At 37.7% G+C, this 1,056,068-nt stretch overlaps 5 protein-coding genes and 1 non-coding gene across 17 annotated transcripts; 3 read left to right on the top strand and 3 right to left on the bottom strand.

Annotated features, from left to right (window-relative positions):
- Window positions 1-87,039: 87,039 nt before the first annotated feature.
- On the bottom strand, window positions 87,040-570,110 carry TMEM117 (transmembrane protein 117). Of its 2 annotated transcripts, XM_047788017.1 has the most exons (8): window positions 569,840-570,110; window positions 560,963-561,267; window positions 490,458-490,590; window positions 322,567-322,666; window positions 256,974-257,071; window positions 171,347-171,506; window positions 101,355-101,484; window positions 87,040-88,028 (listed from the first exon to the last, which is right to left on the bottom strand). In XM_047788017.1, exons 2-8 carry the CDS (start codon window positions 561,237-561,239, stop codon window positions 87,382-87,384), a joined length of 1,545 nt encoding a protein of 514 aa, XP_047643973.1. In that variant the 5' UTR covers window positions 561,240-561,267; window positions 569,840-570,110; the 3' UTR covers window positions 87,040-87,381. The 2 variants fall into 2 exon arrangements, with proteins under 2 accessions (XP_047643973.1, XP_047643974.1); XM_047788018.1 differs by lacking the exons at window positions 322,567-322,666; window positions 569,840-570,110 and having other exon boundaries at window positions 560,963-561,139.
- A 30,838-nt stretch (window positions 570,111-600,948) lies between these two features.
- LOC125131910 (U6 spliceosomal RNA) lies at window positions 600,949-601,051 on the bottom strand. The gene has a single exon (XR_007136085.1). It is a non-coding gene; the product is annotated as a U6 spliceosomal RNA (small nuclear RNA).
- Window positions 601,052-607,364: 6,313 nt separating this feature from the next.
- TWF1 (twinfilin actin binding protein 1) lies at window positions 607,365-619,934 on the top strand. Of its 2 annotated transcripts, XM_047788015.1 has the most exons (9): window positions 607,365-607,502; window positions 609,110-609,187; window positions 610,747-610,925; window positions 612,344-612,439; window positions 613,584-613,688; window positions 615,327-615,452; window positions 615,725-615,875; window positions 616,047-616,168; window positions 617,782-619,934. In XM_047788015.1, the coding sequence occupies exons 1-9, from the start codon at window positions 607,478-607,480 to the stop codon at window positions 617,950-617,952; spliced, it is 1,053 nt and encodes a 350-aa protein (XP_047643971.1). In that variant the 5' UTR covers window positions 607,365-607,477; the 3' UTR covers window positions 617,953-619,934. The 2 variants fall into 2 exon arrangements, with proteins under 2 accessions (XP_047643971.1, XP_047643972.1); XM_047788016.1 differs by lacking the exons at window positions 607,365-607,502; window positions 609,110-609,187 and adding an exon at window positions 609,291-609,513.
- Window positions 619,935-629,363: 9,429 nt separating this feature from the next.
- Window positions 629,364-655,337, bottom strand: IRAK4 (interleukin 1 receptor associated kinase 4). Of its 7 annotated transcripts, XM_047788012.1 has the most exons (13): window positions 655,190-655,270; window positions 654,370-654,429; window positions 647,264-647,433; window positions 644,924-645,069; window positions 643,978-644,160; window positions 643,365-643,525; window positions 641,635-641,699; window positions 639,037-639,151; window positions 638,231-638,340; window positions 634,645-634,828; window positions 633,591-633,653; window positions 630,873-631,031; window positions 629,364-630,750 (listed from the first exon to the last, which is right to left on the bottom strand). In XM_047788012.1, exons 3-13 carry the CDS (start codon window positions 647,422-647,424, stop codon window positions 630,715-630,717), a joined length of 1,383 nt encoding a protein of 460 aa, XP_047643968.1. In that variant the 5' UTR covers window positions 647,425-647,433; window positions 654,370-654,429; window positions 655,190-655,270; the 3' UTR covers window positions 629,364-630,714. The 7 variants fall into 7 exon arrangements, 6 of the variants coding, with proteins under 6 accessions (XP_047643968.1, XP_047643965.1, XP_047643964.1 ...); XR_007135916.1 differs by lacking the exon at window positions 654,370-654,429 and having other exon boundaries at window positions 630,873-631,027; window positions 655,142-655,205; XM_047788009.1 differs by lacking the exon at window positions 654,370-654,429 and having other exon boundaries at window positions 655,190-655,337.
- PUS7L (pseudouridine synthase 7 like) lies at window positions 654,880-686,048 on the top strand. Of its 4 annotated transcripts, XR_007135915.1 has the most exons (10): window positions 655,353-655,494; window positions 658,848-659,776; window positions 668,677-668,836; window positions 671,880-672,072; window positions 674,561-674,659; window positions 678,373-678,454; window positions 680,562-680,842; window positions 681,926-681,979; window positions 683,009-683,507; window positions 685,796-686,048. XR_007135915.1 is itself a non-coding variant. In XM_047788007.1 (9 exons), exons 2-9 carry the CDS (start codon window positions 658,864-658,866, stop codon window positions 683,333-683,335), a joined length of 2,109 nt encoding a protein of 702 aa, XP_047643963.1. In that variant the 5' UTR covers window positions 654,880-654,966; window positions 658,848-658,863; the 3' UTR covers window positions 683,336-683,551. The 4 variants fall into 4 exon arrangements, 3 of the variants coding, with proteins under 3 accessions (XP_047643963.1, XP_047643961.1, XP_047643962.1); XM_047788007.1 differs by lacking the exons at window positions 655,353-655,494; window positions 685,796-686,048 and adding an exon at window positions 654,880-654,966 and having other exon boundaries at window positions 683,009-683,551; XM_047788005.1 differs by lacking the exon at window positions 685,796-686,048 and having other exon boundaries at window positions 683,009-683,551.
- A 136,545-nt stretch (window positions 686,049-822,593) lies between these two features.
- On the top strand, window positions 822,594-993,104 carry ADAMTS20 (ADAM metallopeptidase with thrombospondin type 1 motif 20). The gene is made up of 39 exons (XM_047788004.1): window positions 822,594-822,987; window positions 823,591-823,952; window positions 844,381-844,543; window positions 863,292-863,551; window positions 873,271-873,354; window positions 873,929-874,053; window positions 875,400-875,440; window positions 880,258-880,363; window positions 882,352-882,498; window positions 886,527-886,668; window positions 888,320-888,424; window positions 901,912-902,057; window positions 903,254-903,435; window positions 903,534-903,670; window positions 906,150-906,267; window positions 908,751-908,846; window positions 910,295-910,461; window positions 910,616-910,745; window positions 915,926-916,052; window positions 917,597-917,807; window positions 917,948-918,112; window positions 919,137-919,301; window positions 920,267-920,386; window positions 921,506-921,613; window positions 922,613-922,777; window positions 922,891-923,181; window positions 924,197-924,358; window positions 926,080-926,256; window positions 957,292-957,459; window positions 964,193-964,366; window positions 964,605-964,775; window positions 968,855-969,055; window positions 969,783-969,912; window positions 970,438-970,532; window positions 970,622-970,716; window positions 971,236-971,369; window positions 976,239-976,330; window positions 990,140-990,244; window positions 991,901-993,104. The coding sequence occupies exons 1-39, from the start codon at window positions 822,897-822,899 to the stop codon at window positions 991,988-991,990; spliced, it is 5,748 nt and encodes a 1,915-aa protein (XP_047643960.1). The 5' UTR covers window positions 822,594-822,896; the 3' UTR covers window positions 991,991-993,104.
- Window positions 993,105-1,056,068: the final 62,964 nt, after the last annotated feature.

Raw genomic sequence — 1,056,068 nt, 5'->3', positions numbered from 1 at the left:
ATATGGTATGCATTTAAGGCCCAGTCGAGTGTGAAATTTTGTTGTCAAATTAGATGGCAAAGCATTGTGTTTTTTATACAATGAACCTTTTTAGCTGTAGTAGCCAAAATAATGCCCCCCCCCCCAGAATCTGTGAATATGCTACCTTACATGTCAAAAGGAACTTTGCATACCTAAAGTCAAAATATTAAGGGACACCAAAAGGACTTTGCAGGTGCAATGAAGTTAAGAATCTTGAGTTAGAGAGACATTTTTAAAATTTACTATACTTTAATTTAAAAAACTTAACTAAGAAAAGTTCTCAGTTGAACAGCAAAAAAAAAATAGTATTACAGGACTTTATTTTAAAATATTTAGATTAATAGCATTTTGGTACATCAAATGGAGAACACAGCAGTCTGAATAAATCTTGTCACAATAAAACCCTTGTAAATAACATTGGTAATAAAAGAGTTGGACCTCAGTATGCCACAGTCTTTAGTCTGTAGCTGCTACCTTATATCCCAGTGGATTTTCTTTCCTTTTTTGTTTTTGTTTTTGTTTTTGTTAGTATATACACACACCAGCAAGTCATGGTCCCTGGGGGAGTCCCTTGTGATTCAACAGTGTAAGAAAAATGGATTGCTGTAAGGCTTAACAGAATGTACCAATCTACTGTAGGAAACTTGTTTTTAAGAGAGTTAAAGACAAACATAAAAATGAGTCCACAAATTAACCAAATCCTAATTTCCGCATATTCCACTTTTGGCTTTTATTTAACATTGACTGTATAATATTCTGGTACTATCACATGATTACAACCCCAAAACATACAGTTTTTACTTTAGTGTCTGTAAAAAGGGATTTAAAATGTGTAATTTAAACACTGAAGCTGAGCTGAATGCATTTTATATTATATGCTGAGGTTTACCTATCCTACTTCAAATAACTTCTTAATTCCCAGCCCGAACCATGGAGTCAACTAGAAATCAATGAACAGGAGTTCCCTTGAACTTTCCAATGAACAGAAGTGAAGAACTTGTTCAAATATAAATTTGCTGTCTGAAGTAATGAGATTATTTCCTTTGCAATACAGTATCCTTTCAGTGGCCAAACCTTGTAGGGCAAAGTAATAACTTACTCTGTATCAATACAAATATTGAGACATCATTAAAACCACTTTCTCTGTACAAAACAGTTTATGCCTGCATGACAGAAAACAGCCCCTCATAGGAAGAACACAAAAGATATCTTAAACTCTTTCACTGTAGTGTTTAAAAGGCACATTGCAAAATCCCTTAACGCAGCTTTGGCTGCCTGGTCAGAATCTTATCATTGCAAAAAGACACTGAGACTATTATCGCCCTAGGAGCTGTAATATATTCACAAGGTTTCTTATAAAAGAGGAAGCAGGAGAGTCAGTCAGAAGAGGAAATGGGCTGATGGAGACAGATGTTGTGATGCAATTGCTGGCTGGGGCCATGGGCCAAGGAATTTAGGAATCCTCTACAGGCTGTGCAAGGCAGGGAACTGGATTATCCCATAGATTCTCCAGAAGGGACACAGACCTACCAATACTTTGATTTTAGCCCAGTTAGACTCCCTCTGGATTTCCAACCTCCAGAACTGTAATATAATAATTTTGTATTATGTCAAGTGACTATGTTTGTGGTGCGAGAGCAGCAATAGGAAACTCATACAATAGGATATTTATATTACCAGAGTGAGTGAGTACACATAGAAATAGTTCCAAATGACTGAAAACAATGCCCAGACAAAGTAGAAAAGTTAAAATATCACAGTAGAATTTCTTCACAAAAGTTTAAAAACAAAAAAAAGGGAGTTCCTGTCATGGCTCAGTTGGTTAACAAACCCAACTAGGATCCATGAGGATGCGTGTTCGATCCCTGGCCTCAGTTAGTGGAGCAAGGATCTGGTGTTGCCATGAGCTGTGGTGTAGGTTGCAGACGCAGCTCGGTTCTGGTGTGGCTGTGGCTGTGGCACAGGCTGGAAGCTATAGCTCCGATTTGACCCCAGCCTGGGAACCTCCATGTGCTGCGGGAGTGACCCTAAAAATAGAGGCTGCAACCTAAGTAAATTTTCCACTGGCTCATTGTTGGCCAGCAAGGAAGCTATTTACTGATGGTGATTTAATTAATTTGTGTTTGATTGCAGCTGAAGAAATGCATCCAGAAACAATTACCCTTTTGATGAGAATAATTGCTGAAAAGAGTTAAGGATATTGGAAAAGACATCAACGGTTGACCACAAAATTTAAGAATAAGGTAGATGATTTTGAGTGGTTTGTCTTCGTTCTTGATGAGTAAATGTTACCTAGACCACTCAGTTGTTTAGTGGATACCATGTTTTAAGTTACTGAATCATCTGAGTGAAACAACTACAGCTGAGCACCTTTTCAGTGACGTTGAGAAAACACTAATTCAGTGCAATCTGAAGTGGAAGCTGCTGAGATGTACTTTAACTAGTGATGGTAAAAATATGTATGGAACAGAAAAGGATTCTGTTGGACAAATTCACAAATGTAGTGAAAAAAAATAAGGTATTTCAAACTTATGGTTATCATCTTATTTACATCTTACATTGTCTTATTTATTTATGAGCTTATTAATATTATGTCTTATTTATTTATATAGTCTTATTTATTTATGAGCAATGACTTTGCAGAAAATATTTGAATCTATTGTGTTGGCGAAACAGAAGTGTCAACAGTATATTTCACTTGCTGTCATGGATTTATCCATCATCAATTCCATGATTTTTTTTTTGTCAGAAATAGAAGCTGGATATCTTGCCTTGCCCTCCTACACAGTAGTTTGAAGGTTTAGCAGTGTTAATATTTTATTGTCAAAATGGCAATTTTTCTGAACAAGGAAGACTCTGCCCAGCCCCTGTTATCCAGCACGCAATGACGGTTGTAACTCATCTTTTCCCACAGGATTGATAATGTTTCATTTCAAGGCAAATTTCAAGGCAAAGTAGCTCTTATGTGGGAAACACATGCAATGTAAAGTTATTTCCATAATAACTTAATGTTAGTGGGGCCACAAGTAATGTCAAGCTGCTTTAAACACTTTCTGTGCTGTAAGTATAAAACAAAACCCAAAATCTTAATTCCCACAGAAATTGGCAGTGATAGGTTTTCCCAGCTCAAACTACTGTTATGGCAATATTTTTGGTATCTTAATGCAAGTACAAAAGAAATTTCCCTATTGCAAAATCTATATAATTGTTCAATTGAGGAGCTTCTTCCTAATCTTTAATCAAAAGGGATGATGGGTTAAAAGGCAAGGGAAGACTCTAATAGAATCCTGAAACTGCCTTTCAAGAGATAAATACGGTCAATTAAAATCATACACTCATGGATTGATGATATCAGTCTTGGCAGAACTTAACCACATGAAAAGATGAAATATAAAAAAAATATATCAGTACAGACCAGCATTAACTTATGGACATTTTTAATCATTTTGATTATAGGGAAAGTAATTTTAAAACTCAATTAAACAAAACCGTATCCGCCCAACGAGATAATTCAGTTTTCCTCATTGGGAGGCTTATATTACGGAAAACTGTGCTTAGTTATTATATTTTAACTTTCATCAAAATAATATTTGCTGGAGTTCCCTGGTGGCACAGCGGGTTAAGGATCCAGTCACTGCAGCAGCTTGGGTCCTGCTGGGGCACAGGTTCTATCCCTGACCAGGGAACTTCCACATGCTGTGAGCATGGCCAAATTTTTTTTTGAAAAATTGTTGAAATTTGTTTTCTCCCTTGTTATGTAAGTACTTACGCAATATCTTTGATTTTTTTTTTTTGTCTTTTTTGCTATTTCTTGGGCCGCTCCTGCGGCATATGGAGGTTCCCAGACTAGGAGTCTAATCGGAGCTGTGGCCGCCAGCCTACACCAGAGCCACAGCAACGCAGGATCCGAGCCGCGTCTGCAACCTACACCACAGCTCACGGCAACGCCGGATCGCCAACCCACTGGGCAAGGGCAGGGACCAAACCCGCAACCCCATGGTTCCTAGTCGGATTCGTTAACCACTGCGCCACAACGGGAACTCCCGATTTTTTTTTTCCTCTTGACTGGCAAAGCCTAAAATATTTACAATCTGACCCTCTATAGAAAATGTTTTCTGACTCTGTAGAAGAGGTGGAGCTATTAGATACAACGAGGAGACTAGAATACTGATGACTATGTGGAAGGCTGATCATCACTGAACACAACTGGATCACTGAATAAGAAATTAATCTTCACTGCGGTAAGCCACCATGATTTGTGGGTTGGTTGTTACAACAGCCAGTGTTACGTACTATGACTAAATCAGCCTTTTAATTATATGATTGAAATTCACATTTAAGGAAACCTCAGAAACCGTGAGTGTTTCCAGGAAATACCAAGTCCCTTTAGGACACAGCTACAGATGCATTATCTTAGCAGAGTAAATCAGCCCAGGGAATTCATCTTTTGTTAATTCAGTCAACATTGTTCAAGGCACTGCGAGCAAGGTTATATGCAAGGTTGATTCAGTGTTTCTCTTAGAATTATAAACCTCACTTATTTGTGAGTTGAGCGATTTAATGCATTTAAATCAATAAATCATTAGAAGCCAGATGCAATCATTTGTTCCGTGGAAGTCTTTGCCTAGATGATGAAAGAACATGCATTTTTTGCTTTCCTAAATGAGGAATTTCTTATCCTTTGGAATGATGCTAAACAGTTTCTTGCTTGAAAACTAGAAAAGAATATATCTTGAGGTCTGAATGGGACATTACTTTGAAATATCCCCAGAGAGAGCACTAGGCAAACTTCTATAATAAAGTGCAGCCACCAGGTTGTCAATATTTGTCCCAACTACATGAAGAATAGAGAAAGCAAAACATTGGGGAGAGAATTTTATTTTCCATTTGCATTGTGAAGTGAACAATTGCCTGAGGTGATTAGCATTTCACTTTCTGATTCAGAGTAGAATCACGTCCATAAAATTATTTAAACATGGCTCAATATTTCTTTTAAAATCATGTAAATATTTTCTGGATGTGTTTAATATGACTCTGTATCCCATACCTCACCCCAATCATTCAAATTAGTTTTCCACAAATATTCCTAAGCATGAGAATCCCCTGGAGTAAATGTCTGTTAACATGTCTTTTTTTTCCCTAAATTATTTGATTGTTTTGTTTTATAGTGATTTTTATTTTTTCCATTATAGCTGCTTTACATGACTGTTTTTATACCCAGAAAATGAATCATGAGGTCAAGCAAAGGCCCAAGAGGCCCAAATCCACCTTGGAGGTTAAAGTGGATCCTGGGTTATGAATGGGGCTCACTCAGCCTCCATTCTGCCTTCTTAGAGTCCCTGGCAGTTAGGGTTCTGGTTGCAAATTAATTCCACTACTTAGAATGTACTCGAAGAAATTTTGGAAGGCAAAGTAAGGCAGAAGCTCTCTTTCTGCCACTTTTTGGCTATTTCTGCTTTCAAGTGTAGTTGTGGTCATGAGTTGGTAACATTTCAGTATCTGTTGTCCAATTTTCTATGTATTGAAGAGCGGCAGTTTCAAAGGCAGCAGTGGTGTCTCTCTTCATTTCTGGCATAGTTCCAATGATGACCTCTTGTTCTAGAATGTTCCTGGAGGCCCAAATATGAAAGTGCCTTGTTATATAACTTTTGACTCTTTTGTTAGTATCTAAGTCCCTGCATGATGTCCGTTCCTCCTTAAAATACCCAGAGCAGTTTCTATTTCTTGAGCTCAACTGGGCCTCATACAGGATGGGACACCAATGTTAACATTATACAGCCATGGGTTCTAGACCAGTACCATCCCTGTTCCTTTTAGAAACCTGTTCTTTCCTCATTGTATAGAAATATTTGTGAGAAGATTCATTAATTGCATCCAGATGCCATTGAGTTTCCCTGGTTGATATTTGGACAAGTATGATTACCCACTATTACCCTACTCTCTACCTCCCTTCCCAACACACACTTCAAAAATTAAGGATAATAGTAAGCCTTTTAACCATTGTTCCCTCTTGGCTGAGATCAGCCTTAGACCACTACCATGGACCCTTTCTGGAAGGGCCGAAAGCATGATGAATGAGGGAAGAAGGCCATAAGAGTATACATTTCTTAAGGGCAGATGTTTTTGCTTGGTTTTTTTTTTTTTTTTCAATACTACAATCATAACACCTAGGAAAGTGCTTGAGAGTCAATTATAATTTTGTAAAGCATTTGATGAATTGATGAATAGTTAGTGAAGATTTTTTGAATAATGCATTAATACAGGATTGTTTAATGGAGTTACTAGTTTTTATCAAGGTAAAAATTTCAGAGCCTTGTCTTACCTCAGGCCAAGTATGGCATATTAAGGCTGAAAAAAATTGAGTATGCAGGATGCAAAAACAAGTATAGATCGACATAGCCTGAAATTTTTTTTTTTTTTTGTCTTTTTGCCTTTTCTAGGGCCGCTCTCCACAGCATATGGAGGTTCCCAGGCTAGGGGTCCAATCGAAGCTGTAGCTGCCGGCCTACACCAGAGCCACAGCAACGTGGGATCCGAGCCGCGTCTGCAACCTACACCACAGTTCACAGCAACGCCAGATCCTAACCCACAGAGCAAGGCCAGGGATTGAACCCTCAACCTCATGTTTCCTAGTCGGATTTGTTAGCCACTGCACCACCACGGGAACTTCCATAGCCTGGAATTTTACTGACCAACCCAAGTCTCTGAATATTATGATTCTCACCTCATGGCTTTGTCCATTGGGCTGACCACTCTGTGACCCTAGATTACATCTTAGGTGTTGCTCTGAGCTGGTATTGGTCACAGCCAGACCCTCGAGTTATGTCTAGAAATGACTCTGCCAGCTTCCATCAGAATACCAAGCCTAGCTTTAGCATGGTTTTGGTTTTCTAAGCCCCTTACAATTAAGTGGGTGTTGAGGTGGAAACTTCGTCCTATTAATAAGAACAAAATCAAAGTTATCAAAATTGGCATCCATATTTTAGAGTCAAGTTACCATGAGGTAGCTTAAAATTGAGCCCCACAGCACTGGGCTAGTACATATAGCCCTCCTGCCTAAGGTCAATATTGTCCCAAGAAATGTTGGTATGGCTGCTGATTGCCAGTGGACAAGCTAGGAGGAGAAGCAGATTATACAAATTGGTATCAACTCTGCTGAGGGACATTTTATTTTCTTCATTTGTATCAGTCCCATTTGCTGATCCTTATCATCAAACATGGACGTTCCAAGATTGGAATAGAGGGGACAACAATCTCCAAGCAATATTTTGTCTCGCTCCATGATTTACATCTTTCTGCTAGGGTTCCCTCCCTTCCATCACCACTGCCACAGTCACTCTTTAAAACTGTGATCCGCCGGGGAGGGAAAAAGAGACAAACAAGAAAACAACTTAATAACCTTCAGCACCGCTGAGCTATATTAGATTTTTAAAAATTATTGAAGAGAGATAAAATTTAAAAAGAGAGATATATAAAGTACATGGAAACTATTTCCCTAATGATAAACTCCCTTCTAGCCTTCAAAAAGGCCTGATACATTTTCACTTGTCTAACTTGGCTTCCAGCTCTCTTTGATTCTTTCCTATTTCCGGGAAACAGAATGCACCCCTGTCCTCAGGTATGCTGATAAATTTTTCAGTCTTCTGTCTTAGGGAAAAATATCATCTGCTCTAGTGAATATTGCAGTTGTTCTTGTACAACTCAATTAGTCTTTCTGAGTCGCTAAACCTGAATCAGAACAAAAGACCAGATTTTATTTTTATGATTCAGTTTCCAATCCCTGTTTGAACTTTGGACAGAACCCATTGGTTTTTATATAGCAAACATTTGTTGGAATCCTCTCATGCACCTCACACTGTGCAAGGTTCTAGGTATATGAGGATGAAAAGGCAGGTATTGAGCAAAATGAAGGTTGAGATCCTTCTCATGGAATAGAGCACTGAATATGGCAAAAGCCACTGAAGGCATGTAAATTTCAGTGGGACTGAGCTGTACTGTCTGTGAGACAGAACTTTTTTCTAAATCAGACTATATCAATGATGAAAGTAGTTCTTTGTTAAAAAAAAAAAAGGTGTGTTTGTAGTTTTATATTACGTTTAGCCTTCATCTTTTTAAACTTTGTTTTTTAATTACATATAAAATTTTCTTTTAATAAGGGATACCTAACATATAGTCATACTTTTGACAGTATTATATTAATACTTTAATAATAATTCAGGGATAAGGTGATTTTAGATAGTTTGAATTTTTACAATCTCTTTAATTTCAAAAGAGTAAACTATCAATGAAACACAAGACTGTAGATACATAGAGTATTTTAAAGTTAACTTTTAATAACAAATAGTTTCTATTGACTTTATTCTTTCTAAATCCCTAGAGATCAGGAATGCAGAACACAGTTATTTCTGTTAATTTTCATTTAAATATTCTCTATTCCACTTAGTGTTTTACTTATTTTCAACAGTAGATATAGACTTTTTTATTTTTTATTTTATTTTATTTTATTTTTGCTTTTTTTAGTGTTGCACCCAAGGCATATGGAAGTTCCCAGGCTAGGGGTAGAATCAGAGCTACAACTGCCGGCCTAGCCACAGCCACAGCAACACACAGGATCCAAGCCACGTCTATGACCTATGCCCCAGCTCATAGCAACGCTGGATCCTCAACCCACTGAGCAAGGACAGGGATCAAACCCACATCCTGGTGGATACTAGTCAGGTTTGTAACCATGCTGAGCCACAACGGGAACTCCTTATATGTTTTCATTTTAAAAACTTAAAAATAATTCTCATAAATTTTCCTAAATTGGAGGCTATGTATTTTCTCTCAGTTTCTCTATGAAACTATTTCACTTATATTTGACAAGACAAAGGTAAAGGATTTTATTACAAGTGATGGAGAATGTATGCAAATATTCTTGAAATTTTAAAACTTGCTGTCAGCACTTACACAGCATCGCTGAAGAATCCTGGGAATCACTGAATCCCGTTTCCTCATTTTCCTGTTGTGATTCAGAAAGGAGAACTGATGTACACAGGACCACACATATTCTTAGTTTATGACAAAAATGGGAATGAAATCCAGAATTTTCGGTTTCTATTTTTGGACACTTTTTTTTTTATAACATAACTGCCTCCTTAATTAGCAATAAGATAATCAAAGGTCACTTTTGAAATAAAAGTTGTAAGTAAAAAAATCATTATACCCCTGATTGTTAAATAGATCTATGATTTAAAAAATAATAGAAAATCCTATTTTTATAAGAGGGTATTTAAGAAATTGTCACCTAAATTCTGGGTTTGACTTAAGTGATAAGCAAGATAGCATGTAGTTTTAAGTCAACATAATATCCTGATTATACATTACAATAAATCTTTTCAATCCAGAAGTATTTTTTGAATATTCCTACTTGCAGAGCACTGTCCTAGTTTTCAGGAAAAATACTTGGGGAAATTGGAAAGGAGTAAAAGAACATTATATTTTTATTTAAATAAAACCTTCAATATAGAAGTGGGGGGAGGGGGAACTATAAACAAAAAAAAAAGAACTGTCTTGGTTTTTTTGGTCTTTAAATACCCCACGTTCCATTCCAAGTATAAATATTATACCTGTGTCTTTAATAAATTTCAGAATCTGATCACCTCTTACTATCTCTACCATTATATAATAAAGACTCTGACTCCATTTGCGGATGTTTAACTGTTTACCCCTCCTTCTTCCCCTTCTGCCCCACCTCTGGGAGAACTGATGAAAAAGCCCCAGGTGCTCGTCCTCCTTTGATACCAGTGGGAGAGTCAAACCGTGTGTGGAACCTCCCAGTCCAGCCTATTCCCTGACCACCTGAAACCTCCAGGCCAGTATCCTGCTTGTTCAGCCACTTTGGACCATCTTGGGAGATCTGCCTGGTACTCTCCACAATGCCTTGTTATGTAAGTGATAAACCTTTCTATGCCTCCTCTTAAGGTGTGTTGGTGGGACATGAGGGGGTTAATCTTGTCTGACATCTGAGCTCAGTTTTGGACAGAGGTGCATCTCATTTCTGTGGCGTGGCCACAACTCATTAGAACACTGGTTTAAGCTACCCACCGCCCCTTGCAATTTTAGATTAATGCAATAACCAACATTTTTGGTCTCCCAACTTCAGCTCTTGTCCCACTTTTGTCCACTTTCCATAAGGCAACCAGGGTGATAAACGTGTAAGTCTATTTCCAACTAGAATTTAAGCCCCCTGAGGTCAGGGACTGTATTTTATTCATTGCTGTATCCTCAGTGGCAAGTATAGAGTGTGTCCTCAGTATTTGTCAAAGCATGCACACATAGGCACACACCAGAAACCATAGTTTTTAAAATACCCTGCTTGGGTAACTAAACAATTGCTTAATCTCACATCCTCTCTATAGACGCACAGATAAACAATGAACATTGACAACTTTTTTTAAAATGGCTGCACTCTTGGCATATGGAAGTTCTTGGACCAGGGGCTGAACCTAAGCCATAGCTGTAAATGCAGCTGCAGCAACGCTGGATCCTTTAACCCACTGTGCTGGGCTGGGGATTGAACCCACACCTCCACAGCCACCTGAGTCACTGCACCACATTAGGAACTGCAACAACATTTTTGACTAGTCCAAATCTCTATTCTCCCTGGACAAGCAGATAAGGAGAAATATGCACAACTAAAAAGTTACACTAAAAATAACTTAGTTTTGATTCCTGGTCTTATTCTGGACATAACTTTGGCTATCAAAGAATTTCAATTCACCTGCCACTTCTGCAGGGAGTCTAGGGCTACATCTTCACCTGAGAGCCATGGACTTTGTTCATATTCAGGTAGATGGGAAAAGGAGAATGCCACAGTCAGTTGGTCCTAGTTTACCTCAGGCACTGTGGCAATTAAATAGAATGATGGTTCTATGAGCCATTTTCCAAATGCTCCGATGTTTTATTTAGATTTCTGCTCTGCAATTTTCACATGGAAAGGCTGGTAAGATGCTATCTGGGAAGCTGCAGCTTGCCGGAACTGTTTTTTTTTTTGTCCTATTGAATTGTTTCAGCATGGCAGTCCTTTGAAGGCAGTGGGAGCCCTGTGTTTGCATCTCTTCCAAAGAGAGGCACTCTTACCGACGGCTTAAGAGAGAAGGTAGAAATCAGACTCCTTCTTTAAGCAAGGCATTTCCTACATGAAATGAGGGTCTCTGAGGACCTTCCGGAATTTAACAGTTTCATCTTCTACATATTTCTCTTGTTAAATCATAATTTAAGAAATAGATTTCAAACTATTCCTAGATGCAAAGATCAAGGATGTGTGATGCCCAGACTAATAGAAATATGATATTATTGCATTTTAACCTTGTGGCAGTTCTGGCACTGGATGTAAAATCCTGGGTTTCTTTCTATCATCCTGCATATGAGTTGGTGACTTTTAATTGGTTTTTTTCATACTGTAGCTCTGCCTTTATTTGTAATTCTTTGTAACACTTAACGTCCAATGACGTGTATTCTTTTGCTTCTACTATTCTTGTCTCATTCATCTATATTTTAGGGACCTTTATAAATTAGTCTTCCCCAGAGTATAAGTTAATTGAAGGCAAGGAAGATATTTTTGTGTCATTTCCTTAACCTTGGGCCATAGACTTCACCGGAAATCAGATGGTCTGGTTGCAACCTAAAATCTCTCTATCAAATGTAATTCAGCACCCAGGGTTTCTTCATCCAAGTTTCCTTCTATTGAGAAATAGTCAATATAAATACAATAATAATCTTGAGCCAACCCTTAGATGTCAAAGTAACTCATACCAGGGGCAGAGAGGGTCAGAGACCTCTAGCAATAAGATTCCATACCCCATACTTGATCTTGGTTCCATCAGCAGCTCCTAGTTAGTGGGGTCCGGCCAAGTTCTCTGTTAGGAGAGGCAGGGGTCTATTCTCACCACATGACTGGATTCATATATTCCTGTAAATTAATGTTTTGTGAAATGTCTCTCTTCTTCTCTAATAATACCCCATATTTTAACAGTCTTACATTGTCTGCTGGTGATCCCACCGCTGTTGTTTAAGTGTTTGTATTATAGACTGTTTTCCCACTTTTGTTTTCAATCTTATCTAATGTATGTTTCTAGCAAGCAGCATATACTTGCTTTTTCCTTTTGCATGCAGTGAGAAAACTTGACTTATTACAGTATCATGAATATGATTGCTTTTCCCCACTTCCTTATTTAGTTGTAATGTTACAACTTATGATTTTTAAACTCCATCCCCACTCCCCCACCCCGCTCCTATTTTTTGTGTTACCCTTTTTTTATGTGAAAAATATCACTCCATAGACTTCAGGCTTCTATCATTTCTCTGCTAACATGACTCTGGATGTCTAAATGCTGTTCTCTTAGCTTTGTTTTTAAGCAACTTCACTGTGATGTACTTTTATGTGGTTTCCTATTTACCGTAATTGGGGTTTACAACAATTCTTGAATAAGTGGCTCAGTATCTTTAATAAATTTTGGAAAATTCTTTCTATCTATTAAATATTGTTTCTTGTCCATTCACTTAGTCCTTTCCTACTGACACTCTGTAGCATAAAACTCTGTCTCCTTTCCATAAAATGATTTCATTATTATTTTATTTTGTGTAGGTTACTTATAAACAATAATTAATATACTACATAAGTGATATAATGTAATACATAAAGTCTGACAATTTATGCCTTTAAATCTTTCACTGATATATAATAACTAATATATCTGATTTTACTTTTTCCTTTCAAATGTATTGGCTATTTTATCTCACAATTTGCTTTTTTTCCTTTTTAAAAAAATATTTCTGTTTTATTTAATTTACTAATTCCATCTTTTGCTCCCTGTTTATTTGGAAGTTCCGTTGTACTTTTCCAGCAACAAAAGATTGGCACTAAATTTTCCTTAGAGATTCACACACAGATATTATCTGTATTTACAGGCTGAAATCCTAACCCCTAGGTTGAGTAAAACTAACCAGTTTCTTCCCCAGACCATAGAAGAGGAAGCCCCTCAGGCTTTCCGCCCACCCCCAGAATAACAGCAGAACACAAGACTTCCTTTATACCCACCTGCCAGTAACATATAGCAGCTGCTTGAATCTGGAGCTCAACAGCTTGGAGTTGCTTGGAAGAGGAGAGGAGGCTGTGTTCAGGTTACTCTGTTTCCAGAATCCCAAGTGCCCTTCACACACTATCTCATTTAATCCTCCTGCAGAACATTTTCACAGAATTTATTCATTTCCATGATGTCTGCCTCAAGAGAGAGAGCCCATGTGACACCACATAGTGGCATGCACCTGTCTTTGGAGCTGAACTAAAGCACTGGTTTCAGATTATTTTTTTAGGATGCACTCCCTGGTACAATTTGAAGTCTATTCATTCCTTTCTGGAAGTGTCTCCAGCCCAGTGAACACTAAGACTAGATTAGTTGGAAGTCCTTCCCAAGTAATCTCTCCGTCACCCAGATTCATATGCACAGATCAGTTCTAGAGAGTTGCCATCCCAAGGTATGCCTGGTTCCCCAGGACAGATATGACAATTATGACTACAGTAACAGCAATAATTACAACGATTTTGGTTACCAATTACTGATTTCTTATTTCACAACACCAGGCAGTTTTTTTTTTTTTTAATTGTTGGAGTTCCTACTGCAGCTTAGCAGGTTAAGGACCCAATGTTGTCTCTGTGAGGATGTTGGTTCAATCCCTGGCCTCGCTCAGTGGGTTAAGGATCCAGCATTGCCATTAGTTGGAGTGTAGGTCACAGATGCAGCTCAGATCCAGTGTTACCATGGCTGTGGCTCTGATTTGACCACTAGCCTGAGAGCTTCCATATGCTGCAGGTGTAGACATTAAAAAAAGAAAAAAGCAAAGAAAATACTATTCACTTTTATAACTTTACAGGAGCATGTAATTATTCTCTTACTACAGATGAGGGAACCAGGGCTTTAGAGAGCTTAAATAACCTGCTCAAGTTCATTCAGCTTTTCAATGGAAGGTGAAAGACCACTGTAGGCCACCTGTCCTTCCTTCCATTGAATCCCAGGTGGTCAAGTTGGGCTCAGAGAAGCTGCTGGCTTCCTTGGAAACTCCTTAAGGTAGGGAAGGGTTGAAGTGATATAGTTCCAGCCCCAACCATGCTTCCAACAGAGCAGTGCAGCAAGGGAGTCCTGACAGTGAGGACAGGAAATAGGTGAGAAATAGAATTGAAGAAGGCATTTCTCAACTTCTCCATCTGGGCTTCATTCTCTTCTTTCAGCACTTCCTATATCTCCTTACCATACCATGTGGAATACTAAAGCTCTTTTCCTTATTGCCAATGTCCCCATTTGTCTTCCTCTGTTCCTCACTCCTGTTCTCAGCCCTATTCTTTTTTTTTTTTTCCACCTTTTGAGGGCTCCCCATGTGGCATATGGAAGTTCCTGGGCTAGGGGTCAAATTTGAGCTACAACAGCCGGCCTACACCACAGCCACAGCAACGCAGGATCTGAGCTGCATCTGTAACCCACACTACAGCTCATGGCTACGCCACATCCTTAACCCACCTGGAGAAGCCAGAAATCAAGCCCACATCCTCATGGATACAAGTTGGATTCGTTAGCACTAAGCCACGAAGGGAACTCCTCATCCCTATTCTTAATCCCAAATGCTGACGTAGCACAAGATCTCTAGCAAAACTAAAGCTACAGGAGGCTTTAAAGATAAAGTGAGCAACACTCTTTATCTGGCAGAACTTGGGGCAGTAGCTGAGGCCTCGAGAGGCTATGGGGTTTACCAGGGGTGAGAATCTTGACTCACAGCTCTGGTCCTCTGCACATCATGCTACCTCTTAAGATTTATACCCACTGGCTAGAAACATACAGCAGCTGCTTAAATCTGGCAGCTCATAGGACTTACCATTCTCTCTCAAGGATACTTAAGGAAAATTCCTGAAGATCTAATGCTTCAAAAACAGCTGACTGAAAAGACTGTCTAAAGGGCCCCTGGCTTTACTCACCCCACCACTCTTATAAGGGGTTAACTTGTGCCTTGAGGAAATGAAACTCATATTCTTGTATTTCTCCATTACATAAAGTAGAATGGACACAACAAAGATGAAGTCTGTAAAAATTAAATGTAGTATCTGTGTACCTTCTCATGGTTGATACTGGCTATCAATTGACATAGTTATGCTTTCATCTTTATTCATTTGTGCTTTAACATCTAAATATATTAACAGTAATTAGAATATATCCTGGAGGTCTTTCCTGGTGTGTGTGTGTTTTTAAGCAGATTCATGTTTATGTCCTGAAGTCATCAGATTTAACATAAAAATAAAATTACTGCTCTAGACTCAAGCCCTAAAAGAAATAAGATGGGGTCTTCTTAAGAAACATCTAATATCCCTAGTCTATCTTTTTTTTTTTCTTTTTCTTTCTTCCTTCATTCATTCTCCTGCATCCAGTTAAATGTTTCCCCTCCAGGTGTATATGGATACTCTTGAGGCAAGAGAAAAGGCAATTCTCCTTAGCTTCAGATTACAGCAGAACATCATGAACTAGTTCAGTCAAGGGAACAAAGAGCGTTTCCGTTAGAATTTTTGGTTGCAAGCAGCAGAAATCAACTTTAGGTAACTCAAGCTGATCTTGGAGAGGCATCAGTAAGTGATGGCTTGAAACAAGATCTTAATACTTTTCTCAGGAATTGAACTAAAGGCAGCCTGTGTGAAAACCAGGGAGTCCGAGCCACTAGACAGCCAGAAGCTAAAAGCAGAATTACCCTGATTCTTGCCCTCGTTGAAATGTTTAAAAGAGGCAAAGACCTTAAAGAACAGGTACAGGAGTTCCCGTCGTGGCTCAGTGGTTAACGAATCCAACTAGGAACCATGAGGTTGAGGGTTCGATCCCTGGTCTCACTCAGTGGGTTAAGGATCTGGCATTGCTGTGAGCTGTGGTGTAGGTCACAGACATGGCTCAGATCCTGCGTTGCTGTGACTGTGGCATAGGCCAGCGGCTACAGCTCCGATTAGACCCATAGCCTAGGAACCACCATATGCCATGGGAGCAGCCCTAGAAAAGGCAAAAAGACAAAAACAAAAACAAAAAACAAAAAACAGGTACAAAGTTTATTATTTAGAGACACTGTACCACATGTGGCAGAGCACACAGAGAAGTAATTTATTATTTAAGCAGAAGCAAAGCAGCAATACACACCCCAAAGAGGAGTTTGGGTGCAGGCATCCTCCTGAATGAGGAACACATCATCACTTATAGAAGACGGTTCTTCTGGGTATCTGTTTTCCTTTGGCCAATTATGTCATTTTGTTTCTCACACCTGACTGGACCCAGGGCCCTCCCCAATATGCATGCACATCTTTTGGTCAAGATGGGTTCCAGAGCAAAGGGTTCTGGGAGGTTAATAGGACTTGTTATGGCCCTCCCTTTTTGATCCCTAGAAGTTTTTCTGCACATGTGTAGTTGGGGAGATCTCCTTGACTCTAGGCCAGAATCAAGAACGCTTGGTATCCAGACGTCATAGGTCAATCCAATTAGAGCTTCTATGTGTCCACCACCACTACTGGATACTCCAAAGAGTCATCATTAGACAAACAACCTTTCTTTTGGAAATATAGTTAATTAATTACCCTTGTTTTTGACCCAATTCTTTTCAAGATTCAACATCCAAGTTGGGCGCATCTGATTGTCCAAGTCACATGCTTGTTGCTGGAGAGTGAGAGGAGGTAGTATCTGACAACTTCCTTTTCTCCAGTGGGAGAAGCTGCACTTTTACACAATGAGGGACAGTCCCCATAATCAGGAGGATATTTAAATATTAGGTAGCCAAAGAATCCATTTCAGATAGTCGACAACTTCCCAGTTTATTTAGAGACCTATTCTGGTTTAATTTCCCATTATCCTCATGAATTCATTAGCCTTTCTACAATCCTGGATTAACTGGGTGAATGATGACAGTCTGATTCGTCTGCATCCTGGTCAAAGGGGAGCTGGAAGCCCTTCCTATGAGAAATACACATATGGGACATAGTCTCAATAATGAGAGTTCTTCATTCTCAAAATAATTCTATGCCTAAGTGGCCTTAAAGTCTAGAGGGAAGGGAGTTCCCATTGTGGCTAAGTGGGTTAAGAACCACGTGAGGATGTGGAGTTTGATCCCTGGCCTCACTCAGTGGGTTAAGGATCCAGCTTTGCCTTGAGCTGTGGTGTAGGTGGCAGATGTGGCTTGGATCCTGCGTTGCTGTGGCTGAGGTGTAGGCCGGCAGCTGCAGCTCTACCTGGACCCCTTGCCTGGGGACTTCCATATGCCATGGGTATGGACCTAAAAAATTAAAAAAAAAAAAGTCTAGAGGGAAAGTAAGTGTTTATAGACCCAACATTTAATATTATACCTGCTATATAACAAGTGAATGTTTGTTGAGTGCATACTTAGAAGAGTTACCTTTAGTGTATGCACTAATCTAATTTAATGACCACTATTATTATCCTAGTTTGCAAATCAGGCAACAAATATAGAGGTTAATGACTTCATTCTATTTGTTGTAGACCTAATAAGTGACAGAGTCCCCAGAAGCTGGGTCTATCTAGAGTGACCTGGGAGATGGGATACCTCCTCACAGGTGTGCTCTGCTCAGTGAGCAAAACTGGGGCTGAGCTGCGTTTGCAACCCACGCCGCAGCTTGTGGCAAGGCCAATCCCAAACCCACTGAAGCTGCATCCTCATGGACAACATGTGGGGTCCTTAACCTGCTGAGCCACAATGGGAACTCCAGTAGAGAGGGTTTTAAGGGGAGCAAATAGTATCACATGCAAGAGGACAAAGGACTTCAAGATGGTCGGAATCTAGGCAGCAGGGAGCAAGAGGAAATAGGAAGAATTTTTCCATTTCCATTTTAACTATAAAGATAGGGTTTCCACATATGTAAACCAATTCCTAAACAGAAACTTAACATAGCAAAGGAGGCATGAATTCTGGAGAGCTTAGAGGGGGAAAAAAAAAAGAAAGAAAGAAAGAAAAAAGTTGACAGTTGCTAATTGGTTAATTAGTGCTTCACTAAAATGTCTCCAAATGTGATCGCTCCCAGATGAACAGTAGGAAAAGTAAGCAGGAAACACATTTAATGCGCTTGAAGTGGAATTCACATAGCTGTTAGTCAGACGAGCAGCTGGTCTGTATTTTCTTGCCCACTCTTTGAAAGGTAAGGCTTTCCTGAAGTAACATATGAAAATGTATAGAACAAAAGGGATCCTCAATAAATATTCCTTCAATTTCCTCCACCAACCCACTTTTCTCCTTCATTCCTTGTCTGCAAAGAGAGGCCCTGAGGCCTCTCCATGTGTTATCAGCAGAGAGAATCCCGAATGCATGTCACTCAACAGCAATTCCTGGAGGATGGAGTGGGGCTGCAATATGTCAGGGACCATGCTAGGCACTGAGAAAAAGCGATAAACCAAACACTCATGGTTCCTGTTCTTAGGGAACTTATAGTCTTGCACACCAATAGACTTTAAATCAATGATTACTTAACAACATTCATGATACGTGCTATGAAAATACAGGGACCACCACCCAGAATGCAAGGAGCCGAAGGGAAGGATCCCCAGACTTGGAAATGATCCCCTTTTTCTTCTTTTTCCCTCCTTCAGCCAGGGATCCCATACGTGACATAATTGGGCAAGAATGGAAGAATTGGGTGCAATATTATCAATGTTTGCAGAAATCATGGGGTACCTTGCCTCCAGCTCAGACTCAGACCAAAGGCTTAGGAGGAGTCCCACTTAGTGCTCTTAGGGAGCAGGCATATGGTCAGCCACGTTGCATTGCCTAAGTCCCCAGGGAAGCTCCTGGCAACGCGCTTGGCAACAGAATCTCAGATAGCCTGAAATAAGCAGGCAAAGGATGTTGGAGATGGCAGGTGCTCTTATTTTAATGTCAGTAGAGGATGATGGGGCTGAATGATTAACCTTATATTTTCTGTGTCCTTAAATCCCCATGTGGCTTTATAGCTAAGCAACCGTTCTTGTCCTGGCACTGAGCTTTGGAGTATCTTTGCATCACAATCACGGAGGCATATGAGAGCCGTTTAATGTTTGTGGGCAGCCAAAAACTATTACTTGATAATAATAGCTAACATTTATTGAGTACCTACATGCCAAGCACATTTCATACATGATTTCTTGGAAGCATTATTGTCCTAATTCATTGAGCCCCTGACACTGTAGCAAGCCAGGATTGGGGGTTTTCAAATTTAGTTCAGTCCCTAAGAGCTTAAATATTTCCTTTTGAGCAAAAGACTTCGAATCAGGATCTCAGAATTGTATTTAATATCAGGGGCAACTTTTTTACTCTGTTACCTAAGGCAAGTTATTTAGACCCTTGGGCAATGGTTCTTAAAGTGAAGGGGTTAAACTCGATACACTCTAAGATCATTCCCAGTGGTGCCATCTTTCTAATTCAAGCTGATGAATCCTGCCTTCCATGTAGAAGGAAACCATGGTCACGAAGAGTTTTAAATCATTTGCTTTCCCTCCTCAAGAGAATATGTGAAAAGAAAAAGAGAAGCTAATTTTTTTTTGGTCTTTTTGCTATTTCTTGGGCCGCTCCTGCGGCATATGGAGGTTCCCAGGCTAGGGGTCCAATCGGAGCTGTAGCCACCGGCCTACGCCAGAGCCACAGCAACGCGGGATCCGAGCTGCGTCTGCAACCTACACCACAGCTCACGGCAACGCCGGATCCGTAACCCACTGAGCAAGGGCAGGGACCGAACCCGCAACCTCATGGTTTCTAGTCGGATTCCTTAACCACTGCGCCACGAAGGGAACTCCGAGAAGCTAATTTTAATGACACCTAGACTGACTCAGTATTTAGTTTCATTTTTTTTTCAAAGTGTTTTCTAATTCCCTATGGGGGTTCTTTCTACCTGGTTAGATAGAAACTTTAGAAGAGAAATTCAAGTCTTTTCCAATGAATCTAAAATGAAATCCTAAGGAGAATACATTCTATTTATATACGAGTGAGGGTTGGGATGGGGACAGCCTTTCCACGTCCACATTTGCAGCAAGCTTTTGAAAAATGGCAATTTAGGTAAGATTTGTCAGTCTTCCCACCATGGCTAGATTTCAAACCTCTGAAAAGTTGGAAATAAGGACTGTCCTCTCAACTAGAGCCTAAGACCAAGTTCAATTTTCTGCTTTATCCAAGATTGTTGTGCAATCATAAAAAAAAAAAAAACCCTCTAAAGCGACTCTTGCAAATTTCTCTGCCTCCAAAGAGAGAAAAATAAAACAGTTCGTGCCTCACCAGAGAGTGGTGAGAACTCATTCTTGTTTGTAAATGTGAATCCAATGATACTTGCAAAGTACGGTTTCTCTCTAATTTAAATTGGCCAGGTTATTGACTGAAGTCTGAGTAATTATTACAGCCAGAGTTTGGTGTGTAATTTGGTGCCATTCTTCCCTTTGCATTAATTTGGAGCTGGGTGGGAGCTTTAGGGCTTTCTGTGGAGACAGCGCCTATAATGATTTATTTAAATTCGGACCTCGCTTTCTAATTACTTTAATATTCAATCACCCCTATTGCTGACTTGACTCTTAAGATGTTGAGAACATTTTCTATACATAGCATTTGGCGAAGTTTCCTGGCTCCTATGCATTAAAAGCTATGAGAAAGGATGGGTTGCAGGGAAAAAAGAATATGCTGAGTGCTTTTCAATAATTCATCCTTCTTTGGAGGTGAAGATCCAGTATGTACCATTAGGAGCACAATCTAGGAGTTCCCGTCGTGGCGCAGTGGTTAAGGAATCTGACTAGGAACCCTGAGGTTGCGGGTTCGGTCCCTGCCCTTGCTCAGTGGGTTAAGGATCCGGCGTTGCCGTGAGCTGTGGTGTAGGTTGCAGACGCGGCTCGGATCCCGCGTTGCTGTGGCTCTGGCGTAGGCCGGTGGCTACAGCTCCGATTGGACCCCTAGCCTGGGAACCTCCATATGCCGCGGGAGCGGCCCAAGAAATAGCAACAACAACAATAACAAAAAAAAAAAAAAAAAAGGAGCACAATCTATACATTCAACAATGTTGAAAATACTTGTGTTCACTGGAAGAGCTAGATGTGTCATCAGACCCTCTGTGTCTTTGGTTGACAGTCGTGCAATGGTGTGTGAGGTAGCAGCACATCTCCTTGGCTCCTCCAGGAAGTGCCTACCTGGGACTTGACTGAATTTACAGTGGTCACTTTGGAAGGCCATACCTTTTCACATGCAATCCCAAGAGAAAAGAACCAAGTGTTATCAAGCTCTAATTATTCCACTCACTATCTCCTGTCGTCTCTCCTTCCTCCCAAAATATTGACTTCCATCTCTTAAAATTCTCCCCTCCGCTCATGGCATGGCAGCCACAAGGGCTTCCTTTGTGTTCCCTCAAAAGCCACTCATCCCTAACCCCACCCCCAGGGCCCATCTGCTAACCCTCCAAGTTTTCCCCAAGTGCTCCCCACTTCCTGATGATCTCAAATGCCGCTTCTCAGCCAGCAGGCCACCCTGGTAACCCAGCAGGACCCTATGAGGCCTTCCCCCAGAATAGACCCCCCCACTCATGTCCTCCACCTGTACAGTTTGTATGTAGAAAAACTTCTTTAGTCAAAGGACAAACTTAGAGAAGTGAGAAAATGCATAAAGAAAGGAAAATAGTCAAGCAAGCCAAAATAATAATAGTTTAGCCATTCAACAAAGCTCTTCCTTAAGGACTGTAGATAACATTCTGAGCCATGTCCTTTCAGCTGTTTTGCAGATACTGGAACACTCACCAGGTGGAAGGAGTTAACTCTATGCCGCCCACAAGCACGTGAACCCTATATATCGGTTGCAACCTGAAGGGTGATGATGCTGACTCCTGATTACCTCACCAATGACCAATCAGAAGAATGTCCATAAGCGGATCATGCCCTGCTACTTGAACTCTATAAGACTCCTCACTCCCCGACTCCAGGGTGGGACACGGTTTTGAGGGCACCAGCCTTCTGTGGCCCCCTTTGCCTGGCAAAGCAATAAAGCTATTTTTTTCTATTTCACCCAAGCTCCATCTCCATGATTTAAATCAGGCACAGCCACAGCAACTGAGGATCCAAGACACACCTTCAACCTACACCACAGCTCATGGCAATGCTGGATCTCCAAGCCACTGAGCAAGGCCAGGGATCAACCCTGCATTCTCGTGGATACGACGAGTTGGATTCATTTTCGCAGCACCACAATGGGAAATCCCTATCATTCAGTTCTTAAAGGGACTCTGCTTTGTCCCTGAGACTGTTCGGTAAATAAGATACACCTCTGCCCTCGTGGAGTAGAAATGGAAATGAGAAATGACATTCTAAACTCCAGAAGAATAGAGATTCTAATCTGTTGGTAGATACTCAGTAACATTTGGTTGAATTCAATAATCACTCTTTGATTTAATGCCGCCACAATAGATAGGTATGAAGAAGCAATGGGATAACAAAGGAGACTGTTTTCACAGAAGACCCTTGCTTTTCTCTGGAAAGATCCATAGGAATTTGGCTGACCCAGTGGGAAACCACGGAGATATTCCACAGAGGCGGCAATGGTTTGGGGGAGGCATGAAAGGACAAGTCATGTTTGGGATGTAGCCCTGAGTACAGAAGTATGGGGAAGATGGAAGGAGGTATCAGGGAATCAGATAAGTGTCTTTTTGAGTCATAGTTGGGAAACCAGAAGTCACTGGATGTTGAATGCAATTCTTATTCTCTCCAAATTTGCCTAAGGCCCCTAAAGTGAGGATAATTGGTAAGAGGAGCAACAAGCACCTTATGAGATCTTATTGAGTCTAAAGCTCTCTTCTTCTTTTTTCCTCACCCCTCCTTCCAGCTTATTTAAGAATTCCGTTTGTTGAAGGAGGGATTGATGGAGGTAGTGAATCTTATGCTTAGAGGAAAAGTACCTTACAGTTCTTTCTTCATCTCCCCAAACTTAGAGAAAAGGAGAGAGGGAGACATCCAGAGAGGCTGAGGTTGCCAGCAAAAAGAAGAGGTGATATTTTACCCCCCCTGTGGATGCTTATTAGACTACAGAGAAATTCAGGCTCTTCCGAGTGTGGCTGCCAGAGGGGAGAGAATTCTTGGGAAATACACAAAGACCTTGAGGCTGTATACATTTCCTGAGCAGAGAATCCTGAAGATGGGAAGCTGGGCAGAGCTCCACATTCAGGCAGCAAGACTGGGAGCAAGGAGAAGGTCAGGACTGTTTCCTTACCCTGTGTCATTGTGGCCAAGGGTCCCTCATAGACCATCACCCAAGGATAAGACCCGGTGTGTTGCGTTACTGAGGCAAGTGCTGTCAGGTGGGGGTCGGAGGAGGGGGATGATGGGGAGTTGGAAGGATCTAAAACCGTTTCCCCAGAGAATGCTTCACCCACTGCCTGAATGTCACAGGGTGGAGATCCTTCTGAAGAGCTCCCAGAAATGCCTCCCTGGAAAGCTGGCATTTGGATGCTGCTATGGAGAGGGCACTGAACAAGTAACTCTGACCCCTTTTTTTAACCCCCTCAGTGGCTGTTCACCAGCCCAGATTCTAGAGCTAAAAGCAACAGGTTGAGGCATTTCTACTGTGGCACAGCGGGTTGGGGGATCTGGTGTGGCGGCAGCTGTGGTGTAGGTGGAAGCTGCAGCTCAGATTTGATCCCTGGCCTGGGAACTTCCATAGGCCATGGGCGCAGCTGAAAAAGAAAAAAAAGAAAGTACATAAAATCAACAGAATGAGGAGTTCCCATTGCAGCACAGTGGTAATGAACGGGACTAGTATGCGTGAGGACTCGGTTCGATGCCTGGCCTCGCTCAGTGGGTTAAGGATCCAGTGTTGCCGTGAGCTGTGGTGTAGGTTGCAGACAAATCTCCAGTCCAGCTTTCTGTGGCTGTGACTGTGGTGTAAGCTGGCAGCTGCACCTCCGATTTGACCCCTAGCCTGGGACTTCTGTATGCCATGGGTGTGTCCCTAAAAAGACCAAAAAAAAAAGAAAAAAAATCAACAGAATGAGAGGAAGAATTAGAGAAAAATAAATGGACAGACCCCTACCCCTTCCCTGCTGGAGGACTTCCTAGCTTTGAATTGGATGCTAAACTGAAGTTTTCATTCAGCCTGGGCTGGATTTGTTTTTCCAGGCTGAGCTGCAAATTGGCTGGATCATCAGATTCAGTGCCTCTGAGAAGCCCATCACACAGATCTTAACAGTGGACGCAGAGTTGTTCAAAGTTTTCAGTCAAGCAGACGTGTACAAAACTCGCCATTTGAGAAGATAACACGAGCCCAACCTACCCTTCTCCTACAGCCCCGTCATTGCTTTCTCAGGTACTCCTCCTCCTCTGGCACCTCAGTCAACTCTCCCTATTTCTAACATTTACCCGTACAGCAGTATTTGCCTCTCTTTCAGAGAAACACTGGCGGGTTTTGCACTTATTATCGACATTCTTTGATCAATGCCTCTCTCCCACACGTGCATGGGCGCTTAATGAGGAATCTTTTTTCTTTTTTTGCTATTTTATTTTTAGGGCCTAGCATTTCTTCCATAAAACACTTCCTAAATACATGGAAACAAATGCATACCGACCCCTCCTTTTATTGTAATTTGCCTGACTGCACCACTCCACAGATACTGCATTGGGCATAAATTTCAGGTTTGGGGCAACCCTGTATTGTCAGATGATAATTAGTGATTTTTCAGCCGTAAAGTATTTTTTTCACTAAGGAATGTACATTTTTAAGGCATAATTTTATCACACACTTAACAGACTGCAGTATGGTGTAAACATAAGTTTTCTATGCACTGGGAAATGAAAAAATTCATGCGACTGGCTTTATTTAGATGTTTGCTTCATTGCTATGGTCTGAAACAGAACCTGCAACATCCCTGAGGTCTGCCTGTATGTATTCCTATGACCACACTGTCAGTTCTCTGAAAGTAGGACCTCTGCCCTGTTGGTATTTATATCACTGAATTTATCTAGAGCACTACTCAACAACTCTTTGTTGAAATGAAATTCATTTTCAATTACCTTGACTGATTTTGAAATATTTGATAATTCCCACAATGCCATCTGGAGCCTCAGGGTTTTCCTGCGTCTCTTCCTTCCTGCTGGTCTCAGGTCACGTTGCTTTATCTCCTCGTGGGTTTTGTTATGTCATTGACTCTGTGTGTGACTTTGGTTTGAGTATTTCTAGAAATAATCCAGGATCTAAAACAATATACTCCTCCAGGAGAATTTTTATTTGCTTCTACGGGTACCTGGGGCCATGAATATTCAGGGATCATTTTTGACTCCAATTTCAGAAGGAGATTTTCTGAGTGACATGGGCGGTTTGAAACCAGGCTGTAGTCGGAGAAAGGCTCTTGTAGTTCCGGGTCCCGTGTTCTCCTGAGGCACAGCCTTTGGGTCCCGATCCAAGATGCAGCCGTTGTACCAAACTCCAAATGTGAACACTTTAAGGTTGTGGAAATTTTATTGCGTCTTCAGTGGTCTGGCCAGAATTAGCAAGTGTCCCCAGGGCGGAAGGAGCCATCAGGGAAGAGTCTTTTTCTCTTGCTAATGTTGGCCTTAGCATTCCTATCTGTTATCTCTGAACCTTTATGCAGCTGATTTTTACCTTATCCCCATCTGTCCTAGCTGCTGCCAGTGACAGTCCTCAGAGCTGGTCCAAATGCGTTATTACTGGGTGTTGAAATCCTGAAAACCCCAATGTTGAACTGACTTAATGCTCTTTTCTGTCTTTAAAAGAATGACCACTGGCTTTGGCAGATTTTAAATTAGCCATAGCGGGAAATCTTGGATTGTTGCCTGACTCCTGGGTAACATTTTGAAAGCTACCAGGAAATGTTAATTATATATCAAACTCTATGCCTCTAGAGTTCAGCCAAGGGCCTCCTCAACTTCAGAATGAAATGGAATACATTTAAACTTCCATGCAAGTCAGTCTTAATTTCCTATGAATCTGTTTCCATTTCGGTTATGACAAAAATGTGAGTAAGAATTAACATTGTGGTGACTTAAATCATTTCCACATAGAATCCACTTACTGAAACAACCAGATTTGTGAACAGACAAAAAGAAATAGAACAGTGATACTTGGCAGTTCAGACTCCATGGACAAGGCTTCTCTCTGTAGTCACTTTCAGCTTATTTATCTATTAATTCATCAAACATTTATCAGAACCCAAGGTGTGCCAGGTATGATAAAGGATGCTGGGAATGGGAAGCAAAATTGCAACAGAGAGCCATGGTTCTGAAAGGCCAGTAGAAAGAAAATCCCCCTCTTGGAAGAGGCGACACCCCAAATCACTCACGAGAAGCGGTCTTGATGCAAACAGCAAGAGGATTTTTATTCCAAGCGCGCTGGGGCCCACAGTCATACGCCACGCAGGGGTAGAGGACTGCGGCCCTGAGTGCGGAGTCAGGATAGTTTTTATGGGATTCACAACAAAGCCCGGGGTTCACAGCAAAGCCCGCGCTTCACAAACCAATCATTTTAAAATATCACAAACCAATCATTTTAAAACTTCGCAAACCCGTGCTTCGTGGACCAGTTTTAATTTGTTCTGGAGTTACGTATTTGGGCTTGTACCTGGGAGGGGGAGACATATTGTCGCCAAGATATGTTTACCAGGATTTTCAACATTTTATGGCACAGCCGATCTTACTGGGGTCGGTTTAGCGATTAACTTCCCCTCCTTTCATCTTATGCAAGCAGCTTTACAGAAGCCAAACAAGCAGTTAGGGACCCTTCTCCCTGTTATCTCAAGCAGTTTCAAGAAGTTTCATGCCTAGAGGCACGTACTCAGGGGCCTATTTTCTCTTCTTTTTTTTTTCTCCACATAGTTTTGTACAGAACAGAAAGCAAGCCCTAAAACAGCAAGAAGTATGGTCTTTTACCTATAGGGAACAGGGTCTGGATTTCGAGGGCATTTAGAGCTTTTTATTAACTTTCTGGGTTCTGGGAGGGTTAGGTCGCATTTTCATCCTTTCAGTTCCTGTCCCCCCATTGTAAAGTGCATTCCCAGAACCCCTTAATGTGCTATTACTCTGAGAACTTTCCAAGACTTTCCAACACTCATTCGTGAATGTTTTATTTGTTCTACTGTCCAAACACATTTGGAGTGGGTCCTGAAATTAGCACTTCATGGCAACAAGGGATACCCATGTGCCCGGAGCATTGACCAGGGGAGCGCGCAACAAAGGGTTTGCATGATGGGAGGAGAGCTGTCTGCTGATGGGGTGAGGGGAGGGGAGGCAGCTACCTGCATAGTCACCCTGAGCCCCAACTTCCATGTCTTTGTGTTGAGGGAGTAATCCCTGGGTGAAAATCCTTTTCTCCTCCTTCACCTCTTTTCTTAAGATGACTAAAGAGAACAATCAGAGTAAGACTTCTGCTCAGATGATGGGCAGGTGGCTGTCTATAATGAGGTCACAGCACCACTCCTGCCCTTTTCATAGATCAGAAGCTTTAGCGAAAAGCCAAGCGAGAACTGGGATTTTCCAAATTCACTCACGTTACATAGTCCTTAGCCTGTTTCCTGCAATTCTTAGAAAGCAACTGTTAGGCCAAGCACAGTTTCTAAGTATGAAAGAGAATTTTAGAAAGTTAAATAGACCAGCAAAATGCTGTGGGAATTAGTCAAACTCATCATATTCATTCTTCTTGGCATCTTAAAACCAGGGCTGTGGCCAAGAAGTCATAATATCTCATCCCGCTCTCTCCCTATGATAAATAATTCAACCAAAATGATGCATCCTGGTAAAGTTCAAATATTTATGAATAAGCTGGTTGAACAAACCTGCCTTGAGCTTGGATATAGAAACTAAAGACAAACGTCAAGTCTGTGACTGGACAGAGTAAGAAAATAAGAAGTGGGGGATGACAAGTGTGAAAGATTTGAGAATTAAAGGGCTAAAGGGCTACAGTATATGCAACTGTATTGACATCACAATTCATGTTTCTTGAGGAAGCTAATCTCACATTGGCTGTCTTAATGGTAAAATTGCGCTGTTTTTACCCTTGGTTTGCTATTGTGTTAATTAATTAATTAAGTAATTGAAATTGGGCTTGGTTGTCCAATTAAATTTTAATTAATACAATAATTGGAAACAGTCAAACAAAGCATTGCTTACCAGTAGCCCTTTGAGACCTGCTTTTGAACAGATCAAAATGATTTATAATTAGGTGTCAATTATTTATATGTAAATGATATTGCTACAGAGCCTGAGGACATCTTGAAAAGTTTATTATGAAGAGGCTCAAACTTCTTTCCACCTACAGCCTTATTTGTTTTTATAATTAATTTTCACAGTGAATAAACTAGCTTTCTCTCTGCTTGTTTTTAAAAAGTCTAAACTTATGGTAAGGGAATTCATGGAATTTTTCTTATGTTTTATTTAGTTCAGTCTTTTAAATAGGAGCCCATCCGTGGATAGCATTGTGTGTGTTTACAAGAACCAGTTTGACTAAATTCAGCTTAAGTCTGTTTCTTCTTTTTTTCTTTAAGAGGAAATGTGTTATCAGCTAGATTGATTTATTCTGTCCCTTCCCTCCTTTTTGTTCATCCTTCCCCCTCCCTCCTTTCCTTCCCTCTCTTTTTTTCCCCCCTTCCTCCTTCCCTTCTTTCCTTTTTTTTCTTCCTTCCTTCTTCCCTCCCTCCCTCCCTTCCCTTTTTTTTTCTTTCATCCTTCCCTTCCCTCCTTCCCTCCTTCTTCTACGATCAAGCCACCCAGGATGGCTGGTCTCTTGCTCTCTGTCCATCCCCTCCTCTCCCAGCCCTGCCTCACCTACACTCTACTCACATGACTGGCCCTTTCCTCTTGACTATACAGCTGAGGAGCTCCCTTCATGGCTCAGAGATTAATGAACCCAACTAGGATCCATGAGGATGTGGGTGCAATCCCTGGCCTCACACAGTGGGTTAAGGATCCAGCATGGTGTGGGTCACAGACAAGTCTCTGATCCCGAGTTTCAGTGGCTGTGGTGTAGGCCAGCAGCTGTAACTCCGATTGAACCCTTCGCCTGGAAACTTCCATATGCCACGATGCCACAGGTACGGCTCTAAAAAAGCAAAAAACAAAAAACAAAAAAACAAAAAACAAGGGGTTCCCATCAGGGCACATCGAAATGAATCTGACTAGGAACCATGAGGTTGTGGGTTTGATCCCCGGCCTTGCTCAGTGGGTTAAGGATCCAGTGTTGCTCTGAGGTGTGGTTCAGGTCACAGATGCAGCTCAGATCTGGCATTGCTGTAGCTGTGGTGTAGGCAACTGTAGCTCTGATTAGACTCCTAGCCTGGGAACCTACATATGCTGTGGGTGCAGCCCTAAAAAAAGACAAAAGACAAAACAAACAAAAAAAAACCCCAAAACAAAACAACAAAAACCATACGGCCTAATTGGGAAATGCCGATACCTATGTATTTGCCCCCAGCCCAGCTAGTGGTCATGCATACCTTTAGATTAGAACCCTCTCCACTGTGATAGTTTGTCAAAGGAGTAGAGAGGGGTCTCCTTCTCTGCTGATTTCTTTGGTAACCAGCAAACCAACCTGATATCAATTTCCCCATAATTGGTAACCTCCTCCTTCCTCTGGTCGTGAGGACTGCTGCCATGTCCTGCCTGCTGTCTGCCATCCATAGTGGGTGCTGCTCCAGGACACTTCGGCTTCCAATACGCAAGATCCCCTATCCAATAAACCACTGATGTCTCTGTTACTGTCTCTGGGCTCTTCCTTCCTCCCTTTATTCCTTCCTTCCTTCCATGCTTCCTCTCTTTCTCTCCACTTCCCTCCCTCCATTCCTTCCTTCCTCACTGCTACTTTGTAGGAATGTCCTAAACTTTTCTGGTTAGGACATCCTGATCAAATCTTTGTTAAATATTGTTTTCATCAGAGATATTTTGCACTCATATAGAACTTGTATAAACATTTTCTCCTCTTATCCTCACAATTTTATGGTATTTAGTGATAACTATTTTTTTTTCCATTTTACAGATGGAAATCTATGTTTCAGAAAAGCAAAGTATCCACCTCAAGATCAGCAGTTACTAAGTAATGTAATTGCTACTATTACAACACACTTGCCAATATTAACCAATTTTATGTGCCATAAAATTAGAGAGCAAAATGTCTATTAAATGGTTCATGATTATGCCACCTAAACATATGGCAGAGTCTGGTCGACCTGCAGATATTCTCTTTCCCTCTCAGTTCATTGCTCTTTTTTCTAGTTTCACAGGCTAAGAGAACACCAGCATCTCTCCACGTTAGATAAACTTAGACTCCAATTCTGATCTCCGAACACAGAATCCTCTGAAATCCAATCTGAAAAACACAGAACATTTTAAAAGGTATTCTAACCTCTAATTTTGTCTGTAAAATTAGAATATTTTGTTCTAATGTACATTTTTGGTTGTAGGTCAAAACCACTTTTTAATGTCTCCTATAAGATCTAGGTCCTTATCTAATGCTTATTCCATGAAACTAGACAAAAGGGTCATATAATCTAGATGTCATTTTGACTTGTGATTCAGTTAATGCACCTATGGTGAACCATGTTTCGTCACCCATTATAATTTCATATTTGTACTTATATAAATACCCAGAACTAAGCATTTTTTTCATTTTAAAAATATGTAAAGCTATTTTAACGAGCACATGCTCTCCACACCTCTTCCTCTATCCTTTCTGACAATGTTAAAATTTCCTAACTTGGTAGATTTATGAATTAAAAAAACAATCAGTGGGAAAGCATGTCCTCCATTAACCTAGGACAGAATGTTTCATCCATTAAAAACAAGAACCAAAAAACCTGACCATACTATTCCATGGAAATATTTCTGAAGGGTCAAATACAGCCACTATTGAAGAGTGGATAGAGAAAATGGGGATGTGATTTTAAAAATACATGAAGATATACACTCATGTACAAACAAGCAAAATATATTTAAACATGTACATGCAAGATGAAACTATAAAATACACATACTCGCATAACCTATATAAATATGCCAGAAATACTCTAAGATGACCTCATTTCCCCTTAGGTGGCAGGAATATGTTGGTTGATTTACTTGGCAATAGATTAGAAGATGGACTGTTTTGCGTTAGGCTCCTACCTATTGCTTTACTATTTTATTTACATTTTGTTCTCATATTCACAATTGGTTAAAACCCTAGTGGAGGAAATGTGCACGACTACTGGCTGGTGTCACAGGACCCTGGTATTGCATGGAAAGACGGTGGATGTAAGCAATTGCATATATTGCAATGATATCAATTACAAATGTATTCTTGTTAAAAACCTTCGAACACTGTGGCTGCTGAAAGAGGTCATCAAAGAGGAGATGACAACCAGTTGATCCAGGAGCTGGACCTGGGCAGGGCAACTGGTAGCTCCTTGCCTCCTCCCCTGGCCTTGGAATGTATGTTCTGTCCACCATTCCCCCTTGGGAGCTGTTTTCAAGGACGCAGCCTTGAGAGAACAATGTGTTTTTGAGATCATCTGGACTGCGTATGTGACTGAACCCAGTTAAGATCTCTATAGAAACTTTTAAAATTTTGGCAGGTAGGGGTGGAGATTTATTCATCTTGTGACTTCCTAAGACAAGCCTCATATGTAAGTTCTCTTGCTTCTTAAACTTGCCACCTGTCCATCTGGAGTGCTCTGCCTCTTTCTTGGGTCTCTCCTTGCCCTCCACGTATGAGAGCCAGTTTCAGATTTTACCCAAGAAGAACCAAAGATTTTGAACCTACAATGGCATAGAAATGTATTGCCTACTTACCAAACAAACAAAAAACAACAACAACAACAAAACACAAGGTAAAAGCCATGAATCATGTTTATTCAGTGATTAGTGACGACTGTATTTCTCAGAGATCTCTGAGAAACTTCAGAAGAGGGAGGTAAGGGGCAGGTCAGTATATATGTGATTTTGGTGCATGGGTTAGTTGTAACCAGGCACACATCTTGGTAGAAGGTTGCTGCTAGGCATGAGGAACAGACATCTTAGGTAATGGTTTTAAGTACGGTAGTAATGATTTTCTAAGTATGGTATGATGCAAGAATCCATAAAAAAGTGGCTTCTGAAAATAGCTCTCTGAAGAGCTCTTCTGCCAGTTTTCCCAGAGCACAGAGGGCCTCCTTCCTGACCTCTGCCCTGAATATCTTTCAGGATGTGCTGAAGCTCAGCAACTATAGTAGCAAATGACCCAAACATATAATTATTATAAAGACATTGGCTCTTGCGCCAACTTGTAGATTCAAGTCCCCCAGTTCCTGCAATATTCACCACCAAGTATTTCTAAGAAACCCCAAAGCTGGTCTTAAGTGTTCTCATGATCACTTAAGCCTCCCCCGCCGCCCTCACCCCCGGGACTCTCCCGTTCTCCATTAGGTTCCAAAGATCGCTTTGGGCACCATTATCTTCTCGTAAACCCTGCCATTGCTCCCCTAGGCATCATAGCCTATGCGGTCAAGTCCACAGTAGATAAATGGGCAGGGGCGGAACACTTCTCTTCCCTTGTGTTATAATTCGTCAGAGGGGTCCCCAAGCAGCCACTGCCTGTACATCAACACTTCAGAGTTTTTATATAAAACCTCTGGTTCAGTTTTTAGTTATCGTGTTCTCTCTCTGGACATGCATCCAGGCCGGAGATGAATTTGAGTGACAGTCCCTATGTAGTACTTAAAATACTCATTCTCTTTCAGTGACAAAGGCATTGTTGCAAGTGGGTTACGCTTGCTTCCTTCTTCCCTCTACGGGAACACCTTTCCAGGAGGCTTCTCAGACCCTGTGGTCAGAGACTGAAGTCAGGGCTACGTCAAAGTGTTCTAGGCTTATCAGAATGTCAGCACTAGACATAGATTGTTCTAAAGATAAAATCTTTGCTGTAGAAATGAGAACACAGTGATAGACTAGTAGGATGGAGAGGTCAGTTGGTGCTCTGATGTTTAGTTCAAAAAAATTAATGGCAATTTTTAGAAGTGAGCCAATGCCTAATAGTCATATTTCTTTGGGGAAAAGAGTCTAAGGGAAAACTACATGATTGGGAGTCAGCTTGTGGTTCCAAAATGGACAACCACCCTCTGCCTCCTGCAAAATGAGGAAGGTAATTCTGGAGATAGAGGCCAGGGCTTTATCACTTATTGGTTGTAAAATGTCTCATATTTAATTTTCTCATCTGCTAAATGGGTGATCCTAATAGAATACGGAAAAAACTGTGGACTTAGATGCTGCACTCCTCCTCTTTGGACCAAAAACCGTATAATAATGTGTCACTCTCTCCTTTCAATTAGTGAAAACAAATGTACGTTTTATTACTTTTTAAAGGGGAAAATTTAAAGAAACTTTTGTGCAACTCTCTTTATAACATAAGAACATCAAGAGCAGGTTGTTTTAATATTTTACAATTATGTCACTTCTACAAAATCAGGATAAGACAGCCTGGATAGAGGCTCTTTTAGACAGAAATCCTCTGTTCTTAGTTGCCGCTGTCTTGTGCTGGTTCTTCAGAAAGATCTATGTAGGGTTGCTCACGAGTCAGGCCTGAATACCCTGGATGCTGGTTGTATCTCACTCAATTCCCTCCCTTCGCTTGGGGTCCTGGGACAATGGGGGAAGCAACTGAGAGTGAAATTACTGGCATATGCTGAGCACCTTGAGAAGCTTTGCCTTTAAGGGCTGAATTTCTCGGTCTGATTAAGAAGAACCAGGGGTTAAGATGAAGTGCACGACTCTTCCTTTACTCTCATTAGTAATGAGTTGCTGAGCAGATTGGCTTTTGCACTATAAAGCACTCCATCCATATTTTTAGAGTAGTCATCACATGAGGGAGAATATCAGAACTGATTTATTAGGGAGCCATTACAGCCAAGACCAAGAAGCAAAGTCCCAAAAGGATGACTGGTATCCTGAGCTAGAAACATTATATCTAGTACAATGAACTGAAACCAAGAATTAAAATCCTGGAGTTCCCATCATGGCGAAATGGTTAACGAATCTGACTAGGAACCATGAGGTTTCGGGTTCGATCCCTGGCCTTGCTCAGTGGGTTAAGGATCCGGCATTGCTGTGGCTATGGCGTAGGCCGGTGGCTACAGCTCTGATTGGACCCCTAGCCTGGAAACCTCCACATGCGACCCTAGAAAAGGCAAAAAGACAAAACAAAACAAACAAAAAAAGAGAGAATTAAAATCCCAACAATAGAATCAATTCTCCTGTTTTTAACAGGTCACTTTAATTAAACCCATGATGACCCAAGAGTCTTTAGGGACTGTTTCTCAGCTGCCACATCCTGTTCTGCATTGACATGAGGATTGCTGACATAGAGGCTAGAGAGGAGGGAAGTCACCAAGACAGAATGTCCTCTTCTGTGGTGTCTCCATCCCAGGTGTTCATTGTTCTGATCTGATGCTGCAGCTGCTGGGTTTGCACTGTGCTACAGCAGGAATTACAAATGGGAAGCCCACCCTTCTCTCCCCTGCATTCATCATAGGCTACAGAGAAGAGCTGTCTTGTGCTCCCCACTGTCTCCGCAAAGCTTAGGGAAAGAGCTCTTCAAGGTGACCTTTTTTTTTTTCTTTTTCTTTTTTTTTAATGGCTGCACTCAAGGCAGGTGGAAGTACCCAGGTCAGGGATCAAACCTGCATCACAGCAGCGACCCAAGCTACTACAGTGACAACTAAGGATACTTAACCTGCTACACATAGGAGAATTCCCCATTTGGATTTTTTTATATGTTCTCCTTCCCTAGGAGGGGGATTAGAAGCTTTCTGTCCAGCCCAAAATAGCTCTTCCCTTTTGTCATTAGCTTTTGCTTTTAATAATGGCCCATTGTCCTTTGTCTAAGCTTAGGAACCTCAGTCCTCTATTGCTTTAGGTTAATATTTTCCCCCTAAGGATTTTACTCTCAGTTCCTAAAGCAAATAAACTTATGTCACACCCACACTCACTAGTCTTCCAGAAGTATGCAGTCAAGTCTGAATTCCAGAGGGACATAAAGACTTCTACGGCAAACTGGGCCTCCCTGCTTATAAGAATAATATCCTAGCCATAAGGTATTGAGAGTCACATGTATATTCTACACTTTAGGATTTTTTTTTTTTTTTTTGTCTTTTTAGGGCTGCACCCATGGGCATATGGAGTTCCCAGACTAGGGGTCAAATCTATAGCCACAGTAACGCCAGATCCAAGTCTCGTCTGTAACCTACACAGCAGGTCATGGCAATGCCATGATGCACTGATGGAGGCCAGGGATCAAACCTGTGTCCTCATGGATGCTAGTCAGATTTGTTTCCACTGAGCCATGACGGGAATGCCCAGGACATTTTTTTTTTTTTTTAAATAGGCATGCAACTAGTTGTCTGAGAAAGTTTATTTCTCTTTGCCTGGAAATGGAATGGAGCAGAATCTGTGACTCAATCAGTGGACTATAAACTGAATTTCCACTAAAACTGTGGTATTTCACCCCTCAAGTCATGTTCCTTGAAGGAAAAACATCACATCTGGAAGAAGCAGCTATGTGTGTCAGTCAATGTTCTAGCCGCTGAGTGGAACAGTGAATAAAATGACAAAATTCTGGCCCTTATGGAGCTGAACAAATAAGGTAAATCCAGATTGTGATTTTTTACATGTAAGAACTTGTTTTAGTCATCTCAGGCATAACAAAACACCATAGGCTGGATAGCTTCAACAAGAGCAATTCGTTTCCTCACGGTTCTGGAGGCTGGAAGTTGCCAGCATGGTCAGGTTCTAGTGAGAGCTCTCTCCCAGTTTGCAGGTGGCTGCTTTTGTGCTATGGCCTCACATGTGGGGAGAGAGAGAACAAACTCTCTGGTGTCTCTTCTTAATAAGAGCACGAATCTAATCATGAGGTCCCCACCCTCATGACCTCACCTAAACCTAACTACCTTCCAAAGGCCATGTCTCCAAATACCATCGCACTGGGGACTAGGGGTTCAACATACAGATTTTAGGGAGACACAATTTCCCATAGTAGAGCTGAGAAAATGACAACCCTGTGAGATGCTCAAGTAGAAATTATTCCAGACATAGAAATAGCAAATGCCAAAGCCCTGAATGTCTAAAGAGGACAGGAGGCAGATGTGATCGGAGATAAAGGAGGAAGAGTTGATACTGGCTTGGACTAGGACAGTGGTTCTGGAGAGAGAAGAATTAGATGGGTCAGAAATGCAGAACCATCAGGATTTATGAATTAGATGTGGAAGATGAGGAGGAGGAGGAGGAATCAAAGTGAGTCCTGAGCCTTGGATGTACCATTAACCCAGAAGGGGAGAGTTCTGAGCTTATGACGAGGGAGAGCAAAAGCAACTCTTTATAAAATCAGAAACTGGTAAACAGTTGACCCGAATGATCTCAGGAAGATTCCCATCAAACTACGGGTGAAAATTCTGAAATATAGTAAAGGTCTCTTCGAAATAATCCAAATAATATCCAAAATAATTTCCAGAGACTTCAAATCTGGTAAAATGGAAACCAAAAAATCGAATTGATCAAAATTGGGTCATGGATCATGAATTCACACAATCCATTTTGATTCGCCTTCCCCCTATTTATTTCACTTTTATGATATCTATACATATGAGAAACAGATTATTTCTGTTTTAAAAAAACAGGAATAATCAAAATAACTAATATTTACATAGTGCTTACTTCAGTCTACTTTTCAGGTGCTTCACATATTATTAATTAAGTTAACTAGTGCAATTAGTTGATCCTTACAACAGTGCGCTCATTAGGCGCTTACAGAGGGTGGAATTGAGGCACAGTTTGCTGAAATGAGCATCATAATGTGTCACAGCTAGTGAGTGAGCAGAGCCAGAATTAAACACAGGAATCTGAAACCAGAGCCCACCCACTACAGTGTCTCATTCATGATTAAGAAGGCTAATGAGATTGGGGCAATTAATATGTTAAGTACATGGATTTGCAGAACTAATGATTTTAGAAAAAACATTTGTAAAGATGCTTTTGTCTACCATGTAGACCCCAATAAAGTACAACTTCCAAGTATTTTAAGGTGCTTGTAACACAATAAGGACCTTTTCAGGTCAATCCAATGAGCTGGTCATGATATAAATGGAGTCTGCCTTGTGGAGCGGAATACTGGCCATCATTGTCCTCTAGAAATTATTTGATCCATTCCACTAACTCTGAGCTGTTAAATTAATGTCAATCAATAACACTTACCTGTTTGTGCAAGCTGTCAACACATCTATTGCTATAAATATTGCAACCTGACAAATTAAAAGCAAAAAAATTATTTATTTCTTCAGTGCAGAATTATTTATTGACTTCCACTATGTACAAGCCACTGTACTAAGCATTGGGTTCTCTCACAGTTTTAACTGCTCTTCACACAAGACTTAGTTTCCTGATTTGGGTATAGAGAAAGAGAATGATTGAATTTTTAATATGACAATTTTAAAACCCAAGGTTGCTTTATATCCAATTCATTTTTTTCTGCATCATGATACTGCTTTCTTCTAATGAGTAATACACCAGTGCCCCTAAAGTGGTCCAACTGTCTTCAGTGATTTTTTTGAAATAATATGTTTTCAAAGATGTCATGTATTTGCAGAGAAGGAGGCACTATTAATAGTTAGTGTGCTAGTCTATCATTGCACTTAATGACAGAATGACCTGAGATGACATTTGGAACACAAATTTCACATGTTTCATATAATGGTAACTTGCCTTGTGTTCTGAGTGGTGCTCACTAATTAGTTCTGCATGTTGTCAAAACGTTTCCAACATCTCATTTTTATAGCGTAATAGCCTTAGCCTGCCTCTTACTGGACAGATACCTCTGCTAGTTTTCCTGCACAGGTTGTATGGAGTGAGAAAAATCAACAGCCCCCTCCCCCGCCTTTTTCTTTTTAGGGCTGCATCTGCAGCATATGTAAGTTCCCAGGCCAGGGGTTGAATTGGAGCTGCAGCTGCTGGCCTACACAATAGCCACGGCAACACCAGATCCGAGCCACATCTGTGACCTATGCTGCAGCTTGTGGTAATGCAGGATCCTTAACCCACTGAGTGAGACTGAAACTGACAGCACTAATGGCCTCAACCTAGCCAGCACACAGGCTGGGACTTGAATGCACGTGCCAGGACTCAAACCCAGCCTAAACCCTGATTGGGACTTGAACCTATGGTTTTAAATTAGAATCACTCACCCAGTGACCGGACTCACAGAGGCTCAGGTTCTTTTTTTTTTTTTTTTTTTTTTTGCCTTTTCTAGGGCTGCTCCCATGGCATATGGAGGTTCCCAGGCTAGGGGTCTAATCGGAGCTGTAGCCACTGGCCTACGCCAGAGCCACAGCAACGCGGGATCCGAGCCTAGTCTGCAACCTACACCACAGCTCACAGCAATGCCAGATCCTTAACCCACTGAGCAAGGCCAGGGATTGAACCCACAACCTCATGGTTCTGGTCGGATTTGTTAACCACTGTGCCACGACAGGAACTTCCGAGGTTCAGGTTCTTTATGCCTCCACGAAAAAGGAATTCAGCGAGAGACAAAGTGATAGGCAAGAATTAGATTTATTAGGATAGGATGCCTGTGAAAAATGCAAATGGGCAGGCAAGGAGGCTCTGCCCTGAGGATCCGGTGGGCTACAGTTTTATCATCCAAGAGGAGTGGGGGTCCGAAAAGACCGCCTCCTCCTTTCTGGGAGTGGTACCTTCTCCTTAGTATGCGGGGAAGGCATGTATTCAAATCAGCAGAAGGACTGAACTCAACTCCTGCCCTTGGTCTGAATCTGAATGCAGGCCTCATCCCATCCCCCACCCAACCACCTGAGGCAATTCTCGCATCCCCACTGGTCAGGCAAACCTGCCTTGTTCTGATGGCTTTTTTGAGCAATTTATTAATTTACAGTGACTTCCCAACATCCCCTAGATTTCCCTCTCTATCTAGGATCCTTTATTAGGACTTCTACAACCACCTGTGCCTACTCCATCCCTATCAAGACCAGGGATCGAAGTGCATCCTCATGGATACTAGCAGGGTTCTTAACCCAATGAGCCACAATGGGAACTTCCATCAGCCTATTTTTAACTTCAGTGAGAGGAATAAGCCCAGGAAGAGTTTCAGTGAAGCTTTGTATCCTCCTGATAGAGAAATACATGTTTTTTGGGTTGTTGTTTGTTTGTTTTTTCCTATTTAGATGTATCATTTATAAGCAGCAATTGACAGTTTTGCAGAACTAATGTTAGATCTTGTGGTTCTTTAAGATCTTACTTAAGGTGCTATGAGTGTATCTATAATCACCCTTCTCTGCCAAGTTCAATTCCATAGAGCTTTTTATCCTTGAATGTGTTCAATAAATGTTAAGACTGGCTAAGTAACTGGAAGAAAGCTATTAATCACTTGCAAAGCTAGGTGGTAGTGATTGAGTAAAGAGAAATCTGAACATTTTTCACAGGTCAAAATGTGCAAGGTTAGTGTGATTGTGTTTTTGATTTTAAATGCCTGTCAAATGAAGTATGAATTTTAACCTACTTAATTTTGCTGATTGTTAGAGAAAGGAATAATGGAGAGTTGATTCAGTCAGAACTGGAAGCCATTTGTGCACTTGAGCATAATTAATTCATACATACATTCTGGTGAGTATATGGCTATTACTACTTTTAAACTAAAGGCAGAACATACCAGTGGAAAATTAGTTTGGAGCAAGAACTTCATACTTTTTATTCTGCTTATCATGCTAGGATGCCTGTTTATTAAAAATCATAACTCCTACACAAAAATTGTAATAGTAGTCCTGATTTAAAATGTCATTAAAATGAACATGGCTGGAAGTAAGTAGATTTGAGAAGAACCAGACTTTAGTTCTTTGTGTCACTACTCACTCTTACCTCTCCAAAAAGACCATCATCTATGTTCCATTTCTGCCTTTTTCTCACCTGAAATTTCCAGAGCTGTTGTAGGAGAAAATGTCCCAATAAAAAGGCAGAAAGGAGAGACCCCGGCAGCCACAATGACTAAGCAACGTCCAGCAACGGCCCCAACCACCCCTCCCCACACGTCTGCTTCTGTAAACTTGTTTCCGCATCTATTACTTTGCCAGATCTCACTCTGGTCCGCCAAGCACGGACCCGGAAGAACGAGCCCATAAAAGCCTTGCGAAGCCCCTCTTCCGGGCTCAGACGCCAGCGTAATACACTTGAGTTCTCCACCTGGCCGAGTGCTCGCTTGGGTAGAAGAGCTGATCGCTGCAGCCACAGAGCTGCTGGAGCTGGCAACTACCCCCACAGGGCTGTCGCCAGAGCTGATAACGCTGCAGCGCAGGGCTGCTGGGCAGCTGCCATAACATTTCTGGAGGCCTCAGTGAGATTTCAATTGTTCTGGCCCCTTGAGCCACCCAAATGGAGGCAAGGCCGCCCAGTGGCTGGGGAGCCTCGAACCCAATGAGGCAGCGCACCACCCGACGGTATCCCAGGTCCTCCTTCGTGAGCGGCATTCCTGACTCCCGGGTGACCGAATCCCGACTGGACTCAGTGGAGAGACGGACCAACTCACCAGGAAGGCGTCTGGACAAGGTAAGGCCCCGGGCCAACCCCAGTCAGGTCCTGCCCCAGCGGGCAGAAGAGGGGGCTGATCACCCCCTGAGGATGCCTCCTGATCAGAAGCAGAGGAGCCTCTTGCTCGGGTGGAGCAATGGGCAGGTGTAGTCGATTGAAAGTTGGGCTTGATGGAGCTGCTAGTTAGGGACTCCCAGGGAGTGGGAGGCAATGTGATAACCTCTGAGTGTGTGTGAGGGTGAATGAGCGGCCTGATTCGCTTGCGCTTCAGGTTCGAGTTTGTGGCTCCACCGTCTTCGTGGCTACGGAGTCCGAGTGGGTCCCAACCTGCAGTTCCGTGGTGACCTCATATGGCTTATGGCTGTAGCGGACTCTGAGGGTTCTCTTCCCTCCCTGCGAGTCCAATCCAAGTTCGGGGCTTATACGAACCAGCCCATTGCTAAGAGGCACCTAAACTCCCGAGAGGGGGGCGGTCAGGCGGACATCTGAATGGCCACCTTCTGAGAAGGGGGCACCCTCCCTTGTTTTGTCTGCGACACCGGCATAGGGCGGCCACACGGGGTGGGACCTAACCCAGAAGCCCATGAGCCAGAGATCCCTGTGCTCCTCCTGCCATTTGGGCCATAAATTCCTCTGAGGAGATAATCTAACTTGACCTTGCCCCCAGGCCTCCAGGAACCCCCATCCCAGATTCTAAGCCAGCCGTGGGACTGCCCATTTTGTCAGTTCATGGAGGCCCAGGATCTGAGTCAGGGAGACAAGCCTGTCATCCACAGCTCAGTTCAGGGTATAGGGAGGATTGGGTACGAGGTCCCCTGTCCTTTGCCCAAACATTGGAACATGTCTGAGAGTGCCTTCCCGAGACTGGGGGCCCAGATGGATCAGAGACAGTTGCAACAAAGCAGGTGCTCTCCCCGGTCATAGAGCGAGCTGAGTGGGAGCTGTCTTGCTTTCAGGAGTGGCGGAGGCAAAGCTACTGGGGATACTGCCCACGAGGTCAGAGAAGGTCTCATAATATCAGGCCATAGATGAGATCCACAGAAAGACACCGTGGGTTTGCCCAAGTCTAAATCCATGGTCCTAGACTGTGTGATCAAAGATTTCAAAAAGGGGTTTTCTGAAGATTATGGTGTAAAACTAACCTGACCTTTCATCATTTCCTTTGCTATTACCTCGAATGGAGCTGTGGGGGCAAAGGAAACAGACCTCTAGATGTTAAGACCACCCCGAGTTTTTACCATGCCTGTGGGGGAAAAGGAGTTCATAACTAGTATTCATCCAACTCAGGCCAAGTGTTAGCCTCAGAGCCTGGGCATATAGTCAGTTTTGCTTTTTGCAATTTACTTTCACCCTGGTTGGAGAAATCGACGGCTGGTTCATCCAATTTACCTGTTAACTGTGGCTTAGAAACTAGAGGGCATGTCAAAGCGAGCATCCTAGGATTTGAAAACTAAGGGCAGGGCCTGTATGCCTGGGTTTTCTTTACCTCTGTCCAGAGACAGGCAATGGGCAGGGATGACGGGAAGGGAGGCTATGCTGGGAAAGAGTGGTTAATTCCAGTCAGCCTGAGGTCGGATGGGACATTTGACCACTGGTGTCCAGCTGCTCCATCTCAGAGAGGGGACGCCCTCACATAACCAAGAAGGGACAACAGGCACTGGATGCTGGTCTTTTCTTTTTTGGATGGGAGCCACCTCCTCGAGCCTGGTGCATGGCTCATAGCAACTCCTCTGACATGTGCCTTGAAGAACTGGAAAAAGTTTGACCCGGAGACTCTGAAAAAGAAACATTTAATTTTCTTTTGAACAAAAGTCTGGCCACTATATAATCTGTCAGATGGGGAGCAATGGCCACCTGAAGGCTCTCCAGCTTATAACACTATTCTCCAATGAGGCCTATTTGGTAGATGAGAAGGGGAATGGTCAGAGGTGCCTTGTGTCAGATCCTCTTTACAATGAGGGAAGACACTACACCGAGGAAGGCTTGTGGACTTTCTCAGTACATTATGCCAACTCCCTCAAGACCTAGGTGCCCACCATATCCTGGCCCAACTGGGTCAGACCCTCCAGAAGTTAATCAGCCTTCTCCAATACCACCCAAGGCTCCTCCTCTTCCCCCTCCAGTGCCAAAGTTATATCCCTCTCTACTTCCTATACAAGAAGTGGCAAACAGAGAATGGGGACCGATACAGGTTCATACATACACCTATTTCACTTCAGGACTTAAGGCAAATAAAAACAGATTTGGGAAAATTGGCTGATGACCCAGATATATTGAGGTCTTTCAGGGTCTCATGCAGTCCTTTGAGTTAGCCTGGAAGGACATCATGTTATTACGAAAACGGACGTTGACTATAAGTAAAAAAAAAAAAAAATACATAAAGTCTTTGAAACTGCTCAAAGCTGGGGAAGATAATGGAATGATGCTATAAATGCCAGAGGCGGATTAGAAGAGGAAGGAACAAGATTCCCCACAGGGTGTCAGGGAGTCCCTATGAGCGATCCCAGTTGGCCTGCTGATGAGGGAGATAACCACAGTTGGCATAGAAATCATTTTATTACTTGTATAGTTGAGGGATTAAAAGCCTCATGAGTAAAGCCTGTTAAAAACTATCTGAGGTTTACTAGGGGAACAAGAGAGTCCATCAGCTTTCTTAGAAAGACTCAGAAAGGCATTGAGAAAACACACCAAAGAACTCAGAAACAATGGAGGGCTGAATAATTCTTAAGGATAAATTCATAGCTCAGTCAGTGCCAGATATATGGCGAAAGCTCCAAAAATTGGCTTTTGTCCCTGATCAGAACCTGGAGCACCTCCTCGGAGTAGCAACTCAAGTATGTTATAATCGGGGCCAGGAAGAATGAAAGGAGAACAAGAGGAGAGACAGAGAAAAGGCTGAGGCTCTAGTTATGGCGCTACAGGGAGTCAACCTGGGAGCTTCCAAGGCAAGAGGACTAGGGCAGAGACCTATGCCCAGAGCCTGTTTCCTCTGTGGAAAAGAGGGACCCTTTAAATGGGAATGCTCCAAGCCTCAGACCACAGATCCCAAGCCATGCCCCATCTGTTGGGGAGATCACTGGAAGAGGGATGCCCCCCAAGATAAGATCTCTGGGGTTGACCCCTCAGGCCCAGGATCAAGACTGACGGGACATTTCCATAATGGCTCCTGTCCTTATCACCACTCAGGAGCCCTGGGTGACTCTAATTGTAGGAAGACAGCCTATCGACTTCCTCCTGGACACGGGAGCCACTTTTCAGTCCTCCTCTCCAATCCTGGGCCCCTCCCTCATGAATCTGCCACATTCATATTTCTGGCAAGCCAGTTACAAAATTTTTCTACACAACCTTTGAGTTGTGACTGGGAATCCATTTTCTTCTCTCATGCCTTTCTGATTGTTCCAGAGAGTCCAACTCCTCTTTTAGAAAGAGATATGTTGTAAGAGGTTAAAGCCTCAATTCACATGGCAATGGAGGATTTCCTGTCATGGCACAGCAGAAAGAAATCCGACTAGGAACCATGAGGTTGTGGGTTTGATCCCTGGCTTTGCTCAGTGGGTTGGGGATCCAGCGCTGAGGTGAGCTGTGGTATAGATTGCAGATTCAACCTCTTGCCAGGGAACCTCCGTATGCTGTGGGTGCAGCCCTAAAAATAAATAAATAAATAAATAAATAAAAATAAAATAAAAGGCACATGGCAATGAGCCTAATCAAGGTTTATGGTTGCCTTTGATGGAAGTATATATTGATGCAAAAGTCTGGGCCATAGGAGGAAAGATAGGAAGAGCAAGAATGCTCAACTGGTGGAAATAAGTCTTAAAAATCAGAATTTATTTCTTTGCCAAAAGCAGTATCCTCTGAGACCCAAGGCATGACAGGGATTTATCCCAATTATAGGAAACATAAGAGAACAGAGATTATTAATTGAATGTATCAGCCCTTGTAACACTCCTATATTGGGAGTGCAAAAACTTAACAGGGATTGGTGCCTAGTACAAGACCTTCATCTAATATATGAGACACTGGCCCCATTACATCCAGTGGTGCCCAATCCCTACACTCTTCTCTCACAAATTCCAGAAACAGCAGCGTGGGTTACTGTATTAGATTTAGGAGTTCCCGTCGTGGCTCAGTGGTTGACGAATCCGACTAGGAACCATGAGGTTGCAGGTTCGGTCCCTGCCCTTGCTCAGTGGGTTAACGACCCGGCGTTGCCGTGAGCTGTGGTGTAGGTTGCAGACACAGCTCGGATCCCGCGTTGCTGTGGCTCTGGCGTAGGCCGGTGGCTACAGCTCCGATTAGCCTGGGAACCTCCATATGCTGTGGGAGCGGCCCAAGAAATAGCAAAAAGACAAAAAAAAAAAAAGATTTAAAAGATGCCTTTTCCTGCATTTCCTTGACTAAGGCTTTGCATATATAAATTCTCAAAATATGGAAGGTAACTAACTGGCCAGAATTAATTTTAGGTTCAAGTAAACTGGGAAATATTCAGTATCAAACTAATATCTTAAATTAGAATTGAAGTTTGCTGATCTAATTAATACATACATGTCGTTACAAAATGTCAACATTAGGTATAATATTTTATCATACCTAGGTTTAACAGAAGTCAAATGAGACACTGAGACATCAGTTACTAAATAGAAACTAAAGGTATTTTGAATGATTAATCAATATGATCAGTGCCACCCTGAGATGGTCTCTGTGAGAAAAACATGTGTTTTTAGAAATTATAAAGGATAGTCCACGGTTGCTTGAGAAAAGTAGAATGTGTGTGTTTTCAATATAGAAGGAATGAGGAATGGAATTGCATTTTACTAAGGCAAAAGAAAGATAGTCTGTCTTTAGCTGATTGTTCTGGTTGGAAAATAAGGGACAGACTAATGTGGATACAGAAAGTGATACAAGGTGTGGGAAGTGGACACTGAGAAGAGAATTTTGTGCATGGTGGGGACTGTTTAGAATATATTTGAATAAGTTAACTTTAAAAGTAAGGTGGTGCCATAAATCATACTCCTCACAAGGACATAAGGTATCTTTCAATGACATGCTGACCAAGGAAACAGCATACAAATGCTTCATAACCAGCCAGAGAAATCAGAAAAGTCATACAAGTTATCTGGGCTATTATAAAAATCTAAATATTGTATTCCTGATTGTTCACAGAATGTGTCTAATTCCCTGCTAGATCTTCAACAGTAGATTCACGAGCTGTCCTATCCAGTTCCAGCTTTTGGAGCTGCCCTCTGGAACCAGCTGACCTCCTCCTCCTGGTGAAAATATTTCTTCACCATATTCACTGTGGTCTTGATCCTTTTATTGTATTTCTTGCTTCATTACATCCTGATTAAAAGCTATCAACCTTCAAATGTTGATAGAAGAGGTACCCAAAGCAGTGTATCAAAGCCCACTTGACCGTCCCATGAGTGGAGACCTAACTGCTTTCCCTAAAGATGCCCCTTTTCAGCAGGAAGAAGCAGAGCTGTCGTCACCCCTTTTCCCTGCAGTTAGAGTCTCCAACTTGTTGGGGGGGGGGAATTGAGGCAGAATATTAACTCAGGTAGTCAGTGTAGAAACAGGGGCTTTGATACATTCTTTGATGTGGCTCTTGATTAACATTTGTAAATTAAGGGTCGCATAGCAACCCCAACTGCTTCTTCAGGGCTCAGACCCCAGACAGCGATCTCCTCTGAGCCCGCTGGCATAACACACCTGAGTTCTCCACCTCTTCGAGTGCTCGCTTGGTTTCTCGCCAGGTGAAAGAGCTGATCCGCTGCAGCCACAGAGCTGCTGGAGCTGGTACACTACCGCCACAGGGCTGTCGCCAGAGCTGATATGCTGCGGGGCAAAGCTGCTGGGCAGCCCGTCGTAACACTGTATCACTTTAGTCACATCTCTGCCTGTTTCTGCTAACCCTCTTTGTCCAGGAGTAAGTTCATAAAATTCTACTAATCATCATTTACAGAGTGGTTTGCATCTTATAAAGAATTTTTTTTCATCCCTTCATGCAGTTCCTTAGAGTAAGACCCACTTAACTCCAGAGGCAAATGTGATCAAACCGAGGCTCATGACCATTGAGTGCCATCGCCCACGGCCATGGGCTAGTAACCAGCAGCAAGGGAAGGAAACATGGTTACCATATCAGAAGTCTGGACTATTTCTGCATGTGTGGATCTGAACCAGTTGTATCTGAAGTGTCTAGGTACTTGTTATAAATGCTGATTGCTGGGCTCCATCTCAGAATGACTGAATCAGAATCTCTTGCAACAGTGCCCATCTCATTTTAAATAAGTACTATTGCTCCCGAAGGTTAGGTTCTTGTCTCGTCGCAGAAGGAATTCAGAAATTGAGAGAGAAAAGCTTGGGTTTATTTAAGTGAGAAATACGCCTCTTAAGGAGAGGCGGGCAGAGAGGCAAGCAGCTGCCCTGCGTTTTTTGGCACACTGGTTATATGTGGAATCCAACTGTATGGGTGGGATATTCACTGAGAAGGTGGGATTTGGGTGTCATATTCTTTAATTTTCATCCCAGCTTAACCTTCCAGAAGGGAGGAGGGATTTTTGTCCTCATTTGGTTTTATCAGAAGTGTCATGGTGTGGGTGAATGATGGGTACTTCTTATCTGCATAGCTAATTTTATTGTAATGAGGGCATAATGAATGATAGGTTACATTCTGACACTGGCGATTCCAGCCATTTTCCACCTTTCTTTGTCTACCCCAGGATACTTATCACCCCAAAAGGTGTGGTTTCCTATCAGTCTGGAGGTTCTGGCTTTTCTTTGTCCACCCATGGACCCTGAAGTTTGCATGATGTGTGATTTCCTGCCATTTGGCCCCATAACACCCTTCTCTGCTCATGCCTAACTATATGCCTGCTGTAACACTATAAGTAATTCCAATGCAGACTCACTTTAATAATCCCTATACCCTACTATGATGTCATTGAGAAAATCATCTATGTCAGCTTTTGAATGATTTTACTATGGTTTGTTTGTTTTGTTTGCTCTGACACATTTCATCCCCAGAACAAAACTGGTTGTTGCACAAAACAGATATTAATTTTCCCTCCCACTCCTCCCCCACCCCAATGTCTTTTAAGAGAGAGAAATTGAGACAAAGGGGCAAGCGATTTGCCCAAAGTCACACAGACAGTCCCAGATTTAAAAGCATTTTTGCAATTTAAATATAAAGTGCCATTACCAGAAATCATTTGAGTAAGGCTGCCTTTTAATGTGAATCTGTGTTAGATGTGCTGTGGAGGAAAATACTTATGTTTCAGCAATGCTCATTTCTGTGGTGTAGTCTGTGCCAAAGTAGACATTGAAAATGGAGTGTAGATTTTAAAATTAGAAGTAATGAGCAAATCTTGACAGAAAAGGCAATACTGCCCTTTGAGAACTATCTTCTCTTCTAAGTTCGAATTGATTGTACTATTTGTTTAGGTCTCCAAAGGTCTAATTAGAGCAACCAGAGGTTATAAATTCAAAGCCTCTGTGATAGGTCAACGGGGGTGTACCCTTTGGCTGTGGCTGTTGGATTGAATGATAGTCCTACTAGTACGGAAGACAGAATCATTGCCTAATGATCTTCTCTGACTTCGGAGTCCTTTTTGAGCATGTTTCCATGTGTGACCCCGAGGCTTAAGGAAATTGGCTTGGCATTCACCCAGGATGGTCTATTTTATTTATTTATTTATTTTTTTGCAGTAAAAATTTGGGTGGAGATGACATGGCCAATTGCCACTGAAAAAGCTGAACTAAGGATCCAAGAGCAGAAAGATTGTGGATGTTTCTTATTGAATTGATTAGTAACTCATTCTTCTGTCATTTCTTCATCCTCTATCCCCTCAAAGTTATGTCCTTTCCCTGCAGGGTTCAAGTCCTTGTTCCAGTCTGGGGTAACTCTGAAGGTTTCTTCTAGCTCCAAAGCATTCTGTAGGATTGGATGAGGTTTTTGCTGCAACTTCATCACAGTTTAATCTCTTCCTCTGCCTCATTCCACTTCTCTCACCCGTGCATTCCCCACAGACCTCCTGCATGCAAATCTCAGGGTCTATTCTCAGAGAACTAATCCTACAACAGGGCCTTTGAGGACAATGAATGATTACTTTTCCCAAAGTCTAGTAAGAGGTCTGAAGACATCCGTGCTGAATATATTTAAAGGAGACAGAACTAGTCTGTGACCACAGATTCTTATCAAACATTCCAGTCTACTTGAAGCCAGCCCTAAATGGAGAATAATGGAACTTTCTCTTCCCTTCCCTGTGGACCACCTTTGCCTTTTCCTCCAAGCAGAAGTAGGGGTCTCAGAAGAGCTTTCGGTTGAAGTTGGGGTTGCCCACGTAGAGAGACATTTTATTCTCTAATTGTAAATGACCAGAACTGCAGAATCATTGGCCTTGACAAAAACTTGGGGACCAAGAGGACACCATCAGAGAGTTACTGGGAGAACTGAACAAATCATCTTCTGAAGTTGGGGACATATGTTAATGTGCTGCCTGCTCTGGGATAGGAGAAGCTGAAGAAAGGCAGTAACAATGAAGCCCTGATCATTGTTGATTTTCTTTTTTGTTATGCAAGTGCCTGACTTAAGCTTTGATTGCCCAGGCTTCCATTTCAAAGGGACAACCCCTTCAAAGAAAACCATCTCAAACAAACACAGTGGCAACCATCTGGTTAGACAAAGAACCAGGCTGCTTCCCCAACTGAGGTTCTTTTGTTTTAGAGATCATTGCTGATTTGGATAACTTACCTTTGGGGCCACATTTACAAGTTCTCTTTCTTTCTTTCTTTTTTTTTTTTTTTTTCCTGCGGCTTATGGAGGTTCCCAGGCTAGGGGTGAATAGGAGCTGTAGCTGCCAGCCTACACCAGAGCCACAGCAACGCGGGATCCGAGCCGCATCTGCGACCTACACCACAGCTCAAGGCAATGCTAGATCCTTAACCCACTGAGCAAGGCCAGGGATCAAACCCGCAACCTCATGGTTCCTAGTCGGAATCGTTAACCACTAAGCCACGACGGGAACTCCATACAAGTTCTCTTTCTAAGCTTTAAATTCCTCTTTTATGAGTTTTTTTTTGTCTTCTTTCTCCCCCCCCCCCTTTTATGGCAGCACTTGTGGCATATAGAAATTTTGGGGCTGGGGTAGAATCAGAGCTGCAGCTGCTGACCAACACCACAGCTAGGTCAACACCAGAACTGAGCTGCTTTTGTGATCTGCCCTAGCTTTCAACGATGCTGGATCCTTAACCCATAGAAACCAGGGATCAAAGCAGAATCCTCCTAGGGGATACTCTATCAGGTTTCTAATCCACTGAGCCACAACGGGAACTCCATTGTTCTTCTGTTTTAAATTCACCATTAAAGAGTGAGTCCTCAAAATCCTAGGCCCCCACCCTCAAGCCCAATAAAAGCAGAACCCCAGGCCTGCTACTACCTCCCTGTGTGGGCTCAGGTGTGTTACAATTTCCAAGTTCTGTGAGTAACAGCTTTTATTTTTTTCAGTGTTTCCTGATGGTTGGGTTACAGCAGGCAGATAGCTAGGTGTGAGCAGAGAAAGGGAGGCACAGGGCCAGGTGACAGAAAACCATGCATCTTATAAACTTCCGGGGTCTATGGGCTGACAAGGAAAAGCAGGAACCTCCAGATGGAGAGGAAATCACACATTGATTTTTCTTTTTTTTAGGGATGTTCTTTTGGACATATGGAAGTTCCCAGGCTATGGTTCAAATTAGAGCTGCAGCTGCAGCCTACACCACAGCCACAGCCACACAAGACCCAAGCCATGTCTGCAACCTATGCCACTGCTTGCAGCAATGCTCAATTCTTAACCCACTGAGAAAGGCCTGGGATTGAACCTACATCCTTGTGGATACTAGTCTTCTTCTTTACCTGCTGAGCCATAATGGGAACTCCAGAAAATCACACATTTTGAGTGATGAGTGTCCTGGAAGCAGACAAAGAAAGGTGGGAAAATGTGGGAATCTCCAGTGTCTGAATGTAAGATTCATTACACCCTCATTACAATAAAATTAGCCTTGCAGCTAGGAAGATACCATCATGCACCAATGCTGTGACACTTTCCATCAAGGCTAAATAAGGACAAAAATCCCTACTTCCCGTGGAAAGGTGAAATGGAATGAAAATCAGGAAATACGACCCCTAACCTCTCCTTTCCAGTGAATATTCTGCTCCTTCATTTTTATGACCCTCGTACCTTGTGTGCCAAAGAAACGCAGGGCAGCTGTGTATCTGCCTGCCCACTCCCCTCTAGGGGTGTATTTCTTACTTAAATAAATTCTCACTTTATTTTTTCCCATTTCCCGGTCTCATTTCTGAATTGTATGCATAAAGACAAGAAACTTTTCACAGGGAGGAGTTGTTACAGAAGGGCATCTGGCAGTCAAAATAAGAACCATGAGTATTGGTCCAGTTACAACATTGGTTGTTGATAGGCTGAGAGCAGCACAAAACAGGAAGTTAGAATAGCCTGTGTTTGCAGGGAGAAAAGAGAAGTATCAGAGGTCCCAGAAGCAAGGAGGCATGAGTTTCCATATTCCAGATAGAAGCTGTGCTAGAGTCGTCCTGATGTGACTCCAGTAGGGAAAGGCCAAGGGATATAAGTCAAAGTGCTTCAGGAAGGGGGGCCCCTTCCAGGTCCTGAGAATGGGCTCTTGCCTAACACTCAGAAATGAATTGTTTGAGGAGACACACGAGATGACAAAGCAAAAGACTTTACTGGGAAGGGCTCCTGGGCTGAGAGCAGCAGGATGAAGGAACCCAGGAGGACTGCTCTGCCATGTGGCTTGAAGCCTCCGGTTTTATGAGAATGGGGCTAGTTTCTGGATTGGTCTTTGGCCAATCATCTTGTTCCTTCAGCCTGTACTTGGTCTGGCTCAGGGTCCTTCTTGGTGGCATGTGCACCTCTCAGCCCAGAGGGATTCCAGCACCAAGGATCCTGGGTGGCTGATTGTCTCCTCCTTCCTGTTGGGACCCTCCCAAATCCTCTCAGTTAGTCTTCAGGGCAGCACCATGTTTCTCATTAAGGCCTCCTGTTGTTAGACAGCTGATGCAAGCAGCTATTGTTGTGGCTGGCCAAGGCGGGCAGTTTTGGTCAATGGTGTTCCAACAAAAGGACAGGACTGAGGGAGCGTTAAGGGGGCCACCTGGCGAGTGCACTTCCATGTCAGCCTCTGAGTTCTGCATCAAGGGTGCTTGGACTGGACACGTGTAGGAGGTCTCCTGTGGGATCTTCACGGATGATCATCTCTTCCAACTGAGCTCGATATTCCCAGTGGGAACCATTTCTGCTTAAGTACAAAACTAACCTTTGTGTTGTCTGCCAGTCTGATACCATTTTCCAGGTACAGCCTTTTTCCCATCCTCTCAGACGACTATGTCACAACCTATCCTCTCTCTTCAGAAGTCTACCACCTGGAGTTCCCGTCGTGGCGCAGTGGTTAACGAATCTGACTAGGAACCATGGGGTTGCAGGTTCGATCTCTGACCTTGCTCAGTGGGTTAAGGATCCGGTGTTGCCGTGAGCTGTGGTGTAGGTTGCAGACGCGGCTCGGATCCTGCGTTGCTGTGGCTCTGGTGTAGGCGGGCGGCTGCAGCTTCGATTAGACTCCTAGCCTGGGAACCTCCATATGCTGGGGGAGCAGCCCTGGAAAAGGCAAAAAGACAAAAAAAAAAAAAGAAAAAAGAAAGAGATCTACCACCTTTCATCTCCTCTTACTTGATGATGTTTCCTCTTTCGTGGAAAAAAAAAGGTAAACCAACGAGACCTTCCACAAGCTCACACCATACCTACCTTCTTCACTGGATCTAAACCCATGTACTCTGCCTCCCAGAGTTCCTGTGGGTCTGAGGTCACCCTCTCCACCTGGGCTCTGAATACTTCAGTCTCTCACCCCTTCGAGAACTTCACCTAGCAATTATCCCTTATTTTCTCTCTCTATGAAATCATGACTGTGAACATACAGCTTAAAGTCATAATTCCCATCATAATAATTCTCAGGACCCTAATTTCCCTTCCAGCTATGTTTCACTTTTCTTGTCTCCCTTGTACCAGAGCTTCACTGAAGAACCATAGAAACTCAATGTTTCCACTTCCTTCTTTCTCATTCTTTCTAAAACCCACTTTAATCAGGCTTTTATGACTCACCATTCCAACAAAATTGTTCTTGTCAAGGTCACCCATGGCCCCTACCTTGCTAAATCCCATGACCATTCTTGGTCTCCATCTTACTTCACCAACTGGCAGATTTGACACACTGGTCACTCTTTTCTTGAGAAACTCTCATGATTTGGCTTCTGGAACACTACCTTCTTGATTCTCATACCTCATTGGCCATTTACACTCAGTCATCCTACTGATTCCACACAATCTCCTGACTTCTAAATTTCAGAGTATACCCAGGCTCAGTGTTAGGACCTTTCTCTGCCCTCACTTGGCAACCTTATCTTATCTCATGGAATAAAGTATCATTAATACTCTCACTGCTTCAAAATTTATATCTAAACCTTGGCCCGTTCTCCTGAATTATAGACTCATATAATAATTCCCTCACTAGGACCAAATCCTTGGAGTTATCCTTGACCTCTCTCTTACTCTGATATGATAAATTTAACTTGTCATAAAAGCCCTTTCAGCTTTATTTGAAAAGCATATCAAAAATTCAAATATTTCTTGTCACCCCTCCATAGCTATCTTAGTCCAAATCACCATGATTCCTTGAACGTACTTCAATCACCTCCTGTTTTCCTCAACTCAACATTCACTCCTCTAGATACAAGTGGAGGATGTCTTTAAAACATCCTCCAGTGGAGTTCTTGTCATGGCTCGGTGGAGATGAATCTGACTAGCATCCACGAGGATGCAGGTTCAATACCTGGCTCTCTCAGTGCATTAAGAATCCAGCATTGCCATGTGCTGTGGTGTAGGTCAAAGATGTGGCTTGGATCCCACAATGCTGTGGCTGTGGCAGGCCATTGGCTACAGCTCCAATTTGACCGCTAGCCTGGGAACCTCCATATGCTGTGTGTGCAGCCCTTAAAAGACAATAAATAAATAAAAATAAATAAGTAAGTAAATAAATAAATAAATAAAATATCCTCCAAGACTCTAACACACTTTCTCTTCAAGAGTGATCTGTGGGCCAGCAAGTGTTGCATCACCTGTGAGCTTGTTAGAAATGCAGAATCTCTGGCCGTTACCCTTGACCCACTGCATCAGAAGTTAAAGATTTCCTGAGATCTTTGGGTGGTTTGCATTGCAACTAAGGAGAGCATGGTCCTATGAGTTGTGACCCTCCCCTACATTCCCCATCAATTTCCAGATTTCTTATCATGCTGCACCTGGATCCTGCCACTGCCTTCTTCCTTCCTCATTTCTGTTCTCTGAATACACCCACCATGCTCCATCTTCAAGGTCTTTGGATTTTCTTCTGTATGAAATATGCTTCCTTTGGTTATCTGTAGTGTTCTTCATTCATGGTTCTGCTCAGATGTCACCGTCTCAGAGCTCTCTGCTGACTACCTTATCTAGCAGACCCACCCAATCCCCCATGGCTACAATCTCTTTCCCAACTATATATTGCACAGCTGATCTATTACAAATTTCTTTGGTTTTCTTATATCTCTCCATGTTAGAATGTAAGAGTCATGAAAGCAGGAACTTTATATTGTCTACCATGAGAGTGTCTGGTTCCAGCAGGCCATCAATAAAATATTTGCTGAATTAATGAATAAATGCAACATGCACCCCAGCCATACCTGATTCTTTGCCATCCCGTGTACAAGCTCTATCGGCGCTCTTTCCTTTATCTTCTATCCAGACCCTAAACTTCCACTCAAACACTGTGTCTTCCATGAAAACTTTCCTAACTTTTCCAGGTGAAAATAATTTGTCTTTCCTCCTTTTTATGGCTATTGTAGCATCGATCTCATCCTGCCTCATCCTTGCTATATTCAAATGATCCATCATCTTTTTATCAATCTTATTGAGTTACAAAATTTACATATAATGGAATAGACACATTGAAGTTTATAGTTTGAGGAGTTTGACAAATGTATGTATGCCCCGTCCAACCACTAACTCAATCAAGATATAGACTGCTTCCATCACCACAGAGATTTTGCCATACATTTTGCAGCCAGTCCTGTGGTCCCACTGATTCTTGCATCAGGAACTGATTAATCATATTCGTATCGTTAGAGCTTATTTTACCAGGTCTAAGGCTAGAATAAATCACATAGGACAAACTCTTTAGAATTTGGTTGATTTCACTCAGCATAGTGTTTGAAATTCATTCATGTTGTTTTGCATGTCAGCAGTTTCTCCTTTGTTGCTGACTAGTATTTCATCATATAGATATACTACAATTTGTTTATCCCTTCTCTCATCGGCAGACTGTTGGGTCACTTCCAGTTTGGGATGTTTTGAATACAGCTCCAGTGAACATTTCTGTGAATGTCTTTTGTTGGACATAAGCTTTTATTTATTCTGTATAAATACTTCAGTGTATTAGAGGTAGATTTTATGGTAAGCACTATTTATCTGTATAAAAATTGATACCATGTTTTATAAAGTGGTGGTGTAATTTATACTCCCATCAGCAATGTGTGAGAGTTTATTTTGCATTTCCCTGATGACAAAAGATGTTGAGCTTCTTTTCAGGATCTTGACATTGCTAATCTTTTTTTGGAAAATATCTATTCAGGTCTTGCTCATTTTAAAAATTGACTTGTTTGTCTTCTTATTGTTGAGTTGTAAATGTCCTTTGTATATTATTTATATTTATATCAACTTATTTTTATATGTGTTTATATATTTGGGATACAAATCATTTGTTAGAAATTACAAATATTTTCCCCTATTGTTGCTTGCCTTTTCATTTTCTTAAAATCATATTTTATTATTTATTTGTTTATTTATTTATCTATCTATCTGTCTATTTGGCCTGCCCACAGCATGCAGAAGTTCCTGGGCCAGAAAATGAACCAGTGCCACAGCAGCAACAACACTGAATCCTTAACCCCTTTAAGCCACCAGGGAACTCCTTAAAAATCACATTTTAAAAAGCAGAAGATTAGGCGTTCCCGTCGTGGCTCAGTAATTAATGAATCTGACAAGGAACCATGAGGTTGTGGATTCGATCCCTACCCTTGCTCAGTGGGTTAAGGATCCAGCGTTGTCATGAGCTGTGGTGTAGGTTACAGACGCGGCTCGGATCCTGCCTTGCTGTGGCTCTGGCGTAGGCCAGTGGCTACAGCTCCGATTGGACCCCTAGCCTGGGAACCTCCATATGCCGCGGGAGTGGCCCTAGAAAAGGCAAAAAGACAAAAAAAAAAAAAAGCAGGAGATTAAATATCTTTTTTTCTTTGTTAGTACTTTTTATGGTCTACAAAAATCTTTGCATACCCCAGTGTCACCATCTTAAAGTCAAGAATTATTTCTGATTCAAGGCATTGTTTGCAAGTATTCAGTAGTGATATTTACCTGAATGTTGAATTCAAGACTAATAGAGCTGGAAGAGAATGGATCTAAATGCAGATAATTGTCATCCCAGCTGTTTAGTTGATGATTAAACATGCAGGTGGTTAGCTAATATGTGACACCATTAAAATGGGGTTGCATCTATCATAACGTCCCCACTAACTCTGATCTTAGCAGTTATCCTTTTGTTGGGTCCAAAGAAGCATGGACTCAGTCACAGAGCCACAAGCAACAGGAACCACACCCATTTTAAACAATAAATGGATTTATAGAAAGGATATTGAGCACCTCACAAGGTATGGGGGCAATGGCAAAAGCAGTTTTTGAAAAGAGGCAGGAACACAAAGGGTTCTGAAAGCTAAAAGGCTGGAAGATTCAACCATGATGCTTCCTCTGCTATTGCAATAGCTCTGTGGCCATCATCTCTGTTGAGTGCCTATAGCAAACACCTCTGCTTCTATGGTCCACCAGCCGGAGGGAACTTTAACTTTCCCTTAAGTTCTGCATTTTTTGTTCACAACTCAATATTATGGACAGAAGTATCAAATTCACTGAGCATATTTTGTGGGTCAAAATTCACCAATCTAGATGCTGGGGATATACTCATGAACAAACTATATGAAAGCATTCTCCCTTATGAAGCTTATGGTGTTGAAGAAAGTGCAGATAATAACAATAAACATGATAAATGAGCAAAATATAAAAGGTCATGATGTGCCTCTTATTGGTGCCTCTTTCTGGAAGTAAGTAGAAGGTATATCTTCTATTTTGTTTTTGTCTTCTTGGGTTTGTTTCTTTGGCCATGCCTGCCACACACAGATGCTCCCAGGCCAGGGATCGAATCCATGCTGCAGCGGTGACAATGTTGGATCCCCAACCCACTAGGCCACCAGGGAGCTCCTCTATCTCCTATTTTGGCTTCTATAATAATCAAAATGAGCACTTCATCACATATATGCAAATGGGAGGGAATGAGACATTGGGGAGGCATGGATGTATGCCTATTATTTCATGTTTACCCAATAACATTTATTGACCACTTTGTTCCAGCTCCTATATAAGTCAGTTTCACATATATTATTATTTCATTTTATTCTCATGACAATCCTGTAATCCCTAAATTACTATCTACCAATTCTTGAGATAAGGCAACTGGGAGTTCAGAGTGGTTGTTTAGCTTATTTGAGCTTGGACAATAGGATTCATTCCAACGTTCTTCACCACGCCATTCTTCTAGTTACCAGGGAGATTTGGCTACTGGAACCTCAAATGATGGGAAGTTTATTGTGTGTTCAACTACTTTTGCATGGTTCCCATTCCCCACCCTTACACATGATAAATTCCACAAATGAGCCTTAACGATTTTACCTATGGCCCTCACCAATATTTCAAAATAATAACTGGCCCCTACTGCAGTTCAAGGCTGATTATTTTCACTTCTGGGGATAAGAAATCAGAGGAAGAGAAGCAATTATTGCATCTTGCACTGAGTGATGAAGTGCTTCTCATCCGTATCAAGTCATATCACAAACTACATAAAACTGCATAAAAAATTACCAGCAAGTAGGAAAGTGTTTCCACTGACCTCAAAAGCACTCAGAGAGTCACTGATCTGGGGGGGGGGGTCACAAGAAGGACCATTATCATTGCTTGTTTTCTTTCATTAAGTGTTTACACTTGGCATTCTATTTGGCAGTAAGCTCAAGGTTATGCTGTCAGTGCAAGATCATTAGCTTTACAATTTTTCAAAAAGCGTTTACCTTAGCAAATGTTCATCCCAACCTCAGTGAACATGTTTATGTCCAGGTGTAAATCCTGTTGCTGGAAGAGCTGCTTGCTAATTACACTGGCTGCTGTTCTTTATTTCTCTATGCATGATTTGGGCAGCAGAAATTCATCAGAAACCTTTTCTTCCTGAACGGTATTAGCTGAAGATTTTAGCATAAGCTTGCGTTGTTGTGCCTTTGTAAGCAATTTCCTCCTGCCAGCTAGCCAGGTCAAGGTCTAAGGAGCTGTGCTTCTTTCACCCCTGCATCATCAGGGCAACTAGAAAAAGTGACAAACGTCTAGTTATTTTTGGTTAAAGTGGTATCCGTTTGATGTCAGAAAATGTTCAAGCTGGTAAATATCTCTTCCTTGTTTTTTCTCCCTCTGAATATTCTTTGAAAGGAAGGGGATATGATCTAAGAGGGAAGATAAGAGGAATTGGCAGATGTAAATGAAACTTTGAAAAGCTGGTACTGTGTTCAGATCTTGAGCTACGAGAATGACACTGTCCCTACCTTCAAAAAACCCCCAAGCTCCAAAACCCTCAGTCTAGGGACCAGAAGACCATGTAAGAAATAGTTGCAAAATATTGCAATATATACTTATTACAGGGATTGGCTCAGGTGATTAAGGTCAAAAAGTACAACCATGTGCTGTCTGTAAGCTGGGGAACCAGGAAAGCTGGTGTATGAGGCAGTAGAATAAGGGATTAGATAAGACTTGGGAATATGTTGGAGTGGCTTCAATGTGGAGTATGTTAGAGAGTATGGCAAGATGAGGGGGAAGGGAAGTTAAAAAGTGTCCCCAGAGTTCCAGGAATAAGAGAGAAGGTCTGAACAGAGGCACACTTAACAAGGATGTAGTTGAAGAAACGTACCGGATAGACGGACTAAGTCTGTGGGCTGATTGGATGGCTGACGTCAGGGAAAGCAAATAATCTAGAATAACTTCTCCATTCATGACTTGAGCATCTGGGTTAACTGAAGGGCCAGCTGTCAAATAGGAAATGGATGCAAACTGTTCTAAAGGCAGTTTGGCAGGTCAGAAGATGTCAGCTTATGTGGTAAGTATGGTAGCCACTGGAGAAGCCGAGGTAGGTGAGGTCTACACCCTCCCCTCCCCACAACCTTGCACTAGATGGTGTGCCACTGTGAAAGCTGGTCTTAGGCAAAATTCTACTAAAAGCCCAGACATGACTAACCAAGAGGCACAAGAACAGTTCCACATTCTGCACCAGCCACCTGATGGGAACCTTGCAGCAAAGACCCAGGAGAAGTGATTCCAGAACTTTCTGAAGGAAAGGGCAGCCAACCTTCTAGTCTGATATGTTGCAAAGTGCTGTGTGGAGTGGGGGGATGTCACACTTCCTCCCATTTGTGTGCAATTGGCATGTTAGCCTCAGGCTTTTGCTGGGTTCTTATTCCACGTTTGTGCAAGGGTAGTGAAGACTTGTAGAACATTCCAAGTCAGTCATTTTTCTTGAACACACTCTTATCTTTAATCATTATTTTTTTAAGGGTTCTAATATCACTTAGGCTGATTACATACACATTCTGGGGTCTTCAATTTTGATAATGATAATTCAAATGTTCAGGAACAACACTTGGAGCTTGATTTCTGATGGTACACCCTCTGGGGAATAGACTAAAATTAACTTGTATAACTGTTCAAAACTTAAGCACACTTCACACTGCTAATGAAGTAAAATTTTAACCTAAAATTTTAAGGTAAATTATCAATACAATAGGAAGTTCTGTGGGAAAGTTTTAGACACACTAAATATATAATACCTTTGGTATTCAAGTGTATATATTTCGTAGGTATTTACATATCTAAATCCAAAGTTTTGGAGAGAGGTCTTGGAATTGTAGAATTAGGCATCATCAATGCATCAACACAAAGAGTACAGATGTAAAAGGGGGGCCTAATGAACTGGCCTGAGTATACACATGTCAGTTAACATTTTGTTTGCATAAGCAACACAGAGTAGATTGCTTGATTTCCATTCCTCATGGATAGTAAATCAGACTGGCCACCCTAATGGCTTATATTAACTTATTAATCCTCAAATAACCCTGTGAGGTAGGTGTTATTATTCTACTTACTGTAGGTGAGGGTACCAAGGCACACATAGGTTAACTAACTTGTTTAACAGCACATAACTTAAGAAAAAAAGAGCAATATGATGCCTCTGCCTTTGCCACTAAAGTGAAAATTAAAGTCCTTTTAGCAACAGAAACAAGACAGGTGCTTTTACTAGGTGAGGGAAACAGGAATTTTTCTTCTATTTCTTTATTTCTGAAACAGGAAATCATGTTACTCTCTCTAAAAACTATTGAAATACGCTATTTGTTCCTGGAAGGTCCCGCCCTGCCTCAAAGCTTAATGAAGCTTCTTAATTAAACAAGTGGTCCTTGGGAAGAAGCATTTCTAAGTGGCAGATTGAAGGAGAGGGTGGACACCAACAGTAACCTGAGGCGGGACTCAGGAAAGGTTGATGTCCCTTTTCTCTGTGAGGGAAGGGAATTAATTGCTTGGCTCATCAATAAGTTTGGGCATGTGTGAGTAGCAATATTTGCATAACGCACACCAGACCTTCCTTGCTGATGGCTTCTCTCTGGAGGGCTGTGTGTCCTCTTCTCTCTGCCACACAGGATCCGGAACTGAATTTACAGGTCTCCAGGGCCCGCCAGGTAGAGAGGAATAGCCCACACCAGCTGCAGCACCGGGTCACAGCCATGAAGTTTTTGTGCGGCCACTGAGTGCAAATCCCAGAGGTGTTTCCACTGGAAACAGACCAGGGCTGCTAAGCCAGTGTAGCCCCTTTTCTCTTTAGGGTGGTCCCAATGGCTGGGACCCCTCCAGGAGCTGTGCTGTGCCTGGGATGGTGGGTTTGCCATCTCACACTCAGAAGTCTAAATTATAAGACTTTTTCTCATTTTTTTCCCCCAGATGATTTTACCAATCTGCGTAGAGGCAGAGGCTGTGGAATATAGGGTTATAGACACAGACCATCAGGGTTCAGATCCCAGGTCCACCCTTGCTATCTGTGACACTTGGGGACATCACATCATCCCCCCATGCTTTAATTTCCTCACCTGTAAAATGGAGGTTTTAATACTATCAACTTGCTACCTATTGAGAAGAGTTTAATAGTCCTGTGATAGAAAGTAGTGTTTAGTGATGGCTGCTATTATAAGTGTTAGCTGCTCTTATAATTTTCGGATCCAGTCAGAAAGCAGAACTGAGAAGAATGGGCTAAGGCATCCATCATATAACTTCACCTTGTGACTCACCTGGCTGTAATACACTAGGAGTTAATATATCATAGACACCCCACGACTATTTGATAAACAGGACAACTCTATTGCAGCATGTGTCGTATATGTGTATTTTTCTATTCGAAGCATTTTGTTTAAGACACATAAGACAGACTTTTTGGACATGACTCCCGGGGTGGCTGTATTTGGAGACACTGGCCTCTCTGAAAACAGTAAGGGACATCCTAAGGGGGAAGCCCTGATCTAATGGGATTAGTGTGCTGATAAGAGACAGCCGGGGGTTCCCTCTCTCTCCAGTCTCTGAGGGAAGACCACACGAAGACGTAGTAAGAGAAAATGTCTGTCTGCAAACCACGGGGAGAACCTTCACCAGAAGCTGGATCAGCAAGAACCTCTATCTTTTTTATTTTTTAATTTTTTTTGGGGGGGGTGTGAAATCCTTATATGATTCTTTTTTTTTCTCCCATTTTTAAAGTTTTATTGAAGTTTAGTTGATATGCCATATCGTGATCCTTTCTGCTGTACGACAAAGTGGATCTGTTATACAAATACACACATCCATTCTCTTTCCGATTCTTTTCCTACATAGATTATCACAGAATACTGGGTAGAGTTCCTTGGCTATACAGCAGGTCCCCATTGGCCAATCATTCCATATACGTCCATGTGCATATATATGCCCATCCCAGACACCCCAGTCCAACCACCCCCACCTCTCCCCTTTGATAACCATAAGATTTTCAAAATCTGTAAGTCTGTTTCTGTGCTGAAAATAAGTTCATTTGTATCTTTTTTTCAGAGTCCACATATAATATATCAGACCCTCCATCTTGAATATCTACTTTCCAGAACTATGAGAAAACAAACTTCTCTTGTTTAAGCCTCCTAGTCTATGGTATTTTGTTCTGGCTGCTTGAGCAGATTAATGAAGTGTTATAGTTGATTTATTATCTACCATGTTTATAACTGTTTTCTCTCTGTTGCACTTGTTTTTTTCTTTTTTATTCTTTTTATTTTCTTTTTTCTCTTCTTTATTTACTTCTTTGTCTTTTTAGGGCCACACCCATGGCATATGCTGGTTCTCGGGCTAGGGGTTGAAATCAGAGCTGTAGCAGCCGGCCTACCCCATAGCCACAGCACCACCAGATCTGAGCCATGCCTGTGACTTACACCACAGCTCATGGCAACACCAGATCCCTAACCCACTGAGCGAGGCTAGGGACTGAACCTGTGTCCTCATGGATGCTAGTCAGATTTTTTTCCACTGAGCCATGATGGGAACGCCTCTCTTTTTCATTATTTATTTATTTATTTATTTTAGTTTTTTTCTCTTTCATTTTTTAAATCCTGCTCTCATTTTCTGTCTGCTTAGGCTGGTTTGGATTGAACATTTAATATGATCCTATGTTCTCTCCTCTCTTAGCATATCGATTATACTTCTTTTGGGGGTTGCCTTAAGGTTTGCAATATAGCTACTAACTAATCTAAATCCACTTTCAAATCACTGCTTCATATGTGGTACAGTGACCTTTACAGCAGAATATTACCAATCTCACCTATCTCTTAACAACCTTGCATTTCATTCATCCATAAGCCTAATTGCCCAGAATAGTATTGTTTGTTACAGCAGTTTTATTAATTTGAAGAAATAGTTTTGTATTTAAGTACTATTATTTAATAGTTCAGATTATTTAAGAAGAAGAAAAGTAAAATATTTTATTATTATGTTCCTTTATTCCTTCTCCACCTCTCTTTCTTTCTTGATATAGAATAAAATTCTATGTAATTTTCCTACTCTCTGAAGAACTTCTAACATTTATAGGGCAGGCAATTAATAAATGAATTGTTTAAAGAAAGTATTTTTTCTTTTTTATGGGTGATAATTTTGCTGAGTATTAAATTCTAGGTTGATTTTTCGCTCAACTCTTTAAATATTTTACTCTCTTCTTGTTATGTAGTTTCTGATGAGAAGGCCAGTGTAACTTTTACTCTTATTCCTTTTCAGAAGACATATTTTTTTTCTCTGCCTTCTTTTACAGTTTTCTCTTTTTCTTTTGTTTTCCTTCAGTTTGAGTATGGCAGGCCTATGATATTAATTATGCTTGGTGTTTTCTAAGATTCCTTTACCTGTGGTTTAGTGTCTGTCATTGATTTTGGAAAATTCTCAGACTTCATACATTTTAGTATTTCTTCAGCTTTGTTTTCTCTTTCTTCTCCTTCTGGTATTCCAATTACATAACTGTTTCATCTTTTGAAATTGTTCCACAGTTCTGGACTTCATGGTTTTTGAATTTCTATTCTTATTTTTTTTCCTTTCTCCCATTTCAGTTAGAAAGTTTCTAATGACATATCTTCAAGTCCACTTATTTTTTCCTTAGCTGTATTTTGGCTATTGATGAGCCTGCCAAGGCTTTCTTTTTTGGGGGGGAGGGGGCTACACCTATGGCATATAGAGGTTCCTGGGTCAAAGACTGAACCTGCACCCAAGCAGTGAACTGAGCCTCTATAGTGATAATGATGAATCCTTAACCTGATGTGCCACAAGGGAACTCCTGTGGCATACTTCATTTTGATCATAATTTTTAATTTTAGCACTTCATGTTTATCCTTTTGGATTTTTCATCTCTTTGTTTATAGTACCAATATGTTCTCCCTCTTCATTAGAGAACTTGATATGTTAATCATAGTATTTATATTCCCTAACTGATAATTCTAAAATCTATGCCATCTCTGAGTCTGGTTATTATGCTTGCTTAGTCTGCTTAGACTATGTTTGAGTCTTGCCTCTTAGCATACCTTGCAATATTTTGTGGAAAGCTGGATATGCATAGGATTATAGGAACTGGGTAAATACACAACTAGTGTGAGGTTTTATGCTAATCTGACTGGGGCCTGGGCCACATTTAATGTTTATTGTAGCTGTAGATGACAGAGGCTTCCATTTCCCTTAATGTTCTTGTTTATGTCTCCTCTCTTATCTTGGGTTTCCCAAAGAACTGCTTCTTAAATAGAGTTTGTATCTTGCAGCCCTTTCAGCTATAATTCACTCTTACTATACTGAAGCCCTGTTGGTGTGACAGTAGGGTTTGGGGTAGGAGAAATGTTCTACAAATTTTATGTTCTACAAACTTTAAGTCTTTTAGTGGCTCTCTGTCTCTGGACTGTGACTTTTATAAATGTTCTAATTTTTTTTTTCCTCTTTGGAGGTGAGACAGGAAGGTCAAAAGGAAATAGAGTGGGATAAGTGCCCTTCCCCCGGGTGGGTAGGACCTAGTAAGGTTGTTTTTCTTAGAAAGTAGGCTTTTGTTATGGAGAATCTATTTTTCTCAGAATAGAAAAAGATGAATTTTTTCTTGGCTTTTCACACACATGAGAACTTGGGGATTCCAGGAAGTGAACTCAGGAAAGTGTGGGGACCCCTTAAGACGGGTCCCCCAAGAGTTCTCACTCTCAAGCTAGTCCTCACTCAGACTCTAACAAGTCAACAAAATGTTCATTTAAATGTTCCTACCAGTTTTTGGCTCCAGTAGCTTCTAATCCAGAAAAGCTGATGTCAGCTGCAATTATTTGTGTTTGTTGTGAGTCTGTATTCACACCTATTTGTCCAACTTTTTCCAGGGTGGCAGTTTGCCCTGTGACCTCAATTCTCTGATGAGACTAAGAAAAGTTGTTGATTTTTAGTTAATTCCTGGTATAAATATGGGTGCTTCCAAGTTCTTAATAGGTTGTAGCTGAGACCAGAAGGGTTTTACTTCTCCATTTAAATGATCAACTGCTTATTTGTTTCATTTTTTTATTATAGTACAACTGAGTTTCAACTGAATTTAAGCACTTGAATTAACATTGCAGAAGAACTCGGAGTTCCTGTCGTGGCACAGTGGTTACCAAATCCGACTAGGAACCATGAGGTTGCGGGTTCGATCCCTGCCCTTGCTTAGTGGGTTAAGGATCCAGCATTGCCATGAGTTGTGGTGTGGGTTGCAGACGCGGCTTGGATCCCGAGTTGCTGTGGCTCTGGCGTAGGCTGGCGGCTACAGCTCCGATTAGACCCCTAGCCTGGGAACCTCCATATGCTATGGGAGCCGCTCAAGAAAAGGCAAAAAGACAAAATAAATAAATAAATAATCAATAAAAAAATATTGCAGAAGAACTACCACCGATTGGTTACAAATTGTTTCAGCCTATAGAGATGGGATTCGATTAGGCTTTCCTTCTATATTTCTCTAACACTACTACCCCCACTGCCCCACTTTTCAAATTAAATACCAAAGTCTATTAAACAACTTCTGGCATGTTCTGTTCAAATAAGAAAATACGAGTTCCTATTGTGGCTCAGTGGGTTAAGAACACAACATAATGTCCATGAGGATGTGGGTTCTATCCCTGGCCTCACTCGGTGGTAAGGATCTGGCATTGCCACAAACTGCAGTGTGAATCACAGAGACAGCTTGGATCCACTGTCGCTGTGGCTGCGGTGTAGGCCAGCCATTAAAAAAAAATAGAAGAAGAAAAACAACAACAAAATAGTCAACATTGATGGATTCCTGCAAGTGGCCTTTAAGTGTAATTCAAAAGAAAGATGTGGTCATAGCTCACTTGCACTTCAGTGAAACCCTAGGACATCAATTTGGATTGACTGGTGCAATAAAGAGACATAGAACCTAGATGGAATTCCATTGTGCCCACTAGCTCTCCAGGCTTCCTTTCTCAGTGCTAGTGAGTCCTTCTCCCTGGACTCACATTAATCTTTCCTTGTTCGTGCCCTGCCCCTACTCAGATACCAGGTTATGATCCTGGAACCATCTGCCCAGAATTACCTAGGCTGTGTGATTAAAAGTACATGTTCTAGATCTTGAGTCAGAGTCTTGGGGATATAGAATCTGGAAATATAACTCCATCTTCATCCACCATAGGTTTTATATTCACTTAAATTTCAATGCCGCCGCTTTTATTTTCCTCTTTATTTTTTATATATTTTAAAAAATTAAAGTATAGTTGATTTATAATGTTGTGCTAATTTCTTCTGTACAGCATAGTGACCTAGTAATACATTCTTTTTCTTATACTGTCTTTTTTATCATGTTCTAGCCCAAGAGACTGGATATGGTTCCCTGTGCTGTTCAGTAGGACCTCATTGCTCATCCATTCTAAGTGCATCAATGCCACCACTTTTAGACTGAACATCTAAGAAAGCACCAAGTTAACAGTCTGAATGCATAACATGCAATTCAAAGGTATCAAGTGGGCATATACTACCATTGTGCTATAAAGAACCTAAAAGGAAGAAAGGCTGATCCATGCCTTCAAAACACAATAGTAGGAGGCATAGAACACACTGACTAATTACAATGCTTATCAGACTTAGAGACGTGTCATACAAAATGTAGGAAGAATGACTTCTGAGTAAGGGGATCAAGAAGTGACATTTATATTAAGCTTTGAAAAATGTAGAAGGGAAGGTGTGTGTTTCCAGGCAGAGGAAACCTCAGGGGCAATAGCAAGGACCTTGGCAACGATTGGGGATTATGGGAGAATGGGAGGAGGAGATGAAACCAGAAAGTAAACTGGTGACAGCCCTTCCCATTTTAAGGAATTCTGCTTTATTAAAAGAAAAGAGGGAGAGGAATTATGGGAGGTTTCTGAAGAGTGAGTGACACTATGAAATATTATGGCAGAAATGTGAAAGGAAAGATTAAGATGAAAGACAGATGGGATGTCGTGGTAATAATCCATGTGATGGGTAATAAAAAGCTAGTCTGGGTGGGCAGCAGTGGAGGTAGAGAAGAGGTATTCAAAGTATATTAGAAAAGTTGAGATTTGCTGCCAGGTTCAATTTATTTTTAAAAAGTATTGAACAATATCAGAGTTGAGGTGGAGGTTTGTGGCTTGTAGATGAGCAGTGACAATAGTCAAATACCATCAGACTTAAGTTGATTGGATGATACGCCCACCTAGATGCTTTTGTAGACAAATGTCTGAAATTTTGAGATGATGATTACCTACTATGTACTAAAGGTAGCATGTCATAATGAAAGCAGATCTTAGACAAAATTCTGCCTTCCACTTTGACATGTATTAAATATTTTCTAAATTAGACATAAAACAGTGCATACAGTCTGTCATGTAGTCTTATCCACATCCCATCTCTCTGTGCTCTTAAGTGACTTACTGCAACTTGCGTGAAATGTTCACCTGACGCAGACTGAATAATATCTGAGAGGCAGAATGTGGTCACTTTTGTAGCAATCATCAAGAAACAAGGATTTGCTGATCCAGTGGCTGGAACCCAAAGGGTTCTCTAGGGATTAGGTCTCCAGTGCCTTTTCTAAAAGTGCAATTCATCGGGAGACCCCTTGTGGATCATCAGGATAAGGACCCAACGTAGTCTCCGTGAGGATGTGGGTTTAATCCCTGGCCTCGCTCAGTGGGTTAACGATTTAGTGTTGCTTCAAGCTGCAGCACAGGTCGCAGATGCAGCTCGGACCCTGCATTTCTGTGACTGTGGCATAGGCTGACAGCTGCAGCTCCCATTTGACCCCGGGAACTTTCATATGTTGCGGGTGCAGCCCTAAAAAGGAAGGAAGGAAAGAAAGAAGGAAAGAAAGAGGAAGAAAGAAAAAAAATGCAGTTCATGGGATTTGCTAGGTTCTTATTCTGGGTTCATCTAAAAATGAGAAGTATCATTAAAACATCCCTATCATTTGAATATCATTAATTTTACCAGTGAGAGTTCATTTCCAGCATTCATCATACGATGTAGTAAGACCAGTTCAGAGATCAACATGACTGGAACACTGTCGAAGGTACTCTGGAGAGTAGCCTCTCTGACCTAATGCTAGCTTGCTAGCTGACCGCCCCCCTAGAAATGAGATTTCCTATTAGGACCACTTGCTACCTAGAACATACATTAAACAAACAGTCACGCATTTGCGTCACTATATATTGAAGTATTTTAAAGTAAATTTTATATATTATAACACCAAGTTCTGGAATATAAGAAGAGAAATGGTTTTGAGGAAGGAAAAATAATTTGCTTATGTAAATCCTGACATTTTACAAAAATATATAGCTGTGCATAATAGGAGGATGTTTGATCATTGAAAACAATTTCTTTTCAAATTCACTTATTCTTTGCTCTTCTTCGGTTCTATGTACAATCCTCTGCCAACAGACACATATAGCAAAAGCTAACAGCAGTTTCCCACTAGCAGTTTTTTTCCTTGGGAATCTGCATTTGAGCAAATTGGTTTTCCAAAGCAATAAGAAAGAAAGATTATCTCAGAGCCAAAAACTGGCCAAGGAAATGATACATTCCAACATGTATGAATTTTAAGTGTGGCAATTCTCACAGAATGCTGCAGAAAATGGAAGCACACAATATGTTTGTACTCAAATTCGACTCTCATACTGAGATGTCTTCACCTTAAATTCTATGAGATGTTGCAGGGAGGGCATGAAAAGTAGATTCTGTTTGTCTGGCCATGGCAAGTGTTCACAATGGCACAGGCAAAAGGATGGAATGAGCCTGTAATAAAAGAATCTCTCTGATTTCTTCTTTTCTCTTGCTGTCTTCCCATCATGCTACTAGTATGAAGTCTGGGTGTGCAGCCCAGAGCCAGGCTATGCATATTGTTGGGTAGGAAGAAATTGCCCTCTACCCTTCTGGTTCTTCTGGACGATCTAAGAATTAAATTGAGAGATGAGGCACGTTAACAGGAGAAAAATCAAACAAAGGCTTTTTTTGTTTTGTTTTGTTTTTTGTTTATTTGTCTTTTTAGGGTTGCACCCGTGGCATATGGAGGTTCCCAGGCTAGGGGTCCAATCGGAGCTGTTGCTGCCTGCCTACACCACAGCCACAGCAACGCCATATCCCAGCCCTGTCTGCAACCTACACCACAGGTCACGGCAAGGCTGGATCCTTAACCCACTGAGCAAGGCAAGGGATTGAACCTGAAACCTCATGGTTCCTAGTTGGATTCGTTTCTGCTTCGCCATGACGGGAACTGCAAAACAAAGGTTTAATCATATGTACGCAGGGAAGAGATCCAGGAAAACTGAGTAACTCACCAAAATGGCCAAAGTCCTTCCCTCCAATGCTACCTTCAGCTAAAGGCAAACGAGGGCATTGAGGGTAGTGGTTTAAGAGCTCAAGGTGGAGGAAGGAAATCTGCAAGAAGGTGGAAATGCAAATGTTTGGTATGTGAGTGTTTGTTGGGCCAGGCAGAGACAATGGGGCACAGAGTGGACCGTGATGTCCAGGCCCTGCCTAGCTGTTTCCCCCACCACAACCAACTCATGTTCTTTGCAGAGATCTCTGATGATAGCTCTATTCTGGGAAAAAGGCTCTCTATCTACATTCTTTTAGGTAGTTTGGGGTAAAGTCAAAATTTCTTCCCCGAGTCTTTTTGGTCTAGATAATTTTCATCTCAAAATAGTCCACAAGGAGTTCCCATCATGGCTCAGGGGTAATGAACCTGACTAGTATCCATGAGGATGCAGGTTTGATCCCTGGCCCCGTGTAGTGGGTTAAGGATCTGGTGTAGCCATGAGCTGTGTTGTAGGTTGCAGATGAGGCTGGGGTCTTACATTGTGTGGCTGTGGCATAGGCAAGCAGCTGTAACTCTGATTTGACTCCTAGCCTGGGAACTTACTTCCATATGCCATGGGTACAGCCCTTAAAAAAAGCCAAAAAAAAAAAAAACAAAAAAAGTACACAAGCCAAAGAGATATTTTGGCATGGCAAGATTTGCTCTCCTACAAATATTACATATCTATAGACGACATATGTATCTATACATTTGATTCTGACTAGTTCTGCAATGTTGTCCAAGTTCTGGAGCTGCTCTTGGGCTCAGTTTCTTTATAAAAAGGAGGAACTGATTATGCCCCTCACAGATATTATGAGGGGGTCAAGTGAGCTAATAATACATGTGAAGTGCTTAACCAGGTGCGTGGCTTGCAGTAAAGGACTCGGTATACATTACTGGTTACTATCTTCACTGCAGTGCAGTGTTGAGTGAGACAACTCAAAATTGTTGTAGCAGTTGTGGTCCTTTGCTATGGCCCTGTCGTTATTTTCTTTGTTGGGTAGACCCATCGATTTACATTCCGGCAGCTCTTCTGTTTTTAGGTAGGAGTCTTTCGAGTAGTTCTTAGTCATATAAAGGTAAGGCTGATTCCCCTTGAAGAAGAAAGAGCAGGGCATTCGGTCTTGGACAAGGGAAGTCCCTCTCAACACCCTTTGGTACATGGAAAGAGTAAATATGGGGCCCAGAAGCCTGCTGGAAGGAAGACAGACCTGCATCACCTCTTTTGAGGTTCAATATTACCTATTAGCAATTCCATAATGGAATCCCATGCTTTCCATGGGATTTTGGAAAGGAAGGAATAACAAGGTCCCCAAAGGGGTGTGTACCATATGGGAAGGGACAGGCTCAACATCAAGTTAAAAAATGCTTTGGGGGCAGGGCTGCTTCCTGTCCACCATAACGTCAAAGCCAAAGGACTCTCAGGACCCAGCATCCTGCCCACTGCATTATGCACTGCATAAAGGATGGCCATGCACTGAGGATAAATAAACAAAAGTGCTTCACTTTGGGAACCCAAAGAGTGGATGGGGGTGGGGGTTGATTCCTCTTGAGCCTATTCCTTTTAAGGGGTATAAATTCCAAAGGGTGTCATCTCAGCAGTGTGAATCAACCTTTGTGACTGAAAGGGACTCATTTTCAACAGCATCCACATTTGGCAACGAGGAATCAATACTGATAATGGATGAGCAGACTTGCTATTTCTCTCACCACCGGATGGGGCTGAGTGGCCCAGGGTTAACAACTGAATGAGAACACACCAGGGTGGTGTTACTGGATTCTGGATAATCTGGGCAAGCAAACTTTAAAAGATTAGTTAGGAAAATAAAAGAGATAAAATCATATATTATGTAAAACTGTCAGACACATACATTGTATTCATCTAAACTTTCATTCACTTATCCATTTATTCATTCGTTCATTCCTTTATTTATTCAATATGTGCTTTTTGAAGGTGCCATTTAAGAGAGAAAGCTCTATAAGACATGTTTTTGTTTTATGAAGGGGCCAATAATCCCATTAAGGGCCTACCTGATGGGGTTTCCCTCATCCACCTGTGGAGACATACTCTGTGGAGTAGCACATGAAGAAATATCATTACATTTAATTTTTTACTATCTTGACAATGAAACACTGTATACTCAGAAAAATCCAAATTATCACCTAATCACATGTACTGAAATGTTTCAGTGTGTGTGTGTGTGCACCTGTATGCTCACAAGCTTTGGGTTTACAGATTTGGGGGAGGGCAAAATACTTATACTAACCTGCTTGATTTTACTGTAATGACTGCTATTTTGGTGTGGAAGTTAGTTTTCCAAAACAAAATAAAAGCTCCATGACACACTACTTGGAGAAGAAAACTCTAGAAAGCCTACCTGATGGGGTTTCCCTCATCCACCTGTGGAGACAATCCAGTATCAGATCCAGATCCCAGGCAAGCACTGCTTGTCTTGTCTTACGATGCCCACAATGGAAGAGGTACTGAAGAGTACCTCTAGTCACCTAGCAATGAATACCCACCCAGTGCCAATCAGCCCTTAGGGTTCTAGAATAAATACATTTACTCCTCTGTTACGGATTATCAGGTATTTCTGCATCGGTTCAATAAGGGCAATATTATTGATAGTGAAGTAAAAGCAGAGTTGCAACTATGTATCTGTCTTTGTTCCTTTGCTAACCTTCTTGATCTGTAGATGCTGGAATAAACACATCTTTTGGATGCAAGAAGACAGCTGATCCAGTAGTTCCTAATTAATGTAATCTTTTTAAATTAAATTAATGTAATCTTTTTAAAAAGCATCCCAACACCCTTAGAAAGTCTTTGAGCACCAGGGGCAGAATGAGGAAAGAGCTCACCGCACTTACTTAAAAATTCCTGTGCATAGCAGCATCTCGCTGAAGTGTTCTAATCAGCTGCCAGGCAGGCAGGACTCCTCCTAGCTTGTGGACCGCCCCAAGGCTCACAGAAACATGGTGGAGAGGGTCAGGTTGACAGGTTGTTTGTGTTGTCTTAACGAGCACAAATTAACTGGTTTTGCTGAAAAATCTCTCCGGATTATGACAGACAAAACATCCTCAACAACATGGTATGTTTTCACTGGGCAGCTCTGGTTTCTTCTTGTGGAGGCTGCCAATCCGGCTTGCCTGTTCTAGTTTATTCCTAGTTAAATTTTTTGCCATGATGACTCAGTTCTGGCAATTCCCCAAATACCCAAACACAACATTAGAAAGCAGACGCAGAATATGTCATGTTTGTTTTTGTTTGTTTGTGTTTGTTTTTGTTTTCACCTGGGGTTTCCAATGTTAGAGGCTGACATCAACTGTTGAGTTGTTTTTTTCTATCTGTTTAATTCCTCTTTCAGGGTAAATGCTTTCTTGTGAGCATTAACATATAACACAAAGACCTCCACAGTTTGTGCTCACTCTCCTTGTATCCATTCATATGCCTCCGCAACCCTGACCAGCCTGCCATGCCATTTGCCACCATCTATAGATTTATGTTTTTTAATTTTAATTTTTTATTTTTTTGACTTTATTTTTATCACATCTGTAGTTGTATAATGATCATAACAATCTGATTTCACAGGATTTCCATCCCACAGCCCAAGCACATCCCCCCACCCCCCAAACTGTCTCCTCCAGAGACCATAAGTTTTTCAATGTCTGTGAGTCAGCATCTGTTCTGCAAAGAAGTTCAGTCCGTCCTTTTTTCACATTCCACATGTCAGTGAAAGCATTTGATGTTGGTGTCTCATTGTATGGCTGACTTCACTTAGCATGATTGTTTCTAGGTCCATCCATGTTGCTAAAAATGCCAGTATTTCATTCTTTTTAATGGCTGAGTAATATTCCATTGTATATATGTAGCACATTTTCTTGATCCACTCCTCTGTCGATGGACATTTAGGATGTTTCCATGTTTTGGCTATTGTAAATTGTGCTGCAAGGAACACTGGAGTACTTGTGTCTTTGCAAGTCGTGGTTTTCTCTGGATAGATGCCCAGGAGTGGGATTGCTGGATCAAATGGGAGTTCTATTTTTAGTTTTCTGAGGAATCTCCATACTGCTTTCCACAGTGGTTACACCAATTTACAATCCCACCAACAGTGCACTAGGGTTCCTTTTTCTCCACACCCTTTCCAGCACTTATTGTTTGTAGACTTGTTGATGATGGCCATTCTGGCTGGTGTAAGGTGGTACCTCAGAGTAGTTTTGATTTGCATTTCTCTAATAATGAGTGATGTTGAACATCTTTTCATGTGTTTCTTAGCCATCTGTATATCTTCTTTGGAGAACTGTCTGTTTAGATCTTCTGCCCATTTTTTGATGGGGTTGTTTTTTTTTTGGTATGGAGCTGCAGAAGTTCTTTATAAATTTTGGAGATTAATCCCTTGTCAGTCGATTCACTTGCAAGATTTTCTCCCATTTTGTGGGTTGTCTTTTCGTGTTGTTTAGGGTTTCCTTTGCTGTGCGGAAACTTTTCAGTGTGATTAGGTCATATTTGTTTATTTTTCTTTTTATTGTCAATACTCTAAGAGGTGGATCTGAGAAGATGTTGCTGTCGTTTATGTCAGAGTGTGTTTGGCCTATGTTTTCCTCTAAGAGTTTTATAGTGTCTGGTCTTATATCTAGGTCTTTAATCCATTTTGAGTTTATTTTTGTGCATGGTGTTAGGGAGTGTTCTAATTTCATTCTTTTCCATGTTGCTGTCCAGTTTTCCCAGCACCACTTATTGAACAAGCTGTCCTTTCTCCATTGTATATTCTTGCCTCCTTTGTCATAGATGAATTGGCTGTAGGTGCGTGGGTTTAATTCTGGGCTTTCTATCCTGTTCCACTGATCTATATTTCTGTCTTTGTGCCGGTACCATGTGGTTTTGATGACTGTTGCTTTGTAGTATAGTCTGAAGTCCGGGAGCCTGATTCCTCCAGCTCCATTTTTCTTTTTCAGGATGTCTTTGGCTATTCTGGGTCTTTTGTGCTTCCAAATGTACTTTAAAATGTTTTGTTCGAATTCTGTGAAAAATGTCCTTGGTAATTTGATAGGGATTGCATTGAATCTGTAGATTGCCTTAGGTAGTATAGTCATTTTGATAATATTAACTATTCCAATCCACGAGCATGCTTTATCTTTCCATCTATTTGTGTCATCTTTGATTTCTTTCATCAGTGACTTATAGTTTTCAGAATATAGGTCTTTTATCTCTTTAGGTAGGTTTACTCCTAGGTATTTTATTCTTTTGGATGCAATGGTAAATGGGATTGCTTCCCTAATTTCTTTTTCTGCTCTTTCATTTTTAGTGTATAGAAATGCTGTCGATTTCTGTGTATTAGTTTTGTATCCTGCGACTTTGCCAAATTCGTGGATGAGCTCTAACAGTTTTCTGGTAGAGTCTTTAGGATTCTCTAGGTGTAGTATCATGTCATCTGCAAATAGTGATAGTTTTACTTCTTCCTTTCCAATTTGGATTCCTTTTATTTCTTTTACTTCTCTGATTGCCATGGCTAGGACTTCCAAAACTATGTTGAAGAGTAGTGGCAAGAGCGGACATCCTTGTCTTGTTCCTGATCTCAGCGGGAATTCTTTCAGCTTTTCACCATTGAGAATGATGTTTGCTGCGGGTTTGTCATATATGGCCTTTATTATGTTGAGGTAGGCTCCCATTATGCCCACTTTCTGAAGGTTTTTTATCAGAAATGGGTGTTGGATTTTGTCAAAGGCTTTTTCTGCATATAGATTTATCTATGCTCTATCAGTGGGTTACTTTTCTTTCCACACAAGGTATATGACCAGGTAAACCAACTAAAGCACTGTCCATTGGGAAGACTTTCTCTTTCCAATGTCTTCCAAGACTATACCTGAATAAGTCATATTAGATTCGCTGTCCATATTCAGCTGACTCTCATATACCAAGCCATCCACAAACCAAACTTGGTTCTTTTCTTATTTGTTGGTCACTTGGGATCTGTCATAGTCCATAGAAGAGATGCAAGACATATATTATGATGACAGAGGTGGGTGCTATTTTAGTTCAGGCAGCTGTAACAAAAATATCATAGACTGAGTGGCTAAAACAATAAATAGTAATTTCTCACATTTCTGGAGGCTGAGAAGTTCAGGATCAAGGTACCAGTAGATTTGGTGTCTGGCAAGGGCTGGCTTCTAGGTTCCCAGACAGCTGCCTTCTTGCAAGTCTTAAATGCGGAAAGAGTCCACTCTGGGCTCTTTATCTCCTTCAAAGGGCACATGTCACATTCTGGAGTCTTTATTCACAAAACTTCATCCAAACCTGATTGCTTACCAGAGTCCCCACCTCCAAACACCATCACATTGGGGATTAGGCTTCAAACATGTGAATTTTTTGAGGAGATAAACATTCAGTTCATAGCAGATGCCATGGGGTAGGGGTCTGGACTACCTGCTCCTGCCCCTTACTTGTGCTCTCTGGTCCTGCCTGTGCTTGATATCAGATGTATCACTTTCATCTTATAAGCAACTGTTGCTGGGACTACCCAACCTGTAACTGGCCCATAGGCAATTTAGCTGTATGGTCATGTGATGTCCCAACCCTGTGTCATGTCAGGATTGCTTTACACATACATTTCTCTGCTGCAGATGGCAAGTCCATGCAAACCTGGAAGCCTTTTACACTGCCTGGTTTATGGACCGGGGCTGTATTTCTGTATGTGAAATATAGCTTGTTAGGCATTATCAATCTTCTTTTTCATTCTTTTTTTGTGTGTGGTAGCAGATGCAAGATCCAATAATTTTTTTTCTGTACCTACAGCATATGGAAGTTGAATCTGAGCTTCAGCTACAGCAATGCCAGATCCTTAACCCACTGCATCACAGCAGGAGCTCCAAGATACACTAATTTCAACGGAGAAGTCCCAGCATGTTCTTAACCATACCATTGAACCACTAAAAATTTTATGAATGTGTCGGGCCCAAATTCAAGGGCCATATCCAACCCTATGGGGCATATATCTCTTACTAAGATCTTCTGTATCCTAGATATCTTCTGCTCATTGGGCCATACAAATATAATCGCATTGATAAAATGAGTCAACGTGAAATTCTGTAGGATGTCTAGATGATCCAGAGTTCTTTGGACCATGTTTTGATGAAGGGCAAGAGAGTTCTCTGTCAGTAACAAAAGAAATGAATCGTTTTGTTTGACCCACAGAAATAGAAGTGGCTTCAGAGATTCCTTTCTGATTAAGACAGAGAATAATGCATTTGTGTTGCCTCAAGAAGGGTGTATCCCTGGGCAAGGAGGCTCTTTGCAGCTGAGGCTCACTTGAGGAGCTGACAGCTGAATGTGTCAGTTAACTGCATCTCTGGCAGCTGGGCAGCACATCTCCATGTTCACCATGAGTCATTAAGAGGTTTTTTTTAATAGGAGGAACCCTCCTACACTGTTGCTTAGAATGTAAATCAGTACAACCACTATGTAAAACAGTATGGAGGTACCTCAGAAAACTAAATATAGAACTACCGTATGATCCAGGAATTCCTCTCTTGCACATATATCCATAAAAAAACTTTCCTTAAAAAAGACACATGCACCTGTATGTTCCTTGCAGTACTATTCACAATAGCTAAGACATGGAAAGAACCTAAATGTCCATCCACAGATGACTGGATTAAGAAGATGTAGTATATACACAATGGAATACTACTCAGCCATAAAAAAGAACAAAATAATGTCATTTGCAGCAAGATGGATGGAACTAGAGACTCTCATCCTGAGTGAAGTAAGTCAGAAAGAGAAAGACATACTATATGATATCACATATCTGGAATCTAATATATGGCACAAATGAACCTTTCCACAGAAAAGAAAACCATGGACTTGGAAAACAGCCTTGTGGTTGCCAAGGGAGATAGGGAGGGAGTGGGATGGATTGGGAATCTGGGGTTAATAGATGCAAACTATTGCATTTGGAATGGATTAGCAATGAGATCCTGCTGTGTAGCACTGGAAACTGTATTTAGTCACTGTGATGGAGAATTATGGAGGATAATGTGAGAAAAAGAATGTATACGTGTGTGTGTGTGTGTGTGTGTGTGTGTGTGTGTATGAGAGAGAGAGAGAGAGACTTGATCACTTTGCTATAACAGTAGAAAATTGGCAGAATACTGTAAACCAACTATAATGGAAAAAATAAAAACCATTAAAAAAAAAGAGGTTTTTATTGGTATTGGTGCTCTTTTTTTTGACAATTAATAGCTAAACTGAGGGTTTTTTCCCCCTCCTTTTTAAAGGAGTGGACCAGAGCTAGAACTAAGATATATGATTAGCTTTCCATGTTTGCATGTTATTTGTGCATAGAAACCCAGATGTTATCTGCCTTTTCATTCCTCCATCTATGGACTTAGGTTAACTTTTTGAAGAACAGTACATGTTTCACTTCACTGTATGAGTTGAAAGCTTTGCAAGTAATCTTTCAGTCCTTACAAAGGATCGTCTTTTCTGAGGCCCTTAAACGGGATGCCCTAACCCACATTGGTCACTATTTTCCTGCTGCCTGCAGTGAACTCTCAAACTAAGAGTCCCAGTTAAAACAAGGCTTGGTAGGTGTGTCATCTTCACCCAAGCAGGGGGTGAGTATTTTGTCTAGTTGTGAAGAGGGAGGCTAAAGACAACAGAGTCAAGGTTAAGTTGATTTAATGAACTTATTGTATTGATGGGGTCTTGACATCCATTCTTGGTCAGAGTGATCTTTTAAAATATGCTATATCTAGGAGTTCCTGTCCTGGCGCAGTGGTTAACGAATCCGACTAGGAACCATGAGGTTGCAGGTTCAATCCATGGCCTTGCTCAGTGGGTTAACGATCCGGCGTTGCCGTGAGCTGTGGTGTAGGTTGCAGACTTGGCTCGGATCCCGAGTTGCTGTGGCTCTGGCGTAGGCTGGTGGCTACAGCTCCGATTAGACCCCTAGCCTGGGAACCTCCATATGCCGTAGGTGCAGCCCTAGAAAAGGCAAAAAGACAAAAAAAAAAAAAGCTGTATCTAATGATAGCATCTCCTACTTAAAATTCTTTAGAGGTTTCCCATTATCTCCAGAAAAATGTGCAAAGAACTCAACGTGGTCAGCAGGCATCTGCCCCTGCCCACCTCTCTCATCTGAAAGGAGATAGAGACATAAGAGTAAGCCTTCAAAAGAACTAGAGAGAGAGAGAGAAATGTACTATAAGAACATGATTATACAAATAATCACTTGATTAGACTTATGGGAGAACTGCCATTACTTCTTCCTTTTTTTGAACATAGACTCTTGTAAAAGCAGCTGCAATCTTTTCTACCTCAGCTAGGTATTATTTTCTGGCTTTTGTTTTTATTTCACAAGAATGTCCTTCTACTTGTGAATTCAGCTTGGGTCAGTCACTGAGTGACTCCTACCAAAATTTATCAGTGTCCTTGAAGAATATCTGCAGCAGTGAGGTCTGGTCTCAAAAGCCAGCTCCTGTTTGGGGTGGGATGGGTATTAAGGTATCTCTTTTTCCCATACAATGTGTCTGATGGGCAGGGCTAGAATACAGCCTTGTTTCTTGCGTGCAGTCCAGCTCTACTGGGACCCTTCCCGGAATCGCACACCACTTACATAGGGACGCCAACTACCTTAGAAAAGGAAAAGCAGTCCATCTCCCAGCTCTGGGCCATCCCTGTGTCCCTCCTTGGGCCTCTCCCAGGAATGCTTCCTGCTCCAAGCTGGACAGATTGCTCTGAAGCCATGACTACACCTTGACAGCTTCAGCAGTCTCTGTTGCTGCCCTTCCCCTCAGTACTTGATCCCTTGGATAAAGAGCATTTTCTGCCTTCTTGGACAACCATGGCCCTTTTAAATAGGTGAACCATGCAGGGAAATTAAACCCTTGGCCCTGGCTTCTATTTTCCTTAATGTCCAGATGCATTCCTGTTTCTCAGTCCTGGGCTGTGACACATATTTAAGCCTTTCTCTGCTCTGTCCTTTAGACAAGAAGACAGCAGGTGGGGCTAGTAGTGGGCTGGAGTAGGATGCAGCATACATTCCCTGCCTTGAGCTAAGAGGTGACTGATGATAAAATGCCAAGGAGACAGAAGGAGAGGACATGAAACATCTCCTCCCTAACACACCCCCCACCCCCCATCCTCCTACTAGATCTCAGGCTGGCAAAGCTGGCTTGGACAGTCACACGGAGCCCCCACACTACAGATTCAGTTAGAGCTCTGTGCCAGTTTTCTGTTCTAGCCCATTCCAAACTAATCAAATTAATGGATGCTGCTGCTGGTTCTCATCACATGCCATTAAAATATAACTCTTTCATGAATAATTCTAAACACTGACTCAAAGCAATTGATTACAAGAACTACGTGTTTCAAATGGGAGGAATAATTGATGTTTTCAATATGTAAATGGCTTCTAAGGAATTCTGAGATCCAGGGTATAAGAGTATAGCTCTCATCACAGTTCATTTGAGTTCCCGAGCTCCTGACCTGTGTTTACTTTCCGATTTTGGCTTTCAGAGGACAACCAATAACCCTGCAAACCTGTTCCATCATCTCCACTCTGTGGAGTCCTGCTGGTAGATTCCCTGAGTGCTTTGGGTCTGCAGAGAGCTATGGAGTGCTCACAAAACGATGTAGAATGAGGTAGTATATTTTCTTCCTTCTAAAAGACCAGCATCTCAGGGTACAGTCAGTCATCATGTCACTGCCTCCCCAACCAATCACAGTGAAGAAGTCACCCATACAAACCTGTAGTAGAAGCAACTCAGTAGTCATGTGAGGATATAGAACCTCTGTCTCAAGAATTAAAATGTGGAGTTCCAGTGGCTGCTCTGATTTGCTGCTCTTTGTTTTTAATTGCTTCTAATGCTTTTCCTGCTTTGGGTTTCACTCAGTACCTATCCTGAGGCACCTTTACTTGAGGAAGAGTTGGCATACATTTTCTGGCTCAACTGTGACATTACCAGACAGCTAGATACACAGAAAACTCTCAAGACCCTAGAATCAAAAAATAACTGCTTCTTGGAATACGTCTAGATTCCCAAATGGCTGAATGAAAGGCCACCCAGTGGATACCCAGTTCAATAGCAACATGAGCAAGAAATGAAATTTTGTTGTGTGAGGGCATTGGGAATGTGGAGTTGCACACAATGATATTAAAAACCACTGGTGAACAATACGTGGTCACTGAAAAGGTGAAGTAATAGGATCATTAGACTCTAAAAAGATTGTTCTGGTAAAAGTGCAGAAATGGATTACACTGGATAGGCTGAGCATTGGGAAGACCGGTTAAGACAACAAACACTGCAGTTATCCTGCGAAGAGAGATGACAGCTCTGCATGGTAGTAAGTGATAATGACAGACAGTAGGAGAGCAGACCTTTGAGACACAAAGCGTATACAATCTATTCCCACTGGAGACTTTGGACTTGTAAATGACAGGACCTCCTAGTTTTCTGGCGTATTTAAATATTGCTCTTAAAATTCAAGAACGTTATAATGTGTCCAAAGATACTTGTACAGTAAGTGATCATTATCAAATCTAAAGAGTCATTGTTAGACTTGTCTTTCCTGATTGGGCCATTGCTCTTTCTCCCATGTTACACATTTTGTTTCAGTAACAAGTGACTGAATGCAGATCTCAAGACTTGGTTGGGTTGAAGTCTACCGGACTATCCAGATAAAATAATGTATTCAAGGCAAATATGTCTATAAGCTGAATGAAAAACTGTGACACTGCTTTAAAATGTCACTCTGTAAAGCACCATGGCTTGGCTGAGGTGTCACCTTTATTTCATGGGATATTCAGCTGGGCTCTTCCTAAAAGGGCAGGCTGGAGTGACACCCAGATTCAGAAATGGCTACCTCGACTGCATCCAAATACAGCCAGGAGATGCTGAAGAGCAAGGGCTCAGGTGTGTGTGTTGGCTCTCGTTTAAATGCAAAGACACAAGCACTTCCACTTCAGGATTTACGAAGGGTGGTGAATTACTGGCCCGATGAGAAAGTCCCGATATGAGAAGCTGGTAAAAAAATCATAAAAGGAAGGAAATAATTTAAGAACTCTACAGAGTGGAGGAAACCTGGAGGAATAAGTTCGGCCCAGCAGCTCCAAGGGATTATGGCCATTGATTTCAGACAATTCAGTGACTTGCTTTAAACGAAGGGATCTGGACTTCTGTGAAAAGTGAAAAGGGATTACATTGCAGTTTGTAGAGTTCAAAACAGCTACAGAGAGACAGAAAATGGGGAGCAAACAGCCTAACCCCTGTTCAGTGGTGTCTAAAGCTGCTAGTGAAGGCAAGCCCAGTGGGCTCCCTTGAAAGGTGGGCACTAGGGGAGGACTGGAGCTCACATCTGTGTTATTACCTCTCGTGTGCACAGCTTGCTGCAGTTCCCAGAATGTGTTCACCTACAGACTTAGTGTGTTCTTTTCAAACACTGTGAGGTATTCCCATTTTGGGGATGAGAAACTAAAGGTTCATCGTGTTCCAGGGACACACTTTCTTTTCTTTCTTTTTTGGCCACACCCTCAGCATGTGGAAATTTCCAGGCCGGGGAGTGAACCCAGGCTGCTGTTGTAACCTGTGCCACAACTGTAGCAACGCCAGATCAAGGGACACGTTTTTAAGATCAGTGCTTGTCCCATTACATTTGCTCACCTTGGTAAAAATTTTCAAATTATGAATGGTTAGTTCATAACCATAGTTGTTTCTAGAGGCCATATTCAAATGATGCTTTCTAAAACTGACCAATCATTTTTTTTCCTGGTTCGAATATTCACAACTACCTATTCCTACCTTGACATCTGCCTGGGGGTACATTCAAAACAGGCACAGGTCCATCCTTCCCCCGTCTCCCCAGGAAAGTGAAATCATGAAGGAAACCAATTCCAATATAATGAAACTGTATTAGGACCAATCTGCGCCTTGGTTTTATAAATGTAGCTTAAATCAGAACACCTGGCAATGAATGGAATGCTTCTGCCATTTAATTCAAACTTATCTGCTTCAATCATTTTACCTAACTGTAAATGGCTTCCAGACAGCTGTTAGAAATTATTTAACTTAGATTCTTGAGAGAGAAGAATTGCTAGAAATCAAGCATCTTATGGTTTTACAGTCATTCCTCGGGTGATCCTCAACAAATATCCTATTTGAAACAGACACTCTAGTTTGGATGGATGTTTATGAAGGGTTGTAATGGAAAATAATGGGGCTTTGGAGTCAGACAAGCTTGAGGTCAAATCTTAACGCTGCATTTGCCAGCTCTATGACCTCGGGCAAGCTAATAAATTTCTCTGAACCTCAGTCTAATCATCTATAAGGAGAAATTAACCATACTCACCCTTAATGGTTAATGTGAGGATGACATTGACCTGGAATGATGTGTTTGCACATAGAAAACACTCAGTATACTATCACTATGAGGACTGAATGGGTGAGGAGCATTTTGTAGTTCTCAATTATACCTTATAGTGGCCTTTCTCAATCACATAGGTTAAATCCTCATAAAGCCCAGGAGTACAATTCTTCAGGGTTAAAAAACTTAAGAGCTTATGAAAGATCTTGTGAGAGGATAGAGCTTAGAAAATAAACCATGAAATCCATTATATATGTTTATATTCTCTAAAGTTAAAAAAAATTGATACTTCACACTCCATTAAAAATCAGCAGTTTTACACACATTAAAATCAGTAATACTACTAAATTAGTTTCTCACTAAAAATTTTTCAGACTGCCTATCACAAAGTACCTGCAAGATATTGTTGTTTACAAAGATGTTGGCTTTTATTTGCTGAGAATATGCTACAGACACTTTGTCCTCATGTTTGTTCTCCCATCAAGGATGCCACAGTACCTCTGAACTGTGGAGGGGTTGATTTTGTCCTTCTCTTCCTGTTGCCTCCTCCCCCAACATCTACATTTGTAGTTGGTTTCCTGGGTCCCAGGCTTCCTTTCCAGGGTCTTACTATGCTTCCTGGGGTAGATATGGCATAACTCGAGTGCCAGGGTGCTTAAGAAACCAGCCAACCTCTTGTGTAACCCCCCTCACCTATGCTGAACATAACTGTTTTGAGTCTCCTGCCTATCAGGTAGGAAAACTACACACATGATAACTCTATGTTAAAGTTCTTTTCACAAAGGCCTTGCTCAACCTCCTGAAGTTTCAAAGCCCATTTGCACTAAAACTGCCATTTCTTAATTTCCAAATCTTCTTTGCTGCAGCCTCCATCCATGTTCCACCATCTGCCTAACCTTCTCTTTCTGTTATAAATATATGCCTCTTTTTTGAATTATCCTCGAGAAGAGTGACTTGTGAGCTCCAAATACTACATCTCAACTTCACTAGTTGCTCAAATTAGAGCACAGTTCTCTTCCAGCCTAAATGGTAGGAAGCCAACATTTATGACCTTGATTCTCCCAACTATACTTGTTCATATTAATCACAGTCACATGTACACAAACATGCTTAAAAGTAAAAACAGGGATAAAGGAAAAAAAATACCAGCTTATCTGTTGCAGGACCAACTGAATTGCTCTCCCTCTTGTAACAGCCGGGCTGGCGAATTTTTAACAGCCGGGCTGGCGAGCGTTGGGTTCTGAGGGACAGAACTGGAAGAAATCCGGCTAAAGTGAGTAGGGAGTCATGTCATGGTCTGAGGGTGAAAAGCCAGGAAGAGCGTAATACCCAGATTGAGGTCGCATACCCAAGAATTTTAATTAAAATAGGGGTCAGTTCACAGTGAGGATAGATAGGTGATAATGGTGGGATGCTGAGATTTTGGCTAAATATCAGATAATACAGTTGGCTTCACACATCAGAAGCCATCCATTATAGGGGCAGTTAAGAGTGATTTACTAACACATTTTTGTATTGGGTTGTGTTGGGACCCACAGGACAGCCAAATAAGGTTAACACATTTGCTCATGGAGTCCAGGATATAACAGCGGTATTGACTCGTCCCTTCAAATCTGAATGTCTGTGTTGGACAACTTCTTTCCATTGTACCATCAGCCAGTACTGCTATTGGGAGACCTGATTCAATTAAGTGAAAGGAGATTTTGTGCCTGGTGGACTCTTAGGATAAATGAAGAAGAAATAATTCTTAATGTTTCTAGTAGGATTCACTGGTGACTTTAGATGTGTTAGAAAATAAGTGAACATGTTAAGTGGCCTCCATGGGGAGAAGAGATAACTGACGGTGGTTAGCTGAGATACGTGGGTATGTGGTGATCAGATTTATGTCCAGGCATATATTATCAGGGGCATAAATTCATAGCGTTTATTTAATTTTCAATTTAAACTTCTAATGAAGTACTCTACAATGTAGGCAACTAAAATTGTGTCAAATTAGTACAAATATAGCACTACATAGAAGAAAATAATATAATTACTAAACAGTAGGGAGTTCCCATCATGGCGCAGTAGTTAACGAATCTGACTAGGAACCATGAGGTTGCGGGTTCGGTCCCTGGCCTCACTCAGTGGGTTAATGATCTGGCATTACCATGAGCAGTGGTGTGGGTCACAGACACGGCTTCAATCCTGCATTGCTGTGGCTGTGGCGTAGGCCGGCAGCTACAGCTCTGATTGGACCCCTAGCCTGGGAACCTCCATATGCCGTGGCTGCGGCCCTAGAAGAGACAAAAAAAAATTTTTTTGATAAACTAAACAGTAGAAATATAGTTGTTTATAGTCCTTAAGCCTCCCTGCACTTAAGGGATCACATTTGTTATGCTTCCTTTAGAATTTTGGTTAGTAATTTTTCATCCTTTTTTAAAACTCTCCATTTCCTGAATTCAATACCTATTTTTTAGCTCTGTGGAGTCTAGTGACATGTGACTCAGAATCTGAGACCAAACATGATGAATGGATGTGACTTGGACTTTGATTTTATTTCATTTTCTAATCTTTAATTGGTCTGGGTGCCAATGTGATGTGTGGGATCCAAGAGAGGTAGAGAAAGAAAATGGAAACCCACGTGGAGATAAAAATGTCAAGACTGGTCCATACATTTGCCTATTGGAAGCCATTGAAGGTTCGACTCTTGTTTGAGCATTAAAATGTCATCCCTGGAAATAAGTCCCTTTGATACGAAAATTCTTGGAAACTTTAAAGACATATTTTCTTATCATCTGAGAGCCAGCTTCTTTAGTCAGCCCCTAGAAAGACAAAGCATAGTGCTCTCAGGTTTGTTGCTTGGTTGGTTTTCTATCTTACTTTTGCTAATTAGATTCCTGCACTGAAGCACTTTTCCCTTACAACTCCCATAAAAATTCTCAAATAATATTTTCATAAGGACTGCCTAGTGACAATAAACAGTCACTTTTGAAATCAACTTCCTTCTTCATTCTACAAGACAGTGACTTTCAGAATAAATAAAGAGATAGTCCTAAGTGGCTTTATTTACTTGTCCCAAAGCCAAAAGCTGAATGTTCCATGCTATGCAAATTTGCTACTGGCTAATGTTCCTCCACATCAGGGATAACACGATAAGTTTCTTTGGACAGAATGGTCAGTGGGTTACTATGGTGAGCTTGATCTCAGCAATTTCAGTGTCAAGAGATATTTATGATCCTAAGTACCCCATGCATGGTTATTAAAGGTAAAAGAAACAGCAGGGGCATGGTTCCAATTGCTTAGTAAACAATTGCAGAGGGATGTTTATTAAAGTTGGCTCTCAAGTGACAGATAAATGCATAGTTCTATTATGCATGCTAAGTTCAACATGCTGCAAGCTTAAAAGCAGATAGATCAAAACAAAGAGGTTTTAAAAAATCATAAAGACAAAATACAGCTATGTCAGTATGTGACAGGAAAATAATTTTGCCTTGAAAGTGATCTTCCCTAACCCCCTCAAGGAACATGTTACTACAATTTATGGAACAAAATTAAAAGCAAGTTGGGAGTGCTCCTCTTTGCTTGCTTGAGACTGAGTTAAAAATATATATATTCTAAAGTGAGCTGCTGTTAAACTAAGATACAACTGATCTCTTACATTATAAACAAAAAACTACGTCACGTAATTCCTGATGTATAATTCTGATTTATTAATGTGCGATATTTAGATTTTAAAAAAACCCAAAACACCAAACACGCACACACAAAACAAACTAATAAACAGACTCATTCATGCATAACTTCTACCTCGCAAAGTTCCACAGCATGATTTCTTAGAGGAGGGCCCTTGTTCAGGGTTGGAATATGTTTTCCAATTTTCACTGTCCAGAGCCATATTTGCAGACAGATGTACAAATACTGTAGATGGTAGGCTGCACAACACTCATATGATTAAAACTTCAGTTCCTTGCTTTCTACGGCTTTGTGCAAATGCCAATAAATTTGAGAGTTCACCTAACTGTGCCTCTTAACCTTTGTTCCTAAAGGTGAAGGGCAGGATTTTTAATCAAGTGGCAATTTATCTTTAATTAGGAAAACATAATTAGGTATTATTATCTAATTGCAATTACTGGTTGGAGAAAGTCACATTTCACAAGTAGTGACCCATGCTGGATAAGCGTTCTCCTATCAGAATTTTGCATGGGTATTTGCATGTGGCAGGCAGCCAATACAAATTCAAAGGTCACCACCATGCTTCTCTGCAGTCCAGCTGTCAAAGTCACCAATTCTGCTGCTGAATAAGAAACCCAGATGTACTTCCTGAGCCACATCTTGTCTATGTGTTTCCTGCTCAGACATCAAGTGTAGAAGAAAACAATTGTATTTAAAACACACACACACACACACACACACACACACACACACACACACACACGTGAATTAGGTTAGAGAACTGTTCCACACTTGTTTCCGATACAGTTAAAAAGAGTTTAATGTCTCAAGGCACCACTATGGTTGAACATCAGATAACACGGGTAACCAGCTATTCTATTATGCTGTAAAGTCAGTAAGAAGCTTGTGCAAGTGTGAAAAGCAATCTCTAGAGGACTGTTAGATATACAGTAGGCACAGGTATCATAATACAAATAGAAAACAATGAGTCCTAGAAAAAGCATGTTGAGCACCGTTGTGGCCTTGTTTGTATTTCTTTACCTAACGCTACGTAAACCTTACATTTACAAAAGGAAAGACTAACCTTTGAAAGAGACACTCAAGGTTGCTTTGTGTGCTACCCTCAGAGAAGCGGATCTAGTTCGTGGGTGTACTTTTAGACGTCGTGGGCTCGGGGTCGGCCTCTGTCGCGCTGGTCGATTCATTCAGGTGCGAGCTCAGGTTCTCCGACGTGAGGTGGGAAGATTTGTAGACGATCTCGTTGAAGTCGGACCTGATGCACACCAAGGCGGGGTCGTTCAGCGGGTCTTCCACGGAGGCCTGCGTGTTTTCTCGCGTGATTCCCATGTCCTTGCTGTGTTCGGACGGGGATTTTCTTTTCATGCGCGTGTAAGTTTTATCTTGATTCTCCATGCCTTGCTCATTTTTCAGAAACCGTCCAAAGAACCAAATGAAGAATCCAAACCACACAAAAGCTATCAAACTAGGAACGAAAGCCAGGCACTTGACATCCAGGCTGGCCCCTATGAACCTGCTATGTAAGAACATGTCTCCTTCCACGTAGGTTTTGTTAGTCCGAGGGTTGGTGTGATTGGACCTCCATTCCCAGGACAGCTTGGTTCTGTTCAAATCCTTTAGACTCTCTGAGTCCTTCACTGTATATATCTTCTGCCCTGGGCCGATGTACTGTCCATATTCATGAGGCTTATAAAAGATCTGGTTCTTCCACATATTAAGATCCAAAATCAAGACCAGGAAGATAATTCCATAGTTAAACCATTTACCTGCATTAAAAAACAAATGCTGCATATGAGTCAAAGACCTTTGAAATGGCAATAGGGTTTTCTCCTATAAAATGGAGATAATGGTTGTATAGCATAAGTTGTTCATGTTTTAGACCTGCTAATTTTTTGAGAGTGCCATGCTACCTGCCATTAAGTGAATTGCCCAAGGGAATTTCCTAAATGGATACTAGGCACTTGCAAATGTACCTGTAGATCCCAGGGCCAGTAATTTATGGTATTTACGCTAACTAGATGAAGTGTCCTAGTTTTTAAGGCACTACAGCTATACTCAAATTTGGTTCCATGTCAGTTAGTCTCTGGAACATTTCAATTAAGTTTGAAAAACAAAGTTCTAATGAAATTCTTAGAGAAGTCTAATGTATGATTGAATATCCCTTACTGTTTTATAATTATGTCTGGGAAAGAAATAAATCATTTTGCAATGCAAGCACAGCAGTACATCAATTGAATTCACATGGCTGTTTGTAGGTGACTGGTTGATTAAATCATTAGTTGATGTGATTCAGATCAATAATCCTTGAGCAAGACTTTAAAAATAATTGCATCAAATTCTCATTGAACAGAATCCATTAATCAGACATATAAATAGAGCCAAAGCTTTAGAAGACATGATTTGCAGAGATGGTAACTCCTATGATTTCTTTGTAGTATTTAAAAATCTTCTATAAATAAGATTATTTATAGACATACTATCCAGTGAAATCTTTTATGTCTTTAAATGGAAAGAATGTGGGAAACTTTTCAAGGGATACTAGATTCTACTATCAATTTTTACTGTAATTATAAGTTTTTGCAAATTTTACAATATCAAGTGTATCACAATAATACATTTAATACCTCATAGGTTTGCTATAGCAAGTTAAGTGATATCTACATCTACATATAACAGGGTATAAAAGCTTCAGTTATAATTATTATATGTACTATACAAAATTATTTTATTTTATATTTAAAAATAGTGATACTGAACATTATTAAGTTCCTATCACATGAGAGATAGGATCTTGGGCGAACTTGTTAAACTAAGATTGATAAAAATGTATTTTGTAATATGTACTAAAATAGAACATATAGCAGTATAAAGCTATGATTATATAAGGAGTTTAGGAAAGTAGTTGATCCTCATCATTACACATTTGCAAGCTCCTATTATATGCAAGGTTGAGGGATTTTAATCCTGGGCTGCCTCTCAAACCTGCTAGCTCTATGGCCTTTGGGTTAGTTTTTTAAATTCTCTAAACTCTGGTTTCTTTACAAGCAGAAAATAACAGTACTTATTAAAGCTGTTAGCATTCATGAAATTATTAGATACTATGCACAATGGCTGGTACCTAATAGGAACTCAGTAATTGTTACTATTATTATGGTCAGAGCCTTGCCTAAACCTTGGTAATGTCTTCATTTGCATGGGAAAGTGCAACTTTTCTATGCAAAGAATTTACGTAAACCATATGAAGGGAAATTATAACTCTGCCGGTCCTGAAATCATTCAACTATACAGGGTTTATAATATTTGTCATGGAAGCTCTTGCCTGAATGATTTATTTTGCATACCCGGCCTGGAAAGTAAATTGGAACACTGGAAATGTTTCTAGATAGGATAAAATGTTTCTAACCTCTGGCACATTAAGTTCAAACCACTCCTACCCTCTTGGATCTTCAAAACTAAAATCAACTATAAAACAAATTCAGAAATCTCAAGCCAGAGGTGTTCAAGCAAATACAAAGGTGAGCATCATTACCAAACATTTATTATACCCATTATTATTGTCTCTGTGTAGGATGCCTTAGTAGATGCTGAGGATATATGTTACCGCCTTCTAGGAAGGAACTCATCAACTTGTGGGGGAAAGAAGAGACATCGACAGATAGGTAATAATGAGGCCACATTTGAGGTGCCAAAGCAGTGATATAATCCATAAATGCTGAAGACACTGAGAAAATGGGATACAAACTGAGGGCACATTTCTGCAGAAAGGATTTTGAAGGAAGTAGCAATTCATGGGATCTCAGAAGGAAAGGCAGGACAGGGAATAGTTTTGAAAATATTATCTATAGTGTATGTTTTTATTATGCTGCAGATAGAAGAGGATACAGAAAAAGATCAGGTAATATGGATGAGAGGGGCTGAGGGGAGAGAGAAGGGAAGGAATGGAGAATATCATGGTGAAAAAATGGCAGAGCAGAATGAAAGACAGGTGAAGTGACGAAGTTCGGGGATTCTCACTCAGTATCAAGGAGGCGCTAATTTGTAGCTTCCACGATAGAAGCAGCTGGGAAAGGGGCTTTGGGTGCTTCACTGTTGTAGAAAGTCCATACTTATTCCCTTGCTGTAAAATACACGGGTTACAAAGCCAGACTGGACGGTGAGGACTTGGACTTGCATGGCTGACCATCACCTTCTTGACTCACAGGGTCCCTCAGAAAAAAACATGTACCCTCTCTAGGTCACTTTTATAAACTCATGAATAGAGCAGTCCCTCATTAAGGGGGCTCTGCTTCTAGGGTAACGAAGTCAGAAACGGAACATAAGGAGCATCACAGAATCAGGAAGGGCAGAGAGGAATGCTCATGGAGCTTGGGGAAGGACGCTTTTCCAGTGGGGAGGGGATGCCCAGTGAATGTTAAATAGTCAAAGGAAAAAAGTAAAATCAGAGGATGATGGTGGCAGTGAATGAACAGTAATCAAACCCAGGGAAGCCTGAGGATAGAAGGAGTTTTTTCCTTACTTGCAAATTATTTTTCTATTACCAAGTTGAATGGTGCTGGGTCTGTTTGGCCACTAAACTTTCACAGTAAAGAATCATGTTATTTCTCATGTGACCTGGAGAGTGTGTGTATATTTAGACAGGATGAAGGAGGAGTAAATTAGGAAAGTGTTGCCTAAAGACGGTCTCTTCCGTAAGTGGTATTGGGAATGCTGCACAGCCACATGTCAATCAATGACGTTAGAACACACCCTCACGCCATACACAAAAATAAGCTCAAAATGGCTTAAAGACTTAAATATAACACAGGACACATAAATCTCCTAGAAGAGAAGAGAGGCAAAACATTCTCTGACATAAATTGTACCAGTGTTTTCTTAGGGCAGTCTCCCAAGGCAACAGAAATAAAAGCAAAAATAAACAAATTAGATCTAATCAAACGTATAAGCTTTTGCACAGCAAAGGAAATTATAGAAAAAATGTAAAGACAACATCCAGTCTGGGAGAAAATATTTGCAAATGATGAGACCGACGAGGGCTTAATTTCTAAAACACAAACAGCTCACATCACTCAATAACCAAAAACAACAACAACAAACAAACAAAATGAGCAGAAGACTTAAATGAACATTTCTCCAAAGAAGACACACAGACGGTCATTAGGTATATGAAAAGATGTTCAGGGAGTTCCCGTCGTGGCTCATGGGAAATGAATCTGACTATCATCCATGAGAACATGAGGATGCAGGTTTGATTCCTGGCTCAGTGGGTTAAGGATCTGGTGTTGCTGTGAACTGTGGTGCAGGTCACAGATGCGGTTTGGATCTGGCGTTGCTGTGGCTGTGGTGTAGGCCGGCAGCTACAGTTTCTCTTCAATCCCTAGCCTAGGAACTTCCATGTGCCACAGGTGTGGCCCTCAAAAGACAAAAGAAAAAAAAGAAATTTAATATTGCTAATATTAGAGAAATGCAAATCAAAACTACAATGAAGTATCACCTCATAGTGGTCAGAATGACCATCATTTAAAAAGTCTGTAAAGGAGTTCCCATCGTGGCCCAGCGGAAACAAATCCGACTAGGAACCATGAGGTTGCAGGTTCAATCTCTTGCCTCCTAGCTCAGCGGGTTAAGGATCCCGCGTTGCCGTGAGCTGTGGTGTAGGTCACAGATACAGCTTGGATCTGGCATTGCTGTGACCCTGGCATAGGCCAGCGGCAACAGCTCCGATTAGACCCCTAGCCTGGGAACCTCCATATGCCACAGGTGTGGCCCTAAAAAGACAAAAGACAAAAAAAAAGTCTGTAGATAATAAATGCTGGAGAAGGTGTGGAGAAAAAGAAACCCTCTTACACTGTTGGTGGGAATGTAAACTGGTGCAGCCACTATGGAAAGCAATATGGAGGTTCCTTAAAAAACTACATATAGAGTTACCATTACCACCCAGCAATCCCACTCCTGGGCACGTATCTGAGGAAACTCTAGTTTGAAAAGAAACATGCATGCTAATGTTCATTGCAGCACTATTTACAATAGCCAAGACATGGAGGCAACCTAAATGTCCATCAACAGAGGAATGAATAAAGAAGATGTAATATATATGTGTACACACACACACACACACACACAATGGAATACTACTCAGCCATAAAGAGAAATAGATAATACCTGCAGCAACATATTAGACCTAGAGATTATCATACTAAGCGAAGTAAGTCAGACAGAATAAGATAAATATCATACAACATCACTTATATGTGGAATCTAAAATATGACATAAGTAAACTTATTTACAAAACAGAAGCAGACTCACAAACATACATAGAAAACAAATTTATGGTTACCAATGGGGGAAGGGGGAAAGGGATAAATTAGGAGTTGGGGATTAGCAAGTACAAACTACTAGATATAAAATAAATAAACAATAAGATCCTCCTGTATAGCACAGGGAACTATATTTAATATCTTGTAATAACCTATAATGGAAAAGAATCTGAAAAAGAATATATATATTTTTCAGGGATTGTGAATCACTTTGCTGCACACCAGAAACTAACACAATAGTGTAAATCAACTCTACCTCAGTAAACATAAAAAAGGGATGTGCTGCCTGACATGGATGTCATCACCCTGCTCTAACACACCTTTACTGATGTGCGAGGAGTGCCAGAGGGGCAAAAACCGTGGGCTGCACCTGCAGATGGAGAGAGACCTAATATCAACTGAAATAATACAACCCTGGGTTACTTGTTTCGCGTCTCCAGATCTCAACAATTTTATTTTCAGATTGAGGAAACGGAACCAGATGCTTGCAGTTCTGTGACTGCTCTCTACCCCCAAATCCTTCTACTTATTAACTATATGAACTCAATTTTTTGTTCTGTGAAATGGAGAATAAAACCAGTGTATCCACCTCAAAGGATTATTGTGAGGATAAGAGGAGAGGTTATATTTGAACGTTCTCTGAAATATATTAAGTTTGCCCAAAATGTAGGGTAGTATTCTGCGATTTCTTCCTTCTACCTCTTCAATCCAGTTAATATAAGATCTTGGTGATAGAACAGAGAGAGAGAGAGAGACAAGTGTGTAAGGGTTTGTAACAATGATATATCCTAAATGTTTCGGTTTGGATAAAACAGAAAGAATTACTTAGCACTGACATTAATGGGTAGAAGTCACAGACCAATTATCCAAGAGGACCCAGCATACGCCCCCATATGTAAATATGCTCTGTGAATTAGCATATTTAAATAGTTTAAAATCCTTAGCAATTGATAATTTGTCTCCAGCTTGCAGTAGTATTAGTCTGGAGAAATGGTCTTTTATACATTCAAATTTTGGGGCTAAAGAACAGCAGATAGAAACCCCCCTCCCTCCTCCCTGTCCCCTAGCAGAGAGGTCATGTGGGGGTGGGGAAGTGCAGAGGGGAGAACTAAATTGAGACAGGATCCCTACTGATTCTTTTTCTTTCTCTATGAATGTAGCACTGTCCATCCCCACATGGCAGAGCCACTAGTTGAAACTTGGAACAGCTGAAAATATAGAAGAAATGGCTCTTCTTACTTTTTGTTTGTTTCCAGGCTACCTGAAGTAAACGGCTGGTCAATTTATCTATCTGTACAGAGGAAAGATGTTCATCTTTCCCTAGCCATTCTTCCATTTTCCTACACATTGTTTTGTTTCCTTGGCAATAGTCTTTAAAAAATTATTTTCATGAGATAAATATAAACCAGAAAGCCAAATCAGGTGGGACAACTCAACCTTAGTGTTCTTGTCTATAAAGTAAAGGAGCTATATAATTCTTCAGGTTTCTTCCCAGTCCTAAAAGTCTCTGATGAGTCTGTGAAATAAACTTTGCCTGCACCTTAATGTTTTATGATGAACCAGGAAATCTCACCATTAGAGCAAAAATGATGCTATACACAATATTCAGATGGAGAAAGCTTTCCTTGAAAAAAAAAAAAAAAGATTGTATACTCTGAGAAATGCTGTTTACCATAAAGAATAAATTTGAGTCCCTGAAATGACTCACATGAAAAGGTATAAGACACACAAAAAGAAAAGAATAGAAGCGCTTCTATTGCCATTTTCCCATGTGTGTTGTTGTGACCGTACAATCAACCATAACAAGAGGTTTGGTGTTTCACCATTAATCATATGAGAAATTTTGCATTTCCTCCTGTTGTTTCAACTATATAGCATAACGTAAACCAGCAAGGAGGAAGGGTAAGAATCCATATGTTATTTCTATAAATCTCCTTCTGGAAATACCTCCCTGTCTCCTTTAATGAGAAATCCCTGCATGGTGTTGGTGGGATTACTTCTTTCTTGTGTTTTGTGCTTTTAATGAAGCTTACCGATTGTCAGAAATGATATTATAATGGTAATTTTATCATTTTACTTTGTGGGAGTTTATAGAATCCTGGACCAGTTAATTTTACAAGAATTCTTTATTCCACAGAACCCTGATTTAGCATAGGAAATGACAACAGTTGTGGGGAAAGTGTTATTTTTTCAACTAAGGAAAAAGACTCTACGAGCTGATATTTCCACCATGTAATGAACCTTTCATGATTCAAATATTCAATTATGATATTTGAAAAAATCCTTTAATCAGTAGGATTGCCAGTTAGCATTGAGGTTGAGCTGTGCTGTGAGCACCTCTATGTCAAGTGGGTGTCACCCCTCGGCCAAACCCTTGTGTCCAGCAGTCACGCTCCACAAAACCAGTTAGTATGCATTATGGGAAAGCAGGAAACTATGGCCTTGAAGAAGATGAGTTGTGGATAAAATTAAATAGGTAACAGTTTGCTGTCATAGGCTTCTTGGCCATATTCAATGTCTTCTCACTCCAGAAGTGATCAGTGAAAACAGGGCTCACTGAGGTAGCCTCTCTTTAAGTCCCCCTACGTAATTTAGGGATATCTAGAAATCACATTAAGTGCTTGGGCCATAGGAGATCATTTAGTAAATTGAAGCTATTTACTAATTAATTTATGAACCAATAAGAGTGGTCTGAGTTAATAAATTATCTTCTTAAGACTTAAAAGCCAATAAATATAGATTCTTAAAGTAGCTCTCATCATTATCAATAAAGTCTGAGGTATGGTGTCCAAAAAATTTTCAAGAGTCAAGCTTTAGTCTTTCAAATCAAATACATGTGTTACAATGATCTGGGGAATTCCATGATGCTGTCAAAAATCATATACAATCTGGAAAATTTGGAAAAGCAAAACATTTATGTCTCAGAGATTATGATTAATTATATATTTCAAGTCTTTGTTTTCTTCCTGGCCGTAAAGACAAATTTCCTAAAAGCATGTGAGGTTGGTTGTTTCATTTTCCTTTTAGGAAGTTTTTGTCTTTTTGTGGAAGTTCCCAGGCTAAGGTTTGAATTAGAGCTGCAGTGCCAGCCTCTGCCACAGCCACAGCAACGCAGGAGCTGAGCTGCAGCTGTAACTTATGCTGCAGCTTGCGGTAATGCCAGATCTTTTTTATTTTATTTTATTTTGCTTTTTTATTGTTATTTCCCCAACACATTTTTTTTCCCCACTGTACTGCATGGGGACCCAGTTACACATACATGTACATGTATACATACTTTTTTCTCCCTTTGTAATGGCCAGATCTTTAACCCACTGAATGAGGCCAGGGATCGAACCCACATCCTCATGGGTACTAGTTGGATTCTTAACCTGCTGAGCCACAACAGGAACTCCAGCATGTGAGTTTTATTCCACAAATCTTCATCTATGCATAAATGAACCCAGGACACCTCAGTTTGGAAGGGCAGACCAGCTTAGGGGCAGCAAGGACTGGCTGGCTTTGGGTAAAGCCATCATGGCCTTGAAGAAGATGAGTTGAGTTTGGGATGAATAAAAGGAATTGTTGCTTTATGCAGAAGTCAATACAGTTAATTCTTAGATCTGCAGAAATGCTCTGAAAATGGAAACTGCTTCAGGAAAAGTTTAGAAAAATTCACAACTAAGAGACTAGCAAGAGGTCTATGTGTCCTTTGGATAAATTTACCACCTTTGGGGACTGTCATGTGAAAAGGAGGCATCATATTTCCCTATAACAAGTCCCTTGCTAATTTTGCTAGATGTGCTATTCTGCTGGATGGACCACTGTCCTGCCCTTGCCCAGCACTGTCCAAGATCTGATTGACAACAGGAAAGCTCTTTAAAAAGCAATCTTTGGGAACTCATTTGCCAGGAATCATGCACGTATGGAAATAAAACAAAGGGGTTTTTATTAATTATTTGCCACATTCTTGCCATTGGTAAAGCACCTGTGCCCTGACAGTGCTCAGGAAACCGAAATAGAAAATGGACCTACAGAGGCTTGTTTATTTCTACATTTTTCATTTTTGCCAAAAGGGTTCCCCTGGGAATCACTGTGCCAGCAGTGTGAATTCTCTACTCACAGATGCACAGGCCTTCCTTCTGGCCTTTCCCCCAACCCCCTCCTAATTTACTCAGATGATGGCCACCAATGGGACACTTCCTTTGTCTGGCTGGGATGACAGATGGCAGAGCTTCCACCGGGATCGGCATTAATAGGACTCAGAGGAGCTTCCGAGACTGAATTGAGAGGCCATTCCTCTCTCGCCTCCAGAGGCTTAAATACACACTTCCAATTCATCTTTGCACTCACCTTAGAGGTAAAAGGGAAGAGGGCAGGAGAGATAATTATGCAGTTGCATTTAGCATTTACATTTAGGAGAAGAACAATGGACATGGGTGCTAAAAGCACTAACATGACCTAATCATTGTTTATCCCCTTTACAACTGAAGTCAAAATTCACAGAAAAAATACTGTAACACACCCTTGGATAGAGATGATTTATTTTTATAAGCTGTAGCCCAGTTTACAAAATGAAAGCTCATACATACTGCAGCAAACCATCTGTCAAGGGGGATCCAGATGAGCTAAACAGATGCAACCATTCAAGTTATTTCTGACATGCATAAATAAAACTAGCTAGGAATCAGGATTAAAAAATACTCAAATCCTAAATGCTTTTAAAATGTCAAGGGGAACTTGTCAGTGTCAGAGAACTCTCTACATACAGGGCATTTTATTGGGAGAGAGATTTCTTTTTTCCATTCTGAGCTTTCTCCTTCTTGAGGACTCCAAACAGTAAATAATAGCAAAGAACTCAGAAGAGTGGATAAATACTCAGAGAACCCTCTCTCAGGCCACCAAATGCTTTTGCATTAAATAGGAAAGGCAGATTCTGGATGGATGAAAGAAAGCTTTAGGTAACACAGTAAGTTTATTGAGTGCTTCCTTGGGCAGGCTCTGTTTTAAGTACCTTGTACACATTAATTTAGTTCTCACAGCAACCCTATGGGCTAAGTACCATTATTGTCCCCATTTAACAGATGAAAAAAATGAACCTCCAAGAGGTTCAAGAGCTTGACAAAGGCTATGCCATCAGTTAGTAGCAGGGCTGAAACCTATGCATGAAATCTTTACATTCCATTCCCTCAACCTGCAGTGAACATCTTTTCTAGATCACAGAGAAATGAAAGTCAAGGCCAAGGTGAAGCCATCCTTGAAACTAGGAGAACCCTAGCCGTTCTTGTCCAGGCTCTTCTGGTGCAGAACAAACACAGACAGAAAAAGCAATAGACAGAGCCATCTTGAGGTCTGAAGGATCCCTTCCTAGCTCTGGCTCCAGGTTCTTCTAGACCTTTCTGCAGTCATGCTCTGCTTTGAGACTTCTGATGGTCCCAGCCCTGGACTTTCTAGTTCCTGATAGTCTTCTGCTATGTGCCTTTGCCACTAGCTACTCTGTTTCTACTGAATTTGCCTTCTGCCCCTTGGCTTTTGTTTTCAGAGGTACCTATAAAATAAATAAAAGCTGAGATAAGAGGAATTCTGTCTACAGAAAATGTTTCTCAGCAGCAGTGTTTCTCAAAGTGTGGTTCTCTGGCAGCCTGCATAGGCATCACTGGTGATGCTTGAGAGGATGCTGGGTTCTGGGTTCCACCTCACACCTGAGGCATTCAACTCTGAGTGTGAAGCTGATGGATCTTTTAAGCAAGTTCTCCAGGTGATTCTCACACACAGTAAGGTTTGGGAATTGTTGATGGATATAGAGGGTTTCATGCTTAAGAATCTCAGGGCTGATTCTATATTTTCCAAACATGGAAAACACTAAAGTCTCCCTGCAAAAAGAAGCAGAATGAGGAGGAGCTGATCAAGCTAGTGTTTGAGGTTCACTTGGAAATTTGTGGGCTACTACGCCTTGAGCATGTTAAAATACAACGTATAGCATCATGTTTTGCAGATTTTACCTGGGTTTGACCAGAAACAACTATCTTACAACATCACATAAAGTCAAAGGCCCTTCAGAGGAGAATAGTGGTACTCTAGAGTGGCTTCAGCAACTTCTTCAGCTGATTAATAGAATAAAGAGAGCATGTATATCTTATTCCCAACCTCACCATTCTTCCCTCCTTGCAGTGGTTTCACCTATGGTCACTATAAGATTGGCTGTGAAATCTGTGAGTTTGTTTCTATTTTATAAATAAGTTCTTTTGTGTCATTTTTTAAAATTAGATTCACTTTGCTGTACACCTGAAACTAATACAACATTGTCAGTCAACTATACTCCAATAAATTAAAAAAACTCCAACCCCCACAAACAACTAAAAACAAAACCCCAAACAATACTAAACCCTCCAACCCCCCCAAAACCAAAAAACAATGAAAGCACCAAACAAAACAAGAGAACAAGAGGGGGAAAGTTCTGACATTCTTCAGCCTCCAAACCTATCACCGTTTTCCTAGAACTTTTTATCTTCGATCTGGAGCACCACATGACCATCTTAGCACAACCTGCCTTATTTTGAATTTAAGCCCTATAATCCTCAAATACCTGCTGGCAGGTCCAGGCACCCAATCACTTGCATGGGTCATTCCAGGGAGAAAGAGTGACCTCATCTGTGTCTTCCCAATCAGAAAGGAGCAGTTCTCAATGATCAGTATCACCTAGGGCAGCTTTACAAAAGTCCCATCCCTTGACCTTTGCCCAGACCTATTGGGTTAGAACCACTAGGAAGGGAGCCCAACAATCTGTATATTTATAAAGTTCCCCAGATGATATGATAACCAGCATAATTTAATAACCACTACACCAAAGCCTTAACTGCAATGTATTTCCACCTTCTGGCAGATTTTATCAACGTGTAGTCTCTATTATAAAAACTTAGCTAGTCTTTCTGTCTTTTGAGTTTTTAGAAAACAATCCTTGGTGGGACGAAGGTTATAGTTCAAATGCACAGGAGGCTTTCCCTTGAAAGGAATGATGCTGAATCTTCAGAGACACCTGTATGCCTGGCTCCCTTCCCAGACACGGCATACAATTTTTAGGTGTAATTTTGTATTCATATTCTTAAATAGAGCATTCCCAATTGTGTGAGCTTTTTGGATACCACAAAACCTGTCCCTACCCCTTTCTAGAAATGACAGCATATATGACAAAGCCATGCAAAAGAGCCCCTAATTACATATTTTGAACAGCTTTATTTTTCTTTCTGGCCAATGGGTTCTCCAAATATTTTTTTCCCCATTTTTTTAAACCTGATAGTCAATACTCAAGCAGTATATTTTTGACAAGTCTTCTGATATTCAGTCAGAGATAATATTAGGGCCATGATAGTCTGGGACAAGAGCTGAGAACAAGAACAGATGGTTCCAGCAAAAGCCCACCCAAAGGGATATGAGGATGCCATGTGTGTGATAGCTGTTTTAGAAGTCCAAGAGGGTAGCATGCTGCCGAGATTAAGTGGGGACTCTGAAACCACACTATGTGACCTGAACTCAAATTGATTGATTTACTCAGTGAATTTAATAGAGGGGCCTCATTCATTCTGAATAGGAAAAGAAACCTGCTGCATCTTCCCTATTCATGAGCTCATTCTCCAATTTAAGAAGGTCGCTTCATGCTCAAAGCAAAAAACAGCCCTCAAGTTGGGAAGCAAAGAGATTCTCTCTCTCTCTTTTTTTTTTTTCAGTACTCAGATGTTCACGTTTTCTGGGCTCAGGCTATTTTTATTTGGCAGCACAGACGGCAGTGTAAGCACAGATTTCTTCAGCAGTTTTTATTAGAGCAGGTGTGGGATCTTAAGCCATTGTCCTTAAAACACATACACAGTCACTACCTGAATTTGGGAACTAATGCCATTCTTTCTTTGTGATCATTCACTTGTCAGCTTCTGGTTATAAAGAGAAATAAAGGTATAAAACGTAACCCCAGGAAGCCTTTTTGAGATGAGAATGCCTGAGATGTTGTGAAAGAATATTATAATAAATCATATTTGAGCCATTTCGAGAGCAGGACATATCTGAAAATGAAATAATCTGAGGATCCACCAGAGAATCACTGGTGACCCATATGCCACAGCAGTTAAGTTTTACTCAATCAAATGGGAAGTGGCTGAACTCCCTAAAGGCACATGGCCCAACTGGAGTCTAGGATTTCTTTGTTTGGATCTCAGCAGCAAATGAAGAACAAAGCAACAGAAATATTAATGTGGAAAAAATATACTGAGCTGAATGTTCTGAAAAAGAAACCCACCTAATGAATAAAACCAAGGCGGAGTGGCCTCCGGAGCATGGCAGAGGTAGCTAACAATTCACCCCAAAGATGTGTCCTTCCCTCTGATAACCCTAGGCTGGCACACTTGACATCCAATCATGATGAAAAGACTTGACATCATAGGTGGCTGCCCAACGAGAGTCCGCATCTCCCCATTCTCCTTGATGATTCGTGGGGCTCTCTCACTAGTTATACCCCATGGAATGTGGACAGAGGTGACATGCTCTTCCAGGCCAGGTGGTTAAGAAACAGGCAAGCCTTTTTAGTCAATTCCCCCATTTGCCCACTGGATGTTGATGTTGCAATGGAAGTCAAAGTCCCAGAATGATGGTCCAGAGCGCCCTGGTGATCTAGAACCACCCTGTATGGTTAAATGAGGCAAAGACAACTATATTCCTGTAAGCCCCTGCAATGTTACTATGTGCTTTTTTTTTTTATAGTAGCTAGCATCACTAACTAAGAGACAGTCAAATTGTGTTCAAAATTATACCTGTTATGTGAATATGATATTCCTCCTTGAAGATCTTCTGGAAGAAAGGAATCTTGAACTGCATGTGAGGCGTGTGCAACCCAGGAAGATTTACATCAACGTCTCCCATGAAATGTGGGAATTCCCAGTCCTGTCAGAGAAAATTGACGTGAAAACATTATCTGTGATTTGTTTCATTCCTAAGCAGCAAAACACCAAAGATGGACTTTTCTATAAGCACTTATTTTAAAATCCTTTAAATGCAGCCAGCTGTTGGGTGTATCAGTTTTATTCTGTGATGGTTATTTTATGTACATTAGGTTGCAGCATGCATTCAAAATCAAAATTAAGACATAACTTACATCCTCAGATTTTTTCCCTTTAATGTGGTAATAAGAAACCAATGCAGAATTCATTTGCATCTATATATGTTTATCTCTTTCATTCTGGAGACCTGATCTTAAATTTTTTATAAAAAGGAAGTGATCCATATTTTACATAAATATGGGGTAATTTAGTTATAGTTTGTTTCACTATTTTTTAAAAATAAGAACCTTAATAACAGCATATTTTGTGTAAGAAGACAAAGTAAAGGAAATTGAATTCACTTAACCAAGTGCCTCAGTTCAAATCAAGGGAGTCTTATTAATCATCTCTACTAGCATCTATATGAAATGGAAAAATGCCAAAGACTCTCTTGCAATTTAGCATCAGTTTCAATCAAACGATAGAGGCCCTGACATGCTAGCATGAAGGGTAAGCAGTGAATTACTCCCCAAATTGTCATTAGTTATTTCCTTGTTGTCAAGGCAAAATCAGATGGGATGACCCTCCTTCTTGTAAGGAAGGGAAACAGATACAAATGAGAATATTTTTAGGTGTCACATCGGCTCTTTGTTGTTGGATAGTGGCACGAAACTAAAGTTCATAATCACCATGTGAAGAAGAAATACACTAAATAATGAAAAAACATTTAAGTTGAAGCCACTGACAGTAAGAGACCTATTTTGATTTCTAGTGATGAAATCCTAAATTGAGAGTCCTACACTGAATGAATATTTTGAAAGAACTTGGATATGAAAAAGTAATAGACAAAATATTAAGATTTCAATCCACCATTTCAATATTAAAAAGTTAAAATCCTCCAAGATTTCTACATATTGAGCTAACAAAAGTGTGCTACATAATAGTGTGCCTGAACATGTGAGGAGTTTCTGTGTCCATCCCACTCTCCTCTTTGCTTAAAGTTCTGATTAAGGGAGAACAGACTTTAAGGAAAGGAGAATATGTGAGTGGTGGTAACTAGGAAAGCTTTCAACGTCTATTCATTTCTTTTTCTTTTCCTTTTTGTTAACAGCCTCATTTGAGGCATTTGGAAGTTCCTGGGCTAGGGGTTGAATCAGAGCTGCAGCTGCAGGCCTCACCACAGCCACAGAAATTCGGGATCTGAGCAGCATCTGCAACCTACGCTTGCAGCTTGTGACCCTGCTGGATCCTTAACCCACTGAGCAAGGTCAGGGATCAAACCTGCATCCTCACGGACACTATGTCGGGTTCTTAACCAACTAAGCCACAATGGAAACTCCCAATGTCTGTAAATTTCTTAATCTATGGATCACTTAAATCCTTTAAAAAGAAATAAATACACAAGAAGAAAAAGTGAAAAAATGCAATATCATTCCTTTCTGTTGATGTGTATGCACATATCTTGTTGGTCTCACCTCTCCTAGTTTTTCAGATGTCGCCAGCAAATAGACATGTAATTTGGGAAATTCAGAAAGCCTAGAGCAGGAGAGCTGAATGAATTTGGAACATTGCAATCTAAAATATTAGTAAAAAATCAATTGGTAGTAATACCTGTGAACTATTGCATTTCATTAAAGTGCATTTGCCTTGTTTTTTTCCCCACTGAAACTATCTTGTTCTTTCAGTGTTACTGGGAAGCTTTTTGCAAAGAGAATTGAAATTGAATTTGGCCTTAAATATAAACTGACACTTCCCATAAAAAATTATGCTTGGCAAATAAAGGAACCAATAACCAGGGTATCTTTCACTAACCCTAGATAACAACACAAGTATTACCAGTAGAGCAGTTCTCTTTTTCATTTCTTGGTTTAAGGAAGAGAATACTTTTTGGTAGTCACTTGGCAAGTGTACCTAGTAAACCTTTTTAGAAAGATGTTCTTGGACTGTTATCATTTAGCTTTTCATTTAATGAAAGGAATGTTTTCTACTGGGTATGAAATTGGTTTTAGTTTGAAAGTAATCTCTAGAGCTTTCTTGTAGCATGGGATCAAAATTTCATTCACCCAAGAAAGGTTCCTCAGTCATTTCCCACTTGTACTTGAAGAGAGAAAGAAGAATTAAGGAAATGGAGAGCAGAGGAAAAAGAAGAGAAAGTCTTGCTCTTTATCTGGAAGGTGGCATTTTCCTTGTCTTTTTTTAAAACACTGAATCAAGGCAGGGAGTACGGGGGAAAAGTGTGGTGCCATCTAAGACATTTTTTTTTTTAAAAGAGAACAAATAAAAAAGAACTGACACACACATTGTCTTAGATTCCTCTCTTCTACGTTATTTTTTTTAGATATTATAATGTGCAGGTTTTTGGTTTTCAAAACTTTTTTCCTTGGTCTTCGAACTCCCTATCTGCTTTCTCTCCCTGCTGCTTCGATTTCTGTAGTATAATTCCTACTCTGCACATTTCTGCAGACTCATTGGTGAATCATGTACACTCTGACCTTAACTTGACTTGGAATGGAATGGTAATAATGATCATTGCTACTGCTTCAAACATATGTTGGGCTCATCTTTTTTTTTTTTTTTTTGACTGAGGTATGAGTCAAAAAAAGTTGACTGGGCCACATAAGTTCCTGGGCCAGGGATTGAACCCACACCACAGCAGTGACCTGAGCCACCGCACTGAGCCACCAGGGGACACCCTGTTTGGAGCTCATCTTAATGGACAATGGGCCACAGTGGGTGGTGATACCCCAAGTACTTATTTACAGAACATAAAAAAGGAGGGGGGATGATATTCTGAATCCCCATAGGTTTCAGTCTCTTCATTTGTCAACCTCACAGCTTCTTAAGAGGGTGAGACAAGGCCAGGATGGCAAGTAGCACATTGCTGGAGACAGTGAAGAGACAGAGAAATGGCCATCAAGCCTGGTTGATTGCCCAGCATGATTCTAAGTTCAGGTTGATCCTGAGAGTGAAGCAGAAGAGGCAGATATGTCTGTTTTCAGGAGGACCACACATAAGGCTGCTTCTGGGTCCAGGTGGAAAAGGACAAAAACCATTTTCTCCTTTCTGGCCCCATCCATTGCACAGCACTGGCTTTCTGAAGTCTCTGATGAGACTTTAGTCAGAGCAGAGTCCTCCCCCAGGGTACCAGAGCAGGACCATAGGGAAGGGCGCCTCCCTCCAAGGGACGTCATGTGAGGTAGCCTCAGAAGGAAGATAGACAGGAACAAGTGGGTTTCTTGTGCAATGAGGGTCATACTCTGGCCACCTCCAGAAATAACTGTTGGGGACTTTCACTGTGGTAGAGGGAGGCACTGCTACTATGCAGGTAGGAGCTGGTGAGCTAGCAACATGTGACACTAAAGGCCAAGGACACTGGCAGACACTCGGGTTATAAGGTATAAATTATCAAGCACTTGCAATGTTCTAACATCTCCTGGGGCTATATATGCATATATACATTTGTATGCAAAATGATCTTTATTAACCCATTTTGCAGATGAGAAAAATTTGCCTCAAAGAGGTTAAGCCATCGCAAAATGATATAGCTGTCATTTGGCAGAGCCCAAGCTAAACAATCCATACTTTCTTCTGGGCCATGCTACCTCCAACTGTGAAAACTGAAACCTTCCCTGTGTTTCACTCAGTACTGGAGTTCTTGGTACGTGTTATACCTGTTCTAATTGACAATTGCTGATGGCAGACATTGACTGCTCATCTCTCACCAAAAGCTGGCTCCATGAGCTGGCTTTAACCTATTTTTTCCTCTCAGAAGTTCTCTTTCTCTCTGTATGTACACACACACACACACACACACACACAGTTTGGCCACCCCATGGCATATGCATATGGAGTTCTAGGGGCAGGGATCAGATCCGAGCTACAGTTTTGACCTACACATAGGCAATGCCAGACCCTTAACCTTTGTGCCAGGCCAGGGATCAAACCTGTGTCCCAGTGCTGCAAAGATGCCACTGATCCCATTGCACCACAGCAAGAACTCCAGTTCTCATATTTTATCTGATCCTAATTTGAAGAGGATCAAGTGTAACTTTCTCTCCACTAAGCAACTGTCTAAAGGATAGCTGGTTTCTTTTTTTTTTTTTTTTTAAATATTTTTTTTTATTTTCCCACTGTACAGCAAGGGGGTCAGGTTATCCTTGCATGTATACATTACAGTTACATTTTCTCCCCCACCCTTTCTTCTGTTGCAACATGAGTATCTAGACAAAGTTCTCAATGCTATTCAGCAGGATCTCCTTGTAAATATATTCTAAGTTGTGTCTGATAAGCCCAAGCTCCTGATCCCTCCCACTCCCTCCCCCTCCCATCAGGCAGCCACAAGTCTTTTCTCCAAGTCCATGATTTTCTTTTCTGAGGAGATGTGGATAGCTGGTTTCTAATCAGACTGATGAGCAGAAAGATTTGCCTAATGGGCGATTACTAGCAGATATTGAGATTCTCTTGGCATGAAAACTAAGGATGTAGACCAGTTTCATATGCAGACTGTAGGTAAATATTATGAGTGTCATGGCTTTCTTTCCACCTGCATAGATCTAAAAATGATATTTTGAACACAAGATGAAAATGTTCAATTAAGAGAATGATGAGGCAAGATGTGCTTGGCTACCAAGACCAGAGTAGAGACAGGCTGGTCCTGTGATTGCATGTTACAAATGTTCATTTATTTTGTTCTTTAAGAAATGTTATCAGTATTCAGTAATTCAAAGCTTCCTTACTCCAGCCTGCTCTTAAATCTAACATTACCTTTAGAGGTCTGTCCTATCAGTGGCTCAGTAATATGAGAATTATTTAGGTACCTTGTGTCATGCACCCTATTCCAGTTCTCATCAGTTTATGGTGATGAACAGACTTCCAACTTTGTCTCTTGCTTCATATATGAGAAACAGTTGATTTCTATTCAGATGGGTATATTTCCCATGGAAAAGTAAATGAACAGTGCCATGGAATACATCTACTCTTATTTCTCACACACAGCCATTTACTTTTGCCTAGAGCTATAAAGATCACATTTGAACATATAATTTGGACTGATATGTCCAAATGTGATTCTACCCAAGTGTGGCCCTATTATTCATGGGCTGCATCTGGACAGAATCTCAGGACAATGTTAAATACAGAGGCAAGATGGTCTCAGGATATCCTGGATTCATCATTTCCCCACATTTTCTCATTGAGACACATGCCTTGGGGCCAAGGAAAAGTACTTGATACTGTGCAGAGGAACTCAAGCTTGAAACCAACAGTGGTTTTGAATTCCCCAAGTGGCATTCAATTTCCCAAATCAAATGGAGGGACCTCATTTCTATTTTGAGATGCATTAGAGGATAAAAGTATAATAACATTGATTACGCTACCCTGCAAAAATAAAACCACAATATCAGAACAAAAGTCCCATCTTGGGGGGCCAAGACTGGCCACCTGGTTTTTGCAAAATTTAAGACACAAATTAGATCATACTTTACTAAAAAGTACTGATAACCATTTAGAAAAGAATTAACATATGGATGACTGCGTTACTATGCTGTACAGCAGAAATCGACAACACTGTAAATCAACTATACTCAACTAAATACCTAAATAGTGATTAAAATACCAACATTTTTTCAATGTAATAATTGAAGAGGAGAGGTCTATCTCCTCTTTAGAAGCATTAGATTATAAAGCTTTAAACGATTTCAAAAGCCAACTTTACAGATACGCTTTTTTCCTTTTGTTAATCCCTATTCCTCCTAATTTTTCAGAACTGAATTTAGATCCATGAATATCTGACCATCATTCAACCAAAAATGTCCCCAGCTTGTAAAGTGTCCTTAGCTTTTCTACGCTTATGGTGTCCTAGCAACAGGATTTTAGATGACAGCGAGCAGTGGTGGCCTGAAGAATTGTACTCATGCTCTGGGTGATATTTTTGTTTCTTATTGAGAATCGTGAGCGCCTGATTTCTTTCAGCAACACTCCGCTTCTCCTAATTGGCAAAATTGCCGTGGTATCACTTGGCTGAATAAATCCTTGGAAACCCTGACATATAGTAGATGTTGCTTATTGTTTATTGCCTGCCTGCCCTGTTGGAACGTAAGCTCCAGGGAGCTTACAGAATTTTATCTTGTTTTTTTCACTGTTATATTTCCTGTATCTGAAGTAGTGCTCAGTCTACAGTGAGAATGCAAATACTTAATGAATTGATGAATGGAGCTCTCTGAAAATTAAAGATACATAACAATCCCTTTCTGGTTTCATGTAAATGAAAACAGGATGAATTTAGGGGAACAAAGACAACACAACAAGTACTTGTTTTGTTTCAATAATATTATACAACAAACTGAGATTCATTATTATGAAAACAATGGTTGTTTCATTTTTTTCCCCTATAAACAATGTATGCTGGAATTATACAGAGTAACCCAAAGATGAAGCCATTTGCCAAAGATCACAGAGGGAGACTGGATAATGAGAGGAAGAAAGTGAAGTCAAATGTAAATATTGTGAGATGAGGCGGTTAAGTTTGGGGAACCAGTACAAATTGTCATTGGGCTGATCTAAGACACTCCTTTAGCCACCATGAGAATTAAACAAGCTCATGAGACATGTCCAACCAAGTCAGAGAACAAGAGAAGAGAATGGAAACCTACATGTGATTTTAAAAAGGTGGGGGATAATTTCCCACAGCAGATAATTCCAGGAAGGTTATCAGGGCAAAGTTGAATATCAGAGTCGCCCTGCAGTAAATGTGAAGGGTGTACAAAAGAGAGAATGTTACCTCCTAGATGTCTTTTGACAAACACTCTTTTCTTACAGGTTGTACTCTCATTTTCTCCTAATAGTCACTGTTGTTTTTTTTCCCCTCAAGGGGAAATGAATTCCATAACCTTCTGGAGTTCTCTCTTGGGAGTCATATATGCTATTTAAAAGATTTAGAGCTGTTGAGGAAAAATCTTGGCTCTCTGGTTGAAGTAGGCTTTTTCAGCAAGTAGTAGAGATGGCAGACCTTATTTATCACTAAAACAAATCCAAGTCAAACGGTAAATTCTTACTTAAAATGTCTAAAGATGTTGACTCTTTCATGTGTTTTTGTGCATTCGAAGATACCGATGAACTCTCAAAATTGTTGTTGCCCAAACAATCTAATTTATCCTAAGGGCCTCTTTTGTAGTGTGATTTAATGTATTTTCTTCATCAATAGGCTTTCTTACTTGCCAAGGCCAATAGGAATTTTCCTGGCTGATTCTGAAACCAACACACACCAATGGGATGTAAGTAACGGTTTAGTGTTCATAAAAAAAAAAAAAAAAAGCAAATAAGTCAAGCCCAGAGTAGATTTGAGAAGTGAGTGTAGTTTGCTACTTTTAGGAGACTTTACCACGAGGCTCTGGAAGGATAGCAGTGAATTTTTTTTAAAGCAACTTTTATTATAAATAGGTATCTTGAAAGCATCATTCCTTTAAGCACAAAGTGGAAGAGTGTCTAATGAAATGCACTGGGCTTCATTTACAGATGTCCTGCCCTGGCAGATGGATGTGATGGAGGACAAAATAAAAGTTAGTCTTGTTAAGTGTTTACAACTAATAGAAATGCATCATGTGGCATCTAGGAATAACGGGAAATCAATACCCCTCACTAGGGCAATACAGTTCACCTGTATGCAAGGAAAGAGTGCTTGACATTTTAGAGACTCCTACATGTGTGTCTTGTTGGGGGTGTGTGGGGGGAGACAAATCATTAATGATGACAAGTTGCTGACATCTAAAGTTAGTGCAAAGTCTAAAGAAACAGAGCACCATAACTCAGTGATAGGTCCTTTTTGGATAAAGTCTTCCATTCATCATCAAACAACAACTTGACCTACTTTGCACTTCTTAAGAAGAATGAATATTATATACATATATAATAAATTGGCATTTTTTTACTTAAATGGAAAACTCCTACTCCTTTTTTCTTAATAAGGAAAGAGTGAAATCTAGCGGAAGGAAGTTTCTGGACAGCACACTTTCATGTTATTTTTCAGACACTGGCTGCAGTTCAATAAGACACAGCCCTTGCTTATACTGTGCTTTATTGTATTTGCACATTTGGTATAAACTGTCACTGCTCCAGGGTCTGTTCTGGCTCTGTACATGCTGCTAGGAATGGTCACATTCAATTGTCTGAATGACTAATTTCTTCTATAGGCTACATGGGAAAATTAATTGCATACTGTCAAAAGGGTAGATAGTATCCTTGGTAAAATTTTCATTTAATATTGAAGTCATTTTTCTCTGTGAAAAATAATAATAGTGGAGATCAGTAGGTAAATGTGATTCAATATAAAAATTTCACAAACAATAAAGAGGATATGAAGTTGGTCTAAATATCAACCGGGTAGTTGAGTAAGGACCTCTAGTATTTCTTGCAATAGTTTCACTTCTATTTTTATGATTTTAAAAATTAAGAATGTTGAGCATATATTCTCATAGAAAATAGACCACTCAGTCAGAAGATAGCAATATAACATTGTGTCAAATAGTGATAAATGCTCTAAAGGAAATAAATCAGGGTAAGGGGATGGAGGGTGGTGAGTTAGAGGTAGGTACTAGTTTGGTTAGTCCAAAAAAAAAAAAAACTTCTTTGAGGGTGCCATTGGTATGAAAGAGCAAGCTCTGCAAATCTATGGAGGAGGAGCAGATTAGCTAGGAGGAGAAAATGCAAATGCCCTGAGGAGGGAAATGAGATGGGATTGCCCAAGAAACAGAAAGGTTAGAGTGGTTATAGGCAGCAGAGTGATGTGGAGAGTGGTAGTCTGGCTACAGGAGAAATAAAGGCCAGTTGAAAGACAACTGTAATAATTTAGGTGTGAGACGATGGAGGTTAAACAATGGTGGCCAGGGGTTCAGATCAAGAAGTATTTTGAAGGTATCACCAACTGAGCTTCTGAATTTACCAGTTGGTCAGGCAACTGGTAAATGATACTATCACTTATTGAGAAGGGAGAGTTTGAGGAACCAATTCACTTGTAGAAGACAGGAAAGTGGATAAGAAATCCAGAGATTTCTTCAGAACATGTTATGAAACACCAAGGGGAGGTAACCTCTAGACAGTTGGGTAGCTTAGGGGAGATGAGGTATGAGAGACACCAGTGCACCTATTGATCTAAAGCCACAGAGCTGGATAGAATCGCCTAGGAAGGGAGTTTAGAAAGTCAAGATAAGAGGTCCAGAGACTGAGCACTGAGGCACTTGGACATTCAGAATTTGGAAGAGGAGAAGCCAACACGGAAAACTGACAAGGAATGACATCATTACAAGACAAATAGGAGACAGTGCATCCTAGAAGTCAGGTGAAAAAAGTGTTTCAAGAAGGAACAAGTGGTCAGCTCTATTGAATGCAGCTGAAAGTTGGAGTAAGAAGATTGAAAATTAACCGTAGGACTTGGCAATATGAGGGTTCTTGACCTTGATAAGACCTCCAAGCTCCAGAGCAAGCTGATGTTGGGGACAAGGCCTGACTGCAGTTGGTTCAAAAGAAAATGGGCAGTAGAGTAGAGGCCATAATTACAGAACTCTTATGACGGCTTTGCTCTTAGTGGGAACAGAGTAAAGAGGCAGTAACTAGAGACCATGATTCTTTTCATTTCAAAGAAATTTGTTAGTATGAAACAAATTCAGTTTTGGTAGAATAGGGGACTCTAAGTGAAACTCGAAATTTCCTTTTCATATTTTCAGTAGCTTCTGCAAAGGCTAATGTTAAAAGCTGGTGTGTACCCGTGCGGATGCTCGGTTATTTAGGGCTGGTGTCCATTCTGGTGGGTCAATTCTGCCATTCTACCAGTAATTAAATATGCTGCCCATCACTTTGTGAAATCAAGATGGCTGTTTTTCTGAAAAGCAAAAAACAAAAAAACAAAACCAAACAACACTGGGCAAAGTTCACTGCATTTGGAATGCAGCAGACTCTTAGAAACCATAGGCTGGATCCTTGCTGCTCCATACCCAATATGGTTTCTTTCTGTTTTCATCCTTCTTAGTAAAGGCAGTCAGAGAGTCTCTGCTTCTGACCCCCACGGACCACCCAGTGATAACATGAACAGAAAGTGAAACCTTTGGAGCAATGGATTTGAACTGCCAGACCTCCCATGCCTGTCTTCAATGAGTTTTAGGTCAAACGTGTTCATTCTCTGAGCTCAAGAGAAAAGTTATCAACCCTCAAGTAAGAGAGTTGAGATGAGGAAAACAGGATGTATAGGGTAGGGCAAGGGGATGGAAAGAATAAAACATGTTTTGTTGTTGTAGAATTATACCCTCAGTGAACTGGAAATTATTCTGAAACTACTTTTAGTCCAGAGGTCAAAGGCCAAGAAAAACCTAAAACACATTGTGTTCCTCTTTGGGAACCTCTGAGAGAGAGAGAGTCTACCAGCCCCAGGGTCCTTCCGGAAAACAAGTTTACAATCTGGGGTAAAGAAGCCTTACATGCATGTTAGCAGTTGCCTGTCTTTATACTGACATGATCCCGTCAGAGAAGCCCGAGGTGAATACAGTGGGCTTGGTTTACAGAGTCCACATAGAACAATTTTTTTTTTAAGTAATATTTTTCATTAAATTTATTTTTATTTTTATTAAGGTATAGTTGATTTACAGTGTTGTATCAATTTCTGCTGTACAGCATGGTACAGCATTCTTTTTCTCATACTATCTTCCATTGTATTCTATCCCAAGAGATTCTGTGTCAAGCATTCGAACCATGGTAAACCACATGTAAATGTATATGACAAGTAAGCTTTTTCGCATTTTATAAGGGAGTAAACTGAGGCTCAAAGAACAGTCAAGTATCTTGCTCAAAGCTGCACAATGGATACCAACAGGATTGGTACCCAGGTCCATCTGACTCCAGAGGTATTTTTATATACCATATCAAGCTTTTTCATAACTTTTTTTCAGTAGACTTTAATGTTTCAACTATCTTCCCACCCAAAAGCCAACTGTCATGCCAATAGGTGTTTCCTTTGGGTGTTAACTTATATCTGTAATGAAAACTTTCCTTTTTGTGGTATGTTGTAGTTCATCTTGAAATCATATTTTCTTAGAATTACTTCGATACCTGCAGCACATGAAGAGGGAGTCCTGTCTCATTTCCACCACAAGGTGACAGAATAGCAGTAAGTCTATGTTTATCCTGCAAGTTATTGACAAAGCCAACAAAATATGCAGGCTAAGGTGCACATTTACCTCTAGATGGTTTATGACCATCTTAGAATTTTTACTGCCAATACATAGCGTTGGCACTAAACTTAGAATATTTCGGGTAATGAATACTCTCTCCCTAATTTCTCTGCAGTTCAGTTTTCTCACTGAGGATATCTTTCATCAGACTTAGGCACTCTGATGGTAGACTCCTATATCATTGCATTGAAAACAGGATGGATTTGGGAAGATTTAGTGCCCACTAGTGATGGCTATCAAACTTGGCAACTTCCTAAAAAGACACAACATTTATGTTTCCTTGGAAGCTGTATGACAATGATATTTGTTCAACTAACACATTGTGGCTGTGCATATTATTAAGTCATCACATTTTATATTATATAGGTGACTTGAGGCAGAGTAAAAACACAAGAAAGAGCACTATAAGGACAATATAACATATTGTCCTTATAGCACTCTTTCTTGTGTTTATTTATATGTAGTAAAGTTTATATAGTGTATATATAAAATATATATATATATATTCTGCATAGCTATCTAAAAACTCTTTTATCTCAAGTCTTTCTTGTTCTATATGTCAGTGAACTAAGTTACTATGTTATTAGGAATCCCTCACTTCAAGGATTAATTCTTCTTGCTCATAATTATGACAGATAGAAGATAGATACAATTTTCATAAATATATTATTAATGCTCTATTAAAAGCCCTTCTTGATATTTGAAATTAAACATAATTATCAGTGTAAACAATATTGAAAAGTACATCTGTAACGTTAAGTGCTTTTTTTTTTGTTTTTTTGAGGGCCGCACCCACGGCATATGGAGGTTCCCAGGCTAGGGGTCTAATCAGAGCTGTAGCTGCACGCCTACACCACAGCCACAGCAACACCAGATCAGAGCCGCGTCTTCAACCTATACCACAGCTTATGGCAACACTGGATCCTTAACCCACTGAGCGAGGCCAGGGATTGAACCTGCTACCTCACGGTTCCTAGTCGGATTCATCTCCGCTGTGCCACAATGGGAACTCCCCCTGTTGAAGCACTATATAACATCTCTGTGTAATATATCAAATTTCTAATGAAATGTATCATATTTAGAAATATTACAAATGGAGTTATATTGTGGTGCACAGGGTTAAGGATCTGGCTTTGTCACTGCAGTGGCTTGGGTCGCTGCTGTACCGCAGGTTTGATCCCTAGCCTGGAAACTTCCATTTGTCACAGGCTCAGCCCCTGACAAGCACCTCCCCCCCCAAAAAAAATACAAACAATATCCTTAAGCATACATAAAAACAAAGTAACACTGAACTTTGGGAAGCTGATAAAAACTATTACAAAATAATCTTATGCTACCTCAGGATAATATCTCGTAAAATTTTTATTCATAAAAATTGGTAAGCCTATGGTCTGAAAATTGACTTTTAATGCACGGAAAAGCTATATGAAAGCAATCATAAAAACTAAACATAAAACATAAAATTGTGCCTTCAAGCATTGGACTGTACTTGGTGAATCATAGGTAAATGTGAAATTATTACATTTGCCAGTTGCCAAAGGCTTTGCTTTATTGATATCTGCAACACATAGACATAAATCAATTAATAGGTTATTTTTCCTATATAAACCCGGGTGTACTTGATTCATTATTTCTCACTAGAGAAGAAGTTGGCAAATCAACGTCATTATAAAACTGTTCAGGCAATAGACTACCTTCAGAAATTAGTTTTTGGAAAAAGATTCCAAATTGTTTTACAAAGTTAACAATTTGCTGATTGATCTCCACCCTCATCCCAATTGAGAGATACTAGGACTTTTAATTTTGTGTTTCTGTTTTAAATAATAAAGCCGCTCTTAACAACCGTATACACACAGATTAAAAACTTCACCTAATCATGGATCATCTGCCTTGCAATACAGATACACAACTGCCTCAGCCAGAAATGCTGAAATAATACAGATGAAGAACGTTTGGGTGTTTTAATGTAAGGACCTGCAAGAGATGCAAATTAACTCAGAATCAGTGAAAGATATCAATTGTACTTTCTGAAGCTCAGTTACGAACAATATGAAAGAACAAATATGACCATAATTAACAATTTTTTCTATTTTTCTTTTTCAAGTCAATGGTTTATGAATTAGCATGCTAACAGGAAGCCCAATATAAAAACTCCTATTATCTTTGAATTGGGAGTGCGGATGGCGATCAGTCAGCAAATTATAATTTAATTTTAGCATGTTCTGCTTCTAAATGACTTATTTCTGTTTTGGTTTAGCCATTTTTTTTTTTTTGGTCTCTTTTGTTGAGCCCTAAAGAAGCCAAAGAATTATATGAGATGTCTGGCCACAGTTGTTTGTTTCATCTCGGTACCCGCTTCTCTGTGATTTCCACAGTCTTTAGTTTCCATTAAAAGCAGATCTCGCTTCTGCCACTGACATTTCTAAGTTAACACTTGTTTTGCTATCCTGGCTAAAAGCTAATCCCTTTTCTTCAATTTTTTTTTTTTAATGTGTCTTGTCTTTTCCTTTCATGCCATCATCTTTAATTTGCTAAATGTTGGCATATATGGCAATTGGTTGTGTTAGCACTCTTCTCTTCTTTGGTGATACAATAGGGAATGAAGTAGATCTGGTTCTAGGCTCTGCCTTCCTGAGGTTCACAGTTTGAATGCAGCATAAGGACACAAACAGAATAATTTCAGAAAGTGACTAGTGCTAAAGAGAAAACAAGCCAGGATGATTGGTTGGCAGAAGCTACTTTAGATAAGGTTAGAGAAGATCTCCAGGTGGATAAAGCCTCTTCCGTGCAAGGTACCAGGTGCTGTGGTATATATTATGGATGCAACCAGGACTAAAACAGACCGGTGGTGTCCCCACTATCAAGTAGTGGAAGCCCAGAGGGAACAACAGGTAAAAAACCTAGTGTCAATTAAAAGAATAAGGGGTAATAAGAGCTGTGAAGGGATTAAACTGAAGACTGAGAAAGAATAACAGAGAGGCCACTCAGGGAGGCATCACAGAAGAGGTGATCCCTGATTTGAGAACTGAATGAAAGTGATCCAGCCACACAAAAGGAGTTTAGAATATTGTGCAGAGCAAGTACTCAGTTCTCTACTTTATGTCAGGTGCTCTGCTGTGTCCTAGGAATACAGTGGTAAACAAGCGCCTGTGTTTTTTCTTGGAGCTTATAGTCTAGTGGACAAGTCGGACCTGAATCAAATAATGAAGGAACTGCAACTTGATTCTTCAGGGTTAACTTGCATGGCCATGCCCATCCATCACTCACTTTACCATCAAATTATCACAGTTTTTGATATATGTAATTCTTCTTGGCCCCTTTTCTCAGCTCTGGCACCAAAGAATCTTCTGTGATACATGTATGGTATTAACTGTTCCCATTTATGTGTTGATGATATGCTCCTTGAAGGTCCACTTCTTTATGCTTCTCTCAGTCCTCAGCATAAAACTGAACACGTGGCAGGAAGTAAAAACCATTCGCTTGTTTAATTATTCATCAATATTTACAAAGAGCTTGCATGGTGCCAGAAACTGTACAAGCCTGTGGGATACCAAAGATATAAATGGAAATTCAAGAAACTCATTCTCTAGCGAAGAAGTAAACAAGTTAAACAGGTTAACTTATAGGAAAATATGGACGCATTAAAAGAGAGGCATGAAACAGGTCCCCAGGAGGAGTCTCTATTCAAGCTGTGCGAGAACAAGTACATTGACCAGTTATTCCCTTTCTTTCCACTTTCACAGCGGCCACAGGCTGCCGGATTGTGCAGATCATCACCACGCGGTAGGAATAGCATAGAACCACATAACTTGCCCACCGTTGCTCTAATTTGAGGAGTTACAGGTTTTAAACACAGACCAAGTGAATTTTTCCCAGGGAAGAATTCTGGTTTACCTACCTTTACGTTATCTAAGGATCATCGGGCACAGGTCCACTGTCCCCCTCACTTTTATTAAGATATTATTGACATATAGTTTAAGCATAAGGTTAAGGTACCCAACACAATGATCTGACTTATATATGTTGTAATATGATTACCACGACAGGTTTACGAACACTCAACACCTCATACAGATACAACATTAAAGAAACAGACAAAAAATACAGAGTTAAAAAAAAAAAGAAATAGAAAAAATTTTGTTTTGCGCTATGATGAGAACTCTTAGGATTTATCCTCTTAAATTCCAAGTATGATGTACAGCAGTACTAATTATCATGTTGTACATGACATCCCCAGTTCTTATCTTCTGATTGGAGTTTGTATCTTTTAACCACCTTCAGATAATTCCCCCTTGCTCCCCCTCTGGTCGTCACACATCTGATCTCTTTTTCTACGAGTTTATTTGTTGGTTTTGAAGTGTAACTGACCTACCAAACCGGGTTAGTTCCTGGTATACAACATAGCGAGTCCACATTTCAAAACGATCACTAGGGTAAGTCTAGTTGTCACCTGTTATCATTCCATTTGTTCTCTGTATCTGACTTACTCTGTTTCTGTTTAGTTTCTTCATTTGTTTTTTTATTTTTTATTTTATTTATTTATTTATTTATTTATTTTTTGTCTTTTTGCCTTTTCTAGGGCTGTTCCCACGGCATATGGAGGTTCCCAGGCTAGGGGTCTAATCGGAGCTGTAGCCACCGGCCTACACTAGAGCCACAGCAACGCGGGATCCGAGCCGCGTCTGCGACCTATACCACAGCTCACGGCAACGCCGGATCCTCAACCCACTGAGCAAGGCCAGGGATCAAACCCGCAACCTCGTGGTTACTAGTCGGATTCGTTAACCACTGCGCCACGACGGGAACTCCAAGTTTCTTCATTTGTTTTTTAGATTTGTTTTTTAGATTCTACATACAAGTGTTTGTTCCTTTGTTTTGTTTTCCAGTTTCCACATTATAACAGCATTTGTTTTTCTCTGTTTTGACTTAGTTCACTAAGTATAATACTCTCTAGGTCCATCCATATCATGTTATCACAAACAGCAAGATTTCATTCTTTTTATGGTTGTATAATATGTGTGTGTGTGTGTGTGTGTGTCTTCATTTTCTTTGGATAAATACCCAGAAGTGGAATTGCTGGATCATATGGTAATTGTGTGTTCAATTTTTCAAGGAACTTCCATATTGTTTTCCACAGCGACTGCTGCAATTTACATTCCCACAAGGGCTCCCTTTTCTCCACATCCTTGCCAACACTTGTCTTTTTCTTAATAGACATTCTGACAGGCATGAGATGATGTTTCATTGTGGTTTTGACTTGCATTTCCTGATTTTTAGTGATGTTGAGCATCTTTTTATGTGCCTATAGTATAAGTCTTCTTTTTTTTTTTTTTTTTTGGTTTTTAGGGCTGAACTAGTGGCATATGGAGGTTCCCAGGCTAGGGGTCTAATTGGAGCTGCAGCTGCCAGCCACAGCCACAGCCACAGCCACATCCACAGCAACACGGGATCCGAGTCATGTCTGTGACCTACACCACAGCTCATCACAACGCTGGGTCCTTAACCCACTGAGTGAGGCCAGGGATCAAACCTGTGTCCTCATGGGTAGTAGTCAGGTTCATTAACCACTGAGCCATGATGGTAACTCCCTATAAGTCTTTTTTTTCTTTTGAAAAATATGCTTATTCAGGTCCGCTGCCCCTTTTTAAATTTGCTTTGTTCACATTTTTTTAGTGTTGAGTTGTATGAGTTCTCTGTATGTTTTGGATAATAACCCCTTGTTTAATATATTATTCATAAATATTTTCTTCCATTCCGTAGGTGGCCTTTTAACTTTGTTGATAGTTTTCTCTGAGAAGCTTTTTAGTTTGATATAGTCCAATTTATTTATTTTTGCTTTTGTTTCCCTTCCTTGAGGAGAAATATAAAAAAAAAATTTGCTAAAACTGATGCTAAAGAGCATACTTCCTATGTCTTCTTCTAGAAAGTTTATGGTTTCAGATCTTACATTTAGGTCTTTAATCCATTTTGAATTTATTTTTTGTATATGGTGTGAGAAAGGAGTCCGGTGTGCTTCTTTCGCATGCAGCTGTCCAGTTTTCCACCATTTACTGAAGAGACTATCTCTTCCCCATTATATATTGTTGCCTCCTTTGTCACAGACTGATTGCCCATATAGATGTGAGTTCATTTCTGGGCCTCGATATCTAGTTCCTTCCCCAGATTAGGAAAGTTCTCAGCTATTATTTAGTTAAGTCAGTTCTCTGTCCCTTTCTCTCTCTCTTTTCCTTCTGGGACACTTATGAAGTGAATGTTAGCATACTTAATGTTGTCCGAGGGGTCTCTTGAATTGTTCCCCCTTTTAAAAATTCTCTTTTCTTTTTATTTTACCTCATTTTTTTGATCAGCTTGAGTGATTTCCACTACTCTGTCTTCCTGGTCACTGATCTGTACCTCTGTATTATTTAATCTACTCTTGGTTCCTTCAAGTATATTTTTATTTTATTTTGTTTTTTGCTTTTTAGGGCCACACCCTTAGCATATGGAAGTTCCCAGGCTAGGGGTCAAATTGCAGCTGCAGCTGCCAGCCTACGTATGCCACAGCCACAGCAATTTGGGATCTGAGTCACGTCTGTGACCTACACCACAGCTCATGGCAAGGCCAGATCCCAGACCCACTGAGCAAAGTCAGGGATCGAACCCACATCCTCATGGATACTAGGCAGATTCATTTCTGCTGTACCATGATGGGAACTCCTGTTCTAGTGTATTTTTAATTTTCAGTTATATTATTGTTCAGTTCTGTTTGGTTCTTCTTTACATTTTCTAACTATATTAAAAACTTCTCATATTTACTCTGTTCATCCACTCTTCTCCCAAGTTCTTTGAGCACCTTTACAGTCATGACCTTAAACTCTTTACCAAGTATATTGCATATCTCCACTTCATTTAGTTCTTCTTCTGGGGTTTTATCTTATTCCTTCATTTGGAACATATTTATCTCTGTTCCTCCTTTTACCTAATTTTCTGTTTTTATTTATATGGATCTGGTAGGTTGGTTATATCTGATCTTGAAGAAGTGGGATTATGTAAGAAATGTCCCATGGGACTCAGCAGTACACTCCCTTCTGGTCTCCAGAGTTATGTGTTTTAGGGGTGCCCTCTATGTAGGCTATGTGGGGCCTATTGTTGTGGTGGATTGACTATTATGGGCAGTGTGGTAGGTGGGCTGGCCAGTGGTCTGGTTAGTTGCCATACCCCGCCTTGTGTGAAGGCTGACAGCTGCTGGTGGGCAGGACTAGGTCCTGGGGAAAATAGCTATACTGCCCAGGAGTCCTGGGCCTGGGGCTGGCCTACAGGTGGGCAGTGTTGGGTCATGAAGCAACTGACCATGGAGTCCTGGGAGGTCCTGGGGCTAGTGCTGGCCCACTCTTGGGTAGAGCTGGGTCCTGAGGTAGCCAGCTGCTAGCTGGGAGGTCCTGGAGCTAATGTCAGTCTGCCAATAGGTAGGGCCAGGGGGTGAGGGGTTCCATGGTTGGTATCTGCCTGCTGTTGGGGCAGGCAAACAAAGCTGGCCATGGGGTCCAAGGTGACTTACTATACTGTCTCCACCCCTCCTACCTATCTCATTGTGGTTTCTTTAGAGTTTTAGCTGAAAGAGGCCTTTTCTCCTAGTCTCCAGGTCACTCTCATAGATATTTGATCTGTAAATAGTTATAATTTGGGTGTGCCCATGGGAGGAGGTGAGCTCAGGGTCTTTGTATTCTACCATCTTGGCCACTTCACTGGATCCATTTTTTTTTTTAAATAACATTTTGACTTAAGTCCTATTTTTCCAAAGATAGACTCTACTTACATGGGTATGTGGTAAAATGCAAAATGCAACTTAACAGAACTGCCACAGTGTTCAATGCATATCATTTGAACACCATTGCTAAAGCTATAAAAATGGGAATGGTTTGCAAAACTTCTGTGAGCTAGTAGCAATGTTTCTGGTGTCCTACATAAACCTGAGTCAATTTGCAACATTGCTTTCAACCATAAAAAAGATAAAAATGGGCATATGTGTTAAGATCAGCAAGAATATTGAGAAAAGTGATTAAAACCGCAAGATTCCCAAGTCCATGGTTAAGTCTGTATGCCTTATTCATATTTAACCTAGTATTGACTTCATATTCAAGTCATCATTTAGACTGATTACCATTTAGAGTACCATCAGCCAGGCAGTTTCCTTGGTCAGTATTTACATCACACATCAAGATTTTTTAATGTTTACCTTAACCAAAGCCAGTATTTTTTTATCCTTGACTCTTGAGGTAATTACTTTGGTAAATGGCTATGACATAAATCAGATAACCATATAGCAACTCACCACTGAAACGGTTGTGTGCATAGCATTTTCCCCAATGCTTCTATAATTAATAAGAAAGCTGAAATCTTATTTACCTCCTTGAAATGGCAACTTCAAGGTATTGACACACACATATACGGCATTATTTTCAGAGAGAACATTTGACCTTGTAAATGAAAAGTAAGAGGACAGAGAAATTACCCCGCAAATCTACTTTCCTACATTTGGCATAAATTGTGTTTTCTATGAGCATCAACTTTCTCTTTTCTAACTGGTTTCACACTATCAAAGTAGTTAAACTGAATAAAGATATGATGGAAAATAAAATCAAACTGCTTGATGTGCAAAGACAAAAACACTTACTTTTTCAATTTTAAAGTGGCTGCTCTGCCAGCTTATAAACATAGTCAGTCTTTAGATAGATTTATTTTCTTATTATTTCTTTTTCTTACTTATGTGTTAATCTTGGAGTATGTTTATGCAGTCATATTTTAACATATTTATACTTCCATATTAATCTGATAATTCCATGCGTGGAAATCTTTCTGCTAAGAAAATAGCAAAATATAAACATCTGGAGTTCCCATCATGGCTTAGTGGAAATGAATCACAATAGCATGCATGAGGACACAGGTTTGATCTTTGGCCTCACTCAGTGGGTTAAGGATCCAGCGTTGCTATGAGCTGTGGTAGAGGTTACAAATACAGCTCAGATCTTTTGACCCCTAGCCTGGAAACCTCCATATGCCACAGGTGCAGCCCTAAATATATCTCTATATAAATATATAGATATAGTATTATATAGAGATCTCTCTCTATATGTATATATAGATATACATTGATCTATATAGATATATAGAAATCCTTTTGCATAGAGTTTCAACTTATTGTTATTTAATATGGTAAAAAAGTAGAAAAAACCTTATGACAGAAGAGTGAAACAAACTGGTATATCAGTCCCTGGAAAATTATACAAGCATCTCAGAATTATAATTATGTAAACTTTATGATATATGATTATAATACGTGATATAAAATTGAATATATGCTATAATTCTAAGCGGAATCTTGCATATACATAGTAAAAAAAAAATCAAACCAAACAAAAAAACTAGCAAAAGCTATGAAGATAATACACCAAATCTGTTCTGTTATGTAGTAAAATTACAGATGGTTTAAAAAGCCCTTGCTTTTCAAATTTCTAAAGTGTTCATGTATTATTTTAATTTGTAGCTACGAATATTTATAAACACACTCAAAACACTTTCACATTGTTCAGAGCAAATTCCTTAAAAAACAAATCTCTCTAATTCTAACCATCAATTTCTTTCTTTAAACCCTAACCTTATATCATCTTATAAATCTTGCTTTTATTCAATCTTGCCTTTATTTACTTTTGGTTAAAGCAATTCCTTTTCAGCTCTGGGTTCAAAGGGGATATAATATCACCCGCGTTCTCCTAGTGTCCCCAGTGTGCTATGAGATTTAATGCGATAACGTCGGGCAGCACTTTATGTTTCTTAGAGAAAGGTGCTGTATAAAAACAATGCATTATAATTATTTATGTTATTACACAACCCACAGAGATATTAGAGCCATGATTTAGCACAGGCAGACAGGGCTGGATGCAATCCAAGTGCAGGTTGGGCCATATCCCTTAATGTCAGACTAGAAGATGCTTCCTGCACTGAGAGCATCAAATGCAAGCCCCACTTCCGTTCAATGTTAAAAATAGGATACTTTGTCCTGCTCTACAGCACAGAGACCTAGATCCAATCACTTGTGATAGAACACGACAGAAGATAATATGAGAAAAAGAATGTGCATGTATGTGTGTCTATATGTGTGTACGTATATATATATGTATGTGTGTGAATATTTATGTATATATGACCGGGTCACTCTGCTGTATAGCAAAAATTGAGAGAAAATTATAAATCAAGTATACTTTAATAAAAATTTTTTAAAGCAGGATACTTTGGGTTTTATGTACAATCTTCTAAAAATTACAGCGTGCCATTTGCATTTGCTTGATAAACCACTCTTCCTGTCTTTGCTTAGTTCCAAGTGAATACATTCCCAATTATTTATGGGAAATAAGCTTCCAGAGCCAGGGTTGAAATTCAGCCCTTACTGATGACTAGAAATCATCAGATGATCTGAGGGATTTTGCGTGCTAATGAAGAATGACACAGCTTCTGAATTGGATCAGAGGTCGTTTAGTATGGCCACCCCTTCCCTTAGGTACAAATCCCCAACCAACCACTCATAGGTGGTCAACCACTTGCCGGGCATTTCTAGAGAAGGGATACTTTCCGTGCCTAAAAAAAAGTTCTGACACTTTGAATGTTCTCCTCCTCCAATGGGAGGAGCCGGATCCTGCCCTCCCATTGTTCTGCTTTCTGAAGCCACACGAAGTGTCCTTCCTTGACTTAGTATTTCATGAGGCTTCTCCATGCATGCAGCCAACACTTAGGCTGCAGCCATTGTGTAGGCTCCTTAGGAGGCTCTGGGGACACAGAAGATTATGACACTTCTCTGCCCTACAGGATCTCACAGTCTAAGGGGAACACAGACACCAAGATAGAGAAATACTTACAAACATGGTAAATGCTGTGTGGCAGGTAGGAGGTAAAGTGCCAGGGGAGTGAAAGAAGGAAGAAGGTCATCCTGCCTGAGAGCTTCCAGAAAGGTTTCCCAGAGAAGGCGATATTTGTCCTCTGTTGAAAAGATGACTGAGATGGGCTAAGATTCTGCCAGCTGAAGAAATTGTGGGAGTACAGGAATAGATGGGAACAGGCCAGGTGCTCCTTTATAATTTTACATTTGGGTTCAGTTTGGTCATTGTTTGATAAATGCAGTCTTTCTTCTTGCTGTTTAACATGTAATCTCTGTCATTCTTTTCTTACCATATTATTCTAATCTATCTTCCCCAAGACACCTCCAGAGTAAAAGGAACTTAAGGCATTTCAAGACCTCTTATTATTAAAACATTGCCTCATCACCTGACACACATACTATTCCTGAGAATGTATTTCACAATGACACGAGAACTCAGTTTTCTCTTTTACTAAGTAGCATCTGCTTTTTCCATTTTTTTAAAAAAACTAAGCAGCATTTGCCTTTTCCATTTTTTTTTTTGTTTGTTTGTTTGTTTTCTGACCTACAGTAGATATCCACCACAGAAGGTCATGGCCATGAACTTAGTGGGACATTGCTGGAAAGCCACTGAGGAATCTAATTGGCCTTTATGAAACTGTCTGGCTCCACTGCTGGAACTGCTGATTTTGCCTCCAGCTAATGACTGCTGAATATGTTTCCTGTTCTGCTTCTTCTCAGGGTCAGGTTCTCAGGCTCAGGTATAAGACTGATCTGGTCTCCTGCTGCAGTCATTCTTTCTTTTATATGCACTCCATTTTTCTGGAGCTATAAATAGACTACTCTATCAAGCATCTCTGTGTCAACTTTCTATTCCTCTATGATGAATATTTTCCCCCCAAATCCTCTTCAGTTCATCAGCCAAATGAATTCTTGGCCAGGTAGTCCCCTAGGGCTCTCCATACATATTTGAAAACATCCGATTTTAAGGTAGATACAGATTGGGTGATCACATGTAATGCCACACATCTCAAGAGGAAAAACCACAATTGAGTTATGTATTCTCTGAAGAGCCAAGGGAAAGGAAGTGTCAGATCAAACAGAACTAAATCTTTTTATGTCTCTGACTTTCATTTTGAGAAACATAGAGCACTATCTCATTACTAAATTTAAACAGAAATTTGATCATTCTAAAGCAGTATCAACCAAAAGCTAAAGATTTCTAAACAAATATGTAGAGCTGAAAAGGCCAACTTGTATAAGAAAAACTCATTTTTCAAATTATCATGCATCATTTAATTTTTATAACATCATGCATGAAATTTTACTTACCTTGGCCTTTAGAAGTAATAATAAAAACAGCACATATATCCATTTATTTGGGGTCTACTGATTTTATTATTTTTAATATTAATAAAAGTTGTATATTATAAGTATGCTGGTCAGAGTAATTTTAATTTCATGTTTTTCCCAGTGATTATGGTTCTGCATGGAATTTTTAAAAGCACCGAGAAGACATAAAATTTCTCCCAATGACTAATTCTCTTTACAGCTTCATACTACTAAAAAGTATTCCTCAAATTAAAAGCATTTAACTTTCTTTTCAGAACGATGTTCTTTTTGCAGCTTTTTGTTATCATGCATATACATCTGTCTTAAGAAATGAAATGGGAAAAGGGAAGAAAAGCAAATAAAATGAAAGGAAGATAAATCTGTTCACTAGCCTCCTATATGACCCTGATGGAGAAAAGGTTTTACTAAGGGCGACTGCGGGGAAATGCAATTTCAGCTTTTTTTATGCCATGGTGATATATCTACCAGTGCTTGTGCTGTGCGGAGCACAGGAACTTCATCCTAAAAGCAGGTCAGTTTTCAGAAATCACTTGGGATGAACTGTCAAAAACACTCTAAATGATATTCTAATTGCTGTGACCTCACTTGATTTTTGACAGAGGCAACAATTTGATCTGGATTTTCAAATAATTTTTTTTTTTTTTGGCTTTTTAGGCCACACCCATGGCATATGGAGGTTCCCAGGCTAGGGGTCGAATCATAGCTGTAGCTGGCAGCCTACACCACAGCCACAGCGATGCCAGCTCCAAACTGCATCTGCCACCTACACCACCGCTCATGGTAATGCCGGATCCTTAACCCACTGAGTGAGGCCAGGGACTGAACTTGCATCCTCATGGATACTGGTCAGGTTCGTTTCCGCTGAGCCATGACAGGAACTCCCTCAAATAATTTTTATTAAAAATCTACAAGCAAATGTAATTAACTTTCCCCATGCTTCTCAAATCAGATTTATGTATCAGAATCAGAATTTATCTGTAGAGCTTGAATGAATAAAAAAGTATGTCAGGAGTTCCCGTCGTGGCGCAGTGGTTAACGAATCCGACTAGGAACCATGAGGTTGCGGGGTCGGTCCCTGCCCTTGCTCAGTGGGTTAACGATCCGGCGTTGCCGTGAGCTGTGGTGTAGGTTGCAAACACGGCTCGGATCCCGTGTTGCTGTGGCTCTGGCGTAGGCCGGTGGCTACAGCTCCGATTCAACCCCTAGCCTGGGAACCTCCATATGCCGTGGGAGCGGCCCAAGAAATAGCAACAACAATAACAACAACAACAAAAAGACAAAAGACAAAAAAAAAAAGTATGTCAGGCCAGACTTTCCTAATGAAGATAGCCTCTTCCCAGCAATCAACTATTTTTTAAAAGAAAGAGAAAACAATATTGAGAATTTTATTTTTCATTTTACTTATTATTTATTTATTTATTTATGGCCACACTCACAGCCTGTGGAATTTCCTGGGTCAGGGATTGAACTCTTGCCATAGCAGTGACCCCAAGCCACAGCAGTGACAATGACAGATCCTTAACCTACTGAGCCATCGGGGAATTCCTAATATGAGGATGTCAAAGAAATATCAAGGATATGGGCATATGCTTTGGATAAAAACTGGGTCAGCTGAAAACATAACCCACTGGTTGGCTACTTCTCTATCCATCCTGTATTTCATTTCCTTATCCGGATTTTTGAAGCCAAGATCATTATGCTCTTATCTGGATGCTGTCTTTGCTTTTCCTGCTGAATTAGGAGTGCTTTGCATATGGCACATTGTATGATTCTGTCTTTCTCCTCTGCTACATTGTAATAACTTAAAGGCAAAGACTGTATCTTATTATCTTTTGTACTTTTCCGCGCCTGATAAGAAAGAATTGGTGAGTGAGCCAGTGAGTGAATCTATTCCAGAAGGCAGCTGCATTTTCCTAAATTAGGGAAACATGACAGATTAAGCCCTCAGGGGGAGAAGGAAGCTACTTCCGAAAGAGTATTCAGCACTTCTCTGGGAACCCAAGACGCAGATTCCAGAAGGTATTCTCACATGGAGCGACATAGAGCAACACCCAGCACTCTGAGGTTGATCTGACAGGAATGTCAATTGCCATGTTGTGATGAATACTGGAAGGATAGTACAAGGCTTAGAAAGGAGCAGCTCGCAGTGCTTAAACCAGCACATGCTAAAGGAGCCAAATGTTCTCCATTAAGAATTCTGCTAAAGCACTCTGGATTCCAGTTTTCATAGCTGTGAAGGTAACTACCTCATTCATATGTCTTCGAAGAACAGGTGGCTTCTTTTGACATGTGTTTGTAATAAAGAAACTTACTGTCTGTTTAAACAACAGAAAATTTGTGTAACAGAGGTTCTAAAGAAGGAGTTAAATTAATCTATTACCTATTAACTTTCACAGAAGAAAATTAAACATAGATTTGGAAAAGTTTGAGATCTAAGCCTTTGCAAGTGGTAGGATGTATCATTAATATCAGTCTATATATATATATATATATATATTTTTTTTTTTTTAAGCTGCACTGCAGCATATGGAAGTTCCCAGGCTAGGGATTGAATCCCAGTTGTAGCCGTGACCTCTGCCACAGATCCTTTAAGCCACTGGACTGGGCCAGGGATTGAACCTCCACCTATGCAGCACCAGAGGTGTTGCAGTCGGATTCTTAACGCACTGAACCACAGCAGGAACCCTAAGTCTATATAATATTTTAAGAGGGGGCACAAATGCAGTTGCTTGAACTCCCGGACCAGTGGAACTCTGTTAAAAATTTGTACTTGATTAATAAAAATAATGATATAGTTTCAGTACTCATTGTGATTGAGAAAGACTGTCAATCAAAAATTCTATTTTAATTATCTCACTGGCACAGGACTTTAAACCTGGAGCTACAGGCTAGGGTATAAAGGAATCAGTTATTTAACAAAAGCAACACTCTTTAAAGGATGAGAAAAGAGTGAGCCTTATAAAGAAAAGCAACTTTGGTGAGAGAAGAGCTCCATGGTAATAATTCCAATGCTTTACCCTCAAGCTTCTTTCTATGTCTTGGGCCTGTTTTTTTTTTTTTTTCTTTTTTTTTTAATTTAGTCCTTCATGCCATTAGTACACATTGCCTCACATCTACAAACGACCCCTTTCTTAACCCAAAAACAAAAACCATAAGTGAAACAAATTACTTTTCTCTTTCTTTTTAATATAACTAGGCCTAACATTAACATTCCAAAGAAAATATAAGAAAAAAATTAAGACAAACACAGAATATAAAAATATTATATATATACACATATGATAAATGTACACAAACACACATGCACATATATATATGATTCTGAAACTACAGTAATTAATGCCATCACTTACTAGGCACTAAGAAATTTTTTATCTGGTGTGTTCTATTTTAAAATATGCCTTAGTAATTTCTTAGTGTTCAATAATGTTCTTGTTTCAAGAAAATCACCATAAAAACACTTTTTATGGCCTCCCAAACGCATCAACTCCCAAAGGTCCCTCTGGTTTTTTTAATCACAGTACCCACAAAAGTTTCTAACTAGAAGCTGAGTCAAGTACCTTCTTTTACTCCTTTGGTCCCTGTTTTTGATAAGCTCTCTTAAAAAAGCATAAACATACCCCCTCTGAGGCCATGGTGCTCAGTCCTGACTCACTGGATTCTACCCGTACAAAGTCACTTTAATTACTCTACAGAGATATTTGGATACAGGTATTTTTTAAAGCTCAGAAAATTCTAATGTGCAGCTGATTTTGAAATCATTGCTCAAAAAGCCAAATACAGCAATGTTTACAGGCGATGTTTACAGTCTGATGATAGGGACAATTAATGGTCTAGACTATTTCTCTGAGTTTTTAAAAATGCTGTCCTGTCATTCTGATTCCACGGTTGCTAACACTTGTAAGAAAACCATCTCTATTATTAAGCAAAACACAAAGCTGCTTAAGAGGGAAGTGACATTTAATTGAAGATTGTTACCACCCTAAATTATTTTGGGAAGAGAGCCAGATACGTGAGCATTAATTAATTACCTTGATGATTGTCTCTCCAGAGCTTTCCTTTGCTCATAAAGGGAGGATTTGGGGTTTACAATGTGAGAGAATTTCCTTCATAAATAAATACATCCTTATGTACACCATCAAAAATGGGAGGTTATGCTCAAAGACAGGAATAGTTCAGAGAAACTGATAACTTTTTCTTCTGTGAGTACTTAAAACTTAAAAGAGTATTCTTAGGAACACACTGGAGACTCTATCACAGGCTGTGAGTTTTCTATAGTTCAAATTTCTATATCTCTGTAGCTTACATAGAGGTTTAACATGCATGGCTTTGAAATCCTTCCAGAATCAGTTGCTTGCAGGGAAAATTTCAAACTTTTAATTTAGAAAATTATTCACCAAGGAATACAATATTACAGGATAGGTAAGAGAAATCAATCACAATGGAAGAAAGCAAAGTGTTTGTGTGTGTGTGTGTGTGTGTGTGTGTGTGTGTGTGTGTGTAATGACAGGCTGGATAAAAGTCATGATGAAGGAGTTCCCTTCATGGCTCAGAGGTTAACAAACCCGACCAGGATCCATGAGGATGACGGTTCGATCCCTGGTCTCGCTCAGTGGGTTGAGGACCTGGCATTGCCATGAACTGTGGTATAGGTTGCAGATGCAGCTCGGATCCCGTGTTGCTGCTGCTATGGTGCGGGCCAGCGGCTATAGCTCTGATTCGACCCCTAGCCTGGGAACTTACATATGGCATGAGTGCAGCCCTAAAAAGAAAAAAAAAAATCATGATGGAGAAGACTGACAAATAAATTACATTCAATTGTCTGAATGATGACAAATCAATGTTCTTATCAGAGAAAAAGCAATTAAAATTATTTCATTGTAACACCCCCCCCCCACCATGACCTCGTCTCACACAGCGTCCCTCAGAGGGGCCTTTCTGTTAATGATGCACTTACTTAATACAACCTTATGCAAAGGGACAACCATTTCCACGAGCTGAAGATTTTAGTTATCATTAATCTATGGCCTCTTTTTTCCCCTCTGTTGGAAAGTATAGTTAAAAATACACATAGACTGTCAACTACAGAGTAGGCACTCAACTCTGAAATCACTCTGCTGACTCAAATTGCGTTTGGAAGACAATTGGTCAAGCTGCATTTGACACAACAAGGAAAAACTCAGCCACACATGCTGAGGTGACACAGCCTGGAAAACAAGGAACCAAGCACATCCTGCTGCTTCATACCTTGGCTGTCATATAGAGTGTGCAAGCATCTAAGAGACAAAGAGACTTATGAGCACTCTTCCTGTTGAGAAAAGGAAAAGGAGGAAGAGAGACTGAGAGGGAAAGACCCTGTTGTGTATTTTGTGTGCTGCATGTTGCCCATGTATTTTGAAGAAAGGTTATGGACAACCACACCCCGTATTTTGAGGCAGAATGACCCAAACCCTGTTCATCTATTTTATGCGTAAAGAACATAGACTAGCATCATTATTCAGGAATTGAAAGTCGTGGAGATAAAATAGTTTAGATCCAGTCTTATGGAATACTGCAAGTGGCATACACCATGACCAAAGCAACACACCATTTATAAATTACATTGCCAAGCATTTGTCCAAAATAATCATTTTGGACAAATAAAAGGAGAGCAGTGGGGACAAATAACAGAAGCCTTGTTTCCCAGCTAAGATCTAGATCGAAATGATTTAAATTAACTTATTTAAAGCTAACTGAATTAAACAAATACAATGATTTTATTTTTATTGAATAGATAGAATTTTAGAGGAAGATAATACTTCAAAAGACATAGTTTTGCAGATCTCAATTTCTTCATTTGTTAAAAGAGGAAACCTTAGTAGATGATCTGTAAGGTACCTTATACCTTTAGAATATTTTGTTTTTCTAGAAGTGAAATAAATAATCTTAGTAGAGGGTGAAAGCTATACTGTCCCTAATTGTCATTTTATTTGCAGAACCATAACAAAGAGAACCATAAAAAACAGTACGTACCAGGCTCACAATTCAGATATATTTTTGATTTTAAAACATAGAAGTAATTACATCAATCCATTCAGAATAATAATAACAATCAGAAAACATAAATAATCGTGATATGTTGACTATGTAAATGAACTGCAATTAGCTTTCTGTTCACCTTAATCCTCCAGAGACATTTGTACTGGTCTGTCCATGGAGTATGTCTTTAGCCCTCCACGATCTGCATGATAATGATAATGCTGATAATATTAATAATAGATACAAGTTATTTATACTCTACATTTGACATTTTATGTTATTGGATCTTCACAATAACACTATGGGGTTTTTTTGTTTTATAAAACGAGAATATATAAACTCAGCTCCATGAGGTAAAGTCATCTACTCAACGTGTCTCAGCTGCTCCATGACAATTGCAAGAAATAAGTTCAGGTTGGGCTGAAATCTTTCCACTATTCCCCATGCCAGAGGAGCTGAGGGCACCATGCACTGAAGAAAAGGGAGCTAGTAAAATTAACTGAAATTCAGAGTTTATACAATTCCCTCTGGATGACTCTGCCCAGGGAACGGTGCATCTCCCAGGGGTGCACTTGGCATGGATCCATCTCCCTTTCCACCACACCATTTGCCAGGGGAGCCCTGCTCTCTTCCTTCTGCCCCTTTACCCAGCCCTCAAGTCCTAGCTTGCAGCTTGGAAATCCCATCCCCCTTCCCAAAGTTGAAATCTGATCTAACACCTAATGGCTGGTTTAATGCACTCCAATGTGGGGAGGTCCACCATGCTGGGGGCTAAAGATGGAAGAGGATGGCAAGAGACACAGGAGCAGTGTAAGCAATAGGACGTGGGGGTGGGGGGAGGCGTGGGGGTCCTTGCAGTCCTAGGTCAATCATTCTGGGAACCTGAGATAGAACTCTGGACTTTTCGCACCCAAATCCTCTTCATGTAGCAGTGATGGCCTGAGTAGAAAGGTGGAAGGACTGTGCATGTGCAACCACGTGACAATGTAATGACATTTCCTGACCACAGGGTTCTGTCCCCAGCAGTGGACCAATAGGTATGCTTAGTCACAGACATTATAATACTACACATGTCCCAGAGTTCCCGTCGTGTCTCAGTGGTGGACGAATCTGACTAGGAACCATGAGGTTGCAGGTTCGATCCCTGGCCTTGCTCAATGGGTTAAGGATCCGGCATGGCCTTGAGCTGTGGTGTAGGTTGCAGATGCGGCTTAGATCCCGCATTGCTGTGGCTCTGGTGTAGGCCGGCGGCTACAGCTCCGATTGGACCCCTAGCCTGGGAACCTCCATATGCTGTGGGAGTGGCCCTAGAAATGGCAAAAAGACAAAAAAAAGGAAAAAAAAAAGTACTACACATGTCCCTGTCTGTAATCCTTCTTTGACTCTGCCAGATTTCCACCCTCTGAACCAAACCCAGTCCTTTGGTAATAGGCTGTATCTGCCCAAATTAGGCTCCTGCTTCCACCTCTTTGCATTACCAGGATAGTTTAACCTAGTTTGATGTTCTGATTTGTGCCAGCATGACTGGCCACATAATTTTTGGAGCTCTGCACAAAAGTGAAATGTCAGGTCCCTTGTTCAAAAAGTATTACAAATTTCAAGACCCCCAAAGTAGAGCTTTAATCCAAGTGCAGATCCTTCTGGGCTCACGACCCATGTGACTGTGCAGGTTTGCACACCTACAAAGCTGACCCTGCAGGTGTTTTCAGTCTTTACATGATGAAAAGCATATTCCCAGCTGGCTTTCCTCTGAGGATGTGAAAACAATATGATGCCTCTGTTGTTAAAACTATGTAGGACAGCAGACATACTTTTGTCATAACTTCTGGTTCCTTAATTAATTATTTATAATTCTGTGACGTTACAGTTGTTGTTTTGAATGCAAGTCTGCTTCTCCTTACTTACTTTGCAACTAATATAAGACCTGCTTTAATATTTACCCCTCATCACCCTTGAGCTCAGCATTGACCAAGCCAGGTAATCTACCAGTATGAGTTGTCCTCCAACTCTATACAGGCTTTGCAACTCTCTGCCATGACCAGGGGCGTGGTCCCCACTCATTCAGTATCAGCCAAACACACTCAAGGATGATCAGTCTAGAGACAAGCTCTTCCAACCAAAAATGCTATTCCAGAGAGACTGAAATACTGTAGCAAATGAAAAACTGTAGATTTTTTTTAAGCCAGTCATCATAATATTCTCTTGTCTATGAATATCATTTATTAACTTGTTTATTTTAAATTGTGATTATATAACATAGAGGTGACCATCTTAACTGTTTTTAAATTCAGTCATGTTAAGTACATTTACGTTGCTACATAGCTGCATTACTATCCATCTCCAGAACTTTTTTCATCTGTCTAAACTTTTTTAATCTTTCCAAACATGGAAACCCTGTATCCATCAAACAACTCCCCATTCCTCTTCCCCCAGCCCCTGACAATGACCTTTTAGGGTCTAGCTTATTTGATATGGACTGTTTTGTTTTGTTTTTTGGCCTCGTTTGCAGCATGCGTGAGTTCCTGGGCCAAGGATCAAACCAACACCACAGCAGTGACAATGCTGGGTCCTTAACTCATAGAGCCACCGGGGGACTCTGATATTAACTTCTGATGTAAATTTTTCAAGTGAGTGTGTAGAACTGGAGGAGAGTCCCTTTAGAGGCAATTAATAGACAGCCACTAAGTTTTAGAGAATTTTCTTAGCCCTGTAGGAAATAAGGCCTGAAAAGGAAAGTTGGATCTGGTTTCTGAGTTGGAAGTAATGTCTCCATCACCATTTCTCTTAAGCTGGCTGTCTCTTTTCCTTCACTTCTTTCTTATTTCTCAAAAATGTTAAGATCCTTTTAAGTCAAATGTTTAAATCTAAACTTCCAAAGCGTTTTGTTTCTTAGGCGATTACAAAAGAAAAAAAAGTCTTTTTGTCTCATATTTAATGAAACAATAATCATTCAGGTAACCAGCCTGCAAACTCTCCTATTGTTAGGTATTTTAATGAGTCTTTTTTTTTTTTTGACTAATCAGCACCTCATTTCTGCCTTACTTATCCTCAGATCACCCTTTGTACTGAGAACACTTTGCCTACATATGCAAATCGTTGCAGGCTGACCTTGATAAATGGTCTGTGTTTGTGTAATTTAGATTAGTTCAGTAATTGTTTGGAAGAGAGGCCAGAAATCCTCCCAGGGGTATTAAACATTCACATTCAGGACTTGGTGGTCTCTGAGGAAGCAAAGGTCGGACCAAAGTTGCTTTACTACCTTTGCCCAAGGTCAGGCTTCCTCTAGCTGCATATAAACAGCTGTCTGGACTCTTATCAGCTGGAAGCTGGCTGAAAAGAAGGGGTTGAGTCCCTTGATTTCCCAGGAAGCTGAAATGTGGTAAAGCTGGCTAACCTTATACACACTACTATATAAAAATAGATGGGTAACAAGGACCCACAGGGTATAGCACAGGGTAAGCTACTTAATACTGTGTAATGACCCATAGGAGAAAAGAATCTGAAAAGGAATGGATATATGTGCATGTACAACTGATTCTCTTTGCTGTACATTTGAAACTAACACAATTTTCTAAGTCAACTACACTCCAATAAAATTTTTTTTTTAAAGTAAAGAAAAAAGCAGAGAGCAAAGCCAAATAGAAGCTGTAATAAAAATGGTCCTGTGGCCTTTTGCCACGACAATCTGCTATGGTTCTGCTTTAAAGAGCTGGTTCCCTAGAATAGTTCTTGAGAGACTGGTTGGCTGACTCGTAGCTTTACAACGTATTTTAAGTGTGTTTTCTGATATAGAACTATTCCTTTTTTGTCTTTTAAAATATCTGGGGACTCTGAGTAACAGTGAGTACAGGAAGGATTACGACAGCCTCTAGGAATCTTGGAGTTTGATGTCTACTTCCTTTTGCTCCCCTTACTGGACCTGACAGGAGGCTCAGTCCTGAACAGCTCTCCCGATGGGAGACCTCACTCCTGGCCAGGGCAGCCTCATCCAACAGCCTCACTGCTAGTGTTCACGTCTTTCATCAATCCAAATCTGTTTCCTTTAATGTCCTCCCCGATGCCGTCATACCCCTTTTGCCCAAAGCCAGCATGTTTTCATCCTTTTCTAAACTCTCTTTCATGCACACTGCTCTAATTTCCATCCCAGCTTCTCATCCAACTATATAATCCATCCAGATGCTTGTTCTGCCTTGATTCCAAATTCCTTCCTGCCACATTCTGGCTGGTTCACAGTCCAATCAAGAGGGTGGTGTCTACATTGAGACCCAACCCCAGCCCAGTTTATCACCTCAGGACAGAGGACAAGAAACATCAACCCTAGTCTAGATGCTATGCTGCTCTTAAAATATGAAAATGTTCCCTTGGTCTTAAAATTCAAACATGCCTATAGACATAGATATGCCTCTCATTCCAAATCCATCTTTCACATCCTCTAGAGCCTCCAGGCCACATAACCCCTCTTCCAAAGCCAAGTACGTGATATCTTCTGAGAAAGTTCTCTACATGCATAGCTAAGTTAAAGATGGTTAGAGATGAGAGGATGAGCTGTTTCTTCCCCAAGCCTCATATGCTTTTAACAGGAAAGGACTTCTACAGCTGGAAACTGGTTAAAAAGTGAGCAGGCAGGCTCCTCGGATGTACTAAAACCGAACTGTGGTAGTGCTAGCTAGGCCTTCCAGAAAAGTAGAAAGCACAGCCTGATCAAAGTATTTCTAAACAGGGTCCTATGGCCTTTAGACCTGATAGGTAAAAATGATAATCTTTTCTTTGATTGGTTTTGCTTAAGTTATAAGTGAGGTTGAACCTCCTTTAATAAGTTTATTATCCATTTATACTTATCAACTATATCTTCATATTTTTCACTCATTTTTTCACCTTCATATAGTTGTTTCATCTAGAAGTGATTTTAGTATTAAAGATTTAGGTTGAGATTCTTTTCTTTTTTTTTTCCAGATAGCTGTTGCCTCAACAGTGATTCAATAATCTTTTCCCCACTGATATGAAATACCACCTTCATATTACATTAAATTATTCTATACGTATTTTATATGTGTTCTAAAACTGTACCCTAATCTAGTGAACTTCTGTCTATTTCTTGTTAATGCAGAAACTATTTTAGTTACGGCTTCATGATAACTTTAATATATGGCTCAGATATTCATGGCTAATTTTGCACATGTATTTTTCATTTTAAATGTAGAATTGCTAGGTTCCAAAAAAGTCTTTTTGGTTTCGGAATGTATATATATCTTACATATGATGAAGAAAAATATTAAAATACTGGCCATATTGAATCTTACTATTCAAAGCAAAGTGTGTTTTTATGTGTTTGTCTTATTTGTTTGTTTGTTTTTTGCCACATACACAGAATGCATAAGTTCTTGGGCTGAGGATCTAACCTGTGCAACAGCAGCATCCCAAGACGCTACAGTGACAATGCCTGATCCTTGAGCCACAGGGGAATTTCATATTTTTTCTTATATAATTTAGCAGGAATCTTCAAGGGCTTCTTCACATCAAACCTATGTATTTCTATTAATTTTATGTGAACTAGCAAATCTTTATCTATTGTGGTTGCTCTTATAAATGGGATAGCTTCTTTCACTATCTTCTAAGTGATTACTGATTATAGAAAATCTCTTTGACTTCTTTACATTAATTTCAAAGCCAAATATCTTTCTGCAAACTAACTGTTTCTGTGCTGATTCTCTTGGTTTTCTGAGTATATGACCATATCAACTGCAAACATGATGCTTCTGCTTTCTGCCTTATGCTTCTGATTTCTTTCTCTTGTTTAACATCATTGGCTACTACTTCAAGAACAGTGGGGTCAAAATGTGGCAGAAGTTTTAGATCATTTAAGTCATGTCCATTTCATTTCCCTTTTAAAATACCTTATGGCTGGAGTTCCCATTGAAGCACAATGGGAATCCAACTGCAGCAGCTCAGGTGGCTGCAGAGGGATGGGTTCAATCCCCAGCGCCGCACAGTGGGTTTAAGGATCTGGGGTGGCTGTAGCTACAGCATAGGTCACAGCTGTGGCTCAGCTTTAATTTCTGGCATTTCTGGCCCAGGAACTTCCATATGCCACAGGTACCACCATTAAATAAGTAAATAAATAACATACGCTTGATAGAGGCTAGAAAACAAAAACAGCATTTCCCGGGGTCACTTGAAGCTTCCATTCTATCTGTAATCTAGCTCATGCTGAGGAGAAGACGTCTCCTTGTGAGATTTGGAGGGTAGCAGTGAGGCAAAGTGGGCTGTGCTTCTTGTCTGTTAATTCTGCAAGCCAGAAGCACGGTCTTAGAGGTTTTGAGGTCTTTTTCAACCAATCAGAGATTCTGTGTCTCATGTCTCCTTTTGTAGGTTTTGAGAGGCAGTAGGCAGAGGAACCATTTTTGCTGCCATAGGTCATGCCTGAGATGGAGTGGATATGAGGCCAAGCACTGGACTTCTCCACTTCGTAATCACAACAGCGGCAGCAGCTCTCTTGATAGGCCAGTTCTAGGTTGGTGTCCTGAGGGACATACTTGGAACCTAAGCCTAGAGCTTGCTGCACCAACTCTTGAAACAATGTAATTCTTTTTTTTTTTTTTTTTGGTCTTTTTGCTATTTCTTGGGCCACTCCCGCGGCATATGGAGATTCCCAGGCTAGGGGTCCAATTGGAGCTGTAGTCACCGGTCTATGCCAGAGCCACAGCAACGCGGGATCCGAGCCGCGTCTGCAACCTACACCACAGCTCTTGGCAACGCCGGATCGTTAACCCACTGAGCAAGGGCAGGGATCAAACCTGCAACCTCATGGTTCCTAGTCGGATTCGTTAACCACTGCGCCACAACGGGAACTCCGAAACAATGTAATTCTTATCTTTGCTCCTCTATGAATTCTGTCTTGTGACCACTTCTACTTAAACAAGGTAGAATGGCTTCTGTTATCTGCCAACAAACCTAACTGATTAAACATCCTTATCTTGTTCCTAAGTTGAAAGGAAATGTATTGAGGATTCTAGTATTTCACCATTGAGTATGTTGCTGGCTTTTGAATGTGTGTATGCCTGTACAAATATATTTGCATAATATTTTTGAAATTATTTCTTTAATTTCCTCCATATTCATGGTTATTACTTTTCTCATTTCTAATTTTATGAGTTTTTCTCTCTCTTGAGTTCCTTTAGTTTCCTGCTTTGAAAGGTAATTTGTAGTTAACAAGCATACACTGTTCATCCACTATTTAAAAAAAAAGTTTTATACATGTTACTTTAAAGCTTATTTTCCACCTTTTTTTTCGTGTGTGTGTGTGTGTGTGTGTGTGTGTGTGTGTTCAAAGGGTAGAAGCCACACTTTACTTCCATTAAACTGCATCTTCTTAGATTTGGCCTAGAGTTTTATAATTGAATATATTATCTATGCCTTTCATATTTGTTTAATTTGTAAATTTGACTAAAATAAAATTTATATAATTTACTTAAAGAAGTTAAATAGGATAGGACTAAGAATAAAAGCCTGCTGCAAACCTTTAGAAATCACATTAAAGACATTGATTTTTTAATTAACATATTTTTAGGTCCAATCTTCAATCAGTTCTGAATCCACCATATTAAACTCATACATTTCTTTACCTTAATTATGTTTAGGACATTGTGTTAAATTTCTCAAATAATTTACCAGTTGCCAGGAAGGTCAAGACCTGTTTTGTTTTTTTTTTAATAATTGTTTCAATAAATTTTTAAAAATCCTTCTTTTGTTTTTTTGCTTTTTAGGGCTGCACTTGTGGCATGTGAACGTTCCCAGGCTAGGGGTCAAATCAGAGCTACAGCTGCTGGCCTATGCCACAGCCACAGCAATGCGGGATCCGAGCTGCATCTGTGACCTACACCACAGTTCACAGCAAGGCCGGATCCCAGACCCACTGAGAGAGGCCAGGGATCAAACCCACATCCTCATGGATACTAGTCGGATTTGTTTCCACTGAGCCACGATAGGAACTCCTAAAAATACTTTTTTTTTTGTCTTTTTGCCTTTTCTTGGGCCGCTCCCGCGGCATGTGGAGATTCCCAGGATGGGGATCGAATTGGAGCCACAGCCGCTTGCCTAGCCAGAGCCACAGCAACGCGGGATCCAAGCCGTGTCTGCAACCTACACCACAGCTCACGGCAACACGGGATCCTTAACCCACTGAGCAAGGCCAGGGATCGTACCTGCAACCTCATGTTTCCTAGTTGGATTCGTTAAACACTGAAGCCACGATGGGAACTCCTAAAAATACTTCTTATAAAAATATTTTAAAAACAAGTTTCTGTAAACTTTAGTTCTAAGGTAACACTTATAACAGCCCTTAAAATCAGAAATCAGTAGTGCTTTTTGTTTTACGTTAAATATTGTCAGCATTTCTCCACTCTAGGTCAGTGGTTCTTATTATTCACTGCTGCTTTCTTTGTTCTGTGCTTTGCAAATGCATTAAATACTGTTTGGTTGCACTTATTTTCATCGACAGTTGATTTTATAATTTTGCCCAAAGTATTTTGCATTCCTTAATTCAACTAAGCCAAAATAGTTTGCATGTACATGTAGAAGTATAAAATAAATATATTTACAGATGAAGTGAATGTGTGTATATATATATATGGGGGCGATTGCCATGAGGTAAATCCAAACTCAATTCCTTTTGTGAAGAAAAGAGCTACATTTTGTCTATTTCACTTTATTTTATTTTATTTATTTTAGGGCCACACTCATGACATAAGGAAGTTCCTAGGCTAGGGGTTGAATTGGAACTGTAGCTGCCAGCCTATGCCACAGCCACAGCCATGTCAGATCTGATCTGTTGTCTGCGACCTACACTGCAGCTCACGGCAACACTGGATCCTTAACCCACTGAGGGAGGCCAGGGATCGAACCTGCATCCTCATGGATACTGGATGGTTTGGTTATCGCTGAGCCACAATGGGAACTCTAATTTTGTCAATTTTAAAACATGGTCAATTATAAGATACCCTTAAAATTAATTTAATTACCATTTTTAGAGTGAAAAGAATACGGAATTAATGTACTCAGTGTATTCACTGGGTTTGAGATGCCTTTAGATGTGACAATGTGCACGTTAGAACAGCTTGTGTGCTGTGACTCTGACTCCTAAGGATCTCTAGCAAGTCTGATTGTCCTCATCTCCATCAGAAGACATTATTTTTCTCTTTAGAATAACTTGGTCCTTTGGAACTACAGAATCAAGTCTTCAGTCTATAGCACAGGATGTCTCTGAAGGATGAAAGGCATGATTAACTGGAACTGGGATTCCTCCTTCGTGTCCTTGGACCTCTTATATCCCCTCCCAGCAGCTCGGCTACATCCTTACCTTACTAGATGCCACTAGGAGTTTTCTCTAAGTTTCCACAACCTCAAAGGAGTATCATGCACAGCAGAAAGGAATAGAAGTTAATGAAGAAACTGAGTTTCAAATTATATTTTAAAAGATCAGTCCTCGCTTCTTACATGTTTGAATTCATAACACTAGCCCCATCAACAGCTTCAATTTCTGGGTGTGCAAGAACTGCTCTAGCCAGCTGCAGGTCTTGCTGATGAAGTTTTGAATGAATAATTTTGTTATACTTGTAGAGTACAGCATGAGAGGGGAGGAAGGACAAGGAAGAAAAATCTAGATTTAAACATTTATACAGTATGCCATAGAGTAAGTACCCTTACCAACAATAAGTACTTACTCTATGATATGTTTTACATATAGACCTTATTTGGAAAAATAAAAAGCTTTGGTTTAAAAAGGAAAGCCTTTAAAATGGAACTTTCAGGCATTTTTCCAATGCTTAATGGATTGCTTTAAAATATAAAACCAGGAATCCAGGAATTATTTGTTTCTGGTTTCCAATAAAGCTTCATTAATCATCACAGACCACTAAAAAATCAGTAAAATGTCATAAAAGCTTGCATTCCATTTTCCTACAAACCTAATGCTGACACTTCTATAGTGAATGGTTAGAAAATTGAATGGATTACACATGTTCTAGAATACAAATTAGTAGTTCATAGCAAATAGGAAATATGTGCATTTCTGTATGTATGCATGAAATATATCTATTACATTGGTTTTGCTGGCATTAGAACTTTTTATTCCTTACTATTAATTCATTTCTTTCTTCCAATTCTGTTTTAAAGGAGTCCCAGATAAAATTTACTGTTACCATAACGCACACTTTTAAGGCAAAGACAATATTACAAAGGTTAAAGAATTTGCATAAGAGGAGTTCCCACTGTGGCTTTAGCAGGTTAAAAATACAACATAGTGGCCATGAGGATGCAGATTCTATCCCTGGCCTCACTCAGTGGGTTAAGGATCCGACTTTGCCACAAGCCATGGCATAAGTTGCAGATGTGGCTCCAATCCAGCATTACTGTGGCTGTGGTGTAGGCCGGCAGCTACAGCTCTGATTCGATCCCTAGTCTGAGAACTTCCATATGTTTCAGGTGCAGCCTTAAAACAAAAAGAAGAATGAACTTGAATTAGGTTACACACGAGTAAATGGAGGACAAGGGTTTGTACCCCAGCAAACCCAACTCTAGAATCTGTCTTCTTTAGTACAATACTACATGGACTCCCCTAAAACATTCAGCAATAAATGGTCATATGCATTGTTCTCTGGCCAAAGAGTATGAATCAAATAACAGCACTCAAGAAATTAAGTTAAACATGTTGACTGCCATATCCTAAATTTGCTCTCTTTATGGAACACATATATCTTTCTACAGAAAAGCAACCTCTATAATAAATCTTAAGCTGTTTTTATTTCTTATATTTAAAGTATTTCCCCTTAAAACTATGAGGTCTATGTGGCTTTAATGGCAAGAATTGTTTCTTGGATTTGATATATGTGAAATTAACACATACTACTATTTGAGTATTATTATACTTTTAAGTATTATAAACGGGTTTATCCAGCAAAATCTGACTAATATTCTTCAATGCTGTTGTGTGGGTTGATAAACATGCATATGTTTTAAACCTAAGAATGAAAAAGCTTCACTACCAAAAACTGCTACATCTTTTCACCAAGATGATGGTAAAAATGTCTATAGACAGTATTAATTAAAAAAAACTGCACTATACTATTGCTACCATTTGATAGATTTTAGTTTTAACTTTAATGATAATGGATTTTAAATTCAGGAATTCTTCCTTTAAAGCCTAACTCTGCCATTAATTAACCAGATGGCACTGAACATGCCACTTAACCTCTCTGAGCATCTGTTCTTCCTCTGTAAATACCACCACCCTACCTGGTTAAACTTCTATGATGATCAATGAGATAAAAAGAAATGAGCATGAGAAGGATATTAAGAACATTTTTTAAAAATATAAAATATTAGTTTAAAATGGCTTTGTTCAGAGCTTTATCTCTTTCAGACTTAGTTCTACCCTAAAAAATCTATCCTAGGGGTTCTTGTTGTGGCTCAGTGGAAAGGAATCTGAGTAGCATCCATGAGGATGCAGGTTCAATCCCTGGCCTCACTCAGTGGGTTAAGGATCTGGCGTTGCCATGAGCTGTGGTGTAGGTAGCAGACGTGTCTTGGATCTGGTGTTGCTGTGGCTGTGGCATAGGCCAGCGGCTACAGCTCTGATTCGACCCCTAGCCTGGAAACCTCTATATACCATGGATGCCACCCTAAAAAGACAAAAAAAAAAAACAAAAACAAAAACAAAAAGAATCTATCCTAAATGCCTAGAAACTTCATCATGAGCATGTGAGCTTCATGCTCAAGGCCACCAGGGGCCCACATTTCCCAATCCATCAAATGTGTGCCTCCTCTTGACTTTTAAGAACCACCAGAGCCTGACTTCAGGCTGCCGATCCAGGGTTAGTTTCCACTGCTAACTACTATGGGTCTTGCTCCTCTTTTCAGCCCCAAATGACACACTGTCCCGTATTTCACTCATGATCTTCCCAACATATTCTGTCTATTCCTTTTTCTATGTAGTGAATTCTCTTCCAGTCTTCAGAACCCAGTATTTTCCATGACCATCCTTGGACCCCATGAAGAACTTTTAGAGTACAGCTCATTTATGACGCTCTTTTTATACTGTCTGATTTTTGTTTGTGTTTTAGTCTTGCACTCCTCACTTAATTATAATCTCCTTAAGGTGAAATATATAGTTTTTCAAAACATTTTAATAGTGCTGAGCACATAACTAGTAATCTTTTTTCTGTCTTAGGTGATGCACCCAATATTCACTAAGCACCATGGTACCTCTTAAGTGTCAGGCACTGTGCAAAGAGCTGAGAAGTGAAGCAGGTGCTGCTGGCTCCTTACAGAGAGCAGAATGGAGGGAAGGTTCAATATGAATGTGAAGGTTCAACCTGAATATGCACACACATTCAGTACAGAGTGGCCAGGTTCTTCTTTTAGGTAGTCAGAGCAGGTTTCTCAGAGGAGATGACCCTTAGGCTAAGAATCCCCAGAAAGAAGAAGAGTCAACCATGCGAAATGGGCACTAATTAAATTTTTCAGCTTCCCAAAATGATTGAGCTAAAAGGGATCTGGAATTGTCCTGAGGGCCAAAGCCTCACTGTGACTTTTCAAGCATCTCATTTATAATCATGTTCTCCTAACTCTTAGTTTGGTAGGTTTTTCATTAAGATGCACAGCTTTACTCAGGCAAGCTAATGATATGTATAATGCACGCTATTTTCCCAAAGTCGATGAATCCATTCCCTTAATTACATTACTGGTCAAATGCTTGACTTGAAATAAAATGCCCTAAACTGAATATCAGTGTTTCCACAAAAGGTACAGTTCTGTATTGTAATTACTTGTCTTTGACTTGCATAGAATTGGGAAGAAAACTTAAGAAGAAAAACTTAATGTCATTAGTGAAAAGTTTGTCACCAAAGGCACAATGAGAGAAGGGACACTATTATTTATTAGATGCACATTATGTGCCAGCCACTAGCAAATCTATTTTATAGTCTTCAAGAACTGTATTGAGGTAAATACAATAAAGCCCTTTTATAGACAATAAAACTGAGATTTCAGATAATTTAAGCAACCCATCTCAGGATGAAGAAGACAGATTTGAAACTCAAGTTTATATCCATCCAAAGTCTAACATCTTTCCCTACATCACCTTCTTTACCTAGTTGGTCAGAGAGGTGATCATTAATCAGACTCTCCAGACCATGCCAGGCACCCCCCTTTCAATGTTCTCATATCTCTCCATACTTTTCCATAAGAAAAATCCCCACGGCTTGTACTTTTGTATTTATTTCTATATTTCATTGATTAATATCTGTTTTTGCCGCTAGATTCCAGGCTCCAAAAGGGCAATGCCATTATTACCTACCATATTTTATGCCCAGGGCCTGGAATACTGTTGGCATTTAATAAGTACTTATTAAACAAATGACATGTAAACCCTGTGGTCTGAAGCAAGAAACTCGAGAGTGGTTGATCTAAGATGCTTCCAGTAAGAACAACTCAGTCTCAGGGAAGTGAGAGATGTGCAAATTGCCTGATTTGTGTTTTTTTGTTTTTGTCGTTTTGCCTTTTCTTGGGCCATTCCCGCAGCATATGGAGGTTCCCAGACTAGGGGTCGAATCAGAGATGTAGCCGCCAGCCTACACCAGAGCCACAGCAACGCGGGATCCAAGCCACGTCTTCGACCTACACCACAGCTCAGGGCAACGCCGGATCCTTAACCCACTGAGCAAGGCCAGGGAACGAACCCGCAACCTCGTGGTTCCTAGTCGGATTCCTTAACCACTGAGCCAGGACGGGAACTCCTCTGATTTGTTTTTTACAACACATTGTTGTTACTTGGTTTGAAAATACTGAGAAACACTGTCTAGTAATCTATGACTCATCAGTTGTAAGAAAAATATGTAACATGATAAAAACAACTGTCAACATACAAAGACATATTTTAAATCTGTTGGTATGAACTCCAACTGAATAGGTATCGGTTTACACAAAATTATTTTGAAGTTAAAGCTATTTTAGAGTTATACAGATATTTTAAATCCTCTGATTTAGTAGTCAAAACGATGCATACACACACAACTGCTTGACAAGAAATCAACACTGGTATTTAATATAAATTGAATGTCAGTATTTCCATAGTGATACAATTCTATATTTGTGTGTGTGTGAGTAGTTTAATTTTGTTTTTATAAGCCTCTAGCTATAAGCCAATTTTGCCTAAAAAGAATCTCATAGGATTATGTTAGCACTTGAGAACTTATATGTTAATTATGTTGGGGTCAAAACTTTCATCTTAGACTACATTAGGGATGTATAGAGCAATTTTATCAGTGATCATACTATTACAAAATATTCAAAGGTAGCCTTATATAAGCATATTTAGTTTTTTTAATTGAATTTTTACTTTACATTGGAGTACGGTTGATTTACAGAGGTGTGTTAGTTTCAGGTAGAGCACAGAAACCTCCACTCAATATGAGAAAAGACTCTAGATGAGAAAAGAATCTGAAAGAGAATGGCTATATGTATATGCATAACTGAAACACATTTGGTTTGCATTTCATTTGGCCCAGTTCTTTGCCTGACATAGCACAATCTGGTATAAGGCAGTGGAAAGACTGGTTTCATTAATTTAAATGAGGAGTTATTTTTTTTCACCTTCTAATAAGAAGTGAAATGCTCTGTACAAATGTACTGCGTTTCTGCAAAGTGAAGAAATGCTCTGAAGAAAGAAAAAAGGGATTAAAGTAAAATGTTACGGAATTTATTTCTTACGACAACGCTTAGCAGCAGCATCACTGATCCCATTGTATAAATAAGGGAAGCTGAAGCCCAGATAAGTTCCATAATGTCCCTAAGGCGCCAGGACTGGTTAGAGACCCAGGCAGGGCGTGTCTCCTCTGGGCTTCAGTTCACACACTTGTAACAGAAAAATAATTAGGGCTTGATTTATGTGATAACTTAGTAAGTTTGATGCCTCCAGCACAGACATGTTACTTGGTAGACATTCATATAATTATTAAATAAATATTACTTTAATGAGCTAAATTTATTTTTGGGAGCACAGTAAAACCCAAGTGCCCAGAGTGACAAGAATGAACATTTTTCTCGCCAGTTCATGGGTAAGTGTCAAAGAGCAATGTGTAGAGCTGGGTGCCTTGAGGGACAGAAGAGTGGCAGCAGGCAGGGATTCAGTCCCCAGGAAGCTACTCCCTCGATGGGAGGGAGAAATGCAGTGCCCAAGAAAAGGTATCAGACAAGCTGAATAGTAAGAAATGTTGAATTCTATAGGAGCTTAGAAAGGTAGTCAATAGCATCCATTAAATTTCAATGAATTTCACAGCATCACTAATTCAGGAACAATCACCCTGTGATCCAAAGAGACAACATTTAAGCTTAAACTGACAAACGATTTCCTGTTAATTGTTTAAAAGCTCTTTAACTCTTTGGCATTCAGGCTGCACAGAGCTGAAACAAATAAGAAACCCCAAGGAGCACGGAAATGGGCTAGAACCCAATGGCTATTAGTGATGGGCTGGCCCAAAGAGGACTCTTGGCTTAGGAAACATGGCTGCTATTAAAAGCGAAAAGGATGTCAGAGGATCTCAGATCTCATGTGACAATTTCTGATATGGCATCATGGTGTTTTATTTCCAGTATGATGCCTTAGCTTCTATAGAAATTGAAAAGGCACTTAAGGAGTTCCCGTTGTGGCGCAGTGGAAAAGAATCTGACTAGGACCCATGAGGCTCTGGGTTCCATCTCTGGCCTCGCTCAGTGGGTTAAGGATCCGGTGTGGCCGTGAGCTGTGGTGTAGGTTGCAGATTGCGGCTCGGATCTGGCATTGCTATGGCTCTGGTGTAGGCCGGCAGCTATAGCTCTGATTCAACCCCTAGCCTGGGAACTTCCATATGCTGTGGGTGCAGCCCTAAAAATAAAATAAAATAAAATAAAACGGCACTTAAGATGATCAAGGAGTTTGAATGGCACAACTTCTATGACTCACTGGCAGCTGGAAAAAAAAGAAAATGAAATACTTAAAATAAGCATCCCAATAGGGGAAATGTTAGAGCTGATTTGAAGGCCTTTAAAACTGAGCAATTCATTAAATGGTGGGATTCCAAGCTTTGTTTATATATTGGTTCTGGCATTCAAAGCATTTGTGGTTCAAACTAGCTGAACTATGTTTTACAACTTACTGTTGCATTGAAATACAGTGAGTGTAAAGGAAAATGTTAAATAGTATGGAATGAGACTATCACCACACAGGCATATAACAAAACAGCAAGGTCCTCTTCCCGCTGTTTTCCAGGAGGAGGTTTCCTTCCACGCGTGGGTGTGTGCATACCTGTAGTCACTGTGGATGGTGGGGAGGTGGCAAGCTGTTCTTGTCTACACACAAGCTGCCTGTGTTCACAGGATTTCTGTACCTCATGTATTGATCACTGGTTGTTCTTGCCTTATAATTTTTCTATAGATTTAATGAGTATTTAATTAGAAACAAGAGCTTAGATCTGTCCAATACAGTCATCACTAGCCGTATGGGGCTAATGAGCCCTTGAAACAGGGCCAGTCGGAATTGAGAGGTGCTGTAAGTAGAAAATACACTAACGACTTAGTATGAAAAAGGAATGTAAAAATATCTCAATAATTTTATATTGATTACGTGTTAAAATGATAGCACTCTGGATAGATTGTGTTAACTAAAACATATTATTCACATTAATTTTACGTGTTTCTTTTTTTAAATGTGGCTACTAGAAAACTTCAAATTACATGGGTAGTTCACACTGTATTTCTATTGGACAGAGTTATCTAATAATAAGAGGTTTAGGAGGATAGAGGGCACCTAGGTTTATGAGGAAGCAGAGCTCCAAATAACTCAGAAATAAAGCTTTTCTTTCAACTGATATAAAAATGTTTGTAACTTTAAAGAAAAACAAGAATGGTTGAGCATTAGTGAATGCAAATCAAAACCACAGTAAGGTGCTGCCTCATATTCATTAAGATGGGTATTATCAAAAAAAACCCCAAACAAACAGAAAATGAGTGTTTGAGAGGGTGGAGGAAACTAGAAACCTTGTGCACTATTGGTGGGAATGGAAAGTGGTACAGTCGCTACAGAATGTTATGACAGTTCCTCCAAAAATGAAAATCTGAATTACCATATTATCCACCACTTCCACTTGTGGGTAGATACACAAAAGAACTGAAAGCTGAGACTCAAACAGATATTTGTACACACATGTTCAGAGAGGCACTATTCACATTAGCCAAAATATAGAAACAACCCAAGTGTCCATGGTGGATGAAAGAATGAACAAAATGTGGTATATTAACACAATGGAATAGGATTCAGTCTCAGAAAGGAAGGAAACTCTGACACATGCTACAACATGAATAAACCTTGAAAATATTGTGGTAAATAGCAAGTCACAAAAGTTATAACACCACACGATTCTACTTATATGAGGTATGTAGAGCAGTCAAGTTCATAGGAACAAAATGTAGAATGGTGGTTGCCAGAGGCTGGGGAGGAGAGAATAAGGAGTTACTACTTAATGAGCACAGAGTTTCAGATCTTCCACATGAAAAAAAATTCTAGAGATGGGTGGTGGTAATGATTATTGTAAGAAAAAAATCATTCTGACACTGTTAAAATGGTAAGGGGGACTTCATTCAGGACTATTGCAGTAGGTGTCAAAATTATCATAATAGGGGAGCAAGATTGGGCTCAATTCTTTTTCTTTTTTTTTGTCTTTTTGCCTTTTCTAGGGCTGCTTCCGTGGCATATGGATGTTCCCAGGCTAGGGGTTGAATCAGAGCTATAGCCTCCGGCCTACGCCAGAGCCACAGCAATGTGGGATCTGAGGAGCCACGTCTGCAACCTACACCACAGCTCACGGCAACGCTGGATCCTTGACCCACTGAGTGAGGCCAGGGATCGAACCCACAACCTCATGGTTTCTAGTCGGATTAGTTAACCACTGCACCACGAAGGGAACTCCTCAATTCTTTTTTTTTAATGGTTTCCTTTGCTGTGCAAAAGCTTGTAAGTTTGAATGGATTAAGAAGATGTAGTACATATACATGATGGAATACTACTCAGCCATAAAAAAGAACAAAATAAGGCCATTTGCAGCAACATGGATGCAACTAGAGATGCTCATACTAAGTCAGAAAGAGAAAGATAAGTACCATATGATATCACTTACATGTGAAATCTAAAATATAGCACAAATGAATCTATCTATACAACAGAAACCGACTCACAGACATAGAGAACAGACTGTGACTGCCAAGCAGGAGAGGGAGGGAGTGGGATGGGTTGGGAGTTTGGGATTGGTAGGTGCAAACTATTACATTCAAAATCGATAAGTGCTGAGGTCTTGCTGTATAGCACCAGGAACTATATCCAATCACTTGTGATAGAACATGATAGAAGATAACATGAGAAAAAGAATGTATACATATGTATGACTGGGTCACTTTGCCCTATGGCAGAAATTGACAGAACATTGTAAATCAACTATAATAAAAACTTTTTTTCAAAAAAAGGCTGAATAGTCCTGAAATATAAATAAATCAGTTCTTCTCTTGGAAAAAAAAAAAAAAAAAAAAGACTGGGCTCAACTCTAAATACAGTCAAGGCGGCTGGGATTTAACATCCAAGGAGCAGAGTGAATGGGGATGGGGAAGGGGATGGTGTCAGTGGATGGAAAATTACTAGGAGGACACATCAAGGATAGGGGATTCTTACTAAACCAAGCTGACAGGATGCTTGCTGAAGGCCGGCCAGGGTGATCAGATATACAAGGCTAGGCGGTCTCCCCTAAGCTGACTAAGTAGGGCTTCTGCTCCAACGGTGTTAGGGAGCCTTGAGGACAAGGCTCAAGGCAGAGGCCTCGTGGAGAAGAGCACTCAGGCAAACCTGACTGGACTTTGCCAAGGAGAGAGTCTTTGTCATGGCACAACACTGTGACTTGTACTTAATGCCACAGAACTGTACACTTAAAAATGGTGAAATCAGTCAATTCCATGTCATCTATATTTTACCACGATAAAAAAAATTACCAAAAAAAAAAACCCCAATAACCCACAACAAGTTATGGCTCATACCTGTCATGAGTTTCTCTCTTCTTTTTATTGTGATCTAAACTCCAAAAACTTCATTTCCATATCCTAATAAGGTTAAGGACTTTGTCATTAAAGCAAAGTGTCTTATACTAATATCTTAGTATTTTTAAGAAAATCATATTTCCATTGAGACCTTTCTTTTCCAAATTTCATATTACTTCTAACTATCCGGGACAGTTTCTTCTGAAAATGTTCCAATTTTATGTGGATCTTTTTGAAAACAGTTTTGGATACGTCAGGTGGATCAGTTCAGATTAATAATTAGCGATATTGAGCATCTTTTCACATGCCTACTGGCCATCTGCATGTCTTCTTTGGAGCAATGTCTATTTAGGTCAGATCAATTCAGACTAGAACTAAATTTATCACCTCCAATGTTTTAAATTTCATATTTCTCTTAATAGAGCCTTAGTTCCTTTTAGGTTTTTGTTGTTGTTTTGTTTTGGCAGCAACAGCATGGTGTTGGTTCATACTCAGCAATAATGTTTTCCTGTCTATTGCTACTAAGCCTCTCTTCTTATGCTTGCAGTTTTATCTTTCAAAATCCTTATACCTCTTTGTAAGTAATTTAGTATTATATTTGTCCAATGTTCTAGACATATGGCATTCACAATATGTTCAACACTAAAACTCTGAGACATTCTATAGGAATCTGCAATAAAATCGAAGGTGTTCTGATTGAGGTGGATAGTCCCTCTTCTATCCACTACCACTTTTATGGTCTTTGCCTCCCCCTCAGTGGTCCCTATGACATATCTATAGAAGCTAGGGTTCTGGAAATATAATTGTGTCTTAAAATACCAAAATTTGTTTTCTTATTTCTGACATTAGTGCCCTAAATTCCTTAAACAGCTCACTTTGATTTCAAAGAAGATGTCATTGATGCAGCAGGAGACTTTGTGTACATTCTCTAACTTTTAATAACTATTTCTGATTTTCCCTTTGACTCATAACACTGGGCTTTTTAATGGTCTCTGAACTCCCTGGTAATGAGATGATCTTTCTACTACAGGAAGATTCTAGAATTCACTAGAAACAAATGAGTTGAAATGGTAGCAAAAATTTAAGATGCATATTGGTCCAAATCCCTATCAAAAATATCTTTTAAATTATAACATTGATTATAACATTTGCTTTGCCTGGCTAGAATTTGCTGCTGTGTCTGGTCTGGGACAATAGTTTTCCAAAAGTAGCTGAATGAATGAACTACAAGAGTTAATAGTTTGTTCATGGAGTTGTTTATTATTGGCAGAATAAAATGTACTATTCCTTAAAGTTTCAAACCCAAAACAGAACTGAGTGTTAACAGTGCTGAAATTCTTGGTAGTTTTTATAATCCATGACATTAATTCAACTTGGCATATTTATAGAAACTCTTGCTACCTCACACTGGCTAAATGATGGTGATACTAAGATAAACACAATGGCTCGTGCCTTCAAGGAGCTCACAGTCTAGTGGGCCCTGCTTTGGAACTTGCAAAGGAAATCCGTCTTAGCTAATAGAATTAGTATCTACTCAGGATGTTCTATCGTCAAAGAATGCAAGGGTTATTAATCACATTGAGAAAAAAAGTTCAGGTTTTTGATCAACTAGAGATAATAAACTGCATTTGGATGACAAGTCTACTATTTAGAAAGTACTTAGCTGGCTCACTGCTCTACAGAGAAAAACACATTTGTAATCTGTCACAGAAGTTCGGGCCAGGGTCTGGCTGTTGAACTCACTGTGTGTGATGTGGAGGAATGCATCTTCCTTAATGGGCATTCCATGACAGCTCACTAGCCAACCCTGGAAGTGTGGAGATATGGGATTAAAATAGAGCTTCTGACCTTGGCAACTGTGGGGTTCGTACTGAGTCAGAACTTCAGCTGCACAGCAGACTGGTATCTGAAAGGACTGACTCCAGATGCAATAATACACTTGAGTAATTTGCTACGAAAAACTACAACTCCTACTTCAAATTTGCTGTGTAACAATAAGAAAAAAAAAATCTTCTATACAGTGGAAAGGAAAATTATCCATTAATGGCCACAGTGAAATATAAATATAACAGATGCTAAAATACGTTACGATGCTCATTATCCCAAGACATTTGGTGATTAACTATGCACATTCCCTTTTGTTATGCAAAAACATGCAGCCGCTTTATTGAACATTATAAGGATTCCTAAGCAAGTAAAAATGAGCATGTCTTTCAGTTAACATGCTGTATAACACCAATCAAATTTTCAACCCAAGCATAAACATCTTCCACTTAATCATCTCGGCAAAAATTATACATTTGGTTCAGAACATAATGCTGCTACTCCTTTATATGTATCAAGCATGTTTAATTCTTTTCCTTTTATTCATCCTCTTAAACAGAGTTTTATGTCTGAATGCATTATAAATTCACTCGACTTTCAATAACTGCTGAAGTGTGATTTATAGAGTTGGGATCCCCTCTCTACTCTTTAAATATTCACTAAACTTGCCTATTTAAATTTCATTAATATTTTTGGAGATGATGAGAATCTTAGAAAAACATTTGATTCATTTGATTCATTTTTGTAGCCTGAGGACTAGCCTGTACCTAATAAATATTAACTACATATTAATATATGTAAATATATAAAAATACATCTTTGGTCTTTTCAATGACTTTTCTGGGCAAGGTCACTGTGATGAGATCCTAGAAAGAGGATCATTGGAGAAATGAACTCCCAAAGATTCTGGCCTGAACAGAGCTCTCACATGGCTGAGGGCTGAGAGAAGAGGCACTGGTGGGTCAGATAGCTTGTGACACTCAGATTTTGGAAAGAGGAGAGATTCATGGACCTGTCGAGTTTTGAAGAAACCTCCACCCTCATGTGGGCCACACGTTGAGGGACATGTGAGGAGAGGCGTGAGGCTTCCAGAGGAGGCTGGGATTGTAAGGAATCTCATAGGACACTGAGTGTTCTCTTAAAGACAATAAGAGCCAGAAAGGATTCCAGTGAAGTGGCAGATGACAGACATTTGAAAAAGGGGAATTCGCAGTGGAAGATTTCAACACACTATTCTCCGTAGAGCTTTCTACTACCACGGAGAATAGCTGCATGCTCTCTTCCACTTGACAGTGGAAGATAATGAGCACATTCCTTTCCCAAGTCTCTGCTTTAAACTAAACATCCCCACCCCTCCATCATTCCTATGTCATTCTTTCTGGTTCTCTCAATACCCTGGTTGTTGGCCTTTGTGCATGTTCTCTAGTTTGTCAATGTCTCTTTTGAAACACGGTGGCCACAGCTGAACATACAAGGCAGAACTCACAAAGGAAGAGATTGATAGATTCCACGAGACCTAAACTAAAAAAAGCTACCTATTGAACAAACCCTATCACAAACCAAAATGTGAGTCTCTGATTACCTGTATCAGAATCATATTTGGGCCTTCTAAGATTCAGATTCCGGATTCTACCCCGACCTTTTCTATGGTATTTTCTATGAGCAGTATTCAGGTATTTGCATCAAACACAGGACTCTTCATGTACAAACACACACACAGACACACATACACAGCAACCCTTCGCCACACACAGACATACTGGGTGATTCTTGGGCAGACTCAAGCTTGACAACAGCTGTTGCAAACCATCTTAAAAGCAAAACTCAGGACAAATATTTATAACATATATAACATGAAGCGAGGTAAGATCTTCAATGTGCAAAGAGTTATTACAAACCAATGAGGAAAACAGAAAGCATCATAAGAGAAAACTGAAAAGCCAATTCATAAAAAGAATAAATACAGCCAACCAAGAAGAAAAGAAACGATTGTCTTCACTATGTGTCCATCTCTTATCTTCAATTTTAAAGTTGAAAAGCTCTGAAAATAAAGATTTTCCAGTATTCATACAGTAGTAAAATTTAATCCGAATTGAGTTCATTTGGTGGCAAAACCTGTCAAAAAGGGATTATATTGATGATTTGTGTGTGTCCTGCTTTGTGTGGATATTCATTTTCACTGCAGAGGGATGCAGAAGGATTTGTTTGTTTACAGTTGGCTATGTTATTTTGAGCCCCTAAGGTGGTTGGAGAATGTACAGTTCTGTTTTATCTTGTAAAAGTCAAAAAGAAATCCAAGTTTTAAAAGAACTGAACTAATGATCATATAGACATATGAAATTAAAGAACTGTATATCAAAAGGAAATACTCCCTTTTTGCCAATCAAATTAGACACACAAATCCAATATTCTTTGCTGTTGAGTGGACTGGTCACCTTCCAGCACTTATCATAAAATTATAAATAGAACAGGAGTTCCCATCATGGCGCAGTGGTTAACGAATCCGAGTAGGAACCATGAGGTTGTGGATTCGATCCCTGGCCTCACTCAGTGGGTCAAGGATCCGGCGTTGCCGTGAGCTGTGGTGTAGGTTGCAGACGTGGCTCCTCGGATCCCACGTTGCTGTGGCTCTGGCATAGGCCAGTGGCTATAGCTCCGATTCAACCCCTAGCCTGGGGACCGCCACATGCCGTGGGAGAGGCCCAAGAAAAGGCAAAAAGAAAAAACCAAAACAAACAAACAAACAATTATAAATAAAACAGCCTCTAGAGGGAAATCTAACTGAGCATATTAGAAGTCATTATAATAACATGCAGCACTTTTTACCTAGCAATTCAACTTCTGAGAATTTATTTCAAGAAAATAATCATTGTATCATGTGCACTGAAGCACCACAATCAGTAGTAAAATGGAAACAAAGTTTAACAATAGGGAATCTGTTAATCCCATTAGTGATGAAATTATAATACATTAATTAAAATAATTTTGTGAAAAAACATGTAATGATGTGGAAAATTTTAATAACACTGTGAAGTGAAAAAGCAGGTTTCAAAAATAATATTGCAGAGGATGATTCTGTTTGGGAAAAATATATGTCATTATTACAATAATAAATTAAAGAGTACAAATGATGAATTTATCTAGAAGACTGTATCATAAATAATTTATTTCTTCTTCACTCTGTTTTGTGCCTTCCAGTTTTATTTTTTTCAAAAACTTGAAAAGCTTTTGTGATTTAAAAGTCAATCATGAGAAGAATGTGGAACTCACTTTCCTGAAAAACATATCAAAAGTACATCTATGAGTGGAACAATTCCCCTAGAAAGCCAACTAAAAACTGGCAGAAGATCTCTTGCACAACCAAAACAGCAAGAAAGATCCCCATGTAGCTGGGTAGGACAAAAAAAAAAAAAAGTATTAGGATGGAACCTGTGCCTTTGGGAGGCACAGTGAAAGAAGAAAGGTTCCCTAGCTCTGAGAATCTCCTTCATCAGTTGGGAGGTCCCCCAGGACAGATGGGGAGAAGACCCAGACAGAAAGGACTGGATTCTGTTTGCAAGGAGTATATGGATGCTGGCTTGCTGGCAATCAGGACAGAGAGAGACCTGCACCGATGGCTGCCAGCTACTGCACTTCCCAGCCAGAACTTCATGCTGGGCAGGGCTGCTAATATGCACAGTAGCTAGGCACTGAAACTCTTGGCTCCAGTGGACAGTCCCTTTGAGAGAAGACTCAGTCTAGCTGCACAGAAACAGCCAGAAGGGCCTGGAATGTGGTCCTGGCTGCCACTGTTAACTTGTGCAGGGTGGGATGCAGGTCCATCACAGAAGCTCCATATCAGCTCACACAAGACAGGGCATGGGTCTGCCACAAGAGCCCTACTGTTGGCACGTTTACCAGGGCATGGCTCCAGTGGTAGTGGGCTTTGTGAGCTCACATAGGATGGGACAGGGCTGACATCGAGCCAATGGTCAGCTCTACCACAGTGGAAACAGGTTTGAGGGCAGCTCTTTGTTAGTCTGCACACCAAGTGGTGAGCAGCGTCACAGAAATGAATATTCCTCAGATAGCCTCTTCTCCAGCAGGAGCACTCCATTCCCACCCACCTCATGCTATAGCTTGGAGCTAGATCTGGGGGCTTCTATTGTAATCAGGGAGCTGACACCACCCCAAACAGGGCTGTGACAGCCACAGAACAAAGAGGAGATCCTGCCCAACATCCAGTGCAGCTCTGGTCACCACAACACCAATCAAAGCCCCCTTCAAGGGAATAACGATCAACACACTCTGAGGAAAGATGTGTCAGGCAATCATAACAAAAATAACCCTCGTGCCAAAAGTACTGGACTCACACAGTCCACACAGGGATACTCTCACCAAAAAAAAAAAAAAAAAAAAGTCCTTTAAGATCACAGTGGATAACTGTTTCTCTTAAAGTCGTAGAGATAGAAAAATTTAGGCAAAATGAAAGAGCAGAGAAATTACTCCCAATTAAAAGAACAAGAGAAATCTGAAAAAACAAAGTGAAATAGATCGTGTCAGTCTACTAGATCCTGAATTCAAAAGGAGGTAATAAAATATGGTAAAGGCATTAAGGAAGCTTATCAAGATAAATGCAGATCCAGATATCCAGGAACAGGAAGCACACAGCACCCCAAAAAGATGAACCAAAACAGACTCACACCAAGACATACCATAATTAAAGTGGGAAAAAAAACTGAAGATAAAGAGAAGATTCTAAACCAGCAAGAGAAAACACAGCATGAGTTACAAGGAACTGCTATAAGCCTATCAGCTGATTTATCTATAGAGACTTTGCAGGCCAGAAGGGAGTGGCAGGATATATTCAAAGTCCTGAGAGGATACTCAACCTAGGATACTCTAGCCAGAAAGAATATCAGTTAAGATAGAAGGAGAGACTAAGAATTTCTCAGACAAGCAAAAACAAAGAATGCATCAACACTAAACCTACCCTAAACGAAATACTGAAAGTAAAATAGAAAATAAGCAAATGCAATTCTAAAAGGGAAGTTCACAATGATACAAGCCTCCCTAAAGAAACAAGAAAAATCTTGAATAAACATTCTAACCTACAATCTAAAAGAGGTAGAAAAAGATGAACAAACAAAGCCCAATATCAGAAGAAGGAAGCATATAATAACGATCAGAGAGAAAATAAATAAAATAGAGATCACAAAAGCAGTAGAAAAGATCAGGAAAACCAAAAGCTGGTTTTTTTTTTTGAAAAGATAAACAAAATTGACAAACATCTAGCCAGACTCACCAAGAAGAGAGGACCCAAATAAACAAAATATGAAATGAAGGAGGAGAAATAATCAATGCAATAAATGCACAAAAAAATCATAAGAGAATTCTATGAATGTTATATTTCAACAAATTGGACAACCTAGAAGAAATGGGCAAGTTTCTAAAACACACAGCTTGCAAAGTCTAGTCAAGAAGAAAGGGATAATTGAGCATACAAATAGTTAAGAGTTAAATAGAATCTGTAAAAACAAAACAAAACAAAAACTCCCTGCATACACAAGTCCAGAACCAGATGGCTTCCCTGGGAAATTCTACCAAACATACAAATAAAAACATACTGATCCTTCTCAAACTACTCCAAAAGACTGAAGAGGAGGGAACACTCTCAAAGTCATTCTATGAAGCCACCATCACCCTGATATCAAAACCAGACACTGCCAGAAATCTTTGGCGAATATAAATGCAAATATCCTCAACAAAATATTAGCAAATTGAATCCAAATAATACATTAAAAGGGTCATAAACCATGACCAAGTGGGATTCATTCCAGGGTGGCAAGAATGTTTCAACATACTCAAATTAACCAATGTGATATACCACATTAACAAAAGTAAAGGAAAAAAACCACATGATCATCTCAATATATGCAGAAAAAGCATTAGATAAAATTCAACATACATTCATGATAAAACTCTCACCAAAGTGCATATAGAGGGAATACCGTTCAACATAATAAAAGCCATTTATGACAAACCCACAGCCAACATAATACTTAATGGTGAAAAGCTGAAAGCCTTCCCACCACTAGCTAATATAATATTGTAAATAAATGACACTTCAATAAAAAAGTTGATGTATTTTTAATGTAGTACCCCAAACTCAACACAATTCTGCTGAAATGTTCTGACCATGATCAAATAAAATGGAGCTATTACACCTTATACCCCGGACACTTCTACTAATACAGCCCAAGTTGACATAATAAAAGATGACTTAACAATATATTCATAATTGGTATAGTTTAAACAGGTTTCAGGTTTCCATATAAAGCATAATTATGATAATGATAATGACAGTCATGGTTATAACAATAAATCATAAGAAAGGAAATCTAATGAAATTACAGGTAACCAGAAGCTATGCTGCCAAAAATACTTCTCCAGGGAGGTGCTTTCTTACGTCCACCTCCTTTTTTCTTCCATATGATAGGAATGGCTTAAGGATGTGGAAACAAACAAACAAACCAAAAAACCTCTCTAATTTTAAACTTTAACAGTGCAAGATAATAAGGGTACTTTCTTTTTCTCTCTAAACATGGAGATTATTGACCTCACATAAAAATGGGGGTAGAGAATGAGGATGTGTAGAAAGGCTGGAAAAAACAGAGACTGTAATCCAAATAGCTCCTTTATGATTCCAGAGCACAACAAAAGACAGAAACTCTCAATTCATTTATAGGACTAATACCACCATGATAAAAATTAGCAGGAAAGAAGAATATATACATCTCACTTAGAAATATACTTGCAAAACTGACTTCCGCTGTATATTATAAACAAGGCACTACTGCCAAGTGGGATATACTCTAGTGATGTAAGGATGGGCCAAAGTAAGAAATCTCTTCTTATATTTTTTTACTTTAGGAGTTCAAACCATAAAACATACTAAAAGAAAAGCACATCTGAGATTATCTCTTGCAATACTGAAAAGTTGTTTTAATTATTAAAAATCATCATAAATTCCTGATAAAAACTTAGCAAACTTTTTTCTTAATGTGTTAGACACCAACAGCAAAAATGAAACTTAATAGTCAAACAAATGTATAAGAAAAAAACCCCCATAGAACCTCAATAATGAAATCCAATCAGCTCATGAGCTGGATGTTCATAAAGTAATTTTAAGAGCCATCAAATATCTAGCAGAAGGAAATAAACTTGATCTAACTGATACTGAAAAGCTAAAACATGGTAAGACCATGACCTCTGGACTAGCAAAACACCAATAATGCCCCATATCGGCAAAGATGTGGGCGAACTCACATTACTGCTATAAAAATTACCAAAAAGTTGGTGCTTTGAAGCAACACAAATTTATTATCTTATAGTTCTGGAGGTCGAAAGTTCAAAATGGTCCTCATGAAGCTAAAATCAAGATGTTGGCAGGACTGTCTTCCTTCTGGAAGCTCTAGGAGAGGATCCTTCTTGCCCTTTTCTGATTTTAGATGCTGCCTCCATTCCTTGGCTTATTAGCCCTCTTCCTTTATCTGCAAAGCCAGCGGTATTGGGCCAAGTCCTTTTCCTGATGCTGTCTCTCTGTTTCTACCACCTTCTTCGTAATATGAGACAAAGAATGTATAAATATCTATGACTGGGTCACTTATGCTGTATAGCAGAAATTGGCACAAAACTGTAAATCAACTATACTTTCAAAAAATTTAAAAATGAAAAAAACCTCAACTTATAAATACAAATATGTTTTATAATTACACATAGACATTTAATAATTTATATCATGATCTGAATGTTCTATAAGCCTATAACTGTCCCTTCTTCATTTATTTTGAAATAAAGACAATTCATTTAAAAAACAACAACAACAAAAAATAAAGACCTTTGTAATTACATTGGGCCCTCTTGGGTATTCCAGGAAAACATCCTTACTTTAAGGTCAGTTGACTAGAAACTTTAATTCCAGTGTAACTTACTTCTTTTGCTTTCGCCATGTACTTTAACATATTTGTAGGTCCCGGGGATTAGAATCTCTCTCTCTCTCTCTCTCTCTCTGTGTGTGTGTGTGTGTGTATGTGTGTGTGTGTGTGTGTGTGTATGGTGGTGGGTGCGTGGTGGGGAGAGGGACATTATTCTGCCTACCACACCAGATTTTTTTTCAGTCACTATTGATGGTGTATATATTGTCACAATCTTTCTGAAAGATTGGCTTTAAAAATGTCCCTGTAAGTTACTGCACATTAAGGGACTGCAGTTGTATATTAATTAGATTTGCAAATTCCCTTTTTTATAGCACAGTGTTAAAACAGATCTCAAAAGAACTGTCGAAAATATCTGCACTGACCCCCCACTATCAAGTTCGGTGGTTGATGATTTGCTCTTTCTAACCTCATAAGCAAGTTACAGTCATTCAGAGATGGGAATAATTTTCTGAAACATTCAAAAACACATAAGACTTATTATTACTGAGAGATGAGGACATTAGAAAGCCATTTTAATAGTGAGATGAAGTGTCCCATGAATTTGAACAGAAATAGTGAGAGTGCTTAAAAACTCTAGATCTCTGAGAATCAATAATTTTAAAAAGATGTTTCATTATTCCTTTAAGTATTTATTTCATTGGGACAACCTCAGAAAAAAATACACACTGTATTTCCAAGAGAACTCTAGCAGTCAAACAGAAAATGTTTCTGAGCTGCTTATCATGCAAAGGCAGACAGAAGTTACACCTGGACCAAGCTGAAGATGATAAGCTTGTCTGAAAAACACCATCAATTCATTTTATTCTAATTTTAAAATAAAAGAAATGATATTGTACTTATATAAGTGAAAGTTGACAGTAACTTTAACTAAGGCAGAGGTTTATACAAGGGTCTACCGGAGAAATTTCTCACTCAAGAGATGTTCAGCAGAAAGAACACATAAGCTTGACTGGAAGACAGGTGAGAGAAAGCTCTGAAATTTCCTAGTCTTTTTGACTTGAGTGACTGAGTGTATAAGTGAGGCATTCAGGACATGATGAGCCAGAGATGTCCATAACATCTAGGCAGATATAGCCAGCGGGCAGTTAGCTCTCCAGGTCTGAAATTCAACGGAGGCACCTGGGCTTGAGAAAGATTAAAGACCAGCCTAAAGGAGGACTGGAAGCCAATGGCAGTAGATGAAACCGCCTTGAAGAAACAGCTGGGAAGAAAATATAAAGGGACAAGGGCAGAACCTCACGTACACCCATGTTTAAAGGGTAGTGAGGGGGAGTGATTTTGACAAACTGGATCAAAAAGACAGAGACATATAGTTTAGCTTTGAGCTGATACAGAGATAGGTCCATGGAAACCAAAAAAGGAAATAGTTTCAAATGTTTAATAACTAAGAGGCAGTCATAGGATAAAGTGGATGCCCCCATCAGATCTTACTTCTACACCTACTCATTACAAGTAAGGACCCACTAAATTTCATACTTGTGTTATCAGAATGAACTTTGGCCTCTATGACCATGTCCTTTCCTCATTCTTGCCCATAAGTCCACCTTAAATTGAAAAGGGAGGATGGGGCTGGGAGAAAATGGTGCAAAAAAGGTTTAGAGAATACACATATTTTAACAAATTTTCTTGGGAAGCCAGATATAAAACCACATATGAGAGAACACAACTTTTCAGAAAATCCTCTCTCCCAAATTCTATCAACTATGGTGGCTGCTACTTCTATGTCGTCTCTCTTTCTTTCCCCACAACAACTCCTTCCAACCTTCTGCCTCTTAGTGTCCTACTGCATGGGCCGGAACTACCTCTACATCCCCGAGTTTCTTAATTTTGCAACCATACCTATCATCCTTTTCATTAAAACAAAGGATATGCCTTGGCACCCACCCACTTTAGAAGGAATGAATAGAATTATAAATAACTAATTTGCATTTTTTCCATGACATACTTTTGAGTAAAGATGTATTTTGTTATAAAACTGAGAAACATATACCTCCTTGGTTTCATGCTAATCCTATACTTTAGATCCTAACTTGCCAAATAAATGTAATCAGCTACTGAAATCAAAGTTTAAATAAATGGTAAGCATCTCAGACATAAACACAGTTTTCAGCAAAGGGATGCATTTTCATCCAAATATATTTTCATCAAAAAAATAGAGAAAAAATGCACCAGGTACATATTTGATGTTCACTGCTCAGCTTTTCACAGTATGCACCACAGGAATGATGTAGTTTTATAGGAGAAATGCAAAATTCTGAACAATTCCCCAAACTTCATCAAATGCAATAAAATCCAAGTACCATCTGGTAATTTGGAATTTTCCTTAGGTTTTTTTATGGATAGCCATCTGAATTGCAGTAATTACAGACATTCACTTATTGCTAGTGCGTTACCTTAGAGCAGTGAGTTTCAGAGAAATCACCTTCAGGCGAAATAAAAACTCGTATTCATAGACCAAATCCTCCGGTAACTCTGATACCATTAGCTATAAGAAGAAAACCCAAGAATCTGCATTTTTAACCAGCTTGCCAGTGATCATGATCACAAGAATCGTCTCTAATATCCAGTAATCCCCCGTACCGCTGCACACTTACTAAACCAGAAGCTTCTGGCAATTTTCCCATAGCCAAAGAATTCTCGTTTTGGCAAGAGTTTTGGTAATTTTTATGATCAGGTAAAGGTTTAAATCATCCTCTTAGTGTATATCTCTACTAGGAGATTATGGCTGCAATGCACTGTTACTGAGACTCCAACTTTTTTACATATCTTCACATTGTTATAGTTTTCTTTAGCTACGATCAAAAGAAGCCTGAATGATTAACTGTAATTCAAAGCATAAGTGAAACTTTTTTCCAGCCAAATTATTTTCTTCTATCCAGATTATATAATTTCAGTGTGCAAAACCTTCACACACCAAGTGCCTTTTTCAGACTATCATAAAAATCCTGAAACACGCGTCAGGAAAAAAAAAAAAACACTGTCATGCTATAGATGGGAAAACGGATTGCTAGAAATGAAGCGACTTAACCAGGGTCACACTGCCACCAAGAAATAAAGTCTTGGCTCTAGTCTATTGCAGGAGTGTTCCTGTCATTCACTAAGCTTCCTGCCACATGCCAAGTGCTTTGCTTTGGACACTGGGTATATTACTTGATTTGATATGCACAATACTGCAAGGCATCAAAAAAGTATCAGCTATGAAGCCATATGGCTCTTTTTTTTTTTTTTTTTTTTAAATCCCTATTTTGCTGAATCCAGATCCTGTATATTTTGGGCAATTCCAATTTTCCTCATTTGTAAAATTATAGATAATATCAATCTTGTAGGGGGATAATATCAGGCTTGTAGGGGAATATGCATGTCCAGGCATCCAAGACAGCGCCCAGAATATAGTAAGGGCTCAGTGAATGCTAGCCTTTTGTTTTTGTTTCTGCTTTCCTGCCTCCTTCTCCCTCCATTCTGGTATTCTCTTTAGTCCAGTTGTATTTCCACTGCACATTCCACTCTTAATAGCTTGTTCCTCATTTTCACTATGAAGGGTTCTCATTATGGTCTCCTGGTATTGGATCAATCTCTAGTCTAACTAGACTAGACTGGGCTTTGAGCTACTTGCTGCACAATAATGCCCAAGGCTTCTCTTGCATGTCTGACTCCAGAGTTAATGGACCTTTGACTTAGAAACTACCCAATAGATGGTCTCAACTACACTTTTCTCTCTCAAGACTCCATCCTTGCAAGTGGCTCCCACTATAAGAATGGTGTATCAAGTGGACATTGCACACACAGGGTAACAGGGAGGAACCTTCAATTTCCTGGGTCCTGCTCACGGGTCAACTGGAGGTCATGTCCTCGTCACTACCTCCTTCAATACCCCTACAAAACTCTAGTCCAAAGTACAACCAGACTGTCAGTTTGAAACCTATCCCAGCAAAGCTGAGGGCCCAAAGAAATGACTGACGGGGTCTGTCCTTAACGTTACACTTTTTTGTCATGTATAAGTGGGGCAATGACAGACAAGTGGCAACACTGCACATGACATTCAGGGAGAACCATGATATACACACATACAAAGATGGAGTGAAGGCCAGGGCTGGGCCATCCTTTCAGGGTGAAGATGAAGCACTGACCATCCCGAGGCACCTGCAAACAATGCACTGCCTGAAAAAATACAAATTTAAGAGAGTTCTATTTTCCTGCCTCAGCATGGCTTCAAAAAAAAAACCCACTGCTCATGTGCAACAGTACAGAATTTATAACTTGCCAGTTTTTTATTAGTGTTCTAGTTCTCTTTTTTAAAAATATACCCTGGGGTCTGGAGCTTTTAAGTGGGGATAAAACTTGAATGTCTCTATTTTCCACTTGCTTAACCAAATCTTATAATTCCTTCAAGCTACATTCTCCCCACATTATCCATAAAGACTTGAATGATCTCTCCTGCTCACTATAATCCCTCATAGAACTTACTGCCACTTTCAAAATTGTGGTCTATTTTATTTGCTAACCAGTTTCGTTTTCAAGTGAGTGTGTTTTGTCACACCAGTACCCATGATGGGATCCTAAATTTTATTTTGCCTGATAACCCCAATGCTTCCAGCTCACCTATTACCCTCTGACCGAGGTCCCTGATACCTTGGGTCACCCGCTAAGATCTGTTCTCTGGCATCTCCTGGCCACTTGCCTGGCCTCTGTCATGCAGCATGGATATGTTTTATTATGTTAAGTTTGTCTGTTATGATAAGTCTGTCTGCTGTCTGGAGACCAGTTACGGGAACTACTAATAAATATATTGAGGTTCCCCTCAATGATTCTCCTTGAAGAGTCTGTCTCCCCATTGGACAGAATGTCCGAGATCCAAATGATGACAGTAAATAAAGTTGAGATTCAACCTCTTAGATTGGCATTTATGGTTAATCCAGTTATTACTTAAAGGAAAAACCCTTATTCCATAAAATTATGTGGGACCTATAACAGACATGGGCCCATTACTATGTTTTCAAATAGGAATGTAGATCTTGCATAAGAAAAATAAAGATGTAAAACAAATGTGAAGAGTTTTAAATATTTGGAAGAAGCAAGTTGTATAAAGGATTCCTGAAGCTGAAAAGTGGTGGACAGATACTAAAACAACCCTTTCTTTCTGTGTAGCATGTAAACAAAACAGCTGAAATAACTTATCCTGAAAATATATGCCAACTTGTCAAAACACCATGGCTATTTAATTAAAATAGCTTCATGCTTGTTGCTCTGCCCTCTGTTGTAAAGGAATTGATAACACTTTCAAAATTTATGACCTTGAAAGAAGTGCAATACTAAAGTCAGCTCCACGGAGTTTTAAAATAAAGTATATCAAGAATCATAATGTCTATTTTTTTAAACCAGTCAACCTGCTTCTGAGAATGATGCACAGAACAGAAAAGAAACACATTTTAGATGTTACACAGTGAAATGTTTGTAGAGTGCAATGTTCATAATTATTTTTTCAGGGCATTAAGAATTACTTTTCAGGAAATATCACTTCTCTCTTAAGTGCTTTCCAACTAGACCAAAGAGTCCTTTTTAATACTTAACTGAGCATTTTATTTCAGATTTTTATTTGGATATTTAATTATGGCAGGGTCATACTTCAGTGGAAATGACCTAATCTAATGTTACTGATGATTCATTCTCCTGTTGTTGGTAAACATTTTACTTCTTGAAAAATCTCACGTGCTTTGGCTTTTCTGAAATAATGTTATGTTCATTCCTTTGTTCTTTCATTCATCAAAATATTCATGGTAAAGCTGCTGTACGTGAGTTAGCTGTGGGAAGGAAAAACCTGAAAAGAACCCCACGTTTCCTCTCAAGCTCACCTTACAGGAGGAAGGCAGGTATGTAGGTACAAAGGTGATAGGCAGGTACGCAGATAAATTACAAGACAGAGAAGAATTGAACAAATGTATCAACAGTGTTTCCACACACATATTCCCCAAAAGATGATTCTTGAGTCTTTCTTCTTCCCTTTAAAAGCCTCTCTTCTGGAGTTCCCGTCGTGGCGCAGTGGTTAACGAATCCGACTAGGAACCATGAGGTTGCGGGGTCGGTCCCTGCCCTTGCTCAGTGGGTTAACGATCCGGCGTTGCCGTGAGCTGTGGTGTAGGTTGCAGACACGGCTCGGATCCCGCGTTGCTGTGGCTCTGGCGTAGGCCGGTGGCTACAGCTCCAATTAGACCCCTAGCCTGGGAACCTCCATATGCCGCGGGAGCGGCCCAAGAAATAGCAACAACAACAACAACAAAAAGACAAAAAAAATAAAATAAAATAAAATAAAAAAAATAAAAGCCTCTCTTCTAAAAGATTTCTCTTATCACCTTGAAGCACATAAAACTATTATATACATAAGGTATATTTTATCTATGTTATCTACATTATTTTACTATATTATTTATGTATCTAATTATATACATAAATCTAAGATACACAGAGATGAAAGAAGCTTTCTAGAGGAAAGGCTGTTAAGAAGAAAGAAGAAAGGTTCGCGTCCTCCGCCTCCTGGGCACTACGTGCAGCAGATGCTACCCTCGAATCCTAGGCTCCATTCATCGAGTTGTGAAACTCAATAGTTTTTTAATTTCCCTACACCAATTCCCTAGAGTTCAGTTACATACAGTATTCGTGAGAAACCAAGAATAAAAGAAACAGATGTAACAACAGATATAACTTCATCAGTCTCCCTGGTCATCGCCACTGCCTCCACCCACCCACACACATTGGAGAATTTTACTGACTCTTTAGCTCATGCCTGCCTATGTCCATCTTTCTGGCTCCTCATCTCTCCGCCCTTTCTCTTCCCTCTTTCCCTCTTTCTCTCTTTTTATCTAGTAAAAAAAAAAAAAGCCCAGAATGCTCTTTAGCTTATGAAGAGAAACTTCCTTCTTCTAAAGCCTTCATATCAGCAACTAGATCCTGGGAGGGTGGGTTATTTGAATTTAAAAGTGGCAAGGTAGGAATTTCCACTGTCTGTCTGAATCACCCATCTAAATAAAGGCAGTCTTTCTTAAATGTCTCTCGTTTTCAACTCACATTTATTCGATTAAATTGTGGATTCCTCTATGCAGCTACAAACTCCTGAGGACAGTGTCACTGATCTTTCATCTCCCTTTGTCTTGTCCCCTGTCTCCAGCACCTGGTGCAATGCATACTAGGAATGAATTTGTAAACGCTTTCTGAATTTAATGGAACAAAACTGAATTCTCACCTTGATGATTATGATACTACTCCTAGCTGGAAAAAAAGCCAGTTCATTGTTCTGCCTTTTCAAATTCTAGCTGCCTGTACTCCTAGTCTAAGGAGTAGATGCTGCTCTGATGCTACTCTGTCTACACAGAGCTCTCTCTCTTTCTCTCTCTCTCCCTCTCCCCACCCCCCATGAACTCTTAAGACACTTTTCTGTTTTTTGCTTACTCTACAACACATCATATTTTTATTCTTATTTGTCTTAGGTATATCTTTTCTTCAATCTAGCAGAAAAAAAGTGAATAGGTAGAATATAACTGCAAATTAAATACTTATGCAAGGACTTAAAGTAGTATATAAAAGTTGTGACATAAATATTAAATGAATTTGAGATAAGATGTCCTCAGAGGGAAGCATTCTTTACAATTCATTTCTTATGTCCTGTGGTATTGTGTGATTTATATTAGACATACTATATTTTATTGGCATCTGTTTATGCCTTAGTTCTAGTGAATTTACTAAAACTGTAGAAAAATGTGCTACCATAAATCGTTTTCACAATAAATGTAGAAAGAATTTTATTTAAAAGATATTCATAAAAATATATAATTGTACTTACACTAAGAGTATTTCAGAATTGACTAATTTTGTTACAATAAAATCTTTACAGCAGTAGTATCATATCTTAATGGTTTCTTTTCTTTTTTAAAAAAAAACCCATTAAAATATCTTTCAATCATATAAGTTGAATTTTCCGACCATTAGAAAAGCCTAAGGTCGATTGCTTTTAAATCACTTAAATAATTTTAACAAGGGAAAACCTTTTAGTAAAACCACCCCCTCTATTTCCACCTATTATGCTACTTTTCTATTTTTCTCTTGTCTGGAATATGTGACTATGAAGTGGATTAGATAATTGTTTAGTTGGTAGTGGACTTGTTAGGATATTGGTATTCTATATATTTTAGAAATTTGAATATATATGCCTTTGGGGCTCTGTTTCCTTCAGTCCACTTTCTCAGCACATGCACTAGCTCCTTGAACTTCAACATGACACTCCCAAAGACGACAGAGTTTGCATGAGACTCAGTGCTAAAATACCACTTCTTTGTCCTCATCAAGCAGTTATTACCCTGGGCCTATTGCTGCCCATATAAGGCTCTGTGCTACAGCAGCTCCATGGATATATGGTTTTAAGCTATGCTTTCTGCTCTATAGAGCAGGAAAAGGTGAAACACTGATTTTCTGTTCTTGTAGGATGTGTTTCAGGAGTCGCAAGGAGGAAGTGACTTTAATGAGGGGGTGTTGGAATGGTCTTCCATGGTAAAGTCTACACAAGCAGAGCAGGAGAGAGACACAATCTGGGGAGGAAAACAAGACTTACAGGCATCCTGGAAGAAGCATGTGTAGTTGGGGCCAAGCATTAGCCTTGGGGCTTGGGTAGATACAGACCATAGAAAATGTAGGCAAAAACACAGCCAAGACCAGACCACAGAGGGCACTGAGAAACCTCCTGAAGTCTGGACTTTGTTCTTGGACAATGGGAGTCACTGACAATATTTTGGGTTGAGAAGTGAAATATACAATATGATATTTCAGACTGGAAGGTTATGAGCATTAAGCTCTATAGGGTGTATGGGACAAGGGGATGTCTGGAAGGTTACACAGGAACATGATTTTACAATAGCAGAGGAGAGTCAGGACTGGAATGGTGCAGAGAAATGAGAAGGAAAGATTAGGCTACAAGAGACACAGCAAAAGATAAATCAATTGGCCTGGTTGGCTGATTCAGTAAGAGTTAACAGACCTACTTCGGGGGCTTCATTTCTGACTCTTCCTTGTATTAGACACCTATTAATTTGGCCTTTGAGTCCCAGCCTCTCTTGTTTTTCTTTGGGACTGCCCACCCAGTTCACAGATGGGCATAGGACAATCCAGTCCCAGCTATCCCTGCCCTAGAATCCAGAATTAGATCTGACAGCTAGAGAGTGTCTCTGTGGTGTTGGCTGTGTCCATTTTCTTCCATAGGAACAGGAGAACTGAAAACCTGCTTTACAGTATAAGGGAAAAAGAAAGCAGAAGTGGGGAAAAAAATAAGCGAAAGAGAGAGATGGAGAATGAGAGCGAGGTCCAGGTTCTCTGTTACATCTGCTTTTATGTGTCCCAAAAATGCTACTGCATTCCTCTTTAATTCTACAGGACACCCTCATAACACAGTAATGCATTTCCCCCTTTTGTTAAGTGAGCTTGGCAGAGTTACTGTTAATTGTCACCCAAACGGTCCAAAATGATATATTCCTCATCACGAACTCTCTGTCTTCAGTCACTTGGTACTCTGGCCACTCAGTGAACACACCAGTACTTCACTGACTCTGCATTTTCATGCCATTTTCTTCATGTTGAATTCCTTTTCCTTCCAAATCCTGCTGACTCTGCCTGCATAAATCTTAACTATCTTTCCTTCCTTCCCTCTTTAGTAAGTACTTTTTTGAGTGAGTCCATAACAGCTGCAAATTGTAATACTACATTTTCCCATTCCAAGTCCCTGATTTAGTGAACTGGAAGAATAATTAAAACTATAGAAAGAGAGTAGAAGGTGGTGGATGGTAGCAGGAAATCAGGAAATTTATGCTTTCACCTATACAAACTTAAACAAATTAAAAGACAATGGCTTACTTGGCTACTAATACCTTGACTTTAAGATAGGTTCGGAGAGGTGCCAATAGGCCACTTGGCCAAAGTAGATATTTTACATAAGGCCTTATATTATTTTAGGAGGGGTATGAGATGCAAGAAGATAAAAAATAGCCTCTAAACAAGTAATGAATGACAGTGCTGTATGAGTGTTATAAATTCAATTTTACAAATATCCAGAGGAGGTCCTATAGAAAAAGAAAGACAGATATAGAACCTTGCCATCGCTTCCTTACTTGAAGTCCAGGGCTTTTTTCACTATGCTAAACTATCCCATGGGAAGTTTTAAAAAAATACATCAATTTTTTAGATGAGACCAAGTATTCAGTTTCATTTTTAAAAGCAATAATATATTTTAAACTGTCATCCATTAAAACAGTAATATCCTCTAGGAACCATCTTGAGCCTCATGCCTGGGTTATGATATATACAAAAAAAAAATAAAATAAAATAAAACAACAACCACCACAACAAAAAAAACCCCACTCCACAACAGATTGTTATTCTCTTTTAAAACACTAAAGAATATCTCTTATAAAGGCCTCTCTTTGCCTCTAGAAATGAGAAAAGCAATCTGCTATCTTGTGAAATCTCACATAAATTCAGAACACAATGAAGTTTACTTTCCCTTCAGCAATGGAGCCTTTGTTCTGGTTGACTTATAATGCCTCTGGAGGGGAAGACCCAAGATTGCCTTCTGAAAGGAATAAGAAAATGTCTAGCAAATGGATGGACATTTAATGAACAAGATAAAGTGCCAAGTAATGGTTAACGTCTCTTTCTGCCCTGTTCAAGGAACACCCCTAAAACCCCAAAGCATTCACACCAGAAGATTACATGAGTTGCACTGGATAGCATGATGCTATTGTACAAACAATCTGTTGCTAAGCAGGGCAGAAATACTGTTTACATGAAAATGGAATGATCTCTGGTGAATACTGAAAGAAAGTGATAATTTCCATAACCAGAAAAAGCATCTTTATATGATTTTATTTCCACTGCTCTATAACCCTGAGTTGCTTTGGCATTTGCTTACCTCTGCTTTGTTGGCTTTATATCATCCTCATCTCTGCAGTGTTCCATTCTCTAAACGACAGGTGTCTTTTTGTTTTTGTTTTTGGTTTTTGGTTTTTTTTTTTTTTTGGTTATATTTTTCCTCTGAAGCCTTGGCCAAAACAAAACAAAACAAAACAAAAAAAAACAACAAAAAACCCACAAACACAACCATTCTGTATGGTTTCCAGGAGCCACCCTGTAATAGTCATACAATGAATTTTTGGTGCCCTTCTCATAAAAACCCAATGGGCCTGTCCTCCCAGTAAAATTGCAGAAAATATGATCAGAGAAGGATCCATTAATAGCAACTGTACACTATGCATTTCTCCAGCTTTATGGAGCCTTTCACTGGCTAGTGTTTGTTGTACTGAGAACAAAGCCTGGAGTGGCTTCCTGAGAGGAGGAAAATATAAAGACACTTACCTGCATTACAATAAGGAGGTCAAAGACCAAGATGAAAGAAGCCAGGAAGGCTCTGGAAACTTCATCACTGGGCAAAAATCCCCGATTCAGCTTGTCCCAGCTGATCCAGTCAGTTGTAATGACAAGTACAACCACAGAAGTCAGAGTGAAAAGAACCGTCCTGCAAGGAACAAGACAGCCAGTAAAGAACAATAGGCATAATAATATAGAGTGGAGAATGCATGTGATCTGCTGTATTAAATGTCTACCCCTTGCCAGTGTACCTATCCTAAAGCATACTCACCCAAAAGGAAGATGAAAAAAGAAGCAAATTAAGAGCTTTCTTTATACACACTACTATACATAAAATAGATAACTAACAGGGGACCTACTGTACAACACAGGGAAATCTAGCCAAAATTCTGTAATAACCTGTATGGGGAAAAAAAGGAATGGCTATATGTGTGACTAATTCACTTTGCTATACACCTTAAACTAATACAACATTGCAAGTCAATTATACTCCAATAAAAATTTTTTAAAAATCAATTAGAAGAAGGGATGACAGCATCTTTTCCAAGATTTTCCCCAGAGAACAATAAGGTAATGATTATACAACAAATAATTAACAACAGAATATTACAGATAACCTTGGTCAGTGCAATATATGTCCCAAAGAGGGCACTGGTTGCAACTCTCATTACATGTACACATGTATGTTGTTTTACTGAAGGGGGTGAAAAAAATATATACATAAGCTTAAGGCTGATTACGGGTTAACGGGGTCTTTGTGTTCCATTATCATCCTACAAAAGAGGGACATAGTTAGACTTGGTCCTTTCATCATCCCCTTAGCCTGACGCGCTCCGTAGAGGAACCACCACTTCATGCCAATTGCATGGCCCTTCTCTTCAGAGGGCTCCCATCAGAGGTGGCTTGTGACCTAGGGACTTTCCCAGGTCACACCACGTCTGATCCCCACCCCTCACTACAAGATAACAAGGGGCCTGAGATTTCTCTCATATATTTTTCATCCTCTGTAAAAATCTTGCATAATTATGTGCAGATGGAGTTCAAAGAATATTTGCAAAAATTGTAGCAGTTATCAATTAAGCTTTGTATAAAAATTTAAAAAATACTTAAATTAGTCTTTAATACTGACATTCAAAGTAAATCTAAAATATGGACAATGAAAGCACTATCTTTCAGAAAACTGTCCGTAATATAGTTAAGCCTCTGTTTTCACAGCTATCTTTATATCTGTATATTGTTTTGAAATATAAAAGTGAAAATAAAAATGAATAAATATTTTGAAAATAATTTTAATGTAAAAGAATAAAGGAAATAGAGAAAAAAAGGAAAAATGGAAGAAAAAATATGGAGGTGAATGATACCATAAGAGAACATACATTCTTTTTTTTTTTTTTTTTTTACACTTTTTCTTTTAGGGACACACCCGCAGCATATGGAAGTTCCCAGGCTAGGGGTCGAATTGGAGCTATAGCTGCCAGCCTAAACCACAGCCACAGTAACACTGGATCTGAGCCATGTCTGTGACCTACACCACAGCTCATGGCAACGCCAGATCCTTAACCCACTGAGTAAGGCCAGGGATCAAACCTGCATCCTCATGGATGCTAGTGGGGTTCGTTAACTGCTGAGCCATGAAGGAAATTCTGAACACACATTCATTTTGGCAATTAACTACTTGCTTTTGCCTTTCAATGTCATAATAATTGACACTTAAGAATAATATGAATCATTATAGAATTCTCTTAATAGTTGAAAAAAATACAAGAATATGAATCATTATATAATTCTCTTATAGCTGAATAAAATACAAGAACAATATGAATCATTATAGAATTCTCTTAATAGTTGAATAAAATACAAATTTCTTCACTAAAATTTTGGATTTCCTTTTCACGACTTTTTATTTGGAACAAGTTATACTTTGATAAAATGAATTTAATGAACTTCCTTTAGATTAGCAGCCCCCAATAAATAGAACACACATTTTTTAAATTTAGAAAATAAAAATTTATAAAAAAATTACTTATTTTATTAAAATTGCAGACTCTCAAAAGGATTGACTCATGATCTCCAAAATATAAATTAAAGATTGTCTTTGCTACTGTTTAGAATATCTTTGAGCATTTCCAGAAATTTGATCAGATTAAATGAGCATGGGAGAAATTCTAAATAATTATTAAAATACAATAGAAGAAAAACCACAAATATTACACAATCAAACAAAAGAATAATGGAATTTTAAGCAAATTTTACTCCAGGTTGTCAATTTGTTTGTTTTTGTCTTTTTGAGCTTGGGAAACTTTAAGCAAATTTGAAGGAAATTATCACAATTTCTTCTCTCAAGAAGAATACTATCACAACTTCCATGAAGTGTGTGTGTATATATATTATTCTTTGAAGATCCTTTGATAATAAGGGTATATTTCCTCATCACTCATAAATTTTCCTTTGTGTGTTTCACAAGGATGTTATGAATATGTATAGTTCTTCAGGATGTACTGTATGAGTGTGCAGGGTGGTAAATGGTTGGGATCCTAATTCTCAAGCTCCCCCTTCTTTGCCTCCCCAAAGTCCTTCACCAGGTCTCCCATGTCCCTCTTATCCAGCACTACAGGGTGAATTCCTGGTGAAATAGGGATACTCCAGCACCTCATTCCAGTTTTATCTCCAGCATCCATTCTACTGGTCTAAGTCTGTGGTTGAAAGGTTAGGATTTTTAATATCATTCCTGCACTTTCCCCAATAGCTATCTAGAACCCTGTTTATGTGAGGACAGTTGGTTTACATAGAAATTCATATTCTGGAGTTCCCATCGTGGGGCAGTGGTTAACAAATCTGACTAGGAATCATGAGGTTGCGGGTTCGGTCCCTGGCCTTGCTCAGTGGGTTAAAGGAGCCGGCGTTGCCGTGAGCTGTGGTGTAGGTTGCAGACGCGGCTTGGATCCCGCGTTGCTGTGGCTCTGGCATAGGCCGGCAGCTACAGCTCCGATTGGACCCCTAGCCTGGGAACCTCCATGTGCTGCAGGAGCGGCCCTAGAAAAGGCAAAAAGACAAAATAAATAAATTAAAAAAAAATAAATTCATATTCTAACGTTACTTCATTGGTCTAAACATGTAAACTGATATTGTAAAACTGAATACTAATTCAGAGTCATGTTTTTAGGTGTCAAAATCTGGGATTTGGGGATAAATATTTGCTTGAGCAATCACAAACCTCATCTATTACAAGATTTATAAAGGAGTTTTTCTTACTCAGGCTAATAACCTCACTGTGAATAAAGTCATTAAAATTAATCATGAAAACTCTTTGGTAATTAGAACTTATCATAACCTGTTGTAAGAGCTTCCTAAGACCAAATCTGTGCCAACTCACATCTTAGGTGTTTGCTTTATATGATATATTTCATTTATCCAAAATATAATAATACTCTTCCTGAGAGCTTTTCATAGAAATTTTTCTGATTTTATTAAGTACTTCGGCTTTGACAAAGAGTATTGCTTCTGATCTCAAGAAAAAGTTACCGGTAATATTTTATGACTCCAAAGGGATATTAAAGGAGGTATTCTGCCTGATATTTTCTTTCTTTTTTTTTCTTTTTTTTTGTCTTTTTGCCTTTTCTAGGGCCACTCCCGCAGCACATGGAGGTTCCCAGGCTAGGGGTCGAATCAGAGCTGTAGCCGCCAGCCTACACCAGAGCCACAGGAACGCAGGATCCAAGCCACATCTGCAACCTTCACCACAGGTCAGGGCAACGCCGGGTCCTTAACCCACTGAGCAAGGCCCGGGACCGAACCTACAACCTCATGGTTCCTAGTCGGATTCGTTAACCACTGTGCCACGACGGCAACTCCCCCCTGCCTGATATTTAATATTTAGTATACAAAAAGAATAAAAATGGCAACCATTAAATATGAATGTGTACAGAGCACAGAAAAATCCCAAAATTAAGTCCAAAACAATGGAAAAAATAAAAGGAAAGCTGGGACCAAAATACATTAATTGGTCATTCCACTTCCAAAATTATACTCAGTGCCTTATATAGACATAGATATAGAAGCAAGTGGTTTATTTTTCTGAGCTTGTGATTTGTTTTTCTGTTGTAAAATTGATAAACTTTACGATGCTATGATAATTCAGTTAAAACACCAGTTTAAAAGAGCCATGACTCAAGTTATACAAAAAGAGTCTCTTTTATGTGAAACCTCTATGAAGGAAACAGTAATAACGGATTATTATTACAGGCTTATGCCACTGGTAATGTGTCAGGGATGGGTATAAGAGCTTTACACAAATTAACTAGTATAACATCTCTATTATCATTCCTTCCAATTTACAAGAACAGAAACTGAGTCACAGAAAGTTCAAATAATCGTATCTGAGTTACGGACTTTATACACTGTATGAAATATGTGTTGTAAGTTTTTCAAACCCAAGCTGACTCCTGACACTCTGTGTCTCAACCATCATACACATTGAAGCATTTAATTTCACCCTCTTGCTACTAGGTCTGTAGCTAAGATTTCACTTATTTTCCATTGTTATCTTAAGTATAATACTGGAAAATTATTATCCAAAAGTACACTGAAAACTAAAACTGACAGGGAATGATTAAAAGGGATATTTTCTTGGCAGTGAAAATGGAACCTCATGGGTGCTAGCCATCAATACAACATCCTCAGGTTTTTATTTAACTGATATGGTTGAAAGGATGTTTACTCTGGACCATGATTCTTGGGAGTTCCAGCTTCTCTTTTTAAATAGCATCCAATTAAACAATTATCTGGATTATTTCCTTTCAAGCTGCAGCCAGCACCAGCAGGGCATCCTCGCTCATCAATTCCACTGTCTCTGGTTTCTGGCCATCAGTCAAATGGAAAGAACTCATACATAATTATCAGCTTGAGTGGTTAGTCTCACTTCTCTGTTTTCAAATTTCCAGTTTGTTTGCTGTTCCTCAATTGTTGCTAATTCCTCTTAGATTAATAGGAATTAGAATGTGAGACCAAGAAGGGTGAACAGAGCTTTTCTAATTCAATGCTTGCCAATCTCTGGGCTGGGCTCCTGGGAACCACCGAGTTGCTAAGAAAATGTGAATTATACCTTCACTCTAAGTTGTTGGTAAAGTTAAAAAATAAAATGCTTCCAGGGAGTTCCCTTCGTGGCTCAGCAGTTAACAATCCCAACTAGGATCCATGAGGATGCGGGTTTGATCCCTGGCCTCGCTCACTGGGTTAAGGATCTGGCGTTGCCTTGAGCTGTGGTATGGATTGCAGATGTGGGTTGGATTCCCCGTGGCTGTGGCTGTGGCATAGGCCAGCAGCTGTAGCTCTGATTCAACCCCTAGCAGCCTGGGTACTTCCATATGCCATGGGTGCAGACCTAAAAAAAAAAAAAAAAAAAAGAAAGCAAAACTAAACTAAAATAAAATGCTTCCAGAGAGGTTGGGGACTCAACTCGTGTCACACAGACTGCCAGTGACAGAACTGCCACAAGAACTGACTCTGAGCAAGGACTAGCCCTAGTAAACCACTTAAGCTAAAAATCGGCAGATGTGCTAAAAATTTAATATCATCTGGATCTCACCTAGAAACATACTCACTTTATAGCCTACTTGAATATCTATTATATATGGTGATTAGTAAACAGAGTAGTGCATTTGGATGAATCAAGATAATTCCCCCAATTGTGGTTTAATTCACAGTCTTAACCATTCTTCCACCCTAATTTTCATATTTTTAAAAATACTGAACTTCTAGTTTAAGTAACCAAATTAATTAATACTGCTTTTATTCTCCCATTTATAATGACTTGAGGATAGACATTTTGCATAGGCAAACAGTTTGAAAGCAGGAATTAAGTCAAGAGAGAGAACTGACATCAAGCTTAGATTATCCATAGAAGGCTAACTCAGTGTTAAATATCACACAATTTCATTGTGATAGAACCAGGTAACAGGAATATATAAAATCTTCTAACAGACTATAAATTGAGCCAAACAAAACTGCCAACATTTGATCACGTTTTGTCCTACTAAAAATAGCAATTCCAGGAGTTCCCATCATGGCTCAGCAGAAACAAATCTGACTAGTATCCTTGAGGATGCAGGTTTGATCCTTGGCCTTGCTCAGTAGGTTGAGGATCCAGCATTGCCATGAGCTGTGGTGTCACAGACGTGGCTTGGATCTGGTGTTGCTGTGGCTGTGGTGTAGGCCAACGGCTACAGCTCTGATTCAGCCTGTAGCCTGGGAACATCTGTAAGCCTTGGGTGCGGCCGTAAAGAAAAAAAAAGCAATTTCACGTGATTCAACATAATATGCTTCTATGTGTTTTCATGTATTAGTCATTCTTCATGTTCTAAGATGTTTATAATCTTTGATTCCAGTCATGAATAACCTATTCCTTTCTGATCATGCTGTACAATTACTGTAATGGCTAAAGGAAATAAACATAACTTTTATTTCTTTCTACAATACTTGCATTAAATGTTAGAACTCAATCAGAACAAGTCAGATCGTGTTTCATAATTCCTCACAGCAAAATAAAAACTTGCATATTTTATAAAAATGAAAGGTTTAAGGTTATCACTACAAAAAAAGAATGAATGCCTGGATCAGGATAGCAAATTTAATTTTACAGTTAAGTTAGATATAGTCTCATATTTCAAAGTATTAAATATTTGAAATGAAATGTGACATAGCCACAGACTCTTATATGATTTAATATCATAATTTTTCACTAAGTTGTTTAGAGGGGAAAAAACAGTAAGCAGGCATAAATAGAAGAATGCTTTCCTTCGATTTTCATCACAAAAGTGAAAGCCAGTTCAGGCAGGTAGTTTCACTCTGAACTCTAATCACCAGCACAACAGAAGTCACAGATGGCCATGAGAGAATGCTGACACTTTCCATTTTGCTTGTTTTAATTGTCAATGTGGCCACTGGAACCCTGAGTAAAACAATCAGCACTTGGGTTCTCAGGCCAGTTCATCCTGAAATTCAGGAGTTTACTCAGCACCATAGCCTAGCTGATGAGGTCAAGGTTGCTTCTTAGAAGTCTGTCCTTCCAGTCTCCTCCCCTGGGGATCTGGAAGCACCAAGGGCACACAGAGGTAATGCTTGCTAAGGGACCTAGGGAACAAGAACAGCTTCTCCATGTGGCCTTCCTTAAGTAAATGCCACTGCCAGTTCTTGGCCAACCTGAACACACAGGTTAAGATGGGATTCCTGCTGGGCATAGGTCACAGCTGCAGCTGGGATCTGATCCCTGGCCAGGAAACTCCCTATGTTGCGGGGCAGCCAAAAAAAAAAAAAGGTATTTCTGAGAAAGAAAGAAGATGCATTTATTAGCCTATCTTGTTTGTGACTCCATTGGGATCTGGAGTCTGTAAAAGAAATTATTACATTCTAATGTTGTCCATTAAACTATACACTTATGTGTTATTTATCTTATATCTCTCTATAACTCCATGAAGAGAAGTGCCCCGAACATAGCAGGAGTTCAAAAAGCACTGAACAAGCAGAAATGAAGAAACAACTTGGTAACTCTTGTTCCTGAAAAGGCATGAAAGAGGTGGCTGAAAAAGACATTTCTGGATAGGGGCCTTTGGCCACGCAGATGGTAATTTATGTGGACAGTGTCCTGGCATCCTAATTTATGTAAACAATGCCCCTTGGGGTTTTGCAGGGTCTAACGATTGCAACTTTACGTGGAGCCCTGAGCATTGGCAATCTTGATATAAGAGGTGGCACATGAATGACCACATTTCTTTTAGTGGCTTGAATTCCTCTACCTATGTCTGACTGAAGTTTGTTTACTTCAGAGATACTTAAAAGCAGCTTATTGATACACAGCATGGTTAGTCTTGGTCAGGAGAAATCATTTTCGTTTCATTGTGTTTCACAGTTTCAGGTGTAGAGTAAAATATACAAAAACATATATTTTATTGATTTATTTATTTCTCTCTTTAGGGCTGCACCTGTGGCATATGGAGGTTTCCAGGCTAGGGGTTGTATTGGAGCTGTAGCTGCCAGCCAAAGCCACAGCCACGGCAATGTGGGATCCAAGCCACATCTGCCACCTACACCACAGTTCTCAGCAACACCAGATCCTTAACCCACTGAGCAAGGTCATGGATCAAACCTGCGTCCTCCTGGATACTAGTAAGGTTCATTACCGCTGAGCCACAATGGGAACTCCTGAAAACATATGTTTTGGAAGAAAATACTTGGTAGACAGCAAAGTCCTTACAATTTAAGCTGTGTCATTCATTACTGAATATTAATGACCAGCACATTATAGATATTTAAGAAACAGTATGAATAAATTAATCTATTTAACCAGGTTCAGGAAGTACTAACCCCTTACCCTTCACCAAACTCGGATACTTCTACAATCGATGGTACTTCCTCCAGTGTCTACAGAGCAAAGAAAGAGGCGTGTGCAATGCAAAATTAGGTCGCATGAGCCTAATGGGCTGTTAATCCTCTGTGTCTCTTAGCAAACTCACCAGCCCAATTTTTCTTCCTAGTGAATTACTTTGTACACGCAAATAATTCACTAATCTCATAGAGGGAAACATATGAGATGTACTCTACTAAATCTTAGCCCAGGTATAAACTATTGCCACAAGTGCAGTAATGAAAAGATAAGGCTGTACATAAATGCCCATTAACTACGGATAATGTCAGCAAGAACTATATCTATTGTTTATATAAATAAATAAGAGCTATGATACTCCAAACATACTTTTGCTTTTAAAAAATGCAAAATATAAGGAGTCCCCATCGTGGCGCAGTGGTTAACGAATCCGACTAGGAACCATGAGGTTGAGGGTTCGGTCCCTGCCCTTGCTCAGTGGGTTAACGATCCGGCGTTGCCGTGAGCTGTGGTGTAGGTTGCAGATGTGGCTTGGATCCCGCGTTGCTGTGGCTCTGGCGTCGGCCGGTGGCTACAGCTCCGATTCAACCCCTAGCCTGGGAACCTCCATATGCCACGGGAGTGGCTCAAGAAATAGCAACAACAACAACAACAAAAAAGACAAAAGACAAAAAAAAATGCAAAATATGAAATTTAAGTTAAATATACCACGTTGCATTTTTTTCCTATTAAATTTGTTTTTTTAAACAAAACAAAACAAAACAAAAACTCCATAGGATCTCGTGGGGTGAACAGAACAAAAGTATGCTTTGTTTCATTTAAAAAATAGGAATGAGGGAGTTTCTGTTGTGATGCAGTGGAAATGAATCCGACTAATATCCATAAGGATGCGGGTTCGATCCCTGAAGTCGCTCGGTGAGTCAGGGATCCAGTGTTGCTGTGGCTGAGGTGTAGGCTGGAAGCTACAGCTCCTACTCGACCCCTAGCCTGGGAACTTCCACATTCCATGGGTGCAGCCCTAAAAAGCAAAAAAAAAAAAAAAAAAATTTAAAATAGGAATGAATTTACACACTGGGTTAAAAATAAAAGACAGATGAATGGATAAAGAAGATGTGGTATATATACATTTATGTGTATATATATATATATATATATATATATATATATATATATATACACACACACACAAACACAATGGAATATTACTCAGCCATAAATAAGGATGAAGTAATGCATTTGCAGCAACATGTATGGACATGGAGATTATCATGTTAAGTGAAATAAGTGGAGACAGAGAAAGACAAATATCATATGATATCACTTATATGTGGAATCTAAAAAAGATACTAATGAACTTATTTATTTATGTTTATTATTTATATATTTATGTGAGTCTATTTATTTGTAGATAGACTCACAGACATAAAAAACAAACCTATGGTTACCAAAGGGAATAGTGGGGAATGGGGGAGAGATAAATTGGGAGTTTGAGATTAACATATACACAGTCCTATACATAAAGCAGGCAAACAACAAGGACCTACTGTATAGCACAGGGAACTCTATTCAATATCTTTTAATAGCCTTTAATGGGAAAGAATCTGAAGAAAAATATATATATAACTGAATCACTTTGTTGAAACTAATACAACATTGTAAATTAACTATACTTTAATGAAAAAATAAAGATTCAGGTAAAATTTTGTGACTTTGTTGAAGCCAAGATGTTTACATAAGTCAAACAAACCAAGGAGTATCAACTCAAATATCTCTTGAAGATATATCATCTGGAGACTGTCAATAAAGAAGAATGCTTTCAGAGCCACCCACAAGAAAGAATCCTTTCAGAGACATTGGGCTCATGACATAATGGCTGGGAAAGTAGATGTTATGGACATAAAATACTTTTCTTTTATGAAAGACTGCAAAGAAGACCACAGGAACTGTAAAAATTCCCTTAAGTTATACAAAAATATTTAAAAGAAATCATGTCATGTCATGATGGGAGATCAAAAAATTTGTGTATTAGGATTCATAAGGGATATACTTCATTCTTGAATTCTAATGGCAAAATTTTAAAAAACATCTAAAGATTTATTATCGCAGATATATTTTATTTTCTCTTGGGAAACTGTGAGGAATCTTTGATATATTTATAAATAATTCAGAACAAACTAGAAATAAAAAAAACACCACCTCACTCAAAATAGGGGAAAAAGTATGTCAGCAATAGTGATCAGAGGACCAATTTATAAGTTTGATGTAATTAATACTAGATTGACATTTCATTTCATCTCATTTTTTCCTTTTCAGAGCCACACCTGCAGTATATAGAAGTTCCCAGGCTAGAGGTCCAGTGGAAGCTGTGGCTGTCAGCCTATGCCACAGCCATAGCAATGCAGGATCTGAGCTATGTCAATGACCTATATCATGGCTCAAGGCAACACCGGCTCCTTAACCCACTGAGTGAGGCCAGGAATTGAACCTGCATCCTCATGGATACTAGTCGGTTTCTTAAATCGCTGAGTCTCAACAGGAACTCCTATTGACATTTTAAAGGGAGATCATCCGCCTTGTCTGGGTCAATCCAGTGGAGAATTTTGTAGCTGTGGAAAAGTGTAATATCATCAAGAATTTAGAAAGTGTTTTGATAGAAAGTGCTATTTCAGGTAATATACAAGACTGAAAAGCAATATTGCTTTTTGAATGCGGAAGTCATGTTGTAATGCATGGGGGGACACAGAGAATTCAACCAACATTTGTGGAGCATCTACACTGACAAAGGCACAGAAGCTAAACTGAAGAGATACAGGAATGACCTCTGTCCTTAAGGAACTGTCACCAGCTAAAGGCTGACAATGTATACAAAACAATCATACCCCAAAGTTAAGCAAAAACCATGGTGCTAATGGAAGTTTCCAGGGATATATCTGATTTGTTTTAAGGCAGGTATGAGGAATAACTGGGAGGTTTAATGAAATTACACCTAAAAAAATGAGTACATTTCAATAGAAGAACAGATATTGCAGGCCAAAGATAAATTTGAAAGAAAATATGGAAATGGTAGGGGGTGACAGTGACACTTGAGGGGAGAGGGGCAGATGTTTCCAAAGTTTCTACCCTGTGTGACTAAAAGGACTGTGAAATCCATAACTGAAGTGAGAAAAATGAAATAAAGCAGGAATGAAATATCCTGTTTTGGGTACATTGCTGAGCTTAAGGGGCTGGTAGAACATCTATACAGGAATGAACAAGAGTCAGCTGGAGATAGGGATGCCAGCCGAGGAAAGATTAGGCCCTGAATTTTGATTCATTCGAATACACGTAATTATTAAAGACATGAAGATGAATGACTTTTCAGTTAAAAATATAAAAATGAAATAAAAGAGTAGAAAAAATCAAGGAAAAAGTCTTCAAAACTTGTATCTTTCTATAATACATCCAGAGAAGGCCAGAAGTTGACAAGGCCAGACACACATGACATGATATATGAACAAACCCCAAATAAAACAATATTAGAGAAGCCAGAAAGAAAGACGATTTCAAAAATGAACTTGTGGGAGTTTCTGCTGTGGCTCAAAAGGATCAGCAGTGCCTCTGGAGCCCTGGGACACAGGTTCTATCCTTGACCCCAGCACAGTGGGTTAAGGATCTGGTGTTTCCACAGCTATAGCATAGGCCACAACTGCCACATCTGATCCCTGGCCCAAGAACTCCTCATGCTGTGGAGAAGCTAAAAAATTTAAAGAAAGAAAAAAAAAAAAGATTGAATTATTTATGGTCAAACCCCCAAAACACTACATAGAAGTTTTAGGGGATAAAGACTGAAGATGGACCAATGTCGAGGACACTTCTTTAACACAAGACTCCTTTGAAAATGCAAAATTGGATGTAAATATAGTTTTAGTTATTTTCTCTGTAAACTAAGTTATGTGCCTAATTTGGGTTCTGCTTCCAGGATCTCTACAAGCAAAGATCAAAGGACAAATGAGGAAATTATTTGGTCAATCCATTGAAAACCACTTGGCTGCAATTAGCCAAGTAATAGACAATTTCATTAGAGTTTACCCATGTATCTCAAGCAAAATCATTCACTGTTTTGCAGGATGGCTTCAGTCCCGGAGGGAAGTGAAAGCACTGATTGAGAATGCGTAGAGAGTAGACACCGGTAGGAATGTATGAATGATATGGTTATGATACAGAGGATATATATAAAATACACTTGAAAGTAAAATTAATACAATGTATACTAAACTTGGATGATGTTTATAGAAATAGGGAAGTTGGGAAGAAAGTTGGTTTGAGAATAGATTATAAGATGGCTATTCAGAGAGCTGCAGAAACCTACCTTTGCCCTGGTAGTCCCCTGGGTCCTGGGAACAGGTGATCCTCTAAGATGACCCCCAATGATCCTCGCCCTTGTACAATCTCCTCCCCTTGAGTTTGGGCAGAACCTATGAATATTGTAGGCTATCATTCCTGTGATGATGTTACTTTCTATGTCAAAAGAGATTCTGGAAGATTTCATGCAGATTACTAAGCAGTTAGCCTTGATTAATCAAATGAGAAGTAATCTGCATGGTCCTAACCTAATCAAAAGAGCAGAGCATTTTCTCTGTGAAAGGGGTTCTCCTTGATTGAGATGGAAGGGGTCACGGGACAAGAATGTGAATGACCCTCCAGGAGCTGAAAGCAGCCTGGCAGACAGCAAGACAATAGGGTTGGCAGTCCTATAACTACAAGGAACTGAAGTCTGCCAACAACAGAAATGAGCTCGGAAAGAACCTTTTGTACTGGATGAGAAAGTAGTTAGCTGACAACATGACTTAAGAAGCCTGAGCAGAGAATTCAGCCACATCTTGCCAGACTTCTGATCTGCAGAACTGCAAGATAATAAATGTTTGTTTTGTTTTTTTTTAAGACACTACGTTGGTGGTCCTTTGTTACATAGCAATAGAAAACTAATACAGCTCTAGAAATTTAGGATTCTTGGGATCTTAAAATTATTGCTTATTGGAAAAATCTCCAAGCCAGATATAAAAAAAGAAATGCTTAGCTCTTGAAACTTGAGATAATTAAGATCAATTAAAATCGTTACCTGTTCGAGCTGGAAAATAAACCCAGGCTTCCGTGGAACATCTATTCACAATGCTCACTAAATTAGAAAACCAAAATTAGCCTTAAAAGAAAATTTGGTCCAGCTACTTGTCTCCGAGTGCATAAGTAATTATACAGGGAAGGCTCTATCTATGTCTTTTAAAATTTAACAAGAAAGAACGATGCTTTCAAAGCGCATCCAAGCATATTAAAATGCCACCTAATAACTAAATGCAATTTCTCTTGGTTAAATTTAACTACTCTTATTCTAGAAGATTATTAGTCAGGAGCTACTCCATGAGAAAAACTCTTCACATATTTAAAAAGAAAACTTTGTCAAAGGAAAGACAAGAACTGGCTTCTGGTCATGGGTTATAGTGTTTTCTCATATGTGCTCAGAAGAATCAGTTACACTCTCAGGCTTAATTTCTTATCTCTGAAATGATGAGAATGATCATGACAATGATGAAGAACAAGTAGATGACGGTGATAACAGCTGTAAGGTATTAGGTGGCTATAATTATATTATTGTATGGATATACTCAGTTCTCAAATGAATCCTGTGAAGGTAGACGGTATTCCTCACCCCATGTGGCATAAGAAATTAAGTAACTTGTCCAAGATCACAAAGCTATTAAATACGGAGCTTAGATTTAAACCCATGTATCTCTGACCCCAAGGGCAAGCTCTCAGCCACTGTTATTCTGACTTACCTATAAATGAGGTTGTGAGGATTGAATAACGTATATGAGATAACTGAACATTTCAAACATTGCTTTTAGGTTTAAAAGGCAATAATCCAATCATTCTTTAGTTGTATTTCTCCAAATTATTCAATAGGTATTCAAGGATAAAGCTGCTACAAGTTATCTCTCTCAAGGAGGTGAGGTTTTCTTTCAAAATATAACTTGTGTGTTTTTTTAATTAGAGATGATACACATACACAAACCCTTAGTTTTCAATGGTGATAATTTTTTCTGCTTTGTTTGGTAGCCTTAAGTGATAAAAGGACCACCCACTCTGGAGCTGGCGGTGCACTTGCACAGGCACATAAATATCTGATTTGGTCTAATGGGGTCTTAGAAAGTATCATCCATTAACTTGGTGAAATTAGGGGATTTTCAAAAATTATCATCATATTACGATTAACTTCAAGAACATTTAAATGATCTGAGGTCGGAGTCTCTGTTAAGTAGTTCACAAAGGGAGGTTTTTTTTTTTTTCTTTTTACATCCAAGGCATATGGAAGTTCCCAGGTGAGCTAGGGGTCAAATTGGAGCTGCAGCTGTCAGCCTACACCACAGCCACAGCAACATGTACCTATGCCACAGCTTGGGGAAACACCAGAACCTTAACCCACTGAGCGAGGCCAGGGATTGAACCCACATCCTCATGGATACTAGTCAGATTCTTAACCCACTGAATCACAACAGGAACTCCGGGACATTTTTTTTTTTTAAGTAAATAAAATTTGGGTGAACTAAACTTATCTAGTTAAAAATTGTGCATTTTATTTAGTCTTCTGGCCTCATTCCTTACAGCTACAGTTGAGGAACTTAGCTCTCTGAAACCATTCATTACTCATCTAAGAACAAAGGGCCCTAGGGCCATTCTGCCTTCCTTTTCAGTTAGGGATTTTAGAAGGTCAAAGACTGGCTCATCCTCCTTTTTCTTCACTTTCACTGCAAGATGTTTATACTCTTTGACACTGGTGATGTCATATGAATTTAACTGTGTGTTTGGTAACAAGATTTTGGGATGGCTTGAGTAAGCACTATTGCAACACATTGGATGGGAGCTTTCAAAAGATATGTCAAAGCCCTACCTTATTATGCTTGTGATATAGTCCAAACCGCTTGTTATAGGATATAGGGGGCTAAAATGTGGGTACCAGCTGGTGAGGACTCTTTCTTCCTCTATCATTCTCTTTCCAAACCCTGGAAAGATCACAATCAAGGGGAAGTGAGATAGATATAGGAGGGGGATGGGGCGGGCTGCCAGACAGTTGAAGCTTAGCTACAGAACATGACAGAGAGAGAAAAAAAAAAAAAACCTGAACCATAAAAAAGAACGAAATAATGCCATTTGCAGCAACATGGATGGAACTAGAGATTATCATGCTAAGTGAAGTAAGTCAGAAAGAGAAAGACAAATATCAAATGCTATCATTTACACATGGAATCTAAAAAAAATGATACACGTGAACTTATTTACAAAACAGAAACAGACTCACAAACATAAAAAACAAACTTACGGTTACCAAAGGGGAAAGGGAGTGGCGGAAGGATAAATTAGGGGTTTGGGATTAGCAGATACAAATTACTATATATAAAATAAACAATAAGGTGATTTTACATAGCACAGGGAACTATATTCAATATCCTGGAATAAACCATAATGGAAAAGAATACAAAAAATAATATATATCTTTATCACTTTGCTGTATACCAGAAACTAACACAATATTGCAAATCAACTGTTATACTTCAGTAAAAAATTTCAAAAAGAGAGGAAAATAGAGAAATAAACAAAAAAAGTAAAGAAAATTAGGTTTTTTAAATTCCATCTTTCTAGTACTTAAATGTAAGGCTTTTGATCCTAAAAAGCTTTTCTGAACCTATCTTTTCAAATAGGCTTAACCTATGCTTTGCTTTTCCAAATAAGCCATGAGCAGACTCCAGTGAATGTCTGTGCCAAATCTCAAATTCTTAAACGTTTATACTTATTAGGGAAGTATATAATCTTTACCTTTTCTACCACTATTCTCTTCTGTAGTGGTGCAGTAATGGACTTTTAGCAAGTATGAAACCCCAACTAGCTGAAAATTAAGAAACCAAATAAAGTTTTTAGGCAGATTCTTGGATATCTGAAGATAAACATCTTTTACAACAAGATGACAAACTGATTTCTTTTGTTAACCAGTCCAAGTCCTGTTGATGTTTTAATAATATAAAAAGAAATAAATCCATAGCGCAAGGAGAACATGAGGGAGAGATTTTGATGAATTTCCCGAAGACGAAGATAATTGGATTTGGACGTATGTGACACCAAGTAAAAGAAGCAGGAGCACGGGCATGTACAAAGGCTTCCTGGAGTCGTCTTCACTGCAGTGGGCATTCCAGAGACATGCAAAGTGAGGAGACGGGTCCTACTGTAAAGCACAGGGAACTATATCCAAACTCTTGGGAGGGAACATGATGGAAGATGGCATGAGAAAAAAGAATGTACACATGTTTATACATACACACACACACACACACACATATATACACATTCCCTAGGTCCCTTTGCTGTATAGTAGAAATTGCCACAAAACTTTAAACCAGCTATACTTTAATAAAAAATTAAAATAAAAATACAAAAAGAAAAGCAGGAAGGGAAGCGCAGTGGGAATAAGGCTAGTATAACTGTCTTTAGCCTCTTTTACTATCCACGATTTTGGGCAGCTGTTTGAGTATGAAAACAGATAATACATCTGATATTGGTTCTGGTTATATGGTTTTCACTAAATGTCACATTTAATTGCATGACCAGTCATATTATTTTATTCTTCAGTGAATCAAATTTAAAAATATAACATATAGGAGTTCCCGTCACGGCTCAGTGGTTAATGAATCTGACTAGGAACCATGAGGTTGCAGGTTCAATCTGTGGCCTCGCTCAGAGGGTTAAGGATCTGGCATTGCCATGAGCTGTGATGTAGGTCGCAGATGCGGCTCGGATCCCACATTGCTGTGGCTCTGGTGTAGGCCCGTGGCTACAGCTCTGATTAGACCCCCTAGCCTGGGAATCTCCACATGCCACGGGTGTGGCCCTAGAAAAGATGAAAGGACAAAAAAAAACCCCAAAAAACAAAAAAAACCCCAAAAACACAGAAATATATAATTTAAAAACCCTTAGTGGGTTTACAAATGTTGGACTGAATCAATAGACAAAACATGGAAGGCAATTAATGTTTCTTCCTATGACAGAAGGAATAATTAACCTCAACAATGTAAAAAATATATAGCTGACAGAAGTTTGGAGGGTGTGGAAGGGCAAAATGTAGAGAGAAATATGGAACCATTATTTAAAGGCAAGAAATAGAAGAACTAAAATTGAGAAAACAAATAAATAATGCAAAGAGTGGGCTGGAGGGGCATTAAAAGGTAGTATTAGGGTAGATTTCCCATTTTTGATAGTTTGTTGTTATTTGCTACTACTTAAAGTTGATACATTAAAAAATAGAGTAATCAAATTATTTAGGATTATGAAAATGTGAAGAACCTAACACAGGAAGAGTTTGAAGTACTCACTCTGGGGAATGATAATAGTTTTGAAGTTTTGTTTTTACTATAATGTATGTATCACTTATAGGATAATAAAAATACCACATAACAAACCTCAAAGTCACTCTATGTTAAATATCAGACAATGGAGGCAGAAGAAACTTGTCTGGGTATCAGATCTCCATAAAGTTATTATTACATAACATAGGAGAAAGTTTCCCAATTCATTTAATAAGACTGACAAAGATAGTAACAGAAAGAAAACTATGGGTCTCCCTTAATATGAAATGGTCCTCTTACTAATTAAAGCTTGAGGAAATTAAATTTAAAACCACAAAGATATACTGCCATACACTTACTAGTTTGACAAAAATGTAAGTCTGAGAATCTGAGAATAACAAGTATTGATGACACTGTGGAGCAGTGTGAGGTGAATTACAGCATTAAAAATGTTATGATCACTTCGGAAAACTATTTAGTATTATGTAATAAAATTGAAAAAGCACATACCATATGAGCCACTTCTGGGTATATACACTAAAGAAATTCTTGCATGTCACACTGGAATTTTTCTACCATTATTGATCAGAACGATAGCTGGAAAAGCAACACTAATGCAATGGATGCATAAATTGCCATGTATTAATGCAAAGAAATACTTACCCTGATGAAAATTAATAACTCTCAGTTGCACCAACAACATAGAGGAAACTCACAGTTGTAATGTTAAGTGAAAAAAGCAAGATGTAAAAGAATATATGCATTCACATAAAATTCAAAAATGAATAATTCATTATATATTATTTAGGGGTGCAAGTTATAGTTGGTAAAACTATCAAGAAAACCAAGTAAATCAGTATTACAAAATATAAATTCTGGTTAACTTAATTTGTTTACCTTACAGAGTAAAGAACTACAATCTAGAGTCCTTATATTTATTTCTTGACCTAAGTAGTGGGTACTTGAGAGCTAAAGTGAAGCAGCAGATAGATATATAGATAGATAGATAGGGAGACAGGAAGTCTCAATATTGTCAAGATGTCAGTTTTTTTTAAATTGGTCTAAAGATTCAACACAATCCTAATCAAGATTCTAGCAAGTTACTTTGAGAATATCAACAAGCTGATTCTAAAGTTTATACAGAAAGACAAAAAATCCAGAATAGCCAACAAGATATTAAGGAGAATCAAATCAGATCATGAACTCAAGTATTACTATTGATTTACAGTAATAAAGATATGATGAAAGTACAGACAAATTGATTAAGGTGACAAAATAGCCCAGAAACAAATCCAAACAAATACAGTCAAATGATTTTTGACAAAGGAGCAAAAGAAATCCAATGGAGAAAATGGTGGATATAAATCCTACTATATCTCCAATTACATTAAACATAAATAGATTAAATGCTCAAATCAAAAGGAAGAGTTTGACAGAATGGATTTTTAAAAATATACAGCATCTACAAGAGAAACATTATAGATTTCAAGACACAAACACTTTGAAAGTAAAAGTATGCGAAAAAGCACAAAATAATGCCATTTGCAGCAACATGGATGCAATTAGATTCTCATATAAAGTGAAGTAAATCAGACAGAAGAAGACAAATACCATATGATATCACTTATATGTGGAATCTAAAATATAGCACAAATGAACCTACCTACAGAACAGAAACAGACTCACACAGACATGGAGAACAAATTTGTGGTTGCCAAGAGGGAGGGGGAGGGAGTCGGATGGACTGGAAGTTTGGGTTTAGTTACACGCAAACTATTACAATGAGGTCTACTGTATAACACAGTGAACTATATCTAATGTCTTGTAATAGAACATGATGGAATATAATATGAGAAAAAGAATCTATATATCTATAGATATGGCTGGGTCACTGTTGTACAGCAGAAATTGATACAACATTGTAAATCAACTATACTTTAGTAAAAAAAAAGCTTAAAAAATTAAAAAGAATGAAAGAGAAGATATCACTGAAGATGAAGATTCTGAAGACATAAAAAGATCATAAGGAAAAACTATGAAAATTAAATTCAATAACCTAGCCAAATGGACAAATTTATTTGAAAACGTAAACTACTAAAACCAAGAACAAGAAGAAATAGTAAACCTAAACAGACTTATACAAACCAATGTAATTGTACTCATAATCCAAAATCCTCCTGCAGAGAAACTCCTGTCCAGATAACATTCTTGAAGAACTGTGTTAAACTTTTAAGGAACAATTAGCAATCTTACACATTCTAAAACAAGAAAAGGGAGAGAAGAAATTTTGCCATTTGTAACAGTATAAACAGACCTGGAGAGTATTATGCTTAGTGAAATAAGTCAAAGAAAGACAAATACTATATGTTACCATTTATATGTGGAATATGAAAAATAAAACAAGGAAATGAATATTTTTAAAAGTATGTAAAAAGATACATCACAGAAACTAACCAAAAGAGAGCTGGAGTGGCTACACTAATGTCAGACAAATAGAGTTGAGAATAAATTGTTCCCAGAGGTAGATTATTTAATGATAAAAAGTCAATCTATTATGAAATTATAACAATTATAAAACACAGATGAACCTAAAAACAGAGCCCCCAAAATACAGCAAACAAAACTGACAGAATTAAAAGGAGAAGTAGATAATTCAACGATAATATTTGGAAGTGCTTCACTTTCAACAAAGGATTGAGCCACTACACTTAATGTCAGCAAACAAAAAGAACTTGAACAGTACTATAAATTAAATGGACCTAACAGACATGTACAGAATATTATGCCTAAGAAAAGCAGAATATGCATTTTCAAGTGCCCACTAAACATTCTGCAGAGTAGACCATATGTTGGGCCATAAAACAAGTCTCAATAATTTTGAAGAGGCTGATGTAAAAACAAAGTATTCTCTGGCCACAATGGAATTACATCAGACAAAAACATCAAAAGGAAATTTGGGGAAATCAAAAATATGTAGAAAAAACAACACATTCTTAAATAGTCAATGGATCAAAGAATACATTCCAAGGGAAATTAGGAAATATTTTAAAATGAATTTTAAAAATCACAACAAATAAGATCTTATGGGATGTGCTATTTAGAAGAAAAGTTACAGCTGTAAATGCCTATATTAAAAAAAGACGATCTCAAATGAGTAACTTAACCTTATATCTTAGGAATTCAGAAAAAGTAGAGCAAGCTAAAACCAAAGGACGAAATGAAGGAAAATGTTAAGAAAGGCAGCCAACTGAGGACTAGATAAATAAAATGTGTTTTATCATACATAGACTATTACTTGGCAATAAAATAGAATGAATATTAATAAATGCTATACCATAAACAAACCTCAAAAATATTATGGTAAGTAAAAGAAACCAGTCTCAAAGACTACATATTACATAGTTTCATTTATAAGAAATATACAGAATAAGTAAAATATAGTAAACATAACATTCATTGATGATTCCCACGGGAAAGAAGAAATGAGGAGCAACTAATTAATGAGTACCAGATTTTCTTTGCTGTCATGAAAATGTTTTGGAACTGAATAGAGGTGGTAGTTATACATTATATATGTACCAAATGTCACTGACGTGTATATTTTAAAACTGTTAATTTATGTCAATTTCACTTCAAAAAAAAAAAAAAAACCATAAAGGTTGAAAAAAGACAAAAGCATATCTGAATTTGTTCACTTGTCTCCTTGTCCACTGTTTACTCTCTAGCCTAAGGCACTGTCCTCGCTCACCTGAACTACATGGACAGGCTTAATCATCACTTAGTTTTTGACTCCCTGTGACACATGCTGCACAGAGCAACCAAAGGGACCTTTTAAAAATAATCCGGGTTGTATCACTCACTTCCTCCAATGATTTCACTTGGAATGAAACCCGAACACCCTACCTTGGACCTACATGATGTCACCTTGTTCCCATCTCCAATGTCGTCTGGTACCATTTTCACTCTGGCCTTTCTGTATTTGCGGATCACACCAAGTTTCTCCTGGCTGTGCAGCTTCTGTATTTCTGTTCCCTGCTTTGCTGGTTCAGCTTAAACCTCAGATGAGGGTTCTCAATCAAAAACAGCTACCTAAGCATTCTTTTTCATGTCGTTTTATCTTACTTTCAATAAGCAACCTTTTTTCTATTTTTTTCTCTTGCTTGTTTTCTATTTGTTTGCTCATCATCTACTATCCCCAAACACATTTTCTGCAATCATACTGTTTGGTTTCTAATTCCAGCTTTGTTACTTTTGGGATAACTAATATTATCTGTATATAACTCATAAGGCTATTGTGAAGATCAAATGTAGCAATGTTTATAGAATGCTTAAATAATTCCTAGCTTTAAAATGTAACTATGGTAGTTATTATTCCTTATTTTGGTTCTTTTAGTGAACATCCATATACACAATGAAATTCAGAATTTTATTTTATTATTATTATAGCATAGTTCATTTGCAGTGTTGTGTCAATTTCTGCTATACAGCATGGTGACCCACTCATATATATATATGTGACCCAGTCATTCATATAAATGCAAATATAAATATACATACACCTTCTTTTTCTCATACTTATCTTCCATCATGTTCTATCCCAAGAAATTGGAGATAGTTCCCTATGCTATACAGTAGGACCTCATTGCTTATCCATTCTAAATGTAATCATTTGCATCTACCAACCCCCATCCCACTTCCTGCTCCCCCTTTGTAACCACAAGTCTGTTCTCTGTATTTGTGAGTGAACTTCAGTATTATATATATACTACACACACACACACACACACACACACACACACACACTCACAGCACATCTTTGTATTTGTCTCCTTTTGTTGGTTTAATTGTATCCAGAAAAGCATCTGTCTTGTTAATTTTCTGTGATTCTCTCAGTAGTTTGGTCCACCTGACACACATACACTATCAAAAAAACAAAGGCTGCCCTTGCGGCAATTAGGAAAGACTCCCCTCTCCTATGCCTTCCCTTACACTTCCCCATCAATGTCACTGACATCTGAGGGAGCTCTGAGTAGACCTCTCTACTCCACCCCCACCAACACACACACACACATACCCTTTTCTCAGAAACACTGGCCCATGACTCAAGAGCCACACAGTTAACAGATATTCAGAGGAATAGCACTGCTGCTGGGTCACACCAAACCAAGCGTAGTAGCACAATGTTCACATCTGTGCTCAACCAGGAAAACAAATGCCATGGGGTGAAGCTTGATTAAGTTATAAAATCAAGAAGGTGAGAGAACACTGAATTGATTCTGAATTCCCAGCTAGTGGGAGATCTTCTAGATAGACAACAGAGATAGGAAACAATGAACAATAAACTGATGAAAAACAACCTATTCAGAAAAAAAGAGATTATCTCCTATTCACCCATTAAACTGAGAGTTCTATCATATTAATTGTCTCGTTTATACAAATAGTCAAAGTTAGCTTATTTGTAGGAATACTGAAAATTCTTTAGAAAGCCATGAAATTGAGTATGCAACATTTTAGAGCCCAAAACAGGGATTCTAATTATTGAGTTGAAAATATTGTAAAACATTAAACAATTCCATTACTTCAAAAATGTTAATGTGTTCTTCCAGGATATAAAATGCACCTTCAATGAAATAAATTATGAACTGTGAGAATATGGCTTGATTACTCTATTTGTTTTGGCTGGTGAAGGAATATGTGCATTATGAATTTATACTGCTCATGTACAGTGATGTATTTTTCCATTATTTTTCCTTATGAGAGGGAGAACGACAACTCCAAAAATGGCATAGCAGCACTGATAGCAGGTCAGTCAAGTGGCCAATTATCTCCAGGGACAGCATTCTTATCTAGATGGCACTATCTTGCCTTAAAGGTGCCATATCATGCAAGACATGCTTGAAATAATAAATGCAGAACTGATGTTATATTTTTCTAATGGCATAAGAAATCATATTAAACAAACATACAGAGAAACACTAGGTTCCTTTAAAATATTTTATGTTATAGGTAAAAAAAACTCTGAGTTTATTTTACCATATCATTAACTTCCCCCAGTGAAAGTATTATCTATTTCGAGCACAGCTAATTTAAGTTGAAGTTTTAAGATATAAATGCCACTGCCTCTCTGTGATACAGCAAAAGTCAGAGCTTTATACAAAGTACAATTTCAATAAAATTACTACATAAAAAATAGAGCAAACAGAAAAGAAAATCATGGACTTGGAGAAAAGACTTGTGGCTGCCTGATGGGAGGGGGAGGGGGAGGGGAGGGGATCAGGAGCTTGGGCTTATCAGACACAACTTAGAATAGATTTACAAGGAGATCCTGCTGAGTAGCATTGAGAACTTTGTCTAGATACTCATGTTGCAACAGAAGAAAGGGTGGGGAAAAAAATGTAATTGTAATGTATACATGTAAGGATAACCTGACTCCCTTGCTGTACAGTGGGAAAATAAAAAAATTAAAAAAAAATAGAGCAGAGATTAACGCAAATTCTGGTCAAGAGATTTTTCCTACCTAGTTTCTATTCTTAAAGGTTACTGCTTCATTTAGAAAGAGAGTAATATTAAAAATCAATCTCATTCCATGAAAATAGTGGTATATCATATTAGATTAACTGGTATAAGATTATACAAAATGGATCACAAACTATATGAAACTTCACTCTGGTGGCTGAGTATGAGGAGATTCATATCTATTACTCTTGTGCCTCAGACAAGCTACTTCCATCCTCTCTCTTGAACACGTGCATTTGTGGAGGCAACAGGAATGAATCAAATTATCCGTTCTTCTGGTTCTACACTGAATGAACAAGAAATCCCTGCCATCTACTTCAATCCAAAGGAAAAGGGAGGTTTCTTTTTATTTCCATAGTATTATAGCTTCCTGTAACAAACAAATATCCTGTTATGCAAATTTATAGAAATTGGAATACACACACAAATACATACACATTACATAATGTTTGTGTAATAAGCTGAAAAATTTGTGGCACAATTCACATTTTAGAAGGTTGACTATAGTCAGTATAATACTTTTTTCTTACTTTTAAGATAGAACTTGCCTTTAGTATAAAAATGTTTGGGAGGAGCCTGGAAGAACTTGACTCACATCCTAACAGGTTTGTCTTTTACACAAATCCCATATGGATTTTCTTTTAATAGCAAAAACATTTTCTGTTTACATTCCAGTTCATTAAACAAGGTAGTTTTCCAACTTTGAACAAAGGTCATCATCTTGTAATTTGTACCCAAATCAATAGAGAATTACAATAAGATGAATTTTACAAGATGCAAGGTAAAAAAATAAGCTACTTCAGAATGTCATTCAAAAGGGCTTCCTGACTTGCTTTTAATTGAGCTTTACTATAATGCTTTGTTCCAAACTCCATTCAAAATGCTGACGCATGTAAAGGTTTTTCAAAGACTCCTACTTTTCAATTCACCATTCAACTGGGAAAATCACAATCGTTTTCCTTACCAGTTAAATGGCATTATATCAACAGCAGGCGTATTTGAACACCACAGCATCTCCCATCCATATTCCTATTATTAAATTAGGCTGCTTCCTTAAGCTTTATTTTTTTTAATATGGCCTTTCCCCAAATAATAATACAAGCGTCTGCAGCATCAAGGTTTTCAAATATAAACCTGTAAGTGAATGCAGTACCAAATAAGCCAAAATTTCAATGATACTAAGTGGCTTTTTAAGTATGATCCCAAGAATCTAGAATTTGGCTGCTACAATGACCACAAATTTCAGACTTTTTGCATGCTCCACATTATATTCTGAACTTCTGATCAAATGTCATGGAAAAATAGTTTTTGAGTAAGGTAGACCTATGTTTGAATCACAGTTCTGCTATTTCCTAATTATGTGATAATAAGTAAGTTATTTACCCGCTTTGAGCACAAGCATCTTCATCCATGAGAAGAGGATTAGTACCTACACTGATCTCTGGGGAGAAGAAGATGGAAGAGTAGGAGGATGCAGAGCTCACTTGCTGCCAAGAACACATCAAAAATATATTTACCACAGTTCCCTGATGGCTAAGCGGGCTAAGGATCCAGCACTGTCACTGCTGTATCTCGGGTTGCCACTGTGGCATGGATTCAATCCCTGGCCCTAGAACTGATGCATGCCACAGGTGAAGCCAAAACAGTAAAAAAATAAAATAACTTTCTTATTAAAAAATATATCTACATGTGGATAAGTTCTTACTGAAAACTGATTTGAGACTGGCAGACAAACTTTTGTACCACCTAGGCTGCAAGAAAGATCATATCGAATCAGGTAGTCAGGGAAGAGAAGCAATCAGGTTGGAACCTATGCCCAGGTGGGGCATGCATGATATGTTTAAAGTGCTAAAAGGAAAAAGGCTGCAACCTAGAATACTCTATCCAGCGATATCATCACTTAGAACTGAAGAATAGATAAAGAAATTTTTAGACAAGCAAAAACTAAAAGAGTTTGTCACTATTAAAGCTACCATATAAGAAATGTTAAGGGAGTTCCCATCATGGCTCAGTGGTTAACGAATCCAAATCCGACTAGGAACCATGAGGTTGTGGGTTCAATCCCTGGCCTCGTTCAGTGGGTTAAGGATCCAGCGTTGCCGTGAGCTGTGGTGTAAGTTGCAGACGTGGCTCGGATCTCGCATTGCTGTGGCTCTGGTGTAGGCTGGTGGCTGCAGCTCTGATTGAACCCCTAGCCTGGGAGCCTCCATATGCCGTGGGCAGCAGCCCTGGAAAGGGCAAAAAGACCAAAAAAAAAAAAAAAAAAAGGAAATGTTAAAAGATCTTGTCTAATGGAAAAGAGAAATGGCTACAAGAAGTCATTACCTACAGGAAAGGAAAAATCCCACTGGTAAAGGCAAATATATAGTCAAGGCTGTGGATCAACCACTGAAATAAGCTGGTACCATACACTAAAAGACAAAAACTACAACAAACAGTGAAGGGATAAACATGATGATGTAAAGTATGATATCAAAAACACAAAACATGGGGGAGGGAGCTAAAAATGTAGAACTTTTAGAATGTGCTTAAACCTAAATGACTATGAGTTGAAAACAAGTAGATATAGTTATACGTCATATACATGAACCCCATGGTAACCACAAATCAAAAACCTACAGTAGATACACAAAAACAAGAGGGAAAAGAATACAAGAACCACTAGAGGAAATCATCAAACTACCAGGGGTGAAACTAAAAAAAGAAAAGAACTAGGAAGATGTACAAAACCAATGTGATATATCACATTAACAAATGGAAGAGTAAAAATCACATGATCATCTCAAAAGATGCAGAAAAAGCATTCAACAAGATTCAACACTATGATAAAAACATCATATACAAGGGTGAAGCACTGAAAGTTTTCCCACTAAATTCAAGTTTTCCCACTCACCATTTCTATGTAACATAGTGTTGGAAACCCTAGAAATAGCAGTCAGACAAGAAAAAAAAAATAAAGGGCATCTAAATGGGAAAGGAGGAAGTAAAATTGCAGCTATTTGCAGATACACGATACTACATATATAAAACCCTAAGGACTCTACTAAAGAAATGATTAGAACTGATAAAAGAATTCAGTAAATTTGCAGGATACAAGATTAGCTAGCATAAAGAAATCTGTTGTTTTTCTATACACTAATACTAAACTCTCAGAAAGAGAAAGAAAGCAATCTTGTTTAAAATCAAATCAAAAAGAATAAAGTATCTAGGAATAAACATAACCAAGGAGGTGAAAGGCCTTTTAAAAAACTGTACAACATTGATTAAGGAATTTGAGGATGATACAAAGAAATGGAAAGATGTACCATGTTCACAGACTGGAATAATTGACATTGTTAAATAGTAGATACTATCCAAAACTATCTACAGATTTAATGTAATTCCTATCAAAATGACCATGACATTTTTCACAGACATATAATAAATAATCCTAAAATATACATGGAACTACAAAATACCCTGAATAGCCAAATCAATCTTGAGAAAAATGAAAATCAAGCTGGAAATATGCTTCCTGAATTCTGATTATACTGTGAAGCTACAATAATCAAAACAGTGTGGTACTGGCATAAAATAAACACACAGATCAATGGAACAGAATAAAGAGCCCACAATTAAACCTACAGACTTATGGTTAACTAATCTGTGACAAAGGTTGCAAGGATATACAATGGAGAAAAGACAGTCTTCAATAAGTGGTTCTGAGAAAACTGGATTGCTATGTGTAAAAGAATGAAATGAGAACATTTTATCGCACCATAAAGAAAAATAAAATAAACTCAAAATGGATTAAAGACCTAATGTAAAACCAGAAGTCATATATTTCCTAGAAGAAAACATAGGCCAAACACTCTTAGACATGAATTGGAGGAATATTTCTTTGGGTATATGTCTTTTAAGGCAAAGGAAACTAAAGCCTAAATAAACAAATGAGATCTAATTAAATTTAAAAGCTTTGCTTTTTTTTTTTTTACAGCAAAGAAAACAATCAATAAAATGGAAAGACAACTTAGAGAACAGAACAGAAAAATATTTGCAAATGATATGACCGACAAGAACCTAATATCCCAAATATGAAAACAACTCGTACAAAAACCAAACAACCCAATTTAAAAGCAGGCAAATGATCTGACATTTTTTTCCAAGGAAGATATACAGATGGCCAACAGGCCCATGAAAAAAAATGTTCAACATTGCTAATCACCAAAGAAATACAAATCAAAATCACAATGAGATATAACCTCATACCTGTCAGAATCTTTATCATCAAAAAGTCTACAAATAACAAAGGTTGACTGGAATGTGAAAAAAGGGAACTGTGATACATCATTGGTAGTAATGTAATACCAATGCTATGGAAAACAATAGGATTTTCCTCAAAAAACTCAAAGCAGAACTACCATGTTATCTCGTGATTCCACTCTTGGGTACATAGCCAAATGAAATGTAAATATTAATTTGAAAAGATACATGCATGTTAATGTTCATAGCAGCTTTATTTACAATAGCCAAGATATACATCAAATGGATAAAGAAGGCACAGAGTGTGTGTGTGTTTATATATATGTGTGTGTGTGTACATATATATATGTACACACACACAATGGAATATTTATCAGTCATTAAAAAGAATGAAATTAGCCATTTGCACCAACATGGATGGACCTAGAGGGTATCATACTTAGTGAAATAAGTTAGAGAAATACAAATACCCTGCGTGATCACTTATACATAGTATATAAAAAATACAACCAGTGAATATAACAAAAAGGAAACATACTCAAAGATACAGAGAATAAACTAGTGGTTGCCAGTGTGGAGACAGAAGGAGGGAGAAGCAAGATAGGGGAAAAGGATTAAAAGGTGCAAACTTCTATATAAAGTAAATAATCTATAAGGATGTTGCACAGAACAGGGAAATAGAGCTATTTTTTTTATAACTTTGAGTATAATCTAAAATACTGAGTCACTATGCTGTATACATGAAACTAATATAATACCATAAATTAACAAAACTTTTATTAAAAAAAAAGATTGTACCTATCCCTTCCATGAAGTTGTTCACAGAGTCAATCATATAAAGCCCTTACAATATAGGAGGTATTCCATAAATAATCACTATTTCCTTTATTTTTTTTTGCTTTTTCAATTTATATTTTTTAAATTTATATTTTAAGAAGGACAAAAAAACAGTATATTTTTGTAACCTGTATATACTTATTGTTCAAAAATATATAAAAATTCCACGACAAACTGTGAAAAACTGAATTTATTCAATTAATAGAGATACTGGTAGAAGAAGGTATATACTATATAAATTCTAATATGCAACTCATAAATACCAAATAGAATACTTTAAAAGCAGCTTGTTAGGATTTTCTCCCTCTTTTTACTTGTGGAATCTGATTAAGATGCTTAACCTCAAGATTTATGCCCATCTGCTTCTCCTCCAGCTGCCAGAATCTCTGATTTACATATGGTTTCTCACTGTAAAACTAGTGGAGGCTCAGGAGGGATGGAAGATGGTTTAGAAAAACTAAACTAAACCCTATCCATGAATTTATATTCATCTCCTTTTTTCCTTCTAAACTTGCACAGCCTGAAGTACATGTTGTCATGGCAAACAATGATCACTGAAGTAAAATGAATTCACTCTGAATAGTATTTTCCCCAAATAACCAGTAAGAAATAATGTACACTTTTTGGTTTTGTATTTACCATGGAAGAGAGTAATAGATGATATGACCAACAGATTAAAAACAGAGGATAGTAGAAAACACCTACAAAATGGGAAGTTCTTTCCTATTAAGGACCTCCTTTTTGATAGGTATCAATTACGGCATCCTTCAGGTACAATTTCTTTTGGTATTACATGGCTCCTCATCTAACAACAAAAGAATTTTTACATTTATGCTCCTGCATGCCACGGCAGGACCAGGGGAAAGGTTTAGACCCCTCTTATTCCGGAGAGAAGTCAAAAAATTACAAGAGAATCTATAAGGCATAATCTCATAATGATTCCCAGTGTAAACACAGTGGTGACTATAAATTGCTTAATAACATGCTTTCTTAGCTTTCGAGAATATCTTGTGGATATTTGTGGGATTATTTGGGTGACCAACTTGGGACAGAAGAATGGTGTGCCATGGAAAAACACTATCACCAGTCCCTACTGTGGTCTGCCTACCTTGGAGCAGTAGCAAAGCCAGTTTTTGCCAGTGAAGCAAACCAGCATAAGGTGGTCGAAGTGGGTATCAACACGATGTTCTAAATGTTTTCAAAGGTCACGTACCTCTTAGTCACTTCCATGGTAGTTTTTTGTTTGGTTGGTTGGTTGGTCTTTTAGGGCTGCAACCGAGGGCATGTGGAAGTTCCCAGGCCAAGGGTTGAATTGGAGCTACAGCTCCTAGCCTACACCACAGTCACAGCAATTTAGGATCTGAGCCCACAGCTCAGAGCAATTCCAGATCCTTAACCCCCTGAGCAGGGCCAGGAATCGAACCCACATCCTCATGGACACTAGTTAGGTTCATTTTTACTGAGCCACAATGGGAACTCTGTGGTGATTTTTTAAAAGAAGAAAATTTTATTCCTAATAAAAATGATTTCCTAAACAAAATGGGTTTCATTCTTCCACTGATTAAATATTAGTAGTACTAAATATGGGTATAAACTAAATATGAGTTATAAACACTTTAATAATAGGCTCATAGTACATATTTATTTAATTTCCAATGGCTTTTTTCTCTAACTCTAAGAAATAATTTTAGTTCCAAGAGGGTAATTTTTTTTAATATGAGCAATGTTGTTAATTAATCATTGTAATGATAAGGATGCACAGAAATATCAAAGCACCCACTGCAGTGAATGCCATGATGTATTGTTCCTAGAGGTACATATTTAACTGCATACTAATTGTAGGGCAGCTAAGATTGTAGAAATCTTGTATAACTGTTGCCCATAATCTTCCTAATCATGATCATAACCCCCAAAGCCTCAATATAGTTTGTCATCTCTTCTTGAGAGAAGTCAATATATTCATAGATTTCTGGAAAGCCTGGGGATATAAAAAAGAAAAGCAGTTGCCCAGTTAAAAAAACAAAGGGGGCTATAAAGGCTGAAACTCTGGAATCCTGACTCAGACACTTAGTCCACTCTGGAATATAAGACACGTTTTTAAGTCCTCTCAGACTCAGTTTCCTCATCTTAAAACTGAGGTTACAATAACTACGTCATTGCATGTTGAGAAGAGTAAATGACATAATTTATATAATTCACCCAGAACTCTGGAGGGACTCATGTTGCAGGCTGTTATATTACCAAACTAGAACATTGAGGAGAAGGATTGCCACCTCATAGGAAGACTTAGCCCAGGTTATTAGGACAGCAATTACACCTCACCTTAATTTAGTAAGAAACAGTGACTTGAAATACTAGAGGGATAATAGGACATTGATACAAATAGTGAAGTAATTTTCATTCAAATGTTTGGACACAAAGACAGAAATATAACACAAGCCGGAAGTATGAGCCACATACATAAAGTTTGATTTTCTAGTAGCCACAGTTTTTTAAAAAGTAAAAAGAAAATGGTGACATTTATTTTAATAATATATTTAGCCCAATGTATCTAAATATTATCATTATAGCATGTAATCAATATAAAGCTAGGAATTTGATATTCTTTCTTTTTCCTCTTACTGAATCCTTGAAATCAGTGAACTGTACACTTAACGCATATGGCGGCTCAAATCACCGTATTTCAGCTGCTCAGTGGCCACATGTTGCTGGTGGCCCCGTGTTGGAAAATGCAGATTGATGCAGCACCTGGATGAAGGGCTGAACTGATCAATACTCATCTCAGTGTTCCAACTGCCTGTGAGCGCAGCCACTACTGCAAGTTTGCTAATTCCGGGTTTTATATGAGATTCTCAAGGAAATCTATCTTCTCCATCTAGATGCCTTAAAAGAAACATTGACTATTGAATTGTGCAAATCTTTCCAAGGTAAAATGTAATTACAAATGTTTTGAACCCATCTTTAATGTTTCTTCAAAAGAGTTTGAATAAATATAGATTCTTTCATCTAACAAGGTTGATTTTTTCTCCTGTAAGAGTTTAAATAAAAGCAATGTCAAAACACTCTAATCTTTTTTCTCCCTGGTGATGCTTTAGTGTTAAAAATATTTCCCTAGAATACACACCATATGTCATCAGGGAAGAGGAAAAAATTTTTTTCATAAGTGAATGAAACTTTATAATCAGCCATAATGAGCTCTAAGTCTTTCAAAGTGTTGAAGGAAATAGAACAGCCATTATTCAATGAGGCCATGATTGTTCATACATTACAGACAGTAACTGTCTAAGGTAACAAGAGCTAATGTCAAAGCAAAAAGACAAACATATATATATATATATTTTTTTTGTCTTTTTGCTATTTCTTGGGCTGTTCCCACGGCATATGGAGGTTCCCAGGCTAGGGGTCTAATTGGAGCTGTAGCCACCGGCCTACACTAGAGCCATAGCAATGCGGGATCTGAGCCGCATCTGCAACCTACACCACAGCTCACAGCAACGCCGGGTCATCAACCCACTGAGCAAGGGCAGGGACCAAACCCGCAACCTCATGGTTCCTAGTCGGATTTCGTTAACCACTGCGCCACGACGGGAACTCTCCATATATTTTTAAAAACTTAATGAAATGAATAGGGGTCTTCTTTTATGTTGTGGGATGGTTGGTACCACTATCTGACAATAAACATGATGCCACAGATGCATTTTGTTCACAGATGTCTACCTAATACTGTGGTACCTATTAAGCTGAAATCAAAGCTAAGCCAAGAGAAGAAAATTCCTAGGAAAAAGTTAATTAAGTTTATATTATGAAAAAAAGTAATATTCAAACTACTTTTATTTAAGAAGTATTATTTATTTCCTTTTTTATTTTTTGAAGTATAATTGGCAAAAAGTATATATTTATGGCATACAATGTGATGTTTTGATAAACACACATTGTGAAATGATTACCATAATCAAGCTAATTAACAAGTCCTTGATCTCACGTAGTTAGACTTTTTGTGTGATGAGAGCATTTAAGATCTACTCTTGGCAAATTTCAAGTATACAATACAATATAATTAACTCTAGTCACCATGCTTTACATTAGATCTCCAGATTTATTCATTTTGCATAACTGAAACTCTGTAGCCTTTGACCACCATCTCTCCATTTCAAATTATGTTTTGTCTTTCTCTAAAGGTAACAGATATAAATAATTTCTAGGTTTTCTGAATCTGCTTATTTTAAAGATATAGGACGCAGGAGTTCCCATTGTGGCACAGCAGAAACGAATCTGACTAGCATCCATGAGGGTGCAAGTTACATCACTGGCCATGCTCAGTGGGTCAGAGATCGTGAGTTGTGGTGTAGGTTGCAGATGCGTCTAGGATCCTGCATTGCTGTGGCTGCGATGTAGGCCTGCAGCTGTATCTCCAGTTCAGCCCCTAGCCTGGGAACTTCCATATGCCACGAGTATAGCCTTAAAAAGCTGGAAAAAAAAATAAACATATAGGATGCAAATTATTCTAAAGAAGGCTATGACAACTAACAAAGTTATGACTGAACAGTAATGAATTAAGAAAGATAACAGCAGAAATAACTTTGGCTCAACTGAAAAACATATGTGCACAATATATACTTTATTTAAAATAGAGACACCATATTTTCTCATAGCTTTTCTCCTTATTGCAAATTACATCTCTTTGTTCTGAGAAGAAATGCAAAACAAAAAGTTTCTCTTGCATGATGTGTTTTACTCCATTGTGTAGAGCCAATGGACTGGAAGTTGAGTGGTGTCCAGATTGGAGTGGCTGGTTTGTGTCTGCAACATCTCCTTCCCCTCTCTGCTAATGACCTAGGACATGGGCTGTTAGAGGACTCAATGTGGTAGCATATGCATAAGCATCTGGCATATAGCACATATTTCATAACTCCCTTTTCCTTTATGTGTGGAAGGGTTCATTAGGATGGATAGAGGTCATTTGTTAGGGACAGCAGGAGCCAGTCACAGAACTGGAAAAGGGAAGAGACTAAGCAGAGACCTGGGCTATGTATTTAAATAACGTCCAAGTCATAAACTCTTTTTAAAAAGACTTAAAAACCAAACAAATTATCACCCCACACTGAGACTGGTAAAAATCAATAACTTGTAGAAATAAACTGTGCATTTAAAAAAATCTTTTTGTTAATTTATTTCGTTATTTAGTTAGTTTTACTGAAATATAGTTGACTTACAATGTTGTATTAGTTTCAGGTGTACAGCAAAGTGAATCAGTTTTATGTGTGTACACATCCATTCTTTTTTTCCCATATGGGTTAATTATAGAATATTGAGTAGACTTCCCTGTGCTGTATACTAGGTCCTTGTTAGTTATCTATTTTGTATACAGTAGTAAGTATGTTATTCCCATCCGCCTAATTTATCCCCCCACAGTAACTCTTAACATAATGAAAGTGCTTTAAAGGCACTAACTTCTAAAATAGAAACATTTCTCTTATTATGCCAGTTGATGCTATTTTCAGAAGCAGAAATCAAGTAAAATAAAAGCCCATGTTATTTCATACTTTTTAATTGTATCTGTAAATTCTTTTTGGGGTTTGTGACATCATACTAAATTCTAATGCATTATATTACTACTGGCCATAACTTTTGGTATAAAATCCAAGAATGCATAGTAATATAAGGCCGTAAAATTCCACATTGTATAAATCTACATCAAAACCCACATGAAATACCCATGTATTATTTATAAGAGTAATTTCATCTTGTGATTCTGATCAAATCATAAATAATGAGATGAGGCTGAAAATGAAATTTAGTTTTATTGAAATATGTGATTGCATATTTCTTTCCTTTTTCATATTTAAAAGGTTAAAACATGACATTTGGGGTCTGCATTCAATACTAACTGCTTTAAGTATAATAATGAGATTCTATATATCTGACCAACAGCGCTTTAAACACTGTAGGCTGGATGGGGCTGCAATTTTTAAAAATGCAAAATGGCAATAAAAGAACCAGAAAAAGGTATGCTATTCCTTTAAAAATAAAAATATACATGTAGTTTGTTATATATGTACATACATGCATATATAAAATTTATATATAAACAGGCATATAAATTATCTTTACATCTTTATGTGTACATATAGTATGTGCATATATTTAAAAAATTTTTTTTTAAAATACTGATGATCACAAGTGATATCCCTAACTAGTGTTTCCAGTAATGTAACTGGAGTTATGACTAATATGAATCATTTAATATAAAAGGCCCTTGAGGATCTGAGGCATTGTCTGGATTGGCTCCCTCTGTCAGGTGATTAACACTTCATGGAACAACAATCTTGTAGTTATCATCACTGTCCAGTAATGTATCCTCATTCTGAAAAATGAAAGGGTTGTTTTTAAAAATATTTTCTTTTTTTTTTTTTTTTTTTTGCTTTTTAGGGCCCTACCTGTGGCATATGGAAGTTCCCAGGCTAAGGGTCTAATCGGAGCTACAGCTGCTGGCCTACACCACAGGCACAGCAATGCGGGATCTGAGCCATGTCTGAGACCCACCCATACCACAGCTCACAGCAACACCGGATCCCAACCCACTTAGCAAGGCCAGGGATTGAACCTGTGTCCTCATCTACATCTAGTACTTTCTTAAATTATGCCCCTATAAGAGAAATAATTACTGAATCAAAGGCTAAGGCTATTTTACTGGTACTTTCCATATTGTAAACATTGTTTCTTTGAAAGTTGAATCAAAGTTCATCCCTACTAGCAGTGTATGAAGTTCTATCTTTATGTTACTCTGTAGAAACTTAACAAATATCTAGGTCAATTTGATGAGCAAAAATGGTATCCTATAGCTCTCATTCAAATTTCTATGATCAGTAATGAGGTGTAAATTTTATTTTTTTTTTCGTGCATTTTCTATAAACTTTATTTTTAGAGTGTTTTTCAAATTGATTAATTCTTTAATAACAATATTAATCATCTTCTCTGAAAATGTTTTCCAATGTGCCAATCACTTAAAATACTTTATAGCTATTTTTATCAAGCAGTATATATGCAAATATACATATGTATATATTATATAGTCAATATATTGATTTTTTCACTTATGATTCTTTCTTTTTATGATTAGAAATGTTATAATTAGGAGTTTCTATAACTATTCACACATAAGACATTCTAATACATACTTATTCTTATTTTTGTTTCATAGTGGTTTTTATTAAAGTTGTTGTTTAGCCTGACTTTTTTTTTTTTTTTTTGTCAAATGGGAAAGAAATTCGGATCAAACTTAATTTTTTCCCAAAAGATCATGTTTCCAAGCTTTTCTACTGAGACCTTTCTTCATGGTTTTGTAATGTTTGTCTTTGATTGTGTCTGTGTGTGTTTGTGGTGTGCATGTGGGGGGAAGATGTCAGTATAGCATGGTGTTTTTATGTACATTCTGAAGTCACAGTGGATATGTGTGACTCTTCCACTTACTAGTGTGTGGCCTTAAATTACTTAATCTCTCTATAACCAAATGGTCTAAGTGTGAGGTGTGGGTAGCAATGACAGCCCCATGCAGATGCTCTGAGAATGGCACGAAGTCAACATATATTATATGTTTATACCCAGCATATACCCAGAGAATACTAACTTGCCTGCTGAATCAATCAAGCCAATCAAACAATCCCAGTTGCTAAACTTCTGGAGCCTATTAGACGTGTCTTTGTGAAAAGGAGCTCCTGACAACCAACACTTGAAATTCAGCATCTTGCCCTTGTGGAGGCTGATGTAGACCTATCACCATCCCACCTTCGCCACCCCCTGCCTCATCGTTTATGGGAAAAACAAAAACAAAAAACAAAAAGACATCGCAGGCTTCTCAGCACAGTGTTTAAGGCAGCCCCTGGTATTCCCTATTTCCAGCCTTTCCTCCAAATCTTGACATGGTTATGCTCCAGTTTTCTGGTTTCAGTGTGGATGACTGCTTCTTGCCTTAAGGTGCCTCCTTAGGGCAGAGTGAGCTGTGCATAAATCAGAGGAGCCCAGATTTTAAGTTGATCATCCTGAACATCCTTTCCAAATACGGTAGAAATTTCAGCAATGTCTATCCTAATAATTTGATCTGCTTTTTGATTCTGGGGCCCATACCAGAATGTTCTAATTTTTAATTGCATAATTTAAAAAGATAATAAATCAGGTCAAATATGTCCTCTCCACATACAGACACTCACCCTATTCTTAGGTTGGGTTTCTGATTTGAACAAGTAATCATATTTCCATTCAAAAATGTATCAAATCAAAACGGTATACACTTCAAACTTACATGACATTACATGCCATAATTATCTCAATAAAATTTAAAAAAGTTCTCACTTGTTTGTTTCTTATGTTTCGTATTTTCTTTTTTTTTTTTTTTTTAGGGCAACACCCATGGTATATGGAGGTTCCCAGGCTAGGGGTCGAATCAGAGCTACAGCTGTTGGCCTATACCACAGCCATAGCAACGCAGGATCTGAGCTGCATCTGGACCTACACCAAAGCTCACGGTAATGCCAGATTCCCGACTCACTGAGTGAGGCCAGGGATCGAACCCACATCTTCATGGATACTAGTCAGATTGGTTTCCACTGTACCACAATGTGAACTCCTCTTTCCTATGTTTTTTTTTTTTTTTTTTGCTATTTCTTGGGCCGCTCCTGCGGCATATGGAGGTTCCCAGGCTAGGGGTCTAATCGGAGCTGTGGCCGCCAGCCTATGCCAGAGCCACAGCAACTCGGGATCCAAGCCGAGTCTGCAACCTACACCACAGCTCACGGCAACGCTGGATCCTTAACCCACTGAGCAAGGGCAGGGACCGAACCCGCAACCTCATGGTTCCTAGTCGGATTCGTTAACCACTGCGCCACGACGGGAACTCCTCCTCTTTCCTATGTTTTAATGGGTAATTTTTTAAGAAGAAGGAAAGCAATGTTAGATGTACTGTTTAAAACATAGTTCAAAAATGCTTTGGTTTTTAGATATTTGCGATTTAAGCATTGATTTTTGTTTTTAAATTAGAGCCTCGATATGGAGCGGATTGCTTTTTTCTTATCTTTCCCCACTCTTTCTCCTCTTTCTTAATAACTGTTATCACCTTCTTCTTTTTGCTAAGTAATTAATATCAACAACAATAAAAACAATAAAATCCTACTTGATATTCGTTATTGTTCTCATTTTGCTGGAGAATAACATTCTTTTTTTTTCCTGGGCAGAGGTAGGTGGATCTGACATTTCCCTACATGCCTTTGATGCCTACCCTATGTCAAACACCCTGAGGAGCTTTCCACAACCCTGTAGAAAAACTGAGGCTCAGAGGGTTAAATAAGGTGTTCCAGGTCACGCAGCTGAGAAAGGCATTCCATCCAGTGTAAATCAAGCCTGTATTAACTCAATTACTAGGAAGCAATTCTAAAATGTATGGGTGAGCCAAAAGGTGTGAAAATGAAGAGAAGGACCCCTGAAAATAAGAGGGAGATAACAAAGATGGAGGAGGACTCCATAAAAAAATGGTATTCAAGCCAACTCTTTGGATATGGATAAAGATGAAGTGGTGGAAAATGGAGGAAGGCCCTCTGAACAAGGGCAAAGCATGGTCAACATCTCTCCAGAGATGCACAGGAGAGTGTATGGGCTTGTGAGTAGATGGCAGGTAAACTGGTGTACAGGTAGTCAAGAGATGGAGAAAACCAATGGGGGTGGAGCAGATGGCCGTGAAGAAGCTTCATTTTTGTTGTTGTTAGCAATGAAGCCAGGGGCAGGAGATGGTGAAGGTGGGGTAAGGATGATCTCTGGGTAGGTTATTATTACCACTTAGAATATAAAGCTTTCTGAGAGCGATCCAGCCCAATCAGCCTTTTAAGAAGCTAGTGCTGAGAGACAACTCCATGTAGTTATGCTGAATAGTATTCAGCCATAAAAAAGGACAAAATAATGCCATTTGCAACAACATGGATGCAACTAGAGATTCACATACTAAGTGAAGTGAGTCAGAAAGAGAAAGACAAATACTATATGATATCACTTATATGTGGAATCTAAAATATGGCACAAATGAACCTATCTACAAAACAGAGACAGATTCAACAGACATAGAGAACAGACTTGTGGTTGTGGGGATGGGGGAGGAGTGGGATGGACTAGGAGTTTAGGGTTAGTAGATATAAACCACTACTTTTAGAATGGAGAAGCGATGAGGTCCTACTGTATAGCACAGGGAACTATAACCAGTCTCTTGGGAGAGAACATGATGGAAGACAACACAAGAAAAAGAATACACACACACACACACGTGTGTGTGACAGTGTCACTATGCCTTACAGCAGAAACTGGCACAACATTGTAAATCAACTATACTTTAATTTAAAAAATACATATTAAAAAGAAGAAGCCAGTGCTGGATGTTTTACTTTGCACCTACTTGTCTGTGACCTTAGAAATGCATGCTTGACTTATCTACAGGTAAAAGATTTTAAGACCATTTCTTTCAACCACCTAGGGGACAGAGTCACTAACTAAAAGATTAGTTAGGACTGCTGGAAGACTCTGTGTCAACTAATAAGATTATTTGGTATTTCCAATTATTCTGTGACCAACGTTAGAAATTAAATCAATGCATCATTTTTAAAAACTACTTTTCATCTATATGAAGGAGCTGTAAAACTTTGCCTCAGTGATCTGGAAAGGGATCAAACTACACTCAGCCTCATGTTGCCATCACAGATGATTAGATGCCAGGTCTCAGGGGAGTTGAACCCATTATCTTATAAGCATCCTTAGGATTTCCTCAGTATAAGAAAAGCATCCAACCGATGGCCGATAGGCCCTAAATGCCAGGATCCTGAAAGAAGCTTTGAAAGCCAGGAGCTTTCCCAGCTCATCAATTTGGCCATGACAGATCTGTCAGTAACCACCTTTTAAATGCCTCCCTGGGATTTCAGGTTTCCATTTTGGAAGGGCTGTTTTCATTTTATATCCAGTTAAATTATGGTGATGCTTCAGCCCTTCCCTGTAATAATGTCATAAATCTATTTCAAAGACACATGCCTGGGCTTTGTGGTGTATCCTTCAGAGCTGTCACTCACTCTGGAGCACGGCTCTGGGCCCTGTAATGCCAGTTTCCCAGGACGAGATTATATGTAACGGGGGAAGGGTTGGGGCATCTACCAGAGCAATCCATGAGAACCCGCTCAAAACCTTGACCTTCTTGGGATATTTTGCCCATTATGTGGATTCTAGTTATTGGATAATTCCATTTCCTGTTGATTTCAGCCTAGAAAAATGAATAACTTTGTCCAATGAGTTTATTATTAGTATTGCACATACGTGTAAATATAAACCCCAACAACATGTCTCTATTAAATATCTTTATATTCTTTGTGGTTAAAAAAAAGATACAGCATAGAAGAAAATATTGCCTTCTCATTCCGTTGCCTTTTTTTTTTTCCTGAAAACTTTTTTAGGTTTGATTTAATCAGTAATACTAAAATAGCTCCATTATTCACTAATGGCACAAAGTGCAGCTAGAAACTACCATCCAGACCTCTCTTTGTGAGAGGGAAAAGTAATGATCTGAAGATACCGATTATAGCAATAACGTAAGTGAATTGTAATGTGAAGGCCTAAATGCCACTGCTGTGAGCAGAAATGGGAGTTTTACTAGTGCTGATACTTTCTATTAAATGGGCTGAAGATTGTCTGACATACTCTTAATAGTGCCAAATTGATTAATGAGGCAGTACTGGGTGCCTGAATGCTAATCCCAAACTCCTCTTCTCCCTCTCTGTCTGCACTTCTTAAAATGATTAAAAATAACCACTGTTTTCTGAGTGACTGTCAGTCAAATCTCTGTGCAAGATGCGGTATACACAGGGCCCAGAAATGTTTTTAGACCATCTAGCATCAGCTCACTGGAAGGCGCTGAATAAATTAAACCAAAAATATAAACCCCAGGTTGATGTGTTTGAACTTCTCAGCAAACATTCTTCATACATATTTAATTGCTCCATGGAGACTGTTACTGTTTGGAGAGGTTCCAGGCATTATTTCCATTCCATTAATTAGTAAGCTTACAGGGTGTCTACTCCTTAACCCAAAATGATTGATTCTATAAATGCCTTCCCACTTACTGACCTGAACACTAATTGAGTTTGTGTATAGATTAAAAGGAAAAGTGTGTTTTCAGAAATTGTTCAAAATATATTGCTGTCACTTAAATTCCTTGTAGCAGGAGAAAATGGCATGGCTAAATGATGACACTAAACATCTTAACTGAATTGGCTTTTTAAAGCACGATGTGCAGCAAACTAAGTCATGGAAACGGAAAAAGCAACTGAAATAGATTTTTCAATGCAAAAGCACACAGCCTTCTTTATAAGGAGAATAAACATTGTGGATATATTAATATCTTATTCTGCTAACTTCCAGCTCTACACATGGCAAATGAATTTATCTAAGAAAATATAAATTTCTTGTATTCTATTATAGAAACTAAACCTTAGAATATCTTATTATTTAGTTCTGCTCAAGAAAGGAAGTTAAACATTTCTTAAGGTTCTTTCACAGTCTTAAAATAGTGACATGTACATTATTCTACCAGCAAAGTAAAGGTTCTACCTTCATACATAGGTCGTTAAGATAAGATATAATGAATTAATTTTAACTTGATGTGGTTCAGCTTGAGAAACTAACCTTATAAGTCCCATGTTTATTCACTTCTTCATGTTTATTCACCTATAGATGTGTCCAATTAAAATTCTTAGAACTCTAGGCTCATATAGAATGAGTGAAAGCAATTTCTGTAAAATGATGCATTAATAATTGTTTGACCCTGCACATATGGACTTATATGAATGCTACGTACATTATACATGTAATGCATTTCTTTTAAATAGTCATTTCCCATCTAAGAATGCAAGCTAATTTAATATCATAGCTAGTTCTATGTTCCTGATCTTATTACCTTTTCTTTTCTAATAATTATTCTAATGTCCACTAAAAGTGTTCCTTTTAGTCCTCTTATTATTCTATCCAGAGTTCTCAGTAGTACTTAGTTTCCTCCCCAATTTTCCCTTAAATAATTAAATTTAAAGAATACATGGCTTTGATTCATTCATACTTAGTATTTAATCTGATTTTTAAAACCTGAGAAATATGTAAACTCTTAGGTTGTAATAATATATAGTCCCCTCCAGGGTTTCACTGGTATATCCTAAAAAATTTATCCTGACATTAAATTACACAAGGTAATAACTTAGAAGCCTATTTTTGCATATGTTTTAAAGGCAGTTCTAATCTGACCTAAATCTCATAATGCCAGCATTGAAGAAAGTAATGTATAAAAAGATACAGATGAATTCAAAATCAAAGATTAACATAAGAATATTGAGGACATTTAATTTCTGCAATTACCTGGAGTTGATTGAAAAGACATGACAAGGTGACTTCTGGAAAATGTTAATGATTAAAAAAAAGGAATGTCTGAACTATATGCAAGGCACAAAAAGCAAGGAAGGGATAGAGCCACGGTAAAAAGAGAACGGTTTCCCAACAAAAACGTCAACAGGATTTTAAGTATCACAAGTTCACTTTAAAATTAGAAACAAAAGAATAGCCAAGAAAATTCTGAACAACAACAAAAAAAAATGGAGCCAGTCCTCCAGATACTATACTATAAAATTCCACTAATTAAAACAGTTTAGTGCTGATAGAAGGATGAAAACTGAACCACTAGAGAAAATTTAAAATTTCTGAGATTATTCCATGATCACCATGGTATTTCAAATTTGTGAGGGAAAAAAATGATTCAGCAAATAAATAATGGTAGGACTACTAGATTGCCAGCTTAAAAAATAATGGTGGTTTCCTTATCTTATAGTTTAAAACAAAATAAATTCCTAATGGATCACAGGCTTAAACTCAAAGAAGTAAAGTCATAAAACTACCAGAAGAAGGGAAAAAAAATATTTCTTTACAATCTCAGAGCAGAAGAGCACCACTAATTGTAACACAATACTAGAAGTCATAGTAGAAAGACTGATACATTAAGTTACATAAAAATAAAATATTTCTGCAAGGCAAAAAAAAAAACCCGAAAAAACAAACAAAACAACCCATAACAACCAATAAAGCCCACCATTATCAAATAAAAAGGAAATTATCAGTGCCATTCAAAATAAAAGGAGTATAAATCAAAACTACAAGGAATCACCGATTTTTTAATCTATCAAAAGGCAAGGATTAAAATTTTTGATCTTATGCAGTGTTGGTAAAAAGTGCCTGATGAAACAAATTGTAAAATAATTCCATGCATTACCAGTGATAGTGCAATTTGGTACAACTTCTAAGAAAAGCAATTCATGAATACTTAATTTAAAATGTACATTCCATTTAGCCCAGCAGCTACATTTCTGAGTTTCATACAAAGGTGAAATAAGGAATATATTTAAGATATTCACTACAAACATTTGAAAACATGTACATGTGTATGAACTGGGAAGAGGTTAAACTAAATTATGGTTCATCTATGCAATGTGGAAAGATCTACAAAATTATTACTAAATGAAAAGCATGCAGAACAGTGTCTGTAATACACTCTCATAACATTCGTATGCAGTAACCGAAAAGCAATAAAATATGTACATGTGTAAATGGTACAACATATAAATGTACTCATATATCATTTCTAAAGTGATACAAAGTATAGTTAGCAATAGTTTCTGGAAGAACCGAGTGACTGAGAAATGAGAGTAAGAGAGAATGAAAAATGCCACAAGTCATTGCAATCTGTCCCCCTTTCTTCCCATAGGGATGGAACATGTGGTTACTCCATGGGCATCTGGCAGTCAAACCCAGAGTAGGCATGTAGCTAGAGTTAGGCCATTAGGATGTAAATGTAAATTAGATACACAGCTTTTGGAATATGCCCTTAAAGGAAGAGAGATGTGTGCTCTTAATTACTCCCTTCCTCTTCCCCTTCTTCCCCACAGGCTGGAATGTGAAGACTCAAACTGGATTTCCAGCATCTATCTTGGCTCATGAATTAAGATGCCGAAGATAGCAGTGCAGCAAAATATAAGGAGGTTGGAAATCTGCCAATCATGCAGCCATTGTACTGGCCCTTGATTGTTCACTCTTGGAGTCTTTTCAAGACACTCTTATTCTCAGGTTTCTGTCACTCAGCTAAATATGATCTTAACTAATACAGAGGGAGATGCATTTTGCCTAAATACATTTCACTTAAATTTTGTTTTATGTGGATGTATTTCCCATTCAAAATAACTTCAAAGTGTTATTATTTTAAATAAAACCAAATAAAGAATGTTATTTTATCAAATAGAAGGCAGAAATTATCAATGTCTACTTGGATTATGTCTTTTGTGACAATAATAATCTTTAAAATTTTTGACTAAGGTATATGTGTTATTATCTCAGATGTTTGTAGAGTGTAAAATAGCAGCTCGCAATTTCATATCAGACTTAGGTTCTAAGTGTGTGCATGTGAATGTTCATATGTGCATGTGTGTGACTGTATCTCAAGATAACTAAACCTCTAGCAAATAAGTTAATACCTGTATTGTTGATCTGCTTTATAAACTTAATAAAGAAGGAAAAGCTAAAGGGGTGAAGAGCATCATGCACCCATTTCCAAAGTCACATTTCATACCTTTGAAAGTAATGTGCTGGTAAATTTTATGTCTCCCATTGGAAAATTTCAACACAGGATTATTGAACAGATTAGAACAATTTAAGATAAATATGGAAATCACTGAGAGCTAAATGGGTTCAAGAAGAGCAAGACATACAAATGTACAATTTGTGTTTTTTTTTTAAAATTTTTGGCTGCATCTGAGGCATGCGTAAGTTCCCAGGCCAGGGATCGAATCCATACTACAATAGCGACCCAAGTCACTGCAGTGACAATGCCAGATCCTTAACATGCTGCACCACAAGAGAACCCCCCAAAATTCGTGTTTTAATGAGGGCCTTATATTGATAAATGAGAGTAATGCTGTGCTAGGAAGCATCTTAACTTCAGTGTATTTGATAAAATTTTCTGATGGGACAATCCTTCCTTAATGCTACAAGTGAACTGTAACTTACTGAATTACCATTTCCCCAAAAGTGATAAATAGTGACAGCTATAATTCTTGCCTGGAGGGGAGAGGGCAATAGTGTCATGTTACCAGGACTGTGTTCAACCTTATTCTGTTCAACATTTTTAATTGACTATTTAAATAAATACAAATTTTGCTTAAAAAAATTTTGTGATAAAAAATTATGAAATAAATACCTTGAATGAAAAAATCAAGATTTAAGAAGACTTCAACAAGCTAGAAATGATAGTCTAAACCTACAAGTAAATAAGGCAATATATTTAACAAGGGAAAATTAAAAATCTTACATTATAATTGAAAATGGGGAGACATATTAATATAGGTATGGTTGACATTAACCTCAATGTGAACACATAAAATGTCACGACTATCAAAATAATCTAAAGTAGCATCAAGCAGAATTAAAAGAAGTACAATAAGTAGGATAAAAGATGTATCCAAATGATACAATCACATGCAGTGACCAATGATCAATTGAATGCCTTTGTATTAAAAGATACCCTAATCAAATTGAAGCCAGTTGAATATGTCAGCAGGACCCAGGATGGAACAAATCCTATGACTTCACAGATAATAAGGGAAACATATCTTTGTCTTTAGTTATGAGGATTATTATTGAGAACAGAGTTATGATTAGGTTAAGTTTTATAGCCATGTATGTACTAGATTTAGTAAAATTGGAACCCACTGCTTGCCTGTTTCTTTCTTCTCACCTTCCTTTTCATCCTCCCTTCCTCAAATGTTTACTGAGTGTTACTATTACATACCACTGTATTGGCATTTGGGATACAAAAATCAATTTTAAATTCCATTATGAACTTACAGTCTTTGTAAATACATTCCACAGGGAAGTGCTTCATTATTGCTTCACCCTCTTGCCTATGCTTCACTTCTTTTAACTTTTCTTATAAATGCTCTGTTGCAAAATACACATATTTCTCCTTATCTGTAATTTCTTCACATTTATTTCTAAAGCAATGTGAAAGTGTAAGCATGTTTCCCTGATGGACTCAAACCCATGACCCTACATAAAGAATTACTTTCCTGTCTGTCTTTTCTCATGAGTCTACACACGAGTTTGAGTGCCCCATTACAGTATAGCATTCTGCATACGTCAGTGCTCAATAAATATCTGCACATATAACTGTTCCACTTAGTATGGTTTTAATGAATACAGAAATAACATTTCTGTATGTGCACATTTAAAATACATTAAATTATCTTCATCTTATAGTGTCTCATCTGTGCCTTGAGGTTATAGAACATTCATTCACTTATTCAATAGGTGTTTATATGATATCTATTGTATGCCATGATTTGTACTGGACAATGTTGACTAAATTATCAAAAAATAGCTATAGTCACAGTCTTTAAGGAGCTTACCAACTAGTAGGGGTATAAAAACAAGTGTAAATTACAACATAGAATGTACGCTATAATAGAGAAACTAGATATTCTATGAAAGGAGGAGTAAAAATTTAAACAATATTTAAGGGCTTGGGAAGGCTTTACTGAATAAAAGATGTCTAAACTAAGTCCTAAAGAATAAGAAAAATTGAGTGGATGCAGAGTGAGTGTTCCAGGCAAATGAAATTTGAGAGTTCAGCATCAGGAAATAGGGAACTACAAAATTCAGTTCAAACCTTGGATGATAAATTAAAAAGGCTGGGTAACATATGAAAACAATATTCTTTAAAAGTATTAAAAAACTAATAAGGTAGTGAGTAATTACTGGGATAAAATAGAGAAGTTATACCAGCAAGGTAGTCTCTTGTGAATCAAAGTTGGTTTTGTTTGGAAGAAGTCTTCCAATCAGTTCTGACCTGATGACCTTGAGCAGCTGGTAATTTAAAACGAAAGCCTTGTTGCTCATATCAGAGGGTGGGCCCTCTGATAAACGATCTCTGGCTCTAAGTTGAGAACATGAAAAGCTATATCCTTAAGACAGGGTGAACGGTTAATAACATGGCCCTTGCATGGGCTCTCATCCCAGCTTTATTATTTCATTACGGGCAGTTCATGATACTCCAAGCCTTGGACTTATTGAGAAAGATCTGAAATTCCTTACAGAAGAAACAAAAAACATGCTAAAGAAAGAAATCATCATCCTAAGCCTCAAATTATTCCTATAAAGAATATTCTCTAGGTATACAAAATGCCATCATAGAACCAAAGATGCCCAGGTATGCAACGAAAGAATATACCAAGAGTGAGAACCAGTAGAACGATATAAACATTCAGTCAAAATATTCAGACATGAGAGGTATCAGTCATAGACCATTAAGAAACTATGTTTACTATGTTCTAAGAAATAAAAGTCAAAAAATAAAACTTGAACTTTAAAATTTCTAGAGGGAACTAAACACTTGTAAAATGACATGAAAAACTTGGGGAAATTTTAGAAATAAAAATAATGACTAAAATTAAGAACAGGATTAATAGAATATTAAAGAGAGAACTGATTAACCAGACATAGGCCAGAAGAACCTATTAAGAACATAGCATGGAGGGGAGTTCCCATTGTTGCACAGCAGAAATGAATCCAACTAGGAACCATGAGGTTGTGGGTTCAATCCCTGGCCTCACTCAGTGGGTTAAGGATCCAGCATTGCTGTGAGCTGTGGTATAGGCCACAGACATGGCTCAGATCTGGCATTGCTGTGGCTGTGGCATAGGCTAGCAGCTATTGCTCTGATTAGACCCCTAGCCTGGGAACCTCCATATGCTGCAGGTATGGCCCTAAAAAGAAAAAAAAAAAAAAAGAAGAAGAACATAGCATGGCGACACAAAATGGTGATTAAAAAAAACAGGTGTGTATAAGAGAATAGAGGATGTAGTGAGAAGGTTTAAGGTGCATTTGATTGGAGCCCCGATAGAGACGTGAAAGAGAGTAGAATAGTGGCAGTATAGGAAAAAAATAGAAATTAAGAAATTTTGAAAATTTAGGAATAAAAGTAGTCTATTGAATCAATAAGAAGAAGAATTCCAAGCATTGTAAGAATTCCATACATATCATTTTATATATATATTTAAATGTATAAATATAGATATATTTATAAATATAATATATATTTATATTATATAAAATATATTTAAATATATACATCTATATATTATATAATATTTTATATAATTATTAAATTAAAATATAAATACATATAACTTGCTCAGTGGGTCAGGGATCCAGCATTGCCATGAGCTGTGGTGTAAGTTACAGACATGGCTCAGATCCTGCATTGCAATGGCTGTGGCGTAGGCCAGCAGCTACAGCTCTGATTCAACCCCTAGCCTGGGAACTTCCATATGTCATGAGTGTGGCCCTAAAAAGCAAAAAAAAAAAAAATTAGATAATAGCTTAAACCCAAATATATCAGTGTTTACATTAAATGACCATGATCAAAATTCTCCAGTCAAAGGAATGATTTCAGATGGTACCTAAAAAAATGTATGTGCACTGACAGAGACATCTAAAATTTAAGATCCAAAATTGGTGAAAGTCAACAAATGGAAAAAAAATACCCAAGATAACAGAAGAGAGCAGGTTTTCTATATTAATATCAGGACTAAGCCTTTCCAGAAATAGACCCATTAGAAAATAACATCAGAAAATTTTAAGAATTATAAGATTTTTTAAATTTTATGCATCATTAAGTTGGTCTCAAAATATAAAACTCATGTGTTAGCACAATGAAAAGAAAGACTCCACAATCATTGCCAATGGTAAGGGGAAGCTTTAATATCTACATATAGCTCTTAGTAACTGAAACAAAGAGGCAAAAAAATCAGTAAAAATACAGAAGAATTAAAATACAATGAATAGACTTTACCTAAAAGATATATAAAGAAATGTGTGCTCTCAAAATATAAAATAGAAAATTTTAAAGATGTAGAAGATTTTCAAAAAGTGAGCATAAGTAAATGCTTAAAAAATATGTCTTGATATATTTCAAAATGTTGAAATTATACAAAGTACATACTCTGGACAAAATTCAAAGATGCTAGAAATCAACAAATAGGTAACTACAAAATATTCGTATATAATTAAAGTAATACTTTTTAAATAACTAAAGGCATATATTAGAAAGGTATACCTGTGAAATAATGAACTAAGTATCACTTTCAGGCTGTTAGACAAGGAAACAACAAAAAAATGTAGACAATAAGGAAATAATAGCAGAAATTTATGAAAAAATACAATGAAGATTATTAACCAAGGAGCACTTAAACATAAAGCAAATATTATGAGACAAAAAAAATGAAATTGACAGTACTACAATAATAATAGGGGACTTTAACATCCCATTTATCAGTGAAGAGGTTATCCAAAAGAAAGTTAACAAGGAAATATTGGGATTAAATAATATTTACCAGATGAACTAATACATATATATATCAATACAAAAAAGACATTTTATCTGAAACAGTAATATACACACTGTTTTCAAGTGCACACAGATAATTCTCCAGGATAGATCACATGTTAGGGCACAAAACAAGCTGCAGAAATTTAAGAACACTGAAATTATGCCAAGCCTTTTCCAACCACAAGGCTTTGGGACTAGAAATAAACTACAAGGAAAAAAACCTGCAAAAAACATAAACACATGGAGTCTAAACAACATGCTACTAAATAAACAATAGATCACCAGAGGAAATCAAAAGACACCTGGAGATAAAAGAAAATAGAAACAAAATGTTTCAAAAATCTATGGAATGCAGCAAAGGCAGGTATAAAAGGGAGTTATAGTATTATAAACCTAACTCGGGAAATAAAAAAATTCTCAAATAAACAATCCAATTTTAGAAACTCATAAAAGAAGAACAAATAAAACCCAAAGATAGTAAATGAAAAAAAAATCATAAGATCAGAGCAGAAATAAAGATAAAAAAGACAATAGACAGAATGGATGAAATTAAAAACTAGTTCATGGAAAAGAGATAAAATTGATAAATCTTTAGCCAGGCTTATGAATAAAAAAAAAGATAAGGGTCCCAGACAAATAAAATCAGAAGGAAAGAAGAGAAATTAAAACTGACACCAAAGAAATATAAAATATCATGAGATCACTACAAAAAAGTATGTGCTAACAAATTGGACAACCTAGAAGAAATGGTCAAACCCCTAGAAACTTAAATCTTTCAAGGCTGAATTAGGAAGAAAGAGAAAATTTGAACAGATCAATTACTAGAAATGATACTGAATAAATAATCAAAAACTCCCGATAAACAAAAGTCTAGGACCATATGGCCTTACAAGTAAATTCTATAAAATATTTGAAAAAAATCAATATTGATTTCCAAAAAATTGAAGAGTAAGGGACTCCTCTAAATTCTTTCTATGATATCACCACTGCCTTGATAACAGAACTAGACAAAGACACTACTACCAAAAAAGAATAAATTCCAAAATCATAGGTCAATATTTTTGGTGAAAATAGGAGCAAAAATCCTCAACAAGTTATTAGCAAACTGAATTTAAATACATTAAAAGGCTCATACACCATGATCAATTTGGACTCATTCCAGAGACAAAGATGATTTAATATCCACAAATCAATCAATGTGATGCAGCGCATTAACAAAACAAAGAATAAAAATCACATAATCATCTCAATAGATGTAGAAAAAGCTTTTAACAAAATTCAATATCCGTTTATAATAAAAACTCTCTACAAAGTGGGTGTAGAGAAGCATAATAAAGGTTTATATGACAAACTTATCACTAACATCATAATCAATGGTGAAAAGTTAAAGGCATTTCCTCTAAGATCAGGAACAAGATAAGTATGCCCAATCTTACAATTTTTATTCACCATAGTATTAAAAGTCCTAGACACAGCTATCAGACAAGAAATAGAAATAGAAGGCATCCAAATTGAAAGAGAAGAAGTAAAAGTGCCACTGTTTGCAGATGAAATGATATTATATATAGAAATCTTACAGGTGCTACTGAAAAACTATTAGTACTAATAAATTAATTCACTAAAGTTGCAGTATAAAAAATTAATATATAAAAAAATGTAGTATTTGTATACACTAACAATGATCTATCAGAGAGAGAAATTAAGAAAACAATTTTATAACTGCATGAAAAAAATAAAGTACCTAGGAATAAATTTAACCAAAGAAGTGAAAGACCTGTACTATGAAAATTGTAAGACACTGCTGAAAGAAACTGAAGAAGACACAAATGGAAAGGTATACTAAGCTCATGGATTTGAAGAATTAAGGTTAAAATGTACATTTTACCAATAGCAATCTACAGATTCAATGCAATCCCTGACAAAATCCCAATGACCTTTTTTACAGAAATAAAACAAAAATTTAATTTATACAGAGCCATAAAGACCCAGAATAGCAAGGCAATCTTGAGGGAAAAAAGAAAAAAAAGAAAAAGAAAACAAAGCTGGGGGTACCATGCTCCTTGATTTCAAATTATTTTACAAAGCTTTAATAATAAAAATAGCATGACACTGGCAGAAAAACAGCTAATAGTCCAAAGGAACAGAATTGAGGACCCAGGAAAAAAACCACACACATGTGGACAACTAATTTACAACAAAAGAGGAAAGAATCTACTCTGCAAAAAAGACAGTCTCTCCAGAAGATATTGTTGAGAAAACTGAATTGTCACATCCAAAAGAGTGAAACTAGACTGCTATCTCACACCACACGCAAAAATAAATTGAAGATGTATTAAAGAATTGAACGTAAGACTGGAATCATAAAACTCCTAGATGAAAACACAAGCAATAAGTTTTAATAAACATCGTAGCAATAAGCTTTTGGATCTGTCTCCTCAGGCAAGGGAAACAAAACAAGAATAAACGAATACGACTGTATAAAACTAAAAAGCCTTTGCACAGTGAAGGAAACTATCAGTAAAACGAAAAGGTAATCTACAGAGCAGGAGAATATATTTGCAAATGATATGTCTGATAAGAAGTTAATATCAAAATATGTAAAGAAATTTATAACTTAATATCAAAAAACTCCCAATCTAATTTAAAAATGGGAAAGTGTCTTGATTTTATATTTTTCCAAAAATGCATAAATATCAATTAGACACATGAAAAGATCCTCAACATCACCAATCATGAAGGAAATACTTTACACCTGTCAGAATGGCCACTGTCAAAAAGGCAACAAATAACAAGTGTTGGCAAGTGTGGAGAAAATGGGACCCTTCTACTTTCTTGGTGGGAAAAACTGCTAAAGTCATTACAGAAAACAGTTAAGAAGTCTCTTCAAAAAATTAAAAATAAAACTACCTTACAATCCAGCAATTCTGTTCTGGGTATTTCTCAGAAGAAAATATAAACACTAATTTGGAAAGATACATACGTCCCTGTGTTTACTACATCTTTATTTACAATTGCCCAGGTATGGAAGCAACCTAAATGCCCATCTGTAGTTGAATGGATAAAGGAAATGTGAGATATAGACACACAATGGAATATTACATAAAAAGAGTGAAATTTGCCATTTATGACAACATGGATGGACCTAGAGAGTATTATTATTTTCATTGAAGTAAGTCACATGGAAAAAAACAAATACTGTGTGATCTGGAATCTACAAAACAAAACAAACAAAACCCAAAACGAAACAGAATCAGACATAGATACAGAGACCAAACTGGTGGTTGCCATAGGAGAGGAAAGTAGAGAACTGGGAGAAATAGGTGAAGTTTAAGAGATACCAACTTCCAGTTATAAAATAAGTCAGGAGGATGCCACATACAGCATAAGTAATACTGTCAATATACTGTGATAATTTCATATGGTGACAGATTGTTACTAGCCTTACTTTAATTCTTTCATAATGTATTTGATTGTCAAATCACTATGTTATACCCTTGAAACTAACATAATAGTGTATGTCGATACTTCAATTAAAAAGGAAGGCCAATAAAAACATGGTTAGTTCTTTGAAAAGGCTAATTAATATTGGGAAACTGTAAAAAAAATGATAAAGAAAAAAGAAATACACATAACTAGAATCAGGAATGAAAAAGAAACCATGGGTACAAATCCTGCACACCTTAAAGATACTATGAGATTAAGAACAAGTTTATGACAAAATTTGAAAATGTAGACCAAATTGTATAAATGCTGAGAAAAGTATAATTGATCAAAACAAACTTGACAAATATTAAAATGTGACTGTCAGTCAGCCTACAATACTCAAAGAAAGGAATTATTTATAAAGGAATTATTTATAAAGAAAATACTCAAAGTAAGGAATTATTTATACAGAAAAGTCTCTAAACTCAAATGCTTTTTTTTGAGTTTTGCCAAACATTCAAGAAATAACTAATTCCAGTTTTATACAAATGCTTCCTGAGAATAGAAAAAGACTATACAATCCTTAACTTATTCTATGATATATGCATAAGGATAGCATAAGAAAAGGAAAATACAGGCCAATACTGTATGTGAACCCAGATATAGAAACCCTAAAGAAGTATTAGCAATTGAATCTAGCAATACATAAAAAGTAAAATATGTTACTAAGTTGTTTTTACACTAGATTATGCAGATTATTTTAATATTGGCAAATTAATCAACATACAAAAATGTACATAATAGCGCTGTTAATAATGTCTAAAACTTGGATGTACCCCCACATGTTCTTCAAAGTGAGAATAAACAAATAATGTTATGTTCACACAATAGAATTTCATTCCATAGTCAAAAAAAAGAATTATGTATACATACAATAACATGAGTAAACAAACAATAAAAATGTTATGTGAAAAAGGAAGTGACATGATATCTTTTTCACACAAACAAATAAGAAAGATACAATAAAATGTTTCATAAAGAGAATAGATTTCAGAATTATTTTTGCTTTGGTAGGCAGGTAATGAGATGGAAGCAGATCATGTAAGTATATGTCAATTATCGTGAGCAATATAGCTACTGTTTTGCAAGGCAGGGTTACACATATTTAATGCATTATTAAAAACAGTTAACTAAAATGATTAACTGAATGCATAATGTTAGCACAAATGAAACAGATGAGACAGTGTCCTGACTCAAGAATTATAATTAATCTAATTCTGTATATCTGAGGTTCAGAAAAAACTTTTATAGGAAAATCAATCAGTGTAATGCACCACATTAAAAACAGAGTTCTTATGTGACTCATTGGGTTAAGAACCTGACATAGTGTCCATGAAGATGCAGGTTTGATTCCTGGCCTTGCTCAGTGTGTTAAGGATCCAGCACTGCTGCAAGCTCCAGGGAAGGTTGCAGATGCAGCTCAGAACTGGTGTTGCCATACCTATGGTATAGGCCTGCAGCTGCAGCTCAGATTCTACCCTTAGCCCAGGAACTTCTATATGCCACAGGTGCAGCCATTAAAAAAAAAAAAAAAAGAAATACAAAAATAAACAAATGAGACCCAATTAAACTTAAAAGCCTTTGCACAGCAAAGGGAATCATAAACAAAAACAACTCACAGAATGAGAGAAAAAATTTGCAAATGAAGTGACTGACAAGAGTTAATCTCCAAAATCTATAAACAACTCCAGCAACTCAATATCAGAAAACAAATAACCCAATCAAAAAATGGGTTCTAAATAGACATTTCTCCAAAGAAGACATACAGATGGCAAAAATGTAAACACATAAAAAGATGCTCAACATTGCTAATTATGAGAAAAATGCAAATCAAACTACTATGAGGTACCACCTTACACCAATCAGAATAGCCATCATCAAAATGTCTACAAACAATAAATACTAGAGAGGGTGTGGAGAAAAGGGAACCAACCCTCTTACAGTGTTGGTGGGAATATAAATTGATGCAACCTCTATGGAGAACAGAATGGAGGTTCCTCAAAAAACCGAAAATTGAATTACCATATAATCCAACAATTCCACTCCTGGGCATCTATCTGTAGGAAACCATGAGTCAAAAACATACATGTACCCTAATGTTCACTGCAGCACTATATACAATAGTCAAGACATGGAAGCAACCTAAAGGTCCATCAACAGAGGAATGGATAAAGAAGATGTAGTACGTATATACAATGGACTATTACTCAGCCATAAAAAAGAATGAAATAATGGCATTTGCACCAACATGGATGGATCTAGAAATTATCATACTAAGTGAAGTTAGACAGTGAGAGACAAACATCATATGGTATCACTTATATGTGGACTCTGAAAACAGGATACAAATGAACTTATTTGCAGAATAGAAACAGACTCACAGACTTTGAAAAACTTATAGTTACCAAAGGGGACAGGTGGGGGAGGAGGGAAGAATGGCCTGGGGGTTTGGGATGTAAATGTTCTAAAATAGGTTGTGATGATGGTTGTATAACAATAATAAAATTCATTGAATTATTTTAAAAACTTTTATAAGAAAATCAATGTAATGCACCACATTAACTGAAATATATATATATATATATAATCATATAATTATCTCCACAGGTGCAGAAAATAATTTTAAGAAATTCAACATCCACACATAATACAATTCTAAGAAATTAAGAATGGAAAGAAAAGGTTACTAATCTAATAAAGGCAAACTACAGATGAACTCACTGCAAATATCATACTTAATAAAGATATTATTGCAATGAGGAACTCAACTACTCTCACTTCTACCGGCGTTATTGTGTTGATGGCATTAGCCATCACAGTAAGGCAAGAAACAAACAAACAACACAACTGAAAAATGGGCAGAAGACCTAAATAGACATTTCTTCAAAGACATACAGATGGCCAGCAGGCACATGATAAAATGCTCAACATAACTAATTATTAGAGAAATGCAAATCAAAACTACAATGAGGTACCACCTCAATACCAGTTAGAGTGGCCATCATTAACAAGTCAACAAATAACAAATGCTGGAGAGGGTGTGGAGAAAAGAATACCCTGCTTCACTGTTGGTGGGAATGTAAACTAGTATGACACTATGGAAAACAACATGGAGGTTCCTCAGAAAACTAAATACAGAACTACCATATGGCCCAGCAATCCTACTCCTGAGTATATATCCAGATAAAAGTTCACTGAAAAAGATGCACGTATCCTTTGGTCCACTGCAGCACTATTCACAATAGCTAAGATATGGAAACAACCTAAATGCCCATCTATAGATTAAGGGATTAGGAAGATGTGGTACATGTACACAATGGAATACTACTCAGCGATAAAAAGAACAAAATAATGCCATTTTCAGCAACATGGATGGAACTAGAGACTCTCTACTGAATGAAGTAAGTCAGAAAGAGAAAGACAGACACCATGTGCTATCACTTATAAGTGGAGTTTAAAATATGGCACAAATGATCTACCTACAAAACAGAAAAGATCATGGACATGGAGGATAGTGTGTTTGCTGGGGGGGTGGGGGAGGGAGTGGGATGGATTGGGAGTCTGGGGTTAATAGATGAAAACTGCTGCATTTGGAGTAGATGGGCAATGAGATCGTGCTGTATAGCACAGGGAACTGTATAGCTAATCACTTGTGATGGAACATGATGGAGGATAGTGTGAGAAAAAGAATATATATATATATATATAATGTGTGTATGTGTATGACTGGGTCACTTTGCTGTACAGCAGAAATTGACAGGGCATTGTAAATCAATCACAATAAAAATTGTAAAAAATAAATAAAAGGCATAAGGACTGAAAAAAGTAAACCCCAAACTGTCATTATTCACAAAAATTAAAATAAATTGCACATAACACATTAAAATTTAGTAGGAGAACTTAGTAAGCTTTTTGGCTACATGGTCAATATATAAAATCTAGTTTTAGTCTAGGTACCAGCAAAAGTTGTAAAATGAAACTCTGGCAAAAGACTAATTTATCATAGTATCCAAAAATACCAAGTGCCTCATAACATATCAAAATTATATACTTTATTGAGAAATATTTTAAAACATTCAAATAAAGGAAAATGTATTCACGCTCAAGAATAAGGAATTTCAAAATTGGTAAAATGTGGGGTTTTTAAAGATTGATTTATAGTTTCAATGAAATTGGGTCCAAATTTCCAGTTTTGGGGGGAAGTTGACCTGCTGATATAACTAGAGATACTCACTAAAGCATGTATAAACCTTATAAATTAAGAGTGAAAGAATGGGAGTTCCCATTGTGGTGTAGCAGAAATGAATCCGACTAGTAGCCACGAGGTTACGGGTTCGATCCCTGGCCTCACTCAGTGGGTTAAGGATCCGGCATTGCCATGAGCTGTAGTATAGGTTGCAGATATGGCTTGGATCTGGCTGTGGTGTAGGCCTGTGGCTATAGCTCCAATTCGACCCCTAGTCTGGGAGCCTCTATATGCTGTAGGTGTGGCCCTAAAAAGCAGTAAAGAAAAAAAAAAGTGAAAGAATGAAAACACAGACCATAATTATATAAATTTTAAAAAGGGAAAGAACTAAACCACACTATTTAGGAATTCATGTGCAATTGAAAAGCTAGAACACACCCTCACAACATGCACAAAAATAAACTTGAAATGGCTGAAAGACTTAAATATAAGACAAGACACCATCAAACTCCTGGAGGAGAACATAGGTAAAACATTCTCTGATATCAACCTTATGGATATTTTCTCAGGTCATTCTCCCAAAGCAACAGAAATAAAAGCAAAAATAAACCAATGGGAACTAATCAAACTGACAAGCTTTTGCATAGTAAAGGAAACCAAAAAGAAAACAAAAAGACACCTTACAGAATGGGAGAAAATAGTTTCAAATGATGCAACTGACAAGGGCTTAATCTCTACAATATACAAACAACTTATACAACTCAACAGCCAAAAAGCCAATAACCCAACTGAAAAATGGGCAAGAGAACTGAAGAGACATTTCTCCAAGAAAGATATACAGATGGCCAACAAGCACATGAAAAAATGCTCAGCATCCCTTATTATTAGAGAAATGCAAATCAAAACTACCATGAGATACTACCTCACACCAGTCAGAATGGCCATCATTAATAAGGCCACAAATAACAAATGCTGGAGGAGGTGTGGAGAAAAGGGAACCCTCCTGCACCCTTGGTGGGAGTGTAAGCTGGTACAACCACTATGGAGAACAGTATGGAGGTATCTTAGAAAACTATACATAGAACTACCATATGACCCAGCAATCCCACTCTTGGGCATATATCTGGACAAAATTTTCCTTGAAAAAGACACATGCACCCGCATGTTCATTGCAGCTCTATTCACAATAGCCAAGACATGGAAACAATCCAAATGTCCATCAACAAATGATTGGATTAGGAAGATGTGGTATACACACACAGTGGAATACTACTCAGCCATAAAAAAGAACAAAATAATGTCATTTGCAGCAACATGGATGGAACTAGAGACTCTCATCCTGAGTGAAGTAAGTCAGAAAGAGAAAGATAAATATCATATGATATCACTTATATCTGGAATCTAATATCTAGCACAAATGAACCTTTCCACAGAAAAGAAAATCATGGACTTGCAGAATAGACTTGTGGTTGCCAAGGGGGAAGGGCAGGGAGTGGGAGGAACTGGAAGCTTGGGGTAAATAGATGCAGAATGTTGCCTTCAGAATGGATTAGCAATGGGATCCTTCTGTGTAGCACTGGTAACCCTGTCTAGTCACTTATGATGGAATACATAATATGGGAAAAAAGAATGTATATGTGTATGTGTTACTGGGTCACCATGCTGTACAGTAGAAAAAAAACATATGTATAAATAAATGAAAAAAAAAAAAACAGGGAATAAAGTTCAAACAGTAGTTAACTTCAGGCTGTGGGGTGAAAGAAATAAGGAGGGTTTAGTATAAAAGACATTGAAAGGCCTCTGGAATTTTGGTGTTTTTTGGTTTTTTGTTTTTCTTTCTTGACTTAGCAGAGGATATGCAGGTGTTCACTTCATAATTACTCATTGCACAGTACATTATGTTTAAGTCTTTTTTCTCTGTGTGTTTTATTTCACAATTTGAAGAAAAGATTTTAAGTGCTCCATGCAGAGGGGATAAAATGTGTAAAGTTATAAAGGCAAGCGATTAGTGTCAAGCCATGTGGAAACCAAAGACATTTATTATGGCTAGAGCGAAGAGTGTCAGGGAGCTGCTAGTGGGACGTGACAAGAGATGAAGCTCAAGAATCAAACAAGTCTTAAAAGACTGACTTTGAAATCCTGTTAAAATTTGTGGAAGTTTTCATAAGAGCCATCTTAAGGGGGGGGGTGTCACTGAAAGACTTTAAACAAGGCAGACATTTTATTCTGGCTTTTGGGTGAAGGATGGGTTAAGAGTGAGCAAGGATGCAGGCAGGATGGTGAGTTAAGTAGCTAGTGTGGCATTTCAGAAGAAAGAGGGTGATAGTCTGGACAGGGGAAATGGCAGGAAGGATAGCAAACGCTAGACAGATACCACAGCTATGAAAAGGAAGAATTTTGGGGACTTGAATTATTGGCTGTACTGGTGATGGATAGAAAATAAAAGTAAATTGATGATTATGCCATTCTTATACAGAGAGGATGAGTGAGAGGGAGAGAGAGAGAAGGGTATGAGGGGTGGGGTAGGAGAGAGGAGAAAAAAGCAGAAGAGAGCAGAAAATAATGAGTTCCCTTTGGGAGTCTCTGGGACATTCAAGATGAGATATCCAGTAAACAGTACAAGCTTACCATCCATCTACTACATAGTTACTGGATGTCTGCTGTTCTAGCACTAAGAATATTCAGGAGAATCAACCAACAGAAGCCCCGCCCTCATGAAACGTTCATAAATCTGAAGCTTAGGTAAAAACCAAGTGGAGACAGAGAACTGGGAGCCATCATTTGCTTTCCAATACATATTTTTGGTATATGAAAATTATTAGTGAATGAAAGTCAATATTTCTATAAAACCATAGCACATGATTCAGTAAGTTGGATAAACAACAAGGTGAGAGAATAATGCCATATATTGTCTAAAAGCACATCATTAACACATGTAGCTGACTGCAGAGTTAAGTAGCTCACAAAGTTGAACAAAGGAGGATTTTTAAAATGTAAAACTAATTTGTTCACATTAATTTCGTAAGTAAATATTTCACTGCTGTGTGTGTTGAATGTGGCTCCCTATTAAAAGCATTAGAATAAAGAGTAACATTTTTCCCCAATGCCTATACATTCAATCTACAATGAATTTTCTTCCAATGTTGTTAACATGTGTTAAGTGTTACAACACAAATTATAGTTCCCAAAGGATATTTTATAAACAGTGGAAGCGAAGGTGGTAGAAGTAGAAGCAAATTTATGATCTCTACCAATTTCACAAAGCAAGGAGGCAAATGTGCAGAAAAGGCTTCAAGAGATTAGGAATCAAAAGACGGTTTCTAGAAAAGTGAAAAATGGATGGTGGGGGGATCTAGAAGCGAATTGCTCCAGAATCCCTATGTGATGTGCATGAGCTGTGCAGTTTGCCCTTTCCTCTAAATGGCACCTTATTTGGGCTCAGTGAGCACAGGTTCCTCTCTGGTAATTATGCACTAGGAACTGTGACCTTGTTCCAACATCTGGGAGGTCATGGTCATAGTGCGGAGTGGCTCTACTCACCCATAAATACAGAGTTTGGGCCTTTGATTATGTTTGGTATTGATTCACTTAAAGTAGAATGGTCTATATAAGCTAGGATGCTTCATTAGGCATCTCAACTTAACATTTAATAGTTTATTGCTCAAACCAGAAACTTTGGAAGTAACACCTCTTTTCCTTTTCTCTCTGTTAATCAGTCTTTTTGAATAATAACTTGGGTTATTTTAATAGGCACCTGTCCAAAGATAAATCTTAAATCTTATCTCCAAATTTGCTTCCCTGCCAACATTCCATCTCTAAATGGCATCATCATCTTCCCAAGGGCTCAAGACCACACGTTACAAGACAAAATTTTCAGATCATCTCCATCCTTTACGCCTCATGTCTTTTTTTCTTCCAAGACATATTCTGAATCTTTATACACCTCTTTGCATCCATTGCTACCATTTTGGTGCAAGCCAATCTTATGTCTTGCCTAGGTGACTGTTTTTCATATTGCCTACCTACAACCATTCTCTACATGATAACTAGAATGGCTATTTTTTTTTAATTGACTAAAATTTCACAATGGCTTTCTGCTCTACTCCTTTGGGTGACCTGTAGGTGTCATACCACATCTTGTCCCCTCCTGCTTCTAGGACCTATCTAATCTCAAAGAGCTCTCCAGCTGCTTCACTTCCTGTAAGCCAAACTGGCCTTCTTTCTATGCTCAAAACATGTCAGAGTTTTGCATGAATCATTTCCTCTGCATGGCATGCTTTCTTCTGGATCTTTGTATGGCTGGCTCCCTCCTGTTATTCAGTTCTCTAGTTAATTCCCACAGAATTTCCCTGACCACATAATTTAAAGTGGCCTCTTTGGGTCAAAAACCATTATGGGCTTTTTTCTTAATGATTTGCTTGTTTATTTGGTTTTGCCTGTATAACCTCATCAGAACGTACACTGTAAGCAGGTATCTGATCTGGTTTTTTCTCAAATATGTTCAGTTTCTAAAACAGTGACTGACACACACCAGGTACTAAATAACTATTTGTCAAATTAATAAACCACTCCTTCGTGTCTAAAAAGTCAGTAAATCCTGTCAGTTTTCCTTCCAAAATATATCCAGCATCAATCTATATCTTTTCATCTCAGCTGCTTCCTGAGAAGCCACCAATGTCTCTCTCAAGGGTGCCTGTAATGTCCTCTTAATTGGTCTCCTTGCTGCCCTTAGCAGCCACAGAATCCTTACAAATGTAAATGAAATCATATTGTGCATCTGTTTAAAACTGTCCATGACTTCCAATTTCCCTTAGAACAAAATCTCAACACCTAAGGTGATCCAGTCTCTTCTGCCCACGCATGCTCCTCTACCAATACCTCCCTCCTTCATAATTCTGTTTTTTGTGTCTCTCCCTAACTCGACTTGTCAATGAAACTTTCTGGACCTTGGGTTCTTCAGCTATAAAAATAGCATTGCTGGGAAGGCATAAGAAGCTCCATAAACATTTACTGGACACCTGCTGTGTGCCAGGAACTCTGCTGGGCCCTGGGAACAGAAATATGAACAGGCTTAGTGGCTGCCTTTGAGGAGACCAACATGTCAATAAACAAGCCACATGACAGTGCAGTGGCAGCTGTAACAGAGGGGAAGCCCAGTGACATGAGTCAAAGGGTGCTGAATCCACTGGCAGAGCCCAGGAAGGCTTCACAGGAGAGGAGACAATCCTTGAAAGGTCCTTTATAGGTTGTAAAGCACAGCAGAAATGCAAAGTATGTAAGTATTATTGTTCAGAGAAGTAAGTATAAGGTTTGTTTCCAGTAAAGCCTGCTCCGCCTTAACACATGATGAGGCAGAAAAAGCTGTTTGAAGAAACTGAATTTCTAGCTAACTTAAAAACCCATTTTGTTCCAACTTGCAAACATTTCAAAAATCTAATAATCCATTTCTTGCTTTCGTAAGTGTAATAGACTAAACACGATTGAATCTTTTCTTTCATGACTGCAAATAATAAAGTGCCCCAGGGTCATGTTTCTGCAAATCAACTACTGCTGTGACTCTGTAATGCAAATATTGACTACGTGGGCGATTGGGCATGACATGTAATGAGCCAAAGGCATCCAGGCCCTAGAAACTGCATTTGCAGAAATCCATGATATTAGGTGGGTTTTGTATTATTTAATGCTTTATTATTTTTTTTAAATCATGGGGACTGGGATTGGTTGGGTTGATTTTATTATGTGTATATTACACGTGTATTAGTTTGCTTAGGACTGCTATAACACAGTACCACAGACTAAGCGGCATAAACATCAGAAATTAATTTTCTCTCAAATCTGGAGCCTAGAAGTCCAAGACCAAGATGTTGGCATAACTGGTTTCTTTTGAGGTCTCTCTCCTTTGTCTCCTCCCCTTGTCTTCACATGATCTTCCCTCCATGTGTCTGTGTCTTAATTTTATCTTCTAAGAGGGACACCAGTCATAGGGGAATATCACCCACACTAATGACCTCATGTAAACTTCATTACCTCTCTAATGACCCAATTTCCAAATACAATCACATTTTGAGTCCTAAATATGAATTTTGGGTAGACATATTCAGCCTATAACACATGTATGTCACATATATATGTGTGTGTCATATATCACATGTATTATCTATAGCATATTATATATAATATATAACATCACTTATAAATAATAGTGTGTGTGTGTGTATATATATATATATATATATATGAGACATTTTGGGTTGAATATTTTTATTGATGTCACTGAAATTCAGGTGAAGCAAACTCTCCCCACTTCAGGGTAGAAGAAAATCTATAATACTAAACTCAGGGGGTTTTCTAGTTGCTTAGTATAACTTAGGTAGAAAGAAATAATTCATTCCATTTATGCTATTTTAAGGGCATTTCCACTGACCTTCTTCTCTGCCCCCTCATCCCATTCTTATCCAGAAACAGAGCCCTTGTCTCATCCCAGTGCCCATGACATGGAAAAGTGGCCATGGTGCCTGAACAGACAGTAACAGCTTCATTAGTACAACTTCTGAACCATCACTAGCAGTGATTCTGCCTGACTCTGGGCAATTGTGGAGGTTCCCCCAAAGGACAAAAAAGGCCCCTGAAGGCAGCTACATAATTTTTTTTTCCATTTCTTTCATTAAATATTTAGAGTGCATGCAAATGTATAATTTATAAGCACCATGATAAGGTGAAACAAACATGAGAGTTTAAAACTGTTTTTATGACATTACATGAACAGGAGTTTCTTCCTGTATATAATAGAGCTATAACCACATTTAGTGCATCAGGTTTCATGAAAATGTGATAATATATTTAAAACAGCAACCTTTATAGGGGCTCAAAAATATTAGTACCCTTTCTCCTTCTCCCAATCCAGTCCAGAAAATTTCACCCACTGGGGGTATAACTTTGGGAAAGAATATTCCTATAGTGCAGATAATCAGGGATCCCTTAACTGGACTCTTCTAAAGCTAGAGCAGATTTACTACAAGCAATGATGCTCAGGGTCCAATTCATTAACCTCAGAGACCTGTGGTTGGCAGTACAATATACTGCATAAAAATTATACTAAAGTCGCCGGTGAAGATATTTATATACTAAAATTGCTTTAATGGAAACAAACAATTAAATGTCTTTGTGTAATGTAGGTGTGAAATTAGAATCCAGTTGAAAATTTTATGATTGTATACACACACACACATATACACATATATATATTTACATCTGAAGCTAAAAAGGAAAAATATAAGCTCATTTATCCACAGGGGTATAAAAAAAAATATTAAATTGCTGTTGATAGTTTCGACCTTGGCAACATCCTGTTCTTTTAATTCCAGCAACTCTATCGCTGCACTATTTTTGCAATGTGACTGGGATAATTCAAATGTATGCCAAGTACATTTTAATGTAGTTTCATGGCAGTTTTTTGGCCTGTCATTTCCTTGCTGTGATACTCCAATTTCATTTCATTAAGTACTAAGCTACTTCATGATACATTACAAGAGAGTCCCAGCCAGAAATTTAGAAGTGTGAGAGGACACCTAAAAGTGGTGTGTTCTTTCTCATTTGAATAAAATAAAGGATTTTTCCTTCAACATATTGTCATTGTTTCCCTTCCTACCCCAAACTGACCACTCCATACCAAGACACATGATAATGCTCTACTGGGAAAGTGCAGCCTTAGTGAGTCTACCTTACCAAAGCTGCAGATACAAATAAATCATGCAGATCTCCGGGCACTGAGCTCGGCCTTCCCATCCCTTATAGGTGGAGGGAAGGACAGAAGCCTAGAGGTGTACGTGTCTGCACCGCCCTAGAGATTTAGGTCAACAACAATCAAACACACCAAAATTGCCAAGAGAAGCAAATCTGATTGTCTGCTTCACCCTGCCAATGGGCTGGGCTTGTTCAGAAGATGAGGACTATCTAGGGATGAGATTTATCACCCTGGCTGTCAACATAGCTCCCCCATATCTTACTAACTTTGTACTGTTTACAGAGCTTAGTGTTCTCTCATCTTTTTTTGGTAAATATCCTCCCTCATGCCCCAATACTTATCACTTCCCTTCTTACTCAAAGAAAATATCTGTAACTTCATTCCAATTCCTACTACCTGCCTTTGCCTTGACTCCCTTACACACACAGGTGCAACTGGGAAAACAGAATGTTTTTAATAGTGTTCAGAATCATGTATAAAAAATAAGTAAATTTTAATCTGAGTGGTAAGAAAGACTCCATCAAACATGCATAAAAAATGAAGGATCGAGTTTCAAATGAACTAGATCTAGGCAGAAGCCACCATGAGGAGAGAAGGTCTAGGGTGGTGGTTGAGAAAATTTTATCACAACAGGAAGGCCCAAGTCATCTATAGGAACAAAATTCATATGGAGAGAGTTCCAGTTGTGGCACAGCGGAAACGAATCTGACTAGTATCCATGAAGACGCGGTTGGATCTTGGATCCCTGGCCTTGCTCAGTGGGTTGGAGATCTGGCGTTGCCATGAGCTGTGGTATAGGTTGCAGATGAGGCTCAGATCCTGCGTTGCTGTGGCTGTGCCATCGGCTGGCAGCTCTAGCTCTGATTTAACCCCTAGCCTGGGGACTTCCATATGCCAGTGGTGTGGTTCTAAGAAGAAAAAAAAAAGAGAGAGAGAAAAGAAATTCATATGGAGTGGCTTAGGGACCAATGACTAAAAGAGAGAGTTTTCAAATTCTTGACTTATGACTTTTTCCCAAAGTTCATAGTCTCGTCATCTTCTTGGGTCCACAACAGCCATATGTGATTTACAGAATAAAGTATTCTGAAAAGATTGACATTTCTAGTAAGTATACCATAGGGCATTATAGCATTGCTTGCATGCAAGACCAGGGCTGAATGAAGTGGAAATTATATTCTGAAAATATTAAACCAATATATTTTAATCCATGGTGTCCTTGCTAATTCCTAGCTTCAATATCTCACAGCTGAATATCTATCCAGAGGCCTGGCTGACTTGAACACAGGAGTAGAGGTAATAGAGGATAGATGCAATATAAGAGAAATTCCTGTCCATGGAAATAAGAGATCTACTATTCTAGCCTGAGAATAATGGAAGTAAAAGGGGGATAGAAAAAGGATGAAGAGCTCAAACAGCCAATAAATATCTTATTCGCCTACATGACCAGGGTCCACTTTAAGGAGGGAGGACTGACATATAGAAATGACCAAATAAGAAAGCCCTTAAGCACATCAGGGCTTCTCAGGCTGTAGTCTGAGGAAGTGGCCAGTCTTTCCTACAAGAGAATGATGTCACAGTTTTAGGGCATTTGTAGAAGGATTGGCTATCCATAAGAGAGTAAACATGCTAGAGAAACCTCCTGGAGAGGACAGCAGAGGCCTGCAATCAAGACAAAGGAACTGTTGAGACTTGAGCGGGGAGAGGCAAATGGAATTCCTAACTAGCAAAGGACTTCAAAGGTCAGACAGAATCAACTGTACCTCAGTCATCACTGTCCACAGATAAGACTAAACAAACAAGTCCACTGTGGAGATCAGCAAAGATATGGAGACTGCCCTCTCCTCCATCATTATCAAGTAAGATAAGAAAGTCAAAAGCGGGAGTTCCCTTCACGGCTCAGTGGTTAATGAACCCGACAAGGAACCATGAGTTTGCAGGTTAGATCCCTGGCCTCGCTCAGTGGGTTAAGGATCTGGCATTGCTGTGAGCTGTGGTAATTAGACCCCTAGCCTGGGAACCTCCATATGTGTGTGACCCTAAAAAAAGACACACACACAAAAAAAGAAGAAGAATAAAGGTATGATCAGAGATCAGAACATGCTCTAACCTCTTTGCATACCTAAAACACATATATGTTTGAGATACCTCTCCACTGAGTTGGGAATGATACCAGTAAATAAAATGGAAAAGTCCATAGTTAGAATCTTATACCAAGGCTAGAACATCAACCATATGAAGACTGTGGTTGCTGCAGCCTTGAGGTCTATGCAGAAGTGAGCAATCATCTCCTCCTATAAACAACTGAAGTTTATTTAATGATTTGGGAGAAGGCTCCTTGAATTGTTAGAAAAGGGGATAGATGTCCTTTCCTTCTCTCTGATTCAATGAGGATATAGTATTTCAAAAACTGAGCCCAAGTATATATAAGAAGTTTATAGTAGGACAGAATTTTAGAGATGTATGAGGTCTTCATCTGTATGTTATCAACATGACTCATCACTAATGATGATAAGCTGAGACATAGAGCTGGGGTAATGTTTGCAAAATTTCTCCACCGTAAGGTTAATACTTTTTGCCCTTTCCCTACTCTACTCTTTGGAAGCAAGACACAAACTTCAACTCAAGAGATGAAGAGTTAAGCTTCACGATCTTGAAGGGAAGAGTTTCTACATGAATTATTTAGGATTCTTCCATGACAGGGTTTCTATCTGCTTCCTATTTACTTACTCAATTATTTCTTTATATGAATATGGACTCATGAATATTTATTTGATACTTTGGATTATAATCCAGTGCTATTTCACTGATTTTGTTCATTCAATTGTTTGGACTTTGGCCATTGGGAGCTCTTTCAAGTTGACTCATGAGTTCCTTTGACATGCCTCCATCATTTTGTTTTTCAAAACTTCCTTAATTTTTGGCACAAGATTCTTCAGGATTATTTTATATACTCTCTGACCCAGACCTTGAATCAGTCATTTCTCCCAAGTGTCTTGGTTCCTTCTATTGGAGGACATTAGACACCAAGATTTAAGCCCTGGTGAAACCAAGATTTGAGCCCTGGTGTGCTCACTGCTACCAGGGTGTCATTCTGTGCCTAAGCCCCCTCAGCACACAAGATAGGAAATACATGTGCCTGTTCTAACCCATATATACAAGCTTACCTAAAATCATTTCTTTATACATCTATCTGTCTCAATATTAAGCTAAATGTGAGTTTATACTGATGTTTCTGGCTCTAATCTAGTACCATGCTGTTGATCACAGCCTTCCCCCACTACTTATTTTGTAACTTCCCTCTCTCACAGTGAGAAATTTTCTTAAAACCACACACTATTCATTAATTCATTAATTCCAGCATGCATGTGAAGCAGGCTTAGAATTATTAACCCATATCTCCATGAAAAATAACTTTACCATCTAAAACACAGTTATGTCTAATTCCCCTCTCCCCCTTTTTTGTCTTTCAGTTTCCAGTCAAAGCAGTTTCCCAAAGTTACTTAGATCAGCATCTTTTTTATCTCTACTTTTCATGTCATTCAATATCCTGCCAAAGCATAGCTTCTAATGGCTGAATAGTGTTCCATAAAATAAGCGTGCTAAAATGAATGTTTCCTTACAATGTTACTTTGCGTTAATCATTATTCTGAGCATTTCATGTCTGTCCAAACACACAGACAACCTTAGATAGGAAAATCTCATCCAACCAGAATCATATAATTTCAGAATGCATGGAACATTGGATATCTTATAATCAATGCTGGAATATTCTCTCTATCTGGCAGATATTTTCTGCAGGGATGTTGAACTCACTATTTGCCAAGGAACAGAATCCTTCTTTGACTAGCTATAATGTTTAACATCTCACTTCTAGTGTCCCCCAGTAAAATGCTGGGGTTTTGTGGTGCCAGCCTTTAAGCTATCAACTATAACCTTTATTTTCAACCTTGCAAACATGTTTTAAAGAAATCAACTCCTGAAGATAAAACAAGAAAAACAGGAATTGGCTTTTCATATGAGCACTTAAGTGAATTTCTGTCAATATATCATGCTTTATTGGCATATTAAGCTACATATTGTACATCTTCTTCCTGCCTAATTCCAGTAATTGAGAGAAAATGACATACAATTACATTAATTTAAACTACACAGAATGTTCTGATTATTACTGTTGGCTTATAAGAGCTGTTACTTTAACATATCCAATTATCAGCAAGTTCTTTTAGTTTAAATTATATCGATTTAAAAAAATAATGCAGGGAAGTAATGTGATATAGGACAAAGAATATTAAATCAGGAACCAACATCCCTGAGTGTTTGTTGCCATAGAGACATTAATTAATTTTGTGACCTTGGGTAGGTCACTGAGCTGACTTTATTTTTATTTTTTTGCCAATAATATGAGAGTATTAGAATATAAGTAGATAAACTCAAAGGATTCTTAGACTTTATTTAGTGAACACCAATTCATTTGCAAGAAGAAAGAAGGAGTTATTTTTGTGTGTGAAAAAATATGACTAATCATTGATAACGATGCTAAATGTCTTAAACTCTTGGAATAAGCAAGGCTGCTCAATGCAGTGTTGTGCAGGCTCTGAAATCAGCCTGACTTCACTTGAATCCCAGCTTTGTCGCTCACCAACTAAGTAACCTCACTAAGTCACAGGTTTTCTTTAAAATGAAATAATGCAAATTGGTGCAGCTACTATGAATAACAGTATGAAGAGTCCTTAAAAAACTAAAAAATAGAGTTAACACATGATTCAGAAATCCTACTCCTAGATATATATCTGGAAAATACAAAGACTCAAACTTGAAAGGATACATGCACCCCAATGTTCATGGCATCACTATTTACAATAGCCAAGGCATAGAATCAATCTAAATGTCTATTAACAAAGAAATGGATAAAGAAGATGTGGTATGTATATATACAATGGAATATTACTCAGCCATAAAAATGAATAAAATAATGCCATTTTAAGCAATGCAGTTGGACCTAGAGGTTATCATACTAAGTAGGTCAGATAGAGAAAGACAAATATATCACTTACATGTAGAATCTAAAAAAAAAAGAAAAAAATGATACAAATGAATTAAACTCCAGAACAGAAACAGACCCACAGACATAGAAAAAAAACTTAGGTTACCAAAGGGGAAAGGTAGGGAAAGGGATAAATTAGGAGTTTGGGATTAACAGATACACACTACTGTATATGAAATAGATAAATGACAAGGACCTACTGTATAGCACAGGGAACTATATTCAATTCCTATAATAACCCATAATGGAAAAGAACCTGAAAAAGAATGTGTGTCTGTGTGTATACACCCACACATACATATATATGTAACTGAATCACTCTGCTTTAAACCAGAAACTAACATAACATTGTAAATCAGCTCTACTTCAGTATAAAAAATTTTAAAAATAAATGAGTAAAATGCAAATATTAATGATAATTACACTGCAGAGTGGTGATATGGATTAAAAGAAATACTGACTATGAATTCCAATCCTGGGCACACAGAAAGCACTCAATAAATGACAGTCATTTTATAATAGATTTATTAGAATATTTCAATAGCGAGTCAATGACTGAAAAGGTGGTATGGTTGAGAATCATAATCATATAAAAAGGACTTGAAACTAGTGCTAATTCTTATATGGAGGTCTGGATCATATATGATACTTTGGGTAGAATACCTGCTACTCAGAGGGCAAGATCGGTCCTGGGCTAATCATCACAGTCTGTCAAGAAGGCAAGTTTATAGCTGGAAAGGTAACTGTAATGTTGTGCCGGATCACTCAGAAAGGACTCCACTATCACCAGAAATATGGTACCCAAACCACAAGGAATCCGGCAGAGTAGCATGTGGAAAAAGGTCAAAAGTCCTGAAGTTGTTCAAATGTCTGAAATGAGGAGACAGTAGAGGGTCACAGACCTCTATGTAGGAGACCAGACTGTGTTTATGACATTTCACATTCTGAAAATGCTTCCTTTTGCTCTCTTTATTTTTACTTCCTTTTTTTCTTTTCTTTTCTTTCTTTCTTTTTTTTTTTTGTTTTTTGTTTTCTCTTTAGGGCTACACCTGTGGCATATGAAAGTTGCCAGGCAGGGGGTTGAATCAGAGCTGCAGCTGCCAGCCTACACCACAGCTTATGGCAACACCAGATCTGTAACCCACTGAGCAAGGCCAGGGATTGAACCCACATCCTTACAGAGACAATATCAGGTCCTTGGCCTGCTGAACTGCAAAGGAAATTAAAAAAAAAAACAAAACTTTCTTTTTGCCAGGTTCCCAGTTGGACCTGAGAATACTGACTGTCCAATTTTTCTATGAGTTCTCTGTTACTTCTTGCTGGATCTCTACTCATCTAAAGGTTTTTATTCTCAGTGCTTCCTCTTGACTTCCGCTTTCTTCAAGGCTCTAATTAGATCTAACTTCCTCCATGATTATTTCCATGACTACCTTAATCCTCTTTGGTAATGTTCTGTTTTCAAATGGAGCTCATGGTCAGCATGAGATAATTTTTGTTCACGAACCATCTCAAGTTACCTGCCACTCATTGTATTTATGTGTGTTTTGACTTACATGGATCTTGGGAGCTCGGATCATGAGGCAAGTTTTCTCTGTCTTCTACAATTCAGGCTCAGCATGGAGTCTATTTTAGCAGCTTAGTGAATGCTTGCTTAAAGCACTGCTGATTCTGAACTACCTAAGACAAATATAAGGACAGGTTTAAAGAAGACTGGCAGAGAGCAACATTTACTTTTCAAAAGTTCACTGAGCCAAACTGAAAATGTGTTCTACTAAAAATATATTCAACTCCTAAATACACGCATTATAAGAAAATATTCATAGTATGTGATGTGTTGTCTAAAGCTCATCAAATCTTGAAAGAGTTCTAATAGCTTCCATCAATAATGAATACATTTTATTTCAGCACCCACAAAAGAATATGCATCTAAAAGATCATAAAGAACTTCAACAAATAAACGTATTGCATATTTCTACACTGAGTACCAAACCAGATGAAATCCAAATAATCTTTTAATTTTTATTATTTAGATCTTTCTCTTTTTTTACATAAAGGACATTATTGAGACAACTAGTGAACTTTGAATAAGGTCTATAAATAAAGGATTGTATCAATATTAATTTTCTGATTTTGACAACCAGACTGTGTGAAAAATATCTTTGTTTTAAGAAATGTAACAAAGTATTTACTCTTTCTTAAAAGAGTTTTAGGAAGTGGGACAAAATAGTTATCCTTTCCTAACAGAAGGACATTCTCTCACGTGACTACAGTCTAATTATCAAAATCAGGAAATTAATATTGATACCTTACCATTACCTAATTAATATATTTATAGCAAGTCAGAAATAATGATAAAGCAAATGTCAGAAAATTTGTCTGCTGGGGAACATGGATGAAAGGTATACAGGAACCCTTTGTACTAATCTCATACTTTCGTTAAGTTGAAAATATTTCAAAATAAAAACATTAGATTTATACTTCAAACCAGTAAAAAAATGAGTTCCCACTGTGGCTCAGTGGGTTAAGAATCCGACTGAGTGTCCATGAGGATGTGGGTTCAATCCCTGGCCTTAGGGGTTAAATATCTGGTGTCGCTTCAAACTGTGATGTAGGTGACAGATATGGTTCAGACTCATTGTTGCCATGGATGTGGCGTAGGCCTCAGCTGCAGCTCCAAGTCCAACTCTACCTGGGAAGTTCCATATGCCACAGGTGTGGCCATAAAAAGACTGAAAAAAGAAACAGTAGAATATTTAAAGTACTATTTATGCTGATATGCTGTCCTAGTTGGTTTGGGCTGCTGTAACAAAATACCATAGACTGGCTTATAAACCACAGATGCGTGTTTCTCACAGTTCTGGAGTCTGGAGAGTCCCAGATCAAGATACAAGTAGATTCAGTGTCTGGTGAGACCCTGTTTCCCGGTTCACTGCCGGCCAGCGTCTTGCTGTGTCCTCATGTGGTGGGAGGGATGAGGGAGCAATCTTGGGCCTCCTGTATAATGGTACTAATCCCATCCATGAAGCCTCTGTCCACTCTCATGACCAAATCCCCTCTCAGAGGCTTCACCTCCAAATACCATCATATGGGGATTAGGTTTCAACAGATGAGTTTTAGACACAAATGTTCAATCTACAGTATGTGCTTCTGTAATATATGCCTCCTACCTCTAAAGTCTCTTCACATTCCATTCCTATTTTACCTCTTGGGGTATATTGTTCCAAAATTTCATATGCCCATCAGGCATGCCAAATCCTTCTTTCCCAACCCCACTTCCACTAGAAATGTAAATTCCTCATTCAATTTCCAAAACTCAGATATTTGTACTGAACTACAAAGGTCTGTACAAAGTAAGTAATCATGTAACACATAATTTAAAAATTAAGAGAAGGAGTTCCCATTGCGGTTCAATGGAAATGAACCCGACTAGCATCCATGAAGATGAAGGTTCAATCCCTGGCCTCTCTCAGTGGATTAAAAATCTGGTGTTGCCATGAGCTGTAGTGTAGGTTACAGACACGGCTTGGATCCCAGATTATTGCTGTGGCTGTGGTGTAGCCTGGCAGCTGCAGCTCTGACTCAGCCCCTAGCCTGGGAACTTCCATGTGCCATGAGTGTGGCCCTAAAAAGCAAAAAAAAAAAAGAAAGTGCCTTTCTAGAGCATCATTCAGAGTCTAGATAAACATTTGAAAGGCTGTTAAAATGACATTCTACATTTAAGAAAATAACATAATGTCTAATACACATAGGAAAAAGTTCTTCCTCGTTCTTTGACTTAAAGGACATCAAAAAAAAGTCAAAACAGTACTTTTTAATTATGTCCTTCATAACAGCCCACCTTCAATGAAAGATGTCCCATCAATGTCACCAATGGTTGATTAACCTCCAAAACAATGCTGGTTTGTGCCGTGGAGGTCTGGGACAAAAGCTAAAATTCAGGATAAGTAATAGTAAGACACCACGGTGGAGCCAAAGAGAAACAGAGATGACACTGTAGATAACAGGGTGAAGAGTTAGTGTGGACAACACTTTCAAAGACTGTGACCGGAAGAGAGAGAGAACTGGAAGCGGGTACAGTCCCTGGTATTTGTTTCTTTCCTAGAACTTATTATGGCCTACAGCTTTTATTTGTTTATTTCTATCTTACCAACAATCTAGAAAAAGTCTTACATGCGGGCAAGAACTGTGTGTGTTTCCTGTTCGCTGTTGCAAGCCCAGTAGAATGCCTAACAGTCAACAGATTTGAATGACTGACTGAACAGAGACAAGCTTGCTTTTATTTTTCAATACAAAGCTTTGTCCAGCTTACACATGGAGACCTTGCTTCTCGTTTGGTTTTTGGATATGGGTCAGTCATATGCCCAGCCATTATCGTCAGATTTTATTTAACCATTAGGTTAGTAAATATATATGTGAGAACAAATTCATAGTACCTCATCTGATTTGGCACCTGCCTATACATTCTACCTCTAGTTCATCAGCAAGCTTCCTAAGTGCACCAACACCCATCAAAGCATTTTAGCCTTTCATACTGTTAATGCATTCAAGCCTTCTCCTAGAGAGGGCCCAGGGAGCTCTAGTCAGCAGGGGGAAATGCAGGAACAGGACACACTGAAAACAAGACCTGGCTTTATGGAACTAGCCCTGCTGGGAGGAGTTCATGTTGAATTTGGGTGACAGCAGCAGCGTGCTCCCAGAAAGAAACTGCACATTGATGGTGACTGCCATAGGCCTCAAGTCGTCTCGGGTGGACCCTGCCCTGAACGCCCCACCTCCCTTAATTTCACTCCATGGCTCATAAAATAAACCACGGTTCCCTTCCAGTTGAAAATGGTAAAAGAGTTGCCTTGCAGAGAACATGAGAGTCTTAGGTACCAGCAATTCTGGTTTGAAAACCAATCCGTTGTGAGTTTCCAACAGGAATCAATGTACCACAGAACTCGAGTTGGTGGCTCACCGATATCAGCGCGAGATGTGAATCATGGGCTCTCAACAACCAGCTGTACCCTGGTGCCACGGAGACTTTGTGGTTGCCCCATTCAATCTGCAAAAAAGCTGAAGGACAGTTCTGATGGGAGTGATTTAAATAAAGAATGACAGCTCTTCTAATATGATCATTGTCTCCTGAATGGGAAATCTTAATTCTAACAGGCAGGTTTTGACCAAAGCACACAAAAACAAACCCTTTTTTAAAGGAGGACTTTTATGCCAGCAACAACGTTTTTACTCTAAGACATTTGTATTGTGGCCCCTTTGTAAATATTTGCAGGAGGAAGTTAAATACATCAAAGAATTCCACCAATGGTTTTTGAAGATACCGGGAAAGAGCAAGAGTGAAAATAATATCTGGGCTTTCTAACAGGCGGAGTCACAGAAATACTTGGAGTTTTGTTGATTCGAAAGACTTGGTTTTTTGGTCAGCTCGAGATGGCAGGCCTGGGAGCATGTATCATGAGAAAGAACAAAAAGACAGGCAGGAATTCCCACCTTACTGAAGTGGATCGAGTCACTAAACTGGGTCTAGTGCTGCTTTCTCTCTTCCAGAATTTATTGTTTCTATTTTAATTTTGTGCATTTATACTATTATACTCGAACTCAGGGACCTTTGAAAACATGACCTACACTTTTAAAATTTAATAAGTATAACTTAGGCCTCCCAGCTCAAGGGAGTATTCCATTCAACCAGGAAATTTAAGACCTAAGAGGAATAACTCTGTTCTACCAGTAACTATTACACAGAAAAACCATGCAGTATTTCAAAGCCTTTATTAAAGGGCATTTTCTTTCAAAGATTCATAAATTGAAGGATTATTCTTGGGCTCCGGGAGCAAATTCCAGGCTTTAGCAACTGGAAAGAAGGCTTTTGATAGGGAGGTACTAGTAAGTAATTTAACCAGTTTATTTAATTATTTTTCCCTAAACTTCACTCACCTTTAAGAGATGAGGAAATTTTCATCTTTTCACTTAAGAACCTTAAGTTAAAAACTTTCAGGATCACTGTGGGGCTGATGTTGCATCACTGAAGAAACACATCCCACAAAACTTTCCTGGACTTTCCTAATTGTAGGGAAAGCACATAATCTGGAACCAAGATGATTTTTTCAAGTACTGAAATAAATATTTCTAAAAATGTTTTTTAGAAAAAAACTCAGAAGCATTATACATTTTCTTATAAAGCACTAGTTAACTACAAAGCTAAAATACTTTTGACGCTCCTTTTGTCATTTACAATGCCTCTACCTACAGAAATTTTCACAAATATCCCAGAGCATGGTAGGTCTGAAAGTCCTCACCAACACAGTTAATTCAAAAGAGTGTATTTAATGCCTCCTGTGTGCCAGGCACCACACTAAGTCTGAGGAACCTGGTAAGTAAGACGTTCTTCCTACTCCTGCTCTCAAGCAATGTGATCTGGGCAGAAATATATGCAGGAAACTTAGTCACCATTTTGACCTTCATACATTTCTTTAAGTTTTTAAAGGTTTTTAGATTAAAAGCCCCATGAGCTATTTATTCTCCAGCTCTCTACTAAAAAATGAGAATAACATACCTAGTAAATTTTCACCCGACAATTTAAAAGGCTTTAACCCAAGAGCTGTGCAGCAAATAATTTGACATGAGCTGTCTCTCAGGGGAAAAATGAATATGCTCTGGAAAAGACAAATCAATGAATAGCCACATCGGTAAATATATTTAATTTTTTGCAGGGAATTTTCATTTTTAAATATAGATTCCCTCCAGTCTTCTCTCTCACTTTATTAGTAGCCTCACTGTTCCCCTTTCCTCCTCTTCTAACCATGGATTGACTGGGTACAAGTCTGGCATCTATCAGCAACATCCAGAAAAACATTCTTGCCAAGCTCATCACTGATGCTCCTCTTAGAGGGAAATCCCATAGGCAGGCACTTTGCATTTTGATCTTATTTGATATCTTGCCAGCACTTGACTGTTGGCATGACTATGTCTCTTGATAGTCTCCCTTTCCTTGACATCTATGACACACCCATTTTGGACTTTTCATTTTTTTTTTTTTAAATCCCGTCTTTCTCTGCCTTCTCTGTAGATGCCTCTTCTGGCTGCTCCCAGATAAAGGAGCTCCATGGTTTTATCCTAGCAGATCTTTTATTTTTACTCGGATATTTTTATCTAATGATATCTACATAAGGATTAAAATGTAAACCAAAATGCAAACGTTAGTTATATTCCTGTCTCAGCTCTCACTCCTTAACTTCTCAGCTTCAGATCCATATAAAGAACTCTTCCCAGGTATTTCAATTAGTACTTCAAGTTCAACAATGTTAAAGTCTGGACTCAAAGGCCCTCACTCCGAAAGCTGAACCAATCACCATGTTTCCTCTGGTCTGGCTCCTGCTTTCCTAGCAAAGCCATCCCTAGAACTCACCTCACACCATAACACAGCACCTATACCTTAGGGGGTAGTGCCTCTCACCCCCATATTTCTCACCAGATAGAAAGTTATGCATGAGTCCTTATTTTCTCTCTAAATTGTATCATCAACCTCAGGAGAGCCCCTAGTGCTGACAATACCAACCAACATTTTAACACCAATTAAAGCAAAATGACAGACAAATGGATTAGGAAGATGTGGTATATACCCACAATGAAATACTACTTGGCCATAAAAAAGAACGAAATAATGTCATCTGTAGCAACATGGATAGAACTAGAGACTCTCATCCTGAGTGAAGTAAGTCAGAAAGAAAAAGACAAATACCATATGATATGACTTACATCTGTAATCTAATATAAGGCACAAATGAACCTTTCCACAGAAAAGAAAATCATGGACTTGCAGAATAGACTTGTGGTTGCCAAGGGGGAGGGGAAGAGGGAGGGCGAGGGAATGGGATGGTTGGGGAGCTTGAGGTTAATAGATACAAACTATTGCCTTTGGAATGGATTAGCAATGAGATCTTTTTTTTTTTTTTTTTGTCTTTTTGCTATTTCTTTGGGCCGCTCCCGCGGCATATGGAGGTTCCCAGGCTAGGGGGCGAATCGGAGCTGTAGCCGCTGGCCTATGCCAGAGTCACAGCAACGCGAGATCCGAGCCGCGTCTGCAACCTACACCACAGCTCACAGCAACGCCGGATCGTTAACCCACTGAGCAAGGGCAGGGACTGAACCCACAACCTCATGGTTCCTAGTCGGATTTGTTAACCACTGCACCACGATGGGAACTCCCAGCAATGAGATCTTGCTGCGTAGCACTGGGAACTACGTCTAGTCACTTATGATGGAGCATGGTAATGTGTGAAAATAGAATGTGTACATGTATGTGTAACTGGGTCACTGTGCTGTACAGTAGAAAAAAAAATTGTGAAATAACTATTAAAAAATAAAAAATATATAGTTATTAAAAAAAACCAAAAAAACAAACAAACAAAATGGTAACAACTTACCCAAAATACTAAGTAGTAAAGGCAGGACTGGGCCCAGAGTCTATGCTTCCAACCACTATTTCCTATTGTACTCAGCACTTAAGTGTTTACTTAAATAATAAAAACAAGGCTTGTTCTTAATTCAGCAAAGTTAAGTTGAGAAGGGCATGGAATTGTGTTAATGCCCAGGCATCAATATATGCCTGAGGGATATACCTTTTAAGTGAAAATCTCCAAATAACATGAGAACACATTAATCAGACAAGAGAGTAATGCAACAACCATCACCTTTTATCCAGCAGTAGGAAACTTTTTCTCTAGCAAGAAAACCAAGTGAAGCATATCCTTGGATGCTTCTGCTAAGAGGTAGCCAGATTTAAATGTAGCCTGTTAATTTAGCACAGCATTTAAAAGTTAAGGTAATTGGGAGCTCCCACTGCGGTGCAACGGGATCAGCAGCATCTTGGGAGCACTGGGACTCAGGTTCAATCCCTGGTCACACATAGTGGGTTAAAAGATCCAGCACTGCTGCAGCTGTGGCTTAGGTCGAGGCTGTGCCTCCGACCTGATCCCTGGTCTGGGAGCTCCATATGCCAAGGGATGGTCAAAAATGAAAAAAAAAGAAGAAGAAAATTGGAGTTCCTGCTGTGGATCAGTGGTAAAGAACCAGACTAGTATCCATGAGTATGTGGGTTCAATCCCTGGCTCTGCCCAGTGGGTTAAGGATTCGTTGTTGCCATGAGCTGTGGTGTAGGTCACAAGCGCAGCTAGGATCTGGTGTTGCTGTGGCTGTGGTGTAGGATGGCAGCTGCAGCTCTGATTCTACCCCTAGCCTGGAAACTTCCTTATGCCATAGCTGCAGCCCTAAAAAGACCAAAAAGAAAAAGAAAAAAGTGTAGGTAACTTATTCAACAGGTACAGTTACACGATTTGGGTTCTGCTTTTTCACATGGATGCAGCTTTTAATTAAAGACACATAACCGCATAAAGACATAGTGAAATGGAAGGAAGGCTGAAGGCAAAGACAAAATTCATCCAGAGAAAAGATATGGGCTAATTTATCCTTTGGGAAGTGAGGCAAGGAATTCTGCATATTCTTGTTGCCCTTGGAACTGTGCATGAATTATTGTCTAATGTAAAATTTTTGCTCATAATGATGATAGAACTATACAGAACATATTAAATTATAATTAGTAACCTCTATATTATAAAACAATATGCAATCCTTTTCCAGTTAAAAATGTAGAGTCATGGAATCTTCAAGGGTGATGAAAATTTGAAGTGATTTACTTTTTTTTCTCATCCTATACAGCATCCCTGAAAGATTATGTATCCTTGGCAGGACTACTTCCACTGATGGGGAATTCAGAAGTTCACCAAGTAGGCTTACTCGGCGGCTTTCATTATTAGGGAATTCTTTCATACACGTATCTAAATCTGCTTCCACGTGACTTACACTCACTAGTCCATCTGGGCTGCAATGACAAAGTATCACACACTGGGTGGCTTATAAACATCAGAAATTTGTTTCTCACAGTTCTAGAGGTGGGAAGTTCGAGATGAAGGCACCAGCATAGTTATATTTGGTGAGGGGCTCCTTCCTAATTCATAGCCAGCACTTTCTTGCTGTGTCCTCACATGGTGGCAAGGGGCCTTTTTTTAATAAAGGCACTATCCCATTTCTGAAGACTCCACTGCCATGCATGACCTAAGCACCTCTCAAAGGCCCCCCTGCTTAATACCATTCCATAGAGTATTAAGATTTCAACATAGAAATTTTGGAGTTCCCACTGTAGTGCAGCGGGTTAAGGATCTGGCATTGTTGCAGCTGTGGTGTAGATAACAGCTGCAGCTCAGATTCCATCCCTGGATCAGGAACTTCCATGTGTCACTAGTGCAGCCAAAAAAAAAAAAAAAATTCAATATAGGAATTTTGAAGGGACACTAACATTCAGGATACAGCAGTCTGTATTCTGCCCTCTGGAGCCAAGCATAAAGGATTATTCCCTCTCCAACACTTTAATCTTAAATAGAAAATAGCACTGCAGAGCTGAAAAGGATCACACAGAATAACAAAACACATTGCTTTTGCAGAAAGGATAATGGAAACTCAAAGCAGCCATACAGTTGGCTATTAGTAGAGTTATTACTAAAACCCTTCTGACTGACCTTTTCCCTGATTCTCAGGTCTTTTTTTATTACTTTATTACATTTCATTGTTATTATGATCGTGTTACTCTCCCACACATATATATTAAGACATTAATCATTTCTTGATTAGCTCTCGTCTGGTCAAAGTTAAACAGCCTTGTTAGACTTGAATAATAACCACGATGGTCAAAGCAGGAAAACCAGCAGCAGCTACATTTGTTCCTCGGTCAACAATAAAGATAATCATGATGAAGAGATGCCCACTCGAACCCCCAGAGCACTAGATAAAGTACTTTTTAAAGTTATAAAGATACTGATCATCCAAGAAAGAAAAAGCAAAAGATAATCTTCTCTATGCAATAGAATGGAATGGAGGTGGACAGCTGTACACAGATGCATACAACAATGCACTGTGTTTTCCAAGTTCCAAGAATCTGAGTCATCACAGACCACGGTTTTTATCAAATGCTTTGTAACACATGTATTACCATCTTTCCAGCCTTCGTCATTAGTCTTCTTGCCATTTGCTGTCTGACCCTTTAGACAAAAATGTCAGCTTTCTGTTGTGACGGCACTCCACTTCTAGGGATCAGTGTCCGTAGACGCCAGGATAGGCTGGTTTATGTAGCAGGATCAAGCAACCCGCAAATCTCAGTGGCTTAACATTTGCAAAGGCTGATGCCTCTCTCACATTCTATTTCCTGTGTGTTGTTAAGGAAGCTGGGATTATTCAGGTCATTCAGGGAACCTGCATGACAAAGGCTCCAGCTAGTCACAAATTTCCATACCTACTATCAAGAAAGGAGCCCCCTTCAGTGCTTCTCATGGGCAAATAAAGGGCTTCTACCTAGAGGTGACACATGCCTCTTTCACTCACATTTCGAACATTCAAAGCAAGTCATGTGATCAGAGGGGGCAAAAAAGTGCACTTCTCTGATGCGTGTCCAAAGAAAGACTCTGAAGTATCCTTGAAGCCCCAGTGACCACCAGCTCTCCCATTCCCTTTTTCTGCCAGTTCCTCTACTAAACACAGAAGAGTGCCTTCCCTTATTTGTTAAAAAAAGTTAAGCCTTGAGAGTTCCCACTGTGGCTCAGCAGAAATAAACCCGACTGCTATCCATGAGGATGCAGGTTCAATCCCTGGCCTTGCTCAGTGGGTTGGGGATCCAGCATTGCCATGCACTGTGGTGTAGGTCACAGACACAGCTCGTACCTGGTGTTGCTGTGGCTGTGGCGCAGGCCAGCAGATGTAGCTCCGATTCCATCCCTAGTCTGGTAACTTCCATATGCTGCAGCTGCAGCCCTAAAAAAAAGAAAAAAAAAAGTTAAGTCTTTGAGAAATATCATCCCCAAATGCAAATGCATGCCCTCAAAAGCATGCAAATTGTGTCTCTAGAGAGTAAAGAAAGCAGCGATATAGGAGCTAACATAAATATCCTATAATTTGTTTTCTTTCTATGTTTATGTATACATTTACTTCAGGCACAGGTGAGTGAAAATGGGTTTTGATAGTCCCTCTGGAAAATAGAACAGTGTATGGCATTAACCTAGGATTCAGATTCTTAATTTTTTTTTTTAAATTAATATAAGGGCTGGGAACAGGGCTTTAGAAAGGAAGTTCTAGAAAAAGTCTGCCCTTTCTCTTTTAGTGTTTTCAAATCAACCACAATTTCATCTCCTCCTAGGCATAAAGACCCTTGTGCTACAGCAGACTCATCTTCACACAATTACTAAAGGAAATAGGTATCATTCTCTCCAATGCAGAGACATCTATCACTAAGAATCAAGGAAGGACTCAGCCACAGAATTGCAAAAGAAATAGTTTCTGACAGGGATTTGTGAGTTAAAGCACCCACGCCTAGGTAAAAGGTAAGTTTACTAGAACAAAATTGCATGTTGTATGGTTTAAACTGTGGCACATAATCATACTGCAACTTTTAAGGGCCTTTGAAAAAATCTGTCTCCACCACAGATTTTTCACATGAATCTCTCTCTCCTTAACTAGGGCAAAACCAAAAGAAAATACCTCTTTTTGAGTGGGTGACATGTAGTATGTAAATTCTATCTTTCTTTTCATTTAAAACCCTGCCAATGATTTCTGTATTTTTATCTCCTAGAGCTAAAAAAAAAAAAAATGCCCTTTATACTTGCTAAATCCCTTTTATCTGAAAAAATATGAACAAAAAGGGAGATTTCTTTGCTTGCCACATAATTTCCATCTTCAACTGTTTGTATCAGATTTTTTCTTTTTTAAAAACCATGAATACTATTGTCAAGATAATCTAACTATATGCAATGGATAAAATAGGAAAAAATACGTTCAAAGTGGCATTTCAATTTTCCTCCAGAAGTTCCCCTGTTGGTGCAGTGGGTTAAGGATCTGGCACTGTGGCTCCTCTGGTCCTGCAGTGGCAGAGGTTCAATCCTGGGCCCATGAACTTTTGTATGCCACAGGCACAGCCAAAAAAAATTTTTTTCCTCCAGATGTTTTATGCTCTCCATGATCTGAAATACTACTTTCGCAATATACAATGAAAAATCGTCTCTAAAAATATTAATAATCAATAATTTTAAAGAAACAATGGCTACAAGAATAAATGTTTATTTTCTTCAGTGTTTAGTTTGCTCTCCATTCAAGAATATTACTATGTGTCAGTGACTAATTAAATTATTTTATAACATTCAAAATATGCTTCAGATTATCCATGGGGGCTGTGTTATCCCATATGTCAAAAGCAAACCCATTTATATAAAAAGAGATTGGTAATACATACATTTGATGGACATATTTAATAATGTTTAAGGAAAATGTACTAAGATGATTATGGAAAATTATAGTATAGATTCCTTTCCTCTGAAACCATTAATTGCAATTAAAAGCAGCTAATGATTATAATGGGGGCATTCAGATATACATGACTCACCTTTGCAAGTAACATGCACGTGACCTTGGTAACTGACCACACTGAACGATAATCAATGGGCTGCCGTGAAGATACATTAAATAATACAAAATATCTATAAACATAGTAAATTCATATTTTTATAGGAGAGATAATCCATAAATACTTTTCATATTGGAGAAAATCTCCTTTTAAAATATGATTTTTTTTTTTTTGGCTTCACCTATAGCATATGCAAGTTGCCAGGCCAGGGATCAAACCTGTGCCATAGCAGTAACTCCAGACACAGAATTGACAATGCAGGATCCTCAATCTGCTAGGCCACCAGGGAACTCCTAAAATGTGGTTCGTAAAACTGCTGGATGTAATTTTATAGGGTGGACTGATTCCCCAGAATCTCACGTCCTTATTTAGCACCATTACCTAAAAAAGGATTAAGGATAATCATTTTGAATTTGCACTTCAATGTATCCTAGAGACAATCCTAGCATTATAAGAACTGGGGCTCTGGAGTCAGAGTCCTATGCTTATAATAACTGTACCTTGTCAGGCTTAAATGAATAAATACATAGAATGTTAAGTACTTAGCACAGTGCCTGGAGCAAAATATACCTTCAATAAATACTTGCTGTAAGTATTATATTTTATTTAGACAAGCTACATGGAGAGTTTATAAACTGGAAAAACATGAAGGTTAAATACACCACAAATAGGCACACCAGGAGTTTCCCTGGTGGCTCAGCAGGTTAAGGATCTAGTGTTATCACTTCAGTGGCTTGGGTTGCTGTTGTGGCATGGGTACCAGTCCATAACCCCTGGAACTTCCACATGCTGCACGCACAGCCAAAGAAAAGACAAAAAGCATAAAGGCCACACTTGACTCAGAGACAAGGTGTGAATAAACATGTACGGAATCATATTCATTTTACAATATTATTGAAAAATCTACTTTTGTTTACCTGCTAATAATTGAGTTCCAAAGGCCATGAATCTCTAGCAATATTTAGTGATAATGCAAAAGCACAAAGATAGCTTAGAGTGTCTATTTTCCCCTAAGTACTGCATGACCATGATTTTTTTGTGGCTTGTACATGAAAAAAAAAATCAAGCCTCAGAATTAAATCTAAGAATCAACGGATTTTATTTTCATTTTGAAAGGCAGGTGAACAGAATGCAATTTATGAAGTTCAAGTTATCAACTGTTGCCAGGCTTCTGAGCGCCAGTGGACATAACTTTTCATACATCAAGTTGTATCACTACATTTGGACAGTATCACACAGCCTGGTGGAAGCGCCCTTATTGCTGTCTCTAATTTCCTGTCATTTCTGTCTAAAAGTGTTCAAATACACATAAATAATGTTGACACCACATAAAAACAAAGCTCTGTGAGACATGGGTTGTTTTTTAATCCCAATGATAAGGCGGAGGAGCCAAAGGAAATTATGTAAAGAAGTGCCAATGAGCCAGATGTGATCTGTAAAAAGGTTCCCTCTCTGTATGATTTCTGCAAAGCAAAATTATATCCTGTCAGATATACTGGAAATTCAGTATTTACTGGAGATATTTTTATATCAGATTTTATTGATGAAAATTATAGCTTATTTTTGCTGAATCAAAAACCTACATCCCTCTGGTGAAATCTTATTTGCTCTACTGTATTAGTGAATGTATGTCTTATAAATATGTAGCTACGACAATGCATAAGTTGAAATTAATTCATAAAATAGTTAGAACAATGTTAATCATTCTCATGGAGCACAATGTCCACTGGAAGTGCCTCTCTAGATAGAATCCTCTATATCTAAAGAAAACTACATTCAACTCAAGCACTTTGTGAATGAGGCAAGACATGTCAATAAGTGAAACAATCTCTTACCAGAATAAAATGATCCTCACATTTCCCTTCTTCCAGAAAGCTCTTGCAGATTTTCCCCAGTCAGGATAGGGTTTGTCCTGAAGCATCATATCGGTGACCTGAAGCAATGAAAGAAACTTATTTAGTACTTTCAGAAATCTTCCCTTCAGATTTTAATACACATTAATGCGCATTTGGCTAAGAATAAAATATGTATCTATTTTATCATTGGAATATATGCAGAGGAGTTCCAGTTGTGGCTCAGTGGCTTATTGAAGCCGACAATGTCTCCATGAGAATGCCGGTTGGATCCCTGGCCTTGCTCAGTGGGCTCAGCATCCGGTGTTGCCATGGCTGTGGCTCAGGCCGTATAGGCTGGCAGCTGCAGCTCCAATCTGACCCCAGCCCAGGAACTTCCATATGCCACAGGTGCAGCCCTAAAAAGAGAAAAAAATAATATATGCAGATATTAAAATTAGAAGAAAATACTTCCTTCTGTTAAAAATTTTATTAATTCATTTGACTTTACATAACAATGAGCATATTTTAGCTCACTCCATATATCAAATAGTGATATTCTTTTAAAAACATCAATCAACAAAACCTTATAGAAGGAGGCATCTTTAAGATACTATTAACTTCTCCATAGAAATAACATAATGCAATAAATAAAATGACATATTCCTTTTGTCTAAATCAGAAACTCTAAAATCCAAATATCTGCTGATGTGTCTCGATCTTCACCCAATGTCACTCGTCAAAATATTACCTTCCTTTCTTTCCACTTTTCCCTTCAAGGCTGTGTGCACTAACTTGAACCCTTTTTATTGCATATTTATTCTAATTTTCTAGCATTCTTCCAAAAATGTTCCCTTTTTCTCATGTGCACAGACTCTGCTGTTTTGAGGCTTTGGGTAAAGTCACACGACCACTGCCAGGTCTTCCCTGCTTCCTCCAACTGCAGTTCTCCATCCATCCTTCTCATGTCTTATATTCCTTTCTGCATTCTACTTTCCTTACTTAGGTACATTTTCCCTACGTTATGTACGTTTCCTTACTTGCGTACATTTGTTCTCTAGGCTTTAAAATTCTTGAAAGTGAAGATTTATCTTTGCATCCTTTCTAGAGAATCTTTTATGAAAAGACTTCAAAATACTTGCTCAAAGAAGATAGGATAAAATGAACTCATATAAATGCTTGTTTTTAAAAATGCATTAACAGCAAGATCAAGGTAAAGGATTAAGAGGTACAAATCCCCAGGTACAAAATAAATAAGCTACAAGGATATATTGTATAACACAGGGAATATAGCCAATATTTTATAATAACATTAAATAGAGTAGAACCTATAAAATGCCAACCCATTATGTTGTACACCTGAAACTAATACTGTAAATCAACTATACTTCCATTTTAAAAAAGCACAAAAAAATGCATCCACAAAGTAAACTGTTCATTGACCACATCTGATATTAATATATTCAGCAAATATCCAAATATAATCATAAATAAATAACATACTATAAAAGCATTTTTAAAAATCCAATGGGAATGGGGAATGAATTTCCCTCTTCAAATAAAAGAAAATGTGTTTGTGTATGTGTACACACATGCACACACACGTGCAAAAGCACAATTTCTTTTTCCCAGAAAAATCTACACTCCCTTCACAAGAGGAGAATATTATTTCATTAATTATATATTTAACTGATAAGGTTCGAATTCAAACAAACAAAAGACATTCAAAATTAAGAAAATATTATAGAAAGAAATGCTGAACTGAGTATGGAAGAATTTTCATCATCCATTAAAATATACTTCTCTTTTGCTCTTTTTAAAGTGTTATCATTACATTTAAGTAAAACTTGCAATAAATGCCTGACTGGAATGGGTGAGATTTAAGCATTCATGGTAAAGTGTCTGATTGGGTGGGGGGTCTTCTGAATCAGCGACCCCTTTAAAAGTACGGATTGTTCCATGGAAGGCACATCAATTCTCAAGCAAGCCTGACGTCTTGTGCTACACAGCATCAGGGAGATGGTCTCTAGAAACATTCACTGGCATGTCAGAGCTTCACATGCTCACTTCTGACGCAATCAGAAGAGAGGGTGAGGAACCCAGTCCCCGGGAAATATTCAGTCTTAATTCTTCTTTGTATTCTCTCTGAACATCATTTCATGAATAGAACACCCATGCTTCTTTTGGTTCATAAGAACTTAAGAAAAGCCATTGACCTTCACTGAGTAACACTGTGGATTTACGCCAGCTCTTTCTAAGTTAGGGCTGCACTAACTTTATGTGATGTGGCTTTACATTGAATCTGAAGATTCAACAATCCTAAGTGTTTTTAATATAAACTCTCAGTTAATTTCTTTATATGGTTAATGACTTTGGTAACTGTGAATGCAACCAATATTAAGAATTCAAAAGGGAAAAAACCCCACTTGTTTTACTTTTAAAAGGAAACGTATTTATCGATGATGTTCTCATCTATTTTTTTTCTTTGTGATACTTTACAAGATTTTATTTACTCTCAGACTAATGCCCATAGATTGTATCTTCAATCAAAAAAAAAAAAAAGATTCATGATCTTTAGCAGAATGAACAGAGGGAATATGGTAGAATAAAAATTAACCACGAATCAAGTGAATTACACTGCTACTGGTAAATGAGTAAAACCCAAATCAGAGAAATTTAAATTCCATACATTCTTAGGCATAAAAAGAATTCTATAACTCCCTTTGAGGAAAGAATTGCTATTCTGCCAAATACAACAATTTCACCCACTGCCCCATAATAACCTTCTTGAATAACAATTCCTTTGTCAAATTTTATTTTTACAAAACCTCAAGGTTAAGTAAATAATACTTAAATAGATAGTTCACGTTTCACCAGTTTTGTAAAAGATTTAATTAGTTCTCTTCAGCAATATTTATCCTGTTTCAAAAAGAGCCTGCATGGTAATAAATATTTTCAAGGAACAGAATGATTACTGAGTAGATTTTATTCAATTTTCGATGTTTTCTCCAGGGCACTTTCTGAGAAATACTTATTATATTTTCTAGGAGGCAATCTGCTGGTATATGACCAATTATTACAGCAGCATGTTTTGTAAAAATGACATTCAAGGATAAAGGATTTTCTTAGGAAGATAGCAAGAGGAAGCAAAAACATTTTTTTCTGATGCTAGACAGCTGGTCTTTTTCACCTCCAGCTCCAACTCTTTAAGTCATATCATCAGACCAATGTCAGGTCACTTGCAGCTAATTGGCAGAAGCAGAGATAGTCATTAAAGGGATGCATTCAATAAAGAAAAATCCAATTACCTTTTGTATTAGAGAAATCAAATTCATTTCTGGTTGTTGGTCAAGGATAGTCTTTGTGGGAAAAGATGCAGGAAGCGGGGCGGGCAGGGGGAAGATTGAGGACACTGCAACAAGGTTGCTGTGTAGCATAAATACAACACAACACTTGTTGACTCTTCTCTCCCAGGAAGACTATTAGCATTTGAAATTGCAAGTCTTTGCTTCTAAGCTGGGAGACATCAGTTTAACCCTTCCACAACCATTCCCTTCTCCTTTCCTCTCTACTAGATCTTTGTATAAAACCCAGCACTTACTTAGGCTCCTATCACATTATGCCTTGTCAGGAGTCTTTCTGAGTAGAATATCCACTTATTTTAGGGTTTGAGTATTGTGCAATCTGAGCAAGAACATAGAGATCGAGATTTAAAAGTCAGTAAATGTTCGTAAAAGCAAGGAATCTCTGCAGGCATCTAACGGAAAACTTTGCTCCTCTGTGCTTTGAGCCTGCATGGTGTGGAAGTCAAGGACAGCAGGAAGTGAGCAATGACATCAGCAATACCTTACATTTGCTTTAGAGCTTCATGGATCACTTCTTGGATGTACTTTTTTTTGGGGGGGGGGGAGGTTCTTTTTAGGGCCACACCTGTGGCATCCAGAGTTCCTGTCATGGCTCTGGAATTGATCATTTAAAAGATGTAAGTGCTATTCCATTAATACACAAGCACATGTTACAGAAATAATGAACAAACACATATAATTTTGCAACTTTTCTCAACTTAATTATATAGCTTGAACATCATAATATATCAATACATGCAAGGCTATTTAAATAATTTTTTTCAGTCTTCTAGGCTACATTTTTATGTGCATTCTACTGAAATATAAACGGTTTGCTGTATAGCATAGGGAAATCTACTCGATACTCTGTAATAATCTATATCAGAAAAGAATCTGAACAAGAATGGATATGTGTATATGTATATTTGATTCACTTTGCTGTACCCCTGAAAATACTACAACATTGTAAGTCAACTCTACGACAATAAAATTTTCTAAGAAGGTTTCTAATTTTTTCTGATTACCTTTATAATTAAACTTTATTTAATAGATGTATTTACTATTTCTTTCAATTTTATTTACTCCCTAGTCTGAGCATTGACAAAGTTATCTTTCTGTTTCTTCTCCCTCTGCCTTTTCCTCCTCCACCACCCTATTATACTTATTTTTCCTATTAACTTTCTGACTCTTTTGAGTACCTTAGATCCTTATTTATCTTTTTTTTTTCTCTTTTTTTTCCTCTTTTTTTTTGTTGTTGTTGTTGCTATTTCTTGGGCCACTCCCGCGGCATACGGAGGTTCCCAGGCTAGGGGTTGAATCGGAGCTGTAGCCACCGGCCTACGCCAGAGCCACAGCAACGCGGGATCCGAGCCGCGTCTGCAACCTACACCACAGCTCACGGCAACGCCGGATCGTTAACCCACTGAGCAAGGGCAGGGACCGAACCCGCAACCTCATGGTTCCTAGTCGGATTCGTTAACCACTGTGCCACGACGGGAACTCCCTATCATCTTTAAATGATATCTTTCCCCCGATCTATAAAAATAAGAAAACCAAAATATTATACTTTCTTATATTATATATTATTTCTATGTTGTTACGGCTTGGGAGTACTTCTACGCTCTGGTCTATAAACAGAAGTCATGCGTTTCTTTTCATCTTTGTTCTGTAACAACATTGACTCAATGATATTTTTCCAGTACTCCTGCTGGAGTCTTTCCACTATTCCAATGCCCGAACTTATTTCTATACTACATTCTTAGGGAAGGTTCATGAGAACAATGCGGCCAACAACCAAATTGTTTATTTTCTTTATACTCGACAAACAATTAGGCTGGGTACAAAGGTGCTGAATCACATTTTTCTTGCTTAGAATTGAACACATCACTTTACGTTCTTAACACTGTTGAGTGATGCCAAGGAGAAATATCCGCAAACTGGGTCCTGAAATTTTTTTCCATCTTTTACAGGTAAATTGGTCTTTATTGCTTGAATGTCCACAGTATTCTTTTTTAAATTTAATTTTCACTTTGTACTGGAGTATAGTTCATTTACAATGTTGTATTACTTGGGGGTAAACAGTAAAGTGACTCAGTTATGCATATGCATATATCCATTCTTTGTCAGGTTATTATGGAATATTGAGTAGAGTTTAGTGTAATAATTTTGCCAAGTTTATTGACTGTTGTTTGTCACTTTTCTAGGCCCAATTCACCCTTGCAGTCAAAAGATTCAAGTCTTTATTCTGATAAATCTTTTAGGAATACTTAACTACTGCTTTACTTATTCATTTTTTTAGTTCCATTTTTTAGAGAAACAATTATGTAGATGTTGGTTTTTCTCACGTCTATGTCTACGCCTATTTTTAACGTTGAATTTCACTGTCTCAGTCATATACCTTACCATGATTTTGGGTGTGTCAATTAATATTGGTGGAGGTTCCAATTTAACCTTTATTTCTCTAATTTTTTCTCTTCTGCATTTCTTTCCTGAGCCTATCATCTCTTGTATTATATTTTATTATTTCACACCATCCTCTCTAAATTCTTGTATCATTGCTTTGAAATCTTATTTTTTAAAGATAGTGATTTCTAGTCACTCATGAGGGAACATGATGGAGGATAATGTGAGAAAAATGTATGTACATGTGTGACTGGGTCACTTTGCTGGATAGTAGAAATTGACAGAACACTGTAAACTAACTATAATGGAAAAAACAGGAGTTCCTGTGGTGGCGCAGTGGTTAACGAATATTCGACCCCTAGCCTGGGAACCTCCATATGCCGCGGGAGCGGCCCAAGAAATATAGCAAAAAGACAAAAAAACAAAAAACAAACAAAAAAGAAAAGTCACTAAAAAAATAAACAAATAATTCAACCCCCCCCCCAAAAAAGACAATGATTTGATTTTTTTTTTTTTTTTTCAGTTCACTGGGATTCTTTATCACACTTTTCCCCCGGTTTGCGGTATCATTTCTCTGGTAGAGGGTTCTTCATCCTTTATTGGATTTTCTTGTAATTTTCCTTCTTTTTTTTTCTTTATTGACAAATTCTCACACAGGTTCCTTGTAATGGATTGCCATCTGAACGATGTGAGTTTTTTTTGGATTCATTTCTGCAAGAGGCTCATGCAGAGGGGTGGCAGTGCCTACTTGCAATCAGAACACCCCAATCCCACTCCTCCAGGCCTTTTAGGGAGTGCCACGTACTTGGGAGAACGGTCCTTTGTCAACTCTGCCTCAGGTCAGGAGTCACCATAGCATTGTCTTGAAACATAATCATCACTGTATTTGACAACTTTCCCCTGAAATCATGCTTCTGATTTAGAAATGCGATCTAGTCTTATTTAAGAGAAAGGGATGTTTTGTTTTGTTGTGTTGCTTTTAATTTTATTAGAGTATAGTTGATTTCCAATGTTGTATTAGTTTTAGGTGTACAGCCAAGTGAATCAGTTACACACATACATATATCCATTCTTTTTTCCCATATAGGTTATTACAAGTTACTGAGTAGATTCCCCTATGCTATACAGTAAATTCTTGTTAATTATCCATTCTATATGTCAGTGTATATATGTTATTCCCACCTTCCCAATTCTTCCCTCTCCCAGTGGTTTCCCCCATGGTAACCTGAAGTTTGGTTTTGAAATCTGTGGGTTTTTATAAATAAGTTCTTGTTATCATCTTTGTTAGATTCCACATATAAATGACATCATATGATATTTGTCTTTCTCTGACTTACTTCCCTTACATGATAATCTCTAGGTTCATCCATGTTGCTCCAAATGGCATTATTCCATTCTTTTTTTCTGGCTGAGTAATATTCCATTGCACATATGTACCACATCCTCTCTATCCATTCATCTATTGATGGACATTTAGGTTGCTTCCTTGTCTTGGCTATTGTAAACAGTGCTGTGATGAACAATGGGGCATGTATCCTTCCAAATTATGTTTTTCCTCCAGATATATACCCAGGAACGGGATTGCTGGATTATTTGGTAATTCTATATTTACTTTTATAAGGAACCTCCATACTGTCCTCCATAGTAGTTGCACCAATTTGCATTCCTACTAACAGTGTAGAAGTGTTCCTTTTCTCTAGGCCCTCTCTAGCATTTATTTTTTGGTAAACTTTTTCACAATTATCATTCTGACTGGTGTGAGGTAGTACCTCATTATAGTTCTTATTTGCATTTTTCCAATAAGTGGTGATGTTGAGCATCTTTTCATGTTTTTTTTGTTTTGCCATCTGTCTGTCTTCTTTGGAGAAATTCCTATTTGGATCTTCTGCACATTTTTTGAACGGGTTGTTTATTATAATCTCTTGATGCTCGTACTCCACATTCTTTTAGTTCATTGCCCAAATATTCTTATTTTAAAATGAAAATACTATATTTCTATTTAAAGTGATTAATAAAAGGCTTGTTTACAATGACATGTATTTTTGGCAATTTTGAGGTCATACCACCAAAAATAATTACTATGTCTGTGATATAGTTGTTTCTTTGTTTTAATGGTATCCATCAGATGACGTAAATAATATTCAAAGCTAGCTTTTATTTAACATTGTTTTAATTTAATGTCTTTACCAAGTAAAACTTTACTCAAAATAAAACATTTAAACATAATATGAGATTTTTTTAAGAATTTGAACATGAGGCAGTTCCAGATTTTCTGAGATATTGTTTTGAAAAATAGTTTTGCTTTATATTCAGCTTATGTAGAATATAAAAATTTAATTAGGTTATCTGACCACCTATAATTATTACATAAGTGAAATCTGAAAAGTTTTAGTCAATGGCATGATAAGTATCCTGTAAGACCATTTATAATTTTCATCTTTTAAAGATAACGGTGCTAATGGTTTCCCAGTTCAATAGTATCTCTCATCTCATGAAATGTAAAGAAAAATATACCATCAGCAATGGATGATTTTCATGAATTTCTACAATTACTTTTCAAACACTTGGATAAAGGTCCTTGTATGACTGTTACTGTGACCAACATTTGTTTTTGTTATTTGCTTTTTAGTTCCCTGTCCAATTAAGAAAATAAATTGAGACTATTAGTAAAGTTGCTATATAGCTATAATATTCTTTTCTTGACTTTATTGATGTCACTTTTATTTAGATTTTATTGAGGCATATAACAGGTACACATTAATTGTAGAAAAATTCTTTAGATGAAATTATAAGCCAGAATTTGGCACTTCCTAATAAGCATGAGTAAGCAACTAGTGCCTAGTTTTCAATACTAAGCAAACCCACATTTTGGCATACGCTTTGAAATTCCCTATAGTGGTTCATTCGGGGATAGGAAGTCACAAAGTTTCTTTAATGTATAATAGCAGACTTTAGTTTTGAGGGCTTTAGCTGCCCAAAGACTGATGGTTCAGGATACACTGATTTACCAGTAGCCAACGCCAACATAAAAATACGTGAATCTCCACATTCCCAAGCCAAGAGGAGAGACTGTTTATCATTACAAATAACCTGATCGTAACAAGTCATTGATCACACACCAGGAAATGTCAACACAAACTGGAGAGGAGGAAAACATGGTAAGCAAGGCTCCAGTATTTCTTTAAACTGTTCGTTTTACTTCTTTGCTTCTGAGCAGATTGATGTACAAGTCCTTGTTCATACTGCAGCCATCTATCCTCAAATTCCTCCCAACATCATCAACATTATAGTGAGGAGTATAGGTCCTTTTTTTATGTTTGCTGACTATTTTTAAGCTTCACCACTCACTGTTCTTCTTTTGCCCCACATCTGGAAAAGATGATAAGAAAACCAAAGATCTCCTTCCCTTGGCATCAGTAGAAAGTCCCAACCACATGCAGGAACCCTCACCCTCAATCCCCCATAAAAACCCCAAGTCAGTCTCTTTTCCCAACTCCTTCAAGCCATGTTTGGATCTGTTTGGGAGCCACCATGCTCTCTGAGAACCTTTATTAGGTGAGAAAGAAATCATTTCATACCCCGTTGGTGCAAGTGTGACATTACCATGGTCAACATCTGAACAAATTTGGGAGAAGAGGGTCCATCCAACTTCAATCAAGTGGTCACAGCAATAACAAACTTGACATCACAAACAGAGGGGTACTTGTGTGTGAATTGTTTTTCAGATCTTCTTTGAGATCCTAACTTTTCATTATGGATTCTTGGCACCTTCTGATACCAACATATTTTTTAATCACCAAACAGTAGTGCAAAAGGCTTCAAATGAGATACTTCTAAGAGATCATATCAAGGAAACATCAATGTATTACTATCATCATCATCATATTATTATTATTATTATTATTATTGTTATTATTTTGGCTGTACCCATGGCATGCAGAATTTCCCAGGCCAGGAATCAAACCTGCACCAGAGCAGTGACAACACTGGACCCTTAACTACTAGGCCACCAGGGAACTCCAGAAATTTTGGTGTATTCTTGAAACTCTAGTTCCACACATCAAAGGCTAATATATAAATACAAAAGCTGATTTGATTTAAATTCTTCATATAAAATAGGGAGAAACTAAAAGATCCCAACTCTAGTAACCATGCCCTGAATGTCAAGGGAGCCTGTAAAATACAAAAAAATTTAAAGAGGTTGAATTAACCCTGCAAACTTACTCACTGCCAAAATATAAGCTCCATGAATGCAGAGATTTTGTATGCTCTGTTCACACTCTGTCCCCATCCTTTAGCACTGTATCTCATATACTATCGGGTCTCAGTAAACATTTATGGAATGAATGAATAAAAGGATACATGGATGAATGGGTAAGCAAAAGGGGATCCAAAGGAGCATGGAAGTGGGGAAGGCTAGGATAAACAGTACAGCCCAAGGGACTGTTTTAGTATTCTCTATTTAAAGCCTCTGTAGTAATTAGTGTTGAGGATGATGCTAAAAGAGGTGGTAACGGAGTTCCCATTGTGGCTCGGTAGAAACAAATCTGACCAGCATCCCTTAGGACACAGGTTCTATCCCTGGCCTCGCTCAGTCGGTTAAGGATCCGGTGATGCCGTGAACTGTAGTGTAGGTCGCAGACGTGGCTTGGATCTGGCATTGTGGTGGCTGTGGTGTAGCAGGCAGCTACAGCTCCTATTCGACCCCTAGCCTGGGAACCTCCACATGCTGCGGGTGCAGCCCTAAAAAAAAGAAAAACAAAAAAGAGGTGGTAGGAGTAGTTGGTGGGAGGAGTAGTGATACATGGAGGGGAGGATATTCCTTTTCTCTGAGCCCTGCCTCTTCATGGCTTGGAAAAGTAGGAAAACACAGGAGTTATAAAGTTAAGATTCCAAAAGCAGTAGAAAAGGTCTTTATTAACTCCTGGAAAAATAAAGAATCAAATATAATTTCAAAGAAGAAGGAGGTTAAGTATGAGATATATGCTATTCACATTATCCATATGAATAATATATGTAGTCCATTATAAATTTATTTATAGATGAAATACATAAGGATACATATCGACCACCTATTTTATTTTGTCTTGTTTTGTTTTGTTAAGTAATCTTCCCAGATCTTAATTTTTTTTATTTTTTAATTTAAAGTTTAGTTGATTTACAGTGTTCTGTCAAGGTCTACTATACAGTAAAGTGACCCAGTCATATAAATGTATACATTCTTTTCTCATATTATCTTCTATCATGTTCCATTACAAATGATTGGATATAGTTCCCTGTGCTATACAGCAGGACCTCACTGCTTACCCATTCTAAATGTAATGGTTTGCATCTACCCACCCCAAACTTGATCCAACAGTAGCACATTTTCACATGCTTTATTTGTAGTGCTAATACATTGTACAACACTAGGGGGTGCTGTGTGGTGGCCTGGAGTTGGACAGTGACCAGCCTATGCATCCTTATATGGTAGTCCTGTTTTATTGATATCTTCGCATCCCTTATAGCTTAACATTATTTTCTTATTCTCCCTGTTATGGAAACTCTATATGGAATTGAAGTCTAAAAGCATTTCTTTGACACTAGGGAAATACTGTACTGTATAGGACCATGTATGCAGTTTTCCCCATTCACTGCTACCTGACCCCACCACACACACCACACACACCCACACACACACACACACACACACACACACACACAAGTCAGTCTTACATAACAGCACTTCCAACTGAGACAAAGAAAGAGCCAAGGTCCAACCAGAAAGGATTATGCATACTCGCCAAGGAACATTAGCTGAGTATATAATTAAGCAAATGGAAACCACAGATGAAATTTCGTAGTGTTGCCTTGAATGAATTGCTATAAGAAATATCATAAAATCACTGGCAAACATCTACTGGTGAACATTAAACCTGGAATGTATTCTACAGCTTTTTAGAAGCACAACCAGGATTTCATAAAGCATGAATATTAATGCACCTGCTTATTATCTCCAATGATAGCCTGCACTGCTTTTGTGATGTATTGCACCTTATTGCTGGATCCCTACTGATTTACAATGAGTCATAGACTGTTTTATTATTAAGTAAGGAAATTGGGCATGTCTCAGAATATAGAAGCATTTAGAAAAAGATACCTGAATCATCTGAATACAGAAATATACACAATCTAAAAGTACCTTCTCAGGCAAGGTCTGCAGACTTTCAAATAGTGTGTTAACAAATGCAAAATAAATATGATGTGCCCCAGTACAATTTGCTCTCTACCACACTGAATTATAATTTATAATAAATGGAAAGAATGAGAATTATTATCGGTTTTGCTGAGCAAGAAGCCAACAGAAAAATATTTGCACCATCTTCTGACATGTTACTCCTATGAGTGGCTAAATTATCAAATGACAATAGCTCGACACTACATGGTTAAGCATTTATTTTTGTTTTGTGGCTTGAAAGAATAAGTGGTTTTCAGTATCTACACCTTCTCTGTTTTGTTAACATAGAATAAGTGATGGTTACTAGAGAAATTCATTGTACTAAGTATGCAAAATATGATGGTTTTGTTACTGTACATATGAATGGAGGGTCCAAAGAAAGGCAAATAAAGGATGCCTTCAGAATTGTGATTCTAAGAACCATTATTCACGAAGGAGCCCTTGGAACACAGAAAGAGCCAACATCTCCTCAAAGGGACAATCAATCTCATTTTAAGGATCTCAGCATCCCAGTTTCTGAATGAAATACCTTACACAAGCTAGCTCTAATGACAGAACCAATGGAGCTGGCTCGGTCTCCCACACCCAGTACTACTATGTATCATAACATTTATCAAAAAGTTTTTCTCAACTCTGTAAGGTGACAGATTCAAATTTATAGGCCACTGAGTTGAAAAGAAGTTCAAATGGCTTGACATTCCTACTGTGAGTAAACAGTAAGTCCAAGAAAAGGCTGCTAAATCAACCATCTAATATAACCACCTTCGTTCTGTTTTCAGAATTTGAGAGACTATCAAGTAAGACAACCACCAAGTAACATGTTCAAGCAAGCATTATTTCTATGCTCTATTGTTGCCTGAAGACAGATATAGTTATAATACTACAGACTAAATGTTTGGGTGACGTAATAGCAAGCTCACAGTTCAAAAGCAACGACTTAACTGTCTATCTTTGCAATAAGATTATTTCAGCATTAGGTATCTAAAAATAAAACTAAGTATTTTCATTTCAAATACAGTTAACAGAACATATTTCATTTTTAAAAATGAAACCTAGAAAGTATGCTTTAATTAAGCCATTTTCTGCTGTTTTTTACTATATCACAAATAGCTACATATTCAAGATACTTTCATTCTAATTATTAAAAACGGTATATATATCACAGAGCATATAATGTATTAAGGCATAAAGAAAACAAATAAATTGAACTGCATGTTCCTACTACCTACCTTGAAAACACAGAATAAAAACAAAGACTTTTATTCCTTCTGTGTACTTATCCTCAGTAAAATTATCCTGTCTATCCCTATAAGAAGTAACCAAAATTATAATCTTGTATTTTATAAAGAAAGTCCAGGACCACCATGTCTGGGAAGGACTAAATGGCCCATAAGGGAGAAGCAACACCTAGAGACCCAGAATGGACAACAAATAAAAGCAACTTTTACCTTACATCGCACAGTACCCGTTTTATCTGGTGAGCCTGATTGCATTTTCATGCAAGCTTACTCTCCTTGATAAGCTTTGCCTTATTGCTTTGCTTAAGCATGTACTCAGCTCTGAATTGCTTCTTTGCTGGCTGCTGGAACCTATCTCCAGCTGACAACTTGTTACACGGCAACAGAAAACTAATACACAGCTTATAGTTTGGAATTACTTTAAACTAGTCTGTCCATCTTTGTCCTTTAACAAGAAAGTTACATTAATTGCGCTTACTAATACAATTAATTTCTACTACTTAATTTAATATCCCCTATTGCTTCAACTTTTTTCCTTCATTTTTGCCTTCTTTCAGACAGTGCCTTTATTTGTATTTCATTTCTTTCTTCTCTGTTGTTTAGAGGCTATATTATTTATTTCTATTTTGCTAGGAATTTTCCCTAGAAGTTTTACTCTGTATACATAAATTAACAAAGTCTAGTTAATCAATATCACCACTTGACTCCCAAACAACTCAAAGAACTTATAGGGATTCAACTCTGATCACTCCTTTCCAACTTATATGCAAATTTTCCAGAATTTTAGTGCCATCTGGCTTTTACTACCAATAGCTTATTTCTAACAAATAAGTCGTTATGGTTAATTTTTCACATAGTCATTTTTTTGCTTATATGTAAAAGGATACTAAACATTTTTTGGCCCATAAAACCCTTCTAGCATCTCAGGCTACATTTTTAAGATCATTTTTCTTGTATCTTAATTGTAATGTTGCCTTGAGGAGTTTCTTTAGTGAGGGCTTGTAAAGATAAATTTTGCTTTACTTTTTCTGAAAATTTGTACTTTGCTGTTGTTATTACAAAAGAGTTTTTGCAGGGTATACTGTTCTGAGATAATTTTCCTTTAACACATGGAAGGGATTATTCTCCTGGCCTCCTTTGTTGCTGGTTAGAAATCATCAATCTGTCATTTCTTTACAGGTAACTTGTTCTTCTGTTACTTTTAAGGTTATTTTTCCTTTGATCATATGTAGTTTCACTCTCACTTGTCTAGGTATGATTTTTTTTTTCTATTTTGATTCTATTGTGATTCTGGAAGCTGAAAGTTCATGCGTTTCAACCAATAGGGTAAATCTAAGCCTTTTTTCCCTTCAAATATTGCTTCACCCCATTCTCTGTTTCCATTTTCTGGAATTTTGATAGATGCGCATAAGAACATCTCACGTCATGTCTTTTACCTTCTTATAAATATTTTCTATTTCTCTGTACCTCATTATGGAAAAAAGATGCATTTTATACTTTAATAGTTATTTTTGTCTTAATCTGTGCTCTTTAACCCAACAACTAAAATTTTCATTTCAATAATTATATATTTTTATTCCTAAAAGTTCAATTTGGGTCATTTTCAAATGACCCAGTCTTTCATTCTTTAATTTCCAAATTTCTCTTTATTTATGTGAATATATTATTTGAAAATATGATATTATGTTCTATATAGAAAATTCTGAAAACTAAAATCTGTGTGGGTCTGATTCTGCTAGTTGTCTTTACTGCTATTACTCATGATACTTGTTTTTTGCATGTTTCATAAATTTTGATTATACATTCATGTTTATTGGCGTTTTATTTATGGAGGAATTTTAAGGATAGATTTGTTAATGTGTTCCCTTGGAGAGAATCCAGGCCTGGTTGTGAAGAGCCCAAAAAACTTCCAACCCAAGATCACATTAAAATAAATTCTTATATCCAATCCTTTGTAGTAGAACATGATGGCAGATAATATAGAAAAAGAATGTGTATATATGTGTATGACTGGGTCACTTTGCTGTACATCAGAAATTGACACAACACTGTAAATCAAGTTTTAAAAAAAAGATGTGATACATATCTATAATGGAATACTACTCAGCCATAAAAAGAACAAAACAATGCATTTTGCAGCAACATGGATGCAACTGGATTATACTAAGTGAAGTAATTCAGAAAGAGAAAGACAAATACCATATGATATCACTTATATGTGGAATCTAAAATATGACACAAATGAACCTATCTACAAAACAGACACAGACTCACAGACAAGAACAGACTCGTGGTTGCCAAGGGGGAGGGGAGAAGGTTGGGGAGGGGTAGAGTGGTAAGTTGGGATTAGCAGATGTAAGCTATTATATGTAGGATGGATAAACAATAAGGTCCTGCTGTATAGTACAGAGAACGATATTCAGTGTCCTATGATAAACCACAATGGAACAGAATATTTTTTAAACCACAATAAAACAGAATATATATATATGTACGTATAACTGAATCACTTTGCTGTACCGAAGAAATTAACACAACAGTATAAATCAACTATACACTTCAATAAAAATTTTTTTAAAGATCAGAAAAAAATTCTTAGAGTATGGTTTTTAGCTCTTCAAGTAGTACAAATTTGGGCCATCGTCCCGTGTGGGTAACAGTTTATGGTTATAAACTCTTGGGGGAGACTTCAATTTCTCCTCTCTTCACAACCCATGACAGGACAACGAAGTTTCTAAGGTGTTTCTCTGTTTAGCACAAATTTTTACAAGTCAACATTTTCACTGAGAGTGCAGTTCTCAGGGTGCCTGGCTTTTTGTTGACTGTTCCTGATTTGATGACATATCTCATCTGGGCACTTAGTTTTGTCTTCCTGTCCTCACAGGACTATAAAAACAAAAGCTCTAAGTCACTAACGACCAGCAGATGCCTTCGGACCAGTCACTGTCCCTCTCTTTACCTGTCTGGGTTTAAGTTGCATTTTATTTTTGGTCTCTAATGATATTCTTTATTTTCCCAAAAAGAGACTATGGTTTTGAAAAGATTGCTACTGTTATTATCTGTTTGATTTGAAAATAGACACATATGGTCAAGGTGTTTTGTGTTGGAAGGGGGTGGTTTTTGTTACTTTATCGCTTTTTCTGGTTACGTAGGTCACCATATGCCCAGAAACAGTGCAATTTTTCCACATCCTTTCTGTGCCCTCACTTTAGCACTGTACAGAACATGTTTTAACATAGATTTCAAGTTTTTATCATTAACTCTAGGAAGGTATGATTAATGTCTAGAAATAATTAATTCTGGAAAGAATAAAGATATTCGACAGTTTTCAAAGGCACCCAGCCAAAGAAACTTCGTAGGTTCTCTGTTTTCTTTTCTTCAAGTTTACAAGTACAAAGCTGGGTGCACTGGAGAAATGCCTCCACTCCCCACACCTACCTCATCTCTACCTTTAATTGATCTGAAGCAGAGAAAATGCTAATCAAGTTTTCACTTTATATTTTTGAGAGCTTAACATACGTTTATTGAAAACCAATTAACATGCATTTTCTCCATGATTGGGCCATTACTATGTTCCCAGTTTGGGGAGGAGAAGAAACTTGATTACTGGTCCAAGGTCAAAGTGTGACAAAGCCAAGATGCAGACTAAACGCATGTACGCCCAATTCCAAAGTCCACGCTACTGGCCAATGTACTCTGTGCCTACTTTACTAACATTAAGGATGTTTTACTCTAACAAATAATTGATCATCTTTGTGCAGCATTTTTTGTAAAAGCATATTTTATTCACTCAATGCATTCAGATCATATGTCACCTACATTAAAGATACAATAATTTGCAAAGCACTCTTAGAAAGATCAGTTCATGTGTGCTCACAGTCATTCAAGAAACATCTTAGAGTCACAATTTAGTGTCAATCTTACCCTTATACACTCCCCTTTATGTGTAAAGCTGACTCTGATCATAAATACACAAATAAAATGCACATCCACTGACTCCTCTATGTTTCATCATGGATTTGGAAAATATTTATACATTTTATAAGTACTTATTAAATATTCTCCTTTTTAAAGGTCTTCTGATCACCCCACACTGATATAATTATTTATTTAGAGAACAAAATAAGGTGCTAGTTCAACTCTATTTAAAGCAATGTTCAATTTACTAACTGACCACTAACTTTATGGCCCTAACTAAGCACTGGGATAGTTCACTGACTGGCTTCAGGTTGTTCTTCCTTATACTGAAGATGGTAAGCCCTGTGTCTCTCACAAGACTGATGTGGGCCTTGTGGTGGTTAATTTCATCTGTTAACTGGACTAGGCTGAGGGATGCTTAGATAGCTGATGAAACATTACTTATGAGTGTGTCTGTGAGGGGCCTTCTAGAAGAGGTTAGCATTTGGATTGGTTGACTCTGGGACTGATGGGCATCATCAAATCCATGGAGATCCCGATTAGACAAAAAGGAAGAGGAAAGGTGAATCTGTTCTTCTTGCTCCTGTGGGAACATTCATCTTCTCCTGACCTTGGACATTGGTACTCCTAGTTTTGGGGGCCTTCAATATTCAGACTGGGACTTCTACCATTGGTCCCTTATTCTCAGGCCTGTGGACCTAGACTTATATCAGTGACTCCCTGGCTCTTAGGCTTTTAGATTCAGACTGAATTCTACCACTGGCTTTCTTGGCCCTCCAGCTCACAGACAGCTCTCTCACTCTCTCTCTCTCTACATATGTGTGTGTGTGTGTGGTGTGTGTGTGTGTGTGTGTGTGTGTGTGTATAGAGAGAGATAGACAGATATGTATATCTGATATATTCGTCTCCTACTGGTTCTGTTTCTCTGGTGAGCCTTGACTAATACAGGCCTGGAGGAGAAGATACTATTAAATGATCCAATACGTAAGGTCATTACTGAACAAAGCAAGCATATCTTTGAGTCCCTGCCCTCAAGGAGTTTAGAACCAGGCAGTAGACCTACCAAATCAATTTGATGCAGGACAGAACAAAATATAAGTTGACATTATTACAAGTCTGTCATCTCTTAGCTAAAATTTACTAGGGCCAGACACATTTTAGGATTTAGAGTTCTTTAGATTATCGAAGGGGAACATAGTACATATACAGTTAATCAGGTAACACTTCAGCAATAAAACATATTCATGTTTCTGTAACAAGAAACATGAGTCTTCTTACTTACTAGGGTAAATAAAGAGCACAAAGAGCCTCCTGTCAAGTTCACACTTAAACTTTGACAAAGGAGGTGAGAATATGCAATGGGAAAAAGACAGTTTCTTCTGCAAATGGTATTAAGAAAATTGGACAGCCCATATAAATCAGTAATTAGAACATACCCTCTCACCATATACAAAAATAAACTCAGAATGGCTTAAAAACTTAAACATAAGATAGGACACCATAAAACTCCCAGAATAGAACACAGACAAAACATTCTCTGACATAAATCCTACAAATGTTTTCTCAGGTCAGTCTCTCAAGGCAATCAAAATAAAAGCAAAAATAAACGAATGAGATCTAATCAAATTTACAAGCTTTTTTATGACACAGGAAACCATAAACAACCTATAGAATGGGAGAAAATATTTACAAATGACGAGACCTACAAAAGGCATAATTTCCAAAATACACAAAGAGCTTATACAATTCAACAACAACAACAAAAACTGATCCAATAGAAAAATGGGCAGAAGACTTAGACATTTCTCCAAAGAAGAATTACAAATTGCCAACAGGCACATGACAAAATGCTCAACATCACTAATGATTGAAGAAAAATGCAAATAGAAACTATTATGAGGTACCACCTCACACAGGGGAGAATGGCCATCATTAAAAAATCAACAAAAAACAAACGCTGGAGAGAATGTGGAGAAAAGGGATCCCTCCTACGTTGTTGGTGGAAATGTAAGTTGGTACACCCACTATGGAAAACAGTATGGATGTTCCTCAGAAAACAAGAATAGAGTTACCATATGATCCAGCAATCCTACTTCTGGCATATACCTGGACAAAACTATAATTCAAAAAGATACGCTCACCCCTGTGTTCATAGCCCCACTATTTACAATAGCCAAGACTTGGAAACAACATAAATGTTCATTGATAGGGGAATGTATAAAGAAGACGTGGTACATATACACAATGGGATACTACTCAGCCATAAAAAAGAAAGAAATAATGCCATCTGCAGCAACATGGATGCAGCCAGAGATTCTCACACTAAGTAGGTCAGAAAAGAAAGACAAATACTGTATGATATCACTTATATGTGGAAATTAAAATATAACAGAAATGAAGCTATCTACAGAACAAAAGCAGACTCACAAACATAGAGATCAGACTTGTGGTTGCCAAGGGAATAGTGGGGAGGGATGGAGTTGGAAGTTGGGTTAGCAGATCTAAGCTATTATACATGGAGAGGATAAACAACAAAATCCTATTGTATAGCACAGAGAACTATATTCAATGTCCTATAATAAACCACAGTGGAGAAGAATAGTTTTTTTTATTATATGTATATATATATATATATATATATATATATATATATATATGTATACATATAGCAATCACTGCTATACAACAGAAATTCACACAACATTGTAAATCAACTAGACTTCAATTGAAAAAAAAAGAGCCTCATGTTAACTCAGATCTGGTTTTGTCAAAAATGAAGGCAACGTAGGTTTTGCCAAGAAGTGAGTTATAAAATCTTTTTTTTTTTTTGATGTTCAAAGCTTTTGGTATTTTGTAATTCTAGATAAAGAGTTATAAATCTCAGGTGTGTTTAATGAAATAATTATCATGTTTCCAACTCTAATTATTCATTTCAGTTATCCACAGATTTATCTGAAAAAATGGGTTCGTTCTCTTTCTGTAAGAAGCCAATGACAGGCATCAGAATCACCTCAGTAGTGTTCCTGTCACATGGTTGCTGAGTCTCACCCCAGGGCATTCAGATCCTATTTGTCCAAAAAAGTACCCAGTACTTAGTATTTTTTTCCAAAGTCTTACAAATGATTTGCTACATGCCCTTTATTGAGAACCATGATGTTAAGAGATAATGTTTTTGCTTTATATCTTCCTCAGTAGCATAAGAAAATAAACATACAAGAATATTTCATATTAAGTTAATCACTCCCTGCATCAGAAGCTGCTTTTCAGAACCTTAGCGTTTTGGATGCTACATTTTAAAAGTTTCAGAATATCATGAAAGTGGGCTACCCATTTCATTAAATACTTTATTTTGAGTGGCCATTTTCATTATGATTACTTTCCCTAGCTGGACATTTTTGTGGTTCACACTGTGTGCACAGTTGGTGTGGACCAGTCTTTGGTCTACATCTGGTCGTTTTGGTCATCTCTGTTCCTTTAATTGAGCAATTTAATAAGCTTTTGGCATAGGTCTGTGAACCTCTGTCAAAAAAATCATGCTGCGTTCCTACTCATTTAAAAACAGGTAACTCCAGAATTTCAAACATTTTCATCCATTTCAAAGTCAGGACAAAGCTCCAAGAGTTTAAAAGTTTTGACTTAAACTCTGGAATTTTACTTGAAAAATACATCTAATTTTCTAAAATCACTGCTACATACAGGTAGAGTGATGCAAATAAGTTTATTGTGATAGCATTTCTAAGTTCTCTCCTTAAGTGTTGAAGAATAGCAGTATATTACTGATTTTCTTTGCCCATTTAAGATTTCTGAAACTTTTTCCTTTCCCTTTTACACAAGAGATATTTATTAAGCACTGCAGGTTGCTGAGATTTTTTGTTGTTGTTGTTGTTATAAGGAGTAACATGATGATATTTTATTTTTTCTTTCGGGTATAGCTCACTGTCATATCCTTTCGTACAGTACAAAAAAGTTAATAAAATTCATGCTCATGATAACATGAGCCTAAGGTAAATACCTTTATGACTCAAGAGTATACTATTGTACAGAAGAAAATCTAACATTCTTTTAGCGTCTGTAGCTTATGAAAACCATGCTCACAAACCTTTATATAGTTTTCACAGTGATAACTAATCCTTTCATACAGTACAGTGAAATACCATTTTCTGCAATAGGAGTGGACTGAAAGAAAGGTTCAGTAAATACATTTTTGATGTAAGTATTAAGATGCAAAATAAGTCCATTCCTAATGAAGGCAATGAACTGGACATGGGAATCACTCATTTATTCAATAAACAGGTATTAAGAATTATCAGTGTTCTAAAGCACTATTCTAGATTCTTGCGCTACGTCAGTGAAAACAAATAAAAATTATGTATTAACATTCTAGTGGGAGAAATCAAATTTAACAATAAACACAATAAATCAGTTACATAATATGTTCTAAGGCAATAAGTGACATGGAAAAAAAGAAAAATATGAGCATGGTAAGACAGATGGGACGGCCAGAGGGAGGTAGCAGCAGAAGATGGGGGAGGGGATGTTTGCAATTGTACTTGGGGTGGTAAGGACAGGCTTCATTGAGAAGGTGGCATTTGAGCAAAATGGACAGCAGGTGGAAGATGCCAAACACAGAACAGCAGGAGCAAGGAGGCTTGTTACTAAAGTCTGCTGGTGTCCTCCATTTATCCAATGACCTATGAAGACAAGAGTCAGGAAGTATCTGGTGCCTGATGACTTCCTCTGTGCTCTGGCCCCTAAGAATAGCATAATGAGGGCTGAGTTACTCTAGAAACTGTGATAATCTGCCATTACTCTCAGATTCTCTTTACCAAGCTAAGAGGTCCTTGAATCAGTTCAGCATTAAGATGTACTAAGAACTGAAACCAGTTTCAGAAAAACAATAAGGAAAAATGAATCAGGATTAGCAGCAAAGGGTCAGCAGCAAGGCAAAGCCGAAGTCGTTTATTGGGTGTTCAAATGGAAAGTGAACAAAGTTACTGAAAGAGAAAACAAAATCATAGGCCTAAAAGAGAAGCCCAAATCCGGAAGAAGTAAAGTCAGATATGGAGATGTAAGCAGCTCACATTGGTCAGCTAAATATCATGTGCTCTTGATGCCTGGGTATATGCTGTCCTGCCTCATGAAGTGTCCCAAATTTTTTTTTTAAGTTTTATTGAAATATAGTGAATTTACAAGGTTGTGATAATTTCTGCTGTACAACAAAGTGACCCAGTCATACATATACACATATCAATTCTCTCTCAGATTCCTTTCCCACAAAGAATATCACAAAATACTGGGTAGAGTTCTCTGTGCTATATAGCAGGTCCCCATTGGACAGCTCCCTTTAAATTTGTTCTGAAAGAGGTATTGTATGCATGTTTCCAAATACGCAATCCAACCCAAACACCGGGTTGAATTCTTTTCCCTCATCTCTTAAGCCATTCTTAAGCCATTCTAAGATCCACCTAAAAAAAACAAACAAACAAAAAAAAAACAAAAAAAAAGAGGATGTAATTTCATCAGCTGCCTCTTGAAATAGAAAGTTAGCTCTATTGATTCTTCCTTGGACCTAGTGGACAGACAGATCGATGCTAAGTAAATCATTGGTTAGAGCTCCGTATGAGTCAGTTAGGGTCTTAAAAAGCAACTCTCTGCTCAATACATGTATACTTACACCCCTTACATGAAGCAGCCCTCTCAAACAGCAAGTACTGATGGTCAAATGGGGTTGCTTATGGGGTAGCAGGTGGTTGATCTCAAACACTGGGACACAGTGCTTTGCCTGAAAAATTGCCCATATATTTGTTTGGTTTAATTCTATTTATGACTCAAGTCATATTTCCCCCAGTAGATGATGAGTTCCTCTAGGCTACAGATCCCACTGTATTCAACCTGAATTTCCCCTCATTTTCTTTGGCACATAGTATTATTTCAGAAAGCATTACTGAGAATGGATTAATGTGTATATACAACTGATTTACTTGGTTGTACACTTGAAACTAATACAACACTGTAAGTCAACTATACTCCAATAAAATTTAAAATAAAATAAAATGATAAAAAAAAAACAAACGACAGCAAAAACATTACTGAGGGACAAGGCTTAAGAATATATAGCCCTTGCTCTTCAGGGACTTTCAAATATTTGATAATGATTAAATGAAAAAAATGAATATTAAGCTAACAGAATTAGTTCTAAAGGGCATAATATGAGAAACTACACAGTCAAAATTCCTCATAGCGCATACAACATAAAATAATACACTTTTGAAAAATAGAAAAATGAGAATTCTGCTTTGACAAACATATTGATCAAAGGAACCAAAGGAAATATTAAAGATCATAATGACCTCGATTTTTTTCCTTTTCACCTCTGTCCACCTTGATTAGACTGATGTGGGGAAAATAAATATGCAAATATAAAAGTCTGGATACATTTAAAAAGTACATATACGATAAATAGCTTTAAGAAGCCTCCCTAGTGAGAGTCCATCTGTGCGAGAAATTAACATGTACTAGAAAACTTGACTGCCTTCAGAATTAAATAAGAAGGATGGCTAAATATAAAATTACTGCTGGTTTAGTATAAGATTATTTTCTATATACTCCCAGGGTCTCTCACTTCAAATCACTCCTGAAGAGACTGTTCTGCATGTTTAAAGATAGGATAACTCCCCAGTCCACCAGAGAACCACCACTGAGTCTTACTCTTTTGAATTGAGATTTTCACTTGTCTCCAAAGCACTCAGCACAGAATAGCAATGATTTGGGAGATTGGAGATGAAATTAAGTTTGCTTTTCTAGTGTGATTGTTAACTAATATTTTTTACAAGTTCACAACTTTTATTCCTTTTAGTTTTCTTTCACCAAGTCATTACAAAGTGAAGGATACTAAGGTAGTCCTTCTTTAGGGAGAGAGAAATTAGTCTTCTTAGATATACAACGTGGCTACTCAAATTTATGTTAAACTGAGCAGAGTTCTGAATATTACCGGAGTTTTTTAAACATATGTTTCTTACAAAAATAGGCTATTATGATAGTAAATCATTCTCATTTACACCTACCGTGTTCCATGGGAAAACTGGTTAAGTATGACACAACATATGGGGATGTTTGATGGTAAGCAATTCACATATGCACGCCTCTCTCTCTGCATCTTTTCATGTGCGCTTAACAGCTCAGAGAGAATTTGCAAAGTTGGCTATCGGTTAAAAGCACGAGTAAGGATACCTCTCACTAGACTAACTTTTCTTCATTTGCCAACCCTAGGTCTCTGGGGCATGAGATGTTCTGATTACTTTCATTGAGGCACAAGTTTCAGTGAGAAGGCCAGTCAACAGGGGTTGCTTGACTCAGCTGTCAGTGTTGGTACTGGACAGGCTAGGGCTTTCCATGATATCTGTAAAAACAGGTGTCAAAATCCTAACCATACCTCATTATCACAAGTCCCAAAGGCCTTTTTCACAAAGTGGAGGTTTTGGCAAAGATTCTAAGCAAATCATCTGCTGACCATTCTTCATTCCTCCTGCTGAATGCCTTAGAAGTTCCTATTGGCTATATACGACTTTCTGTCTCACATTGCTGCAGAATATTCTGGTGACCTGTTTTAAAAAATTTCTGCTTTGCGTTGGGACAGGTGGTAGGTAGCATGTGAGAAAAGACACTAATGATAACACTGTAAGAAAGCAGGGGCTTATGTTTATATATTAGCTTATGTGTATATGTTAGGTCTGAGAATGAACAAGCGATCTGATAAATTGCTTTATCTCAAATATCAACCAAATTCAATTTTGCTGTGCATCATGTTACACAGGAGTGGATAAACCATTAAATAAAGGACCCCCAAGCCATGATTTCATATACCAGAGACCCTCTGATTCAGAGAACAGAGTGCAATACTGTGGCACATACAACAATAGTTACATGGACGCACATCTAATAATAGGGACCAAATAATGTAATAGAGCCATTACTAATAATTCTCTCATATGAATGGGGAAAATATTATAAATACACCAAAATTTAAACATCACTATCTCTAGCTGAAGATTATTGGTGACGTGGATTTTTTTCCTTTATATATTTCTGAGCATACTAAATCCTACAACCCTATCAATGAAAAAGACATAACAATGTAATTGATGGTTATAATGATGTCCACAGGAGCATTTTAATACCCTAAAATATGAAAAAAAATAAAGGAGTATACTAAGACAGGAAAGGCAACTAATAGATCTAGAAAGTTATTTTAAATTAAAATTTTGGAGTAAAAGTTTTTTTTGGTGTAATTATACATCAAAAGAAGTTCTTTCTCTGTGTAGGATAGGTGACACTGGCCAACTTGTTAAACCTTTGCCAATCAGGCTATTAGATACCTTCAACCAGTTGTATGTCTAAGTATGTCAGGGGGTATAAGCCTGAATTAGCTACCAGGCTCTTTACTGGTTTTTGTAATAATGTTATCATGCCTCAAAACCTTTTCAGGATATAGAGAGGACATGGTGAAATGTCACATAGTTCTTTTGTCATTGTTGCTGACAGATCGTACTGGACGAGATGGAGGGACACGAACAGTGTGTGGTTTAATGAGGGGATACTGATGACGATGGTGCTGGCAGTTATGGCAGGGAAGGTAAACTATTCATCAAAGATGTGTGCTCTTTTTTACCAAGCACTAAGTTAACCCCAGGAAGTGGCCACCAGCCAAGGACCCCATTTCCTGAGCCCTCTTTGCAGCTGAGTGAGGACATATGACTAATTCTTCTCAATGGAATATGAGTTTTTAATTTCATGTCTACCTGGTGTAGTTATGAAGCGGGTGTGCTTTTTATACTCTTCTACCTAGATAAAGAAGACACTGAGACCGTAAGAGATGGCTGAGCTCCCCAATGAAAAGAACCTGTGTCCTGAATCACAGCATAGAAGAAAGCTACCTGCCAACCAGAACAGCCCACCTGGTACTGTTACACTGTACTAAAATCTTGGGGTTATTTATTATTGCAGCAGGTGTTTCTCTGAATAACACAATGATGTCAGGATTAATTGAGTACTTAACTAGGTCCCGAGTATTATACTAGGCAATTTACATATATCATTCCGTTTAAAGTGTTTCCCATAGTCTGAGAGGTAGATATATCATCTCTTTTAAAGATTAAAAAAAAAAATCTCAATCTAGAAGGACTGTGTAATTTATTGAGTGTAATTAAAATTAACCTGTTTTATGTGGTAGGTTTGAGAATCTTATCTAGGATTTCTGACTTTTCAACCCATGCTCTTAACTACAGTGGGTATTTACAGGTGTCAAATGAATGACTTTATTCAAAGAGTTTGATTAATGAAATGACGCTCACCTAGAGGGAATGCTGAGGTTTAATATATTAATCAGTGAGTTGGATGATATACAGTTCTATGCTTCAAACCTGCAGGTGACAGGGAACTGGCAGAATAAGTAGACCACATTAAAAAAAAAAAACTTTTCTGTACAGCATAAATTGGCACAACATTGTACATCAACTATAATTTTTAAAAAAAAGATCAAACCCTATATTAAAAAAATGTAGAAATGGCCTGAATCTTACAAGTTAAAATTAAATAAAGCTAAATTTAATTTCTATCATCATAGCTAATAAACAAATTAGACAGTATGAGAGAGGCATGGTTTAGCAGCAGCCTATGTGACAATGTATAGTTGTTAGTACCAATATGAATCAATAAATTGGTGTGATTACGAAAAATGAATGCAATGTGGAGCCAAATTAGTAGCATATCTAAAACATGAGAGGTGATAGTATAGCTCTTTTTTGGGTTGGCTGGGCCATAGCTGGAGCAATGAATTATATTGTATAACCCACATTTTAAGAGAAATATTGATAAAATAGTAACTGGGATATTGAGACATACTGAAGTCAAGTTAATTGAGAAATGACTTAAGCTGTAAATGCATACCCTCAGAAGAAAATACTTGGGTGAATTATATTATGTGTATTTAAATATATAATAGCTTTTCGTATGGAAGAGGAAGTTTTGGTGTTACTGCAACAGTTAGAACAAAAATCAAAAATATAAGCTCAAGTGATTTCAGGTCACTGTAAGAATTCGAAGGGTCAATGAAGAGCTGGAATGGGTTTTCCATGAGATAATATGAAAACTGCAGGCATCCAAACCTAGACAATTCACTGACAAAGTTTTAGGTAACAATCCAGTGAAAACTGAAATTAACAATTATTATATTCTCTTTCAAAACTGAGAAATGATAATTAAATGGATAATTTGTAACTGTACATTTTAACCAATGCCTACCCCAATCGGCTCTCACTTTATAAGGTGTAAATACTGAATTATTAATAACTTTCCTGAGGCGTGGTGAATCAGGTGAGGCAAAGTCTAAGAAAAAGAAGTATGAGGGGTTTCAGCCTGAGTACACCCAGCTCACGACCATTAATTAAATTTGCAACAATCCGTTTCACATTATCTGCAGAAACACAGCTGCAGGCAAATGTGGAACACAAATAAGATGTAAATAAATAAATATTTCAATTATAGTCCAGGTTAGTGATTATATGTGTGGAAAGAGTAGATGCTTTTTAAGATTGAGGTGCTGGGACTGCTAAGAGATTGTTCACTTGGCATTGAGCCTTAAATGAACTATAACAGTAAATCTTTTGTGTAAAGAAGAAAAGGAAGACAGATGTTCAACATTTGCCCAGTATATTTTTCTTCATCTAGCAAAGTGTGCAGATTTAGATACCTGATCATTTTGCCCAGAATAGTTGTGTATCTTTCTGTTCAAAAGCACTATCTCCCTCTGAAGTGGTCTATACTGCATTATAAACAGAATCCTCCCACAATAAAATGGTTTGTAATTTGATTTTTTTTAAATCTTTGAAGTGCAGCTGGAATAACAGTTGCTCAACATGAATTACATGATGGGCTGTAGCTATTTTCCAAGTCCTTTCTGAGTTGGCCTGTGTTACACTGCATTGGTCCTCAGTTGCTATTTTTTTTTTTTTATGTTCATAACACTGTCACTCAGTTTTTGTGTTGTTTCATAAAATTCTTTAAGGACAGCATTTTAATTATGTTGAGACCATTACTTCACATTCTTTCCATCGCCAGCTGGAATGCCAGTACTGGGGCAATGCAGAAAATGAAACGGTCATGGTCAAATGAAGACTACCCAATTTTAATCTTCATACAGGATTTTTTTAAATTTTAATTTTTAAAACCTTATTGGGGTATCGTTGATTTACAATGTTGCATTAGCTTCAGGTTTACAGCAAAGTGAATCAGATATATATATATATATATATCTCCATTCTGTTTTCCCATATAAGTTATTATAAAACATTGAGTAGACCCCCCCCATGCTATACAGTAGGTCTTTGTTAGTTATCTACTTTATGTATAGTAGTGTATATGTGTTAATCTCATCCTCCAAGTTTATCCCTCCCCCCAAGGTTTCACCTTTAGTAACCCTAAATTTGATTTTGAAATCTGTGAGTTTCTTTCTGTTTTATAAATAAATTATCTTGCATCATTTTTATGAGATTCCACATATAAGTGATATCATATGCTATTTGTCTTTCTCTGACTTACTTCACTTAGTATGATAATCTCTAGATCTGTCCATGTTGCTTCAAATGGCATTATTTCATTCTTTCTTATGAATAAGTAGTATTCCATTGTATGTATGTACCACATCTTTATCCATTCTTCTGTCGATGGACATTTACTCAGAAACACACAGGATTATTTTTAAAGGGAAAAATCCTTCCTTTTCGCTTAGTAAACAAAGCTTTAAAAGCTGAAAACAAGCTCTCTGTCCAACACCCTTTGGACTCTAAGTTGCTACTCGAACTGCCTCCTTTCCCCCATACTTAAGGCAGAAATTCAGTTACTCTGGACAGACATGTTTGAGAGCCTCGTAGGTGCTAAGATGATGGGGCTCCATGAATTAACAAATCATAGCTCTTTCCACTGAGGAGTTCATAGTTTAAGGGGATTTCTATGCATGAAATTACTAACTTAAAAAGGTTTCCAGGAGTTCCCATCGTGGCACAGCAGAAACGAATCCAACTAGGAACCATGAAGTTGCGGGTTCAATCCCTGGCCTTGCTCAGTGGGTTAAGGATCCGGCGTTGCTGTGAGCTGTGGTGTAAGTCGGCAGCTGTAGCTCCAGTTAGACCCCTAGCCTGGGAACCTCCATATGCCGCGGGTGCTGCCCTAAAATAGCAAAAAGAAAAAAAAAATAAATAAAAAGGTTTACACACTTAAGTACTAAGATACCACTTACACAGCTCACTTTAACAAAGGCATATGGTTCACTCATTCATTCATTCCACAGATGGATTTACTGAGCACGTACTTTGTGAAAAACTCTGTTCTGGGTGATAGGTATGCAATAAAGAACAAAAAATATTTGTAAAATATCCCTGCTCTAGCAGAGTTTAAATTCTACTACAAATGCTAATGTGATTAGCCCTAAGGGAGGCAAGAACTTTCATATGCCAATGGTGGAAGCACAACTTAGTAATAATGTTCAAGAAGAAAACTGCAAACATGTATAAGATTAAGCTTCTTGTTTCTTAAAAATTGAACAAATAGACGAAAAACCCTCCTTAGCTCCATCTCATCCTTGGGCTTCTATCTCTCTCCTTTAAGAAACTTCTTAATAAATCATTCATAATTCCTGTTCCTTCTCTTCACCTCCCACTTAATCCAACCCTCTCCAAATAATTTCTGTATCATAACACAGCTGAACTAATTTCATACATATCAATACAGACCATCCATTTCAATCAAACCAATAACCCTTTTTTCCAGTATTTTGCTTGCGTGATTCTCAGCAGCACTGGCCACTGTTGGTCATGCCTTCTTTAAAAAATTCTCTGTCCTTTGATTTACAATATCATTCTTATTTACTTCCATCTGTGTTGTCAGTCTTTATTAATTTACCATTTATAGCTTTACCTCCTTTATCAAAAAATGGGTGATGTTCCATGGCCTTTATCCTAGGCTATCACGTTCATCTCTCTCTACACTCTAGGCTCAGGTAATCCCACCAAGTCCCATGACATCTACAATCATCTGACAGCCATAAATGTCAGAATATGTATCTCCAACACTGTACTCGTCCTAAGTAATGGGTTTTCAGGAGTCTTTCAGCCATCTCAAACTCAGCATAGTAATCCCCACCCCTTTTCCCAGCAAATCCTCCTTCCAGTGCTCCGTCTCACTGAATAACGTGAACATTTTCCCAGTTTCATAAGCCAGAAATCAGGGTCATCCTTGACTCTTGCATTCTTAGTGTCCACCAAGAGTTATCACAGAATCTTGCCAATCCAACCTCCAAAATCGCTCTCAAGTCACGTTCTCTGTCTCCACCATTACCACCGTAGCATATATAAGCTCCATCTTCTCTGGCCTGGACTCCTAACTGATATTTCTGCATCACCTCTGCTTCTTTTCCAATTCCTCCATTTTCAGCTAAAGTAGTGAACAAATCTGTTTTGTATATCCTTACCATTCAAGAGAATTACCATGGCCTTAAAAAAGCCTTGGAAACCTCATCCTTCAACCTCTCCAGTTCTATTCCCCCCTCAGTTCTGCTGCTTCAGCTAGAAACCTGCAACTTCAGGGCCCTTGTACTTCTCTGAATCTCTTTCTTTTTGGATTTTTCACTGTGTTGCGTCTCCCCAGATTCCATATTCCTGCTGCCAAAACCACTCTTGACTTTCATCTTTCATGTGCCACCACTTAAAAAAAGTGTCCTGATTTGCTGAGTTTAAGCCAGGATTTTCTGATGTGTGATAATCTCATTAAATCAGTATTATATAATGCTTATCAAAATGTTCAACACATTTGAACAAATGTCTTCATTGACTTATAAACTCTACGAAGGTACAAATCATGTGTATATTGTTTTAAGAGTATCCCCAGAAACTAACACAATGTTGGTTACAATATACGTATTCAATACATTATTGTTGAATGAAAGAAGGTATAAATGAGTGACTGTATTAAGAGCATTCAAAATTCTGGACTAAGAAAACTCAAGATAAAGGAAAATATAATACACAAAATTACCTCGTAATGTTATATGTTAAAAGGAGTAAACTACTTAAATTAAAAAAAAAACTCAAATAAAGTATGTTAGAGCAGAGGTTAGCAAACTTTTTCTGAAAAGGGTTGGATAGTAAATATTTTAGGACTTTTGATCTATACAGGCTCTGTCACAGCTTTTCAACTCTGCCAATGTAGCATAAAAACAGAGATAACATATGATCCTACAGTTCCACTCCTGGGCATATAGCCAGAAAAAAACATAATTTGAAAAGATACATGCATCCCAATGTTCACAGTGGCACTGTTTACGACAGTCAAGATATGGAAGCAACATAAATGTCCACTGACAGAGGAATGGATAAAGAAGATGTGGTATACAATGGGATATTACTCAGCCATAAAAAAGAATGAAATAATGCCATTTTAAGCAACATAGATGGACAGAGAGATTATCATACTAAGTGATAAGGCAGACAGAGAAAGACAACTATCATATGTGGAATCTAAAAAAAATTAATACAAATGAACTTATATACAAAACAGAAATAGAGTCACAGACATAAAAAAACAAACTTATGGTTACCAAAGGGGAAATGGGGGAGGGAGGGATAAGTTTAAGAGGGTGGGATTACCATACATACACCACTATATCTAAATTATCAAGGGCCTATTGTATAGCACAGGGAGTTATACTCAATATTTTGCAATAACCTATGAGAGAAAAGAATTTATATTTATATAAATGTATAGCTGAATTTATACACACACACACATATTATTTATATATATGTATAACTGAATCACTTGGCTGTACACTTGAAAACTAACACAACGTGGTATCAAAACTATACTTCAATTTAAAAAAAAAAAGCCACACACAATATGTAAACAAATCAGTGTGGCCCCATTGCATTAAAACTTTATTTACAAAGACTAGCATTAGGCTGGATTTGGCCCACTGGCCATAGTTCTCTGATCCCTTTATTAAAGTATCTATATAATGGTGCATTTGTCAGTCTTTAAAAATATTTACAAAGTGTGTTCAATAACATGCTGAGATCATAATGTCAAGAAAAATGAGACTGCAAATCGTACACAGAGATTTAGTTAATGGGGTCAAAATATTTGCATGAAAAAGTCTGAAAATTAATAAACCAAATGTTAAAAGCAGTTACCAGTGAGTCACAGAGGTATGGAAAAATGTTTTCCCTTCAAATATTTCTGAATTTTCTTAAATACTAACCACTTATTTTACGTTTATTAATAGATAATAATCAGAATGCATCATTTTAATAATTAGGAAAAATAAGCATTAAAGTCCATTAAATGTGAAAAAATTCAATTGTAAGCAACTAGAAGAAAATACAGAGATAATATTTATCTGGTCTCTTGATAAAGGAAGACTTTCTATGACCAAAATTTATGAAAGAAATTTCAAAGGAATAAAGAAACATCAGGGCAAATAACTCCCAACTAAAATGCCATTGCAAAAACAGTTCTAATTTACATCCTCAGCAAAATACATGAAGTTATTACATTAACAAAACAATAACAGGGTACTTAAGAAGGAGACAAAGATGTTTTGAAAATTACCAAAGACCTACTGTATAGGTGTGTGTACAAAAGTTGGAAAAAAAAAATAGAAGCAGTGTTATGAATTGAATTATGTCTCCTTAAAAGATATGTTGAAATCCTACCTCCCAGTACCTTAGAATGTGACCTTATTTGCAAATAAGTTCTTGGAAGAGAAAGATCAAGATGGCAGAGGAGTAAGACGTGGCACTCACTTTCTCCCACAAACACATCAAGAAAAAATACTTACACACAGAATGATTCACACAGAACATCTGGTGAACACTGGCAGAAGACCTTAAACCTCTGAAAAGGGCAAGAAACCCTGCACATAACTGGGTAGAACAAAAGGAAAATAGAGAGAGAGAAAGAGAGAAGGAATCGGCACAGGACTAGCACTCCAAAAAGGGAGCTGTTAAAGAGGAAAGGAACCCACACCCTGGGATGCTACCTAACTGATGGAGAGATCAGCTGAGACAGAGGGACTTCAAAGTCACAAGAAAAGCACAGAGCTGGACTGAGGAGGGAAAAGCAGAGAGACAGCAGCACAGATCATCTGTACCACCATCACCTGGACACCACAGCCTGAGAGGCTCGGGGAGGGTGCAGGTGTGGAAACTCAGCTCCAGAGGTCACTTCCAGGGAGAGGAATGTGGTTAGCTGTGTGTAGACAGAATGAGGGGCTAGGGAGCATCGCGCCTTGGGCTAGGGAGCTGAGTACAACAGCTGAGGGAACCTGGGAGAAGGTCGGCCTACAGGAGAAGCAAGGCACCATTTTGGGGGAGGGCAAGAGGAGGAGGGGTGGATTGCCATAGGAATATGTTTCCCTGTACAGGCATGGACTTGCAGAGGGAAGGATGCACCTGGCACTGGTAATGGGTAGTGAGGTACCACTTGCACGGGCTACAGGCTACAGGAAGACTCTTGTGTGGGCTACGGGTGGCCAGGCACCTCTTGGGTGGGCTAAGGGCAGTGCGGGCTAAGCATGATGTAGTGCCTTTTGCATGATCTACAGGCAGTGGGGACAAACCACAAAAGTCACCTCAGACACCATAGATAGGCATGGCTTGCCATCTCTAGGAGTCTGTAAACAGGCACCACCTATGGCCCCAGGCACCACAGAGGTCAGCAAAGAAGAGGGCACTGCAACTGAGCACCACCCATTGTTGCTCTCACTCCCTTGGGAACACACCTGCTCTGCTGCTGCCACTGCCAAATGCTCCGGGCACCACCTACACCTGCCTGCTCACTGTCACTTCCCAGGGCCCTGCAACTAGGAGCAATCTGCACCACCTTCCCATGGGTCCTTGCCTCTGCCAAGGGCCCAGCAACCAGGCACTAGCTACTAGCCCTGCCCATTGCCTCCTTCTCCCTGAAAGTACACATAGCACCTTAGAAATAAAAAGTAAGCTCTCACAAAATACCCAGAGGTTCTCATGCATATAAATAGCCCTCCAAGACTACAGTAGTTGCTTTTCCCTAAACTCACAGCATAAGAAAAATATAAGCAAAATGAAGAAGCTCAGGAACCATTCCCCATTAAAAGAACAGGAGAATTCCCCTAAAGGATCAAATAATGAAACAGACCTCTGCGGTCTAACAGACACTGAGTTCAAAAAGGAGAGAGTGAAAATACTGAAGGAATTAAGAGCAAATATGAAGGGATTAAGAGCAGATATGAACAATAATGCATATTACTTTAAAAAGGAACTAGAAAATATAAGGAGGAGCCAAGAAAAATTAGAAAATTCATTTAGAGAGACATGAGCTGAGTTAAAGTCACTGAAGAGCAGAATAGATAATGCAGGGAACGGATTAGTGACTTGGAAGACAGAATAATGGAAATCACCCAATCAGGACAGCAGACAGAAAACCAAATGAAAAAACATGGAAGCAATATAAGAGATCTATGGGATAATATAAAGCAGGCCAATCTATGCATAATAGGGATTCCAAAGGATTTGGAAAAGAAAAGGGGATTGAAAATATATTTGAAGAAATTATGGCTAAAAAAACTTTCCAAATCTAAAGGATGCATACATCAAGATACAGGAAGCAAAGAGGGCCCCAAACAAGTTGAACCTAAACAGGCCCACACCAAGCCATATTATAATAAAAATGGCAAAAGTTAAAGATAAACAGAGGATTCTAAAGTCAGCAAGAGAAAAACAGACTTAATTATAAGGAAACCGCCATAAGGCTATCAGCTGATTTCTCTATAAAAACACTACAGGCCAGAGGAGAGCAGAAAGATATATTCAAAGTTCTAAAAGGGAAAAATTTGCAGCCCAGAATATTCTACCCAGAAAGAATATCATTTAAAACAGAAGGAGAAATAAAGAACAACAACAACAACAACAAAAACGAATACAGCAATACTAAACCCATTCTAAAAGAAATGCTGAAAGGGCTACTCTAAATAAAAAAGAAGTAAGAAGGAATAAGGTGAAGGAAATCACAATTGGAAAGTAATCACTTAAATAAGCCATATACAGATCTAAAAGGAAGAGAAAAACTTACTGTAAGAGCAATGATAAACACAAGGAACAGCAAAAGGACAAATATGAAGATGTTAAAAAAGGACTTCAAAATCATAAAATGTGGAGAAGGAAAGTAAGAAAATCTATACTCTTTACTTTTTTAGAATGTGCTTGAGCCTATATGTCTATCAGGCTAAAGCAAGAAGATATAGGAAAGAGTTAACATACTTGAAAAACAGGGCAACCACAAATCAAAACCAAACATTACAGCCACAAAAACTAAAAAGAAGAGGACATAAACATAAAATAAAAAGAAATCAACCAACAAAGGAGAAACATAGAATCAACCGGAAAAACAAGGTTTAAAATGGCAATAAATACATATTTATCAATAATTACCTTAAATGTCAATGGACTGAATGCTCCAATCAAAAGACAAAGAGTGGCAAACTGGATAAAAAAGCAAGAGCCTACAATATGCTGTCTATAAGAGACTCACCTTAGGGCAAAGGACACATATAAATTGAAAGTAAGGGGATGGAAAAAGATTTTTCGTGTGAATGGAGAAGATAGGAAAGCAGGAGTCACAATACTCATATCAGACAAAACAGGCTTTAAGATGAAGGCCATAAAGAAAGGCAAAGTAGGACACTATTTAATGATAAAAATATTCATTCAAGAAGAGGATAGAATAATCATCAATATATGTGCCCCTAATATAGGAGCACCCAGATACATAAAACAAATACTAACAGACATAGAAGCAGAACTATTACTGTTACTATTATTACTATTACTACTATTATTGTATTGGGAATACAATAATAGCAGGAGACTTTAACACCCTACTCATATCAATAGACAGATCCTCTACACAGAAAATTAATAAGGCAAATGAGATCCTAATTGACACAATAGAAAAGTTAAACTTAATTGACATTTTCAGGACATTACATACAAAAAAAAATCAGAATATACATACATTTCAAGTGCACATGGAACATTCTCAAGGACTGACCACATACTGGGGTACAAAACTAACCTCAACAAATTTAAGAGTATAGAAATTATTTCAAGTATCTTCTCTGGCCACAATGGCATGAAATTAGAAAGCAACCACAGGAAAAGAAATGAGAAAAAAACTGACTAGATGGGGACTAAACATCATGCTACTAAAAAACCAATGGGTCAACAAGGAAATCAAAAGAGAAATTAAAAAATACTTCAAGACAAATAATAATGAAAACACAACCATTCAAAATCTATGGGATGCTGCAAAGGCAGTGCTTAGAGGGAAGTTCATAACAATACAGGCCTTCCTCAAAAAGAAGAAAAATCTCAAATCAACAATTTAACTCATCACTTAAAAGAACTAGAAAAAGATGAACAAACAAAAGCTAAAGTCAACAGAGGAAGGAAATCATAAAAATCAGTGAGGAAATTAATAAAATAGAGATTCAAAAAACAGAAAAAATCGATAAAACCAAGAGCTGATTCTCTGAAAGGGTAAACAAAATTGACAAACTTCTGGCCAGACTCATCAAGAAGAGGAGAGGAAAAATGCAAATAAAGAAAACAAGAAATATAAAATGAGAAATCTCAACAGATACTGCAGAAATACAAAAAAAAATAATAAGAGAATACGAGAATACGATGAACAATTATATGCCAACAAATTTGACAATCTAGAAGAAATGGACAACTTTCTAGAGACTTACAGCCCACCAAAACTGAATCAAGAAGAAATAGATCAACTGAACAGACTGATTACTAGAAATGAAATTGAATATGTAATAAAAACACTTCCTAAAAACAAAGAGCCATGACCAGATGGCTTCAAAAGCAAATTCTACCAAACATACAAAGAACTTACACCCATCCATCTTAAACTTTTCCAAAAAGGTTGAAGAAGAAGGAACATGACCAAAGACATTGTATGAAGCCACAATCACCCTAATACCAAAACCAGACAAAAATACTACCAAATAAGAAAATTATAGGTCAATATCTTTGATGAATATATATGCAAAAATTCTCAACAAAATTTTAACCAACAACATATAAAAAGATCATACACTACGACTAAGTGGGATTCATCCCAAGTTCATAAGAATAGTTCAGCATATACAAATCAGTCAATGTCATACACCACATTAACAAAAGAAAAGTAAAAAAACCACATGATCATCTCAACAGCTGCAGAAAAAGCATTTGACAAAGTCCAACATCCATTCATGATTAAAAACTTACCAAAGTGGGGAAAGAGCATACTTTACCATAATGAAACCCATTTATGACAAACGCACAGCCAATATAATACTCAATGAAGAAAAGCTAAAAGCTTTCCCACTAAAATCTCAAACAAGACAAGGATGCCCACTCTCACCACTTTTATTCAACATAATAATGGAAGTCCTAGCCACAGCAATCAGACAAACAAAAGAAATAAAACGTATACAAAATGGAAGAGAAGAAGTAAAATTGTCACTCTATGAAGATGACATGCCACAATATACACAAAATCCTAAGGACTCCACACAAAAACTACTTGAGCAGATCAACAAATTCAGCAAAGTACCAGGAAATAAGACAAACATTCACAAGTCAGTTGCATTTTTGTATACTGACAATTAAATATAAGAAAGGGAATGTAAAAATACAATACCTTTTAAAATTGCACTCCCAAAAATTAAATATCTAGGAATAAACCTGACTAGGAGGTGAAAAACTTATATGCTAAGAACTATAAAACATTAATCAAACATAAACTATAAAACATTAAAGGAGATTCAAGGAAATGGAAAGATATTCCATGCTCCTGGATTGGAAAAATTAATATCATAAAAATGGCCATACTACCCAAAGCAATCAACAGATTCAATGAAATCCCTATCAAATTACCCATGATATTTTTCACAGAACTAGAGCAAACAATCCAAAAATTTATATGGAACCATAAAATATCCAGAATTGCCAAAGCAATCCTGAGGAACAAAAACCAAGCAGGAGGTGTAAGTCTCCCTGAACTCAGAGAATATTACAAAGCTACAGTAATCAAGACAGTGTGGTACTGGTTTCAAAATAGACATACAGACCAACGGAACAGAACAGAGAACCCAGAAATAAACCCAGGTGCCTACAGTCAATTAATCTATGACAAAGGAAGCAAGAATGTAAAATGGGAAAAATACAGTCTCTTCAGCAAAGATACTGGGAAAACTGGACAGCTGCATGTAAATCAATGAAACTGGAACACACCCTCAACCATGCACAAAAATAAACTCAAAATGGCGTAAAGACTTAAACATAAGACAAGACACCATCAGACTCCTAGAAGAGAACATAGGCAAAACATTTTCTGACATCAACCATAGAAATGTTTTCTTAGGTCAGACTCCCAAGGCAATAGAAATAAAAACAAAAATAAACCAATGGGAACTAATCAAACTTACAAGCTTTTGCACAGCAAAGGAAATCATTTAAAAAAAAAAAGAAAACCTATGGAATGGGAGAAAACAGTTTAAGATTATGCAACTGACAAGGGCTTAATCTCTAAAATATACAAACAGCTTAAACAACTCAACAGCAAAAAAACAACAGCCCAAATGAAAACTGGGCAGAAGATCTGAAACATTTCTCCAAAGAGGATATACAGATGACCAACAGGCACATTAAAAAAAATCCTCAACATCACTGATTAATAGAGAAGTGCAAATCAAAACTACTATGAGGTACCACCTCACACCAGTCAGAATGGCCATCATTAACAAGTCAACAAATAACAAATGCTGGAGAGGATGTGAAGAAAAGGGTACTCTCCTTTACTGTTGGTGGGAATGAAAATTGGTACAACCATTATGGAAACCAGTATGGAGGTACCTCAGAAAACTAAATATAGACCTACTATATGACACACCAATCCCACTCCTAGGCATATATCCAGACAAAACTTTCATTGGAAAAGATACATGCACCTGTACGTTCATTGCAGCACTATTCACAATAGCCAAGACATGGAAACAACCTATATATCCATCAGCAGATGAATGGATTAAGAAGTTGTGGTACATATACCCAATGGAATATGCTCAGCCATAAAAAAAGAACAAAATAATGCCATTTGCAGCAACATGGATAGAATTAGAGACTCTCATACTAAGTGAAGTCAGAAAGAGAAAAGCAAATGCCATATGATACCACTTATATCTGGAATCTAATAAATGGCACAAATGAACTTTCTACAGAAGAGAAACAAACTCATTGGCATGGAGAACACACTTGTGGTTGCCAAGGGGAGGGGGAGGTAGTGGGCTGGACTTGGGAGTTTGGGGTGAGTAGATGCAAACTATTGCATTTGGAATGGATAAGCAATGAGATCTGCTTTACAGCACAGGTAACTATAGTGATTTGTGATGGAACATGATGGAAGATAATATGAGAAAAAGAATGTATATGTGCATATGTGTGTGTGTGTCACTGGGTCACTTTGCTGTACAGCAGAAATTGAGAGAATATTGTAAATCAACTATAATAGAAAAAAAATCTTACAAAAAAAGAAAATAAGTTCTTTACACATGTAATTGGTTAAGATGTCCTATTGGAATAAGGTGGACACCTAACTGAATGTGACTGGTGTCCTTGTAAGAAGAGGGGAGAGACAGAGGGAAAAAGAGAAGGGCCACTTTATAAAGACATAGAGATACATAGGGAGAAGTCAGTCATGTGAAGATGGAGGCAGGCATGAAAAGTCTGCTGCTACAAGCCAAAGAATGCCTGGGGCCCTCAGAAGCCAGGAAGAGGCAAGAAACGAGCCTCCTCCAGCTCTTCAATAGGAGTGTGGTGCTGCTAACACTTTGATTTCAGATTTCTAGCCTCCAAAATTGTGGGAGAATAAATATCTATTTTTTAAGCCTCCTATTTTATAGTACTTTGTTATGGCAGCCCTGGGGGGAAAAATACAGAGAGCAAATAACAGAATTGATGATGTGCTGAAACAACTTCTGAAAATCGTCCTCTAGTGGCTTTCTACTGGCCTTAGAGTAAAAGCCATTCTTCTTTTTATTTTTCCATTTTTTAAAGTTTTATTGAAGCATAGCTGATTTACAACACTGCGATAATTTCTGCTATATAAAACAAAGTGACTCAGTTATACATGTAAACATCCATTCTCTTTCTAATTCTTTTCCCATATAGATTATCACAGAATATTGGGTAGTGCTCCCTGTGCTATACAGCGGGTCCCTGTTGGCCAATCATTCCATATACTTCAGTGTACATTGCCAATCCCAAATCCCCAGTCCATCCCTCCCCTGCCCCAACCTGTCCCCTCTGGTAATCAGAAATTTTTCAAAGTTTTTGTGAGTATTTCTGTTCTGCAAATAAGTCCATCTGTATCCTTTTTTTTAGATGCCACATGTAAAAGCCATTCTTCTTAACAAAGTCCTCAATCACTGCCTGATGTGGCTACTGCTCACCTCACATTTTCATCACCTAAGCATGTCTGATTTGCCCATGATGCTCCAGCCACATTGGCCTTCCTCGAGTTCCCTAAGTACAGCAATCTCTTAGCTGTCTCAGGGTTTTGCACACACTACTTCATCTGCCTAGAACATTCTTCCTACATTTTCTCTCTGCCTGGTCCTTTCTCATACCTCTGGTCTCAACAAAAATCTTACTGTTTCTGACCATCCTCTGATATTCTCCATCACAGTTCTCAGTTTGTAAAATAGAGAATATTCACATTGGGGGAAGTCTACCATAGATAGGATAGTCAGAGAGAGCCTCTTGAGAAGGTGACATGTTGGACCCCTGAATAAACAAAACATTTTTATTATAATATTACGTACAATTGCTAAAAAGCATAACTTGGGAGAAATCTCTGAGGAATTGACTAATTATATTAAGAGGCTTTAAAAATATGTTCTAAATAAATAAATGGGGAAGAAGGGATAGTTCTTCCATTTGAAAGAAGTCCTAAAAACAAATGTAGAATGAATGGGGAAAATATAAAATCCACACAAGGCAAACACCACAGTAATAACTGTTTTTGGCAAAATCCACTGACGTATGTGAAAATTAGTGGTCAAGGTTTGAGGAGAAATAGAATATTTGTTATCATCTCAAAGTTATATCCCCCAAGTTTTTTTTTTTTTTTGTCAATTACAAAAGAGAAAATGTGGGATTCTGGATCAGATCTTGGAACAGAAAAGGACATTGGCAGAAAAACTGATTAAAATTCCAGTAAGATCTGTATTCAGTTAATAGTGTTGTACCAATGTCAATTTTCTCTTTCATATAATTGTTACGTAAGACATTAAAGGAAGGAGGGTGGAGGATATACAGCTACTCTCTGTATTATTTTTGCAACTGTTTTGTCAATCCAAAGTTATTCCCCCAATAGTTTAACATTAAAAAAAAAATATGTAAGTCACAAGGAAAGAGTATATTGCTCTATCAGGATGGAAAAGTTACTGGTTCTCCCGCTAGAAGGTAGAAAGATTGGTTCTATATATCTTGTTGGCCTAAAAGGAATGTGCATATATCTATATAGAAAATTCAGTTTTTAAAAAAGTTCATCCTAAAAAGAAAAGCAGAGTTGGAGGTCTGACACTTGATGATTTAAAAAATTACTACAAAGCTATAGAAGTTAAAACAACGTGGTATTGGTGGAAAGAGGGACATACAGACAAACAGAATAGAGAGTTCAGAAATAAAAACCTGCATGTATGGTTAGGTGATTTTTGACAAGGGTTCTAAGACCACACAAAAGTGAAAGGACAGTCTTTTCAAGAAATGGTGTTGGCAAGTTCCCACTGTGGTTCAGTGGTAATGAACCCGACTAATATCCATGAGGATATGGGTTCTGATTCCCTGGCCTCACCCAGTGGGTTAAGGATCTGGCATTGCCATGAGCTGTGGTATAGGTTGAAGGTGAGGCTGGGATCCTTCATTGCTGTGGCTGTGGCGTAGGCTGGCAGCTACAGCTTCGATATGACCCCTAGCTGCGGAACTTCCAAATGCCACAAGTGTGACTCTAAAAAGAAAAATGGTGTTGGTAAAATCGGATATCCAAATGCAAAAGAATGAACTTGGACCCTTTCCTTATACCACATACAAAAATTAACTCAAAATAAATCAAAGACCTAAACATAAAAAAACTAAAATTATTAAATTTTTAGAGAAAAAATAGGAGTAAGTCTTCAGGACATTGGGTTTGTCAATGATTTCTTATGACACCTAAACCATAGGCAGCAAAACAAAAAAACAGATAAATTGGACTTCATCAAAATTAAAAACTTTTGTATATCAAAAGACAGTATCAACAGTGAAATGGAAGTTCGAGGATTGGGAGAAAATATTTGCAAATCATCTATCTGATAAGGAGTTAATATCTGGCATACATGAAGAACTCCCACAACTCAACAACAGAAAACAATCTGATTAAAAATCATTAAAGGATGGAGTGCCCATTGTGGCTCAGTGGAAATGAACCTGACTAGTATCCATGAGGATGTGGGTTCAATCCCTGGCCTCACTCAGTGGCTTAAGGACCTTGCATTGCTGTGAGCTGTGGTGTAGACACATCTCGGATCCCACGTTGCTGTGGCTGTGGTGTAGAATGACAGCTGCAGCTCTGACTGGACTCCTAGCTTGGGAACTTCCATATGATGCAGGTATAGCCCTAAAAAGCAAAAAAAAAAAAAAAGTTAAAGGACTTAAAAAGACATTTAAGAAGATAGCTAATTGTTTAAAAAGTGCTCAACAGCATTAGTCATTAGGGAAATGCAACTAAATACTACAGTGAAACACTACTTCACATTCAATAAGATGACTTTTTTAAGTTTAGGTTTTATTATTTTTTGGCCGTAATCCCGGCATATGGAAGTTCCCGGGTCAGGGACTGAATCTGAGCTGCAGCTATGACCTGAGCCACTGCAGAGACAGCACTGGATCCTCAACCTGCTGTGCCACAGCAGGAACTCCAAAATGGTTTTTTTATTATTATTACTTTTTTTTAATTATACTTGATTTACAACACTGTGCCAATTTCTGCTGTACACCAAAGTGACCTAGGCATACAAATATCCAAACAAAAAATAACAGCTGCTGGTGAGAGTGGAACTCTTGTGCATTGCTAGTGGGAATGCGAAATAGTATGGCTCCTATAGAAAACCATATGGTGGTTCTTCAAACAAAAAACATAGAATTATGATATGAAACAGAAATTCCACTTCTGGAGGAATAACTGAAAGCACAGACTTGAAGAGTTATCTGTACACCAGTATTCCTAGTAACATGTTCACTGCAGCCAAAAAGTGGAAACAACCCAAATATCCATCAGTAGATGAATAAAAACACCAAAAACAGTATACACGCACAGTGGAATATTATTCAGCTTTAAAAAGGTAGGAAATTCTGGTAGATGCTACAATATAGATGACCCTTGAGGACATTAGGTTAGGTAAAATAAGTGAATCACAAAAAGACAAATATTAGTGATCCCATTTATATGAGGTGCCTAGAGTAGTCAAATTCATAGAAACAGAAAGTAGAATGGCTTTTGCCAGGGGCTGGATGGAGGAGAGAATTGAAGTTATTGTTTAATGGATAGAGAGTTGCAGTTTGGAAAGATGAAAAAGTCATGGAGATTAATGGTGCTGATGCTTCCAGAAGAATGTGAGTTAATGCCACTGAATTCAATATTCAAAGATGGTTAAATTTTATATTTTATGTATTTTTTCACAGAAAAACAATTAAGTATATATTTTGGGGTTCAAAAGTTCTAATTTGGGGCATCCCTATTAAGAAAATAACATGAAAAAATTGAAAAAGCTTCATACATAACATATAATTTAGAATAGCACAACACTAGAAGAGCCTAAATACCTAACAATGAAAGAATCCTTGATCAAATTAGGTTATGATCACACAGGATTATGATGCAGTCCTTGAAAAGATTTCAAGTCTGCTCTCCATGTCTGCGATCTGTTTCTGTTTTGCAGATAGGATCATTTGCGCCATATTTTAAATTCCACACATAAGTGATATCATGTGGTATTTGTCAGTTTACTTACTTCACTTAGTATGAGAATTTCTAGTTGCATCCACGTTGCTGCAAATGGCATTACTTTGTCCTTTTTATGGCTATGTAGTATTCCACTGTTTACATGTCCCACAGCTTCTTATTCTATTCATCTGTCGATGGACATTTAGGTTGTTTCCATGTCTTGGATGTTGTGAATAGTGCTGTGATGTTGGGGGTGGGGGTGGGGGTGGGGAGGGAGTGGGATGGATGGGGAGTTTGGGGTTGGTAGATGCAAACTATTATATTTAGAATGGATAAGCAACAGTGTCCTAAGTACATCACAGGGAACTATGTCCAATCTCTTGGGGATAGAACATGACAGAAGAGAGTATGAAAAAAAGAATGTGTATGTCTGACTGGGTCACTCTGCTGTACAGAGGAAACTGACAGAACATTATAAATCAACTATACTTTAATAAAAAAGTTTTTTAAAAAAGAGAAACAAGATTTCAATAACACTGGGTAAATGCTCATATTAGGATGCTAAGTGATAGAATTTAGAATATAACATTGAAATGTAATTATAATAATGTATAAAAGTAGAAACATTTTTAAAGGAAATAAAATGCATTTTTGTCAGGGTGGTAGGAGCATGAATGAATTTTTTTCTTCTTTTTAATTTTCCTTCATTTCAATAATACCCATATATATTTTGGACAAATAAAATGTTTGGGGGAGATAATCATCACAGCAGCAGATGCTTCAAGGTGGCCCATCAATCCTGCAGATCCAAGATTTTTTTACTGGCCTAACTTAGTGCAGGAACCTGGGAAATAAAAGGACAGTTTGGAATTTTCAAGAGGAGAGTGAATAACCTTTTTTATAGTTGACAGTGCTAGACTCTGAACTGCATGCCTCTATTGTGCATACTGTAACCTATAATATGTAAGGCAGCCTCATAATTATATCTGTACACATCAGATTCTTTACTTTTCTGGGAAAGAAACTAGGACTCAGTAAAGCTATGTAACTTCCTCAGTGTCCCACAAATTGGAAGTGGCAGAGCTGAAGCCAGAACCTCAATCACCTGATTCCATGGTTTATAACACTAAATCTCCAACAGTATAAGGGCAAGAGGAGTGTGCATAGGTATTCAAAAATTGTATTATTCTCTCGGTGGGGGGGGGGATTTAATATAAGACAAATTCTTTATATTCCAAGAGGACTACAGTGCATTCAGTATTGTTATACACAAGGATTTGACAAGAGAATCATCCGTGGTGATATTTCCTATGATACACAACAAATTAATGTCTAGTACAACAAAGTATATTTCACTGCATATAATGTCGCATAAAAATACACTCAGAAAAAAAAAATACTCTAGGAGCCATCCTTTTGTATGAATTCCAAACTTCTGAGATACACAAGTAGACCAAAGATGTAAAAATCCCACAAGAGATGTGGCAATCTTTATAAGAAGAGGGTTCATTCAACCAACATTTATCAATCAGCCACAGTGGACTAGATATAATACTTGTATGAAACAGAAAATTATAGGCTTTGCATTTTGACAGGCTCTGGTTATATTTAAGCCATTTCTGTACTTGATAAGAAGCCTTGCACATTTGGGTAAGGAGGTTAACTTCAAAGGCAGAGTACTTGGGGAATTCTGTGCAGAAATTGCTCATAACCATTCAATAAAGAAGATTTTGCAGAATGCTTATATTTGTGTGAACATAACAGTCTGACTGGAGGGCTAATAAATATAATCTTTTAACTGCAAGGCTTGTAGCAGCATGACCACTGAAGTAGTCAAACATGTTTATTTTAGAAAATTTGATTTGTCCACTTAGAGACAGACCAGTCTTATGTAATTCACCCCATAAAGACAACTCACCCAAATGTAAGCATTTTCAATGCTTAGGCCACCTCTCCTCAGAAGACTGTTCTCAGTAAAAAGATGCAGGTTAACTGGTCCAAACACAATGTGAAACTTCATTTCCTCCACAAAAATTACCTCCCACAAAATGTTTGCTTTTTTTTTTTTCTCTTTTTTGTCCACACCCGAGCTGTGTGGAAGTTCCCAGGCCAAGGATGGAATCTGAGCTACACCTGCAACCTACACCATAGCTGAGGCAAAGCCAGATACTCAACCTGCTCTGCCACAGTGGGAACTCCTCAAATGTTCACGTTTGTATATTAAAAAAAAAAAGGTCAACTGGAGGTGTTAGTGCTACTAACCATGAATGTCGTTAAGATGTATCATCCAGACCTTAGTTGAAGCAATTCTCAGAATACTGACAGGGTCACTGTGCTCATAGCTGCTGCTCCAACTGCCCACCATTCCTAGCTTCTTAATTCAGATGTCCTTATTATGCTCCAGAGCTTAAGGAATCTTCTAGGTTACTCTCTCCATCTCAAACTCTTGTTCTGCATTTCCATTCTGCTGTCTTTGAACAGGGTTCTTGGCCAGAATCTCAGAGTGGGCTTTGGCTTACATTTCAACCCCTTGATGCTGTTTCTCTGGTCTCCCTCACTCCATTGTATATTCCTTGGGGGATGGAGAAGATATTATACCCAAACACACCCCAGCTCCTGCCCATATGTCCCCTAGGTCTTGGAGCCAGTTCAATTATCTTGGGATTCCTCTCATTTGGGGAGAAAACAAGAGGTTATTCTAGCCTAGGGCCAAACACTAAATGAAAACAAGAAAATACTTGAAAAAAAAAAAGTCAGCTGATTTGGCATATTATGATGAGTGGCTTCAATAATTCTAAATGTGATTAGAAAATCAGACATACCTGTTTTAAAACATAAAAACTAATCAGGGAGTTCCCATTATGGCTTAGCAGGTTGAGGACTGGACATTTTCTCTGTGCGGATGAGGGTTCCATCCCTGGCTTCACTCAGTGGGTTAAGGATCAGCATTGCTGCAAGGTGCAGCATAGATTGCAGAAGTGGCTCCAATCTGGTATTGCTATGACTGTGGTGTAGGTCCCAGTTGCTGCTCTGATTCAACTCCTAGCCTAGGAACTTCCATGTATCACAGGTACAGCCATAAAAAATTTACAAAAAGAAAAGTAATAAGGTTGCTAGCTAGAATGTTACATTTTAGAGCCCCATTTCTGAATACTAGGTCATCAATGGCAATCTAACGATGCTTGAAATTAGTACAGTTTGACGATGCCCACCGTTTTATTCTGGGAGGAGTCAGTGAAATAGTTTTTTCAATCACCATTCTAGCTTAAGCAAAATAAAGCCAGTTTTTCCCTTTTCATGTTCAATGCTATAAACATGAAGGCATAGTACTTTCAAAAGTGTCACATTTTCCTGTTGCTTCTAAGGCAAAGCATGCACAGATAAGAATATATTTACGACTGATTCTATTATCTTCTTGTAACTTTAGTGAAAGATCATTTCAGAAATGCAGACTTAGCTAAGGATAGAAATTCTGCACTGATCTTAGATATATGTAGCATTCATCCTGGAAAAAAAAATGGTTTTAGAGCATTTAAAGCTCTCCATATCCCTAAATGTTATGTCATGGAATCATCTTGTGGACAGACGGTATTAAGAATGTTTGAAAAGCCTTAGTGTGCAATTTTTAAATGATGCACATACTGCTGAAGAATTCTAATCTTATTTCTTAAGTGTGCTGGTATCTAGACTTCTGTTTAAATGCAAACATTATGGATTTTCTAAATTGTTCTCTTTCTTCCAAAGAAGAATCTGTAAGCTTTGTGGCAAGCCATCTCTAAAGTTTTCTAGCTGATTTCTTCAAATGGCAAAAGCCTTCTGTAAGACTCTTCAACAGACATGTAAGTAAGCTGAGGCTGGCCAGGGGGTGGTCTTTGATCCACAGGCTAGTGTTGCAGAAATTAGCCATATGGATTTCCACAATGCTGTTGACCAGTCAAAACACACAGATAGCATCAGTGAAGATTTTTACAGGGTACAAAAATAACTTGGAAAAGGCTTTTTTTTTTTTAATCCATGATTCGATAATTAATTTAGAGAAAGCCAAGCATGTAATATCCATGGAAATGATCACACAACTCAATGCACATGAGTCTACTTTTATGAAATGGAGGCAAGATGACATCAAAGCTGTTTGCCATGGAACAAGTGCATGGGACACTGTGTGATCAGTATGCATTCAATCTGAGAATGATCATGATTTCATCCACACATTCATTCATTCATTTTTTTTTAATCTTTTTTTGACTTTCTAGGGCCGCTCCCATGGCACATGGAGATTCCCAGGCTAGGGGGTCTAATCTGAGCTGTAGATGCCGGCGCACGCCCAGAGCCACAGCAACGTGGGGTCTGAGCCGCATCTGCAACCTACACCACAGCTCACGGTAACGCCAGATCCTTAACCCACTGAGCAAGGCCAGGGACCAAACCCGCAACCTCATGGCTTCTAGTCGGATTTGTTAACCACTGCGCCACGACGGGAACTCCACATTCATTCATTCTATCCTAATGCTACATAAACAGATACAACTGGAAGGAAGGAAGAAGGAAAAGGAGAAGAGATAATAGCAACTTGTGAAAGCAATAATGTCTTGGCAACAAAAACATCTGGACCAGGGCAGCCCAAGCAGCCAGTCAATGGCTATACTTTAGGTCAGATTCTGATAAGCTAGGAGACGGGGAGAGTAACAAATGAGGGCATGTTTCTAATGGAAGAAATCAGGGACAAATTCTTTTTCCCCAAATTCAACTCTGAGGAGGGAGAAAAAAAAGCATCCTAAGAGCAAAGTGCCAACTGCCACTCCTGGAGAGCTAGCACATTAATTCAGAGCAAGCTTAAGAAGTGGGGACAGTGGGACCAGGAAGTAGCAGCACCCCTCAAAGGTCTGAATGGGGGGCACTATGTCAACTGCTATAAAAGAACGGAATGGGTATTTGAAGGTCAGGGTGGACTACAAATTCTCTATCCACATCCAGTGTCCAAAGTTGATATGATTCTCTTCTTATGTCTCTGACTATTCATTCTGTTTAATTTGTAGTTATTCTATATATCATTGTCTAGAATGCCTGTGTTCTCTGGAGCTCCAATACAGCATACGCCTTTTCTTATCCTTTCAATTCTCTTTAGTGGTTTCAAATCATAGACAAATTCTGATGATTCCCAAGTGACTGTCTAGAGCCCAGTTAAATTTCTGTATTCAACTGCTGAATGTACATCTATGTCCCTGATGCCCTGAACCAACATGAACAGCTGATCTCGCCACCTCCCTCACCATATAATTCTCACCTTCATGAATTATAGATCTTGGTGCTGAGGACCTAAGACATCACCTGGAACAGCTAGGCATTCAATGAAAATGAATGAATGAATTAATGTACCAGAACCATAAATCAACAAGAGTAGGGAATAAATATAACAGGACAACAAGCTGAAGGATGGAAAATAAATGATATCATAGTAATAACAAAAATTAACATGCACTAAGTGCTTCTTATGTGCTATGTATGTCAGGCATTTTTCTAAGTGCTCCATCTGCATTAACTCATTTAATCTATAGATTTATTGAATGTAAACTATTAAGTCTTTGTGCTAGGGTATATCACAGACATATATGCATTCAGAAATGACAGCATATAAAATTCAATTGATTTAATTCACAAAAACCCCTACAACAAGGACATTATACTCACTTTCCTTTTAAAGAGGTGGGATAATGAAAAGAATAACAGCTAGCATTTATGACAGCCTACTGTGACCCAAGTTCCTCATTAAGTGATTTACAAGGATGTAGGTATCAGTTCATTTTACAAATACTGAAAGTAAGGCCTAGACTATATAATACCTAAGTATTTGAACCCAGCCCTAGGCAAATTCAACATTCTTTCCACTACAAATAAAAGGGGTTAATTTATCTTTATCATTTTTTGTTTGTTAATATAGGGACATAGGCAAAAAATTTCAGAAACGTTTTCGTCAGAACGCAATTATAGACACAAACTTCCAGGGATTAAGTTGCATTTGTATTAAACATTAAGCAGAATAAGAACATACTTTTGGTGTCAAATAAACGAGATGTTACTCAATTTCCATAATAATCTCATTGCCCAAGACTCACAAAACCTCTTAGTCATAATCAGTTAATAACCGTGTAATCTTTGGCATATAAAGCCTTCATTTCTTCAACTGAAAAAAAGGGAGTAATAATAAAATACCTAATGGCACTGGGTCTAAATAAATCAATAGATTTTAAACATTTAGGAGTTCTTGCCAATGAACTTAATACATTTTATATGTTATTGTTGTTACTATGGCAGCTATTCCTTTAGAATCACAAATCTGAGTCAGGGCACTGACACAATAGCTTTTTAAACAATATCATGAAATCCAACTTTGAACGGGTGTTTTTCTGGAAAATTATGTACAATTCAAATTTTTAAAAATAGCATTTTTCTTAAAATAAGCTTCATTGATGGATTATTTTGCACTGTGACCTATCTCTTCCTTTTACCATTTATTTCCTAAAATAAAAAAATTTAAAGGGTAAGGGAAAATGGAGAAACCTGGATTTTTATACATTAATTAACTTTCCTCCATAAAACCCATGTGTGTGTGTGTGTAAAAGTACCAGAGCAACGTAATTTAGATGCTCAATAAAATGTCAACTGATTTGGGGATCTGAAAGAGTTAATGCTGGAGTTCCTGTTGTGGCTCAGTGGTAACGAACTGGACTAGTATCCACGAGGACGCAGGTTCGATCCCTGGCCTTTCTCAGTGGGTTAAGGATCTGGTGTTGCAGTGAGCTGTGGTGTAGGTCACAGGCACAGCTTGGATCTGGTGTTGCTGTGGCTGTGGCATAGGCCGGTAGCTACAGCTTCAATTCAACCACTAGCCTGGGAACCTCCATATGCCATGGGTGTGGCCCTCCAAGGACAAAAACAAACAAAACCAAGAGTTGATGCTGCTTACAAATGCAGGAGCCTTATTCTGGGGAGTGGCTTGGATATTTACACATTCTCAGCCTTTATTTTTATCTTTGGAACACCTTCAGGAAGTGTCACGTTGTTTTCCAGATTAGTGGCAGGGTCCTGCTAATTTACAATCTGCCACTTCCTCTCTCAGTCTTCCTTTGGCCTGGGTCAAAGTGCTTTCATCGCTCTCTGATTTGAAACTAGGAACCTGGGTGGAGATGTGTATTATTCTAAATTGCCTACATTTGCTTCTCTGTCATTTCCACATCAGCACTTTGTTTCTCACCAGGCAATCTGGTAGCTTGGATTCTTTTTTTAAGTTACTTTTAGTACCTCAAGACTCATCCCAATTAAGTCCATTCTGTTGATGATTTCAACAAAGTTACAAAGCAATTAAAAAATTTTTTTCAGCATTTCTACTCTTAATGGTATGTTTAGGGAGACCAGGAAATATACTTACCTTTGAGGGTATCGAGTACTAATTCACAGGCATGCAGAAATTATATGCCTCACAGTTTGACATCAAATCTTGTGATTATCTGGCTGCACATTATACTCATGAATTTCAAGGATGAATGGGCAAAGCCTTCATTAAAAATTATGGACCCACTGGTTAGGGGAAAAAAATGCTAACATCGAAAGCAGGATTGGCATTTGGTAAGCGTTCAAAAGCTGCAATTGTTTCAGCCTGATTAACCATTCACACCTTTGCATTTGTTTTCGAAACCTCAACCATCTGACTTTGGTTTTGTCTCTTTAAAAAAAAAGTTTTCAAAGAGTAAAATAATATGGACATTGCGGTCTATTGTTTCTGCAGGAAAAGAATAAGAGCTCAAGTCCCCAACAAGCTGGCACATAATGTTTCTCAAATAATGTGGGTGATTTAAAAGAGTTTAAAAGGGAAGGAAAAGAAAAGAACGCAGAGGTTTTTCAGGCGGTAGCAGATATTATATCTGCAGAGGATTTGGGGGGCTCTACGGGTACCAGCGTTCTACTTTCCATAGGGGCAGTAACTTGATGACTAGCAATCACTATCGCTCACTGCCCCCACTGCTAAAAGGCTTTTCCAAGACCTATATAGTTCTTTCCAATTCCCTCTCCCTTAAATATTTTTCATTTACCCCTTGATTCCCAATCATCCCGATTTTTACAGAATTTCCCTGCAGATCCCCTCCTCCCACCAGCACTAGCCATCACACATGTATCAGCCTCGTCTCTTAGGCTGCAGGCATCTTGTATCCTCACCCCTTGCTCCTCCTCACCACCCTTCCCCACCACTTGCACATTAGCTGCAATCTGTCAGCCAGCTGTACTGCAGCAAGGAAGCCAAAGAGCAGGGCGGACACTGACAGCTATTGACAGCACAGTCAATGATCGCTTTTCCTATTGTGCAGAATCTTTGTAATTGACTTTTTAGGCCTGGCCAATTTTTTAAGTTCCCAAATGCAATTTAATTTTTACAATAACATTTTTAAAGTTTTTTTTTAAATGTTCCATCCATATGAAAACACCTATACCCAACATTTAAAACTCAACAATATATGATTAAATTTTTTAAGATGCCATGGCAACCAACGATTAACTCTGAACTTGAATAAAAGAACTCAGCCTCCCTTAAAAATCTTCTCTTAGCTGGAAAGAATACTAATATAATCTTATGTGGAGTCTTGTCAAGTGCATTCAAGAAATGTCAAACTATATTTTTAGCCATGGAGTTTGCTTAATCCCATAAGACTATCTCGCCTTTATGTTGACAAATGAACAGGACTGAAATATCAGGGATCTGAGCTTCTGTCAAGATCCACTTCACATCAAAAGTTGTTGTTCTTGCACAGCTGTTTTCTCAAAACTTCTGAATTAAAATCTACACGTACCTTATCTTATGATTCCCCTGGGTTTTCTATTGAATTCCTTTGTTGTCACACCTTAATTGACTCCAAGCTTTACTTTTATAGACAAGTCAATGAACTGTTGTGGAAACATAACTCAGCAGGAAAATCAGATGAGAGGCTCTGGATAATTGTCATTGACTAGGAAAATGTCATCTTTACATATCTGCTTCCCAAGTTTGTTTCTTGAATGGCTTATTCGGCCCAAACTCCCTCCCTTTCATATTTTTCTGCAAATAATCCATTTTAGAGAATATAAAATTAGGATTTTTCAATAAAATCTGTAGCTTATATCCTACCGAAATAGGACTCAAAATATATGGTACGAAACCGTTTTAAATGAGTGCCTTCTTTTGCCTTTAATCATCGTAGAGGAATTTCAATATTTGGAACGCAGAACCATCAGAAGAGAATCTGATGAGATAGTTTCATGGCAGTTAAAAGTGTAAATTATCTACTCTGTGTCAAGATTATATTTTAAAATTCAGTTTCTCCCAACATTACTATTTACTCACTTATTTTAGTAAATAGGAACTAGGATTTATTTACTCAAGATTGTCTTGTCATCCTTTGGAAAGCATAGCTGAGATATTCCTTAAAGAATATAAACTTTTCATTGGGAGTTTTCATCACTAAACATAATTCATATAATTCATATCTTAATTCCCATAAACAGAGGAGATTCTGGCAAAAGACATAACGTAGCATCATGTATATTTATAATTTAGAGCGATCTACTTAAAGCTGACCTCATTTTAAAAAACACGTAAAACAGTGAATATAATCTTGGTGTTAGTTCAGTTTGGCTGAGCTGTGGGTATGAAAGCATAGCAAAAATAAAAAGATGTTAAAATTAGTAAAAAAAAAAGTCTTCATTCAGAAAATGCAAATTGTGAACTGTATTTTAAGATGTTCTCATTTATGAACACCATAATTTTTGAAATTAACACTAACACTATTAACAGTCATAATTCCACAGGCTTTATCTTTATCTCACAGCAGTTCACAGCCATATTCTCTAAGAAATAATTGTTAAACGTAAGCCACCCAACAATACTTCAAAGCACATGGAGATCTGAGGGAGTGGGTCATTTGCTAATGGGAGGGTGGGTTGAAAGGAAGTTTAGGTGGATGATACTCTATTAGAATTGGCAAAATTATGGCATAACTATTCTTTTCCATAATACGAACTAGGAGGTGGGGGTATGCCTGTCATGCTATCTGGAGAGGCAAACTTCTTGAACACTTTAAGTCAAAACCCAGGTATAGGATCCTTCTCATTCCTGGTGTTGCTGAACTGAAGTTGGATGTCTCTTTGCAGAGAATGTACTCTCTGCTTCACCACAGCTCCCTCCCACTTTACCACCGCCCTTTTATATCAGACCTCATGTTTCACACTTTACTAGGGTGGCCTGACCCTCAGGGCATTTGGATGTGCAACTCTAGTATTTATTATTTATTCAAGTTTAACACAGAAAGCCATTCTCACTCCTTAATATCTCACCACAAACTGATGATTTTGGATTCTGAAAGAAGGCAAGGAAAATCTGAATAGACCAAAAGATGGTGTAGGATGTTCCTACACAGCATGAACACTTGCCAACCCAGCAAGTCTTCTGAAGGGCTGGCTGGGGCAAGACCCTTAAGGGATTCCATTAAGAAGAGATAACTTAACTTTAAATGCAATGATATCAGAACTCCATTTTTACCATATTGAATATATTCTAATGTTTACTCCATTGCTCATTTGTTATTATTCTGTAGGTACTTAGGATGTATTTATTAAGGGACTAAAGAATAAGGGATGGAGACTCAGAAGTGTCTCAGACTACGAAGGGTCTGTAACTTTGCAGCATCAAAATTTGGTAAAATACTCAAAAATGACACATAGAGACAACTTATTTGATGAGTAACACATTTGCAGAGGAAAAAGGGTAGTTTGAATAGAGGCAAAAACATGATATCTTCAGAAATACTGGGGCTAAAATAGTACAAAAAATAGATTTGTACAATCCCCCTTTTAGCAGAATATGCTCTAAGCCCCACAGGGCTTTTGATACTAGAGAACATATTCTCTCAAAAATGTTATGACTTATAGAGATAGTCAATTGGAAGTGTCAGCAACTTCAGAAAGATACCAATGGTACCACCATAGAGACTTTTAAGTCTAAGAAAGCAAAGTGCATGAACAGGTACCAAAAATAATTGTTCTGCTTGTTAAGTGTTCGTACAGTCAAAATAAAAGATGAGTAAAATATATATTTGCTTTATGACACATGGACGGATGTTTGAATTTTAGAAAAAAATGAATTTTTAAATGGTCTTGAAAAACTATTTTATATTTCTACCAATACAATAAATTCAATTTGTTGGTATGTAAACATGTCAACAATTTTATTTTTTATTTATTTATTTTTTGCTATTTCTTGGGCTGCTCCCGCGGCATATGGAGGTTCCCAGGCTAGGGGTCGAATCGGAGCTGTAGCCACTGGCCTACGCCAGAGCCACAGGAACGCGGGATCCGAGCCGCGTCTGCAACCTACACCACAGCTCACAGCAACACCGGATCGTTAACCCACTGAGCAAGGGCAGGGACTGAACCTGAAACCTCATGGTTCCTAGTCGGATTCGTTAACCACTGCACCACGACGGGAACTCCCAACAATTTTATGTTTAATTGTACTTAGTCCCCTTTTAATACTCAAAAGCTTTGTATAACAAGGCTATAAAATAAATTATAAGGTTATTATATAAATAAATATTCATTAAATGAGTAAATGGGTTTAGATGTCTAGTATCTGGTTAGACAGAAAATTGATTCATTCCAGTAATCTCTTATCAAAACAAATTAGGATGCATTTTTTTAATCTTCATTTAGATTTGTCAAAAATCTCCCACTGATTCTGTCACCTCCAGTTGAAATTGAAAATGTTAAATAGAAATTAGGATAATTATAAGACAAATCAAGGGAAAAAGTACTCGGATTTTAAAAGTTATTAGCTTTCAGTTTTCTTCAATAGGTACAGGTTTACAGTATCTTTTATGTTGTATTTTACTTTATTTTATTTTTTGTCTTTTTAGGGCTGCACCCATGGCTATGGAGGTCCCCAGGCTAGGGGTCTAATCGGAGCTGTTGCCGCCCACCTACACCATAGCCACAGCAACACAGGATCTGAGCCCCGTCTGCAACCTATGCCACAGCTCACAGCAACGCCAGATCCTTAATCCACTGAGTAAGGCCAGGGATCGAACTTGCATCCTCATGTATGCTAGTCAGATTCGTTTCTGTTGAGCCACAACAGGAACTCCTTATGATGTATTTTAAAACCTTTACAAGAGATGCTCTTCTTTTCAATGAAAACAGATGACTTCTCTCTAGGTTTCCTGTTTTTCCTCAAGCACTTGACTTATTTAGGTATCACTTCGCAAATCTACTGTGCTTAGCAGTCAAGAACAATTTGGAATTTTTAAGTTGGCACAGGTGGTGTCCTAACTTTCTGTGAGCCCTGGTCTACAGCGTTAAAGAAACTACTAGTGTAAACTTAATCTTCTGTTCTATTTCCTATCTTCAGGAATGTCAAAGGTTATTTATTTGATATTATACTTAACTAATAAGTTCCATCAGTATTGTATGCTTAATCGATGCTCTTCTTTGTGCAACAGCATGTTCACAAAGCCGCATATGTTTCATCGAGAAACTCGGTAGACTAGTGAAGGATGCTGGAGTCAAGCTCAAGTCTGGGATAAACTTTAACATATTCTGTCAGTCAGGGAAGTTCTTTATTTCCCAATCAGACCTCAGCTATATAAGAACAAAGAAGAATATATGCCAAACAAGATTTTACTTAACCATTCGTTACCCAAATATTCCTTCAGTTCACTCAAAACTTGACGAAATAGTTTTTATAAAGCAACCACAAAACATAAGTACTAGGCTATAAATTTCTTTTTGATGTTTACAGAGCATTTAATTACAAATGCAATATACAGGGTGAATATAAAAATCTTCAGCACTCTAAAAATCCTTGGGATAAACAACTGCTAAAGGATAGCAATTTCATATAAACAACACTTAGTACTTAAAAAACCAGGTATTGAACTATCTATCTTACTAATATTATAATAGAAAGGTATTCTTTTACTTTATTCCAGCCCCAGAAATAAGATGTTTTCAACCACCTACATTTGTCAGAAGGGAATAGAAAAAATAGCTGAGTTTTCTTAGGTGGAAAAGTAATAGTTTGGCTGAGAGGTAATATACTACCACTTAGTACCTGAAAAACTATGTACTCCCCTTTCCCAAATAATGACAAAATTCAACAAATTTTCTTGACACACTGGCAGGAAAAAGGTATCAAATTAACTTCCATATCTGTATGGAATGTATGTATGTATGTCTTATTAATATCTATGATTAAATATTCCTGAGAAAATTATTTAGCCTGGCAGGATAGTAGAGTAGTTGAAAGCACTAAAAACTTTGGAAACTAATTGAAAATTCACACACACACACACACACACACCCCACAATGGTTGGCCCACAGGAAGGGGCGCTAAATAAAATATTAGAAATGTATATGGGAAATAATGCAACTACTTTAAAACTACTACAAAAAGGAGCACACAGATTTTTTCTTTTTTTGAGGTTCTAATGTGAACTTATATGACCAACCAGTATTCATTTTATGGTATTTCTGACTTTCAGAAGAAAAAAAATATCAGTGTCTCCTGGCTTTTATTTAAACTTCAGGCAAATGACTGACAAATGGTATTTTTAAAAGTGTGGACCATCATGTTAAAAAATTCACAGTGTGTGGACAAAAAAGGACACCTGCCTTGAGGAAGTATAAACCAACTAACAGAAGTAAGGTAATGGAATTGAAAGATGCTAAAATTAAGCTGGGGATGGAAGAGATAAGAAGTGAGCATCTTCTGCCTCTAGTGGGAAGGACTTTCTATAAGAGATGTCCCTAGTGTCTTTCTCAGCTTAATGTACTTCAATCCAATGCACTTTCCTAGGTGCCTTGCATACACTTAGAATAATATATTCCATAAATTTTTAATAAATGAATATAAATTACATACAATATATCTATAACATATTATGGAATTTCTGACAGACATTGAGTTGGGAATTACAGCAAAGACAGATTTTGTGCTTCTATCCTTAAATATCTATATTCTATACGACAATATACTTTGCTCAGAAATCTTTTTTTTCATCTCACATCATGTTCTGTTAGTACTTTAAAAATCCCAGAATCCTAAAAATTAAAAGACTCTCGATCACCATTTCTGATGCTATCTGAAAATACGAGGCTAGACTCTCCTGTCTTATTAATTTTTTAGTGAGAACTTATTATTTTGAAGGTACATGAAACACAATGCTAAAATATTTATACATACATTAAAATATTTATACATTCAAAAGCAAAATGGCAATATTTGTTTCCCTCTAAATATTTCTGATGAATAAAAAAGGAAATGTAAAAAAAAAATCCTCTTTTAGGCTCTTCATTTCCATTAAATAATCAAAAGACCTGACAATGTTCTCTTTGATAATTCCATCTTGGGTTTTCCATCTTTGCTGCCATTCCATCGTGGGTTTGCTCTTGGGTAGTTATTGCTGGCACCCCACCCAGATTCTCTTCACCTACGTACACTCCATTCCCCAAGAACATAACACCTGCCCAGTGGATCAAACCAAGGGTAGATTACCTGGCATTATGTGACTACATCTTTGCTTGCTTCCTTCCCTCTCTCTCTTCTGCTTCTCTGATCTCCTTAAAAATTTCTCTAAGAGTATTTTCTCATTAATCATGCCCCAAATCCCTGTAGCATGTCCTTTTCCATGGTCCCTCATTTAAGAGAGAATCTTCAGAGAAAGATAGTAAATTATTTCAATGCTTGATCTAGTTTCCAACTGCACTGTATAAAAATAATGAAATGCAAAACAAACTCACCAAACATAGGGTTAGCTAATATAGAAAGTAGACTGCCATCACAAACTAGCTTCAATGAACAGTCAGAGAAACAGAACAAAAGAGAAAAATCTCAGGGTAATGCTGGGCTCTTGGGTCCAGCTACATTGGCTAAATATCTGATTTACCCATTCCATTGGTCAAGTATACTTGTTCAGTGAGTTTGCTATGATCCTTCTATTCAATGGTTCACAGTTTAAATTCTTTTATTATGAAATTCGGTAAAGCTATTATTGCTACTTTATTTCAGATATTAAATCATTTCAACTATGCTCTTTATTCTGTCATTTTGAAATATCAGTGTGAAAGAAATAATTAGAAAACTGGCATTGATCATAATCTGAATTGACAAGCTTAATTCCAGACAGAATAACAAGCTAGATGTGATGTTGGTTATACTCCAGGTTACTGTTCACTGACAAACTTATCATTTGCAGAACAGTGCAAATGATAAGTCCACAAAATAGTGACATGGACATAATAGAAAATTCTGAACTGAATAAACTATTATTAATTCAGTGAAATGAAAAAAATACAGATAATCACACCCCTTCCATAGTAAGTGTGCAGTAAACATAGAAAACCTCACCAGAGTTCCCATTGTGGCTCAGAGGGTTACGAACCTGGCTAGTATCTATGAGGATGCAGTTCAATCCCTGGCCTTGCTCAGTGGGTTAAGGATCCAGCATTCCCACAAGCTGCAGTGTAGGTCTAAGATCTGGCTCACACCTGGTGTTGCTATGTCTGTGGCACAAGCCTGTAGCTGCAGCTCCAGATTAGACCCCTAGCATGGGAACTTCCATATGCTGTGGGTACAGCCCTAAAAAGAACAACAAAAGACCCCAAAATACTCACAAAATTTTAGACGCATATTTATAATTATGAAATTTATTTCATATTTTCTGTACTTAAGCTAGAAGGAATACTTTACTTTCAAATGCTGCAGAAGTATTTTCTCTCTCCACTCTGTTCTAGATTTGCAAATAAATGCTAACCTAGCAATAGAAATTATTCTCAAGTATACACCATTCTTCAACCTGCTTTGCCTCTGTCCACAGAAGTTCAACCAATTTTCTGTCTTACATAGTACATAATAGCTCTCTGCTTACGTGGCTGAAGGGATATATCTCAACCTAGTTCCCTTCCGTTATTCCTGGGAGCAGAACTGGGCCCCTGACAGCAAGCATGTCCATTCAAGGTACCTTCTGATGAGATCGGAAAAACTCAGTCTTAATTCAATCCAAGAATGCCTTTTACACTCAAAGGTTACATCACCATTCCGGGAGAATTACATCAACATTCTACTAATTTCCATTCAAGGGTGTTTCCTAGTCTGTGTCTTCCTGGTTACAGAAATAATCTTAATGGGAGAGAATGCATGGCCTTATTCGGTGGGGAGAGGGAAGGCGGGAGAGGGTTGACATCTCGGGCCCTTGAACAGTCAGCTCTGCTTCCTCCACGTTTCCAATACTTTAGAATGCCCATTTTACAATAATAAGTCACAAAACTGAACAACAAAAAGAAACAGAACTTAATGCTTATGTGCTCTTATGATACATCTATCATAATTGTATCCATTTCCTCTTTCAATAAATATTTCCTGAGCACCTATTTTATGCCTGGTACCACGTTGGGTGCTAGGAATACGATTATGAACACAACTGACGTAACTCCATTCAAGAAGTTCATAGTCAAGGAAGGGAGAAAGAGCTTTCAGCTTTGATTCAAACGCAATTTTTTCCCTTTCTTTCTTTTTCTTCCTTCCTTCCTTCCTACCTTTTTCCTTTTCTTTTCTTTGTTTTTTTGGCCACACCTGCAACATATAGAAGTTCCCAGGCCAGGGCTCGAATCTGAGCCAGAGCTGCAACCTATGCCACAGCAGTGGCAAAGACAGATCCTAAACTCACTGTACCCAGTCAGGGATAGAACCAGTGCCTCCACAGAGACAAGCTGGATCACTAACCCACCGCAGCACAGCAGGAACTCCCAATAAACAAGATTTTTTGAAACAAAGATAATAGCAATATAAATATGAATTTAAAAATCTCTCTGAACAAATGGAAAATGTGTGAAAAATAAGAAGACAGAATTTGTCACTCAAATACTTAGAGATAATATGGTAATTACACATGAAAGAGGCATGACTAAAATAGAAGGGTAAAACAGACATTTAAAAAACTTATTTTTCTCTAAATTCACATTCTTACTAGAGCTTCGAAAGAGAGATTAAAACTGAAATTTTTAAGCTTTAATCCAAATACAAAGGTTATGTTCTATCCAACCAAATACATTTCCACATGAAGATATTGTCTGAGTTTATCTCTAATGGAACTCTGATTTTCAAGCAGGAAAAAAAAAAAAAAAAGTCTGTTAAAATCACGCATAATTTTAAAAACAAATCGTTACTCTGCAACTGAGCAGGACCCTATGGGGGGCTTCCCTAAACAGATTCCTCTACCTGCCTCTTGTTTGGCGAAAATTTTAATCTCCTAAGCTTTCCCAAGTTCCAAAGAGTACATTTAATCAGAGACATGAGACAATGCAAAAAGAAAGGAAAACAGTCAAACCAGACAAAACAATAGTTTAGCCATTCAACAAAGTCAAGGACTTTTAGTTCCCCCTCAAGGACTGTAGATAATATTCTGAGCCATGTCTTTTGAGCTGTTTTGCAGACACTGCAACCCTCCCTTGGTAGAAGAAGTTAATTGCATGCCGTCCACAAGCACACAGACCCCAGACCAGCTGGAGTCATAAGACTGATGATGTCGACTCTCAGTCATCTCACTACCAACCAATAAGAAGAGTGTCCATGAGCCGAGGACACACTGCACAACTCTCCTCCCCTTACTCTGTCTTTAAAAACTTTTCCCTGAAAGCCTTTGGGGCATTCAGGCCTTTTGAGCACTAGTTTCCTGGACTCTTTGCTTGGCGCCCTGGGATAAACACTGCACGCTTCACCACCACCCAGTGTCAGTAGATTGGTTTTGTTGGGTGCAGGCATGTGGTCTCAAGTTTGGTTTGGTAACAACTATAACAACCTGAAATAAAGGCAAAGGATATTAATAAACAATTTAATTGTTTTACATGTATATGACATGACTCTACAGTGGAAGCTTTGCCATATGGTCACATATACACAAACACCTAGAGACAATTCTGGGATTGATTCATCCATGCCAACCAAGGTCCCATGAATATTGGGAGTTATACACAGGGAATGTGGTTTGATGATGTGGGTTGCTTTATGACAACTTTAGTGTTTACTATGAGAACTGACTTTCTTCCATCATGACTCAACCTCACTTTATTTTTTTCCTCCTTTACCTCCCCACAACCATGAACTTCAAACCTGGAGTCTGATTTCCCTGCCACTATCAGGAGCCATGTACCACTTACTGATGTAAGAGAAAGCCACCAGAGCAGGAGGAAGCAGGGGCTGGGAAAAGGGGGTGATGATCGGGTATAGATAAAGAGGAAGGGACTCCTTCCTCCTGTAGTAAGTGAGGGGCAGAAGCAAGGGCCATCATTATGTCCTCAGAATCCACTGCCACCTTGAACCTCAGCAAAGGCTGTGACCTCTGTCTTCCAAAGCAGAAGGTGGTAAAACTGGAGCCATGTGTTTTGGGACCAGCCGAACTTCCCCAGCTCCTCACTTAAAGGCATGAACCAATACAGGGATTCACAGCCATGGTGTCGCATGAGACACTCAGCATTTTTGTTTCATGTATGTCTTCATGATAGAGCTCTTCTCTGCAACTAACATGAGGGGCCAGCTCAAGGCTGAATTACACCACTCAGCATTTTATGTATTTCTTTTATACTAATTTTTAAAAATTTGAGAAAAAATTGATAACTTTAACCCTGATCTATCTATCTATCTATCTATCTATCTATCTATCTATCTATCTATCTATCTATCTATCTATCTATCTATCTAGATATCCCTCTGCACAAGACATACCAAAAAAGCCCAGAAACGTTAGGACTGCCTGGGAAATCGAACTTAGTGGAGCTTGACACAGTAATGTGAGGGCCAAAGACCTTTGTCAGATTGGTTAAAATCAGCTTCACTTACAGATCACATCAGTCCTGATGTGCCTTTTAAAACCATAGAAAAGTTCTGAATTATTTCCACCAAAGAAAAATCCTCAATTTCTGAAATAAGCTGAAAGTCACACTTTTATTAGAAAGGTAAATAGTAACTTGCTTTTCCAGGACAGTCACCTTCATCATTGATATTCATTTCATGATGAGAATTCTATGGACAAATGAAGGTCAAAGCTTCCTTAGTCTCCTCTCAGGAGGAAAACTATTATTTTTTAAAATGTTATCAAGGCACACATATGTAGACATATAAATATTTATACGGAAACTTACCACCTAGTCAGTGAATAGAAATGGGAATAAGAATGATGTGTTCTGGGAACCCTCCCTGTGTGACTGTATTTTCAAATCAGGAGAGAGCCGTTTCTTTTGCCACGTCTATCCCTGTGGCTGATAGCGAAAGGTCAGGATTTCAGATAACAAAAGCAAAAAGGGATTTTGATTCTCCCCCAGTTTATAGAGAGGAAAAGATGAGAGAGGCTCCCGAAGGTTAAGTGACTTAAGATCACATTGCTGGGTTAAACCTATAACACAGTTTTCTTGATTTTCAATCCAGGGCTACTTCTGTGGTATTGGAAGTATTGATCAGAGCAGTAATCTATGGTATAGGAAAAGGTTAAAAGTTAATAGATTAGCCCATAGAAATAGGGGCACTAAAGTCATAAATTTAGGGGAAACGCTGAAAGTCGGCCAGACATTGGAGAGAAAGAAAGACCACAGATTAAACTGTGGAATTAACTGGAATTCCCCTAAACCACAAGAGTAGGGCAGGAGAGTGCAGGGTTAAAAATCCACCCAGGAAGGGTGAAAGGTCGTTGGTCAAAGTTGTCCTGTGCATTTGCTCTCAATGCTGCATCAGACCTCACTTTATGGTTCAAAGAAAAGCAGCCTCACCTAAAAAAAAAATATATATATATATAACCAATAAATAGGGGCAGAGCTCTATGTGGCCTTCTAGGAAACACTATTTTGATGGTAAGACTAGGGAGAAGTTGGGTGGAACTGGCTCACAAATACATAATGATGTCATCATGAGAAAGAAAATGATTTATGTATCAAATGGCTGACTTGAGCCTAAAAACTCCAGGGTGGCTCAAAAACAGGCTAGACAAACTCTTTTTATGGTTACTCTTGCAGGATGATGACAGTAGTAGCAGTTAAGATATAATTGCTTTCCATTCCTTGATAACATCTGTTCTAGGTAAGAAGCAAAGTTATCAACAGACATGGCAATGGCAGTAACTGTAGTGACAATACCCCTGCAGGATCAGGGACACATCTATAGGGGTGTGTCCTTGTCAAGTCGTGTTTACTTTGGGCATCACTCTTCTTTTGGTTAAGTCCCCTCATTTTCAAGTGAATGAGTGAGTAAAGCTAATTAGGATTAACTACACTTATGAAAGGTGTCAATGAAGGTTAAAATGTTCCTTTTTTTTTTTTTTTTTTAAAAATGCCACACTATTTGCACATGGAAGCTCCCAGCCAGGGGTCAAATCGGAGCTGCAGCTGCAGGCCTAGGCCACAGCCACAGCAACACCAGATCCAAGCCCCATCTGTGACCTACACCTCAGCTTGCAGCAATGCCAGATCCTTAGCCCACTGAGCAAGACCAGAGATGGAACCCGCATCCTCATGGACACTATGTTGGGTTATCGACCTGCTATGCCACAATGGGAACTCCAAAATGCTCCATTTTTATGAGAGTTATGCTCTTCGCACTTTGAGATTCTCTTATAAGCTTATAGGACCTAGGGTCTTTAAGCTACATACTATCTTTAATTAACCCAATGGTTAAAAACAGAAATTACCCTCTTGGCAGATAAGCTCAGCATAAAACATGGTTTGTCTATTTGTTGCAGGCTTATAACAATAAAGACTTATAATGCACCGAAGAGATTAGACAACTCTCGGAACTCTTTAGTTTCCATTAAGTTAGTAGGTTCAATAAGTAAAACAAATGTAGAAAGCTATTGTTAAAGTCTTTTAAAAATGTTTCATACGGTCTTCTGACACAGGCCAAACAATAGTTCTTACCTGAAAAGTGCACATGTAAAAAAATTAATCTTCACAAAATTATTTAGAAATTCACAGGGAAGAAGTTTCCATTAATTTTATGACTGTGTATAGGTTTGTATATACACACATATATGCACATGTATATATCTTTATGCATATGCATATATATATTTTACATATCAATATCCCAGTGGACAGCCATCAACAGTATTATAATTGCATTGATTTTTTTCCCTGAGGTTAAGAGAGATTGCATACATTCTCTCGATTTATCTACACTCATGAATTTGTTTTCACTTGAAAGAAAGGTAACTATTTTGCTCACAGCCGTCAAAAGCAGCATTACAAACATGTCTTTGAGCTGACGTTCGGAATGAGTGAAGTTAAAATTTCTTACCATCCAAGCCGTGACAAAGTCCCCCATCCAGGTCCCTACTGCAGCTAATTTCATGAAACTTTCATTTCGGATGCCCATATAGTCTGTAATGATATATGCTCTGTGGAAACAAACACACAAGACATTGTCCAGACTCAGAGAGCCATACAGTCAAAGCTTTCTGGTTCACCAACATGCAAAGGGACTTCTCCCCTTTTACCAAGCTTTCTTGCTTTTGTCTCATCATATATACTTATAAGTCTGAAAGGCTAGAAAGAGCTCTGAGGGTGTCTGGGTCAGTTCCAATTAGATGTAAAGATGAATTACGGCTTATACCAATAACCATGTGCATTTCGTTTTTGAGCTGTAGGACTGACAACAGCTTTTGGAAAATCAAACAGAAATACTCAGCAAAAGCATCATTTCATGCTCACTCAAGTATGAGGAGAGCAGAAACAATTCCTGAATTAGAGGAACTTGAAAGGAAGAGAAGAGCTCACTTTCCTTCAGTCTGTCAAGTTAGAACTATTGAAAAGGTGCCGGAAATAGGCTGTAGGCATAATATCATACCTGAATAATGTTCAGAAGAATATTAAATTTTGAGAAAAATCTCCATCCAGTGAAGCAGTAACATGCATTGAATCATGTCAAAGATGTGTGGCTTAAATTATTATTGAATAATAATAGCCAGAAGGTTTAATTCCACCATTCTTTTGGCAAAGCTAATCCCTGTTTGCGGGCTATAATACCAATTCATATTCCTCACAGCTCAGAAAGAGATTCAAAAGGGCACCTGATCATTAAATACAATAAGACCATGCTTACTGTTTATCAAGCATTTTCATTTTCTCATTTATAGTTAAGAAAATCTGAAGTATTATTTTTCCCATTCTGTAACTGCTCTAGAAAAGTGGGACTCAAAAGAGATCACTTAACCTGCCCAATCAATACCACATTACTAATGAATGGTAGTTAGGAACCAAATTTCTATGAATTTTTTTAACTCTAAGTTTTTTTAATTCAGATTTCTCTTGCTTTAAATTTCACTCCTTTTCTTAAACATAATAATACCTACACAACTTAGAGTTCTAGTTACACTTGAATCTTCTTAGATCAACTTTAAAGCAATATGACATAGAATGACATGTTGGATAGTTATCCACTGAAACTATAAAGAAGCCCATTTTGAAGTCACTGAGAGTTAAATCATCTCCAATTCAGTTATTTTTTTTTTCTGGAGTTATTTCAGATAGTTTTTTCATCCATAAAATAAACAGATATTTTAAAAAATGTTATTTAACAACAAAAACAATCAAATTTTTAAAACAATTCTTTGTCCGCATGCTTCATTCACCCACCTTGGAGGGGCTATGTATATATCTTCAGGTCTCACTTCAATATCCATGAGTTTCCATGATTGCCAAACAATTTTAGTTACCATAAATCGCATTCTACCAAATGTGCTAGAGATTGTTGTTAGCAATTTAAATAAAGTCTCCATCAACTTTCATATCAGCACAATGAAACATACTGTTATTTTTGTTTTGCAAATATGGAATTGAGACTTTAGAGAAATTTTGCAACTTTCTCAAGGTCGAGCATCTAATACATCTAGTAAAGGGATACAAGATTTGAATCTATATTTGATTGGCTCCCAAATCCAGGTACTTAACCACTGTGCTATAGCTTCTTCGTACAAGTGTTAGTGAAGATATAAAAGACACAAAGAATATCTCTCTTCTCTGATATTTTGGTAAGACAATGTGACTTAAGACAATTCCTGTGAGGATAATTCATAATAAGTCAAAAGTAGCATGAAGAAGCTACAGCTCCCCAGAGCTACCACCATGTCTTAGACTCCCACCTATACTGAATTCACTCTTCTTAGCAGTTCTTGGGCAGTGAACTCAGTACATTATAGAGTATTAGCTCTGGCCACTGTCCAGCTCTTTAATTACATCTATTTTGAAGATTTTGTTCAATGCTAAATCTCTACCTGTCCACTTTGTCAATGCATTCTAGACTACACTGGGCTAGGGTAGAAGTTTCAGGCTACATTTCTTGTGGTTGTATAGATGTGTGTAAGAGAAGGCATTGTTCTTTTATTTCAGTATCTAAAAATAGGGGATAATGTGGTAAGCATGCAACCAACCAATGATCCAGCCAAGAACAAATAAAAAAAACTAAATAAAATATAAAATTACTCCCCAAATTTGCTTAAAGATATCTGAGAGCTGATGAAGCAATGAGGACAAGAAAAACCAAGATACCAGATTGGAGAGAATTGTGAAAAGGTTAACTACAGTTTCTCTGGGGACATTAGCTGATTCCTTGTACAAGGCAAGAGGATGAGAATCTGGACTTGGCCTGGGAAGAGGGCAGTCTCACTGGGTTAAAGAGGCAACATTCAAATCAGGGAGCCACGATTCTTGTGATAAAGGAGAGGCCCAGAAGAGAGCAGGACACCCAGTTGGTTTTCCTTTCAAGACATTTGCCAGATTATGAGCTTGTGCAGGTAAAATGCTAACAGAGTAAGCAGAAAGTCTCTGTAAAGTGTAGCAGAGGTTTGGCAAGTTCACCATGCTGAGGAAACTATTATAATTCAGAACTTGCCAGAGGGAATGACCCAAGAGATTATACAGAATAGAGAGGGCTAGAGAAAACTAGAGATGTATGGGACCTTGATGAAATTGTAAATCAGCCCTGACCCAGTCCATTCCATGATTGAATTAAGGTGATTAGTTTCTACTGTTTCCCTCTAACAGAGGAAAGAGTGACCCTTTTCAGGAAGAATAAAATGTCATCTAGATCCTCCATATATTTCATGTATAAAATCTATCATTTCTTCAAAAATTACTAGGATGTCAAAAAAAGAGGACCCTACCACTGAAAACCAAGAGAAAAAACAATAGCTAAACTAGATAACAAGCTCCATGAGAACTAGGGTTATTTTGTCCATTCTTTTCACTGTTAATTCCTCAGAACCCAGAGCATAGCCTACAAATAGTAAGTGATCAGTAAACATCTGCTTAATTTATGAATTAAGAAACAGGTAAACCTAGGGTTTAATCCCTAGAAATGGCAGTAAAATAAGATTGAATCATAAAGAACTTTTCCACAAAGAGGTTAAACATGCTTTTAAATTGTTTTGTGTTCACTTTATTGCTGCAGCTACATTTACATTTCTTTCACTACAGAATAACTACCTGTATTCATCTAAATATATGTATCAGCACAAAAGAGAGAAATGCCCCTCCTCTGTGACTGTGGGCACATGGTGAGTACTGGGTGCCACGATAACGCAGAAAAGATGACAGACAATTTATGAATGAAGTAATATATTTAAAAGTGAAGAGTTAAAAATTAGCAGTTATTCTTAATTTTGCTTCTTTGGACAAACATGGAGAAGAATTACAACTATATATGCCATAAACATTTTAAACTACTACCTTATTGATCTGCATACCCATTAAAATTTAACAATATTTCCTGCCCAGGTTGAAAAGGACACCGTTTGCATATATTTATATCATAAATTTCAGCCAGTTTGAATATCACGTTGGACTCTGAAAAAGTGAAGCTGTGGGTCTTATATACCCAATGGTTTTAGGGAGTGATTCAGAATTAAATTTTATTTGCTAGGAATAACAATTAAATTTTTAGATTTGTTCAGAGTTTTAGCTAATTACTTCAACTATTTCATACATCTTTCCTTTGTTCTGCTTTGTACTTTAGCTGGTTATTTCCACTGTGCATAGATCTGGAATATACTGCAGTCCTACCAGCCTTCCAGGGAAATATTTATCATTGATATTCAAAGATTCTAAATGAATTTCTTTTCAGGCTACAACTCGGTTTTCATTTTTTCTTGAGATTTCAAGTTTAACCTGTCAAATTCATACCACATGTGTGGCAACATCAATATACAGGATCTTGGAAAGGTTCATAATTATCATAACAACCCGAAAACATGAGCTACTAAGCCTGTCATACCTAGTGAAAGCTATGTGCTACATGGCCATCAACTAAACAGATTCTAACACGGGCTAAAGAGTCAGTACAACTATAATACAGTGAATTGGCCTTACAGGTGAGAGTCTTGATCACTACCAACAAAAGCTACAGTTTACTTCAGTCTATTACTTATATGTAAGTGGATGCAGTCAATGCCAGGTGATTTAGAAGCAAGATCTCTGAAAGTTTAACAAGAGGCAGTAAACATAGATCAGCAAACCAATATGGATTCATGCTTCGCTGAAAATCCATCTGTGGCCAGCTGGATTCATAATGTCACATCTGTCTCTTCCAGCCATGTTTAGGCAACACAAACAAGAATTGGGGGCTTCATACACAAGTAAATCATAGATAAGGAGTTGACTTAACATGACTACAGACCTGCATTAAACACAAAGAAACTAAAGCAAAAACTCTAAATGTTCTGAAGGCTCTGAGATGAAAAATCTGTCACTATAAAAATGTCAGAAATTAAACCTAGATTTATTATAGTAATGTTTTTCAATCTTTTTGTTTGCAATGAAATGATTAACAGCCTTTAATCCAGTCACTGGGTCAACTATTATCCAAACAACTGCATTTTAATACTATTATCCAAATAACCACATACTAAAGAATTCAATACATGGGTATGGACCTTCTAAGCAAGACCTAGGGTATGAAGTTATGGAGAAAGATCCAATGAATGTCATAAATTTTGAAGACAATTGTTAGAAGGAGATTGGAATGGCTAGAATTGCATCTCTACCTAAAAATGCTTAGAGATAAAATTCCATCACTAATTTCCCAACTTTAGTCATTCATTGGTTCTAATTCTATAAGGAAGACATATGTAAGTAGAGTATAGATTGAGTTTTCATTGAATAAACCGATCCTAACTGTTAACACATGCACATTAAATCAACCCTTCCTTTCATTCTTTGCCTTGCTTCAGCACATTCAGTGAAATTCATTTGTAGTAGAGAAACCTTAAAATAACAACAATTCCTCCCTCTTTTTTACCCTTCACATTTTATTAATCAGTAAGGTTACTTTTAAAAGGCCCTCAAATCTATGCTATTTTTCTGGCATTGCCACTGCCAACATTTTAACTCTGTTCATAATATCTCTAATCTGAATTATGCAAGAGCCTCCTATTTCTATATGACTATCTTCACCTTATTATAGATGCTTTACTGCCACTATGGTAACTTCTGTGGGATTAATCAGCTGTACTAGAGGAGCACGAGTCCTGGAATTAGAAGAAAGTACCAGGTTTGCACACCACTTCTCCACTCTATAACCTGGGACAAATGATCAACTTGATAATCATCCATTCCCTTATTTGTATAAAGGGGATAAAAAACATGTTCCCTTCGCAAGAGTTTCTTACGAATTATATGAAATAAAGAATGTAAAGCTTCAAAGCACAACTATTTCAGAATAGGTACGTGAAAAAAAAAATGGCAGATCTCTGACCTACTGACCATTTCCAAAGTAACATAGTGGTTTCCATGGAATAAGCATGGACAAGAAGATCCTTCACTCTCTACAAGCCATCTTATTTTTTAGACTCATCTTTTTTCTCACAACCCCCTCTTTGTCCATCATGAAGCCAATCTCACCAAATATCCCATCATTCTATGATGTACCCCAGCATCTTTGCATTCAGTGCTCTCTTTTTTCTGGAATGCCATCCCCTTTCTTCTGTCCCAGTATTACTAACTCAGCATGTCCACTGAGAAATCTCCTGCTATTATCCCTAAAAGTCATCCCTTCCATGGTGTTACTATAACACTATGAATATACTTCTAGGTCTGCCCCTCTCTCCCACAAGACTTAGTTTATCAAGGGTGAGGAACATGTTTCTTTCACCTAAATAGATGAAATTCTTTGTTCAGTGTACACATTATCATTTAGGAAAACAAAAATATTTAAATGAATTAAGTAGTCGATTGATATAAAAAGATTATTTAGATCATCTGATACCAGAGCCAAAATGATAAAGATAAAAAAAAAATGATTTGCAATGTAAGAGAAAATAAAAGAAAGCCACAGATAAATTGCAGGTCATATAATTAACTATGATGTTCTAACAAAGAATAGAGTATCAATGTATCATTTGTATACCTCTTCTAGAATAAAAAGATAGAGGCCAGAATATAACCAGATTGAAATGAAGAACACATCCTCAACTTTCTGCAGTCACACACTGTAATTTATTTAATTTGAATATAATTTAGTTGACTAATAATGAAAAAAGTAAAATAATATAAAAATCTCTGAATGGTATCTACTGAATCATTATTTTAAAACAATCCTCTTAAAGGAGGCTATATATCAATACATAATTTCATGCACCAATTTGCTGGCACAAACAGGGAAAGAGCTATATAAAAAATACATTTATTTTATCCATGTGAAAAAAGAAAGAAAATTTATTTCATTGCCCTTCAAATGTATACTGTCAAACTACATTTGTTGTTTGTCCTTTAAAGTCAAAATTTAGAAGTTTACAAGGCTGTAAAACAATATAGTCTCAAATATAATATAAAAGTTACAGAATTTTTCTGGTTACACTCAAGTTTTTTTCTTAGTTCACTTTTTTTATCAACTTTACAAACACTCCAGGAATATACAATCTAACGGGATGCTCAAAATGGGCCTGTTTTGTACCTGAAATGAATTAAATAATCATAACCAAGACACTTTGTGAATCTTTACTAGAGTCATTGGAAAAATAATAGAAAGATCAATTTTTTAAAAAACCTGAGTTTGTTGCTAAAAGAAACTTAATAAGCCACAAAGGAATCCAGAAAAAAATCACAAATTACCTAAAATTAATTTCATATAAAATTTAATCACATTTTAATGTTAAATAACATTCGGTGCATTTATAACTATATAAAATATATCTGAACTGTGAAAGTGAATTGCAAGCTAACCCAGAATGGCATTCATTAATTTATCCTACATAATGATGCTTCCTTCCAAACTAATTAGAAAGGCATAAAATAACTTACAGATTCTACTAAGATTCTGATGCTGCTCAAAGTAAGACAAAAAGCAAGTTTGGTTTTAATGGGTATATGTCAGTGAAGGTATGTGTTCATGGCTGTTTTTAACAAAACAAAATATATGAGAAATAATGGAGTGAAAACACTGGGACATAAATGCAATAATTAACTTTTGTCTGAAACCATAGTATTTCTACTGTAACAAAGTAAAAACATAAAAAATGAGACTCTTTCTACTTCCTACAGAATGTTCACACTCAAAATACAATTGCTTTGCAATAATGTGATAATTTTTTTTCCTTCTCTTTTCCTTCCTCTCCTTCCCCTTCTCCTTCTTCATCTCCTTTTGGATATGAATTTAAGCACTGCTTATTCTCTTCTCCATGACTACTTGACACTGTTTCTCAATCATTTATTCCCTATTCTTGTTGAAGAAATTTTAGGCTTCAGCATTATAAAATGTGGAGGGGGGAGGCTATTTTTCCATCTAAGAACTCTTCTTGCAGCATATGAATTTATATTAGATAAGCATGTATCATATTTCATATTACTTTACTCATTAAGCAAATCGTTATTGATGTCTCCCTAGATGCTAGACACGAGCCTAATTTTCCAAGAGGAAAGAAATAGCTCCCACAGCTAGGGGTTACTTCCTGGATTACTATCCAATACCTCTTGTCTAATAATTTCCTCCCTCCTGCATCACTTTCTCCCAGTTCATAGAGTCAAGGGGTGAGCTTGACACATGCATACTGTAATAACCAAGCATGCTTATTATTTTTTTTCCTTTTCTGGTAATTTAAAACCAAGATTTGGAGAGAGAGGAAATAGCTTCCAGGAAGTTGAATTTTAAAAAGCTCAGTAATACTGGTGACCACATTCTATCCCCTGTGAACTGGGAAACTAAATTTGCAGCAAGAAATGACGAGAGATAGAGATAGAGATCAAGATGGGAAAGGGAGGGTTGAGGCAGGATAACTCAGGCAAAGGACCAAAGAAGAAAAACAGGAGAGTTGGAGCCATGGGAGTCTAATTCTTAAGCCTTTTGGAGACCTGCATTTCTGCACTTTGGATTCCGCAGAACACCCTGTTAATTCCTGGAAATTATAACTGCCCTCATCTTTGTTCTTAAGATAACTTGACTGAGCTTCTGCTAGTTGCAATGAAAGGAGATGCAACTATTCACTAAGGAAAAAAAATGTAGAACCTAAAAATGCAGTTTTGAATATTTTGTTCGGTTTTAACAATACTGTAATAATCCCTTTTAGAAAGGAAGGGCACCAAATTGGCTGCAAGATAAGAATTACCAGTGTGGCCGACAGACTGAGGTTTGTTTTCAGACTACTAACAAGAACAGGTTCATTCTTTATGTCACTGCCCAAGACAATGGAGAGACTCTTGTTTAAATCTCAATGTACTATTTACGTATACAAATTTGTAAGTGTGCCAAAGTTTAAAATAAGATTTCCCTCCCCAGTTAAAAATGTGTAGGTGTATTCTAGTTAAAACCAATCTGTTAGAATGCATTTCCATTTTGTCAGATGTAGGGCACACCATGAATGTCAAATGAGTAACAGTAAGTGAGGGAGTATCTATGCATTTAACAGATTAAAAAGTAAGTAAGATGTTATATCTCTTAGTTTGCTAATCTAAAGGGCGCCTTCTTTTGAAATAAAACATGTTGACAAAAGACTAAATATAAATAGACTGTGTGGTTTAGAGAGATTGGAGTCTGCATTTCCCACCATTAAGGATATTCATGGGTCTGCTACAAAGTGTCAGGAGACGGTAACAAAAAGATTAGATTATGTGGATTGCCTTTAGTGTAGAATACAGAGCTGAGAGAGTGTCCACAGGGATTTGTGAGGGGAGCCCTAGGACAGAGTTTGCCTATGGTATGAGTGACTTGGAGTAGTAGATAGAGGACTCTGAAACACTTCCCAGCTGTTAAACGCTACCGGGATGCCAACTAGCACACACCTTTGCCCTCAGTCATCTCTGGATTTGGACCCTCTGTGTAGGAGCCAAGCTTGCTCATGGGGCATCTCTTTAGCCTAACAATGAGTGTCTAATTATCATCAAATGCACTTCAAATTAGAAGTGAGATCATTCTTATTGCTCTATAAAGTTGCTCTGCAATCTCACTAATTATACGGCTTCATTTGCTTTATTTCACAGTAAAGAATTGCATGTTCTGCTTTTGCAATGTTTGCTTCACAGGCTATACCACACCAGCCTATGTAAGAAAAAAAAAAGGGAAATAAGGCCACATTTTCACCCACTTGTTCAGGTCTAGTAAATTTCTCTCAAATAATTCAATGAGTTTTCATTGTTTCATTTGTGCTTTTGTCTTTTGCTTTTTACAGCTGCACCTGTGGCATATGGAAGTTCCTAGGCTAGGGGTCGAATTGGAGCTATAGCTGAGGCCTATGCCACAGCCACAGCAACACCAGATCTCAGCTGCATCTGTGACCTTCACCGCAGCTTGTGGCAACCCGGGATACTTAACCCACTGAGTGAGGCCAGGGATCAAACCCACATCCTCGTCAAGACTATGCCAGGTTCTTTACCCAAAGAGCCACAGTGGGAAATCCTCATTTGTGCTTTTATTTTTTATTTATTTTTGCTTTTTATGGCCGTACCTGTGGCATATGGAAGTTCCTGGGCTAGGGGTGGAATCAGAGCTATAGCTGCCAGCCTACACCACAGCCATGGCGATGCCAGATCCTAGCCGAATCTGTGACCTATAGCATAGCTCATGGCAACACAGGATCCCTAACCCACTGAGCAGGGCCAGAGATAGAACCCACATCCTCATGGATACTAGTTGGGTTTGTTACTGCTGAGCTACAATGGGAACTCCCATTTGTGCTTTTAGAACTAGTACTTTTAGGGACCTTTTTTCCTTTTTTAGGGACCTATTGTACCCTTTGATACCTTCTCCAATTCTGTTATCAGTCATCAATGGCCCCACCTTATGACCCTATGTCTGTGCCAGTACATGCTAATATCAACATTGCTGTTGATGCCTTATAGCCTCAAATACCCATGGAGATAATGAAAAAATACTTCTTATTCATTTATTTTAATTGAGTTAACATTGGCCTATAACATTATATAATTTCATGTGTACAACATTATGTTTCAATTTCTGGACACATTACAGTATGCTCACCACCAAAGTTTAGTTGCTGGGATTTCTACAAAATGTATAAAGAAAAAGTAATACCAATTCTTCTCAAACTATTCCCCCAAATCAAAAAGGGTGGAATACTCCCAAATTCATTCTATGAGGCCACCACTGCCCTGATATCCAAACCTGACAAAGACACTACCAAAAAAAAAATAATAATAATAAATAGAATAAAATAAAAATAAGACATGTCATTATTGCTGATGAATACAGATGGAAAAATGCTCAGTAAAATGTTGGCAGTTCAAATTCAACAATATATAAGAAGGATCATATACCATCATCAAGTACAATTTATTCCAGAGATGCAGAAGTGGTCCAATAACTGCAAATCAATTAATGAGATAAGAGCACATTAACAAAGAGAAGGATAAAAGTTACAATGATCATCTCAATGGATGCAGAAAAAGGCATGTGAAAAAAATTCAGCACGCATTCATGATAAACCCCTCATCAAAGTGGCTATAGAGGGAACACATCTTAACATAATAAAAGCCATTTATGAAAAATCCATATCTAACATCAGCATCAATGGTGAAAAGCTGAAAGCCTCTCCTCTAAAATCAGGAACAAGACAAGGATTGCCACTCTCACCTCTTCTATTTCATATAATATTAGAAGGGCTAGCCATGACAATCAGACAAGAAAAAGAAATAAAAGACATCCAAATTAAAAACGAAGAAATAAAACTGTCACTATTTACAGAAGACACATATAGAAAACCCTAAAGTTCCCACCAAAAAAACTACTAGAACTAATAAATGAATTCCGTAAAGTTCCCAGATACGAGATTAATATATAGAAATCCGTTGCCTTTCTATACACTAATAATGAACTATCAGAAAGAGAAAGCAAGAAAACAATCCCATTTAAAATCATGGGAAAAGAATAAAAGAAAAGTCAAAAAGAGTAAAATACTTAGCAATAAACTTAAAACAAGGAGGTGAAAGAACAAAATAATGCCATTTTGTAGTAACATGGATGCATCTAGAGATTCTCATACTAAGTGAATTAAGTCAGAAAGAGCAAGAAAAATGCCATATGATATCACTTTATGTGGAATCTAAAAAATAGGCACAAAAGCCTATCTACGAAATAGAAACAGATTCAAAGACATGGAGGACAGACTTGTAGCTGCCAAGGGGAAGGGAGAGTGAGAGGGATGGACTGAGAATTTGGGGTTAGTAGATACAAACTATTACATTTAAAATGGATAAACAACAAGGTCGTATTATACAGCAAAGGAAACTACATCAAATCTCCTGGAATAGACCATGATGGAAAAGAATATAAAAAGTAGATGTGTGTGTGTGTGTGTGTGTGTGTATACACTGAGTCACTTCTTATACAGCAGAAATTGGCACAACATTGTAAATCAACTATATTTTAATTTTGAAAAAGAAGATGTGGTATTTATATGCCACAGAGTATTACTCAGCCATAAAAAAGGAATGTCATTCTGCCATTTGCAAAAATGTGGATGGGCCTACAGGGTATTAATGCTAAGTAAAAAAACTGAGATAGGGAATGATAAATACTGTTTAAAACTAATAAAACCAGAAGATGAAACTTACTCCACCTAGATAATACGGATGTTTGCTATCTGGAAAAACTCAAGCAGAGAGTTAGACACCTTAGAGAAAATAGAAACTATAAAAAATACAACTTTTTTATATTAAATTGTGAGTCTCACTACCCGCAATACTGTTTATCCGCGTTGAAGACAGAAGTTTCATCTCAAAGAAAACTGACTAGCTCTGCCCTCCCCAAAAAGCTTATGCATAATTGGGGATCCCACAGTGAAATAAACAATTTCCCATCAACCACAATCCCCCACCAAAGTCTTACTGGTCACAAGCCTATCTATGCACAGAGACTTTCCAACATATTTTATTGGCACTATCAAAAAATGAACACGCTTCAGACATTACCATATATTTGAGGAAAATTTATAACAAGGAAAAAAAGCTCAAAACTAAACAAAAATGAGATGCTCAGTGGAAATAGACAATACAGAAAGCAGAGGGGAAAAAGTGTGCAGATAGAATAAAATCACTTTTTCAGAGTTGCAAAATCAAAATTCAATTATATGTTGTCTATAAAAAAATACAAACTAAGACTACATAAAGGTTAAAATTAAAATAGTAAAAAAGGTTGAAAAAATAACATGCAAACAATAACAAGAAATGTGGTATAGCTATAATAATATCAATTAAGGCAAAATGTATTTTTATAAATTAGAGAACTTTACTAATGATAAAAGACTCAACTTATCAAAAAGAAAAAATGGAAATACACAATAGTGAGGATAAGCAAAGGTGACCTTGTAAAAAGACATAAAATTGATCACTCTCTAGTAAGACTGATTAAAATATAAAGAAAGTATGTATAACCAATGTCAGAAACGAAAAAGAGGCATCACTGCAGATCCTTCAAAGAGTAAACCAATGGGTGTACATTTTACGAAATTTAAATGAAATCAATACATTGCTAGAAAAACACTTGCAAATTACCAAAATGTACACAGGAATAATAAAAAGTATTTTAAAAACAGGTCTATGCACCACATTGAATTTATAATTAGAAACTTTACCATAGGAAAATTCCAGGCCCAGATGTGCACATGGGCACCAAGAGAAATGTGCAGGAATGTTTATAGCATCATTATTTATAATAGCCTGAAACTGGAAACAGCCAGAATGTCTATCAACAGAAAAATGGATAAATATATTACAGCACAGTCACACAATGCAGACTATTCGACAATGAAAATGAACAAATTACTACTATACAAAGCCTGGATGGAGCTCAGAAACTTACATAAAAGAAGCCAGGACACCTCACCCCCCCGCCCCCAAAAAAAAGAACATATTGTATGCTTTTAGGTCTATAAAGCTCAGAAATAGGCAAAACTAAACTACAGTGATTAGGAAAGCATTATAAGCAGTAAAACTACAAAGCAAGAAAGCAAAAGGCATAACAGTGAGATAGGGGTTACTTTGGAGAAAGAGAGGTTTATTATTAGGAATGACAGCCAGGGGGCTTCTGGGGTGCTGGCAATGATTTTTTGTTTCATGCAAATTGTAATAACACGAGTATGATGGGTGTTCACTTAAAATATTTGAAAATGGTTTACTTTGCAATAATTAAGCTGTATATATATGTTATATGTGCTTTTGTATAGGTATATAATTTCCACATTAAAAAATCAAGGTACTTGTTATTATAGAAAATATTAACTAATGGTAGTTATTACTTCCATCTTATAGGAGAAAGACAGGGATAGCAAAAGATCAACACAGCTTTTGGGAGGAAATTATGTTTTGGTTGGATTGGAGAGTCCAGCAAAGGGAGGCAGAGAAGCAACAAAGATTCCTGAATTATGAGCAAGCTCATGTGTGTTGAAGCCGTGCAATCAGTGAGCCATCCTGGCTAAAGCAAGGACAATATGAAGGAATAATCAAAGATGAAGCTGAAAATTAAGGATGCTGGGAAGGGCCCTGAAGACCTACAAGGTAAGTGAGCTCCTGTTTTAGAGCTTGTGGACAATTCTTGGAATAGAGGCTGTTTGAGCTTCTTCCATAAGGGCTGCATTTGAAATACTTTTCTGCTTTTTCACTAGCCATGCTTCTTGGTGACTCTTAATGGAAAAGTGATAATATAGCTTTATCAAACATAAGGACTACCACGTTGACATCCATAGTGCCTGATAAGGGAGAGAGTAAATCAAGAGCCATTTGAAAGACCCATAAAAATGTACATCTCCTTCAATGATTTCAAGGGGTGAAGCGGAAAGTCACCTCATGAAGGTCCCTGCATTAGGATAAGAAAGTTACTGGAGAAGGCAAATAAGAAAGCGTATAATAAACCTTCGTGATTCTAGCAAACCTTTTTAGGACCCCTGGACATGCAGAACAGGTTACTGGAGAGGAAACGCATCCATCTACTCTTTCAGGGGGAAGACTCAGAAGCTTGTTGAGGATGTGACTATAGGCTTGGAGTAAAAATCATGAGCAGAAGTTCCCACTGTGGTTCAATGGGTTAAGAACTCAACACAGTGTCCGTGAGGATGCAGCTTTGACTGCTGGCCTCCCTCAGTGGGTTAAGGATCTGGCACTGCTGCAAGTTGTGGTGTAGGTCACAGATGGGGCTCAGATCCCACACGTTGCTGTGGCTGTGGTGTAGGCCTGCAACTGCAGCTCCAATTCAACCTCTAGCCCAAGAACTTCCATATGTGGCTCTAAAAAGAAAAAAAACAAAGCAAACTGTGAGCAAAGTAGCGGCCAAGCTGCTGACTCAGGGGCAGGAATGGGAGATGCGTTTTCAGTACCCGGTGTGACTGATGGAAGCTCTTCTGAACTTAGTCACTTTGAGGTCTGGAACAGGCTCCTGGCCTAGTTGGGTCTGGGTCCAGGGGAGCCCAAGGCTGAGTGGACAGGAGTGCATGTAACTAAGCAGTGCGGGGCCTCAAAAGCCACACTATGTGGCAGCAAGACACATGTACAGTAGAAGATAATCAAAGTTCCTCTATGGCTCCCATTTGAAAAAGACCCCAGTGACCCCACATTGGATAGGTAAGGCACCAAAATTAGGCCAATTAGGGAGGCTGGACTCCTTGCAAGTCAATACAGGAGGATCTCAAGTCATCAAGTCGAAAAGTTAAAATAAATCAGCCCAGAGCTGTGCTATGAGTTTTGAAACATTCATGCCACCAACATACGACACCAGGGATGCTGCACAATCAACTTGAATCTGCTGGGTGTAGGCATCATACTCCACAAATATTGGAAACACAGGCCTTGTGTAGGCATTAAAGATATGTTTGCCTGGGGATTTTTCTTCAGGCACCTCAAATACAAGGAACACATCCAGGCCTGAAATAATAGGCACTTAAGATGCCTACCAGCCAGCTGCAACTTAACTTGAAGGAGAGGGTTGGCTATTGAGTCATTCTTTCAGCAATATTGATTGAACACCTCCCACAGGCCTGGAATTCTGCTAGGTGCTGGGAATACAAAGATGAGTGAGACATGGTCATTACCATTTAGCAAATGAAAAAAGACATGCAAACAAATCAACAGAGCCCTGGGTAGAAAATGCACACCAGGGGAGAGGCAGAGTTGAGAGATGCTCAATTCTTCTGGCATGAAGGAGAGGGGCCAGGGAAGAGTGGGCTTCACAGAGCAGGGAAAGATGAGAGAAAAATGTGTTTGAGCTAGAAGGATACAGATGTACAAAGGCAAAGAGGGCTGAAAGCAGCAGGTGTTAAAGGGAGCAGCAAAGGGATACCTGCAGCTGCTGCCAGAATGCTTGGTGAGACAGGAAGGAAGGCTGGGAGGCTAGGGCTGCACCACAGAAGGCTCTGCACAGCCTTCCAAAGTCTGCATTTTAAAACACTCACTGAAGTGGGAACATTAGAATAACAAACTCCAATACCTTACTCAACTTCAACTTGGATACTATTTACTCCAAAATGCTTTCCATTTAAGAAACTGTTATCTGTCAGAGTTCTCCAGAGAAACAGACCTGTAGGAGATAGATGGAGAGACAGACAGATAGATAGACAGACAGACATGATATGTGTTGCGAGACATGTTTTTATAATATTTTCTTAGACTCTTTGCTGAAAACTCCATCTTGTCCTTCCTTACTTTGTCCCATCTTCCTGCTTGAGAAACAGTCACGGCGATGGTAAATGACTTAAGCTCAAGAACAAAGACCTAAGGGCATGGGTTATTTGCGGGGGGTCAGCTGAATGAGGACATAATACAATGGTCCAGGCGCACGGACCTGTGCAGACTGGCACGCCATTTGCACAAGCATGATATGTCATCTAAAGAATAAGAGAAAGAGGAACCTCATGACCAAGTGGTTTATGAGTGGTCGTTAACAGAATATGCATTAGCAAAGAGAACCAAGGTGCAAACCTACTGCACACAGGGTTGCAGCAAATAGGCATGCCCTTTGTGGAAGCACAGTGAGGATTCTCTGAAGTGCAATGCATAGACAGCTAACTCAAATGCTAATGATTCTTAAATGCCTATAGTTTAGAGTAAAAAGTTAACCATTTACCAGCTAAGTGACTTTTAAAATAATAAAAAAAAAAGCCTATATCCTGCACCTACAACCCCCTTTTTGCTCGAAGTCATCCTCAAGAGCACAATAAAAGCAGTGTGGTTTCTTGAAGCAGGGCTCTTGGTCCCTGAGACCTTGAGTCCTCCGGTTCCCACCTTTACTTAAGATAAATGTCTCTGTGTCTTGTTTTATGTTAACTTTCTTTCCTTAATTTCCATAGCACCCGTTCTTCAGCCTCATCCTGCTGAGCTGGTCCCGGCAGGTATGTAGGTGATAGGTAGATATGATAGATAAAGACGACAGTAGGTGATAGAAATAGACAGAGATATAGATAGATAGATAAATAGAGAGGGAGAGGCAGACAAACAAACAGATACACATACACATGCATATGACATGAAAAAACAGATTTCTTTCAAGGAATTGGCTTATATGGTCACGGGGCTGATAAGCCTGAAATTTGTAGGGCAGAGCAGCAGGTTGGAACTCCTTGGGAAGGAGCTGATGTTGCCATCTTCAGGAAAAATCTTTTCTTTCTCTGGGAGACTGTTTTTGCTCTCAAGGCCTTTTACCTGATTGGATAAGGTCCCCCACATTATGGAGCATAAGTGCCTTTTCTTCAGGTCATTTAAGTGCAGATGTTAACCACATCTACAAAAGACCTTTCCAGCAACACCTAGATTAGCATTTCCTTCAATAGCTGGGCACAAGATCTCAGCTGAGTTTACACACACAAAAAAAAAAAAAAACCACCACAGAAGTCATAGTCCCAATTTACATTTAAAGATATACTTATTTTTACAACAAAAATACAATTCCCATTAACATCTGATTCAACATTTTAAAATCCCTATGATGGTCATTTGAGGACGTAACACAGAACTCCTGTAACATTGCCTCCACTTTCCCCAACACACAGTCACACACATACACATAAAATACATAAAAAAGTACCTCATCATATAGAGATGCTTCTCATCAATACTCTGAGCAGTCAATATTGATTCAGCCAAACCTTATTATTTTACCATTCAAACTGAAATTTCACAATATTTCTGAAATTTTAATTCATTTCCATGAACCCATACCTGTATCTTCACCTGTAATTACTTTTGTTTTGTCTCAACACAAGACTCTGCAAGCTTTTCCTCTTGACTTCTTTTGGAGGTTCTTTCTTACATTAGAATTATTTTGCTTCGAGCATCAACTTCCTATTCTTACGTTGTAGCAGCTACATGTGAAGAGGTAAATTACACACATTCATGTCCAACCAATACACTCTTTTGAAACCCCAAGGTATTCACTTTTAATTCTTCTTAAACAGAGAGGGCATGGTTATAATGGGTATTTTTTATCAAATGACCTATTTTGTTTTTCATTAAAAGCAGACCACCCTCTCAACAAACTAAACTATCCCCTGCATATACTACACCTGGCACACTGGAGTAAGCAGCCGCCAGCCTGTGAGAAACACTGTGGAGTGCTGAATAGCACATGAAGTCACCAGCAGCCAGAACTTTGAAGATCAGAAACCATCTCTAGAATCCTGATGGTTTCAGGGCATGATATAAACACAAGTAGAAGTATCTAACATAGTATCGAATGTTGTGGGTATTTAGTGAGGACGTGTTCAGTCTGAAGAGAAAAGGACAAATTTCACTTCTGGAGAAACACAACCTTTGATGGGTGAGGCAGGCGTGGGTGTTGATATCAAACCAAACTGAGTATTGTATATATTTATGCTCAGTTACTAATAGAATATATTTACTATGAATTTTAGGATCACTCATACTCAAAAATATACTTTTAGACATCTTTATAGAGTCCTTAAATGAGGTGATTCATTCTTTGTGAATTGGTTTGTTACAGGGCAGGAGAAGGCCTAGGGACCCACCTCTCAACCTCTTATGTATGGGTCCCCATAACCAAAACCCAGCAGGGGGCCTGAGCAATCAGAGTCTGAACTGGGATCCCAAATCTAGGGTGAGGTGATAACGACGGCCCATTTAGAGCTGCTCAGCCAGATGAAAAAGATCGAATCATCAAATCCAGAGAGATGATTTAATAGAAATGCAGGCACCAGGGTATAAAAATCAGATCATGTCCACAGGCAGGCACCAGGGAAGCTGATAGCAACTCCTGAGCTGAAAAGTAGGCCCTCTGGTTATACATGTGGTTAGCTTTTTATCCAGCTCCTGGAGCTGGAGTGAGAGCATGCTAGGAGTGCTTCAAATGAGCAGAAGAACAGGCACAAGGGATGCCTCCAGATAAATATCTGCCTGAGCCTGGTGAGCCTTATCTATTTTACAGTCCATGGGTAAGTGCACACGTGTAAGGAAAACTGGGCAGATGGCACCCTTTATTCAACATCACTTTGATAAAGTGGTCAGTGGTTTTCATTTGTCTGACAATCTACATGCAAATCAGCAGCCCTCAAAATTGAGAACAGAAGACGGCAAAAGGGAAAACTATCATTTTTACTAATTTGAAGTCTTTGTTGTCTTTTCAACTGAATTGTCCCATTTTCTTTTATCCCTTCACATTATGGCTTTACCTGATCTGGGCACTCACCTTCCAGGGCACCAGGTGATGGCACTGCCCACACCCCTGCTGTTCTGGGCCCCATCACCTACCCTCCACTTTGAGTTCTCCTTCTTCAAGTCCTTCCCTCATCATTCTATTGACTTTATGCCTGACTCTTTCCTCCCAGATTACTGTTTCCTTAAAGAGCCTCTCTAGATTTCATTTCTTCCTTTCCCAAGACTCTCCTTCCCAGACTTCTCGGCTCCCTTGCCCTGCCCATCCTTCAGTCCTGATTCATGCTCAGCTCATTCTCAGTCTTGGTTACGTCTAGATTCACCTGAGGAACTTTCAAGAGACACCACTGCCTGGGCCCCTTCTCAACAGAGTCTGATTTCAGTGAGCTGCTGTGTGGGCTGTAGACATCAGTATTTTTAAAAAATGCCTGGTGATGCTAAGACACAGCCAGTCTTGGGAACCATTGTGTAGCTAAAGCTTCTTTACCCTGCTCCTGGTGGTCTGGAAGCTGATATGGGGCAAGCATCATCAGCATGCTGGGCCATAAAGGGTCTGGGGAGTCACCACAAAGGACCACTGTAAAGCAGAACATGCTGTAAGAAGTAGAATATATTCTAAGAGTCATAAGCACCAAATGATAAGCACTAAGAATGATAAGCATCAAAATGACATGTTTAAGTACATTTGAATATATCAGGATTGATTAAAGCTGGAGCTTATGAAAAGGAAACTTTCACAGCCTCCTAACTTCTAACAAAGGGCCCTCATTTATTCATTAGACTGAGCATCCACCAGCTTAACAGTCAATCTCATTCAGAAACACTATGACCATTCAGCCATCAGGAGATATCGAAAGTCTGCTCAGGGTGCTGCTCCACGTTTAGCTACCCAAATCCCCTCTGCCAGCTCATGAAAAAATGATGGAAATATCAAAGAACAATCTGCTTCGGCATCATCAATTTAAAAGCACACGGCATATGATGACATAATTATATCTTTGATGATTAACAAAACCAGAATTTATTTAAATCAGAGACCTTCTGGTTGAAATGAGCTGCAATCACAAGGGGATGTGCCTGGCACACACTGCATTCAAAGTGTAGCATAAAGAAATCAACATAACCCACCCTAACCGCTCTTGTTCACTTTGGAGTGAGTTTCCCCAAAAAACTGACTCCAGACATGGAGTGGAACATGAATTATGAGTAAAGATGAACAGTTTAACATTACTTTAGGTTATTTAGCCATTTGAGGAAAGCCTCTTTGCTAATAGCTGCATTATTTTCCCAGATGGCACCTGAGAACAAGAAAAGATAAAATGCAAGAATTGGGTTTTAAAACCATAGATGGAAATGAAACTACTTAGGGCAAAAACAAAAACATAACGACATTTGTCCAAAGGGTACTCCACAAATAAATCATGATAAGTTTTAACATGTGAAAAAGTTCTGATACCTGGAAAACAGAGGTGGAAAAAAAAGCAACATATATTAATCTTAAGAAAATCATATATTGCATAATACCTGAAGAGCTATGAGAAAACACTTTACTTTCTTCCACTAATTCCTACTAAAATATATGGATGAACAAAATAACATGGCAAATAATCTACTCCTTTCTGTCTCATATACACTGTAATCTCCAGCCATACTAAGCTTGCCCCAGCTTTTCTATGTCCGCTTTTCTGTCTTCTCAATCACAGCATTCTTTTCCCTCTGGCTAATTTAGGCACTTAATAAACTTCTGTTGGTGAAATAATTCTTAAAAAAATCTGGGTCATTAATGAGAAAGGCACTGGCCTGAATATAAAATGCTACTGTTTTCCACAGGTTCCCTTTATTTTGCTGCTTTCTTTTTTAAAAAAATTTTTGATCATAAAAGTGAAAAAGCTCACTATAAAAATATAAAAGGCATTAAAAATTGGGGTGAAGATGTCATCTGACATTCCATCATCACTCAGAACAACTGCTACAATTTCCTCCCAATATATTTTCTAAATAAAAAAATCAAGATGTATGTAAGGATAAAATGTGGCAGAAGATTAGAAAGATGATGGATAATTAGATAGATCACTTACAGAAATAAATTGGAAAATAATTACAAACGAAAGAACTGATATTAATAACCCCAATAAATCTATAACACAAAAATATAATAAGACATTTTACTTACAATATTTCTTGACTAAAAGAAGCAGGAGGTACTTGAAAGAGTCAAATAATATCATACTGACATTCGGCATGGTAAAGTGAACAGTAATGGATGACCACAAGATAAAATTACAAATAGTTTGCATGTTGGGGAGTTCCTGCCATAGCTCAGTGGTTAACGAATCCGACTAGGAACCATGAGGTTGCAGGTTCAATCCTTGGCCTCACTCAGTGGGTTAAGGCTCAGCCGTTGCTGTGGCTCTAGCGTAGGCTGGTGGCTACAGCTCCGACTGGACCCCTAGCTTGGGAACCTCCACATGCCGGGGGTGCAGCCCTAGAAAAGACAGAAAGACAAAAACAAAAAACAAACAAACAAACAAACAAAAAAATAGTTTGCATGCTCAATACAGATGATGTTAAAATGATGCTCTAAAATAAACAGGAGGTTATTCTATAATTCTCTTGTTTCTCTATCCCTCACTTGTTAAAAGCAAGACATAGCCTGGATTTGTCTCAAAACCCCTTATGACTTTGGGATCAAAATATTGTATGTGTTCACCCCTAGCCAAGGCACTGACCAACTCCAGCAGAGGAACTCTCTCAAGTCTATGTCCAGAAGCCCCAGGACAGAGTGGGTAGACTTTGGTAACATAACCAATTATGGTACAATCGATTCAACTAATGCGTTACGAATAGTAAAATGGCATTGATATAGATAGTTAAAGACGGCGACTTCAAGTCTATGCAGAAAATGCTATAATGAAAAGTAAACAAACAAAAACACAGTACGGGTAAAGGAAGGCTTCAATGTAGAAATGGCATGAGAACCGAAATTTAATGAATGAGTCAATTTAGGGAAGGCAAGAGAGGTAGCGGGAATTTCAGGTGGAGGAAACAATCCAAGTAAGAATTACTAGACAAGAGAGACTTTGATTCATTTAAGGAGCTCAAAGTACTCAGAAACGGAAGCCCAGACAAAGGGTTAATCAAAGGAGAGGATCGGAGTGAAGAGGGATGAAGCTGGAAACGCAGCCAAGAACCTCATCCTGAAGGAGGAAGAATTTAAATTTAATCCAGAGTGTAAAGCGATGCTTTCAATGATCCTCAGCTTCTATGTCAGATGATTTAATTTGTGTTTTATTGATACTAAGCTGACAGCAGCATGGATACATGGATATTTGACTGATGGGGCCACAGTGAGATGAAATTTCACCAGTTAGGCTGTTGCAGTGCGTCAGGTGAAAGACAGGAGCCTGGATAAGGAACCTGCAGCAGAGAGGAGGAGGTGGAGACGCGGTCAAAGCTAATAAGGGATAAGAATCAACAGAATTTCCTCATTCTCAGGATGAGGATGATAAGAAATAGGATGGAGTTAAGAGTAACATCTCTATTTCTGCTTTGGTAACCGAGTGGGTGGTAATGCCATTCATCAGAATGGAAAATACAAGAAGAGAAGCAAATGTGAAGAAAAGTGATACATTCAGTTTTGGAAATGCTGAGATTGCTCTGCATGTGGAACACTAGAGACATGCCCAGTAGGTAGTTCGATATACGAGTCTGTGCTGGGCTGCAGAGAAGGAGGCAAGAGCACTTAGGGTAGAGGTGGAGATTGCACTTGGTACTTATAAAAGTGGATAAAATTCTGTAAACATAAGAAAGGGGAAGCAAGGTCAGAATCCCAAGAATATCAACCTCAAAGGACTTGAAAGAGGAGAAAAGAATCCACTGTTTAAAGAGAGGGCTGCTCCAGAGACGGGAGGAAAAGAGTAGGAGTATTGTAATAAAATTCAACAAGAAATTCAAGAAAATGGAATATAATAAGAACTTCAAAAAAGAAGAGATGATTGACACTGTGAAATGCTTAAATGAAGTGAAAAATTAAGAATTGAAGTTTATCCGTTAAATTTAACATTAAGGTCACTGTTGACCTTGGCAAGAACATGCTGATAGAGGGAAATACTAAAGTGCAATGGGTCTGGTCATATACAGGAAGAAAGGAAATGGATACATTGAGTATAGGCATTAACTTTAATTCCAAAAACTTGGCTGTAAAGGGACAGAAAGACACACCAATGATAGGACACACAAGCTTAAGGAAAGAGACATAATTGTGCTTCTAATGGAGGGAATGAATCAGAACACATGTTATCATGTATCATAGCTATTTGTTTGACTGCAGAGACACTAACTCAGGCATAGCAGTGGCTCAATAAATATTATTCTGTCAATGAGTAAATGAATGAGGCATTTGATCAGAAATAATATGAAGAATCTAAAGCATATGATATGGTGAATGCATTCAAACTTAAAAATTATAGAAACAGCCCAGTGTCACAGAATAAAACTGGAGTGGGATCTGGTACATCTGAGTTTTAGTTCATCTGACCAAAAACCCAAACCCAAACCAAAAAAAATCACAAGTTTGCATGACTTTAGTGAAAAAAAAAAATCCAATAATTTGACCAGGAATAGCAGAGGCTTTAATTCGCCCTCAAGTCTGATGGATTGGGCACAGATGCCTGGAACACTGCATTGTGAAGTTTGGGGTTTTGTCTACTGAAGAGAGCAAAGGATCATAAAGGATCAGCAATGTCTTCTCTGTGCACAGGAAGAGTAGTAGGTGACACGTGTGCTGTATTACTGACCAACCCTAAAATAGTTCATGTATACAGCTCTTAAAAGTAAGAAAATATGTGACTTATGGTCTTTTCCTGAAAATTCATTCAAAATAAAGTTTTAAAAAGAAAATTCTACAGTGAATTGAAGACTAGAAAGATGTTTTATCATGGCTTCTTTCAGATCCTTTTTTTATTAAAACCAAACTATCATGGGTAGACTAACAAGTTCACATGTAGGAAATCTGGGAATAGTAGCATTTTGTAGGACATAGCAGTGTTTGTCATATTATCTAACTACTCAGAAGAATAGTGTGTTCCCTACCTCCAGCCCTTACACTTCTGCTAATACTCAGGCAGTGATTTCTCAGCATCCATGGTGCTCTATGGCCATTCTTTTATTAATCTCGGGAGACAGTTCTGATGAAGGTTAGTGGTTACCCTCTAACCCTCTAACTGACCAGATGCGAAACAAAGCACAGAAAGAATAAATTACTCTACAGAGCAAACCCGAAGTGGATGGAAGAATGGTTTCTTTGCTCAAGCAGATCCAAGGCCTGATTTAGACATATGCTCAACCATCTGAGAACAGTAGAGAAAGGCCCCCTTGAAGTCTAGATTTAGTTTCCTTGAGTAATTGCATTCACCCAATACTACGCTATTAAAAACAGTCCTTAGTGTAGAAGTGAGCCCTCTATTTTGAGTTTCTATCTTGCCACAAAGTAGTATAACTGCCATAATCACTCATTTGCAAGCACCAGCAACTACCTCATTCCTGCCTGCCATCATATAGAGACATAAAAAAGGACATACAAAAGTGAATGTTGCCATTTTTCTTTAAAACAGAAGCTTAGAAAATTCTCCTTTGTGGCTCAGTGGTTAAGGAACCTCTACAGTAACCGTGAGGACACAGGTTAGATCCTTGGCCTTGCTCAGTGGGTTAAGGATCTGGCGTTGCATTGAGCTGTGGTGTAGGTCTCAGACGCGGCTCGGATACCGTGTTGCTGTGGCTGTGGCATAGGCTGGCAGCTACAGCTCCACCTGGACCCCTAGCCTGGAACCTCCATATGCCGCGTGTGCAGCCCTAAAAAGACAAAAAGACAATAAAATAAAATAATAAATAAAATAGAAGTTTAACTAAATAATGTGTTACCTTTGGCATAAATGATCAGTGGGATAAGTAAAGAAAGAGAGATCAGCTATCCCTTTTATAGTCTATTGAGTTGATGCAATGATCATAGTTCAACATATCTTCAAATGAAGATTTAGTCCAATTTAAACTGTTGAGAAGATTTTACTTATCTTCCTGTATAGTGTCAGAATGAAAATTAAACAATCAAAGTTATTAACTCAAATAAACAAATACGGAAAGAGCCTATTTGGCTCATAAAAAGCAGGTCAGACACTAATGACTTTTTTGCCATGTTATGAAATTGGCTCAGTGAGAATGTGAGCAACTTTTGGAAGCGTTCTCCTACAATTATTGCATACTATGTCTCCTTAACATGAAAACAAAAGTGTTTCAGAGATTCAATTCTGGCCATCTGTCCACAAAGGAAACAAGACTCTTTCATAAAAATTAATTTTATTTTTAATATTAATTTCCTTAGAAGGGACTATATGAATTGGGTAGATGTCCAAAAAGGTTTTGCATTTCTAGTATTTTTGAAGGAATTTTTTAAGATTTTGTATTTCTTGAATTTCTTTTATTTTTTGAATTTTTTGTACCTGTTAATACACTGAGTTCTGGGATCATGCAAACCTGGGTTCAAATCATCATCCTACAGTTTACCAGCCCTAGAGAATAGGGGAAAGTTGACTTTTTTTTCTTATCCGACTCCTTAAAAAGTACTCAATGAATGGTCCGTTGGTTGTTATTGTTTTATTATACCATCATCAACATTACTGAAAGGTAGATGAGTAATCATTCATCCTGATTGCCATCTAAGGAAGATAAGTTTGTTACGCGTGCAATGTTAGTAGTGAAATAGCTTTAAAAAGAGAAAAAGGATGCATGTGTGCATAGGTATAACTGAAACCTCTTTGATGTACAGCAGAAATTATCACAACATTGAAAATCAACTATACTTCAATAAAACTTAAGAAAACTTTTTTTAAAAGAGAAAAGGGATATAAAAGTAACAAGCAAAACGCCATACAAGCTCTGTTTTACAAAGGAAAGTTGACATCTCTAGGAAAGGGACTAAGCAATCGCAAAATCTGAGACAGTAAATAGTCAATCTGTAATGAGAGAGCTCATCTTAGAGTCTACATTCAAACTACTCAATGTCTTTGTCTATTACTTTGTCAATTATTAATTTGGTGTCAAGTATTAATTTGGATTACATAACCTATAGAAGAAATTTTTTGCACTACTATTTTATTATCCCAGATATATATTTGTTATTCAAAATAACAGCAATATATAATTGTCATTCAAAGCAACAGATCAATTGGTACAGTTAAAGTATAATAGAAAGAAAAATCGGAGTTCCATATTTTAAAATCTTGGGCTCTGTCACTTATAGTCATGTTTGACCTCAAGCCAACGACTCACTCTCTTAGAAAACCATCTGTTTTCATATATTTAAAATGGAGATAACACCAATCATAGGGCCTTTGTAAGGTTTAAATAAATGAATAAATTTAGAACACCTAGCAAATGGTACTGGCCCAATAAATATTTGTGACACACACATGAAAAACACAACTTACACCTTACATCATTGAAAATATTTAAATGATACAATTTTGATTGAATTGATTGTATGCACTGAAAATATATCTTAAAAATAGAGGAAAAAATGATTGGGGGGGACCTACAGCTATAATTTAAATGACTTGAGTTTGCTATTATAGGTAATGTACTAATAATTCTACCTTACAGCAACATTATTTACACCCAGTTCCCAATAAGTGTTGCAGGGCAGTTTACATTTAGCAGCATCTGTGAAAAGGTGGTCCAGAGTGATCATTCAGACACTGGCAACTCCACATCTTGCCTGTAGTGAACCCTGCTTCCTTCTCTTGTCTTGATGCCCTCTCTTCTACCCTGCAAAGGCAGTGCCAATTTCACTCTTCTTATAAGAGTTTATACTGTCAAGTTTTAGTTCTGGGGTGTGTTAGGTCACAGTGAACCTGTGATCATGGACACTAGAGCCTTCTCTTCAACTGTGACATAAGAGTTAGTGGGGGTCAGGGAGAAAAAACTAAATTACCTTTTAACTTCTAAAGTGCTTAAGGGGAAAACCTAGTAAACACCATATAAAAAAGTCAAGGATGAGATATTGTACCTACTTGGGAGAAAAGAAAAATGGTTGTATTGATTCAGCCATATGACTTTCTCACAGATAACACGAGCCTTAATATCTGTCACCTCATTGCCCTGTGGATTTCAATAGAAGGTGCTGGGATCCTCAACACATAGAATTCTCGATCAGGCTGCGTACACGAAGAGCCAATCTCAGAAACAGATAAGAGGAAATCTGCCCCAAAGGCTGAAAATTAAAAAGGAATGAGAAGAATAGAAAAAAATCCTAGAGAAGAAATATGAGGCAAAGTTAACAAGAGAAAGACAAAGAAGAATGCCACCAGCATCAACAAAAGAAAGAGGAGAAGCCCCCATGTAAGTAGAAAGATACTATAACAAATAGCTACAATCTGCGAAACCCCAGGGTTAAAAATGAGACCTGGAAAGATACTGCTCACAGGTAAGCAGGGCTCCGTGTTCCTCAGAGCAGAACTCCATTTAATGTCCCTTCCCTTGGACTTCTAATATCAGACAATGAAGGAACTTGACACTTCTCTGGTCAAAGGCACTGTCCATGAGTTAATAGAAAAAAATCCTCTCAAAAGGAAAAGATAGGGAGTTTTGCCAAAGAAAGTGTACAGCAGGAGGAAGGAGATACCAGAAAATAACACTCTTAAAGTAAGTAATCATAAAAACTTTTCTTTCCTCAAGACATCACAGACACAGAAATTTTCCTCTAAGCCCAATTTGTAATGTCAAATTTGGTGAAAAAACCAAAAATACAATGAACATGAGATTTATAAAGGAGAATAGCAGTGTTTGCACTGTTTCTGAAAAATGTTTGCTTATACTTCACACTGGGGTGAGAAGGATGGGGCAGAAGTATTGAGGGGTGGAGGGAGAACAAAAAAATGAACAAAGAGAAAGAAAAACAAAGAAGCAGAAATAAGAGGCATAAACCAGAGAGATGGATAAGGTCAAAAAGACGCAGATTTACTGGGGGAAAAGGGACTTCGAGAAATTACCTAATTCACATCTCTGCATTCAGGTCACTTCATTCCTAAATTGGTTAAAAGGAAATAGATCTTTTCAGATCGATAGATAAACAAATTTGGAGAGTTTCATGAATAAACTATTCTAGATGGCCATATCTGGGAAATGTTCCTCTGGCAAACATAAATCCTACAGGCTTTGTTGTGTTTTCTTCTCAATATTAGTGGAGGGTGGTCTGAGTTTATTCTCTAGGAAACAATTTTTCATTCCCCTATCTCCCTGCAGGCTTTTTCTTCTCTTGGCGGAATAATTATTCTTTTACCTGTTTTTCATGCTTCGAATTTTCTAAACTTTTAATTATCTTTATTGGTTTCCTGAGTATCCTCTGAAAATCCTCTGAAGCCCACCTCAGAGTGATCTATTAACAGGAGCCACAAAGAACACGTTTAGATCATTGTACAGAGCTTGGAGGAGACAAAGTTACACAGGCTGCATTTCCTTTGACCATCGCAATCTGCCCTTCATACAAATGTTGCCATTACCTGAACTGTTATTGATGGAGAAAAGGCATCAAGAGATTAAATAAAGGTGGGCATTGGAGACTCCTTGTCCAGGAGGGGACAGACATGTGGGCAGAAGCAGAGTTCAGAGGAGGGGAGAGGAAGGACATAAGCACGGAGGGAGAATGGAAGCCAAATTCAGGGGCTTGTGTACCACGGTAAGGACTTCAGTTTTACCCACTGGGCAGAGGTTTTAAGCAATCGAGTGGAGAATCAGGTTTGTTTTAAGGAGTGACTATTGCGGCCACATTTATAGTGTGATCTGGTCCTGGTGGGAATGGCTCGTGCCCAGCAATCTGTGAGGATCTGGGAAGTCTCTTGCAACAGATCAGGGGAGAAGGCAAATGCTATGGAAATGGAAGATTTGGGATCACATTCTGGGGCCATTAAAGTACAGAGGAAGGAGCACCTGTGAAAGAGATGGTGCGCAAGCAAAGAAGCCAGAGGGCTGATGGGGAGAGAGGCACAGAGGCTGCCAACAAGTTCTGGGACTATCTTGGTGTAGCAGGAGAAAAGCTGCAACGAGCTAAGAAAGAAATACTCAGAGACAAAACCTGTTCTCCCTGGGAGCTTTCTAGTGATGGTGAGGAACAAGATAAATTGGGGGGAAATTGAAGGGGCAGAGAAGGAGTTTTGCTCTGGGTGAAGTTACAGATAGAAGAGAATAAGCAGAATATGAGCCAACTATCAGACAGCATTATACTTCTATGGGTGAAAACACATCAGCACTTGGCAATGAGTGAGCCTTAGCTAAAAATAGATGGAATCTGGCACAAAATATTCCCACCATTTGAAGTATCTAAGCATTAATATGTGCAGTAAACCTGAGGTGATTAGGATATTTAAATGGAATGTACTGGTCTCTGCATGTATAGATATTTTTATAGATTCCAAACTCTCCAACTAGCACTGCCCATAGGGGGGAAAAAAGGACCAACAATACAAATACAGATAATAAATCCTAATTCTTTTTTTTCATTTATTTTTTTTTTAATTCTTAAGAATTTCACTTAGTTTTTAAATTGAAGTATAGTTGATTTACAATGTTGTGCTCGTTTCTGGTGTCAGCAAAGTGATTCAATTATACATATATATGTATTCTTTTTCATATTCTTTTAAAAAAGTAAGCAAATCAAAGAAAAAAGGGAAAGAAAGGATAAATTAGGAGTTTGGGATTAGCAGATACAAACTACTAAATATAAAATAGATAACAAGGTCTTAATAGCACAGGGAACTACTTAATATCTTATAATAATCCATAATGAATAAATCCTAACTCCAACACTATCAGTCACTATATTTCTTTGCCCCACATAGGGTAATAGAATGCTAGTGATTCCCAGATGGCATGTTTATGGGGCATGAAATAACCCACGTTTTAACTTTTGGCTTCAGCATTATTTTCAGTACACCATGTAATATAAGAGTACCTAGCACTGCGTCCAGTCCATCATGGAGGGTAAATGGATTGAACCAAACTGTCACTATCTGCAGAGTCCTGATGGGCCTGATTACTTTGCTTGAAAAGAATCATTCAGGAGTTCTTGTTGTGGCTCAGTGGTAACAAATCTGACTAGTATCCCTGAGGACGTGGATTCAATCCCTGGCTTCACTCAGTGGCTTAAGGATCTGGTGTTGCTGTGTGAGCTGTGGTGTAGGTCACAGACACGGCTCGGATCTGGTGCTGCTATGTGGCTGTAGTGTAGGCTGGCGGCTATAACTCCAATGAGACCCCTAGCCTAGGAAATTCCATATGTTACTCATGTGGCCCTAAAAGACAAACAAACAAAAATCATTTAAATGTAATACAATTTTAAACACTTCTGGGAAGCTTCTGCAGTCTGATTTCCATGCTCTTCTGCAAACTGTAACTAGTGTTGCAGTATCAGGACATCATCCTCAAGGTCCCCAAGGCCACATGCTTGCTCAGCGGCCAATTTGATAGGGCTTCTATACCCAGTCTCGCCTTTCCACTGATACCAGTTTGTCTCGGTGGACTTTTTCAAAGTACTCTTCCATCTACACATGGCAAAGTAATAGATCTGTTTCTTGTTCTGCTCTCCATCAATAACATTTGGCCTTGCCATTCTAACCTCTTTATGTTAAAACTGTATTGTATGGAGTTCTAAATCAGGATTCCACTAGACACACCTGCCCATCCAGGCTTTAAGTCTTTCTAATTTTATCAGATCCACATATTTTATCTGGAAACAGGGTTGTACCACTAGTCGGAGAACAAAACAAAACAGAAACACTGTTTTAAAAGTTTAAATGTCCTGCTGCATCGTTTTTTATAAACCTAAGTAATGTTGAAATAGTTAAATGACCACATAGCTCACTACTTACAGCATCCTAAAGAAAAGTGTTCACGTTCCCATTTCAAATTTGTTTTTTTTAATTTTTTCTTTTTCTTTTATTTTTATTAAAGCATAGTTGATTTACAGCGTTGTGTCAATTTCTGCTGTACAGCATAGTGACCCAGTCGTATGTATACACATATATACACATTCTTTTTCTCATACTATCTTCTATCATATTCTACTCCAAGAGATTAGATGTAGATCCCTGTGCTATACTTTGAAAGCAAAAAGTATAGTGCTAATACCAATCCTTTCAACCAAGTCTACTGAGGACTATAATACCATTTGGGGCATGAAAAGCAAAAAAATATCACTGAGATCTGCATAGGACAATGGTAAAAAATAGATTATTAGTCATCGGGCACAAATCTATTTCAGTATTTTGTGCTGAAGTTTTAAGAACTAAGAAGAAAAGAAAAATGCTGATACCAAAAAAAATACATGTTGTTAAAGGATAATTAGTTGCTTCTCTACTGTCTCTTTAGAAAAGTGGAAGTAACTTCAGGGCTTTTTTTTTTTTTTTTTTCAGTATAGCCTGGGGTTGGCTTTGCCAATAACCAAATAACAGCAGACTTCCAAGCAGATGGGCAAGAAACAAGTGTCAAAGGCAAATTAACACATCATGAGACCGCTCTGATCCTTGCACAGTAGAAAGACATCCCATAAGATGATGGGCTGGCCCTTTGCCAGCCACACCTGAGCCAGGAGATGTCTGGGCTAAGACGAGATCAAGGAATCACTTGATGAAAAGGAAGCACTAAGAGGAAACAAGAAGAGTTCATCCATTCCACTGCTGCCTTAAAGGTAATATCTCTCAGACCTATGCCCTCTATTATTTGGAGGACAGGAATAAGACCTATTCCTTCCAGAAATTTTAAGAACAAGAATAGCTAACCAGAAACATTGGACATCACCAAGTAGCCAAGCTGACTATTTCTCAAGAGACTCAGAGAGTGATGATAGCATAGGGTCTGGCCCCCAGCCTTTAATATTCAAAAACCCGATTTTTATCACACTCTAAAAAAGGCTCCATCTCCTAGGGGTGAATTCATAATAGACTGACGTAACATACATACTGCTAATGGCCATATTTTAATTTTATTTATTTATTTATTGTCTTTTTGCCATTTCTTGGGCCGCTCCTGTGGCATATGGAGGTTCCCAGGCTAGGGGTCGAATCGCCGCCGGCCTACACCAGAGCCACAGCAATGCGGGATCCAAGCCTCATCTGCAACCTACACCACAGCTCGTGGCAACGCAGGATCCTTAACCCACTGAGCAAGGCCAGGGATCAAACCCGCAATCTCACGGTTCCTAGTCAGATTCGTTAACCACTGAGCCACGACAGGAACTCTGCTAATGGCCATGTTCTAAAAGGGCAATATCAACATCACAAGGACCAAAGTCCTCATATTTACTTAACCAGAGTATTCTTTCTCAATAGGCAGACACACCAGGGAATCCAAATTATGACCATAAAAAAGAAAAAAGAACCTTAGTTAGATGACATGGCGATTTAGTAATAACAGACAACCATGCCCGCTGCCCTGTCTTCAAAAGAGTGGTGCTCTGGGCAATGAAAAAGGGTAGTACCACCGACACCCTGTCTCCTGGACAATGCTCAGCCAAATCTTGCCCGCACTGACCTCTGTGACTGTAAGTTCTGTGAGGGGCGCAGGGACATTGTCTTCTTGTTCATCAGTGCATCCCAAGTCTGGTACCTGATAGGCACTCAATATGTCTATGTGGGCTGAATGAACTCAATTCACCTTTTTATACATTAGCAAGGCTGACTGAGGCAGGCTGTATTTTCAAATGCATGGCTATTCAATCAGGTTACTATAGAACCTGCTGACCCAGGGGCAGTCTTATGCTAAAGCTGACTTTACCCATGTCTGCTCGAATCTATTAAATAGGAATTCCCAAAAGGAAGAGCCTACAGTCTTTATTTCATAATTCATTATGGATGTATAACTAAACTGTCCCCAAACACCATAAACACTCATTTTGACCTCTTCCAGATTACTTCTGGCTAACACAATTCCAATTTGGCCACTGGGGGTGAAGCTCCAGAAGCCATCTTTGAGTCATGGGAATTAACATCTAAACTGGAAATAAGTGGAAATTGTGAGTTGTCTTGTTCTCTCTCTTTCTTCTTCATCCCCAGTGCTTTTTATCTTCAACTTTCTTTTGAATCTAAAGGCCCACTTTCATTTCTTCTGTACCAACGTAATACTCACTGTTCAACCTCCACTCCTTTCTACTTCTAAGAAAGAAATCCTATTTCTCATCTCACTTTTCTCCTTACTTCTATCCAGTCCCATCCCATTTCTATCTGTAAACTACCCATCCCGTCCTTCAAAACCGTCTTTGACATGAACTTCATGCAAGACGACTTTTCTATCCTAGTCATGGAATGAGTTTGCTTATTTTTCTCCATGTTATTGCCAGGAAATTGTCTGTCTTGAAGAGTTCACACACAAAATGCCATAAAAAAAATATTAAACTAAATAAAGCAAATAAAATTGTTGATGTTTCAGGTTAAGACTCTTATTAAAATGCAGGTATGTTTTTGTGCAATGTCTGTTGTATGTGGACAGGTATGTATACAACAGACAAATACTCTTCCTTTCCACTGCTTTCACATTGCAGAAGCAGAAAGAACAAGTTGTAGTAGTGATGCAAAGAATGAATCCCTTCAGTGCCCAAATAATATATTTTTTATCACACCAGCCGCCACCAACAAAAGGTGATCAGCATGGCTACAGCATAACTAATTAATGAACTAGTTTTGGTAAGATCACACAGCTGATGTAAAAATATGATGGTATGTAGATATTAATGTCACACACTTTCAGAAAAATAATATTTATTAGTTGTTTATAAAATAAAGGGTCTAACAGAGTTCCTGCACAGTAGGGATTTTTGAAATTTTAATTCTCCCTTTTTCTCTTTAGCTGAGTACACACTATACACATACACATACACATGTATGCATTTTCTTTCCCAAATTTGTTGGGTTCATTAATTGATAATGACTGAATTTTGAGAAAGATCAACATTCAAAGATCAAAATGTACACCCACAGGATGGATTTTTCTTAGTAATAATGGAATTTTTGATGTACTTTCATAACTAGAATGGGAATAATTAAATATCAAACACTAAAGAAAAATTAAAATGGATATTCCTATCGATTGAATTATGCTCTTTCATCAACCATCTGATCTTGCTCCTTGTGCTAGAGATGTCAAAGATAATTTTTAACACTTTTTACTAATGCATTTCCTTCATCACTCCTTCTGGGACTTTCTATATAATCAGAAACCTGGCCAAAATAAAAATTTAGGAACCATTACTATTAATAAATGCAAGCTCCTGGGTAAAGTGTCAAAACATTTCCAAAGGGCCAGATTTTAACCTCCTATTCATGCCAGTCACTTCTCTCCAATTACCAAATGCATGCTGTTCTAACCGAGGTGCACATTTTTAAAGTCTGACATTGACATGCACTGCACAGAGATCAGAACTGGGCAGAGGTCCATGACTTACTATGATTTATATTCTGTCACTGAAGCTAATGCATAGCGAATGGTTCAAAATCCTCTTCCCTTTCTCCGACCCTTTAAACGGAATCAAGCATAGGCACAATATTAATTTTGAAGTTAACTTACTCTAATTGAATGGCAATGCTTTATTATAGTCATGTATCAAATAAGGACCATAATACATCACAAATGACATAGGTAAAGTAGATCCTTTTACGCTTTGCTTTTCATTCTCCTGAATTTTTTTATCCACAATTGCTTTAACTACCATATTAGTATATTCATAAACTGTTAGTAAATTAGCACTACTAAATTATCCCTATATCAGCAATAGCATTCCTAATGATATGCAAACCAGTTCACACTTCTTCAAACAGAGGTTTACTCATATCATAGAAACCCACAGCTAAAGGAATTTTAGGTGGTCATCCAGTCTATATGCCCTCCTTTGAGAAGAATTTATTATCTAACATGTATTCCACTTCCATCCCCTCAGTCAGTTCTACCTCTTATTAACATTCAAGATAAAGTAATGAATTAGTGATATTTCTTTAATATTTCATTAAAAAAATCACATAGTACCAGATCTACCCTCTTAACAAATTGTTCATTGTATAATACAGTATCACTAACTATAACCACAGAGTTGAAGAGATCTCTAGAATATTTTCATATTATACATATTTTCAAATTGAAAATTTATACCCACTGAACACCAATTTCCATTTCCTCCCTGTCCACAATTTCTAGCCATCACCATTCTACTTTCTGCTTCTATAGGTTTGACTACTTTACATACCTGATACAGTTGGTATCATGCAGAAATTTTCCTTCTACGACTACCTTATTTTACACGGCAAAATTCCTTCAAGAGCCATCCATGTTGCTGCTTGTGATAGGATTTCCTTTTTAAGGCTGAATAATATTCTATCACACAGCACACATACACACACCATATTTTCTTTATTCATGCATCTATTTACATCACTTCCACATTTGTCTGCAATGAATAATTCTACAGTGAACATGAGAGTGCAAATATCTCTTTCAGATCCTGATTTCAATTCTTTTAGATATATACCCAGAAGGAGGAGTGCTGAACATATGGTAAGTTTTATTTTCAATTTTTTGAGAAACGTCCATACTCTTTCTTTCTACCATTTCACCTTCCACCAACAGTGCACAGGGTTCCAATTTCTTCACATCCTCACCAAAACTAGTTATTTTTATTATTTTTTTTTATTAAGGTCCTCTTAACTAGTGTGAGGTGATGTCTCACTGTGGTTTTACAGAATAGTACTGGCATAAAGACAGATTTAGAGACAAATGAAATAGATTACAGAGCCTGTAAATCCACACCCTTATGGTCACCTGATCTTCAACGAGGTCACCAAGAATACACAATGGGGAAAGGACAGTTTCTTCAACAGATGGTGTTGGAAAAACTGGATTTCCACATGCAAAAAAAAAAAAAAAGAAAGAAAAGAAACTGAAACTTAAGACCTGAAACTGTAATCTGTAAGGAGAAAATCATCATGACACTGGTCTTGGCAATGATGTCTTGGATATGATGCCAAAAGCACAAGCAACGAAAGCAAACACAGACTGAAAAAAACTCCTGCACAATCAACAGAGTGAAAAAGCAACCTACAGAATGGGGGAAAAAATTCCACAAACCACATATTTGATAAGAGGTTATATCCAAAATATGTAGGAAATTCCTACAAATAAATAGACAAAAAATTAAAAGATGGCCAAGGCTATTGCTATGTTAATCATTTCTCCATATATGCTGATCAAATCAATATGTTCTACACCTTAAATTTACCCAGTTATATATCAATTCTATCTCAATACGGCTGGAGAAAAAAATGGGCACAGGAGTTGAACTATATTTCCTAAAGAAGACATAAAAATAGCCAAAAGGCATATGAAAAAAAATTGCTCAAAATCAGTAATCATAAGGAAATGATTTTTTTGCTTTTTTGTCTTTTTGCTATTTCTTTGGGCCGCTCCCATGGCATACGGAGGTTCCCAGGCTAGGGGTCGAATCGAGGCTGTAGCCACTGGCCTACACCAGAGCCACAGCAACGTGGGATCTGAGCTGTGTCTGCAACCTACACCACAGCTCAGGGCAACGCCAGATCATTAACCCACTGAGCAAGGCCAGGGATCGAACCCGCAACCTCATGGTTCCTAGTCGGATTCGTTAACCACTGCGCCACGACAGGAACACCACATAAGGAAATGATATATATATATTTTTTATTGTCTTTTTGCCATTTCTTGGGCCACTCCCGTGGCATATGGGAGGTTCCCTGGCTAGGGGTCTAATCGGAGCTGTAGCTGCCAGCCTACGCCAGAGCCATAGCAACTCGGGATCCGAGCCACGTCTGCAACCTACACCACAGCTCAGGGCAACGCCAGATCATTAACCCACTGAGCAAGGGCAGGAATCGAACCCGCAACTTCATGGTTCCTAGTCGGATTCGTTAACCACTGCGCCATGACGGGAACTCCCAAGGAAATGATATTTTTAAAAGATCATATTCAATGAAAAAAAGATGATTCTCAGTGATGTGTTGAACTTTTCAGAAAACAACAGGAACTTCCTATAGTGAGTTGAAAATCAAAAATGATTTTTGTTAATATCTGTCTGCCTTTCATTTAAACATGAGAATTGGCCTAAAACAAAATGGTGAGGTCTGTGCTGACACCCTCTGTCCCCTGAGAAGTAATCTAGCCTCTATGACTCTTATTCATATGAATTGTGAGAACTGAATGATACCTGTAAAAAGATGTAAAAACACTTCATAAAAATAAACAACTATTTAATTATAGGACCAATGATAAAAATGGAATTTATGAAAGTAATAATTAGAAAGACCAAAATGAGAAAGAAAAGAGTCTTTATGGTTTTATACTACAGGGATCTGGATATAATCAATTTAACTTGAAAAACAAGAGAAAATCTGTTGCATTATTCTTTCTTCTGAAAACAAAACAAAACAAAACAAAAAACAAAGCAATTTAGCCTAATCCAGCTCAAAGCCATATCAGCATTCTTATAGATCCAGAACTTTATCCTGCTCACCCTGAAATTTTACAGGCTATCTCCCTCTCCCGAGAACACTTGCCCTCTCTTCTTACCCTCATTTTGGTCTAATTTCTAGTGGTCTTCAGATTGCAACTTAAATGTCACTGCTTCAAGGGAACTTTCCTGCCCCCAACACTGTTCCAAACTAGGTCAGGCAAATTCCCCTTATTTTAGACTTTCTCTTTTTTAAATTACAGTTAATTTACAATGTTGTGCCAATTTCTGATGTACAGCATAGTGACCCAGCCATATGTATACATTGTTTTTCTCATACTATCTTCCATCATGTTCTATCTGAAGAGATACGACACAGTTCCCTGTGCTGTACAGTAGGACCTCATCATTCATCCATTCTAAACGGACTAGCTTGCATCTACTAATCCCAAACTCCCTGTCCATCCCACTCCTTCCCTCCTCCCCCCTGGCAACCACAAGTCTGTTCTCTATGTCTATGATTGTGTTTCTGTTTTGTAGAAAGGTTCATTTGTGCCATATTTTAGATTCTACATATAAGTGATATCATATGGTATTTGTCTTTCTCTTTCCAACTTACTTCACTTAGTATGAGAATCTCTAGTTGAATCCATGTTTCTATGAATGGTATTATTCCATTCTTTTTTATGGCTGAGTAGTATTCCATTGTATATATGTACCACATCTTCTTCATTCATCTGTCAACGGACATTTAGGCTGTTTCCATGTCTTGGATACTGTGATTAGCACTGCTATGAACATAGACGGGTGCATGCATATTTTTGAATTATAGTTTTATCTGGATATATGCCCAGGAGTGGGATTGTTGGATAGATTTTCAAAGCACTTTAACTTCTTTGTATCATTTAAGAACATCACAATCACAAAGTTATTTGACTGTAATGTACACTCCATGTGCACAGAGGTTATGTCTGTCTTATTCTGTTCACATCTACTCCCTGGCATAGTGTTCAAGTCCAATAACTAATCAGCAGGAAAAAATGAGTAACTAATACTCAGCCTCTCCATCTCTAGGTGGAAGCTGCTGAAGCTCTTCCACACAGCTTGAGTTCTTTGCGTAAGTGTCTGGTTTTCTGCTGTGTGTGGCTACTTTTGGATAACTTCAATATTTTTGTTTCTATGAGTTGGTCTCAAAGATGGCACAGGCAGGATCTTACACAAGGGGTGAAAGGTGATGCCATTTCAATGCCTCTGAGTGTTCCCCAGAGGGTGATAAAGTAATTTCATCTATATAAGACAGCATTCAAGCACATTGTCCTCTACTTTCTAGGTGAGTTGATCTCATCATGCATTGCCCAGGAAAGCCCCAGTTCTAGGTTTCAAGGCCCGCTTGATAACTGGCCCATGGTGCTAAACTCAGCTGCTCATTGGTTGGCTCTGAGACATCAAATCTTGACAGAAAGTGTGAGTAAGAAATATACTTTCAAAAACTACATGATTTTATCAGCATGTGAAGCATCTAGAATGAAATAAAAGCCTACACAAAATTGAGCATTTAATCCCACACACTGGTATGAGAATGACTTAGTTCTATACTTAGCTCTGTGTTATTTTGTTATAAAGAGGAGTAGCTGACAAATCCCAGATGTGTCATTGTGATCAGCTTAACCCTTCCTCCCTACATGTTAATTCATATTCCAAGATGAGGTATCTGAGCTTTGTATCTCCTGTGTGTTACCTGAGGCAGCTATACTTTTCCTCTTGTCAGCACTACAAATCTCATGGCTTAAAATTAATTTTCTTAAACCCCACCTTTGTTGCCAGGAAATGTGGGTGTAGCATTTGCGAGGAATAGCCAACATATTTAAATAAATGGTTACAATATAGCATGAATAAAAACTGATGACTGGATTACATTGATCAGAATTTTTTCCAGGCCAACAGAGAAGGGATTGGGGAAAAAAAAAAAAAAAAAAAAACCTGGTAACATGCGATTTTCAATTGGTTTTCTACTCCAGGTTCTTTTGGGTAAATATACTATCTAGACTGCTGTCCTTTCCAAAGCCTTGAATTTTGAAAAGAATGCAGAGGTGACTGTATTCTGCCCTCCTTGTGCCAACTGACTCTGCAATGCTGAGAGCAGAAACATTTTCCTTTCTGACCTTAATATCAATCAGTGGACTCTGTCAAACTTGACGTTTTATTGTCCCTTCCTTAGTGGCATGCTGTAAATAGAAACATTATTGTTATAAATTGTTCTTTGGAGTTTGACATTGTACAAATTACACTGCGTACTCTATTTTATTAAATGGTAAAACTCAGCAGGCTTTCTATCAGGAGGCCAGCCTATGGTACTTTGTTCTAAGAAATGAGTGCTATGTTGGCAGGCTAAGCAAAAGGTCTCATCATAACCATTCTGTCAGCAAATAAGTCATAAAATCTTTTCTTAGGATACACATTAAGGCATTTGTCCTGATCTTTAATATATATCTTAACATAGAGAGGCAATACACTGCATCTCAGCATGGGGTGGTGCTTGTATGCAGCAAAGAACCAAAATGTAAACACGGCATCAAGGCTTAGTACACATCAAAAAGGTAACAGAATGGAAGTCAAGAGGGATCAAGAGTTTTTCTCAATTTAAAAAGGTATTTAAGTCAATCACAAGTGTCTACAAAAATACCATGTCCAAGGTACCAGGAAAGACATATGTTATACAAAGAATAATAAGGTTGTGTTCATGAAGCTTATGGTCCAGTGGGGTAAGTACTGGATAAACATATGCAGCAAGAAAAGACAAAAGTGCATGACAAATGACTGTTAATCACAATAGATGCTCGAGGACAAGAGTTGGCAACATGGCCCCTTTATAAATAATTATTATAAATTATTTGTAGGTAATTTTATTGGGTCACTGCCATGGTTGCTTTTTAAAACATTAGCCAAGACTGCAGAATTGAATAGTTGCAACAGAGATCTTATCAAACCTAAAATATTTACTGCCTTTACTGAAAAAGTGTGTCAACCTCTGCACTGGGTTGATAAAGAAGGGCTTAAAGAATAGGCAGAAATCCCTGAAGGAAGGACATGAGAGAGCAGTGCTCTAAGCTGAGGAACCAAATGAGCAAAAGCGCAGAGGGGGGAGTCCATGAGTTGGAGCAATACATAGGCCCACCTGGCTTATGGGGGTGGAGGTGACTGTTTAGAGAAGGTGACCACATGGAAATGGTGGTTTTGAGTTGAGCACAAGAATGACAAAGTCGGGTTAATGACAAAGTTGGGTTACCTAAAGGCCGAGTGAGGAAATGAGGACTTTCTCTTTACAGTCAACAGAAGAGAGCTTTGTCATGATGGTAACTGTTTTTTGTTTTACTTTGTTTGGTCTGGTTTGGTTTTGCCTTGTTTTGTTGTTTTTATTTGCTTTGCTTTGTTTCACTTCTTTAGATGAGTAGAATAAATGAAAGTTATAGTTTTCAGAAAATACTACCATTTTTTTACTTCAGGAAAGCAGTCTTTTTATCTCATCTAACCAGATCAGTTTACAGCAGAGCAAAGAAAATAGTCAAACAGCTTTTGAAACCAACTCTATAAATTCATCCTTCCTTTACATTCATTTCAAAGAAAATTTAACATCGTTATTTATAGTTTCTTATCCAGCACATACTTGTGTTCCTTTCACCTGTGATCCATATTTTCTTCATGTTTATGACTTGAAGAATCAAAGCCCTGAGCAGTAACAGAGATAAAGAATGGTCTTTGACCCTGTCCTTTTTTGATTTACAGGGTGTGTGGTGCTGTCATTTTGATTTGCCCAAAGGTTAAAGCTTAAAGACAGTACAGAAAGTGCAATCCTCCAAAGAGATAAATACACCAGGGCCAGCTCCCAGGCAAATGGTATTTGATATTTTTCTCCAGACATCAGCCATTTTAGTCTAGGGCTGGGGCTACTGATCAGCCTAGGAAAGCATCCAGTGATCCTAATGGTAGCCCAATTACAAACCATTTGTGCCTATCAGGCCTCTCTGAAAAGTACAGATACTTTGTGAGGCAAGCATTTAGGTTCACCATAGATGTAATCCCAGAATCCAACTAAGCAAAACCGCTCAATCTGTGGGTTACCTGTGAACAAAGTCCACCTTTCAGGTGTCATCCAGGACCAGGTAAGTCAAAGATTACAGGGTCACTGGAAAGTTAAATGCAGACTTCAGTTTTGATTCTAATCAGTCTCATGCCCCAGAGGCTATGCTGGAACAAGACTTAACTAACCTACTTGCATGGAGAATTTTCAGGTTACACACATATGGGAGGAAATACGCTACAATGGAAAAATCACAGGCTTGCAACTGGAAGGTCTGAGTTTAATTTTACCAGCTGGGCTCCCTTGAGCCAATCATTTAATGCACCTGAACATAATATTCTCCCACCTGTAAAATGACGTTAATTATAATCTCACAGTGTTATGGGGAGGGGGAGTCAAGTAGAAAATATTAGTTAGACTACACTGAGAACTTCAAGCTAATCTACAAATGCTTCTTGTTGTTAGCACTTCATTTTTATGCAGGCAGTTCCTAAACTATTGTCTGGAGGTGGGGGTGGCGGTGCTTTTAGCTCCACAACAAAGCTATTTTTATAGCAAAACTAGGCTTTTGTTTGATTTTTTACTCCGATTAACTCAAATGTACAAGGGAATTTTCCCAAGGCTCAGTGTTATATTGGTGACATTATCAATGACAGAGTTGCTGATGAAAGAGTGTTTTTGTGTACCTTTGTGTTTTTCAGAAATTTCTAACATAAATCTTTGAAGTCCTCAATAGTTGTTAAGAGTGTAAAGGGGTTCTGATATTAAAATGTTTCAAAACTACTGTTTTATAAGTTTAGAGATGCTTAAATGTACTTTACAAGCAAATAAAAATACACACTACTCCTTTGGTAAATATATGAGTAGATTAAAGAGGTGGAGAGAGATATATTTACATATTATACACTTATGAGATTATCAGTTTAAAAATAATACAAATGGAAAATAAACACTGCAAGTTCTGTTATATCAACTAAGGTGCTTATTGAGTGTTTTTTATTACTTAGCTCTAAGGCACACACAAGAAAGTCCAACACACTTCCTGATCAAATGACCTTGAGACAATTAGTGAACAAAAGAGTATTTTATAAAGAAATATAAATCACTGAACAAAATCTGAGTTACTTATTTTGGTAAAATTGGTAATATAATCAGATAATTTGGAACTAAATGTACGCATGGCAAAAGCAAAAAGTAAAAAGAATCTGAACAGGAATAGATCTATATCAGCAATCAATATTACCTGTAAAGTCACAATATAAATAATGAATATTAATTTAACTAAAATGAGACAAAAATTGTTGGTTTTTGGACTTGTTGATCTCAGGAGTTGACACTGGTTGTTGCAACAATTGCCCAAAAGTATTTTCTGGCCTCACATACTATATTCACGCAATACAGTAACAGAAGGAAGTGAAAACTATTTTTAAAAATCGTGCTTCAATTTTTTACAATAGTCAAGACATGGAAAGAACAAGTGTCCTTTGATGGATGAATAAATAAGTTGTTAAATAGCAAAAAGACAAAAAAAAAAAGTTGTGGTATGTACACATGGAATATTACTGAGCCATAAAAAATGAGGAAATTCTACCATTTGCAACAACATAGATGGAACCTGAAGGCATTATGCTAAGTGAAATAAGTCAGACAAAGAAAGACAAATACTATATGATCTCATTTACATGTGGAATTAAAAACAAACAAACTCATAAAAACAGAGGGGTTAACAGAGGATAGGGGAAGGGGGGATTGGAGAAAGGTGGTCAGAAGGCACAGACTCCCAGTTGTAAGGTAAATAAGTCCTAGGATGTCACGTACAACAGGATAACTACAGTTAACATTGCTGTATGATACACACAGAAGTTAAGAGCACACCTCTTAAGAATTCTCATCACAAGAAGAATTTTTTTCTTTTTCTCTTTTTATTGTATCTTCATGAGATGAGATAAAAGCTGAACCTACAGCGGTAATGATATTACCGTACATGTAAATCGAAGTGTCATGTTGCATGACTTAAACTGACACAGAGATGTATGTCAATTATTTTTCAATAAAACTGGGAGAGGGATTGGACTTATTTTTTTGATACTGTAACAATTCACCAAAATCTCAATTATATAACACAACTGCTTATGGATGCCCCTCAACTATCTGAATCTCTCATCTCTCCATACAGATTTTTTGTTTCAGATTTGAGCCAAAAGCAGAGAAACTCAAGCAGGTCTAGATCCGAATAGAATCTAAGTATACAGCCAGAATGGAGAACAAACCTAGCTTTAGGATGGAAAAACAGGACCAAAGCAAGATGTAGGCAGGAGTTAAGAGTTGAAAGCAATATCCAGGACACCCCAAGCCAAAGCATTTTAAACATTCAATACCCTACTGAAATAAAAGTATGGCAGAGACCAGCTCCCACTGCTGTGAGCTTTCTGGATCACTCTTCTTTATTAACACTGATACTTAGGAGTAAATTGTTCTTAGATAACTTAGAGTGAGAACTTCGGTAAAGAAAGAGAATTCATGCAATAAAACTCCATACTGCAGAACAATTTGAGAGATTATTTTAAGATTCATAGAAAAGAGTAGAATAAAGATTATTTTAGCAAAATTAGGTCTGACAAAGATTAGGTCAATAAAAAATCAGGCTAAAATAGGGTGTGCCACAATGGCTTCAGGGAAAATTTTAAATCAATCTGTCTCTCCAAAAACTATGACCACAGAAGAAGTTGCAATCTTAAAATAACCTCTACTTTATTTCTTTTCTTTCTTCTTTCTGAAAAAGATAGCTACAAGAAGTGGACAAAAGTATATTTACAGGTTTTATAATTGCTATATTCAGAAATAATTAGATATGAGGATAAAAAAGATAATTTCTTTCTTCAAGGGAAAAGAGAAAATATATAATTTTAAAGTAGTAGAGATTCAATGAACTAAAAATATACAAGCGCTAAAATTTACTATTAGTAACTATTCTTCACATGTGAGAAAGCACCATTTTGCTTTTCTCTAAATAAATCTTTCTCCATCTAGTTTCTGTGGTGTTGAAAACAGACTCTTGAATCCCTGCAGGAGAAAGCTGGAGGTGATCTACTCTTGAATGTATACTCAGATCAAGCTCCCCATTGATAACTTGGTGATAGTAAACCAGAGAATGTGCTTATAACAGAGACCCCAGAATCACTAGCAACTTGAAAAGAATAATGGCTTAGATTTTTATTTAAAAGTTCAAATGAATACATGCTATGTTTCTATTAGCTAACCACATTTCTTAAATCTGTGGTTATGATACAGATACACTGGATCATTTAATAATTCAACCATGAAAGTATTTATTGGGCATTTATTATATGTGAAATAAGACAAAGTTCCTGTCAAATCAACTTTCAGCTGATTATGGGAAATAAAACAAATACAAAGGTAGCCCCCAAAAAAATTATAAAATGAGTTGCTTTTATGTTTGAAATAAAGGTTTAGTAAGGCAAGCTTATGAATTAAAAGCAAAACATGGGGTACATCAAATTTGTAAAGATTGATAACAACATAGAATCAATGTCATTTTCTTTGCAGGTAACACTTAATGAACACTTGCTACATGTCAGGCACTGATATCATTTAATCTTCGCAACAACCCTACGCACAGCAACTGCTGAATGTAATTTTCAAATATTGTGCTAATATTAGATGGTACAGAGAAACAAAGATCTCAGAGAAGTTCTCCCATATAAAGCTTCCTAACTCCTCAGACCTAAGAACTCTTCACCCCCCTGGGGAGCACTGGTTTAAATGTTTGATGATACCAGCAGGGTAGGGTGCTCTTTTATATAGGAAGCATCAGCAGAGAGAATACATTCAGCCTGAAATCCAACATGGTCATGGTTATGCTACCGTAACATATGAAGTTAACGAGTAAATTAGGATTACATAGGGGCCTGAGATCCAGTGAGGAGCACTGAAAAGCATGGGTCTTGGAAATTCAAACCATCTCACCAGGTAGAAAAGGTGAAGTCAAAAATTGTCCCAATCATCTATCAGTGGACATTTGGTTGATTCCATGTCTTGGCTATTGTGAAGAGTGCTACAATGAACATGCGGGGTGCATGTGTCTTTTTTAAGGAGAGTTTTGTCCAGATATATGCCCAAGAGTGGAATTGCTGGATCATATGGTAGTACTATGTATAGATTTCTAAGGTACCTCCATACTGTTCTCCATAGTGGTTGTACCAGCTTACATTCCCACCAACAGTGCAGGAGGGTTCCCTTAGCAATATGATCCTGCTGTGAAGCACTGGGAACTCTGTCTATTCACTTACAATGGAATATGTAATGTGAGAAAAAAAAATGTATACATGTAAGGGTAACTGTGTCACCATGCTGCACAGTAGAAAAAAACATATATATAAATAAATGATAAAAAAAACTTATCCCAGGTAGTGATAATTGATACAGATGAAGGAAAGAATGAAAAACACCTAACAGGGAAAGCTCTTTCTTCAAATAATGCACTCTCCTCTTACAGCTGAAATATCAAATTGGATTTTAAAGTTGTATTTTAAATAATTACAATAATTAATATAATTATGTTTAAGTAGCTTTTATATTGATACTGTTACTATTGACAATGGCATAATGATATCCTACTCGCAAGAGCTTTAAAAATAAAAAAGAACTGCAGATATGGTATCAATGGCTTAAGCAGTAATCAAGCTGAACTTTCAATTCACTGGATATCAGAAGACTTTTCAAATACAAAGTATAATATAAATGATGATTAATTAATGTCAAATAAAAGCATCAAACCAAGTTTAGTACTCAGCTTGTCCCAATAATAGATATATTAGGATTTAAAAGCTTTAGGATAAAGGATCAGTATCAGCTCTGAGTTTAAAAATCTAAACATATTTTGAGCTTATAAAAAAAATATATGTAAACATATATATAAACCATATATATATAAACCATATTATATATATATACCATATATATAAACCATAAATATATAAACCATATATATATATAAACCATATATATATGTCCTTAAGTCTGTCATCTACCTTGAACATGACATTTAATCAGAGATGGGCATTCTCTTGATGGAGACCATTTTACATAAATAAAAATTATCACTGCTTTACAGAATCTACATAATTTCTGAAGGCCTGTTGGGTTCCAAACTCTTTTGCTGGTGTCTTTTATTGTCATTAAGGGTAATTTTATTTAGGAAAATGGATTTTAATACAAATCAATAAAAAATACAAATAACTCAATAGGGAGGGGAAAAGTGAACAAAAGACATGACAAGATAAAAAATATTTAACAAAAAAAGAAACATGTAAAAGTAATAAAAATATAAAAAGATGTTCACCCTCACTAGTAATTAGGGAAATGAAAAGTAAGACATAACGAGATCATTTTATACCCAACAGATTGGCACAAATTAAGAATCCTGACAATATCAAGTGCTAGTGAGGATGTGGATCATATGGGATGTTGCTACAATAGCATAAGCATTCTTAAAAACAATGTGTCATAATATGGCAAAAATAATTTGTCATTATACGGTGAATTCATCATTTGGATAAACTACGATATTGCATAGTTTAAACTACTCTTCTTCATTATTTGCCCTAGAAAAACTTTTGTAAACATGTATCAGCAGATGCTTATACTAACCAATTCAAAGCAGCACAATATAAAATATGGGGAAAAAATGAACTTGAACAAAAGTTCATGATAGGCTAATGGATAAATAGCTTGTGGTATATTCACTCAATGGAATATTTTATTGCAAGGAAAATGAATGAAATACAATCAGATACAGTATCAGAGACAGGAAAAACAAATTACAAAAGTTCAAAGATAAGCATTAGCAATGCCGTGGGGAGGGGAGTGTTATGATACCTAAAATTATTTTAAAATAGAAGGATGAGAATAATGAAAACAAGGTTCAAAATAATTTCTATCTCTGAAGGGATCCAGGATACTACTAGTAGTGGGTTTTTTTTTTTTTATATATATGAAATAATGGTATTTATTTATTTTGGCTCTGTCCATGGCATATGGAATTTCCCAGGCCAGGGATCAAATGTATGCCATATCAGTGACCTAAGCCACAGCAGTGTCCACATTGGATCAATAACCCACTGAGCCACAAGAGAACTCCTATTAATAGTGTTCTGATTCTGGAGTTCCTATAGTGGTTCAGTGGTTAATGAACTCGACTAGCAACCATGAGGATACGGGTTCGATCCTTGGCCTCGCTCAGTGGGTTAAGGATCCGGTGTTGCTGTGAGCCGTGGCGCAGGTCCCAGATATAGCTTGGATCCTGTGTTGCTATGGCTGTGGCATAGGCCGGTGGCTATGGCTCTGATTTGACTCCTAGCCAGGGAACCTCCATATGGCCTGGGTGTGGCCCTGAAAAGGCAAAAGACAACAACAACAACAACAACAAAAATAGTGTTCTGATTCTGACTTGGGTGGTAGTGCTCATTATTTTGTTGTGCTGTATAACATACCTGTGTGTTGCATAAGTTATTTTATATTTGTAAATTATATATTTAAAGTCTTTAAAGATTTACATGTAACTCTACGTTACATAATTATCATATCATAGTTGTAATTATTTCTAATTTTTCTCCTTTATTTCCGGCAAGTACTTTTACGTAACTAATTTTTCCCAACTATATTTTATTGATCAATCATTTATATGTGCTGTGGAAAAAACATAAGAATAGGTAATGTGATGTTTACTATTTTATTTAGAAGAAAATATATTTTATATCTATATCTATGTCTATAGCTCTATAAATAGATTGACTTGAAACATAAAATCTATAGAAAACAGTAGCTATAGAACCTGTAGAAAATACTTTCTTCATACACAATTAGACATCATTTAACTTGATTAGTAGTATCCACTGTTTCCCATATTTCTAGTGAAAAAACTGAATTTAGACTGAGATCCTTTAAAATGCTAATTGTTAAATCCTTTTCTAACTCTTACTCAAATTTCCTACACTACCACAGACCCCATAAAGAGCATGGGTACAATTTTGATTTTATATCAAATAATGTAAGTAAAGATTAATATGGTATCAGTGTCATTCTGAGAGAATTATTCTACCTATTTGAACCTATAAGCAAATAGTCATTTTTGTTCAACTAATCTTAAATCTCAAATATACAGGTAAAATTTCATAAAAAGAAATTAAATAGTATTTTGATTGTCTTCACCTAGAAAAGTTTTCCTCATATTTCTGTTAGAAAAGGTTTTAATAGTTTCTCACATTAAGATTTATACAACTAACTCCTTCTCACAGTAATATCAGCTCTGGCTCTAAAACCTTGCTGTTTTATATGTGACTTATTAAATTATGCTGATGTGATTTTATTAATGGAATTACGAGACACTGTGTTTCTAATTTACACAGCTTCCAGTAAAGAACCTGCTTGATAAGATTAGAGATTTATTTGTTTACTAACTTAGTCAGAAGTTTTGCATTTTGGACTTACTCCAGCCTCTAAAGAGGACACAAGGGAGTCATTAACTTTAAAAATAATTAGAATCAATAATCATGGAAGCCTCAGACTCAAAATCTAAAGAAGCATTAACCAGAAGAAAGTCATTCTATGGCAGAAATCTAAGATTTATATTCCAAGGCCATCTAATTATTGATTCTCTACAAATCAATTCCTTTATGTATAAATGGATGATTACAGACCACAGAAGCTTCTGTCTCAGTATGAATAATCATAGAGATTTGCATATATTTTTAATACTGCATGGCACAGAGGAACTATAAAAAATAAATTGGGAACATGAAATGCTAGAACACCATGCATCTAATTAGGATTACATTTAGCTGAGTTAAATCAGACAAATACAGTGTGTGATTTCACAAATGTATTGTTTTCAAATTTATGGCAATTAATTACTTCAGGGACATGATAGATATGACTAAATTAAAGTCTTCCAAACTACAGTTTAAACTCAATCAGAAGAAAAAGTACACAGCTAAAATGGATCATTCTTTCAGTAGCTATATTTTTGAGCTTCATATGTCAATGTATTCATCTATTCCTTCAAAATGTATTTACAGGGAAACTACCCCATGCCATGCAAATGCCGATGTGATCAAAGCTGTTACAATTATGTGTTCATAAGATTAGCCCATAAATAATTATGGCCTAAAGTCGGATTTAACTACAAAAACTACCTATTTTTTTCTTACACAGTTGTAGATCAAAATCTACAAGGATTGGGCATTGCCACAGCTATGATGCAGGTTGAAACTGTAGCAAGGGTTTGATCCCTGGCCTGGGAACTTCCACATGCCAAGGTTGAAGCCACAGCAGCAACAACAAAATAGAAAGTAAATATTTAAGAACAGTAAATGGCAAACTTTTTTCTTTAAAGGGCCAGAGAGTAAATATTTTAGGCTTCGTACAGACTGTCCCTGTTGCAACAACTCTACTCTGCTATTGTAGCATAAAAGCAACCATACATAACAAACAATATATAAATGAATTGGCATGGCTACAGTTCAATAACACTTTATTAACGGGCACTTAAGCTGCACTCAAACAATCTTCACATGTCATGAAATATTATTTTTCTTTTTTAACCATTAAAAAAGTGTGAATATCATTCCATCTATTCCTATTTTCTCTTATGATTCTGTAAATGTCTTCTCTGTTTACTTGGTTACTAAAAGTTTTGGTGTTAAGATGAAGAGCATCTTCTATTTGGTTCTTACTAGCAACAAGTATTACTAGAAGGACAGGCAGGACTTGGAAAGATGGAGCTAGAAGAGCCTTACAGGAAGAGGGACAAACCTCTGACAGTCCACAGCCTGCACAGATTAGAAGATACACTGGGAACAGAAAAGAGTTTCATTTGTTTAGAGCCAAAGATATCTGCAGAGAGCTACAGCAGAATAAGGAAAAAGCAAGTGATAAAAGGATATAAATAGCACATCAGAGAGTTCAGATTTCAGAGGTGGTATAGCAGACTTGTTGAAAGCACAGGTTCTGGAGTCAAACTGCCCATTTCCTGGTTCTGACACATTAGCTAGGTGACCCTGGTTCTCTCTCTTTCACTTTCCTCACTGATAAATGGATACTGTGATAGTGCCAAACTCATTAGAGTATATTGAAGATTAAATGAGTTAAGACCTGTAGCACCTGGTGTGCAATATATATTCAGTAAGTGTTAACTTTGGAAACCATAAAGAAAACGAAAAGACAACACATAGAATGGGAGAAAATATTTGCAAATGAAGTGACCAACAAGAGATTAATCTCCAATATCTACAAACAGCTCATGAAGCTCATCATCAAACAAACAAATAAACCCAATTGAAAAATAAAACAAAACAGGCATAAGACCCAAACAGATATTTCTGCAAAAAAGACATGCAGATGGCCAACAAGTACATAAAGAGATGGTCCACATCACATTTCACAAGTATTAGAGAAATGCAAGTCAAAACTACAATGTGGTATCACCTCACACTGGTCAGAATGGCAATCATCAAAAAGTCAGTAAACAATAAATGCCGGAGAGGCTGTGGAGAAAAGGGAACCCTCCTACACTGTTGGTGGGAATGTAAATTAGTGCAACTGCTATGTATAACAGCATGGAAGTTCCTTAACAAACTAAAAATAGAACTATCATAGGATCCAGCAATCCCATTCCTGCGCATATATATAGAGAAAACCATAATTCAAGAAGATACATGCTCCTCAATGTTCATAACAGCACTATTTACAACAGCCAATATGTGGAAGCAATCTAAATGGCCATCCACAGAGGAATGGATAAAGAGATGTGAGATATATACATATATATACACATATATACATATATATAATAGTGGAATATTACTCTGTCATGAAAAAGAATGAAATAATGCCATTTGCAGCAACATGGATGGACTTAGAGATTATCACACTAAGTGAAGTAAGCCAGACAAAGATAAATATCATATTATATCACTTATATGTGGAACCTAAAAAAAATGATACAAATGAACATATTTACAAAATGGAAACAGACTCATAGACTTTGAAAACAAATTTATGGTTACCAAAGGGGAAAAGGTGAGAGGGAGGGAAAAATTAGGTGTTTGGGGTTAACATATGCACACTACTATATATAAAACAGATAATAAACAAGGACCTACTATATGGCACAGGAAACTCTACTTAATATTCTGTAGTAACCTATAAGGAAAAATAACCAGAAAAAGAATAGATATATGTATATGTATAACTAAATCACTTTGCTATATACCTGAAACTAACACAACATTGTAAATCAACTATACTCCAATGTAAAATAAAAAATTAATTTAAAAAAGCACTTTGAGACAAACAAAATAAATAAAAGGCATCCAAATAGGAAGAGAAGAGGTAAAACTGTCACTGTATGCAGATAACATGATACTATATATAGAAAACCCTAAGGACTCAACCCAAAAACTACCTGAACTAATCAACAAATTCAGCAAAGTAGCAGGATATAAGATTAACATTCAGAAATCAGGCACATTTCTGCATACTAACAATGAAATATTAGAAAAGGAATACAAAAATACAATACCTTTTAAAATTGCACCCCCCAAAAATCAAATGCCTGGGAATACATCTGACCAAGGAGGTGAAAGGCTAATATGCCAAGAACTATAAAACATTAATCAAGTAAATTAAAGAAGATGTAAAGAAATGGAAAGATATTCCATGCTCCTGGGTTGGAAGAATTAATATTGTAAAAATGGTCATACTACCCAAAGCAATCTACAGATTCAATGCAATCCCTATCAAATTACCCATGACATTTCTCACAGAACTGGAACAAACAATCCAAACATTTATATGGAACCACAAAAGACCCAGAATTGGCAAAGCAATCCTGAGGAACAAAAACCAAGCAGGAGGCATCACTCTCCCAGACTTCAGGCAATATTACAAAGCCACAGCCATCAAGACAGTATGGTACTGGTACCAAAACAGATGTACAGACCAATGGAACAGAATAGAGAACCCAGAAAGAAACCCAGACACCTATGGTCAATTAATCTTTGACAAAGGAGGCAAGAACATAAAATGGGGAAAAGACAGACTTTTCAGCAAGCATTGCTGGGAAACCTGGACAGCTGCATGCAAATCAATGAAATTAGAACACACCCTCACACCATGCACAAAAATAAACTCAAAATGGCTAAAAGACTTAAATATAAGACAAGACACCATCAAACTCCTGGAAGAGAACATAGGTAAAAACATTCTCTGACATCAACCTTATGAATATTTTCTCAGGTCATTCTCCCAAAGCAACAGAATAAAAGCAAAAATTAACCAATGGGACCTAATCCCAAACTGACAACCTTTTGCATATCAAAGGAAACCAAAAAGAAAACAAAAATATAACTTCCAGAATGGGAGAAAATATTTTCAAACGATGCAACTGATGAGGGCTTAATCTCTAATATATACAAACAACTTATACAATTCAACAGCAAAAAAACAACAACCCAACTGAAAAATGGGCAAAAGACTTGAACAGACATTTCTCCAAGGAAGATATACAGATGGCCAACAAGCATGTGAACAAATGCTCGACATCACTGATTATTAGACAAATATAAATCAAAACTACCATGAGATACCACCTTACACCAGTCAGAATGGCCACTGTTACTAAGTCCACAAATAACAAATGCTAGAGGAGGTGTGGATAAAAGGGAACCCTCCTGCACTGTTGGTGGGAATGTAAGCTGGTACAACCACCATGGAGATCAGTATGGAGATATCTTAGAAATCTATACATAGAACTACCATATGACCCAGTAATCTCACTCTTGGGCATATACCCAGACAAAACTTTCCTTGAAAAAGACACATGAACCTGCATGTTCAGCACTATTCACAATAGCCAAGACATGGAAACAACCCAAATGTCCATCAACAAATGATTGGATTAGGAAGATGTGGTATATACACAGTGGAATACTACTCAGTCATAAAAATGAGAAAATAATGCCATTTGCAGCAACCTGGATGGAACTAGAGACTCTCATACTGAGTGAGGTTAAGTCAGAAAGAGAAAGACAAATACCATATTATATCACTTATATCTGGAATCTAATATGTGGCACAAATGAACCTTTCCACAGAAAAGAAAATCATGGACGTGGAGAATAGACATGTGGTTGCCAAGGGGGAGGGGGAGGGAGTGGGGTGGATTGGGAGTTTGGAGTAAATAGATGCAGAATGTTGCCTTCAGAATGGATTAGCAATGGGATCCTGCTGTATAGCACTGGGAACTATGTCTCGTCACTTATGATGGAACATGATAATGTGAGAAAAAAAAATTGTATTGGGGAAATAACAATACAAAAAATTTTTTTTAAAATGAAAACAATCAGTGGAGAAACCTGACAAAACTACCTCAGCCAAGTGATCAAGGTCAATAGCAACAAATGAACTGGTACTGGATTATAACCCTAAGTATAAAACATTATGAGCCCACAGTGATATAAATGATTAAATAAATGAATGGAGGGAAAAAAAAGAAAAACTCTTTTATTGCATTTAATTTGAATTCATTTTTAAAAGTATCTCTCCGAGGATAAAGAATATTGGCATGTTTCCCCTTGGTCCTATAAAATCTTACGTTGAGTTTATCAGACCTTCTTTATCCAAGGTATTTTACCTTTATTTAAACTGTGGAATTGAAACATGTAAAAGGAAATACATTGTAAGTTGAGTCCAAAGTGCCTTCCCTGTGGTTCATCCAATCACGTGTATGTTCTTGAGTTGCCCAGAGAATACATTCTCTGCCACAAATGACCCACTGTGGATGAACCAACTGTGTATCATAAACGATGTCAAAATGGAATATCCAGCTGAGAAGAGTTGTTTTTCCTAGAACATTAAAAGAGCTATTTCATGTGTGTTGCATGACATCTGTTCTCAAACAGCTCATCTATTTTCAATGTTTTGATATACATTAACTATTACAAGAAATCAGATAATTCTATCAGATCTTAAATATTTATGGATAGCTGGCACATCTCTCTGCTCCAAAGGAATGCTCCAGCAAAACATTAGTTGGAGAAGAGTGCCAATAGTATGAAAATGTCTTTTAAACTAATGGTGTTCCATTTATTAAAATTAAACCTTTCAAATAATTACATTTCCTTTTTCTGAGTTTTTGTCAATGCAAAAGTTATGATTATTTAATTCCTATAATTTTCCTTTCTGATTTTTTTGTCTCTTGATTTTACATTTCTTTTGAATGACTTGCTTGTAGGAAATGTCAAGGAAATATCAGCTTTTTTGGTCCCTCAGGTTTCTTTGGGTTTGCATACTCTAAGTATAATAACATATTTTAGTATCAGAGAATTTCTAAAGCTATGTCTTTGAGAAGAAGAGATTTCCCATGAATAAGAACATTTAAGATATGAACCAGGAACCGGGAACTTTCAGCAAATGGAATAATAAAATCATGCTGCTGGAGTCGTTTGTTTAGTTTGAAGTACTCTCCAAAATCATGAAGCAGTAACATCCTGCGTCTTTTTCAAGGTCACAACTGCAAGTGAAATTATCTTAAAGCTTCTCAGTTGTTCTTAGAAGGTAACTCTTCATTTAAAAAAAAAGAAAGCTTAGAACATAATTTGGCAACTGAGCAGATGGTATTTCAAAATGAGAGCAAAATTTTCTAGGAGTCACTCCGTTCAAATCAACATAAAGGTGCTGTAAATTAACCAAGCTCAGAGCTGAAGTGTTTGACATTGTATCTGGTCACGTAAAGGGCTAGAAGGTGTATAGGTCAAGCCATTGTTTATGTTTCTAAGTAATGAATTCAGCTCAGATCATTCCAAGGTAAGCCAAAAGAAAAAGAAAAAAAAGAGAGAGAGAAAAGAAAAAGCTCTTTTTGGTAAATGTTCTCACACAGGTTATAAACCAAAATGGTTCAAACATTAAGTGAAAACAAAGCTCTCTAAATTCTGCAAAACTTCAGAGCAGAGTTCTCAACCTGTTGGCAGCAAGTTGTACCTGTGGCGATGCCAACCTCAGAGTAGCATCAGTAAAGAAACAGGTTAGGAGGGTGATAAAAATGTGACTCATTTGAGCAACTGTTCTAATGAACACTTTCCATTGCCTTCGGCAGGCTAAGAATATTAAAGCTTCATTCCTGCTGAGGATGCCTGGATATTTCCTTTTTGTTAACTTCCCAGGAGCTTGTTGTAATGTCTCCTGGTAAGTATAATACGGTGCTACATTCTGTAGTTGCCAGCTGGTAGGAGCAGAAACACCTGGCCAAGGTACTTGTTAAATGGCATATTTCTTCTCCATGGCAGGCGCGGCAGACCGAGAAATCTGCTTCTTAGTTTGATATTTTTTTAACATGGTATACAAAGTGTCAAACCAATAGTTCAAGTCTTTACTTTCATTCCCAGAAATGGGTGGTGGATTTTATTTCTCTTGGTTTCCTTTCTTCCATTGTGCTAACCATTTTACAACTGGCTAAAACGAAGCCACTGTTAGTTCTTTATCCATCACTGTGCTCAATGGCAAAGTTCAACTACTAAAAAGACTAATATTTTTATCCATGGATTATCAGAAATTACATATATTTTGCATACTGATTACTCAAATATATAACAGCATTCAGTATTGGCTAATTGGGGATATGTATCCATTTTTGAATGGATGGTATAAATAGAGGATCATGGACAGAATCCCTCACTTGTGTATGAAATGGCCTTTGACTTAATGAGCTGGGAGGTGTGAGAAAGAAATAAAACCCCTCCTAAACACCACAGTAATAACCCATTATTATTTTTTACAAAAAAAGGAGATGAATTAGTAACATTTCTTTTTTTCTTTTTTTTTTTTTGGTCTTTTTGTCTTTTTGCTATTTCTTTGGGCCGCTCCGGTGGCATATGGAGGTTCCCAGGCTAGGGGGCGAATCGGAGCTGTAGTCTCCGGCCTACGCCAGAGCCACAGCAACGTGGGATCCGAGCCGCGTCTGCAACCTACACCACAGCTCACGGCAACGCCAGGTCCTTAACCCACTGAGCAAGGGCAGGGACCGAACCTGCAACCTCATTGTTCCTAGTCGGATTCGTTAACCACTGCGCCACGACGGGAACTCCAACATTTCTATTAAGAATTGTTTTTTCCTTGCCTTTGGTGTTCAGGTTATGATTTGCTTGACTGTTATGTTGCCTCACATATCACTGAAGTCCAATTATTCCCAAGATTAATTAATAGAAATCAAGGAGGCTCATTTGTTGAGAGAACCTATATGTCACAGGCCACACTAACTCAAAATACAAGATAGGTCTTCATCTTATCAACAACACACCTCTCTCTGATGTCATTTTCTCACTTGCTCTTAAAGCACCTCTAGCCCCTTACAAAATCCATTCCAATTATTTCTCAGAGAGTGCAGACAATTTCTCACATGTGTTTTTGACACAATACCTGACATGTGCCATTCTCCTCCTACTGTACCACAATGACATCAGCTCACTTTCACAATGGAGCTGGTGGTGGGTGTTTATCTGCTGCTTGACTCTCTGAAGCCCTTTAAAACCTAAAAGGGAACTTTATCACCAGTGGTGGCACCGCCACTCCCTCTTGGCCAGTGCCAGTCCACAGAGCTATGGTGATGATACCACCATGCCAGCACTAACACAGTGGGGTCAGAGCCCAGCTTTGCTGAAGTCAAAAGAAACCCTCTCCCTAGTCTTTGTGACATATCACATGACTGTGGCTCCATATATGTTGGCCTTATGCTTCCAATATCTCCTAGATAGTCTCATTTTAAAAGGACACTCTGAGTTTTTAAAGTTATCATATGATTTTGTAATCCCCTTCCTGGGCATATATATACCTGGAGAAAACTATACTTAGAAAAGATATATGTATCCTGGTGTTCACACCAGTACTATTCACAATAGCCAAGACATGGAAGCAACATAAATCGACAGATGAATGGATAAAGAAGATGTGGTATATAGATATAATGGAATATTACTCAGCCCTAAAAAGAATGAAATAATGTCCTTTGCAGCAACATGGATGGACCTATAGATTACCATACTAAGTGAAGCAAGCCAGACAAATTCAAATGTTAAGTGGTATCGTTTATGTGGAATCAAAAAAAAAAAAAAAGAAAAGAACACACAAATGAGCACACACAAATAAGCTCAACACACAAGTGAGCTTATTTACAAAACATAAATATACCAACAGACATAGAAAACAAACTTATGGTTACCAAAGTGGAGGACTGAAGGGATAATAAGGAGGCTGGGATTAACATATACACACTATTATGTATAAAATAGATAACCAACAAGGACCTACTATATAGCACAGGAATTACACTAAATATTTTGTAATAACCTATAAGGGAAAGGAATCCGAAAAATAATATATATATGTATATGTGTGTATATATACATATTTTAAATGTGAGGTTTATATATAATATGCATATATAATAGTTTATTTATATATGTATATATACACATAATAACCTAATAATCTATAAAATAGATAACCGACAAGGGCCTACTGTATATCACAGGGAATTATACTAAATATTCTGTATTCTGTGATGTATAGCCGAAACTAACAAAACATTATAAATCAACTATACTTCAAATTAAAAAAAAAATTTAAATAAAATAGCACTTCAATTTGCCCCAAACAGTTTGGATTAAGCTCATTGCCTGACTCGACCTTTCTTCTTGCACATCCTTTCTTAGGAGGATCCTATACACCTTAGGATGAAGAAAGCTTTACTATTCCTGTTTTATTAATGAATAAAATCTGGCTTAGAAACAAGTCTCACTATGTAATTTATGAGATTTAGTGTAAAATGAAAATGCAGGGCTCCTTATTCGAAAAAACTACAAATTTCAAGATAGAGACAGCAAGACATTAAACCAAGGGCAAAGTCTTCCTGGATGCCAGGCCCCTGTGTAATTGCACATGTCGCACATCCTCAAAGCCAGCTCTGCACAGAGAAGTAAAGTAACCTGCCAAAGGCTATACAGCTACTGCATGCCTGAGTCAGGATTTGAAAACAGATGTCTGACTCCAGCCAGCCCGATGTCCCCAGATTCAAGGTCACCGGCTCCTCTATTTCTCATGCAACACTGCCATCATCCCTCAGATGTGCCCAGTCCCGGCCAAAACTTAATGGGAGAGCTTCATGTTCAAGATGGGAATCACAGGAGTTCCCCTGTGGCTCAGTGGGTTAAGGATCCAGCACTGCCCCTGAAGCAGCTTGGGTCAATGTTGTCGTGCCGATTTGATCCCTGGCCTGGGAACTTCCACATTCCATGGGTATGGCTGAAAGAAAGAAAGAACCAAAGAAAGAACTAAAGAAAGAAAAAGAAAAAAAAGATGGGAGTCACAAAGTAACCCTAGTCTAGTCTCATATATATATATATATATAAGGTTAATAGCAAACCAGCTTAAGAACTGAGCACTCATTACCACGGAGAAAGGACACGGCAAGGGAAAAGTGAAAACACTCAATTTCTGACAAAATGGAGTGAAACTTTGGCGCAAAGAAGAAATAGACTAGGAAAAATAATGCATTCGTGTACATAGGTAACAGTTCATATCCCTTTCCATTTTTTTCTAAATTACCCTAAAGTAAGGGATGCTCCCATGTTTTGAAGAATTCCATGAAGAGAGAGAGACTACAACCTTCATGCAAAGGTTCAATTTACCTCTTCCTCTGAAATTCTCCCTGCTGAAACACTGTGATTTTTTTTTAAGAAGCACGATTTTGACTGAAACACACTTGTTGAACATCATTCTGCACTAGACCAGAATTGTCAATGTATATTCTGATAAAGTCCCAAGTCAGACAGATGTGGAACTAAAGCCTCATTTATATCTATTACTTACTGGCAATGGAACCTTGGGGAATTTACATTATCTCTCTGAGCTTTATATCTGTGATCGAGTGAGATAATGCCTAGCCAATAAGCATTCAAAAACTATTTTTATTTCTTCCTTTTATGTTAAACACTTAACTTTCCTGATACTGCCTGCATGACTGAGCCTTTGTAAGCTGATTTTTATAGGATCTATGAGTTTATTTCTTTTACTTTTTTTTTTTAGAAATGACTGATAGGTATTTAATAAATAAAAACTGCCATCACAATTCCTGTATATCCCAATTTATACAGGACCACCCAGGTTGATACTCATCTCAGCTTAAAAGAATCCCTTTTTATTCTCAAAAGTGTCCCATTTTGGATGATAGATTTTATGAACACCCTGGTATAATTCAAAAGTTACCAATCCTCCATTCCAAATAAGCTGTTTTTTACAAAAATTTTCTGTTTATAGCTATGCAAAATCCATCCAAAAATAGGGAAATTATATTCATTTATCTACATGTTTAATTGACATTTGCTTTCTGTAACCCGTTAAACATGTGAGGCCAACAAAAATTAAAAACAAAAGCTTTATGATTAGTTTTCTGCTTGTATATTTTTTCCTGGCCTTTCCAAAATGACTCGTGAACCAGAAACTTTATCAAGAACCATGTTCCTAGATTAAAATAATAAAACATCCTTTAATTTTCCCTTACAGAAGAGATTGCTTTTCTTCTGTCACTTACATTTTCTACATTTCTCAGTTTGGGTAACTCAAAATACAGAATCAAACAAGGAAGCTGGATTTGCAAACAGAATCAGAGTGATGTCATGCTTTGTTTACACCACATCCTCAGCACTGGCTCCCCAAGAGGCTCTTTCCAACACCTCTCCTGGGCTCCCACCTCCAGCACCACTTGGTGCTGCTCTGACCTATCTGGTACTCATTACACTGCCTTGCTTTTCACCTTTAAATAAAGACATGTCTATGTCCCCATCTATACTATAGGCTCCTTGAGGTCAGTTGAAAAACCTCCACAATAATAGTAACTGAAATTAAAATGCTAAATATTGGAGTTCCCGCTGTGGTGCAGCGGGTTAAGAATCCAACTGCAGCAGCTCAGCTGGCTGCAGAGGCATGGGCTGATCCCCACCTACCCATCGCCTGGGAACTTTCATGTGCTGCAAGTACAGTCATAGAAAAAATAAAAATATATAAGTAAAAAATAAAATATTAAATATTTGCTCAATGTTTTACATTTAGTTATTGCAGAAAGATCCCCTAAAGTATACCTTACAGATTTTTTGGTAATATCTTTTATTGTTATTTTAAATTATTTTTATTTTTTCCATTATAGATGGTTTACAGTGTTCTGCCAATTTTCTGCTGTACAGCAAAGTGACCCAGTCACACATACACACACACACGTATATATATACATTCTTTTTCTCACATTATCCAGATTTTTTTTTTTAATGAGGCTCAGAGGAGAGAAGTAACCCTTGTCTGGGTTCACCCCACTAACAAGAGCCAAAAGCAACATATGACCCAGAGTCCTTTTGACTCTTAAGTCTATGCTCTTAGCTTGGTTATTCTTCTGTACATGGTACCAAAATACATAGAGTTCTCTGGGCATGGAAAACAGAATTCTCCAGGCAAAGGGCAGTGTGAATGCTCAAAAGTAATGTATTTATTCACATGTTTAAATAAGCTTATAATACAGAATAGGCAAGCAAATTTTAAAGGTTTTCAACAGGAAACCAAAGACAATATATTTCTTAAATCAGTTCTTTTAATACATTATTTCTCAGCTTAGCACCTGGCACATATTCTGACAAAAGACACTCAATCAACATTTGCTGAATGAAGGAACAAACTTATATTCAAGACAACAGCCTTGGGACTTTTGTCCTGGCTTATTCTTTGTGTTGCAGGCCGATCTTCCTCTTTCAACAGAGCATCCCCCCCAAGCCCCCCACCCCGACCCTGCAGGCCTGAGCCCAATGTCAGGTCTGAGTGACATCCAGGGGACCTGAATGCTTGGCCTCAAGGCAGATCTGGTGAATTTGGCTGATGAGGCAAGAACCTATCACCAAAGTAAATCAAAGCCCAGGAACCTAATTCTTGTCAGAAAGAAGCAAGAAACAAAAGACACCTTCTCTACCTAGTATTCAGAAAGAAAGAAGCAATGGGGATGTAAAGACGGTTAGTGACAAGAGCAGTATTTTTAGCTTCCTCTGAGAATCTCTTCCAGTGTGTCTGGCTGTGTGAGGGAAATAAAAAATTACAGAATCAAAGTAAGGGGGAAAAATAAAGCATGCTGCACGTTGCCCTCTTTGTATTTTCTTAAAACGTCTGCAATCTTACAAAGGGGGCTGCTCTGCTTCTTCTATACTTTCTCTAAGTTCTCAAAGTCAGATTGGAATAAATGGGGAAAGTCTCTACTGGAGAAAACCTGTTCATCGTTATTCGTGAGCAGAGCATCAATCTGTTTTCTCCCAACTCCTGGATGTGAAGTGAGAAACTGCCTGAATTCCTGGTGCAGTTCTGACTCCTGAATATCAATTTTGAGCAATATTTCTCTAAATGACCTTTGCAGAGGACCTGCATCAAAATCATCTGGATACTTACTAAGTGCAGATTCCCAGATGTGGCTTCACCCCCTGCTTAACCAGCCTATGAACCTACACATTACCTTTTTAAAAAATATTTTATTGGAGTATAGTTGACTTACAATGTTGTGTAAATTTCAGGTGCAGAGCAAAGTGAATCAGTTATACATATACATATGTCCACTCTTTTTCAGATTCTTTTCCCATACAGGTCATTACAGAATACTGAGTTGATTTCCTTGTGCTATATATACAGTAGGTCCTTGATAATTATTTATTTTATATATAGTAGTGTGTATGGGTTAATCCCCAACTCATAATTGATCCCCTCCCCCCACCACAATAACCATAGTTTTAGAACATACATTGCAAAAGAAACTCCTTAACTAATTTTTAAGCACATAGATATTTGAAAACCAACCACACTGACCATGAACCAGGCCACAGCAAAGCCCATTTATAGGATACTTCTGATATTACCTATTTCTGAATCCAGTCCCTGAGACTTCCTAGGATTTTATCACCTTTCCCAATTTTTCCCTAGAGTCTTTTTGCTTTTGTTTTTGTTTTTTGCTAGAGTGTTTAGGACAGTGTAGAAATCTGTTACTATTTTTATTTTTTTTTGTCTTTTTTTTTTTTTTTTTTTTTGCTATTTCTTGGACCTCTCCCGCGGCATATGGAGGTTCCCAGGCTAGGGGTCGAATCAGAGCTGTAGCCGCCAGCCTATGCCAGAGCCACAGCAACGCGGGATCCGAGCCGCGTCTGCAACCTACACCACAGCTCACGGCAACGCCGGATCGTTAACCCACTGAGCAAGGGCAGGGACCGAACCCGCAACCTCATGGTTCCTAGTCAGATTCGTTAACCACTGCGCCACGACGGGAACTCCGAAATCTGTTACTGTTTAAATGAGCAAAACATGCTTGGATCCAAACTATACATTTCAGGAAACTACATATTTCACCCCATTAAATATATATATATATATTTTGTGTCTTCTTGCCTTTTCTAGGGCCACTCCCACGGCAGTTCCCGGGCTAGGAAGTTCCCTGGCTAGGGATCCAATCGGAGCTGTAGCCACAGGCCTACACCAGAGCCGCAGCAACGCGGGATCCAAGCCGCATCAACGCGGGATCCAAGCCGCATCTGCAGCCTACACCACAGCTCACGACAACGCCGGATCCTCAACCCACTGAGCAAGGCCAGGGATCGAACCCACAACCTCATGGTTCCTAGTTGGACTCGTCAACCACTGAGCCAAAACGGGAACTCCCCATTTAATATTTGAGGGTTTATAACTTTCTGAATGGTAAAGGGCTTAACAATGTTTTTAAAAATCATTATTTATGCCATGACATCTTTCAAGAAAAGATTTGAGGCACTTTATAAAACAAGTCACAGGCAGAGTAAACCATTACATAAACAAACATAATTAGAAGTCATAAGGAGTAGAGATTTTAATTTCTATTTATTCTAAGCCCTTTGGGGTGAGCTCAAATTCCTTGGTAAAAGTCAAGGAAAATAATTAATTGTGACAACTGGCTGTTATCATTGCTAGATACCCACGCCAATTTTACAAAGCTGCCTATACCAAATAAATACAGTCCATATTCTTTGAGGCCTGGAGTTTCTTTCAATTAGGCAATGGCTTCAAAACAAAACAGGTAACACAGGTAACTCAAAACATTTTGCTTGTTTACTCTGGCTCCCCAGTCAGCAGGAAAGCTACACATAGTTCCAAACAATACTTAGAAAACTGTCTTTTGCTTCTGAAGTGAAAGCCTATCCCTATGTACTTATTCCTCAAACCTTTACCAGACTCCTCACCTGGTCTTTCTCAAAGATCCTAATGTGTGGCTCTCAAAACGTACTCATCATTTACTTCATTTGCATGTGATGTTCTCCTTATAAATCATTAACGTGGAGAAAGGGACCACGTTACAGGAGTAACGAGGAAAACCACTGCCCCCCATTACCAAATTGCAGCTACATCTGTTAATCTGCCTAAGAGTGGGATTTTTTCATCTCATCTCTGTTGCTCACCACATGAACTCTCTCTTGATAATAAGAAAAATTTCAGTTAAGCACATTTAGTGAAGTCCCCATACCCTGAATGATCGACATGGATCTCTAAAAATAAAATTTGCAACATGTTGGGGTTTTATCTTTTCCAAATAAAGGTATAATCCTATAATCATTTATACATTTCTCTATGAACTATTTATATAATTTTAAAAAGATTATGAAATTAAAAATAATTTTCATAATCATTGGTGCCAAAATGGTGGAGAAGGAAGTCCCTGAGTTTACCTCTTCCCATGGGCACACCAAAATCACCACTATCTATAGAACAACTTTTTTTTTTTTGTCTTTTCTAGGGCCGCACCCATGGTACATGGAGGTTGCCAGGCTAGGGGTCTAATCAGAGCTGTAGCCGCTGGCCTACGCCAGAGCCACAGCAAAGTGGCTCCGAGCCTCGTCTGCGAGCTACACCACAGCTCATGGCAACACCGGATCCTTAGCTCATTGAGCAAGGCCTGCAACCTCATGTTCCTAGTCGGATTCATTAACCACTGATTCACGACGGGAACTCCAGAACAACTATTAATGAGAATGCACAAATATTAGTAGAAAAGATCTTCTACAATTGAAGATTAAAAAAAGAAGTAATAAGACATAATAAGATGGTAGGAGGAACAGAGACCCAGTGTAATCAAGACCCACACCCCTGAGCAGACAACTGATAAACTGGAGGATAACCACAACTGCAGAGGTTTTTCAATAGGTGCAAGGAGTCTGAGCCCTACACTGGGCTCCCCATCCCATTGGTGCTGCACAGGAAAGACACCGCTTTTGAAGGCCAGGAGGGCTTGTGTTCAGGGGAGCTGGAGGGCTATAGGAAGTAGAGGATCTGCTCTTAAAGGGTGCATGCAAAAATTTCACACACTCTGAGACCCAGCACGTACGCAGTAATTTGAAAGGTCCCTGGGTCAGACCCACCTGCTGATCTTGAAGAGCCTCCCAGACAAGCAGGAGGCAATTGGGACTCTCCTGGGGACCATCAGAGAGACTAGTGACAGCCATCTGGGGTAGCTTCTATGATGTGGACACTGCTGTCAGCAAGCACCATTTAGCAATCTTCCATCTAGCCTATTAGTGCAGGGGTTTAAATTAGCAATCTATGTGATGAGTTCAATGTAATGATAATAAAAAGCTCAACAAACTCAGGAGAAAATGGACGAACATGGTGAGAAGTTTAACAAAGAGTTAGACAGCACAAACAGAAGAACCAAACAGAGCTGAAGAATACAATAACCAAGATAAAAAGTACACTAGAAGGAATCAAGAGTAGATTAGATAATAACGTAGAATAGATCAGCAATCCAGAAGACGGAGTAGTAGAAGTCACACAACCTGAACAAAAAAAAAGGGGGGGTTAAAAAATGAAGAAAGTTTTTTCTTTATCATTGAGATAATTTACTTTATTTACATGTAAAGATAAAAATGAATTAAGACACATGTTATCCTAATGACAGCACCAAAAATCAGAAATGATAAATTCAGTAAATCTCCCTGATATGAAATTAATGTATAGAAATCTGTTGCATCTCTGTACACTAACAATAAACTATCAGAAATATAAATTAAGAAAATGATTTCATTTATAATTGCATTCCAAAATACCTAAGAACAAATCTAAACAAGGAGGTAAAAGAACTGTACTAGAAAAACTATAAGACATAGATGAAAGAAACAAGGAGGCAACACAAACAAATGGAAAGAGATATTATCATGCTCACGGATTGGGAGGCTTAATACAGTTAAGATAACCATATTCCACGAGGCAATCTACAGATACAATGCAATCCCTAATAAAACACCAATGGCATTTTTCATAGAACTAGAACAGACGGTTCTAAAATTTGTATAGCAACACAGAGACTCCAAATAACCAAAACTATATTGAGGAAGAAGAATAAAGCTGGAGGTATCATGCTCCCTGACTTCACACTATACTACGAAGCTAAATTAACCCAAAAATATACATAGCACTGGTATAAAAACAGCCAGGCAGATCAATAAAACAGAATCAAAATTTCAGAAATAAACCTATACGTATATGGTTGATTAAACTATGAGAGAGCCAAAATATACAATGGGAATAAGACAACCTCTTCAATAAATGGTGTTGGAAAAACTGGACAGCTACACACAAAAGAATATGACTGCATCACTTTCTCACACAATACACAAAAACAAACCCAAAATGGATTCAAGTCTTAAATATAAGTCCTGAACCTACAAAACTCCTGTAAGAAAACACAGGCAGTACACTATTTTACATCAGCCTTAATGATATATATATTTTTTGGATCTATCTCCTCAGGCAAAGGAAACAAAAGTGACAATAAACAAATGGGATTACATTCAACTGAAAAGCTTTTGCCCAGTCACGGAAACCATACAACTAAATGAAAAGGCAGCCTGTTGAACAGAAGAAGATATTTACAAACAATTTAGCTGATAAGAAGTTAATATCCATAACATACAGAGAACTCATACAACTCAACATGAAAAAACTACCTGTTTAAAGAAATGGTCAGAGCTGTACAGCACAGGGAACTGTGTCGGCTCTCCTGGGATAGAACAAGACGGAGGAGGATATGAGAAAAACAGTGTGTCTCTGTGTGTGTGTGTCCGTGTGTGTGTGTGTGTGTGTGTGTTTGTGTGTGTGTCTGGGTCAATTTGCTGTACAGCATAAATTCATATGACACTATAAATCAATACATTTTTTAAAAAATGAGCAGAAAACCTGAACATTTTTTCAAAGGCATGCAGGTGGCTAACAGACACATGAAAACATGCTCAACATCACTAATCATCAGGTAAAAATAAATCAAAATCACAATGAGATACTTCACACCTGTCAGAACGGCTACTATCAAAAAGACAGCAGATAACAAGTATCGGCAAGTATGTGGAGAAAGGGGCCCTTGTGCACTGCTGCTGGGATTGTAAAGTGGTTCAGCCACTGTGGAAAACATTATAGAGGTTCCTCAAAAAATTAAAAAATAGTTCCACTTCTGGGCATTTTTTGAAGAAAACAAAAACACTAATTTGTAAAGATATACATACCCCTATGTTCATTTGTTCACTGCCGCATCATTTACAATAGCCAAGATATGGAAGCAATCCAACTGTCAATCCATAGATGAATGGTCAAAGAAGAGATGGGGGGGGTGTTTGTATAATATGGTATGTGTGTGTGTGTGTATATGTGTATATATACATATATATATATAATTAAAAATTTCGCACTGATAAAAAGAATGAAATCTTGCATTTGGAATGACATGAAATGGACCTAGGAGGTATTATTTAAATGAAATAAGTCAGACAGAGAAAGACAAATACCTTATGATTTCGCTTATAGGTGGAATCTAAAAAATCAAGTGAGCAAACAAAACAGAAACACTCGAAAGAAAGAAATATTTAGAATTCTAAATTCTAGGAACTGTTCAAAGCTCAGAGGATAATGGTAAAAATAACCAAAGCCTCTGCTTCATGGAGTTTACAGTTTACTAGTACTCTAATATATTAATTTTAATCTTTATTTTATCAGGTTGTATTACTAAAAGTAAACTAATGAGGTTTTTATAATTTTGCACCAAATTAAGCATAAGCCTCCCACTGCTTAAAACTGAAGACAGAAATTTCCTTATGGTACAGAGGGTTAAGGATCCAGCATTGTTACTGCAGCGGCTCAGGTCACTGCTGAGGTGCAGGTTTGATCCCTGCCCCAGGAACTTCCACGCGCCACAGGCAGGGCAAAAAAACAAAACAAAACAAAAACTGGAGAGTAGTTTATCATATCGCATTAGTAATCATCTATTTCAGGAGAGAAATCTGTTTAAAAAATGGATTTTAAAAGAATTCGTCACCTGAGTCATTATACACATGACACTGCAAAACACTGTATAGAAGTCTCCACCAGCTGACTTACAGTATATGCACACACCTTCTTAAAGAGCCACTTGACAGAACACCCTTGCGATTTAAAAAGCCTGAGCACCAGTTAATGGCAGATTCATGGATTTGGTTTTGGTCTAGATTGCAAGCCCTAAACACTGCTGAAATAAATGAGGATAAGATTCCAAATCCTGTTCCCATGAAAAGCATATATATTATGCAAATAGGTGAAGTTTAACCTAAAATAAGCACCACTACTTAAGCAGATGCTCTTTAAACTTTTTGAAAGCAAAGCAGAACTAATGTCCACGGATTGACATTGTCCCCATGGCTTTAAGGAGAAATGTCCTCCAAGCTATTTAATTTTGGCCTGACCCCAGAAGTTTGTCATCATCTGTTTTTAAACAGTCATCTCATACTTTGTGGTTTTCTTTCTTGATCCAGCAAGCCATAGGTCTCTCTTCAGAACTGCTTCTCATAAAACCCAAGGAGACCCCCCAAGAGGCCCATAAATTCACCTTAGCCTACAAACATATTAAGAATCTCCTGAACACAGAGAGAGGTTTTCTCCTAAGAAACTATTTTAATTTTCCCTCCTCCCATCTGATGAATGTCATATTTGAAAGGAACAAGCCAATTAATTCACAACCCCTTCGTTGGTTGCCCTTAGCAACTACCTTGAGACCTTAAGGGAACTTTCTTCCCTCAGACCGATGCATCCTTTACAACATCAGAAAATTGCATATACTTTTAATTGGCCTTATTACATCTCCCAAGGATGAAATGAAGTAAGAATAATGTACAGAGTGAAAAAAAACAAAACCAGGAGTGGCAATTTTTTATCCTCTTTAAAAACCACATAGAAACTTTATTTTTTTCTGCTGGCATATCTGTTAGAGGTTACTTTGAGTAGTAAGATGGCATTTTGAAAAGCAGACGAGCATTGCTAATAAAATATTCGAGGTTATGCAGTGAATACAAACTGCCAATTGGGGATTTAATGGCTCTTCAGCATTTTTTCATACCCCTAAAAATTTCTTCTTGCTTCAAAATAGAAATAATTCTATATTGAAGAAATACTAATATACAGTCCTTGTTTTTCAGTAAAGAAAGTGATAAAAGATTCTTGGAGACAGGATGTTTCAGCCCGAGTCTCTCTACAGGTTCTTTGCACCATCACTTTCCGTCAGAGGCGAGACAGTTCCTGTTTCAGTTTCAGCAGTGTTCCGACTGTTTAAATGTGAAGACATCTCACAGCTCCTTCAGCAAGTACACTACACCCTTTTCTCCATGAGCCAGAGCATTAATGCATTTTTAAAAAAAACAAATCTTTAAAATTAGATTTCTAGGATTACTTCTCAAAGTCCTTTCAGAAACAGGACCTGGAAGCATGATGATCTCACTATTATGGCCACAAGTAAACTTTGGGACATTCTTTCCATTTCAGTAACCACCTGCAGATTTTTGTCACAGCATTTATCAAATAAGATTCTCTAGAGGGCGAGACATATTGGCCCAGCTCATCTTTTCTTGCTAGGCCACGGATCATAAGTCACTAAGTAAGTGCAGCTTAGCTGTCACACATCAAGGGACTCCCATACGCCAACCCGCTGTCACCCAGGGCAGACTCAGACAATTTGGTTAAAACCATGGCTCCCAGATCCATCCCTTCAGTGGGAACTTTAAACATGAAAGTTCCAGAGTTCCCATCGTGGCGCAGCAGAAACAAATCTGACTATTTGTTTCCATGAGGAAGCGGGTTTGATCCCTGGCCTCGCTCAGTGAGTTAAGGATCCAGCATTGCCATGAGCTGTGGTGTAGGTCACAGACGCAGCTCGGATCTGGCATTGCTGTGGCTGTGGTGTTGGCTGGCAGCTGTAGCTCCAAGTTGACCCCTAGCCTGCGAATCTCCATATGCCACAGGTACAGCCTTAAAAAGACCAAAGAAAAGAAAAAAAAGAAAATTCCTCTTCCAAGGGACAATGGGTAGAGGAATGCCATAAAACCTATCTGATATAGCCCATAAGAGCAAAATCCAGAAGTAGTTATTGGCAGGATGAACCACATTTGGATGATTCCAGCAAGGTAGAGTCTCAGGGGCAAAAAATGAAGATATTTTATAGATAATAAGGACACCTACATAGATACTTGAATTAGATGCCCTAAGACATAGATTTAGTTAGTAGGACTTTCTTTTTTAATAAAACTGGCATCTATCCACTTGACACAATTTTAAGCATAGTATATAGTTCTTCTTACCTAAATATACCCCTAGACTTTATTCATTTCTATCCCAAATGGCACCGTTGCCAAAAAATATATAAAACTAATGCAGTGGCATTCAAAACTATCTTTCTCTGCTGCGTGACAATCATTTTACTCACTTGTTCAATCAAAACATTCACCTAACTCAAGCCCAACATTTAGCCCTGCTTCCTCACACCTATTTTTCAAGTCTAATCTCATGCTGAACCTTTGATCTCATGCTCCCTACCCTTCCCTTCTTCAAACCCATAAATGTATTAATTCAACTATTCTAATCTTAAACCCATACAAAACAACCCTAACAAATTAAATGTTCATGAACATGGGCCCTCCTCCTTATGGGGTGACTACCTCAGTGATCTACCAACACTGATATAAATCTTATTTAAAAAAAAAACAAAAACAAAACAACTAATAGTACCAAGCATGTTTTAACTTTTGTAGTTTTACTGAAATGCGTGAGAATAATAGGAGGTGTCATGCAATACAAAGAATAGATTTTCATTTTTATAAAAAGGCTAAATAAAACAAAACTCTATTAAACACATCTCTTTCTCAGTCTCTTTCCTTGACCCCAGACACTGCATCCTGCCTGGAAATCCTTCCACTAGAAAGTGCTGAAACCAGCCTTTCCTGTTTCTCTCACATTTATACTGCAGAGTAAAAAAAAAAAAAAAAAAAAAAAGAAAAAGAAAAAGAAATACTTCAATATAAAACATAGCCTAGCCAAGCTCCAGCGGCTTCCTCTTAACCATCTTCTCAGAAAAGTTCTTCCCATCTTGCCAAGATATTCTCACATGAGTTGCAAAGAGGATAATATGCTCTCCATATCATTACCCAAAACTCTCCTCTGACCTCAGACACCAAAGGCCCACTCTTTCTCCTGTGCACTGCCCAATTTCTCCAGAGGAATATAGGACCTCGGCCTCTGATTTCTAGCCATGAACTCCTCCTTAATTCCTATGCAATAAATCGTTTCAACTCTCCACTGAAGCTATTTTCTTGAACTTCACCAAAGACCTCTTAACTATCAAAGCCAATGGGTTTGTCTAATTTTCTTTTTTTTTTTCTTTTTTTGTCTTTTAGGTCCGCACCTGTGGCGTATGGAGGTTCCCAGGGTAGGGGTCTAATCGGAGCTATAGCTACTGGCCTACACCACAGCCACAGCAACGCCAGATCCGAGCCGTGTCTGCAACCTATACCACAGCTCATGGCAATGCCAGATCCTTAACCCACTGAGCAAGGCGAGGGATCATGGATCCTCATGGATCCTAGTCGGGTTTGCTAACCACTGAGCCATGACAGGAACTTCTAATTTTCTTTTTTGTGCATCTTCTTAGAACCACTTAAAACCTTCCTCTTTGAACTCTTGCCTTGGGGATGTCATCATAAAAGCAGAACTCGAAGTCAGATAATCCTTGGTGCAAATCCAACTTTGCCACTTTAAAACTGCATGGATAGCCTGATGTAATAACCGAAGCCTCCTTTTCTGGTTTGGAATTTGGCAATAGTATTTCATTGGATTATTATTAAAATAAAGTGAGTTAAGGTCACCATACAGTGACCGCACCTGGTAGGAGATGTCACCGCTCTCCCAGCACATGTGACAATCTTCTCTCTTCTTCTCTCTCCTTTTCCCTCGATGTCCCTTTATCTTTTACTGGTCTTGCCTCCTCCTATCTGCTCAATGTGAGCATTCGCCCAAGTTAGTTAAGACGCTGTGCTTCCCCCTCTTATCCTATCCTCCTTCTCTTCATCTCCTTCTGTTAGTCTCTCTCTTCCCCTCTCTCTCCCCCCTCCCTCCTTTATATCTCTTTGTATATCCCTCTCTGTGTGCGTCTATCTATGTCTATCTATGCGTATGTCTGTGACATATACAGCCCCAACCTTTCCTCCGTGCCTCTTCCTCTTAAAATCTCCTATAGTTGAAAAAGACTCACCTTCTTATCTCTGAACACTGCTCCTCTCCACACAAACTTCTCTCTATAAATGTTGCCATTATTCTCGCAAGTAAAATTATGCAACAACTCCCCCAGTGCCTAGAATGTGAAGTCCACGGTCTCCTGGACCCATCACATCGAAGCTCTCTGCAGCCAGCCAGCCTCCAACCTCCGCTGTTCCCCCAGGGTACCTCAAACGCACCAAGTGAACCCCAATTTTAACCTACATCCCAGGTTCCTTCAAAGCCTAGACCACCTTCCACTTCCCCCTCGATTCTTCAGGTGTCCCAAGCTTCCGCTCCTCCTCACTAACTACGGTGGTTGCTGTTGGTGAGTTTCTTCACATGCGTTGGTAAAGGAAAAAAGGGGCAATTCTAGAAAAGAAGGAGTAATGAAATATCTCTGAAGTCTCTTAGGTACCCTAGTCACTGGGCTAGGGGTTTCCACTAATGCTCTCAATGCTCCTCAAAGGTGGATAATACCATTTCTGCATGTGCTACTGTTCAGAGTGAAAAGCCTTCTCATTTGTCCTATTAAGAATCATTTCATGATATTCACTTTCTCGTTTTCTTTTTTTTGTTTCAAAATCCCAAGATACTTGAGATAGTCTAAGCCTAAAATGTGTCATAACAGAATTATTCAAGCTACAGATAAGCTGTTTTCACTATGTTCTTCTTATTTAGGCTGTCACCATTTAGCCAAGTGAGAGGATGGGTCTCTAACTTTAGTCCATAAAGCTGTCACTGTGATCCTCATGGACAATTTACAGTGACATGCCCATAGGCATGTCAAGAAGAAATACATAGGAATGTCACAGTCAAATACTTGGTGGCAATTTATTCTGCTTTTTCCGTTGCTGTAATTTTAATGAGCCCACTGCAAGTTCTCATGTGGGACCTGCAATCCATTAGAGAAGGTTGCTGTATATACTATGTAGGTACGTGCCTGTCATAGAGTGATTTGCTGACAAAATGAAAATTATGCCTTATTTCCTCCGTGTGACAAGAGGTAAAATGGTGCAAACTTTTGTAAATGACTTACAAAATGATGCCATAGCCCATTTACACTTTTTCTCAAGTAAAGACTTCCCCCAAAAGAAAGTGTGAGATTATCACATGTTTTTAAACTACTGCAATACATTTCTTAGCACAAAGGCTGGCAGAACTGTCTCAAAAGACAAGCTTCTCTCCTTATAACAATGGGGACTTTGGGTGGGGGAAGAGATATATAATCACTTCTTTCACAGTTTTTATTTATACATTTTGTCTTTATCTTAAAAAGAGATTTGATAAAGTGACAAGAAAATGGGTGTCAATAAGCCATTTGCTTATAAATATTTTTTAAATTTCTTTCTAAATTGTAGATGTTCTGAGTAAATTAAAATGCATTCACTCCTTCTTTAGCTCATACAACTGATTTCTCTGATCTGCAATGTTTACAGAGGAGAATGTACAAAATACATTGACAACATAGTGAACCAATAAAAGCTGAAGGCTTAACAGCAGAATTCCTCAGTCTACACAGCTCAGATTAGACATGGTTCATATCTACCACTGCAGTTTACTGCAATAGCTGTATGCACATTACAGAAACTATTTCCCTGCCAAAGAAGAAACACTTTTCAGAATGAATGTCGCCATGTGGATATTTTTTTAAAATCACCATGACAACTTTTACTCCTTCAATACATGTATTTGTTAACTGCTTGAAACAACGTAAAGGAGAAATATCCTGAAAATAAGACCCAGGGTTTGGTTCATCTATAAACTGATGCTGGAGAAAAATACAATAACCCAAGCAAATGATTACATTGGTATTCACAGCATAGAAAAACTGATCCAGGTAATATTACCTACCAATGCCTTTCTGGGTAACACCTGGTGAAACAGCTTTCTGTTGTGATTATAGGAGATCATGTTCAGCAAGAAAATATAGGTTTCCCATGTTGTCACACTGATTTGACTATCTCTTGTTGTACAAGTGAGCTTTCATTTTTGACTAGAGGCTGCTTGGATTCCTTAGCGAATGTATTATTTTGACAAGTTAAATTGCCCAGTATCTGATGTCAATAACAAGTATGATGATTGCTCCAGAAAAGAGCATTTCTATTTCCGCCATCTCTTCTATACTGTTGGTTTTCTCCAAATTAAATATTGAATAAAAATAAATAATGAAACACAGCTGTTCTCAAATGGCTTCTTATCAATGTAACTGGAATAGAAGAAATGTTTCGGCAGTGATTTATTTTCACACAGAATAATAAGCTTGGTTAAATAAAATTGGAAAAACTGGCAAAATCCTGACATTGTGAATTGAAGCCTATGCAGGTGTTAGACCAGACCTAGTTACCACTGCTTAAAACATAGACACCGTTTAATGCAAAACAAATCAGCTTCATGCAAGCTTTGTTATCCAATTTTATCCTGACATATATTTTGTAGTTTTATGTCTAGTTAAATCAAAGAACAGAGAAGAAAATGGTTTCCCCCACAGTCACAGCTCATCAGTGGCAGAATTACGTCCAGAATCTAGGTCTCGAAACATTTTGAATAGTGTTCTTCAGATTGCTCTCAATAGTTTACATTGCAATTGACATATTTTTTGGATAAATCTTTAGTTTTCTAATCTATAAGCTGGCACTATACTTTCTTTTTACCCAAAATGCATAATCATAGCAGTGACTTTTCACGGCAAATTTTTCCTCAGGATCTGTGACATTCTCTGCCACTACATGCTAATTTTGGAGGAGAAGACCTTTTACTCTCTTTCAGAGAGAGGAGTGGCATTGACTTGCCATTTGGGGGGTTTGAGGAGTTTGCAAAGCAGTTATTTGATGATATCTCATTGTTATCACTTCAAAATACAAAACATAACCCATTATCTTATGTCTTTGCCTATTATTTGCCTCCTACTAGAAGTTCCTTAAGAACAGGGCTTCCGTCTGTCTTAGGCATGAATCTCCAGAACTTCAGCAGGACCATAACTGGCACACAGTAGGGGGCCATGAAATTTTCTGTTGAATAAGCGATTCATTCAGAAGATACTCTTAATTTAGATATAGAGCTTACTTTTCTAATGGGGTCAGGGGATCACAAAACACAGCCACCGTCTTAGATTTAACATGTCAAAGTGAAAAATAAATGAGTGTTCAATCACACGATTGGAAGACAGCCATCATTTAAGATAATTTCCTTCAAAATTCTTAGGCAGAAATAGGGTTGGGCTCTCTGGCTTTCTCCCTGGGATTCTGAGTAACTCATAGGCTTGAGACTTGCTTTTGGTCAAGCCCTGGCATCCATTCCTCCATCCTGCTCCTGTTTGCTCTGTGTATCAGTTTGTGCCAGCCTTTAGTGGAACCCAGGCCTCCCTACATACTCGGCTTGTTAAGTCTTCAGGTGACCTACACAAGGCTACTATTTCTCAATCCTTGACACCATGATGTAGGCTCCATGTAGAGTTCCACTTTGTAAGGCAATCTTCCCCAAACCTCAAATTTATGTCTTCCATCTAGTCTTGCATTTCTGGAGTAAAGAATCTGTAAAGGCAATATGAGCAAAGAGTCTGAACCAGACTGCCTGGGTTTAAATTGTAAGGCTCTGCCACTTCTAGACAGGGAAACGTGAGCAAATTTTAAAACCTCTCTGTGCCTCGGTTTCTTGGTCTTTTAAATTGGGACAATGGTACAGCCTGTGCCACAAAGTTATTAGGAAAACTTGAAAATAATATAAAATACATATACTACATATATTTCTATTTTTACACACACACACATCACTTAGCAGAGTGCCTGGCACAGTGTTGTGCTTGTTGATATCAGGCTGAATGGACGACCTATGGTTCATTTTTCTCCTGTATCATGCACTTTTCCACAGACATCCTCTAAGTATAATTTAGGTTAAAGCACAAAGAGACCATCAAGCTCAGGCCTCTGCTATCTGCTAACGTGGCCACACACTTCTTCGAAGCTATATTCTAAGCCCACAGCTGTTATTAACATCACTAAATTCCTTCCAACTCTCTGTTCGAGTAAGTGTAATGAAGACTTTAAAATACTCAATCTCTAGAAAAAAAAAGATTAAAATATAACCCAAAATGTTAATTTGAAAAATGAAATGTTTCTGTTGGAAAACCTTTCCCAACATAGTAAAACAGTTGGTTTAAGAACCAAGGTCTAAAAAGGGTGGAAAAATCCTTATCCACGCATCTGGGGAAGAAAATTAGTGAGACATTTGAAAAAGTAATTTGTTAATTTATTTAAAAATGCTTACAAATGTGTATATTTGTATATATCTTATAATTCCACTTTGTACAATGACTGATACAGATTTAGATATGTGAATCACATCATGATGCATTTTAAAAAATAAAAACCTAGGAATTCCTGCCATAGTACAGTGAGTTAAGGCTCAGACAATAGCATCTCGGGTCGCTACAGAGGCACGGGTTTGATCCTTGGCCCAGGAACTTCAATACGCCATGTGTCTGGCCATTAAAAAAAAAAAAAAAAAAAAAAAGCTGGAAACAAACTGCCAAATGAAGAACGTCGACTGCCACTCATCATATGGTTCTACATGAATTCTACACAAATTAAGTCACCAGCCACGACAGTTGCTGAGCATCAGCACACCCTGAAAGAAGTTCAGGGTGGAGATCAGGAATGAGGGACTCTGTGCTCCGGGAAAACTGGAAGAAGAGACCTTCAGATGGATATTTGCAGGATCAAATTTTTGTGAACCTGATTCTTGCATCTTATCATACTTAGAAAAGCACTGAAACTGTTAACTAAGACATCTCTTCCTTGTGACGAGGAGCAGCCTTGACGGATATGCAGTGCTGCATGAATGCATGTTACCCCGTCGCCAGAATTTCATATATACTGATCTCCCCCCTTACCTCTTCGGAAGAATTTCTCAGAGCTCCTTAGGGGCTATCTTATGGGCTACCGTACTCACTAAGACAGAATAAACTTGACTCACAGCTTTTATATTTGTTTGTTTTAGTTAACAAAGCTAAAAGTATAATAATAGGTTATATAATTTTTTGAATTAAGCATTCAATAAATAGCTCTAGCAAGTCATAACTAAATTGTATAATATATTAAAGATGTGGAGGAGTTCCCATCATGGCTCAGTGTTAAGAACCCACCTAGTATCAGTGAGGACGCAAGTTCCATCCCTGGCCTTGCTCAGTGGGTTAAGGATCTCGTGTTGCTGAGGGCTGTGGTGTAGATCATAGACACAGGTCAGATCCCGAATTACTGTGGCTGTGGTGTAGGCTGGCAGCTGCAGTTCCAATTCAACCCCTGGTCTGGAAACTTCCATGTGCCGTGGGTGTGGCCCTAAGAAAAGCAAAAAAATAAAAAATAAAAAATGTGGAAAATGATTACGACATACATGAAAAACCAGGAACAAGATGTAGTAGGATAAAAGTTTTGCTTAAAGAGGAGTGTATATATCTTACTTAAAACACATTTATATAGCCCCCAATATGTTTCAGACACTATGCTGAACACTTTACAAATATTAATTTAATACTCATATATACCCTGTAAGAAATGCATTATTATTACCACTTTACAAATGAGGTACACAGGGCACAGAGAGGGAAGCAAATCAGCCTGATGTCACACAGCTAGTTCGTGGACACACCAGGTTTTGAACTCCAGGATTCTGACCCTGAGTCCATCCTCTTATTCACTATTTTTTTTTCTAAAGTTGATTTATGACTATCCATATTTCGAATTTTTCTATGGTGAATGTGTATTATTTTTATTATAATCAAAGTGATTTTAGGTCTGTGCTGGGAAATATGGATAAAGGATAACAGTGTCACCAGGGCCAGATAACTGCTATGAACAGCTAAATGTTCATTCTTCACCAAAGCTGGCATTTATTTTCATGAAAAATATCTCCAATTCAGATAATCAGTACAGATATAAAAATTTTTTAATGTATTTGTCTAATCTAAATTTTCCTTTCTCTATTTAGAAATATAAAAAGCTCCCTGCTAACTTTTTAAAATAAATTGTATCACAGATTTGTACTTTCCTTATTTTAAGATGTTCTCTACATTACGAATATGAATTTGAGTCATCTAATTGTCAATCTTTTATAAAAAAACGGAGTAATAAACCTGTGTTACTGAGCCAGGATCGATTTGCCCAATGTGGAGCAGGCCAAGATGCTGATACCAAGGTTTGCAGCAAAGAGAAGGTTTATTCACAAGGCAGCCAAGCCAGAGACAGGAGAACAAGTCTCAGATCCACCTCCCTGAAAGCAAGGGGCTCAGGGTTGATGCAATAAAGAAGAAGCAGGGCAGTCGGAGAGTAGGGAGCATGGGGAAAGATGATTGGGAAAAGCTGTGGAAACTGTTGCCCTGTGCAAGGGTAAGCTCACTAAAGGCCTCTACATGTTAAAAAATGGATACGCTTGGCAAGATCAGAGGGTAGAGTTTTCAGCCCTCTGACGTCAAAAGGTCATCTAGCAGCAGACACTCACACTTGCCCAGGTGGAGGGTCAATGGCCCTATCCAGTCTTAACCAGCTCAACTCGCACTCAACACAGCTGTCTCCAGGTTCCTGGAAAACAACTCAGGCAAACATGTCGTGTAGGTGATGTGCCTTTTCAAGGACATGCACATCTTTTGAAGCAACAATGAAAACAACTTTGATCAGTGAAGGCAGATGAAATGGATTTGACTAATGATGACCCACAGTTTCATATGTGGCTCTCTGCTAGATATCTGAGCAGGGTTAACACCGGGTAGCTTATGGCGTGGCTGGTCTGTGGACTATGCTGGCATTTAGGGTCATGGACATTTTTTAGAGAATGAGGCAAGTCTACATCAACAATCCTGTTGTTATCTAAAATATCAGTCATCACACAGTCTAAATCGTAAGCCTTAAAGCTACCAGAAAAGAGTGCGCCAAGCGATAATAAGGTACTTCTAATTTTTCAAACACATTTTGCAAAGAATTCCAAAGTTTCTTGACTTTATTTATGATATCCTTTTTGAAATATGCCAAACAGTTTTTAAGATAACGTCTCCATGCTGCTTTCAAAACTATCATTACCAACCCTCCGACACAGTTTAGTTGAATTTCCAAACTGATTGTTCATATATTCAGAGAGATTTGCAAGAAAATCGATTTCCAGATTACAAAAAAGAGCAGACTTTTGAGAAGTCTCAATATGACCCCAAGGTGTGCTTCAAAGTCAAAGCATTTTAGTTCCCTGGACATCTTTGAAAATTTACAAATTACCACATAAATTATTCCTTTCTAATCCCTGATTAAGATTTATAGGCACTTAGATTCTTTCTAAATACGAACCTTTCAAAATAGGAAAATATCCTTCTTAAAATATGCTTTGGTACCAGGGGATCTTCATTCAAATTGATTCACTAAAGGCAGGACCTTCATGGTGTTTACAGCAAACATTTTAAAAATGTCACTAGTTATCAGGGATGCCATTTTTCAACGAGTGCTTTGATCTGCATCATTTCCCTTCATTTATGATGACAAAATTCCAAGAACAAAGTTATCTTACCCAAATTTAAAGGTCATACTTGTTCTGTATGAACTAACAGTTACATCAGAATAGTTCTGTTGTACTTTCACTGTTTAACAGGATGTTAATGGAGTTCTTCCTGTCTCACTTTTGTCTGAGGCCTTAAACAATAGACACCAGTCCTTTCCAGATTTCAAGGTGGTGGTATAATAAGAAAATGTATTTGATCTTTGTCTCAGGTTCCAGACACAAAGCTTCAAAAATTCTTGGCTTTCCTAAGTCTCTTGTTTTTTCATGCAAGCCATCCCAAAATACACACTATACCAAAACGTATGTTAGCAAAGTGACTCATGGTGGTGGTGGGGAGGGGTCAGGTGTGGTCAGATAGCTTCTGGATTGAAAGACTGCCAGAGAAACCAGCCACAGGATCAGAGGGTTAGAAATTTCAGCCCTGGAGTTCCCATCGTGGCGCAGTGGTTAACGAACCCGACTAGGAACCATGAGGTTGCGGGTTCGGTCCCTGGCCTTGCTCAGTGGGTTAACGATCCGGCGTTGCCATGAGCTGTGGTGTAGGTCGCAGACGCGGCTCAGATCCTGCATTGCTGTGGCTCTGGCGTAGGCTGGCAGCTACAGCTCCGTTTAGACCCCTAGCCTGGGAACCTCCATATGCCGTGGGAGTGGCCCAAAGAAATAGCAAAAAGACAAAAAAAAAAAGAAAAAGAAAAAAAGAAATTTCAGTCCTACCCCCTAACCTCCCAGGAGGGAAAGGGGACAAAAGATTGAGTTCAGTAATTATTGCCAATGGAGAGTTCCCATTGCGGCTCAGTGGGAACAAACCCAACTAGTATCCATGAGGACATGGGTTTGGTCCCTGACACCACTCAGTGGGTTAAGGATCTGGCACTGCCATGAGCTGTAGTATGGGTTGCAGACACAGCTTGGATCTGGTATCAATGTGGCTGTGGCATAGGCCAGCAGCTGTAGCTCTGATTCTCCTCCTAGCCTGAGAACTTCCACATGCTGTAGGTGCTGCCCTAAAAAAAATAATAATAATATTACCAATGAATTACACCATCATGCCTACGAAATCAAACCTAGATAATAGCTCCCAACCCTGAGGCTTGGAGATCTTCCTGGTTGGAGAACATACTGATGTGCTGGGTAGGTGAGGTGTCTGGAGGGGGCATGGAAGCTCTGTGCTCAGGAGCCTTCTAGATTTGCTACTTTAAGTATCATTTTATCTGGCTGCTCATTTGTATCCTTTATAAAATGCTCTTTGGTTATTTATTTATTTACTTACTTACTGCTTTTTAGGGCCACACCCACAGCATATGGAGGTTCCCAGGCTACGGGTTCAATCGGAGCTATAGTTGCATCAAATCCGAGCCACATCTGTGACCTACACCACAGCTCCCTGCAATGCCAGATCCTTAACCCACTGAGTAAGGCCAGAGATAGAACCTGCAACCTCATGGTTCGTAGTCGTTTCCACTGTGCCACAACAGGAACTTCTAAAATACTACTTTGTAAGTATAGTACTTTCTTGAGTTGTGCCATTCTAGTGTATTTTCAAACCTGAAGGGGGATTGTGGAAATTCCTGAACTTGTAGCCAAATTAAACAAAAGCATGGGCAGCACTACAATGGAGGACTTGCAGCTAGCATCTGAAATGATAGCAGTCATGTGCAACTGAGACCTTTAAACTATAGGGTCTGTGCTAATGAGGGTAGTTAGTGTCAGAATTGAATTAAATTGCAGGACATCCCGTTGGTGTCAAAGACCACTAAAGAAACCTTACAAAGGAGGTGATAAGAACCTCGTGTACAATCTTGATCTGGACACCCACATCTGAGGCTGGAGAAACTGAGAGGAAAGGCTGGAAATTATAAGCGTTCTAGGTAATTCCTTAGGGTCAAGGAGGGATGTTCGTCAACCCGTCAACCTTATTCCAGGGAATGCAATATCAGAGAAATTCATTTGGGTGTCCTTAGAATGTGTCTTAAGGATACGTTTGGCTGGTACGGGGTCTACATCTGAGAAATCTGAAGAGGAAGAGACTGGCTGGCTACCTGATCTAACAGTCTTGCCAAGGGTGGTCCCTGTACTGGGGACAGGCCACAGCAGCAGACTGAGTTGAGCTAAAGGGGATATGACTCTTTACCCTGGGTCAGATATGGACCATGCTTCAGAGGGCCAACAAGAGGTGCCTTAGATTCTAGCAAAGAGGGTCCTTGGGATAGAGTGGAGAGACCGGAAGTGTCTGGGAGGTGAGGGTGGAACCATAATTGGTACCCAGGACAATCCATGTCAAGGGGACTAGAAGGGAGAAAGCCCCAGCAATGCTGCATGAGAGTCTCCTAAGAACCCACAAGAGCACCGACGACTGCCCGGAGAGTCCCAGCACAGCTGATCAGGACAGTTACAGGCAGTGATGACCCCTCCTGCCCCGTACCGCCTTGCCCTTCCTTTGCTGGAGGAGTCCAGAGGCAGCCTAAAACAATGGGAAAAGAAATCAGAGTGCTAGGGGATAAAGAGGCCAACCATCACCCAAGGCAGTCTGAGTCAGAAGGAAAGGGGAGCTTTGATTATTGCCCAGGACTGCACTGGGCCCACTTCAAAAGGGAGCAAAAGTAACCAAATGAATTTATTTTTACCTAAAAGATGTCAGAAAAGTCATGCGATACGACCAATTTTATCAAAGGGGATTGGAAAGGTTGAAAAAGGTCGCAAAAAACAAATAAAAAAACCTCGAACATTTTGAAGAAAATGAATCATTCACTGAGAGAAATGTCTTCCAGCAACTTTACCAGCATTGTTAATGTTTATTGAGTTTTATCATGTGCCACACACATGATACCTCACTGAACTACAGGTACTATTATTTTCATCTTTATTTTTGATAAGGAAACTGAAACTTGGGTAAATGAAATAAATTACCAATATTCCACATCTACGTAGGGGTAGGGCTGGCATCTGAATCCAGATCATTCTGACAGCAGGAATGGTACCATTAGTTAAAGTACCATGTGAGCTTGCCAACTGAATGCAGGTTTTTAAAACCATGTTGACAAAAATGGATAATAACTAAGTCCATACAATTTCTCTTGAAGTTTCTACTACATACTTAGGTTCAGTTGCCTCTGCATTAATTTGAGCAGTAGGGGGGTGCATGTGGGACATGGCTATTCGGAGCCTAAGACCCCCACTTTGCTCCCACCTCTGTGTCACCATTCCTCCCATTCACGCAGTCCTTAATTACCAACTTCTTTATCAAGATGATAGGATTTCCACAAACAACTGGATCATGGCAAATCTAAAGAGATGCTCCTAAATGGTTATCTGATTTACCACTTGACAGGAGGGGAAATATGGAGTGAAAGAATACATAATGCTCAATTTTCCTCTTCCAACCTTATTCATGCCAGAGCCTGGTTTTACAATAATTTTTAATTATATACCTCCAGGCTTCCAGTATATTTTATTATTCATTTATTCTTGAGAAATGAAATGAAGTTTGACATTTCTTGCATATATAGAGAGCAGCATTTTTGCTACCGTTGTTCATTAGAACAAATGTGGATATTATCTGTTATTATCATTGTCATCATCCTCATTATTATTATCCTCTCTCCAGTATCAAATTGCCATCGCCACTGTGATCTGGGGGGAAGGTTTGCAACACCTCTGACATTCCATAGGATTTATCATATTTTGCGACTGCAAGTTCCCCTCAGGACATCAAGGGCATCCGTGTGTATGTCTATGTACATGTCTTTCACATTCCAGAGCGCCCCACCTGGAACTTTCCATGCAGTCTGCGACACACTGGGGAATCCTTCAAAATGAATGGCTCCACAGTATATAACACATAAAGGGATTATTACTGTTGTCCTCAATTATCTCAAATCCCAAGGATGGTAATAAATGAAGGCTCAGGAATAATGAAATAATAAATTTTCATTTAGGAGAAGTAGCAATCTGAATATCCTTAATACATGCCATCACTCTCCCTCCTAAACTTCCTAGATCATGGGTGATATTGCCCTTGAATGTCAGGAAGATTAAATCTTCAGTCTTTACTGATGTAAATTCTTAACTCAAGGGACAATAAGGCTTTCTTTGCGAAACAAAAGGTGACAGCTAAAAATGGTTTAAAAAATCACTCTTTAGAACTATATTATTAGCAACAGATCTCTGAATGGTTCTCTTAGCAGACTGAAAAATTCCTTAAAATCATGGACTAGCAAGTACAATGCCTCAAAATAGGTCTGTTCCATCTATATTAGATTTTTTAAAGATTTTAAAGGAGAAACAGAAACACCCTCAGAGAGAGAGGGACAAAGAGCTGGGAAAGACAACCAGGAAAGCGCTTCATCTACACATCAATTTCTCAGTACCTATGAAGCAGGGTCCCAGCAACTGTAATCTATTCCCCGTGAACAGATAACCTCAAGATAAAAGTTGCATCCTGCTTGGATAAAAGATAGAGATCATCTGTTTCTCATTCTTGAGGTCAAGCAGACCTCCGGAACCACACACTCGCAGAAAGGTTCCTCAGGGGTCAGAGAAAGGAGAGGCACCAGACTCTGTCCATCCTGTCAATTTCCCAGAGACCCTTGAGCTAAAACCCATCCTGAGGGCAGGGCCCTGAGTTGGTCAAAACCAGACGAAGCAAGAGGATTGGCCAGAGGAAGCCGGAAAGGACTGCCCCCATACAAAGGATTTAAATGGCCTCCAAAGCGTGTCTTGCTCTCTTCCTCTCCTGCTCTTTCTGTTTCTGTCTTTCTCTCTCCCTTTCCACACACCTTCCCCCACCCCAGCCTGCCTGTGCCTGTATTTTCTCCACAGCTATCTTCCTATCTCTTAATAAACCTTGCCTGTGCTTTCTCCATAGCTATCTTCTCTCTCTTCTCTCTTTAAATAAATACTCAATTACCTCACTATCCTCAGTCTCTTTGCCAAATTCTTTCTCCAAAGGGACAAAATTCTGGGGACCCACATTTAAGCGGTTAGGGTTCAGCATTCTCACCCAACAGCCACCCAAGAACACCTAGAGTCTGCTAGGTAGACCAACCTGCACTAAGCTCTGACCTGCTTTGGCTGATATCTGGAAAGACCCACCCAGCAAACGAAGCCTGTGGTCTGGATTCTCCAACTGCCCAGAAGCTCTTTTCTTCTGCTAGGATCCTGGCTTTCCAATGGCCTCACCACTCCTCCTTCTAACCCCACACCTCACTTCCCCTCATTCTGTGACACAACTGTGAATTACTGACTGCTTTGCCTCATCTGTCCTTCCATCCTCCTGGTTGATCAAGTACAGAATGTAGTTAACGTTTCTGTAAAATTTGTCAAATAAAATAAAGTTTTATTCTTCACTGACCATCGATCGTTATATGCTCTGGAAAGTTTTTTTTTTTTTCTTTTTTTGCAAGGTTGCAAAATCTAAAATTAATTCTTTGGACTTCTTTCCAATTGAAAGCCATTAACCTAGCATTTCATTTTAAAAGAGGGCACAAATGATTACATTTGAGCCACATTTCTTAAATGGTCTGACTGGATTTAAAATGAATATTGTTTCAGTTTTATGTCTCCCACAGTTTTAATGTTTCATACTGTATGACTTTTGAACACAATGTTTTGATTATTCCTTAAAAAAATCAAAAATATTAGGTATTTGTTCTCTTTTCCTAATCTGAAATCCACAATAATAATTTGTAAAGCTATAATTTGTTTTTACTGAATTATTCAAAATATAATCTGAATATGTCTTGTGGGTTAAAATCATTTTTACAGACTATTTGTATTTTAGATGAATAATTTTACAAAGTCATAAAAACTGTCATTATTTTATGTATGAATACATGTAAACTTGTCTCTTAGCACTCACACATAACTTGTCACAAGTGAAGAAATAAACACATGGATAGAGGCTAGTCTAGGGATTCTTCAACCAACATTAATTCCATTAGGATGGAATTATTCATTGTTTAATATATATTTTCTAACATTGTCCATTCAAATATCAGTACTGTGCCAAGAACTATAAAGAATATAAAGACAAACATCATTATAGCATTAAACACCTCTGCTATGACATACTGATTTGTTATAACACTGTTTCTGAAAGTGCTATTTTTTTCCACAAAGAAACACCCCAAATGGTATGTGTTTATATTTCTTATACTGTGAATGTTAATATGTTCACAGCCATTGACAGCCAGTGTGACAAATACACTTGCACAGTTTCGGCCAACTGGTGTTAATCTATCATGCTAAAATTTTTCTTAGCCAATGAGCACACTGCCCTGCTAGGAGTTGAACATGCTTTGAAATAGTTACTGTGCATTTAGCTGTGACCTTTATTTTTGTCCTGTATTTTGTGTAATGAAAACAAGTTTTAATCCATAAGAGCTAAAAAAAAAAATTGTAAATGATAGTATATACCAAAATTTGTCAGATTTTGCTAATGCTGTTGTAGAAATGTGTAGAAATACGTATAACCCTTAATGTATATTAAAGAAAAAAGCTGAAAATTAATGAGTTCAATATCTATCTCAAAAAGTTATATGACAGTATAATAAATGCAAAGAAGATGGAAAAAGAGAATTAACCTATGTTAGAGAATAAATTAAAGGAACAGAAAACAAAGAAAAATGATTAGAGGATAAACACAGCCAAAAACGGGGTCTTTGGAATGACAATAAAACTGATAATCCCTCAGAAAAACCAATCAGGAATAACAGAAAGAAAACAAAGGTAATAATGTTAGGAATAAAAAGAGACATCGTTATAAAGTCTACAAATATTAAAATTATAAGAGTATTACAACACTTATGATGATGAGTTTGAAAATGTAAATAAAATTGATACATTTCTAGAATAATACAACAAAACTGACACCAGGGAAAAAAAATTTGATAATCTTACAATTACTAAAGAAATTAAACCTGTAATTAAAAAAATACTTCCCAAAAAATTCAAGCCTAGATACTTTTACTACCAACATTTAAAGGAAAAACATAAACTTTTCCAGAGAATAGGTTAAAAAAGAATTTTTTTCAAATTATTTTAGTCAGCCTAACCTTGGTACTAAATTCTGATAAGAAATTAATGCAAAAGGAAAATTAGAAGTCAGTTCCACCTGTAGACATAAATGCAAATATCCTAAATAAAATCAGCCAATCATATTCAACACTATATAAAATGAATAGCGTACTTTGATCAATTTGGAATTTTTCCCTGAAGGTCTACCACTTTAGGTTCTATAGTCTATAATCATGTAAGGGACAGGATCAAAGCCAATGGAGTATGAAAATTAGCTAGTAAAACTACAGACCCCTAAACACAGCAAAACATTTAAAAAAGGAATACCCTCTACAAAATAATGAGCTAGAAAATAAAATCACCCTACAGAAAGAAATGAGAGAAAAAAAGTATGTTTTGAATATAGATTGAGGTAAACGATTTGGAGACTGAATTCACAATATTTGTGTGGTCAAAAAAACCCAAGCCAAAACACTGATACTGAGGAATACAAGGCTGATAGAGGCTAGAGTTACATATGAGGCACACTCAATTTCTCTCTGAAGTAGAGCACTTTAAATGCAAAGCTCAGAAAATGCCGTGGATTCTAAGTTCAAGTGTGTATACTGTAATAACATGGGCAAATAAGTAACCAGAATACAAAAAATAGCAGAAAACAACAAAGCCAGACAGAAATTGTTGAAATTATTTTAACTTGAAATAATTTCAACTTTTTAATAATTTCAACTTTTTTAATAATTTCAACTTGAAATAATTTCAACTTTTTAATATAAAATAACTATTTTCAATGACATTTGAAGAAACTGTTTCGAAAGACTTTAAGATATTAAAAATAAGTGAATCTTATTTTTAATAAGGTTAAAAATCTTTTGAAAAAAAATTCTCCTCCAAAAAAAACTAATAGAATTTTAGGAACTGAAAGGTATAGTTATAAATGTGGGAAAAAAAAGAATAGGCTAAAAGGTAAATTATATGTAGTTGAAAGAAAAATTAGTGAAATGGAATATAAATATGAAGACATTACTCAGAGGTAGTAAAGAAGCTTAATGTAGTCAGAGAACATTTCTTACAAGATATAGATAATGTGAAATTTTCTGAGACGTCTTTTATAGCTGACCCATTAAATGGCCAATTTTTGTATATATTCTGTGTGATTTGAGAATACTATTATATGATTCAACAGAGTGCTGTTTTCTTCCAGTAGATTAAGTAGCTAATTATACTGTTCATATAACATTTACTTTTTCTGAGTACTTATTTTTCCATTTCTCCTTTTAATTCTGTTAATCGTTGTTCTCTGTACTTTGATACTATGTTATTAGGTCTGTCACAAAATGTTCCAGGCAAGTTGAACATTTTTTTGTTACATAGTATATGATGATCTCAACAGAGAATAGTCAAATCATAAAATTTAACATCCACTCATGAAAAAAAGGAAACAAATTCTCATCTATGAATAAAAGGAAACTTTTTGTCTTAAGAATATAGAAAAAAATCAAAATCTTAAAACACCCATTGAAAATCAGAAGCAAGTCAATTTCCATTGCCACTAAAATTCAATATTGTACTGGAGGCTCATGTCAATGCTATAACAGAACAATAAGATATAGAATACTATATATATATAGTATTGGAAGTGAAGAAATAAAACCATTATCATTACTGATAATAGGACTGTCTACCAAGCAGCCTAGAAAAAATGTACATATAAATTGCTGAAATTATGAACAGATCTTAGCCAATTTTCCAGATACAAGGACATTACCTAAAACTTAACTGCATGCCTATATATCCCAACGAAAAAAAAAAAGTGTCAGAAAACTTACTTTTACAAGGCAAGAAAAGACATTTAGAACAGTCACATAAGACATAAAAAAAAAAAACTTAGTGGTATTCTGGAGCCAGTTTGTACAGTTTGAAAGAACAAATTGTTAAATTTTCAAGAATTGTGCAAGCCAATTTTTAACTAATGCCACTTTTAAAAATTATATAAACATACAATTAAATACCTGTGTCATTATATTTTACAATTATTTATGACCTTGAGTTTCTTTACATCTACTGTTTCTGTCTGGTGGGATTACTATATAACAGTGCACTTCTCCACATCTCTTCCCAACTCTGCATTCATATTAGTAGTGTGAAATTGGGCATGGAAGGGTAATTTGTGCCATGGAAATCAGCAAACTCTACAAATCATTCCCTGCCTCTCCCTCCCCAGAGGCATGCTGTTAAACATTTACCAGCATATCACTGACCCCAGGAATAAATCTACCAAAAGATGTAAAATGTCTTTACAGAGGAAATTATAAAAATTAATTTGAGTACCTACTGTGTACCAGGAACTATTCCAAAGTGTAACCAAACAGATAAATATTTGCTCTCACTTATATCAAGGAGAAACAATATGTAATAAGGCGTTAACGACTATATAGTAAAATAAAAGTGTTGCAGGAGAGGACAAGGGTTATAATTTTAAGTAGGCTGGACAGGGAAGACCTCATTGAGAAGGAAAAATTCAATTAAAAAACAGAATAAAGAGAAAAAAAAAAACTAAGTGAAAGGAAAAATGTAACACATTCATGTGTTAGAACCTCAAAATTTGAAACATAATTTCACCACAAATTTATCTATTCATGGATTGTGGTGCCAATCAAAATCTCAGAAGTTTTTGGTAGGAAATTATTAATCTAATTCTAAAATTTACAAGAAAGAGCAAAGGTCCAATAATAGTCAAGATTCCTGAAGAAGAGCAAGGCTGAGAGCTTTTACCTAATTAATATTAATTTATTATAAAGTTATAGTAATTATGATAATATAGCATTGGACACAGGGATAGAATAGAGTCCAGAAACAAACCCTCACAAATCTGGGAAATTTACACATACCGGAGAAAATTAAAGATTGGCTGGGGAGGACAGGAGAGAGCCTCCAATAACTAGTGTCTGGACAAAGAGGTATTATTATTTAAAAACAAAACAAGCAAAGAAAGAAAATCAGATCTATATTTCACACAACATAATAAAAATTAATTTCAAATGGAAAAAGAACTTAAATGTGAAAAAAAGAAAGCTTTAAAACTAAATTTAGAAGACAGGGGAACATCTTCATGACCTCAGGTTACAGAAGGATTTCTTAAAGAAGAAATATAAATACATAATCTGTGGAGAAAAACAGTTAATAAATTCACCTACTAATAAATTAATGTTTATAATTTCCTCCATAAAGACATTAAAAACTTTAATCAAAAGAAAAACCAACAAAGTGAAAAACAAGCCACAATGAATTTATATGATGGCTGAGATGTGCTTAGAGCTGGGCAATGGCGACCCAGGGCTCAGGGCACTGCTCTCTCTACTTCCGTATGTTTGAAATGTTTCATAATAAATGATCTAAAAGGTGACAAGTTTGGAGAAATTATTAGTGACACATTTACCCAGGGGGAAAAAAAAAGATTAACATCCAAAGCATTTGAAGAATAGCTAAAAATTTAACAAGAAAAAGAAGGAAATCAAGGGGAAAAAAGGGAGGGGGCCACATACATGAATATTTTTCACAGAAGACTATGAAAGATCAATAAGCGTAAGAAAGACCGCATCTATAATCAAGGGAATTAAAATTAAAACCCCAATGAGAAATCTACCTACCTATCAGATGGGCAAAAAAGTTAAAGTTTGATGAGAATATAAATAAATAAGAACTGATCTGCAGCTGATGGACGTGTCATTGAAAGAGTCAATTTGGAGAATAATTTGGTGTTATCTAACAAAGTAGAGATGCACATAATCTACAAACCTACAATCTGACTTCTAGTAATATTTGCTATCTGTATATAATGTACACAAGGACACATGTCCAAGAATATCTTATCAGCCATGTTTAAAATGGAAAAAAAAACAAAAAAAACAAAAACCTGCAAACAACCAAAATTTCCACTAAGTACAGAAAGGACAAATTATGTGTGGTATTTTCCTTCAACTGGAATACAGCAGTGAAAATAAACTTTAGCTGTGAACAACAATACAGATGTTTCCAGTAAATTCAGTTGAATATTAAGTTGAATGAATAAAAGCAAGTCTTAGAAAGATACATTATTTATATTAAGTTCCAGAAATGCAAAAATAAATAATATAGTCATTAAAATGTATTTACATGTGATAAAATATGAAGAAAAGCAAATGATTATAGACACAAAATCCATTATGGAAATTTCCCTGGGACAGGATGAGAGATCAGAGAGACACCTAAAGAGGGCCTCAGGAAGTTGCTAAGGTTCTCGTCCTTACCTTACCCTGAGTGGTGGGTAGAGGGTTGTTCCTTTCGTCATTATTCTTTCAGCCTTTTTTTTTGGGGGGGGGGGTCATTCCCACAGCATGCAGAAGTTCCCAGGCCAGAGACTGACTTTGTGCCACAGCAGTAACAACATGAGACCATTAGCCCACCAGGCCATTAGGGAACTCCTTTTCTTATTATTATTCTTTAAACTTACAAATGTTTTATATACTTTTGCTACCTGATACATTTCATAATACATACACTGATTTTAAAAAGAGTAATATATAATCATTTTGGTAGGAGAGCTGTTCCCACTTCAGAGTGAGATGATAATCTCAGAGAGCTGTAATGATCCCTATGACCTATAAACTTTCAACCATATTATTTTATTTTATTTTTGTCTTTTGTCTTTTTAGGGCCACACCCGTGGCATAGGGAGGTTCTCAGGCTAGGGGTCGAATCAGAGCTTATAGCTGTCAGCCTATCCCACAGCCACAGCAACATGGGATCCGAGCCGCATCTGCAACCTACACCACAGCTCACAGCAACACCGGATCCTTAACCCACTGAGCGAGGCCAGGGATTGAACCGGTGTCCTCATGGATTCTAGTCAGTTCATTAATCACTGAGCCATGATGGGAACTGCTCAACTCTATTATTAGCACCCCCAAACCTATACAGAACAGCGTAGAGCTAAACCACAGAGAGTCAAGAGCTTGAAAATACTGCATGTGAGAGAATGGCCTCCTGTTGTGCAGTAAGACACTTGCCATCTCTTTCATGTGATAAAACACCTATAGGAGACTCAGAGGCCCTGAAACAGTCCCTCCAACTGCCGGCCTTAACCTTCCAGTGTGACTCTAGTTATTTTCATCTGTAATCGAATGGCATTCGCACGGAAGAAATGCCATCCCCACTGTCACCCTGTTGTAATAGCCACAGAGTTTGTTGTCAAGCAGAGCGGACCTAGCTAATTGCAAGGCCTCAACACTGTGACACTGCCAGCAGGTAACAGTTATCTTACTCTAAACCAGACTGACGAGTTCTCTTGTGGCAAGGATCTGACGATGTCACTGCAGTGGCTTGTGTTGCTTCTGTGGCTCAGGTTTGATTCCTGGCCCAGGAACTTCCACCTGATGTGGGCACGGTCAAAACCAAAAACAAACCAAACAAAACAAAAACACCAGACTGAGCAATAATAACAAAGATTATGGACTTTAAAGAAAGAGTAAATTTCAGTTTAACGTGCTGGATTAAGGGAACAGCAATGATGCAGTCTCCCACCTACTCTCCCTGCCTCAATCAGTCCATCTGTGTATTTCTAGTTAAAAAAATACTGTCTTATTGACTAATTTATGTTTGTTTCCCTCACTAGGCCATAAGTTTTTTGAGTGCTGGAACAATATTTTATTCCTTTTCAAATGCCCAGCATTGAGCATATAGTAAACGATAAATACAAAATGAGTAAAATCTTAATCACAGAACACATAAGAATTCATCTCCTCAATTCCTTTGTTTTTTTCAGGCAAGAAAACTTGAGACCATGTGCACTTCTCAAATGCATAGAGAGTTATTTTGTTTGAATCCTTATATTTCAAAAGTACATAGTATGGTATTACCTTCCTAAGTACAGGTTTTTCCAAAGTAAAATAATCATTCATTATGTTGTTTTGCATTTTAATTTTGAGTTTAATTTATTGAGTGGATAGCTCTAGGTGGTATTCAACCACTAAAATGTGATGGGAGCTCTCTCTTTCAGCGATGTTTTTACATCTAAGACTACAGTCTACTGTAGCTACCAAAAAACTGAAAATTCTGTACCTGCAGAATTCTAACATGACTTCGGGGGCAAACACCAAAAACCTAAAAGTTTTTGCATTAAAAGTCACACATAAAATTTAGTGTATTTGGAATTATTTAACAACTATTATTTATATTGTTTATTTATAGCTAATATTAACACTATCACACACAAACCCAATGTAACTAATTTACCTACAGGGCCACTCAAACCAAGGACAGGGGCCCTATTTTCACCACTCTCAATATTTGGCATCTGTGAATTTCCTTTACTTTCACGGGGTCTTAGCTACCCCTGTGAAAGGAGGTTGACTGTATTTTATCCAGCATTTCTAGATGTTTGTATTGGGAGGGTTTCTCTGATGTAAAATCTGTCACAATGTAATAAGTGGAAGCACAGGTTTCTCCCACTACCCAAAAGTACTGTGTTCCTATGAAACCTTTCAAAAGTCAAGAAAATAAGAAAGTGAAAAAGCAGTTATTCGAGGACACATCTTGCTAACAGATACACAAAATCAATCAAGAAAAAGCACTAATACTCAGAGACACTAATACTGTGGCAGCTTGATGCTGAGATGCTGAGTGTTGTTCCCAGGGAAAGAGTCTGGCAGTGGCGCTCCTGCTGCTTGGGGTGTGTGCTGTCTCCGCAATGGTTCACTACGACAAAACAAACCCTAAATCCTATTTTGGCCTTGGTCTTCCTTGCAAAAGCAAGATTTCTAGTGGTTAGTGAAAATGGGTACAAATGTTATTAAAGTGAGGTGGGTGTAAGGCAAGTTTTCAAAAAGCAGGCGATACCTGTAAAACCTCTATCCTAAGAAAGAATTTACCATCTTCTAATTTTTCTCGTCTTCCTTTTGGTGAGGGATTTAAAAGTGCACACAGTCTGTGCTCTAAGATTAACATCATCAGGGAATGAATGGATAATACAATAATGACACGAAGGATCTCTGCTGTTGACAAGGTAGACAAGAAAGGCAAAAAAAAACCAAAAACAAAATCAGTACATCTCTACCTCCATTGAACCGAAGAAAACATCAAATTCTATTAATGGTCTTTTATTCCGCCCTGAGAAAATCACCAGTATCCTTAAGCTGAAGACAGAAAGATGAGTACATCTATTTGGCAGAGTCCCATCTAATCCATTACCCACCCCCAAATCAAGGTGAATTGCATTAAAAGCACTTTTATTAGATTCTATTCAGTCATCGTTGAAGGAGAAAGAAGAAACCTAGAAGTTGATGTCAAAATACGCTTCTGTATTTAGAAAATTCTTTCTGTTGAAGAGATTAAGAGAATTACCCCCAAATCTAGAGACCATCATTAAGGAAATGTTTGGATCCCAATCATACCAGTGCGTGACCTTTGACAAATCACTGTATAATTTTAAGACCTCAGTTATTTTAAGTCTTAACTCAGGTAATGGGGAAATGGCTCTACAGCTATGAGACAATAGGCTTCTATCAAGGACATATTATGGAGACAATCAAAGGATCAATTTTCAGAACTGGCAAGTTATCATGGAACAATCCTAAACTTGAACAATGATTGATCTATTGATTGATTCATTCATTCATTCATCCACCTCATGCCTATGTCCTCTCTATATAGGCAAATATAGAAATATCATAATATTTTTAAAAATAATTATAACCAGAGTTCCCATTGTGGCTCAGTGGTTAACAAACCTGACTAGGATCCATGGGGACTTGGGTTCGATCCCTGGCCTTGCTCAGTGGGTTAAGGATCCAGCATTGCCGTGAGCTGTGGTGTAGGTTGCAGACTCGGCTTGGTCACAGATGTGGCTCGGATCCCAAGTTGCTGTGACTGTGGTGTAAACTGGCAGCCACAGCTCTGATTCAACCCCTAGCCTGGGCACCTCCATGTACCATAGGTGCGGCCCTAAAAAGACAAAAGACAAAACAAAAACCAAACAGAGAAACAAAAAAGTAACCTTAACCTGGTCAAACTGCTTATCGACAATAAATAACAGGTATATATTTCAAATATGTATAGAAAACCTAAGAGTATGTAGTATCTCACTCAGGACCTGTCAGAACGGCACTAGTGGCCTAGATTCAAACACAAGTCATCTCTATATGTGAACAGTCTCATTAATAACACTTGAAAGGCACACTGACATACAGTATGCCTGAAATTCTAAACTGTAACCCTCTACCACTCATTCATTCAGTCAGTCACTGTTAAGGAATTTGATTAAAATGTAATAAGCCAGAGAGATAAAGACAAATACTGGATGCTATCACTTATATATGGAATCTGAAAGAAAGAAAAGAAAGAAAGAAAGAAAGAAAGAAAGAAAGAAAGAAAGAAAGAAAGAAAGAAAGAAAGAAAGAAGAAAGGAAAGGAAGGAAAGGAAGGAAGGAAGGAAGGAAGGAAGGAAGGAAGGAAGGAAGGAAGGAAGGAAGGAAGGAAGGAAGGTCAAACTCATAGGAACAGAAAGCAGAAAAGTGGTTACCCTGGGCTAAAGAGTAAGGGAAATAGTTTGGTAAAAGGATACTAACTTCTAACAATAAAATGAATAAGATCTGAGGGTCTAATGTATAATATCAGGGACTATAGCTGATAATACTGTATTGTATAATTGAAATTCGCTGAGAGAGTAGAATTTCCATTTCTCAAAGACAAAGAAATTTGATTAAAAATGTGACATGTTAACAGCAAGTGCTTTCCCACGTGATGCAGTGAGAAAGAACCATCTCTCAGGTAATATTCCTGACAAAAAATGCACTGCCTGAATCCAATCATGAGAAACATCGGAGAAACTCACATTTACATTTAGAGGTACTCTACAACATTACTGAATTATCCTGTCTTAAAAGGTCAAGGTTATAAAAAGCTAAGGAATGGTCTGATGCTAAAGAAGAGAGATGTGATATCTAAATGCAATACGTGATCTTGGCTTGCATCCTGGACTAATAACTGCTGTGATAAACATTAATGAAATTGTTCTCAAAATTTGGATGTGGACTGTGGATTAACCATTAATATCATACTAGTGTTAAGGTGTCTTGAACTTTACAACTACCATGTGTTTATAAACAAACAAACAAAAAAATGTCCTTAAAGAAGACACTTTTAAAAAATAAAACAGGTATTTAGGGGGATTATGCACAATAACAATAGGTATGTATGAAGAAAAAATGATAGGGCAAACATGGCCAAAGGGTTAATAGGGGCATTCTGTGACTATTTTTATAATTTCTTTATAAGTTTTAAATTATATCAAATGAACAGCTAAGAGAATAACTGAATGTGTATTTCCCAGTCAAGGATTTGGGAATATACAAATATTCTAGGCAGACATGGTGCCCACCCTTATGGTGTAGAGGAGAAACAGATTGAAAAAAAGTAAAATACATAAAATAATTACAAATTGTGACAATGGTTATAAAAAAACAGAGTGCATAAATAAGAAATAATAGGAGTGAGTAGAAAGGCTTCAGTGGGAACCCCTGATGTAAAGGTCAGGGAATGTCTCTCTGAGAAAGTGACATATACGCGGAGACATGTGCAAACCTCAGGAAAAGCAGCAAAGGCATATGGCATAGCATGTGCTAAGGTCACGAAGGGGGTCCTCAGGTTTTACATCACAGTCCAAACTTACAAGGAAAGGCAGAAAAAAAACCCATGGCAGCAGGAGACTAAAGCAGCAGGAGTATAAAATCAGAATAGCCTATGGTATTATTTTGGACATAAAGACATGCTTCAAACAAAGTAATACCACTATAGACATACAGAAAATAGCCACAGTAAGGAAAAAAGCCAGTGCTTCTCATTTGAGTGAAAGAGAATAATTACAAGGCCAAGAATTGATAAATCATAGAATAACAAGGTCACCTACTATAGTCCCACACCAGTCAGTATGCGGCTTGCAAAGGCAGGGGGAGAGGGGAACTTTTTGGTCTTATGTTAATTTGTGTTCACAACTAAAGAGTAACCATTCTCAGATTCATCTTTAAAAGAGAAAGACAAGTGACCTGAGCGATCTGAAATTTCCTTCAAAAGGATGTGTGAATGACCCAGGAAGGGATGGATAGCCCTTTGACTGTACCTGAATTTCATAAACTCTTCATCAAGAATTGCAGCTGTGTAATGAATCTAAATTTGGAGTTCTATCATATATGTAATTGACAGAAGATTTGAAATACCATCTGTCATCGTATTTAAACTTCAGAAATCTTCTCTAGAAATGTTCCTTTTCTCAAGGAAAGAAGGTTCTTCAATACAATTTAGCAGAATAAAAAATGAGATGTTCCAACAGGCTGCCAGCATCTTTTTTTCCCCTAAAATACAACATCTGAATTCACGAATCGTCCCAGAATTTCATTATGAAATGTTCCCAAACTCTTGAAAAGTCCTTCAACACCAATCACTAGAGCAATGAAAAAGGAATTTCTCCCTGCATTCTTGTTTTCTATCTCTAAATAAGTGAATTGTTTTAACACTGACTCATTTCTCCATATCTTTCATTTACCGTATAGTTTATTTTCCTAAATTTTCACATGAGTTAAAGTCTAAACTCTGCCTATTTCTGTATTAGCAGAAGCAGAAGCCTGGCTAGGATGAATATTTATGAAAAGTTAAACAAATCTAAACTTTACCTAATTCTTTCTTCAATGAAAATCGGTATTGCACAAATCAGCATAGTTGCACACCTCTTGCAGTTCAACTTGGCTTCTGCCTCAGCATTTGATGAAGGTGATGATGATGATGAAGATGATAAAAACTGTCTTTAATGTATGTCAGTATTTTACAGGCATCTTTTCATCTACTCCATACAGTCATTTGAGCATCATAATCTCCATTTTATACAAGAGGAAACTAAAGCCTAGCAAAATCAAGTTCCCTGGCTAAGGTCATTCACTTGTTTAGTTACTATGTACTGAGCCCTATCACATAAGTGGTGGAGCAACCTATTCACTGGCTGTAACTGGAAATCTAACTAATCTAATCTGCCTATGCTTAAGAACACAGAGAGTTCCCTTCTTGGCTTAGCGGTTAACGAACCTGACCAGGATCCATGAGGATGAGGGTTCAATCCCTGGCCTCAGTGGGTGAAGGATCTGGCGTTACCAAGAGCTGTGGTGTAGGTCACAGACACGGCTCGGATCTTGCATTGCTGTGGCTGTGGCATCGGCCAGCAGATGTAGCTCTGATTCGACCCCTAGCCCAGGAACTTCCATATGCCTCGGGTGCAGCCCTAAAAAAGGCAAAAAAAAAAAGTTTGGGTAAATTTGCCTCCCAATGACCATAATCCCTGACTTCTTTTCACTTGTTATTTGTTTTCCCTCCCTCCTTCCTTCCCTTTCTTCCTCCCTCTAGCCTCCTCTCCATCCCTTCTTTCATTTATTCAGCTGTCTCCTGCTTTCTTCCCCCAAAGACTTATAGCACAGACATCTGTGTTATATGAGACATTAAATAATCTCCTTGCTTTTGTTTCATGATAACTTGTTTTCATCAGTGCATGTGGTCAACCCATGCTTCCTAAATGATTCATCACAGAAATAAACACTGCAAGGTTGCAGAGTGCTCCCTTTCACATCTGCCTATCCAGCAATCATATTTTTATTGTACACGTTGTCCAGGTCACCTTATTTTCATTTGACTTCATTTTCCATCAAAGACATTTCTGCTGCTCAGCATAGAGTCTAAGGAGATGTACCAATTGCCTTCTTCATTTTATTTCTGCATTGTCTTTTCTGTAACCCCCTTACTGCAGTGCACCGGACCAACTTCACACATCTCCTGAGAACTGCACTTAGCAGTGATGCATTGGCTCACACAGAGAAAATGTCAGAAGTTTATTGTGTATTCTGATCGCACTTTACCATGCTAGTCTTCTGGAAAGGGCTTCTTGTCCTCGTGAACAGTTTTAGAAAGACTACCTCAGTCACCTACGGCTGCTGTTGTTCAAGCACCGTCCTTGCTTTTTTCTGTTAAGAGGACTGGGTTCATCAATCCAACATGAGTAAAAGCATTGAGTATCATGTCGGAGCCACTGAGCTGTTGTCTGATAATTAATCTGCTTCCTCTTTTGTAGTTTTTTTATTAGATGCCAGAACTCACTGATGTAATTCACTGTCTGAAAGTTAAATTGAAACAAGAAGCCTCCTTTTCTTTTGTAATTCCTCTCTGTATTTGAGTAATATTTTTGTGGCTTGAGTATAATACATGTAAAAAAGACATGAGCGTGAACCCCATAAGAAAGGGATATATGAGAATTATTTTGATCATTTGAGGGCATTTTTATTCTGGGGCAATATTTCCTTCCAACATTTCACACTATTCACATTTTAGAGTTGTTTTTCACATAAAGGCAGAATTGTTGCGCAAAGTCTGAATGGCTTTTTGGACCTGAGTATTACCTACTCTGAAATGTCTTCCTCTGTAACATGCTCACATGCCTCATGTAGATGACGTATCTGACACTTGTACTTCATTTCACCATTGAAGCACATACATAATACACGTTTATGTCTATGCACTAGAAACATTTGAAGGAGATATCTTTTGATCCTCAGAGCAACCCTATGAAGTAAGTAGTATAATTACCTTCATTTGGCAATAAAAAAAAATAAGATTCAGAAACGGTTCCCCCAGGAGTTCCCACTGTGGCTCAGAAGTAACAAACCTAACCAGTATCTATGAGGATGTGGGTTCAATCCCTGGCCTTGCTCAGTGGGTCGGGGATTCAGCATTGCCATGAGCTGTGGTGTAGGTCACAGATGTGGCTCAGATCCCATGTTGCTGTGGCATAAGCTGGCAGCTGCAGCTCTAATTTGACCCGTAGCCTGGGAACCTCCATATGCCATGGGTGTAGCCCTAAAAAGAAAAAGTTCTTCTTGGTCACCTAAGTTGTATGGCTAAGATCTGAAGATAGTCTATCCTCTTAATTACACAGTGCTTTAGAGTTTACCAACTTATTTTATCCCTTTTTTGTCACCTCTCTATTGTCATGTGGTCAATAAAAAGAAGTACAAGTAGCATCATCATTATTTTACAGCCTTGCAAGTGAACCTCAGAGAGGCTAAATGACTTGCCCAAGGTCACACAGTAATAAATAGCCAAGGTTCAAACTCAAGGCCTCTGACTTTAACTCCTCTGCTATTTCACTTATCCTGCTGTCTTTATTGCTCACATAAAAAGAACAACCAAATTACTATTTCACACCATGAAGGAATAACAATTATTAGCACATCATCTATATAGCTTCATCTCCTTCATACTCAGTCTAAAGCAAACCTATTTATTTTATTGCTTTTAAAAGATATACTCATAGGGAGTTCCCTGGTGACTCAGTGGGTTAAGGATCTAGCATTGTCACAGCTGTGGCATAGGTTCGATCCCTGGCCCTGGTATGTCTGCGTGCCACAGGTGTGGCCAAAAAAATTTATAAATTTAAAAATAAATAAATAAATTCTAAAAATATATATATATGTCTATATACTCATAGATATACATCAGACCTATGTGGTAAGTTTGAGGACTTGGGCGTTGACCAATGAAGAGGCAGAGCCATGAGAGGCAGTAACACACAACATGCTTTACTGCACAGCATTAGAGTTGCTTAAGAGCAAACATTCCTCCCAGTTACAGACCGTCCAGAGTAGTGATAGAGGTCACCACTCAGAAGGAAAATGAGTCAAAGGATTTCTGGGGCAGAAGGAGAAACTGGAGGGAGCTTACGTGTCTAGGTAGGATTGCTCGGCACCAAGGGGCAGAGCCTCTGGGTCGAAGAGCTCCAAAGGGCAGGAGGTCTTGGGGTCTTTCACAGCGAGGGTCTGTCTTATTTACAGGCAGTAGCTGTTGGGTGCAGTTTCACATGTACGTAAAGTAGGCAGGTTCCAAATGGCTAAAATATGCTTATTTGGGCTCTATTTAAAGCAACTGAATGTATGAGAATTTGAATTTGATGCCAGCTAACTATCCTAGTCTGCTATGAAGTGACCATAGCAGCCTTGTTAGTCTAAAACGTACACAGATACCATGTTTGGGTCATTTACATAGTAACATACAAATCTCCACTCTGGAGACTGAATGTCAGTTAATTTGTGCAGTGGAAAAGAAAAACCGTTAAATACATGAGTTTTCCTCCTGTTTATACTTTGAACAAACAAGCTGATGGCCCTGCCCTGACTTCAGACTATGAGTAGAAAGAAATAAATGCTGGGTTTTGCCAGCCTTGTAATTTCCATCACCAACCTCAGCTAGCACTAGAAATCACAGCATACATTATTGACTTAACAAACTGAGGAGTAAACTGAAGAACAATTTTACATTTCTATGTATTATAGCTGCTGTTCTGTTTTCAGCATTCTCCCAAAAGGAACAGAGTGGCTGAGTTCTAGCTGCTAGCTAATTTTAGCAAACTGCCAACTCCTTAAAAGTATCCTTAAGTTAGAGTTCCCTTGTGGCACAGTGGGTTAAGGATCCAGCACTGTCACTGGGGTTGCTGCTATGGCACAAGTTTGATTCCTGGCCTGGGAACTTTCTCATGCTGCAGGAGTGGCTTAAAAAAAAAAAAAAAAGAAAGAAAGAAAGAAAAAAAAGAAACCCATAAAATACCCTGACTATTGAGAACTCAAGAATATTTGTAAAAGCCCTGGCGTTTCAATGAAAACTCCTGAGTCCCAGGTTTAAATCAGCATTCATAGCCTTGGAGGATGCACAGAGTTTGAAGCATATTTGCTTTAACATTCACACAAAACTTTAGGAATGAAGACATACATGACAATGTTAGGACAAGTCCCTCAATTTATAGATGAGAGTAAATGATGTCCCCAGATCACACAGGTAGATGGAAGCCAAGGACAGACTAGATGGGAGGAGTCTTGAGGTCAAAAGGAGCTACTGATTTCTACTACATGACGCTGCCGTCTCATACATCCTTTGCAAGTGGTCTTTGACCAGAGGACGAATGTATGGACGGTGGAAAGTAGGAGGCATAACACCATGGGTTTTTTTAGCACACTGACTCTTGTCAGATTGGGCTCCACGTAATTTAAAGACATAAAGTAACTCTGATTCACTGATCTGAATACTGCTAACACAGAACCTTACTGTTTTCATTTTTAAAAAATAGAAAGAGTTAAGTTATTTCTCTAGCAGACTCACAGATATAGAGAACAAACTAGCAGTTACCAGTTTGGCTGCAGCGGGGGCGGGGAGGGGAGTGATAGGCGATGGGAAATACAAACTACTGGGTGTCAGACAGGGTCAATGATGTGTTGTAGAACACGGGGAATAGAGCCAGTATTTTGTAATATCTGTAAGTGGGCCATAACCTTTAAAAATTGTATTACGAATTTTTCGGAGTTCTTGTCATGAAGCAGCAGAAACAAACCCGACTAGTATCCATGAGGATGCAGTTTGATCCCTGGCCTCACCCTGTGGGGCGGGGATCTGGTGTTGCTGTGAGTTGTGGTGTAGGTCACAGATGCAGCTCGGATCCCACTTTGCTGTGGCTGTGGTGTAGGCCAGCAGCTGCAGCTCCAAATCAACCCCTAGCCTGGGAACTTCCATAGACTGTGGGTGCAGCCTTAAAAATGCCAAAAAAAAAAAAAACTGTAGTAAAATTTTTTTGAAAGAAGAGTTAAGCTGTTTGTCTTATCAAAGATATCATAGATCTGATCTTTGGATTTGTCCAAAAGACCTGGAATTCTTTAATCCTAGTTTATTTCTTTATTTTTAGTAAGCATTTTTCATTTTTAAAATTTTTATTACAGTATAGCTGAATTAAAGTGTTGTGTCAATTTCTGCCATACAGCATAGTGACCCAGTCAAACATATATACACATTCTTTTTCTCATACTATCTTCCATCATGGTCTACCCCCAAGAGATTGGATACAGTTCCCCGAGCTGTGTAGTAGGACCTCCTTGCTTATCCATTCTAAATGTGATAGTTTGCATCTACCAACCCCAAACTCGCCATCCATTTCAAAAACTGCAAATTGATAAGGAAATGCTATTACTGACTAAAGCATTTCCTATGTTACAGAGTGGCAGAAAGAAGAAGGATTTCTGTTTGCTGAGTATCATCGCCAGATTCTAGTGCAATGTGACAACAATGATTCTGCTCAAAGAGCAGAGCCTTCATTCTGTTCAAAGAAGCTTTTTTTTTTCCAAAGTTGGGGGGGTTGTCATACATGGAATGAGAAAAATCAAAGCAGCTTAGGAGGGTTCATTATTCATGTTCATAGAGGCTGTATTAAAACACTTCCAAACTTTCCAGAGGTACTAATTCCATCTTTCCATAATTAAGAATGAAAGACCTTCCATACATGCATGCAATACAAAAGGCAGCATTTGACTAATTGATAATCTATACATATTTATGCTGATTGATGAACCTGCCATTTTAAAGAAATAAAAATTAATCAAAAATTATGTTTATGAACTGAATCATTAGATAAAACTTAAAATAATGACCATGTGACACTTGAACGTCTTTGTCTAAATGTCTTTATCCAGAAGAAGAGAGAGGAGGAGGATGAGGAAGATGAAGAGGAGGAGAAATGTAAAGTGAAGGGAAGCCAGACCAGGTAGTAAAAGATCGGAGTCCCGCTCCTGATTCCAGGTCTTATTAACTGTGCGCAGATGAGAGTGAGCCTGTACTCTCAGAGCCCCCGTTTCCAGGCTACCTCTCTCTCGGGGCTGCCTCAGGTGAGCATGCTTGGGAAATACAATGGATCGTCCAGCAGCGGAACTGTCTGTGTGCCGTCATTCAGGGAAGGCTGCCTGCTGTACAGATTTGCCTGCAATGATCCTCACCTCGGTTTTTCGATGTTTCACATTCTGACGGAAGGATGAGAGGTTATACCAGAGGAGCTTGCCGCAAGATCTAGAAAAAATGTCTGCCCTTCATCATAAAGCCCCACCGGAAACAACCGTCTTCCATACAGAAACCCAATTAAACAAGCAAAAAACTCCACGGGCGATTAGGATACATAAATCAACTCCTTCCCTGACCTCTGCCCAGAGCTGAGAACCACTGACGTAGATGAAGTCTACTTGTGGTTAAGTGCAGCGAAAATAGTGGAGAGTCAATTATCAAGAGTACTTTCTGGATGAAATAATTGATAAGGTCCTAGGAGTTGTTCAAGACACATTACAAGCAGTGGGAAGAATTCCTAGTAGCAGAAGTCTCCATTTATGTAACAAGCAATAGAATAAAAAGTACAGAGGGTTCGCTCCAAAATCTGAGAAACGTAGCATTTTTATTAAAATAATTGTCTCCAAGTTACTGCAGCCATTTCTAATTAGACATCTTTCAAATCTATTTCATATGGTATATACTCTATTCACCAAAAGCATCAGAGAAGTGTTTTAAATTTGAGTTTTTCTTGCATGCTTACAGCTCCTGCAAACTCAGTAGGTCTAAGACAACAACTTTTGACCTTTCCTTAAAGCTTACATATCATTTTGAAATGATCTGAAAGAAAATCCAAAGTTGAGGAAGGAAGAAAAAACATAATGAATCTCTTAAATGAAAGAGTCCTTTATTCAGTCAGCAAAGACTGTTTTTTGTCTTTTGTAAGCATTTCAGAAGGCTACTTGACGAGCCACGGTTAGCACGATTCCACACATTTTGATGCTTCATGTCTAAATTAAAGACAAAGGCAGAAAGAGATTGTGTCTGGGCACAGCTGCATCACACAGCATGAAATGAACCCCAGCAGAGGGGTCTAGCCACCACGAGCAGTGGGCACACACCAAACTGGGAGTGATTAATGCGGGATTCGCCAACCAGATAGCCTAATTAAATAACAGTGGTTAATTACTAATTAGTATGTGGCTTATGTAGATAGAAGCATTTAAACTTGTCAAATGTTTAAAAAAAAAAAAAACACTGAAAAAAATCAAAGTTCTGTCATTTCAGTGATGTATTTGAAAATGATGCATCAAAGAGTCAGGATTTTTTTTTTCCATCCTTTGTCTAGCTAAAACACATATTGAAGAAGTTGCTTCTACCTTTTGAAAACTGACTTTCTCATTCTGTTTCAGTAAAAACGTCACTTTTGATATTATAAAAGACTATAACGCTACAGTGAAATAAATTTGAAGTGGGGGGAGGCTTATTGTAGTTCCTGTTTTTCATTTAAACCCCAGCATATTCGAAACATAGCCACTGCTAATCAGCTGGACACAGTCAGTTCTCACTTCTTACATGTTTATTTTTTGCACATTTAGAAAGCTCTTGTTTCAGCCAAACCCCCTCTATTTAGCCAATCCAGCAACACACATTCAGAACATTCAGCATATGCAAATTTACTGTTCATGACATGCTCTGTCCTTGGGGGCTAAGGAGGGGCTCGGTAGGATCTGAGATCTGCTTTTGGAAATCCTGTAAGACTTGCTTCCACTACTGTGAGATTTGGGAGCCTTTTTTTTTTTTCCTTTGGCATCGATAGAAAAAACTACCATCTGTCTCTTCATTACCCTTAAAAAAAAAAAAAAAAAAAGGAAGAAAGGAAAAGAAAAGCTTGACATGGCATACCGATGCCAACCTTTACTCTCAATTATGTATGATCTAAAAGAACACACACAGAAGGCTTCATGAATAATGCTTTCCCCTTTAGTGAAAAGTGTAGGTGGAAATACTATACACATGCTCCTAAATGGGCAGATCAGATCAATGCCCATCTTTACTAAGCATTAACCTTACCAAACAAACCAACTAAATACCTTTCCTGTCTCCTTGGTGATCGTGACACATGTGCTGCCTTAAAACAAAAACCATAAACAAAAGATAGCACTGTAAAATCCCAACACATGTGCCTGAAAGAGGTTGGGGGGGGGTATTGCATAATTTATCAGTGTGTGGCCCAAATACCATTCTTATCAGAATTATCAAGGATGCTTCTGGAGTCCCCTGGTGGCTCAGCGGGATAGGATCTGGCATGGTCACTGCGGTGGCTCAGGTCACTGCCATGGTACAGGTTTGATCCCTAGCCTCATTTAAAAATAAATAAATAAATAAATAAAAGGGATGTTTGCGGTTCCCATCCACACCTCTGGGAATCCTGCATTTTTGACAAGCACTCCTAGGCAATACTGGTACCACCTAAATTGCAAGGGTAGTTGTGGCGTTTACCCTCCAGAGAGGAAGAGCCCCTCTGGACCTTCCTCTCATCAACACCCCTTCAGACATTTTGCTCACTGTTTGCCTCCATCTTCATTCCCAGGAGCTCTGAGAAGAAGAAAGAAAACATTTTCAACCCTGGCTAAAGAGGAAAGGGAAGAATAGTGTTGTTTCCTATCATATTAAAACTACTCATTGATTGAACTGTAAACTAATGGAGTGAAAGCCCTAGCTGGAAAAAAAACCAAAAAACAAAAACTTGGATATTCCAAAAATAGTCATTAAGTTAGGAGGAAGAAAGTTGAAGAAGGAAAGGGAAAAAGGAAACCATTCCTAGGGCAGAGGGACAGAGAGAAAGTGGGGAGGCTGCTATGGCTTTGAGATGGTCCTGCTCCCTCTTGAGAAGTAAACTGGGAGTGAATTCCCAAAACTAGATCTGGGGGAGACAGCTGCTAAAAGAAATCACATTTACTAGCTCCGGGCCAGGAGGAAATGGCTGCACACACACCAATGGCTGGACAGCTGGCTGCCCTTTAAGATACAGGAAACAATCATATAATGCTCTAAGGAGTTCCCATTGTGGCTTAGAGGTTAACAACCCAACTAGTATCCATGAGGACATGGGCTCGATTCCTGGACTTGCTCAGTGGGTTAAGGATCTGGGGTTGCCATGAGCTGTGATGTAGGTTGCAGACTCAGCTTGGATCCAGCGTTGCTGTGGCTCTGGTGTAGGCCAGCGGCTGCAGCTCTGATTCGACCCCTAGCCTGGGAACCTCCATATGCCGTGGGTGCAGCCCTAAAAAGGCAAAAAAAAAAAATGTTCTGAAAGAGTAGCAGGTAAGGAAGCAGAGGTGGTCATCAGAAAGCAAAGTCTATAATCAGACTCGGGGGAGGCAGAACTCTGTCAACCCCACCACCAACAGCAGCAGAGAGGAGGGGCTGGTGCCAGCAATCTAGCTAGTGGGGTCACCCACAGACTAGCAGTTCATGACTGAGCATTTTTGCTGAATTTGTTTTTGAAGGAGTAGAGATTGCAGCTTTGTAGTATTTCTAAGTCAGTGGGCTTTTGTAATTAAAACTGTCCCCTTACCCCCTTACCCCCAAAACGTCTACATTCAATTTTTAAACTCCATTATACACAAATGAGTTGTATAGTTTTGCTGGGGCTTTTTTGTTGTTTTGTCATTTTTACTTTTATATAGCAAATAAACCTCAGTTACAATGTGTATTTAACATACTATTGAGGGTTAACTTAGGAACATATTACTGCTTATTTTATTGGTTCTATGAGAAAAAGCATTCTTAGTTCCAAAGTAGCAATTTAAAAACAAAATTTTGGAACAGTACATCTGGGTAATTGGAGACCCTGTGCAACTAAATTCAGGCAAGTTAGAGCTCCTGAATAGACCTCTTTGTTATAAGTGTTTATCCACAGTGCCCTCTAGTGGTAATTAAAATTAATGTCATTCCAACACAGACCAAAAGAAAAAAAAAAAAGTCTCCTGAGCAAATGCTTGTCTATATTTGAAATGAATGCATGTATTTAAACATCTCAGATCTACACAATCGAAGAATTTTATATCTGGGAAATACTAGTAAATATCATTTGAGTTTATTACAAAGTCTAAATTTACTATTACTTGATCATGACACAAAAATATGTTCTTTCTGGAATCAATCCAGCTTTCCATTTGGTTCTGTTCTTTTTAATTAAGGACATCAGTATGGACCCAAGAATAAGCAATTCAAGGAAACCTTTTTTTCTGATTTGAATTTTCTATTTTCTTTTTGTTTTTTGAAGTCCACCTTGCTCTCCTCTAGATGATACACTATTCCTGGACAGATCTTATAGCTAGTAACAGGGTAATAACAGCCAAAGAGGGGGAAAAAATGTTTTCCATGGTAACTTCATCATCTGTGTCTGAAATCTCAAATGTCTTGATTTCTGCATTATTACTGCAGTCTCCTGATTTTTTTCTGAACTGAGTTTCTAAGGTTTTTCAGATGCCCCTCAACAAATAAAACCTCCAAAGTGAAGTTAAAAATACACATTACAGTAGGCTTTGTGCTATCCTCAGCCTAGAGGCAAGGTAATTTACCTCAAGCTTAATTAAATTATGCTATTTTCACATACTTATCATAGTATTTCACAGAACATGAGGGGAAAACACAATACAACAAATAGAGTTTCTAAAGATCACAGTAAGGAGAACAAAGAAAACGAGGAAAGAAAAGAGCCCAACATGAAAGCACAACATTAAAGAAAGAAAAAAAAGAGTAACCAGGAGATGGAAAAACAAGTGTCCATTTTCCTTATTACATCTATGTGATTAATCACAAAGTTTCAAAAGATACACAACCCATGGAACTGGGTGGTATAGCATTGCTTTTGATCATGCATAGATCTACTAACCAAATAATGTAAGGTCAGGAAGTTGGCTATAACATACAGAGGCTTCTAGAGTGTTAACCCAGAACCAGCAGCATCCACATCATCCAGGATCTTGTTCAAAATTCCCAGGCCCCACCCAAGACCTTCTGAATCTGCATATCTAAGTCTTCCTGAGCCTTGCAGGAGATTCTGGTGACCACTACATTTTGAGATCCGCTGTGATAGAACATCAAATATTGACCTTAATTGGAGGCAGAATTCAGAAAACCTCTGTTCAAATTCTGGGACAATTCTCAGCAGCCTGATCTTAAGCATCAGTTTCCTCATTTTTGAAAAGAACACCGTAAAACCCACCTGATACAACTAGTGAGCTCCTTGATACCTCTAGTGCTTAAGTCTACTATTTCATTCACTCATATTTTTTAAAAAAGATTTACTGAGTACCTACTGTGTGCCAAGAACTGTTCTAGGTGCTGCTTGGGATCTATCAGTGAACAAAACTGAAAACTCCTTGCTTTCCTGAAGCTTATAACTCCAGTGGTATAAAACACACCCTAACTAATAACCATATTGTCATAGTTTCCTAGGGCTGCCATAAGGAAGTACCACAAACGGGATGCTTAAACCACAGGATGTCCTTAGGGTTGGTTCCTTCTGAGAGCCATGAGGGAGGTGTTCCAGGCCTTTCTCCTTGGCTTGTAGATGGCTGTCTTCTCCCTGTGTCTCTTCTTACTGTCTTCCATGTCTGTCTCTCTTTCTCCTTTTTCTAAGGGTTCCCATTGTATTGGATTTTGCCCACCTAATGATCTCATTTAACACAATTACCTCCATAAAGGTCCTATCTCCAAGTAAGGTCACATTCTGAGGTCTTAATTCTATAGGCCATTAGGTCTCCAACCTATCGTTTTTGAGGGGGACACAATTCAACCCATAATGCACCTTAAGTAAGGAATTATTAGTAAGTTAGATGATAAATCATGCTAAGGAAAAAATTTAGTTAAGATAATTGGGTTTGGGAGTACTGGAGTTGAAGACAGAACAGAAGAGAATTTAAATAAGGACAGAGCAGGCCTCAGTGCATAGTTGACATTTGAGCAGAGCCTTAAAGGGGTCTTAGTATGGATGTCACAGTAGATGATTTTCTGGGTCCACTTCAAGCTTAAGATTCATCACTACCCTTTGTCCGATCCAGCTCTCCGCTGTGTGCTATGCAGAGTGAATCCAGGGGGGGACTGGGCTCAATACAGGAATCTACAGTCCCAGCTATTTTTTTCCAGGCTCCTGTTTCAAGAAAATCTGGAGATTTATGCTGAAAGTCATTTCTACAAATTTCCTAAAACTTAGAGAAACAAGGATCACTAAACCCAACATGTATTTCCCCAGGACATCAAAATATCAATATCATATTCTGTGAAACAAAACCAGAAATGTTAGCATCTGTATCACCACAGCTACTTTATCTGATTCCCTGGAATGCAGCTGATAGCACCATGTCATCTACCTTTCCTAAAAATAAAAGTTCCTAAAAAAAAAAAAAAAAGTTTCTTTTTTAAAATATTCAAGACTTCCTGAAGGATTTTTTTTTCTTTTTTTTTTTGTCTTTTTGCCATTTTCTTGGGCCGCTCTCTCGGCATATGGAGGTTCCCAGGCTAGGGGTCGAATCGGAGCTGTAGCCGCTGGCCTACACCAGAGCCCCAGCAACGTGGGATCCAAGCCTCATCTGCAACCTATACCACAGCTCGTGGCAACGCCGGATCCTTAACCCACTGAGCAAGGCCAGGGACCGAGCCCGCAACCTCATGGTTCCTAGTCGGGTTCGTTAACCACTGCGCCACGACGGGAACTCCTGAAGGATATTATTAACCAATATCGACAGCAGTATGAAAAGTTCACACTTTAAGTTCCATGGAGTTGAGCCTTATATTCTTCTTTCTAAATTTTTTTTATGGTCACACCCACAGCACAGGGAAGTTCCCAGGCCAGGGATTGAATCCCAGCCACAGCTGTGACCCACCCAGCTGTGGCAATGCCAGATCCTTTAACTCACTGCACTGGGCTAAGAATTAAACCCGCACCTCCACAGCTACCCGAGATGCTGCAGTCAGATTCTTAACCCATTGCACCACAGTAGGAACTCCAGCCTCATATTCTTCTAATAGTATATTTCTAGATTTGTTTTCATTATTGCGATTTCCTACAATGCACACACGGATATGTTCTTTACATGACGTAAGTGACTGTGTGTTTCTCCTGAGGAGATATAAGGTAGTACAGTAGAAATACCACTGGGTATCTGAGGACTTGAGTTCAATCTCAGTAATTAATTTACCATCAGCCCAAAGGGCCAGTTGCCTCAACTATACATAAGGTAAAGAAGAGACAGTCTGTGTCGCTCTCAGACTTCCGGCTGACACCCATACATCTGAGGGAAGTGACACACTTCTCTCAGTATCCGAGATTCACTAGAACATTGTATGAGACTGCAGGTAGAGGTGAAGGGTAGAATATCTTTTTGAAAGATTACACCAGGAAACTATGATGTATCCCTAGAGGACAAGATGAGCTATAATGTCACGGCCATCTTTCACTGCTAGAAACATTCAGAACCTTCTAGCCACAGCCTCTGGTCCATCTGGCCCCTGAGCCTACTCCGAGACTGGTAGTCAATGCACCACTAGCACTATTACCACGGTCGCCACCTCCAACATCCCGCTTCTGCCCTGACCACTCCTCACTGCTACTGCTATTACTCCGATGCGTAGTACTACTTGACTGAGTGCACATTATATGACAGGCACTGTGCAAGCATTGTGGTTACGATATTTTAGCATATAATCCCAAGTGTGTAAAAGCATCACTTTATTTTCACTGTAGTAGAAATTTCCACTTCTAGCTCATTTTCTGCCTGGAAGCAGAAACATCATGACACTCATGATAATGCAGCTCCTCAAGGGCCCAGGTTCTAAGGTCTTCTGTACATCTTTCTTATCATCCCATCCTTTCATCTTTCTCATCTCATCGGACCCACAGAGGAAATACATCCACGCCACTTTCAGAGGAAGAAGGATTTTATTTTTTGTGCATTAGGGTTCCCGGTGAAACTCGGTAGGGCTGCCTTGGCTATCCACCTGCTTTGGCCTATCGGCCTGCAACCATTTCTGTCTTATTGCCATTATGCTGTAGGAATGAAGAGGATACTGAGCATGGCTCCACACTTTCCAGGCTGCACACAATGATCAAGACACAGACGTTCCCCAAGTATGTCTGAGGAGACAGTTTTTCTCCCTGTGCCGCTCCCCTGCAAAGCCTCTTGGGTATTCTCAGTCACTGTCACCAACAGGTGTCTTACCCTCCGACTTCCAAGGACGGTTACTTTTATCAGTCAACTTGAATAACCTAGTCATTCAAACACTTTTCTAGATGCTGCTATGAGGGGAGTTTTTAGATGTGATGGACATCTATAATCACCTGACTTGAAGTAAAGGAGGATTTGTCTCAATGCGGCATGGACCCTCATCTAATCCAAGGAAAGATATTAAATGCACAATTAAGGTTTTCCTGAAGAAGAATAAATTCTACTTGATATCAGCAGTATCGGCTCTTGCCTAAGAGTGTCCAGCCTGCCAGCCTACTCTACAGATTTCAAACTCACCAGCCCCTACAACCACAAGCCAGTTCCTAGGTTGGTTCTGTGTGGGTGTGTGCGTGCGTGTGTGTGCGTGCGTGAGTGTGTGTGTGTGTGTGTGTTCATTTCATCCCCTACCAGTTCTGTATCTATGGAGAACCCTAATATATTTCTCCTCCTATTCTCCCTTCTTTAAGCAAAAGAATTTTTATTGTAATATTTCAAAATAGTATCCCATTGCATGTAAATTTAAGTTAACTCAGTTCTCAGAAACACTGTATACAACAGAAATGTTTACCTTCATTTTGCAGATAAGGAAATGCAGGCTTAGAGAGGTGAGATAATGGGCCAAAGGTCATGCAGCAACCAAGTGGTTAAGCAGGTACCAGCTAATCTCTAATCTCTTGCCCACTAGCTGATACACCCTAAAATTACTCTTCCTAATGGCTGTTGCCTGATGTAATTTCATGTGTCTGCTTGACTGGATCATGGGGTGCTCAGAATAAAGATTTTTTCCAGATACATCTGTGAGGTTGCTTCCAGATAAGACTAACATTTGAACTGGTGGACTGGGTCAAGCAGATGGCCTCCCCAATGTGGGTGGACACCATCCAATTCGTTGAAGGACTGAATAAAACAGAAAGGCAAAAGAAGGGAGAATTTGTTCTCTCAGCCTGACTAATTCAGCTGGGACATCAGGCTGCTGCCCTTAGACAGACTTGCTCCATCCATCCTTCTCGTTCTCAGACCTTTGAACTAGGACTGAAATTTACACGGAAGACTTTCCAGCTTATAGACAGTAGATCATAAAATTTCTCAGCCTTATAATCAAATGACCCAGTTCCCCAGAATAAATCTCATTTGTTACTTATATAATTTACATATTTACATGTATATTTTTTCCTATTGGTTCTGTTTCTTTGTAGCGCATACCTACATGCTAACACATCTGCAAAGACACCATGGAACCCATAAATGTTTTTCTGCAACTTTCCATTCAGCCCTGCTTGTGATTAGCTAGTTTCGACAAACAGACTTTGCCTTTGTTTTCTAATGCATGTCTATTCTTTGGTAGAATCTAGAGATCTGCATTGACAGCTGTGTTCTTGGCTACAGCCTTAAAAACCTTTCCAGTTCTTGCCTTTCTCCCAGCCAGATTAGCTTGTCTCTGTAATTCTCAAGCAGTAATTTAAATCCTACACTTAAAGGCAGAACTACTATTTTCCTTGCAAAGTGATCTGCGTATTGACTTATTGAGATGGACTTTTGCGTAGATCTTATCTACTTAATTCCACAACCTTTAAACACTGACACCTTTAGTAATCAGTTCCACCACTAATAAGAATACAATCTCCTTATATCCCCCTGTTGCCCCATGTAGTTGAAGAAACCATGCCACCTACCGAATCTGTTGTAAGAAGGAACACTAGTGTGGGAATGAGCATGGCTTTGGAGAACAGAGTTAGATTCAAATCTAGGCTCCACCACTTACTAGGTATTCAACCTTGGAAAAGGCATCTCCCTGAGGCTCAGTTTACTCATATGTAAAGTGGAGAAAACAATAACAACAATGACATCAACAAGAAGAGTAATAGTAGAAGTACCTACAAAGTCTCATTCATAAAAATTAAATGAGAAAATACATATCAAGGGCCTAACTCATGCCAGACCCATGACAGTCACTCAGTAAATATTAACATCAGTGATGATGATAATGATGACAGTGATGATGATGAAATATCACAGGTTCCATGCAGATGTTCTTATTTTTTGGCCACATCCACATCGTGCAGAAGTTCCCAGGCCAGGGATCGAACCCATACCACAGCAGCAACCTGAGCCTCAGCAATGACAATGCCAGATCCTTCAACCACCAAGCCACCAAGGAATGCTTAAATGTTCTTATTTTTAAAACTTGAGGGTAATGGGAGAAATGGGGAAGGCATAGGAAGAAATAAGAAACAAGGTCTCATTAATGAAGGAGCTGATAACTAGTCTCAACTATATGAGAAGCAGTTAGGACTTTAATAACAGGGTATATACCCTGAGAGTAGGAAGTGGGAAACACAGAAACACAAAGGCAGAAAGAGAATCTCTTCACTGTTTCATATTCATTTTTCTGTCTCTATATCAGAGAAAAAAAGAAAAGAAGAAGAAAAGAAAATTAAAACTGGGAGTTCCCGTTGTGGTGCAGTGGTTAACAAATCCGACCAGGAACCATGAAGTTGCCGGTTCGATCCCTGGCCTTGCTCAGTGGGTTAAGGATCCAGTGTTGCTGTGAGCTGTGGTGTAGGCCAGTGGCTACAGCTCCGATTGGACCCCTAGCCTGGGAACCTCCATATGCCATGGGAGCAGCCCTAGAAAAGGCAAAAAGACAAAAAAAAAATTAAAACTGAACTAAAATAAACAGGTGTCCATGCATCATTTCTCCTGTTCTTGCTACTATTTTTGTTAGTAAGAACCACATGAAAATAGATGTTCCAGAAAATCTCTGCTCCAGGAGTGTGAATCTTAATGCTTGCATGTGCAGATTTTGGAGTCAAATGTATCTGAGTTCTATCACATTTCTACCATTTGTCAGCTTATCTAAGCTCTCTCAGTCTCTGTTTTCTCATCTATAACTTCCAAGGTTAATGTGTTAGAATACTTTGTAGAAAGTAACAGAACCCAGCTCAAGGGAGCTTCAAGGGAAAGAGAATTTACTGGAGTTCCCACTGTGGTACAGTGGGTGAAGAATCTGACTGCAGTGTCTTGAGTTTCTGGAGAGGTGCGGGTTCAATCCCTGGCACAGTGTAGTAGACTAAAGGATCTGGCATTGCCATAGCTGTGATGTAGGTCACACCTGTGGCTCGGATTCAATCCCTGACCAGGGAACTTCCACATGCTATGGGTGGGCCATAAAAAGAAGGAAGGATAGGAAGGAAGGGAGGGAGGGGTAAAGACAGGAAAGAAGAGAATTTACTGGCTCAAAGCATCCAAAGAAAGATTGAACACATGAGTCCTTGGAAGCCAGAGATGAAGCTCAGTTTCAGGAACAATTGGAATTACAGCTGGGTGCTCTTTTCTGACTCTTCTATCTGCTCTCTGCATTGTCAATTTATTTATTTTTTTCTTACTGGGACCAACAATTATTGTCAATGAAATCTCCCAGGGAATTTAGCTAATAGAGAAGTTCCAAGTTTAAAAATTTCCTGGGGAAACAGTTCGATTAGCTAAGTTCAATTAGCTTACCTCCAATCCAACCAAATACAGCCGATGGGATATGGTTAAATAAGAACACTGATGTTCCTGCAGTAACCACATGGATGGTGGTGGACTGGGAACAGGAGACAAGATGATACTTGGCAGAAAATCCCACTAAATTAATATATTTAAACTTCTTAAAATAATGCTTATAAAAAAAATTTAGGAATATGTTTCAGTGAAAATAATGCATTAAATTTAAGTAAAATTGGATATAAAATTGTCTATGGAGTAAAATCTAAACTTTAGAAAACATAATCTATACTAAAATCACAGAAAATGCACTAAAACATTAAATGTTGTTCATGGGTAACAGAATCATAAGTAATTTTCATTTTCTTAAAAATGTTTTTTATGGTACTACTTTTTTTCTAAAATGGGCTTGTATTATTACTTACATAATAAGAGGGAAAACGATAAAAGATTTCCGTCATGACTATTGTTTTAACATCATCTGTACTTATTTCACATTAAACCTTGCAATACCTAAGACTCAGGTTCATAGCCAGCTCAGTTTACAACCTAGTAACAACCCTAGAGCCAGAAGGTTTACAAGCTTTCTTGTGACTTCTGTGGGATTTGTGAATGTTGTCTAGAGAACATGCGCTTATTTAGAGACAGAGCTAAAGAAGTTCTCAGAGATGATCCATTAAAATCACATAGGTTGTTAATTTTTCAATCTGGCTATTTATCATATTACCATTATTTTTTCTGTGATGTTTGAGTTGTTAATAGTCTACTTTCTCATGTCCTGTGACTTTGGTTCATTCAATGTTCTGTAGATCAGACAAAGTTCAGATCATGAGCTACCACTAGGTAACGAGAAGACAACTGCTGCTTTCACCTTTGAAGACTATTCTAGATCTTCAATGAGTATAGATAAATAGCTCCAGTTTATCTGATAATGGTGCCCAATTTTGTAAACTGTGTGACCTTCAGCAAATTCCTTAATTTCTGAACCCCAATCTCCTCACCTCACAAAGATGCAGCTTCTAATGTACAAGATTTCTGTATGGATTAAATGAACTAACACTTGCAATAAATACATGATGGGCCTGGCACACAGTAGGCATGAAAAGTCCATTTTTTCCTCCAACCCCCTTCCCAATTCCATTCCTTCTCTCCTCTCCCAAGCCTAACAGAGGCCACTTTCTAACAATCATGTGTTAGATAAGTAAACACAAAATGTGATTTCCCTTGAATATACATATTCACATATTCACTATGACAAAGGGATAATAGAACCCTTTCAATTTACTGAAAAGTTGCATTGAAATGCACTACTACATTAAAAAAAAGAAAGAAAAATATGAGATGTCTGGACCATGCAGCTATTGCTAATATCCAAAATTCTGGACTTTCCCACTATTTTGTTGCTGTTGTTTATGTGTATGTTTCTTTGCTTATTTTTCCATCTCTGGTCAAAAAAACCCAAAATTTAATGATTACATAAAAGCTTTTCTAAGGAAAGAATTTTTACACATCATTAAATGCTAAGTTTAAAATGATCTGAAAAGCTTTCTTTCGTTATAATGAGATATAGGAATATTAGAAGATAAAGACATCAAGTCTGTTGAATCATGATATTCCACTGTAACTAAATATTTTGATGGATTTATTATTAATAAACATACTTTCATTCATCACAGATAGAGCTTATTACATGACTCTGGTTGTAGAAAGCACAAAAATACCAATGGTTCTTGACCTTGGTAATAGTGTAGGACCTTTTTAGAATAAAATCATCTCTCTCCTCATAGAAAGATAAATGCATTTAAAAACTTTTTCACTTTCTAATTTCCAGGAGTTAATCCCATCTAGAAGACACTGACAGGAGACCCAACAGACTCAGGTCCATCTCTGGCTTAGAAGATTAAGAATATCTAAATATCCTACATTAACATCTTAACTGTCATGAAAAAATTCTCACAATAAATCAACCATTCTTACGATGGGTCCTTCATGAATTTGGAATGAATATGGAATGCTTCATGAATTTTCATGACATTGGCTTATGCACACTCTTGTATATGGAATGGATGGTCAATGGGGACCTACAGTATAGCACAGAGAACTCTACCCAACATTCTGTGATAGCCTATATGGGAAAAGAATCTGAAAAAAGAAAAAGAAAATACACTATCATGATAAAACTAGAGTTTGAAAGAAAAAAATTTTTCTTAACAAGAACTATTTTGAAAATACTTTCATATATATAATTCTATATCTGTTCCCTGAGACAGATATACAGTGATTTATCTTTTTAATTTCCCTTCCATTTTTTTCTCAGACCTTTCACCCCTTCTGTCTTCTCTCCAGCCAATCCCAAACACTTAACACAAGTGTTCATGTATATGCTGGGAATAATGTGTTCCCAGTCATCAGGCTTAGGAAGACAGTTCACATCTCCTTAATCTATCCCCTGAAAAGAGTTAAGAATACGTTTAATTGAACTGAAGTATACAATATAGTGATAGATATCAACGTAATGTCCATTGTATAGATGTCTTACAGCTAGGAAGTAACTGAGTTGGGGTTACATTTCGGCACAAAGGCTACAATTTGACCAACGGATGCCCTAGATTTTTATTTGAATGCCTTGACTCCAGAAAGATCAAGAAAAACACTCTAGTTCAAGGACTTCCATCTCTGTGCTTCTCTCTCTGCCTACGTAATCAGGGACAGTCTCCCCTTTCTGTAACTTTTATCACACTCTTTTTATGAAGCCATCATTTAACAATTCCACTCTGGGAGTTCCCGTCGTGGCGCAGTGGTTAACGAATCCGACTAGGAACCATGAGGTTGCGGATTCGGTCCCTGCCCTTGCTCAGTGGGTTAACGATCCGGCGTTGCCGTGAGCTGTGGTGTAGGTCACAGACGCGGCTCGGATCCCGCGTTGCTGTGGCTCTGGCGTAGGCTGGCGGCTACAGCTCCAATTAGACCCCTAGCCTGGGAACCTCCATATGCCACGGGAGCGGCCCAAGAAGTAGCAAGAAGACAAAAAAAAAAAAAAAATTCCACTCTGTTGTCTACTGTTACCAGTCAACATGTCTTTTACTGAGGATCTACCATGTGCCAAGAATTGGATTCTGGGGGAAAACCAGCAAATATGACATGTTCCCTGATCTCTAGGCTCTTGAGTTTAGAGGTGGGGTACAACAAAAAAGTTATTATAACCCCATGTGGTAAATAGTTAGGAAGGTAAGAATAAAAGTCTTTGAGAGCACTTCACAAATAAAAATACTTCTTGGAGAAAGTATATTAACTGAAGCTTGACAGATGAGTAGAAGAAAGCCTGAGGAAAGGAAGAGGCATGATGGGAAGCACACCGCAGCTCAGGCAAAGGAATGAGTGGAATGGGGGCTCCAGCCAGACCTAGAGACCTGCAAGACCTGAGAGAGCATGGAGAGCTGCCACACTGTCTAAATTTCAGGATATGGACTATAAGGTACAGGAGCCCTGTACTAGAAATAGCCTGGAGAAGCAGATCAGGGCTGGATCACTAAGGGCATTGTCATATAAACCAGTTCATACCAAAGTACATGCAGAGCAATGACTTTTAAGACAGTGATTAACATGCTCAGATTTGCATTTTAAGTTCTCTTTTGCTTCGATGTGGGTAAACGGACTCAAAGCCGGGGCTGGAAACATGGAAACCAGTGTGGAGTCTACTGTAATAATTCAAATGAGAAATGATGATGAACTAATCTAAGGCAACACAATGGGGAGCAAATTAGTAACTTTCTTTTTTTCTCTCTCTCATTCACAGAGAATAATAAGAACTGACATTTATTGAGCACTTACTACATGGCAGGCTCTCTCCTAAATGTTTTATGTTTGACTCTTTTCATCCTCAAAACCATCTCTCGTCCTACAGATGAGGATAGTGAGGTTCATTGTCAAGGGTCTCGAGGTCAGAGATATAATCTTAAATTTCTTTCATTATATCATACATACAAAGGAAATAGAATGATGATAGATAGGTAGATAGAGCCCAATAAATATCTGTGGATTGATTATAACAATTATTCGCCAATGGAACAAAGTTTCTTAGAAGGAGATAACTTTCCATCTCCCAAATTTCTCAAGCAGAGACTATGTGACTTGCCAAGCATGATTTAGAACAAAATCCTGCATTTTGTGGAAGTTTCTAGAAAGTTCTAAAGCCCCAAAGAACACTAGTAATTCAATGATTGTATGATTCAGTGAATTTGAAGGAAGAACCACCTGCTAATTAATAGAAAGCTTAGGATTCCTGAGCATGTAAGACTCTCTATCAGTAGGACAATCAGTGCTAATCTCAAACAGTCATCATTTTATCCTCTGGCTACTATTTCTGATGCCCTCTTTCAATGCTCCTTATATGACTGGACAAAAGAAAATACCCATGTATGTGCAGTAAGGATACTCTGATCACGCATGTATCTTTGGAGACCCAATCAAAGTATAATAGAAAGAAAGAGATTTTATTAAATTCCTCTTAGGTCCATTTTAATTTCCTAAAGCACTGGGCATGTAATAATATGCTAATTTTCACAGACAATGTAGCATTTTAGAGTAGAATTAGGGATATATTTTGAGGAAAGATTGAAAAATCTCTCAAGTCAAGGGACTATGCTTTTATTGCTTTTCTGCTATTAACTTGCTCTGGGACTTTAGGCAAGCCCCTTAAGCCTCTCTCAGCTTCATTTGTACCTCATTTGTAAAATAAGGAATAATGCTTAACAACTACCTCGGAGGGATATACTGAAAAATAATGAGCTAATATAGACAGGCAAGATGCTTTGAGATTGTTGGATCAAAGATCCAGCACATTAAATCCTAATTAATTTAAATGAATTAAAGATGCATACAAATCCTGTTAATGTATATACTTCAGAGGAATGGACTGTGATATTATAAACTATACAGAAACTTTTACAGCATGAGGTGAAAAAAACATTTAAATACAAGATCATTTTCTAAATGTTCTCACCTTTTAGATTAAAAGCCAGCAGTGCTGATTGCACCTTCTTCTAAAACTCCAGAGGATATGGAGATATCTCATGATAACATTTTAAAGGGAAACGTGGAGTTACCTTGAAGTCATTTTTGGATAATAAAATGGTTTAAAGTCTAATTTCTGAAACTGTAAGAGAAAAGACCTAGTATTCACTTGACCCTCAATACCTACATTTGCCCACATTTCTCATGTGGGTTTAGCACAGGCACAGGGTTAACAGCTGCCAGGAATACTAGTGTTCTAGGCTGAAGAGTGACGATCCATTTCTCTACATTCTCCGTTCCAAGAACTGCCTTTAAGAGTAGTTTAAAAGCCAATTTTCTTACAATTAATATTTCCTAAGTCAGATCAGCTCCCACATTAGGAAATTTTGGCCTTGATTTATGTACCAGGTTAAATCTTAGCAAAGGGCATGTTTCCCATTTGAGAAATTATAGCCTAAAATAGTCTCTGAGAGCAAGTATATAATCTAGTCATTGTCTCATTCAAATGTGTTGCCTTTAAGGTATTCAGATATAACACAGAAATTAAAATCTGTTTCTTTAGGAGTCAGGCAATGCCACCGATCCCAAAGATGCGAAAGATTTTAAAACCTAAGTCCATAAATAAAGATAAATTATTCCATGCTGCCATATGAGAATGAAATCTTAGGCAGAAATCAAAATAATAATAATAGTTACTGTTATTACTTGAGAAACAGAGGAACAGATTCAATGGAGCTAGAATTTGCTGGAAGGCGCTTTGACATTTTAGAAGGTTTAAGCATTTAGGTGCGAATCCCCCTAAGACAGGATATTTGTCCAGAAGAAGTATACTCAAATTAAAAGTGGCCATCCATCTGATTGGAATCTTCCAAGCTGAAATCTTCAATACCCAAATGTTAAGCTATAGTCACAGATATTCAGCCAGTTTTTGAAAAAGGATGGAAACCAGCCATAGATAGAATAAACCGTAGAATATGTAATAATATTGCAGTTAAAGAAAATACAGCAGTAGAGATATTATAGGTCTTACCTTTGTGAAACCAAAACTAAATTTCAAATACAAATGAGTTATCAAGAAAGCATAACTGCAAAACTACCAGTCGGCCTAATTTCCACTCTAGTAAGGTTTGAATCAAGAGCAGTGACTGGAAGACAATGAATAAAATAATCATATGCCCAAGAATGACAAATTCTGAAAACCCATCCCAGAAATATGAAAACGGAGTTGGAAGGAAAAAGCTTGTGCCTATTTGTAAATCTATTTTTTAAAATTTCATGAAAACCAAACAAGAAATTGAATGTAACATGTGTATCTTATTAGCACTGGTAGAAGGGTCAGTAAACACCCCCCACCTGCGCCTCCCCTTCCCTTGCGCTTGCCCACCATGAACACTGCTTATTGGAAAATAACTCTTCCCACTGAGCATGGAAAGGGTCTTTGAATCCTCTTTAAAATACTGCCACTGCACAGTCACTACCTATCAACTGAAGTTGGGTTCTGAGGTAACATCTATTTTCCAAGCCCAGCTTACTCAATGGGGAAAAAAAAGGTGTTTATAACTAAAAAGTAGCGGCTTTTCATTTATGTCTTACACTTAACCAACACAAAAATACATAACAATAGTTTTGAAAAATGACAGTTATCCTTCAGAGCAACCTCTAATTGACCTTCCAATCTATTTCCCATGCAACTCCCATTGGTAACCACTGTTAGTATTTGACGTAATTATAGAATTTGCACTATAATTTATCATGTTTCCTCAAGTCTAAATGTTTTCCTTCTAATTTACAACAATTTAACAACAGCTTTGCTAAAGGAAAACAACAAATGAAATACTACCACATTAACGTAACCATAAAATGTGACATTACCAAATTTCAGTCATTAAAAATTTTTAAATATGTGACATATATGTAATTTATATAAACTAAACTTTGAAACTCCACCTTCTATCTCTTATTAAAAGTAATTTTAAACTAAGGGTTAAAAACCACAAATACACACACACACACATATATATATGGATCTCACTTTTGCAATGCTGCTAGGCATCTAATATATTTTTTAAATCAACAGATGAGTCTTATGTGCCCTTTTTGTGAAGATTTATTGCCACACACTATGTTATTTTATTTTTTTATAAAAAATATTTTACTGAAACTTTTATATTACAGTGCTTCAAGGGTTACTATTTTCCAAAGCACACATGTCATTGCTAAGGCTAAGATTCCAAAGAGGTTTTAACAAAAAAGGAGCATATTATTTTAGTTGTTATAAAATTAGAATATGGCAACAATATCTTGAGATATTAAAATTGGTGGTTTTCTATGAGTAACTGCAGATATTAAAGAGAGCTGAAAACAAGATCCCACTCCATTTCCAAATACTCATGTGTTTTCCTCCCAAATATAGAAATGCATATTAATTTTCAACTTCATTGAGGAGGCCAAGAAAGGTTTAATCACTTATAGATATGACTGAACTCAGAAATGGAGAACTCTGAATCATCAGAACAGAATGTAGGCTGATAAGTGAATTCATTTTTGTTTCTAAAATATGAATATATTCACTCACCCTAACTTTACAAAAGAAGAAATAAGTCAATAATCAGATTACAAGTTCTAATTTACTAGCAACTAAAGCAATACAAATTAAAATTAAAATTTGAATATTGTCAATTAGATATTATTCTTTAAGCTCACCTAGGGCATACAAAACTCCCAAGAAATAAACTAACTAGAAAACTAGAGTGATATCAGTAAGATAGTGGAGTAGGAAATCCTGAACCCATCCTCTTCCCCACCACCACTACCAAACGCACTAATTCAGCAACAGGTTCCAGAAAAATATCTTTGTGAGAAATTCAGAAACTAACTGAAAGGTTCCTGCACGTCGGAGAATGCAAAACCAGACCTAATGAAGCCAGTTGGGAGGTCCGGATATCCTGGCGCAGTGCCATATGTTGAGAAGAGATCCTCCAGTCCCTAGCTTCACTCAGGGAAGGAAAGGGATTGGCTCTTGTGTCCAGCAGAGCCTCCCCAGAAAAATGTTTTCTGTCTTGACCGCTCTGATGGGTTCATTAAAACCAGCCACCCAGGGGAAAATAGAGATAGTATCTTGGGCTAGCAGAAACCACAGATTTTCTGCCTGTTAAGTACACCTGAGTGAATAAAAAAATCCCATCTCTGTTTCCCCCTGGGGAGGGAAACAGTTGATTTGTATGTCTAATGACCTAACTTCTCTGGGACCACCCAAGAACTAGCATCTGTCTTGCCAATTTTGGATTTCGAATGAAGCCTGGCATGGTCCACCAGCCTGGGGAAGAGTGAAGGTAAGAACTTAGACTGATGGACACCACAGATCCTCCCTCTTGCTCAACATATCATAAACAGATGAAAAAATTCCAACTCTCAGATTTCCCTCAGGGAGGGAGAGAGTTGATCCACACATCCAGTGCCCTAACTTCTCCAGGGATGCCTACGTAATTAGCATCTGTTTTACCAGTTTTGAAGTATAAGTCAAGCACAGCCTAACTACCTGGGAGAGAATAGAGACAGGAGTTTGCACTAAGAGTTGCTGTCTTGTTACCCCCACCCAGCTCACCACAGAACAAGTGGACTAAAACAAAAGCTTCCTACCTCACGCAGAAGAAGAAAAGCATTCATAGAGGTCTCCAGAATCTCTGGAAAGGATATTTGGTGGGGGTCTTTTTCTGTACAAAGCTGTTCTATGAAGACCGAGATAGGCGTTTGCTTTGTCCAATGCACAGATGACACAGAGAGTCAAGAAAAATAAGGAATCAGTCAAAGATGTCCAAAAGGAATAGGATACATTTTCAGAAACTGACCAGAAAGAAAAAAAAAAAAACTAATGACTTAACATATAACTAAAAAAAATAACTCATAAAAATGAACACGGAGGACAAGAGAACAATGAATGATCAAAGACAGAATTTAAACAAAGAGGTAGAAATTATTTTTAAAGTAGCAAAACAGAAATCATAGAGCTAAAGAACACAATAATTTAAATGAAAAATTCACAAGAAGGATCCAACAGCAGGCCAGAGTAAAGAGAAGAAAGAATTGATGAATTCAAAGATATACCATTAGAAATAATTAAGTCGAAGGAGCAAAAAGAAAAAAAAAAGAATGAAAAAGAGTGAAGAAAGCTTAAGGGATGTATGGGATACCAAGAGATGAACTGTTACACACATTATTAGAGGCTCAGAATGAAAAGAGAGCTCAAAGGACAAGAAAACTTCCTTAAAGTAATAATGCTGAAAACATTCTGATTCCAGGGAAGAGAAAGATAAACCCAAAGAATTCCACAAGAAGATATATTATAACCAAATTGTGAAAAGTCAAAATACAATGAGGGGATTTTGAAAGCAGCAACAGGAAAGTGATTTTGTCACATACAAAGAAAAGTGACTTTTGTCACATACTTATAACACTTTAAGGGAATAATGAATAGTGACGTGAATAAGTAAAGGGAAAGAAAAACTGCCAACAAAGAATGTAAAGAACAAAAATCTCCCAGCATTGTCATTGCAGCAGTTCAGGTCACTGCAGCAGTGTGAGTTCGATCCCTGGCCCAGGAATTTCCACATGCCTCGGACACAACCAAATAAAAAAAAAAATCACATGATTACCTTAATAAATGGGAAAAAGCATTAAATGAATTTCATGATAAAAAAAATCTTTCATGGGGGGAATACAATTAATCACAAAACAATATGGGGGAGGAAAAAAGCTGATTTGAAAATAAAATAAAACTTATGGAAATGAAAAATATAATCTAAAATTTAAAATCTAATTAGTAGGCCAAACAGCGGAAATCTAGTTCGAAATTTTGAGAGGTAATTAGTGAACTGGAAAACATCTGTGGACAATATATAATATGGCATGAAGAGATAGAGAGAAAATAAGATCTTATTCTTTTTTTGTTTGTTTGTTTGTTTGTCTTTTCTAGGGCCGCTTCCCGTGGCATATGGAGGTTCCCAGGCTAGGGGTCAAATCGGAGCTGTAGCCACCAGCCTACACCAGAGCCACAGCAATGCGGGATCCGAGCCGCATCTCCGACCTACACCACAGCTCATGGCAACACCGGATCCTTAACCCACTGAGCGAGGCCAGAGATCGAAACCGCAACCTCATGGTTCCTAATCGGATTCATTAACCGCTGCGCCATGACGGGAACTCCAATAAGATCTTATTCTTAAGAAGAAATAAATTAAGAGGAAAAGAATAAGATGAGATGGCACAATTTACATGCTACTGAAATTTCACATAGGGTATTATGGAAATGAGGGAGAGGCACCATCTAAAATTATAATAGTTGAGAATTTTCCAAAAATCACTAAATATGCTAATTCTAAAATTTGGAAATCACAAAAATTTTAAGCAAGATAAATTAAAAGAAATCCATTATTTACACATATTGTAGTGAAATGCAGAACTTCAAACAAATAAATCATAAGAGAAGTAATGTAGAGGGAACAATTATTATCTAGAAAAAAATTATACAGATGTCAGCAACATATATGTAATGGGACAACAGAATAATATTTTCAAAGTGCCAAAGAAAACTAACAGTCCTGTCTAATTCTATATATTTATATCCTTCATTTTAAAAAAAGGCAAAATAGAACTTCCATATGACCCCTCAATCCCACTCTTGGGCATATATCCAGACAAAACTCTACTTAAAAGAGACACGTGCACCCGCATGTTCATTGCAGCACTATTCACAATAGCCAAGACATGGAAACAACCCAAATGTCCATCGACAGATGATTGGATTCGGAAGAGGTGGTATATATACACAATGGAATACTACTCAGCCATAAAAAAAGAATGACATAATGCCATTTGCAGCAACATGGATGGAGCTAGAGAATCTCATACTGAGTGAAATGAGCCAGAAAGACAAAGACAAATACCATATGATATCACTCATAACTGGAATCTAATATCCAGCACAAATGAACATCTCCTCAGAAAAGAAAATCATGGACTTGGAGAAGAGACTTGTGGCTGCCTGATTGGAGGGGAAGGGGGAGGGAGTGGGAGGGATCGGGAGCTTGGGCTTATCAGACACAACTTAGAATAGATTTACAAGGAGATCCTGCTGAATAGCATTGAGAACTTTGTCTAGATACTCATGTTGCAACAGAAGAAAGGCTGGGGGAAAAATGTAATTGTAATGTATACATGTAAGGATAACCTGAACCCCTTGCTGTACAGTGGGGAAAAAAAAAAGGCAAAATAAAAGAAAAAAACTTAGCTGGATTTATGCCAAAAAGTTAATTATAATTTCTTCTAAGTACATTATTTATAGGGGATTTTTATTTCTTCATAGTTTTGAATTTTAAAAACCTTCTGCAGTGGACCAATGTTGTTTTCAACATTTAATATTTCAACATTACAATTAACATTAAAGAGAAGTAGCCAAGATTATGCACTAGAAGGACTCTAAGGTCACCTCCTCTTGTAAGCACACCAAAATCACAACTAACTGCAGAACACCCATTGATGAAAAAGACTGGGATCTTCCAGTAAAGATTTTACACTAAGGACATAAAGAAGGAACTACAATGAGATGAATAGGAGAGATAGACTCATGATATGATCAAATCCCATGCCCACAAACTGGAAAATTATATTATAGAGTTTTGCCAGAAGGAATGAGAGTTCTAAGCCCCACATCAGGCTGCCCCAGCCCAGAGGTCTAGCACTAGGAAGAAGAGCCCCCAGAGCATATAGCTTTGAAGGCCAGTGAGACCCAGGGCAAAAGTAATACTTTGATAGGTGCCTAAACCTACCTGCTGTTTTGGGAGGGTCTCCTGGGGAGACAGGGGGCGGCTGTGGCTCAGACTGGGGACATAGACACTGGTGGAAGATATACCACCAGAAAGCATTCTTCTGGGTGAACTCTCCTGGAGGCTAACAATTTGGCACCAAGACCTTACCCCACACAAAAGTCTGTAGGCTTCTCAGTGCTAGGATGCCTCAGGCTGAAAAACAAGCTGGGAAGCCCCATCCATCAGGATAAAGGCTGCCTAAAGACTTCTTGAGCCCACAGCTACCTCTAGAAGTGCCCCTAGATGCAATCCTGCCCACCAGAGGACCAAGAACCAGCTTCACCCACCAGGGAGCAGACACCAGAAGCAAGTAAACCAGAGTCCTACAGCCTACAGACTAAGTCTGCAAACACAGGCCAGAAACTATCTTGGGACCAGCTGGCCCTGGCCCTTGGGTGACAAGAGGGGAGTACACAGCTGGGATGGGATACACAGCATGTTTCCTACAGTGAGCCACTTCTCCAAGTCAAGAAATGTAATTAACCTATCACATACATGAAAGTATAAGTAGCACTACACAATGAGGCAACGGAGGATATATATTCATACATATTCATCTGAGGATACATATTCAGATGAAGAAACAAGATAAAACACCAGAAAAACAACTAAGTGAAGTGGAGATAGGCAATCTACGTGAGAAACAGTTCAGAGTAATGATCATAAAGATGGTTAAATAACTCAGTAGGAGAATGGATGCATCAAGTGATATATTAGAAGTTTTTAACAAAAAATTAGAAAATATAAAGAACAAATAGAATAGAAGAATACAATAACTGAAGTGAAGAATCCACTAGAAGGAATCAATAGTAGACTAAATGAGGTAGAAGAACAGATCAGTGAGCTGATGGAAGAGTAATGGAAATCACTACTGCCAAACAGAAAAAAGAAGAAAGAATGAAAGGAAATGTCAATATCAAGCTCATTAATATTTGCATTAGTCCCAAAAGGAGATAGGGGGCCCCAGAAGGAGAAGAGAAGGAGAAAAAAGCCCTTAAATACATAAAACAAATATTTACTATCATAAAAGGAGAAATTCACAGTAATACAATAATAGTAGGAGATTTTAATATCTATTTAAATCAGTAAACAAATCATCCAGACAGAAAATCTACTAATAAAAATAAGCTTTAAATGACACACTAGATGAACTTATTAGATATACACAGACTATTTCAACCAAAAGCAGCAGAATACACATTCTTTTCAAATACACATTGCACATTCTTGAGAATGAATACCACACAAGCCCACAGAAAAAGTCTTAATAAATGTAAGAAGACTGAAATCATATTAAGAAGCTTTTCCCACCAAAACACTATGAAACTTGAAACTGACTACAAGAAAAAAATGACAGAAACACAAACACATGGAGTCTAAGCAACATACTATTAAACAACCAATGGATCATTAAGGAAATAAAAGATAAAATCAAAAAATACTTGTAGACAAATGAAAATGAAAACATATTTCAAAATTTATGAGATGCAGCAAAAGCAGTTCTAGAAGGGAAATTTATAGCATACAGATCTACCTCAGGAAACAAGAAAAATATCAAATAAACAATCCAAGCTTATTTCAAAAGGAACTTAAAAAAGAACAAACAAAACCCAAATTAGTAGAAACAGGGAAATAATAAAGATCAGAACAGAAACACATGAAATAAAGGCAAAAAACAAAATAAATGGTCAATGAAACTACGAGCTACAAAAGTGACAAACCTTTAGCCAGACTTATCAAAAAAAATAAATAAAGCCCAAATAAATAAAATCAGAAAGGAAAGAGAATTTACAAATGACACCACAGAAATACAAAGGATCATAAGATATTAAAATGAATAATTATATGCCAACAAATTGGACAATCTAGAAGAAATCATAAATTCCAAAAAGCATATAATATTCTAAGACTGAATCAGGAAAAAACAGAAAATAAGAACAGATCAATTACTAATAAAGAAACTGAATCACTATTCAAAAAACATAAGAGAAGACACTAAAAACCTCCTAGAAGAGAACACAGGCAAAACATTCTCTGATAATCAATCATACAAATGTTTTCTTAGGTTAGTCTCCCAAGGCCATAAGAATAAAAACAAAAATAAACCAATGTGACCTAACCAAATTATAAGCTTTTGCACAGCAAAACCATAAAAAAAGTCAAAGTACAGAATGTGAGAAAATAGTTGCAAATGATGCAACCTACAAGGGCTTAATCTACAAAATATACAAACAATTCATACAACTCAACAGCAAAAAAAAAAAAAAGAAAGAAAAAAAAACCCCAAGCAAAAAATGAGCAGAATAACTAAATAGACATTTCTCCATAGAAGACATACAAATGGTCAACAGGCACATGAAAAAATGCTCAACATCACTAATTATTAGAGAAATGCATATCAAAACTGCAATGAGGTACCACCTCACTCTGATCAGAATGGCCATCATTAATAAGTCTACAAATAATAAATACTGGAGAGGGTGTGGAGAAAAGGGAACCCTCCTACACTGTTGGAGGGAATGTAAATTATGGAAAACAGCATGGAGGTACCTCAGAAAACTAATATAGAACTACCATATGACCCAGCAATCCCACTCTTTGGCATATATCCGGAGAAAACTTCCCTTGAAAAAGACACATGCACCCGCATGTTCGTTGCAGCACTATTCACAACAGCTAAGACATGGAAACAATCTAAATGTCCAAAGACAGATGAATGGATTAAGAAGATATGGTATATACACACAATGGAATACTATCAGCCATTTACAGCAACACTGATGGAACTAGAGACTCTCATGCTAAGTGAAGTAAGTAGAAGGAGAAAGACAAATCCCATATGATATCACTTATATCTAGAATCTAATATATGGCACAAATGAATGATCTACAGAAAAGAAACAAACACATGGACATGGAGAACAGACTTGTGGTTGCCAAGATGGAGAGAGAGGAAGTGGGAGGGACTGGGAGTGTGGGGTTAGTAGATGCCAACTATTGCATTTGGAATGGACAGCAATGAGGTTCTGCTCTATAGTCCAAGGAACTATATCAGTCACTTGTGATGGGACATGATGGAGGATAATGCGAAAAAAAGAAAAAAATATATCTATATATGTATAATTGGATCACTTTACTGTACAGCAGAAACTGACAACATTGTAAATCAACTATAATAATTTTTTTTTAAAAAAAGCAAAAATAAATGAAATTACAGAAAACCAAAAACTTTTTGTGTAGGGAATGAAAGGGCACTTACTGAATGGAAGAAGATATTTGAAAATTACATATAGGATAAGAGGTTAATATCCAAAATATACAAAGAACTCATACAACTCAATATCAAAAAGACAATCTAATTAAAATGGGCAAAATACCTGAGTAGACATTTCTCCAAAAAACACATACACATGGCCAACACGCATATGAAAATCAGGGAAATGCAAATCAAAACAATGAGATCATACTTCACATCTGTCATCAAGAAGACAACAAATAACAATTATCAAACATGTGAAGAAAAGTGAACCCTCATGCACCGTTTCTAGGAATGTAAATTAGTATAGCCGCGATGGAAAACAGTACAAAAGTTCCTCAAAAAATGAAAAATTGAATTGCCATATGATCCAGTGATTTCACTTCTGGGCATTTACTTGAAGAAAACAAAAACACTAATTTGAAAAGATATATGCACCACTATGTTCACTGCAGCATTATTTACAACAGCCAAAATATGGAGCAATCTTAGGTAAAGATGATATGGTGTATGTATACATAATATACACATATACACACAATGGAATATTACTCAGACATTAAGAAGAATGAAATCTTACCATTTAGTGGCAACATGGATATAGAGAGAGGGTATAATGCTAAGTGAAATTAAGTCAGACAGAGAAAGGCAAATACCACATGATTTTACTTTTACATGGAATCTAAAAAACAAAACAAATGAACAAATAAAACAAAACAGACCCATAGACATGGATAACTGACCGGTAGTCACCAGAGCAAAGGGTTTTGGGGGTTGGGTGAAACAGATGAAGGGCACTGAGAAGTACAAACTTGCAGTTATAAAATAAATAAGCCATGGGGATGTAATATACAGCATAAGGAATACAGTCAATAATATGCTAATAATTGTGTGTAGTAACAGATGGTTTCTATACTTATTGTGGTGATCATATCATAATGTATTAAATGTCAAATCTCTATATTGTACACTTGAAGCTAGCATAGTACTGTACGTCAACCATACTTCAATTAAAAAATGTTAAATGGATTTAATAAAAAACTGAATCATTTATGTTTAAATGATGTATAGTGAAAGAGGTTCTTTGTATTGGGTTGCTTACTGTTTGTTATATCTGACTATAAATAATAAAAGTACTTATAATAAAAGTACAATTTCATAAAGTAAAAAACAAAACTAAATACTTAAACATTAATCCAAAGGTCCTTATTCTTTTCCTAAAATTTTTGACCCCGAAAGGACCATTTAAGACTAGAAGTGGGACAGTGGAATTATAACCTGGTACTGACAAAATGTTACTGAGCCAGAACTTTCGATCTGAGTGGCCACACTGGACCTCTACTAATGGTTTCTTCTTCCAGCATGAATTAGCCTATTAGAGATCAGCAGTCAAAAGTGTGGCCCCATAAATCAACTATACATAAAAAAAAAAGTAATATACTATTTTTTTAAAAAAAAAAGCGTGGCTCTATGCGCCAAAGTAGCAATCCTGCTGGGGTTCCATACTCAGGTAATCTTATTTTGTTTGGGAAATTACCTTCTTTTAATCACCTTCAGTTTCTATCATTTGTTTACAAACATTTTTTTTAATTAACATATCTGGCTACAATTATAAGCTGATTACTGTTGTTAAATCTTCCCTTCCAAAGTTAATATTCCAAATACAAAACACAGTATTTGAAAAGGAAATCAATAATAATCACATCACAATTAGATTTCACAAGCACTTTTAGAATGAAAAAAAAAATTCTCCTAGTTAATGTTATTAAAGTTATGCTCTTCGTAATAGTTTCTTAAATTGCAGTTAACTATCAAACTATATCGTGACAGATAACTTGGCCATTTCGGAATATACCATATTTTAGAAAAACTGTATCACCTTTTTTGTCTAAATATTACTTCTATATAAATATAAAGATTTGACCTTGTAATTTTCAATGTTTCATTGCAATTTTACTAGCGTTGGGGCTCTAGCAGAATCCTGCTGTTTTCCTTGCAATAAAACGACTTTAAAATAACTTTCCAGCCCACACTTTACTTGGTGAGCACAGAGGATGACGGCTTTTAAAAATCTCTAATCAATCTATAAAGCACACTTGAGAATTTCAAGTTACTGTCTGAATTCTCTGTATGCAAAGATTCATAGGAACTTACGGGCATTTTCTTTCTATTGTTTCCTATCAAGTGATTTCCAGTTATTAATTTGCAATCTTTATTCATGTTGGGTAAGTATTAAAAAATAATCTCAAAGGGAGAAGATTCAAATAAACCCATCGAGCAGAAATTTATTTCACTTCAAAGAAACTTCCATTGGAAATGCTCCTATTTTGTTGATATTTTCTTATAAGCCTTTTTCCTCCAACAGTTAATGGAAAGGTTCCATTTTGCAAATAAAAGAAGACATTTCAGCATGTGGGCTGATTTTTAAAAAAGATCATTCCATTTTGCATGATTGAAGGAAAATGAGATTAACAGAGGTAGTAATAGATTGTGATAGAATGTTTTCCCCTCATCTCTTTCAGACACCAAATCTCAGTAACAAATGTTTCAGTTCAAAACACAGCACTGCATCCTAACTCGTGCAATGCTTTTTTTTTTTTTTCTCTTTATTGGGTTCTAAAAGGGTCTATCAATAAGGGAAATTTATGTTCTAATCTCTTCCACTCCAGAAGAATCACATCTTTCCTAAGGTCACGATTGTCTTTAAGTCTCAAAGAAATGTTAGTAGATGCTGCAAAAAAGAGATTAACTGCAGTCGAAAAGGTCAGGTGCTCATCACCTGATTAAAACACTATGTCAGTGTAATATAGTAGTCAAGGAACACCTTTCAGATAAATCAAGAATGGGAAATAGACGTATATTTTTAATACCCTCTTGGTTATGAGCAGTCTGGTTTCACAAGCTCATGGGAAGGCCATATGGACTAACAGGGTGGCTTGAGAGCCTTTTTAAAAAGCTATGCATTATAAAAATTCTATTATGCTTTGTGAACCAACACATAAAAATAACTACAATTTATAAAACAGTACCAATCCTTAGTCTGTACCACTACTAATATTTTCTACTCTATTCTTTCTTTTTAAAAATGCTTTTGAGACTCTGAGACTTGCTAACAGTGACCTTGGACAAGGTATTTACCGTCTCTTAATCTGTTTTTTCACTCTGAGCTCAGAGAATGAAATGAGCTAACATAAGTGAAGTTCTTGGCACCATGAGCTCTCCATGTATGTTCATTCCCTCCTGGCCACACCACTCTTTTACTTTTTTTAGAGTCTATGCTCATATTACATTGACCAAAATCAAAAATTAAAATGCATCAAAAAAAATTAAATGTGGCATTCCCATTGTGGCTCAGCAGGTTAAGAACCCTGACATAGCGTCTCTGAGGATGTGGGTCCAAACCCTGGCCATGCTCAGTGGGTTAAGGATCCGGCGTTGCCACAAACTGACTTAGGTCACCGATGCGGCTCAGATCCAGTGTTGCCATGGCCATGGTATAGGCCTTGGCTGCAGCTCCAATTCCAGCTCTAGCCCAGGAACTTTCATATGCTGCAGGTGTGGCCATAAAAAGGAAAAACAATTATGTTCACACAAATGCAATAGATGGCTTTGGTAACTACTTAATTTATCAGACCTCCTTCTATCCATCACACTGCACTGCCTGCTTCCTCACTAATACGTAACTCTCTTTGACCAATGAGATATAAGAAAATATGAGACCAACAGAGGCTTAAGAATTGCTTGCTCATTGGGCTTGTCTTCCTACTACTGGGAACTCCCTCTTGCAATTTTTGGAATGCTGCCACCATGTAAACAAGTCTCTACAAGCCTGTTGGGGACTTGTGGTCCAGCCAGCCAAGAGCAAGAACCAACAGAGAAACATGTAAGGTCATCCTAAAGCATGTCGGGCTACAGATGCATGATATGGGCAGAAGAATACCCAGATAACCCACCCTGAATTGCTGACCCACAGACAGATGAACAAATAAAATGGCTATTTTATTTAAGCCACTAAAATAGTGGGCTCTAAGGCACTTAATTTGGGAATGGTTTATTGTGCAGCTTTTTCAAATGCACAGTTATTTTCAACTTTGGAGTAAGAATTTAAAAATAAGAATCTGCTTGAAAAGACAGATTAAGAAAATCCTTAACCAAGGGAAATCAGGTCAAAGAACTCTTTTTTTTTCCCCAAAAAAATTCATGTTGCTCTGGTCTTTGATGGCTGAGCTCCTAAACAAAATATATAATAAATAAATATTCTATTTTTTATGATGATATCACAAGAGAAGTAAAAGAAGAAATATTTTATATATAGGTAACCTCCAGGATGGACTGAGCAATTTAGGGTGTGATTTTTTCCTGAAGAAAAAAGGCAGAAAAAATAACTTTTGAAAGAAAATGGGGATCTTTCTGCAATATGAGCGAAGTGAAAAATATTAAGATGCCACTTAAAAAACTTGTCAAGTATATATGGGGAAATAAATAAAATAATTATACTAATATACAAAAATTAAATTATATTCACCATAAATTAATTTTTATTTATTTATTTATTTATTTATTTATTTATTTATGTCTTTTTGCCATTTCTTGGGCTGCTCCCACGGCATATGGAGGTTCCCAGTCTAGGGGTTGAATCAGAGCTGTAGCCACTGGCCTACGCCACAGCCACAGCAGTGAGGGATCCAAGCCACGTCTGCAACCTACACCACAGCTCACGGCAACACCGGATCCTCAATCCACTGAGCCAGGCCAGGGATCGAACCCAAAACATCATGGTTCCTAGTCGGATTCATTAACCACTGATCCACGACGGGAATTCCCCTTCACCATCAATTTAAAAAGAGACTTTATCACTAAGTTTCTTGGATACCTGATTTTATAGAAACCTGATCAAAATAGGCAATGTTAAAATATGGGACACACTTATATGAGGAATCTAAAATATGATACAAATGAACTTATTTATAAAACAGAAACAGAGTCACAAACACAGAAAACAAACTTATGGTTACCAAAGGGGAAAGGGGCAGGGGAGGGAGATAAATTAGGAGTTTGGAATTAGCACATACAAACTACTATACATAAAATAGATAAACAACGAGGTCCAACTGTATAGCACAGGGAACTATATTCAATATCTTATAATCAGCTATAACGGAAAAGAATCTGAAAAGGAATACATATATATATATATATACACACATATGTATAACTGAATCACGGTGCTCTATACAAGAAACTAGCACAACATTGTAAATCAACTAAATACCAAATGCTGGAGGGAGTGTGGAGAAAAGGGAACCCTCCTGCACCCTTGGTGGGAATGTAAGCTGGTACAACTGCTATGGAGAACAGTATGAAGGTACCTTAGAAAACTATACATAGAACTACCATATGACCCAGCAATCCCACTCTTGGGCATATATCCGGAGAAAACTTTCCTTGAAAAAGACACATATACCCGCATGTTCGTTGCAGCACTATTCACAATAGCCAAGACATGGAAACAACCCAAATGTCCATTAACAGATGACTGGATTAGGAAGATGTGATATATATAATGGAATACTACTCAGCCATAAAAACGAACAAAATAGTGTTCTTTTGTAGAGCAACATGGCAGCAACATGGATGGAACTAGAGACTCTCATACTGAATGAAGTAAATCAGAAAGAGAATGAAAAATACCATATGATATCACTTATGTCTGGAATCTAATATAGGGCACAAATGAACCTTTCCACAGGGGAAAAAAAAAATCATGGACTTGGAGAATAGACTTGTGGTTGTCAAGGGGGTGTGGGAGGGAGTGGGACGGATGGAGAGCTTGGGATTAATAAATGCAGACTACTGCCTTTGGAGTGGATTAGCAATGAGATCCTGCTGTTTAGCACTGGGAACTATGTCTAGTCACTTATGATGGCGCCTGATAATGGGAGAAAAATGAATGTATACATGTATGTGTAACTGGGTCACCAAGCTGCACAGTAGAAAATTGACAGAACACTGCAAACCAGCTATAACGGAAAAAAAAATCATTATTTAAAAAAATTCTTTTATTTTTTAAATTAATTTTAATTGATTTTTAAAAATAAAAAAATTTAAATATATGGGTCATAATAAGGTACATCATGAGAAATTTGGGCAATAAAACACAAATATAGGGTACAATAAAAAGTAAAGTATCTTAAATAACTAAATAATAACTATAACTTGATCCAAGGTACTATTTTTTGATGTGATTAATTAGAAGGGAAATGGCCATAAAACAAGACAGTGTGGGTTTCCTGGCTGGACCTATCTTTTCCATACTGGTAAAGAAAGCACCTGTCAGGTCAACGTGTCCACTGACTCTGCCTAACAGACCTCACCCTTTTGTGGAGTTGGAGGCATTAGAACCTGGTGTGAGTATACATTCAATCAGTGCCTACTCCCATCTATTTAGATTCGCACTCACCCTGGACTCCTCTGATAATCTGACTTCCAACATTATATTCTTCGGAAAAACTATTTAATCCGACTCAGTTTAAGCTGACATGTGTAGTTTTGTCCTAAAATAATAAATTCACATTCCTAATTACAGATGAAAAGAAAATTTTATTTACTTGTATAAATAGAACGAAATGCATCTAAAATAAATTAATAAGTTGGACAAATAAAAAAAATCAAAGTTAATATCTCTTGAAAAGGTCATTTCCATAGTAGAACCCAATTTCCTCATCATTTAGGCTTCATTTTATGAGGCAATATTGCGCTCCGTGGCAAACACTGATGTCTCCTGTTATGATAATGCTAAGGGATTTTAGACTTGGAAAAGACATTAGAGGTCAACAGGTTTCCCCAATCACCCAAAGGGAAGATGTTTTCCATAGTCTCCTTGACAACTAGCTTTTCTACTAGCTGTTTGAACCCTGTCAGAGAGCTAACTCATCACTAGACCAACAGATCACTTCCGTTTCAGATGGCATTAATAGTTTAAAAGCTCCTGCTTATATTAAGCCCGAACTGATTCTCTATAACTGTGATTCATTCATCTTTTTTCTGTCCCTCAGGCACTACAGAGATTAAGACTACTCCCAATTGTACATGACAGCTCTTCAAGTGTTTGAAGGCAAAGATAACATTCCCCAGACTAAAACCCCGATTTAACAGTTGCTCAAATCAAATAGTCAGAAAACCCTTTATTAGCATGATCTGGTCTCCAAATACAAGCAGAGGGCCCGGTAAACCTTTTAGCATATGAACTGAGACCTGATCAAAATGTGCGAGACATGGTCTGAGCCTACTCAGTATGATTATTTTCCTTATTTTGGAAGACAACTCTATGTATTATGGCATTAGCCTTCTTAATAGTCATGACACACTAGTGTTTCCCATTCAGCTTGCAGTCAGCTACAACTTTAAGATAAACAAACTTCCATGAAGAATAGAACCTGTATTTTTCTGGTAGAGTCGCAGTATAGGATCTAAAGTCGTCTTTAATTTTCCTCTTGTTACTTTCAGCCCATTACTCTAGTGTATGGAGATTCTTTTTTGTTTTGTTGTTGTTTTGCCTTTTAGGGCTGCCCTCATGGCATATGGAGGTTCCCAGGCTAGGGGTACAATCGGAGCTACCGCTGCCAGCCTACACCACAGCCAAACCATAGCAATGCCCGTTTCAAGCCGCATCTGTGACCTACACCACAGCTCACGGCAACGCCGGATCCTTAACCCACTGAGCAAGGCCAGGGATCAAACCTGTATCTTCATGGATCCTAGTCGGGTTCACTAACTGCTGAGCCACGATGGGAACTCCCTGGAGATTCATAATGGTAATTCTTTCTTTTTTTTTTTTTTTCTTGTCTTTTTGCCATTTCTTGGGCCGTTCCTGCGGCATATGGATGTTCCCAGGCTAGGGGTCGAATCGGAGCTATAGCCACCAGCCTATGCCAGAGCCATAGCAATGCGGGATCCGAGCCACGTCTGCGGACCTACACCACAGCTCATGGCAACGTGGGATCGTTAACCCACTGAGCAAGGCCAGGGATCGAACCTGCAACCTCATGGTTCCTAGTCGGGTTCGTTAACCACTGCGCCACGACGGGAATTCCCCTTAATGCTAATTCTTTTAGCCAAGTTCCTCCCAACACTACTGATAGGCTGACAGGCCAGGGACAGATCCAGAGCTCAGTGGCACACCATTAGAGATTCTGAGGGTCATTTGGCTACTAGTCCTTTAAATACGTGCTTCTCCATGTCATCCTAAAACCATATCGTTCAATGCTTTTTTTTTTTTTTTTTTCAGTATAAAACGATTGCTGTCACAAAGGCATTGGGTTTCTGGCAAAAAAAAAAAAAAAAAAAATCTTTGTTGAATGGAGAATGCATTGTACCCTGATAGTACATTAATGTTTGGTGTTTTTTGTTTTTTGGGGTTTTTTTTTTGTCTTCTTGCCTTTACGTGAGCCACTCCCACGGCATATGGAGGTTCCCAGGCTAGGGGTCGAATCGGAGCTGTAGCCACCAAACTATGCCAGAGCCACAGCAACGCGGGATCCGAGCCGCGTCTGCAGCCTACACCACAGCTCACGGCAACGCCGGATCGTTAACCCACTGAGCAAGGGCAGGGACCGAACCCACCACCTCATGGTTCCCAGTCGGATTCATTAACCACTGCACCACGACGGGAACTCCAATATTTGGTGTTTAAAGGTTGATTTTCAAAAGGAAAAAAATCATATTTACACGTGTTTTTAATTGCCAAACTAATCCTATAAAGTAGGTGTTACCATTTTTACTTTATAGCTGGGAAGCCTCAATGTGACTAAAACTGCAGGTTGCCTTGGAGTCAGAAAGCCTTCATTTGAATTCTGACTCTGAACAACACAATATCAGCTACGTAACCTTTGCTAGCGGCCTCTCGTTCTAAGATTTTCATAAGCATTAAATAAAATGATACACATAAATCATGTAACATAGCACCTGGCAAACAGTAAGGTCTTGATAAGTATTATCTTCAATTACTATAGCCTAAGATAAAAGAGTCAGAAAAGCGGCAGAGGCAGTATCTGAAACAGAGTTTGACCCCAAAGCTACTATAAATATGCATGGTCAAGGACACATAGAATTAATTTTTTTTTTTTTTGTCTTTTTAGGGCCACACTCGTGGCATATGGAGGTTCCCAGGCTAAGGGTTGAACGGGAGCTGTACCTGCTGGCCTACGCCATGGTAACGGCAACACGGGATCCAAGCCTCATCTGCAACCTACAACCACAGCTCATGGAAATGCCAGATCCTTAACCCACTGAGCAAGGCCAGGGATCAAACCTGCGTCCTCATGGATGCTAGTCAGGTTCATTTCCGTTGAACCACAACGGGACCTCCTAATTTTTTTTTTCTTCTAGCAAATACAATTAGTCTTTCTGATTATCCTTTGACACAATAAAAAATAAAAATAGGATTTTAAGATTAACAAAAGAAACAGTGCAACAAAAGACATAGCCCAATTATGTTATAGTGACAACTTAAGGACAAAAACAGGCTAAAAACTAGGTCAGAGGATCAAGATGAGTAACACTGTAGCCAAATGGTAGCTCAAGGCAGGATATCTGTGAGGCAACCGGAAATTTCTTTGCTGTTCAGTATTTGAGGACAAATGTTGAAAGACAGTTTGATTTTGATTTGTTATATAAATTTACCTCGTCCTTAATACTTCCCTGATCTTCCTGGGCTTTAGACTACCCACTAAATTCATACTTAGTAGGGTAAATTATTCATTAGCATTACACATTATTAACAGACACATCAACATTGCTGAGGATATAAATCTCAAAAGAAGACATACATATGTACAACAGATAGGTTTTTTTTTTTTTAAATGTTCAGCCTCATTAATCATCAGGGAAATTCGAATCAAAATCACATCACCTCACACCTCCTAGAATGGCTGTCACCAAAAAGGCAAAAGATAAACATTACTAAGGACATGGAAGAAAGGGAGCCCTTGTACACTGTTGGTGGGAATGCAAGTTGGTGCAGCCATTACAGAAAGTAGTATGGAGGTTCCCCCAAAAGTTAAAAATAGAACTACCATAGGATCCAGCAATCCCATGACTGGGTATATACCCAAAGGAAAGAAAATCGTTATCTCAAAGAGCTACTCATTTCACTGTAGTGTCATTCACAGTAGCCAAGATATGGGAATAACCAAAATGTTCATTAAAAGATGACTGAATAAAGCAAATGTGGTATATTATACAAGGGAATATCATTCTGCTTTTAAAAAGATGGAAATTCTGTCACGTGTGACAACAAGGGTGGACTGTAAGTACAATATGCTAGGTGAAATAAGCCAGGAGCAGGAAAACAATACTGCACGATCTCACTTACATGTGGAATCTAAAAAGTTCAACTCGTAGAATCAGAGAGTAGGATGGTGGTTGTCGGGGGCTGGGAGGTGGGGGGGTGGGGAATGGGAGACGGTGGTCAAAGAGCACAAAGCTTCAGTTATGCAAGGAGAATACAGTCTAGAGATCGAACGGATAGCATGGTGAAAATTAACAAAACTTATACTTGAAATTTGCCAAAAAGAATAGACTAAAGGGTTCTCACTAGGAGTTTCTGACATAGTACAATTTGACCCCTAGTTTGGGAACTTCCATATGCCGCAGATGCATCCCTAAAAAGCAAAAACAAACAAACAAACAAAATTGTTCTCGCCACAAAAAAAAAAAAAGTAGCTATGTAAGATGACGGGTGTGTTAATTAGCTTGTTTTAGTAATATTTAGTAATATTTCACTATTTACATATAGCAGATCATCACACTGTACACCTTATATATATGCAATGTTTGTCAGTTATAACTCGGTAAAGCTGAGGAGGAAAAATATAAAGATAAGAAAATACATAATTGTATATCTTAACATTTTCTAATTTAAAAAAAAAACATTTCTGTGTTGCAGCAAAGTTACCATGTATTAAATATATAACTGGAATGAAGACAAAAAAATGAACATCTGGAAACAGGTAAGGTAAGATGGAAGTTCAATCATAAATTTGCTTATCTTAGTTATTAGATTAAAAAGACATAGAGAAATAAGGACAGAAATGCTGCTTTTCTGAGAGAACAAAAAGGAGTGTTCTTCCACTATCAAGTATCTGTAGGGAAAATATGTTTAATCACTAAGCACTCCTTTAAAAATATCTTAAAGAATCAAGAACTCAGAGGTAGTATAAATTCTTCATAGAACTTCCTTTCCAAGGACTAATTCCCAGGTAATATTCTTTCATTTTAAACAAATAGTAACATCAATATTCTCCTATAAGTTTTCCTATGACACTGGAGACTCTCAGACTAAGTGAAGTAAGTCAGAAAGAGAAATATCATAAGAGATCACTTATATGTGGAATATAAAATATGGCACAAATGAACCTAACTGCAAAACAGAAACAGAATCAGGGACATTGAGAACAGGCTTGTCTTTGCCAAGGGGGAAGGGGAAAGGAGTGGGATTGATGGGGAGTTTGAGGTTGGTAGATGTAAACTATTACATTTAGAATGGATAAGCAATGTGGTCCTACTGTATAGCACAGGGAACTATATCCAGTCTCTTGGAATACAGCATGATGGAAGATAGCATGAGAAAAAGAATGTATATATATGTATGACTGGATCATTATGTTGTACAGGAGAAACTGACATAATACTTGCAAATCAACTATACTCTAATAAAAATAAAATTTTAAAAATTATAAATATAATCAAATATTACAATGCTGAAGTTTGCTTAAAGTCTCTAAAATTAGGACTCAACTAGAGGTGTATAATCAGGGCTTCTCTGGACACAGATTAATGATAAAAGATGGTGAAATGTCACAGTTCTGTGTCAGGTGAAAAATCAGGTAGAATGATACAGACAAACCTTTCCAGAGCATAAAAAAGCAGGACACTCTTCTCTTCCAATTGTGGCTTAAGCTCAAATGACTGAAGGGTATAGCAAAAGTTACTTTATTCTATTTAATTAGTCCCTTCTTTATCTCACCTGATAACTAGAACTGTTACACTATAATCCATAAGAATTCTTTTTTTTTTCTTTAATACACCTCAGCTGACAAAACTATGCAAAAGCTTTTTTAGCTTCTCAGGTGTCTTAGTTCTCAAGCAAACTTCACTATTTTAAAAATAAGAAAGTCACTAAAATTTGACATATAAAAATGGGTCATCATCTTGATTTAGGAATAGCCAAAGAAGTTCACCTGAAACTTCCTTTAAATAGCTGCCTTCAAAGAAGTATCTCAAATAGGAATGACACCATCTTTGAAACTGATCCCAAACCAAGGACCCAATGTTGCCTGAGCAGCCTTGAATGTCAAGCTCTGTAGCAGTAAGCAGATGACAGTTCCAAAGTACATGCATTGCAAAGGGCAGCCAGTCTTGTTTCAGGGTTTTCTACTAAACACACTCCAAAGTAATAACCACTTTTTAAGAGGAAAATAAATTAACAAAACATCACTGAAAGGATTACATCACTTTACTCTGCACGAACACTTTCAAATCCATCCTCATCAACTCGTACGCTCCTCAAGACAAGTCTAAAGTATTTCTCTAAATTATTCTTCTAAAGTATTTTCCTAAATTATTTTTCTGAAGTATTTTCCTAACTTATTTTTAAAGTATTTTTTCATTCTGTAGGGATGGAAATTGAGGCTCAGAGACCTAAACAATTAGTTAGCTTATGATCTGACATATAATAAACAGATCCAAGACTCAAACCTTCACCATCCCCCACAACTTCCAGCATTATCCATGGTTCCCAATCCAAAGTCTTATCTTCTTGGTTCCTCTGTGTAAGAGGAGCAAGAAATGTACGGAGGTAAATGTAGAACTTTTTGTTAAGAAGAGCAAGAAATATATGGAGGTAAATGTAGCACTCCCCAGACATGTTTATTTAGAATAAAAACAATATTTCTCCATGATACAAGAGAGCCCAGGAAGACTGTCTCAAATCTAGAATGACTACAGCAAACATCTCAGAGCACATGCTCTACTCATACTCAGGGTGATCAAAACAGCCCCAGGAAGCCACTCTTTTGAACTGCTGCATGAGGGGTACCGCTGCGCTTATGTGATGCATGACAGGGTATGCAAACAGGGTTTGAACCCTGGCTCTGCCCACATTTACATCACCCCTGATCAAGCACGCTAAAGCAACACAGGAACCAAAATGAAAAACTGATTTCACACAGGGCCAAATCTGCCGTCGGCAACTTCTGACTACAGACATCACGGTATTGATGTGAAATAAAATATCCCTAAATCCCCCCATGTTGTAAAAAAGCATGCAGCCATCACTTAACTTTGAGTAAAATCTTTTGGTTGTAAAGCAGGTGGATATTTTTGTCTTATTGGCAACCTCCCTGCCATGGAGGAATGCTGACAAAATTTGATGTGTTAGCTGAAAAGTTTGGAAAGGCTCACAGAAGCTAAAGAACTAAATGAGTAAAAAGCCAGTAGTAAATACAGTAGTTCCTTAGACACATCACTCCTCCGAAAATCATTCAAAAATACGTATCTCATTAACATGTGGTCAGCTTGTTACTTTTTGACGGGTAATTTAGTGTCACTGTACTATACCACAGACACATTGATAAGACTTTCCTGGAGTTCTCATCATGGCTCAGTGGTTAACGAACCAGACCAGTACCCATGAGGACACGAGTTTGATCCCTGGTCTCACTCAGTGGGTTAAGGATCTGGTGGTGCCGTGACCTGTGGTGTGGGTTGCAGACGCAGCTCGGATCCTGTGTTGCTGTGGCTGTCGGGTAGGCTGGTGGCTGCAGATCTGATTGGACCCCTAGCCTGGGAACCTCCCTATGCCACGGGTGCAGCCCTAAAAAGACAAAAGAAAAAAAAAAGACTTTCCTATATGTGTTAGACATTCATTCTCTGGTAGCAATTTAGGCAATTGAGAATTATGTTAATTCTTTCAGTTCACTGTAGTATCATTTAAAATGTCACCTTGCAGTTCCTGTTGTGGCTCAGAGGATTAAGAATCTGACAAGTATCCAAGAGGATGCAGGTCCAATTCCCTGGTCTTGTTCATTGGGTTAAGGATCCGGCATTGTGGTAAGCTGCAGCGTAGGTTGCAGATGCAGCTCAGATCTGGCATTGCTGTGACTGTGGTGTAGGCTGGCAGCTACAGCTCTGATTCATCCCCTAGCCCACACACTTCATATGCCACAAGTGCAGCCCTAAAAAGAAAAAAATAAATAAAGATAAAAAATAAAATAAAATGTCACATTTACAGACTGCTGAGATAATACATCTTTTGGAAAGAAAATTCAATAAGTCTGTTCAATCAACACTTATTTACTTATTATGTGCCTGGTAGAAACTGCACTCGGTGTGCTATTAATACTGCAGCAAAGAAAACAGGCAGAAGAGGCTGAATAATGCTGTAATATCAAACCACCAGAAATTTCAGTGGCTTAACCCTGCAAATATTTGTTTTTCACTCATGCTACATGTGTCATGCAGTCTGCAGGGCCCTAGCTCACTAAAGGACTTGGGCTGATAGAGGCTCATCACCTTGTAGCTGAACCATCTGGAACATTTCATCTTCTAGGTTACCACACATGGGAACAGAGCTCCAAAAAACAGTTCACCAAGGAAAATGGACAAATTCTTAGAAAGATCAATTAATCTATGACAAAGGAGATACGAATATACAATGGAGAAAAGACAGTCTCTTCAATAAGTGGTGCAGGGAAAACTGGACAGTCATATAAAAGAATGAAATTAGAATATTCTCTAACACCATATGTAAAAATAAACTCAAAGTGGATTAAAGACCTAAATGTAAGACCAGATACTATAAAACTCTTAGAGGAAAACACAGGCAGAACACTCTTTGACACAAAGTGCACAATGTTCTTTTGGATCCACTTCCTAGAGTAATAAAAAGAAAAACAAACAAATGGGATCTAATCAAACTTAAAAACTTTTGCACAGTTAAGGAAACCATAAACAAAATAAAAAGACAACCCACATAATTGGAGAAAATATTTTCAAATGAAGTGACCAACAAAGGATTGATATTTAAAATACACAAATAGCCCATGCAGCTCAATATCAAAAAAATAACCCAATCAAAAAATTGGCAGATGATCTATACCAACATTTCTCCAAAGAAGACACACAGAAGGCCAAGAAGCACATGAAAAGATGCTCAATATTGCTAATTTTTAGAGAAATCCAAATCAAAAGTACAATAAGGTATTATCTCATACTGGTCAGAATGGCCATCATCAAACAGTCTACAAACAGTAAATGCTCAAGAAATTGTGAAGAAAAGGGAACACTCCTACACTGTTGGTGGGAATGTAAATTGGTTCAACCACTAAGGAGAACATATGGAGGGCCCTTAAAAACTTAAGTATAGAAATTGATCCAGCAGTCCCACTCTTAGTCATATATCTGGAGAAAACCATAATTTTAAAAGATACATACACCCCAATGTTCATTGCATCACCATTAACAATAGCCAGGACATAGAAGCAACTTAAATGTCTAAATAATGACAGGGCTGAAATAAATAAAGTCAGAAATGAAAGAGGAGACATGACAACCAATACTAAAAAAATACAAAGGATCATAAGAAATTACTGCAAAATAATTATATGCCAATAAAATAGACAACCTAGAAGAAATGAGTAAGTCCTAGAAATGTACAATCGTTGAAGACTGAATCAGGAAGAAATAGAAAATATCAACAGACCATTTACTAGTAATTAAACTGAATCTGTAAGCAAAATACTCCCAATATGTCTGGGTCCGGATGATTTCACAGGGGGATTCTACAAAACATTTAAAGCTTTCTCAAACAATTTTTAAAAATTAAAGAGGAAGAAATGCTTCTGAATTCATCCTTCAAAGCCAGCATCAACTTGATGCTAAAACAAAACAAAGACACACACACAACTTATAGACCAGTATCACCAATGAACATAGATAACAAAAAATTCACAATAAAATATTAGCAAGCCAAATCTAATGATACTTTCAAAGGATCATACACCATGATCAAGAGGGATTTAACCTACAGATGCAGGATGGTTCAATAGCCACAAATCAATCAATATGATATACCACTTAACAAAATAAAGAGTAAATATCATATGATTATCTCAATGCAGAAAAATATTGATACAGAAAAAGAGCTTTTGACAAAATTCAACATTCATTTATGACGATACACTCAACAGAATGGATACAGAGGGAACAGAACAAAATGAAAGTTATGTATGATAAAGCCAGTTAAATGCCTTTACTCCAACATTAGTAACAAGATAAGGTTCTTAATCTTGACACTTTCATTCAACACAGTATTGGAAGTCCTAGCCATAGTAACAGACAGGAAAAAGAATTTTTAAAAACCCAATTTGGAAATGAAGAATTAAAACTGTCACTGTTTACAAATGACATTAATACTAGAAATAGAAAATCCTAAAGATTCCACAAAAAAACTTTTAGAAATAATAAATTCAGTAAAGTTGCAGGAGACAAAATTAATAAACAGAATTCTTCATATTTCTATAACCTAATAAACTATCAAAAGAGAAAAATAAGAAAACAATCCAATTTACAATCACATCAAAGAGGATAAAATACTTAGAAAGAGATATAACCAAATGAGTAAAAGACTTCTACTCTGAAAACTATAAGACACTAATGAAAGAAATTGAAGAGAACATATACAAATGATAGGATATATTGTGCAAGAGTTCCCATCATGGCTCAAAAGACTATGTATGTATATATGATTAAGAAACTGTGCAGCAGACCAGAATATTTTTTCCAAAAGAGACATACAGATGGCCAAAAGGCATCTGAAAAGATGTTCAACATTAGTAACCACCTTGGAAATAAATGCAAACCAAAACCACAGTGAGACATTACCTCACACCCATCAGAATGGCTATTATCTAAAAAATAACAAATAATAAGTGTTGGCAAGGATATGGAGAAAAGGGAACTCTTATACACTGTTGGTAGGAATGTAAATCGGTGCTGCCACTATGGAAAACAGTATGGAGGCTCCTCAAAAATTGAAAAATATACATTGTTTTTCTCATAGTCCATCATGTTCTACCCCAAGAGACTGGATAAGAATGTGTGTGTATGTACACATATAATATATTCTTGCTGTACAGCAGAAATTGCCACAACATTGTAAGCCAAATATTCTTTAATTTTAAAAAATAAAAGAGAAAAAAAATGAGAAATAGAACTGCCTTAACTAGCAACCTAAGTTCTGTCTATAGTTGAATGGATAAAGAAGATGTAGTATCTATACACATAATGGAATACTACTCAGCCATAAAAAATGAAATATTTCTAGTTGTCATAGCATGAGTGGATCTAGAGAATACTATACTAAGTGAAATAAGTCATGTAGAGAAAGACAAATACCATATGATTTCAGTTATATGTGGAACCTAAAAATAAAACAAACAAAACAAAATGAAAACATAATCATAGACACAGAGATCAAATGCATGGTTGAGAGAGGGGAAGAAGGTGTGATATAGGTAATGGGGATTAAGAGGTACAAACCTCTAGTTTAAAAATTTTAAGTCATGAGGATGCAATGTATAGCATAAGGAATATGATAGATAATATTTTAATAACTTTGAATGGAGACAGATGATTACTAGATTTATTGCGGTGATCATTTCATATGTACACAAAGTGAATTTTCACCTAAAAACAAAAACAAAAACATTACTGCCCTCATAAAAATCATAATTTGATGGGAAATATATACAGGTAAAAAGGCAATTAAAACAGTGTGGGAGCTCCCATCACGACTGCATAGTAACAAACCCAACTAATATCCATGAGGACGGGGGTTCAATCCCTGGCCTCGCTCAGTGAGTTAAGGATCCAGCATTGCCATGAGCTGCAGTGTAGGTTGCAGATGAGGCTTGGATCCGGAATTGCTATGGTTGTGTTGTAGGCTGGTAGCTGCAGCTCTGATTTGACCCCTAGTGTGGGAACTTCCATATACCTCAGGTGTGACCCTAGGGGGGGAAAAAAAGAAAAAAAACAGTGTGGTTGGAGTTTCCTTGTGGCACAGTGGGTTAAGGATCCAGTGCTATCAATGCAGCAGCTTAGGTCACTGCTGTGGTGCAGGTTTGATCCCTGGCCCAATTTCCACATGCTGCAGGCATAGCCAAAAAAAAAAAAAAACCAAAAACTCAAAACAAACAAAAACAGTGTGGTAAATGTTATGATGTGGATGATGCAGAGAATTACGGGAATATAAAGAAGAAACATTTTACCTAACCTTTAACTGTTAGTAGGATTTTCCCAGAGGATGTGATGTCTAAGCAGAGACCCGAATAGAGTTAGCTAGAGGATCAGCAGTGGAAAGGTTGGAAGGGAAGTAAAAGAACTTATTCAAAGACCCAGACGTGAGAAGGGGACCATTCTATTTGTAGACTAAGTTCACTCTGGATGGAACTTAGTTTGGGGGCAAAAGCAGTAAAACAGCAAAATAATGAAGTAAGCTAGGACCACATTATCTTGAGCCTTTCGGCCAAGGGAGAACTTAGACTTTATAATGAAAACAATGAAAATCTACTGAAGAGTTGTAAGCAGGGATCTCTGTGTTTTAGAGGAATCACCACAGCGTGGAGAATGACTGAAAAGGGGCAGCTACTGCAGAAAACCCAGGAAGAAAGAATAGGGGAGTAACACCAAGGACAGACCTAAGCAGACAGATATGAGAGCTTTTTAGCACGTCGAATCAAATAGCCTTTGTGATTTACCACATTATGAAATAAGCAAAAGCAAAAATGAACAGTATCTAAGTGTCTGGTTTAGCAATTGATTAGATAATAGTGTCATTCACTGTACGGAACAGACGAGGCTGGCAGGGCTGCGAAGTGGGGTGTGAACTGAGTTCAACTTAAGATTTATCAAGGCTGAATATCGTTGAGATGTTCAAATGGATATTTATGGTAAGAGCACAATATGCTGCTCAGAAGAAAAATCAGAGCTAAACACAACTATTTTACAATCACACATGTGAAATGTGTCAATCAAGCCGGAAGGGTGGGTCTCATACAAAGAGGCTGGTGGGAGCGAGTAAATCAGATTAGAACCCTCAGAGGTGGGAGCCTTAAAAAATTAAAAAGTGATACCTTGAGAGGAGAGATTAAAGAGAGGAGGGGAGTGTATGGACACAGAAGCCAAGGATACAGAGCATTTCAAGAAGGCAGGGCTGGTCACAAGCGCCAAGTGCTGGAGGGAGAGGTCAAGCAAAATAAAGATTGCGAGGTATCCACTGGATGGTTTGACAAGGAGGTGACGGGTGACCAGGCAGATTTTGAACACATCCAGAACAATAGCAAGATTTACAGCAAAAAGCAAGACTATGAGACAGGTGTGAAAGCCTTTTAGTGAGTGAGAGAAAAAAATCAGCAAGTTGCTAGATAACAGGATGGAAGAATTGCAAAGTGAATGCCAGAAGCCACCAAGGGTTTTCAGATGCGGGCAGGGTGTAATTTTTAATTAATTTTTAAAGGGTTGATAATAAATGTGCTGCACACTTACAGACATCTATCACAAAGAGTATTTTGCGCCTATCTTTTCTGGAAACCACTGAGAAGAATTTTCTGTTTCATTCTGCAGAGTAAAAGGATATTCCCATAGCTCTCTTGTGCTTTCTTTGATTAGGGATGCTGTGACATTACTAGCTCAAAGGGTTTTATCGTATCTTTTTATATTTCTGCTTGTAATATAATTCTGACTTCCTGAAGTAAAATTCAAACTCATTTCCTGCTAAAAAGATATACATATAAATCAGTGTGTCACACAAAGCTCAGGAGGAAGTGTTAAGTGATTTTAGTAAGAAGTATTTGCTTAGGTGCAAGCTGCAGGAAAAACTGCCAAGTCTGGAAATAGTTTTAAATACAGGTACTTTCTCAGGCCTAACTGAAAGAGCATTACACAATTATTCCTAAATTAAAGTGGTATATGGCACCTGTAATCTGATGACTCAAAGAATGTGCACTGCTCTAAAGAGAGAAATGGAAAATTCCTGCGGAGTTTTAGCTACCCCTAGAGTCAGAATAGGATGAGAAGTTGCCTGGACTTAGCCTTCCTTTGGCAGGTTTTTCAAATTGAATACTTAACCTTTTTGTAACAAATACTAAAAAAAACATGTGTTCCGGACAAGTCATGGAAATATATAACCGGAAAAAATTTAAGATGTTACTGCCAACTACTTTTTCCTTGATCACAAGTAGAATGCTATGCCTGAAAGACAACCCATCCATCTACAGGAAAAAATTGACAAACCCTTTTTTAAAAATTAGAGTATAGTTGATTTACACTATTGTGCTGACTTCTGCTGTACAGCATAGCAACCCAGTCATACACACACACACACACACACATCTATATACATTCTTTTTCTCATACAATCTTCCATCATGTTCTACCCCAAGAGGTTGGATATAGTTCCGTGAGCTTTACAGTAGGACCTCATTGCTTATCCATTCTAAATGTATTGACAAACACCTTTGCTGTGATGCTTGATATTGTTGAAAAAGCCCAGTATGCAAGATGCTTTCCTTGGAAACTCATGAGTTCCACTTGGGTGCTATATCTACAATTAGGTTAGTCCTTGAGACTGGAAATAAAGACAATATTGACATACTGGCAAAGAACCAGCTCACTAAAATTCTTTGTTCTAAAATTGTTCTAATTACTGTGAGGAAATTGCTAGGAATGTCATTGAGAATACGGTTCTTTTCATTTTCAGAAAGTCCTCTCTAGGAAAACTCACAGGAAATTTTTCTCTCCAGTTTCCATAAGAAAGATCAATAGTGTTTCTCCCAAATATCTACCATATGATACAGTGTGTGGTCTCTGTGCCTGAGATTACCCGCTGATTATTTGCTAATATTCTGTAAGACCTCTCTATGGTCTCCTCACCATCAACATGGAAGAAGACATCCAGAAAACAGAGAGCTGAAAATAAAATTAGTGCAGAGGATGGAGGAGAGCATAGGAAAAATTCCTACCCAGTATATACGCAGGGGTTTTGTGGCCATTCTGAGAGTGTGTGTGTGTGTGTGTGTGTAAATATGTATATATCGCTCTGCTTTCTGAACATTTTCATCACAAAGAACCCACTGTGCAATTAGTTATCAACTGTGGAAAACAAATTATCACAAAATTTAACAATTTAAAATTTATTTATCTATTTATTTATTTATTTTTGTCTTTTGTCTTTTTTTTTGTCGTTGTTGCTATTTCTTGGGCCGCTCCCGCGGCATATGGAGGTTCCCAGGCTAGGGGTTGAATCGGAGCTGTAGCCACCGGCCTACGCCAGAGCCACAGCAACGCAGGATCCGAGCCGCGTCTGCAACCTACACCACAGCTCACGGCAACGCCAGATCGTTAACCCACTGAGCAAGGGCAGGGACCGAACCCGCAACCTCATGGTTCCTAGTCGGATTCGTTAACCACTGCACCACGACGGGAACTCCCAACAATTTAAAATTTAAAATAGAACAATTTAAAACAGAAAATAATTATTATGTCATAGTTTCTGTGGGTCAGGATTCTAAGCACAGTTTAACTGGGTCCTCTGGCTAGGGTCTTTCACAGGCTTTGAATCACCATATCGGCTTAGGCTACAGTCTTCTCAAGGCTTAATTTGGGAGGATCTGTTTGTAACCACTCATGAGGCTGTTGGCAGACCTCAGGTCCTTGCTGGCCATTTTTGGAGATGTGGGCTTCTCATAAGACAACTCCCAGTATGGTGGACTACTGCCCCAAGCAAGGGCTAGGGAGGGCAGGGGAGAGAAGGGAATGGAAGAGGGGGGAAGGGAAGGGAAGGACAAACAAGGCAGAAGCCTAATCTTGGGATTAACATTTCATCTCTATTTCTATATTCAACTCATCAGAAGTGAGCTATTAGAGTCAACCTACAGTCAAGGGGAGGGGAACACAGGGCTTGAACCCCAAGAGGTAGGGATCATTGCGACCATCTCTAGAGGCTGCGCACTGTACACAGAGTTATTTTCTCACATTACAGGGACTCCTCCTCACCCCTATTGGATCTGAGATGAGAAAACGGGGCTTCATAGCTTTGCCTGAAGCAAAATGGGCAAATCGTAATAATTTTCATAAACGATAGCCAAGGGCAGAGAAAATGGAATCAGACTGGTCAGTCAGCCCTTAACCTTGGACACTCTTTGGTCAATCACTAAGGCCCTTTCTGAGTCTTCACTATGAAGAGAGAGTCCTAGGACTTCATTTTTTGCCTTGTAACTCTTTCTTACTCCTAAAATGTAAAATATCTGATACAGGTTATTCCTATAAAAGAGGAGGATTTTCATTTTTCATCTTAAAATTATCTCATGGTTCCTGTTAGAATAGAACTTGACTGCAAATTAGTTACAACTGTTGGGGAATACTCAATGTGCCTCAAGGCCAAGACCTTATTCTAGAACAACTTGAATTATCCTCTCCCTCCTGGTCTCTCTCCCACCGATTTTAGGTAAGGTAACCATATGCTTCAATTAGCCTTCACAGTTGATGCCTTTTCTCCTGTTACTATTAATAGCATTCACATTCCTTTTCAAATGTGACTTGTTTTGGATAACAAATTACAAAATCATCCTATTTTTAGATAATACCATGTAGGCTTTTTCCCTCATTCTATTCTGTTTTTTTATAGGGATTTGTTTAGGGAGCTGTAGGGAGTGGAATTAGGGGAAAACCTCTTTTCTTCTTCTTTTTCAGGTGAGAAGGACTCAGAGAAGGAAAAAAAGAATTAAAACAGCGAAGTTCCCTTTGTGGACTCTTCCTAGCCTTTCAGTTCTCCAAGCAGTGGTGCATATTCAACATATACTTAAAAAAGCAGCAAAGACCATTGAGCAGAATTTGGAAAGATGTATTTGGCAAGGAAAAATAACACCAGTGGACAACACTAAAAACAAAGTAAACTAGGAGTTTTCTGGTGGCTCATCGGGTTAAGTATCTGGCATTGTCATTGCTGTGGCACAGGTTCAAGCCCTGGCGTAGCAACTTCTGGTGTGCAAAAAAAAAAAAAAAAAGTAATAACTACATTTACAGAAACATATGGGCAAGCCTGCTTTGACTGTCTCTCTATTCTTCCAGACAAATGAGAACTTCCTGGGCAACTGTAAAAGCAGGTAGAGCAATCTACACAGCAGATGGCTCCAAGCCAAGCCAACTTAGGCAGGTCACAGTCTCTCAGTCCAGTGCTTTTTCTGGGCTATGATGGAAGAGATAATGTAGATATGCAACCATGCGATTTACTATCTACCCTGGTTTCAACCAAAGTCAGGGAGGAAACACTGCTAGGTGCAGTGAGGTTATGTGCCCAGAAGCTTTCAAGCTCAGGCTTAATTTAATTCTTTTTTTCTTTTTTTTAATTTAAATTCTTCCCCTCTCCTGACCTCATCCTTTGCTGTTAGCCAACTCCTCCCCTAACTTTCCCAGAAGTAGGAGTTGACTTGAACACGTATTTTTCTACCTCCAGTTATTACTTCACTCATACTATAATACTACTTGCTTGGGAAGGGGGCCCCGTTGCCAGGGAAACCAGAAGGAGTACTTCAAGTTCAGCCTCAGTTGGCTTCTCTATTCTAACTAATCAAATTGCAACTGCGTTCTTGACTCATCTCAGTTTTGTAGACAAAAGAAAGTAAAACACTTCACCATCCCTCTGACTTATTATACATTTTGTCCATATCATCCTATGATCCAGCTGACCTATGTCTTTTCTCCTTAACTGACTCATGTATTTCTACTCTGCAGGGATGAAATTCAAAGTGTTTAGAACAGACATGACATGAAAAGTACTAGTCAGAATGGGTGCGTTCACCAAATCAGAATGTACACTAGCCGCAGACAAGAACTGAACCAAAGACATACCAACCACCAATCTAACTAACCCTGATACCTCTCCTTCCTGCTAGCAAACAGATTTCTCCTCTGATCAATCACTGCACACTTAACAACTTGATTGGCCATCTAACATTATCACCATATACAACTGAGTGTTATAATTTTGATAAGAAATTCATCTATGCCTTTTATGTAAAATCATAGGATGACGATTTTTAAAAATTAATTTATATATCTATTCCCTTTAAAGGAAGAAAGACAGAAGGTGAAGAACGCTATTAAGGGTAGTATATACAGAAAGGAGAAGTGATATATTTGTTACTGAGAAATAGGATGCATTTGTTACTGAGACAGATACTAATCTATTCTGATATACCTTAGTTTTAAAATTTTTCACCGGAGCCACTCATTTAGTGTCCTAATTCTGAGATACCCACTTCAGTAGCTCTCAACATGAAGTCCATAAACTTCCTCATATTATAAACAGAACTTGGGAGGCTGGGGAAGAAGGTCCACACTGATCATTAGACTCTCCGTAACTCCTGATGTTAACTCTACCTTGTTACTGACTCTTCTCTCTCTCTCTCTTTTATTTAAGTCCACACCTACAGCATATGGAAGGTCCCAGGCTAGGGGTAGAATCTGAGCTTCAGCTGCAGGCTTACACCACAGCTGTAGCAACACCAGATCCAAGTCGCATCTGTGACCTATGCTGCAGCTTGAGACACCACCACATACTTAACCCACTTGGCAAGGCCAGGGGTCAAACCCGTATCCTCACAGATACCATGTCAGGTTCTTAATCTGCTGAGCCACAAAGGGAGTTTCTCTCTTTTTTTTTTTAATTGTCGCTGATTCTCAAGTAATCTATACATTTAGTCTATAACCATAACAGGTAATCTCTTGTTGCCAAACTTGACTTGGATCTGCTCACCCTAGATTCTTACCTTGTCTTTATAATCCATTGTCACTTATTGTCTGGCTATGATTAAATGTGTCCATAATCATCTTTCTGAACCAGCTCTGGATACTTCTTTGATCCCAGGGAGATCAGTCAAAGAAGTACCCCAAAAATATGTTCTTTTTAATTAACGGGGTCAACCTCAGAAAAATTAACAGTGTCAATAGTCTGGCTTTGTCTGAGACCTTATTCCTGAAGAACATAAGGAGAAATGGCTACTGTGAATTTTTTTTAAGAACTGTCCCACAGCCAAAGGATCTAAGCAATAAGCGAATTCTCTGGAAGCAATACACCACATAGGTGCACAAATCTAGCTTCTTTACTAGTTTAGGTCATAGAATTTTCATAAACTCACCCTAACTGACTCACCTATAGATGGTGTAGTGAAATGATAATCAAGGCATCTTCTCCAAGACTCTTAAATTATTTAAGAAGCTGACTTAGCTTTCTCTTTTCTTTGGAACCCCCCGTATGCTTTAACTTGACATAATCCAAACAGAAATATCACATCTGTTGCTTGCTTAACACCTACAAAATCTTGTGCATTTCTCAGTTTTATGTACATCCACATATTCAATTAAGATGACTCTGTAAGGTCAGTGTATACATATTGCTGCAATTTCTTCTTCCTGGGTAGTTACTCATAACTATATCATCAGTGGTTTATTCTAGGTACTTAGCTTTATGTTTGCCCATCAAATTATCTAATAAAAGTAAATGGTTTAATTAATAAATAGATTTGATCACCCAATAATTAATATTTTCTACATATATACACGTATATGTAAAACAGTATATTGAATATGTACTATTATATAATATATATTTTATAATACATAAAAAACAGAATATACATTGTAGATAGTATATGGACAGTCTTGATGTAAACACATCTATTAAATCTTTGCTAAAAGAATATAATTATTTTATATGTGATATATATTTATTCCTGCTAATACACATGATGTTGAATATTTTATTCTTTGCAACATACCTGGAAACCATCCTCCGATCTTTTTAAAATATGCATTTTAGGGAGAGAGAATTAAAATAGGTAGGCTACAAAAATAGAAGTCAAAATCCAATACTCCTTTACTTCCTTCAATTTTTTATTTTGTTGGTTTATTATAAAGGATTATTCATCTCTTATTATAATGTAGTTTTTTTTTAATTCGCTAAGGATATTCATTCCATGTGTATTGATCTTTGAGTACCCCATTTGTAAGGAATTTCAATATTACAATTATTATTATGCCCTTCCATGTCTTTTGACACTAACTTTTTTATGCACATTTACTTCTCTAGAAGAAAAAATAGAGTGCTGGGTACACTCCTGGTAGCCTAAGGGAAACTGAAATAGAAGTTAACCAGCTGCAGCATCTCCTTGAGGAAAGCACATGCAGGCTTGCTTTCCTCCCCCATGGAAAACTCATTATCTTCCTGCATTGGTGCAAAAGAAGCTGTAGACAGTCCAAACCCAGCAGCCCGAGCAGTGTATATAATTGTGCTGCAACTGATATCATTGGAACAAGGAACCTTTTGAATGATAAGAGATGTTTATCAACAGAATTCTGTATACTGTTTTTCATCAAACCCTCAAGAATAACTATGGGGTTAACAGACTACAAATGGGATAACTTGTCACAGAAATGTCACTTCCTAAACTAGTGCTGGGTTATCTGGCATTAATTTATTAAACTGTATAAATTTTGGTAAACCTTGAGCCTTGGGCTATCATGTACATCAATTTTTCATGTCTGGAAAGTATTTATTTCCTGCATGTTCATTACTGAGGAAAAGGAATTGAGATGTAACTTAAAGATTTTTGCTGTTTTATATAGGTCCTTAGATAACGGATACACACACAAAACATGCACACACACACAGACCACTGTCATTAATTTCCATGACGTCATCCATAATTCCACAAAATTTCCCTTTCTAAAAAAGTCAAAACTAGCAAATAATCATTTAGTAACTTAATATATGTTTGACTTCCTTTTTTGAATCCTAGTGAAATATTATCATTAGATTTCTGTATTTACTTTTCATGGATGAAAAATAAAAGAAAGAATAGCTTAAGTGTATTCATAAAGATGCATTTCTATAGCATTCAAGGCTCGTGCTATGTAGTCCATGTACTAACTTCATTCTTAAGTAAATTTAAGATTATGCATTAGGTTTCATGGCATAGGAAATTAATTTTTATTGACGACCTCTTGGTTCCAGGCACTCATTTGGGCATTTTTTAAGAACCTGATAATTATTATAATTTTATGGTAATGTAAGATCACTGCCATAAATTACATCATCAAATTACATCACTACATTTTCCAAAGTATTTACTGTTATTATAACAATCAAAGTCTAATGAAAGCTAAAATATTTGAGAAACTAAAATACATGTTTTCTATCATCATAACAGCAACTAGCATTTATCGGAAGCTCCTTATGTGGCGGGCATCCCATCAATTGTTTTTGCATACACTGTTATGTCTGACTATCACAGCAACGCTAAGGTAGGTACCAATATCTTCATTTCATGCTCGAGGAACTCAGGCTCAGGAAGGGAAGGCACCTAAGGTCACACAGCTGCAGGTCACACCTGCAGGTCACACAGCTGCAGGTCACACCTAAGGTCACACAGCTTTTAGAACAAAAGCGCAAACTGTTTCTACTTCACCACATTGCCTCCCACATAAAACTAAAGGCAACCAAGATTTTTTATAATCTTTTTCTTGTTTCGTTTGTTTTGCTTTTTCGGGCCATACCTGCGGCATATGGAAGTTCCCAGGCTAGAGGTCAAATCGGACTGCAGTTGCCAGCCACAGCAATGCAGAATCCAAACCATGTTGGTGACCTACACCATAGCTCATGACGACCATGGATCCTCAACCCACTGAGTAGAACCAGGGATTGAACCCATATCCTCATGGGTACTAGTCGGGTTCGTTATCATTGAGCCACAACAGGAACTCCACAATCGTAAATTTAGTTTGTTTCTCCAGTGTAGAAGGCATGCTTTTCCAGAAGAAGAAGAATGCCAGCACTAATGCTAATAAGAACCCTACCATAATTCATTTCTTTAAAAAAAAAAAAAAGGAAACTGGGTAACTTTTCTGAGTTACTTTTGCCAATAATTAGCTAAGATGGGGCTACAATCCAGATATCTGACTCCTGGATCAGAATTCTTTCCAAGTAATAAGCTGATAAACTGTTTCATGAGAGAGTTGAAATCAGCAACTGTGAACCATGATCACAGAACACCTCCTAAGTGTAACAAATCAGTGTAGATTCTGGACAGATAATAATGTACAACCACTGAGTAATAAGAATGCAACACTGACTGTTTTTCATTAATGTTTTGAAACTTCATCAACTTGGACACCACTAAAGGTAAATCGGTGACAATTTGAACATGCTACACTATTTTAACTTTGTACTATCAAAATCAAGTAACGTGTAACCAAATAACATTAAAACCAGCCACCTCAGCCCTGTTGCTACACTGCCTCAGGCTAAATAAATCTGTCTGTCTCTCCCCCTCCCTCCATCCCTCCCTTCCTTTCTCTCTCACCAAGCCTCCCACCACCCCTCCCTCCCTCCAGTGCCCCATGGGGTCAGCCCTCTCCACCAGACTTAGCCATTCATTTCCAGCTTTTCTTCATACCAGCCCATTCTGGGCAACCAGCTCTGCCCCTTCCTCCCAGCCTTAGTAATTAATTGTGCTATTATTGTGAATTAAACATACAAGTAAGTCAATGTTTAGCCTAATTAAGAGTGAAGCCAACAAATTATTTAAAGCACCACTCCAGCAGAATTTGCATTCAGTCTTGTATTAGCAGCCAATCAAGCTTTTCAGCTATTGATTCAAGTACTTTCAGGCTGCAGTAATGCTTCCAGCGAGACTTTCTCCCCACCCCAGCTTCTGCACCCGGCCCCAGGTCTCCATCATTTACCCATCCCTACATCCAGTGTTTTATGACCCACCACTGAAAGTAATATCAGGAGTTCCCTTTGCGGCTCAGCGGTAATGAACCCAACTAGTATCCTTGACAATGTGGGTTCAATCCCTGGTCTCGCTCAGTGGGTTAAGGATCCAGCATTGCCATGAGCTGTGGTGTAGGTCGCAGACGCAGCTCTGATCTGGTGTCACAGTGGCTGTGTTGTAGGGCAGCAGCTGTAGCTCCTATTTGACCCCTCACCTGGGAACTTCCATTTGCTGCACAGGAGGCCCTAAAAAGCACACGCACACACACGCGCGCACACACACACACACACACACACACAAAGAATAATATCAGAGACATTTTTTTTTTATTTACTACAATTTAAATGGATAGCTTTGTACTTCAGCAATTTTGTCAGTTTGGGTCATACAAAAACATTACTAAAGACTATTTAAATTCTTTCTTGTCATTTTCAAAAATAAATTTAGCATCTTTCAAACTGAATAAACAAACTCACATACATTCCTGCCTTAGATAGAATGAAGCTACCTGTGTAAACAATGAGAGCAGGCCAACCAGCTTTGTACTTAAAGAGCAAGATTGAAAATCATGGTTCTGAAAAATAAAAACCTATACCAGGGCTCCTACTTTTAGGCCAATGATGACTAAGGGGGGAATGTCTGATTAAGGAATCTGAAAGCATGAGTGAGGGTTTTAAAAACAGTGAACTTAGTAAAGAAAAAATACCATCTGGAGTAAAATTTCACCCTGATTTTTTTTCCATTAAAGGGTAGTTCAGCATTGGGCAAACTAATGTGCTAAAACCTACATCCCTGGCAATAGAAACTGGAGGCTAAAAAATCAGTCTTTTCTGATATAATGGATGCACACACTGATGGACCAGAATATGGCCATTCTTCAAAAAAAATAAGGATAAGAGTGTGACAAGCTAAGGTCTAGGTCTGCTGTGTACATGCATCTTGAACAATTTCAATGCAACCTATAGACAGGGGTGTGCTAATCTCTCACTGTATTTCTCCCTGTTTTTTCCTCTTCAACCTCGTTTGCTTTGGCTGCCCCCTCTGTACACAGAAGCCATGCAGTTTAGATTTTTAAAAAGGGTCGATTTCAAATAGTCCCTCCTGTCACCTTCCCTCAACCAGCCTCATCACCCCCCTCACTGAGAATGCTCACTGAGCTCATCCAGTGAGTGCGCCACAGAATTTCTTACCAAAATTTATGAGGAAGAAACAGGAGAAACAGTCTATACCACTTTCCTTACAGTCACCACCTGATTCTTACTTTTCATTTCTTTAGGTCCTGAATATTTATTTTCAAAATCGCCCGAATCATTTTGTCTTTCCAATTCTGTGCCTGCAATACTTAACACATATTGATAGGTTAATTAATATTTATGAAACTCCTCTGGAAAAGGCTTGGTATCTGGAAAAAAATGAAAACTCTTCTTTGTGATTAACACTAGAAAACAATCGGCTTCTTCACAGCTTACCCTAAATAGTAAGCATTCTTGGGAAACTTAATCTAGTTCATGGAGAAATTGTAATCAGTGAGTTGAGGGTCTAATTTCCTCAGTGCTAAAGACAATATTTATCCTTGCATTTCTTGAGGAAGTCTATAAACATATAGATGTGCATGTGTACTATGTGCTATGTGTATATTAACTATTATATAAACCTGATTTAGAATATAAAGGGGGAACAAGCACATCACAAAATAAGTGCTTATGATAGAGCTCATTAGGTGGATTTCTTTAAAAAGCCCATCAACCACTAAGAACGTGACTATTTCAACACCAAGTTTCAGAAATTCAGAAGGAGGACCTCTTCTTTTCAAAGGAGGAAATCCCTGCCTGCAAGACAGTGAAACGCGTGGAAAACACGCTCTTTGCTGCCATCAAGTGGCTCTTTTCGGAATCTTTTTCAAAACCTCAACTGTGGTGCGAATGCTCTGCTTTCCCGCTGCTTCATTCCTTACACAAGACGCCTGTGTTCCCTTTGGAGGCATGCACTCTTTGAAAAGACCAAGCAAGTCTTTCCTAAATTAGGGCTTAATACTATGGATGCCATAAAAATCCCATAACTAAGAAGTTCTTGAGAAAGACAATGTCCAAAAAGGTTTAGTGTCCAAACACACAAAGCACCTTCCCAGCCCCACCTGACGCACTGGGTTACTGTCAGTAAAGTCCTCAACCTGGACTTGGAAGCACAGCTCTCCCTTTTTACCAATAGAAAGTTTCTAGTAGATTGGCTTTAGGACATCTAGTGAACACAGAGGAAACGTTTTAAACATCGGAGAGAGAGAGTCATTTAGAATAGTGTGTTAGTAAAGTCCCGGAAATGCGGGGAGACAGTGGTTTCATAGTTCTTTCTATTGATGTCCCGCTGTCTCGGGGCTTCAGTCCTGTATGGAAACAATGCAGTGCACTATTGAACTGTGACTGCTACAGCACCCTAATTTTAACTTGGTTGATGGCTTTGCCTCTTTTTTTTTTTTGCGTATCTTCCCTTTTCTCTCCCAAGATAGTTAATTAAACATACAGTTGAATGAAAGGAGAAAGGACAATTGCTATTTTAAAAACACTGCAAAACCCAAACGCTGTGGGAGCAGGCCCTTTGTAATCTGAGAAGTCGGCAGCATTCATCTCAGAGTACTGGTGAGATGGAACATGCATCGATTTTGGTTATGAAAGGAAAAGTCTCAGACAGATCAAAGTGGACACATGTTGAGAAGAGAGGGAACTAAATTGCTCTGTATAAGGAACCAAAGGAATTCTGTAAGTTATTGTGGTGAAGGGTGCTCCAGAGAGAAAGAGAAATGTGAAACCAGGGAAAGAGAATGGCCAGGGGAGTCTGGGGGTTCTAAAACCCAAAGACAGTGTCTATGAAAACTGTAAACCCACACCTGTGTCTGTGAGTTCCTGGAAGTTTTGTGTTGTCCACCCACAGCCCAGTCTAAGTCAGACAACTTCCTAGATACGACCCGTGCTGGTGGTTCTATGTTTTCCAGTCCATCCTTTCTCAGTAACAGGACCATCCACTGTGGGGACTTCTGTTTCAGTGTCTCACTTACATAAATGAATGAATGTTTATTACTGATCCTGACATGAGAGTTAAAACCCGAGTCTTTGAGTCACTAAGTGTCACCTCAGAGGCTCACTGTGCTGGTGTTCAGATTTTTCTTCATTCTTGGCCTAGGGGTTTTTTCTGACCTTTGGGTAAACCCAGCAATGCATCTATGAAGGGTCTATCAGGGTGCTGGGAAAACTGGACAGCTGCAAGCAAAACAATCAAACCAGACTACTTTCTCACACATATACAAAAATAAACTCAAAATGGATTAAAGACTTAAATGTAAGACCTGAGACCACAAAACTCCCAGAAGGAAAGAGGCAGTAAGCTCTTTGACAGAAGTCTTAGCAATATTTTTTGAATCTGTCTCCGCAGGCAACGGAAACAAAAGCAAAAATAAACAAATAGGACTACATCAAAGTGAAAAGCCTTTTTGCACAGTGAAGGAAACTAGCAACAAAACAAAAAGACTGCCTACCCAATGGGAGACGTTTCAAAACAACATATTCAATAAGGGGTCAATATTCAAAATATGCAAAGAGCTCATACAAGTCAACATTAAAAAAAAAAAACAACAGATTTGAAAGTCAGCAGAGGACCTCAACAGACATCTCTCCAAAGACACAGATGACCAACAGGCACATGAAAAGATTTTCAATGCCACTAATTATAGGGAAATACAAATCAAAACCACAGTATCACCTCACACCTGTCAGAATGGCTATCATCAAAAAGACAACAAATAACAAGTGCTGGCAAGGACGTGGAGAAAAGGGAACGGTCTCACTGTTGGTGAGAATGTAAATTGGCACAGTCACTAGGGAAAACAATACGGAGGCTCCTCAAAAAAAGAAAAATAGAACTACCCTATAATCTAACAATTTCACTTCTGGGTGAAATTATACCCCCCCCAAAACAAAAATATGAATTTGAAAAGATACATGCACAGCAATGTTCATTGCAGTATTATTTATAATAGCCAAAATATGGAATCAACCCATCCATAGATGAAGGGATAAAGAATATACACATACCACATATATATAATGGAATATTAGTCATAAAAAAGAAATGACATTTTGCCATTGCAATGGACAGATCTAGAGGGTATTATGCCAAGTGAAATAAATCAGACAAACTCTGTATGACTCACTTTCATGTGCCATGTGAAAAATAAAAAAAGGGAGTTCCTGTTGTGGTGCAGCAGAAACGAAACTGACTAGGAACCATGAGGTTGCGGGTTTGATCCCTGGACTTGCTCAGTGGGTTAAGGATCCAGCGTTACCATGAGCTGTGGTGTAGGCTGCAGACGCGTTGCTGCGACTCTGGTGTAGGCCAGCGGCTACAGCTCTGATTAGACCCCTGCCCTGAGAACCTCCATATGCTGCAGGGGTGGCCCTAAAAGGACAAAAGACAAAAAAAAAAAAAAAAGACACAAACAAAACAACATGAAAACAGTCATAGATACAGAGAACAAAAAGGTGGTTGCCAGACAGAAAGGAGAAGATGTGGGTGAAACAGAAAGGGACTAAGAGGTACAAACCTCAAGTTATAAAATAAATAAGCTGCAGGAATATAATATACAGAATAAGGTAATATATGGTCAATAATATAACTGCGTATGGGGACAGATGGTTACTAGACTTGCAGTGATCATTTCATAATGTATGCAATGTCAAAACACTATGCAGTACACCTGAAACTGACATGATATTGACCTTCAGCCATATTTCAAACCACTCAATCAATGTGAATCACGTCTAAAAAATAAAAATGGGGAGGAGGATTGAGGGTTTGGAATTAGCAAATGCAATTAGTATATATAGGATGGATAAACAACCAAGTCCTACTCCATAGCACAGGGAACTAAATTCAATATTCTATTATAAACCATCATGAAAAAGAATATGAAAAAGAATGTATAGGAGTTCCTGCTGTGGCTCAGTGGGAACGAACCTGACTAGCATCCATGAAGATGCGGGTCCGATCCCTGGCCTCACTCAGTGGGTTAAGGATCCAGCGCTGCCATGAACTGTGGTGTAGGTCACAAGTGCAGCTCGGATCTGCTGTTGCTGTGGCTGTGGCATAGGCCGGCAGCTGCAGCTCCCATTATACCCCTAGCCTGGGAACTTCCATATGCGGTGTGTGCAGCCCTAAAAAGACAAAAAATAAAAGAAAAAAGAAAAAGAAAAGAATGTGTGTGTATGTGTGTGTGTGTGTGTATCTGAATCATTTTTCTGTGCAGCAGAAGTTAACACAACATTGTAAATCAACCATGCTTCAATAAAATTTTAAAATAATAAACAAAACTAAATGAGGGAGGAAAAGAGAGTCTAAGGCTGCATTATATTTTTCAGCATTTCTAAAGGTTTTGTAGGCAGAGAGGCTTCAGGTTAACTAGTCTTCCACCTTGTAAAAAGGGATTTGTTCATAAAATGTCTGGATGTAAAACTCTGCCCAGGATGAGAGCCTTCTCTGCACAGAACCTCACACACTTATGGAAGATGAACTTAGTTTTGTCTGGGTGACTTAAGAATAAAGTGGTTATGACAGCAGCAATTTGGTGGCATGAGGTGTGGAGGGGCAGAATGAGAAGCAGAGGTGAGAAGAGACTTCCCGGTAGTGTAGGAATTATGGATAGTCTGAGCGCTGGTTGCTTGAGCCCATCTGGAACTCCCCCTTTTCCTCTCCACCACACTGCCTCTCAACTTGGCTGCCCACTGAGGGCCAAAGTCACAAGAGTGGGTGTGTATATACGTCAGGGAATCCGCTGTAACGAGCACCACAGGAGCAGGCAACGCGACTCTCATCAAGTCAACTCTGGCTAAAACGATCAAGGTTCCGGTCTGATAAACTTAGTGATTTTGTTCTCTGTAACAAGGGATCAGTGGACACTGACTGACCCTAAACTTACAACCAATCCTAAAATTGGGGGGAAAAGGAGAAGAAAAAAAAAAAAAGCAAGTCATTCTAGGGAAAGTTCCTTTTTCCTCTCTAAAACCCTACAACCACCCTTTGTAAGCCTGAAGGCTTCTGTTTGAGAAGGGAGTCCTACAATGCAGAAATACAAGTCTAGCTGTCATAGAAAATCCTTGAAACCCTTTTTGGTATGGTTCTAGACCGACAGTCCTAGACAGATCCACAGATCAGTACAGTTTGGAATCCTCAGTGCAAATCAATGTAAAGAATCCAGAATTCCCCTCTACCACCAGCAACCCTCTGATATAAAACCAGTCAATCATGATATCTGTGTGCCTACTGTCCTTTCTGTAGCTTCTGGGTCCATCATTCCCTGCCCTAAACAGGATGGGGCAATGCCTCAGAGAACATGGGGTCTCCTGAAGCACCCCCAAGGCACAGTCGTATCCACTTGCTTTAAAAACTAATTGTATGCCAGGTTTGCACGCCTACATTAAAGTGCTCACTAGTTCAAATGGCATGTGACATAACAGTGGATCACGCATCCTTTATAAATGGCAATTCAATTGTTACATCTGTAGAACTAAAGCATTTGTCCCTGGCTTTGAATTTTTTGAAAAGTGGCCCCATTAAAGATGTCCTATCAAGAAAAGATCCTTTCAACAAACATGAGGCATACTGGTGAGAAGCTCAAGAGTCATATAAGAATATAGAATACTGTATTTAGTCTGGCAGTAAGAGAATCACCTTCAATTTTACTTAAGACAGATGCACATAAATTCTAGACTAACTCTTCTCTTATTTCCTGCACACACCTCCTCCTCCTTTCAATTTTCAAATTCAATTTGAATGGTAAAAACACAAAGAAACATTAATAGGCAACAGGATCAACCCTCCAAGGAATCTGGGCCAACCTAAAGGCAGGCAGTATTACTGGAATTCACCACTTCATAGCTCAACTCCGTCTCTATTTTTGTTCAAAATAGAGATTTAATCATAATGTAATCTTGGGCAAGTGATGAAACCTTTCTAGCCCTCAGTTTCTTGATCTATAAAGTGGAAATAATAAAAATACTTATTGCAGTGAGTCATTGGGAGGTTTGAAACCATTCATGTCTGTTCCTGAATGGTCAAAAACTCTTAGTTCTCATTGAAATTAGCTTTATCAACAGAAATTGAAGAAACATTGTAAATCAACTATACTTTAATAAAAATAAAATAAAATTAGCTTTATTATTAGCTACTGGATGCTTTGCAATGTGGCAAGAAATATCTATTATGACATTTAATTATCTTTAAATTTGCTTCTTTACTCAGAATAAGCATTCCAGTTAGCACAGACCTCATTAGCTCCATATTAAAAAAAAAAAAAGTAGAATTAGATGAAAAGTCAACTTCCAAGCAAAGGATATGGTTTATGTACATATACTATTTAATATTTTATTTCCATATAAAAATGTAATTGTAATGTATACATGTAAGGATAACCTGACCCCCTTGCTGTACAGTGGGGAAAAAAAAAATTTATTTCCTGCAACAACTTGAGAAGAGTTTCAAATAGATCCCTTCCCCTTCTGGACCCAGTGCTGAGCATGCACCATTCTTCTCAGAGAGGCTTTTGACTGTGTTAGATAATTCTAAGAACACCATTGCCTGTTCCATTATACAAGCACTGCTCTAAGGCTCAGGCTTATTCTGACTAGCCATGGGTTAGAACCTATAACTCCACAATTAAAAATAGACTTGGTGTGAATGGCATCATTCAAAGCCCAAGAAGTAATTACAACGCATTTTGATAACGTCCTAAAGCCTAAACATGTGACCTACCATCACATTCTTGAATTTACTTCTTGTAAGCATGAAATAAAGTATAAACTTGTAAATACCTGCTTTTCCTTTACTATTCATCTCCTTTATTGGTGGGAGGAAAAACAATAACATTTTTAATTGAGCTATCCTTCTCAGTATTGAACAGTGGTGGCTAAAATCTATACATATAACATCAAAACAATTGCACTAGAGAACTGGCCGACAATCTCTCCTAGCCTGCATGTAGGAGAAAAGGATATTGGCTGGCTGGCCAATCTATTGCAGGGGTTAGATCAAAACCTTCCTCAGGAACTATTTCGGGACACATCAAATATCTAAAGTGGTTTATTATTGTCACTAATCTAATTCTTAAGACTGTAAGTTAAGCCATTCTCCTTATAGTCTGCCCTTAACACTTACAAAGAGCAAACCAAGAACTGGAGAAAGTTATTAAAAAAAAAAAAAAAAACCTACAATCTACTTGTTAGCACATCTTCATGCCATGGTGATCCGATTAGTGACTTGATAAGTATAGATTACAACCTTGTATTTAATACAGGGTGGCCCACTTTTAAAAATAGCCTATTATAACAAAGGTCTTGCTGTTCGAACTGCCAAAAAGAGAGTCTTTTTAAATACCACTAGTATCAAACACTTTGAGCCACACATAGCAGAGCAATGGAATTATAAACCCAGAGACCTTCATCTTAGCACAGCTCTACTAATCCTGTGAATATAAACAAGTCAATAAGATTTTCTGATTCTCATATTCTCTGTCATTATAACAGAATTAGTACCTACTCTCAAACCACCGCACGGAGAAGACCTAAAGAATAAGAAGCACAGTTAAGTGTTGTAAAATGCTATAAGCTCCTTGGAGAAAAGATGCTACATGTTCTAAATAAGAAAAATGCACAGATTATCCCTATTAGGGTAGAATATTTGTAATGAAGATGTAAGCTGCTACAAACTGAAAAAAGTACTGAATTCTTACAAGTTCCAAATATAACACTCACCACAGTAGAAAGGGGAAAGGTAACCTACCCCATGTTCCCATCCATTAGAAGAATCGTGTTGTATATGTGAGAAAATATGAAGAGAAACAGAATTGTGCTGAAGAACATTGTCATCCATGACCCATGGTCTTCTCGAAACATTTTTAACCGGAGCAACTGACCTGCAACATAAATAGCATGGGAAATCAATGTACACTGTAACTCAAAATCCATTCAGCTCAGCTTTATTTTGGTGAATCTCTATTGTCTCATTAATATTCTGCAGTCTTTGCCCTAGGACTTATCCTATGGCGAAACCACTAATATCCTTTCTGACCTTTTGTAAATAAGTGATGAAATCTAAGATTACCCCCATACCATCAGTCTGAGCAAAGAACACTAGCACGAGAATCTGGTATACAGACATCACTCATTTTGCTGGTATGAAAACAAGACTAATTAGAACACTCTTACCTGCTATTTTTATTTCACAAATACGTTTTTGGTTCACTCCTTTTGAAAGTATTTAAGCAAGGCAAATGGTAAAAATGTTACATAAATTCTGTATAAATCCCCTTTGCTTCCACAGACCCATTCCCAGTCCTGGCCAGGTGATAAAACCAAGGTAGACTTCACTAATAAGAAGATCCAGTTGTAAAGGTACTTGAAAACACTGAACAGTAAAAATAAAGTCTCTGTCATAAGAGACAGAAGGCTTGGCTGTACTCTTAGTTAAAATACCTATGGAGCTCCCGTTGTGGCTCAGTGGGATAAGAACCCAACAAGATGTATCTAAGGATGTGAGTTTGATTCTTGGCCTTGTTCAATGGGTTAGGGATCCAGAGTTGCCCTAAGCTTCAGTGCAGGTTGCAAACACAGCTTGGATCTGGTGTTGCCGTGGCTGTGGCATAGGCCAGCAGCTGCAGCTCCAAATCAAACCCTAGCCCAGGAAGGTCCGTATGCCACAGGAGCAGTCATAAAAAGAAAATATATAAATAAATAAACAAACAAACCCACATACAGGCTGGTGCCCAAGTATGTGGGGTGTGTGGGGCCTCGTGGCATGTACATGTGTTCTGGAGTTAGTGTGGCTCCTAGAAAAACATAGTTCCTACCCTGATGCCTAAAATTCCATTTACAAAATAATTGATAAAATTAGAAAAGGAACCCATGGACAAGATGAAAAGACAGCCTACATAATGGGATAAAATATTTGCAAATTATATGACTGATAAGGGGCTAATATCCAATATATATAAACAGCTCACACAACTCAATATCAAAAAACAAACCACCCAATTTAAAAAACATGGGCAGAAGAACTGAAGATATTTTTTTCAAAGAGGACATGCAGATATCCAGTAAGCACATGAAAAGATGCTCAATATCAGAGTTCCCATCATGGCACAGAAGAAATGAATCCAACTAGGAACCATGAGGTTGCGGGTTCAATCCCTGGCCTCACTCAGTGGGTTAAGGATCCAGCGTTGCTGTGAGCTGTGGTGCAGGTTGCAGACCCAGCTTGGATCCCGCGTTGCTGTAGCTCTGGTGTACACTGGCAGCAAGAGCTATGATTAAACCCCAGCCTGGGAACCTCCATATGCCGTGGGTGTGGCCCTAAAAGAGGACAAAAGACAAAAAGAAAAAGAAAAAAGAAAAGATGCTCAATATTTGTAAATCAAAACCACAATGAGATATCACCTCACACCTGTCAGAAAAGCCAAAAGAACACAAATAACAAATGTTGGTAAGGATGTGGAAGAAAGGGAACATTTGTACACTGTTGGTGGTAAAGTAGATTGGTGCAGCTATTACATAAAACAGTATAGAGATTTCTTAAGAAACTAAAAATAGAACTACCATATAACTCAGTAATTCCACTCCTGGGTATATATCCAAAAAAACCAAAAATACTAATTCAAAAAGATACACGTACTCCATAGCATTATTTACAATTGCCAAGATATGGAAGCAATTTAAGGGTCCATCAACAGATTAATGGATAAAAGAATATTAATGGAATATTACTTAGCTATAAAAAGGATGAAATTTTGCCATTTGCAACAACATGGGTGGACTTGGAGAGTATTATGCTAAGTGAAACACATCAGAGAAAGATGAATACTGTCTAATATCATTTATATGTGGAATCTAAAATATGAAACCAACTACTAAATATAATAAAAAAGAAACAGACAGATATGAAGAACTAACTAGTGGTTGCAAGTGGGGAGAGGAAAGTGGTGAAGGGCAATATAAGGGTAGGAAATTATGAAGAAAAACTATTATGTATAAAATAAGCTACAAAGATATATTGTACAACTTAAGGAATATAGCCAATATTTTATAACTATGAATAGAGTATAATCTTTAAACATTATGAATCACTATACTGTACATCTGTAACATACATAATATCACCAACTATGCCTCAATAAAAATAATAATAAAAAATAATGTTAAAATGCAAATGCTTCAGAGTTCACATTGTGGCTCAGCAGGTTAAGGATCTGACCTAGTCTCTGAGGATTCAGATTGGATCCCTAGCCTTGCTCAGTGGGTTAAGGATCTGGCATTGCCTCAAGCTGCAGCACAGGTCACAGATGCAGCTCTGATCTAGCATTGCTGTGGCTGTGGCATAGGCCCCTGACCTAGGAACTTCCATATGCCCCAGGTGTGGCCATAAACAGAAAAAAAATAATAAAATGCAAATACATCCAGGAGGAAAATGTATAAGGATGAACACTGAAGTAAAAATTACTAATGTCATAATTAGTTCAGACAAATATTTTGATTTATACTGGAATGAGAACTGAGAGCACTACTATCCTGAAAGGGGAGGAAGAGAAAACAGACAAACAAACAAATATGAGATTGAGAAGAAAATAAACATAAGTCAGCCTGGCTTGTCCTAAGAGAAAGTGTATCTAATCACTGATGAGGAAGACGATTCACATATGGGAACTGCAATAAAAATAGTGTAGGTCTGAAATCTTAATAGTAGAATTTCTTACTGGAGAAGAGACTCCCTTTTTTGATGATATGCCAAAGTTATGGGAAAAACATGCATATTTCCATCTGGAAATTATCTCTCTAGGGACAGATAGTAGCTCTCATGTAGGTGACAATATAGGAAGAAATCATCTTTTAAGACTTAACTACTAAAATTTCCTTTGTCCCTTTCTTTCATGAAAATAGCACATTAGATTTCATTTGGAAGCCAGGCTAAGAGAAACATTACCCTTGCAAGAACTTTAAATGGAGCAAAAAGGGGAGATTTGGTTACATTATCTGGTTTATTGGCCTGCACATGAAAAGCAAAGGACAAATCTGAAAGTCAGGGAGCCTGAATTATAACTGAAAGAAGACTGTGGAAAATGTTCTACTGAAGCAAAGAACACTAACACTGCAAACTACAGTCTTACAGAACTTGCTTATTAACTGAATCAATAATTATGGAAAGCCAGGGATTTGCAAATTTCCATACAACACATTGGCAGGAATATTATAAATAGAAATTAGACACAGAATGCTTGAGAGTCAAAAACTCATGCCATAAATACCTTAAAGCAAACTGCAAAGAATATTATTCATCCACTGAACAAATAAGTAACGTGCTTATTACTCGCCAGCTAGTGGTTCTAGATGCTGGAGAGAACAGCTGTGAGCAAGGCAGGAAGGTGTCTGAAGTCAACCATCATTTGGGTATTTAATGAAAATGTGACCTTATTTTAGACTGGTGGACTCAATGTTCCCTTTGCTGCAAGACCTTCAGCCTGAAACCAAGACATTTCTTTAATTCAGCAGTTGATACTGAAGAACTGCTAAGACCAGCAATTAGAGATCCTGAAAATTAAAATGTGCATTTCCTTCTTAACATATGCATATGTCAAAAAATCCACTAATGGATGTACTTTACAAGTTAAATAATAATGCTGGTGACTTAGGAGTGCTTTGCAAAATAAAAAATAGTGGATTGACTGTACATGGCTGAAATAATACAGAGTTAGTAAAACGAAAAATGTGACAGTACCATTTATGCTGTCATTGCCGAACTCATTGTCTGGCACTAATTTCAGTCATTAGAGTCTTAAAACAAAATGGCAGGTTAACACAGCTTGAAATTCACTTGAAATACACAATAAAAGTGCTGCAATATATTAAGGCCAGAACTGGTGTGACCAAAACATTGAGTCAAATCACATATAAAAAATCTCCAATTAAGCTGCTTCATGGTTAACTCATTGAGAGTCCATCCTAATGCTAGAAGCATGTATATACATAGACTGCTATCGGTTGACTTCCCATGCAATCTAATCAAACCAAGAACCTCAGCGTTATCTGAGGCTATCACATAAAAATGTACTATCATTGCCCTGTAGGGTGACCATACATTTGGTTTCTCTGCAACAGTAGTGGCTCATAACTGTTGTCCTGGCATAATTATTAATCGTGCCCTCTTCCTTTTTGAAGTATACTGGTTTGGATAATAAGTTATTTGCCACCTTTCCTATGGGTCACAGAATTCAGAATTTTTTTAACACTTTTCTTGAAAGGAGTTTCAGGAGATAACTGAGTGAAAATGGTCTTTATAGGTCAAAAGAAGTAGAAGACATCAATCACTAAGAGGGGTACACTTTGTCAGCAGACAAGGTGATAAATGACTTTTATTTTAATCGCAGATATATTTGTAAATCTGAGTACAGATTTATGTTACTAATAAAATATAATCTTGGTTGTATGGAACATCACCTTTGATATGGTCAAGGAAATTGGAAAATAAATCTTAAAACAATGAAACATTCAGGAGGTATACAAGCCTACATTTGTATTGGAGGTGAGGGCTGGAAGGCACAGGGTTTGATCTTCATGAATATTAGTTAAAGTGAACTGAAATAGCCTAGAATCTCAGACTCTTTCCCAGAGAGACAGTAGGTTTAGAACCACTATAATGTCATAAAATTCAAACATGGACAATGACCTAAAAGCATATTAAAATATATATGATGAGGAATTCCCATTGTGGTGCAGCAGGTTAAGGATCCAGCACTGTCTCTGCAGCGGTGCGGATTCGATCTCCAGCCCAGTGCAGTGGGTTAAGGATCCAGCATCACCACGGCTGCGGCATAGGTTGCAGCTGAGGCTCAGATTCAGTCCCTGGCCCAGGAACTTGCATATGCTGTGGGTGCAGACAAAAAAAAAAATACACACACACATACACACACATATGATGAGCTCACATATATTGTGGGAAACAGAGGTAAAGTGTAAGAAAATTATGGAGAAACTACTTGGTTGGTTTCTTGGCTTTTTGCTGCTGTGTTCTCATCAGCAAAAGAATGTCAAGGAACATTTCCTTTTTACCTCACAGTCAGACTTTTTATTCTAACTTCTGGGTCCCTTTTCTTCAGGAGTGGTTTTCACAAGGAGACCGTAAACAAATAAATAAACTAAACGGTCTCAGAGGAAGAGTGGAAGTGTTGCGCTTCTGGATAAGAGATGGGGATACTCCTGGGTGGTTGCTAAGGCAAGACTGGACAGAGTGAGGGCTGCCAGATTCACTGATATTCTTTCATTCATTCATTCACCAATATTTTGGCCTCCAAGGTAGTAGAACCCTATTTCGGTTTGATCCCATGGATGACAGTGAAGGCCTTGGAAGTCAGGTACAGAGTCTGAGCCAGCTCCAAAGGAACGAGGCCAGTAGAGCAGCCACCCACCTTCAAAAGGAATGTAATGACCTGGGTAGGATCCCAGACATCTCTTGGTGAGGTCATTGAGAGGACATGACAGCTGGCTGACCCAGGAGCTGTACTCAGGCAATCAGAGGCTCCTCACCCTCTCCCCTGGCCTTGCAATGGATGCTCTGCCCACCCTTCCTGCAGTGAAATCTGTTTTCAAGAAGGCAGTCTTTAAAGAGCTGTGTGTTGTTGAGCCCATCTGGACAGAATGCGTAACTGAACCCCTCCAGATCAACTTTGGACTCTGGTGGGCGGGTACAGAGATTGACTTGCCTTGCAGCCGCCCAAGACAAGCCTAACCAATCTCCAGCGGTCTGCTTCATTCTCTGGTCTGTGCTTCCCTCCAGGTATTGGGAGCCAGTTTCAGATTTCACCCAGGAAGTTCCTGAGGTTGCAAACTTACACTGTCTTCAATAGCATCCTAGTGCCAAAGAGGAGGCAGGGGACCACCACCCACACAGCAATAGGGAGGGGGAGGTAAATGCAGACTCAAGGATTTGTTTCCAGGATCCCTATAAGCCTTGGGACTGCTTTAAACTCTAAAGATTTTTTTAAAAAACTCTGAAAAATTACCAATTGTGTACACTCAGTTCACTTCAGTAAGCAGGAACTCTGAGCGAGATTTATTTAATTTAGAGGGGAAAGTGTGGCATTACACATACTATCCTGACCATGAAATAGGAAAAGAGGCATCTTACTCAAGAGGACTCCAAACCTAAATGAGTACTACTATCCATTAAGTCTTCGGTTCCAAAATCTCCTACATATGATGTGGCCAACCAAATATATATATATTGTATACCTGCATACACTTATGTATACATACACGTACATAAGAAACAAATGTAATCTGCAGTTATCGAAAGGAATATATTTAATTTGTAGGGGTCAAAAAGCAGTCAAAGTCAGCATAACAGTCATTCTATGTACCAATAAGAATAGTTTCCATTGCAAATAACCAAAACAATGGTTCCAAAGTCTTTGCTCTTTTTTTGTTTTGTTTTGGCTGCGCCTGAGACATGCAGAAGTTTCCAAGCCAGGGATCCAGGAGCGAACTTGTGCCACAGCAGTGAAAATGCCAGATCCTTAACCTGCTAAGCCTCCAGAGAACTCCCAAAGCCCTTGCTTTTAATTATTATAGAACACAGACTTCAGATGCACTCCAAAAAATGGTATTACCAAAGATGAAAGTTAAATAAATATCATTTTAAATTAAAAAATAAGACAAAAATGAAAAATAAAACAAAAAAGCTAACAAGAAGCTTAAGTTATAAGAAGTCTATCTTGGAGTTCCCATTACGGTACAATGGGATTGCCTGGCATCTCTGAGGCACTGGAACACAGGTAGGATCTCCTGCACTTCACAGTGGTTTAAAGGATCCAGCACTGCATTGCCACAGCTACAGCACAGGTCAAAACTACAGCTTGGATCTGATCCCTTGGCCAGGGCCTCCATGTGCCATGGGTGTGGCCATGAAAAGAAAGCAAAAAAAATCTATCTTTATTGGCCTCTCATATTTTCTAACAAGGCCATTTGTTCCCTTAACAAAAAATTATTTTCTCCTTACCCTAAACATTTAGAAAACAATGTAAATTTAGTTTAACTAAACAGTAAAATGCCTTCAAGAAAGGCTTGATCCAGCACTCGAACAATATGATTAAGACCTCCACTTCCCAGCTTTGTTTCTTCAGGGCAAGGTCTAGCCATCTTCTCCAACACAGTCATACATATTCTCTATAATCACAGGATGACTGCAGCAATCCTGAGGAATATGTCTTCATTTCTGTCTAGGGAATAAGGCATACTTCTTTTGTTCTAGCATTTCTGGAGAAAGTCATGTGATTAACTCTACTTGGGCTTGTTTGGGTCTTGAAGTCAGAGTTGTGAAAAACAATAATTTGCTAAGCCTGTGTCACATGTTCCACTCCTACAGCCAGATGAAATTAGTGCTCTTGCACTAAAGTGATCCACAATTGCAAGGAAAATATAACAAACAAATTATTGAAAAAGGCAGAGCCCTAAGATGAAAGGTCCTTGGGTCCTTGAGTCACTACTTAGAACAGAGGTATCTACCATATTTGGGCTTTATATGAGTACAAAATTCATCTGAGATGCAGTCATTCAATATTTTGGAGGGTTTTATTACTACTCTAGTACTATCTTACCAGATACCAGGTGACCAGTATCTTGTATCTTATACAAGATAAATCAAAAGTCCTGAGAAGGAAGAAAGAATGGGATTTAAAATGGCCCAAGTGCACATGAAAAGATGCTCAACATCTCTAATTATTAGAGGAATGCAAATCAAAACTATAAGAGGTACCACCTCGCACTGGTCAGAATAGCCAACATTAAATAGTTTACAAGCAACAAGAGAAGGTGTGGAGAAAAGGGAACCCTACTACACTGTTGATGGTAATAATGGTACAACCACTATGGAAAACAGTATGGAGGTTTCTCAGAAAACTAAAAATATAAGTACTATATGATCCAACAACCCCACTCTTGGGCATATGTATGGACAAAACTATAATTCAAAAAGATACATGAACCCCTATGTTCACAGCAGCACTTTTCACAATAGCCAAGACATGGAAATAACATAACTGTCCATCAATGAGGAAGTGTGGTATATATATATATATATACAATGTTATACTACTCAGCCAGAAAAAAGAACAAAATAATGTCATTTGTAGCAACATGGATGCAACTAGAGTTTATCATACTAAAGGAAGTAAATCAGAAAGAGAAAGATAAATACCATGTGATATCACTTATATGTGGAATCTGAAATATGGCACAAATGAACCTATCTACATAACAGGAACAGACTCACAGACACAGAGAACAGACTTGGGGTTGCCAAGGGGGAGAGGGGAGACTGGGAGTTTGGGATTAGTAGATCCCAACTATTACAGTTAGAATGTATAATCAATAATGTCCTCCTGTATGTCAGTTCCCTTTCCCATTCTCCTCAGGAACTATATCCAATCTCCTGGGAAAGACCATGGCAGAAAATAATATTTTAAAAAAAGCATGTATACATATGTATGACTGAGTCACTTTCTTGTATAGCAGAAATTGGCACAACATTGTAAATCAACCATAATTAAAGAATAAATAAAATGAAACTTACGATATTATTTTTAAAAGGACCCAAGTGGAAACTTTATTTCCTTATCTTTCTTTATGTCTCTAGTACTTAGCAGAATACACAGTAATTTTTGAGTGAAATACTGATGGGCAGATTCTAGAAGGGAAATTAAGACCTACTCTCAAGTCCTCCAAAAGAAAAATTCTACAAGAAAAATAAAGGGGAAAAAGAACCTTGTTGGCAATGATGTAGTCATCATTCAGACCACTCATCCTCAGAAGACGCAAGCCTGTATAGTTTACTGTGTGTGCACCATACCTACTATAAATTGCTACACAGGGAGGACCACATTTGTATTCTTCACCACTAGTGTCCCCGTGGCATTGGCACCTAGCATGTCTTAAATAAATAACTATTTGTCCAATAGATAAAAAAAAGGAAGGGACACACAAATGATCAAACAAATGAACAAACAATAGTCCACTGTGTGACTAAAAACCCTCTGTCTTGGTAGATCTGGCTCTTACTACACCTGCCCTCTGAGCCTGAGGAGCCCTGCAGTTCTTTAAGCTTCACTTCCTCCCCACTTCCTCCCCATCAATTAACCACCTCCTGAGATCTATTCCCTCCTCATCAGCATGAAGCGCCTGCTTCCTTTACCAGAATTTTTTCCCCAGCACCCTTGCTTCCTGTGTACCCCATACTTATTCTATTCTTGCAAAACCCCCAACTCTGATTAGAGCTACAATTTGCTTTCTCCAATTTCAATAAACTGAAAAAAGCTACACAAATGGGTTGATAAGCTACTACATAATCATGATTCTCCCAGTACTGCACATGAATATCTTTTCTTGTCCTTGTCAGGTCTCTTTCCCATTCTCCTTAGCAACCATTTCAAGTTTCACCACAAAGCTTCTAATATGCCTCTTTCACTTTTAGAATATGACCTTAGTCCCAACTTGAAGGACATACTGTTACCACCAAACATGATTTCCTTCAACTTCCTTCCCACTCACATGCATCCACTATCTACTTTCACTGTTATTCCTACTTTCATCCTTTGTTTCTCAGAAGACTCGGGGCTCCTCCTGCAAAGGATCCCACATGTGCCTTTTCAAAGTCATACCCTCTCTCATTGCCTTGCTTCACCAGCCATCCTTTCTTTCCTTTGTATTTCCAATCTCTCCCTTTCTCCTCATTCCCTGATCTCTGTCTCTAAGGCATCTTGAGTCCACTCTAAAAACACTGCTGTCTTGATCCCATGTCTTTGAACTATCAACCACTCAATTTCCCTTCTCATCCAGACTTCAAGAAAGAGTAATCATCATCCCCGCCCACTGAGATCTTACTTGCAAAGCGAACACTCTATTGAAATTGTTATAGTAAATGTTAATGGCTCCCACCATTGCCAAACGCTTGGCAATATATTGACCCTTAACTTATGGATATCTCTGTTACACCTGACATTAGAGTCACCCACTCTATCCTTTTGGACACTCTACTTCCTTGGCTTCTAACACCAAACACTTCTTGTTCTTCTACTTTCTTGATTATTGTCATCACTTTTAGGGGCATCTCTTCCACTTGCAGCATAAATGACAATGTTCCCTGTGGTCTGTCTTCAGTTTTTGTCTTCATCTTTTCACTACAATGGTAAAATTTCAAGGGTAGCCTCTAAAAGAGTAGATATTGAAAGCATAAATGAAGGAGTAGAGGAGAGATAGAGAAACAAAAGAAACAAATGAACAAAAGTCAATTACCCTCCCTCCCTGCTTCTCAGAAAAGGAAAGAAAGAAGGAAAACCTGAATAATAGAAAACACAAAAAACGGTGGGAGAATCACATCATAATATAAATGTAGGAGTTCCCATTGTGGCGCAGGGGAAATGAATTTGAATAGGATCCATGAGGATGCAGGTTCGATCCCTGGCCTTGCTCAGTGGGTTAATGATCTGGCATTGCCAGGAGCTGTGGTGTAGGTTGCAGACACAGCTCAGATCTGGCATTGCTGTGGTTATGGCGTTGACTAGCGGCTACAGCTCCAATTCAACCCTTAGCCTGGAAACCTCCAAAGGCCTCAGGGATGGCCCTAAAGGCAAAAAAAATAAAAAAATATATATTCATATATATGAATGCAATATTTTGATCACTAGATAAGACAATAATTGTTAGAAGATAAAAAACTGAAGGAAAAGAATCAATGATGTATGTTTGCAAGAGACGTATAAGAATATAGAAAGGCTGGAAGTAATCAGGAATAAAATTATTTACCAGACAAAATTAACCAGAAAAAAAGCTAGACTGGGTGAGAATTCTAGATAAAATATATTTAAAGTAAAAAATTATATTAGGAGTAGAGAGGATAATTACATAATGACAAGTATTAAACTCTCCAGGTAAATATCATGACTAAAATCATAGGTACCAAATAAGACAGATTCAAAATATATAAAACAAAATCTAATAGAACTGGAGCAAAAAATTAGGAAAGCCACTATCGTAGTGTTAGATTTTAACAACCCTCTGTTATTTATTGATAGGTCATGCAGACAAAAAAGTTAACAAAGAAACAGAATATTTGAATAACAAAATTTAAATGTGATTTAATAACATATTGAACATTGCATATAGTAATTAGAGAATACTTATTTTCTTCTAATGTACATTGAAAACTTTAAAAATTATGTTATAAAAAGCTCAGCAAAATTCAAAGACTACATATCACACAGACCACACTTCCAAACACAACATGATCAATTAGAAATTAATAACAAAAATTTAATAATTTCCATATCTCATGGTTCAGAAATTTTGAAACATTTCAAATAACTCATGTATAAAAAAGAAATTCTAATGGAAATGAATATTTGGAATTAAATGATTTTCAAAATATTCCATATCAAATACAAAGAATGCAACAAAAGCATTAAAAAATGGGAGATTTAGTCTTCAATTGCTTATATCACAAAAGAAAGCCTGAACATCTATAAGCTAAACATTCCACTTAAGAGGGAGGGAAAAGAAGAGAATAAACTTGTAAGATGATATTAAAGATAAGAGCAAATACTAATTAAATTGAAGGTAAAAATAAAATACAAAGCCAAAAAAATTGTCTTACAAAACAGACAGGTTTCTTACTAGATTGATGAAGAAAAGAGGGAGAAGGAAGTAAAAGGTATTAGAAATGAAAAAGGTATATAACTACAAATGTTACAGGGATAAAAAATGGACCTTATAAAATATTTAACTTGAAAATTATTTAACTTCTCAAAATATATTAAAGATGCATAAAACTTGAATTATTCTAAAACTATTAAAAAATTATTCATTAGTTCAAACTAAAGCTACTAAAAAAATTATTCAGTAATTCAAACATCTTTTTATAAAGAGTATTATGCCCCGAAGGTTTGATAAAGGAGTTCTTTCAAACATGCAAGTAACACTTAATTTCAATCTTTCAAAAATTCTTCTCTAGAATTTTATAATTCATTAAATATCTACTTAACAGAGTAGATATTGACTGGGACAGCTAATGTTAATTTAAATCTGATGTTCAGATGTTACTTCTTTCTCAGACTGTATACATTTCATAACTCATGAAAAAACTTCTCAGAAGAATTTAAGAACTCTAGTTCCTGAATTTCTATTGATAGCTTAGGAAAAGCAATCTGACTGGAACAAGAATGTTCAATCTACAGTCACATAGTACTTTATTAAAATTTAGGAAAACTCAATTTTCCATAAATGGGAGAGATACACTAGCCAGATTTTGAGGACTAAAGCTCCCTGGGTGTTTCTCCTGAGTTTAGGAAAGAATTTCACATGGCCCATTCTGAAATGAATTATTCCATTAAAATACTAAAGGTTCCTTGTCAGATGACTGTGACAAATAATTCCAAGATATATAGAACCAAATCTGAGAGGTATTATATTTTTCTAAAAACATACTTTATCAGTATATAGGTTAATAATCTTCTAAATTCAATATTTTTTCAACAAATATTATTTAAGCAGCTATTAAAAGTAGAGGAGATACATATGTTTAACAGGTGCCATGTTTTGTATATTGTGGCAGGTGGCTGGTTTGAACCTACAGTTGGAATTCAACCAGGTCCAATACATTGAAAGGAAAAATTTCTAATAATTTCAATAATTTATTTTCTTGAGATATTCTAGCTGTGTATAAAATGCAATTGGCAAGACAACACTGCTTCTAAAGCACGATGACACCTATTATGGTGAAGCTCAGCCCATGGATGCAGGATGGAGCCCTGGGAGACATAGGAACATACTGTTTGGGTACTTGGGAATAAAGTATATAATGCAGGAACATTTTCTCCCCCTTTGGGTAGAAACTGGTACAGATTTAAAATAAGAAAGATCTCATGGAGTTCATCTTTATTTTAGCAGCTTGACAGCTTATAATTTTGGGAGCACTGGAAACCAGAGTATAGGCATGAATCTCAAATAGAGTAGGTTAAACATGATGTCATAGCAGAGGTGAGACACCAGCCTCAGTCAGCCCCAGCCAGCCCCATCTCACTCCACAAAAGACAGTGGACATCCACAGAAGGCACTAGAACAGAATATAACTTCATGAACCATATAATAAGCCCCCAGAGTCTACAAGAAATCAGTGTTTGAGATTTTAAGGAAGGCAAGAAATTAGAGGTTTCAAAGAGTCGGTGAAATTGTACTATGCATATAAATACGACTCTCTAGCCCAGATCAATACTTTCAACCAAAACAAACATTTGTAAATTGTGATAGTCAAAATCAGATGGCTCCCTACTGATTTCCACCTCTTGCTAGTCACCCCTGTGTAGAATCTTCCCACACCTATAGACTGGCCTGTGTGACTGATGAAATATGGTTTAATTGACAACAAGTGACTTTCAAGGCCAGGTTTGAAAGACTTTGCCGTTTCCACCTTGGTCTGGCTCTTGAATTGCTACCCTGGGGGAAATCGGCTGTCATGTCTTAGGGATATCGAGTTGCCCTGTGAAAAAAATCCATGTAGTGTGGAACTGAGGGCTCCAGCCAACAGCCGTCACCAACTGGCCACCCACTTGAGAGAGCCATCTTGGAAGAGAACTTTCCCATCAAGCCTTCACAAGCCTGGAGCCCTGGCCAATACATTCACAACCTCATGGGAGGTCCCAAGGTGGAACCAGCCAAATTGCTCTCACATTCCTCCCCCCACCCCAGAGCTACTGTATGAGGTCACAAATATTTATTATTGTTTTCAACCTCTGAATTTTGAGAAAATGTGTTACACAGCAATAAGTAACTCTAGGCTCTGTAATTATTCTGAAAGCTAATACAGGAACCACTTCAGAGATGTGAAGCATGAAAATAAGAAAAGCTAACATGATATATGATTTTATGAGGAAAGACCTGAAATCACAAACTAGAAAATAAAAGTACAATATCCATAGTGTAAATGCATACTTTACCTTAATAAAGCATTTGTCATTATGGTGACAGAGCAAAAGAACCTTTGTGGAAACAACCTTCATAGCATGAAAGCCTTGAAATAATTGAGTAATTTCAAAGGGTAGTTTTTGTGCAGAAAATACCACTAATCATATTTTCTTTTGATCTCTACTATAATTTACTTAATGTGGCACATTTCTTACCATATTTTATATCCTTTTAATCATAGTTTTGTTGTATATATTAACACTAAACAATAAATATATGAGTTACTTTAGATGATCAATGTTTATGAAAACTGAATAACAATGCAATATAATTTTAGAAGTTAGGGCTTTTTTCATCTTTGAGCATACAGGCAATATTGCTTCCAAGTTTTAGTCTTCTGAGACATATAATGTGTCTCAGATATAAAAAGACTAAAAAAACAAAACAAATAAGGACCCACACTGCATTCCGGATAGCCAACAAACTGTATTTACAGAAGAGAGAGAAATGTATACAACCCACTAGAATTCACGGTATCATTTTTGCTTGAAATCCTACTCCTACAGAATCCACTTATTTAACAAACACTTTTATATAGTGTTATGTCTTCTAGGCTGTGCTATAGTTACTTAAGTAAAGAGTTACTTATGTAGCTTTATCATCCTAAGCTTTGATAGCTATAATTTAATATTTAGATGGTAAAAATTGCTTTCCCATCCTGAACATCACAACTGTTTCTCTCTCTGACTTAATCACTGTTGAATAATACTGACATTTATTTTTCTGTATGTGAGGAGATGAAAAGTCTATGGTTAGAATACTGGTATATTTCTTAATACCTTCAATTCAAAGAACTGTTCATCCTCAGTGCATTTCCATCACCATACAGAATGAAATTGGCTATTTTTATAGTACACCAACTTGAAATTATGACAGAAAAATTTTAAAGTTTGTATTCAATCAAGTATGCAAACCAGCAGCTTCAGAGAGATCAGTAGGAAAATCTTTCCAAACATAATCTCATTTGAATTAGTTTCTTACACAGTCTTAGAAATAGTTATTTGTCAGTGCCTGGGGAAGTAATAATTTACGATGTGTTGGTGGTGATGAATATTGATACTGTAACAATCTAGATGTTACTGTGGTTTGTCATTAAGACATAAGATTAAATAGTGATACCTATTGCAGGAGAACACTGGGAATCATCTGTGAAATTGCCAACGTGTGACCAGATGTCACCCTAATTTGCACATCAAATACATGGAAAAAAAAACATTTTTAGATAGCTGCAAAATGCAGAGTATTACCTGAAATCTCAGCTATTCCTTTTATTAAATATGTCAAGGTAAATCCATTAGAACTGTTTATACCATTTTTTTCTAAGCAGAATATCACAAGATGATTAACACTTTTAGGGGGATGTCTTTTTCTGCGTCCAGGTTATTTCCTTCCAGTTCTACCAGCTACATCACTTCTACCCTCTCTCCACTTCCAGGAGAGAAGTGCTTATCTGAATGATCATTGTGGAAGAAGAAAATTGGGATGTATAGCTCAGCACCTTTTCTCTAGAGACCCAGCTTCTCCTGGAGAGCATCTCAAATTCTCCTGTGCTTCTCTAGGGGAGGTGTGTCTGGGACTAGGAAGCCTCCTTAATTCTGGAGTTGAGTGTTAAGAAGTCACCTTGCCTGCACATACAAGCTACATTCTCCAGTACATTGTTTTCCAGAATAAAATAGTGTCTTGTCTACCATAATATTATTTCTGTCTCTTAATTTATGTAGAACTTGGGCAGGAAGAGGGTGCTTCTTCTTAGGTCTCCTAAAGAACTTAAAAAAACAGTGATTAGGAGTTCCCATTGTGACCCAGTGGGTTAAGAACCCGACATAGTCTCTGTGAGGATGGATCCCTGGCCTCACTCAGATCTTGGGTTAAGGATCTGGCATTGCCACAAGCTTCAGCATAGGTCACAGATGAAGCTTGGATCCCAGCATTGCTGCATCTGTGGTGCAGGCCTGCAGCTGCAGCTCTGATTCAACCCCTAGCCTGAGAATTTCCATATGTTTCAAGTGCATCCGTAGATTAAAAAAAAAAAAAAAAATCAGTGATTAGAACAATCAAATACTCTACAAAAAGACAAAATACAACCACCCAAATGGTAATGAGCATTTTCATGAATTCCAACTTTTATATTTAGATAAACTACTGAGTTGTTTAAAGTTACAGTAAAGAGACTCAAAGAATTTAGGCAAAGGTAAGATTCTCAAATTAACATGGATTGATCAAAAAAACCTCAAACAAAGGCGATTTTCAGGGCATTCCCACTGTGGCTCAGTGGAAATGAATCTAACTAGTATCCATGAGGACACAGGTTCAAACCTTGGCCTTGTTCAGTGGGTTAAGGATCTAGAGCTGCCGTGAGCTGTGGTGTAGGCCGCAGATGCAGCTCAGATCCCCCTTTGCTGTGGCCATGGAGTAAGCTGGCAACTGTAGCTCCGATTGGATCCCTAGCCTGGGAACCGCCATATGCAATGGGTACAGCCTAAAAAGGCAAATTAAAAAAGAAAAGGGGAAAAAAAAGGTGATTTTTCAGTGAAAGGTAATATTAAGATGATGCCCTGCTAACATAAATTCACTAAATTCATCACCTTATTGTAATGCCTTTGCTTTACAAAAACAAAGAGACATTTAAATCACTTAGTATAATTAAACCAGAAGCACAAATAAGGCTAGATTTGTCTGCATGTGAATTTCAGTAGCATTCTGTATTTTTCATCACTGTCAGGAAGGATGTTTTATTTTCTAATATGCCCTTAAGTTCAAGCAAAAAATAGAAATAATTAGATTCATAATCAATCTTTATAGACAATGAAGTTCCTGCTCCAATCTCTAAATGTATATTAAGAGAACCCATCCCATGCATAATGCCATCTAACACCAAAGAAAAGGAAAATCTAGGCAAGTGTTGAGAGAAACCAAAGTTCACAAGACTCATATTTGACTCAGTGTTAAATCCAATGAAGACACCTTATTGTGTTTTTTACTGGTCTTATTGACACGTGGTAGGCAGTTTGGAAAAAGAAAGATTTAGGACTATGTACAGTACAGTTCAGAATGAAAAAAAAAATCACCTTAAGAGTATAATAATGGGCCTTTGGGAGCTGTGTGAATAACAAGAGAAAAGCAGTCAAACAAGGGAAAGATGGAGACATAGCCAACCTAAGGAAGTCATTGAATGGAAGGAATGTCAGCAGTAAAGGGGTGAAACACTTTTATTCAATGAATAGTTGTTGAGAGACTCTCTGTGTAGAGCATAATCTTAACTGCTGTCATGAATGTGAAAACTGTTCCTTCCTTCAAGGAACTTGACATTTAGCTGTGGAGAGGAAATACACAGTAACAAAAGGGAAGGAACAAAATGTGATTAAGTAACAATCGAGTGGTTATTTAATAGATGATAATAGAGAAAAAAGAAAGAATGGAAGAATGAGAGAGTGGAAAAAAGTTTTTTACTGACTCTTCCTCTTTGCTAAGGTTTTTCACATAATACCTCATTCAAATGTCACAGAAGCACAAGGTACGATTGCCCCCAATTTATAGATGAGAAAGTAAAGGCTCAGAGAGATTACATAATTTGTCCAAGATCACATAACTAGTAAGTCATATATCTAGGATCGAAACCTAGCTCTATCATATTCTAAATCTTTTTCTCTTTCCATCAAACATTATTTATTTTAATATAAGAAACTCTATGCAATGGAAACCTAGCACTGGAAAATGAGCAAAACACATGCATTCCTCCATGCATCCACTAAATAGGAACTGAATACCTTCTCTGAGTACATGCATGTGCTAGCGGGGGAAATGATCAGAAAGAAAATCATGTGTCTACATTTTTGACATAGCTAGAGAAAGGTAGGTGAAGATAGATAGATAGGCAGACAGATAGACAGATAGATGAACAAATGAAAATAATATAGAACTAAGTAAGAAAAGCACAACAGAAAAACCAGAAAATGCTATAGGGTTCAAGTAAGGATAGACCACATTATTTTAAGAGAATCAATAAAAGCATAATAAAAGGCAGAAAGGTGGACAGGTTTATTCTCACTGGAGCCAAAGATTCCAGTTTTGGAGGACAAATGAACAAAAGTTATGGAAACCAAATATAGATCAAGGACCAACAAAAGCAATAGTATAAATAAAGTATAAGACACAGGAAGTGACTACAGGAGAGAAAGCAAAAAGGTAAATTAGGGTCAGATCATGGAAGACTTCAAATATCTGGCTAAGCATTACACTTAATTTTTTTTTTCATTTTTTAAAGTTTTGTTGAAATACAGTTAATTTACACGGTTGTGATCATTTCTGCTCTAATACAAAGTGATTCAATTATACATGTACACACATCCATTCTTTGTCAGATTCCTTCTCCACACAGACCATCACAGAATATTGGGTAGAGTTCCCTGTGCTATACAGCAGGTCTCTGTTGGCCAATCATTGCATACATCACAGTGTGCACATGCCAATCCCAAATCCCCAGTTCATCCCTCCTCCTGCCAACCCGCCCCTTTGGTAACCATAAGTTTGTTTTCAAAGTCTATGTGTCTGTTGCTATTCTGCAAATAGGTTCATTTGTATCCTTTTCTTAGATGTCACATATATAAGTGATATATGATGTCTGTCTTTGCACTGTCTGACTAACTTCACTTGGTATGATAATCTCTAGGTCCATCCATTTTGTTGCAAATGGCATTATTTCATTCTTTTTTGTGGCTGAGCAGCACTCCATTGTATATATGTACCACATTTTCTTTATGCATTCCTGTCAATGGACATTTAGATTGCTTCCATTGTAAACAGTGCCTGTTACGCTTAATTTTGAATACAATGAATAATAAGGTTTCCAAGCAGAGAAGAGACACTCTCCGAGTTAATGCTTTAGAAGATAAATTTATACAAAATTATTCATATTACAAAGGATGGATTTTAAAATGCTATTGGAATAGCACAGGTTTTAATGGGTACGATGGCAGACAGAATGATAAAAGGAGGGAAGTACAAAGACATTTAAGAGTTAAAATCTGTAAAATTTGTTAACTGATAGCCTATTGAATATAAAGGAAAGAGAGGTCAGAGAATGGCTTCAGCATTTCAAAGTCAAGAAACTGAGAAATGGCAGTGGCAGTAACAGAAAAGGAAATGATGCAGAGGTGGACGGCTAGGCTGGGGGTGCTGCGGAGGAAAGATATTAAGAGATTGAATCTGGAGTTCTCCTAAAATCTCAAAATGGAGGGCTCCTAAATGAAACAGAAATATTATGAGTGATGTTGGACCTGGAGATCGATGCTTGGATTGCATCAACCCAGAGCTAATCAGTGACTTCTTTAGAGTAAATAAAGGCACCAAAAGAGAGAACACCCACCTAGGAAAGAAGAAAGAAATTGAGAGGAGGGTTATAGCTACAATCCTGGAGTTTTTAAATTATAGAAGCAGCTATCTCATGTGGTTCATTTAGTACTTGCAGAAAACTGGAAGTTAAGGAATGAAAAAAAGAGACCAAAAAAAAAAAAAGCAGAGTAGACAAAATAGAATAGACAAGGTTGATCACGGAATTCAAAAAAGAAAACTTCAAGGAGAGTAGGGTTAATGTTATCGAAATTCACAGAAGAGAATAAAGACAGGGAAAGGGATTTGATGTGAAGATGGTCAATTGAGGCTGAATAAAGCATTTCTAGAAGCACGGGGAAAATGTTAAGGAGGCTTTGAGTTGCTGACTGAAAAAAAAACATGCACAATGTCTTATTCAGTGGACAAAACTGAGGACTTAAACTGGGGACACTGAATCTCAGATAACGCTGAGACACTGCCCCAAAGAGGCAAGAGAGGCACCAGGTTACCTAAGGGGTTTTTGCAACAAAGACCAGGAGGTCGGAACATCAAAGATTACTGTTAATTAAAGAAAACTAGACATCTAAATGAAAGAATTCAGCACTTTTCTATGTATGGGAAGATGCAAAGTCTGGGCTCACTGAAATAATACCTTTAATATACACCTCAGCTACCTGAGGCCAGTATCCTATGCCTCAGCATCTTCAGAGGTGGCTGAAAGGCTGACTGCTAGATAGGAGGGCACCCTCCCTCCATCCTGAATTCCCTCAGGGCTCACCAGTGGGGCGGCTGTAATGTGACTGATGGCTTGATGGCTGAAACATCCTTTGTTTACTGATATGTCAGGTAATATTTTTCATTCACAAAGTATTGGCTAAGGCAGAAAGCTGTAGACCTCAGTAGAAGGCAGGATAATTCCTAGTGTTCAAGAGACAGGCACAGAGCCAAAGGCAACCAGACTCACTTGAAGCATTGTATCCAGCAAGCAGCTGATTCATTTTTCAAAAAAGAAAAGGAAAAGGATGAGGGGAAATTCAAAGACAAGGTCTAAAGTCCAGAAAGCATCCACCATGAAATACAGAATGAGAAGCAACGTCTAACTAATTAACTACTCAGTTATATAAAGCTGTCCAAAAGGATCAATATAGTGAAATAACCTTTTGTTTAGGCAGTGATTAATTCTCACAGTGAGGCTGGCACAGAAAAACTTTGCTATTAAACTTTGTAAGAATTTGGTGACAAATTAAAAAAGAGAAATTCAAAATAAAATGTGTTCAAAATCCCTGCAATAGATGTTCTAAAAGTGGAGCAAAAAATATGATCGCTGATGACATAAAAATAACCATCACCTTTCATCAAGCTATACCAGATGGAGCCTGCATACACAAAAAGGGCACAGTCACTAATTATAAAAAAAAAGAATTGCTTGGACAGGAAGAGAATGATGTCCCTGGTAAAAGCCATAATCACGGCACTCTGTTGGGAGACCGACAGCACAGCGTAGGCAGTATTTTTGTCAAATAAGGTGTGTCTGACAGTTATGTTCTATCACGGGCTGTGTCCTTGATGACATGAGTATTCTGGTAAAACGGAAATAGAAACTGAAGGATTTCCCAACCCACTAGAGAAGAACACTAAGATATCAATCTAACAAACTGGTAAGGATGACTCAATGCCACAGACCAGGAGATTGGAACAGAGATCAAAACAGAAATATCAATCAACCTCATTGCAGCAGTGTTTACGATAGCCAGGACATAGAAGCAACCTAAATGTTCATTGACAGAGGAATGGATAAAGAAGATGTGGTGTATATGGTATATATGGTAAAACTGAATCACTCTTCTGGATGGCATGAATTAAAACAGCATTGTAAATCAACTCTACTTCAATAAAAAACATTTTTTACAAAGGGATGATTTTAAAACAGCATTGTAAATCAACTCTACTTCAATAAAAAACATTTTTTTACAAAGGGATGATCTGTCCCCATCCCCACATCAAACTTACAGCAAGGATAAGGAAGCATAAGAAGGGACGACAATCTCAACGGAGAACGGGGAGCATGCTCATCAGCACTAAGATTCTTAAGAGACCTGCAGGCATGAGAAGGGGAATACGTACTGATAGAGAGGAAGAGGAGCAAAGCCTAAGCAGCATCAGAACAAGTTTACTAGCCATTATTCCTCCATAGATAAGTGTTGTCAGCACCAAGCCCTCCATGCTCACTTTCCCTAGCCCCCTTCTGTCCCCTACACTCCACACACCAACTGTATATCAGGCTGTAGGATGTGGGCTTGCACTTTATTTAGCCCAAGTCTTCTATGATCCCCTGTCTAGCCCAGGATGCACCAGAGAAACAGTGGAAAGGATAAAACATTTTTCTACCTTTCACATCTGGATGTTTATATCTAACATCCCAAAAACATATGGGAGAATTAAGCCCACTGCAATGCATCAATATAAATGGAAGATCCCATGACACTGTTTATCTTATTTGACAAGACATTTAATATTCTCTCACTTGTAATACTGCTGCTCTCAACTGTATTTCGGTAAACAAATAGACAATAATTATTTTTCTTTTGCCATGATGGATGTGAACAAAGTGCCCAATGAAAAGCAGATGTCAAGATTTTCCTTTATTCTGGTATTAAGGTATACTGTGTGATTCTGGGCCTTGTGCAAATCCAATGTGTATTGATCTTCTAGAGATAAAATAGTAGAGTGAAAAAGGGCAACTTCTCACACAATGGCAAAAAATGGAAGTGACTCATAAACTTAAGAAAACAACTGGGTGTTAGGTTTAAATTGAGTGACTGTTGCACATGGTCAAATATTGCTTCTGCCTCTTCCCTTGCATTCTGCTGCTGTGCAAATGCCATTCAGACAGTCTCAGCCTTCTACAAAGAAAAGTCCTTCTCCAGGAGCTCCCTTTTCCTGGATCCTTCATATCACAATGTGACAGGAGAGACCCCTAAGACAAATGTTATTAACCTATGAGGACATGTGGACATAAAATATGATCATAAAACTGTGACTTTTTTATTACTTGACATCATCTCACCTAATCAATATTTATTAAACATAAGGCATTTTCCTGTGCAGGAAGATAAATTAGAATCAGACACCAAGCTAAAGGATTTAGAGTTTGGTAGCTATGTCCTTAAAGTCAGGTTTTCTAAGTGGAGTCCAAGAACCCATAGACAATTCCTAAATAAACTTTCAGAGGCTTCTAAAACTCTTTAAGCAAATGCAATGCATTTTAGGTTGGTATGGCCACTTGGCAGCGTGAGATGTTTGGTAGATCAAATTCTCAAAAGGTTCAGTGGCCCCCATGAGGTCAAGAACCACTGACTCGGGGCTTATAAAAAGCATTCCATCTCTCAGAACACATCCAGTTGCTCAAAGCATGTTTTGAACTTTTCCCTCAGAATGCTTCAAAACCCAGGACATCTTTTGTGAATAATCTCAATGAAGCCAAGTCTTCCTTGGACAAGGCTCTGATTTTTTCAAATTCCTCCAAAAGCACAGAGGGAAAACATGATGGGTAAATGATTAAACTGTAAAGTTTATTTCTGATTGAAATGAATAAAAATATAAAGTAATGGGATAAACTTTCCTGGAGGACATAAAGGAGATTAAAGACTATGTGTTAACTGAAAACCACATGGAAAAGAACCAATAAAAACATCACTACCCTAAGAATATTAACCAAGGGGAGAAAAAACACATTTTTTTAATTCCTTGAACAAATATTTATTGCACTATACTCTGTATATATTGTTGAAAATACAGAAAAAGGATGGGGTGGGCTGGGCTGGGACCAGTAGATGCAAGCTCTTGCATTTAGAATGGATAAGCAATGAGGTTCTGCTGTACAGCTCAGGGAACTACATCCAGTCTCTTGGGATAGAACATATGGAATAGAAGACAAGAAAAGGAATGTATAGGACTTTCCATTATGGCTCAGTGGGTTACAAACCTGACTAGTATCCATGAGGATGCAAGTTCAATCCCTGGCCTCACTCAGTGGGTTAAGGATCCAGAGTTGCTGTGAGCTGTGGTGTAGGTTGCAGACACAGCTTGGCTCCTACGTTGCTGTGGCTGTGGCGTAGGCTGGCAGCTGTAGCTCCAATTCGACCCCTAGCCTGGGAACTTCCATATGCCTTTTCCTTTTTTCCATAAAAAAAAAAAGGAAAAGGAATGTGTATGTGTGTGTGTACACACACACATATATATGACTGGGTGGTCACTTTGCTGTACAGCAGAAATTGGCACAACATTGTAAATCAACTATAATTTTTAAAATATATCAAAAAAAGAAAATACAGACAAAAACCCCTGCCCTCATGGAGCTTCCATTCCACCATCTTCGCTTAATAATTCAATTCATCTAACATGTACAGGTCAACTATGAATAAGTAGTAATAGAAATAAAATAGAAAAGTAAAATAGAAATAAAAAGCAAATATGTCATGGAGAAAATAATGTTTAGGTAGAAAATTATTCATGGCAAAATATAATGTAATGCTTAATATTCTGATAAAAATGTATTTGATGAAAATGAATAGAATCACTGTAACCACAACACAGAAATCAAGAAATCAATGATATCACATCCTTGATAATCCTAAGAACATATATCTTCTTAATTATACTCAGTCACCTGATCTAAACAAAAGCAACAGAAAAATTTCAGGGATTTGGGAGCATGAGATCATGAGATAACATAGAGACAATGAAAAATAAGGTTGTCAACAAAACAGGCTGGGGCAGAGTTGACTCCCTTCTCTATAAAGTATAAGGAGATGCCAGAGCCAGGAGTTCATGGAAAAAGAAAGTTCTTGCTCTAAAACTAAATTACTTCCCTAAATTAAATGAACAAATTAGTCCTCATCCTTCTTTAATCTGAACACTGCAGATTATTTTTAACACCCTCAAGCTACAGATAAAAAAGCCCAGACATAACATTTTTCTGACATTACTTTTATACACACACAAATAAAGCAGAATAAAAAGTGACAAGTCGTTTAAAAAGTATATGTTAATTGTATATGTATAACTGAATCACTTCGCTGTACAGCAGAGCTTAACACAAAAATTAACACGACATCGTAAATCAATTACGATAAAATTTTTAAAAACAAAAAAATGCAGAGATACTGCAAATTACCTCTTTTTAACCAAATAAAAATCAGTAAAGCAAGTGTATGTGAACTGATTTAACAGCTGATGTAATGAGAGAAACGTCATGGGAGAAAGTCTCCATCTGTGGGGTGGATCAGGGAGAGAAGGAAGATTATCCTGTGCTCCCCACTCCTCATGACGACTGTCCACCAGCCCTCCTGTCATGTGCCTCAAAAACTGGACTGGGTGCATATTGGGGATAAGAGAAAGAACAAGCAATCTTTAAATATTCCAGCTTGAGTACTAAGAAACTCATCTGATCTCTTTCAATGGAAGCCACCTTTTCAAAGCTTTCTCTGCAAATTTAAGGAACTAGAAATCTTGAGACGGGATGTGTGCACACCCACACAAGTGCTCATGCTCAGAAACTAGACCTTTGTATATGCAAATATTGAAGCATGCACTCTTTTGGAGTGAAGAATCTGAGACAATAAGGAACTAAACTGCTTGGTATAATGACACAGAGGGGTTGTTTTCTGTGGGTATAGGGAGTATTCACTGTTTAAGGGTTTTCTCCAGATGGGGGGAGGATCAGAGAAATGGAAGACGAGGCATTCAGCTGGGGGTGATAAATGACTGACTGGTACAAAAGGGCAGGTCAGGACCTTGGGAGAAAGACTCCTGCGAAAGGGTGTGGTGAGGACTCTGGCACTGGTGACATCAAAATCAGTTTCAGGAATTATCTTGTGGCTCAGAAGGTTAAGAATCTGGTGTTGTCACTACAGCAGCCTGGGTCGTTGCTGTGGCTCAGGTTTGACCCTTGGCCTGGGAACCTCTATATGCCATGGGCGTGGCCAAAAAAAATCAATTTTCACATCTTGTTATAGGCTGTCTAATGCACTCATGTAATCTTCAGGCCTGAAGTTAAGCATAGTTTAATATATGCAGATTGAATCTGGATGAAGATTTTTCTCCAGGCTATGGAAATTCAGTGACAACTCAAAAACCAAATCATTGTCAACAGATCTCTCTGATTCAAACACATTCTGCTCTGTCATTTGGATTTAGAAACAGAACAATGCCTTACCTGTCAAGCCATGAATTTGTTCTTCACTAATTTAAATGCTTGTTTCACTCACAAGTGAAAGAAACAGCTCCCCAATCTTTCAAAAAATGGTTTTTTACATCATAAAATGATTCCCAGCAATTCAGGATATACTGAGAAATTCCCATTTAAAAGATGAACAAAATAGTAATATCATAAAGGATTTTAAAAGTTAAAAAAAATGTTTTTAAGGAAATAAAATTTCTCTTAGTGAGCTACTTAAAGAATCTGCTTTATCCTTCATTTGGAAAAGATTTTTTTTGCCACACCCGCGGCATGCAGAAATTCCCGAGCCAGGGATTGAAAGTGTATCACAGAAGCAACCCAGGCTGCTTCAGTGACAACACCAGATCCTTAACCTACTGCATCACAAGAGAACTCCTAAAAAGATTTTTTTTTAAGATTCTTTTTAATCTGTGATGATGCTAAAGTGCTCACCAAACTGATTTTAGAAAAATCACAATGCTTCTTTTCTTAAATTATTCCATCTGGCAAAACGATCATGCATTCACTTAGATAAAACCCAATACTGTGTGAATGCATGATCAGGAAATATGATAGGGATGAGAGTTAAAAGAATTGAGCTTTGTTTCATTTTGTGGAAGAAAAAGTTAAGACACCAGAAGGACAGCACTCGAGTACCTAAAGGAGACATTGAGGCAGATGTAAACACTCACTCAACCACTAGCAAGATTAGAAAGGACAGGATTCCTGTTCCAAGAGGCCAGATAACTAGATAACCATGGGTAGGCATGTACATGGCCCAGGCTGAGCTCAGCTGCCAGAAGAGTGTTGCTTCGGTTGATTGGTCTCCAAGAAAAAGAGCCCACTGGCAGAAACTTTAAGGGGGTGGGGGGCAGTTATATCAGACATTTTTACATTTTCTCTAATGTCAGAGCTTCCACAAAGTCCACATCTAAGGTTACAAATGTTCCCTTTTCACTAACCTCCTCATCTTGTCTTTATCTAAAACTCCACTCAATGGGTTATATTGTTCAAGTATTATAACAATTTTAAATGAGATTGAGTGCTGATTACTCCAAGTGACACATGAAAATCATTCTAATAAAATTTTCTGCTGCACTGACGTGTCCGTTTTAGAAAAGGGGGTTGCTACTAGGCTAATTTGTATTTTTCTCTGTTCAATATTCAATAACTCCCTTTTGTACTCAATTGACCTCATGTCCTCAACACTCAATTTCTTAGAAAAAATTCTTATTAGAACACTGGCAGAAGTAGTAATCAGCAGTGCTTAGTGACCTTTTACCATCTAGCCCTTGAGAAACCAGACTTTCCTTTTCATAATTTTATGATATCTACTTTCTTTGACTCGGAGCCAAAGAAATTCAATACTTATTCTGAAAAGTTCCTGACAACTAGCACCAAGAGAGGTCTGATATATATTTTATTCCTGTTCTAAATGTAACTGGACACTAGGAAATCAAGTTCAGGAGATTTTAAAACTGATAAGAATAAGGTTGCTAATGTCACAATTCAAAAATTCAATCAATAGCTCATGAGTTTTCCAGAAAAGGTCAACCAGAAAATAGATATTCAACCCTTTAGTATGTAATTTAGTCAAAATAATTTACTGGTAGTACTTGCTTTCAAAGGTACTATTGTGCATTTGTCCTTGCTAAGCTACTGTTGGCTTTTAATCATTCATGCAGTTTTTCAAGATCATACTGAAATCTTATTTCTCAAAGTACAAGCTACTATTTTTATTTAATGTCAGTTGAGTAATTAATGACTTGTTCTCTAATGTATCAATTTAATGGAAGTGTTAAACAGCACTAAATCTAGGACTGGCTCCTCCAGATCACTATATATCCTTCAAACTTCTCTAAAACACCGATAGTTATCTTTTGGTGATACTACTGTGGTCTGTCTGTTTCTAATACCCCACTAGCCCCACGCCTCCTCTCCCCACAGTGGAAGCCACTTAATCTCTCCTGGAGGTTCAATCTTATCTCAGGCTTTGGACCAACAGCATCCTCATGAGACTGGAACATTGGCTCATTATAGGGCAGTAGATATCAAGTCAACCTTGCTTTTAGTCCAACCCTGATAACTGATCCTTTGGCAAAGTTTTAACAACTAGGCTTCTGACTAATTCCTGAAACCAAGTTCCATTTGATCCTCTAGATGTGGTAACTGGGTCCCTTGCTCACTTTCCTCTGTGCCTGGTTCTCTGTCCTGATAAAACCATTACATCTGCTCTCTATATACCACAAAGTACCTTCCTGTGTGGATCCCCACCCCCCCAACCCAGTGTTTGTAGTTCTGTCCTGGTCTCACATTCCATCTCATCCTCACCCTCCTCCACTAAAGGGCATGTCTATTTCCAACTTCCAGATCCCCTAATCCTCCTCTGTTTCAACGCAGTGAACACTGACAATGCCTGATTCTGTCTCAAGATATACAACCAAGTGTAAATTCACCAACACCAATGAAATGCATAATTGATCAAAAAATATTTTAATAGATTTATGAAATTATGTAGGTTGTGTAATTCATCGTCTCACCAAAGCCTAAAAAAGTATAAATTTTAGGTAATATCATAAGAAGTGGTACAATATTTGCTGAAAATTGAATCCCATTCTCTCCTGAAAATGATTAGCCAAAACCATTGATTAATATTAATTTCATGGGATATGTACACTTTTTCCTTTTTGAAACATAGACCTGAAGCACACTTCACTTATTCTTCATAAATTCTTCTAAAAAGTTAGTAGCTCTGTAATCCCTCCGCTTATTTTATACACTAAAATACAAATTCAATTTTTACTTTTCTTGGTAAGGAGAATAGTAAATGCAAATAAGATAAGGAAGGCCAAACGAATGATCTATTATTGACAAAGAAGGCGTCTGGAAAAAAGGAACTCCTAGGTGCTACTAGTGGAAGTGTAACTTGTCCCAGAGCTTTTGAGAAAGCTCCAGAACTCTTTACAAATTCAATTTATTTCGACCCAATAATTCCCTTTATAGGAGTATTTCCTAAAAAAATTCAGACATTTAAACAAAGATTCACAAAAAAAATTTCATTTCTATCAGCAGAAAAAAATTACCTAAATAAGCAATGAGATTTGGTTCAATAAACTACAGTATATCTATATCATGGGAAACTATATAGTCCTTTTTAAATTATATTATCTTATAGTACTTAACACAGTGGGAAAATTTCCAGAATCAAAAAATTGTATTCTGGTTTAATCAAGAGTGGTGGAATATGGCAGATGATTTTAATTTGCTCCCTCTTTCTTTCTCTCCCCCCCCCCACTTCATTCAGTTCTGTAGTTTCCAAATCTTCTATACTACGTATGCATTGCTCTTAAAATAGCCTGGAAAAGAAAGAGAAAATAAAAGATAATTTAAAAGCATGAGAATATCTTGAAATATAATAAAAGATATAACTAATTTTCTCTTTTTAATTCCTTAATAAATTAATAGGGATGATTTCCCAAAACAGTTGTGCTCAGTGCTACAACTTCTTAATCGACCTCTATGTGGTGGCTGCTCCCTTCTTTAGAACATGGTCCCAGCAGACGTCCAAGGCATATCTTAAGAAAAAAGCATGAAAGCAGATACACCAAAAATGCTGTGTATATTTATATACTCTATCTAAATGCAATACACTGCAGCAAACTCCAGCTGTCTAATCCCACCCATAGGTTTTTTACTGCAGTTAGGAGAATCAGACAGTTCGAGAACAAATTGAGAAAACAGTAGGTGGGCTCCAAGTTTCAAAATAAAAACTCACCTTCAATTCTCACCCCATCAGTTCAACAGGAAAGGATTAGTATGAACACTTACTGAGCGCTACTGATTTTGAACACTTTTATATTCATATACATATGAGGATTAAATGAATATACATGAATCCTTATGAAAAACCTCTTCAGAGACAAGAAAAGGAGTTTGTACAAGGTCACAAATCTATGTAGTGGCAAATCCAGCTCTCATGGCCTATGAAGCTCATTTTCTTTCTACTGGACTCCTTAGGGCTAATGATTCTGCTAATTTAGGATTGGACAACTAAAGAGAACTATGTATATAAAGCTCCTTCCACTATGCTGGGCACTAAGCAAGTGCTCAAGGATGATAGCTATTTTTCACAATTGCAGACAAAGTTAGTGGGTTTTGTATATTCTCACTTCAAAAAGAATTAAAATCTGGGAAAATATACCTTAAATGAATTTCAAAGGTCTTCTGTTAGTTGAATTGGCTTATTAAGAAAACAAACTACAATTTCCTATGAGCCCAATATGCCAAAGTCACTATGTGGTAAATTTCTGTTCTGTTATTCTGAATAAGAATGATCAAGAAATGATGGAGTTCCCATTGTAGCTCAGTGGTAACAAACCCAACTAGTACCCATGGGGACGTGGGTTCAATCCCTGGCCTCCCCCAGAAGGTTAAGGATTCAGCATTGCCATGAGCTGTGGTATAGGGTCACAGACACAGCTCGGAACTGGAGATGCTGTGGCTGTGGCGTAGGCCAGCAGCTGCAGCTCTAATTCAACCCCTAGCCTGGGAACTCCTAAATGCTGCAGGTGCGGCCCTAAAAAACAAAAAGAAAAAAAAAGAAAAAAAATTTAGATATGAGGCTGTTAAGTACTGCTACTTTGAAATGCATATATGGACTACCAATGCTTTATACAGTAAATTACTCTAACATATACTGAAATAAAGTATATCTTTTGATAATCCAGAAGACAGTTTGGAATCTTTCACAAATCATGAACATAAATTGCCACTGTGTTCTAGACAGAATATGCAGAAGGAAGACATTCAGGAAGCTGTGCTCAAGATAATTCATCTTTTGCTTCATGCCTTACAAATCTCCTTGCTAGGAGGATGGCTTCAAATGGAGCTAAAGGAAATCTTCTAAGTTTCCGAATTAAACACGTTCCAGGACCAGACTTCAAACAGCATGAGTTTAAACAAAACAGCATAACCATCTACTGCTCTCACGTGGCTGAACTGGGCCTTGTATTGAATTCTCACTAGTCTGAAAGGTTCATATATGGGGGCAGAAGCTTCATTCTCAAGATCTTTTTGATCTTGCCATTACACCTGGTTATCACATAGACTTGACAGATCCCCACTGACTGCCAGCCACTCCAATGGCAGCGGAAGATGACTGCTGTCTTCTTTGACCAGACTGAGAAGCTGAAGGTTCTCGAATTTGTCAGATAGGTTACTTTCCCAAATACTTGCAAGGTCACTTTCATCTTAAAGCCAAGCCTACTTTCTGTAGACCTCAGACTCTCTGGGTTTCTTGCAAATGTTAACAAATCCGTCCAGGAGTTTAATTTCAAGAGGAGTGTCATATAAGAGAAGCAGTCTGTTAGAGCACAAATAACTACTGTGAAGTAAGTAATTCAATGCCAACATCACGAGGTGCTCTCACCCATACGAAACTGTTTAGGGAACATTGTATTAGGTCAATAAGATCAACTCACTCCTGGGATCCCAGAGTCACTATTTGCCTACAACCCAAATATCTTAAATGGGTTACAAATGAGATGAAAACATCCTCCCATCCCACAGGCAGCTCTAGGCAGGTCTGGAAATATGGACTTCAAGTAGAGTCCAGTATTATCAATCATGCCCTAAGTAGGGTCTCTTATTTGTCATTATTAACCATAATATATCTTAAAAGTCTAGATTGACACTGAAAATGCCCAGAAGGGTATAAACAACATTATATTTAGTAAGAGAAAAATAACACTTTTAAAAGAAAGTCATGAGACTCAGATCCATGCGATTAATTTAAAAATTATCCAGGAGGTTTATGACTCACTTGGAGGGACAGACAAAGAATTCTGTTTTGACTTGTTGATTTTCAGTTGCCAGTAAACAAACAGTGGAATCTAGGAAAGACGTCAAGGCTATGAAGTGTGTGTGCGATGTATATTTAACAGTCACCTTCATAGAGATGATAGCTGATACCACGGGAACAGACAAGAACAAGAGAGAAGTCTGGACAAAGGAAACCAAAAGAAAAGGCTCAGCGAGTGCCCATATTTTGGAGGATAAAAAGAAAGGCAAGCACAGGAGGAGATGTTAAGTAATGGAGGAATTAGAATTACTGGTACCTTAAAAGCCAGGGAAAACAAACATTTTGAGAACGTGGTCCTGGGCAGAAGCTGGAAAATGCAGTGAGAGCCTAAGGAAGAGGTGGAGTGAGAAAAGATGGCATCTGGCAATGTTTTGGTCAAAGCACTCTGGGTTGCAAAAAATACTCAAGTGAAGGAGGATTTAGTTAATCACCTGAGAGGCAATCTTAGAAAGTAAGCAACTAAAGAGAGGTTCAGACTTAGAGAAAGTTGAACTGGGAACTAACTACAACCAAAGCCACCCTTTCAAAGTCTCCAATTTTTGTCTTTTCTCTGAGCACAGGCCAACATGGTTGTCTGATTCAAAAACATATTAAATGAAAGGATGATCATCTACCATAAACTGAAACTTCTCAGTCTTAGTGCAAACTCATTAGAGAATCTGACATGCTGACAAGCTCTGGTTCAGCTAATGAGTTCAGCAGCCTTGGGCCACGTGCACATTGCTAGTCATAGGCCCAGATCTGCCAACAGTCCCCTTGAATGTTCCTCATCAGCAATATGACGCTGGCAAATTCTCTCCACACCTCAGACACATTTGTGAGAATAAAATTTAAAAGTGGATGTTAAAGACAGTTTATTAAACTTCACATCCCCCACAGCACACATCACAGAACTTTGCCTAGTAAAGATTTAATGACTTTCATTTAGCTGTAAACTGTAAAACTATTCAAATGTAAGACATATCCAAAGTTACAATTAATCTATCCACTGAATGTAGTGGATATTCGATATTTATTTGTTGAACTGAGTTATTTTTCATTTCAGTATATATTTCCTAAGAATATTGCCATGTAACTTCTATTCAAGAAACAAGTACTGAAAACCAGTGATAAGATGACAGGTTAGACCCTAGCAACACAAAGATGAACCAGCTGTGGCGTTCCCATCGTGGCACAGCGGAAACAAATCCTACTAGGAACGATGAGGTTGTGGTTCCATCTGTTCTTCAATCCCACATCCTCTTTGCTTCCAGGTCCAGTCCATGGAATCTGTTTTCTCACCTCTGTCGTCCTTGAGCAGATTGGCCTTTTCCTGGCTACTGAGGCTGCACCAGTCCTCACTCTGACCCCAAGTGAGTGTGCACCCCTTCCCATCCTCCAAGCCGGGCAGTAAGAAGGAACCCATTAGATCTAATGGAGTCAAAGTGCTTGTCTCTCCTGCATTTGGGGCCCCTGTTGTGAGACCCCACATTTGCACTGCTCAAAATCCTGGCCGCAAAGTAGACCAGCCCTGAAGGCAGACTCCAGTTGCACCATTTTCAAGAGCACATTTAGTTTAGTTTCTCGTAAAAGCCCCTCTATTTGCCATCAAAGATTCCCCTTCCAACTGTTTAATTTTTCATGATGTTGTTTCAACAACCTGCCATGATTTGTTTTAATCAGTTTTGTGTACATTGCAGGAAATAGCAGGAAGAAAAGAACATTCTTTACTCTTAGCCTGCATTAATCATTACTCTCCCTAGAGAACAGCTATTTACAAGATACCAAATAACATCTTCTCCCAGGAAATCTCCTCCTGAGTACTGGATTCTAGTTTTGTTCCAAGCAGGAGTCCTGATGTCTGCTTCGGGTGAGACTGAGAGCAGGTACACCCATTCAAGGCCTCCATGAAAATAGGTGAGGCCCCTTCATCTCTATCCAGAGCAAGAGAGCTGTAAGGGGGGAAGCCGTCTCCTATTCTCTCTGAAGCACCACGTGTTGACAACAAGCCTACCTGGGTGTGGGTCACCTTGATCTCAGGGTCCTCACTAAGCCTGCCTTCACTAGGACCAATACACACAGAGCTGAATTGTTCACACCAAAAGAGGCCAGGTGGCCGCCCTGCTCTCAAGTGACTGGGCTTGCTACTAATCCATGAGCTGTTTTTTGGCTCACAGCCTCCCTTTCACAAATGGGATCAGACAGAAAAACGAAAACAGGAAGAGTGGAGAGAGAACGTGGGAGATGGTGGAGACAGGTGTCTGGAAGACTCCATTTAAATGGGTATTTCCTACCAAGAAAATACTGTCTTCCTGAAAGGACACAGGTCAAGATCTCTTATCAACAGAAGGTTTTTACTGGAAACTGTGAAACAAGCATACACTTCTGGAAATGCTAGAAGGAACTAAAGAGTTACCACTAAAACTAATACTTTAAATTTTAAAATGGACTTTTTTGGGAAAGTGGGTTTATATGACTGTTTTATTCCACCAAGAGTTTATCTAGTAAATGACTGAAAGTAATACTATGCAATATTAAATACTGATTTAAAAGTCTGTTCCCACATTGAAATTGATGAAAGCTTTTTAATTAATAAAGCAATGGACAGCAATAATATTTTCATAAGAATGAAACAACTATTTCAGCTCTTTGCTGTCAGTATAGGTAACTTTTGGCTCCTTTCTCCAATTTCCTCCTTAAGATAGATTTGGTCGGCTAGTTATGTTTTCATAACTAGAATGGTTGGTCATATTATTGCTAGATTCCAAAGAAGGTAATTTTTTTTATTTTTTCTATTTAGTATATTTTCTTTTAACATTTTATTAAATTATAGTTGATTTTCATTCTTGTGCCATTTTTGCTGTACAGCAAAGTGACTCAGTCATATATATATATTCCTTTTCTTATATTATCTTCCATCATGGCCTATCCCAAGCAATTGGATATAGCTACTGTGCTATACAGTAGGACCTCATTGTTTATCCATTCTAAATGTAATAGTTAGCAACTATTAACTCCAAACTCCCAGTCCATCCCACTCCCTCCCCCCTCCCCCTTGGCAACTCCAAGTCTATTCTCTGTGTCTGTGAGTCTGTTCCTGTTCTGTGCCATATTTTAGATTCCATGTATGAGTGATATATGATATTTGTCTTTCTCTTTTTGACTTACTTCACTTAGTATGAGAATCTATAGTTCCATCCATGTTGATGCAAATAGTGTTATTTCATTCTTTTTTATGGCTGAGTAGTATTCCATTGCACATACCTTCCACATCTTCTTAATCCATTCATCTGTCAATGGAAATTTAGGTTGTTTCTATGTCTTGGTTATTGTGAATACTGCTGCTATGAACATATGGGGCATGTATCTTTCTGAATTTTAATTTTGTCAGGATTTATGCCCAGGGGTGGGATTGCTGGATCATGTGGTAGTTCTATATTTAGTTTTCTGAGGAACCACCATACTGCTTTCCATAATGGTTGCACCAATTTACATTCCCACCAAGTATGTAGGAGGGTTCCCTTTTCTCCACACCCTCTCCAACATTTGTTATTTGTAGACTTATTAATGATGGCCATTCTGATTGGTGTGAGGAGGTACTCTGGTGCAGTTTTGATGTGCATTTCTCTAATAATTAGTTATGCTGAGCATCTCTTCATGTGACTACAGGCCATCCACATGTAATATTATAAAATAAGCACAATTTTAGAAGTGGGCTGCCAGGGTCTCCTAATGAAAGAGAAATCCAAAAGACCCATTCTCTCCTGACCACTATTCACATATACCCTCCTCTCACATCAGCCTGCAAAAGTAGCAAATGCTTTGGGGAATTCCAGTTAGCTGACTGGCTGGCTGTTGCCTCATTTCCTAATTGTTTTGCTGGACTTAGTTAATGTAATTCCAAATCACAAGAAACCTATTCTGGTCTCAATATTAAAATCTCAATAAGTTGGTAGTTACCTTTGACAGGCTTTGAATAAGAAATGTGATGATGAAGAGGAACAAGCTGAATAATTAATGTTTATATGTACATTTAATACATCAAGAAGAAACAGAGAAAACAAGAAATATATGAACCAGACTCTTTCAACGGTTTCCCATTTTAAAGTTCATGTCTACAAAATAACTAAAATCAGTTCTTGAGAATGCAATATGACTTGTTTGTATACCTTTTCTTCTTTATTTACCCAGTGAAACTTATCTGTATGGATTAAATAATTTAGATACCCTCATGTTTTGCAAAGAAAAAAAAGCAAAAATGTAGAACTCTATTTACAATGAAATGTCAGTTGGAAATTTGAGGAGGGAAAAAACCGTTCAAGAACCTGAGAGCTTTATATTTTTTAAAAGCAGTCCAAATCAGAATGTTATTACACTGTCTCAACCTCAGCACGACATAACCAAGAAAAATAAGTCCCAGAACTGATACAAGCCTCAGTTATGAAAGAAGAGGCTACAAAGAAGTGAACATCTTTACTGTTAGTTTCTTTCTCCAAATGTCTGAAATAAATTACTTGCCTATTTCAAAATTTTTAAATCGACAACTGATCATTGCAATAAGGTGCTATATTCAGTATATTCCACAAGACGGCACCCTTTCCCCAGGAAGAAAAGCCTCATTTATATACATACGCAGCTCAACTAAAAAACGTTCATGCTCACTGACCGAAAGTGAATTTAAAACTGATTTTCTATAAAGGAAACTTCTAAGAAATGAGCAACCTTTTGAAATAATTCTAATGAAATTTTTGATGTGAAACAATGAAAATTGATGCTTCCGGAAAGTGCAGCTCTCCCTAAAATTGCCCTCAAAATCAAGGGTAAAATGAGGGAACTTGATTAAGCGAAAGATCTAAACATAATACATCTATACTAAGACTGTTTAGGGTTCCCATTGTGGCTCAGTGGGTTAAGGACCCGATGTTTTCTCTGTGAGGATGCGGATTTGATCACTGCCCTTGCTCAGTGGGTTAAAAATACAGGTCTGCAGCATAGGTTGCAGATGCAGCTCAGATCCAGTGTTGCCATAGCTGTGAGGTAGGCCGCAGCTACAACTCCAATTCTACCTCTGGCTCAGGAACTTCCTTATGAGTCAGGGGCAGCCATAAAAAGAAAAAAAAAAAAAAAAGGACTGTTTAGAACAATACTGGGGAACAGAAATATGAGAGTCTTCTGCAATTTTAAATGTTGTAGTGATCACAACCAAAAGAAGAAAAAAAAAGTGAAACTGATTTCAATAATATATTTTACTTAACCAATATGTCCAAAGTACCATTTCAACATGTAATCAATGTACAACTTGTTAGTAAAATATTTCGCATCTTTTTTCGCATTCATCCTGGTGTACACATTATGTGTCCAACACATCTCAATTTGTATTAGACTCACTTCTTATGTGGCCAGTGGCTACCGTATGGAGAGTGTGTGTTCAGAGAACCTAACCTACTTCACTTAGTATCAAACTTAATTTCTGATTAAAAAAGCTAAACTGGAGTTCCTGTTGTGATGCAGCAGAAACGAATCTGACCAGAACCAAGAGGCTGCAGGTTCAATCCCTGGCCTCGCTCAGTGGGTTAAGGATCTGGCATTGCTGTGAGCTATGGTGTAGGTCGCAGACGCAGCTTGGATCTGGCATTACTATGGCTGTGGTGTAGGCTGGCAGCTACAGCTCTAACTAGACCCCTAGCCTGGGAACCTACATATGCTGTGGGTGTGGCCCTAAAAAAAAAAAAAAAAAAAAAACGCAGGAAAGTATAACAGACCAAAAAGTTGAAAGCTGTTACATACATAGATACTTCATGTCATGCCTATAGTAATTTTTTTAAAAAAAGAACAAGCATTAAAAAGTGGATTTAGGAGTTCCCATTGTGGTGCAGCAGAAATGAATCCGACTAGGAACCATGAGGATGCAAGGTTCAATCCCTGGCCTCTCTCAGTGGGTTGAGGATCTGGCATTGCTGGTCACAGATGCAGCTTGGATCCTGCATTGCTGTGGCTGTGTCGTAGGCCAGCAGCTGTAGCTCTGACTAGACCCCTAGCCTGGGAATCTCCATCTGCTGCGGGCTCAGCCCTAAAAAGACAAAAGACCAAAAAAAAAAAAAAAGTGGATTTAACAAGCATCTTCTCATTATGAGATACAGAATCTATTTAACCAGCTTTGCTAGTTAGAACGTTCTGAATCCCAGATAGAAAAAAAGCATAAATAGCCTATTTATCAATCCTGATTCTTTCTTCATAATATGCTGTACTTCTACATGAAGAATGGGAAATTGATATAAAAGCATTCCTAACAAAAACAAAAAGGATTGACTTCTCATTAGGAACATAAGAGAAACCAATCCTTTTCATTTTTGTTAAGAATCCTTTTCAGGATCTTGAGTCCTGAGAGTAGACTAGGTTTTATTTTTCTTGTCAAGCGGGAGCACACGTTTAAAAGACAAGCTTGTTTCTTTTACAAGAAGGGTTTATGAGAGCAGTGAAATACAATCGCTTTGAGAAACTACAGCAGCAAGAGGTCACACCACACTGCCTCAATGGAAACGTGACTAAAGGACAGCACTGCCTCTGGGCCTACAGGCAAGTCTTCAGGGAACCTGCACCTGGTACCAAGGCACAACTAACTCAAATTGGGTGACGTAACTTTTTCTTTAGGAACTGCTTGTCCAGAAGGAGTGGGCATTCATCTGCAATTCCTCAGGCTCCCCAAACCTCTGCAAAACCTCAACCATGTAATTGTATGAGGTAATTTGAAATTGGACACAAGTGACTGACAGGCGGATTTTCTTTCTGCACAGAAAAAAAAGATAAAAATTCAAGTTAGTGATGAATTAAAAAGTCCTCCAATCATGTAACAAGGGTGGTTATATGTTGTATTCAAGTAATAGCATATAGTTCAGGAAGTAACCAAAGTAATTAAAAAAAAAAAAAAAAGCTCACACTGAGAAGAAAGCAAGCAATGCCTTAGAGTGGTGTGCAAGTTTATCATTATCATTTACGGAGATTTTATATCCCCTAACTACTTGATCCTCACAAAACTGTAGAATTGAAGGCAGGTATTATTACTACATTTTATAAATGAGGAGACTAAGACTCAGAAAGTCTCCTACTGACAGTTGATGAAATGAGGAATGTGAAAAATAAAATACTACTTGAAGAATATTAGACATTCCAGTGTCTCAAAGGAAGCTTTCAGTTATTTTCCCTACATATGAATCATTCTTCTGTTTTGGCGAGGTTTCCTTCCTCAGGGTCTATTACAGCCTCATGTATATTTTTTTCTAGCCAGCCAGGATCACTCTCAATCTTCCTCCAGCGAAGGGAGCTTCCTGGAGACTTAGCAGCAGCCTCTGCAGCAATGTGCCTCTGTGTACCAGCACGCTCTCAATTATTCAAGATAACACAGTAAGACCTGGGGATAGATTACCCCAAATGCAGCAGAAACAAATTAACGGCTGAGTTAGATAAACCTGAATAAATGAATGTTTTAAATTGTGCATATTGATAAAATGCAAATTGATGAAATCTGCTGAGAGGAGCCGGTGCTCTCCTTAAAAGCAAGTAGGTACAAGACGACTACTTAGAATCTAAAATCTCTATGGAAAAGCCAGAGCCCACATCAGACTCAGAGTGAGGAGCAGGCAGAAACTGCACTTCTCTGCATGTTAGTTGCTAGCCCACTTGCCTTACCCAATAACAAAACTATATTTACTGTGTTGGATCTGATACTAGGACAGCTTGTAAAAGTTTACTTCAGAGTGATGTGGTACTCCACTGACCTCACCAATGGGATTATATAAAGAATCATATCCTGATATATATGGTGGCCCAATAGCCAGTACGGAAGCTTTTTGCTTCTATCTTGCCATTCAATTTCATTGAGTATTTTTTTTAAATTTTGCTTACAAAGTTTATAAAGCTTTAAATTTTTTGAATAAAAATGCTTTACACTATATTTATTATAAAATCTTAAAAACTATAAAATCTGGGTAGGATTGTAAATTGGTGCAACCACTGGGGAAAGCGGTATGGAGATTCCTCAGAAAACTAAAAATAGAACTCCCATTTGATCCAGCGATCCCACTCCTGGGCATCTATCCAGAGAAAACCACGACTCACAAAGACACATGTACTCCGATGTTCATTGCAGCACTATTTACAATAGCCAAAACATGGAAACATCCTAAATGTCCATCGACAGAGGAGTGGATCAAGAAGATGTGGTACACAATGGAATATTACTCAGCCATTAAAAAGAATGAAATACCGGCATTTTTAGCAACATGGATGGACCTAGAAATTATCATGCTAAGTGAAGTCAGCCATACAATGAGACACCAACATCATATGCTTTCACTGACATGTGGAATCTGAAAAAAGGACAGACTGAACTTCTTTGCAGAACAGACGCTGACTACTCACAGACAGTGAAAAACTTATGGTCTCCAGAGGAGACAGTTTGGGGGGTGGGGGGATGTGCTTGGGCTGTGGGATGGAAATCCTGTGAAATCGGATTGTTATGATCATTATACAACTACAGATGTGATAAATTCATTTGAGTAATAAAAAATAAAATAAATAAAAAATATAAAATCTGCCTTATTCACTAACCTATGTTACCACTCATTTATGACTCTGTTGAATTTACAGTAGAGTTTAAATCCTGAAACTCTTACAAGAGCTGACTAATTTCAACATATGCTTTGGATAAAGCAATTTATATATGCATTTAAAATATAACCATGTTAAAGTAATATTAAATATTATAGTGTCCAGATCTCTGACCTAATACTGTATGGCAAACTCACAAGTTAGCATGTATGATTTAATATTTGTGATTATCATTTATGATTTAACTCAAATACATTTTGTTTATTGGCTAATCAAGTATAAGCACAGCTTTCTAGGAATGCCTTTCAACAGATAATTTCAGAATATCATTGGTACATATTTATAAACTTATCACCTATTATATTTAAGCCACTGTGTTGTCTGTTCAGAGGCTTTCAATTATCAAGCTTTTACCTATAAGTAATAACCAAATCTACTTTCTAATAAAGTATTTATTTTACGTTTGGTATCTAAACTACTAAAACGTCTCACTTTAAAATGATTTTTCTATAGTGCTATCATGCTTTAAAATTCCTTAAGCATAACAAAAGCTTTCTCCCTTAAACGCTGCTCTCTCCAAGACAAAGTTTCCATCAAAATCCTGATAAATCTAGTGAGTTACCAAAAAGCACAAACTCAGCTACATCCTATTGTTTCCACTCTGTTTAATCCTATATATTTGGCTGCTACAAAATTTGTTCCTTCCTCTTACCTATTGAAAATTACAGATTATTTCTAAAAAACAATTTCCTAAATTGATACATTTTGGCTATTTCATCCACTATTTCCTCTTCTGAAAAATTGGTTGTTTGACATGAATCAAGCCAGGATGTAAGTGGACCATGATTTTCAGCAGCCTTTCTGAGGACGATTGCCTCTGAGAACATCAATAACTGGAGAAATCCCAACAGTTCAGCTGTTACCTTGCGTAAAATAATACACCAAATTAAGTTAACTTGAAAAGTCATCCTGACTTCAGGGCACACTCTTCAAAGCTCTGAAATTCCTCTGGGGATGGCGGGAAGCTCTCTAGTCTAGAAAGCAGTTTGTGGAAAAGTTAGTTTGTTAAGGCTGTTTGTGGAAAAGTTAGTTTGTGATATCTTTCTTGATCTTTGGTTTTAACTCTTTACTACAAAAGTGAAACTTCTCAATTGTAACATGTGAAACAATGAAAATAAGTAGTCACACACACTGCCTAAGACAGAGTTTTAAAAACCTGAGTGTATCCTCTGGCAACTTTCTCTATGTTCAAACGAATAAAGTACACACACATATAACATGTGACCACATGTATGATATGTATAGGTGCATATGTGCTTTGCTTTTTGGTTTTACGAATACAAGATGATACCGTGCACATTACTCTGGAACTTGTGCTCCTCCCTTAGCTTCGTGGACACCACCATGGGACAATAGATACAGATAAATTTAACGGCTACATAATATTATGTAGCATGGATGGTGCACATTTTATTCAAACTTTTCCTTATCTGTGGTCGTTCACATCGATATCAGCTATTTACTGCTCAAACCCCATAAATATTTATACATATGTTTATATAAAACCATTATTTCTATAGGATAGATTCTTCCAATTAATGAGTCAAAGATTATGGCTGCTTTTAAACAAATAGCTATTTCTTCAAGTTGAAAAATAAAAGTAAATAGGACAAATCAGCAGTAAGTAACAACTCAAAAATGTGCATATCTTTGGACTCAGAAATTCCAATTCTAGCAATTTTTCCTAAAGAAATAATCGATCCAATGAGCATATTTTTAAATGGTATTTGAATCTATAAAAGAGGAAAATGGAAAAAATCCAAAAATTTAAGAAAACCATTAAATTATGTTGGACACCCAAAACAACACTAAGCATACACTAAAACTAACTGTACACTATGCATTAAAATTTGTGAAAATGTATCTTTCTTTTTTTTTTTTTGTCTTTTTGCCTTTTTCCAGGGCCACTCCCGTGGCACATGGAGTTTCCCAGGCTAGGGGTCTAATCGGAGCTGTGGCCACCGGCCTACACCAGAGCCACAGCAACGCAGGATCCGAGCCACGTCTGTGACCTACACCACAGCTCACGGCAACGCTGGATCATTAACCCACTGAGCAAGGGCAGGGACCGAACCCGCAACCTCATAGTTCCTAATCGGATTCGTTAACCACTGCACCACGACGGGAACTCCATGAAAATGTATCTTTCTCTTTTTTTTTTGTCTTTTGTTGTTGTTGTTGTTGTTGTTGTTGCTATTTCTTGGGCCGCTCCCTCGGCATATGGAGGTTCCCAGGCTAGGGGTCCAATCGGAGCTGTAGCCACCGGCCTACGCCAGAGCCACAGCAATGCGGGATCCGGGCCGCATCTGCAACCTACACCACAGCTCATGGCAACGCCGGATCCTTAACCCACTGAGCAAGGCCAAGGACCAAACCCGCAACCTCATGGTTCCTAGTCAGATTCGTTAACCACTGCGCCACGACGGGAACTCCAAAATGTATCTTTCTTGACAAGAAAAGATGTTTATTTAAAAATTGCTATATAAGAAAGAAAGAATAACAGAATTTCATTGTAAAATAATTTCAAAGATAGGGATACTGAGGAAAAGGATAGGCTATGTCAAAATAGTTATTTCTCTATAGTAAAATTAAGTGTAATTTTTCACTTCATACATTGTCCAACATCTATTCAATAGTTACTGTATGTCTATACATCAGGCATTATGTTAACATAGGTTGAAAAACAGGAGTAATTGAATGAAAATGACTGTGTGTGTCTGTGAAAGCAGGAGGAGAACAGAGGCTCAGACAAAGTAAAGAGAGAGGCTTTAGGAAGTAGAGAGGGTGGGTCAAAGGTTCAAAAAATATGAAATTATTTAACTTAATCTTTCTAACAAGGCTGAGAGATACTACCATGCCCAGTGTATTGTAAACAGTTTATAAATTGCCAAGGTTACTGAGCAAGTAAGTGGTAGAATATTAAGTCTCAGATCTTAAGATTCCTGTAGTCTCAGCAATCCAACATAAGCAGAAATAATGTGTGCTACCTCCAGGCAAAGGCATATAGAATCAAGTATTCCTTTGACATCCTCTTGTTCTCCATCAGGCAGCTGGATATTAATGAGCGGGATGCCCTTGACAACCACATCTGGAAGTTCCTGAATCACACTCAAGGTGACAGAACACCACCAAAGGAAACTGAGTTGAGAGCTTGAACCTGGCTGAGGCCAGCCATGGCAAAGAACAGGTGGGACACCTGGGGTAGGAGCCAACTGATGAACCAGTCAGAGACCCAGGGAGCCAAGTCAGCCAGGGATCACCACCAGACCTGAACAATATAAGAGACACCAAATCACAAGTTTGGGTTTTTTGTTTTTGGTTTGTTTTTGTTTTTTTTCCTTCTTATAGCCTTACTTGCAACATATGGAAGTTCCCTGGCTAGGGGTCAAATCAGAGCTGCAGCTGCCAGCCACAGCCACAGCCACAGCAATGAAGGATCTGAGTCACATCTGCTACCTATGCCACAGCTTGCAGCAACACCAGATCCTTAACCCATTCGGTGAGGCCAGGAATCAAACGTGAATCCTCACGGACACTATGTCAGGTTCTTAACCTGCTGAGCCACAACAGGAACTCCCAAATCACGAGTTTTATCAGCTGCTAATCTTTACCATAGACATCAGTATGACAAACAATATCCAGAGTGAAAGGGACGAGGCCATGGAGACAGGATGAGCCCACCATACAGATCATGAAAGGTACACTCTTCCACCAGACCCTCAGGTGGCAGGGTGGAAAGGGAGAGGGAGAGAAAAGCTGAAATAATGAGCTGTCTGCCTACCCAAAGGGACTCAGTCAATCAAAACTGCTCCAACAAGATATTTGAGTTTGAACAGACTAAACATTTAAACTGTTCACATTTTCCATGTGAATAAGTTTGCCAAATGGGACTAAAGGCAGAGTTTCCAGCCATGTGTGGACTGAGCCTGTGGACCTACATCATTCTAAAAAAAGTAAGCAATACATAATGGAAAAGGGCAAAGAGTAAGACGTAAAGACAAGGCAAAATGGCCTCAGATTTTTTTTCCCTTGCTCATTGTTAGCCAAACCCAATAATGATCTGATAATTTGTCATTCTTCCTTTCAATGATAAATAAAGCAGCCCAACATGTTTTTGTTCCAGGCCCTGTCCTAAATTAGATTCTTTGAATTTTAAGCAGCAAGATGATCAATCCAGCCAAAGTCACAATCAGGGGAAAGAGCAAATAAAATAAAGAGCTTGAGAAATGAATTTATGAAAGAGATTCTATTAGCCATGATCCTGCATGACTTTCAGAATGGAAATGAGACACATATAAGCGGAATTGCTTGAGCTATTGAACCATTAAGCAGTAACATATCTCAAGAGCTTGAATGTGGATTTCCAGTTAAAACTCAGTTAAATCTGTTCTGGGGGTCCTGCCAAATCTCCTGTAAAACTTAGCTTAGGGTCAGCCCTCTCTGCTTATCCCCTTGCCCGACCAGACTCTGCATCTGTTTATGCACACCTCATGCACCACACCACACAGACACACACCAAATACATACACACTTCCCCACTGTTTGTTTCAATTCCATTGTCGTGGGTTTTAGCAATTTTTGTTGTTGTTGTCTTTTTTTGTCTTTTTAGGGCTGTACCTTCAGCATGTGGAAGTTCCCAGGCTAGGAATCGAATCATCGAATCAGAACTGTAGCTGCTGGCTATGGCTACAGCCACAGCAACACAGGATCCAAGCTGCATCTGTGACCTATAACGCAGCTCATGGCAACACCAGATTCCTGACCTACTCATTGAGGCCAGAGATCAAATTCAAGTCCTCATGGATACTAGCTGGGTTCCTTTCTGCTGAGTCACAAGGGGAACTCCAGTTTTAGCAAATCTTGATGATGCAAAAATTATTTGTATTTCACTTTTTAAAAATGTCATTTATAAAATACTTTGGGGCAGCCTGCATCTATTAAATGATTGAGGCTAACTTGTTTTTCACAGAGAAGAATTAATACAGTCAGTATTAACCGGTTCAGTTCCCTTGGGGATCTCCTATTACTTGAGAAGCGAGGAGAGAAAACTTATCAAATATCAAATGTTATTTACTAGCAAGAAAACATAGTTTCCACCTACATCTCCAGAGGGATCTGGGCCACCCTGGCTTCACTCCATCCCACAAGATCCAATTTGTTATCACCATTACCCTTCCAGAAATTAGAGGTTTGAGTGTGTATTTAGATGGTGACGAAGCCAATACATTAGATGGTAGCTCAAATTAACTCAAATTGATATGTGCAGCATATTATTTGTGTGCCAAGTACCAACAAAGGACTTAAACTGAAGAACAAGTCAAATTAAAAAGAACACTAAGAATGTAGGATCAACCACCCTCTTTAGATTAAAAACAAAAAAAGAGAATAGAGATTGGGGAAAACAGACTAGATGAGGCCATCTTCCAGGATTTAATGCTGCTCGTAAGTCTTTTTGAGCTCTCGCCCTTGAAAAGAAGAGGCAAATTAAAGTTCCATAACACCTTCCTATTTATTGTTATGGCAAAGCAGACTGTTCTCATCTTCACCATTTTCACTCCCTCCTGCAAAGTTATGAAGTAAGAAAGTTTTTATTTACTAGTCCCAAGGAAAAAAATACCAACAATTACCAAAATGGGGAGAACTAGGACAGGAAAACAAAAATAAAATAAAGTATTGAAAAGAAGAAAGTCAAAATAGAAGATTAAAGAACAGTAAGTGAAGACACATATATAGATTTTTCAGTTCAGACTAAAGGCAAGAAATCTCAAAAATAATTATAACTCACCGGCTATAATGATAAGTAAGTAAAAGATGTTTGGAAGAATAAAAAGAAATAATAGAGAAAATAAGCATATGTAGATAACTTTAAGAAAGAATAAAAAGAATGCAAGAAACAAAAATAAAATAGCACAAATTCAAGTACTTATGTTGAAAAAAGGCAAGAAAACTCTCAGAATGAAACAGGAAATGACAACAAAAGGTAAGAAATAAAAGCTAACCAAAAAGATACAGTAAAAGTGGGTATGAAAACAGCAAACAAGAGGGACAAAAACCTTGAAAGATTTTTAAAAGCCTCAAAATGAAAGTGAGCAACATTTCTTTTTAATGACACAAAATTAACAAAAATGTTTTCCTGCTTCAGTATAAGTCTCAGATTTTGGTTAATATCCATGACAAGCAAAAACAGTAGAAGATTAAATGTTTTTATTATATTCGATATAAAAATAACTGATAAATTAGAGCTTCATCAGAGCTGTGAACATCTGAATGTGTTGATTAAGCTTGATTCCTTTATATCATACTTCAGAGTTGACAGATTTCAGGTATATGTAAATATTAGTCATATACCAACAGGTTTTGATTAGTTTATTTCTTTCTTTCTTCTTTTTTTTTTTTTTTTTTTTTGCTTTTTAGGGCCACACCCACGGCTTATGGAGATTGCCAGGCTAGGGGTCGAATTGGAGCTACAGCTGCCAGCCTACACCACAGCCACAGCAACACAGGATCCAAGCCATGTCTGTGACCTACACCACAGATGTGGCAACGCCAGATCCTTAACCCCCTGAGCAAGGCCAGGGATCGAACCCACAACCTCATCGTTCCTAGTCAGATTTGTTTCTGCTGTGCCACAACGGGAACTCCTTGATTAGTTTCTTAAACAAATAATTAACTCTTAAAATAATCCCTATGCTGCACAGCACCTGTGAAATGTTCCAGCTTATCCTGTTCTGAGCTTATTTAAGTGAGAGAAAAGTAAGATTTTCATTTATTTTTAAACTGTGGGATAACACTTGAAAAATTCAAATATATAAAGTATTATCATTCCATAAAAAGGATAAAGTAAAAGCAATTTTTATTACAAACTGTTGTCTCTATTTTAACCATCACCACATTTAATGATTATTCTCTATTTGCAACATCTTTCTGTCTTTCTTAAAGTATTTATCTCTACTGAGTGCCTGCTTCTTAAAATTTTGTTTCCTGTGGCATCTTTGACACAATTCTGTACTGGTCTTCTTCCATTCTCTTTGCCTACTGCCCCTACTTTTTAAACTCTGACTTTATAATCTTCTACTTCAATATATTTTCCAACACAGTAAAATACCTCATTTGCATCAGCATTTCTTTTCTTTCTCTCTTTGCCAAAAACAAATCACAAGAATAAAAGTATAATCTGTGGATATTATAGAAATTGCATAATGCTTGTAAGGGTACTGAGAATTCAAAGACGGCTAATTTTTATTTCATGACCTTCCTTCTCTTCACCATGGAGCAAGACATACTTACTACTTGATGGTAGAGTGGGGAAGCACATTATTATCTTAAATGTCACAATTTGAAGATGGAAAGATTCAAAATTACCTTGGCAACCGGAAGACTGTCAATAGATCATGCTTAACCTCCTCAAGCAGAGTATATCACATAATGATTTACAACTTTACATTCTTGAGCAAGCTAATTCTGATAACATTAAGACACATACAAAAGCTGAACAATGGGGACAAAACTACAATTCTAAAAGATACCTGTCCCTATAGGTTCAGAGTAGCACTATTCACAACAGCCAAGACATGTAAACAACCTAAATGTCTGCCAAGAGAAGAATGGATTTAAAAAATGTGGCACATACAATGGAATACCACTCAGCCATAAAAAAGAATAAAATAATGCCATCTGCAGCAACATGGGTGGAACTAGAGACTCTCATACTAAGTGAAGTAAGTCAGAAAGAGAAAGACAAATGCCATATGATATCACTTATATGTGGAATCTAAAAAATGGCACAGATGAACCTATCTACAAAACAGATCCACAGACATATAGAGAACAGACCTGAGGTTGCCAAAGGTAAGGGGGGAGGAAGTGGGATGGGCTGAGAGTTTGAGGTTAGTAAATGCAAACTAACATTTTACTACATTTAGAGTGGATAAGCAATGAGGTCCTGCCGTATAGCACAGGGAACTGTATCCAATCACTTGTGATAGAACATGATGGACGATAATATGAGAAAAAGAATATACATATATATACACACACATATATATTTATGTGACTGGGTCACTTTCCTGTACAGTAGAAATTGACACAACATTGTAAATCAACTATACTTTAATTTTAAAAAGTGATTTTAAAAAGCTAGATAATGGAAAGTATTTGGAATTCTCAACTAAAAGTTAGCAAATTAGACACCGAAGAAAAATTATCTTGCCAAAAAGAATTTTCTTACTTGACACCTGCAGTGTCACTGAGTTCCACAATGGCCAAACAGATACAATGCCTTAGTCATAAGTTTTCTGAACAATGTTTTCACTTATTTTTAGAATAGTATCTGCTCATCATGATGGTCTGTGCCAATACTGTTTCCAAGCCAATTTTTTATTACTATGGATATAAGCCAAAAATGGAAAATGATGAGCCTGTGGTTTAGGTATGTATAAAGTAGTAAAAGCATGGTCACAATTCACCCCCATGAATTAGCAGAGGTTGCCTAATCATTTACATCAATAACCTTTGAGCAATTACTGTTTAAGATTTAACCCAATTACATATTTAATAATTAACAAATACACTGACTAAGTAATGGAAGAATTAAGATAGGCTCCAGAAAGCTCATCAACTGATAAGGTTGTTTGGTTTTTTTTTTTTTCCCCCTGTCAGAACAATACTCAGATGAATTGTTGAAGACCCAATAGGGCTTAATACCGTGCTCTGAACACAAGGGGAAGAGATCCCCCAGAGAGGCTTGGGAAAAAGTCCCCAATTAATCTTTTATGAAACATTAACTTCTTTTTGGCATACATCAATTATCAAATCAAATCAATACCAAGTCAATCCACTCTTGAATGCTGCAAAATAGCTCTGTGATAGTTTAAACAGTTGTGTTAAACACTAGTCACTGCCATGCAGCCAACCTAGACATTTTATTCAGGGTTAATTTCTAGTCATAAAAGGGCCATACCGGTGAGGATGAAACTACACAGAGAAGGTTGCTTCTTCACATTATCTAACATAAAAGACACCTGCCTTCATTCATTCATCTATTCCTGCAGTTATTTCAAGAAGTATTTTTTAAATTCCAGCATTCTGCAAGATGAAAGGGAATGATACAAAGACAAGTCAGGGGGTAACATTTGGAATAAATGAAGAAAAGATAAGATTTGACATGTAGAGATGCAAGGGTGAGTTTGAAAGGCAGGAAATGATGAGGCAAGAACCGGGAATAGAAAGGAGCACAACTGGGTGACCAAGAGGAAACTGTGGTGGAGAGTGATAAACTGGGAGGATGGGATTAACACATAACACACCACTATATATAAAATAGGAGCTCCCGTCTTGGCTCAGTGGAAATGAATCCAACTAGGAACCATGAGGTTGTGGGTTTGATCCCTGGCCTTGCTCAGTGGGTTAAGGGTCTGCGTTTGCCCTGAGCTGTGGTGTAGACTGCAGAGGAGGATTGGACCTGGTGTTTCTGTGGCTGTGGTGTAGGCTGGCAGCTGTAGCTCCCATTGGACCTCTAGCCTGGGAACCTCCACATGCCGTGGGTATGGCCCTAAAAAGAAAAAAAAAAAAAAAAAAAATATATATATATATATATATATATATATATATATATATAAAATAGATATCTAACAGGGACCTATTTAGAGCACAGGGAGGTCTACCCCATGTCCTGTAATAACTTCTATGGGGAAAAAAAATGGACATGTGTATAACTGATTCACTTTGCTGTAAACCGAAGCTAATACAACACTGTAAATCAACTATAACCCAACGAAAGTTTAAAAAATAAAAAAATAGGAGTTCCCCTTGTGGCTCGGTGGGTTAAAAACCCAACATAGTATCCATGAGGATGTGGGCTGGATCCCTGGCCTCACTCAATGGGTTAGGGATCCAGCATTGCCGCAAGCTGTGGCGTAGGTCGCAGACACAACTCGGATCTGGCATTGCTATGATGTTGTGTAGGCCAGCCAGCAGCCGCAGCTCTGATTCAGCCCTTAGCCTGGGAATGTCCATATGCTGCAGGTGTGGCTGTAAAAAGAAAAAAAGAAAAATCAAATTTTTAAAGAAGAAAGCAGCACAAATGGGCCCCATGGCCCAGGTTTTAACATTTGTATTCTACTCTGCATGCAAAAATAAAACGGCAGCAAGACACCAGCTGTTTGGTCACAGTATTTGAAAGCATGTTCTAGTTGGCCCACAAATATCTGTTACCTGTGGCAGAAAAGAGTCAGAAATATTCAGTTCTGCTGAGTATGCTACACATAATAAATTGTCCTCTATCTCTCCATGCCCTTACTACTATATATGTCTGACAAATATGTTACTATTTGCAAAGAGCTTAGAACTGTGTCAAGCACATACCATCATACAAGTTTTCAATAATAATGAATGAATCCTTGATTCTCTCATCTGCATAGAGAGTAACACCCACCAGTCCTCAAGGCCACAGAAAAATGGAACCATTTAAGCTGGGAAATTTCTTTGTGGAGAGATTTTTGATCAATTTATTATGTAGATATAAAGCTATTCAGAGATTTCTTCTATGTTAGTCTCAAACTATGTCTATCAAGAAATTTGTCTGTGTCTCTTGTGTGGCTTTTTGGAATTCATGGGCAGAAATAAACTGGCATTCCCTACACTCCTAATCTGATTAGGAGCTGTAGTGACATTCCCTCTTTAATTCTTGAGATTAGCAACTTGTTGTCTCTCTTTGCTTCTTAATCAATCTCATCAGCAATTTCTAGTCTTATTAATTTTTTCAAAATAATCAACCTTGGGCTTTATTCACTTCTCTATTTTCCATTTTCCTTCCACTCATATCTTTATCTCTTCCTTTCTACTTAACTTTTTGGTTCGATTTGCCTTTCTTTTCTTAGCCTCTGAAGACAGAAATGGAGCAATGAACTAAAACCTTTCTTCTTTTCTAACATAAGCATTTAAAATATAAATTTACCTCTAAGCATTGCTTTTGTTACATCCCACAGATTTTGATGTTTTCTTTATTATCATTCAGTTAGAAATATTTGCTAACTTCTCTTGCAAATTCTTCTCTGACCATAGGTATTTAGAAATGTGTCTGAAATTTCCAAATATTTGGGGATTTCCTCTGTGTGTTATACGTTGTGTGTATTTGGTTTTGATTTCTAATTTAACACCTTTATGATCAGATGATTTTATGCTCTATGACTTTATCTTCTGAAATTCATTTAGACTTCTTTTATGTTCCAGGTAGTAAATAAATGAATAAATCCTTGATTCTCCCTTTTGCTTAGAGAAGAATAAACCTTAGTCTACCTTGGTGAATCTTGCATTCCCCTTAAAATGTATAAGCTGATTTTTTTTGTTTAATATTAGTTTTTAAACAGCCTATATTCTTATTAATTTTTCTGTATAATTTACCAATTACTGAAAGAAGAAAGATAAATTACACAACTATGCTTATGGAGTTATTTTTTCTCTTTTTAATTCTGTCAGTTTTAGCTTCACATGTTTTGAATCTCTATAATTGGATACATATATGACAGCTATATATTCTTCATGAATCAACCCATTCATCATTTTGAAATGTCCACCTTGGTTATTTTGTCTGATACTGACATACTCACACCAGTTTTCTTACACTGTTTATATGATATAGTCATTTTCCATCCTATCGACTTCAATTGCACTGTCTTCATATCTAAAGTATCTCTCTTACAAACAGTAAGCACATGCTTGGATAAAGTTTTTATTCGTTCTGACAATCTCTGCCTTTTCATTGCAATGTTTAGGTTTTTGCTTTCAATCTAATTATAGATATGGCTGGGTTTAGGTCTACCACTCTGTTGCACGGTTTATCCTTATCCCATCTGTATACTTTACTTTGCCACTTCTTTCCTGTCTTCCTTTGGCATAATAAAATATTTTTAAATTAACTTTAAGTTCCTCCTATTTACAGTTCTCATATACCCATCCATTTTATTCTTTTTCTGTGACTGTTCTAAAGATTGCAACATGACCCCTTAATTTATCATAGTTTAGGATGAACATTGTGCCACTTCACAGAACATATGAGAATCTTGCCACAGCATAATTCCATTTACCTCCACCCTTTGTGTTATTACTGTCATATATTCTGTATCATCAGCATTATAAAGAAAACCTCAGAATACAATATTATAATTTTTCCTATATATATCCAGTTGTCTTTTAAAGAAATTAAGAAAAGGAAAAGAAAATCTTTTAATTTATCCCCTTATTTATAACTTCTAGAGCTCTCCAGTCTTTCCTGCCAATTTGAATTTCTATCTGTTTCTATCTTACTCTCTAAAGAACTGTCTTTAGCATTTCTTACAGTGCAAGTCTACTGGGGATAAATGTCTCATTTATTCGAAAAAAATTTTTATTTGCCTTAATTTTGGAAATATATGTTATAGATACAGAATATAGAATTCTGGATTGAATTGTTTATTTCTTTCAGTACTTCAAAGATATTTTCTGGCCTTGTTTGCAACAAGAAATTAACAATTACATAATTGTTCGTTCCCCTCTATAAAATGTGAATTTATTCTCTGCTTTTAAAAATCATCATTTTATCTTAGGTATTCAGCTGTTTGAGTATGAAATTATTGGTGGTCTTCTTTGTATTAATCTACTTTCCCATGAACAATGTGTAAACTACGCTTGAAGTCCTTGTCCGTTCATCAATTTCTGGGTCATCTGGGTACCTGTTTCAATTAACTACTTTTTCTTTGGGTTATGAGTCACATTGTCCTGGGGTTTTGTTTTTGGTTCTGTTTTTTCATAACTCAATTTTTTATTTTATGCTGGACATTATGAGTGACACATTATAGAGACTCTTCATTCTGTTATCTTCCTCTAAAGAGCATTAATTTCTGGTTCTACCCGACACTTAAATTTTTGGCTCATCACCTTGAACTTATATGGGCTTGATTTTATACTTGGTTAGGGTGGGACTGTGTTGGTTTCCTCCTCCTACCTGGGGCAAATCCTACAGCCCTAGGATATAATCTTTCTTTCTAATGGGTAGCCCTTCTGGAGTTTCAATGGAAAGCCCAAAGTGTTTATCTATTCTTCTAACTTGGTATAACTCAAACTCCAAACTTTCTTTCCTGTAGTAGGCAGCCACTAAACTCTCTGTTCAGCTCTTTAAACCTTCCAGCCAGAACTTTTCTCTAGGCTTCTTGACAATTCCTCCAATTATGCATAGCTCAGGACTGGTCAAGCATTTAAGCAGAGTTTATACACAAAATTTGGGATTTCCAGGACTTCCAGGATTTCTCTCATTACTTTCTAACTGCTCTATCAGCCCCTGAACTGCATACTCAGAGTATTCACATCAAAAGAACTACAGCTTTCTACTAAAGTTATAGCCGCTTCCATGCTCAGGGGGTTGAGGGGAGGAGCTACCTTCAGTGTTAAAGCTATATATACATGGATCTCACCAGTACGGCTCTCTTTCATCAAGATGGAATCCCCTCCAGTTTCTGCTTCTTTTGATCATGCTTCCTATGCCTTAAAATAGTAGTACTAGGGGAGGGAGAAGGACTATAAAGTTATAATTTCCATCAATAAGAAGATGAGTCTAATACAAGCTACTCCATATTACTTGGACTGAAAGCCTGAACATACCCAATATGTATTGAATAAGTATGTGTATAGATAGGCATTTCAGCCTCAATGTGTCCAAAACAGAAACTTGATTTTTCATCCTCAAATCTTTTACTCCCCAATCTCTCTACCTTATTAAATAGCAATTCAATCCACCACCCAGTTGCTCAAACACACACACACACACACAACAATTCATTCTTAAATCTTATGTGTTTCACTCATATCCAATCCATCATCAAACCCTGTAGGATCAACCTCCAAAAATCATCATAAGTCCATCCACTTTTCTCCATCTCCACACGACCATCCTGAATCAAACCACCATACTCTTTCATAAGGACTAATACAGCAATCTCCTAACAACCAGTTAGAAGTTAAGTCTCCTCGATTGCTTTCTTTCCCCCATAGAGCCATTCTTTTCAAAGCAACCCAAATCATCACTATAAAAACCTAAATCAGATCATGTCATTTCTCTGCTCAAAATCTTATGATAGCTTAGTCTTAAAATGAAATAAAATTTCTTTATCCTGACCTGCCAAGACCTACATCATTAATTCCTTCTTCTTCCTCCTCCCTCTTTAGCTTCCATGAACATCCTTAATATTTCTCAAGCATATCAAAAGTATTTTTAACCACTCATGGAATTTTTAATTTGCTATTTCTTCAATTTGCAGTTCACTTCTTAGAGATTTTCCCTTGATGAGCTCCTTCTCACCATTCAGGTCTTAGTTCCAATCTAACCTCCTCAAAGGGAGCTAATCTGACTGCTTACTTAAAGGAGCCTCCACATCACACCCCAGGCATTTTCTGTTGCAACTCCCTGTCTTGTTTTCTTTACAGACTATATGGCATTATTTGAAATTATCTCTTTTTAAAAATTGCATTTATTTTAAAATTTCTGTTTTAGTAAGGATAAGCCAGGTTATGCCACAACAACAAATGACTTCAAAATCTCAAAGGTTTAAACAACATGGTTTATTCCTTTCTCATAGTGTATGTCAATTAAGAGTCAGCTAGGAGCTCTCTTCTACACTGGCTTCACTCTGGGACTCAGGCAAACAGAACAGCCACTATCTGGAACATTGCTGGTTGCTGAGCAAATCAGGAAACAAAGCTGGAGAGTCTTGCCTGTGTAATCAAATGCTCTGGCTCAGAAGTGTTCCCCCTGCTCACAACTAAGCAGGAAGAATTAATCACAAGACCACTAGGGACAATCCCATGTTCCAAAGATGGGTGAGACAAAAAGATCTGATGAACTTCATGAAGGACCACAATGATTTATCTATGCCCCCTAGAGTATAGAGTATGTGAGGAAAAAAAATTTTTTTTTTTTTTTTTTTTGCCCAAGCCTGTGGCTTGCAGAAGTTCCTAGACCAGTACCAGGGAATAAATGATGTGGGCTCTCAATTCCCAGACCAGGGATTGAACCAAGGCCACAGTAGGTAAGTGCCAAATCCTCACCACGAGGCTACCAGGGAACTCCTGAGAAAAGCATCTCAAGTGTTTTCTTGTTTTTCTTATTATTCACTGTGGTATTTCCAGTACCTAGAATTGGGCCTCTGATATAAGAGACACTCTAAAAATACCTCTTGAATGAATGTATAACATTTTCTTTATAAATATTTCTTAGATACCTAAAAACAGAAAATCGAGGCTTGCTTCAAGTATTTTGTCTGAAAATTTTTTTTATTCGTTTTCTGAGAACAAGTAAAAATATTCTTCTTTCATTTTTAATTTGATCTGACATCTAGAATTCAGCTGTTAAATACATTCTCTGTCCCGGTTTAAGCATGTGTTTACAAAATTCATTGAAGAGGTCAGTCTAGTAATCTGTTTAGGCTCTAAATAGAAGCAGAAAGGCACCCTAGATATACATGAATAGGGTCATTTTTCATGTGGCTAAACTAACAGACTCATGGCTGGGGTCACAATGGGGAAAAAAACCTGGAAAGGGCTGTGAGCTTTGATCCCTAGAACACGCCACCCCCTGTCTATGGACAGAACATCTATTCAGTCCTAGAGAAAGAAAGATGCTTTTCTTACTCTATGGGGGAAATATGAGCATCAGGACAGACAAGTGGGACTGCCCCACAACTGCAGCTTCCAGGAACATCTTCCCCACCTCCCCTGCTGAAAGCACCGCTACAGCGATACCACTGCTGGCAGCAGGGACAGGGACAGGCACAGAGTAGAGATACTCTGAAATTATTAAATAACTCAACCACCACTTAAAAAGCAGCTTCCGTCTACAGCAACAAGGACAGACCTAGAGATTATCATACTAAGTGAAGTAAGTCAGAGAGAGAAAGACAAACATTATATGATATCACCTACATGTGGAATCTAAAAAAAAAAAAAAAAAGATACAAATGAACTTATTTCCTTACAGACTTCAAAAACAAACCTACAGGTTACCAAAGTGGAGATGGCGGGGGTGGGGTGGGGATCTGGGATTGGCACATGCACACTATTGTATGTGGAGCGGATGGTTGACTGGGACCTGCACAGTGAACTCTACCCAGTATTCTCGGGTAACCTATATGGGAAAAGAATCTGGAAAAGAGCGGCTATGTGTATATGTATAACTGAATCACTTTGCTGTAAAGAAGAAATTATCACAACATTGTAAATTAACAAGGTTTCAATAAAACTTTAAAAAATGCAGTGGCAGGGAGGGAGTTCCTGTCGTGGCTCAGTGGAAACAAATCTGACTGGCATCCATGAGGATGTGGGTTCGATCCCTGGCCTTTCTCAGTGGGTTAAGGATCCAGTGTTGCCATGAGCTGTGGTGTAGGTCACAGATGCTGTGGCTGTGGTGTACGCCTGCAACTACGGCTCCAATTCTACCCCTAGCCTGGGAATCTCCATATGGCTCAGTGTGGTCCTAAAAAGACAAAAAGGCGGGGAAAAAAAGAAAAAAGTGGTGGGGGAAAGCAGCTTTCTTCACTTTTTCTTTTTAGGGCCACACCTGTGGCATATGGAAGTTCCCAGGCTCAGGGTCAAATGTGAGCTGCAGCTGAGGCCTACGCCACAACCACAGCAACAGTGGATCCGAGCCACATCTGCAATCTACACCATGGCTCATGGCAACACCATATCCTTAACCCACTGAGCAAGGCCAGGATTCAAACCCACATCCTCACGGAGACTACCATGGGGTTCTTAACTCACCGAGCCACAAGAACTCTGCTTTCTTCACTTCTACATCCCACTGGAGGGAGGGTGGTGGTAGGCACCCCAATAAAGGAGACATAATGGGGAGTTCAGAAGAGTAGAGAAATTGCCAAAATAAAGAAAGCAGTGATTGTGGACTAGTTCAGAGTAAATGAAGAAGCAGGGCTCAAGGGTTTCACTGAAACACTAATTCTAAAAACAGTACGTCTGTATCAGAAACTAAATTCTTAAAGTCATGCTGATGTATTTGTTCATTAGTGCTTTCATTTTACTTATGGGAAAGGGCTGTTTACAGTGAAATGCCCGTCTGTGATCCTACCAGCCCACCTCGACCCCGCTTCTACTTTCTCTTCTGCTCACCCTGCTCAGACATCGGCCTCTATGCTATTCATCAAACACTCACAATACACTATTACCTTGGGGCTTGCTCTGCTTTCTTCTTGGGTAGTCCCACACCGCCCCCTGAAAGCTACTCAAGGTGCTCCTTCAGCTGCTTCAGGCCTTTGTTCAAATGTCCCCTTATCAGAGAGGAAATTCTAGCAACTCCCATAGGCCCCTTCCTAGAATTCTCCTTGTTTTATCCGTTGCCACATTTATTGCCCTCTCACATAATATGCAATGACTTCTTTGCCTATTGTCCATCTTTTCCCACTAAAATGTAAGCTCCATCAGGGCAGGAGCTTTACTTTGTTCAATGCTGCTTCCATAGAACCTAGAAAAAGCTCAGTAAGTATTTACTGAATGAACAAAATCAAGCCCTTAGATAATGCAGACTCCTATACTTTCCAAGTGAACTGAGACAAATCAAAGTGCATTATTCAAAAGAATGGGAGTTCCCGTCGTGGCACAGTGGTTAACGAATCCGACTAGGAACCATGAGGTTGCGGGTTTGATCCCTGCCCTTGCTCAGTGGGTTAACGATCCGGCATTGCCATGAGCTGTGGTGTAGGTCACAGACATGGCTCGGATCCTGCGTTGCTGTGGCTCTGGCGTAGGCTGGTGGCTACAGCTCCGATTCAACCCCTAGCCTGGGAACCTCCATATGCCGCAGCACACCTCCTGCCTCAAGACCAGCTCCTCCTGCGATGAAAACTTTTAATTTTCTTCCTGGAATTCATATTTTGGGCTTGGGGGCCAGGGAGGGTCCACAACAAGCTTGTACTACTTTTGTAATTTAAAATTTGAAAATGACAGAGGCGTTCCACGGCTCGCTATTGTTTCCAAAATAAATTTTAAGCTTCTGAACTCGAAATTCAATACCCTCCACAATTTGCTCCAAGGCTTCCCTCTCCTATCTCCACTCAATTCGAATCTGCAGGTGCCGAAAAACTGCCCCCTTCACATTCTACCCCAAGACCATTTGTCCTCTTCTTTCCCCACCACTTTGTCCTTGCCATGTTTTCAGTTTAGAATGCCCTCCTTCTCTCTCCAACAGAATTCTACCGCAAGTCTAAGGGCTAGCTCAGAATCGGACTCAGGAACTCTGGAAGAAATTATGGTCAGGTGCATACTTTGTGAGAGATTAGCCATTGTTAGAGGTGCTCAAATATGGTCTGAAAATATAAGGATGCTCTCACCAACTCCACCCACACTGAGAGGCTAGGTTCCTATGAATCCCTACTTGTATTATGAAGCCTTATTTAACCACCTGTTGGGTATGACTTCTTGCCCATTTTGGAGGCGATGGCCTATCCCATTAACAAGGCAATTATCATATGCTGGCATCGCAGTTATAGCATAGCTGGATTTTCATGCCTGTGCCTCATCTCCTTAGCTCTCGGCAACCTCCAGAAAGACAGTGTCTCATGGCACCAGCACTCTCCCGTGCAAATAATAGGTACTTAGTATGTTCTTCAGGAATGATGCTGCAAAAGGGCACAGTTCATATAGGAATAATTTTGGAAGGACATAAAAGAAAGTGGGGATAGGTCAAGAAGCAGCAAGAAACACTGCTCTGTATTCTCTCCTGAAAGGGTCACTTGGGTGCAGTCACAAGAGGAAACACAGGCAAGGCTCGGGAAAATAGGTACCATGCTCACAAGCACTACGAGACAGAATCACTGCCTGCCACCTGGGGGCCACAAGGGATGGGGGAGTGGGGGACCAAGGGAGCAGGCTCAACCAGCCTGGTGTGGCCAAGAGAGTAAGGATCCACGGGCAAGTGACTTTAACAGGGGGGATCAGGGGTATACAAGCAAAAGGTGTGATAGATTTCGCTGGTGTGTCTGAATGTCACTGGGTCACAGTCGGGGGTGGCAAGAAGGGGGACCTGAGGCAGAGGCCAGCCCATCACACTGGTGTACCTGGTCACCTGGGTGAGGGGCTCACAGCCTACCTGTAAGGATGCTGAGGCAGCAGGAAAACATGAAGTTTAAAATTTACAGTGCAAGCATTAATTTCCCCAGGCTGCTGGAGGGCAAGTTCAAATTCATTCTCCCAGGGTTCTGTGCTTACTCACTTCACCTACTCCTAGCGGGTCTATTCATTTCAGTGGGCGTGTCCTCAAGGACCCACAAAGAATCTTAAGGAGCATGGACTTGCCTAGGGAAATCCTGATGTGTAATCACATTCCTCTGGAATCACAGGGAAAACGTCAAGGCCAGGACAGACTGTGAGATTCATGATGGCCGCAAGGGCAGGGAGCCCTAGGCCGAGATCATCTGGGTCAGCAGCCAGGACAGGCTTTGCCCAGGAACTGTACCACCTCTTGCGGGGAGGGCTGGTCAGACAGGAGGTAGTGCCGGAAAAGCTCCCTGCACAGAGGCAAAGTGGAGCGAAGCCGTGGGAGGGGCCTCATGCAACCAAGTCCTGAGGCAGATGGGGCTCAAGGCTTCTGGTTCGCCATCTGGGATGCCTGAAAAGGTGCCCGCCTAGGAGCCAGAAGGCTTACATTTATGTTCCAATTACTGCTGGCTACTGTGTGACCTTGGAGCCTGGCAAATCAACCCTGGACATTCTGTTTATCCAACAACAAGTCTGAGACGCAGCCATGATGAAAATACAAATTAAAAACACCAGAAGTGGAATTCCCTGGTAGCCTAGCAGTTAAGGATCCCATATTGTCGCTGCTGCAGCAAGGGCTCAATCTCTGGCCTGAGAAGTTCCACATGCCACAGGTGTACCCAAAAAAATAGAGGAAAAAAAAAAAAAAAAAACCTACTTCAACCACCACTGATAATCAAAATCAGAATCAAATATAAGTTTCAAGGCCACCACTGGAAAGGAACTAACTAAAGTTTGTCATTGGTGAGGTTGTGCGCCCCATAGTCCAGCCTGACCCCCAAGCACGCCACATCTTTTAATGGCCTTTCTTCCCCTTCTACCCAGAATCTGCACAGTGAGACAGCTACCACATCAGAACTGTCACCTGCATTCTTCCATCTACAAGCACTTACCCTCTGAACCTCGATCAACCAGCAATGACAATAGTTAACCTCCTTGTTAGTTCATCACACCTCCCAAGTAGAATAATACTTCAGCCCAGTAAAGACACTTTCAAGAAATAATTCTGGGAGTTACCTTTGTGGCTCAGTGGTTAATGAACCCGACTAGGATCCATGAGGATGAGGGTTCGATCCCTGACCTCGCTCAGTGGGTTAAGGAGTGGTGTTGCTGTGAGCTGTGGGGTAAGCCAGCAATTACAGCTCCGATTTGACCCTAGCCTGGGAACTTCCATATGATGCCACGGGTGCAGGCCCTAAAATAAAAGCAAAAAAAAAAAAAAAGAAAGAAAGAAAAATAATAATTCCAGGTATAGGCATTAATAAAAGAGAAAACAAACCAGGAAAAACTTATTTTCAAGCCACTCTCCTTCCCACCCAGAACTATTTACCCTATTATTTGAACAACAAACAAATAAACCCTCTAACAATATAGTTGGAAATTAACAAGGGATTTGTTACTCTTCCCTTCCAGTCAACCTGCTGTCTAGTTCCACCCTGGCTCGTTGCATTTCACTTATCAGTGAAGCCATTTCTCTTAGCACTGTGCCTGTGGGTCTCCCTGCTGTGATTCCACTGGATAGTTGTTTTCACAAGAAATTTCTACCATTACCTCCCATAGGAGGGGAATGAGAGGAGGAAATAGAGGTCTGGATTGAACCTGGTAAGGACAGGGTGCTTGGGCTTCTGAATGACTCTTTTTGATCAGGTACGGTAAAAAGAAAAATACCTGGTTAATAATTGCTTAATTACAATGCTCTAACCTGAGTTAGTTTTATTAAGTTCTTGAAGAATCCGGTTACAGCATTTGAATCCTCTGTCCTAGGGGAACTAGAGCAGCCAGTCGACCCTAGAACACTGGAAGCAGCAGATGGCTCCTTAGTGCTGATGGAGGCACAGCTGACTGCGCTGCAAACTAAACAGGGCACCTAACAGGTGCAGAAGGAAACGGCCACAGACGGGATTTCCAGCCTCACCATCCTTTCCTGCTTGACAAAAGGGAACAAAAGGGAACATTACAGGAATGGGATAAGTTTTTTGTCAAGGACTACCATCAAATTCCCCTTGGAGGTTTTTTGTTTGTTTGTTTGTTTAGGGCCACACCTGCAGCATATGGAGGTTCCCAGGCTAGGGGTTGCATCGGAGCTACAGCTGCAGGCCTGTGCCACAGCCACGGCAATGCCAATCCAAGCTGCATCTGTGACCTGTGCCACAGCTCACAGCAACGCCAGATCTTTAACCCACAGAGCCAGGGATCGAACCCTCATCCTCATGGATGCTAGTTGGATTCTTAACCTGCTGGGCCACAACAGAAACTCCATTGGAGATTTTGATGTTAAATATAATTTTCCCAGCTTACCTTTCCCGACCTCTCATATCAAAAACTTCCCTTTTTTTTCTCCTGGGCTAAAGACCACGCCAAGCAATAGCATAATATTGCTCTCTCGCATGAATTCTGTGCTGACTTCTGACTCTAAAGTTATTTAACTCTACGAAAATGAACTACATGTTGACAATTCAAGCATCTAGAAAAATGACGATTCTGGCACTGTATATACATTGGTGGAGAATGAAGACTGTTATAAACATATAAATAATATCTATCATGAGTATCAATACTGTATCTTGAGAAGACAAAGCTAAAAACTAAGTAACGTTTGGCTACATGTATGGCATTTGTTCAAGCAATTCTTTCTAAAGGATGTACATACCCCTTTGAGAGTACAATACTTACATATATTTACATTTTAATATATATATATTTAACATACTATCAAGTATCAGGATCGCTGCTATCAGCTCTCAGAGTCATTTACACTATTCAGCTATTCAGACCTCTAACACAAAAGAGGTCAGATCACACCCACATCACTGCATTAAAATGACAGTTGTTCTTTCCTAAATATCTGACGAAATCTGTTTCTAGATACAGGAATATCAAAATAGTGATATCCCAGGACTACTTTACCCATATTTTCCAGGATATCTGAATCTTTTCTTTTTTGAAGTGGTAACATCATATGTGTAGCTCAAACACAAAGAAAAAAGATTTAAACCAAATTCAAAGCTAAGAAATAGAAAACAAATAAGCATTTACCTTTCTTAAATCCATTAAATGACAAAACATTGCTGAGTTATTTGTATTTAATGGGTGACAGACTTCTGTTTAAATAAAATGAAAGGAGGGGGGAAAAAAGCCCTAGAATTTGTCTTCTCGGCTTTCTAGACGTATTGAGAATGCTTTATTCAGAACTTCCTGTTTAAAATTAAAACAGACATAGGTCCACAGAAAACAGCAAACTCTTTCATATTTTGGATACTATAAACACAAGAAAAAACTCTTTCGATATGTATTTTTCTTCTGTAGATGACTAGTTATCAGTCAAACCATTAGTTTGTTAAACACAGACTTCTAATAAAGAATTGTAATGTCTACGCAAGGGGATATCTTGGGGAACAAAATATTTAGATGAAATGTTGCTTACAGTCAAGCACAGGTCGATTATCCAGTTCCTGAAATTCTGACATCCAAAAGACTCTGACTTTGCAAATGATTTGTAGGCAAGACCTGACCAAACCTGAATTCATTTAGCAGCAAAACCTAACCTGAACTGATCTGAGGCTGTTTATAGCCTTTACACCACTTCATGTGAATATATGTATTCAGCTACAGATACAGTAATGTGTTTGATGATGGAGTATTTCTTTAGCCCCACAGGGCAAGCTACTAAATATAAGCATATGCACTGAAGTTGGAAACATATCCAGTCTCGAAGGTTGGGTAAGAAATGATGGGCCGGATTAAGGTTAGTCAAGCCATACTGAGCTGTACTGAGCACTACTCAAGGTCAATGGGCCATCACCTATGTTCTCATGACTTGAACCCACCATTTACTGAACTTATATCCAGCTCCTCTAACTGGATTCTCCTAATAACTCTTTTGTTAATGAGATGATCACTCCCTTAGTCACCCATCCCAAACTTCCTAGCTACCTATAATTTCACCCTTACTCTCACCTCCTCATATCCCATCAGCTGTTGAAGCTTCGCAAAGTTGCAAGAATCCCGCTCCTGCTGCCCACTGTCCCACCCCGTTCCAGACTCGCCTGAACAATCTCAAGCCTGCAGGCATACAGGAGGCTCCAAAAACACTTTCCTACATCCTTTCACTCCCCTAATATCTCCCTCTTCCTCCAATTCCCACCAGATTCTGCTTCAAGATGAATTGTGTCATCATCTCCCATCTTGTCCAAATACTCATCTTGATTCAAGTATTGCAATGGAAGAGATAAAGTCCAAAATATGAGACCAGCATATAAAGACCAAGAATTTCGACACAAGTTGCTTTTCCACTGCACCTCTTGCTCTTTCCTAACACAAACCTTTCACCCGGGTCAAAATGGGCAGGACCTCCTCAGTTTTCCTCCACCCTGAAAAAAGCTAAGTAACTGTTTTCATCTCTTTGGCTCACACCCGCTACCCTACAACCTGAAACTTGAAATGAATTCGTTGCATCATATCAGACGATTTTAATCTCACTCATGCTTCAGACTCCTTACATCCCACATGGGCAACAAAGTTTTCTTTCGCCTTCCTGGTCCACTACGAACTCCCTTCTTGAATTCCTACAGCTTTCACAGTCTGTAGGATTCAGCTGATACTTGATATTCATTTCCTTGTATTATCAGAGTAATTAATTTTTCATGCATATGTACCTTATCTCTTTAACCAGATTTTAAATTCCTTGAGACTAGAGACCGTGTCTGATATTTTATAAAGGAACAAATGAATACACTTCTATAGCTTACAATAAAAAGGCAACATTGGCAAAGGTAAAATGTAAAAGACAAAGGAATATTAATTTATTTATTCATTTAAATGGATCAAATAATACTATGTGCCCAGCATTGTTTCAGACAAGGAGGATTAAGTGATAAGCAACACAATGCGATCCCTGCTCTTGTGAGATTTACGGTATGGCTAGGAAATGAGACACTAATGAAATAATTATACAAATGAGTATATATTTTTGAAAAAGGAACTTTACAATATTAACAGGCCCAGAATCATTTTCATACACTCTGCCTGTCTGCTCATTCTGAGTCATTTTGCCCTTCTTTCATGTTAAAAAGAAAACTGCAAATAGCAGAGGCTCTCTGCACATGTTAGAAAACAAAGAAACGAGGGAGTGCCAACAGCAGGAGCCATTCATTTGTCACAATCTTGATGTTCTAAGATCCAGCCTCAGATAAAGCTATTCAATCAGAAGGCATTATTTAGACCCTGATCACTCTACCCCTCGTATAATTACTTTCAGGGAATAGAGTATCACAAAGTGCTCTTATGTTTAAAGCTATACGCTAAACTTTTATGAAAGTTTGCTTTAAAACACAAGAATACAAAATCCATTTCTGCACTTGACATCTTTCCATTCAGTGTCTCCTGCACACACATACAAATCCTTACCAGAATTTAGGGCAAAGAAAAATTCCCATGAAACTTGCAGTTTTCATCATTTCTGATACCCAAAGCTACACAATGTATCACATTTCCCCTTTTGCCTAGCCTCCAAGGAAGCTCAAAAACCAACAAGGTGGCAAAATTCATGAAACTGAAACATATTTGGTTCTGTAGTCCTCATTTCCGTTCCTTTTGTATTAAATATAAATAACAACTTTTTTGTAAATCATTTCAATTCCCTTTTGGAATAAAAATGATTTCCTGAATAAGCTCAAAAACTTAAAGTCCCCCATTTGTATAAGTCTTATTACAATAATAATTTTAGATGTCTCTAGTCATGGATATCCCCAATGCACAATCTTCAAAAAAACTATGATTCATTATTTGAACACGTATTTATTTTTTTAACAATGGAATCATCCAAAAAATGGAAAAGAAAGGCATTGGAAGATATACTAATATTCCAATGGAATCCAATTTTCATAAATCCCTAATATAATAACCACCTTAACAAGATTCAGTGTTAAACCTAAAGAAATTTTTCTAAAATGTATTCATTCTGATTTCACATGTGCTCTTAAATTATATTTTGCACTTGGGAAATGTAGGATTTGCGACCAGTCTGAAATCTTAAAATTTTAGCCCTGATGTGTAGAAAAACCAACTCTCATTTTATTCCAATCACACACCACAGGTGAGAGGGGAATAGTTTTAAATGCGCTTAATCATTTCTGTCTCTGATAAAATGCAATTTCCAATTTGCCAGAGTCAGTATTTTTCTTTGGGACAAATCCCACTACAAATTGTAAAACATGAGAGGGTTTCACACTGTTAACTAAATAGCCACAAAATTGTAACATTCATGTCTCACAAAAACCAAAACTGATAACCAATACACTGGATGAAATCACATGCTCACACAATCATTCCCTCTTCCTCACGTGTGCTTTAAAATGGCAATCTTGTGTCATCCCTTTGGAGTCTCCTGAGACTTTCCATAATAAAACAAATGAGGGAAGACTCAACAAACTAATAAATGAAAGGGGTAGCAGCATTCTATCATATAGTTTTATTTGGCATTTCATTAGAGAATTACAAAAAAAAAGAAACTGTTTACTTGATCACACAAAATGATTCTGATTATTGTGTCAACTGTACCAATTTCTGTAGCAAAAAAACCAAAAAAAACAAAAAACAAAAAAACACTTCTGGGCTTTTATTAATAATCCCACTCTTCCCAACATACATACACCTTCCTCACCACTGCCATCACCAACCGTAAGCTTGGATCTACACATTGTTAAAGGTTTAGATATGGCCTCTCAAACAAACGAATTATGTACAAATGCTAGTCTGAGGGGAGTAAGGGAAGAATCATTTATCACATTCCAAATCAACGAGACTGATGTGTGCGCCTGCATTAAATTTTGGGCTCTTTTCCGTAAGGCTGCACGGCTTCAGTTCCAGAGCACCGTGCCATACATTCCTTGGCGTGAGTGGACACAGTTGGAGGTGGAGGAAAGACAACTTAAGCCTGACAGGAGGGAGTCAGAGAACGTGTCACAGAGAAGATGATGCTTGAACTTGGATATGAAGGAAAAAGAGAAATTAGCCAAAATAACAAGAAGATGACAAGCATAACAGGCACAGGAGAGCACACATGCAAAGGCAGAGACACAAGAGAGAACATAGGAGGTTGGAGAACCAGGAAATAATTCTGCCCAGTGCGCAACATTAAAAGACCAGGTGGAAAGTCAGGGAGGAGGAGATCACAACGTGCTTTGGATACAACTAGAGTTTAGATTTGTTCTGTAGGTCACAGGAGTATAACCGAGCAGAGTAGACACCTCCCCACCCACATTCATGTCCTCCACTTGCCTTTTTATCTATAGAAAAACTTTAGTCAAAGAACCAACTTAATCAGAGAAGCAGAAAAAAAAAATACAGAGGAAAAAAAACAATAATAATAATTCAGCCATTCAACAAAGTCAAGGACCTTTGGTCCTTCAAAGACTGTAGATAATATTCTGAGCCATGTCCTTGAAGCTGCTTTTCAGGTGCTGAAGCCTCCAGCAGGTGGAAAAAGTCAACTGCACACTGCCCATAAGCACCAAGACCCCAGAATGGTTGAAACCAGAAGGTTGATGATGCTGACTCCCAGTGACCTCACCTCCCACCAATCGGGAAAATGTCCATGAACTGACCACGCCCTGCTCCTCAAACACTATGACTCCTCACTACTCCCTCCAAGGGGGGCACAGTCCTTGAGGTTTTAGCCTGCTCTGTTCCCCTCTTTGACTGGCAGTGAAAGCTACTTTTTCTATTTCCTCCAACTATGCCTCCGAGTTTTTTGTTTTTTGTTTTTTTTTAATTAATTATTTTTTTTTTTCCCACTGTACAGCAAGGGGGTCAGGTTATCCTTACATGTATACATTACAATTACATTTTTCCCCCAGCCTTTCTTCTGTTGCAACATGAGTATCTAGACAAAGTTCTCAATGCTATTCAGCAGGATCTCCTTGTAAATCTATTCTAAGTTGTGTCTGATAAGCCCAAGCTCCCGATCCCTCCCACTCCCTCCCCCTCCCATCAGGCAGCCACAAGTCCCTTCTCCAAGTCCTATTTGGCATCAGTGTACAGAGGCAGCCAATATTTCGGCAACTGGAGCCATGTTTAAAAAAAAAAAAGATTCCAATAGCAGAATCTAGAATGAATTAGAGAAGGAGAGAACCATTAGGAGCAAATGACTAAGAGACTGTGAATGAAGGAAGAAACCACAGACATTAAGAAGGATAGAAGGAGACGACAATTTGGAGTCCAGCAGAAAATTCAACTGGGAGTCTAGTTATTATCCTACCCAGTTATCACCAAGTATTGTGGAAGATTATTACTCCTCTAATAGCCTATATAATTTCATAGATTTTTTAGTAAGAAAAGCAAAGTAACTTGCCAAATAGAAGTGATTAAGCTGACTATATTATAAAATCTTTTGTATTGTAAGCAAAATTTAAAAGGACCCACTTTAGCATTATTTTAAAATAATTTGTAGTCAATAAAACTACTTGAAATATAGAGTATTTTCAGGACTGAATTATTAATACCAATAAGAGAATTAAAAAGTAAGCCATGGCTAAATGTGATTTCAGTATAAGAGATAAGACTACAATAGAATAACTTAACAAAATGTAGCAATTACAAAGCCAGATGATCTGCCCCTTATTATCAATACCATTCTTTTGACCATATGCTTCTCATTTGATCTTATAATAAAGGCAGATAACTTTCCACCAAACTGCACATTTTGGTCTAAGTTTGCCCTAGCTTTCTACGCTGAGCAAATTTATGGAATGGATTACAAATATATCCAGCCACTGCTTATAATGGGCAGCTATTGTTTTATCTGCCCAGCACCCTTCACCTACTTTTGAAAACTGTCTTCTACTTACCACCTCCCCTTGACCTCTTTTATCCATTTGATGACAACCATCACACCATGCTGGCTCAATGTCCAGTGGACAGCCCAGCTCACACCCAGTTCCTAGTTACCCTCTGTGTCAATGACCCAGCTCCACATTTAACTTTAATTCCACTCCCTAAGGAACACACCCTGGTTGGGAATCACCACTGAAGAAGGGTTGTACTGCGTTGCCACAGGCCACCTAGCCACACCCATCAGCCCTTTCCCTTTTCACACTCCCACTGCACCTGCTCTGTTTCACTCAAACCCTCAGGCCCTTACCCACCCATCCCCAGATCACCTTCCCCTCTTCCTCTCTAGGTCCACTCATCAAATCAATTTGTCTTTTACTAGAACTCTCCATTTATTTTTCATCCTTTGTTTCCAATACAACAAGCCTGAGCATTCCCTGCCCAGATGAATCACTCAAATTCTGTTCCAGGTGACTGAGCTCTCACAGAGAAAACTGCTCAGCTGTTCAGACGGGTGTCATTCAAATGGACAGTGGCCGACTGCCCCGGGGGCACTGCGAGCACCAGAAACCCTTTTATTCGTCCTAGTCGTTCACATCCACACTTCCTAGAGTAGCTCTTCCAACTCTGAGCACTTTCTTAAGCCCCTTGCTCATCAGCCCCTCCGTCTTTTCCTTCAGCTCCTCCCTCCTGTCATCAGGTGAGAGCACACTCGGCCCGCTCCCCCACCTCAACCACACCTACTAGAGACCCAACATTCATCTCACTCTCCCTTGCTGTCCTCTCTAAGGCCACTATTTGTGCCTGTGTCTGTGACTTATATGTATCTACATACCTATTTTTTGTTACTTCCCTAAACCACTGCCATTTATTTCTAAGCAAACTTCTAGACTGAAAATACCCACACTTCATCACCTATAATCTCATAATTGCTAAATTCAAATTTTATTACTAAGTTCTCTTCCTAATTGACCCAGGAGCATTTAAAACTTTCTTTTGCCCCATAGCACTTATCACCTCTTTGCATATTATGCATTTATTTCTTTAGCACTTTCTCCCTCCTGTAGGATGTGTTTATGAGGGCAGATACCCTGCTTTTTTGATTCGGTGTCTAGAATAGGGCCTGGCATAATAAGTAACCAATGAATATTTGTTGAATAAGTAGCACCCATCCCCCGGCTAAAATCCACTGGGCCAGAGGTAGGAACCACACCCAAAGTGGGTCAACTTCATTTAAACCTAGCAGTTTAAACCTGGAAGGAGGAGTCAAACCAGGCTTTGAGAGTAGATAGGAAGCAATCTTCAGTGGGAAGGGAAGATAAAGCAGATACAAATAGAGAGGTGGAGATAAAGACCATCCTGATGGGATTCAAGGCCCTATTTCCAGCTAGCCCGATTATCAAAGCAAATCCTACCCTTGGTCTCTGTGAACTATCCCAATATCCTTAGAGTAAGTTACCTTTTAAACCAATGTAGTCTCTTTTTCTGTTGCTTACTATCAAGAGATTCCTCACTACAGCACTGTTCTGTGGTTGATCAGGCTCAAATTAAACACCCTGAAGCCAATGTTCAAAAAAAGAGGAAAGAAAGAAATGAGGGCAGAAAGTTAGGGTCCCTGTTCTAATTCTCCGAATGAACATGTGTAAATATATAGGCAATAGTTAGCTTGCTTTAATGAGAATGTGGTGGGATACGGAGGCATTCTCCTTATGATGTACAAACCCTCTGTAATATCCTACTTAGGTACGGTTTATGAGAAAAGAGCTATTTCCATGCTTTCTCTAAATAAGATTACACACATATTCATTTGAGATGTAACACCGTTTTTTAAAAATTAAGTTTAGAACTAATTTTACCCCATGCCAATATTCCTTAGGCCACAGAAAAGTACACCATTAAACAAAGTTGAGGAACCAGAGCTATAAAAGCACATAGCAAATTAAGGCTGGAAGGCAAACTGAAAAGCATCCTAAATTGGCATTTAGAAATAGCAACGCTCTATCCTGGAGAACAGAATTAAATAATTATCTACGAGTTACATTCCATGGGTACTTACCAAACAAACGCTGATGGAACAGAAATTTGCCAGCTATTAGTCCTATGAGAATGGCAAGTAGCCATAGAAGCACCTTCAGAAGCCTCCAGCCAACTCCTCTAGGGTATTTATTTGTTACAAACGAAAAACAGTTTCCAACAACAATCACATTGGCTTCTGTCTGGCTATGAGAAACAGGGTCCTCCGCAAATATCAAGAAGTTAAAGAAGATCACCAAGTAAGCCACAATCATGCGAGACCAGGGATGCTGGAAATAATAACGAAAGTCTTTACCCATCCTTCACAACTTCACTGCCGTAGTTTACCTGCATAAGAAAAGACACACACGGAGTTAGAGCAGCAAAACAAACTCTCTTCCTGTTATCTGTTCAGATTCAAAACAGCTCAATAAAGAGGTATTTGGGGAGTTCCAGTTGTAGCTCAGCAGGTTAAGGACCCGACATAGTCTCTGTGAGGATGCAGGTTCGATTCCAGGTCTCTCTCAGTGGGTTAAGGATCTGGCCTTGCCGCAAGCTGTGGCGTAGGTCGCAGAGGCAGCTCTGATTAGATCCCTAGGCCCGGGAACTTCCAAAGGCCACACCTGTGGCCATAAAAAGAAAAAAAAATTTAAAATAAAAATATAAAAGAGGTTTTTGGAAAAGATCTGCTCCTATTTATGGCACCAAGACAAGTCCGAGGTTGAGGATAATGAACATTGCTCCTTTCCTGCCAGCTCATCATCCCTCTGATCATATGGGGATTCAGGAAAGAAAGTAAAAGCGTTGGGGGAGAGTAAGGGACCTGAGAAGGCAGAGCATGGCCCAAAGTTGGGATGAATGACTGAGACGACTTGTCGAAATCATCTCAGGAGGAAATGCAGAACAAAACAACAAGGCAATACTCACCCTCTGTTAGATTATAATGTTTTATGTTACAAACATAATACAGATCATTTAAAAATTAAAGCAATATAGAGGTAAACTGAGCACGTATGAACAAAAAATAAACACCCTTCTCTGCCCAAATCCCTCTCCTCAGGGTAAGATCCCTTAATAACTTGCTGCATATACTTGCAGACCTTTTTTTTTTTTTTTTTTTTAAACATTGAAAAATGTTCACAGCCTATGTGTCAAATAATTTCCAACAGAGAGTAAGTTTCAGGAAATAGCTAAGTCTATGGAGGAATAGTTGCACACAGGAGGGCCTGGGCAACTCTGTTGTGGAAGGGAGGAGGAAGGGGAAGCTTTTGCGGAGGAGGATATACCCAAATTAGAGGTTGGAGGAGGAGGAGGACTTTTTTTTCCCCACTGAAGAAGGCAAGAGCACCCAATCAAGGCACGTGTGAAGGCTCGGAGGCACTGCAAAATACGGTCCTAACATGGACATGCGCTGAGAGTACAAAAGCTTTCTTAAAATGCTGATGTCCAGGCCCCACCCCCTAAATCTTGCTCAGCGCCTCTCTCTGTCCTCTTTGGGCGCCAGCCAGCCTGCCCATGGGATGCAAAGGAACACAAGCCTACCTTGGTCCACCAGGACTGTGTCCAGGTGATTAAGTCTATGTAATTCTGGGACTGTTTTGGCGAGACCATTTGGTGCTCAGATTAAGCTACAGCTTTTTTTTTTTTTTTTTTTTGCCGCCCCTCCAGCACATGGAAGTTTCCAGGCCAGGAATCGAACACAGCAGGGACCCAAGCTGCTGCCATGGCAATGCTGGATCCTTAACCCACTGTGCCCCAAGAGAAGTCCTATAGCTCTCTTTTTTCCCAGCAATAGAGCTGATTAAACCTGAGGAAGCAATAATAATAATAGATTCTCATTCTGCACGTGGCTAAAAATACAAAGATCAAGTCACAAGCCTGAGATAACTTTAAGTCAATAGAAGATCTGAGAATAGGCCCCAAGGCTCCCACGTTCCAGTTCAATGTTCTGCACTGATGAATGTCAATTAAACTCACAATCTAAGCTAATGAAGACTTGTCTGAGCCATTTTAGTAAAGGAAGGCAAATGCGCAAAAAGACTGGCAATAAAATTTAGCAAAACAGTCACTGTGCCTTGGATTCATAAACCTTCTAAGAAATGTCAAGGCCCTAATGATCTTCATGAATACGCTGAAATATCTGTTCCTAGGGGCTGTAGCTCAGATCACATAAGGAAGTGATTGTTTCCTAGGTGAAGTTCATCACCCAAAGACCCATGTGGTTCTCACAACAATGAGATCAGAGAAAGTGGAGAAGAACGGAAGCAAACATCATGCAATGTCAAGGAATTCAATGTGCAAGCATGGGTCAGCTGTCAATTCAAGTTCATGCAGCATCTTTGGAAATGTCCAAAGACTATTATCAAAAGAGAACACAGAGGAAAACCTCAAGGACAATGAGACTTGAAGTGGGAATCATTTCCACCTGCCCATCAGAACTGAACAGGAGTATCAACTGAGCAGTTAACAGGTTTCTCTTGTTGTTGCTTCTCCTACCAGTGAGGGATTCTGGTGTCGATGCCCCCCCCCCCCGCCCCCCGCACCTCCCTTCCCCACCCACACACAAGCAAGGCAGCAGGATTTAAAGCACTGAATACATGCCTTTTTTAATAACTGCTTTGTGAGGGTTGGCATCTATCTATTTTATTGGTGTTGTTTTTTAACCTCAGAATCCTGCTTTGTAGGCTCTGTTAATGCCCACATGCCCAAACTGAATTAGAACATTCCACAAAATGTGGAGACAGCAGTTCCTCCCCAGTATTTATACTGCTTCAAGAGAGGGAACTCTAACACCGAACAACAATCCTGCTGTATTACAGATCCTCATTCCCACAGCAGTGCTATGAATGCTATCACTCCCATGCTACAGGTAAGGAAACAAAGAAGCAGAGCTGGTGCTGCCTCATTAGCTCACATAGCTAGTGAGTGGAAGAGCTGGCACTTGAATCAAAATCCATCCCTAGCCCTTGATCCCGCGAACACATCACAACAAAGCTCGAAGGGTTTGTTCCAGTAAATATTTCCCATCATGTTTACATACTGAATCTGTTAGAGGAACAGATTTGATGACTTGGACATGAGCCTAGTGAACAGGATCATTTGGCCTTTTTATTTTACACTAAATGTGGTTATTTATTCTTGCCTCATATCCCAAAGCTGAAGCGACGTCTTCTAGGGAGTCCCAAATTTCAAAACCTGGATCATATCCTGAATAACATCTGTGCCTGCCTCCACTCCCTAACTTCATACACAAGGTTGCTGTAAGTTTGCCTAGTGCTCTCGGCCTGCTAACCAGAGCATCAGAACTGCTTTTCCCTCTGAGGTTCCCATAAAGCATCTTGCTGGTCAATACAACCATTTGACGATTCTAATGTTAATGATCCAGGATTAAGGCTGTTCAAATTGACTGTGCTACTTGGCATACGTAACCCTTTGAATTTTTTTTTCAAACTCAATTCTCCTACCGTAGATGAGCTTTTATCTCAAATAAATGTGCGTTTATCTTAGCTCTTAGCAGATCACGGTCAAATGATCCACTGATGTGCTGCCTCCCTCACTAGATCATAACGTCCCAGAGAAGGGGCTGTTTACCTTCAGGGCACACACAGTCCTGGGCTCATAGTAAGCAGTCGGTAAACACCTATTGGATGGGAGGTACACTGTAAAAGAGAAGTCCCCTCACTGTTGCAGATGAGAAGGCAGAGCAACCCACCACTTACCTCCACTAAGGGAAGAGGAGAGCAGCTGAGACCAAAGGCTGCAAGAAGACTCTGCCAGCAACAAGCACTGAGGCGCCCCGCCCCCGCCCCGCCCTCTGAGAACCAGACTAACTCATACCATTCAATTCCCTCTCCTAAGTCATGGTATCATCAGTGAGGCCATATCATCAATTAGGCCACTAGCAATATCCTGGACACCTCTGCTTTTTTACCTAACAGCAGTGTCGAAGATGATGGTAACGACAGGCTGAAACTTTATATAAAGTCTGATAATCCACAGGCCTTCAGTTGTGGTTTCCAATATTTACAGCAGATATTAGAAATGTCATGATTTTCCTACATGCCAGTCTTTCACCTGGTACTAAAGGCTAAGAATGGAAAAATAGAAAGGTGGGTAATTACACTCAAGCTGGGTTAAACAAAGGCACAGCAAAAGCCGTCTCTGGGGCAGGCACTGAGCAAGTTCTGTGTGGCTGGAACACAGGGCACCTGGGGATGTCCTGGGAAAGTTAAGGATAATGTGGGGCCCATTTAAGGAAGAATATACAAAAGAAATACTGTTCTGTATGTTACTGAGTAAAGACTATGAAATCAAAGTTTTCAGAGCAGAAGAGCGGTACAATGGCTTAGGGCAGGGTTTTGAAAAGGTTTCTCCGCCAGCTGGGAAAATGATTCACTGGAATGAGGCATGATGAAAATGGAAAGACTAGTTTGGACACAACGCTAACAGTTTATGTAAAAGACAATCAGGTCTGAGACTAGAACAACACTGACAGCCTAATAATTATTGCAATAATGTGTTTGATTGAACTAGAGTATCCCACCTTCCTTCCTTACTATGGTCTTTACAAATAAATGAAAATACTCAAGGACTTCAGGTGTGTGAATTTCATGTTTCTCAGCAGGGACCCTGGCTCAGGTGATACTTTCCGCATAAGGACAAGTAGGATCAAGATGGCATGTATTTGCACATGTGTATATAAAAGACCTTGATGAACTAATAAAATATGCTATAAAAAACTACTACTAGCCAAGAAAGGGCACTTGAAGCACAGCCCTGCTAAGGTAGGTCTTGGTCTCTAGTAATACCTAACCAGGCAGCATGAACATTGTTTTCATTGTGAAGCACTATTCCATGATAAAAAAAAAAATTGCATCTACAAATTTTCTGAAGCTCCTTGAAAATTCACCTGCAACCTTTCTTAGCTCTTATCAGAGAGCTTATTAAAAATGATTGTGCCTGTACTCTGCCAAGAGTGGGAACTTTCCTTCAGCACCTTGAATCCAATTTCTTAAAAAATAGTTTTTAAAAAGACTTCCTGTACTTTATGTTTTGCGGTATGCACTTCGTGAAGCAGACAGCTGTGTTTTGGGCACTTCTTGGCTGTATCCATACGAAACAAAGTTAAAGGCTACTTTCTTCAATTGACCTAGCTATAGTATTATACTAACGTACGTAACGTTGTTTTCAGTTTACAGAAGATTTTTACAATCACTTCATTTAATCCTTAGGAAATACTTTTAAAACTGCCTAACCAAAGGGCAGACAGAGCTTTAAGTTATCAATATCACTTCCTTCAAAGATAAATAATGATAGCCTATATTTATACCACATTTTACCTCTTAATGTTCTGAATGGGCAAAATCACACCATTACAATGACTTTACAGAAATGATCAAAGGAATCAGGAACATTTGTTTTTCTGAAGGTAAAACAAATGGCAGCAGGAAGAATATGGCCCAGTTCTACCTGACTCAGCTACTCACCAGTTCTGTGACCTTGGGCAAATCCAGAAGATCTCTGAGATCCTATTTATTCACCTATAAAATCCTAATGAAAGTACTTTCCTCACAGGGCTGTAGTGAAGACTAAAGGAAATGTCATTTGTCAAGGGCCTGGCCACTTTCAGGTACTTCCTGCTCTGAAGACCACTGTTAAAATACAAGTGACTCTTGGTTGCTGCCATTAAACATGAGCATGAAAAGAATATCGACTATATATTACATTTACTGGGTGCTTTTTATATGCTGTTCTCAGTGGCAAAGGGTTTTAATATAACAACTCCACAACACAACGGATGGAGAGCATCCCGATTTTACAAACATTGAAAACGAGGCTCAGAACGCTCAAGTTACTTGTCCAAAATCATATATAGAAAGCGGTGAAGTCCAGATTCATTAATTCCATAATCTCATCATTTGTTTGTTTACTACTTCCTGACTGCCCATGTGAGCCAGGCACTGGCCTAAGCAGTGAAGGTTACAAACAGACAACACTCCAGCTGCCTTGCCTCAGAGTCTCAATTGAGGGAATCAGACAGTAAACAGAGAAAAATTAAATACACAGTATTTTAGGAAGCTGTAAGTTGATGGAGAAAATTAAAGCAGGAGAAAGTCAAAGAGTGTGGGGAGAATGCCTCACTATAATGTGACAATTGCACAGTTGTGAAAGAAGGAAATGAGACAGGCAGATATCTGGGGAAAGAGTGATCCAGAGAGAGAGAACCCCAAATCATAAAGGCCTGTGCTGGGTGCATGATTCATGCATTTAAGGAACAGCCAAGAGGCGAGTGTGACTGGACAGGGTATCGGTGCAGGGGAGTATGAAAGGACCAGAGAGGTCTGGGCAGCAGCAGCAGCATCAGGCCTTGAGGCCATCCTGCCATGTGGGCTTCACCCTGTGTGAGATGGGAAGGAGAGTGATGCAATCTGACCACTCCCCCGGATGCTTGGAAATGTATCAGATTCTGGATACATTAAAAAGGAACAGGATACATTAAAAAGGATGGACAGGATGTGGACAAGGCCTGGCAAAACCCAGAATGGACTTTTCATTTCCTGAGATGGTGAATGCATTACCTGAGATGCACACTGTTGGACCAGGTAGCGGCAACGTGATAATAATTAACATTCTAGAATGCCTTTTCTATGTTGGGCTCTTGACAAGCAGCTTTCATGCATTATCTCAATTAACCCTAATCCTAATGAAGAAATAGAGATTTTAAAGGGTTATAATCTGCCCGGGGTCATACAGTTACTGACTGGCAGAGGAAGGCGGAACTACCTCTTTATGACCCCAGAGTCAATACGCCTAACTACCACTGTGTGTACTACAGTGTGAACTTCTGTGTGTTCTCTACAGTGCGAAGTATAACACCTAATGAAATTCCGGTGGGAAGGGAGTAAGACCTGGATAATGACTTGCACCTAGTAGGCAAGCAATAAAACCTTTGCTGATAGATTTGTTAAATGAAAAAATAAGTAGATGGATGACAGCTGGATAACAGACCAAACTTAGGTAAGAAAAAAGCACTGAAGATTCAATTCCAGACAGAAGAGACTCTGGATAATGGAATATCCAAGTCTGTAAAAGGAGAAATGGCAGAAGATGAGAAAACCAAATATATAGTTACCTAGACCAGCCCTGAAATAAGGATAGGTCTTAGCTTACTATCTTGAATGGTTTGATGGAAAGGCAGACAGCAATAAGGAGATGACACACAGCATTTTACATAATGCAAGTGCTTAATGCAGGTTTTAAAAATACAAATAGCAATAACAACAGAAGTAAAGTTGGAACTTCTTACTTTTTATCCAACACAAGAGACCACACAGCCTTTTAAACAAAAAAGCAACCTTTTAAGTCAATCAATGAAACCACCATAAGTGGCCTTGCTCAGATACCAGGATGGTATTTTTGTGGTACCCTAGCTGATTTAGAGGATCACATCCATAAATCACTTCCTAGACTTTTCTTCACACTGTTTCAACCTTTAAGTTATTTTCTTCCCTTGTTTTTATCCTGCAATCTTTGGAAAAACAAAGCACTGAACCAATGCAAGTTTTTAAAATAGAGAAGCTGAAAGCAAAGCAGGTCTTGGGTTCTCTCTGAAATAAGACATGAGCCATTTTCCATAAAAATGGCAAAATATTTATGAGCCTTTTCATGTCCTAAAGTAGAAAAATAATCACCAATTCTTTAAAAATGTTTAGCCTTCCTTTTCAGTGACATGCGTCGATGAGAAAGAATTAATCACCATAATCATATTCTATACATAACACCAAAAAGTAAGTTAATGAATAAAACAAAATTCATTCATATCTGAAATTGTTTGTTAAATGATTGGTTGGGAGTTTTAAGAAACAAATCAAATACAATAAACAAGTACTGGCTTCTGGTCACAAGGATCAGATGAAGACGGTATGGGGTGGGGATAAACAGCTGAGTCAAAATATCAAAATTCATAATTACCTTTCAATTACAAAGGCCAGGGGAGGAGAAATAGAAAGTATATGCATGACAAAAATTCAGTACTTTACAGCAAACATAGCTCTTACTACTACTGCTCTTTATAGTCAATAAATTGGAGGAACTTTTTTCTAAAGACAAACAAAACCCTGAAATCTTCCTACAAGTCCTTCTATGGATTTCAAACAACATTTCATTATAAGGAGGGAAATGCATTTCTTCAACATACTTTTACTCAAAAATTTGTTGTCGTTGTTCATGAGACTTTTATCTACATATAAATACGGAAATAAGCATGTGATGTTTACTAGCATCTCTCTTTCTCTCTATCATACACACACACTCGCTTATTGTTCCACTGAGGGTAGAATGAATAAGGGCAGAGTGGACCCACATGGGTCAAAAACACTTGTGGGGCCCTGACATTTTCAAAATTAGGAATCGACAAATAAATAGTTTTATTAATCACGATGAAGTTAGTAAACACCCCAACATGCAAGTTTTATGGGGACTGGGGGGGGTTGTATTTTTAAGAACACTCCTGAACTACAACCTGTTAATTTCATTAACAAACAATCCTGGGGCTTTTGCTCAGTTCCCGTCCTAGAAATCACTGAAGCGAGGAAAGTTCACCGGCTGTCCCGGCGACATCCCTCACCCCCCGGAGCCCAGCAGTCGGAGGGTCCCCCGAGCCCTCCCGGCGAGTCTCCCCTGCCCCTCCCGCAGGAGGGCTGGGCGGCCCCCCTCCAGGGCTCTTGCCCGCCCCGCAGCGCGCCGGCCCGGGAAGGGAGAAGGAGGTGCGTGGCAGCGGGCCGGGGACCGCAACCGGGGCCGCAGTCGCGGGAAGGGATGAGAAGGCGGTGCGGCTGCAGGCGGCCGAGCCGGGAGGGCTCCGCTGCGTTGGGACCGAGCGGCGGGGGAGACGCGCCGGGCGCCCGGGCCTCGTACTCACCGAGGGGGCCGCGCGGGTTCGGGGCGTCCGCACTCGGGAGAGCCGGTGGAGCGCAGCCCTCCGCCGCGCCCACGGCCTCGCTGGGAAGCGCGGCGAGACGGACAGGCGGCGTCGCTGCCGCTGCTGCTGTCACCGAGCTATAAATACCGGCTCGGCCCACACCCGCCGCCGCCTACGCCGGGCGCCCTCCGCAAAGTCTGCCGGCCGCGGGCCGGGCCGCGGGAGCGCAAGGGCGACGCCGCCGCGCTGATGACCGCGCCGGCTCCAGCTGTGCTGCTGCCTCCGCAGCTGGAGGCATGGCCTCCCGCCGCCCCCGCCCCGCCCTCGCCCTCGCCCTCGCCCTCCCGCTTCTTCAGCTCCAACCCGCGCCAGGGGCCCGACTCCAGCCCCGGCGCCGTGTGCCGCGGCGGAGCCTGCCGGGGCCCGTCCCTCCTCTGCAGAGCGCGCGGCGGCGGTGGACGACTTTGGTACCCAGCGGGGACTGACCGCAGGGGGCGGCGGGCCTTCAGCCTAGCCCGTCAGCTGCAGTCCCTTCCACCCGGAGGTATAGGCTAACTTCTTATAAAACCCACCATTCTGAGGGGAACCAGTGGGGTTCCCATGTGGAATATCCTCTAAAAGCTGCAAACTTTCGAAGGCATCTCCGGTCACAGGGCATCTTTTCTGCCTTTGTCTATGGGTGGTGTGGAGGGGTGGGGGTAGGGCGAGACAGAGCCCTCGAGGATCTGAGAAGTGTTAAACTTACTTTCCAAACTATCTAGTCTGATAACACGCACACGCTAATGTCACACATGGTACACACATATTTACAAACTCACATACACTTAGAAATGAACAGATGCATACATATGTCTGCACACATATATATAGAAGTACGCACAAGCACAATTTTTAACCTTTTGGCATCTTGAAGTTCTCAGCATTCTGTAAATGATTCATTTGCGGCATGCAGGAGGAAGACCCTCTGAGCACATTGGCCCATTCCTTTCTTCCCGATGTAACATCTTTTCCATCACATATGTGTGTAGCCTTTGTTTCCATTCACACTCAATAACCATTAACCTCAGTTTACAGGTTGCTTATAATATATTCAAAGCTGCTATCCAGCATACTGTTAGTCCGTGCTAAGGGAAGTGATCACTAGTTGGTACAGTCAAGTGGGAAATGAGATAGTTCATATCTACTTCAGTAGCAAACTTTATGAGGAGAAAGCCTCTCTCCTGGACCAGCAGCATGATTCATATGGATTGGGTAGCAAGAGGGAGAGCTGAGATGTCAGCAGATTTTGAGATGGGATGGAGAGAGGCTCCTAGTCCTGCAGTGTAGGTAGTATACACAGGGATCACCCGGAGGTCAGTGCCCACTTTTCATTAGTTTGACATTAGTTCTGCTTCTAAGAATGACTACACACATCTGCATTGTGATCACAGTTTGTGCTCATTTTATGTAACTCTCAGCTTAGTGAAGCTTTCACACATTTTCCCAGAAAGAGTTGTTTCCTGTGCCAGCACTTTGTACATTTCACTATGACCTTTCTTACCTTTGCTGTACTTTTTTGCAACGTCTTTTTCTCTCCCACTAAGGTACAAACTCTTTGAAGGCAGTGAGTAACTCTTACTCACCACTGCAACCTCAATACTTAACATAATGAGGTATAGTAATGGGTCAATAAAGAGCAGAATAATAACTATTCCATAGTTTAAGCATTAGGGTCTAAAATCATAATCAGGATTATTTTACAAAAATTATTAAACTGCATAACTAATTAAAATAGCCTCCATGCGATATATATAGTGAACTATACTTGATTTACAATATTATATTAGTTTCAGGTATGCAGCATAGTGAAATTTTTTTATATAGTATACTCCATTTAAAATTACTTATAAAATAATGGCTATATTTCCCTGTGTTATATAAAATAAGCTTGTAGCTTATTTATCTTATATGTAGTAGTGTGTACCTCTTAAACCCCTATCCCACCTTGTTCCCTCCCCACTCCTTCTCCCTATTGGTAACTACTAGCTCTCTATGTCTGTAAGTCTGTTTCTGTTTGTCATATTCATTTGTTTGTTTTATTTTTTAGAATACACATGTAAGTGATAGCATACAATATTTATATTTGTATGACTTTTTTCACTAAACATAATATCCTTCCAGGTCCATCCATTTTGTTGTAAATGGTAGAATATCACTCTTTTTTTTAGCTGAGTAGTATTCCATTTCATACAGGCATCACATCTTTATCTGCTGATAGACACTTAGATTGCTTCCATATCCTAGCTGGTGTAAATTATGCTGCTATGAACATTGGGGTGCATGTATCTTATCAAATTTATCTTTTTGGTTTTTTTCAGCTATATACCCAGAAGCAGATTGCTGTATTGTAAGGCAGCTCTATTTTTAGTTTTTTGAGGAACTTCCATACTGTTTTCTACAGTGGCTACACCAATTTACATCCCCACTAATGGTGTGCTGTGTTCCCTTTTCTCCACACCCTTACCATGAGTTATACATTCCTTGTATCTTCATTTAAAGTAAGGAGTCTTCAATCAGTTAAAACTGGAAAATAGTAAAGCTTCAAAAGTTGTGCAGAATGATACTGAAATCTGTAGCTTATTCACCACTCCTCCCCCCAAAAAAACCCAAAACAAAACAAAACAGAAGGCACTTTTCCTATCACTGAAAAACAGTGTTAAAAAACATTGTATTTCAAAGAATATTGGAATAGAAATCACTAAGTAGCTTCTCTTCTGTCTACTTGAGAGATAGAATTCACTCTACTCCAGGACTGGTTGAATTACCTGGGTATCTACTAGAATGCATTTCAGTTAATCAGAATTGAAATGGCCTCGGTTACATGGTACTCATTCCCCTACCTTCACATGGCTGGCATTTCAGTATACAGTCTTGCTTCCTTTAATAATAATTTTAAGAATATGCTTAACCAATGCTTTCCATTTGCTCTTAGTTGAGAGGTCTCAAAGTTTAAAGAACACAACTTTCCAGGACCACTTCAAGGAGAAATATTGAAATGAGCAAGATTTTCTTCCATAGCAATGCTCCCTTGTACCACTGACTAAGAAGCTGGTGGCCTTTGCTCTGATAGCTTCCTAGGATCTCCAGTTCAGACCTACCTAAGAACCAGACAGGGGGATATCTTCTACATTTGATCTTTGGCACAATAACATGTAGCAACAAAAGCTCAGTTCATGGAAGGCTTACTGGGCACCAGGCCCATTTCACGTATTAAAATGTTTAATCTCTGCGACAAACCCATGAGATCACTGCTATGAGTCTCAATTCCATGTTTACCTTTGAGGAAAGAGATACACAGAGGCCGAGAGTGGTAGAGTAAGCAGAAACCAGGCAATGTGTCTCACCACCCTGCCCACATTTTAACCTCTCATCTTACACTTCCTCCTTGTGCACCTCAAAAGGTATGTGAGTTTTATAGCTAGGAAACCTAAAATAGGGGACACTGGCGTGAATTCTGGTTCTGTCACAATCCTAACCGCAACCATGAGCAAACTGCTACCGTAAAATTACAATAAGAATTCCTAGGTCTTCTTTTCTCCACCATTGAAGTTGGGAAATATTAGATCTGGACATGGACTTAGGGCTCCAAGGGAGATCATTCTGCCTAGTCAAGGACAGATCCTATTCAGGATTTAGGATTCAGGATAGTGTTCTTGACATTCTCCAGTCTCTTTCCATCCTGGTCATTACCTACTCATTGGGAGGTTTAAATGCCCTCTAATGTGTGTAAGACACCTATACAATGCCAGGTACATAATAGGTGCTCAATAATGGCCATTATTCCTCCCTAGCCAATCTTAATGTGCTATAAAAACTTTCCTCAGGGCCAAAATCTATTGGTCCCGTACACAGATTGCTTACTTGCAACCTTACAAAATTAACCATTTCTCTAGCGTTGGCTAGCAGTGTTTCTTTCTTTCTTTCTTTCTTTCCTTCTTTCTTTCTTTCTTTTTCTTTCTTTCTTTCTTTCTTTCCTTCTCTTTCTTTCTTTCTTTCTTTCTTTCTTTTTCTTCCTTCTTCTTCCTTCCTTCCTTCCTTCCTTCTTTTTCTTTTAAGGCCACACCTGCTGCACATGGGAGTTCCCAAACTAGAAGTCAAATTGGAACTGCAGCTGCAGCTGCAGTCTACACCACAGCCACAGCAACAATGGATCTGAGCTGCCGCCAGATCCTTAACTCACTGAACAAGGCCAGGGATTGAACCTGCATGCTCACGGATACTATGTTGGGTTCCTAACCCACTGAGCCACAATGGGAACTCCTGCAAATGGTGTATATGAAAACCCCAGTAAGAAACTAAGATGCCAGAGCTTCATATCTCCCCTACTCATCTCATCCAAACAGCTCCATTTCTTTCCCTTATAGGCAGCAAATTGGCTACAGTTTCAGACAATGTCAGGGTAATGATAGAAAACAGTTTAAGCAGAAAACCCTCAAATGACACTAGCCACTCATCTGCCTACTCTCCCCACACACACAAAGTCAACCCTGCAGACAGGCTTAAAATGTGTCTTATTTCCATAGAATTCCTTTGTAAAATCTGACACAAGGAGGCAAAAGTTTTAAGTAGCCACGTGAGATGACATTTTTCTTTTTACCTCGTCTACCCAGTACGTTAATAATATAGTTATACTCTGTATTATTTTTTAAAAGGGGAAAGACAAGCTCAATATACATTTCAAAATTTGGTAAAAATTTTTATCATAACCAAATGGTATCCTCTCTAAAGGGCCCTTTGAAAACAAAGGGAAACTGTTGCCAGAAGCATTGGTAATCTGTATCAAATCTATGAGGAAACCCTTTAATCAGTGATTTGATAAACTCCAAGCCAAACTATTTTTAACTGCCAATAGGTCCATCAGAATGATGCTAATTGCACATGCTAAATATAAACAGTCTAATATGCTTTTTGCCAAAGAGGCAAGGATAGAAGGGTGAACCTGATCTATAATTTTCTTCTGATATTTACTCTACTGCCAGAATTTTCCTCAAAAGTCCTAATGTTTAGGCTCATAGTATGCAGTGTACACTGATATACTTTAGTTACTCCACAGATCCTGAATTTTACTGGGAAGAGATGATCATCTCATATCTACTGCTTGGAATATTAGAGGCTGTGCTTTGGGATCCTGGTTCTGCACACAGAGTGGCAATGTGATATTCAGCAAATTACTTAATGTCTCTGTACATTAGTGGTACCTACCTCCTAGGTGGTTAGAGGGATTCAATCATGTGTGCTACCCTTTTAACATTTGGTCAGGTCCAGATTAAGTTCTCCATAAATGTCCTTTTTATTATCATAATTATTTATCTTATCCCTGCCATACTTATATTCTGCATGTCTCCCAGAGTTCTGTCATCAATGGACTTTAGCCTGTAGGTGAACTGGGCAGAGGAATTTTTCCATACAGTTTTTTTGTTTGTTTGTTTATGGTCGCACCTATGGCATATGGAAATTCCCAGACCAACGGTCAAATCCGGAGCAGCAGCTGAAGGCCTATGCCACAGCCATGGCAACACCAGTTCTGAGCCACATCTGTGACCAACACCCACAGCTTGCAGCAATGTGGGATACTTAACCCACTGAGCAAAGCCAGGGATCGATCCCACATCCTCACAGACACCGTGTTAAGTTCTTAACCTGCTAAGCCACAATGAGAATTCCTGTATAGTTCTTTCTTTTTTTCCTTTTTTTTTTTTTTTTTTTTTTTAAGGAGTCATGTATGCAAAGGGTGGACCATCAGGCATAGCAGAAGTAGAGCTGTCACCTGACTGGTGGCCAGCATGGGCCCTGATTCATACCCACCCTGAAGAATCTGCATAAATGCAAGTTTCTTCAAAGAGCCATTTCTCTTATGCTGACAGAGAGGGGCAATTGTTTCACTGCCCACTCCCTTCAGTTCTTTTTCTTGCCTCTTCTTGCTTTCTCCTCTGCCCCCACCCACTCCTGCATACACAGAGGCCCTAAGAACTGACCAGGGCCTCACTTTCAGGGAGCAGCACTTCAGTGAGATTGGGGATGACCTCGTCCACAGGAATATGATTGCTGGTTTTAAATGGCAAATCTGCCTTAGGGCAGTTTTGAGCTGACTTACTCTTTCTTTCTGCTTGGTTTCTCCTAAAACAAATGGTCTTTTTTTTTTTTTTTTTTTTAAATTCTTCAGACTTTGGTGTTCCCGTTGTGGCGCAGTGGTTAACGAATCCAACTAGGAACCATGAGGTTGCGGGTTCAATCCCTGGCCTTGCTCAGTGAGTTAAAGATCTGGTGTTGCCATGAGCTGGGGTGTAGGTCGCAGACACGGCTTGGATCCCGCGTTGCTGTGGCTGTGGTGTAGGCTGGCGGCTACAGCTCTGATTAGACCCCTAGCCTGGGAACCTCCATATGCCGTGGAAGCGGTCATAGAAAAGGCAAAAAGACAAACAAACAAAAAATTCTTCAGACTTTTTCCAACAGACCCACTTAGACAGATTTCATAGACTTAGCCCAAGGAGGAGAGGCTCTATTCAAGGGCCTTCAAAACTCTTGATTTCATGGAAAGTACAAAATATACCACGCAATCAATAAACATATCCAAAGCAACTAGCCCATCAATGCACTTCAAGGTGCTGAGGTTTTAAAGATAAACACAACATGTCTGCTTCCTCAGGAAACTCATGACCTAAATGAGCAGACAAGAGATGGATTATAATCACTATCAATAGTAATAAAAGGCAACTTGCAATCAGGGCCAAATGCATTTTACTGACCATAACGGCTATAGATAGTTAGTAAAACTATCCTTAGGAATTGCTGTAGAAAACCAGATGGAAGAAGATGCTTGAAGCAAACACTGAAGGATAAGGAGAATTTAGAAAAGCAAAAAAGGAAGAAAGAAGAAATTCCAGGCAAAGGGAAGCAACGGAAATAATGGTCATTACCCACAAGGTTCTCAATCAACACACCCTAAAGCAGGGGAGGAAGAGAGGGAAGACTGGTAGGAGAGAAAGTGGGAAGAGGAGATGAAGAGAAGCAGCTGGAAAGAGCAGGAATATTATGGCCCATTCACAGGAACAGGTGGTCAGGGATAGTGGATCATATCATTTGGAGAAGTAGGGAAAGCCAGATTATTGAGAAGGGACTTTTCAGTTCCAGCTATGTTAGCACTAAGGGGCTTAGGGCCGGAAGATAGGCTGGGGAGGGTAAAACAGAAGATAAGAGAAATAATTGGCACTAGGACTTTTTAAAAATATAAGGAAAAATGATTTACTTCTGTGTTTGAAGACAGTGGTCATGTTTTCACATAGCCACGGAATGAAAAATAGTAGCCTGGGAGTTCCCATTATGGATCAGCAGGTTAAGAACCTGATGTTGCCTCTGTGAGGATGTGGGTTCAATCTCTGGCCTCAGTCAGTGAGTTAAGGATCCAACATTGAGGCAAGCTGTGGCTCAGATCTGGTGTTGCATGGCTGTGGAGTAGGCCTGCAGCTCTGATTCGACCTTTGGTCTGGGAATTTCCATATGGTACAGGTGTGGCAGTAAAGAGGAAAAAAAAAATGGAAGGAAAGAAAAAAGAAAAGAAAAGGAAGAAAGAAAGAAAGCAGGAAGGAAGGAAAGAAGGAAGGAGGGAAGAAAGGAAGGAAGGAAGGAAAAGAAAAGAGAAAAGAAGGGAGAGAGAAAGGAAGAAAGAAAGGAAGAAGCCTAACTCTATCCATAGACTTAGAAGGGTTTCTCTCCCTGCCTTCTTTTAGAGCTAAAGGGAGCCATTCTCCCCACTTTTCCCCCAAATAAGGAAAGGGCTTCAAAAGGTTTTTTTTTTTTTTTTTTTTCCAATGCCTGAGGCCACTACTCCATCATAGCTGCTCAGCCCAGAGGACTGGCTGACCCACTCCTCCATGTTTTAGGATGCCATTAAAAAGATGAGTCTCCACAGACTTAGAGAACAGACTTGTGGTTGCCAAAGGGGAGGGATGGACTGGGAGTTTGGGGCTAGCAGATGCACACTATTATATATAGTATGAGATGGATAAACAAGGTTCTACTATATAGCACTGGGAACTATATTCATTATACTGTCATAAACCATAATAGAAAATAATATGAGAAGGAATGTATCTGTATATACATACATATGTGTGTGTGTGTATACATCTAAATCACTTTGCTGTACAACAGAGATTAACGCAACCTTGTAAATCAACTATACTTCAATAAAATAATTTTTTCAAAAAGATGAGTCTCTGCAAATAGTGACAGGTAAAAAGGTCATTATTTAAACATGACATGATACTTTATACAGAGAGCTCTAAAGTCTTCACTCAAAAACTGTTAGAGTAAATGAATTCAGCAAAGTTAGAGGACACAAGATTAATATACAGCAATCTGTTGAAGTTCTATATACCAATAATGAAATATCAGAAACAGAAAGTTAGGGAAAAAATTTCATCAAGAAGAGTAAAATATCTTGGTTAAGGAATAAACTTAACCAAGGGAGTGAAAGATCTATACTCCGAAAATTATAAAACATTGATGAAGGATATTGAAAATGATCCAAAGAAATAGAAAGATGGGAGTTCCTATTAGGGCTAGCAGAACCTGACTAGCATTCAGAGGATGTGGATTTGATCCGTGGCCTTGCTCAGTGGGTTAAGGATCCAGCATTGCCATGAACTGTGGTATTGGTTACAGATGTGGCTTGGATCTGGCGTTGCTGTGCTGTAGTGTAGGCTGCCAGCAACAGCCCCAATTTGACCCCTAGCCTGGGAACTTCCATATGCCATGAGGGCAGCCCTAAAAAGACAAAAAGGAAAAGAAGGTAATAGAAAGATATCCTATGCTCTCAAATTGGAAGAATTAATATTGCTAAAATGGCCATACTACCCAAAGCAATCTACAGATTAAATGCAATCCCTATCAAAATACCCATGACATTTTTCACAAAACTGGAACACACAATCCTAAAATTCACATGGAACCATAAAAGACCTCAAATTGCCAAAGCAATCTTGAGAAAAAAGAACAAAGCTGGAGTCATACCCTTCCCAGACTATACCACAAAGGTATAGTAATCAAAGCAGTGTGGTATTGGCACAAAAACAGACACACTGATCAGTGGAACAGAACAGAGAACCCAGAAATAAACCCATACACCTATGGTCAATTTATCTATGACAAAGGAGGCAAGAATATACAATGTGGAAAAAAAGTCTCTTCAACAAGTGGTGCTGGAAAAACTGGACAGCCACATGTAAAACAATGAAATTAAATACTTCTTGGAGTTCCTGATGTGGCACAGCTGGTAAAGGATCCCGCATTGTCTCTGTAGGAGTGTAGGTTTGATCCTTGGCTCAGCACGGTGGCATAGGTTGCAGCTGTGGCTCAGATTCAATCCCTGGCCTGGGAACTTCCGTATGCCATGTGTACAGCCAAAAAAGAAAAAAAAATTTCCTGACACCATACAAAAACAAACTCAAAATGGTTTAAAGATCTAAATGTAAGAATGAAAACCATAAAACTCCTAGAACAGAACTAGGCAGAACATTCTGTTTCAGTTATTTTTTTCTTTTTCTTTCTTTTTTTTGGGGGGGGTTGGTTTTTTTTTTTAGGGACGCACCTGGAATGCATATGGAAGTTTCCTGGCTAGGGGTCAAATTAGAGCTGCAGCTGCCACAGCCATAGCAATGCCAGATATGTGACCTATACCACATGCACTCCAATGCTAGATTCTTAACCCACTGAGCAAGACCAGGGATCAAACCCACATCTTCATGGATAGTAGTCAAGTTCATAACCCCCTGAGCCACAATAGGAACTCCCGGAACACTCTTTGCCATAAACTGTAGTAATATTTTCTGAATCATTTTCCTAAGGCAAAGGAAACAAAGGCAAAAATAAACAAATGGGACTTAATCAAACTTAAAAAGAATTTGCATGGCAAAGGAAACTATTGACAAAATGAAAAGATAACATATAGAATGGGAGAATATATTTGCAAATAATGTGATCAACAAGAGGTTAATATCCAAAATATATAAATAGTTCATACGTTCAACACTAAAAAAATAAACCACGTAATCAAAAAATTCAAAGACCTGAATAGGTGTTTTTCTTAAGAAGACACACAGATAACTACCAAGCACATGAAACAATCCTCAATCACTATTTAATAAAGAAATGCAAATTAAAACCATAATAAGATATCACCTCACACCTGTCAGAATGGCTATCATCAGAAGATTACAAATAACAAATGTTGTTGAGGATGCAGGGAAAAGGGAACCCTTCAACACTGTTGGTGGGAAGGTAAATTGGTGCAGCCACTATGGAAGACAGTATGTATGGTCCTCAAAAACTAAAAATAGAACTAGCATATCATCCAGTAATTGCCCTTGGGTATACATCCAAAGGAAAATAAATATTAATTTAAAAAATATACATGCACCTCAATGGTCATAGCAGCATTATTTACAGTAGCCAAGACATGGATACAACCCAGTGCCCAATCAACAGACAATTATGTCAAGAAGATATGGCACACATATACAGTGGTATATTAGTAAGTCAAAAAAAGAATGAAGTTCTGTTATTTGAAGCAAAGCAGATGGACCTAGAGAATATTGTGCTTAGTGAAATACTGTATGATATAACTTACCTGTGGAAATGGAAGAATATAAATGAATGTATATGCAAAACAGAAACAGACTCACAGATACAGAAAACAAACTTGTGGTTACCAAAGGGAAGAGGAGAGGGGGGAAAGAAAAATTAAGGATATGGGATTAAACTACAAAGTACTATATACAAAACAGATAAGTAACAAGGATATACTTTATAGCACAAGGAATTATAATCATCTTGTAATAACCTACAATGGAGTAAAATCTGCACAAATACGGAATTCATTATGCCATCCACCTGACACTAATATTGTAAATCAACTATACTTCAATACAAAATTAGTTAATTTTAAGAAGGTGAGTACCACAGATAACATTATCTTCTCATAGTGAGTTAGGTGTTTTAATTCTTAAAAATATTGTAGACTAATTTATCCATGGCACAATCCACAGCCCCCTATCCTCAAGAAAGCAAGTATCTCCTGTCCTCACTATACGTAACTTTTCCTAGGCTGATGTAACAAATTACCATAAATGGTCACCTAAAACTACAGAAACTTATTTCCTCACAGTCTTGGGGGACAAAAGTCTGAAACCGGTGTACCATCAGGGCTTTCACCCGCCCAGGATTCTAGAAGAGAATCCTTTCTTGCCTCTTCTGGCTTCTAGTGGTTCCTGGTGATCCTGGGCTTGTTAGATATATCACTCTAACCTCTGCCTCCAACTTCGCATCATCTTCCTGTCTGTGTGTGTGTCCAAACCACCCCCTTTTTTCTCTTATGACAACAGTCAATGGAGGAGTTCCCATTATGGCTCAGCGGGTTACGAACCTGACACAGTGTCTATGAGGATGTGGATGCAATCTCTGGCCTCGCTCAGAGGGTTAAGGATCTGGAGTTGCCGCAAGCTGCCATGTAGGACCCACACCAAGTCCAGCATGATTTCATCTCAAGATCCTTAACTAATTACATTTACAAGGACCTTATTTTCAGATAAGATCATGTTCTGAGTTTCCAAGTGAATATAAATTTGGGGGGGGGGGAGATACTATTCAACCTATTGCACTTGCATTCGTACATAAGCAAGTATCCCCTGTATAAATGCTATGATTTTCTTTTACAGTACTAGGTTCTTCCTCCAATTATAGGGTAAAAATACATGAGAGAAGTCATTTACCTAATGATAAAGTGTCTTTTTTTAATATTCCTCTGAATAATGTTATCCATAGCTCTCACATTGTGACTCCAGCATAGTACAGCATAGGTTTTTATTTTGCTTCTATTGTGGATGTATATTAGGTCTCTGAATGCCAAATTGTTGAAAGTTATTTAAGCTTTCATTTCAAAATGTAAAACCATCATGCTTTACTGTGTAAGACCCTTCCCGGTTCCAGCGATGTGGCAGTGAATAAGAAAAAAAAAAAGCCCAGGCTCTCATATACTTAATTCTAACGAGTGTGCAGATAGCAAATATAAATATAAAATGCGTAATGATATAACCTTAGACAGTGAGACATGCTATTAAGAAAAGTAGGTAGAGGGGGAGGGGCAAAGTAGGGATGTGGGATTAAGAGATACAAGTTACTATCTTTAAAACAGATAAAGAGTTCCTGTTGTGTCTGAGCCATTAAGAACCCGACTAGTATCCATGAGGATTCAGGTTGCCTTGCTCATTGGGTTAAGGAGCCAACATTGCCATGAGCTGCGGTGTAGGTTACAGACGTGGCTTAGATCCCATGTGGCTGTGGCTGTGGTGTAGGCCTGCAGCTGTGGATCCAGTTTGACCCCTAGCCTGGGAACTTCCATATGCTGCAGGTGCGGCCCTTAAAATACATATAATAAAATAGATAAGAAACAAGAATATATTGTAGAGTGCAGGGAATTACAGCCATTATCTTGTAATAACTTTTAATGGGGTATAATCTGTAAATATACCAAATCATAATGATGTACACCTGAAACTAATATAATATTGTCAATCAAATGTACTTTAATTTAAAAAAAAGAAAAGTAGGTGGAATCAGAGCATGGAGAAAAATATGGAAATTTTAGAAAGAGTGGCCGAGGTGGGCTTCTCTAGGGATATTTATGCAGAATAATTAAGGTAGCTCCTTGCTGCCACAGCCTTATATCTATTTCTTTTATTGCATTTTTTTACTAGAGGTGCTAAATGGTCCACATACTACTTTAAACATAATTTCCTCTAATACAACCATAGTTCTTCATGTCAAAGGCATTTCTGGTCATTGCATTGCCAACCAAGCATAGATTGATTCATCTGTGTGCACTCTTCTGCATGCGGACAGATACAGAAAAGACACAACAAAAATCCCCAGTATCATGTAGGTTCCCTAGAGTGGGGTTTGCATTCCAGTATTAGACATGAAAACAGAAAACTGAGGCTTGATCTCCTCTCTCTTACTTCTCTCTTACCTTTAGCAACTCACTTTATAGTTTGAAGCCTCAGTTTTCAAGTCTGGAATGTGAGGAAACTGGATCAGACCCTCTGAAGGCCCTTTTGATTCTGGGGCCGGTTCTTTTAGAGTAGGTAGCAACCTTACTTACCATACCACAGTTAAATATGATTTCAATTCTGGCAGCCCCAATATCATGAGTAGAAAATAATAGCAGGGATCCTAGATCCTGGGGTCTATAGTTAGGTGGATGGTATGATTATGGGAAGAAGATGACATTATTTATTTTGAAGCAGAGGTCCCAGCTGGCACCTGGAAAGATGGTGAGCAGATTTAGCCTCAGGGGGTATTGAGCTGCCAAAAACTAAATGGGGAATGCAGTGACTTCAAGAAAAGAATGAATTAATACATATGAAATACTTAAAAGAGTGCCTGGCACAGAGTAAACTTCAATAAATAAAGCTGTTATTATTATTGGCTTGTCCCAGAAGTACTACCTTACACTTAGCAAGCCAAGGGAGAGTAACTGAGCAGATGTGATGAAGCCTGGATAGGAAAGCCAAGCTTCGTAGGCATGCTGGTGACTACCATATACCCCTGCACCCTGAATACTAGTCCCTATCCACTAAAGGTGCAAATGCCGATTTCTGGCATGGGCAATTAAGTTGATGAGATGCATGTCGATGAAATAAAAAATATAAGTCTGTGTGTAGGCTTTGAAAGGAAATAGCAAATTTGGATTCATATACTAAGTTTGACATATCCAGACAAAAAGATGGTGGAGATTTCCGGTAGGCAGTTGTGTATACAAATCTGTAACTTAGGCAGGAAACTAGGACTGAAATAACAGATGCGCCAGCCATCAGCATCCATTATGAGTCAGTGTTTATAAAGCATGGTCTCCAGACCATCTGTGTTACAGTAAACTAAGGTGGGTGTTAAGAGCAACTTCCAGAACCCAATTATTGAATCAGAATCTCCTGCAGGGGCATTTAGTAATCTCTGTTTTAATAAGCTCCTGAGTGATTCTTAGGCACATTTATGTTAGAGAAACACAGATAGAGGGAATTGTTGGTGTTATGGCTCTGTTGACCAAGTTGCAGGAGAGAATATAGGAGAAAAGGCAGCCAGGGAAGTCTTATTGATACCGCCCCGCAACATCTGGAATCCCAACACCTGATGACACCTATTAAGTGAGAAGATCAGGTAATCTATGCTTGGGATTCATCCCAGACCAATGAAATCCATTTCTCTTAGAGGGGATGAGGCAGGGTCTTTCCCTCCAGAGTCCTAAATAGCTGCCCTATACCAAAGCTTGCAAACTGGTGGCAATTTGGCCTGCTGAATTATTTTCTTTGACCTTACACTACTTTAAAACTTTAACTTAGCTGTAAATATTTAAAAACCAATAGCTTTCACACGTTAAAAAATGAATTTCTAGCTCCTCGAGAAAACTTGAAAAACTAGCCTTGCTGGACCTACATTCACGGCAAAACAGCGGACCTAAAAAAAAGGTCTTTTACAGTCATTTGAGGCACTTGCCTGGACCCCTGGTCTCTGAAGGCATTTGAGGCTTATAATACCCTTTATCAAGGTGTTTCATCCTCTCAGCTTCCCCCGCTCCTGTGTCCTCATCCCAGCCTTTTGTCACAGATCCCAAAGTCTCCTAGACCATGGCACATAGATGCGGAAACGTGAAACATGCCCCACCTCATCTGCTGTTTCGTTTTGTTTTGTTTTTTAGGGCCACACCTGCAGCATATGGAAATTCCCAGGCCAGAGCTGCAGCTGGTGGCCTATGCCACAGCCACAGCAACTCTGGACCTACACTGCAGCTTGTGGCAACGCTGGATCCTTAACTCACTGAGTGAGGCCAGAGATCAAGCCCAGATCCTCACGGAGACTATGTCGGATTCTTAACCTGCTGAACCACAACAGAAAACTCCACATCTGGTTTTATCCTCTAACTCAAAGCTCATGTCTTGGACCTGTAGTTGCCAACATCTCAGGTCCCAGGGAGAGAACTGGGGCAGCTGCCGTGAAAGCAGTGCTCACCTCAGGCCAGGGTGCAGCCAACGCTGATACTGACACTAATGCATTCTACCCGCAGGGGCTGGGCTCCCACTAACTGTACATCAGCTGGACACCTGTTCCCTGCAATGAACTCTGGCAAGCCTCTCGCCTCAGTGAAATCACACCTCTTTGGGAGGGAGCCACACTGGTTTGTTTAAGCGGAGAGCTTCCCCAGGTCTCCGGAGGGCTGGATTTGGGGAAAGGAATTTGAGAAGAACCCCCTCCCCGTAATGAAGAACTTCCTCGAGGCTTTGTTGTCTCTCTTTCTCTTGCGGATAACCCTAGTAGCCACAAACGTGAGCTAACATGTTGGTTGTTATTTTTGGAAATATCAACGCTAGGCATATGCACATAATTTTTGGTGTTTTTGTGCTGTGAGAATATGTATATACTAATGTAAGTAATTTGTTACTTAAAACTGCTAAGCTGGCACAAAATGTTTTCTATTTCCAATAACAGGGGAAAAACTTGAAAGTTAGCATTTGAGCTGATGTAGAAGGTAATTCAATTAATTTATTATCCACACATAAAAATTAAAAATAAAACGTACTTGTATAATTTTGTTTCAGGGGGTTTTCAGCTGTACTCAAAAGAATGTTCCTGACCCTCTCACCTCCTCTTTTATCTTGAGTAAGCAGGTAGTATAATGAAAAGACAGCAGTTTTTTTGGAGTTAGTCCTGGGTCCAAATCTCGTTTTGCGACATACTCTATCTAACACAGATATCCTGTCTAAAATATTTAGCTAATAATGTATAAGTGAGGATTAAACAAAATAGTAAAAGTCAAACATCTGGTATATCCCAATACATCTTCTTACCTTCTCAACAGATCTTTAAGTTTCATTCCTGTGGATGAAAGTTCTAATGAAACGTCTCACATTTTTGCAATAAAATTCCTACATGAATATCTCACCAAAATCTTAATGGAAAAATATCATCAAATCCTTTGGGTCCATGACTTAGTACTCTAATATACGTTATGGATTCGGTTTGTACAATAGGTCAAATATTGTTATAATTACTGTTATTAAATAGAACTCTCTGTAGAGAAAAAGATGCTTAAATTTTGGTAAATTGCCATTTACTTCAAGCAATATTTAATTCATTCTTTCAGTAAGTATTTAGTGGGTACTGCAAGAACGACTAAGATAGCATTATCCAGTTCATCTTACAAAGACCAGTAAACATATTACCATTATCCTGCAACATAGAAACTGAGGAGCAAGTATCCTACAAGAGCACAGGGTACTGAACTACTAGCTTTGCCTAGAGATGTAGAAGGGTTCACAGAAGTAGCAACAGGTGATATTACAAGATTACTATGAAAAGAATTTTATCATTACAGATAGAGCTTGTTTCAATGGCATTTTACTTGTATATTATTTTACATTAATTTGTGTTCTGCTTTCTGAATCCACAGGTTGCTTTCTTTATGAATGCCTCCTCCCCAAATAGATTTACTGCATTTAAGAGAGATAAATCCAAGGAACTTAAAAAAAAAGGATTCCCTCATTTCTAAAATATCACAATACAAAAATTTTTTTCATAAAATCTTTGTAAAATATAATGAAAAATTTAAAGGGTCTTAGACCTTTAAGGATTTTGTAAATACTAAGCTACAGCAATTTATAAAATTATTAAAGTTAGTTTTGCCATGTAACTGACCTATATTACACTATATCGTTACTGAACAAGCAGTAATCATGGATTTACTTGAATCTGCAAAACCAAAGTTTTTATTACTTCCCGTGAGTTTCTCTACAGGATTTAACAGCAAGAAAAGAAAAAATCTTGTTTTGGAGTTCCCATCGTGGCACAGGAGAAACGAATCTGACTAGGAACCATGAGGTTGTGGGTTCGATCCCTGGCCTCACTCAGTGGGTTAAGGATCCAGCATTGCCGTGAGCTGTGGGGTAGGTCACAGACATGGCTCAGATCTAGTGTGACTGTGGCTGTGGCTGTGTTGTAGCCTGGCAGTTTCAGCTCCGATTAGCCCCCTAGCCTGGGAACTTCTACATGCGGCCCTAAAAAAACAAAAAGACAAAAAAAAAAAAAAGAAAGAAAGAAAGAAAAAGAAGAAAAAAAGAAAAAAATCTTGTTTTAATATGGGTGTTAGGTTGTATCTGGGCTCACATAAGAGCTAAGTGAGGGTCTTTCTGAGCCAGGTCTCTCATAGAAGTTAAGTCACAAATGTGCTTTAGAAACATCCACGTAAACACATGGGCAGAATCTTGGGTGCATAGAGAGAAGTCATGAAATCTTGAATATCAATACCATATCCACAAACTCCCGGATCTCCTAGTTTATGAAAAGACATGGGCCATCATCTTTTCTTTCTGTGTGGTCCTCCCCATGACACAAACAAGATCCTGTTAGGCCCATATCCACATGGCCACATCCAGAGCTGGTTCACCCAATGCGGGCTCCTATGCCCTCATGGCTGACACTCAAGAAACACATAAAATAAAATGAATTACTGTGAAATTTATCTTCCTAGAGGAAGTCAAAATCCCCCCTTTAGTAGCCTTGCAAATAATGACATTTGAAGCACAACAAAAGGAGAATTAAGGTGGGTTTTGATCAGCTTTGCCACTGCCAATCTGTTTCACCTTGGCTGAGTTCACTGATCTCTGTGCCTTCAGGGCCATAATGCAACCCAATTTACTCCATGTACTGATGTGTATTTTTACTAAGGAACAAGTTTTGTTTTTTTGGTTTTTTTTTTCGCCACACACACACGGCATCTGGAAGCTCCCTGCCCAGGGATGGATTCCGAGCCATAGCTGTGATCTATGCTGCAACTGCCACAAAGCCAGATTCTTAACCCACTGCACAGGGCTGGGGATTGAACCCATAATACCACAGAGACTACACCAGACCCTTAACCTGCTGCACATCAGGGGGAACTCCAGAACAAGATTTCTTCATGTGACAATATGAGTATTGGACACACAAATAATTAAGTCAATTTAATCCCTAAGATTTCCTAATTATGAATAATTTATATTGAGTGGTATTAAATGCAAATTTTATTCATTTTATGTCTGTATACATCTCATAGAGCGATAGTCAAGTTTGGTAAACACTCAAGTCATCTACTTGTCTCTGTGTGTTCGAGACTAACTCGTCTTATTTTTATGAGATAGCAGTGCTCTTACTCCCAATGTCTTTTATTATGAGGACAATAATATGGAAACGATGCATGAAACTGCACATCTGCAGAATAAAGAATGCTGGTTGCTTATCTTTCCACAGTAATGCATTGATTTAGTTTGGAAAATACACCTTGAATTACATGCTGGTAAGAAGCAGAGAGCTGGAATATTTGAAAAATATGTAATGAATAAGCATAGGCCTTTTTTTCCTAATTTTATTTTACCATATTTATTCAACTGCCTTTATCTGGGAAATATAAGCTTAGATATTTTCCACATAGAAAATGGCCACAAAATGATGAGAAGGGCAATACAATTCTTTCTAGAATTCAGCAGCAGCCTATAGAGTTATGTGCTGTAGTGATGCATATTTCAATTTCACCACCCAGTCACAACTAGGATAATAGAGAAAATCAATGCTGTTGGATCAGACATCCCTTCTGAAATATCATAAGGGGAAATGCAATACTATTCCGAGAAACAAAATAGGGTAGTTCATCTTACAGTGGTGTCTGCCACCAATAAAGCTTTAGAATCGAAAATCAGAAAGCCCGCAATAAATAGATTCAGAGGCAGATAGAGGTCCCTATTCTCTTCCTTTACTAAAGTAAAGAAGCAAGAAAGTGAGTAAAAGCTTGGAATGAACTGTGTCTATACCACTTCACAGAATGTGAATTATTAGGTCAACAATCAAAAAACTGGTCAATAAGGGCTCCTCCCCCCACTTATGTAGTGACTTAATCAGTAGCTGTGACCTAATGCTGCCTTTCCACCTACAATTCAGGGTCTTCGGCTTCATGTTAACCCTATGCTCTCAATTTATTCATTCCATCATAGAGAACTGTGGAAATGCCATCTGTTTTGATAGAACAATGTGATATTGAGTTGAAAGAACAAACGACAAGGAAGGAAAAGGAAAGTGATGAAAAGAAATCAAAAGTGGATAGGCATGATGGAGATATGTTATTCTCTAAAATATTATGGAAACACATATCCCTCTCATCTCTATTTCTCACCCTATTAAAAACACATCAAAATCTGAACTAAGCCTAGAAGGGTGATATTAAAACATTAAGATTAAGAGAACTGATACAAAATTTAAAAGAAAGAGAGGAAGGCTAAGGTGGGGAGGAGGGACTGCAGCTTCCTCATAAATTAGAACACAAACATTTGTTTAAAAGTTCATTTTATTCTCCAGTACATGGAATTTTCAAAAACTGTCAGCACTTACTTTTATGTACATTCTATTCCCCACAGGATTTAATTTACTCAGATACCTAGAACTAATCATACATAAATGGATAGAAGTGAGAATCTATTTGTACAACCTTATCTGCAAGTTTTAAAGTGCATGTAGGAAAAAAAATCAAAGTTCTTTTTAAAAATAACACTGTGAAGATGCACTTAAGATTCTACAAACTCATCAGAGAGGCATTCTTGAAAAGTGGGACCTTCCTCCCTGTATTTTTTTTTTTTTTTTGTCTTTTTGCCATTATCTTGGGCCACTCCAGCGGCATATGGAGGTTCCCAGGCTAGGGGTCGAATCGGAGCTGTAGCCACCGGCCTACGCCAGAGCCACAGCAACGCAAGATCCAAGGCGCATCTGCAACCTACACCACAGCTGAGGCAAGTTAACCCACTGAGCAAGGGCAGGGACCGAACCTGCAACCTCATAGTTCCTAGTCGGATTCGTTAACCACTGCACCACGATGGGAACTCCCTCCTCCCCGTATTTTTGAGCTGCTAAGTCAATGCAAGCCTGTTCTATCACTAAGTACCTATTTTCAAGAAGAAAGTTAAAAGTGGCCATAAGTCTTTGTGCTTCTATGTTTTTTAAAAATAGTGTCATCACTCACGAGATAAACTGAGAAGCAGCTCTAAATTTAGATATGAAACTAACCTCTCTGAAGAATATAGATTTGCATTAATATAGCTGATATAAGTAAATTTTATCCTAGTGGGAGTTAAGAAATAATTCAGTCTAAGTCTGAGCTTAGAAAAAACTATGCTTTTATATATTCTGCATTGATGATAAGTGCAAACAACCAATTTAATGTATGTTCCTTCCAAAATATTCTAGGATAATTGTGTTCATATACTAATATAATGTTTAGTCTGAAAAAAATTAAAAAAAAAACCTCAAAAGAATGCTATGGTTCCTTTTTTTCATTTTTAAAGTTTTGTCGAAGTGTTGTTGTGATAATTTCTGCTGCACACAAAGTGTGTCAGTTTTATATATATATACACACATCAATCCTTTTTCAGAAATTTTTCCATATAGAACTTCACAGAATATACATATAATTTTTTTCTTCCCACATCTATGTCATGTCAAAGTTCCTGAACCAGGGATCGAACCCTTGTCACAGCAGTGACAACACCGGATCCTTAACCTATTGTGCCACAAGAGAACTCCTGCTGTGGTCCTTGTCAGTTGGCTTTACAATGTTTCAATAGTTTCCACTGCCTTCGTTGCAAGCCCATTCCACTTATTTAAGCCCATAAATTCAAATTTTGCTTTTGTCAAGTCAGGACTCCAAATGGAAATGAACAACGAGCGTATCCTTCTCAGTCATACAGCAAAGGGAGAATCTCTGAACGCATCCTCAATCCTCCGAAAAGGAATTTTCATCCAATAAGTATGTTTTAAGAATATAATTCTTATGAACAAGAATATATTTCCCTTATCAGCTTGTTATCTTTTCAGGTAAAGCTGATGCTTTTGACAGAGATCTATAAAGATTTCTTTGAGAGTTAACAGACACGCTTTCTACACAAATTGCATCCTAACAATTTAAAGTTACATGAATTTTTAATTCAATTCCATCATTTATTCTTATTTTTAAAGAGCATGCTTGAGCCAATATTTATCTTCATTTAAATGTTGACTTTTCAAACACCCTTTATCTGTTCAAATGCTCCAGAATCCAGTGTAGTCAGCTGAAAGGGTTAGGGAAGCTAGGATATTTCTGTATTCTTCCAAAGCTCTTAGTTTCCAAATAACTTCAATTTATTTTAAATTCTTCATGGACTTCAGGTTGTGTGAAATTTTAGTTACATCCTCTGCATAAAATTAATATATATCAGATGCCAGAGGAAATAATGCTAGCTAGCATCACATCATAGTTTGGATCTCAAGTAGTTTATTTTCAATAACTTCAATAATATTAATATATCATTTTAAAGAACCTTTAGTTCGTGATAAGTCATTTCAAAAAGCAATCATCATAGTGCAGTTAATTTCAGAAGATCAAGAAATTTGGAGGATTCTGCTTGAATCAAATGGCCAAAGTGAAACACTGGCATGATTGTTGTCTTTTCTTTCTCTGCAACTAGTTTCTAAATCCAGGGTCCACCAATCCTCCTGTTCCCCCAGCTACTCTTTTATCTCAACCATCTCTCCAGAGCTTTAGACTGCCATGGGTAGTGGACAGGAGGTGAATGTCAGGAGATAGTCCTGTGAATGACAATGTAATGGGCAAAATGTATGGCCCACTATCACTCTTCCCCTCTACCCTTCCCCCAAAGGGGAGTGGCTCAAAATGCCATTTGAGGTGGTTGCTCTGGACTCTGAGTTTAAAATCTTTATAAAACTGTACAAAAAATCCTTTTTTAAAATGTTCACAACACAGAAACATCCTACAATAGTCGAATGCCTGCTCAATGTACAATAATATGCAAAACAAGCAGATGTTTCATTTAAGCATTCTGAAATTTGGCACACTAAAATTTGAAGCCATAAACAGCTGAGAAGTACAATACACTTTTAGGTGGCAAATCAAATCAGTGGAGAGCCCTACCTGCCCCCTTCTCTTGCACTGCCCTCCTACCCTTGTGGTTAACCAGCTATGGGGTCTCTTGATTTCCGCATTGCCTTTGTGTTCAAAATGATGCTGCTGATGGCTGGCGTTGTTGTCTTGCCTGGGTGCAACTGTGGTTAAGAGCCGGCTGCACAATCTATCCATGGGGTATTTGAGGGAAGGTGGCCATTTGGTATGTGGCTGTTGTAGCAATTTTCACAGCCTGTTACTGTTTACGGCTTTGGGCTCTTCACTTTGCATGCTACCTGACACCTTGACTGCACAAGTGACCTACTTTTCACTTCATGATCTGCTGTTGCTATTTCCTGGCATTTTATAGCCAGCTGCCTCATTTGAAAACATACCCCTCTGTATCCTTATAACACCTCTCCTGTGTCTTCCGCAATTCCCTCTGCTTCAGTTCCCCAGACAGCTGATACTTGGGTATTCCATTGTCAAAGCTGAGACAACTGGCATGGGTAAGAGACAGGAAAAGACTTCCCTGACTCGTACATGTCTCTCACAACATGTCATAAGATTTAAAATTCTTATTATTGCTAAGGCACTGGCAATTTACATCCAAAATTAAAGTGCTAAAGTTCCCCATAAATGATATATGGAAAGGGTAACCAATAACGTAATAGTCACTGTTTCTTCAACATCTACTATGAGCCGGCGACTGTCTATAATTGTCCTTAAAACACAAAAACTCCTGTAAGGAGTTACTACTGCACTGCATCCATTATACAAATGAGGCAAGTGAGAGTTCCAGAAGGGCTAAGTAAAAATCTCCAGGATGATACATAGCAAACCCAGCACTTTCTCACCCTAAAGCACAAGGATGCCACCCTGCACATTGGTGATGCAGCCAAGCAGCCTCGGTCAGTCACTCACACCTAGTGCCAGAGCTGGGGTGCTCCATTAATATTTGATGAAGCTGTGAATGAGCACCTTGCTGTGAATTCGTTTACTGGCTTCCAGTTACCTGGCAAGTATTACGAACAAGTGAGAGCCTGGACAAGTGACCTGTGGTAGGAGGAAGGAAAGGTACAGTACAGAGCAGAGGACCCTGCACCATCGGGCTGCAGGGAGACACCATCCGGAGCAACCAGGGAAGAAACACAAAGTTACTCTAACGTTAGAAGGATGGCAGTGAGTAGAATAGGGAAAACAAACAAACAAGCAAACACACACAGCAAAAATAAGAGTACCAAAACAACTTGGGGCTAAGGTTGTGCTCAAAGAGGACTGTGCTGCACTGTGGTGTATGGAATGGTTGGCCAATGGGGACCTGCTGTATAGCACAGGGAACTCTACCCAATATCTTGTGATAACCTATGTGGAAAAGAGCCTGAAAAAGAATGGATGTGTGTGTATGTATAACTGGATCACTGCATTGTACTGCAGAAACTATCACAGCATTGTAAACCAACAATACTTCAATAAAACTTTAAAAAAAGAAAGAAAAAAAAAAGAGGACTGTGCTACTCTCCTCCCTGCTTCCCTCCTTTTACCATCTCATGGTCAACACCATACAGCTAAGCAGGCTCGGACATGAGATTAGAACCCAGAGGTTTTCCCACTGGAAGGTACAGCTGCCCATATGCACATTCAGACTTGACATTTTTAAAAGTGCAACTTACCTCCCTTTGAGCCATATTTTTCTCATGCACATCAGTCACTGGCTCAAATGTATTTCTCTTCCAGACTTGAAGTGTAGAATAGGAAGAGCTGTATTCTTTTGAACACTGTATGTCAGGCCACCCAAGATGGCTATTCTCTTGCTCTGTGTACATTCCCTGTCCGACCAGTTCCTGCCTCACCTTCACCCTACTCACATGACTGACCTTCTCTCTGACCCATACGGCCTAATCAGTAAATGTCTACATACTTGCCCTGGGCCCCAGCTAGTGATTGTTCTAATCTTTAGATCAGAATATCTCTACCAGGAGAGCTTATTGAAGGGAAGGTGAATGGTGTGCTTCTCTGCTGGTTTCCCTGGTAACAGACGAGCTAACCTGACGTCAATTTACCTACAACTGGTAACCTCCCTGTCCCCTAGCCCCTTCTGCAGTAGTGAAGACTGCCGCCATGTCCTGCCTACCATCTACGGTGTGGTGTTGCTCCAGGACCTTGCCTCAGACATGTAAGATCCCCTATCCATTAAACCACTGACGTCTCTGTTGTTGACTCTAGGCTCTTTCTTTAGTCTTGACGCTGTGCAAGCACAGGGCTTGCAGGTCAGTGGGGTGCAGCCGAATGACACTTATTCTAGTCCCATTATGAACATCTAAGATGTGCAGCAACAGGAAGACTATACCTGAGGATCCACTAGGGATCCCTCCCTCTGTCCCACTTCACTGTTAATGAGCTAGGATGGGAAGCATCAGGGCATTGACAATGGTTGTAGGAGGAAGGAAGGGAAAGAAGAAAGATGGGATGGAAGGGATAGAGGGCAGGAGGAAAAACAATCTTTAAAAACAAACAGTATCATTCCTCTGTCCATGGACTTCAGGTTGCTTCCATGTCTTGGCTGTTGTAAATGGCACTGCTATAAACACTGGGGTGCATGTGCCTTTTTTAATTATGGTTTTCTCCAGATACATGCCCACGAGTGGGACTGCTGGATCATATGGTAGTTCTTTTTTTAGCTTTTTAAGGAACTTCCATACCATTTTCCATAGTAGCTGCACTAGTTTACATTCCCACCAACAGTGTAGCAGAGTTCACTTTTCTCCACACTCTCTCCAGCATATATCATTTGTAGATTTTTGATAATGGCCCTTCTGACCAGTGTGAGGTGGTACCTTATTGTAGTTTTGATTTGCATTTCTCTAATAATTAGTGACATTGATAATCTTTTCATGTGTTTTTTGCCATCTGTATGTCTTCTTTGGAGAAATGTTTATAGATTATCATACTAAGTGAAGTAAGACCAAGAAAGACAAATATCACATGATATCACTTATATGTGGAATCTAAAAAAAATGATAAAAATGAACCTATTTACAAAACAGAAACAGACTCAGACTTTGAAAACAAATTTATGGTTACCAAAAGGGACAGGTGGGGGGAAGGGATAAATTAGGAGTTTGGGATTAACATATATACATGATGATATATAAAATAGTTAGTCAATGAGGACCTTCTACATAGCACAGGGAAGTCTACTCAGTATGCTGTAATAACCTAAGTGGGAAAAGAATTTGAAAAAGAATGTTATATATGTATAGTATAACCGAATCAGTCTGCTATATACTTTAAACTATCACAATGTTGCAAATAACTATACTTCAACATAAAATAAAAAGTAAATTAAAAAACACCAACAAACAAACAAAATCAAAGCTAGAGTGGGTTGGAGGTTATAGTGTCTAGAGCCAGGGAAAGTGACCCTTGATTTAACTGGACCTGTGTTGCCCTGTGAAAGAATGGTTGAAGAAGAAATAAGAGTCAATGAGTAAGGGTTTTGAAATGAGCTTCTTTAAGAGGGAGCGTAACAAACAAGAGAAATGGACAGATGAGACCCGTGTGGGCTGCCCAAGTGAAGGGCTACAGTATAAAGAAATAAATTCTGATGTTATTTCAGAGAAAGGAAAAGAAAAAAAGAGCTCAGGATATGAAAGGTGAGAATTAAAAAGCAGTTCAGAAAACCTGAATGAAACCCAGCACCTAGCGTTGTCTCCAGGAAGGCTGGTAAACAGTGCAATTGGGATGGACCCTCTGAGCCAGTGAGTCACATGACTAAAAACAGACCAGTGCCATTGTGAAGGTAAGAATTGGACCTGGGAACCGAGTAGCAAAGCCAGCTTCTTTTTAACGAGAGAGATCAGACTAGTCCTAGGATCAAAGTAATCTGGTTTAATAAGATCAATCAGAATTGCCAAGCGCAAGAGCTAGTGATGAACTGGGAGGTAGAAATGAGAAGTATATGGAGGAATCTATTAACGGATGAAGTCCTTGCCAACGTAATATTTGAAGAGTAAGCATAAAAGTAAGACCTAGCCATTTCTTTCTCTCATATATTTATATACCCTTCACTTTCTTCTTGCTGTAGTAAAGTATGATGTACATTACTTGTATTAAACTCAGAGTTCCTGTCTGGCTCAGTGGTTAACGAATCCGACTAGGAACCATGAGGTTGTGGGTTTGATCCCTGGCCTTGCTCAGTGGGTTAAGGATCTGGCGTTGCCATGAGCTGTGGTGTAGGCTGCAGCTACAGCTCCAATTAGACCCCTAGCCTAGGAACCTCCATATGCCATGGGAGGCAGCCCTAGAAAAAGGCAAAAAGACATGAAAATAAATAAATACATAAAATAAACTGCATAGTGAGTAAAGAGAAAGAAAAGGTGGGACAAGTCCCCATGCTCCTGAAGAGTCCTTGGTCCCATTCCACTCAGTTCTCCAACAAGCTTGACTCCATGGACAACAGGTCAAACATAAGTGACAAGAAAAGCCAGAGATACAGTTCTTAAGAGTTTTTTCTTTTAGGAGCTGTCTTTGAGAACTCATTTAACAGAGAGCAGATAAAATAATGTCCAATCTAAGATGACAGGTAAAGAAGAGGGTACAAACCAGGATTGTAAGATTACATCATAAATTTGGACAGGGAATATTGACGTCTGTTTATATTATTTGGCAAAGCTAGTCAACAAGTAGACTCCTAAATATATTTTCAAGATAGTGAAAAATTTTCAATTTCTATATAACATTGGGTTGAGTTAATATTTAGGAAAATGTCAAAATTCAAAATACATATGCCTCTTAAAATGTTTCAGTTACTAGAGAAGTGAATCTCACTAAAGTTTAAAAACATTTTTTAAAGAATAGAGAAGCATTTATATATTTTGAAAGATGTATAGTATTTCTAAATCTGATAAAGAATACATATTTAGGAGTTCCCGTCGTGGCGCAGTGGTTAACGAATCCGACTAGGAACCATGAGGTTGCAGGTTCGGTCCCTGCCCTTGCTCAGTGGGTTAACGATCCGGCGTTGCCGTGAGCTGTGGTGTAGGTTGCAGATGCGGCTGGGATCCCGCATTGCTGTGGCTCTGGCGTAGGCCGGTGGCTACAGCTCCGATTCAACCCCTAGCCTGGGAACCTCCATATGCCGCGGGAGCGGCCCAAGAAATAGCAACAACAACAACAACAACAAAGACAAAAGACAAAAAAAAAAGAATACATATTTATATGCTTCTGTACAAAGAAATATTTTTTGCTTCCCTTATTTAGCAAAGTTATAGGAAAACTTTGTCACTATCTTGTTACACGCAGGGAATGCAAAATATCAATTAGATACAATTTCACTTTTAAAATTATATGTATTCCTTGCTGTCCAAATTTTCACTAATTGCTATCCAAAATTCAGCAACCAAAGGGATTTGGATAACATAACATCTCTCATTTTACAAACCTGCTATCCAGGGTCTCTGTGCACATTTACATTACAGTTTTGGTGAAGCAGAATGTCTTATTTATGAAATATATTTGGCTGCTAGTAACAGAGGCTGGAAATAATATCAGCTTAAGTAGGCAGAAAATATTTTTCTCACATGTAAAGGAAGTCTGAAGATACGCATGCCAGGTCTGATATGAGAGAATCGCTGTCATCAGGAACCCAAGTTCCTCTGTCTTTTTTCCAGCTATCCAGATTTGTGGCTTTTCTTATTGAGGTTGCCTCAAGTCCAAGACAGCAGCTAAAACTTCAGCCATCATGTCCTCATTCTAGTAGGAAATAGGAGGAAATGGAAATAAGAAAGGATCCTCACCAGCTATTTAGTTTTAAGAAGCCTTTCCAGACTCAACCAACAGCTTTTCCATCTCACTGGCCAGAATTTAATCACATGGCTACATCTAGCCTAAGGGAGGGGGAACATGCAAACTTTTATCTGGGCAATTTGCCCTATCAAATAAAATCTGAGCTTTCTTGTTAAGGAATAAGAATACTGTGTAGTACCCATTGGTCTCAGCAAAAATGTTATTAGAATATTTAAAATACATAGGCTGCAATACAATTATTTTAATGACTTTTGAACAATCCCCTTTTCTGCAATTCATTTTACTACTCTTCCCATCATTAACATATGAAATATAACTTAACTCCTTTAATGGCACATCCCTAACAAAAGTCACCATAAGAAACTAGACTTTTAATTAATTAATTAATTTATTTATTTATTTACTTTTATGGCCACAGCATATCAAAATTCCCCAGCTAGGGGTCGAATCAGATCTGCAGCTGAGGGCCTATGCCACAGCCACAGCAACACCACATCTGAGCTGCTTCTGCTACCTACTTGGAAGCTTGCAGAAACACCAGATCCATAACCCACTGAGCAAGGCCAGGTTTTGAACCTGAACCTGCATCCTAATGTACACTGTGTCGGGTTCTCAATTGGCTAAGCCAGAAAGGGAACTCCTAGTCTACCTTAAAAAAACAAAAACAAAACAAAACAAAAAAACCCAGAATAGATACACTAAAGCTTTAGTATAAAGTCTTTGTTATGGAATTGTATGTAACAAAAAGTTAATCCATTTTGGATCCCAACCAGGAGACTACGATTTTCAGGCACCACCAAAGGATAGTTTAGGATGGGGGTGAAGGGCCTTAAATTTCCCATAATCTTGCTTAGTTCCAGTCCTCTCCACCCCAATTATTTGATACAAATGGTCACACAGATACACATACATAAGCACAAAACCCCCTGCTAGGTAAGCTAAGCTTCACAACGACCCTTGCACAGCTTTCTAAACAGATTGAAGATACTAGTCCTAAATTTCTCTCATATGGAAATGCCAGAGTGACTACAAAATACTTAAAGGACATACAAGGTGGCCACCACTGTGGACTTGTATTAGAGAGGTTTTTCATGTATGCTGTAAAAATGTTAGGTGAGATTTTGGGTGTTAATCACTAGAAAAGACAGAGAAATAGGAAAAGGGAGAGCACTGTATTTTCAAAGCAGTTTGCAAATATTCCCTTAGCCATTTAAACCATCCTACCCATGCGAAGACATTAGAGATAATGAGAATGAAGTTCAAGATCCTGTTGCTAAGGCAGTCTTCCAAATCAGGGTGAAAATCCTACTATAAATAATACATTAAAAAGCTGGTTGCTTTGTGCTTTCCTGCCCTTTGATTCTGGTATTCATCCTTATCATTATAAACAGCTTTTTTGAACCAAAGTGTTCACTGTTTCTTTCATTAGAAAGTAATCACTTAAGATTACTTTAGCCCAGATTTCATTCTGGGGGAGAGTGACAAAGAGATATTATTTGCTCAAATTGATCTTCAACCCAAACTATTCTGTTTCCTTGGTGACTCATTCAAGCACACAGAGCCCTGCTGAAATGAAAGGATCTTCTGTGATATACTCGATTGTGTTAAAAGTTTTAGCAGGTGTTTATTACAGATTGTTGGAGGTTACAATTACATGCATATAAAAAGTTGCTTAATGCCTGATCCTCACTTTTTATGGCCAAGGGTTAGTTTTCTTGTTTGATGCTTTATAATTCTAAGGAACTGTAAATAAGATAAAAGCAGTTAAAAGTGATATTGTGGTTTTATGAACCTATATAAGAAACCAACGTTGGGTCATTGCTTTTGATGTTTGGAAATTCAGTCTAAGTTTATTAACTCTGTTTTTAATGATATTATTTTGAAAAACAGACTGTCTGTTGCATACTATATGCTTTAAAAATACCGTGTTGTGTTGAACTTAATTCTGACTAGCAGATAAGAAGCCTAACATACATTGATCACCTAACACATGTCAAAAGCTTTATAAAATCATTATCTCACTTGATTTTCATGACAATCACGAGATATTGGTATTGGCATAAGAGAAAATTAAGGCTCAGAGAGGTTAAATTTTTTTTTTGCTTGTGGTCATAGAGCTTCTACATGGCTTTTTCTTCTATAACAGGGCTTATTCTTTAGGAAAGCCTAAAGCAAACAGTGCAGTTCTTTATAATAAATTCTCTCACAAAAGAAGAAATGATTCACTTTCATCAAAAGTTTCCCATTCAGAGATGAGGTGAATGAATGATTCTTTAGGATTCATATGCATACTATGTGCAAGCACATGGACTACTCACATTAATGCTGTACATACTGTATTCTCTTTCAGGTATAAAAACTTTATGGAGGATGTGAGTTTTTCAATGTCCTTATTTTACAAGTGACCAAGCAAATGTAGGTCAGAAGTCCTAAACTACCAGTTGATAGTCAAAAATTTTTTTTTGTGCGTGTGTGTGTTTTTGCCTTTTCTTGGGCCGCTCCCTCGGCATATGGAGGTTCGCAGGCGAGGGGTCTAATCAGAGCTGTAGCCACCGGCCTACACCAGAGCCACAGCAACGTGGGATCTGAGCTTCGTCTGTGACCTACACCACAGCTCATGGCAATGCCGGATCGTTAACCCACTGAGCAAGGCCAGGGATCAAACCCACAACCTCATGGTTCCTAGTCGGATTCGTTAACCGCTGTGCCACAAAGGGAACTCCAAAAAAAAAAAAATTTAAACAGAGATTTTATATAAAATACTGATTTCTGAGTTTATTTGAAAATCAATAGATTGGTTACCTGGGCCCAGATAACCTCAGTCCTTTGGAATTGAATAGTTGTAGCTCCTTTCATTTTTATTTATTTATTTTTTTGGAACTCCTTTTAGATGTAAATTGTGTTCCATTTGGGTACCACAGCCTCCATCTATCGGGTTTGTTCATTTATGTTATTTAAATGCCCTTGGTATGCATTTAAGTTTGTGACTTTTTTTTTGTCTTTTTTTGCTATCTCTTGGGCCGCTCCCACGGCATATGGAGGTTCCCAGGCTAGGGGTCGAATCGGAGCTGTAGCCACCGGCCTACACCAGAGCCACAGCAACGCGGGATCCGAGCCGCGTCTGCAACCTACACCACAGCTCACGGCAACGCCAGATCGTTAACCCACTGAGCAAGGGCAGGGACCGAACCCGCAACCTCATGGTTCCCAGTGGGATTCGTTAACCACTGCGCCACGACGGGAACTCCTGTGACTTTTTTTTAATATGGAACACTACATAAATTTGCATGTCATCTTTGCACAGGGGCCATGCTAATCTTCTCTGTATTGTTCCAATTTTAGCGTATGTGCTACCAAAGCGATCATGAGTTTGCGAATTCTGGGGTTCTAAGCACTAGCTATATACCAAACTGTAAAAAGCAGGAATTCTAAGCCTGTATTTCAAATTTGAGATCCATCTGCCCTCATACAGTAATTGTCTTTCATTCCTGGGGCAGTGTTTACTAGATCAACCAGACTACTTAGCCAAGGATGATCTGATACTTGAGCCAAGCAGGGTCCAGTCATATGCTCTCCTAGGAATTTGGAATTTGGACTTAGAAACAACCGCTTAATCTCTTCATGTGGCTAGAACTGGGATTGTTAATTGGGATGGGCAAGGTGGCCACAATCTGCCATTTTGACTGCACAAGCAGTGAGATCCCATTTAAAGAGAAGGAGGAAAAGAGAAGTAGAAATGAAGCCAGCCCTTGGGACACATGAGCTTCTCCTGTATCCTTATAATACATCCTGTTATTTGCATACATGACCTTAAAATAGTTTTTGTCTCTTATAAACACTTGTCCTTCAAATTTGCTGACTTCCCTCTCTATGCCTTGATATCCAAATCCCTGAAAGTTAAAAAATAAAAGCTGATAATGTGTCATTCAACCTGTCAGATGGAATTACACTGGTGCTCAAGTATATACATGCATTCTTTCAAAAGAGTAAACCATTATACAAATCAAGGTACTATTATTGACATTTCTAACAAATGTTTAATAACTAGAGACATAATAGATTAGAAAAAGTGGGAAAATAGTCATGGTTAGAGCAGAGAATTCATACATATAAATAATAGGAAATACATAATTTGATAGCGTCAACAATAAGATACCACTGCTATGTCAGTTAATTTTTAAGGAAAAAGGTAAGGGTTAGAGGATGCAATTTTTACAACTGTCTGAGTAGTCGCTGCTAAAAACATAATTACCATAAAAATAAAGATTTGTTAAAGAAAAATCTTATAATGTAGATTTTTCAAAAGAAATCGGGTTTAATTGCATACACTAATTGGAATTGTTTCCAAACAGTTGTTTTACTGAGTGAATATATAATCATTTTAATTACCAAAAAATCATATGATTTGCTAACTTAAACAAGCATTCATGGAAACTGCTCAGCACCCTTATTTCACAGTTCCACTGAGGACAAGTGACTCAGCAACATCCATTTCCACATGCAAAATGAAAATCACTAACATCTTTTAAATTCCAGAAATGTTTCCAGAGCACTATGATCGTGATTCTATCTCCAATTTGAGAAACAAAGTATTGAATGAAAGAACAAATGAATACATGTGAGATGCAAAAAGGAACACGATAAAGTCCTCGATATAAAGGACTACACAGTCTAATAGGAAGATTGGGGTGAGTTCATGTTCATCTGTGACTATAGGAGAGAGTGAGAGAGGTGCTTGGACAGACACAGGAAATGCTAAAGGCATTTGAAGAAACAAGACTTCATATATATTTGAGACTGAAAAAAGGCTTCATGGAAGTTGTTACGACTCCAAAGGATAGGTTAAATATTAAAAGGCCAAGACAGCAGAATAGAGCTGGTTGTATAGCTAGGGAGTGAGGAGTTTGGGCTTCCAAATTAGGAAAACAGCAAAAGACAATGCACTACAGTTTGACTAAGGCATAGGGCACAGATAGGAAAGACACTGCAGAGGGCATTCATTGGGTGTCAAGTTGAGGAGTTTGGACCATATTCTGCAGGCAGGGGGAGGCACCGAGAGTCAGCATATGGTGACTGACCAGTCAGAAGAGCATTTCAGGAAATAAGCTTCACAACTAAGAGATTTATAAATGTGAGGCCAATGCAGAAAACAATATAAGGTAAGGTAAGAATAGAGCAAGAAGACACAAAAAGGGAACCCAAAGATGAGTCTTGCTTTCAGAAGCAAAACCAGTTGAATCTATAACATTTGGAAAAATAATTGGATGTGAGGAGCTGAAAGAGGTATATGTGCAGGATTGGAAAAAGTGGGATAATTCATTTGACATTAATTAACTACTGTTTAATGCTCTGTTGAACTTTGCTAAGTAATTGGCAAGAAATGATTCACTGAATAGAGAGAGAATAGGGAAGAGTTCAGCCTCATAGTTCCAGGTTTGAGCATTTTAATTATGATCTATGCTAATTTGGTAACTGATACCAGAGATATGGCTAACGTAAGCAAGATCTCCTAGGTCTGGAGGCAGCCTTGTGTGGCAGGGCCTGCTTTTAAGTGATGGTATCATACTGAGAAACACTGAAGTCTAGAAGTGGATTAGTTTGCTGAGACATAATAAATTTATTTATCACATCTGTTGACAAAATGAGGTAAAGAAGACAGACAAGGAGTTAAAGGATATCAGTGAGTGTTCTCCACAGAAATAAAATCAATGATGTGTGTATACATAGAAAGAGAGATTTATTTTAAGCAAATGCCAAAGGCAATTGTGGAGACCTGGTGAGCCCAAAATCTGAGGGAATAACCCTGCAGACTAGAGAATCAGGGAAGTTTCAATTCAAGTCCAAAGGCAGTCTGCTGGCAGGATTCCTTGCTTTAGTGAGATCAGTCTTTGATCTAAGAAGATCTTCAACTAATTGGATGAGGCGCATCCATATTATGGAAGACAACGAGCTTTACTCAAAGTCTACCAACTTAAGTCCTCTCGTGGCTCAGCTGCTTAAGGATCCAGCATTGCTACTGTGTGGCTCTAGTTACTGTTGTGGTGTGGGTTCGATCTCTGGAGTGGAAACTTCTGCATGCTGCAGTTGCAGCTACAACTGGGGAAAAAAAAAAAAAGTCTATCAACTTAAATGTTAATTTTATCCCCCTAGACATCTCTCATAGCAACATCCAGAATAATGTTTGACAATAACACTCTGGGCACTATGGCCCAGCCAAGTTAAGAAGATCACTTTAGTGCACTGTCAAAGAAGAAAAAAAGGAATATATCAAGAAGAAGCAGTGATCAAGAGTATCAAAGTCCTCAGATATTTGTAGCAGGTTGATGGTTGAATGGTAACTCCCCCAAAAGATATGTCTGTATCCTAATTTTGGGACCTGTGAATGTTACCTTATTTGGAAAAAGAGTCTTTGTAGATGCAATTTATTTAAGGATATTGAAATGAAGAGATCATCCTGCAGTACCTGAGTGGATCATTTTTTTTATGGCCCCACCCAAGCTAGGGGTCAAATCGGAGCTGTAGCTGAGGCCTACACCACAGCTACAGCAACATCAGTTCTGAATAGCATCTGCAACCTATACCACAAGCTAAGCTTATAGCAACACCAGATTCTTAACCCACTGAGCCAGGCCAGAGACTGAATCCCACATCCTTCTAGAGACAATGTCAGGTCCTCACCCATTGAGCCACAAGGAGAACTCCCTGGGTGAGTCTTAAATCCAATAACAAGTGACAAATGACATTATGGAAAGGGATGTAGAACAATGTGATATTGAAACTGTAAACTACCTTGAACTAATATTTTGTGTGGTGTCAGAAAGACATCAAGTACCACTGTGTCTCCCTCCAAAGTCTGCAGTCCCCCAGGAGCTCCCAGCACAGTTTGGAAACCATGGACTTAAGGAGTGAGAGGTGAGAAAGTGAATAGAGAAAGTGTAGATGATATTTGTAAAACATTTGCAGAAACTTAGGGAAGAAAAGCTAGATGATATTCAAAAGATTAACAAAGGTAAGAGGAGTAACAACAAAAATAAAATATACTGGACTACATCAAAATTAAAAAACTGTGCCCCAAGAGACACAATCAACCAAATGAAAAGGAAACCTACAGAATGGGAGAAAATATTTGCAAATCACATATCTGGTCATTATTCAGAATATATAAAGTACCCCTACAACTCTATATCCAAACAAACAACTCATTTTAAAAATGAATAGACATTTCTCCAAAGAAGACATACAAATGGCCAACAAATACATAAAAAGATGCTCAACCTCACTAATCATTAGGGAAATGTACATCATACCCACAATGAGATAACCACCTCAAATCCACTAGGATAACTACTACAAAAACAAAAATAGAAAGTAACAACTGTTGACAAGGATGTGGAGAAACTGGAACCCTTGTGCACTGTTTGTGGGACTGTAAAATGCTACAGCCACAGTGGAGAAGAGTACGGAGTGTCCTCAAAAACATTAAAATGGGATTTACCATACAATCTAGCAATTCCACTTCTGGGTACATAACCCAAAGAATTGAAAGCAGGGACACAGATATATCCATGTTCATAGCAGTGTTATTCATAATAGCCAAAAAAGTGGAAGCAACCTGAGTGCCCATTGATGGATGAATGGATAAGCAAAATATGGCATAGACATACACTGGAATATTATTTAGTCTTTAAAAGGAAAGAAATTCGACATGCTACAACATGGAGGAAACTTGAAGACATTAGGCTAAGTGAAATAAGCCAGTCATAAAAAGACAAATACTGTATGATTCCATTTATATGAGGTACTAAGAGTATCCAAATTATAAAGACAGATACAGAATATTGTTTGCTAGGGCCTGGAGTTTGGGTTGGAATGGAAAGTTGTTTAATGTTAATATAAAGTTTCAGGAGTTCCCGTCGTGGCGCAGTGGTTAACGAATCCGACTAGGAACCATGAGGTTGCGGGTTCGGTCCCTGCCCTTGCTCAGTGGGTTAAGGATCCGGCGTTGCCATGAGCTGTGGTGTAGGTTGCAGACGCGGCTCGGATCCCGCGTTGCTGTGGCTCTGGTGTAGGCCGGTGACCACAGCTCTGATTCAACCCCTAGCCTGGGAACCTCCATATGCTGCGGGAGCGGCCCAAGAAATAGCAACAACAACAACAACAACAAAAGACAAAAAAAAAAGTTTCAATTTTGCAAGATGAAAAGTCTGGGCGATTCCCTGCACAAGGTGAATGTATATAAATAACACTACTGAACTGAACACTTAAAAATGGTTGAGATACCTGGACTTTCCTCCTCATCAAGGCTGAACATGCAGAGGTCTTCTCTAAGCATGAATATGGAGAGTTATTTTTTTCTCATCAGTACTGTTGAGTAATGCCAACTTCCCTAAACAATTTTCCCTAGTTACCAGAACACGAATCAGCAAAAAAATTGCAGGTGCTCAACACTGCTATCAAAACTGGTAAATCAGGGTGAACTGTTGAGTCAGGAAGAATTTGGTTAGACCAAAACTCCTCCGTACATTTCTTAAATCCAAATAAGTTATAAAATTCAATTGTGCTTACTCCAGAATGAGGCTGCATTTAAGAAACAAAGCTTAAATAATAAGGAACAGAGCACAGCAAACTTGTTTGCCATGACAATCGTAAAGAAAAAGTTACCCACATGCTAATTAAACACACGCTGCATTTAAAGAGTGATTTCGTTCACTTGCATTCATATATCAGCCTGTACAAAGTATTTATTGATAATGAGACTGTACTTTCATATACTTGTCAGGTCAAGGTCCTAAAAAAAAAGATTGAGTTTTCTACCTAGGAAACGATAATCTAGGAGTCCTAGAAAAGTAGTACAAAAATAACTTCTAAAATTACTCTTAGAAAGGGAAATCCACGTTCAGAAAAACAGAAAATAAAAAATAATTTTTCATAATATCACCTGTGAACTTACAAATTACCCTAATGAATCTTGAATAATTACCTGATTAAAGAAGTAAATGGCCAATCTAAAGAACAGTGCTCCAGTTTAGAACGATAGAATTGACCATAGAAAAGTCAAGTCACTTAATCTTCTCACTCTCAGTGGCTCTTTTTAGAATGAAGAGAAAGGAAAACCTGGTCTTTAAATGTGCCCAACTAAAAAAAGCAGTTAACTGAGATTAGCTTAATTTAAAAGCGTAGGGGACTTTGTTGGGACACTGCCTGTTATCATTTTAAAAAATGGGTCAGGGAGTGACTCTTCAAGTTAAATTGTATAGACCGCAGAAGGAGTAAACAAAGAAGGATATGTGCACATCCTTTTAAAGCTGGAAATGCGTTCAGTAAAATATTCATTTCCTTTTTTGAGCACCCTTTGGCTGAACCAGTGAGTGGCGGCGCTGGCAGGGTCGCTAGAGGGTAGGGTCGCTAGAGGGCAGACCCCAGAGGCCAAAGCCATCAAGTTTTGTGTCACCGTGCTGAAGCAGGAAAACCAGCGACAAATACGGAGGAGAGTGATCCCCCGGCAGAGAGCAGGAATCGGGGGCGTGGACCCACAGTCCGGCTGCGCGGAGTGGGCGAGAGTGGCAGTAGGCAGGCAGCAGCGGCGGAGGCGGCGGCGGCGGCGGCGGCGGCGGCGGCGGCGGGGGCGCGCGAGGACGCCGCGGGGCTCGCAGGGAGGGGCGGGGCGATGGCGGGTCGCAGACCGATGACGAGGCGGGGCCGGCGAAGGAGCCGCCACTTCCTGGAGCCACCGGCCGGGGCCGCTCGCTGCAACTCAGCGCCGGAGCCGGGAGCCCGCGGCCGCCGCCATGTCCCACCAGACCGGCATCCAAGGTAACTGCGCCGGCATTGCCCGCGGGAAGGGGCTCCCGGGAGGCCCCGGGCGACCCGGGCAGGCAACAGGACGGACAGAGCTAGAGTCGGGCGGGGAGCACCGGGAGTCGGTCTCGGGGGCGATCCGGGCCTCCGCGCTCTCGGACCGGGCGCTCCCGGCCTGCCGCCCTCCCAGCCTGGGCCCGGCCGCCGCCACGTTGCCTGCGGACCCGAAATTCTCCCGAGCGGAGGAGTTGGGTTTTGGAGGCGGCCGGGGTGAAGGGGGCGTGCCGTCCACCGCCGCCGGCGTTAGCCCAGTTTTCCTCCTTCTTATCCCGCTGGGAAGATTTGGAACAGTGGAGGCGATTGCAACTCCTTTTTCTGGCTGGAGGCGGGCGAATTTTCTTTTTCCCGGTCCAAAGGAGTTGTTACAGGATTTCGATTATGAAAAGAAGGATGCAGGAATCTTATATATTTCCAAACTCTTCCGCATTTTCTTCCAAAATGAGAACATCAGCACCGTTGTATGTATCCTGAGTGTGAAGGTGTTGATCCTTCTTAGGTACTCCCCAGGGAACTGAAAAGTCTAATCCGTCTGGCTGCTTTTAATTATCCCCTGCAGGCAATTGAATGTGGTGTTACATTTGCCCAGTATTATTTACTGATTTGAAAATGGGCAGTTGAAAGCCCTCACCTCATCAGAATCAAAGCATTTGTCCCAGGGTTATTCAGGATCACTGAACGAGTTCTAATATAAACACAAGACAACGAATCCTTTCCTCAGATGTCGTCTAATTGTATTTTGTTTTTAAGGGTCTTTGACACCGCCCCACACCTCCCCTTTCAAACACAAACCCAAGCAAAATATTTAGTCTCAAATCTAAAAGCATTGTTTCATTTGTCTGCGTTAGTTTCCATATACAAATATGTAGTTATTGACTTGCATGCTTGAGCCTTGTAACAAGCACCATTAAATAGTGGTTTTTGCTGTCAATACACAACCCAAGAACAAAATTAGAACAAAATTGAAGCTTTAATAGGAACACAAGAGCTAGGTTATTAAATATGTATTTGCTCAGTGAGATTACTCCAGCTTTTTGAGAAGTACAGCCTAGAAAAGTAGAATCATAAGCATAAGCTTGAATGAATTTTATTGGCTTTTTCTTTTTTGTTCCCCGACGTTTTTGTTTTTAATGTGAAAATGTAGAAAATAACTTGATGAAGGGGAGGTGTATTTGTTTATCATATGCTTGAAATTGGACCAGAAGAGAATGAAAGCAGGTTTTCAGCATTTTTCAAACAAGCAATAAAGGTGTTTTTTTCAGAATTGTGATTTGTTCCTTATTGGGTTTGAGAAACTTTAATACATTCACTCTCAGTATTATTTTTTGTGATGGAATTATCTAGCCAAAGAAGATTAAAATTAATGTACTTTTAAAACATAAATTATATATACTAGTTGTATCTACTATATCACCTTTTAAGTTGTATAATTTAAATTACTGATAAGGTAACACTGCATATTCAAGATTTTTCTTAGTATTTCATTTTTTCCTTATTCTAGCATTACAAACTATTAATACATAAATATAAAAAATAGGTTTACTTGTCTTTATCTTTTTCCCCAGCAAGTGAAGATGTTAAAGATATCTTTGCCAGAGCAAGAAATGGAAAATACAGGCTTCTGAAAATATCTATTGAAAATGGTTAGTTAAACATTTTCAAATATTGTTTGTCCTTGGAATATTGGGTGTTATCTTTTCAAACTTCTAAAACATTGTCAGTGATTAGGACTGTTAATAAATGTGAAACAAGTTCAGAACTTGCCTTTAGTTAAACTTGAATCCTCTACATTTTGGCATGTCCCTCAGGCGCATGCTTACCTTCTGAATTCTGTGGTTGATGATCAGGGAAACAAAAAGATGTTTTTTGGTGTGACATCTTCCTGTTTTACTTTTTGTGTCTCAGTTTCTGTACCATAATCTCTGTCTCATGTCAGTGCTTGCATCTGTGGAATGGAAATCAGTAACAGGTGATTATCCCTCCAAAATAGTTTTCTTGTGAATTGTTATTAATGTAAATTAACATTATGGAGTAGGAAGATATCAAACTCTGCCATTTTCTTGACTTGATTGCAGTGTATGCTGCTGAAATAATTCTACCCTTTCTTATTTTGGGAAAAAGTTGCGAGAATGTAACGAACTATAATTTGATCCTTTTGAAATAAAGCTGTAAGCAGGGGAATTTGTTGGGTGGAGAATCTTTTAATTCAGCTAGATTTGAGTGTGAACAATTAATATTATAACTGCTTAATCACAAATGAATATGTTAAAATAGTCCATTGACCTAATTTCTTAAATACCTTGAAATATTTTGCTTTGGAAAAATATCTTGCCTTTTCATAAACTAGAATTAATTCTAATTTACCTTCCATTTTTTCTTATATATTAAAAATACCAAAGTAGTTTGACAAAGATGCAATTGTTCTGCATATATTAATGTACTTGAGAATAAACATATACTATAAAGCAGCATATCTTAGAACTATAGAACTAAAGTATTAAATGTAGTTACTTCCTAACTGACTAGTTAAGTAAAATGGAAAAGTTTATCTAACTAATATCTCTACAGAAGGAAAATGACAATATTTCCTATATCACTATTTTCTGCTTTTACTTTATTTTTGTTTTGAGAAAGTTTTAAATTAGGAAATTATGAAGAGTAAATAACAAATACTTCCATCTCCTCTTAAATTAATAACATTTATCATATTTGCTTCAAGCATTTTTTTATTTAATGTTTTTGTGATATAACAATATTGACTTTTAAACTTTTACTTCCTGACCTCCTCCTCATGAGGCAACTATGTTAGGAATTTTATATTTGTATAATCTGTTTTTTATATGTATTCCTAAGTAACATATGGTGTTGTTTTGAGTTTTTAAGTTCATAAAAACTGACATTTTTTCTGCATCCTTTTTTTGTAAACATTATTTTTATAATTTTGATAGTGGGTCACAAATACTTATTCCTTTCTTGTGTTTTTTATATCATTATTTTAACTATGCTGATCATAATTTTATTTCTGTTTTTAGTACTTTCTATTATAATTATTTTCTGTGTTGCAACCTTTGCCCTTCCTATTTTTTGATGTAAATAATGGCAATTAAGAACTAACTATATTAAATAATTCTTCTGTTATCCATTACTCTACCATTTGGTTATTTCAAACAATTTATATATTTTTTAAAATTGTTTTTCATAGAGAAACTTGTGATTGGATCATATAGGCAGCCTTCAGATTCCTGGGATAAGGATTATGATTCCTTTGTTTTACCCATGTTGGAGGACAAACAACCGTGCTATATATTATTCAGGTTAGATTCTCAGAATGCCCAGGGATATGAATGGATATTCATTGCATGGTCTCCAGACCATTCCCATGTAAGTAAATTTTTTGTAACTTGTTTAACATTAAATGCTAGAAAATTTTTTTTCTGTAATATTCCTAGGCCAAGAGAAAGTTAAGAAGCAATAGTCATTTCCTGTAGAAGGGAATGATAATGGAAAAAAAATCCTTGGGGAGTTCCGTTGTCGTCATGGCTCAGTGGTTAACGAACCCGACTAGTATGCATGAGGATGCAGGTTTGATCCCTGGCCGCGCTCAATGTGTTAAGGATCTGGCATTGCCTAGAGCTGGGGTGTAGGCTGCAGACATGGCTTGGACCTGTCGTTGCTGTGGCTATGGCATAGGCTGGTAGCCACAGCTCCATTTCGACCTCTAGCGTGGGAACCTCCATATGCCACTGGTGCGGCCCTAAAAAGACAAAGAAAAATCCTTAGGCTACTAATCTGGAATTGGGAGTAAGGTACTTAGATTCAGAAGTCTTGACCTTGATTGAAATCAATAGAATTATTACTAATTTTAAATTTAAAAATTTGTGGCAGTTATAAGTGGCCATGGACCTCTGAAGAATAAAGGTTACTACTTTGCTCTGCAAATAATAATTGTAATAATTCTGAGAACGAAAAATCTTATATTAAATATTCTTAGTAGCTACCCTTCAAGCGATGGGCATACAAACAAGTATAACTTTTAAGAAAGTTAGTAGTACACTGAATAAGAGGACATAATAAAATAAAGAATTAATATATGATGCTGCCCAGTATTTTAAAGATTAATTCTCTTGTTTCTTGTAGCAAATTTAAATTTTAAAAGTTACATAGATAACATTCTCAAAAGTCATCCCCTCTTATTTAATTTATATATCCTGTCTGAAAAATACTGAGTTTGATGGTGCAAAATTACAGAATGATTTCTGTTGGTTGGCTGTTATCTTTAATAGTTTTCTATAGATGCTATTGGACTCTTTAATAGTAGTGTATATTGTAGTTCTTTTCGTCTTAGTCCTTCAAAGAATGGTTTATGCAATAGATATGCTAGGAGTATTTGATTCTTAAGCAGCTTGTTGATATCTGACCTAGACTTGCTTTGAGTAAAATGTCTGTATCAAGGTAACTTCATTTCATTGATTTTAAAGTAGTGTTTTAAGTTGTTTTTTTTTTTAATTCTTGAACTTATTTTATACTTGAAAAAAGGAGTAACTTTTAAAATTTTTTTCCTATTTTTTGAAAAAATAGACTTACGAGATCTACCTTAGTAGGCAGCGATATGTTAGAAACTGATGTGGTGATGGTTATTTGTACACACATACTTTAGCATGTTAACAGTTAATAGACTTCGGCTTTGTCATAGTTTATTTTGAATGTGCTTGAAGATTTTAATAAATTCATTAAAGTGCTTTCTTTTGTAATGATAGTTTTCATCTATAAGCTTATAAGTAAACTTTGACAATTACTAGGTTCGTCAGAAAATGTTGTATGCAGCAACAAGGGCAACTCTGAAAAAGGAGTTTGGAGGTGGCCACATTAAAGATGAAGTATTTGGAACAGTAAAGGTATAAAACTTATACTTTTATGTGGATTCTATATGTTGCAGTTGAAACATGTAAAGAACTCCTAAGTAACAGGTTAATTAGTGTGAATTCTGATTGTTAAATCTGTAAGCATAAGACAGGAAATATTGTTATATTTCATATGATATGCAAATTAACTGAAATGTCATACTTATTACCCTTTTGATACATGTTGGAATCTCCTGTGTTAGTCTTCAAAAACTAGAATAGCCCTTAGAGATCATCTAGTTCAACCTCTTGTTTAGTTCAACCTTTTCATTTTAAAGATGAGGAAATAGGCTCAGAAAAATGAGAGACTACTTAAAAGAGACAGTAATTTTTAGATAGCTTGGATATTTAGACTTGCACTGTGGAAGCATTAACTGTATTATTTAAACCAGAACATTGAAGCAGATGAATTGATAGTTGGGTAACTGTTGATTAATTAATTTAGTTAGGTATGATTAAGAATTTACTATTATAAAATGTATATGATAAATACATGCATTTATACATACACACAAAAATTATATGCCATTATAATACAGAATTTAGAATCTGAATATACTGATTATTGAATAATTATGGGGCAGACTTCCCCAGAAGTTTAGTTATAATTATCCTGTAACTTAAAGCATGACTAGGTTCATCATGTGACTGGCCTTACCACCACCACACTCATACAAAAGATTTAGTCATTCTCCACCTTAGGAAAGAAGCAGGGCTACTCCCTTAAAATTTTTTTTTTTTGTCTTTTCTAGGGCTGCTCCTCAGCACATGGAGGTTCCTAGGCGAGGGGTCCAATCAGAGGTGTAGCCACTGGCCTATGCCACAGCCACAGCAACATGGGATCCGAGCCATGTCTGCAACCTACCCCACAGCTCATGGCAACCCCGGATCCTTAACCCACTGAGCAAGGCCATGGATTGAACCCTCAATCTCATGGTTCCTAGTCAGATTCGCTAACCATTGAGCCATGACGGGAGCTCCCCTTAAAATTTTTTGAACCCTATAGAAGATTAAAAAAAATAAAATTACTATTAAACTCTTATTGCTCTTTATTTTCCATTAAAACATTTACTTTTAATAATCTTGTTTTTCCTAAATTAGCCTCACAACTAGTAACAGTCAATTTCTGTGCTTCCAGGAAGATGTATCACTCCATGGATATAAAAAGTATTTGCTGTCGCAGTCTTCTCCTGCCCCACTGACTGCAGCTGAGGAAGAATTACGACAGATTAAAATTAATGAGGTAAATTACCATTTTGAAACTTCGTAAGATTTTAAGTGCTTAAAAATATGTTTTTTACTAATAGATGTAGATGTAGCTATAGAATAAATAAAGTAGTTTTACAATTAGTCTATTCATTTTAGAGAGAAGACTACATACATGCTCTCTATTTTCAGGAAGAGAGTTAAAAGTGAATATTACACTTCATGTCAACTTCATAAATAGCTTTCTCTTGTCTTTATAACATATGTGATAGATTAGTAATCTTCAGAAGTACAACTGTTTTTAACTTTGAATGTTAAATAAATGGGACAAGTATGTGTTACACATTTATTGTGAAGGATATTATATCTAATGAGGTTGCCTGAGGAAGATTTGTTTTTATTATTTCAGAGAATACTAATGACTAAAAAAAGTAAAATATAAATGCTGTAGTGGGTTTAGGATTTCTGAAGCTCTATAAATTAACTTCTGTGGACACTGCTTGGATGGATATGTATGTGTAACCATCTCACACACGGGAGATGGTTATTTGAGTACATGATTAACATGTTAGAGTCAAACTTATTTATAAATTTTATCCATGTTATAGTTTATCATATTTCTAATGTGTTAACTGCAGCCATGCTAAGTTAAAAGAGCCCCTGTGCTTCTACTGGAATTTTACAGAAGAGAAAAAGTAGCAGAAACCATTATTCATTTGTCTGAGTAACAGACTAATAAGAACTGGTTTAGAAAGTGATTGAATATTATTTAATATTGGCCTGATAGCAAGGAGCCTTCTTTAAATCTTAAGTTATTTGAGTAGGGATTTTTTACATGATTTTTTTTTATGAGGTTGATAGTTTGCTTTATTCCTTGCAATCAGAACCCAGAGGATCATATTGGGGTATGCATTTGCGTATATTCGATGATGTTTTCATTATCCAGTACCATTTATGCTGTAGAATCTCCATTCATTTTTTTTAAAGTAAAATTTCTATTTGACTTTCTTTTGTAACATTGCAAATGAGACCTTTACTAAGCTATCATTTATTGAATATAAAAATCTTAAATATGTGCATTGAAACTTTCTTGAAGTACCGTTCTGTTCTTCTGACACATGCACACCCATGTTCTTAATAATAAAAGCTCTTAAGTCTGGAACTTCTGCAGTAGTGTAATTTGTTGGGCTGTGTTGTGTCTTTGTACTGTTTGTACTTCTTTCAATTCAGTGCATGGTGTTTGTGTTGCATTTTACATCTAACAAAGTTCTATACATATTGTACATATATCTCATTGTTCATTAATTTTAAGTAAGATTTTTGTAATTAAAGGTATAATCTGTAGATACTTCAAAGAGCTTATGAACTCACTGCGATTGTGCCAAATCAAACATAAACAAACCAAAACCCCCAAAGCCCCACTAACATGGCACACTCACTCAGATGTTCACTTCCAGCATTTTCATCAAAATGAGGCATATACTCTGCATGTTCACAAAGTGCTAGCAGAACCTACATAAATGTGAAAAATTGTTTGCTTTTTAAGTTTTAAGTGTTAATTATATTAAAATGGGCAAGGGTGGAATGCCACTCACTCTGTGGAGGTTGGATTTTCTTTGCTGTCTGACACTGCTACATGCTAAACTTCATCAGTAAATTGAATCTGTCATATTAGGTACAAACTGACGTGAGTGTGGACACTAAGCATCAAACACTACAAGGAGTAGCATTCCCTATTTCTCGAGAAGCTTTTCAGGCTTTGGAAAAATTGAATAATAGACAGCTCAACTATGTGCAGTTGGTAAGTGACATAATGATTCTTATAAACTGGCTTCGCTTTTTGGTAGCTTATACCTTATAGGATAAGGTTTATTTTTAATGGATTTTAAATCTTTTTATTTGCTTCCTGATTATTTTTTATTCTTTTTTTTTTTTTAACTACAAAGCAGTATTATGTTTACTTTGGAAAAAGTGAAAATGTGCAGGTTTCCTCTTATCTCCTAGCCTTGTAATTATAAATTTTAAACTTCTGTGTATCTGTTTTAATGAATATATTTTGTTTCTTATTGACAGGAAATAGATATAAAAAATGAAGTTATAATTTTGGCCAACACAGTCAATACAGAACTAAAAGATTTGCCAAAGAGGATTCCCAAGGATTCAGCACGTTATCATTTCTTTCTGTATAAACATTCCCATGAAGGAGACTATTTGGAGTCTATAGGTAGATGATACATTTTTTTTAGCGTGTTTCGTTCAGTTTGTTCATTGTTATTTCATCACTATATTCTTTCTTGTTTTTTGGCCAGAGGACTTAGTTGTAGTTTTATGAGGCTTAGCATGTTTTTTAATTGATAATGCTGCTTATTGGACTTATTCTTATTTTAATTTACAGTTTTTATTTATTCAATGCCTGGATACACGTGCAGTATAAGAGAACGAATGCTGTATTCTAGCTGCAAGAGCCCTCTGCTAGAGATTGTAGAAAGACAACTACAAATGGATGTCATTAGAAAGGTAATTACCTATTTATCTAAGTGATTTTACCTAATTTATCTTATTAATATATTTAATACCTACATATTTATTTTACCTTTTTTAATTTTGCTAGATTTTTATTGTATTTTTATGTAGTTCCTGATATATTGTGATTTGTAATGAAAGTTTTCTTGTTCCCAACATAAATCCTTAGGAACTCCTGTAAGTGCTTGGGAATGACCTGAATCCCTTTTGATCTTTAATATGTAGCCACGAACCACATGTGGCTGTTTAAATTTAAATATATACAAATTATATGAAACTTAAAAATCAGTTCCCTAAAAGCACTAGCCAACTAGTCACATTTCAAGTGCTCACTAACCACATGTGGCCAGTGGCTCTGTGTTGGATGGTACAGAATTGAGAGAACATTTCCACATTGCACTGCTGGGTAGTGCTGCTAGAGCTACAGACTTGTGATTGTCTCAAGACCTCTTATTAATAAGGAATTATAGTCTCCATTTATAACTGAATCATAGATGGTTGAGAATTTTTCTGGTTTCTTTCTTTTGGTCTTTTTAGAGCCACACCCTTGGCACATGGAGGTTCCTAGGCTAGGGGTCAAATCGGAGCTACAGCTACCAGCCGACACCACAGGCACAGCAATGCAGGATCTGAGCCACACCTGCAACTTACACCACAGCTCATGGCAACGCCGGATCCTTAACCCACTGAGCAAGGCCAGAGATCAAACCTGCGTCCTCATGGATACTAGTCAGATTCGTTTCCACTGAGTCATGACAGGAACTCCCCATGAATCTTTCTAGTTTTTGAGAAAGGAGAGAATGAGCTTAAACATACGAATTTTGGAAGCCAAGTTACCAGTTTTCTTAAATGTGTTTTCTTCAGTGGAGGTGAGGCATAGGGAAAGATAGGGTTTATTCTTGAGCCCTTCAACTCTTAAAACACAGGTCCTTACAAACTACCAGTGTTTTAGGTACTGAGCCCTTTAAGAGCTTTGTAAGTTCTTAAGAATCACCTTCTATGGCAGGGGCTGACTGACTTTCTACCAGAGGACCAGATAGTAAATATTTTGGGCTTTGCTAGGCTACGTATGCTCGTCACATATCCTTCTCTGTTTTTATCATTTTGTATGTTTTTGTAACCCTTTAAAAATGTAAAATACATTCTTAACTTGAGTTAGATTTGGCCAACCACTATTGTAGAGTGATTTCAAGTGACAAAAAAAAAAAATAGAGAAGAAAAAGTATCAAGTGACCCAAATGATGAAGAGGCCTTAGTAATGTTTCTTGAAAATGTGTAGAGTATCAAAGCAGAACAACTTGAGAATATAGTGGTGACTCTTACTACACTACTTTTAAATATTGGTTAAATTAGAGAAGAAAAGAAGCACATAGAAAATGAATATAGATGATTACATATTCAGGCAACTCATTTAGCTTCCCCTCTCTCTCCCCCAAAAAGATGAAAGTGAAACTATTTGCATATGGCACTTGGTTCTTTCTTGTTGGAGTGGATATTATATATTTTACTTGTGAGCATTCACCAGAAAATTGGCTTAGTGCTTGTATTAGGTTTTCAATGTTGTGTTTTTTCATGTTGCCTAACGCTTTGCTAATTTCACCTTACAGATCGAGATAGACAATGGGGATGAGTTGACTGCAGACTTCCTTTATGAAGAAGTACACCCTAAGCAGCATGCACATAAACAAAGTTTTGCAAAACCAAAAGGTCCTTCAGGAAAAAGAGGAATTCGAAGACTAATTAGGGGTCCAGCGGAAACCGAAGCCACTACTGATTAAAATTATTATTTTAAGTGTTAGACCATACTAGTTTTTTAAAAGTCCAGCTTTTAGTACAGGAGAACTGAAATCATTCCATGTTGATATATAGTAGGGAAAAGAATTGTACTTTTTGAAAATTAGCACTTTTCACTTCTGTGTGTTTTTAAAATTAATATTATAGAAGACTCATGATTTCTATTTTTGAGTTAAAGCTAGAAAAGGGTTCAACATAATGATGTTTAATTTCGTTACAGTTTTCATAGAGTGATGATTCCACGCTTTCACATAATTCTTAAAATTTTATACAGCTGGGCCAATTACAGAAAGTCTAATGTCTAAAAGTACGATATAGTTCTTACTACTCTTCAGTGAGACATCAATTTTTTTTTCTTTAAGGGAGTGAGAAAGACCTTAAACTATTCATTCCACTGAATGAATATGTTAAGGACCAGGTTAGATTATTTTCCAAGTTGAAAACTTCATGTGCCTAGGTGGAAAGTTGCTTGCTCTGAGCAGTGCTCACTCAGATTGTGGGATCACATCTGCAACTTTTAGAAACAGTGCTTTATTGCAGCAGTCTTTTCTATTTGACTTTTTCGTTTTTTAAATGGCATTAAAATTTCAGAAGATCAGGTTCACTCTGAAACCTTAAGGGTACCAGATATTTTCTATACTGCAGGATTTCTGATGATGTTGAAAGACATGTTTAAATAGCTTTAGTAAATTCTCTTTCTAGTGCTTAAAAAAATTTTCCACTTCAAAAGTAAGTCATTTCATTATATGTAGTTTGAGGCCAAATATTTATGTTCAGTTGAATATTAAATTCCTATCATTCAAAAGCAAACAAAACTAAATATTATTGAAAAAGTTTTAAACATCAAGATTGATTTATCCCTAAAACCACTTATTATAAGTAAATTGTGTTTCTTGTCACTTTTGGCCAAATATTCAGATTTAATAAAATTCTTTTCCAGTCCTAGTACATCAGGCTAACACAGTTAAGCACTTAAGAATCTTGTTTCATTTTATTTCTTATTTCAAAATACATTTAACTGTTTAGATTCTAAACTTTGCATTTTCAGTTATAAACTTCAGAGATTTTTGAGCCTCGTTTTCTTCAATACTTGAAATAGAGGAAGCTCGAACACTTCATCATGTTTAACCTGATAAACCTGCTGTAAGAGCCATACTTTTGAGGCGTTTTCTAAGTGAACCATGGGGATCCAGGATTTAGAATTTCTTGATCTAAACTTCGTGCTGCATAAAGAAAATAATCAGAAATACACATTTCATAGTATAAAATAATGAAACACATTTTTACACTTTATTATCTAACGATATATGCACCTTTCAGAAATTCAATGTGTGTTCAAGTAAAGCATGTTAGAATAATTATGAGTTGGCAAGTTTTTTTTTTTCTAGAATTAAGAGTATTTGTGTGGGGTTTTGTTTGTTTACAAATAATCAGACTAATATTTAAACATACAAAATAATTGACAGTAATTTTGCACTTGTTTACGAAAGATACACTTCTCAGTTTTTCCGTGGGTGCACACGTAGACACATACACACAAACTACTGCATTGAGAATCCTGGAGCTGTGTTGTGGACCATAGACCAAGCTGCTGAAGCTGTTATTTTTGGTCAGGAAGAATGTTAACCTGTCATGAAGGTATAAAATAATTTAGAAGTGAATGTTTTTCTATCCCATCCATGTGCAATTATACTCTTAAATCCTACTACACTACATGAAAGTGGACATTCCAGAATATAGATGTGATTATATAATTTTAATTATTATTAAACTGATGATTGTTGAAAATCAGTGACGCATTTGTTATAGAGTATAACTCATCGTTTACAGTATGCTTAGATGGCATCATAAATAGAAGGTGAATAAAGTATTCCCAATAAATTTATATAGTGGTGAGGAATTACTTGCCTTCTGTGGACATTTTCTAAGTGCATTTTATATTGCAATAAAAATTTTTCTCTTTAAATTGTGTACTAAGTTGTTTTCTAGTGTAACTTTTTTTTTAATGTTTAGGTAAGTCTGTATAGTGCAATATCTTGTGGTAGGTTAGAAAATCCATCCATCTATTTGTTAATTAACCTATCTAAAGGAAAAGGAATTTCAAATAGCTTGAAATTAGGCAAGTTGTATCAATAGAGGGCTTAATCAGAACTTTCCCACTGCTGTAGCAGTAATGAAAATAACATGAGTTAAGATGTTAGAAGCAACCTGGGACAGCAGGGTGACCAACATACTTGACGCTAAGCTGTCCAGAGAGATTTCATCCAACAAATACTCCATTTTGTAACTTGCTATCAAACAGATCTTTATTATTAGGGCTGTATTTAAAAATGGATGTTATTTGGTAGCAGTATTAGAAGATGGAGAATTGTCCTTTTAAGGACAGGGCTGATTGTGAAGACTTTTAAATGCTAAATTCTTTAAGGCATTTCTACTCAGAACTAAAATAATGTGCCTGAGGTATTGTAGCTTGGTATATATCCTTTTACACATTTTCTTTGCCTATACAGCTGTATGTTATGAGGATAAGAGGTTTTTTTTTTTTTTTTTTTTAATTCTCTGGCTTTTTTTTTTTTGCTATTTCTTGGGCCGCTCCCGCGGCATATGGAGGTTCCCAGGCTAGGGGTCGAATCGGAGCTGTAGCCACCAGCCTACACCAGAGCCACAGCAACACGGGATCCGAGCTGCGTCTGCGACCTGCACCACAGCTCACGGTAACGCCGGATCATTAACCCACTGAGCAAGGGCAGGGACCGAACCTGTAACCTCATGGTTCCTAGTCGGATTTGTTAACCACTGCGCCACGACGGGAACTCCAAGAGGTTTTTTTATTGTCTTTTTAGGGCTGTGCCTGCTACATATGGAAGTTCCTGGGCTAGGAGTCAAAACAGAGCTGCAGCTGTAGGCCTATACCACAGCCATCCCAGATCTGCAACCTATGCCTCAGCTTGCAGCAATGCTTGATCTTTAACCCACAAAGAGAGGCCAGGGATCAAATCCACATCCTCATGGTTACTAGTTGGGTTCTTAACCTGCTGAGCCACGAAGGGAACTCCCTGCTCCTTTTTTCTTTTCTTTTTTTTTAAAGCACTGATTCTGGGACTTTATCTCCAAAGATTTTGATAACAGTAGGTGGGCCCAGAAATCACATGGTTCCACAAATGATTAGTGTGCAACATTGCCTTTAATGTAAATTGAGTCCTCCCCCCATTCAGCCAAAAAACTGCATAAGTATTCCTGTTTATTGGCTTATAGTTATGATTAATGGTAACATCTCATACAAAGTCTAGTCCTTACTGTTGCCCACAAGCTTCTGCATGACTTGGCCCATGGTTCTCTCCACCTCCCTTGATGAGTCTGCTCTGGCTCAGCCAATGGCTGTATGTCTGAAGGACCAAGTACATTGCTGCTCAGGAACGTTGTGCTGTTCCTCACACTGGTCACTCTATCCCCATGTCTACATCTCTTCCTCAAGGTCTCTGCTCCAGTGTCTTAAGAAAGTCTTCCCTGACCTCCCAATCTGATTGTACTGCCTGTCCTTCTCTCACCTTAATCCTGCTTATTTTTCCTCCTAGCACTTAGGAATTACATATCTATGTATATAGTGTTGCCTCTTCCACTAAAATACAAAGTCATTGCGGGGAAAGGGACTTGGTTTTATTCACTGATGCATCCTCAGGGCCCGGAACAGTGTCTAGGACATAATGGATGTTTTATTTGTTGAATAAAAGAATGCAATTTTACCTTTCTTTGGACACTAGAGAAAGAACATTCAAGCAGTGGTAGGTTTAGCACAGAGGCTCTGGCCTCCATTGCTGTATACCTGGGCAGAGGAAAGGTCACTAGCACTGACAGAGCTGGTCCTTGGAGGACCACAGTGTCTACCATGGGAGCATCAAGTGTCTTCCAGCGGTGGGAGGGGGTGGGGGGTTCCTCATTCAGCTGACTTCTGGAAAGACCAAGACAAGTCTACCTAATTGCGAGTGCTGATCCACCACCATCCACATTTGCTAGAATTCTGTCAGACTGCAATGCTCTTTAAAACTCTGAATGCTTAACAGGAAGAGGCAAGCCATTAATGGCAGTTAAATTAATTTCTTACTTTCCTATTAACAAGCTGTATGGATAAGAACACACGGGTCGTGTGTGTGTGTGTTGGGGGCACCACCATTAACTGGCTATATGACTGAATCGGTTAAAGCATCACTGCCATACTAATGCATGACCAACTACCCCCAGATGTAGTGGTTTAAAACAGCAGTGATTTCCCACAAGTTGACTGACCTCTCCCACACATCTGTGATCTGCTGGCAGGTTGGCTGGTCTAGAATGACCTCATCTGAGATAACTCGTCTCTGCTATGCATGGTCTCTGAGCAGCAGCATGTTGGCCCTGGCTTGTTCTCATGGCAGTGGCAGCATTCTGAGAGAGAAAGAGCAAAGCAGCACACAAGGGCTCTTGAGGCCCAGGCTTGGAACTGAAACATCACTTTTTCTGCATTCTATTGTTCACAGCAAATTACAAGGCCATTCTGGATCTAAGGACTGGGAAAATGAACCTCTTAATGGGAAGAATTACAAACCATATTGCAATGGGCATGGATGTAGAGAAGAATGGAGAATTGCAATCTAACACAATGGACATGAGGGACAAGTTATTAAAATTTGGGGCAACGATTACCTCAAAAAGAAAAAAACACGGGAGTTCCTGCTGTAGCACAGCAAGTTAAGGATCCATCGTGTCTCTGCAGCAGCTCAGAGACACAATAGCTAGTCCGGCCCATGGGTTAAGGATCTAGTGGATTCCATCCCTGGCCCGGGGAATTTCCATAATCTGTGGGTATGGCTTCCCTCCAAAAAAGACAAAAATAGGACCTACATAATAGAGTTATTAAATGTGATCATGCTCTTAACAGAATGCTTGGCAAAAGAGTTAGCTCTCAAAAAATGACGGAGATGATGATTATGGCAATACAAAGACAAAGAGCAAAGAAAAGGTTATACACTGATGTCAGATGCCCTAGTTAAAAATCCCAGCTGTGCAATTTATTAGCTGCATAATCTCAGGCAAATTACTTCACTTTCCTCATATGTAAAATGAGAATAAAAATATTACCAAATTCATAGGACTGTTATGAGGATTTACTAAGTTATTATAGGGGAAGCACTTTGAACAGTGCTCGTATCTGTTTAATACAAACAGTGCAACATAGAACTTTTAAAAAATTACAAGTTTAAAAATGAACATACTTAACAGTTTATCATTACTAATGATGCTTGGGATACTATGGGAACACAGAGGAGAGGAGAGGCACCTCTTTTTATTTGGGGAATCAGAAAAGACTTTGTGAATACCTGCATTGAATAGAAGAAGTGGTATGAGAAACAAGGTCTTACTATAGCACAGGGACTATATTCAATCTTCTGGGATGGACCAGAAGACTGGTCACTTTGCTATACAGCAGAAATTGGCACAGAATTCTAAATCAACTATAATTTAAAAAAAGCTGGTATGAGTGTTTCAGGTGGACAAAGCGGGAAAGAAAAGGAAGAGAGGCAGAAGAGAAGGAGGGACAGTATGCCCAAATACACAGAGAGCCATGTCATGTTTAGAAAATTCCTAGAAATGCAGTTGTTTGGAAGAAAAGTGTATTTCAGACTGGTTGGCTAAAGATGAGAACTACAAGTCTGGTCATATGCATCTGAATATTTGAAACTCCATAATTAGATAAGATACCTAGGTCTAGAAAGAAGAGTACCCCGGATAGAATCAATATTATTCTACTTTCACTAGGATCAAACTGGGTAATTCAGATCAAATCTTTCCCTGAGGAAAACTAGGGGAAAAGCTTTGCTCAGCGGCACCAGAGTGCTAATAAGGTAGTGATGAAATAGAACTAAGATATAAGAGTCAATAAAAATCCAAAGAGATGAACCTAACATTGGGCTACTGTTTCCCTGGGGCCATTTGTCAGCTCTAGAACAAGCTATAAATAGATATATACATGTATTTTTTCGAAGTACCTGATTCCAGGTTTTTTGTTTTGGGTTTTTTTTTTTTTTTATATACAAACCAAAGAGTAAAACTGCCACGTCATTGGTAATCTTATGTTTAACTTTTTGAAGAACTATCAAATTGTTTTCCAGAGTGGCTGCACCATTCCCATCAGCAATGCACAAAAGTTCCAATTTCCCCATATCCTCAACAACTTTTATTTATTATTATAGTCATCCTACTGGTTGTGAAGAGGTATCTCATTGTGGTTTTGATCTGCATTTCCCTAATGACTAATGCCCCTGAGCATCTTTTTTTGTGGTTATTGGGCTTTTGTATATTTCCTTGGAGAAATTTCTATTCAGATCTTTTGCCTATTTTTAAATTATTTATATTTAAAAAATTGTTTATATATTTTTATTACTGACTTGTATGTGTGCTTTATATATTCTGGAGGGTAGATGCTAATCACATGTATGATTTTCAAATATGCCATCCTATGATTGTCTTTTCACTTTCTTGACAATGTCCTTTGATAAACAAAAGTTTTTAATGTTGATCAAATCCAATCAATCCTTTTTTTCCCCTTCTGCTTGTGCTCTTCTGTCAAATCTAAGAAACTGTTACCTAATCCAGGATCAAAAATATTTATACCTGTTTTATTCTAAAAGTTTCATAATTTAATCTCTTATTTAGGTATTCCATCCATTTTGAATTAATTTTTATATATAATGTGAAGTAGGGCTCCAATCATTCTGTTCCAGGTAGATATCCAATTGTCCCAATAGCATCTATTGAAAAAATTATTTTTCCTCCACTGAATGGTCTTGACAAACAATTGATCATATATATGTGAGTTTATTTCTGGACTTTCAATTCTGTGTCATTGATCTATCTACTCTGACAGTATCACGCTGTCTTAATTACTATATTTTTGTAATTGGGAAGTATGAGTTCTCAACTTTGTTCTTTTGTAAATATTTTGGCTATTCTTGGCTATTATATATGATGCTAACTGTGGGATTTAGGGTTTTGTTTTGAGATGTCTTTTATCATATTGAGGAATTTTTCCTCCATTTTTAATTTGTGACTGATTTTTGTCATGAGTGGATTTTGTCAAATGCTTTCTCTACTGCTATAATCACGTGTTTTTTATCTTTTATTCTATTTAAATGATGTATTAAGTCACTGATTTTTGTATGTTAAACAAATCTTGCATTCCTGGGATAAATTCTACTTGATGTGGGCATGCAACTTTTCTTTTATGTTGCTGGATTCATTTTGCCAGAATTTGGGGTCCGGTTTGTGTCTACTTTGGGCACTGGACACTGTGTCTACTTTTCTGTTAAGTGTTTTGTTGTGTGTTTTTCATTCATCATAAGTATTTTATAGTTTACCTCATAATTTCTTCTTTATTCATTGACTATTTAGGAGTGTGTTGTTTAATTTACACATATTTGTGAATTCACCAAATTTCCTTCTGTTATTAATTTCTAATTTCATTTTCTTGGGTTGGAATACATGCTTTGTATGATTTAAATCCTTTTGAAACTGAGACTTTTCCTATTTTTTGGAACCTGTACATGTTGCCTTACTGGGTAAATTGTTCTTTGCAAATATGACTAAGTTAAAGATTCTGAGATGAGAAGATTATCATTGGATTATCCGCGTGGGCCCTAAGTACAGTCATATGTTTACCTCTAAAAGAGAGGCAGAGGAAATTTGAATACAGGAACAGAAGAGAAAGTAAAATTAAGATGGAGGCATAAGTTCGAATGATGTGGCCACAAACTAAGAATACTGGTAAGAATACTGGCAGCCAATAGATGCTGGAAGAAACAAGGAGTGGATTCTCCCCAGAGCCTCTCGGGGAATACAGCCCTGCCAACACCTTGATTTTGGCCCAGTTATAACTGATTTTGGACTTCTAACCTCTAGAACTGTGAGGGAATAAATTTCTGTTGATTTAAGCCACCAAGATTGTGGCAATTTGTTACACCAGCCCCAGGAAACCAACATACCTTTTTAATGGACTAACCATGGTCTATTCTAGAGAATCATTCATGTGTAGCTGAGAATGTGTATTCTGCTACTGTTAGACTGAATGTTCTATAGATGTCTGTTGGTCTATTTGACTTACGATGCTGCTCAAGCCTTCTACTTGTCAACCTCTTAAGTTTGGTATTAGACTCCAACAATTATTGTTGAATTGTCTGTTTTCTCTCTCAATGTCAGTTATTATTTCATGTATTTTGAGACTGTTGTTAAATGCATGTTTATAATTGTTATGTCTTCTTGAAGAACATTTTTATTATTATAAAGTGGTTCTTTTGCGTCAAATTTTGTATTGTTTGATACTAGCATAGCTATGCCAACGCTCTTCTGGTTACTGCTTGCATGTCATAGCTTTTTCCATAGTTTTTTCATTCACTTACTTTCAACCTACTTGCATCTTTGAACCTAAAGTGAGTTTCTCAGACAGAATATAGTTGGATTATGTATTTTTAGCCATTTTTCAATCTCTGCCTTTTAATTGATAAGTATAATCTGCTTACATTTAATGTAATTACTGAGCGTGAAGGATTACATTTGCCATTTTGCAATTTATTTTCTGTTTTATGTCATTTTTGTTTCTCAGTTCCTCCATTAATGCCTTTTGTGTTAAGTATATAGGTTCTCAGGTAATATTTTAATTTCCTTGCCACTTCTTTTACCATAATTTTTGAGTTATTTTCTTGGTGGTGCCCTGGAATTATAATTAACATCTTAATTTATAAAAATCTAGTTTGGAGTATTACCAACTAAATTTCAATATTATATAGAAATTTCATTTATGCATAGGTCTGTGCCATGCCCCCTCCTTTGTCTGTTATCATAAAAATTATATCTTTATACATTGTGTCCAACAACACACAGATTTATAATTATTGCTTTATGCACTTATTTTTTAAATAAGATAGGAGAAAAAGAGTTGCAAACAAAAATTGTATTTGTAATGTCTTTTATATTTACCTATTTAGTAGCTTTACTGGTGCTTTTTATTTCTTCCTGTGGATTTTAGTTATTCTCTGGTGTTCTTTTATTTCAGCCTGAAGGATTCACTCTTTTCTCAAAGGGTAGATCCTCTTGTGACAAATTCTCTCACCTTTTGTTTATCTGTGCATGTCTCATTTTCTCCTTCAATACTGAAGGATAATTTTGTTAGACTTACTGGTTGACATTCTTTTTCTTCCAGCACTTAAATATATCACCCTACTGCTTCTTGGCCTCTATGGTTTCTGGTGAAAAATCAACTAAAGATCTTATTGAGGATCCCTTATACTTGCTGAATCTCTTCTTTCTTGCTGCTTTTAAGATTGTCTTTGATTATAATATGTTTAGGAGTTGATCTCTTTGAGTTCATCTTACTTGCTTTACATTCTTGGATGTGTAAATTAACGTCTTTCCTCAAATTTGGGAAAAAAATTTCCATTCTTTCTTCAAATATTCTTTCTAGCACTTTCTCATTTCTACTTCTGGAACTCCCATTTACATATGTTGGTAATCTTGAAGGTGTCCCACGGGTCTCTTACAATCTGCTGATTTTTCTTCTTTTATTCGAAAGATTTATCTTCAAGGCTGTTGATTCCTTTGTTTGTTTTTCCTGCTCATATCTGCTGATTAGGCTTTCTAGTGAATTTGTCATTTCAACTTCAGATTTTCTATTTTTTCTATTAGGCTTCTTTTTATGATTTATAGCTCTATATTGATATTCTCTACTTGGTAAGACACTGTTCTCATACTCTTCTTAGGTCTTCATATATGATTTTCTTTAGCTATTGAACACATTTAAAATAGTTGATTTAAAGTCTTTGCCTAGTAAGTACAACATCTGGACTTCCTTAGGTAAGTTTCTACTGACTTTCTTTTTTACTGGGTACAGGATGTGTAAATTACTAAAGATCTTATTGAGGATCCCTTATACTCAATAAGAAACAGCCATAATTTGCTGTTTCTTTGCATGTCTAGTATATTTTTTGTTGAAAACTGGGCACTTAATATAATGTAGCAACTCAAAAATTAGACTCTGTCTCCTTCCCAAGGTCTGCTGTTGTTGTTGCTAATTGTTATAGTCAGTGTTTATTTAGTGATTTTAATGAACTAATTTTGTAAAGCCTGTATTATTGGTAATGTGTGGCCACTGAAGTCTCTATTTAGTTAGTCATCAGCTGATGAATGGACAAAGATTCATTAAACATCTGAATCCAATAAGTCTAGTTTTTGCTAAAGGCTTTGTACACATGTTGAGACATACTGTCAGCCAGGCAGTTTAGACTATGTGTTAATCTTCACTTTTGCTTGTACAGAGCCTGAAGGTCAGCCAGAGGTGAGAGCTTAGTCTTCTCAGGTTGTTTGAGCATGCATATGGCCTTACACACGTGCATGGATTTCTGGGTAATGGACATCTTATTCCTCAGCTTTTCCTTTTAAGCTTGTTGGTTAACTTATTGTTTGTCCCAGTGGTTATTCACCACCTCAGGCAGCTTTGATTAAAACATCTGCCAGCAAATGGTTTTGACAAATGACTCCACCTAGAGGCTTTCAGCACTAGGTTACCTTTAGTCAGGTCAAATAAAGATAAGCCTTTGAATGGGGTCTTCCAGGGAACCATGAGACAGGTCCAATAATTACAACGGTTTCAGAATCAGGCTCTGAAAAACCCTCAGCTCTCTTCTGTTCTCTCTGCTACCAAAAATGTGGGCTATTATTTTTCAAGGCTACTTCTGAGATAGGAAGCAGAGGATGCAAACTAATCAAAGGCTTCCAGGAACCCTGAGAACATTTATTCAAGAAAAACAGCTGAATCTCACTTACATATTGCAAAATGATTACCACCACAGCATTAGTTACTAATTCTTAAAAGAGATGAAGACACCATCTGGCTATTAAGGTGGCTGTAGCAGGAGAAGGGGCCCTCTCAGTCTAGGATTTGGATTGCAGGACTGTGGGACAGCCTGGGATGATCAACCTCTGATGATTTAATTAATACCACCTAAACTTTCAAAAGACTCAGTGTAAACCAGAATGTGATTTTACTAATCATAAAAATACATTCTTCAATAGAAACTGATATGCAGGTTGTAATGCTTTGTCACTGTGCATTATTTTCTAAAAGTCAAATCCAGACAAAGAAATCAAAATAAAAAGAAAAGCCTGCCAGATAAAAATGACATTAGTACAAGGCAAAAGATTACATGACCTTAATCACTATCTTCATCAAATTTACCCCTAAATAGCCAGTAGAATAAAATATGTGACATAATCTGAAACACAGTATTCCTTTTCCCAGGATAGTAGTAGAAACTTTGTGACAAGATTTTCTTCTTTGTTCGCTGCTAAGGCTAAGATCTCTGATAACATAGCCTAACACACAGATAAAACTTGCTTCAATTTAGGTTTTTTTTTTTTTCCTTAAATTACAGTATATTCTAATCATTTTTGAGATACTATACTGCTATCCATTTTTCTTTTTTTCTTTTTGGTTTTGAGTTTTGCTAAATTTTCTTAGCCAAGGGAATCTATCACAATACATAGTTTTAATGTTTCCTTAACATTTCTCACTACCTGATGTTATTTTATTTATTTGCATATTATCGTCTCCATCTGAATGGAGACAGAGAACAAGGATTTCCTGAGAAGGAGGATTTTGAATATGTACACTGCTTCTGTAAGTGCCTTGGCCACAGAAAACAATCAATAAATATTTGTTGAATTAATTTACTGATTCTTGTTTTAGGTGAGAGTGTTTCATGAGATGAATTTTCTTAATTTCATCAGTGGAACGAAATCTTAGCAATAATTTTGGAGTCTTACTGCCATTGCCTTCTTAACGACTATTTTTGAGACTACAACTTGAATGATTAACAAGCCAGTCCTATCTAGGTCCATCCTTAACGTGGAATAGTATGACCTTTAATGGACTATGAGGAGAGTTTGGTCTCTCTTGGTTATTAGGTCAGGTCCTCCCAGCAGCATCTCCCTACTAATACTCAAAGTCAGCTGATGAGGGACTTTAACTGCGTCTACGAAATGTCTTCTCATGTGGCATACAGCAAAAATCTAACAGTGGCCATGTCGTCATGGGCGTATCATCAGGACATATTTGGTCTGCGGTGAATGATTGCTTAAAACAGCACAGTGTGAACATGACCCTATAAACAAGTGACTGTAATAGGGTTTTATAATCATTTATACACACTTTAAATTTTCTATCATTTTATAAGTTACAAAGTGCTTGTGCATATTCTGCATCACTTGATTTTCATGACTACCTGTTAGAAAGGCACAGCAGATATGATTCCAACATTACAAGTGAAAAAAACCAAGGCTCAAAGCAGCTAAGAGACTTTCCAAAGCTTTAGAGAAAACTAGTAGTAGAGTCAGGCTTCAACCCAGGGACTTTTCATTCTATGGTCCAGTCCTCTTTTCTGCTAATTCTGTAGTTTTCAAACTGTTTGGTGAGGTTCCAAGGAACTGTCTCAGGGAGTGCTGTAAGAGCTTAGGGTGACACTAAGAAAATAGAGGTAAGTGTTGATATAAGAGATATACTTTTGTCTGTTCTCTATGTTGAGGGTTCTACACAAACTTTAATAACCATTGCACTTCACCATACTGCCTTATTAAAGGTAAAGAATGTTTAAACTTTTTTTTTAGTTTAAAAAGTGATGTAGATAGCTGTATATAAAAAGCCAAGAGTCCATTTCAGTAAAGTTTTAAGAAGCTGTCATTTCTTGCAGCAGCTGTTGAACCTTTTATAAAGAAAGAAAAAACAAAAAGAACTGCATTAAAAAATTGGTTTGAAATGTACACTAAGAAAAAAAAATACAAACCCCACTTCCTTCACTTTTTAAATAAGAATAAAAGTTAATACCTTCTTAATGTCTGGTCTCTTATTTTTCTTTTCATGCAGACACTGACTGGCAACAGAGTACATAGTTTCAATGGAAGTGGAATCAGTGTCATTCATCTTCTTATCAATATAATCTTCAATTGTTTTTTCCTCATCTTCAATTTCTTCTTTAATATCTAGCTTTAAAACAAATGTTAAAACTTTAAGAGTTTCAAATAAAAATGAAACTAATCAGATAAAATTTTAAATTTATAAAAAATTCAATTTACATTATAATTAATTTATATTATCAATTATAAATAATATATTTTAATTATTTAATCAACATCACAGTAACATCTTATTTTACCATCTACTTGATAGCCTTATTAAGAATTGTGGACATGTAGGACAAATCCTATTTATTTATTTATGCATACATGCACACATACCTCCTAGAAACTTACACCTTTTGCTTTCTGCTTTTTACATATATGTGACTAAGCTAATTGCTTTCATATACCCATCACAGCAACATTTACTAGGCTGCCCACACAGGGTGGCCTGCCTCTTGCTGTGCCCCTAATAATGCAATTCCAACTTCTGAATGCAGACCCCCTTCTTTGTACAGGCGAACTTCTCTATGGGTACTCACATTATTGAATCTAAGAGAAAGAGGGAGGAGGAAAAGGGGGGCAGGGCCATGATGAAAAAGTAAAGAATAGGGAGAGAGGTGTGGGACTAGGATGGTATACTGGATTAAGTGGTGACCCCCTGCGTTCCCCGCCCCCCCAAATGATATGTTCAAGTCCTAATTCCCAGAACCTGTGAATATAGCTTAATTTGGAGAAAAAAGCCTTTGCAGATGCAATTATGTTAAGCATTTTGAGATAAGATCATCCTGGATTACTCAGGTGGGACTTAAATCCAATGACAAGCATTTGTATAAGAGACAGAAAGAATCACAGACATATACCCAGAGGAGAAGACCATGTGATCACAGAGGCAGAAATGGGAGTGATGTGGCTACAAGTCAGGGAATGTCCGTAGCCCCCAGGTGCTGGAAGAGGCAAAGAAATATTCTCCCCTAGAGTCTCCAGAGGTAGCCCTGACAGAATCTTGATTTCCGGCTTCTAGTTTCCAGAACAATGAAAGAATAAAACTTTCAAGTAAAGCCCCATTTTGTGGTAATTTTTTCCTCCTTTATTTTTATTTTTTAAATTTAAATTTTATTTTTATGGCCACACCTGTTGTATATGGAAGCTCTGGGGCTAGGAGTCGAATCCGAGCTGCTATGCCACAGCCAAAGCAACGTGGGATCTTGAGGTGATGCTGGATCCTTAACCCACTGATCAAACTTGCATCCTCACAGAGACAACATCAATGTTGGGTTCTTAACCCACTGAGCCACAGTGGGAACTGCTTCTCCTCTATTTTTAATCTACACACTTTCTCTGTATAATCCAATCAACACAAAGCTTTATATATGCTGTACACTAATGGCTCAAAAACTGTAACTCTGGCCTAAGCTACTGCCTGACCTCAAAGAACCAGTGGGACAGAGGATTTTATTTCTTTGTGGAAGACAAAATTTCACTAAGTACTACTGTACAATATTATGAAAATATTATTAATATTCAATAAATATTACCTGTAGGAATATTGTAATATACAGACATTGTACTTGTAACTTTTCCTAAAAGTATGGCACCAAGCTCTTGAGCAAATATCCTATACTTTTTGACTTTGTAATTCTTATTCTAGGGAAAGAATCCAATATATACATGTTGTCTGAATTTGTTACACAGGTTTGTCCCATTAGAACACATAAAATAGAACAAAGTCAGTATAGTTATTTAACTAATTCTGAGAAAAAACTTATAAATAGTGGTAGGCATTTTTGTAAGTCTTTTAAAAAATTAAAAAAAATTTTTTTTTGTATTTTTAGGGCTGCACCCATGGCATATGGCGGTTCCCGGGCTAGGGATCGAATTGGAGCTGTAGCTGCTGGCCTACGCCACCACAGCGATGCAGGATCTGAGCCACATCTGTGACCTACACTATAGCTCACGGCAATGCCGGATCCTTAACCGTTGAGCAAGGCCAGGGATCAAACGTATGTTCCCATGGATGCTAGTCAGATTTGCTGAGCCATGACAGGAACTCCTGTAAGTCTTTAATTTTATAAAGAGACCCTTTAAGTTCTTAAAATGTACTACTTATGGAAAAAAAAAAGCATGACATAATTTTCCCATAGTTTTAGCATTCAGTTAGTCTATTTATGTAATTGTCAACAATGCCTAACATAACACACAAGTAAAGTTTTCTATATAACTTCATAAAAAATTCTCCATAATTGAAATGGATAGAGAATTTTATTCGGAATTCTATTCTGATACAAATTTCAAAGGAAGCCATGCTGCTTTTCCTCTCTGAGCTGAAAATGCTGTTAGTAATCACCCTGAAGGTAACAAAATAAAAACATACTACAGAGACCTCAGAAATCATAAAGCTCTCTTCTGATTTTACCCACAAGGAAACTAGAACAGAGAAAATATGTGTCTTTTTCAAGCTTCAAAAATACTTCATGGCAGAGCAGAGATTAGAAATATTTGATGCTTTTGCCATATGCCACCATGTAATTGCCAAAGGAAAGATTGCCAATAGAAAATGACATTTCTAGGTGCAAAATTTACCCATATAAATGTAGATTATAAATGCAAAGAGAAAAGAACTGGAGAAGATGAATCTTTCAGTTACCAATAACTGAGGTTCACGGTGTTCATCCACAGCTGGAAGTCCAGTTATTATTTCTAATAGAACCTATGAAAAAAACACATTAATATATGACTCAAGGCAATATATAGAAACTAGAAGGAACTTAGCCCTTGATTATGAAATCTGTTTAACCATTTGCACACACTGCACTCTGTCTTTTAGACATGAAAGCAGAATATGAGCTGGGGTCATTTTTCACTGCTCTTTTTTTCCCAGATACCTAGGATCCCACCTATCTCCACAAGCATTCTTTTCCACTGGCAACTTATTAAACAACCAGCCCCTCTCAACGCATGTTCTGGACACTTCTTTTCCTGTCTTGCAGAGGACTTTTCACAAGAATAACTTTCTCTGGCTTGAAGAAAAATATTATTTTCTAAACTGCAGGCATATCCTAGAACCCCGAGCCTTAACTTCACAGAACTATGAAGGTAAATATCCATAAATGAAACACAGGAATAAGAAAGATAAAGTAGCACCCAATTTCTCTAACCACTCCCACCTGCTCCTCACACCATCATAAGTTATTAGCAATAGATCAGAAAATGCCAAAGCATACTTTTAAAATTTGCTCATTTTTAAAACATGACCCTAAAGTTCGTTTTTAAAATATGACCCTAAAGTCATAAACTATGACCCTAAAGTATGGTATGGTTTGTTGTATGAACTGATTTAAGTTACATGCTAATTTATGAGGATAGTGTGGCAAAAATCAATTTAACAGTTTTTATAACTTTCTCATTTAACTAGAGGTTAAATTGAATAATTTACACCTTTATATAAAAGAGCTAAACAAGACAAGTGTATTCAAAATATTCTATTTTAATTTCACAATTATAGCCAGAATGATTATTGTTATTAATTATATGTATAATATATACATATATTATATAACATATATGATTATACATTAATAACATTAATATATTTTAATAATATATTCTAAATATATTGTTATAAGTATATATTAATGCTATACTCCATCATTATATACATAATACAAGAAAATAATGTATAATATATATGTGGAACTTACCACACCAAAGCTGTAGATGTCAGATTTGGGTGTTATTTCTCCTCGCAAAGCTTCAGGTGCCATATAAGCTGTTGTTCCCACAATTCTGCTAGTCATGACTGTCTGGGCAAACTTCTCAGAAGCCCGTGCAAGCCCAAAGTCAGATATCTTGGCTGTAAAGTCTTCATCTAATAAGATATTTGCACTGAAAAAAAGTTTTTTTCTTTTCAAGCAAATCAAACATTTCCTTAGATAGGTGTATGAATGTATTATTTACAGAGTATCCCATTTCATAATATACAGCATAAAAGTGTGAAATTTATGTAAAGAAACTGGGATTTCAGATTAAAGCTAAAGAGATGTAACTGTCTTCTTTTCTACTTTGTTTCTTGAGGAAAAACTTTAGGAGAATAAAAGTGAAATAAAACTGTCCATGTTAGTGATAGATATTCTTATTATTTCACAAATAATTTATTACAAGGTAACCTCCCTCAAAGAGTCCTAATGGGCCATTCTTAAGAGCTTTCCTAAAATTGTTTTTTTTTTTTTCTTTTTAGGGCTACACCTATAACACGTGAAAGTTCCCAGGCTAGGAGTTGAATTAGAACTATAGCTGCCAGCCTATATCACAGCCATAGCAATGCTGGATCCAAGCCATGTCTGCAACCTACACCACAGCTCATGCAACGCTGGATCCTTAACCCACTGAGTGAGGCCAGGGATTGAACTTGCATCCTCATGCATCCTAGTCAGGTTCGTTACCAGTGAGCCACAACAGGAACTTCCTAAAATTTCTTAATTCATTTAAAAACAAATTTCCAAAGTATCTCAAATATTTACTTATTTCATTTGATGGGGGGGATACTATCTGAAATCTTTTGATGAGGAAAGAAATATGGCTAAAAGGTCTTAATTCATTTTATGCATTCAACCCATACACTCCTTCTTTCACTTAACAAAACTTTATTGAGGATTCCCAATGTATTATAACCTTTAAGCTTTGTGCTGGGCATGGGGGGAATCTTCAGATCTGGTCTGTGACAAAGGTATATGAATAATTTGTAAAAATCCAGTAAGTATTCCATAACTGTGATATCAGGCTCAAAGTGCTGGGAGTACAACCATGTGCCTAGAAAAACTGCAGAAAATTCCAAAGAGAAGGTGAAAAGTATGCGTAGTCTTGAAGGATTATTAGAATCTTGATGTTAAATGAGGGAAAGAAAGGCACTGCCGGCAAAGGGAGCAACATGAACAGTGTGATGAAAACATTAACACATAAGATCAATTTGAAGAAACTAGTGTCTATGGAACAGAGAATTGAAACTTTATCCTGTGAGCAACTGGATCCCAGCTCAAGGTTTCATAGTAGAGAATGATGTTCCCAGACTTGATTTTTAAGAGTCATAACCTGGCAGCATAGTCGTGAATGGATGAAAACTGGCACAGACTGGTTAAAGGATAATCAGGAGAGTTTGTAATAAAGCAGGCAAGAGATAATGAGGGTCTAAATAAAGACTGGTGGTGGGGAGAAGGTGCTAATTTTAAGGCATACTCAATAGAACTTTGTAATTTGTATGATATGAGGAATAAGAGTCTTTAGCTTGGGAGATAGGCTGTATCTTGACTTCATGAAATTTAGGAAAGAAATACAAGAGGAAAAGTTTGGGTTGGAAAAGAAGAGTTTGATTTCTAACATGTTGACTTAGAGGCTGCTGTGGTGCATCTCAGGGGGGTCACTTGGTCTGAAGATACTGAAACTATAGGATTGGAGGCTGATGATACAGACTTGACAGTTAGCCACATATAGATAGCAGCTTAAGTCGATATATCACTCAGCAAGAATGTGTAGAATATGCGTTCCTGTAGTGGCTCAGCAGTCATGAACCCAACTAGGATGCATGAGGATGTGGGCTCAATCCCTGGTCTTGCTCAGTGGGTTAAGGATCCGGGGTTGCCACAAGCTGCAGCATGGGTCTCAGACAGGGCTCAGATCCAGTGTTGCCATGGCTGTGGCATAGGTCTCAGATGCTGCTCTGATTCAACCCCTAGCCTGGGAGCTTCCATATGCCACAGGTGCAGCCATCAAAAGAAAAAAAAATAAAAAGCAACTGATATTTTTGACTCATCCCTTCTTGGAAAACTCTCTTTCCTTGTTCTCAGGGATACCACATTCTCTTGGCTCTCAGCTTATGTGCATACTTTTTAGGTTCCTTTTTGGACTCGTTCTCTTCTACTTGGCCATTAAGTCTCAAAGTTCTTCAGGACTAATTCTTGGGAATCTTTCCTAATCTATATCTCTCCTAAAGTGAAGACAATCATATAACAGGTCTTCAGATCTATGCAAGTCATACACATACAGACATCTTCAGCTCAGACTTCATTCAGCTCCAAACATGTATAGCGCACTGTTATACATCTCCACTTCTACATCTTAAAAGAACCTCTAAGACAAGCTGCAAGAGAACTCACATTTTCCATCCCAACCTGGTCCTCTTTCAGTGCTTTCTACGTAGGTGAATCATGCCACAATCATTTCAGAATGCAGTTCTGGAAGCCATAAATGCCAGTGTCACTTCTGACATGTTCCTCTCCTTGATCCCTCTGCAGCCAAGAATTGGCAAGCCCTGCCATCTTAATTTCTCAGATCTGTTCATGTCTCTTCACATGAGCTGTCACGACCAAGCCTTCTATGATAGGCTGCAAACTACCCTGTCTTATAAACTGTTCTCTACACTCAAGTCAAGGTGATCTTCTCAAAAGTTAAATATGATGCCATATTCTTATTGACTTTCAATGGCATCTGATTACACCTATGATAAAATTAAAGTCCTTATCTTGATCTTTTAGGTCCTACAGGGCTTAGCTCCCCACCTGCTGCTCTAATTGTATCTTATATCATTCACCCCTTCAATTTCTGCACTTCAACAATTTACTTCACTTCCTGTAATTTTCCATGGTCCTATGTTTCCTCTGAACACTGGTCTTACAAATGTCGTTCCTTCTTCCTAGAATTCTCTTTCCCCACACTCTATAGCTGCCCTCAAATTGTGCCTGTTTATTTCTTGTTCACACTTTGAATCTCTCTTAAATGTCATTTTCTCAGGGAATTCTTCTTTATACTAAGACTACAGACTATACTCTAAAGTTCTATTATTTTGTTATTATTTGACTGCTGTCAGATGCTACAAATGCTACTTTTGCTAACTATACCACCTATAGTACCTATCATATAGTAGGTGCTCAATTAATATTTGTTAATAAATACATAACAAGGAAGATAACTGAATGCACGCATGGAGGATGAAAGTGATTCAGAAAAGAGAGATGATCCAGAAAATAAGATGGACAATAATTTTGACAAGGACAATAATTTTGACAAGGCAAAGTGGTCAAGGAGAACAGAATAACACTATTTAAAAAAAATCCAATTAGGATGAATACTAGAAATAGGTCACTGGGTTAGAAATAAGGTAAGTTACAGACATTCTTAGCGAGAAGCGCGTTCATGGAGTGCTCTGGGTTAAGACGTGCATGTGAATAGTGAATAGATAGAGGAACAGAAAATTCTTCTTTGGTTTCCCAAAAGCTTTATAACAGTAGCATTTACCTTTTAATATCTCTATGAATATGATGGTTTTCATGTAAAAAACTGAGGCCATTAGCTGCACCCTGGGCAATCTTGCATCTCATGTACCAAGAGAGTGGTGGAGTACCATCCTTATGAATTAAGAAACAAACCAATTTTTTAAAAAGAGAGGATTAAAAACATCTATAGAAAATATACAACAGAACATGTTTTCCTAAGCACTACAGAAGATGATATTCTATTGCTAAGAATTTAGGGTTATCTTTTTTTTAAGTTGTTAAACAACAATCTCTAAATAAGATCAAATAAGGGTTAGCATTTCTTATTTAACAATAAAAATATAGGCATTCCCATTGTAGCACAGCAGAGGCAAATCTGACTAGTAACCATGAGGTTGTGGGTTTGATCCCTGGCCTTGCTCAGTGTGTTAAAGATCCAGCGTTGCTGTGAGCTGTGCTGTAGGCTGCAGACATGGCTCGGATTCTGCGTGGCTGTGGCTGTGGCATAGGCTGGCAGCTGTAGCTCCAATTAGACCCCTAGCCTGGGAACCTCCATATGGCACAGGTGCGGCCCTAAAAGGCAAACAACAACAACAATAAAAATATATAAAAGCATCTTTAAAGTCTAGCTTTGAGTGATAATTTTACATTTTAGATTATCACCTGATAGAGTGGCAATTCCAACTGCTTACAGGTCAACTGTATACTTTTCACAGACCATGAAAAATATTAAGATTAATACAGTTTAAATGATCCTGTCACAAAGTAAACAGCAGTATTCCAACCCAGGAACAGAAAGCCAAACAATCTTATGAACAAACATCTTACCAAGCAAGACAGTCGGTCTAGCAGTGAACCATTGGGCATGTAAACATATACTAAGCAGAGGTCATCTCCATCACTTGAGAAACCAAGTAGTTCTACTAAGTTTTCATGCTGACACCTGTGACAAACAATTTTCCACTAAAGTTATTATGATACATACAAATATTTAGCTGTAGGTTGGAAGTTATTCATTTAGAGCTTCACCAGGAAAAAAAGAGCAATAAATAATTATATGCTATATATCATTATAATATGATACATATGTTTATATTTATATGCTTCCTATAACTGCTTATACTTTTTGGCAAACAGTTTTACTTTCAATCAACATTGATCAACATTAGAAGCAAAACCTCTCTTGATTTTATAGTCAAAGCTCAATAATTCATATCATTGGTACTTGCAATAGTTTGGTTAAGAACTAGGCTAATGTTTAACCTTTGTTTCACGTAATTTTCAGTGCTAGCACAAACAAGATTTCAAGAAGTTTGTTGAAACCCCCTTTTTTTTTTATATATATGTTGAAACCCTTTTAAGACTTCTCCAACACATCCAAAGCACTGACTTAACAGATATTTGATTTTTAATCACATCAAATTTACACATTTCTAATCGTTAATCATATCTGGTTATTGATAACCTAGTTTGAGTTTCTTTATATACTTGAAAGTAAGAAAACTAAAGAGAGCTGAAGTATACCAGAACCGCAGGCATCTGTGGTACAGTAGAAAGAAAATTGGGCTTAAAGTCCAGCTCTGCCGTCTTCTGGAAGTGTAACTTTTCACAAGGCCTTACCGAGCCTCGGTAATTTTATCTGGTAAATGTGGAAAATAATACCTATTATGTAACATGGATGCTGTGAGAATTTAATAAGAAAATACATATGAGAGCCTAGAACTATTTCATGAAATGTAAATTAAGAGTAAGTGCCCCATTTTCCACCAAACTGGCAAATTTGAAAAATGAATGGATAACATTTATTTGCTGAGTTTACACCATTATACAAGACAGTGCAGAGTGACTGACCTGCTTGGTTTTATTTAATCCTTACCACAACATAATGAAGTAAGTACTTCATTATTAAAATCATTATCCCGTTTTATAGACGAAAAAACTAATGACTAGACAATTAAGAAACTTGACCAAGGTCATTCTGCTAATAGGTTCTGAGATTGGTACTTATTAAAAAGTAGTAATACTACTTAATGGTGTTAAGGTAGCAGTGAAGTTTGAAATTGTAATACTTTGCTGGAAGAAGGATAAATTATCATAACTTATCTACAAAGCCATTTAGACAAATACTTAGAAAGAATATAAAAAGTTCATGCATTCAGAACCAGTAATTCTTCTCCTAGGACTGTATTCTGATTAAATAAACAGATTTGCATTTAAGGATTTATATACAAAGAGATTTCCGGATGCTTTAATTTGTAATACTGAAAATTAAAAACAAACCTAGAAGGGTAATGATTAAATAAAATATAATCCTCACATACACTAGAATGTTGTACAATAAATTTAAGTGTCTTAAAAATTTATTTTTAATGACATGGTAAAATGCTACACACTCATGAAGCAATTATATCAAAATATCAGCAGTTGTTATCTCTGAGTGATATATTTAAGAAATGATTTTTACTATTTAAAAAATATTTTCCTGTATGTCCCAGATTATCTATTTTGAAGTAGTTACTTTTAGGATTGGAAGGTGGGGCAGGGGTGAGGAGAATAAATCCTAAACAGAAGAGTTTCTTTTTTTTTCAGAAAGAGTTATTTTTACTGTGAATGAGTAACTTTCAGTCTATTCTTCCTTGAGGTTAAGCAACTACAACTGGTGATTTACAGCAATTGGTCGAATGAATATAAAATGGTAACTACCATTAAGGATTTAGATCAAAAGTTCAAATTCTGGAGTCAGACAGATCTGGATTTGGAACCTGCATATTTATTGTTTATATGGCCTTGGGCAAGTTATTTAACATTTCTAAACCTCAATGGGAAGAAAAATTGTGTGTGTGTGTGTTTATAGTGATTGTTATGAGGATTTAATGAGACAATGCACATAAAATACATTGCATAGTTTCTGGTCTATTGCACATCTTCAACTATTAATCACTAATTATTAGAATACATTTCCTAATTTTTTTCTCTTTCGCCTCCTGACGATGTCCAACAATTTTCAAACATACCGAGTCAATGCCTTCTAAACATTCTTGCATAGAGCACTTCTCTGGTGTGTGGTGTTAACTTATATCTAAGGAATATTTGGTATGTTCTCTATATCTATATATCTATTGTACCTACAATTTATCCTTTGTGAATTTGGGGAGCGGAAGGCATGATGATGGAAGACAGCTGAAATTCCATGTAACTTTGCCATGATTTAGAATAATGAGTGCCTGTTTAATGTATACACATATGGCTATATGTAGTCATAGAACTGTAGAGTCAAAGTTCTTTCAGGTCCTCTAATGTAAACCCTTTATTTTGATTTACATATTTGAAACCATCACTAGCTCATGGCACACTCTGGGCAAGAAACAGGCCCCTTACCCCTTGTCCTGCTCTTTTCCACTGTAGCACACTGCCATATGAACTTACTTTGCCAGTACTTTTATTTCTTGATCAAACTGTTGTTTCAGTTCTTCAGTACTAATGTCAACCACCTGAAAAGATAACATACAATATAATACCTACAGTAACCTCAAGGCTCGTAAAGCTAGAAGGGTGCAAGAGATCCTCTGGCTAGTCCTGCCTTCTTTAAAACAGGAAGGAATCATCCTTTCTATTTTATAGAACTGAGAACTAGAAATAATAGTGAGCTGCTTAAATATTAGTGATGGCTGGTTAGTGGAAGGAAGAAAACCTTATAAACCATGTAACTACATAAACAGCATGGAGTCATTGTGAGAACAAAATGAAATAATAGAGACTTCACTGCATAAACTTCTAAAACAATTCAGTGTAATAGAAAGCAGAATCAAATTTGAAGGCAAAAAGGATGACTCCCTTTGTTGTACAGCAGAAATTATCACAACCTTGTAAATCAACTATACGTTAACAAAACTTAAAAAAAAAGAAAAACAAGACCTGCAAAAGTATTTGCAATATGCATGACAAAGGGTAACTATCTTCATCATATAAATGTGTACTGTGTTGACATTTTTAGAATACAATAATAGATTTAAATATAACAAATAAATAAGTAAATAGTAAACCCTCTAAAAGAGATGGGAACAAAGTACATAGACAAGAATTTTTTTTGATGTTTTTATTGCATATTTTCTATTTTTTTTAAAAATTTATTGAAGTATAGTTGATTTATACTATTGTGTTAATTTCTGCTGTACAGCAAAGTGATTGTCATACATATGTATTTTCTTTTTCATATTCTTTTCCATGTGGCTTATCTCGGGATATTGAATATAGTTCCCTGTGCTATACAGTAGGACCTTGTTGTTTACCCATCCTATATAGAGTAGTTTGCATCTGCTAATATCAAACTCTCAATCCTTCCCTACCTCTTCACACCGCCCCCACACCTTGGTATAACTGCAAGTCTGTTCTCTATGTCTTGAGTCTGTTTCTGTTTTATAGATAAATTCAATTGCGTCATCTTTTAGATTCCATGTATAGGTAATACCATATGGAATCTGTCTTTTTCTGACCTAATTCACTTAGTATGATAATCTCTAGGTCTATCCATGTTGCTGCAAATAAACTTTATTTTTAAATGAGAAAAGTAATACAAGAAAGTTATTTTTATAAAATTCTCTTAGAATTTTACCATTTTTACCTCGATTCTCAACTTTGTTTTGTGAATCGTATGTATAATTGGAGATTATACATAAGATCACGTTTATGTATAAGTACATTTTTGCAGGGATGGAGTCCATAACTTTCAACAAAATTTTAAATGTGAAAAACCACCAGCTTAGGAGTTCCCATTGTGGCCTAGTGAATTATGAACTAGACAAAGTGTTCATGAGGATGAGGGTTCTATCCCTGGCCTCACTCAGGGGGTTAAGGATCCAGCATTGCAGCAAGCTACAGCCTAGGTTGCAGATGCAGCTTGGACCTGATGGCTTTTGTTGTGGCGTAGGCCTACAGTTGCAGCCCTGATTTGACTCCTAGCCCGGGAACTTCCATATGCCACAGACATGGGCCTAAAAAAGAAAAGAAAAAAAAAAGAAATACTAGAATGATGTTTATTTAAAGAGAATATACCCAGAAACAATACATCTCCTAAAGATTAATTTAAAATTTATTATACAGCACACCAGGAAGCAACTCTTCCTTTAATTCTTTCTCTTCCTGAAAATATAACTTACTGCTGCAAGCTTCTTCACTGCAACAGCCCTGTTGTTCACGTAGCCTTTATACACAACTCCAAATCCTCCCTCTCCCATCTTGTTACCACCAATAGAAACGGGCCGCTCATCAAAGTTATTTGTAACATCCTTCAATTCACAGAACGCAAAACTGTGAAAACCTGTAATGTCAATAGAATAAGGAAAAAAGGACTTTAATAAAAAAGAAACTGGTTTTAGTAACTTCAGTAGTTCCTCAATTTGGGTATTTCATACATATGCAAATATTTACAACTTTGGATTAGGTTTTTACCCTCTGGAGTACAAATACAAAGTTTAAGCTTTGAGAATTCTGTTTGGCGGTCCTCCAGTTCATTCTTTCCTTTATAAAACAATCTTTTAAGTTAGGTAAGCATTACTCATGGTTTCACAGCTTCTGTGGTTGTCTGTACATACTACTGCCTCTCCTCACTGACAACACTAATACAATGAAATGGTGCTTAATAAATCAGAAGGAAAAAGACCACAAAAGAGCTATTGCCAGAGTGTACAAATAAAAGGAAGGATTTATTTTAAAGCAGTGATGGTCTTAAAGACAAACCCACCAGTGGAAAGCACTGCAAATGTTACTTACGTGTATCACTAACTTCTAAACTTTTACTTTCTGGACTTGAAGAGTCTGGTGGCATAGAGTTGTGTTCAGGATTCTGACAGGGCATCACAGATGTCCTGTTTGAACCGTAGAGAGGCATCTGTTTCTGCTCAACTGTTACAGTGACTTTAGAAGGCAGTGTGTTAATGGGTTTGGGAACAGCATCTGACAAATGAAATAAGATACAAGTTGTCTTTTCATAAGATAAAATGTTTGTGAATAAGTTAAACTAGGAACTGAGTTCAAGTAATATCACTCCAGTTTCTACATACTAGCCTCATATTTTCAGAGCATGACCCAAGAAGCTATCTAGTAAGAATTTATAAATTTTGATAAGGATGAGTAAGACAGTGTTTCCAAAAAGTGGTCCATGAGCCACTTACATCAGAAGCACTGATGTACTTGTTAAAAACATAAACCTTGAGCCTAATTTAAGAATTCTAAAAACGAGGTCTGAAGGAGAGCCTAGGAGGCTACATGTTGATCAAGAATTTCAGGTGATTCTTACGTCTTTGGAAGGATAAGAACCACTGGTGTAAATGGTATCAAAGGGAAAAAAGTAGCTTATGAGGAAGGCAATGCAAGGAATTCATGATCACAGAGTTCTATCAAGGTGGAAGTTAAAGATGAAAAATAAAAAGAACTTTTTTTTTTTGGTCCTTGTAAACTTCCTATTGGCACAAGACTATCTGACTTAAATGGTGAGATCAGACTCAATTCTGGAGCCTCCATTTCTCAGCAGCAAGTCTGCAGTACTCCACATCTGGGTTACTTGTTAAAAAGGTGGGAAGAATTGAAAGAGTGCAAAGGAGTCTTAAACGTAAAGTTAGTTTACTATGAGAAAAAGTAAGAGTTAGAAGAAATGTTCCTATTTTTGCCACTTATCTTTCCACTCTAATGATTGATCCCCTAGATACACTCAGTTTACCTGGAAGCAAAAGACTTGCAGGGGCAAAAAACTCATTTTGGACCAAGAGATCCACAAGATCACCAACTGTGCAATTTGTGGTGCCCCAGTCAAACAGTAATTCACAAGTGGGACTTTTTCCAGTTTGAAGTAATGCTTCGAATCTCCTTAAGGCAAGTAACAAAGAAACAAGGTTAGTATTTAAAAAGAGTTAACTTTTTTTTTTTTGTCTTTTTAAGGCTGCACCCGTGGCATATGGAGGTTCCCAGGCTAGGGGTCTAATCGGAGCTGTAGCGGCCGGCCTACACCAGAGCCACAGCAATGCCAGATATGAACCTCGTCTGCGGCCTACACCACAGCTCAAGGCAACGCTGGATCCTTAACCCGCTGAGTAAGGCCAGGGATTGAACTTGCAACCTCATGGTTCCTAGTCAGATTCGTTAACCACTGAGCCATGACAGAAACTCAAAAAAGAGTTAACATTTAAACAGGAATCATTCCCCCTGCCCCTGTCTGGCCCAAAGTACTTTCAACATATAAATCAAAGGGAATGCAAGAGAATTGGGAAAAATTGTATAGAACAGGAAAAGAGAGGCAGAAGGAGAAAAGATGCTGAAGATGATGATAATATAAGTTGACACACACTGAGTACTTACAGTGGGCTACGGGATGCACACATGAACCATTTAATTTTCAAAGATGCTAAGAAAATCATACTATTTACCAAGGAAAAAGTGTGAGAGGTACAGTAAGCAGCCCACAGCCACAGAGCCAATAAACCATATACAAACTGAGATTCAAATTCAGCTCTCACTTGACATAAAGGTGTTCTGTCAACTTGCTTAGCTATATTACTTCCCTAGAATGACTTATTAATTCTGTTAGCCATATTATTTTTTAATAAGTCCTCCTGCTTAAAGAAACAGAATAGATATAAACTTGAAGAATTATTCCATTGATCTTCATTCTATTTCAGTTCCACTGAAGGAAAAATACAGATCAGTTTTTCATTCAAAATTTCTTTAAAAAAAATTAGTTTGGAAAGTAATACTTAAACACTTAACTGTTTCACCCACAAAGTTTTTATTCAAAAAAAGTTCAAACCAGCTATAATGGAAAAAAATAAAAATTATTATATTAAAAAAAAAAAAGTTCAAACCTACAGAAAAGTTGAAAGACTAATACCATGAACAACCATCTATGCTTCACCTGGCTTCACCAAATGACCAGTTGACAAGGTTTTGCCGTGTTTGTGCTCTGGCCCTCTCCCCACTCCATCTCCATCTCTGTGTCTGTGCAGCTGCTTTTGCGTGTAGGCCAGATGCCTTGTCCAACACCTCCCAGTGTAGAGTTGTCTAACTACTTTCTCGTGATGAAATTTAGGTTAAAAATTTTTGGTAAGAACCCTACATAGAGGACAATGTATCCTTGGCACTGCCTCACATCCAGAGGCACACAAAGGCAGTGGGTACTATTACTGACATCCCACGTACTTGGTCACAGAGGGGTACTTCAGCTTTTTCTCTCTACAAAAGTACCTTTTCCCTTTGCGATTCATAAACAACCTGTGGATAGTACTTTGAAATATTTGTATATCTTGTTCATGAACACCCTTTTACCTATGGTTTTAGCATTCATTGGTGAGCCCTTGTGAATCAGTTACTCACTGATAGTTGTAAATTGGTAACTTTTTAGTTTTATCATTCTCTTAATAGTTATTCACTGCCATTATTCCATAAAGAAGAGTCTTGTCTCCTTGCTACCACTCCCTCACCTACGCTCTAAAAGTTTTTAACAGTTAATATCAACAAGTTGTCTAGAAAAATAGTTTTCAAGGTTTAAACTTAAGCTAAGAAAGGTTTTTTCAGTACTATGTTCGATCATGTCCTGCCTAAGACTCAAGAAGTCTACTCACAGATGTGTATATGTATAAGCAACTTTAAAATGTTAATTTGAAGAATTCCCAAAATATACGGTTAAAGTACATTAGAGACTCACAGACGTTACTAGAGATTCCTATAATATTCTTATGTTATTTCAATGTGGAAATGACAGGTGTGAGGCAGAGTGAACTGTCTGCTTGCCAGACAGAGAACTAGTATAAAAGTTAGAATCTTGATTCTCATCCCCAAAACTTATTTGCAAGATCACAATATTGGTCTAGCTAATATACTGAAGAATGAAGTAAAAATTGCAAAAAAAAATTTTTTTTAATTAAAAAGGGGAGATATATTTATTACCATTATGTCCCCTGGAGAGAGGTTTATTTTCTGAACTGCAACATTAGACAGAATTTGTACCCATTAATCATTCTAGATTGTGATGTAAGAATTTAAAGAGAAAAAGAATTTTATAGGTTACCTTATGTGAAACTGGTTGTATCTGTCATCACCAGATGGTTTTTTAATAGCTACTGCTAACTTCTTCCATCCTTCTTGAGGATCAATAAAATCTGACAACTTCCTAATTAGTCCAACATTGAGGCAGCGCACATATGTTGAAGCTGTTATGGGTTTGTTCATCTTTTGTTCCTAAAATATGGAAAATTCTTATTAAAATTTTGTAGTAGCTTTAGCGATGACATCTGTAGGCTTATATACGTCACACTTTGCTCTAGTATATGAAATGTTGGCAACTGGTCACACCATAATAAAGGAATACTCAGAAACCAATCACTTGATATTTTAGCCTTTTTTCACCTGTAAATACCAATATAAAAAACTGATTTTTTCTTTGACATTTTCCAAGTAAAACTTACATTAAGTTGCAAGTTTACTTTTTTTTCCAGAAAAATTCCTGTAAATATATTCAGGAATCAAACTATTATATGTAGAATGGATAAGCAACAAAATCCTACTGTACGTATAGTACACAAACTATTCAATATCCTGTAATAAACTATCATGGAAAAGCACATGAAAAAGAGTGCATAAATATGAATAACTGAATCACAGTGCCATACAGCAGAAATTGACACAACATTGTAAATCAACTGTATAACTAAAATAAATTTTAAAAATTTATTTTTCAATTTAAAATATTTTTCTCAACCAGTATTTATTTACTACTAAACATTCATGCAACATTCAGTGATAGATGTAAAAAAAAAGTGCTGACATAATTTGAATGGCAGTAAAAAAATATGGTCTATCCACCAGCGTTTCACATAACACGTTCTTCCTTGACTTTGCCACAATTTTTGAGCCCATCAGACCTGCCTGATCATTCACTCCCTACTGAGGTGAATCCTGTGGTTCAGGGCTTTACTACTCTCTGGACAGAAACTCTATTTCTTCAGACCCCCTTTTTTTTTTTCTGCTCCTCCACCCTGGAGAGCTGTAGTCAGGGATAAATCACACAATTTTACTTGTATACCAGAGCTGCTGAACACAGCTTTGGAGAACTAAGCAACCCAGCAGACTGGTGTGAATACAAATTTAGGGGACCCCTTTCAATTGTGCCTTCAAAACTGCCATTAAGCTTCCTACCTGTCTTTGCTCATGGTCTTTAGTGATTATTATTTCACACCCACATTTAGCTCTCCCCACGTGGCTTTATTTGATCTCCCATGCTAAGCAGGTGATGATTTTTCCTTCTAATTAATCAAAACAAATAAATTTAGATATTCTTGTCATTGACTCTCCTGCTCCCCTACTGATTTTTATTTTTAAAATGCAATCTAATTAATTTGAAAAGTAAAGCACAGATTCATAGGGTACAAAATTCAGAAGCTATAAAAGAGTAAGAAGCAGTTTCCCTGTGTCTTACACCTCTGTATCAGCATCTCTTCTCGTTTGCCTTCTTTGACCACCATCTCTAGGTAGGTCCATCTACTTTCAACTTACTTATCGTTCTCCACTGCACAATGTATTTGTAATCATATATTTATTTGTTTAATTGTTTACTAATGGTCTCCCCCATTAGACCATAAGCTCTAAGAGTTCAAGGACTATGCTCATTTTATTTACTAATATATAACTAATTACTAGCATATTATAGATACTGGTGTAGTTAGGTGTTAGGAATGAATGAACAAATTTCTTGCCCAGTACCATGCCAGGTGATTTACGTATTTCATTTAATCCTCACAGTGACTAAGGCAGTTTTAGCATCTTTATTTCACAAAGTGAAAGAGCCTTGTCTTGAACCCAGACCTGGCTCCAAAATTCATGCCATATGTCCCCATTTTTCTAACTCAATGCTTTGTTCCTGTCATTCTCGTTTCTAGAAAGACTAATTAATTCCTTTTATTTATCCATGCATTCAATAAACATATATGTCAGGCTTTGCACTCGGTGAGGAGTGCATTACAGAGAAGAGAACCTCTTTGTGTTCTCAGTCTAACAAGGGATACACACAATTGCAATGAGTGTAAATGTTACAAGAAGTGTGAGCAGAGTGTTAATGGGGCGGGGAGATGGGGCATCAACGGAGGCGCTCTGAAGGAGGTATGTCAAGACAGACTTGGGGGGGGGGAGGTGGGAAGATAAGTGAAAAGGAGTGAGAATAACTCCGAAAGGAAATTGCAGGCAGCAGGAATAGCAAGGGAAAGCATTGGTTAGGCTAAAGCAAGGGTTTTTTTTTTGTTTGTTTGTTTTTTTGTCTTTTTGCTATTTCTCTGGGCCGCTTCCGTGGCATATGGAGGTTCCCAGGCTAGGGGTGGAATTGGAGCTGTAGTCCCTGGCCTACGCCAGGGCCACAGCAACGCAGGATCCGAGCCGCGTCTGCAACCTACACCACAGCTCACGGCAACGCCGGATCATTAACCCACTGAGCAAGGGCAGGGACCGAACCCGCAACCTCATGGTTCCTAGTTGGATTTGTTAACCACTGCGCCACGACGGGAACTCCTGTTTGTTTGTTTTTAACGGCTGGGTCATGACACTGGGGAGGTAGGCAAGGGCCAAGTCGTCATGTTCCTCATATGCTATGACAAAGAGTTTCAAGTTGATACCAAAAGCTACAAGGGAGCCACTTCAGGATTTTAAGGACAGGTGTATGTGAACTTACTTTGTTAAATGTATTCCTCTGGATAAGAAAAATTGAAGGATTGTATATTGAGGCAAAGAGATCAGTTGAAAAACTTTACAATAATATAGAAATGAAAGCCTGAAGAAAGTCTACCATCAGGCAATGGAGAAGAAAATGCTTCAAAGATTTAGGAGGCCAGATGAAAATAATTTCAGAATGTTAGAAGCAAAGGAGCCTGAAGAAAACAAAGAAGCTGATTCCTAGCTTTTTCTCCCTTGGGTAATTATGTAGACGAGAGAGGAAAGAATGTGTTCAGTTCTGGTCATGTTAAATGTGAAAAATCTACCTCCGGCACCATCTAAGGGAGTTGGTACTAAGTAGTAGATATTTGGTCTGGAGCTTAGGAGAGATGTTTAGGTAAAGAATCTTCATTAGGTTCATTCTCATATATTCATTTTTGAATAGTTGGTTGGAGCAACAGGTAAATAAGAGTCTACCTATTAGGAATATACAGAACATGTAGCAATGAAAAGAAAAAAAAGAAACTTTTAAAAAAGTACTGACAAATTATGGAGGTTAAGAAGAGAACTAGGACAGCGGCATATCAGAGATTTCTAGAATGGGCAACAGGTTGGTATAAAAGACAAGGAGAGGTCAAATAAATACTGACGAGTGTGTTAAATCTGGAAACCAGAAGGCCATTGGGGAACTTAAGAACAATTTTAGTGGAGCAATGTGTATGGCATAAATGCACTTTCCAAGAGGCCTGACCTAGAAGGGAGGAAGGAAGGAAGGAAGAAGGAAGGTAGCAACTTTCAGACTAGGTCTCAATACTCTTTACACTCTTTAAAAATTACTATGGACTCCAAAGAGCTTTTGTTTATATTGATTGTATTACCAATATTTACCACATTAGAAACTGACACTGAGGAATTTAAAAATTATTTACTAATTTAAAATAATGTACTATATGTTAGCATACATAATATTTAATAAAATAATGGTATTTCCCCCTAAAAAATGAGTGACATTATTTTACAGTTTTGCAAATCTCTTTAATTTCCAACTTAATAGAAGACAGTCTGATTCTAGTATCTGTTTCTGTGTTCAATCTGCTACAGTATATTGCTTTGGATGACATATATGAAGACAATCCAGGTGCACATAGCTATACAGTTGGAAAGCAAGGAGTATATTAAGAGTCATTTTACAAAGTAGGACATATTCTTCTTTGATTCCATACTAAAACTTGATAAGTGATAATTCCCTGAAAGTTCACTGCAATGTGGAATCTGACACTGTATCAATGAACTTTGTCACATTAAAATCCACTGCCCTCAGCATGAATCTTTACCCCTATGTGATTGTGACCTTATGAATCCCTTGAAAGAAACTCAGGGATCCCAACCACCTCCTGAGAACTGCCAGTTTAAGGTTTAAGACTTAAGCTTGGTTGAAGATACAAAAGGGAGAGTGAATAGAGCATCGGTAAAAGGGTCAAACTTGAATAAAAGAAAGTCTCTTCTCAGTGTAGAAAGGGGGAAGCAGAGGTTTGGATATAGACAAATTTGAAGGGAGAGGAATAATTCCCATACCGTGTCATTTTCTCTATGAAGCAGCAGAGGAGGTCATCTAGGACTAGGTTAAAAATTGCCCGAGCACCCCTGGTAAATGACTACTTGCTATTCTTTGAAGTTTAACACAAAAGGCACTACAGCTTTCCCTGATATTCATCTCTTTTGCTCCAAATTGTCCTTCTTCTATTATAACAATTGCATTTTATTATTTAATGTGTCTGCCTTCTCTCCTAGATGACGTGCTCTTCTGGGCAGGGATTCAACCAAATTCAACTTCAGCAGCTACTCAGAATATTTATGTTGAATGGGAGAAAGGATGATTTTATTTTTTTAAATTAAGAATTTATATCTGCCTGGGAGTTCCCCTTGTGGCTTAGTGGTAATGAGCCTGACTAGTATCCATCAGGACATGGGTTTGATCCCTGGCCTCGCTCAGTGGGTTAAGGATCCTGCGTTGCCATGAACTGTGGTCTAGGTTGCAGACACAGCGCGAATCCTGAATTGCTGTGGCTGTGGCACAGGCAGGCAGCTGCAGCTCTGATTTGACTCCTAGCCTGGGAACTTCCATATGCTGCAGGTGCAGACTTAAAAAAAGACAACAAAAAAAGAATTCATATCTGCTTATTATTTTTGCAGTTGTCACATTCATAGTAATTTTTCTTATTTATTCATATTTCTCTCCCCTGTAGGAAGTACAATGTGATTGACAAATTTAGTAAATCTAGAATTGCTTAGTAATCCTAAATGCTTGAGCTAAAATACCCAGAGGATAGTGAGGATAAACTCTGTTTATCTGAAGACTAATGGATAAATTCCATCCAGATTTCTAGCAGAGGTGATGGTATAGGAATGCCAGAAAAGGAAGGTATAAGTCTGGAAGTTGTAAATCTCAGAATGCAAAATGTTACTTTAAACATACATTCATCTATCACCACCAACACACATTTGGAAGAACATACACCAACATACTAACTGTGGTTCTCTCTTGATGGTGATTTATATGGTTGTTTTGTTTTCAATTGCTTTTCTGCATTTTTTATACTGAAAATAAAATATTTGTGCAGAAAAAATTAAGAAGTGCCACCTCTTTCAAAGTGTTCAAGATTTTACTTGAGTGCACTTAGGAGTAATAGAACTGGAGCTGGATATACGACTGACAAATAAATACAAAAATATATCATGACTGTTTTCTCATATCATTCATTAATTCTCATGTTAAAGAAAAACGATTGACATTTTCATAGAAGACAACTCAGCCAAGAATATGATGTAAGGTGATAACTGAGAAATAATACTAAAACCAGTGCCTGCGGGTGGAACTCAATGCCCTCTCACCCATATGTATATTTTCAAACGAAGTACTGGGCTCAAAGTATGAATTTAAAACACTCTTGTCAAACAAGTTAATAAAATTCTAAGACTGTGCTTCATTAGCACTCTGATCAGAAGAAGAGAGTGTAGAAGAGTGGAGAGAAGATGGACTTTGAGGTTGCCTGGGTCAAGGTCCTATTGTGATCTGGGCCAACTGTGACCTGGGTCAATAACTCACTTTCTCTGGACCTTGGTTTCTTCATCTGAAAAACAGAGAGGTCATACCTAAGAGTTACGCTAAGATTTTAAATCAACAAATGCCTAATCCTATTGATAATAAGTCATCAAAGAAAACATATAGTGATGATTATTTTATGGCAGAAGTTATTCTTATAACACATTAAAAAAAAAAAGAAATGTGCAGAGGTGTATTTAAGCCCAGTTTTTACAACAGTGGGGAAGGGCAACTGAAAGAGTGGAACTAAGAGATCTGAGTACATCACTAAGCTTTTCATGGTGAGAGTCTTATGTTATTAAGCACAGTATCTTTAATATGTTTATAACCTTCCTAAAATACATCATTTGCTCCCATGCTTTCTTAAACAAAATATTCTAGATAATCATTTATCTATATTTTTGGACAACACAACATTGTCATTATGAACAAAAGCTGGTGATATTTTCTAGATCTAATAAATTATATAGGCTGCCCTTCTCAAATGGGGATATGTACAGGTATTCCATATATAAAACTTAACATACTATTCTCAAACACTGATTTAACTCAAAGGTTAAATAATTTAAAACATTTTGGATATTTTTTTAAAAACCAAAATATTCATTTACCAAATATGTACTGAATCTACTTTGCATTAGAGATAAAGCGTTAGGAAAATGAGAAAAAAAATTAATGAAATTCAGGGAGCTTATATTCTAATAGAGGAAGACAGGCAATAAGCATTTGTTCTGTAGTACATTAGATGGTGCCAAATGGAATGGAAAAAAAAAAAAAAACTGAGAAGTGGTTTTAATTTTAAATAGAGCAGTCAGAGTCGGCTCCAAGAAGAAGGAGCCCTTTGATGAAAGGTTTGAAGGAATGAGAAAGCTAGCCACTGGTATATCTGTGGGAAAGGTTTCCAGGCAAAAGGAACAGTTAAATGCAAAGGGTCTGGAGTGGAGTTTCCACTAGGAAACAGCAAGGAGACAGACCAGAGAAGAGGGAGCAGAAAAGTAGAACAGATGAGAGAGGTAATGGGGCCAGATCTGCTAGGGCCCTGTAGCCTTTGTATTGACTTTACCTTCTCAGTGAGATGAGAAGACAGTGTAGGTTTTGAGAATAGGAGAAACATGCTCTATACTCATGTCTTAAAAAGACAATAGGGGTTGCTGAAGAGAATAAAGGATATTAAAGGCAGAGAAGCAGGAAGAGACCAAGTAGTAGAATACAGCCAGGTGGGAGATGCTGGCGGCTTGGATCCCAGTGGTAACAAAGATGGTAGAAGTCTTAGAATGCTGGCTATTTCCTAAGGTAGAGCACAAGGAATCCTCAGTCCTGACGTGAAACTTATAAAGAGGCACCAAGGTTTCTGCCCTGAACGAACTTCCTACCTTTTACTGAGCTGGAGAACACTGTGGAAGGGTCAAGCTTAGCCTGGAAGTTCAGGGGCGCTGTTTGGACAGTTAAAAAGCAAACCTCAAATGATTGTTGAGCATGCAAACAAGAAAATACAAGAAATCTGAACTTTCTGACGGATCTCTTCAAGGATTACTCCCAGAAAGGGAAAAGGCAAATTTGAATACTCTCTGCTCTTGGGGCTCCCTGGGCAGATACGCTTTTTAAGCACCAAGAAAACCATTTAGTCCCATTCTAAACGGCTAACATGCTTTCTCGAGGTCTGCTTTCATCCCTTCGTTCCGTCTCTCGTTTCCAGGCTGTCGGTACACTTTTCCCATCTGATAAGGTACTTACAACCTCGCTGCAACTTTCTAATTTCCTGGAAGCCTGAGAAACAAGCTAGTTAGAATCTTGTTGGGGTTCGGACTGCATCTCCGCGGAGCGCTGGTCTTACTTCCTGGTTCTCCGGAAAAGAGTTTTCATTCCGTAAACGGGTTCTCGGAACACATGGCCCGAGAACTGAGAGACTTGAGGTGAGCTCCAAAGGAAGCACCGAGGGTCGCCTCTCCACGCCCCACGCTCCTCCTCAGGTACCGCTAACTTTCTGATCCCCTGGGACCCACCAAGTCTTTATCCCGGAAAAAGTGCTGCGCACGCAAGCTACTTCCTCCTCTAACTTTTCTCACTTGGGCTGAAGATAAGAATGGTGATTTTTTTGGGTCCCTGACAACCTTGGGGCAGAGGAACAGAGGCCAGGGCGCGCACCTTGGACATCCCGCGGAGGAGGTGGCGCGCTCGGCGGGAACGCCTTACCTGCCCAAGCGCGGGGTGCCGGGGGCGGGCGGAGCGCCTCGGGGCTGAGCCAGCGGTCCAGGAACCCCGGCTCTAGGACGGGCCGGGGCGGGCCCAACCCGTCAGGCCCCGCCCAGGACCGCCCCCATTCCGCTCCCTTCCTTCCTTTTTGTGCTTCCAGGCGGCTCCACAGCAGGTCTCTTGCGAGGCGCTTCTTTAAGTGGAGCCTGCTCCTTTAAATACACCCCTGTCGGAGGCGAAATAGTTTAAAGCTTCCGGGCATGCGCACAGCGCTGTGCCGAAGAATGCCTCCTCCTGGATGTGAGGTAGCCCGGGTCGAGCTTCTTGCGCCACGTGGGACTTGTGTGTGGAGAGATAAGATTGGCCTTGGGTCCCTGACCCTCTGTCCCCAAGAGGAGGGCGACGGGAGCTAGTATCGCGCCTTGGGATAGGCGGGTGTACGGGGAGAAGCAGCTAGTGGAGCTGCAGGGTGCATCTTGGGTGCCTGTGAACGAGCCTGAAGGCTACGCATCACGAGATTTTAGTCCTGTGGGTTGGTGACCGAAATGGGAAGTGGGAGAGGGGCGGAGCGTTGGCGGTGGAAGAAACTGGAGGCGCTACTGACCGTCTTTTCAAACATCCTCCCAGAATCTGCCCTGGGCGAACAATTGCCCAGCCTTGGATCAGCCAAACTATGCTTTCCCTCTCCACCCTGAGCGTCTGTGCCTAACTCCATGTGGGTTCTTTGGCTGCCCTCCAGCACAGTTCCACTCTTGGTTGTCATTCCCTCATCGTTCCCTCAAGTCGTTCTACCAACTGAGAACGTCCTTATTTATATCTTCCTTTTACTGGGTAAAGAGTAGATCATTATTCTTCCCAAGGCCAATTCTGCAGGGAGCTCTTGGTCATATCACATTGCTTTCCAGCTCCTCTAACTCTTCATCAGATCTATCTTGCGCAGTCACCTTACTAAAACATCCTTTTGGATTGTGTCATTTTTCTACTCAAGCATCTCCAGTGGCCCTCCATTGACCACTCGGTGGATTCCAAGTCCTTGACAAGGCGTTCAGTGTCTTACCTAGTTTGGCACTAATCCAGCTGTATTTTCCAAAACCGTACTGGAAAACCTTTTCTCCAGCTGCTCTGTATCCAACCTGTTCAGTGTTCTCTAACACGTGGCATATTTTGTTTGTGTATCACTTATGTCTCTCCTCTTTTTTGTGGCTTAAACTGTTTTGAAGTCTTGACCACTTCTTGCATTATGCCTTTGCTGATTTCGTAGGCAGAATTGATCCCTTCTTCTTCTTCACTCTTACAGCTCTTATTTTGTACTAGCTGTTTCATTTATTCAACGATCAGTATTTCTTGTGCACCTACTATGTTCTTGACACTGTTCTAATTGTGAGATGACCAGTGAATAAGGCAGATAAGGTTCTTGCCATTAGATAGAAATGGTATGCAGAAAATGCAAGAGGATGTTGTGAAAAAAAATAGTGGTTTTCTGGTTCCTTTGAATTATTGATCAGGGGAGACCTCTTTGAGGATATTATTGGGGAAGGGCTGATTCAATCAGTAGGAGTAGTTAGCACAGAGGAACTGAAGAAGGCCAGTGTAGCTGGAATATAGTAGGCAATTGAGAAAGGGTACAAGATAGACTTAGAGAATAGAGTCCAAAATCTTAGAAGTTTTGGGAAGCCAGGGTAAATAATTTGGATTATATTATAAATGTGATTAGAGGATTTTAAACAGGGCTGTGATAAAATTTAACTTTTAAATCATCTTTCTGAATCCTATGTGGAGAATGGACTATGGTGGACTAGTAGTAGAGCAGAGATTAGAGGCCTTCATGATGTGTAAGAATTTCTGCAATGGAAGTTCTAAAGTAGAGGTGATGAAAGGACAGCAGGAGTCATCAGAGAACCAGATGCCTAAAGGCGATGCAACTTTTGGTGAAGAGAAAGTCAAAGCTCTGTCCAAGATGAAGTGGAAGTGGTTTGAGGTTGAGATTGAGGAACTGAGGGACTGTGATATTAAATGGATAATCCACATGGATGGTCATGGAGGTCATGCTGGGTAGGAAGACAGTCAGCCAGGTATTAGAGTCATCAGTGACTGAGGAAGAATTGTCTTGGCACCAGACAGAAGCTGACAGCAAATAGTACAGCCTGATTGCATGAACTTCAAGGGAAATGGGATTTGGGGAGGTAGAGGAGGAAATCATGGTTTGGAAGGAGCCGTGGCAAACATAGGAAATATTTACAACCCCCAGGTCCCAAGGTGGGTATGAAAGGAAAGTAGCCCTCACTTGTGAGGACTATAGCAGAAGCAGCATGGGGAAAATAGCCAAGTTTCAGTTAAGGCGAGAAACTGAGGATACTGTGCAAGAAATTAGAGAATAAGGGGAAATAAAATAGATCCTGTACAGTCCCTAGGAAATTAGGATATAGAGAATTTGCTGCGATTTCTGCATGGCGTAATAGAAAGGGTGGTGTTGGGGTGGTTTTCTAACTTGGTTCAGATTAGTAGGATACACTGGAGAAATGAGATGAAGGTCCAGGTCAGGACAAGTTAGTTACCTGGAGAGTATGGTTAATGTAAAGAACTGAGTACAGGTCCCCTGGGCATTTTATCTTTCCTAAAACTCCATCTGGTACTGTAGCCACAGGTTCTGTGAAGAATGAGTGACGTTTTCCTCGTAGGACTTTTGTCTGCTGCTTCAAAAAGGTCTGGTCTGTAAAGATTTCTTCTCTCTGATGCTAAACAGAGATGGCTGAAATTTTCCTCTGGGTCAACCTCAAAAGTTTCTATCTGTAAAAGTTTCTCTCTGAGCTTTTAAGAAGGCTTAAGGTCGAGGGGTAATTTAAACCTACCTTGAAGCATAATCACATTGCAAGTTGGTTTTAGAACTTCATTTTGCTATCAGTTTGGACTCTTTCATCGTGGCTTCTCCCCATCCCTTCTCCCATCCCTGTCCCTTCACATACAAATGTCTAGCCACAGTTTCTCTGGAATTAGGTGGAAATTTTAGGTTTCAGGGTTGGAGTTTAGACAAATCATTGTAAGCAGTTGTATAGTCTTGTCTTGTCTTTGTAGGCCTACAAATGGCATTGAACTTAAATAGACCATTTTAATCCTGGAATTTTAATAGACAGCAGCCTGGAGTGGATGAAGAATCAAGTTGCAGATCACCAGATATACCAGAACAAGTTTGCCTGTTAGTTCATCTTGGTATTGGAGAGTCAAAATACACATGATAAGGAGTTACTGTTGTGGCTCGGTGGTAATGAATCCGACTAGTATCCATGAGGACATGGTTTTGATCCCTGGCCTCGGTCAGTGGATTAAGGATCTAGCATTGCCATGAACTGTGGTGTAGACGAGGCTCAGATCCGAGTTGCTGTGGCTGTGGTGTAGGCCAGCAGCTACAGCTACGATTTGACCCCTAGCCTGGGGACTTCCACATGCCGGGGGTGTGGCCCTAAAAAACCAAAGGGGAAAAAAAAAGCCAAAACCAAAAAAACACATGGTATATAGAAATAAATTAGTCATGTCTTTTAAGGGGACTCAGGATTGAAAGGGAGAAAGAGGATTTATCTTAACAAATCCTAAAAACCTATTTCTTTTTTGTTTCCAGAATTTTTCATTCTGGTGATTGATTACTTCTTTGTTTCTTTTGTAGGCATTGTTATTTAAGAATGGAAGAGGACACAGATTTTAGAATCAGGTTTAGTTCTTTGTGTTTCATTACTGATCATGTTGGATTTCATGGCACCATAAAAAGCTCACCAAGTGACTTTGTGGTTATTGAGATTGATGAGCAGGGACAACTAGTTAATAAAGCCAGTGATGAACATGTTAACAAGGTTCATAAAGTACTACCTGAGCCAAATGATTTGGCTAAAAAACCAAAACTAGATCTTCAAAATGTATCCTTTGAAGAGAGAAGCAATCAAGAAGTCAAGACTTCAGCTGGGTGCTCGGATGATGACCAAAATTATGAGCCTGCTTCTGAAAAGGCAGATACTATCAAAGATGGAATTTTGAGAGGTGAAAAAGAACATCTTGATGTATTCGGCTCCTTGTTAGATGAAAAAACTAATGAATTACTGAATCAGTATGCTGGTGATATAAAAGAGAAGTGGAATTCTAAAACTGAGCTAATTGGACCATCTCCTGAATTCTCATTAGGTAGAATCCTTGACAAAAACCAGAGGGCTACCCTGCATAGTGCTGTTAGGCAGAAATTTCCTTTTTTAATAACTGTAGGAAAAAACAGTGAAATTGTTGTAAAACCAAATCTTGAGTGTAAAGAACTCTGTCACTTGGTATCTGAAGAAGAAGCATTTGGCTTTTTTAAATATTTGGATGCACGGAAAGAAAATTCCAAATTTACCTTTAAATCTGATACAGACAAAGAGCACAGAAAAGCTGTCCACCATTTTGTCAACAAAAAATTTGGAAATCTTGTGGAAACCAAATCTTTTCCTGAACTGAATTACGGTGCTGATAATCCAAATGTAGTGATTACAGTAAGATTTCGGGAAAAAGCACACAAACACAAGAAAAGGTCTCTGCATGAATGCCCAGAAAGAAAAGTTATACACACAGGTAATTGAATAAATCATTACCATTTTCTTGGATAAACGTAGTGAAAATTGTGTGAAGGTTGAATAATTTCAAATCAATGAAATAGTCTCGTTCAGAGGGATGGTGGAAACAATATATGCATCTATTTTTTAATGGAAGTTAAATTTTCAAAATACACTAATTGTAAAAATTAACCTTATTGATGGAAGTGTGGTTAACACAGACATTTATATTTAACACAGTCACAAATGTATAAGGTTGGAGCAGTAATTTTGTGTTTAATGTCTTAGGGGGAGTAAATCTTTTTTTGGTCGTTCTGAGGCGTATGGAGTTCCCTGGCCAGGGATCAGATCACAGCTGCAGTTGTGACCTACGTTGCAGCTGTGGCAACACTGGATCTTAACCCACTGTGCTGGGCTGGGGATCAAACCTGCATCCCAGTGCTCCAGAGATGCTGCCAACCCCATTGTACCACAGTGGGGACTCTTGGGGAGTAAATCTTGTTTTTGTATTTTGAACGTTATCTTAATTATTTGGAGAGAAGTAGAATATGTTTGCTGTGCTTGGGGAAATGAAGAGAATACTTGTAATCTAAAACAACTGAACTTCGCTGCCCAAGAAAGAGAACCTGAACATTTACAGGGAATTCCTTCCTTTGGCTCTGTGAGTCTTTTCGAGAAGAGGTTTGAGATGCATGCATGCATTATAATTGCCAGAAGGGCTTGTTGAGAGAGATTTCTGAGACCTTTGCTCAGAGTTTCGTATTTAGAACATTTGGAGCAGGATTTTCAAACTTCCCAGATGATGCTTTTTCTGCTGGTTTGGGCACCATACTTTGAGAATGACTGTTTTAGGGACTGTAGGCACTTCCTAGGGTGGGATGGAAATGATGAAATCTCACTCTACAATTTCAGGCGACCAGGTTTCATTGGCCTGTGATAGACTACATGAAGGATGGCACATGATTCAGAGGGTCTTCTTATAAGTAAACAGCAAAGATAAAAGCAGCAACCTAGAATTTGGGTTGTACTTTAAAAATAGGGTAGTAGTAAAGCCTAATTCACAATGATACTCTTAGGGATTAAGTGAAATAATAAATGCAAATGTTTAGTGCACAACCATTATGCAAATGTTGGTGTCTTCTTTCTTGGAAACTTGTCTGGTTGTGTGACTTGCCTTTTCTATGAGAAAGCTGCTAGTATAGGAGTGACACATTAAGCATGCAGTGAATGTTAACAGATAAATGTATTTTGAAGGAAAAACAAAACTAGCTTGAGGGGAGAATTACTGATCAATGGTTTCAGCAGTTGCAGGTTTTGTACTACTTGAAATTCTATTTTATTAATGAACCAAAAGACCGTGGAAACTTTTTATGTATTAGTTTAAATTTTACAAAAACTGAATAATTGGAGAGATATGTATTCAAGGGGGGAACTGATGGTTCACTAGAGGATAGTATGAAGATACTGGGATACGTACAAATCCAAGAACAAAGAGAAAGATAGAGATAAACTTTGCCTATCCTAGATTTTGCTTAGGCTAGCCTTTTGTAACAATGAAAACAGCTCATTTATAAGAAAACTTCTTTAATATGTAGACCTAGAAAATAGAACACTTAAAAGAAATGTTTATTTTAATTGTTATAAAATATGCATAACGTAAAATTTACCGTTTTAAGTGTACATACAGGTTAATGGCATTAAATACATTCACATTGTTGTACACCGGTCGCTACCATCCATCTCTGTAAGCTTTTCATCTCCTCAAACTGAAATTCTGTGTGGACTGAACAGTAACCGTGTACTCTCCCCTCCTCTTAGCCACTGATAAGCTCCATTCTGCTGTCTGTCTCTGAATTTGTCTACTCTAGATGTCTCATATAAGTGGAATCATATGATATTTGTCCTTTTTCTGATTGTCTTACTTCACATAGCTTCTATAAGGTTCATCCATGCTGTGACTATGTTAGAATGTTACTTTTTAAGGCTGAATAATATTCTGTTGTATGTTTATACCACATCCATTCATTTACCAGTGGACATGGTTGTTTCTGTCTTCTGACTATTGTGAATAATGCTGCTATGAACATGGCTATGAAAATTTTTTAAGTTCCTGTTTTCAGTTCTTTGGGCTATATACCCCAAAATGGAATGGCTGGATCATAGAGTAATTCTATATTTAGTTTTTTGCGGCAGTGCTATTCTTGCACCCACAGTATATGGAGGTTCTCAGCTAAGGATAGAACTGAAGCTACAGCTGCCAGCGTGTGCCACAGCCACAGCAACGAGGGATCCGAGCTGTGGCTATGACCTATATCGCAGTTCACCCTGCGCCACGAGGGGAAATCCTTAGACATTTAAAAAAAATTTTTTTTTCTTTCACAGCTGCACCTGTGGCGTATGAAAGTTCCTGGACTAGTAGTTACATTGGAGCTGCAGCTGAGGCCTACACCATAGCTACATCAACACTGGCTGTGAGCCCAATCTGTAATCTACACCTCATCTTGTGGCAATGTTGGATCCTTAACCTAGGGATTGAACCCACATCCCCATAGAGAAAATGTCCGGGTCCTTAACCCACTGAACCACAATGCGAACTCCCTTAGACACTTTTTAGGGCTGAACCTGCAGCATTTGGAAGTTCCCAGGCTAGAGGTCTAATCCAGGCTACAGCTGCCAGCCATGGCCACACCAATACCAGGTCCTTAACCTACTGAGCGAGGCCAGGGATCAAACCAGCATCCTCATGGACACTAGTTGGAGTCCTTTCTGCTGCACCACAACAGGAACTCCTAGACACTTTTTTGAAGAAGAAATTATGTAATAAATTTAAGCATCCAGTAAAATTTTCATTTTAGGTATTGCATTTTCCCAGCTCTAGAAGTTTATTTGATTCTTTCTTAATTTTTCACTTTCTTATTATGTTCATGTTTTCCTATAATCTTTCAGCCTGTTTTTAATAGGTCTTTAAAAATATTTGTCTGCTAATTCCATCTCTATCATTTCTGGGTCTGTTTTTATTAACTGACTTTTATTTGGTTCATGGGTCACATTTTCCTGCCTCTCTGCATGTCAGATGTTGCGAGTGTTACTCTGTTGAGTGTCTGGATTTTGTTGTCTTGTTTTAGAGAAGATTGAGCTTTGTTCTGGCAGGTAGGAGGGAATTTGCAGGTCCATTTGAGACTTCATCTTGAGTTTTATCAGGACTGTCATATAGCTCTACTATGTATCCAAGAAGCCTTATCCACACTGGACCTGGTATAGATGAAAACCTGCTGGAATTTGAGCTGACGTGTTAATGTTAAGTTCGGGAGGCATTGGGAAGGAATGACTATATTTTGAATGGGGGTAGGACATGAGGTATTAGAGCCAGAAGATAGATTGTGGTTCTCAACAGCTGAAAAGACTGTATTCTCCTGGTATTCACACAGTGGCCTGTGTGACCAGTGGAACATGAGAGAAGTGATGGTGTGTGGTGGTGTCCAAGGCTAAGTTATAGAAGATATTGCCCTTTTGGCCCGTGTTTCTTGGATTGCTCATTCTGGGGTGAGCCAGTTACCGAACTGTGAGGATATTCAAGCAGCACTTTGGAGAGGAGTGGAGGCCACCTGCCAATAGCCAGCACTACCTTGATAGCCATGTGAATGAGTGATCCCATGGAAATGGATCTTCCAACTCCTATCAGGAGTTTTGCATAACTGCAGCCCTAGCCACATCTAACTGCAACCTCCTGAGAGAGCCTGAGCTAGAATCACGGAACCAAGGTGCCCCTGAATTTCTGAGCCAGAGAAACTGAGCAATAAGTGAACAGTGTAAGCTGGTAGGGTTCGGGGCGACTTGTTATACAATATTAGGTAAATGATACATAGCATTTAATTCTAGGTATGCTGATTACTAATCAGCAGTGAATTTAAGGAATCACCTATGCAAATTGCTGGAATACTTTCTCTGCATAGCTTCATCTTATTCAGCCCCACGAATTCTATCCTACTGGGCTTTCCTGAACTCTAGCCTCTTAATTCAGCAGCACCACTGTGCTCTATCCAGTTTCCTCCTCATTGACTCAGAAATTACCTTTAGTTAGAAAATTTTGATATTTTGTGACTCACCGCATTTGTTTTGCTTTTCTTTTGGAACACAATTCTGTGCTGCCTCTAGTCCAAAGTCTAAAAACAGGTGTTTCATATATTTTGTCTAGTTTTCTATTTGTTTACGGTGGTAATTTAAGTGTAGTACCGATTATTCCAACGTGGTGCTAGAAGTGGATGTCTCTAAAACTGAATTTTAAAATTTAGCATAGTTGATTTTCTTTGTAAATACTTTTGTTTCATCCAAGTAATTAGAAAATCCTAAATCTTATAAATTAACATAAATTTGGTGACCTGTGAGTGTTCATTTATGTTCCCATATTATTTACTAAGTTGATGAAGTTTCAATATAAAAAGACAAATTTAAATCAATTGGACATTTTTAATTGGAATTACTTGAATCTCATTATCTTATACATTCAAGTACCTAAAATGCAGAGTTATGAACACAAATACTAAAAATCATGGATTTGAATCTCTTAAATATTTCTATTCTAAATTCTGTATCTTTGTGGATTAAAAAAAACTATGCCCTAGGGCTAATCAGCAATAAACTGACATAATCTCTAACCCTTTGGAGACTCCTTCTTAGATGGCTGAGTTTAGTGACCTAATGACCTGTGAGTGACACATCCAGAGTGTCAAGGGCGGATTGAACATACTGAATTCTGGTTATCAAACACATGGACTTTAAAACTTTGTCCTCCTAGCCTCATTACTTTATGCCATATGTTTCTTGGTCTGTTTTTCACAATTTGCAACTCCTAGCCAGGCTGCTGAAACATTTTTAAGATATTTTAGGGATATCTGTCTAGCTCCATAGATTTGGTATATTAGAAGAACGACTATATTTTTTCATATTATTACTTTCTGATTCTCAAATTTTTGGTTCCAGGGCTTAGTGTAACTCTTATAAATTACTGTGAACACCAAACAGCTTTTGTTTATGAGGTAATTATATTTACCATAAAAGCTATTTAAAACAAAATTTTAAAAATATGAATTTATTTAAAATCATCTACTTTATTTTTGGATAAAGGAGGTCTAAAGGTCCAAATTCCAAGTTATAAAATAATTAAGTCCTAGGGATAAAATGTAGAGTATGGTGACTATGGTTAATAATACTGTACTGTGTATTTGCAAGTTGTTAAAAAAGTAGATCTTAAAAGTTTTGTATCTGTGTGGTGATGAACATCGACTAGACTTATTGTGATTGTTTCATAATATGTACACATATTGAGTCATTATTGCAGATTTTATACTTTTTCACAGATGATATATATGTATATACTCTGCATATTTTAAATTTTTTTAATTCAATGAATTTTATTATATTTTTAGTTTTACAGCCATCATCACAACCTAATTTTAGAACAGTTCCATCCCAAACCCTTAGCCCATCCCAACCTGTCTCCATTGGTAACCATAAGTTTTTCAAAGTCTGTGAATCTATTTCTGTTCTACAAGTAAGTTCATTGTATCCTTTTTTTTTAGATTCCACATGTAAGTGATAGCATATGATGTTTATGTTTCACTGTCTAACTTCCTTTAGCATGACGATTTCTAGGTCCAGCCATGTTCTTACAAATACCAGTATTTCATTCTTTTTTATGGCTGACTAATATTTCATTGTGTGTATGTACGAGATCTTCTTTATCCACTCCTCTGTCAAAGGACATTTAGGTTGCTTCCATGTCTTGGCTAGTGTATATAGTGCTTCAGTGAACTTTGGGGTACATATGTATTTTTGAATCATGGTTTTTCCTGGATAGATGCCCAGTTGTGGAATTGCTGGATCATGTAATTCTATTTGTAGTTTTTTGAGGAATCTCCGTACGGTTTTCCATATTGGTTGCACAAATTTACATTCCCACCATCAGTGTAAGAGAGTTCCCTTTTCTCCACACCCTCTCCAGCATTTATTATTTGTAGATTTTTTGATGATGGCCATTCTGGCTGGTGTTAAGGTGATACCGCACAGTAGTTTTGATTTGTATTTCTCTAATAATTAGTGATGTTGAACATCTTTTCATGTTTTTTTTTTTTTTTGCCATCTGTATGTCATCTTTGGAGAATTGTCTGTTTAGATCTTCCGCCCATTTTTTGGATGGGATTGTTTGTTTTTTTGCTATTGAGCTGCTGGAGGTGTTTATATATTTTGGAGATTAATCCCTTGTCAGTCGCTTCATTTGCAAATATTTTCTCTCATTGTGTGGGTTGTCTTTTGGTTTTGTTTAGGGTTTCTTTTGATGTGCAAAAACTTTTAGGTTTAATTAGGTCCCACTTGTTTATTTTTGTTTTTATTGTCATTGCTCTAGGAGGTGGATCTGAGAAGATATTGCCATGGTTTATGTCAGAGAGTGTTTGGCCCATGTTTTCCTCTGAGACTTAGAGTATCCAGTCTTATATTTAGGTCTTTAATCCATTTTGAGTATATTTTTGATTATGGTGTTAGGGAGTGTTCTAATTTCATTCTTTTACATGTAGCTGTCCAGTTTTCCCAGTACCACTTATGGAAAGGGACTGTCTTTTTTCCATTATATTTTTTTGTCTCCTTTGTCATAGATTAGTTGACTGTAGGTAAGTGGGTTTAATTCTGGGCTTTCTGCTCTGTTCCACTGATCTATATTTCTATTTTTGTGTCAGTACCATACTATTTTGATGACTGTAGCCTTGCAGTATATATAGATTGAGGTCACGGAGTCTTATTCCTCCAGCTCCATTTTTTCTCAGATTGTTTTGGCTATTCTGGGTCTTTTGTGCTTCTGAACAAACTTTAAATTATTTTGTTCTATTTCTGTGAAAGATGCCATTGGTAACTTGATGGAGATTGCATTGAATCTGTAGATTGCTTTGGGTAGTATAGTCATTTTGACAATAATTGATTCTTCCAATCCAAGAGCATGGTATATCTTTCCATCTGTTTGTGTCATTTTTGATTTCTTTCATCAGCATCTTATAGTTTTTGGAGTACAGGTCTCTTGTGTCTTTAGGTAGGTTATTCCTAGGTATTCTATTCTTTTTGCGGTGATGGTAAATGGTACGGTTTCCCTGATTTCTCTTTCTAATCTCTCATTGTTAGTATATAGAAATGTGGTCAATTTCTTTGTATTAATTTTGTATTCCTGCAGCTTTACCAAATTCATTGATGCGCTCGAATAGTTTTCAGGTAGTACTCTGCATATTTTTGAAACTTGCTATTTTCGTATTTTTAGAGATTACTTATATAGAGATCTAAAGAACTGGCACATTTTCCCCTTTCTTTTAAACAACACGATTTCTAAATTATGGATATGAAAGCCTTTTGTTTAATTATTTCATGTATTCAGAGATAGGTAGGTAAATAGAGAGAGAAATATATGAATAGATAAATAGGTAGATTTCATATCCTTCTCCTTCTGGGTCACGTTTATGTTAAATGTTCATTTTTCTTAGAAAACTCTTCAGAGAGACCCTTGTAGCTACTGATGACAGTTACAAGAGTTAAACAAAGACAAAGTATTCTACAGAAAACCCTGCATTTCCTTTTCATGATTTGAGTGGAGAGGGTTGTACTTTGAAGCATCTTGTATGTAAATATTTTGAACTAAGAACTGCAGTATGTTGTTACTGTCAATGCTGACAGGTTATATTGTATAGGCCACCAAGTTGGGGGGCTTTTTCAGTGGATAGTAGTTATTACTGGCCTTGTTGCTTCTCTTGACTTCGGCTGCCTCACTCTCACCCTCTCATCTAGTAACATTTTAAGCTCCTACCCTAAAGCAAGCGCTGTTTTATTCACTGATGTGCTGGCCAGGAATTCCCAGTCTCTGGGCCACACAAACTTAAAGAGATAGATTATAACATGGTGTTTAGTGTCGTGATATAGATAATGACAACTTATGGAGACATGCAGGTTTAAGTAATCAACTCTTTGTAACATTCATTTATTCATTCAGTCAACAAATATTTGAATAGAAATATGTACTAGACTGAGGGTATTATCATCACTAAAACAAACCTGATCCCTGCTTTGGAAGCTTTCAGCCTTTGAAAAGCCAGAAAGGACTTGAGGGAGAACTGCTGTGGCTAGTGGGACCTGAAGCATGACTAGAAGTATGGCTAATAAGAAATAGAGGGTACATTAGACAGGAATGAAAATGTGCAAAAGTACAAAACTGTGGAAGGTTCTAGTTCCCAAGGCTGATGCGAAATTCTCTGTGTTAGGTTTTTATGCTATGTGAATGTAAGTGACACATACAGAGTTTGGAAATGTCGATTAACTGGGGCCAGCATGACTAGGGCAAACATGAATGCCAAATCAGGGGATTTGGAGTCTTTCTCTGTAAGCCTTTATGGTACAGCTAGCATTTTAAATATGAGAGCTGAAATCTATGAGGTTTTGGAGTTCCCATTGTGGGTCAGCAGTAATGAGCCTGACTAGGCACCATGAGGTTGTGGGTTTGATCCCTGGCCTCACTCAGTGGGTTAAAGATCTGGAGTTGCTGTGATCTGTGGTGTAAGTTGCAGATGTGGCTCAGATCTGGCATTGCTGTGGCTATGGTATAGGCTGGCAGCTGCAGCTCTGATTCAGCCCTTAGCCTGGGAATTTCCATAGGCTACTAGTGCAGCCTTAAAAAAAAAATTATGAAATGTATGAGATTTTGTATTTTACAGATTGTATTTTGATTAAAAAATATTCCTTATTTAAATGAATGATTTTATTGTAATGATCTGTCTGCTAAGAATAGAATCAATTTGTGTTAGCTGCTTTGTTTGTGTATTTATTTGTGTGTTTTTTTAGAGTCTAACTCAAAGCTGTTTTTTTTGTATTCTGGGCTTGTTTTCGTTTCAGCCTTTACCCTACGAAAAGAAAATCTTGAAATGTTTGAAGCGGTTGGTTTTTTAGCTATCAAACTTGGAGTGATTCCTTCGGATTTTAGTTATGCAGGACTTAAAGACAAGAAAGCCATCACTTATCAAGCAATGGTTGTTAGAAAAGTGACACCAGAGAGGTAATAAGATATTACTTTAAAGGCTAGAACTTTCTATGTTTTTTTCTTTTTCTTTGTTTTTTTTTGTTTGTTTGTTTGTTTTTTGCTTTTTAGGGCTGTACCCATGGCATGGCATGTGAAAGTTCCTAGGTTAGGGGTTGAATCGGAGATGCAGCTGCTGGTCTACCCACAGCCATAGCAAAATGGGATCCAAGCTGCGTCTTCGACCTACACCATAGCCCACAGCAATGCTGGATCCTTAACTGACTGAGTGAGGCCAGGGATCGAACCAGCCTCCTCATGGATACTAGTCAGGCTCTAGTTACCACTGAGACACAACGGGAACTCCTAGAACTTTATTTTCTTATTGCATCAAAGAAATAAATCTTTTTTTTTTTTTTTTTTTGGCTTTTTGCTATTTCTTGGGCCGCTCCCGCAGCATATGGAGGTTCCCAGGCTAGGGGTTGAATCAGAGCTGTAGCCACCGGCCTACACCAGAGCCACAGCAATGCGGGATCCGAGCCGCGTCTGCAACCTACACCACAGCTCAAGGCAACGCCGGATCGGTAACCCACTGAGCAAGGGCAGGGACCGAACCAGCAACCTCATGGCTCCTAGTCGGGTTCGTTAACCACTGCGCCATGACGGGAACTCCGAAAGAAATAAATCTAAGATTAAAAATTCAGAATAATACCAGGAGTACATTAACCTCACTGTCAATGGTAATTAATTACAGGCTTACGAGCAGCACATTCTGCATTAATAGTGTAATTGTCTTATAAATAGAGTTATGTCTTAAATTTACATTGAAAACATAGGTAGTTTTAGGATAGAAATTTTGGGAAGCAGATGATTTCAAATGATCTAAATTGTTTCTAAATATTCTGTTCTGTATTCAAATATGTGTTCATATTCAGGACAGTGTCTTACAAAATCTTTTCTTTTTCTGATTGCTATAATACTTTATACTTTTCTTACATTTAAAATAAATCTTTGTTTAATAGAATGTAAAGTACTCAAGTTTAGCTTCCCTTCAGTGTAATCAAATTAAAAATTTTTTTTTGTTATTGTAAAAGAATTTCATGTTTATTGTAGAAGATTTAGAAAATAGAAAAAAGTATAAAAAAGACATCTAATATCATTAAAAATTCTCTTACTCAGAAATATCTATAGTAACATTTTGATCTGTTTCTTTACAGACTTTTTTCAGAGACTATGCTACATACACATGCTATGCAAACATTTTTATATATGTGAAAATCACACTATATTTGCAATATATATTTTACTTGGAAAAAATAAAATAATTAGGTGTTTTCCTTTTATTTTATTTTTTTTTTAGGTCGTGCCCACAACATGCAGAAATTCTCGGGCTGGGGATCGAACTTGCACCATATCAGTGACCTGAGCTGTAGCAGTGACAACATTGGATCCTTAACCAACTAGGTCCTGGGGAACTCTTATGATTAATAGTTTTAATGAAACTTTATGTCATGAAATATTTCAAAATCCTGTTCACTGGAGTTCCCTGGTGGCCTAGCTGGTTAAGGATCCAACATTGTCACTGCTGTGGCACAGGTTCAATCACTGGCTTGGTAACTTCTGCATGCTGGCATGGCCAAAAAAAAAAAAAAAGTGTGCATTATATAAACTAATTTGTTTAATCTTCCCTTATTTTTGAATATAGAAATTCATTCTAGTTTTTCATTGTACATACTGCTGTAATTAATGTTAACGTACTTAAATCTGGTCCTTGTGGATACTTTCCTTAAGATAAACTTAAAAAAGTCGAGTCATTGGACCAAAATTCTGCCAAACTTGATGTAATATTGATATATTAATCCTTAGTCATCAGATGTTTTAGTGTCCACTATTTGCAGGTGGATGTTTCTAAGCTTTTATATGAGGGATAAAAAAAAAATGTATAAGATTTTGTCTTTGTGGTCAATAAGTGCAGTACAGTAAGAGAGAATGGCTTTAGATGTTAAAAGGTATTTAGGTGTTAGAATCTAGTTTTTAACCACCAAAGATGAAATAGGTTTTTAGTTTCTAGAAGGAAAGAGTGCTTTGATTTGGCTTATGGATATGTGATTTTAATTTCCCTTCAACTAATAGTAAGATTTTAGCAGATGCAGAAAATCTGAAGATTTTGGGAGGGACAGTAAGCTAAACAATCTGTCTAGTAAAGCAGATAGTTCCTATAAGGAATAAAGAAAATATAGATGAAAAGAAAAATTTATGCCATTTCTTTTTCTTTCCTTTTTTTTTTTTTTTTTTTTTTTTTAGTGGCTGCACCAGCAGCATATGGAAGTTCCCAGGATAGGAGTCAAATTGGAGCTGTAGCTGCCAGCCTACACTACAGCCACAGCAACACCATATTCCAGCCAAGTCTGCAACCTACATCCCAGCGCTTGGCAACATTGGATCCTTAACTCACGGAGTGAGGCCAGGGATCGAACTCTAGGGATCAAACCCACTGGATACTAGTTGGGTTCATCCACTGCTTCACCATGCGAACTCCTATGTCATTTCTTATAGGAGCTTCAAAGTTAGGCTAAGACAATTGGAATCAGTTATTTAGATGTTGGTGAAGAATTGAAAATTTGAGTAAGGAAGTATTAAGAGCAGAATTTTAGGAAAATCCTCTGACACTAATGGTTTTTTAGTAATGTTGGGGAAAAGAGACCAAGCAGGAAAAGCCAGGAAGAGTGGAGAAGAGTTAAGAGGTTCTATCACCTGGACTAGGGAGAATCAGAAAACTATATACATGGTGATAGCATTAGGCATGTGTGTTCCAGTTCTTAAAATAACTCTGTTAATATAATCCTATGATAATGGGTTTTTAGTGCACATTTATTTGTTGAAGTAAGTGAAAGGTATTTTTGAAATATTCCTCCAAATGTTTGTTTTAATATTCTGATAAAAGTGGTTGTCTGCCAGCCGTCATGAAATGAAACTTATTTTAAAAATATTTTTAACATACTTTTTAAACATTAGTTTAAGCATTTAAACTAATAATTTAAATGTAAGATTTAACTGAGTCTGTATGATTTATCATTTATAGGTTGAAAAATATTGAAAAAGAACTTGAAAAGAAAAGAATGAATATACTTAACATTCGGTCTGTGGATGATTCCCTTAGACTTGGTCAGCTCAAAGGAAATCATTTTGATATTGTCATCAGAAATTTAAAAAACCAAATAAATGATTCCACAAACCTGAGAGAGAGAATTTTGGAGGCTATAGAAAATGTGAAGGTAAGAAAACTCCACTTTATTTTTATGTATTTATTTAATTTTTAGTGCTGTACCCACGGCATGTGGAAGTTCCCAGGTTAGGGGCTGAATTGGAGCAACAGCTGCTGGCCTACACCACAGCCTCAGCAATGTGGGATCCTTAGCTCACTGAGTGAGGCCAGGGATCAAACCAGCAACCTCATGGTCACTAGTAGGATTGTTTCTGCTGTGCTGCAGTGGGAACTCCCAAGAAGTTACACTTTATTTATTTTATTTATTTATTTATTTATTTATTTATTTATCCCACTGTACAGCAAGGGGGTCAGGTTATCTTTACATGTATACATTACAATTACATTTTTCCCCCAGCCTTTCTTCTGTTGCAACATGAGTATCTAGACAAAGTTCTCAATGCTATTCAGCAGGATCTCCTTGTAAATCTTTTCTAAGTTGTGTCTGATAAGCCCAAGAAAATAGAGTATTATAGGGTAATCTTTATGGTTCTTCTCCTTACATTGAGATAAGGGCAGTTTTTTGTTTTATTTTGTACCTTTTCTTTTTATGTGCATGTATAATTATTTTTTAAAGTGATAATTATGGCCATTTGACTTATTTCTAAGTTGCTTCTTAGTACATTTTTGTATTGAAAAAACACTTGGTAGTGTAATTTAAAAAAATTAAATGTGTAAGGTTCCCTGTGGGTGGGCTATCATTATAAAAAGGTAGATTTTTTTTTTTTTTTAAGCATGTGCCATATATAGTAGTATTTCAGGCAAAGGGATTAATTTTTGGGGGGGGAACTTGTTCAGTAATTCTTTTCAGAAATCTTTGGTAAGTAGTTTTTAATTACTCTTCAGAATCATACACCATCTTTTTTCAATTTAATTTTGAATTTTGTTTCAGTGTATACAAATGATACATCACCTACATTTTATCATGTCTTATAGTAAAAAATTACTTACCATAAGTTTTTAAGTGACATTTGCCAGGCATCTCAGTATGTACATACAGCTGATCATCAGTCTTACCATCCAGATTGTGGGTCAGCAAACAGTTCTCTGAAAAGAGCCAGATGATAGTTATTTGTAGCTTTGTAGGCTTAATGGGCTCTGTTGCAGCTACTCTACTGCTCTCGTGTGGAAGTAGTCATGGACAGTACGTAAGCGAACGAGATGTCTGTGTTCCAGCAAAACTTTATTTTTGCAAAAACAGTGTGTTGGGCCAGATTTGACCTGTGGGCTGGTTAGTTTGCCAACCCCTGAGATCATAATTCTCAATGTGGTGTCTCTACTCCTAAACCAATTAAATAAGGACCTCTGGGGATGCAGCTTAGGCATTAACATTAAAAAAAAAACAAAAACAAAAACCCAATTCCCTCAGTAATTCTACTTTACAGCTGCCATTGTGAAACAAGGTGGAAGTTTCTGACCACAGAGGCCTTATTACACAATTTTATGCCTCTTCAGCAGGAAAACAAGCAAACAGAAAACAGGTTTTAATCAAAATCAGTATTATTTTTTACATTCAGGAAACTATCTTCTACCAAAGATTTTAAAAATCCAGCACATTTACTCAAAATCTCAAAATCAGAAAGAGCTCCAGGGCAAAGAGCAGATCCAGTATTAGGTAACCAGTTCATCCCTCTTTTCCCAGTAGGTTCCCAGTTTTAGCACTAAAAGTCCCACATCCCAGAAAACTCCTCAGTAATGTGAATGAAAAGCTGACATATTTTTAAAGGTTTTTCACTTATTTTCTAACTTTCAATCATTTGTTCTTTTCCTTTCTATTCCTAAGTGCATAGCATTTCTCAGATTATTTGGTCTCCATGTGTATATTGCCAATTATAGAATTCTTTTATTAAAATAACTATGAAGAGAAAGACTGCATTACAGATTCTGATACAATAATTGCATTTAGTTGTCTTAGTTTGGGACTGTTAACAAAGAACCATTGATGGGGTGACTTTTTAAACAGCAGAAAATTATTTCTTATAGTTCTGGAGGCTGGAAGCCTGAGAACAACATGCCTGTATGGTCTTCTTATTGTATTCACACATGGCAGGAAGAAAATGAGCTAGCTCCATGGCCTTTTCTTATAAGGGTGCTAATCTTTTCATGAGGGCTCTACTCTCATGACCTAATTACCTCCCCAAGTGCTCACCTCCAAATACCATCATGTTGGAGGTTAGGATTTCAACGTACAAATTTCGGGGGCATGCAGGCATGCAATCCGTAACAATATACTTTTTTTTTTGCTTTTTAGGGCTGTACCTGTAGTATGTGGAAGTTCCCAGGCTAGGGGTTGAATCCGAGCCCCAGTCATAGCAACACAGGATTCAGGCTGTGTCTGCGACCTACACCACAGTTCAAGACAATGCTGGATTCTTAATCCACTGAGCAAGGCCAGGGATTGAACCCATGTCCTCATGAGTACTAGTCAGGTTCATAACCTGCTGAGCCACAGTGGGAACTGCCAATATAGTTTAAATTAATTTTTTTTTAATTTATAGAATAAAGGGTTTGTGAATTACTATGGACCACAGAGATTTGGGATGGGAAGGAAAGTTCATACAGACCAAATTGGATTGGCTTTGCTGAAGAGTGAAATGGTAAGGATTTTTTAAAAATATGAACTTAACCTCTTTTGTCAGTTGTACTTACTACATAAGCCAGCTCCTTGCTTTCTTAACCCAGGATTTAGATGCATGTATGCATACATGTATATACATTACCTCACTGAGCATTTATTGGGCAGCCACTACATTCTTGGTATCACATTACAAGAAAGCAATCTCTCCAGTGACAGATGAATTGATTAAGATGAAGTACATACCCACACTGGAATATTACTCAGCCACAAAAAAGAATGAAATAATGCCATTTGCAGCAACATGAACGCAACTAAAGAGTTTCATACTAAATGAAGTAAGTCAGAAAGAGAAAGACAAGTACTGTATATTACTTTGATGTGGAATCTAAAATACGACCCAAATGAATCTGTCTACAAAACAGAAACAGACCCACAGGCAAGGAGAATAGACCTGTGGTTGCCAAGGGGGGGAGGGAAAGGAGAGGGATGGACTGAGAGTTTGGGGGTAGTAGATGCAAACTATTATGTTTAGAATGGATAGACAGCAAAGTCCTACTGTGTAGCGCAGGGAACTATATCCCATATCCCGGGATAGATCATAATGGAAAGGAATATAAAAAAGAATATATATATGTGTATAACTAAGCTCTACAACAGAAATTGGCACAACATTGTAAATCAAGTATACTTGAAAAGAATAAGTTAAAAAAATGGAAAAAAACCCAAGTCACATGTGATGCCCCCCCGTGTATTTAATACCTGTTTAAGACTTAGCAGGGAATTGACCAATACTGACCAAGTTCTCAGTGAGCTAAACAGAGGGTTTAAAGGAAACTTATACCCTATTATACCAGAAATCTGGTATCAGATATAATAAAAGATTTCACCCAAAGCCAGAGACTAAAAGAGGAGCAGCAAGTTAGAATAAAAAAAATCTGGCTAGTTTCAAAAGAAACTGAAAATGTGTGTCAGGAGTAAGAAGCCACATTTGCCCAATTACTATAATTATATGTATTTTAAATGTATATTTTATATATAGTTATGCATTATATATACACATATATTTTCACACTTGATGGAGTGCACATAATAGAAACTACAAAGCTATGAAAATTACATATACGAGCAAATGCAAGATTATTCGTATGATAGTGTTGTGCTCACCCTTTTGTGTTCTGATAAGTTTTCTTGAGTTGAAGGGAAAGAAACAGTAAAAGCATGTGTGAGAAGCATTGTGCTTGTGAACGTTATCTTACACGTGGAAATAAGACTGAGAGCTGATGACGTCCACCACACCTGCAAGTTTGTAGTCTGTTCCGGGTTTAACATTTCTGAGGGATTTTAGCACACGGAATGTGACTTATACGATGACGGGTTTAGAAGCCACATTGCTGAGAAATGATTAAATGAAGTGTTTTTTCAGTCTAGAAAATTTGGAAGAGGAAATTGGCTTATTGGAGATGGTGCAATGTTGTCATGTGAAAGAAACATTTAATAGTGTGGGGTCTGCGGGATGCACCATGTGTTCTACCGGAGTTCTACCATTTGTCAAATATGTCACTATGGACAGCGTAGTTACTTTCCCAAGCCTTGGTTTTCTTAACTCTAAAATGGAAATTGTATTTATTTTACAAACTTTTTGTGAGAATTAAATGGAATAACTTTGGTGAAAGCACCTAGTGTAGTGCCAGGCTCATGGTGGACAAGTGTTCAAAAATATGATTAGACTGTGAGTGTTCTGGTTTTACAACAATAGAAATTAAAGGAGCCAAGTTTTCGCGTAGTGTAAGAAAGATTCTTCTAACTGTTGTCCAGAGGAATGAGGTTCTTCCTCTACCATCCCCACCCCAAGAACTGGAAATTCCTGTTGCTATCATAGCATTTAAACAAAAGGTAGATCACACCCATTCAATGGTTACCTCTTTCAAACTTCATCTTCCATGCTCCTAATTATTTGTTAATTTTGCTACAGTATCAGTTATCAGTCATTGCTGTGGAACAAAATTTTCCCCAAACCTAGTGGATTAAAACTGCAAGTGTTTATCATCTCACTGTTTCTGAGGGTCAGAAATCCAGGAGCAGCTCAGCTGGGTGTCCCTGCGTCAGGGTCTTTCATGTGTTTGCACTTAGCTATCAGCCCAGAGACTCTGTCTCTGAGGACTTGCTTCAGCACAGAGGATCAGCAGCCAAACTCTCTTGGTGGTTCTTGGCAGCAACCTTTAGTTCATTTCTTTATCTCTCTCTCTCTCTCTCTCTTTTTTTTTTTTTTTTTTGCTTTTTAGAGCTGCACCTGCAGCATATGGAAATTCCCAGGCTAGAGGTTGAATCGGAGCTGCAGCTGCTGGCCACAGCCACAGCCACAGCCATGCCAGATCTGAGTTGCATCTACAACTTACACTGCAGCTTAAGGCAACACCAGATCCTTAACCCACTGAGGGAGGCCAGGGATCGAACCTACATCCTCATGGACCTCATGTCAGGTTCTTAACCACTGAGCCACAACGGGAACGCTATGGAACCTTTATTTTCTCGCCATAGTGCTACACATGGCATGGCTTCCCCTAGAATGAGGAATCCAAGAGCACAAAAGAGTGAGAGAGAGAGACAACAGAAACCTCAGTTCTTTCAAACCTCGGGAGGATTAGATCTTCTCTTTTTCCGTATCCCATGGTCCCTGATGAGTGTGGGAGAGAACCGCCCCAGTGTGGGTGCAGATGGTAGAGACCATGGTGGGGGGGAGGGGGGAGGTGGAGGTGGAAGGGGATGCCTTTGAGTTTGGCTCCCATAGCTGGGAAAGCATATTTTTTTCCTTTTCACTGAAGCATCCCCTTCCCAGCCTTTGCATTCTAAATGCCTCAATTTAAATTCTTCTCCCACTACCCAAGAATGAGTGAATTCCCTTATCTTGTGACCTCATAGCCTCCTGGACTTCCCAGCTTAGGTTTGATTATATTTTATAATTACTGCTTATTTCATCTTTTCTGATAAACAAAGACCATATCTCTCTTGCTCAGTGCTCTATCCCTGGCACAGTGCCTTGCACATGGCAGATGCTTAATAATATTTGTTCGAATGAATGAATAATGTAAAAGAAGAATGAGCTGGAGGTTAGGTTGATTGACCTATTTTAAGATCCTATCTTACTCTAAGACACAGAAATAAGTTACAGTGCTGGAGAAAGTGATACAATACAGGGGCTAGTAGATAACGTTTTTTAAAAAAATTAAGGAATGTCTTTTAGTCCATTTATGTTTTAAAAGAAAATATTAAAGTTGGCAATTTAAATAAAAATACTTTGGCAATTATTTCTAAGAGCAAAGAATTCTGAGACTTGAGAACACAAATGAAATGAGTGGTTTGCCATTCCCCTGTGCTTGTTTCCTTCCCTTTTTTGGTTGTGTGTGTTTGGTTAAGTCTGAGTTTTATGTCATCTCTTCATACTTGCATTCATACCTTGATGATAGAGGCAAAGAATGACAGAGAAAGAACTGTAGAAGCGATGGAGGGGCACTTTTTCAGTCCATGATATTTCCACTTATGTATAAGTTGCTTTGTTCAGGAGGTTAATTCTAAATTTAACATTCTTTAACTTTTGAATGCTTAAAGATAAAATTGCCGTGTCAAATACCATTTGTCAATAGCCTATTCTTTTAAGATGCTAGTTTGTACATTTTTAAAAAAAAGTAATTTGTAATTTTCGTATAACATGTTTACTTGCTTGATTTTTTTAAGGTGAAAGCTGTAAAATTATTTCTTACACCAGAAGATTCGGATGATCCTGTAAATAGAGCAAAGAAGTATTTTCTTCAAACAGGTACTTACAAGTTCCTTTACCCCATACAGAGCCATGCAAATATATAATTTGAGTGTCATGTCAGTGGGAGGGTATTCATTGCAACATAAATGTGATAAGAAATAGACTTTAATACATTATATATTCAAACATTTTTATTACGTGCCCTAGGCACTCTCTTTTTGGTCAGATCTCTGGGACTTTTAACTGTTCTAACTTTTACTCGGGGAGTAGGGGTAAGAGGAGAGATAATTTGGGGGCTTTTCTTGGCCTAAATCCTTGCAGGAGATTCTCAGTTCTGAACTAGTACCAATGGATATGTAATTCGCTGTAGTCAGAGGAGACTGAAAAATGAACTAAATAGAAGTGCATTTCTTATATCTGACACCTTGTGCATTGTTTTGGTCTAGTTGCCATTTAGCCCTAACTGCTAGTTGTCAAAAATTTAGCTCATTATATATAAATGCATAATAGGAAGCACTAAGAAAAGGTTGTTACGTGTGGATTCTAGAGTCACCCTCCATGGGGTTAACTTTCAACTTGATCATTTCTCAACTGTATGGTCTTGCGCAAGTGATTTAGCTTCATTGTTTAGTTCCTTCATCTGCAAGTTGAAACTGATAATTGTTAAAAGTCTGTTTAGGACTTAAATAAAATAGTAGATATACTACTCTTAAGATAGTGCCTGGCACATACTAAATACTGAATAAATATTACTTGTATTTAAATAATAACAGTAGGAGTTCCTGTCATGGCTCAGTGGTTAATGAACCCAACTAACATCCATGAGGACAAGGGTTTGATCCCCGGCCTCTCAGTGGGCTAAGGATCTGGCGTTGCCATGAGTTGTGGTGTGGGTCACAGACGCGACTCCGGTCCAGCATGGCTGTGGCTGTGGCGTAGGCCGGCGGCTACAGCTCCGATTTGACCCCTAGTCTGGGAACCTCCATATGCCGTGGGTGTGGCCACCAAAAAGACAAAAAAAAAAGACCAAAAATAAATAAATAAATAATAACAGTAATCAACATTTTAAGTTCACTCATTCATACGATCTACATATATGTGCATATTGAATTTCACTTACATTGAAATAAAGACATCAGTTTTCAGATATCTCCAATCATTATTTTTAATTATGCACATATTACCTAAATGTAATTATTCATAGGAGAAAAATATTTTTATGTTACATCAGAATCTGTAAACAGTGTGAGCGTTTCAAAATTTTGAGTAATTTTAGTAATACTAAAGAAAATTCAAAATAAGATACTCTTGTAGGGCCTTGAGAAAATAATTTCCTTATGGCAGGATTCTTAAACTCTAATGTGCATAAGAAACTTGGTGCATTTATTAAAATGCTGATTCCAAGGTCCTACCTGAATAAACATCTTTGTCCTGTAGTCTGTTTGTTTCTGGCCACATCCATGGCATATGAAAGTTCTCAGTTCAGGAACTGAATCTGAGCTGTAGCTGTGAAATACACCACAGTTGTGTTAATGCCAGATCCTTAACCCACTGTGCCACAGTGGGAACTCCCCAATAATCTAATTTTAAAAATCGTCCTACTAGTAAGACATAATAATGGTACTTGAAGGATCCAGATGTCAATCTTTCTTATTCAAAAAGTTCTGGGTAGGGATTTCCCGGGTGGCGCAGCGATTAAGGATCCAATGTTGTCACTGCGGCAGCCTGGGTAGCTGCTGTGGCATGGGTTCAATCCCTGGCCCGGGAACTTCTGCATGCCCCAGGCATGGCCAAAAGAAAAAAAAAAAAATTCTGTGTAAAATGTCCATAATAGCTCTTTAAAAATATCCAAGCTCAAGGGTTTATGTAATGCTTTTAAAAAAAAGTCCTCTAAATAACTGCAAATTAGCTTATCTCCATTCTGAATTGGAATTACTAATGTTATGCTTTTTTTTTTTTAAGCAGGGAAAGTGAATGAATATTATAATTAATGATCTTTATTTAAAAAGAATCTCTTTGAGTGTAGCTAGATTTCTAGTTGGTGCTGAATATCATCTTTGTATTCAGGTTCACAGGATAGCGTGGTTCATTTGGAGGGCATAGCAGAGGTCTCTATAACTGGCCTTTAAATGAAAGGTTCTAATTGCTCTTTTCTTTATTTCAGACGATGCTAAGGGCACACTCTCACTGATGCCTGAATTCAAGGTGCGGGAGAGAGCATTGCTGGAGTCCTTGCATCGCTTTGGCATGACAGAGGAGGGCTGTGTCCAGGCCTGGTTCTCTTTCCCCCATTCTATGCGTATATTCTATGTTCATGCTTATAGCAGCAAAATCTGGAATGAGGCAGCATCGTACAGACTTGCCACCTATGGATCCAGGGTAGTGGAGGGGGACTTGGTCTGTTTGGAGGAAGATGTTGACGATGAGCATTTACCAAATAGTAAAGTAAGTGTCATTTCACCAAGAGTAGTTACCACACCAGGAACAGGAATTTTCAGAAGCCTTTATTTTAGAGACAATTTAAAACTACCCATTTTTTTTTAACTTATATTTGCTCATCTCCTGCTTCTACTCTGCTGTCAGCTAAGGCTTAGCATGCCATTAAATGGAATTATTTATTCCGTGTCCTAGAGCAACATTTCTCAAACTTATCACACACCTCTCTTCTTCCTAGTATGTGTGACACTTATTACTAGTCTATGAGGCCTATTTTGGGAAGCAGTATTTCTCATAGACTTTTTTGACATTTGCTGGGCACAGAGGTTAGGGAGTGGTTTGATGGAAGCAGATTTTTTTTTTATTAATGATTTTTATTTTTTTCCATTATAACTGGTTTACAGTGTTCTGTCAGTTTTCTACTGTATAGAAAGTTGACCCAGTCACACGTACATATATACATTTTTTTTCTCATTATCATGCTCCATCATAAGTGACTAGATACAGTTCTCAGTACTATACAGCAGGATCTCATTGCTTATCCATTCCAAAGGCAATAGCTGGAAGAAGATTTTTCATTCAGCATAATACAAATCAACTTTGCAATTTATGTATGCATGTATGTATGTATTTTTCTTTTTTGGCTACCCCATGACATTTGGAGTTCCTGGACTAGGGATCAGATCTAAGCCATGCTTGTGACCTACGCAGTAGTTGAGGCAATGTTGGATCCCTAACCCACTGTGTGAGGCTGGAGATCGAACCTGCATCCCAGCACTCAAAGATGCATCACATTGCACCACAGGGGGATCTCCAACTTTGCTATTTAGAAAAACATTGTTGGTAACTGAGCTGAAGGTGTCACTTCATTGTTAGGCTGCCACCAGTCTCCATGTGTTTCCATTGCAATTTCCGGTGACTAAAGCAGAAAGAATCATTCTGATTTTTAAGCCATCTATTTCTCTAGAAATAATTGTGAAAAGATCTTGTTTGGGGATGGAGTCAAATTATACATAACAGAGTTAGAGCATATTGAGGGAATTTGGAACATATGAGAATCATGTGTATTTTTATCATGTTTTTAACAAATAGGTTCATCTGGTAACTGAAGAAGATCAATCAGCTAATACATATGCAATACATCAGGTAAATTGTTTAAAAATTAATATCATTTAGATCGAAAGGTAGACATTGTGCCCAAAAGACAAAATGTTTACAAGTTACACTCCCCCCTTCTTCTTTTCCTACCACTTTTAATTCAGTATAATTTATGCCCAATAAAATATACTCTCCTCAGTTTATAGTTTACGAGTTTTGACAAACGTATACAGTCATATGACCACCAAAAAAATCAAGATAAAGAATGATGTCATCTCTCCCCAGACTTTGGGTCTCTTTTGTAGTCACCCTTCCTTCCCTACTGGCAAGGACTCACCTGTTTTCTGTCCTATGGTTTTGAAAGAATGTCACAGAAATGGAATCATATATGGCCTTTTGTGTCTGGCTTCTTTCAGTAAGCATAACGAATTTGAAATTTATTATGTTGCGTGTATTTGAGTTTTTTACCTTGTATGTTTTTCTGACTATTTTTTGGTTCCAGTTCCAGGAAAGTGTCTAGAAGTTATCAGCAAAGGAAAAAACCCCCACAAAATGCAATGTTTACTCATAAGCAGCTGAGAAAATAAACATTATTTTTGCTGCTTCTTATTTGCTTTCATATTTTTTAAATAAGGAAGAACAGTATAACATTAACCAGAATACCATTACTAACCTCTGTTGAGCAATAGGGGTTATTCTTTGTGTTCCAGAAGGAATATGCTTTTAGAATTGTATGCCTGCCTAGAAATTAAATTTGTTGGATAATTAAATATACCGCATCTCTTATACATTAATAGCAGTTTGTCTAATAATATCTGACTTGAATGGGTTACCTTGGTTATTGAGGCCTTCTTGATTTTAGTTAGCTCTTCTCTTTGCCTGGAAGCCTCCAAAAGAGTCAGAATAGTATAGTATTCAGTAGCATGTTTTAGGCTGATTGTAGTATGTATATCCTGAATCTCTTTTTTACAGATTTTTTACAAATTTCCCAGTTGTAAAAGGAAATTTAAAATATGGTCATATATTTTTCTGAAGGCTGTTTCACATTCTTTTCTTTTTCCCTTTTCTCTTGCACAGGTGGTTCTTCCAGTGCTTGGATACAATATTCAGTATCCAAAGAACAAAGTAGGGCAGTGGTACCAGGAGGTACTCAAAAGAGATGGACTACAAACCTGTAGATTTAAAATACCTCCTCTGAAACTGAATGTTCCGGGATGCTATAGAAAGATTTTGAAACATCCCCATAATCTCTCATACCAACTAATAGAAGATGCTGATATTGATGTCAAAAAGGACGGTTCTCACATCGACGAAGCAACTTTATCTCTTTTGATCTCTTTTGATCTTGATGCTTCCTGTTATGCCACAGTCTGTCTGAGGGAAATAATGAAGCATGACTTTTAAAACCGATACCCTTGATATAAACGGGTATGTGCCATTTTTTAAAGGAAAGGGAGTTAAAATTTCTTGAGCATCTACCATGTACTAGGAACTTTATAATCGTTGCCTCCTTTGATTACATGGCATCCTGATGAAGTAGAATTTGATATTAAACCTTCCAAAGGATGTACACCTAGTAAGTGTCAGATCTGAATTTAAGACTTTTTGTTCTTTCTATGATCTAATGTCTCAGTGACCTTTATTCTGTGTTGCAAAAGTTGTACTCTTTCTGGATTATTAGGAACATATACTGCCAGATAACATTAAAGAAGGTAACATTACAAAATATTCTTGGGATAATGTTTATAGCCTTCATCCTTGCTTAAAACGTGGATGAAACTAGGTTGTAATGAAAACATATGGTTGGAGAGAGAAGATGGATGAAGCATTTTAAGTGTTGTCATTCTTTCCTGTTTTTGAAATTATTGATCAGAATAATACATCAGGGAAGTATAATCCCTCTGTGATGGCTAACTTTTTATGAAATAAATAATCTTGGATGAAGGTTGAAATTAAAATTTTCATACAGTTTCTTTATCTTGACATATGTAAACCTCCACTTTATTTTCTATTTCCTAAAACATATAACTTAACTTCAATTTTTTTATTTATATATATATTTTTTTGGCTGTTCAAGTGGCATGTGGAAGTTCCTGGGCTTGGGATCAAACCCACACCACTGTAGTAGCCTGAGCAACAGCGGTGGCAGTGCCAGATCCTTAGCTGCTAGGCCACTGGGGAACTCCAAAATACGGATTTTTAGAGTCAGACATATCTGGGCTCAGACTCCAGCTCTGACACTGTGTAGTGAATTTTTGGGTGTTATTGTTTCTTTTTGAGGCTCACTTAAGGACTCAAGATGGCACCAACCTCATAAGCAACAAATAATAGAATTATCTCTACTTTTTTCTGTTTCTCATAAATCATCCTTAACCACTTTCTATCAGTTAAATTTGGGAGAAAATGGAATATACTGATTGGGAAGATCTGAGTGTTCTTTTATTGCTGGTAGCATTATATAATAGTGAAATTTAAAAAGCAATAGAGAGTATTATATGTCAGTAATTTGGTGCTTTTATACACTTACATCAGTCAAACCATTTTGGGTATATTAGAGTAAGGAAATAAAATTCAGAAGAAGGAAAAAAAACTATATGCAACCCAAAGTTTACTTACTGCAACATTTTTATATGTAATGAAAGAAATTAGAAATAGTTTGGAAGTCCAGCATTAGGTAACTAATTAAACGAGATGTATCAACTTGATGGCAAAACATATAATTATTATTTGAAATGATTAGCCGATGGGGACCAACTATATAGCACAGAGAACTCTACCCAGTGTTCTGTGATAATCTAAGGGAAAAGAATCTGAGAGAGAATGGATGTGTGTATATATATGACTGGGTCACTTTGTTGTACAGCAGAAATTGTCATAACCTTGTAAATTAACTACAACAAAACTTAAAAAAAATAAAAACAAAAAAGGTTTTGGGTATGTGAGAAAATGTTGCCCCTCGAAAGCAGAATACATATATTACAGAACATAACATATTACAAATGCAGTATATACACTGAATGTAGCTTTTACAAATGAGAATCACTTTAGTGCAGTGATTAAAAATATAGATACTTGGAACAAACTTCCTTAGTTTGAAACTTAGCTTTGCCACTTATAGGATTGTGGCCTTGGACAAGTTATACTTTGTGTGCTTCAGTTTCAACATTTATAAAACAGGGATAATCACAAACCTAAGCCTATTGTGATGATTTGCTGAGTTAATATATGTAAAGCAGCTTAAAAGAGTGCCTAGCACTTTGTTGTTATTAAATAAATGTCCACAAATGCAAGTTTGAGAGGGAACAGAAAAGACAGTGCCATTCTGTTAAGCTCATGGAATGTTGGCATTTTTTTAATACAAAAAAGTTCCTTTTTTGTCATTATATATTTTCATAATAAATATATTCAGGACACAAAAATTGCAGAGTGTAGTGTCATGGATTTTAAAATTTACCTTTATCACCTGAATGTTTATTGAAAATGAAATGATGCTATATTAAGTAGTAAATAATTAGGAAAATATTTTAACTTTATTTTATGTGATAAATTATATCCTCTAAATGTAATCAGAAAGTGAAATACTAAACAATTACATCCCAGTTTTCTTTTAAACGTTGGGTAGCAATTAGAAAATAAGAAAGCATGAAAATGGGCCATCATTGATATTATTTTTCTTGCCTGTAGATGGCACTATAATTATAGGTATCTTTCTAATTTATTTATTTAATACCATGGCCATGTGTTGTAAAGACAGGATCACTAAACATTTCAAGCCACCATAAAATGTATTCAGATACTGTTCATATGGAATATTTTATATACCAAATAATATTTGCTATGCTATTTATTTATTTTTTTTTTCAGTTTAAAGGCTTGAGTAGACTTTGGACCAAATGATGATCAGTCACCTAGGTTTTTGCAGTTTTTCTGGAGCATTTCAGGCTTTCAGAAGAAGAGTATTTGGATTAGTTTTAATTTTCAACATTGCATTTGACACTGAGCAGTAGTGCCTCAGGATTACTAAGGTAAAACAAATTGAGGTCTTTTTATTAAGATAAAAACAGTTGGGTTTTTGTAAGTTGTAATAAACTGAAGTCATATACAACTTGTGATCCAAGTCACCTTTGTTGAGTGTCTGATTGGCAGGCACATCCACCCCTCATGTAATCCATGCATTCACCCTGTAGGCAGGGACTGTTTTCCTTTTTCGCAGATGAGAAAATATCTGAGTGGTTTACTGATCTAGTTAGGGTCAAACAAGATGGTATGTGGTTGAACTTGATTATGCTTCCTAGATCAGTACTACCTTCATCTACTTAATATATGCTTTCTGGAAATAAGGTTTTTTTGTTCATAACTCCCATTTCCACCAACTTGGTATTTCTTGCCATTGATTAATAGACATATGTCCTGAGAAAAACAAGATTCCTTTTGAGATTCTGAGACCAAAACAAAAGTAAAGGAGATCCTTTAGGACATTCCCAAATCATTTTGGGATATTTTCCATAGCATTTTGGGACTTGTATCACAGTGATAGGCAAAATTATTATAGCTCATAGGAAGTTATTTTAAATGATACCTTGTATAATATTAACTATCATTGAAAAAGTACAGCAGTAAGAGGGTTGCTTTTTTCAATACTCTTTCAATCCTCTTTTTTTTTTTTTGCTTTTTAGGGCCATACCTGCGGCATCCCAGGCTAGGGGTCGAATTGGAGCTGCAGATCCCGGCCTATGCCGCAGTCACAGCAATGCTGGATCCTTAACCCACTGAGCGAGGCCAGGGATTGAACCTGCGTCCTCGTGGACACTAGTTTGGTTTGTTACCACTGAGCCACAACAGGAACTCCTCTTTTAATCTTTTAATCAATCATTCTGTTTAAGAAAAGGAGAAAGCTGACTGATACAATTTTACATATATTGTTTGCCGGTTTACCTGGTTAACAGAGATAGTGCAAGCCAGGAATACCACCAGCAGGCAACAATATCTAACTAGAATTTCATAATGCCTCTTTGTTTTATTGTTTTTCTAGTTACCTTTTAATTATGGCAAATAATCTTGGTTTTCCACTTACGTGATGTTTCTTTTAAAAATAAATTTAGGGAGTTCCCGTCGTGGCTCAGCAGAAACGAATCTGACTAGTATCAATCTGACTAGTATCCATGAGGATGTGGGTTTGATCCCTGTCCTCGCTCAGTGGGTTAGGGATCCAGCCATGAGCTGTGGTGTAGGTCTCAGATGTGGCCTGGATCTGACTTGGCTGTGGCTGTGTTATAGGCTGGGAGGTGTGGCTCCAATTTGACCCCCTAGCCTAGGAACTACCATATGCTACAGGTGTGGCTCCAAAAAAAAGGGTGGAAATAAATTTAATTTTTAAAAGAAAGAATCCATTCAAAGGTAAGAAGGAACTACTAGTATAGATATAGCAGTAATTATTACAGTAATACATGCATGATTAAAGTTTGGGAAATACTGAGTGCCTGAACTCAGAGAGGGCCTCTACCACTACATTAGTGTGTGGCTTTAGTAACCCACTGAATTTCTCTGTTGTAATCTCAGGTTTGAAGTAATGTTAGTAATCATTTTTCAGTTCAGGACGATATTGCATCAAGCGAAATAATGAAAATATACAAATTCAAGATATTATGAACACAAGTACTAATGATCACATGCCACATCTAAATTTAAAATTTCACTAATAAGGGATTTTATTTTATAAAATCTTTTTTTTAAAAAAAAGGAGTTTCCTGGTGGCTAAGTGGGTTAAGGATCCAGTATTGTCACTGCTGTGGCTCAGGTGGCTTCTGTGGTACGAGTTCAATCCCTGGCCCTAGAACTTCTGCATGCCATGGTGCAGCCCCCCCCCCCCAAAAAAAAAGAGAGAGAGAGAAAGAGAGAATCTTATGAAACACTGAACTGTGTCCAGCACCTAGTAAATTTTCAATAAATGTCAGCTAATATTATAGTTAACATTATGTTAACATTACTTATGCTCTCTGATAAAAGTTTTACAGTTGAATGGTTAATGAATTTCTCTTGAGATCTGATCTGAGGCTGTCCTAGCATAAAGTAATAATTCAGCATACTCTTAGATTTATTTATTTATTTTTTGTAGGTGGAAAGAACTACGTATTTCAAAATCTGGGAATTCAGCAGCTCATTCAGATTAAGGTTTTTAAGAACTATCTAGGTCAGTGTTCCTCAATATTTTAAATCTAGGGACTACCCTTACTTTAACCAATCTACCTCATTTGTCCAAAAAAAAAAAATGAAGCTGTGTATGACAATCAGAATTTTCTTGCATTAACATCAGGTTAGGAGAAGAGGTTGGAGGGGAGGTATTGGGAATAAGGGAAATACATTTTTTTCTTTATGTACTTCTGAAATGTTTGGGTATTTAAGCAAGAATATATTTGCGTATTAATTTTGCAGTTAATTGAAGAATACTTAAGGTTCAGAGAAGGTAAGTCAAAGGAATTGGTGGATTATGATTTTGTTTTTTCAGAATGATTCTGGTAGAAAAATTGCACAAGAAGGAATACTCTCAAGCTCATTCTATGAAGCCACCATCACCCTGATACCAAAATCAGATAAAGATAACACAAAAAAAGAAAATTATAGGCCAATATTACTGATGAACATAGATGCAAAAATCCTCAACAAAATATTAGTGAACCTCATACAAATATATATTAAAAAGGTCGTACACCATAATCAAGTGGGTTTTATCCCCGGGGACACAAGGATTCTTCACTATCACAGATCTGTCAATGTGATATACCACATCAACAAACTGAAAAATAAAAACCCTATGATCATCTCAGTAGATGCAGAAAAAGCTTTTGACAAAATTCAACACCCATTCCTGATAAAAAACTCTCCAGAGAGTGGGCATAGAGGGGAACTACCTCAATATAATAGAAGTCATTTATGACAAACCCACAGCTAACATCATTCTCAATGGTGAAAAACTGAAAACATTTCTACTAAGATCAGGAACAAGACAAAGATTCCCACTTTCGCCAATGTTATTCCTCATAGTTTTGGAAATCCTAGCCATGGCTATCAGAAGAAAAAGAAATAAAGGGAATCCAAATTGGAAAAGAAGTAAAACTATCACTGTTTGCAGATGACATGATATAGTATACTTAGAAAATCCTAGAGACGCTACCAGAAAACAATTAGTGCTCATCAATGAATTTGGTAAAGTCACAGGATACAAAATTAATACACAGAAATCAATTGCATTTCTATATACTAACAATGAAAAATCAGAAAGAGAAATTAGGGAAACAAGCTCATTTACCATCAAATCAAAAAGAATAAAATACCTAGGAATAAACCTACCTAAAGAGACAAAAGCTTGTCTAAAGCTGTAAGACGCTGAAGAAAGAAATCGAAGATGACACAAATAGAAGGAAAGATATACCATGCTCTTGGATTGGAGGAATCTATATAGTCAACATGACAGTACTACCTAAGGCAATCTACAGATTCAATGCCATCCCTATCAAATTACCCGTTCCATTCTTTACAGAACTAAAACAAAATGTGTGTGAGTGTGTGTGTGTGTGTGTGTGTGTGTGTGTATTGTCTTTTTGGGGCTGCACTTGCAGCATATGGATGTTCCCAGGCTAGGGGTCCAATCAGAGCTGTAGCCACCAGCCTACGCCAGAGCCACAGCAATGCCAGATCTGAGCTGCATCTGCAACCTACACCACAGCTGATGGCAACGCCAGATCCTTAACGCACTGAGTGGGGCCAGGGATTGAACTCACAACCTCATGGTCCCTAGTCGGATTCGTTTCCCACTGCGCCACAACGGGAACTCCCTAAGACAAAATATTTTAAAACTTGTATGGAAACAAAAAAAACCTCAAATAGTAATATTGAGTGCCCCTAAGTTAAAGGCACTTCGTAAGATCCTATGGGGAAAGACAGATAAATCAGATAATATCCCTGCCTTTGAGAAATTAACAGTGTTATATCCTTGAAGATATCATTTGAAATTCCAAATGCAAAAAAGAAATATGCAGACTACTAGATGGCCAAGACAAAAGCAGCATTTTTACTTTTTACTTCTGACTCACTGTTTGACCAATAATAGGTTTCTTGACCTCACAGCATCTCATTCTGAATCCCTAAATGATACTTACATTAACATTTCTAAGCACGTTGAAATCTCCTAAAATATGCTTTGAACTATTCAATCTAAGTGCTGCTTTCTAGAAAGCTACTAGTTTAAAGAATGGGAAATGGTGTTAATGGAGTTAATCTTATGTAATTTCAGTGTGGGTTGTCAGGAATACCTTTAAGTAAAGAAAAGGACTCTAATCTTCTTAAGCAATTCATTTTCTCAGCAACTGTGAGGAAGGAGCTAATTTACTCTGCCTGTGTACCAAGACCCAGTCATATTAAAGGAAGGTTTTACTCATGGAGAGAAGTCAGGATACCCATGGAATTGTTTATATTTAGACATTAGAAAATATGACAAAATTTAGCATTAACTTGTCTTTTCTGTATATCAGTTTCCTTAATAAATGCTCAACTCGATTACCAATATTTTCTGTTACAAGGAGGGAATTTAATCATGGAGTCAAAACGAGAGCTGTTTGGTGGTTTTTAAATGGAAGAGAACAAAGAGCTTGTCACTTCTCAGCTGAGTATTTGAGCAGCAAGATGGGTGGGGAGTGGAGAAGGTTAGGGACTCAATTCTTTATGCTTTGATTCCAAGTCACCCTTCTCTGATAAGCCTTCCTGGCATTTTCTTAGACTGGTTAAGTCAGGATTCTGAATTTTTCACTACAATAGGGTTTTAATCTTAGCTGATGATTGTTTCCACCCCCACCCCTGGTAATAAAGGACTAGTGTTCTTTTCTGAAAAGGGAAGATGAAGACTCTATAAATGTATAATTTCCTTAGGTTATAATAAAATGTGGTGGGTTTTTTTGCATATAATTTTTACTAGGAAACTAATTTTTTCATGGAGTATCTTAAGGGCAATCTAATAGATTTTTATGGTATGTAAATAATAACAATGCACTTTTCACATTTTTAGGAACTAATAGAAAAACCAGGAAGCAGTTATGCTAAAATCAAAGATCATTCTTGCAAGGCATTGAAAGAGAAAACTTTAATTTCATTATTGTGAAGTATTTGATGATTTTGTTTTTAATGTACATATTGTCTTTCGTTTTGATTGCTGGGATAATTTTCTGACTGACTGCTTACATTCTTTACTATAACTGGTCTGTCTTTGTGTACTAATGTCAGTTACCCTGTGAGAAGTAGAAATCTGATCCTGTCCTTGTGTCAAGACCATGTAACATTTCAGTGGCTTCCCAGAATCTATGGAATGAAAGTCTAAATTTCTAAACACAGCACATGTAGACCTGCACGGTATGGCTTCAGATTATCCTTCAAGTGTCATCTGCCTCCTACTCTGTAAAGCATACCATTTGCTTCAGCTCTATTTGCTCCTTTCCAAATATAGCAAGTTTTCCCATGTTATGCATCTTAACATTCCATTCCTCTTGGCAGAACATCCTCTCTGCTTAGGTTTTATCTGTATAACACTCTTACTGCTCACACCATATTACATTTATTTGATTCAAAATCTGGCTCATATACTACTAACTACTCAAGGGCATTTATCCTTATACCTTGGGTACCCATCCGTGCCTGACACATAGTAGGCTTAGAAATGCTGAATGAGGAGTTCCCATTGAAGCTCAGTGGGTTAAGAACCCAACAGAGTGTCTGTGAGGATATGGGTTAAGGATCCAGTGTTGCTGCAACCTGTGGTGTAGATCGTGGATGTTGGTCAGATCTGGCGATGCTGTGGTGTACACCTGCAGCTGCAGATCTGATTTGACCCCTAGCCTAGGAACTTCTGTATGCCACAGGTGTGTCCCCCACCCCCACAAAAAAGGAAAGAAAAAAAAATGCTGAATGAGACAATACTACAAAGCTACAGTAATCAAAACAGCATATGGGTACAAAAATAGACATATGAATCAAGGGAACAGAATAGAGAGTCCAGAAATAAACCCTATGGTCAATTAATCTTCAACAAGTGGTTCTGGGGAAAGTGGGCATCTGCATGTAAATTGATGAAGTAAAAACACGCCCTCACTCCATGCACAAAAATAAACTCAAAATGGCTTAAAGACTTAAACATAGACATAATACCATAAAATTCCTAGAAGAGAACATAGACAAGACATTATGTGACATCAATCATACAAATGTTTTATTAGGCCAGTCTCCCAAGGCAATAGAAATTAAAACAAAAATAAACAAATGGGACCTAATCAAACTTAAACAAGCTTTTGCACAGCAAAGGAAACCATTAAAAAAAAATAACTGAAAAGACAACCCACAGAATGGGATAAAATAGTTGCAAATGATGAAACTAACAAAGTTGTATTCTCCAAAATATACAAACCACTCATACAACTCAACAATAAAAAAAAATGTGAAATTGGATGGTGATGATCATTGGTCAACTACAGGTGTGATAAATTCATTGAGTAATAAAAAAAAATGCAATTGAAAAATGGGCATAAGGTCTAAGTAGACATTTCTTCAAAGAAGACATATGGATGGTTGGGAAGCACATGATTCTCATCATCACTAATTATTAAAGAAATGCAAATCAGGAATTCTCTTATGGTGCAGTGGGTTAAGGATCAAGTGTTATCACTGCAACAGCTTGAGTTGCTGTTGTGGCACAGGTCTGTTCCTGGCCTGGGGACTTCTGCATGCCATAGGCATATGACCATCACTAATAAGCCTATAAATAACAAATGCTAGGAGGGTGTGGAGAAAAAGGAACCCTTGTTGGTGGAAATGTAAATTGGTAAAACTACCCTGGAGAACAGTATGGAGGTTCTTCAGAAAACTGAATATAGATCTACCTATGTTCCAGCAATCCACTCCAAGCATCTATCCAGGGAAAACTGTGATTCCAAAAGATAAATGTACCCCATTGTTCCTGCAGCACTATTTGCAATAGCCAAGATAAAGCAACCTAACTATCCATCAACAGAGGAATGGCTAAAGAAGATGCAGTGCATATATGCAATGGAATATTACTCAGCCATAAAAAGGATGAAATAATGGCATTTGTAGCAACATGGATGGACCTAGAAATTATCTTACTAAGTGAAGCTAGTCAGATAATGAGAGACAAACATCATATAATATCACTTTTATGTAGAATTGCATATAAATGAACTTATTTGTGAAATGTAAACAGACTCACAGACTTTGAAAAACTTATGGTTACCAAAGAGGAAGGGTGGGGGGCACGGAGGGGTGAACTGGGAGTTTAGAATGGAAATGTCCTAAAATTAATTTGTGATGATGGTTGTGCAACTATAAATATAATAAAATTCATTGAATTATAAAAAATAAAATATTTAAAAATCCCCCCCCCACAAAAAGACACATCAATCCCTCTGTTCATAGCAGCACTATTCACAATAGTCACTTATATGTGGAATCTAAAATATAGCACAAATGAACCTATCTACAAAGCAGAAACAGATTCACAGAGATCGAGAATAGATTTGTGGTTGCCGAGAGGGTGGGATGGACTGGGAGTTTGGTGTTAGTAGATGTGCACTATTACATTTAGAATGGATAAACAATAAGATCCTACAGTATAGAACAGGGAACTCTATCCAACCTACTGGGATAGACCATGATGGAAAATAATATTGAAAAAAAGAAAGTGTATATGTATATCTGAGACACTTTCCTGTACAGCAGAAAGTGATATAACATTACAAATAAACTATTCTTTAATTTAAAAAATGCTGAATAGGAGTTCCCGTCTTGGCTTAGTGGTTTATGAACCTGACTAGTAACCATGGGGTTGCAGGTTCGATCCCTGGCCTTGTTCAGTGGGTTAAGGATCTGGCATTTTCATGAGCTGTGGTGTAGGTTGCAGATGAGGATCAGATCCTGCATTGCTATGGCTGTGGCATAGGCCTGTGGCTACAGCTCCAATTAGACTCCTAGCCTGGGAACCTCCATATGCCATGGGTACAGCCCTAAAAAGACAAAAGAACAAAAAATAAATTTAAAAAATTGCTGAATAAATACCATAAACACGCCTTAGTAAATTTACTTGGTATATATATGTATCTCAGGAAAGTTCTAAAATAGTTCTTTATCCCCAGAGAAAGTTTAGAGTATCAGAATTGTAACTTATTATAATGCTTTTCTGCTTTTAAGTAATTACCAAAATAGTTTTAATCCTTTCATTGTTGTCATCACTACCTATAAAATATCTAAATTTGATTTAAATATTAAATGCATTGTAGAATTTTATTACAACTCAGAACAAGCTCTTAGGGAATGTAATCATTCTCATTTTACAAATAAAGATTCTTGGGCTTGAAGAGGCTAAGTAACTTACTGTGGGTTGCAAAGAGAATTTGCCCTCGCTCTTTTTGTTTTTAAGGACTGTGGTGATAACTACTTTGCTCTGCTGATTCCTAATGCGAAACACCTCACGTCACTTTGCTTAACTAGTGATTATTTAATTTCTTCCCATCTCTGAATTTACCTGTTTATTTCCAATACTTCATAGGATTAAGGCAAATTGACGGGGGAGTGGAGTGGGAAACTTACTTGGTGACCTAATGATAATGGCTATTACTCATTTAACACTATGTGCTTAGCATTTTACATCTTACCAAAAAGTACTTACCTATGGGATAAGTACTGTTATTTCTATTTTACAAATAAGGACACAGAGATAAGAAACTTGAGAGGGGTAAAACATGGAGCCAGAGCTTAAACCCAGATGCATTTTCTTACAGAATTCAGAGGCTCTTGAGCCATCAACTTGGTTCAAAATTAAATGGTAGTGACTTTGGTCATGTCATAGAAGCCAGCACAAATGTTATATTGGGGAAGTTCCCATCACCCATTCATGTTCAAAGACAGTAAGCAGCACAGGGAAAAAAAAAAAAAAAAGAAGAAGAAGAAGCCAGATGTCATGAATGAGTGCCAGCAAAAACTAAAGACAGTGTAAATAGTCTTGCAGGACTTCAAAATTCTAGACATAGACTTCAGGTTGACTATTTTTAAAGAAGTAAGAGACAAGCTTGAAATATGCAGAGAACAAGAAGCTAAAGCACAATCTGGCATGTTTGAAAAAGAACCAACAGACTTTCTAGAAGTGAAAATGTAATAATCAAAACTTAAAGCTCACGAGTTTAATAACACTACACAAAATTGAAAGCAAATTATTAAACCAAAATACAAGCCCAAAGAAATCCAGACTGGAACAACGAGGCTTTTTTTTTTTTTTTTTTAAATACAGAAATGAGACATGGATGATAGAGTGAGAAAATCCAAAAATGCATTTGTTTGGAACCTGAAGGAAAGGTGAAAGAATAAGGTAAATACAGCTTTTGAACAAATAGTGGCTGAGAATTATTTGGAACTAATAAGACACTAAAATAGAGATTTGAGAAATCCAATGAATCCCAAGTAGTGTAAATAAAAATAAAGCCAAATTGAGATATATCATAATGAATATACAACACATTTGCTCAGATTCATAGGAAAGTAATTGTTAATGCGAGCATTTTTAATATAATTAATGTATATAATTCTGATGTGTGCAGGTCGTGAAATGCTTCTAGGAAAAGAATTGCTGTAAATGCGTTTATTATAATGATGTTGGTGTATTCTGCTATGAAAAATAAGGCGAAGGGTCCGGCTGCGTATTCTACATTAAAGCCTGATACAAGTTCTGATTCTCTTTGGTAATAAAAAGAAAAATCTAAAAAGCAGCTGGATAAGGATTTTTCTTAGGGAATGACAGCTAACCCTCCAGAGCAATGATGAGATATATTGAAATAACTCAGAAAGTTTGCACCTAAGTACTGCCCCTCACAATAAGAAATTAAAACAAAAACAAACTTCAGGCAAAAGGTAGAGGGTCCCAAATCAAAAGCCTAAGGAAGAGGAATGCATGAGGAACAAGAAAAGTGGTAAATGTTATGTATTGTTAAATTTAAGCAGACATTAACTTAATAAAATGATAATAAGTCTACAATATCTTCTGTGTTAAAAATGGTAATAAGTTAAAACATAGCACCTAGGAGGGAGCTAAAAAGAACTAATGATCTAATATTGTATCATCTGTAAAATTGGGTAAGTATATATATTGATTGATCTTTGATAAATTGGATTTGCATGGTATAATATCTATAATAATCACTAAAATAATAAAAACAGTTATAACACCCAAACTATGTGCAGGATGATTTCTCTAACAATGTGTGCTCAACAAATATATATAACTCTGACTAGTCATATTTATTTCCTTGTGTGTTTCTCCTTTACTTTTCTTTTTCTTCTTTGTTCATGCCCCTATGCTCTCAGTCTTCATTTGACAACTGACTTGATTAGTTCCATAGCCACAAAAAGTCATAAGAAGTTGGCTTCATAAGATACTTCTGTGACCTTTGTACTGATGGTTTCTTAGTGTTCCCCAAAGAAAACTCACTAGGAGCCAGCTCTCAACTGCAATGCTTACTCTTGTTTCACAGTGAAATATATTCTTGTACCACAATGAAATATATCCTTGTACTTGTAACCCCCTCCTTGCTCATTTACCTCTGCTAGGTATTGTTCATGTTTTAATGCTTTCAGAAAAGCTGAGGGTTGTCCTACAATTTTCTCAGCCTATTTCTGGAGTGTTAGAATGCTTATTTTTATCATGCAGTCACTTTTGACATGACCCATCAAGTAACATATTTTGACAATCAACTTAATTATTCCAGTAATTGCAGTGGACTAGAATTTCTCCTAGTAGGAGCTATTGGGAAATTTCCCATGTGTTTAGTAAGACAAATTAGGGAATTTAACATTTAAGCCCTTGGTTATGGTTTTTATAATTGGGTTTAATGTCATCCAAGAGACAATAAGCCTTATTAGTCATGAGTTAAATTGTAGGTCTCTGCCAAAACACCCTCAGGTGACTTGTGATATGAATGTGGTTGTGCAAGTGGGTTTTTTCCCCCTTCTCTTTGGATGAAAATCATATAAGAGCAATATGGAAAACAACATTTTTAAAAAACCAGTAAACAGTACAATAAGCAAATTTAAAGTGCATGTAAGAGCTGCCATGAGTAGCCAAGACTGAAAAAATTTGCATGGTAGGAAGTGGGAAAAAAAGTGGCAGGAGGGTTCAATAACAGAAGATCTCAAAAAACTTTAAAACAAAGAAATAAAGCCAAAACCAAACAAACAAATGCTTTTTCTAAATATGAGGGGTCTACTCTAAAGAGAAAATTTGTTAAGTAAGGCTGGTGGCAAAAACTACCAAATCTGGTTTGGAGCTGAAGAAGACGTCTCAGACAATGATGTTGTATTTGTAGGAAGCAAAAGAGAGAGTATTTGATTTATAAATCATGGGAAATTATCCTGGCCTCTCCCTCCTAACTAGGAACCTCCTGCAAATGTCTGGCCCAGGAAAATTCAAGTCATTTAATAATAAATAATAAAGAAGACTGGCACTTTTGGGGAAGAAAAGATAAACACTTGGGAAGAACAGCAAAATTTACCAACGGCCTATAAAAAGGTGGCCATAAAGAACATAAAAATTGTAACATACACTTTTATTTTTTGGTAAAGCAATCACTTCTAAGAGAGAAGATAAATAAGAAATGAAAGAAGAAAGAAAAGAACATAAGAAATATAAGGAAAGACAAATGGAGAAGGAAAGGAAACCTGAGACAGCAGATTTTAAGAAAGATGCAGAAGACAAAAATTAAACCATCCGACAAATGAAGATGAAATTGAAGCAAGCACAAAAAACAGGAGACAAGAAGAATACAAGGAACAAAAAGTAAAGAGAACGAACTTGAACTCTCGTAAATATTTGAAGATTTACACATATACAAGCATATACAAAAGAAACAATAAAATGTTAACAGGATGTAAAAGGATACAAAAGACCTTCATGTTTGTAGTAACAAAATCTGAGGCAAAATAAAAATTACACTTTTCTCTGGAATTATAAGAGTCTTGGATGCAAGGAAGTCTTGATAGACTGAGTACTAGGGTGAAATGAGTTCTCCATAGTTAGCCGAGAGCCATATTTGCTTCCACACCTCAGGGTAGATAAGCCCACACTAACTAAAAGAATGGACCAGCTTCAGAGCAACTTAGTCCTAGAAAGAATCAGAATAAACAGCCTTTCTTTCCAACAACCAAATTAGGAAGGAACTTGCACTGTAGGAGAAATAATTAAAATATACTGGTCCTTTATACTTAATGTTGAGAATGAAACTTAAAACAAAAGCAAAACATTCAATGAAATAAGAAAATGTGATCCTTGATGGAAACTTAATAGTAAAATACTTAGCAGTTTCCCTTAAGATCCGAAAAAAAAAAAAAAGGCAATGATGTCTGCACTTAAACTAGAGATTCTAGCCATTGAAATAAAGCAAGGAAAAGAAATTAAATGCATAAAGTTTGGGAGGGAAAAAAATAGATTTTCATCTTTGAAAGACAATATGATGGCGTACATAGAAAATAGAAAGGAATCTATAAGAAGAGCTGCAAGAGGATCTACAAGAGCAAAACAAACAGCTGGAACTGTTAAATGATTTTAGCCAGTTTACAAATTATGAAGTTAAGGTACAAAAGTCAACTTTATTTCTATACAATAGTGATGAATAATTGAACAGTGATATGTTAAAAATAATACTATTTATGGGAGTTCCTGTCATGGCTCAGCAGAAATGAATCCAACTAGTATTCATGAGGATGACGGTTGATCCCTGGCCTTGCTCAGTGAGTTAAGGATCCAACGTTGCCAGTGAGCTGTGGTATAGGTCACAGATGCACCTTGGTTCCTGCATTGCTATGGCTGTGGCATAGGTCAGTGGCTGCATCTCCAATGTGACCCCTAGCCTGGGAACCTCCTTTTGCAGTGGGTGTGGCTCTAAAAGCAAAAAAAACCCAAAACAAAACAAAAAAAAACTATTTACAATAGCATAAAAATATGAAATGTTTAGGAATATATTTAACAAAGATTTACATGTCCTCTCTATACCATTAACAACAAAACATTTCTGAGAGAAGGAAAATGTTCATCAAGTGGAAGACTCAATATTTTTAAGATGTCAGTTCACCCCAAATTGGTATGTATATTTAATTAAATAAAACACAACCATTTGTGTGAAAAAAAATTGTACAAATGACTTGAAAAACTATTTGGCAATTTTTCATATATTTAAACATACCCCTACTGCATGACTCAGCAATCCCATTCCAAGATATTTATCAAAGATTAGTGAAAACATATGTCCCCAAGAAATTTTCAAAATGTTGTTCAAAAATTCACAGTGACTTTATTTATAATAGCCAATAATTAGAAACACCCCAAACATCTATAAAAGGGTAATGGATAAAGAGATGGTAATCTATTCATACAATAAAATAAAAATTTTAAGAGATATGCAACAACACGCCTGAATATAAAAAATATTGTATTGCACGAGTGAAGCCAGGAGTGAAAGAGAACATGTGCTGTGATTCCACTTATATGAAGTTCAAAGAAGACAAAATAAACTATGGTAACAAAAATCAGGACAGTTGATTCTTTAGCGTGTATGTGGGGTGGCTGGTGAATGCGGTGCAGAAGCAAAGGGGGCTGGATCTCAGGGCCTGGGGAAACATTTTTGTGTAAAGGAAATATTCTATATCCTGTTTGGGATGGGGTAAATGGATTTATAAGTTTGCTAAAACTTGTTAGACTGTCTATCCTTAAGATTTGCACATTTCACTATATGTCGATTATACATGAATAAAATATTATAACCTGTATGTGGCAGCCAAGGAGCTCTTTCATTCAGATAGTCCTTCAAAGAGTGACCCTACTCTGTGGCATGCCATTTGTTTATAGCCCCCAGCTGTGGCGTCTTCAGAATGTGTCATGGCATTGGAGCTGATAGGTGCTCTCTGCAGCTCTGGCCAGCGGCTTTCCAAGACATGAGGATCAGACCTTGGCCATTTCTGGGCAGTCTTTGCTGTAGAGCTCCCCAGACCCCCAACCCTGAGGACTGACCACAGTGTGTTCAAAGCTGCACTAGTTTGAGGCTCTTCCTACCCAGCTGTCCTTGCTTTCTCCTCTCTTTGCTCAAATTTCAGACCAGTACCATGGTCTAAAGGCTTTTCCAGCCTACTTCTGCTTCCTTCCACCTTTAACTTTCACCCACTTTATCCTTAGCAATCTCTTGAATGTCTAACACCATCTTGGCTTTTGACACAAACTTTCAGTTAAAAAATATTCTGGGATGAAAATGAGATCCCGAATATATCATATCAATACGTTTATATCAGCTTAATTCCAGAAAATTTTTTTTCCCAGAAAAATCACCCTTTGTGCTTTTATGCTGTTATGCAGCAGGCTCACCTAAAACAAATATATTTAATGGTTGGATATAAAGTTGTGAACAAAGGCAAATGCAAACGGAAAGCAGCAGTCATGATCTTAATATCAGATTAGGAAGAATTCAAACCAAAACACATTAAGAAGAGGAAATATTCTTTTGACAGCATGGAGAGACATTTCAGATATAGGTGACTTTAAAGGCAACTGACAAACATAAGGATGAAGAGAATTAGGGGAAATTTCCCCTGAAAGCAAATTTCTGAACATATGACTTGTTCTGTAGTTTATTTACTTTATTAAATCTATGGGGATGAGCCAAAAATATTTATTTTGTTTATTCTTGGATCCAGCTCTCTCTTCAAAAATTTTCTTTAATTACTGAAATATATGTTCTCTCTGAGAAACTTATAACATCTGTTTTAAATAGTTAGGCATGAAAATTTCCAAAGTAATTCAAATCCATTCATAGCATTTATCTCAGTTGAAACTATGAATTTATTTCTGTGATTATTTGATCAATGTCTCTCTGGCCATAGAATGGGATCCAGGAGAGCAGGAACATTATTTGTTGGTTGATTGGTTTTTACTTGTTTATCTTTGTATCCTCCACATCTTAACACAGTGTGTGTCAATATTCTTCTGAATAAATAAATGAAGAACAGGACACAACAGTAGTGGTATAATTCCTTCCGAAGGATGGCAGCTAAATTTATTCCTTCTTAAATCAATTCTCTTTGGAAGTAGAGAGATGCTGTGCTCACTCATTGATTCATCTATTCACCCAACAAATATTAATTTACATGGGAGACACTATGCCAAGCATGGAATACACAGTGATAACAGGAATAGATATAATTCCTGCACTTGAGGAGCTCACATCCTGGAAGAACGGTTTAAGAACTTATCAATTCTCTATTTCTAATATTTTATGTACAACTATGATTATATATTTGCAATGGTACTATATAGGAGTGCTCTCCTGAGCTCTTTTCTTATTTGATACTCATAGCTCAGATGTCATCTCCATTTTACAGATAAACAGATGCTAAAAAGTTATACTTTGAATAAATGAGTTCATTTTATGAAAAAATATTGAGTGCCTACTATGTTTCAGGAACTTTTCTAGGAGCTGAAAACAGCAATGAGCAAGGCAGAGAAGGACCCTTCTAGGGGGAGATGGCAAACAATAAAGAAGTAAAAAAGTAAGTTTTAATAGTAATAGGTATTATAGAAGAAATAAATCGAGTGATAAAATTAGAGGGTGAAGAGAGGGGAATTGAGGGAAGGACCCTCTGAAGTGTTGACACTGAAATTAAGAAGTGAAGAGTTAGATCAGACATTTGAATTCTTGGCAAAACCGTCAGAGGGAGTGCCAAGTCATAGGCAATGAGCAGGATGCATCTTGGCATATTCAAGTTAACAAGAAAGCTGGTGTTATGGAGCAGTGGGTTACACGGCACGAGGTAAGATTCAGGATGAAGTGACCCAGATCATACAGGGTCCTACAGGCCACCGAAATCCTGCTCACATTGAGAAGCTAATGGGAATTTAAATAACTTACTTAGCATGGGTATTCACAGATGAGGCTTTCTTAGCAAGCATAAAATAAGCCAATTGAGCTTAAACTTGATTTCCAAGAAAATGTGGACTCAATGGAAAAGTTGAAAGCGATTATTTTACAATCAGCTGGGGAGTTTCCCTTAAGCCACCATGAATCCCCTTGGAGACACAAAAGGTGGTCTTCTTCAGGACTGTGGGGGTGAGGTAAGGAGGCCGGCTGTGCCCAGGAGACACTGAGCGTATCATTCCTTAGGACAGTTTTTGAGAAGACTTCTTGTTAGGAGGGAAAGGATATAATCAGAGTTTTTGAGTTTATCAACTCCTCAACCTCCTACCTGCCACCCCCCAACCTCACTGATGTAAGAGAGAGAAAAACGACTGTGATTCTAGGTTCTTAGTCTTTAATGTGATAAAGAATAGAAATTGGCCCTGTGTGACCTTGGGAACCAAGTGTGGGGCCATCTTTGTAGGGTTTATCTCTGGGTAGGTGAGCTCTTACCCTCTTCATGACCTGAGGTTGGATGAACAGGGGTATGTGTCATGTGCACACACTGTCTTATGGTCTATTATAAGAGTTTTCAACAGCTCTTACAAAAAAGAAACAATGGCAGAACCAGCTCTCTCTCCCTCTCTCTGTTTCAGTGTTGAAGACAGAGTGAACTTTGCTACTGGGTAAGGTCAGGGATTTTGGAGAATTCAGGAGAAAGAAGGAGCCCAAAGAGAGATGTCGAACTTCCTACTAAAAAGACAGGTATGGGCTAAAGCAATTAATTGGAAAAGTAAAGATGCGACTTTATGTGCACCCCAAATTTATGTGGCAATTTGTATACGTAAAAATTACATATGCCTCAAGAATTTGACTTGTCTGTGGGATCAAAACAATATATGGCATACCAAATTATGTGAATTATTTGAGATTCAGTAGCTCCTTCAGGATCACGAAACCAGAGTTTATGTTCTTATCCAGTAGTAGTATTTTTTGGGGCGAGGGGCTATCCATTACATTTCTTTTTAATGCTGTTATCATTATTTGGTATTCTGTTTTGTTGTTGCTGTTGTTGGGTTTTGACTTATGACTAAGTATATTCTATGTTCAGTCATTTTTGCCATTGCTCAAACAGTAACTGATGAGTTGTTTTAATAACTTATGTTCTATGTGTTGGATGAATATGCATTTGAAGCTGTTAGTTCTTTCTGGGCCTCTTGGTGTACAGGGTTGCTTCACTAAAGAATCCTCCATAAAGACTTCGTGTTGAAGCCGTTTGATATTTGATTTTTTCCCCCCTTGGCTGCCCAGACTCTACTGCCCTTTTCTAACGGCACTCTGATTTGCTCCTTTCAAATTACCCATCTTTTGTTGTGTGCGGTCTTCATGTGAGGGAAATCCAAGTGCTCAGTTTGCTCCTACAGAAACCAAAGAAATTCATTGGCTCTTCCTGCCAATCCTTCCTCTAACCTTCCCCAGTATTGTCCAGAGTAAGGTAAGTGACTCAGATATGACCAATCAGTTGTTCTCTGGGGAGACTGACACTTGAGTGGGGTAATGAGAGAGAAGAAACTCTTGTTTATGTCTGAGCAGTGTGGTCCCATGGGATCGGGAAGACTTTCTGGGGTTGTCTGGTTCCACTTCCCAACCGTGTTCTTCAGCTCTCCCTTAGGGCATGTAAGCTGCTCATTTCATTATGTTTTCTCTTGACTTCAATGAGGCAGGTTTGGTTTCTGTTGCTTGTTACTAAAGAATCCTAAATAATACACGAACCATGCCAAGGTCTTTCCTAACTTCCCATTCCCACAAATAAATCCTCTGGGAATTTAGCTCCCACCAGGAAAATAGATAACTAAGGTGATAACGAAATGTTCATCATGATTTTAATAGTAGAATGTATTACTCCTGCCAGATACTGTTTGCATTTTCATATGAAATGCTTTAACAGAATAAATGTTTTGGTAATAATGTGGTAGGGTCTTACTCAAAGGTTGCCAGGGACCATTTGAACACTATTTCTCACACTTCCAGCACAGCAGACATAATGTTCACAGTTGACACTTTCAGCAAGAGACAAAAGGGCAAAGAAGAGGGATACAGAGAGATGAAGAGAGCAGGAATTATTCTAGACCTGCATACTCCAAAAGCCCCTTAAAGCCTTCGTAAGCTTAATTCTAACCTAAGCAGTTTCTTCTTCTCTTACATATTTCATATTTGTGTTTCCACTTTGTATTTCAGCTTAGTGTTTTCAAAATTTACACAAAAGAAGCAGAGATAATACAATGCACTTTTTTAATATTTTGTAAGACCATGTTTTAAGATTTACCAGTTTTTTTAAATAATATATAAAAACTTAAGATTCCATTTTTCTCTTTGTAACTTCTTTCAAGGCCAATGAAAATAAGCATTTGTGAACCTGAACATAATTTTATTAAATCTGAAATAAGCATTAGAATCAGGAAGTAATATTTTAAGATAAGCTGATTTCTTAGTATTATTTTATCTAAATAAATACATTCTCAAAAAAATAGTTGTGTTTATTTTGGCTTATATTTTCTTTTATTGATTTTTGGTCTCTGGTTAGTATATCTCATAGTCATTTATTTTAGCTATCTCTCAAATAGCAAATAATACATTGCTTTATATTACTTCGTATGTTCTATATCCAACATATTCTGTATATTGAAGTTGAATCATTACTTGCAGCTATTTTCCTGTTTCAGTGGTATGTAAGCAGCATTTAAAATTTCGATTACATTTTAATTGTTTGCCCTTCTTTCTGTAACATAAATGGACCAAATAATCTGAATATCTGTACTTTATATTTTTAGCCTTATTATTTTGCCATTTTCTTCATTTTCCCCCTCATTTTGATTAGTCAAAATCTAATCATCCTAACAAGTCTTCCAGTTCTTCTAAGAATATTCCAGCGTAAACCTTCCTATCTCTAACATTCATCTATCATGGACCTTGGGTTCCTTTGTGATCATTTGTTTGTTGTCTTTTATTCAGCATTCCACATATTTTCCCCTCAACTGGATTGCAGATTCCCTGAGATCAGGGACTGAGGCAGTATAGCTAAACATTTTAGGATCATGTACTGGATTGCTTTGGGTGAATCCCTGCACTTATACTATTTACTGTGGGCATAAGACAACTTCTCTAAACAGTTTCTCCTCTTCTTAAAACTACTGGAAAATAAATGTCCTTTCCTAGTTTTCGATATATTTACATAGGGATTTAGCACCATTTGCTGTACTTAATCTTGATAATATTCAATTAAATATATGTTATTATCCTCACTTTGTATAAGGACCTTTTTGCTCTAAGAAGCCAGGATCTTGCATAAGATGACAATATAAGAGGTGGAACCTAGGCTTGACCCTAAGGGTATTTGTCTACACCACAGTCCTTTCATACTGATGGTATTAAATCAGGTGATTGATGAGTTGTCTCTTGCTTAAAATCTTTTCCTGCTTGTGCTTTGTTACCGGTAGACAGCTGTTAATGTCTTTGCATTTCTCCCTGTCCAATTTCTTGCAAACTTCCCTTCTTTCCACCTCCAGACTTTTAAGAACAGGAGAAGCTTAATTATGTATCAGCTACCACTTTGCTATGTCTAATCAAACCCTGAAATTAATTTGAAATTTCCTGCTTGACTTGAAAAGTCATTTTGTACTTTCCAACCTCATCTCTTGATCACCTTGCTGTGACTGCATAGCTGAGTCACTCTTTCATGTTCACTGCTCCGTCCGCTTACTTCCTTTCTTCCCCTCAAGCCATTACATCTGTCCTTCCTTACAAAATATGTTTCTTGTTGATTGAATCTGTTTCTAATTCCAGTCTTCAATCATCCTTCATTGCCTGGAGGACTTACAGCTTGTCCGAAAGCCCATTTGTAATTTTACCCCTTTACTTTATATTTCTTCTTGTCTTTCTTAATTCTTCTTAGGAATCTTTGTTCTATTGATTTTCTTAACGCATGGTCTCTTCATCTATTGCTTGTTTAAGCTTTACTGTTCTGCTGTGCTTACTGTAGCAGAGTGAGTTGAAATTTATCTGGTAATAATCACACACATATTGTTAATTAGAATTTACTCTATAACTCTGTGGATTGCAAAAAAACCTATCCCTGCCTCTTTTATCAATCTGAATTTTAAAAACTAGGATTTTATTTTGTTTTAAAGATGATGGAATTTCAGGAGTAGGTAAAATATGAGTAAGATAGAAATTTCTGTGAAAATTTCGGTACACTACAATACTACATCAAGATAAATAGGTAAATTTTGGCATAAATATGTGGCTAGGTGTCTGTAAAAGATTTGAGCTTTTCTCTCTCTCTCTCTCTGTTGATGTAGGAATCTATGCCTATCTCTGTATGATGATTGCTTTTTCTCTCATAGCAACATGAAAACACAGTAGATGTAATGATCCAGGGTGCCTCAGCCACTTGAGTTTTCCCTTTCAGGGTTTAGCTCTCAGGCCTAGAGCCTAAAAGAGTAAAACTATATTCTCATATTTAAAACCAAGTGTTTGGAGTTCCCGTCATGGCTCAGCAGTTAATGAACCTGACGAGCATCTATGAAGACGTGGGTTCGATCCCTGGCCTAGCTCAGTGGATTAAGGATCCCACATTGCTGTGAGCTGTGGTGTTGGTTGCAGACCCAGCTCGGATTCTGCGTTGCTGTGGCTCTGGCTTGAGCTGGTGGCTACAGCTCCGATTAGACCCCTAGCCTGGGAACCTCCATATGCCACAGTGTGGCCATAAAAAGACAAAAAAAAAAAACCAAAAAAACAAAAAAACCCAAATGTTTTATTTCAGGTTGCCAATAATGATATAATTTATGCATTATCCTTGGGAAGACATTATACTAGTCAGCAATACTTAATTCTACCAGAGTGAGAATGTTGTACTAGGGTCTTCACTAAATTGGCCCACCCCTTGATTTTAAGGGATCCTAACTTGACTGCTCTTGTGATCTTACATTTGATAAAACTCTATCATGCTCATAAATTTACTCAAGAAAGTTTAACACATGTGGAGTCTGGTTCCCTGTGTCAAGAAGTGCCTTATTTTTTGTTCTCTTATTTCTTCTTCCCAGCCAAGTGTATCTGAAGTTTCAAGCCAGTCTTTTACTATAAGACAAATTCTAGCCCTGGAATAAACATATGGAGAGACTTAAACTCAGGCTCCTCAGCCCAATAATAAACCTTATTTCTACCATTGATTTCTTATGCCTGTTTGCTCAAAGCCTTCTGATGGGAACCTAAACCCTTGCTACTAAGCTCTTTGGCTTGAGTTTCTGATCATTTATTGCTCAGAATCTCTAATCTTTGGTCACAGTCTTCTAGCATGACTTCAAGTCCTCCTAGATACTTGATCTACTGAGGTCTAATTGGAGTCCAAGATACTCACCAGCTCCAGCCTGCCTTTGCTAATTTTTGTGACCTGGTTCTCTTTTAGTCACAGCCTTAACAACTCTTATGCCACATTCCTAGTTCTGCCTCTGTCACCTCCATGCTTTTGATTTTAGTCTAAACTCTGGTTAAATACCTGGTTATTCATTCTACAGCTTGCATATTATGTGCAAGGAGAAATGCTGTCTTTCTAAAAGCGCAACTTTGGAATGTAATCAAATATAACATAAGGAATAAATCAAAAGAATGAGGAATGCTCACATGTCAACACACTTTGTCAAATGAATGAATACATCAGATTATCTGCAGTTAGAAACAGCAACAGAACTATTGAAATTTTCATTCGATAAATGAATTGGAAAGGCTGAAATAGCCTCACTATTCTAGAACCTCAGACTTTCAGCAGATCTTGCTAAGGCTGATTTACTTTTAGGTATAAGTTAAAAATATTAAGCTGTAATAATTTCCAGTACAATAGTGAAGCAGTTGCTTCATTTTACATATATAAATGCAGTTCCCTAACCGATACTTGTCTTATGGTTTTATTGCCATTATAAACCTTGTTAGTGGTGTACAAAATTTTTATATCTGTATTGAGACTTTTAATAGGATATGCATACTAGAGAAGAGAGATCTTAGTACGCGGCACTAATGTCCAAGAAAATGAACTGATGCGATCTCATGTATAAGATATGGTAACATATCAGTGCCGGCAACAGAAACCCCAAATAACAATGGTTTCAATAAGACAGCGACTTATTGAAGAAGTGTCTCAAGTAAAATTCCAAAATGGGCAGTGCATGTGCTGTAGTGGAGATCTAGCCTTCACAGTCGCGGGAACCAGACTCCACCTATCTGGCTCTGCAATACACAGATTTCTATTCCCAAAGTCTACTCTTAGTCCAAATTGGCTGCTGTGCCCACAGTTTTAAGACAGAGGGGAAAAAGGGACCAAGAAAGGGGCAAAAGTTGTGGGCCAACTACTTTTAAAGAAACTTACATGTTATTAGCTAGAATTCAGTCATATGCCACATTAAGCAACAAAGGAGATCAGGAAATGTGGTTCATATTCTGGGCATTCATGAATCCATCTAAAATGTCATAAGCTCTTTGATTATGAAAGAAGGGGAGGAGAGTAAATGGGCAACAAGGATTCTATACCACTATATGTGAATTACTTTGGTTTAAGGATGCTCTGAAAACAAAGATTGAAATAGTTAATTATTTTGATTAGACATTGGAGATTATTGCAAGGGAGATGTAAATTTTTAATAAAAAATTGCCGTGTGTTTACATATGCATCTTGTCAATTTTGCAATTGAAACACACTTGGAATAAGGGATAGAAATAATAAGTAAATAGTAAAAGTAAAACATTAGGCTTAACATCTAATTAATTGTCTACCAAACCAGGTCGAGTATAAAGAATTGCTCAAAATCATCTGAAATTAAAATAAAGCTTCTTAGTAAAGTAGAATTTTAGTAATTCCTACATTATTGCTTTGAGTGTGAAAAAAAGGAAAAGAACAGAGCAGTTGCTTGATTTGGATCAGATGAACTAGAAATCCTTTTCACAGGAGGTCAGGGGTAGTGGGGCTAGTAGCATCAAAGAGAATTAGGAGAAGAGGATGTGAAACACACACACACATACATGTGTGCACAATGGAATACCACTCAGTCATCAATGAAAATTTTCCATTTGCAACAACAGGGATGGACCTGGAGGAAATTACACTTACTGAAATAAGTCACACAAAGACAGACAAATACTGTATATTATCACTTATATGTGGAAGCTAAAAAATAAGACAAACTAGTGAATGTAACAAAAAATAGGCTCACAAATTTAAAGAGTAAATTAATGGTTGCCTGTGGGGAGAGAAAAGGAAGCAGGGGCAAGATAAGGGTAGGGGATGAAGAGGTGCAGACTACTACGACAAAATAAATAAGCTACAAGGATATATTGTACAGCAGGGCAATATTTTACAATAACTTTAAAAAGAGTATAAACTATAAAAATTTTAAATCATTACGTTGTACACCTGAGACTAATACAATATTATAAATCAACTATGCCTCAATTAAAATAACAAAGAATTAGGAAGGTATAAACATGTTGCAGACAAATCTTTGCAGTAAGTACTGAATGTAACAATGATAAATTTTGCATTTCTTCGATATTTGCATATTGTGATTGAACACATTAAACAATGAAGAAGAAATGTCCAGAAACTTATGTTCTACGTAAGTTTAAAAAGAGAATTCATTCAAGAAAGTTTCAAATTTGGTGATCTCTTATTTCATTATCTGTATCACTTGTTTTCCACAATCTTTTTCTTTTTCTTTTGCACCAACATTCGTAAGATATCAAAAATGTCCTCCACTCTTTCTATGCTCAATTTATATTTTACCTGGTGGAGGGAAGCTTAGAGTTTTTTTTTTTTTTTTAAATGCTTTTACACTTGAAAAGATTGAATTCTCTAAGGTTACTTTTCAACAGATGTCATTTATTAAATGGTTATGTTTCCTCATTAATCTTATCATTTTTCTCATCTGTCCTGCTATGAAAATGTAACCAAAATAAAACTTTAGGGACAGTTTGAGGCATCTACTGCCCACTCCCTTCCTTTCTTTGCTTCTGGAAGCAGCTGTGTTTTAGAACAAGGGGGGTGGGGGTAATAATACAAAGAGGGCTTTCTTGGTATCTTCTTCTGTCATTGCTGGGAATTTACAATATTGATATGTGTTTTGTAGTTCACAAGTATTATTTGTTGGTCATTAACATTTTGTGCAATAAAATTAGGCTTCTCACCAAACTATTTTTTTTTAAATCAGAAGTTTAAATGAGTTAAGTCATTCATCCTTCTCTTCTTTCCTTTGGGTACCAGGGGGCAGGATGCAGGTATCCAAGAGTGATGGTACTGATCAAGCCAAGAAAGTGCAGTCCACCTACATTTAGGGAAGAAAAGTCTACAAAAATAAATAAATAAAAAGGATATTTAGAAGAGTGTGGAGCAAGGGTGGATGGGGCCCGAGTTTATTTAATATGGGAGGAGGAAGTTTCTTCTTTAAGAATCAGAATACAAAATACCTTTACAAGCTTAAAACAGATGAACACATGGCCACATTGATTGGGCTGCTTCTGGGGTCTTGGAGGTGGCCTTACAAGGGAGAGGCCCTGAAGTGTCTTTAGCTGCATAAGTTTGCCTCTGCTCGGTCCACAGTGCTGTTTATATGTGCTTTGTGGTGGTTTTTTTTTTTTTTTTTTTTGTCTTTTTGCCATTTCTTGGGCCGCTCCCACGGCGCATGGGAGGTTCCCAAGCCAGGGGTCTAATTGGAGCTGTAGCCGCCGGCCTACGCGCCAGAGCCACAGCAACGCAGGATCCGAGCCGCGTCTGCGAGCTACACCACAGCTCACAGCAACACCAGATCGTTAACCCACTGAGCAAGGGCAGGGATCGAACCCGCAACCTCATGGTTCCTAGTCGGATTCGTTAACCACTGCACCATGACGGGAACTCCCAGGGTTTGCCATTAATTGGTGTCACACTTCACCTGGGCCCCCCATTTGAATTAGACTTTTCAAGCTAAGTATTGGATTTGTTATTTCACAGGATAGAAGTTGGGCAGGTTGGCCCAGGCTTAGGACTCTTCTGTAGAGCCTCTTTTGGCCCATATGTTGGAATGTAGAAATTGTCTTTTTGTTTTCTCTCTAACAAGAGATCCTAAGGAGGAGTTCCTGCTGTGGTGGAGTGGGTTAAGGATCTGGCGTTTTCTCTGTGGCAGCAGAGGTTTGAGATCCCCAGCCTGGGGAACCAGCGCTGCCCCCTCTGTGGCATAGGTCACAGATGCAGCTTGGACTTGATCCCTGGCCCGGGAACTTCCATATGCCATGGTGCAGCCAAAAAAGGGGGGGGGGGGGAGCATAAGGAGTGTTTGTGTTTGTTTGTGTTTCAGAAGGGGAATGATTAATGAAGAACTTTCTTCTTAAGAACCATGATAAGTTGTGTCCCTTCATTATATATGTATTGATAATCCAGTGCAAATAAAATATTTCAAGTAGAAATCCAAATGTCATGAAATGTAATGGCGAAAATCCATGTATAACTTCTGTGAGCTCCCCATCAGCTAGATTAGGAAATACAAAATTGGATATGTTTGTGTGTGTAGATGTATACGATAATTTTTTCACCCTATCCAGCAAGGATTTTCACTTAAAAAACAGAGAACTTCTTGGCACTTTATATTTGTAGGTTACTGAAATGCACTTTAATTATAAATAAATGAGATTTTTAGATAAATATACTCACAATTATACATATATATTTGCTTTTTAGGGCCATACCCATAGCATATGGAACTTCCCAGGCTAGGGGTCGAAGCAGAGCTACAGCTGCTGGTCACAGCAACACCAGATCTGAGCTGTATCTGCGACCAACACAACTCAGGGCAGTGCTGGATCCTTTAACCCTCTGAGCAGGGCCAGGGATCAAATCCATGTCTAGATGGATACAGTTGGGCTCCTTTCCACTGAGCCACAATGAAAACTCCCACATAATTATATTTTAAAATAAACATTTTTTTCATTTAATGGAGTTATTTTGGGTAGTGATATGCTTACATCTACATTATTGAAATACTTGTGTTAGAATTTCCTGTAGAATTTGTTTTGTTTTGTAAATACATTGCATGGAGAGGTGAGTTTTGAACCCAGGCAGTGTGACTCTCAACTCAAGCCCTTAAACCATGCGTTATTACCCACAGTGCCCCTTGCCAATTATAGATGCTAGTTATTTTAAAACATTGTTGGTATAACAGGCAGAACAATTTTAAGGTGTTTTTTTTTTAATTTTTTAACTTGCATTCTTTAATTACTTGTGAGATTAAAGTTCTAAATGTATCATATTTTAGTTTCTTTTTTGGTGAATTGTCTGGTCCCCTCAATATGTTCAAATTTTATTTATTGATTTTTAAGAATTCTTTACATGTTAAGGATATTAACCTTTAACTGTCATGAATATGGCAGCCATGTTAAAATCTATTTATTTCCTACAATATGGCATACTCTACTACCTTGCTCCTGCTTCGTCAACTGTATTGTTTTCACTCTTGCTGCATAATCCTTACTCTTCCAAGTCTCAGTTTAATCTTTGTCAGTAGGGCTTTCCTTGAAACCCTGGATGGTGAGAGCCCCTTCTAGACAACCAAAACACTCTGTGCTTTCCTTTCTTAAACACAACTCATACTTTTATTTACTTGTCTAAAGCGTATCCATTCTAACAGGATAAATTATCTGAGTGCAAGCATCTTGTCAATACTTCTTGCCTTCGCCAAAGAAATCCCAATAAAGGCTCTGGCTGACTTTCCCCTTGGTCCTTTTTGCCTCTGATGGACATTGGTGCTTCTCCCTATGACTCTGCAGGACACGTGGTATCCCCCTTCACTGGGACCTGCGAGTATAATAAACTTTCTCTCAAGCCTTGTTTTGTTTCTTCTCAACTTTACCGTATCCTATACAATATGTACATTCTTAGAACAATATCTCTAGATATTGATATCTAGATATTGATATCTAGATATCTCTAGATATTGACTAGGCTGAGAGATAATTTCCTTTAAAATTTTTTTTTCTAAAATGAATATGTAAAACCAATGGGCTATATAATAGCAGATAGATTTAATTTTTTAAAAGATCTAGAAGTTATCTAGGAGTAAACCCAATGGATAAGATAGATAATGCTTATATCTAATTATACAACAGTAAAGCTGACTTTCCTGGTGACTCGTAAAGTGGTTCTAAAGACATTTCCAAGATTGGAGTTCCAAAAATACATTGAGTGAGAGCAGCACAGTGGTAATGAGTGTCCTTTCTCCCAGGAGGACACTTTCAAAAGATAGCTTTTACTTGAATAAGTAATTGTTGCTAAGGTTGTTTAAAAAGATTCATTTTTAAGGTAATGCATTCATCTAGTATAACAGATGTATCATACTATACTGATGCACTAAAATTTATTGACACCACAATGTACTGGATGTAGGATGAATGATGGCTCTCAAAGACATCAGGTGCTAATCTCTGGGACCTGAATGTTACCATAGATGGAAGAAAGGAGATAGGGAAGTTATCCTGGATTATCTTAATAGGCCCTAAATGCCATCATAAGAGGGAGTCAGAGAGATTTGGCATGAAAGAGAAGACAGTGTGACCATGGAGGCAAATATTAGAATGATGTGGCCATAAGTCAAGGAATGTTGACAGTCTCCAGAGGGAGTGTGGCCTTGCTGAAATGCTGATTGAGGACTCCTAGACTCCAGAACTATGAGAGAATAAATTTCGGCTCTTAAACCATAAAGTTTCTGGTAATTTGTTATAGCAGCTGTAAGAAACTAATGTAGTACTAGCCATATATTCATGATACTGGAATCTGGCTTATTTTCATTCTTTGACTGACATTTTAGTAAAAGAAGAAACAAAGCTAATGCATGTTATTAAAATGTAGATTAATGCTACTAGTTTAGTAGTATATACTTTTTTAAATTGAGATAACTCACATATCATAAAATTCACCCTTTGTAAATTCAGGGGGTTTAAGTATGTTCACACAGTTATATAGAACCATTACAACTATCAAATTCCAGAATATTGTCATCATCCCCTAAAAAAACCCAGTACCCATTAGCTATCACTCCAAATTTGTCCCCGTCCCAGTCCCTGGCAATGACTGATCTATTTTTGTTTATGATCTTGTAGTTTCTAAACTTTTGATTTATAGAATTATACAATATGTGACTTTTTGTTTCTGACTTCTTTCACTTGGGATAATGTTTTCAAGGTTTCAACATGTTTGCATGTTGTAGCATCTTTCAGCTTCACATTTCACTTTCTTCTTTTTGGGGATGAATAATATTTCATTTTATGAATATACCACAATTTGTTTATCCCTTCATCAGCTGATAAACATTTAGATTATTTGTACTTTTTAGTTAGGATGAACAATGTTTCGTAAACATTCATCTGTAAGTTTTTGTGTAGACATATGCTTTCATTTTTCTTGTTTGTATACCTAGGAGTGGAACTGCTAGAGGATATGGTAACTATATGTTAATTTTTTTGAGGAAATGCCGAACTGTTTTCCATAGTGGCTGCACAATTTTGTATTCCCAACAGCAATGTATGAGGGTTCTGTTTCTCTACATTTTTTCCGGTACTTGGTATTGTATGTCATTTTGATAGCTATACTAGCAGGTGTGTTGTGATATCGCATTATGGTTCCAATTCACGTTTCTTTCATGATTAATGATGTTGACCAGTATTCTATGTGCTTGTTGCCCATTTATGTATTTTCATTGTTGAAATATCTATTCAAATCTTCTGCTTATTTTTTATTGGATTATTTTTTTCTTTAAAGAGGAGATTTAATTGTAAGAGTTTTCTAGATTCTAGATACAAGTCCTATATCAGATATATGATTTACAAATATTTTCTTTCATTCTGTGGGTTGTCTTTTAACTTTCTTGATAGTGTCTTTTGAGCATAAACATTTATAATTTTGATCAAGTACAGTTTATCTGGTTTTTTTTTCCTTTGATGCTTATGCTTTTGGTGTCATGTCTAAGAAACCAATGCCTAATCCAAGGTCAGAAAGATTTGTGCTTATGTTTTCCTCTAAGAGTTCTATAGTTTTAGTGTTTGTTTGGTTCTTTGATGAATTTTTAGTTAATTTTTGAATATGGTATAAGATAAGGGTTCCAACTTAATTGTTTTGCATATGGGCATCCAATAGTCCGAGCACAGTTTTTTGAAAAGATTATTTTTTCCCTACTGAGGTTTCATGGTACTTTTTCCAAAAATTAGTCCACACAAGGATTTATTTCTGTATTCTGAATTATATTACAATGATATATATGTCTAACTTTATGCCAGCAACACACTGTCTTGATTACTGTAAATTGTGGTTAAGTTTAAAATCAAGAAGTGTGAGTTCTCCAGTTTGATTCTTCTTTTCCAAAACAGTTTTGGCTATCCTCACATCTCCACATAAATTTAACAATCAGCTTGTCTACTAATTCTGTGGAGCCAGCTCGGGATTTTCCTAAAAATCATATTGAATTTCTAGATGAATTTGGGGAATAATTGCATCTTGACAATATTAAAACTTCCAATCCATGAACAAATACTATCTTTCAATTTTTAGATCTTTAATGTGTTTCAATGATTTTTTTTAGTTTTAGTACACCTCTTGCTTTTGCTTTGTTAAATTTATTCCTAAATATTTTTTAAAAATTTAATTATAGTTGCTTTACAATGTTGTGCCAGTATTCCTAAGTATTTTATTACTTTTATAATATCATAATTGGAATAGTATCTGTTTTCTTAGTGTGTAAGTTATGAATTGTTTGATGAGCAGAGGTTTTTTTTGGGAGGCACACCCACGGCATGTGAAAGTTCCTGGGCCAGGGGTCGAACCCCCACCACCACAGTTGCAGCCTTCGCCACACCTGCAGCAATGCTGGATCCTTAACCTGCTGTACCACAAGGGAACTTCTGATGAGTAGTTTTGATAGGTTTTGATTACATGGTATTTTTAACTGTTATAATACTATGGGGAAAAATGACGTCACAACTATGAACAAGACAGTTTTATGTGAAAGGCCAACCAGATTTCTTTGGTATTATTCACTTGCTATTTACATGCTAAGCTTATCCTCTAACCCAGTGTTTCCCAGATTTCACTATCTTCCTTTCTACCCTCATGACTCTTGCCATATCTGCATGTCATTTAATATGTTTTTAAAAATATAATTACCTTTTAAACTTAAAAGTACATTTAACAAAAATAATTTTTTTTTCTATTTCGAATCCCTCCTTTACCTTGATATTCACCTGGTTGTGACTCCAATATCTAAAGGAACTTTTATACAAAAGAAAAAAAAAAGATTCGGGGAGCAAATACATAAATCCCTTTTAATATGTATTACTCTAAATATATTATTATTAGAATATTCTTTCATGTACTACCTACAATTGTTTGTAGGTAATCATGAGTTCACTCCTCTTTGGGAATCTCTCCCATAACCAGCTTAATTTACTGGATGAAATAGAAATGTCCCTAAAATTTATTTTATGGTGGTTAGATTATCTCTTAATGACACAAAACAGAGATTTAGAGTTATCAGACTACCTAGGCACTCCACTTCTTGATTTTTTTCTTTTCTAAGGAATATCTAAAGGATATATATACACACTATATATATACATATATATACTATATATATACACTATATATATATATATATATATATATATATATATACTATATATATGGGATATATACTATATATATAGTTAGTGATACTTTGCTGAATAAAATCTGCTCTCATTCAGTGCTCCATGGATTACATCATACTGCTATCTGATAAATATAAATAATTTCCTCCTAGAGGGTAGAGAATGTGTATTTAACTTGCCTCATACAGCATGCAGAATAACATTATGTTCATTTGGGCACTTAGTAAATGCAAGTTGATGATATAATGCATTTGTTAATCACCAATCATCCTGAAAAATAATGATGTCCCCAGAGCTGATGGGTCCACCCCAGAGTTTTCTTATTGAGGGTGGAACATTATGAGAGGCATCCACTTAAAAGGAAACAGTAGAAAAATTGTTCGGCTTTTCACCAAAAAAGAGAGCACTTTTGTCCTTGATAATTAAATTTCTTTTCAAAGCTAAGAATTACCTGAATGTTTATTTTATTTGGAGAATAACAATATTTATTTAAATAATAATGTAAAGCATTTCATCTAGAAAAGAAAACACTTCATCTCTGGATTTTTAAACAACTTTTCAATAGAAACCAGACCACAGGATCCTTGGCACAAAGAACTAGTAAAGGGTTAAGAGGTAGGGAAACAGACTCTTCTCTATCCCTTGATGCAAGAGTGTTGAAACATTTAGAAAAACACCAAAAGTAGACTTATTCCACTGCTCTATTTACCTGCAAATTCCCAGTTCAGCTTCTTCAAGAGGGGAAAGCCATTTCTTATAGTTATTGCCCTGGTCTGGCAAAGAAAGAGCTAAAAGTGTTGTATTCTGACTAGTTACTAATAGAATGATATGATTCATGTAATTTGGTTTTGAGCATAAAATTTCCCAGATGTAACACTTTGGAAAAAAAAACAATCAGTGCAGCTAAAGAAAGGGGGGGGTGTTATTGCATTTAATAAACCCACAAGAGTATTTAAGAAGCTTTATTATCTAATAGAGATGTTGAATTACTTTATAGACTGGTACCATGTTGCTAAAACCTAAAAGATACACCTGAATTGAATTATAGAGTTTATTAATTAATTTATTTATTTTATTAAATGATGAGAGCCTTTTCCCTAAGAGCAAACAATTAATTTACTGTGTCACGACCTGCATCTTTCCCATTTGTAAAACATATGTTCCTGTATTTCCTTTGATTTCATTGTAATCTTGATTGAAGAGTTGTTAGCTTGATTAGAAAGATGATAAGGTATCTATCTGACTGGCAATCTAAATAGAAATTCCTGTCCAAATGTGACAGGAAACTTCTTCATCAAATGCCCAGACTAAAGGTAATGTAATTATTTGTCTTCCTGTGAAAATGGCCTTTATAATTCAAGATGTTTGGATACTTGCATGCAGAGTTTAGGATTAATGAAACAACTGGTAATCCTAAATCCTTAAACATCCATAAGCCTATAAATTTTTTTGTTGTTGTTCTTTTAAAGACAGAGTAATTTGGAGTTGCTTGTGGCATAGTGGGTTAAGGATCTGGTGTTGTCACTGCAGCAGCTTGGGTCACGGTTGTGGTGCAGGTTCAATCCCTGGTCCAGGAACTTCCACATACTGTGGGCACAGTGAAAAAAAAAAAAAAGGCAAGGAAGTTTGATTATAGTTTCAATATTGTTTTACAAGATTAAAAGCAAAACTAGGTCTATATTTCCTTTCTTGGGATTTTTTTAAATAATAGCAAATACATCAAATAAGAAAGGCAAGCAGATAATATCACTAATTATTAGGGAAATGCAAATCAAAACTGCAATGAGGCACCACCTCATACTGGTCAGTATGGCTGTCATTAACAAGTCTACACATAACAAATGCTAGAGAGGGTGTGGAGAAAAGGGAACCCTCCTACACTGTTGGTGGGAATGTAAATTGATATAACTACTATGAAAAACAGTATGGAAGTTGCTCAGAAAACTAAATATGAAATTACCATATGATCTAGCAATGCCACTCCTGGGCATATATCCAGACAAACTATAATTCAAAAAGATGCATGCACCCCTATGTTCACAGCAGCACTATTCACAGTAGCCAAGACATGGAGACAACCTAAATGTCTATCGACAGATGAATGGATCAAGCAGATGTGGTACATATATACAATGGAATATTACTCAGCCATAAAAAGGACAAAATAATGCCATTTACAGCAACATGGATGGAACTAGAGACTCTCATACTAAGTGAAGTAAGTCAGGAAGAGAGAGAAATACCATATGGTATTTATATCTGAAATCTAAAATACGGCACAAATGGACCTATCTACAGAACAGAAACAAACTCATGGACATGGATAATAGACTTGTGGTTGCCAAAAGGGAAGGGGAAGGGTGTGGAATGGACTGGGAATTTGGGGTTAGTAGATGCAAACTCTTGCATATGGAGTGGATAAACAATGAGGTCATGCTATATAGCACAGGGAACTATATCCAATTACTTGTGATGGACATGATGAAATATTATATGATAAAAAGAATGTATACATGTGTATTACTGGGTCACTTTGCTGTACAGCAGAAATTGACAGGACATTGTAAATAAACTGTAATAGAAAGAAAGGCAAGCAGAGAGATCTGTGGGTTTAAGTAATGAAAAATTGAAGTGAACAGATAAAAGGTCTCAGATCAGGCCTCTTGGTAATGGGAAAGCTCAACCCTTTCGCCAGAACACATCTACTTTTGCTTTGATATCATCGAGGTCATTGGATTAAATCATTTCCCTTCTCTATCTTGTCTCCTTGGTCTTGGGAACAACAAATCCAACCCTGCTGTCCATTTGGTACCCTCTTTTCCTACCTCCTTCTCCTCCATTTCCTCCCTATGACTTGTGTTCTCACTCCTCATTAAAGTCATAGCTCTTATTTCAGGGTCCTTGTTTTCAGACCCAAATTAAGACAAGCCCCTTCTCAGACTTGTTTGCCATAAAAATATGTGTATAAATTGGGATTTAGTTTTTCTATGTCCTGTGATCATACAGCATTATATTAAAACAAGTTTCTGAATTTTTATGATTATTATGAATACTGAAATAATTCAATTATTTATTTATTTTTATTTTTATTTTTTTTGTCTTTTGTCCTTTTAGGGCCAAACCCGCGGTATATGGAGGTTTCCAGGCTAGGGGTTCAATTGGAGCTGTAGCTTCTGGCCTACACCACAGCCACAGCAACACCAGATCCGAGTCAAGTCTGTGACCTACACCATAGCTCAGAGCAATGCCGGATTCTTAACCCACTGAGCGAGAACAGGGATTGAACTCACAACCTCATGGTTCCTAGTCGGATTCGTTTCTGCTGCGCCACGACAGGAACTCCAGAAATAATTTTAAATGTACACATTATGTGTTTTGATGAGAGGTAAATACAAAAATAAATTTTTTTAAATAATATATCTCTTAATGAGGTAGAAATTGGACCAGTTCCCCTAATTAGTTTATGTACCCATGAATGATTATTCTGCTGAGGGTATTTCCTGGAACAATATATTATGGTAAGATTCAAGATGGATGAGAATTATGTTTGCTCTTATAAGGGGAAAATGGCCGTCACGAAAGGAAAATTGGGCAGGAAAAACTTGCCTGTTTATCAAAGACACTTTCTCAGGTAGAGTCTTGGGGAATTTTAGAGTCCTTATGTAAATTGATTCCTTGAAAAATATCTATGAAGATTGGAGTGATGCCGCTATAAGCCAGTAGTGACAGCAGCCACCAGCATAGGTGTGTACTGAGGAATAAGCTTAGCCTAAGCTTCAGGCTCTCTAGTAGAGGCTAAGGACTTTCTCTGATAAAGAAATCCTTATGCCAATCTGAGCTCACTGTCTCTGGAATGCTAATTCCAAACTATCTGGGAACAGCCAAGAGACCTGGAGAGTGTTCCAGAAGCTTTGGAATTATGTATGAACTAAATTCATTTAGATGCAATGACCATTAGCTTTAGTGACATTTTTTTCATTTTTAAAAAGTTTATAATCTTTAAGCTCATTTTTCCATTGAGAAATCTAGCTCGGAAGTAAAACTAATCTAAATGCTGTAACTCCCTGACAATTTCTCAGATTGACCCTGCTTTGCGTTTTCCTTGTCCTGATATTTACCTTTGTCTTCTTCCTTTTATGATTTGAAAAATTCAGAGAAGGAAGAAGTTAAAAATTACAAAACGTGACACAGCACAAAGAGCTGTTAATGTTTTGGCTTTTTTGGTTGTTGTCTTTTCCCTATCTATGTTCTTTAAAAAGACTATATAAGTAACAGAGTATTAGTTTTCTGTGGCTGCTGTAACCAATGACCACAAACTGAGTGACTTAAAACAACAGAAATTTTATTCTGTACTAGTTCTGGAAGACTTGTGTCTGAAGTCAGTTTCATCAGGCCAAAATACAAGATATTTTCAGTTTCATCCTCCTCTTGGATGTTCTCAGAGAGAACCCATTCCTTGTCTCTTCCAGTTTCTGGTTGCTGCTGCTTTTACTTGGCTGGTGGCTGTATTGCTCCAGTCTTCAAAGTCAACATCTTCAAATCTCTCTCTGTGCTATCTTCCTACTGCCTTCTTCTGTGTGTCTGTGTCGAATCCCTTCCACCTCTGTTTTATAAATGTACTTATGATTGTATTTAGAACTCACCCAGATAATCTAGGATAATCTCTTTATCTCAAAATCTTTATAGTCTATTCAGTTTGGAGTTGGTATATGGAAACTATTACATTCAGAATGGATAAGCAATGAGGTCCTACTGTATAGCACAGAAAACTACATCCAATCTCCTGGGATAGACCAAGATGGAAAATAATTTTTTTTTTGTCCTTTTTTTAGGGCCACACCCACGGCACATGGAGGTTCCCAGGCTAGGGGTCTAATCGGAGCTGTTGCTGCTGGCCTACACCACAGCAACGCCGTATCTGAGCCTCGTCTGTGACCTACACCACAGCTCATGGCATTGCCGGATCTTTAACCCACTGAGTGAGGCTGAACCTGCAACCTCATGGTTCCTAGTCGGATTCATTTCTGCTGCGCCACGACGGGAACCCCTGAAAAATAATATTAAAAAAGAATGTATATATATATGTATGACTGAGTCATTTTGCTGTGCAGCAGAAATTGGTACAACATTGTGAATCAATATACTTTAATTAAAAAATGTTTGGTTTATTCACATCTGCAAAGTCCTTTTCATATAAGAGAACATTTATAGGTTCTGAGATTAGAATCTGATATCTTTGGTGGTGAGAATGCATTTTCAGCTTACTACACATATGAATATATAGTCCATTTAAGTTAAAATTCAGAATGTTGCAGAATGTTGCCAAGATCCCCAAATTCTCAAGTCCAGCTGTCTCTGTATTCTCTTTGAAGTCACCACCATGTCTAGTTTGTTATCCTTCTAGTACTTTCAAGAACCTTTTACCTTTCCATATATGTATGTATATCCATAGAAAATATCTGCCATTGTTTTTGTGTAGATGTGTATATGTAAGCCCCACAATGTTAACATGTTGTTCTGGTCATTTCTGCAACTTGGCTTCTTTTTACTCAAAGTCTTTTGTGGATAAAGTTGCATAGATGTAATTTAAAATACTTTATAAAAAATTACAGTGTTTCACCTTAAATAGGTGCCACATATTGTCTACTCCCTTATTTATGGCTGATTAAATTATTTCTATTTTTTTCTACTATACACAATATCCCAGTATAGGCATCCTTCTGTAAGGACATGTACTACTGAAAAAGTGTATGAAAGAAGAGTTTTCCCTACAACCTGACCTATACTTCATGTTCTCAGATATTTTACATTTTCTTCAAATTATTAATATTATCTAGACCTCGTCTGTATTGTTGAGATAAAATTATAATTTCATTATTTTCCATTGTTTTAGTCAATTTTCAAACAATATATATTAACTCTCCCATGTTTTCCCCATTTTCCTCTTCTATCATGTGGTAGGTTAGTTTATATGTATAAATCTGTTTATTATGTCTTTATTTTGTATAGTGAAATAAATTTTATATTGTTGTTCTATTTCCCTTTCTCCGCAGTACTTGTCTACTTTCTCATTTGTTCATGATCTCTTTCCTGCTACTATAATAAATAAATTCTAGTGATTTGTAACCATTGCATTCCTAGCACATAAAAATAATACCTGGTACATAGTAGATGATCGATAAACATTTATTGAATAAAGTTTTTTAAACTCGCTAGCTTATATAGTCATTTTAAGTGATATTTTCTCTGATATATTACTACCTTTGTGTATGTGTGTTTGTGCCAATAGATATATAATATAGTTAAAACATATAGCTTTTAATTAGATATGAAAACTGCTTCATAATATTGGGAGACATATTCTTTATGGGTCTTCTCATATTTCCTCTTATCTTGTGAGGAGAGACAGTGAATGCCTTTGTTTAATATTCTATTTTTAAAGATGTTTTTACACCAGAGGTGGCTCATGGGTCAGTTTGGCTTGCCATCTGTTGTCAATAAATTTTTGTTATAACTTAGCTACATCCATCATCTATTTACATATTGTCTATTTCTGCTCTCACACTACAATAGAAATAGCAGAGTAATTGCAACAGAGACCATATGGCCTGCAAAGCCTAACATATTTATATTTATCTCTGTCCTTTTACAGAAAAACTTGCTGAACCCTGGTATAGCAGATAGCCTTGGAAGATAGAGATAGTATCTCCCTTTAATAAAAGGCAGGTTTGTTTGTTCTCCGGTATGACAAATAAGGTCAGGCAGGCTTACAGCCCATTGTGAAAGGTTCAAATTCCCTAAGCTCAGGATTGCACTCCTGTAATGTAACCTACTACTACGTGTGCAGACATCACTGGCTCTCTGCACATCACCCTGAGCTAGAGCTCAGGGACAGGACAAATGCTGATCCCTAAGCCATTGCTTTTGCTGTGACTAATAAACTCTCCTTTATGGAGATGTCTGTCTTCTACAAATATCCAGGAAACTGGCAGCCTGATTGATTATCTTGCAAGTAGGGTAAAATCTCTTATACTTCCCAGTTCTTGACCATAATATCTATCAGATTTTTATTTTCAAAATTTAAAACCAGCATTTCTATTGACTGCAGAAAAATGCTCTATTAGCCTATAGCAAGTTACTTATAATATTATTTTGTGATGTAACTACTATTAAAATGCCTTCGGAAATTTCTCTGTCTGATCCACTCTGCCACATCTTGGCTTTTTATATCAGCATCACAAAGGCGAGGATACACCTCAAATGTGTTCAGTCTTCTCTAACAATGTATAGTATAACTGTAATTTGTGATTTTTCTTTTCTTTTGGCTTTATATATGTTTTTAATCTGTACTTCATAAGAGGACAAAAGGTTTTCTACCTCCTGACAGACTTTTTAATCTGGCTACATTTGCATTGTTCTAATATTCTAGCAATTCTTGAAAAATATATATTTACTCTATGTTGTGTCATTATTGATTTTCTTGGTTCTTAATCCTATTTTGTAAAATTCTCTCATGATATCCAAGATCTCATGGTTGTTCTGCTTTTCCATCCCCCAAGTCATCTCCACTCTCTCTCTGAAACATCTGCAAATTCATTATATATTTTCAAGATTTAAAGACAAGTATTTCTTACTGGGGAAGAAAATCACTGTTTTTGGTAAATCATTAGTTTGTTAATGGACTCTTGAACCACTAACCTAAAATTACGCAGTTAAGGAACTTGACCATTTTCCATGATAAACATAACCATATTCTTAGCCCAAGGAGAAGAAATGAACACAGAAGAGATCCTTCAGCCTTAGTTAAAAACAAGTTTTGCCTGAAGTCTAAAATAGGAAGAAAATGAAGCCAATACTTTTTTTTTTTAAATGGCTGTACTTCTGGCATATGGAAGTTCTGGGCCAGAGATTGAATCTGAGCCACAGCTACAACCTGCACCACAGTGGTGGCAATGCCAGATCCTTAACCCACTGTGCCAGGCCAGGGATGGAACCCCCACCTCAGAGGAGACCTGAGCCACAGCAGTTGGATTCTTAATCCACTGTGCCACGACAGGGATTCCTCAAACCAATTATTTATTTATTTATTTATTTATTCATTTATTTTGGCTGCCGCCGCAGCATATGAAAGTTCCTGGGCCAGGGACCAAATCCGATCCAGAGCTGTGACTTATGCTGCAGCTATTGCAATGATAGATCCTTAACCCACTGCACTGGGCTGGGGATCAAACCAGTGCCTTCATAGAGACAAGCTTGATCATTTACCAGCTGTGCCACAGCAGGACTTCCAAGCCAATATTTTTTAGCTTTGAAGTTCTTAAATTAAAAAAATATATAAAAATAAGATTTATATTATCTAAATAGGAGTTCATTTTTATAAAGGTGTATAAGAAACTCTTTACATACACATTTTTCATTAATACAACCCTATACTTTATATATCCTTTTAAAATAGTTGAATTGATCTCCTATAGTCAAAGCATGTTATAAGTGTGTTATTCCATTTACAGCATGTTTTGAGAAAGATAATGGGTCACAGATGATGACATGAATCCTCATGAACTATTGTCTTATTATAAAGAGTTCATAACCTTCAAGATAAGTGATTTTATCATGAAAATAAGAAATAGTGAAGGAGATCCTATTTCAAAAATAAATTTTCATTTATTTTGGCATTTGAATAGAATCACATTTTTTCTGATAATTGTTTTAATGAAAGAAGCCAATATCTAGCATGATTACAGAAGTTTAATTTATTGTAAGGAATGTGCTCCAAACAAAAGATAGTTGAAGGAGATGAATTTATCCTTATCTTTTTTAGCAACACCAAAATGGTTGTAAGAAATTTAAGTGTTTTCTAGGACTGTGTGACCTTGAGTTAGCCAGCCACTGTACTTTTTTTAGTGCCAAAGAAATTATTTAGATTAATAATCAGTGACAAAAAGATTCTTGAAGGCTTTAAAATAAAATAGGTAATTATACTTTGTCAGTAAGTATTGCCATATAGGTCAGCTTGTGATTATCAGTCTTTTAAACAGCTACGTGTCAAGGTTAATCATGGGCCACTATTATGACTACTTAGAGCAATTACGATTCATGATTTTACTTTTCCACTTTATGATGTAAAACCTTTCTTTAATATTAACCTTCTCTTTTTTGAAAGCTTCCACGAAATTGGTGGATCTGCTCTCTCTCTTCCTTGGTTCCCATAGCTATGCTAAAGGTTGCAGATATATTACTAAGCTTTAATTTCTTTGTTGCCTGCCTGGCATATGGACAATATATTTATGCTCTTGGACTGTCTGGAAATTGAACCATCTTCTCTTCACACAAACCAAAACTAGTTTCAGTGATGACAGCTTGGCCAAATACCAAGGTCCTAACTTTTAGTTATTCTTGCTGGTTATTTATTATAAAGAACATATCACATGTAGTTATTAGGAAAATCTTATCAATTGTAAAGAGGGAAAGCTGTAATAAAGTTTAAAATGTGGCAGTGAAGAGTCTGACTGCTTACCCATTCAAACTAGAAAAAAATATCATCATGACCCATAAGTCAGAGTTAGGTAATGGAACTGGTGGAGTTTGCAGAAGGACTATTAAATAACAAAAGAAGGTTTAGGTTTATATTAAAGCCAATCTGATCGAAACAACAAATCTATGAATTAGATATTTTTCATAAACTCCATTTACAATTGATGGCCTAAGACTTAGAAAGAGTAATGATTTGTCCTAGAAAATACATGTAGTGAGTTGCAGAGAGACTATTAAACTTTAGTTCTTAGCTTCTCTACAACAGCATGCTTCCTTAAGAAGTTAACAGAGAAGATATGTTATAAGACGAGAAAAGAGGAGGAGAATATATTCAATGTTCATGTAATTCTCCATTTTTTTTCTCATGTGGCCAGAAAATATCATTTACTATTCTAACTTATTGCTAAAATGTATTTATTTGGGGAGAATCGAGAGTAGTTTCAGGGTTTTCTATTCATCTCCATTAGAATGGATTAATTTATTACAGCTGCTACTTAAATGTAGCCGTTTTGGAAGAACTTCCAGTTTTTTGGCTGTTGAGAACTGAGAAAGTCAATTTTAATCGGAAACAGGAATTTGCCTTGGAGGGGGTTGTGGTGAGGTGACTGGAAAGATGGGGGGAGAGAAGAGTGTGGGAGTTGAAAGGATATGAAAAGGAACCCTAGACAAATACAGCCCATTTTCTTCTGTGCTAAAGGCCAGACAAGAAATCTGGGATGGAAGAAAGGCAAGACTAGGGTTAGCAAAATGATACTCTGATTCAATTTTCTTCACTGCCTCATTCGTCTTATCCTGGTTCTACTTATTTTCAGAAAGCCATTGTCAAAAGATAAGGTTTCATGGTGGAGCCCTTCTGTTCATGTCAGTTAAGAGAGCAATCTGTTGTGGCCAAGACTGACAGGGATGAACTGAAGTGGGTGGGGAGGCAGAGGCAGTAGCTGCCTCTTGTGCTCTACTCTATCCTTAATGGGAAACAGACAATCCAAACGCCTCTTGCAAATGCTCAGAGCTACCTCAGTCAGACATTGTAAGCATTATTGTGTTAGCCTTTCTACTGTCTTTATCTTATGAGTATACAGACACTTAAAAAAAAACTGCACTAGCATTTTTACAACATACTTCATTCTATTAAGACTTATCTTGAATTGAGATTACTGAGTTCCTTCTTAGGATCCACTTAAGATACTAATGCACATATTTGCCCTTATAGACCCATTCTTAAAAGTGACTTAAAAGACTTAAAGGGCAGCTTTAAAATACATAAAGGGTATTTTATATAGGAAGAGAGAATTCTTTATAAGAATGTCCTCATATTTGGTGAAGAAATTTTGCCTAAACTGAAGTACAATGCAGCGGTTACAGGTTCTATTTCAATTTAATAGCCTGTCTATTAAAACGTGAACATTTATTTCAAAATGTAGCTATGCCTTTCCAAGTACAATAACCTTTTGACACAAGTTCCTCTTCATTCATGAGTTTTTGCTAGTTGGAAAATTTCCATTCTTTAATGATTTATATTCACTCGATAATAGAATTACATAAGAACTAAAGATGGAGTCAACTAAAGAATAAATAAGATTTTTTTGTTATATATATTTAAAGAAAGTATATTTAGAAAGATTTGGAAATTTAAAACAAACTTTCTAATTTCAATCTTTGATGTTCTTCAGGTCCGTGGTAGACTAGATCATTAACCAGTAGGCTGTAAATTATGAGATGAGCCAATGACTGTCCATGTGAGATTGTAATATGTAGATAAATAACCAAAATGATTTACTTGGGTGAATTCAACACATATTTTTACTATTTTCTAAATTTCTACAGTTTGATTATAAATAATGCTTTCAGGGAAATTACCAGAATCCTATAGCTTAAGTTTATAGATGTGAAACCAAGCGAGACTCCATGGGACCTTTGGGGAGAGTGACCTCTATGTCCCCTGATGCTCGTTTGTAAAAAAGCTTTAATGTCTTAGGCCTTCCCTAAGTTCCAAAGAGCAAATTTAATCAGAGAAGTGAGAAAGTGGAGAAACAAAGGAAAGAAGTCAAGGAAGAAAAAATAATAGGTTCGCTGTAAAACAGTTGAGGACCTTTAGTTCCTCTTCAGAGGCTGTAGATAATATCCTTAGCCATGTCCTTGAGTTGTTTTGCAGATATTAAAATCCTCACCAGGTGGAAGAAGCTAACTGCATGATGACCATGAGCACATAGCCACAGATTGTCTGAAGCCTGAGGGTTGATAATGTTGATTCCCAAAGTAACAATTACCTCACTACCAACCAATGGGAAGAATAACCTGGAGCCGATCAGGCATTCTGCAACCCTCTCCCTCACCTTGCCGTTGTAAATACCCTTCTCTGAAAGCCATCTGAGTGAGAGCCTGGGTCTTTTGAGAACTAGCTTCCTGTTCTCCTTGCTGGGCCTTGCAATAAATGCTGTACTTTGCTTAGCCACAACCTGGTATCAGTATTGGCTTTGCTGTAGGTTGAGCAAGCAGACCTAAGTTTGGTTTAGGAACAGATGGTTGTTTGCATATAATATTTGCTTCTTAATGTGAGGACACATTTTGATTTTAAAATGTTATTTACAGTGAGGTGAATATCCCACTGTAGTCAAAGACAAGTGTTTAACAAATGTAGAAACTGCCCCTCAACAGTTTTTTCCCCTAAAGGCAAGTTAAAATACTTTCCTGATAGTTAGAGAAGGCCTAGTTTTCTACCATCTTTGCCAGAACTCTCATGGTCCATATTCTGTACTCGCCCTTCTAATTATTGGCTTGTGTTTCATGTGTGGTTTAATTCAAGACAAAGCGACTTCAAGGGAAAGGCTTTGGGCTGTTAGGTGGGGAATGAAATTTTGTTTTTATTTCAGGTATAGAAAGGGTCAATCGTGAAGTTTTTTTCTGGGAAGAATCTATCCCAGTCTCTGTGTTCAGTATGATGTTGAAGCTCTAGGGATTAGCTGGTTTGCCTTTAAGGGTTTGAGAGAGAGTGATAGATAGCTTATTACTCTTGTCCCTTATTTTCTAAACTTTGAAATACCTGATTTATCTTGAAAGCAAAAAAGTTGATTCTAAATTTTCAAAAGATGAGTAAGACAAAGGTTAAAATTATAGCTATTTATTTTTAAAATATAGTTATTTAAGAATAGGAATATGACTCATTAAGATGCATTTAAAATCATTTAAAATGTTTAAATTCAGTAGAAGATTGAGTTGGAAGAAATTCTAATTCATTTTCAAGCAAATTCACTGAATTGGAATTTCAGATAATGTACTAACAGATATTAACTTTTTAGACTATTAATTTTTGGTAATAAGCCAATTTGTAGTAAAATCCAACCAGCCTAAAAAATGTTTCTTTAAAGCTTTAGCACAGCAATTATGGATATGCAAATTATTTTGATAAATAAAAATACTGCATATGTAAAAATGTTGAACAGAGTGTCTGTTTAGAAATATATTATCAGAGGAGGAAGTGTCCAAAGGAACATAATAATTAGATAATCAGAAGAGAGTATTATCAAGTTGAAAAGGGAGTAAAGTTTGGAGAAGCAGTGCAAGTAAACAGTTTTTTTTTTTTTTCTTTTTATGGCCACACCCACGGCATATGGAGATTCCCAGGCTAGAGGTTAAATCGGAGCTACAGCTGCTGGCCTACACCACAGCCACGGCAATGCAGGATCCAAGCCATGTCTGCAACCTACACCACAGCTCATGGCAACTCCAGACCCTTAACCCTGAGCAGTGTTAATGCAGCAGAAAGGTCCAGAAAAATAAAGACTGAGAAGATTACATTACATGGCAATTTGGTGTTTATTTTTTAGGCTAGAAGAGATTTATTGAATACACTGCTAAGGGAAGCTGTGGATAGGGACAGCTCACCTGCCTTGGAGTAGTGGTTTGGGCTTTTTTTTTTTTTTTTTTTTAATTAAGGGAATGGCTTCTCACCAGCCTCTCTCAGTTCCAACCATGCAAATAAGGAATTGAAACATGGCAGTTCTGGTTGGCTGATATTGGAGGCTGCTCATTAGTTGGTTGGAGTTTAACACAAAATGACTTGTGTATAAAACGGCTTCCTTTCCCCCCAGTAGATTGGCAATGCCAAATCATTGGTGTTTGAACAAAGGTCTCATCTTCTATAGTTGCTTTGTGATGATCAGGGGTGATGGGTTGGTCCTATCTTATTGATGACCTCTCTGAGAGCTGTTTGGGTGGAATCGTACAGTTGGAAATTAGGTTGCTGAGGCTTAAAAACAAAATGGGACATGAAAAGTTAGAGATGGAAGATTAGGCTCATTTTTCAAGTCTGGATGGTTAAAAGAATGATCTTCAGTATGAAAGGAAATTATAAGGCTAAGGGGGAGTTTTGGGAGAGAGAGGTGTTATGTACACAAGACAGAAAAGGCCACTGTCAGGAGAGAAGGTAAAAAGAAGGGAGAAGAAAGGTGATTAATAAATACTTATTGAAGGCCTGAATTCCTTTATTCTATTAGCCCAAGTGAAGATACACCAAGAAACAGATTCTTTTTGAACTTTGTTTAAAGTTCAAAATCAAGACAAGATAAAAAGTGTTTCTAAAGATTAAAGAGATGTATTTATATCTAAAATTTCTTGGTGATACATACTTTCCCAAGCTATTTTAAAAAATCAACTTCCATCATTCTTTTCTTATCAAATTTCATCTAGTTGGGAAGTGTTTCCTATTTCCTATTTTGGAAATGGGTTTGGGTAAGATGATATTTCTTAAATGTTTAGTAGAATTAACCAATAGCCAACTGTGACTAGATTTTTTTCTTTATGGGAGTGTTATTATTTAATTCATCTAATATATATGGAAATATATAAGTATTTATAAACCTCTTCTCTTCAGAGTTTTTATTTCTTCTTTGTCAGTGTTGATAAGTTGTGTTTTTCTAGAAATGTGTCTATTTCATTTAAAATTTAAAATTAATTGGCATACTTTTTTGATAATGGCTTATGGCTTTGTTGATTTTTTCCACTTTTTTTGTTTTTTTTTATGTCACTGATTTCTGCTATCTTTATTATTTCACTTCTTCTACTGTCTTTAGGTTTAATTTGTTACTCTTTTCCTAACTTCCTATAATGGGTATTTAGGTAATCTATTTCTGCCATTATTCATTTCTAATATAAGCATTTAAAGACAAATTTTCCTTTTAGCACAACTCTACTTGCATAGCAGATTTTGAAATATCATGTATTCATTGTGATTCAGCTCAATATATTTTTTAATTTACGTTTTTCCTAGTTTTAATCCATGGGCTATTTAAAAGTTTATTCCTAAATTTCAAAATATTTGAGTTTTTTTCTTCTTTTTATGACTGCATCTGTGGCATATGTAAGTTCCTGCACCAGGGGTCAAACTGGAGTTGCAGCTGGGGCCTATGCCACAGCCACAGCAAAGCTAGATCAGAGCCACATCTGTGACCTACACTTTATAGCTACACCAGATCCTTAACCCACTGAGCGAAGCCAGGAATCAAACCCAGATCCTCATAGAGACAATGTCAGGTCCTTAACCCACTGAGCCACAATGGGAACTCCCTAAAATAGTTGAGGTTTTAAAAATGGTGTTTTTTGGAGTTCCCTTCGTGGCACAGCAGAAATGAATCCGACTAGGAACCATGAGGTTGCAAGTTCTATCCCTGGCCTCGCTCAGTGGATTAAGGAATTGGCATTGCTGTGAGCTGCGGTATAGACTGGCAGCTACAGTTCCAATTAGACTTCTAGCCCAGGAACCTTCACATGCCATGAGTGAGGCCCTAAAAAGACAAAAGACCAATAAATAAATAAATGGTATTTTTTGATATTGATTTCTAGCTTACTCCTTTCGTAATATAAAATTATATCTGTTAATCCAATCATTTTACATTTTTTACTTTGATTTTTTACGTTCACATAGATTTACTTTGTTATTTAGCATATTGTCAATTCTGGTAAAGTTTTATGTACACTTAAAAATAATGTATATTCTGAAGTTTGGGGTGATGTGTTCTACTATGTTGATCAGGTCAATTTTGATAACAATATTATTCAAATTGTCTGTTTCTTCCCTATATGTGTATGTCCTTGTTCTGTCAATTGCTGAGAAGTATATTAAAATCTATCATTTTGAGTACATATTTATCTATTTCTCTTTTTAGTTTTTATCAAATTTTGCTTTATATACTTAGAAGCTATGTTACCATGTGCATACAAATTTGAGTTTTACCTCATTTTGGTGGATTGACACTTCAACCATAATGAAATGCCTCTATTTCTAGTAATGCTTCTGCCTTAAATTTTATTTTGACTGATATAGTTATGGAAGTATAGCTATGTAAGTATATAGTTTCTTACTTTTTGTGTGGCATATCTTTATCTACTTTAAAAAAATCTTTTTTGGATCTTTATTCTTAACGTGTCTCTTGTAAGCATATAGTTGTTTTTTTAATCCATTCTGGTGATATTTGAGTTGTATTTGCAGGATTTAGTTATTTTACATTAAGATAATTATTGGTATATTTAGCTTAAATCTTTTATTTGTGTTCTTGTGTTTTATTTTCCCTTGTCTCCCCTTTCCTTCTTTCTTTAGGGTTAATTAGGTAATCGTTATTGTTCCCATTTTTTAAAAATTTCAATGTGTAGGAAGCAAGAGGATGAGAAATTTTACTCACTTTATACCTTGTGTACTCTCATGGAATCACTTTATCTTGTTCCTATATTTTAAAATAGATTTTATAAAAATAATGCTATTTTGCTCAGTTTCTGAGTTGTTATTTTAGACAGTTTATTACAGCATTTTCTAGTGGCTTCAGGTGAAATCAGTGAAGGTTATTCTTTGAAAGGATCATTTCGAACAGAGTCATGGCAGACAAAATATGCAGAATTAATCTGTGATTTGTCTTGAAAGTGAGAGGCCTTATGATTGATTGTGGCCAATGAAACATTAAGATCTACGTTCTTCTTATAGAAAAGTCTGCCTCACATCAATAGGATAAAAAAGTGAAAAAAAAGTTAAAGTAACTACTGTGTTATTTCTGAAGTAAATGATTTTGGAATAATGTGCATAAAGCTATCTTAACATGTAAAAGGTCAGTTTCTCCTTTAAATACTTCAGAGGTGGATACATAATTGTTGTGTATCTCAGTTCTTGTTTTTGCTATCAAATAGTTAATATAAGGACAATGCAACAAATACAGAAATCTTGTTGTTGTTCCAATACTTTTTCCTATTAAATTTGTACTTAGCAGAGTAACTAATGCCACTGCTTAGAATTTTGATTTATTTTGTCAGTGTGCTTGGACTACAGGAGATAATTATGAGATAAACTAAAACTTTGAATATATGTTGTTTGTGAGCTACTGAAATTTCCAGTTTTGTCATAAGTCATCTAATCCAGTTGAAGCAAATTGAATTTGGGTTGTAATTCAAGCCTTTCCCACCTAACTTGATATTTGGCTTTAATTTCCTCACCTGTTGGTTAAGAGTTCATAAAATGTTTGCATGTGGCTGTTTCTGTGAGGTGAAGTATCCCCAGTGTGTTTTACAGTTTCCCTGGAACCAGAAACTGTATCCTGAAAAAATTTCATCCTTTTAATGACAAAGGAAAGCAATTATATAAATATAGATGATTTTCCCTCCTCTGTGTTCCTTTATCCTATCCCCAAATGAATCCAGATAACATAAACTAACTAAACTCTTCTAAATATATAAAACATATTAAGAACAAAAAAACAGTCAGGATAAAAAAAAATCTCTAAGCGCTATAATAGGTACTTAATACATAATTATTTAGCACTTCTCACATGCCAGACTTTGTGCTAAACATTTCCAAACGTTAACTAATTTTGAGCCTTCTCACACCTCTAGGAGGTAGACAGTATTACTAGTAATAATCCTTCCCACAGTTTACACAGGAGGAAATGTAGATATTGAGGGGTTGAGAAACATGGCCAGCATCACAAAACATATAGCAATGGAGCTGAAGTTCCAACTCTCCCATCTGTGTTCCTAAGTGCCTAATTGTACTGCATCTCAGTAAATGATGGTGCATTTATTGATTATTTTAAGTAAAAAATGATGGCCTGGTGAATCTGTAGTGAGTAAGTGTTTTTGCTTTACAATTAGTATGTGGCATGCTGGCCTGTCTCCCACATTAGATGGCAAGAAATGTGAGCAAAGAAACATTATGTGATCTCTTTTTGTATCCTCTGAGCCACACCATAAGAATTACTAACCACTTGCACTCAAAATCGAGTCTTATTTGTAGATGAATTAATAGTCCGTCATTATACACCCCATGTGGCATTTAACTTCTCAGATTGCCCAATTCTCCAGCAGTTATATTCAGTGTAAGGCCAGTGCCTTAAATATCACAAGGAGGTGACATTCGCATTGTATACATGGCCAGTTGCACATCCTATATGGCCAAGTTCATTGGCTGTGTTGTACAAGTCAGAATTTTTTGATCTACATTATTAAGTATGATTGACTCTCTTGATGTAGACAAGGTATGCTGGCAAACCCAAGGAAGCGAACAGAAGGTGTTCTAGGGTTAATTGCAGTGAGTACTTCACCTTCACTAAGACACTGTAACATAGTGTTTAGGAATTAGGATCTAGAGTCTGAAAATCCAAACTCAAATCCTGACTCTATTCTTTACAAGCTGGTGATGACTGGCAAGTCTATCATTCAGGGCTTCAGGGAGTCCCCACCTATAAATGGAAATTTTAGTTACTACTGAATAGGAGTCTTATAAAGACTAAATGAGTTAAAGTAAGAAAAGTGTTTAGAATCGTGCCTAGGTTTTAGAATGGATATACAAATTTTAATTATATTTAAAATTATTATAATTATTAGTATAATTATATAATGTTAAATATATTATATTGATAATGAATCTCCGTGGGCCCATGTTTTCTAATTTATAAATAAAGATAGGGAAGCAGGAGATGAGGTGGGTGAGGTAGGGTGGAGTCAAGTGGTATGGAGGGTGGGGATGGAAGAGAAGGAATTGAGATCAGTGTTTATTAAGCTTTTGAAATTAACAACCTGTGAAATGTGTATATTTGCAAACATATATACACAGATTTGTGGCATTGGGGATCCCTAAGACCACCTTTAGATTTGATGGTTTACTAGAAGGATCCACAGAACTCAGCAAAGCTGTTATCCCCATGGTTATGGTTTATTACAGCAAAAGATACAGATTAAAATTAGCAGTGGACAAAGGTGCATAGGATGGAGGCTAGGAGAAACAAGACTCAAGCTTTTGGTGGTCCTCTTCCAGTGAAGTCACACAGACAGCAGGCAGTGTTTAACTCTCCAAGTAATGACATATGACAACAAGTGTGGCCAAGCGGGAAGCACACTGGATCTTTGGTGGCCAGGGTTAGGATTGAGGGTCTAACATATAGTCATGGAGCATTCCCATGACTGACCTTAGCTATTCAGTCTCCAGGCTCTCCCAGAGGTCAAACTGTGCAGGCAAACAAAAATGGGCATTCCCCATAAATCACATTGTTAGCAGAAAGAATCTGGTATGGCCCAAGGCTCAAGTATATAGAGATACTTTGATTAGGCAGGATATTCCCAGGGCTTAGAGATCATCTCCCAGGAGCCAGTCAAGAGGTGGTCCTGAGCATCTTGGGAATATGTAGGGTTTGGAAAAATCAGGCCTGAGTTAACCCTTTACTGCACACACCTATATATATATTTTGATGAAGGTAGGTTTAGGGGAAAATTATTAAAATACAAAATTTTAAATTTTACAAGTAAAACTATTAAATTAACACTATATTTAGCTACCACCATCATTTGCTAAAACAAAAGTCATTTTATCAGCAAAATAAAAGGGAAACGATTCAATTGCAGATAAGAATGTCCTTCCCAAGAAAAGACATTCATATACTCTCATACACAGAGTAAATAAATATTATTAAAATATATAAATATGTAATATAGTAGGTTTAAGGCATGCCTATGTGTATTATTTTTGAACTGTTGTCAATTTGGGAATATATATTTTATTATGTATCATAAAGTAGAGCTTATTCATCCAACTTTTTCCTGTACTATGTTTTTTTTTTTTCACAGTTAAACTTAGAAAATACTATTTCACATGGGAATTTTGACTAGAGATATTTGGAATATGCTGGGAAAATTAAGAAAGTCTAAGCCATGCCTTTGGCTATAGTTGGGGTAAGCGGCCAGAAAGGGCTGCAGGAAGGGGGCTGAATAGTTCTCTAACACCAACTGCTTTGAGAGGAGCAGTCCAGAATTTATACAAAAAGAATGTTTTGGACCTGAACAATAATGCTAGATGACAGAAAAGTGTTTGGAAATCACTGGGCTAGATGGGCTTCTTGAGTTCATCTGCAAATTACTTGATTCTGGAAGTACAAACCAAACCAACCAACCAACCAACCAACCAAACAAAAAACAACCACACAGGTGTTGATTGCAAAGCATTTGTGATGGAGCTACAGAGGTAAAACTAACAGGAATGAAAGAATACAAAAGAATTCCATGCCAAATAAATGAACTAACTCTAGAAATCAGAAGGTTTGAGAATGATAAAAAGCCACAGGGAAGATGAGAAATTTGATCTGGTCCATAAAGAACCCACAGGATTTGAAAAAGTAGAAGAAAGAGAAGTCTTTCTAGATGGGAGGCAGAGCATGAGCTGAGGCAAAGAGGACGGGGCTAATCACAGAGACACCAATGCCACTGGGGCTGTACCAGCTTAAGTGGGTGGGTCTTGCAGAAGAGTGAAAAAATCCTGACCATAAGAAAAGAGCAAATTAGACAGGTCTAGAATGTTAGGCGGCAGAGTTAGACTGTGAATTGCAGTGAATGACATCTACAGATTTTTGAGAAGCAGAGTGATTTTACTTAATTTCTGAAGTAAAAAAAAATGTTGTATAAAGTTATATATTTCATACATACATATGCTATATGTCAGACGCCATTCAGGGTACCTGTAAGGAGTGGATATATCAGATGTAGCTTGTGCTGCTAAACGCCTTGGCAACTGGTTCCCTGGGGGAAAATGAGTCCTGATTCATAGTCTTCACTGACTTCTGTGGTGTAATCATCCCCACTGTGGCCAACATCAAGCTATTCACACTGAATTCAGAATTCAGGAGAGGTGTGAATAATCTGGTTTTTCCAGCTGGTGTGAGCCAGCTCCAGCACATTGCTGGAGATTCCTAGCTCTCAAAACTCTTAAGAGTCATCTAGCAATATTGCAGAGGGTAACTTGGCAGAGGAAGGACAGAGTGGCCCTGAAATCTGGCCACTTGCTGTATCTAGGCATAAAGTGATATGCAGATGTGGTAGCAGTGAAAATGGGGAGAAAGAGGTGGACAATGGGATAATTTTAAAGGAAGTTGTGTTTATAGATTTGGAAACACAACTGTGGGTGATAAGGGAAAAGTTAAAGATTGACTTCAGAGCACTGAATTCAGGAGACTGGGAGAACCATTATTAGAAACAGAGTAGCTGTCCTATTACCTGGGCCACTCTCCATCCCTGTGCTCTTTCACCCTAGCAGCTGAAGCTCTTTCGCTTCTTGTTTTGGCTAAATCCTACCCCAGGCTCTGGGACTAATCCTGGCCTGTGTAAAGGAAGTTCTTAAAAACTTTATGAGAAGCAGCTGTGTGATAAAATGAACTGACCCGAGTCCTGGGTTCAGGAACTAAAGGTTTGGTTTCAAATCCTGGCTCTAGTTCTTGCTAGCAGTGTGGCCTCAGATGGTTTGCTTCCAACTATTAGACTTCAGATTCCTTCTCTGAAATATTAGGATCATTATGATTAACAATTCACTTTCATATATACTATCTTCCTTAATCCTCAAAACTGCTCGGTACAGAAGACCATTCAGGTATTAATAACACCCCATATTGCTCATGGCTTAGAGGACTTAGAACTCATAGCTAATGATGGAAACAGGAATCCAGGTATTTTGACTACCAGTGTTAATCATAGTTAAGTTTTTAAAAGTCTTAACTATGGGCCATAGATTTTATATGTGCTAATTATTTAACCCCAATGAATCTCTCACCATCACACTGTGAGCCCCAATCTCTAAAGAAGCTGAGGTTTAGAATTGAGGTAAACTGCTCATATTCAGAGAGCTGTAAAGTGGTGAAAACTATGTCTTCTCCATGATATCAGCTCTCTTATTTCTCTTTTAAGGGATGGTATATAAGATGCTTAATGCAAGAAAAAGTGTTTGGTAAATTTAACTCCACTGTGGACTTCATTTTGTTATCCAATCTCATTTGAAATTAGTCATTCACTAATATTACAAGTACATAAATAGTACAAGTGGAGTTCAACACCCTTATTTTAATAAAGCCATAGCTTTACTGCTCTAAACCAAAGTGTGAATTATATTTTTCAGAACGTACTTTAATCTGATTATCTTAATTGTAAGGATGAATGCACAATTAGCCATTACAATTAAAATTAACATTAAATTGACAATGCAGTCATAATTAGGGGAGTAGTTATTTTGTGTTTAAAATGTATATTGCAGTCATAATTTACATTTTATAAAAAATATTTATTCATTTCTAGAAGCTATGAATCTGACCATCACTTAAGAAAATTTAGAAAACTGTTTCCACAAGTCAAGAAATAAATGTAAATGATATGATTAGTAGATAGATTCGATTTCTTTCAAAGAAAGTATTTCTGGGAGGTTCCTGAAGAAAATACCATCTGACCAAAGGCCATTCAAATCACCAGGATGCAAGAACCAACCTAAACTATTTCAGGAAATTATATTTAAGTTGCTTCATTATCAGTTTCTCCTATAGCTCCAATTAAACATAAATCCAAGAAGTATGTAAAACTATAAGTTTATACGGTTACGTCTATTTGTAAAATTACAAATTATTGGAAATAAATAGGCAAGGCAAATTTCTTCCTTTCCTTGGGATATTGGACAAAATTGCTCTGTGATATAACACCAAATTTGTAATGTATCCTTTGAAAATTCAACCTGTATGCTGTTATATCAATGCCTTTACTTAGAAATATTTGTTTCTAACATTTCTAAGAAAGCCACTGAAACACCTTTAATAGATCTACTTGGCCAAAGATGATAAAAACTTCTGATGGATATATAGAAGCGTTTATATAGCATGTTGTACTTCCTGTATATCTCCTTGCACAATGTTGCTAGAAAAAGTCATTCCAGTATATTTACATAATTTCCCAACTGTGTGTTTGGTCAAATTAGAGAAACAGATGGTGATCCTCCAATAGTTTTGTTGTGGGTCTTGGTCTCAACATAAAGCTGCAACTCTCTTTATCAAGTCTGCTTGCTCTTCTGGGCCAGCATTAGATATTCTGCTTGGTTTTCTTTCATATACTTCTGGTTTTTCCATCAGTAAATAATCCTCTAATTTATTTGACAGAATACATTTATATAATATCTTCTCTTTAAAATGTATGCTATGGGGAGTTCCTGCTGTGGCACAGAGGTTTAAGAATCTCACTGTAGCAGCTCAGGTCACTTCAGAGGCATGGGTTCGATCCCTAGCCTGGTGCAGCAGTGGGTTAAGGATCTGTTGTTGCCTCAGCTGTGATGTAGGTTGTAGCTGGAGCTCACATTCAATCCCTGGCCCAGGAACTTGCATATGCTGTGAGTGCAGCCATTAAAAATAAATAAATGAACAAATAAATAAAAATGTACATTGAGGTATATGGAATGATTGGCCAATGAGGACCTTCTGTATAGCACAGGGGACTCTACCCAATGTTCTGGGATGGTCTATGTAGGAAAGGAATCTGAAACAGAATGGATGTGTACATGTACAGCTGAATCACTTTATCATAGAGCGGAAATTATTACGACATTGCAAGTCAACTACATTTCAATAAAACTTTAAAAAATGAAAAAAAATTACACAAGGGGTTCTCTTTGTGGCTCACTGGGTTAAGGACTTGGCATCACTGCTGAGGTACAGGTTCAAACCCTAGCTCAGGAATTTCTGCATGACATAGGTACGGCCAAAAAAAAAAAAATAGTAATGACTGTAATGAAAGACAAGAGAAAATAATATTAATTAAAAAAAATAAAAAATAAAAAAATAACAAGATACAGGAGTGTACAAATGGGTATGATCATGACGGTAAGTAACATACCAAGCTTTTAACAAAAATAAAAAGATAAAAATTAAAAAATTAAAATCATACAGTGTCATAAAACAACAGACTATAGAAATCCTACAGAATACTATCATTAAAAATCATCTAATTGTTTTCATTTCCCACAATTCCATTTGAGATTGTTTAAATCTAAACCACATATTCTTCACAGCCTAAAACCTGTTTCTAAAATTATCATCTTAACTTGTATTCTCTAATATTTTCCTAAACAGTATTTTCTCAGAAATTTAAACAAAAGAATCTATGAAACCTCTAAAAGTTCATCATTCTGACTTCTACCTATGTCTTAGGTTGGGTTCCTTGGGAACTCAAAAGAGATTAGTATGTGGATATTTATTAGGGAGTGTTCTTCTAGGAAGGGATATGGCAGAAGCAGGATCTGGCAAAGAAACAGGGTTGAAATATAATGTGGTCCCAATGAAGGTCTTAGGCAACCCTTGATGGGTGTAGCTCTGGAACAAGGGTGGTCTTTCAAATTATCCTGACCCCTGAGCAAAGAGACTGGATTTTATATTCTGTATAGATTAGTCATTGGATGTGGACTGCCCTCAGAAGGAGCAGTGATCTCAGGGGAGGCAATTTTTTTTTAAAGCCAGAGCATTCCACCTAAAAGGGTTATTTTCAAGCCACATTCTCAGTGGCTCTGTTCTTATTTATTTTGACTTGATTTCATTAGAGACCAGCTCCCCTCCCCTCCTCCCACCCCCAATGTTCAATGAGACTGAAGATAACCCAAGCAAGTGGTCTATTACTTGAACTCATGGCAGCTTTGAAATGAAGGTTTTTGCTGGTAGTAAAAGATTTGGTGCATCTTTTCTCCAAGAACACATAGTTGGGTTGACACTTATGAAATAAAGGGAAAATCAAGGTGGGACTATAAAATATCAGTATATACAGTTTATCACTATAAAATTATAGACTCCTGTACATTGATAAAGAATGGAGTGACTTTTTTTTTTTTAAACAAGGTAGACTTGTAACAGGATGTCAAATGAGGTTATTCCCATTTTCCTTGAATTTCTGCTAAAGCTGAAAGCTAAGATGAAGAGTTTCTAAAATCCCTGTATCCTACATTCAAGGAGCTTTCAGAAGTCAAATTTAACTTAATTAATAATTAGGTTACTTAATTAATTAGGTTACCCATAACCACCTTCACCTCCTCTCCCAGCAGCTAAAATGAAAATAGGCCAAAAAGAGAACAAGAATCATCCATTAGTCTTTTGGGGAGAGTGGTGTCCATGAAGATTGGCTGAGAAGAAGGGGCTGCTTCCAGTACCAAGGAGAAGTGTTCTGTGACAATCACTTGTAAAAGATTAAGGAGGTAGCAAGAAGGGGAAGGTAGAATCTTTTTCTCCTGGTTGTTAATATGTTATAAATATGATTTGCTTCTGGTCTACCTAAGCAGGGGTAGGGTATATTAGAGAGAAATCCGGGGCTAAGATGAGACCCTCACTCTTGGTAGTCTGGCAAGTATATATGAATTTCTCATAGAAGAGGGCTGGTTTTGGACTGTGTTGCTGCTGTTTTCCCCGGATCAAGAACCTCAACAGTGGAAGGTGGAAGACAGACTTTCCTTGGTGGGGATTGAGGAGTGAGTAAGAGGATGAAATGCAGCTGATTTCCTACTTTGGGGAACTATTCAATAATAAGGACCCTGGAGGAGTCAGGATGTGGATACTTGCCACACTGAGGTCATTGACTGTTGAGCAGTTAAGAGTGACATTTCCAAAGAGGGGACTGCTATGGGCTGTCATGTAAAGATTCAGTAAACCAGGCACCTTAGATATTGCTTTACCTTCCTTGGTTCTGAAAGCTGAGCTATTCCTTCTGGAATAGCTTCTTACCAGAAGATTCTACTGATCCAGGGTGCTCTTCTATATTGTTCATTCTTACTTGGCCAAGAAGTGCTGATGGAAGATTCTCCATGACTGCTGTTGAAGGATTGCAGTTGATTGCCTGACTTTATATAATATTCCACCTTACTAATTATGTGATCTTGGAAATTTAGTGAATAGTTTTGTTCCCCAGTTTCCTTATCTGTTGTTATGTGGGGACAATAAAAGTGCTATGTTATACTGTTGTTGTGAGGCTTAAGAGCACACAGTTTATGCAAATAATTCAGTATAGAGCCTGGGATATTGTATGTCCTCAATAAATGTTTACTATTGATGAATAGGTTTATGGCTTGTTATGTCACTGTTTGATATTGAACCCTGCCATGAATCTGTAGCCCACATGATTGGGATTCCTACTCTTTCAAGGTGTTTGAAGATTTTGTCTTCACTTCCAGCCACTGGTGAAGTTCCTGATTCAAATTAAATGCCTGATATTGCCATTTTCTTGGCTTAGAATAACGAGTATAAAAAATCAGGGTACTTAAACAACATCTGGGGGGTACTTCTAAAAATAAGTATCTTAATATTTCACTCACAGAAATTCTGATTCAGTAGATCTGGAGTAGAGCTCAGAAGGTCGTCTGTAGATCACACTTTCATAAATACTGGCCTAAATTAGTATTGTAGAATCCTGTTGGTGGGACTCACTCATCATCCAGCACCCACTTGGGTGGTGATATTGACCCAGATTTAACAAATATTTATTGAGCAGCTACTACATGCCAGGCACTTTTGAAGGCATTCAAAAGATATTTGTAAATAAGATAATGTCCCCACTCCCACGTAGTTCCCTGTATAATGGGAGAGACTAACAAGTAAATCAGTGCTTATAAAAGAACATAATATATCATTCTATCTGCTAAGAAGTCTGTTTCTTCCCCCTTTGTCCAGTTAACTCATACTCATGCTTATCAAATTTCCTTCCCTGACCTTCCTGACTAGGTCAAATACCCATATTCTATTCTCTAATAACACCATGTGTCTCTTTTTTGTAATGGTTATTATTGTTGTAAAGTTTCCTTTTGTGGTGCTTATTCAGTTTTCTTTCTTCTGCACTAGACTGCTTCTTAGCACAGGACTTGTCTGTATTTACTTACCTTGATATTCCAAGCACCCAGTATTCAATAATTATTGATCGACGGAATGAACATATGAGTAGAATGCATTCTGTGATAGGAGTAAATAAAGAATAAAACAGAAGTACAGAGGAAAGAGACCAGAAGCAGTCTTTGAAGGTCAGAGATGGTTCATCGGAGAAAGTGCTACCAAACCCCAGTGTGAGGAATGAGCCACGTGATCCAAGTGAATATCGTGGGTCAAAAGTAGATGGACCGGGTGGTTTGGTCCATGGGACCGAAACTCCAACATCTGGCTTTCATGAACATACAGATAGTCACTGAGGCCACAGGTGTGAAGAATCTTATTTCGGAAGAGTGTATAGTGTGGTAAGTGAAAAAATAAAAACAAAGACCAAAGGTCAAGGACAGATTCCCAAGATGATGAAAAATATCATCACATCTCAAGTTAATGGATTTTTTCTTTTGATGTTGTGTACTCTCACAGAAAACTCTGTGGCCAAAGTTTTTAATGGAAGCTGTCTTTACAAACATTCTTACTTATTTAGCATGAAAACGTGTTTGAAAATCTGATCAACAGATTCTCATATTAAAAAGTGGAGTCCATGGACTTGGAGAAGAGACTTGTGGCTGCCTGATGGGAGGGGGAGGGAGTGGGAGGGATCGGGAGCTTGGGTTTATCAGACACAACTTAGAATAGATTTACAAGGAGATCCTGCTGAATAGCATTGAGAACTTTGTCTAGATACTCATGTTGCAACAGAAGAAAGGCGGGGGGAAAATGTAATTGTAATGTATACATGTAAGGATAACCTGACCCCCTTGCTGTACAGTGGGAAAAAAAAAAAAAAAAAAAAAAGTGGAGTCCATTTCCAGGGAGCTGGAAAATAAAAGATGTCTAGTAATGACTTGTGTGGGTTTTGTCTCGCTTGGACCCAGACATAATTGTTTATAAGTAAGAATGTTCACAGGCCCTAGGCAAGTTGTTCTCCAGACATTTTCCCTCCTAACTTTCCATGCCTGACCCTAGACCAGGTAATCAACTGCTGATGTTGAGACTTCTAAACATGGACTGTGTGGATAGCTGGAATTGCTTTGTGGAAAGATTTTTTTATTTCAATTTCTAATCCAAAGGTAAGCAAGGGCCTTTCACATAAAAGTTTCTGGCTTTTCTGGAAAAAAAAAAGTCAGAAAGCCTGGCAATTCTAGGTGAAAACACTTTGTCTGGCAAAAATAAGCAGCTGCCCCTTTTAGACAAGCCCTCAAATGGCCATCACTCAGGTAATATGCATGTGTAGCATCCAAAGGCTTTTGAGTTTTAACTCCTACCCTGCTCCTCCTGGGCTATAAATACTATTCTCCAGCCTGTCCCCAGGCTGCAGCATTTAAGCCCTTTTAAGCAGGAAGTCCAAAAGCCAGTCAGTTCCTCCTTAGCACAGCTCTGTGGTCCTGTAGTCCTAAAAGTATCCTAGGGCCTCCTGGAAGGCCAGAATGTAACTAATTTGTGCCGCACTTGAGGGGGCAGCTTTTCAGAGAATCCCTCAAAACCAAAAAAGGCTTTTATTATATGTTTCTTCTTAAAATAATTTTACGTATGTATGTATGTATATATGTATCTTTTTACGGCCACACCTATGGCATATAAATTCCCAGGCTAGGGGTTGAAAAGGGGCTGCAGCTGTAGGCCTATGCCACAGCCTCGGCAATGCAGATCTGAGCCACATCTTTGACCTATGCTGCAGCTTGCAGCAATGCCGGATCCTTAACCCACTGAGTACGGCCAGAGATCTAACCCCAATCCTCACAGATACTGTGTCGGGTCCTTAACCTTCTGCGCCAAACAGGAACTCCCTATTGTATGTTTCTGATAGGACCATGGCCCTGTTGGGCAAAATTTCACGTACCTAAGTGCAAGTTAATGCAAGTGAATTTCCACGGAATAAGGAAGATCTATCTCTTTCAGCAATTTATCCTTTGACTGGAATAGTGGGGCCCATAGTCTCCACTCAAGTGAGTCTTCACGAAACAAGGGTACTTATTTATTCTATGGTGGGGAACATCAAAAATAGGATTCTTTGCCGTATGTGTAAAATGACAGTTAAAACATGATGGGAAAAGTATTCCAAAGATATGATCCTTCCAGCCAAAATTTTGCTAACAAATTTTAAAATTCAGTGACTCAGTATCAAAATAGTGAATGTTTTCTCCAATAATTGGCACTTTTGGACTTTAAAACTTATGGAATCTTTCCTGAAAATGATAGAGTATTGGAAAATCTCATGTAATGTAAAGTCTCTTTACTCCAGCCCTTTGCCAGAGCCCAGATTTTCATGGCTAGGCAAAACACACTTTCTTTTCCTTTCTTTTTTTTTCCCTTTTATTTTGCTATTAGAAATTACCAACAGGAAGGCAAACATGTCCTTTTCATTCGTGCTTCATAATATATAGTATTACCCAACAATATAGCTGGGAAAGTCTTTAAAGATCATATAATAGAGCAAAAGTATTTCATTTTTACACGTTAAATCCTTGGCAGATATTTTTAGATCTAGTTGTATTCGACTAGTTTCCATTATGTTTCTAGGCTTTGATCTAGAAGATTCCTTATCTGTGGTCTACATATAATGAATTAAAAAACATTGCCTTTCATCTCCTGAAGGCTCTGCTTCTTTTTCTTGATTTGTCCTTCCTCTCACTGGTTCCTGGTAAGAATTTTTTTTTTCCTTGATGAACCAGTTCCTTTTACTGTTTCTACAAAAGGACTGGTAGATGTCACTTCACATTTGTCAAGCCTACAGCGCATAATCCTTTTAGCATGGGGTATTTTACAATATCTTCCTGGGCTTCCTCTTTACCATCCTAGTCTTCCAAATTGCTAAGTAATTGAACTACATGATTAAGAAACATTGGCCAACTTTGGAGAATGAACACAAACTCTATATTTCATTTCCATATACAGGGGAATCCAGTGACTGATTTTGGGCAGTTCACTCAATTGTCTGAATTAGCTGTATAGTTTCAGAACTTAGGGCAGCCATATTTAAAATTTAACCACAAACTTTATAAGATTTAGATATTTAAGTCACTGTCTTAATGTTACTTTAGGACAGTGTAAATATTTAATATTTCTCTAAGGCAATACTTAATAGTATTTGACATTCAATCTCATGGTGGCATTAAAGAAGCTGAAAAATAATTTCCTTTGCCTTTGGGCATGATACCATGCTTCTGTTATTCAATATTTAATCTGATCCTTACTTAAGCCAGTTTAAAACATGTAGTTAATATTTTAATTACTCTGTGGGAGACTATATAATTTATTCACATATTCACAAGTAATTAAAACATGTATTTCCTAGAAAGCCACAATAGTTTGAAAGAATTTTTGATTTAAAATTTAAAATTTGTTTGGCTTTAAAAATTGTAGTGATGTGTTCCAAATATCGTGTAGACTTCTCCAAATGATTGTGCCTTTTTTGTTAACAAAAACTTCAAAGCTTAAATAAATAAATAAATGAATAAATGAATAAATAAATAAATAAATGGAGTTCCCGTCGTGGTGCAGTGGTTAATGAATCCGACTAGGAACCATGAGGTTGAGGTTTAGATCCCTGGCCTTGCTCAATGGGTTAAGGATCTGGCGTTGCTGTGAGCTGTGGTGTAGGTTGCAGACTTGGCGCCATCCCATGTTGCTGTGGCTGTGGCATAGGCTGGTGGCTACGGCTCGGATTAGACCCCTAGCCTGGGAACCTCCATATGCCGCGGGAAGCGGCCCTAGAAAAGGCAAAAAGACAAAAAATAAAAAATAAATAAATTAAAAAAAAATTCAAAGCCAATTTATTCATCAAAGAGTGTGGCAGATAGAAACGGTGCATTGGTTATGATTTTAAAATATCGAATTAATAATCTATTGTCTCTATAATATCTATAGGTGTAATATAGTTTTATTCTGTCATTCACCACTCACCATTTCTGTGTACAAAATGTTAAAAGAAACTTATAAAAATCTTATATCTGAAGTTATTTTAAACATGATTTTAATGGAAATGACATATGAGCACAGAATATACCAAGTACTAACAACCTAAAATTAACTAATAAGAACCTGAAATGCATACCATTGAAAAAAATATAAAAGCTGAATTCTTAGAAAATTCTACCTAGCTCTCTGCATCTTAGCTGAGGTTGTTGTTACTGCTTTCATAATTAAATTATGGACATTCCCTATCAAGCCTTAGCTGAAAGTAAAATTACCTGATCAAGTTATTAATTACTAAATGTAAGGAAATGCTGGCAACCCATAATTTAATCATCACAGAAGTAATAGTTCTGGTATAATTAAAGGATAGTTTAATCCAACAGTTCTATAAAATTTGCTTAGTTTAATTTCAAAAGTATGTTTATGGTGTGGTCTGTTTAATTAGAAAAGCTTTCTTTGTTTTGCTCTAGTGCAATTTAAATATCTCTCCCAAGAATATATTCTACTACCAATACACAAGCTAGAACATAAGGTGAAATTTGTTAAAAACCCTCAAAGTCAGAAATTTTAAGAGATTATAAGTGTTTGGATTACTGAGACTTGCTGAATGAAGATTTCCATTTGATCTCTTCTTTTCCACAGTGGTACAAACATAATAACTAAATAAGGCTTTCCGGAAGTTTAAGAAACTTCCTATAAACATATTATTTTGTGGCCTCTTGTAAGTGTCCATTTTATTACATTCTAGTCAAATGCTATTTAAATTAAATAGCAAGATATTTATTTATTACTTATTTATTATAAATATAAATAAATAATAATAAATATACAATATATTTATTTATTATTCCCATTATAAAATTATCCAAATAGTTTTAATGAGTTAATAACATTTAACACATTTCAGAGAAGTTAAATGTCCTTACATATATGAAACACAAAACTGAGATTCATTTTGTATGAATTCATTAACTGATTATTCCCTGTGCTTTGTCAACCTTCCAGGACTGTTCTAATTAATTGGCTAGATCAGCATGTCCACATACTTATGCATAGTTCAATTCTCACCTGCCTTCAAAACATTCAGCATTAAGAAGCAGCATAAAACAAAAATTTTTGTGAGCACATGGGGTCCAGCCTTCCAGGAGAGCGAGTGCTTAGTTCTAAGTGGAAGTTTGGCGTCTGAGCCTAGATTATTACTAGACCTAGATATTCCAAAATCCCCTGAAACCAGTCCTTAAAGTTTCTTGGAGCCCATGTTGGACTCTGGATCCAGCATCCCTACTTCAAGGGAGCTGAGAATTTATCTCATTCATCTGTAAGGGCTGAGGAAGTGTTATGGGTAGTCAGTATCCGTTAGAATAAACTCCCTAAGAGTTCCTGTTGTGTCTCAATGGGTTAAGACTCCAACATAGTGTGTGTGAGGATGTGGGTTTGATCCGTGGCTTGCTCAGTGGGTTAAGGATCCTACGTTGCCACAAGCTGCAACATAGGTCTCAGATGTGGCTCGGACCTGGCGTGGCTGTGGCCGTGGCTATGGTGTAGGCTGGCAGCTGTAGCTCCAATTCAACCCTAGCCTGGTACCTTCCATATGCTACAGGTGCAACCCTAATAAGAAAAAAAAAGAAAGAAAGAAAGAAAAAAATCTCTGGATTTGACCTAACTACTCTCTGAACCTCAATCCCGGAGGCAAGCAGAGTTTTGATGAGCCTTAGGAAGTCTATTTAAATTACTAGCCTATTAGACCTTCCTTTCTCTGGACAGTTGAATAGTAATGTTAACCCACAATTGACATTAGCCACTTTATGTTAACCCACAATTGACATTAGCCACTTTATGTTATACTCTCTTCACAGCCACATTATATGTGTGCAGTGATATACATGCACATATAAATATGTGACATATATTTTTATATTAATTAGTAGACTATATTTGTAAATGTACAATACTATAAGGATATTCATGTAGGAGTTCCCTGGTGGCCTGATGGTTAAAGGATCCCACATTGTCACTGCTGTGGCTAGGGTCACTGTTGTAGCTTGGGTTTGATCCCTGACCAGGGAACTTCCACATGCTGCAGGATTGGCAAAAAAAAAAAAAAAAAAAGGGGGGGGGGAGTATTTGCTTAGGGACAAAATGTGGGAATAAAATGTGAAACTAGGAGTTCCTGTCGTGACGCAGTGAAAATGAATCTGACTAGGAACCATGAGGTTTCAGGTTTGATCCCTGGCCTCGCTCAGTGGGTTAAGGATCTGGCATTGCTGTGAGCTCTGGTGTAGGCTCAGACATGGCTCAGATCTGGTGTTGCTGTGGCTGTGGTGTAAGCCAGCATCTGTAGCTCAGATTTGACCCCTAGTCTGGGAATCTCCATATGCCATGGTTATAGCCCTAAAAAAAAAAAAAGTCAAACTAACCTAAGGATTAATTAGTTTTTGAAAAATTTTTGTTCTTAAAAATGTGTGTCATTTTTATTATGTATATATGAGTGAGAGAGAAGGAGCGAGAACAAGATGGAAGGAGGAAAGGAGAGAAGAGAGAGAGGGAATATGGGCTGACTACCATTGTACATATAGAATCTAACATATATTTGGATTACTGAGACTTGCTGAATGAAGATTTTCACTTGATCTCTTCTTTTCTACAGTGGTACAGATTACTAAATAAGACTTTCTTATTCATGACATTCTAACCCAACCCCTTCATTTTGTGCTAGAGACAAAAAAAACTCCAGGGATTTGTGATCTGGTTATATATACATATTTTAAGTTTTATTGACATATAGCTGATTTACAATGTTGTGATAATTTCTACTCTATAGCAAAGTGATTCAGTTATAGTTATCCACACATATCTTTTATTTTTTTTCAGATTCTCACCCCACATAGATTATCACAGAATATTGGGTAGAGTTTCCTGTGCTATACAGCAGGCCAGTCATTCTGTATACCTCAGTGTGCATATGTTAATCCCAAACCCCCAGTCCATCCCTCCCCACCACCTATCCCCTTTGGTTACCATAAGTTTGTTTTCAAAGTTGGTGTGTCTGTTTCTGTTCTGCAAATGAGTTCGTTTGTATCCTTTTTTTAGATTCCACATATAACTACTATCATATGGTGTTTGTCTTTCACTGACTAATTTCACCTTGTATAATAATCTCTAGGTCCATCCATGTTGCTTCAAATAGCATTATTTCATGCTTTTTTATGGCTGAGTAATATTCCAGTGTATATATGTACCACATCTTCTTTATCCATTCCTCTGTCAATGGACATTTAGACTGTCTTGGGTATTATAAATAGTGCTTCAATGAACATTGGGGTGCATGTATCTTTGAATTATGTTTTTCTCTGGATATATGCCCAGGAATGGGATTGCTGGATCATATCTTTTATTCTTTCTTAGTGTATTAATTTGAGAAAATTTCAGGGATTAGCAGAATAGAAATGGTAAAAGAAGAATGAACAAAGCAAACTGGGGAGGTTGACATAGTTTTTATCTCTGAATAACTCTTGCAATTCAGTTATAAGTGCTCATGTATCTAGATTAACACTATCTGTATTTAATATGCTTATTTCATCTTCCCCTTTAGATGACAAGGTTATTTACAGTAGAGGAAAAGCGTTTTCTAGAACCTATTCTCAGCAGTGCTGCATCAAGCCCAGCCAAATGACAATTCCAGAGTGAGGGAGAAACAAAAACCTTGTAGGAAACCAAGGACCAAGGGTCTATCTTTTATGACTTGTTCTAAAAACATGCTTCCAGGAGTTCCCACTGTGGCTCAGTGGTAATGAACCTGAGTAGTATCCATAAAGATGTGGTTTTAATGCCTTGGCCTCGCCAGTGAGTTAAGGATCCAGCGTTGCCATGAGCTGTGGTGTAGATTGCAGATGCAGTTCGGATCTTGCATTTTTATGGCTGTGGCATAGGCTGGCAGCTGCAGCTCTGATTTGACCCCTAGCCTGGGAACTTCCGTATGCCAAAGGCACGGCCCATATGCCACAGGCATGGCCCTAAAAAGCAGAAAAGAAAAGTAAAGACCTCAAAACACTCCTAATCCTAAGCTTCTATGAATTTTCCTTAAACTTTTCCCTTCTTTTTCCTTTCATATTTTCTGTCAAAACTCTGTTTTTCAATGTACAATGCAAATACCAATGCTTTGTGATATTCATCGAAATATAACTTAATCAATTTTTTTCTATTTAGGCAACAGTTCCCAGGCTAGGTGTTGAAGATGAACTTCAGCTGCCAGCCACAACCACAGCAATGCCAGATCTGAGCCTCATCTGCAACCTACACCACAGCTCAAGGCAGCACTGGATCCTTAACCTACTGAGCAAGGCCAGGGATCAAACCCCCATCCTCAGGGCTACTAGTTGGGTTTGTAACCCACTGAGTCATAGCAGGAACTCCCCTAATCAATTTTATTGTATTGCCTGGTATTGTATTAATTATACACATGTCTGTATCATCTATTAAATCACAGAACTGCCTCTGGAACTAATGGGCTATGACAGGTGGTGTAGGTGGAGTTCAGACCCTTAGCTTTTTTTTTTAATTACAGATTTTTATTTTTTCCATTATAGTTGGCTTACAGTGTTCTGTCAGTATTCTACTGTACAGCAAAGTGACCCAGTCACATGTACATATATATATGTATATGTATATATATATATACACACACACATTCTTCTTCTCACATTATCCTTCATCATGCTCCATCACAAGTGATTAGTAGTTCCCAGTGCTATACAGCAGGATCTCATTACCTATCCATTCCAAATGCAACCCCCTAGCTTTTATATAACAATATATTGGGAAGAACCAATACACTTTCTTTGATATAACTTTCAGACTGCTAGACCAAAGTTTAAAAATCACTACCAACATTTTTAATTACTGAAGAGATTATTTTATTAATTTCTCTAACGTGGCATCCTTGGAATGAACAGTTTTCCAGTAAGTGAATACATCAGTAGCTATCTCAGCGGGTAAGTTAAAAGAACTCTGTGGCATTTTAGCTTAAACCACAATGCATACACTCAGCCTTCCTGCTTGAATACCAGTCTTTCTCAAATGTTGAACTGGGAGAATGACAGACTCTCAAATGTTTTTGGGAGTGGCAGGGAAGAGAAAGACTCAGAGCCCCTGGAATTGATTTATGAATAAGGGCGATGAGGTTTTATGGAGTGGAAACTAACAGATGGTTCACACTTTTTTTTTTTCCCCTACTCACCATCCCCAACCCCCACTGGAGCTCCTTCTGGAATATACATTCTGTACTGGCACAAAGGCCAAAAGCTTTTTGGACGATCTCCTGGAGTCACACATGGTGATGACTTTCGGGCTCCCCAGTCTCCAGATTCATTGTTGTGGGTATTGTGGGGGATGAGTTTTTTTCTTCTTATAAAACTGTCTTACCAGACACAGTTCATAAGAGGCTTGGGGAGTCACAGGTGTGCTTTTTAAGCTTTTAGTCTAGACAGAAAGTATAAAAACATTAGTCAACCTATTCAAATTCATTTAAATGAATTGTGAGTAGATTTCTTCTAAGTTCATTTAATAAACATCAGTCACTAATATTTTTTATTCTTTTGAGAACTAGGCATGGTTGGAAAAAAACATTCTTTGGGGAAAAAAAGTATGTTTAAAAATTTTATTTATATTTCAGCCTGCTTACACATTTCACTGAAGTAAAAGGGAGCTTATTTTATGCACGCTGCTACTTGATGTCCTAGAATTTTTAATTTTGTTTAAAATGTAAAACAGATTCCTAAACATATAGTACTATTGAACATGGAACTTGAGTTTAAAAGACTTTAGCTGTTATCTGATCTTACCATCTTCTAATGCGAGAATCATATAATAAAACATAAGGATGTAACCTCCTGTTTTGGCATTATTTTTAGACAACTCTCCCTTCAGGAAGCCAGCTACCTCACAGGACAGCCCATTTTTTATCCAGCTGTACTTTACTGAAGTTTTTCTTTTTATCAAGGCCCAATTTGCCTATAGGAAAGATGCCACCACAGCTCAATTTTTGTTCTACCTTTTTAGAGTCTGCAGACTTCTAATCTCGCTCCCAGAAAAGTCCTTTAAATATGTGAAGATACACATTATGCCTCTGCCTGAGACTTTTCTATATTATGCGCACTTATTTCAAAACCATTTTTTCATGTAACATCGATTCCCAGATCCTTTCATCCCTAGTCACACTTACCAGGAACATTTCCCAATTTGTCAAATGTCCTTCCTAAATTTGTGAGAAATGCTTTTATAACTGAATTTTTTATAAGCTCAGCTATTTCAAGTGATCCAAGCTTTAAAACAATATACCAAAAATGCTAATAACAACTATTATTAAAGTTAATTACCAAACATTTTACTTTTTCTGATATTGCCCACTATACTATCACAAGCACAAAAACCAACCTGTCATTTCTTCATTCTGATACAGAAGAATAAGTATTTCAACTTCAGCAAAATCAATCTTCCATCATCGACTCACACAAACCTGCTAATATTTTGCTGTGTATATGTTCACATGTTCTTGTTCCAGGTTCTTCTCATCTCCTCAAGGAAACTCCACTAATAAGCTTCTTTCTCCCTTGACTGAGAAAGTCCTCGAATTGAATGATTTTCCTTTTCCATGTAATTCTTCCAGCCTGGAGAAGAAAATAGCAATCTCCTGGCCACTATCAATAACAACTACTCTCTTTTTTTGAGATTTACACCATTCCTATTGTCAGCAGCATCTTCTATTAAGTCCTAGGACTATATCTCTCCTTCCATAGTGAGTTAAGTCGTTAGATCACAATGTATATCATCTCCACTTTACATATATATTACCTTGGACTCTCACTATCTCCAGTGATTTGCACGTCCATTCCCCTTTTCCTATCCAGCTGCATACAGCTTGGATTGAGCTGGAATTTGCCTTTCCTGTAATTCTCGCCAATTAGTCCTAACTTCCGCACCTTCTCCACATCTTTGCATAGATCCATTGCATATCTGCCTTATTTCAATCTTAAACTCTCAAAATAACATTTCTGACCCCAAATGCGTTATCTCTCTAACCTGGGGACCTACAGAACCTAAGTTGAGTACTCCTTGATTCTTGGACCCTTTGACTTTCCTTAATTCTCTCATTTCATCATCTCTTTAATTGTTTCTTTCTTTTATCAGCCTGCTTCCTGTGGCCAGGTACTTCACTCAGACATTTACAACTTCTCTAAAATTCCTAGTCAGATCCTAACTTTTCCCTTTTTTTTTTTTTTCTGTTTCTACCTTCCAGATGGCAATCATTGATGGTTAATACCTGATTGATAAATTCTATGTATTTGTGCTGTTTAACTTCAATGATATTATTCTTTTATGTAATTAGTATGGATTGAGAAGATGCTATGTGGGCCAGCAACTGTGCTGAGTCCTGGCTACTGAAAGAGAAATTCAGTTCAGTTCTTGCCTCTAAAGAGGTAGCAATCTAGTAAGGAAACTCACCACAAACAAATGATTTTCTACCCATGAACTATCCCAGAATGTAGATAGGTTCAACATTCATTTAGAGTATAGAGGAAAGAATAAGAAATAATTCTGCCAGAGTTTATAGGAAGTCTTTGGAATGAAAAAAAAAGTATTTTTTTTTTCAGTCTTGGGTGATGAGATATATTTTCTTGTTAAGGTGGTGGGGAAAAGAGGAGAGGGCATGTTGAGCAGGTTGAACATCATGACTAAGAATGAAGGGGTGGGGAGCTCCCTGGTGGTTAGTGGCTAAGGATTTGGTATTGTCACAACTGCGGTGGGGGTTCCATCCCTGGCCTGGGAACTTTTGCATGCTGTGGGTGTGGCAGAAATAAAAATAAAAAATGTGAAGTGTGGAAATGCACCACAGGTTACAAACCTAGGGTTAAGATGATCAAAAGGGAAGATACTAAGAGAGAATAATAGAAAGACAGACTTGAGTCACATTGAGAAGGATTTCATGCTCTGGAGTTCAGAACTTATTTTACAAGCTAGAATTCCCAGGCTGAGTTCTATGAGAAATACTGTCCAGTTTGTTTGTTAATGTTTTTTTTTTCTGTGAAAAAAAGGTCTTTGTGATCATATAAATTGAGAAAATTCTGTAATACTCTAAGCCTGCTAAAGTATTGGTAATTTACACTCACGTATTAAAAGTTCTAAAATTCCTGTATGAATAAGTGATTTAATTTTGTTTACCTCAGGGTCTTCTAACACAAGCAGATGTGATCTCCTTCCTCTGAATTCTTTATTGTTCAAATGGTATCCATTTGAACAGGGAAAACTCTTGGTGTTTGAGCATTTTGAAGGAGAATTAGAAATCCATGGAGTATAATATTTGCTGAGGTATCATTTTGAACAGCGAGTGCTTCACAGCCAGTGTGTCAGCGTGAGTCATAAAGCAGGTATGACCGTCTAGACAGACACACAAAACCTACACACCTCAATGCAACAGTGCTGCTCTCTGTGATACCTTAATTTGTCAAAATGACCTTTTGATGCTTGCATTATTATATCCACTTTAGCTACAGTGTCACTGATAAAATTTTGCGCTGGTATTTGGGGATTAAAAACATCTCTGAACATAATTTCAAGATATACTTTTTTGTCCCTTATTCTAGCTTGCATGCTTTTTGTAGTGAAGGCTGCATTTTTGTTGTTGTTGTTGTGTGTTTGCTTTTTAGGGCCACACCCGTGGCATGTGCAGGTTCTCAGGCTAGGGGTCGAATGGGAGCTGTAGCTGCCAGCCTACACCACAGACACAGCAATGCAGGATCTGAGCCATGTCTGCGACCTACACCACAGGATCGCAATGCCGGATCGCAATGCCGGATCCTTAACCCACTGAGCGAGGCCAGGGATCAAACCTGTGTCCTCAAGGATGCTAGTCAGATTCGTTAACTGCTGAGCCACTACGGGAACTCCAGTCAAGGCTGCATTTTGATGGCCCTATTTCTTTTTTTCTTTACTATCTACATTTTATTTGCTTTTAAAAAACGTGTTGAAGTATAGTTGATTTATAATGTTAGTTTCTGCTGTACAGCAAAGTGATTAAGTTATATATACTTAATACTTATATATATATATATTCTTTTTAATATTCTTTTCCATTCTGGTTTATCACAGGATATTGAATAGAGTTCCCATGCTGCCGAGTAGGACCTCACTGTTTATCCATCCTGCATGTAATACTTTGCATTTTAATCTTGAACTCCCAATCTTTCCCTCCCCACTCCCTTGTGATGACCCTATTCTTTTACTACCCTCAGTACTTGTGGCAATTTGTTGAACCCTATGGGTTCTCAATCAATGTCTGAGAAATGAGTCAATGATACGGTTTGTAAATTCAGAGAAAAGAGGTTATATAGGGAACATAGACTGGGTAACTTGAGAGAAAATATCTAAAAGGAAAGTAATGAATGGCGAAAAAAATAAATTAGTAGAGCCAGAGCAATGCAAAATAAGCCAAGAGTTACATAGTTGTGAATTTAAATTCAATGAAATATTTTCAAGATCCACTGGAGGTTTTATAGGCGAGTATAATCAGAGTACATTGGTAGTTGTATCTTAACTTACTCAATTGAAAAGATATTCAGGGAAAAGCATTTAATGATGAAAACATTGCCAACTCCAGGCCTAGTACTAATGCCCAGAGTCCAGGTGAGGGAGTAAAGTAGAGATTTAAGGGAAATGGCAAATTTTTTAATAATAAACAAACTTGTACAAAACTAATGGCAGAATTGCAATATATATTAGTTTGCTAGGGCTGTCGTAAAAAAGTACCACAGACTAAATGGGCTTAAACAACAGAAATGTATCTTGTCTAGAATTCTATTCTAGTTCTAGAATCTAAAAGTCCAAAATCTAGGTGTTGGCAGGCTTGGTTCCTTTTGAGGGCTGTGAGGGAGGGATCTGTCCAGGCGTCTCTCCTTGGCTTGTATTTGGCCATCTTCTTGCTATATCTCTTCATATCATCTTTCTGCTATCTGTGTCTCTGTGTCCAAATTTCCCCTTTTTTATGGCAACACCAGTCTTACTGGATTAGGGGCCCATCCTAATGGTCTCATTTTAACTTGATTACTTTTGTAAAGGCCCAGTTTCAAAATAAGGTCATGTTCTGAGGTTCTGGGGATTGGGACTTCAATATAAGAATTCTAGGGGGACACAATTCAACCCCTATCACATTTTCAGTGTTTTCCCTGGATAAGGATAGCAGGAAAGGAAGATGAATTCATTTAACACTTATTTATTGAAGTCCATTTATATATCTAACATCAAACTAAGTAAAGGTATATCTTCAAGGTCTTGCAGTCTCTTGGGCAAGACAGATACATAAATAACTAATGATAACACAATGTATTCAGAGTAATAATAATAATTATAATTTACAAAGTGTTAGCTAAGACAAGAAAGGAGAGGGAGATACTCATGGACCAAATGGATGTTCCAGCCCTTTGGGTCCATTTGACCTTCCAGCTTCACAGCTCTCCATCAACTGACATTTTCTTCCATATCTATTATTTTTAGCCTTCCACGATAAATCTGATTGATGTGGCTGTATTTGTCTGGGTAGTCTTTCATACCAAGTCATGAAATAGACTTCTGGTGGACTTCATGTTGTGTAATCTTGGCATTAATTATTGACAACTATCTAGCTATCTGTGGGGTGCAGAGGTAGAAGCATAGAGTCCATTGTTCCTTTAGCAAAATCTGCGAACAACAGATATGTTAATCTAAATAGAGTAGGTATTTCAGAGCAGCATTTTTTAAAAAGCAGAATTTAAATCTCTGCTTCGATTCATCCACTTTACTCGCTGAACAGTGTTCTTTTTAAACTCTCTAACTCTCCTATTAACAAACTTTGAGTTTGATTTGGCCTTTTCAGGCTTGATGTTTGTGGAATATACATTCTAATTCACCTCAGTTTTATAGGTTGAGCACATTGAATTAAAATGATCATATTCATAAAGTCTCTGTGTGATCAAAGCCAGAAATGTGTAAGATTTTGTTATTGCAAAGTAGTAATGTAGCACTGTGGACAGTAACATAGCAATTCGAAGAGCCTAGCATGTATTCATAGTTGGCATTGCACACTGCGTCTCTTTCTGCCTCACTTCACCCTGGGATTAAGATTTGAACCTGATCCCCTTGTCCTTGAGTTTATCTACCTCTTTTTAAGAAAACAAATGATTTCTGTCTAAAGTTAATTATAATCTACATGTAGTAAATTTACTAAATTGCTTCCAGACCTGTACTTTTTTTTTAAAGAAGCAGACTAGAAAGAAATATTTGTTCTTTAAAAAGAATCATTGTTTTTGTCTAAAGGTACATTTTCTTTAGCTATTTAAGTTTGCTTAGTTTCCATTATGGTTGAAAATGGCACCTAGAGAAACTTGAAAGAGTTAGAATGGACATGGTTTTCTGCAAATATTTTACAGAAATGCAAATTTACTTGCAAAAACTGGCAAAAACACAAATTTCTGGAAAGTTTTTGTTATGACCAAAAGGAGAGAAGGAAAATGCAATCCATTGCCTCTTTCAATACTGATTGATTGGCAATGACTGATTTAGGGCTGTGTTGAGAGTAAAATTTGAAGGGAGTGGAAATGGATTCTGAGGTTCAGTTAATGATCTCTGCTGCATATATGGAATGGGTGCTGTGCTGTGTAGTTTCCACCTCATTATTAATGCCATACAGAAATGGGTGAGGAGCATTTCCATTAAAAACGAGCATGTCTGTAACAACATTTGGAGTAGAAACAAAGCATGTATGCTTTGTTACACATACATAAGATTCTCATATAACTACATAAGATTCTCTAATCCACTTAGTTATTAGCTATCCAGTAAGTTACCAGAGGCATTTGAAGTGGGGAAAGCATACCCTCATTTCTCCTACTTCTATTCCTAGAGAGTATTTGAATATGAGGACCGTATGGCCTTATGCTCCTTTCCCAAGAACAGGGCCAAAATAGGACTCCTAATAATGCACCAAGACCCCAAATGCAAAGGAAAAATAGCTATGGAGGCTATAAGTGGCTATAGAATAGGTCTTAAGGTTGATGTACCATCAGATCTGAGGCAAGAAATTGAAGACAAGAAGTTAAAGAAAGGAAAATTGACTTTGTCCTGTATAAGAAATAAGCAGGAATGTGATGATGAGGGGCAGGTGGCAGAAAAGAGAATATGAGGGAGAGAAAATAAAGAGACCAAGCACCATGTCAGCAGCCATCAACTTAAATGCAGTCAGTAGAGAATTCCTGATTGTGGGATGGTAGAATAATTTTTAGCAACATTGGTTCTAGCTTTCCATTTTATGACATATCGTAAACTCAGTTTATCTTCCCAATAAGTGTAAAACCACTAGTAAATTTTTTGGGGAAAAGAGGATAGTTTATGTAAGCTCTTACAAAACCCCCACACTGTAGCTATTTTTAAAATTATTCTTAATCCTAATTTGGTCCACCATTCACATTGTTGCAGATCACCTCCTCGAAAACTTAGATTTCTGTTTCTTGTAATATGATGCAATCATCACACTTCCCCAGTATTCCCCACAGAATCCTTTCATAAGGGAGTAGACAAGTATGGCAGACAACTTTTATTTGTTTACCTACTATATATTGTACTAGCTTTAAAAAAAGTTTTTCATAGAGTTTTTTTACATTATTTTAAAATATTATTTTCCATCTTGGTCTATCTCAGGAATTTAGATATAGTTCCCTGTGCTATACTGCAGGACCTTGTTGTTTACCCATTATATATTAAAAAATAGTTTTTATTTACTAAGCCTAAACTCAAAGTCCATCCCTCTCCTTCCCCCCCCCTTGGAAACCACAAATCTGTTCTCCATGTCTGTGGGTCTATTTCTGTTTTGTAGATAGATTCATTTGTCTCATATTTTAGATTCCACATGTAAGTGATGTCATGTGGTATTTGTCTTTCTCTTTCTGACTTACTTCACTTAGTTGGAGAATCTCTAGTTGCATCCATGGGGCTGTGGCATTATTCTATTCTTTTTTATGGCTGAGTAGTATTCCACAGTATATAAGTACTATATCTTCTTAATCCATTCATCTGACATTGTACTAATTTTTAAGAAGTGTTTTCCCCTCCAACTCATTTAAAATAAGTATTCATGTTTGTACGTTATGTCCACTACTATATTCTCGATGGTCAAAAACAGTTTTTGACCTATAGCAGGTATTCAATAAATACTTTTAGAATAAAAGGCAAGTAAAATTTTTATAAAATAAGTTACCTTAATTATGTGTAATGCAACTGGATATAATCTAGTCTGGTCTGTAACACACTTAATTCTAAAAGTGTGAATCAACAATCCACTAAATTGATTATATGACCCACCCGTGATCAAGACCTACAGTTTGAGAAACATTGACTTAAACAATAAGGATGGGACTTCTGTGTCCAGCATGGTTGTGTAAGCAGACTATAGCCCCTTTTTTCTATTAATTATGAATAAAGTATCAGGAAAAAAGGGCTACCTGAGGACTCTGAAAAATAAAAGTAGGAAACATAGAGTCAAAAGTTAATGCACAGAGTATGTTTTCCACTTTTTCTTCTCTTCTGCTTTGCACCAAGGGTGGACCCCAGTCACAGAGTAGCATTTCACAGCATGGATGCATGAAGGGCTAAAACCTCAGTAGAAAGATGATCTTTACAATCAGAGAAACCAGCAAAGAAGGTTCTGGGAGCCGGAGAGTGAGGAAAAATTATTAGGGCAGAGAAAGCCAGAGAAGAGTTTCCGTTAACTCTGTGTATAAACCTGCAGAAATCTCAGGCTCATTTTTTTAAAGATTTTTATTTTTTCTATTATAGTTGATTTACAATGTTCTGTCAGTTTCTGCTCTACAGTCAGGCTCATTTTTTAAAAATCGTGTACAGGCTCTAGGAGAGAAAGTGTTCTTTAGAACTGAACCAAGATTTAAACCATCACCCACAAAAAGTGATACAGAATTTGTGGTCTGAATGTAATCATGATGATTGCCTGCCAAATGAAAATCATTATGCTCCATAGGGTTATAATGGGAATTAGAGTCTATACAACATTCACAATGTCCATTACACAATACAGAATTAATCAGCATACAACCAGGAAAACTTGGACAGTTATCAAGGGAAAAAAAAACAGATGATATTAGAATTATTAGGCAAAGATTTTAAAGGAGCTATTATAACTATGTTTTATGAAAAAAAGGAAAACATCTGAAATGAATAAAACAGAATTTTCCATCAGATAAGTAGAAACTATAAAAAGGAATGAAATGGAAAGGTTAGAACTTAAAAATTAGAATCTCTAAAATAAAAAATTTTCTTGGTGAGCTCCATGGCAGAATGTAGAAGACAGAAGAGTTTGAAAATAGGTAAGTGAATATTATGCAATTTGAAGAATAGAGAGGAAAAAGTTAAAGAAAAATGTGTATGACAATATCAAAAGGTTAAACATACATGTGACTGGAGTTCCAGAAGCAGAGAAAAATGAGACTGGAGCAGTAAATGTTTTTGAAGGAATAATGGCTGGAAATTTTTACCAATTTTGGAAAAGATAAAAATGTACATATTGGAGTTCATGGCTCAGCAGTAACAAATACCACTAGTATCCATAAGGACATGGGTTTGATCTCTGGCCTCACTCAGTGGTAAAGGATCTGGCATTGCCTTGAGCTGTGGTGTAGGTCACAGATACTCGCATTGCTATGGCTGTGGTGTAGGCTGACAGCTATGTCTCTGATTTGACCCCTGGCCTTAGAACATCCATATACCACAGTTGCAGCCTAAAACAAAACAAAACAAAACAAAAAACCCCACAACATATTGAATAAGTTTAGTAAACACCTAAATAAGATAAACTCAAAGAGAATAAAATTTAAACACATCATACTCAACTGCAGGAAAGTTAAAAAAAATAAAATCTTATAAGTAGATAAACAAAAGTGACATAATTTATTTAATAGACAATGATTTGAGTGGTGAAAGTTTTCTCATTAAAAAAAATGAGGTCAGAGCAGAGGAGTGGCCAAGGTGGCAGAGTAGGAAGAACTTAAGCTCACCTCCTCCATGGGAAAACCAATATTACAACTATTTACAGGGCAGCTATTGATGAGAAAGACCAGAAAATCAGAGAAAAATATCTTCTAAACTAAATATATAAGAAGAAACCACGGTGAGATGGGAAGGAGGGGCAGAAATACACTATAATCAAGACTCATACTCCTGGGTGGGTTACCCACAAATTACACATCCATAAATAGGATAATTATAATTTCAGAGGTTCTCCCCAAAGAGCAAGGGTCTGAGCCCTACACTGGGCTCTCAAACCTAGAGATCCTGCACTAGGAAGATTACCTCTCAGAACGTTCAGCTGTGAAGGCCAACAGGGTTTACTTTGGGGAGAGATAGAGGGATATAGGAGATAAATTCCACTCTTAAAAGGTGTGCACAAAATTTTGCATACTCTAAGACCCAAGGCAGAAGCAATAATTTGAAAGGAACCTGGGTCATACCCACTTGATGATCTTGGAGAGTGCTGGAGACTCTGGCAGCATTCATCTTGGGGAGATTGTTCCATTGCTGGGACACTGGTACTAACAAGTACTATTTTGGAATCCTCCTCTAGCTTATTACCATTGATACTGGGCACCACCCACCAGCCTGTGGGCCTAGAACTGGGATGCCTCAGAGAAAGCAACTAGCTGATTGGGACATAGCCTCTACCCAATCAGCAGGCCAGCAGGCTTTGGACTTGTGAACCTCCAGCAGCCCTGGTACTTATCCCCACCTCCTAGCAGATTGATACCAATACCAGGACCTCCAGGCCATGGAGCCAGAGACCCTTGGACTGGCCCTACCACCAGTGGGCCAGCACTACTCTTAGGATCAACTAGTCCCTGACCTTAATCATCAATGGGCAGACATCAAACCCAGGACACTCAGGGCCCTGGTGTTGGGACCCAGCTCCATCCAACAGTAGATCAGCACTAGACCCAGGACCTAGTGTCATCAACTGGTGGGCTGGCACTAGCCCCAGGATACACTCCAGATTCACCCAACACTAAATGGACACTAGCTTTAGAACTGCTGCAGCCATACATCCTGCCATGTCATGATCCAGTCCACCCACCAGCAGGCCAACAAAATTTCTGAGCTACCTTGGGCCTCTTAGCCAGCCAATTGAGGATCCATCTCTACACACCAGCTGGACAACACCTTAAGCACCTTGGACCATACAGCCAGCTGTGTCAAGAACTTGTCCTGCCTACCAGAAGGCTGACACTAGATTTGGGGCACATAGCTTGGAAACCAGCTTATCTAGGGCCTGTCTCTGCCCACTAGTGGTCCAGCACTAGTCATGGAGCCCCTTGACTCTCTTAAGACAGTGACCTCATGATCCATCCCCACCCACCAGCAATGCCACACAAGTCAAGGCCCAGAAACTAATCAGATGGAGATCAGCAGTGTCTCCCAGACCACCCACAGTCAGCTTGCCACAACAGAGGGGTCCAAGAAGTTTACAAAGCAGGCACCCCTAAAGCATGTAGCTCTGGTGACCAGAGGGGAATGTGCTGCTGGTACAAATAGGATGTTTCTTTCTTTTTTTTTGTCTTCTTGCCTTTTCTAGGGCCGCTCCCGTGGCATAGGGAGGTTCCCAGGCTAGGGGTCGAATCAGAGCTGTAGCCGCTGGCCTACACCAGAGCCACAGCAACGCGGGATCCGAGCCGCATCTGCAACCTACACCACAGCTCATGGCAACGCCGGATCATTAACCCACTGAGCAAGGGCAGGGACCGAACCCACAACCTCATGGTTCCTAGTCAGGTTCGTTAACCACTGCACCATGATGGGAACTCCAGGATGTTTCTTAAAAAGGGCCACTTCTCCAAGATCAGGAGATATAATCAATGTACCAAATACATGGAAATAAAAACAATGAATTAGGAAAAAGGAGGCGACAGAGAAATATGTTTCAAATGAAGACACAAGATAGAATCCTGGAAGCAGGACTAAGTGGAGTGGTGATAAGCAATCCATCCAATAAAGAATTCAAGATAATGTTCATATACATGCTCAAAAATCTCAGGAGAAGGAAGAATAAACACAGTGAGAAGTTTAAGATTAGAAATATAAAGAAGGATCAAGCAGAGCTGAAGAATATAATAACTGAATAAAAATACAATAGAAGGACTCGAAAGAGATTAGATGGACACAGAAGAACAGATTAGCAAACCGAAAGTCAGAGTAGTGGAAATCACTGAATATGAACAGAAAAAGAAAAAATAATGTTAAAAAATGAAGATAGTTCAAGTGACCTCTGTGACATTAAGCATACTAACATTCACATTATAAGGATCCATTGTAAGGGAAGGAGAAGAGAGAAAAAATGGGGCAGAGAACATATATTAAGACAAAATAACTGAAAACTTCCCTTACCTGTGAAAGAAAACAAACATCCAGATTTAGGTAGCACAGAGAGTTCCAAACAGGATCAATCCAAAGAGGACCACACCATGACACATTTAATTAAGATTGTAAAATTAAAGATAAAGGGAGGGGAAAATAACAACAAATTACATAAAAAGGAACTCCCAAAAAGCTATCAGCTGACTTTTCAGCAGAAACTCTGCAGGCCAGAAGGGAGTGGAATGATAATAATTTAAAGGATGAAAGAGGAAAATCTACAACCAAGAGTACTCTACGCATAATAATACTCTATTATTCAGATTTGAAGAAGAGAGCGAAAGTCTTATAAGAAAAAGCTAACAGAGTTCAATACCAAAACACCTACTTTACAAAAATGTTAATAGGACTTGTCTAAGCAGAAAAGAAAAGGTCATAGCTATAGGAATATGAAAGTTACAAAAGAAAAATGTCATTGGTGAAGGCAAACATACAGTACACATAGCAGATTAACCAAAAATAAAGCTACTAGGGGGGAGAGGACAAGATGGCGGAGTGGGGGACATGCTCGCCCTCTCCCACAAACACAACAAAAAAAGCACATCTACAGAATAAATGACTCACACAGAACAGCAACCAATCGCTGGCAGAGGAACCTAAACTCCAATAACGGCAAGAAGTTCGTGACATTACTGGGCAGAATGGGAGAAAAGAGGAGAGTGAGAGAAGGTGAATCCGAGTGGGACGGGCGCTCCTGAAAGGGAACTGAGGAGGAGAAAGGGATCCCGCACCCTGGAAAGTCACCTACTCGGGGGAAAGATCAAACGAACCGGAGGAATCTCCAGATGCAGAGAAGAGTGTAGCATTAAGTTGGAGTACGGAAAAGCTGATCAAGAACCGAACGGACCATCTGAACTATGGGCACAGTCACCAAAAATTGAGACGCCTGGGTGGGGGCTGGGCACCGAGACCTCGCCTCCGAAGGTTAGTCCCCGAGAAAGGGCTGGGGGATGCCTGGGTGGGGGCTGGGCACCGAGACCTCGGCTCCAGAGGTTAGTCCCCGGGCTGGGGGGGCGGGGCGGAGCGGAAACTGCTTGGGAGGTCTAGAAACCATTTGACGGGGCAGAGACTGCCTGGGAGACTAGAAAACAAAGCTGTCGCAGAGGAAGGGAGCAATACTCTAGGGGCGGGGAAGTGGAAAGCCGCATCAGAGGGAACCTGGGAGAAGAGCCTGGTTTGCGCCTGTGCTGGGGAGGAGAGAGAAGAAGGGGTGGGTCCCCATAGAATACCCCCCACGCCACAGCAAGCTTAAAGGCCCACTAGCTAGCTGAAAGCTGTGCTTCCCAGTGCATCCCCTCCCCCCACCCCCACCACCCCCTACGCTCTCCTGGACCTGGGGCTGCCTGCCATCCAGGAGGGCTGGCCTCAACAATTGCCTGAAGCCTACCACCGCAGGGGCTGTCCCTGCACAGGCCTGCTTGCCCTTTGGAGGGGCTACACTTCCGCAGAGTAGCACCAAACACCACCAGCCCCCGAGAAAAGGCCTGCAGCCCAGAAAAGCTAGAACAAGCCTAGCCAGGCCGTGAATAGATCTGCCTAATTCTCCGACGGTTTTTCTGAGTCGGGCTTCCCCGGGGAGGAGCCTCTTGGATTTCCAGCGGCCCTGCTACCCACCCAAGCCCCCAGGGGGTGCCAAGCTATAGAGGATCAGTTGCATAGGACTGCCAGCTCCAGGCAGGACCCCCTACAGCCCAGAAAAGCTGCAACAAGCCTGGCCAAGTCGGGAAAAGAACTCAGACGGTTTTTCTGAGTCAGGCTGCCCCGGGGAGGAGCCTCTTCGGTTTCCAATGGCCCTGCTACCCACCCAAGCCCCCAGGGGGTGCCCTAGTGGATCAGCTGCATAGGACTGCCAGCTCCAGGCAGGACCCCCTACAGCCCAGAAAAGCTGCAACAAGCCTGGCCGAGTCAGGAAAAGATCTCAGACGGTCTTTCTGAGTCAGGCTGCCCTGGGGAGGAGCCTCTTGGGTTTCCAGTGGCCCTGCTACCCGCCCAATCCCCCAGGGGGTGCCCCACTCCCGTGGAATAGCTGCTCAGCACCACCAGCCTCCTGGAAGAGCCCCTGCAGCCCAGAAAAGCTGCAACAAGCTTGGCCAGACTGTGAAAAGACCCACCTACATTCTCAGGCCATCCTTCTGAGTTGGGCTGCCCTAGGGAAGAGCCTCTTAGGTTCTCAGTGACCCAGATAGCTGCTTCAGCCCACAGGGGGTGCTGCACTTCTGAGGAACAGCTGCCCAACACCGCCAACCCCCTGCAAGAACCCCACAGCCTAAAAACACCAGAGCAAGCTCTGCATGACCAAGTGAAATCTGCTACCATTGTGGTGTGGACCTCCCAGTCCTGTCTGCCCTCAGGAAGTCCTCCTTTGCTTCAAAGAAACACTGTTAGCCCCATCAACACTCCAGAAAAGCCACACTGCCTCAAAAAAGATTGACCAACAACGCCAGCCCCCAGGAAATATTCTACAGCAGTGACAAGGCAAACACTGCCCAATAACAGAGAGTACAACTCCCTCAGGAGAAAGAAAACAACAAGCAAGATGAAGAAGCTGAGAAACCACCCCCAGTCAAACCAACAGGAGAACTCACCTAAAACAGTCAACAATGAAACAGATCTCTGCAGTCTTACAGACCTGGAGTTCAAAAGAGAAATAGGGAAAATACTGAAGGAATTAAGAGAAGATATGAACAGTAATGCAGATACCCTCAGAAAGGAACTAGAACATATAAGGAGGAGCCAAGAAAAACTAGAACATTCATTTGCAGAGATGCAAACTGAACTAAGGGCAGTAAAAACCAGAATGAATAATGCAGAAGAACGAATCAGTGATATGGAAGATAGAATAATGGAAATCACTCAATCCGGTCAACAGACAGAAAACCGAATCAAAAAACTGGAAAGCAATATAAGAGACCTATGGGATAATATAAAGCGGGCCAATCTATGCATAATAGGAATTCCAGAAGGAGTAGAAAAAGATAAGGGGATGGAAAATATATTTGAAGAAATTATTGATGGAAACTTCCCAAATCGAAAGGATACTGGGTTCAAGATACAAGCAGCACAGAGGGTCCCAAACAAACTGAACCCAAACAGACCCACAGCAAGACACATCATAATAAAAATGGCCAAAGTTAGTGATAAAGAGAGGATCCTAAAGGCAGCAAGAGAAAAACAGAATGTTACCTACAAGGGAACCCCCATAAGAATATCAGCTGATTTCTCTACAGAAACACTACAGGCCAGGAGGGAATGGCAAGAGATATTTAAAGTGCTCAAAGGAAAAAATATGCAACCTAGAATACTCTATCCAGCAAGAATATCATTTAAAATAGAAGGGGAAATAAAACTTTTTCCAACAAACAAAAACTTAAAGAATACAGCAACACAAAACCCAGGTTAAAGGAAATATTGAAAGGGCTTCTCTAAACCAAAAAGAAAGGAAGGAAAGGGAAGAAAAAAGAAAAAAAAAAAAGAAGAAGAGGAAGAACTAGGACTGAGGAAACCGCAATCAGAGAGCAGTCACTCAAATAAGCCAGCATACAGATTTAATCATGAACATGCTTCAAACAAAATAAAATTAAAAAGAAAAAAATAAAAAAGAGTCATCAAAACCATAAAATATGGGCAAGGGATGTTAAGAAGTAAATAACCCTTTTTGTTTGTTAGTTTGTATGTTTCTCTTCTTAATTTTAATATAGTAATGAAGTGTTTGAACTTACAGGACCATCAGGCTAAAACACACAATTATGGGAAGGGGTTAGCATACTGAAAAAACAGGGCAACCACAAGCCAAAAGCAAATATTGCATTCGCAAAAAATGAAAAAAAAAATACACTCAAGCAGATAATAACAGGAGACCATCCAACCAAAAAAAAAAAAAAAGAAAGGAAGAATGGAGAACCATAGAATCAACTGGAACACGAGGTTCAAATGGCAATAAATAATCATCTATCAATTATCACCTTAAATGTCAATGGACTGAATGCCCCAATCAAAAGACACAGAGTGGCTGAGTGGATAAGAAGGCAAAAACCTTCAATATGCTCCCTACAAGAAACTCACCTTAGGACAAAAGGTACATACAGATTGAAAGTGAAAGGGTGGGGAAAAATATTTCACGCCAATAGACAAGACAGAAAAGCAGGAGTCGCAACACTCATATCAGACAAAATAGACTTTAAAACAAAAGACATAAAGAAAGACAAAGAAGGACACTACTTAATGATTAAGGGATCCATCCAAGGAGAGGATGTTACTATCGTCAACATATATGCCCCAAATATAGGAGCACCCAGATACATACAACAAATATTAACAGACATAAAGGGAGATATTGATGAGAATACAATCATAGTAGGAGACCTTAATACCCCCCTCACATCAATGGGCACATCCTCTAGACAGAAAACCAATAAAGCAACAGAGATCCTAAAGGAAACAATAGAAAAGTTAGACTTAATTGACATCTTCAGGACACTACATCCAAAAAAAGCAGAATACACATTCTTCTCAAATGCTCATGGAACATTCTCAAGAATCGACCACATCTTGGGACACAAAGCTAATCTCAATAAATTGAGGAGCATAGAAATTATCTCAAGTATCTTCTCTGACCACAATGCCATGAAATTAGAAACCAACCATGGGAAAAGGAAAGAGAAAAAACCTACTGCATGGAGACTAAACAACATGCTACTAAAAAACCAATGGGTCAATGAGGAAAATCAAGAAGGAAATTAAAAACTACCTTGAAACAAATGATAATGAAGACACAACTGCTCAAAATCTACGGGATGCTGCAAAAGCAGTGCCCAGAGGGAAATTTATAGCAATACAGGCCTTTCTCAAAAAAGAAGAAAGATCCCAAATGGACAACTTAACCCTCCACCTAAATGAATTAGAAAAAGAAGAACAAAAAAGTCCTAAAGGCAGCAGAAGGAAGGAAATTATAAAGATCAAAGAAGAAATCAATAAAATAGAGACTCAAAAAACAATAGAGAAAATTAATAAAACCAAGAGCTGGTTCTTTGAAAAGGTAAACAAAATTGAAAAACCCCTGGCCAGACTCACTAAAAAGAGGAGAGAAAGAACCCAAATAACCAAAATTAGAAATGAAAAAGGAGAAATCACAACGGATACAGCAGAAATACAGAAAACCATAAGAGAATACTATGAACAACTATACAGCAACAAGTTTGACAATCTGGAAGAAATGGACAATTTTCTAGAATCTTACAACCTGCCAAAACTGAATCAAGTAGAAACAGACCAACTGAACAGACCGATCACTAGAAATGAAATTGAAGAGGTCATAAAATCACTCCCTACAAATAAAAGTCCAGAACCAGATGGCTTCACAGGTGAATTTTGTCAAACATATAAAGAGGAATTGGTGCCCATCCTCCTGAAACTCTTTCAAAAGGTTGAAGAAGAAGGAATACTCCCAAAGACATTCTATGATGCCACCATCACCCTCATTCCAAAACCAGACAGAGATACCACCAAAAAAGAAAACTATCGGCCAATATCATTGATGAATATAGATGCAAAAATTCTCAACAAAATCTTAGCCAACCGAATCCAACGACATACCAAAAAAATTATACACCATGACCAGGTTGGTGGGTTCATCCCAGGTTCACAAGGATGGTTCAACGCACGCAAATCAATCAGCATCATACACCACGTTAACAAAAAAAAAAAAGTCAAAAATCATATGATCATCTCAATAGACGCAGAAAAAGCATTTGACAAAGTCCAACATCCATTCATGATCAAGACCCTCGCCAAAGTGGGTATAGAGGGAACATTCCTGAATATAATCAAAGCCATTTATGGCAAACCCACAGCAAATATAATCCTCAATGGGGAAAAACTGAAAGCCTTCTCACTCAAATCTGGAATAAGACAGGGATGCCCACTCTCACCACTGCTCTTCAACATCGTTTTGGAAGTCCTAGCCACAGCAATTAGACAAACCAAAGAAATAAAAGGCGTCCATATAGGAGGAGAAGAGATAAAACTGTCACTGTATGCAGATGACATGATACTACACATAGAAAACCCTAAGGACTCAACCGCGAAACTGCTTGAACTGATTCATAAATTCAGCAAAGTAGCAGGATATAAGATTAACATGCAGAAGTCAGTTGCATTTCTGTATACAGCAATGAAATATTAGAAAAGGAATACAAAAATATAATACCTTTTAAAATTGCACCTCGCAAAATCAAATACCTCGGAATACACCTGACCAAGGAGGTAAAGGACCTATATGCCAAGAACTATAAAACTTTAATCAAAGAAATCAAAGAAGATGTAAAGAAATGGAATGATATTCCATGTTCCTGGACTGGGAAAATCAATATTGTAAAAATGGCCATACTACCCAAAGCAATCTACAGATTCAATGCAATCCCTATCAAATTACCCAGAACATTTTTCACAGAACTAGAACAAACAATCCAAACATTTATATGGAACCACAAAAGACCCAGAATCGCCAAAGCAATCCTGAGAAACAAAAACCAAGCAGGAGGCATCACTCTCCCAGACTTCAAGAAATACTACAAAGCCACAGTCATCAAAACAGTGTGGTACGGGTATCAAAACAGACAGACAGACCAATGGAACCGAATAGAGAATCCGGAAATAAACCCTGACACCTATGGTCAATTAATCTTTGACAAGGGAGGCAAGAACATCAAATGGGAAAAAGAAAGTCTATTTAGCAAGCATTGCTGGGAAATCTGGACAGCTGCATGCAAAGCAATGAAACTAGAACACACCCTCACACCATGCACCAAAATAAACTCAAAAGGGCTGAAAGACTTAAATATACGACAGGACACCATCAAACTCCTAGAAGAAAACATAGGCAAAACACTCTCTGACATCAACATCGTGAATATTTTCTCAGGTCAGTCTCCCAAAGCAATAGAAATTAGAGCAAAAATAAACCAATGGGACCTCATCAAACTGAAAAGCTTTTGCACGGCAAAGGAAACCCAAAAGAAAACAAAAAGGCAACTTACAGAATGGGAGAAAATAGTTTCAAATGATGCAACCGACAAGGGCTTAATCTCTAGAATATATAAACAACTTATACAACCCAGCAGCAAAAAAGCCAATCCATCAATGGAAAAATGGGCAAAAGACCTGAATAGACATTTCTCCAAAGAAGATATACAGATGGCCAACAAACACATGAGAAAATGCTCAACATCGCTGGTTATAAGAGAAATGCAAATCCAAACTACCATGAGATATCACCTCACACCAGTCAGAATGGCCATCATTAATAAATCCACAAATAACAAGTGCTGGAGAGGGTGTGGAGAAAAGGGAACCCTCCTACACTGTTGGTGGGAATGTCAACTGGTACAGCCACTATGGAGAACAGTTTGGAGATACCTTAGAAATCTGTACATAGAACTTCCATATGACCCCACAATCCCACTCTTGGGCATCTATCCGGACAAAACTCTACTTAAAAGAGACACGTGCACCCGCATGTTCATTGCAGCACTATTCACAATAGCCAGGACATGGAAACAACCCAAATGTCCATCAACAGATGATTGGATTCAGAAGAGGTGGTATATATACACAATGGAATACTACTCAGCCATAAAAAAGAATGACATAATGCCATCTGCAGCAACATGGATGGAGCTAGAGAATCTCATACTGAGTGAAATGAGCCAGAAAGACAAAGACAAATACCATATGATATCACTTATAACTGGAATCTAATATCCAGCACAAATGAACATCTCCTCAGAAAAGAAAATCATGGACTTGGAGAAGAGACTTGTGGCTGCCTGATGGGAGGGGGAGGGGGAGGGAGTGGGAGGGATCGGGAGCTTGGGCTTATCAGGCTTATCAGACACAACTTAGAATAGATTTACAAGGAGATCCTGCTGAATAGCATTGAGAACTTTGTCTAGATACTCATGTTGCAACAGAAGAAAGGGTGGGGGAAAAATGTAATTGTAATGTATACATGTAAGGATAACCTGACCCCCTTGCTGTACAGTGGGAAAATAAGAAAAAAATTATAAAAAAAATAAAGCTACTAGGAAGGTTAAAAGGTGAAAGGAATAAAATGATCTCTATCCAAATAAGTACTTAAGGGATACACAAAATAAAAATATGTAAATTATGATGTCAAAAACATTAAATGTAGGAAGGACTTAAAAAATGCAGGGTTATTAAAGTGCATTCAAACTTAAGGCCATGTGTGCATGAGTGTGTATATGTGTGTGTGTAACATAACACTAAAGAAAGTCATCATATCACAAGGATAGAGAGCAAAAGAAGTGGAAAAGAGCAAAAAAGTACTGTAAAACAACCCACAAACAATTAATAAAGTGGAAAGACATAAATAACTATCAATTTACATTAAATGTTAATGGACTAAATATTCCAGTTAAAAGATACAGAAAAGCTGAATGTGTACAAAAACAAGTTACATATATGCTGCCTATAAAAAACTCATTTCAGATTTAAAGATACACACAGACTGAAAGTGAGGGTATAGAAAAGGGTATTCCATGAAATGAAAATAAAAAGAAAGCAAGGATAGTGATACTTATATCAGATAAAATAGACTTGAAAACAAAGACCATAATAAGTGGCAAAGAACATTGTGTACTGACCAAGGGATCAATCTAATAAAAAGAATTAACAATTGTAAATATATATGCACACAAGAACATCTAAATACATAAAGCAAATATTAGCAGATGTAAAGGAGAAATTTAATCTAACAATGTGTAACAAAGATTATGCACCACAACCAAGGGGGGATTTATCCTAGGTATGCAAGTCTGATTTTACATTTGAAAATAAATTAATATCACATAACAGAGTAAAAAATAAAAATCACATGGTTATCTGGAGTAGATGCAGAAAGAGCATTTGGTGAAATCTAATAACCATTCATGTTAAAAATGTTCAGCAAAATAGGAATAGAGGGAACAGTCTCCCTTAAAAAGAATATCTACAACCCCCCTGCAGCTAACATCATACTTAATAAGGAGAAAAGTGAATCTTTCCTGCAAAGATCAGGAAGAAAGCAAGGATGTTCCCTATCATCACTGAATTTATATGTCATACTGAAAATCCTAGCTAAGGCAGTAAGATTCAAAAAAAAAAAAAAAGAAACAGAATGGGAATGATGAAATAAAACTGTATTTGTGATGACATGATTGTTTATGTATAAAAGCCAAACGAATTGATAAAAGCTAAACAAAACAAAACAAAACAATTGCTGGTACTAATAAGGGATTATAGGAAAGTGGTAGAATAAATGGTTAATGTACAAAATCAATCAGTTCCCTATACACCAGCAATGAACATGCTAAATTTGAGATTAAAAACAATTACCTTTTACATTAGCTTTCCCCAAATGATATATTTAGGTATAAATCTAACAAAATATGTACAAGATCTATATGAGGAAAACTATAAAACTTTGATGAAAGATACCAATGGAGAACTAAATAAATGGAGAAATATTCCATGCTCATGGATAGGATGACACAATATTGTCAAGATGTAAGTTCTTGCCAACTTGGTCTAGAGATTCAACCCAATCCCAATCAAAATCCCAGCAAGTTATTTTGTAGATGTAGACAAAATTATCTAAAATTTTTATGGAGAGGCAAAAGACCCAGAATAGCTAACTCAATATTGATGGAGAAGAAAAAGTTGGAGTCTGCCACTACCAAACTGATAATAAAGCTACAATAATCAAGACAGTTTTATATTGGCAAAATGATAAAGAAATAGATCATTAGAACAGAATAGAGAGCACAGAAATAGACTCCCTTAAATATAATCAACTGGTACTGATGAAGGAGCAAAAGGGAAAAAGATGGAGAAAAATAATATTTTCAACAAATGTGCTGAAACAATTGAACATCCACATGCAAAAGGTCAGTCTAGATACAAACCTTATACCTTCATAAAAATTAGCTCAAAATGGATTATAGATTTAAATGTAAAATGCAAAAGTATGAAACTTCTAGAAGAAAATATAGAAGAAAATCCAGATGATCTTGGGTATGGTAATGTCTTTTATGGTACAATACTCATGATCCATGAAAGAAATAATTGATAAGTTGGACTCATTGAAAATAAAATCTTTTGCTCTGCAAAAGACAATATGAAGATAATTAGAAGATAAGGCAGAGACTGGGAGAAAGTATTTGCAAAAGACACATCTGATAAAGTACTATTATCCAAAATATGCAAAGGTAGAGATCAAAATGGCAGAGTAAGATGATGTGGAGCTCACCCTACATGAGTGCATCACAAATGCGTCTATATGTGGAAGAAGCCACACTGAAAACCAACCAGAAACTGGCATAAAAACTCTTGTACAGCAAAGGCAGTAAGAAAGATACACATGTAATTGGGTAGGAAGGGGGAAAAAAGTGATCAGATCCCACTAAAATCTGGAGAAGACAAGGATGCTCACTCTCACCACTTTTATTCAACATGTTATTGTAAGTCCTGGCCACAGCAATTAGACAAGAGAAAGAAATAAAAGATATCCCAATTGTAAGAGAAGAGGTAAAATTTTCACTATATGCAGATGACATGATACTATATATAGAAAACCCTAAGGACTCCACACAAAAACTACTCAAACTGGTGATCAAATTCTGCAAAGTAGCAAGATACAAGATCAACACTCAAATCAGTGGCATTTCTGTATACTAACAACGAAATATCAGAAAAGGAAGGTTAAAAAAAGTACCTTTTAAAATTGCATGAAAAATTAAAATATCTAGGAATGAACCTGACCAAGGAGATGAAAAACTTATACACTGAGACCTATAAAACATGAATCAAGGAAATTAAAGAGGATTCAAAGAAATGGAAAAACATAACATGTTCTGGGTTTGGAAGAATTAATATTGTTAAAATGGCCATACTATCCAAAGCAATCTACAGATTAATGTGACCCTTATCAAATTATCCATAATATTTTTCACTGAACTAGAACAAATAATCCAAAAATTATATGGAACCATAAAAGACCCCGAATTGTCCAAGTAACACTGAGGAAAAAAAACAAGACAGGAGGCATAACTCTCCCAGACTTCAGAAAATACTACAAAGCTACAGTACTCAAAATAACATGGTACTGGTATAAAAACAGACATATGGATCAATGGAACAGAATAGAGAGTTCAGAAATAAACCCTACAGTCAATTAATCTTAGCAAAGGAGGTAAGAGTATAAAATGGGGAAAATGCAGTTTCTTCAGGAAGTGGTGCTGGACGTAAATCAATGAAATAAGAACACACTCTCACACCATGCACAAAAATAAATTCAAAATAGCTTAAAGACTTAAACATAAGGCATGACACCACAAAACTCCTAGAAGAGAAAATTAAAACGAGAATGAGATGCTACCACATACCTATTAAATGGCCAAAATCCAAGACACTGATACCACCAAATAATTTGGAGCAGGAGAAACTCATTCATTGCCAATGTGAATGCAAAGTGGTGTAGTCACATTGGAAGACAGTTTGGCAGTTTCTTACAAAAGTAAACCTGCTTTGTTTTTATGGCTGAGTGGTATTCCATTGTGTACATATACCACATCTTCTTAATCCATTCATCTGTTGATGGACATTTAGGTTGTTTCTATGTCTTGGCTATTGTGAATAATGCTGCAAAGATACATGGCTATTGTGAATAATGCTGCAAAGATACATGGGTGCATGTATCTTTTTCAATGAACATACAGGTGTATGTATCTTTTTCAAGGAAAGTTTTGTCTGGATATATGCCCAAGAGTGGGATTTATGGGTCATATGGTAGTTCTATTTTTAGTTTTCTGCAGTACCTCCATACTGTTTTCCATAGTGGTTGTACCAATTTACATTCCCATCAACAATGAGGGAAGGAATACTCTTCTCCACATCCTCTCAGCATTTGTTATTTGTCGATTTGTTAATGATGGCTATTCTGGTAGGTGTAAGATGGTACTTCATAGTAGTTTTGATTTGCATTTCTCTAATAATCAGTGGTGTTAAGCATTTTTTTCACATGCATGTTGGCCGTCTATATATCTTCTTTAGAAAAATGTCTGTTTTGGTCTTTTGGCCATTTTTCAATTGGGTTGTTCGGTGTGTGTGTGTGTTTTGCTGTTGAGTTATATAAGTTGTTTGTATATTTTAGAGATTAAGTCTTTGTCAGCTGTATCATTTGAAACTATTTTCTCCCATTCCATAGGTTGTCTTTTTTTTTTATGGTTTACTTTGCTATGCAAAACGTCATTTTGGTTAGGTCCCATTGATTTATTTCTGCTTTTATTTCTGTTGCTTCGGGAGACTGACATGAGAAAACATTTGTAAGGTTGATGTCAGAGAATGTTTTGCCTATGTTCTTTTCTAGGAATTTGATGGTGTCTTGTCTTCTGTTTATGAGTTTATTTTTGTGCATGGTGTGAGGGCGTGTTCCAGTTTGATTGACTTACATGTGTCTGTCCAGTTTGCCCAGCACCATTTTCTGAAAGACTGTCTTCTCCCCATTTTATATTCTTGCCTCCTTTGTCAAAGATTAATTGACCATAGGTGTCTGGGTTCATTTCTGGGTTCTCTATTCTGTTCCATTTGTCTGTATGTCTGTTTTGGTAGCAGCACCACATTGTCTTGATTACTGTGGCTTTGTAATACTGCCTGAAGTCTGGGAGAGTTATCCCTCCTGCTTGGCTTTTGTTCCTCAGGATTGCTTTGACAATTCTGGGTCTTTTGTGGTTCCATATAAATTTTTGGATTATTTGGTCTAGTTCTGTGAGAAATGTCATGGGCAATTTGATAGGGATTGCATTGAATCTGCAGATTGCATAGGGTAGTATGGCCGTTTTTACAATATGAATTCTTCCAACCCAGGAGCACGGAATATCTTTCCATTTCTTTGAATTCTCTTTAATTTCCTTGATGAATGTTTTATACTTCTCAGCATATAAGTCTCTCACCTCCTTGGTCAGGTTTATTCCTAGGTATTTAATTTTGGGGGGTGCAATTTTAAAAGATCTTGTATTTTTTTATTACTTTTCTAATAGTTCACTGTTAGTATACAGAAATGCAACTGATTTCTGAATGTTAATCTTGTGTCCTGCTACTTTGCTGAATTTGTGGATCAGATGGAGTAGTTTTTGTGTGGAGTTCTTAGGGCTTTCTATGTATAGTATCATGTCATCTTCATACAATGACGATTTTACCTCTTCTGTTACAACTTGGATACTTTATTTCTTTTGTTTGTCTGATTGCTGTGGCTAGGACTTCCAATACTATATTGAATAAAAGTGGTGAGAGTGGGCATTCTTGTCTTGTTCCAGATTTTAGGTGGAAAGCTTTCAGCTTTTCTCCATTGAGTATTATATTTGCTGTGGGTTTATCATAAATGGCTTTTATTATTTTAAGCTATGTTCCTTCTATACCTACTTTGGTGAGAGTTTTTATCATGAATGGATGTTGGACCTAAATATCCATCGACATATGAATGGATTAAGAAGATGTGGTGTATGTACACAATGGAATATTACTCAGCCATAAAATGAACAAAATAATGCCATTTGCAGCAACATGGATGGAACTAGAGGCTCTTATACTGAGTGAAGTAAGTCAGAAAGAGAAAGACAAACACCACATGATATCACTTATACCTGGAATCTAATATATGGCACAAATGCAACTTCCCACAGAAGAGAAACTCGTGGACTTGGAGAACTCACTTGTGGTTGCCAAGGGGAAAGGGGAGGGAGTGGGATGGACGAGAGGGAGTCTGGCGTTAATAGATGCAAACTGTTGCATTTGGAGTAGATAAGCAATGAGATCCTGCTGTATAGCCAAGGGAACTATAGTGACTTATAATGGAAAATGATGGAGGATAATATGAGAAAAAGAACATATGTATATATGTATGACTGGGTCACTTTGCTATACAGTAGAAATTGACAGAACACTGTAAATCAACTATAATGGAAAAAATAAAAATCATAACAAAAGTAAACATACTTCTTCCACATAATCAAGCAGTTGTGCCCTTTGGTCTTTACCCAAAGGAACTGAAACTTATGTCCACATAAAGTCTGCACATGAATACTTATAGCAACTTTATTCATAATTGCTGAATGTTGAAAACTAGTTGAATAGATAAACTCTGGTATATCCAGACTATGGAATATTATTTAATATTAAAAAGAATATATCAAGCCATGAAAAACTTAAGTAGAGGAAACTTAAATTCATATAACTAAGTGAAAGAGGCCAATCTGAAAATGTTACATACTACATGATTCCAACTATATGACACTCTGGAAAAGGCAAAACTATGGAGACAGTAAGTCCTTCATGAATGGACACACACAAATCCTCAACAAAATGTTAGTAAGTCTCACAATTCATAAAAAATGATGACATTATGATCAAATAGAACTTGTCTCATGAATGAAAGTCTAGCTAACTTTTAAAAAAATCAATAAAATTCACCTTTTTAACAGACTAAAGGGGAAAAGCCATACCATCCTTTCAATTAGTGCACAAGGATCCTTCCACAATATTTGAGGAGTTCCCTTCATGGCTGAGCTGTTAACAAACCTGACTAGGATCCATGAGGATGCTTGATCTATCCCTGGCCTCGCTCAGTGGGTTAAGGATCTGGCGTTGCTGTGAGCTGTGATGTAGGTCACAGATGTGGCTCGCATCCTGCCTAGCTATGTCTGTGGCATAGGCCAGCAGCTACAGCCCAGATTCGACCCCTAGCCTTGGAACCTCCATATGCCGCAGGAGTGGCCCTAAAATAGCAAAAACAAACAAACAAAAAACAGCCAATATTCAAAGTACATTTATGATAGTCTTGAAAAACTAGTAATGGGAAACTAGAAATGGGAGTTCCCATTGTGGCTCAGTGGTAACAAACCCAACTAGTATCCATGAGGACTCAGGTTCAATCGCTGGCCTTGCTTGGTGGGTTAAAGGATCTAGCATTGCTGGGAGCTGCAGTTTAGGAAGCAGATGGGGCGGCTGGGATCTTGCATCACTGTAGCTATGCCGTAGGTGTGTGGGTACAGTTCCAATTCAACCCCTAGCCTGGAAACTTCCATATGCTGCGTGTGTGGGCCCTAAAAAGACAAAAAAGAAAAAAAAAAACAACCAAACGAACAACACCACAAATACGAACTAGGAATGCTAAGGAGCTTTGTCAAATGAGTAATGAGTACCCGCAAAAGAGCCTACAGCTTAATATCATATTTAATGGTGCAAAACTGAACAATTTCCCCCTAGGATTGGAAGCATAAAAATATTGCCTGCTTTTACCCTTTTTATTCAACATTAGACTAGGGTCTAGCCATTGAAGAAAAGCAGAGTAAAGAAATAAAAGACTAAAAACCAGAAGGAAAAAAGTAAATTTGTCCCTATTTGCAGATGCTATAATTTTTTATGTGTAATATGCAAGGAGATCTACAAAATATTTACTAGAATTTAGCTATGTCATAGGATGCAAAGTTCATATGCAAAAGCAATTGTAGTCTTACTTATTATAGCAAACATTTGAAAAACTGGACTTGTATCCAGAATAAAGAACTCTTATGAGTAAATAATAAGACAAACATCCTAATGGAAGATTATATACTCAAAATTATTAGTCTTCAGGGAAATGCAAAGTAAAACTGCAATGAGATACCATAGTCCACACATAAGAATGTCTAAGATTATATAAACTGACCACACTAAGTGTTGTTAAGGACGTAAATCAACTGAAATTTTCATGTACTGCTTCAGGGTATATGGTACCATAACTCAGGAATAATTTGGCAATTTTCTCAAATGATACACATACAATATAACCTTATCTCTTAATATATACAGTAAAAATGAAGTATATGTCCATAAAAAGACTTTTGCATGACTCTTCATAACAGCTTAATTTGTGAAATCCCCAAATGGAACCAACTGAAATGCCCATCAAAAGAATGGATCCACAAGTTTTTCTAGAGTAGGACAGTTGGATACTACTCCACAATAAAAAGGAAGATATTAATACATAAACCACATTGGTCAGTCACAAAATCATTATGTTGAATGAAGAAACCTGGACAAAACAGAGTACCTGGTCTGTGATTCCATTTATATAATATCATAGAAAATGCAAAACTGATCAAACCATAAACTCTATGTGAATATTTACCTCACTTATACCTTAATATAGTCATAAAATAAAGCAATATGAATGGACACTCCCTCTAGCCTATATTTCTATACCAAACAAAAGCAAAATTTGTTTCTCCCTTAAAAAATTAAATAGAACTTGATGCTAAAACATTGATTTAACTGTATTCTGCTAAAAAAAGTATGTATTCGTATTCCTTCCCAATATAGACATACATATTTAACGTTTATTTTGTACATGGAATTGTAAGCCTCATAGATAAGAACCATAACATTTGATCCCTGTCTTCTCTTGGCCTTGTGCAGTGACAGTAAAGGGCTCTTAATCCCTTTTTATGAAAACATCTTCTATTAGACTAAAAAAAATTGGGACAGATTACCCCACTTTTTCTGTTTAAGGTCTAAGAAGAATATTTAAAAGACTGAAAGTGTGTAAATACATATTAGAATAAAGAAAGAATGGAGAATTACCCAGAAGCATATAAAAATATAAATATATCACTGCTAAGAAGACCATCAGTATACTCTCAAGACATAAATTTATAAAAGCCCTTCAACTGAAACACACACACACACACAACCCCACTTTTAACTTTGCAATAAACGAAAAGGAGAATCATAAATTGGAGACCCCTCACACTGTATTTAAAAGTAACCTACAATTAACTTTAAAGTTACTTTATCCAGACTAACTGAAGGGTAAAAGCTTTGAAAAGACTCAGCTGTTCTCGTCAGGGCTTTCATGCATTTAAGTAATAGGACATGCTTAGAGATGCTCTATTTCCTGCCCTACACTAGGAAAACCTGTGTTGAAACCCTACCCCCAGCACATTTGTTAAGTTTGAATTCCAGTTGGTGATCTCTTAGGCACTTGAAATTTTACCCCAAATTTTCTTGTCTTATCCAGTTGCTGATGGTCTCCAAACACAAAATCCTTAAGAAACCCTATAGCAGAATAATTTCCTCCTGATGCTGACTCTGGAGAAATTTTCTCCATTATTTGTTGATTGTTAACTCCTCTGGGTGGCAGTGAAGAGGCTGAAGCTACTGGATTTGTCTCAAAACAGAAGAAGGTATTTGCGTACAGTTTTATGTTACGTAGCACATCAGACTGTTTGAATTCCAAAGTGTTGTTATAAGTTTTAGATAATACATCACTGAAATTTAGTCTTAGCGTACAACATTCCAGACCTCCACAAACATTCATGAGCTCCTTTTTTTTTTTTTCTGCTTATTAAACAGCAGTCTTCCTGGCACATACATAGTACTGTGCATCCTAGCCAAATAAACACTGTCAGATGAAATTAGTTAAATTTAATGCATATTTCATGCAAGGTTGCAAACACATTTAATACCCACCTTCTGTAAATAAGATTATTTGATGTTAGCATGTGAAAATTCCAGTCATCTTGAATTTTTGAGGCTCAATAATTCAGTTAAATGTCGATTTTTAAGGTATTGTGAATTTTGATTGCCATTAGATCTAGTGATATGATACACAGAGGCTCTTTTGCAGCTGTGGAAAGGATTACCAATAGTTTTGCCCTGCCAACAGTAACCACTCTGAAAGAGCGTGAAATATTGCAGTTCATTGCTCTGTGTGAACACAGTCATTATACTGAGCTGCCTTGTAAAGAACTGTGATCTTTGAACTTCGGGAGTTGCTTAGGCATTGCAGAAATGAAAGCTCAGTTAAGTGGGAAAGTCTTAAAATCAGCATTGCAAAATAATTTTCCTGAAATGATTACATTGATAGAAAAGAAGGGAGGAGGAACACCCTTCCCACTGAATTCTCATTCTTCTGAGACTCAAAGAATGAGATTATAAAATTAAATCTTGATTTTTCTAAACGGTAAGCGTCTGGTTTGGAGTTGTAACAGAGCTCTCTCACTGGTATTTTTTATTTTTTTTGCCTCCCCTCATTCATGAAGAAAGTATGAGAAAAAGCAAGTGATATGCTGAGTGCTTGTGGATTTGCTGCCAAACAGCTTCTGTGAACAGAACAGAGAACATTTTCCTCTCTTGTGAGTCCTAGGAGTTCATATCATCTTCCCTAAACACACCCTTTATGTTCTGTTCTGTCCCAAGCTCAGTGCTAAAAGTCAGCCTGTTTACCAGAGGAGGTTCTGATCTGCCAGTGGGAAAATACTGCCTAACTTAGAACACTCATAGACCACAAGCATGGCAGGAACTTGTCAATTAAGTTGATCTCAATTGTTCATTCTTTAAAAAGCTGTGTTTATTTGATCAAGAAGTTTGGAACTATTTCACCCTATTCTTCACTATACCCTGCTTCATATTCCTCGTTTTCCTATTCATTCATTTTATTTAAACCCCCTGTTATTTTTTTTCTTTAAAATTATTTTCATGATAAACTATGGAACAAAGGATGTCAGAGATGCAAGGAACTTTAAAGATAATCCAATCCAATATTTTCATTTCATAGTTAAAGAAAAGAGTCTTCAAGACATGAAGGTACTTATTTAGCATTGCTGGATAGTGGCAGAACACAGGGCTAGTTCTCTGATTCCCCCAATTTGTAGTTAATATTCCTTCTGTCATACTTTACCAGCTCTCAAGACACATATCTCTCCTTTCTTGGTAGTGGGGTGGTGGGTGTAATTTGAGCTAAGCTTTTGCATTGGCAGTCTTATGTGGTAGGATGGAAAGGCATCAGTAATTTTGCTTGAAGCAACATTTCTTTGCTTCTGGCCAGCATGCAGGGAATTTCCACCATTAGATCATCAAAAAAGAAGGTCTACTGTTACTTATGAATGGACATTGGATCCAACACAAAGATTTTTCCTGTCTAAAACTCTTACAATGATTTTGGCAAATGGATATTCTCTATTGATCCTTAACCTTTGACATTCATTAATCCCAAATCATCTCATCAGCTACAAGGAAAATTACAGTCACGCTGCCTTAGGACACTGGTCGCCAATCCTAAAGAATGTGCAAGGGAATTTCTGATATTATACTTCCTAAATGTGTAGGTTGCACAACTGTTCTAAACAAAGAGTTACTGTATTAATGGTTTAGAAGTAATTGGAAGAAAGGAAAGAAGAAAGAAAAAGAAGAGGGGAGAAAAGATAAGAAGGATAAAAAAGCTGATGGTAAAAAAGGAAGAGAGAGTGAGAAACCAAGACACTAGAGGTCTAAATGCCATCATTGTTACAGGATTGAGTTTTTCCTAAGCAATATGGAAAGATATGGCCATATTGGATATGGCCAAGATGACAAGTTACATGAGTAGATAGAGCTGTATAAGATTTGTCCAGAGGAGCTCAGAATTGAAACACATTTTCATTGGATTATTAAATGAGACTCTCTTAAGTCCATAAAGATAAAGGGATTGGAATAAGATTACTTTCTAAAATAATAACAACCATATATAGTGAATAGAGAACTCACGAGCTTTAATCACTACTAGAAGTTTCCCTTAGCTTGTCCATGAGTGTTTTCTGGTCATAAACGGGTTTAGGATTCCTCATTCCTCCACTGTTCTAGTGTAGGTGGAATGGAAGGCATAGGTTCCTTGTATTTATGTGTGTATAGCTACAATGTTGTCATCCATGGCAAGCAGAAAAATAGATTCTGTAATCACTGTATAATAATAGAATAATAGGTTATGCTGTTGTTCTTCAATTTTTCATCTCATCTAGATACAACATTAAAGAAATAGAAAAGAAAGTACCAAGATTGATGGTATCAGGGATGATAAAGGGGGAGTTGGAAGCCAGAATCTTCAGTTTTTCCCTTGACAACTGGGTGGATGGTGATGACATTCACAGGACAGAGGACACTGAAAGAAAAAGCAATGGGAGAAGGACTCAGATTTGAAGAGAAGCAGGACAGAAGTGGGAGATTTAGCAGGTAGTTGCATATTTGGGTCTGGAGTGCAAGTGAGAGGACCTGGTTGAAGAGAAGATTTGGGGATCATGAGTTTAGCAATGCAGCTGAAGTCATGAGGAAGCTACTCCCTACAGATTGTGAGGTGGAGAATTAATGAAGGTTGCAGGCTGAAGTCTGGAGGATACCTACATTAATGGGATCCGAGGAGAAAACTACATTTTTGATTTCCATGGTGAAAAATTTTTACCCATTGAATCACAAAATAGTAGCTATATTTTATATTCACACTGTTTTCTCCCCCATACTTTGATTCTTTTAAAACAAGTATATATTTAAATAAGCACCAGATGACTCCATTCCTGTAAATATATGCAGCAATGTCATCACAAAGAACAAAATCAAAGTTTTAAGGGCTACGCAGGGTGGATTTGATTTTTCTCCCACCCCAGACTGGCGACATACTGTGTGGGCTGTTATCTCATTAGCCTTAGTGATATTTCTAGCACGTGTCCAGGTAGCCATCTGGCAAGCTGACTTTGGCCCCCTTACACCTGGTTTCCTTTGCCCAAGCACATGCGCTTTTTTTTTTTTTTTCTCCTCACCCCCAGGCATGCGGAAGTTCCCAGACCAGGGGTGGAGCCTGCAGAGCGGTTGGGACCTGTGCCATGCTGCAGCAACACCGTATCCTTAATCCGCTGCTTCACAAGGGAACTTCCCCAAGCACATGGGTTTATTCTTTCTCCTTTCATTCTTTATTGATGCTTCTGTTTCTTCAGAAGCTTAACAAAAGTATTTCAAGGACATGTAACGTTTATAAGATGTTGATTGACCAACAGCAACAGAGTTCAAAGTAATGAGGATTCCCAAGAGTTAAAAAGCAGTTCTGCTATTTTTAAGAAACGTGGGTGACTGATATAACTGAGCTACTGTTAGATGCATGCGGGCAGTTTGTTTAGAATAACTGGATGGAAGATAACTGAGAAGGAAGGGGGAAAATATAGTGGAAGTAAACTAAAAGAAATGGGAGTAATATAGGTACACTGTGTCAACCATCAAGTATTATTTGGTTATACCCTGAGAGTTAAAACACATTTTGTCTCATATTTTAGAAATATTTTAAGGGATATGTTTTGCTCTGTAGATTTAATTTAACGTTGGCAGGTCTCTGTTATGTTATTGTGGAAGCATGCCAGCGAAAGATATTATTTTTTTATTTTTTATCTTTATTTTTCTACTGTACAGCATGCTGATCCAGTAACACATACATGTACACATTCTATTTTCTCACATTATCATGCTCCATCATAAGTGACTAGACAGAGTTGTCAGTGCTACACAGCAGGATCTCTTTGCTAATCCATTCCAAAAGCAATAGTATGCACCTATTAACCCCAAGCTCCCAATCCATCCCACTCCTTCCCTTTCCCCCTTGGAAACCACAAGTCTGTTCTCCAAGTCCATGATTTTCTTTTCTGTGGAAAGGTTTTATTTTAAGATTAGAAATACATTTTATTTCTTTAACATTCATCCTTGGGGAAGAATACACTGTAGCCAGTTACTGCCACATATTGAAGATCACTGCCATGCACAGAATGTTAGCAGTTCACATCCATTTGGGGGATCTTAGGACAACTGGAGCAACATACATTCTCTCAAATTGGAAGCAAAAGTAAATAGTGTCCACGGAATAAATTCATGCTCCATATTTAATCTGAAAAACAAGGTGCAAGTTGATTCTGGATCCACGGGGAGAGGATCACACTCAAGTCACAAAATGTCTGTGACTGGACAGCTCTTCTCAACCTTTGGTCATAGGCAGTTTGAAGTTATCTAGGCCATTTCCCCTGTCCACAGCTTTGTCTGTGCTGTGATAACTGTGGCTGTGTGCCTCGAGGAAAGAGCAAAGGACAGAAAGCAAGGAAAACCCATGCTTACGAATGTCCTGTTTTAAAGTTTGAGGGTCATGATGCAGTTGCATCAAACCTGTTATGGGGCCATGTGGACAGGGCTCTGTGTTTTTAATGATGTAGCCAGTGTGACACTTCTGAGGATCATATATATATTTTAAGTTGGAATAAGTTTTCCTTTTTTATCTCAGCTTTTATGTTAAAAGAAATTTTCTTTCGAGAGTATTTATAATCACCAAATAATTGTTTTAAGCTTTTATGTTAAAAGAAATTTATGAAGCTTTTATGTTACAAGAAATTTTCTTTTGAGAATATTTATAGTCACCAAATATTTGTTTTAAAGATTGTTTAGTAGTTTTTTTCAGTGTAATGTGTGTCATTATTTGCTGTTTACAAACAGACTGAGAAATGTATATTATCTCGAAATGAAAATTTTCTGTACAAATAAATCACTTATCTGAAATGGTTTAAATGTGTATGCTTTATGTCCATATTGAAAGAGAAAATTTAATTTTAAATACCTAGGAGTTAAATCTTTAATTCTGACTTTGGGGTACTTGCTCAGAGTATTTTTTCACCTTTGGAAATTGGGTGGATTTTTTTCCGCAGTCACATTGTTACAATTTCTTTGGTGGAGGCACCTTATTCCACCTATCTTACTACCTTGTCTTGATGACACAGAAACTGGTCTGCTTAGAAGCTGTGTGATTGGCATTCTGGGGTCAACTCTTCCTTGTTTTAAGAGAGGTACAATTTGGCCTATTAAAAAAAGGTTTTTACCTTCGATGGGATGTCCATGTAAAGGAAGGATCCTCCTCTGGGAGAATGGAGCATATTTAAGACTATTTGCCAAATCTCCTATGTGAACAAATACATCGATGAAATAGACATTTTTCATCACCCACAGTTTGAGCTACTGTCCATTGTTTTGCAGTTCTGTTCCATTTTGCCCAGTTCCATTTGACGTAGTTTATAGATGAGATGTTTAGAATTATTTGCTATTTATTCGAAGGCTTTGTGTCACAACATACATGTCCACATACAAATCTGCTCCTAATATCTTCTGACAAATCAGTCCCTGGCCTCTTTAAAATCTTGAGTCTGTTATCTTTCCTATGCAGACATCTCACCCCAAAGAAATATATTGCTGTTATATCTTTTAAAGTATTAATGTACATTTTTGACAAGAATGAATCATTACAAATATAGTCTTACAGATAGTTTACGATCACTGATGACAGGTTAGCTAGAAGGAACAGACTCCTGAATTTTCCAGGTCAAAATCTTTCCGGAGTATAATGACTAAATCTTCTACAGAATAATGACAGAGACAGAGAACTGTCGACCATAAGTAGTTATCCTATTCTGAGCTTCCTCCCAGACTTGCATCAGTTAAAATTTCTTGACTTTGAACTTCTGTCATAGAGTTCATTAGGAGAACTTTTTTTTTTTGGCTTTTTAGGACTACACCCGTGGCATATGGAAGTTCCTAGGCTAAGGGTGGAATCAGAGTTGCAGCTGCTGGCCTACACCACAGCCGTTTCAACCCTGGCTCTGAGCTGCGTCTATGACCTCCACCACAGCTCACAGCAAGACCGGATCCTTAGCCCACCGAGTTAGGCTGGGGGTTGAACCCACATCCTCATGGATACTAGTCAGGTTCATTTCTGCTAATCTATGATGGGAACTCAAGCAGAACTTTTAAATAGGTTCCAAATTGATTGGAAACCTAGTGTAATATTGTGGTGCTTAGGTTAAAATTCAGTAAGAAATATCAAGAAAAATGTCTCTTCTTGGTCAATCTCTTTGGTTTTCACTTTTGAATATTCGACCAAAGTCAATATTTTGAAAATAAATCCTTGAAGGGTCCATGCTGACAGGAGAAAGTGCAAATTCTTCCAAATGTCTTTGCAAATTTACTTGCTGAGTTGTTTTCTTTCAGCTCCTCATTCTCTCCACTGGGGCCTCATTTGCCTTAACTCAACAGGTCTCATGATCTTTCCACTCTCCCTGACATTGCTTCTGTGATTTTTGCGGCTTAAAATCCTCCTCGACTATTTTTGTCTGAACAAATCTTTTATTAAAAAAAATTTTTTTTTTCTTTTCATGGCTGCATCTGTGGCATATAGAAGTTCCCAGGCTAGGGGTCGAATTGGAGCTGCAGCTGCCGGCCTACACAACAGCCACAGCAAGTGGGATCTGAGCCATGTCTGTGACTTATACCACAGCTCACGGCAACGCTGGATCCTTAACCCACTGAACAAAGCCAGGTTTTGAACCTTTGTCCTCATGGACACTAGTCGGCTTCCTTCCCCTGAGCCACAACGGGAACTCCACCACATAGCATTTTGTATTTACCTCAGATCACATTGTTTGGTAATTAAAAAAATGTTTTTCTACCCTGGTAACATATTCCATACATCTGTTTGAATCAGAAACTAAGACTTGTTTCTCTTTCTCCAGGGCCTGGAACTATACCTGGCACCCAGCAGGATCTCAGTAATATTCAATGAGCCATTAGCAACATGACGCAAATGATGTATTGTATTAAACTGCTTAGTGTGAAAATGTGGTAAATATAGAGAGTCACCCCATATGACTTAAATAGCATTATTTAGGAAAACAATGAAAAAAGTATTTGAAGCATATGAAATGCCAGGAAAAAATTAACGTTGTTTCAACATTGCACATTTAAACATAATAAACACAGGCTATAATTTAGCATCTTAAAATAAGGTGGAAAATTAGCATATAGCCATCTGTTCTTATGAGAAACCTTGGAAAATTTCTAGAACTCACTGTCCTCAAAAGTTTTTGTATTTATTTACAATAAGAATAAAGGTCAAGGGCAGTTGATTTCAGTTTACTTGAAATAATATAGATTATTCAGGAATATCCGTTGGTAGATCTAAAATTGAAATGTGAATGAGATTTTGCTGTAGTTAATTTAGAGCATATCTGTTTAATTCCACTGAATTTTTCCTCACTCAATACTTCTCTGTCTTTTCTACTCTGTTTCCTACTCCCTGTATAGATGTATTTCTTTCCTTTTCCCATATGTGCTCAATATGTAAAAAAATAATTATTTTTTTCCTGATATATGTAACAGATGATATAGAAGGACATGTATTCATATACATAATACATTTTTGCACATGTACATATTTGTGAATTGAAAATTATGAGTAACAGGTAATAATAATAGCTTTTGTTTATTGAGTACTTCATATACGTAAATTTTGTGTCAAGAAAATACTATATAAAATTTCATTTATTTCTTATAGCTCTCCTTCAAGAAAGGTATTGTCCCCATTTCACAAAACAAGGCTTAGAGATGCTAAATAATCTTTGCAGACTGTTTCATTTAGAAGGGATAAGCAATGAGATCCTACTCTACAGCACAGGGAATTCTAATCTCTCAGAATAGAACATAGTGGGAGTTCCCGTGGTGGCGCAGTGATTAGCAAATCCGATTAGGAACCGTGAGGTTGCGAGTTTGATCCCTGCCCTTGCTCAGTGGGTTAACGATCCGGCGTTGCCGTGAGCTGTGGTGTAGGTTGCAGACGCGGCTCGGATCCCGCGTTGCTGTGGCTCTGGTGTAGGCCGGTGGCTACAGCTCCGATTCGACCCTTAGCATGGGAACCTCCATATGCCGTGGGAGCGGCCCAAAGAAATAGCAAAAAGACAAAAAAAAAAAAGAATAGAACATGGAAGATAATATAAGATAGGAAATATATATATATATGGAAATATATATATAAATAACTGGGTTACTTTGCTGTACAGCAGAAATTGGAACAACATTGTTAAGTCAACTATTATTTAATTTAAACATCTAAATAATCTCTGTGGTCAGGTGCACTGTATAGGCAGTGGGATGTCTGGTTGAGCTTTTCAATTTTTTTAAGTAGGGAAGAATCCTTTAAAAGTTGCTCACAGTTTTCTCTATCTAGAGAAAGAGCTGTCAATCTACCAGTGGAAGAGACTTTGATCTAGTGGTGGAGGTTGTGGAAATCACCGGAAATGAAGGTTAAGTTACATAAGTGTAAGCCAATGTTCCTGGAGTTACTATGAATTAGCCATGAACTTGAAAGCAAATGCTTCAGTTGAGATGTTAGCACTTCTATTTAGTCAGAAATATTTGGTAATTTTTAGAAGGACCATTCCACACTGAAGATAGAATATCTCCTCCCTCCCACCAAGTCTGGTTTTATGTTGCCAAATGCCTAAAAACATTGATTATTTTTGAGAGGCATGTTTGTGTACATGTGTGTGTGTGTGTGCACATGCATGCATGTGTATGCAAAATAGAGATAGAGGGAAAGAGAAGGTGAGTGAGAGATAGAGAAGGAGAGAGAGAGAATTTTCTTTTTGCCTTTATGTCGTCATTAGATGGTCATAAGACTAGACTGTAGCAGAAAATTGTAGACCTTGTTTCTTCTCTTACTATAGGAAAATCTAAGACAATAACCAGGATACACATCACACAACACTAACTTGATTACACTTTGGTATCCCACACAAGGTGTTATATAAATAACGACTAATTTAGCTGGCTCTGGGAACTGGTGCTGGGTTGCCCATTATTGTTTCCTTCTCTGGGCCATGGGGCGCAAACACACTTGGCAAGTATAGGAGGAGGTTTTCCATGAAGACATGTGTGTTCCTACTGTCACGTTCCCATGGGGGCTTTGAGGGAGGAGGAAGCAGAGGCAGAGACAGAAGCTGGGTGTGGAGCTATGTGGAGCAAGGAAATTGGAACTCTTCCTCCTTTGTCTAGTATCATGGGTGGTTTATTTAGGAACTGGAGATGATTTTGACATCTAGCATTTTCTACTGGTGGGTAGAAATAAAAGGGGGTATGTTGGCTTTGGCCACTTCTAGTGCTGGATCATACCTCCTTTACTCCATGGTATTGATAATTTCAGCAGAGACTTAGCTGGGCCTACTTTTGAGTGGGAAGGGGATGAAATGAGAACAACCTGGCAAAGTACTCAAGCGGCGAAGGGAGGTGACCTGCAAGGCTTTGGGGTGAGGAGGTCTTGTGTGAGGGTCAGACCCAAATTTGCAGAACATGTTAGCATTGCTCAATGTGGTGATTTTATATTGTGTCAACTCAGCTGATCTAAAATATAATTTCCAGAATTCCCTTTTCTGCACGTTTCAAGGTTAGAATCGATGCAGGAGAAATTCGTTTGAAATTTGGAAAGTGCAAGTGATGCAGAAGCAATTGTGAGCTGAAGGTCAGTTGGGGGTGCAGGGCACTGGTGAAGCCTGTGTGCCTTGTGGCAGTTTCATGGGCCCAATGTGTTGAGATGAGGCCACAGCTTGCCTGCAGCTCCTCTTGTGCCGCCTTCAGTGTCTTCCTTCAGATTCTTAGAGTCTAGAGACAGACAGGTGGACAGCTCTGATGAAGAAGGGCTGAACCTCCTTGTCAAGTCATCTGCATCTCAAGTTTGAAGACAGTGGGAGACAGATTCAGGGTCTCATTGATCCTTGTGGCTTCCAGTTTTTTATTTCAGGGACCAGTTTGTTCTCACACACAGTGCCTTCACATCCAGATTGTAGGCACTGGTGACTCCTAGTGACTCCAGGCCCACTACCAGGGGCATGTTGGCCTTCCATTAACTTCTTCATCAGCTCCCACAATTTCATAAGGACCAATCCCTATAAAACCCCCTTAATCCATATCAGTCGTAGCATTTCAACTTCTCTGACCTAATGCTTAATATACACTGTGGGGGGTGGAGGGGAACCCTGATGACTAGGGAGAGGCATCTGGGTTGCAAATGTACTCAGTAAAAATGTTTGGGGATACTGTGAATATCTGTAATTAGAATGATTAATACATTTATGAATCATGACTCTATTATTTTTCCGTTTGAAGGGTAATTGTTTATCATCTTAAATAAGACTGTATATTTGATGTGTCAATCATGTCCAGTGATAAACCACAGACATCCTGCAAGCTCAAGTGACATTTTAACATAATTATCAAGTTCAAACCCAAATATGCTATAATGTAAATAGTCACTACTTATTCCAGCTAAAGAGTTTCATTCAGACTTATAGATGATTAGTCTTCCATTCCATTCAGTGTTTTAAAAAACATATTCTCTATGCCTGGCACTGTGTCAGATGCAAGGACATAATTATGGGTAAAAAAGACATAACCCCTGCCTCCAAGATGTTCACTATCTGGAGGTGTTGACCTCTTGCAACCCTTTAAGCTAGCCAGTTTGGCCATTCATCACTGTGACTGACGCTAAAAGTAAGACTCAGAAAGCGACATCTGTTGAGATCATTTTTCCAGGCCTCTGCTCTGGCTCTTGACTCCCAGGATTTCAAATCCCTGGCTCCACACTCTTGGATTCCAAGCCTGCTTATGCTCCTCCCATCTGTTCAGGGACTGTTGGTGATTTTCAGCTTATTGAATTTCAGTTTCTCATCGTGCTTTGCTTCTTCCCTGCCTCTAGCATCTCCTGCAGCCTTTTCCAGGTCTGGTCTAAGGACTCCAAGGGTCAGCCCCAGCCTCTCTTCTTGCTGAGGGAGTTGGATTCAGATCAGTGAGGAGACAGAGGTGAGATACAGATTGGTAATATAATGAAACAAGTGTTACACTGTTTACGTGTGCAGTGTTACACATTCATCAATGGTGATGTAAACAGCACCGTAAAGTGTGACCCCCATCAACTTCCTGCCCCTATGGCTACATATCTATATCTGCCCTCTGTTATTCTTCCATTCATCCTACAAATATTTATTAGGCAACCACCATGTGCCACCCACACACACTGCTTTCCTCCATTGTACAGACATCTCTTCTGCTGTTTCAGGCTACCACCCAGGCTTTGGAGATGCAATCTGTAACAGTGATTAAGCAAGTGGAGTTCACCTGCCTGGGTTCAAATCTTGACTCACAGGGCTGTATGCCTTAGTTTCTTCACCCATGAAATGATGGACAGTCTTCTAGGAGTGTTGTTAAGGTTAATACAGACAATGCATTGAAGCCCTGCCCTAATTCCTGGAATGGTTTGGTAAATAAATCCTCAGTGTGTATAACTGCTATTATCATGAATGGTCCATCTTTTCATCTGCTATAAGGCCAGTCCTCATTTCCCCCATATTCTCCATCTTTTTTACTTGTTTCTTCCACCCCATATAGTCTACAAATATATGATCCTCTCTCATATATCATTAAATGTCCTCAATTCTATATATCTCTCTAGCTTCGACACTGATCATTCTTCTTTCCTTTAGAATCAGAATGTTTGGAATATGACATCCACTATTTTTTTCCTTACATCCCATTCATTTTCCAGTCCTTTCACTTATGCTGCTGCCCTTGACTAAAAGACCGTATTGATTTCCAAGTCCACAGATGATGTTGGTCCTCTTTTATTTGACTTTCTACACCTTTCCTGATACTTTTCCTTCTTTGGATTTGGTACTCTACTCTTTCTGGTTCTTATTCCACATTTTGGACCCTCGCTTCGCAATCACTTTTGCAGACTCCTCCCATCCATGTACCACAGGTTGGATAATTCTACCACTTCTACATTCTGAACACATCTTGTTATCTTTCCCTTCTTGTCTCTTCACACCGTCGTTGCTTTGGCCCAGATCCTCATTGCATCTTCTCTGAATCTTTGCAGTAGTCTTCAAGTCGGTCATACTGTTTAATTTCTGGACTCTACTTTGTATTTCTTCTACACGGGTGATCTTTCTAAAATACAAATACAATACTTTTTATTTCCCAGGCCAAAACAGTGAGGAGATAAAAAATACACAGAGTATCAATATCAAAATAGTATTTCTTCTCCCCAAAACTCATACACCAAGTCTAATCATGAGAAAAACACCAGAAAAAAATTTCAGCACAGGGAAGTCCTACAATATACCTGGCTAGTCCTCAAAATTGTTAAGATCATCAAAAATAAGGAAAGTCTGAGGAAATGTCACAGCTAAGAGGAGCCTAAGGAGATATGACAACTAAATATGATTCTGGATGGTATCTGGATGGTATCCTGGTTTTCCTAGAGTAGAAAAAAGGACACTGGGTAAATACTAAGGAAATCAGAATCAACTATGGACTTTAGTTAATAATTGTATATCAGTATCAGTTAATTGAGTATAACAAATGTACCATACTGATGTAAGATGTAAATAATAGCAGAAACTTCAAGGGGTGGACATGTGAGAACTCTGAACTATCTGCTAAATTTTTCTGCAAATCAAAACTGTTTTGAAGAATAAAGTTTATTAATAAAAAATAATATTCCTCTTTTTTTTTTCACTGACACCCCTCCCCATTGAGGAACCTCTAGATCCCTCAAATTACTCTCCAAATAAGGGAGCCTAGGGGTTTGGGGCATTTCACATGTACTCTGAAGTGGTATTTTTGTAATCTGCTATTTTTCTTCTCTCTTGTTCTGGCTCCTAAAGAAAAAAGAGAACAGTGTTTTCTGCTGAAAGATCTGGAGTCCTCACCAGGGCACTGGTGCCAATGCTGGTGTCCGATGTTTTAGGCGCCAGTGTCCTTGCAAAGCAGCCAGTACCTTTCTTCCTGCCAAATCTACTGACTCCACTGCTGTTGATTTAATGATATTGTCCTGGGATCTGAGGTTCTCATGGGAATCTTGTGAAATAGTCCTTTTGGATTCCTTGCTTGTTACTATAGTTCTTTCTTCTTGAGGCTCAGGCATCAATCCATAGGGACCGGAATTAAGGATAAGCAGAGCTGCAGACACTGCACTGCTAAGGTGAGAGCCAGTGCTCTTTGTCACTGACTCCAAGAGTCCTAGGAACTCTTGCTTCTCACAGGTTGACTTATTTTCTAGGATGTTTCTTGATCACACATACATACACACTACTAGGGGCCTGGACTACTTAGCCCCCAAAACCTGTTCAGACATGTCTGTGTCTGAGGGAGGAAATAGCACAGGCTCAAGTTACATAAATATAATCATGTTGTCATGCTGTTTAGAATCCAGCATCTCCTTTCTGCCACTTCCCATGGCCTGGTTTACTACATCTTTCCAGATTCTGCTGGAGACAAGCACTCCTTGGACTCACTGGTCCAGCTATACTGAATTATTTTAAACACCCCATTTCATGAATTTGTCAAGCTCTTCCTGTCTCCATGCTTTGCCCGTGAGGTCCAGCATGGGTTAGCCACCCGTCCCTCACCACCTGCCCCTCCACCACTGTAACAGCCCTTTGTATTAGTTATCTATTGATTTTTAACAAGTTACCTCAAAACCCAGTAGCTTAAAACAACAAACATTTATTACACCACAGTTTTTGTGGGTCGGAAATCTGGCCATGGCTTAACTGGGTTCCTTATCCTAGGGTCTCCTACAAGTTACCATCAAGGTGTTGGCCAGAGCAATGGTCTCATTTGAAGGTTCAACTGGGGAAAGGGCCACTCTGAAGTTCACTGACCTTGCTGTTGGCGAGTTCAGTGCCACATAGGCTGACAGACCGAGGGCCTCGGTTTCTCACTAGTTAATGACCACAGGCCTCCCTCAGTTTCTTGTTATGTGGACCACATAGGTCACTGACAACATTGCAAATGGTTTCCATCAGAGGTGAAAGAAAGTAATAGAGGATGAGCCAGAGAGAGACCAGAGTCTGTCTGCAATCTAATCGCAGAGGATTATTTAACAACTTAAAAGTAAGAGGATACATCACCAACTATATTCTCTTTGTTAAAAACAAGTTTCTAGGCTCAGCCCACATTCAAATGGAGGGGAGTACACCAGCAGACTGGGGTCATTGAGAAGGTTCTGTTACTGCCTCCGTGGAGGGCAGTAAACCCCACCCGTAATTGGTTCGTATGTCGACTGATGATACCACACATGTACCAAGATAGTACACAAATATTTATTACTCACATAATGAGTCTTTCTGAAGAAAGTAGGGCAGGCATAAAAGCCAGTCTGGAATGTCTTGAGAGAAGAGAGAAGCCAGTGGCTTTAGTTTTTATTAGGGTGAGGAGGTGGGGCTTCGGTGAGGGTTCCCACGGGAATGGGGTTTGGATGGGATAAACTTTTTCACCAGCACTAGTGCATGGGGCCCCAAGGCTCTCTCATTGTCTTGCCCTGATATGGGTAACAGGGAAATTGGGAGAAGAAGGCATGTCAGGGGTCAAACATCAAAATGAAGTTGGAGTAAGGCTCCTTCGTACTGTTTTAGTGGCTATCTACTACACCCATTTTAATATAATTGCTTATTTACTTGTTGGTTTTTTACAAGATAAAAATGAATTTTAATTTATCTGTATTATCTCAGCCCTTCATGCAGTGGCTGACATATCATGGTCACTCAATAAATGTTAGCTGAATGAATAACTGAATAACTGAAGAGACAGACTCTCCTTCCTCTCTTGGTCATTATTTATCCCCTCTTGTACACCTTTGATTTTTAAAGAACTCAATTTTTAAATTTTTTTGAATTTCTTAGCTCATGAAAGAAGCATCCTCTCTGATGCTTTTTTTGATGCATTTCCTCTCTTTGATAGAATCAACCAGCTTCTTCTTTGTGTTCAACTGCCCTGAATACAGATTTTTGTCATAGAACTGACATAACTAAGTGGCATTTATTTCTTTTCAGGACTGTGTTGTTTATGAGTCTGAAAACTCACTGAAGGCAAGAGTTTGTCTTGTTCTAAACATTTGTACCCTCAGTATCATATCACACATGGATGTTTAGTTACTGTGCACAAAGGGGTCAATCAATTCTACAATGGGGAAAGAACTAAGAGAAAGATTTTTTAAAAAGAGTGAAATTTGATATGGATCTTGAATAATATGTAACTAAAGAGGCTTTAGAGAGAGAATAATCTAGACCCAATACATAACAGTAACAAAGACAATGAGTTATAAAAAATCATGATGTAGTCAAGAAATAGGATTTAGCTGGTAGGTGTTGTGGCTAAAAAGAAGGTTGACCTCCAAGTAGTGAAATTGTGCAGTCTTATTAAGTAGGTGAAATGTCTCTTTAAGATAATGGGGAGTAATTTAAGATTTTAAAAACTTGGGTGCAGTTGTTAATGTAAGCAAATCTATTTTATTTTATTTTATTTTATTTTTGGCCATGCCTGTGGCATGTGGAAGTTGCTGGGCCAGGGATCAAACCCACGCCACCAGCATACACTGCAGTGAACCATGCTGCTGCAGTGACAATGCTGGATCTTTACCCACTCCACCATAGCAGTGAACCATGATGCTACCTGACAATGCTGGATCCTTAACCCACTGCACCACAAGAGAACTCCTCTTGCAATACTTTTTTATTCTAAAGGAATTATTTCAAATTTCTAATGTCAGTTTTTTAATATGAAATTTCATAGCCTCTGCTTTATGTTTAAAGAAGAATGTTGCAGTTTTTACAGGCTAGATATCTTCCTGAGTAATTCTGAAGAAGAGAAATAGGCACGTTTCAAGGTCTATGGTGTTCCTGGTCTAAGTTGAAGTTTGAAGGCACTGTGGTTAGAATTCATAGTCCTATACACACAGTAAGGGTCACCTTTGACTAGTGAGGCAGAAAACAGGCTGCAGGACAAAGAGGTGCCTCTTCACTTTAATTTGACATTTCTATGGCCATCCTGAAGAGCAGCAAAGAATTTTACAAGGAGTTTTTTCAAAGACTTTTAGTTTTAGAGCTGGCATAATCTCAGATTTCACCAAACATTTGGACCTTTCACATAATTTTAGTTGTAATTTTACTATTGGATGATTCATAAAAATGCAAAGTTAATAAAATGCTCTTCTGAATTCAGCAAGCCTTTTAAAGGAACTTATATTTTACTAAGTGCAATAGTATCTGCACACATTTGAAGACATTAATATTACATATGTTATTGTGATGGTGGTACTTATGCAGTTGTACATTTGATTTATTTGAACCTTTTTAGTAACTCCATTGCCCTGAATACGTTTTTGATACACAGATTAGAAACTGATTGGTCCAACTTCCTTCCTTCACAGATGAGGGAACAAATGATTTAGAACAGGTCATTTACATGAATTACTCAAGTTTGCAAAAGATTCCATGGGGGGCTTGGAACCTAGAACTTGGGACCTTTAGACCAGTTAATGTAATTCCAAAGCAGCCCCAAGTGTTAGACCTATTAACACAAAGGCAAAAGTAAACTTATAATATGTATGCTAAATGGGTAGATGTTTCAGTTCTATTCTTTGGAAGGTGCTCTCAGGCTGTGAATTTCCTGGCACACATGACATATCCTATTGGCCCCAATATTGGGTCCAGTATTGCTACTGAAAGTTAAAAAATATTTTCCTGATTTTCATTATTTGAAACAAACAGGGCACAGTCTTTAAAATCTAGGAATGAGAGACACTTTCGATCTGGTTCTGTTTACGCTCAAGCACTTGATACTGAGGTTCAGTTTTCCACATTCATTTTTCCCCTTGGAGAGTAGGAAAGATAGAATAAAGAAAATAAATGCCAGAATGGCTCGGCTTGAAGGAAGAGGAGCTAGCAAGGGTCAGAAAGGGGAGATGTTTGAGATGCTCAAACTGTGTGTGGATGGCTCTGTTCCACCAATCCTGTGGAAGGAGTGTATTTGAAGTAGCATAATAATTAGGCTCAAAAATTTACCCTCAGTGTGCCCTTCAAAGAAAAAGCTTGGGTTGAACCTTGGGGAAATTCATTTCAATGATTTTTAGACCTCTGTAGAATACAGCTACATAGGAGAAATCACAAGAGAACTGGTTTTCTCCGCTTTGAGAGCTAATATTGTCTATTTTTTGATTCATCGGGGTGTTGGTACAAGCTACCTCCTTTAAATTTCATATCAGTTATTTATTCTTTATGCTGAAATCATTATTATCACCACAGGATGAACTTATAATTAGGCCTCATGTTTTTTCTGAACTGATCCATTTCTTAGAAACCTTATTACTATAAGAGTATCTGCAGACAAAAATTTAAAGTTATCATACATAGATTCTAAATTCCGTGTGTTACTTGTTTTGAATAATGAAAACTAGGAACATGAGCAGACATTGCAGAATGAAAATGCAGATAGCACTCCTTTCATTAAATATATCAAATATTTTTCTTTCCTTGATGTGTGGGTGGGTTTTGCCATAAATATACTATTTCTTTAGAGCAAAGTTACCACATAATCTTACGTATAACAGACAGTCAATCTTATCAATCAAAAAGGCCTTAGATATTTTAAGGGAGATGGATTTAAACAAACAACCACTTGCTGACACTTAAGATAAGCATTTTAGAAGTGCATGAGAGAGTGTAATGTTATGTTTTGGCATGGAGCCAGAATGTTTTATTTTCTTACCAACATTTTATTTCCCTGAACTCTAAAAGAAGTGACAGGTTATTTTGTCTGTAATGGTGGTTATTTTCGACTTCAAACCCTTTTCTGTGATCTTAAAACCTTATAATTTGTTCACAGTTACAAGTTAATACAGGCACTGAGCAGCATCTGTATGTAATTTTAGCTGAGAGATAGAGTGGGAACTTTTAGTCCTTCCAAACTTCTTTCATTAGACATGCATTGTCTAGGACAAGTCTGCTCCAAGTGTAGTACTGCGTCAGCTTAAGTCCAGTCTGTTGGAAATGTGGACATTTACCGTCTTTGGGGGTCTTAGCAGTGTCCTCTACCAATCTTGTTCTGTAATATGGAAAACCAGGAAGGAGGAGAGAAAGGAAGTAAACACGTGTATCAGAGCTCCTTCTGCCAGGCTCTGCGGCAATGTTTTCTCATTTGCTACATCACTTAAGTCTGCAGAAAAACTCACCTTTCCTTTGCTGTACCTTTTCAGGAATTCCTTTGCTGGGTTTTGCCATGACACTCCCTTTTGGGGTCTTCCCTTTCTAGACAATGACTGGCCCACGCCAGCTTTCTCTCTTCCTCCATCTCCTTTCAGGCATCTCCTTGCAGCCTAACTGTGGCTTTCTAAAGATGAAAGACTTAGGAGAAAGTAGTTAGAACAGGGAAAAAATAAGCATTGTGGGCAAGGCTCCTCAAAGCAGGAACCTTGAGGTTCTGCTTTCATGTGAGAAGTAAATCCCATGGAGAGCGCTGTGGAAATAAGGGGTAAAATTTTTCAAAAAACAATAAGGGAGTTTATTTGAAAAGAAGGGAGAGAAGAAAAAGAGTTCCTGTGGTGTTTTGTTGAAATCAAAACTACAAAAAAAAAAAAATGTATGGAGTTAGGAGGCACCAAACTTTGTAAGCTTTGTATGTTAAAGTTGGAGACGGTCTATTATTCACATAATTGTGGGATAAATGTGGGCAATGTCAATTTACAGATTACAGGTTGGAGAGAAATGATGAGAATCATGTCCATCTTCCAAAACTATCTGCCTTATGCTATCCAGTCTTTATATCTGCAATTGTGTCCAACTGTAAAAAAATGATTAAAGCAAGTCTTAACCGATACATAATTATACAAATTGATTAGGTAAAAATTTGGGTGGAGTGACTTCTCTACAGAAGTGTAAAAGCTGAGTCTTTATCACTTAAAAACAAAACCAGGGACTCTGCTTGTTATTTTCCATGCAAGGTTCTTGCCGACTGGCAATAAGGACAGGGACTGGGGTGCTTTGTGGTGGCAGCAGAAGGCTGGCAGTGAAAAGTATATAACAATGCCTCTGTTATCTGTTTCCAATTCTTGCAGCAGAGAGCTGGAATCCAGAAAATGTGCCGCCTTGAATAATTCAACTTTCAAATCTGTTGGCGGTTCATGACAATTTTGATTTACTTTTCCTTAACATTTTATTCTTTGCTTGTTTTCATCTCCAGTTATATATATATATATATATATATATTCCTCTGCCTTGAGTTCTTTGATTTTAAGAATCAGATCAGTGTGGCGATCTCCTTTACAAATGTTAAGCAAGACTATCCAGTCAGAGACAGGATATACAAAGAAAGATAGATGAGAAAAATCAAAAACAACTTCTAAAATAAGAAGTCAGCCTGAATTTTACCAAGCTTTATGATTTTATAATGACTCTCTTACTCCTCTCTAATGTTCTAGGAGCTCACTTCTTACCCCGAATCTCCTTTGTAGATAACAAACTTGACATGCTTGAAATATTTATAGTGGGACCCCAGAGTGCTACAGAAAACAATGCAGCTTCTAGCATATGGACTCTGAAGCCAGATTCTTCATTAGTATCACACATGGTGATAGAGTGGAAATAAACAGTCTAAAACAGGCAAGTCTGGCGAAGCTGGATCAGCTAAACGACGATAAACATTCACATGTGTCTTCCCAATATGTGTTCTATCATATATGTTTGTGTTTTCTTCTGATTTAAAAAAAATAATTTTTGTTTAACCAGCAGGAAAATGTTAATAAAAGAAATGTACACTGAAAACATATAATTACTACCTTCCTAATAAAACTCATATTATCTTTCTCTATTCTCTGTCTCTGCCTTTCTCTCTCTCCCTCTCTCTAACACACATACCACACGCACTTGTGTACACACACACACACACACACACCCTGGAGCTTGTCTTTGCTGGCCTGCATTCTGTCCTCCTCCACACTGGCATCTCCACATGACTGTGACCATGGCTGGGAGCAGCAGCTCCAACATTGTTAACATGGTAACTTCATCGCTTTGAAGAAAGACTGTTTCTCTCTCTCTGCTTTTGTATAAAACACTTCTAGGGAAAAATGCAGACTATAAGTGTGAGTCTTGTGCCTTCCTTAACACCAATCCCTGCTGCCGAAACAATGGGACTAATTTGTAGAGTAAGCCTTGTTCGTGTACCCATGACCAGCGGCCTCACTGGTATCAAAAGTTAGGGCAAGGGGAGGACTAAGTCCCCCAAAAGAAGAGGTTGCATTCACTAGAGGAAGGGGAAACAGCATATTCAGCAAAGATAGAGGGGTAAGTTAAGGATATAGTGAGAATTGCCAGTGTGTGACATTCCCACAAGTGGTTGACATTTGACTACTCGTTTGAATTATGTATGGAAAGTCATTAACAGTGTGGGTTGGAATTCCCGCATGGTGCAGTGGAAATGAATCTGACTAGTATCCATGAGGACTTGAGTTCAATCCCTGGCCTTGCTCAGTGGGTTAAGGATCTGGCATTGCTAGGAGCTGTGGTGTAGGTCACAGACATGGCTTGGATCTGGCATTGCCACGGCTGTGGTGTCAGCCAGCAGCTGTAGCTCTGATTCGACCCCTAGCCTGGGAACCTCCATATGCTGAAAGTGAGGCTGGAATGAAAGAAAGAAAGAAAGAAAGAAAGAAAGAAAGAAAGAAGGAAGGAAGGAAGGAAGGAAGGAAGGAAGGAAGGAAGGAAGGAAGGAGGGAAGAAAGAAAGAAAGGAAAGAAAGAAAGGAAAAAAAAACCAGTGTGGGTTATTCTAGGCGTTGTCTTGGTTTTTTGTTGTTGTTGTTGTTGTTCATTTGTTATTTTTAAAAATTTTTTAAAAAGTATTAAGGTAGAGTTGATTGACACCATTGTGCCAATTTCCACTGTATTTTTTGTTTGCTTTTATTTTTTGATTCTGAGTCATTGCACCCTCTACCAGCTGCTAATCCATCACTTAGAAGGGTCAGGGAATGTTGCATTGCTGCTTGTAAGCTTTTTAAAAATCATTTTTATTATTTTTTATATTATTTTTTATTATTAAAAAACCCTGTTCAATGTTTTGCAAGTCCTGATTCCATAGGAGACAACAATATCCTTATCATTTATTCAGCAGGCATTTATTAAGTGTCTACAACTGTCACCCTTGACATGCAGTTTCTCCTGTCCTGGGATACAGGAGGGAGAAGCAGGTGAAACTCAAATCCACACCCCCTCCCCTTGTGGAGTGGTTCACACATGCTTCTTGTGACTTAAGAGTGTCCCCCTGCAGACACAAGTGGTAGTTTCTGTAAGTCCACATTCATCAAAGGTCACTGCTGCTGACATTTCACAACACCACAGTCACGGCGCCTTGTTGATTTCGTTTCCTCTGTGCCTGTGTGCACACTGACCCCTCACACTTGGCTACTTTGCCTCTCACCACACTCACACTGGTGGACAGAATCAAGACCCAGGGTTTGTCATCTTCCTTCTGTTATCATGCCCATATTGTCATGCTTGTCAATATTTCCATCACTTTCATCTTCAGCTGAGGTAAGAAATAGCCTTCTCTCCAATGAAATAAATAACTCTTAACTGCTCTCAAATAGAATCCTTTTTTTATCCTTTCTTTCTTTTTTAGCCACCCTGCAGCATATGGAGTGCCTGGCTAGGAATCATATCCGAGCTGCAGTTGTGACCTGTACTACAGCTGTGGCGACACCTAATCCTTTAACCCACTGTGCCACGCTGGGGATTGAACCTGCATCCTGGCATTACAGAGACCCCACCCATTCTGTTGCGCCATAGTGGGAACTCCTCAAATAGCATCCTTTGCAATGTCCTGGAGATAAAAGCCCTTTATTAGATTCAATTTCTTAAAATTCTTCACCTGAGTCTTCTGAATCCACTTTTGGGAACTGGTGGTGCTTACTATGGATCCCTCAGGTTCTGTCCCTGGTCAGTTCTGCTGGTGCTTCAGGGCCAAGTCCTACCACCTCCATGCTGCCTGCTCACGTTCATCTGTAGACTCCTCACTCCTCAGAGGTCAAGGGGTTTGCTTGACCATGGACTTGCTCAAGGGTCTCAGACATTGCTCTTTCAATGCAACTGGAATCTTCCAAGTCCTTTCTTTTATTTCTTGGTAATGTTGAAAATTTATAGTGGACGTACATTTGGGGCTTTTGTCTTGCACCCTTGCTACATGGCTAACTGTAATATGAAACAAGATCAAAACCAAAAGAATACAGAAAAGGTCAGGAGCATACAGACAAAAGACTAACTGATTCCAACTGGGAGGATCAGGTAACAGTTTAAGAAGAGGTGATATTTGAGCTGAGCTTTGAAGGACGGGTTCAATTTTGATTGGGGTTATGGAAGCATTTCTGCTTGAGAGACAGAATTGTGACATCTATAGTAAGTTTGGGGAAATGAAAGTACACATCCATAGAACTTTGGGGGATCAAAATGTATTCTCAGAGATCTATTAAATTTTTCCCTTCATAGAATATCCAAATATAAGTCAAAACACTTATATGTTGGAAAATGAAAAATGAATACATAAAAAGATGCTTAAGTCTCTTCCATGAGTACTGAAGAGCTGTTTTTTTTTTTGCCTTTTTTGCCTTTTTTAGGACTGCACCCATGGCATATGGAAGTTCCCAGGCCAGGAGTCAGGGCTATAGCTTCTGGCCACAGCCACAGCCACAGTAGTGCAGGATCCAAGACACATCTTTGACCTACACCACAGCTCATGGCAATGCTGGATCCTTAACCCAATGAGTGTGGCCAGGGATCAAACCTGAGTCCTCACGGATACTAATTGGGTTCAGGTTCATTTATGCTGCGCCACAATAGGACCTCCCTGAAGAATTTAGTCTTAATTGGGAGGAAGTATTAAGAAAGAGCCTGAACAAGGAAGTAATATTTTTTTGGAAAAATATTATTGAAATCAATGTAAATGTTGGGCAAACAACTGCTAGATTGAAGATAAGGTGACCATTTAAGAAACTACTATGGACTGAGAGTATCCAGTTTATTAATTTGCCTGAATTCAGAGAGAATAAATCAGGAAATAATTTTGGAGGTCAGGAGGAGGGAAAGGGTTGCTCTTCTTTGATTGATGCTGCTGTTGTTACCTTGGTAGCTGGTGTTTCCTGTAGGGCAGATGCCCAAATGATTCTCCTCCCCAGTTGGAGACTATTTTATGGCTCCTCTAAGACCCACACCAAAAGGTCTCAGAACTTCCATATTGTACCATTTTCTCTTGTGGGTGATACTTTCTCCAGCTTACCTTTCAGGGCAACTTTCAGCTTTTCAAGCTTCTCTTCTGGAGGTGGACCCTGAATAGTCTTTTTCTGCTGGACCCCCTTCCCCCATCAGAAAATTCTCTTGGGCTAGGATCTGGCTTACTTTAATGCCATACGCTTCATCCACCAGAGCTGAGTCCTGCATCTGGGCTCTGTCAAACTCTGGAAATGCAAACTGGCCATTCCCACCACTCTTCCCTTTTCTCTCTACTCACCTAGCCATCAAGGGCCACTGCAGCCATACTCTACCTCCAAACTGCTCTAGCTGCATCTCTTACCTAGACTCTCTGCCCTCCAAACTCCAGGGATTCATTCTGTTCTTTCAAGAACTCTTCTACTTCATTCCACTATTAAGCAAGGATAGGCCAAAGGGTTGGTCCCTGTAGAAAGAAGCGCCCAGTTGGAGAATGACATGCCAGTTGACTTTCTCTATGAGTATCTACCCAATATTCAAAGATTTCACTTTGCTTTCTATCACTAGGAATTCCCCCTACTAATTCCCTTAAAGGGACTTCTCTTTAATGAATCTCTATCCTTATCTTCCATAGATTATTAGAAGGGATGGATCTGGAACAGTTACTGAGTCTTGTTAATGATGTATCCCTTAGATCATAGACATGGTACTTTTAATACATTGACCTCAGATCTGGGACCTCAGCTGAAGATTCAAGAAAACAGTAGAAGTCATATTTATCAGTCTTTTATATTCATAAATGTGAATATGAATGAAGCTTCTCAGGAGGCATATAGGCTATGGAGCCAGAGAGCCAAGATCCAAAATTCAGAGCCTGCCACTTCCTGATCTATAAAGGAACACACTGTGCTTCCCTTTCCTCAACTGGAATAATGATATAATACTGTGAGAATTAAAGGAATAATGCATTTAAAGAGCTTAGGCAATGGCTTGACCTTTGTAATATTTATCTACTATTACTTTTTCTATTTTAAATATCCTCCCAAATTCTTCTTATAGTGGTCTTTGCTTCTTACTTCTTAGATAAGGGTGAATTTTCTTCATGGAGTCAATGAACTGGAACTGGGTAAAATTTCAAATACTAGGAGTTAATGTGTCAGGGCTTATGGATTTCAGGAATGGGTAAGAGATAGCTGGGCCAGGGATGAAGAGACCTGAGTTCTATTCACGGATCGACAATGAACGGAGTGAGATTGTGAATATAGACAACTTAGTTTATTCCCCAGTTCTTGGTTTGCACATTGGACTATTGAAGGGTTCCACTGGACAGGAAGACATCACGGTGGAGAAAGTGGACTCTGGTGACAGGGGGAATTAAGTCCATATTAACCCTGCCACTTACCAGATCTTTACGCATGAGCTAAGTATGGTTCCTCTATGTGCAAAAAGAGGATGTTAATAGTACCTGTCTCCCAGGATTGCTGTGAAGACTAGAGAGATCAACTGATTGCTGAGCTCAGAGTGTGGCACGTAATCAGCATTCCAGAATGTTATTTTAATAATAACTAACTGCTATCATTTCTGGTTTTATGATTAAGTTCGTGGATTGGCATCTGAGGCTGTGAAAGTTGTATTTGTACTGACTGCATTTCCTGAGGTCAGCCCTCTGGCATTTGACTACTGCTTCCTACTGTTCTCCTGACCCATGGATTAAATACAATGATCTCCTTTCAGGAAGTGAACTTGGATCTCTTAAATACATCTTCTTGTGAAAAAGTAGCAAACTAAAAGTACATTTATGTCTTTTCTACATGCAATTTGCCAATAGGTAATCTACCTTTCTTTTACTTTATATTGATACTTTATACTGATTATTTTTGGTCTGGAAGACAAGAGGCCAATGTTTTCTTTTCACAGTAAATTGAAGAAACCCATCCATTTAGTGTGGATTTTCAATACATATTTATCAACATTCATTGACTTCTATGTGCTTGACCCTGTTCGTTACTTGGGACACAGTGTCAGAAAAGGATGATCTCTGCTCTCTAATAACCTTACACCAATTAAAACCTAGGAAAATGAGAAATCTTGGGTGCTGTTTGAAAGCTTGAATACGTATGTATTTAAATTGATCTTTAAGCTGGCAAAACTATGCAATTTCCTAGAATCCTAGGAATATCCTAGAAGGCCATTCTATTTTTCCTCAGTATCTTTTATACTAGGTGACTGGGTCCTGCTAAAGACAATGGCCTAAACATGGGTCTGGTGCCACTACAAACTTCTCCAACCTTAGGTGGCTTCTCAGTACTTCTTGGCCATCCTTAAATGTTTTCCCCCATCGCCGCCCCTTGTGGCCTCATCAGAATCAAAACGTATCCAACTTTCTCTCCTTACCTGAAATCTCTCATCCACTGCCCTGGCCTTCCTTTTAGGAAGGTGACTTAGTTACTTACCTTACAGAGAAAGTAGAAGTCTAAAACTGAAATTCTCTCAACTTCTCGCCACTACATTGACATGTTAATTTGAGTTGTAACCCACCTTTTACCAGCTGGATATTTCTTTTTGCCCAAGGCCAGTCCATCCATCACTTCCCAGGATCCCACCCCCGCCCCCCTTTGTCCTCTCAGTCTTCAACTGCTCACTCTCTACTGGCTTCATTCTATCAGGTTTTAAATAAGCCCAAGACAATTTTTTTTTCTTTTTGCTTTTTAGGGTTGTGCCCATGGCATGCGGAAGTTCCCAGGCTAGAGGTCGAATCAGAGCTGCAGTTGCTGGCCTACACCACAGCCACAGCAACTTGGAATCTAGCCCCATCTGCAACCTACACTGCAGCTCTCGGCAACGCTGGATCCTTACCCCCCTGAGCGAGGCCAGAGATTGAACCTGCATCCTCATGGATCCCAGTCGGGTTTGTTAACAGCTGAGCCTCAAAGGGAACTCCCAAGACACATTTGTTTTTTATAAAAAGTTTAGAAAACACGAGCCCTTTTCAAACGCACATCTCTCAGATAACACTATCTTCATAACAAGGTTATTTGAATTTCATTCTGAGCTCACTACCTGTATCTCCTCACCCTAGTCTGTTTCACATCAATGGCTCCATGAAGGTCATCAATGATTTCCTTTTCGTGAAATCCAAGAGATATTTATCACTCCTCATTTTATTTGATCTTCTCTCCTTCCTACTTGACTACACGTGTCCTTCGGGAAATACTTTGGATCTTAAGTAATCCAATTTTGACTCATGTTTCAACATTCTGCCCTAATTCTGTAAAACAGCATCTTGAAATGAACCATCCTAACAGCTCTTTTTCCAATTTTAGCTGTGATTAACTAATCCTACAGGGGTGGATCTATCTCTCTTCCTGTTCCTATGTTAAAAAGAGATATGGGGGATAGAAGGGGGGGGGAGAGGAAATAGATATTTCCATTATGCCTCGAGAAGTAATGTTGGGACAAGTTTTGCTGGTGGGGATCTGTGGTCACATAGCACCCAGGGACTGCTCTGGAAAAAGAAAAACTCTGAGTATTGTTTTCACTTAAAATAGAGACAAAGTGAGAGTTAACATGTGGGGCTTTGTCATGATAAATGCAAAATCATGCCCACCACTTTTCACAGATTAGTCGTAGATATTTCCATGGTGATTACAGACAGAGGCTGAGCTCCCCACCCTGCTCCTCCTACCTTCACTCTAGCTTACATTAACTGAGACAAAGAACTAATATGAATAATTTCAGAGCTCTACGCTCTGATCCAGAGCTTTAAACCACAGTCAAAAATAGATAACTTAGACTCCCAGTACCTATTTTGTACTTATTCAAGGAAATGGGGATCTAGGTATTTTCCAGGTTTTCAAGTCCATATGGGCTCAAGCTCAATGTGCATGTTAGAATTTTTGTTTCCTTCTGGAAGAATGGAGATAATATGATGCTAAGAGATGATATCTGATCTGCATTTCAGCAACAATTCTATTTCGGATACCACAACCTTTGTGTGTTCTCAGCATCATACAAAGTTAAGGTAATCTTTGAACAGCTCCTATTTGTATTTATCTAATAGCACATAAGTAAAGAAACATTATGTAAAGTATTCCTTAGGCAGATGTATAATATTTTCAAAATGATTTCTGAGAGTTCACTTAATTTAGCCTTGCCAGACTGAAGGTGATTTTACCTTTTAATTATACACATTGAATAATTTTGGTCAAGCAGATTATGTTTATTTTTATTTTATTTTTTAATGATTTTTATTTTTTCCATTATAGTTGATTTACAGTGTTCTGTTAATTTTCTATTGTAAAGCAAAATGACCCAGTCACACTCACACACACACACACACACACATATGTATACACATTCTTTTTCTCACATTATCTTCCATCATGTCCCATCACAAGTGACTAGATATAGTTCCCTGGGCTATACAGCAGGATCTCATTGCTTATCCATTCCAAAGGCAATAGTTTGCATCTATTAACTCCAGACTCCCAGTCTGCCTTGACAACCACAAGTCTGTTCTCCAAGTACATGTGTTTGTTTTCTGTGGAAAGGTTCATTTGTGGCATATATTAGATTCCAGATATAAGTGATATCATATGGTATGTGTCTTTCTCTTTCTGACTTACTTCACTCAGTATGAGAGTCTCTAGTTCCATCCATGTTGCTGAAAATGGCATTATCTTGTTCTTTTTTATGGCTGAGTGATATTCCATTGTGTCTGTATACCACATCTTAATCCATTCCTGTCGATGGACATTTAGGTTGTTTCCATGTCTTGGCTACTGTGAATGTGCTGCAATGAACATATGGGTGCATGTATCTCCTTCAAGGAAAGTTTGGTCCAGATATATGACCAAGAGTGGGATTTAGGGGTCATATGGTAGTTCTATATTTAGTTTTCTAAGGTACCTCCATACTGTTTTCCATAGTGGTTGTACCAATTTACATTCCCACCAACAGTTAAGAATGGTACCCTTTTCTCCACACCCTCTCTAGTATTTGTTATTTGTTGACTTCTTAATGATGGCTATTCTGACAGGTGTGAGGTGGTATCTCATGGTAGCTTTGATTTGCATTTCTTTAATAATTAATGATGTTGAGCATTTTTTCTTTTGCCTGTTGGCCATCTGTATATCTTTGGATAAATGTCTATTCAGGTCTTTTGTGCATTTTTCAATTGGGTTGTTGGTTTTTTTGCTGTTGAGTTATATAAATTGCTTGTATATTTTAGAGATTAAGTCCTTGTCAATTGCATCATTTGAAACTGTTTTCTCCCATTCTGTAGGTTGCCTTTTTGTGTATTTTTATGGTTTCTTTTGCTGTTTATGTGTTTAAATAGATGCATAGGTTATGCTTATAGTTCAAAAATAAGAATATTTTCATACATAATATTAATCCAACAAAACAGCCTATTTAATTCTACTGTACTATGTGACAGGGATCATTAATTTTTCTTACAACAGATTGAAATTTCCTTTTAGAATTTTTCTTAGAGTGACTAAAAAAAAATTTAAAGTCCTCAAGGGAGGCTTTGTAATGTATTTGAGTTTTGAATACAATCACTTCTCAAAGACTGGTAAGCAAATATGCAAGGTGGGCAAAGGGTTAACAAAATATGTGACGATAGAGTAAGTGAAGTGATTTTTTATGTGGCTTATAATTGGGCTCTGAATCATACATTTTCAACCATTCTTCCTGTATTTGCAAAACAAAATTAGGAAAAAGCAAACAATTGCAAGACAACATAGAATTATGCTTGCTTCATAGTGTCTTTCTTACCTTAATTTTCTCTAGAAATTCCATGACTTTACATAAAATACATTGTTGGTCTCAGTTTGTGTGGGTGACTATATGAAGTAATGGGAACCCTGCATTTCTGTTAAGTTTATTTCAGTTTTTATCTCCCTAATGGTTAAGAAATTCTTTCTATATTTGTATGCAGTGTAATAGAATGGAACTAAAGAAACCAATTTGTGTAAATTTTATTTCTACAGTATACCTCAAAAAAAGGCATGCGATGCATACTTCTCTCTGATATATTTGTGAAACTTGGTTGACTACAAGTAATTCTTTTGAGATTCATTGACCTCCTTTGGATGCTGAAATATTGGCTTCAGCTTTGATTTCTACCCTATTTTATTTCATAGAGGAATAAAGAATTTCTTAAAGTTCCTATATTATATCCCAAAGTGCAACATCCATTTTTGCTACCCTCCCTTTAAAATGAAGATCCAATATCCAAATTGACCTTCTTCAGCCCACAAACTCTTCCATTCCCTGGTGATTGTGTGTTTTTTAAAATAATATATTTCAAATCATAAAACTACAGAGAAATAACATGTTAACTTGTAAATGGTCACAGAACTTATCAGGTCCAATCTTTATAATTCATCGATAAGAAAACACCTGGAGACATCAAAAGACCAAGATATTTGATATATTTTTTCTTTGGTGTGACAGTGTATTTGTGCATCAGTCTAACAAGGTCATACTTTTAGAAAATAAAGGGTTATAATTTTTTTTTTGGCCAGTCCCATGGCATGTGGAAGTTTCTAGGCCAGGGATGGAACTCAAGCCACAGCAGTGACAAGGCCAAATCCTTAACCACTAGGCCACCAGGGAACTCCAAGGGTTATAATTTTGGAAAAATATGATAATGTATGTTGAGTTGAAAAGGCCTGGATGAATTTTTCGTTGGTATCATATTCTCCTGAGTGCAGGCATTTACTTGGCTCTTTACAAACACACCAAGTAGGGTCTGATGTTTAAACCACTTAGTCATCATCACATTAGCCTGATGGGTTTCCAGGCACCTCCTCAGCTAGAACAGAGTTGTATTATCAGCTCCTCCCATTGCTTCCAGAGTTTCGTAATTCAAGCTGCACTGGGAAAGAGCAGTCCTTTCTTCTTCTGCCTCTGGAAGGATGCCATCCTTTCCTTCATTGGTTTGCTGAAGGCTCCTCGCCTTAATTTCACCCCATCCTGGTGGCATTCCGTCATGTCACTAGGGTAAACTTCAAGACTGGCTCCTGTGTTTTCTGATCTTCTACCAATTTTTTTTTTTCCTCCTGGCAAAGCACTCTACTGGCTATATGCCATCGTGTCCATTTCCAATTTAACACCTCCTTAGAAGAAAGTTCTTTTTGCTCTTTCTGAATATAGCATATATTTGCCTTAGTATAGAATTTTGAATAAATCTTCATGGTAATCATTTTCCGTCTTTAATAGATTGCTAGAATTTTGTCTCATTAGCAAAATGAAATAAACAGTGTTATCACTTATTTAATACTTTGTATAGAGGGATGCATTTTGTTTATATGGATCTTACATCCTAAACTATTAAGAATTTGTTTTCAAGAATGTTTGAGCAAAAAACTGAAAAAGGAGCAAGACACATCAGTTCATTATAACCTCCAGAATTCCAATACGAAGACCATTTAAATAGAAACAATTGTGTAAATGGTTAGAAAAACTTATGTCCTTTTAAAGCAGTTGGCCCTTCCAATTACATTAAATTTTTCATGGACTGTTACTATTACTCTGCATAGAAAATTAATGTATTCAATGTGAATCCATTGTGTCAAAAAATACTTCTATCAAATAATTCTATATTTGTACAACCAATGATTATGGACATAATATACAGCATAATATAAACGTTTAAAAAGTAACAAATAAAATGTAAAATAATGATTAGTCCCATCAGAATTCTGTATTTTGGGGGGTAAGCTTAATATTACATAATATAATATAAAAGAAAACAAGTGAATTATTCACAAATCCCTTAAAATATGAGGAAAGTTATTAGATTTTCTTCTCTCCTCTCCCTCCTTCCTTCCCTCTCTCTCTCTCTTCCTTCTCTTCATTTCTTCTAACTCATGAATTAAGTACCATGAAGTTAGCAATAGTTCTTAACTAACTGAAAATAAGTTCTTTGAAGGGATATATACCCCTCTTTCTTTCCTTTTTTATTGCTGTATTGAACCTTTTTTCTTTTTTCCTTTTTAAAAGAAAAATTTAATATGTAGTTAAGTGACTGATAATAGCCATAGAAGATATTTTGTTAGAATTTTCCTGATATTTTTTGGCTTATAGTATTCTAGTTATGGGCTTTGGTTTTACTGGATTAAATTGTGTCTGGAAATAAATATTTACATCAATAATTATCTTAATATTTAATTATCCGAAGTTCTTTAAAATTTTTCCATAAAATAAACAAATAGTGGAGTTTTTTTCATAGTATCATTTTCCTTAAACATGTTTTTATAGTATTACATGCACATATACACAGAAAAATGAAACATGTCATTTTTTTTTTGTCTTTTTCCAGGGCCACACCCGCAGCATATGGAGGTTCGCAGTCTAGGGTCGGAGCTGTAGCCGCTGGTCTACACCAGAGCCATAGCAATGCAGGATCTGAGCTGCGTCTGCGACCTACACCATAGCTCACGGCAATGCTGGATCCTTAACCCACTGAGCAAGGCCAGGGATCAAACCCTCAACCCCATGGTTCCTAGTTGGATTCATTAACCACTGAGCCACGATGGGAACTCCTGAAACATATCATTTTGATATGAAATACACGTGTGCGCTGATGTTTGTGAAATTTCATACAAAATGGTACCATCATCTTAGAAGCCCACTCATCTTCACTCCAATTTCTATTTTTCCTACTCTAAAAATTAGTCCTTTTTATTAAAATTAAGTCGTTTTGCCTCCTTTTGTATATTGCATATAATTGACTTATTTAGTATGCACTACTTTGGGGGGGCTCTAAGTCTTTCTCAAAATAATACTGTTTTGTGAAATTCATTTTTGTTGTTGCATGCAGCTGTAGATTGTACTTTCCATTCTGTCTAGCATTCCACTGTGTGCATATGTCATAATCTGTTGACTGACTTTTGGTTATTTTCGCATTCTTGGCTGTTACAAAAATAGTGCTATTGTGAACATTCTGGTACACGTTTCTTCTTGGACTTACAGTTGCATTTCGTGTGAGAATGTACTCAAGAGTTATACACGATACATATTTTCAGCATTTTCCAAAGTGGTTGGAGCGATTTGCATTCCCAGTGTACCATGGGAGTGTATCATGTCCTTGTACCATTTGGTATTTTCCATTTTTTAAATTTGTCCATTCTGCGAGTATATAATGCGCAATTAAAATTTTTTAAATTTGCATTTCCTTGATGGCTAATGATGTTGAGCACATTTTCCTATATTTATTGGCTATTTTTGATATTCTCTTTTACCAAATGTATTTTTAAATCTTTTGACTATTTTTATATTTTATTTTCTTATTTGAATTTTGTTTTTTCTAATATATTCTGAATACAAATTTTGTCAGATAAATATATTACAAATAATTTATCCCATACTTTCATTCTCTTAATATAGTGTCTCCACAGAAGTTCTTAATATTACTATAATTCCAAGTATTATTTTTATCTGTATATTTAGAAATAAGTCCTTTTCAAATACATGCATTGAAAATAATTTCTTCTACATTCTTTTTTATTTGGGTGGGGGGGGACACCACACCTGCTGCACATGGAAATTCCCAGGCTAGAGGTCTAATCTTTGGAGCTGCAGCTACTGGCCTATGCCAGAGCCAGAGCAACTCAGGATACCAGCCGGCCATGTCTGAGACCTACATCACAGCTCAGAGTAATGCTGGGTCCTTAACCCACTGAATGAGGCCAGGGATTGAACCCACATCCTCATGGATACTAGTTGGGTTCATTACTGCTGAGTCACAGTAGAAACTCCTCTTCCACATTCTTCACTTTTTTTTTTTCCGCTTTTTAGGGCTGCTCCTGTAGCATATGGAGGTTCCCAGGCTAGGGGTCTAATTGGAGCTACAGCTGCCAGCCTACGCCCACAGCAACACAGGACCCGAGCTGTGTCTGCAACCTACACCACAGCTCATGGCAATGCCAGATCCTTAACCCACTGAGCGAGGCCAGGGATTGAACCTGCAACCTCATGGTTCCTAGTTGGATTCCTTTCCTCTGTGTCATGACAGGAACTCCTCTTTATTTTTCTAATGGTATCTTTTTATTAATAAGTTATTAATTTTACTACAATCCAGTTTATTTATTTATTTATTTTTTGGTTTACACTTTTGTATCCTTTTAAAGAAAGTTTTCCCTACTCCAAGGTCATAATTATGTTTCCTTTAAAAGCTCTGTTACTTTATTTTTCACATTTAGATCTTCAGTATATCTAGCATTGATTTTTGCAGTATGTTGTAAGATAGGGAATCACCTTTTAATTACTATGACTTAAGGAATACAAGCTCATTGTAGATAAAAGTGAAGGATATATATTACTTATGATCTACCATCCAAAAATACCATCACTGACACTGGTGTGTATCTTTCCACATCTTTCGCTATTATTTCTTATTTTTAATACTTTGTGATACTGTTGTAAAAGCTATTATTATTTTTTTTCCCTCCCAGTTATGGACCAAAAATAAGAGGTATAGTTCTTTTTATTGGAAGCTCACCCTCATCACCCATGACAAACAAACAAAACAAATCAAAAAAGTTTGTCCCTAAGATAATGTAACTTCTTATTTTAAGCTCCACATATTTATAGGCTAACTTCTTAGGGTAACATTGAGTTTTCCTTCTGTGGCAATTTTTTCCACCAGTCAGTTTAGCATATTGACTTTAGTATAATTTGAGGGCCTATATTTTGTTTTCTAACTCTTTTCATTTTGCTTGTATCTTTATTAATTCCTTTATTCTCTTTTCCTTTAGTTTTTTTAAACCAATATTTGAATTATTTGCTGAATTAAATTTTCATTTATTTTTGAAAGTCTTTTAAAATGTTAAGGTTGTAAGTTTTCTTCTGAGTCCTGTTGTAACTCTATCCCTTTGACCAGATGTACAGCTTTTTATTATTGCTGATTTCCTAAAACAATTTTTCAGGGTATGTTTTACAATTTTTCTATGTGACCTGAGAATTATTTTAAAACTTTCTTTGAAAGAACTGGTTTAATTTTTCTACTTTTGTTATTTTCTTCATTTTATTATATTGTGATCAGGGAATGCTGTCTGAACTACCTTTATTCCTTGGAATTTATGAATGTTAAATACTTATACAAAAGCCATATTTTCAAGATTCAACTACTTTATTTACTTATGTTGTCTTCTATATTCTCAGTTACCTTCTTGCCCTCTTCCTCTGTCATGAACTGATAGATGTGATTTAAAAACTGCTAATACTAATCTGTTCTTTCCTGTATCTTCTTAGAACTCAGTTTCTCCTACATAGTGAAGATGGCTATGCAATACCATTATATACTTAAAATTGCCATATAGCTGTATTTTATTTTTCATTTTAATCCATAAAATTTTCATTCTGTTCTGTTACTCAACATTTGCTTCAATCTTAGCTCTTGACTAAGTTAAAATTATTCAAAGCTCACCATCTCTCATTTTTCCATCTCTTACCCATTCCTTGGTTGTCTACATTCTGGTCTCCAGAAAAATATTTTCTGAGTTCTTGCATATTCAAAACAATTTGTCTATTGTACTTAGAGGAAAGCTTGGCTGGATACAATCTTTGGCTCACATTTTCTTTCTTTGAGTATATACATATATTAAGGATGTCATTTCATTGTCTCATGATGTTGGATACTTCTGTGGAGAAATATGAATATAACCTACTTATTTTATCCCCATAATTAATATTTGCTTTGTCTGATTAGGAAAAAAAAATTCTTTATTTTAAAGCCCAGTAACTACTAGGAAATGTCTTAAAGTTAACCATTCTTCATCAGTTCCTTTGTACCCAGTGTGTCCTTCCAATATGTAGATTCAGGTTTTTTTTTTTTTTTAATGCTTCTACCTCACTTGTTTATGGTAACTGTTATATGATCCTGGTCTTCTCATCCTACCACCTTTTTTTTAAAAAAATAAATTTCTATGAGAAGAAGGTGAACTATCTTGATATATGCAGAATATTCATCTTGCTCTGTAGTGGGGAATAATTATCCTCATATTAAACACTGCTTCACTCTGGCTTTTAAAATCAAGATCAGAAAGGATCTAACTGCATCCCAGAACAAAGCTCAAGAAGATTTGTATGAATAAAAATATATCCAGGACCACCAAAGGTAATATTCACAATGTGTGACATCCAATCAAAAATTATTAAGCACTGAAAGACACAGGAAAATGTGATCAATATTAAGTGGAAAAAAATCAGTTAATCAAACGTGACCAAGAAGTGACTTATATGTTAGTACAGTTATCAGAAGAATGAATGTAACTGCATTCCATATGTTAAAAAGGTTAAGTACAGGCATGTAAGCTGCAAAAAAGCCTCAAACTAAAGTTTTAAATTGAAAAACTACAATATGTGAGATGAAAGATACATTGAATAGGTTTAATTACAAATTAGACATTGTAAAAGAAAAGATTAGTGAATTTGAAGACAACAGTAAAAATAAAGCAAAATGAAACACAGAAAGGAATAAAGAGAACTTAAAAAACAGAGTTTCAGAGAGCTGTGGGACAACTTCATTCAGCCTCATAAATGCATAACTGAAGTCCTTGAAGGAGAAGAGAGGAAAACAAAAATATATACATATTTGGAAAAATAATGCTCCATAAATTTGCAAATTTGATGAAAATAATAAACTCATTGAACTCCAAAAACAAGAAACATGAAAAAATCTTGTCAAGGTACACAAGACAAAAACTTATAACACTAGTGATGGAGAGAGAAAATCTTAAAAGCCATCACAACGAAGATACATTCTGTACAGAAGATTTGGATGATATATTTTTATTAGAAAAAACTCAAGCAAGAAGATGGTAGGTCAAAATATTTAAATTACCAAAAGAAAAAAAATCTCAACCTAGAATTTTATACCCAGAAAAACATAGATTTCAAAGATAAAGATGAAATGAAGACTTTTATTATTTTATTTTATTATTATTTTTTTTGTCTTTTCAGGGCTGATCCTGTGGCATATGGAGGTTCCCAGGCTAAAGGTTGAATCAGAGCTGTAGCTGCCTGCCTATGCCACAGCCACAGAAACATGGGATTTGAGCTGCATTTGCTACAGCTCACAGCAACACCAGATCCCTAACCTACTGAGCAAGGCCAGGGATCAAACCTGCATCCTCATGGATACTAGTCATATTCATTTCTGCTGAACCATGATGGGAACTCCAAAATAAAGACTTTTAAACATATACAAAAGTTTAAGGAACTCATCATCATCAGATATACATGTAAAACATGTTAAAGGAAGCCTTTCAGGCCAAGGAAAATGATACCAGGTAGAATTAACTGTTCAAATAAAAATGCAACAATGCAATATGGGATTTAGAACATATTCAAAAGTTAAATATATGACAACAACAATAGCACAAATGTTGGGAGGGAAGAAATTTGAATTGTCATACTGTTACTAAAAGGTAGACAAGATAAGTTAAAGATGTCTCTTACAAATCCTAGGATAATCATCTAAATAACAAAAGAAAGAGTTATACTTAACAAAGAGGTTAAATGGAGTGATAAAACACATTTGGTTAATCCAAAAGAAAGAAGAAAAAAGAAAAAAAAGTAGCTAAGAGAAGACAAATAGAAAACATATAGCAAGATGACAAACTTGTTAATGTACACATTATTATATTAAGTGTAAATGGTTTAAACATCCTAATTAAAAGACAGAGATGGTAAAATTGGCTGATAATTTGCCTAAGTCTCATAGGTTATATAAATTTCAATATTAGTACTTACTATTCAATGAATATTTATTTCATTTCTATTCCCTGGGGACACAGCATTTGGTGGTAGGGATATTCCCTCAAACAGTGTGTAACACTTCAATCTGGTGTTAATTGCAGACAAATAAATAGACAATTATTAACACCATTTAATAATTCCTTGGGCAGAGGAATTTGATTCTTTTCTGCATATCTGTATATGCATACTGCAAACAATACTTTAAAAAATTAACACAATGACCACAGCTTGTGCCAATTTAATTACAATTATGGATAATTTCCACATCTGCTACAACATATAAAAAGTTTCTGCTAAATAACTATTTACAATTAAAAATGAAGTAGCAACTGTGGTGGTCTCTTGTCTGCTACTACAGTGTAATAAGAATCATAATCAGCATGAACATACGTTGAGGACATATTTTGTCCAATATTATGCCAAGTACATTACCTATATTATCTATTTTAATCTCCTAAACAATTGCCTGAGATTTCCATTATCACCTCTATTTTACAATTGATAATGAGTAGGCTTATAGAGTTTGGTTAAATTGTTGACTTTACACAGCTAGTTATGGTAGAATTAGTATTATAAAAGAAGGTCTATCTTGAGTATAGTGAGCACATTCCTGCTTTGCAAGACTGGAATTATTTTCCCTACACTGTGCCAACCTCATAGCATAGCTTGTATTTATAATGATAACTATTGGACTTACAATTCAAACAAAATTACATTTGATATAATTATGGCTTTCATTTTCTGAGCTGTTGGTGGTTACAACTGTGCTGCATGAGATTTGAGCTGGTATAAAGAATACAGTCTTCTTTTAAAAAGCATTCAATTTGAAACCAAAGGGATTTGAGTCTTACTTGTGATCTGGGATGAAGTACTTAATTTCTCTGAGTCTCAAGGGGGGGTATGCATAAATTAAATGAGGAGACCTTTATAAAATCCTTTATATAGTGCCTAGTATGTCAAGGAGATTCTATAAGTGGTAGTTGTCAATGTGAAGAAATTGCTTGATTTAAATTGCATAGATTATTCATGATATTTTCACTAGTAGTGAAGGGGAAAGGAAGAAAGACAAATAATGTGAGTATCATAACAATTCTAGTTTTGTATAATGAAAAGATTTTGGTGTCAGAAAGGATTTGTGGAAATCCAGTTGAGTTACTTAGATACTGAGTAACATCTACCTTCTATAAAATGAAGGAAATAATGCTCTTTACTATACACTGTAAAGATTATAATGACATAAAATGCATATCCCATACACCTTCTCATTTCTGTAAAACAAAATAGCCCTATTCTAAGAATAGTGTTTCCAAAAAGTTAGAGTAGGTTGAAAATCAAATATTCCATTGCAAACACTACTCTGAGTGACAAACATTCTGTGATGGCAATGAAATATCTATTTTGCCTGCAGTCAGCAGTCAGCCTGTTAAACAGGTGCAGTTCTATTTTCTGTTATTTGTATGAAGGTAGACATGGCTCCTAAGGTAAAGATGCATTCAGAGCTGCAGCATAATTGGAATGATTCTTGAGGTGACCACTAAATAGACAAGTAGGGGTAAAGTCCATTTTTGTTTTGTTTGAGTAACAGTGGATGAACCCACTTAACTTAGAAAAACACCATGAGAAACTTGTAATTCTGTGATAAATAAAATAACAGTTGTGAGCAAGAGGTACAAAAGAAGGGGATAGACTGTGGAAGAATTACCATCACCAAATTGGGTAATCTCCTTGGCAAAATTAAGATTAAACTCTCCTTCCTTGGACAAGATTATTCCACGCTTGTGGAAAACAAGAGATGTACCAAGTGCATGATGTAAAAGGAAAGAGGCCTGTCATGAGAGGTCATTTCAAAGTGAACAGAATTTTCATTGTTCAGAGTTCAGAGGGGGAAGGGCAACCAGGAACCAACTGGGGAGTGGATTCCTTTGTGTTTGTGAAGATTTACCCATATAAATTCCTGTACATTTTCGGCTTTTTTTTTTTTTTTTTTTTTTTGCCACCTTTCGAAATGTGGAGCTCTCGGTCCAGGGATAAGATCCAAGCTTCAGCCTCAAACTAAGCAGAAGCTGTGGCTATGCTGGATCCTTAACCCCCTGAGCCCAGCGGGGTATTGAACCCTCTTCCCACAGCTCCCAAGTCACTGCCAATCTCTTTGTGCCACAGTGGGAGCTCCTCTACTCATTTTCTTTCTCTCTTGTTGGATTTCAAGAACATCTAACCACTGCCCTCCCCATACTGGTTATGGGGAGAAGCAATTATGGAACCTGCAAATAGAACAGGTGGATTTGGGAAACAAGAAAGGAGGTCTGAAAGGATTTCTTTCTCCTTTCACTGAGGTTTATCCAGTTTAACAGACACAAGGTGACACAACAGTATTCAGGGTTACAGTAATTGTTGAGGAAAATAAGGGTGGATAGATGAGGTCATTTGGATATTGTAATAAGCAAAGGACATATGAATACTGTGAAACTCCTAGCAGAAAGTCTCATAAAACAATGACCCACAGGCAGAGACAGATCCAGGTTTTGTGGGGCTTGACATTTATAGAATTTGGGGGGGGGTGCTTTATACAAAATTAAGTACAAAATGAATATTAAAATAAAATAAAAAAAAACCCTACACAGTAAGGTACTGAAACTTTGGAGACTGAGATCCTCCCCCTCCCCCCAATCCCCAGAAATTTCTTCAGGCAATTACCAGAAATCTCACCCAGAAGTGTTTGCGGATTGCAACCTCAGCTTTGCTTCCCACTCCTACAACACCCAGAACAACTCCTAGGGTATACAGGGGCCCTTGCAAATGAGACCTGGCCATCAAGCTTCATTGGTAGCATCCTCTACTTACAAGAACTTCTTCCTGTAGCTTACTTTTTGTCTGAAAAGCGTAAAATTGCCATGAAACAGAAACAACGGAGACTTTTCCATGCGATGCTTGACATTTCATTGTAAGAACTAAAACCTCACACACCTATCCCCTATCTGGACCTCGGCCGCACAACTGGTATCAGTCCTGGGTTTTACGGGTACTGGGATGGTATCCAGCTGGGCCTTGGGCTACTTACCAAGCTGCACGCCCACAGCGGGAGGGGACCGCACTCTGCTGGCGGCTGGGCCTGGGGGCGGGCCGCTAAGCGGGAGGGCGAGCCGGGGCCGCGCCTCCTGCTGATTGGCCGGGCCCGGACCCTAGGGGCGGGCTCTCCCCCGCGCTCTCCGGGCCGGGGGTGGCTATATTGGCACCGTTCCTGCTAGGTCGAGTCGCTGCCTTGCGCTGGGCTGGACCCGAGGAAAGGGCTTCTGAGGGCAGTGCGGGCGCAGGAAGCGGAGCGAGGCTGCGGAGAAAGCGCCGGGGGCTGCGGGGCTGCAGTGCGATGAAGCAGCGGCTCAGGGACCGGAGGCTGGCGGCGTGGCGCGACGGGCCGGCCCGGGGCTGGGGTTGCTGCTCTGGAGGCTGCTGAGGCGCCGAGACTGCCGGCGCGGAGAGCGGCGGGCGAGAGGGAGCAGAGGCAGCGGAGCGCGGGGAAGCCGGCTGGGCGGCGGGCGGCTCGGTTTGGCCACCCGGGTTGGGGTCCCCCGGTGGAAGGAACCATGCGGGTGGCCAAGTGGCTGACGGGGCTGCTCTACCAGCTCTCGCTCTTCATCACCAGGTCTTGGGAAGTTCACTTCCATCCCAGGCAGGGTAAGGTCACCGCGGGGCGCCTTCAGCAGAGAGGTGGGGCGCAGGCCCGCGTGGGACCGGCGGACGGAGGCTGGGGAGCGGCTCAACCCGCTGGGGGACCCTGCCCTGCCTGGGCTCTCGGTTCCCCGGAATCAGTCAGCCCCAAGCATCCACAGAGGTTGCGGCTGCTCTGGGATTGGAGGAATCGCGCGCTCGGGGGACAAGTCTCCCTCCGCGGACCACGCGGTGGGGACGCCTGGGGCAGCGTGGCGTGGGCGCCCGCGGGGCACGAGTTGGCGGCAATGGACAGAAGAGGGATGCGGGAAGGAGGTGGTTCCTGAGGGCCTTGAGTGGCAGGGTCCCTGCTTGGGGAGGGTGGAGCGAGTCGTGGGTGTGGGAAAGCAGGCAGACACACTCACAGAGCGCACGTGTGTGTGTGTGTGTATGTGTGTGTGTGTGTGTGTGCGCGCGGGCGCGCTAGCGTGTGTCCATTTGTCGCACTCTGCCCAAGGGTCTGGGGACCCAAGGCCTCGGCCCTTTGGCGGGGACGTTTGGTTGAAGACGTTCGGGTCTGGGGAGTTGGAAACCGGTGGGGGCTCAACGGCCTTATCTCTGTGGTTGCAGAAGCCCTGGTGAGGACACTGGCCTCCTACGAAGTGGTGACCCCCGCGCGGGTCAATGAGTTTGGCGAAGTGTTCCCGCAGAGCCACCACTTCAGCCGGAGGAAGCGCAGCTCTGAGGCGCCGGAGCCCACGCCGTTCAGGACCCACTACCGAATCCGCGCCTATGGGCAGCTCTTCCAGCTGAACCTGAGCGCCGATGCGGCCTTCCTGGCTGCTGGCTACACCGAGGTGCACTTGGGAGCCCCTGCGCGCCGGGCGGAGGATCGAAGCGCGGTACCCCCAGACCTGCGCCACTGCTTCTACCGAGGCCAGGTCAATGCTCGGGAGGATAACACAGCCGTCTTCAGCATCTGTGGAGGCCTGGTAAGCACCCTCCGGCCTCTTGGCATTTTCTTGGGATCCAGCCTCGCTCATTCAGGGAGCCGGGCATTGGGTTTTCCTGCGTGGGCGGTTGGCGACCCAAGAGATCAGAGTGGACAGCCAGAGGGATTAACACCAAGGTGAACCCAAACCAGAGGTCACTCCGTGCGGTGGCCAGAGGGCTTTGAAAGATCAGCATGCTCTCCCTGCTGGGCAAAGTTGACCCTTCTGTGCAAAGCTAAGAGGCTCTTTCTTGAAAGTGTCAGATGCTGAGCAAGTCAAGGAGGCAGAGCATGGCCCTCTGCTGCACGTGAAGTGTGGATTCCAGCAGAAGGGCAAGGTCTTTCAATCAGACACACCCATTCTGGACCATGTATTGAGGCAAACTCCTCTCAATTTACTTAAAGTTGTTCCTTGAATTTAGAATGATAGAAGAAAAAGAGAATGAATATATGTAAAATGAAAATGTTAGAGAAAGAAGATTTTTGTTTTTGTTTTTGTTATTTTTTTTGCTAGTCTGGGGATGGCCTTTCATCTCTGAAGTACAGGCAGGGAAGAGGTTGAATCTGCCTGTTTAAAATGCATTGCACTTAAAAATATAGAGCATCTACAAAGATCCTGTACTTGCAAATGAGAAATGACCATTAGAGTGACAAGAGTGAAAGATGGGCATTTTGCAAAAACCTCATTGCAGAGAGAGGAAACGATATTTTATGTGTTTTATTTCTCTCCCTCTAAAATAGAGGTTTTAATTTATTTTTTCTTTTTGCAATGAACTTTTCAGCATTCTAGGGGAAACCCTGGGCCTCTTCTCCAGCATAATTTTAAATGTGTAAAATAATATATATGTTATTTGATTGGCTTCCTTTAAAATACTAATAGTAATCAAAATGTTACAAGTATTAGAATTTGTGGTGTCACAAGACATCGTGGTTTATTAATGCATTAAATAATATCCGTGGGGAGGGGTCTGCTTACTTCTATATTTTGCAGTGGTAATGAGTGTAAACATCCAGATAGTTTTGTATCACATTTGAGTTGAAATAGCTATTATTTTATTGCTAACAAAGTCACAGTGTTTTTGGTGACCATGGTTTTACCTACAATCATGATCGAAAGAACTATTAAGTATGAGAGGTTAGTGAAAATAAAGATGTAACCCTTTCCCATTCAAGTTCATGGAACCCCTGGCTGAGAACTCTTTTGTAACGACAGATGCCAACTCACTTCATCATTAACTCCTCTGGTAAATAAATACATGTTCAAGAAGAAACAACTAAGAATTCGGCTTTGGGGTTCTTTCCAAGTATTTTGGCTTTTGTTAGGCAAATTTAGAAGAGTTTCAGAACATCAACATTGTTTATTCCTTGATTAACTAAAAAATTGATAGCCGTTCTCTCTAGGTCAAAAGTAATACTTCCTTTCAGGTTAATTGATAGGTCTTCCAGGGTGTGAGTATTGGTCATTACTAAGTAAATTTGGAAAGTCTGCACTTTTTCATGTTGTTATCTTGAGCTATCTATGTATATACAGATGGAATGCCTTGGAAAATTTTCTTTTCTTCTGTAGGTGAATGTAAAATGCTTGCAACATCAGTATGGCAGAAACACTAATATTTACACAGCTATCTACACATCAAAGGAAAGAAAAAATATTCTCTTTTCTAGAACCTTTCAAAATGTTTAGTTTGTATAGAAAATCCTAGATTTACTGCCACAAATTTGTCATGGTTATTATGTTTTCTTGATTTAGAATTGAAGGTATGGAAAAAAAAAATCCAGATGGGAAGCATTATTAGGAGTGATATTTCTGCTCATGTTGATTCGTAATGTTTATATAGTTCAAATTATTATTCAGTATTCCCTTTTTGAAATCAGAAAACAATTAAAAATGTGTGTAAATCTTAACAGGAATTCATCCTTTCCTATCACTGTGTCAATTTGGATATAATTGTCTAGTTATCATGCACTATTAATATGATTAATTGAACTTTGCTTTTGATAGACTTAGTGATATTATGAGAGTTGAATTTGATTTAATATCTAAAAACTTATTTTTGTACCTGTGTAATTCAGCTTTATCTCACTTGCTTTGTATCTGCAAAGCTTCCTGGAGAACATCAGTCATGGCAGAGATAGAAAATTCCCAGTAATACCGTAAATAACTAGAGGTATCAGGATCTAAAAATCTTTTAGAAGTGTGATCATAGCCAATTATAAGTCTAAATCACCAATGAAATTAATGACATTTCTTTTATTTTTCTCACTTTTGATATTGGCACTATAACAAATAATACCTATATATTTATGATTGTTTTATTTCTATCTCAGCTCTATGATTAACACCCTTGAGAACAGAAGGTTCATCAAATAGCAGAACTTCTGATTGGTTTTAGAGTCCATTAGTTATTAGTGCAGATTCCTCTTTTTAGTCTCAGATTAGTCTTTAGATCCAGATAAAGTTGTGTTACCCACAGCCTGGATCAGCTGAGCTTTTGCAGATCCACCATGATACAATGCCCCGATGTCAATCATGCTAACCTCCAGCCCTGCTCCTGCTTCCCATCTTGTCTCTGTGACTTGGCACGTGCAGCTGTAATGATCCAGCTTTGATCTGTGTCCATCCACTCAACACTAACGTTGAGATTTACTGAAGGATTTTTAGAGCCGGTCTCATGGAAGTTCTCTTTTTCTAGTTGCTCTTTGCTTTGAGTTTTGCTTTTAATCATGAGTAGATGTTGTACTTAATCAAATGCTTTTCTTGAATATATTGAATGAGTGTGTGATTTCCTCATTTTTTTTCCTGTTAATGTTCATTGCCTTCCATGTTTGGGGGAGTCAGGCAGATGTTGACCATTGATGAAAACTGAACTCATACAGGGCCATAAAGTGTTCTGAGGCCTTTGTATCGTGTGCTAGGAAGATGGGGGAATTATATCGTCCTCCAGTTCCTCTAGGCTTTGGCATCTTTTGTGCCTTAGTCTCTGCATTTTTCTGGCACCAGTGGCTGAATCCTGGGTCTGAGAATTTGTGGTTTTTCTTTGCTTGATTGGGGTTCACTGCTTCCTTCTCTCCTGGGCCCTCTCTGGTGCTGCCTATCCCTCTGAGTTCTGGTGGCAACACCTGTTTGACTTCTGGTCTGGCTGATGCATTGTGCAGCCCTCAGCACAGGGTCACTCAACTCCTGCTGCAGTGCCCTCCCCATGTAAGGTGTTGTGGTGATGCGAAATCACACTGGCATTAGTAATCGTCCAAACCCCTGTAAGGGTCTGAGATGCTCCATGGCACATATAAGTCAAGGGGAACTTGCTTCCTCCCTTTGACAAACTCTGCCACACCTCTCAATTCAGTGTGTGTGGGGGGGACTCGGGGGAGCTTTCAGAGGTCCCTTCTCTGAATCCCATTGAAGCTGAAGCACTTCTCTTGACAGTCCTCCTAAACCTTCTAATATGCCTTCTGTCTCTAGGACCTTAACTCAGTGAAGTCAGGGCACGTGCATCTTGCCAACAGTTTCCCGTTGCCTCCAGTGCTCTTTTCCTCCCCCAATCCACTGAGTTCCCCTTTCACACCTCATTCAGTTGGCCTGTTTCTCTTCCATTTTCCCACTTGATGTAGCATCCATCCTTCCATTTCTGATGGATTCTGAGGACTGTAACTGTTAGAGGAAGGGACTACAAAGCATAATATTTTCTAAATATCTCTGTACATACAACAATTAAAATAAATTGACACCACAACATGTTTATTGGTTCCACGTAGTTGCCCATGTTGCATTAACCTCAAACATATGAATTAACATTTTAACGTCTATACAGTTAGTTTCTTCCTTCTAGAATCTTAGTGTTTACATGTTTTTCTCTCTCACGAAACCACTGAACCATAACTTGTATTGTTTAGTTTCTAAGTGCTTTGGGCCCATGAACCAGAAGGGGCTAAGTGTCTGCCAGAAATTTTCTTTGTTTCATGTGGGTATAAATTTTGCTTTTCTAATCTTTCCTTCCCTATAATTTTTCTTTCTAGGAAATGTAAGTATTTATCACATAATTCACATATTTCTGATTATTTCAAATATTTCTGATTATTTATTTTTACATTTCTAAAATCTACAGGAGAGATGAAGATAGAACCAAATCATAAAATTACTTATAAGTGAGGTAATGACAAGTCGAACTGTTTTTAGTCCATTGATAAACTACCACAGAATATAGAGTTATCAGGCCTTATTATTCCTCTATTCAACTCTAAACTTTGTTTTTATGGTCAAATTCTCTGTCTTCTCATAAGGTTAATACACTCTTGCCAAAGTAGAGGTCGATATTTCATAAGTTGTAATATTTTGGGCATGTACTTGTGAGGATAGCCTGTGTAAATGGTACAGAGGATATTCCCCACAACCCCCATGCCTCTACGAGCTCTCTTGCATCACCTGGTGAGTTCCCTTTTTCCAAAGGCCCTCGGGGACTAACCTGACTGCCTAGACAATTAACTTCACTGTTTCTTGGTGGGATTTGAAGCAATGCAGTCTTTTTGGTTGAAAGAAACAGTTTCCAGATGTCATAAGACCAGACATTGCATCTGGTTTATACAGTATTCTCACAGAGTAGCTTGCAGGGGCGGTGTGTACTTTTTTGAAGTTTTTCCTATGAACCATTCTGCAGCATGTCAGACACTAATGCCCTCTGATGACTGGGCATTGAGGGGCTCTAGCAACTTCTGGTTCAGACAGGAAGTAACTGTATGGAAACTATCAATAGCGTCTTCACTGGTTTTTGTCTTCTTGGGAAACTTGAGTTTTATTTTCTAAACTTTACTATTTGCCCAGAAGTCCTGTAGCCTCACATCATTACACATAGCATTCTGTATTCATATGTTTTTGTTCGAAAAATTCATAAGGGTCCCTTTTAGTTATTCCTCTACTCAATTAAGTCCTCAAACAACACTAGGGAGAATTTTTTATGCCTCTATATTTAACACTGGAGTGTTAGCTTAGGTCCTCCAAGAAGCAGATGGCAAGATGGGATTAAACATGTAGAAAGTTTGTTTAGGGGTAGTGCCTGTGTTAGGGAAAAAGGAGAGAACAGGTGAAGAGAGGATGAAAATGTTGGATGGAAGCATCTTAGGCTGCTGGGCAGTCTAAACAAGGTTCAGCAGAGCCCATCTCAAGCCACATTTACCTGGGAGAAGGGACCCTTGCCTCACAGAATGAATTTCCTCTTCATATCCTTGTCACACTCAGTTACTGGCTGGAATAGTACTTAGGAGATATGCCTGGGGCACAAACAAACTGATGGATTTCAAAGCCCAAAGTTAGGGCCCTTGGCCAGTTGTGCTCAGCATTCTCAGGCCCATCACACAGTGCAACTAGACAAACATACACACTAAATGAAAATAGTCTGTGAAATGCCATTAACAGAGGAGCACAAAGAATGCTGGGTGAATTTTGAGAAAGAAGTGAGTATGAGTGGCATGAGACCTGGGCTGGAGGAGGCTTCTCAACTGGACTTTCAGAGATGCATGGACATAAGGAGCTTGAAAATTCAGTGCATCTCTACAGGTGAAGAAGATAGGTTGGATTGGGGGGTGAGGGTGAAAGGTAAGATTGAAGTCAGATTAAGGCCTGGAAGGCATCGTGAAGGAGTGAGGGCCTATACTTTCGACGGTAGGTTATTTTGATGCGTTAGGAGGGGTCTCTCCTTATGCAGCATTGTGAAGTGTGCAGGGGAGGCAGGGGGCCACGGAGGAGACCATTGTTACATCAAGGAAGCCCACTGTATGGGTGAAGAGGAGGAGCTGCTTGAAGTGATGTGGTTGCAGTGGCAGCCTATGGAAAGTGCACTCTGTCGACCAGTGGTTCTCAATTGGGGGCAGTTTTGTCCCTCAGGGGATATTTGACAAGTGTCTGGGGACTCTTTTGTTTCATTTTTCTTTTCTTTCTTTCTCTTTTTCTTTTTCTTTTTTTTTTCTTTTTGGCTGCATCCATGGCATGAGGAAGTTTTGGGGCCAGGGATTGAACCCATATCACAGCAGCCACCCAAACTACTGCAATGACAATGCCAGATCCGTAACCTGTTGCACCATGAGGGAACTCCTGAGGACTCTTTTGGCATTCATAGGGGTCAGGGGAAGCTACTGGCATCTAGTAGGTAGAGACCAGGGATGTTGCTAAACATTCCGTAATGCACGCAACAGCCTCCTACAACAAAGAATTATCAAGATGTCAATAGTACTGAAGTTAAACAACCTTGTAGGAGACCCATTAGACTTTTGGACCAGAAGAAAATAGGACTAAAATATTTCTGATGACTCTGACTTAAATGACTGAGTGAACCTATAGACATTAACCAGGAATGTTAATAACAGGGGGAGGTGCCAAGAAAGAGATACTTATTCTAGAAACATTTGTTTGATTCTGTCATAGGTTTACTTTAGTCTTTCATAATTGAATTTATATTTATTTTTCTCTTTGTCTAGAATGTTCTTTCCTATAAACTCCTACGCATCTTTCCAAATCCATTCAGAGCCTTGCTTTCTTTGCCTTGATCTCTTCCAGAGAGAGCTGACCACTCTACCTTTATTCCACCACTAGACTTTTGATATATCATAGACTGAATTGTGATTCATTGTTCACATTTCTATCATTTATAGATTTTAAGGAAGGGAATGATAGTCGTACTTACTTTAGCACTCAATATGGCATACAGAAAGGCTCAATGCATGTATGAATGAGCTAAAGCAAGTTTTACCAATATGTTTCGTATAATTAGGCTAGCTGTTCTCTAGAATTCAATGCAAATTCAAGGACATTATTTTATGAATTTTAGTTGAAGTATTGGATATATTTAAAAGATTTTGTATAGATTAAATCTTTTTCAGATATCTGTGTGCTCCATTTATTACTTCGTTTACACTGTATCCTTGTTACTTGTGTTTTTATTTCTGTTTAGCTTATCACTGCTGTTTTTGTAAAATAATTCTAATAAAGCTGATTCATATTAATGTTCAGAGGAAGAAACAGGTCATTCTTTTTCAACAAATACTTATCAGTTATTCATTATGTACAAGCCACTGTTAGATAATGCTGGTATACTAATGTCCTTACCACAGCATTAAATCTATAATTAAAAGTATTCATGAGCTACATAACTGCTTTATTGCCAGACTGATCACGTGGAGAAGGCATACCAACTCTTGACTGTCCCAGTCCAAATGTGACACACACCACTTCCATTACATTTTATTGATGAAAACTAGTTGCCTGGCTCTGCCTAGACGCAAAGGGCCAGAAAAGGAGGGCAGTGTTATGCCCCGAAGGAAGAGGAGAGTAGATTACTTGTGATCACCAACAGCTTTTGACCATAAGTTTTCCTGTTCACCAAATATCCCATTGCTCTTCTCTTCCTCCATGTCAAACATGCTCATCTTGTCTACAAGGAGAGAACCCTGCAGGGGCACTGTTCCTGCTCATGTCCAGGATCTCTGAGTAATGCACATAAAGTCCAGAAATGATTCTTTGTGGTTAATGATGAATGAATTAACAGGCTGATTATCTGCACCTCCCCAACCCAATATACAGCATGACTACGATCCTCATCTTCTTCTTGCAGAAAGAAGAGGGGTACCTAGTAGTCTCTGATTTATAGCAGCTTTGGAACTTCTGGGAAGGATTGTGGGGACTGACTACCCCAGCAGGAGAGTTCTTGATTGCTCTCCTTGATTCATCTTTCTGGGAAGTCCAGTCCCCAGGACCCTGATTCTGCTCTCTGGGAGGGTCTTGCCTCGCCTCTTCCATGACTACATCTGATATAGATTCTGGGGAGCATGTTGTCTTGGGGGAGAGGAGGAAGCATCAAGAATGCTGGCATCATTCTGAGGCTCTGTAGGTTATTCAGCAAAAGCAGTCAAGGCTTCTCTAGTCTAGGCTCATGTTTCTCTGATGATATAATCTCTCCAAAACTTAGTTGACTTCTGGTGACAGATCAAGTTTTGATAATTGCTTCAAGTTAGTTTCCTCTGATAGTTCATAAGGGAATTTATGTTAAATCTGTGAATGGCAAGACTCTTCTATGAGGAAAAACAAAATATCAGATTCTCATCTTACTGGTAAACAGGATTCAAACCAATTTTAACTGTGTTAAAGCAGTAAAGCAAAATTATAACGTAATCTTTAGGAAAAAATACAAAGAGAGGCATAACAAGTGAAAAAGTTACTATTTGCCTAAATAATAATGGAAGGGTATAATATGTCAAAATAACTATAAAGAAATTAAAAGAGAAACCAGGAAACTATGTGCTGTAAATAGGACAGATGGTTGGGCAGGTGTATGGTATGTGTCCCTCTAGATATTATATATGTCTTTGTTGAGTGATTGCTTTATCACATTTTGACAATCTATCATGAGTATTGTTCCCTTGTATGCCTACAGAATAGTTCTTAATGATTTTTTTTCATTTTTTAAAGTGTTATTGAAGTATAGTTGACTTACACTGTTGTGATCATTTCTGCCCTGCAACAAAATGATTCAGTTATGATGTACACACATCTATTCTCTTTCAGATTATTTTCCCATGAAGATTATCACAGCATATTGGGTAGAGTTCCCTTTGCTATAAAGCAGGTCTCCATTGGTCAGTCATTCCATATATCTTAGTGTGCATATTGCCAATATCAACCCCCATTCCATCCCCCTCTCCCACCTGTCTCCTTTGGTAACCATAAGCTTTTTTTTAAAAGTCTATGAGTATGTTTCTGTTTGGCAAATAAGTTCATTCGTATCCTTTTTTTTAGATTCCACATATTCATGTGATGTTCGTCTTTCACTTTCTGACTAACTTCACTTAGTATGATAATTTCTGGGTCCATCCATACCTGCAAATGGCATCATTTCATTCTTTTTTTTATGAATGAGTAATATTCTATTGTATATATGAACCATGTCTTCTTTACCCATTCTTCTGTCAATGGAAATTTAGGTTGTTTCCATGTCTGGGCTATTGAAATAGTGCTGCGGTGAACATTGGGGTACATGTATCTTTTCGGATTACGGTTTTGTTCAGATAGATGCCCAGGAATGGGACTGCTGGATCATATGGTAGTTCTATTTTTAGTTTTTTAAGGAACCTCCATACTGTTCTCCATGGTGGTTGTACCAATTTACATTCGCACCAACAGTGTAAGAGGGTTTGCTTTTTTCTACACCCTCTGCAGCATTTATTGTTTGCACAGTTCTTAATGATGGCCGTCCTGGCTGGTGTAAGGTGGAACTTCACAGTAGTTTTTATTTGCATTTCTCTAATAATTAACAATGTTGAATGTCTTTTCATGCTTTTTGGCCATCTGTATGTCTCTTGTAGAGAAATGTCTATATAGATCTGCTCATTATTTTATTGGCTTGTTTGTTTTTGTGATATTGAGCTGCTTGAGTTGTTGATATATTTTGGAGATTAACCCCTTGTCCGTCACTTCATTTTATTTATTTATTTACTTATTTTTATTTCCCCAACACAATTTTCTTTCCCACTGTACGGCATGGGGACTCAGTTACACACACATGTATACATTCTTTCTTCTCCCATTATCATGCTCTGTCATAAGAAACTAGACATAGTTCTCAACGCTACACAGCAGGATCTCATTGTTAATCCATTCCAAAAGCAATGGTTTGCATCCATTAACCCCAAGCTCCCTATCCATCCCACTTCCTCCCCTCTCCTTCTCCCCAGGCAACCACAAGTCTATTCTCCAAGTCCATGATTTTCTTTTCTGTGGAAAGGTTCATTTGTGCTGTATGTTAGATATCAGATATAAGTGATACCATATGGTATTTGTCTTTCTCTTTCTGACTTACTTCACTCAGGATGAGAGTCTCTAGTTCCATATTGCTGCAAATGGCATTATTTTGTTCTTTTTTATGGCTGTGTAGTATTCCATTGTGTATATATATAACACATCTTCCTAATCTAATCATCTGTCGATGGACATCTGGGTTGTTTCCATGTCTTGGCTATTGTGAATAGAGCTGCAGTGAACATGTGGGTGCATGTGTCTTTTTCAAGGAAAGTTTTGTCTGGACATATGCCCAAGAGTGGGATTGCTGGGTCATATGGTAGTTCTATACATAGTTTTCTAAGGTACCACCATACTGTTCTCCATAGTGGTTGTACCAGCTTACATTCCCACCAACAGTGCAGGAGGGTTCCCTTTTCTCCACACCCCCTCCAGCATTTGTTATTTGTGGACTTATTAATGATGGCCCTTCTGGCTGGTGTGAGGTGGTATCTCATGGTAGTTTTGATTTGCATTTCTCTAATAATCAGTGATGTTGAGCATTTTTGCATGTGCTTGTTGGCCATCTGTATATCTTCCTTGGAGAAATGTCTATTCAGGTCTTTTCCCCATTTTTCAGTTGGGTTATTGGCATTTTTGCTGTTGAGTTGTGTAAGTTGTTTGTATATTTTAGAGATTAAGCCCTTGTCAGTTGCATTGTTTGAAACTATTTTCTCTCATTCTGTAAGATTCTTTTTGGTTTCCTTTGCTGTGCAAAAGCTTATCAGTTTGATTAGGTCCCATTGGTTTGTTTTTGCTTTTATTTCTATTGCTTTGGGAGACTGACCTGAGAACACATTTGTGAGGCTGATATCGGAGAATATTTTGCCTATATTCTCTTCCAGGAGTTTGATGGTGTCTTGTCTTATATTTAAGTCTTTCAGCCATTTTGAGTTTATTTTTGTGCATGGTGTGAGGGTGTGTTCTGGTTTCATTGATTTGCATGCAGCTGTCCAGGTTTCCTAGCAATGCTTGCTGAAAAGACTTTTTCCCATTTTATGTTCTTGCCTCCTTTGTCAAAGATTAATTCACCATAGGTGTCAGGGTTTATTTCCGGATTCTCTATTCTGTCCCATTGGTCTGTCTGTCTGTTTTGGTACCAGTACCACACTGCCTTGATGACTGCTACTTTGTAATATTGCTTAGCCACAGTTGTCGCTTCATTTTAGTAAGAGGATGGAGAAGCTGGCATAAGAACGAATACTCAGACCCCACAAGAATGTGGCCCTTTCTTTGACAGCTCTGTGCACTTTTAGCGAGTTCATATGACTTCAAACCACCTCTGTGCCTTCAGGAAGAGAAATGTTATAGAATTTACTCCTTGTAGTGATGTTGCTGGGACATTACTTGTGTAGCTGAGATATTTGACTTCATAAATCTTGGGTAGGTGAGTCCTGAGTCTGTCTCGTTATCTCGATCCTCATGGGCAAGGACGTGATGGGAGAGTAGTGTCTGTTTAGGTGAGTGTCAGCAGTGTTTCTGCTCACATTTACACTGGTGATTTGTAGTTGTCCTATGGAATGGGCAATAAAGGATGCTGCTGGAGAGGGGACCACTTATCTTTTCAAAAACTTTACAATGACTCTTCTGCTTTAGGCTTCTGGAGCCAATTCCATTTTCTTCACATCACTGATTCATTCATTCACTATGTGCTTATGTATGATATCCTATTTCCTAGGCACGGTCAGTGCTATTACAATGAGAAACTGGCAGGAGAAAAAATCTTTTACCTTGAACAGAGTACCCCAGATAAAAATGAATCTCAGAGTTAGTCTTCCTGATCTTTTATTACATAATACTTATGAAAAAGATGGCCATAACGTCTGTGTTTTTAGTGGAGAATTTTTCATCCTATTGTCAAAATATACTCAACTTCAAAACAGTTATTAGAGTTCTACTGTGGCGTAGAGTTAAGGATCTGGCATTGTCACTGCTGTGACTTAGGTCGCTGCTGTAGTGTGGGTTCCATCCCCAGCCTGAGAACTTTCACATGCCATAGGTGTGGCCAAAAAACGAAAACAAAAACAGAGCCAACAACAAGACAGTTTTGACATCATTTTTACACATACTGCCTTTTTCAGGAAATTAGGTAGGTGGAATTAGTTCTGTTTTGTTTTACAAGTCATGGAACTGAGGTTTGAAATATGAAGTAGCTTGCCCAAGATTCCATGAGTGCAAATGTAGGATTCCTACTCAGGCTTTCTTATTATAAACGGTGTCAAACTTATTCTCATGTGACTTATGATTAAAAATTGAAAAACTAAACATTTTCATCTTTATGGTAGTAATTACCAGTGATCCATTCCTTAAATGAAAAGCCAATTTTATTAATAGTTGGGAGCAATTTGTTACTAAAATAAATTCACAGTATTGGCAGTAATTGTCTTGTTCAATAGTATCTAAGTTTGGACTAGTTCCCTAGTTACCAGTGTTGCTAGTTGCTAATGTGATAACTGTAAAATGTGATTTGGAAAAAGAGTCCAAAATGGTTTATATTTTGTGCTTGTTGTTTTTACCCTTTAATAGAACCTCAGAGTGCATTATTATTTGTAGCTACAGTGCATGTGTTTGCCATGTATTTAGAAATAAATATATATATATGAATTCATGTCACGATGCTGAAATAAGAACATTTTGGAAAAACAATTATATGAAAACCCTCTAAATATAAATATTTTTGGCCTATGAGGTTAATTGGAACCAGTTATATAATCGCTTACTGCCTTTCAAAACACCTTGGCAAACAGAAGATCATTGCTCCATGTAATCGGGAACCCCTCGCCCAAGTGAAAACTAGTTATACTGCTTTTAATGGTTGTCAAAAGAAAGAGTTTGGAATTTGATTGGCATTTCTCTTGAATCAAATTGCAGTGCCCCTCAGCAGATAGGTTACTAAAAATATGGCATGATCTAAATATAATTGTATGAACCACCTGTTTTGTTAATTCCTCCAATGCCTTACCAGGTTCCTTTCCAAGTTGGAAAAAAATTATGTGCTTCCTTAGGAGCCTTGAGGCAAAGCTTTAATATTTTTATTATTTGAACAGAAATTCCTCTGCAGTAGGGTAGCTTGTACAAAAATCGATGGAAGCAAAATACTTTTAAGTCCTTCATTGATGTATATGGGCAAACCCCTTGGAAAACAAATTATTGTTTCTTGAACTTACTAGTTTATAGCATGGCGTTTTGTTGAAGGAAAGGCCTTTGAGTTATAGGAAAGACAATATTATTTGCAGGCTAAAGGGTTCTAGCATGACTCAAAAGGAGGTGCTGATGGACTCTGGATACCACTATGCTCACCTTTCACATGAGACCACAGGTTGGACCCATGTGTGGGTTTATTGCAACATTATCTTTGAAGTACCTCATCGTTAGATTTTGATTCAAAAGGAATATAAAATAAATTTCCAAGGTATAGATATTTTGTCTTTTTTTGGGGGGGGGGAAAGTGTTCCATTATTCAAAATAGTTTTGTGATGAGTACTAAGCTGCCTCATGTCTATTTGTATCTTTTACCAGCATACGATCACATTTCCCCTCTTCAGCATGCTTTTTAAAAAAGGCAGAAAGTGATTTTCTTCCATGGGTCCATTTGCTCAGGTTTCAGAAATAGTCTTTGTTACTTCTAAGTAGAGTTAATCATTTTCCTGGGGAGGCAAAGAAAGCTGGAATTTTAGTATATGTTGAAAATAAGTGACTTGTAGTTGTTTTTGGAAAATAAGTACTGGTAGAATTAATGAAATATGCTAGAGTATAGTGTACTAGAAAACTGTGCAAGAAATAGATGGATTCTTTATACATAGCTTTTCTGTTTTATAGACTAGGATATCAGTATATCTGATGGAATTTCCTTCATTTTTAAGCCTTTTAAAAATGTGTAATCTTGGGGAGTTCCCGTTGTGGCTCAGTGGTAGCAAACCTGACTGGTATCCGTGAGGATGTGGGTTCGATCCCTGGCCTTGCTCAGTGGGTTAAGGATCCGGTGTTGCCATGAGCTGTGGCATAGGTCACAGATGTGGCTTGGATCTGGCATTGCTGTGGCTGTGATATAGGTTGGAGGCTACAGCTCTGATTCGATCCCTAGCCTGGAAACCTCCATATGCTCCAGGTGCGGCCCTAAAAAGACAAAAAAAAAGAGAAAAAAGTATAATCCTGAGTTCCTGCTGTGACACAGTGGGTTAAGTATCCAGCATTGGCTCTGTGGTGGCATGTGTTAGATCCCTGGCCCAGTGTAGTGGGTTAATGATCTCGCGGTTCTGCAACTGTTATGTAGGTTGCAGCTCTGGCTCAAGTTTGATCCTTGGCCAGGGAACTCCCATATGCTTCCGGAGCAGCAAAAAAAAAAAAAAAAAAAAGTAATTGTAATATATTAGCACATTATGTAATTAAGAATGCCTAAACATTTTATTTTTCATCATTGAAAGGAAACAAATTCATGTAACTATATCTCAGACAAGTCCCTAAACTACCATAACTTAAGAATATTAGAGAAAAAAGATAAAGAATTACTCAAGGGTATATGGGGGAAAAAAATCAGGTATTCTATTATGTTACACAAATGTTTGTTTCTACGGATATGTCTTAAGTGCCTGCTGTATCTCAGGCAACGTCTTAGATTTTGGAACTATGAAAATAGTGATGGCCTTTCGGGAGATGTCGATGTGGTAATAATTGCGAATGTAAAGAGGAATTTATGACTAGCATTGCCATAATCATTTAAAATGGCTTTAAGTTATTACAATTAAAATAGTGATTTAAATGTGCTATTTGCACAAATTTAAAGCTACGCTTTCAAAGTTATTATGCCTAAATAATTTAAAGAGGATTATAATTAAGATATGGAAATGAAGCCTCATTTACTAAAATGGTGCTTCTCATAGTGTTCCTAATTCGGTCATTCATTTCTGATTGGTTCTTCACAGACATTTTCTATGTGGAAAGTTGCCAAGTTTCGCATGTAGATAAGTCTGTATATGTGTATTCAGAGGCGTGATGAGTGCTTTTCAGGGTCAAGCATAAGGAGTGCAGTCCGCCGCTGCCTGTGCAGCTTAGCCTGGCCGTCTGCTGCATGTCCCCTCCTTGGCAAAGCTTCAGCCTCACTGTTCTCTGTCACTTGAACCTGCCAAGCTTTTCCCTGTCACTGGGCCTTTCAGTCACTGCTCTTCTGTTTGCAGTTTTCCATGGCTACCTCCTCACTATTCTAGCCTCAGCCTAGAGTGTCTCCCCAGCTCACCCTCTGCGATTCTCTGTCTCCTTGCCCTACTTTATTTTCTCTCTTTCTTTCTTTTTCTTGATTGCACCTGTTATTTCCAGACCTAGTACATTTTTATTGTCCATCTTTACCCCTGTAAGTATGAATTCTTTGAAGGCAAAGATGTTATCACGGTCATCTCTTTATCTCTAGCCCCCAGAACTGTGCCTGGTACCTAGGTGCTCCTTAAATATTAGTCACCTGTTTTGGAGGGTTTATCAAAATTGGCGTATGATCGCTAGTACAGCACATTGGATTAAGGCATGAATTGTGGAGCCAGGCCAACTGGGTTCATATCTTGGTCCTGTCACTTACTAGGTGTGAGACTTGGACAAAGTACTTAACCTCTTTGTTTCTCCTTTGTCTAACCTGTAAAGTGGGGGTAATAAAAACTTACCTCAGGGTTATTGGGTGAAATAAATTATAAACATATGTGAATGAGGTCTGCTATATACATTGGAGTTATCTATTACTATTATAAATGCTTACCTTCGCTGATTCAGCCTTACCAAGCTAGAGAAACAGATCTGTCTGTAAAAGCTGACTGTTTGAAGAATTCTTTCTGCTCTCTTGACTATCAGTAGGTACACATTCTGTTTCTTTCATTTCTTACTGGATAAAGCATCCCTTGCTGTCTTAGCAGCTGCATAAAAGTATTCTTTAATCTTCTGAGGTGATTGCTTTGACTCTCGTTCTTTCTCCCACTTCTCTTCAACCTGTTGATAATTCACCTACAGAGCCCTTCTCAGAGTGTTTTCAAGTGCTGAAGATAAGATGCAAAATAAATTAGTTATAGTGAAATATAGTTATCAAGATATTAAATATAGCCATGTAAAATTTTACCTGCCAACACATTAAATAAGATCTAATAGCAGATCTGGAGTTCCTCCTCTGGCGCAGCGGGATTAATGATGTCCCTGCAGCGCCGGGATGCAGGTTTGATGCTGGCTGTGCACAGTGGGTAGGTTAAAGGATCCAGCATTGCCATGGCTTCTGCATAGGTTGCATCTGAACCCTGGACGGGGAGCTCCATATGCCACAGGGTGGCCAAAAGATAAACAACACAAAACAAAATTTAAAAAGATCTAATGGCAGATCTAATAGCAATCTTAGTATTGTTGAGCATAAACAGAATTTTGAGATTTGAAACATCTTCCTGTGATTAAAATATCTGCTCTCCACTGGCAATGTCACTGGTCTTTTTTTGCCTATATTCACAGTTGAAGGAAAAAAAAATAGTAGTGTACTATAGATCCTGTTTTACTGTCTTATATTTTGGTGTAGTAATTGTATTGGAGGTCTTTCCATATCACTACATAAAATGTTTATTCTAAATTTCAGTTACAGGTTAATGGCAATAAAGATACCTTTTTTTCCTCTCATCTGCTTAGGGTCTCTCCTGATTATAACATCCCTATATTCAAGGGTTCATATTCTATCTCTAACCTGTGTGTCTCGATTTGTCCTACTTCTGCTCAACATAAGCTGAGTTTATAAAGAGTAGGAAATAATTGCATTCATGGTTTAACAGATATATACGGTGCACCATGGCTGCTATGTGTCAGGTAGCAATGGAAATTCAGGGCTAAGTCTCTGCCAGATTCTTAATCCACTGAGCGAGGCCAGGGATCGAACCTGCATCATCATAGACACTATGTTGGGTTCTTAACTCTCTTAGCCACAATGGGAAATCCTGTTTATTCTTTTTTGCCTGAGACCACAGATATACCATCTTATGGCTGTACCACAGTTTATGTGAATATACTCTATCAATGGGTTTTTGAATTGGTTCTAATATTTTGCTATTAAAAACAGTACTATAGTTAATAACTATAATTACATTATCTCAACACTCATGGAAATGTATAGAATCTGTAGGATAAATTTTCAAAAGGGGAATTTCTGTGTTAAAGGGCAATCACATTTGTAATTCCAATAGATAATTGCTAAATACTCTGCATTGTGACTGCACCAGTTAACATTTTCAACAGCAGTATAGGAGAGTGCTTGCTTTTCCACAGACATGTTTGAAGTCTGTTACAAAACAGATAAGTCTGTTATTTTCTAGTGCTGCTACAGCTTTATTTAGAAAGTTTATATCATTGATCCTTTGGAATTTATTCTGTGTGGAATGTATCCAAATTATTTTGTCCAGATGTCTGCCCACATGTTGAAGTCTCTCAATTAAATATTCTTTCCTCATTGATTTGAGATGAGGTCTATACACTAACATGAAGTCCTGTGATTTAGGATATATTACATGTCTTTTTATTTGGTTCATTGGTCCGTTGGTCTCTTCTTTTGCCAGCATTGGAGTATTTAATGTGGCTTTATAATATTTTAATATCTTGTAGTTCTAGCCTCACTTCACTGTTTTCTTATCATTATCTTGGTTATTTTTTATTTTTCTGTGTGTACTTCAAAAGCAGCTTGCATGTTAAAAAAATCTCATAATATTTTTAAAAATTGAAATCTTGTTAAATGAGGAACATGGCAAGTGGTATTATCTGTTTAAGATCTCTTCCATGGTTCTCTAGGAGGGCTTTGGCATTTTACTGGGATCTTACAAATTTGTTTTATTCCTGGGCATTTCCCCTTTTTACTTGTAAATCAGGTTGCTTCTTCCATAATATCTTCTAATTGTTTTTCATACATATGAACATAGTCGAAGCCTGTGTATTTTCTCACTGAATTCACTTAGTTTTTATAGTCGTTTTTCAGTTAGTTCTTATTTATTAAGAGGTATACTGATATCACCTATGAAGGTGACATTTTTTTAATCTCTTCCTTTCCAATTTTTTATGTTTCTAATCTTTTATCTAGTTCTGTTATCTAGTACAGGTGATACTGGGCATCATTGTATTCCTAATCTAAGTGGGATTGCCTTGCATATATCTTTGCTATGCGTGATGCTGTCTTTAGGCTGTGATAGAGTTTGTCTTATTAAGGGAGTATCTACTTATATTTTATTAATGTTTTAAAAAATCAAAAATGTTTGTTGAATTTTCTCAACATGTGATATTGTGTCAATTTCTGCTGTACAATGAAATAACCCAGTCATACACAGTCATGCACATATTTTCTCATATTTTCTTCCATCATGGTCTCTCCCAAAAGACTGGCTAAAGTTTCCTATTATATACTCTAATATATTCTATATAATCTAATATAATATACTCTATATACTCTAATATATATATATATACTCCAATATACTCTATTCTAATAAAAAATAAACAAAAACCCAAAAGGCATGTGATTTTATTCCTGTGTGTGTGATTACAATGAATTGAGATTCCCCATATAGAACTGTACTTACACTCTTATGAAAAACTCTACCAGTCATGTATTTTCACGTTTGTTAATACAATTTAGGACTTTTAGCTTGATATTCATAGTTGAGCTTGTCCTGTCTTTGTTTTGTTTTAGTGCTTTCTTCACCAGGTTTTGCTATACATTGACACTAGCTTCATAAAATTAACTTGGATTTTTCCCCCCATGTTTTGGAACAGCTCAAGTAAAAGTGGGATTATCTGCTCTTTCAAGGTTTGGTGGAATTCCTCTGTGAAATCATCAAGGCCAGGAGTTTTTGTGATGTAACTTTGACATCTTTTTCTATTGTTATGTAGAAAATGGGTCTCTTTGGACTTTCACCCTTTGTGGAATCATTTTGGTAAATAATATTTTCCTAAAAAATTACCTCTATTGTAAATTCCCCCTCTTACTGTCTATTTTTCTGCTTTCCTAGGGCATTGGCATCGTGTAATCTTTCTCTTCCAACTGCCGTGCCATGATTTTCACCATAATTCAGGGTTTGTTACCCCTTTTCTGGCTCTAAGCCTCTGTCTTATAGCTACCAGTACTTTCTTGCTACCATCTGTAACAAACACACAGTGATTAAATTTTGTATCTTACAGTATTACGCATTCAGAATATGTTATCCAATATCTACTATGTGGTAGGCATGACAAGCATGTAGAGAAAATTATAGACAAAGCTCCACTCTCATAGGCTTATATTTTAGTTGTTGCTATCAACCAGGTAACAAATGTAAATAAAAATCTGTCATGTAGTGATAAGACTTACAGTGAAAAGTGATCCTGGATAGTGGGGTAGACATAGGAGTCTGGGTAACATTTTAATAAAAGGTCATGAATGCTGAAACAAGTGATAGAGGGAGCCAGCAGGAAAAAGTGGTTTAGGCAGGTTTTGTAAGTGCAAAGGTCCTGAGGTGGGAGAATACTTGTCATGTTTAGGGAATAACAAAGGCATCAGGAATGGGGCTCTATAATGAGCCAGGGTGGAGTGGAAGAAGGTGAGGTCAGAACTGTTGGTCGTCTGTGTACTGCAGGGGGGGTGAGGGGTGGAAAGGGGTGGGCAAATCATGCAGGACACTGTAGACCATTGTAAGGAATTTGGATCTTTCACGGCATGATGTGAAAAATCATAGTACTTTTTTCTTTTTGTTTATTTATTTATTTTGTTTTGAGAACAACATGATCTAGACCTAAGAAAAATTACTGTGCCTTCTCTGTAGAGACTATATAGAGCTGTAGATTTAGTTCAGGAAGGAGAGAAAGTTATGTTAGATTATGGGTATTGTGGCAAAAATTCAGAGAGGTGGTTAGATTTCAGTTTATGCCTTGAAGGTTGGGCCATTTGGATTTGCACATGAATTGAATGTGGGATTTGAGAGAGAGCCAATCCTTGGTTTCTCTCTAAGGGTTTTTGGCCTAAGCAATCTGGATAGTATTGTTGCCATTTCCTAAAAGAGGGAGCGTTGAAGAAATAGCAGGCTTGGACTGAAATCACGTTTGGCTCTGGACATGTTAAGATTGAGAATGCTCCTGTTGACCTAAGTGGAGATGTCAAAAAGCAAGTTGCATGTTGGATTCTGGAATTCAGGAGACAGGCCTTTGTGAAAATGCTTCAGTGGCTCTCCATTGCTTATAAATTCTAAATAGCTAGTATTACATTCCAGATGTTTTATCTGAGCCCAACCTTCCCTTTAAGGCTTATCTCACACCATTATGTTGTACAAAGACCCAGCCAAAAAGGCTTTCTTACTTCTAGAATGTGCTAGGCTTGTGGCCATTTTATGCCATCGCCTATGGCGTTCTTTATTACTGGACTGCATGTCATTTCAGCTCTATGTCTTGGAATACTATCCAGTCTCCCTGACTTCATACGTAAGAGGGAGAAGTGGGCCAGGAAAGGGAACTTTATGTTCAGTCAATGACATTTGGTGAAGGAACTTCTGGCTGTCCTGCTTCTGTGTGCTCATTTTAACCCTTGGCACAGTGTGCTTTCTCTACTTAGTGATGGAAGAACATTAATTTTTATTTCCTTTATTTCCAGATGGGAACATTTAAAGCACATGATGGTGAATATTTCTTAGAACCTATCATGAAGGCAGATGGCAGTGAACATGATGAGGATCATAATAAGCCACATCTTATATACAGACAGGAAGTAAAGAGGAACTATTTTCTGCCGTCTCACAAGCCTTGTGAAGTTTCAGGTAAACTATGAAGTAAAATTGCAATACTATTTAAATCCTTTTTAGATTCCAATTTATATATTTTCCTTTAATATGGAGATATATGATATTTTAAACAAATTTTCTTAACTGTAAATATCTGTTAGAACTTATCTGTAGGCAATTATGTTGTAGAATAAATTTAAATCCAAAATATTCAGTAGAGTATTCAGATAGTTTTCTGAGATGTTTTTGCTCTCATTGTTTCTAGGGGTTAGGAGATCTGACCACCTCACACAGTTGATATTCTGTGTATTACTTTACAGTTGGCCCTCCCTATATTCAGTTCTGCATCCATGGATTCAGCCAACAACAGATCGTATAGTACTGTAGTACAAATTTAGTTAAAAATAATAATAATAATAAGTGCACCATGTAATTCTAACCTGTGTTGTTCACTGTATAGGAGACACATAGCAGAGAATTGGAAACATTTTACTTTAATCTGTCAGTCACAGTAGTATGATTTTTCTCAGCAGGATTTTAGATAATTAAAAAAACTGAACCTATACGTTCCCTGGTGGCTCAGGGGATTAAGGATCTGGCACGGTCACTGTGGTAGCTCTGGTCACTTCTGTGGTGCAGCTTCAGTCCCTGGCCTGAGAACGTCCACATGTCACAGGCACTGCCAAAACCAAGCAAACAAACAACCTGAACCTAAGTGATAAGAACACGTTGCTCAATTTTGCATGTTTTAAAGTTTATATATAGGAAACATACTGCAGATAGTTTTCTGGGACGTTTTTGCTCACATTGTTTCTGAGGTTCATCCATGTTAGTGAGAAAATTTCATTATCATTGCTGAGTATATTATATCACAATTCACATACCCATTTTCCTGTCCATGAGATTTTGGGTTAGTTGCAATTTTTCACTATTATCAACAATGCCGCTGTGAAAATTTTGTCCTCATCTCTTGTGTTTGAGTTTCTCTGGAGTATACACATAGATACCAGAGAGTTCCACTTTTGTTTTGAAAAGTGGTTTTATCAGTTTATACTTACTCCAGCAATATATATGAGAAGTATTTTTGCCTCTAAAATTCAGACTACTCAAGATTTATCATAAATTAGGATCCAGGAATTGGTGGATTCCTATGAAGTGTAAGTGTGTTGCTAGTAAAAGATGTGTACCTTGCATAGAAGTTGCATTAAGTGTTGTGTCCATATTTGTTCATGAATCTTCACCGTATCATTTTATGTCACTTCTTGAAGAATGGAGAAAAGCACCTGCAGTGATCATCAAAGTACAAAATCTAGACAAAAGAGTGGGATTAGAAAGGATTTATTTGAGATTGTAGGTGTCCCTAAACTATAGTTCCAAACATAGCAATGCCATCTGTTTGGGGATCTAATGATATGTAGGCCTTTGAAGGTTTTCCCTGGGAATGCACTTCTTAACCTTTGCTATTATAAGAGTGCCATTTTGGAGTGGTTCTCACTGTGTCTAAGGCCGTGTTTTAAATCTATTGACATAATAGATGCCTTTCTTATGCTTTTAATATGAACATAAGGGTTTCATTTTTATGGCTTCAAAGAAAACACAAATGGGTACAGCTCCATAATAGAATTCTACAGAAGGCAGCTTATGCTTGTTCTGATCTACCATTCAAGAGCAGCTTGTTTAATGAATTGTTTAGCTTCTTAAGAAGAAAGCCACCAAGTAGACACTCTGAATGCGTAAATGTTTCACATAATGATATGCAGGGTTTTGCATTCACAATCTGTGTTCATTATCAGAAAGAGAATGGTTCCAGAAAAGCCAGACCCTTTTGTTGGGAAAAAAAACCCCAAAAACCAAAAAACTTATACTCAATTAGATTTATTATAAAAACTACAAATAACAAGCAGATAGAAAGGAATGGGATTTACTTCTCTTTTAACCACATATTTTCTCATTTATTTACTTAAATATTCAAAGTAGTATCATTCTTTTCCATCCTTAAATTACCTACATTTTTAGGTGTAATTAACATACATATTTTAATCACTAAAAAGGTAATCAATTAATAGCCTAAACAATTAGCCTCTAATCATCATCTTGTTAGTAAAAATGGAGAGTTGTATATGTAATTAGTAAAATGTTATCAAAGGCTTTTTTTCCCTCCTTCCCCAGTTCATACATTGTTGTTCAGAAATACTTGCAGATTTTATATATTCTAAAGGTAAACCTTCTTCATTCAGGAGGGTCCTTCAGATAGGTAGGTCTAAAGATTTAGCACATGAACCGAAAGGATGAACTGGAAACTGAGAAGTCATCCCCCCATATTTTCTATTGATTTTAATTCATTATGGCCCCCAAAATATTGTAACTCATAGTGGCTTCAGCCTTGATGAATTAGATTAAGTTGTTTTTAAGGTCAGATTTTACCATGTGCCTTGGGGCTGTATGAATTATATTTGCTGGTCAAACCCAGCCACTGTGAATGCCAGATTCCCTGGTACCTTTGTCAGACACAGTATAAGCAAAATCCAGTGGAAATGACAAAAAAAAGAAAAAAAGAAAAAAAGAAAAGCTCATAAAAACCTCTGACATGAACAAACAACCACATATACTACCACCACACATGAACAAAATTAAAACCTGAGAGGGAGGGAAGCCCTGAAAAAGATGGACAGGAAGGAGAAAAAGCTCTGCATCCTGTTAAGTGTAATTCTGCCATGGCCTATCCTTCAAGCGGATCTGAACTGGTCTCTGTTCCCCAGGGAACCCCATGAGCCTTGCTTTCTCTCTCCCATCACCTCTCTGTCCCTCTCTTCTTGGTGTCCTTCTCAGCTCAGGGTAGGAGCACAGAACATTTGTAGAGCAATGAAATGGAGGATTTGACGTGAGTGAAAAGGCAGTGTCTTTCAATGGGTTTTAGATAATATTGGCCAGCTTTTAAATTTCTGTGCTTTTCTGATTTTTTTTCTAAATTTAGTCATTGTTACAGTACAGTCCCTAAGGTATATAAAGGAGGGAACTGGGTGAGATTTCCATCTTTCCATTCAGCTTCTCAAAGCCCGGTGGGTGGAAAAGAACACAAAAACAGGAAAACTGTAAAAATGAACCAAGGCTGCCCTACCTGTGTTAGGAGCAATATGGTAGGCAGATCCAGGGGCTGAGTGACAAAAACTGCCTTGGGTTTCTCCAAGTATGTGCTGTTTAAACCATTTAATCTCGGCTGTGGAATATTTCCTGGTATTTTATTTTTTTAAAAAAAGGAAGATGGGCTTATATTAAAACATCCACGGGATTTGTTTTATTGAAGTATGGTAAGGTGATAGACATGGAGATAACGGCTTTTGAAAGAAGAGTTCATTACAATCCCCACGAGGAGACACACCCCCCTGGACCACATGGAGAAACAGTCAGGTTGGTCAGAGGCAGAAGGAGTGAGGGGAAAGCAAGGGCAAAGGCTTTATTTCTACAGCAGTGGGAACAGAGGGAGAGGGGCTGTCCTCTGTTGGGCAGGACGTGAAACACAGGTCTTAGGGTTTCTGTCTAAATCAAGCACATGCTATAATGCAAACTTAACAAGTGTTACTTTTTAAAGTCCTATTCAATCAACTAGAAAATACTGACTTATGTTTGAACAACCAATTATTTGCCTTAGACCCACAGGTTTTTCTTTTTTGCTTTATTTGTTGATCAGTATTCTAAAATGCATGAAAGTAATTGTTTTCTTAAGTGGGTGTTCTTCAGTCTTATTGTTCTAGTAATGTTCTTAAGTTAAACTTCATCCCAAACCAGAGAGAAATCCTGAACTGTGAAATTTTACCTATTAAGATTTTGAGACTGTGCATGCTATGGAATAGAATGCATATATTTTTATATATGGCTATATGTCTGTATATGGCTATATACTCTTCAAAGCACTCTTCAAAGCACTCTTCACAGTTGTATGTCACTAATCTTGGACTAATTCTGAGCTATAATCATCCTCAACTTACATGCTTTCTATGAGGGCAAAACCTAGTGTTGCCATGACAGTTTTTTGTTTCACTCATATAAGGTTATTTTATTAGCTGATCTATTTTGCCAGTTGTGTGCTCTCCTTCTCATAATAGTGGCATGAACATGTGTTTAATGATGTATTCCAAAGAGTAGAATCAATCTGCCACATATTATACTTATTTTGTGTTGTCATTATTATTATGCCTGTGGCAGTTCCCAAAGCTTGGAACTTCTATTTTGTCTGTGAAGTCTTGTATTATCTAGTTATACTTCTAGTGAGGTTAGCAATTCCCACATTGGGTGAATTATGTGAAATGGGCAAATGAGGGAGGGAACCAACATGCTAGGAACCAGAGGGTGTGTTTATCCAGCCTGACAGGTGTATTTTGAAAATGTATATCATAGAAGGGGACCTCTATATTTTAACTGTGGTCACAGCAGTTCTTTCCAGAAAGGTTTATCTGAAGAATGTCTACCCTTAAGAATTTAACCGTTTTAAAAAATCTTCCTTTCTTGGAGTTCCCATTGTGGCTCAGTGGTTAACGAATCCAACTAGAAACCATGAGGTTGCAGGTTCAATCCCTGGCCTTGCTCAGTGGGTTAAGGATCCGGCATTGTGGTGAGCTGTGGTGTAGGTCACAGATGTGACTTGGTGTAGGCTGGCGGCTACAGCTCTGATTAGACCCCTAGCCTGGGAACCTCCATATGCCGTGGCCCTAGAAAAAACAAAACAAAAAAATTTTTCCTTTCTTTGTATTTGGATTGCATATTTCATAACTACATCATTAAACTGGGTAACGTTTTGTTTGTCAAATTCATGATTCCTTCTAGTTGTGAAGCATTGTATTTTCTTGATATTTTCTCTGAATCAGCTTGGGAATGAACTGGGAGAATTGTGAGTCTTGAGGTATATGAGAAATTATCAGTTACAACTGCTATTTGAAGAGTAAGCTATACAAGTGTTTTGAATATGAGTGTTAAACAAGCTCTCATATTTCTGTTAAGATCTGATTGCCTCTCACTGTAAAATTAGAGTTTTAGAACTGGTTATTGGATTTTGCAAAGTAGAGATGATTGGAGCCCTTAAATGTTGTGCTTGCTGATTGGAATGGAATAAAACTCATAAAACTAAGGTGTTATGAAGAAGACTTAGATGAACTGTCTTTAGGCTTTCCTTGTTAAAAACGAATCCTGTCGACGGTAAAAAAAACTTCATAAAAAAGGTGATATAGTAAACTTTGGAATACAGCATAAATAAACTATTTCCTTGAATTAAGAGCTCAATCTGCCAGTTTCAAACTTTGATTTATTCCTTTTGTCAAAATCAAAAAATAGTGGATTTAATAAAAGCATTAAAAGCAGTGTAATTTTATTTCATGTAAAAGTTGATTGGGCTACTTCACAGGAATTTAAGACACTTAGCATAACATTTATTCTGGAAAGCGTCCATATATGTTAATCTGGTTTTGGATATTATTTTTTCTTCAATTGGTTTATTTATCTATCATTGTGCCAATACCAAAAATACACTCAAAATATTAAAATATGCTGAAAATAATCCTAAACATATTAAAGCTCCATTGTAAGTCTTGAAATGTGGTAGAATAAGTCCTTGAATTTATTCACGATTATGTTGGCTATTTAGAATCAATTTTTTGATTTCTACAAAAGGAAAAAAGAGATTTTTATCAGATTTAATTAGATCAGTAGATCATTTTGGAGCAGTGACATCTTTTTAATATTGTCTCTAAAACATCAGTATGGCATAACCATATATTCTTGCTTAATTTCCCATTTAATATTTTATAGATTTCTTTGTTGAGGTCTTATACATTTGTTTTCTTTTTGGGTATTTGTTCAGTTTTGACTCTGTTATAAATGGCGTAATTTAAAATTTTTTCATATTATTGTGCATATAATGCAGGCAGTTTTTGTATTGATCTTGTAATTAGCAACTGTGTTTGTATAGTCCAATAGTTTATCTGTTCATACTATTGGATTTTGTACATTAGTAGTTATATAAGACAGTTTTGCTTCTTCTTTCCTAGTCTTTCAACATTTTCTTTTCTTGCCTTACTGCACTGACTAGGATTTCTAGAACAATGTTGAATGGAAATAACAATAATGAAAACCCTTGACTCACAGCCAATTTTAGAAGGAAAGCTCTTGACCTTTTCTGATGTGTACAATGTCTGCTGTAGGTTTTTCTTAGGAAGAAAATTCAATTGTTTTCTGATTAAGGAAGTTCCCCCAAATTCCTACTTTATTAAGAACTTTTTTTTTTTCTGCACCCATGGCATGCAGAAGATCTTGGGCCTGGGATTGAGTGCATACCACAGCAGCGACAATGCCAAATCCTTAACCACTAGGCCACTTGGGAACTCAAAAAACTTTTATTATGAATGGGTGTTGAATTTTATCAAAACATTTTCTGCTGCATGTAGCAAGGTGATCATATTTTTCTCCCTTTTTTTTCAGTTAATTTATTTTCAAATGGGAAATCCACTTTGGGTTTTTATGAGACTGGATTTGGTAATATTTTCCTTAGTATTTCTGTATCTGTGTTCATGAATGAATTTAGTTTTAGTTTTTCCCTCATTGCATAGAAAAAAGCAAGGAAGATGAGGACTTATTGAATAGAATGATTAAAATGATGGACCCTGGAATACAAAATAGGCAATAATTTTTTATGCAAAAAATGAAGTAAGAGAGGTAAATAACCCAATAGATTTGTGGAGAGCAATAAATATAAAATTTTCTATCTAAAGTATTAGGTCAGTAATCAGCCAGGTAGCTCATTGTACAGTATTCTTTTGATCTACCAAAACACACAACTTAATAGCAAATATTTAGTGAAATAAAATTTAATCTTTGACTTTGTACTCTTTAGTCACATGATACTTTCCTCATGAAGAGGATGCAAGAATTATTTGCAATTAAAATCTGATTCAGAATTGCAGCATTCAAAAATAGCCCTGCATACAGACATTGAGCCATGAGACTGGACTGCTCTCACAATGAATACAAGTGTAGGAGAAAATTAAACAAGGATGGGCCATGTTCTTGGCTGGTCCCAGCCTGTGTTCCACCCTTTGTCAAGATCATTACTGCTGGAGTGAGAGTTGGGCCAGGCACCACGTCAGTCACATATATACTGTTTCATGTGAAGAACATCCAGACCTTTGGACCTACCCCAAGAAAATTTCTCCCTCGGAAAAGAGCCAGCAAAATGAAGAGAAAAATACTCCCTTTCCATTCTGCAGTTTGCATCTTCTTTTGCACATATTTGAATATACCTAGGTGTTATAGTAACTTTTGGTGTAAGACTGACAAAAACATTCTTTTAGAAAGTGGTGATTTGTTAACTTCTGAGATGTAGCATAAAATATAGTAACAGAATACCTACTTGAAAATAAGAGCTCAATCTATCAAAGATTTCAAAGTTTGACTTTTTCCCCACTATTGTCAAAACCCAGAAATAGTGGACCTAAGAAATTGAAAAAAGGAGTTCCCATCGTGACGCAGTGGAAATGAATCCAAACCATGAGGAACCATGAGGTTGCTGGTTCCATCCCTGGCTGGATTTGGTATGAGCCTATGGTGTACATCACAGACGTGGCTAGGATCTGGCTTTGCTGTGGCTGTGGTGTAGATCGGCAGCTGTAGCTACAATTAGACCCCTAGCCTGGAAATCTCCATATTGCTGTGGAGGTGGCCCTAAAAAAAAAAAGTTGAAAAAAGTGATGTGAATAAAAACTGATTTCATAATAAAGATATTAAGTACTATTAAGATATCACATAAAATTTTATTTTTTAACATTTATATTCAGAGACAGTTTTAATTAGACCTCTAAGTTTTCCAGTGTTATATTTACTTTATAAATCATCTTTAATATTTCTTATTTTAAAAAACTTTTTAGGCAAATAGTAAAGGTTCAAAGAATATTTCACAATATTTGAATATTTGAATATTTCAATATTCAAATATTCAAAGAATATTTCAATATTTGAGTATTCAAATATTTGAATATTGCAAATATTCAAAGAATATTTCTTTCTTTTGTGTTAGCCTATAATATGGCTCAGTATGGCACTGTTTAACACATAATAAGTGTTCCAGGCACTGAGAAAATAATAAACACATCTGCTTTATTAAAAAAAAAAGAATTCAATTTTCAGTCAAAACCGTTTTCAGAATTTTATTTTATTTTTTTTTCAGCTACTCAACTATAACTTTTTTCAATTTTTATTTTATTTATTTATTTTTTATTTCCTCAGTACATTATTTTTTTTCTACTGTACAGCATGGTGACCCAGTTACACATACATGTATACATTCTTTTTTCTCACGTTATCATGCTCCATCATAAGTGACTAGACATAGTTTCCAGTGCTACACAGCAGGATCTTATTGCTAATCCATCAGGAGGAGTAAATATATAAAGAAATAAATTGTTAGAATTCCCTGGTGGCCTAGCATTTAAGGACTCAGTGTTGTCACTGCCCTGGCTGCAGTTACTGCTGTGGCTTGGGTTTGATTCCTGGCCTGCTGTGAGTGTGGCAAAAAAGAAAAATTGTAATGACCAGAGAAGGCTTGGAATAAAGAATGAATTAAAATATAAACTTAGATTACATTTTAGATTTTCATGAGTTTATAACTTTATTTTCCAAAAATATTCTAGATATAAATTATAATTCAACATAATAGGAAATGCTCATCTAAGACTTTTAACAAGTTACCTAGTAAGAGTGTGGAAAAATAGTATACCAATATTTGAATTCATAGAGCAAAAAGGACATAATGCTCACATATGCCTACTTTGAGCTAACTTTGCTCTTTGGGAGGTGTTCTAGAATGCTCAGTGCTTAAAATTGCCTCAAGGTAGTTCTGATGTGATTCCACATGGGGCAGATTGTCAGATAATGTGGCAAAGCTAGCTCAGTGAGCAACTCATGCAAAATTTGAAAAACAGAGGGAGTTATGTTATTGATTATTAAATAATAGTAAGTGGCTATGGTTTAGGAGTGGATTGCCATGAAGTCTTCTCTGAAAATAGGAATTTAGAATTAGGAATAAGATTGATAAGGCAGAATTCTGTACTCTTGTCTGTTTTAATAGTGTTACGCAATGTTCTAATTTCAGCGGCCATACATCTTCACAAAAAAACTCACTACAGGGTTAATGTGATATGTAGTGTTCATCGTGAATTCTGAACAAACTGATTTTTCTTTGAAGAATGAAATGTTACATTTCATTGACATGTTCAGTTGCTTGGGTATAAATTTAACCCACTGGTAAGATTTTCAAACAGCTTTTAAAGCAGTAATGAATTGGGAGTTTAGAATATCACATTATTGTATATAAAATTGTCCATCTAAATTTTTCTGATATTTGTGTTGGTTGGTTAATCTGTCTTAGTTTCACTTTGCTTAGAATTTCTGATAAGGGGTCGGATTAGATGTGGAAAGGCACTTCCTAAAATGCCAAGGGCAACACAAGTGTTCTTCTTTTACACCCATCAAGTGTAGAGGGTAGGATGCCAAAAGCTGTAAAGAGACAACCAGTGAGTATCCCCTTCCACTGAGAAAAAATCTCAAAGGTTTTGAATTTATGAATGAATACGTGCTTGTTTTCATCTCTTGATCTGTGCAAGAACCCTTGATTCAGCTTGTTAGAGAAACTGTCTTCTACATCTTTAGAGCAAGCTCCATGGGTTGACTTGTGAATGTAGCAGAAGAAAGGGTATCAACTCTGTACCACTTGACAAGTGCATCCTTTGCCTTGTCAACACACATAGCAGAAGGAACTAGAATTTCTTTCTGGAATGTAGGATTAATGGGAGTCATTTGGGGGTTTTCACTGCCCTCTTATTTTTTTTTTCTCAGGGCTACTAGAGTAAAAGGACAGTCCTGGATCTGTTTCAAGTCTATGCAAGGTAGAGCTTGGCTCAACTCTATGACTCTGTAATGCAGGGAAGACTGGACTCCCCTATTTTCATGAGTATGACTAGCTAGTTGCTCTTTTAATTTTGTAGGAGGCAGCATTTTCTATTATGACCCTGGTTACTAAATTCTTAACATTCTGCATGTATTACCCACATATGACCTTTATAAGAGTCATGTGATGTGAATTCAGATGTAATAATTGATGTTGAGGAAATATGAATTCATCTCTTTGTTATGCCACTTATGTAGTTGGTAGCTGTTGCAATTTTTTGTAACCTGTCACGTGTTTCTGTTTTAAAAAGTGCACCATAATAGTAACTGATTCAGGGATGCGGTGAGGACAAATGATGTAATGATTCTTTTGTGTTTCACAGGCAAGTCCAAACTCTTGCGCACATTTGTTATTAGTAGATGGGGTAATTATTACTTTGAAATAAAACACTATATTTTTATTTATGTATATTTTATAAACTACATGCCATAATATGGTGAGAGTGGTTGAGATTTCTTAATATAGATCAATCAGACAGCTGTAGATTTTTATGAGTTTTTATATTATCGAATACTACTGTTTTAAAAAGTACTTTCCATAATTATTTGTATAAGCTATGTTAGCATGGGCAGTTTACTTGACCCTCCTGTTTCTTCAGATATAAAGTTGCTTCAGATGTAAAGTGAAGATAATTATACCATACCCACCTTAGAAAGTTATTAAAATAGTAAATAACTTAGGTGAAATGTCCAAGTACCTGGTCCACAGTAAGCACTCATTGACATTATGTTTGCCATTATTGTCGCTACTAGTATTAGTAAGAAAACTCAATAGGGTGACAATATGGAACATATATTAGATCTAGAAAACAGCGAAAATCATGAGAAAATATGACGTAGGTGTCACAACATGCCTGACATAATCAGTCTTTATTTCAAGGTATACTCAATTCCTTAAACTGGGAATCCTGTTGGGTATTTAACAAGTAGTTTTAAATATTGATGGTCTAGAATAAGCTTCATTTGATTCCATGCCTTTTTTAAAAAAAAATGGAAGGTTTATGTGCTGTTGGAGAAGTACAAAATTTGTTTATTTGGTCAAATACAGAGGGTGAGTATCAATTGCAGCCTCAGCACAGAGACCAGAGTGAATATTGTACTTAATATTAGGAAAGTCAAAGGCAGTCTCTCTGTCTCTGAATTGCTGTTGCTGTACAGTACAATTAGTATTATGCCTATGCTGACATTCTCGTCTGAGAAATCTTTTGCCTTGTTCTTCAGTATATTCTCTTTTTCCTTTGCTTTCGGCAGTCTTTTTTTTTTTTTTTCCTTTTTCTCATCTCACTTTCAGCTTTCCATCATCCTCACTTTCTTTCTCCTAATACTTTTACCTTCTTTCCGTGAACATTTATTGAGCATGTACAAAGGGCAGAACATGTTGCTCAGCTGTGTCCTTAGGCTTTAGGGAGTATATTGCTTGGTGCTAGTGGCAATGACTGTTTAGTGGTGGCTGATGGAGAGGGGCTTGGACTTTTTCTTATAGGCACTGAGGCCCCATGGTAATTTATTGAATAAGGTTGAGAGAAAAGGGATGTTCCTAAAAACGAATCTTTTGGGATACAAATGAAGGACGAATGGGAGGGAGAAGAGATTAAAGATGGTGGGACCATTTGGGAGATTCTGTGTGTCTTATTTTGCATTTCTGATTCCAAGAGTGTTGCTCAAAGGTGAGAAAGACCTGAGTGAGTTTAGAGGTACAATATTGTTGGCAATAGGAGCAATACAAGTGTGTTTTGAAGGAGAAATGGCAAACCTTGGTAACCAGATACAAAGGGTGAGGAAAGGATAAGAAGAACCGAGTGTGGTGTACAGTTGAGTGTCAGTAAGGTATTCAAAGTTATTGCTCACATTAATAGAAATGGAGAAACTTGGACTAGGAAAAGAAAATTAACTCATTTCTACATATTTTAAATATGAAGTGCCAGTAAGACATTCAAGTAGAATTATGGATTTCTAATTGTTTATTGTTTGACAAACTTTTTAGTAGTTTCTAGTCTTATAGATTAACAATCTGAGCTTTAGAATACACTATGCTATTATGAGGGTTATATTTGCAGATGTAATTTTAAGTATTTTATGTTCTAGTAAACAGATTATCATTGTTGCATGGTGTTTGTGATGTGGTGGTGTGGTCTAAATTAGTTTTGGGTCATAATACCCTTGTTATTATTAAAGCATAAGACATTGTTTTAACATTTGAGTCAGTGGAACATAGACTAGCATTACATAGACATGATGTAATTGAATTGGCAAATGAGCTTTGAATAATGCCCATTTATTTAGGGTATTTGGAAAGGTCACTTTGTCAGCATTTGTTATACTGCTTCAGTGTAAATATCAGAAAAAAGGTAATAGGATAAAATGTTTAGCCTGTAAAATACTTGTAGCTACCGTTTTTTAAAATAACATTGTAATTTAAAAAAACAGCAAAAAAATTCATTGTAATGATTTAAAGGGCATTGAAATGTTAAAGAAAGTATTTAATAATTTCTCAGTCTTACCTATCCATTTATCCAATGCTATAAGTTTGAGGAATAAACTTCTGTATCTTTTTGGCTCATTATATAAAATTTTATGAGTATGTACCTGGATATTTTGTGAAAGTTCGCTTTTACAAAAATGAGATCATGCTATCCATAGTATTCTGCTACCTACACTTTTTACTTAAACACTTAACATGAATATCCTCCCTTATCAAAACACATAATCCTTTTTTTTAACAGCTGCATAATATACCATTGTTGAATTATTCCTGTGTGGAGGATTGTTGATTTTAAAAGTTTTAAATTGAGTTTCTTGGTTTTTTTACATACCAAGAATAAATTTTGCTTTGTAAAATTTAATTCACAAAATCAAATCAAGAATAAAAAACTTTCTCCCTAATATCCATACTGTATATTTCATTTTATCATCTTAGTGCTTTAGCATTACCCCAAACAATACTGTACTATAGTGATGAGAGCTGTCATATTGTTTTAATAGCAGTTCTATAAATTATTCTTTGCTAAGATCTTGTTAATAGTATAACACCAATCATGAATATGTGAAGGAATATGAATTATATGACTACGACAACAACCTATATATATCGCTACACAGTTCTGCTCTCACTCACCCTCCCATTTTGTCCACCTGCCTCTCCTCACCCGAAGCATCATTCTAAATGTCATATTTGTCATCTCCTTGCTTTTTATGTAGTATTATTGCATACATATATATTTCTTTTTATTTTTCCTTTTAGGGCCACACTTGTGGCAAATGGAAGTTCCCAGGCTAGGGGTAGAATCAGAGCTGCAGGTGCTAGCCATGCCACAGTGACAGCAACACCAGATCCCAACTGCATCTGTGACATATGCCATACCTCGCAGCAACACTGGACCCTTAACACACTGAGTGGGGCCAGGGATTGAACCCACATCCTCATGGGTACTCGTTAGGTTTGTTACCACTGAGCCACAATGGGAACTCCTATATTTCTTAAAATTCATATTATTATTTTATTTTTAAGCTGTATGAAAATGTTACATTTAAATTTTATCACTTTTGTCACTTATGGTGACAAGGATTCATTCCGTTATCTGTTGAAGTATGAAATTACTAGATTGCTTCTAAATTATTCAATTATTTTGACAGTGTCCTGTAGAATATTCTTATCATCATTTCATTTGCTATAGAAATTAAACCCTTGAGGTATGTATTGGTAACATTGTATTTGTTGTTAAATTATGGTTTTCTTTTTTGTTTTCCTTTAACCTTTATTGTTAAGCAATATGTTTTAGTGGTTAAAACCACTGACTCTGGTGCCAGATCCCCAGGATTTGAATCTTGGATGTGCTACTTAGTAGCTAACATATGGCTGGTTTTTATTAACCTAATTCTGTGCAGCTTTTACTTTTTGATAGGCAAATTTAAACTACTTTTATTATGATATGAACGAGTTACTTTTATTTGTTTCCATTTTCAGCTCCATCTATGATTAACTGTGTGTAGTGAGTCTTTAATCTCTGTATGTTGTACTTTCTTCATCTACAAAACTGAGATTAGCAATAGTACCTATCTTGTTTGCCACTATCAAATGAATTAATACAAATAAATTTGCCAGAAATATACAGTTGACCCTTGAACGAAGAGGGGTTCGGGGTGCTTAGTTGAAAAATCTGCATATATCTTTACAATTGGCTCTCCATATCTGCAGATTCTGCATTTGCAGATTCAGCCAATTGCAGATCAATACTGTAGCGCATATTTATTGAAAAACATCCACATATAAGTGGACCCACAGAGTTCAAACCCATGTTGTTCAAGAGTCATCTGTACTTGACTTATGGTAGGCAATATATATAGTGTTATTTATATTTCATATGGATGATACTCTGATTTTTTTTCCCCATTTCTTTACTTTTGCTCATTTTTCTTTTTTTTTTTTCGTCATCTCTCACCCCTTTAAAGTCAGAAATTCTACAGGATATATTTATCTTTTGGTAATGTGTTTATTTTAACAGTTATATATACACATACTTATATTTATTGATTTAAAAAGTAAGTAATAATGATAGCCTTTTTGTGCTAAACTGTATGATCTCAGTTCCATCTTGCCTCATAGCATTTTCCAAAGTGAATATGCCAGTTTTCACTACCTCTAGCAGTATAGGAGAGGTTTAGGAGCCCCACATTATATTATCATGTCTTGTTATTTTCAATGTTTTTCATTTTGGCCATTTGGGAGTGCAGGTAATCAAGTTTCATTGTGTTTTAGTTTGCATTTCCCTGATTATCAATAATTTTTAGTACTGTTTCATACATTTATTGCTTTTGCATTTTGTCTTTTGTGAGGTATTCAAGTCTGCCTTATTTTTATTGTTGTCTTATTTATTGTTTACAGCGGTTAGTTACATCATCTGCATCTAAGTTCTTTGTTAATATTTATTGCAAATAACCTTCTCCTACTCCCATAATGGTGGTTTTTTGGTGGACATAAATTCAAAGTCTTGGTTTTGCCAAATAAATAGTCTTTTTGGCTAGTATTTTTGTGTGTGTCCTAAATAGATCTTAAAAAAATCATGAAGATATTATGATATACTGTCACTTAAAAACCTCATGAAACACATTTGGGATCTTTTCCCTTTTTTAATTCTTAAAAAAGTATTTGACAAAGTAGCATTATTTGTTCTTTAAGTGTTTAGTCATATTTACTGGTTAAGCCCTCTGAGATTGGACTTTTGGGGGGAAGAATTGATTAGAGTTCAGTTTTTTTAAAGTTATGTGGCTATTAGCCTTTCTAATTTTTTATGGGTCAGTTTTGATAAGTTGTATTTTTTTCTGGAAATGTTCTAGGAAACATTTGTTAATTTGTATCAAGTTACTTATAATATATTCTTAGTGTCTATAGGATCCTGATATTGGCTATTTTTTCCTTAATTTTTATTAATTCCTCCAAAGTTGAATTTTAATATGAAATTTATGTATTCTTTTGTTATAGAGACTCTTTTTTTTTTTCTTATGCTGCATTGTTGGGGGTTTTTGTTGGTTAGTTTATTTGTTTTTTTGCAATTTAGGACTGCACCTGCAGCACATGGAAGTTCCCAGGCTAGGGGATGAATTAGAACTGCAGCTGCCGGCCTACACACAGCCACAGCAATACAGGATCCGAGCTCTGCCTGTGACCTGCACCACAACACTTGGCAATGCTGGATCCTTAACCCACTGAGCGAAGTCAGGGATCAAACCCATATCCACGTGGATACTAGTCGGGTTTGTAACCTGCTGAGCCACAAAGGGAACTCCCTTTATGCTATATTGTTATCTCCAGTGTTTACATTCGTTTTGGAATTCTTATTTGTGCTTTTAACTATTTTAGCCTGTCCAGAGCTACCTATTCTGCCTTACTCTGATTCCTTCAGGCCTCAGGGATTCCTTAATTGCGTTCTCATCTAACTTACTATTAGCCAGTGAGATGTTTGATTTCTTAGCACCCAGGCTGGACAGACTCTGGGAGTTATCTCAGACAGTGAAATATTGACAGGTCCTGATAACCCACTGTTCACATTGTTTCTATGATTTTGACTCTTTTAGAGACCTGGTAAGTGGAAGCATATAGGATTTATATTTTTGCGGCTGGCTCATTTTAATTAACACATATCCTCAGGGTCCATCCCTGTCAAAGCATGTAACAATTTCCTTGGATAATCCATTTTATATATATACACCAGATTTCAGTTATCCATTTATCTATAAATAGGTATTTGGGTTGCTTCTACCATTGGCTGTTGTGAGTAATGCTGCAGTGAACATGTAAGTTTATGTACATACATATATATGTATTCTGGTACTAACTCCTTACTATATAATTTGCAAATAATTATTCCCATTTGGTAGGTTGTATTTTCACTCTGTTGATTTTATTACTTAAAAATGTACATACAGAGTTCCCGTCATGGCTCAGTGGTTAAAGAATCTGACTAGGAACCATGAGGTTGTGGGTTCGATCCCTGGCCTTGCTCAGTAGGTTAAGGATCTGGCATTGCTGTGGGCTGTGGTGTAGGTTGCAGATGCAGTTCAGATCTGGTGTTGCTGTGCTTGTGGTGTAGGCCGGCGGCTATGGCTCTGATTGGACCCCTAGCCTGGGAACCTGCTGCGAGTGCGGCCCTAGAAAAGACAAAAAAAAAAAAAAAGCACATACATTTTGAAGTTCATAGCCACATTTGTCTGTTTTTTGCTTTTATTGCCTTGCTTTGGTGTCATATCCAAATCATCATTGCCAAATCCACTGTCATGAAGCATTTCCTCTATTCTAGGAGATTCAAAGTTTTAGATCTTTCTTTTAGATCTTATTTCATTTGGAGTTAATTTTTATGTATGGTACACAGTAAGGATTCAATTTCATTCTTTTGCATGGAGATATCTATTTTTCCCAGCACCATTTGTTGATGGGCCCATTCTTTCACCATGGAATGTTCTCACTACCCTTGTCAAACATCATTTCACCATATATACACAAGGGTTTATTTCTGATTCTTTATTCTGTTCCATTTATCTATATACTCTCATGGTATGGACATTCTTTTACAAGTGTTTTGTGGACATATATTTTCCTTCATTTAGCTATATATATATATATATATATATATATATATATGTGTAATTTCACCATATATACACAAGGGTTTATTTCTGGTTCTTTATTCTGTTCCATTTATCTATATACTCTCATGGTATGGACATTCTTTTACAAGTGTTTTGTGGACATATATTTTCCTTCATTTAGATATATATATATATATATATATATATATATATATATATATATATGTAATTGCAGGGTGATGGGGCAGGTGCTTGTGTAAATTAGAAATTGCCAGATAGTTTCCAAAATGGTTGTCTCAACACCGAATTATCAGTCTTAAAAGTTTTAGACATTTTGGTAAGGTAGAGTCACTTTTTTTGGTCTTTCATTTGAATCATTATTTAAAGATAAATTTGAGGTAACTTCAAGTGTTTCAATATGTGTTCATTTTTTTTTACTCTAAACACTATAATATAAACTTTATTAGATTACATTTATTAAATTGCTTCTCAATTTCTAAATCTTTGCTGACTTAGAGTAGGTACTCAATGAAAGTTTATTTTGAATGAATGAAATTGATGAACAAATAATCAAAACATGAATATTTACCTTCTTCCTGATAACTCTAGATTTGCATACATCAAATATATTGGAGTCTTCTTTAGAGTCCAGTAGTTAGTCATGGATATTTTAGTGGTTGAATAACTCTAGGAAAAATAGAGCAGAGTTTTGGGACTGTATATTCAGTTTGCCAGATTTTCACAATCTCCCACAGAGACAAATTTTAAAACTTAAGAGCTGGATGATTATAGGAATTAGAAAAAGTAGTTCAGCAGTGGAAACATTGATGACTTCAGTTTCTTTTTTACAACCATAGGATTGCTGCTTATTTTAAGTGAGATGACTTATTTTTATAATATATTCTTATGTTTTGTCTAATCCTTATAGTATTACTAAATCTTGATTGTTGTGGCATTGATGATTTGACTTATGAACTATCCAGTACTTTTTACTTTCTTCATTTCTTTGCTCCACTTTTCTGTTCTAAATTATTTTCACGAAACAATTGTCAGAAAATTTAGCAGAAAAAATAAGGAAGAGATTAGAGGAATAAATTGAATGAGAAGGAAATAGGACAAACACTCATGCTGCCTGTGAATTTTTTTCCTGGTTGCCAAAATAGTCAAGAATTTGGGACTGGCTTCTATAAGTGCAGAGGACTTAAAGTGATTGCTATAGTAATCCCTAATGTTTCAGCAATTTTAACACTGTATTTATATTTATAAACAAAACAATAAAAGTAATCAGTAGGTATTTATATTTCTATATGTTATGAAGTTTCACCCTAAAAAATGTAATTTCTCTATAATGAGATTAAGTGTAATCAGTGGCTTGAGGATCCAACTTATTAAAAAAATATATCAGGACTCTTCGATTTGTTTTTATTTTCTGCCCAGAAATTAATATACTGTTTGGATAGTGATAGCTGTTAAAATAAGATTTAAATACAGTTGTATTAGTACAACCTATGAAAATGTGTACATTTTATTAGTATGAATAGTAATGCTTATGATAATGCTGTATAACCCTTTTAAATGATTTCTTTTTGTCCTTTTATTTCATATTGGAAACAGATGTTTAAGTATTAAATATTGTTGGCTATCTATTCTGTGCAATATTTTAGTCACATTCAATTTAATGACTCTTCATTATTATATTCTCCCCCCTCCCCAGAAAGTCAAATAAAGAAAACCACTTTGCCCTTTCACAACTACAGCAACGTGAGTGAAGATCTTAATACAAAGGAGGAAATAGTTTTAGGATACTCTTCAAAAAACGTATCATTGGAACATGAAAGAAGTCAAATACATTCCAGGAAAAAACGTTTTTTATCATATCCAAGATACGTGGAAGTTATGGTTACGGCTGATGCTAAAATGGTTCATCATCATGGGCAGAATTTGCAGCACTACGTGTTAACGCTAATGTCAATTGTAAGTAAACTTAAGAGGCCCTTTATATTTCCTAACATGTTTAATGTAATGTAGTTTTCACATTTAATTAAAATGTTTTAAGCAAATTGTCTATATTTAAGCCAAGTATATTTCATTGAAATTTAGTCTAAATATATGCATATAGCAAGTATCCCATTCTGTTACTTGGACAGCTTTCTAAAAAATCTAAAATCTTTGAAACAAACCACTTAGAGAGAAAAATGCTTCAGTCTTTACTCGGTCACATGAATGGCTTCTGCCCCCTAGTGACAGGGAAGATCCTAGTAGAATTGATCTTTTGCCCTTTGAATCTGGATTAATCAAATTTATGGTTACCCAGGGGAACACATGGGGGGAAGGGATAAATTTGGGATTAATATATACATACTACTATACATAAAATAAATAACTAACAAGGACCTACTCTGTAGCACAGGGAACTCTACTCAATATTCTGCAATAACCTATATGGGGAAAAAATCTGAAAAAGAATGGAGATATAATATATATATATGTGTGTGTGTGTGTATATATATATATATATATATATATATATATGATTCACTTTACCTCTGAAGCTAACACAACATTGTGGATCAACTATTCCCCAATAAAAGTTAATATAAAATAAAGAATGGAGTGAAATATTTAAAGTGTTGAAAATATCACCAACCTTCAATTCTGTATTCAAAAAAATTATCCTTCAAATCAAAGGCAAAATAATTACTTTCCTAGACAAAATCTGAGAGAATTTGTTGCCAGCCAGAACTGATTTGCAAAAAATATTAAAAGAAGTTCTTCAGGCAAAAGGCAAATTTTAGGGAAGAAGATTATATTGACATAAAGAAAAAAGAGCGTCAGAGGAAGAATAAATGGAGGTAAACAAACAAACATACCAAAAACCCTCCTTAATTCTGCACAGAAGGACGGAGATACTAATTGTACCACTATTGCATTCTCCAAATCAAATAGAGACACATGATACTTTAAGTTATAAAGGTAGTTATGAGGATAAAAGGATAGCCTGGTGCTAATAAGGCTGCTTGAGCAAATTTGGGATATAAGATCACAGTAGCCGTAAGAGCTTTTGATCTGGTGTTAATAGCTCTGTTGAGCAGTGGTGGTGCCAGTATCCTTAGAACAGAATTCCAGTGCTGATGAAGAGCACCAGTTCCTGTGTTAGTGGCAGCACACTAAGTCCTAAATATACATGTGTATAGGCCTACACACACACACACACACATGTATAGGCCTACACACACACACACACACACACACACACATACACCCCATCTGGGCCATTCCTCATTCCTAGATTACGGTCTGCTCTTTTGAAGTAATTACTGAAAGCATCCCTTTCATGCTCAGGAGTGTCTTTGCTTCGTTGAATTATATATTCCCCTATTTATAGACATTCAGGGTATTGGAACATATCTCATGGCTTAAAGTATCTCTATTCACAGGTAGGGAATGCAAGCCTACTTGGCTGTAAAGACTTGGTCAGAACACATCTGTAGGCTATTATAAATTTCCCTAAACAAGAACTCTCCAGTTAAGTTCATTGTGACTTAAAGATCCCAAGACCTTGTTATTTAACTTATCTATAACATTTTACCTTTAATTCTTGTAAGTGCTAAGAATACATGGTCTGTGTTGCTTCACACAGTATCTGGTATGAAGTGGGCACTCAATAGTAAAAGAATAAGTCAGTAACTGATTAAAGGGATACTTTTTTCAGGATGAATCCAGTGTATCAGACAAAAAACAGAGAAAATCCAAAATGATTTTCTAAAATGTGTACAGGAGTTCCCGTTGTGGCTCAGTGGTTAGCGAATCCAACTAGCATCCATGAGGACGTGGGTTTGATCCCTGGCCTTGCTCAGTGGGTTAAGGATCTGGCGTTGCTGTGAGTTTTGGTGTAGGTTGCAGATGTGGCTTGGATCCAGCATTGCCGTGGCTCTGGTATAGGCTATCGGCTACAGCTCCTATTGGACCCCTAGCCTGAGAACCTTCATATGCTGTGGTTGTAGCCCTAAAAAGACAAAAGAGCAAAAAGAAAAAAGAAAATAAAATGTATACAATGTGGATCTGTTTTGTTTACTTGAATTTTTTAAATGACAACAAATCCATATATACAGATTTATCCTGATGGGTTTTAAACATCTGCATCTGAAGTAATTGCCTCGTTGTATAATTATCTAGATGTGAGTGTGGCTTGCTCATTACGAAAGGGCTTTTTATGAGAACTTTGACATGGGGGATGTTGATGGATATGTCGGAAATTTTATCAATTATATGGAACAGTATGGGATAAACAGCGATTTTATTTTTTATTATTATTTTTTAAATTATTTATTATTATTTTTTTCCCACTGTACAGCAAGGGGGGGTCAGGTTATCCTTACATGTATACATTACAATTACATTTCCCCCCCAGCCTTTCTTCTGTTGCAACATGAGTATCTAGACAAAGTTCTCAATGCTATGGAGATCCTGCTGAATAAACAGCGATTTTAAATGGTTAAAGGAGATATTCATTAAGAAAATTGGGAAGGGGATCAAGATACTGAAGGAAAATTTTAGATTTTATAAATGTGACAAGTTTCATAGCATGTTCAGTGACAACCCCGATATCAGTGCTTTGGAAACACTGATTAGAAGAAGTAAAGGATCCCAAGAGTAATTTTCCCAGAGTAATTCTGGAATACCTACACACAGTTTGGGTGATGATGCTTTCCTCAGAAAGTTTTGTTATCTGTATTTTACATAAAAAAAATCAAGATAGTCCCTGTTCAGAAGGTATTGGGATATATCTGGAGATAAGATGTCCATGGGAGTTTAAAGCTAGCATTCCTTCAGGACTTCCTGGAAGGTAAATCTGCTTCTGAGATTGCATGAAACAGAAGACCAATGCATATACGTCTCAATTTTTAGATTTCTAGTTCCATTAGGAGAGCCAGTTTCAGTTAAGATGAGATGTTTGTAGAGGCAGTAAGTTGGTCTGCGTTAAGCTTACATTCACAGGGAGATGCTGCAGCAGGCTTAGAAGTAGGGAACGTTCCAAATATGGATGAGGTAGGAGGAAACATTTTGGAGGGTTAGTCTCTCTTTTGAGGTATTTTGGGTTTTATACATGCTTTTGTTCCTCCTAATGGGCGAATTTCAGATGACTTCTAAATTACTTGGGGTTCTGGCTCTTTATTCTTTTTCTCTTTCATTGAAGGTTCACATAAGGATATAGGAAAGTCAGCAGCCTTTTTGGTTCTGGACATGTATTGTTATTTTCTTAGTGAAAAACAGTGGTCACAGCCATATTTGTAGGTGCAAACAATGTTAAAGATGAAAGGAAACTTGGAAAAAGTTGACAGACTCTGGTTTTGCCTGGAACTCTCTTAGTTTTAGCGTTAAAAGTCTTATGGTTCCTGGAAATCCCAGTCATGAGCAAACTGGGACAGTTGGTCACACTACATAGTGATTGTCAAATCTAATCCAACTTGTTTTATCTCCACTTGTGAAGTCCATTTCCAAAATTGCTCGAAAGAAGTGAGAGGAATGCTGTCTCCACATAACTGTCCCCAGATGTTTCCAGTTGAAACATATTTTGCATATTTTGTCCTAATTTTTAAAAAGGTATTAACTGCATTTATTCAAACACACACTTGGGGTATTGGGAGTGTTTTTCTGGTCATAGTAATTTAGAAAATAGACAAGGAATTATGATTTGGACTTGGAATATGATTGAGGGCCATTTAAAGAAAAGTTCAAAGTGATGAAAGAGTTTTTCTACTGCACTCCAGATATAGTGGGAGAAGTTGCTTTCAACGTTGAGCAGATGGATTATATACATAATTTAGAGGGAGGATTATCTACCCTTACTCATCCTGTACAAAGTAAACAAGTATGCTATCTTCTCAGACTTTTACTCTGCTTTCAACAGTTTAACAATATCTGAGTGCAGTGATATAGAAATAGTCTGTGTGATTTAATTGACTTTTTTGTGTTTTACTTACCTTGTAAAAATAGCTTAGTGATCTCTATTCAAAGACTTTCTGGAAATAACATTAAAATTAGCTGGGAAGAGCACATTTGTAGTGTATAGTATATCTAAAGAAATACGTGTGTATTAAATGCACAGGGATGATCAATTATTTGCTATTCCAAAGCCTTTATTCCTAGAGAATTTGAGAGACATTATCAGGTTAAAATGTCACTTTACATGCATTATCGAACTACCAAAGTATATGTAAACTAGGAAAATTACTTTCTTCAGCAGATTTATTTTGGTATTCAGTGACTTAATGTTTAATAACCCTTGAAAATACTTACCTGTGTCAGAAACCTCTACACAAGTTTACAAAGATTTAAGTTAATAATACTCACTTCGTTACAGATTTAATAATGTAAATTTAAGGAGCATCATTTGATTAGTCCTATTTATTGAAACACAGGTGCTTTTGGAGGTTTTTGTTAACTAGAAATCCTCACTTTCATTACCTTGCATTAATGTAATTGCTTTCAATTCTTTGATTTGCTTTTACTGATGTTACTTAGGCTAGGGAAAATTTTGTACCACACCAAAGTAAAAACTAATGATTTACTTTCGTCTTTATGTTTAATCATTTGTGTTACCTTTACCTTCAACTCAGTGCTCTGCTTGTTCTTTGTACATATCTACTTTGTGCATATGTGGAATGTCATTTTCTAACTTAAAAGCAGAAAAACATCTTTCTGGTAAGAGCAGTGATGTTTGTAAACAAAATCTATTCGCTTTGTTAAAATTAGCTTTTTAAGATGACTTTGAAGGTGAAGATGGTCAGAAGCTACAGACATCTAGTTTTAAGATAAATTACTCCTGGGGATGTAATTTACAGCAGGACCATAGTTAACAATACCGTATTATATATTTGAAAGTTGCTAAGAGATTAGATCTGAAAAGTTCTCATCATAAGAAAAAATTGCAACTATATATGGTGTTGACTGTTACCTAAACTTATTATAGTGATCATTTTGCAATATATACAGATATAAAATCACTGTTTTACACCTTAAACTAAAACAGTGATGTATGTCAATTATCTTAGTAAAAATGGCCTAAATAATTTTTTTTAAAAAAGGTGATCTCTAAACATACCATACACGAATGTTTCCTGGAGCCCTATTTGGAAATTATTTCAAAATGGCTAGTCAGTTAATGCTAATAGTAATTGATTCATGCTTTGCATAAACTATATTTTACCTAGGATTTTCTTAAAATATTTAAACAATTCATTACCATTTATTTACCTTTTGCTAATTCTCTGTGAGTCAATGTTTACTACTTTATGAGACCTGTAAAGAAATGTGAATTCTATATGCCAGGGAAATAAACACCTAAAGAATAAAAGATGGAACCCATTTTAGAACACACTAAAATGGAGTGATTGTAATAATATGTAGCAATATTATGCGGCTTCATAGAACAGAAAGGTACCTTAGAAGATCTGATCGAGCATTGCTTACAGTGTAGTCTGTGGGATGGAATACTAGTCCTGTGGCAGGTTTCATGGAGGGAAAAAGAGCACTTAGCTAGATAGTTCTGTGAAATGCTGCTTGTAATACGTCTTACAGATTGCATATACACATATGTGTGTATATGTTAGCCTAGTCAAGATTCCATGAAGATACCTGTGTTTTTTGTTTGTTTGTTTGTTTTATACTCAGCTTTGCTCAAACTGTGAAATGATTTTGTTCTTTAAAACAAATGTCCTCACACCCCTTTTCCAACATTAGATAATGCTGTCAGGAGTGTGATGAGTGGTAAAGGAGTAATCTGATACACCAGGGCACTGTAACTAAAGATGCTCAGTGCCTCACTGTGGTTGTGAGTATTAAGACAGAGAGCAGATGAACCCATTTCCAGAGTTAGATAACTGGCTTGTAACTAGTAAGAGCTAGAACTAAAACCCAGGTCTCCTGACCGCATAGAACTTCTGAGACCATGGTGAAGTGACTATAGCAGGACAGTGTCAGGATCCAGGGTGTGAACTACATCAGAGCTCTGAAATAACTTCTCCCAGGAGCTGCTTAGGAAGGACTTAGGATAGAATGCTGAAGTTCCATAAGATCATATGAAGTAGTAGGAGCTGAAGATAAACTTCCTTGGATGGAAATTGTTCTCTTGCTTACTAACCACCTAACCTTCACTGTGTTACTTAACTTCTCTGCACCTTAGTTTCTTATATGTAAAATGGACACAATAGTTTCTAGCTCATAGGATTCATCGTGAGAATTATTAAATGGATGAGTATGTTTAAAATCATGTCACATTTTGCATTTGATAAACGTTCAATAAATATCACATCTATTTATGTATTTATGAGGAAGTAGCAAACACAACATCCTGCGATTCTGTGATCTAGCGGAGGGTGGTAGTTTTAGGGATGAGAGAAGCCTGTTGTACATGGTAATTAGAGAAGCCTCTGAAGTGACCAGTGGGCTTTCTGGTCATTCATGTTCCTGGTTCACAATTCAGCTTAATGGAATAGTTAGTCAATAAAAGCCCCTCTAAATATCGAAATGTGGTAAAAAAAAATTTACAAGTATAGCATATGTAAGCATATAGATTATAAAGGTCAATACATAAAACAATAGGAGGTTATACAATAAAAGATCAAGATGACCTTGAAGAAACGTGCCATTTTAGTGTAAAAACAAAATGTCAACCTGAGGGGTTTGGGGTTGTATATGAATAATTATTTAAGTTGAACCATCTGCTTTTGGATCTTTTACCCCTGGAAGTAGAGATCATGCGCTATTCATCTGTGGATTAGGTAAGCAACACACTATTTGACAGTCAGTAGATATTCAATAAATATTGAAAGAAATAATGAAAATGTGATGCTCTTGGATCTTTTGCTTTCAGTTTGCCATTCTATGATAACTAATTTGAAACACATGAACTAGAACTGATATGTAACATATGCCTTTTCTTCTGAAAGCGTTTTTATAAGTACTAGTAATAACCATCATTGCTGTGAGTCAGGCCTGATCTAAATGCTTTTTGTACACCATCTCATTTAATCTTTATGGCAGCCTGATAAGTAGGTGTCATCCACAAGTGGCAGTTAGAATTCGAACCTGGGGCCATTTAATTTAAAGGACTGTGTGTTATAGCATTGCTCATCTTGCCTAATTATATGAATTATCTTTTCCCTAATGTTACATTTCAAAGAAATTTTGCCGGAGTAATATATTTAAAAACATACTATCAGAACGCTGGGAATGTGTTTTTAAATTCCAGCTGGTAAATTGGTCACTTTTCAATAAAGGTACCACATCTGTTTCCTTCTGAAACGGAAAATATTTGTGGCAATATATTTTATATCTAATATTATAATATCAAGATTGTCATTTGTAGTCAGCATATCTCAGGCATGGGTACTTAGCCGTTTTGGTACTTCACAGCACCTCAGCTCTTTTCTTTGGGGTCCTGGGAATGTGTGATGGCCTGTGACAAATCTTCACAACTGGTTTTCATTTTTAGAGGAAAAGAGCCTTTGGGGCATACCTTTGAGGTGCTGTGTTTACCTTGTAATTTGACTTAGGAAAGTATCTACTTTTAACCTCACATGATCAGAGAATAACTATGAAGTCACAAATATGGGTATCCTTTTCTACAGTAGGTACTCATTTTCCATGCAGCTTTAAATATATATATTAATTAATTAAGCCCTAGATTCCCACAGCTCCCATTTTAAAGCGAGCAATACTGCAGTACTAACAGACTAGCTGGAAATTGCTAGTCATCTTCCTCTTCCTGTCTTAGCTGTACTTGTTCTCAACTCCACTGGGTGACGACCACTCTTGGCAAAAAAATACTAGAGCCAAAGGCATCACTGGGGGTAAAGATGATAAACCTGTATTTGCGGCTGCACAGCTAAAACAGTAGGAAAGATGCTGGAATGTGTATTAAGTTCATGACCTTACAGGGTCAGCATTTCCAGAAATGCTTTTGGCTCTGGTTTTAGTATCACTCCATATGGTATTAGAAGCAACAGCAGCTGGAGTTCCCAGTGTAGCTCAGTGGGTTAAGAACCTGACATAGTGTCTGTGAGGATGCAGAATTGATCCCTGGCCTTGCTCAGTGGGTTAAGGATCCTGAGTTACTACAAACTGTGGTGAAAGTCACAGATACAGCTCCAATTCAATTTAGGGGAACTTCCATATGACCCAGGTTCAGCCTTAAAAAGAAAAAAATAATAAAATAAAAGAGAAACAACATTTGCAGTCGTGTTATTCATTATGTTGAAGCAACTTTGGCTGATGGGGTGAGGGCCTCACTACTGGTACTTCTAGGAAACTGTGAGCTCCACAAGGTCAGGGACCATGTCCTCTTTCTTATTGCTGGGTCTCTAGTCAACAAAACAAGGAGTAATTGCTGAATATTACTTAAATAAATGAGGGGTTCTCATTGTGGCACAGTGGAAATGAATCTGACTAGCATCCATGAGGTTGCAGACTTGACCCCTGGGCCTTGCTCAGTGGATCAGGAATCTGGCTTTGCTGTGAGCTGTGATGTAGGTCACAGATGCAGCACAGATCTGGTGTGGCTGTGGCTGTGGTGTAGGCTGGCGGCTGCAGCTCTGATTTGACCCCTAGCCTGCGAACTTCCATATGCTGCAGGTGTGCCCTAAAAAGCAAAACTAACTAAATAAATAAATTTTTAAAAATTAAAAAAAATTAAATAAATGAGAGAAGTAGCATCTCCCTGAAAGAACTGCTGTGTTGCTTTGAGCAGTAGTCCAGGAGATGGGGATTCAGGTGTCAGAAGCATTTTTCATTGCACAGGTGGCCCAGGTCTAAAAGGTATGCAAGGCAGAGGCATTGGCCATGGAAGGGCACTCCTGCAGTGTGGCAACCTCTATGGTTGTTACAAGAAGTGGATATAAGTTAGTGAATTGAACTGCATCTTCATTATGAGTTCCAAAATGAACCCATGCAGAGTGCTTTGTAGACTTGTGTTCTCCAGTTTCGGGGATTGAAGGACCAGATTGTGAAGTGTGACCTCTACTATGGTTCTTTATGTGACTCTAGATGAATTTGTCTCCATGGAGTCTAGTGGTGCTAAACAATTAAAAACCATCAGCATATTCAGAATTGAAAATAGGCAACCATGGGAGAAAAGATCAGATAAAACTACCAGAAAAGAATAGGTAAAACTTATGTATTTATTATGTATTGTAGACACAAAGTTCTGGATTGTGACACAGAATGTAGTGAATTTCTTGCTGACTCATCTAGAACAGTATTTTCCAAACTCTAATGAGTGTTCAGATCACTTAAGGATCTTGTTAAAATATAGATTCTGACTTGCTAGTCTAGGGCAGGTCCTGAGGTTCTGCATTTCTCATCAGCTTTTCATGATAAGGATGCTTCAGATCAATAGACACATCCCAGTAGCAAGATTTAGGATACTCTTTCTCAAACTTGGCTTTACATTTGAATCATTAAACAAATGCCATGGAATTTAAAAAGATACTGATGCTTGGGCCTCAGCCCTAGAGATTCTGATTTAATTGATAAGGGGTGTGACCTGAGCTTCAGGATTTGTGAAAGGCTCCCTAGGAGATTCCAGTGTGACCAAATTAGAAAAACTGATGCTCTCAGACTGGTTTCAATTTACCTTTGAGAAAAAGATATTCATTTTAGACATCTAATCTCTACATTTTTTTTCTTTGCAGGTTGCAGCAATCTACAAGGACTCAAGTATAGGAAATCTTATAAACATAGTAATTGTAAAATTAATTATAATTCATGATGAACAGGTAAGAAACAGTTGTAAAAGTAGTTACCCCATTGTAGTAGGCTCCCAGCAGGAATATATATATATATGGGGAATCATGAAACTCTTATTAGAAATGAGATTAAAAATTTTTTTATGGTTAATTTACAATGTTGTGCCAATTTCTGCTTAAAAAATCAGATATTTTTAAAAACTTGATGTGAAAAGGAGTGAAGTTAACTTTTTCTGTTGAGATGGAAATAAGGAAGGCACAAAAATTAATAAACAATTTGAAATTTTAGGGTTAAAAACATTCAAGTATTCACTGTGATAATCCTGATGTCGAAGGGTTTAAAATAGGGTAATTTTGAGAAGTTAGCTTTTAGATCCTAAGTGTTGGCTATTTCCATTGAGAAGGTTTCATTCGATTCTGTTTTAATCACACTGTTTTAAGTATTGCTAGAATACATTTGCAATATGAGCGAGAGAGGATGCCGTTTCTTCATTTGCCTGTGAAAATGCTATTTGATAAATTGCATAAACACTGACATGCTGGGAAGGAAAAGGGGCTGTGAATATTTTGACTTAATGTTGAATTGTTAATTTTTTGTGTGCAGGAAGGACCCGTCATCAGTTTTAATGCAGCCACCACCTTACGCAACTTCTGTTTATGGCAACAAACTCAGAATGTTCTTGATGACGCCCACCCTTCCCACCATGATACTGCTGTTCTTATCACTAGGTACGGTTTAGAAATAACCCTTCCCACCAAAATCGTTACTCTTTCTCTCCTTCATGATCACCAGTACTTCTTATTTCCTTAATTCTTTATCAGGTATACGCAGAAGCGTTCTATGGGAACTTCAGACCAGAGCGCTGGGCTGATCCCTTAGGAAATTAGCAATGTCAGGTTGCTAAGTAATAGTTTGACCTAAACAAAATAATTTCCATAATATATTAGTAAGAAAATAAGTGACTTGGGAAAATTATGTGGAAATTAACATAGTTATGGAACTGAGAACACATTTTGTTCCTTTACTTGACCTTTCAGTCGCTAGGAAAAGAGAATCTTTGAATTTATTTTAGATTCTCTATACTTAAAAATTATCTCCTCCTTGTTTTGATGCTCCATGCCTGTCTTAATTACTGGGTGCTTTTGCTAGGGTTTTTCTCAGACCTATTTATTTATATGAAAAACAGTTGCCGCTATTATAAAATGATTATCCATTCTACAAGAACCGTTTATACATTGTTAATTCACACCTTCGTTGCAACAACACTGATGCTACCAAAACATTAAGATCCTGGATTTATTGTTTGTTTTGGTTGGTTGGTTGGTTTGCCAAAGGGGAAAAAAAAAAATTCTGCTTGAGGGTCAGACTCAGAGAAATCTTGGTTTTCCAGAGCCTTGAGATGAAAACCTTTAGTCCATGTAAAACAGCTGATATATAGTCCGTGGACTTTATCTCTTTTCCAAACTAAAGCAGAATCAACTCAAATTTAAACACAGTATTCTCTTACCAGTCCATGGTTCTGACCTGTGTTTTATAGTTAGAGGCCAAGCAGCAGAGGCTGCAGACTACAGATTATAAAGATGGGAAAGAGGAAAAGGTCTGTAAGAGGAGACTATGAAGCAAGAGACTAGAGAATGTCCTATTGAATGGTTAAGAACCAAGTATTGAAAAAGCGAAAAATTTAAATTTGCGAACATCTGAGAACATCATTAATTTACAGCAGAGGAGGACAGCTGAAGTTTGTGATGACATTAAAACATCAAGAAGAGAGTATAATTAGATAGGCTGCTGTGTAAATAAACAGAGAGAGGTGAAAAATACACGTAAAGAGCTTTTCATTGAAGCTGGTTAAGCTTCACTATTTACAGTGATCTCGTTCATGGAACACCTATTGCTTATTAATAGGAAAAAGTAGTGCGTTACTCTAGGTTTAAACGTATGGAGCGCTTGAGAGAACTGAATTTGAGAAGTCAGCTGAAGGTAATAGTCATGTCATAGTTAAAGCTGCTTTATCTTTATTGTGGCTTGCTGAAAAAATATTTTCTGAAAATGCTTCAAAATCTTTTGTTTTAAGGGAAGACATTTGTGGAGCTAGAGAGAAATGTGACACCTTAGGTAAGTTATTTTGTAAATTAAATACAGCTTATGTTTAATGGTTTATTGAATTACTTAAAATGATGTTTAGATGATCTTTCTTTTATGATTTAAACCTCTTTTTCCATGATTATAGTGTCACAAGTATTTGATTCTACTGCTATAAGTTTTAAAGAATAGTAATATTTATGTTATCGGTTGATTACTAAATATCAAGTACTGTGGAAAGTTTGACATATTTAAAGTGTTGTATTATGTAATATTAGATCCACACAAAATAATGCATAATTTGTGTGCAAATTTAAAGCCAAATAATCAATAGGCATGAATCCACCACCAGATTTCAGAATTACAAATTTTTCAGTACTATTATATGGCCTGGGTTAAGGCCTTATTCCACCCCCTTGCACTTCATCAAGAGGTAGCCAGTAGCATCTATTTTGAATGTGCCAGTTCCTTCCATCTTTTAAAAACTACTTTTATTGCATGTGTACACATTCCTAAAAGAAAGTGTTTGGCTATGCTTCTTTTTGCACTTTAATTCATGCATTTATTTCACTGCTATACAGTATATCATCCATATGTATATCCTGGCAAGAGATATTTGGGCTGATTCCAGCTCTTTTCTATTTATTGTAAGAACCAAGGTATATTCCTATGATTAGAATTGTATGTCATTAAATGTGCTAATGTTCAACTTGATAAGATATAGTAAATTATTTTCTCAAGTGTAAATTACCAGTTTACACCTTTTATCAATAGTGTATTGGCATTACTTTTGGTTATGTTCTTATCAACACAAAGATCTTCAGATTTCTTATTTTGGCCAATCTAATGGTAGCTCTAATTTCAGTTTTTTAAGGAAGCTCCGTATTGTTCTCCATGGGGGCTGCATCATTTTGCATTCATACCAACAATGTAGGAGGGTTCCTTTTTCTCTGGGACAACATTAAATATGCCAATGATTTTTCATAATTTCTTTTTCTATTTCAAATCTTGCTTCTGAGGTCATTTTCATTTTTTTCCCAAATTATGTGCTTCTAGAGTTCCTTCAGTAATGATGTACTGAAAATTTCTCTTTTTTAATTTGTTGGAAATATCTTTAATTTACCATTATTCTAGATACCAATTCTAGGTTGATAAGTATTTTCCCTCAGTAGGTTTTGATATATTATTGCATTGTCTTCTGACATCTATTGGGAAATTTTTTGTCTGCTTAGTTACAGATTCTTTAATATGTCATTTATTCTGACTGCTTGTAAAATTCTCTTTGTCTTGGATAAAATTCAATTTCATTAAAATTTGTCCTAATATAGATTTTAAAATTTATCCTGCTTGGAATATGTTGTGATTTCTATATCTTCTTATTAATATCTTTAGCAATTCTGAAAAATTCCCATCCATTTTTTTCTAATTTTCTTTCTATTCTGTCTCCTTGCTTCTGTCAAACCCTTACTATATTTGTATTAAGTCTTCTCCTCCTATCTTCCATGCTTTCATTTCTTTTTCTCTTTATCCTTTATTCAAGCAGATGTAACATGCATTTTATTATTTTTATTTTTGGCTGCATCTAATTTGGTATTTCACACATCTTCTGAATTTTCCATTTCAACATATGTTTTCAATTTAAAATATCCTAGTTAGTTATTATTCAAAATCTACCTGTTCATTTTGTTTGCATTCTTTTTATATTTGCTCATATTTGCAGTGCCTTTCATGTTTACCTAAATATTTCATTTCAAGTAATTTTATATTCCATCTTTGACCATTCCCATATCCTAAACATTTGATAGCCAAATATGTGGTTTCTGCTTTCTCTTATGTCAACTTATTTGCTTTTATGTTTGGTGATATCTGATCATAGCTCATATTTATTTAATATTAAACCATAAGATTTGTGGTAGACAACTTAAAAAGTGTGTGCTTTCTTCCAGAGAGGATTTTCAGTTGTTTTTGGTGTAATCCAAAGGGTGTAATGAACCAGCATACCTGACTTAATGCAAAAACATCAGAATCAGATTCTCTACTTTGAAGATTCCTCTAGCAAGCTCTTAGTCTCTGGATCTTATTGCTTTTATCAATATTTGCCCTCTGAGTAGCTTCTTTCCTTTCTTTTGATTGCTTACCATTTAGGATGTGGCTCAGGGTATAAATGTTTATATGTAAGAATGTATGCATGCATGGTTAAGAGAAAAGGACAGGGAGAGAATCTGTGTTAAGATTTTAGAGGTTTGAGGATTTACTAGTTCTCATACATTCTAGGCTCAGTATTCATTAAAAAAGTAGTTTTTTTATTACTGGCCTAATTTCTTTGTGGTAGGAGGATTGTCTAGAAACTCTAATCTCCTACAAATGTGGAAGCAGACACCTGCTACTCTAGCTTTTACAACAGACCCCCTTCTATTCTCCTTGCAAACCATTCTCTGTCTTTGTTAGAAGTATTTTATGAGTCAGTCATCTGAGAAGAATCCATTGACTATATTGTATTTCTTACATTATCTATGCCTTGTTGTCAATTCTTTATACTAAAAGTTAAGTATGAATATACCTGCCATATCTTCCTATTTTTAAAAATGATTTAGTTCTAGACATTCTGGGCTTTTCATGTAGAAGTGAGTGGTCTTTAGTCTCCATTAATTTTTTGCAGTTTTCAGCCACTCCTATGCGCATAAATCATTATGACATCTAGAAATATAGACTATGGCACAAAGTATTCATATTATCCTTTAAGTCAGGGTAAGGATGATGATAATGATAGCTGGTATATTTGAGTGCTTCCTATATATCATACACTATATTAAGGTTTTACATGATTTTACTCATTTAATCTTCACAACAAACCTATTAAGTAAGGCATATTATTCTAATTTTTAAAATGAGGGTAAATAAATAATTTGCCCAAGGCTACACAGCTTGGATTAACACAAGTTTTAGTATTTTATTTTCCCATCTAAAATATGTGGACAAAAATAGCAAACTAAAGAGAGTTCTTAATGACAAATACAAGATGTTGGTAATAAATACTGGGTTTCCTGCTTATTTTTCCTTTTGCAAGTATTGGCCTTAGTCTCTGAGCATTTTTACAAAGTATGTTGAAAAATGGTTTTTATTCTTCGAGATGATAGATTGTTGCCTCTGTGCAGATTCGGGTACTTCCAAACATGGAGAATCTGTATGAGATCTGGGCCTGTGCCACTTTATCCTCTCTCTGACCAGATTTAGAGAACCCTGAACTCCTGCTGAGGAGTGAATCTAGGCACAAACCATCAGCCAGCTGTTTGGTACTGTTTCGGGGGTGGTTTGCCCAAGCAAGGCCTTTTTACAGTAGGGTCAGAAAGAGTGCATATCTTTCCTTTTGTTAAAAATATATTGGTAAACGAACTTGTTGGTCTGACTTAATTTAACTTCTATTTCCCATAAAGCCTTCTAATTGTTAGGAAATCTACTTTAAATGCTGGGAAAATGTCAACATTGTCAACACTGGTGATGAAAAGAATACATAGGAGGAGAGAGCTTAAACACAGTAGCCAAGTCTATGTTCTCTATATTAATGGAAATGTTATAAAATTAGGTTGTGATGATGGTTGTACAAATACAAATAAAAAATTAGATAAACTACCCATAAAAAAGAAATTTCAAAATGCAAACTTCATAGTAAAGAACTGGCTATTTTCTATACGGAAATCTTTTTTTTTTTTTTTAAATGAAAGGAATCATCACAGGAGAGAGACAAATTTACAAGCAAATATTGAAGCATAGCGAAAGTAAAATAAAATGCTAATTCGATTGATAATAAAATGGTGGATTGTTGTAAGGAGCATTTATTTTGAATTTCTTATTCTAGATTAGGATTATATCGATTGTAACTCTTGTTGTCTTTGGTGGCCAGCCAGTTCATGCTGTCTTCATCTTTTAAGCAGTGATTTGAGTTACACACTTATTTAAATGTGACTAGATCTTGACATGTGATACATTTTCCATTGCTTAAATAGTTGCAGAATCAAGGGCTTGCAATCATTATGTCACTATCAAGTTTTATTTAACACATATTAAATCCAGGCACATTTCTAAGCATTTAAAATGTTTGTACTCATTCAGTTATCATCTGGTAATTGAATAATTGTATGCTACTTCAGAAAAATTAAAGAAAATTCATAATTTATATGTTCTGTGCTATTTTCTTTATTAGTGCTATTACATATTTAAATACTCATTACCTAACTTTCCTACTATTTACACTAAAATGTGGCCTTACACTTCATTCTTCTTGTAATACATGTTCTTTTCAGGGAGAGGAACATTCTTTTTTGTGTATGTGTGTGTCTTTTTGCCATTTCTTGGGCCGCTCTCGCGGCATATGGAGGTTCCCAGGCTCGGGGGCTAATCAGAGCTGTAGCCACCGGCCTACACCAGAGCCACAGCAACATGGGATCCGAGCTGCGTCTGCAACCCACACCACAGCTCACAGCAACGCTGGATCCTTAACCCACTGAGCAAGGCCAGGGATTGAACCCGCAACTTCATGGTTCCTAGTCGGATTCGTTAACCACTGGGCCACGACGGGAACTCCTTCTTCCTGTCTTTTTAAAAATTGCTCACACATCCCATATTTCAGATTATTTTCTTCAGTAAAAGAATCCAAGAATTTGCTAAAAAGATTCAGCTACACAAAAATCATTCAGTTCTTTCTTTCTTCACCTTGTAAAACGTTCATGCAATATTAAGAGTCAACTCTGCAATCATTTCTGAGTAGTATTGTCAATGATAAAGGCTTTAGTGCTTTCTTTATGATTTTGGTATTTCCCATTTTGTTGAAATACAAACGTGACATTTTTCAGGTTTAGCAGAATTAGGTACCCTGTGTGATCCTTTACGGAGCTGCTCTATTAGTGAAGAAAACGGACTCAGTGCTGCATTTACCATAGCCCACGAGCTTGGGCACGTGTAAGTACCTTTGGCCCCCTCAGTAATGTGCCTTCTGTATACCATTGCATAGATGCCTAAAATCCCATCTTCCATTGAGTAATTAGCACCTTTATTTCTTTATAAAATATTAGTAGTGTAATCTTCACCCCTGAAATGCTAACTCTGGCTCTTTTGTGATCTATGTTAGGTCAGACAGGCTGCACAGATCAACAGACTAAGCAAAGAACTAGAACTTGGGAGTTCTTTTATTTCATTTACTGTATTGGATTACATGACAAGCACTTCTGGCCTCTATCCCTTGTTATCCTATACATGACCAGGTACTGTGCTCTACCATCTAATGGGAGGGCCTCCAGGGGCTCCTGGTTCTGGGGAACTCCAAAACTATTTGTAGTACCCACTCATTTCTTGCTTTTCTACCTCAGAGCCCCAGCAGAGGATGTAGCCTGTGGGAAATTTCTTAATCAGTATAAGATTTTTAAAACACTTTTCCTCCCAGTTCTATAGTTCTGGGGTTTCTTTTCTTTTCTTTTCTTTTTTTTTTCCTGCTTTTTGTTGTTGTTGTTGTTGTTTTGGTAAAAAATTTGGGACTTTCGTATCTGCTCCTACATTATTAAAAAGATTCTGCTGGGGTTTTATGTTCCAAGGCTGGAGAGGCTCTGATTTCCCATGATACCCTAGGAGCTCCCATAGAAAGTTAGAAACCCCTAGATGCTCATCACCTGTAAAATGATTCCACATGTACCCACAGCACTCTTTTTTGGTTATCTAGGAATAAGGAATTGAGGCTAGACTTATCTCTCTTAATTTGATTACATTTTCTCTTCCTGTTCATACCTTGACATCATTTGAGTACTCAGGTGGAATTTCAAGTTGAGATCTTTTTTGTTAAACTAGTGCCTCTTCAGTTCCCTTTAGTATGGTTATGTCTTATGATCATCAGCAAGATGCACACTCACATTTTCATGTTGTTTGTTGAAGTGGGGGACAGGCGAAGGAGCATGCCTGGGGTACATCATGCATTACAGCAGCATAGGGAAAGCACTGCCTGTTTCCAAAGGTGCCAGCTAGTGGAAGGGTATTCTTTTTTGTTGTTGTTGTATAGCTATATTTTATTTTTTATTAAAGTATGGTTGATTTACAATATTGTTGGAAGAGTATTCTTGCAGAGGGTATCATCCTAGACAATTACTTTCTCCCTGAGAAACTCTGTAGGTGTCTTTAGAATATCGGTAAGTTGTTTAATGAAAACACTGATTTAAGTACAAATTTCAGCAGGCAAAGCCCTGAATGAGGTGGTTTCAATGTTCCTTCTAAATGCGAGTTTTTACTTGTGTCCTAAAAAGAATGCGTAGGATCTCTTGCTGACCAGCTAATTAATTAATATCACTGCTCTTGTAAATATTTGGTTGCCCTTTAGAAATATTTCTATTATTCTAGTTCTACCAGTCATCATTTATTGATTAGAGACCAGAAAGAGCCCTTAGGCTGTTTCGTATGAAATAGATGGAAACTATAGAATAATATGGATTTAAGGATTAAAGAAAGTTTAAAAATTTTTTTTCTTGCCTTTTTTTTCTTTTCTTTTTTTTTTTTTTTTGATACAGTAGCACTAGGTAATGGCCTGGAATTTAGTGTGGTAGAACCTTTATCTACCCAAACACATATCCTAGGGCATGCTATTGGAAACTGCAGGTATTTTTATGTGAGTGCTATGTCCATACTGTGATGAGGTGAGCCAGAATCCAAAGATTTTGATTGTTTAAATTCAGATATCAAATTAACAGACTATGCTACTGACCAAAGTTATAATCTAGTGTTTATTAGATATAATGTGCTTCTAAACATGAAGGTAACCCTAGAGTTATAATATTTTATGGCAAGATCAAGATCCTGATGTAATGAGATTTATCTGCATTTTAGATTATACTATAAATATGAGATTGATTTCTAATGTTGCATAAATATTTTGGTACTCATTTTTAAGTGTTTATTTTTATTTTCAGATTTAATGTTCCACATGATGATAGTTTTAAATGCAAGGAAACTGGAACTAAACATCAATATCATGTAATGGCTCCAACTTTAAATTACCACACAAGTCCTTGGACCTGGTCAAAATGTAGTCAGAAATATATCACTGAATTCCTAGAGTAAGTGATTTATGTTACTTTAGTTAAATCATTGAACATTTATTAGGTTATAAAATTTGAAACCTGTATGTTCTTTTAGAGTGGTTCAATTTCTCTTGAGTTTTTTTTTTGTTTGAATTAAGCTTACTTTCACTGTACAATTGGATGTTTAAATACAAGGAAGGAGTTCTATTATTTCAGTCCTAAATAAATAATTTGGGGGGTGGGTGTCAGTTCAGACTTAGCCATCTTTTTTTTTTTTTCTTTTTTGGCCATGCCTGCAGCATATGGAAGTTTCCAGATCAGGGATTGAATCTGAGCCACAGCTGCCACCTAACCACAGCTATAGCAACACTGGATCCTTAACCCACTGTACTGAGTTGGGGCTCGAACCTGCACCTCTGAAGTGATCCATGCCACTGCAGAGACAAATGCTTGATTTTTAATCCACTGGGCCACAGTGGGAACTCCTAAGTATCATTTCTTAAAATTGGGGCTCTCAATTATGGTAAAAACTCCTTTTGGGGGAAGACTTAATGAGAATCAAAACTTCCTTGTGCATGTTTGAATTTTTTCAGAAGCTCCTAGGTAATGTTTTGAGAGGAGTTTGGGTGGTTCAAGTTTGAAGTACCCTTGCAGGATGGAGAAGAGCTAACATCAAGTTATGAATATTCCAAATAACTCTCTAAAGCCACAGGGATATGGGGTCTCTAGGTTTACCTGTTCTTTTGGAGGCTCTTCCTTACTCTGAAGAGAGGAGGCAGATGTAGGTTTTTCTTACCTTGTCTCATCAACTCCTACCAGGCTTCTCTACTTCCAACTTCTTATCCAAGTGGTGTTTCTATCCTATAGCTACTGAAAATTGTCCAAAAGGCAAGGCCAAGCTCTTTCCAGGTAATCTTTTTGTGGAAACACAATCCCGAGGCATGTAGTTTTAGTCACCTATCTTTATAAGAACTATGGGAGAAATGAAACTGGGTTTTGGAATATATGTTTATAAATATATCCCTTAGTTTTAATCAGCACTGATCATTTATCCTTACATGGAAACTTAATTTAAAAGCACAACATGTGGCTGAGTGGGTTAAAAGCACAACATGTGGCTGAGTAGGTTAAAAACCCAATATAGTGTCTGTGTGGATGCTGATTTGATCCCTGGCCTCGCTCAGTGGGTTAAGGATCCGGTGTTACCACAAGCTGTGGCCTGGATCTGGTATTGCTATGGCTGTGGTGTAGCCTGGTAGCTGCAGTTTTGATCCCACCCCTAACTTGGGAACTTGCATGTGCCTCAGGTGTGGCCCTAAAAAGAAAAAAAGAAAAAGCACAGCACACAGTTGCTGATCTATATACATGGCTTCCTAGAGCTTTGTTCAATTGTTGACTGAGGTATCAATTAAAAGTATCAATGGGTGTGCTTATTTATGGAAGGGGTAATATGATTCCCTCCAATGGGTATTTGAAAAGTTGCACATTCACTTTTTGGACAAAATTTAATATGCCTGCTAGCTGGTAAAGAACTTCCCCTAAATATTTCTTCCAGTTATTGCAGTTGAATAAATTTCTTTTAAACCAGTGGGAATGACTGAACATTTTCACAAAGCTTTCCATAGAGTACACATTGCATGACAAACTAGGAGTATCAAACACACATTTTCACCACTATATACCACTTTTCTAATTCCTTTAAAGATATCATATGTTTTATGTAAAAATGGCCATACTACCCAAAGCAATCTACAGATTCAATGCAATCCCTATCAAATTACCCATGACATTTTTCACAGAAGTAGAACAAACAATCCAAACATTTATATGGAACCACAAAAGACCCAGAATCACCAAAGCAATCCTGAGAAACAAAAACCAAGCAGGAGGCATAACTCTCCCAGACTTCAAGAAATACTACAAAGCCACAGTCATCAAAACAGTGTGGTACTGGTATCAAAACAGACAGACAGACCAATGGAATAGAATACAGAACCTGGAAATCAACCCTGACACCTATGGTCAATTACTCTTTGACAAGGGAGGCAAGAACATCAAATGGGAAAAAGAAAGTCTATTCAGCAAGCATTGCTGGGAAACCTGGACAGCTGCATGCAAAGCAATGAAACTAGAACACACCCTCACACCATGCACCAAAATAAACTCCAAATGGCTGAAAGACTTAAATATACGACAGGACACCATCAAACTCCTAGAAGAAAACATAGGCAAAACACTCTCTGACATCAACATCATGAATATTTTCTCAGGTCAGTCTCCCAAAGCAATAGAAATTAGAGCAAAAATAAACCCATGGGACCTCATCAAACTGAAAAGCTTTTGCACGGCAAAGAAAACCCAAAAGAAAACAAAAAGACAACTTACAGAATGGGAGAAAACAGTTTCAAATGATGCAACTGACAAGGGCTTAATCTCTAGAATATATAAACAACTTATACAACCCAGCAGCAAAAAAGCCAATCAATCAATGGAAAAATGGGCAAAAGACCTGAATAGACATTTCTCCAAAGAAGATACACAGATGGCCAACAAATACATGAGAAAATGCTCAACATCGCTGGTTATAAGAGAAATGCAAATCCAAACTACCATGAGATATCACCTCACACCAGTCAGAATGGCCATCATTAATAAATCCACAAATAACAAGTGCTGGAGAGGGTGTGGAGAAAAGGGAACCCTCCTGCACTGTTGGTGGGAATGGAAACTGGTACAGCCACTATGGAGAACAGTTTGGAGATACCTTAGAAATCTGTACATAGAACTTCCATATGACCCCACAATCCCACTCTTGGGCATCTATCCGGACAAAACTCTACTTAAAAGAGACACGTGCACCTGCATGTTCATTGCAGCACTATTCACAATAGCCAGGACATGGAAACAACCCAAATGTCCATCGACAGAGGATTGGATTCGGAAGAGGTGGTATATATACACAATGGAATACTACTCGGCCATAAAAAAGAATGACATAATGCCATCTGCAGCAACATGGATGGAGCTAGAGAATCTCATACTGAGTGAAATGAGCCAGAAAGACAAAGACAAATACCGTATGATATCACTCATAACTGGAATCTAATATCCAGCACAAATGAACATCTCCTTAGAAAAGGAAATCATGTGCTTGGAGAAGAGACTTGTGGCTGCCTGATGGGAGGGGGAGGGAGTGGGAGGGATCGGGAGCTTGGGCTTATCAGACACAACTTAGAATAGATTTACAAGGAGATCCTGCTGAATAGCATTGAGAACTTTGTCTAGATACTCATGTTGCAACAGAAGAAAGGCTGGGGGAAAAATGTAATTGTAATGTTTACATGTAAGGATAACCTGACCCCCTTGCTGTACAGTGGGAAAAAAAAAAAAAAAAGATATCATATGTTTTAATAGCACCTTGCAAGGTGGACATTACCACACTCACTTTACAGATGACCTAGGCTCAGGGATACTAAATGCCTTTTCCACAACATGCATTCAGGGAGGTGGTGCAACCCAAATGCAAACTCTCAAAGCTGGCTTTCTTCACTCTGTGTTATATTCTTTTCTGAAAAAACAAACAAAAAAACCCTCTGAGATGGAGACAGCATTACACTATAACACTTTTTGAGTTTCCTTTGTTTTGCTGTCATTTAGAACTATAAATGTAGTTTCCCAGATGATTTGAAAAACTGTTATGCATTTTGACAATGTGGACATTAGATATGGTGTATTGCTGTTGGATAGCAAAGCAAATCAAAAGTGTAATATGATCAAACTAGGAGTATATGTTTCAGACATTATATTCTGATGAATTTATCTTTGTTGTTGTTCTCTTTTTTTTAATTACTTTTAAGGCAGTTGTGGGGACCAAATGAGAACAAACACATAAGAAGTCTTTTATAACCTGTGAGGTTTTCTCACTGACTTTGTGTGAGTTAGTTTAAAAATTAACTTTGATATTCTCTTTGAAAGTGCAGAACTACAGAAAATGTGATAAAGAATCTTATACTGAAATGCCTCTGTGTGTGCTCACTATATTGTGTTTTCTATCATTGTTTCAGTACTGGTCATGGGGAATGCCTCCTTGACAAACCAAATGGGAGAATATATGATCTCTCTTTACAACTTCCTGGATTGATGTATGATGTGAACAAGCAGTGTGAACTTATGTTTGGTCCTGGATCACAAGTGTGCCCCTATTTGGTAAGAAAAATTCTGTCCTTTTGTTTGCACACTACCATAAAGTTGTGGTTAGAATATATTTCAAAAGGTACATTTATTTTGGGCAGAAATGGTGCTGAATAGAGCTTGAAAATTTTTAAGTATTAGAAATATTTGGCCTTTGTCAGAAAGGGGGTTACACAAAGGGGGAAACTAAAATTTCTTGAGTACTTATTGTATGCCAGGTACTGTGTTAGTAACTTAAAAAGTAACATTAACTCTCACAAAATCCTTTGAAGCATCCCCAGTCAGAAAACAGAGCCACACAGCTGTTATTGAAAATTAAAAACTTTCAAATAGTTATTTTCAAAGGATATTGTTTTGCAGGTGGGAGAAGACAAAAAAAGATTTTCATAACGAATTGCGTTAAAGGCCCCAGGAATCTATTAGACTGCATTTTAATTTATACAGATTTGAATCCAAAAAAATGGAACTTGGGGCATATTGTTTAGTGTTCATTAAACTACTACTTTATAATTTATTTTGAGGATTTTTTTCATAGGTCAGATACTTGAAATTTCCACTGAAATAATTAACACTTTGACTGGATCTTTGCCCAAGATTTTGTCTTACTGGGGGGTAAACTTAGGATTTAGTTTGAATAAATGGCACTACTTGGTGAATTCGGGCCTTACCTTTCCAAGCAGAATGTTCATTCCACTTTCTTCATTCATTTCTATATAAATTTTTTGCCAGATTTCTTACTACACTACTAGATTGTGTGGTTCATTGGATCAGGAATTCAGCCTTATTCACTCATTTAAATAAAGATATATCCCCAGGGTTTAGTTCAGGATCTGCCACATAATAGGTGCCAGAGAATAAATGCTTACTGAATGTTGAATGATTGAATCCATGATTGCATGAATAAGTGAGTGAATGAAAGTTAGAGTGAGCACAGGGACAACCAAGCAATTCCACATAGGTAATATTATTCCTAAAAATCTTAAATTTATAATTGTCAAGTTTATAACATACACAATGGAAGGGGAGAAGATTTACCTTAAATTTTTGTTATAAAAGATATATTTCTTTCCTACCTTACTTAGATACTGAATAAACTTTGAATTTATATTCAGAAAAAGAAAAGGATTATCTTGGGTATAGCTCCTGTGAGCTTCTGTGGGTTTTTATATCTCATGAAAACTTCAGAACCCTTTGTTCAAAAGTTGAAAGTATGCATTATATTTACAAAATAGGAAGCCAGTATACATTATACAGTATTTCTATGCACATTATTCATACATTCCACTGTTGGATCAAAAGAGACTTTTGGAAACTCCTTGTGAAGAATACTTATCAACAAAAAGTCCTTTAGAAAAATATCTTGCAAAGAGAAAAATGTCTCAGGTTAAGTCTGAATACTTCCACTCCAAGTGCATCTCTTCCATTGTTCAATGTTTGATGAAAATCCAAGAACTTTTAAAAACGAAATGTTGCTACTGTTTATTGTTTAGAGGGAAGAATCCATGACTAGGACTGATTTAGTAAAGATATTTTACTGATGATTTCTGATTGTTTGCGAAACCAGGAAGTATCTAGGGTCAACTTATAAACTGATACATGACACTGAATTGATGTGATGGTTGTTGCATTATTTTTACACGTTTGCCTGCCTTTTGTTACTCTACAGAAACAATGCAGGCGTCTCTGGTGCACCAGTGCAGAAGGAGTTCACAAGGGCTGTCGTACCCAACATATGCCACTAGCAGATGGAACAAACTGTGGTCCTGGGATGGTAGGTTTTCTCCAAGGGTGAGTTTTGTGTCAAGAGATTATCCAAGGATGTGATTGCTCTGTATTTCAGCACTCTTTCTTTCCACTGTCAAACTCTGTTCTGCTAGTTAAATTATTGCTTTTGCCATATTTGTTTGATGTAGTATGTTGTCAGGTGAATTAAAAATTTAATTTTATCCTCTTTTTTTCAATATCTAGCAGATAGATATTATAGTTAAACAATTATATGGACATTTGGTTATCTAAATGTATGTTAATCTTGTTATTAAAATGACTATATGAGTTCCCTTTGTGGCTCATTGGGTTAAGAACCCAACTAGTATCCATGTGGATGTAGGTTTGATCCATGGCCTTGCTCAATGGGTTAAGGATCCAGCTTTGCCACAAGCTCTGGTGTAGGTCGCAGCTTCTGCTTGGATCTGATGTTGCTGTCACTGTGACATAGGCCAGCAGCTGCAGCTCCAGTTCAGCCCCGAGCTTGGGCGGGCATGGCCCTAGAAATTAAAAAAAAAAAAAAAAAACAACGAGTTCAGGCATAAATATTTCAGCAAATCCCCCAATTCATGTATGTCACCATTGTAAACCTTTTCTCCAAACAATTTCAGATAAGTATAATTGAAAGTTTTAAATGACTTCTTCAGATCTTTATTGGTTTTACTGTTTTAAAATACATTATACCCCTAGAATAAACTGCCTGCCATACTCTGTCTTTGCCATTCTAGCACCAGGCATGAACTTGGCAGAACTAAATCTGCCAACATGATGTCAAGTGATAGGGTTCACCGTGATAGTGAAGTGTGTTGTATGAGAAGATGAAGTCAAACTATACTAGGTGCTCCAAGAGGAAGGCAAGTTCGTCGGTCTTGGTAGCCAGTGTTGTGTCCACTGAATAAGTTTAAGTCTCTGAGCTACCTTGGCATGGAAGGAACACTGCTTTGGCCATGGGTTGGCTAGTGCTGCCTCTCTTGTTAACTTCACATCAGGCAGAAGTAAAAACTCCTTAAAATTAAGGTCGGTTCAGTAACTGAGCTTGTGCCTTTACCAGCTATTGCTTCATTGAAATGTTTGTACCATATACTGCCCTTCTCTTGAATCACTTTTCCATCAAAAGGCATGTGTTTTCCACGAATATCACTCGTATCACGAATGCATTGCTTATTAAAGGGGTGAAGTACACAGTGAAATGCTTTAGCACTCAGATTACTTTGTAATATTAGGATAAAAAATCTAGCGGACTTCAGTTCATAAATTTAAGCTAGAACTGAATTTCTATGTTTGAATTTTAATTTATCTAAGATTTTTTAAATCTGAGCATAAGAATCTTTTTTTTTTTTTTTTTAAAAGAACTTCATTTTTCTCACTTCTTGTGATCAGTACTAGTAATTGGCTTTTGGGGTTGAGGAGGATTGGCATTTGTAAGGGTTACTGATTATCTGAGGGTGAGCAGAGAAAAAATCCTTTCTGAATTTTGAGTAGTAGGCTGCTAATGTTAGCCCAGTGGATAAAAAACATGTTCCAAGACGCTCACCTGATTCAAATCTAGGATGTGGCCTTAGCGCCTTAGCTAATTTTTAAGTTACTGTATGCCGTGGACCTTCAGGCTAGTTTGCATGTGACTAAAATACAGATTGACATATTTACAAATATCAAGGGAGGCACTGTAACTAATTCACTGAGCAGTCTAAATCCAGCTTGGGCATAAACATGATTTTTAAAATATGAATAAAATGCGCAAGTCCTAGTACACATCTTGATGTATTTTAACAAATGTAGATGGTCTCATGTTCTAATCTTGATTGAGAGGTTGGCTATTTCCATCACTCTAAAAAGTACAGTTTCACCTCTTTGTAGACAGTTTCACTTTTCTCAAGAGGCACGTCCTCTTTCTGTTTCTATTTCCATAGATTAGTTTGTCTCTTCTTCATTTTTATTCCTTCCAGTTGGGAGATAAAACTGACATATAGCACTGTATACGTTTAAGGTATGCAGCATAACGATTTTTTTTTTCAGCATAATGATTTGGCTTACACACATCATGAAGTGATTATCCTAATACGTTTAGTGAACATCCATCATCTCATATAGATACAGAATTAAAGAAATGAACAATGAAATCAACTATATTGAATAAAAAATATGCACCAAGAAAAGAAAACGTATTTTTCCTTGTGATGAGAAATCTTAGAATTTACTCTCTTAACAGTGCTCGTACATAACATACAGTGGTGTTAATTACATTTACCTTATTGTGCATTGCCACCCTGGTACTTATTTTTCTTATAACCTGAAGTTTTTATTTTTGGACTACCTTTATCAATTTCCTTCTCCTCCCAACCCCCTGCCTCTGTAACCACAAATATGATCTCTTATTTTTGAAGTGCAGTTGACCTACATCATTATGTTAGTTCCAAGAACACAACAGAGTGACTTGATATTTCTGTACATTTCAAAATGATCATCATGATAAGACCAGTTACTGTCTGTCACTGCCTTTAATTATCGACTGTATTCTCCACACGGTACACTTCATACATATGACTCATTTGTTTTCATAACTGGTGGTTTGTACCTCATCATCTCACTCACTTATTTCTTTCCTTCCCCCAAATCTCCACTATGGCAGCTATCTGTTTCTTTCTGTATCTGTGAATCTGTTTCTCTTTAGTTATGTTTGTTTATTTGTTTTGTTTTTTTAGATTCCATGTATAAATGAAATCATACAGTATTTATCTATTATCTGGCTTATTTCACTTAGCATAATACCCTCTAGGTCCGCCCGTGTTGTTGCAGATGGCAAGATTTCATTCTTTTCTTTGGCTGAGTAGCATTCCGTGTGTGTGTGTGTGTGTGTGTGTGTGTGTGTGTCCATTCATCTATTGATGGATATTTTGGTTGCTTCCATATCTTGGTTATTGTAAAATAGGCTTCACTGAACATAGAGGTGTGTATATCTCTTCAAATCAGTGGTTTTTTTCACTTTAGATAATACCCAGTAATGGAGTTGCTAGATCATATGGTAGTTCTGTTTTTAATTATTTGAGGAGCTTTCACACTGCTTTCCATAGTGGCTGTACCAATTTATATTCCCACCAGCAGTGCACAAGTGTTCCCTTTTCTCACCAACATTTGTTATTTGTTGTCTTTGTGATGATAGCCATTCTCATAGATGTGAGATGATATCTCATGGTGCATTGGATCTGTAATTGATCAAAATGAGATATGATGTCGAGCATCTTTCCATGTGCCTTTTGGCCATCTGGATGTCTTCTTTGGAAAAATATCTGTTTAGGACCTCTGCGCATTTTTAAATATGATTTATTTTTTGATGTTGCATTGTGTGAATTCTATGTATATTTTGGGTATTAGTCCTTTCTTAGATATATTGTTTGCAAATATCTTCTCCCATTCAGTAGATAGCCTTTTCATTTTGTTGATTGTATCCTTTGCTGTAAAGGAGCTTTTTAGTTTGATGTAGTCTCATTTATTTTGCTTTTGTTTCCTTTGCCTGAGTAGACATATGAAAAAATATTACCAGGATCAATGTCAAAGTACATAGTGCTATGTTTTTTTTTCTATAAGTTTTTATGTCTTACATTTAAGTCTTTTTTTTTACTTTATTTTTGTATATGGTATGAGAAAGTAGTCCCATGTAATTCTTTTGAATATGGTTGTTTAATTTTTCCCAGCACCAGTTATTTATTTTTATTTTTATATATATATTTTTTTTGCCTTTTTGCCTTTTCTAGGGCCACTCCTGTAGCATATAGAAGTTCCCAGGCTAGGGGTCTAATTGGAGCCATAGCCACTGGCCTATGCCAGAGCCACAGCAATGCAGGGTCTGAGCCGCATCTGCAACCTACACCACAGCTCACGGCAACACCGGATCCTTAACCCACTGAGCAAGGCCAAGGATCAAACCTGCAACCTCATGGTTCCTAGTCAGATTCGTTAACCACTGAGCCATGATGGGAACTCCAGCACCATTTATTAAAGAGACCTTGTTTTCTTCATTGTATATTCTTGGCTCTTTTGTCATAGATCAACTGACTATAAGTGCATGGGTTTATTTCCGGGGTTTCTATCCTGTTCCATATCTTGATCGATATTTCTGTCTCTGTGCCAGTGTCATAATGTTTTGATTACTGTAGCTTTATTTATTTATTTATTTTTTTATAATTTTTTTAAAATTTTCCCACTGTACAGCAAGGGGGTCAGGTTATCCTTACATGTATATATTACAATTACATTTTTGATTACTGTAGCTTTTAGTATGGTTTGAAATTAGGGCATGTGATACCTTCAGCTTTGTTCTTCTTTGTCAAGATTGTTTTGGCCTCTTGGGGTCTTTTGTGTTACCATATAAATTTTAGAATTATTAGTTCTGATTTTGTGAAAAATATTGTGATTTTATAAGGATTGCATTGATTCTGTAGATTACCTTGGGTAGTATTATCATTTTAACAATATTAGTTCTTCCAATCCATGAACACAGTATACCTTTCCATCTGTTTGTGTTATCTTCAGTTTTGTTCTTTAGTGTCTTGTAGTTTGCTGAGTACAGATCTTTTACCTCCTTGTATTTATTTCTAGGTGTTTCATTCTTTTTGATGTGGTAGTATATCAGATTGTTTTCTTAAATTCTCTTTCCAATAATTCATTGTTAATGTATAAAAATGCAACCAATTTCTGTATATTAATTTTGTTGCTTGCATTGTTACTGAATCCATTCATGAGTTCTAGTACTTTTTGTGGCATCTTTTGAATTTTCTGTTTATAGTATTATGTCATCTGTAGAATGACAGTTTTGCCTCTTCCTTTCCAATTTGGATTTCTTTCATTTATTTTCTTATCTGGTTGATGTAACTAGGAATTCCAGCACTTTGTTGCATAAAAGTGGTGAGAGTGGATGTTCTTGTCTTGTTCCTTGACTCGTCTTAGAGAAAATGCTTTCAGCTTCAAATAGGATTTAGCTATGGGCTAGTCATATGTGGCCTTTATCTTGTTGAGGTATGTTCCCTTCGTACCCATTTTGTTGAGAGTTTTTATCATAAGTGGATGTTGAATTTTGTCATAGCTTTTAAAGCATCTATTGTGATGATTTTGTGCTTTTTTTTTTTTTAAACCACACCCATGGCATATAGAAATTCCCAGGTCAGGGATCAAATCTGAGCCACAGCTGCAACCTACGTCACAACTGTGGTATGCTAGATCTTTAACCCACTGCACCAGGCTGGGGATCAAACCTGCACTGCCATAGAGACAACACCAGATCCTTAACCTGCTGCACCACAGCAGGAACTCTGATCATGTGCTTTTTATTCTTGAGTTTTTTATATGATATATCACATTAATTGATTTGTGAATATTGAATAATTGCATCCTTGGATAAATCCCACTTGATCATGGTGTATGATCCTTTTAATGTATTATTGAATTCAGTTTGCTAATATTTTGTTGAAGATTTTTGCATCTATGTTCATCAGTGATACTGATCTGTAATTTTCTTTTTTGTGATATCTTTGCTTTCTGTATCAAGGTGATGCTGCCCTTGTGGAATGAATTCAGAAGTGATCCTTCCTCTGTAATTTTTGGAATAGTTTGAGAAGAATAGGTATTAACTCTTCTTTAAATGTTTGGTTTCACTTGTGAAGCCATCTGGCCCTGGACTCTCATTAGTCGGGAGTTTTTTTTTTTTTTAATTACTGATTCATTTTCATTACTGGTGAACTTTATGAACTGATACTTTTATATTTTCTCTTTCTTCCTGACTCAGTCTTAGGCTATTGTAAATTTCTAGGAATTTACGCATTTCTTCCAGGTTGTCCATTTTATTGACGTATAATTTTTCGTAGTCATCTCTTATTATCCTTTGTGTTTCTTTGGTATTAATTATAATTTTTCCTTTTTCACTTCGGATTTTATTGAATCCCTCATTTTTAGCCCTCCTTTTTTCTTAATGAATATGAATAAAGTCAATTTTGTTTATCTTTTCAAAGAACCAGCTCTTGGTTTCATTCATCTTTTCTATTATTTTTTTAATCTGTATTATTAATTTCTTCTTTGATCTTTATGACTTCTTTCCTATACTAACTTTGAGTTTTGTTTTTTTCTTTTTATTTTCTTTTTAGGGCCACACCTGTGGCATATGGAAGTTCCCAGGCTAGGGGTTAAATCAGAGCTGCAGATGCTGCCACAGCAACATCAGATCCAAGCTGCAGCTTGTGGCAACACTGGATCCTTACCCCACTGAGAAAGACCAGGGATCAAACCCACATTCTCATGGATACTAGTCAGGTTCTGAACTTGGCGAGCCACAATGGGAACTCCTGTTTTTTTCTTTTTTACTCTAGTTCCTCTAGGTGTAAGGTTAGGTTGTTTATTTGAGTTTTTTTTTTTTTTTTTCTTGAAGTAGGTTTGTATTGCTACAAATATTCCTCTTAGAGATTTTGGATTGTTGTGTTTTCATTTTCATTTCTCTCCAGGTATTTTTTGATTTCTTTAGTGATGCATTGGTTGTTTAGTAGCATATTGTACAGCCTCTATATGTTTGTGTTGTTTTGCAGTTTTTTCCTTGTTGATTTCTTGTCTCACAGCATTATTGTCAGAAAGGATGCTTGATATGATTTCAGTCTTCTAGGTTTTGTTGGTTGCTGGGTTCTGCTTTGTGTGGAGGCTGCTGGGCACTTATGGGTGTAGCTGGGTTCTGACACAGCTGGCTGCACAGTCAGGGGAGTCTTGGTTTTCATGATGGCTCACTGATGGGTAGAGCTGTTTCCTAGGGTAACTGATTGAGGGGCCCAAGGTATCCCCGAGCTAGTGTCAAATGGCTAGTGTGTAAAGATAAGGCAAGGGCCAAGGGCACCCCATGGTACTGGCCTCCTTGTGGGCAGGCCAGGATTTTACACAGCTGGCTTTGGAGCCATTGTGCTCCCAAGGTTGGGGGTCCTTAGGGCCCAGGGAGTTCAGGAGCTGGTGCCTGCCCACTAGTGGGTGAATTTGGCCCCAGGGCTAATGGTGGCCCATGGTGGGTGGTGCTGGATTTTGGGGTCTCCAGCTATAGAGCCTGGGGTCCTAGAGCTGCTGTTAGTTTGCAGATAGGTGGGCTAAGGTCCAGGAAATCCCTGGGCTAGTGCTGGTCCACTGGTGTGTTGAGTCTGGTTCAGGTCTCTGACTACAGGGCCAGTGACCAGAGGATACCAGAGCTGGTGCTGCCCCCTGGTGGGCAAGCTTTTTCTAATGGCTGGTTGTAAGCTCTGGGGCCCTTGGGGCTAGTGCTGGCACACTGGTGGTTGGAACCAGGTCCTGGACCCTTTGGTGGGCAAGACCAGGTTCTGCATTGGTTGGGGTCTCATTGGGTTCTGTGGCATCAGGCCTGTTGGTGGATGGCCTGTGTTCCCTCCCAAATAGCTGTTTGGTGGGAGGCATCCCAGGTCTGGAGCCAGCAGGCCAGTGGGCAGGGCCAGGTCCTGATGTTAGTAAGCTAGCAGAAGGATTAAAAATTGGTGCTTGCCAGTACCAGTGTCCTTGTGATAGGATGAGCTCCTTAAAAGGGCTCCTACCAGGGTCTGTGTTTCCAGGGTGAGTCCCAGTTGCTTTTTGCCTCTCTGGGAGGCTCTCCAAGACCAGCAAGTGGGTCTGACCCAGGCTTCTTTCACATTCCTGCTTCTTCCTTAGATCTTGGGACATCTGAGATTTTGGGGGGCCTTTTAAGAGCGGAGTCTCTGTTTCCTACAGCCCTCCGGTTCTCCTGACAAGAAGCCATGACGGCTTTCAAGGCCAAACATTGTGGAGCTCATCTTCCAAGGTCAGGACCCCCAGGCCAGGAGCCTGATGAGGGTTTGGACCTCTGTCCTTGGGGAGAACCTCTGCAGTTGTAATTATCCTCCCCTTTGTTGGTTGCCTCCCTGGGGGTCAGGGTCTTAACTATACTACGTTCCTTCCCACCCATCTCCTTGCGGTTCCTTCTTTATATCTTTAGTTACAGAAGGTCTTTTCTGCTCGTCTTCGGGTTCTTTTCATCAGTAGTTGCTCCATAAATAGGTGTAATTTTTGTGTGCCATGGGAGGAGGTGAGCTCAGGACCTACCATCTTTGTCTCATCTCCTGCTGTTCTTCATTTTAAAGTAAATGAGACTATAGAGGATACCCTGTTGTGGCAAAGAGTGAGTTGGTCAAGCTTCTGTGCGCTGACATAATGTTTTTGAGTTTCATTTATGTTATTGTGTAAATCAGTACTTCATTCCTTTATGTTGCAGTGTAATTCAACTGTACTGTAATTTTTTTTTTTTTTTTAGGGCCATACCTGTGGCATATGGAACTTCCCAGGCTAGGGGTCGAATCAGAGCTGCACCTGCTGGCCTACATCAAAGCCACAGCAGTGTGGGATCTGAGCTGCATCTATGACCTATACCACATCTCACAGCAATGCCAGATCCTTGACCCACTGAGTGAGGGCAGGGAATGACATCCTCATGGATACTAGGCAGGTTTGCAACCTGCTGAGCCACAACGGGAACTCCCCATAATTTGTTTATCATTCTTCTGCTGATGGGTATTTGGGTCATTTCCAGTTTTTCAGTTTTATAAATAAAGCTTCCAGGAGCAACCTTGGATAAGTCTTCTTGTGGACATATGTTTGCATTTCTCTTAAGTAAATACTTAGAGTAAATACTTAGCATAGAATTGCTGGATCATAGGGTAGGTGTGTGTTTAACTTCATAAGAAAGTGCCAAACAGTTTCCCAAAATATGTGAACCATTTTAGACTCACCAAGCAATGCATGAAAGTTTGAGTTGATTTGCATTCTTTGCCAATTTTTGTTATTGTTAGCCTTAACAAAGCTTTAGCCATTCTCATGGGTGCAAAATAGGATTTCTTTGTGATTTTAACTTGCCTTATCCTGATTATTATCAGTTTTGAGCATCTTTTCATTTGTTTATTAGCCACTTAACTATTCCCCCAGTGAGATGGTATGGAAAGCATGGGTGCTGGAATTCAAGGTAAATGTGATGAAATATTGAGACCTACTTTAAAGCCCATGTAGATTAAAAGCAGAGGTGGCATTTGGGGTAACACATGGATCATAATAATATAAATTCACTTTAAAAAATTAATTGAAAATAGTGAACCCCTGTCCACTAGCCATATTCAGTATTAAATGGACTGGACCTTTATTTAAGAAAAATTTAACCAAAGTCCTATAATTTTGCTTTAATACTCTCCTTTAGTTTCTTCCTTTTGTGATTATCTTACATGTGAGATTGTGTGTTAAATGCTTTTAGTAGCAGATCCATTTGCATGAAGACATGCTGAACCCATCTGACAAGGAGTTAATTTTACTGCTTGGTGAACAATATCACATTCTTTTTCATGTTCTGATCTCTCAGAAATAAATAAACATGAAGGGAACATGTAAGGATTATTTAATGTGTCTGGAAGGTGCCCCCACAGTTTACATGAACAATAATATAGTCCACTCCGATATTTTTGTTTTTATTTACTTCTAATATGGCTTTCTCTTATTGAATGATTTGTTTTGATGGAGGGACAGAGGATTCTTCCTGTGAGTAAACTTGGTGATGGGATTAAATCATTCAACAAAAATTTATCAAGGACCTGCAAGATGTTAGATTCTATTCTAGGTGCTCAGGATACATCAGTGAACAAAAGAGAAAAAGTCTCTGCCCCCGACCCCCGGAGCTTATATTCTAGTGGGATACTGCAGTATTACCCTCAATATAAAAGTACCATGAACAAGAGAAATAGAGCAGAAGAAGGTTTGGAAGTTGGGTAGCAGGAGAGGGCAGATTGCAATTTAAAATATGGTGGTCAGGAGTTCCCATCGTGGTGCAGCAGAAACGAATCTGACTAGGAACCATGAGGTTGTGGGTTCGATCCCTGGCCTCGCTCAGTGGGTTAAGGATCCGGCATTGCTGTGAGCTGTGGTGTAGGTCACAGACGTGGCTCGGACCTAGCGTTGCTATGGCTCTGGTGTCAGGCTGGTGTCAACAGCTCTGATTGGACCCTATCCTGGGAACCTCCATGTGCCATGGGTGCAGCTCTAAAAGGACAAAACACAAAAAAATAATAATAATAAAATGAAATAAAATATGCAGTTAAGGTGGATCTTATGGGAAGTTGCCTAATGAGCTGTTTTAAAGAAATTTAACTCACAGAAGAGTTAGTTCTAGGCAGAGGGAGCAGCTAAGCTCCTAAACCCGAGTGTTTCTAGATTGCTCAGGGAGGAGCAAGGAAGACATTTGAGCTGGAGTGGAGTGAAAAGAGAGAGAGAGAGAGAGATGTGGGAAGTTACTGGAAGAATATGATGTAGGGCCTTGCAGGCCATTGTGAGAATCTTGTACTGCTCCATGTGAGATAATCGAAGGATGAGAACAGAGGAGTCACCTAATTTGACTTAACTTTAAAGTCATATTAAAAAAGGATCCACAGAAAAGAAACTCCTGGACTTGGAGAATAGGCTTGTGGTTGCCAAGGGGGAGTGGGAGGGAGTAGGATGGATTGGTGGCTTGGGTTAATAGATGCAGACTATTGTCTTTAGAATGGATTAGCAATGAGATCCTGCTGTGTAGCAGTGAGAACTATGTCTGGTCACTTATGATGGAGGATGATAATGTGCGAAAAAAATAATGTATATGGGTATGTGTAACTGGGTCACCATGCTGTACAGTAGAAAAAAAATAATGTATTGAGGAAATTAAAAAAAAAAAAGGATCACAACCATTCTGGCAAAACTGTTGAGGCTAAATTGTAGGGCCTTAGAGTAGAAACAGAGGAGATCTACTCAGGGAGCTGTTGATAGAGATGAGAGGTGATGGTGGCTCAAACCAGCGTGAGGATTAACAGTCAACTTTGTATATGTTTTTGAAGGAACTAGAGCCCTTGCTAATGTATTAGACATGGACTGTTAGAGTAAGAAAAGATAGGATGATGAGAAGAGATAGAGGAGGAAGAGATAGGTTTTTGGCTCATCAATCGAGATCAACTCAAAAGATTTTGAGGGGGCAGGGCAAGAGTTGTGTTTGGGGTATGCTATATTTGAAGTGGTTATGAGACACTCAAGTGAAGATGAAGAAGCAGCTGCCTACAAAGCCTGGGGTTCAGGAGAGAGATCTGGACTAGGAGCAGTTATTGATAGAGAAGAATAAAGGACCAAGGTCTGAGCCTGGGAACATTCAGAGGTCAGAAAGAAAAAACAGTAAAAGAAACTACACAAGTGAAATCATCAAAGATAAAAGAAAGCCAAGAGTGTTTAGAGCCCTGGCAAACAAGAAAGAACATATTAGAGAGGAAGAATGATTAGCTGTTTCACACACTGCTAAGTCAAGGAAGACCGTGGCTGAGAACTGGCCATCCATCAGTCATGGTGTCCTGGAGGCTACTGGTGATGTACCATGAGCAGGTTCACGAAGGGTGGGGTGTGAAAAGTCTCTGGCTGCGATGGGGCAATGAGAGAGAATAGGCAGAGGGGGTTAGACAATGAACATAGGCAACTCTTTCAAGGAAAAACAGGACAGTAACTGGTGAAGGAAGTGAGATCTAAGAAAAGTTTGTTGTCTTTAAAGGAAGAGAAATAAGAACATGTAAGTTAAAGAGAATGAGTTGAGTATTTATCAAACTCATAAAGAACCTGTCTTCTTTTTAAAAAATTTCCAATCAGGAGTTCCTGTCATGGCTCAGTGGTGAACGAATCCGACTAGGAACCATGGGGTTGCAGGTTCAATCACTGGCCTTGCTCAGTGGGTTAAGGATCTGGCATTGATGTGAGCTGTGGTGTAGGTTGCAGACGCGGCTCGGATCCCGCGTTGCTGTGGCTCTGGCGTAGGCCAGTGGCTATAGCTCTGATTTGACCCCTAGCCTGGGAACCTCCATATGCCGTGGTATGGCCCAAGAAATGGCAAAAAGACCAAATAAATAAATAAAATTTTCTGATCGTTTATTAATACACTATTCTAAAAAATGATAACAATTAAATGAAAAAAAGACATTCAAAGTGTTAGCCAACTTTTCCTGTGGAAAACAAAATGGTGATTCTTCAAAAAGATTAAAAATAGAATTTTATGACCCAGCACAGACACTTCTGGGTACCAAAAGAATTGAAAACAGGGCCTCAAAGAGATATTTGCACACCCACGTTCATAGTTGCATTATTCACAATAGCTAAGAAGTGAAAGCAACTCAAGTGCCCATCAACAGATGAAAGGATAAAGACACGATGGTACATCCATGCAGTGGAATATTATTTAGTCTTGAAGGAACTTCTGACACATGCTAACAACATGGATTAACCTTGAGGACATTTCTGCTAAGTGAAAGAAGCCAGTCATAAAAAAGACAAGTACTATATGACTTCTATTAAGATATATGGAACAATCAAATTCATAGAGACAGATTAGAGTGATGGTTACCAGGGGCTCAGGGGAGGAGAGAATGGGGAGTTATGGTTTAGTGGGTAGAGGTTCAGTGTGGGAAGATGAAGAGTATTGTGGATAGATGCTGATGGTTGCACAACAGTGTGAATATTCTTAATGCCACTGCAATGTACACTTAAAAATGGTTAAGATAGTAAAGTCTATGTGCATTTTACTACAGTTAAAAAGAAAACAAGTATAAGCTAATTTAAAAAGTATTAGCTTTCATAGACAAGATGGCCATCAAAATTTCATAAAGTTTTCTAAATACTTACTCTCAATTTCTGTCCTCATCTTCTCCCAGACTGACAGTGACTAGGTTAGAAACCAGATCTGTGCATGGGCCACATTTTGATTAGCATGCAGGTAGTGGAGACTGGAGCAGTGATGATGGAGGAGAGATGGGAGAATTACTGGAGTGATGTTTGGAGGCGTGAAAAGAGATGAGATTAGTGCCCAGTAGAAGGGCTGACTTCGGATTTTGGCAGGAAGGCTGAGTACTGGACACAGATGCTGTTGGGTGGGTAGAAGGGGTGATAGGAGATTGTGGACAGATTCAGCTGTAAATTTCCATTTTCTTGATGAAAGCTAGGAGCAAAAAAGTGATTTTTGAGACTTTAGATAGAGTAGAAAGTTAGCTACTTTCTACTAGCTAGAAAGAGTGATAGATGATGAGTGATGATGGGTGAGTGATAGATAACTTTGCATGAAAAATAGAAGCAAGGATGTATACTATTTAATCAAATTTTTGTTTGCTTCTTTTCCACTAATATTTTTCATTAAGCTTTCCCCATGTGTATAGGTCTTCCCTCTCCATCGAGACTAAATCTCACAGGCAAGGTAGATTTCCTCTTCCTTTTTTGCATTCTGTTGATCTCTTTACAGTTATTCAATAGATACTCTGGAAGTATAAAGTGGTGTCAGAGGTAATCTCATTTCTGAATTGGTAACATTTTGCTTAAAGTTATATATGTTTTCTCCTGATCTTTATGCTCTTATTGTTGTTGCGATGTTCTAATCAGATAATGCATGAATCATTTCTTTCTGTGTTATTTTTATAGCATTGCCACCACGGGCTATGTGTAAACAAAGAAATGGAGACACGTCCTGTAGATGGCGAATGGGGACCCTGGGGACCTTACAGTTCTTGTTCAAGAACATGTGGAGGTGGAATCAAAAGCACAACCAGGCTCTGTAATCGCCCCGAGTACGTCTTTTTTATGTCACTGTAAATTAAGATTATCTCAAGGCACCAGAAAGTAAACATCAGTTTCATTCACTTCTCAAACTGGAGGTCAGTCTATAAGTTTCTGAGATTCAGAAAACTTCTGGAATACTTTAAGCCATATTACTTTATATCTGGTAGATTCAGACCTTAAAAAAAAAACTAAATTAAAATAATCTTTAGAATTTGAAGTAAGACAGCCATTTCCTTTCTTTCTTTTTGATTTAGTGTGAATCTGAGAAATGCTTGTAAATAATGACAGTCATATAATGGCATTTTTACTTTTACTGTTTCTGTTAAGAGATATTGGCCCCTTTCAACTCTGTTTTGTCCTTCCTGGATAAAATACATTGTTTCACTACCAGTTTTTTAACTATTTGGTATAATTTATCATGTCATATTTTCTTTCTCTTCTTTTCATGTTACAGATGCTTCTGTGTCTTTAAGCTTGAATGAGCACTGAAGCCTGGGTCCTGCTCACTAAACTATTTGAAATAATCTAGGGATTACATAAAAATTTTCAAATAATGTTTCTGTTACGATGTGATATATAAATTGATAATAAGAATTTTAATTCAGACATGTGACATACTCTGAATAAAATTTGATTTAGTTTGAATTTTAGAATAGGTAAATCATGCTATAACTTTGTATATTCAAAAAAATAAAACACTGTTGCAAGAATTTTCATTTTCCAGGATAAATTGAAATAGAGATGGGTGGCTAGAGATTGATACCAAACTGAGCAATAAGTAGGACAAACGTATATATTTCTTTTAAAATTTAACATGATATGATTCTCCTTTCTTTTCATCTTTGGCACTCTATATGTGTTTCCCCCCACCCCAGAAAATGAACAAACACTTGTTCAAAGTGTTAAAACAAATTCCCATCATTAGTTAGCTCCTTGTTTGTTAATCTAGTCATGAGTAAGATATCATTTTTGCCCTCCGAGCAACAGTATTCACTTTAAAGTAGATTTTCTATCGTCCATTAACCAGAGAATCGTTTAACAACCATGTCACATACTCCTGTTAAAAACCGAAAAAAAAAAAAAAAAGAGTTAGTGGGACATCAGCGTTTTTTCCAGATCCTGGAAGAGCAAGGAACAGTTGTAGAAGTAAATGGCAGGAATACTATTATACTGATGTGCTTTAAAATGTAATGAATTTGACTAGGCCAAGAAACGGAGGAAAGTACTGTGTGGGCCGCAGGATGAAATTTCGATCATGTAACACTGATTCATGTCCAAAAGGCAAGCAAGACTTCCGTGAGAAGCAGTGCTCTGATTTTGATGGTAAACATCTGAACATCAATGGTCTTTCCCCGAATGTGCGGTGGCTTCCAAAGTATAGTGGGAGTAAGTACTGAGAATATTTTTTTCATGTCAACATTTTTGAGACACAGAAACACAACAGCTGTGTTACTCTACACCCCAAATTTGACTTTTTCTGACAGTTGCCATAAAAGATCGTTGTAAACTCTACTGTCGGGTCGCTGGAACCACTAGCTTCTACCAGTTGAAGGACAGGGTTGCTGATGGTACTCCTTGTGGAACCGAAACGAATGACATCTGTGTTCAAGGCCTGTGTCGGGTAAGTGCATGCATTACCTTTCACATGACTGTCAGAATACTATTTTCCTTCTATAGCTCTACCCAAGTGTTGCTTCCATGCCTTCAGTACAGGCTTGTGAATTTCAGGGCAGCATCCTTTGCTGCTGCTGTGCTGTCTATAAAGTGAATATGGTTAGGAGACTGTTCCTAGGCCATCCTCCATCACTGGGAGTGACTCACAAAGCACTCATTGCTGGTTTTATTTTGCCAGTGGCTCTCAAAAATCAAGATGAGGGACAGGATTGGCTTCCTAACAAGTTAGAATGTATTAGCACCCAAGGGTTGGAAAGACCTTTTGCTAATTCAAACATGCCCTTCCTTGCTCACATATTTTCCCTGTATGTTAGAAGCAGTGATGTCTTCCCTCTTCCCATTCTCTTACTTTTATGTACCTTTGACAGCTATTTACTGAAGATCCACCAAAGATCACATCCTGTTCTAGTCACCAAGATGAAGAGATGGAGCAGACCCCCTACCTCACTCATGGCCACAGATTTGTGGAAGAGATGGGTACACTTAATTAGAATGCAGTGCTCCGGAGTCACCTTCAAGGTGGCATGAGGACACTGTAGAAGGAGTGTCTTATTCTGTGGGGAGATGGTTAAAGGATTTGAGGAATGCTTTTGGAGGGTATGAGTCTTGAGCTAATTATCAAGATAAGTGGGTTTTAGAAAGGTGAAGAAGTGAGGGACCAGAGTTGGAGGTAGCTACCAGTTGATGCTTGTTATGTGAAATTTTTCCTGAACTCCTTGGCAATCCCTAGGAGTATTTGGAGTTAAACAAGAATGTGATTCGATTCGCCTGTTGGAATCTTCGTGATGTACTGGTTTGTTAGGAGATAGGTGGGTCATTCAGCAGGATTCTAGGTGAGAGCAGATGAACCCCCGAATTAAAGCACACAAATTACAGATGGTCGTCTTAAAAATGCATGCTGAGTTTGAGAACTAGGCTAGTAAATGCTGCCTAAAGAGTTCAGATGTCATCTTGTGCAGTCATTCCTTTCATTAAGTGGAACCTTGTAGGACCAATTACTTCTCCCTGTAACCCAGCATCTATTACTGGTTACCTAGGTGATAAAGGCCTTGCCTCCAAAGGGCTAATGAGATGTTCAGAGAAACTGATAATAATTTAAACATTGGAAATAGCTTAAATACTAGAAAAAGGGTACTTGGTGGCCTGAAAAAAGTTGGTTTTTCTAAATAGAAGAAAGTCAGTTACAATAAACAAATATGACGGGTATCTGTACATAAAGATGCATACTACTTTCAGCAAATATCTGGATGAAACTTTCATGTGGAAATATGTGCCTTGTGAATAAAAATTCATGAGGCTAATGAAGTTTTCTTACTTTCCTGATCACTCAATTTAAAGGAGTTGCTGCAGCGAATGGAGAGGGCACCATCTACATGGTGAGGAGTTACATTTGTTCTTTCAAAGACCGGGAGCAAACCGTGTCCTTTCACTGTTATTTGTGTATTCATTCTTTTTTGCAATACTGTTTATCATGCTGGATGTTAATTAAAAAAATAAATTATTTCTTTCAAATATACTCCATTTCTTCCCAGGCATTTTAAGGTCATGAGTTTAAAAAGTGAATCACTTGTAACAGCATGGATGGACCTAGAGATTATCATACTAAGTGAACTTAGACAATGAAATCCAAACATATGATATAACTCATATGTGGAATCTAAAAACAGGATACAAATGAACTTATCTGCATACTCAAAACAGACTCACAGGCTTTGGAACAAAAATTTATGGTTACCGAAGGGGACAGGTGGGAGCAGGGGTAGGTGGCCTGGGGGCTTGGGATTGGCATATGCATACTGAGGCATAGGGAATGATTGGCCAGTGGAGACCTGCTGTATAGCACAGAGAACTCTACCCAGTGTTCTGTGATTATCTTTGTGGGAAAAGAAAATGAAAGAGAATGGATGTGTGTATAACTGAATCACTCTTGTTGTAAAGCAGAAATTTAAATAAACTGTAATTCAATAAACTTTTTTTAAGAAGTCCATCATGAAAGACATCTTTCTGTAGTTACTGTAATTAATGGGTTACTTTTTGTTCCTTTTGAATGACATGTCTTTAAAGAGTGATTTTCAAATGATGGCTATAGGATCACTGTCAGTGATTTGCTGACAATGTGGATTCCTAGGATTTATCTCCTAGGGTTTTCATTCAGAAAATCTGGGGATCTGTCTTTTTCAATCCTCGTTCATGTGAGTTTGATGCAGGAAGTGTGTGGATGACCCTTTAAAAACACCTCTTTTTTCAACTTGTAAACATATATGAAGATCCTGATGTACAACAAGATGAGTAGATATTCTGAAAAAAATCCTGTAGTCTTGAATCTCATATTAACTGAAAGAATATTTTTGAAAAGAACTTTGTAAAGTACTGTCTTCTTCATCAGTCCTCTTTGTAACACTGATTGGAACTATTGTGTTTTGAAGCAAGCTGGCTGTGATCACGTGTTAAACTCCAAGGCCAGGAGAGACAAGTGTGGAGTGTGTGGTGGGGATAACTCCTCATGCAGAACACTGGCAGGTGTTTTCAACAGTGCTCACTATGGTAAGCTGCGTATGTCTTTTAGTTTTCTCTTTGGATCTAATACTGGAGTATATAATGTAGAAATAATAGTAATGGCTTGTTATGGTTTTATCTATTTTGTAACTTGATTCAAAATGATTAATTATATCTTATACCAGATGCATCAACGAATTAATGAATTTACCTGTGCTAGATGAGTCTGATTCTTAAAAATTCATTAGGGACATTTATTAGAGTAAATCTAGTACAATTTGACAATGATGTATAAACAGTCCCCCCCGTTAATGAAATTTTTTTATTGCTGTTCCTGTAATCTGAATTGTACACATTTATAATTTTTCCAGGAAATTTGCTTTCAATTATTTTAAATCATTTGAACCACACTTTTTTGTGTGTGACCTACCCTCTTGTGTTTCCTATTGTTGTTATATTGAAGCTGATTGACGGTGAAGAATGAAACCATTCACTTAAATATTGATTTGGAATTAGCATTACGTTTGATTTTTCAGGAAATATTTGGATTCCAGATATAATTGATCTTTGGCAACAGCTTCATTTTTCTTCAAAATTATTATAAGAATATAGTATATCAGATATTTTCCATTAAATTTTCTGAGAATACATTTTTTCTTTTTATGGTAATAAAATCAGCCCTTTAAAACTTGTCTTGCAAAATAAAAATGTATGTTTATTTTTTGGCTTTAAATTGTATTCACATGTTTTTGAACACAGTTGTTTGTTAGTAAGAATTGCTTCAATTAAAGCAATATAATTTAAAACACAATTTGTGTTTTGATTCATATGAAAACTGTTATAGATTTAATACTCTGATTATTCTTGTGAATCTTAGTTACTAGATAATTTGACATTATTTTTCTAGTTGTTATGTTTCATAACTAATGGCACACATTTATCAAAGTCTGATCTGTATTCACTGAGAAGCATTTTTTCTTCTGTAGAAAACCACATGCACCAAATGGGACCATATATTTAAGCTGCCAAAATTATACTAAGAATTAATCAATTTGCAAATGGAAAAAGATATTAAAATCAAGTGCTGTATCTAGTCATTTGGGATGGAGCATGATGGAGGATAATGAGAAAAAGAATGTATATATATGTGTGACTGGGTCACTTTGCTATGCAGTAGAAAATTGACAGAACACTGTAAATCAACTATAATGTAAAAAATAAAAATCATAAAAAAAGAAATTATAAATATTTATAAAAATTTTAGAAAACTCAAGTGCAAGGTCTGAATAGCATTTGTCACATCACTGCCCTCTGGTGGTGGACTGCATCTTGTCACATTTGCAAGGCCTTGGAATGCTCTTAAAAAAATAGCAAAGACAAATAGTGGAGGTGGTAGGAATATTTTGTAGTGAAAAAATCATGAGTCAAAATTATTTTTGTAGGTTTATAACCTAAAACCAACATGCAAGTAGTGTATGCAGACTTGTATCCAGACTCAGACCGTTTATCACTTATGTTTAAATGTGATGTCTTAAAGAGATATACATAAGGCTGCTCTAAAAACATGAAAGGTAATCTCATATCAAGGTTGCAAAATTAAGCTCTTTAAAACCTTCCTCTTCTTAAGTTCATTCCATATTTATCAAAGTTAGTATATGAGCAAAATTTCGACTCCTTTTGTTTATGTATTGCATAGAAGAGGAAAATCCTAATAAAGAAAAGGAAAAACTTAGAATAACAGCACTACAGCAAAATTAATTGTTGACTTAAAACCTGAGGGTATTTGGAAATCTAGGTAACACGAGTGGTTTTAGTGCAGGAAAATCATTCTTTCTTGAATAATGTGTACTTAATATAATGTTTTCTCATCTTTTGAGCAGTGTCAGTGTTGTTGAATTTGGTCTCATAAAGTAGAAATTTTCATTTTCTTGAATAAATTTTTTGCTTTTCTCTTGGCAACTTGTTAGTACACTTTAAAAAAATAGTGTAATGTAAAATTTGGGGAGTAGCTATAGGGGTTACTGCTTACACTGAAACCTAAAAGCTTAAGAAAAATATTTCTCTTTCATTATTTTGCTATTCACTGACTCTGTGTACACATATAACAGTGACCAATGGTTTTCATATCTCATGGATTTGTGACTAGCATTTGGAATCCTGCATCTTCTGCCCATTAGGTAGCATAAAATGTAAAATTATTGGGCAAGTTTTAAAGTGAATATGTGTATTAAAATTTCAGCAGCTAATATCTTAGCTTCATTCTTATTCTATATGGAGAATTTTAAAAGTAAAATAAACTATAAAATGCACTTTAAGAATCCCAAACTCTGTCTACTTCTAGAGAGCAATCTCCTTTTCTTAATACTTAGTCATTTGTATAAGGCATTGATTCAAAAAGAATAAGCACTATATCATCTTTCAAAGATAAAATGAAATTTATCTTTCAACATTTCAACATTTTCATTCAGCAGTACTAGCCTCTAGGCCATCTGCTTTTTCTGAAAGTTAACAGGTATAAAATTATATTGCAGGTTATAATGTTGTTGTAAAGATTCCCCCTGGAGCAACAAACATTGATATTCTTCAACACAGCTATTCTGGAAAACCAGAAGATGACAATTACCTGGGTAAACACTTTTAGATAAACAGCAGCCAGTGTGTGGTTTGTGTGCAATTTCATGGAGGTCTGTGCTCGTAAATTCTTAGACGGCAAGAAGAGCCCCTTGGACAAACATGCCATTTCAGTTCATCCAGAGCTTAAGTCATCTCACTTCCTATGTGTGTTTTCTTCTTGAGCTGTGTAGTATATCCTATTTTAAAATACTGAACTAAATTATGGAAAATAACTTTTGTTCCATGAGGGTGTTTGAGGTAACCAAAGATTATATTCAGTTAAAGTTGAATGTGTATTTAGGATAAAACACTCCTCTATCTTTATCTAAATTAAAGGTTTATACCTTTAATATAAAGAGGTCTTTACCTCTTTGGGGTTGAACGTTTTAAAGAATTTTCTTAAATGTGTTTATCATGCAGCAAAAGTCTTTAAAGAGAATTTTTATAAAGCTCTTGTGTTATAGAAAGGCAGAAAGAAAACCATGGTTTCACATTTTTAGATGTTAACGATTATTGTCATAGTATATGTCCTTCAGCTATTTCTAGTCTATAAGTTTCAGTTGTTATTTCTTATTTATTTATTTATTTATTTATATCTTTTGTCTTTTTAGGGTCGCACCCACAGCATATGGAGGTTCCCAGGCTAGGGTCGAATCGGAGCTATAGCTGCCAGCCTATGCCACAGCCACAGCAACGCCAGATCTGAGCTGCATCTGCGACCTACACAATAGTTCAAGGCAACGCCAGATCCTCAACCCACTGAGCGAGGCCAGGGATCGAACCCACATCCTCATGGATCCTAGTCAGGTTTACTAACCACTGAGTCACGATGGGAACTCCTGTTATTTGCTTTTAGACTTAAAGAATTTCACTGATACTCAGAGATAAAAGAAATGCTTTACATTCCTTTTCTATCTGTCTGATAAATACCTTAATATTGACTTAACTGTAATTCACCAAGCTGGAATAGGTGGTGGTATAGAGCTGATAGTGAGAAATACCTGCTTCACCTTAAGGAAATGTGAAATATTGGTTCAAGTAATCAGTGCTTGTAACTGGGAGTCTGAACCTACAGTGAACAGCTCATCTCAAATTAAACTGGGTATCATAGAATCATTTGTAAGAAGAATAACCAGTTAATGGATACAGGTTTTCCTTTGGGGTGATGAAAAAGTTTCCCACTTCCTGTGCATCTCTCCTGTAGCTGGATGCCTTATGGAAGATGATCTTCTCAGAAAGAAAAGTTATAGGGTGAATTTATTTTCGTGGCTCTGGCGGATTTACTGAAGTTTCCCTCCTGAGAAGTTGGCTACTGCTTTACAGTAAAATAAACTTTATTTCCTCCATAGTAAAGGATATTTGCCTTCTCTAATTTCAAGAAGAGGTGAATTGTAAACGTTAAAAACATCTCAGTACTGTTGGTTATTTTTTTCTATTTCACAAGTGTTATATCCTTTCGCAGCGTTATCGGACACTCAAGGGAATTTTCTTTTGAATGGGAATTTTGTTGTGAGTATGTCCAAAAAAGAAATCAATATCCAAGGAGCTATTTTTGAATACAGTGGTTCAAACAACTCGATTGAAAGAATTAATAGTACCGATCGGCTGGAAGAAGAGCTTGTTTTGCAGGTAAGTTCTCAGTCGTTGCTAGGAGGACATTTTAAACCATATTTGTAAACTACGATGCTTCAGTGCTTTGCATTTGTTATTAAACATAAAATGATGCTTTTTAAGCATCTGTCCTTTATGAATTAATTATATGCTCCTTTGTATTTTTATTGAGGTTTTGTGTGTGGGGAACCTCTACAACCCTGATGTACGTTATTCCTTCAGTATTCCCACGGAAGAGAAGAGCGATCTGTTCACATGGGACCCATATGGACCGTGGCAAGGCTGTACAAAAATGTGTCAAGGTACCTGGTATTAAGTAAAAGAGACAAAAGTTTCAAGTGGGCATGCCGTTACAATTTGGGGTGCCCTTGAGTCTGGCTGCCCGTGGAATCCAAACACATATACCGCAGAGACTGCAAAGGTCTCCCATCTTCTTCCTCTTCCTATTGGTCTCCTCACATAGTCCCCTTTCCTTTCACACCCTCCCTCTCTTTCTCGCGGTCCCAGAAGGGTTTAACTAGGACTCTGCTGCCCAGTGAAATACCCACCTTCTTGTCCATTCCCCTCCACACACTTCCCCAACTGCCAGTCTCTTTCTTTTAATGGTGGGGCATCAACATTCTTTCATGCTTTTATTTCCCATCCCTGACCACAGGAAACGTGTTTGTACTGACTGATGAGTAACTGAAAGGAGCAGAGAGGGAGATGGAAAAGCAGCACCATTTACAGTAGGGAAGGCAAATGAGGAGACCTGTGTCTTTGGGCATTCTATACGTCTATATAACAATTCTATAGTTGTGTGGTGCTTCCTTTGTTGAAATCAGTAAATGGTTATTGAGGGGCTACTTTGTTTTGACTTATTAAGGCCTTTATTTTGCATTCAAGTTTTTTTTTTTGGAATGATTTTTATTTTTGCCCTTATAGCTGCTTTACAGTGTTCTGTCAATTTTCTACTGTACAGCAAAGTGACCCAGTCTCACACACACACACACACACACACACATATTCTTTTTCTCACATCATATATATATATATATATATATTCTTTTTCTCACATTATCCTCCATCATGCTCCATCAGAAGTGACTAGATATAGTTCCCAGTGCTCTACAGCAGGATCTCATTGCTTATCCACTCCAAAGGCAATAGTTTGCTGCATTCAAGTTTTAAAGTGTAATGGATGAAACAGAGGCATGAGTAGATTATCTTTGTTTTAAATGATAAAAGCAAGGCTACAGGTGTGCACAGAGGAGACCCCAGGGAAGATGGATGGAGCAGTTTGAGGAGGTGAAATGAGAAGACATATAGAGAAGTTTGTGTAGAATAGAAAAGTAGAGAGTTCCCACTGTGGCTCAGTGGATTAAGAACCCAACTAGTATTCACGAGGATGTGGGTTCAATCCCTGGCCTTGCTCAGTAGGTTAAGGATCTGGCATTACTGCAAGCTGCAGTATAAATGAAAGCGTGGCTCGAATCTGGCATTGCTATGGCTGTGGTACAGGCTGGCAGCTGCAGCTCTGATTTGACCCCTAGCCTGGGAACTTCCATATGCCATTGGTGCAGCCCTAAAAAGACAAAAAGAAAAGAATGGAAAAGTAGTTTCCCAGGCGTCTAGAGTTGAGGTTTGGGAATTAGGGGCATGTGAGTCAGAGGAGAAGCAGCTCAGAGCAGTATGGAAATGAGCTGAGAGAAGGTGGATGCCTGAGGCAGTGACCACAGATGATGGGAACGTGAAGGACATTTTAACCAACTGATCTCTAGGTGCCCAAAGATTTGTATTTCATTCAGAAAAAGGCACAAACTTGGTCCAGTGGTGTCCTGACACTGGTGCCCGGATGATGACGTGGAAATAGGCATTCCTGCCTGAGGAGAGGAAAACTGAAGTCGATGATAGCAGGCTGCCCGGGACAAAAGCTAGAAATCAGAACAACTCTCTGGTAACACAGACAAAGAAGGAATTCATTTTGACAGGAGGATTCTAGATATGCTTTATGGAAGAGAATTGCAGTCTGAGAAACTGGGACTAGCATTCCAGCATAACTGGGAAAGCTCTTCTGTGGCCCTAGCTATGGGGAGCTAGGATCAAATCCAAGTAACAGGAACATTCTAAACTATGGGGAACACACCACGTAAAGAAGAATAAGATCCAAAGTGAAAGGTTGGATGAGGCATGCTGAGATGGTTTGGGAGTCTGCACCTGGAAAGGTCGCTGAAACAGTTGTGTGCTGGGGCAAAGGGGCTATTAATTAATTCAGTCACCACCAAGTATCCTCTCATTATAGTTCCTTTCAGTGTGTGTGTAACATTTGCTTTCTGTATCGCGAAGTGTCCTCAGTTTTGTTGACTTGTCGCCGTGTGTACTGAAAATGACCTGTCCCCAGATACTTTATGAGCACCATGACTTTTGTCTTCATATTTGGAAGCACATTTTTCAATGTACCGGTTTCACTTTGCCTTTCCTTTTTCTCCTCTGTCACCACCCTGGCCCTCTTCTCTCGCTCTAACTTGGCTGGGTTGCTTTTCAGGCCTGTTAGGCGGCTGTCGTCACGTCCTTCCCCTCCTTTGCCATCCCCAGAAATTCTCTTCAGCTTGCTTCTGTGTTGGATTCCCTGGGTTCTAAATCCCAGGAATCCCTCTTTTGATTTCCCCACTGTTGGCGGTGGGGGGTTGGGGGAAGGGGCAGGGGTTGGACCTATTGCTCAGTACTTTCCTGAAAAAAAGAATGTAAAAGACATCATTAGTAATGTTTATATTGATATGTAGAAATGCTCCTATATAGATATTTTGGATATTTGTATCTTTTTACTTTTTTTTTTTAAAGGCCACACCTGTGACTTATGGAAGTTCCCGGGCCAGGGGTCAAATCTGAGCTGCAGCTGCAGCTGCAGACATACCCCGTAGTCACAGCAACTTGGGATCCAAGCCACATTTGTGACCTATGATGCAGCTTGTGGCACCACCAGATCCTTAACCAATTGAGTGAGGCCAGGGATTGAACCTGCATCCTCACTGACACCATGCTGGGCTCTTAACCCGCTGAGCTACCATGGGAACTCCTCTTTTTTACTTTTTAATGTTTCTACAAGTCAATGCCAACTTAATATATGTGGTTCACACACTGTTTTTTATTGGACAGTGCTGCTCTCAACTAGAAGGTGGGAGTTTGACCATTCTTCATAAAGACTCCATTTTTTTCAGGCCTACCCTTCACACATTCATCCCTTCAGAAGATCATGGTCTTTTTGGTTCCTGGGCTTTGCTTGGATTCTATGGCACAAATGGTTTGTTTCTTACTTTCTTCCTCCACAGGCTTAGGTTTCACTTGCTTGGCACTGTGAAATAGCTATTTCCATCTTCTTTTCATATGTAGAATTTCCTTTCCTGGCCTTCTGTGTTTCCACATTTATTCTCCTTGTTCTTCCAGGTTTTTGGCTTTTCAAAACTCCTTAGTTATCTCAGATGGGATTATGCAGAGATAAGCATGTATGTTCACAGTCTAGGGGACTCAAAGTACCCCCTTGGACTTTGATGAAACAGATTTTGATTGTGTTGCTGCTTAAACTCTGTTCTGTCTCCTCATTGGAGAAAGTGCAAAGCTCAACCTACTCCAGCCCTTTTGGCTTACATTCGTTTGCTTTCACTGTGGTTACAAACAACCTTCACCTCTCAATGACTTAGAACAACAGAGGTTTATTTCTCACTCCTACTATGTCTTGGCTTCTGTTGGGTATGACCCTACTCTAGCTTGGTATCTGTGTCCATGTCATTTTTCAAAAAAAATGAATAGACCTTACTTCTTAAGGGCAGTTTTAGGTTTATTGAAAAGATGAGAGAAAATTCCTATGTTCCCCTCCTTCCATCTCTCCACACCTCCGTTCCTCTATTATTAACATCTTGCATTAGAGGCACATTTACTACAATTGATGCACTGTTAGTAACTAGGGTTCATAGTTTACATTAGGGTTAGCTCTTTGTGTTGGACATTCGGTGGGTTGTGACAAACATATGACACTGACACAATATTACAGTGTCATACAGAACACTTTCGCTGCCCTAAACGTCCCTCCTTCCACCCCTACTCAAATCCGTGAACACCAGTAATCTTTTTAATTCTCTGTCTATGCCACCTTTTTCATTCATGATTCCAGGCTAAAAGATCAGCCTTGTCTAGGAAAGGCTGTTTTAGAGACAGAGGGAAAAGGGAAAGAGAATTGGCCAAAGCATGCAGCGCTAAAAGATTGAAATTGGTATAGGTCTTATCGCATTACAGGTGATTGGGATAAGCCTGATGTCAACGGGGCAGGGAAGTCAGCTTCTCTTACAGGAAGATAAATAACATTGTAGCAAGTGGAGATGAGTCATTTTCTTACAGGGAAAATGGGAAGCAAATAGTGGGGAACAGTAGTCTAGTGTACTATACGTCATCAGCACCAACCCTGGCAAGCCCTCCTTCCAGCTGTAATGAACTGCTTTCTACTCCACACCTGTCCCACCTTCCTTATGTCTCCTTACTAAGCAAACTCCTCAATCTTTCAGGATTCTTCTTGCTTATTATAGAAAGTCATTCCTGTCTAGATCCATATCTAGCCTATGTTGGAACTGTTTTCTTTCTTAGCTGAATCCTTTAGGCTGTGAGCCAGAGTACATAATTGTGGAACATCCAGCTATGTGAAATAACAAATGCTGGAGGAGATGTAGAGAAAAGGGAACCCTCCTGGTGGGAATGTAAGCTGGTACAACCACTATGGAGAACACTATGGAGAACACTATGGAGGTACTTAGAAAACTATACATAGAACTACCATATGACTCAGCAATCTCACTCGTGGGTATATATCCGGACAAAACTTTCCTTGAAAAAGACACATACACCCACATGTTCATTGCAGCACCATTCACAGTAGCCAAGACATGGAAATAACGCAAATGTCCATCGACAGATGATTGGAATAGGAAGATGTGGTATATATACACAATGGAATACCACTCAGCCATAAAAAAGAACAAAATAATGCCATTTGCAGCAACACGGATGGAACTAGAGACTCTCATACTAAGTGAAGTAAGTCAGAAAGAGAAAGACAAATACCATATGATATCACCTGTATCTGGAATCTAACATATGGCACAAAGGAACCTTTCCACAGAAAAGAAAATCATGGACTTGGAGAAGAGACTTGTGGTTGCCAAGGGAGCGGGGGAGGGAATGGGATGGGTTGGGAACTTAGGGTTAATAGACACAGACTATTGCCTTTGGAATGGATAAGCAATGAGATTCTGCTGTGTAGCACTGGGAGCTTTATCTTGTCACTTCTGATGGAGCATGATAATGTGAGAAAAAAGAATCTATACATGTGCCATACTGGTCACCATGCTGTACAGTAGAAAATTGACAGAACACTGTAAACCAGCTATAATGAAAAAAAAAACTATTATATAAAAAAATTCCTTTTATTTTTAATTTTCATGTGGTTTTGGCCAAGGTCTTCATAGAAGAAAAATTACCTGTGTACGTAAGAGTGATCATATGGTCGTGTCTGATCAAAGATGTGACCACCTACCACTTCCATTGTTGGTGACCGAAAGGTGCAATACAGACTGTGAACTAAGGTAAGTAAAGAGAAATAATGTATACTGTAACTAGACTGAAGTTGATAAGTGAGGTGAGATGTAAAGCAGCTAGTGCAGTGCCTGGCATGGAGTGGACATGTAATTCATGTTTATCCTTTGTCCCTGCCCTTACAAGACCTGAGGCTCACCAATTTACTGTAAAACTCTCCAGTTGGATTCAATTGGTTTGCATTTTTTAATCATAGTATTTGCCAAATACCAGTATGTAGGCCTCAAGATTTTGTGTAGGAAATAGAAACCAATGTATCTATAAAATAAATACAGGAAAACACCAATTTAAAAACCCATGGTTTAGAGAATTGAAACAATACATTTTGTAGCACTATTCTATAATTCCCACTGAACTCCTGAACCAAGAAACCTTTACAGGTTGAAGATTAGAGAATCAATAGATTAATTTCTCTATCTTATCAGTATTTTGTCCATTAAGCCTTGAGGAATGTGATCCTAGATCATGGCAGGCAAGTTTGTACTTTTACATTATTGTCATTTAATTTTTTCAGGATTGGTTTTAGAATGAAGCTAAGAGCAATGACCCCATCTAGCAGGGCACAGTTAACATTTAGGGATGGGCCAGATCAGTCAGCAAGGATGAGGATTTTTATATCTTTATGGTGTTATTTGAAGATGTATAGTGAAAGGCTAGTGATAGAATGGCCTGTGTAAGTTGCATCTCCTGTCCCAGTACAATCCTTGAGTTGCTGTTGGGATGGAAAGGAATTGCATGAATTCTATGCTGTGCTGCACTGGTGCACGCATACTGTCTGGAAGACTGCTGGACTATAATTGGGGCCATTTGCCTAAAACTGACAGATTTTACTTATGGAAAAACATGCTTTCCCTGAAAACACGTCTTAAAAGTAAATGACATGAATTAATGAGAAAATGTGTTATGCTTTGCAAAAACCAAGTTTACCAACTTTTAAAGGCCTTATTTTCATTGATGTAGTCATATCTCCAGATAGTCCCTGATCCTCAGTCAAATTACTGTAGGGGTGTTGCCTGGGGAGACATGACCTGATTATGAGTCAAATGTGTTTGGTTATAGTCTTAAATCTACCACTAAGTAACTGAGTAATCTTGATCTAAGCCAGTTGTTTTCAAAAGGTTAGGGGGAAGTTTGGGGTTCCTTGGACAGCTCTCCAAAGCTACCCCCAAATATCTGGTTCCTGTCCCCAGGTTTCACTAGGCCAACTCCATTTCTATGTATTTGGAAGGTAAGTTAGATTTTATTTGGGGAAAAAAAAAAAAGATATCTGACAAACGTCAGTAGTTTATACCGTTTAAATATACACCATCTATGGGCTTCATTTTCTCATGTGTAAAATGAAAGTTGCGGCTCTGTGATCTCTAAGAAGTTTTCACCTCTAAACCAGTCATCTAGCAAATATTTTAGGCGGCTTATCCATTGGTTCTAACAGAATTTTAATGATCAAATGATATGCATGAATTTCTCTAAATCCATATTTAAAAATTTTCTTAATTGGCACATGTCCTAAGTGTAATAACATCATTTTTGGTAGGTGGCACATCACTGGCAAAAGTGAATGTTCATCCCTTTGCGGTCAAGGATATAAGTCGTTGGACATCCACTGCATGAAGTATTCTATTCATAAAGGACAGACTGTCCCTGTCGATGACCACTACTGTGGTGACCAACTTAAACCTCCGACTCGAGAACCCTGTCACGGTGACTGTGTCTTAACAAGGTGGCATTATTCAGAATGGTCCCAGGTACCAATGAGGAGTATGGCTTCCTCGAAGTTGCTCCTTTTTTTCCTTCTAATTAAATATTGGTCACTCTACAGTCTAGTTTTGTTAAAACTGTTTTTTATTTTGTCTCCATTTGTCACCACTTTGCTTTTTTCCATCAGTGTTCCAGGAGTTGTGGAGGAGGGGAGAAGTCTCGAGAATCCTACTGTATGAATAACTTTGGCCATCGTCTTGCTGACAGAGAATGCCAAGGACTTCCCAGAGTGACGATAGAGAATTGCAATGAATTTTCCTGTCCCCGTTGGGCCACTAGTGAGTGGAGTGAGGTAACCTTAAACTCATGAGGCTTAGAACTATTATAACACTTTGCAGGAGTGCTTCGCAATGGAAAACTTTATATAATTCAAAAAATATTTCAGTTAATTATATCATTTGGTAAATAGTTTTATTATCAAGGTAAGAAAGCATTTAAAAATGGATTGGGAGTTCCCGTCGTGGCACAGTGGTTAACGAATCCAACTAGGAACCATGAGGTTGCGGGTTCGGTCCCTGCCCTTGCTCAGTGGGTTAACGACCCGGCGTTGCCGTGAGCTGTGGTGTAGGTTGCAGATGCGGCTCGGATCCCTCGTTGCTGTGGCTCTGGTGTAGGCCGATGGCTACAGCTCTGACTGGACCCCTAACCTGGGAACCTCCATATGCCGTGGGAGCGGCCCAAGAAATAGCAAAAAAAAAAGACAAAAAAAAAATGGATGGTGCTTAAACTATTTATAGCATCTGGCTAACAATGTCATAACTGTTTATAACCATTTTTATAGTGTCCACAGTAGCCTTAGACACATACTTTTTTGTGTGTGTCTTTTTTGCCATTCCTTGGGCCGCCCGTGTCATATGGAGGTTCCCAGGCTAGGGGTTGAATCGGAGCTGTAGCTGCCGGCCTACACCAGAGCCACAGCAACGCGGGATCCGAGCCGCGTCTTCGACCTACACCACAGCTCAGGGCAACGCCGGGTCCTTAACCCACTGAGCAAGGGCAGGGACCGAACCCGCAACCTCATGGTTCCTAGTCGGATTCGTTAACCACTGCGCCACGACGGGAACTCCGACACATACTTCTTGTAAGGTTACTTTTATTTCTGAAACAAACGGATGTTGCACTTGGATTTGGGTAGCAGATGTTTAGGGTGGGTGATTTTACCTGGTGAATATGTCTGATTTTTCCCAGGAGTGAAGGGACAGTGTCATCAGGAAAGGTCTTTCAATTGTATTTGAATATGCATGTTGATCATTGGGTCATTTTGTTGGTATTTGTGCTGAGTAATATGGGAAATAATCTCAGCCGTATTCTTACAGTGTCTTGTTACGTGTGGAAAAGGAACAAAGCAGCGGCAGGTGTGGTGTCAGCTGAATGAAGATCACTTGAGTGATGGCTTCTGTGATCCAAGTACCAAACCTGAGTCTCTGAGACCATGTGAGCTTCATACATGTGCTTCCTGGCAAGTAGGACCATGGGGTTCTGTGAGTATACGATAAGGGGTTTTTTGGTTTAATCCATCTTTAGAGAATGGCACAGAAGTTGTGGTATGTTCACTCTTTTAGCGGATGCATCTAAATTTCCAGGTTTTTTGGGAAAAGACTCCTCTTATTTGCACAATTTTGCCAGTTACTGGTAATTTTGTTGCAGTAAACACTCTAGCTTTGTTTTTCAATTTGCTCATATTAATCAAAATGCTACAAATTTTATGCTTTATCAACTTTATTGAAACCATAAATATTTTCGGGTTTGGTGTGTAAATTATTATCTTTATTGTATTTAGAGTAGGCGTAGTTGGGAAGTTTTGCCAAAAAGGTGGCTGGGAATCTGATGGCAACTTCTTATCATGTGCGGGTTGCCATAGTGGCTGGGAAACCTTCTCTCATGTGCCTTTTAATTCTTTCCTGTGGTCCTCCTTCTTTATTCTTGGCAATTTACTTAGCATATTAAATGACATGCATATGCTAGTTTGATTTTGAAAGGTATTTAGTTTTCCTAAACTGTATTAACTCTTTACGATATTGGGCTTCTGTTGATATTCTCACATGATAACTATTTTGTTTGCTTCATTTGTTTTTGTTTTTTGTTGGCCATGCCTGTGGCATGCAGAAGTTCCTGGGCCAGTGGTCGAACCTACGCTGGAGCAGTGACAATGCCAAATCCTTAACCTGCTGAGCCACCACAGAACTCTATGATAGCTTTTTTAAGGCAATTAGCATTAATAGTTGTCCATTTTGACTTTACTATTTGATTAGTGTCTACATACATTTGAATAAAGATGTTATGTTTGTTACATTTGCTAATTTTAAGTCTAGAATCTGGTATAAAGGACTAATAAAAAGATCTACTGAAAGTAGATTCGTTCCTGTGTATACATTAAGAAAATTAAATTTATGTAATTTTTGAATAATGGTGTTTGGTATCTGTTTACATTTTTTTTTTTTTTTAGTGCACAGCCACATGTGGACAGGGGTACCAGATGCGTGCTGTGAAATGTGTCAATGAGCTACTTAGTGCAGTCTTAGATGACAGACTGTGCCATGGAGCTAGTCGCCCAGGTGACAGGCAGGTAAAGGATTATAATAAAAATTTTTTTTTTTTTTTTTTTTTTTGGTCTTTCTGTCTTTTCTAGGGCCGCAACCACTGCATATGGAGGTTCCCAGGCTAGGGGTCTAATCGGAGCTGTAGCCACCAGCCTACACCAGAGCCACAGCGACGCTAGATCTGAGCCACGTTGGTGACCTACACCACAGCTCACGGCAATGCTGGATCCTCAACCCACTGAATGAGGCCAGGGATCGAACCTGCAACCTCATGGTTCCTAGTCAGATTTGTTAACCACTGAGCCATGACGGGAACTCCTAAAAAATTTTTGATAAAGGAATGTTATTGATGTGTTACAAATGATTTACATATTTGTTTTTTCCACTTATCTATATGCCTTAAAAATGTATGTGGGAGTTTCCCTTGTGGCACAGTGAAAATAAATCTGACTAGTATCCATGAGGATGAAGGTTCGATCCTTGGCCTCGCTCAGTGGATCAGGGATCCAACATTGCTGTGAGCTGTGGTGTAGGTAGCAGACACAGCTCAGATCTGGCATTGCTGTGGCTGTGGCGTAGGCTGGCCGCTGTAGCTCTGATTGGACTCCTAGCCTGGGAACTTCCATTTGCCGCAAGTGCAGCCCTAAAAAAAAAAATGTGTGTGGACATCAGAGAGGTGATTGTTCTTGGTTTTGTCAACTTTATTGATGAATTGTTTTACTCTGCCATTGGATCACTCATTTATCTTACACTTCCATCCATTGAACTGCGGAAGGATGATGTGTATTATTTTGAATATCATGAACTTTTAAAGTGTGTCATATTGCTTAAGGTAGTATTCCATGTTCACTCAGAATGTTTCAGCTTAGCGGTATTTTAAAAGGACTATTATTCTTTTCTTTTTCAGCCATCACACAGAATCATCCAAACTTTAGCCTTCAGAGTTATACCATCCACTTCTAGCCCCTGAAAGTACTTTGTGCTTTTGAAAAATAAAAACCTTTATGTTGCTTATTTGTAACTTAGTATGCAGTTGTTCTGGAATTATATACATATATGGAAGAAGAAGTGAAGAATAAGATTTAGTACAAATCAGAATGGTTAATTCATTGATGTTTTATGAGATCCATTTTTCTTTTGAACAGGACTGTATAGTTACACCTTGCCCAGTTATCCCTAAAGTTGGGGCCACTTCACTGCCAGCTGTTCCCATGGGAAAGATAGCACAATGGCGATATGGTTCTTGGACCCCAGTAAGTGCATTTCTTTAAGAGGTAGAGTGTTTCTGTTATCGAGGCTTTCAGACATCCACACAGTGTTTGCTATGGATTTGCCAAATTAACGTATACATTTGTTTTCAGGTATTTTGATGGTGTGGAAAAAGCATAATGTTTAGAATTAGATAATTTAATGTTCTGCCTTTCAACAGCGCTGTGTCTCTGGGCAAGAAATTTAAGTTTTCTAGGCCTATTTTCTCATCTACCAAGTGGGCATTAAAAATATTTATGTCACAGGTTGTTACGAGAAGGGAATGTGATATTAGGCTTTTTATCTGCCTCTATTTCAAGTTCTACATATTCATGTTGTTTTTCTCAACCAACAGCTTTGATCCATTTGGGGTATATACTTGCTTTAGTCTTATATGAAAAACGTATTTTTAAGTTTTCATATATTCTCTGAATATTTTAATTGTGAAGCCCTCTCTATTACCTAGATCTTTCAAAGTTATTTTAAATGATATCTTAAGATTCCTTTTTTTGGGGGGTGGGGGGAGCGCACCAGTGGCGTATGGAGATTCCCAAGCCTAGGGGTCCAATCAGAGCTACAGCTGCCAGCCTACACCACAGCCACAGCAACGCGGGATCCGAGCCACATCTGCGAGCTATACTACAGCTCATGGCAATGCCGAATCCTTAATCCACCAAGAGAGGCCAGGGATTGAACCTGAAATCTCATGGTTCCTAGTCAGATTTGTTTCCACTGCGCCATCACAGGAACTCCAAGATTCTCTTTTATAAAGGGAAATTGAGTGTTTTGTTTCCTTGTCATAAATACCTGATTTGTAAAATTTATTTTTTAAACTCATGGGAATGTTCACTGCCCTGTCTTTGACTCAGGAATGATGCCAGGTGATAGTACTTATAATATAAGTCTTTTTAAGAGTGTGATGTTTAGAAATTTGAGCAACAGCCCAAATATAAGGGAGGTGGGAGTGTACTGTGTAACCCCTTTGTATTATCTGACTCTTTCAGTGCTCCGTGTCTTGTGGAAGGGGCAATCAAGCCCGCTATGTAAGCTGTCGTGATGCTCATGATGAAATAGCCGATGAATCCTATTGTGCCCATATACCCCGACCTGCTGACATATCTCTCTGTTTTAGCCCTTGTGGAGAATGGCAAACTGGGAATTGGTCACCGGTAAGTATTTTTATGTGAAAAAAAAAAGTGATGTGAGAAATTTAAATATAGTGTTTGCTATTTAAGACCATGTGGTTTATTATGTTATAAATGTCGGCTGCATTTATGATCAGTGTTCAGCTTCCTGTGGCCATGGAAAAACAACCCGACAAGTTTTATGCATCAACTATCATCAGCCAATTAATGAGAATTACTGTGACCCTGAAGTGCGCCCTTTGATAGAGCAAGAATGTAACCTGGCAGCCTGCCCGCCCACGTACGACCACTTTCCGAGTTCCTCTGAGCAGCCAAGCCATTTTCGAGGCAGGAATTTTCCATTAACTCACAAACCAGAAGATAATCAAAATCAGGGGTTCCATCCATCCATCAGAGGAAACCAGTGGAGGACAGGACCGTGGGGATCAGTAAGCCCTCTTTATTGAGTAATATTAATTCTATCATTTTGTTTTGTTATATTGCCTTTTAATAGATAGGTATGTAATGACATCAAATGCTTTTAGGGCTAAATTTTTCTGGAGATCAATAGTTTAAATCTTAAAAGGATTAAGCAAGTTTTGAGGCAGATTATAAATCCCCGGAGTTCTTATTGAATTATATACACTAATGTGATATTATGACTACAGAGGAATGCACTTGAAAACAATCTTAGAGGTTGTTATAGTGAAAATAAAAGAAATCTTTTAAGAGTTAAGACTACACATCTATGTGAAGAAATAATATCAAACTCAGAAATTACTGAGACTAGCAGTACAGTAAACTGATATAAAATCATGATTACCACAAAAAGTACAATTGCTGGCCATACTTTACATGAGATTAATGATACAGAATAAAGAAAAACAATGTTAAGTAATTTAACATTAACTTTTGTGAGACCTGAAAGCTTTAATTCCTTTTTACTTAAAGCTTTGGATAAGGGTGAATTTCCTATTGCAAGCTTTAAAACATCACCTTTTTATCAAACAAGTGCTAATGAAACCCCTAGAAAACTCAAGTTTTGGGGGACTTTTTTTTTTGTCTTTTTTGAGGCCGCACCTGCGGCATATGGAGGTTCCCAGGCTAGGGGTCTAATCAGAGTTGTAGCCGCCGGCCTACGCCACAGCCACAGCAATGCAGGATCCAAGCTGCGTCTGCAACCTACACCACAGCTCACAGCGACGCCAGATCCTTAACTCACTGAGCGAGACCAGGAATCAAACCTGCAACCTCATGGTTTCTAGCTGGATTTGTTAACCACTGAGCCATGACGGGAACTCCAGGGGACAGATTTTTCTTGATTCAAATTATGATTCGAGTGAAGGGGGAATGGTTAACAGGAGAGTTTAAATTTGCGTCAAGGTGCTGTTTCGTTTTGTTCACAATATAATTTTGTGGTATGGAATCTGCAGTTTGTGTGTTTCTGTGTTCTCCCCTTTTCAGTGCTCCAGCAGTTGTGCAGCAGGTGTCCAGCGCAGAGTTGTGGTCTGCCAGGATGAAAATGGACAAAGTGCCAGTTACTGCGATGCAGCCTCCAGACCCCCGGAGTTGAAGCACTGTGATTTGGGACCTTGCCCACGATGGAGCTACGGAAGCTGGGGAGAAGTAAGTCTAATATTTCCTAAACTTGTGGAAACCATGGCATCTCAGAAGACCAGAAGTTAAGTATGTCATGCTGTTAGACAATCTCACTTCACTCTACCATAAGGAAAGACTTTTCTTTTTAATCGAGTCAGTAAAACCATGTTTTTTGATAGATACTATGTCATGGTATAAATCACTCATTCATATGTATACTTTAGATCTTTAGCAGAATCCAGTGTGCTAAGCAATAGGTCTGTGACCTACTAATACCGCTCTAAAATTAGCCTGTTATTGTTTTAATTTCTTAGAAAATTAGATTCATATAAAGATAAAAATTACAGTGATATATAGGCATGTTTATATCCTATTACTGAACTATTCATTTCGTGTATCTTTTAAATGGATAGCTGTCAATTTTTAAGTACTTTTTCATGTCCTATCATTCTTTTAAGCACTGGAAATATGAAGATAATTTTAAAAAATTTTAATAGTTATAATGAATACTAATTCCACCTGTTCTATGGATGAGGAAGAAGAAGGACCTACACTGGCTTTGGATGGATAAAACAAACCACCAATTTAGTCTTTTTGTGTGTGTGTCTTTTTAGGGCCACCCTCACAGCATATGGAAGTTCCCAGGCTAAGGGTCTAATCGGAGCTACAGCTGCCGGTCTATACCACAGCCACAGCAACACCAGATCTGAGCTGTGTCTTCGACCTATCCCACAGCTCACGGCAATGCTGGATCCTTAACCCACTGAGCAAGGTCAGGGATCGAACCCACAACTACATGGTTCCTAGTCAGATTCGTTTCCACTGTGCCACGATGGGAACTCCCAAACCACCAATTTAATTAGTCAAATATTTTTGCTTAATGATTTTTAGTGTGTTTTCTCTCCATTGGGAATCTGGAAATCATGGGTAAAATGTACATGTCTGGACCAGGTGCTAATAAATATCAAATGCATTTTAAAAATGTACTTTTGGAGTTCCCGTTGTGGCGCAGTGGTTAACGAATCCCGCTAGGAACCATAAAGTTGCGGGTTTGATCCCTGGCCTTGCTCAGTGGGTTGAGGATCTGGCGTTGCCCTGAGCTGTGGTGTAGGTCGCAGACGCGGCTCGGATCCTGCGTTGCTGTGGCTCTGGCGTAGGCCGGTGGCTACAGCTCCGATTGGACCCCTAACCTGGGAACCTCCATGTGCCGCGGGAGCAGCCCAAGAAATAGCAAAAAGACAAAAAAAAATGTACTTTTACCTTCCAAAATGAAAGCAACTTTTTCATTTCTGGGTTAAATATCATTGTAATAATTGAAATAATAATAAAATTGTGAAAATATAAGAACTTTTAACATTTGGATACATTTCCTGCCAGACTTTTATTCTGTGTGGGTTCCAGAAATAGGTTCATATGCTGCTTTGCCATCTACTGTTTTCATGTAATAAATACTATCTTTCTATATTTACAAATTTAGATCTCCCTTATTAGCTTTCATAGCTACATAGTCACCTTTTGATAGGATACCATACAGTTAATACCTATGACAGTACTAATTCTTAAATTTTTATCTTTTTAAAGAAATTATAGCACTAGAACTTTGATTACTTTTTATCCGGAAAGAAATGGTAAGAACTATGAAGAAAGAGTAAACATTAAACTCTACTGATTATATATTCAGTATTGAATAAGACAATATAATGTTCTCTTTGGAGCCACCTAGTTTTGACTTTTCTTCTTATTTTTAGTGTACGCAAACATGTGGAGGAGGAATAAAATCGAGATTTGTAATATGTCAGTTTCCCAATGGCCAGATGTCACGAGAGCAAAACTGTGACCTCGTAAACAAGCCACCCAGTGTGGTGCAGTGTCATATGCATGCGTGCCCTGATGATGTGTCATGGCATCGGGGACCATGGAAATCGGTACGATAGTATTCTTATTTTTATCTTTCTGTTTTGTTTTCTTTTACTCTGGCCTTTTTACTTCAGTTTCTTCTCTTTATAAATTGGCTTGCACACACTTTATCTTCTGATTTTTTTTTTTTTTAAACAGACTCTTGGCCGTCTTGGCTTGTATTATTAAATTTAATAGTTTGGAAAAAGAACCCATTCAATTTCAAGTACTGTAATATATACATGTATGTATAATAGTTTTATACATTATAAATGTATTTATTTTTTTATAAATGAATTCTGAACCATAGCACTATTCCAGTAGAAGTGTTTTTCTCCAGGACATCTTTGGCTTGCCCGCAAAATAATCAGAAGTGTTTTACTATTTACATTTATATATAATATTAACATTGTGCTTGTAACAATGGCAAGTTAAGGCTGTGTCTTGTATGAGTGTATAACTGTATGTGGCTTTTGTCTGTCAATGTCCAGTAACTGATCTAAAAACAAATAACATTCTTGTTTTTATCATTGTTAAACTGAGTATTTTATTTGGAAATGTGAAACTATGTGAAAAAAAGAAATTTACTTACACAAAGTAAATTAATTGTTTACAGTTTGCTACATACATCATGGAAAAGTATGATTTATATAGTAACTTATAGTACTCATTTTTCCACTGTGTGGAATTATGTTTTGGGATGTTTTAATTTTTTTGAGCCATAGATAAAAATTCATAAATATTCATGAGTGCTTTATTTCCTCTAGTACTTTTTTCAAATACCCAGGTTTTGAAGAGTAATTAATATATAAATATATTGAAATCAGCATTTTGGTCACTTTTGATAGAAAAACCAATTATATATTTCTTTCAAGTGAAAAAACTGGAGTCTATATTTATAATTCAATTTATAAAGTTAAACAATTCTTTATTTGGGAAATAATTATAACTCTGGTTTTCTAACTAACCCTGATGTGCGCACTTGTTTTGCTTTGCTCAAGTCAAAGCTTTACAATGAAATATAGCCCTGTTACAACTCATGCTATTTGAAGAACAGGTCAGCTATTTCAGGCTGAAGTTCATCTTTATAGTCAGTGTGACTGATACAACAGAACATTTTAACTTTACAGGAGGATCTTAAAGTTAAATTGCTGCTTTAGAGAGCCGTCACTTTTGGGGAACTATCAAAAATCATATTTTGCCATGGAAAGTGTTCACATATTTACTTAACAAAATGTTCCCTGACCATCTGCTATATCCTAGATGCTGTGTTACGGAGATAATAAAGACATATTTCTTACCCCAATGGAGTTTACAGTCTAGTTGGAGAGACATGAAGTACTGTTTGAACTTACTCTAAAGATTTTTTTGGTTAATCATTTTAGACTGGAAATTCGCTTCTCTTTACTGTATTTGTTAGATTTTCTTTCATTTTTTAATTTTTTGTCTTTTTAGGGCTGCACCCACGGCATGTGGAGATTCCCAGGCTACAGGTCAAATTGGAGCTGTAGCTGCCAGCCTACGCCACAGCCACAGTAACGCTAGACCTGAGCCGCATCTGCAACCTACACCACAGCTCATGGCAACGCCAGACCCTTAACCCAATGAGTGAGACCAGTGATCAAACCTGTGTCCTCATGGATGCTAGTCAGATCCATTTCCACTGAGTCACGACGGGAACTCCTATTTTCTTTCATTTTATTAATTTGATTTGCAAGCTTAGTCCTTAATAAGACTTAATACATAGATTGCCTTCTTGGAGTTTTGCCTCAATTAGGATAGCAGATGCCTAACCATCAGTGAGAGATTGAATTGTTATGGCATTTGTTTCTGAGCACAAGAATTTTATTTTCTGGGCTCATTCCTGACTTTGTTATTTCGCAAAGCATTAAACATTGACTTGTGTCTCCTGCTTTGTGCTAGGTATTGATGTTCCTAAAATTAAGTGCTTTTGAGTCAGATTTTCTATTTCAAGGGTCAGCAAACTGTAAAATCTGGCCCATTGCCTATTTTTGTAAGTTCTGTGGAACACAGTCATGCACAGTTTAAATGTATTATCTATGGCTGCTTTTGCACTACAAAGCAGAGTTGAGTAGTTGCAATAGAGACTGGTCCTCAAGGCTTGAAATATTTACTGTTTGGTCCTTTCTGGGGAAAGCTTATAGACTCCTGTTCGATTTAATAAACATCATAACACTTTTAAAATTTAACATTAAAAAGTACTTAAAATTAAAGCATATTAGAATTGCAGATATTCATTTGGGATCAGTTTTAGATGTTTTTGATCCTTCATTTAGTATTTTAAAATACTTAAATGTTTATCGGTCTTCTCTATGTCTTCATTATGGTATTCACACATTTTTTCCCCAGCTTTATTAGGATACATCGTGTCATATAATATTGTGCAAGTCTAAGGTGTACAGTGTCACACAATGTTTATTGTATTGGAATGTATCTAATACTATATTCCAATATATTTGTGTCATGCTATTTTTTCTTGGTATGTAAATGATGTCATAAGTGAAAAACTTGAATGTTCATTAAGATCTGTGCATGGGTAACTTCTTCAACCTCACAATAAGGAATGCCCAAGAAAACAGTAACCACAAATTACAAAATAGTAAGATGGACGTATGCAATTCTTCATTGTTTAATATATATGTATTCAACAAATGAGTTCATTCATTAATTCAGTCTTTGCACTAGTAAAGAACTGTAATCGTTTTTTGATAAACTGAAAGATAAAAATTTAAAAATCGCAATAGATGTATATATCAGAATTTTTATAAACTTTATTTATTTACTTTTTATAGGTATAAAGTAAATATATACATTAGAGTGCCTGGATTTCTTATTATATGAAGAATTTTATTCCTTAAATTAGCCTTTTATATTAAAAGGGCTTAACTGATCTGAAGTTTTGTTGTTAAAACCAGATGTAACCTTTTACCTCTTTCAGTGTTGCTACATATTAGCCAAACTTCAAAATACCTCTTATTAACATATCAGGTTAATATTCTTTCATGGATAACTTTAATTTCATCACATTTTCTTTACTAGGTTAGAAGGCAAAATATGTGTGTGTATGTGTATATACATACATGTATGAATGACATGAAATCTTAAACACTTTTCATTTTAAGGCAAAATTAAAATACAAAGTACTGAATCTTTTAATGTAACTAGGAAAAAAGTTGTAAATACACATTTAAATTTTCTCCATGTTGGAACCCTTCTGTTGTAATAATTTATAAACATGATTAAAGAGAGGAATAAATAAATCTTAACCTATGTCTGTTAATTTAATAACTGCATTTTTGTGATTAGTCAATGTGAAATGATTGTATTTTAACCCTTGTTTATTAATGATGTGTCGTGATTTTGTGTTTGCCTAATTCACATGTATGTTGTATTTTTACTCCTGGATCAATATCTAAAATGTTAAGCCACTGAACATATCCTGTATTGTAAGGAATTCCTCTTTTCTTTTAATGGTGTTTTTCTTAAATAACAAATTATTAATTTTTCTTATTAAACATTTAATTGTTGAATAGTATATGTTTTCATAATTTTCCTGAGTATATGAGTATATATAAGCTACTGCTATTTTTCAGCTAATCCTATTAGAAACTGACATTGGTATATAAAAATAAGATTTGCTGTTTAGCTATCAATTTTTAAATATTATAAATTTAATGTTCTTTTCATATAGTCGAAATAGTGAATAAAATTTTATTATGTAAATACATTTATCTGGTAAATTAACAATAGATGTGCTCATACCAAAGTAATCTTTAAAAGGTGAGTGAAAGTTTTAATTTTTTTTATATAGTAAGGAATTCTACATGTAATATAAACTATGCTAGCAAATACTCCTTAAATAAGCTTATGTTGATTTATATTTCACCATAAAACTCATTTAAGTGATTCCTTTTCCTAGATTTCCTATGTAAAATGAATTTGTTTGATAAGAAAATAATGTGCATTCTTAGGTTAATGATGATCCAACAGAAGTAAAGAGAATTTTTTTTCCATTAAAGATTTTTTCCTCTAAGAATGAGAAAATTGTTTTTTTAAAAAATGAAAGCTTGATACTTGAATCCTCTTGATTCTAGTCCTTTTCCCCAAAGTGTTTCTTTTTAGAATAATATCCTCCTGTACATCGTGTTAAAAAATATATATCTACATAGTGCTAAATTTCTGATATGATATAATAGAATGTGACAAATAGAAGCACTTTCAGAAATGAGCATGGGATAGCCACACACCTAGTAAATCTGCAGTTTGTCCATTTAACAATTGTTAAGAGTTAAACAATTGTTAACAGTTTTGTGTAATGAAAGAACACTGAGTATCTGAACAGAGGGCTTGCTTGGGTGGCCTTTTAACCTGTAGCTCCCACCCAAGGTGGAATGCACTGGGGGAGAAACTTTTTACTGGCTCCACTGCTCCTGGCCTGGCAGCAGCCAGGGGAACAAGGTAACGTGTGGGAAAACAGTTTCAAGAGACTGTCAGGTCTTTGTAAAGTGGAGTGTTCAGTAAAACCATTTATAGTAATTGAGCGTTTTCTTAAATTTGTAAAAGACCCACATAAGCATAGTAATCTGGAAATCTCCTTTATTTCTAATGTACCATAGAAATCATTAACTGTTAGTAAGTATTGAAATAACGATTCCACCTATAGTGCCATATCATTCTATGATCCATTCATTGACTTCCCCCCAAATTATGAGTATCCTGCACATGTTAGGCATTGTGTTGGTCCCTAGAGGTAAATTAGGCACAGTTCCTGTGTATAGAGAGTTTGCAGTTTGGTGATGCATGTACTAAGTAAACAGGTGAATAGAAGCAGAATGGGATTCCTATCTCATTTCAGTAACAACTTTTGTGATCTATAATACTGAGGGCTCAATAGATTTATAATTATCCAAGAATTATTAATAAAGATTGTAATTGACAACATCATAATCCTTCCAGGATATCCTTCTAGAAAGCCTAAATGAGTAGGATGTATTCCATTATAACCTGGCAAGAGATGGGTGGTGTCCTAAATCCCTATGCTAGAATAGTTTCTGCGAAATCACAGCGTCTTTATTCTTTGTGTGCATGGATATCATGAGTCACCAAAAGGGAGAATGTGGACTGGTTGATAGTTTGCCCTAGATAGGATGATTTAAAAATAATTTTCAAGGGAGTTCCTGTCGTGGCGCAGTGGTTAACGAATCCGACTGGGAACCATGAGGTTGCGGGTTCGGTCCCTGCCCTTGCGCAGTGGGGTTGACGATCCGGTGTTGCCATGAGCTGTGGTGTAGGTTTGCAGACGCGGCTCGGATCCCGTGTTGCTGTGGCTCTGGCGTAGACCAGTGGCTACAGCTCTGCTCTCATAATATTTGTAAAATAATCATAAGATTGTAAAAGAAGAGCCTTGTAAATGTGGTAAGTTGAGTGAAGGTAGAATGTAGAGTCTACAGTAACTCTAAAAAAATCTCCATATCAAATAGTGATATGCCATATTTTCCTTTATGTCTGCATTTTTTTAATGGATGGTCATGTTTCTATGATAATTCAATTTTTCTAGGCATAATGCTTCAGAATCTTTAAGGAACATTGGAAACAGATTTTTAGATGTTTTTAAGAGCAAGGTCTCAGTATCTGTGTTTTGTATGGAACTGTGTAAATAAGATATACGGGATTGCTAGTATTAGTGCATTTAGGGAATTCCCACTGTGGCACAGGGGGTTAAGGATCCAGCATTGTTGCAGCTGTGACATAGGTTGTGGCTACAGCTCAAGTTCAGTCCCTGGCCTAGGAATTTCTATATGCCATGGGTGCCGCAAATGTATATATATGTGTGCATTTAGATACCCTAATTTTTGTTACAATTTTCTGTCCACTCTAAGTAGACTGAGAATCATATTTTAGTTCCTATTAATCACAACAGAGTCAAACATCAATATTTTAAAGGGTATATTTAACATTTTCTAGACGATTTCTATTTTTGTAATCATATGTACATGTCTCAGTAAAATATTTTCAGCATGTATGTACCCTTATATATTACTAGATATGTATATATTACAAACACAAACTAATATATAAATGTGATTTATATAACATGCACAAGCATGAATTTAAAAGTATAAGGTGGAGTTCCCATTCTGGCTCAGGGGGTTAAGAACCCAACTAGTATCCATGAGGTTGTGGGTTCGATCCCTGGCATCACTCAATGGGCTAAGGATTGGCACTGCTGCAAGCTGTGGCATAGGTTGCAGAAGGGCCTTGGATCTGGTGTGGCTGTGGCTATGGTGGAGTCTGGCAGCTGCATCTCTGATTTGACCCCCAGCCTTGGAACTTCCATATGCCACAGGTGTGGCCCTAAAAAAAAGAAAAAAAGTATAAGATGAATACTTAATATTAAATGCATTTTTTATTTTATAGATTATAAAACTTTTCTTTCACTGAACTATTTTTATAATCATCTCATTTTTAAAAAAAAAAGTGGTAGAATATTTCACTAGATTGAAAATCTGGGTTCAACACTGTTAGAGCAGTTCAAAAGTCTGGTTTATTCCAGGACGTCCCTTGTGGCCAATAGCATAACTACAACATAGCGATGTCACCGCTATGGCTCTGGTTTGATCCCTGACCCCGGAACTTTCATATGCTGTGAGTGCAGACAAAAAAAAAAAAAAGAAAAGAAAGAAAAGAAAAAAAAATAACTGTGCAAAACTGCATACCTCCATAAAGCAAAGTTTTTCTTTAGGTGTTCCTGTTATAAACTACTAATTGATTTTAAACCCAATCTATCAGTTGTTCAAAAAAATTTTATTGAAATTTGACATATTTCCATTTTCCATCCTGTCATTCACTTCTTGAAAGGTCCTGGAAGGAGTTATGTCTTCATTTTTTTTCCCTTTTATTTATATTTATTTATTTATTTTTCCCCATAGTGGCCCATACACTTACAGCCTGAATTCCTAATTTCAGGCAATGTAACAAAGTGCCCTGATGATACTGCTCTGTCATATGTGAAGCCACATCTAGTCCTGGGATCTCTCAGAGAGATAGCTCAAGATCATGCAGAAGAAGAAGTCAAAATTGGTCTGTAAGAAAGTAAATCTTTGAATAGAGTTACAGTTTCTTTTTTTTTAATTTTTTATTACTCAAATGAATTTATCACATCTGTAGTTGTATAATGATCATAACAATCCAACTTTACAGGATTTCCATCCCATAACCCAAGCACATCCTCCCACCCCCCAAACTGTCTCCTCCAGAGACCGTAAGTTTTTCAATGTCTGTGAGTCAGCATGTGTTCTGCAAAGAAGTTCCGTCTGTCCTTTTTTCAGATTCCACATGTCAGTGAAAGCATTTATGTTGGTGTCTCACTGTATGGCTGACTTCACTTAGCATGATAATTTCTAGGTCCATCCATGTTGCTAAAAATGCTGGTATTTCATTCCTTTTAATGGCTGAGTGATATCCCATTGTGTATATGTACCGCATCTTCTTGATCTACTCCTGCCGATGGACATTTAGGTTGTTTCTGTCTTCATGTTTAACGCTGTTAAAACTCAGTGAAACTTTGAATGATTGGAAGCAATTTAAACATATTAGAAATTTTTGCTTTAAAGTTTTAAAAATATTGTTGGATGAATTTTTATAGTTGGCATATTGATTGTGGTAACAAAGTTCCATAACACTAGAGACACTCAAACATTTCAGAATGTTCTCTCCTTAGGAGAAGGATTTTCCACAAGTAGTTGCTTTCTTGTCCACTCTTCAATGTCCCCTTTATCTTACAAGAGAAATTATGAATCTATTTAAGTATCAGGTATCACATTTTTATCTTTATTATAGGGAAAAATCAGCATGTTTGGAACAAGTCTCTTTTTGCACTAGAAATTAGTCATTTATTTCATTAGCCCACTTGGTAGGTTCCACACAATCAGCAAAAAACATAAAAAACTTAAAATTTAAAAAGCCAGAGTGGCAGGGTGTCGCGGTGCCCATCTCAGAGTGTTATGTTTCCACTCGTACTCTAATCCATTCATCTTCCTGAGGGGGCGTGTGTGTGAAGTGTGCCAGGTACCTGGAAAGTGGGTTGCAAGTCATGATCTTCCTGTCAGGATACCTAATGTATTATCTGCATTATGTATCGGCCTTACCTATAACCCCATAAATTCAGTTTCTTATTGTAGATAAAAACCAATATGAATGGAGACCATTAAAAAATGTTTTGGGTACTCCATTGAATCATTTTACCTCTGAGATATACTTGAGGCTTAAAGATTCAGTAATGTCTCCAAAACTTCCTACATTATACAATAAAGATTGGAATTGTGTCATTGGTTTTCAGACAACATCATCTGCTTCCTGGTTGTACTCCCTATCCCCAAGATTGTACTTAAACTCACCAGCGTACCTAAATCTAATAGAATATATGTAGGAAGGTGTTCTATCAATGTCCTGTTTTCATGCGACCTTTGTACTAAAACGCTGGTTCTGTATGATACCCACATGCGTCATACGGTATTCATGTATTTGTGAGGAGTTGAGTGAATTATTATAAAGATGTTGGTAGATCACATAACAAATATCTCTGTACCAGTTGTAAGTGAGCTCTGAAGAGATCCTCTAGGATACCTCAGAGCTATTTTCAATCTCCCTGTACTCTTGACATTTTGCAGTTTTGACTTGGGGAACCTTGGAGAGGTTGGAAGTAACGGTGAAGGGAATGGTGGCCTCTGAGCTTCAAAAAAATCCTCATCAATCCATTCAAGATTATTAAGAGCCCATCTATAAAAGGCACTGGTCTAAGAGAGCAAAGGGTGAATAAGAATGAAATACTGGATTCAAAAGACTCACAGTCCAGGGATAATCAAATATACACATAAATAACTATAACAAGGCAGAAAGGGATATCATGGAAAGTCAGAAAATATGCATCCATTTGGAGAAACGTGAGGCTTTATGAAGAAGGCATAACCCTTGTTAAATGGATAGAATTTGAGTGGGAAAAGAGGTACAAGGTAGGAAACCATCCTTAGCAAAACCTGAGGCAAGAAAGAGTAGTTTAATTTGAGTAGTATAGTTGGATTTGTGAGAGACAAGGGGTAGGAATAAAATTAGAAATATAAGTTGGGCTATATCAAGGAGGACAAAGAAGTATCATACTTAAGAGAGTTTAAAAATTACAAAGTTTTATAATTTTTATAAAAATTCTATAACTTTATAAAAAACCATTGAATTTCTTGGAGTGGTATCAGAGCAATGTTTTAGGAAGATTAATATCATAAAGCATAAACACATTAAAACTACAAGATACTAGAGGTGAGAAGTCCCAGAAGGGGCTTTTCTAAAAGTTTAGGTGATTTGGAGTTCCCACTGTGGCTCAGCAGGTTAAGAACCTGACATAGTGTCTGTGAGAATGTGGGTTCAATCCCTGGCCTCGCTTGGTGGATTAAGGATCCAGTGTTGCTACAAGCTGCGGTGTTAAGTTGCAGACATGGCTCAGATGAGCCGTTGCTGTGGCTGTGGCATAGACAGGCAGCTGCAGCTCTGATTAGACCCCCCAGCCAGGAAAATTCCATATGCCTCAGGTGCAAATGTAAAAAAAGAAAAAAAGTTTAGAATGATTATTAGGGATCATGCAGTTATTTGTCAGGTATTTCCAGATTATTCACCACACTCAAATTGTGGAATAGAAGATGCCAGTAGAGGAGAGATGGGACTATTTTTTTTTTGTCTTTTTGTCTTTTTTGTTGTTGTTGTTGTTGTTGTTGCTATTTCTTGGGCCGCTCCCGCGGCATATGGAGGTTCCCAGGCTAGGGGCTGAATCGGAGCTGTAGCCACCGGCCTACGCCAGAGCCACAGCAACGCGGGATCCCAGCCGCGTCTGCAACCTACACCACAGCTCACGGCAACGCCAGATCATTAACCCACTGAGCAAGGGCAGGGACCGAACCCGCAACCTCATGGTTCCTAGTCGGATTCGTTAACCACTGCGCCACGACGGGAACTCCCTGGAACTCTTTTTGGTCATACAGTGAGATGGCTTTTGCAAATGCAAGAAAAAGATGTATAAGAGAACATCATGCCAGGTATTCACTGTCAAGAAAATAAAGCTGAGAAAATCCATGGTGGATAATTTTGAGATGAATTAAGTTTGGGTTTGGAGAGAATAAAAAGTTTGGGTAATGAGTCAAGAATCTGAGAGTACTAGGATTACAAACCACAGACTGAGGGGTCTATGTGATGGTGCATGACTTGGTGTATTGGCTTTATGTGATAGAATATAATCTTGACTTTACCAAAGGAAAGGTAAATTTTCATTTACCCAAAAGATTTTTAAAGCAATATCATTATTCTTTTATTTACTTTTTTTTGTTAAAGTACAGATGATTTACAATGTTTCTTTAATTTCTGCTGTATAACAAAGTGAGCCGATCACACCCAGTTCCCTGTGCTGTACAGTAGGAGCCCATTGCCCATCCATTCCAAATGTTACCGTTTGTAGCCACCAACCCCAAACTCCCCGCCCATCCCACTCCCCTCTCCCCTGCTCTAGCAACCATAAGTCTGCTCTCCATGTCCATGATCTGCTTCAGTTTTGTAGGTAGGATCATCTGTGCCATATTTTAGATTATATGTGAGTGGTATCATATGGTATTTGTCTTTCTCTTTCTTACTTCACTTAGTATGAGAATCTATAATTCCATCCATATTATTTTGTTCTTTTTTTATGGCTGAGTAGTATTCAATTGTGTATATGTACGGCATCTTCTTAATCCACTCATCTGTCAATGGACAATTAGGTTGTTTCCATGTCTTGGCCATTGTGAATAGCACTGCAATGAACAACGGGGTGCATGTATCTTTTTTCAATGAAAATTTGGTCTGGGTATATGCCCAGGAGTGGGATTGCTGGATCATATGGTAGTTCTGTATTTTGTTTTCTGTTGTACCTCCATACTGTTTTCCATAGCGGTTTTACCAATTTACATTCCCACCAACAGTGTAGGAGGATTCCCTCTTCTCCACACCTTCTCCAGTGTTTGTTATTTATTTCATTTTTGTATTTTTTATCTTTTTAGGGCTGCATCCATGGTATAGGGAGGTTCCCAGGTAGGGGTTGAATTGGAGCTGGAGCCCCTGGCCTACACCACAGTCATAGCAATGCCAGATCTGAGCCGTATCTGCAAACTACACCACAGCTCATGGAAACGCCGGATCCTTAACCCACTGAGCAAGGCCAGGGATCAAACCTGCATCCTCGTGGATACTAGCTGGGTTCATTTCCACTGAGCCACAACGGGAAATCCCAGTGTCTGCTATTTGTTAACTTGTTAATGATGGCCATTCTAACCAGTGTGAAGTGGTACCTATTGTAGTTTTGATTTGCATCGCTCTAATAATTAGTGATGTTGAACATTTTTTCATGTGCTTGTTGGCCATCCCTGTGTCTTTTTGGAGAAATGTCTATTTAGGTCTTCTGCCTATTTTTCAATCGGGTTGTTTGGTTTTTTGTTGTTGAGTTGTATGAATTGTTTATATCATTATTCTTAAATCAACTGAAACTTTATTTTTGTTTGTTTTTTGGGGGGGCAGTGCCTGTGGCATGTGGAAGTTCCCAGGCCAGGGATCAAACCCGTGCCACAACAGTGACCCAAACCACTGTAATGACAATGCTGGATCCTTAACCTGCTGTGCCATAAGAAAACTCAACTGAAACTTTAAATATTAGGTCTATCCTAGATTAAGAGTTGTGATATTAGAATGCCTAGGTTTGGGTTAAAACTGCTATTATTTAACTGAGTGAACTTTGGAAAGTTACCTAACATTTCTAAGATTTTGTTTCTTAGAATAAAAATAGTGCCTACCTAAAGAGGATATTTTTAGTATTAATGGAACAATAGACAAAGTGGTTGATATAGAGCCCATTTCTTAAAGACTTAGTATATTTTGCTTTTGATTATCACTTATACAATAATAAGTACTAATTCTCTTTCCTCAAAAAGCTAAAAATCCAAATGCAGCAGATAAGTATGATAACATATTAAACAATCTGAAACAAGATCTACCGAAGCAGGAATATTCTAGTATAAGAAAGAAATCCATTTGGACCAATGTTTGGTTTTTAACTTTAAGTAAACCTTTAGGAAATGGAAACCTTTAGGAAATTTAGGAAATTCAGCAACATTTGCAATCATAAAGGTGCAATTCAATGAATTTTAGTGAACACACCTGGGTAGAAAGCACTCAGACCAAGAACAGCACCCCAAAAATGTCTCCACATGCCCCCTTACAATCCCTATCCTCCCAAAGAAAGGATACCCCTAGTCTGAAGTTAAATATCACATATGTTTACCTGCCTTTGAACTTTATATAAACAGAACTTAGAGAATGTATCTGTGAGAGTTACAATATTACACTATGAGAGTCATGTTGCATGTAATTGTATTTTCTCATTGCATACCAGTATTGCATGACTAAGTTAATGAATTTATATGAATATTTATTCTCCACTTGACGACCAATTGGAATTTTGCTATTAATTTGGAATTTGCAAATAATACTGTTACAAACATCTCCCACCAGTGTTCTTTTGGTGAATGTGTACAGAACAGCTATTGGGTAGGTAAATAGGAGTTGAGTCTTCATTTATGCGCATGTTTAGATTTAATGGCAGTTTTCTAAAGGGATGTATAAGAGTTCCAATTGTTCCACATCCTTGCTATCCCTGGATACTATCAGACTTTTAAATACATAATCTTCATGGATTTCTATTAAGTTACTCATTTAGTCGATATTTACATAGTAGTTACTTGTGCGAACGAGTTACATAGCACAAGGTGTGGAGGATAAATATATGAATGGATCAGGACATATAAGATATTACACATTACAACTCGTTAAAAAACAAAAACAAAAACAAAAAATACATTCAAAGAGATGTATATAATAATTTTTGAGACAAATATTTCTTTTAATGGGGTATTTAGTAATGGCAGAGACTACCACTCTAACCTAGACCCAAAATGTAAATAAAAACATAATTGAAAATACCGTAGCAAGCAGTCAAATTTATGGGGATGCGAACTCTGGTGTAGTTATTAAAATTGTCCAAAAATGGCTTGCCCACAGTAGAAAAATTTCTATTTCTAGCCTGTAATTTTTTTCAGGGTATAAACATACAAAAGGTTGGTTTTTTTTCCTTATAGTAGATTCTACCCATTAAAACTAGCCCAAATATAATAATATTCAATAGTTAGAACCAGAAAGCATTTTGTGTGATTCATGTTTAATCACAAAGGAGATGATTAAGTAAAGTGTGAAAATTAAAATATGCATATTATACCATATAAATGGTAATGTGCGCTCTGTGAAAATATATTCTTTTTAGCAGAAGGAAAGAATAAAAGGAAATTTTTACTGCCATACTAATTTAAAAAAATGACTCCATCTGAAGGAAACTTTTTTATGGTTTATTTGTGGACCTTGGGAGCATTTTCATATCTAGGAATAGGGAAGATTATCAGGCCTGGCTCTTCCCACCTCAGTGGATACTTCTTCAGAGACCAGGCCCAAAGGAAAAAGCTTAACTATAGGAGCTCATATGGGCACCAGTCTCTAAGTTAGCATTTCATTACTAATATTGGGAAGATCTTTTTTTAATTAATTAAATTTTTTATTGGAGTGCAGTTTATTTACAATGTTGTGCCAGTTTCCGCTGTACAGCAAAGTGACCCAATCATACATAGGTATAGCTGGTTAGGCAGATGATAGATAGATAGATAAATAGATAAATAGATGGATATACACATTCTTTTTCTCATATTATTTTCCATCATGTTTTATACTAAGAGATTGGATATAGTTCCCTGTGCATCACTTATCCATTCTAAATGTAATAGTTTGCTTCTACTGACTCCAAACTACCCATCCATCCTACTCCCTCCCCCTGCCCCCTTGGCAACTACAAATCTGTTCTCTATGTCCCTGAGTCTGTTTCTATTTTGTAGATAGGTTCATTTGTGCCCTATTTTAGATTCCACATATAAATGAAATCATATGGTATTTGTCTTTCTCTTTCTGACTTATTTCACCTAGTATGGGAATCTCTAGTTGCATCCGTTTTGCTGCAAATGGCATTATCTTGTTCTTTTTTATAGCTAAGTAATATTGCATTGTGTATATGTACCACATCTTAATCCATTCCTCTGTTGGTTGTTTCCATGTCATGGCTATTGTGAATAGTGCTGCAACGAACATAAGAGTACATGTATCTTTCTGGATATATGTCCAGGAGTGGGATTGCTGAATCATATGTAGTTCTATATTAGGTTTTCTGAGGAACTTCCATACTGTTTTCCATAGTGGTTGTACCAATTTACATTCCCACCAACAGTGCGGGAGGGTTCCCTTTTCTCCACACCCTCTTTAGCATTTGTTATTTGTTGACTTGTAAATGATGGCCATTCTGAGTGTTCTGAGGTCGTACCTCATAGTAGTTTTGATTTACATTTCTCTAATAATTAGTGATGTTAAGCATTTTTTTATGTGCCTATTGGCCATCCCTATGTCTTCTTTGGAGAAATGTCTATTTAGATCTTCTGCCTATTTTTCAATTGGTTTTTTTTTGGGGGGGTGCGTCGTTTTTTTTTTGTTGTTGAGTTGTATGAGTTGTTTGTATATTTTGGAGATCTACATTACATGAAGCTTTCTCTTCTGTGTAATTTTTGTAGAACTAAAGGTCATCCGCTATACCTCATTCAGATAAAACAGACTGCATTTTTAAATGATCTTTGTTGTATGTATTTGCATACATATTTTTTTCTACCTAGAATTTATTTGTTTATTCAGTAAGTATTTATAGATGTGGTTTCTGCTCTTATTAAGTTTAGAATGCCCATGTATTCTTTTTTTTTTGTCTTTTTTTGTCTTTTCTAGGGCTGCACTCATGGCATATGGAGGTTCCCAGGCTAGGGGTCTAAGCAGAGCTGTAGCCACCGGCCTACGCCAGAGCCACAGGAATGCGGGATCCGAGCCGCGTCTGCAACCTGTACTACAGCTCATGGCAATGCCGGATCATGAACCCACTGAGCGAGGCCAGGGATCAAACCCGGAACCTCATGGTTCCTAGTCGGATTCATTAACCACTGAGCCACGACGGGAACTCCCCATTTATTCTTTATTTCAGCATCTTTAATCTGTGGGCATATTTTGGTAGAAAGTCTAGTTATTTTGTTGATATATAATTTATAGGTGAAAATCATCCTAATATCCAAATTTCTATTGTGTTAACAAGGATAGGGTATTTACTTAGATGTGGTTAAAAAGGCCATTTAGAATTATGGTTTATATTGATGAGAGATTTGGAAATGTTTTTATTTTTTATAAAATTAAACACTGTCTTCAAGTTTTTATGTCTGTGTCACTCTCAAAGTATGAGGTTTTAATTTTTATTTTGCCTTTTTTTTTTTAAATCTTTTTAGGGCCATACCCATGGCATATGGAGGTTCCCAGGCTAGGGGTCAAATTGGAGCTGTAGCGGCCAGCCTATGCCACAGTCACAGCAATGCAGGATCCAAGCCACTTCTGTGATCTACACCACAGCTCATAGCAACGCTGGATCCTTAACCCAGTGAGCAAGGCCAGGGATCGAACCCGCCTCCTCATGGATGCTAATTGGGTTTCTTAACCACAGAGCAGCAACAGGAACTCCCCCTGCCCTTTTTTTTTTTTTTTTTTTTTTTTTGGAGGAGCAGAGTGCTGCACCTGTGGCATATGGAAATTCCCAGGCTAGGGGTCCAATTGGAGCTGCAGTCACTGGCTTATACCACAGTGGCAGCAACTTGGGATCCAAGCTTTGTCTGCGACCTACATCACATCTCATGGCAACACCAGATCCTCAATCCACTGAGCAAGGCCAGGGATTGAACCTCGTGCATCCTCGTGGATACTAATCAGATTTATTTCCTCTGCGCCACAATGGGAACTCCTCAATTATAGTTTTGAATATAGTCTTACTAATGTAACAAATATACATTTTTTAAAAAAGAAATTGTGCTAAAATGCTGATAAAGAAAAAAACTATTGGAGTTCTTGTTGTGTCTCAGAGGGGTAAGAGCCTGAAATAGTCTTGAGGAAGATGTAAGTTTGACCCCTGGCCTTGCTCACTGGATTAAGGATCCAGTGTTGCCAAAAGCTGCAGCATAGGTTACAGATGTGGCTCAAATCTCATGTAGCCTTGACTATGATGTAGGTTGCAGCTGCAGCTCTCATTTGACCCCTAGCCAGGGAACTTCTATATGCTGCAGGTGTAGCTGTAAAAACAAGAAAAACGAAGGAAGGAAGGAAGAGAGAGAGAGAGAGAAAGAAAGAAAGAAAAAGAAAGAATCTATCTCCTGTTAAAGTCTTTCCTACCCCAAGAGTAATCTTTAAATCCTTTTATCTATGCCTTCTGATCTTTACTTCTTTATTTCCAAAAATAGGCTTACTATGCTATTTCTCAATGAATTAAAAAAAATGCCTATTGACTTCCTTTTATAAAGGTTGACAATTTAACTCTTATATGAACTGCTAATTCTACAATTCTATCTGCCAAATAAATCTTGATTTAATCAATAGTTAGTGTTCCTTATGTGCATATGAAACCTCATAGTGGACTTTGATACACTGCTCCTTTCTTGCACAGCTCTTTGATTTCCCTGTATTTAGTAATTGCCTCATCTAAAATTTTGCTTAGTTTCCTTTTTATGTTCCATTTTTTTCCAGTCAAATCCTTTAATAGGTATATAAAATCTTTATGATTTTTTCTAAGTGTTCAGCTATTTTCTCTTTCCTAGACTCCTCCTAGAGCCCTCAAACCCCCCAATCTTCCTGAGAGATCTGGCCAGGAGGAACTTAACTTCTGTACTTTTCTCTCATCCTATGAAGTCTTTTCACTCATCTTTGATTTTGATGACTTTTTTCTTACATCACATATATTTCTTTTTTAAATTTACTCTCATACTAAAACACTTTGCTTGTATCTTCTGGAAAGACGAAAAATGGGATATATATTTTTTTTCTATTTGTGCAGTCTGAAGGCATCTTCAGTCAATCCTCATATTTCATTGAAAATTTGGCTAGTTATAGAATTCTAGCTTGGAAATAATTTCTCTCAGAAGTTTTAAGGCATTATGTTATCCTCTGGCATTCTACGAAGTCTAGTGATTCTGAATCCTGATTCATTGTATGTCCCTTTGTCTCCATTCCTATGCCACTGAAGCTTTGGTATCTTTGTCCCTGTCGTTTTGATATTGCATGATAAAGTGGCTTAGCATGTGTGTGTGTGTGTGTGTGTGTGTGTGTGTGTGTGTGTGTTTACAATTTAGAATGCCTAAGTTTGTTAGACATTCTATAGGCCCTTTCAGTAAGGAGGCTTGTGTTCACAAAATAAATTTTATTATTTCTTTGATATATTCTATGCATTATTTTCCTCGTTCTTTCTTAAACATTCTGGTCAAATATTAGAATTCTGGAATTGATCCTCAAAATCTCTTGTTTTAAAGATCTCACTGTGGTGCAGTGCGTTAAGGATCCAGTGTTGCCACAGTTGTGGCATAAGTCACAGCCGAGGCTCAGATTTGATCCTTGGCCTGGGAGCTTCCTTATACCATGGGTGTGGTCAAAAAAAAAAAAAATCTCTTGTTTTTATTCTCTAATTTTCTATCTCTGTCATTTGGTTTTACTTGATGAGAAACTTTGTCAATATCTAAACTATCTCTTAAATTATTTTATTATATATTTAACTACCCAAAAGGTTTTTTTTGCATTAAATTGTTTTGGGGTCATAGTATTCTGTTCTTGGTTTATCCACATAAAATATCTAGTCTCTTATATTAATTACAATTTTTTGAGATAAGATTCTTTTCTGATTGTCTCTGCACCCTTTGGACCCTTTCTTTAGGTCAAGGTTGGGAATGGTTTCCTGATTTTCCTGCTGATTTTTTTTTTTTTTCAAAAATTGGTGATTGTCTATAGATCATCCTTATTTAAGAGGGCACTAGAGAATTGATAAGATGAAAATACATTTGGGTAGAGTTTAGTGACTGATGATTTTTCCTGTAAGTCAACATTTTAATGTCTTTTCCTCTTGGAGACACGGTTTCTCCAAGAAGGACCGTCTAACACCCTGCCTGTGAGCAAGAGGACGGTGGGCAATGGGAGTCAGGGTCAGGAGTCCAATGTGAAGAATTCCCTTGTTCTTCCTCCAGCATCTCCAACTCCAGGGCTCCTGCAGTTTAATTTCTCCAAAGAGTAAACCCCTAATCTTGCTAAAGAGGAGTGGAGGAGTCACAGCACCCCTTGTTGCATCCAGGTGCTGAGTCTCTCAGCAGTTCTGCAAGTATAAGGCTCTCTTGGTTTGCATTGTTCTTCTCCTTTCATCTTCTTTGCATCTTCCAAATCTATTTGATTTACTTCGACTCCACGTGTTGAAAAAAATTGAGAGGGGAGGGGCAATGAATATATATGGTGGTTCCACCACTGTTAACTGAAACTGGTTAATGTTTTTGGCCATGTCTTTTCACTTGCTGTTCTACTTTCTCTTTCTTACCTCCACTCTGAAGGTAACCTGATGTCTGACGCATTTTTCAGCATCTAGGGAAACAATCTTTTAACCGGGGAAACAGACAGGGTCTTACTGAATTCCCTTGAGGTGATTACCCTCCTTCTCTCACTACTGACTTGAGATCCAAATGGGTGAGCGTTGAACAACGAGCCTTTCCATTCATGTTTAATAGAGAAATCCATGCCGTAGGTTCTGTTTTCACTACCTATTTTATATTTCCTCAGGATTTGGGAAAGGAAGAAAAAAGGGGGGGAACAGAGGTTTAATATGCCCTTAGAGTATTGTGTCAAGCACTGTTTTAGGTTCATTCATACATTATCACTTTTAATCTCGTGACTACCATGAGTGTAGGTGTTATTATTGCCACTTTATGATGAGAAAACTGAGGATCAGCAAACCCAAGGCTGTCCAACTGCTGACAGCTGAGGTTCAAGTGTGGGTCTCTGATTCCAAACCGCATTCCCTTTTTTTATTCTATCCTCCACTCCTTACAGTAAAAACCTCAAAAACCCTCCTTAAATTTTTAATATAAATGATTTATTTTTTAATCTGAGTAAGGTAATTTTAACATTAGCCTAATTCACTGAAATATTAAATTCATCCCTGAAAGATTCTTGCTTCACGACTTTTACAGGGTGTGATAAATAGTCATGAATAGGTGCGACCGGTATTGTTCTTTTAATTTCAACTCTGACTTTTCCCTTATCAAAGCATTCATAGAGCTCATTTTTATTTCTCATCTGAGAGTTCTCTGTGCATATGCCTTTTCAGACCTTTAAACTCTACTTGAAAGCAAACTTCTTGGCTTCACTTCTGTTAACTCCCGCAGCTAGCACAAAACATTTGTAGAAACTTGAAATGGGAAATTCTGCTATTCTGTTGGCACTTGATTTTAAGAATTTTGTAAGTGTTACCATAGTAAGTAATACCTTGAAAGTCAATATTTTTTTAAAAGGTATGCTTTAGTTATTTTTCTGATCTCTTTATGTTTTTATGGTCTACCCACATTGGATAATTTTCTGCCTTTTCCATCCAGGAAAGCAGATGCTTATAGTTCTGAATGTATGCTCCCAGGGAATAAAATAGGACAGGTTTTCATTGTGGAATGTGCCATACTGTATAACAAAAGTGACATTCCCAGTTATAGTATTTGTATAAAGACATCAAGAAAAAATAAATTCACAATAACAGCCCCTAAAGAATTGTTAAGAATTAGACACTATTTATATTATTCCCATATTGACAGTAACATTTTTTCCTGTTACCATATAATTGTAAAGGTTTGTGCTACTCAGTGAGTCAATAAAAACTCTGAACAGGAACTCTTTAGATGAGGCTCACTTGCTAAGCAGATTTTATAGCGAGGTCTGAAATGTTCATTACTTTCTTTGTAGTACACACAAACTATAAGACACAAAGTTAAAAAATAAATTACAAGCTTTAAACAAACAGCAGTTTTTCTTGAGTAATTTTTTTTGCTACAAAGAGTGCTTACATTTTTAAATTAGAACTATATTTACTTTTGATTCTAGCAAAATAAACCTGAGTTCAGTAACTCATGTTTGCAGGTTTGTAAAGACTGATCAAATCTTATTATTAAAGAAAACTAATCTAATACTTGACTAATTTAGTTATCATTTATTGGGGTGATTTTTCATTCTGATTTCCTAATATTTATGTGTGGAAAATAATATATGATGGATGAAAATTTCTGTAGAAAGTACTTGCATGAGTTATTGCAACTTTGCTTCAGGTTTTATACTGAAAAGTGAAAATAATCATGAAGATTTTCTACATTCGTAATTTAGAAAATATTAACAATTATATTATAGTAAATGATCTTTAAATATTACTTGCAATTGAATTAACCAAATGCATTTTATGTGAGATAATCCTGTTGCACTGATTAGCTTAGAACTGTAAATTCATTATATATACATATATACTCAAAAATAAAATTATAGAATATGAAATAGAAATTAAAATGTTATCATTTTTACAACAATATAATTGTAATGGAAGTTTACTAGATATATTTGTTTTAAGCATGTAGTTCTTTGTCCTTTAAATCGAGACTCCAACATCATTGCAAATGAAGCTGACTTTAAAAAATATTAAATGTCTGAAATTTCACATTTTAAATACAATCAGATGTAATGCAACTGAGTGAAATATTTCAATAGTAAATATTTTAAAAATTAAATTCCATCTTGGATTTTTAATGCTGCATAGTCAAAGGGTGTCTGTCGGTTAAAAAGGAAATTTTCAAACACCATTAAACTTTAAAACTCTAAGTATAATCTTTCAGGAAATAGTATGAATGGGGTCCCTGTTGATAGATTTAGTATCTTACTCCTTACTCTACATATGCATTGAATTAAAGGAACAGTAGCAGTACTATTTTACAGAGTTGACACTCTACCCTAAATATGCATATTTTGTCATTTTTTTGGTTTCTGCTTAAACAGAGGGACACCCTACTCCTCCTATATTTGGCTATTTTCCTCGAACTACTCTAACTGCTTTAATGTTTTACTACTTTTATAATTTAGAAGCTCAATTTAAAATAGCATTCTGCTATTGTAGGGAGTGCCCTTAATTACAAAGTAGTGGTTTAAAATTCCTAAGATTTTTCTACAGTGGGGCTTTTCACTTAGATATATAGTTATCGTTGTCTTCTTGAAATTTCAAAAATCGTGCTGTTCCTGGGGTTTAGATTTAGTCTGTTTTCTTTCTTGTTTGTTTGTTTAGCCTCTTTATTTTGAGAATGTTATAATAGGCTTCTTAAAACTCAGAAAGAAAAACATATATACCCTTGGATGTATACACACAATAGTGTTTCTTCCACAGAAAATCTAATTTTTGATCTGTTTTGACCTGAAACTCCATCATTTCCCTTTCTCATATGTCATTTCATAGAGAATTTTTTTTCATAAGAATGTTATAAAAACATTTAGCATAATCACCAAAACATATTTAAGAAATTCTCTAGCAAAACAGCTATGATCAAAAACTTTCCATGAATAATTTGTAATTTAACTTTACTAAAAAAGTATACTAATAGTTTAATTTTGAGAAGCTCCAAACAAAGGTCAATGATTCATGTTCCTGTAGTGAGAAACCCATTATACTTTGGAATTGCCACAGAGACTAAGAAAACCACAATTCATCTTCTCAGATTATTTCGAGACACTTCAAATACTTGATTATGTTTTAGCTATTATGATACATTTGTGTTTATTTATTTTTATTTTTTGTCTTTTTAGGGCCACACCCATGGCACATGGAGTTTCCCAGGCCAGGGGTCAAATCTGAGCTGGAGCCACTGGCCTACACCACAGCCACAGCAATGCCGTATCCGAGCTGCGGCCGCGACCTACACCACAGCTCACGGCAATGCCGGATCCTTAAACCACTGAGCGAGGCCAGGGATGGAACCTGCGTCCTCAAGGATGCTAGTCAGATTTCATTTCTGCTGAGCCACCATGTAAACTCCTACATTTGTATTTAAATCAAAACCAATTTTTTTTATTCTTTGTAAATGAATGCTTCTCATTTAGTGGCGCTTGTCTTGATGGAAATGATTTCTGGTTTGTAATGGAAGATATATTTGCATTTAGATTTGTAACGTGTAATGACTGCATTTCTGTGAACTTAGCTCTCCTAAAACAAAAGAATGTGTGAACCACTTTGTCACTTGGTAATGTTTTCCTTGGTCATCAGAAAAAATTAGTTAATACCTGCCATACAGTAAGCAATTGGATAGAAATGACAGCCAGTATTTGGTTGGGAGCTTTTACATTTTCAACAAGTGACTGTGGTCCTTGCTCTCAGGAAACAAAAGGATGATAAACTCTCTAGAAATAAAGCAAAGAATTCTTTCGTCATCAGATTGTTTGATAACTTAGGATTGCATTTCAAAAAACAATCAGAACATCCCAAAAATTTCAAAAAAAATTTGAAAAGCAAAGGGAAATTAATTAATAGTAGCCCATTTTTATTGTTTCATATTTTCTTGTTAATCTTTTTCTAATATAATAACAACATGGGAAAACTTATGTTAAGTCAAATGGCTGAAGGAGAAAAATTATGACAATTATGCTTATCTCTAGTTCGATTCTTTATTTTAGATAGCTGAAAAACTAAATGTCATAATTTTTAACCAACCCTGAAGTGGTTTGTGAAAGAGCATAAGACTGAATAAAATGTTTACAAGAGTGTTACCAAATTTTGAAATATCTTGTTTAATTTTAAATATTTCCTAATCAGCACTTGAAGAGAAATGTCAAGGAAGCTGTAGTTTTATTGTTACAAGACAATTGTAGTTCTGATTAATTGGCCTTGAATGACTAACTCTCTTTAAACAATAGGGTCATTGCCAAATTTATTGACCGAAAGTCCATTTAGAGAATTGGAAATTACCTAGGCTATGTATTGAATTAATTACAAAATTTTAAATGAAACATCAAGAATCTACATGAATTGCTAAGCTTTTCTTTAAAAGTCTGTGCTTTCACTACTTGATTGCTTATTTTAATAGTCATTAAAAGTATTTAATATAGGAGTTACCGTCGTAGCTCAGTGGTTAACGAATCTGACTAGGAACCATGAGGTTGAGGGTTCAATCCCTGGCCTTGCTCAGGTGGTTAAGGATCCGGCATTGCTGTGAGCTGTGGTGTAGTTCGCAGATGTGTCTCGGATCCCGCGTTGCTGTGGCTCTGGCATAGGCCGGTGGCTACAGCTCCAATTAGACCCCTAGCCTGGGAACCTCCATATGCCGCAGGTGCGGCCCTAGAAAAGCCAAAAAAAAAAAAAAATTTATATAGAACTTAGCATTGATGTTAGAGGTCTTTTCTGATATTGTGTTTCTAATACTTATAAGATAGTGTCAAATATTAGTTTTAAATATTTATTTGTAGGGTAATTTAGTTAAAGTTTACATGAGGAACACAGAAACAAAAATACATGTTTTATCCATAGATGGCACTACACAGTACCAAGTGAAATAGACATTTCTTTTTTTTTTTTTTTTGTCTTTTTAGGGCTGTACCTGTGGCATAAGGAGGTTCCCAGGTGAATCAGAGCTGTAGCCACCAGCCTATGCCACAGCCATAGCAATGCCAGATCTGAGCCACATCTGTGACCCATACCACAGCTCATGGTAACGCTGAATCCCCAACCCACTGAGCGAGGCCAGGGATTGAACCCACAACCACATGGTTCCCAGTTGAATTTGTTTCCTCTCCAGCACTAACAACTGATTTCACTTGTTATTCAGTAGACAAAACTTTATTTATTTTTTTCTTTTCTCTTTCCCTTTTTTTTTAATAGATCTAGCTAAAACTAAAGATGTCACTACTGCGTAAAATAAGCATTAAATTTAAAACATACAATCTCAAATCAGCTTGTGCGACCACCAGTGGAATAGCTATTATTTTAGAAGAACTATGGTTAATGGTGCACTGGAATTATTTCTTCCTTTTGAGAAGAAGAGTGTTCATAACACATTAAATTAGGAACAAGTGATTTGGGGTTCTTTCTATTTTTCATGATCTCCTACAATAGGAGATCTGCTCCCAGGTCTCTTTATCAGGGAAAAGAGACAGGGAACAGGTAACTACCATATATAAGTATTATAAAAGCTCTGTCAAGGATTTCCTGCATGGTGCAATGGGATGGGTGACATCTTGGGAGTGCTGGGACAAGGATTTGATCCCCACCTGGCACAGTGGGTCAAACATCTGGAGTTGCTGCCACTGCAGCTTGGGTCATGACTGTGGCTTGGATCTGATCCCTGGCTCGGGAACTACACATGCCTCAGGGTGGCAAATAAAATAATATAAAATAATATAAAATAAAATAAAATAAAGAGGGGGGAAAAAAAAGCTCTGTCAAAGCCAAATCTAATTTAGTCTGGGTTAATGTCTTCCATCAGGGAAGGAGGCTTTGCTGAGGGCATGAGATTTAAAACTCAGCCTTGAAGGGATGAAATGGAAGAAAGGTTGTTAGGATGGAGAAAATGACATGTGTGAAGGTCCAGAGCTGGGAATGGGCAAACTATTTTCTAGGAAACAATATTCTCTTTTCCATTATGGAAGATATTTTTGTGTGTGTCCTTCATGTAATCAGTGTTACGTTCTGCAGGAAACTTTTTGTTCTTATTAATGTTAATAGGTTTTTACATTTTGCTATAGCATTATAAATTTTTAGTGTTTTCTAAGTTTTCTCTTTAAAAAAAAAAAAAGTCCCTTTCTCCTTACCTTTACCCAGACATTTATATGAAATATGTATTCTTTTACCAATGTTACATATGACAAATAGAGGTTGAGCAAGTTGAAGAAATTACTTATGGTTGCCCAGCTTATGGTATATAAAGGGCAGTTTATCCATGACAAAGAAAGAGTGTAATAGTTACTTTTCAGGACTACCTTATTACTAATTAGGATACATATTAATTCCCCCCATATCAATGTGTTTTCAACGACTGTCAGAAAGAAGAAAGATCTAGATCACCATAACAGCTCATGAAAGTCTAATATACAGACACTCACACAGACAAACACACATGAGCAACACCCCAAGGTCTTCCATTTCCTAAAACTGGAGGTCAGTAAATTTCATTTCCTTATTTTAACTTAATTTGGAATTTAAGTTTCTAGAATTAAATTCATCAAGTTTCTCACAAACTGTCAATTCATTCATGCCTCTGTAGTATCCGTACACATAAACAAACAAAGCAATAATCCACACCTCAAATATCAAGACTAATGTTATTCTGTAATTACGTACAACTTCAAGTTAAAGACAAGGATAGACTTGTTCCAAAGTGAATCATGTTAGAATGAACTCATTTATTTCAACTTTCCAACTTGGGACTGAATATGCCAGCCAACCTGCATAATTCTGGATATTCTATTGCATTTTTAGGGCTTGCAAAGTATATGTTTGTTTCAAATGCCCTGTTTTCCTTAAGTAGGCATATCTTAGGCATATTTGTAATTAATTGGAATAGTCAGTTCCAGTCATTAGTATCTAATGTCACCACTTTGAAGGAGGTTGCATCCTACACTTACTAATCCATAATATTCATGGCAAAAATATCAGGAAGGGTTTAGTAAGACTGTCAACCAAGGATGATTCAAGTGATTTTAAAGAAAAAAATTTTGACAAGAATGCTAGAAATAAATCATCCAGCATTAATAAAACCTCCAGGGAATAGGATGGTATTAGAGATATAAAATAGAGAAAAACAAAACTGAAAAAAAAAAAAAACCTGAAAAGAATTCAGAAGAAAGAGTTGCCATTTGGTTTCTCTACCAAATAAGCTATTTTGTGGAAACTTTGCAACTCCGAATGTACCGTGGTTTGAGAGAAGGAAGGTAGCATTTTACTAGTTATTTATTCTGTGACTGCCTCATTCCAACTAAAATATAATTCTTTGCATAACATGTTCTCTTTTACTTAAATCCCCACATGGAATTCATCAGACATGATAAAATACTGTACTTATTCCTCTTCAGATCTGGAGAAAGAGAGGTCTACTTTAAAAGTATAACCAAAGCATACTTTCCTTTGCAGTTCTTTGATCTTGTACTTTTTGTCTACCTTTCCTAGAAGACTTTGAGTTTAATAACAAATAAATATATTGCATGGAATGTAAAATGTTTTAATAAATTGGTTTAGAGTTTAATAAAAACAAATAAGAATTGCTTGCACTTAGGAGCAACATCTATTAATCAGCTGATGTTTATAGTACCTGCCACTTGGTGGGAGATGTAAGTGATCTGAAAGGTCCTTGACCTCCAGAAGGCTGGATAGATAAAGCATGTGATAAAAATAGAAAACGATGAAGTGCTAAAAACAGAGTGAGACAGAAGAGTTCAGTGAAGTCAAAGATTGGTATGTATTCACCCTAGACATGGGGTTGACTTAGAGCTTTAAGGCTAAATACTATTTAGAAAGCACCAAGGGAAGTGATTAGCTGAGGTAAAAGGAAATAATATGAATTAGGCACTGTTGTTGAATGAATATGTCACATTAAAGAGAAAGTAATTATATTAAGCCTAAGCAGATCAAAGTTTAGGTGTTGAGAAAAAAGTAACAGACTATAAAGATGGAAAAGTATGTTGCCTGAAATTTGGCAGGTCAAGAAAACAGGGGAAGAGTATAAATTTTGACTTTCTATTAAAGATGATAGAGATCCATTGTCAGTTCTTGAGAAGAAATAAAAAATACGTTTAAAATTGTGTTTAACGATAGTCTTAGTTACAAATTAGAATAATAAAGAAGAGAAAGAATCAAAGATGATTTCGAATTAGATGAGGAGACACTATTGAGATTGTGAAGACTAATCTTACCTTTGGTGTTGAAGACAGTGTCAGAGCTTACATTCCATTCACAGATGTTGCTCACAGAGGAAATGTATTGTTCAGTTCTAAAGTAGAATCTTTAGTTTAATGTCTCCTCCGATGTTACATAGTTTCATAAGTGAATTGGTCACTTTTAACAGGAATATCAATTATTTCCTGCATGTTTACTGCCTGATTCTTGGATTCTTGGCACTGATAAAAGAACTAGGAGAATTTTGCAAAACAGAGACACATGGGCAATGTCTGGATAAGGCATATCAAACAAATACATAAGCCCATCTGTCTTTGTCCATCAACAAACCTACATCTTCAAGACTGAGTTTAAATATCATCTCTCCCTGAGTACTTAGCAAATATCTCCTAGAGAAGTGCCCACTTTTCATGAATTTCTTAATCCAATCATAATTTGTGTTATATTATTTTAATGGCTTCTAAGTGTTGGAGACCACTGAACAGCTGATCTCTGCCGAAGGCAAACATCTGCTGTTGCAGATTTCTAATGTACAGGGTCTCCTTCAAAGATAAAATAAGGGAGTTATGCATAAACTATGCTATTCTATAAGCAGCAGCACTATGCCCTATGCCCTAGAGGTGTGCACCAGTGCTAATACTTTCCTTTGTTATTCACTAAGAGGTAGCTTTGTCTTTGTCACTGCCTTTGCCTGTTCCTGCTCACTAATCTACATAGGGCACCTTCGTTATAAAGTCATGTGGGCTAAAGCCCAGCACCTTGGTTCTGCAAAACAGGGTGCCTTCTGGAACCCCACTTTCTAAATGTAAAAGAGTCTTGTGTGTTTTGTTATACCACTGTTCCTCTTCCAAGATTCCCCATTGCCCTGCAGTGCTGCAAATGGCATTTAAGTCTTGGTTTTGTAGTATTTTTATTCGTATCTCTATTGAATTTAACTTTTACTTATGAAGTACTGTGGCATTATTCATTTTCTTTGATGGTATGTATCATTTAGAGTATAAGTACCTTGAAGATAAAGCAAGGACAAAGTCAAAAGATGTTTAATGAAACTACATTTATATGCTACTCTTGGTATGTGGTAGAAACACTACTATTCATAGAATGACTGAAATAGTAAATATTTTCCCATCTTCCGTAAGTACTAACGGTGCTCATATCACGAATATTCACAATAATGATTCCTTTTTAAAAGGGAATATCAGCGGGGAGTAATGAATGCTCTTTTGTTCAAAAGGTCACAATTTAAAAGTTAGAAAAAATAACAGACACCTGAGGGAAAAAATCTTTCTCCCATGTGTGAACATGTACGTACACTCCCTGATAATATATGCTTGGTACTTGATAGTATGTGATTTTTTTAGTATAAAATATGTTATACTTTTTAAGAAATAGTAAAGTCAAATAGGCTGGGAGGTGCCCAAGATAAGGGGCCAGGAAGAGTAGAGTATAAAGGCAGGCCTGGAAGAGAAGGTCAATAGCAGGAAAGAATGTACATAATACAGTGTATGAGCTGCATTAGTGATTCACACATTAAGTGTGTTCTAAGTGGATGTAAAGCGATAGGTGTTCATGGGAAGAGAGCATCTCAGATACGGTAATGTCTTAGTAATCAAGGCACCAACTTCAATTAATTGCCTACACAAATGGGATATAATATTGCAGATAAGGTAAAAAGGTACATTTTCCCTAAACTATTCTTTTTTTAAAATTTAAAATGGTTGGGGCATCTATAGTCTATTAGCAGATAGTCCAAGTCTTTGAACTCACAATATACATAAAGTGCATAATATATTAGCTACTGTTCTCAGAACCCAGTCTATGTTTCTAAACGAAACCATATGTGAACAGCTGTCTCAGAGGAAGGAGACGAGTTGTCCGGAATCCATGTCTTTTTTGTTTGACTTTTCCCTGGTACATATATCATGCTGAAAATTGTCAACATCCTGAGACTCTATGAGGGGAAATGGTAGAGGAGGGAACTAGCATTGATTGAGGAAGCACACGTGTAACAGGACTGGGTGAGACATTCATTTCATATTCTTTAGCCCAGGCTAAATTCATAATAAACCTGTAACTATTGGCGTTATTATCACCACTGTATAAGTGAAGAAACTGTGGCTTGGACAGAGGATGAAATACGCTTGAAGTCACCTGGCTAGTAAGTGGCACAGCTGGTATTCAGTGCCAGAGCCCCGGGCCCTTTCCTCTCCTCTGCATTGGCTTCATTCATGAAATGAAAACTGGTTGAACAAATGAAGTCCAATCATTATTTCCCCTATATCTTTACAGAGATTTTAGGTTTTAGATTTTTACTAAATATTTTGGAGGCTTGAGGATGAAAAAACACAGTTTCCAGACTGATGCTTAAAGCAAACCTGAACTGAATTGCCCTTAATTTTTTCTGAGGGAGTTCCCCGATGGCTCAGTGGGTCAAAGATCTTGTGTTGTCATTGTGGCAGCTCAGGTTACTGCTCTGGCGTGGATTCTCCCCTTGGCCCAGGAACTTCCACATGCCATGGATGCAGCCAAAACATTTTTTTTTCTTTCTCAACCAAAGTTTCCAATGTTGAGTTTTTTTTGTTTGTTTGTTTGTTTGTTTGTTTGTTTGTTTTAGCATCCAAAATATACTTTGCATTGTGGCAAAGTGTATGGGGTGGGAACTGAAGTCTGGCACTTGCCATCAGCCTCTACATGGAGTAGAACATGAGCAACTGCAGCTGCGGACCTGCAGCACCCCCCTGAGTGGAGCTCAGGGTGCAGACCAGGAGTGAGGCCGTCTGTGCTCTGGGAAAACTGGAAGAACAGGCCTTCAGATAGTTAGATATTTTCAGGAGATGATTTTATGAACCCAATTCTTGCATCTCCTCATATCCAGAAAAACACTAAAATCCATCAAAGATGACTAATGTCCATGACTAGTAATCACCTTCACGAGACCAGCCGAAAACTTCTGCAAAATGTGTGCATGGCTGTAGGGCCCTCCCCCTTCACCTTTATGGCTTATATCATATCCCCCCCTTTCCTCTTTGGGGCAGCATCTGAAATACTGTCTCCTGGGCTGTCCTTAGTGGGCAAAGCAAAAGATGTCGAGGTCAGCAGTGAGAACAGCCACTCCCAAGGGTGGGCCAAAGAGCCCTGAGGGAACTCAGGAAAACATATCAGAGGAGTGATTCCAGGAAGCCCAGACCTTTGTGTCTCCCCATTGAAAGGGTTTTCTGTGAATGTTCTGTCAATCTGGTTACCTATAAATCTTTTGTTCCTACTACCTCCCCATTGTTGCAAAAATTCGTTTTTCCTAGCTTCACCCCTCGCCTCCTCTGAGCAGTTTCTCAGGGCTACCTAAGGTGCTGCCTCCAGGGCTTAGGTCCTAATTTCACCCCAAATAAAACTTAATTCAACTTTCAGGTTGCGTTTTTTTTTTTTTTTTTTTTTTTTAGTTGACAGGGGTTAGCATAGGTGGTGACCATACAAAATTGAAAGCAAGTTATACTCAACTATAATAAATAAAATTAAAAAAAGAAAGCAAGTTGTATTGGATTATGTGTCATAGCAGGAATTAGCTGAAGATAATTTTTAACTTCCAAAGATCTAAAGCATTTACCAGAAGAGTGCTTGTTATGTAGTAGGCAATCAATACTTTTTTATAGCATATATGGATATCTTGTGATAGCAACATCAATTAATGACCTGGGCAGATTAGCAAATTTTAAATTCTCTCATTAGAAATATCAAAGTCTGGAGTTCCTGTTGTGGCTCAGCGGAAATGAATCTGACTAGCATCCACGTGGCCTTGCTCAGTGGGTTAAGAATCTGGCGTTGCCATGAGCTGTGGTGTAGGTCACAGATGCGGCTTGGATCTTGCATTGTTGTGGCTGTAGGATAAGCTGGCAGCTACAGCTCCAACTTGACCCCTAGCCTGGGAACCTCCGTGTGCTGTGGGTATGGCCCTAAGAAAAGACAAAACAGAACAAAACAAAAAAAAGAAAGAAAGATTAAAGTCTATCTTGATGAAAATATCAAAGCAATGATGTTTTAGACTTCTTGTAGGTAACCATAAAATTAGTCAAAATACAATGAATCAAGCATATTCATATTTATTCTCCAGTGCTCAGCTTCTTGTGGTAAAGGTTTAAAGTACCGTGAGGTACTTTGCGTTGACCGATTCCATGGGAAATTGGAAGAAAAATATTGCAGTCATCTACGGAAACCCCGAACTCATAAAGCTTGTAGATCTGCCAGATGCCCTTCGTGGAAAGCCAACAGATGGAAGCAGGTATGTAAGGTGTTTTATGACGATATATGCATTTTTGCCTTTAAAAAGAAAAATCTTAATTCATTCTGCATGCTTTAAATAACCTTGAAAGTTTTACTCCACTAAATGTGTTTTATTCTACTACACATTTTTTATACTATGCTCTGAATACTGTACAGTGTTAACACATTTGCTAAATTCATAGTTTAATAACAAATTAATCCTTTGATCTTTTTTTGGTGTGGCTGTAAACTTTACAAGAAATTCTGTTACCGACTACTAAGGAGGCTACTGATGATTATAATATTATTCCAGGTGGTCTAACAGTAAAATATATATGATGAGGTATTTAGCAACTGCCTGTTTCCACTGAGCTGAGGTTGCAACTTCGGAAATGGGACTGGTGCGTTCCACACAGATCATAATTGGAGGCTGTTTAAAAGTTAAGGACATGATAGAACCGGGGAGCCCGTTCTGGTCAGAGGCCAGAGTGGACACATTTGGAGAGACTCAGCGAACGTGATAGCTGATACATAGAGGCCCAGGCTAAGACCTCAGTTTAAAAAAGAAGGGTGACTGCTCCCTGCACCACTCAGGAAAGTAAGCTCCACACCCAAACCGGGGAAGGCATACATTTGGATGTGCTTGCCAAGCAAAGACCAGCCAGGGAAAAGGCTACAAATGAAGCCAGTAATGTTGACGAGAATAATTTCCCAAGGCCTGACCTCAGGGGCGCTAGGTTTTCAGCACAGCTATCTGGCTGCTCCCAGCATTACCTCACCGTAGTTATACATTTCTTTCTTTCTTTCTTTCTTTCTTTCTTTCTTTCTTTCTTTCTTTCTTTCTTTCTTTCTTTCTTTCTTTCTTTCTTTCTTTCTTTCTTTCTTTCTTTCTTTCTTTCTTTCTTTCTTTCTTTCTCATTTTTAAAGTTTTATTGAAGTGTTGATTTACAGTCTTGTGATCATTTCTGCTGTACAACAAAGTGACTCACGTTATACATGTATAAACACACCTATTATTTTTCAGATGATTTTCCCATATAGATGATCACAGAATATTAGGTAGAGTTCCCTGTGCTATACAGCAGGTCCCTGTTGGCCAGTCATTCCATATACCTCAGTATGCATAGGCCCATCCCAAACCCCCAGTCCATTCCACCTCCCCGCCTGTCCCCTTTGGTAACTGTAAGTTTGTTTTCAAAGTCTGTGAGTCTTTTTCTGTTCTGCAAATAAGTTCATTGGTATCCTTTTTTTTAGATTCCACATATAAGTGATATGATATGATGTTTGTCTTTCTCTGTCTTAGTATGATAATCTCTAGGTCCAGACTTAGTCGCTTCTTAAAGGACCTAGTCCTACAGTGGGAAAAAGAAACTCATCTTCAGCTGATGAAGCATCCTTTTCTCTGTCTGATGTTGGATCTATATGCCTGTTAGGAAGATAGGGGTTCAAACAGGAGCTAGAAGTGGGGTTCCTCAGGGCCCCTAAGTTTTCATCTTTACTCCTTGAAAAAGGCATGTAGGTGGAAGGGCACCAGCTTTTAAAGTGACAATGTCAGTGCATCACTGTTTTTGAATAAAAAGCTCCCAAATTGAGTGAGTATCTCAGGTTTCTGTGTAGAAGAGGCAACCTCTATCAAGTGTTAGGGTGCTGAGAATTGTGGAATGTGGCTCATGTTTGACTGAAAATTAGAAGCAAACATGTCTTTGTTTTCCACCTCAAAACAAAAAAGCAAATTATACACATATAATAAATAAATATATACACACACTTATATACATATATAAACATTTGTTTCTGCATCAAATATTGGTAAATGCAATTATTTCTTGTGTTTTAGCAGAGGTCATGATTCATGATTTAGAAGATTTCTGTTAACCTGTTTTATTTTTTTATTTTAAAATATTTTTTGCTTTTTAGGGCTGCACCTTCCCAGGCTAGGGGTTGAGTCAGAGCTGCAGATGCCAGCCTACACCACAGCCACAGCAACGCCAGCTCTGAGCCGCTTCTGTGACCTACACCATAGCTCACAGCAACGCCGGATCCTTAACCCACTGAGCAAGGCCAGGGATTGAACCTGAGTCTTCATGGATACTAGTTGGGTTCCTTACCTCTGAGCCATGATGAGAACTTCCTAACCTATTTTATTTAATGAATGCCACTACTACTTACTAAGTCATTCAAGAAAGAAATATTTGGCCCATCCTTTCTCCCCACAGTTAGCCACTCCCTAGCTTCTCTCAATTCTTTCAAAGTAACTCTTGAGTCTCCTTGGCAGCCACTCCATTCTAGCTCATCATTCTTCTATGACCTAAGGTTGTATTTAGGAGGTAAGTCTAAAACCTAACCCATGCCTATTTCTTCAGCATTATCTCAGGACACGGACTCTTAGACACGATGGCTATCTTGTTCACTCTGCACCCGGCTTAGAATATTGCTAAATACTGAATACTGTGATTTAGTTTGCAAAACTGTGAATACTGTGATTTAGTTGCAAAAAAAGACTGGCCACCTCTTAATATGTATATTTGTCATATTGTGGTTTTGCTAAAAGTGAGGGTTTGCTTTACTTAAAGATGTGTCAGGATAATGGCATAGTAGTTTTCTCCAAGAGGGAGAAATACTCTAAAGGCCCTGCACCCAGCATATGGAAGATACTTGCTCCTTCTGGCATCAGGCAGGAGCTGCTGGGGACTGGGAGTGGAGATGGGGAGACTCTGCCTTTTGACCACCAGGATCCTGTGCTGTCTTGCAGCTGCTGCAGCTGCTGTGGTTACTATTCATGAGGGACACTTCCTGACCCTTCCCTCCAGCCCCACAAAAGTGAATCAATCAACGGTGCTAACAACTTGGCCTTGGCTCACCACCAAGTATGAAATTATATAAGATTCACTAAAGGAACGTATTTTCGGAGTTTCTAAGATACAGATACGAATATGCAAAGACTGTAAAAAACACAGATGCTTTTGTACAGAGTCGGATTTCTGCTCTTTGAATTGGTTTTCCTCGTCATAGAAATTAGCTTCAGACACCTATACAATCCTCGAATCTCTGCCAGAAACAAATGACCCCGTGTGAAGTCACTGGCTTTTGATTTATTCTATAAGAAGTACTCGCATGAAGTTAGCAATTGCAGGTTGTCACTGCACTGCATATAATAATATATTCAACAGAAGTGTAATTTCAGAGGTAGTTACAAAATAATCACCGGTTGCTACTTTGTTCTGACTGCATAAATGGTAACATTGCTTTAATATAATGGTCTGCCATAAAATAATTTTATTTTATTACTATTTTACCTTATACCTCCAATGGAAAGACTCATTTGGCAAATTGTGACCACAGAGGTACTCACATGAGTTTTCAAGTTAACATTCTTCATTTGTTATTTGACATCATTTTTTCAGTAATGCATTGTAACGACTGCTGCCAAACAGGAACACACATTGCTATATAGAGTCCTTTGTCCTCTGGGTCCAGATGTATACATTTAGAGGCAAAGGAAATACTAAAATCATTTAAAAAGAAAAGAAAAACTCCTCATCTTATCCTTTCTGGAGCCAAAACTTTTGTTTGTTTTTGTTTTCACTTAATTTTACCTGTTTTGAAGATACCAGCTTCACTTATAAATTTAAGTTTTTAAGGCCAGCCTGGTGTTAGATTCCTTATCACCCCAGGCCCCATCTGTTCAGTTCTGTGCCATCCTAACACAGTTTTTATGCTCAGAAAAAAAAAAAATTATCCAGAATCCTCACCTCCCCTTGGTCTTGGCAAACCTGCCGGACAGCTTACAAAGATACCTAAAGAATCTCATGCAAACCTATTGAATCTATAGCCACTTGATAGCAGTCACTTACTTGGTTCCTCTTTTGGGGGACTCATCATTTTCTTCCTAATATTTTAAGATCATAGCTGGAACCAAATGTCATAAGAGTTCCAAAATCACACACATCTACCAGCTAGTACCACCCTTTCCCAAAGCCCCTTGTCTGAAAAAAAGGGTTTTTTTGGAAGCTGTGTGCTACATGCTGGTATAGTTAAGTGATTTTATATTTCTCTTATTCCATATTTTCTATATTTCCAAAATACATATAAGCATCTCTATATTTGAGAACATCCTGATATGTGTGTGTGTGTGTATATATATATATATATATATATATATATATATATATATATCTTTTATAATCTAAAAAGATAGTGATTCTTGGAGTTTCCATGTGGCTCAGCAAGTTAAGGATCTGGTGTTGTCACTTTGCTAGCTCACGACCTGCTGTGGGTGCAGCCAAAAAAAGAAGAAAAAAGACAATAACTCTTAAGTCTTCATGGCCCCTTGGCCCCTGCCCAAGGATCCAGAGCCACTTCATCTTTCCACCCAGGTTGAGTCTTCCAGGAGGACAGGCTGGAGCCCAAGGATAGAGAGGATGTCTTTTGCTCTGGGACTGAGTGACTCTGTTTGTCAGTCTTTCCTAGCTAGTGCCTGAATACTGCTTTGTATTTCTAGGCTGCCTGTTAACTCTTCCTTTATCATTTTTCTTGATGCTTAAGATGGTCTGCCTCTTCTCTGTTCAAATCTGAAATCACATCAGTTTACTCCATTGCACTCTTACGTCTAAAAAAGTGAAAAACAAATATTACTTGTGTTTTCCCAAGTTGTAGTCTTTTTTTTTTTTTTTAGAGTGAGGTCCACAATAGTAGCTACTCATGGTCTCAGTGGATTCTTCTAAACATGTGCTATGGTCAAAGGACTAGTAAGCCACTGTGGATTGTGGAGCCATAGAAAATTATATTTGTTTGACAGAACTTCTTTGCTAAGCTGTGTTTTATGAATTTTTTAAGGATTTTTTTTCAGGTTTAGAGATTGGAAATTTTGCAAATATAGTTTGTATTTCTGAAATTACCCCCCTTGAAAAGAGCCTTATTTTGTAAGATAACCATTTTCACATGAGCTTCAGATGAGCTAAACCACGTTCCAACATGATGTCCTAGATTGCTTAATACTGTGTCCTGTGTAAGACAAGTTATTATTGTCCCCATACAAAGGAGCCATGTATTTTTTTGTGAAAGCATTTCATAAGTTAGCAAAAGTCAACTGCTTAAGCATAAAAATCAAGGTCCATAAAAATAAGTATGTAGATATGCGTAATGTTCATCATACGTTAAAAAATACAAAAATCCTCTTCAAGTCAGTGATTGCCATTTATACACCTAAGATAGAAAACTAACTTTGAACGTGCCTTTAGAGTCAAAATCCTGCATGAATCTATCAGGTGAAGGAAGTTCTTGCTTTTGCGGGCTTTGAATTTTTAAAAAAATTCATGGTGAAACTACGTTCTGCAGATAAATATTTATTATTAGGGAAAAAGAAATCAGTGACTCTGGGAACCCTGCAGAAATAGAGATCTTTGTGAACCACCTGAGTTTTTACCCTCCTAATATCAGAGGTGGGAACAGCAATGAGGTCGCACCTACTCCTCAATATGAACTCCAGTCCCTTCTGGAATAACAGAGTATAAAGACCAAGCTCCCAAATTAAATAAACATCCCTCGATGTTCTCCAACTTTATTAATGTTGGCATCAGAGCTCTCGGTGGTGGTCAAGCTCTGCTGTTTTATGATCTGGCCTGTAGAGCTGAAAAAGCCTCCTCCACCCCCAGAGGCAGCATGCTGAGAGCTCAAAGTCTGGCGAAGAAAGAAGTGGGCTTAAACCTGCTTCACCACTGACTCAAGGCAGCAGCTCAGGCAAATGACTTCACATCTCTGAGTCTCAGGCTCTCAGCCCTGGTACCTTCTTTGCAGAGCTGTTGTCAGGAGTAAATGCGTGGGAATTGTTCTTTGAAATTTTACAAAGAGCACAAAATCTTTGTACAGATAAGAACAATGAGACCTGGAGAGGTTAAGACAAGGTTACCAAAGTAAACTGTATGCTTATAGTTTCCCAATACTTGTCCATTGAAATACAATCAATGAATTATATCCTATGGATCAACGAATAAGCAACTATTTGGATCCCCAAGCTGTAGTAGGGGCTATACTTTAAAGATGAACATAGCACACACTTGGAGATTATTGTTTCTTTTCTTTTCTTTTTTTTTTGTTTTTGTTTTTGTTTTTGTTTGTTTGTTTGTTTTTTTAGGCCCGTACCTGCAGCATATAGAGGTTCCCAGGCGAGGGGTCAAATCGGAGCTGTAGCCCCTGGCCTACATCACAGCCACAGCAACTCACGATCTATACCACAGCTCAAGGCAATGCTGGATCCTTAACCCACTGAGCAAGACCAGGGATCGAACCTGCATCCTCATGGATACTAGTCAGATTTGGTTCTGCTGAGCTGTGACGGGGCTCCAAGATTGTTGTTTCTTTGACAGAGATTAGGCATGCAGAGTTAGAATTTAAATATTTTTAAGCAGTGTGGTTATTAGAATAGTTAGATTGAGTGGTATGTTTTTATAGATAGGAAGTATGCTTAAGTCAGAAGAAAACTTTATCAATTCGGACAGAGTAAATGGTCATAATTACTGTAAAGCTTGAATAGGTGTTGCAAAATAAAGAAAACCTATTTGTATATTTGTATAAATGCTCCAGACCAGACAATGTCAAAAATACTTCTTGCATGTACTTTCTAGCCAATGTATGATATAATATCAGGTTATGTTGAAAAGAAACAAGAAAGTAGGTCATGACTCTATTTTGCAATTTTTACATAATTTGGTACTTGTGAATTAATTATTCAAATTGTTTGGGCTTCTTGGTAGTGCTCTGTGACCTGCGGCTCTGGACTTCAGCAAAGGGATGTGTATTGCAGACTGCGAGGTGTTGGTCGGGTGGCAGAAGAAAAGTGTGATCGCTCCACACGGCCTTATTTTCAGAGACAATGTTGGCATCAGGACTGCATACAGTACCAGTGGGTGGCAGGAGGGTGGCTGGATGTGAGTATTGAGTGTTTGTTTATTTATTTTTTTGGCTGTGCCCCTGGCATGCAGAAGTTCCCGGGCCAGGGATTGAACCTGGGCCACAGCAGCACCCCGAGCTGCTGCAGGGACAACACAGGATCCTTAACCAACTGAGCCACAGGAGAACTCCTGGATATGAGTACTGACAAGTAAACATCCAAAGACAACGCTTCAATAAAAGAACGTGTTCTTCGTTTTGTCCTTGTGTTTCCAGTGTTCAACATCATGTAAGCAAAGAGAGACGCATCGGCAGGTGAGGTGCGTGGATGCACGAAACCTTCAAGTGAACGAAAGTTTCTGTGATCCTTTAACCCGACCTCTTTCAATCAAACAGTGCGGAAATCCTCCCTGCAAGTATATTGTGGTAACAGGAGACTCATCGCAGGTAAGGCAAAGAAAGGACGTTGAGAATTTTCGCTCCTGGAAAATACAACTGGGTCTCAAATCTGACCCAGTTGAAACTGGTTCTGAATTTGAACATGGGAGCAAATAATGCTGTGCATATCCATCTAAGGAATAAAACTGCTGGCAGATGGACGGTGCAAGTAGAGGCCAAGTGACATGTAAGCTAAACTCTGGTGCAGTTCTGGAGTGCCAGGTAGTGGCAACTGTGAAAACAACTACCAGGAACAGTTTGGCATCTGTCCTTGCATAGTTGGCTGCTTAAATTTTTTTTCCTGGGAGTTCCCATTGTGGCTCAGTGGGTTATGAACCCAACTAGTATCCATAAGGATGCACTTTTGATGCTTGGCCTCACTCAGTGGGTTAATGATCTGTTACTGTGAGCTGTGGTGTAAGTCACAGATGTGGCTCGGATCCCACGTTGCTGTGGCTGTGGTGTAGGGCAGCAGCTGCAGCTGATTCGACCCCTAGCCTAGGAATTTCCAAATGCATGGGTATGGCCCTAAAAAGAAAAAAGAAAGAAAGAAAGAAAAAAATCTTCTGGTTTTATTGAGATATAATGACACATGGCACTGTGTAAGTTTAAGATGTATGATAGATAGATAGATAGATAGATAGATAGATAGATAGATAGATAGATAGATAGATAGATAATCTTCTTTATCTGTTCCTCTATTTATGGAAACTTAGCTTGCTTCCATACTTTGGGTGTTGTAATTAATGCTACAGTGAATATTGGGGGGCATATATATTTTTAAATTAGTGTTTTTGTTTTCTTCAGGAAAATATCCAGAAGTGGACTTTTGTTGGATTATATGGTAGTTCTAGTTAGAGTTTCTGAGGAAACTCCATAATGTTTTCGCAGTGGCTGTACCAATTTATATCTCCACCAGCAGTGTTACCTTCTTTCCACATCTCAGCCAACACTATAATTGTTCTGATCATAGCCATTCTGACAAGAGTGAGGTGATATCATCGTTTTGAGTGAATTTCCTTGATGATCAGTAATAGCATTTTTTCATGTGTCTGTGAGCCATCTGAATGTTCTCCTTGGAAAAATACCTATTGGGTTCCTCTGCCTATTTTTTTAACTGAGTTGTTTGCTTTTTTGGATATTTAGTTGTGTGAGTTCTTCACATATTTTGGATATTAACTCCTTATCAGATATGTTATTTGCAAATATATTGTGTCATTCACTAGGCTGCCTTTTCATTTTGTTGACAGTCTCCTTTGCTGGGCAAAAGATTTTTATAGTGATGTGGTCGCAATTGTTTTCGCTTTTGTTGTCCTTGCCTGAGAAGACGTATACAAAAAAAAAAAAAATACTGCTAAGACTGGTGTGAAAGAACATATTACCTATATTTTCTTCCAGGAATTTTAAGTTTTCAAGCCTTACATTTAAATTTTTAGTCATTTTGAGTTTATTTTTGTATATAGTGTAAGAAAGTCATCCGGTTTCACTTTTGCACATGTAGCTGTCCAATTTTCCCAACACCATTTATTGATGACACTGTTTTTTTTCTATTGCATATTCTTAGATTTTTTTTGGTAGATTAATTGAACATATAAGAATGGGTTTATTTCTGGGCTTTCTATTCTGTACCATTCATCTACATGTCACTACCATACTGTTTTTGATTACTACAACTCTATAGCATAGATTGGAATAAAAAAGCATGGTACCTCCAGCTTTTTTGTTTTTTTCCATAAGATTTCTTTGGCTATTCCAGGCCTTTTGTGGTTCCACTCAAATTTTAGAACTCTTTATTCTAGTTCTGTGAAAAATGCCATTGGTATTTTGATAGGGATTGCATTAAATCTATAGATTGCTTTGGGTTGTATGGACATTTTTTCCAGCACTCATATGGAAGTTCCTGGGCCAGGAACTGAATACAAGTGGATCCTTTTTTTTTTTTTTTTTTGGTCTTTTTGTCTTTTAGGGCTGCCTTAGCGGCATATGGAGCTGCAACGGCAGGCCTACCCTATAGCCACAGCAACGCGGGAGCTGAGCCTCCTCTGCAACCTATGCCACAGCTCATGGCAACCAATGCCAGATCCGTAACCCACTGAGCGAGGCCAGAGATCAAACTCTATCATGTATGCTAGTTGTGTTCATTAACCACTGAGCCACGACAGGAACTCCAACGCTGGATCCTTTAACCTCTTGCACCAGGTTGGGAATCAAACCCATGCCTGCATAGTGATCCACGCTACTGCAAGTCAGATTCATAACCCACTGTGCAGCAGTAGGAACTCCAGTATGGGCATTTTAACAATGTTAATGGTTCCAATCCATGAATGCAAATTATCTTTCTAATTTATTTGTGTACTCTTTGGTTTCTTTTGTCAGTATCTTACCTTTTGCAGAGTACAGGTCTTTCACTTCCTTGTTTAAATTTATTCCAGCCATTTTATTACTTTTGATGCAGTTGTAAACGGAATGGTTTTTTTTTTTTTTGTCTTTGTTGTTGTTGTTGTTGTTGTTGTTTTATTGCTATTTCTTGGGCCGCTCCCGCGGCATATGGAGGTTCCCAGGCTAGGGGTCGAATTGGAGCTGCAGCCACCGGCCTACACCAGAGCCACAGCAACTCGGGATCCGAGCCGCGTCTGCAACCTACACCACAGCTCACGGCAACGCCGGATCGTTAACCCACTGAGCAAGGGCAGGGACCGAACCCGCAACCTCATGGTTCCTAGTCGGATTTGTTAACCACTGCGCCATGACGGGAACTCCCGGAATGGTTTTTAACAATTCTCTTTTTGATAGTTTGTTGTTAGTGTATAGAAATGCAATAGATTTATGTATATTGATTTTGTATCCTATCACTAATAATTCATTTATTAGTTTTAACAGTTTTTGGTGAAGTGTTTAGAGTTTTCTATGTCTAATATCATGTCGTTTGCAAATAGTGATGGTTTTGCTACTTCCTTTGAATGGTTTTGTCTCTTTCTTATCTGACTGCTGTGGCTAGAAGACATCATGAATTTTACTTTGTTGACTACCCGAGAATTTTATTCCTATATGTATTTTGAGCTTTGTTCTGGAATGCAGTTATTTTGTCCATAAGCAGTTTAATCTCTTCTTGTCTAGCTCCTAAGATTTTTAATGTGAGACCTGTGCATTATTTAATCTAGAGTTAGCTATTCCCCTCTACTGTGGCAAGGCCCTTTTGAGCATTTTATCTATTACTGCATGCGTATAAGGTTTTCCAGTCTAAATGAAAGAAAAGACACAATATGTCTGTGTGAGTGCCAGACACACTGATTTGTATGTCTTCTAATTCATTCTTCTTTGGCCACACTTGGCATCTTCACATATATGTGTGCACTGGTCAGAATGTTGCCATCCCTTTAGGGTTCCTTTCCTTGTTCCAAGACCTGAAAACTGTCATTTATATGGTTATATTTTTGTTTTTATCTCTCGGGGATCCTATTCTTCATTGCCTAGTGTCCAGTGTCTGAAGAGACATTGCTTTAGCTCTTTTGTCCAGGTGTTCTGATTGCTTTGGTTTAGAAGGTAACTCTATTCCTTGTTACTCCTTTTTCCTGGAATCAGAAATTTGCCCATTTTTGGCCTGGACCTTTAATTTATATCTAAATCACTTAAATATTCTATCCAAATGATAGCACCCATCACATTATCTGTATAAAGATAAATGTATGATAAACTTATATATGGTTACTAGTATATTAAGACTAATCAATGTCCTTTATTCTGGGTAAGAATCATTGATATGTTTCATTTCTCCAAAGTTGTGCTTCTAGGAGGTAAATTTTCCTCCAATTAAGCTATCCGTTTAGTATTACAACCACAAAAGAAACCATAAACACTGCAGCTCAACAATCTATCCTGAATCTGGATCCCTTCCATTCACTGGTACAACTCTGGAAAAGTTGTCTAATGTCTCTGAACCTTTGTTTACCCATCTGTGAATGAGGCTAATAAATACGATTATTGTGAGGATAACAAAAACATAATATATATTAAGCACCTGACAAGTAGTGGGCCCCAGTTAAGTTTAAGGGCAGCATCTTCTCCCCTTGTAACAGTGTATTTTTCAGTGTGCAGGTAACTGTGGATTTAGTTACCGACAAAGGATTACATATTGCATTGGGATCCAATCTACTGAAAAATATAAGGTTCATCAGCTGTGGCCTGTAGACTATCGAGAATGCCCTGTGCTGCCTTCCCCTCAGGTTTACAAATGCAGTTTTAGAACGTGTTTGCATATGGCCACTTGGAAAGTTGGAAAATGGAGCAAGGTCAGTATATAGCTATGAATTTATATTCAGTCAGTCTTCCGAATGAGACTTTCTAGTTGTGGGATGCTTATAATCTGCATGTCTAACTAGTTATCAGAGTTGTCTCATGCCCCTATTGCTAACAATCACTTTATCAGTTATGGGTATAAATATCTCATCTCTCTTCCTGTGTTGGCTGTAACTTGCTTTAAGCAGGGATCATAACTAATACTTATATCTCTTGCTCAGAGAGCCTGGCACAGTGACTTGCATTTTGAGTAGATGTGTAAGAAATATTTATTGGTTAAGTGAAAAAGTAAATAAATCTAATAGGTGAGTTATACTTGTTATGAGCACCATATTCCATTTCCAGTTTAACTGACAGAAAGCAAGTAAATATTGCTTCTTTAAACTTAGCATTTAATAATGAGAAAAATCTCAGTAGTCTGAATAACCATCAACAAATATTTATCAAGTATTTACAATATACTGCTGAGATAACTATACAAAATAAATGGAAAGAAGCCAGTAACAGAAATAATAGATTCGGTCTCCTAAGGATTACTCCCATCTGTGATTGTCCAGCCTTCAGGATATTTTTGTATCTGCAGTAATTCTAACCACTATCAATCCTCAGTTTGTTCCAAAAGGACCTGGTTTGAGAAGAGGCAATATGTATTTTTTTCTTACCTATTATATACCTATTATCCATTATATACTTTAACTTCAAATTTTATTCTGTTTCCAGTGCTCTGTGACTTGTGGAGTTGGAGTAATGGAGAGAAGAGTGGAATGTATGGCCGAAAATGGTTGGTCCAGTGACTTATGTTTAAAGCATTTAAAACCAGATGCTCAAAAGAAATGTTATGTCAATGACTGTAAGTAATAGACTTCAAAAATCTACCTAGTACCTAAGTGTTCCTAAGAACTTTTAATTAACTTTTTTGTTTGTTTGGTTGGTTGGTTGGTTTTTTGTTTTGTTTTGTTTTGTCTTTTTGCCGTTTCTAGGGCCACTCCCACGGCATATGGAAGTTCCCAGGCTAGGGGTCGAATTAGAGCTGCAGCTGGCTGGCCTACACCAGAACCACAGCCACGTGGGATCCAAGCTGCATCTGCAACCTACACCACAGCTCACGGTAATGCCAGATCCTTAACCCACTGAGCAAGGCCAGGGATCGAACCTGCAATCTCATGGTTCCTAGTCGGATTCATTAACCACTGAGCCACGACGGGAACTCCTTAATTAACTTTTGAAAATAATTATTTGGAATAGTCATACACTCCACAAAATGAAGGGTCTTTTTTTTTTTTTGAGTATGACAATATTTGTGTGATTGAGTTTAATTCATGTTGTATTTGTAATTTGTTCATTGTTGATAAATCGTATGCACTTGTCCTTACAGGTAAGACATTTACCACCTGCAAAGAAATCCAAGTGAAAAACAGCAGTGCCAAGGATGGTGACTATTACCTTAACATTAAAGGAAAAATAATAAAGGTATTATGAAAATACTTCCTACTTAATTTTAACATTTAGCATTGATGACTTTGGAAAAAGCTTTTCTAGATATTTGCATTTCTCCTCAGATCTATTGTGCAGGTATGCACTTGGAGAATCCCAAGGAATATATATCATTGGTCAAGGGTGAAGAAGACAACTTTTCTGAAGTGTATGGCTTTAGGTATGAGCTATGTTTTAGCTTGTCTTTGCATTTTGATGGTCCGTAGGAGATTTAGATGTTCCAGAGTTCAGGGTGGTACTTGAATAGTTCATAGTGGGACAAGTAATTTAGGATGTATTAGGACCCAAGCCAGATGCTGTTTATGCCTGTTCAGCAATAAGGATTTGGGTATTAACATGCACTCTCAAAGAGACTGACTAAGAAGGATACTGTGAGTGAGCAGTGGGACCAAGGAGGGAAGATTTTAAGACCTGTGTATATTTTCATAGAAATCATATTAATTCCAGTAACAAAAGGTAGGAGAACTGCAGCTGAATTATTTTTCCACAAACTGATATTGAATTTCCCATTGATTATTTTGTATATTAACCTCAAGCAATTTTTGCTTCTTTCATGTTTAACTTGTGGACACTATAATATTGAAGAGTGTCTTTTGTTTTCCGACTTACACAGTGGACCATTTATCCACATTGTGGTCTAAAAACTGTATATAATAAAAATATTCTAATCTTGTTACAGACTACAAAATCCATATGAATGTCCTTTTAATGGAAGTAGGAGGCAAGATTGTGAGTGTAAAAATGACTACTTGGCTGCTGGACACACTGTTTTCAGCAAAATAAGAATTGATCTCATTTCCATGCAAATTAAAAGTAAGTGCCTAATCTCTACTTGTAAAATGAAAAGCCTCTATTTGCTAATGCAAGTCTAACAGTATGCTATCTTGTGTATATGGTAGCCAAGGTACAGGGAAGGGACTAGCATTGTACAATAATTACTTCAAAAAAATTAAAGTTATTAGTTGTAGTTTTCCAATACAGTGACACAGACCATGGAAACTGTAATAAAAATGTCATTAGTAAAGAGAGTAAAAATACTGCCTTTCCAAGATATTACCCTCTACCTTAAAATCCTTAAATTACTTTAAAAGTAAGGGAGTTAATATCCTCAATGTGATTATATAAGCTTTTATTTTTTGTGAGGGCTTAAAGTTATAATGAACATTAGTTGTGGGTTACAGATTGTCAAGTGCTTTCTTATGCTTTGCCTCCTTCAGTCTTTTTAACAACCCTGTGCTAGGTAAGGCAGTCTTGCACCACATTGCTGCAAGTGATGACATTAAGATGCACTTGTAGAAGCTTAAGTGACTTGTTCCAATTCATACAGTTAGTAACTGGCATTGGGTGGAGATAAAGTCTCATTCACAGATCCCAGATTGTGAGCCTGCTGCCTTTCTGAGAAGATTTATAGTCCAGTCAAGTCAAAATGTATTTATGGAAACTAATGTCCTTTGAGCATCAGGTAGCCTGCCATCCTGGAAGTTACAAAGTGAAATAGAAGGCAAAAAGTTCACTTCAGAAGCAGAAACTGTAAATTACAATTGAATCACCAGTGCCTAGCACAGTGCATAAACCATAAAATGAAACAAACAAACAAAAATGTTTGTTGGGGAGATCCCCTCGTGGCTCAGCAGAAACAAATCTGACTAGGATCTATGAGGATGCAGGCATGATTCCTGGCTTTGTTCTGTGGATTAAGGATCTGGTGTTGCCAAGAGCTGCAGTGTAGGTCTCAGACATGGCTAGGATCTGCCATTGCTGTGGCTGTGGGGTAGGCTAGCAGCTGTAGGTCCAATTTGACCCCCTAGCCTGGGAACCTCCAAATGCTGTGGGTGAGGCCCTAAAAAAAAAAAAAGACAAAAAAAATGTTTGTTGAGACAATAAGTGCAGGAATATATAATCTCTAAATCACAGAGATATATGAAGGAACTATGGTTATAGTCAGTAATAGTGGCTACTTACTAAACAGCCACCGTTACTGCAGTGGGGAAGCATTATGCTGTTATGATTATGATCATAAACTCAAGTTAGACTGTCTGAGTGTAAATTTTCTGCATCCCTTCACCATATGTTCAGTCACATGACCTTGAACATATCTTGTCAAGCCTGAATTCCCTTATGTCTAAAATGAGATGCCTCTCAGGTTTTTTTTCTTCCTTTTCCCCACACTTTCTTTCCTCCTCCCCCACCCCCTTTTTTTTCCAGAGGAGTTAGGATTGAGAGATAATTTTTTACTTTTATTTTTGTCTTTCTAGGGCTGCACCCATGGTATTTGGAGGTTCCCAGGCTAGGGGTCCAATCAGAGCTGTAGCCATCGGCCTACACCACTGTCATATATTAAATGACAGTCCCAAATGTATATTTCCAATTTGGGCCGCTACCCCGAATAATTCCAAGATTCAACTCTCTACTGCGCATAGCCACACGCATGTCTAATAGGGATCAGGCAATGTATCCAGAGCTGAATTTTCAGTGTTTATTCACAACCACTCCTTCTACCCAAATCTTTACCATTTCAGTAAATGTCAACTATAATCTCCTGGCTATTCTTGCTGAAACATAGCCACGTCTTTAACTCCTCCCTTTCTCTCACACCTACATGCCATCCATCATCAAATTCTGTCAGGTGAATCTTCAGCATACATGCTGCTATAGATTATATTGTGCTCCTCCCCCCCAAATTCATCTGATGAAGCCTTAATCCCCAATGTATGGTGCTTGGTCCTAGGGAGATTATTAGGTTAGGGTTAGCTCCTAAGGGTGGAGCCCTCTTCATAAGATTAATGCCCTTATCAAAAGAGAAGATGCCAGAGCGCTCCCTCTCTCTCTCTCTCTCTGCCATGTGAGGACATAGAACGAAGATGACCATCTGAAAGCCAGCAAGGGGGCTTCCACCAAAACTGTACCATATTGGTACATGTTTTCAGCTTCTAGATCTACAAAAAATGTTTCTGTTGTCTAAACCACCCAGTTTACGATAGTTTGTTAGAGCAGCTTGAACTAAGACTACCTTAGTTCAATTGGCAAAACTACCTTCTCATTACCTCATTTGCCACCACCTTGATCCCAGTCCATGTAATTTTTTTTTCACTTGGATTATTATGCTTGTCAGCTGGTATTCCTGTTTACTCTGGTAGCACTCCAGTTTCATTTCACCTTTCTCCCCACTCCTTACCTAGATTCTCTTTTCAGTGGAGAAGCCAGAGCAATCCCATAAAACATAAGCCATGCCATGTTTTATACATTACCTCATTTCATCTTTTTTTAAAACAACCCCAACTTCTGCTCATAACTCTTCAGACATTTCCCATTGAACTCATAACGGAGTTGAAAATCTTGCCAATTGTCAATAAAACTCAGCATGTCTTTCTGCTCCTCCTTTCCACACTCTTCTCCTGCACCATCTGCTTCAGACACACACTTAACCCTTTGCTATTCCTTGAATACATCAGGCATACCCCCGCCCCGCCTTGAGGCCTTTGTATTTTCTATTCTATTTTCCCAGAACAACTGTCCCATAGTCATCGGTTGGGTTTACCCCTTAATTTCTTTTGGGTCTCTGTTTAAATACACCTTCCCAGTGAATTCGTCCTGACCACTCTCCACCTAAACTCCCTTTTCCCCCATCCTTTTCTGGCTTTATTATTATAATTTTTTTGCTATAGCAATTGTCACCTGTAACATATGATAGTATCTACTCTGTTACCTGTCTCTCTCAGGTAGTATGCAATTTCTATCAGCCCCTATTTGGCTCATACAGTACTTATAATAATGCTCAATTCATTTGGCTCATACAGTACTTATAATAATGCTCAATTCATAATAAGTTTTAAAAAAATATTTGCTGAATAAAAGTCTTCAGCTTGTTTCAAGGAGCTGTCTGTCTTGAGGAAATTTTGAAGACAAATTTGAAATAACCAAAGTGGAGGAGAGGAGTTTCAGGAGGAAACACTGGGAAGACAAACCTGAAATGGTGAAGCATCTTGGTTCCATCAGAGATGAAACAGTTTTGTCTAAATATAAATTGAAATCAGGTTGGCAGGTGTGTGTGGGGGGTGCAGCTTATTACATAAGTTCCATAAAGCAGAGAATGAAGAACAATACATACTAAAATGCACAGTTGGATTTATCTTCTAAGTTATGGGGACCTTTGGAATAAAAGCACGAGCAAGGGAGGGAACAGACTCAGTTGGGAGGAGAACAATTTCATCCATGAAGATAATTAGGAAACTAATGTAATAATGCAGATGGAAAATGATGAAGACCTAAATGAGGGACGTGGTTCACAAAAGAGAGCCTGAGCAACATAGTAAAGAGGTACACTCTGTGATTTTCCAGCAGAAGGAACATGGGGATTTGTGGCATGGGATATTTAAAAGATTTCCAAAATAACCAGGTGGATGGTGATATAGTTCAATGAAGTGAGAAATATAGCAGGGGGAGGGGAATGTGTTTGGATAAAAAGATAATGCATGTAGCTTTAAGCATGTTAAGTCAGCGCTATCAGTGGATTATCCAGGTAAGGGTGGAAGCACTAGGAGCAAAGGATAATTTGAAAATTTTGTCTGTTTGCCCAGGCTAACCCTAAGTACCAGTGTATAACCAGTGGTGTGCGGGTAAATGTTCAACAACCAGATCTTCACGACCAAAAAAAAAAGTCTGACTCATAGTATTTGCCAATTTCCATGATGTGTATATTACCACCATGACCAGTTTTCAGCTACCAACCTGAAGTCATTGTACATGGAGTTGGGAAGAGATACATATGATTGGTTCTCATGATGTGGTACAAGTTGACTCTGGCATACCACTGAAGGCCTCCCGGTTTTGGAAACTGCCCTTGGATATATGATACATGTTTCCAGAAACAATGATGTGGGTGTTGCCTCTAGGGAACTGACATCATCATGGGGGCACACAGTGATCTTGCTGTCCTCTTGAAAAGTGAAGTATTTGAAACAACATTAGGGGAGACGAGAGCCACTGACTGGATGAGCATTTGTTGGGATATGATTTAAGCGTTTCAATTATGAATAAGTGATTGGATCAGCTGACCTTTAGACTTCCTCCCAACCTATTTTTTGGCCAATGACTCTATTTTTTGATACTTTATATAGAACCCTCAGCATTATTGCCCCTCAAGAAATTTTGCTAATGATTTTAGCAAAAGTAGGAAAAAAATGAAATAATAATATAATGCAATAATATAAGAAATCAAAGAAAATAGCACCCTTTTTAGCTGGTTGTTTTTGAATTCCTAAGTGAATCGATATGTATACTCTCTATTAGCACTCGTGTTGTCATAATTTATTTATCCTTAAATAACGTTTCTTCTCGTAATTTTGTTCCTTGACCTTACTTTATATATTTTAGGTATTCACTATGATATAAAATATAATAAAGCATTTATTTAGTATTTAAAGCATCTGGATTAGTTATAGATATCCCTGACATTTTTAAGGGCTATTTGTGATATGAATATTTTTATATTAAAGAAAAATTTGAGAGCCTGATCTATGTTATGGACTAAAATTGTGCAACATTTTTGCTTAAAACTTTAGATTAATTCTTTTAATGTATTTAAGAATGTAATATGAAGACTGTTATGTTTTGCAATGAAGATTTGAAAAGTATGCAGTGTCTCAGTGCCCAAGAGTTTTTTTTTTTTTAATTATTTTCTAGCTACAGACTTTCTTTTTGCCCAGACGGTATTTGGAAATGCAATTCCATTTGCCACAGCTGGAGACTGCTATAGTGCTGCCAGATGCCCACAGGTATTTCATATTTGTTTGGTTACTTTTTCCTCACCTTGAAAAAAAAAAAATCGATTCTCTTCTTTCATTTTCCTTTTTTTTTAATTTTTTCATTTTTTTCCTTTTTGCTTTTTAAGGCCGCACCCATGGCATATGTAATTTCCTAGGCTAGGAACTGACGAGGAGCTGCAGCTGCCAGCCACATCCACAGCCACAGTAATGCAGGATCCAAGCCACGTTTGTGACCTACACCATAGCTCACTGCAAGGCCTGATCCTTAACCCACTGAGCAAGGCCAGGGATGGAACCTGCATCCTCATGGATACTAGTTGGGTTCGTTATCATTGAGCCACAATGGGAACTCCCTCTCCCTTCATTTCCTTGACTAAAATACTACAAAACATAGTAAGTAGAAAATGGAAATTTCTTACGAGAAATTTATTTCAAAAGTTATGGATGAACTTTAGAGGAAAAGCATCTTTGCCAGCATTTGGGTTTGTTTAAAAGGTGTAAAAATAAGAATTTTTAAATTAAGATCCTATTTTTCCTTTTGTTTTACTTTATCTTTTTTAATCTTTCTGCTTAGTGTACAATGATGAAGAAACATGTTACAAGGTAAAGGAATAGATCATAAGTATGTGACTTTCACACATTGCTCCCAATATCAGTTATATTATCAGTCTGGGTCTGTAACATTTTCAGAATAACTTTATATTGTCTGTGAAATAGTGCATTTCCAGGTGTTCTTGCTTTCATCCTTTCTTTTCCAGAATTCTTCTCATAGACCCTTGTATGTCATCTTTGAGACGTCTAGCACACTGTGTACTTCTTGGAAGAGATTTGTTATCTCATTTTTATCAAAGGATTGTATAAAGTCTATGTGAACAACATTTTTATGATAATATGGACAGATGTAAATTACATGAATATAACATTATTAGGTATATTGATGGGTATATTGATAGATTGATAATAGATGATTAAAATCATGTATAAGAGGCAGTAATTATAATATTGATATCATTTTGAAAAGAAGAAGCTAAGAATTTAACACAGCCCTCTCTTCTAGAAATTGCTCATTTACACTTTTCATCATATGACTTGGAAGGTATGCTAACATTGAAAAGAGAGGACATTTTCTGTATTATAGAAGGATACTGAAAAGAGATCAAAGACACTAGAACTACAAGCTCAAATGAGTATGAAAACAGTTTACTGGGATAAATATGTAAGTTTTAGGTCCTAAAATGCAAATAGAAGCTGGCAAGGTCATATGAAAAAGACCTAGGTGTTTTATTCAACAACCATGAGTTCAGTATGACTCACATAGATCAAGTGGTACTTTCTGACTGCCCAGTATAGTCATAAGTACCAAAACACAATATCAAGACCAAGGGACTTTTCTTGTGTCTGACACTGGAATATCACAATTTAATATTTCTGTCTGGAAAAGGTAAAATATTAGTCTATCTAGGAGTAGAAAGCAACAATTGACAATTGGGGTTTGGGGGAGGTTGGTTTCAATTGTGTTACATAAGGAAAATGAAGAAGGTAGCCAGGAAAAGAATGGAAAGTTATGATAACCATCATTAAATATTAAAAGAAGTCCGTGAAGGAGGAGTGACATCAGTATGTCTTACTCTAGGAGACACAAAGGGGGCAGAAGATTCCAGCTCAAGATAAAGAAGACTTTTGACAGGGAGAGTTGTCCAGGAAAACGACCACTTCCCCAAATCTGAGGCCTCAATAAGTCACTAATTTTTGCCTATATTTTGGAGAATGATCTTATATTTTGCAATCATGCTGAATTCATTGTTAGTTGTAGTATATATACATATATATATATATAATATATATATATATTTTTACTGGATTCCTTAGATTTTCTATGTACATGGTAATGTCTTCTGCAACATAGTGTTACTTCTTCCTTTGCAATCTGGATGCCTTTTATTTCTTTATTTTGCTCATGACACTAGCTAAAACTTCCAATCTAGTGTTGAGTAGAAGTGGCAAAGTGGAATCCTTGTCTTATTCCTGACTTTATTTTTTATTTTTTTGTAGTTTATTTTTTTGTTTTTATTTTTTAATTTTTTAAAATTATTTCCCCAATACAATTTTTTTTCTACCATACAGCATGGTGACCCAGTTACATACATGTACACATTCTATTTTCTTACATTATCGTGCTCCATCATAAGTGACTAGACATAGTTCCCAGTGCTACACAGCAGGATCTCATTGCTAATCCATTCCAAAGACATTAGTATTCCTGATTTTAGATGAAAAGCATTTAGTCCATCACTGAGTGTATTAGCTGCGAGCATTTTGTAGATGGCTTTGATCAGGTTAAGGAAGTGCCCTTCTAGTCCTAATTTAAGTGGTTTTATCATGAATGTTGGGTTTTGTCAAATGCTTCTTCTGCATCCATTGATCTATGGAGATGATCCTGTGGTTCTTGTCCATCACTGTAGCATTATGGTGTATCACACTGATTTTCGTATATTGAAACAATCTTGCATTTCTGAGGAAAATCCCACTTTGTTACGGTGTATAATTCTTTTTACATGTTTCTAGATTTGGTATGCTTTGTTGAGAATTTTTCATTTGTATTTGGAAGAGATATTGGCCTATCATTTTCTTTTCTTGTGATGTCTTTGCCTGGTTTTTGTATCAGGGAAATACCGGTTTTGTAGAATAAATTGGGAAGCGTTCATTCCTCTTCTCCTTTTTTTGGCAGAGCATGTGAAAAATTAATATTTGGTAGAATTCACCAGCTAAGCCATCAGAACTTGGGCTCTTCTTTGTGAAAGATGTTTTATTTACTAATTCAATCGCTTTACTTATTGCAGATCTTTTCCAATTTTCTAGTTCTTTTTGAGTCTGGGTAGTTTATTTTTCTTTTAGGAACTTGTCCATTTTATCAAAATTATCTAATTGGTTACCATACAATTATTCATATTATTCCCTTATAATCTTTTGTATTCCTGTAAGATTTGCAGTCAGGTCCTGCTTTTCATTCCTGATTTTAGTATTTTGAGCCATTCTTGGTTTGCCAATTTTGTTCTTTTCAAAAAACCAACTTTTGACTTTGTTGAGTTTATCATTTTTCTCTTCTTCATTTCATCAGTTTCTTCTCTATTCTTTATCATTTCTTTTGTTTGGCTTGCTTTATATTTAATTTGATCTCCTTTTTTTCAGTGTCTTAATGTGGAAAATTATATTACTGGTATAAATTTTTTTTTTATCTTAACACATAGGCATTTACAGCTATGATTTTCCCTTTAAGCATTTCTTTTGCAGCATCCTTGAAGGTTTGGTATATTGTGCATTCATTTTCGTTCATCTTAAAAGTATTTTCTATTATCACTTGTGATGTCTCCTTTGACTCATTGGTTATTTAAGAGTGTGGTGTTTTTAAGTCCCATGCATTTGTGAATTTCCCACATTTCCTTCTGCTATTGATTTCTGCTTTCATTCCATTGTGGTTGGAAAACACACTTTGTATTATTCAATCTTTTAAAATTTACTGAGGCTCGTTTTATTGCAGAGCATATGGTTATCATGGAAAATGTTCAATATGTGCTTGGAAAGAATGTGTGTTCTGTTGTTGTTGGGTGAGGTGTCCTATCGATGTCTGTCAGGCCTTGTTGGTTTAAAGTATTCAGCTCTTCCATTTCCTTGTTGATCTTCTGCCTAGTTATCCTGTCCTCTGAAACTTTGCAATGATTGCTGAATTTTTTCTTTCTCACTTCAGTTTTTTTGTTTCATTTACTTCGTATTCGAATTATTTACTTTGGGATTTTGTTGTATATGATTGTATATTTATAATTATCATAATTTCCTGATACATTAACCCTTTTATCATTATAAAATGTTCCTTTTTATTTGCAGTTCAGTTTTTCTATCTGCTGTGAGAATTTATCTGATGTTAGAAGGAATATTCAACTTGCTTACAGTACATGGTATATATGTTTTCATCCCATTTGCTTTTTTAATTTTGTATTTGCTTTTTAGGGCCACACCTGCAGCATATGGAAGTTCCCAGGCTAGGGGTTGAATCAGAGCTACAGCTGGCCTATGTCACAGCCACAGCAATGCAGGAGCCAAGCCACATCCGTGACCTTCACCATAGCTCACAGCAAGGCCGGATCCTCCACCGACTGAGCAAGGCCAGGGATCAAACCCACATCCTCATGTATACTATTTGGATTTGTCTGCTGTGTGGAAACAGGAACTCTAATTTTTTTTCTATTTACCTGTATTTTTAATTGAAGTATAGTTAATTTACATTTATGTTACTTTAGGTGTACAGCAAACTGATTCAGTTATATTATTATACATTTTAGCTATTTTTTAGGTACTTTTAAAATTTTTCTTGGAATATAGTTGACTTACAAAGTTGTGTTAATTTTAGGGACACAGCAAAGTAAATATACATATTTACTTTGTATAAATATACATATACATATATCCATTTCTTTTCATATTCTTTTCCCATTTAGGATATTACACAGTATTGAGTAAATTTCCCTGTGCTATATAGTAGGCTCTTTTTTTGCGTGTGTCTTTTTAGGGCCGCACCCAAGGCACATAGAGGATCCGAGGCTAGGGGTCAAATCGGAGCTATTGCTGCTGGTCTACACCACAACCACAGCAACGTGGGATCCAAGTCTCGTCTGTGACCTGCACCACAGCTCGTGGCAACACTGGATCCTTAACCCACCGAGTGAGGCCAGGGATCGAACCCGCAACCTCATGGTTACTAGTTGGGTTCGTTAACCACTGAGCCACTACGGGAACTCCTAGTAGGCTCTTGTTGATTATCTATTTTATATATAGTGTCTTCTACATAGAGACACACGCTTGGTTGAATCTCTGCCTTTTCATTAGATTTTTTTAATGTTATAATTGATATGTCTGGATTTATATTTGCCATTTTACTTTTTTTTTAATATGTCTTATATTGTTTTTGTTTTCCTGTTCCTTTTTCACTGCTATTTTATTCACTGAATATTTTCTAGTGTAACATTTTAGTTTCCTTAATGATTTTTCACTTTATTTTTAATTGTTTTCTTTCTCTTTTTTCCTTTTTCTTTTTAGGGCTGTGCCTATGCCATATGGAAGTTCCAGGACTAGGGAGTCAAATAGGAGCTGTGCTGCCTGCCTACACCACAGCCACAGCAACATCAGATCAAAGCTGCATCTGTGACCTACGTCACAGCTCGCCATGACGCTGGATGCTTAACCCGCTGAGCCAGCCAGGAATTGAAACTGAATCCTCATGGACATTATGTCAGGTTCTTAACCCACTGAGCCACAATGGGAACTCCTTTAATTGCTTTCTTAAAGGTTGCTCTAGGATTTCCAATGTACAACATTTTAAATTATCATAATCTACTTCAGATTTATACTGCCTAATTCCAGAGAGACATAGAAATGTTATTTCTATGTATACTCTATTTCCTCTTCCTTTTTTGTTGTATTTGTTGTACATGTGCCATATAGCTATGTAAGAACCCCACAATACATCTTTATAATGTCACTTTATATAATTTTATGTCTTTTAGAGAGAAGATATGAGAGAACTTATAGTTCACAGAATTTTTTTAAATGTTTTTAATTTAGTATTGCTGCTTCTCTTTATTTCTTCCTGTGGAATTGAGTTAACAGAGGCTTCATTAAGTTACTCTGAAACAGCTTTACTTCTACCTGCCTCATTTATGGCATTATTGTTAAATATATTTCTCTATATGTGACTGGTCAATAGTATAATTATATACATATTGATTTATACAAATGCCTTTTAAGTAAGTTAAGAGAATAAAGAAAAATAAATATGCAGTTATAATGTATTTTGTATTTACTACAGTTACCTTTGCGAGTACACTTTTGTTGTTCTGCGTTGATTTGTATTATCTGATGTCACTTGATTTCAGCCTGAAGAACTTTCCTTAGAATGTTAACATGTCTATTAATAACAAACCCTCTCGGTTTTGTTTATCTGGGAATGTCTTTGTTTTGCATCCATTCTTAAAAGATTGATTTGCTATAAAATTCTTCTTTTCAACACTTTAAATATACCATTCCTCTGTCTGCTGGCTTCTAAAGAACAATAGAACTCAACTCTTTATCTTTTGGGGATTCCAAGGTAGGTGGTCATTTTTCTCTTGATGCTTTCAGATTATTTCTTTGTTTTTGACTTTGTTTTTGACTTTCACATCTTTACTGCGACATTTTTGGATGCGAATCTCTTGTGTCTACTCAACTTAGAGTCTATTGAGCTTCTTAGATGTGTAGATAAATTCATTTCACTAAATTTGGAAGGTTTTCAGCCATTATTTCTTCAAATACACTCTCTATTCTTTCTGGTACTTCCGTTATGCATATGTTCGCACACTTAGTGATGTCCCTTCATTTCTCTGAGGCTCTATTCATTTTTCTTCATTCTTTTCTCTTTGTTTTTCAGATTGTAGCATCACTCTTGATATCTTTTCAAGTTTGCTGATTCTTTCTTCTTCCAGCTCCCATCTACTGTTGAATGCCATTTCGTAATTTTTAAAATTTTGGTTCTTGTACTTTTCAATTCTGGAATTGTCCTTTGGCTCTTTTTATAACTATAATTTTTATCTCTTTATTGATACTCGCTATTTGATGAGGCATTGTTATCTTCCCTTCCTTTACTTTTTAAAGCATGGTTTTCTTTAGTTCTTTGGACATATTTATAATCGTTACTTTGAAGTCTTTATCTGCTCAGTCTGACATCTGAAACCTCTCAAAAGCAGTTTCTGTTGCATTCCTCCCTCTATGAGTCATCCTTTACAGTTTCTTTGCATGTTTCCCAATTTTTGTTGAAAATTGGGCCTTTTAGGTAATATATTTTAGCAGTTACGGATATAAGGCTCCCCTCCTCTCTAGGTCTTGTTGTTTTCTTGCTTATTTACTTGTTTAGTCCTTGGCTGGGCTGTTTCAGCGACATCTATTTCCCCTGCAGTGAGTAGCCTCAGAGTGCTCAGCCCTGTATATGTACATAGTCACCCAGTCCTCTTGGATGGACAGTGTTTTAAGCTGGGCTTTCTTTGATAAAGTTTCTAGCTGGTCTGCCTCTACCGGTATTACATTCAGCTCTTAGCCTCCACTAATTGGTAGATGGTTTCTCTGTTCTTTCAGTAACATCCTGTAGGTATCAATTACTCCATGGCCTGATCTAATTTAAATCAGGCTCTTTGGCCAGAGCAGTCTTAAAGGCGTGTTCATGTATTAACTTTTATAATGCTAAAATTTAATGTTTATAATGCTACATTCATTTATCCATTTAAAAACACTGCGTCCAAGATCCTCGAGAAAGTCAGAGGCAGCACCGGTATAGCAGTAATGTGCTCCTCTCTGCTCATCAAGGTGAGATGCCTCCCTCACATAGTTCTCCAGACATTTCTGGAATGCAAAGCTCTGCTGCCAAAATTAGATGTTATTGGGCATAGGTATATAGCCATGCCTGTTTTTAAGTTTGTGTTCAACTGCCTGAAACTGTTAGCAAAAATACAAACTACCTAGTATTCTTGAAGATATTCTGTCAAATATATAAACCAGATTCTGTGTTAAGTTCCACAATATTTGCATGAACTCCAGATGTTTGATGTCACAGAACTTATTCTGTTTGGGATTCATCAAAACCACATCCTCTGTGTTTGCATATGACAGGGCACTCTGGGACATGAATGCCAAAAAGAGAATGGACACAGATGGCAATCTTTAGGGAAAATAAACTTCGCCACGTTGTAATGTAGGATGAAGTTAGGGAGTGTGATGTGACTTTAGAATTTGTACATCAAAAGTGAAGTAAAGTAAAATGTTTGGTACATTTCAAGAGCCATAAAAAATGTCTATCTCTTTATAACTGTTTTGTAATTAGTATTGATTACATGAGAGAAAGAGAAATAACCAGTGCCAGAGGATCATGGCCAGAATCCATTTTGAGTATTCAGAGCCAGTTTTTAACTTTTTTGTTTTGTCTTTTTATGGCTGCACCCACAGCATATGGAGGTTCCCAGGCTAGGAGTCAAATCAGAACTGTAGCCACCAGCCTACACCACAGCCGGGTCTGAGCCGGGTCTGCAACCTACACCACAGATCATGGCAATGCTGGATCCTTAACCAGCCAGGAATCATACCTGCATCCTCATGGATGATAGTCAGATTCATTTCCTTTGAGCTATGACAGGAACTCAAGTATTTTTGAACATGTATTCTTTGTTATAAGACTGTAGAGTTGGATATAGAACCGTAAGATTTACTCCTTTGTTTATACTGTTTAAATCATCTCCTTCTTTTTGCTTACTTCATCCATCTTTTTACTAAAAGAGGTATATCAAAATTTCCTTTTTTTCTTTTAGGGCTGCACCTGTGGCACAGGGAAGTTCCAGACTAGGGGTTGAATTAGAGCTGAAGCTGCAGGCTTACACCACAGCCATATCTACAACCTACACTGCATCTTGAGGCAATGCTGGATCCTTCACCCACTGAGCAAGTCCAGGGATCAAACCTCCATCTTCATGGATACTAGTTGGGTACTTAACTTGCTGAGCAACAACAGGAACTCCAAAATTTCCTATTATTAAATTGTTTATATCTATGTACCCTTTCATGTCCTGTAGTTTTGCTTCAGAAAAGTTGCTCTTTTTCGATGCATAATATTCATGTGCTATGTGTTCATTGTGGATTATGTTTTTTAGCGCTTTGTCATGTTTTCCTGATTTGAGCTTGAATTCTACTTTGTGCTTTATAAGATTTCCTACCCCTGTTCTCTTTTTAATGTCCGTTTGCCTGGTAGATGCTTGCACATCCTTTTAATTTTGGCCTTTAGGAGTCACTTGGTTTTAAGTAGGTCTCTTACATATACCATGTAGTTGGGTTTTGTTTGTAAGTCAATTGGAAATTTTTTTCTTTAATGATATGTCATACCCATTCACAGTTTTTAATTAAAAAAATAATATACAGTAAAACTGCATTTATTTGTGTACGGTTTTAATGTATGTACAGATTCATGTTACCATCACCATAATCTGAATATGGAATAGCTTCCGAACACTTTCTCCATGGAAGCAATTCCTCCCTCCCACCTGACTCCTGGTAAGCAATGATCTTTTCTCTGTTGCTTTCGCTTTACCTTTTCTGGAATGACATGCAAATGCTATATAAATGGAATCATATAGTATGTAACCTTTCAAGATTAGCTTCCTTCACTCAGCATAATGCCTTTGAGGTCCATGTGTGTAACTGAATGTATCTGTAATTGGTTCTTTTTTATTGCTGAGAATTATTCCTTCAGGTGGATGTCATGCAGTTGTCCTGCCGTTTGTCTATTCATATGTTAGAAGAAAATGGGTTGTTTATAGTTTTTTAAGATTATGAATAAAGGTGATATGCATATTCATATAGAGGATTTTGTATGAACATACATTTCCATTTCTCTGGGACAAATGCCTATGAGTGAGAGTGCAGGGTCATATGTTCTGTATATATTTAACTTTACAGGAAACTGCCAAACTGAGAGAGTGGCTGTACAATTTTTTACTCCTACCAGCAGAGATTAAAGTTCCAGTTGCTTTGCTTCCTTGTCATCACTTTAATATTATCAAGTTTTTTGTTTATTTCCCTCTTTTCAGTGGTACCTCATTATAGTTTTAATTTGCATTTCACTAATGGATAATAATGTTAAGAATCTTTGATGTGCTTATTTGCCATCTGTATATCCTCTTTGGTGAAGTGTATGTCCAAATCTTTTGCTCATTTTTAATATTAGATTGTTTCCTTATTATTCCTTACTGTTTAATTTTGGGAGTTTACGTATTCTGGATACAAGTCTTTTGTTGGATATAACATTTCCAAATATTTTTTTCTTGGTCTGGATCTTGTCTTTTCTTTCTCTTAGGTGTCTTACACAGAGTGGAAGTTTTGTTTTATTTTATTTTATTTGTCTTTTTAGGGCTGCACTCGAAGCATATGGAGGTTCCCAAGCTAGGGGTCCAATCAGAGCTGTAGCCACAGGTCTACACCACAGCCACAGCAACGCCAGACCTGAGCTGTGTCTGTGACCTACATCACAGCTCAAGGCAATGCTGGATGTCTTAAACCACTGAGTGAGGCCAGAGATCGAACCTGCATCCTCATGAATACGACTCAGATTTATTTCTGCTGAGCCATGATGGGAACTGCCAGGAAGTTTTAAATTTTAATGAAGTCAAATTTATCATCTTTTTTCCTTTATGGATTGCGCACTTAGTGTTATATTTAAGAACTCTTTGACTTTCTCCAAGTTGTAAAGATTTTTGCTTATGCTTTCCTAAAAATTTTTTATAGTTCAGTGTTTTACATCTAGACCTATGATAGATTTTGAACAAGTTTGGTATGAAGTCTGAGGAGATTTGCCCGTAGATATCCAATTGTCCTAACAACATTTGCTGAAAAGGCAGTTCTTTCTCCAGTTAATTAATTGCTTTCCCATTTTTGTTAAAAATCAACTGGACATATTAGACTTCCCACTGTGGCGCACTGGGTTAAGAATCTGGTGTTTGTTCTGCAGTCGTGCAGGTTTGACCCTGTGGGGCAGTTGGTTAAGGATCTGGCATTGCCTCAGCCATGGCATAGGTTGCAGCTGTTCAGTCCCTGGCCTGGAAACTTCCATATGCCATGGGTGCAGCCAAAAAGGAAAAAAAAAAAATCAATTGGACACATTTATGTGAGTCTATTTCTGACTCTCATTCCATTGACCCACATGTCCCTCTCTTCACCAGTGCAGCCCTGTCTTGGTAATGATAGCTATATAATTAGTGTCAAAAGAAGATAGTGTGGGTCCATTGATTTTATGCTTTTTTTTCAGACTTGTTTTAATTATTTTAATTTCTATAGGAATTATTTAATTATCTTAATTTCTATAGGAATGTACCAGTACCTTTCTTATGGCACCTATAATTCTCTACATTTCAATACATTTCTCTATGCAATACATGATTTCACTTATCAGATGTGTTTTTCCCACATTTTATTAAAATATAATTGCCATTAGATATTGTTTTAGCTAAAGCAGTACAACGTAATTATTTGGCTGAGTATTAAAAAAAATGATCACCACAATAATTTTGGTTAAAATCCATCACCTCACATAGTTAACAAATTTTTTTCTCTTGTGATGAGAAACTTTACGATCTACTCTCTTAGCAACTTTCAAATATACAGTACTGTTGGAGTTCCTGTCGTGGCTCGGCGGAAATGAATCTGACTAGAAACCATGAGGTTGCAGGTTTGATCCCTGGCCTCGCTCAGTGGGTTAAGGATCCGGCATTGCCGTGAGCTGTGGTGTGGGTCACAGATGCAGCTCAGATCTGACATTGCTGTGGCTGTGGCGTAGGCAGACGGCTATAGATCCGATTCAACCCCTAGCCTGGAACCTCCACATGCCGCCGGTGTGGCCCTAAGAAGTAACTATATATATGTGTGTACACACACACACACACACACACACACACACACACGCACACACACACACACACACTACTGTATTGTTATCTGTAGCCACCATTACATCCCCAGGATTTACTTATCTTGTAATAGGAAATTTGTATTTTCTGTCCATCCTCGGCATTTCCCCTGACCCCGACTTCCGCCTCAGGTAGCCACCAATCTGTGCTTCACTTCTCAGATCCGGAGTAAGATCTCTCTGTATTCCCAGAGTACTTGACACCAAGTCTGCCACTCAATTCATTTTGAACAAATGTGTGAAATGTGTTTTTACCCCTACAATCCCACCCCAATTTCAGATGAACTGTTTTCCCATTTCTTTGAGATTGTATTATGTAGCTTTTAATAAGGGCTAAGGATATAAGCAAAGCTTACGAAAATTAGTCTGGAGAAATGGAGCAATAGATATTTCAAGGGCCAACAGATTGTGTTAATGACCCCTTAAGGTTTTCAGTAGTCAGCTGGATTTTTTTCCTTTCATTTCCAGTGCATATACATTTGCATTCTTCTGAGCAATCTTGAACAGGAAGATAATGAATAAATGGAAAAGCAAAATATTAGGTTGTGAAAAACCCTGCGTGGCCCAAGTGGAGCATTCAATAAGTGGCTAGTCACAGGAAAACTTAACATCACAAAATATGTTTCCCTTTTTTAATTTGGTGAGACGCCTATTTATGAGTGAATGTGGGATGAAAGTATCCAGTGCAAAACTTGTATCAGATGACTATCAAATAGTAGAACATATCCTTAGAAAGAGTTCTTCTCATTCAAGTATTTACTAATATAAAATTCTCATGTGTCTAATGTCAGTCTATTCATTGTCATGGAGTATGATGGGCTTAGTTGCGTGTTTATGTATTAACTTTTATAATGCTAAAATTTAATATTTATAATGCTGCATTCATTTATCCATTTAAAAACACTGAGTGCCTAGACTCTCTTTTGGGCTCTGGGACTACAGCAATGAAGCAAACATATGGGTTGTAGTCTAAATTTTGTATCCAAATAGTGCATACAATAGGAACTTTTCTTTGAAATTTATCTAAAAATTATTTCTGTTGTGGGGAAAATTCTCCATATATTATTACTTTTTAATTTATTTTTTCCTTTTTTATTATTAAAGTATAGTTGATTTACAATGCTTCTTCAATTTCTATCATATGGCGAAGTGACCCAGTCATACATTACTCTTTTATAAATGCATTTGAATCTCTATTTTGGTTTTAAGTAAGAATTATATAAGAGTGCTAAGAAATCTAATTTAAAATAAATTAATATATAGTTATTTTTAGCAGTAGTAATAATTTTCATTATAAATATATTTGTAATCTATTTGGCCTTTGCTTTCATGACAATATAATATTTTAATTCATATAATATAATCTTAATGTTTTGTCACAGAATGGCTCAAGGTTCCTGAGTTTTTAGGCCATGGGATATTGTGATGTGATCTAGGATTGTCTTATTATCTCTCTAAGTCTATACTGAATATTGGCAATGGGCTGAATTAATTAGCATTAAGCACTTCAACTTTTCAGTGTGTAATTCTGTACTGCAAAATCACATAAATGTCTCGCAAATTTTACCCATTCTAGTCATGGATGTTCTTGAGTAAAAGATGTTTAAAGCTTAATTTTTAACAGAGGTAGTCTGAAATAGTTTGACATGAAAATGGTTCCTGTGTCTTGAAAATCATTAGATCATGAAGCCACTAGGGGGCTCACACACCATGTGTAAATCACACAGAACACTTCTGGGTAACCAAAAAGGACGTGATCGCTGGGGCAGTAACTACATTCAGTAGTTTTGTATGGTAGTTAAGAAGTAATATTCTTACCACAAAAGTTTAGGGCACCGGAGCAGAAGATTCCAGCAAATACATTAAACAGTTTTAACTTATCAAGGAAGTTAGCAATGAGGGGTCAAACGTGAAACTGGAGAAACATTAAAGTTTGGTATTAGTCCCTGAAAACACCCCATTTGTCCAGACTTGCCTGTTGCTATAGGAACATAAACTCTAGCTGTTAAAGCCTTAGTGTCCTAGGGTTGGACAGAATTACTTTTGCACAAATAACATTATCCAGTATTATTTCATTTGTCTCTTGTAACTGAGAAGACTTATTTGTAATCAGTTTACAAAATCGTGAGCTGGCTCGTTTTCTTTAAAGTTAGGTTGTAGCAATGTTCTTTCATTTTCTGAAGAAGGAAACTTGAAAACCAATTTGAGTTCCTTCTTATGTAATCCCAATGCAGCCAAGTGCATTCTTAAATATTTTACGAATTCCATGTCTTTTGGTTTTGTTCACAATCCAGGGACAGTTCAGCATTAATTTGGCAGGAACCGGGATGAAGATAGCCAGTACGGCGAAGTGGCTTGCTCAGGGCAGTTATGCTTCTGTCATAATACACAGATCACAGGTAAGTCCTGATGGACTGAAAATCCTGTTTGAAATACTTTACTAGCATTACAGGGCCTCTACATTAAATTTAGCGTCATGTGAAGTTACTGACTAATGAGTTACAGCATATAATGGGCTATATTACATATAATGAGGTATAACATTAATTTGTGAAATTATGGAATAAAGGTGGTTTTTTTTTTGCATTTTAGGGCTGCACCTGCAGCATATAGGAAATTCCCAGTGTAGGGGTCAAATCAGAGTTGCTGCAGCTTGCCAGCCTACGTCACAGCCACAGCAATGCAGGATCCAAACTGCGTCTGTGACCTAGACTGAATAGGCAATGCCGAATACTTAACCCACTGAGTGAGGCCATGGATGGAGCCCACATCCTCATGGATACTAATTGGGTTTGTTACCACTAAGCCACAACAGGAACTCCTAAGTTCATTTTTATTCATGCGCTTATGTATTATACCTATACAAATTCATATACAGGCTACAAATATCTGAACATGAAATTACATGCTAGAGCATATAGATTTAATTAGCTGAAGTTTGGGGCTAATGCCTTGAAACACAGGTACTTCAGAAAAAAAGGTAGTGCTTTTAGCTATACTTTCATTATTTAGGGTTTGTAGGTTTTACTCTTTCAAAACAAGGGAAAATTTTTTGGTTTAATTGCCTCACTGCTTTTAGTGATGGGGATGATGTTGGAGACATTTGCTATTTAACAAATATCCTTTATAATTTCTTCAAGAAATAGGACTTTTTTTAATGGTTGTATACATATTTTCTTTCTTTCTTTCTTTCTTTTTTTTTTTTTTTCTTTTCTGGCCACCCTGTAGCATATGGAATTCCTGGGCCAGGAATCAAATCTGAGTTGCAGTTGTGACCTACACCATAACTGTGGCAATACCAGATCCTTAACCCACTGGGCTGGGCTGGAGATTGAACCTGGGTGCTGCAGAGACACTGCTGATCCATTGTGCCATAATGGGAACTCCTCCTCTATCTTTATCTAGATAGCATCGTTATCTGAGTTTTATCTATAGCGCATGTATTGTGTAAAGTAGAATCCATTTAAGTTCGCTGCTGGGTGGTGTACTAGCACGTACACTTTATGAGATGGCTCCTGGTACTTAGAGTTATATGTCTTAGAGCATGACTCTATAGTACATCAGGATCTGCATTATAAGTGTTCTCACCTATTTGCACATAAATCAGCACCATCGACAGTGTTTGTCTATGTTTGAGGTTAATATGACTTGTATACAGTTAAGGTCAAGTTGACATAATATATTTAGTCTGTGAGAATCTTATATAAAATCATGTAAATATTGGACAACAAATTGGGAGAGGTTTTAATAAACTCACTGAATGAAGCAAATAGATACCTTGATGAAAAATATGTGGACTGAGATGATTTGTCTGAATTAGAGTGTGGTTTATAATCAAGTAGCCAATTTGAACTTCACATTATCAAATTCCCATGACTACCAATTTCAGCTAATCTCAAAATGGCATGACCTTTGACCTCAGGTGCAATTGTTGTAGAACCCTTTGGCTAACCTTTTCAACCACAAGATTCAAAGCATTTGCTTTTTCTGCCCTGTGCATGCAGGTACCAGCTTGTAACAAATTCTCCTCTATCTCTGCCTCTTCCTATTTTCAGGATGGAACTAAAGTGTTTGGCAGATGCGGAGGGTTCTGTGGCAAATGTATTCCTCACATGACTACTGGTCTCCCGATTCAAGTCATATGAGCATTCAGAAGCAGGCAATGTGTCCCAAAGAGGAGACAGTCTCTGGAACCTGCAAATGGCTGGTGCTTGTTTCTCTGTTCTTCCCTTCCTGAGATTTCCAGGTCTAAAATGTCTGTGCCTTTTTTTCAAGGTGCTCATCAGGGAATCATATCACTGCTTACTTTCTCAAGGCTTTCAAAGTAAACTGAACAATATGTGATTCTAATTGGGATCCTTAAAAGGAGATAAAAATTTAGGGTAGGGTATACAGGGATGTTTGAGTGAGTTATACCAAGATAATATTCCTGTTAACAGCTTGGACTGGACCACAATTTTGCTATACCTATAAATGCACATGTAAATCTCTACACAATAATCTACTGTACAATGAAATGTTTTACTTGTTAAAATACTGCAAGTAAAAATTAGGAAAATGAAATTATTTAAAACTACCATAAACATTATTGAACCTGGCAGGTGAACAGCACAGCAAACAATAGTTACATTAAAAAAAGTACATAGCCATGATACTTCTACTGATACAGCTTAGATACCTTGTTTTATATTCCTTTTAATTTTTAATTGTGCATTATGGTGCTTTGAAAAATCATTCTAAAAATGTGGTATAATTTGCATTTAAAATATATGCTTGTGTTAAGTACTAAACATGAAATTTGTGGGTATAATACAGGAGGAGATATGATATAGCAGAATTTGACTTAAAACACCTACCTCTAATTTGATTGTACTTATAAGAGCAGTACATTGTTTTTATGTTTATATTGTCTTTATATTTCATACATATGTCTATTCTTAAAAATTGTTTTCTAAAATTATGTGCTGTATTTTATTAATCAAGTAGAGAAGTAAGAATTATTGAAATTCTGAAGGTCCTATTTTGGGAAACATAAAATTATATTTAAATAAGCAAAAATTTTATTAGAGATATTCAGATTTCATCTGAGGTTTCTCAAACGTAGAACATGAGATAATATAAAAAATTAATGATTCATGGGCAAGTCCTCAGGTATTAAGATATTTTTCAGGTGAATAATTTAATTATGTACTATATAATAATATGATTATTAAAGAGTCATACACAAATGATATTTTTCTATGACAGCCTGCTCTATAAACCAAGACAACTGAATCTACTAATAGATTTTTTTGCAAGTAAATAGTAGTATGCTAGTTTTACCCACAAAGTTTTTCTTTTCCAAATGTTTATTAAGAGTATATTGTACCATATAAGGTACTAAAGAAATTTTGTGCCAATGTGGTTAGATAAACATTTAGGGATCTCTGTATCAGAAATGAAGTATTTTGCACTATGTGCTTAAAACCAGTTACAAACATTAATACAAAATATGTAACATGTTCTAGAAATGTTTTTGTTCATAGATAAAATATTATAATTTATAAACATTTAAATAATAAACATATTTGTGTGGTACATTAAGACTTTTTTTTTCCTTTTTGTTTTAGGGCTGCACCCACCGCATATGGAGGTTCCCAGGCTAGGGGTCAAACTGGAGCTACAATTGCCGGCCCATGCCACAGCCACAGCAACGCCAGATCTGAGCCGCCTCTGGGACCTACACCTCAGCTCACAGCAACGCTGGATCCTTAACCCACTGAGTGAGGTCAGGAATCGAACCCACAACCTCATGGTTCCTAGTCAGATTTGTTTCTGCTGTGCCATGATGGGACTCCCTTAAGACTTTGTTTTCATTTTACTTATGTATAAAAAAAGAACCCTTCACCAAAAAAAAATCTTTAACTCTAAAATCACTTTAGAAATTCTAAAACAAATTTATTCAAATTGTAGTTGGGATGGAAACAACTCCTATTACACACCCATTTCATGGAAATATGGGCAGGAGGCTGACAAAAATTGCAATGCCTTTAAAAGCTTCTGTTCATAGAAGGAGCACTAGAGTCTGCTCATATTCACTTGGCCAAATTAAGTTACATGACCAAATTCTAGTCAGCGGGGCAGGGAAATATACCCCCTCTACAAGGCAGTCTGGCCAGACATATGGACATGAGTGAAGACTTACAAGACTCTTCCAAAGGAGGGAGCAGATCCTTGTGAACAATGATATGATGCATTTGTTCACCTTCCACTTCCTTAGAAATTGCCGAAGTACTCATTTCTAAAGCGGTTAAATCAATTTAAATTACCACTTGCAGAGTGCAAAAATTTTAGACAATCCACATCCTGAGTAGCAGGTGAAACAGTTTTTTCTGATCTGATAACGGGTATTTCTGATCATAGCATTTCAGTAAGTTTATATTTATCTAATTACTATACTGGATGAAGGTTCTTTCATATATTTCTTTCTTTTAGGAAGAAACCTCTTTTTCTGAAAATTGCTTGTTTATTTTTTTTGTCCCCTTTACCTCTCCTCTCCTCACCTTTCCTACCTTCCCCCATACTTGATGCCTCCCATTCCCCCCAATAAAAAAAAAGAAAGGAAAGAAACAAACACATGAGTAAAACAGTTTTATGTGAATGTGATTTAAAACATTTGAAAATCTCTTATCAAAAAGCCTGCTTTTGCATTATACCTTAGACTATTTACAAATAAAATGCATTGTGTAGTAATTTTCTGTACTCATCATTTATGATGAAGCGCGCTCCACATTTATTTTATGTACTTTTTCCTACTTCTTAAGGGAAAAAGATTTCCCTACTCACACGAAAGGCGAATCCCCCAAACTCAGCGCTTGATTTCCTTCCCCCCTGAATTCTCCCGGATCTTTCTCCAGAGATTATTCTCTCTCTTTTTCCTGTCTCTCTCTACGAGCTCCTTTTCATCCAAAAACCACCTTTACCTCTCTTGTATTTTAAAAGAATGTCCTCCCCCACCACCCCTGTTCAGCCTCTCTTCCTCTCACTGTCAAAGGGATCCTAAAAGGGACAGCTAGCTATTCTCATGGTCTCTTCGTCTTTACCTTTCATTCAAGCTTTGGTTTGTTATAACATGGTTTCTAACCCTCAATATTTCATCGATAGTCTTTTCGCTAAAATCACAAATGCATTCCTAATTCTCAAGCACAATTTCATATTTTGAGATCTTTCCTTTTGATGTCAGAATAGTATTTGGCAAGGCAGAGGGAGAGTTCCATGAAGTGCTATGACTTGTTTAATGATCCAGTGTAGAGTCTACCTCAGTACATATTAATGTGCACTTGAAAATCATGTGTATTCTGCAGTAATTTTGTGTAGTTTCAGATACATAAATTATGTCAAGTTTTTCATATTATTCAAATTTTTTCTATATTTTTTTCTAACTGCCGTATCATTATTGAGAAGAAATAGATTTTCTAATGGTAGTGTCAATGATTGTAGTATTGATTGAGATGTTTTTCTAATTGTAGAATCAATTAGAATTATTTTTCTAATTACAGCACTTAATATTATTAATTATTAATTACATTATTCTAGTCTACTAATAGCAAATTAACATTAATATATTTTTGTTTTTATTTTTTTCATTTTTAAAGTTTTATTGAAATATAGTTGATTTACAATGTTGTGATAACTTCTGCTCCACAACAAAGTGATTCAGTTATACATATACACATATTCTATTAATCCTACTAAAGTGAAATTCTTCAACTGTAATTGTGAATTTATTTCTCCTTTATTATTATTTTGTGCCAGATATTGAGAGACACTTTATATCCTTATCTAACTTAATCTTTATAGCAATCTTATGAACCTCATCATTTTACAGATCATTTTATGTAACCGTAGAAACTTTTTAATATAGTACATATTTGTCCAGACAGAAAACCTTTCTTTTTACTTTACTGTACTCTTTGTTTAAGAGGAGAAACTATGTTTATTCTATTCCGAATCATTCACAGCAACTATCAGAGTATTGACTGCACAGAATAGATTTAATATTTTCTTGTGAATGAATTAAAGGACTCAGGAATTCAATTCCACCTGAAAATATATGAAAAAAAAAATCTGTTTGAGAGTTCCCATTGTGGCTCAGTGTGTTAAGAACCCAACATAGTCTCTGTGAGGATGTGGGTTGGATCCGTGGCCTCGCTTGATGGATTAAAGCTCTGGCACTGCCACAAGCTGCAGTGTAGGTCACAGATGCAGCTTGGATCTGTCATTGCTGTGGTTGTAGCATAGGCCTGCAGCTGCAGCTCTGATTTGCTCCTAGCCTGGGAACTTCCATATGCCACAGGCGTGGCTGTAAAAAGAAAAAAAAAAATCTATTTGAGCTAAAATTTACAGATTTTTGATGGGATTTTTTAAAAATGAAGAGACATCACCAGAATGTGTTTGGCAAGATACAGATATTCTTGGAGATGTCAATCATGTGGCACTGTGGAATCTGTGAGGCCAGCCTGAAAGTAAACCATATCTACTATGCACATTTTTTCCAAGGAATAGGTTATGTAGATCCACTTTAATTTTTATGTTTTAAATTATTTTTAAAACACTTAACAACACCTACAAATATTGATGGAAATATAAGATGGTGGCATAATTAATAGTAAATTTTGTAGTAACAACTCATTTACCATTGGGTGTAGGTTTGATAAATATAAAACTGTTTTGTGATGCTTCAATAGTAGCAAAAAAGAATAGAATTGATGTTTTATATGACTCTTTTTTGATATCATGTATCAGGATAGGATATATATTTGCTATTAAATATAGCTATAGTCAACATTGGTGATTGCATCAACTTATAGTTTTTAAACATGATAATTATTTTCAAACATTTAAGACTTACTGGTTCTTTCTAATTTTTTTCTAATAATTTAGTTCCTCTCTTTTAGCTGCCAAGTATCTAGTTAACTGTTTTGCTTAAAGGTAAATAATAAGGCCCAATTATGCCTTATCTTTGCCACTTATCTTTTTAAAGATAATATGATTATTTTTGTTATACTCTGCATAACCCCAGTTTTTCCTCAATGACTTAGCCTTTATTTGAAACGTGAAAAATTATTTACAACTGACAACAGTGGCATCTGCTGGCCACTCCTCTATTTCTCAGTATGATAAAGAAAAAAATGCCAAACTAATTTTCCTCTGCAGTTTTCTGAAGAGCTTGAGGAGCCACTGCTTGAGTTCCCCTTAACACAACTCAACATTGATACCTATATCCTGATCCATATCCGTATCTCTCTCACATGTACCTTACACACCTATCTTAAACACACCTGTGTCCTTTTCACTACTTCAGTCTCACAAGATTCTTAACAATGTAGAATCTTTCCTGGCCTCCAGGAACAAAGAAAGTATTTTATTTTTTATGGCCACACCCCTGGCTTATGGAAGTTCCAGGCCAGGGATTGAATCCGAGCCACAGCTGTGACACTCTGGATCCTTTAACCCACTGCACCTGACAGGGGGATCAAACCCGTGCCTCTACGGTGACCTGTTTGTTATTTATGTTTGTTTTGTACACATTTTATTGCTTTTTTTGGTCTTTCATTTCTTATTATGCAAGAAATGTCTTCTTACTTGCTCAATTTTTTTTTTAGTGAAGTATTTTCATTCCCTCTTTTGATATTCTATAACTATTTTCTTTGTGGTTACCATGGGGATTCTATTTAACATTCTAAAATTACAACACTCTAATTTGAATTTATACCAATTTAACTTTAATAATAATAAATAGTATATAATACAAAAACTAATAATAAAACTATGATTATATTAATAAAATATATTTCATTAAAATATGAAATAAAGATCAAAGCAATTAATATAATAAAACAATATAAATAATTATAATATAAAGTATATTATTTTATAATATAAACTTAATGATTTTTAATATAATAAATGATATAATATTATATATTTAATAATATATAAAATATATATTATAATATATGATAATATAATATTTATTATATAATAAATATAATGCAAATAATAAATAATACAAAAACTCTGTTCTTTTAAAGCTCTGTCCCATTTCTTTCAGTTATTGATATCACAAAAGTATGTCTGTATACCTTTAAATGAAATTTGAGTTTTGTAATGCATTAGTCTTAAATCATGTAGACAACAAAAGTAGTGTTACAAATCTGTTTTATAATAATGCCAGCTCTTACCATGTGTGATTTATTTACTTTTTAACATCTTTATTTCTTCTTACAGCTAAGTTACTAGCTAGTGTTCTTTCATTTCAACCTTTAGGACTACTTTTGGCATTTTTTCGCAGGGCAGATCTAGTGGTAACAAACTCCCTTAGCTTGTGTTTATCTGAAAATGTCTTAATTTGCCTCACTTTAGAAGGACAGTTTTGCCATTTATACAATTCTTGGATGACAGCTTTTTTTCTCTTTGCATTTTGAATATATTAGCCCAGAGCCTTCTGAATTCCCAAATTTCTGATTAGAAATCTGCTTAAAATCTTATCAAGTATCACTTGAATGTGATGAATTGACTCACTCTGAGTGCTTTCAATATTCTCTCTGTTTTTGGCTTTGGACAGTTTGATTAAAATGCACATCAGTGTGGGTCTCTTTTAACTCATCTTACTTGCAATCCATTGAGCTTCTTGTACGTTTTTGTTCATGTTTTTCATCAGATTTGGAAGTTTCTGACCATTATTTCTTTAGATAATTTCTCTATCCCCTTCTCTCTTCTCCTCCTTGGACCCCTACAATCCATACGTTGGTCAATTTGATGGTGTGCCTTCGGCTGTAGTGATTTTCTAAATTCAAAAGCAATTGCTTTTGAATGTCTTTGTCTTTAATGTCTGGCTCCCAAAAGAAGAAAAAGATAAAAATAAAGGAGATAAAAAAGATCTGACCCTTTAAGTCTTCTGGAAGCTTCTTCAGCCTGAAGGTCAGGGGCTTGCAGCTGTGAGGGTGTAAGTGTTCAAAAATTATTGCCGGTCTCCATGTCTGTACCTTCATGATCAGAGCAGCTCATAATGAACAGAACATAGATCCAAGATATTTGCAGGATAGGTCCTTATGGCCCATCCTTGATCCTTTGAGCTACATGCAAGCTTCTCAAAGAAGATATCCATGGCTGTCTGCCTTGGGGCTGGGGAATGGGTATGGTTAGCTGTTGTTGAGCCAAAGGCTGAAATTGGCTAAAATGAATCACAATTTACTGTCTAAGCTTTCCCCTGGAAGTTGCAAGACTTCAGTATTTTCCAGAGGTCCAAAATGGTTATACCAGACAGATTCCACCAGTACCATCATTTTCTAGGTAGGGAAGCAGATTCCTGCTCTGCTATTTTCCTAGAATCCTCTCTCCAAGAAGTTTCTTAAATGTTAGCTGATACTACTGTTTTTATCATGACCTATGAGATGATGAATAATACTTTTGTGAACCAGTCTTAAAGAATACAAGCGTGTGTTGTAGAGAGATGGGATGTGTACTTCTTTGAAATCCTAGGATCTCAGGGATAGTGGAGAAGCCTTTTTTCTTTAAAAATTAAAAAAATTATACAATTTTTAAAATTTACTATCCTTTTACAGTTATTAAAAAATATCAGCTATGTTCCTCATTTTGTGCAACACATCCTTGAGCCTACCTTATACCAATAGTTTGTACCTCCCACTCTTCCACTTCTATATGGCCCTCCCCTCTCCCTATTGGTAAGTGCTAGTTTCTCTCTTCATCTCTGACTCTGCTTCTTTTTTGCTATATTCATTAGTATGTTACATTTTTTAGATTTCACATGTAACTGATATCATATAGTTTTTGTTTTTCTCTGTTTGACTTATTTCACTTGGCACAACGCCCTCCAATTCCATCCATGTTGCTGCAAATGGCAAAATTTTGTTTTTTTTTATGTCTGTGTAATATCCCATTTTATATATATATACCAATTTTCTTTATCCCTTCATCTGCTGATGGACATTTAGGTTGCTTCCATATCTTGTTGACAATTGTAAATAATACCGCTATCAACACTGAGGTACAGGTGTCTCTTTGAAATAGTGTTTTTGTTCTTTCTGAGTATGTACCCAGGAGTGAAAGTGCTGTGTCATGTGGTAATTTTATTTTCAGTTTTTTGAGAAACTTCCATGCTGTTTTCCTCAGTGGCTACACCAATTCACATTCCTACTAACAGTGTTCAAGAGGGCAGATCTTATGTTAAGCATTCTTATCACTAATAATAATAATAATGAAGAGAGCAGAAGAGAACTTTTGAATCTGATGTTTATGGCACAGTTTGTGGTTTCAGCAATGCATTCTTATCACCAATATCATCAAGTTGTATACATTAAATATGTACAGTTTTTTATGTCAGTAATGCACTTCGATAAAGTGTTTTAAATAATTAAACAGCAAGGTTTCACTTTCATTCCAAAACAGCCTAAAATAAAGAAATAAAAAGCACTGATCAGTGCACTGAAGAAGGATGATCCAAACCCCACACAAAAACTAACAGGAATTGATGCTTCTTTGACATTGTGCGCCATGGTCAGTAGAGGATGCTGTTGCCTCTTTTATAAAGAGCTCTTCCAAAGACAGCTTCCCAGGGCAGTGACCCTCTACTAAGGGCAGGAAGGGAAAATGAAAGTGAGTTGCAGAGATGGAAACTGCCTGGTGAAACGATTCACCCAATTTGACTTCCTGCTGGGCAAAACAGCAAGGACTGGAACAAACAAACAAAACAAAACACACATGAAAATGCAAGGGAAATTATAAGCAGATGGAGGCTGTGCTGCCAAAACGGTCCTGAGAGTAATACTCAAAGGTGATTTCAAAGACCAGGAAACCATAAAATTGAGGTGCTTGAATACCGCTATCTCCTTCAATATATGATTTAGTCATCATAAGAGTTGACCACTCCTGGATTTCTAGAAGCTTGATCTTAATTAAACCAAGTTGCTCTAACATAGGATATGGATGAAGACAATTTTGATTTACTTCATTCCTTTTGGACTTTTTTGGCAAGGTCAAGCGTATGGTTTCAGCATTTTCCCCATGGGCCCAGGTTGTAGATTTCTTTCATTTATGTATGAAAATGTATTTTGGAATATGATTGCAAAAAAATAATAGAAATCGACCAACAGAACCATTTGAATAGGGCTGAAACACCTCACTGCGGCACAATTAGATGGTTATAAAATGTGTGGCTAAGACTGAGTACCAGTTCCACTCTTCTCAAGTTTGCAATGTGAATTCCAGGTTATTTTACCTCTCTGAACCTTTCTGAATAATTTGTAAATTATTCACCATAATGGTTTGCATATAGTAAACCTTCAATATGTGTTAGCATTATTGATAAATTGTTTCCACTGTCATGTTTGATTTTCATAAGTTGATGAGGTGGGTGAACAAAGTATTTTTGTGCCCACTTTAGAGATGGAAAAAAAGGGGGGTTGGAGAGCTTGAGTTGCATGCAGACACCCTCGTGCCTAATAAGAAAGTGGGATTCTGATTCAGTTTTGTCTGAAGTCAAAGGTTTTATATATATATATTTGAAATCAGTGTTTCTGGTGGATTCATTAATGTTCATGAGGCTAATCCATGGATCCTGGAAACATGCAGCTTCCAGTTCAGTGGGACCTGAGGTTCTGTTTTTCAAACCTGCACTCAGGTGGCCAGGGGGCCAGCAGGATCTCCTGGGAGCTAATTAGAAACAAGAGTCTTGACTCCAGATCCACTGAATCCAAATCTGCATTTTAACAAGATCCCTTGAAAGATTAAAATTTATTTAAAAAAAAAACTGATTTAGAGCAGGAGACAGCAAGTTTTTTTCTATCAACAATCAGATGGTAAATATTTTAGGCTTTGCAATCTCTGGTGATTCTCTTATACCTTAAAGTCTCAGAAGCTCAGGTTTAATCCACAGTTTCTTCTTCTATGGGGACAAAGTTGTGTCTAATGAACTAAGGTCTCACTCAATACCCATGGGTAATTCTTTTTCTCTAGACAATCCTATAAACATCAGGAGTCTCAAGTTTTTGCCTGACAACAAGATCCCTTCTAGTGGAAAAAGCAATGTATGTGACCACTGAAATTCCCATTGAGTGAAATGTCTGATTTCATGTGAGTTTGAACCAGCAGTTTTTGATGCCTCTTTGTAAACTCTTTAAGTACACCTCAAGTATCCAAAAACAAGAATTACAAATAGCAGTGGGCATAAGAACAATGTGGCATTCTTTTTCTTCTTCTTCTTCTTCTTTTTTTTAGAGCTGTGCCCACGGCATATGGAGGTTCCTAGGCTAGGGGGTCCAATCGGAGCTACAACTGGCAGCCTACACCACAACCACAGTAACTCAGGATCTGAGCTGCGTCTGCGACCTACACTACAGCTCACGGCAACGCCAGATCCTTAACCCACTAAGTGAGGCCAGGGATTGAACCTGCAACCTCATGGTTCCTAGTTGGATTGGTTTCTGCTGCGCCACAATGGGAACTGCAATGTGGCATTCTTGAGAGAAGGAAGATGGGCTCTCCCACATGAGATAATTGGAAGTTCTGGGTAAGACCCAAGAGTCTTCCTTCAAAGTCTGCTGTCCAGGTGATTAGAAGCAGGGAGGCCTTGGGAAACACTGGCCCAAGCCCACCGACCTGAACTTGGGTTTGGCACCTCTGATAAAATGGCTGGAAGGAAGTCTCAAAAAGAATTGGTGGTGGAATATCATGTGAAATTGTTTTAAATTTGTTAAATCTTATACATTGTACTCTGATTACATGTTGAAATGATGTTTTTGGATATATAAGGTAATTATTTAAATAATTTAATTTAATTTATTTAAAATAAATTTTATGGAAGCATAGGTGACCTACAATGGTGTGTTAATTTCAGGTGTACAGCAAAGTGAATCACCCATGCATGTACATACATGTCTGTTCTTTTCTAGATTCTTTCCCCATATAGGCTTTCACAGCGTATTAAATAGATTTCCCTGAGCTATATCGTAGGTCCTGGTTACTGACCAATTTTGTATACAGTGGTGTTTATATGCCAATTCCATCCTCCCAATCTATCCCTCCCTACAATGAAACCCTTTGATAACTGTAAGTTTGATTTCAAAATTTATGAGTTGGCTTCTGTTTTGTGAATAAATTCTTTTGTATCATTTTTTATTTGATTCCACATATTCGTGATCTCATGTGATATTTGTCTTTCTCTGTCTGATTTATTTCAATTAGTGTGATAATCTCTGTAAGTGAAGTATGACAATCTCTAGGTCTGTCCATACTGCTGCAAATGGCATTATGTTTTTTTTTTTTTTGGTTGAACCCATGGCATGAATAAGTTCCAGGGCCAGGGACTGGACCACTGCCACAGCAGCAACCCAAGCCACAGCAATGAAAACTCCAGATCCTTAACCTGCTAAGCCACCAGGGAACTCTTAAAGTAATTTTAAAAAATGACGTCCTTTTATTTTGGTAACAGAATCAGATTTCCCCACATTTACAAAAAGGCTGGATGTGTCTTTTAGAGGTCATGATGGAGTTGGTATCAAGAGAAAGTTACTGTTAGATCAATGGTTATCAAAACTTTTGGTTTCAGGATCTTTTTAAACTCTTAAAAATTGATGAAGATTCCAAAGTGCTTTTTTTCAGGTGAGTTATATCTACTAAGATTGATATATACATGTATATCAGAAATAAAACTGGGAAATTGAAAAAATATTTGCTAATTATTATAAAATAACAAACCATTGCTTCTTAATGTAAATTATGTATTTTTATAAAAACATTATGTTCTCTAAAACAAAACACAGTTATTGATAAAAATGCCATGTATGGAGTTCCCATTGTGGCTCAGCAGGTTAAGAACCCGACTAGTATCCATGAGGTTGTGGGTTCGATTCCTAGCCTCACTAAGTAGGTTAAGGATTTGGCATTCTGGTGAGCTGTGGTGGAGGTCGCAGACACAGTTGCTGCGGCTGTGGCATAGGTCAGCAGCTGTAGCTCCGATTTGACCCCTAGCCCGGGAACTTCCATATGCCCCAGATGCAACACTAAAAAGAAAAAAAAAAATGCCATGTGTTTATGTTTTATAAATCTCCTTAATATCTGGCTTAAGAGAGGGCACGTAAATTATTATATCTGCTTGAGGATTCAACCTTCTGTGATGTCACACATCATGGGGAACTCCATAGTAGACTTGTGAGACAATGAGAGTAACAATGGTTATTAATATCTTAGTATTATTACGGAGATAGTTTTGACCTGATGGACTCTGCAAAACTCATGGAGACCCCTTGGGGTTTTCTAGACCACATTTTGAGAACCACTGCTTAGAACAAAGTTAAGCCAGGATTTCAGAGGCTGGGGAATAAAAGTCTAAATTCTTTATTTTAGCCTTCTCAGACCTTCAAAATCTAGCTCCAACCATCCTATCTAATATTTATCTCTCATTTCTTTACTACCTGAATTGTTTAGTTAGACCAATTGCTATTAATCTTCCTCTTTATTTTCCTACTCTTGAGCCTCTGCTCTTGTGTTCTTGTGCCTGTGCCTATTGTATTTAATTCTTCTCCCTAGATTACCCTCTGTTAAACCTATTGTATCCTTACCATATATAAGATCTTCAAATCTGAAAGTTCTCTCTTCAGAATAAGTTGCTTTTTCAAAAATATCTTGCTTTGCTCCCACTGCTCTTAGAATGAGGTCCTTAAATATTGATTTCTATGGCAGTCTCTTCGGTGGATTCTATTTCCCATTCCTAAACTGAACGTTCTTTGAGGATTCCTTTGTATACCAATCACAGTGCAGGTCTTTTTTTTTTTTTTTTAATGAATGTGGCCACTAGTATTATTTTAATGAATGAATAAAAGAAACAATCATTTTTATAAGATGCTTCTGCTATATAAAAAGTATTTTAAATGAGGTTTCCAAAAAAATAGTCAAACCTTTATGTAATTGCTTTAAAATGTTAGCATTTCAAAAATTGGAGAACGAATCATAAGCTATGAATGAATTGATAATACTTGTGTAGAATCAAAGCTGATGGTTTATTATTTAAATTGTGCTTAATTCTCAGGATCATATTGATCATATGGCAAAAGGTGAGGAGCTAAAACTTGGAATTACCTTCGTTTGTTATTTAGCAGAAATTTGGAAGCACTTTTTATATAGATTTTTTCTATAGGAAAGAGAAATAATTATAGGTGAATATTTCATAATCTACAAAATGTCACTGAGTATATAGTATGCCCACATAGACATACTATATAGTTCATGGTGATTTTCTTTTTATTCAAACCATATAGGCAACATGTTTGCAGCCAGTTTCAAATGTTTATGTATATTTCTCCACATGCCTGAGGAAGAAAGAGAGTCTCTTCATCTGTTTTGTAGTCTCATCCATTAGGCTGTTGGTGTGAAAATTACCAGTTCCAAACATGTTTGAGACAACAAAACCTTCCCTTTGCAGCTGGCAGAAAGCAAGAATCAAGTTGCCATCTTCCGTAATGCTACTATCCTGCCCTATTAGATACGATTATAAGATTTTCAATTGTAAACTTTTAAACAAAAATTTTCTGTGAACAGAAAAATTTTAACTAAAACATTTGAATCTTTGAGCTCTCTTCCCATGGCTAAACTACAAGGAAAAAAAAAAACCAACTACACTTAACTGTTCATTCAATCCAGCTAAACTTCCTTTAGAATGTCCATACCGTAATTTTCTCTTAGAATGAGAAAACTCTGACATTCAGCAGACCAAGAATTAATGCTCAGCTTCAGATCTTTGGCAAGTTGCTACACATTTCTGAGACTGTTTCCTGTTGAGTTCAAAACGAAACAAAGGCAGTAATATTTACCTTGCAAAATTTTGATCACTTATTCAAATGATAGTAGTTATGATTTGTGGGGCATTTTGTATGCGTTATCTTATCTAATCCATACAACAAACATATATGATGAATATTATGATTCCTCTCCCTTCCTAAGGAATGCTGATTTTTAACCTTTTTTTTTCTTTTTAGGACTGCACCTGTGGCATATGGAAGTTCCCAGGCTAGGGGTGGAAACAGAGCTACAGCTGCTGGCCTATGCCCCAGCCACAGCAACACCAGATCTGAGCTGTTTCTGTGACCTGCACCACCGTTCACAGCAACGCTAGATCCTTAACCCACTGAGCGAGGTCAAGGATCAAATCCACGTTTTCATGGATACTAGTCAGATTCATAACCGCTGAGCCACAGAGGGAACTCCCACATTTTTCTTTTTTATTGAAATACAATTTAAATAAAATAAAATACACAGATTTTAAGTGTTCAGTTAAATGGGGTTTGATAAATTTCTACAGCCAGTAACCAACACTCCAATCAAGGTAAGCAATCGATTGGAACCCTGAATTTATTTTATTTTTATTTATATTTATTTTTTTATTTTTTTGTCTTTTTAGGGCTGCACATGTAGCATGTGGAGGTTCCTAGGCGAGGCATCAAATCAGAGCTGTAACTGCTGGCTTACGCCATAGCCCAGAAACACCAGATCCGAGCTGCATCTGTAACCTACACCACAGCTGAGGCAACGCAGAATCCTTACCTCCCTTAGCAAGGTCAGTGATCGAACTTGCGTCCTCAGGGATACCAGTCAGATCTGTTTCCACTGAGCCACTATGGGAACTCTGGAACCTTGATTTTAATTAACTTGCTTCAGGCTCCATTGAACCTGGGCAGTCTGGTTTCAGATGTGGGATTTGAACCTAGACAGTCTTGTTTCAGAGTCCACACTCTTGATGTTGTTCATCCTCAGCTGTTTTTCAACTTAATCCTGGAGGTTCGAGCTAGAGAGCGCTTGATTTAAAATTATGCATATCACAACATATATATTGTTTTAGTTACATGATTTACATTTATTTAATGCAGGGTGAACAGCTTCAATTAGCTGTTAATTGCCCATTTAAAAAAAAAAAACAGGTTTACTGAGTTAAGAAGTTTTATTTTTTCTTATGTAGAGACAACCACAATAGTTTACATTAGATCATTCAGTGTAGGAGAATTCTACTATAATCTCTTTCAATATTTCTTTAATATTTCAAGCTGGAGAACTTTGTTCTTATTTACCCCAACTCCAAGTCCGCATAAGCCAATGAGGGGTAATGATAAGTGCTTGTTGGGAACTCATGACTCATAGAGTTTTACAGAACATGACAGTTGATCTTTTGCAGGCGACAGAGAAAGGGGTTTAGCTGATGCACAAACAAATATTTCTCTGAATCATTTATAAAGTTTCCATTGGTGCTCTTTTGTTCCAAATGGGGTTTAACAGATCATTTTACCAAGTTTCATTGTTTATTTATTTATACTTTAAAACAAAAGTTTTATTCGAACTGTTTTATTTAGGGTGGGACTGTTTCTGGGAAGGATTTGTAGCAATGTAAAGTATCCAACTACATGAGTAATAAGCTTGACCTCATAACCGGAGGCACTGAAGATAACAACATAATGGCACATTGTCTTTGGGTTATGTTATCCTTCTGAGGTGCTGAAAGCACTTTGTGGACAAATATTGAATTTTTAAACTTTAAGACAGACTGGAAATTAAGACAAACATATTATGCTGCTTTGAGAAATATTTTGTATTTGCTCCAAACCATCTCTCTCTATACAATGGCTTTGAAGGTGGTCAAGCTAAAACAGAAAAGACAAAGAAGAAGGTTGACTTTGTTCCAAGCATTCCTCACAGGTAATCTGAATACCTCCCACCCCCCAGTATTGCAGAAATACAGGGCAAAAGGGAGAGATTAGTCTTGCCATTAGAACATCTCTATTCAATTTGACATTAGCTTATTTTTTAATCACTTATGTGACTCAGTCTTTTGTTTATTTACAAGTATTTATTATTCTTTGTTGAGCAAAATGTGCTTAATAAATGTGTATTTTACTGTATGGTATAAATAGGACACTTACTTTGAAATTTTACTCTTTTAGTAGTGGAGGTACACCAATCTATATAATGTTGAACAGCATTTAGTAAGCACCAAAAGACAGGTTGAAACTACATAATTGGAAGATGTAGAGGCAAGCAAACTCATGAGATTTTGTTGGAGCATGAATGAAGTTTTCGTGGAAGAGGCAGCATTTAAATGGTGACTTGAATTGTGGGTAGGATTCCAAAAAGCAGATGTTTGGAGGGAAAATGATTAAATATAACTTGTCAAGTAGAGGGAGTAGCATGGACAAAGGACAAGCAGTGGTGATTTGTGGAGTATGTTAATGGGTGAAGCATAAGCAAATGGAACCATGAAACAAGAGATATCTTGGGACAAAAAGTTGACATTAAATTGCAGTAAAAAGCCATGGAAAAAAATTCTAGCTGGAAACTAGTATCATTAGAGTTGTGCTTAACAATGGTTAGTCTACAGAACTCTAGGGAGATGTGCGGGAGAGAGACTAGTGCCCTTGGAATCACTCTGGAATATCCAGACTAAAGTGGTGGCCATGGAAAGAAAAAGACGAAAGGTCCAAGCAACCTTGCAGAAATAGAATCAATGGGACACAGCAGCCGAATGCATGAAGAAGGAGGAGAATAAAGGATTAATAGAAAACTGATGAAAGAAGAAAGAAAACAACAAGCAAGATGAAGAAGCAGAGAAACCACCCCCAGTCAAACCAACAGGAGAACTCACCTAAAACAGTCAACAATGAAACAGATCTCTGCAGTCGGACAGACCTGGAGTTCAAAAGAGAAATAGTGAAAATATTGAAGGAATTAAAAGAAGATATGAACAGTAATGCAGATACCCTCAGAAAGGAACTAGAAAATATAAGGAGGAGCCAAGAAAAACTAGAACATTCATTTGCAGAGATGCAAACTGAACTAAGGGCAGTAAAAACCAGAATGAATAATGCAGAAGAACGAATCAGTGATATGGAAGATAGAATAATGGAAATCACTCAATCCGGTCAACAGACAGAAAACCGAGTCAAAAAACTGGAAAGCAATATAAGAGACCTATGGGATAATATAAAGCGGGCCAATCTACGCACAAAAGGAATTCCAGAAGGAGTAGAAAAAGATAAGGGGATGGAAAATATATTTGAAGAAATTATCGCTGGAAACTTCCCAAATCTAAAGGATACTGGGTTCAAGATACAAGAAGCACAGAGGGCCCCAAACAAACTGAACCCAAACAGACCCACAGCAAGACACATCATAATAAAAATGGCCAAAGTTAGTGATAAAGAGAGGATCCTAAAGGCAGCAAGAGAAAAACAGAATGTTACCTACAAGGGAACCCCCATAAGAATATCAGCTGACTTCTCTACAGAAACACTACAGGCCAGGAGGGAATGGCAAGAGATATTTAAAGTGCTAAAAGGAAAAAAGATGCAACATAGAATACTCTATCCAGCAAGAATATCATTTAAAATAGAAGGGGAAATAAAAATTTTTTCCAACAAACAAAAACTTAAAGAATACAGCAACACAAAACCCAGGTTAAAGGAAATATTGAAAAGGCTTCTCTAAACCAAAAAGAAAGGAAGGAAAGGGAAGAAAAAAGAAAAAAAAAAAGAAGAAGAGGAAGAACTAGGACTGAGGAAACCGCAATCAGAGAGCAGTCACTCAAATAAGCCAGCATACAGATTTAATCATGAACATGCTTCAAACAAAATAAAATTAAAAAGAAAAAAATAAAAAAGAGTCATCAAAACCATAAAATGTGGGCAAGGGATGTTAGGAAGTAAATAACCCTTTTTGTTTGTTAGTTTGTATGTTTCTCTTCTTAATTTTAATATAGTAATGAAGTGTTTGAACTTACAGGACCATCAGGCTAAAACACACAATTATGGGAAGGGGTTAGCATACTGAAAAAACAGGGCAACCACAAGCCAAAAGCAAATATTACATTCGCAAAAAATGAAAAAAAAAAATACTCTCAAGCAGATAATAACAGGAGATCATCCAACCAAAAAAAAAAAAAAAAAGAAAGAATGGAGAACCATAGAATCAATTGGAACACGAGGTTCAAAAGGCAATAAATAATCATCTATCAATTATCACCTTAAATGTCAATGGACTGAATGCCCCAATCAAAAGACACAGAGTGGCTGAGTGGATAAGAAGGCAAAAACCTTCAATATGCTGCCTACAAGAAACTCACCTTAGGACAAAAGATACATATAGATTGAAAGTGAAAGGGTGGGGAAAAATATTTCACGCCAATAGACAAGACAGAAAAGCAGGAGTCGCAACACTCATATCAGACGAAATAGACTTTAAAACAAAAGACATAAAGAAAGACAAAGAAGGACACTACTTAATGATTAAGGGATCCATCCAAGGAGAGGATGTTACTATCGTCAACATATATGCCCCAAATATAGGAGCACCCAGATACATACAACAAATATTAACAGACATAAAGGGAGATATTGATGAGAATACAATCATAGTAGGAGACCTTAATAACCCCCTCACATCAATGGACAGATCCTCTAGACAGAAAACCAATAAAGCAACAGAGATCCTAAAGGAAACAATAGAAAAGTTAGACTTCATTGATATCTTCAGGACACTACATCCCAAAAAAGCAGAATACACATTCTTCTCAAATGCTCATGGAACATTCTCAAGAATCGACCACATATTGGGACACAAAGCTAATCTCAATAAATTGAGGAGCATAGAGATTATCTCAAGTATCTTCTCTGACCACAATGCCATGAAATTAGAAACCAACCATGGGAAAGGAAAGAGAAAAAACCTACTGCATGGAGACTAAACAACATGCTACTAAAAAACCAATGGGTCAATGAGGAAATCAAGAAGGAAATTAAAAACTACCTTGAAACAAATGATAATGAAGACACAACTGCTCAAAATCTATGGGATGCTGTGAAAGCAGTGCTCAGAGGGAAATTTATAGCAATACAGGCCTTTCTCAAAAAAGAAGAAAGATCCCAAATGGACAACTTAACCCTCCACCTAAATGAATTAGAAAAAAAGAACAAAAAAGTCCTAAAGGCAGCAGAAGGAAGGAAATTATAAAGATCAAAGAAGAAATCAATAAAATAGAGACTCAAAAAACAATAGAGAAAATTAATAAAACCAAGAGCTGGTTCTTTGAAAAGGTAAACAAAATTGAAAAACCCCTGGCCAGACTCACTGAAAAGAGGAGAGAAAGAACCCAAATAACCAAAATTATAAATGAAAAAGGAGAAATCACAACGGATACAGCAGAAATACAAAAAAACATAAGAGAATACTATGAACAACTATACGACAACAACAAGTTTGACAATCTGGAAGAAATGGACAATTTTCTAGAATCTTACAGCCTGCCAAAACTGAATCAAGAAGAAACAGACCAACTGAACAGACCAATCACTAGAAATGAAATTGAAGAGGTCATAAAATCATTCCCTACAAATAAAAGTCCAGGACCAAAGATGGCTTCACAGGTGAATTTTATCAAACATATAAAGAGGAATTGGTGCCCATCCTCCTGAAACTCTTTCAAAAGATTGAAGAAGAAGGACTACTCCCAAAGACATTCTATGATGCCACCATCACCCTCATTCCAAAACCAGACAGAGATACCACCAAAAAAGAAAACTATCGGCCAATACCATTGATGAATATAGATGCAAAAATTCTCAACAAAATCTTAGCCAACCGAATCCAACAACATACCAAAAAAATTATACACCATGACCAGGTTGGGTTCATCCCAGGTTCACAAGGATGGTTCAACATACGCAAATTAATCAGCATCATACACCACGTTAACAAAAAAAAAGTCAAAAATCATATGATCATCTCAATAGACGCAGAAAAAGCATTTGACAAAGTCCAACATCCATTCATGATCAAGACCCTCGCCAAAGTGGGTAGAGAGGGAACATTCCTGAATATAATCAAAGCCATTTAGGATAAACCCACAGCAAATATAATCCTCAATGGGGAAAAACTGAAAGCCTTCTCACTCCAATCTGGAACAAGACAGGGATGCCCACTCTCACCACTGCTCTTCAACATAGTTTTGGAAGTCCTAGCCACAGCAATTAGACAAACCAAAGAAATAAAAGGCATCCATATAGGAGGAGAAGAGATCAAACTGTCACTGTATGCAGATGACATGATACTATACATAGAAAACCCTAAGGACTCAACCCCAAAACTACTTTAACTGATTCATAAATTCAGCAAAGTAGCAGGATGTAAGATTAACATTCAGAAGTCAGTTGCATTTCTGTATATCAGCAATGAACTATTAGAAAAGGAATACAAAGATATAATACCTTTTAAAATTGCACCTCACAAAATCCAATACCTCGGAATACACCTGACCAAGGAGGTAAAGGACCTATATGCCGAGAACTATAAAACTTTAATCAAAGAAATCAAAGAAGATGTAAAGAAATGGAACGATAGTCCATGTTCCTGGATTGGGAAAATCAATATTGTAAAAATGGCCATACTACCCAAAGCAATCTACAGATTCAATGCAATCCCTATCAAATTACCCAGGACATTTTTCACAGAACTAGAACAAACAATCCAAACATTTATATGGAACCACAAAAGACCCAGAATCGCCAAAGCAATCCTGAGAAACAAAAACCAAGCAGGAGGCATAACTCTCCCAGACTTCAAGAAATACGACAAAGCCACAGTCATCAAAACAGTGTGGTACGGGTATCAAAACAGACAGACAGACCAATGGAACCGAATAGAGAATCCGGAAATTAACCCTGACACCTATGGTCAATTAATCTTGGACAAGGGAGGCAAGAACATCAAATGGGAAAAAGAAAGTCTATTCAGCAAGCATTGCTGGGAAAGCTGGACAGCTGCATGCAAAGCAATGAAACTAGAACACACCCTCACACCATGCACCAAAATAAACTCAAAAGGGCTGAAAGACTTAAATATACGACAGGACACCATCAAACTTCTAGAAGAAAACAGAGGCAAAACACTCTCTGACATCAACATCATGAATATTTTCTCAGGTCAGTCCCCCAAAGCAATAGAAATTAGAGCAAAATAAACCTATGGGACCTCATCAAACTGAAAAGCTTTTGCACAGCAAAGGAAACCCAAAAGAAAACAAAAAGACAACTTACAGAATGGGAGAAAATAGTTTCAAATAATGCAACCGACAAGGGCTTAATCTCTAGAATATATAAACAACTTATACAACCCAGCAGCAAAAAAGCCAATCCATCAATGGAAAAATGGGCAAAAGACCTGAATAGACATTTCTCCAAAGAAGATATACAGATGGCCAACAAACACATGAAAAAATGCTCAACATCGCTGGTTATAAGAGAAATGCAAATCAAAACTACCATGAGATATCACCTCACACCAGTCAGAATGGCCATCATTAAGAAATCCACAAATAACAAGTGCTGGAGGGGCTGCGGAGAAAAGGGAACCCTCCTGCACTGTTGGTGGGAATGGAAGCTGGTACAGCCACTATGGAGAACAGTTTGGAGATACCTTCGAAATCTATACATAGAACTTCCATATGACCCCGCAATCCCACTCTTGGGCACCTATCCGGACAAAACTCTACTTAAAAGAGACACGTGCACCTGCATGTTCATTGCAGCACTATTCACAATAGCCAGGACATGGAAACAACCCAAATGTCCATCGACAGAGGATTGGATTCGGAAGAGGTGGTATATATACACAATGGAATACCACTCAGCCATAAAAAAGAACAAAATAATGCCATTTGCAGCAACACAGATGGAAATAGAGAATCTCATACTGAGTGAAATGAGCCAGAAAGACAAAGACAAATACCATATGATATCACTCATAACTGGAATCTAATATCCAGCACAAATGAACATCTCCTTAGCAAAGAAAATCATGGACTTGGAGAAGAGACTTGTGGCTGCCTGATGGGAGGGGGAGGGGGAGGGGGAGGGAGTGGGAAGGATCGGGAGCTTGGACTTATCAGGCTTATCAGACTCAACTTAGAATAGATTTACAAGGAGATCCTGCTGAATAGCATTGAGAACTTTTTCTAGATACTCATGTTGCAACAGAAGGGTGGGGGGAAAAAATAAATAAAATAAAGGTATGGTATGATGGTACTAAAAAAAAAAATAGCAAACTGATGGACATTTATGTTCCTTCTGTGTCTTGTCTATTGTAAGTGGTGCTGCAATGCGCATTGGGATACATGTATCTTTTTGAATTATAGTTTTCCCTGGATATATGCCCAGGAGCCAAGACATGGAAGCAACATAAATGTCCATCAATAGATGAATGAATAAAAAAGATACAACACACATACACACACACAGTGGAATAATATTCAGCTACAAAAAGAATGAAATAACACCATTTGCTGCGACACGAATGGATCCATAGATTAGCATGCTAAGTGAAGGGAGCCAAAGAAAAACCAATATCATATTATATTGCTTATATGTGGAATCAAAAAGAAAGGATAAAAATGAGCTTATTTATAAAATGGAAGCAAAACCACAGACATAGAAAACAAACTTACGGAGTTCCCATTGTGGCTCAGTGGTTAACGAATCTGACTAGGAACCATGTGGTTGTGGGTTCAATCCCTGGCCTCACTCAGTGGGTTAAGGATCCGGTGTTGCCGTGAGCTGTGGTATAGGTGGCAGACATGGCTTGGATCTGGCATTGCTGTCGCTATAGCGTAGACTGGCAGCAACAGCTCTGATTAGACCCCTAGCCTGGGAACCTCCATATGCCCCGGGTGCGGCCCTCAAAAAGGAAAAAAAAAAGAAAGAAAACAAACTTAGGACTACCAAAGGGGAAAAGTGGGGGGTGAGGAGGGATAAATTAGAAGTTGGGACTAACATACAAAAGCTGCTATATACAAAGTATACAACCAAAAATGACCTACTGTAGAGCAAAGGGAATTATACTCAATATTTTGTAATAACCTGTAAGGGAATGGAATCTGAAAAAGAATACATAGGGGTGTGTGTGTGTGTGTGTGTGTGTGTGTGTGTGTGTGTGTGTGTGTGTATAACTGTCTCACTGTGCTGTATACCTGAAACTAACACAACATTTTAAATCAACTACACTTTAATAAAAGAAAAGTAGACGTCTGAAACTTTTGTTTTGAGTAAGATGCTATGGCAAACCATTGCCGCTACCCTGTAACAACTAGAAAAGCTGAATACTTTTTTTAAAAAACCTATTTTTATTATTATTTTATCTTATTTATTTTATTTTTTGTCTTTTTAGGATCACACGCAAGGCACGTGGAAGTCCCCAGGCCAGGGGTCCAATTGGAGCTGTAGCTGCTGGCCTATGCCACTGCCATGGCAATGCAGGATCCGAGCTGCATCTGTGACCTACACCACAGCCAGATCCTTAACCTATTGAGTGAGGCCAGTGATTGAACCTGCATCCTCGTGGATATTATTTAGGTTCATTACCACTGAGCTGTGATGGGAACTCTCTAAAAAACCTACCTTTTTTTTTTTTCTTTGTCTTTTTGCCATTTCTTGGGCCACTCCTGCGGCATATGGAGGTTCCCAGGCTAGGGGTATAATCGGAGCTGTAGCCGCCGGCCTACACCAGAGCCACAGCAATGCGGAATCCAAGCCGCATCTGCAGCCTACACCACAGCTCACAGGAACGCTGGATCCCCAACCCACTGAGCAAGGCCAGGGATCGAATCCGCAACCTCATGGTTCCTAGTCGGATTCATTAATCACTGAGCTACAATGGGAACTCCTAAAAAACCTACTTTTTAAAAGCATCAGCACAGCTCTATAAGTAAGAATAATTAGAACAATTGAAGTCCAGAAGAGGAGGAAGAACTTCCTGAAAGTAGAGAGCAAACAAAGCTGTTAATTTAGGGTCTGGCATGACACAGTAGCAAACTGAGATGACTCCGATTCCCTGGGTTTATCCCCATTGAATATTTGCTAAATTCCGCTTTGTTAAGATGGCCAGGAGCTAGGCCTAATGGCCTTAAAGGCAGAATACATGTTTTGCAGTGTTGTAGTGTTGAGGAAAGAGAGACAAGCCTCCAAGCATTCCTCAGGCATCTTGTCAAGATCTCTGACAGGTTTTGAGGGGGGCTGGATCTCCATCAGGGTTGAGGGGATAGAGGTCTGCCAGGCCTCCATCCTAGGTCATGCCTCAGGAACAGGCAAGACCCAGAGGGAGGAAAATTGGGCAGGGGAATAGGTTACAGTGAAATTCAGGCCCAACAAATTCTCTACCAACACAACAGGAAGCTTGGGGACAGATATTCCCATCAGAGTTGTCTTCTGTTATGTTGACATGGCCAGGCTTTTAGCAGTTACTCAACCTCCAGATGCAGGCAGCATTAGATAAAGCCGGGAGACGTGGGCACCGTGCTCCCCTGTCGCTGAGGCGGACCCTGAGGGAGCTGACAGTGGAGTCTGTCTACTGTAATGCTCCCTGACAGCAGGGTGACAGGCCTGTCTTGAAGATGTGGGAGATACATCTACATGTTTATCAGTCAGTGGACTAGATAGTTCAAATAAAAGAAGGTTGTCAGACTGGATAAAGAGCCAAGAGATTATTACAGGAAAATGACTAGAGACCTCTTTTTTTTTTTTTTCCCCTATTTTTTTATGGCTGCACCTGCTGCATATGGAAGTTCCCAAGCTAGGAGGTGAATCAGAGCTGCAGCTGCAGGCCTACACCACAGCCATAGCAACACCGGGTCCGAGCCACACCTGTGACCCACAACGCCACTTGTGGCAACACTGGATCCTTAACCCATCAAGCGAGGCCAGAGATTGAACCAGCATCCACACAGATGCTATGTTGGGTTCTTAACCACTGAGCCACACTGGGAGCTCCAAGGGACCTCTTAAATTCAAATATATTGATGTTTCAAAAAAAAAAATTGATGGGGAAAAAACTGTACCCTACAAACACCCAAAAGAAAGCTGAAATGACTATCATTGTAAGAGAAATGTTGACTAAGCAGTACTGAAAATTACGAGGAATGTTTCATAATTGTATCTTCCAGCAGAAAGATTTCTCAACTATAAACCGTGTGCATCCAGTACAGTTTTAAGGTAAATTAATGAAAAAAATTGCTACATACTTTCTCAGTTGGATATGGAAGATGCAGAAGATGTAATTAACACACATAGAACACAGCTTTCATCAACAATATAATTAACACTTTTCCAAGTAAAATCAAAGGTAAATGCTGTTAATAAAAAGCATGATAACAGGAAAGAAGAATGCCTTTGATCGGCCCACTAGTGGACTCCATAAGCTAAGAAAAGCATTAGTGACCATGAAAATAGGTCAAAAGATATTGCTCAAACTGAAACACAAAGGGAAAAAAAAAAGTGGAAAGAACAGAACAAAAGCTGTGGGACAATATCAGTCGATAACATAGAATTGGGATGCCTGAAGCAGAAGAGAGAAAGAATAGAACTAAATTATGTTCTGACAAATTGTTCTTGGTCATAACATGGTAATTTTTTTGAGTTACTAATTAAATTTTTAAAGCTAATACTGTATTTATAAATTTGAACTGAATTAAAAAATTTGACTTCCCACCGTGGCGCAGTGAGTTAAGAATCTGGTGTTGCCACAGCTAAAGCATGGGTCACAGCTGTGGCTTAGATTCAGTCCCTGGCCTGGGAACTTCCATATGGCATGGGTACAGCCATAAAATAATATAAAATAAAGTAAAAATAAAAGAAAAGATTGGTCTATAGTGTTCTCTCTCTCCCCTCCCTTTTCTTTTTCTCCCTTTCTCTGTTTGTATCTCTCATGCCGTCTCTCTGTCTTCCTGTCTCTTTTTTTCCTTTTTTTTTTTTTTGGTACTATTAATAAGATGTCTGGTTTGATAAAATGAGCTAAGAATCTTTACATCCTTTTATTCTAGTCTGGGAAAGATCAAATATATTCTGAAATTATCTGTTCCTAGGATTAGAAAAAAATCAGCTGTAAGATCTTCTTGTACCCGTGTCCTAATAATGATGGAAGAACTTTGATAACATTGGTATGTGCTCAGGATTAGTTGCAAAATAACCAGCCTACAACTCAAAGATTTAAACAATGTGGTTTTGTTCTCACAGGTCTGTAGTTCATCTCGGGTAGCTCTACTCACCTCTGTGGAGCTTGCTTACTCGTCAGAACATCTGCTGGGGATCACTGATCTGCTGGGCTTGGCTGGCACTTCTGTACCACGGGTCTCACGTCCTCCTTTCCAGGATGCAGCCTTTTCATGGCTGTGTCAGAGGCAAAGGAGAGGGCAGAGACACCTGAAGCCTCCGAAGGGCTAGGCTTAGAGGGCTGGGCTCGGACAGGCATACTTGCCTTTCACCCCATGTATTTGGTCTTACGAACCCAAAATCAAGAGGTAAAAAAACACACAATAACCAGAGGGTAGATGAATGTAGAATGAGCAAACTGCCACCCATTTTAAATCCCTTTTCTTGTCATCAGTTTACGAACACATTCTACAACTTCTTGGGTCAATTTTTACATTTTGTGAAGAGATCAATTTCCTCTGGGTCTAAAAAATGTCCGTTATGGATTATGGATGACTTTCTTTTGTAAACTCTCATATTATCACCTGTATTATGCCATCTCCTCATTTCTAAACTTGGATGCTGTTTCCTTCTGTATATTTACCTTAATCAAGCTTGCTAGGACTTACTGTTTTCTGGTTGGCCTTTTCAAATAGCGCAATGTGTGTATATACTTTCTAAGTTTCTTTTCTATTTCTCTTTTGACATTAGTTTTTGTCTCGGATTACTTGTGGTTAATTTTGCCAGTTTTTTTCCCCTAACTTTTACACTGTATTCCTTCCTTAAATTCCAGCTTCAATTGGGGATTTTGGTATAATGTTTTCTTTTTCATTTTTTTTTCTGTATATAGTTCTGTAATCTTTGTTCTTAGCTTGCAATTTTAAGTTTCTTTAGAATTTCTGGATTAAATTCTTAAATTCCAGATAGTTCCATATAGTTGTTTCACCATTGCCTTTTTGCATCTTATTTAATTGATCTATGACCAGAAAATGCAACATGTAAAATCTCTACTATTTTTACTTCATCTAGGACTGTCTGTAGAGAAATAACAAACTGATTTTGTACCAATACCACTCATTGTTTAAAACCGTAAATTAATGTTTGAAAGCAACATTTTCTCACATGCTCGCTCTCTTTGCACACATGCATGGATACATACGCATGCACATAGACACTAAATGGAGCACATTTCCTGTTTGTTTTTATTTTAAGATTTAAAACTTTTCTATGATAGTTGATTGACAATGTTCTGTCAATTTCTGCTATATAGTAAAGTGACACAGTCATATATATATATGACTCTCACTCATGGGGATTGAGGATTCTCCCAGCCAGGGGAAGCTCATTTTGTAATTATCGCAGGCTTTCTTCCTTGGTCTACCTCACATCTGGCTGTTCTGAAGACTGGCTTGCTCATCAGAAGCAAAGGGGTCATATAAACAGTTCCAGCAGATTCCAGGATGTTTACTGAGATATCGGGAAAAACAAAGATCAATTTCCCCAAAACCCAGAGTACCCTCAGCAGACTCAGGCTTCAGTTTGTCTGAAGACTGCTCTTGTTACCTATTCCAGAACACAAAATGCCATCTGTGTCAACTCAGCAGGACTTCTCTTTTCTCCTCCTTTACTTTCCTTCTTTTTCCTTTTCTTTCTTTCCTTCTCTGGTCATTTCCTTAACATTTTTCACTTCTTAACCAGAGTTATAGGGAAGAGGTTGTAATGTATCAATTAAACATATCAGTTTCAATTATTATTTTTAATAAAATAACTTGTTGTCTGAGCCTTCTCCATGTTTAGTAGAAATTGGGCATTGACTCAGTAGAAATTGGTCCTTTGACTCCCACCAGTAAGTATGACTTTTCTCTAACATACTGTATATATTTTTTTCTTTATCAAGCCTTCTCATGGACATGTAGCCTATCACAAGCTCAACCAATTCCAATTAGATACATTTTCTTAGAAGGTCATAAGTCATGTTGCTACGTCCAATTCAAGTAAGTGTCTTTTTTTTACTTTGCTCTAATATAAGAGCTTATTAGTACGTCTCCCCTCTTTCCATTACATTTGATATACTATCCTAAAATAGCCCTACTGAACATTGTGTTCAAATTAGTGTTTTCCTCAACTTTGAATTCTCCATTTCCTTTTTCGATAACCCTGGAGTTGCATGTAAATGTGCTAAATTTGTATGAAAAGTACAAAGGAAATCATAACCCTCTCCAGGGGCACTCCAAACACTGCACAAGCACAGGATGCAGGATAGCTCAGAAAGCATCCTATTCAATAGGCAAGGGATAGGCAATGGACATTCTAGACAGATAAAACTCTTCAGAATTAACCTAAAACTCCGTGCTTCAAGCTCTTCATAGTCATGATTGTTAAAGTCATGTTTTAAACTTTTTATCTCGTACAGTTTTAGTAGATTTTTGGACAATTATAGATATTATCATTAGGAATACGGTCATCATTAGTATGTCTCAGTCCAGTCTAAACCAATGAAGAAAGAATGCTAGAAAGTACAATCCAATTGACATCAAGAAATGTCAGCAGGAGTTCCTGTCGTGGCGCAGTGGTTAACGAATCTGACTAGGAACCATGAGGTTGCAGGTTCGGTCCCTGCCCTTGCTCAGTGGGTTAACGATCCGGTGTTGCCGTGAGCTGTGGTGTAGGTCGCAGACGCGGCTCAGATCCCGCGTTGCTGTGGCTCTGGTGTAGGCTGGCGGCTACAGCTCCGATTAGACCCCTGGCCTGGGAACCTCCATATGCCAGGGCGGAAGTGGCCCAAGAAATGGCAAAAAAAAAAAAAAAATGTCAGCAATATTTACAACTTTGCCTAGAGATCAGAGAAGGGCAATTTTTTTTAAGTCACAGTATTTTTATATTCTTGTGTTCCACCAGAGGCAGCTCCTAAAAGATGCTAGCATATTTAGATCATGTACAGCTGTGGGTAATACCACCCACGGAGAGCCAGGCTCTGAGCAGGTGTGAGAAATTCCTCTTTGTCACTCCCAAGGGATTTGGAAAGGGTTGGGTCCTGAACGCCCTCCAGGCTTCCTGACCAGCGTGTTCTGCAGACTCTGACTACTGGCCCCCAGTGCAGGTCAACTTCCCAGAAACACCCCGCCTTTTTGATACTTGTAATCAAACACATGTTTCTCTACCCTTCCACAAAAACAAGATCCTGATCCACTGCCCTCCACACGAAGACGTTCGTGCGCCCTGCTGTGTCACTCCTCACCAAGATAAGACCTTTAGCACATCCCAATAATCTCTCAATGACAAAGGAGAACTTTAAGAATCTATGACTTCTTCCATCTCACCCAGCCCCAACTCACTAACTTCCAGGTCTGAAAAAAAACAGCCAGTGTGTGCAACTCGGACCTGCTATGTTTTTCCCTTTGAATATCTATTTAAAGTCTCATCAGTAAAGTGCTTGAACAGTGTCTGACATAAAGTACTACATATGTATTTTATATCCACATATAACCGCAAATTATCTTTCTTTTAAACTACATGTGAAAAAAAATAATTATTGGCAGCTTATTTGTATCTTGTCTGATCTCTCTGATTAGATGTCCAAACCTGTGGGATTTGAATCCTCCCAGACAATAGCTTTGGCAGTGACCTGCTTCATTCTAAGACTGCTGGGAAATCTAGAGCATGTCTAAAAGGTATACTCCATCTGTTACTCATACTCAAGGGAAAATGACTTTTCTGATGAGGTCTAGCCAAGAATTCAAGGCACCATTAGCGTAAAGGAAATGGAAAATGCAAATAAGGGCCCTGAGAAATTTAGTGTTGTTTATGAGCGGAAATGAGACAGATAAAAAAACTTAATTAAATAAAGATTCCCTTTAGTTGTTGAGTTGTAGAATGTAGAAACTGCTCTGTGACACGTCCCTGCTGTTTTATCAGCACGGATGTCTCACTGAGTGGGATATTAGGATAAAATCCTAAGCAAATATTTACACTACTTCAAGATCGACCCAGTTGTTTGGGGAAAATGGATGATGTCAACGAACGAAAAAATTTACTCTTTTGTAACCTGTTGCTACTGTGATGGGTACATATTTGAGAAGGAAGGAAGGATACAAAAAGTGCCCAAGTAAGAAACTGTATCAAAGGTAGGCTACTGGCTTTGTGGATGGCACAATAAAGAGACCACAATAGGGGAAACAGAGATAAATAGCAGAGACAAAGAGATATAATTAGGAGGGAGAAGTAAAAAGTTTTTAGTAAATAAATATGCAGTGAGTAAATTGGTTAATCCACCAAATTAAAAACAGAACTTAAAATTGGCTTCAAGAGGAAACTTGGCAGAGCCGATCACACAGTTAAAACAGAGATGGGGTCAAGTGCAGTATGAGAAAACAGAGTTCCCAGGGAACTGCCCAAACCTCACTGTAGTCACAACTACGCAGCTCCTCTCTTATTTGTTTTTCTGAATGTCCTCTAAAAATCAAGACTAAGAGTTAATTATTTTGAACTTTACCATTTGATGGTAGGTTAATGGCCATACTAATGAAGAGAAGAATATAATATCAGGGGAACATAAATAATTATTGAAATCTAGATGTACAAGAATGACTAACACTGAATAATTGAGAGCATATAGTCATGTTGGACCTACTAGAAATTAAAGGAATTGCCTTTGGTGGAGTGGTATTTCAAACAATTCAATCCATGCAAATTCAATGCATGGATTCAATGGTGTCTTTGTAGTTTGGAAGAGTAGGGATTTAGGTAGGGAGTTCTATTTCTGGAAATGATGGACTAAGACCCTACTAGAAAAAAAAATATCCGCAGAAAACAATTTAAAACCTGGAAATAGTACATAAAACTGTTACCTGAAATTACTGGGCAATGGACGAAAGACAGACCTGTTGGGGAGTTCGTGCGTGCTTGAAATAGAGAACACAGGGCATTGACTTTAAGTAAATTTCCATCTCCACAGCTCTTATCCTGGGCTGAGTGCTGTCCAGGAGATACATGCAGAAGAAGTGGGGGCTCAGAAAGACCAAGACTTTCTGGCCAGTGAAATTAGAAGCCACAAAACCTAAAGTGAGTGAGTAAACCTCACAAGAGCAAGAGCCCAAAAGTGGATCTCCAGATGCTGACTGCCTGTATTTTTGATTGACCCCTGAAACATACATGCATGAAGCAGGCTGAAACAACTCAGCTCAAGGCAAATGTCCTAAACTGAAACGCGAGTGGCCACTCAAGAAATCCAGTAGAGTTGGAAGTACAAATTCAGGGGAGAAAATGACTTTCTAAAAGCAAATTCTGGTTGGAGAAAAATAGCAGAACCCAGAATGCCCAGTACTTAAAATTCATAGTGTCCAGGATACAACTGAAGATTACACACAATATCAAAAACCAAGTAAAAGAAATACATTCTCAAGGCCAAATAAATAAATAAATAAATAAAATTTGAAAGAACACGGAAAGGTGAAATCTCAAAGGAATTTAATGGTATCTTTCTAGGATTTCTTAGGATTTGAGCTCCTTTATAGCATTAACAGAAAAAACATTAAGTTGAGCTCATTTACTTAAATTAATGATCATTTTAATTTCTTAATCTGTACAAGGGGTCTCAGGATTAGTAAATAATTCAAAATCTGGAAAAAAATTTAGCATGATTGAATCATCTCTGCTCTGAATAGCCAACCCTAATAGTCAGAATAGGCTTTGAATGGAAACGAGTAATTTCACAGTGGAGAAAAGGGAATATTCAAATTTGATATATACAGTGTTTTCAAGGATGTCAGCCTTAATTCCCACGGCCAGTGTCCAGAAGAACTATAGCAGCCTATCAAATGAGCATTTGATTTAACTGGTTACTTCACTAAAAAAAAAATTTACCTCTGAATATGATGACAACATGAAGTTCAATTGCTTCTTTCCTCGGCTTATATTTTTTCAGGAGCTTCCACATGCCATGAGTGCAACAAAAAGAAAAGAAAAGAAAAGAAAAGAATGCATATGTGTGTGTGTGTGTGTGTGTGTGTGTGTAACTGAGTCACTTTGCTGTTTTCTGTACAGCAGAAATTGGCACATTTTAAATCAACTATACTTTAGTAAAAAAATACAATTTAAAAAAATTTTTTAATTATTTGTGGTTTATCTGAAATTCAGAATAAATGGTTGTCTTACATCTGTATTTGTTAAATTTGGCAATGTCCCTTTAGTATAATATAGGCCTGGGTTTGGATCTGCCATTTATTATTAGTTGTGTAAACTCGGAAAATTTTCTTCACCCCTCTAAACCTTAATTTCCTAAAACATAAGATGAAGCAGCAACTACAACAAAATAAAAAAACAAAACAAACCAAAAAGAAAAAAAAAAAAGACCTGAAAAACCTAACTTACCTGATTATCAAGAAAATTATACAGTATTTATTATATAATGTAATCTTGGAGTTCCTATCGTAGCTCAGTGGTTAACGAATCCGACTAGGAACCATGAGGTTTCAGGTTCGATCCTTGGCCTTGCTCTGTGGTTAAGGATCTGGCATTGCCGTGAGCTGTGGTGTAGGTTGCAGATGCGGCTCGGATCCAGCGTTGCTGTGGCTCTGGTGTAGGCTGGTGGCTACAGCTCTAATTAGACCCCTGGCCTGGGAACCTCCATATGCCGGGCAGCACCTCAAGAAATAGCAAAAAGACAAAAAAAAATTATTATATAATGTAATCTTATATGTATAGTATACATGTGTACACTATTGACAGTATGTATAATGCATTTATTGAAAGCTCAATAAATATAGATTTTATTGTTATTGCTATTGCTATTTATATATTAATATAATTAATAATATAGTAATCTATTATGTCAAAGGGAGCTTCTAAGTCTTGTTAAAAACTATTACAGGTTGAAAATGGACAATGTATGTTTTTAGACAACATACTCATGTAACATACAGATCAGCAGTTTTTAATATTCTCCCTTCTGCTCACTACCTCCTTCTTAGGTTCTTATGTTTGGTTCCTTGCTCAGTGGGTTAAGAAGTATGTGAATCTATGCATTCTATCACTAACTTAAGAAGAAAGTATGTGAATCTATGCATCTTTCACTCAAGGCTCCCTCTTGTGGTTTTAAGTTTTACAATTGATTCAGGAAATCTCAGTACTTTGCTTCTTCTTTTTTAAAAAATAATAATATTTGACATGATGTTTCACACAAATTGAGGTGAGTTCTTTATGTTATTCTGTATCAGATAGTATTTCAATAATTAAAATTAATATTGCAGAAGTTCCTGTTGTGGCTCAGCAGTAATGATCCTGATCAGTATCCATGAAGATGCAAGTTCTATCCCTGGCCTTGCTCAGTGGGTTAAGGATCTGGTGTTGCCATGAGCTGTAGTGTAGTTCACAGATGCAGCTCAGATCCCATGTTGCTGTGGCTGTGGCGTAGGCCAGCAGCTGTAGCTCCGATTTGAACCCTAGCCTGGGAACTTCCGTATGCCTCAAAGGTGACCCTAAAAGCAAAAAAATAGAAATAAATAAATAAATAAAATTTATATTGTTCAATGTATATCATAATAGCATGAATGTGTATGCATTTTTTTTTAATTTCTCCTTTTTTTTTTTTCTTTTTTGGTCTTTTCAGGGTCTCACCTGTGGCGTATGGAGGTTCCCAGGCTAGGGGTCTAATTGGAGCTACAGCTGCCGGCCTACACCACAGCTCACAGCAACGCCGGATCCTTAACCCACTGAGCAAGGCCAGGGATCAAACCTGCAACCTCATGGTTCCTAGTCGGATTCGTTTCTGCTGCGCCATGACAGGAACTCCAGTTTCTCATTTTCTTATTCGCTTAAAAATTTATTTTTTGTTGCAAAAACTCTTTTGCATAAATTATTCTGATGAATATTGGCAGTTATCCAGAATCTTGGTATCTTTTAAGTAAGGAATGAACATGCCATGCAGTGTCGTATGTCAATACATTTGTTCATTTTGAGGAAATTTCCTACAAAGTAATTACTTGTCTACTGGCAAAAACTGCTAAACACGAAGTTTAACTTGGCATTTTGCAACAAGACATACTTTTGTAATGATTTGTAGTTCTCTGCAATATTTTTGGGAAAAATTTTAGTTATTTGCATTGAATCTATTTTTTTCTAGAATGCATAAACATTAGAAAGAGCACAGTTTAGGTTCTAAATTATTTATATATTCCTGAGCACAAACAAAGCAATAACTAACTCAAAATCGACCTCTATAAATCTCAACCATATAATGCTGGAAGAGAGACGAGTTGCAGAATTAAATATAAATATGATAATAATATATGTGTGTAAAACAAGCAAGTCAATATCACACAATGTTTATGGGTTTATTTAGATTACAGTAACAGCACAAAGCCATGCAAATAAACAATATTCGCCAGATATTAAATTGGATTGACCTTCGTATGTGTCATGGGCAGGGGTGGAATTGGTTAGACGTGGGTGGCATGAGGAGCTTAACCATATCTATTCTACATTATGTTTCAAAAAAGAGATCTGAAGCAGATACAGTGAAATATTGAGACTTAAGACTACTGGTGATTATATATAGATATTTGCTGTGTCATTATCTATATTTTTCTGTATGCATGGAATATTTCATTGAAAATGAAATGGACACAACTTTTGGTGACTCTCTCTCATCACACTCACATCTCATTGGCCAGGAGCTACATCACCAAGTTATGGGGAGGAGGGGTCATGGTGGGGAAGTAGCCCCTTGACAGAATCTGGAAACAAACACACCAAGATGTGAGCTTCACAGTGGCTGTTTAGACCTCATGGAGAGAAGTCCGGGTCTATCTAGTCATTCTGCTTGGTGACTCAGAAGTCTTAGAGTGAATGGTGTGTGTGTGTGTGTGTGTGTGTGTGTGTTGGGGTGGGGTCAAAGGGGATAGACTGAAGAAGAGAATTTGGGACCCGTGATTATGGAAGAAGAATGCTCCTGTGATAACAAGAAGTGGAGACTGGCTGGACCTAAGAGCTCCACACAGAACCTTGGGGGGGTGGTGACAGCATCAAATGACCATGATGTATTGTTCTTATTTTTTCAGATGGGAAAACTGGCGCTTTCTTCTGCAATACGAACATTGTCCAAGTGTGTGGCATAAAAGAATAACTCCAAGTACGGTCCTGTTTTCCCTGGTGGAGCTCACAGTCCTAGACAATGAGTTAGGGACACACAAGAAAACAAGCCATTGTCACTTAGTGCTGTAGGTGTTATGTCAGCAGGCTTAGGACCAAGCAGGTGTTGGAAAAAATCTTGGCCTCACCCTGTAGTACATGTTTCCTGTGACTTGCAGTAGTGTTTTACTTTGTAAATTTGCAAATTTTCTTTCTCTGCTAGAAGCCCTCAGTCTTTATTCTTAACACAATGCTCCAAGTAAAGATAGACCAAGAATAGACAGTCAAATCAGAAAATGTGAACAGACACCTGAAGAATTTTATATAAAGCGTAATTTAACTTAACAAACTTCCTCTTGGGAATACATACTTTTCAGGGTATGTTTTACCTCTCCAAATTATGTTACCAAATATCCATGGCAATAAAAGACACATTTTGTTTTACAGTATGATCTTCTTTCTAAGGCTGCTTTCTGCATTAATTTCAAGTTCAAATTTAAATTCAAGAGATCAAGAGAAGACTTTTCATTGCTTCATAATTTTATTCTTTCCATTGTTTTCCTGTCATATTTCTATGTCCATATAATGGCACAAACATGCAGTTCTAAAAATTATGTTAAAGTGCCGTGTATATATGTTATTAGAGGTATTTTACAATGTTTGAAATTTTTGTAAAAGTTTACGTGTAAAACTTTAGCAAATGAATCTGCTTTTGGACACATGAAAAATACTTTAATTACCCAAGAAAAGACTGTAACAGCAAATTCTATTTTTTCAGTCCTCTGCTTTCACCATATGACTTAAACTAATAATGGCTGAGTTATCAGAGTAGAGGTTAAAAGGACAGACTACTCTAAGCTGTCCTCTTTGGGTCTTGAACACCGTAAGTCACCCATGATTCTCAATATGATTTATTGGGTTGACAAGAAAACAAAACAAAACACTTCTTCAAAGTCCAAACTTTTGTAAATAAAGTGTAGCATTTCAGTCTTATGGATATCTCTGTGTCTTGGATTCTTTTAAACAAAGCCTTTAAAGGAGTTGTTTTAGGATTTTCATCAAAACAAGAGTACCTTCTAAACCAAGTGTGTAGTTACTTAGAAGGGCTGCTCAAAGCTTTTAAAGGGATTTACTTAAAGGGAAGTCCGGGGGAGAGGAAAGAAGATTTGTGATGTGAAAATCTTGGCAGATAGAGTGTGAAAATAAGTGTTATCCATACAACCCACTAGAAAAATGTATTTAAATGAATTTTTCATTAAAAGTAAATTATTTCAGACAGATATCACATAATGTGAATGATGTTTCTTAATTGGGCTAAGCTGATGAATTAGAATAAAAATAAATAAATGAATAAATAAATAAAAGAATCAGCAGAATTCTCCTTCAGCCTTTTCCCCGAAGCATGCTTCCCAAACCTCAGGGTCATCATCGCCATAAAACACATTCTAGGATTCTCTAGAAACTTCTGTGACCTTGAGTCTCAAAATCGCCATTTTTTATTCTGTGCTTTTTGTATCATGCAGAGAAAAATATCTAAGAATCCTTTAGCCATGTTCTTTTTATTTTAACATAAACTTTTTTTCATAGAGTGTAAAAAAGGATGTTAGTCTGTCTTCGTCAAGGAAGGAAACGATGGTGTTTTTCAGGGGGCTTTCTCCTCCAGGGTTATTAGCGTTAAAGATAATAGCAATTCAAAGAGCAACAGACAAGCCAGAAAAATCCACCTCTAGTTCCTTAATTTCAAAAAAGACAGTACTATCTGACAATATTTTTATGAATAAATAAGATGGTTTTCTTTTGTACAGTGAAGTTTATTTTATAAGACCATAGATTCATAGGCCCATATTGGTTTTGTTTATCCTGGCTCTGCAGAAGGGGCCTGTGCTCTGTTTCTGATAAATTTCCCCTTGTTTTCAGTTATGACAGATATTCCTTTGAATATGGTGTATGAAACTATTCTAGCATCAAACCAAGGATATCTAACATTATTTATGTCTGTATTCTGTCCTTAAACACAAACAGCTGTGCACACATAACATCTGTCCCACGTCTGACCAAGGATTGCTGTCCAGGACTTCATATACACAAATAAATGTTCCCTGTTTTATGGGAAATCATGGCTGGCACAGCAGGAGTTTCAAAACCCACATGTATTTTTCAAATCTTACTTGCACAAGCAAAAAAAGGAAAAATACAGACAAACCAGATTTGGAACTGCTGACTTTTTAGAGTCAAGCACAGAATTGCTAAAGAATCCCTATTTTGACCAAAAAAAAAAAAAAAAGGTAAAGACAGCATGTATGGAAAAAAATATATAATTTGTCAAATCTTTTAGAAGCTAAATTATGCCTTGGTAAAGAAATATTAATTCTAAAGTCTTCATTAGGGCTCCTTTCTGCATAACCCTGGAAAACCAAATTATTGATCATTTGTAAGACCAGATGAGCAAAATCTTTGATATCTTTCTTGGTTGCATCATTAAATATTTTGAGAAATCATAGGCCAAGCAGAGATTCAAGAGGTTCCTCTTTCTGATGATAAGATTAGGAGATATGTTTGCTTTATTTCATTCATTAGGTTTTTATGTGTTTCCCAATTTTCTATAATAAACATGAACCACTTTTTAATCAGTTTTTAAAAAGGTCATTAAAAAATAATTTCCCATAGTTTGCCTTGAGGTTGATAAGTCAAACTATATTAAAGGCTATGTATGGATAGATTTTTTAATATATATATATATATTATTATATTAGTATTTTTTTAATGTTTTGTTCATTGTTTCAGCTTATCTAGAAAAAAGTCACACTGCCTTGCAGAATTAATTTTAAAATGAAATGAAAAATGAAAGCAAGCAGAATAGAACACCACCAATACTGAAGTCAAGAAAAATCTCCTGTAAAATACTACCTAGTTTGTGATCTTTGAGATATTTCTAGTTATGTTCTAGAAGATGGCTCTGTTTTGTTTGGGATATTCACTTACAAATTAATTTTTCTATACTGTAGGAATCAAGCAACATATCTAGGGATATTTGAAGTGTCTCAAGAATTCATAAAGAACTCATAAATATTTCTACTCTGATTGCCAGCTCAAGATGGCAGATAGAACACACGTGTCAAACTCACTTTCCTCTTCAAACCTATTAAATTACAGGAAACGTATACTAAAGAAAATACGTCCATAAAAGCCCAGAGCCCTCAGTGGTCCAGAGACCCAGAGGAATCCCTACTGAAAAATGTGAAATTGAAACTTTTCTGAAGAACAAATCATTGGGAACTGACTCTTCCTTCTAGACCTCTGATAGCTCTGGTGGGACTGCCATGGGGAGAATGAGAAGGCTATAAGTTGGTTAAAAGATTTCATGCTTAAAAACAGGGAATGATTGGAGTTGCTGTTGTGGCCCAGTGGAAATGAATCTGACTAGCATCCATGAGGACACAGGTTTGATCCCTGGCCTCACTCAGCGGGTTTTTATGCTGTGGGTGACACCCTAAAAAACCAAAACAACCCCCCCCCCAAACAAGGAATGATTAAATACAGACCTAATTACCTAATCTAGTGTCCACCCCAACTTTCCTTACAGGGACCTTAAGAGCAAGCTCAACAAGTCTCTCTCTCTCTCTTTTTTTTTTTTTTTTGTCTTCTTAAGGCCGAACCTACGGCACATGGAAGTTCCTAGACTGGTGGAATTGGAGCTGTAGGTGCCAGCCACAGCCACAGACACAGCCACAGCCACCACAACACCACATCTGAGCAGTATCTGCAATCTACCCCAGGGCTCACAGCAGCACCAGATCCTTAACCAGCTGAGCAAGGCCAGGGATCGAACCCGTGTCCTCATAGGTACTAGTAGGATTTGTTCTTGCTGAGCCACGATGGAAACTCCAACAAAACTCTTTTAAAAGATTAAAATCTATGTGAGGGGAGAGCGAGGCACTCAGTGGGATTGTGGTGGCTGCTGATTCCTCTCCTTCCATTTGCCAGCTCCCAGTCCATACAATGCAGAAGGAAGCTTGCTAGTTGAACACTTGAGAAAGTCTGACTCTGGAGAAAACAGATAATTTAGAGAAGAAAAGGTAATGAGTATCTGTGCATGTGTACGTGATAATGTTTGATATAGAGAACATGAAGGTGGGAGAATTTCCTTCCTTCAGGATTTCAGGCCGTAACTAAACAGGTTGGAGAGACCAGCCCCACATCTTCCACGAATGAAGCAAGAACCATCCCTGAATTGTTAAATTACCTTTATACAAATAACTTAATTAGAAATACATTTCCAAATTGAGAATTGACAATGTCTGTATAAAATAAGCTATGAACACAAACTTGTAAATTCTCTCCTTCCCTCAAATCATGAACCCTAAAGCTAGACTGCCTGTGTTCAGATCCCCACTTTTTTTTTTTTTTTTTGGTCATGCCTATGGCGTGTAGAAGTTTCCAGGCCAGGAATGAAACCCATGCCACAGCAGTGACCCACGCAGCTGCAGAAGCAACACTGGATCCTTAACCCACTGCACCGCAAGAGAACACCTCAAATCCTTTTTTAACCACATACTAGCTGAGTAACCTTAGAGAAGCTGCTTAAACTCTTTGTGCCTTAGTTTCCTCTTTTTTTTTTTTTTTTTTTTTCAGGGTGACCCCCGCAGCATATGGAGGATCCCAGGCTAGGGGTCTAATTGGAGATGTTGCTGCCGGCCTACACCAGAACCACAGCAACGCCAGATCTGAGCCGCGTCTGCAACCTACACCACAGCTCACGGCAACACCGGATCCTTAACCCACTGAGCAAGGCCAGGAATCAAACCTGCAACCTCATGGTTCCTCGTCAGATTCGTTTCTGCTGTGCCACGATGGGAACTCCAAGTTTCCTCATTTTTAAACGGATGTAATAGGTGCACACATCCCATAAGACATTTATGAGGATTAAATTAGCTAATATAAAGTCCTTATAGATCAGACTCTGGCCCACAGTACTCACTATGTAAGCAAATGCTATTGAGATTTTTATTATGAAAAAAAGGAAGAAGTTAATGCAAATATTGGGGAAATTTTTGAAGGCTGTAAAATAGAAAACAGGAAAATCTTCACTTGCCTGAAAATTTAACTATTTCTGTTTGATAACATACAGGTGGGATGAGATCAAAATAAAGCAGTTAGAACAACTTCCAACTCTTTTCTCTGAGGAATAGCAAAAAAAGGAAGAAATAGATCTAGAAGACCTTTATCTATAGAACCTGAGTAATCTGCCTAAATTAGAAGGCAGGAGGCCAAAGGGAGTGGACAGTGAGGCCATGTGGCTTGGTAATGGTTATATTCTAATATTAATTGATTTTCCTACTCATCCATCCATTCGGTCAGCAAAAGGATAACAGGTCTCTACTGTGTGCTAGGCACTGTGCCAAACACTGAGCTTACCCCATAGAACTTACACTCCAACGAGGAAGTTAGACATTACGGAAACACATACTTATTACAAATGGCAAGTATTATGAAGGAAAGGAATAGGACACAGTAGTAATGCAAATGGTGTTTATTGGTGCAGGGACATACAAAACAATGGGATAAAATAGAATCAAAAACCAGATCCACACATCTTCGGAAACTTGATAAATACCAAGTCTACTTTTGTAAGTGGATAGGGAAAGGAAAGGTTGCCTGATATAGTTTATCAGAATAGTTTGTTATCCAGATTAGAGGAAAAAAATGAAAGAGGTAATAATACCTTTCACCATATATATAATATGTTCTAAGAGATTACTGGCCAAAGTGTGAAAAAAACAAAACTTTGATATCAGAAATAGAATGAAAATTTTCAAAAGAATGTATTTAGGATCTTTATATAAGGAAGAATTTCTTATGTCACAAAGACGATAAACTGTAAAAGAATCAATAAAAATGGCTATATCAAAACACAAATTTTGGGAGTTCCATTGTGGCTCAGCGGCAGCAAACCCAACTAGTATCCATGAGGACATGGGTTTGATCCTTGGCCTCGCTCACTGGATTAAGGATCCGACACTGCCATGAGCTATGATATAGGTCACAGATGCTGCTCAGATCTGGCATTGCTGCGGTTGTGGTGTAGGCTGGCAGCTACAGCTCTGATTCAACCTCTAGCCTGGTAACTTCCATATGCTGCTGGTGTGGCCCTAAAAAGACCAAAAAACCCCACAAGTTTTCTCTACACTCTATAAAGGTTTTATACCTAGAAAATATTTTTAAAAACTATAAACATATAGTAAAGTGAAAAACAGTGCAATCAAATAGTCAAAGGGCACAGACAATTGAGAAAAAAACCCAAAGAAACCCAAAAGGAGAACTTAGATTTGACACCCTCTGATTATCCTGAAAACAAAATCAACTCTCACCATCAATGGTAATTCTGACCAACGTACATGTGAAAAGATTTTTAGGGCGCAGGCCACAGCTGTGACTCTAATTCAACCCATGGCCCAAGGACTTCCATATGACACAGGTGTGTTTGCAAGAATCAAACAAACAAGTAACAACAACAAAAACTTATTTGTCTTTTTTCTTTTTTTATTTTGGTTTGTTTGTTTTCTGATCTATTGCAGTCATGGAATGGTCTTGTTTGAGGTTAATGTTCTGTGAAATTGTTACTGTCTAGCCTGAGCGCACCAAGTTCTTCCTATTTATAGTAGGAAAAAATTGAAAACAACTAAATGCCTATCAGCAGGAGAAAATGTGTATAAAACAATATTGAACATTAAAGAATACAACCCAAATTATACATACAATATGTTATTTTTTAATATACAAGAAATTATATATATGGAATAGAATTTTTCAAAACATGCAAAAGCTGCAATGTCCTGTTCATGAATATAACATTTGTGATGAAAGTATAATATATTTATGGATAAAATAAGCTACAAATTTAAGATAGTAATTATATCTGGGAAGGAAAGAAAGCTTACACTGTGGGCTTCCACAATCCGAGGCACTAAAAAAAACCTTTTAAAAATTGTGGTAAAAATGCCAACATTTGATGAATTTATGTTATGGGCGAATGGGTGATTATTATGCTTCACATATGATGCTTAATATTTTCTATAATTATAGAAAATCAAGTCATAGATTCAGAAACTTACACACCAAATATTTTTTGAATTTTTCTTCTTCATCCTTCACTTACCTGGAGAAAATCTACTTAGAGCTCCTTACTGTGAGAGCTGGGAAAACATCCTTGCGAGAGGAGTCTGTCCAATTTATGCTGACATTAAAAACAGACTGTAGAGAGAGTTTATATAGAACAGGTTTGCCTTTGTTTTTGAAGCTCTAGAAAAAGAAGAAGAAGAGGAAGAAGACGGGGACAGAGGAGAAAAAGGAGGAGGAAAGGGGAGGGGGAAGGGAAGGCAGGAGGCGGGAGGGGAAGGAGCCAGCAGGAGCAGGAGGAGGAGAGGACAAGGAAGAGAAGTGGGAGGGAAGATCCTATAGTCTAAAAACAGCTTGGTAAACTAACTGCCAGAAACCCTAGTTGAGTTATGCAAGACTTTTAGAATCCAACCGATGCATGCATTCTGTCTATTTCATTAGCAGGTAGAAATGCCCCCACAGGGAGAATTTTAATGTGGTTTAAGATTCATGTACGAATAATCTGAATGATCAAATGAAGGCTGGGAGATGGAATGTTAACTGTACATCTGGTCTTCTCCATTTTCTGGATCTGGTAATAACCCGCCGACATGTATTTTCAGAACGTGAGAAAAGACAGGAAAGTCAGCTCTCGTGACAGGAAACAGTATTTAAAAAATATTAGCGAAAAATTTTTTATGACACTTGTATGGAACATTTTGTCCAAGAGGAACAATGGCAATGGGCGTTGAAGGAAGAGAAGCAGTGCTCAGCCCCATTTAAGACCAGATGGAGATTTGTAGGCAAGGAGAAGAGTGGATGATGGGAGTCAGTGGATGGAAAATTACTAAGGCAACATCCAGGCTAAGGCGATTCTGGACAGCCTGACTTGAGAAGATTCTTGCTGAAGGTAGGCCAGATTGGTAAAACATCAGGGGTAGGGATTTTCCTTAAGCTGACTCTGCAGAATTCTTGCTAAAATTGGACTGAACCGGCCAAAGGCAGAGGCCCAAAGGCAGGGGTCCAAAAGCAGAACGTAGCCAAAAAGACAGCTCAGAGGAGCCTGACTCAAGTTCGGTCCTGGCGAAGTCTCTACTGAAAGTTAGTACAAGAATGTGGCTAGATCTTGGGAAGAAACTATGTTAGGGCGTGGAGCATCTGGGATGGAATAATATAAAAAATAAAGTCTAAACTTTGCAGCATAGCCTGCGAGGCTGCTTATTATCTGGCCATGATTCCAGGCTTTCACTTTCTAGCCAACAGCTTCCATAACCGAAAAGGAATAAAAACATTACCCATGAAGGACCTTTATTGCCTAGTAGTCCATGGCCACCTGTATCTTAGGTAGAACTTTTAAAATCAAGATGACACTCTATTTCACATGAGTAAAACACTGGTGAGAGAAGGAAAAATACGTGACTCTATACTTCAGCATTTCCAATGGTACAGACACAAACAATAGCCATTTTTTTTCTTTCATTCTGAGGCTCTAGTCCTCAGAAGCTCTAATAAAAAATTCAAGGCATCATGGTTATGAACAAGATGTTTCTATGAGTTCGACTGCTTTGTCACAACCTGGGAGGGATGCCTGAAGCATTGTTCAGTGTGAGGCTCGCACATCAGTGCGGCTGAACTCTTGACATCATATAGCAGAAAACTCTAATCCTACCTGCACTGATGGAGCTGAAGAGTACCTGTAAGAGGGACGGGTTTAAAATTCATGGAGCGAGGATAAGCACAAACAGTACTATGATTATCTGCACATCTGTTTGATCTCTGTCTCATAAATGTGTGCGCGCACGGAGTGGCCCAAGTGAGGATCCTGGATTCGGACTGAAATCAGAATTAGAATCCAGCTCCTCTGCACATTAGCTATGTGACTTGGGACATGTTACAGGGCTTCAGTTTCTCCACTTTAAAATGAGATAATAGGATCATCATAATGTAATTGTCAGAAAGTTAGTGTGAGGACCAAAGGAAATAAAGAAATTTTTACTGCTTAGCCCAGAGCTTTACCCAGAAAGACGTTAAAAATGTTAACAAGTATTTCTACTACTACCATATTGTTATTATTTGTTCTTTTAGCTCCACAGTCTACCACACTACATCATACATAATTTATCCTTAATAAGTATTCATTGAATGAATTCCAAAAGCAAAGTCACAATTGCCTTTTAAATGTGTAGCTAGGTCTGAATAGACAGCAATTATCGGGATTACCCCCTTCCCCTTTGGTAACCTCTGCCACTCATGATCTGCTGGCAGGGACTTAAAAGAGAGGTGGCAGTGATGGCTACTTAATGAACCTGACTAGAAACCATAGGGTTGTGGGTTCGATCCCTGGCCTCGCTCAGTGGGTTAAGGATCTGGTGTTGCTGTGAGCTATGGCGTAGGTCTCAGGTGCAGCTTGGATCTGCTGTTGCAGTGGCTGTGGTGTAGGCCGGCAGCTACAGGTCTGATTCAACCCCTAGCCTGAGAACCTCCATATGCTGTGGGTGCGGCCCTAGAAAAGACAACATAAATAAATAAAAATAAAAATTAAGCAAAAGATCCAAGCAAACAAGGTATCTTCAAACCACTCATAGATAGCTCTGGTAGAGTAGTCTAGTTGTGACGGGGTTATTTTGATTCTCTCTCGCTCTCTTTTTTATTTATTTATTTATTTTTTGACGTTTTGATGTCCTTCGGGTTCGTAATTGTTAGAAACTTGACATTTGTTATTTGTTCCGGGTCTTATATTGAGTATAGAAGAGTGCTTAGCAAAGAAAAACCTTTTTAGAATCTCCAACTTTTCGCAAGTCTTCGTGGTGAGCTCTGTTGATAAAAGGTGACATTTATGGGGAATTAATGTTGTTTTACCAGAAGGTTTCAGTTCTTGCCTTATTTCCTCTCTTCCTTCCCCCAGTTCCTGAATGTTGAATCCACTAATGGGCTCTTTAGCAGGCTTTGGCCTGTTCAAGTAGTGGGGCCAAGTCTGACTGGGGCAGGAAGCAATGTTAGCCAAGTCTTCTGAGGGGGCTTCGCATGAGTCATGCTGGAGGCCAGCCCGGTGGACTGGGCCAACGTGAGGCCCAGGGAACCTGTGCATCACCTCGGGCCTTTCCCTCTTCCCTCCCAACCTCTTCTGTGTTAGTTCAGGGTTGTGTCTCTTACTCTGTTCCACGGAATATTTTGGCAAAAACCCAGAGACTTAGAAGTCTTATAATGCCTGCCAGTATATTTATGTTAATGAATATACTGCCATATTATGCTGTACTACACGGTGTGTGTGTGTGTGTGTGTGTGTGTGTGTGTGTGTGTGTGATCTGTTTGTCGGTCTGTCTGTCTGTCTGGGGTGAGGGCATTGATAGAAACTAAAGAATCTAGATGGTTCAGGAAAGTTTGCGTCCTTCGTTTGATTTGGAATAGGTTATCAGGACACACACCTAACTTCTCCTGAGTGGAGTCATATAATAGCCAAAAAAATGACAACAAATTTGATTTAATGTGGACCTATTTTTCTCTCTGGAATAGTTGACAATATTTTTAAAATTTACTTTATTGAAGTATAGTTGATTTATAATGTGTTAATATCTTCTGTATAGCAAAGTGATTCATATATAAGTGTGTTTTCATATTCTTTTCCATTATGGTTTATCACAGGGTATTGGATATAGTTCCCTGTGCTGTGCAGTAGGCCCTTATTGTTTGTCCTTTCTAAATGTAGTAGTTTGCACCTACTAAGGCCAGACTTCCAGTCTGTCTGTCCTTCTTCCTCGTCCCTCCCCCTCGGCAACCTCAAGTCTGTTCTTTTTGTTTGTGAGTCTGTTTCTGTTTTGTATATAGGTCATTTGTGGTATATTTTAGATACCACATATAAGTGATATCACATGGTATTTGTCTTTGTCTGACTTACTTCACTTAGTATGATAATCTCAAGAACCATCCATGTTGCTGTAAATAGCATTCTTTCATTATTTTTACTGCTGAATAATATTTCATTATAAGTATTTACACACTCACACACGTATTGATCACATCCTTATCTATTCATCTGTCAGGGGACATTTAGGTTGTTTCCATGGAATCACTGACAATGTGACATGATGTAAAATTTCCTAAAATCTTTCTGAGCATTCACAGTTAATGCCATATCAGGACATGCATCATTCCCTCAATGGCATCTACTTATTTATTGAGCATGTCATCTGTGCCAGGCATTGTGGAAATAAGAGTGAGGGAGGTTAACAGCACCTACCTGCCTTGCTCAGTGAGTTAAGGATCCAGCGTTGCTGTGAGCTGTGGCTGTGATGTCGGCTGGCAGCTTCAGCCCCTGGTCTGGGAACTTCCACTGCCGCATGTGCTGCCCTAAAAAGACCAAAAAAAAAAAAAAAAAAAAAATCCGTATCTGGTTTCATATTGGTTAATTGTTGATTTTTTTTTTAATTTTTCACCCAAGATTTCAAAATTACACCTAAAGAGTCTTTCCTAAATCTCTTCTAAAGAACTCTTGCTTTAAAAATTGATGTGCACCAGCTTCCAAGTTATTAGTATGTCAAGGCTGGACAGACCCTTCCTTTTTCCACAAAACGCTTTTTATATAGGCTGACACTTGGCTGTACATGTCGAGGTTAATAGTGTAGGCCTGAGATTGATGACCTTGAGATGACTCTTAGCTTCAGAAATGACTAATTATGTGACTTTGGTCCATTAGACAACCTCTCAGATATAAAAGGAATTCTTATCACCATAAAGGATAATACAGTTAAGTCTGTTTCCCATTCGTCAGGTTCATGGTTTCCAAATACAGTCAATGTGTGAAAACATAGTAGCAAATTCATTGTGTGGAATTATTTCACTGATAATGGCAATAAAGAAGAGAAAATCAATCTAATCAGGGAAACCTTATCTCTTAAAAACCATTGAAGACGTTTAGAAGTTTGTTTTGGACTTACATGTTTTGTGTAAGCCCTCAAAAGAAATAATAGAGATTAAATAATCCTATTAAGCAATGGGTATTTATTTTTAGGTTGAAATAAGTTTATTGGTATCTGTGTCTAACAATTTCCAGATGGCCTACTTATACATGATATATGAACAAATTTTAGACTCAATAAATTGAGTAATAACAGTATTCAACAATATTTTTTATCAAAGATTTTCTTTTTCTAAGATGTACCTAAGATTTTAAAATTATTGATTATAGTTGATGCGTTCTGGAAACAATCCAGACCAGAAGATGTGCTGCAATTGAGTTATTTTCTGATTTATGTTTTATTTTCTTCATTGGCTGAAAATTTGGAATCCAAATTAGGAATCCAAACTTCAATATACTTCTTAACTGGGACTCTTCCTTAGTCATATTTTCTCTTTCCTATCAAAATCTGTTACCCTTAGAGGACCAATAAACAAATTCATAGGATTTCAAGTAAAAAAAAATATAACAGTCTACCATTAGGTTTCACATAACTTAGGGATCAGAAGGCTTAAAGCTAAGAAAAGAAATAATAATTGTAGAATTTCAGGAATTATACATTTCTTTTACAAATGTTTATTGAAACCCTAGTAAATCCTAAAAGTGAATGTAGTGGCTAAGAGCACAAACCCTGGAGCCAGGCTGTCTGGGTGAAAATCCAAGCTCTACCACTTGCTCTCTGTAGATGACCTAGGATTTTTTTTAACCTGATTTTTTTCTTGCTTCCTGGCCTGTAAAATGGGGATGAAAGTAATATAACCTCATGCATATGAAGGTAGCTGAGATGGAATGAATTAATGTAAGTAAAAGATGGAAAGGGATACTTGCCATATTATGAGTGTTACACATGTAATAGTGTGTATGAATATTGTTATAACAATAACCAGCCATGTCATTGCCCTTATAAGTTGAAGGAGAGGCACATCAGAATGAAGAACTAAGGAAGAACTAAGTTTATTGGTATTGATATTTGTTAAACACTTATTATGTTCCAGATGTAATTTATTGGTATTGTTTATTGTATTGATATTTATTAAACACTTACTATGTTCCAGATGCAATAATGATCATTTTGTTTTTATTACTCCTTTCTCATAATAACCATTTCGAGGAAGATTTTACTCCCTCCACTCTAAAGGTGAGAAAAGTTTATTGGTATTGATAGTTGTTAAACACTTATTATGTTCCAGATGTAATAATGATCATTTTATTTTTATTACCCCTTTCTCATAATAACCATTTCAAGGAAGATTTGACTCCCTCCACTTTAAAGGTGAGAACATTGAAACTTACAGTGATAAAATAATTTTACCAAGGGTTCAAATATCAAGGGATGAAATAAGAACTCAAAGTCCTATTCATTTCACGACACCAGCTAATCGTTTAGAGAAAATACATCTATCGGTTATTTAATAGGAAGATAGTATAGGTGGTGGCTAAAAGTATAGACTGTGGACACATTGTGAGTATTTGAATGCTGTCTTTTCCTCTTCAAGTCCTAGTCCTTGGCAATTTGATTAATTTATCTGTGCTTCATCTTTCCCATCTATAAAATGATTATAGTAAATTCCTCAAAACAGAATTGATATAAGGATTGAATGAGACCAAATACACCCACCCCGTGTTCAATTTGTACTAAGTGCTCATTTTTGTTTGATTCCTTTGATTGGACAGTATAAGTGATCTATTTCACTTTCTCACTTCTTGTTCCTAAGTATCAATGTCAAGTTTCTAGAAATGATGATGCATGCTCTAGAGGATTACTGGTCTAATTTAAGAGAATTAGACTGCCATCAATTAGTTATCTATAAAGACTAGAACATTCTAGGCAGGGCTGATATTCAGCTGGTAGGCACCATGACAAACATATTGGCCATTAAAATATGGAAATGCGGGTTTCCATACCATATGGGAAATGACTTAAGATCTTGAGCTCATCTGTCACTTAAGAATATGTACAATGGGGCCTGGGAGTGGTTCCTGCAGGTGAGAGTGACCCTTGGGAGAAGGGAATCAAATTTGAGGAGACACTTAGTCCAGTCATGGAAGAAAAAAACATTTCCTTAGCAAGCAAGTGTTGCTGTTGGGGGAAAGGCATTCTGGGCCAAACCAGGCACACAAGCAGGAGCTCTGAGAGAACATATCTGCCCCATGACTGGAAAAGTTAACATTCTCCAAGTATATGCACTTTGAAAGAAAAAAAATATATATTTGGAAGCCCTGAAATTTGATCCATGTTTATGTTTTGTTGTGCTTTATCAAAGTGCATCTGCTCTCCTGGTTGTAAGATGACTTTCAAAACATTATTACAATTGAAGCTCCTTCAGTTGAAGGAGGAAAGTGACATTGTCTTTTTGCTTGTTAATATAAAGGCAAACTCTGTGGGAACAACCTCTTCAATATCTCTTGAGTTAAATACTAAGGATTTTCTCCATAGGCTACCTTTGGAAGTCAGCTTGGGGCTGAATCACAGCATTACAAGCCTCAGATAAAAAGGAGCCACATGTATGTAGATGCTTCTTAAAGACCCAGCTAGCCTTCATTTCCTGACACCACAGGAGGCTTTGGGTCTCTACTGGCCAGGATGAAGCACAACAAAACAGTATCCCTGTGTGTGGGTTTCAAAAATAAACTGAAGTGATTTGTATGTACAAATGGCATCTTAGAAAAAGGAATGTAGAAAAGGCAAGTTAAAAAAGAAAACAAACAGGGCTTGAAATTCTCCCCGCTTTTCTCTTCCAAAGGTTTTCTTCCTTAGAACTGTTGTCTGGAAAGCTCATCTCTTATATTTTTTGCTGAACCGTTCAACTATCCCAAGTGTTGCTCTGGGATTATAATGATATTATTATAAATAGCATTATAAATAGACTATAATCTGGGGTCTTTGCAAGGATAATTAAAAGCCTGTAAGCTTTTAAAACTAAATGTAGAGAATATGCATTTTTTATCTTGGCTAAATCATTGACAATTTAAATGATTCTTTGGAGACTTGAAAGGTGGCCTCAGCCACGTCAACTTGAATTTTAGGAGAGTTTACTCAACTGATTAATAGCACAAAAGAATATATCCACTCACTTGAGGTTTCATTTGCATAGTTTATCAGTAGGAGATTTTTCTAGTAATTTGCATACTCTCCTGCTTTCACAATTAGGATAACAAGGAGACATCACCACACTCTATAATAACCAATGGCTACCAACTAAATCTAAGTATAGAGGAGAAATTAAAATTTACCTAGGCCACTGTTATTAACAAATATATATATATATTTAAGTATAGAATTACCAGTCAGCAGAAACTGACCAAGGTATACAGCCTTCATATTTTAAATTGTTTAGATTTTATAATTATCTTTAAATAAAATCAGTATTCCTAGTAACTTATGGAGATTAAGCCATTAAGTCAAGAAACTAATTAAGACACACTTTATATTCAAATTAAGTTTGTATCTGAATGAGCTTTTTACTTCCAAGAATCTCCAAGTATATTAAAAGTTATAATGATAATAAAAAAGTTTATTTTAAAATGATGTATTTATAGAGGCTAGTATTGCAAAATACTAAAATATCAAACTAAAGAATTAACATTTCAGCCAAATGTCAGTACTTTAACAAATGAACCTCTTTTCAACTATGTAGATAAGTAAGTTTAAATTTGTCAAACAATTTCTTTTAAATAGTTTTAAGGTAACATAAAATGACTTTAAAAGTCTGCCTACCTCTAAGATTCTGCTATCTTCTCTGATATTCTGAAGTAGTCCCAAAACGAGGAGAGCAAAGGTACTTTGATAAAACTGAACAGAACATCAAGATGGATCAGATCTCAAGGCTTTCAAAAATTTTTTTTTCTTTTAAGGTGCATAAACCTGGAGAATGTTACATTTTCCAGTCACATGGCAAATTATGTTCTTGAAAAGATTCAAGCTTTTATGTCTTCTTTGGCCCAGATTGCCTGTCCCACAACCCATAAGTAAGTGCCTGCTATGGAAATGCTGCATCTTCTAAGCCTGAGTTAAGAGGCTTTCACCACACAGAAAAAATGATTTGAAGTTTCCTTCATGGCTCAATGGTTAACGAACCCAACTAGCATCCATGAAGACACAGGTTCGATCCCTGACCTCGCTCAGTGGGTTAAATATCCTGCGTTGTTGCCATGAGCTGTGGTGTAGGTCACAGACGCAGCTTGGTTGCTGCATTGCTGTGGCTCTGACATAGGCTGGAGGCTACAGCTACCCCTAGCCTGAGAACCTCCATATGCCACAGGTGCAGTCCTGAAAAGACAATAAATAAATAAATAAATAAGATTCTGTTCTTGCCTTTTTGTAGCAATTATTGCACTGTAATCATGTAACTAGGGTATTCCAGAACTGACTTTATAAAATCATTGCATTTTTTAAGTAAAAGATTTTATCAATCTTCTTCCAGTACTGACTTTATAAAATCACTGCATTTTTTCAATAAAAAAGTTCATACAACTTAATAACTAAAAAAAGCAAATCATCTGATTTAAAAATGGGCAGAGGATCTGAATAGACGTTTCTCCAAAGAAAACATAGAGATGAACCACAGGCACGAGAAAAGATGCTCAACATCTCTATGCATCAGGGAAATGCAAATCAAAACCGCAATGTGGTATCACCTCACCTAAGTCAGGATAGCTTTTATCAAATAGAGCTAATTTGGAAAGAATAATTATAAACACTTCTTGTCGTTTTTTTTCAAAATGGAGCTATTTGATGGGCTCACTAAATGCATAAAATTTTCATATAAAATCACCAGGATTAAGATATTTTATTTCATCTCTCTCTGATTCAAAAAAAAACCTCAAAGGTCAGCATTACAGAAATGTCTTTTGGAAATTAAACTCTCAATTTACCTCATATTCCTCAGCACCATCTGGAATTTATGTTGTTCATTGCTGTGCTTATTTTTTCTATCTTCTCCACCAAACTTTAAGCCTTCCAAGTTGGAGAACTTTTCTTTCTTGTTCTCCCCAGTATTCCAGAACTAATACAATGCTTGCACATAATGCATACTAAAATATATATATATATATATGTTCCAAATGAATATTTTGAGAACATATTTTTAAACATTTATTTCTTTAAGAACTACCTCATTTGTGCCTATTATTGTATGAGGAAAAGGTAAGGGATATGGAAAGATGAACATTTTATCACTTTCTACTAACTCAATAAATAAGACCTCTTGGCATTCTTCCTCATCTCTCCCCCACCCCCTAATTCCCATCTTTTTGTCTCTCCTCCCAGGGACCTTAATCACAGGAAAAGAGAATGGTAAAAATGGGAATGTCACAGACCAAGAAGTTAGATGGGTTTTTGACTTCTAAACTGTGTGAACGAAGACTAGCTGTTTAAGATGCATGGATGTGGAAAAGCAAGAATTGAAAAGCATTGAAAAGCAGGAATAGTTTTTTTCTATCTTTCTGGTTGTTATGAAAACTGAGTTTAGCAGTGAATGTATGTCATACATATCTTAGCACATTATTGGCTTTCCGTAAATGGAAGCTTTTATTACTTCATGCACTGATCTGAGGTCATTCAGGCCTCAAGCCAATTTTCCTTTGAATGGTGCTTGCTTAAGACCAGTTTTTAAGAGGGTAATTGGCAAGTAACAAGCATACTAAAATACAATATGTATCATATTTTTAATGGTCTGATTCCTTTCCTTAAGAATAAAGCAAGAGATAATGATGACTCTAATTCCTGTTGCTTCCTGATGTGGCTGCCAGACCCCATGGCAGGCCTGGAGGCAGCAGTCTGTCGGTAATGGCCTGAGTAAATAATAAAGTGCAGGGCTGTCAGAAGCATTGGAATCATCTCATACTTGGGGGTGTGAGGTCAAGTGGCTGCCGAAGGAGGTAGCACCTGGTGGATCCCAGGCAGACACAAAGAAAAATAGTCAAGTCATTCCATCTAAGAGGAACTATGAAGTCTATCAGCCTATATGTTTTTAAGAAAAAAAAAAAAGTTTGGCACTGAAAGGGTATGTCTCTGAAGACAAGAGACCCACCAAATATGGGAACTTACCCATGTAAGGCATTTTATCTTGAATAGTTAAATACCTGACAAGATTAATTTTATTTATTGCTTGATAGATAGTGTTTCCTTGTTTAAAACTGGCTCAGTGATAAATTAGGTGCTTTGGCAAAAGGATCTAAAGCAATTTCAGTTCCGTTTCTATTTTGGCTTAAATCACTCTTTCTTTTACTTTGTTCTCTGATGAGAATGTGAGACGAAATAACTGTGTTGAACACACATGGTGACCAAGTCTGATAGAGACGCCAACACAAAAAGGCATGTGTGTGTCCATCTGTGTGCTATCTCTTACACTCTGTGTTCTGACTGTAGGAGGGGGGACTTAAATCCTGTTCCCCTACAGGTAACTGAGACGGTCAGAAGCTAATCTGCTCTTTCATCTCTTGCTTTAACTGGGACTGAAGCAAAGCTTGGGACCCATCGTATTTGAGGCGTTGCAGGGAAATGTAGGATTCTGCTCTTAGCTGAAGTGCCCAATGGACTCACTAATAGATGGACTAACCTCAGTAGAATTCTTCAGTTTAAGAACTAATCCAGGTCTATTTGGGATTGGATCTAATCTGAGTGTAGATTGGACTAGAGCTACCTTATGTTTTCCTTGGAGCTACCCCAGAAAGTCATACTCAGACTCCCATATATTAGAGGAGTCTGAATATGACTTCAGCAGAAACAAATTCCTTTAAGCTTCCTAGACTGATTCATACCCAAAGCTCCCCAAAGGTGATGAGAGAAGAGGCAGGTTTAAAATACTGTCAGCCACATTGGGATTTTCCTATAATGTCAAATATAATAGTTACTGACCATACACACACACACACACACACACACACACACACACACGCAAACATGCAGTGGAATATTAGTCATAAAGAAGAATGAAATAATGCCATGTACAGCAACATGGATGGACCTAGAGATTATCATATCATATTAAGTATGATATGAAGTAAGTCAGACAGAGGAAGACAAATATCATATGATATCACATATGTGGAATCTTAAAAAAAGATGCAGATGAACTTATTTACAAAATAAAAATAGACTCATAACATAGAAAACAGCTTATAGTTACCAAAGGGGATAGCAGGACAGGAAGTGGGGGAGAGATAAATTAGGAGTCTGGGATTAATACCTACTGTATATAAAATAGATAAACCACAGAGATCTACTATATAGGACAGGGCACTGTACTCAATACCTTGTAATAACAACTATACTCAATACCTTGTAATAACTTATAATGAAAAAAATCACATGAAAAAGAATATATGCATATATATAAATGTCGTGAATCACTTTGCTGTACACTTGAAACTAACACGACATTGTAAATTAACTGTACTTTAATAAAGATCATATTTTAAAAACTACGGAAGATTAAAATTTAAATTAATTAAAATGAAACGAAATTTAAAAATTCAGTCTTTCAGTTATATAGAGTTCAGTAGCCACATGTCCATGTGTTAATACAGGTAGAGAACATCCCCAGAAGAGCACTCCTTGGTTTCTCAAGCTGAAAGTTGGCCATAGACTTCAAGGTTAGTGTATCTTGTGGGATCCCAATAATCATGTGTTGGTGGAGTAAATGCTCTATTTTCTATACATACTTAGGCACCTGTTACCTCTTCTCTAATGCTCATCAGGCTTGTAAATACTTATGCCACACCTCTCATCCGCACTAAACGAGGAGTTCTGTGAAGGAGCCTGTCTCTCAGTTTATCATTGTATCCCCAGCATCTAGCACAGTGCCTGGAACATAGCTGTTGTGCAAGAAATATTTGTTGAATGAATTAATGAATGAAAGCACCCTTTCTCTATATCACTCATGGATAAAAATGGGGTTTGTGTGAGGACTAAATGAAAGAGTGCCAATAAAGTACCTGACATGGACTTGAGCTATAATAGAGGCTCAGATGCTATTTTCTCTTTTAGCCTCTGAAGAGTAAGAGAAGCCTGGGTCACTTGGAGCCACAGGTCATAGAGACTTCGGGTCAAGCCAGTCATTTCCCTGGGTTTTAGCTATTGTGTTTCCTCCCCTTGATCACAAGCTTAGCTTAATTTAGTAACTACTAGGGAAAAATATCAGAGTTCAGTTCTATTACTTGGCACCAAGGCAACAGTTCTCCAAGGGAACAAAGTACCAATTCAGAGCAGTAAATCTCATATTTCATCCTTGATAATCCCTTCGGGACTAAAATTCTGGCCTCATTCGGCCTTCTCTTCTCTTATCAGAATTCTAAATACAAAACTGCGCTGATAATTAAGTGTTGAAACCATTCCTAGAGATTCCTAGACATGAATAAGTACTGCAGGAGCAATTGGGGGGAGAAATTTATTGCAATTCAGGATGAACATTTAAAGTCTTTTTCTTTGCTCTTGCTTTGTGCTTTCAAGTCTCCCCTAAAGCGCTCTCTTTGGATATCTGAGAGGTATAGATCATCGATGGCGCATTTTTATTTTGCTCAGAGGCAGTTATTGGAAAAGCCAATTAAAAAAATGTGTGCATTTTTACAAAAGGGAAAGGAAAAATCCTGAGAGTTCTTCAGGGTGGTTCTAAGTATTACGGAGCATGTTGTGGAAAAAATTTTTAGCCATGTGCTAAGGGGTATTAGTGAAAGTGGAGAGTGTGCTAAAAAATTGTGTCGGGGAGTCCTTTGCAGTAAGTTAATAAAAAGGAGGAAGTGAAAGACTGCTCATTATTTTTAATGACCCTGCTTTCCAGCGGAGTGCCTGTATCTCTCTCCCTTTACTTTTCTACCTTCTTTCAGTTCATTATAACACACTAAACTACTCCTTAGAATGATGGCTTTGTTCTAAAGCGCAGAGTTCATCAAGCGCTCACAGTCCTAGGCTGACGGGCTGTTAATCACAGCTCCAGTGCCAAGGCGATGATGCAAAGATGAGCCCAGGACATTGTCCACAGGACAGTCACCAACCAACCATGACTGCCCTGGACTTCCTTGTGAGCCTGTCCGTGTTGTTACAAGGAGTCAGCCCTTAAATGCTTCATTGTATTTGGTGGGTGATGCATGTTTCAGCCATCCGTAAAAGCAGTCGTTACCCAAGGGCTCCCTCTTATTTTGATAAACCAGGAGGGATTATGGTGTGGTTAGATGTAGGATTTGTTTTTTTTTAAATTCCATGTATAGACACTTGCCTTTCTAGGTTTATTAGTTCTATGTATACTATTTGAATAAATAAACTTTGTACTGTACATGTAGAGTAGGTAGCTTTTTGTGCTAACATCCTTAGCTATCAAAGGCCTGATAACCCACCCAAGAAATTCTGGAAAGAGGAATAATAAATTGATTAATAATGAAATGAAAAATAATAAGTAATCCTTCCTTTCGCTATGATATTAAAGGAAGGTAAACTCTTTAATCCAGGCATATGTATATTTAATATAGCAGTGACCCAATGTTAGCCCACAAATACAAAATAAGGATAAACATACATTCACACAGAAAGAATGGAAATTTAGCTCCAGAGTCTATATTGGGTATACCTGCTGTCTCTGTTAGATTTTTTTTTTTTTTAGCCTCATTTCTCTCTCCAAATAAGAGCTAAACTGTCCATGCTTTGGGAAGCCCTTTGAACTTTATTCACACGTTCTTGTGTTTTGAAAAAGAGGTTAAGTGCTCTGGAGAGTGCCTGAGGTAGGGAGGTGACACCAGCTTTTGAGTGTGGGGTTGGAACTGAAAATGCAGCAGCATTTTCTCTGAACTTAATGGGGGTGAGCTCCTTTGACATCCTTCAGGCAAATTTGTCAGAGATTTATCTATTTATAAACTCAAGAATTGGAGTGACACCTCGCATGGTTTACTCGCGTTTCCATGCGAGCTTATGTGTTTTTTAAACAAAGTAAATTTTTTTTTTTTTTTTTGCCAAAAGTATTCAGGCGCCATACCCTTAAAACTGCCTTGCTAGAAATAAAGTATATGTTTATTCATTAGCTGTCAGGCACTTCTGGGCTCAGTACCCACACACACAGGCTGTTTAATGTGGAGTTTAATAACATTTATGTAGAACCAAGCTGGGGACTATCTTGGTAGAGGAAAATCCATACTGACAAAACACACTGTTTTGCTTGTCTTCATCCAGAAGTGGAAAAGCCTGACTAGAATTGCTCTGCTTTATCTAAATACTGCCAAGATATTGATAAAAAAAGAATATATATATATAAATATATATATATATAAATGCACTGTACCATCATGCTAGAAGTGAAGAGTGAACCCAGCCAGCTGATTTGAAAGAAAAATTAGCATACTTTAGTTTTCCCCAGAGCCCAGCGGAGATTTGGCTTGAGCTATTTTTTAACCTCTTTCCAAATGATTTAACTTTGTTGTCTCCTAAGATATAGAGTTTTTTGATCTATCTAATTTGCAAGAGACACAGTTGATAAGCTGCTGAGCAGAAAACTCATTAGGAAAGATAGAGTTCATTGGATTGCAGGCGTAATAGCAAAATGAACAAAGAAAAGAAAGCAAATGTTCTGCTCTGTCATCAACTGGGCTTGTACTATGTGCAGAGAGTTACTGAAGTTATTTTCCCAAGGCCAGGCCAGCTCTAACTGACTTTTGATTAGAATACATAGGAAAACCATCAAACATGGCCATGACAACTCATTCTAGAATGAGCATTGGGAGAGGGGTAGGGATGGCTAAGCTGAACTGTGAGACACAAAAGGGATTACACCTAACCTCAGGATGTGAAGAAATACCCTTTACGGTGGTTCATTACTTAATCATATTGTAGGCTAAGCTATTTGTGAAGGGTTGCTAATTGAGAAGATTAACTTCATTTCCATCTTAGAATGACAGGCGTTCCTGAGCCTGGTGATATAGGTATACAATTTTCTAAGGGTGTGCCTTTTGTGTATGTGTGCAGGGGAGTGACTTAAAGAGAAAGTAGAATGAAGAAGCTTACCATTTCTATTGCATAAATCTCTGCTTGGAATGGAAATATTTAAACACGTAAAAACTCTTAAGAGTATATTGAGATATGTTATCCTCTTGAAGACTCTGTTGCTTGTTTATAAAAAGCAATATTAAGCAACTCATGGCTTGGTTATGAGCATTGGATAAGAGGATATGTGTAAAGAATATTTTATTATCTATATAGGAATAAATAAATATTAATTCCTTTTTTATTCTCCACCCTGGGACCTACCTGAACAACCATCCTTTTCTGTAGCCCATCCAGGATGAAACAAGCAAAAATAATAATAATAATAATAATAATAATAATAATAATCCACATTAAGCCACTGAATAGGAGAACTAAATGCTTACTCTACCTTTACCCAAATATATGATGAAGGTTGGAGTCAGGTAAAATGATGGCAACATATGTACTTAGCAGATGGTTAGTTTTCAATTTAGTTTCCTATCTACTCTACTCCGATTACTTTATATGCTCCAGGGTGGCACAATAGGGACACAGTGCTACTAATAAGTCAAGCTTTGGACTGAAAATAAACAGTTCTGCCTCTTTCATCCTATTTCTTTTCAATATTATTGAGCTAATTAGTTTAGAGCCCCAACATGTAGAGCAAATTCCTAAAAATAGATAATTTTATTAAGAGCCTTGGGGAAATACTCTCCTGTAATTTGCTTTCCAGATAAATTTTTTATATAGGTATACAAGAACTATTGCTCAATTATAATAAAATCCCTGTGGAATTACCTGCTCTATGATAATCGGTGTGAGCTCATTCTGGCACACATGTTTTTACAATGAACACCACAGTGCTGTGGTGAAGGGTCAGGCAAAACAGAGAAACAGATGATGTAGGTAACCAGGAAGCCAAAACTGAAGAGCAGAGAAGCTAAAGACTTCAATAGGTTTCAACTGAGAAAGAGGAGGGAGGCTGAGGTTTTGTGCAATGAGACTTCATACTTTAATGATCACTTCCTGAAAATGTTGCAATACCATTTCAATCTCCAAAGGAGTAAAGTCCTACTCTGGGTAAGAAAGGAGTAAATGGAAATTGCAGAAAGATCATTTTCTTCCCGGAACAATATAAAAAATTTGGCTGCCTTTTCTGGCAGAGAACTGTTGAATTATATTTCTCTTTTTTGTATAATATATTGCCTTTCTATGAGATAAGCCTTGAGGGAAATGGGCCAACATCCTTTCCCACCCTTACAAGCTGTCAGATTATTTTATTTGTTTTGCAAATTTGAATTTGCTAGAAGTTATCTGTTGAGATGGGCCAAGTAGAAGAAATTCAAGTGGTGTACCACGCACAATCTCAATCAACTCAACATAACTGCAACTTCTCATGGACTCTAGACGACCATTTTCCAAATCCTTCATTAATGGTCAAAACAACGTAATGCTATTTAGTTTAATTTTATCTGATAAACAAGGTCAGATCTGGACAGCACCTTAAAGAGAGTTCCTCAAGAAAAAAAATTAACCCAGAAAATAATAATATTAAAAATGTTTCATCTTTCCCAGTCAAGTTGAACCCCTGGGGAGGATATTTGATGAATGAAAGGAAACTGGATCCTGGTTCATTTTTAAGAAACTCCATGTCTCTGAGCTCTCTCTGCCAGTTTTTCTGCAGAATCATCTGAAACCTATTCCAATGGGCTCCCCATATTCAAACATCAGAAAATTTCATAGTCTTTACACTATTAGTCCATTGCTGTTGTATAAATGATCTATTGCCTTTTTTTGTCTATAGTACTTGCCTCTAAGTTTTATACTAAAATGCTCCCTAGAAACTCTTCGTACACAGTGGACAGTCTCTGAGTTATTCTGTCCGTAATGGTGTAAAGTAGATCAACAAGTTACTTCTTTATTAAAACTAATTGTTAATAATAACTGCATTAATTGAAGACTTGTTATAATAGGGAAGAACAAACCTGACTCCAAGTAAGATCTTTTCCTTAACACTTTAACCTTTGTGCTCTGTTGCCTATTCTGGCTCTAGACCTTATATCTGGGATCTAATACAAGGCACAGATGAACCTAATTAAAGGCACAGAAAAGAAAATCATGGACTTGCAGAATAGATTTGTGGTTGCCAAGGGGGAGAGGGAGGGAGCAGGGTGGTTGGGAAGCTTGGGGTTAGTAGATGCAAACTATTGCCTTTAGAATGGATTAGCAATGAGATCCTGCTGGATAGCACTGGGAACTATGTGTAGTCACTTATGATGGAGCATGATAATGTATGAAAATAGAATGTGTACATGTACGTGTAACTGGGTCACTATGCTGTACAGTAGAAAAAAAATTGTATTGGGAAATAACTATTAAAAAAATAAAAACACAAAAATAAAGATTGAAAGATAGTATTATGGAAGTTCAGGAGAGAGAGAGATTAAAATGATTTAAGAAAGGCTTCTGAGATATATAGTTTATGAACAGAACCTTGAAAAACAGGGAAGATTTTGTGTGGTGAGAAGGGCTGTAATAAGACTCTGGAAATGGGCTCCTAGTTTCAAATTCTCCCTCTGTCTGGTGAATTTAACCAATGCCATGGGTGAAGTTACTTAACCACCCTGTGCGAAACGGCAGTGGTAGTGGGGTCTGTTCTGTAGAGTAGTTGTGAAGATAACTCCGGTTATTGTATGGATTTTCCTGATAAAGGCACAACACCAGGTTCACTTTTAGTGGCCTGCGATCTAGGCTACACTGCTCAGCAGACACTTCTTAGTGAAAGAGAATATGGGAATTAGAGAGCATCATTCACAGCACATGGAGAAAGAACTGAGTATCAGATCATGTTCAGTTTGAATGTATGGCCCTAGACTCTGCCAAGAACTTCAGCCACCTGCTAAGGGGCTCCCTCTCTGCACTCTGGGACCAATCGATCTGATCCTTAGCAGTATTTCTACCACCTGGTGGAAGTCACCATGATGTCTGCAGAGGGAGTAGCTCAAGACATCTCATGTGGCAATCGGCATACTGGCTGAGAGTATAAAACCCTGGTGGAGAGGGTGACAAGCACTGAGGGTCTCGATTCTTAGATTTAGAAACCTGTGCTGCTCTTGCAAAAATCTCTCCCATAAATATAACTTCCCTTTGTGTCCTCAGGAAATATTTTACGCCAGATGTGATGGATTTCTGGTGAAGACTCCCTCGTTTGAGATTCCAGGAAGCAATTGTGCAGAGCCCAATGCTTTCTTACTTTTTCAAGGACCTCCTGTATAGCACAGGGTAATCTACTCTATACAGTGTAAGAACCTATATGGGAAACGAATCTGAAAAGAAACGGTATATATGTATATGTCTATGTAAAACTGATTTACTTTGCTCTACACCTGAAACTAACATATCTTTCTAAGTTAATCATACTCAAATAAAATTTATGAAAGAAAAATTTCAAGGAACTGCAATTGAAGTGGCTTGAGATATCTGACACCTAGAAGATCATGCCTCATTATCCTCATTGAGAGTAGTATTGAATTTCTTCTGACCTGATGTCTTTCTATCCTGAAATCTCTGCCCCAATTTGGTCTTTCATATCAAGCACAAAGACTTAGGTACATTTTGTCTGGTTCTGCAACCTCTTGAGGAAAGTGGCGGAGCTACAGAAAAGATAAGCGAATGTTCCTTACAATTAATAGCACTGCAGTATGTCTATTTGTGCAGCTCCATCCCTGAGCAGCAATATAAGAAGTTATTGGCTCCAAATAATGGGCATGTTTCTGTTGCTTTCCTCTCGTTGTTACTTATAGATTTAACTCTCTGGGAAATTAGAACTTGCTCACAGTGCAATCATTTCGGTCAAAATGAAAATGAAACACTTTAAAAGCTAAGTTCACTTGAGTTCAGTGTACCCTCTGAGATTAAAGAAAAGTATGTATTAAAACCGATATCAATGTTGTAATTATAAAGGATATCATTTAACTTGTAAAAAAAAAAAAAGCTGTGTTCATTTTAAAATTCATTACTCTCAAATAAATTCCTCTCAGTAAAATGTATGATTTATTTATTTATATATCAAATTTTCAAAGAAGGAAGACAAATAGCTTATATTATTAAAGGTGGCTGATTTTGTTTCTTGCCACTGGAGAGAGAAAAATCCTTTGATTACTAAAACTGCTTTACTGTGAAGTAAACGATAGAGGGCACTCATGTATTTCATATATAATTGTGCATAACATTTTTTTCATCTGTTAAAATTGACTAAACAATCCTTAATGCATTTTGAAAAGGATTGCAAATGTAAAAATAATATATAACATTGAATACACACATACCATTTTTTATAAATAAAAGCAATCAGGAGAACACTTCTTGGAAAATTACTATGCACATCACTTTAAAGGGATTTGCCAACCAAATTCAAATAAGAACAAATACAAAACTCCTTTTCTACTGAGTTTGATTTTAATTCAATCTGAAATAAGCCAGCATTTAAAAAAGATGCTGTTTAAAAAGAATGAGAAAGACGTCTTTCAACCTAAAATGTGGCAGATGCCAGATTTTGACTTGAAAAGATGTCTTCCGACTGATAACATGGAATCAAAATTGCCAAAATTTATAACTGAAGACAATGGGATGGTCTCAACTCAGTTCCAAGGAGAGGTCTGATCCCTTTCCAAGGGGGAACCTAATGCTTCCCTAGAACCAGCCGTCCCAAAGTGAGGCTGGAACCTGGAAGAACAGGGATGCCTCAGGTCAGGAGAGAGGTAATGCTCTGTGTTCTTGCTGCAGCTGTCACTTCTTGTCCCCAACGCCGCTCTACTGTGTCCAAAACACCTTCCTGCCGAGTGTCATAGAGCTTTGCAACTGAGTGGTACCTACATTCTTCCTAAAATCTTTTAACTGTCAAGTGTTAAACATAAAATTCTGGTAAAAGTCTTCAGAAAGATTTTCCTAGTGGACCCCAGAAAGAAAGAAAAGCCTGCGGACTTATCCCAAAATCAAAATATGAGGCAAACAGCCAGAAGGAATCAGGAACTTCAAAGCGATGAAAGAAATCAAAATTTTTTTTTTCTTCTGCAGATAAGGGATTAGTCATTATCGTCTTTCCCACAAGTATTTGGTTCAGAATTGAAGAACAAGTCATAACTTTTGCTGCCTTCAAACATTTTCATGTTTTTATGTTCTTCAAGTTTTGTCTCTTACCATGTAACACATTTAAAACCACAGGGAAATGACACTGTCTCCCTAATCAATTTCAAGTTTTGATGAAGAAAGAGTGCTTTGCAGAGAGGCATCCACGTTTGTGAATTTGGTCTTTTTGCATATCAGTTCACCCTAGTCGCTTCAGCTGTCATATTAGCCACTCGTACTTTTGACCCTTTATCAGTGGGAAATGAGCATTCAGGATAAAAGGAAGCAGTCATGATGAGAAAGCAAGATCGATTTCTTCATTCAGGGCTGCGACAATGGGCAGTTGTAAACAGTGAGGGAATGAATGTGAAGAAGTGACTCAGCATTTATTGAGAGCGCTTACCAAATGTTTATCCAGCACGCAGGATCAAGAAAACAGAAGGTAGCCAAGAGATATTAAGCAGACTCCTCATGACACTCTGAGCCACCATCCCCAAATGTTTGGTCTCAGAACCCTTTTACACTCTCAAAAATTCTTGAGAACAATAAAAAGCTTCTGTGGGTCATGTCTTTCTATATTTATTATAGTGGAAACTAAAACAGAAAAAATATTTTTAATTTCTTTAAACAATAACAGTAATAAATATTTTCTTATGTAGAGTAACTCTATTTTCCCCCCCCCCCCCCAATTATAGTAGACCTTTGAAGAATGAAGGCTTGACCTGCAGAGGTCCATTTATACGTGGATCTTTCTCAACAGTAAATACAACATACGGTACTACACAGTCTGTGGCTGGTTGAATTAGCAGATACAGAGGAACTATAGATACAGAGGGCTGACTCAATTACACTGAGGATTAACTTCCAGGTTGTTCAAGAGAGTAAAATTGTTTTACATTTGGGAACATCTCTTAAAGGTCTGGCTT

This window comes from Phacochoerus africanus, chromosome 7 (assembly GCF_016906955.1).
Source record: "Phacochoerus africanus isolate WHEZ1 chromosome 7, ROS_Pafr_v1, whole genome shotgun sequence".
NCBI classification, from domain to species: domain Eukaryota; kingdom Metazoa; phylum Chordata; class Mammalia; order Artiodactyla; family Suidae; genus Phacochoerus; species Phacochoerus africanus.
This window is presented reverse-complemented; position numbering and strand designations above follow the sequence as displayed.

Coding starts and splice junctions, on each gene's coding strand:
- TMEM117 (XM_047788017.1), bottom strand. CDS start 561,239: ATGGGTAAAGACTTTCGTTATTATTTCCAGCATCCCTGGTCTCGCATG. Junction 257,072..322,566: donor ACTTTGTCACGGCTTGGATG/GTAAGAAATTTT, acceptor TCATTGCTTCAG/GTCACCGATATGATGCTTCA. Junction 101,485..171,346: donor ACCTCCTTATTGTAATGCAG/GTAAGTGTCTTT, acceptor TTTCTCTGACAG/GACTGGGAATTCCCACATTT.
- TWF1 (XM_047788015.1), top strand. CDS start 607,478: ATGTCCCACCAGACCGGCATCCAAG. Junction 609,188..610,746: donor GAAAATATCTATTGAAAATG/GTTAGTTAAACA, acceptor TGTTTTTCATAG/AGAAACTTGTGATTGGATCA. Junction 613,689..615,326: donor GACAGATTAAAATTAATGAG/GTAAATTACCAT, acceptor CTGTCATATTAG/GTACAAACTGACGTGAGTGT.
- IRAK4 (XM_047788008.1), bottom strand. Junction 645,070..647,263: donor TACAACCAGTTTCACATAAG/GTAACCTATAAA, acceptor ACTTGCCTTAAG/GAGATTCGAAGCATTACTTC. Junction 638,341..639,036: donor TAGACCGACTGTCTTGCTTG/GTAAGATGTTTG, acceptor TTAATTCATAAG/GATGGTACTCCACCACTCTC.
- PUS7L (XM_047788007.1), top strand. CDS start 658,864: ATGGAAGAGGACACAGATTTTAGAATCAGGTTTAGTTCTTTGTGTTTC. Junction 674,660..678,372: donor CTTTGCTGAAGAGTGAAATG/GTAAGGATTTTT, acceptor GATTTTTTTAAG/GTGAAAGCTGTAAAATTATT. Junction 680,843..681,925: donor AGCATTTACCAAATAGTAAA/GTAAGTGTCATT, acceptor TTTAACAAATAG/GTTCATCTGGTAACTGAAGA.
- ADAMTS20 (XM_047788004.1), top strand. CDS start 822,897: ATGCGGGTGGCCAAGTGGCTGACGGGGCTGCTCTACCAGCTCTCGCTC. Junction 918,113..919,136: donor CCACTAGTGAGTGGAGTGAG/GTAACCTTAAAC, acceptor GTATTCTTACAG/TGTCTTGTTACGTGTGGAAA. Junction 964,367..964,604: donor TGGCAGGAGGGTGGCTGGAT/GTGAGTATTGAG, acceptor TTGTGTTTCCAG/TGTTCAACATCATGTAAGCA.